The following is a 919,763-nucleotide window of genomic DNA, read 5'->3' as shown; positions in this document are numbered from 1 at the left end:
AACAGTGCCATGTCACAAGGCCTGGTAGGTTGCTAAATGGTTTCAGGAACATCACAATGAATTCTCCAACCGCCCTAATAACAACATATTTGATGCTTCAACCATTCAGCTTATAACATGTGGGAGGATGATTGAAGCATCCATTAATGGATACGTTGTGCAACACATGGATAGCACTACCAAAGGACTCTTTGCAACACTATGTGGAATTCATGCCAAGACTTGTACAGGCTGCATATGAGCAAAAAGTGATCCTACACCCATCATATTAGATGCAGTGCCAACTTTGTAATGCCCATCATAATTTTTAACAAAAAGTTAATGTGCACAGTGTGTTACATTTTGGGAGAGATTTGTTTTTTTCTTAAATGAAAAGTAAATATAGATCTTTATTAATTAAAGATCTATGGAACACAATGGAACACTTAATAAAACTATAGGTCTACATTCTCTAAACTTATTCGTTCACTTTAAAAAGAGTTAAAAGTAGTTTAATTCCAAATGTATATTTATAACACTTCATGAAGCTTACATAATGATAGACGTGAAGCATGCATGGACTGTCTAGGCTAAGAATACTACATTAAAACTACATTTGATTTAGGAATTTTGTTTTTACTAACAAATTGTATGGGGGTGGAAAAAAGATAATTGCTGGATTTCTATTTTCCAATTTTAATTAAATTTGGAATGGCCCAACAAATATTTTTATAAGATCCAAACAAAATTTTGTTAAAATCCATCCACTTGAAGTCAAGTTATTACTTGTGAATGGACATTGTAAAGACAAGAGGTGTGCTCATCTAAAAAGTGCCTATTGAATTCTTTAATTCTGATTAACTATCATCTGTGCATGCAACTTATTCTAATATTCGACAACACATTATGAAAATAAACAAAATCTGGTCTACTCCTTCCACCCTAAGACTGTTATTGTTCTGGTTGGTTGTTACCAATAGATTGGTTATTACCAATTTATTCTTACCTTCACTACAAGTTCTATAGCCTTCTTTAAGCATGGAATCTGGACCTGGATAGAGTATTCCAAGTGTGGTCACACCATTACCTTAGAGACAGACAATGACTCCCCTCTCTACTTTCGAAATTCCAATAAATCACAGTTAGGCTTCATGCTGCCTGCCTATACTGCATGTTAAACTTCATGCATCCCTTTAATTCCTCTTCCTCCAATGTATATTAATTATTCCTAGGTTGCTGTACTATACTTTTCATTTGGTAGCATTAAACTTTAGCTGCTATTTTGTCGGCACATACTTGCAGTATATCCAAATCCTTTTAAAGCAGCATAGCCAGGTTTACTCTGAAGAATATTCATTTTTGACAAACATTCTCCAGCCAGTCATGAAAATTAATAATATTCCAATTCGCCTCTACAAATGTAGTTAAATACTGATGGTCTCTACACTGACATCAAGCTAACTTTCCATGTTCACTTGAAATACCAAGCAATAAAAATACAGAAATATGCAGCTATGATTAGAAGAATCAGTAGGGCAGATTGGGATTTAAAACACAAAGCTCTCTCCATAATAACAAAACAGGTTTTGTTCTGTTTGTCAGTTATGGTGCTTCAGTCTGGTGCACCAAAGTTGCACTGGAGTGAAACAAACACAAGCTAGACTCCATACAGTGATTTATGTTTCTGTAGGTAACCAGGGTATGCCACAGCATCAGCACCCCAAGTCATTGCAGGGTATATGTCCCTATACCTTGAAGTTGCCAAAAGAGGCCTCTTCCATCAGCTGAAAAAAAAAAAATACCTTCACAGCTAATCCTGGAATTCACAAAAGAGAAATAACAAAGAAGTTCTTCCCCTCAGTCAGCTTCACCTTTCCCAAGCCTCCCTGGTACTCACCTGGATTGCAAGCAGCATTTTTATAAACAGGACATGAACCATTCCAGCAAAAACTCAACTCTATGGGTATCGAGTCACATCCCTTCTACCATATTGGAGATGAGAAGTCCTAGGCCCACGTTATGTATGAGTGCCCCTCCTATGAAAACTACCAGTTACAACTATTTACAGTAATCCAGAGAGCTCCCTGCAATCAGGAGCAAGATCTACTAAATGACAGGATATTTATACTGCATTCACTTGATTCACCCAGGCTGTCTTGACCACAAAGCGTGCCAAGCTCACTGTTGTTAGGACAGTCCAGAATACTTCTCATTCCCTGCTAACCCCTTCGGGGGTAGGATAAATGTAAATCTGTGCTACGGAAACTATACTGCAAATCCTTTATGGGCAGGATACATGCTGGCATCCAGTTGAGGGTGCGGGATCACTGCTGGCACTCAACTGGGTGTGAGATCAATGCACAGAGTGCTTGGCAAATGACGTTTGCACAGGGACACCTGCTCCTGGTAATTTTAATCCCATTCCCTACCCCCATTTTACCTAAATCCATGGTGGACTGTCTTCACTATTAGTCCATCTTTCTTTCGCTCCACGGTCTAACCTCTCTTATTCCCTGTGAACTCTCAACAAAGTTTTTTTTTTTTTTTTTTTTTTTAAATTGTGACCTCTGGCAAGAAGCTCAGGTGACCCCGGATATGATGGGCAGCCTGGCTCACCTCCCAGTGGTGGCAGGCCCTATGGCCAAGAAGCCAGAGATACAACAGAATCCAACACAATACTATACACATACAACATGTCACTTGTCTTCTATCCTTCAACCAAACCTTAATCCACTGATCAACCCTTGCCGTTATTATGGCCTGCTGTAATTTATGCAATAATGTCTCATGAGGAAATATATCAGAAGTCTATGATACCGTTCTAGTCAAGATGCTTCTCGATTGCATCTTTAACCATAGATTCCATAACCTTACCAACTGCAGAACTCAAACTTGTCTATAATTGCTCATCACTTTGTCTCCTCCCTTATGGATGGGAGACATTAGTACTTCTCCAGTCCATGGGAATAATCAATCTAACAATGATCTTACTAACATTACTAATTGTTGGATGCATCACTCTGACTTTTGAGTATAACTTAAAGTTATACTGAATATACTTAAAAAGTTATATTAAAGGAGGCAGTAAAGGGAGTAAGCAAACCCTTAGCCATAATTATGAAAGCATCCTTGGACTCAGGGGAGGTCCCCATGGACTGGAGGTGTGCAAATGTATCACCAATTCACAAAGGGGATTCAAAAGGTGACAAGTAACTACAGACCTGTTAGTTTAACTTGTGTTCTGGGGAAAACAATGGAATCACTGGTTAAAGAAGCATTGCAGGATCATCTAGACAAGACTGCATAATAGTTAAGACAGCATGGGTTTGTTAGAGGGATGTCTTTACCAATTTGATTGGATACTATGATGTTGTCACAAAGGAACTGAATGTCAAAAATAATTTTGATATCATATACAGTACTTGGATTTCAGGAAAGCTTTTGATACTGTTGCACATGGAAGACTGCTGTACAAATTGGAGAAGTATGGCATTAAGGGTAAGTTGCTACAATGGATAAAGGGATGGTTGAGTGGGAGACGACAGAGTGGCAATCAATGGACAAATGTTGTTAGTGGAGTTCCTCAGGGTTCGGTGTTGGGCCCATTGTTGTTTTGTATATTTATCAATGATATTGATGAAGGTATATCAGGTTTAATGTCCAAGTTTACAGATGATACGAAGATTGCAGGGTTGTTAACAACAGTAAAGACAGTATGCTACTCCAACTGGATCTAGATAAGTTGCAAAAATGGGCTGAGAAGTGGCAACTGAAGTTTAACATTGACAAATACAAAGTACTGCATATGGGTAGTGATAACCGAAGAGAAATGTACCACTCTGTGGTAATACACTCAGGGAAGTGAAAAAGATCTGGAGGTAATTGTACAGTCAAATGTGAAGTTCACTGAGCAGTTTAGACAGGCTGCCAGGGTATGGAGTCTTCTCAATGATATATAGAAATTTTGCTAGCAGAGACAGGGAAGTGATTATCCCGTTATACAAGGCAATGGTCAGGCCACACCTAGAGTACTGTGTACAGGTGTGGAGGCCTCATTTTGGGAAGGAAGTAGAATTTCTGGAACGAGTACAAAGGGCTTAAGTTCTGCAAATACAGCACCTGGAGAGTAGGTACCTGCGAGGTGATCTGATTGAGGTGTATAAGGCCTTGAATGGGTTGAGCAAGCTGAATACTGATGGGATTTTTCCTCTTGCTCAGACTACGAACCTGAGGAGGCACAGTTTCAAATTGAGGAAAGATAGTTGTAGAATAGATGTGCGGAAATTTGCCTTTAGCCAGCGGGTAGTTGATTGGTGGAACAGGCTTCCATCTTTTGTTGTGGAAGGTAATAGTCTAAACAAATTTAAGGCTCAGCTGGACAGGCATTTGAAACGAACGGAGGGGTGAAATGGGAGAGGTTTTTTTATTTATTTATTTATTTATTTTTGGCTGAGGCTGCTTGCTTTCTTGCATCGTATGCCTCTGCTAATGCTAACTGGATGGACACCATGCACCCCTGGGACTTTAAACTCTGTCTTAGGTTTCCAGATGGGCACTTCCCTGATATCATTATGTTACTTAGTTGACAATAGTTCAACTTGGCTTCCGTATTCTCTCTTGGCACTTTTTTAAAATACATCACATGGGTGTGTTAAGTGGCACAGCAGCTATGAGGTGCCCGCATACTGTCTCAATAACTGCATATATTCTTCTGCCAGTTTGCTGGAGAAAAATTGAATGAACTATGCAGAGAGCAACTAACTCAGAAAACCTATAAAAATTCCTGGTGTCATAACACACCCACAACATGAGATTTGTGAATTAGGGCATTTACACCTAGAGTGATTGGCAATTATAGCCACTGTTCTACCCATGAGGTCCTCCACTGGCGCTAATGTGGTTTTATAGTAAAGATAAAACCTGTCAAATAAGCCATGATTTTGGCCGAATTGAAAAACTTTTATTCGTCCTTAGCTCCCTTTGCAAGCGATTTTTTTCATACTCAGCTTTTCAGTCTTACTCTGTCAGTGGGTTTAATGAATGTAACCAGAACTGTATTTCGCCATGAGCCTTAAAGGGCATGACTCATACTGCATGACAGAAAAAACAGGGTTATTTGGTTATTGGACCAACCCTGATTTACCCGAAACATAATGGAACATGAAATCCTCAGCAGGGTTGCAGTTTCTAAGATAAAGTGCATCAGGTGCTGATTCCATGCCATGTTCAAAGTCACTTAAATCTTTCATTTGCTCACTCTTGCACTGAACTTCACACATACAGCATTCTTATGTATCTGTTAACCTGCTTTATATCTCATGGTATTAACACATGATGCTGTCACTGAAGGGGTGCTCAAGTTCTTGGAAAGGGCAGGTGTACTTAATAAAATGGCCACTTAGTGGATAACACAAGTGTTCCCAGGTGCATTAATAGTGGCAGTTCAACACTGAAACTTGAAAAATTGGCCGATATGAATCAGGAGGAGAGCTTACAAAGCTTCTGTAGATAAATATAACATTTACATTCAAAACAGTGAAAGGAAGCAGATTAAATTATACCACGAAGTAAGAGTTAAACCAGTGAAGCTATATCAAAACCATTTGGTACGTACAAAAATTCCTCATGTCATTGACAGGACTTGGTGTGGGGAAGGCTGTGATTATAACATCTATGCTACCTACAAAAAGAGCGCCGAGAGTTGCGTGAATATATATTTATTTAATGCTTAGCTCAAATGTTTTCTTGTCATTAGAAATAAACTCTGGATAGGAATTTAGTAAAATTAAAATGTCTTTAACTGGCCTTAAATGGGAAACAGTTCTGAATTTTCTATGATCTACAGTCAATGGAAGAATTTTAGGCTTAATTAGAAAGACTATTACTGAGTTCAGGACAGTCAACGTAAGAATTATAAAATTTACAAATATTGCATCAAAAAAGTATTTACAAAAGTGGTGTAGTTAAAAGACATGCAGACAAATTATTTCATATTACTTCCTCAATTTTCTTAAATGTCCCATTTAAAAAACCAATACTGCATGGCTGCCATTTTCTGAAAAGTTGGATCAAGCTGTTCCTGGCCATATGACAGAGCAAAATATGTTGTAGTGGCTTTAAATGGAATTCCGTGCATTTGATGTTTCTACTTGCCACACGGTGTGGAAATTCAAAGTTCATAAATTCTGTTCTAGCCACAAGGACTGTACTGGTACTTCCAAACTGCAACTTTGAACTTTGAATTTCCACATGGTGTGGAAATTCAAAGTTGCAGTTTGGAAGTACCAAACTTTGCTTGCATTTACTGCTTAATAGAAAATCAAGTGGCCCAGAGATTTGTGGTGGTTGAAAAAGACTTATCCTTCACTTAGATTGACTGTCTTTTGGTATTTATTAACTGTAGTTATTAATGATGCAACAGCAACCAAAGCCATATTGCACAGATGTATAAATGAGCTGCTATTTTTATAATACTATGTAATTATAGTTTCAACAATTTTTTCACTTTCTTCCTTTTCCCTCTTTTTATATTACTTTATTTCTCTTTCCATTATTATTATTATTATAAATTTTTTAAATGCTGGCATCACTTTTGGAGTGGGCTCTATCTGGCCGTGTTTCAGAGAGGCATTTTATTTCCTTATTAATTTTTTTATTGCTTTTTTCTTATCTGGTTCAGCAAACACAGGCGATTTGCTTCACCCTTCTTTCCTGTGGATACGGGGATCTTTAGATTAGTTGTTATGGAGGATTACTAGTCTACGTGCACAGTTGCAGCTCACCTCCTAGAGGCATGGGCGGGTACTAGGAAACAGCCTTTCTCGTGATTGCTGCTTCCTGTTAGCAAAGTGGCCAGAAGTGACTAAACAAAACAGAAGAGATTTTGATTTTGATTTGATTTTGATTTTATTGGCGCATTAGCATCTAAGGCTATAATGCACCAAAAACAGAAGAGAATAGAACACACACAGTACACTCATTTTTGGCCATTTTACAAAATTCTGTATTCATCACAGTATTATATTGTAGAGTTCAAGAGCTGTTCTACCTAAGACATGTCCCTGGTACTATAACTAAATCACATCTAGCCAATGGTGATTCTGTGGTTGTAAACAGCTTGTTCATGCGAGAGGCTAATCAAGGCTGACAAAACTTTGTGCAGAGTAACAGAAAGGCTACGGTCATTTCAATAATAATTTAGTAACCTAAATGATAACCTAAGTGCACTTGCACAAGTTGATGTATGTTGTATCCATTTATGCTCTTCATAGATAGCAAGTTTTAGTTACTTCTCCTTGATCGTATAGCATGATTCAAGTACCAATGGATTCCTCTTCTTCCGCCCAACACGGATGAGCCATCATCTCCATCATCAAACAAACAGTTATTTCGTGTTTTTATACACTTCTGCTAATGCTTCCATTATATTAGCTCTAACCCGTATACAGCTAGCAAACACTAGTGCCCTAAAGGCATATGGTGACATCATGGTCAACCCTGAGAAGTCACAAAGCCCAGCATTGCTGAACCCCCCCCCCCAGGGTACATCAAACTTTTCTATTCTTTCAGCTTTAAAAACTTCCCTCTCAGCAGAAAATACAATGGCTGTATCAATACTAATCCTCAGAAGTGCACATAAAGGTACTGTATAACCCGTCTTATTCCAACTCCCACAGGCAAACCATCGTAAAAAGAAACCTAAAATACAAGCAGTTTTAATTCTTCGCAGAAAAGTAATTAGCCAGACAAATTTCAACCTAAAGGCAAAGTATGGCAGAATCAGAAATTGAGAAGTCCTCCCATGTGCTTCCATTTTAAAGTAGATCAGGAAGCAGTAATCCAATGTATGTCGTGTCGGCAGTTTTACTGTGCAGCCTGTACCAAAGGCGATATAAAGTGGTTCAACAAGCAGCGATGTCAAAAGTACATTTGCCCATTCTGCAAAGAAAGTAAAGAACAAATGACAAACGCAACGGAATGTGTGGATATCTAGGATTCCCCGGAGGTCAAAAATAAACAAACAAACGTCCAAACATCAAACTTTAGTCAGACTCACGCTGCAAGTCAAACTGACTCAGTAGCGGATAACCTGGAGTGCAAAATGGGCCCAGAGGTCTGCAGTCAACAACCAATCATACGGCACATGAAAACCCTCTGAAATGCAGGAAAGAAAGCCAAGTTGAAAGTTGCCTTCCTTAATGATGAGCAAAACATGTTCCTGAAAAATATTGATGGCATGCGGAACACATGAAATTCTTCTCCATGCAAACTGCAGAATTTCTGGAAAACAATGTGGAAACTCACATCAATCTCTAACAGTCTGTGGAATTTATCTGAAGAGAACCGGCAGCTTCGTGTACAGAACAATGACATGAAACAGGTTTCCTAACCAATCAAGTGCGTCAACTAGCAACCTTATTTATACCCAATGAAAACAGTATACCCAACAATGCCACACTCAATATGTCTCAGGGAACCTCAGAAAACAAGCCACAAGAAGTAGAATTGATACATGATTCCAACATTCAAAAGGAATTATATTCCCCAATTTATGTATAACGTAATGCCTCGTATGCCTGTCACCCTTAACCCAATGACAGCCGTAAACCAACAAGATAAGAATCAGCTCAATAGCAGAGATGCAGGGCTCAATGATGGTAACTCTCCCAAACCTGCATCTAACAACACTGGGGGTAGCCACTCAAAGACCTCTCAGGTGGCCCTCTCCACAATACAGACCCAAAATAATACCAAACCTAAAAGGTTAAAGGAGACAATTCATACTGGAAAGGGTGCATCAAGAGCCACATTTGCAGAAGTAGTCACCGGCCAAAAAGATGCTGAGAATAACCAAAAGATCCCGCCAGCAGGACTTATAGGCAGCCTCTACTCCCTGCCCAAGGCATCTCTCACCGATCAACATGTTCACTCAAAAGAAACCCGGATGTTACATTCAACATAACAAATGGAACATGGAAGACAACAGGGCAATAGAGATGCCACAGAACTTTCCTTGAGGGGGACTCATTCTAATTCGTACAACATCACAGCAGTTCAGACTCATGGACAAATCTTTATATCTCGACTGGAACCGATTACTAAACCAGACAGCATTAAGGCCATGTTTGCGGAAGTACGTGGGATGAATATATTGATGTCAGACAGAAAAGAACCAGATATCCAACCTACGCCTCTTTCATCCTTACCTGCCACCCAGAGATGAGCTTCATGCTGGATCCAAGACTATAGCCCCCTGGCACCCTCGTCAAACCCTTCCTAGGTCAGAAGCCAAGAGCCACAATAAACCATCAACAACATCAATAGCAATTAAAGGTCCCAAGCCAACAAAACGCATGAGAAATCAGATAACTTCACTGAGACCAAACTTACCATAGTAAACAAACTACCTACATATCATTCAATCCAACTCTCAGCAGATTATAATGACAATCTCCAGGGCTCCAGACCTGTAAAGGATATCCCTGTAAACATCACAACACACAGTAGACCAGTGCGAACCTTAAAAAGAAACTTTCCACCTGTACGAACTCCAGTTACTATGTCTACCACCATTCAAATTGTCTATCAAAATGCAAGGAGTATTTGTAACCAGCTAGACACTGTCGAACAGCTTCTCCTCTCTCACACCTTTGATATTCTCTGCATTGCCAAAACGTATGGGTGGGACTCCCTTGCCTGTGCACCTCAGGCTGGGTACCAGGTGCTCTGTTCCTCTAGAGAGGATCGTAGGGGGGGGAGTAGCAATATTCTATAATACCACTATCTTCTCATTGGCACATTCTGTGGTAACCTAATCCCTTGCATTTGAAGCTGCTATGGTATCCCTCAAGCTCAATGCCAACCTGATAGACATAGCAGCAGTATACATTCCACTAGGCCCAAAAAAGTGACATCATTGAAGATGTGATCCACTGGCTGGTAAATCACCTCCACGCCTCTGCTAAGCACATTATTTGTGGAGATTTCGATCTTCCACCTACTCTCACACATCTTAGTAGGAAACTCATTAGCAGTATAGATTCATTGGATATCAACCTACTTAACTGCCACTCCATGAGAGGATCTAATCTCTTTGATCTGTATTCTCTTCAGCACCATGCGACCTCGAAGACAGTCCTCACAATCTATTTCAATCCGATCACGAACCAATTGTCATACTCCTGCACTTAGTTGCACCTAACTTCGATATCCAAGGCCAAAAAAAAGAAATCACAGCACCCAAATTCATCGACCCACCACGATGTCTCGAAGCCGCATCCTCGATACCTTGGAAAGCTCTCAATAATTGAGACCTCGAGCTAGCTGTGGACTTCAAGACCAGATGGATTCGAACCACTGCAAGTTATGGTGCTATAAAGACTGTGCATCATTCCCTGTTCGAGAGCTTGGTGGACACCAGCATTGAACAACAGCTTTCAAGAAAAACAAAATCTGCATAAGAGATGGAAAGAATCAGGCGCTATACAAGATCGTATTGCCTTCTCCAGAGCCCTGGCAGTGTTCAACCACCAGAAATCATTTGTAATTAAAAAGCATTTAAATGAAACCCTACGAAAAGGCAAATCGTTTTATGATTCTTCAGCACAGAAATTCCTAAAACACTGAACCTTGAACTGTGGATGGACCACATTGCACGATTCTCAAACACTGTGGCCCCGATGTACCTAGGAAACTTACCCATCAACAACGTTCCTACTGATATGCTCGCCACCGTTCGCACCACCAGGAAGCAGCTTATAACTGCTATAAATGGATTGCCGCCCACTGCAACCTCAGGCCTCGATTTTGTGCCACAATTCATGATTAAATGCCTTAGCTCGTTTATCATCGATCCTCTACTATAAATTTTTAACCGTGTCTTAACACAGCACTACTTTCCCCCTTTCTGGAATAGGTATGCTGTGAGGCCATACCCTAAATGCCAATCTGCAACCCTCATTAACAGTTCAGGCCAATCTCTCATTCTTCCAGCCTCTTGAAGCTCATGGAGAAAATATTACTTTCAACCATCACCAATCAAATCTTGCCACACAAACCCCCACAGATTCACTATGCCATTCCAGGAAGATCCACAGTCACCAACTTAACATCCATAACCAACACCATTCTCAGTGCACTAGAAGCTAAAGCAGAGCTTGCCATCACATACATCGACCTGGAAGCTGCTTTCGACTCCATCAGTATCCCCTCGCTAGTTCACCTTCTAGAAAACTACTTCATAAAAGGTGACATGTTGTGGTTTATCACAATCCTGCTCTCTGACAACCATTCTTCTTAAAGCGGACCAACACACAATCTGCAGAAAGATCACTGTGGGAGTTCCCCGAGGCGGAGTTCTCTTCGGAGCATTATTCACTGCAGTTATTATTCCGTTTGTGCAACAGAGAGAAGACAATCTGTTATGCCGATGATATTAAGATATATACTCAGATGAACCCCGGCGAACATCTCTCAAACATCAATAAAAATATCCTCGAACATCAATAAAAAAAGATGAAAAGTTACACGACTTTTTTTTTTTTTTTATGTGTGAACCCCAAACACGAAAGGTATTAGAGCCTATAGTACTTAGTACCGTGCTTGGGTTAAAGGACTTAGGATCCTATCTCCATCAATTTGGCCTCCTGATTAACCTTGCCAAATCAACCCAAATTGTCTTTTCTTTGAAGTGCCAACCCACTGAAATCCAAGCTTCTCTAGACGGCATTCCCTTCCTAATGGTCAAGATGGTCTCCAGGTGGTAGATGAACCGGTGAAATACCACCACTTTGCTTATTGGAGGCTTGAAGTGGTGAAACCCATGTTTAGTCTCTAGAGCAAAGTTTCCGGCACCCCCCTCCCCCCATACTGCTCCTTCAACCCATGCACGGTACTAAGTACTATAGGTTTTGATACCTTTCGTGTTTGGGGTTTTCATAATAAAAAAAAAAATTTTTAAAAATGCATACAGACTTGGCAGTTGTCTTCGACTATAAACTGAGCTTCAATCCCCACATTGACAAGCTCATAACAAAATTCTGTCAAATGCGCTGGACCACAAAACAACAAACTCTCCAAGTTAGGGATCTGGATGTGACGTCGGTACACATACACCTCAATATACTCCGTCGTATTATATTCCTCAGAAATTTGGGGGTCCGCAGCCCCTACCAACATCAAGCGCGTGTACTTCGCCGAATACTGGCTCCTTCGTTGGATCACGCATAAACATTGTCGTCCACTCCAGCAAAGGACAACTGAGATGGCGATCACTAAATTTTGCCCGACTTCTAGATCTTGTATTGGAAAAGCGCCTTGTTCTCACTACCAAAATGACAATCTGAATGGTTCCGCAGCCAAGCATCTGGGAACTGTGAAGCGTGAGAATTCCTCTACCCGGACTGAGGTCAGCTCCCACGCTCACAGTCCACTATAACAGACTAGCCCTTAGTGACCGCTTTCCCCCCAGGGAGATGCTCCACACAATCCAATTTATTGACGGCGACCTCTGTAGGTTTGCGAAGGATCGGAGGTACCGAAGACAGACCCTTAAGAGCCTGACCTTGGCCAGACAAACTGCAAATTGATATGGGCAGCATAATAAATGCTCAATATATTGTAAATAATGTTCAAAGTACAATGTCTTTATGAATGTGTTGTGAATAAAGTCAAGAATATATCTTTATGAATATAAATACATGTATTAATATAATATAAATATGAATGTATTTATGAATATCTTTATTAATACATTGTGAATAGTGTTAAAAGCATAATATTCTGTAAATAATCTGACACTGATTCTATTGTTGGCTCTGGGGGATGAGCCCGAACTTCGATGTGGGCCCCGTCCCCCCACGGCTATTGTCCACCAGTCAATGTAAAACCCCTGGCATTACTGCTGTGAAGGATGTATTGTATATACCACTTTTGTATACATTAAAGATTATATATAGATAACAAAGCCAAAAAGAGGCCTTTCAGAATGCACATAACTTTTCATGGATGTGGTATTGCAGCTGACGACTAGACTCGCTACCTCCTGTGAGTGGGGGGGGGGAACAGTCGGCACAGAAACAGGGACAGTGGATGACTGTTAAAACGTTGCCTAGTCTGACGAATCCTCGTTCCTGCTGATGAGAAGACCGGGACATGACAAATGGATCCATCCTGCCAGGTGTTAAAGAGTGCAGGCTAGCGGTCGCGGTGTAAGAGTGCGCGGAGTGTTTTTGTTGTACACGTTCGGCCTCTTAATATCAGTGGGACAACATTTGTATGTCACTAGCTGGAAACTGTTTCTGACCAGGCGCATTCCTTCTTGGCTGGAATGTATCCATCTGCAAATGGATTCTTTCAACAGAATAAGCCATTTCAAAATGGCCAGAACTGTACAGAACTGGTTCTAAGAATATAAAAGTGAATTTAGCCTACTGCAGTGGCCTCCCTAGTCACAGATCTCAATCTAATTGAGTACCTGAGAGATGAGATGGAATGCTGTTTAGAGTAAAGACCTGCAACCATCGAATTTGCAAAACCTGTGAGAAGCAGCTGTCATATGAATCAGCATCCGTGTGGCACACTTTCGACACCTCATTCAGCCCATGCCACAACGAACGGAAGCTATTCTGACGGCTACACATTTACTCACTGTTAGCCAAGTGTACCTAATAAAGTGGCACTCAGTGTATAAGGATAGTGTTCTACGTTTAAAATCGAATGAATAAAAGTTCCTTCTTATGTTATCGAGAGCTTATAGGACAATTTCTACTGCAGCGTTGCAGTAGAAATTGTATCGGCTTGCTCACAAGAAGGATGCCAATACAATATGAGGTCCAGTATAGGTATTTGACATACCACCTGAAAATGGCACATCCTACTTCTCTTGATAATGTGGAACATAACCTGAGTGTTCCAATTAAAACTGAAAAGAAAATATTGCGCACTGTTTATGTTGATAAGTGGCAGGCTGACTGGTTTATATCGGAGTCGGGAAAGGTGACAAGAGAGTATTTGCCTAAAGTAAGGAAAAGGGAACTATTGTGGTTTGCTCCTGGGCTATATGGAACATACGTTTTGTCTGGTCATGGTAGTCTCAATAGCAAGCTATATAAACTTGGACCGTCTCCTTCCCCTCTCTGATGAAGAGGGAGCGTGAAGAGGACGCAGATCATATTCTTTTGGACTGGTCCACCTTCCCGTGGTGTGGGCGAGTACCCAGAATAATCTGTCCAGATGACTGATGGCCACTTGGCTACCCAGAAGGTGACTTCTGGGTAGCCAAGTGGCCAGAACAGAACACACAAACCTCCATCACATACATATCTGGCCCATTTGTAGTGATACTGTTCTTCACAGAGATACGAGGCGGAGATGAACTGACGTTCAAGGAGCCGCCCTTTACTTGACGTAAACTTGACGTTTAGTTGACGTAAGCAGTGTTTTACATTTCAGGCGCGTTATTTTTATTTCTTAAATTATTGAATTATTTTCTTTTCCTGTGATTAACAGAAGCGAAAAGTAAATAACTAATTATATCTTGTTGGCAATTGATTAATTAAAAAATTATAAAAGTAATCGCTTTCAATTCACTGCACATACCTCATTACGTATAATTCGCTCCACATTTTGTAATATTTTATAATTAATAGCGCTTGGGATGCATCACGTATTACAGCCTTTGAGTTAATAAATTAAACAATCGTGATTTACTGTTAACGCTTTCGTAATGCAATTTTGCTTATTTTTTCCATGATATGAATAAAAATTCATATAAACAGGTATTTAACGTTTGCCATAATTAATATAATAGGCAAATAGTAATAGTTTCACGATTTATGTACTTGGTAAATTAATAACACAAAAACCAGAAAAGGCAACTGCTTTTATAGAACATTTCCTTTCTGTGCTTTCGCCATATTACTCATTCATTTCTCCGATCAGTGCACGATAACAAACATAACATCCGTATCCCCCACATCATCTTTTTCAGCTACAATATGTTTGGGGGCGCCCGCTTTGCAATGCAGGAGCGCCCATTTTAGCTTTGCAGGTGGGCGACGTCAAGCCTAGCGCCCGCCCTGTGTATATATATATTAGTATGCTAAAGCGCCTAAAATACACGTTAGTTAATTGTACGCAGCGTGTGAAAGCAGGTTGAACACTAGCTGGTATTCACCGAAGACTTACAGCTGGGAGTGATGCATTGTCGAAATTTCCATCTCACGTATTTATACAATTCTTACTGTACTTTATGTATTCCGAAATTCATACGCTTTCATTTGGCCACTGCGTAGATATGTGACAGTCCAACTATTTACTTATCGGCTGTTCAGTATTTATTATTAGAAGTTTCTTCTTCATTCATTCTTCTACTTTCGTTCTCTGCAATAAATTCCTCCATTGAATTTTCTGATTATCACAACCAACAGAAATTGCGTTTGATGGTAACCTTTTACAACCTAGCAATCGAAAAAAAAAAAAATAAGATAAAGGTAACGTAATTTGTTTATACCTTTAATAAATAAGAACACAGGAAACCCTGTCCTTTAACTTTACAAGCAACTTACTGAAATGTATGAAGTACTATTTATCTATTCAAGATTATACTGTTAACTAGCGAAAATAACTGCAGTACAGTTTAAATTCAACATCTGCTCAGACAAGACCTCCACGTATGAGTATGATTAAGAATGGCATCACTGACAGATAAGAAGGTGCAAAGCCTAACAACATCAGCTGGAAAAGTAGTATCTCTAACGCATATGTATGGGCTCACTTCCACATTAAGAGACCCTCGGCGCTGCTTTTGTTACCTTTTTCTAGAAGGATCGCATTATAAAATTGCGTCATGCCGTGATGGATGACAAGCACAATTTTTTGATACGATTAATTAATATCTTAATATGAATAATTAAATAATTTAACAAATGCAATGTTCCATAGCTGTATAATTTACATTATACTCTTGGCCTTGAGAATTTCTGACGCTCCCCCACTCAGTTCGCGTGGTCAGGTTCTTTGGTACTCTAAGTTTCTTCGTATATTATGCTTATTTTTTTATTTTTTTTTTTTTGGTAGTTGTTGGCGCATAGGCTTCTGTGGCCATAATGCACCTCCCAAGGTTTTTGCAGTACTTTGATCCAAGCCCGAGGCGGGAATCGAACCCGCGACCTTTGGGTTGCCAGGTAGGCACTTTACCACCGCCCCCCACCCCCCGGCTAGCATATTATGCCTATAGAAGTGTACGAGTATATTATGTGAGTTTATTCGAAACCAAACTTTAACAAAGGAGTGACAAGTATTGAAACAACTACAATGTCACAAAGGAATCCACGTACCATATTGATTTTGCAATGATCTCATAATATTCTTACATATGAGATCATTGCAAAGCAAGAAAATTAGAAGGGAGAATGAAACTAATTTTAGGAAAGCGTAAGGAACAATGAGAAGTATTCTTTGCGTTAAACACAACATGACGCAATATGCGTCATGTTGTGTTGTTTAATTGTTTCTGGTCACGTTGGTTCCTTAAATTAAAAATTATTTAATCTAAGATTAATTGATATTAAGAATGGAGTATCATCCTACGGTGCAGGTTGGTCAGTTTGGATTTTATTGGCGCATTAGCAACTAAGGCTATAATGCGCCAAGACCAACTGTGCAGCTGATGCAGTGCGCCAGCGTTCTGAGCTCATTAGGGTCCAAAAGGAAAGAGGAGACTGTTAGCCAATAAAAAAAAAAACGTTACGCAGCCACTGTCTGTATTTGCAGGCATTATCAATGAATACAATTCTGTTAATCAAAAAACTTGATTACAAAAATAATTATGTCGTTCTTATGTAAAACTGTGAAGGCATTTCAAACGCATATAAGTCGTTAGAAGGCCAGAAATGTGACAAAACTGTCTTGTTCAGAAAGGCATGTTGCAATATTGTTATGCGTTTTATGTTTCGCCAATATTTTGATGAGGTTTGACGTAGCGGACTGGTTAGCGCACAAGTGCAACATCACATACGTTTGAGTTTACCGTGGTCCGAGCCCAAAAGTGAGTACGGTGAATGATTGTATTCATTGTTAAAATGATTAGTTGTAAACTCCTCTGGCTTACTAGAGAAGTGTAAACCGATTTTTTTTTTTTTTTTTTTTTTTAGGTCCGACAGTCAACTAACGATTGAGGAAGCGTTTGGGTATACCGTATTGCTAAATACGGTGAACGTTTGTATTCATTGCCAAAATGATAACTGTAAACTCCTCTGACCAAGGAGTTGTGCTGGAGTATTAAAAAATGATTTTTCAGTTTTTATCAGTACTGTATTTATTGAAGCACTGATTTATACATTAGTTGAAAAGCTTAATGTACTATGCTTGTTTCTTTAGCACCTTAAATCCTTTTTGGATTCTCCTAAAAAGAATTAAACTTTTAGAAATATTTTATTAAATTAAAGTAAACATATCTTGAGTATTACAAATTATAATAATGAGTGAAATTAAATTCTAATTTTTCCGCCACTTAATGATTTCCGAACATGTTTTTTTTTATTTTATTATTATTTTTTTTTTTTTATTGATGAACACACAAACACACATTACTAGCAAGGAAAGAGGCCGAACAACGCTAGATTAAAAAAAAAAAAAAAAAAAAAAAAAAGAGAAAAGCGTGTAAAGATAAATGGCTAGACAGTTATAACAAGGCGAATTTCTGTCTTCAAAGCTTTGAATTAAATACTGTATGAAACAAAGAAATGTCGCCTTCACCGGAAATTATTTCCATGAAATAAACAAACTGCACCATAAACGACTCTTACAATTTAGTCTTTATCATCCCTTTCTTAAAACTAAAATCAAGTGAAAGGAAGGTTATATTCGAGTTTCTTTCTTCTCAGAACTCTAAAAAAGTGATATAAGGGGGACGCGTTTTAAACGGGCGCGCTATAGACGTTAAAAATATACAGAACCTAATAGGATTGACCACAGGGGCAGAAGGAATGTATATTAAAAGCGGGGGAGCGCTATAAGCAGGAGCGTTATATCGGGCATTCGCTGTATGTTGATATGAAAGATGGTGCTAGACTCCAAATTCAAAAAACAATGGAAAGGCTTTTCACTAGCAACGTTCAGTGAAAAACACATTATCAGTCGACATTTTCTGCATCCCTGACCTGCGATATTTTTTCACCTCAATCCAGCAAACTATAGGTTATGAAGTTATCTGAAACATAGGGTGTATGGTGGTTCTCAAACTTCCACAGATTACCAGATCCAGAGCTGGTAATCTATTGTATACGGTCATCAAAATTCTAATTGCTTGATGCTTAGGGCAACTGCTGATAACAATTCTCTGACTAGATCAGATGTTCCCAATCAATAAATACATTCAGTACAAGTACAAATAAAAATAATTAAGTTAGATTTGGTCAGTACTTACTTTACATACGATAAAACTACATTCCTCAATCGCAGACACACTTTTCCATTATAAGATTATGTTAATCATTCGCTCATGGCATGTAGATAGCAGCAGTAGAAAGGATTTTATTAGTCCGTCACCTGACGTCCAATTTCTTCTCGACCCGATTTGATTCACCCTACGCGAAAATAATGACAATAACAATACATTATATCTGACAATAATATCAAAAAATATACAATATAAGCAACTTACACAATGATATACTTTCTTATGGCTACAAATATCAGTTACATTGGCCCTTGTATTCATCCTGCCGTGCATGCAGATACTTAGTGCTTTGACTCACTGGCATGGATTGGAAGTAACCAGCTAGCAGTCGCATAGCTATTTAGTCTGATTAGAACTATGCTTCTTGTACTTCTGTACCCGCTATGAGAGTTGAAAATTTACCAATAAGCTGTTTCGATTTAGTCCTGATAATAAGGTGGTTGGTCAGCACAGATAAAAGGGGATTGGTTTACATCTCACACTGAGAACAAGGGATGCGCAGACCAAAAAAGGTTGGAACCATCAAACTACACAGCCTGCTAGAGAATGAGGGAGGCCACACAGATAAATAATTGCTAATATTCTAATAATTGTTATATTGTTAAAAATCTGTAAATTGCCAGCATTCTATATTTAAACTTTTTTTCTGGACGAAGCCCCGGATTTGTGATTACACTGTCCCCTTCTTAGAACGAAGAGGGCAATGCAATCCATGCCTGAGCAGACCAACTCGGTTACAGTGCTAAAAGCTATAAAAATGTTCGTTAACGTCCACAATGCGTTACATTTCAAGCGCGTTAGCAAATAGCAGAAATTCATGATTTATAACAAGTAACAACTTTTATGCGCGAACCGAGAACATTTCGTTCCTGCGCATTCATTCGACTAATCAGTGCAACAACAATCATAATATCCCGTGTCTCAGCTACAACGGACAAAGAAATAATAATTGCCAGATTACTGGTCCGATTTTAATATTTGAGATGGCTCGACAAATCTTTCTAAAAGAGTCAAATATATAATTTTTGGAAAACCGAACACCCGGAATCAAGTTGTTACATGCAGACGGATGGACGGAAAAACAGATGGATATGGTGAAGAGACAACTGGCGCTTTACGCATATATGCTAACGCGCCTAAAAATTCCTCTCCTCTAAAACGGATTTAAACTCAAGATCTTTTCCACACTGAGTGGAAGAACAGGAACTGTAATCGCCGTGTTAGTTCCGAGTGTAATGCGCGCAAAGTCACATTATCCGCCTAAACCTGTTGTGGTTTCTGAAATCACTACAGCAGAATCAAACTACAAACTACTCAGCCTTGCATCTTCTTGGCCTGCAGGGGCACTAGTGAAACGCTCTACACTACAAAGCGTACCTCTACCTGGATGCGGTATCCCCAACGTATTGAAACCAGAAATAATGAAAGGAAAACCTAACTCAGACCCGCCATTAAGTCTAAGTTTGGGGAGGAACATTCCGGTTATACTGAGCAGGACCTTCTTAAAGGTTCAAACACTCTCACAGAAGCTTGCCAGCGACATGATCACCCACCACAAACGTCTGAGGGAAGACATATGAAGACATTGAGGTGAGAACTACCTCCAGAACGAACCATAGACGATTGATGAAGGCCATCAGAGCTCCAACAAGGGCATACATCCAAACTTCTTTAATGTGCACAATTTTCTATCAAAATACTAGAAGTCTGAGAAATAAACTTCAGACAATGGAAATTCTTCTTTTGTCAAGGTGGTATGACATCATTTGTATCACAGAGACATGGCTGTTCCCCAATGAAGAAGACCTCGCATTTTCTCAAGCCACTTGCTTCTCGGGCATTTTTGACTCCAGGGAACGGACAACTGGCGGTGGTGTAGGCATTCTCTTCAACACAAAAAAAAATTCTCACTGACAACCTCAGCAACACTAAAAACAGAACTGTTTGAAGCTGCAAGAGCCTCACTCAGCATTCAAGGCCACAGACTTCACGTGTGCACAGTCTACATCCTCCCTCCCACAGTAAAGAACACTTTACAAGAGATCTCCAACTGGATCATTAATCAATGCCACCCTAAAGCAACATTACTAGTGTGTGGAGACTTTAATATTAGTGGCGCATTATAGCCTTAGTAGCTAATGCGCCAATAAAATCAAAACCAACCAACCAAACCAACTTTAATATTAGCTCAGGCCAACACAGTCTTCGCAAATTGTTATCTTCTAATCTGGCATCAGTAGGTCTGACCCTCCAGAATTTTTCCCCTACCAGAGGCTCTAACCTGTTAGACCTAATATTTGCAACAGACACCCTCACCGTTGACAGCCAACCGGAAACAGCCTTCATGTCAGACCATCTACCAGTAGGCCTCATTCTTCCAATCACTCCCAGGACATCCTGGCAACATCAGGCACCAGTTAAGAAGACAGTGATTAGCCCTTCTTTCCTCAACCCAGAGAAATGCTGCTTTGCAGCATCTATTTTTCCTTGGAAAACCCTAAGCCAATGTGATCCACAGCTCGGGCTGCACTTTCTTACCTGCTGGCTGCAGTCTATTGCTCGACCCGCAGCGTCAAAAACAGTTTCAATCTCCTATCGAAGCAAAGCATGTGGACCCAAGATCTCAGCCTTAAATTTCGGAATAAACAAAGACTACATGCAAAATGGAAGGCAAAATCAGACCCACTAGACAGAATTGAATGCTCAAGAGCCCGCGCCCAGTTCAATAGAAGCAAATTGGATTGTGTCCGGCTGTCTGTATGATATGCTCCGTAAACTTTTCTTGTTTTGTGTGTTTTTTATTTAAAGTATTAAGTTCCTATTAGTGCCACCACATAAGGATAGTCCCTTGGATTGCCAGGTGCAAGTACTGTATTATTTGAACGGACAACAGATAAGTATTAAATGAATTTCTGCATGTTCATTCTGCTACTCCATACAAGCGCTTTCAGCCATTATCTTGTAGTTCAACTTATACATGTGTCCAACAGACACTTGACCTTGACCAGGCATTAGAGTATTGCCTAGCCGCTCTGTTCTTCCCTCCCTACTTAGACCCCTGCTCCCTGTGGATTTCACTGCAGGGCAACTAAGGCGACCGGCAGGTCACAGTGCCAATTGCTTGCTAAACCACAACTGTGGTGATATTAAATTATCTAGTAACACTACAGCAACTGAATTCAATATGACAAATACTACCTCTTGTCAAAATTCTAGCGTCTGCACCATCTGTGGGACCAGCTCTGACCCCATTGTCCAATGTATTGAGTGCAAAAAATTAATATGCAATGACTGTACCCATTCTGACCTGAAAAAATTAAATAAAAGTCGGCGGAAATCATTCTGTTGTGATAGATGTCGACTCAGAAATTCTCAGAAAAGCCCTATAACTGTTGCAACGCCAAACAGCACGGAACCTGAGTCACTTTCCTCCTCTTCCGCTAACAAAGTTGAAATGCCGTACTCTAGTACATTTGAGACAAATATCATGCCAATAACTAGAAATACCAACTCTGAATCGTACATGGATGAAGCCTCTAATCCTTCTTTGTTGTCTTTGGGGTCGCATCAAATATCAGATGCATCAACTCAAACACATATATCTTTGCTGTCAGAAGATCTCAGCGCTAACTCCTTCCCTACGGAAACTCTGAATCCAACCTTTGGTATTCTGCAATCAACTGAATTCCAGGAACTACTCTTTAACACTATGCAGAAAATCCTCATTCAAACTCATCTAATCAGCGCACCTCATACTGCAAACTCTGAAATTCTCCTGGATTCTAATACACTCAATGAAGGAAACAGCGAGCTATTCACGGAGATCTGTGGTATAAAAACAATATTAACTAATCAACAGGCCGACATTTCTGACATTAACGCCCAAATTAAAAATCTCACATCAATTATGTCTTGCCACTTAAGGGAAGCTAGGAAGAATTCTGAACCTACTCTCGAAACCAATGGGCTCAAAGTGAATACGAATTCTTCATTAACTGACGATGCCCTCAGTATTGAGACCAGATCTTCACCTTCCACCGGCCTCAATACTTCTACTGCTGCAAATATTAATTTGCCCAAGCCTGCTAACATTCATGACTCAAGTCATTCAACTGAGCAATTTATTGCCAAACAGACTCTGTTAGATGATTCTTCTGATGTAAATAGAACCACTCCTCCCACCTACTCTCCTCTGCGGAACAGTTCTGTCTGTACCTCTATTTCACAAGCTCAGAGTCACCAAGCGCAATCCTCTTCAACATCAGTTAAGGCAACATATGCAAAAATAACTGCTGCCACATCTAATGAGGTCTGCAAACCTGTCTATAGATCTGCCGCCACAGCGAGTAAACCTGTTTCTAATTGCCAGTCTCAAATATCACACCAAAGATCAAAACAGAACAAACCGTCAGAAAATATTAAAGCATCTATATCTCAAGATACTTTCTCCAAGCTTCCAGCCATAACTCATCAAACACAGAATGTAACTACTGCAGAAAAATCTCAGTTACTCAAACACAAGTATAATATCACAATTATTCCCACAAAAGACCGAATTTTTCTTTCTAGACTTGGACCCGCCACTAAATCTGAAGATCTTATCAACCTAATTAAAGAAGAATATGGTTTCGGAGTAGATGTCCGTTCTCTGAAGACACGGTGTCCCGCCTACTCATCTTTTATAATAACATGCCTTCCTTCACAAACAGAAAAAGTGCTGAATCTAAGATCCCTCTTATCAGGGGCTCTAGTAAAACGCTTCACGGACAGACCATCAAGGGAGTCCAAAATCTCCTCTCCACCGGCATAGCAATCAGATACCCTGCTATCTACACATACTATGTTCTCCTCTCGTCATAGAATCCCCAGATCCCTACTGTTCAGTGTTTACCTTCAGAATTGCAGGAGTATAATTAGCAACCTAAACCACTTCAGAGCAATCCAAGGCTCACATATATATGACATTTACCTGCTCACTGAAACCTGGCTCTCCATTGATATTGATGATCGGGAGATTATAGATGGACAATATACAATCCATAGAAAGGACAGAGGATCTCGTGGAGGCGGAGTAGCTATTATACACTCTAACCATATACTCTGTGAAACTGCATCAAATTTCACAAATATTGAATCAGTACACTGCCTTCTTCATCTTGGCAAGTTAAAGGTTTTAATAGTATTGCTTTATTTTCCACCTCCCCTAACTAATATAGACCTCCAGTACTTAGAAAGCTCGCTGGAATCAATCTTCCCACTAATTCAATCTGCCGACATAGCAATGGTTTTGGGTGACTTTAACTGTCAAATGGCCAATTTAGGATCTTCTTCTCCATCACTGCAGACTAGGGCTCTCTTTAATATGCTTCACAGCTATGGTCTGGAACAAATTTGCAACTTTCCAACCAGAGAAAATGCCTACCTCGACCTAATATTTTCCTCTACTCATATAGATGTTCACACCGACAACCCCATATTTCACTCGGATCATTCACCAATTACTTTTGACATCACAGTGACTTCTCATAACTTCAAATGCAGCCCCCGTACTCCTCGATTCAATTTCAGAAAGGCTGACTGGCCTCTGCTCAACCTAGCTCTAAGAAATGTAGACAAGCAGCTCGCTGACGCTATGGATGACATCGATGTGCTCACCAACAACCTGATTAACTGTGTCCATTCAGTTATATCTGACATTGTTCCTCAATCCCATCTTACCGCACGCTCTACCTACCCGCACTGGTATAACAGTGAACTAATACGTAAAATTAAATCCAAAGAATTCTACAGAAACAAGTATAAGCAAACAGGTGACAGTCAATACTATGAAATATTCAGCCAACTCCGCAAAGAAGTGAAAACTCTCATATTAAACTCCTACAACATGTATACAGAGTCAGTTCAGGATAGTCTGCTTACTCACAGAGATATCAAACCATTCTGGAATTTCATGAAGCATAAGAACATAACCAGTAGAAAGTTACAACTCCGTAACGCAGATGGAATTCTCTTATCTGACGAAATCAGTATTGCTCAAGAGTTTGCCAAACACTTTTCCAGAATTCAAACAAATGATACATTGAGACCTGTCTCATTTCCTGACTTCACACCTGTTAAAGATGATATCCTCATTAATCTCTTTATCACTGATGAAGATTTAAATTCGGCATTAAAAAGCATGAGAAATGACTATGCTAGAGGCCCAGATAACATCCCAGGCTTATTTTGGAAAAGGACTGTCACTACATTGAAACCCCTCATACTACGGATCTTCAACCTGTCTCTCAGGCTGGGGAAGTATCCTAAGCACTTTAAGCAGGTCAATATAGTTCCTATTTTCAAAAAAGGTGATAAGAATGACGTATCTGATTACAGACCCATAACCTTGCAAAACAGCCTGGCTAAACTCTTCGACACAGCAGTGCACAAACATCTCTTCGAATTCTTCAAGCCTTTTATTGATCAGAATCAACATGGTTTCTGCAGTGGCAAGTCAGTAGTCACAAATTTACTTCCTTTCTGGCAATACACCTCGGAAGCTCTTGATAATCACCTACAAGTTGATGCAGTCTACACAGACATATCCAAGGCATTTGATAAAGTCCCGCACGAACAACTTCTGGAAAAACTTAAGCTATATGGTATCCGTGACCCTTTGCTCTCATGGCTACGCAGCTATATTACGCATCGTTCCTTGAGCGTTATCATAGATCAAGTGAACTCAGACTGTTTTATACCACTAAGCGGAGTACCACAAGGCTCTCCCTTAGGTCCTCTTCTCTTCATTGTTTTCGTGAATGATCTTCCTTCTTTCATGTACACCTCCAATGTTCAAGTTGCTCTCTATGCAGATGATCTTAAGATCTACTCAGCAGTGAAGGAGACTACCGATTCTCAACAGCTTCAATGTGCTCTCAATAAATTCTCTCTGTGGCTATCTCTAAATGGTTTGTCTGCTAACCCCTCGAAGTGCAAAGTAATCTCTTTCTCATCTTGCAGATCTCCACAACTAATGAATACGGAGTATAGTATTAACTCTGTAATCATCAAAAGGTGTGACCAAGTTAACGACTTAGGGATTCTCTTTTCCAGCAGTGCTAAATTCGATGCCCACGTCCTTAAAATCACCAGCAAAGCATTCAAAACACTGGGATTCATCAAACGGAACACATACAAGTTCAAAAGCTACAGATATGTGGTTATCCTCTATAAAACTATTGTTCTGCCAATCCTTGAATTCAGTTCACCCATCTGGAATCCTCACACAAAGACTTTAACTAACAAAATTGAAGCAGTCCAAAAAAACTTTGTCCGTTACCTTACGTACCGCAATCCTCTATTCTATCACTCAGTGTATTATGAATCGCTGTGTGATTACTTTAATCTGAGGCCTCTGTGCACTAGAAGAATTACTGCTGACATCGCCCTTCTAGCCAAAGTAATCACTGGAATTTACGAAGCATCTGATATCCTGAGTAAAATAAACTTCAGTGCTCCTTGTAGACAAGTCAGGAACCTTACATCGTTTCGCCTTGACTCTGCCAACACGGACTTAATGAAGTTCAGTCCACTGAACAGAATCAGCAAATCAGCAAATGACTCTCGCATTGACTTCTTTGACAACTCCCAATCACTGATGAACTCCATCCACAAGTTTGCCTCTTCACTTAAACTGCAAAGTGACTAGCTCACATCTAATTATTGTAGCTTTTTATTTGTTATATTATTTTTCTATTCTCTAACGGATTAATTATTACTTGTTGTACCGGTAACTTAACTTAATACAATCCTCTTTTGTACATATGCTTTTATTGTTTGAATCTATATCAATGTTTATCGTCCTGTTGGATTTCATATTATTGTTATTATGTTTATTGATCTGATCTCAGATACACTGTTAATGGTTACCTGTTGTGTATCTTGTTATTAATAAAATAAAATAAAAAAATAAAATAAAATAAAATCTGAAGCCATTAAAGCCTATATCGACAAAACAATCAAGATCGGGAAGGCACCGTTTAAGGCAAGGCATGATGAATTCCCTCAACAACTTAATCCAATTGAATGGCTAGACTACATCACAAGATTTAAGCCAAAGTCAGCATCAGACTTTAAGAGCATTCACAACAGTTGTCAGCGAGATGTCCTCGCTTCCATCATCATCACAAAAAGAGAGCTTATTCAGGCCATCAATGATATCCCACCAACGTCTTGCACTGGATATGATGGGGTCCCACAATTCATTCTTAAGAGCGTTAGTGTATTCATCATTGATGCACTCCTGGGTATCTTCAATGGAATCCTCACAACGCAAAGTTTCCCAACAGCCTGGAATCAATATATTGTCCGACCAATCCCCAAAACGAGCGACATCAATTTCACAATTCAGGCCAATAATGAAAGCCTCATGTCTCCTCAAAGTCACGGAGAAGTGCCTTCTTCCCATCCTAACCAATCAGGTTCTGCCATGTGAATCACCATACATTCACTATGCCTTGAAACGCAGGTCCACCATTACAAACCTATTGCAAACCACCAACGCCATTCTGGGGGCTCTACAAGATAGGGCTGAGATGGCAATTGTTTATCTGGATATCCCGTCTGCATTCGACAGCATAGACATCCAGCCCCTCCTGCAACTTTGTGAGGATGGATACCAGATAAAAGGCAATATACTGGAATTCTTGAAGTCGCTACTTACGACCAGGGTCCTTCACTTGACTCTGAATAAAAAATCTTTCACAAGGAAAGTTTGTGTGGGTGTACCCCAGGGCGGAGTTCTCTCAGGGCTCCTCTTTACGGCTGCCATCCACCCATTCCTGTGTCAGCAAAAAGAATTTATTAGTTATGCAGACGACTTGAAGCTCCTCTATCGGATCGACGGGACCGCCCGACCTGATTCTGTTTCTGGAAACATTATCAACAGCCTCAAGAATCTGATTACATACTTGGCACAGTTCTCTCTTAAGATAAATCCAAAAAAATCTGCACAAATAGTATTTTCCCTCAAATCAAACCCAACGCAACTAAACCTGGAAATCCACGCCCCCCCCCATCACCCCAGTCATCAAGCACAAAGATCTCGGCGTTATATTCGACCCTAAACTCAGTTTCAAACACCATGTTGCAGACATTCACAAGGTCTGCAGAGCAAGATGGCTTGCCAAACAACACCTCCTTCATGTCACAGAGCCTGAGTACACGCTCCAATACATATACCGGTTTCTGCAGCCAGCCGTCACCTACGGGTCAGAAATCTGGGCGTCGGCACGAAAACCACGCTAAAAACCATTGCATCTGATGAGTACTGGCTTCTTCGGTGGGTTCTCTTTAAGCATAAACTGCCACCACTCATACATACTTCAGATATCACCCAACTTCTAAATTATAGAAAAGTCTCCAAACGGATATTTGCCCTCCGCTTGCTTGTGTCAATTAAAATGATAGCGGATGAAGTCAATACGCCAAAATTTTTGGCAGATGTGCAATTGGAGGATCCCCCCAAAACCCTTAAGAGCCCTCCCCTCTCTGCAGTCTGTGGCGTGGAGGCTCAGAATAGGGGATAGATTCCTGCCCATGGAGATGCTCCACAATGTCCAGGAGATGGATGTGGACTACAAAAGTTCATAGAGGACAAATCGTACAGAAGACGCATCATCAGGGACCAGCTTTCGTCTTCAACCGAGTGACTGTCATCGTCTTTTCATGTGTCTTCATTTCACATATTAATATTAATTTTATATGTAAAATATGTAATTATACGTTTTATGTCCTAATATATGTTTTAAGCAATTCTTCTTGTATAAGTTATTTCATGTTGGACCCCTAGCATTGTCGCTGTTGTGGGTATTATTGCATCAGGCAATCATGTAACCAATCACTGCCTGCAATAAAGATATTTAATAAGTGCAGGTGTGTACACTTTCATGTTCTCAAATTAAGTTTTTTGCTTTCATTAAAGGATGTTGTAAACCTTACCCTTTCATTAAAGGGTAAGGATTGTTGTAAGGACTGGAAAGTTTATCTCCGAACATCATAGGGTAAAGTATAGTATAGTATAGTAACGAGCACATAGGCTCATGAGAGGCCACATACCAGCAAAACGCTGGTATGTGGTAAATGTGTGAATTAATCACCAGATTCAATAGAGGTGCATCTTCAGAAATTAGGTGGAGCATCAATGTAAACAGTCCAATGTGCAAGCGCAACTGCACCTGTGGAACAATCACCTAAGAAATCGCTTTGGAAATGACCACAGGAACACGGACTTCCAGTGTCCACAGTGAACGATTACACGAAAATTTCCTTGGCCTGAAAACATAAAGGACTGCATTTGTGAATTAATATGATTAAGTAGGTAACTGCTTTCTCCTGCATCAAACGCACCTAAACTATCAGTTATCACTGTCATTACAATCAGTGTGTGTGTGTGTGTGTGTGTGTGTGTGTGTGTGTGTGTGTGTGTGTGTGTGTGTGTGTGTGTGTGTGTGTGTGTGAGCACACCTTGTAGATCAAAATGAAATATCTGCTAACAGAGTATAGTATTATTCTAATCTTAATATTAGTAGCAACGTACATAATGTTGATGAGGATAAAAACAACTGTTTTCAATTCTTATATTAGACGACAGTAACAACTTGAACGTAATTTAAACTAAGAGAACCAGTTGCATATGGATTCTCTCAATTAAAACAACACACGATCATTACTACTTGTATTAGAAATATAACTGACAGAAGTAACCACCGAATAACTGCATAAAACTACATTATTTTTTAAATTACTGGTGCACCTGTGGAATGTTCACCTAAAAAATCATGTCAGAAACGACCACTATGTTCACAATGCGAGATCACAGGAAAAAAAAGTTCTTGGCTGATATTGTACCGAAGAAGACCGATCAGGTATAACAGACAAAAATAAAAAAATTAAATTTTTCGTTTTTGATTTTCGAAAAGGCGAAATTAAATAAAACTATTTTAATATAATATAGTTCCCTTTAAACTATATTATTAAAAGTACTGAACCCCCAAGTGACTATCAACACTGTTTTAATATGGTATAAACATACATCAGACAGTCCATGTATCAAAGTGTTCACTAATTTTTGTCATGTTTTAATGGAAATATTTAACTTCTTCATGAAAGATACCTATCAACGCAGCTTGTGAAGTCGATCTCTATGGTCGATTTTGCACACGTTTCATTTTTTTATATTAATTCCAAATACAAGTTATAAGAGCCTACAATACTTCGTTCTGAGTATGATTTGAAGGTTGAGAGGACAGGCGATACTACTGACACTGGTCTTGAATTTCGACAGATTGCAAATTTCGGAAAATACATGTCTAGGAAGGTTGTTCCACACAACAGAAGCAGAAAGAAAATAAGAAAGAGGAAAGTTACATCGGTGAGCTCGGAAGAGAGCTGGATTTAAAGAGATACCAATTTAAAAGCAATATCCACGGAAATACAAGAAGGCAAGCAGCGGAAATTTAATATCTGAGTGACAGAGTGGCGAGGGTTTGTAAGAGATGGATCATTAATTAACCTGACTTCCCTCTTTTGGGTAGAGTCCAGGAGCACGAGAGAGAGAGAGAGAGCGCCTTTGGGGAAACTACTTTAGATGTAGAAGAATATTCTATGGTAGGCAGGTGTAAGATTTGTACAGAGTCATATCTTTTAGCCAGCTGGCGAGGAAAAGATGGGTGTTCTATCACAACACCCATAGCAGAGATAATTCAGCAATCGAATTGCTTTAAAAACTAAATACATACTACTGTAATATTAAGTAGTATACTGGGGGCTAGTTGGAAGTCTCACAAAACTAATGATTTTATAAATGATTTTGCTAGTGCGTAGTAAGAATGATATACAGTTTAGGAAATAAGTAAAACAGAGAGGAACTGGCGTTTCGGATATTGTACAAACATATTCAAAAACAGTGTAAAACCTATACAAATTTCGAAGAAATAAAAATAGTTTCAAATACGTGCATTATACTTTTCAGACTTTTCTCTGAAATATGCTAACTGTATAATTTTATTCTGACAAAGCCCTTCTTAGTCGAGCGTCTAGCAGAATTTTTCAGAGGGCCTTCGTCAGGGCTGTTTCAAGACTAAACGCAAGTATGCAAACAAGAAAATTTTATCCCCACTTGCGCGAAAATGTCCCACTGATATTATTCATTTTGTCATTCTTGAGAAATGGCGCCTGAATACGATCGCTTCCAGTCTTCTATCCTGACACGCAGTTCCAGTAAGCCAACTTTTTTTTTTTTTTTTCCCCCAAACAAACAGTTCTAACCCTCGTACATAAGCAGAAGAACAGCTCAAATAGTTTTTTTGTCATTTCTCATTTGGATTTGAAATACAGCAAAAAATATAACGGAACGGAAAACAGAATGGAGATGTGTATATGTAAAGGGCAGCTCGTAGAACGTTTGTCCAACTCCGCCTCGTATCTCTGTGAAGAACAGTATCACTACAAATGGGCCAGATATGTGTGTGACGTCGGTTTGTGTGTATTATGCGTGTGTTCTGTTGTTCTGTTCTGGCCGCTTGGCTACCCAGAAGCATCAGTCACCGGATGCTTCTGGATACTCGTCCACAACACGGGAAGGTGGGCCAGTCCATGTAAAGCACATACTGTCTCAAGAGAGACTCTGACCCACCTAATGTTGTCAGAAGGTAGGCCAGGATCCTCTGGGGGGCCATTCCAGAGTTTAAAAAAAAAAAAAAAAAACACGATCACCCATGGTGCTGGATTTGGAACCGAAATTATTAAAATAAAACATTTATAAAAAAAAATAAAAAAAAATTAAAAAAAAAAAAATATATATATATATATATAAAAAATAAAATAATAATAATAATAAGTAAAATGGAAGAAGGTAGGGTGTTGCTAAAAAAAAAGCCAAATAAATTAGTAAACAAAAAAAAAAAAAATTATGATAGTATATAAATGCATAAATAAAGAAAGTGATGCTACTAATAAAAAAAAAACAAGAAATTATAATAATAAATAAATACATAAAAGAAGGAAAGTGGTGCTGCTAAAAAAAAAAGCCAAATAAATTAGTAAACAGAAAAAAAAATAATAAAAAATATATATATATGATAATATATAAATGCATAAAAGAAAGAAAGCACTTAATTTTGTCTGCAGGCCGAGGAAAAATTTCACTTCTTGAGGATTTGAGTTTATATATTATTAAAGGAGATCTAACCAGCTATGCATCAGCAGGACCATTGTGCTGCATTCTGTTGAGATCTGTCGACACTGAACGCCTTCGAAGAAATACTCCTTGAGAGAAAGCCTGAAGAATCTGATATGACTCCGAGCTTTGAAGCAGAGACGACTCCTGTCCTGGTTGAAAATTAGTAAGTGCATGAAGAGGAAGTCTGAGATCGTCATACAGGGAGCAATGAAACAAGATGTGATCCCAACTCTGGTGATCCACACGAACAGAGGTCTGTTTGTGATAAATTGAAACTAAAAAGACTCTGGTTCATCGATCCATGTCCTGTCAACAGGTAGGACGTAAATATGTCCATGCAGAACTACAATCGAACACGCTTATCAAGGAGAAATGAAACTTGTGGTATAAATTTTCTCGTTGTTGCACCAACGGGAGCTGTATCCCATCGAGACTGCCAGATGTTAACTAACTCGTTCCACAGTCGTCTTCTTTCTCTTTTAGCATCATCTTGAAGGTTGATGGTTATTCCAAGAAATTCGGTCTCAATCTGCTTTTTCAGTCTGTATAAAAATCCTCTATAAGTAACTTGCAAGTCTAAAGGTAATGTTCCGGGTAGTACTTGCAGAGCTTGCGTCGAGACTGTCCTGCATGCCTTAACTAAACACCGCAAGATGGTTCTCTGTAATGAGGCGAGTTTTGCTTTGAAGTGTTTGAGCCGTGCCCTGTGAAACCATGCACCAGCAGCATACGTGATTAGAGGGAGGAAAACTGCATTGTAATAGATCCTTAAAAGTTTTTCTGAAGAGCCCCCATTCAACACGGGACACCCTAACAATTGCACCAGTAAATCTACGTATTTTAGATGATAAGTTTGTCAAGTGAGGAATAAAATTGAGACTGGAATCAATTACCACTCCTAGAATCTTGTACTCTTTAACTATGGGGAGACGAATGTTGTTGATCTTGACCAATGGAGGACGAGACATATCCAACTTTGATCCAAGAATCATCATCTGTTTTTGACAAGTTGATTTTAAGCTTATTGGCCACAGTCCAATCGTAGAGATCCCGGAGAACAAAATTTGCGGTAGTTTCAAGATCGGCCCTAGAGTTACCATTTACCAAGATTGTGAGATCGTCTGCATACGCTATTATTTTGACGTTATCGAAAGATCGGGAGAGCCACTGCTGCAGCACCATGTTCCATGTAAAAGGACCCAATATAGAGCCCTGTGGGCACCCTCTAGATACGGATCGTGATACTCGGCTATGTTTAGCCTTGACTATTATGGTTCTATTGGCAAATTAATTACGGATTAAAAAGGTAAAAGGTGGTTGGAGCACTTAGCCGATCGCAGACGCTCCAGGACGCTCTCCCACCAAAGAGAGCCGAAGGCGCCCTCGAAGTCGATGAAAACGGCCAGGGTATATTTGTGTACCGAGTTTTGAACTGAAGAGACAAAGTCCACAAGAGCATCCTCGCAGGAACGTCCGGGACAGAACCCATATTGACTCCTTGAAAGCAGATCCTGTTCTACCAGTAGGGTATTCAATCTAATGGTCATTAGTCGCTCTAGCAATTTACACAAATTAGCCAGCAGAGCGATCGGCCTGTACGATCTAGCATGGAGATGGAAACAATCGTCAGCAACGATTGAGGTGTTAGCTTTAACTCGGCGCTCAGTTAATGAGTCTGTAGTGCTCTACGTGGAGTGCCGACGTAGCCGAGTGGTCAAAAAATTTTTAAGTAACCGTGGTTCTAGTTCACGTTACCGTTAAATGCGGTGATATCATTGTATTCTGCTAATCTTGTAAACTCCTCTGATCCTATGTGTCCATCCAGGTGTATAAAGAAAAAAAATATAGTATATTGGTTTGTTCTCCGTTTATAAAACTCAAAACAAATAAATCTTTCAGAGACAAAACTTCAAGAGATGGAACAGAAAGATATCTATTTATACTATGCATGTACACATCAATGAATTAAGGGGCCCGATACAGTACTAAGACAGAAAAGATTAAACGGTGAAAGTGGGATATGACGGATAAGCAACCGTTACCCCACTTACTACACTTTTTTATATAATTTTTTGTTTATAAAAGAGTCGCAATATCTGTTTTCTTTTTTGGATAACCTTGAAGCGTAAAAGGTTTTATGTTTGCACTAAAAAAAAGTATATACAGACTGCGTTAGCCAAAGACGTAACTTGTGGTAGACCAGTGGATAACAGCACGCGGAGTAGCGTAAAATTTGACTTTCTGATCACTGCTGCAGATGTCCTCTGTTAGTCAAATATTATTATTTTTCTTTTTATAATTTGCTTCAGTAATGCGAAAATGATACCTGAACAAAATGGATGCGAATTTATGTAATGTCCACTCAGCCTAAACCGGTTACACACACACAAACACGTTTAACTCTCCACATCTAATTGGCATTTCAGGAAAAGGCCAAATTATAAATAAAAATATTTAATTTTTTAAATTTATAATTTCATTTCCTTCAGTAACGCGAAAATGATACATCAACAAAATAGATGTGAATTTATGTAATGTCCACTCACGTTAAATGGATTACACACACACACACACACACACACACACACACACACACACACTGGAACCCGTTTAACTCTCCACATCTAATTGACATTTCAGGAAAAGGCTCAATTTGGTGTTTTCTACCTTGATATCAAGTCAGCATTTGGGCAACCTATACCTAAAACAATAACGGCCTCCGAAGCCGAGTGGTCAGGAGCGGGAGTGCAGTAGCACACGCTCTTTAAGTAGACCGGGGTTCAAGCCCCTGACTTGAATACGGTCGATCTGCCAACCCGCACTGGACCAGCCTGGCAGATTATGGTCAATTTCCCTCAGCATGAATTGTTGAGGAGGCTTCCATCCTGCAGTGGGTTGATAATGGCTGCACTTTACTTTTATTTTACCTAAAACAAACGATTAAAATACTGAAATGATTACTTAAACATTAACCAAGCGCTACTAGCCACCTCTCTCTCCACATTTCTTGTTTTCTTATCCGGAGAACCCTACAGCAAGAACCTCTTTCAGTAACTACTATATGCTTCTTCCTCAGAAAATCCAAAGTGCTAGATAAGACATCAAACAGGAAACTGCCTCCATCCTAAACAAAAAAATTATTAAAAAACATGTCTAGATATGTATATACCCCGTCTTTATGAATGGAACAAAATTGTTTTGGGCAAAAAATTCGTCGTTGAGTACTGGACCCTCCGGGAGGATTAATGTTAAGATTCGATATCCATTTATCGTCTCCAGGCCATCGATGTATGATAACTTAACAATTGAACTCTTACATTCCAGATAAAGGAAGAAGATATTACGTTTTTTCCGAACTCATTACAGCGCGAACTGAGCCTTCTGATCTCATAGCAGTCATTAGCACAGCATCGGCCAGGAATCAATTAAGATGCTCGTATCTCCATACATCCAAGCTTAACAGGCTGCATAAAATAGACAAACTATTTCCTAAAAGTGTCCTTTAATTGATCAACCACTATGGCACAGAATCTCAGAGATATATAGCCGGTAATGACTACAGAAATGAATTTGACAGAGAGCTACTGCTGCCCATCACGATGACTTCAAAATAAGAGACTAAACAATAAAAGTACTCAAGCAAAGAAATAGTCATGGTACGTTGTCATATCAAATCACTGTAGGTTAGAGAGCAACTAAAATACTCGTATATCACGTATCAGTATATCAATTTTGTTTCTCTCTTTCTGCCTCTAGCCATAAAGTAGCGATGGGCTTGCTTGTATTCTTCTTGGAAATGAAATGAAGATTTATTTATTTATTAGGAATAATAGAGCCTTAAATCTTGTTTTGAAATAGTAAACGAAAATAAAACTACTTCTCTTATCCGGGGATACTGTGAATTCGGGTTTGACCGGTTGGTTGGATGTTGTAGAGTTTTAGGCCATATTGAGCCGTATATAATATCTCTGTAAACTGTGTGTGTGTGTGTTCGTTTTGCGGTCGCTTTGCTAATTGCTGTTTTTATTCCCGTAATCTCGGAGCGAAAAAGCCGAGAATATGTTTTTTTCCACGCTACCCTCGCTTGAGACCGACTAAATCAGCCACTTTATGAAAAAAGACCCATAAAAATTCCTCGCGTCACTGACAGATTCGAACTCTGGTATTTTTCATCCGGTGTGAAGAGGACGGTAATTATACCAACTGTTACCACGAGGGCGGTTTAATCGGACTGTAAACTCAGCTTCTAATTTGAGTGACTGCAAATTTAAGAAGTTGGATCGAAAGAAAAACATCACGGTAAGGATGCCAATGTGATAAGTTCGTTTTCCTACCGGAATGTAGGCGGAAAAAAAAAAAAAAAAAAAAACCGCGTGTGTACCCTGTACGCACGAAAGATGTTTCATGTGTAAACACCTTTGACGACACCTACTAAATTTCGAACAGCTAGAACCGAAATCATGAACCATGTAATTTATGCTCACGCCCGCTACTTACTCTACTGAATCAATGTTAGTGATAAATAGAATACACACGCCCGCTGCTTACTCTACCGAATCAACGTTTGGAAGAGGCTATGTTAGGCCAACAGCCTAATTACCCATTTGATTGTAGCCATTTGTTGAATAGTATGATTGCAACAATACAAGTATTTGAATTGTTACAATCATACTATCATGTTGGATCATGTTACTCTGTCATGCTTTGTCGCAAATTACACATGCAGCGCTGCCAGATCTGCAAGAAACGACAGTATCCACGCATAATAACGCTATCGAAACTATGACTTGGCTCAGGATCTCAACTAGTACAAGCGCGAGATGGTAACGCTGCACATTCCATTTCACAATGAGGAGACAAAGATAGTGTCAGAGATGAAATATGCGACGGTCTACAACAATGAAGAGCTCATACTAGATCGTAAATTGTATGAATGGGACTTGGACATTCGCAAACCGATTGAAATATGTAAGACGATATGTCAAGACAACGACGACGTTGACCATGACGAAGCATGCGGTAATGACCTCGTAATGCGACTGCGGAAAGACCCCTTTCGAAACTTGTACAATCATGCAAACAACGAGATGAATGAGGATCTAAAGCTCGCCACGCTCAACCGACTCAGCGCAATTGCAAAGAAACGCGAAAACTTGATGACCAACGAGGACTTCTGTAACTTAAAGAGAATGGCCAATGACAAGCAAAAGATTCTACTCATACAGCTGCACCAACTGGGGCTTCTCGCTACCGACCTATGCTTTTGTGGAGGCAAGGAAAACTGGTACCACCTTCTTTTTGACTGTGACCTGTACGAGGATCTCAGAGATCAACTTCGGAGAAAATTTCTGAACTTCTCCCCAACCAACGTGGATCAACTAATCCAGACTCCAGACAATCTTTCCTCCCTGCAGGCCTTTGCATCCGGCATCTTTACCCGGCGAAAGACCTTGTATGCCAATGCCAATCAAAACCAGATAAGCAATTCTACAGCCTAGATTTCACTCTTGTGAAGGGAAAGGCTAAATTCTAATTTTTTTTTTCTTTTTTATTTTACTTTATTTTTATTTTTATTTATTTCTTTTTTGCTAAATTTGCCATACTATCAATTTTTATTTTATTTTATTTTTTATTTATTTATTTATTTTTTCTTTTCTCATACATAAATACATTACTGTATTATTATAATATATTACAATGGATTACTTTTATTATTATTATTTTTTTTATTTTATTTTATTTATTTTTTTTTTCTCCTCTCCTCTCTTCCCTCTGGAATGGGCCCCCAGAGGTTCCTGGCCCACCTGCTGACAACACCAGGTGGGTCAGAGTCTCTTTCGAGACGGTACGTGTTTACTGGGACTGGCCCACCTTCCCGTGGTGTGGACGAGTACCCAGAATCATCTGTCCAGGTGACTGATGCTTCTGGGTAGCCAAGCGGTCAGAACAGAACAACAGAACACACACATAATACACACAAACCGACGTCACACACATCTGGCCCATCTGTAGTGATACTGTTCTTCACAGAGATACGAGGCGGAGTTGAACAAACGTTCTAGGTGCCGCCCTTACATGTCCACATACTCATACATGTAATTTGGAGTATGTTATCTCCCAATCGCGAACCGATTCAAATATTCTTGACCGGTCCAGCTGGTTGCAGAAAAACGTTTATGATTCGCCTCTTGATGGAAATATACAACCGCTTCAGTGATACAGACTGGTACTGTAACGCCTATAGTATATGCGCTCCAACTGGTAAGGCTGAAGCGCATGCAATGTAAATGATCTTGAATGTTCTCAGAGCTTGTTTATGCCAGCTCTGAGCACATCCAAGATCACTGACCTCAAGATATCCATCTCTCTGGTTACCAAAAAGGTTTCTGCCACGGGTGGCAATGGTTAATCCAAAGCCACCTTCCATGATCCTTTGCGCGATCTCCTCTCCCGACTCCGTTTTTCTTTGTTATGAAACGGAAATGACGTCAAATGGCACAATTTGCGCGTCACAAAATCGTGACAAATTGATTTTACTACAGTCCGAAATTTAGTAGGTGCCACAAAGATGTTTACACCTAAAAATATTTTTTCCTGTAATGGTATAAGGCTATCATAAGGAACCCTCATTCTGAACCTTTAAAACGACTTGACTGTATTGACTGTATTTATTATTATTATTAATTTTTTTTGAAAAAAATTAATAATAATAATAAATAACTAAATAATAATAAATAAATAAAAAACAAACCATATTAATCAAAATGCAATAATGAAATAGTAATTAAAACGAAAAAGGACTACAAGTTGAGCAGAACATGAAGTGACATCGGCTAACTAAGACCGGCACTTACATAACTGTCCTTTACAAACAGAAAGATAGAACAAGATGCCATCGCGATATGCCTTGTCAACAGACCGCAAGTCGATGTCGATCGTGTCCAGAGTCACATTTGGGAAGTGTCTCTTGAAATTCTGTAACCTCCGGAGTCTTGAGCACAAGGAGGGGATACTGCGGAGATGTCTTACTGGCACACGTCAACAAACCGTGTTCCAGATGTTGATGTGATCATGCTTAGCTGAGCACAGATGAAGGAATGACTATTTTTAGCACATGGGCTCTGTGGACTGTGGGCGTGTATTGCAGGTTGCAGCAGAGTGCAGATTTAGATGTCGTGTAGATCTGGGGCCGCCACAAGTTTTTTTCTTTTTCTTTGGTTGTGAAGCTAAAGAGTACATCGTGAGACATCTATGCCATTGTAGGCCAACCTTTTTTTTCTTTTTCAAACGCAAATAAAATGTCCACCTTATCATCCGCATGTATTTATTCTTTACCTAGACATGAAGTTTTCAAAAGACTCACATATCCCATGCCCGTCAACCATTCATCATAGATGGCTACGCACTAACTTCATCGACCACACGTCGACCTTCTGGAACCTAAGCAGGAACCAGCGATTCCTTGATAGATGACATCACCATCACGTGACGACGCCCTATAAGCCGCCCCAGTCATCTGCACAAACAATCTCATCCCTGGTTTTCCCCAGCGAGAAGTTATCGATGGCCAAACCATTGTGTACTACGGAACGCCACTCTGTCCATCGTTACAGTCAACGTGGCCCTCACCTACCGCTGAAACTGCCTTATAAATAAATGATCGTAACAGATACTGGGCCATGAAGTCTAAGTATGAAATTCTATTTATCGTGCACGATCTCATGAACTGTGTGGAAAATGACGTGTACTCTCGTATCTATCTAAGTAGTCATTATATTTATCCATTTCTTGCTACTATGTATATATATAGTCTATAATTGTACACACTACTTTACGTTGTACCTGTAAGTATATTTCTTTATCTACAATTAATAATCTATCCCCCACTCGTAATTTTCTTCATTATGATTTTCATTATATTAAATTAATTATGAACTATTATTACGTAAACCCCTGGCCTTCTGGCCGTGAAGAGCATTTGCAACACCAATCAGTTTGTCAGTTGAATGTTTACAATAACGATTCTCTCCCCCCTCCCCCCTTTTCCAGCTCTTAATTTTCAAATGAAGGTATGCTACTTGTGTTTCTCGTATTTACTTCGTTAAACAAGGAGCCTTTGGAATTTCGCTATCTTTTGCACAATGATTATTTTGGCAGTAATCTAGTAATACACGTGCATTTAAGTTCTGGATCGTGTAAGTGTATTACAAAGAGCATACATTCTATTTAATGCGGTAATCGCAAGGTCTGTGTAGTACGGTTTGGTTTCGGTTTTTATGGCACAAGGGCGACTAAGGCCATGATGCGCCAAGTCCAGTGTAGTACGGCAACAATACTTATTCTGTATACTAAAATAAAACGAAAACAGCTGACTGCTGTAATGAGCATTTTCTGACTAAAGATTTGATTTAGAAATAATAATAATAATAAAATAAATAGTTTCACTAATATTTAAGCGGAACTGTACATCCTAAGATGATTTTACGACGTTCTTAAAGAAAGTTCTCACTTTCTTTAAGAACGTCGACAAAGAAGAATATTTGGTAAATCCAATGAAGCACCTTTTCATGTTTTTCCTTTTCCTGTTGCAGAATTTAGCTAAAGACAAACTTGAGCTACTTTTAAGAACCGACGACTCTCATGGGTATTTAGTGAATCATATGTATGAAATGGGATCACAAATTCTGTGATGTGTGTTATTAATAAGTACTCCATATTTATTCCATTATGTACTGATGATCATTATTGATCATTTTAAACTGTATTCATAAATGTAGGTAGTCCGTTCAGAGAGGATTATGTAAAAAAAAAGGGAGAGGAAAACAAATAGGAAGTAACCCACACAAATGTCCATTACGCTCATTCCCCACGTGAGCTTCACGTTTCAGGTGCTCACATCTACCAGGTGTTCACAAAACTGCCACCAGACGGCGCCGCGATAAAACATAACGAAAGCATCTATTTGGTGTTAAGCCACAACAGAGAGAGGCGTAAGCAAGCATGTGGAGCGTGCAACAGTGGGGAATCTACCACGAGCCAGCCGTCACTTAGCTCGAGCTCAGGGTTGCGCGTGATGTGATACTATACCCAACCTGTAGGGGAAAAAAAGTGATTTTTTTTATAGGTGTTCAGTTTTAGGCTAAATCGAGTAGTCATTTCTTCTGTGGATATTATTCGTCGTGTGATGACCGTGTGCATTTAATTCGCAAGATGACAAATGGTTTATATGAGTGCATAGCGTGTTGCAAGGACTGCGTAGAGGTAGTCAAGCTGCAGATGTACTTGGATTGACCCTAGAAGGATCAGAAAGCGTCATCCCCTAACAGTAAGTTGTGCATGTGTTCTTGAGATTGTTTGTTGGTGAGCAGCTGTAGCGCCGCGAACATAATATATTTCGTTGATGCGAAAATAGCTCAGACTGTTGGCATGCAGTCAGAAGTAGACGTATTTGGCAAGAAGCATTGCGATTAAGCACAATGTTTTACACATTCGGACCCCAAGTGGCGATTGTCCTGAATCAAAATCCAATTATTTATCTAAATAAACAATGTTCTTTCTTTTGTTTTCCGGCCTTTAGATAATATTTATCTTGAACGGGAGTCTTCCTGTGTTTATGCATGCATTCATGTGCACAAAGAGACAGAAGCAAACGGAATTTACTACCAATGCACAAAGAGCAAAAACAAGAATAGCATGCTTCTAACATAGTCTTAGTTTGTGCTTACACCGACATCTATTAATCAAATATATTTTAACCACTGTTCACTAATACGAAAAACCACAAGTACGGAACAGATTACTCCAATGGCCTCTAAGAAGTCATGCCATGTCGAAACTTAAATTATGATACGATTGTTGGTACTGTGTCTCAGAGTTGGGGTTATTTTATGGGTGGTATGAAATATTTGGGGTTTTTGTTACAAACTATGAATTTATGCACAACAAAGAAATGAATATTTCTTTAGTTTCTTCAGTGCGTAAAGGTGTGCAATTTTTTTTCTTGAGGCATCTGAGGTGGAAAAGAACTCGCACAGATTACTGAATTTTATCACGTGGATCCTGATATTCATCTATTATCATCCATTCAGCTGTTATCCAGTTTCTTCAGAGCCCTCTAGTTCTGAAGAAATTTCTGTTCACTCAGTTGTAGTTCTATGAGACTGACTCCAATTTAGCGAACACCACTTAGTGCATCAGTCTTAATCTTTATAATTAAGGAACTAGTCCCGACTCAGTTATAACTGCAATTAGGTTTTCATGTTACATTAGTTCTAAGAGTAAATAGAAAGGTGCGCAATTTCTTAATATGTCTATAAAACAAACAGAAATATGATTTAACGTTTTCTTTTAAATCAAATTACTCAAGACTCAACATAATCCCCTTTAAGATACAGAAGAAATATATTAAGAAATAGCTCTTATAAATTATGCAGTTTTTCAGTTCCTATCTAGAGGCTTCTACCTCTTCCTGGTTGCATATATCGCATCCCCTCCAGTAAGTTCAATGAATGTTTCCAACTGATTACATTGACTGTGCTTTTATGATCAATATTATTATCCATGAGATTAAACTTCTGGTTTAAATTAGTCACAAAGGAATTTTATGCTTCAAAAATATCGTTCGTATCTTGACTGAATATGGTACGTAACTCTAATTGTAGTAGTGGACCAATAAAAATACCACAAAGCATTATTGATGCATATCCTGTTAGCATCCCAAATTATCAACAAGTGCTGGTTCCCCCAATCTCAGAAGAATCAGAAAAGATTTTTTTCCCATCTAAACCCATTGCTTCATCCTATGTGTTCGTATATTTATTCCATAAAGTGTATAAATTTTTCTGAGGACAAGTATCCATTCCAAACAATGTTTTGGAGATGAATGATATTTGAGATGGAAGTGCAGCGAATCCTTTATGATGAATGGAACACACCTCATCGGTATATCCCACTGATCAAAGTTATGTTCTTTCATTCATTCATTAGGTGAGTGCCCATCGCAATCAGTTCTTAGGACTAATTGCTGAATAAGCAAGTTTCAAATATGAGGTGGGAAGATTTTGTTCAACTGCGGACCAAATTAAAGTTTTATAAACTTTCGCGAGTCCGTGCCTAGTGTGTCTCTGTATTATTTTGTTTTCATTTATATATTATTTTTACAGGGATATTCTTTTAAATAACAAAGATGATATCATATAAGTTATTCTGGAAGTTATGATCTTGCAGTTTCGATTTTTTATTTATTTATTTTTTTTACGTATTCCATTTAGCAAAACAACTGTTCACATTTATAGGTATATCCGATTATGAACATTTTACTTTTCTTGGGGGGGGGGGACGTAATTTGGGAAAGGCTTCATTAGGTATAAAAAAATTTGGGAGGCCGTCGCTGACCACATGAGAAGGCTTCGCAGCCGATTTCGGTCATGGGTTGCCTTATCTTTGCATCTTAAGGCAACTGTATATTAAAAAATTGTTAAAACATATCTTTCTGTGTGCATACCACTATGTCATAACAAAATAATTTCATATTACGTAATGTGTTAAAGATCTTTAGTTTTATTCTACTGGTTGTCAACGGAGAGATTCATAAAAATATTTATTATACGCTGAATTTTTCTCTTCATGGAATGTCTAGATTGAAAAAATAACATTATTCTCAATTCACGATTTTGCTTATTTTGTTTTTCTGGTTTAGGTTGTAGAAGTAATGTTCCACGTAGCAACAGCAGTTAAACAAAATGTTTTGTACTAAAGGATCTGTCGTTCGTAAAGTATGAAATAATGTAAGGAATATATTTTACCATGCACTTAGGGCAGAAATAGAACATAAGTGGTTGATGAATAAATCTGGCGTGTTTGAAAGCTTTCAGCCATGACAAGACTTTAAACATTTTCGACATGGACATTTTCAAGTATGCAAAAGAATGACAAAATGTAGTTAAATTCTTTTAGCAGAACTTTCCTTTTTAAAATAAACTTACCAGAATCTAGAGAACTGTATTAGACTAAAATAATACATTATTTCCAGTTACTTTAGAGGCTGTTAATTATAAAGTAGGAATTGTCACGAGTTCTTCAAAAGATATCGCTCAATTATAAATTAAACTAAATTTTGAATATAAATGAAAATAAGTCAACACAGCTAAGAAAAAAATCCGTTCTTCGTTGGTTGGGTGTTGTAGGGTTTTAGATTCATCAACAATTTAGGCCATATTGCACTGTATACCTCAATGTCCGTAAACTACGTGTGTTCTGTGGTCGGTTTGCTGGACGATAAATCCGAGCATCCGAATGAAAAACCAGGCTGCCCACCTGTGAGATCAACTAACTCAGCCACGTGTGAAAAAGGCCCATTAAAATTCCTCGCGTCATTGACGGATTCTAACTCAGGTCTCTTCCACCCTGTGTGGGGAGGGCATAGTTCCTCGTATTAAGGGAAATGTTATTTGTTACTTCTGGTTAAAAATTAACTTAAATTATTATTTTTATCCACAATAAATATATAACTGAAAATGGAACATTAATAATTCGATAGGAAATCTTTTTGTTATAAATATTTCAGATTAACCACTTATATTCTAATTTTAAAGGGCATATGGAAGATACAATCTCACCCTGCGATTTACATGCTTTTGGCTGTTGCAACTCCTATACTCTCTCCTAACCTAAATTTTCTCTCCTACCCTAAATACTTTTGACTTTAAGCGTTAAGAAACATCCACTCAGATGTACTGAAATGCTTAATATGATAAATTTAGCGTATATTTAGCATTATGACTGCATTACTTTTTATTACTCGATTTAATAATATGATTCAGTGTTTATACCGATTCATTCTTCTTCAAAGAAAGATCGCCAACTTAATATCATTTACAGTTCGATTTTTCGGAGACTATAATAATATAAAAATCTTCCTATCTATTTTAGGCATTACTAAGAAATTTTAATACCCCTTTAATATTGGAGAATGCTCAATGGACTATGTAATAGCAACAAAAAATATCAAAAATTGGAAAGATGCCACTTTACGTAATATCTTCAGTTTGACAATGATCATCATCTTCCAGTGAGTTTAAAAATTAAAGGAATTTTGTGATTTCAGTATACTAGTCAAATTGAATAAATACATTTAAATGAACTTCTCAGATGTATCGATTTAAAATCGTTCCTTCCTACATGGTGTAAAGTGCAATATTTATCCACCGCTTTTATAAAAGAAAAGATCTATACTATCTTACCCTTCATTTTAAAGGAAGGTACTCTATAACATATGTACGATTTAGATATCATAAAAAAGTGTATTTAAACGTTTAGATAAAGTGTAAGGTTGGCTAACTCGATGGAAGATATGTGGAGCGAAGCAGACTTATTTTATTCATTAAACTAGGCGGTCACAGCCAGCTTTCCTGGCAACCCCGCCCACCTATTTACGATACTGTTTAGATATCAAACATACCACGTTTAGATACCACGTGCCAGGGGATGGTAACCATTAGTTGGTTACCATCCCTGGCACGTGGAGACGGTCAAGGATCCACTATCTACGTACTGATAATATCCTGTTCTTTTATTTATTTGATAATATCAAATAAATAAAAGAACAGGAAAGAGACTAGAATAAGAAAGAAACAGGACAGGAAAACAAATTCAGTACAGAGCTTGAGGCATCAGCAATCAGTAAGTCCATGCATCCTAAAATAAAGTCTCTGCCCTGCTCTTGACCAACTGAAGCACGTTCGGGAACGATGGATACAAAGTTCTTCGAACAGAATGCGACGAAGAATGATTCTTAGCCGAGCAATTCGCACAAGCAGGTTTCATGACAAAATAATAAAACAATCGCCATTTGATTATTATAACACTTATTATAACACTTCTACAATAAAACAGAACCCTATTATAAGGAAGCTGCAACAAGTACCGCGAAGCACATTTAAGAAATTTATTTTAAAAAAATGGACTTTTAATAAATAATATCCTTTAACAACAAAGGTTCGTGGTGCAGTGACTAGAATCTGTCTTATGAAAATTACGTGTTTTGATTAAGAAACCTTTGATCACACCGATTTTTGTTCTAATTTTTTAAAATTATATGTAAACTCCCATTAACCTCTAACTTATCTTTGCAGAAAGTGTAGGAAGGACTGGTGCTGTCAACAGCATTTTTATACCATCTCTGCTCTTCATCTAAAGAGTTGTATTATTATCTTTGCGCGACAGCATCCTTTCATTACCTCTCAACCAACGGGCAACCAGCCAACTAGTTCCCAGAAATTCCAAACCGGGGGAATGTCTTCAACTAGTTCAAGCCGGTTGCTAAATCTTTTTCATAGCTTAGCCGTAAAGTATTCCTTCCCCCCACCTACCCCTTCTATACGTATCTATAACGTTGGTTCTGTAGGGGAGAAGTTCGGATCATAGATTTTCTTTTAAGATTATAAAAGCTGCACAAAGTGATAACAACCATCTTTTCCGATATCCTTCTAAAGAAAACGAAATTATAAACCTGAAAGATTGTACAATGCCGTGAACAAGAGCTGTTATGTAGACTGCGCTAAATTGTAGACAGCCTCAGAGAATAAAGATAGAAAGAAATGCAGGAGTGGAGAAAATTTTCATTTCATTCGCTGCACGTAGAACACAATCTACTGAAAAGGGAAAAGATTACAACAGAATTAATTTTTACTTATGTTAAGTCTTTGTTTGAAACCCTACATTTTAATAGAAGAAGCAGAATTATAGAAAGATGTGAGCATTTTGCTCATTCAGGACTGCTTTCGAAATACAGTCACTAATAAAAACGGGAACGACCCAACTACTTGGAGCACTGCGAACAACAGTACACAGCAAAAATAGTCTTGCGAGGTCACGAAAACAAACACAAAAAGAGGATAACATGGAGTGAATGTGGCTCACAGTAGTTAGTTTCAATAATGTCACTCAGTCATACTTGGAGAAACTCATTGGTCTTTATATATATGAACAATCAAATTAAACTATTTAATGAATAAAATGTAGGCAGTCGAAGAGGGCAGAAATGTTTTAAGTTGGCTCTAGCGGCTTAACTGAAGGGAATTAAGATCGTGTCTTTTTTAGACATTTTAATTTGTTTAAATTTAATTTCTGTAATTTTTAAATTTTATTTCACTAATTTTGTGAAATTAATTTTTTTTCTAAAGGATTTCTGATAAGCTGAATTCTTTCCGGTAACTTCGTAGTTTAATTTCACTAGTGGATTAAAAAAAAAAAAAATTGTAACAGTTTATCTTCTGTAATACTGTATATCGAAAATTTCAATTTTGTAATCTTTCTTAAATAAAATTTTAACTAAATAACGGTTATTACAAGATAAACTTTCAATACATCAAAGCCATCATGACTCAGATGGAAATACCTACGGGCATTATTTTAGATGTGATCATTAGATAGTCGCTTGTATATCTTGTGGCAAGTATTCTAAGGTCGGTCTAGTAGACAAACTAAGTTCAACTGACGACCCTTTTATTTGCATTTGATGTAAGGAGTGTATCGATCTCAAACTAAAGCTTGGTGCATTACTAGAAGAAACTGAGGCACTGAAGAAACGGGTACTTGCCTTGAAACAAATGCAACTAGCAGCTAGTCAGGGACTCGAGTATTTAGTGACCCTCCACCCCGATTTGAATCCCACAACAGAATACTCAAGTGGATACTGCTCTGGTTGAAGGAGATTTAGTTTTACTGAGAGACTATTGTCAGGGAAACGCGTAACTTTTTTTGTAATAAAGATAGGTGGACCAGAACCAGGGTGTGTTTGCCCAGAGCAACCACTGGTGATGTTACCAACAGATTGTAAGGTGGGGGAAAGAGAGCATTATTATTCATTCGGGGGACTAATGATTTAATTAAACGAACACGACCTGATGATTTGTTCGATAAATATAGGACCATACAGAAAAAACACAGCGAGTTAGGTCAGAATGTGCCTGCAATTCTAGCTAGCATGGTAGGACGGATAATATGCGGAAAGCCTGATTTAATCCAATATTTGAGGGACTGAAAGGCTTTAGGGGAATTTTTTTTTAATTAGCGTGACCACATTTGTAGGCATAAGGAATCTATTTTGCAGAGACCGAATTCATTTGAACAAGTTTGGTGGTGCAAGGGTTTTGGCCGGTATCACTGAGGATGCCTTAAGACTTAAGGTAAATTGCTAATTAGAGGAGAGAACGCGTTTCTGCTATTTCTAATTATGTGTACAGTAAGAGATCCTGAGTTAGTCAACAGCTAACCCGAGTTTTGATTCAAAACATTCTTAGTTTGAGAGTACAGTATACAACATATAAATGCATTAATTGTAAACCACTGTTTTGGTATGTGAGGCTGATAGCGTCATAAGGACAGCATTACATAGTATTGTAATGCAATACAAGTATACATAGCTGTCTATTTACTTACGTTTAATTTTATTAACTGATTTAAAAAATATTTAAACTGCTAAAATCAATCTCTAAGTGATGTTTACTAATGGTTATCTGCTGACCAACTCAGCATCTATTATACATAATTACTAAAGGCTATATATTAACAAGTAAAATCTGTAATCAAATTAACAGCTCTATGTAAATGATGTCACCATAATTTACCACTTATGCTGTCTTTAGAGCCTGGGTTCCCAACCTGTGGATCACGACCCCCAAGGGGGTAACCGCGGTTATTTTTATAGGAAATTTCACCACGAAGATGTTCAACACTTATTCAATATGGCTACACTGCAATATTCTACTAGTGGTTGTAACAATGATTTTTGATAAATGAAAAGAAATGACTTCAGGTCCACCGCAGCGGATACTTAAAAAAATATTAAAAGCCCACCGTATTCATACATATTAAACATTTTATATTATTTTAATTATTTGCTATGGCGGGCCTTTAATATTTTGTCAAATTTCCGCCGCGGCGGACCTTGATTCACTCCCTAAAAATAAAATATACAAATGCAGTGTTATCATTAGAATAAAATTCTATGTTACAAATAGTAAACTGAAAAAAAATATTCACTATGATGCAAAATTCAATATCAAAATTCATTTTAATCGGTGTCTCGATGTGTGAATAACAGACTGTCGAATACGAACCATCGAATAAAGGTGAGTTGCTCTCTTAACGCAGTTGAAGATCACCTCGTATGTTTTGCTAACGCCGCCATGTTTGCAATAATGTCCGCGATGGGCCTTCTAATGCAAACTGGCGCGAACTTAGTTCGCCAATAGTCAACCACTTTTAGTTGGCGCCATAATAGAACCCAGCCAATCGCTGTCGAGCGCGGGTTAGCTACTGCTTGGACTCTCTAAAATCTAAAGAGCATCAGTAGATCGTCATCAGTCCGTACTAAATCCGTACCGGGGGACAAAAAAAACGTTAAATATTCAGAAGAATACCTAAAATTTGGCTTTACCACCTTGATCAGCAATGGCATAGAGAAGCCACAATGCGTTTTGTGCAATGTAGTTCTCAGCGCTGAATCTATGAAACCTTCAAAACTGAAACGTCACTGAATTCAGAACATACTAAAAAGAATTTAGAGAGAGAGAGAGAGAGATAATCTTTAATGCCCTTCACGGCCAAAAAGCCAGGGGTTTACATTTGTACAACTTCCCGAAACTTCCGGGAAAATAGAACAATTAATTTACAAAAACAGGTAATTTTACAAAAGAAAACATATTTTATACAAAGGAGAGAAATCCTTACGAGAGTTAGGTCTGATTGAGCTGACTTAACATCGAGATAAGAGCACCAGCTCAATCAGACAGGAACAGATGCAAGGTACACATGTCAATGCAGATTAGTCCTACTAGACATAATTTTTTTCCTGTAAGTCCGGTCAATTTGGGGTTCTTTCGACGCCATGAAACTGGTCTCAGACGTCAGAGACTTGATCCTACGGGAAGTTTTCAGCAACAGAGCATAGCAAGCATCATAAGAAGCCGCATTGGAAATTGCCAAACAAATAAACAAAAAAAAAAAAAAAAACCTTAGACGATTGGAGAAACCGCCATCAAACCCTGCATGTTGAAGATGGTGAAGTTAATTCTTGGGGAAGCCAGCGAGATAAAGATGTGACAGATCTCTGTCCACTAACACTATTCAGAGGCGCATTTCAGATATGTCCGTAGACGTGAAAGAGCAGATTTTGAATGAAATCAAAGTTTCTCCATTGATTTCTTTTCAAGTTGATGAATCAACGGACGTAAGTTCATGTTCTCAGTTGCTTGTCTCTGTGAAATCTATTTATTAAGATGACATCAAACAAGAGTTCCTGTTTTCTGGTGCACTTGATACTACTACAAGAGGTGAAGATATTATGGAGAAGATAAATACCTTTTTTGAAATTGGAGGACTACAGTGGAAAAACTGTCTGTGGGGTTTGTACAAATGGAGCACCAGCTATGCTAGAGTCAAAGTCGGGCTTTCAGACAAAAGTGAAAGAACTTGCTCCCCAAGAAAAGGGCATTCACTGCATGATCCACCGATATGCTCTTGCCAGTAAGACTCTTCCAGCTCCTCTGCAAGAGGTACTTGATTCTCTGATCAAAATTATGAATTAGATCAAATCTGGAGCCCTCAACACCCGTCTGTTTAAAGAACTCTAAAGACATGAATTCTGATCACGAGGTTCTTCTTTTCTACACTGCTGTACGCCGGTTGTCGAAAGGAGATGTCAATTGTCTTTTAGCTGAAAGATGAAATCAAGTTGTTCCTGGAAGTGCAAGGGAAATATGACCTTGTGGCTTACTTTAATGATGAAGCTTTGAAGAAAAGAGTTACTTACTTAGCAGACATCTTAGACCAGCTAAATAAGCTGAATCTGAAACTTCAGGGAAAGGAAACACACATTATCCAATTTCACGACGATCTTCAGGTATTTGTATCCAAATGCAAAACTGGCGTCGGAAAGTAAATCTTGGAAACATTGCCATGTTGTGTAAAACTCTGCAGTGTTGTAGAGGAATCTGAAGATGAACTGGATGAGAATCTGAAGGAGGAGATTACTGGGCACCTTGAATCCCTTGAAAAGGAATTTCAACGGTACTTCCCTGAGGTTACAGAAGAAGCTGCACTGGTACGAAACCCATTCTCTGCTTCCCTGTACCCAGCATTCCCGATGAAGTACAGGACGAATTCTTGGATCTGGGGAACGATTCCTCGGCACGTAATTTGTTTTATGAAAAATTGCTAACTCAATTCTGGTGTGGTATGTATCTGTATCAGTCATATCCAAATGTCACCATGCTTGCCTTTCGAGTTTTACTTCCATTTGCCTCTACATATCTCTGCGAGAGCGGATTTTCAACGCTTCTTCCTATCAAAACAAAGGCAAGAAACAGACAATGTTGAGAATGACACGAGGTTGGCTTTAAAAAAAACACTCCGCCGCGAATTTTGAAGCTGGTTGCCCGGATGCAAGTACAACCATCGCATTAAATATTAGGTTAATTAAATACGTATTAGAATAGAATTATATTCTGAAAAATCAGTAGTTAATGTGTTTTCTTTACCCTATTAAAATGCCTTTTTATGCAAATATGGCGGGGGTCGTAGGTTACTTGGCTATTATAAAAGGGGGTCGCGATTCGAAAAAGGTTGGGAAACTGCTTTAGATTCACTGAAGAAGTGGAACAGGACAGGAAGTAGTACGAAACGTCTGAGAATAATCGGTAATTCTTTAAATAAATAAAGGTAGATTACACTCCACACAGTTTGAAGTCCTCACTATTTCACCAATTTTCATTTCTTGACTATACTCGCGCACCATTCTGCTAAAAGAATACTTTAACACCCGGAAATTGGTAATGACAAGTTCCACTACGGTATGTATAATGTATTTAAGAAAGATAGGAGGAGTAGTGGGGTTATGCTTCTTATCAAAAGTAGCCTGAGCGCGAAAAGAGCTTTTGTTGAGTCAGAAGTTAGGCCTACTAATATTGAATCTGTGTGGTACGAGTTAGTTGGAAGCAAAGATATAATTAGAGTGGGAGTAATTTACAGACCACAGGACTGTGAAGAGTATAATGACAGTCTTCACATGCAGATTCACGCAAGCAGACGTGAATGTCTTATTTTGGGTGACTTCAATCTGGCCCTAATCGACTGGAATAAGTGGGAGGGAAACTCACCAGGGGTAAAACTTTTTAAAATAAACTAGATAATTATTATTTGTACCAGAATGTTAGAGAAAGTACTAGGGGTGAGAATATTCTTGACCTCATCATTATTAACGAATCAGATGACATCATATGGCTTACAGTATCGGAACCATCGGCCAGTAGTGATCATGCAGTCTTTAGTCGGAAGTTGAAGAAAGATGTTGCAGTAGTGAAAAGGTAAAAGTTTTAATTTCTTTTATGAAATTAAAGGTTTTAATTTCAGAAAAGAGGACTGCGACAGCCTAATGCCCTACATGGCATCTATTAACTGGGCAGATTGTAGAGGGAGAGCGAATAAATTAGAATTATGAAATACCTTTAAAGTAATAATCACAGAAGTCGTAAACGCATATATATCATTAAAAATTTATAAAACGAGGAGGATGTTGGGATGGATGAATACGGAACTGGCCAGTCTAGAAGGGCAGAAAAAGATAGCAATGGAAATTTAGAGTGATGAAAAGTACTGAAGCCTACAACAGCTGCATGTTGATCTGTAATAGTACCACAGAGACGGTTAGGGAGGTTAAGGTTGAGTATGAGAAAGTACTGGCTAAGAGCAATGAATGAGGAACGGGAGTTTTTCCAGGTACAATGATAACTGAATTGTGATTACTCTTTCCGTGATAGAATAGGCCGCATAGCTAGCAGTATAAAAACCCAACCTTTGAATGCAAGAGCAATGGCAATTTTCTTGTTATGTTTTTGTTATTTGGTTTTTAGGAGCATTAGCAACTAAGGCCATATTGCCCCGAGGATATGCGGTGGTCTTTCTCTGACCTTTCCGCATCCTCCGTATTTGGTGGTCACGGGCTCGAACCCCGGTCTAATCAAGAAACGTGTGACTATGCACTGCTGCTCCCGCCCACCTGGCTACGAAGGCGCCTTGGTAATTTGCATCTGGTCGTGCAAATAAAAGTGATAAAGTAACAGGTATGGAACGTAGTAACAATATCACGGAGTTTCAAAACGGCGTGACTGTCAGAAACGTCACGTCTTGTCGACTGCTCACGGCCCACTGTGTTTAAGGTGTACAAAGAAATGCTTTGAACTGGTCAAACCACCTCCCGCCGACAGAATTACAAAAGATTGCGCAAGGTGAATGTTTGTGGTGAGCGAAGGGTGTACAGCGCGTTGTACGGACTCAACGGCAGGTCACTGTGCGATAGCTGACATCGCAGTACTGTACAAAGTACTGTACTGCGATGGAGAATGCAAAAACAATATATTTGTATGGAGAATGCAAAAACAATATCCCAAATGATGATGCGCCTCACCCTCAGACGTATGGTTGTTTCACAGCAGACGACCTAAGAGATATCCTCTCCTCATCGCTGCACATCGTCGACGGCGAATGTTGTAGTGTCAACAACACGCTGGTTGGACACCGGAGATTGGGAACAAGTGTGCTGGTCGGATGAGTCCAAATACCTGGTGCAACATGCTGACGGGCGACTTCGTGTGTGACACAAACAACACGTACTGGCATCGCACTGGCGCCCACTAGCCAGGCAGGTGGCGGTGGTTGATTAATATGGAACATGTTTTGCTGGCAAGAACCTAAGGCTCGTGCATATGGATCAACATTTCACTAGTGAGGTCTACCCGCAACTCTTAGGAGACCATGCACCTTGCTATGCTGCATTTTTTCCAGGACAGAAACGGGATCTTCCAAGACGATTATGCGCTGTGTCATCGTGCCCGTAATGTGCACGAATAGTTGGAGGAACACAGTGAAGATATCACCCATCTTGATTGGCCTCCAAATTCGCCTGACCTCAAATCCAACTGAATAACTGTGGGATGTTTTGGAACGGGAGGTGAGACGTGCGGACCCCGCAACCGTCATCTATACCGACTCTGTGATAAGTCTTGGAAGTAGCATCGCTGCAGTTCCTTTACGGACGTCTTCAGACATTTGGTGGATTAAATGCCTAAGCGAATAGCGACTGTTATCCGTGCGAACGGTGGCAACACAGTAGATGGTAACAATTCAGTCAACACTGAAGGTATGTGAATACAAAGAAGAAAACGAATCAAATCGGACCCTCATGTACTGATGTGGATGGATCGATTTGATGAGAATCAATCATGTCTTTATATAACAATTGAAGAAAATAATTCATAGTACTCGAGTAGCATAAATGAAAGAAAATATATTAATTTTCTGAATGATTTTTAGCAGAAATATGAAAAAAAGGCAACGTTTAGAACATCTGGAAATATAATTTTGAGACTTAACAATTTATGTAAAAAAATTGTATATAGCCACATAAAGTAAACATGAACGAATCTCTAAGGAGTTGGGCATATTGGCTAGTCTCTAATTCATCAGTTTCATTTTCTGCCTACACCAAAGCTCACAACAATTGTAAAGCAGTTACTAATCAGTCCAAATAAGAGTTTGAACAGGCTAAGAGTAGAAAACTTGCTTCTTGCCCTAATGGTATCCGAGCATTCTGGTTTCATGCTAACGCTATTGGTCGCAACTTTTGCCCATCTCTGCTCCCAACTCTGTCCAAACCAGATGGTTCTATCGTCACTTCAGCCAAGAATAAAGCTGACCTGCTAGCATCCCATTTTTCTTCCAATTCGTGTATTAATAACCTTGGTAAAACACCTTCCACCATTCCCAACACGCTCCATTCAATGCCTTCTGTAGTCTTCCGTCAAAAGGATGTCAGACGGATTTTGACGAATCTTGATGCTAAGAAAGCTCCAGGTCCCGATAGTATTTCTCCACCTGTTCTCAAAACCTGTGCTCCTGAACTTACTCCTGTTCTTTGCTGCCTTTTTTCACTTTCTTATTCCAAAGGTGTTTTTCCTTCTGCTTGAAAATTTGCTCATATCCAGCCCGTTCCTAAAAAGGGTGAAAAATCCCTCCCATCCACTTATCGTCCCATTGCAATTACTTCTACGCTTTCTAAAGTAATGGAGAAATCAATTAACCGCCAACTCTTAAACTACCTAGAAACTTTCCGTCTGATCAACGATCGCCAGTATGGATTCCGTCAGTGTCGATCCACTGGCTTATGTTACCCATTTATGGACTAATTCAATGGAAAAGTTCGGTGAAACACAAGCAATTGCTCTTGACATCTCAAAGGCTTTCGATCGTGTTTTGCATGATGGTCTTCTAAACAAGCTTCCATCTTATGGTTTGCCAACTGTTTTTTGTAATTGGTTATCCAGTTTTCTCTCTGATCGCTCACTGAGAGTGATGGCTCTGTCTTCTAACTTCTCCACTAATGCCGGTGTCCCCCAAGGTTCAGTTCTTTCTCCCACTCTTTTCCTCTTGTATATTAATGACCTTATTCCGTTGACTGGAAATCCTATCCATAGTTTTGCCGATGCTAGCACATTGCATTCCACTTTCCATTTTGAGAAACCTTTCCCCGCTCAATCAGCTTCAACTTCTTGAAAATCTGCTACCAATTCCTTAAATGCCGATCTCCAACTGTTTCTCCAGTGGGGCAAAGAAAACTTAGTTGATTTCAATTCTCCTAAAACTCAGTCTTGTCTTATATCTCGCAAAAAGGATTCTTCTGCTTTGGTGGCACTCCATTTTCTAGGCAAAAATGATATCTCTTTTGGGGATTACTGACTTCTAATCTCTCTTGGCACAAGCATATTACAAATATTGCTTCCTCTGCATCTAAAAAACTTTATTTTCTCTTTGCTCTCGGCATTACTTTTCTTCCAAACAGCTGTTCACTCTGTACAAATCGCAAATCCGCCCTCCCATGGAATATTGTTCCCACATATGGGGTGGTGCCCCCAAAACTTCTCTCAGGCTTCTTGATTCCATTCAGAAGAGGGCAGTTAGGTTAATTAATGATTCATCTCTAACAGAGTCTATCCACTCGCTGTCTAATAGACGTATTGCTGCTGCTGCATGGCTCTTCTACAGATATTTCCATGGGCACTGTTCTTTTGAATTGGTTTCTATAATTCCCGCTCTCTTTCAAAATAGTGCCGCCAGCAGCCAACGTCCATTTACGTCCAACTTCAAACTCAGAGAATCAACTTTTCCTCTTCCTTGTTTATTCATTCAATTGCCGTTTTATGGAAAAACCTTCCTTCATACGTATTTCCTAAAAATTACAGTCTACAGAAGTTCAAATCCAAAATGTCAACAAATATATCCTTTCGTCTTCCCAACCTCCAACCCAAGCACTGTACTAAGTACTATAGGTTCTAATACCTCTCGTGTTTGGGGTTTACATAAAAAATAAAAAATATATATATATATTGATTTTTGCCATATACGAGTTCACTGTCGACCTTAAGTGAGAGTTTCAATATTTTATTAAGAACTGTTGGACAGACAACTTGTGTAATCGAGACCTGCTGAATTCGTAAAATCGGCCAAAAGAATATTAGAGGGTCTCGATTACACAAGCTGTCTGTCCAATATGTCTAGTATCAAGTTTCGAGAAAATAGGATCCCCATAATGTTGGTTCTACAATGTCAAGGCTTTATTAAGAACTGAATTAACTGAACTCGATGCCGGAATCGAGGATAGGACTTGTGGTTTTAAAGAGATGGGGAAGGAGAAGGTGGCTGCGGAAGATCATGATCGTTTGGAGGCACAAGCAACAAAACTGAACATGAGTTGAAAAGACCGTTATATGTAAATATAATTCCTAAATCAATGCTACAGAGACACAGCGAACTGAATATGGCAATCGGAAATATATTTGAAGAGAACCAATGACTTGCGAGGATAAGAAAAACTGCCGAAGCAGCGTTTAGACGGATTAAACATAATAAGCACCTTGCAGTTGCTGGAAAGTGGGTAAATTGAAAGAAAATTATGTGAATTTCCAAATGATTTTTAATTTTGTTTAATATTTTTATTAAACAAAACTTTTAGTAATAAAGGTAAGGTAAGCAGCAGCAGCCATTATCAATCCACTGCAGGATGGAAGCCTCCTCAACAATTCATGTCGAGGGAAATGGACCGTAATCTGCCACGCTGGTCAGCAGATCGACCATAATTAGCAGTCAGGGGCTTGAACCACGGTCTACTCAATGAGCGTGTGCTACTACACTTCTGCTCCTGACTGCGGAGGCATGTGTAAACATGTTTCTTCTTGTTTCCCGATTTTTAACTTGTCCTTGGTACTTTTTTTTTTTTTTTTTAAATATAGGACGCTCTATTAAAAAATAAACCAAGAACCACTGTAGGATCGCTAAATTAACCATCTTACAGTAGGTCATTATAATAGGTGAAAACATGGTTAAAATAATTTTTAAATAACTACCACGCAGACGTCACGTTTTAGTTATAGGTATCATTTAAAACGTCTGCCTAGCCTGGGGCATTGCCAAACAGAAATACCCAAGGCTGTGGGTATTTCTTTTAAAAATTTCGAATACTTTCAGAATTTTTTCGAATTTAAATAGCAGCAACCATGATTTTCTGAAAAAGTTCTTCCTTTATTTTAGAGTTTTGCAGATAATTATGTGTGATTTCAAATGTTCATAAATTAAGGCTTGAGACTGGGAATACAGTCTCAAGCGTTAGTCAGTCGGAGCACTTTGTATCGACCCTCGAGGAGAATGAGAAAAACAGTAAAAAATCAGCAAAAGAACATAGAAAAGTTTGAACTTTTAATGTAATTCTACTGATCTAATTTAGAATACGTATTACAGTATTAAACAAGAAAATGAAGACTGTATATTTTGCATTTATTGTAAGATATAATTAAAATTAATTTGCAAATTACGTATGTCTAGCAATTACTGTATAGGATAGTACGTAGGTATTAAACAAATATTTATATGTGCATATATATCAAGGCCTAATATAGGTTGGGAAAATGGTTTTAGACTTGAATATAATCTGTCAAAATTCTCTGTTTCAGTGGCAGAGTATGTTTTAAAAGAAAATTATGAAAATGGATCATAGCGATTAATTCACTTTCGCAGTTAGGCTGCGCTTTAAAAAAAATGACGTACAAATTCTTCATGAACGCGTTTCAACGAAACTTCGTGCTCAAATCAAAATAGGTTCCTTTTCTTTATCAATACAAATTTCAGGTTCCATTACATCTACAACGAGTTTCTCTTCATTCCTGAATATACTAAAATACGAAATGTCAGCATTCAACGCAACGTAGTCTTCAAACGTTTCCCCACTAAGATTCACATTTTTATAAAAAGATAGCCCATGACGAGGCTTAAATTTCTGGAACCCTCTATCTTAAAATCTTCAAAATTCATCTTATGCGCAAACTTTGATCCGTCAGTCTTAGTTTTTAAACGATTTTCGCCTACGGGAACGTTTTACCATGCAATCTCATCAGCCAATCGAAGAATACCTTTTCAAGATCCGGATACTTCGCCTTTCTTGCTCAGATCTTATCCGGTGCAGTAGATTTCTCTACACTTTCAATCTTTTTTTCGATCTTTCAGAATGGTGCCAGTATAATGTTAGTCTTGAAACTCACGACAAAATCCTAATTTTGCCTGCTATTGGCAAAGCTACCCGCATCGTAGGAGCCATATCGCTAAACATTGAGCCTATACGTACTTTATAATGAAATGAAGTCGAGCGATTTCTTACGGTCAGCCTGCAAGATCGTCATTAGCTTCAAAAAATTGGCGTTCTTTCATTTTGAAATGTGAATACTGTAATAACAAAAAAAAAAGTAAAAACAAGGTAGTGGTGGAAATTTTTGGGCCGTTGTAGAGAATTCATTCGTCTTTCAAGATCGTTACAACGAAAAAAAGCATTAGGTTTATGGGAAATGGGCTGGTGCCTCCCACATTGGTCGTTATAATGTGCTGGGATGTTAAAGAGGGGCACTATAAAGAGCCTGGACTAAGATTTCCGACTCAAAATCACCAAAGAAAGAAACAACTTACTGAATTCGCGCTTCACCTTATATAATTTTTTTTTAAAGAGAGAGTGTGCGGCTCTGTTACTTTAATAAATAAATAATGCTTTCAAAAAGACAAATTAAAAAGTTATCCGATTTCATAACACCAGAGTTCAAGGAACATCTAGAATTCTGGAACATATTGACGTATTTTCTAAATAAAATACTCCAATGTGATTTATGCAATGCGTGATTTATAATGGATTTCAATAATAGATTAGATGTGAACTTCACTTACGGGAGGGAGAAGGGGAGTAAATGCAGAAGCGATGATTACCTGTCGTCGTCGTTAGCGACAAAGGCGGACAATTCAGATAATCTCTAGAGAAGTGCAGAGGTCTGGTTAATTACGCGACATGAAATTAATTACAGTAGAAACGAAAATTGGAGGAAGACTTCTGTATTTCAATAATTTAGGAAACTTTCAAAATACGACAGGGCGGCAGTGGACTGAATGACCTAATTTAGAGTACTGTATGCAACAAAGAATAGTCCCACGAAGTCACGAAAACAAACACAAAGAACGGGGATGAATGCGCTTCTCAGCCTTACATAATGATAATAATGCATACTTTTTTTAGTGCAAAACTCATACCTAATGTATTTCTTACGCGGCATGATGCGTAGGTAAACAGTTGTTTAACGATAATAAAGCAATCAAAACCTATGTTGGATTATGTTTATTTCCGAATTGGAAATATGTACATAATGGGGTCACTTCGGTCACATGTTCTTCTGACCGAGGTGATCTTTTGTGAGGGTAATATTGCAATTAAGAAATAGTAAGAAAATACTATGAAACGTTCGATTCAATTATGGCTATATTTCTAATTCGGAAATAAACGTAATAATACCAATATAGGATAGGAAAGTTTTTCCTATTTAGTGTAACTAACTTATGCAACGAATATTTAGCTACTGAAGAGGGCAGTCACATATGCGTCCTTTAAAATTGAGTGTGATGAAAAAGATATTAATAATATTGCCGCCACTTCCTTCTGGCCAGTGGGAGCTCTCATCAGGCCTTTTTATCACAACGGCCAGCCGAGATTAAAACTACCTCACTATGTACATCCCAGTAAGCCAACCACAAACTCACAAGTATGATGCCAAAGGAAGAAAACCAGGTCATCGCAGATGGTCAGTTACACACCCCGTCAGTTACACAGGATAATGAACCTCTACCGGATCGCCAGTCAGATGTCAATGGAATTTCTACAATAGTCACTACCCGACACATGATACAAAGTAAGACTATACCCCGTAGAAGACCTACTAGGATACAGATAAAACCATTATCCATAGGGAAGATTTTTTATCAAAATGTTAGGAGCATACGAAACAAGTTGGACATATTGGAACAAATGCTGTTGTCACGGTCTGCTGATGTTATCTGTCTCACCGAGACCTGGCTCCAGCCACATCAAGAGTCTCTAGTCGCTGCTGGATACAAAGCCTACTTCAAATCCAGATCTGTAGCGAGGGGTGGAGGAGTAGCTCTGTTTGTAAGTGACATAGCACTTCAAATAATCTCGGTCGCCTACTCGGATTCAGAGCTTTATGAGGCATTACTTGTCACTTTAAAAGTCCACACATCACTCTTAGATATAGCAGTCGTTTACATTCCACCTGTCCCTAGTCTAGAAATGATAAATAATGTAATAGACCGGTTTCTCAACAAATTACATGTGTCAGCCACCCATATAGTATGGGGAGATTTCAACCTTCCACCGCAGCTCAATAACCTGCTGGACACCATGTTATATACACTACAGCCATGCTCCATCTCTCTTATCAATGACCAAACTACAAGAGGTGAAAATAGACTTGACTCAATTCTGTCTTCTGGTAAACGTATAATTGATGTACCCACCGAAAGGTTCTTTCCATCCGATCATAGCCCAATTGCAATGCTCATAATGCTACCGTATGTGGACTACTTATTCTTTGTCTTCGCCTTTTCCCATGTTATATGGGATCGGCCATATGTATGTGGACTTCAATGCCAAGGAAAAAATTAAGAGCCAGCTTGTCACTTCGCCAGCCTTTCTGGATCCAAATAAATGCTTATTTGCTGCCAGCTGTATCCCGTGGGAATGTCTACTCAAATTTGAAGTCTTATTTGCAACAACTCTCTTAACCAGTTGGATCAACTCTATTACAGAATTTGCGGCTTCCAAAGTAGTAAGGATATCATCAAAATCGAAAACCTGGTGGTACTTTAGCCTAACTGCATTGTTTAAACTAAAGCAAACTCTGCACAGAAAATGGAAACTGTCTAATGACACACAAGATAGAATTAGCTACTCGAGGGCCAGAGCAATATTTAACAGGGAAAAATCTAGAGCAATCAACCGCTACATGAAAGACACACTTGACAGGGGAAAGCTACCTCGTTGCACACATAAGTGACACAAATGTGTGTCACTTTTATGTTTTAACTATGGGCTTGACAAAGAAGCGTGGATGGACCACATCAGCAGATTCTCCAGCATATATCATGCGTCTCAAGTCAGGAAGTTTGAGTGGGATCAATTGGTTGACAATGAGATGGAGTCTGTTCTTATCACTAAAGAAGCACTAATACAGAGTATTAACTCCTTCAGGGCAACTAAGACAGCTGGAGTTGATGGAGTCCCCCACTTCATGGTAAAGTGTCTCAGCCCTTACCTAATTGAACCACTCCAAGCAATTTATAGCTCTATCCATGCTTGCCGAACTGGAATAAGTACGCTGTAATTTCAATGCCGAAAATTACAAAGCCTAACCTTGTGGAGCACTATAGGCCAATATCTACTGCATCTACCCTGTTAAAAGTACTGGAGAAAGCTCTATTGCCAAAGTTGTCGAATCAAATACTGGCTGGGCAGCCTCAACAAATTCATTATTCAATAACTGCAAGCTTAACAATTACTAAACTCCTCACAGTTCAAGCCGCGATACTAAATGCTTTCCAAGCCTGAAAGGAAATTGCAATAATGTATGCTGATATAAAAGCAGCCTTGGATAGTCTGGATGTACATGCCTTACATCATCTGCTCCAACACGCCTTCCAAATAAAAGGAAATTTGCTGCTGAAGTTCCTACAAGCCCTACTTACTTGTCGGTCCATTTATTACCGCTCAGATAGTCAGATCCTCCAACGCCAACTCCATGCAGGAGTTCCACAGGGTGGAGTCTTATCTGGACTCCTCTTTACCGCCACGATGATCCCATTCTGCAAAGGTAGGGATGATGTATGCACTTATGCAGACGATATAAGATCCTAACACCCATCCAACCGTCCATGACCAATAGGGCATTGTGTGAGCAGATTAATTATAATCTTCTGAACTTATTCGTGTATTAGACAAATTTGGCTTGGCCCTAAATCCGCATAAGACTAATCATGGTGTACTCGCCAAAAAAAATCGCCTACGCTCGTACACCCGAAACTTAATGGCAAACCTATCCCAGTTGTTGAGACGCATAGAGATCTGGGAGTAACATTTGATACTAAACTTACATTCAAGTCTCATATTGACCTGATTGTAAAGAAAATGAACTACTTACGTTGGGCAACAAAACAGCACCTCTTGTATGTGAAACAGACTACAACAACCGCACGATATTTACGAACCACAGTGTATTCAGCCATTTTGTATGGCGCCGAATTGTGGGCGTCAGCCACCCCTACCCACATTAGGAGAATATATGCGAGTGAATTCTGGCTGCTGAAGTGGGAAAACATTAAGCACCATCTCCCTCAACAGTTAAGGAACACGCAGCTCTCTGAGCAGCTTAAACTGCAGAATTTACCAGACATCATTGCCTGGAAACGATTAATAACTACAATCAAAATGAGGACTGGCACGATATCATCATCATGCTTCTGGCAGCTTTGTGAATGGCACATCCCGCCATCTGCATTAAGAGGCACAAAATCCTTGAGAATGAAGATCAACAGACTGAAGATGGCGGACAGGTTTATACCCGCCAGTGCGTTAGAATCAATTCAGTTCCTCACACATATCGGAATTGACCTACTAAGGCTCATAGAAGATTCGAAATAAAGGAAACAAACCGCAGTGTGTTCGCTGAGGCTACTGTTGCCTAGTAGTTGTGTGAATTTCTGTCAAGAACTGTGTGTACGCAATTGAATAATGTATATCTCGCACAAGTTGATTCAGTGGATGTGATGTTAAGATGAACTTTTGTATTACAATTGTCAGGACTCTAGACAGAAATGCAGTGATGAGTAATGTAGTTTATATTTCATCTTTTCGTGTATATTTAACCTTTCTTGTATATTTTAGACATTCTTTTATTTCTATTTTATTGTAATTCCCTGGCATTTTCTGCCGTGAAGGGAATTTGTCTCTTACCAATGTACACTTATATTTTAAATTTGGTAGGACAAATAAAGATTTATTATATAAATGACTATGTCGTTGCTTTTTTGTGAGAAATTTTAGATCTTTCCTTTGAAAATATCAAGCTAGTCGGCCTCGTACGATGGTAAATTTTCTTCTGAGTGTATTCTGGTTTCTTTTCTTACAAAAAGAGTATTCAGACGCCTAATGATTTTCCCCCTAGGAAAGACTAAACCCCTTAATCCATCCGTAGTCACACTACCTTCAACGACCACATGTACTCAGGAAATTTGTCAGATAAAAGCATGTATATATAAGAATTTTATTTCCACGTATACGTGTGTTAATACAATTTTAAAGAATTCTAAAAACCAATATTATGGTTAAGAATGCAAAGGGCAAATGTGTATGGGGTGTAACACGTAATATTCGGTCTCCTTTCCCTTCCCATCCATTTTAAAAAGCAGTTACAGCTATACAATATTTACATGTAACAGTGGTCGGTAACATAACTTTGCCAAGATGGATCGATGAACAGCTTCTAGGCTCGCTAGAAGGATAGAGTCCCTATTTCATTAACTGCTAGATAACAGCTCGATAACTAGTACACAGCACGGATATTCCTGCAGGGTACAGACCAGCGGGATCAATCATTGACAGTAAACTCACTTGATCTTGCATTGCTATATTTGGGTATGAGGGACTATAACAGTTTAAGTCACGTTCTGTGGTGGTACATCCAAAGATGTACCGCCACAGAACGTCAAATGATAGCAAATACATAATGGTAAATTTAATAGAAATAACGCAGACGTATGCAGAAGTAACCACGATTATTAAATATAAATTGCGTGAGGGTGTTTGCCGGTCCTCATGTAAAATATCTAATCCAGTAGTAAAATAAAAATACTCTTATTTTAATGCTGAATAAATTATGGAAAAAATCAAATTCTTCCTATACTTGTGCCTTTAAAACATTTTCTAAAACAATTCAGACTAATGTCATGTGTACTTAACACTACTTTCTAAAGCATAAGTTTTTTTTTTTTTTTTTTTCAGTCGAATAGCTACTGCGCAGTTATTCATCGTGTAGCGGCATGGGTGATGTAACAAATATGTGGTTGTCTATTCACGAATTTCCATTATTCCCAAGAAAATTATTCTTTATTTTCCTTAAAGTCAAGAAGTTAACATTTCCACTAACGTAATGGAACAAAGAACACTTCCTCTTCTCAATCCTTGTAATGAACGCCCATCCTTTAAAATAATCTCCGACACTCCTGCAAAGGGAATATTCCGGGCAGATGGAAAACATAAAGGGATTGAAATAAGATCAAGGGCAGACGGCGATATGTTCACTCGTCGATTTGCTAATGTGAAGAGTACACGGTTGCTTGACGGGATGATTAATGAAATGCCACAACAGCGAGGATTATCGTCCTCCTTTCTCTGAGAAAGAGAAAGGAGGACGATAATGCACTGGTGTACCTTCTGTAAGGGATTATAGAAGAGGCGAATTAAATGGCTGGAACGTTAGGGAAAGGAAGAAGACGAGGGGAACAAGAAGATAGCCCTCAATTTATATTTAGAATCAGCTGGAGGGAGGCTGTGAAAAGATGTCACACATATTGAGCCTGATGAGCTGTTCCTATAAGGCGGCGGATTTTTTTGTCATTCAAACCGAACAGCTTTATCTTTAATGAATAACCTCAGGACCTTCTGATGACATTTGGCTGCTCACATCTGAATTATGTTCAGTTCGTAGTAGGGGGCAGTCAAAATCTTTGGATTAAAGCGCGTAACACGATCTCTTGAGTTCCGCTGTAATTAATTGCATTTCCCATTTGTGCCCATCTATAATGAATGGGAGAATCGTCTCTTAATATAAGCTTGTTCAAAGACAAATTGCAATCAGGAAAGATTTCACATCGATTATTTCTTTTTATTCCTTTAATAGAGATATTTAATCTTGTTTGATAATGGAACAGTAATGAATTATTATTTAGTATCTTTTGAATTATTGCTAACTGTATTTTTATGTTTTCATAAGTAATATGATTTTCATTTAAAATTATATTACACATGATAACATTCACAGAAATTACTTTACTGGCACATAATATATTAATAACAACAGGGAAAACGTATTTTTACTAAAGCCGACTTAAAACTTTAGTTTATATAGGAGAAAAAAGGTTCTTATAAAGGCAATAATCTTTTATATATCAATTTCACAAGGAATTGTCTTGGTATAACAATTATAAAAAATAGCACTTTCCCACTGAGAAGCAATTTGGCTTTTATTTGACACGGTACTTGGTATAAATGCCAAAAATACTCCTTAGCTGAGAACTTCTGTTTATTTGTAATGTGTAATATCGAGTAACTCGTTAGTAACTCAAATGTCTACCATTTGGAATCTCACGCGAATTAAATTACCACATGTCCAGCATAACATTTCGGGTACTTAAGATCTACAGCAACCCTTTCGCTTTTATTTTTATCGCCAACTGATGATGAACCTATCGAAAGTCCGTCGTTCTTGACTATTGGCCTTAATCCTTTTTTAATTTTAATTTCAGACAACTAGAGGACGGTATGGTGCACCCTTCCTCCTCTAGGCTAAGTTTTTTAATTACTCTTTTTAAACCACGCTTTCCTTACCGCGATTTTTAAACACAGTTTTAAGTTTAACCAATGATTTCTCACACTACCGTTTTATGATTCATATAACCACAACGGATTATCGAGGGGAGTTACGTCTCTTTATTAAGTCTTGACTAAATGCTTATTTCTTGAAACTCGTTAGTATTATGAGAAAGGTTAACTTTTGTGTTCATTTACAAACGTCGGTTTGTAAGACTTTGGAATTAGAACTGGTTTACCTATTTCACAAAATTAAAAGGACTAGATAAACTAAAAGCGATAAAATTTAATAAAGCTCGTTTAAAATAAAATGCGTACGAGGACAACAGAATCGTCAAAATAAACTAGAAATAGTAAGCATCGTGTCAGGTGATACAGCGTCTACACAAACTGTTGTGGCACGTGATGACTTACAGAACATCTCCATGGTAGGCCTTCATCAGACTTAGATATGTGGGAATGTTTCTGAAAAGATTTGGGTTCTCTATTACGTCATTTCAGGCCGTCATGGTTATTGAGTTTACAGTGCCACTAAATGTTAGTGGCACTGACATTTAGTTTCCCTTCTCTTCTTGAGGGTTTGTTGGGACTGTGGAGACCGCACGAGCATCACTCTCCTGTATCGCGAGTTGAGAGATATTGATGTTCCTACCATCAACAAGATGTTTCCAAGGGATGATTGAATGGGTCGCAAGTCAGTAAGCATCGCTGACTTGGAGATGGTTGGTGGGTTCCGAATAACATTATTTAGACATACCATCGGAGAATTCAGTGTTGACAAATTCTGAGAAATGACTAGGTGGGGAAGAAGATCACATTATCTAAGCATAAAATGCAGTTCACTGTTGGGTGTGATCATTTAGGCTATCTTTATACTGGTAAGTTCCTGTTTGATGTTCCACAGTGCAGCTAATATTTGTTTCTTTGAAGTGCTGTAGAAATACGAAGTTCTCATCCAGATGAGCTCAAGAACTTTATGGAATTTGATATTTAAAATTTGAGCATTGTTAATTTGCATCATTTGTTATGTCATTTTGTTTGTTATGTAAATGCCATTTGTTCTAATTTTCTGTTGTTAATTACCAGGCCAACTAAATTTAAGTAGTTGTGAAGTGCAATTAACAGTTGGAACAAATTGTTTTACCTTCACAGGGTTGATATAATTTTTAATAAATTTGTTTAGTATTTATAGGCGAGTTTTCGTTCCTATCAGTGAACATTATGTGGTTAGCAATCTAAGGAGTGCTCAAGGTTATTTGTTTCGTTTTGTCCCCAGATGCTGGTTAACATGCAAAAGTTCCATGCAGACAGATAGACCACCCCCTTCTCACAACGTCAGCGTAACAATGTCGACTCTTATCAGCGTTACCGCTAACTCATTAACCGCTCGTGGCACCAGAAAGGGAAGAGTTAATTACAGAGTTTACGGGGAAGAGAGAGAGATATCACTAGGTGAAAGTCATCTGACAGGGAAGTGAAGGCTGCTTAATAATTACAGCGGTGGATTTATCTTATTTTTATAAATCGTACTTTTTTTTCATGGAAAGCGTCCCAAACTGAAAGGCTGTTGTGAGACATACGATACAAGTAACACCATTACGAAAAAGTCATCAGCGGTATTTTATACAAAATATGCTTGCAGTGAAATATGTACGTATGTGTATTCATGTGGTTGGGTGACTCCCAGTCTGCCGTCTATCTCCACCTCTTTTCTGTGGGCACACAGCATATACAGGTGGAGACAGAAGAAAGTGAAATAAGGTGTAAGGTATGTTGATGTCATGCGGCACCAGGGGTTTCCCCCATCTCCGCGTTGCTTTCATTGTGGGTGTACCAGTTTGCTGGGATGCCAGAGATTTAAAAGTGTGTGGGTATTGTACATGTGTAATGTCGTGTACCGTTGTTCATCTGGTCATTTAGCCGCTGGGCCCCTGCTGGAGCCCAACGTTGCCCCACCTTCGCCCCGTGGAGGCAGACCAGGAACCCAGTAGACTTAGTTACTCTGGCAGGTCCTGCCGCTTAGTTTCCTGAGATTTCGGCGGCTAGGACCTTAAAAAAAAAAAATCATAATATGTACGTATATGCACATGTATATACTCATTTCACTTGTCTGCATACACCATATGTTGTATGCCTATACACACCGCTAGGGGGTTTGATATTACATAGATGGATAGGCCGAGACTGGGCGAAGATTATTTTGAGTGTTGTTAAATTTAGTGTGTGGGGCGTTCGCGTTGTATATAGATAGAGTAGGAGGGGAGACAGAAGACGAGGGGGGGTAAAGATAGAAATATGGGAGCGATAGAGAAGATGCCCCCAGTTGGTCAGTGAGGCATGCCCATGCCTCACCAGAGAGGAAAGGGGGAAGGGGGTTCGGCGAGGGGAGACAAGGAGTCTCTGCCCCGCCGTGGTAGGGTTGGAAAGGAATCGAGTCAGGTGCTCGATTTTGGTCCCCAACGAGTCTTGATGGCAGTGAAGCTGCATGGTTCAGGTCCATGTGGCCCTTTCGCAGATTCAGGGTTCAGTCGGTCGCGGAGTTGTAGGCCATGTCCTTTTATTCTCATTGGAGGTATGGAATTTGTTGTGGGAATAGTAGCTTGTCCCATTTAGTTTCCAGTTGTGTTGTTATTTGCTTGTTGGGCTAGTGTGGCTCGGCGTCTGTTAAACAGTTTCTGTGCAAATTCGGTGAATGCCATATATGGTCCTTTATCATCCAGAATGGATTGCTCCTGATCCTTGGGGTGAATGTTGTAGTCTTGTCACCAGCTGGCAGCGGATGTCATCGTATTGGTGGCAGTCATACATTAGGTGCGACCAAGTTTCTGGAACGCCACAAGTGCAATCTGGGTTTTCAATTATTCCCAGAGTTGTTAGTTTGGCGTTTAAGGCACCATGTCGTGTGAGTAGGTTCGTCACAAACAGACCAGGTGCGTACCAGGTTGGTAATTTAGGTTGGAATCTACGTATATTTGGAAAGAATTTATTTGTTATCCGACCTTTAATGGAGACATCCCATCGTGCCTGCCACGCCTGCAGCAAGTGGGTCTGGAGTCTTCTTTTTTCCGCAATGCGGTTATTTCCTGGATCTCCGTTGAAGTCAAGGTGTGTACAAGCATTGCATTTAGCGAGCTCATGGAGGATGCCTCTCCTCACCACCTCTAGGTCTAAGGGGAGGGTTCCTGCGATGACTTGCAGAGCGTGTGTGCTCACTGTGCTGCAGGCGCGAGTAGCAGTGAGTAGCATGATTCTATGTATGGAATCAAGTATTCTTAGGTTTGCAGCTGTGCTGGCCTTTTTGTACCAGGCACCAGCTGCGTATGTTGCGATTGGTAAGAAGGCTGCTTTATAATAAAACATCATCGTTCTCTGTTTCAATCCCCAGTCTCTTCGGGCAATTCTGTTTATTAAGGCAGTGCAGTTTCTTATTTTTCTTCTTACGTAGTTTAGGTGCGGTTTGAAGGATAAGCGGGTATCCAAGATGACGCCCAAGTATTTGAGCTCTGTGCTGAGCCTTATTGTTCTAGTGCCAATTTTAATTTGGGGTGGTCTGTGGATGTTCAGTGTCCCCTTTAAGAGTATGGAGTTGGTCTTCGTCGGTGAGATTTGTAGTAAGTGGTGTGTGGCCCAGTCTTGGAGAATTTGCACAGCGCGGTTTGCCAGTATTTCCAGTTGTGCCCTGGAATTAGCTTCTATTGTTAAGATGAGGTCGTCCGCGAAGGCTTGTGAGCGGACCCCTTCCAGATCCTTGTTTAGAAACTGGTCCATCAGGAGGTTCCACATTGTTGGTCCAAGTACTGACCCCTGTGGGCACCCTCTATATATTTTTCTTTCTATTTCTTTGTAGGGAGCTTTTACCTTGATTGCTCTGTCGGTGAGATAGCTTTTTAGCACATTGAAGAGGTTGCCAGGAACCCCTGCCTCCCGGAGCCGACCCAGGACGCTCGGCCACAATAGGGTGTCGAACGCCCCGGCAAAATCAATTGAGATAGCTAGCACGTATTTTTTCTCAGATTCTTGTGCTTGGGCAATTAGGCTTTGGAGTGCATCTACTGTGGATCGACCTGGTTTGAATCCGTACTGGTTTGGTGAGGATAGGTTTGCCTGTTGGTAGTGGTGATTTATTCTGGATAACAGTAGCCGTTCAAAAAGTTTACTTAGTACTGTGAGTAGTGTGATCGGTCTGTAGGAAGATGGCTGTTCTGGTGGTTTGCTTGGATTCTTAATTATTAGTTTAACATTGGCCATTTTCCTATCTTGCGGGTATGCTCCCACTGTGAGGCATAGGTTAAAGAGTTGGAGCAAGAGTTCCGGTTCTATTTCTACGACTTTTTTGATTATTTCCGGCTCCAGGAGGTCTGGACCTGGGCATTTTTTCGCTGCTATACGTGAAGCCGCCAGGGTGAGCTCCTCCGTAGTGAATCGCGGTTCTGCATTATCTGTTCTGTACTTATCATTTTCCCTACAGGTCTGGATCTGCTCCTCCGTTTGTGGGTCTTTGTGGGGATGAAAGGTGACACAGAAAGTGAAATAAGATGTGGTGTTTCAAAACAGCTGATCGCAACTCTTGCAGTACAGAAATGTTTAAATTAGCAGTTTTTCTGTATTATCTACCTTCGCCGAGTTATTGGTATTATAAATAGAATATTAGCATTTAAGGCCTATTGCGTATTATGTCTGTACAAGTGTATGTTCACGAGCCGATCTGCAGATTTTGTGGGTTGAAAAACCTGAAATAACTCTACGTTAACTACATCCGGATTGATGAGACCTTTAAAATTCGTGCGATCTCCAAAGGGATTAGAACAAGTTAATTAATGCACGCAGTGCATTACAATTCAGACGAGTTAGCAAATAATAATTCATGATTTCTATAAAATAAGAAAAACGTGCAAAAAGCAACGACTTATGCGTGACCGAAAATGTTTGATTTCTGACCATCGGACATAGTGCCCATTGAGCCATCCGATCAGTGCAGGCAACAAGCATAATACCAGGGCTTCAGCTATAATACGGTACATGGAGAGCCTATATAATCTCATGAAAAAAAAAAAAAGAAAAGCTTTTCTTTGATTTTTAAAGTAAAAATCAAAGAAAAGCATTTGTTTATTTAAAAAAATAAACATTCGATCCTTTTATTTATTTATTTCGAAAAAATAAAAAACCCTTTTTGATCTGTTATTTTCGGAAGTTGCAGAGATAAAGTTTTGCTACCATAATTTCTAATATGCGAAATGCCTGCAATAAAAATTTTTCGCGACAGACGTATCTTCGAGAGTTCAGTATTTGCTGCTCAGTGCTTTAACGCCTGTCGGTTACGATGAACAAAAAACAAAAAAAAAAAACACACCCTTACAACGACATCCAATTTTAAGAAAAAGTTCAGCTCACCGGAAGATAACGACTAACCTTACACTGGAAGAAAATATCGATTTCAATTTTTCAATTTTAGGTCATGAGACATTTTACACCTCAGTTACAAAGGCAAAATCAGGATCAGCAGTCGCTCGAACAACTTACGTTTGGCAGATGAAGGAAGTGCTAAACGATTGAATAATGGAATTAAATAGGGAACAACAAAAGATTAAACATTCGCTGAGAAAGACCAGATACAAAGGGACCAGTGAAACCTGTCCATAGCCTAGCTAGACCTAACTGTTTTATTCACAAGAGAATTACGTCATCCTTAAAGTACGTACTTATCGGGTATGGCTTTCTGCTAGTCTTTTGATGCTCGTACTAAATTCATGTCTATCCAATTTTTATTGAAATCCCCAAGGCTGAATCCAAGCGGACGGTTGTAAAAAGATCAAATAAAGTCTTCTCACACAAGGACACTAAGACAATGAAGATAACACCAATAAATCCAGGCCAGAAGTGAAATTGCTTGCCAACGGCTATTTCTAAATTCCTCTGTGAACATAATGCAATTGAAGAGACATTCAAACTTTGCAGAAATAGAGCGCAATATATAATTTTGATAAAAATACAGAAAAACAAAAACGAAGTACTTGAAGTTATGTATTTGTTATGAAACTCTCCTTAGACCCATCGTAGTCATTATGTAATATTTACTAAGACAACGCAAACAAAAACACAGAATTTATCGTTTTTGTTTTCAAATTTATTAAATTGAGCACACTTTTATTAAAATTTTGCTAAAATCTTATATTTTAGAGTTAAATACGGATCTGCTGAATGCAATTACTTTAAGCTTGATGAATCATGCTGAATATAAACCATTTCGTAATTAAGCAATACTAAATTAACTACAACAGACCTGAATATTGAAAGAAGGCATATTTGCATTTCATTCTTTCATCACAAGCCGAACCACTGTTTAATTTTGATTTAACAAATTTATATGTGAAATTCCTAATATTAGTACTGGATATTTTGGTGATATTTGAATGGTGTAATTCCCAATTAAACTTGGCTTCAAAATATCATGCACACAGTCAGCCAGTATCATTCCAACCGAGGTCCAGAAAGGCTGCAATACTTGTAACACAACTAACTACGCTTAGAATGGGTATCTTAAATATAAAATATTTACAGATTATCGGTCAATGAATTTAAAATATAAGATATGTGCACGATTGCATTTCATAAGTGATTTATTTTAAAATTAAATCGATGCATTTTGTTTATATATTGCTATATTTTGCTTTCTACTGCATCTGCATTCTGTTATATACATATTTAAATGGATTGATATCAAAATAAAATAATTATATGAACTAAAACGTGTCAACCAATAACATGCTTAGTCTCCCCACATCCCTCCCATGTGCAGTAGGGCCTTTTCTACACTGTAAAGGAAATGAATGGATTATTTTTTTATTTTTGTTTAGTGTCCTCATAATTTATAAAAGGAAGATGAAGGAAGTAATAAACGATATATAATTAAAATATTAAATCCTACATGTGTGTTACAGAAATAGTATTTGAAATACCTATTATAATCTAGCTGTGTTAAAGGTGTTAATTTTTTGTTCTCTCAGGCCCTGGATGGAATGATGTTTGATATCATTTCTGTGTCATTTTGTAGCAAGATCTAACAATGAATAATTTATATTAAATTAGCACTTTACAAGTTTTTACCCATTTATAAAGTGCAATAATTAATTTAAATTACTTTAAAAAATGCAAGACATTCTTTTAAACAAGGTGTAAAATCTAAACACTTGCATTTATTAAAAAAAATCTTATGAAGATATTTAAATGGTAAAAATAATAATAAAATGTAATAACAATTACTGTATAAAGGGTCTAATTAAATATTTTTAAACTGATTTAAGTAACATGGATATGTAAAAGAGTCAAACTTATTCACTAAGTGAAGAATCAAGTAAAGTGGGCAGACCGGTTTTTTTTTTTTTTTTTTGTCGTAATTTGTTCTGTATTTTATTTTGAGGTGGTAAGTTTACTAGTAAATCTCGCAGGCATTTTCAATTGAATGTTAGGCAAATGTTAATTTTAATCCCTGTATTTGCTTTTTGATGGAAAGCGATTTCAGATTATCCATGTAAATAAGTGTGATTACTATTGTAACGCTAAATGCCATCCTGTCACTACAATGATATTTATTTATTTATAGCAATTTTGAGGAATGGATATATACATCGGACATGCAAATCCTAACTGTGAGTAAGACACGAGTTGTGAATAATGCTTTTATTAATTTAGAATTGTAGAGGGGGATGCGAATCATTTAACGAATACACTTTCTTTATTATATTATTAATGTAAGTTAAATTAACAATTGGATTCAAAAGTAATATGGAAATCTAACACAGAGCTGTCTATAGCCGTAAGATATTATTTATTCTAGAATCCTTTCTTCACTATCAGCATTTATAGTGAAGAAAGTGTTAAAGGCCCAGCGCAAAAGATATTTAAAGAATTTTACAAATTGATACGGTCAAACTGATTACTGCTTCATGTAAACAATTTTCTCATCTGTATAGCCTAAGAGTTTTACTTTATCAGAAGATGTAATAAACGCTAAGTTGTTGACACAGATATTGAACAGAAGTAGGCCCAATGACAAATCATGCGGTTCTTCCCTAGTAAATGTGATATCTAGATGTGTTTACCAAGGTATGTCATTTTATACAACCGGTTAGTAACAGTCCATTAACCAATCTAATAACGGTGCAATGACACCATAACCTTTTAGTTTAATATTTTAATAAATTGCGATCAATTAAGTCAAATGTCCTAACTAGGTCTGTGACAACATTCACCTAATTCCCTCTATCGATTCGGCAGAGATGAAATGACAGAGGGAGATGAGATTCGTCATAGCAGACCCACCTAAGCAAAACCCAGTGAATACAGGTGATAATTTGTGGTGAAATAACCTTGAAATTTTCTAATGTAAGATGGTATCTAATATCTTAGTTAAGCTATTTAGCATAATTATTGGTCAATAATTGATTACCTTCTAACTTGGTTTCCTTTTTATGCAGTGGAAAAAAGTGCGTTGCTTCAAAATCACTAGAGTAGATGACCCTCTTTCATCGATCTTTTAAAAATATGTACCGAGTGACTAATGTATTGACGTAGCATTCCCAAAATATTAGTGATGAGTCAACTGGTCCTCTAGCATATTCACTGCGTAAATGGTTCATTGCAGATTTTAAATCGCATTCTTGTATTTCGTAATATGAAAATGTATCTATATAGGCACAATTTACATTATAATTAATTGATGGTTTGTTATAATTATCGTTTATTTCCTTAGAATAATTGGATGATGCTGGTGATTTCCGCTTATAGTAATCTATGCTATATTAAGTTTATATTTTAAGTGCAGTACATAGTTAAAGTCTATATATATATATATATATATTTTTTTTTTTTTTTTCTTTAATGTTTTAAATAAAATAGATCATAATCTCATTCAAGTTCTGATATACTGGATCCCGGTTAACATCACATAAGACGTTACGTAATTCATTCTAATCTTCTTTATAAAAGTTTTTCCTATTTTAATTATATATTAATTTTAATCTTTTCAACAAACAGGTTAAACGTGATGGCTTTGTGATCAGATGCAAATATTCCATCTGATACCTCTGTGTCTGATTCAACACTGGAGTAAACTAAATTTAGCATGCTATTTTTGCGCATAGGACGTATGTCTGCTGTGTAAAATAGAAAGAATTCATAATTTTGGTAATTAACGCAGCATGAAGATCTCCATGCATCGTTTCCTTTGCTTAATTGTACGTCTCTTACAATATACAAGATTCATTTAAGAATTTAGAGCGAAATTTTATTTATCTAAATATGGAATTTATTAGTCGTCCACAGGGTTATGCAATAAACTACCATGTGCGAAATGTTGCAACGTTCTCTCTTAAAGAGAGAGCATAAATCCCTTTTAAAACCGTCGTGTCTGAGAATACATTTTGCAATTCATTCTGACAGACTTCTTGCTTTAAACTGCTAAATACAAGGCAATAAAATTTAGGGAAATACAAATAACAACAACAAAAGAAATACCAAGTTAATGTGAACCAACCTTGACTTTCCTACCATCGAAATTGTGATCTAAAACAGTGGTTTCTAACCGATATGTCACCGTAAAATTTTGTAATAAGTTCATGAGTAATATTTTAAATAAGTATACTTTTTATTAAAACTGTAGTATGCCACATACGTAATAATTCCTTCTGGAACCGAAAAAAAAAAAAGGTGGGGGTGGGGTCCGAGACACTGGTACAATTATGTGTACAGCTCTAACGTTTTGCAACGGAAACTTCTTTACAGGGTTAGTCACTCAAAGTCTAGTTTTGAGTACATAGCTATCTGTATTGCGTGCAAATACAGTAAATCATTTAATACATAAAAAAAAAAAAAAACGCCCACTGCACAATTTTTAAAATCCGATATTAAGAAATATGGTGTAATAATCTTCGGCAATTTCTTCAAAACGGAACTGTGGATTAACAGGGTATACCAACGTTATACTACACTGAACGCTATAAAGAATTAGCATTAGTAGTGGCATATAATGCAAGAAACCAAGCTTATACAGCACCAGAAAAAATAATAAAACTTCCCATTTTACCAATCCATTCCTTCAAAAATTTGGCTAGTTCGTCCTTGAATTTATTTAAACTATCAACTTCCACAACGACAGATGGAAGTTTGTTCCAGCAATCAACCTCTCGCTGGCTAAAGGCAAATTTCCACACATCTATTCTGCAACTGTCTTTCCTCAATTTATGGCCCCTCAAGTGCGTAATCTGAGCAAGAAGAAGAATCCCATCAGCACTAAGCTTGCTCAAACCATTCATACCAAGCACCTGAATCAGATCACCTCGTAGATGCTTAGTCTCCAGCCGCTGCAATTTGCAGAATTTAAGCCTCTCTTGGGAAAAGGACCCTTCGTTCCCCTCACCAATCTTGTTATCCTTCTCTATACACGCTCAAGCAAATATACATCCTTCCTAAAATGAGGCCTCCAGACCTGTACGCAGTACTCAAGGCGTGGCCTGATCATTGCCATTATACAAATGGGATAATCACCTTTTCCCTGCTAGCAAAATTCCTGTATATCAGCGGTTCCCAACCTTTTATGACTCGCAAACTCCTTTCAACATAACATTTTTATCGCGAACCTCTGAGCCTATATTCTCTGAAATCGTATAATAGTACTGAATTTTCATTAAAAAATATTTCCAGTACTACGTTTTTATAAGCGATATTGCGTAATAAAAATTATTATTAAGTATTATTTATACTCTGTAAAGCAGTTATTGATTAGTCCAAACTAGCTTTTAAACAGGCTAAGAGTAGAAAACTTGCTTCTTGCTCCTCTAATGGTAGCCGAGCATTCTGGTCTTTCCAAAGCTTGGCCGCAATTTTTTTCCATCTCTGTTCCCGCCTCTGTCAAAACCAGATGGTTCTGTTGCCACATCAGCCAAAGATAAATCTGACCTGTTAGCAACCTATTTTCCCCCCAACTCATGTATTGATAATCTTGGTAAATCACATCAAACCGTTCCCAGTAAACTCCATTCGATGAATCCTGTGGTTTTCCGTCAAAAGAATGTCAGAAGGATTTTGATGAATCTGATGCTACGAAAGCTCCAGGTCCTGAAGGTATTTCTCCACTTGTTCTCAAAACCTGTGCCGGTGAACATACTCCTGTTTTGTGTCGTCTTGTTTCACTTTCTTATTCCAAAGATGTTTTTCCTTCTGCTTGGAAATTTTTTCATATCCAGGCAGTTCCTAAAAAGGGTGACAAACTCCTTCCATCCAATTATCGTCCCATTGCGATTACTTCTACTCTTTCCAAAGTAATGGAGAAATCGATTAAATGCCAACTCAAACTATCTGGAAATCTTTCATCTGGTCAACGAGCGCCAGTATGGATTCCGTCAGTGTCGTTCCACTGGTGATATTCTGGCTTATGTACATTATGCAAGAACTTCTAAAAGAGACAGAAAACGGAAAGAAGACATAAGAGAGAAAATGGAAGTGAAAAAGAATATTATTGACACCATCAAAGAAAAGCGTATAACGTGGTATGGACATGTAAAACGGATGCAAAAAAACAAAACAGATATTCAAAGGCTATCCTGGAATGGATACCTCCTGGAAGAAGGAGAAGAGGAAGACCTAGATGGATGGATGGAATACTGGAATGCATGACAGCCAGAGGCTTAACTGACCAACACACTTTGAACCGCACTTTACGTCGGGAAAAAATTCCTACCAAAAAATAACTTGTGGGCTGAGGAAACCCATTGTTTGTTTGTTATTTGGTTTTTAGGAGCATTAGCAACTAAGGCCATATTGCTCCAGGATATGCGGTGGTCATTCCCTGACCTTTCCGCATCCTCCGTATTTGGTGGTGACGGGCTCGAACCCCGGTCTAATCAAGAAGCGTGTGCTACGCACTGCTGCTGCTCCTTCCCACCTGGCTACAGGAAACCAATTGTAAATAGAAACACTCCTCTTGAAGATGTGCATCTATGGACAAATTCAATGGAAAAGTTTTAGTGAAACTCAAGCAATTGACATTTCAAAGGCTTTTGAAGGTCTAAATAAGCTTCCATCCTATGGGTTTTCGAGCTGTTCTTTGTGATTGGGTATCCAGTTTTCTTTCTGACCGCTCACTGCGGGTGATGGTAGACGGCTCTCTGTCTTCTTACTACACTAATGCTGGTGTTCCCCAAGGTTCAGTTCTTTCTCCCACTCTTTTCCTCTTGTATACTAATGGCCTTTTTCCATTGACCGGAAATCCTATCCATAGTTTTTCTGGTAATAGCACATTACTTTCCACTTTGAGAAACCCTGCCCTGCTCAAACAGCTTCAACTTCTCGAGTATCCAATGCCAAATCCTTAAATGCTGATTTCCAGGCAATTCTCCAGTGGGGCAAAGAAAACTTAATTTCAATCCTTCTAAAGATCAGTCCTGTCTTATATCTTGGAAAAAGGATTCTTCTGCTCCTATGCTTATCTTTAGTGACACTCCTATTTCTAGGCAAGATGGTATATCTATTTAGGGGATTACCCTGACTTCTAATCTCTCCTGGCACAAGCATATTACAAATATAGCTTTTTTCTCTTTCGCCGTTACTTTTCTTCCAAACAGCTGTTCACTCTGTACAAATCGCAAATCCGCCCTACCATGGAATATTGTTCCCACATCTGGGGCGGTGCCCACAAAACCTCTCTCAGGGTTCTAGATTCCATTCAGAAGTGGCCAGTTAGGTTAATTAATGACTCATCTCTAACAGAGTCTCTCCACTCTGTCTCATACACGTTCTGTTTCTGCCGCATGTCTTTTCTATTTATGGCTACTTCCATGGGCACTGTTCTTATGAATTGGCTTCTATAATTCCCACTCTCTTTTAAAGCAGTCCGAACACGTGATGCAACCAGCCAGCATCCTTTTACTGTCCAACTTCAAACTCACAGAACCAACTCTTCTTCTTCTTCATTTAACTTCTGTTTTCTGGAACAACCTTCCTTCATACATATTTCCCGAAAATTTTAATCTACATAAGTTCAAGTCTAATGTCAAGAAGTATCTTCTTTCAGCTTTTCAACCTATGCACAGTACTAAGTACTATAAATTCCTTAAAAAAAAGTACCTATACATAACAATGATCCTTGAGAATGAAAAAAAAAAAAAGTATGGAAAACATTTATTTAAAAAAAAGGTTGTTTAGGAATGGGTAATGCACTTCCATCATTACTACTACCCATGTAATATAAATGCATCGTTTATTCATATCTCATATTGTGAATGAACCTTCAGAATGAGTGGCCGAGATATTGCACTGCTTTGAATAAGTAACTTCAGACTAATGTTACTTTTTCTCAGCTGGATACTACCACCCAGATGGCACCGTTTCGAAGCTTGTTTGGTTACTCATCGGTGGGGTGGGTAGATACCCTATTGTTTCAATAGCGACAACCCGATTATGAAGTATAGCTCTACAATATCTGAGATGCTCGATTATGTGCATGGTTTAATCTTAAACTATTTCTTGTCTAAACGTCCTTAATGTAAATGCACTTCCATCATTTCTACTACCCAGGTAGTATGTATGTATCTGATTATATCTCGCATTACTCATGCATAAACAACCTTTTTCATACTCTCAGACGTTTAGTCAAGAAATAATTTTAGATATTTATTTAACATGATATACTGTAAGATAGTAAAGTAATTATATGGAATTGTGGGAGATGTGGTTTATTTCTTTGGCAATTCTTTACTTTTTATTTAATTTTAGTTTACTTTATTGTTAGTTTACAATAATATGTAAATAATACCTATTAATTAATTACAATAATACCTATGTAAATCTAAGCAGCCGCCATTACGGAATTTTAAGTGCGAACCACCGTTTGGGAACCGCTTCTGTATATCATTGACAATACCCCATGACATTCTCTGGCAGCCTGTCTGCATTGCTTAGAAAACTTCATACCTGACTGCACAATTACTCCCCAGGTCTTTTTCATTTTCTACCACCCTAAGTGTAGTTACCACACAGTTGGTACGTTCCTTGGGATTACTTCTACCCATATGCAGTACTTAGCATTTGTCAATGTTAAACTTCAGCTGCCACTTCTGAACCCATCTGCCTAACTTTTCTAGATCCTGTTGCAGTAGCAAATTGTCATTACTATCATTAATAACCCTTCCAACCTTTATAATATATGCAAACTTGGCATTAAGCCTGATATACTTTCATCAATATCACTGATGAATATAGAAAATAACAATGGGCCCAACACCGAACCCTGGGGGACTCCACTAATAACCTTAGTCCATGAGGAGCAGTTTCCATTAATTACCACACTCTGCCCTTAGCACTCAACCATCCATTTATCCATAGTAGCAGCTTACCCTGAATGCCACACTGCTTCAATTTGTACAACAGTTTATGTGCAACAGTAACTGAGAAGAAAGTGGACGAGAAATTGTTGAAGTTAAACATTAAGAAAGGCACATGGGGTGGATGGGATCTATCCAATTATATTAAGGGAGGCAGTAAAAGGAGGTAAACAAACCCTTAGCCGTAATTATGAAAGCATCCTTGGATTCAGGGGAGGCCCCATGGACTGGAGATGAGTGTCATGTGACTGGATGAGAATGTCCACATTAACTGTTTGAGTGAGCACCCTGAATGTGTTAATAAAAAAAAAACTGAGATGTGTAATCGTAGTCTGAATGGTTTGACATGTGTATAAATCTTGCGATGACCAAACGAGTGCCAGTGATCTGTCAAAAAAAAGTGTGTGTCATATTGTTGTTCATATTCAGGGTGCTGTGATCCAGTATGTGTGCAAGCTGATGAGTGAAAGTGGACGTGAGAGACGTAACCTGTAATTTCTTGCACTCTGAATATATGTGAAATAAAAAAAAAAGTGTTGTGCACGCATAGATGCGACAGGTGTGTGACTGACTAGAGTATATGTGTTGTGTTCTATTGTTTGACAGGCGTCCCCCACCGACTTGACTGCAGTGGTGGTGCCTGTCAAGACCCAGAGGCAACCCACCCTCCACAGGAGGACGCCCTCCGTTTCCCTGTTTCTTCTGATTTCCTGGTGGACGTGTTCCTATCGCCCACAACTAAACTTCATTGGTTTAGTTGTGGGTTTAAAAAATCACTACAGAGTACACGCAATAAATTTCGTGTATTATGTGGTGATTTGGGGAGAAAAATTCGTGTAGCCAGAAGGGGAGGATTAACTGTGTATCATTCATCCGAGATCACACAAAGTGAGCTAAGCTTAAAAAAAAAAAAAAAAAAAACCTCCTATAAAACATCGACAAGGGATTCGAACGCAGGCCTTTTCGCATGCCATGGGGAGAGAAAAAAAACTATCACAGCTAAATGTTATTTATACTTTATATGTTTACAAATTTTATTGCGTTTCAGAGTCATATAATCCGTTTATCTCAAATACTAAGAATAAACACATTTTAATATAATTCAATATAATAACTGCTGAAAACGTGGTAATACAAGGAAAATGTTAGTTTTGTCAGACATTGCACTAAATTAGTCTTTGACATGATAATAAATGTTAGTATGTTAAAATTTTATCTGTTATAGTTGTACATGCAGATTCTATGGGTGTTTTTGTTTGCTTAAGCTACTATTTGTAAACACATTTAGCTCTATACAAGGATTGTGGAAAAGAAAGAAAGATATCTGCTCAATCTAGTGAACTAATTTAAATCTGAAACTACAATAAATTACATGCTTAAAGGCTTAACGTGTACTCGTTTCCTTTCCTTATCCCATTTAAATTTAATCTTATCCCGCTTTGAAGTTGGATACACAAATGACGCAGATAACGCAGTATTACTTTTGATGTGTGTAAAATAGTGTTTTTTTTAACTTGCAAAAGGTAAAAAAATAATAAAAAAAAACTCCACATATACATGTATTTTGCAAATTAAAATGGTTTTTTTGATTGTTATCTAGACGTGGAAAACAGTATCTCCTACACACAGTATGTTCAATTAACCTAAATAAAACTGCAACAGAATGTTAATATTTCGGATCCACTTTAAGATTCGGTTCTCAAGAGGTTGCTATACAGCAGAGTGACTGGACTTTTCTGAGACAGGACTGAAGTCACAGTTTACAATCTGTCTTAGAAGATTTCAATGGCCTCTACAATATGTGGAATGCCAAAGCGGATCCGAAACGTGACACTAACTGCAATTTTACTTAGTTAATTGAACGTGCCTTTGTGTAAGAAATCCTCTTTTCCATCTCTGTGGTAACAAACTGTTTATTTCCAAATATACGTAGTTTTTACCTTTTAAAATTTTATTTAATTTCCACGTAATGTTAATAACACTTACATATTTCACAGATGTATTTGTTGTTTGAAAGTCTTTATTGAAAATGTGGTTATTCTTCTGTGCAAGAAACTGACTAATTCCGAAAATAAATAAATTTATAACCTTCAAAAAGCACTACTATCTAATTGTAATTCAGAGTGACGTCATACCTAACACAAACCAGGTTGTGAAGTATACCCCGGTTTCGAGATTTGAAAATATAAACCACTTTCCACTGTGGTACGATATAAGTTGGAAACCAAGAAATTGAAGACTGGAACGAGGCGATCTGGGCCACATGCAGAATCTCTGGTTAGAAATTCTGTTTACTCAATTTCCCGGGAATGAAGATATTAGATGAAAGACAAAAATGGAAGTTAAAATCATCGGCAGCTCGAAAGGAGACCACAATATCGAAGAAGATAAGAACGTCAGAAGTGGAGATACTAAGAACAACACTAGCGAAAGTTCAAGATCGGAAAGAATTGTTATGAAGACTGGGAGAAGAAAACGTAATCTGCGAACAGAAGTGCTGGGATAGACTTCATCAGCGGCTTGATATATAGAAGCACTTGAAATGAAAAAGGAAACGAGTAAAGAACAGAAACTTCAGATACTCCAATATTGGTTGCTCAGACTGCACACACATTTTGTAGGAGACGTTATAAACTATTATTTGTTACTTTTCATTGCTATGAAAGTTTACAAATCTATTTTCTACACTATTCAGTTTCAAACACTTATCAGGCCATACAGTTGAAAACGAAGTGAACTGAGCAATAGTTAATCATGCTGATAGTTACACTGCATATTAAACGACATGTTCAACGTAGACAATGATCCAAATGTAAACATTAAAATAAAACAGTTATTATCAAAATCACATAGAATATGCATGAATATAAAAATACGAGAATGGTCTGTTATCCGCTGGCAGTTAAAAACTCTTCCAAAGTGATGTGTCAATAAAAGCGTCATAAATGGACATCGACACCAAGTACATATGAAAGCACTTAAACGTATTTTTTTTAACGTGCTATTCTGCACTTCAAAGACTTTAAATAAGAATTCTTTAATCGATGTAGGCCATTAAAAACGTGAAAGTTTGAAAAGATTTTTGTACAATAGTATCTGGATTAAGAAAGGGATTCCTAAGTTAGTGTTTTTATTTCTTGAATTAATTTTCTGTTCAGATATTACTTTAGATACATCACTCGTTTATGTACTTTTGTTATGGTAAGTGAAGTTAATTGATTGTAATTATATTTTAGAATAATAAACGTTTAATGACATGATTAGTAAAACGTCATATTTCTCCAAACTGGTACTAACGTATTCGAAATGACACATGGAATGAAATAGTCTATTTATTAAAATAATTCCGTATAGTTCATGAAGAAGGAGACAGTAAGTCCTGTTCTTTTTCCATAGTTTTGTTTTGGCCTGAGAAACTAAGGATAAGGAACATCAGCGTATTGTATCTATAAATTGTGTATTCTGTGGTCAGCTTGCATACTTCTCTTGTTAAAAAAAAAAAAAAAAAAAACCTGAGTGGGAGGACCACAGAGCCCTCGTCCAGGACTGAATAACTTAGCCACTGTCCATAAAAATTCCTCCCCATATCGATGGGATTTGAACGATTTTCCACACGGCGAGGGAGGCCAGCGATCATAAACAACTGTGCTACCGCGAGGGCATTTTCCCACAACAAACAGAATTAGAGAATAATTATTCAAAACAGACCACCTTTTCTTCTCTTACAGCAAGAACTATTTTAGAATTAAAATCATATCCCGAATTATGTAAAATACTTTATTCAAAGTATAATTGTTACTTTGACTTATTATTTAAAATTGTTAAAATAAATGAGAAGCAGAGTATATTGTAGAACAATGGTGGCCAATATTTCCATGCACAGTGCCACTTATGTCGGTAACGTGTTGCAAGCCATTTAGAAACGGAATATTTTTGCCAACAACCTAGTAAGATTTTATGCTAACTGCTTGAAATAATAAACATGAAAAGAATTCTACGTTGACAAAATAACTTTAATATAAGTTAACAAAATAATTTTCGTCCCTCCAGAATCGATGTCACAAGGAGCTAAAAGTTACTACCCCTACCTATCAGCAAAAAACTGAAGCTAAATAAATGTGGTAAATATGAACCATGTTCCAGTCACGTTGAAACCAGGATCGTAATTTCTGACAATAAAAGTGGAGTTGAAACGTATCTTCATTTCTGAATTTTTCAAATCAGTTGTATAATTCACGTTATTTTTTCCATACTGGGATGCGAGCCACGGACAAGAGCTGCGCGTGCTGCAAGTTGACCACTCCTAGAAAAGTGGCTGCTGTATTATAAGCGTACATTCTGCACTGCAAAATTAAAACATAAGCTTATAACATGTGATGTGACCATAGCAACCCTTTCTCCATTAAACAAGCCCTTTCTACAGAAACTTTATCTGTTAAAAGGTATAGACCGAACACGAGATCAATACATCAAATCACCAAATGAGATCAATTGGTGGGAAATGCTTTCTCTGTGACAGTGCCATACACAGCCAGGCAGAACCAGCATTATTTCAAGCGGCCTGGACGGGAAGGTTTCAGCAAATCTACTGCATAATCTCAGAATGTATCTTACTCCCCCCCCCCCCCCGAATTACTAGCAATTTTGAGCTATTTCTTTCATTTTATTGTATAATAAACAGTACGATTTTTTTCCTTATTTCAAGTCAAGAAAATAAGGAAACCATATTAATACTTTATTTCTTATACATCTTAAACCCTGAACCTTATCGAATACTGAAAAAAAAAATGAAATGTTTACTGCAACTTCGAGAGTTCGGTAAAAGTTTAACCAGGCAACTTCTTTTTCTGAAAGCTAATTTTCTCTAATATTACTTTTAAAATGCATCATCATACAAAATATATAATACAGTATATAAACTCACGATATTAATGTAGTCCAGGCAACAGGATAACTATAAAAGGGAATTCAGCCTATAAACGCTTTGAATAAAGCTGTATTTTTAAGGTTACGAAAGTGATCTGCAATAAACATTGCAACCCGAAATGCAAAGTAGTCTATTAAAATAGCGGCTTCTCACTCGCAGAACACAAGATTCAAACTCAGGGGAGATAGTAAAAGAGTAATTTCATAAATATGAATTAAGAGTATAGTCAACTAGATGTTACTAAAAATAATTGGACCATAGTACTCGCTATTAAATAGTGAATATGAAGGATTGGCAGTGAGAAAAGGTCTGACGAACATTCAAGATTATTGTGAAAAGGCATCTATTTAGGAAGAGATGGAGAATCTAAAACGGAATTTAGAGAGAGAGAATCTTTATTGCAATAAGGAAATATATACATAAATGATGTTGCGCTATACCTGTCGCAGCCACAAGGACAAGGGTTCATATCAGGAGAATATCATCAATTTTGATATTATTATATAAATAAGTTTTAATACATATTTAATATACATTAATTTTACTGTAAATAATTATTATAGAAGGAATAACTGACAACTATTCACATTTGGCACTGAAAACCGACAAGTTAAGCGACACATTCCAATTGGAATGTGATCCGGATAGGTATCTCAAGAGCCTCAGTGGTACCTTGGAAATTGATCAAGTTTTTTTCGGGATGATGTTTTGTAGTTAAAATCTGCTAGCTGTACACTGATTACAACGTGAATATTCCAGAAATTTATTTCTACATGATTTGGGGGGGAAGAGGATGAAGGCATATCAAGAGCATGGGCATCTGCAGTTTCGTACGGTACGAATCTACCAGCAAGTTTTTTGATGAGAGGTTTCGGGGTACTTCCGAGGACGGCAGGAGCAACTCAGCCACAACAGTATCGGGAAGTAGAGATAAAGCGTAGCAGGAGATTTAATGTGATTAGAAGTCGGCGCTTCCGTATTAACATACACTGTGCTGCCAATTTATTAAATATTATTATTATTATTATTATTATTATCTGTTTATTTCCATAAGGAAACCACCCCGGGACGGCAAAGTGCCAGGAGGGTGCTAAGTACATATCAGGGTACGAGATACTACGTGGAGTGGGTTACATATACTGAACACGTAGTCTCGTCCCGAAATATTATATACACATTTTATGTTTAATACATACAGTATTTACACATTTATGATTGTGTACAAACATTATACAGCTCATATATTTACAATTCATTAATAATTCCACATATAACTTACATATTAACATAACTGTTACAGAAGGTATATTTTTACAGTCAACAGATTATTATTGTTCTTAAAGCAGAAAGCTTCACTTTTATTCACAATTCTTTAGTACTTTGCGGCCGATTCATATTTCGGTAAGTCTGTACGAATCCTGGAAGATCTCTTTCCGGTATGTTGCATCCTCACACAGTTTTTCGGCATCTATCTGTAGTGAGTTAAATATTCTCGCTGCATTTGATGGGAAGAATCTTTGCAGGCTACTAAGATTGTTCAGGACTGAACGCAGTGGATTATTTAGTTCTCCGCAACGTCTAGCAGTGGCACGCGGTTTAACTAGAATATTATCCAGGACTGGAGCATCCACTCTGCCTGTGAGCATTTGTGCGAGAGTGTGTATGTTCCTGTTAATTGTCCGCTGCATCCAGGGTGTGATGTTAAGGTTTGAGTAGAGAATGGCCCTTGAGATAGTAAAAGGGTGGCCAGCAACTCTGTTAAGCCATCGCAAGAACCAGTACTCGATCCCAAGGACGGACTTATAATGTGAATCTGGAGCTGAAGACCAGATTTGCGAGGCATACATTGCAATTGGCAGGACACACATTAAAATGTACTTGGTCGCTAGCTGAGGATCCCTAATTCCTACCAGTTCCTGCCTAGTAGCCCATAAAGCGGCGAATATTTTTGTCTTCATATGGGCGAAGTGTTGAGCAAAGGTGAGTCTGTCATCCCACTTAAGACCCAGGTCCAGGTGAGAGTGCACTTTTTCCACACTAGACCCGTTCACAGAGATTGAGATGTCATTTTTATTCTGCTTGTAACTTATGGTCATTTGGGCAGACTTCTGTGCATTAATACGGAGCCCGATGCAATCCAGGTAGCTCTCAAATTCTCGGATTGTGCTATTTGCCATCTGGCAAATACTTTCTGCTGATTCATGGCCTTTGGAAGTGATGAAGAATTTTACATCGTCAGCATATGTTATAAAATTGTAGTACCGTGCAAGAAACGGCTCCAGGACGGCCGCGAAGAGAGTAGCCGAAAGAACTCCCCCTTGAGGCACTCCTTGCGAGATGGTAAAGCAAGATTGTAGCTTTTGGTGCTTAACAATAAGTTTCCTATGTTCTAGCAGGCTGGTTATTATAGTTAACAGATTTCCTCTTACATTAAAATAATTCTTCAAAATCGCAATGAGCGCTGGAATTGAGACGTTGTCGTAGGCTGCGGAGATATCCAAAAAAATAATATCAATTTGCTTTTTCTCATTTAGTGCTTTCTGCACGCGAAAAAGGGTTTCCAGTAAGTTTGTTATTGTTGATCTACCCGAAATAACTGAGTGCAAATGTGGTGGTCTATGGCTGAAGCAGTGTTGATTGATGGTGGGAAGAAGCGCTTTTTCGAATACCTTCTGTAGGGTGCAACTAACAGAAATTGGTCTGTAATCCTTAGCCAATTTTGGGTGTTTAATCTTTGGTATTGGGGTTACAATGTAATTTTTCCAAGCTTGTGGGAAAGCTCCTGACCTGATGATTTTCTGATAGATGTGCAGTAATAGATCTATTATAAATGGGCTACTTATTTTAAGGATGAACATTGGAAATTTGTCTGGTCCAACAGTGGCCTTATTGGGCAGATCGTTGATTGCTTTCATTACGCTCTCTTTGGTGATTTGTATTTCACTCAATGGAGGTCTTGTTGGTTCCTCTCTTGCCGAATAGTTTCGCTTGTTTAAATCTTTCAGGAATTCCAAAATTTTGTTACCATTATCAGTGTTCTCAATTTGATTCAGTCCATGCAGGTTACTAAAAGTGTTATTAGCCCATTCCTTGAAAATGCATTCTGTCATATTCTCTGTGCTATTTCTATTGCTAGTAATTCTTTTTGCTCGTTTTAGTTTGTTATGAATAACACTGCAGTGTGCCTGTCGTTTTGCTTTGATGAAATGTGCTCTTTCTTTCTTATAACGAATGTGATCGGCAGGATGACCCGTTCTTTGCCATTTTCTATACAGTTTTTGCTTCCTGAGGAAACTTTCTTTCAGTTGTGGGTTAAACCATTCTTTTGTTCTCTCAGATATTTTGATTTCTTTTGCTGCTCCTTCCAATGCTGTTTGGTATAGCTTTTTAGTGATCCTTTCTAAAGCTTCGTCTACTGGCTTTTCTTGCAGGTCATTCCAGTTGTAACTAGTCAGGTGACTGAGAATGACCTCTGCATTAATATACTTCACGGAGAAAAGATACTTACTTTGCTTTTCCCAGTTCGTGTGGTTACCCTGCATGTATTTGTGTATCTTCAGTGCTGCTTCTATTTCAATGGGATTGTGGTCCGACTTAAATTTTATGCAGTTTTGCGTTAGCCTTATGTCTAAGGAACTATGGTACAACATGTCAAGTTGCTGCATTCCCCTTGTTACTGGTGTCGGAAGCTGCGTCAAGTGCAATGCACCCAATGTAGCATTCAGCTCTTTCTTGGCCTCCCTGTGTTTCGGAAGAGGCAAATTAAAATCTCCCGCTATTATTGTGTCGACTGATGGCTTTAGATTTGCAGCAAGCCAAGCATAGAGTTCGTTTCTTGTCTCCTTTGTGTGCTCAGGTGGGAGGTATATGATGCATATCTGTATTTTCACGTGCTCTTTTGAAAAGGTAACGCAAATCCCTTCAAAATTATTTGAATTGGTTTTTCGTTCTCTTATAGACTGGTATTTATTTTGATAGCAAATTATAACTCCCCCTCCTCGCCTATCTGTTCTTCCGGTTCCCACACATTTGCAGTTTGCTGCCGCAGTTAGCCGATCTAACTGTTTTCCATTTCCCAACCAGGTTTCGATTAGGCAAATGAAATCCAGGTCCCCGTACATCATCATCGTTTGTAGGGTGTGGAGCTTATTTGAGATGCTCCTCACGTTTTGTGCAAACAGGTGGATGTGATGTTCTGCATCCCCAGCTGGGGGTAGTTTTCTTGATTGCTATTGAGCCCGATTCCTTGCATCATTTTTAACCAGTGGTCTGGCCCATCTGTCTCTGTAGGGCTTGACTAAGGTACCTACTGGCCAGGCGCTTACGTCTTGTAGGCGAGTTGCCTTATCTGGTGGACAAGAGATTATAAAGGAGGAGTAAGCTGGGTGTCGTGTTTTCACTTGCTTTACTTCCACAGTTATCCCATGTTCGCCCTCACACATGGCTTTAATATTTTTGGGCTGTGTTGTGGGTCCCAGCCTTGATACAAAAATTTGCTCTCTGGTTGCAACGGAAGTAATGTTGTACATTTCAGAAAACCGTTTATTTGTTTCTGGTGTGTTACAGGAAGACACATTAATACTTTCTCTGTGAACTGGATTATGTCGTCGGCTGTCCTCGGCAAGACTAGGCATGAAATTTTGGGATGGGCGGGTTTTTCTACCCTCAAAAGTGTTATGCTTTTTAGGTAGCATAGTGATGTGCGCATAAGTGAGTGGGTTTGCAGGAACATGATTTGAGGGGGAAGATGTAACTCTCGCGATCGTACTCTTGGAATACATGGATGCCCCAATCATTTCAGTTGATTCCTGTTGTCCTAATATTTCTGAGACTTCTTTATTTTGGTTTCGACTTTTCCTAGTGGAATGTGTGGAGCCATTTCCTTGTGCTGCCCCTAAAGTTTCACTAGATTTGGTGCTATTGCTTGCGAGGTCCTGCTGCAAACAGACAGTTCCCGGCTGGGCTTGAAATTCACATATTATTTGGCTGTCTTGTAGTTTTGCAATTCGTTCTGATATGTTTTCCCCCGAATTCAATTCTTTTCTTGTCTTCTGTTTCTGATTTTGAATGCTTTCTGTCATCCTGTACAATCCATGCATACCACTTCTACTTTTCTTTGGGTAGCTCTGCCTCGCATAGCAAGTTTCGTCGGTTACGGGGGCCGCTGAGCCACCTTGTGCAACGAGGACTGATTCAAAGCATCCTAGCTTTTCCTCCAGTCGTTTAAGGGTGTGCAATATTTTACTGTTTTGTTCTTTGAGAAGAAAATTCTCTTCCTGCAGTTCCTGTAGCATTTTATGTACAGGAATGAAATTGCTCGCGAGGTTTTCAGCGTATTCCACAGCCTGCATCGAAAAGGGGCTGATGCAGTCTGCAAGGATATCCTTTAATTCCGTACGCGAGACATATTCTTTACGGTTCTCCTCCTGCCTTTCATCCGGGCTATGATTGCTCCTCTGTCTAGCGAAAGCCCCTTCAGAGTGCTCGCAGTCTTCCGGGCAAATATCGCATCCCAAGGTTTCAAAAATTGATCCTTCAGGATGGCCCAAGATGCCATTTCCAAGGTCAGTCTGAGAGAGGATTTCTCTTGTTGCTTGTTCAAGGTCATTAATCTGTTCTGTGCATGAATCTTCACAAATGACTTCATTAGGTAATTCTTCATTATTTTTCCCTGTTTGTTGCCTACAAGCGTCACATTCAAACTTGCGTTTTCTAGTTTTGTTTAATCTCTTAATATCTACAGAAGTACAATCAGGCTTATTGCAATAGTTTTTGTGACAAGTAACGCATTTAATTATGAAGTCATCATTGGTCAGACATATGCAGCAAGTAAGCGGCACGGCTGATGCGCTGAAATCTGTCATTCTGAAATGCAAATGGGAGCCGGAATTTCAGTAATTTCGAGGCAGGTAGTCTTTAGTACAACAAGATAGGGCACTTCTATCGTTCGATGACTAGCCTATGAAATATGCAGGTGGAAATGGGGGAGGTTTTAATCCCTAACTTTGTCACCGTTTGACCTTGTCCAGAGCTTAAGTGCCGTATTGCCTTAAGCAGAATATTGCTATGCTCCGCTGCACTGAATCGCTATAAACCAACCGTTCCTTTCAACTATTACACGAAGTATGAATGCTTAAAATCAAGATTAGACATATTACCTGTTCAGGATTCCATTAGTAGACACTATATCCAGATTCCACTTCTCATAAGCTCTCTGTCAATATGCAGTTCATTTATGATTCTTTCAGTTTAACTTAGGTATTTGAGTATTTTTAGGAGCACATAATTCAGTAACTCACTGACCTTCGCCTCCTAGCGGCCGATATACACCTACCTAGTAGCGTGTTGAGCCTCCTTTATCCTTCAAAACAGCCTGAATTCGTCTAGGCATGGATTGAACAAGATGCTGAAAACGTTGCGCAGGAATGGAGTACCATGCAGACATGAGTGTGTCACGCAGTTCTTTGAGATTCGACGGAGGTGTAGGCCTGCAGCAAACAGCCCTTTCCAGCTCATCCCAAAGATGTTCAATTGGATTGAGATCGATGGAGTGAGCGGGCCACTGCAGCAAAGAAAAGCCATTGTCTTGTTCCTGAAACCATTCCATAGTAATTCGGGCTTTGTGCACCGGCGCATTATCCTGCTGGAAGTAACCATCCGACTGAGGATAAACTGTCAACATGAACGGATGCACTTGGTCAGCAACGATGTTTAGGTACGATGTGGCATTCAGACGTGAATCTATGGGTATCAATGGACCCAACGTATGCCAAGAAAACATTCCCCACACCATAACACTGCCCCCACCACCTTGCACAGTAGTCGCCAGACATGACGAATCCATGGATTCATGTTGTTTTTGCCAAATTCTGAGCCTTCCATCAACATGATGTACCAGGATCTTCGACTCGTCAGACCAAGCAACTGTTTTCCAATCCTCGATAGTCCAGTGCTGGTGTTGCTGTATCCACAGGAGGCGTGCTCTCTTGTTCTTCATTGATCACAAAAGGTACGAGATGTGGCCGTCGGCTGTCGTAGTCCATTCGCGACAAAGTGCAACTAGTGATCCGTTGCGATATTTTGTTTTGCGCACCAAGGTTGCATTCTGACGTGATGTGCGACATTGTGGCCCGTCTGTTTACTTGCACAACTCTAGCCATCCTCCTCTAAGCTCTCTCATCATCAAGCGATTTTCTTCCACAGGAGTGCCCTTGAGGGGTGTTTTCTGTTTGTTGCACCATTCTCGATACACCCTCGAAACTGTGGTGCGTGAAAAATTCAGGAGGACTGCCGTTTCAGAGATGCTTTGGTCCAACACGTCTTGCACATACTACCATGCCACGTTCGAAGTCCGTTAGATCACTCCTTTCCCCATTCTTGCTACGGTTTCTAGGCTTACCTGATACGAGAAAGGTTTTTCTGCTGCATTTATATCCACAACTGTGGTCATGTGACTTGCAAAGTTGTGGGACAAACCATTTGTGTGCGCAGCAGGGGTGTATCTAATAAAGTCGCAGCACAGTGTATGTATACGGCGTTTGGTGAGATTAATTACCAATTCTGTGGTTCGAAGCTGAAAAGGAAGTGTGTGTAGTAATACCAATTTGTGCTAATATTCTGATGCGAAAATTGGTTTAGCAGTAGTAGTGGTGAAGGCTGCAGAGGCCCATATTTCCGATGTTTAAAGAAGTGATAGGTAGACGCTGACTTGATATAGTTACCCGTCACGACTCTGTTGTTCATTACATTGCAAATGCAATTTAAATTCAATTGCATTACAACCGAATGAAGTCATGACGCAAAGGAGGGACCTGTCAAGATGAGTGAGCCTCCGCTTAGCATCAAACAACTGCCATATCGGACGGAAAATGATCCATATAGCTTTCATATAAAATAGAGCGGGAAGATTCTAAACCAGAAACGAAGTGATCCCAAATTTCTTCAGCGAAAGAAAAGACGAGTCATTAAGTACCAGAACATACTGGATTCTCTCCACACAGTTTTTTTTACCCAACACAACTATTAAAGGCAACTGTAATTAACAACATTAGAGTCGTTTCTACAGTATATGGATATTCAGGTCTGAATATCCTATGGGGATCTGCTGACCTAAATATTCGCAACCCCTTGCTATTTCCAAGAAACAACTAGTTTTTTTCAAATTTTTGGATACTGGGGTATCCATAATTAATGTTGCCTTGGAAAAAACAAACTACATATCCAGATTACTCCAACAGATGTCCAGTCTTCAGCTTTAGCAAGATTTAACTTAAAAATATCTAAACCTCTCTTCGAATCTTCTCAAGAATCATGTGTTGTGGCCCAAAGTGCTACTCCTGTATATAAATATTCAACCAACCAGGAAATACCAGTTAGTTCCTGAAAAGAAAATCCCCAAAACTCCAAAATATCATGCTATGAAGGGAAAGCCAGACTCTAATATTGCACGATCACTGCAATGGTCAATGGTAAAAATGATGCTAGCCAAGAAATAAAACAAAACGTTGGTCGAGGAGTCAATCTGAAATTGGCTTTTAGTGTACGGAAATTATCATTCAGAGACATCAGGCTTACTGTTTCTGTATTAAAATTCTTCAAATTCTTTCCCCCACCTCCTACGACGACTTTTATGCACTAGTACACCTTTTAAAGAGCTGAACTGGAAAATATAAAGAACTTGGTCGTATGACGCTGATACCGTATAAAATAACAGAAATATAATTAAGTGAAAGAAAAGTATTATATATTACTGGATTTACCGTCAATTTATACAAAGAGCAATAAAAAAATTTTTTTTTTAAATTTACAGTTACGTAAAAATGTATATCTGAGTATGTTGGAAGTTTTTTTGGCGTTTCAACTTCTATATATTGTAATATATACACTGAAAGGACAGAATTCATAGGATACCTGGTTCCTGGGCAACGCAACGCTGTCACTCCTCTCGCTAGTGGACAAACCCAACGCTTGACAGATATATAGGTACACTGCATTCACGTAGACGGTAATTCGATGTCAGTATGGATAAACGTCGTGAGTTAACAGACTTTGAAAGAGGATGATAGTGGATGCCCGATGCATGGGTCACTCTATCGCGGAGGTGGCACAGAAATTGCACTATCCACGTTCGACACTATCGAAAGTGTATCGAGAATACGCCATTTCCAGAATAACATCTCATCGTGGGCGGCGTGGTGGGCGAACAAAGGTGGTGGATGAACGTGGCCGTCGGTCTCGCATTGTTTCAGCCAACCGGAGAGCGTCAGTGGCACAAATCACCGCCGACTTCAAAGAGGGAGATGCCAGAAACATCTCCACCAAGACCATCAGGCGATCATTAGCTGCAATAGGTTATGGGAGATCCCGACCCACCAAAGTCCCGGTAACAACACGACACAAGACTCTACGCCTCAACTGGGCGAAAGACCATCGGAACTGGACCTTAGATGATTGGAGACGGGTCTCCTGCTCCGATGAATCCTGTTTTCAGTTATTTCGAGCGGACGGGAGGGCGTGTATCTGGCGGAAACCGCACGAAGCTATACATCAGCCATGTCAATAACGAACTATTAAGGTAGGTGACGGTTTGGCAATGGTCTGGGGTATGTTAAGCTGGGACCTCTGGTACGTCTAGACGCATTTATGAACGGTCCAGGTTACGTGTCCATCCTTGCAGCCCATCTGCATCCCTTCATGGTCATCGTGTACCCACAGGGCAATGGACTCTTCCAGCAGGAAAATGCACCTCCCCACATAGCCGTGGTGACTAGAACATGGTTCGAAGAGCATTCCCGCAGATTTTACCACCATGGAATGGCCTTCCCCTTCACCATACATGAGCCCTGTGGAGCATCTTTGGAATGCTGTGGAAAAGTCCGTTCGAACTTTGGATCCTCCACCCAAGAATGCGACTGATTTATGGACAGTGGTGCAGCAAGCATGGATGGAAATACCTGTGGAACGCTTTCGTGAAGTAGTTGGACGCAATGCCTCGCTGTGTGACTGCCCTTATCCGGGCGAAAGGTGGGCCCACCCATTACTAGGTAGGTATCCCGTGATTTCTGCCCACTAAGTGTATTTTATATAGTAATAGTAAAGTAAAATAGCTATATAGTGATATATTATATTTTATATTTTAAGCGCTATATATTTTATATAGTAATAGTTGTGATCTTTATCGTGTATTATTTTTGTATATCATGTGTTCACAGAAATTTTGCATGTTTTGCAGCTAAAAATCCCGGAATAAATTACAGGAAAACCCCATCTTTCTCCTCCCGAAACTACTGCAGCCATAACTGAAGAGGCCTTTAAGAATTCCTTCAGCGACTATTCGTCACTATAACAAGTTACGAACCCACTGTAATGTCACGGAGGGACATATTACAACTGAATTCTTCCAATTGCCACTCAAATTATCATGTCCTTACAAGGCATTACAAAAACCAGAAGTGGCACGAAATTCAAATATATGACAGTGAAGATTGTATTAAAAAAATTCAAGTGAACAAATCAGAAATGTATAGGTATTAACATATTTAGGAATATTGCAGTGAGGAACAAAATCGCTATGAAAGAGCAGTTGAGTATATGGTCTGCAACACGTCTGTCTCGATTCTGTTCAGTTTTAACCTTTGAAAAGGAAAAAAAAAAGGTTATAACCGTTCCGAAGTGTATTCATAGGCAATTTTCGACTGGTTTTGAATATGATTGTTACGCCTGGAGCTATGATAACTGATGTGAACTGCATCGTATTGTAAGTAAAATTATTACTGATTTAGATATTAGCGATTGTTGGAGAAAGCAATGTATTGTCGAAGAGACCATGGTGTTCTTTTGTGGTAATTCGTACTTATAGGTATATTATTTACATGCAGCTAGGCAGAGTATTTTGTGTTTGGAACGCCAGTGAGATAACTTTTGTTCAGTGCAGATTAAGAAATGATTACGCGTGTTCATTATCCAGCGAAGCTATAGTAAATGTCATGTAGTTGGCAGAGTCTTCCTTTAGAGTAAACTGTCACGGACACACAAGCTATTGATGCACGTTTGCACAACAGGGAGTACCATTCTCCCCACCAGGTCATAGATATAGCAACAATAAATGTCAGTTTTCATATTGGGAAAGAACTAACAGACCGCTTTAAATATTGAAACAGAGGCTCAGCGGTTGCTTTCTAACTGTCAGGCAAGTATTGATTTTCAAAAAGAACTTAGTATTTTTCACCGAAGAAAATAGAAAATACGATAAATATATTAGAGTGACAGACAACTGGTTTTTTTTTTTATGTGGTGATCTCAGTTCATCTGAACTAATCCGTTTGCCCAAACTCCATTTCTTATAAATCTTTTTCATAGTGGTCTTTACTATATAGTAGGATGAACGTTGTGCATTATTTTAAAACAGCAACAAATAATAATTAAAAAAAACAAACACCGCGTGTACCCTGTACGTACGAAAGATGTTTTACTTTATGCCAAAACATCCTTGGCTTGGACGAGTTTAAAGGGTTTTAGGAATGAAAAGAATCCGAACACGTTTAACATTTTGAAGCATTTATTTATTTATCGACAGTTTCATCAATTTGAGGTTGCAATACATATTCAATCGGCAATTTACTTCCAATGAATTTGATAGCTAAAATATGATGCGTACACTTGAGATTGGAATTTGATTTATCACCAGACTTTTGCGGTAGAAACGGACACGAACTGATTTATCATAGCTATCGTTGCGTTCATACCGTTTTCCATAGGTTCTTTAGGAGCATTATTAAGCCACAAAAGAATGCGAGCATGGGGACTACCATGATGTTGAAATTCGATTCGTTTAAAATAGTTAATGACGTAATATTGTCGAAATGGACTGAAATGCTTAGACTGAAGTAAAGTTAAAATACAATTCACAAGTTTATTAAAAATGAATTGCACACGTTGTGGCATCTTAATTAACAACTGCTGCCTTTTCCATAAAATGAAGAGCTTCTGCTTGCACGTCAGGGATATCCAAACCGTCGTGTTTTAATTTGTATAAAATTTTAAGCAATTTAAGCCAACCGATTTCGTTTGCACTCAGAGTTAAGAAGAACGTAGGTTTACCTAATTGTCTGATCATCGCAAACAGATCTCTTTTACGTTGTGTCCAGTAACAAGTTGAATTAGGAATCGATTTCAAAAACGCTAAATTCTTTTCAATGCAGTTATTGACGTATTATCGAGATTGGATTTGTTCTTTGGTGAGTTTAGTGTCTTTTGCGACGTATTTAAAAGCAACTGTTAACGAATCTCGAGTTCTTAGTCTCATTATTTTCATGGCCATATAAAGAAGATAAGGCTTATTACTCCACGCTTGGTGGAGTAATAAGCTTCACTTGATGCTATCATAAACGGTGTAACTTTTAAATTATCTGTAAACTCTCGATAGTGACCAAGGTAAATGCTAGGTGAGGTAAATTCTTCGGCATGTTCGTCAAAAAAGTAAAAACTTTGTGGAACATTTCGCTCACCAGGAGCTATTCGTAAATATTTGCCATCGCTCTACAAGAGTTTTTTTCTTAAGCGACTAAATTTTTTCAATAGGTATAGCTCATTTCATCACGTGTAGGAACATCATGGTGTTCCATGTCTTCATCGAAGAATGCTTTTGTCAATCACGATATCATACAGACAATACAAAGGACTCGTAAGTACATACTTTTACCAAACTCTTACATCTCGTTTATGAACCAAGCCCATTAAATAACTCGATTTGTGAATTTTCTTACGTTTGATTTGACCGTTAACGCAATATTCGTCATCTATACTCTGAGGCAAATGATTGACCATCGAATAACATTCAAAGGAACATTTATAATTTGGCCCAAAATTCCGTATTGGCTGAAACCATGTCAGTCTTCTAATATGCATGAATAGTATCGAGGATAAATGATCCGCTTGGGTCACTAAATCCAATCGAATCGAGGCAGATGAGGTGGAATAGCAGGATAAACGAAACCGTCGCTCTTAGAAAATGAAATCATTTTTGAGAGATGCTCGACAAGTAATATGAGCCTTCATAGTCGTTACGTCTGCAGCTAGTAATTCTAAGAGAAGTAACGGATAACTTCCTAGAGTGCATGATTTTACATAATTTTCATACCGTAATCGATCACAGATATCACAAACAGCACCAAATGTATTTTTCAGAAATTGTCGTTCAAATTCTTTATAGGAGTTACGGTCATGTTCGACGTTCTTGTAAATGATTTCATGCTTGACTACTGCTGAATCCTGTGGAGGGTCTAACAGGCGATTGAGCTGAAATATGGTTTTGTTTCTTTTTAGACGATGCAATCTAAGCTGGTTGTTGCAGTATACCCTATCTAGTCGTTCAGGAATCAACTGAAAATCCTCAGGTAATTCATTTGAACTCAAATCTTCTGGATCGAAATCTTCAGGAAGTTATTGAATATAGTTTCGTGATGTCGACCGTCCAGCTTTTTGATAAGAAGTCGACGTAGAAGGTTGATGTTGATCAAAATCTTGAGAAGCAGATTTTATTAAACTCTGCTTTTTTTTTTTTTTTTCGTTCTCTATGTTTTTGAACTAGTTCTTTTGCCGACTTGGAAGGCTTCTTCGGTGGTACTGAAGCTTTTATTCTTGCACTCTCGATTTCGTTCAGCTGGAGTTTTAGCCATCTTCGAAATACTCTTATAAGTTGTTAACTGAAATTAGATTTGGTATTTTTATAATTCAGTAGTTAGTGAAATACATTTGTAGAATAGTACGACGATATAACCTTAGTAAATTAATAAGAGGAGTTTACCTCAATATAGTACGTGGAACACTTCCGTATGATACCCTCCAGAAATTAAAACGGAAAAAACGAAAAAATCGACAACTTACCGGTCCATTAAAGTAAAATATAAATAATTAAAGTAAAATATAAATAATTAAATAATCAATTTAACACAATTCAAAATCAATTCAAAACAATTAAAATTCAAATTAACGCAATTAAAAGAATAACGAAAATATTCAAAACGATCTTCCTTCCTGAAGCTGACAATGCTTTTCGACCGACTGTCGTGATCACAGGAATGAAAATCCTGTCGTGATCACAGGATTTTCATTCCTGTGATCACGACAGTCGGTCGAAAAGCATTGTCAGCTTCAGGAAGGAAGATCGTTTTGAATATTTTCGTTATTCTTTTAATTGCGTTAATTTGAATTTTAATTGTTTTGAATTGATTTTGAATTGTGTTAAATTGATTATTTAATTATTTATATTTTACTTTAATTATTTATATTTTACTTTAATGGACCGGTAAGTTGTCGATTTTTTCGTTTTTTCCGTTTTAATTTCTGGAGGGTATCATACGGAAGTGTTCCACGTACTATATTGAGGTAAACTCCTCTTATTAATTTACTAATATTATTATCAACGTAGAACATATTGAGTATTACAGCTCTGATTCAGACGATATAACCAAAAATCATAGATGTTTTCACATCAAAAATAATGCACAGCAATGCTCTTCACGCTATGATGGTTGGGATTGAACTGTCAGAACTCGCACCATGGCAACTAAGGCCAAGAGGCCTTCGTATTTCATGTCAGTAAATTGTGTGTATCCTAAGTTCGATTTGTGTGTTTATTAGGTGAAAAAAAAATCCAGGTTTCCCCAGGAAGAAAAACCATACAATACTTGCATATGATCGATTAACTCAGCGAGCGAGCAGGGGGAAGGAGGGAACAATATAACTTCCTTCCCTCTGCACGGATTACAACGTAGGCTTTTTTTCACATGGTGTTAAGGATGAAATGGTTTTCTGAATTGTATTAAGCGGGAAAAAAGGGGAGGGGAAGTCGTCCGTATCGTATAAACACGCTGTCTGGATGGTTGTTGTTGTTATTTGGGAGCATTAGCAACTAAGGCCATATTGCTCCGGGAATATGCGGTGGTCATTCCCTGACCTTTCCGCGTCCTCCGTATTTGGTGGTGACGGGCTCGAACCCCGGTCTAATCAAGAAGCGTGTGTTACGCACTGCTGCTCCTTCCCACCTGGCTACGGAGGCGCCTCTGTCTGGATGTATTACCTGCTGCAACATGAATGAAAAATGATAAGAAATATCAAACAAGCTATTAAGATACGTCCAGAATGTCAAGATATTTCTTAAATATAATTGTTACCACTCGCTAAGTTAAGACTTCTTGCTATATAGTTTTTCATTTCAATGCTAATATTGAAATTCACGTTATGCTACAAGATCATGGATTCGACAAATTCTCCAAATGAAACTAAATTCATTAACTCGGAATATGCACGCTGGTTCCTAAACTAGTCTGATAAAAATGCTAAACATCCAAGTTTATTCGTTGACGGCAGCTTTATGAAAGATTACATACATCGCTGCATTGTGGAGTGTGCGTACTGAAGTGATTTTCTACAGCTCGTGCAACAGGTAGGTTCTAAAAATAGCTCGCGGTCTCATGCCTGACTGAGTGAGAGAGGGTGACTGTAATGACATTACATTTTCTGCAAAGCCCAGTACCCTTCCTTAAGTAAAAGTAAATGAATGTTTCCAGAGCAATGTATTAAAGAAGTACCGTGCAAAAGCGTTGAAGAACAGCAACATAGCCAGAACAGATTAAAATTCGACATTTCTTTAAAGTGGTGACCTCATAAGCATTTCGAATTTGAAAAAAAAAAAAAATAAGTAGAGATGCACAAAAAACATTCAGTAATATCTCTGTATTGTATGGAAGTATACGTTAATATAATAACGATTTATCTCTTAATTCTTTGTAATGCTATGCTTTTCTTTATAAAGTTCTCGAACCTGACGGCTAACTGATTATAAATCTGCAGAAAATTCTATTAAAGATACCTTAAACGTGCTTCTCTCTTTAAACATACTATACTATATTATATTCAGAATGAAAAAAAACAAACCAAGGAGTTAGCAAGTTAGTTAATATACGCAGTGTTAATTTTCATATCTTAAATGAAACAGAAAGCCAAAACTCACTAAAGGAATCACGACAGCGTTAAAACTCGTACAATGTGGTGGTACTACTGCAGCAGGAGAGAAGAGAAGTATTCTAAACATGTGCAAACCTAAAGACAAACGTCGATTCTCATTTCAAACAGACAGATAAACACAAGTAAAACCTGAAACAACTCAGAGTAAAGGAAAACGGAAAAACAATTTAAATAAAAACTAACTGGAAGAACAACTGCAAAGTCAAATTAAATTTTGTAAATAAAAAGAAAAATATTGAAACAACCTCAAAATTGAAATAGGAATGAATACATCTCCCCGGCTGTCTAATATGGTGGCTCTTGTCTTTGTTTAGACACCTATTTAAAATTTCAGTTTGTTTCAATATTTTTCCCTCTTTGTATTTAAAAAACTTAATTTTAATATTTTAACTTTACTCTGCTTTCCTTCTGGCTTTTATATTCGAGAAATATTTCGTTTTCCTTTGCTCACCGAGTTGTTTCAGGTTTTACTTGTATTTATCTTTCTGCTTGAAATGAGGGGTCGACATTTGTCTTTACGTTTTCTCGTGTGGAATACTTGCCTTCTCCACGTGAAAGTTTCTACGCTGTCCTGCTTTCTTTTTCATCAAAAATTTCATTTGTTTTATAACTTTTATTTTACTTTATTTCCAAATTTTATATCGATTTCACAGCTTTTTAGTTTACTGATTTCGTTTTGTTTTGTTCAACAATTCTTCGTTTTCATTTCCCCTCAGTTTTTTTAAGATTTAACAATGTATCTTCCATATTTCAGTCGTAGAAGGGCTTCCATAGCTATTTCACTTTCTTCCAAGTAGGCCACGTCTGAACTACAACCGTTTGGGACTCGCAGTGGCCGATATCACACTAATGAAGAGGTTACTGTTTTTGTGGGTCCCCCCCCCCCTCTCTACTGGTAGTGAGGATCAATATTTTGCTTTTAGGTTTGCAGATGTTGGGAGGTTGTTTTACCACTTGCAGTGGCATCATCTTGTGCGAGATTCTTTGTAGTTGTGCTTCCTGTCATCAGTATCGGCTTTCAATTTTATTATTTTTAGTCTTTGTTTCCATATTTCAAATCTCTCTCTTTAGTCTTTTCTTTGTTCAGGCTGTTTAATTACAGCATGCCATTCTAGAAGGAAGCTGTACCATCTCAATAGCATTATCTTGTTGCAGGTTGCAGTAAATTCTCCCTCATGATATAAAAATGTTACATTGAATTGCTTATTTTCAGCTGATAACACCACGTATTACTTCAGATATATTTTTTTAAATATCAAGAGCATTTAGTTTTTGTGCATCTGCCATATTGTCCATTCATTCCTCCAATAAGCACACGGCAATAAACATAATACTCAGTGCTTCAAGCTTTCATTGGTGGGCGGTGGGGGTTTTTGTCCGTTGTTACAAATTTTGTTCTTCCTCCATATATCGAATACATTGCTAACAACTTCACGAGTTTGACTTTTTAAAATATGCTTTTGCAATTTACTTTTGAATTCCATCTCTAAACTTTGAATGTAGATAATAATTCACCGGACACTTCTCGAAGTGGACGAGGGGCTAAATTGAGTTACTGCGGCACCGGTGGGCGGTAGGAATTAAAAGGTTGACGACCCCTGATCTACAATATACGGTATGTGAATAGCCTACGTGATGTGTATAAAAATAATAATTTACGGATTTCTACTGGTCCGATTTTAACGAAATTTGGAATGGCTCTACAAATCTTCCTAAAAGAGCTAAATAGACAATGTTAAATAAAATACATGTAATCAGAAACTCAAAGGCAGAATAAGTAATAATATAAAGCAATAACTTTTCCTGCAGAGATAAACGACAAAAAGGTGAAATCTTTACTGATTTGCAACTGATGCTAAACTGAACTATTAAAAAGCGTGTGATAACCTTTAATATTCCTCTTCATAAGTTGCTCGTGCAGTAAACAAAACCGATATTTATCGTCAGAAATGAAATGTAGGCGAATCTGATGAATTCTGTACATATAATAATTATGCTTAAAGCTTCGAAGTACTGTACTAGCATCCCTCTGATTTTTCAAGTAAATTTTAGTATCGCATTATTCAGCTTACTAAAGACTGAGATATGTTTATTGAATTTTCGAACAAGTAAATACTGAGAAGGGAAAATTTAAAACATCTGTTATCTTCTATTCTCGGAGGTGTTCGATGGCTTTACAGTCAAATCCCTGTGGACATGGCAGTAACTCAAGCACACAGACAACGGTGTTTTTTGTCCGCCTTCCAAGAAAACATTTTAAAGATGCCACTATCTGAGGGCGTAAAAACAGAGCAGAACGCTGATACGGGGCATGCTATGATTTTAAAGCTTGTCGAAGATCTTTGATTTGCTTCCAGGTTTTGGCCCATATTAAGAAAATATTCAAGTTAATTCAAAACGTTCTCCGAAACTGATTTCAAAAAATTTCAGTAAGAAGAATTTTTTCAGAAATGCAGCTATAAAACTTTATGTGGCTCTTATAACTAAAGAACCTTACTGGAAAGATCAGAATAACTTGTTTCAGTGGCAGACGGACAAAGAAATCAAGTGTATTTTTAACTTCTCTAAAGAATTTGAACAATAAATTCTGACCTGCGGGAGAAGTCAAGGGGCAATTATTCTTATTTTAAATTTGTGACCACAATGGAAAAGATGCCATGAAATGAAAAACTTTTTAGCACGAAAACGCTCCCTGTCATACAAGATAGGTTTTTGTACAATGACGTCGAAAAGTTGAACTGGCCAGCTCAGAGCTGGACCTCAACCCAACTGAAAACTCGTGGAGCGACTTATAGTCCAAATTAGTCTGCGAATAAAACGATCTTTTTCAAAATCAACTCTGAGCAATGGATCGGCATTAAATGTTTACTTTTTTTTTCTGGGTCCCTTGGAGAGTTTGACTCAATTCCATATGCCCCGTACACAAATATATCTATCTATCTATATAAGTAAGGTAACTGCATACAACTGCCTACCCTCCACTTCAAACTGTAGTTCGCTTAAAACTTGGAAGATGGCAGCAGTATACAGTCGTTGGCATATAATATTAGTTTTTCCAGACATTGCCAATAGGGTAACATTCGTGGATTGTCATCTACAGCTGTTGGTTCCAATTTCTTATAGCTGTTGTTATTTCTGTCTTCTAAGTATAATCACGCCTCTCTTTTACAACTTCATTTAATTATAAATGTTACACGTATCTGAAAAGCTTATTTTATATGCTTAAAATCGCTTAGAAATTAATTTTGCATATCTCAACCGGCTGATTTGTTAACACACACTGTTTGCAAACCATGCAGAGATTGCAACTTTGCCAGCAGAGCACTAAAGCACACAAGACAATATCTGTCTAAGCTGTTGAAAATAATTTTTCTTTTAAATTTTGTAACTGATAAATTTCAAAACTCTGAATTTTGTAAAATAATTAAAACGTTGCATTACTGACGCTTTTTTTTATCCTTCTCAGCTTTCTTTGTGGGGGGAGGGATATGCTTAAGAGCGTTACTAATCCTCCTTTCCTTTCCTTTCCTTTCCCACCACGCAGTGCCTGTCGCCCATGTCTTTATAAGTAGTTAATTTAATTTCTTATTTTATTTATTTATATTCAAGAGAAATTGGGTTCTATCAACAAGAAGTGGCTTCGCCACCTCTTGCCTGGTGGTATTAATCATAAGGTGCAAGGAAGCCCTTATAATAAAAATAATAAGTTGTTGTTGTAGTAGTAGGGTTTTAGTAGCATCAGCGACTAAGGGCCATATTTCTCCGTATATACTGTCTGTAAATTGCGTGTATTCTGTAGTCGATTTTCTGTTTGCTAGACGAAAAACCAGAGTTCCCGGGAGACAAAAAATAAGTAAATAAATAATAAAATGAAGTAAACTATTTGTCTCCCTCATCACGTACATAACGATCCAGCTGACCTTTGAATTTTCCCAAGCTGTCAACTCAACTACTCATGGAGGTAACTTATTCTAGCAATTAACAACTCGCTGGCTAAGAAGCTTCCAACGTTCCAGTCTAACCACTTCCCCTGTAACTTGAATTTATGGCCCCTAGTTGTGGAATCATTTATAACAGCGAAAATTTCACTCTCATTCATCTTATTTTCTCCTCTCAGAATCTTATACACCTCAATTAGGTTTCCTCTAAGGTGCCTAGTTAATAACTGTAGGATACATACTCCAGTTCTTTCGTCATATGGGTATCCTCTGACCGATTTCACCAGACACACTGCCCGTGTGGAGCACTATAGCCATAGTTGCCGATGCGCCTAACAAATCCCTAAACAAACAAACAACATTGCCAGTCTTTGGATCCTTTCAAGAAAATTATCATTTTTAGGTGGGGTTTACAATTGCTTTATACAGTGAGATTATAACCAACAAGAAAATAAATATTCTATAAATCACTGATTGGTCACCATGGGCCTTCTTGACGCCTATCTATACTGCTCGGAGAGCTTCATATGCGATCTATCGTAAATCCCAAATCTCTTTCTTCCTCTACAATTTATTATTCACTCCCACTAAGTGTAATTTATTTTGGAGTTGCTGTTCCCCACGTGTATGGCCTTGAATTCAGCTACATTAAAAATAGCCGCCACTTTTCTGACCATCCCTGAAATTCATCCAAGCCTTCTTGAAGAAGCGATGCATTATGCAGATTATTAACTATTCCACCACACTTTGAATCATCTGCAAATATGGGCACGCCCTGTATACTTTCGTCGATTTCATTTTGGAAAATAAAAAACAGTAGTGGTTCCAGAACCGATCCTGGGGAACCCTATTTCTTACGTTACCCTAATCTGAAGAGTAACCATTAATCCCTCTGCCTCCTACTTTGCAGCCACACTGCAATCCATCTAAAAATTTTTTTCTGTAATTCTAACTTGTTCCAGTAACCTCTCATGCGGACTGGTCAAATATTTTGTTGAAATCCAACTAATCAACATAGAAATTATTTACTACATCCAGCAAATGAACAACTCAGTAAAAATAGCTAACGGGGTTCTTTAAACACGGTTTTTTCTTTGCAAAGCGATTCGATGCTATGTTTTCTTCAGAATATCATTTCTGTCTAAATGATCCAGTACTGCACCCTTGTTCATTGCCGTTAGAGTTGTTACAGGGTTTTTAGGCGCATCAGCAACTTCAGCCATATTGTGCCATGTACAATATGTTCGTACTTGCGTGTGTTCTGTGGTCGGTCTGCTGAATGTAAAACCCGAGTTTCCTGGATAAAAAAATCGCTTGAGACCAACTAACTCAGCCACGTTGTGAAATAGAACCATAAAAATTCTTCGCATCAGTGACATAATTTGAACTAAGCTGTTTTCCACCCAATGTGGGGAGGACGATGATCATACCAACTGTGCTACTCACGAAGGCATGTTTATGAATTTCATGATTTTCCCCACCACTGAAGTCAGACTGATCAGTCAGTAGCTATCCGTTTCACACTTGTATTAGCGATACACAGGCACTCTCGAATTCAATAGAATCGCTCCTAAGTCCAGTGACATAATTAAACTTAACGGTTCAACGAACTCTCTTGCCGCCTTCCTCAAAATTACGAACTACTCGACCAATGCTGGCATCACACCCTATCCCTTTGTGGATACCATTTTAAAAAAATCAAAAATAACAGTGGTCCCAGAACCCATATCCTTGGAGAACCATACCTTTTACGTTAGCTCAATCCGAAGAGTAACCATTAATTTACCGGATATGCCTCAGGAGCCTTACTCAACTTGGGCTCGAAAGTTTTTCTAATATGAAATTTCAACGTCGCTAATTTCATGCTTCCTAGTTTATCGCAGTTTCTCCATACCTTGAAGGGTCTTTCGTCTACAAATATCGATGAAAAGTATCTGTTCAATTCATCCACATCAACTGGGTTATCTATTGGCAAGGCCGAATGACGCAAGGAAGTGAACTTTTCCTACATTAGCCAATAATATGTAAAAAAATAATAATAATATGTAAAAATTCAAGTAAAACAGAATATTCATACTGTTCCTATTCCCAGATAATTTTATTCTGGAATTCGCACACGGCGACAGGGACTAGTGGAACAGGATACTAATGATTATCTGGCCGATTAGACGATCATCGAGATCTGTTCTACTTTAAACATAATCCGTACCTTCTATTTTTAAATTAATAGCTTAGCCAAAGTATTCAACCTGTCTTATCCACATTAGGAGGCAACTTATTTCAACGTTTGACAACCCGTTGCTCACAGGTGAACTTAATGAGATCAAATATTTTGTTATTCCCTGAGATTTCACAGTTGTCTCCTGGTTCGTGTCTCACCAACAAAGGTAAACATACCTCTTCCTCATTTATTTTATTCAATCCCTACAGTGCTTTATATATCTCATTTTTAGGTGGGGTTTACAATTGCTTTATACAGTGTGGCCATATATGTGGTTGTCAAACTTCTCAGTCCACATCTAAACCGTTCTTCATATGTACATCATTTGCGTCACCAATCTGGTCGATGAAAAACCCGGTTTTCCGGAGGAAAAAACATGCTACCCTCTCCTGAGACTGACTAACTCAGCCACTTTGTGAAAAAGGCGCCCCCCCATCAAAATTCCTCGCATCATTGATGGGGTTCGAATTATTCAGGTGTTCTTCATCCGGTGTGGGAAGGACGGTGATTATACAAACTATGTTACCTACAACGGCTTAGAAGCATTAAACTTTAGTTGCCATTTTCCGACTAAATATGCAACCGATGCAACATGGGCTGGCTCGGATTGTTAACACCTCTTCCAACCTTCAAATCATTATCAAGCTTTAACAGCTTACGTTGGATACTTTCATCAATATTAATTATGAAAATTAGAAATAGGAGGGGACCCAATACTGATCACTTGTTACGCTGGTCCATCCCGAAGACTGACCATTTATGACAACTCCGTCTCCCACCTTTTATCCAGCCTGCAATAAAGTGTAAGATCTCACCAGTAACTCCAAATTCTTTCAGTTTATATAGCAGTCTTCCATGAGGGACCATATCAAAAGATTTACTATAACCTAGATATATAATGTCATAATTTTACGTGCATCCACCCGCTTAATGACTATATCACAATAATTAACCAGATTGGCCATGCTCGGATGTATTCACGATGCCAGCCTTATCGAGATGTTCCTGAAGGGAACCCTTAACTACTGATTCCATGTTTTTCCTTACCACAGAAATCAAATTTACTGGCTTATAGTAACCTACCTCCTCTTTGGCACCACCTTTGGGGATTTGGGAGGGGGAGATATTAACTTCTCCAGTCCAAGGGAATCTTCCCACAGTTCATTGACGCTCTCATTAATATACTTCACGGATTGGTAAATTCTTATGTAGCCTTTTTTAATTACAAATTAATATATACTTCCATCCTTCTATGAACCCTCTCCACAAATTCTTCGTGTGTGTGTGTGTGTGTGTGTGTGTGTGTGTGTGTGTGTGTGTGTGTGTGTGTGTGTGTGTGTCCTTATGTAACCGTACCCGTTACATAAGGGTCTCATCTGATTCGCCCTTTTCTTTTTTGTACTGACATAAGTTAAAAACTCCTTGTTCTTTGCTTTCTTAGCCAGCGATTTCCCGTAATCTGCCTTTGCCTGCCTAACCTTTTCTCTAATACTATTACAAATCAACCTGTGGCTTTTACGTATTCAATACTTTCACCGTTGTGTCACTTTTCCATCTTTTTCTGCTCATTAGCTTATTATTCATTTATCATGGCATTCACCTTGTGCTGTATTTTCTTATTGGTATATATGCATTCATGGCTTCTGTGACCGTAGGTTTAATGATATACCACAATTCCAATGTATTCGCGCTGTGATATCTCTCCAGTTGAGAGAGGTTACGTAGCATCTTAAGCTATCATAATCTCCATTAGAATATTTTTTGAATACGTTTTCTTCCTTGAATCATTTTTTCAGTATTAATACTAACAAGTGCCGTCTGCGATTCGAACCCTTTACATACGATCTGGAAGAACGGAGATCAAGCCGTGAGGGAGGGCTGATTATAGATTCGACAAAGAGATACTATTACCTTGAGCTGGAGTGTATCACCTATCATTAAGGTGGAAAGAAAATTAGGAAGAGAATTTAATTATTTATTTGAGACAAAATTTCGGTAAAATTCATTTCGCTGTACCAGTTGATGATGCGACAAATTTCAAATACAACGCAGCTTAGTCTGGATGACGTTAGAACAAAAGCTACCGAGTTGCTTCTAATGAAAGCTGTAATTATTTGATTTCAGAACAGTGCAAGGAAACGACATCATTATCTATAAGATGAATAAAATACGTTTTATATTAATGTTTAATTGTATTAATGTTTAATACAAGAAGATGTCATTATGAGATAGAACTGAAATATATGCAGGGATACTGTAGAACAGGAAGAAGGAACTATCGGAAATTTTAATTACTGTAGGAAAAGTTATAATTAACAATATACGAGTACATTAACGGTATAAAGACAATAGCAGAGAATTTCTAATGAACGCTTTGCTTGGTCTCTCTCTCTGAGTGATCAATACTGGCAGAAAGAATCTAGCCCGTGAAGGATTTACAATATTGAAATAATAATCAGCACAAACCATTAAAATAATTGACAGAAAGGATGAAGGAAGGTGGTGATGGGAATAAATATGATATGAAAGTCCAAAAGTATAAGGATATTAATGAAGTACTGACACTAGGCTAAGAGGCCACACGAACAGCATAACCCTATGCTACACACTACATAAACCACATCATTCACTCCAGCTTTCCTTTACAGGGTTCTGTATTCAACACAGAACTTGATAGAGTTGTGGGAAACTACCTATGCCGATTAACCCTAAACACTATGTACTATTAACGAAGTACTGGTGATAAGTTTATAGAAATCTCCATATAAAGGAAATTATAGATATGAAACCATTAAAATGATGAAAGTTTCTAGAACTATTCAACTACTTCAACCCATTTTTATAGTTACACATTACTCATCGTTTCTACATTAAAAGACATATTATATGTTGAACCGTGAGTTAAATAATATCAAAACTGTAACAAAAACCTTATTAAAATACTAGCAGATATAAAAGGAATTGTTGAACAGTTAATGACATCCAATTATCTCCTATTCTCCTATTAATATGAAGTTTCGAAGCAAATTGCTATTTTTAAATGGCGGATTGCAAAAGATGCTTTAAAATAGCATCTTTTTCAAATGCGCAGTAGTAGCAAGCACCTACTCGTCCGATGGAGTGATTACATCGTCCAATGATTACATTTGAAATTTTGGAATGTTCACTTCTTTCTATTTGTTTGTGCGTAACCTAACTAAAACTAGGAACAGAAAAATCGAAACATTTCTTAAGATATCAAAATTAAATAAAATTAAACTAACGCGAATGGGCAGAACAGAAAAAAAATTGTATGAGATGCATCTGTATAATCGAACTCTTTACAGCGCACTTACAAAAGGGCTTGAGGAAAGCAAGTACACCAATCTCGTATTATACAACCAACTAAATTAAGGAAGAGAGGTCATAGACAGTTGATTGTGTAGAACAAGAAAGTCGATGAGGTTCAATTCGCTCACATACGGGCAGAATAATTTTGTTTTGTAAACAGCCTCGTAAAGCGATTTAAGATCACGGGAGTATTTAGGACAATCGCAGACTACACAATGTGTGAGATGATAGGAAAGAAAGGAGGGAATACTACATTTATTCAGGGATGTGAAACACAGATACACTGTGATGGGAGAGATATATGGTCGGATATAAAACTGTAGCTTTAATTAGTCTGTCAGTATAAACTCATAGACTCACTAAAATTGCAACTGAGAATATTTTCCGACAACCTAAAAGAGCTATCTAAAAGTTCAAGAGGGACAGATTTCAGGCATGCAATTTAACCTTATGTAACTACAAGCATGCTAGGCAATATTTCTGGGGTTTTTTCCTGACTAAGTCGTATCAATTCGTATTAACAACGACAGTCAGAAAATATAAGCCAGAGAAAACAATGAAATGAAGCTGAATCTGGTCTAACACTGATTGATGATCCATAATAGAGGTTACTGGGCAGAGAGGAGATACCAAATTAGAACTTTGAATAAAAAAATATAACCCAGGTGAGACTCAAACTTGGCATCACTCAGAAGTACCATATTTTAAGTTTTGCGCACTATGGAATGCACTGATGCATTTCGAGACTTCTGATTTGTTGGAGGAGAAAATTCTTAGTCTGAAAGCAGTAAAGTTTCCAATCAAAAACACTCTACCCTTAGAATGCAAATATAAATATGGATGATTTAACAGCTCATCTGTAGTCATTACGAATAACATCGATCGTAAATCTCTCTAATTGTTGTCAGTTGAATCCTACGCCAGGAGCTGTTGAAGATTTTTTTTCCAGTATATATTTAGAAGAGGAAAACACTCTTATTACAATGTAAAATAATTTATAAATTTTAGTTTATTGAGTCACTTAAGAGGTATAAACAACATTTAGTCCTTTCATCATTAAAACAGCATAATTTTTTTTACTTTTCTAGTTTATCATTGAATCCCTCACCTATCTTCAGACCAATTTGAAAAATTTTACAACGTACTGGATCCAAAACGGTCTTTCCGTGGATCTCAGTACGCTTTCAGCGCCTCATATCAATCTGAAAGTAAGATTCATGAAGAATCCAGAAGCCCGATTAAATTTCAAACAGGATGATTCAAAAATAAATAAAGTCCCCAAAACCATAGAAATGAAAACTCGCATTTATTATTGTTAGGACCTACACAGTTGGACAGGGAATCCCTGAAAGTTCCCTAAGAACTCTACAGGCCCCTCGATATTATCGCTAGCAGTCACACGACTAATGTCGATCACTGAGTCCAATTCTTCCACAGATCTTTGCCAATATGTCTATAGCAATTAATGCCACTACTTCAGTGATGCTATGTAAATCATAATAACAATATAACCAATAGACATTCCTGAACTTAAACGTAGGGTTTAATTTAAAAGAAAGATATCGGGAAAAGCTATAATTTTTTCTTCTGTAAATGTGTTTTCTTCGAGAAAATCTAAGAACACAGGATTACGGACACACTATACTGACGCCTCATAGCTTTAGTTGCTTTGGCGCTTAGCATCTAAGGTTAACTTGTGTGTTAAGCGCCAAAGAAACTAAAGCTATGAGGCGTCAGTATAGTGTGTCCGTAATCCTGCATTCTTAGATTTTCTCGAAGAAAACACGTTTCCAGAAGAAAAAAATATAGCTTTTCCCGATATCTTTCTTTTAAATTAAACCCTGACTTCACATTAATTAGTTAAGAAAGGCGTCAGCGATTTGGCTTGATCGTTTTGGAAGATCGAAAATCACGCTTGCATCTTCAATTATTTTTTACAAGTATAAATTCTCGTTATAACAACCATTATGAAAATTCATTAATTTCTAGAAGATATAGGAAAAGTGACTATGGCAAAAACAAATTTATCTATTTTACCAGTTTTTTTAATAACGCAATTCTCAATCCAACTACACTTGAGATTTTTTTTATAATTTCATAAACATCTGTTAAAGATATTTAAACATTTCTTTTTAATTTTATTTTTAGATTTTTAGACCTAAATGGATGACAGATGAGACTAGTGATAGAGAAGAATGATGCATAGGATGATAATAACTTATCAGTGGACACAGACATATACAGTAAGTACAAACTAGTCTGCAATCAAGTTACAAAGAGAGTTAGGTAGGCTAAGGAAGATTACGAGAAGTCTTTGGCTAGGAATGCGAAGAAAAGGAGCAAGGAGTTCTTTACTTATGTTAACAGGAGAAAGAAAGGAATTGGTCCACTAGACATGAATATCATAACTATCGATGATTCTGTTCTGGTTGCTGACAATCTGAATAAATACTGCATATACATTCACACATGAGAAGTGTTTAGGGATGGGTATACCAGAAGTATACTAACTTATAGCCGGGAGTTGAATGATTTTGTGATAACTAAGAGATAAGTGGAAAAAGTGAATAATTATATACCTATAAGCTTGACTTCTATTCCCCGAAAAATAACAGCGTCACTGATCATCTTTACAGCAACGCAGTTATACTGCAGTCACAGCATGGATTTTTTAAGAGGCAATCTTGTCTGACCAGTCTGATTGAAACCTATGACACAGTATCAAAGGAACTGGATGCAAAAATAATAATAATAATTTTGACATCATGTAACTGATTCCAGAAAAATATTTGATGCAATTGTAGAGGAAAGATTGCTATACAGATTGGAGCAGTGTGGCATTAGAAGCAACTACTTTGGAATAAGTGATGTTTGGGTAGCAGAAGGCAGAGAGTCATTACTGGGTACTGCTTTTCTTTGACTAATGCTACTAGGGAGTTCGTCAAGATGTAGTGCTGGATCCTTCACTGTTTCCAATATTTATTAACGCTACTAATGAAAATAAATCAAGTTTAATGTCAGTTTACAAATGATACGAAGTTTTACCTGGAGGTTTATGATAGGAAATCAAGGGTACTACTGCAACAAGGTCTAGAAAAATTAGACAGTGAAAAAATAAATGGTAAATGCATTCTTGCATTGCTAAATGCAAGTATTGCATATGGAAAGCAGTAATCCAAGAATAATATCAATTGGGAGTTAACAATTGGGAGAAAGAAGCAAACCACCATCTGGTGTTGTGGAAGTGGGTAGTTTGCATAAATTTAAGGAAGGATTAGACAGATTATCAGGGGGTATGGACAGATGAGTAGGGTTTTTTTTTCCTTTTTGGCTGATTAGCTTGCTTCCTTGCGTCATTTGCCTAATATTTTTATCATTTTAGCTGATTTCTACAAGTTTAAGGCTTACATTTTTAAAATGTATCACTCGATGTCAGTATAACAACTTAAATGTATTGCATATGCTTCTCCTAACCTTGGATACTATCTGCAGCATTGATGTAAAAAAAAAATCCCATGTGGTCTCTACCTCTAACTAACTCATCCCTGTTGTGGAAAAATTCCCCGTGCCATGGACGGGATTCAAACAGGGAATTTTTCACGCAGTGTGGAAAGATCGTGATATTATAACCACTGTGCTACACGCGAATGCAGCATCTAAAGCCATAGTGTACTCCACGTATTACGTCTGAGTAAATTTGTGCTCACAGGCTAATTTGCATTTGGTGTAGGGTGAAACACCTGTAATAAGTCACGGGGAAAATAATACATCCCCCCCCTCAGATCGGCAAGTATAGCCCCGAGTGAAAAGGCTTTTAAGAATTCCTGCAGCCTCTGACTTAAATCGAATATAGACTTTTCCAAAAGAACGACCATGGCGAAATCAGTGTACTGCCACAGAGGGCCGTCTGTTAGCAGTGGCAGCACAAACAAGGTATCCTTTTCTTACCTCACAAAATAATGCCACATGGTGTTAAGTGCGGAGAATTGAGAGGCCAGGAGAACTATATTTTACTTTCGATACCTCGTCCCTTCCACTGTCGGACTGTGTTATTGAAACATAGTCGCGCCGTCTTGGTCAAAGATGAAATCAGAGGAAATATTCATTTTTAGTTGGGGCATAACCAGGAAAATAGCCGTTGTCTTTTCCATAAAAAGACAAAAAAGGGCCAAAACACGTTTTGATAACCTGATGAGGGGTAGGGGTTTCAGTGCCTCGCACTGGAAAGTTGTAACAGATGATTTTCCTGCTAGAGTCACTGACAACATATCGTACTGCCACTCCATCTTCTATTTTCCCTTCAAAGTCACTGTAAAACTTGCATCACTTACGTTTGTTGTTCGGTTTGAACACCTGTAATAAGAGAAACTTATAAGCTTTCGAAAGTAAACAAATCCGGACAATATGTCAGCCTGTTATTTGAAGCATATTCAATTCGCAGCTACATCTGAAAGTGGATTTTTTCGGGCTTCGATGAAATACCTCTGACCTCTCACCGAATTGTTTTATAAATACCGCGGAGGCGACCCGGAATTTACAGTACAGCATTATTTTTATTATTATTTTTTTATTTTTCAAACTGCTTACACCCATTTTCAAGTGACTGACATTTGTGGCAAGTCATTTTTAAACACGTCACCGAACTTATCTTCGAAAACTGGATGACACAGAATGTTTTTCCCCTGGAGAAGCCACTTTGACAACATGTTTCCCCTAGTGGTCTTGGTAGAAATAACATTTTCAGCAGAGATTACAAAAAAAAAAAATAAATAAATAAATAAAATAAAATAAAAGTTTATCGTTTGCTGTTTGGGAATTTACTATTATATGAATAGTCAGTGTTTCATGAACATCTGAAAGCGTTTTCTTCCTTTTGGAATCACTCCTGTGTTTTAGTGCTGAAAGTTATCGAAGAGGGTTTGTACTCCTAAATGATTCAATAAATTAAATTTTATAATTTATGTATTCATTTATTACATCAAACATAACAGCCAGTTGCTCAACAAAATGTGCAATTTTATTTTAGACTTGCATGATATAGCAATAACAAATATATTACGAAAAATATAAAAATGTGGAACCACGTAATTATAAGATGATAAAAATTCATCAAGATGCACAAAGAAGTAAAATAATTGCGTTTAAGAACAAAAGTGAAAATGTTGTAATTTAACAGTTTAAACAGCAAAATAAGCACGAGTCAGTCAATTAACAAAATAAAGATATGTTCAAAACCAAATACAGTGCTATATTAAAATATATGGTATAAACCAATTAAAATCTGACAAATCAGAAAAAAAAGAAAGAAAAAGAGTAGCAATGGAAATTTCGATACAGTTACGTAAATTTAACCTATTTAAAATTAGCTTAGGATAATTGTCTAAAAGATATAGTATGGACTGTATTTGAGGTAGTTAATTCTGAAATCAATATCAAACGAGGAATTGCTGAGTTCATTTATTCGATACTCTAAAGTGAATCTCCTTTAGGAGAGTGAGGTTGTTGCATTAACTGTTGAGAATTTTATAAATAAATTTTAAACGTTGTACTTGTCTACATTTTGAAAGCAGTTTCATATTGTATTTTTCTAAGTATGAGGAATAATAGTTACTACTGAAATGGAATATACCATCTTGACGTAATGTATATTTTAAGATTCTGATTTTTACTTTTTTCAATTTTTATCGATTAGACTGGGTGAGTTTGAAAAGCACATTGGGAAAGAGAATTCGAGAATAGGGAGCACTGTTGTAGCATATAGTTAGAGTAAGTGTTTGGACCGTGTAAGGGAGAAGTAACGTTTCATAAAGCCATTTTTTGTGTACTTGTTTTGAGGTTATGTGCGTGTTTATTGAAGATTACATTGCTTGAAAAGTGATTCCTAGATTATTCATAATTGTTACTCTATTTTGCTCATTGATAGTATAGTTGAATTCCATATGGTAATAGTGTTTTCCCTTCAAAATCTATGTTTTAAGAACCACTGCATAATATCCTTTCCGAACTAGGTCGTTTATTTTTAATAAGAGAAATGAACAACAACAGAAACACGTACTGTTATTTATTTTTTAATAGTCAGAAATGTGGGCTTCCCAGTAGCCCACTTTTCCGCCTCATTTCTTCGAAAAGCATCACGCAATCGCCGATCGTCGTAGAACTGTTTTGCAATATTCCTGGTTCACTAATTGACCATTCACAACAGATACACAAATTGTAATTCATAATCAAAAAATGCGATAAGCATGATCTGCACAGTGATTGAGGTTGGGTTTTTTTTTTGGGGGGGGGGGGGGTTGTAGAAGACGGAGAATTCCATTGAGAAGACCGGGTATTTATTTCCGCGTCACAGCCATACGCCTACAATTCGTCGCTAGTAATGATGGAAGAAGCAGCAAAGCAGTGGTCAAGTATGGATCAGGCACATTGACGAATATCCTCACATGACAGAAATCGCTACTCTGTGATTATATTATTGAGGAAGCGAGGTACAAAGTTGACTGAAACGCGTCGAATTTCCAAATCTTTTGTTAAAATTGACTGACATGTTCCATAAGATATATCAATTTCACTAGCAACTTCGCGGATAGTTAAATGTTCATCACTACTGATCAGATCGCAAACACGGGCGACTGAATCATTGGCTTTTGAAGTCGAAGGCGGCCAGAGTGAAGATCATCTTCTATAGACAAGCAGTCCTCTTCCAAACCTTGCAAACTACTGAAAAGTTTACGAAAAACATATAACAGCTCCACTGAAAACTATATTAACACTTTGTGGATTTCTATTGCACTTTCCCTAACTTGAAATAAAATTTAAAAAATTTAATGCAAATTTTCTGATCAGTAAAATCACTCATTTTAAAATGTGACGAAACATAAAAATCTTCTATTCAACGCGTGCTAATTCAGACCGACTGTGGATAAGCGGGTGGTTCATGCCTTAATATGTTTCGATGGGATTTAATGAACATATTGCACCAAGTCGAAACTCACTACAACGTCGCAATTTCAAGATACAACTCAGTCCCCGAACTTTTTGATCACACCTCAGATATTCAGAGAAAGCTTATAACAAATAAAGGAATAATAAAAAATGGAAGAATGCAATTTTCTAGTTTTCCTAAATTTTTAATCGCTGAAACGGATATCGTACAATGCCAGTCCAGAGAACAAGATTGTAATCCTAAAAGCTTCGAGTGCAACCCGTTTTATAGATGTCAATATACTTACATTCAAGACAGCGAAGAAGGCAATGTGGATAATATGACTTGTGCTTGTGTTTATTGAATGGAGAAGAGAAAGAAACAGAGCCTTTTTTGCAACACCTTCATTGGAGATCATCGCAGACAGTTGCTTAGCACATATATCGTGCATCACACCACTGTTTGCTTATCTAATGGAATGTCCATGAAAAGAACGAAAACTCCTGTTTAAGCAAAATAAACTGTGCATTACTGCTATTAATAAGGTAAATATTTGCTTTAATCTCTCTCTTACATGACCGTAATAGAATCAGGTAATAACCAACAGCCGGCTATACAAGCATATCATCCTACAGTTCACAGGAAAGACATTTCGGTGAGAATTCATAGGCTAGTTATTGAATAGGTCAGTAGATAAAACAGCGTGCGAGAAATCTGCACATACTCATAATATACTTTATGGGTATAATAGAGACTGTATTGCATTTAAAAGGGGTGATATCATCCAGCAGCGTAGTGGAAATATCTTACCCCCCCCCTCCTCTCTGCAAAACTCAATAGGAAAGAATCTTTAAGAACATAATTACCTTATAATAAAAAAATGTGTTTAATTTCCATTAAGTGATTAGTTGTTTTGAAAGTTCCCTGGCGTATCGGCCATTTTTCATAACGCGCAATTTTAACAGTTGTAAAGTTTATATGTTCAGGGCGCCTCCGTAGCCAGGTGTGCAGGAGCAGCAGTGCGTAGCACACGCTTCTTGATTAGACCGAAGTTCGAGCCCGTGACCAACAAATATGGAGGATGCGGAAAGATCAGGGAATGACCACCACATATCCCTGGAGCAATATGGCCTTAGTTGCTAATGCTCCTAAAAACCAAACAACAAACATATATGTTCAGAGCTACCAGAGACAGAGAGACATTTGCCAACCTCCGTTAGATGACACACAGAGACGAAGCCTTTATATTTATTATACACAGTGCAGCCACTTTATAAGGTATAGCTACGGGACGGCATCAAGTAATGTCTAAAGGGGAAATAGCCACCCCCCCATGATCAAAATGAGCTGGACATTGATGATTTCAGCTTTTAATGATTCCTCAGAAAACTGCTCTAGCCCCGAGACCACCCCTTTAGAAAATCCTGGGACCGTCCCTATACAGTTACATAATAGCGAGTAGGTCCCTCCCTTTAGCTCGCAGTAGAGCCCTGGATTCTTCGTGGTATGGACTCAACGTGATACTGAAAGTGTAACACAGGAATTCTAGAAAATGCTGACTCTATTTCTTCCCACAATTATTGCAAATTGGTTGGTTGCTGCTCTTTACTCCGAAGAGCTCGTTTCCGCCTCATCCTACAGGTGCTCAATTGAACTGAGATCTATACTTGGGGGAGGCCACCAAAGTACCCTGTATTCACTCTAATTTTTCTGGAACCAGTTCTGGCGTTGTGACATACGCATTCTCCTGTTGGAAGAACGCATTCGTAGATGGATACGCCACAGACATGAAAAGATGTGCCTGGTCGGAAACAGTTTCCAGATAACACGTGGCATGGCTGGAACATACACCATAACTGCGTATCTGCCCACCTGCTTTATATTTTGTGGTACGAACACATGATGTTTTTAATAAAGGAGCACTCCATTTAGTGAAAAGGCTATGTGTGCCTATTTAAGTGGTCACTCAATATATATATTTATTTCATACAATATCTACCATCAGAAGGGCATCCCACAGCTTTTCGTATGGTAATTATTTTGTGACCGTTATGATTTATATTATATAATAAAATTGGACATTATATAGTTCATTGTTTTTTTTTTTAACGTATATTTCTCGATTCCAATTCACCCTGAATAATGAACTGGAAGCATAAAGAAAAAAAGTAGCACTTCTGCAAATGGTTTCAGCATAATACTGTATATCAAATAACACTCCTTACTCACCTAATGAGCTTTTGTTCAATCAATGAAATCATCTCGTGCATCTCCAACTAAAACAATCTTATTTCTTCAGATTCTCAGCTGCCATCATCAGCCAAAGGAATTTCAGTTTCACAATTGGGATTTCTCCTCTTTTTCAAAACAACGCATTCCAAAAATGCAGATGTGCTTCTAGGAAATCGGAAACAGTGAAATAATTAACCATTGGATAAAAGAAAATAAGTGAAAAAAAAAACAACACAACATATATTTATTTCTAAATTATATAAGGCGTCACCAACACAACACTTCACAACAAAATGGCTGACTGGTCGTTTCTTTAAGCCTGTTACCGATTTTTACCACTAAGTGAGAACTCCGTAAAAGCTAATACTACCATCTTGCAGCAGAAGTAATAATCCACAATTCTATGGTACGGCCTTATTACGGTATCGTGGATTATATCTGGCGCAAGTATTAGTAGCTAAATCCCAATTCCCCTTTCAAGGCATGGCTAAAAAACAACAACGCATAAAAAAATTTATTGCAGTGGCGACATAGGGTGGTTCTTCAAAGACCTTTGAAGAAGCAGCATATAGGGATGAAACCCTTAAACCCTATGATAGGTGTTTCGGTGAGCATAAACCCTGAATTATTTCCACGGATGATAATGTTCTTTCACGTGGTGAACTAATTTCTCCAAAAACGTTGACATTCTCTTGGAATCTCCTATACGTTTAAAGGTGTCTTATAGAGCAATATGATTTATTACCACAAGGCCGTACAAGCTTGTGAGTTGTTTGACTTCATCATAATTTCCATTAAATGGCTGAATTATGCAGGACCAATTTCTCAGTTTTTGGTAATCATGATCTGATGGTTATAAATCAGAGGTCTGGGTTCAAATCCGGAGACTAGAAGAATTATTGCAAGCATCTTCAATTCAGGCTGTAGTTAATAGTACAGAGAATTTCTAAAGGCAGGTCAGGGTCATTCACTAGCCAGTCCGCGATGCATTCACGCTACAATCCGCAATGTATTCACTCTTCCCAACAACAAACCGTTGGTATAAGAAACACACTGCTTATGTAAGCGATCGGTACCACGAATTATGCAGGATGAGAGGGAAGAGGACAGCTAAGGAATAACCTTCAAGAGCATAAAAAAGTTATGCCCTTGAGATGGAGATGGAGCCCCATAGGATACTATATCCCTTGAGATGGAGCACCATAGGATACTATATTCATCCAGTGACAACGCAGCTGTTTCGTGATCTTTTTCTCAAGATTGCATAATTACTGTCTGTTTCTAAATGCTTGCCATCTTAATGAACCGACTTAGACTTAAAATACAGCATTACAGGGTGTTGGAAGCATTCCAAAGGAAATGTCAAGAACGACAGCGAAATGTGTTTCTTACTTAATCATAGAGAACTCACTGAGCAATTTGATGAATATTAATGTGTGATATGGATACCGTTTGATAACTTAACAAACCCTTGCAGGGCTGTTCAGCTGTACGCAATAAACAGCGTATTTTTTCTAGTGGCACTTTACAGAACTATTTTCCCTTACGGGTTTGCTTCCCACACTGCCTGACTATAAGATTATTCTACGAGGGGTTTCCGAAATGTAAGGTAACACATTTTTTTTCTTAATAATGATGAAAGGGAATAAGATGAAACGCGGTGGACAGATAGACCTGTTAATAACGTTCAAAAAGACCGCCAGTGCAGTGTTGCGGTCTGTCGCCGCACAGCAGATTCCAGTTGCAAAATGGCGGCTACCGTGTGAGTGTAGTCCAAAACAGGTGTTCGTAAAGTTATTCGCTTTTTGCAAGCAAAAGGGTCTTCACCAAGTGACATTCACCGTGGACTGGTTGCTGTGTATGGCGAAAAGGTGATGACAAAAAAGCAGGTGTGTTTTTGGTGCAATGAATTTAAAGCGGGCCGTGTTGACATTGAAGATCGACATCGAGCGGGCAGGCCTTCATCGAGCAAGACAGAAGAAACATTTCGCGCATTAAGGGCATCGTTCTTGAAAACAAGCGAGCGAAACTGCGTGAAATTGCACAAATAGTGAACGTGAGTAAGTCGACTGTTCACGATGTCCTTGGTTTTCGAAAGGTGTGCTGCCGCTGGGTGCCCAGACAATTGTCAGAGAGGAGTGCAAAGCAAAATGCATGGGAATGTGTCTGGAGAACCTGTTGCGATATAGCGACGAATGAGAGTATTTTCTCGCTCGCATAGTCACAGCAGACGAAACGTGGATTCATCACTTTATCCCGAAGAGCAAACAAGACTCCATGACCTGGACACATCCACAATCTCCTGTGCGAAAAATTTAAAAACAGGCAAAAATTTCGGACACTGGGAAATTTTGATATTTCCCAGTGTCCGAATAGTCATGGCCACAGTGTTCTGGGATCGCCAAGGCGTTCTGTTGGTGGATTTCTTGCCGAAGGAAGGAACAATCAATGCACAGCTTTACTTTGCGACGTTGGAAAAACTGAAAGCCAACATTCTACGCAAACGACCAGGACTCCTGACAAGCGGCGCGATTCTGCTGCACGACAACGCAACTTCACACACTGCCCACACCACTCGTTGGAAACTCTGTGACATCCTGCCTACAGCCCAGGCTTATCGCCTTCAGACTTCCATTTGTTCGGCCCTCTGAAAAAACACCTTTCACGAAAGCGATGAGGAAGTTCATCAGGCGGTGCGATATTGGTTATTGCTTGTGGGCACGGACTTCTTCAGTACTGGTATTGATAAACTGATCCATCGTTGGACAAGTGCATCAATAAAATTGGAGACCCTGTGGAGAAGTAGTGCATGTTCACTTATTTCTTGGTGTGTAATTTCAACTTCGTATTATTAAACATCATCGAGAGAAAATTTTTTACCTTACTTTTCGGAAATCCCTCGTAAATCGTGGCATGTACGATTAGTCGTTTTATATCAGCAGGCTATCAAAATGATGCTTTTTAATTATACAACCGTGTACAAACTAAATGCTGTTCAATTCTCAGATTAATTAGATGCTATAGAAAGGAAGTAAATATGAAAATATTTACATCCCTTCTATAACAGGATGAAAATACTGATGATGCTTAAGGAAATAATGCAGTTTTCAGTAAATAACCTGCATTAGGAAGATAACTAAATCAACGATCTTATTTACAGATGACAAAAAAAAAAAATAAATAAATAAAGGCAGCTGCTCTAAGAGCCATCAGATGAAGCCCTCCAAAAAAGTCGATATCAAGAAGATATCGGTTTTTTGAGCACTGGTGGTGGGGTAGGGGATATGCATATCAATGCTTTATACAGCTATTCTCTATAAGAATATCTGTAATCCTCCCTAGATGTATTAATTGAAAATGTTAAATAATTTTAAAGAAATTCTGCAAGAGATTTTGAAACTGGTTCTGATCATTAATCTCCACAACTGCAACATTTTCATTACAACTGACTTTCTTTAGTGATTGTTATGCTAGAATCGGGAGAATGAATGTCAGTATGTTATTGTGTGGTGTGATCAACGATTGCAACATATGGCTCGTTATCAATAATATTTACTGAATTTTCAGTGATCGTCCCCCCAACACACATACTTTTACAATTATTCTTCATCTTACTTATAGCGCAAGAAAAACTCGTAGACATCTGCTCTTTAAGTCCTTAATAAAATGACTGCCACCTGCGCTTTGCCACTCCACCGTTCGGAAAATAACCGTAATGTTAGTTACATTAAAATATATCAGTAGTATAAATCTCATGTGAAATGGTTTGACAGAAAGTAAGGAACGATTCTGTACTTCTGGAAAATGAGAAAGAAATAATATAATCTAATAAGGTATCAGATTCCAATGTTGCACATCTAGTAAAGCAAGGTTATAAAGGAGACTTGATTAGCGTTCCAAGTATTCATGATAATATTTTACGCCACCACTTAAATACCTTCTCGGCTTTTTAAAAGGTACGGAAACATAGGTATAAATCGCTACTATGTCATCTACATAAAAAGAATATGCGTGCGGGTCCGCAGTTAATGCTGCAAGAAAATGCCTGAGAGAGAGAGAGAGAGAGAGAGAGAGAGAGAGAGAGAGAAACGAGTCTCTATTGCAGTTATATTACAAAGGATAAATGACATTTTATGTGAAATTCTTCGTTACATTTCCATTTTGTGTTCCACGTGCTCACAGCGGAAAGCTGAATATATTTTCTAAAACTGAGAAAGTGTTCGTATGAAAAGGCAAATGAATAACTATCTTTCGAATATATTAATGATTTCGCATGTAAAGTTGAAATAGTCATTTATAATAAATAATGAAATAAGGATAGTTCATTTACTTCAACAATTGATCAAAGCAAATTAGAATTCTATAAACTTATCTGCCTTTTACAATATTCATTATTTTCTTTATAATATTCATTGACGTAAGATTACATTAAAAGATGCAACTCTTGGCTTATAAAAGGCAATGAATTTTGCATTACTAAATCTTGCCAACCAAAATAATTGTAACACAAACTGATAACCTGAATTTTGATAGTTCATTACAAACTCAGACAGTCTAGTTGTATTTCGTATTAAATTTTAAAATTAAATGTTACAATTAAATGAAAAAAAAAAAAAAAAATATATATATATATATATATATATATTTTTTTTTTTTTTGTAAGGAGTGGGAACTTGGGAATCGGAACTAGTCCATGAAAGTCACAGACACCAACAAAACGTGATGAAAATTTAGTTCTAACCTTTTCCTTTTCGAGTAATGCTCGAACACCCGAAAATAATGAAAGTTTCTGTAAAGAGGTACTGTAAAATCGAAACTGATCATAAAACCTTCCCAGTGGCAGGGAGAACATATGCTGAGAATTTAGTATTAATGTGACATTTTCTTGTCAAATAACAAAAAAACATCCGAAACATACATTTATGCATAAACATTCGAAATTTTACAGAAAAAATAATGAATTTAATTCTGTTCATCTCATTTTAATGAAATTTGGAAATGGCTCAACAAATCTTTCTAAAAAATTCATATACAAAATTTCATCGAAAACTGTCTTCCTGGAGTACAGTTATTGCATGCGGACGGATAGAATGAAATTGTTTTGTTAGAAATAGAATTGTTAGACTAGTAAAAAAAAAAAGGGGGGGGGGACAAATTTTAATAAAATTTGAATTTGAAAACTGGGGGGGGTCCATTATTTTCGCATTTTGCCACGAATTGTGTGTTTCTTTTTAATACTTTAAACCATCAAACAAGCACGAATATTTTTCTTCTGTTTTTATTGCCAATACTCAAAAGTTGTGCGTAAAGTCATGCATTCAGAAGAATTTTTTGACATCCGACATCTAGTTTGAATTGTTTTGAATTGACAATTCCCAACAATACATCGTTTCACCATGAATACAAACAACGCAATGTTCAAATTTTTTGGATATTTTTATGTTGGTATTAAAATCGCGTGTGCTGATGCGACTCCCGTTAGTGTGTTGGGTGTACTGTTTCAAATAGATATCACGAAACGTCGGTTTGTCAACAAAAGCAGAATACCGAAAGGAAAACTTACGCTTTCAGTCAAAAGTGACCACCCACATGGAAGGATTTCCCCCCCCCTTTCCGAAAAAGAGAGGCGCCTGAAAAGAAAGGAAAAACAGATTAAAAACTGAAAAAGCATTCAAAAAATGCTCTCCCGCTGTGTGTAACTAGCGTTTCTCTAGTAAGTTGCTACTAAAATCTGATTTCAGATATAAGCGTCTGGCTATCTCATTTACTTCAAAACAAGAGAAAAATGATCTGATGGCCAAGGTTCGTTTTTATTATAACAGTAATGCTAGTAACAGGACTTCCGTGTCAGTTTAGTGGCATACTCACTCAGCATCCGTTTGGAAAGGTCGGGGTTCAAGTTGCTAATTAGATTGCAGGAATTTGAAGCCTTTTTCACTCAAGTTTCAGTTAGCTGGTCTCAAGCGGAGGTGTGGAGCTTTTTCCATTAGTTATTCCAGAGTTTATCTCTCTCAAGGCAAAACGGCTCCTGAACAAAGCCGTATATACATGCGCGGGCAATCAACGAAAAACCAAAGCAGAAGTCTCTATAAAATTCCCACGATTATGGACCTACTTTTCGGGCGAGCAGAATACCCACCATCACCACTTGTAATAACAACAGCATAACCTAACTAAAATTCATCACAGTAAACGTTTTAATACCCTATGTTTCGCTTGCTTCATCTAGTAGAAGGCAGAGAGGGGTTCGCAAAAGTACAAATCGGTTGCTTCGCTAAGGACCCAGTAAACGATCTGCACGCCCTGGCTATACCGTACCCTTCCAGTATTACTATAATTATAGTAATACGGTAAGAAGCCTGGAAATATAATAATAGACTTTTGTTAATAATTTGTGCTCGTTTATTGATTGCTGTATGTCACAATAGCAGGCTTTTCTCAAGTATTACAAAAGCTGAATTGCTAGCTGTCTAGAGAAAATTAAGTACCTAGCTTTTAACAATGGCTTCCAACAGTGGGTAATGAATGGAATGAGTTTTGTGTACAGTAGTTGCACTGAATTCTTAATTCTTAATGTCAACTTCGTTTGTATGTCCATCATTTTGACGCTTCAGGTTTTAAGGGATGATTTCAAGAAAGAAATGACAAGGTCTGCTTTAGAAATGTTATGCTCTAGAAATAAAATTTCTAGATACTGTATAGTAAAATCTGAATACTTTGACTGCCTTCTTTTCTAAGTATGCATTTTATTTATGCAAAACGAAGATTTTTATAAACGAGAATTTAATGACACAGTTCCGAACATAATGATGGTTTCACAATCACTTTGCCAAAAAAAAACTAAGATCATTCAAAAGGAAAATTGAAATGCAAATGGAAATATTGAGGCACTGTTATCACTAGACAATACACTTGTATATTCTTCGGTTGAAATTTTATCAAGAGACGGGGCAAATCAAGTGCCTGTCCTTTACCTCCCAATATTCATACAACGTATGGGCCAGGGAGTCATACTGAGCAGAAAATTGTATCGAAAGAAATAACTGAAGAGCGTTAAAATAAAGTGCTATTTTCAACTGAGCTGGCTGCCCAAGTTTCAATGAAGTAAAGCAGATTATTATAGTAAGTGCATAGAAAAGGCTATTAATTTATGAAAATGTTCTTTTTGATTTAAATTTAATCAAAATTGAAGAGTTTTAAAATATGTTGTACAATAGTAGCGAAAAGAATATATTAATTTGGGGGATGTCGCTGGATATCATATGATGGTGGAAGAAGAAACAAGTACAGTAGCTGGGGGAAGGGATCTGGAAGTTAAGAAGAAAAAGTTAAATGACACGAAGGCAAAATTTGCTAATTCTCATACGTAGTTCGAAAAATATTTTCACGGTTTAAGTGAAATGAAGAGCGACGTTATGAAACGGCAACACTTGGTAAAACGGAAATATTCTGTTGAGTATAAGATACTCAACAGAATATTTCCTTTACTTAATACCATCTAAATTAGCATATACTGCTGGATTTTGACTAAATTTATTTGTTTTCATAAGCTTTGACTTGATAAATATTTATATATTATTATTCGATAATTCGGATTATCCTTTCACCCTATTAATCGAAATTACCGAGTTCTACTGTACATACAAATATATGCTACGATATGAGGTACAAAAGATAACGAAAGCAATTCTTTATCAGTGCGAGTGTATTGTAATCCTAGGTAGGGAATACCTACCCGCACGACACTAGCTAAACTTCTGGATGATGTTCCGTTGGTCACATGCGCCCACATATGTGGCTCATATAGGAAAATACATCTGATGGGAAGCAATGTTCCACGTCGCTCAAATAGCACTTTCTACAAAAGTAAGATTGGATAGAGGAAGGGAGGATGTGGCATGGATACGCAGCACATAATGATATATCCAGTGGCCTTGTGTATACACTGAAATGCAAACCGAAACAAACGTGTGCAACCAACACCGGAAGCGCAGCACAGCTTTTACTAGACATTCGGAGGACGGAGCGGGTAAAGCCTCTCTTGCCAATTTGTGATGTGTGTTTGTGTATGCATTGCGATAGCAACCATTTTGAAGACTTATTCATGATTTTTATCATAAACAAGTGCATGACAGACAGCCTCTATCATGTAATCAACCTCTATCAAATTTTTTGCATCCCACCGCATGACTTCACACAACACAAACTTTGTACTATTGCAGCGCAATTTTCAGAGCCTGTCAACCAACATTTTCTAATTTTATGACAAGAAAGTAAAAAAGGAAAACTACAATTTTTCTTAAATTTAATGTCAAATTGAAAAAAAAAAATTTCATCGACCTCATAAATATAGTAATTTTTTACCTTTTTTTCACACATGTTCCTAGGAGTTTGATTAAAAGACGTGTCATTAAAACACTGTTAAATTGCCTTTGTAAATAGGCAAAGAAGAATTACCACCTGGTGTGCTCCCACACACTCTTTCATGCTTTCGATTATATAATTAAATTAGCCTTACTTGGGTCCAGTCCAATTATGGCTCTACGGGACTTCAAATGGTTTTTAAAATGCTCTGCGATAATGAAGGAAAAAAAAGATGAAGAAATGGGAAAAACAACAAATCGACTTAATAATATTCCGCAATTACAAGTGATAAATTGCTTACGTTTAAATAAGTGGACAGTAGCTAATTTCCGTACAGTGTTCCGTTAAAGTTTTTTTGTAATCAATTATAGACTGCAAGGAATAAAAATCTAAAGACACCGTTACCGTTGTCTTAAATATTCACATAAGATGGACTGGCGAAAAGATCAAATTGGATTGTTACACTTTGTAATTCTCCTAATTTTGAAAAGGCTTTTGTGTACTAAAGCATTTCATACCATGAGGTTAACAAGGTTTGCTAAACTATAATTAATTATTACAGTATTTTAATTTATCAATAAGTGGTTTTCAATCAATGCTACAACAAAATTTGGAATATCAATTTAAAAATATCTACTTCAAAGTCCATATTAATTCAGAGGCTCTGATATGCTCTAAAATCTTCTAAACATTTATACAGTTTTTATTATTTTTATTAATTTATCCTAATTATTTAATAAAGGTCTATTACAACTTCAGGCTTGATTGTGTGATGTGGATATATTATACCCTTGGTATGTTTTCAGGATAAAGCCAACGTTCTTGCACGCAACGTATTTAGTGAGATATTTACTTAGACGAATGCAAACACGCAGAAGTACAATCGTCGTATCCTTCAAACCACGCAACATTACTGTATGCTAAAAGTCTAAAGATGACACTATTTATCACGCAAAAAAAAAAAAAAAAAAACTGTATTATAAAAATAAAATATTTCATTTGTTGTACAGAATTTTTATGTGCTTGCGTAAACTATTCAAGAAAGAAAGAAATATTTGACGGTCCAACAATTTCTGTTGCAAAAATAAGAAAATTCCAATTCCAATAAGAAAATTCCATCGCAAATTCCATGTTCTTTATTTAGACTAGCGTGGTATTCCGCATCTGGAAAATTAGAAATTTTAGCAAAGAACAGAAGTCGGATAGTTGGAATGACGACTGCCGCATACTCATTTCCACTGGCATCTTATGTCAAGCGTAATTGGATAAAATAAATCGTCGTTTGTGTTTTCGAGAAAACACTGTATCGTGATCACCCCACAAATTTCCATAGGGCAGTGCTTCTTTGTCCGAATAAGCTTACCAAGGGTTAAACTGTTAGCCTTAATGGCAGCTTCCAAACCAACTTGCTATTTTTATATTATTTTGTTTAGCAAAGAAGATGCACTTTGAAAGTATTACTGCCTTGCAGTTTTGCTGGGCACCGAGATAGTTTAACACCTCGACAGTAATTTTACTGTCTTTGACTTAATGAACTCCTTAAAAAAGCGGCAAGTTCCGACTACTTTTTCAGAAACACGTATTAAATTTAAGAACTAATCCCACTTGTCAGGCTGCATTTAAACTTAAATTCATTACTACTGAACTGGCATCTTATGTCAAGTGTAATTACTTAAATCTGTTTATATTTGTTAAATCTCATTTTTAATCGCATTACAGCTTGGATATTACGAAACTTTATGTAAAATATCCATAAATCAATGAAATTAAAAAATCATGGGAGCCATTATACCATACAAATAGTGATTAGGAGTATCGAAATGTATTCCTAATAATCATAGCTTTGTAATTAGGTTTCATTTTGGATTTTATACGTCTGAGAAGCCATAATTAGGCCAACGCTTTATATTTAATACAAAATTTCAAGGCATATGAACAACGGGAAGGAAATTTATTTCTTGGTGTGCGATGAACAATTTTTCCATTATTGTTCTTAATGAGTATTAATGGTATGAGAAACCAATGGGAAAACTTCTAAATTGCACGATGAACCAAATTGCAAATGATCAATCACAATGTATGGTGAGCAAACATTATTATTTTATTCCGTCATGTACTCCCTAAGCATTATATATCAACTGACAGTATCTTTTCCCACAGTAATCTGACACAATAACCTAGACGAAGGGAAATGCAGGCCATCAGTACTTGGAGACTTTCTGCTTTGAGTGCAGGCTTTGCAATTCAGCAGGATATTATCCTATTGTTATTCATCACATGCAATTAAGCTAAATCAGAATAAATATGGCAACTTTGGAGAATTAAATCGCGATGGCATTTCATGGAAAAATACTCGTAGTTTTGCGTGATAAGAACCACCATCGTCATTAATAGCATACCTTCACCTCATATGCAAGTAAGATGTCACGAACGAGAATAAATTAATAGCAGGCAAGTTTTAGGGTATTCTTAGGATACAAGAAAAAGCTGTTTTTCCCACTTTTTTATTTATTATTCCAAACTTGCACGCAACGTATTTAGTGAGATATTTACTTAGACAAATGCAAACACGCAGATGTACAATTGTCGTATCCTCAAACCACGCAACATTACTATATGCTAAAAGTCTAATGATGACACTATTTATCACGCAAAAATACTTTTCCAGTTAAAATAAAGTATTTTATTTGTTGTACAGAATTTTTATGTGCTTGCGTAAACTATTCAAGAAAGAAAGAAAAATATTTGACAGTTCAACAATTTCTGTTGCAAAAATAAGAATTCCACACTGCAATTTTGGATTTTGTTATTATTACGTATTATATTTCCATATGAAAATCGAAGACCTTTTATGTGAAATTTGCTTTATGGATACTGCTCGTTTATGAATATTTCACAAGCTGTACTGTATGTAATCTAGGATGACTTAAAAATAAGCACATGTATGACACCATTTTTCTTCCTCAATTTTATGACCTATCGAGGAATTAAAATCCCTCGACAGACCTACGTTACAACTGCGCATTCTTGAATAAAAATCCACACTAGTACTTCACACACAATTCGAAATATAAGTGCACCAAATTTCCATAAAAAAATATCCGGTGCAAAAGTATTTAGATCACTGCTGGCTTTTCAATGCCTTAATTATGTTACCAGCAAGTTCTTTCTTTTCACATTTTTTTAAAAATCGAAACCTAAAGAGAGATATACTTAATTGGCAAGCTTATTGTAAAAGCAAGGAGGTATACACTGTCCATCAAAATATTAGAAAATGAAGTAAAAAGTTGTTGTTTTATCGTGGCGACGACAGAGCAGTCCTAATTCCTGTCAGAGTAATTTTTTTTCCAAACGACCTCGTAGAGCTTTGATTAAGTTAAAATTCGGGGACTGCTCTTTTTATCATCCCTGCAAAATTCTTGTCCCATCGTCCTGGAACATTCCATTGCCGTCTGGGCACAACGTCAACAATACAGAAAGACCCTGGTCACAACAATACTTAGATATACCCGGGAGTTTACAGGGATCTCTCAAAGATGATGAACGAACCAATACTATATACTACGAAAACATGGCCCACTGCAGAAGAGACACAATGCTCTCCCAGATTTGTTATGTCGTGTGGCTTCCTTGAGTAACCATATGCATCCAGTAAAAAGTATGAAAGGGGCCGACGGCTCATACTACACGTTTCCACTGTTCTTGAAACCACTGTCTCCGTTCACAGCATTATTAATATAGTGTCTGTTCCGTCAAGCACGACTGGCTTATGGAAATTTTGTTTTTGGTTTTTAGGAGCATCATTGATTTATACTATATTGCTCCTTTGTGCATTATATGTGTATTCACTGGCGAACTGCGTGTTTTGCGGGCTGAAAAACCCGGAATAACTCGAGATGGGGGCGTTACACCCACGGCTAACGACAGCGCCGACTGAAGTGACCTTTAGAAAGTCTTCCACTCATCGACGGGAATGGAACCCAGGCCTCTCCAAACGAGTGACAAGTGGCGAAACCATGGTACTGTCATAGAGGATGGCTTAAGGAGAGAAGTGCAGTTGCATAGACTCACTGACTTATCTCTTGACGTGTAGTGTTAGTTCAAAGCGGTCATTATCTAAAAGTGTTGAAAAGGAGTGTTTTTAAGCTCATTCGCAAACGTGTAAGCATTTGTGAGCGCATTTTAAAAAGCTACTCTTAACAACGTCCGTCCGTCTGTTCGTATGAAAATAACTCGACTCCCTGTGTGACATACTTTTACGTAATTTTATATTTGGCTCTTTTAAGGAAGAGAAGCCGTCCAAAATTTCATTATAATCGGACAAACAATAAATAAAATTATTTATTTATTATTATTTTTGTATATATCACAGAGATTATCCATATACTGTATTTGAAGCGCTGGATACCATCTGTTGCATTGCGGTAACTAGAACAACGAAAATGGGAAATATACGAATTAGAAAAAAATAAATAAAATCTCAGCACACAGGCGTATACGAAAGTAGTTGCTTTCTGCATGTTTTTTTTTTTTTTTTTTTTTTTTTAATGCGAAAACGTCTTTGGCGGCACTAAATTTCGGACTGTAGTAAAACCAATTTGTCACGAGTTTGCGACGAGGATATGACATCAGGCGACGTCATTTCCGCCAAGGTTACCAACGGGCCAGAGGAAATGGCGTTATATGACGTCATTTCCGTTAAGGTTACTAATCTTCGCATTTATTTTAGGTGTTTTGATTTGTATATCTTGGTTACGAAATAAGAGCTTTTGTGTTGTAAAAATTTTATTCATCATCCACAAATTTCCATAATTTCAGCTGGAAGACAAGATACAATGGATTTATGATAACTGAAGTAAGAGACGTACACTTGCGACTGCAACGTATCTAAAAACCTCTTAAAAATAGGGTCGATTGATGTACCCGATCTTGTAGTGGAAATTGAGCGATTAGTGTTTATTGTGAGATCGAACGTTTCTTGCAGGAAAGTAATGAACGGTTTACTTTCTTCCAGTCAACGTTGAAATCGCCGCTCATGATCATGGGTATTTTATATAATCTTTCTTTAACAGCGATGCACCTTGAATTGAGTACAGCAGTAAAACGAAATGAATGAATGAAGTCAATTATATCCTGTATATCACTGTTAGGAGAAATTTAGACAATCGTTGTATCATAACTTGACCGTTGGATAACAAAGACTTCGCCGTACATATATCGCCAACGGGCCGAACATTGACTTCGTGACTCTGTTCATGACTTTCGTTCTAGATTTGTTCGAATTTTAAAACGGTTCTGATTTTCGTGAAAGATGTTTTCACATAAAACCTCTTTCGTGCGTACAGGGTACACACGCAGTTTTTTTTTTAACGTATACGTCATGAATTATTACAATTTTGCTTATTGATTAATCATTTTATAGTTATTGCATTGTTTATATTTTTATTACAATCCGGGAAGAAATATGAACACTACAAAACAGTGAATGAATATTACGTTATAAAGAACGTGAAGTGAAGTGAAAAGAACCATTGTTATATATTATTAATTAATTATTTAGAAATTAACTATTATTAATTACTTATAACTTCTTTTAATCGCAAAAAATTGAAAAATCCAATTAATTTACGAAAAATCGAACGCGCCTGATTATGTACAAGTGTTATGAGCGCGCTGCCCTCAGCGTTTAGTTTACCTATCCTGTATAACGACTTCAACACCTTAATCAGGTCGTCCCGCAGATGCGTGGTTTCCAAACATTGCAACTTACAAAACTCAAACCGCTAGTATAAGAATATCCCTTCGTGCTGTTAGCTAACCTCGTCCTTCTCTGTACTCTTCCCAACAAATCAAAAGCCTAAAATGAATGGGATTTCCAAACCTGCATGCAATATGCAAGCTGTGGCTAACCATTGTTTTATATAATGGAAAAAATAATCTGTGTCTACTTGTAAAATTCCTGTACATCATTTAGACAACCCCTATTACTAGTCCTAGCAGCTTGTCTGCAGCTTTTCTGAAAGCTTCAAAAAAGCTGAAGTTACTCCCAAGTCATTTGCAACTATTGCGATTCAAAACTTTGCGCATTCTAGTGTTATAGCTTCCATTTCTCAGCTAATTCAAGAAACTTACATATACAGGACAAAAATCAGTCACTTGTGGTTAGTAAGAGAAAATAACATATGGAACACGTGTATCACTTTTTTGCTTACAGAACTGAAATTATAGTATAATTTCAGTTCTGTAAGGTTCTTTATTTACAGGTATACCAGCTATGACTGAATGGTTTTCACCAGGAAAGATGGAGCGCTGAAAATATGATAGTGAGTAGAAAAGAGAAGTGATGACACTTGGTGGGTAAACAATGTGAAAAGAGTGGGACATCCTGTTAAAAGAAGTAGCTAAATTTGCTGGCGTTTTAGAAAGAAAAGTAATAAGTTTTTAAGGAATGGTGTGAGTCGAAATCAAGCAGAAATCAGGGGCAAACTGTGTTAAGTAATAGTAATTGGCGATGAATAACGCGTCTAGTACACAAAACACGATTTCAAACAAGACAAGACCTGCTGCAAACATTTACCCAAGGACCTCATCAACGAAATTCTGAAGAACACCGCGGAAATAGTTGCATAACATGGAAAAACACGCGAAAATTAGTTGCATAAAAAAAAAAAAGACCAATGTTAACAGCTGCGCGTAAAAAAAAAAAAAAAAAAAAAAAAGTTAAAGGGATCACAAGGCATAAACACTGGATTGTCGAAGACTGGAAAACGAACCCAAATTTTCTCGATACTCTAATTAATGATGTTGGTCGCCGAGTTCGCAGGAAAAGCAAAAGAGGCATTTCATCCAGACTGTGCGCAAGGTGGTGGTGGGGATGGGGTCCGCGTTGCTCCGGGGTTGTTTTAACTATTATGAACTAGGTCCCCTACTTGAAATAACAACCAGGATGAATCAGCCCGGCTATACAAATATTCTGAATGATCAGGTCGTGCCTTTTGATGAACATCTGATAGAACCTCATGATTTCAATAATCCTGTATTCCAGGATGACAAAGGTCCAGTTCACAGGGCCTCTACTATTTTAAACTTGCGCAAGGAATATGAGAGGGTCGTAGGGCATTTAAACTAGGCAGGCAAGTCACCAGATTTAAATCCTGTAGAGAATGTATGGGATATCTTGAAAGGATAGCGAAAACAACAAAATCCACGAAACCAGAATAAATTACGAGCTGGCTCGACTGCTTCAGAATGACTTTATATTAATATAAACTATTTAAGGGGTACAGTTGAATCCCTACTGAATTCATTCAAAGTGATTCGTGCTAAAGGAGGGGGTTATACATTATTAATTGAAAAATTATACAGAAGGTATACTAGCTGTGATTGAAGAAGCATGGGTTTCTGCCACGAAAGATGGGGCGTAGAAAAGATATTGTCCGGTATTTTTACAGAAATAGTAATTTCTGCTTTATTTTACTTAAATATGATTTTAATATCAACAATAAATAATGAAATTATATTTAGATATTCTATAAAAGCAGAAATATCTTCTTTTATAGAATATTTAAATATTCTATAAAACACTGTCGTTTTGAAAGCATATTTTATTTATAAGAGATACTACCATTCAGGGGGGAAAAAAAAGGTACAGTAGATACAACTCATTTTACTATTCACAAAGCAACGTTTAACTTTAATGTTAAAAATTAATATTAATTTTTAATATTTGTGTTGAACTTTGTTTTCCAGTATTAATAATAAAATTCAAATGTAGTTACAATCGAAAATATGCGAATTAAGTTTACACTAAAGTTCAATTCGATTTAATATTGGAGGAAACCTACTCTAAATACGCTGCCGTATGCTGAACCAGAGAAAAATTATTGCTTAGAGAGAAATTCACCGCCTTGCATAGTTTGGCCAATTAATATTAGTACTAATTATAAATTTGGAAGCACAAATTCCGGAGTAGTACAGTTTCAAAAAAAAAAAAAAAAAAAAAAAAAACCCTCCCTAACTTTCATAACAATGTTAGAAAATAACCATGGCATACTGAATGTAGGAAACAGAATTGATGGATGTAAATGAGGGATGACTCGTAATAATTATGAGTAATTCTGCTGTAAGAACCTGTTATAAGAAGTTCGTGCAGGTTAGTTGTCAGATGTGGTCTGTGCACTTTTTTTACACGAATTGTAACTCTTTCGGTCTACATACTTGTCACCGTTATATGTCTTTTAGTTACGTAGTTCACTTACTGCGGTAGTGAACCTATCTCCAAGTGCCTTCCTAACTTATATGAATTTACGATGCTGCTGGACAAAACTTTGTTTATGGTAATACTAACCAGAGATTAACGAACCTAAGTACTCCAAGTGTCGTGAATTGGATAAGAAGGGAAGAAACTTTTTTAACATTAGATATGAATTTTTGAAATCACGATTTTCTTAGGGAACATAAGCAGACTGGATGAACGTGTGAAAAGGAACCTTTGTTCCACGACTCATTTCAGCAATTAAAATAATTTGGCTTGCTGCCGTGTATTTTAAAACTTTTGAAGCAAGAAGATAAAGAGTAATGGATGGCTAGTTCAAAAGAACAATAGTCTTAGAAACACCGATAGATAAAAAATGGAGCAGAAACAGGACGATTGTACAGTAAAAAAGAACAGAGTAGCGGGTCACTAAAAGCGTCAGGTTGTTTTAGGCGCAACAGCAACTACTTAGGCCATATTGCACCGTATATAATATGTCTATATAACAGTAGTGTAGATACACCACAGTTTACCCATAAATTTAAATGCACACGTAGTGTAAAGGCATTGTTTAATTTTATCTCATATTGTGGCTGCCTTCACAACGAGATACCAGGTATCGTTTAAAATTAAATGATGCCTTTACACTACGTATGCAGTTAAATTTATGGGTAAACTATAGTGTATCTACACGGATATTATATAGTTAATTTAAACCCGTATCATGCCATGCCTTGCGCATTTAATCTTCAAATACTGTATCATCCTGTACACCATTTGGCATCTCTCTTATTGTGAAACGACTTCGAAACTGTGATGACATGTTTACATTATCAGGGTACCTGCCCACCCAACGATGATGAAGCCAACTAGCTTCGAAACGGCCGTCTGGGTGGTGGTGCTCACTGAGAATAAATAAGAGTAGTCTCCTCTACTACAGGAGCGTTATTTATTCAAAGTAGTGCAATACCTGGTATCTCTTGTGCAGTAGCCACAATATGAGATAAAATTAAACGATGCCTTTATACTACGTATGTAGTTAAATTTATTGGTAAATTATGGTGTATCTACACCGATATAATATTATATAGTTAATTTAAACCCATATTATGTCTTGCGCATTTAATCTATAAAATGCGTGTGTTCTGCGGTCGATTTGCTGTTTGGACGTAAAAAACTATGTCCTCCTCGCCTGAGCCGACTAACTCAGCCACGTTAAGGAAAAGGTCATTAAAAATTCCTCCTTCGCAAGATTCGAAACTCAATCTGATTTACTCCTCGCGTTATCGGCAAGATTCAAAACTGAACCTTATGGATTTCAAATAACATCCGCACAGATCATCTATTCATCCATAGGACTTGCTGCCTAAAGAAAATGAACAAAACTATCGTCCACTCTTTAAATTAGCTGGTCAATAAGTCTACCATTCAACAAATAATAAACTCCCTGAAATAAGATACACCGGCCCAGGTGCCATACCGATCTTTGTTATCAAGGCTGCCAGCGCTTACGTCACTGCTGCTCTGGTGCTCATTATCAAGAGATGCATCAGTCAAACGTACTTCCCTAGAATTTCGAGAACCTACAAAATCAGTCTCATTCCCAAGAGTGGACACACTCACAGGGATACATCAGTTACAGACACTTCAGTTGCCTCAACAGTCCCAAAAATAACTGAAAACGTTCTCCTGCCATACTTGCATAATTTTTTCAAATTTTTTTTTACCTGCAAAATAATCGGATACAACCAACATTTCAAGAAAAAGCTGAGTATAACATTCTCTACACTTAGATATTAAATCAGTTTGATAACCTCAATGTCAAGGAAGCAATAAATTCTGAAGAATAACTGCAAGGTAAACACTATAGTGTCGACTATCTCTTATACAGATGCCTCGTGTTGAAATCTAGCTCCAAGGATAGCATAGTCACTAGCTCTTCAGTTATAACTCAAGAAGGAGTTCTATTAACGATCATCTTCATAGCCTCACTACAGTCACTACTTCAAATCACTCTCAACATCATCTGATACGCTGATAATTTAAAAAAATCTTTCTTACCGCAGATCCAGTGATAACACACGAAAAATTAAGAGGTGCCAATAAATTATTGGAAACTCTGGTCCAGTACCTCCAATCCCTCAACTTAACCATCAATAAAGAAATATGCCCAAATTACTACACTTTCTAGAAGAAGCCTAAGCCAGTAGATATTCTCATTCAAATCACTCCAGTACCAAAAGTGAACTCTCACAAAGGGCATAATCTTTAACAAAAAAAATCTTTCCTTTTCCTGCCACTATGCACATGTGGCGAAAAACATTCAAAGAGGTAAATGGCTGATCAACTAAGAAACAATCACAATACGCAACAGAGTAATCATTCCAAATATGTACAACGACACATCTACACAAACCTCACATACGGAGCACAAATATGGTCAGAAGTTCCCCCAAGCCACATATACAGTAAAAAATCCCCTCTATTGAATACGGAATCCTCAGATGGCTAAACCGGAAATTAAGATTTCCATTCACAATATCTAGTCAGCAAATGTATCAGAACCCTTGATCAACGAATGAAACAGGCCAATATATCTCTACTGTGCAAATTACTCTCGGAAGTTTCTCCCAACATCACAACCACAGTCACTGCAGCGTCATCCTCTCAGAACACACGGACCAGGCAACTATATACATCTTTAAATGAACAGACTCCAACAAATGAACAGGCTATTTCCCAACTGTGCATTTCTAATCAACTCAGAACCGGCTGTCACAAGTTTGTCTCTTGCAAATCCTACAGAAAAGAGCCAACCTGATGAAAAACGGTGCTGAAGACTTCACAATTCTAATGAATGCCACAGAAGTGTCGCCTTAATATTGTGTACAAATACAACTGAGGACTGGGTGCCAAGGTTAGGTTTCCCCATTTGTAATTAATTTATTTTTGTCTAGCCATAAGGCCGTGATCGGCTTGCCTCTATTCTCAGCAATAAATGATTATTTATTTATTTCTATTCGGGTGGGGTGAATTGGATTGCTTTGGGAAAATGTCAAGGCAACAGGACAGAAGGCACCATAATAGAGACTCTAAACTGAGTTTTACCTTTCGGTGAGGGTGAAAAATCGGAGTTTCCGGGATGAAAATAAGTTCAAGACCAACAAATTTGGTGCATTTTTAAAAGCCCTTTTAGACGTTGCTGTTGAGGGCGGGTTGGACCACCAGGAAATTTCCTGGAGCAAGCTCCCCGGGAAATTAGCCCATAGTCCCCCCCCCCAAAAAAAAAACACAAAAACAAAAAAAAAACACATAATCGGAAAAATTTTAAACTTTGTATTTTAGTTATTTTTAAATTTACAAAAAATTCTAGTACAAAGGTACAAAAATATCACAGCTAATAGTTTCGGGGAGGGGGGGGGGCATAGTGAACTAGTTCACACGGTTTATCGCGCATTGTTTGCAGGCCGAATTGCATGATGTGGAGGTTGAAAAACCTGGCTAATGTATTAATTATCCCATAAATAACTTTTATAAAGAAATTAAAAAGAAAGATAAGCAGTTTCTAGTCACAGAATTCTTAAATCCGATTTTTATCTCCACTGAATCAAATTGAATTGCGCCTACATTTTATGCTATGTTGTTTTGGTTTTTTTTTAGGAGCATTAGCAACTATGGCCATATTGCTCCAGGATATGCGGTGGTCATTCCTTAACCTTTCCGCATCCTCTGTATTTGGTGGTGACGGGCTCGAACCCCGGTCTAATCAAGAAGCGTGTGCTCCGCACTGCTGCTCCTTCCCACCTGGCTACGGAGGCGCCACATTTTATGCATCTAGCTCTTCCAATAACAAATCACCCGCATCATGCCGCAGCTTGCAAAGCCTTGTTTATGGTCTTTTTTTATTACTAGTAAGTTAAAAACACTTACATATTATTTGTATGAATAATTTACATTATTAATTTTTCTCCATTTGCCCATCAAGATTTTCTGATCTCTTAACTCCCACGATCAGCGAGGGTACCTATAGTATAAAATAATTTTAAAAAGTGGTAGTTTTTCGAGAAATTTTCCGGCCCCCTTGTACCTACCAATTCACCCTTAATTATAGCAGTCATCGAATGGAATAAATCAATCCCGTTTGGCTACGGGAGGCAAGCTACCACACCACTGTGGAGAGCTCCAATGTGAATAGCCCACGTAATCACTATACCAAGGAAACTTCCTAGTAAGGGGGGAGCATCCTTTTATACTAGAAGTGAATTCATCAGATTTATTTAATGATATCCTTACAGTCACATATTAACATTACCTAACGTAAGCCTACAAATGCGTTCTAAAAACTGAGAACATTGTCTTTTCACCTTAACCTTTAAAGTCTATTTTAATTGCATTCTTGAATATTTATATACTTCTCTCGTCTGTGTTTGGCAATACCACTTCTCGTGGTACGAGACGAATGTTCTATTATTTCTGTTGTCCAGCCCGAAAGTGAAACAAAATAACGAGACCTTTCAGCTATGGTCCGCAGCGTTTTCTATTCTCTTCCCCCTCCCCCAACGTCGATGATAAGGCGATTTCGTGACTAAAGTTATCATTTTACCCGGATCCACGTCATTCGTTACCTCACCCCGTGATGCGAAGACATCAGAAGCACATTACTGACGGCCACTGTAAACAGACTCCCCATGTGACCACCTATAAGAGCTTCCTCTAGAAGAGTCGACGTGTCGGCCATGTGCTGTAAAAAAGGCCATCTTACGTAATGTGTATTTCTCAAGAGTGAGGGACGCAAAATTAAATTTCGCAGATTTTTAAAAACAAGAATTTATAAAAGTAGGTCGAAGAAAATATGCAGGCTTTTGTGATAAGTATGGCAAACGAAAGAAAGAAAAAAGGTGATGGATGAATTATTATTTAATAATAATCTACACCCAAATAATTTTAGCCTGACAATGAGGTATTTTACAAGCCTTCCCATCTATTATTTGACTAAATAGACAATATGCAATATTGTACATTTAGTCCTCGTACATATATACCCAGCAGCTCAGGTGATTTGACTTTGCGAATAATGGTCTAGGTTGCCAATGCGCCATAAAAAATCAAAAATCTCAGGCGATTTTATTATTACTGGCATCAATGCGAATCACCATATATAATGTTTATGTCTGCGCACGTAGCACAGTGGTATCGTCACCGTCCTCCCCACGCCGAGTGGAAAAGGCCCCGGTTCGAAACCGGTCGATGATGCGAGGAACTTTAGTGGGCTTTTTTCCGTGGCTGAGTTAGTCGGTCTCAGGCGTAGATAGCAAGGTTTTTTCTCCTAGAAACTGTGGGGTTTTCGTACAGCAAAACAGGCAAATCGACCAGAGAACACACGCAATTTACAGACACAAATACAGGTTTATATAAAAAATTACGGCTGACCTTAATATAATAATATACCAAATGCTTATTCTTTTTATGTGCTTTATGTCACGGATTACATAATGAATAAAAATCAATAAATATTTTAAAAAATTCTTGTAGAAGCCTATGTATGCTTATTCTCCTTTCTATATATGCACTGGTGTGCAAAACTTAAGGCACCAACACTATTTCTAAAGGTTATAACCACAAAATCTTTACTTAAGGTACTCTTTACTGATGAGAGTAGCTTGTCTCAGCAGCGATTCTGGACGTCAGCTAATCTGGCGAGAGGTTGGCACACGGCATCACCCCGCAAACATCACTGAAAGGGATCGATATGGCGGTCGAGGTGTTCTCGTCTGGGGAGGCGTTATCTTGGATGGACATACACAACTCCAGATACTGGAAGGTAGTACTGTAACCGGTGCATGCTACTGTACTGAGGAAATCCTTCCCCATGTGTGTCTGTTCCGAGGTGCCATTGGCCCCGAGTTCGTGTTTATGGATGATAACGCCACACCCCATCGCACTGCAGCTATTGATATGCTTTTGGAAAGTGAGGACATTATTCGTATGGATTGGCCTGCCCGTTCCCACGATCTAAATCCCATCGAACACATATGGGACGCTCTGGGAAGACGCCTAGCAGCACGTCCACACTCACCAGAAAATGTTCACCAGCTGAAGGTGGCGCTGACAGAGGAACGGACGATGTTACCGCAAGAACTTATCAACAACATTTTTCTAAGTATGGACAGGCGGTGCCAAGCCTGCATCGACGTTAGGGGTAGCCATATCTCCTACTGAGGACCACCTGTTCCCTTTGTTCCATCTTTGGCAGTGATGCATCTGTATCATAGCTCGTCCAATGCCTACGTTTTGCTTTCCTGTTACCAAAACAAGTTTCTTGAAACCCATTTCACTGTTCAAATATACTTGTATTCAATAAACACGACAGAGCTTGACATTTCATTACAGCTGGCATCTTTTATAGAAATACTACCGCCCCCTGCTTATCCACGAACTTTACGATAGCCAAAATTTGGAAACTATGCTTTCTTAATACAGTCAATCACTTAACTAGAGGAGCTGCTTACGCCTATATTAGGAGTATCACTGCGCTTAATTACATACTATTAACTTGCATATTGCAAGTTAATGGTATGAAATCATACCTATATTGGTATTCCTTTTGCCAGTCTGTCCTATGAACTGTTATTTCACTTTATTATTCTTTACTTGTTTTACTATTCGTATAGTACAATTTTTATTTTATCTGACTAAGCGCTCAGAAAAAAAGAACAGTTTTTATATTGTTTATTCAGTAAATACAGTATTGAATTTGGGAAAATCATCTGTAAACATTACTTTGATATCTTTTCAATATAACGGATCCCCCTTACATTCTGTACAGTTTTATTCGTACTAAATTTATTTAACAAGTAGATCACAGAATTTCTGGAATTCAGCAGGTCAAATTGAGTCAATATTGACTCAATTGCCTCCCACATTTGTTGCAAATTGGACAGGCAGATTATTTCTGCGCAAAGCTCGTTCCACTTCTTCCAACAGGTGTTCAATTGGAGTGAGATCTAGTGACTGGATAGACCATCACAGTAGGCTGAATTCACTCAAGACTTGGGGACTTTCGCTTATTACAACTATCCGTTCCTAGAACACTCAAGCCCTCTGCGTATTATTATGTATTATCTTATTGGAAGAATTAATTCTAAGATGAAGACACTGCAACAATGAAGGGATGCGCCTGGTCGGAATCAGTTTCCGGATAACCAGTATCATCCAAACGTTTCTCTACTACTATTACGGAGCCCACTGTGCACTACAAAAACACTGCTGCATTGTTTTCGTCCAGCAAACAGAAAACAGACCAATGAATACAGAAATTACATAAATACCAACGCCTTAGTTTCTTTGTCGCTTAACAAGCCAACTTGAACTGCAAATTCTGTGATATTTTTATTTCACAAATCAAAATTGTTGACCTTTTGCTGTTTTGTTTATCAAAATTGGTCCAGTAACCAAACATCCAGCCAAATACGACCCTTTGGTTGGAAACCGTTGAGCGAAACCAACGGAGGGTAGAAAGCCTTGTGCAGAGTAACATAAAATGCCAATACAACAGTTGTAACAAAAGGGAACGCAACACGACGCATCTTGTCATGGATGGGGTATTTCCGCCGACGACCGAACCGGGTTCAACTCTTGTTAGCAAGGAAAAACTATAAGATCTGATTACAGTAGGATAAGGAGCATCAACACCTGAGAGTGAGGGATACTGCTGTTGTTGAGTTTTTTAGGCGCATCAGCGACTTAGGTCATATTGTGTTGTATATCTTCTGTCTGTAAAGTGCTTGTGTTCTTTAGTCGATTTGCATGTTTGCTGGACGAAAAACCGAGAAAAAGAACTATGCTATCATCGCCTGAGACCAACTCAGCCACGCTGTGAAAAAGGCCCAAAAAATTCCTCACGTCATCGATGGAATTCGAACTCAGTTTTTTTTTTTTTTTCTTTTTCTAGCCAGTGTGAGGAGGACGGCGATTCTACCAATTGTACTACCCATGAGGTCACAGTGGGTGACTGGAAAAATTTGCCTGATCTGAAAAATCCCGATTTCTGCTGTTTCGAGCTGATGTAATGAATGGAATATAGTGACAACAGTACGAGTCCGTGAATCTCTCCTGCCACATGTCAAAAATGCACTCTACTGAGTAGTAGTGGTGGTGGTAGCGGAATAATGGTGAGAGGAGCGTTTTCTGATGCACCCTTGATACCAGTAGAGCAACATTTGGATGCCAGAGGTTCATAAAATAATAATACGTTAACGGCTTTTGAGCGCAACTTATAAACATATGTGTATTATGTCTGTAAAAAGTGTGTTCACGGGCTGATTTGCAGTTGTGCGGGATAAAAATAACTAAAAAATGCTACATCCTCTTCCTCCTGAGATTGGCTGACTATAAATTTCCTGTTTATACTCCGGCACGACAACCCAGTCAGTAGAGTTTACAATAAATCGTCAATACAAATATATTTATCGTATTTAGTAGTCATGGGCTTGAACCCCGGTCCACTCAAAGAACGCGTGCCATGCACTCTCGCTCCTGATCACTCGGCTACGTCAGGCCTATAGCCTGGATTGAAGATGACTTCGGCAATAGACGGAAATCTAACCTGTGTCACAGGTTATCTGGAAACTGTTTCCGACCAGGCACATCCTTTCATGTCTGCGGTGTATCCATCTACGAACGCGTTCTTCCAACAGGATAATGCGCCATGTCACAAAGCCAGAAATATCAGGGTGAATTCGGCCTACCAGTGGCCCCTCCAGTTACTAGATTTCAATTCAGTCGAGCACATATGAGATGAGCATGAACGAGCTCTTCGGAGCAAAGAGCAGCAACCATCCAATTTGCAATAAATCTGGGAAGAAAACTGAGTCAACGTTTTTCAGCATCCCTGTGGTACACTTTCAACGCCTCGTTGAATCCTTACTACAAAGAATCCATGATCTATTGAGAACTAAAGGGGGACCTACTCGCTATTACTTATGCGTACTTAACAAAACGACCACTCGGTGTATTCTTATTTTATCTTCAGGAGTTGGATAAGTTACTGTAAAAAAGATCGTTGCAAGAATCTTCGTATAGGTTCTATGTATTCCTTGAATTTAAAAGCCTTTTAAATAATAGCCAGCAATCAAGTGTCCCGTGTTTTTCGAAAAATAAGACAAATAATTTGCAGCATCTTCATATATTTCATGCGAGAGAGCGCAGTTTCAGCAAAATGTTCTATAGTATGTTTTCGTGCATTCGAGAATCATTGGTCCACCATGTGGAAGGTTTGATAGAATTATTTGAGAAAAATACAATATCGGGTATACCGTACATATTACTGAAGAAATAATAAGGAAATGAGAGAGAGAGGCGTGAATCATAATTAGTTCTGATGTGAAGCTAAATATATGGGCAATTATTACAGTTCGAGTGGCGGCCTTGCGGTCTTTTATCTTCATTTATCTATGGTGTAGTATTTTTTTTCGAACGACTCTAATCCGATAGAATGGAAACCACAACTGTTACTGGACAACGTGTTAGAAAACCCCATCAGAAGAAATGATACTACGCCCGCTATATATCGCTCGACCAGTGTCTTCTCCACTGCGTGAAAACATTTGTATCTAATAAAATAATCAGTAGGAATTTGTCCAATGCTTGGCTTCCACGTTTTCTCACTTGATTCCTGAAGATTTTTGGCTATAGGGTGTTTGAAAGACCATGTTAACAGAGATAACCCCCCCCTCTTTCTTTAGGGTCCTTAAAGGAAAATATTCGATATGAACTTTTAAATATCTCAATAGACCTGCTATAGGGGAGTATAAATAACATTATTCCTCTTCAACTAAAAGTTATAGATCAACGAGGTTGACCAATAAAATGTTATTATTATTATCATCGGTTTATTCCACAAAAGGAACCACCCATATCATTGTATGATTGGCAATTTCTGTAACCGTGTTTTATATTACAACAAAACCCTGCCTTCCCCGGTGGCGAACACTAGAACTATATTTTGTTTCTCAAAAAATACTTAAATCCTGACTGTGTAAAAATATTTTAACTATAAGGCTTCGTTCCATAGTTTTTATTTTTTTAGAAATAGATAAGGACTTTGTAACAGCCCTATATACTACTATGCCATTCGAACAAGTGGATTAGTACAGATAGATTCGTATTTATATTTACTGGGGAGCGTAAGCATTAATGACAATTCATTCAGTAATCAATATGATAAGTACAAGTATTAACCATAAACGGAACAACCCGTACGTTCATCAAGCGAACTGATTTCAGAGAAATGATTTAAAAGATGCACTGAATGTCACATTTTAAAGCAATCCTTTCCACTTCGATATGGTATCTTACAAGCTCTCGTAGCTTTCCCATCTCTCTCCCTCTCCCCGTCTTTCAAGAATGTGTTAAAGTGTAACTCCCTAGAACTCACCTATAGCAAGTCTGTTGATAAGCATGAGGTTGAGGTGTTTACGGACTTCTCGGAAGGTCTCCAGCGAAGAAAAGTCAGGAGGGAGGGAAAGAAGGAGTCGTCTGTTGCGAAATATTAATAAGAGGTACCTTAATACGATATCGATTTTTCCATTTTGAATTCACTGTCGAGGTGTAGCCTATATTTTATTCACTTAGCAGCATAGATAGCACGTGTTAAGTTCATAATGAGTTTTGATATAACTTTAATACAAACGGTGCATAATTATAATAATTTAGAATATATTTACATAAAATGAGATAAAACTTTATGCGTTTATCATTAGAAGTTAAAACAAAAGTTTCGCTATATCCTGCTGATGATAAAATACAGGAAAACAGCTCCTGATATTTTCTTAGTACTGACAGTCAGAACTGCTAATGAAATATGCAGTTAACATTAATTTTTTTTTTTATTTTGCCTCAGATTTTAGATTTATGTTTTCTTTATTTCCAATGAAACTTTAATTTTATGAAGCTGTGAGTCTATTATTGTTTTATTTGATATGAAGATTAAAATTTAATTATTAAAGTCGAGAGAATTTTGAGTCAAGGCCATTCAGTACGTGTTCCGCGATGCATTCGTGCTACAATTCAAAAACCCCTTCTCATTAATGAACTGTTGGTCTAAGAAATGCACTGCTTTGTGGGTAGGGAGCAAGAAAGAAGAGCCCAGCTAACGAATGACCTTCAATCACCTACAGAATTTCTCTCCACTATAAAAGTAAGTGGCATATTTATTTCTTTGCCAACTCTAATTCAAATGTAATCATTAGTTTTATTCACGATGGCCTGACAAATTCATTTATTATTTGAGAGGGTTGTGGAATCGCTAAGTTTGATAATCCTTGAATTAACCAATAAATCTTAATAAAATTAGGAACTACGTAGATTTATTACAATCCAAGAAATCATCATGTTTCAGATATTGCCAGTATAGATAATCAGCCATTCTCCGCAGTATTAAGGTGTGTCTTAATTGGAATCTTTATCTCTTTCTCGTCGGTCTGAATTGCGTTTCGTTGTCATTGGGACAGCTAATGTGGACAGAATACCACTTTCAGACATAGTTCATTTCTTGTCCTATCCAATATTACCATACATTATGTCGAATCGGAACGCCTGAGTACTAACTAACCTGCAGGGGAGTGGTGATAGTGGACTCTAAACTTTCGTTCAATTAACATCTCAATCACCTGCTAGCCAGAGTATGTCGCTTACGTTAGCAAGAAAAACAGTATTTTCCGGATGTCAGTGATGCTAAGATAACTAAGATCACTTCTATCATCCATGTTAATGATGGAAATCCATTATTAACATAGATGATGGAAGTGATAAATGATAAACCTACGAGGAAAAGATTAGGAAGTACACAGAGATAGGAGGTCAAACAGATGTGGCATATGCAAAATGTACCGACCATTCAGATCATCATGCCAACCACCAGTATGTTGCCAAAGACTCTACATAGGAGCCTAGCAGCAATAGGTCTCCCAGAGAACACCTGCAAGGAACACTTGTTAAGATAGTCAGACCAACAGTAACACCAAACAGAACAACCACCCTATGCACTTGGTACCAGTACCCCTTATGGAGGGTAGCAGGTGAGAAATAATAATATGACCGGTTTTTTTAATGTAACAGCAGTTTTGGATTTCCCGTTTCCTCTAATGTGAAACGTTTGTATTCAGTTGAATACCGACTGCTAAAATGGACTAATCACATTTATTAATCCTCCCCACCATCAAGGTTTAAATAACTAGCCTGGCAAATGAATATAACAAGGATGCTCATCAATTCCGAAGTAGTGCAAAAATGGTAAAAAATAGCAATTTAATTTGAAAATTCATTCCAACAGGGCGATGCAACAAAAGTTACAGAGGCTTGGAGAGAGGCTATTTACTGTGTGAGAGCGATTTTCAAACCTACTAAGTAGAATTTTTTATTTCTTAAAATTTGTTATTGTCTTACTATTATTGGTCGAGGAACCGGTGACTGTCCTACAAGATCTACAGTGTTAGTGTTCTCTCTGCGAGGCCTGTTGCTACTAGGTTCCTGTGGAGGCACTTTGTAGTGTGTAGTTTTATCCTGTACACTGTCACATCGGTCTCTAGTTTGGTTACTTCGTAGTATGCTCGCATGATGAACGTATTCATTTCGATGCTTCACTTCAAACGTTAGTTGTTTCTTTCTTCCTGGGTGGTCAGTTGCGCAGGAAGCACTTCCAATTAGTTGGGCTTGGTGGTCTTATCCTTCAGTTGGGACGGCTATACGGGGGGCCAGCGCCACTTGCTCCACTGTCGTTCTCGAGAGCCTCGCCTGTATTTCGATTTTATTACCATTATGCCGCTTATTTTAGTATAATTGAATAGAATCCGTAAGTGTCTTGTCTACTTTCGGCTGCAACAATTTCTACTACAGCTCCTTTAAGTAAATTCCGCTCAGCATTAGACAGGCTTCTGGTATTCCTATCTCTAAAAGAAAAAAATTCTGACTGAATAAAAATCTGGCACTTCGCATCTTGAAGGACTGTTAAACGTATGGGGGATATAAATATAGTTTACATCTCGGCGTTCTCTTGTCAAGAAAATATTTCTAGCATTTTACGCATTCGAACAAATTATCCTCATTCCATGGTAAATTGCCTACGTTGGTTAGCTGAACGCAAACACAAGAAAAAAAAAACTTTAAGATTCCCTCAGCACCGGTTAATTATGGTGTTTGCGAGATATTCGAATAACGTTAATATGAAATTAGCCTAATTACAGTCTAATTAGCAATTATTAACTTTCGTATACTTAAATTTTTCATTAAAATTTCTTGGTGTTTAGATATTTCGTCATATTACATATACGTTTAGTATAAAATTCCAATTGTATTATTAAAGGGAGAGGGGAAATTTATATTATTTGTTGAACGAAAAAGTATAAATAAATTCATAATTATGCAGTATTAAACGAGATAGAGAAAAGAGAGAGAATAAGAGCTGTATAATTCATTCCAAGCTTTAAACAAATGCTGTTTTTATGGTCTTAGATGGTGGGTCATTACAGGACTTTTTATGTTCCTGCTGCTAATGTCCGTAGACCTAAATAAGATAGAATGAATTATTATTACCGCCAGTTCGTACGATTCGGGTGGTTCTAATAGATTTTTCATTAAATTACGAATACATAAATGCAAACAAATTGATTACATCCTCTGCGGAAAAATAGTTGTTCTGCACAATTTAATATAAAAGAAACTAACACATCGCACTTACGAAATCATTAGCAGAATATTCTAATGGATTTTATTTTACTAACGCAACATAAATGGTATTCTTTTTAAAATCACCGGTACTCCACTTTTTATATTAGCAACACATTTCACAGACACCTAGTGAGTTTATACAATATTGCCATCGGCATTTATATAAAAATTAAGAACCTTAAGCTGTGATGTCGAATGATTTTGTAGGTACATATTTTGCATACTAGTGGATAACAGCAAAACTGGATTTTTTCATTTCTTGCGGGGAAGACTTCAGAGAGTATATTACAATGTTCAGAAACAGGTCTGAATATTTAGTTCCCTTAACAATTCTGTTAATCAGAGGTTTCTGTATGAGTACATTTTGCAATGTAATCCCACTGTTTTTTAATGTTATGAATTTTCGTTCCTAAAAGTATCAGATCGAAAGAATCTAATCATCTTTCTTCCGAACCGGGCTCGCGTATTTTCCTGCAGTTACGTCAATTTTCCAAACTTATATTTCCAACAAGTCTTGGAAGAATCCCGGGTTTCCATACTCGGAAATTAGGGACTCCACTGGCGCATAGAGTGGATTTTTCAATCGCCACCGTTTGAATAGGTTTAGTTCGTATCTTCTTTATGACATGAGGAGCTTAAGGCGTTAGAATTTAGACGATATACTAACTCCTAATGGTCTGAGTTACCTTAATGCTAATCCGAAACTAAAACAAGGTCCCCTCTTAATTTTTAATTTCATATTAATTATGATGTTTCAGTTATAATTAGTTGATTGTAATGAACCATTCAGTTTGATTTATATTAAACAGTGGAATAAGAATTATAAAAGGTAGAACACTGCATTGCGTGGATTCTACAATAAAAATAATTTATTGAACTTAGAAATACAGACCGAATAATCGAACACTACATATATCAGTAGAATCCTGAATATTAAAGGTAATAGTCTCGGATTTTCGGGGTTATAGTCTAAGTGAAACTTGCAGGAGACGTATTTACAAAGAGCAAGTTTGTTGTTGCAAACAATTACTGTTTATGGTAGTCGGACAGTCTCTGATCACTTTCGCAACACCGAAAAAAAGCTGTGTTATGCTGTTCGGCTCTGGTTTGTCTGTTTTTAATAAGCAGTGATCGAGTTAATGAACGGAGCTTAGTGCGTTGGCTGGCTTCTAGTTGTCTGGAAAAGTCTGTCTTGAACTCTTTGGGACTCCTGGTGCCGGCAAAAGTAGTTCTATATGTGGGGGAGGAGGGTGATACCAAGGTGGAGTGTCTGCGGAATACGAGATCTGATGTACCTCCTCCTGGGACGGCATGTGAGGTAGAGTAATAGGGTAATCCAGTAGGGGAGGGGGAACGGTGAAGGTGGGCTAGTAGTCCAGAAACTTTCTTCGGGAACTATTGCGCACCTGCAGCTTAGGACTTTTAAGGTTTAAGTTATGGCTCTTGCTGAGCTATGAAAAGCAATGTCCCTTCCCCCCTCCAGTTCTTTCGTGTGAGTTGCTCCGGCATATTCAGTTACGAGGCGTGATGTATACGGACTGCTCGTTGCAGCGTTTAGCACACTCTCCATCTACTCGCTAGGCGGTTGAACACCTCCGGGGAAGGGAGAGGGACGACCTCAATATCAGGAAAAGCTTGTGGTTTCCTATAAAATATACTTTTATGGTGTGCTATTTATTAGTTCGATGATGGATTTCCCCACTTGGGTGGTAAGGGGAAAATGAAATGAAATGGGGTGGGCTTACGCCGTCGTCCTTAGGTGGTGGTGGGGTTGCCTAAACTGTTGGACATCTTTTGATAATGCAATTGAATTCTGGGGGATAACTGTTGAGGAGAATGTTTCTGACCCTGTCAAATTCAAGGGTCAAGTCTTGAAGACAACAAAAGTTCAGAGTCCTCAAAGTCAGGCTCCAGAAAAACGACATTTACGCTCGATGGTGGGCGGGGGCGTGTTTGAAAATAAATCCAGAACGATGGGAATGTCGGTAGTAGGTTTTCCTGCAAATTCTTATACTTCAAGAGGTGGCCTCTCTTGAAATGGCAGTTAGTGCGAGATTCACTATGAAGACCTCTGCAAGGATGAAAGGGGCTTCCCCATGCTGAGAGTCTTGGTTTGAAGGGAAACTCTCCTTGAAACTAGAAGTAGGGCTACCCGACTGTGAGGTCGATGATTGACTCGCATCAGAGCCCAAGATGTCATCTTCGGAAAGGTGCGTAGGGAGGTCCATATGTGTGTGTGTGTGTGTAGGAAGAGTGTCAGTACGGGAGATAAGACTGGTTTCTGCGTCGTCGGAGGGGAGGGGGTTAATGTTAGTACATACAGATATCATGTCGACACTGGGCATACAACCTTACGTCCTGATAACATTTTAATGTCGACGCGCATTAAAATGTTATCAGGACGTAAGGGTGTCTGTTGTAGTCTGTCCAGAAGGTCACTAGTAAAGCAAGAGAAAACACTCAAGGTAATAGTAGCAGAGAGGATGGGGACAATCCATTTGGCAATCGCCTACCAAGGGTGGTTCATACACTGTCTTAAAATTATATATTATAATTATCCTTCTAAACACACTCTGAACCTTTCGAAGGTGGTAGCTTCCTGTCATATTTACTTAACAGCAAATATGGCAGGAAAAATTCCAAAATTCCGTCATTTGCAATTAGCACATAAATAAAATAAATAAAACAACAAATAAATTAAAAGCATACATTAACTGTTCAAAAGAACAGAAAAACACATTCTCTGTTCTGTGACTAAGGGTACATATAAATTTTAAGGCCATGGTCAAAATATCAGTATAAGGACTGATATCAGTCCTCTAACTGAGGCTATTTTTCACTTACAAATAGCATAATGGCTGTCAATTGCTGTATTCTAAAGCAACTGCTTGTAATTTTAACAGATAATACAATTAATGAAACAGATGCTGTACCGAGAGTTGTCGTGGACCCTGAGAAATATGAATCCTAAACAACTTGTCTAGGAATAAATTAGGCCTATGGCAAACCATATTGAGGAGATGTAGAACAAAAATCAAATATGCTTTGATACTAGAATAACAATTATTACGTGGAACAGAGAACTTAAACCCAGCAAGCAGGTAATTGCACTCAGTTTCATGGACACTTCACAGAGCCAATAATGCTCATGATTAATGTAAATTCTTTTGTATTTTACCGGATCTCAACCAACTGGAAAATTTAACTATTCGATCTCGTATTTTTGTGAAGTTCAATTCATTCAGACACCTAAAGAAGAATGGCTGTCAGTACATTTCTGACATTCAGGTCATCCTGTGAAACAAACAGATATTGCAATATTGCTGTAGCCTAACCTCTTTGGTATCTGGGACATGCACATGTGTGCACGCTAATCTTTCCCCAGAAGAGCAGCAAATTGTTTAATTCGGTCCACTGCTTGATTTCAGTCTAGGACAATTAGGTGTAATCATTGTAATTATAATTTATAATGTGATGAATGCAACTGTAGAGATTACATTCACATGAAACCGCGAAGGCTGCAGGTGCGGAAAGTAACTGTATTCCCAGTGTCGTCCTCCCCAGGGATTTGCCTCAGTTAGATAAAGGTGAAGTTTAAAAGGATTATTTGTACTGTAGATACACTATGTTACCAAAATTATTGAAGCACTAACGAATAAGAACATTTCATACAAACTGTTAGTGATAGAAATATTGCAGGAATAGTGCTGTAGCAGAGAGAGATATAAATGGATTTTAAGAAGGCAGAGATGCCATTTACAATCGACATGCCATTGGCAATGGGCTCAGTAAACCTAAACATGGATATGTGCCGGAATTCCAGAGGGAAGATTTTGGAGTTGTTCAACATTCCAGAATCTCCATATAGAACATTACATGCATGTACATTCGGCCATACTAAAATAAATGCATCAGCAAGATCATGCATTTTAACAAGAACTCTCCGCAGTTGGCCGAATTATCCAGAAAAATCGCGCCGCAAGTTTCCAAAGAATCATTCAACAGGGAAACAAATATAAAGGGGTGAGTTCAGATTGTATTCAATACGCAAGAAGTAAATATGGCCACGAGGCCCCAATTATACCATGTTAATTGTACATATACTTCGGTCTTTTCGCCTATTTAACGGGAAAGTCCCACTTCCCCAAAGAGTATGCATTCATTTTTGGAGACCGACTTTGAACTGAGGCCTTTTATATACAATGTCAGAGAGAAGCAACGCTATCCACAGAGCTAGTCGCCAGCGCAGGAATGAACAGGAGCGGAGCAGAGCAGTTACCAGTGCGCGTACGGCATGTAGCGCGCTGCAGTGACAGGAGTTCCATAGAAGAGCTCAGTGCACACTCATTTCATCACAAAAATTAGGTCACAACCACAGTTGCAATAGTGTAATATCACACTCGAAGGAATGGGTCACTGGAAGAATGGAAAAGGATTCTTTAGAGAAATAAATTCTGATGTATTGTTCTAATCAAACGGAAGAATTTGAGTATGGTGCCAACCTGAATAACGTTTTAAAAAGGACTGCCCCATCCCATATGTGAAGCACAGAAATATTAGTCTGATGGTTTGGGGCTACTTTTTTTGTGCTGTCAAGTGTAATCGGTAGTTTTTAGGGATGATACCTTGCAGGAGCAATATTGTGACTTTCTACACAAAGTTGTTCTTACAGCACTGATTTTGTCTGGTTTCATGGCAAAGATTTTAATGTTCAACAAAACAGTGACCTTTGCTACACAGTCCTATACCATATTAAAATCTATCAATACTTTTGACAGCAGTGTAGCACCTAGGCAACACTTACGATTAGCCACCATATTTAAAGTGGCAATGAGGTATGATTGCATCCCTGTAATAACCGTACGAAAGTACCTTCACGCTTCAATCACAATAAAGTCTGCACATACTAGAGTTTCAACTCTCAATTCCAGGAAGATCACTGACTTTCATCTCAATTCATCCTCTGTCCCCCAGGTGATTTCTCTTTAAATACGGTTAATGCTTCCATTGAAGAAATAAAAGAATGCCAGTTGCAAGGTAACTAATACCACATGCTGAAAAACAGTAATGTGATACACAACGATACCGTCTTCATGGAGAAAACTAGTCTCGGTATGCACTGAGCCTTCCATCGTGAATGGGTCTCATCCAGTCCCAACACAAAAATGCCCACAGCACAAGCAGTTTCATGAACCCTCCTTCACATTTGGGACACTGAACTACATTCTTTGAATTGGCGCCAACCTTTCACACGCCAATCAAGCTGGTAAAGCGTAAACTTAGTAATTAGTCACTTCAGAGTATACGGTTACCATAGTGACGTGAGTTAAGTTGGCAATGGGACCCCACAGAAAGTGTTTTTTTTTGGGGTATGCGGCTTTTTAGTTTTTTAAAACAGTTTAGTATGTACACATGAAAATGAATTGCAGTTCGTTCCGAAAGTTACTTAAACTTTAGTTCAGTTAAACAGATTAGTCCGTTGTCACGCATACTCCACTGTTATATTCTACACAAATTTCTCTTTCATAGGAGTAAAACTTAAAACTGGATGACAAATTATCGTAAATACGCACATCAAGAAAGAGGTGAAGACTGAAGATTCATCTTGAGCATTTTGACAAGGCATATGTATATAAACACGTCACAGGTAACAAACAAAGAAAAAAAAATTGAAACATTATTAACTTAAATCTCTGGTTCTAAACCGTAGGATTATTCTTTTTTATTTATTTATTTCTTTTCCAACTTATGTTGGTCATTTAAAACAGATAACAATGTAAGTGTTCTGCAGATGAAAAATTCTTTTAAAGTTTCTGTGCACGTATCCTTCTTGAGTTATTAATGAACAACATTAATGCAGCGAGCCAGACTCCCAGATTACTAGTAAGCACGCTAGCAATTGTCATAAAATTCTGAACAAGCTTTGTTTAGTGTCAGCTTACAGCTAATTGAACTATGGCTTGATTTTTTCCCCCTTAGCGTCCAATGTATATATACATTAATAATGTTTGTTTGATAAACAGTTTAAAGGTAAGCCTATTAGGAATGGAAGACATGTTTCATTAAAAGGAAAGGAAGTACTACGGGGGGGGTCACTCAACTTACATAACACATGAAAGGAAGGGGTTAGATAAAACAAAACATTACAATGCGTTAGGAGTTTGGGGGGGGGGGAGTCTTAAGAATGTTATGCAATAAATTTTTATTTAAAAATGCAACTTGAATTGGAGTATTTCATAAAGAAATAATTCGGGTGGTTTTTTTTTTTTTTTTTTTGATTTGGTAGTTGTTGGCGCATCGGCTTCTGTGGCCATATTGCACCTCCCAAAGTTTTTGCAGTACTTTGATCCAAGCCCGAGGCGAGAATCGAACCCGCGACCTTTGGGTTGCCGGGCAGGTACTTTACCCACTCGGCTAGCCCGGTCGGCTAATTCGGGTGGGAGTTGAAGCTGTTGTTAGGAAGTGTTATGGGGAGCAGCGGTATTCATAAAGTAAAAAAAAAAAATCGCCTTACAATAATTTTTTATTAACAGCTTCCATTACAATAAAAGAAAAGAAATGAAACGGATGCACAAGATTAATCCACTGTCTAATGTACCCTTCAGCTTTTTAAGCAGCTCGCGCAGGACACAAATCTTTTATTTTAATATTCAATTATTTTTATTATTAAGGACTGTGTAAGTATATTAAAGATGTAGTGTGTTTAAATATTGGATACTATGGTTAAAAATTATCCGATTGTGTTAATGATATAAAGGCTATATTTATTGAATACGCACTTTGAATATTTATTGAAACCCACCATAGATGCTATCCACGCAATGTTGTGGATATATATATATATATATATATATATATATATAGGATGTTGTACGTGCGAAAACCAGTGTGAGAATGAGCACTGATTTTCACATATCCTATCGGCAAGCAAGAGGAAAAATTAGAGTGACCCTTGAACGAGGTATAGTAGCCTGCGACAGGGCACTATACTTCGAGAAATCGTACATGAAAACCCGTACGATTTTCACGTACGATTGTCTCTAGATTCTTCAAATAACATCCAGCCAACCGTGGTGGTACTGCGGTTCAAATGCTATGAGCAAAGAACAAGAAGGTAAGGATACTGTGCGCTTAGGAAAACCAACACTGGAAGACCGGAAAAAGGCTGCCTGGTCTAACGAATCATCGTTCTTAATGTTTCACGCCGATGGAAGACTAGAATATGGCGCCAACAGCATGAGTCCATGGACCGATCTTGCCAAGTGTCAACAATGCAGGCTGGTGGCGGGGTGTATTGGTGTGGGGAGTGATTTCGTGATGCTCGTTTTGTCCCGTATTACTAGTGGAACATTTGAATGGCATTTGGTTATTTGGATTTTGTTTCTGGCCAGACATATCCCTTTGAGGCTGCAGTTCTATCCATCTACAAATTGATTTTTCCAACAGGATAATGAATCCTGTCACAAAGCCAGAATTTTACAGAACTGGTTCCAGGAACATGAAAATTCCAGGAACATTCAGCCTACTGCGGTGGCCTGCCCAGTCACAGACGCAATCTAAGTGTGCAGCTGTGTTATGAAGAACAAGCTCTTCGGAGTAGAGATTTGCAATGCTCCGATTTGTAACAATTATGGGAAGAAATCGAGTCAACGTGAACTAACATCGCTGAGAAACGCTTCTGACACCTTGAGCCCATGCCACAACGAAGCCAAGCTGTTCTGAGAGCTAAAGGGATACCTATTCGCTATAAATACATGTGCCTAAAAAATGGCCAGTCAGTCTGTGTTCTCTACAGTTAACACAAATCTTCCTAACCCGCGTCAGCCGCACTGAAAGGGTGATGGCATTGAGCGTCTTATAAAATACACAGAAAGGCAAGTCTCGTCTGTAGGGAATTCCTGTACCTCCCCCTCCTCCGCTGATAGTCATTTTAGCTTAAATAGTAGCAGAGTGGTTCCAGCCAAAATACCAGCTTCTGACCATACACTTTTTTGATAAATAAGTACAGTATTCTCAATGGCTGTATAGTGGTTTCCGCACTTATCCTCATTTGGGGATGTCGTGTTTCGAGTCCCGTCATACACCGGAGGGATTTTTCCTATTCAAATCAGAGCTGCAGTTAGACTGGCTCCTCAGGCGGAGGGAGAGGGGTTATCTCCGTAAGTTATTCCGAGTTTTTCAGTACGTACATGAAAATCGCCCCGTGAGCACACACTGGTACAGACATAATACACAATGGTGAAATGCTCCCTAAACCAACAACAAAAATAATTTTCTGTTTACCTCAAGGACGGGCCAAGTAGGATCACAGAAGTTCATAAGACAGAGATTCAACATTACTGTACTTAGCGGTCAAGGAGGCTCAACCACGGTCAACTCAAACACGTGAACAACTTACCCCTACGCTTACCCTTCTGCTACATCAAACTCTTAAGTTTCTCAGAAGCACTACATCGGCATGTCAAATAAACGCGCAATCACAACGTAGCTAAGGCTCGAGAGGCCTTAAATTTCATTTAAGGCCTCTCGAGCCTTGGGAATGGGGGAAAAAACTGACATACGTAGCCCGAAGCAGGTATTCTGGACCTTTCTGCACGTCAACACACAAGAACACATGGCAAAGTCCGCGCTTAGTGCATTCCCTGCACGAGAGATTTCTTCTCTCGTTAAAATCCATTGTGGTTATGATTCTGAATCGTTGCCTATACACGGCTCTCACGGATAGCACAATGATTGTAATCACTGTCCTCCCGGACCGGATGAAAAAGACACGAGTTCGAATCCTGTCAATGACGCGAAGAATTTTTATGGGTCTTTATCACAACGCCGCTGAGTTAGTCGATCACAGGAGTGAGGGTTATATGGTTTTTTCTCCCCAAACTCGGATTTTCATTTAGAAAACAGAAAACTTATCGAAGAATACACACAATTACAGACATTACAAACTTAAGCCTTAGTTGCTTTGTCACTTAACACATACACACATACCTAATTTCTATCTGAATCAGCAAAATGAAAAGTCTGAACAGCTACAACTGACTATATGAGTGTAAACCAAACGACTCATAACCAACCAATTAACGAAATGTCCATGCATACTATATTGCAGTGTACGTAGAGCTGATAAATGCTCTCTAGTTTATCTCGCTGAGATAGTGCAACCGTATTCTCTACCCTACACTCAGCCGGGGAACAGAGTACGGTTTCATTCCAAAACCTGAGTGATAGCTAACATATGAAAATAGGGTGTGATACTCTGTAAAAAGGATGCAGCCCTGATCCAGGCTGGCCATTACTGCCAAATCTTCAAATGTTGATGGCAGTCGAGAGGAAAAAACTATGCCATTGCTAGTTACTCTGAGGGCATCTGAGAGATCCCCCAACTGATCGACACAACCTGTAGGCGCACATGTTAGAATATGAAATGGTTCGCGAGCCTTCTTAAAGCCAACACAAACCGGACCGGTCAAGGTATACCTGAAGAATTGACAGATTCAATCTTTATCAGCATCCTCTCGTGACTAGAGAATGTGACACTGAAAAAAAGTCAAATTCACCAAATAGCAACACAAATGAAAGCCAGTCAAGTGAAGGGAATCTTTTCCCTTGCTCCCCTAATGAGCATATTTACGAGGGTCTAACAGCTCCATAGCTTGCAGAGAGTCTTCAACATATACACATCTTATAGGATTGTGGCCCATTCCAGCACACCCAGAACGTATAACAGCCAGCAGCATTGATGAAAAGGCTCCCCAGACCTCTCAAGGAATGTCGCCATTACCTCACAATCAAGTGCATGGCGAACTGAGGGCATGAAATAAGTTTTAGAACCAAACAGTCCTAAAACCAGCAGCTAACAAACGCTATCAATTCCCTTGCCTTTTCCAACACAGCTAGCACCAACGTTGCAATTTATGATTATGAATAAAATGAAATTTTTTTATAAAAATCGAGATTTGATATCCAGAACAAAATGGAGTATGAACAGTTAATATCGAATAAAACACGAATAATTCGATTTTTAAGCCACAAATTTAATAAGTTAAACGTTAATAACTATAAATTTAACCAGATATATAGACGATCCTTTCTGGATTGTATTGTCTAAAAGTGGGAGCAACGTATTTGTAGAGTATTTCAGGAGAGAGAGAGAGAGAGAGGGGGGGGGGGATCATATAAACTCACCATTCCGCTTCATGTTAAAATAATAAATAAATTCTCTGTTTATACTCAGGGACGACCACACAGTCAGAGGAGTTCACAAGACAGACAGAATACAACAAACAGCACCGTAATCAGGGGTCACGGGCTTGAAATCCGATTACTCAAGGCACGTGCACTTATGTACCCTTTAGTTTGACCACTTGGCTACGGTGGCCTTTCGCCTTCATTTACTTGAATTTCCCATACTCAGTGATAACGGCATTAGTACAAATACCCAGTTTTAATAACATTCGCCGTGTATCTTATGATTCCAAGGTCTAATGCAACTAAAAGATGTAGTTAAGAAAAGAATAATTTCACACAAACTACAAGTTATACCTGACTTAATCGCTCTATGATCTGTGCTTTAAGAGACCTGTGAAGAAAGGACAAAGGCGCGGCCACACACACTGTAAAGGCATTACATGTGGTTGCTTATTTCTAGAGACCGATGAGCCAGTTTATTTTTTGATAATCTCAAAAAACAGTAAATAAAAAGCATGCTAATTTTGTAAGAACATTCGAATATAATACAGCACAAAGTTTCTCCAACTCGATAGCTGTCTTTATTCTTTACTTCTGTGATCCGAACTTAAAACAGCTCATTCAAGGATATACAAAAGAGTTAGACAACAAAATGAGTAAATCATTTTTTCCCACAGGGGATGACATACAATTCCACGTGAGCAATGAGCAGCGAAAAGGACCCTTCTCTCTATAGTGATGCGCGTGTTACTTGCACCTGGACTTGCTCCAGAGAGTGTGGTGAAACCGTGATATTTTTAGACAGCATTCTCTGTGGAACTTTCTTTCTTCTCCAATGATAACTTACAAACGCACGTTCCTTATAGCACACAGCGTCAATTTCTTAATTCACGAGAATGACCAGTAGAGGAATAAAGTTAAAAATATATAATATAAATTCAAGTTACTGTTAATTATTAGATTGTTAATTAATAAATTGTCCCCCCTTCTGTTTTCTTCAATGCTTCTATATTTAAGTACCGGTTTTCGTTGTATTCGCTTCTCGCAGGGCTTATCGATTCTGACGACCTACACTGGTGTTCAAAGAAAGTGCATCACCTAGGAATTTCACATTTCTAACATCTTTTCGCGATGTTATGTTACATCAATGACTAGCATCACAAATAGAAATACAAACAAAAGATATTTATTAATAGTTAAGGAAAAGCTAAGTAATATTTGTCAGTTGCTCTCAAAATATTCCAAAATGAGCATTTGCAACCTTTATACAACAGTTTTGGTAAATACAAAAATTATGACTGAAATGTTATCGGAAGCCCTCAGTTTGCTTCAGTTTATCATTTTAAATGGAAAACAAAATGAAATGTTAACTAGGTGCAAACTAATATTTAGTCGAACCGCTTCTGGTTCTGATGACAGCAGCACACTGTCGAGGCATTGAGAAAATCAATTTCTGAAAATAATCAACTGATAGTTCATGGTTCCAAACAAGAATTATGGCTTCCAAAAGTTCACAAAGGGTCTTTGGTTTCTTTTTGGCAACTGCAGATTCCACACGATGCATGCCAACAGTTCTCTATAAGATTCAGGTCCGAGCTGTTTCTTGGCCAGCTAAGAGTTGTAATGGACCGTTCTTCCAGCCATTTTTTCATCTGTAACAAATGCAAACACATTACTGTCGAACCTCTAATGCAGAAATGAAGCTAAAGTAACTACAGAAGTGCCTACTTACACTTTTCGCCAGATTACAAGGAGCAGAGTCGTTCTGAAATATGAAGTTACTTGGCAGGTTGAATTGGTCTATAATGGTTGGCAGCAATTTGTCTTCCAATATAGCTAGGTATCCATTGGCATTTACGGAACCTTTTATAAACTGCAAGTGACCTACTCCGCGATACGAAAAGCACCACCATATCATTTGGCTAGTAGGGAATTTCACTGTGGACACCATACAGTCTGGATGGCATTCTTCAACACGTCTACGGCGAATCGTTTGTCTTCCATCAGAGCCATGCAGGTTGAATTTCTTCTCATCTGAGAAAATAACTGACTTCCACTGCTCGGGGGTCCATTTGACATGCTCCTTACACCAAATTAATCGGGCCTTTTTCAATTTTTGTGTGAGGAGGGGCTTCCTCTTAGGACGGCGGGCTACAAGTCCATTTTTGAAGAGGCGTCTTCTGACTGTTACTGCACTTGCTACCACTCCTGTATGTTCTTCCCATTCTCTTTTCAGCTCAGATGAAGAAGCTTTACGGTTTTTAAGACATAATCGCTTCAAAACGCGGTCCTGTTTTGGCGTAGAGACTCGTTTACGTCCGGTTCCTTTTTTCCTATCGGCAGAATCAGTATTCTTGAATTTTGAAAGAAATCTACTCACTGTCGACTGATTCCAAGACACTCTATAAGCAATATGGCGGGAAGAACATCCTTCCTCACGTAAAGCAACAATAGCACTCTTTCTTCGTGGCGTCAACTGTACGTAACTCGCCATTCTGACACAAGCAAGGAATGACTGAAACTCTTGCAGAGCGTTCTTATATAGCTGAAAGTAACAGCTGATGCAATCTGTAAGAAATATTGCCATATATTTACGCTATTCGGACGACAATTACAATTTTAACGGGTGATGCACTTTCTTTGAACACCAATGTGTGTGTGTGTGTGTGTGTGTGTGTGATATTCTTGGACAATGAGGAAAATATTTACGATCTATCTTTATTTGTAAGATGCAAAGATATACGCAGGTACCTAGACTTCACAAAATCCTTCACGGCAGTAATCCTTTTTATATAAACTAAAGGCAGCATATCAAAAAATGAAATTTAGGAAATGGGCGAGCAATCCACATAACAGGATTTCATTAACGCAGAAATATGGCTTACTGACAGCTAACTGACAATATTCAGTGTGAAAAGATCTCTTGATCCGTATATTAACCCCCCCACCAAATACTGCTTCCTTCATGAAGGATGTTTGGTGTTTTTGCCATTTGTACATGAGTCTTCGACCCGACAAATGAGTATAAGATGCAAAAAATTGGGAGAAGCGTTTGTTATTATTATTATTTCATTTTATTTATTTCTTTATTTTTCGTGCGAGGGAGGCAAGAATGTTAAGGAAAATGTGTCCTCCTCTTTCAAGTGTAAAGTTAAAACAGTAGCGTCTATCTGAAACGAAAGTAATGTAAGGACCTCTCTCTCTCTCTCTCTCTCTCTCTCTCTCTCTCTCTCTCTCTCTCTCTCTCTCTCTCTCTCTCTCTCTCTCTCGATAAGAATCCCTTAGAAAATTCCAGAATTCCAACTTTTGTCAATGGATTCGCATCCAGGCTTTCCTTCCCTCCCCCACATGGCACGGCACGGAAGGACAGCGATTGTAACTACTGTTCTAGCAGCGAGGATATGACCATTAACAAATTTGAGACACAAGAGTCTCAGCACTGAACCTTGCAGAACTCTAAATGGGACCCGGACCAATACAGACTATAACAATTTATAACCAGCCCATCTTTACTGTCATCTTTTATCCACCGTAGAACCCTATCACAAACTGCACATATTTTCAATTTACACTGAAGTAACGTTGCATTAGGAACACCCCAATAGTGGCTTCTTGAGCAGCGTCTACCTCTAACTGTAGCTAAATAGCGCAATCTCTATAAGGGCAGAGCCTGTCACATGTCCAAATGAATATTAATAAAAGGAGTCAAATCAGTGGTCTAATTACCACCTCTAAAAACAATAGGGTAAATTTTTCTCACTACAACTGTAATTACTGTAAAGGGACTTGATTTGTGCTCAAGTTCACTCATTAATTTTTACAGTTTTTATTATAAGAAAAGAAAATTTATCTAAGCCTTGTTTTGCATTTTAATGTTTGTGTCGTTATCATTTCTTTTCAACACCAAAATCAGGTGGGCGTTTTACTTTTCTATATTCTAATGAGAAGTTACTTATATATTTCTGTTTGTTTCGCTATTTTTCCCTGTCAGAAAGTGTTTAGTATTTACGACTTCTTGCTGAGAATATACGTCCCTGGCGGGAGTTTACTTAAAAACTGCATGTTGAGAACTGGATTCGTGCCAGACTTTCCATCCCGACAAAGATTCTAATTACTTTTTCTTATTTTGTGACATCACAAAATAAGTAAAATCTTAGTTAGTAAAATAAGTAAAATATTAAAATGGTAAGCTCTTAACCCCTGGCCTGTGACCATGACGTGTAGGTTGCAACATATACTGTATTTTGTACATCTTTATAATAATAATAATTATTATTATTGCAATCAAGATTCTCTTCTTGGTCTTCTTCTATCAAACGAAAGGCGGTATTGGCACTTAAATATGTCCACTGAGTAAGTCTATATGATCAACATAAAGATTATAGAGAATCAACTTAAAACCGTTCGACTCCTGAGAGTTCAATAATTTCAAAACTTTATTCTGTATATTAAGATAATTGGAAACAATTGAAACAATTTTATAAAAGGCAATTTTCTGCAAAAAAACGACTGCTTGCTCCACCGATTAATGAAATCTGTGGGTAATCTCCCCCTCTGCACTGAAATGGTTATTTTAGATTTTGCACAGCGATAACTCAAGATATTAGGTATCAGTATAATGTCTGCTTCTTCTGTGTATTTAATGGTCGATTTGCCTCTTTTGGGGAATGAAAATCCGCAGTTTACGGGTACACCGAATAATAATATGTTGTAGATTTAAACGTCTACAATAGAATCGTGTTCTTTACTACAGACTTGTACAAAATGAAAATTACCCAATAAAATACAGAAGCTTAAAATGGATTATCTTCAATAAATCATAAAAGAGAGCAAAATATGGAATCCAAACTATCTCTGGAAGTGAAAGTGACGACAGAAGACTCAGGGAAAGAAAAAAAAATAGAAGCTATGAAAGAGTAGACAGGTTTCGAGCACAGATGGAGTCATTCAGAAAGGCAGAGATACAGCACAATGGAGACTACTGGCTGTGACCTCTGAACTGATGACGGAACGTGATGATAACGTAAGCTTATTCGTTACTTCACATGTCTGAAATGTAAAAATGTCTGAGTATAAAGTCAGTCACAATCATTTAACAGAAATATTCAGCCACTCAAAAAACAATAGCCACATATGCGAACTACAATCTTATATCAGCCGTTCCCAACTTTGAGCTATCACCAGGGACCAGGGTCACAGAGAAATCAAGTCCTATCAGCACTTGAAAGGACTTGATTCAGTATATATATATATAAGTTATCGGAAGTATTGGGAATTAAGAAACAGTATAAGTAATCAAAAATATGCAAAAAATGCTACACGCAATTTTAATTTCGCGTAGGTCCACATTTGGCCTTTAATACCAATATGTATGTATGTATGTATGTATGTATTTAACTGTCGAAGGGTGGCACCCGGACATACATCCATCTCCACCAATTTATCATATATCATATTCTCATAATGGCCTGTTAGTGTAAGTGTGTGTACACGTGTGTGTAATGTGTTATAAGTCAAACAGGCTACTCTGCCACCAGGTGATAGTCTATTGGGCAATTACCACCTGGTGCCCATCCCTGGCACGAGGAGCTATGCCTGGATCTATTAACTCTGGCTGTGCATATTGCACCTAAATCCCGCACCCACCAGTAAGGGTGCAAGACTGGTGGGTGCCAGCAGTCCCGCTCCTGGGGTGCCCACACCCAAGAGCCAGCAAAAAAAAAAAAAAAAAAAAAAAAAAAAATGCACCAACTAGGAGAATACATCTTACTAGTGAGTGCAACAATCCCGCCTCATGGTCATTCCACAAGGCCAGCCAAAAAAAAAAAAAAAAAAAAAAATTTCCCCGCCTCCAAGACAGAATGCCTATCCATCCAGAGGAGGAAAAAAAAAAAAAAAAAAAAAAAAACAGGTCTTTAGTCAGTATTAGTAACAACATGTATACTCCTTTTATTAAATGTCAACCTGCAAAACCGTTGAAATTCTACAAAATTCCTTTCATTAGACAGCCAAATTAATTCAGAACCCCTAATAAAATTAGGTACCAAATTAAATAAGTCTAATCTAAATTCATCATATAAATTGCATTCATATAAGATATGATCCCATGTTTCCAACCTTCCACAAACACAGTAAGGATCTTCCACTAAACTAAACTGATGCAACTTACTTTTTAAGGAACCATGCCCCGTAATCAAATATGAGCATTCCATACTTGGATAAAACCAGCGATGCAATTTGTTATTAAAATTAAATTCAACACTAGGTATAAATAAATATAAGTTACTCTACCAGTACTACTGGAATCCCAACGGTCCTGCCATAATTTAATTAATTTCACCAAAATTTCTTTCTTCTGTTTGCTGACTGCAGAAGAAACTTCATTAGTAATCCCCAGAAATGTAATTTGTATTCCTTTTCTTATAAAATAACAAAAAGCTCTATACACGACTGTTAAATCCAAAGGCAATACCCCCGCAATCACCTGTAGAGCATTAGTCGAAACAGTCTTACAAACACGCAAAATAGTTAACAACATTATTCTTTGTATTGATAATAGTTTTTGTTTAAATTTTACATTGACAGTACGAGCACACCAAATTGATGCAGCATACGACTTTAATACCAATATTTTTTTTTTTTTCTTCTTTATTAACAAAGAACAGCAAGCGGCCCCTAGCCAGAAACTGGCAAATCCGCTATGTACATGCATAGATATATATACAATGATATATATATGATACAATATACAAATGATACATACAATGATATATACATATGATCGTGTTAATTACAATGTTATAGGTGTGATGAACCTGTATCATGTTCACAGAGCAAATCACATCACGCAACTAATTAGAAGTATAAATTGTGGCACAAGGAACCACAAGACAGCAGTCTTTTCCTATCCTAGGAAGAACGAAAACTGCACCCACTGAAGGTAGTGCTATATACCAATGGGTGTTAGCTAATCCTGTATCCACAGCTGCCCAAACTGGGGTACCAGCTAATAATAAAAATAAAAAATAAAAAAAAAAAAAAAAAAGAGAATAGATGGCAGGCGATATCAGTTTCAAGAGGCTATAGACATTGCAGGTGTTGGGTTGGTTCCTTGTTGTTGATATGTTGATAAACTTGAGAAGATCTTTTAGTGAAAACAGCAGAGCAGAACTGTTGTAGAGCTGAGAACGATTGAGAATTTTCAGTCAGCGCCACTTCATTTCCTTCAGAGAAGTTGCTGACAGCAGCTTGTAATGTATTTCTGTCATCGTGGTACAGGTTGCAGCGATACAGAATGTGCGTCCAGGTTTCCTCAGCACCACACAAGCAGAGATTGGTGTCAGACAAGCCAAATTGAAATAGTTTGGAGTTGATGGAGCCGTGCCCAGTAAGTATATACGATGTTGTTAGGCTAGGAGAAACCATTGGCGGACGCTCTTGTTGAGAGGGAAGGTAACTGCAGGAACAAAAGAGTGGGTGACTTGACCAGTAGTACTGGAATCCCATCGTGATTGCCACACACTGATAAGTTCATTCCAGATTCTCCGTTTCTCGGCTTTGATGTTAGCAGTTAAGTTGCATGAGATGCCGAGAATCTCGCCGGGAACTCCGTGCTTTAGACGATAGCATAGTCCTTTGAAAATTACATGCAGGTCTAGTGGTAAGACTCCAGCAAGGACCTGCAGAGCAGCAGAGGACACTGTCCTGCAGGCCCGGAGCATGGCAAGCAGCATAATCCGTTGAATGGAGATGAGCTTGGAACGGAGTTTAACATTAACGGCTCTATGGAACCAGACTCCCGAAGCATATGTTGTTATTGGTACGAATACTGCTGTATAATATAGTAAGAGAGTCTTCCTGTTTAGTCCCCAGTCCGATTTGGAAATTCGGATAACTGCTGCAGTGAACTTCTTAATCTTCGAGGCGAGGTGATTAATATGAGAGGAGAAGGTTAACCTGTCGTCTAAAATTACGCCAAGATGTTTTAATTCAGGAACAAAAGGGATTTGCTTTCCGTCTATCTTTACATTTGGAGGTCTTCTATAATCTAACTTGCCTTTAAAAATCATCAGTTTTGTTTTTGTGGCAGATATTCGTAGTTTATGTATACTTGACCACTTGATTAGCTGAGAAAGAGTTATATTGGCTGATTGTTCTAGTTGCAGACGTGATCGACCTGGAATTAGAAGAACCAAATCATCGGCGTAGGCGAAGGCAGAGATATTGTCAGGCTTTTGCGTGAGCCAGCTGTCCAGAACTATGTTCCAGAAGAGGGGCCCCAGAACTGATCCCTGGGGGCATCCTCTTGAGATGGTCCTTGAGAGAGATTGCTGTTTTGAGATTACTTGGATGAGTCTATTTTGGAAGTAGCTTCTAATAACTTGGAATAGTTGCTGAGAGCACTTGGCTTTGGTAAGACGATTGAGAGCGCTCTCCCACCAGAGGGAATCGAAAGCTCCCTCGAAGTCAATGAATATGGCCATTTCATATTTAGCCCTCGAAGCTGATATGTGGTTAACTAAAGAGACCAAGGCGTCTTCACAGGATTTTCCCTTCTTGAAGCCAAATTGGGATGGAGACATTAAGTTTTGGCCTTCAATTAAATCTGCTACTCTGGGTGCTAACAGTCTTTCAAATAGTTTGCCAAGGTTTGCCAAAAGAGAGATGGGTCTGTATGCTTTGGGATCAGATTTATTTTTGTCCGGCTTGTCCGTACAGGAAAACCACAATGAAGAAAACACTTGGAAAAGCAAAGAATACGCGAGATAATATTACAATTATTGGACACCCTGATTCTTCGGACGGCATACCTGAACCGAGGACGCCCGGAGCAGTAACCCACACAGAAGACCATAAACCACGATCTGTTGCGATCTCTGAACCCGGTAGCAAAAACAGAGATAAAAAAAGAAAAAATTCAGAATTTCATGTCACTTGTATTAGCGAGATAAATAATTTTAAAAAAATATATATCGGCCAATGGGAAAAAACTAGAAAACTGGGTACAACGTCTCGAGAAAATTGAGGATTTAATATTGCACAGAGAAGGGCATGAAACAAAGGGCATTGAGATGATACTTGAAGGCATTAACAGAATAGCCGATACTCTTGAAACATACCCAAGAACCCCGAATAGCTCAAGAAAAGAAAAGGAAGTCATACTCAAAAGGGAAGTGGGTACTCAAACATCAGATCCTGTCTCTTCCGCGCCCAGTGAGACTGTACCGCAGCAACCTCAGGTGCCGATTAATAATAATAATAATAAACCTGCTTTTGAGGTCTCTAGTCCTCTTGAAGAAATGCTGAGGAATTCTGACTATTTAGAATTTATCAAAAAAATCACACAAAGAAAAACTCCAGATTCCTTATTAAGAGGAGACAGATCCTCTCAGCTAAACAGACCGAATCAGACTACACACCAGTTACCAGCTGCACAAGGAGAAATAACGCATCAGAACACCAAAAGACCAACTAAAGCGGCCCTCAGAGGTTCAGAACTGAACTACAAAAATTCCAAACAGCCCAAATCGAGCTATCTGCAGCAAAACATACAACAGCATTACTTCCGACCAACAATGGACAGTAATGCAACAAATACAACTGATGGTCACAACATGCCGTTTGAAAATAGTTCTAAGAAGACAGTTGAACCAAGAGCATGGAGAATGAAATCAACACCTATCAACAGTAACGTTACTTCCAAGCAAGACAAGACCTTCTTCACCCAAGCAGCTCATAATCGTGATGCAGTTATTGGCTCTAATCCGAACACATTGGGTATCAAAACAGTGCAGCGTAGAGGAAGGAGGGCAAGGCCTACCAGCATTTTTATAAGTCGACTATGCCCGGAAACAACAGTAGAACAAATCGAAAACCTTCTGAAGCAGCTCAACATACCCGGTACCCCCATAAAGGTCCATACCAGGCATCCATCCTATTCCTCTTTCCGGATTAAGATCAAAAGTTCCAATATAGAAAGATATCTAAACACAGATATGTGGCCCGCAGGTCTCTTGGTAATGCCATCGTTTGGCAATCATAATGAACAGCCAGCGGTACAAGCGACCCCAAGACCAAGGACGGACAGTGTGCCTCTCTCTGCATAGCTAGGCAGCGAACCAGACTGCCCCTTCCAACTTACAATCATGCAGATCAATGCACAACACTCTAGATGCGTTGCTGATGAGATCAGGCTCATTGCAACAGAAAATTTATTTGATATAATATGCATTCAGGAACCTTATGTCTCCAAGCACATTTATGGGCAATCTTCCAAAGTTATGGGATATCCCATGACTACAAGAATCATCCAGTCCTCTGCAACAAATCCTAAATCTGCCATCGTCATATTCAACAACAAGCTGGATATCACTGTTATCTCTGGCTTATGTAATCAAAATTCCACCTGTATTTTAGTCTCTACATCAACTTTCTCGTTCTACTTACTGTCACTATATTGTCCGCCATCAGCAGATATTAATTTATCACAAAGATATCTAGAACAGGTGTTTGCTATTTTAAATCCCACATATTTAATAATTACAACTGATTCAAACGCAAAATCTTTCTTATGGTTCAGCAGTGTCTTGGACAACAGAGGTAGGATTTTGGAGGAATTTTTATTCACCTACAATTTAAATCTGCACAACTTACCCAACCAACCGCATACCTTCTCAAACGTCCACGGAGAATCAAACATTGATTTAATACCAATAGAAAGCCAACGCCCCAAACTTTTTGCCAATATTTTAAATTTCAATAGAAACATTTTGCCATTTGTGACACAGGAAACATTTCATCGCTGAATGTGAAGTCAGCCTTCACAGCCGATCTTGCACGCTCCTCTCCAATTCATCCCACTGATTCTCAATGGAAAATAGGGTTTTCAGACAACCACTGCAGTCGTAGCACACTATTCTCATCAACCCAAGCTATTAAGCTTCAGATCATCACTTTATGATCCTGTTGCTGAAATGTGTATAACCATTCACGTCAAATTTCCATCAGCCCTAGAAAAATGGAGCATTATCGAGAACAGTAATATTCAACCTTTCATGTTGAAGGACCGCACTGGGGATTTTCTGAGACTCCGCGGGCTGGGTAAGAAAAGAATTTGTTTTAACATTATACAGGTTTGCTCCATAAGAGCTAATTGAAGCTACACAATATCTTCCTCAAAAAATAACTTAACTGCAGCATTTAAGCTTTATAAGAAAATATTTTTAAATTTATATTCAATAATGCATATAAATAAAAGTAAAGTTTACCATCTACACTTCTAGAAGTGATTTCGAAGGATTTTCAGCCGTGTCTATCAAAACGTTGGGGGTGCATGCTTATATTAGCGCAGTCTTGAAACTTACTGATATGATGCAAAGTTATAATTCCATATTTTGCCTGGATAATGTCTAATTTTACCAGAGATAATTTTCAAAATTCTTTTCACGGGCAGGATAAAATCTTGTCGAGGACTGAGTCCTGACCACGACACTGTTTTACCCGGCCAGCGAAACAGTTTTATATTTTGCTATTTTGTTTTAGTGAAATGAATAGAATTTATAAAAAAGCGTAATCGAGGATCATGGACGCAAGATGACCTTCATAATGCCATACTGATTCTAACTGAAGACAAACTAAAATAGGGAAGCATGAATAAATTTAAATATTCTAGAAAAAAACACTTTGCAGGATGCTAATACAGTATTAAAAACTGAAAAGAGATGAATTAGGTCTATGACCAATCAGACTGCTGGCGTTCTGAGCTTCGAAGAAACCTGTGTGTATTTTTACCTATCGCAGTTGAAATTATATTTATTTATCCTTCTCACCAGCTGCGGCATCTTAGGCACCCTGGTGGAAGAGATGGCCGAAAGTTAGGTTCTGTTATTTTTTTTAAACGTATTTTTCATATTTAAAATTATTTTTAATAATATAAAATAAAGTAAACAGCAATAAAAGTTTGTAAATAGTATATAGGATATTAAACTTGATTAACACACTTTAGGTTTTTATCCTATTCTTGGAAAACCTGGGATGTTTTACGAATAAAAATAATGATAATTGTGCGGCAGTTATCCACCCATTACACAACACACATACACTAAAGGAAAGGGAAATCGGAACACCAAGAAAGAACAATCCGACTTTGACTAAAGTTTATGATAATATTAAGAGGAATTGCAGGAATAAATGATTAAATTCAGTAGTGTTAGGTGATGGACGCGGTTTCCGCACTTCGGTATGAGTGGTGAACGAATGAGGGTCAGGAGATGGCCGGGATAAGAGAGGGGGGGGGGGAGGCACACAAACCCCCGTGTAATGTGTTAAAGAAACCATCGGGTATGCCATGAGACCAACTCTCCTATTGGTCTCACTATTAAAGCTGTTTTTGCTTTAATATATATATATATATATATATATATATATATATAGAGGTCAAAAATGTTTTATGTTTTCTGACATGAAAATTAAAGTAACAATAAAAACAATTAAATAGAAACTTTTAACTTATTTATTGTACAATAAAAAGGTATAACAATAAAATTTAAACACTTAACAAGTTAAGTTTAAGTATGCTTTTATATTACACGTTTTCTTGGTTTATTATTATTAGTAGTATTAGAAATTTTTATCACTACTTTATAAAATATTTACACAGAAAATGTGGCCCCTCTCCGGGTGAGGGCCATGGCCAGTTTGACCGTAGCGTTAACGCGGCCTTACGCTGTAGCATTGGTATTGGTATGATTGTTTTTGGGCACAAGGGCAACTGGGACCAAAATGTGCCTATTCTTATATTATAATTTTATGTATTTAATCGGTCCGATGTTCGTATCATAGGAATTCATATATTCGTATTTGCCTGAGAAAACTGAATAGCTCATTTAGATTCGCATTATTTCCAATAATACGGACAAGTGATATAATTATTGTTGTAATCTTGACAGTTAATAGAAAGCACTTTTTCTGATACGAGAATAATGCGCACAATATAGAAGTATATGTTTGACAATAAGTGGCAATGAACAGTGCACGCATTATGCTCGTATCAGAAAAAGTGCTTTCTATTCACTGTCAAGATTACAACAATAATTAAGTGTAAGTATGTGTGTTGTTATGTAGAGTGTTTTATTAAATTAATATATTAGGGTTATCCGTAATTGATTACATAAACCCGTATTTCTGTCTGTAAATTGCGTATGTTCTCTGATCGATTTGCCAGTTTTGCTGGACGAAAAAACCCGTTTCTCGGGGGGAACCTTGCTATCTACACCTGAGACCGACTAACTCAGCCACGGAGTGAAAAAAGCCTATTAAAGATTCTCGCGTCATGGACGGGATTCGAACCTGAGCCTTTCCCACCAGGTGTGGGGTTATGTTGAGTGCCGGCATCTGGCGACTTCGCAGCCAGCGGACAACTGGTATCCTGCCCCCTGACCCTGGCCACGCGGAGGCGTGCAGGGACCACTTCGATTATGACCACGGTCATATATATATATATATATATATATATATATATATAGAGAGAGAGAGAGGCTAGAATTCATATATTTTTTCATACTTAACTTTTGCACAAAAAACGTTTTTGCATATTACATTCAATGTCTTCTACTAAATTTGACATCTTCAAAGTTACAAACCTACTGCTTAGGAGTGAAATTCTTTCATGGTGTTTATAAAAATAAGCCATTCCTCTTTTGCAACAGTTTCACATAAAAAAAATTAATTCTGAGACGAAACAGCTCAATTCCGCGTTCATATAATTGGTATTATTATTATCTATAAAGGAAAATTTATGCAATAAAACTAGGCTTATCACCCGTTAAAACAAATCACTTTATTTCATCCACTTACTTGTCAAATTCCTTTATAGATTTATAAGCTCTAGTTCTACAAGTTTACTTATTAATTTGTTCGGAGAGATGACCTCTTGGCTAGAAGAAATTTTTCTTATATCCAGGCAGTATTCTGCTGCTTTACTACATGCACTCTAGTCTGTACACCTGAGAAACGAAAAAGACCTCAATTATTTAATATACTCAAGCTCCCCCCACCACTGAATACTTCATTATACCAATAATTAATCTTTTTGCTCTTCAGAACACCTCTCACAACAGATTGGCATCCTTTAAATGGAAGCTCCGAACCTGTATATACAGTACAGGTATTTTATAACATGTTCACTTTCAGGATCGAATCAGGACTCGAAAATAGCGAAATAAGTTTATATAAGCAAGTGCCCAATTCTGAACGATTACGAAGATATGGCTGTTTGAGTTTTAAAAAATGACTACAGAGTTTTCAATGGTAAAAAATAAAATAATAAATAAGAGTAAGTAGACACATACTATGTAAACTGTTTAGTTATACTAGGTACATGTTCTTATTTATTTAAAATAAAGACATGTTAATTTATTAATTTAATTTATTGTTAAAATTATATAAACATGTCACCAACATGTTTATATAATTTGTTTTCACTGTTTTCAGGTCCAGAATCGATTGAAAAAAAAGTACGACCCACATGTTATAATAAACCCTGTATATTCACGACGTGGCCGAACCAAGGCTTTAATATAAAGAGCAAAGAGGCAATGAAATATTCTCTTTATTCACATTAGCAAAAATTTTGATTTTAAGTTGAGACCTTAAAAGTCGAACTTTACATCTGAGTATTTTTCATAATCAAGTATCTTAAGTTCGTTGCTTCCAAATAATAAGATAAACTGGGATTACTGTTGCACAAATGCAGAACCTTGTATTTCTACTTTAACTGCACTTTTATGATCAATTCAATTAAATAATTTGTTTAGGTTTCTTGAATCTGTATACATTGGTTACTATCGTATCCTTTCCAATATTTATATCATCCGCATACTCATTAACAAATATCAGAAATAACAAGCGACCCAGTACTGTCTGTGATATCCTACTCCAAACCGTTGTCCACAAAAGGCAACAACCATTTACCCTTGTTTTCTGCCAATTTTAACCAACCTTTCATACACCATAATATCGTCTCATCAACGGCATTGTTCAAATTTATACAAAAGACATTCATGTGGGATGGTTGGTGTTGGAAAGAAGAAATATGCATTGTTAGTTTTGTGTTGTGTGCGTGTTCCACCGGAAAGTTCCAAACAGAAACAGTTTACAGATGTGTTGATCCATTAAGTAGTCGTGTTACTGAAGAGGATTGTATAAGCGATAAAAATTTTCTGCAGCTGAAGACTATCAGAAATGCTTCTTTTCGTAGATTGATCTTAACCTCCAATTCACTGACGATACGCTTCTTTAAATAATGGTCGATAAATCATATACTTTTGTTTGTGTCAAAATAAAATGACAATCAGAGCACATTTGAAGAAAAAAAAGTTAGTGCTCAGAAGGCATGGGTTTTCCAGACTCGAGAGCTGATGTCCTTTACGAAATGGCCTATTTGTCAATTAGGAAAGTTTCGATGGCATTTTATTCGGATTAAATAAGATAGATGATAGCTCTATTAAATAACCAACATCATCTCCGTTTATTTTTTGTTGCGAAAAGATTCTCATTTATCCTAATGTTCTTGCTAAAGCAACTATTGAAAGTGATTTGTCATTTAGTTCTTATATGATGAGATTTTTAATATATTTCTTTGAACATTATTTTCAAAATCTTTGGTACCGAGGAAAGTTATCGAAAGAAAATAAGATAGCTTTACTTTCGAAGACTGAAGTTATCATTAATGATCATACTTTAATGTCTTTTCATTTTTTTTAATATCTATATCGGGGCAGTAATAGTTCGAAAAAGTGTTCTCTTGTTTTTTTTATTATTATTACGTAACAAATTTTTCCTATTTATAAACTATACAATTCTTCCTTTCTATTATAATTAGATGGCTTATTTAAATACAGACATATTTAAATACGTCTGGATTTAAATTCAGTGCACAAAAATATGGAACACTCAGTGCTTTTCAGCTGTGCGGTGTGTAACAGTATAATTAAACATTAATTGATCAAATGATTTATATATTTACTACATCTCTCTTTGTAATTTAATTATGTATACTATCAACCCTCTGATTATTTTTATGAAGAAAATCACAGTAGTTCCGAACAGTGCATTTATTGCGAGAAAGTTATAATTCTGAAAACTCGTAGAAATCTCGAGAAAATCTCTAGAAGTTTCGCTAACTTCCAAGTAGCTCCCTAAAATAATAATAATTTCACTGACACAATCTGAGCAAACAGTGTGATCCGAAGATTTAAAACAGTAATTCAACCGAAGAAAAGAAGAATAGAAATCACGCAGATCACGAATTTCCATTCTTCATCAGACACTGTAATGTCAAAAAATACAAGATTTAGAATGGCCATGAGAAAGAGAGAGAGAGAGAGAGAGAGAGAGAGAGAGAGAGACCATCAAGTAATTATGATCCGGAGTACAGGACCATTAACACTAATATTTGGAAGAGTTGTTGGAGAGAAAAAGATCAAGTGAAAAAGATTTAGAATTGTTTGGTATTTTGGTAGGTAAATGTGTGTCAGTTCATTTGTAATCGCAAACGCCTCAGCATGTCGACCAACTAGGTCCATGTATGCAGAAAACTGTAGCTAAACCTCAGTTGTGAACATTAAAATTTCCAAGAAAAATTACACCACTGTTAAAATTTAGACTGAAGATGCTTCCAGAAACCGGGTGTGCATATATGCACACATAAATGCACACATCGGCAAGAGGAGTCTGTCAGCAGCTTAGACTGAAGAATTTTGAGTTTAAAAGAAAGGAAGTCAAGGAACTGAGAGTTATCAATGCAGTTGGAAGAACGTTGGTTGGTTGTACAGTTTTAGGAGCATCAGGAACTTAGGCTTCATTGCGCCATATAATGTCTGTAAATTCCATGTGTTCTGTGGTCAATTTGCTGTTTGCTGGACGAAAAAACCGAGCTTCCTGGAGAAAAAAACACCATGCTACCCTCGCCTGAGACCAAATAATTCAGTCAGGTTGTGAGAAACGCTCATAAAAATTCCTCACGTCATTGACAGGATTCGAACTCATGTCTTTTCAACCCGGTATGGGAAGGACGATGATTATACCAACTGTGCTATCCACGAGGGTTTGTAAGAACAATAGAGACAATGGATGAATTTCACAGAATGGGGCAGAGAGATTTTAAGCCAGAGTAAATCAAAAAGAGGAGATTCCAAAATAGAAAGTTTCTGACATGGAAAATTAGAGCGGACATATTTACAAATACTACCTTTGAAGGATTCATAGAGCGAATACGCGTAACGGGGCAACTGAAATGAATAGTGTTTGAAGTAACCGAAAATCGAGACAGTTATAAAAAGTTAGTGAGGCTTGGCTAACTGTACGTAGAAATGACTATCACAGATGGGAACGGAAACCACGTATATATGTAAAACGAACGAGACCGTTTTCAGGAGGTTTACATCTATTCGTGGATAAGTTTGTTCTATTAGTTCGACTATTCATGATGCATAAAGTTAACAAAAAAGCCTACATATTTTATTAGGTAATCGGAAGGTTTTCCCGAATTCATATAACCACAATTAAAATCTTGTCTCTGTTCAAGTGGCTGCATTAAATTTATACTGTCGACTCACCTAAGCTTCCAAGTATATAAACAAATAATACTCACTACCCCTAAATACTTAAGTCTATGCACATAACATAAAAAAAAAAAAAAAAAAAAAAAAACAAATCTAGAATATGTTGGGTTTTAGGAGCATCGGCAACTAAGGCCATGTTGCTCCGTGTATATTGTCTGTAAATTGCATGCGTTCTGAGGTTTCTGGACGAAAAACACGAGTTTCTGGGAGAAAAAACCATGCATCACTCGCTTGAGACTGACTAACTCAGCCACGTTTTGAAAAAGACCCATAAAAATTCCTCCCGTCATCGACGAAATTCGAACTCAGGTCTTTTCCACCCGGTGTGGGGAGGACGGCGATCCTTCTAACTGTGCTCCCCACGAAGGCAATTCTAAACTACAAAATTATCTACAACAGAGTAGAAAAACTTAAATTTATTGTAATGAAACGCAATGACGGTAACAACTGCTACAGACATAAAATATACCACAGAAATAAAACCTGCACAGAAAAACAAAACAAAACCGGAATAAGCTTTCGAAGTTCTGGGCTGAGTAGCTTTTTTTATACCCGAGATAACTAATTCATTCCTGTTTTGAAGAATGAAAAACACTCGAGTTTTCAAGAGAAAAATCGTGAGAATCTCGTTCCACATAGATTAACTCTTCAGTGTGTGAATAAAAAAAAAATAATAATAAAAAAAAACAGCTCACCAAACTTCACTTTCGTTGGGAAAAGGGCTATTTTTAAAGAGAAATCCGTTATCTCTGACTTCACTTTAGGAGAATACCTTTTAAAACAATCTGCAGTCGCGTGTTTGGGGAATTGTAGAAATAACTACAAATTCGAAACACAGTATATGGCAGGAAACGAATATAGAACAAAAGAAAAGGAAGAGAATCTGAAGATTTGGTGAAACTCAAGGAGTTGCTCTTGATATTTTTAAGACTTTTGATCGGGTTTGGCATAAAGGTCTCCTAAATAAACTCCCATCATATGGCCTCCGACCGTTTTTTGCAACTGGGTATCTAGTTTTCTCTTTGAACGCTCACTGCAGGTTATGGTAGACGACATTCTGTCATCTAACTTTTTCACTAATACTGGTGTGCCCAGGGTTTAGTTCTTTTTCTCGCCCTTTTCCTTTTGTATATTATCAATTTTTCTAAAACTCAGTCCTGTCTTATTTCTCATAATATCCATCACGAATCCCTTAAATTCTGATCTCCAGGTAATTCTCCAGCAGCGCGAAGAAAACTTAACTTCAATCATTCTAAAACTCAATGTTATTTTATTTCTCGCAAAAAGTCTACAGTCGTATGCTCATCTTGAGTGACACTCAGATTTCTAGACAAGATCATATCTCTATAAGGGATTACCCTGACTTCTAAACTCTCTTGGCATAAGTGCATCACATATTTTCCGAACATGCGATTATGCTGATGTGTCGGGATCTGTATGACAGAAATTAAAATAGGATTTATATTTAAGGTAAAATGTTATTGTTATTTTTAATAATGTGCCTTTTAGTAGCCGATTGTTTTACTTGTGTTGCTTATATCAACCAGCTAGATATTCTATTCAAGGTGTGTACACGTCATTATTGTAAAAAAAAAAAATTCTAGTTGAGAAAGATAAAGATTGAAAACAGAACACCCTCAGTGATTTTAAGCCAATATACTACTCGACGCATGACGTTCCGTGTAAGTAAGTAAGGTCACAATGCGACGCCGCGAGTTAGGTCACGATGTCTATGTGCCTGCAATTCTGCCCAGGCACGATAGGAGGGATTATATGCTGAAAGCCTTGTGGATTAACTCAAGACTTGAAGGATTCTGCAAGGCTTTTGGGAAGAAATTTTTATCAGCTTGGCCTGCACTTTTCGGTAGAAAGAATGTTCTGTAGAGACAGGATACACATAAACAAAGGTGTTGCAAGGGTTTTTGCCAGTATTATTGAGGATACCTTAAAGGTTCAGGGGAAACTGCTAGTTTGGAGGGGAATGGGCAATATATATATACGCGTTTATCTGACAATACTGGTCAAAGTAACGCGTTCACATACCTCAAGAGTTCTTGTTTATTGCCGCAACACAACGTAGCAAGATGTTCTGAGGGCAGAAACGTTTCAAATGAGCGGGTAGCTAATGTCAGGGAAACCAGCTTAAATAACTTTAAGTGTGTCAGGGTAGTTAACTATAAAAGAACACTAAGTCTTAATTGTTTATACAGTAATGTCAGAAGTGTCGTCAATAAAATGAGTGAATTTGAACTGTTGGTTAGGATAAGTAACGCTGACATAATAGGATACCTTGTCTGCTTCTTATCAAAAACAAACTGAGCGAGACGAAAGCTTTCCCGGATTCAGACGTTTCGCATGCTAGTATAGAATCTGTATGGTGTGAGATAGTTGGAAGCAAAAGTATAATGAGAGTAGGAGTAATGTACAGGCCAGGTGATTGTGAAGACTATGATGAGAGACAGCATTCAAATGGAACGGGCAAGTAAGCGTCGATGTCTTATTATGCGTGATTTTAATTTGCCTCTTGGAACAAATGGAAGGAAACTATACCTGGGGGACAAAATTTTTAAATCAACTGGATGATTTTTATTTATACTAACATGTCAGGGAAAGTACTAGAGAAAGGAATATTCTATACATGATCATCACCCATGAACCAGATGACATAGCGCTGAGTGTACAGGAACCAGTAGTAGGAAGTGATCACGGAGTTCTACGGTGGACGATGAAGAGAGAGAGAGAGAGAGAGAGAGAGAGAGAGAGAGAGAGAGAGCAGTAATTAAAGGCAAAGGCATGGGTTATAATTTCAGAAAAGGAAATTACGATGCCTTAAGGTGCTACATAGTCCCTATTAATTGAGTGTTACATGACTTATGGCGCCTCCGTAGCCAGGTGCGCAGGAGCAGCAGTGCGTAGCACACGCTTCTTGATTAGACCGGGGTTCGAGCCCGTGACCAACAAATACGTAGGATGCGGAAAAGTCAGGGAATGACCACCGCAAATCCCCGGAGCAATATGGCCTTAGTTGCTAATGCTCCTAAAAACCAAATAACAACAACAAATGTTACATGACTTATTTCAGGCAGTGTACATTATTTTATGTATTTAAGACGTTTGTGATTTGGAGCGAATAAATACAGTATACAGAAAGTGGGGAAGTCCCCACGGACTGGAGATGTGCAAATGTATCTCCAATTCACAAAGGGGGATCAGTGGGTAACACGAGTAATTACAGACCTATTAGCTTGACTTCAGTTCCAGGGAAAATAATGGAGTCATTGGGTAAAGATGCATTGCAGGATCATCTAGACAAGACAGCAGAAATAATTCAGACACGGCATGGGTTTGTTAAAAGGAAGTCTTGTCTGACCAATTTGATTGGATACAATGACGTGGTCACAAAGGAACTGGATGCAAAAAATAATTTTGATATCATAAACTTGGATTCCGTAGCCGAGTGATCAGGAGCAGGAGTAGTAGCACACGCTCCTTGAGTAGAGCGAGATTCGAGCCCCTGACTGCTAAATACGGTCGATTTGCCAACCCGTACTGGACCAGCGTGGCAGATTATGGTCCATTTCCCTCAACATGAATTGTTGAGGGAAATTAATTGTTGACGTCTCCTCAACATGAATTGTTGAGGAGACGTCCATCCTGCAATGGGTTGATAATGGCTGCAGTTTACCTTTTTCTTTTTTTTTTTCCTTCTTATACTTGATTTCAGGAAAGCTTTTGATACTGTTGCACATGGAAGACTACTGTACAAATTGGAGCAGTATGGCAAGTTCCTGCAATGGATAAAAGGATGGTTGAATGAGAGAAGACAGCCAGTGGTAATCAATAGATACTGCTCTTCGTGGACTAATGTTATTAGTGGTGTCCCTCAGGGTTCGGTGTTGGGCCCATTGTTCTTTTGTATATTTATCAATGATATTGATGAAGGTATATCAAGCTTAATGTCAAAGTTTTCAGATGATAGAAAGGTTGGCAGGATTGTTAATAACAGTAATGACAGTATGCTGATGCAACAGGATCTGGAAAAGTTGGGAAAATGGGATGAGAAATGGAAACTGAAGTTTAACATTAATAAATGCAAAGTACTGCATATGGGTAGCAGTAACCCCAGAGAAATGTACCAACTAGGTAGTGTTACACTCAGGGTAGTGGAGAATGGAAGAGACCTGGGGGTAATAGTGCAGTCAGATATGAAGCTTTCTGAGCAGCGCAGACGGGCTACCAGAGTGAGTCAAGGGGTCTTGTCAATGAAATACAGGAATTTTGCGAGCAGGGATAAGGAGGTGATTATCCCCTTGTATAAGGAAATGGTCAGGCCACACCTTGAGTACTGCGTACAGGTCTGAAAGCCTCATTTTAGGAAAGATGTAGAGTTGCTAGAACGAGTACAGAGAAGGGCAACAAAGCTGGTGAGGAGAACAAATTTTTCTGAAAATTACAGCGTTTGGAGACTCGACACCTGCGAGGCGATCTGAATGAGGTGTATAAAGCCTTGAATGGATTGAGCAGGCTCAATGCTGATGGGATTCTTCCTCTTGCTTAGATTACAAACCTGACGGGGCATAGATTCAAACTGAGGAAAATAACTCAAAAACTCGGAGTATACAGTTTTCTGGCTCCTGGGAAAGAAGAATCTAACTTTAACCGAAACCACAGCCTACTGTGGTTTCGGTATGACCGAAAATCAATTTCGCATACTTTGCTCCTATGAGAAAACGCGTTTCGTAATCCGAATTGTAATGGAGGAACGTTGTGTCGGATAACCGAGGACTGCATGTAATGTAGTATACCACAATGATGTTTAAATAGTGTTAAAGCTATATTAATAATTGTATAAACAGTTTACCAAGAATTTTATTGGAACTGAACGCTGATCAGGACGATATAACAGCTGTACATTGTTTTATCATTACATTACATACAGAGTATGTTATCGGCGAAATAAATCATATGCCCTCTACGTATCCGAACTGAAGAATTCTGTAACGCTGAACAGATTATTCATATTCTTCAGAAACCAACATCACGGAATTTGTAACAAATAAAATCATTTTCTTCCTTCATTTACTTTTGAACAAAGGAGAAATTATTGTGCGCAGCACAATGCTCTGTCACTGCTAAGACGCCAAAGGGACAGAGCGCCATTTTGTTTGAACATTTTTGATGATTTGCCAATTGGCACCACTAAGAAGGAAAAAAAATATATAAACCTACGGTGATGTCCCACACTATGTTCCACAAGTAACAATAAAAGATTAGCGAATGGAAAAAACAAAAAGAGATGAAATTAACTAGTAGAGATTCAAGTTTTTATACTGAATTGTGAATTAATTATCCCCTCGTGCGCAAAACATACCTGTCAAATCCATAAGGTATTGAAGCTAAGCAAATCTTACACACACACACACACACCACCGTTCTCCCCACACTAGGTGGAAAAGAGCTGAATTCGAGTCCCATCGATTTTGGTCAGAATTTTTAGGGCCCTTTTTCACAACATGGCTGAGTTAGTCGGTCTCACGTGAGGGTGGCATAGTTTTTTCTCCCAGAAACTGGTTTTTCGTCAGCAAAAACAGAAAATCAACCACAGAACGTACGCAATTTACATACAGTATATACGAAGCAATGTGGCCTTAGTCGCCGATGCTCCTAAAACTCTTTACCTATGTAAACACTAGAAGGAAAGGGATGAATCAGATTCGTCCACTGGATATTGATGGTTCAACAGTTGAGGATCCTGCTCAGGTGGCTAACAAACTAAACGAGTATTTCTGGCAGTGAGCTAGATGATTTTGTAATAACTGAGAGGAAAGTGGAGGAGAAATGTTGAGAATAAACATAAAAAAGCACCTGGGGTGGATAGGATCTATCCAGTTATATTAAAGGAGGCAGCAAAGGAAGTAAGCAAACCCTTAAGCCATAATTATGAGAGTTTCTTTGGACTCAGGGAAGGTATCCATAGACTGGAGATGTGCAAATGTTACCCCAATTTACAAAGGAGGACAAAGGCTGACACAAGTAATTATAGACCTGTGAGTTTAACTTCTGTTCCAGAAAAATTAATGGAGGCACTGGTTAAAGAAGCACTGCAGGATCATCTAGAGAAGACATCAGTTATAGCTCCGACATAGCATGGTTTTGTTAAGGGAAAGTCTTGCCTGACCAATTCGATTGGATACTATGATGCAGTCACAAAAGAACTGGATGTAGGGAATAATTTTGATATTATATATTTGGATCTTAGAAAGGCTTTTGATACTGTTGCACATGGAAGACTGCTGCACAAATTGGAGCAGTGTGGCATTGGAGGCAAATTGCTGCTATGGATAAAGGGGTGGTTGAGGGGAAGAAGACAGAGAGTGGTAATCAATGGACACTGCTCATCGTGGACTAATGTTATTAGTGGAGTCCCTCAGGGTTCAGTGTTGGGTCCATTATTGTTTTCTGTATTTATAAATCATATTGATGATGGTATATCAAGCTTAATGCCCAAGTTTGCAGACGATACAAAGGTTGGCCGGGTTGTTAAGGACACTATTGACGCTATGATGCTGCAACAGGATCTGGAAAGGTTGAGCAGATGGGCTAAGAGGTGGCAAATGAAGTTTAACACTGACAAATGTAAAGTACTACATATGGGAAACAGCAACCCCAGAGCAACGTATCAACTCTGTGGTACTACACTGACAGTGGTAGAGAATGAAAAGGACCTGAGGGTAATTGTCCAGGCAGATATGCAGTTCTCTGAGCAGTGCAGACGCGCTGCAAGAGTAGCTCATGGTGTCTTGTCAATGATATACAGGAATATTTCTAGCAGGGATAAGGAAGTGATAATTCCCATGTATAAGGCAATGGTCAGGCCACACCTTGAGTACTGTATACAGGTCTGGAGGCTTCATTTCAAGAAGGCTGTAGGGCTGCTGGAACGAGTACAGAGAAGGGCAACAAGATTAGTGAATGGAACAAAGGGTTGCTCTTACGAAGAAAGGCTTAAGTTTTGCAAATTACAGTGTCTGGAGACTAGGCACCGGCGAGGTGATCTGATAGAGGTGTATAAAGCCTTGAATGGTTTGAGCATGCTCATTGCCGATGGGATTCTTCCTCTTGCTCAGAATAATCACCTGAGAAGGGCATAAATTCAGATTGAGGAAAGACAGATGTAGGATAGATGTGCGGAAATTTGCCTTTAGCCAGCGGGTAGTTGGTTGGTGGAACTGACTTCCATCCCTTGTTGTAGAAGTTGATAGGCTAAATAAATTTAAGGCTCAGCTGGACAGGTATTTCCAACGAACGGAGGGGTGAAATGGAAGTGTTTTTTTTTTTTTTTTGGCTGATGCTGCATAAGCTTGCTTTCTTGCATCATATGCCTCTACTAATGCTAACTCTACTACAACGTCAAATTATACTGAAGAAATCTAGTAAATTGTTTTCTCTGTAAAATTACATTAGAACACCTTGAAGTGAATAAAATTTGTTAACTGCATTTTAGCAGGAAAGGAAAAATTCCTTAAACGTTCAGCTATTGAAATATTAATCGAAATGGGTGAACTACAATTACGAAATGCTGCTTGCAAAATTAACATATACACGTCCGGTTTAAATATTAAACTGTCATCTAATTACGAGTTGTTATTATTATTTTTTTATTTCATTATGGACTCTTTAAATAAAAAGCTGCCATTTTCGAACCATCAAAGTATATATTTGAGATGAAAAACACGAGACGAAAACAAATACGAAGAGACAACGAATATTGCATCTCTACTGGCATCTCTGTTGTCCTGTGTCGAAAGAGTTTAAAATATCAGGACTATTCGCGCGTGCCATCAGAGCAGCTAAAAGCTGGATTTTCTCCTCCCTCCCACTTCGGCTGTTCTTGCAAGATGTTCTTGTCGTAATCACCACAACGTGTGTTCACGACGTAACTGCCAACAAAGATCTACAGTACAGTCAGTGGAATGGAGCCAAGTGACTTTTTCATTCCCTTTTTTTTTCTACCAGAAGGCAAGCAATAGTATCAAGTTTCTTTCTAGAAGAAAGCATTAACCTGTCGCAGGATCTTTACACTACAATGATAAATTTTTTCCTGTGTTATCATATGAGATAACTTGCATAATTCACAGAGGTTATTTAAATTAGTGCAGTGGAAACTCAACCACGAATGTGTTTGTACCTTACGTTTGCTTCTGAAAGGACATTTATTAGTTTTGTGGGCTAAAACCCAGTGTAATTCGGGTGGAAAAATCTAATGACTTCTGAGACCGACCAACTCAACAGCAGGTGAAAGCCCTAGAAAAGGTTCCTCCAGTCACCGACAAATTGAACCTTCAAAATATCCACGGAATTCCGTCGGATAGTTTGAGTGCTCAAAATAACATAATGTTCTTGTTTATACGCCAATACGATCTCCAAGTCAGAAGAATTTACAAAGAAGCATGAACACAATCTTTAACCGCTGCCCACTCAAGAACGTGTTGCTACTACACTCTCGCTCCTGACAACTCGGCAACTCAAAACTTTAGAAACAATTCGCTCATATGTGCCACCGTAGCCGAATGATCAGGCCAAAGAATGCATTAGTACACGTGCAGTTAGCTGATGCACTCACTTTAAACTTGATCGAAAATGTTGCTACCAGCCTCAGGATTCAATTGAGTAGGTACATCATTAAAAATTAATAAATACTCTTATCTGGATTAAAGGTGTTATGATATGGACGGAGTCAAGCTAAAATAGGCACGTACTCACTTGCCAACTAATGAGAAGGATCGGCGTGAATTCTTTTATAAAAAATAAATGGATTAAAAATATATTATTTTCTTTTTTTTTTTTTTTCTTTTCTTTTTTATAGCTCAAAGACAGCTTAGAAACACTAACTCTCGTCCAGACGGGAATCTTATAGTGATCGTAGCCCATTGAAATCCTGTTTTATTTTGTTAACATTATCGGAATTTCGTTCCTTGACGGGAAATATCTTCAACATAGCGAACTAATTAGATATTACAGATTCTAGCGTATTCCTCTGGCTGTTAAAAATTTAGTTACTTTAACTTAAACAAGACGCTTCCCTCCTCTAATGCATAAAATGTGCATCTCCGCAGGGAATTTAGTCCTTTTGAAGATATGTTTGTAAATGCTTGTGAACAAGTTAAGTTGATGTACATAGTGTGTTACATTTCAGGGGCGTTCGATTTTTTTTCCCCTGAAATTAATGATTTGTATTTCTTTTTCTGTGATTAATAGAAGTAAAAAGTTAATATAGGTTATCTCCTTATCAATCAATTAATTACTAAGATTATAACTTTATAGAATACTTATTAAAACTAGAGTTTTAGGTTCTCTAAACATAGCCGTTCAGTTCAACTAACTGCATAAAGTTTATTACTCTTCTCCGTATATTCAATTTTAAGTTTCTCTCTCTCTCTCTCTCTCTCTCTCTATATATATATATATATATATATATATATATATATATATATATATATATATTGTATTAAGACAAATGGGCCTGGAGTACTGGGGTCCATGGTTAAAGAATAACAATAAGTATATATCCAGTAAAAAATATTTTAATTAAAGATAACTACATCGGAGCTTACGATTGTCTCGAAAGCTCCGATGTAGTTATATCTATAATTAAAATATTTTTACTGGATATATACTTATTGTTATTCTTTAAAATATTGTATAATTCTGTATACCATTTGGCATCTCTCATATTGTGGAACCACTTCGCAAACGTGATGCCATGTTTGCATAATCTGGGTACCTGCCCACCCACCGATGCCAATAGCTTTGAAACGGTGCCGTCTGGGGGGGGGGGGGGGGGTCTGATGGCCACTGAGTTTCCGAGAATAGGTAACAACAATCTTCTATATTGGGTAAGCGTTGCCTATTCGAGGAATTTATGAGCTTTTGAGTAGTGTGAGTTGAAGGAGTAACTGTCCCTTTCTTCCTTCTACGGAATTTCCTTCCTCTACCTCTCCTACTATCACCTTCCTACATATTTTTTGCTTTCCTAAGTCTAATAGGGATAGTATGAGGATAACAGAGATCTTTATCCCATACCATATTTCACACGCTGACCGTCTGCGTGGTGGTATCCACTGAGAATAAATAACAGTAGTCTGTAGTCTTCTCTACTAGCGAAGCGTTACTTATTCGAAGTAGTGCAATACCTGGTATCTCGTTGTGTTGTTGTTGTTGTTATTTCGATTTTAGGAGCATTAGCAACTAAGGCCATATTGCTCCGGGAATATGCGGTGGTCATTCCCTGACCTTTCCGCATCCACCGTATTTGGTGGTGACGGGCTCGAACCCCGGTCTAATCAAGAAGCGTGTGCTACACACTGCTACTCCTTTCCACCTGGCTACAGAGGCGCCATCTCGTTGTGACGGTAGCCACAATATGAGACACAATTAAAAACGATGCCTTTCACACTACGTACGTAGTTTAATTTATGGGTAAATTATGGTGTATCTTCACCGATATTACATACACTGTGCTGCCACTTTATTAAGTACACCTACCTAGTAGCGTGTTGAGTCTCCTTTAGCCTTCAAAACAGCTTGAATTCCTCTAGGAATGGATCGAACAAGATGCTGAAAATTATGCAGGAATGAGGTACCATGCAGACATGAGTGTGTCACTGCAGCGAACAGTCCTTTCCAGCTCATCCCAAAGATGTTCAATAGGATTGAGATCCGCGGACTGAGCGGGCCACTGCAGCAAAGAAAAGTCGTTGTCATGTTCCTGGAACCATTCCATAGTAATTCGGGCTTTGTGCACTGGCCCATTATCCTGCTGGAAGTAACCATCTGACTGAGGATAAACTGTCAACATGAACGGATGCACTTGGTCAGCAACGATGTTTAAGTAGGATGGGGCTTTAGACGTGAATCTATGGGTATCGATGGACCCAAAAACATTCCCCACACCATAACACTGCCCCCACCACTTTGCACAGTAGTCGTCAGACATGAAGGGTCCATGGATTCATGTTGTTTTCGCCAAACTCTAAGCCTTCCATCAACATGATGCACCAGGAACTTCAAATCGTCGGACCAAGCAACTGTTTCCCAATCCTCGATAGTCCAGTGCTGGTGTTGCTGTGCCCACAGGAGGCGTGCTCTCTTGTTCTTCATTAATAACAAAGGTACGAGATGTGGCCGTCGGCTCTTGTAGCCTATTCGCGACAAAGTGCGACTAGTGGTCCGTTGAGATATTTTGTTCTGCGCACCAAGGTTGTATTCTGATGTGATGTGCGACATTATGGCCCGTTTGTTTGCTTGCACAATTCTAGCCATCCTCCACTGACCTCTCTCATCAACAAACGATTTTCTTCCACAGGAGTGCCGTTGAGAGGATGTTTTCTGTTCGTTGCACCATTCTCGATACACCTTGAAACTGTGGTGGGTGAAAAAATCAGGAGAACTGCCATTTCAGTGATGCCCGTAGTTGCTGCCGTTTCAGAGATGTTTTGTCTTGCACCTACTAACATGCCACAGTCGAAGTCCGTTAGATCACTCCTTTTCCCCATTCTTGCTATGATTTGTACGCTTAACTCATACTGGAAAGGTTGTTCTGCTTCATTTATATCCACAACTGTGGTCATGTGACTGGCAACGTTTTGGGATGAACCATTTGTATATACAGGAGGGGTGTAAGTAATAAAATGACAGCAGAGTGTATATGTTAACAATACTGCATTTAACCTATGATATTATTATTAAAAAAGAAATTATTATTATTTCTCCCTGAGTGGGTGTTCCACCTCGTGACGGGTATTGTTAACAAGTACACTGGTGTTACTGTTGGTCGAGGAATTCTCTGACTATCCTACAGGATTGTGAGCGACTTTCTGGAGTTCCTTGTAGGTGTTCGCTGGGAGACCTATTGCTGTTAGGCTGTTATGTAGGGTGTTCAGCACCGTTCCGATGTTTCACACGATGATCTGGATGGTCGCTACTTGTTGCATATGCCACATCTCTCTGAACTCCTTTGATCTTATTATTACTATTATTATTATTAAATCAATTTATTGAATTAATAAATATGCAAGCACCACTTACACTGTCATCCAGTCAGGAGAGTGATCCGTCTTACACTTAATTATTTACATTATATGAAATGTTCTAAAACATACTAAAATGAATTGTTTTTACATATAGAACGTCAACAAGTTCAAATCACATAACTAACTGACATACTCACAGACTTGGTTAGCCTAGGCTTTAACATCACATGCCGTGTGAGCCACGAAGGAACTGTGACAGTCATCAGTAGCTGGATCTCTTGTGCTGTTTCCATCATGTAGTAGATCTAACAGCAGCACGAACATGAAGATTTCCTGCAGTTTCTCGATCTATATAATTTTGAGTTACAGAACTTGTCTAGGTCAATTGCTAGTCTCTTGACAAGCTCGATTGTGTTTCCCGAAAACATGCTACCGAGGCGAGCTAGATTATCTAGCCCAGCTTAAAGCTTATCTCTTTAGAGGTAGTCGCGGGTCAACCTGGTTACGTCCTGCTCCCCTTGGTGTCCTGACAACATCGTTGTTTATGGGAGGTTTCAATGCATCTGGTTATAAGTTTTAATAGTATTTGAATATTTTGAGTTGCAATCTGTTGCTTCCAAGACGTAGCATCTAGATTCAAGTACAGCACGGATAAATGAAATGGTTGTTGTTGTTGTTGTTGTTGTTTGGTTTTTAGGAGCATTAGCAACTAAGGCCATATTGCTCCGGGATATGCGTTGGTCATTTCCTGACCTTTCCGCATCCTCCGTATTTGGTGGTGACGGGCTCGAACCCCGGTCTAATCAAGAAACATGTGCTATGCACTGCTGCTCCTTCCCACCTGGCTACGGAGGCGCCAAATGAAATGGTGTTCTGTTTCCCAGTTGTTCTGTTTAGCTATTTAAGGAGACAAAACTGTAAACCAGTGGTTTTCAACCAGGTGCCGCAACAACATTCCAGGGGTGCCATGTAATTTGGGTTTAAGTTACTTAAACTTATATTTTTAAAAATTTATATGTTTATTTCATTATAAAAAGGTGTACAGTATCTCTTTAATTTTGTGGTGATCTATAATTGATATACTGAGTACCTCTATATAAAGGATAAAATTATATACTGTATATATATATATATATATAATTTGTATTATGAAATGTAATTTTTATAATTATATTATTGTAATAACTATCATATAACATATATATATTTTTTAATATTTTATATTAAATAGATCCGATATATATATATATATATATATATATATATATATCGGACCTATCGGATCTAACAGGTAGAAAATTGAATAGGGGTGCCGCAAAACAAAATAAATTACTTAGGGGTGCCGTTATTAAAAAAAGGTTGAAAACCACTGCTGTAAACCAAGAAGTTTGTCGATGTAGGTTTTTGGGCGCTAAGGACCAGATAATGGAGACATATAACAGTATGGTATAAAGGAAGCGTTGCACATATCGGATAATAAGCTGAGGTTCCTGCATTCCTAAGAGCTCTTGGAGTACCACCTACATTGCGGCATAGGTTTTCGTCTTGGTGACACCGAAATGCTGATGAAACGCTCACCTGCGATATAAATTTCTATGTTGTTCTTTGACCTTTAGTTTGTAAAAGTCATTTGAGCTGATTTAGAATAAATTATAATCTCATTTAAGCAAGATATCTGTCTAGTCGTTGTGTTTTTCTATTGGAAAGATGGTTGAGGGCAGGTGCTTGATTAGCACTAGATAATGCTATGCATAACTTTATGTCGTCCGCATAAGATGAAGTCTGGTTTTGATGCTAGAAAAGGTTCAAGAGCTCCAGCGAAGAGTAAGGTGGAGAGGGCGCCTCCCTGCCGTGTTCCTCTAGTGACCAAGCATCCATAATGAAAGTTTCAGTGAGTAACCCCAGGTTTAAATATGCTTCCAAAATTGTAGTGCATTACAGTACTTGTAATATTGAAATAACTCTCCATGATATATATTAATGCATCGATACTGACACGGTCATAGGCATCATACGTGCCGCCAGTACAAGTCCAAATGTCGAGGACAATACAGCCTCATTTGATGGACGATATAAAATGTAGCAAATGTGGTCCAAAAAGCAGAAAACGCCCAGTCAACGACAGACGATCGGAGACGGCTTGTTAAAGTGAGGGAACGAAGGAGAATGAAAAGAAATATGCAGTCAACTAACAGATGGACCAAAATCAACTAAACGTCAGCGCAGTACAACAGTGATGTGCAAGGAGCTGTAGCAGCTGATGATCTCAATGGATTCCACTCATTCCAGCAAGAAATAAAAAAATTCTGTTTATACTCCGGCACGACAACCAAGTCAGTAGAGTTTACAATAAATCGTCAATACAAAGAATTATTTATCGTATTTAGTAGTCACGAGCTTGAACCCAGGTCTACTCAAGGAACGCGTGCTATGCACTCTCGCTCCTGACCACTCGGCTACGTCAGGTAAGTAAGTACGGGTTGAGTGAGCAATGAACAACATCAACGTTAAATTTCTGAACGTCTCAACAGTCGAACTAAATCCGTGATCCGACGAATCCTGGCTATAGCTGTCCCATACTAATGGAAATATGGCGAACAGCATGAATCGAGGACTCATTGTAATAGTTGTGAACACTGTAGGCTTTTGGTGGAAATGTAATAGTGTGGAGAATGTTTTCGTGGCACAAATTAGATTCCCTGAACCAGTGGATGAACATATAACATGGAGATGCATCCATCCATGCTCACAGATATACTTCCAGCAGAATAATGCGCCATGTTATACGGCATGAATTTCTGGAAGGGTTACAGAAGTATGAAGGCAACTTTACCAATATTTATTGGCCATATCATACGCCGGATCTCAACCCGACTGAAAACCATGGAATGAGGTAGAGAACAAACTATTCACGACACATATCCACAGGTACCACCGTTCTGTCTGAGGAAGTTTCTGAATGCGTAGAGTATGCAAGCATGGGCCAGCATTCCTGCGGAATACTTTCGGTGCCTCGTGGATACCGAAAGTATTCCAAAAGTGCCCACCAACTGCTGAGGTTGTATCTCGCTATTAAGCCAGTAGTGTTACTCGCTTTTAAGTCAGTGGCTACTCAGTTATATTAGAACAGTCGTTTCAAACCAGTCTTGGCATTTTATATAAATAAATAAAACAGGCAACAAATATATTCGTGAAATATAAATGAGCTCTTCTCCCCTCCACCCCCAAAATGACAGAATTGAACAGCAGTACTCTCATACGCGTAGTATCCTCTTAAATTTTCGAGTTTCTGGATTAGGTAAATGTAAGTCTGTATTTAATTTAATAAAAATGTTTAAAATAAATGAATAAAAAAATAAAAAAATACTATCTCCGAATTTGCAATATATATATTTCAAATGTGAATCTCATCGACGAAATTCTCATTTGTATCAAAATCTAATTCTGTAAAGCAGTGCTGTTTTTGAAGTAAACACCGGATAGTGGAACACGGTAAAGCTAACAGGCAATTACCGTTTGTTGCGAAACGCGCCTAAAACATATTTTACACTTGAATTTCACAGATTTAAAATAAACCTTTTCGCTCTTCACCAATAACTTATTCTCGCTTAAGATGGTTTTCAACTTTAATAAGAAATAAATAGCGCGATTATTGAAGTAACAAAACCATGACTGTTTTTGTTGCTATTAGTCACCAGTGACGAGCTTTCAAAAAATAAATTATCTCCATTGTTTTTCTGAATGCAATTATCTTTGGATTGATACTACTTTCACTCATTTGAAATAAAAAATAAATAACATAAAATAAAGTTATATTTTCAATTGCTGAAGAGAAAAGTCAGTTCAGGGCTACTGATATGAAATGACATGCAGTACTCAGCGAGCAAATGATGGGTCCTAAATCTACCAAACGAAGACCACATCCGGAGACACGACGGAGAGAGAGAGAGAGAGAGAGAGAAATGACGAATGGTATCTCAACCGTCGGATATCCGTCTTTCCTTTCTGGTTATTACTAGTATTACTTACTTGCTTTCAGGGATGAGTTATTAGATTAGGGTTAAGAGAAAGAATAAAGAAATCTTGTTTGGACAAACCAAAAAGGCGATCGCCGCTAGAACTCATTTTCCTGTTGTTTATCTTAGAATACGAACGGCACTGGAAGAAATGCGAAAGTATATAAGCTAAAAGGGTTTTTTTAGTGATTTGCTTTTATCCCTAATTAGGAAATCAGGTTGGTCAATATATCATTATAACGTTTTTTAACATTCCTTTGTTAGACATCTATCATCTTATTCCCCAAGATAAATTAGTATTTATATTGTTGTATATTTTTCAATTGACATTTTAAACACTCAGTAAATGGACTAAAATGAACTGCCCGGCTTCCATGAACAAAGATTCCTCAATTTTAGCAACAGTTCCTTTAAAAAAATAAAAAAAATAAAAAAAAATATATATATATATATTTATATTGTGGGATGAGGAATTTTAGAATACTTCATTTTAAATTTAAAAAAATTTAATACCCTTAGAGGGAAAGCACGAGCCCTGATGACATGTTCGCTGAAAGACGTCATGTGCGAAACACTTCACGGAAAGACATAAAGTAAAAAAAAAATAGTGGAGGTCCTAAAGTCTCGAAAATTTATTAGACAGTTGGACAGACAACTTGAGTAGTCGAGACCCGCTAAAAAATGGAACTGCCTTTTAAAATCACAGAGACCACAATCTGTAGGTAATATGCACGTAATAGATTACGCGAACACCGAATTCGTAACCAACCTATCCAACTATAACTTAACAAAAGACGAACACAACTTCTCAATAAAGGCCTCAATTACAGCGTGACCCCAAAAACGACCCCATACAAGGAATATGTAATAAAAGTCCAAACAGGCTTATACAGCCACAGCAATAGAAAAAAAAACTAATCAAACAAAAAATAACGTGATAAACAAACAACCAAATCTTACTCCTAACCTTTCAAAAGAGAAATTTCAATGCATCAAAAAATTAGCCACCAATAAAAACATCATTATTCAATTCAAAAGGCTGATAAAGGCAACTCAATAGTATTAATAAACAAATTATGACAACAAATTGACAAACCTCCTACAAAATCCTATCCCCACCATCAGATCAAAAATCGAAAAAGAACTAAAAAGATTAAGCTCCGAAGAAAAGATCACCAGCAATTTGCACACAGACCTCTAGCCCATACTACACATTCACCCTACATATTCGGAGTCACCAAGTTGCATAAACCAGACAAACTATTGAGGCCCACAGTAAGCCTCAAAAATACATCAACAGCAAACTTAGTAAAATTTATGATTGACATACTAAAACCCCTAATGAATAATTCAAAATATCGTATAAAAACACGGAACACCTATTTTCGTCGATCGAAAATATAAAATTAGAACCCGATGACAAATTATATTCCTTCGATATAAAATCACTGTACACAAACGTGCACCCTCAAAAAGCTGTGAAGGCCACTCAAGGCATGTTACGTAATGATCCCACACTTAAAAACAGAACAAAATTAGATATTTCGGATATAACAGTCTTATTAAATATACTGTTATCAGCGAATTATTTCGCCCATGAAGGAGATTTTTAAGGCGGTTCCATAAGTGGACATCTCTTCGAAATTTACCTCCTGGAAATAGAAAATCACATCATTTCCAAGTACTCTTTCCCATCCCTTAAATTTTATGAAAGGTACGTAGATGTCTGCTTATAGGCAAACCAGACACCATAAATACCATCTTCCATGAGTTGAATAATGTAGATGATCGGCTACAATTCACAACTGAAAATGAAGAAAACAACAGGATAAACATTTACAAGAAAATAAATATTTATTAGAAAATCTTTTTATTTATGGTTTAAATACGAATGAATCAGACATTAAATGAAGACAACAAAATGCTTACTCAAAACAATAATTATAATAATAAAAAGCTTTTATGTTTATGTAATAATCGTCAGTAAGCACGTGTGGACTTCAAGAAAACAGTGGCGGATGTTCCCATATCCTGTTTGATCAGAGGGAATAACATTACAATTGTGGGGCGATGGGGTCAACCAAAAATGGATTAAGTTTCACTACCAGTTCCGTGTCTGACTGAACAAAACGGATTGTCAGTGATATGTGTACGTTAGTGCCGGTTGAGAAAGGTATTTCAACGTTGTGTGCCATTTAGTAAAACAAAGTACTTTCATTCATATTTCTAGTATCTACAAATCTCAAGTCAGTTTTATGGTCTTTTAATTTAAAGGTAAGGTTTATTTTTTAATCATACACTTTCCGCCTGCTATTTCTTCCGTCGCTCGCTCTTCGGTCATGCTACCGCTCACACTGATGTTTCTTTTAACATGGCTATCTTTATATTTAAAAAAATATTATTCAATTTCCGTATATTATTCACAAGAATATAAGCTGCAATTACAGAAAACATTCAGATAATTGTTTGCAAAGAGGATAATAACATTACAATTTTCAGGAGACCAGGTCAACCAAAAATGGATTAAGTTTCACCACCAGTACCGCGAACTGATTGAACAAAACGGTTTCGTGACTAATGAACTAATTCATTTTGCTGTATCATAAATATCACACTTGAACTCTAACAGTCCTCAGATGTATTGATTATCATAGCTTTGTATTCATGCTTTAGATGTGAACAGAAGTTTAGATTACAATTTACACTTTTTTTAGTATGAATCAATTAAATACTGACGTATGTTAACACTTTTCGATTATTTGAAGATGAAATTTTATTCACAACGATTATATTTAAAATATTAAATGCAAAAGTTGACAGAAAGTTTCAGTGCTTTTGCTATGATTATCTAGAAGATTTTCATTAATTTCAAAATCGTAGGAAATTACACATTAAACTTGAACAAATCAAAAAAAAGAAAAAAAAAGCTGATGCGCAAGTGTCCTCTCTCTTATCTATTATGTTTCCTGCTATACCATAAAGTGCTCATAACGTTAATACAGTGACGTTTCGTACCATTCAGAGACGGCCTTTAAACGTTACAGTAATTCGAACAGAAGCTTATTTTCACGGTTGTCATGGGAACTGAAAGAGTACAATAAATGCCAACAATGCAATATCGTTAAACTGTCTAGCAGGAGACATCGTTCAAAACAGAGTCAGGCAGAGCTCGTATTTATGACTCAGTATTTGTGAACATAATCTAGGAGTTGCAGTTCGAGTCAGGCTTAAGGGATGATCCACTGCACACCTTCAGCACACTTCGGAATATAACGCCCACTTAGTCATGCTTGTGCAAAGGACATACGCTCAAAATCAACTTTAATCAAAGAATATATAGAAATTTAATGGAGAGAGAGAGATGCCTTTCATTATATTAGTCCCACAGTGCAGCTTATTTCAAATGATGGGTTTTAAACCATGACAAATCCGTTTCACAACAGTATTTTACAACTTTGCTCCTTATAAAGGATTTAGCGCAAATCTTCAATTGAACACAGTCTAAATAAAATACACGCATAAATCAGGCAGAAGCAGCAGCACGAAAAGTTTGATTACTAATAACAAATCTGATTTTATTAGCTCATTTTCATTTAACATATTTAATATTCAATTTATATGCATTCGGCTACGGAGCTAGGTCAGGAGCGGAAGTGCAGTAGCACACGCTCCTTGAGTAGACCGGGGTTCAAGCCCCTGACTGCTAAATACGGTCGATCTGCCAACCCGCACTGGACCAGCGTGGCAGATTATGGTCCATTTCCCTCAACGTGAATTGTTGAGGAGGCTTCCATCCGGCAGTGGGTTGATAATGGCTGTAGTTTTCTTTTTATATGCATTACACACTTATAAAAGGTATATACTGTATATTTTAGCAAAGGAGCGATTTGTTCAACCAAATTGAAACCCTCCTGTCTAATAAGATATCCCCTTATAGCAAAAATATTTTTTAAAAAATACGAGCTGACTTAAAAGTCGGAAGCAGGTTGTTTCTTACACTGATTGTAAAATATTCTAAACGCTTTACTGAAACGATATCCAAATAAGCTTGAATTAGAAAGAAGAAACAAAAATAGTTAATGAATGCCCATTGCACAAAACAGAAGAAACTTTCCAGTTTCTTCTGTTTTGTGCAATGGGCATTCATTAACTAACCAAGCACTCGTGAATTTCATCTGTCCATCTTCGTTGTTGTCTTCCAGGTTTTCTTTTAGCTCCTCTTGGGTACCATTCTGTTATTTTCTTAGTTGATCTGTCATCATGTCTTCGAGCTATGTGTCCTGCCGAAGTCCATTTCAGTTCTTTAGTTTTGATAAGAATATCCTTTACTTGTGTTTGATGCCTAATCCATGTGTTTCTCTTCTTATTTAAATAGTCTGATTCCTAATATAATTCGTTCCATTCTTCGCTGTGTAATTCCAGGCACTCACGAAAAGAATAGAAGCTTCTCTTCCATTTTTTGGTGAGTGCCCAAGTTTCACTTCCATAAGTCATGGTGGGGAGTACACATTGGTTCATTATTTTACGTTTCAGACAAATTGGGATATTGCTCCTCAGTATGTGACTATATTTCCTGAATGCTATCCATCCGAAATTTATTCTTCTCTTGACTTCCAGCCATTTATCCATATTACAGCTAATGACTTGTCCCAGATAAGTATATGAATCCACCTTTTCAATTGCTGCTCAATCAATGATTATATCCCTTTCTGTGGCATACTTGTTCATCATTATTTTTCTTTTAGCCATATTCATTTCTAGTCCGAAATCCTTACTAACTCTGCATAACTGATTAAGATTTTCCTCTAATTCTTTGGGATTATGGCTTATGATCACAATGTGATAAATATTAATTTTAATATTTATAAATATTAAAATAAATTTAAATATTCTGGTATCTCTCCAATTTTTGTTTATAAAAAGGAAATTGACAATAAAAAATAAACGTTCACAGGCGGTTTCGGAACCTCATAACGAAACACTTTTGTGAACAGTGTTAGCAGTGAGCGATTCAGTCATACTGTTGCATTTAGAGAGAAAGCAAACATCCTATATACTGATAATGTAGAATTCATAATTAATTACGGTATGATTACATCCAATTGTATATGACCACAATCTAATGTACATCGACAACACCTACAATTTATAAAAGAGGCACTGATATAACGATCAGTTCTATTTTTATACTTCTAGAATAACCCCACTACCTCTTTCTTCAAAGATATTGCAGGTAAGCTCTACCTACAGCCTTGATCAGGCATAATGGCTTGTGGGTTGGGGATGCTGTCCCTTGACAAAGGACCATGTACTCTCTAGTTATGCGTTTTGGTCCCGATATTATCATCATTAACTTTTAAATATAATCGGCTCTTTAAATTGTTTAAATTTGCTATATTGCGGGGATTTTTTTTTTTTCATTCTTATACTGACATTATACAGGGTGTTTCAGTTAAACGTTTCAGAACTTCTAAGAGGGGTAGGGTACATCCTGACAACTCGAAATCATATAGCAATGTGGGGTCGGAAATGCTTTCCTGAAGCGGTGTTGTACACAGAAGCACCATAAAGAAAAGAGACCGTAAGTGAGAAATCGTTTTAATAATACATGAAAAGAAGCAAAAGGTACATGGATTAAAGTAAGTGTTCGAAGTTTCTTCCACGGGCTACAATGCACGCCTCACATCTCCGACGCATGGACATCCGAACATTCTGGAATACTCCAGGCGAATTTCGAATTTCTTCGGCAGCTACTGCGATTCTTGCAACCAGCTCCTCAGCATTGTCAACAGGGGTGTCATAAACTAGCGATTTCATATGACCCCAGAAATAAAAATCAAGACATGATAGGTCGGGTGACCGAGCAGGCCAACGCACGGGACCACCACGTCCGATCCACTGTTGACCAAATGTGACATCCAGGTAGTTACGAACATCTCCGCTATAATGGGCAGGGGCTCCATCGTGTTGAAACCACATTGTCTGTTGCGTCGATGCAGAAATCTGTTCATCTCTCAAAAGTTGTGGCAATACTTGCTGCAGAAAGATCAAGTAGATAGGTCCGGTTAGACGACACGGTAACAGGTAAGGTCCGATGAGGTGATCTCCCACAATACCGGCCCATACATTGACCGAAAATCGAATCTGTGCTGCACGACGTCGTATTGCATGCGGGTTCTCGACCGCCCAGATATGGTCGTTATGCGTGTTGAAAATTCCTTCCCTTGTGAAGGATGCCTCATCGGAAAACAACACTTCAGCAGGAAAAAGGGGATTTGTAGCACATTTTCCAAGGTACCACTGTGCGAAAGCAATACGAGGTTGAAGAAACTTCGAACACTTACTTTAATCCGTGTACCTTTTGCTTCTTTTCATGTATTATTAAAACGATTTCTCACTTACGGTCTCTTTTCTTTATGGTGCTTCTGTGTACAACACCGCTTCAGGAAAGCATTTCCGACCCCACATTGCTATATGATTTCGAGTTGTCAGGATGTACCCTACCCCTCTCAGAAGTTCTGAAACATTTAACTGAAACACCCTGTAATATATACTCCCATACATATGTATATTTCCCTACCAAAAATATATGACCGATATCACTTGGCAAAAACAAGTTTTAGTGAGCAAATTTAATAACGATCCACCTTGCCCCAATGGCACTATCATCGATCTACCGTGGAACACTTTCAACCAGCTCCTTGTACAAAGCAGTAGAAAGTTCCTTTTTCTCCTTCAATGCAGCAACCATTTCAGCTGCCGCATTTGATCTGATCCACGTACGGACTCTGAGTCAAGCCGGCTAAATGAGGTGTTGCACTTCGCTTTTCTCAAATCAGGTTTCTATGCTGCTTGCTATATGGGATGCAGCATTATCGTGCTGGAACATGGATGGTCCATTTCCATAGTACTACCAGAGTGTGGGCACAGCCGTGGTTTTTTTTTTTTTTTTTTTTGATTTGATAGTTGTTGGCGCACCGGCTTCTGTGGCCATATTGCACCTCCCAAGGTTTTTGCAGTACTTTGATCCAAGCCCGAGGCGAGAATCGAACCCGCGACCTTTGGGTTGCCGGGCAGGTACTTTACCCACTCGGCTAGCCCGGTCGGCGCACAGCCGTGGAACTGTCTACTATGTTAGTGTGTGACTCAGTGATGACTTTCGGCATTACAGCCAACATCTGAGTCCGAATCATGAGAAAGAGCAATACACTGTTATCTCACTTTCTCCAAACTTCACCATGGGCACAGTACGCTGCGATGGGTGTTCCCAGTATGTTTCTTTAACATACTGCCAGGCCTTTCGAAAGTATAGACACAAAACACTCCATATCGAGTGTGTCGAACAGCGATGCATAGCCAAGCAATTCGCACAGGTCCAGTCAGTATTTTTGTTCATACATTCAGCGTAAGAGTGCCCACCTTTCGCGCAATGTGGACAAGTTGGTTCCTTTGTATGAATACGTCCTGCAATACGACCATACCTTAGAGTAGACAATGGTAGCACATTGTTGTTAGATAATATCTTATAAACCGATAACTGCGACTACTCATAAATACACATCTAGAACACTCCAATTTGTCCCTCACTCTAGCAAAACAGTCAAAATCCAATTCCTACGCTCATTAACCTTATTTATCTTCGGGAAAGAAACTTTACATTCTTTACCAACGTGGTTCTTCGACATACCAATCTCTGACAAATTACGTTCATAAAGCTCTCGCAACAGCTCCTCTTCTTGAAATCCCTTGTCCACATCAAAGATTATAATGCGAGGAAGTGGCCGAGATAGTCTTTGTAGAGAGAATCTCAAATCCTTCAATCGCACACTAAACTTTAGCAATTGCACATCTTTTAGAGTTCCTACCTCCACAAAAACTTGACTACCCTCACGATCCTGTACTCTCCTAATTTTCAACGTTTTTAACGACCAACTGCAATCATCGGATAAAACTCTACGTACCTCAGAACTTCTCGCAGTTATTTTACTATTCGTCAACTTAACACGTTCACCCAATGTGGTTTTCTTATAATAGTTGTAATCATAAATACGCTCGCCCTTCCAAACATTCCGTAAAGCTACGAGCCGTATAACTGTTATCCCACTGCACAGAACTCCCAGATACATTAATTGTAGGGCGTGTGTTATTCACCTGACCCATTTGTAAAGAATATTCAATCCTTTTTAAAGTTTCATTCACAATTCTGCTGTGAATGTTCCAGCCGTAACAACCTAGACTCTAAGGAGGCTGTAGCCCGGAAATCTGAACGTTCCATCTGCAGCTGTAAATAGGGCAATCCAGATCTTGCAATACGTTCCGTGTCTAAAAAGGCACCTATACCAATCTGATAATTCTTCCTATCCTGTTCCAAGTCAGTCCTATTTCTTTCCAAACAACTAGACTTCAAATTACTTGCTTTAATTTTTCCATCCGTAAACGTCTGGGATCTTATTCCCATTAGTTTGACCTTCCACAACTATTAAATGTATTCCATCCTGTTCGCTCAAAGGATCATCTCAAAATGTAAACTGTCCATACGCAGAACTCATCATCAAATTCCATCTATCTCGCACCGCTTGAACCAAAATATCCTTACCACCGAATTCAACATGACGCAGTAACTTTGTTCTTATTTAAATTAGTATAAAATGGAAACACTTCGGTACTGATACTCTCCGTAGTTGAATAACTATACAAATTGATTACATGCATTCCACTCTCTCGTAGACATGATCAGTGATCCAATGCACCACGGAAACACTTACGGACACTTCTGATCCATTTGGAGTCCCAAAAATCCATAAAAACTCGTGCCATATAGCTCCCTATGAATACTCCTGAAATTAAGCACTATAATTTCAGGAGTATTCAGGACTGTTCAATATGACCATTGCTTTATTTTCGCTTTTGATACTTTCTACAGGAATCATCTTATTTTACCTGTTTTCATACACCTACATCGCCTTTGGTAGAGTTTGCGAAGTTCAAGTGTGTGATTGGATTCAACCAATCCGATTCTCTATATCTTCATATAGAGATACAGAGGGAGAGCGACTATAACTCATAATACGCTGTGGAGAAGTTCTGATAGGTATTATGTGCAATATATGTACGGAATGTCACATCTTCGATAGAGGAACTCTGCTTGCTTTTGAAGTATAGGGTTGAAATCTTTTAACAGTTTTATTAAAAAAAAAGTTCTTGTTTATACTCCGGCACGACCACCAGGTCAGTGGAGTTTATAATAAATCAATCAATACAAATGTTAATCGTATTTAGTAGTCACGGGCTTGAACCCCGGTCCACTCAAAGAGCGTATGCTACTGCACTCGCGCTCTTGACCACTCGCCTGCGTCAGGCCTAATAAGGATAAGAGCTTATTGTAAATGTTTCCTGACTGTCGGGAATAAGCAGGCCTCTTGTGCTGGATACCCATTATCAGGTAGGCATGAACTAATTTGCATATTTCAGAAATAGCAGACTTTTGTCATGAAGTTCCCATATGTTGCTATAATTGACTTATATGAATTATTATTTTGTAAACTCATACTTTTTTCATTTATGGCTTAACTTCTATTTTTTTTTTTTTTTTTTTCAAAGGAAATCTTAACACACATCTCGTATATTGATTTCTGCCCACTTCTAATTCAATCAATCGAATTTCAGAGCACGAACAATTTCAGCTTCCATGCTTACAAAAATTCCATTTAGAATACTGAAACTGATGAACTTCTACCGATCACGCACTCTATTTTCATTCGCATTCACAAATCGTGATGTTTTTGATGGAACTACATTAAGGTGCTTTACCATGCTGGCGATCGATCTATCCATCCTAACAACCTAAAATTAAACAGCAACCAGATGTTTGTAGTGTAGTGTTGTGTTTGGCATACATTTACAATCTTAAGGGAAAAGTTCAAGGAAACATTAATCTCATTGGACATATTCCACCGTAGCAACAGAAGTATGTATACAAAAGTCAAAAGACTGCACTAATTACCAAACAAAAATAACTCTGGATATCTGATATGGAAGCTATTGCATTTTCCATGAACATGTGATTTAGAGCCCTAAAAAATGGGGTACATTTCTGTCCTCTGAGTCCCGTTTTCGTCTACAAACAGATTCTAGACGTTTCATCTGCAGACAAAGAGGAATGCGGTACCATCCCTACAACATTAGAGAAAGGTACACTTACGGTGGAGGCTGTATTCTCGTGTGGGGCGGAATAATGATCAGTGGCCGCGCCTCTTTTCATGTTTTTGATAGGGGTACCTTAACTGCGCAGACGTACCAAGAGCAGATCATCCTGCAACCCTATGTGCGACTTTTTAGGGGTGCGGTTGGCCCGGATTTTCACCACAACGCCACTGCATATAGACAACTGAAGATGTCCAACGACTGCGGGGCCAGCACGATCAACAGACTTAAATCCTATCGAATGTGTGGGATGTCCTTGGGCGTCGCACTGCACGCCGCCAGTAACTCGTTGGTCACTTGGTAAGCTAATACGGTTTGTGCTGGTGGAAGAATAGAATTTGTTGCCACAGAATCTTATAGACACCCTTATATCGAGCATGGTTCACCGCTGTCAGGCCTGTTGAGCCGTTGAAGGGGGGAGGATCATACGCCGTACTCGAGTATATGGTCACATGACATATGTCATGTGACCATATACTCGAGCATCTTAGATCGACTTCTGTAGTGTGACCTCTTTGGTAATTCTTATACAACCCCTATAAATGTCCCTTTTACCTGCTCGAAATTTCTCGCTGTCTCCTCATTTCATCTTTATTCTATGGTACACCACTATACCATGTCCAGCTTCATAACAAGCTGCACGAGTTACACCATGTTTTCTGTTAATTTTGTACAGCAAGGGTGAGAAATGGGGTGGAACTGCTTTTCCGGATTCTAATTGCTAATATCGACAGAAATGACATAATTATATGAAGTTCGTATCATTAATAAAATGATACATTGATAATATCAGATTTTCAAAAAACAGTGCAATGTGAGACAGAACGGATAAAATACAATGGTGCTCAAAAAAATTACATCACCTCATTTTTTAGGTGATTTTTCCATAAACCTGAAGCTAATCTTTTAGAAATAGCTGAAAAAATATTAATAAGTAATAACAACACATATTAAACAATTAATTGCAGAAAAAAATTACTTTCATGTGTTATAGGTAAAAAAAAATCCAATGAAATGATTAATTTCTCCAAAATAACAGCTTATTACTTATGACTCATATAATAACAAAAATTCTATGAAAGCAGTTTTCATTACTTTGCTCATACTAGGACGACAGGTATATATATAACCAAAAAACACAAAATGTACACTAATATTTCGTTGACCCACCCGTTGCTTTGATGACTGCTGCACATCGTCGTGGCATCGACTAGACAAAGTTCTGAATTTTCTCATGCGAACTTTCATAGTAACAAACACGGATTAATGTCTCCTGCAGCTCCCAAGTGTTTTTGGTTTCTTTTGCATTACTAAAACACCTATTTTGTTCAACAAGTTTCAACTGAATTGAGGTCTGGGCTGTTATCAGGCCATTTTATTGTGCGAATTGATTTATTTTTCAAACGTTTTTGCACCTGTGGACAGTAAAGACAGCGAAATAAATTACATTCATTTAAGCAAGAGTGCGACGTTTCATAAATTTAAAACTTTTACTAATTTTATGAAGTAGTACTTATGGTAACGACATGGAGCAGAGTCGTCTGAAAAATACAATTGGCAACATCCCCATAGTGATCTCTAATTATGAGAAGTAATTTTGTCTAAAGAATGTTCTTTTAAACCTTAGCATTCACTGTACCTTCACAGATTCAAGACGACCAACTCCTCTACATGAAATACGGCCCCATATCATTTGAGAACCAGAATTTTTCGATGCGGAGGCGATGCAATTCATATTCTTCTCCTCTTCTTCGTCTAACAGTCGCTGGCCGTCCGAACCATGCAAGTTGAATTTTGATTCATCAGAGAAAATATCACATTTTCACTGATCCTCAAATCGACTAGTATGTTCTTTTACCCACTTTAGAAGCGGGCCTTCATTTTTTTTTTTTCCATCAAAAGTGGCCTTTTTCGTGGGCGACGTGCTACCAATCCCGATGAGAAAAGGCGTATACGCACTGTAGCAGTGCTTGCCTTTACTCCTGTATCCTCCTCCCATTCTGCTTTTGAGATCTGTCGACGAGGATCTTCTGTTTCGGATGCAGAGAAAGATCATAAATCTGTCCTGCGCTGCAGAAAATATTCTTGGACGTCCACTTCCTTTCTTTCTGTTTAGCCTACCAGTTTCTAATACTTTTCGTAATAAACGTGCCGCCGGTGGCTGATTACAATGAATCCTTTTAGCTATTTCATGTGTAAAATGTCCCTCTGCATTCAACGCCGTAGCAACACATTTCCTACATGGTGTTAATTGTGAAAACTTAACCATTGCAATAGCACAGAATACTGGGATCGTGGCATATGCACTGTATTTATATTGCCGCTAGGGTGATGCAATCATGTATGACACATGACATCATCTAAGAGAGCTTGCGAGAAATGGTGATGTAATAGGGAAATGTTATTTACAAAAAAATATTGTGGCAACAAAAGATGCTGCTAAATTTCACAGAAATTTTGTGAATTTGCAAGTTACGATTTTTTTTTTTTTTTTAAGAACCACCGTAGAAAGGCAGTTGTTTCTCGGTTTTATCTCTTTACGAGGTGGGTCAAAGATGAAAGAAACGAGAGAAATTCTGCACCCCCAAATAATTCACCACCCCTAGTGAATTATTTGGTGTAAACTTTATTGTGTCATTAATGAGATTCGAACCCTAACATTTCCAAAAGGAAAACAAGTGATAACCTCCAGTCCAGCCACAGAGGCTATAAGCGAAGACGGTAGCATCTAAGTGACTTTGCAATCTCATGTTATCTCTACAGGGAACCGAAAAGTCTGGCACCATTGGCGAAATAATTTACAAAATTTGTTCTCTATGTGCACTTTCTGTCTTGAACTATGTTTGCAATCAAAACCTGAGGTTTCGTAACCTGTTGTTCTGAACTCTTCGCAGCATGTCTGCTGTAATGGATTTGCAGACGTCTTCAGGTAGTTGTTGATGATTTTTAGTAGAAATTTTCAGCCTGTAAACTTGCAACTTTACATAGTCTCAAAAAAAAAAAAAAAAAAAAAAACCGAAGTCGAGTGGATTTAAATCCTGTAATCTGCGAATCCACTCTACCGGTCCAGTTCCTCTTACTAATCCATCGTCTAGACACTGAGAGCGATGATGACAAACTGCAATGGTTCATCCAAAACAATTATCATCATCTTCTATGAAACAGTTGTTTACTTCCAAAGATATCAAGCAGTGGCATCAGCTTATCCTCTAGCATTTGTAAATAACTTTCCACTCATGGTAAAGCAAAATGGACCAATGACTTCTGTATCCCAAATGTTAATTCTAAATTAAATTATAAACGGCTTTCTATGGCAGTAAACTTTTAGAACATCCTGTATACTCAACATTATATTTTTAAGTCGCATTTTAGGGCAAAAGTCTCAAGTTGCATAGTGAGTTAACATGCTTACAAGTTAGTGCATCAGATCCGCTCGCAGCTGACTATTTAAATAGCTATAAGATTGGCATCAATATGCATATCTCATATTATGAATACCTTCACAACGAGTCGCCATGACATTGCACTACCTCGAATAAGTAACTCTTCACCATAGGAGAAGACTATTGTCACTTATTCTCAGGTTACTCATTGTTACTTCTTCTCCGAAACGGTCACCCAAACGTCACCGTTTCGGAGCTGATTCGCTCGTCTTCGGTGGATGTGCAGGCACCCTGGTGTTGCCATGATGGCAAGGCAGTTGCAAAGTATAACTCCATAATATGAGAGATGCCTGTTGGTATGTAGTAAACACACCATCAGGCATTTTACTACTTTTTTTAAAATTTTACTGCACACCATCGGGCATCTCTCATATTGGGGAGTTATACATCGCAACTACCTTGTCATTATTGCAACACCAGGGTACCTGCCCACCCACCGATGATAGGCCAACAGCTTTGAAACGGTGCTGATGTCTAGTTACCTTCTGTACTCCATTTCTGGGGAGAATAAGTTGCAATTTTAAGTTCTTTATTGGTATTTTTAGTTTTGCTGACTCGGGCATAGTTGCTGGAGTGGGATTAAGTGCCTTAGGACACAATTTTTTCTGCTTTTCTTTTTCATAATGAGTCTGTTCATTCTTGAGAGAACTTTGGAGTTCAGTTTAGATGCTGATTACGAACCTAAACAGGTAATTGAATCTATCAAGATTGCAGGGGTTTACTCTCCTGCCAATGAGGAAATTTCAAATAGTTTGTAAGGATTGCATAACCAGAGATATTCTGCTGAGACGTTCCCCCTTTGAGAACCAGATGGTGCATCCCCATCTTGTAGGAAGCATCAGAAAATATATTACTATTGAGCGTTACCCTACTGAAATGCCGAATATATATCTGAAATATCCATTAGAAGAATACGGCAAAGTAATGAAAGTTGATATGCATACGTGGGAGGGTTTGCCGGAGCTTTATACGGCTAAAGTTACAGTACAAATGGAAATGAGGAAGCCCGTCCCCAACATTATCTATCTCATGAGGAACAGATTACTCTTGAATTATAGAGTAGTAGTGAAAAAGTGCCTAAAATGCGGTAGCCTGGACCATTTAAATTTTTTTTTTTTTTTTTTTTTTTGATTTGGTAGTTGTTGGCGGATCGGCTTCTGTGGCCATATTGCACCTCCCAAGGTTTTTGCAGTACTTTGATCCAAGCCTGAGGCGAGAATCGAACCCGCGACCTTTGGGTTGCCGGGCAGGTACTTTACCCACTCGGCTAGCCCGGTTGGCAGGACCATTTAGGCATACACTGCCCAAACGGGCGGTGTTTTAATTGTAGAAGTTGGGCACACTAGCAATGAATGTCCGAGAACATGCATCAAATGCGGGAAGGCTGGACACAAATTGGGTAGCTGTTCTATACGTTCTTATGCAGATGTCATAAAAGGAGGGAAGGTAAGGGAGAATGAGGGAAGTTTGAGGGAGCCAAACAGTATGGCTGTCTTAAAACCACACAGCATGAATAAAAAGGTAATTCCAGAAGAGCAAGGGAATTCAATAACTGAAATAGGGGAGGCAAAGGGTCTTCCAAACTCGGCAAGGGTTACTTCTGATTAAATGGAAACATAGGAATCAGCGAGAGGTCAGAAAAGGGGGGAAAATATAGACGATGGAAGCTTAGGGAGAGAGGGAAAAAGAAAGAGGCAAATTGTGGAAAAGGGAAAAAGTATCATATAAGATATGAATGAGCTAAGCTCGAATGACTCTGAATTATCAGGGGCATTAGGGGAAGGTGGAGAGAAGTTATTAGGAGTTGAGTATCTAAAGAAGTATATACCAGTAGGACTGGAAGCTTTAAATGAAAAGTTAACAGAGTGGGAGCAGCGGCTGGGGAAACCCAGAACAATTCTAGATTACATAAAGGAAGGTAAAGTACGTAAAATTCAATTTATGTGGAGGGACATATGTTTCGGAAATTTTGTGGGGCTAACATTATTGGAAATAGTCCAGCAGTTATGTAATCAACGAATTTCATGGCTCTCGGGGCATGAACGAGAACTTGGCAAGACTCTATACGCTCTAACACAATAATTGAAACTTCCAAGGCAAGGCGAACTGCACAAATATGGTAACTATTGGCATTTTGAACATACTGGGGTTTTGCCCAAGGGTAGGCTCCTCAACATCATGTTTGAAGGAGCATGTTACTACTAGGAGTGAAAATTCTATTTATTCAAGAAAGTCATTTTTTTTTGGAGTGTCGAAGTACGTAAATTTCAGAATAGATTCAAATGTTTAAGTTACTGGAGCTTTGGAGCGAGGAATGCCAGGGGGATAGGCATTATAGTTTTGCCACCGATTACAGGAAAGTTCTGTAATCTCCAAAGAGATATTGATGGCAGAATAATCTGCATTGACTGGAGGCTGGGTGCACAAACAATAAGACTGGTCAATGTGTATGCGCCAAACACCGCTCCTGAGCGGGTTCGTAATTTTAACAGTTTACAAGTTTTTATGTCAGGGTTAGAACGATTATTTTGGGAGGAGACTGGAATTGTGTTTCAGATCCTGTCTTAGACAAGACAGGCACGGGTGACCATATAGGGGGCTTTCTGGAGCTTAACAGTTTGTGTTCAAAGTATGATCTGGTAGATGTATGGAGATTGAAAAACTATAAGTCATGGAGCTACCTCGTCCAGGAGAACCGTAGGGATCCGTATTGACCGGATGTATATCCCGACGGAGGTGGCAGAAAAGGCGACATGGGTAAGACACATCAACATCTCCGGAATCCGTTCTATAACGGACCATAAATTAGTAATGATGGGTTTACCGCTAGGCATCACAGTAGAACAGGGAAAGGGTACTTGGAGGTTAAAATCGGCACTCTTATAAGGTGACCCGCACGACATCAAGAAACTAACACATGACTTGAAAAATGCTAAGTATTGAACGGGGGAAAGTTGGGCAATTTATAAGCTGGCAATCAGGATAGCTTTTCAAGAATTATGGAGAGATAAAAACATGGTAAGCAGGAGGGAATTAAGAAATCTTTACGAAGTCTTTTAAAATATTGTAAGGATGAATTGGGAGAAAGAGAAGTGCACAAGGAAATACTATCACAGTTGGAGATGCAGGCAAAAGAGGTAGCGGTCCAAATGGCCATATGTTATAAAAAAGCAGACAGGTCATCAGCTTTCTTTTTCAAGTAGTTTAATAGATCAAATAAAGACAGCAGTCTTATTCACCAAATACGGGAAGGCGCATACCAACATCAGACTACTTGCGACCGACATTATTAAGCATTTCACACACATCTGCAAGCAATTGCACTCAGTATTTAGAGGACCAGCCATACCAGCAAGCTGGGAAATGTCTTGATTCTGGCAGCACACAGACAAGAGCAGGACCAACCTATCTCGTTGAATGAGCCATCATCAGCACTAAGAGAAATGAAAGGAGGCAAAGTGCCAGGTCCAGATGGACTAACAATATTAGAGTTCTATAAAAAATACTGGAAGGATATTGGACCAGTTTTAGCTATCATTTTTTCGGAGTTTTTTTCGGGAGAGGTAGTAATGGAAAGGGTTTTAGAAGCCCAAACTGTATACCTTAAAAAAACAAGGTAAAACGGGAAAAGGAGTGGGTGATTGGAGGCCAGTATCGCTACTCAACACCGGCACATTATCCTGCTGGAAGTAACCATCTGACTGAGGATGAACTGTCAACATGAACGGATGCACTTGGTCAGCAACGATGTTTAGGTACGATGTGGTATTCAGACGTGAATCTATGGATATCAGTGGACCCAACGTGTGCCAAGAAAACATTCCCCACACCATAACACTGCCCCCACCACCTTGCACAGTAGTCGTCAGACATGACGGGTCCATGGATTCATGTTGTTTTAATCAAATTCTGAGCATTCCATCAACATGATGGACTAGGAACTTCGACTCGTCAGACCAAGCAACTGTTTTCCAATCCTGGATAGACCAGTGCTGGTATTGCTGTGCCCACAGGAAGCATGCTCTCTTGTCCTTCATTGATAACAAAGGTACGCGATGTGGCCGTCGGCTGTTGTGTGTCCATTCGCGACAAAGTGCGACTAGTGGTCCGTTGCGCTATTTTGTTCTGCGAACCAAGGTTGTATTCTGACGTGATGTGCGACATTGTGGCCCGTTTGTTTGCTTGCACAATTCTAGCCATCCTCCTCTGACCTCTTTCATCAACAAACCCAGCCGCTGAAATCCCAGGAAATTAGGCGGCGGGACCTTCCAGAGTATAATAAATTTCAAGGTACACCTGGCCAGCCTCCTCGTTGGCATAGCACGGACAACGTCGGATCCCATCAGGGGCTCGACGGCCAATAGGCCAGAAGAACAATGGGCACAACATACTACACAGCACATGATCCACACACTTTTAAATCTCTGGCCTTGACAGAGTACTGTCCCTCGATACAGCGAACACTCGCGGAGATGGGAGAAATTCCTGGTGCCGTTTGACCCTCAACATACTTTGTACTTTAATCAACAAACGATTTTCTTCCACAGGAGTGAAGTTGAGAGGATGTTTTCTATTCGTTGCATCATTCTCGATACACCCTTGAAACTATTGTGCGTGAAAAGTTCAGGAGAACTGCCGTTTCAGAGATGCGTTGTCCAACACGTCTTGCACCTACTACCATGCCACGTTCGAAGTCCGTTAGATCACTGCTTTTCCCCATTCTTGCTACGGTTTGTACGCTTAACTGATAATAGAAAGGTTGTTCTGCTGCATTTATATCCACAACTGTGGTCATGTGACTTGCAACGTTGTGGGATGAACCATTTGTGGGCACAGCAGGGGTGTACCTAATAAAGTGGCAGCACATTGTATGTGCAGCTTAGATGGTAAGGATCAGTCTGAGTTGGGGGGGGGAGTAATAACTTGATTAGCTTAGTTTTAAGAAGGAAAGGGACCAGGTCAGCTGCACGCAGGTGGTCTCTCTGTGGCATGTGCCGTGGCTAAGCTTTGTTAGACGTTTTTAGCAAAAGGTGAATGAAAGAGGTGGACGACCCTAGAATCCAGGTAAGGCAAGCCAACTCCAGGCGGCTGCCGCTTTGGTGGTCACATGGACTGGGCCCTCCACGGAGCGTGTCTGTGTGAAAGTAAGTAACCCTAGGGTTGGAAGGTACACAAATGTGAGCGGACCAGGTTTTTTTTTTTTTTTTTTTTACTTTTAGAACTGTATAGAGTTTGGTTCTAACTTGATGGGTTTTAATTTTGCAGAAATATCTGGGAACTGGAAAGCACGTCTGGTTTAACCAGGATGCCCACCTGCCCACTGATGAAGTCGAAATAGCCGAAACGGCACCGGGGAGAAGAATTTAATTATCATTGTGGGACCCCGATTGGGTAATTGTAGTCTTCAGTGGTGTGGACGCATTGCCTAATCGGGGAATGAGCTTTGAATTTGTGTGTGAGGGGGGATAGGACTGACTATACCTTTCTTTCTTCTACGGCATATTTTCCTCTTCCTCTCTTACTGCCACTTTCCTACCACTTTCTTTCTTTGTTCAGGTCTCATAGGGATAGTGTGAGGATAGCTGAGATCTTTATCCCATACCATTTTCAAAACGGTGCCGTCTGGGTGGTGGCATCCACTGAGAATTAGTAACAATAGTCTTCTCCTATGGTGAAGCGTTACTTATTTGACGTAGTGCAATATCATGGCAACTCTTTGTGAAAGTATTCACAATGTGAGATTTAAAATAATTAAATGCACTTGGCATAATACTTTAAGAGTTTAATATCTATATAATATCGGTGTTTAGATACACCATAGACACTCTTAAAAAACTACAAAGTAGTTGTTGTGGGCATCATTTGCTCTTTCTCATATTTCTGCCTTCACGACGAGTTGCCATGATACTGCACTACCTCAAATAAGTAACGCTTCACTAATAGAGAAGCCTATTTTTACTTATTCTCAGTGAGTACCACCACCCAGACATGTTTCAAGGCTATTGTGAATTTAATGTGAAAAAAACCCATTGGACCAGATCTATTAAATCAAACAAATGAATTATAAAATTCAAACCATTTGTCCCTATTAGACTTAGAAAAGCAAAAAGGTAGAGGGAAAGTAATAGTAGTAGTGGAAGAGGAAAAGAAACATGTCGAAGAATGAAAGGGACAGTAACTCTTCAACTCACACCACTCAAAAACTCAAATTCCTCCAATAGGTAACGCTTCCCCAGTAGAGAAGACTGTTGTTACCCATTCTCGGAAACTCCGTGAATATCAGGCCCCCCAGACATGTTTCAAGGCTATTTTGTATATGTGTGTGGGATAATAACTCGACTATCCAGTTGTCCCTATTAGACTTAGAAAAGCAAAAAGGTAGAGGGAAAGTAATAGTAGGAGTGGAAGAGGAAAATAAACGGTGTAGAAGAATGAAAGGGACAGTAACTCCTTCAACTCACACCACTCAAAAACTCAAATTCCTCCAATAGGTAACGCTTCCCCAGTAGAGAAGACTGTTGTTACCCATTCTCGGAAACTCCGTGAATATCAGGCCCCCCAGACATGTTTCAAGGCTATTTTGTATATGTGTGTGGGATAATAACTCGACTATCCAGTTGTCCCTATTAGACTTAGAAAAACAAAAAGGTAGAGGGAAAGTAATAGTAGGAGTGGAAGAGGAAAATAAACGGTGTAGAAGAATGAAAGGGACAGTAACTCCTTCAACTCACACCACTCAAAAACTCATAAACTCCTCGAATAGGCAACACGTCCCCAGTGGAGAAGGCTGATGCTACCTATTCTTGGAAACTCCGGACATCATCAGGCTCCCCCTGGTGCCATTTCAGGGCTATTTGTATATGTGTGGGATAATAGCTCTACTATCCACTTGTCCCTATTAGACTTAGAAAGCAAAAAAGGTAGAGGGAAAGTAATGGTAGGAGTGGAAGAGGAAAAAGAAACATGTAGAAGAATGAAAGGGACTAACTCCTTCAACTCACACCACTCAAAAACTCATAAACTCCTCGAATAGGTAACGCTTCCCCAGTAGAGAAGACTGTTGTTACCCATTCTCGGAAACTCCGTGAATATCAGGCTCCCCCAGACATGTTTCAAGGCTATTGGCCTATCATCAGTGGGTGGGCAGGTACCCTAGTATTGCAGACATGACGACCCAGTTGTGAAGTTAATCGCACAATATGAGAGATGCCAAAAGGTGTATAAGACAATATTTAAAATAATTAAATGCACTTGGCATAATACTTTAAGAGTGCCCACCCACTGATGATAGGCCAATAGCCTTGAAACATGTCTGGGTGGTGGTACTCACTGAGAATAAGTAACAATAGTTTTCTCTATTAGTGAAGCGTTACTTATTTGAGGTAGTGCAGTATCATGGCAACTCGTCGTGAAGGCAGAGCACAATATGAGAAAGAGCAAATGATGCCCACAACAACTACTTTGTAGTTTTTTAAGAGTGTCTATGGTGTATCTAAACACCGATATTATATACAATATGAGATATACATAATGATGCCAATCTTTACTATTTAATAGCCTATCTATTTAGTAGTTAGCTACGAGCAGATCTGATGCATTTGCACTAATTTGTAAGCACATTACATTTTTGTAATTTTGGTTTATGTAACCTCATTATCATCTTAATTCCCAAATTATTACTCTATATTATGAGCAATTTAAATAGAAGATTTGCTGTTTTTGAGCAAAGATAAAAATGAATTTAACGTAAAGTTTTAAGTTATCAAGCGGTAATCTATATTTTCTCAAAGTTCTACTTTCAATAAAACAAGTAGCGCTGTAATATGTTAAATTTAATATATTAATATTTATACTCAGCGTTACATATTTCATTTTAAGTGAAAATTTTCGAAAAATTGAATTTATTTAATTGCGATTTCGGATGTAAGCGAAATTTAACAGAAACATTATAATTTTAGCAATAAATCGCAAACCAAGTAAAATGGTGTAGAAATATCTACTTGGAGAATATAACGCTTCCCACTGAATACGAAACTTCCCACTGAACACTGTACGTGAATTAAAGAATAAAGTATTTAATTAGTCATCCCCTTTCCAATTAAATAAAATTCGAGGTTAACTAAAGACGTTACAGGATGTCGGATTTGAGAAGCAACTGAAAGGCCAAACAGTAGATGCAAATACAAAGGATAAACTGCGGTGAAGTCCTTTGACGCTGAGGTAAATGTTTGTCTTGTACTGAAGGGAAACTCGCAAATCGAATGTTTAGTGACAAAACACTTTGTTCGCCAACGAGTTCCGGCCTTTGTAGATGATAACTGTTCATCTATGATCTATTGATTCATTTCCCGCCTGGCATGCTAGCTGTCTTTCGGCAGGTGCATGTGACGTTGTCCCGGTCGGTTCCCTGATGATATTTCTGGTTTCCGTTTATTCTTTCTTTCTTTAGGCAGTTACATAAATCGGAAAACAATGCGAAGACTCAACATTGTGCCCCAGTATTGAGAAGATACTCAATATTCAAAACCATCGTTTTCCATTGTATCCTATTTAATTTTATAAATTAAATAGGATATAATTATTGTATTTATAGGAACTAAGTCTGTCAAACGTGGTTTGCTCTTACCCTACGTGTGTTACTACTAAACTAATAACTCAATGCCATTAGGAACAGGTGCGACGATTATAATGCGCATACAGTACATTTATAACTACAATTTAATCAACGGTTAAATTATAATTATTAGTAACAGTTCGAGTTGTTTCTAAATTCGCTCTAAGGCAACTGAGCCTATGAGGAAACATTGTATCGTGTCTATAAACTGATGTATTCTAAAGGCTGGTTCGCCTGGATATGGGATAAAATTCCTGAGAATTAGAATCTATTTACTGTTTGTTTTTATATTTTTCTTTTGTTATATTTATTACTGTTTTTGTACAGAGAATTTAACCATCCCCCTCCTAACTGAACAGCTGTACAGGGGTTGTTTACTGATAATAAACTTATTTTAATAATGTTCATAAAATATCTCAACATATTCCCTAGAGTCACTCGGATTCAAATCAGGGATTAACAGTAATGCATATCCTCCATCTTTCCTTTTCTGCCAGAATCCATAACATCCTAGCAGAAATGGGACGAAGTAGGGGGATATTAGATTGACATTTAAACACACTATTACATCATATGATATAATATATTATATTATTAAGTTTACTATAATTAATACCACCCATATATCAAGTAAAATAAATAATATAGTTTATTAAGCTAATCACCTAAACCACTATACAATTTAAAGTGATGTTTCAGGCATTTTACCGATACCCATCATCAAACCATGCTGCGGTCAGATGCCTGCCGATGCTCCCAGAAACCTAAAGTGCATACGAAGTACAGTACACATGGTATATGAGTGGTATTAATTTAATTATAGTAATAATCTTAATGGAAAACAACCTCGTAACGTCCTTTCTTAACTATATTATATTATATGAAATATAATGAAGCGTTGTTTATTTAAATTTATTTATAAGGTTACCGCATTTGTTGAACCATATGACCCACCCAGATTTTAGAAATTATATTAAATTATGGAGAAAAATATTTTATTGCATATATTTGAATTACAAATTTTCAAGTAACAGTATATTTTCTGGATTAGAGGAGGCCCAAAATGTCTTTTAGCTATCCAGTCTGTACGTTCTTTGAAGCCAACAGTACATAAAAATCTCTTCTGCCTTATACCTATTTCGTTTAGACTACAGATTTATTAAGAATTAAAATTAACACAGTACTTGCACGAACGAAACACAGAAACATGATCTAGTAAACAGAAGCTCTCTCTCTCCCTCTGGTGGCTCTTTGATTAATAAAAAGGATTACTGATTCTCGAAGGTCACAAATAAGACCAATCAAATGATTATTAATACAAGTAATTCGAATTGATCGCGCTGCTTATTGTTTCAAATATAGATATCAGCAAGAAGAAGCAAAATAGGGGGAGAGTAATAACAGTGTCTCGTATATTAAAAGTAAAACAGAACTAACAGTAATTCCCAGTAATCCTTTCCAGAACGAAGGGGTTCTATTTTTATTTTTTTTATTTTTTCCTGGAAATAAAGGAAAAGTTTTGATGAGACGCGTAAAGCCTTACTCGACTATACTAAGCAATAAGCAACCTTTCCTGCAGCGTGCCATATATTATATTGAAGGGGTATCATCCATAAGCTACCAGAATCAATAAACTCCCACTACACTAGGATGAGCACGCGTACAGGTTTCCCCGGATTTGTCCCAGATTTTAGAGTTTTGTCCCGGTGACCCGATTTTTTTTTTTTTTTTTGGGTCGCACTAACGTCCCAGTTTTTTGTAGTAACAGTGGTGGTTTATGTAGCAGATTTTTGACCCGTTCATACGTAATTATTTTGGAAACCAAACTACTTAATTTACTTTTCTTAAATAGAATGTCACATTAAAGCAACCACCGCCTCCCATGCTTACTGTCTCAACCTCATTAGTAATACGAGAATTCATTGCTAACATTATTTTTAGAAAACCATTCAGTATCCCTTCCAATTCTTCGAAATATTCAAGATATAATTTCCAACCATATTCTTGAACCCTTGCTAAGTTCAGTCAGTCATAGCTCTGTATACACATTACACTCTGATACCTGGCGAAAAGCAACATCGTGATCTGTTCTAGGTGATATTCCAAGAGCAAAAGAAAGAATAGCAAATAACCTTTTCTGTTGATAACTGGAGTAGACATCCGAATCCACAGCACATCTGCAAATATGTGTTGTGGATTTGGAAAAGTTTTTGAGGAACCCCTAAGCAGAAATTCCGAAGAGAAAAATGTACTTTTAATGATGAGTATTCAAAACAGTGGAGTTTCATCGAGAGAGAAAGAACTGGTAATAAAGTAGAATATAAAAAGTGAAAATGCTAAAATAAGCATCAGTCACGGAGGGAAATCTGAGGAAACCGACCATGTAAATACAAAAAAAAAAAAAAAAAACCCACTAAATGAAATAAACTTGTCTTGGAAATGCTGGTTTTTCGCAAATACTTTCGAGTGAAAAATCCAGTCAAGGACCAAGACGGTCCTTCACTAGCAAGTGAATTGCCAGCGGCCTATCATATCGTTAAACACTACCATTCCTTTAGATCAGTTGATTGAACAATAAACTACTTAAAGAAATATTTTGTGACTCAGAAACAGCTGGTAAATAGCTTATGCTCACGAACTAAAACTGCAACTCTTATTAAAAACGTTAATGGTGTATTTGGTAGACAACATTTATTGGCAAATATAAAGAAATCAGTGTTTCAGAATATCTATGGACACAAGCAGCACAAAATTGAAAATATTTTCCTTTTAGTTTAGCATTACGTATTTTTGCAAAACAAAAGGAATTCAGAAGTTTTAAAATATGACTGAAAGCACTATTTTCTCCTTGATGAAATATATAATTCGTTTGTTTTTTTTTCAATGAATTATTCTTTATATATTCTCCTGTAAATATATTAAGTTGAATTTTAGAATATTAAAAAATAGTGGGCATTTTACCCACTGTCCCGGTTCTTTTTTTTTTTTTTTTTTTTGGAAAATATCTAAGTTTTTCCGGTTCTAAACTCGTTTCGTTCTGGTTATCACTACATTATACTGATCTATCCACTCCACCAAATAAATTCAATATAGGTTAACGAATATTTGTCCTTATAACACTGATGTCATGAGCAGTTCACTAACAACTTACGTGAGTTTAATTAACGCTAAAAATTGGTAAATATCAACCATGGGTCCCAGCCACGCTGAAATCCGGTTTTAATTTTTGTCAATAAAAATAGAATTTGAACTGTATTCATTTCTGATTTTTATGTAACTTTTGTATTTATTGTTGTTGCTTTTATTCATACGTTTATTTTTATTTATTTATTTATTTTTATTATTATTATTTTTTTTTTTTTTTTTCATATCGGTAAGTGTGCCGCTAACATAAGCTCCACGTGGCATGCATGCCACAGGATTCACACGTTAGTACAATAAGACGCAGAGGAATTTTAGGCAATATTTTCCGTGAGGGAGCAAAAGAGTAGAAATTCCAGGGGGGGGGAGAAGTGTCTTATTGTCCGGAAAATATAATAAATATCAAAGAAGGGGAGAAAATTAAACAATTAATACAATTTTCAACTCAAAATTTGTAAAGCAACCAAATATTCGTTGCTAAAACCACTGTTTATTCAGGCACTCGAGAAATATATTTTATACTTGAAAGATGCACTAAATCAACAAACATGTTAATTAGGATACTTAGCATTCTAGCATAAATAAACTTTTAAATAAGTTCATTTGCGACTTATTTATAAGATGATGCTTCATCCATAATCTTCAGATATTAAACGATTGCATTTAGACCAAAACACAAAACCACAAATAAAAGCAAAGGAAATTTAAGAAGGAAAAAGTATCACTTTTACAAAATCCAATGAAAACGTTATGAGAGACCTGATTCAGTAACCCACAAATATAACATAAGCACGTTGTTAGAATAACCTTTTAACCTTGGCCCTTCACGGTTAGAGTTGTCACCTTTTCAAAATAATCTTGAAAGTTTTTCACGAAAATGCACATTTTTAGACCTTTATAACAAAAAAATGCATTTGTTAAATGTTATTTATTAGACAAAAATGCTAAAAAGACTTTTCATAACTATTTACTTGTATAGATTTCTAATTTCCAAATTAGGCATTTATTCAAGTAAATCATCTTTTGTAGATTTCTAATCTGAACTCTATCATTCACTCCATCTGCATCATCCTTTAGAGCAGTGTTTCCCAACCTTTTTCGAGTAGCGAACCCCTTTTATAATAGCCAAGTAACCTACAACCCATGCCACATTTGCATAAAAAGGCATTTTAATAGGGTAAAGAAAACACATTAACTACTGATTTTTCAGAATATAATTCTAACCTAATATTTAATGCGATGGTTGTACTTGCATCTGATCAACCAGCTTCAAAGTTTGCGGCTTAAATCCAACCTCATCTCAAGTCATCAACATTCAGCCTGTTTCTTGCCTTTGTTTTGATATGAAGAAGCGTTGAAAATCCACCCTCGCAGAGATATGTAGAGGCAAATGGAAGTAAAACTCGAAAGGCAAGCATGGTGACATTTGGATATGACTGATATATAGCACACCAGAACAGAGTCAGCAATTTTTCATAAAACAAATTAAGTGCCGACGAATCGTTCCGCAGATCCCAGAATTCATCCTGTACTTCATCGGGAATGCTGGCTACATTCAGCTTCATCATTAAAGTAAGCCACAAGGTCATGTTTCCCTTGCACTTCCAGGAAAAACTTAATTCATCTTTCAACTCAAAGACACAATTGACAACATTTCCTTTCGACAACTAGCGTAAAGCAGTGTAGAAAAGAAGAACCTCTTGATCAGAATTCATGTCTTTACAGAGTTCTTTAAACAGACGGGTGTTGAGGGCTCCAGATTTGATGTAATTCACAATTTTGATCAGAGAATCCAGTACCTCTTGTAAGAGCTGGAAGAATCTTACTGGCAGGAGCATATCAGTGGATCATGCAGTGAATGCCCTTTCCTTGGGGAGCAAGTGCTTTCACTTTTGTTTGAAAGCCCGACTGAAAGCCCTAGCATAGCTGATGCTCCATCTGTACAAACCCCACAGACGTTTTTCCACTGTAGTCCTCCAGTTTCAAAAAGGTACTTATCTTCTCCATAATATCTTTACCTTTTGTAATAGTTTCAAGTGCAGCAGAAAACAGGAACTCTTCTCTGATGTCATCTGAATGAATATATTTCACAAAGACAAGCAAATGAGAATATGAACTTACGTCCGTTGATTCATCAACTTGAAAAGAAAACAATGGAAAAACTTTGATTTCATTCAAAACTTGCTCTTTCACGTCTACAGACATATCTGAAATTGCGCCTCTGAATAGTGTTATTGGAAAGAGATATTTGTCGCATCTTTATCTCGCTGACTTCTCCAAGAATTAACTTCACCGTCTTCAACATTCAGGGTTTGATGACGGTTTCTCCAATCGTGTAAAGTTTTTTTTTTTTTTTGGCAATTTCCAATGCGGCTTCTTATGATGCTTGCACTGCTACTGTGTTCTGTTGCTGAAAACGTCCTGTACGATCAAGTCTCTGACGTCTGAGACCAGTTTCATGAAGTCGAAAGAACTCCAAATTCTTTTTAGTATGTTCTGAATGCTTTGTCTCTAAATGACGTTTCAGTTTTGAAGGTTTCATAGATTCAGCACTGAGAACTACATTGCACAAAACGCATTGTGGCTTCTCTATGCCATTGCTGATCAAGGTGGTAAAGTCAAATTTTATTGTAGGTAGTCTTCTGAATATTTACGTTTTTTCTCCATGGGTACGGATTTAGTACGGACTGATGACGACCTACTGACGCTCTTTAGATTTTAGAAAGTGCAAGCAGTAGCTAACCCGCGCTCGACAGCTTGTGGATGGTTTCTATCATGGCGCCAACTAAAGGTGGTTCACTATTGGCGAGCTAAGTTCGCGCCAGTTTGCATTAGACGGCCCATCGCGGACATTATTGAATTACATCATTGCAAACATGGCGGCGTCAGCAAAACATACGGGGTGATCTTCAACTGCGTTAAGAGAGCAAATCCCTTTATTCGACGGTCCGTATTCGACAATCTCTTATTCACACATCGAGACACCGATTATAAATGAATTTTGCATCATAGTGAATATTTTTTTCAGTTTACTATTTGTAACATAGAATTTTATTCTAATGATAACACTGCATTTGTATATTTTATTTTTAGGGAGTGAATCAAGGTCCGCAGCTGCGGAAATTTGAAAAAATATTAAAGGCCCGCCATAGCAAATAATTAAAACAATATAAAATTTTTAATATGTATGAACACGGCGGGCTTTTAATATTTTTTAAGTATCCGCTGCGGTGGACCTTAAGTTATTTCCTTTCATTTATCAAAAATCAGTGTTACAACCACTAGTAGAATATTGCAGTGTAGCCATATGCCATATTGCAATTAATAAGTGTTGAAAACCTTCGTGTTGAAATTTCCTATAAAAATAATCGCAAAACTAAAAATAACCGCGGCGACCTCCCAGAAGACACTTTGCGACCCCCTTGGGGGTCGCGACCCACCGGTTGGTTACTGTTGTTATTTGGTTTTTAGGAGCATTAGCAACTAAAGCCATCCCGGAGCAATAGCTCCGGGATATGCGGTGGTCATTCCCTGACCTTTCTGCATCCTCCGTATTTGGTGGTGACAGGCTCGAACCCCGGTCTAATCAATAAGTGTGTGCTACGCACTGCTGCTCCTTCCCACCTGGTTATGGAAGCGCTCCACAGGTTGGTAACCCGGGCTTTTGAGAATTTATCAATGCCACTGTTTAAATCAGAGGGTCGGTAAATGGTAGATCGCGACGCATTGAAATAAAAATATAATTCAATATTCCGAAGAACACCAATGCTAAAAATCTCATTAATTATAGGCATGATTTAGATTTTAAACTTTAGATAATTAGGTACATGAAAATTTCAAGTAATGAGATTTTTATAATAAAAAATTATAATAATTTCGCAACGTCTATTCCGGCGTGGTCTAGTGGTTAGGATACCTGGCTCTCACCCAGGAGGCCCGGGTTCGATTCCCGGCGTCGGAACAGTTTTACTAGGTGGTAGATGACTCTCATCAACCGGTGAAATACCACCACTTTGCTTATTGGAGGCTTGAAGTGGTGGAACCCATGTTTAGTCTCTAGAGCTAAGTTCCGGCCAACCCTTCCCTATCTCTTCCATCATGCAGTATGATTGATGATTTTTGAGGTTATGATGAATGTCGTGGCGAGATCCAATATTCCTTACATTTCGAGGGTACAGCTCTAAAACGGTGTTCGCAGGCCGGCCGCTAGTTAGTACACCGGACTGAACCTATTGGTAACTCTCTAGGAAGCTTCCGGATCAGCTAGTGTATAATCTTGCTACCTCTACTCTGCCAGATAGTGACTGGAGGGAGTCCGAGTAGTGTGTATGCGGGGAGCATTGTCGAGGCCACGTTACGTCAAGGATCTGGGTATATTCTTACCACGTGTACGACATATCCAAAAATTTCATTACTTCATACAGCATGTCCCACCCACTTTTTCTTACTATTGAATACACCATGAATTGTCAAAATAATAGAGCAAGCTTATCTGCGAAAAGATCTAAACCTCCCAAGGACTTCCTAATTCATTTCACAAATATACGTGGTCTCAATTCTAATCTCAACGATGTCCATTTCCACTTGCAGTCTTCCAAACCCCATGTACTTTTTCTGACTGAATCTCAGTTATCAGTTGATTCAACTACTGCTCATCTCAGATGTCCAAATTATTTGCTGTATGATTCCTTTCGCCTCAAAGGTGGTACTTGTGCATATGTCCGTTCTGATATTCCCTGTCAGAGACTTGGCAATTTGGAATCTCCTCTCTTTGATCTTCTCTGGCTTAAAATCTCTCTACCTCATTGTGTAAAATTCATCTGTTGTCTCTACCGTTCTCCCAACTCGACAAATCACTTGGAGCTCTTTGACTTCCTCTCTTTGCAACTTGACTTTCTCCAGTCCAACTTTCCTAACAATGAGGTAATTTTCCTTGGTGATTTTAACGTTCACAACTCCAGCTGGCTTCCGTTTTCTAGTCACACCGACCCAGCAGGTCGAGATGCTGAGGCTTTTGCAATTACTAATGACCTAGCACAGATTGTTCACTTACCTACAAGAATACCGGACAATCCTAATCATACAGCCAATACGCTTGATCTTTTTCTCACAAACAACCCTTCTAAGTACAAGGTTGAAGTGAGAGGTCCTTTAGGCACTTCAGATCACAACTTGGTGATTGTCTCTTCTCCAATGGAACCTTTATCTCATGGCTATTCCCAACCTCGTATTGTTTGGCATTACAAGAATGCAAAATGGGATGACCTGCGAGACTTCTTTTCTTCCTTTCCTTGGTCTGATTACTGTTTCAAAACTTCTGATGTCAACGTTTGCTCAGATCGTGTCAGTGAAATTATTCTTGCAGGAATGGAATCCTTTATCCCACACTCCACTTTAAAATCTCGTCCTTTATCTAAACCTTGGTTTTCCAATAAATGTGCTAAGGCTGTCCAAGAGAAGAACGTTGCATATCGTAATTGGCTTGTTTCTAATTCTTCAGTTTCATTTTCTGCCTACACCAAAGCTCGCAACAATTGTAAAGCAGTTATTAATCAGTCCAAACTAGAGTTTGAACAGGCTAAGAGTAGAAAACTTGCTTCTTGCCCTAATGGTAGCCGAGCATTCTGGTCTCTTGCCAAAGCTATTGGCCGCAACTTTTGCCCATCTCTGCTCCCACCTCTGTCCAAACCAGATGGTTCTGTTGTCACTTCAGCCAAGGATAAAGCTGACCTGCTAGCATCCCATTTTTCTTCGAGCTCATGTATTAATGATCTTGGTAAAACACCTCCCACCATTCCTAACACGCTCCATTCAATGCCTCCTGTGGTCTTCCGTCAAAAGGATATCAGAAGGATTTTGATGAATCTTGATGCTAAGAAAGCTCCAGGTCCTGATGGTATTTCTCCACTTGTTCTCAAAACCTGTGCTCCTGAACTTACTCCTATTCTTTGCCGCCTTTTTTCACTTTCTTATTCCAAAGGTGTTTTTCCTTCTGCTTGGAAATTTGCTCATATCCAGCCAGTTCCTAAAAAGGGTGACAAATCCCTCCCATCCAATTATCGTCCCATTGCAATTACTTCTACTCTTTCTAAAGTAATGGAGAAATCAATTAACCGCCAACTCTTAAACTACCTAGAAACCTTCCGTCTGATCAACGATCGCCAGTATGGATTCCGTCAGTGTCGATCCACTGGTGATATTCTGGCTTATGTTACCCATTTATGGACTAATTCAATGGAAAGGTTCGGTGAAACTCAAGTAGTTGCTCTTGACATCTCAAAGGCTTTTGATCGTGTTTGGCATAAAGGTCTTCTAAACAAGCTTCCATCTTATGGTTTGCCAACTGTTTTTAGTAATTGGTTATCCAGTTTTCTCTCTGATCGCTCACTGAGGGTGATGGTAGATGGCTCTCTGTCTTCTAACTTCTCCACTAATGCCGGTGTCCCCCAAGGTTCAGTTCTTTCCCCCACTCTTTTCCTCTTGTATATCAATGACCTTCTTCCATTGACTGGAAATCCTATCCATAGTTTTGCTGATGATAGCACATTGCATTCAACTTTCCATTTTGAGAAACCTTGTCCAGCTCAATCAGCTTCAAGTTCTCGAAAATCTGCTGCCAATTCCTTAAATGCCGATCTTCAGGTAATTCTCCAGTGGGGCAAAGATAACTTAGTTGATTTCAACCCTTGTAAAACTCAATCTTGTCTTATATCTCGCAAAAAGGATTCTTCTGCTCCTATGCTTATCTTTAGTGACACTCCGATTTCTAGGCAAAATGATATATCTCTTTTGGGGATTACCCTGACTTCTAATCTCTCTTGGCACAAGCACATTAAAAATATTGCTTCCTCTGCATCTAAAAAACTTGGTTTTCTCTTTCGCTCTCGGCGTTACTTTTCTCCCATACAGCTGCTCACTCTGTATAAATCGCAAATCCGCCCTGCCATGGAATATTGTTCCCACATCTGGGGTGGTGCCCCCAGAACCTCTCTCAGGCTTCTTGATTCCATTCAGAAGAGGGCAGTTAGGTTAATTAATGATTCATCTCTAACAGAGTCTCTCCACTCGCTTTCTCATAGACGCACTGTTTCTGCTGCATGCCTCTTCTACAGATACTTCCATGGGCACTGTTCTTCTGAATTGGCTTCTATAATTCCCGCTCTCTCTTTCAAAACAGTCCGAACACGTGCCGCCACCAGCCAACATCCATTTACTGTCCAACTACAAACCCACAGAACCAACTTTTCATCTTCCTCATTTATTCATTCAACTGCCGTTTTCTGGAACAACCTTCCTTCATACGTATTTCCTGAAAATTACAATCTACAGAAGTTCAAGTCCAATATCAACAAATATCTTCTTTCGTCTTCTCAACCTCCAACCCAAGCATGGTACTAAGTACTATAGGTTATAATATTAACCTCTCGTGTTTGGGGTTCTCATAAAAAAAAAAAAAAAAAAAAAAAACGAAGGTAATTTGTTTAAAATATAAATACGCTTGTAAAAAAATTGTAATGAATCGTTTTCGTAATCTTATCCTGGCGTAGCCGACTGGTTCAACCCGGGAGAACAGTAGCACATGTCGTTTGAGTGAACATGATTCAAGCCCGCGTAACATTTCAATGGTGAATAGGGGAAACCCTGGAGCCCGCCAAAAAAATATAATAAAATACTTTGAATACTTTGTTGAAATGATTAATTGTAGAATGCTCTGACTACTTTATAACTAAAAATAAACCTAGCTATCGTGCCGGAGTATAAACAGAACATTTATTTTATTTATTATTTTTTAAATTTAAAGTAGATCATATAGTGGTGGTAAAGGCTGCTTGATACCCCCGTTGAAATGCTATTCCTGAGCGCGTATTGTCTTATGTCAAACCTACTTTAATTTGACTTCTACAAGGATCGAAATTTTAGTAAGGTAATATACTAATGGCCGGTTCAAGTGCCCACTAACAGTTGATACAGCTATCTTTTATAGGGCAGATACCGTGTGTCCTTTATCTAGGTGGATCCCAAGGTTTCTCTAATTTCCCATAACCTTTGTGGAGTCTGGGCACATGGCTTCAAGCCGCACTTTCACCCTACCATTGGTGCAAGAAAGGTGTTAATCAAGGCCCCACAGACCACATGACCCTTTACAATTTGACGGCACAAATTCAGCCGAACTTTCAAATTTCTTACAGAAAGAATAACTTTCGCATAAGCACAGAACTATCACATACCAGATTCTTCAACTCCCACGGCATAGATCTTGGAAATGGGTTTTTCTTTCCCTAAATGATGCACGATGCACTATATAAATTCCTGTGGTCTCGTTCTTGGAGTTCCGATTTTCTGCTGCAAAAATTGCAGCCTTTTAGAGCTGCGTTCTCCTATCGTCTTCCACCTCGAAAATCAGAAAGATAACCTGTCTCCTTATGTCCGGATCGACTAAGGAGCCCCAGAAACGCATAAAAAAATTTTTGATAATTATATTATGGTTACCCGTAATTTAATACATTAACCCGTATTTGTGTCTGTAAATTGCGTGCGTTCTCTGGTCGATTTGCCTGTTTTTGTTGGACAAAAAAACCCCAATTTCTGGAGGAGGGGGAAATCTTGCTATCTATGCCAGAGACCGACTAACTCAGCCCCCGGAGTGAAAAAGCCCAAGAAAGTTCCTCGCGTCATCGACGGCCTTTTCCACCTGGTGTGGGGAGGACGGTGACGATACCACTTGTACCACACGCGCAGACCGCAGAAACGCATACAGTATTTATCTGCTACTAAGGAACTTATGACCATACCACGTGACAACTAACATTTGCATACCATACATTTAATTATCTGCTAACGCCAATTGCAAAAGGTTTCTAATTTTTTGTCCTGTGAGTGTAACACGAAGTGTGAGGCAGTGGTATTGCCTGTTCCCGACTTTATTTAATATATATACAATGTGCCAATTAAATAACGAGACTGACGCTACTACAAAAAAAAAAAAAAAACACTAACGGCAAAGTAAGGTTATATATTTTCTAAGTAATCACCTCCGATGCGTACACACTGTTTACATCTTTTATACAAGTTTTGAAAACACTTCTGGAACTCCTCTCTGGTACCGCTTTGAGCTGGTCAGTCACTGCAGCTTGAATGTTCTCTATCGTCCCGTATCGAGTTCCTTTCATGGCTGTTTTGATTTTGGGGAACACAAAATAATCTGCGGGAGCCAAATCCGATGAAATGGGGGGTGTTCGATGACTGGAATTGATTTTTTTGCCAAAAATTTCTTGACGAAAAGAGATCGGTCGGCCAGGTCGGGGATCATCCTCTAACGACTCACGTCCTTTACGAAAACGAGAAAACCATTCAAACACTCTTAGTTGAGACACACATTCACCAGCATAAACTTTTTTTAAATTGTTAAAAGTTTCCGTGGCGATTTTTTCCAATTTATAATAAAATTTGATAACTGCCCTTTGCTCCATTTTCAATTTTCTGACGACATGCACAAAACTACAATTACTCTTTCTGTCATAAATCACGAACTACTGACCGAACAAGTTTCAACTTGCACTTGGAAAGAGCACATTCTAGTGGATCTAATCATGTACTATTTTGGCCTCTTACGTTAATACTAAACGCAGAGCGCACGCAGTCTCGTTATTTTAATTGGCGCACTGTGCATATGCAGAAGAAATGGTTAAAGAGGAATTTGATAAGGGAAATATGGATTAGGAAGAATTGTACGAAGTGAAGATGGAAGGAATGGTCATTGAGAACGTTAGATTTGAAGATGATATGGCACTGGTGACAAATTCTCAGGAAGGATTTCGAAAATTGGTTAACAGGCTAAAGGAAAGCTGCGATAGGTTTGCGAGAGAATAAACACTGAGAAAACAAAGGTTAAGAGAGGAGGAAGAGAAAGGTGCGGAGGAGAGAAAACAGAGCGGGTGACGAGTAATAGGTATTCGGGAAGTCTAATGAAGGAATTAGCAAAATCAGCAGGGAAATAAGAATAGCAATGGGTAAAAACAGCTTTTGACCACTGAAGAAGAATGTTATGTGGGACATTACAAATCGGTTTAAAGAAAAGGTTGGTGCGACGTTTGGTACGGAGTGTAGTACTTTATGGAGCAGAGACACGGACACTAAGAATTGGAGATATTAAAAGATTGAAAAGTTTTCGGATGTTTTGGGTGAGAAAAGAAATTTGACTGAAATAAACAAAAGGCAGAAAAGAAATTGTGATTTGCCGTGCTTTGAGGAATTGAGGGAGGATATGATGGAAGGAAAAGTTGAGGGGAAGAGGCCCAAAGGGAGACTGAGGAAAACTATGACTGATAAATTGAGAGGGGATAGTAGATATGGAGAGAAGATGAAAAGGAAGGCTGAGGATAGAGAGATATGGAGAAAAGATGAAAAGGAAGGCTGAGGATAGAGAGATATGGAGAAGTGGTTCTTGTTGTGCTTTGCATCTACCCTTAGCAGAACATTGATATGATGAGGCTGAAAATAATTTATGATGCACTCATCCATCCACTAATGCGCTCAATGAATCCCACACATCACTCTACTTAACAATCCCAGCCATTTAGATCGGTGTTAGTACATCGATGTTAGGTGTAGCCGACTTAAAATTAATATGCTGAGACAACTGTGAAAACTTTTACAGCATGGGAATAGTTTTTTTCATAGTTGGACAAGAATATTAGATTGGTCAGAGCGTCACGTGCTATTATTAGTTTCAAAAGAAGTAGCCTAAATATTGAAAAATAAATTTATAAAATAGTTCTTTAAGATTCTTTGCCTACTCATCCATCCATCGTGTACGATGAGCGTATATCTGCTGAATGAATATTAAGTATATACATGTAGTATAATCGAGCTCCGTGAGGCGGGATGATCCACCAGCAAACTGTTGTTGGCGTTGAACTACATCCTAGCACAATCGGCCAATGTTCGCAAAAGTAAGATCGCAGAACATACCCACAACTTTCATTCAGTTTCTGGAGGATTGTACGCGCATATATCTGAGAGCGTGGACCGTATAATTTCCCAGTAGATATTTGCTCTCTTAGAAGAAATGGAGATGCTATTAATTCGTTTTTGAGATATCCAATATCAAAAAGCATTCTTAATAGACGAATGGCAGAGGTAGGATTGCATTTACGTTATGCCGACTTCCCCAAATTTCCTCACATAGAGCGACTTCAAAGTCAGATAGGCTGGGATAAATCACGGCGACAGAATTTCGTTAGTAAACAGTCGAGGTTCTGTTTGGTCAACAATTTCAGAAGGATCAGCGCTTGAAGACAGCTGGTAAAAAGGAATTTCTGCCTATTTTCAATAAATAGCATACACAAATCGAACTCGAACACCAGAAATCGTTCTTGACACTTCTTATGCCAATTCGCCACTGGTTTTGTTGAAGGTATTCTTATAAAACAAAGTTACCTTGCACCTGTACTTAAAATTGTCGTTTGACATTTCTCAAACAGTTACATAATCCTTTATTAAAACAGGACAATGCTCGCCCCCTATACCACTAATGTTTAAGATAGGTTCTATGCAGCGCTAACTTGTTTCTTTAACGTATTATACTGCGCTTATATGTCTTGACTATAACAAGAAGATAACAACTTAGGGCTATGCGTCAGCCGTGGCCCCAAAGTTGTCGTCCGCCCTAAGTCAGTTACTGCTAAGCAGTAGAACAGATTGAAAGAACGGTCACAGAGTACGGATAACTAAAATGGGTAGAATTCAAAGTTAGAATTAAAACGCAAAGCATTCTTTTTGATAAGAGTTAATAAATATTAAAAATGAATGAATGAATGAAATATCCGTTCGCTAGTATCAATTAGTGCAAAGGTGTACATTAATCTCAGATTTACAATTTCATACTCACAATTTATAGTTACTATTTAGTTATCACGGAACACCATCAGATATGTAAATGAAATACTGCAATCGGCTATGCTGACGTGTTAGCATATCTGATTGCAGATATGCTGACGTGTTAGCATATCTGATTGCAGATATGCTGACGTGTTACTGTGTTGCGTGTAATGAAAATCACTGATGCGCTTTATTAATTGCGCATGCAGCACTACATGTTAAAGCAGAGGTCAGCAACCTTTTTCCTTGTAAGTGCCATTTTTGTTCATTACAACTGTATAAAAATCTTCACGCAGGTATATACGAAATGCACCTGTCCAACTGAATACGTTTCATCTAATTCGCGATAAGTTTGTAGGGGGCTGCTATTTATTTATTTTTTATTTATATGTACAGACTTCTCACACACAGACCCCAAATAATAGTGAGCACGCTAAGAGCTACAGATAATGCAAAACAGTAATAATCAATACAAAACTAGCATTAAAATATATACAAAATTTAGATTCAGAACACAGAGTAAGGAGCAAATTCTTATGCATAGATGGATTAAGTGTAAAATCAATGCTGTAATTATTCAATACCTGAAGGAAACGAACAGAGAACTATCAAGCGATGAGTACGAGGAATAGGCTGTGAGAAATTAATTTTATAACGAGAATTCAAACAGGGTATAGTGAAAGGTATTTGTTCAAGAAGAGATGGAGAATCGATAACAGAGTTTATGATATTGTAGACAAAAAGAGACCCATGGAGTTGTCGTCTAGAGTGAAGAGGAATGATTCTGAAGCGACCACAAAGAGCTCCATAATTTCGACAGTGAAAGGCAATGCGATTTTGACAGCATAAAAATTTAATGAATTTAATTTGAATTCTCTCAAGTCTGTGAGAAAGATATTCCTGTTGTGGGGACCAAATAATATCACAATAATCAAAAATGGGAAGTATAAGCTGCTTGTAGGGAAGAATTATAACTTTGTCACTCTTGAAAATAGAGGAACAACGCTTGATTAATCCAAGAAGTTTAGAAGTCTGAGATACTACGTGATCAACGTGGGAAGAGGGATGAAGGTCAGATCGAAATAGGACACCTAAATCCTTGAATGTATCAGCACTTGCAATTAGAGAGTTTCCAATATAATAATCAGTAAAGACGGAGGGTCTAACTACACGATTAGTGCGAAAGCGACATAATGTACATTTTAATGAGTTCAGAAACGAATTATTTTTATTGAGCCAGAGTGAGAGGGAATCATGACAATACAACAAGAGCGTTGAACTGCATCGCTGTCAGTTCAAGAACAAATAATTTTGTAAAATTTAATATCATCTGCAAAGAGTTGCCATTCAACATTAATGGACTGAAATAAGGTTGACAGGTCATTAGTATAAACAATAAAGAGCGGACCCAATGGTGAGCCTTATATGCTGGTTCCGGAGACGTTCGCATAACAAAGCTCCACAAAATACTAGACCCAACTAATTCTTTGTGGACAAATACGCCACTCATAAGATAAACAATGTTTATTTTTTGACTCTGAGACGAGTATATATGCATTCGATGAACAACGGACTCTGAAAAATTGTCCAATGATTTAGCATTGGACAAATGAAATAAGTGTTGGGGTAATAATTAATCGAAAGTATCATAGCACTGACGTGCCGCAGAAAATTTTCTCGTGTACAGGTTGCCAATACCTGTGCTGAAGCTTTAATTTTATAATTATTTATTTATTATTAATTTATTTTATTTTTATTTTTTATTTTTTTCAAAATCAAAGCGTTGGCATAAAGAGCAGAAATCGAATAATGTAGATATTTAAAATTATAATTTAGTTATAAACTGTTATTATTTTTTTTTCTGTGTACTAATACGATTACTTTTATGAATGAAGCCTCCTCTTAAAAAATCCGATTTAATAAAATAAAAATCTAAATCTTTAAATGTATTTTATCAAGAACAGAAATAAAAGGTTCTTATTTATTATTAAAACAATTTTTAAACTTAAATAGTGCTCATCTATGCATTCATTTGATATCTGACTATTGTTTCTCAGTTTGCCTTCTGCTGATCTGGAATCTCCAAGGCAGCACTGCAAAACGAATCTACAGTAGTGTTTCATGGATTATGACTGCTCTCAATTTCGAAAGTCTAAAAAAAGTTACAGGCATTCCTTTAAAAAACTTCAACTACTTACACTGAATGGTTACTTTATTAAGTATACCTACTTATGAGCGAGTAATCCCCCTTTAGTCTTCAGAACAGCCTCCACTCGTAGTGCAGTTGCAACTGCCTATCACGGCACAGTGGCCAGTTTAACAATATAATGTAAAGACAGAGTTGCCTGAAAAAAACAAAAAAATAAAGGAGTACAATAATAATAAATAAGTTAAATAAAGTATTAGAAAAATAGAGAAATGAATTGGGTATACTAAATATTGAGTGAGTGTACAGAATATTAGTCACAAAATACATAACATTAAGAATGTACTATACATCGAATAGCATAATTATATACATAGTAAGAGAATACATTGATCAGGACTCAGGTTATAATATTGGTGGCCTTGGTCACCCACTACGGAGTATTCATTTTCTATAATGTCGATCCTGACTAACCTTGTTGAAATCGACATATAGATCTTGGACGCGTGATAAAATCTGCTGAGGAAGGAACTGGTCCGACAAATGAAGGCGTGTTTGAAGAGGGAATAGCTGTGGATTTGCTCGCATATGCGCCACTAGGATCCTCCATGCACAGTTATCCCAGAAGGAGAGAGAGGAGATGAGACCAGTCATGAGTTTGATTGTGATGACGATTCTTCTTTCATCAATGAGCCATGTGAGCCTTGGAATGTCGAGTGTGTTGGCCATAGCGGTGGTTGGGAGCTGAGAAGTAGGAGCCAATATTCGGAGGAGAACTCTGGTTTGGTGGTAGAGGGAGATGCGGGTGCCCAGATCTCTGCAGCAGAGAGAAGTGTGGGATAAACAATTGTTGAATGTATCTGATGATGGTGGATTTGTCTGTCACATGTTGAAGATGCTGCTTGCATAACCATCTTAGCGGCTTTTGCGAGAAGCATATCTACATGTTGGCTGAACAGAAGCTTTGGGTCAAATCTGATCCCTAGGTCAGTGTGATTTTGAACAAGCAGGAAAGAAGTTCCATTGAGGGCTGGGTAGATTTTTGTTGGGTTTTTTTCTAGCGAGAAAACCATGGTTTCTGATTTCTCTGGATTGATGCGTAGACCAAACTGCTTGAGGTAGGCAGCAATTGCTGAGACAGTGGATGTTAGCTCTTCCGAGATTTGGTGATGGTCTTGGTTTGCCTTAATTGGCGTGAGTATTTTTAGGTTGTCGGCATATATTAGGGTATTCATCTCTCGGATTACCAGTGGAGCAATGAGGGCGGCGAAGAAGGGGCCGAATAGTACTGCCCCTTGCGGAACTCCAACCGAGATTACTTTGCAGTATTGGGAGTTATCTGCAGAGAGTTTCACTATGCGGTTATGCAGCAGAGATGTCAGGAAAGCTAAGATGTCACCACCTATTTGATAGTGGTTCTCTAGTAGCTTTCTCAAGTGCGCAACTGGATTGAGATTTAATGACTGGACAAACCACCGCAATATGCTAAATTCGCTGGCATGTTCCTGAAACCAGTTCTGTACAATTCTAGTCTGACATGGCACACTGTCCACTAGGAAGAACCCAGTCGCAGATGGATACAGTGCAGCTATTAATGGATACGTCTGGTCATAATACAGAAAAAGTAGCATCAAAATGTTGGTTCACTGGTATCAAGGGGACCCAACGCACACCACAAAAACATTCCTCACACCACTACATCCCCCATCGGCCTGCATTGTTGCCACCTGGCAGGGTGGGTCCATATATTCATGCTGTTTCTGCCACATTCTGTCAACGTCAAACAGTAGGAACCGTAATTCGCCAGACCAAGTAAGGTTTTACCAATGCTCCACAGTCCATTGTTGATGTTCCTTGATGTTCCTCATCTCATCGTAACCGTATCATCTTAATTTTTGCTGACAAGAATGCGGTTCTTCTTCAGACGAGATACCCCATTCGTGAAAAGGTACGATGACTGGTGCATTCTGAAACGCCTCGCTGGTTTGCACTGATGTAATAAATTGTTATTTGACTGGCTGTAGCCTTTCTATTACCCTGCACAAGTCTTTTCAACCTCTATGACCTCTCGCATCAACGAGCTGTTTCCTACAAGATCGTTGTTTGCTGGATATTATTTGGTTAGTAGATCAATCCCAATGCACCAGAGACAGTCGTATGTGAAAATCCCCGTCGGGTTGCAGTTTCCGAGATACTCATATCGGCACGTCCGGCGCCAAATACAAGTAGGGTTCAAAGTCACTTAAATTTTTGCCTTGCGCACTCTCGCACTCAACTGTAGACGTACAGCATCCATACGTCCCTGCCACATACTTTATATCGCATGGTAAGAACACGCTATGCTATTACAGAAAGAGCACGTCATTTCATAAAAGCGACTATGAGCAGTCAAAGGCGCAAAGTTGCCACTCAGTGTATACTTGATGAGGATCAACCGAAAGAGCAAGCTGGCTTTAGGACAGGATTCTCAACTATGGATCACCTTCACGTAATATCACAGCTAATGGAGAAAGCAAATGAATATAAAAGATCATTATGCCTGGCATTTGTGGATTATGAAAAGGCATTTGACTCCATACAGAATAAGGAAATGTTTCGGGCACTGGAAAGACAAGGCATAGATACCCCGCATATTATGATTTTGAAGAAAATATATGAGAGTTCTACCTCCTTTATTAGACTAGACAAAGACAGTAGGAAATTTAAAATTGAGAAAGGAGTTCGACAAGGAGACACAATATCTCCGAAGCTATTTACTGCTGCCCTTGAGGAAGCTTTCAGAATATTAGACTGGTCACAGAAAGGAGTCAATGTGAACGGAGAGTACCTAAACCATTTACGATTTGCAGATGACATTGTGGTCATAAGCCACGATCCCAAAGAATTAGAGGAAAATCTTAATCAGTTATGCACAGTTAGTAAGGATTTTGGACTAAAGATGAATATGGCTAAAACAAAAGTAATGATGAACAAGTATGCCACAGAAAGAGAAATAATGATTGAGGGAGCAATAATTGAAAAGGTGGAGTCATATACTTATCTAGGACAAGTTATTAGCTGTAATAATGATAAATGGCTGGAAGTCAAGAGAAGAATAAATTTTGGATGGATAGCATTCAGGAAATATAGTCACATACTGAAGAGCAATATCCCAGTTTGTCTGAAACGTAAAATAATGAACCAATGTATACTCCCCACCATGACTTATGGAAGTGAAACTTGGGCACTCACCAAAAGAATGGAAGAGAAGCTGAGAACTACACAGCGAAGAATGGAAGAGAAGCTGAGAACTACACAGCGAAGAATGGAAGAGAAGCTGAGAACTACACAGCGAAGAATGGAACGAATTATATTGGGAATCAGACTGTTAGATAATAAGAGAAACGCATGGATTAGGCAGCAAACTCAAGTAAAGGACATTCTTATCAAAACTAAAGAACTAAAATGGTCTTGGGCAGGACACATAGCTCGAAGACATGATGACAGATGGACTAAGAAAACACCAGAATGGTACCCAAGAGGAGCTAGAAGAAAACCTGAAAGACAAAGGCGGAGATGGATAGATGAAATTCATGCGTTTGTTTGTTTGTTTGTTATTTGGTTTTTAGGAGCATTAGCAACTAAGGCCATATTGCTCTGAGATATGCGGTGGTCATTCCCTGACATTTCCGCATCCTCCGTATTTGGTGGTGACGGGCTCGAACCCCGGTCTAATCAAGAAGCGTGTGCTACGCACTCTGCTCCTTCCCACCTGGCTACGGAGGCGCCTCATGAGTTTGTGGGTAGTAAATGGATGGCCAGTGCTTAAAACAGAAGGAACTGGAAAGTTGCTGGAGAGGCCTTCATCCTGCAGTAGATTGAAAATGGCTGATGATGATGTATCCTTTCTGTTTTTTACTTCTGTGATATGTTTCCTGCAGTAACAATACCCTTCTCAAAACTCTAGAGCGAATTCAAATCAAATTTATGAAAGTTTTATAGTCTCGAATCAAAATTTATGAAAGTCGTATAGTCTTGAATCAAAATTTGATTCAAGACTATAAGAAGTTCATAAATTTGAATATACTCTTGAATCATCTTATCTTTCACGAGAGAAAACTGCGAATCACTTTGCGATAGTATCCTAATATATTCACAAGGATTCATACACTGAGTTTTCGTTTGGGCCATCCCATTCAATAAGCTCTGATAAGGATTGGGGGGGAACTCTCAAGGTAGAAGGTCGCTATACCTCCTCCTGCTCCTTCCTTTATCTTGTCTCTACAAGTGCCAATATAGTTAAAAGGATGAGTTAATAAATAAAACTGTTTTCCGGTAGTGAAGGATTCAGTAAGGCAATAAAAATCAAAGTTGGCAAGGTAAAAAGAAAAAGAAGTAGACGGGTTACCAATTTGTTCACAAGACTGCAGGTATTTTTAGTTGAGGCATTTGCATGGCTGAGACTATTTGGTTCATTGAGCTGATCTTATTTTATTGCTGTTTAGTGGGGGTTTTAATGGTCAGTGGGGGAACTGAATATCATTAAGGATGAAAAGTATGACAACTAGACACCTGAGAGAGGTCTGATTAAGATGTATAAGTTGCTGAAAGGGTTGAGTAAAATAAATGAGTTAAGGTCTGTTCTTCCCAGTTGGTGAATCAAGAACCAGGAGGCAGAAATATAAAACCTCAGGGAACAACAGAAGACTGGATCGCATGACATTTACCTATGAGCAGCTGTTGTCAACCAGTGAAATAACTTACCTTTCTACATGATAGAGGCAGTGACCCTGGCTAAGTTCAAAGAGAAATTAGATAGTTATCTTGTCAGAATTGGATTAATGTGAATATTCTATTTATTTTACTATCTTTATTTTTTGAGTGATGCAGAAAAACCGCTTCCTTGCATCATTTTGCCTTACTAACACTAATTATGAAAACAAGGAATTGTCTTTCCTTTTGAATTGCCGTCGTATATTCACACTTCGTAACAGTCAATAAATCATCCTACATTTGATAAAAATCATTCCTAAATCACAATAGAGGAATAAGAAGTTGCTAATGTTTCAAAACCTACAAATTCTGCGTTAGTATCTGATTTTCTGCCTGCTCACTTTTTTATTTAATTAATATTTTTCAATTTTTCATTTTTTGTTTTCAAATTCAGCTGAATCAAACACATGAAAGTGCTGAGGAGATGAAAAATAAATCCTTAGAAAAACGCTATTTTATCTTTTTTTGTGATCCAAGAGTTTACTGCGGACTTTCAAACTTTGATATATTTTGAAGAAACTTTTCTTCCCCATACAGTAATCCTATTTACTTTTTGTAAATTTTTCAAGCAAACACTTGAAGATAAATCATGAAACAGAAAAAGACTACAAGGATTCTATAAAGAAAGCTACTTAAGGGAAACATAATCCTCCTAGACCTGGACGTGATGCAAGTAATAATCAGAAATTCTTATACACTGAGAGGAACACCAGACATGCTTGTTTATTGTTTTTTGTTTGTTTACTTGGACAGAAGAGTCAAAGAAAAAAATATATATAGAGAAATGTAATGGAGGCTTATCACCGTGTGACTCACTTAAAAATTCTATTTTACTGTAAACTTTGTTTTCAGCTTCCACACTTCCAGTAACTCTCCAAATACTACGTATTCACTCAGTTATATAAAGCTGGTTTTGAACCTAGTCAGTTCATAATGGAGATTTTCTTTCTGTTTGGAAAAAGCTAACAATTAGCCCTGTGAATGATAGCATATTACTTATATATAAAGCTATCGTCCAAACACAGGTCCAAACATGTTCATCTTAATGGACACAGCTCGCCCTTTCTCCAATTCTCTGATAGAATGTAATTGTCTTTAGTGCTTTGTATGGGTGTCGAGACTGCAAGACTTGCTCCATAGGTACTTAGAAATATCAGTCATGATAGAGAAGCAAAATATACAAGAAAATAGGAACGTCCAAAAAACAAGAAATAACATTACATAAAAGATATGAAAACAGACACGGTTATTCTTGTTTCCCAGAGTATAACCAATCTATGCTTACTATTTAAATCAAATTTAAATACCATAAAAGAATGATTACCATAAAAGAAACAAGTTATTTAATATACACAATGCGTTAAGTTTCAGGAGCTTTAGTTATTAATTTGATAAATTAATTGAATTTTTCCTTTTCTGTGATTAATAGAAGTGAAAAGTAAATAACGAATTATCTTGTTACCAATTAATTTCTAATATATAAAAGTAATTGTTTTCACTTCATTGCATATACCTCCCAATGTAATATTCACATCACGTTTTACAATACTTTATAATCAAAAACAGTACGCGATATGCAACATACATTTTAGTCTCTGTAATTTAACAAATTTAAACAATCGTAGTATATCGTCAATGATTTCATAATACGATTTACTTCTTTCTTCCTAGATTTTAACACCAGATGAAAAATAACAGGAATTTACTGTTACTGCCATGAGGAACATAATAAGAAAATAGTACTAATTTATAATTTATGTATTTAGTAAACTGATAACAAAAAATGAGTAAAAAAGGACAAGTTTCATGCACGAACCGAGAACACCGAACATTTCGTTTTTGCGTATCCGCCATATTGCCCATTCATTCATCCAATTGTTGCATGGCAACAAATAATGTCCTGTGCTTCAAGCTACAATATACCAAGAGCATATGTATCAACAATATATCAAGAGTTACAATAATATGTATTAATAATTCAATATGTTAAAGGTTCCTAAGCATAACTTATATCCGTATCAACCCATATTATATAAGTATATTATTAAGTATATTAGTCTCTGTAATTTAACAAATTTAAACAATCGTAGTATATCGTCAATGATTTCATAATACGATTTACTTCTTTCTTCCTAGATTTTAACACCAGATGAAAAATAACAGGAATTTACTGTTACTGCCATGAGGAACATAATAAGAAAATAGTACTAATTTATAATTTATGTATTTAGTAAACTGATAACAAAAAATGAGTAAAAAAGGACAAGTTTCATGCACGAACCGAGAACACCGAACATTTCGTTTTTGCGTATCCGCCATATTGCCCATTCATTCATCCAATTGTTGCATGGCAACAAATAATGTCCTGTGCTTCAAGCTACAATATACCAAGAGCATATGTATCAACAATATATCAAGAGTTACAATAATATGTATTAATAATTCAATATGTTAAAGGTTCCTAAGCATAACTTATATCCGTATCAACCCATATTATATAAGTATATTAAATCTGTAGAAGTGTTTCCCCGGACCGATTTTCATGTTATGCGGGCTCAAAAAGACGAATAATTCACAGGGGCCCTACTCCCTCTGGCTGAAATCAGCTAACTACAGACTTGATTGAAGATCGCCTTCTTTCAGAAGTAAACGACTGGAAGAATTTCTAACTACTATACTGTCACGCAGAATAATGTGATAAGTATGAAAATATAATAATTGCTGGAATTTCGTTAGTCCAGTTTTAATGCAATTTGGAAAAACTCGACAAATCTTCCCAAAAAGTCAAGTATAAAATTTCATAAAAATCCATTCACTTGAAATCGAGTTATTATAAACGGTTGGAGATGGGTCAAGACAGCAGATGCGTTACACATATATTGTTGTTGGGTTTCAGGCACATCAGAAACTTAGACTATATTGCACCGCATATATTATGTCTGTAACCTGCATGTGTTCTGTGGTCGATTTGCCTGTTTGCAGGACGAAAAACCGGGAGAAAAAACATGCTACTTTCGGTGAGACAGATTAACTTAGTCACATTGTTGATAGGATTCGATTCCGGTGCTTACGTAATAGAATGTGATTGTAAAATTAAAGAGAATATTTTTTTGAACAAAACTAATAATTTGTCTTATGTTGGCATGCTCCTGAACGTCATCTCAACTCTGCTTAATATCTCTCTATACATTAAAAAAATTTTCCTCCTAGTGATATTTATTTGAGCCAATGGGAGATGGGGGCGTGGCAATTACGTCACTTATTCGAGCCATAATTTCCTCCATAAAGTTCACCAACCTTGTGGTTCACTGTTTAATAGATGACCACACCCGGCATCATGTGATGTTCCATTATAATGTTAGCTGATGAAGGGACCCGATATAGTTTGTATAGTTGTAAATAGTTAATATTTTTAAAATATTTTAAATGGTTGTATAGTTTGTAAATATCTTAGTCCTACTCTTTCGGTTGCAACAATATTGTTCATGCATTATATAGGTCATTTCCTGATTAGATATCGATCAGTGCGTTTCGAAAGGTGTGTCTGGATTCCATGATTTGCTAATTATACCTATTAACGTAGTAATTAACACAATGCTGCGACTAGATTGGCAATCACCGATTTCGAGAAAAAACAACGCCGCCACGACTCTTCACGAAAATATATTGTAGAGAGAAATAATGCCGAAAGGTTACGAACTAATAATAGAATAAGTTCAATGATGACGGAGCAAGTAGAAATTCAATGATACAGGAAGCGGTTAGCTAACATGGACGAAAAGCATGCTGAAACTCAGCGAATCGTTAAACGGCTCAGACATAACATAAGATCTTCACATGATCCTGATAACAAAGAAACCACTGAAGTATCATTTTTCGATTTAGGTGATATCGCAAATGAATGTCAACAACATTGCAGCGGACTCGGAAGAGTCGCACATTCTTGTGCAGATACCTATCCAGATGCTGCAAAGACTTTGTTATTTGACAACATGGAAAAAGGGATCCACAACAATCTTTACGCCTTCGCATCTTTTAATGCCGAAAACAGGGACTTTCAAGGTAGCGGCGACCCTCACACGTTACGAATACGAGGAGGTGCATGGTGAAAGGAACCACAAGTTTAATGTCCGTTAGAGACGTTCCACAATTCGGCCAAACCTACATTTATAAATAAATAAATAAAATAAATTTTCTGTTTATACTCCGGGACGACCAAACAGTCAGAGGAGTTAACAAGATAGACAGAATACAAGAAACAGCACCGTATTCAGCAGTCACGGGCTTGAACCCCGGTCACTCAAGGCACGTGTACTTATGCAACCGCGCGCCTGACCACTAGGCTACGATGACGGAGAACCATGTTGGAATGGGCTAAAAGAGTGAAAAGGACTGATGCAGACTCGAACGTTTTCTCGTTCGAGTCTACATCAGCGAGGTAGGCGAGTGAAGCGAGCAGGGGGCAGACCCCCCTAGTTGCTATTATTATTATTATATTATGGTCACCCATAATTAATTACAATAACCCGTATTTGTGTCTGTAAATTGTGTGTTCTCTGGTCGATTTGCCTGTTTTGCTGGACGAAAAACCCCACCACTGGGGTGAAAACCTTGCTATCTACGCCTGAGACTGACTAACCACGGCATCAAAAAAGCCCAGTAAAGTCGCGTCATCGACGGTATTCGAACCCGGGCCTTTTCCACCAGGCGGGGTGGGCGGTGACAATACCACTGTGCTACCAAGCAGACATAGTGTGCATAGTGTTAGGGTCGGGCGCCATCTGTGGTACCACTCTGCGTAATAAAGAAAAAAGTGCACTAGGTAGCGTTTACAGTAAATGGTTTTACTTTTGGTCACACACCGAATTCTAGCATTTGCCGAATTGTCATATGCTCCAAATTGCAGCCTACACTGGATTCTATCACAGCGCATCGCAATGATTTTATAAAATTAGTTGAGCTAAGAAAGAAGGAAAAAATCAACAGAATATTAAAATATCCAAAAATCAAAAAAATATTAAAAATTAAAATGACGTTTACTTAACGATTGGTCTTATATATATCAAATTTTATCCAGCGCCTATAAAATTATATAGATATTGCAAACGGGCATATAAAAATTCCTCCAATTTCATATTTTAATAGGTAATGGATATTGTTTTTACCACTTTGCATATCAACTATTTATCATGTTATAAGTAGATTACTATCTCGAGCCAGGGCCCTCGTGGGTAACAAGCCCCGGTACCGCCTAAGGCCTAAGCGGTACCAGGGGCTCCAAAACAAATAGGCTGAATATCACTGTGATGATTGATATTTGATATTTATTACATAAAGCGGTCCCAGCCAACCAATGGCAACTCTGCTGTCAGTTACACATAATTTAGCAGTACTCTTATATACTCCCTCTCCTGTTAGCCCAAGTACAGGGAGGGAAAAAACCTGTCATGACCAAAAGAGATTGATATGAACAAATTGAAAAATAATCAAATTACATAAAAAATATATACATAATTAAATTTTAGACAAAGTCTAAACTTCATTGGAAAGATCTGCATCTGTTCACAGTCAGTTGGAAAGCCAGCAGGCTAGGAGCTGCCGAGAAGAGAAATACCAGCACCAGGAGCTGCCGAGAACAAAAATGCCAGCACAAGAAGCTGGAGTTGCAGTGGATATAGCAGATTCAAGCCTCCGTGATTTCACAGAGCTTTAGATAATTGAGCATAAGGAGCTGGAGTTGCAGTGGATATAGCAGACTCAAGCCTCCATGATTTCACAGAATTCTAGGTAATTCGGCATACACCATACAGCATTACAAATCCAAGGCTTCCAGATGCAGAAGAGTCTTCCGCCTAAGAAATATTGCAGTTGCAAAGGCTTGGAAAGCCAAGAATTTCTCCTGTTTATCAACTAGAATTGTCTCGCAGCCTTCTGCCATAAGATTGAGATTACTAACCCGAGATACCAATTCAATTCGTAGATCGCAGTACTCCTCACAGCTGTATATAATATGTTCCCATGATTCTCTTTCGCCACAATGGCAACTAGATCTTTCATTAATTCCTAAAGCATGCAACTTTGCATGACCATGACCAGTTAATAAGAACATAGCTTGTAAGTTTGGGGCAAACCATTTGAATTTTACCGAGGCTGCATTTCTTAAATCTGGGGAAAAAATTTGTGCAATCAGCCCTTTATCATGAACAGTCCAACGCTCTTGCCAGACTTTTACCAAAGCATCCCAGATTTTTGTCCTTCCCTTCCTGCGATCTGCCAAAATGTCCACCTGCATATTCAGAAAAGAACAGGGAATGCCACGGCAGATGAAGTAAGCCAATGCACAATACAATAAATGCAGATCAATAGGCAATTTTCCAGTCACAATCTGCAAAGCTGGGGTCGACACAGTTCTGCATGCCATGCACATCCTAAGGAACATCACTATTTGAATGGAACTGAGCTTTCTAGTAAATACTTTTCCTAGATTTGATTTGAACGTGTATTTCCACTTACACGTTCAAATCAAATTGGTGCACCATACGTTACCATGGGGATAAATACACATTCATATAGCAAGTTCAGCGCCTTACCTTTTATTCCCCAGCCAACTCTAGTGATTCGAGTAATCATCCCAATAAATTTCCTCACCTTTTCTGATAGATAAGTAACATGTGAGGTGAAAGTCAAAGATCCATTAAACATAATAACCAGGGGTTAACAACCAGGGGTCTTCTACTCGAAAATTGATCCTTAAAGACCATTGTCCTTGTTTTGGTTCCTGATACAGTCAGTTTATGTAACCCACAAGTTATTAAGTTCAAACAAAACCTGCTGTGACCTGGTTTCTAGTTGCATCCGTGTATTTCCTTCAATAGGCAACACAAGATCATCGGCATATGCCACCATCTCTGTATGCTCGAAGTCCCTACGCAACCAGTCCTCCAAAACTAGGTTCCACATTAGTGGTCCAAAAACTGATCCTTGTGGGCATCCCCTGGTCAGCTCTCGTACAATAGAATCAACCGACGACTTAACAGTCACCGTACAGTGCATGAAATAGTCCTTTACCACGCTAAAGATCTTAGTTGGACAGCCTGCAAGTCTCAACATCATAAGAACGCTGCTCCATTGAATGGAGTCAAAAGCTCCCTCAAAGTCAATAAAGATTCCAAGGACATACTTACTGTTCGAGCCTAATATATAGTTTCCTAATGCCCGAAGCGCATCTTCTGTTCCACGACCTGGAGTAAAACCATATTGTCTGCCAGATCAGCCTAAGTTTTTTTCAGTATAGTCAGTAATCCATCTTGCCACCATCCTTTCAAACACCTTTCCTAATCCAGGGAGGAGGGCAATAAGTCCATAAGATCGTGGATCATTCTTTGGCCTAGATGGTCCCTTCAGTTTCCGCTTTAATAGGGCATCCTTCCATGGTGATGGAAAGGCCCCATCACGCAGGCAGCTATTAAAAGCTTCAAGGAGGTATCAGTCGATGAGTCCATTTAATGACCTCTCCTTCAATGAGGTCCATCCCTGGGCATTTATTGTTCCTTATGCGTTGTACTGGATCACAGAGTTCAATCAGGCTAAAGGGATCCACGTCATGTACCCCAGAGTAAGCATGATTAAGCCTTTTCATCAACATCTGTTCCTCATCGTCTTGCTCAGAGATAGTATCTCCAATCAGATGACCCAAAATCGCAGACATACTTTCTCTCCAACTCATACTTTCCTGGTCAACACCTCCAATAGAGTATGCTGTATCTCCATTATATATTTCAGTCTTGCCAGTACATAGCTTATATACAATTCCCCATGGGGTCTTACTGTCCACTGTTCTAACCAACGTTCTCCAGGCAGTTAATTTTGATTTAGATATCATACGCACGTATGCACTCCGTATCCTCTGATACTGTACTTTAAGTACATTAACTTCCCCTTCCCCATTGTTACGCTTACTTCTTTGGTACCTTTTCCGCGCTTTATGAACCTGCTTCCGAAGTTGGCTTAACTCACCAGACCACCATTTAACTGGAATCCTATTACAGTTCTTTTGCTTCATGGATGTGCTGGAAGCTCAAAGAGAGAGTGCTGAAGTAACTCCACTGCATTCTCTCCAGACATCTGATTGAATGCCCCAATACCCAGATTCCCAAGTCGGAAATGAATATATTCGTCAAACCTATTCCACTTTGCATTTTCGATAGCAAATCATCGTAACTGTTCCTGGGACGGAGCTAATTTTGTTATGTCCCTGACAGAAAATACAATGCCCCGATGATCAGAGCAGACCCAGTCTGCTCTTAATCGCCAATCTTCCACGATACCAGCTGCCCTTACGTTACAGATTGTCAAGTCAATATTTGATTCTCCATTAACAGTAAAGAAAGTACTATCTGAACTTGGTAGATTTGGTATAAATAATCCATAACAAGCCAAGAATTCATCTAGTTGACGACCACGATCATTTGTAATTCTATCAAACCACGATGCTGACCATGCGTTAAAATCCATCGCAAATATTACTGAATTACTACCCAAGCGATTTTGAACCAGTTCCATGTACCTGATGTAGAAATTAATGTCTGTTGAGTGATGACAATACATACAACATAGACAGAATGATGCGAGGTCTGACTCTACCCGTATGCACACCATCTGTGAAGAGCACAACGAATTTATAACAGTAATAACTACAAAGGGTACTAGGAAAGTTTTGCAATACAGCTTTGTTTATTTAATTTTTTCAAAGTAATTTCCTCTACATTCAATACACCTCTCCATCCTCCGAAATCAATCTTTAAACCAGTTCTGCCAAGTTTCACTACGGAGTAAAGCACACTCGTTGTCCCAAGCCCGTAGAAGGTCCTCATCACTGGAAAACCGCCTCCCTTTTAGCTTCATTTTCACATGCGGGAACAGTGCAAAGTCGCAGGGAGCAAGGTCTGAACTGTAGGGAGGGTGCTCGAGAAGTTTCAGTCCTGTCGTGGTCAAATATTCGGTGCAGGCTTTGGCGCGGTGAGCTCTAGCATTATCGTGATGGAGGTACCAGGTGTCCATTCTTGACTTTGGCCGCAGGTTCTTCATAGATCCAATGACTTTAGGCAGGCATTGTTCAGTATACCACTTAGCTGTGACTGTCTTCTGCGTGTCCAAAACGACACGTTCCACAATTCCACTCGATTTGAAAAATACAGCTATCATTTTCTTCTTTACAGATCGGGATTTTCTGACAATTACGGGTGTGTCGTCATCATCAAAGACCCAAACTTTGTTTTGAGCCTTGGTGGGCAGATCGTAATAGTACAGCCAAGTCTCGTCACCTGTCACGATGTTGTTCACATACCGAGATTGTCCCTTATCAAACTTTTTTAACATCTCCCGGCACCAAGTCACACGTCGTGTCATCTGCTCTTCAGTCAGTTGATGCGGCACCCAGAGAGAACAAAGTTTCTTCACGTGCAAATGATCTTGCAGAATCGAACGAATTGCTGGTGCATTTAGGCCCAAAGTATCCTCTATCTGTTGGTAGGTCACTCGCCTGTTTTCGTCAAGCATTTTCCTCACAGCAGTAACGTTTTCCTCCGTAACTGACGTTCGTGGCCTTCCCGGCCTCTCAGAATCCTCCAGAGTGAAATTTCCCCTTTGGAATTCTCTATACCACCTGAATATCGTTGTACGATGTGGACAATCATCATCTAGTGCAAGAGTCATTTCTTCTAACCACTGGTCTGTGGTTAAACCACGCACGAAATTATACCGCAAAACTGTCCTTATCTCATTTCGTGACCACGATGCCATCGCAAGCACTTTACACTCTCACTACTAATGCATAACTGAGCCCATCGACTTGGCGCGGGGGCTACTATGCACGTATGAACATGTCCCAACATGCAGCAACAAGCAGCTTCCTGTGATTCATTGTTGCGTCATATTGCAAGACTTTCCTAGTACCCTTTGTATGTCCTTATTAAACACTACAATTACAGCTCTTAAGTCTGGTTCATCTGCACAGAGTACACGTGCTGAAAGTTGATATCCTGTAGGCTGACCTTTCACTAAGGTGAATTATCGACCTGTCAGTCTGACTCCAGTGGTAGGAAAAATCATGGAGGCAATGATCAAGGGTGGAATTCAGGATCATTTGGATCGAATTGAAATTCTCAAGGATACTCAGCATGGTTTTGTAAAGGGAAAATCATGTTTAACAAATCTAGTTCGCTATTTTTAAAGGGTCACTCACGAGTGGGATTAAGAGAAAAATTCGACATTGTTTATTTAGATTTCAGCAAAGCTTTTGACTCAGTCCCACATGAGCGGTTGCTTTATAAGCTGGAACAGGTTGGAATCACTGGGAAAATCCTTAGATGGATAGCAGGATGGCTTCAGGGCAGGAGGCAGAGGGTTGTGATAAAGGGCTATTCCTCAGATTGGGTTGATGTAAGAAGTGGGGTTCCCCAAGGATCAGTATTAGGACCACTGTTGTGTTTAATTTTCATAAACGACATCGATGAAGGGATAGAGGGTGTGATGTCTAAATTTGCAGATGATGTGAAAATTGGTAGAGTAGTTAATGATCACTGTCAAGCTGAGCTTCTTCAGAGAGACCTAGATAGACTTCAGGAATGGTCAGAAAAGTGGCAGCTATTCTTTAATCCAACAAAGTGTAAGGTATTACACCTGGGAAACAGTAATCCCAAAATAACATTCACTTGGTGGAGTTCAACTAAACCCAGTACTGGAGGAAAGGGACTTGGGTGTTACGATACGGTCAGACATGATATTCTCTGAGCACTGTAAACAGGTCGCAAGGAAGGTCCATGGTGTCCTATCGATGATCTATCGAACTTTTGCAAGTAGAGATAGGGACGTTATAATCCCATTATCACGTCCCTAACGCTTTTGTTAGACCACACTTGGAATACTGTGTTCAAGTATGGAAACCGCACCTAAAGAAAGACATCGAGCTTCTTGAAAGGGTGTAAAGACGAGTAACTCGCCTAGTTAGATCGGCAAAAGGGTGTCCATATGAAGAAAGACTTCGAATATGTGGGTTGCAGAGTTTGGAAACTAGACACCTTAGAGGAGATTTGATTGAGGTTTTTAAGGCTCTGAGAGGCATCAGTAAAATGAATGAGGACGGAATTGTCAAGGTTAAAAATGATGCTAGAACTAGGGGACATAAATTCAAGTTACGGGGGAATTGTTTAGATTGGACTGCAGTAAGTTTTATTTTAGCCAACGAGTTATAAATTACTGGAATAAGTTGCCTACATGGGTGGTAGAGGCTGACAGTTTGGGGAAATTCAAAGGTCATCTGGATAGTACTTTCGGGTCAGGGAAGCGCATAGGATGATAGGTTTAATTTCCTTTTCTTTTACTAATTATTATTATTTATTTATTTTATTTTATTTTATTTTTTTATCATTGTTTTATTCGGTTTTTTTTTTTTTTTTTTTTTTTTTTGGCCGGTGCAGCATAAGCCATAGGCTTTCTTGCACCATGCGGACATTACTAATACTAAGTATGGTTCCTGTATGCAGGCTATATCAATATTCTCTCTGCTGCACAATAGTCTAACTTCATCAGCCACCGATTTTGATCTCTGAGCATTAATCTGTAGTATACGTAGGTTACCATTCGATTTTGCATTGTACTGATTAAGAATTAAGTGATTATCAATATCTGCCATTAACGTTATCAAATTGCCGTGCTCTTCTTTGACCAACTTAAGTGCGTTCAAGTATTCTGGACAATGTTTACTCCTTACAGAATGCCTAGGCGAATGGCAACTGTTATCCATGCGAACAGTTGCCCAACAGGGTATTAGGTAGGTTTGTGTGGTGTCATGTTTGTGTTTTATGGATAGCTTTAACGCCCAGCCAGCAGCAGCTACCGGGAAGGCTGCTAGGTAGTTCCCGTTCCTGCCACGAGGAGGTAGGCTATCCATTCTGTCTATGTTTGCTTCAGAGAACTCGAATTCGTCTCTGAGGTCAAAACACAAGTCTACCCACAAACTGATTCACTACGACAAAATTCATCAATGCACGTAGACTGCCAATCAGCTACTTCATGTCAGTAGCTGAAAACCTATATGAAACTACACTCAGTGATCACTGAATTATGACAACTTATCTAATACGCTGTTGGGCCACTATTCGCATGGATAACAGCTGCTATTCGCCTAGGCATTAATCCCACTAGATGTCTGAAGATGTCCGTATAAATCTGCAGCCATGATGGCTGCAAAGCTTTCCACAATATATATGATGGCTGTGTATCCACATGCCTCACTTTCCGTTCCAAAATATCCAACAGCTGTTCTGTACTGAATTTCAGTATAAGAAACTATGCTATGACACGTTATTTACAAATTTATTTAAAGGAGCATAGAATGGGAGATGGGGGACAAACTATTTTCACTGGATGTTGTATGATGATGATATACTAACGTTAACATACAATAGAAAATGCATTGGACACAATATCGAACCTTTTCAATGATAACACAATTAGTATAAATCAGACCAAGTTTCCCAAAAAAGAAATTTTTAACTTGGTTAAACTTTTAGTCCAAGCGAATTACATTTCCTTACCGAGATTTATTTAAATAAAATTGAACAAATATACTTGACACCATTTTTACATAGAATTACGTTTTATGGGAGGTATTGGGATGACATCCTTATTTTACAATTTTACACTTACAAGAGAGGTGGAGGCAGATTACAGTTCAAAATCTACCGTAAACCCACAAATACAGGAATGTTCTTGCATCATACTAGTTACCATCCGTTTACCTACAAACGTTCCATTATATTTAATCAATTTACTAAGGTTTATAAATACACTACAACACAGTCTACGTTAAATATTATTATAATAATTATTATTATTAAAATCCGTTTATTACCACAAGAAACTTTGGGTCACCTCGGTACGGTAATGTGCCAGAAGGGTGTAAATAGTTACAGACTAAGGTGCGAGGAACACATGTACAAATATAGAAATCGAAGAACTAACGAAAGATTTTTAAACATGGGACACACTCTTACCACCATTAACAGTATTAGACTACAGGCTAGACAGGTGGTCAGTATAGTAAGCAATAACACAATTAACCAAAAAACATTTTATTACAATTGTATACATTGAATAATGGTACAGGCAGCTTAATATCCTTCTCAGAGATACAGAATTCAAAGTAATAGCGAAACCAACACAGAAACTTCACTCCATACTAAAAAATCGTTCCGTCCTTCCTTCTTCTCCCATAGAAATGCATGACATAGCATCTCATGCGAAGATTATGATTCCTCTTATGTGGGATCGACAATCTGTCTTTTGGACATACGTCTTAAACAACATGCTGCGTCAGTTAGAGAATTACGAGCCACGGCGTCAGAACTGTCTTTCCATGCCATTAATGAGAATCACACTTTCCTGTTCAATAAGGCTAAGGTTTTAAACATACAACACAATTATACAAAATTACAAATTGCGGTAACCTTAGAAATGAGAATACAAAATAACTTGATTAACATACGATGCCCATTTCTGATCTCAGATTCACAGGCTTTTACACGCATGCGTATTAACGAGTAATCTTCCGTAAATGTCGTGGGGAACGCACAGAGCCGTTTGGCTCTGTACTGTGGGCAAAGAGCGAAACGGAGACAGAATAAATTATGACAAGTTTAATGACAGGGAAAAAAATAGGAAACCCTTGCTAAAGTGAAGGCGGATTTTACACCTCGTAAGATCCCATCACAGGTGTGACCTACAGACACATGGCCACGTAGCGACCAACCGAAACATCCAAGGTTTCTCAACCGCGAGCGTCTTTATCCCATACTACCCAAACCTATCACAACAGGTTTCTAGGGTCCTAAAATCACATGGGATAAAATGCGTAAAACTCCCAGACATAAAGTTACGATCCTTCATCTTTAAAGTGAAAACACCGGTCCCCACCTTAGTACAAAGTGGTCTGGTCTATCGCATCTCTTGCCGTGACTGCACTAGCTGCTACATTGGCGAAACTGGAAGACAGCTCGGAAAACGCCTTTCGGAACACGAAAGAGCAATCCGCTTAGTGGATGTAGAACACTCAGCTATTGCCGAACATTTGGGCAACCCACCATGACATTGACACACACCGCGATGTCTCATATCCAGCCAGTTCCTAAAAAGGGTGACAAATCCCTCCCATCCAATTATCGTCCCATTGCAATTACTTCTACTTTTTCTAAAGTAACGAAGAAATCAATTAACTGCCAACTCTTAAACTACCTAGAAACCTTCCATCTGATCAACGATCGCCAGTATGGATTCCGTCAGTGTCGATCCACTGATGATATTCTGGCTTATATTACCCATTTATGGACTAATTCAATGGAAAGGTTCGGTGAAACACAGGTAGTTGCTCTTGACATCTCAAAGGCTTTTGATCGCGTTTGGCATAAAGGTCTTCTAAACAAGCTTCCATCTTATGGTTCGCCAACTGTATTTAGTAATTGGTTATCCAGTTTTCTCTCTGTTCGCTCACTGAAGGTGATGATAGATGGCTCTCTGTCTTCTAACTTCTCCACTAATGCCGGTGTCCCCCAAGGTTCAGTTTTTTCTCCCACTCTTTTCCTCTTGTGTATTAATGACCTTCTTCTATTGACTGGAAATCCTATCCATAGTTTTGCCGATGATAGCACATTGCATTCTACTTTCCATTTTGAGCAATCTTGTTCTGCTCAATCAGCTTCAACTTCTCGAAAATCTGCTACCAATTCCTTAAATTCCGATCTTCAGGTAATTCTCCAGTGGGGCAAAGACAACTTAGTTGATTTCAACCCTTCTAAAACTCAGTCTTGTCTTATATCTCGCAAAAAGGATTCTTCTGCTCCTATGCTTATCTTTAGTGACACTCCGATTTCTAGGCAAAATGATATATCTCTTTTGGGGATTACCCTGACTTCTAATATCTCTTTGCACAAGCACATTACAAATATTGTTTCCTCTGCATCTAAAAAACTTGGTTTTCTCTTTCGCTCTCGGCATTACTTTTCTTCCAAACAGCTGCTCAATCTGTATAAATCGCAAATCCGCCCTGCCATGGAATATTGTGCCCACATCTGGGGTGGTGGCCCCCAAAACCTCTCTCAGGCTTCTTGATTCCATTCAGAAGAGGGCAGTTAGGTTAATTAATGATTCATCTCGAACAGAGTCTCTCCACTCGCTGTCTCATAGACGTACTGTTTCTGCTGCATGCCTCTTCTACAGATACTTCCATGGGCACTGTTCTTCTGAATTGGCTTCTATAATTCCCGCTCTCTCTTTCAAAACAGTCCAAACGCGTGCCGCCACCAGCCAACATCCATTTATTGTCCAACTTCTCGTTTATTCATTTAACTGCCGTTTTCTGGAACAACCTTCCTTCATACGTATTTCCTGAAAATTACAGTATACAAAGTTAAAGTCTAATGGCAACAAATATCTTCTTTTGTCTTCTCAACCTCCAACCCAAGCACGGTACTAAGTACTATAGGTTCTAATACCTCTCGTATTTGGGGTTTACATAAAAAAAAACAAAAAAAAAAAAAAAGGTCCCGCCACTATCGACGACGCGTGTGGTTGGAGTCGTTGAATATCACATGCTCCAATACCTCGGTCAACAGGAGCAGTGGATGTCAGGTCCACCCTATCATCGAAACAACAATTCTGACTAATAACAAACGCTGGCGACGTCCAGCGTTTGTTATTAGTCAGAATGCATTACAGCCACAGGCTTCAACATCCAACAATCAATGACGCAGTTCATGTACATGATTGGCAGTACACGCCCTCATGTTCCACTCTTAACTGTCAGTTTGACTGAGGGAGGTTAACAAAAACAACCGAAAGCTTTTTGTATGTATCTAATCTAATATATGTATGTGTTTTTCCTATTATTAAACTTGTCATAATTTATTCTGTCTCCGTTTGACTCTGTGTCCACAGTAATTCGATATTAATAATGAATCCAGAGTGCACAAGCCTCTTTAATGAAATGTAAACACATTACTGTCAAACCTCTAATGCAGAAATGAAGCTAAAGTAACTACAGAAGTGCCTACTTACACTTTTCGCCGGATGCCAAGGAGCAGAGTCGTCCTGAAAGATGCAGTTACTTGCCAGGTTGAAATGGTCTCTAATGGTTGGCAGCAATTTGCCTTCCAATATAGTCAGGTATCCACTGACATTTACGGAACCTTTTATAAACTGCAGGTGACCTACTCCGCGATACGAAATGCACCTCCATATCATTTGGCTGGTAGGGAATTTCACTGTAGACACCATACAATCTGGATGGTATTCTTCACCACGTCTACGGCGAATCGTTTATTTCTCATCAGAGCCATGCAGGTTGAATTTCTTTTCATCCGAGAAAATAACTGAATTCCACTCCTTGGGGGTCCATTTGACATGCTCCTAACACCAAATTAATCGGGCCTTTTTCATTTTTTGTGTGAGGAAGGGCTTCTTAGGACGACCTGCATCTTTTGAAGAGGCATCTTCTGACTGTTACTGTACTTGCTATCCCTCCTGCATGTTCTTCCCATTCTCTTTTCAGCTCAGATAAAGAAGCTTTACGGTTTTAAAGGCATAAGAGCTTCAAAACGCGGTCCTGTTTTGGCGTAAAGACTTGTTTGCATCCATCTTGTTTGCACCAGACTTGTTTTTTCCTATCAGCAGAATCAGTATTCTTGAGTTTGGAATGAAATCTACTCACTGTCGACCGATTACAAGATACTCTAAAAGCAATATTATGGGAAGAACATCCTTCCTCACGTAAAGCAACGATAGCACTCTTTCTTCTTGGTATCAACTACACGTAACTCGCCATCCTTACACAAGCAAGGAATGTCTGCAACTCTTGCAGAGCGTTCTTATACAGCTTAAAGTAACAGCTGATGCAATATTATGTCATCACCTACGCGTGTCAATCTTATCTGATGCAATCTGTAAGAAATATTTACATATACTTACGTTATTCGGACGACAATTACAATTTTAGGAGTTGATGCACTTTCTTTGAACACCAATGTATTTTATCAGCGTCTATTTTTAAATATCTGACATAATGTCTTCAGTCACTCGATGTTTCATGGAGGGTTTAATGGATCTGGGATCGGGGCGTTGGGCTATGATCACGGAGCGTCGGATTTTAAATCTTTTTAAAATCGGTGCTGGAGATCTGAGCATAGAAGTCATCCTATGAAGAAATATTGAGGTAACTCTTTTGTAATTTTCAAATATGAATAACACATAGGATATATTGAGCCATTGTTGTTCTTAGAATACTAGTAAAAGACACCATTCTTTGTACACCTTAACCACAGGGGGCCGTGAGCAACTGACAAAACGTGCCGTTTACGATATGGAATTACCCGACGCACGAGCTACCACAATCATGCCTTTTTGAAAATCCGTGATATCTTTACATCCCATAACTGCAGCTTTATCACTTTGACCTGCACGACCAGATGCAAATTACCATGCTCTGACGAACGAAGCTGTTCGGCTTTTTGTACTTCGAGCTATGCGGCATAGTCCATTACGGATGGGTGGTCATAATTTGGTGATCACTGAGTGTATGTACTGTAAATAACTACAAGAGTTGGCGCCACGAGCCGGGCACAAATCCCATTACGAAAGGTGCTCATCTTCGCTTCTCTAGTTGGTGTCAGTGGGAAATGGGTTTAGAAAGAAACGTGGGCGTCGTCTTGACGTAATTACAAGTGTTACTAGAGCAGTATAGCTGCGGAATTGACCATGTGCACGCCCTTATTCTGCCGCGTGAGAGACCGTTTAACGACTTTAACGCAGTCCTATAGATGATCTCTCACTCATTCGCTTGTTATTTAAGAACAAGTTCTCTTGTCGTCGTTTTGACTTTTCTTTCGTTGCTAGACAGTTTCATACTTGGTGTCTTTATATAATCGTAGATTTCTACTACTTGAGGCGAGTCCCTTACTTGTGTGCAGATTCTTGATATTGTTTTAAAATAAGTTATATACTAATTATTTTATTATCGATTTGATATAAATTATGAGAAATTCTGTTTTATTTCTTCGTAAGTTTACCGGGAAAGAGACCGATATACAGGACGAAGCACAAGTTACAATGAATGTAAATATATGCAAACTTGAAGGAACAAAAACAGAACCGGTGGTTGGTATGGTCTTGCAATGCATTATTAAATAAACAGGTCATGAAAAAAATGTTCAACGTGACCACCAAGAACCACACTGGTTGATTGGTCCTGATTTTTTAGTTCATACTATATTTATTTAATAACCGTTCACAAACATAACGGGAATGAAAACTCAATTTCAATGCATGTCTATACACTATAAAACAACATTTTTAACAAACTTGACAATAGGAATTTCAGTTAACAAATACGAATGAATAAAAGTGTGTATATTACTTATTGTATATATACAGGACTTTCCGTAACGTTACAAGGGGCTGTTAAGTATATAATTTTGAAAACAGATAAGACCAAATAATAAGGACTAAACTAAGCACTAAAAACCATAAAAGCGACTAAATAAGGAAAGTATCCAAACACTAGTGAAAGAATTTTCAGCTCCAAGAAACGGATAAGTTTTTGAAGAATTTTGCGGTTTTATTGACCTAATTGTCATATTAAATTGTACTCTATAAGTAGCTTTATAGTCCTAGTCATGCTCGTTATTTTATTTTTTAATTTAGCTAGAGATTTTGTAGGTTACTACTTAATATACGTACAACCTTTGTATAGTTCGAATCTTGCAGCCACTGTTATAGTTATAGCATGAGTAGCAGAGGAATTCAAAATATTTTTAATTGTGGTAAATAGGTAGCTCTAAAGTTTGAATCACTTAGGTTGGAGTTAGTTAGATAATTTTGTTATATATTATAATTAATTTATAACTTTCAAGCGTAACGGTATCGCCTAATACATATAACGCAAACTTGGTAGCATTAGTGCCACATAACTGGTGTATCGATAAGAACATTCGAATTTTAATTATATATAATTAATAACGTAAACCTCATACCATAATGGGTGCATAGTGTTACTACTACATTAGTTATATTTGTTTTAGTGTAGAATTTTTAAATTATATTCAATTTGAACAAAATCAATGCCTCCGATCAAAGCTAAGGGCTTAAGCTAGTAACTAGTAGGAGTACAGTGGCTCTGAAGAAAACTGAGGGGAGGGAGTTGTCCTCAGAATAAAAGCCTTATTCTAGCCACTACGGAAGCCAAACTCACCGGGCTATAGTTACTCATTTCCAACTTGTCCTCTCCCTTATGAATGGGTGATCCATTTACTCTTTTCCAGTCTATATCATCTCAGAGTCTAATCACCACGTGGACTCTTACTGCATTCTTTAATATAACAGAATGCACTTCATCTAGATTAGAGATCATTGTATCAATAATTTTATCGCAATCTCTCTCTCTCTCTCTCTCTCTCTCTCTCTCTCTCTCCTCTTAGTCGAAACTAGTCTACAATTCCGACTGGATTGTCCGCGATTTCCCCCATTTTGGACCTAGAGGGCCACACAGATTTTGCTTTTCATATCCGATTCGTAGCATTGTTACATATCTTCTTACAGTCTCATATGTGGCAGTGTCACGCGATAAAGAGTAATTGGCTCACGCTTCTTTCTTTCGCGTACAAGATGTGTAAACTCTACAAAAAGAGGACCCCATTTTGGGGTCCTTGTTTTGTGGCACTTTGCCACTAGAACGTTTGTAACTTCCAGAATAAGTTGTTTAAAGGTTTCCCACAGAGCAATTGCATTCAATGACCTGAAATTACCACCCCTAGGTAATAAAGCCTAAGCAGAACCACAATCCATATAGTTCCTCTCTTAAAATCGAAATCATCTCCTTTGCCTTTGATTTCGAAACTTCCTTGGAGAATACTTATAACATTGTAATCACTACTTGTGTGCTTTCTACACTGCAAAATCTTCGATAATACTTAGGTCCTTTGTGAGGACCAAGTCAAGAATTTTTTTTATGCAGATTACAAACACAAAAGGTATTGAAACCTATATGTACGAAGCGAAGCAGGTCTCGTTATGAATTGCCATGCCGATGTTTAAGCATACATTCTTCCGTTTTTCCCTGCTGAGTGTTTCACTCATTGAAAGCGTTTCAACTGAATAACACTTGTACATACTCGTTTAAGTTATGGATAGCATCTCGCGTACTTTGTATATATTATATGCTCAAATTTTATACCTCTGGATGACTAACTATGATATCAGTTGATAGTTTTTTGTCAGCATCAAAGCAAACTTCCGCCATAAATTACCACTGTTTCATAGCTGTAAACTAAGTGCTTTTTAAGGCTAGTTTGTTGTCTTACCACAAAGTATAATGAAAACATTGATTAATATTTTAACAAAAATAAATAAATTAATAAAGATATGTTTCTTGTTCTTTTAGCATTTAACATACACAAAAATGGAAGCCGTTAACCAGATCATAGTGATATTAAAAAAAATAAACTAGTTTAAATATTTAATACAAAACTAAAACTAAATTTGTCAGTGAAAGCTGATATTCTGGAATAAATCCCTAAAAACGACAGAGGACCAATAATGGAATCCGAGAAGTGATTGGCATTTAAAATTCTCACATGGATACACGTCGAGAAGAACAGATCATCGCAGAACACAGCTGACAAGTGAGAAGAGATTAAAAGAATGAGCAATTGCACACACTTTAGAAATATATAAATAGTATGAATCAGAGCTGTATTACTCAATATGTTCTACGTTGGTAATAATATTAGTAAATTGATAAGAGGAGTATACCTCAATATAGTACGTGGAACACTTCCGTATGATACCCTCCAGAAATTAAAACGAAAAAATCGACAACTTACCGGTACATTAAAGTAAAATATAAATAATTAAAGTGAAATATAAATAATTAAATAATCAATTTAACACAATTCAAAATCAATTCAAAACAATTAAAATTCAAATTAACGCAATTAAAAGAATCTAACGAAAATCTTCAAAACGATTTTCCTTCCTGAAGCTGACAATGCTTTTCGACCGACTGTCGTGTTCACAGGAATGAAAATTATCGAATCAGGCTAAAGCTGCAACTTAAATAGTGATTATGTGTCTTCGCGCATGCGCGTAAAGGTCCACGCATCGGAGATCAAATATGGCCGCCGAACATTAACAGAATTCTCGTGTAATTTAATTTCAACGGTTTCTGCAATTAATAGTCGCGTATAATTACGTTGAACGTTAAGTATTTTGGCCTCGTTAAATAAAAAAGTATGTTTTTCGTTAATGGCATGAAAGGCTAGAAATATATAAAATAAAATTAAAGTACAGAAAATATATTCTAAACTTGATATTACTGTGATTATATTTCCTCATCTAAGCAACAAAACAGTTTTAAGGACTTAACAATTCGGTATCGCAATTTCATTAAAAACATAGATGAAATTTAATGGAGGAATTTAAGAAGGTAAAAATGTCATATTTTCAATAAACAAGAGAAGAGGATTGAACTAAATTTTATTTAGTTCAATCCTCTTCTTTTTATAAAACCTCCGTGACAGTATAGTGTTTCGCCTCTGGTTCTTGGTTTTTCAGCTCGCACATCATGCAAATCGGCCTGTAAACATACACATATACAGACATAATAAACAATGGCACAATATTGCCTAAGTCCTGATATGCTTAAAACTCAACAATAAAAAAATCCATTAAATTTCAGGTTCTATCTCTAACATTCTAATGTTTAAGGGTTGATAAACTGAAAAAGATGGTATCTAAATGCACTAATTACCTAACACATACCCAATAAATACACTGGATAAAAATATTAGGTGCCACAAGTAAAAGTAAGCTGTTAGTCTTTGTCATTAACAAACAGTTCTGTGGCCTGCTGTTGCAGTCAAACGTACTACGCAACTGTGGTAGAATATAATCAATACATAAGGATGCAAAACATATACAAGCAAGTAAACAATCAATTTGATTTCAGAAAAAGTAGAAAGGTAAATTGGGTAATAGAAAGGAAAATATGTTAAGTTATGCAATTCAAGGGGCTTTCCCAAAATCAGCAGAATGATATCTAGAAGAAAGTATGTAAAATCCAAGCGTTTATGGTAACATTCACGTAGGATCCACCTTGTAACTCACTGGCCATATGTGGTCGTCCGGAGTTATAATAAAATAAAATGAAATGTATTCGTTAGAAAAACCTTTGCTTACAACCATTCTGTCCAGAAACAAATTAAAAATGTGACCATAGGAAACCTGAAATAAAAGTAAACCACATTCTCGATTAGTCAAAAGGGCTGTTTCATGGAGGCAAGCCAAACATGTAATTACTTACGAGTATTTTTGTCATGCTCTGAAACAAGGTAAACATGCTTTAAATTGACATATAAGGCTCCAAAACTATTTATTGCGTATTATTATGGTTTTAAAACAGCTTTTCTGTAAATGCTATTTTCGCAAGACTATTTAGTTTTCCAGCTAAGTTTATGAGCTCAAACCTTATCTTCGGGAAACATGGTAGTGCTACTTCCTTAAGAAATCCGAAGAATTACTCAGACAAGTATAAATTTTTAGTGAAGTTATTTAATTATTTTGAAATGTTTCATTTTCACAGTTTGTACTAGAGACAAAGTTCAATAATTCTGATGTTTTTTTCTGTATGGGAAAATAGCACATTACTAATTTATTAAATTCTGCTTATAGAACAAAATAATTATGAAAGACGGAGGAGAAGTGTTGGCAACCAAAGTCTTCAGGCACATAATTCTGCATTCAGCGAAATCAGGATTCACAAAATGTAGAAGTTGCCACCTGATCAGTCAATAAAACTGCCATTATGATGTTAAGTTTCGTCTTGTAAAAAAAAAAAAAAAAAAACAGAAATTAGAAACAAGTACAGTGGTGATAACTATTTCATCTGAAAACCAACGGATTGCGATGGACGGGTATTTTAAACAGATGAAGTTTTGGGGAAAATATACATCTAAATTAAACAAGCACAACTCTTATTATCGGTCAAATGCATATGAAATTAATATTTTACGATTGGTTAGTTTGCATGAGAAAAGTGAAATCGGAAGAAATTAGAAAATTTCGCGCATCTGCTAGTCATCTCTTCTGGTGAACAGCCGTGTATTGCTGGAGAAGTGTGTTGTTTCCTTTCTTAAAAAAAATACAAAATTTCGCAGCATAAAGAGTGAAAGAACGAGATGAAACCGGTTCAGTGTCCGTCTTATCTTCAAACCAGATATAAGTCTTTAGGAAATCGCTTCCCTTTAAAGCGTAAAAAGGCCAAAAATGTCTTTAGCAGTTAAGCCTCATCTACTAGGATTCCAAAGAAATCAATGTTATCAACTGACATCTCTCGCGTATACATGTTAAAATTCCACTTTATTTGTGTGAAAAACTGTTTATGGTGTCTTAACTACATTGATCATATTTGACCAATTCATCTTTAAAATGGTATTTACATGCATTATTATTATTATTATTATTTGGGCAGACATTAAAATTTTAATGTTTTCCCAAAGGTTCGCTATTCTAGGTATCACCAGGGTTTGTCGTACTGTCTCTACTGACGCTCTGAATGCAATATCTGGGAAGATGCCTCCGGATTCATTGGTAATCCGCGCAGGCTTGACGTACTGTCTTAGAAGAGGCATCTCCGCGGATATTTTAATGCGGAGAGGCACTGCCCACGGTCATGCCCGGGGAGGGCGGTGCTTGAAGGGCGGCTGCTTGCGGTCGAGAGACGGAGGATACATGATGAGTTAATGAATATTTGGCAAACTAGATGGAATGACTCTGATAACGGCAGGAAATCCTACGCTTCTATTCCCTACGTAACAACCGTGAATTGGAAATTAAGATCATGGTTGCAGTTCAACTTGAGTGCTTGTTTCCTGCAGACCGGGCATGGCTTAATGTCTAGGCTGACTCAGTTTAGTTTTGTTTGGTTTGGTTTGGTTTGGTCCCTTCTGTCTTGTGCTTCTGTGAGGCGGGCCTGGCCTTCATATCATGCTCTATTGCCCCTATTATGAAAATCTGCGCAGCACACTTGAACGGGAGACCTTTAATTTGGATTTGGATACCTTGCCAGATTTGTTTGTAAGTCAAGTGTCCTTTAAATGTTTCTCAACTTTTGTTAATAATGTGTTTAAAAGGAGGGCCATGTTGTTAAGTGATAGTAGAGGTATTTCGTCACAAGGTATACGAATAGCAGCCGAAGGCACTGGATGACACAATGTGCTATTTAGTGCCGACGGGCTAATATACCGGCTCTGTTTTTATAGTGCATATTATGTGAAATTTTTTTGATATTGAACCAAGATTTAATTGGAAATTTTAGAAAGATTTATTGTTATTTATTTATTTATATATTTTTATTTTATTTTATTTATTATGTTGATTATGAATAGATACTTTTAAATCAAAGGCTATATACATGGTCTTTGGACCTTGAGAATTAGTGCATATGGGCCTAGGCCCTGGAGTATGTACTTCCTGATCTTTTCCTCATGGATTTTCTGGAGGTTGCCAGTGTTGGGCACCGCTATATTAATCAGATAGGTAGACTTTTCCTTCTTGTCAACAAGGGTTATGTCTGGTCTGTTGTGCGGGATTGTGGTGTCCTGTGAGAACCGGGTTTCTTACTATTTATTTTATTTATTTATCTGGTTAAGTCACGTGCTTTGGAATCCAATTTAGGTAGTTGTGTAGTATCTCGATTAAAACACAACTTGCTCCTCACTCCTCCAAATCTCACAAGCTACCTGACTGCTTTAATTATTCTTTCTGTCACAGATTCTGGGCACCGAGGATATTTTTATTTCCCCTCAATAGATTAGTACAAAATGAAATTTTTTTAGGGCAGTGTACATTTCTCTTAGAACAATGAGGCACTCATTTGAATTTATAAACATTAACAAAGGTTTATTTCAATATCAACAAAATTTACACTTCTTTATCGCCTTTAAGGTTAAGAAACATTATCACCACCTTCCTTCTGAAAATTTTACAACACTACTTTTAATTAAAGTTACCCACAGGATTAGTCAAGTTTCCTTCTACCTCATTTTTTTTAATTAATCTAAAATTTTCTTTCAGATATTTTTGTACACACAACACCTTTCCTCTAACAATATCAGGCTATACCACTCTCTGAAAACAACCCTTTTACCCTTACAAAATACTACTCCAATTATCAATCAAATAGCTACCCCTTTGTGTTTTTTTTTTATTACACAAACATATACAACTTAGGGATACATATATTCTCCCTAGAGCACTTATGCAACATAATCCTGAGCATATAACATATATTCTACACAATGCCATTATATCAGAGATAGACAGTATTTTTTCACTCACTCTCTCTCTCTCTCTCTCTCTCTCTCTCTCTCTCTCTTCTCACCTAACCCAGTTTCTTGCTATTTATTAGTGTTCTAGGCCTACCTCAAGCTATCGGTCGACAAAGTAAACAATTATCAGTCCTGAGCTGATTCTAACAATTAACCTTTATATTTGATTGTTGGGGACTTACTTTTCCTTGCCCTTTTTTATTTCATAGCCACCAGTAGATTGATCCGGTTTTTCACTTCTGGTTTTTCTCTGTGGCTATCTTCCTTGTGCTTGGCTACGAGTTCTACAAGCATTCGTTTCCTAGATTCTCCTTTAGAGGAATCGATGGGCGACGATCGCCATCCATTTACTTTCTTATTATGAAGAGGCTCAGGCTCCTTGAGCATTCATCAGACGCACTTCTCATTTTAGCGACTATTTTCACCCTCCAACCTTTACATCAAACACAGGCACTACTTCATGACTATTCTTTTCGACACGACGTTAGAACATTGTTTTTCAGACATTCACAAAACCAAAAATTTTCTACTACCACACACTTCTCCTCGTGCTCCTGCTTTTTGTGTCCATTCTCCCGCCTTCTTCTTACCCAATCACAATCACCTTCTCTTCCAGCATCTCTACTCTAATTTGTCCTTCATCTCAAATCTTTGTTTCAGCCGTGTGCTGTATGGCTGGGCATCCTTCCCCCGAAGGACAAAGGTTGCGGAGCCACTTCCTTCTGTAACTTTCTCCTAACTGTACTTTCCCTTAATCCGGTTTTTTTCCACTCGTAGTCAGAAACAGACGTCCTTCTGTTTCCCAAATGCATTCTAGGGTCAGTTTCATTGTATGTACCTGAAACTCAAGTTATCTTCCATTAGTAGGTTTACTGCCGCCTATTACTCTACTCAAGCACATACCATGATTAATGGATAATTTGGGAAGGTGACTTTATTGCCCCCCAACATATCTTTCCTGCCATTGCCTGCATTCCGAACCATTATTTTTAGAAATGCAACTTGCCATCCATTATCACTTTTCAATTGTTCTGTACTTGCTCACATTGGCATAACTAATCAGCAATCTGCTTCAGACGAATATCTGCTTCAGATGAATAGCTTGCCCTATCTTAGATTCTTTGTAGCTAACTACAAAGAAGAATTAGAAAATTTTGATGTAAAATTTTTTCTAACTAATTAATAAAAAACATTCATTTTATTTATACTTGTAAGATTTGGCATCTTACAGTCCGTTATAAACGCGTTTCATGCATTTCAGACTTTATTGTCCATCAGATGCAAAACAATAACAATACATGAACAGAAAATCAACATAACAGATATGCTCATGAAATCCGCCATAGGGAAAAATTTAAAACAATTTGGCGAAATTGGAACAGTGCGCTTGACGCTGAAGCGAAAAGCCAACTGTCTTCTAATCTCCACTTATTTAAAAAAAAATCAGATAAAGATAGCCATGCACTTATTTCCAATGATTTGTCGCCACATCGCAGTGGATTTAGAGGTCTCAGACTGCATATTTTACACCGATTACGTCTGGCTTCGCCACTCAGATTCCATCAGCTGTTAAATAAATGTATGGAGCACACAGGATTCACATGCATTTCACGGAACTAAATTCCCTTAAAACCAGTGTATTTTGAATAGCGTCCCAGTAAGGGATGATTATAGCAATTTTCCCTCAAAAAGACACTAAACGCCGAGAACTGTTTACAGACTGCAACAGCTGCAGTGCACAGGAACCCGCCTTCTTAATGAAAACAAAGAATTCAAAGTTTTCCAGCTCGAATGAAATCACACATGAGCACCGCTAGTGACAAATTGTTTAATTAGTTATAACCTCACCTAACGTCGTTTAGGAGCACGAAAGTTAATGACATATGATTAAAGCGCATATTACTTACAAAATAATGAAATTTGGTATGAAAATGCAAACATTCAATTTGGTAGTTTTACCAAGGTTAGATGTACATCGTTTAAATCATTTAAATATAATATTAATAAAGTAATATGTGCTTCAAGACTTAAACAGTGTACAAATTAATTTTTGTCAAACTGACGTTTTACTCACATCCAGCCAGTTCCTAAAAAGGGTGACAAGTCCCTCTCATCCAATTATCGTCCCACTGAAATTACTTCTACTCTTTCTAAAATAATGGAGAAAAAAATTAACCGCCAACTCTTAAACTACCTAGAAACCTTCCGTCTGATCAACAATCGCCAGTATGGATTCCGTCAGTGTCGATCCACTGGTGATATTCTGGCTTAATGTAAATGGAAAGGTTTGGTGAAACACAAGCAGTTGCTCATGACATCTCAAAGGCTTTCGATCGTATTTGGCATAAAGGTCTTCTAAACAAGCTTCCATCTTATGGTTTGCCAACTGTTTTTTGTAATTGGTTACCCCGTTTTCTCTCTGATCGCTCTCTGAAGGTGATGGTCGATGGCTCTCTGTCTTCTAACTTCTCCACTAATGCTGGTGTCCCCCAAGGTTCAGTTCTTTCCCCCCACTCTTTACCTCTTGTATATTAATGACCTTCTTCCATTGACTGGAAATCCTATCCATTGCCGATGATAGCACATTGCATCCCACTTTCCATTTTGAAAAATCTTGCCCTGCTCAATCAGCTTCAACTTCTCGAATACCAGCTACCAATTCCTTAAATGCCGATCTTCAGGTAATTCTCCAATGGGGCAAAGACAACTTAGTTGATTTCAATTCTTCTAAAACTCAATCTTGTCTTATATCTCTCAAAAAGGATTCTTCTGCTCCTATGCTTATCTTTGGTGACACTCCGATTTCTAGGCAAAATGATATATCTCTTTTGGGGATTACCCTGACTTTTACTCTCTCTTGGCACAAGCACATTACAAATATTGCTTCCTCTGCATCAAAAAAATTTGGTTTTCTCTTTTTTCCAAACAGCTGCTCACTCTGTACAAATCGCGAATCCGCCCTACCATGGAATATTGTTATCCTGAAAGAGGCCTCTGAGGTCGGGAAAACTCATATATCTAGGAAATAAATTCATACACCGACCATTGAACAAATTTACTGTAACTAAAATTTTTACAAATAGTATAAAAATATAATATAAAACAAAATATTTACAATAAACTAATGATTGTATATCGCGGAATACTAAAAACTGTAATAAAAGATCGTTTACAATAAAATAAGCTAAAATATAAAATTAAAAGCGCTAAAAACCTGGAGCTTTCGAGAGCGTCAGCTCTCTTCTTCAACAGTAATATGACTTTCTGCAACATCTCCTTAAATAGCAGGTTCACGGTATCTCCACACGTGGTATTTCTCCACGTGGTTCAATCGGCACATGGTCAGAACCGGAAGCGGAAATGTCTCGGGTACGTGGCAAAGAAAATCGTTCATCCGAACTTAATACAATTGTTTCAAAAATAGGATGAATACGCATGAATAGAGATAGAGGCATGCGTATTCATCCTATTTTTGAAACAATTGTATTAAGTTCGGATGAACGATTTTCTTTGCCACGTACCCGAGACATTTCCGCTTCCGGTTCTGACCATGTGCCGATTGAACCACGTGGAGAAATACCACGTGGGGAGGTACCGTAAACCTGCTATATAAGGAGATGTTGCAGAAAGTCATATTACTGTTGAAGAAGAGAGCTGACGCTCTCGAAAGCTCCAGGTTTTTAGCGCTTTTAATTTTATATTTTAGCTTATTTTATTGTAAACGATCTTTTATTACAGTTTTTAGTATTCCGCAATATACAATCATTAGTTTATTGTAAATATTTTGTTTTATATTATATTTTTATACTATTTGTAAAAATTTTAGTTACAGTAAATTTGTTCAATGGTCGGTGTATGAGTTTATTTCCTAGATATGGAATATTGTTCCCACATCGGGGGCGGTGCCCCAAAATCGCTCTCAGGCTTCTTCTAGATTCCATTCAGAAGAGGGCAGTTAGGTTAATTAATGACTCATCTCTAACAGAGTCTCTCCACTCGCTGTCTCATAGACGTACTGTTTCGGCTGCATGCCTTTTTTACAGATACTTTCATGGGCACTGTTCTTCTGAATTGGCTTCTATAATTCCCGTTCTCTCTTTCAAAACAGTTCGAACACGTGCCGCCACCAGCTAACATCAATTTACTGTCCAACTTCAAACTCACAGAGCCAACTTTTCATCTTCCTCGTTTGTTCATTTAACTGCCGTTTTCTGGAACAACCTTCTTTCATAAGTATTTTCTGAAAATTACAGTCTACAGAAGTTCAAGTCCAATGTCAACAAATACCTTCTTTCGTCTTCTCAACCTCCAACCCAAGCAGGTACCAAGTACTATAGGTTCTACTGTCTCTCGTGTTTGGAGTTTTCACAAAAAAAAAAAAAAAAGTACACCCTACATACTACATTGAAAGGACAGAATTCAAGGATACCTGGTTCCTGGGCAACGCGATGCTGTCACCCCTCTCGCTACTGGACGAACCCACCGCTTGGCAGATATACAGGTACACTGCATTCACGTAGACGGTAATCTGATGTCAATATGGATAAACGTCATGAGTTAACCGACTTTGAAAGAGCGATGATAGTGGATGCCCGATGCATGGGTCACTCTATCGCGGAGGTGGTACAGAAATTGCACTACCCCCGTTCGACACTATCAAAAGTGTATTGAGAATACGCAATTTTCGGAATAACAACTCATCGTGGGCGGCGTGGTGGGCGGAAAAAGGTGGTCGATAAACGTGGCCGTCGAGGTCTGTCTCGCATTGTTTCAGCCAACGGAGAGCTACAGTGGCACCAATCACCACCGACTTCAACGAAGGAGATGCCAGAAACGTCTCCACCACGACCATCAGGCGATCATTAGCTGCAATAGGTTATGGGAGACGCCGAGCCACCAAAGTCCCACTGATAACACCACGACACAGGGCTCTACGCCTCAACTGGGCGAAAGAACATCACATCGGCACTGGACCTTGGATGACTAGAGACGGGTCTCCTAGTCCGATGAGTCCCATTTCCAGTTATTTCGAGCGGACGGGAGGGTGCGTATCTGGTGGAAACCGCAAGAAGTTATGCACCCCTCATGTTAACAAGAACTGTTCAGGCTGGTGGACGGTCGGTAATGGTCTGGGCGTGATCAACTGGCACATTCTGGGACCTCTGGTACGTCTAGACACATCTCTGAACGGTCCAGGTTATGTGCCCATCCTTGTAGACCATCTGCATCCCTTCATGATCATCGTGCACTGACAAGGCAATGAACCTTCCAGATATACAATGCGCCTCCCCACAGAGCCATGTTGACTAGAACATGATTCGAAGAGGCATTACGCACATTTTACCACCATGGAATGGCCTCCCGTTCAAAGGACATGAACCCTGTGGAACATCTTTGGGATGCTGTGGAAAGGTCCATTCGAGCTTTGGATCTTTCACCCAGGAATCGGACGGAATTATGGACAGCGGTGCAGCAAGCATGGATGGAAATACCTGTGGAAGGCTTTCGTGAATTAGTGGACTCAATGCCTCGCCTTGTGACTGCTCTTATCCGGGCGAAAGGTGAGACTACCCGTTAGTAGTTAGGTATCCCATGATTTCTGTCCAATCAGTGTATATTGACAATTAAGCATTACCATATGTGAATTTTGGATAATGCATGTCATTTCTCACAGATATGGGCCTAAAACAAGGTTATCAGCTGCGAAGAATCTGCAGGTAAAGACCCACTGAGTGGCAGTTATCAGAGTGTACTGATGTGCGATTTACTTAAAGACATAACTACTGTCAAGGGTAAAAGGGAATGACTTTAGCTTTCGTAAAGATCATTACAATGTTGTTAGACAGTTTTTAAATTCTGTACAGTGGGAACAACTCACGATGTTACCAATAGCAAATTCCAAATGAGAAGCATTCAGCAAAGTAATCGTAAAAGCTACTAGGCTTTTCATACCAACAAAGAAATACTGTTTAAGGCTCAAACTTAATGAATGTCAGATTAACTGATGAGCTTGTGGCAGAAAAATATGAATGGGATGAATATAAATTATCAGGTGATACAGAAGCCTACAGTAGATATACATTAGTCTGTAATCAAGTTACAAAGGAGATTAGGTGAGCTACGGCAGATTAGTGAAGGGAACAAAAGGGTGATCTTAGCAAGAAAGTCTTCAGTTATGCAAACTGCAGCGTCTGGAGACTAGGCACAGGGAGGCGATCTGATTAAGGTGCCCTGAATGGACTGAGCAAGCTCGATGCCGATGGCATTCTTCCTCTTGCTCAGACTACACATATGAGGGGGCATAAATTCAAGTTGAGGAAGGATGGTTGTAGCATAGATGTGTGGAAACTTGCCTTGAGTCAGCGGGTGCTTCACTGTTAGAAGAAACTCACAAACTTCAGTCTGCTGTCGTGTCTAGTTGTTCCTTAAGTAAATTCAGGGAAGAACTAGACAAATTATTGGAGAGGATTTATAGGTGATGCGGGAAGGGATTTTTTTTCTTGATGATGCTTTATAAGATTACTTTCTTGCATCACTTGTCACTACTAATACCAATATTGAAATCTTTCCAGGATCCAACAGAACATATGTGAATTTGATGTCGATTCAACTTCTTTGCAAGTAATGTCCGTCGGGAATACGACAGACATCGTATTCCCGACAGACTACGATGAAAAAACAGTCGGGTTCCCAAATTCGCGGGCTCTGTATTCGTGATTCGTGTTTTCGCGTTGGTGGTCGCGAAATTTATCATACTAAAAATTTGGCTGCTGTTGTCTGCATTCACCCTGAGTGGGGCACGCGCGTCTTCAGTCTCGCAGTAACCGTCATTTGAGTAGGACGGCTTGTGGCCTTTCTCTGTTGTGTGTGTGTGTCTGCCTTAAGCTATTTGTGCTTAAAATATTACTGTGCTTATGTGAATACCCATGAGTTCTAAACGAAGTGCATTTAGTGACGGATAAAAGCTTAAAAGGGCCAAGTAAGTGATGACTTAGAACGAACGAGAAAGTGGGGATTCTAGATATATGTCGAAAAGGGCTCACTACGCGGCCGTAGGCTGCATGCTTGGTATCAATGAAAGTATCATACGATACATAAGGAAACAAGAAACTGAGAACAGAGAGGCAGTGCAAACTGGTGGAATTCTTACTGATAAATACGTGATAAAATGATGTTAAAAATGGAGAATGCTTTCGTTGTCAGCAAAAGCTGGTTACATAAATTCAAGAGGCGTTATTCACTCCGTAATGTAAAGATTACGGGTATCTGCTTCAGCTGATCGCGAGGCTGCTAAGGCCTAACGTGAGCAACTGAAGAAGCTCATTGAGGAGAAGGGATATAAACTTGAACAGGTTTTCAATGCCGATGAGACGGCATTATTCTGTAAGATGCTTCAGTGCACCTATATAGTCGTCGAAGAGAAGAACGCACCGGGATTCAAGGCGGCAAGAGATCGGGTTATGCTGTTTGTTTGCAGCAATTCAGAAGGCCACATGACAAAGCCTGGCCTGATTTTCCGCGCGCAGAACCCAAGAGCTCTTAGAGGATGAGGTTTCGAGAACTTAGAGGAGGAGGAGATCAACGATTTAATTGAAGGACAGGCAACAATACTAACGGATGATGAACTCGAGGAGCTTGTTTGTTCAAACTCTGAGGATGAGGACGAGGTTGAGCAAGAACCACGTCAAGGGAAGAAGTTCGACTTGGAAAACTAGCCAACTAGCGCAGGCAATGCGTGACGCCAAATGCCTTGCGGATTTCTTCTACGAATACGACGACAACATGATTCGTGCAATGAAGTTCAAGGAAAGCTTCAACGCCTCGACGATATTTTAACACCATATTTTAACACAGCCATCTTCAACGAGTTCAAACAAAAGAAGAATCGGCTTTCCATTACAATGGTCCTGAAAAGAACAACTTCTACATCGACGCCTAAAACTCCTGGTACCCCGAATCGGATGTCTCGACGTCAGCCAACCCTGCTTCTTCCCCAGCCTTTGAGACCCCTATTACTGAAGAGCATTGAATCTTGTGGTGAATATCCTGGTACATGCCTTGTTCTGAACTATGTAATAAAATTTTGATACAGTACTGTATTTTCGAAACATGGGTCTAAAATGTTACTAATTATTGTAAAACACAATTGGAACTTTTTAAACATTTTTCTGTTAATCGTAAATTGTTGCGTAAGTGTTTAGGCATAGATAGAAAACATCTGAGGTTATTAGGGTGAGAGTACAGATTTTCGCGGGAAGTGTTGACACAAGTACTGCAAAGGGACCAACAGAATTTGCTCATGCCTATTGGTTGCCCACTTAATGGAATAGCACGACAAATCTTTCTAAAAGAAGCACATTTAAACTTTTGTAAAGATCCGTCCAGTAGAAGGTGAGTTGTTACAAGGGATGAAAATACAATTAGGAAATTAGGAATTCTACATTTAAAGTAAAATAGTTCCTCCTTTGGTGGGATTCTCTTATACCGGGGTCGGCAACCTTTATTGAGTGAAGAGCCATTTTTGACCTAATTAAAAAAAGAGAGAATCCGAAGAGCCACATCTCAGCTCAAGCTGGGATGGGAGGAAGGGAAGGGGAGGGGAGGGGGGTGGGGAGTTTTTTAAGAAATGGAATAGAGTGGGAAGGCGTTTTAAGTCATCTAACTCCATTTCAAATTGTGCTTCATGTGAACTAAAAGTTAAAGAGCCGCAGTTACATGCTCAAAGAGCACAGGTTGCCGACCCCTGTCTTATACACAGAAAAAAATTAATTATTCTAATTATTATTTTAACAGTACCCGAACTTAATATACACTCACATATGTCTGTGTAGTTGTCGTCTTCACGTGTATTCAAGTTTCTTCACGCACCTACTTGCATGTTGGGTGGCTAAAAAACTTGGAATAGCTTGGAAAACTAGAAATTGGCAAGAATCTTACTCCCTCCACCTAACATCAACTAACTACAGCCTCATCTGAATAGGACTTCAAAAATTCCTTCAATTTTCGACAGAAATCGAACCCAAAACTCTCTAGACAAGTAGCAAATTGTGATGACGCTTAAGCAGCGACGGTGTTGATTCCCCTTTCTATATGGGGTTCGCAATACACGTGTATAGGGCCCCCTGAATAGAAAAATTTTAAAAAGGCATAACGAAGCGATTTCGGTTGACTTTCACATGTTGTGTATATTCTGTGTGTGTGTGTGTGTGTGTGTGTGTGTGTGTGTGTGTGTGTGTGTGTGTGTGTGTGTGTGTGTGTGTGTGTGTGTGTGTGTGTGTGTGTGTGTGGCCGATTTGCATGCTGTGCGTGATGGAAAAACCCTACTACTTCGCTTGAGATTGGTTAACTCATTCCCAATTGTTGAATAGCTCTTCAAAAATGCATGCAGCCCTAAAACAGTTATAACTCTCCGAAACCGAATGTATATTGTTTTCATCGGGATAAGGTACTAAGAAGTTTTCCATGTCCATTCTTGAACAAGGAAATCAATACTGGGCTTGGTACTGACATTAATTGCAGACAAGTTCTTTAGCCTATTTTCTTGGGAGTGGCTTGGGTGGAAACAGCAGAACCAACAATTCGGTTGGGTGCGGTTTGTGAAAAGTTGTCAGAGTCACAGATAACCTTTTTAATGAATCTCGATGAGACGGTAAATACCTTATATTTTGCTGAAGTATTTACGAATAACTGGGTTAATGGTTTCGCGGTCTTCGTTTGCTGACTTAATGAAATTTTTATTTTATTTTATTCTTTGCTTATTTGCACAAAGCTCTTATTGTAATAACGTGAAATCAACTTGAAACCTTATATTCATGAATAACAGAAACGTTATTCATAAGCTTTCGGCTATGCATTGGATCTTTATATATCAGAAATCAGAAACGTCTGAAACAGGCAGGCAATACCCAAAATAAAAATTATTTAGATAGGGTTCTAAAAGTGTGCGAACAACTGGTTTTTGAGAGGGGGAGGCGTGCTGTTTTATTTCAATTTTATCTCATGTCTTCATCATTTCATAAATTTTATTATTATTATTATTATTTTTTTTCATTTTTATTTTATTTATTTATTTATTATTATTTTTTCCCAATCAATTTTATTTCATTTTTTCATCACTTAAATCAATTTTATTCCATTCATTTCAATCAATTTAAATCTTAGAGATTAAATGTATTGGAGTACACATGAATTTATAAAAGTAAACTCAGCTAAATTTTATGTCAAATCCGTTTATTTGAGCTTGTTTTGGAAGGAGGGGCGACAAATTTATCACCTATTTTATGGGGTGACAGAGGGTATACAAGTTTGTAAATTAAATATATAATTGCAATCTTTACTAATTTTACCTCCAAAGGTTGCCTCGAGGGGGAGGAAGTTTGAGATTTGTCTTCTCTTTTAAGATATAAACGACAATATGATAGAAATTCTGTACAGTATGTAAGATAAGTTCTGTACTGCGATACACATGGATGATCTCTCGCTCCAGTATTCCTTTAGATATTTATACGTCTTTGTGCCTGTCATGTGATCTTGGTAATCTGGGTTCAGCCCAATGCATAGTATCACGGTTTTTCCTTTATTTCACAAAAACTAAATGCGTGTAGGTCTCTAAAGCTTTTAAATAAAAATTACTGTCAGTACAAAAAGTAATGTTTACTTTTGAATCTTTAGCTTTCACAATCTAGCGTTTAAAAAAACACCAGGTACCACATGAGAAGCATCGGTTATTATGGTAGTTTCGTCACACAGAGACAACAATGAGGATGAATAAATAGAACGAACAACTAAGTAAGAGAATTAAGTTTATGTAGTGATTCCTGGTGTCAGCTACGTAGATCTATTTTGTTTGTGAATGTTTCCTAAACTAAGCAATTGGCTTTCCGATCATGAAACGGAGAAGAGAAAAAAAAATAAAAGGAAACAGCCTGGTAGCACAGGAAAAAAAATCAAATGAGCAGATCACTCAAGGCAAATAAATACGACTTATTCAGAATCAAGAACGCAGTTTGAGATTTTGTATCATAATTAGAGTTGGAATGAGGATTTGGACATTTGAAGGAGGGGGAAGGAATTAGAGTTAATTAATTAGTCAACTGTAAACAATGCTCTTTTTTGTTGTTGTTGTTGTTGTTGTAATAGGGTTTTAGGAGCATCAGCGACTAAGGCCATGTTGCTCCGGCATACTGTCGGTAAATTGCGTGTGTTCTGAGGTCGATTTTCGGAGTTTTTCTGGGGGAAAAAACTCCCAGAGTTTCCGGGAGAAAAATCCATGCTACCCTAGCCTGAGACCGACTAACTCAGCCAAGTTGTGAAAAAGGCCCAGAAAAATTCCTCACGTCTTTTCCACCCGGTGTGGGGAGAACGATTGTACCAACTGTGCCACCGACAGGAGCTTTTTGGCCAGTGTGTGTGTATCTAGATAACATTGGACTAAAAACCCAAACAAATCAGCCCAGCTCGCAATCTCTACGAAGAAAGTTAAATACAACATCCCAATTATGGTAGAAGGAGCTTCAGTTTCGAAGGTGACCTCTCATTTGGATCTAGGGCTAATATTGGATGAGGGTCTTAACTTCTGTACTCCTTCATTCACATAAAAGTTAAAACATATTTCGCTCTATGGGCCACCAGGCAGGAGCTAGTAGGAATTCGAAACCTAGCGCTCACAAATAAATACACCATGAAATATGTCGTCCCTTACATGCTTCGCAAATTTGGTCCTCGGCTCCTAGTTGTCAGCTTAAGGCCGTTTTCGGGCTTGAATATTGATTTCTCAGACGGCTCAATATGGTAGCTGAGAATCCCTTCGCCTTCACCACTGAAAAGCGACCGGTCAATTTGGGCTTATTCTTCATAATTGGGTGAGGAGAAAGAAGTCCCCAAAAACTTGCCTTCGGTATGCGATACCTTCGCAATGCCATTCGGCATCAATCTTTAGTGTACTAAATATCTTGAGTGTGTTTTCTGGGAAGCATCACTGAAGACTATCAAGAGTGTTGAGTGAGAGATAGGTTCGAGCCAGTAGAGAGCCTGGAATTGAGCCGTGAGCGTGAAATTATGTTTCGATCTTTGGCACATCCAGCCTCCTGTGAGAAGTTGGGCAAGCGTCAGCAAAATCCTTGCGATAAATAATAATACATCTTTCTAAAATTTCCAATTAAATCTTGGTTCAATATCAATAAAATTCCTATTCCAAAGCTTGATATTGAGATTCGAGTACAGTGTGGCTCATGAAATCCTGAATCTGAGAATAGCAGAGAGCAGGTTACGCTACAGTGTCCGTATCTACAGAGGCTATCGTATAATGTTGCCTGTCTTGTATTTAAGTCATCAGGCTGATCCGCTTAACACTCCATCCAAGACTTGTTTCCATTTAATCAAATGTCTCTCATTAGTAAATTTAAAGATACTAGGATCATAAATTGTTGTGGATAAGATTTTGTAAAGAAAGGACTCACTGAAATATTTCAGCAAGTGAGCCCACATTGTACTGCAATGTAACCCCATGTGCATGTGGTAACTTGCACCGACACCCTCTTAGCTTACGGTTGTCCAAGAGTGAATTCCATTGGATTAATAATAATTAACAAAACAAAGAGATAAAAATATAGCTTCATGCATATGCGATTTCTGGTTATTGACATATCTCAATGACAGAGTTTATCAAGACGATATTTGGTTTATTAAGGTGATAGATAATCCGAAAGAAAGCTTCAGAAAGCAAGTTGCCAAAATTCCCTGTGCCATACTTCGCGCAACAGCTAACCGTACTGTACTGCGCTTTCATCACATTTGTAATACAAATAGCTATCAAATCGAGCAATTTTATCTTCACGACCTGTAGTTTTCTCATACTGTACTGACACTTGGTTAAAATGGGTTATGTGACTGCATACAGTGCTAAATTCACACTGGTGTCTCTTTGTGAAACTTTTTTTCCTCTACAGGTAACCACAGTGTGCACTTTAATTATAATCACCCTGTATAATAAAATGAACTGGTATCTGTGATATTCAATTCAACAAAAATTTTCAAAGTATGAAATATAACTTCGTTGACAATGCATTTTATATTTTCAGGTCGAAATGCCTGCAATTTAGCGATGAATCAAATTTCGAAGAAGTTCAGGAGGAGATAATTATTTTTGTCAAAACAAATACTTTCATTTTCTGAAAAGGTATGTTAACCATCTCTTATAATTTCTTGGAGACAATGTCGGTGATTTAACACTATGTAATGTATTGCCTATATAAAATCATTTAATTGCCAACTGGCATTTCATGGACGCTAAAGGGGTTAACATTAAAAATAAAATTAAAAATTAAAACTAATTGCTGCAGAATAATATTAAATAAACTGAATGACATTTTAAACACAACGAAAGATTACAAGTGAGATTAAACGATCAATACTACTATGACTGATTCATTAATAGCAGTACTGTACTTAGAGAGAAAAAGTGCTGAGAATGAAAAAGAGAAATTAAAACAAATTTAAAAAAATAATCAGCAGGAGGCTGAATGATTTTAATTATCACTGATAACGGGCAGGCATACGTCCATGCGTGGTTGAAGCTGAGAGCTTCAACCACGCAGTTAAATAAGGCTTTTTTTTTTTTTTTTTTGCTTTTTTTTTTTTCATAGTAAATATTTGGTGTTATTTTCACCATATGTCTGATACTAATAGTAAGTGTGCAGTTTCACAGCCTGAAGAAGGATCCGATGCGCCAATTTTTCAAGTAGAAAGAACTGTTCGAACGGAAGTTTTCTCCCAAGTCACCATAGCGAATGAACTGAAATGTTGACTCATTCGATCTCTCTCTCTACTATCATAAACATTTTGCTGCGCGGGTAGACTAATTTCAATCACCAAGACACGCATTCTAACAAACATTCATAACAAGTAACTGACATAAGAGAAATTATGATTAAGAGAAATAATGTCTTTTAATGAATTAAAAGTTAAAACGAATGCTAAATATTCGATAATGAGAAATTAACAATAATCGAATTCTAACCCGTTCAACAGAATAATTAACTAAAAAAAAAACTAATGCTGTATAAAAAGGCAGTCGGATTTCAAATCAACATTAAAAAATAAATAAAATAAAAATTCCGCGTACATGTATTGTGTTAGCTGTACCAAAAACTGCAGTCTAGTGAATTAATATGGCTGTGTACACAATTTAAATCGATTATCCAGGTAGAAAGCGAACTAACGCGTCTATCCTCAGAAGGATTACATAAGATATGGGAAGGAGAAAAGTGCACAACCAATTTAAGGAAACCGGTAAGCAAAGAGGCAGAGTGATATGACAACTCTGAACTTCTAACGAAAACATATACATTCACTAACAATTTATATAGAGCCCAATAAAATCATTCACGCTGGGTTTATATGTAAGAAATAATTCTCAAGACACTATCTCAGAAGACAAAAATTTCAAGTAGCACAACACGTTATGCAGAAAACTTTCGCGTCTTAACTTACTATGCGACAAAGTGGCAAAAGCGCTTATTAAACAAACAATTTCTTCTTCACAGTGATGTTCTACAGCTTGGAAACTGGTAGCAAGCGTAAATATCTAATATACGGGTTCGAGTACCCCTCACATGAACAGCTTGAATTAGCTGATAATTCAATCGTCTCTAATGTTTTTGGAACATAATAAAGATAGAAGTGCGTTAAGTGGCAAAGACATTACAGCTATTAGGGGTATACAGTATATCTTATCTGTTGTCGTTAGTTGGTTGGGGTTCAGCAACACAAGTGCTACTGAGATAAGTGTCTGAATTGTGTCTGATCATAGTTTATTTACAGGAGATCGTAGTTATTTATTGTACTCTTCGGTTAGGTTGCTGTTTTGCTGGACGAAAAAACCCGTATTTCCGAGTGAAAAGCCATGCAATCCTCGCCTGAGGTTGACTTGTGAGGAGAAAAAAAAAAATAAAAAATACAAACTCTTCGCATCACGGAGGGGATCTGAACTCATACCTTTCAACCGGGTGTTGGAGGATGGTGATTATAACCATTGTGTAGCCGCGAGGGTCTGTAATATTTAGAACGTTCACCAGAAATATAGCCGACGCCAAAATTTTAAAGCTGAAATTAAGTTAAACTACTTCAGCATATCTGCTCTGAGAACGTTAAGAAATACTTATAAAAGCAATATGAGGGTTATTACATTCAGAGTTCAGTTATGCGAAACAGAAAATAACTTCATGGATGATTCATGAAATATGAAATACAGCGTAAGGAAGGAATGTTCTTATTTATACTTTCGCACGACCGCTAGGCCAAAGGAGTCTACAATTAATTATTTTGACAATGAATACAATCATTAAGCACCCTGAATTCTGATGGGATCCTTCCACTTGTTCAGATTACGAACCTAAAGGGGCATAAATTCAAATTAAAAAAAGACAGATGTAGAATAGATGTGCGGAAATTTGCCTTTAACCAGCGGGTGGTTAATTGCTGGAACAAACTTCCATCTGTCGTTGTGGAAGTTGGTAGGTTAAATAAATTTAAGGAGAAACTGGACAGGCATTTGGAGGGAATGGTGTGATTTTTTGTTGGCTGATGCTGCATAAGCTCATACACTTGCTTTCTGGGCGCCTTCGTAGCCAGGTGGGCAGGAGCAGCAGTGCGTAGCACACGCTTCTTGATTAGACCGGAGTTCGAGCCCGTGACCACCAAATGCGGAGGATGCGGAAAGGTCAGGGAATGACCACCGCATATTCCTGAAGCAATATGGCCTTAGTTGCTAATGCTCCTAAAAACCAAATAACAATAATAACAAACTTGCTTTCTTGCATCACATGCCACTACTACTACTACTACTACTATTAACCGCATTTAGCAGTCACGCGGGCTTCAATAATGGTCCAATTATATGGGAATACATTACTGCACTCTCGTGCATGACCACTCCGCTACGTCGGGCCTCAAATATAGAATTTATATAACTGCTCAATGAACATTAAAAGGAAACCCCCACGAGTAGCTTTGTGGGATACGCCAATCAACGAACTATGAGTCCCCGTCTTCTTGGCAGAAATGGTGAAATCACACTTGGAATATCGTCCGGTGTGGAGAACGCACCTAAAATAAGACATTTAGCGTTAGTAGAGGCATATGATGCAAGAAAGCAAGCTTATACAGCATCAGTCAAAAAAAAAAAAAAAAAAACCTTCCCACTTCACCCATCCATTCACTCCAAAGGTTTGTCTAGTTCTGACTTCAATTTTTCTACAACGACAGATGGAAGTTTGTTCCAGCAAACAACCACAAGCTAGCTAAAGGCAATCTTCCGCACATCTATTCTGCAACTGCCTTTCTTCAATTTGAATTTATGTCCCCCTCAGGCGATTGATCTGGGGAAGAGGCAGAATCCAATCAGCACTGAGCTTGCTCAACCATTCAAAGCCTTATACACCTCAATCAGATCACCTCTCAGGTGCCTAGTCAACAGACACTGTAATTTGCATATTTTAAGCCATTTTTTCGTAAGAGCAACCCTTTGTTCCATTCATTAATCTTGTTGCCCTTCTCTGTAATCATTCCAGCATCCTTCCTAAAATGAGGCCTCCAGACTTGTATACAGTACTCAAGGTATGGCCTGACCATTGCCTTCTACGAGGATAATCACTTCCTTATCCCTGCTAAAAAATTCCTGTATATCGTTGACAAGACACCATGAGCGAATCTTGCAGACTGTCTGCACTGCTCAGAAAGCTGACTGCACAATTACCCCCAGTTCCTTTTCATTCTCTACCATCTTAAGTGTAGTACCACACAGTTGATATGTTACTCTGGGGTTACTGCTACCCATCTGCAGTACTTGACATTTGTCAATATTAAACTTCAGTTGCCACCTCTCAGCCCATCTGCTCAACTTTTCTAGAACCTCTTGCAGTAGCGTACTGTCATTACTGTTATTAACAACCCTGCCAACCTTCGTATCGTCTGCAAACTTAGACATTCAGCCTGATATACCTACCTTAATCAATATCTTCAATAAATACAGAAAACAACAATGGACCCAACACTGAACCCTGGGAGACTCCACTAATAACATTAGTCCACCAAGAGCAGTGTCCATTGATTACCACTCTCTGTCTTCTTCTCCCACTCAACAATCCCTTTATCCATAGCAGCATTTTGTCCGTAATGCCATACTGCTCTAATTTGCACAGTAGTCTACCATATGCAACAGTATCAAAATCTTTGCTTTTCTAAGATTCAAGTATATGATATCAAAATTATTTTTTGCATCCAGTTGCTTTGTATCCACATCATAGTATCCAATCACAATGGTCAGACAAGACTTATCCTTAACAAACTCATGCTGTGACAAGTTAAATTATTAAAACACGTAAGCAGTGCTATAATCTATGGTTTATAATCCTCTGCTGACACTGTTTACAGTGCTACAAGTTACGTAGAAACTTCCTGTATCTACTATACCGATATGAAAAACAATGGCGGCAAATTCATATGCTGACTTCTTAATGGAATGACAAATAGACGATCAGATGAGGAAAGACTTCCAATATTTGTTTGTTGTAGGGTTTTAGGCGCAACAACAACTTAGGCCATATTGCGGCGTATATATTATGTCTGTAAATTACGTGTGTTCTGTGGGCGATTTGCATGTTTGCTGGAATAAAAACCCAAGTTTCCAGGGGGAAAAACCACGCTACCTTCATTTGAGGCCAACTAACTCAGCCGCGTTGCGAAAAAGCTCATAAAAATTCCTCATGTCGAGGGAATTCAAAATCTGGCCTTTTCCACACGGTGTGGAGAGGCCGGCAATTTTACCAAGTGTGCTACCTACGAGGTCACTTCAAATATGTGGGCTACAGAGCTTAGTAACTTTCATTATCATTTTAATTCCCCCTCTGAGGGGGGATATGAAATGAATTAAGATGAAAATTTTCAATTATAAATGTTACTAGAACTAGGAGCATAAATACAAATTACAGGGTAATAGTTTCTGACATGATTGTAAAAAGTTTCCTTCTAGTTAGCGAGATGCTAATAATGGCTGGAGTAAGTGCTTAATGTATGGCTGAGGCGGAGATAATGGGAGAAATTCCAACCCATCGGCGTTTGGAAAATGGGTAAAGCACGTGGCAGGTGGTTTTTTTTTTTTTTTCCCAATAGTTTTTAGTCTTCCTTTCCCCATATGTCAGTTACTAACATTAAATGCTCATATCGACAACTTCAAGGAAGAAGACCTGACATGTTAATTTTCACTAGGCATATGCACAGCTAAAGCAAGAAATCTTAGGAAAATATTTTACACCTCCTCTTCAGTCTCCAGCTAACCCAAACACGACTGAAGCGGCCGCCAAAAATTCTTTCTGCCTTGATCGGGTCTCGAACACAATCTTTTCCAAATACAGTAGATGCAAGCTGACTTATTCAGTATACTGACACTGAAATCATTATACTTCACACTTGCAAATAGTACGTACATAAAAATCCAAACCCTTGGCAATTGTTCTCGATTTTGAATCAAATACATACCTATTTGAAATTCTAAGTAACAGTACAGCAATAAATGTTAAACATTCTCAAAAATGAAGTAATCTAAAACTGTTCTGATCTTACCTTGAAGTACATCTTGGCCATGCTTTTTTCTTAAAAAAAATCAAGTCTATTTTTAAAATTAGTAAGATAAGTTCGAAAAAACGCAAAAATATACTTATGTGAATAAAAATTTTCGAAGTAGAAAAATAAAATGGACATAACTGAAAAAAAAAATTATGTACACGAAAAATGAAAGCATATTTTATTCAATTAACATAAAATAGAAACTTACAGTGCATATAATTTTCCAAATACATTTATGAAAACTTATATGCTTCATGCAGTGGTTACTAGCTTTATTTTTCTTTTTGCATAAGCAAATCCATGCTGAATTATTAAATATATAAAGGGCCCTTGCAAAAGAAATGTGAATACTGTTTATTTATTTTATTTTTATTTCATTTTATTATATTATTTTTATTTCATATTTTATATAATTTATATTTCATATTATTATTATACATGTAGTACTATTATTGTCATTTTGTATTATTTATTTAATTAATTACTATTGTCAGGAAAACGGGAAATATATATTGTGTATAAAGCATAGGTGGAATAGGACCAGGGTATGTCTGCCAGGGGCAAAAGTACATGACGTTCCAGAGCAGATATCATCTTTTAAGAGTTCGAAAGGTGATACTGTTGGACACGTCGGTTGACACTAATGATATTGGAAGAGTAGGCGATCCGAGAATTTACTTAAAAAGTACAGGGCAATGTTGGAAAAAAGCTATAAGTTAAGATTAAATTTCAGTCTCTGCAAGGCAACGCACACACGATAGGAGGGAATACATGTTGAGATACTTGTCAATCAATTCGGCCCCCAAGAGAAATTCAATCCAGGTGCAAGGCTCATGGATAGAATTTTTCCTGAGGCGGTCTGTGCTTGACAACAGGCAAAACTGTTTTTTTTTACAGGGATGTGATATACTGTAGGAGTGCACGAATATTCGCTGATACTATCGAGGCAGTGTTAGATGGGTCGAAAAGCTGATAGCTTGGGGGGGTACACAGATAATAGATTAACTAGAGCCGCAGGTAGAGGTGAAAATTATTCTTGCATTGCTTCTATTGAAATATGCAGCAACCGGGAAATCAAGATGTCGGGGATTTCAAGCCCTGCTGTGAGTCATAATGGAACAAGATTAATACCTGAGTAGTGTTTGGGTGACTAAGAGTAAGAACAGATGCATGTATATTTGCATATACACCAATGCTAAGAGCATAGTAAATAAACTTGATGAATATGAAGTACATTTATCAACTAACTCAGTTGTGAAGTACCGATTAAATCATCAAATGTAGATATTGTAAGGACATTGAAGACATGGTGTCACAGACATAAAGGATGCAGAATTTGATTATGGGGAAAACAATGCGTACAGAAATGGCATAGTGTACAGTTTTGATTGTCAAGCGGTATCAGGGATTCCCCCCCCCCCCAACACCGGGAAAAGAAAAGGCAGGAGAGGGGGTAAGGGGTTATAAAGGATAACCCCTTCCCTATAATATTGGACTAAATACCACTGTTGGTAAACTAATCTTTCTAAAAGTCATGATGAATTCTTAGGTTCCACATTATAGGAATGGAACTTCTCTCACGACAGAATCATATCAGGATATCCGAACTGCCCAGCCAATTTAACAGTTCTTCTCGATGACAGGAGATCTCACTTTGCAGTGATACGGATGGCTTAACGGATGCTCTAGATCACAAGCATAGGGTTCAAGATTGGAGGCTTTTTAGAGTTATCAACATGTAGATTTAAAGGCAGTGCGGTTCAATAATGGAAATACCTATCCATCTGAACCAATTAGACTTTTGAAGGAAGCCTAGGAAAATATGGAATTCTTCCTATAAAATATGTTTTGGTCTGAAATATGTTGCACTTTTAGTGGGCCGCATCTTGGTTTCAAAGTTTTGTTGTTTCTTTTATGAATGCGACAGCAGAGCAAAGGGTTCCATTATATTTTCAAGAATCGGTCTTCTCGAACAATACATTCTTGGGCAAACTGTAAGAATTTATTGACCTTCTTCGTATCAAATTAGGCGTAATGAAAAACTACTCAAATGTGCTAGACAAAGGAGGCGCAGTTTCCAATACTTCGTAACAAAAAGATTTAAAAAATATTCATTGGTCCACAAATCAAGACGTTAATGAGGTTTGTGTGTGTGTTCTTATATCGGGGTGGCTCCTGGGCTTTAGCCCATCTGCACCTTTGTACTCTGTTATGGTGCAGAAACTCTGCATAATGGGCCTGAAAAAGTGTTAGCCCTGAAACGGCATCAACTGGGTACCTACCCACCCATCGAAGAAGGGCCAAATAGAGCTGAGAGATGATTCTTATTATGCAAAAGCATTTCCTCTTGTCCCGGAGAGAGAGATCTAGAACGTCAGTTCGGAGCTTCACCCTAAGATCGTCGTAAATTGCACAGTTAAAGAGCAGGTGACTCCAATGTTCTGTATTCCCGCAGCTGCAGAGATCGGTGTGATGCAAGCGAAACTGAAAGAGATTTTGATTGAGAGAGAGCCATGTCCAGTTACCAGAAAGGAAGTTTCCATAGTTAAAGAGCACCAGGTTTTAACCGATTTAGAGAGTAAGAATGTCACATCAGGCAGGAATTTTCTTGTCGTCGCTCCAAGTGCGGTGGTGTCCCATCTGGTCTGCCAGATGCTAATTAGCTCGTTACACCATCTGGACTTCTCTTTTTTAGGATCTTCATTTAAATTTAGCTGGATACCAAGTAATTCTGAAGGTATTTGTTTTTTTTTTTTGTCGAAAGACGATTCCACGATAGATGACAAATAGATCCAATGGGAGGGACCCCGCAATAACTTGCACTGCAGTGTTGGAAACTGTTCTACAGACTATGAGAATAGAGAGGAGCATGCTCCACTGAATGGAATTCAGTTTTAACTTCATTTTGGAATTGGTGGCCCGATGAAACCAAGCTCCTGCTGCATAGGTGACTATGGGCAGGAAAACAGCATTATAGTAGAGAAAGCGTGACTTCCTAGAGAGACTCCACTCCACTCCCCTCTGGAAATTCGAATAATTGACCCTGTGAACTTTCTGATTTTGGTATTTATGTGAATCAGATGAGGATAGAAGGAAAGCTTACGGTCAATAATGACCCCAAGGAGTTTTGCCTCAGTGACTATAGGAAGCCGATTGCCAAAAAGTTTGACTTGGGGAGGCCGCCTGAGATCTAATTTGGATTTAAAAAGCATCATTTTTGTTTTCGCTGGATTAATTTTAAGTTTGTTAGCCAATGACCAGATAGAAAGGTCAGTTAAAATCTGGTTTGCATTCACCTCCAACACTGCACGAGAACTGTCTGAGACCACAATTGTCAGGTCATCGGCGAAAGCAAAAATTTTGCAATTCTGGAGAGAGCGGCCCAGCCAGTCTTGAAGCACAATGTTCCAGATAAGGGGCACCAGGACTGAACCTTAAGGGCCCCTCGAAAAACCTTCCTAGAGACTTGCAGGAATTTTGATTTGACAATTATTGAGCGGTCAGACAAATAGTTTTGAAATAATTTGTACATATGAAAGGAGCATCTGGGAGACCGGAGACGTTCAAGGGCGCTGTCCCACCAGACAGTGTCGAAGGCGCCCTCGAAATCGACCATAATAGCTAGATCAAACTTGGATTTAGAATTTATAATGTGTCAGACAAAGTCAGACAAGGCCTCCTCGCAAGAATGACCTGGGGTGAAGCCATATTGACAGGGAGAAAAGAGATTTTGTTGTTGAAACAGAGCTGTTAGTCGAAGAGCCATAAGCCGCTCCAAGATTTTCCCTAGGTTTTATCATATTAGGCAGAAAACTGATTTTATCATCTAAGGCGACACCTAAGTAGAGAAAATCTTTATTGTACTGTAAAGATACAATAATGTGCCCGCCACAGCCAGGAGGCCAGGGTCTTGACAATGATAAAAAAAAAAAAAAAAAAGTATTTAGTTTGGGATACATAGCGGAAAAACCCGAGTTCGAGTCAGTCGATGACGGGAGGAAATTTTATGGGCCTTTTTCACAACGTGGCTGAGTTAGTCGGTCTCAGAGTCTTGGCGGGCTGAGAATTAGGATGCACGACACTTCCGATCAGGAAGTCTCGTGCATCCTGGTTCTCGCTCCTGGTGTTTGAGACATAAATTGTTGACGGTAGTCATCAATTTATGTCTCTAATTACGGATTTCGTCCTTGGGTTTTATTATGAGGCAGCAAACTGATTTTATCATCTAAGGCGACACCTAAGTAGAGAAAATCTTTATTGTACAGTAAAGATACAATAATGTGCCCGCCACAGCCAGGAGGCCAGGGGCTTGACAATAATAAAAACCCACGAGGGCATTAAGAGAGGTAAGCAAACCCTTAGCCATAATTATGAGATCATCCTTGGATTCAGGGAAGGTCCCTATGGACTGGAGATGTGCGAACATATCCCCAATTCATAAAGGGGGATCAAAAGGCGACAAGAATAAGTACAGATCTGTTAGCTTAACGTCTGTTCCAGGGAAAATAATGAAATCAATGGTTAAAGAAGTAATACAGGACAAGTTGGACAGGCATGCAATTATACTGCAATCACAACACAACATGAAATTGTTAAGGGGCGGTCTTGTCTAACCAATCTGATAGGATATTTTAATACAGTGACCAAGATATTGGATGCAAAAATAATTCTCACATCATATACTTGGATTTCAGGAAGGTTTTTGATACTATTGCACAATAAAGACTTCTGTAAAAACTGGAGCAATTGGCATTAAGGGCAAGTTACTGCTATGGATAAAGGGATGGTTAAGTGGAAGAAGACAGAGAGATGGTTTCCTCCCGGAAACTCGAGTTATTCGTCCAGCAAACAGAAAATCTATCTACGAATACAAATTATAGACAATATACACGGAGCAATATGGCCTTAGTCGCTGATGCTACATCAACAACAGACAGTAGTTATTAATGGGTACTGCTCTTCGTAGACTAACGTTATTAATGTAGTTCCGCAGGGTTCGGTGCTGAGTCAATTGTTGTTTTCGATATTTATCAATGACACTGATGACGGTATATCAGCCTTTATGTCTAAGTTTGCAGAAGATACGAAAGTTGGCAGGGTGGTTAGCGACAGTCATAAGGGTAAACTACTGCAACAATTCGAATATCACAAAGATCTGGAAATTACCTGGGACAACAAGATATCCTTCACGGAGCATTTTCACTAACACAAGGAAGAAGACCCTAGCCAGCATCTGCGCTCAAGACAGGAATTAACTGGGGTCCATAATGCTCAACTGGTGAAACAATACGTTGTTAGGTGCGTTGCGTCGGTTGTCTTATATGCATCGGTCATTTGATCATCAGTTCCGAAACGTACCACAAAACCTTCCTAAGCATTGAATATTGGCTTCTTAGGTAGTTAAACCGGAACTTCCAATTTCCCTTCACTGTGTCAAGAGGTTCTGTATGCAAATATGGAGTGGACACCTTGGAAGTTTATTGTTATCAGGACAAATATTCATATCCTGGCCAAGTTATTGACAGGTAGATATATATTCGCCAGTCCTATCAGGCATCAACTCGCATCCATGAAGTCTGAGGCAATCATAAATCTGCATATCAAACTACTGCGCTCCAACCTCTTATCCTAGAAAAATCTTTAACAGATGTTCCCGCTTAACACAATGGAAATCCTGAACCGGTTTTGAGTTAACTGTGAAAACTTATGCTGCGGTAAAACCTACAGAACGACCATCTTCAAACAAACAACTGAGTCACAACCGTAGTAACTAGAACCCCTAGTCTTTTGCGTACAGTGCAATTAAAAATAGAGCTGGGAAGCCTGTCCCCTGTTGAAGGCTGTCCCAATGTGCAGTTCTCTCAAAGTCTCTGCCGTGGTTTCGGATGTCGTTTTGGAGTATGACTGCTTAGCAACACAATCTTTTTGTTTCCCAGTGATATGCTGCCATCATGCAGTTATTATTATTATTATTATTATTATTATTATTATTATCATCAGTTTATTTCTCTTAGGAGAACACCTGGTTACAGCCACTGGCTAGGGGGTGATCATACATATGCAACTATGTTAATGTAATACAATTATAAAATACATGAAATACATGATATCTGATTTATAAGTAAATCAGATATCATGTTTGAGTTATTAATTACTCGCAAAGGCTTGTACTACTTAACTACTGTAAACTAGTAAGAACATAACACCGTGACAAATGAAGCATACTTCTGCTTAAACACACAGAAGTGGGAGTTTCATCATATTTACATAGACACAAATATTTACAGCCGAACAGCGTGCAGCATATGAAACAACATGACAACAGGGATGACCGCGATACAGTAAAATAAAAATTTGAAAGTTTCAATTTTCCAGCAGTCGTCTTCTTCTGTGGGGATTCGAGTGGGGTAGGTAGGAAAATCCTGACACCTATTTCTTGATGCAGTCGGGTTTCCTAACGCCCAGTGGCTCGTGTCAGGCCGAACAAGGGGCTGATACTGTATCCTTACATCTGTATTTACAGTAAAAGTTTCTGAGAACTTCCTTTCTGTAGGATTTGCAATTGCAGAGCTTTTCAGGATTGATATTGAGGTTGTTGAATAGCTGGATGGTGTTTGCTGGAAAGAATCTTCCGAAGCTATCCAACTGCGTAAATGCCGCTTTGAGTTGCGGTTCCTTATCTGCCACTCGTCTTGGTTTTTCGCCGGGTATTATTATCCACTCTCGGCCTTTCGGTGCATCCAGTCGTCCCTTTCAAAGCTGAGCGAGCGTCATTATGTTTCTTGACGTGATTATTTGTTTCCAGAGTGTGATCTCTAAATTGGAGTATAGTATAGCTCTTGAGATGGTAAAAGGCTTAGATTCTGTTCAGCCATCTCAAGAGCCAGTATTCGAGTCCTAGAAAGGCTTTGATACTGCTTTCGGGAGCTGAAGACCAGTTCGTGTACGAACTGTGGTAACCTTTACATGTTGTGGATACTCCTCTTTGAGACACGCAGAACCCCCCCCCCCCCATTTTTTTTAACTGTAAATTTTTTGAAAATTTATTCTCTGAGTTATAAATTTATTTATTTATTATTACAGGCAACTCTCGCTTTACGAACGAGTTCCGTTCCAAGACGTTGTTCGTTATGTCTATAGAGCATTCCTGAGCTTTTGCGATACGCAAGTTATCAGCCATTTTAAAGCATTAAAACCATGTACTACACATCAAATGGTCTATAAAATACATACATTTATTATAATGTATGTATGCGTAATGGTTTATCGTATACGATACGTAACGTAAAATAAAATAAGAAAAGAAGGGAAAAAAACAAGATATCGTACTTGTTAATTTTAATTAAAAACATAGAGTTACAAAATAGAAATAAAGAAAATGAGTATTAACATATGTACTGTACATACATACTGTATGTATTCAACTTTTGCTAGTCAATATCTTCATCAGAGTTCAATATTTTCCACATAAGTGACACTAGGTGCAGATGAGGTAGATGGTAGGGCGTCTGATAATGAAGAAACAGCTGGGTTTCCACTTTTTTAAATTATATTTGTATAGAAGATTGCACAGTTAATTAAAAAACAATCGAGTTGTTTAATTTAAAAAAAAAATACACACAGTTAATCAAAAATCTCACTGTAGCATGCCAGACAGTCATAAACGCCTCTTTTCGCTTTTGCAATTCTTTCCATATTTCTTCTTCAAAGATTGCCAAACCCTCAGAAATTGATTTAACCGCTGCGCCATTTTCTGCCTTGTAAATGTTCTGGGAGGCTGTGGAATATCAGGTTCTTCTGTTACTTCAGAATTTAGATGTCTCTAAAGGTGTCTATAAAACAATTGACCACGTTTGTTGTTATGCAACGCGAAAGATCGGTCGGGCACATTTTTTGCTGTGTGTTCGCAGTGCTGCTATTATCCGTTTCAGGTATCTTTGTGACTGGAAGAGAAAGGGATGGGGAAGCTTCTTCATCCCTTTCTCTTCCAGTCGCAACCCAGACCCTAAGTGAACCAACGGTTGACAGTCTAAGATAACCTAGGTAAAGCAAGTGATGTCCCTATTATATTATAATAGGGAGAATCACCGATTTCTTTCCCACGAAAAAACATTCTACGCGGCGTGGCATATAAACAAACGTTTTTTTTACTGGATAGATTAGTTTTATTAACCAAGAACAGTTCAGTGTAATTACCATATAATAATTTTCTGATAATTATTGTAATAAATACATTTTTTAAAAGTTTATATATTTAAATCTTACAGTTATGTTCACTATATGTTTGGCATTTCGTTTTATAAGGAGCTTTATCTATTAGCGATTTGAAGAAATTTTGAATGAATTGTGACGTTCGTTATAGCGAATGTTCGTAAATCGAACGTTCATAAACCGAGAGTTGCCTTTATTATTTTTTTGTTATCTGTTCTAGCTTGGATGTTGTACAATGGGTGATTGTAAATAGCAATCAATTGAATAAATAAACAAAAAAATATATAGAAAAATTGGTTCGATGGGCTGAGAAATGGCAGTTGAAGTTAAACATTGATAAATGTAAGTTAATGCGTATGGGTAGAAGTAACCCCAGAGTAACTTATCAACTGTGTGGTAATACACTCAGAATAGTAGAGAATGAAAAAAAAAACCTGGGGGTAATTGTGCAGTCTGACATGAAATTCTCTGAACAGTTGAGACATGCTGCCAGGACAGCTCATGGGATTTTGTCAATGATATGCAGAAACTTTGCTAGCAGGGATAAGGAAGTGATTATTCCTTTGTATAAGGCCATGGTGAAGCCGCATCTTGAGTACTGTATTCAGGTCTCGAGGTCTCACTTTAGGAAGGATGTAGAGTCGCTGGAACGGGTGCAGCGAATGGCAACCAGTTGGGAAAGGGAACAAAAGGGTGTGCTTAACTAGAAAGCCTTGAGTTCTGAAAATTGCATCATCTCGAGACTAGGCACCTGCGGGGAGATCTGATTGAGGTGTTTAAAGCCTTGAATGGATTGAGTAAGCTGAATGTTAATGATATTCTTCCACTTGCTGAGACTATACACGAGGGGCATAAATTCAAGTTGAGGAAGGATGGTTGCAAGATAGATGTGCGGAAGTCTGGATTCAGCCAGCGGGTGGTTGATTGTTGGAAGAGGCTTCCATCTATTGTTTTGGAAGTGGATGGACTGAATAAATTCAAAGAAGAACTAGACAAATTCTTGGAGGGTACGGATGGATGAACTGTGTGTGTGTGTTTTTGTCTAATGCCGTATAAGCTTGCTTTCTTGTATCATTTAGCATTACTACTACTAATTCAACTACTCACTTTTTACACTTTAGTGGTTAGCTCAGTTGTTGAAAACCACCAACACATTACAGAAAACGGCTAGATTTGAATCCAATCCAGGAACGAGGAACTTTTATTTTCATACTGCTGTCAAGCTAGTTGATCTCGGACAAGAGTTGCACATGTTTTCTCCAGAAAACTCTGGGTTTTCATCCCGAAAAACAGGAAATTGAAGGCATTAGCGACTAAGGCCGTATTGTTCCATGTATATTGTCTTTAAATTGTGTGTGTTCTGAGGTAGATTTTCTGTTTTTTTTGACGACAAACCTGTTCGTCAAACAAATTTTCTGTTTGTTTGACGACAAACCCGAGTTTCCGGGAGAAAAAACCATGCTACTCTCGCCTGAGACCAACTCAGCCAGTTGTGAAAAAGGCCCATAAATATTCTTGCCATAATCAATGGGACTCGAATTCAGGTCTTTTCCACCCAGTATGAGGGAGGACGGCGATCCAACTGACTGTGCTACCCATAAGGGCAACAAGGTGTATTGCTGTCTTAGTTGCATCGGCAAAAATTCACAACCTCAACCCTTATTTCAGTCAATTAAAACCAACAGTTGTATTTCCAAGTATGCAGTAGATATGCTAAATATTTTACGACTGAACTTCAACCAAATAACCAATCTATTGTGCTAGATTAAATCGATTCCTATGAAAGCTTCGTTATTTCCTTGTTAAAACTTAGCCAAGCTCTGCAATAATCAGAAGTTTCCAAACGTTCTACAATGCTTTTAGAGGAACTAAAAAGAGCGACTAACAGTTTCTTTCTTTTTTTTAAATTTAAATAATCATCGTTTTCTGAAATACTCCTTGTTCTCTGTTTCTTTTAGATTTCACAAGGTGTAACAATAGCGTAACAGTGTTGAAATATTTCAAATCCATTCATGCAGCGGTAGAATTCTGCATAAATCGATAACGTTTATCTCATGGGACTCACTCGCCTAATCAGAGCCATGTACAGTCAGTTGAGGGAGATATAAAGTTGCTCTGGGATTAAGCAGCCCGAGATGTGCCTCGCTGTAAACATGTCACGTTTGAGTCTCCTCTACTATGTATCGGCACACTCGCAGCTGAGAAGTTATTTTATATGCTTACAGATTTCCTGAAGATTTGAGTTTCACGAGAAAATGCTTGGTTTTTAGAATGTTTTAATATTGATACTACTAATAAGTAGAAAAAGAAACATAATAGTAATAACAGATAGTCTGTCAAAATCCAACACATACAGTGTTTTCCCTATTTTGATATTCTCCTATTTTTATAGGATCCAGATCAATTCTGTGTATGAGAATTACATGTATAACGATACTTTTAAAAGTGTCTTATTCTCTTATTATAAATAGCCTTTTATTGAGTATATCGCGTTGCAGTGTAGTATGTGCAATCTTTTGTAAAATTTGTTTAAAATTTTACTGGTAACTATATAATTAGGAGATTCAGTAAAGCTAGCATGACTAATGAAGGCACGAAGGTGTGACTCTGGGGTGAACTGCAGCAGGCAATTCTCTTCTGGGTTACACTGGCACCTCATGATTTGCCTCGGAGTATATAGATTCTAAAAAAAAAGGAAACGCACACGAGCACGCAAAACACTGCAATATTTTGTAAACTCTAACTGAACGCCAAAGCACATACTCTGAACTGTAAGGCAGTTCTTGTATGTGTTTCTTGGCATTATCGCATTCTTTATTCGTACAAACAGAAAAACAGCTTCAAAGAAATTAGAATGACTATTATTTTTAATATACAGATATTACTATTTAAGGCTAATTGTAGTGTGCGTCCAGAACCCAATTTAAAAGTTTTGAAGGCTGCTGTAAAATCTGGAATAGGTCACGGGTGGTATAGTCTCTCTCTCTCTCTCTCTCTCTCTCTCTCTCTCTCTCTCTCTCTCTCTCTCTGAGATCGGCTAATTGCGGCCTCGACTGTAGAGAACTTAAACAATTCCTGAAAATACAGTGGCATGCCAACACCACTTTGATTAGACAACGGCAGACATGGTCACCGGAGTCCAGGCTTATATTAATTGAGTGTGATGCCGCTCTGGCACTGCCAATATGGCTTTGGTACCAATGTATTGGATACACCAGAGGCTGACACCAGGTCAAAAGCAAAGAGGATTTTAAACTTAAAAAAAAAAAAAAAAAATCTTTCAATGCAATAAAAACACAACGCTTCACCTAGCCAGAACATCAGACTTCAGCAGAGCTATTAAAATAACTATATTTACTTAACGAGTGGAAGGAAGTGTTTGTCTCTTGGAATATGTGGAGGACAAAACTCACTATTTTCGGTGGTGTAGTTGGTTAGTGTGTTAAACGCCACAGTAACTAAGTCCTTATTGTGAGTAACACGCACACACGATACCATGTGTAAGAATAGCGATCGTAACCACTTTTCTAACCGCGAGGCAATATCTGTAGCGTTCAATAAAATATTTGAGTGCAACTATACTATTAAGGAAAAAAGGCGAGAAGAACTGAATTTGGGTAATCCACCACACTCCTGTTCACAAAGCGTACAGAGTTTAAGTTGCTGTCCAAAAAATAAAGCTTTAGAAGAATTGGGCTACTTCAAACATAAACGCTAAAACACCATTAATACACATAAACGTTGAAATATTTATGAATAATAAATTCCTTGAGATAAAACAAATGGTGAAATATTTATGAATAATAAATTTCTTGTGATAAAAACTCCATGCTGTCAGCGGCCGTTATCAGTAAACATTTTTATATATTTGCCATTCTAAAAATAGCCAAAAGATACAATTTGCATCTTCGTAATGGCATACTTTAACAAGGCTACTTAAAGTTGGATGTATCTTAATGGTTTCAGAGCATCTAACATTACGACATTTTTATGGCTCTTTGCCTCAAGAAACCGTTGTCTATTGGTGACAGTAACAATGGCTGATGAAACAACGGAAGATAATATAATGTGACCTATATCGCTAAATATTTATCTGAATATCTTCATTTCTAGCCTCGTTGGTGCATCACTAGGCAATCGATCACTATCTTGCTGTACTGCTTTCTTTCCGCTAAAATGCTTTTTAATGAAAGAAGCCAGATGTTAAAATGAAAAAAAAAATAAAATAAATAAATAACATGCAACCACTGGCGAAACAGCAAATGCACAGCGACATTAACAAGAGCTAACGATTAGAAAACGTAAACAAAACTTGTCATCAGCAGTTGACGTAAAAGTCTTTCAAAAAGAAATGGAAAAATTCTGGAATGTATTCTAGGATCCAAAATAAGAAAAAAAAATCATACTTGTCCAATTCCGACCTGTTACGGAGATATAAGTGCTCGAATTTTAAACAATGGCTATGGAATTCTAAAATGATAGTATATGTAACAACCAGACATATCTAGCATGAATAAACGTCTTTACTAGGTGCGTATCTTCCATGCTTATTTATTTTTATTATCTTTTGCATTCAAAACTCCATCGAATCCGAAAGAATCGCATACATGTTTATATGACTTTTTTTGGAATAGAGTACATTCTATAATTTTTGCGCATATCTTGGAATTTTCCCTATACAGAAGATCCTGAGAACAGAATTCATACGGATCTTCCACTAACAGAATGTCACAAAAATTGCTGTATTCTAATAAAATAAAATAATATATACAAATACAACACAGTGAATACGTTGAAAATAATCAAATTTATCCAAAAATCATCTTTCTCTCTTCTTTACTGGCATATACACTAATTACCCTTAAAAAATTCTTGGTTTAGTAATTCAAATTAAATTTTATTTTCCAAACCAAATAACTCAACAGCAACAGTTACGTTGATTTAATAAAATCATACTTCCAGTTGAAAAAATAAATAAATGAAACAGGAATCAAAATACACATAATTACAGGCTTAACAAATAGCTATGAAAAAATTAAAAAGGGTATTAAAATCTACAATTGCTGATCAACACGGATAACGGACAGCATACGTTCGACGTGAGCTGGAATAATTTATAAGTTGATGAGGAGCCGAGTGGTCAGCGCAGTGGCACACGCTCTTTGAGTAGACCTGGGTTCAAGCCCCCGGCTGCTAATACGGTCGATCTGCCAACCCACACTGGACCATCGTGGCAGATTATGGTCCATTTCCCTCAACATGAATCGTTGACAAGGCTTCCATCCTGCAGTGGATTGATAATGGCTGCAGTTTATGCCTACGTTATATACTATAGGCCAACGCGTATGAAGACAACTCATCCAAGAAGCAATGGTTAATTCCAGCGGCCACACGACAAGTATTGGTAAAATGATGCAAGGAAGTAAGCTTACGGTATGAGTAAAAATTAATTAATTTATTTAATTTAAATAAAATAAATAACCAATATCGCCTTTCCACATTCATTCACTCATTAAAGCGAAAATCACTATTATCCATTTCGGCAGAGTAACTCATGAACTGGATGTAAGAAATAATTTTGACATTGTTAAATTGGAGTTTAGCAAAGTATATAGTCAGTCCTGCATGAGAGATTATTGTTTAAGCTGTAAGATGTTGGAATCACAGAAAAAATTGTTAGACGGATCGATGGGGGGGTGGTGTAGGGTAGGATGCAAAACGTTTAAGAGCAACTGTTATTAACAGTTGCTCTTAAACTGGGCAAACATAAGAAATGGGGTTCCCCAAGGTTACCGCTACTGGGACCATTATTGTTTTTGATTTTCATAAATGACATCCACGAAAGGATGTCAAAATTTGCATATTATCTCAAGATCTGCAGATCAGTGACAAGCGGCGCTTTTTCAGGGCGACCGAGATAGACTTCAGGGATGGTCAGAAAAGTGGAAGTTAAGTTTTAATGCAGCAAAATGCAAGGTTTTACACTTGGAGAATTGTAAGCCAAAGTAACTTATACACTTGGTCGAGTTAAATTCAAAACAACAGAAGAAGAAAGGGATTTAGGATTTACCATACGTCTGGACAAGAAGTTCTCTGAGCAGTGTAGACAAGCGGCAAGGAAGGCCCAAAGTGTCCAAGTATCGATGATCTATCAAATATTTGCTTGTCGAGATAGAGATGTCATAATCCCACTGTATAAGGCAATTATAGGACAATTCATCTCCACGCCAAAATTTGACTTACTTCTGGCATCCCAATCCCTAAAAAATTCCTCATGTGTAAATGTAGATGCAAAATAGTTTATTCGCAACCTGAGTAACATCATCAAAAGTTAATGCATTCATATCTAGTGGATCAATGTGATTGAACCCCTTTCTTCCCTCTATTGGTTCAACAAGTAAAGAAGTCTGCTGCTTTTCTATGCTTTCTTCGCCAGAGACTTCTCGTGATCTTCCTCAGCTTGCCTTACCTCCTTTGTGACTTTATTGCACACCAGTTTATATCTACTGTAGGCATCTATATCACCTGATAATTTATATGCAGCTTATGAATTTTCTTCACTAAAACGAGTCTCATCAGTTCATCTAACATCCATGTAGGTCTACACCTTGTAACTTCTACAATAACATCCCTGAATGCTCCCATTTAGAATGTGCTGTTCATAACTTCATCAGTTGGTCACACTGAATAGAATATAAAAACTGCCTAAGATCAATGAAGTCGCCTTTACGAAAGAAAACGCCCTTTCCCCTTGCCTTTGACAGTAGTTATATCTTGAAGTAAATTCCAACACAATACATTCTGAGCACTGCTACCTCTTGGTTTTTTACCGGTAGATTCCTAATGCATAAAGGGTCCCCCTTGCTGATAATCAGATCATGAGAAATGCTTTCGCTTCTTGCCTCTCTAATATACTGGTGAAGGAAACAATCATCCAATAAATTCACAAAAGTCTTGCTACTGTGTGAATGACCAAACTACAAGGTCCAGTAAATATCTGGAAAGTTCAGGTCCCCCATTATAAAACATGCTAATTTACTTGCCCACTCTATACGTCTGTACAGCTGTTCGTTATACTTATCACAGTCATTAGGGCTATAATGCACACCTACCCTCACTTTTGTTTACCTAGTGCTTATGTCACACCAAACTGAGTACAACAAGGCATAGGCTATTTCTTCAAATAGACCTCTGGGGTTGGGAAAGTTCTGACTCATAAAACCGCAATGCAACACACCAACCGTCTATAACTGAAACTTTATTAAAACAATAATAATATAAGACCGGGATCAAATTTTGTAAAAATAAAAGATAAAAATATACAAATAAAACACATTGGTTGTACAATTAAAAGTAATAAAATGATAGATAAAATATGAAATTACACTACAGCCAACTCTCGGTTTACGAACGTTCGTAAACCGAACGTTCTATTTACGAGCATTCGCTATAACGAACGTCACAATTCATTCCAAATTTCTTAAAAGTCGCCAATAGATAGAGTTCCTTCTAAAACGAAATGCCAAACATATAGTGAACATAACTGTGAGATTTAAATAAATAAACTTTTAAAAATGTATTTATTACAATAATTATCAGAAAATTATTATATGATAATTATACTGAACTGTTCTTGATTAATAAAACTAATCTATCCAGTAAAAAAAAAACGTTGGTTTACATGCCACGCCGCGTAGAATGTTTTCTCGTGGGAAAGAAATCGGTGAATCCCCGACTGGAAGAGAAAGGGATGGGGAAGCTTCCCATCCCTTTCTCTTCCAGGCGCAAAAATACCTGAAACGGATAATAGCAGCACTGCGAACGCACTCTGCGAGCAAAGCAAAAAATGCACCCGACCGATCTTTCCCGTTGCACAACAACAAACGTGGTCAATTGTTTTATAGACACCGTTAGAGACATCTAAATCCTGAAGATGAACAGAAGAACCTGATATTCCATAGCCTCCCAGAACATTTACAAGGCAGAACATGGCTGCAGCTTTTAAATCAATTTCTGAAGGATTGGAAATCTTTGAAGAAGAAATATGGAAAGAATTTCAAAAGTGAAAAGAGGCGTTTATGACTGTGTAGCATGCTACAGTGGGATTTTTGAAGGAAAAAAAAACTAACTGTGCAATCTTCTATAAAAACATATTTTAAAAAAGTGGAAAACCCAGCTGCTGTTTCTTCATTATCAGACGCTCTTCCATCTACCTCAACTGCACCTAGTGTCACTTATGTGAAAAATAGTGAACTCTGATGAAGATATTGACAAGTTAAATACATACAGTTTGTATGTACAGTACATATATTATGTTAGCACTCATTTTCTTTATTTCTATTTTTTAACTCTATGTTTTTAATTAAAATTAACAAGTACGATATATTTTGTTTTTTTATTCTTTTCTTATTTTATTTTACGTTACGTATCGTATACGATAAACCATAACGCATACATATATTATAATAAACCGTATTATATAGACCATTCGATGTTTAGTACATGGTTTTAATGCTTTAAATGGCTGCTAACTTACGTATCGTAAAAGCTCAGGAATGCAAGATACACATAACGAACAACGTCTTGGAACGGAACTCGTTCGTATACCGAGAGTTGCCTTATACGGAATTAAAAGCTATAAAAATAACCGTAGCTTTCAAAAGCGACCACCTCCTTTATCAACAGCAAGACAACTGTCACGGTACATCCTTAAATAACCGCAGGATCACGGCTTACAGCAAGTGTTAGCGCAGGAGCATAGGCATTATCCTCCATTCGTGCACGAAAATCGGAAATGGCTCGGGAACGTGCCAGGCGGAACCGTTCATCCCGTTCAAGAATTAGGGTTTCAAAGTGGGATGAATACAGACTCCCCTGCGTCTGTTGATGGTATTATGTTCTGAAGAACAAATCCGCAAAATCTCGAGCCATTTGCGGTTCCAGTATCTGTGAGCCAATATCAAAGTAACATTACCAAACACCACAGAAAGATACAGGTACACCAGTACACTAACTGGCCTTTATCAGTATGACACCAGCAGATATAACACGGCAGAGTTGCCACTGAGAGGCTGAGGCCGCCCATAAACAACAGATAAAGAAAATTGCAATCGCATCCTCCCACACCAGGTGGAAAAGGCCTCAGTTAGAATCCCACTGATGATGCGAGGAATTTTTATGGCCTTTTTTCATAATGTGACTGAAACAGTCTGTTTCAGGTGAGGTTTTCATGGATTTTGCTCCTGAAAATTAATGTTTTTAACCAGGCAAACAGAAATATGACCGAAAAGTGCATTCAATTACATTCACAATATACGAGGGGGTATCAAAAGGTTCGTACCCTGACCTAGATAAAAAATCAGTAGGAAGATTCCATTTTTAATATAAGTTGTCTACGTTTTCAATACTAACATGTGAAATTTCATTCCGTAGGTGATCATACACCAGAGGTGGAACCCGGAATCTGAGGAAGAACGCTATGGACATGCTATGGACGCTATGGCTATGACCAAGTGGAGTATCAAGCAGTGATCAAAGTTCCTGCATTTTCAGGGAAGAAAGCTCAGGAAATTGACGAAGAAATGAAAGCTGTGTATGGGCAGAATTGTCCATCCTATGACACTGTAAAAAAGTGGAAGCGGGAGTTCCAGTGTGGTCGTACAAGTGTCTTTGACGAGCCAAGAGAAGGAAGGTCATCAACGTCCACAGACAGTGAGACGGTTGCAATGGTTAAGCAGCTGGTGCTGAGTGACAGACGTGTGACAATTCATTTCATGAATATGTGCAGTGGGAATTAGTTATGGGTCTGCCCACAGCATTTTACATGACCAAAAAAACCCAAACTATTATATTTAGGCCACCCGAATAATTAAATTCATCTACCGTGCTGTCTTATGTCCTTTAATTGCGTGTGTTCTATGGTCGATTTGTCTGTTTTCTGGACGAAAAACCCCAGTTTCTTGGGGGGGGGGAGGGAACCTTGCTATCTACGCCTGAGACCGACTAACTCAGCCACGGAGTAAAAAGCATTTTATATGACCATCTTGTACATGTCTAAGGTCTTCGCACGATGGGTTCCAAGATTGCTGACGCCGTTCAGAAGCAATGTCGAATGCAATGTTCTCGCCAACTGTTGCATTTTTGTAATGCGGATGTTGAGAACTTTTTTGATCGGTTGGTGACAAATGACGAATGCTGGGTGTACAATGAAGAAACCATTGCGTGGACGCCGCTGTGATTCGTCATCAATGAAGTGGAATCGTGGTTTCAGGCAAAACGTGCGGACTTCTATGATCAAGACATTAAACAACTGATCCATAGATGGGAGAAATGTGTTACTATACATTGAGAGTGCATAGAAAAGGATTAAAGTTCCTGTGAAGTTTCACCTTTCTAGGGCTATTCAGGGACATTTAGATAGATTCTGAAGGACACACAACATGGTTTTGTTAAGGTAAAATCATGTTTAACTAACTTAGTAAGCTATTTTGACACAGTTACTCATGAGTTGGATGTAGGGAACAATTTCGCCATAGTTTATTCTAAGATGGATTGTTGGGTGGCTGTAGGGCAGAAAGCAGAGAGGGTTGTGATTAATGGATATTCTTCAGATTGGTTTAACGTCGGGAGTGGGGTCCCTCAAGGATCGGTTCTTGGACCACTATTGTTTCTCATTTTCATAAATGAGATCCACGAAAGAAATTGAAGGCGTGTGACGCGTCAAAATTTGCACACGAAGTAAAGATTGGTAGTCGTTAACGATCAGTGCCAAGCAGCGTTCCTTCAGGATGACTTGAACAGGCTTCAGGAATGGTCAGAAAAGTGGCAGCTACGTTTCAATGTAGAAATATGCAAGGTCTTACATTTGGCGAAGAGCAACCCTAAAATAAATTATACACTTGGTTGAATTGAATTAAAAACAGCAGAGAATAAAAGGGATGGGAGTTACGATACGGGCAGATATGTAGTTTTCTGAACAGTGTAAACTTATGTTGTTGTGTGTAGTAGGGTTTTAGGAGCATCAGCAACTAAGGCCATATTGCTCCGTGTATACTGTTTATAAATTGCTTGTGTTCTGTGGTAGATTTTCTGTTTGCAGGACGAAAACCATGCTACCCTCGATCGAGATCGGCTAAGTCAGCCACGTTGTGAAAAAGGCCAATGAAACTTACTCCCCTCATCGACGGGACTCGAACTCGGGTCTTTTCTACCTGGTGTGAGGAGGACAGCGATTCTACCAACTGTGCTATCCACGAGGACAACAATGTAAACAGGCTGCCAGGAAAGCCTTGTGCCATGTCGATGATTTATTAAACGCTATCCTGCCCCTTGGACTTTCACTTTTATTGACTCTGCTGAAACGTTTAGCGATTTAGACTTTTCGTTTGGTGGGAATTTTACCTGAATTTTGTGTTCAGAGTTAAGTGTGTTATTTTTCCGATTGACAGTATTGACAAGGTAACAGTATTTCAGTGTAAAGGACAAGCATTTTTGAAATAACAAATAATTTTTTTTTCTCATGTGGCCTATGTATAGCCATTTTCTGCTCTCGTTAATATTTGAACATGGATAATAAATTGACTAGGAGCTCGTTATGTTCTGGAGGGGGAGGGGAAGAAGAGGCTTCTGTAGCCTTATCCTGTAAAGATAACGTTTGATAAAAAAAAAACATAATTCCACTGTATAGGGCAATTGTAAGACCACATTTGGAATACTGTGTTGAAGTATGGAGACCACATCTGAAAAAAGCCATTGAGCATCTTGAAAGGGTCCAAACACGAGCAATGCGAATGGTGAGATCGGCAGACGACCGACCATACGAGGAGAGACTTCTATTATGTGGGCTACAGAGCTTGGCAACCAGGCACCTCAGAGGTGACCTGATTGAGGTTTATAAGGCACTGATCGGGATTAGTAAAATTAATGAATGACAGTGGAATTTTCAGTTATAAAGAATTTCAGAACTAGAGGTCATAGATTCAAATTACAGGGGTAAGTTTAGATTAGATTGTAGGAAGTTTTCTTTTAAGTTGCCCTAGCAGGTGGTTGAGGATGATAGTTTGAATAAATTCAAAAGTTAACTGGATAGTTATCTGTATGAGGAGAGAAGCAAAAAATTTGTATTTTTTTTATCTACTTGAAGGGTGTTTTTTTTTTTTTTTTTTTTTTTTTTGTCAGTGCAGCCAAAGCCTGTAGCTTTCTTGCACTATATGAAGAATGCTATTGTTAATGTTGTTTAATATGCAGATGCACCTACACACGGACTGTTTACAATATGTATATATTTAATAAAAGCAGAAATCTGAAGTATAACAACAGAGTATTGATAGACTAAAATTAATATTACAGATTAAATTACACAATGAAAAATCACATATCAGGTTAATTTTTAAAGATGACTATGATACATACAAAATACGTTAATTTAGGCAATGCCTTAACATTTCAGGCGCGTTCGATTTTTTTCCCTTAAATTAATTGATTTTGTTTTTCGTTTTCTGTGATTAATAGAAGTGAAAAGTAAATATAGTTATCTCCTTATCAATCAATTACTGAGGTTACAACTTTACAGGCGCCTCCGTAGCCAGGAGCAGCAGTGCATAGCACACGCTTTTTGATTATACCGGGGTTCGAGCCCGTGACCACCAAATACGGAGGATGCGGAAAGGTCAAGGAATGACCACCGCATATCCCCGGAGCAATATGGTCTTAGTTGCTAATGCTCCTAAAAACCAAATAAATAAATAAATTTTCTGTTTATACTCCGGGACGACCAAATGATCAGAGGAGTTCACAAGATAGACAGAATACAAGAAACAGCACCGTATTCAGCAGTCACGGGCTTGAACCCCGGACACTCAAGGCACGTGTACTTATGCACCCGCGCGCCTGACCACTAGGCTACGGCGACCTAAAATAATAAATAAATTTTCTGTTTACACTCCGGGTCGACCAAACGGTCAGAAGAGTTCACAAGATAGACAGAATACAAGAAACAGCACCGTATTCAGTAGTCACAGGCTTGAACCCCCGTCATTCAAGGCACGTGTACTTTGCACCCGCGCGCCTGACCACTAGGCTACGGCGGCCTATTTGATAGAACACTTAATAAAACTCTGTAGTTTTACGTTCTCTAAACTTAGCAGACAAGTTTCATTTCAGCAGTATAATATTTATTAGTCTCTCCCATACAGGAACTCCCCGACTTACGTAAGGGTTTCGTTCCGCGAAACTCTACGTAAATCGGGGAATTTCCCCCATGCTTGTGCAGCACTCGAAACTGTGCCCGCTGAATTGATTGAATCAAAAAAGAAATGTTTGACGAATATGTAAATAGAATTATTCATTGTATTTATTCGATTTTTTATCTCATGCGTAGGAAAAATTACAAAAGCGCGCAATTTAAAAAAATTTCAAAATTATAAAATTACAAAAAAAGAGAGGGAGTGGCTTAATGTCAGTAAGTTTTACCTCTCGAGCATCGTTGCAGAATCGATGTCTTCAGCTGATAAGTACGCCGGTGCGCAGGTTGAGGACTGTGGAGATTTAGAAGGGGTCGGCCGCTCAATCTTACCAAATAATATATTAATGGATGACTGGACGGTGGCTTTTTTTCTTTTCATCGTAGATTTCTTTATAGCAAGCAAGCATATCAATCACCCCTCTGTCAACTTTTAAGAATCGTTCGCTGTCAGGATCCATCTTCTTAAACCTCGCCATTGCCGATGCAATTGCACGAAATGCCATTGCCATCTCTCTGGCGTCTCGGCTGCTCATTTGGTTCATCTTGAGCTTCGTCAGCATTTTATTCTTTCACTATTGCTGCCAGCAAGTCAATATGTTATTCTTTAGATAATTCCTTCGATTCTTCCTCTATTAACTCCTCCACGTCTTTGGCATTAACCTCCAACTGAAGTAGCGCTGCAACCTTTACAAACTTATCTGTAACCTCTTCATATGATTCATCTTTTTTCAAATCCTCCGTAGTGTTTTACGTGCCGTGGGCATATTTTCTTCCATGCACCATTTAAACAACTTTTAGTAATTTCCGCCCAGGCCTTATTAATGTTTAAGATGGCATGGTAAATACTGTAAGATTTCCAAAAGTCTCTCAACGTAAAAATTTTCTCATCGTCTACTGCAGACAATGCCTGAGCAAATGTTGTGCGTAAATAGTATGCTTTTAAATTCGAAATAATACCCTGATCCTGGATGAGTTAAGTCGTGTTTGGCGGTAGAAATATAACTCTCATGTTCGAATTTAAACCATCTAGATGCGTAGGATGTCCAGGAGCATTATCTAATAGAAGCAAAATCGTGGAACGTCGTTGTTTTTACAATATTTTTCAACCTCGGGAATGAAGCAGCATTTAAACCAATTCTCAAAGAGAGATATTGTTATCCATGCTCTTTGGTTTGATTGGAAATGCACGGGTAGGGTGGCTTTATTGATGCCCTTAAATGCACGAGGATTTCCAGAATGGTACGCAAGCAGTGGTTTTAATCTGTAATCTCCCACTGCATTAGCCCCAAGCAAGAGCGTGGCCCTATCTTTTGATGCCTTGAAACCTGGCACTGTATTTTCCTCTTTGGCAATGCATGTTCGATCCGGCATTTTTTTCCAATACAGAGCAGCCTACATCAATAATTTTTTCCAATACATCTTCTGAATTTTCTGAAAATTTGTTTTTTATATGATTGAAGATTTCAGTGAAGGGAACACATTTCACCATAATGGCGTAAAAACCCACACAATTGCAGTTATCGGTATTATCGCAAATGCAATAAGATTGAGTTTACTACCTGTTTATAATAAATTGCGATAACAGAAAAGCCCAATAAACCGGAAAGTGCAAATTATTTTAATTGTTTTTTGGTTGTAACCGCAAGAAATGTGCTTTAGAAAAATATCACAAAGGCGTTCAAAACTGATTCTTATAACGGGAACATATGATAACGATGAAAGGGTAGTGCAATTTCCATTATAAAAATGGCCTTTTAGAGAGATAAACAGAATAGTAATATAGCGAAATTTTCAACTTCCTAAGACTTGGAACAAATTACAAAAAAAAAAAAAAAAAAAAAAAATGTGTTATTGGGTTCACATTACGATATTTTCACGATACCTCCATTTATTCTTTCGAGATGCAGAATACGTTTCCACGAATTTTTTAAGTTTGTACCGGCCGGAAAAAACTTATAAAGTAAAGTCGAATTTGCGTAAGTCGAGTATTTCTAATTAGAAAATATTTATCAGAAGGCACTTTACTGTAGTATTTCTGTATTATTTTTGAGAACTCAGCGTAAAGCATTATAAGTTCAAAACTTTAGGAAATTTGCATCTATGCAAAGTACAGCATCAAGTTGTTTATATAGAATGAATTTATTCGTGAGATGCAGTCTTGAACGAACTGGCAAAGCGATGGTGATGATCTCAGTGTTCGTTCAAAGACTCTCCAAATAAAGTAATCCACACATTAAGAGAGGAGGTGACGTCAATTAGCATTCTGATGGTTGCAATCAACCTAATCTCACCAATTCTAGAAGAACGCGTGCAAAGGTCTATAATGATTGCCAGAGCAATTATGATGAGAACTGCACGATGATTTCTACGCAATCCAGCACAACAGCCAATACGAAGCTGCAAAAGATTTTATATGTTATACGTCACGGACGTGGACCAGATGCTGCTTCATCATGCATCTTAATTTATACATTTTGATTTGCAGTGATTAATGGTGGTGGCGGTGGCGGAACCTTAACTTTGACAATGGTTGTTACAATATATACTTCGAATGCTTCGTCCCAGGATACCAAGACTTAGATGGAATGGCCATAGACCTCTATCATGAATTATGAGTTCATCGCTTGTACAGCCTGTGGCATGTATTACAAGATCAATCTAGTTAATAATCTTAGCTCACACGATCATTTTTTCTTTGTTCAGGGTGCATTAATAGATGAAATTGAGTTACAGACAAAAAAAAAAAAAAAAAGGAGGAATCGTGACGTTTTCAAGTATCTAGTAGCCTGCCAGGTGAGAGGCGAAGTACTCCCGATTCTAGTATCAGAACAGAACAGTCAATTGCAATTTATTCTGGTTCAAAAGGATTTAGTTCCATTGGGTGATACCATTGTCAGGAAAGCGGTTTTTCTTTTTGCAATTGTTGTGGCTGCTAAGAGCAATAATTTTTTTTTTTTTTTTTTTTTTTATGTGAACCCCAAACACGAGAGGTATTAGAACCTATAGTACTTAGTACCGTGCTTGGGTTGGAGACTGAGAAGACGAAAGAAGATATTTGTTGACATTGGACTTGAACTTCTGTAGATTATAATTTTCAGGAAATACGTATGAAGGAAGGTTGTTCCAGAAAACGGCAGTTGAATGAACAAATGAGGAAGATGAAAAGTTGGTTCTGTGGGTTTGAAGTTGGACAGTAAATGGATGTTGGCTGGTGGCGGCACGTGTTCGGACTGTTTTGAAAGAGAGAGCGGGAATTATAGAAGCTAATTCAGAAGAACAGTGCCCATGGAAGTATCTGTAGAAGAGGCATGCAGCAGAAACAGTGCGTCTATGAGACAGCGAGTGGAGAGACTCTGTTAGAGATGAATCATTAATTAACTTAACTGCCCTCTTCTGAATGGAATCAAGAAGCCTGAGAGAGGTTTTGGGGGCACCACCCCAGATGTGGGAACAATATTCCATGGCAGGGCGGATTTGCGATTTATACAGAGTGAGCAGCTGTTTGGAAGAAAAGTAACGCCGAGAGCGAAAGAGAAAACCAAGTTTTTTAGATGCAGAGGAAGCAATATTTGTAATGTGGTTGTGCCAAGAGAGATTAGAAGTCAGGGTAATCCCCAAAAGAGATATATTCTTTTGCCTAGAAATTGGAGTGTCACTAAAGATAAGCATAGGACCAGAAGAATCCTTTTTGCGAGATATACGACAAGACTGAGTTTTAGAAGGGTTGAAATCAACTAAGTTGTCTTTGCCCCACTGGAGAATTACCTGAAGATCGGCATTTAAGGAATTGGTAGCAGATTTTCGAGAAGTTAAAGCTGATTGAGCAGGACAAGGTTTCTCAAAATGGAAAGTTGAATTCAATGTGCTATCATCGGCAAAACTATGGATAGGATTTCCAGTCAATGGAAGAAGGTCATTGATATACAAGAGGAAAAGAGTGGGGGAAAGAACTGAACCTTGGGGGACACCGGCATTAGTGGAGAAGTTAGAAGACAGAGAGCCATCAACCATCACCCTCAGTGAGCGATCAGAGAGAAAACTGGATAACCAATTACTAAAAACAGTTAGCAAACCATAAGATGGAAGCTTGTTTAGAAGACCTTTATGCCAAACACGATCAAAAGCCTTTGAGATGTCAAGAGCAACTACTTGTGTTTCACCGAACCTTTCCATTGAATTAGTCCATAAATGGGTAACATAAGCCAGAATATCACCAGTGGATCGACACTGACGGAATCCATACTGGTGATCGTTGATCAGACGGAAGGTTTCTAGGTAGTTTAAGAGTTGGCGGTTAATTGATTTCTCCATTACTTTAGAAAAAGTAGAAGTAATTGCAATGGGACGATAATTGGATGGGAGGGATTTGTCACCCTTTTTAGGAACTGGCTGGATATGAGCAAATTTCCAAGCAGAAGGAAAAACACCTTTAGAATAAGAAAGTGAAAAAAGGCGGCAAAGAATAGGAGTAAGTTCAGGAGCACAGGTTTTGAGAACAAGTGGAGAAATACCATCAGGACCTGGAGCTTTCTTAGCATCGAGACTCATCAAAATCCTTCTGATATCCTTTTGACGGAAGACCACAGGAGGTATTGAATGGAGTGCGTTGGGAATGGTGGGAGGTGTTTTACCAAGATCATTAATACATGAGCTGGAAGAAAAATGGGATGCTAGCAGGTCAGCTTTATCCTTGGCTGAAGTGACAACAGAACCATCTGGTTTGGACAGAGGTGGGAGCAGAGATGTGCAAAAGTTGCGGCCAATAGCTTTGGCAAGAGACCAGAATGCTCGGCTACCATTAGGGCAAGAAGCAAGTTTTCTACTCTTAGCCTGTTCAAACTCTAGTTTGGACTGATTAATTACTGCTTTACAATTGTTGCGAGCTTTGGTGTAGGCAGAAAATGAAACTGAAGAATTAGAAACAAGCCAATTACGATATGCAACATTCTTCTCTTGGACAGCCTTAGCACATTTATTGGAAAACCAAGGTTTAGATAAAGGACGAGATTTTAAAGTGGAGTGTGGGATAAAGGATTCCATTCCTGCAAGAATAATTTCACTGACACGATCTGAGCAAACGTTGACATCAGAACTTTTGAAACAGTAATCCGACCAAGGAAAAGAAGAAAAGAAGTCTCGCAGGTCATCCCATTTTGCATTCTTGTAATGCCAAACAACACGAGGTTGGGAACAGCCATGAGATAAAGGAGAAGAGACAATCACTAAGTTGTGATCTGAAGTGCCTAAAGGAGCTCTCACTTGGACCGTGTACTTAGAAGGGTTGTTTGTGAGAAAAAGATCAAGCGTATTGGCTGTATGATTAGGATTGTCCGGTATTCTTGTAGGTAAATTAACAATCTGTGCTAGGTCATTAGTAATTGCAAAAGCCTCAGCATCTCGACCTGCTGGGTCGGTGTGACTAGAAAACGGAAGCCAGCTGGGGTTGTGAACATTAAAATCACCAAGGGAAATTACCTCACTGTTAGGAGAGTTGGACTGGAGAAAGTCAAGTTGCAACGAGAGGAAGTCAAAGAGCTCCAAATGATTAGTCGAGTTGGGAGAACGGTAGAGACAACAGATGAATTTGACACAATGAGGTAGAGAGATTTTAAGCCAGAGAAGATCAAAGAGAGGAGATTCCAAATTACCAAGTCTCTGACAGGGAATATCAGAACGGACATATGCACAAGTACCACCTTTGAGGCGAAAGGAATCATACAGCGAATAATTTGGGTATCTGAGATGAGCAGTAGTTGAATCAACCGATAACTGAGATTCTGTCAGAAAAAGTAGACGAGGTTTGGCAGACTGCAAGTGGAAATGGACATCGTTCAGAGTAGAATTGAGACCACGTATATTTGTGAAATGAATTAGGAAGTCCTTGGGAGGTTTAGATCTTTTCGCAGATAAGCTTGCTCTATTAGTTTGACAATTCATGGTGTATTCAATGGTAAGAAAAAGTGGGTGGGACATGCTGTATGAAGTAATGAAATTTTTGGATATGGCGTACATGTGGTGAGAATACACCCAGATCCTTGACATAACGTGGCCTCGACAATGCTCCCCGCATACACACTACTCGAACTCCCTCCAGTCACTATCTGGCAGAGTAGAGGTAGCAAGATTATACACTAGCTGATCCGGAAGCCTCCTAGAGAGTTACCAATAGGTCCGGTCCGGTGTACTAACTAGCGGCCGGCCTGCGAAAACCGTTTTAGAGCTGTACCCTCGAAATGTAAGGAATATTGGATCTCGCCACGACGTTCATCATAACCTCAAAAGTCATTAATCATACTGCATGATGGAAGAGATAGGGAAGGGTTGACCGGAACTTAGCTCTAGAGACTAAACATGGGTTCCACCACTTCAAGCCTCCAATAAGCAGAGTGGTGGTATTTCACCGGTTGATGAGAGTCATCTTCCACCTAGTACTGCCTGGTAACATAGAGGGGCGGCGTTCCTCCATGTGGTGTGGGCGCCACACCTCGACCCCTGCTTACGTTGGTTCACACCTGGGTGGTCACCAACCATGTACTTGTGCATGGGGGTTATACCCATGATTACTAACAGTCCCACCATCGTGAAGGTGCAAGCAGAGGATTTGGCTGTCACAGACCGTCCGGACTTCGCCGAAACTGGGTCCACTTGACTTGAGTGTCACCCGAATATCAGTTCCATCAGCGTTTTAGACTCCCAGGTAGCAAGTACAGCTTGTCTGGCATATCTGAGAGAATGTCTGTGACAACCTCAAGAGAACATAATTATTCACTTGGGGAAGAACTAATGATTAAAGTGCACAGGAGCTTACTTACAACTTTCTGGATAAGTACAACAGCATGCAGGAAAAATGTGAGAATTAAGGATTATTCAGAATTAGTCAAAAATATATTTTGGCAGCAATTCTGTCCAGATTTTTTTTCCAATCGAACGTTATCGATTATTTCAGACTGAAATTATAGATAATGTTCGATTGGAAGACAATATGATGAAAGGTTTGTGGGATAACCCAGTCTTAAGAGACTTTGTAAAAAGGTACTGTGCATAAAAATATATCCCCCCACCCCCAAAGCCTCTCCTTCGCATTCAATGGATAGGTTTTTTGATGGGATATTTTATCAGAGTGGCTCGTCCAGTAGACAGAAGGAATATATTTGAACAAACTTGTCAGTCTTTGCGAATACTGTTCAGGAGGACCTAAGGTTCAGAGAAATTGCTACTTAGGGCAGAAGGCAGGAATAATATACATATGCATTTATCTCGTGATATGAGCCAAAGTAAAGCTTGTACACATCCCAAGAGTTTTTGTGAGCTTTTTTTATGAAGTGTGGAGTTAGTCATCAGTCACAGGTAAGATTCAATGTTTTTCTGGCAGGGCGAAAAAAAAAAAAAAAATTCCGATTATAAATACAAAATAATGCCTCGTACTCTTAGTTGCTTTGGCACTTAACAGACACCACTGCAGTTTTTGAATGTGACCGCAAAAGTCGATATTGGCAAGATGTGCCAGATCAACAATGAATTCAAACTCCTGGTTAGGACAAAAACGCTGACATAACAGGGCTAACAGAAAAGTGGTATCACCGAAAAATAGGGGATGATGAATTTCATTATGGTATTTATACTGGGAAATTGTAGGTTCATACGATTCAGCGATTTACATAAATTATTTTATACAGTTTCATCCTGGTCAAGTCGGCCGGTGACACTTAAGGTATACAGTTTCGTCAAGAAAAGTCAGGGTTTCAATTACAGGAAGGGGGGGGCTACGGTCGACTCAGGTAGTATTTCTTGTAGCTCTATTAGCTGGAATTTTATATTACTGTACATATTTGATATACAGTATGAGGTGATATATAGTATAATAATATAGTACGATATATACATGATATCATATGATATATCATATCATAACATAACATAACATAACAGAATAGTATGATATATATCAAATATCGTACTAGTGTATGATATCTGATAATAATACAGTATGGGGAATGTTTAAGGGTATTTATCCTGGAGGCCACTAACACAATCTTTGCAGTTCAGAGGTACCGCTAAAGAGAGATGCCGAAATGGATGAAAAGAGGGTTGAAACATGTAATTGAGCAAAAGAAAAAAGCACGGGGCAGTTACAGGCTCAAAAACACAGAAGCGATGATAAATTACGGGTTCCTGTCCGATAATTTAGATCACTGCGTATGGCAATATATATGTCACTTGCCGGTTAGACCGTTGCGCAAGCGAACAAAGCTCCATATGATAAACAGTATAATATTTATACGAATGAATAATCTTCAAATATTTATTTATTATTCTGATAAACATTTAAATATTTCGTGTTCTCTAGTATATGTAACGACGCACTAAGTGGCTGATTTTATTACTTAAATCGAAAAGCACATAATCAAAATCTGATCAATTAAAGGATAAAGTGCTATATCGATAATGAATAAAATCTAATTAAGAAATGTTCTCCAGGTAACTTTAATTTTCGTACTATCCTAACGTAAGCCGAGTATAATCGACTGTACTATTGTTCTTCGTCATGTTCTTTCAACATGATGCTGTCGGCAGTTTAGTGTCTAAGTTGTACTATTCCTTGCAAGATACGTACCACAACGATCGTAAAACAAATAAGTGGTAGTTCAATCTCAGAGTACCTTAGACTAACTTGCAAAATACAAATCACTAAGCCGAATTTCTTAGTCGCCAAGGCAACCCTGTTTGTCGAGCCCTGATCATGGCGTTGCATACTGTTGTGTTGTGCTTAGCAGTGTTAAGTACGTGGAGACCATGAGAATACGCCTCGTGTTTTTCCGATACAAAAAGAAGCACGCTAAGAAATAAGAAGAAAAAAAAAAAAAGAAACACACATTATCTTGACAACAGCAACCAGTTTTGCAAACTTATCTGTTAGCTCATGAAGTCGCAAGTAAAAATTATCTCGAAATTGCGAACTCTTTCAATACCTCCGTTTTACTTTGTAAGCCAAAGTAATTATTTGTATTGCGTTTACATCGCCTGTCTAATCTCATGTGCAACAACCCCCTCATGGTGTTAACTGGCCCCTCCAGCGTTTTATTAGTTACTTAAAGCAAATGTTCTACTAGGGCAAAACACTGGATACCGCTGATCTAGCATTCCCTAAGTGCCGTGTTGTGAGTACAATAGAAAAGAAATATCTTCCTGACTGAGACCGTTGCGTGCTAGCGGAAAAAGGGGTGTGACACTAAAAATGTGTCAAGAAAAATTGATTTCATCAGTAGACAGAAAGATTCTTGGTTAAGAGAAAGATGGATAATGGAAACAAAGCTCATGTTGTTGAAAGTGATGTGATTAAATTTCGGCCAACTGGCTGATAGCAACTCCAATTTGTGTTCTCATAGGATAACATGTGACTTCCCTTTCAAATACTAGCACGATTTAAACCTGAAAAGCAACTTGCCATTCAGAGCACAGCGTATCGAAAAGCAGTTTGTAAAAAGTCGTTTCTTTCACAGCTTGAAGTGTATAGTTAATTAATCCACAAGGATATTTTTAGCATCGCTGATTCCAGTACCTGCAGGAATTAATTTCATTTTAATGAAAACTTGTCAATTGGGCGACTTGAATTGCTCTAAGAACTGACAAAAAAAAGTAGCTTATATTCTTTTAAGTACATAAATTTAACAAAATTACGCTTACATTTTTCATTTATATAATCCCAATATGGTTAAAGTTAAACTTAAAATCTGATTTAATTAATTAAAATTCATGTATAATTTCTCTTTTATGATTATTCATTTACTCATCATATCAGTCATGAAGTTTTTCCAGTTAGCTTGGTTCATGGGTCTTCATTCCAGAGGAGTGAATAAACAAACAGTTAATCTTAACTGTGTAATATTTGTCTAAAAAATGGTTTTCCTGTCATCTAAAATTAAGCTTTTGTTCTAATAACCGTAATTCGTTTATGTCACTAACACTGTTATCAAAGGGCGCTTATAGCTTCTGTTAGCATCTTATAATCTATATATATATATATATAAAAAAAAAGGTGGTCGGAAGTATTTATCTATCCTCATTTCTACACCCCAGCAGCTATTTTAAACAGATCAGCGTAATCCGTGTGAAATTTTATCTTCCTAGCTGTGATAGACAGGTGCAAAAGTGAGGGGAAGGGGAGACTAACAGGTGATGTAAAAAGGGAAAAAAAAACTTTGAAAGGAGACTTAAATATCTCTTCATGTTTAAGATTCCCTGGAGGAAGAGCGAAATATTTGGCAAATATCAACTCCCTCTCTCTCTCTCTCTTTAACAAGGTTAATCAAAAAAATGTGTATTCTGACTTAGAAAATGTATCAGTTTGAAATTAACTACCAACAATTTACATTTCATCTGTGTTGATTAGTCCGATAACCATGTACTTGTATACAGAACATGATTATTGGAAACCAAAAATCTACTAATGTCAGTAATATAAGAGATGAAATATATAAAATATTATTTCATTTCGGTTTATAGTCAGCTGTAGGACCAGAGGAGTTAATAGCTTCAGCGAAACCAATATACGCTATCTTGCCAAATGAAATTGCATTTCAAAGAATCTTTTATTGATAATATTTAAAAAAGTTTCGGTTCAGATTTCGTCTTAACTGCAGAAAGTATCCTCGTCCGTAGAGTCTCAACCATTTTTTGATAATAGAATGATCCTATTTTGGTCCATTTATCCGTCAGCATAGCGGTCATTTCAACTACTCACTGCGGGTGCGTTGGCATTGTCCAAACCCGCTATTCCAATTCATTCCAAAGTTGTTCAGTGGGGTCATTGGCTCTGGGCAGGCCAATGAAGTTTCTTCAAGGTAATATCTTCAAACTAAGTCACTATATGCTGTGCAATATGACGGTGTGCCGTCATACTGCAACAGAAAAGGGTCTTCCCACTACTGCTGCCACAGTGAAAGAAGAACAGCACTGTCCAGAATGGCAATGTAATGCATACTATTTACTGTTCCAGGAACGATAACCAATAGTCCACTCCAAAACTGCTAGAAACAACCCCAAAACACTCTCTTCAAAGTTCACTGTTGGGATGTAGACATCTACATTATCTAATGTAATGTTATTTCAACTTCTGTGATGATACAGAACTCTGTAAAACAGCCGGAAATGTAGGGAGAGTTATGTTTGTACTGTGTGTGTGTGTGTGTGTGTGTGTGTGTGTGTGTGTGTCCAAGGCAATAGTCCATCTCCACCTCTGTTCTCTGTGATGGCGTAAAAACTCTAGGCCACTTCGCTACCAGGAATCAGCCAACACCGCCTGGTGCCCGTCCCCAGGCACTGGCCTGAGTCTACTATCCCATATCTGCTTATGTGCACAAAATCCCGCACCCACCAGAGGTAGTGCAATACCGGTAGGTGCCAGCAATCCCGCTCCCAGGTTGCTCGGACTTGGGAGCCAGCAAAGAAAAAAAAACACTAGTGCCATAGTTACCCATAGTAGCACCACTACCTATTTTTAGGTAAACATGGCACCTAATGCTTAAATTATATCAATTTAACATTTAACACTACTTAATTAAGTTTACTAGTAATAGCACCGAGTCCAAACAAGGCCAAGAATAGTACCATAACGAGTAAAGCTTTTCACATTACATTATATACACTATTTACAATACAAACATTTAGTTGTTGCCAAGGCGCAACTCGGGCAAATACAACGGCAACCATAATAGCATCTTTTGTTTTATGTCTTCTCCTGATGGATTCTTTACAAGTCCTAACTTCAGAGCCACGTACGTACAAAATCATAGCTGTAGTTTAACTGTAATTAGTACATAGTTGCTTCAGTCTCCAAAGCGGATCAGATGTATCCAATAAATAATATCCAAGACAGAAACAGAAAAAGCAGAAAGTTCGTTTGTCTCCAGTTTTGTCCAAAACAGCAATGTTGATAGTATACAGAGCCTGAAGCCCACGTCCAAGAAAGGCCGCCTCCGTAGCCAGGTGGGAAGGAGCAGCAGTGCGTAGCACACGCTTCTTGATTAGACCGGGGTTCGAGCCCGTCACCACCAAATACGGAGGATGCGGAAAGGTCAGGGAATGACCACCGCATATTCCCGGAGCAATATGGCCTTAGTTGCTAATGCTCCTAAAAACCAAATAACTAACAAACGTCCAAGAAATCACTGTGAACAGAGTCCTAGTCACACCAGATCTAGAAATCACACCTGTTATTTTATACTGTGTTTCTAGGTTACGTGATGTATCACAATATGGCAACTATGCCCCAAAGCCGATTTCCACCAATTGTTTAGAATTTAAAGATCTATTACGTAAATTGCTTAGCAGTTTGAGCTCACTTCTCTTTTTGAAAGTTAAGGTGGAGAAAATCTATAATGCTTGAAATTACGAGTGGCGAAAAACCACAGGAATCTCGCATCCATTGGAAGCCCAATCCAGGGTGCCAGTATAAGACCCCGTCAATAGCAAAACGATAAGCCAGTAAAATCCTTTCCCAGAAGGGACTAGCATCACTCTTGGGATTTTTCAAATTCAAATTAATTTATATTTATTAGAGTCACCCAGAATTTCTTCTATATACCATTTGTTTAATGTGTCTGTAAATTGATTGTGTTCTCTGGTCGATTTGCCTATTTTGCTGGACGGAAAACCCCCACTTTCTGGGAGGGGAACCTTTCTATCTAAGCCTGAGACCTACTTCAACATCCTATCAACGTAGGATGTTGAAATTTTGCTGCGATGGCACGAAAATACTTACTGCCAATATGGAATCCTATCACGACTCTGTTGGAAGCCTCTAAGCTCAACGCCTCGTCCCATCTATAAAATTTTGTTGATTTGCTTACTGTATCTACTACATTTTGTTGATTTGCTTACTGCATGAAAGAAGTTGCTTTTAAACCTAATCCTGACATGTGGATAACGGATATGGTTCATTTTTCCAAAATCCCAGGGATGATCCGGATACATATGTTGTTGTTGTTTGTTTGGTTTTTTAGGAGCATTAGCAACTAAGGCCATATTGCTGCGGGAATATGCGGTGGTCATTCCCTGACCATTTCCGCATCCTCCGTATTTGGTGGTGACGGGCTCGAACCCCTGTCTAATCAAGAAGCGTGTGCTGCGCACTGCTGCTCCTTCCCACCTGGCTACGGAGGCGCCGGATACATCTGGCAATACAGTGTAAAAGAACAGCGTTTTCAATAGGCTGCGCAATTTTTGTGGCACTTAGAAGTTCGATTTCGCCATATGCTATTCGTATTTGCATACGTTACCCCAACCCCAATGACCACTGTTCAGCAAAAGGGCATCCAAAAGTACATCAACAGGGTTAAATGTTTGAGCCTACATTTAATGAGTTTAATATTTTGTTTATAAAATACAGGTAATATACACTGTGCTGCCACTTTATTCGGTATACCTACCTAGTAGCGTGTTGAGCCTCCTCTAGCCTTCAAAACAGCCTGAATTCGTCTAGGCATGGATTGAACAAGATACTGAAAACGTTGTGCAGGAATGGAGTAACATGCAGATGTGAGTGTGTTACGCATTTCCTTGAGATTCGACGGAGGTGTAGGCCTGCAGTGAACAGTCCTTTCCAGCTCATTCCAAAGATGTTCAATAGGATTGAGATCCGCGGACTGAGCGGGCCACTGCATCAAATAAAAGTCATTATCATTTTCCTGGAACCATTCCATAATGATTCGGGCTTTGTGCACCGGCGCATTGTCCTACTGAAAGTAACCATCTGACTGAGGATAAACATAGGTACGAAAAAGCATTCAGACGTGAATCTATGGGTATCAATGGACCCAACGTGTGCCAAGAAAACATTCCCCATACCATAACACCTTGCACAGTAGTCGTCAGACACGAGGGGTCCATGGATTCATGTTGTTTTTGACAAATTCTGAGCCTTCCATCAACATGATGCACCAGGAACTTCGTCTCGTCAGACCAAGCAACTGTTTTCCAATCCTCGATAGTCCAGTGCTGGTGTTGCTGTGCCCACAGGAGGCGTGCTCTCTTGTTCTTCATTCATAACAAAGGTACGCGATGTGGCCGTAGGCTGCTGTAGTCCATTCGCGACAAACTGTGACTAGTGGTCGTTTGCCATATTTTGTTCTGTTTGTTGTTTGTATTTTAGGAGCATTAGCAACTAAGGCCATATTGCTCCGGGATATGCGGTGGTCATTCCCTGACCTTTCCGCATCCTCCGTATTTGGTGGTGACGGGCTCGAACCCCGGTCTAATCAAGAAGCGTGTGCTACGCACTGCTGCTCCTTCCCACCTGGCTACGGAGGCGCCAATATATATTTTGTTCTGTACACCAAGGTTGTATTCTGACGTGATGTGCGACATTGTGGCCGGTCTCTTTGATTGCACAATTCTAGCCATCCTCCTCTGACCTCTCTCATCAACAAGCGATTTTCTTCCATAGAAGTGCCGTCGAGAGGATATTTTCTGTTCGTTGCACCATTCTCGATACACCCTTGAAACTGTGGTGCGTGAAAATTTCAGGAGAACTGCCGTTTCAGAGATGCTTGGTCCAGCACGCCTTGCACCTACTACCATGCCACGTTCGAAGTCCGTTAGATCACTCTTTTCCCCATTCTTGCTACGGTTTGTACGCTTAACTGATACTATAATACTATAAAGGTTGTTCTGCTGCATTCATATCGACAGCTGTGGTCATGTGACTTGCAACGTTGTGGGACTAACCATTTTTGGGCACAGCCGGGGTGTACCTAATAAAGAGGCAGCCCAGTGTATATATAGTGTATCTTAAAGTATGCATTATTCTAATAATTAATAATTATTATAATATTTAAGCGCAGCGAGTATTTTATGTATTTGTATATAGTTATTTGCTTACCGTCATGAAATATTCCTACTTAAAGAACGTGATTTACTGGAAGTGCATTCTTCTATTTGAGATCGCAAAATATTTATTTAAGATTTGGATAAGTGTGGGGGGGGAGGAATTGCAGTATTATCAAACGCTCCCCTAGGAAAATGACCTCGAGCTGATGGAGAAAAAAGGCCGCTTCTTTTGCAAAGCGGTATATAAAGAAAGCATGCGAACTGCTTTTCAGAAATATGCTGCTAATGTCTTTCTACTGAAAAATAGATCTCTGATTTTACACTCATCTCTGAAAAGCACCAATCAATTCTTATATGTTTATTGTTGCTTGTTTGAAAATAAGTCCGTTGTTTAAAAGAGGTACTCTGAATACACCACTCTTCTAAAAGTATCCGAACACCCGTTTTCATAGTCCACTGAACCTTCCCGGATAACCAAAGGTTATGTTAGGTGTGTATGTGTGTTAATTAGGCTATATTAGGTATGTATGTGTGTTAAGGTCAAAGCAGCTAGGGTATCAATATATTGTGTCTGTAACTGCATACATGTTTTGGTCAATTTACTGCTTCCTGGAGAAAAAGCCAAGAACCCTCGCCTCATATCGACTAACTCAGCCATGTTGTAAAAGAATCCCATAAAATTCCCTCCCGTCATTATCGGAATTCTAACTCAGACCTTTTCAACAAGGTGTTGGAAGAATGTAATTATAACCATTGTGCAATCCGTGACGACAGCATAAAAAAGGAACTCAGATCATTATATAAGGAAGGCGTGTGAGCCAAACAAGTTACTTGCTATCTGCGCGGTAGCACAGTGGCATTGCAATGGTCTTTCCTATATGGAATGGGAAAATTCTGGTTTCGAATCCCGTCAATGACGCGAGAAACTTTTATGAGTTTTTTTTTTTTTTTTTTTTTCACTCCGTGGCTGAGTTAGTCGGTCTGAGGCGTAGATAGCAAAGTTTCCACCACACCCGGAAACTCGAGTTTTTCGTTTAGCAAACAGATAAATTGACCAGAGAACACACGAACAAACATAATACGCTTCGGCAGATGAAAATATATTCCGGGTGGCTTTAGTGCGACTTTTTATTTTTATTTTTAATACTGCCGGCTTGTAGATTCGCGCAACTGCTGACAGCCCATATCATCCACTGCATTCGACTATAAGTGATGTTACAATGAAATTAGAGCGTAACAGTGCCACCACGGCCAGCAACGCACAGGAAGACCACGAAAACTCACTCCACGTAATCAGAGGTTACTCAGAACGGTGGCACGACAGTCTTGTACATCCGTACAAAACATCAACCAGGAATTTAAGCAATCAACGGTGATTACGAACTGCATGAACACCCTACGTGTGAAAACATCACAGTCCAGATTTTCATGGCAGAGTGGCGGAAAGCGGCGCATATGTCAAACGTCACCAACCGCAATCAGCAGTCTCGCTTTGCATGGTGAAAAGAATACCGGAATTTTTCGATATGATAAAATAATAATCTGTTCTACAGAGTGACGAATCTCAATACGCCCTTTCCGATCAGATGGGAAGGTATGGGTGTGGAGGATGTCTGGAGAACTTCTGCTGTCGAAGTAAATTGTACTAACAATGTTGATTAGGTTATTGTGTGTAACTGTTTCTCATGGTATGAGCTAGGACCTTTGGTAGTTGTGAGGGGAGCCATAAACGTCGATGCCTACTTTAACGTTGTGGACAATTCTATGCTCTTTACGATGTGGCAGTTCTTTGGCACTTTCAGAGTTCCAATTTATCCCCTACAGAATACCTAGAGAATAAGCTGGAGAGTTGTGTGAGGGCCAGCCCAATACGTCTCACATCGGTGGCTCCAGTGGTCCCTCTTCTGCAGGAAGAATGGTGGACTTTCCCGCTACAGTCTATCAATAAAAATTCGCTGTATAAGGCAATTAAGACCACACTTGGAAAACTGTATTCAAGCATGGAGACTACATCTAAAAAAAAGATATCAAGCTTCTTGAAATGGTCCAAAAACAGGCAACGCGCCTGGTGAGATCGGCAAATGGGCATCCATATGAGAAAGGACGTCGAATATGTGGACTACAGAACTTGGTAATTAGACAACTTAGAGAAGACGTAATTGAGGTGTATAAGGCTCTGAGAAGAGAAAGTAAAACGAATGCGGGTGAAAATTTCACTGTATGATTCCAAGACAAACAGGACGTTTAGACACCTTCAGAAAGTTATTTTATATTGCGACTTGTTGATTACAAGAATAAGTTGCCTCCAAGGGTGGTTGAGAGGGACGGCTTAGGGAGATTCAAAGGTCATCTGGATAGGGACATCCAGCTGACCTTTGATCTCGATACCTACGTGAGGAGCGAGTCAAACAGGTAGGTTATCTTATTTTATTATTTACTTATTTATTATTATCATTTATTTTTTGGCAGGTGCAGCAAAGGCCTCGGACTTCCTTTCCACAAATGGCTAATACTAATACTAATTTCAGCATAATGGTTCTATTCTTCAATGTCACAGGTCTGATCTAGTTCAAAGGCCCCCCTGCCTTCTCCCTGCTGCTCTCCTAGTTTCGCCTCTCCCCAAAACGTTGAAATGTAGTCATCAAAATGAAAAATTAACGCAGAGAAGTGTCATTTTAGAAGCTGTTTCAAATATTGCAATAATCATCGTTTAAAATGGCCCCCTTTTATTATTTATACTACAACACTAATCTTTTATTTTTTCCGGATTTTAACATGAAATGTTCCTCTTTAACAGCAAGAACGTCTATATTTTGGATGAAACAGATAACTTTATCAATACTTACAAGGAATGTTTGGAAATATTTGAAAATATACAGGCGGACTTTATTTTATTACATTAAAAATTAATATCACTGGTGTTAAATTTTAAGTCGACAATGAAGGGCATCTGGGTTAACTTTTCAAACTTCATTTCCTGTTTTATCGGCTTCGGCAAGGATATCACATGTATCTTACTCGTGATTTCAAAATAGCATTTATAGCTAGTCAGCGCTTTTTTGGAAATAGAAAACGAGTAGAAAAACGTTTGGGGAACCCCTTCTGTGTAGGAACCCTGGTGCACCACATGCAATTCACCTTTTTCACAGCCCTACTCCAGTCCGTCTGACGTCAAAAGACAAATAACTACTGTGGTTAGAGATGAGGAACCCATTCTCTCTGGAAAGTTTAATATTAATCTTCAAACGGTGCCCAATTCGTGAGATTATTATTATTATTTAATAGGGTTTTAGGAGCATCCGCAACTAAGACCATATTGCTCTGTATATACTGTTTGTAAATTGCGTGTGTTCTGAGGTCAATTTTTTGTTTGCTGGACAAAACAAAAAACCCCGAGTTTCCGGGAGAAAAGCCATGCTACACTCGCCTGAAACCGACTAACTCAGCCACGTTGTGAAAAATACCATTAAAATTCCTTACGTCATCGACGGGACTCGAACTCAGGTCTTTTCCACTCGGTGTGGAGAGGTAGCGTGTAGAGTGTGTTTAGTGTCAAACGGCACTAGGGGTTTCCCCCATCTCCTCATAGTATACACTGTGGGTGTAAAACAGAACACTGTCAATGCCAGAGGTTTAGAAGTATATGGATTTTGTATGTGTATAGTGTCATGTACCGTTGTTCCTATGGTCATTTAGCCGTTGGGCACCTAATGGGATCCAACGTTGTCCACACTCTGCCCCGTGGAGGCAGACCAGGTACACCAGTATTATAGTTATTTATTCTGGCAGGTCCTGCCATCTAATTTCCTGAGATTTCATTTGCAAGGACCTAGAAAAAAAAAAGGGGGGGGGAAATAGGGTTAGCCGAAGTAATTAAAAATTGTGTTGATTAAATTTTTGAGTGTGGCGTACAATTACTATGGGTTTGTTTGAACGCTAGTCATGAAAATTTTTAAGAGAGAGCGGGGAGGGGGAGACTGAAGGCTGGGGACGGAATAGACCATGCAAGGGAGCATGGCTCTGACTGAGAGCCAAGATGGCCTTGAACAGCAAAGCTGTGGCTAGCCTTTTTATGAGTTCCCGTTCGGTGAGTCCAGTCCAATCTAAGCAATGTCACTCATGGGAACGGTGTCCCATCTTCCACTTTGTCCTAGTTATGGTCTGAGTCTGGTCGCACTTGGGACGCATGTCAAGTCCAATTGTAACTTAAAATGTAGAGCGTCTGTCCATTATGGGTGACGATGACGTAGTGATTGGTTGGTTTGCACTTTGTTGTTACAGCCTGGATCTTCCAGGGTGTGTGATTTCCTTGCAGCAGGCTGACCAGGGTTTAAGGTTATATATACGGCGGATCCAGTAGGTTAAGATCGGCAGGTGGAGGAAGTATCCCGCGTCTGTCAAACATCATTTGGGCAAAGTCAGAAAAGGCTCTGTAGGTGATTTCATCCTCCAGTAGGTAATACTCCTGATTTGTAGGTATAAAATGAAGTTGGGTGACAAGTATACCACGGAGATCTTCGTACAACTTGCACTCGTACATAAGATGGTGCCAGGACTCCAGGGAGCCGCAGGCACACCTTGGGTTATCAATAATTCCCAGTAGATTTAGTTTGCAGCGGATTACCCCGTGCCCTGTGAGGAGGTAGATCGTATATATAAGCCTGGAGAGAATCAGGACGGATACTGTGTATATGTAGGTTGTACACTTGGCAGGAACTTTCGGGTAATTTCTCCCTTTGTAGAATCTGTCCAGTGTTGTTGCCAGATGGTTATCAGATGGGTATGTAATCACCTGAAGCGCATGAGTTGATACCGTGTTACAGGCACGTGTTATGGTCAAAAGGATTGGTCTTTTGATTATGTCCAGTCTTCTCCGGTTCACTGCTGTTGAGGATTTACGGTACCAGGCACTTGAGGCTTATGTGATGACCGGAATGAAGACTGCCTTGTAGAAGAGCGCAAGGGTGCGCCTCTTCAGTCCCCAGTCCCGGCGAGTGACCCTGGCGACCATTGCTGTGTACTTTTTTTTTTTTTTTTTTTTTGCATGGATGTTGTTGAGATGATGGACAAATGATAGATTTCTATCCAGGATGAGGCCTAGGTATTTTAACTCAGTTTTCAGCCTAATCGTCCTGTCATAAAAATTTTTATTTGTGGTGGTCATTTTGGAGTTAGATAGCCTTTTAGTAATATGGACTGGGTTTTGATCGGAAGAGATGGTTAATTTCTGCTTCTCAGCAGAAGGGGTGTTCAGATATGGGTGTTCCTGATATGAACACCCATATCAGGGGTGTTCCTAGAGCTCTGTTAGCGAGGTTCTCCATCTGAGTCCTGGAGTTGGCGGCGAGGATCAAAATGAGATCATCCGCATAGGCCTGCGAATGGACGTTTCCAAGGTCCAAGCGAAGAAACTCTTCGAAAACGTAATTCCAAAACGATGGACCAAGCACAGAGCCCTGAAGACATCCATGATAAATTGGCGTTCCACCCTGCACTATGATTTTTCGGTTATTCAGATAGTTCAGGAGGCAGGCGAAGAGGTTACCTGCCAACTTCGCTTCTCTCAGTCGTGCGAGGACGCTCGATCACCATAAGGTGTCGAACGCCCCCGCGAAATCAACCGAGATGACCAAGAGGTATTTCTGATCGCAGTTTTCGGCCATTGGTTTGGTGTATGGAGTTGTGCCCGGGTGTAGTGTGCCTCAATTCTTTCTCTAAGCATGTTCCATCACTTTGCTCAGGACAGAGAGGAGTGCAATCGGACGATAGGAATTCGGTAGATGTTGCGGCTTGGATGGATTTTTTAATATGAGCTTAATGCTGGCCACCTTCCAATTCGGTGGAAAGCAGGCAGAGGTGGCAGAGGTTATATAGATTCAGGAGCACGCTTGGGGTGTACTCTGCCACCTTCTTGACAATTTCTGGCTCTATCATGTCTATCCCCGGTGTTCTTCTGTTTCTGATTTTGTTGACTACAGTTTGGAGTTCTAGGAGAGCGAATGGTTCCTCTGTCTGGTCAGATTGATAGGTGTCGTTGGCGTTGTTGTTGCAATGCCAACGACACCAGGGAACACCAGCTGCTAAGCAGCTGTTGTTCCCTGGTGTCTTGGCCATATAAGGTTTGGAAGGTGGCGTTGAGGATATTGTTTATGGATTCCTGCCAGTCTTTGGTCAGATTTCCCAGGGGAGTTTTTGTAGATGTCGTCATCTCCCCTCTGGGTAGTTTGTTGGTTGTAATCCTGTATATGATATCCCATGGGTCAGTGTTTCCCAACCATACTACCCTTCCAGGGCAGCTTTTTCCGCTGCCTGATCATTGCAGAGTAGGCATTCCTGGCTATCCGGTACTGTTGCTGATGATACTCAACCTCTGGGAGGGGCCAAAACCGCCTGGCTCTTTGAAAAGAACACCGCCTCTTCTGGTTAGCCTGTCTTCTGAGGACTTCCAGCTCTCGGGACCACCAAGGGACCGCACCCGGTCGTGGAATCTTTTTTGGGATTGCTTGGATGGCTGCATTGATTATTGCTTCAGAAACAACTTGCTGGTACAGATTTGTGTTCTGGTTTTCTAGATTATTGGTCAATAGACTCTGTGCATTTCTACCAACTATGCTATCCAAGAGTGCTCGTGAGAAGGATTACCGTTAAAAATAATTTGGTATACTGAACTCGAGGGCCGCCAATATTACACTTCGCCTTTTAGAATTAATTAACACAAAGTCACGATCCATTTTGTTGCTTCTTTTATTAAAATATTTGTAACTCTGATACATACGCGCAAAAAAGGTGAGACTTGTCCTGCTTATTCTTACTAAATTCAACTGATTCCATAAAACATCTAGAAAAAAAATAACGCAATGAGAACTCTCTATAGCCGAGCAGTCAATCGCCAGTGTATAAAAGTGCACACATTTTCAGTAACCGTGGTGCAAGTCCGCATGACTACTAAATAAGATATAACATTCTTGCATTCTCTCTCTCTCTCTCCCTTCCTTGTGCGAACTCTTCCTGACCTTATGTGGTCGTATGTGGGGTGTATAAACAGAATATTTATTTATTTATTTATAATTATAGAAGTATTACTGGTTGGTTGGTTGTTGTACGATTTTAGGCACGATTTAGGCCATATTGCGGCGTATATAATATGTCTGTAAATTTCGTTTGTTCTGTGGTCCATTTTCTGTTTTTTTTGGACGAAAATCAGAGTTTCCAGGAGATAAACCGTACTACCCTCGCCTGACACCAACCACCCAGCCACGTTGTGAAAAAGGCCCATAAAAATTCCTCGCGTCATTAACGGGATTCGAACTCAGGTCTTTTCCACCAGGCGTGGGACGGTGATTATACCAACTGTGCTACCCACGAGGGCAGAACTGTTATTGTAGAATATCTTTGCTCAGCTTAATTTTACCACAAGTTGTTGTTGTTGTTTTGGTTTTTAGGAGCATTAGCAACTAAGGCCATATTGCTCCGGGATATGCGGTGGTCATTCCCTGACCTTTCCACATCCTCCGTATTTGATGGTGACAGGCTCGAACCCCGGTCTAATCAAGAAGTGTGTGCTACACACTGTTGCTCCTTTCCCACCTGGCTACGGAGGCGCCCTTTACCACAAGTATAGTTGTCAAGCTACTCTCAACAATCGATTGAACTGAAAAACGAAATGAACGAGTGCATGTAAATTTGCTCGATAGGGGATTAATCTGTCCAGTTAAGGTCGCATCATTAAATTCCACCAGTAACGTAATCCTATAATTAATTCCATGTGATTAACCCCTTCAGTCAATGACTAATAACGGTGAAATTTCTATGTCGTGAAATGGAAGAAACCTTAAATTTGTTACTTATATATTTTAATACCCATATCTTTAAACTCTGAATGACATTTATTATTAAAAATACTTGAAGAAAAATATGTATAACATTTTACGAACAAAGAAAAACGAATAGATGTCCCAATGAAATACTTGTAGCTAAAAAAAAATCGCCAAGACGATTTCGCCAGAGAAAATTTATAACTATATAGGCCTATACATGTGCATAAAGATATACTGCATTAACATTTTGTAAGTTTATTTGTCATTTTAATATTTCATTTTATTTTCCCAAATTTCATTTTGAAATTATTTTATATTCTTGCAGGTTTCCGAAGATGCGAAGTTGGTGGCACCACATTTTCATCATGGTCTTAGTCATTATATCTAAAGTAATCCTCGTAGAAAGTGCTGACGGATTGATTAGGTACGTTTTTATCATTATCTTCCGGTATATACATAGAAAAATAAACAGGTATTCATTAGCTGCTAAGAAATGTCCTTTCCTTATTTCTATTCCCTTTTATAAGACGGATTGTCATATTTTATATGTATTTTTTAGAGTTGAAGGTTTCATTTACATTCAGTATGTTGCGTATGGAACAGAAGCAGACATGGAATTAGGGAATTTGGGGAAAGGCATGAGTAGGCACTGCGTAATGTTTTGCGAAAAATGCATTGTTTGGAACTTAATCTAAATTTTAAGTTATTTTGCAATAAAGCAATAAGCAATAAACTTTTAACCTAACAATTAAAGTACGTATTCTAAACGGCATTTACTATAAAATTGCATTAAATCTGCGCCTAAGTAGCAAAAGTAAACTGCCCCATGTGTAACAGCTGACAGTGTATTCTCATAATCGCTAAGCAAGCCTTTCTTACTAAATAATTCAAAGCAAAGAGAAGAAAAAGTGAGTGAACATAAATAAATAAATAAATATATAAAATAACAGTAAATAGATTAGATTAAGGTTATGCTGGCAAAGACGGATTACGAGAAATCTCCGGCTAAGAGAGGAAAGAGCAAGGAATTTTCCATGTGAATACAAAGAGATGAAAAAATCAGATCGGATCCCTGTGTAATGGGAATGCGGGAAAGTCTTAAATAACCCAGATAATGTTGAATTGATCAGGAACATTGCATCGATATTTACAGAAGACAAAATTCACTCGCACAGTTTATCCTTCCTTCACAGTGAGAAAAGAATAAAAATAAAATAAAAAAACTGTGCCAGTGAAGCTAGAATTGAAAATTTGGAATACTGTGTATTCCAAAAAAACTTTCGATCCTAAAGGCGAATATGGCTCTTTGAGTTAATGGCTTATACCCAGTAATTTTGAGGGAGGCGGAACACAGTGCATTGAACCATTAAATTTAACGATGTGGGCGTCACCACACTGAGGGATTCCCTTGAATTGTAGAAGTGTTAACGTATCGCTAAAACATAAAGGGGGTTCTAAGACTGAAGTGGGCAACTACCGATCCGTGAGTCTGACTTCGATTGTAAGGGAAAATCATCAAGATTTTCCCTTACAACCGAATGATCAAGATCAAGGTTGCAGTGCTGGACCATTTAGACAGGATCGAAATTTTGAATGAAGCACAGTATGCTTTTGTAAAGGAAAATCATCTTTAACTTAACCATGTTTTTTATAAGAAATATTTCCTAAAAATATTTCCTAAAAACATACGCTAATATTCACTCCTAGATAGCCTCCACAACACTTTATGGATGAAGTTAGTCAATTACTAAACTATATACAACAAATTACACTATTTCGGGGACAGCAAAATTAAATTGCCACCCTTAGTTACAATTTCATCTCCTTTAGGATAACTTACAACAAAACTAATCTCCGTCCCCCAATAATCCCGCATCACCTCCGGCCCTTAATACAGACGTCACCTCTGAAGCCAACACCACAACCCCCACAAACCTTCCAAACATCCCAAACCTTCGGTAATCAATTTAAATGAGAATTCTTTCTCTCAAAGAACTAAATATTCTAGAAAAAGAGGTCCCGAATTCAAACCTACCCACCTCTCAATTCCAACCTTAGACTTCTTAGCATTTCTTCACGGTAGCATCAATAAAATCTTAAAATCTCCGTCCCAGCAGCAAGAGACCGCATCGACATTACGGCCATCAGTACCTTCAAGCAATTTAAATACCAAGAAAATGTTCTAAAAATATCCAACATCTCTAAACAAGAGGGCAGTCAAAATCTTCAAAGAAAATTCCTCAATCCACATAGCTAACGCAAACAAAGGCAATGCTACAGATATCGTTAATCAGGAAGACTACCACCAGAAAGTTTTAGAGTAAATAAATAAATAAATCTTTATTGTGAAGTAGAGCTACAGCACAATATCCCATCACGGCGATGAGCGCCAGGGGTTCACATATAGCAGTTAGAGAAAAGATAAGTACAGCGAACAAATACAAAATGCTACAAAATACAGTTTACAAATTCAAAAGGCTACAAAATACCGCGAACAAATTCAAAAGGCTACAAAAATACAGCGAACAAATACAAAAGGCTACAAAGTACCGATCACAAATACAAAAGCAATACAAATACAGCATAAAAACGCAGAGCTAGACGTAAATACAGAAATAAATACAAATTGGCCATATATCAGGGTTCAAGGGCTTTGATAACGTTGTGTCTGTCCTTCTTCTTACTTATTATGCTGTCGATGTCGGCGTCCACACGGTTGAGGGCAGCGAGCATCTGCTTGGGAAGAAATCTGTCAGTGAGTACAAGCCTGTTGTGGTGAGCCACGAGTGCTGGTGCCGACCTTAGGCTTGGCTGTGGAATCCTCCAAGAGCAAGCGTTCCAAATATTTGGAGTACCTATAGGACCAAGAAATCTAAAAAATCCATCAGCAAAGACCCTGCAAGGTCTGTGTAAATCAAGATAAAGAAGAAACTGACCTCCCTACTATATCAAACAAAGACAAACCAAGACCTCTTCGACAAGTTAACCCGAACAATTCGGAAACTCCCTCTCTGTTCGTAAACGCCAAAGTCCATAAAAATGTTTCCTAATGAGACCTATAGTAAACGCGACTGCAGCCTATAAATTAAAAATCTGTCTGGCTCTCTAAAACTTCTTTTTCACATTATATCCAAGAATGCCCTCTTAATCCGCAACTCAGCAGAAGCTATCCGCAGACTATAAGATATACCTATTTAACCAGAAGACTATTTAGTATCCTTCGATATTGAATTGATGTACACCACTGTCCCTCTACACGAAAAAAAAATCAACTTTCACCACAAAATCAGCTTTAAAATGGAAACGGAAGAAGACAAGAAGCTACCATTTCTGGACACATGTTGTTTAATTTTTAGGAGCATTAGCAACTAAAGTCATATTGCTCCGGGAATATGCGGTGGTCATTCCCTGACCTTTTCCGCATCCTCCGTATTTGGTGGTCACGGGCTCGAATCCCGGTCTAATCAAAAGCGTGTGCTACTCACTGCTACTCCTGCCCACCTGGCTACGGAGGCGCCCCTACCATTTCTCTCTAGAACTTCGGATGGACTGAACAAGACAGTATAGATAGCCCACAGACACAGGATGCATCCTGAACTTCAAATCCTGGCACCACTTTTCAACTAATATAGCATCAAAACTTACGTCATTAGAGCATTAATAATTTACAACAAACTTGAATCTCTCTAACAGGAAATCAACTATAAAGGGAATAGCTACAAAGAACCAATACCCTCCAATTTTAACAGACTGAATCATCATTAAAATTGGCAACACTTTCAGCAGTTCTTCGGAGAAGAACAAAAGACCGCCTCTTCGTTCCAATACATCCCAGTAATCAGCAACATCAAAAGCAAAAAGAGCAAAAATATCCCCAGTCCGCGAAAAAGAAACTCTTCAAAAAAAAAGGAAGAAACTCTCCTCGTCAACCACATCATCGGAGGGGACCGACAAATGATGTGTGTGTGTGTGTGTGTGTGTGTGTGTGTGTGTGTGTGTGTGTGTGTGTGTGTGTGTGTGTGTGTGATTTTTTTTATGCTGTATAAGCTTGCTCTTTGATTGTGACTGGAGGAAGTCCAAGTACTGTGTATGCGGGGGAATTCTCGAGCCAGATGTAATATTTAATACTAGAATACCTGTGGCGAATATGTCACCAAAACTCTTTCAGAGAAGAGGTAGAGATTAATATCGAAGAAATTACAAAAACCACTCCCTTGGCTACCTTCGCCTGATAGCTAAGGTGTCAGTGGAGCGGACTCGCGTAAACATGCAATTTGATAATTTTTTTATATGTATGATGATTAGATGGTCCAAAAAAAAAAATTAACATTATTGCACAAAATTATCTCGACCTGAAAACTTGAAGGTGTCACAGACTTCTTCTTAGGTATGATAAACTGGGCTTGCCACCTGGGACTTAGCTGTCACAGTCCGATCGGTCTGTGACAGCTAATCCTCTGCTTGCACCTTCATTATGGTGAGACTGTTAATAACGCTGGGTATAAGCCCGATGTGCAAGTCCTTAAATACGGCACCTAGCACACCCAGGTGCGAACCAACGTAAGCGCAGGGGCCAAGGTGTGATGCCCACACTACACGGAGAAATGACATCCCTCTGTGTTACAAGGCAATACTAAGTGGTAGACGGCTCCCATCAACCACTGCAATACCACCGCTTTGCTTATTGGAGGCTTGAACTGGTAGAACCCATGTTTTGTCTCCAAAGAAAAGCTGCGCAACTCTCCCATCTCTTCTATCATGCAGTAGGATTGATGTCTTTTGAGGTAATAAGGTACATTATGGCAAGATCCACCCTTCCTTACATTTCGAGGGTACAACTGAAAAACGGTGCTCGCAGGCCTGCCGCTAGATAATCCACCATACCGAACCTACTGGTAACCTTCTAGGAGGCTTTCGAATCAGCTAGTGTACAAACTCGCTACACTGTCAGATAGTGACTGGAGGGAGTCCCAGTAGGGTGTATGCGGGGGGGGGGGAATTGTCCAGCCAACGATAAGTCAAGGAGCTGCGTATATCCATGCCATGTGCATAACATATCCAAATATTTCATTACTTCATACAGTATGTTCTCCCAACCTTTTATTATTATTGAATATATCATGAATTTTTAAATAAATAGAACAAACTTATCTGCGAAAAGCTCTAAACCTCCCAAACACTTTCTCGTTCATTTCACAAATATATGTGGTCTCAGTCCTAATTTCAATGCTGTCAATTTCCACTTACAGTCTGCCAAACCCCATGTACTTTTTCTGATAGAATCCCAGTTATCGGTTGATTCAACCACACCTCATCTCAGTTGTCCGAATTATTCGCTGTATGATTCCTTTCGCTTCAAAGGTGGTGCTTGTCCATATATCCGTTCTGATATTCCCTGTCAGACGTAGCCATTTAGAATCTTTTCTTTTCACCCTTCTCTGGCTTAAAATATCTCTACTATATTCTGTTAAATTCATCTGTTGCCTCTATGGTTCTCCCAACACCACTATTCAAGTGGAAGTCTTTCACTTCCTCTCTTTGAAACTTCTCTTTCTCCAGTCCAACTTTTCGAACAGTGAGGTAATTTTACTTTGTGATTTTAATGTTCACAACTCCAGCTAGCTTCTATTTTCTAATCACACGGGGCTAGCTGGGCGAGGTGCTAAGGCTTTTGCAATTACTAATGAACTAGTACAGACTGTTCATTTACCTACCAGAATACCAGAAAATCCTAACAACGCAGCCAACACGCTTGACCGTTTTCTCACAAACAGCCCTTTTAAGTACACAGTCGACGTGATTGGTCCTCTAGGCACCTCAGATCACAATTTGGTGATGGTCTCTTCTACAAAGAAGCTTTTCTCTTGGGACCATTCTCAAATTCGTGTTGTTTGGCATTACAAGAGCAAAAAATGGGATGATCTGCGGGCTTTCCTTTCGCCTTTTTTCTTGTTCGGATTACTGTTTAAAAATTTCTATTATCAACGTTTGCTCAGATCGTGTCACTGAAATTACTCTTGTAGGGATAAAATCCTTTATTCCACACTCCACCTTGAAATATCGTCCTTTATCCAAAACTTGATTTCTAATAAATATGCTAAGGGTGTTCAAGATAAAAATTTTTCATATCACAATTGGCTTGTATGCAAATCACCAGGTTCATTTTCTGCCTACACCAAAGCTCGCAACAATTGTAAAGCAGTTATTAATCAGTCCAAACTAGACTTCGAACAGGCTAACAATAGAAAACTTGTTTCTTGTCCAAATGGTAGTGGAGCATTCTGGTATCTTGCCAAAGCTATTGGCAGCAACTTTTGCCCATCTCTATTCCCACCTCTATCAAAATGTGATGGTTCTATTGCTACTTCTACCAAAGATAAATTGACCTGCTTGCATCCTACTTTTCTATCAATTCGTGCATTGATGATCTTGGTAAACCATCTCCTACAATTCCCAGTAAACTCCATTGAATACCTCCTGTGCCTTCCGTTAAAAATGATGTCAGAAGGATTTTGAAATCCCTATTCCAAAGATGTTTTCTCTTCTGCTTGAAATTTGCTCATATCCAGCCAGTTCCTACAAAAGATGACAAATCCCACCCATCCAATTATCGTCCCATTGCACTTACATCTTAAATCTATTAACCGCGAACTCCTAAACTATTTAGAAACCTTCTATCTTATCAATGATCGCCAGTATGGATTCGGTCAGTGTCGATCCACTGGTGATACACATGCTTATGTTATCCATCTAAGGACACATCAATAGAAAAGTTTGGTAAAACTCAAGCAGTTGATCTTGACAATTTCAAAGGCTTTTGAACGTGTATGGTCTCCTAAATAAGCTTTCCTCTTATGGTTTGCCAACTGTTATGGTTTGCCAACTGTACTTAGGTATACAGTTTTCTCTCCGACTGCTCATTGCAGTTGGTGGTAGACGGATCTCTTTCTTCTAACTTTCCCACTAATGCTGGAGTTCTCCACGGTTCAGTTCTTTCTACCACTCTTTTCCTCTTTTATATTAATGACCTTCTCCCATTAACCGGAGATCCTATCCATAGTCTGGCTGATGATAGCACACTGCATTTCATCTTCCAGTTTGACAAATCTTGCTCTGCACAAACTGCATCAAATTCTCGAATATCTACTACCAATTCCTTAAACCTAATCTCCAGATAATTCTCCAGTGATGCAAAGATAACTCAGTTACTTTCAGTCCTGCTAAAACTCAGTCCTATCTTGTACCTTGCAAAAAGAATTGATCTGCTCCTATACTTATCTTCGATGACACATATATCGATATATCAATATGATCCTTGATCATATTTCTAGGCAAGATCATATATCTATTCGGGATTATCCTGACTTCTAATCTCTCTTGGCATAATCACATTACAAATATTTCTTCCTCTGCATCTAAACTCTGGGTTTTCTCCCTCGCTCACGGCGTTATTTTTCTTCCAAACAGCTGTTTACTCTATACAAATCGCAAATCCACCCTTCTATGGCATATTGTTCCCCAAATCTGGGGCGATGTCCCCAAAACCTGTCGCAGACTTCTAGCTTCCATTTAAATGAGAGCAATTAGGCTAATTAATAATCATCTCTAACAGAGTCTCTCCTCTTTTTGTCTCATAGACGTTGTTTCTGTTGCATGCCTTTTATACACTGAGTGATCACTGAATTATGACCACCTACCTAATACTTCGTCGGTTCTCCTTTTGCCTCGAGTACAGCAGCTATCCGACGTGGGATTGATTCAACAAGGTGTCGAATGCGTTCGGGAGGTATGGCCAACCAAGCTGTGTAATGCGGTCAGCAATGCAGCTATGGAGGTGATTGGTGTATCCAGACGCCTGATATGCTTTTCCATAGTGTCCCACAAGTCCTCTATGGGATTATTATCGGCAGAGTTCGGAGGCGAATCGCTATGCTGGAAGTCAGAACTGTGTTCCTCAATGACCTTCTCCCATCAACCATTCCTACACATCAAGTGCCCGATGGCTCGGCGCATTGTCATTTTGGAAGACACCATCGCCATTCGGGAAAAAGTGTAACATAGCGGGGTATACACAGTCAGCAAGCAGTTGACGATAGCGGAGACCACTGATACGTTGTTCCACATGCACCAGGGGTACAAGTTCCTGCCATTGAAACATGCACCAGGGGTACAAGTTCCTGCCATTGAAACATGCCCCACACCATACAACCGCTTCCACCGGTCTGCACTTTTGATACCAAGCATGATGGATCAAGAGCCTCATGTTGTTGACGCCAAATCCGTACACGACCATCCACGGTTTGGAGTAAATAACGTGACTCATCCGATCAGCACACCTGTTTCTAGTCTTCTAATGTCCAACTTGCATGCCCTTTGCACCAGGCGAGTCTTTTACGCCATGACTTTAGTTAGAAGAGGATGTCATAGGGGTCGTCTGCCGGTATAGCCCATACGTGTGAGTGTGCGATGCATGGTCATGCCAGATATTGTTCCGGATTGACCCATGTTGTATTGGGTAGTCAACTCTTCAACAGTGCTGCGCCTGTTCGCCAGTACGGGTCGTCGGATCTGGCGCTCACCTCTAATATCAACCTTTCGCTGATCTTTGCAGTCGGGGTCGTTGTTTGACCATTTTGACGCCAGTCCTGGTATACTTTAACTACGGCAGCTCTCGAACACTCTACTATTTCAGCCGTTTGGGAAATCGAGGCACCGGCTCGTCGAGCACCCACAATCTGTCCTTTATAAAAGTCCGATAAATCTTTTACCCATCACGCTGGGAATTTTGCTATCTACTGAATCACTGACACCTTATCTATGCTACGCAAGTCGACTAACTGCGCACTCTCGTACCTCACATGGTCAACGGGTCGCATTCAGTTTTCATAGGGGTGGTCATAATTCAGTGATCACTCAGTGTATATAGCTACTTCCATGGGCACTGTTCTTCTGAATTGGCTTCTATGATTCCCGATCTCTCTCTCTCTCTCTCTATTCCAAAGCACTCCGAACACGTACCACAACCAGTCAACATCCTTTTATTGTCCAACTTTAATCTCACAGAATCAACTTTTCTTTTTCCTCATTTATTCATTCAATTTCCGTTTTGTGTAACAACCTCCCTTCATACATATTTCCTGACAATTGCAATCTACAGAAATTCAAGTCTAATGTCAAAAAGTATCTTCTTATATCTTCTCAACCTTCAGCCCATGCACGGCACGTTCTAATACCTCTCGTGCTCGGGGCTTTCATAAATAAAATAAAAAATTGCTATGTAAAGTTCTCCAAGAGCAAAAACGCCAACTTTGTTGAAAGTCTTACCCTGAGGTTTGTTGACTGTGATGACAAAAGCTAAGAAACTGTCTTCTCTTCAAAGTAAATGGCATGTTAGTTTCACCGGGAACTAGATTATTTATTAGGATCTGAAAATCGGGTGGATTCTTTTTTATTTATTTTTTTTTATGATAGTGAAGTTTTAGGTGAGGTTTTATTGCCTCCCTCTTGTTCCTAATAAAAAGCGCCCTAGCTCGGGAAAATGCGGTTGTCCGAGGGTAAGCCGGAGTTTTTCCACCGCTTGTGCATGTTCTGTTTGATGTGGAAGCTTTCAGAGACTTTTGGACTCCGCAGGCCCTTGAATGCTCTGTAATGGTTTGCTTCTTTGTTGCAGCATAGAGAGAGATAGTTGCTATCCATCTTGTCATTAGGTTAATTCAGAGTTCAGGGTCGTATTCCTCAAGGACATCCCATGGAATTGCCTGGGCTACATAAACACACCTTTCAGGATTGAGCGCAGTAATTGTTTTGGCTGTGACTTTCCTCCTGCCAGAAGTGATGGGCATTTATGTTTACAGAGAGAGAGAGAGAGAGAGAGAGAGAGAGAGAGAGAATGATATGGGGTTATGATCAGACTGCATGCTGCTTGTCGGGTTTTGATTAGCTACACAATTTGCTGACGCGAACGCGAGGTCCAATGTGCTTTCACCCCTCGTGGGTGGAAGTTTAAGACCTAATATGTCTAGACGCTGACTCAGTCTTCTCTTGAGGCTCTCCAGGGTATTTGGGAGATTGAAATTCCCACACACAACATGCTTCAGTGATGAATGGAGATGGTTAATCAGTCAAATGAGTTCATCAAATACTTGTGCGTCTGGAACTGGTGGGATATACACTGTGACAATGTCGAAAGAAACGTTCTGGCTGTCGTTGTTTTTAGGTTTTAGTGTGACTAGAACTGCCTCGATACTGAGTGGAGGATAGAAAATACCTGCTCATTGAACAAAATTGCTTCTCCTCCTCCCCTGCGGTTTTCTCTAGACGTGCACACCATCTGATATCTTGCAGGCCAAGTAGAAGAAAGTGTTTCTTCACTGGGATCAAGCCATGTTTCTGCGAAGCAAATCACGTCCATTGAACTGGACAGCAAGAGCTCCTCAACTTAATTCAATTTGTTCCTCATGGATCGCACATTTTGAAACAGGAGTTGGAATGAAGCCGTTCTCCTGACCTTGAAGAGGGATGTACACTGTCTGGTTCGTCTGTGATGCGTTTGCTGGTTTTCAATATGTTGAAACCATGACAGGGATCGTAAAATTCGGAGATAGAGATGACGGAGATTTTGAATAGTTTTCAATCACCGTCGAGAGTCCCTTTTCCGTAGGTATGTGAAGGGCGAAATATGGAATTACCTTTTTGCTATGGCCAATCCCATGAGAGCAGTTTGGTTGTTAGTTGGGAATAGAGATACATCGTCTAGTCAGAGTTTGGACTGTTGTGGACACCTCTCAGGGATATCGCTTCTTTTCTGCTTTGTTTCGTGTTTCATAAAATGGCCTGATGATGGTACCGAGGGGCCATTTGGTACACGTTTCAATCCTTTCAAACTGGCTTCTGTCACAATAGATGCGAAAAGAAGCATAAGATGTGCTACGAGTGTTCAGTTTCTGAATCTCTGAATCCAACTGGAGTTCCTTGAACAGTACATCAGTGACGAGTTTTGCTGACGTGTTCGGGGCCAAACGCGATACAAACTGCTGGGGGAGAGTTGGGGTGATGAACCAAATGGTTTGAAAGGTTGAAGGTTCCAAATTAGAGCGGTGCCCGTCCAAGTGTTGGGTGCCAAACCGGAAAACGTCCAGACTACCAAGAGCAAGACAGCCAATCAAAACAGTTCGAATAACACCCAACACCAAGTTGTTGGCAGATCTGGTAGTGGTCCGGTTTTGTTTAGGGCTAAGTGAAGAGTGAATTCCTGGGTACAGTTCAAGGGCGTGTGATGTGGCATTTTGGTTTCTGTACTTATCAGGACTTACTTGGTCGGGTGGCACATGAACACTTAAGCTGCCCAAGGAAACACCGTTTGTTTCCTTGGGCAGGTTTAGTTGAGCACATCTGAATATGATTTAGCTCTCTCAGAGGGGTGTTCAATGCAATATCTTGTTTCTCTATTAAGCTCATAGACAGTAATGGGCGGCGTGTTCACGACTGCGCCTTTTGGTCGGTTTTCCGCTTCAACGCCAGTTGTTGTTGTTGTTGTTGTTGTTGTTATTTGGTTTTTAGGAGCATTAACAACTAAGGTCATATTGCTCCGGGAATATGCGGTGGTCATTCCCTGACCTTTCCACATCCTCCGTATTTGGTGGTGACGGACTCGAACCCCGGTCTAATCAAGAAGCGTGTTCAACGCCAGAGATAGTCGTCGAGAAGGATAACGTTCAACACAATCTTTTCCCAGTACAATGTCAACATCTCTGCTAGCTAGTTTTGAGGTCTGGGGAACCCGCAGAAATGATCTCTCAGATAGCATAACATTGCTCTTCAGATCTATCATGTCGTTTTTCAACAAGCTTATTTCCTTTCTAATAAACAAATAAACAAATTGCGTAAATGCTTCCGTTATTACGCTGCTAAGGCTATTCAGGTTACTGAGATGTGAGGTATGTGCCCGTTCACTCACTGCATCACGGGGATCTGCGTGTACGGAGCATACCGGCATTTTGGCAGATGTCAGGACAGATATAACAACAACACGATTTGTTTATAATAGCGGTGTCGGGCTGCGTTTGTGAGCCCACAGCTTTTCCCTTACCATCGCTGGGTGGGTCATTTGTCCGATATCACTCATATTCCAAATGAAGTCTAACTTCCTGATCCAAATTACTTTCTTTATTCTGGAGGTCGTTGTTTTGCATATCAGTGAAACGGTGAGGAAGTTACGGTATTGCCCTCTTCAAAAATATTAAATATTTCTACCGATGCATTGTCTTCTCTTCGCGGAGGGGGGTATCATCCTTCCTATTGGCCGTTGCTGTGGTTCCTGTTTGTTTTCCCTTTACACAACATTTTCCCAGAAACCCTTTCCTTTTGCTCAGTGACAAGCGAGAGAGGCTTGAATATCCCGAGCATAAAAGGCATATTCTGTGCTTTGATTTGCTGCAGATTAAGATTTCGTCTGCAGAAGTATGACAGAGGTCACAGGTCCCAGCAGTTACTGCGAGTGCTGTGTTCATAGTCTGAGTCATTAGACATTAGTCAACGTCCATAGTTCAATTACTATTAATATAAAAATATTAATAAATAATTAACTGATTAAGGCACAGGTCAAAGAAGAGTATCACTATGTAACTGGTATCCTTAGGATCATGTAGATACTACACATAGAACTGTTAATAGAGAATTTCATTCACTATTAAACGCAAACACGGAGCACATAGAGTTTGCGTGTATATTTAATCCTGTATATGTCTGGAGTCGAGCACGCATGTACTCTTGTTTATTGCACATGTGTTCCTCGCACCTTAGTCTGTATATATTCACACCCTTCTGGCACAGAGCCGTTAAGAATCCCAAAGTTTCTTGGGAAATAAACAGATTTTAATAAATAAATAAATAAATTTTCTGTTTATACTCCGGGACGACCAAACGGTCAGAGGAGTTCACAAGATAGATAGAATACAAGAAACAGCACCGTATTCAGTAGTCACGGACTTCAACCCCGGTCACTCAAGGCACGTGTACTTATGCACCCGCGCGCCTGACCACTAGGCTACCGCGCGCCTGACCACTAGGCTACCGCGGCCTATAATAATAATAATACTGGTCAGACAAGAAATCCCCTTAACAAATCCATGCAGTATCTGAACTATTACTGCAGATGATCCAGCAATGCTTCTTTAACCAGTGACTCCATTATTTTCCCTGGAACAGAAGTTAATCTAACAGGTCTATAATTATTTGTCACCCTTTGAATAGGGGATACATTTGCACATTTCTAGTTCATGGGGATCTCCCCTGAATCAAGGGATGCTCTCATAATTATGGCTAAGGGTTTGCTTACTTTCTTCGTCACCTCCTTCAATATAACTGGATAGATTCCATCCACCCCATGTGTCTTCCTTATGTTTAAATTCAACAATTTCTCCGCCATTTTGCTCTCCGTTATTACAAAATCATTTAGCTCTCTGTAAGCGTTTAGTAAACTTCTGTCCTCCCCCTTCTTAAAGAATTCCTCACCTCATGTGCGAATGTAGATGCAAAATACTCATTCAGTCTGTCAGCTATCTAAGCAGGATCATCAACAGTCGAACCATCGATATCAAGTTGACCAATCTGATTCATCCTTTCACTTCTAGAGTTTACATAAGCAAAAAAGTCTTTGCTGTTTTTCTTTGCATCCTTTGCCAAATATTTTTCGCTTGCCTAACCCCCTTTGTGACTTGCTTACAGACTAGCTTATATCTACCATAGGCTTCTGTGTCGCCAGAAACTTTATATGCATCCCATGCATTTTTCTTCTCTGCCACGAGCCTCATTAGTTCATCTGTCATCCATTTACGCCTAAATCTTGAACAGTATTTCTTAATTGGTATGAAAAGCCTAATAGCTTCCAAGATTAATTCCTTGAAGGCCACCCACTTAGAATTTGCTGTTGTTAACATTCAGGTTATCCCACTGTACAGAACGTTACATCTCTAAGTAAATCCCACATCAGTAGTACACTGTGATCACTGTCACCTAGTGATTCCTTTATCTGCAAATCCTTAATGCATGAATAATCACATCAAGATTATTACTCCTTGTAGCCCCTCGAACATGTTGCTGTAGAAAACAATTACCCAATTTTTTCCAGCTCGGAGAGAATTTCAAGTCATAGGAATAGGTGAAACAGTTTGTATTAGATGTCAAGAATAGCTACAGAACTGCTACAAAAATTATCGCTGATAGCACACATCCGTGTTAGATTACTCTAGCGATGTCGATCGTTACTGGAAGTTGGGAGACTAACACGTTTTGAAAGTATGATTGACTCCAGAATTTGCAGTACAGTATCTGATAAACTGAAATAGTGTTTGAGTACGATGAAAAGAGCTAACAGGTATATTCTGCCATATGCCGATTTTATGTCCAGGAATATTTTTGTAGTGATACAAAAGTTAGCAAGGCGGTTAATGACAGTAATCAAGGTAAGCTACTGCAACAAGGTCTAGAAAATTTAGACAGCTGGGTTGAGAAATGGCAGTTGAATTTTAACATTGATAAATTCAAGGTACTGCATATGGGTAGCAGTAATCCCAGATTAACGTATCAACTCTGTGGTTACTACATCCAGAACCGAGGAAATTTTTAAAAAAAGAGGACCGGGGAAACAGTTGTTCGGTCAGACATGAAGTTCTATGAGCAGTGCACACACGCGCCAAGCAGCTCATGGCGTTTGTCAATGGTAAAAAAAATAATATACAGGAATTTTGCTAGTAGGGATAAGGGCATTATCCCTACTAGCAAAATGATTATCGCATTGTACAAGTAAATGATTAGGTTAGGCTGCATCTTGAGAACTACACACAGGTCATTGTTCCTCATTTTAGAAAGGATGTAGAACTGCAGGAACGAGTTCAGAGAAGGACAACCACACTGGTAAAGGGAACAAAAGGGTGGTTCTTACCAAGAAAGGCTTCAGTTCTGAAAGTTACAGCGTCTGGTGACTGGGCACCTGCCAGAATGATCTGATTGAAGTATTTAAAACTTTGAATGGATTGAGCAACCTCAATGCTGATGGTATTCTTCTTTCTCAGCCACACACAGAGGGATGTAAATTCAAACTGAAGGAGTATGGTTGCAGCAGAGAAGTGAGGAAGTTTACCTTGAGCCAGCAGATGGCTGATTGTTGGAACAAACTTCTATCTGTTGTTGTAGAACAGAGTAGTTTTAATAAATTGAACGAAGAACTAGACAAACTATCGGAGGGGTTGGACAGGTGATGTGGAAGGGATTTTTTTTTTTTCGGACGATGCTTTATGAACTTGCTTTCTTGCATCATTTTCCATTACTAATACTAATACCAAAATAACGTCCATCCATGTTCTGCTATAAAGAACCTCTTGTTCTCTGAAGATGATATCTAGAAGATTGGTAACTGTGGTGTTGTGCGGACGACGGTATGTAGATACTCAGGACTGTGACCAAAGCAGTGCTGAGCTACTGCTGTCTGAATCACTTTTTCAAAAATATGGAGTAGAGAACAGCTGATGGAGATTATACCTTTTTAATCTTTAAAACAAGCTTGACGTGATAGGATCTGAAAATTGTTGGAACGATTCCAGTTTGCAGTATTTGTGTCATCAGGTATAGTTCTCGCAGTAGAAAAATAGCTATAATCACCGTTCTTGTACACATCAGAGGAAAACGGACTGAGTTCGAATACCGTCAATGACATGAAGATTTTTTTATGGGCCTTTTTCATAACCTGGCTGAGTGAGTCGGTCTCAGGCGAGAGGTTCGTGATTTTTAACTCCAGAAAATTGGGATTTTTAGTTCAACAAAAAAGGAAAACTAACTAGAGAATACATGCAATTACAGACACAATATACTGACACCCCCAAGGCTTAACTGCTTTGGTGCTTACGACACTCCTAATTCTAGAATTACATATAAAAGGTCCGATTCTCGAAAGAAATGCAAACGCCACATACAACGCAAAATTTAAGACGCTTTTTCTCGTATTACGTAAGGTTATGGCATCCACTAAAATAAACTAAAACCTTTCGTTATATAATTTTTCACATTCACTGACAATGAAAAAGTGGCTTGTAAAAGTAATTACTGACAGAATAAGTTCTTTGAGCTCCCTCACTCATTACCAAGTTCAGATAGCAGAAAGTCTAAAGTCCCTAGCGCTGAAATTAGAAGACCAATTTCCCTTTTCCATCTACTATATTTATATTTAAATTATTGGCGCATAACTGAAAATCGCGCGTGTGCGTGTGTGTGAGAGAGAGAAGCGATTCTGTTCCCGTAAGCTCTGAAAAAAGGAAAACAAATAAAAGATTTAGCTATAACTTAGTACCGATTGAGGTGAAATTTTATATGATTCAGCTACGTATTAATCTGGCATACAGTATACGCCGAATGGACAAAAATCATGGGATACCTAACTAGTAACGGGTAGGTCCACCTTTCACCCGGATAAGGGCAGTCACACGGCAAGGCATTGAGTCCACTAGTTCACCAAAGCGTTCCACAGGTAATTTCCATCTATGTCTATTACACCACCTTCCTGGGTGGAGGTTCCAAAGCTCGAAAGGGCCTTTCCACAGCATCCCAAATATGCTCCAGAGGGTTCATGTCCGATGAACGAGGAGGCCATTCCCTGGTGGTAAAATCTGCGGAATGCTCTTCGAACCATATTCTAGTCTCCATGGATATATGGGGAGGCGCACTGTCAGCTGAAAGAGTCTATTGCCCTGTGGATGCCTGATCACCATAAAGGGATGCAAATGGTCTGCAAGGATGGACACGTAACCTGGACCGTTCAGAGATGTGTCTAGACGTACCAAAGCCCCGTGTGCCAGTTGAACACATCCCAGACCATTACCTACCGTCCACCTGCCTGAAAGTTCCTTGTCGTCATGACGGATGCATAGCTTCGTGCGGTTTCCGCCAGTACGTCCCCTCCCGTTCGCTCGAAATAACTGGAAACGTGACTCATCTAACCAGGGGAGCTGTTTCCAATCATCCAAAGTCCAGTGACGATGTTCTTTCGCCCAGTTGAGGCGTAGAGTCCTGTGTCGTGGTTGTAGCAATGGGACTCTGGTGTGTCGGCGGCTCCCATAACCTACTGCGGCTAATGATCACCTGATGGCTTGGTGGAGACGTTTCTGGCACCTCCCTCGTTGAAGTTGGCGGTGATTTGTGCCACTGTGGCTCTCCGGTTGGCTGAAACAATTCAAGACAGACGTCGACGGCCACGTCCATCCACCACCTTTCTTCGCCCACAGCACTGTCCACGATGAAGTGTTATTCCGGAAATGGCGTATTCCCGATGTACCCTTGATACTGTCCAACAGGGATAGTGCAATTTCTTTACCACCTCCGCGATTGAGTGACCCATGCTTCGGGCACTCACTATCATCCCTCTTTCAAAGTCGGTTAACTCGCGACGTTTATCTATACTGAAATCTAATTGCTGTCTACGTGAATGCAATGATGCAGTGTACCTATATACCTGCCAAGTGGTGGGTTCGTCCACTAGCGAGAGAGGTGACAGCGTCGAGTTGTCCAGGAACCAGGTATCCTATGAAATTTGTCCTTTCAGTGTATGATACAAAAGAAGATTCTATGCGGGAAAGACGTAATGAAAATCATTAAATAATTCATAAAAGAACTCATGACTGCAGGAAAATTTCTAATACGGATTTAATATGTTCTTTATTTTTCAACTTATTACTGTTCTCTGAATATTGATATATTCACCACTTTCATTCCACAGAATATAATTTAGGAAAATAAGTCACAGAAAACATGTTACTAATCAGAAGTTTGATACGAGAGGTATCTTTTAATTCGCAGACTAGTGTAAGATTTTATGTTTACCGCGTGAACTTTCCATAATTGCCGCTAGAGCTGCTCCGTCTATCTGTGATCGCTGTTGAGTAGACTCTGTATGCGTATGCCAGTACTTTTTGGGCTAGCGTTGCGTGAAGAGAGTTTTTGTTTAGCGGCGGGTCACTGACGATCGTTCCGAAGCAAATATCATGTCGGACATACAGACTGAACAGCGATATATGATTCGCTATTGTGTTAGAGGGGCTTAAAGGCATCGGAAACAGTTAAAGAGGTGAATGAAGCGTATAGTAATGAGTGCCTTGATAGGACGCCTTATTCCGGCGTGACGGAACTTTCCCGTGTGAAGTGGTTTCTCCATCAAGACAATGTCAGTTCCCATACAGCTAATACTGTGCAGGCAGTGATCACTGCCATAGGTGCAGAGGTTCTGCAGCATCCCCCTTATTCATCGGACTTACGAGTAGCTCTGTGTGATTTCTTCCTCTTTCCATGTCGGTGTTCTGAAGGCAAGCGTTTCGCGTATGACACAACGGTGCTCACAGAGCCACAACAGAAGCACGTCGCAGTCTTTCAAAAAATGGCTTGCAGGAAGCTTTTAATGCGTGGAAACGACGGTGGCGAAAATATGTAAAGTTCAAGGGAGAGTATTTCGAGAAGGAGAAAACCACAGAAGATTCAGATGATGACAGTTAAAATATGACCTTGCACCAGTCCGGGAATTAAATGATCAACCCCCGTATACAGAAAAGTGTATAGCATAGCATAGGGTCTTTCCGAGCTACGATAACTAAGTTCACCTACAATCGCAAAGCACCGATAACTATTACATATGATATTCATTGCTATAGTAAGGCAGCATTTATTACATACTTAGCAAAACCATTCACGGTCACAGGCCAGGGCTGCACATACACTAATAATTATGATAGACAAATGTCTGGTCACCCACATCAAAATTCGGGATTTTTTACGATATATAAAGTATATAACATAAAAATAAATAAATAAGTAAGGTTAAAGGTCAGGTTTACAAAAGATATTTTCATGGTATACGAGCAGCAGCCTGAAAAGCAAGGTGCTGGGAATATCAAGGACTGCTGAGAGTCATCATGAGCAAGTAAATACATGGGTTGATAGGGTAAGAAAAAGGTGCATGTATACTTGCATGTACACTAATGCGAGGTGCATTGTAGTGTAAATAAATTTCATGAATATGAAGTGCTGATAAAATTATCAAATGTGGACATTGTCGGGATATCACAGACATGATGTCACTCAGATATGTGGGATGCAAAATTTTATATATGGGGAGCACAATGTATACAGGAAGGATAGTGGGGGAGGAGGGGGAATGAGTTATGCCCTAAGTTAAGAAGCATATTAAATCTAAGGCAGTGTATCCAGTCGACATGGGTGACCAGTGCACGTGTTATAGGCCTAATAACTGTGATGAGTATAACAAACAGCTATACACAGAAATAAAGTAGGACAGTAAATCAGAAAGACTTACAATGGGGGAATTTAACTTTCCGGATAATAACTGGAACATGTGGATTGATCACTCGCACACTAGCAAGAGTCTTGTGAATTTATTATGAATTTATTGGACGACTGTTTTCTATAGCAGCATGTTCGAGAGGCAACCAGAGGGAGTCATACTCTTGATCTGATTATCAGCAGTGATTATTCATGCATTAAGAATCTGCAGATAAACGAATAATAGGTGGCAGTGATCACAGTGTATTCATGTTAGATTTCCTTAAAAATGTAACAACCATCAAGGGTAGTAAAGGTGACTACAATGGTTTTAGACAGGTTTTAAATTCTATACAGTGAGACCATCTGATGCTGTTACCATCAGCCAGTTATAAACGGGAATCATTCAAGGAATTAATCATGGAAGCTACTAGGTTTTTCATACAAACTAAGAAACACTGTTCAAGGTTTAGGACAAAATGAAAGTCATATGAACTAATGAAACTCATCGCAGAGTATAAAAATGCATGGTATGCATGTAAATTATCAGGTGACATAGAAGTCTGTCGTAGATATAAGCTAGTCTGTAATCAAGTCAAAAAGGAGGTTAGGAAAGCGAAGGAAGATTACAAGAAAGCTTTGGCGAAGAACAACAGCAGACTTCTCTACTTGTGTAAAATGAAGGAAGGGAATGAATGAAAATGGCCCACTTGATATCAATGATTCAACTGTTCATGATCGTACTCAGGTTATTGACAAACTGAATGAGTAATTTGCATTTACATTCACACGTGAGGATTCTTTAGGAAAGTGGATGCCATAAGTTTAAAAAACTCTAACAGGGAGCTAAATGATTTTGTAAAAACTGAGAGCAAAGTTGAGGAGAAATTGTTGAAGTTAAAAACAAAAGGAAAAAAAAAACTTATTATATTAGGCCACACGAAAATTTAAATTCATATGCCGTGCTGTGTGTCTTACGTCCACGGTGGGAAAAAAGCTCATTAAAGTTCTTGTGTCATTGACAGGATTCGAACCCACCAGGTGTGGGTAAGACGGTGACGATACCACTGTGCTACTGAGCAGACTGTTGAAGTTAAACATAAGAAATGCATCTGGAGTGGATGGCGTCTATGATATAAAAGAAGATTCTATTAATTATTTTAAGGGAAGTTTCCTTCCTGCCTACCAATTCTATTAAGGGAGACACCAAAGGAAGTAAGCCGATCCTTAGCCATAATTATGAGAGCATCCTTGGATTCAGGGAAAGTCCCCGGGACTAGAGATGTCCTAATGTATCCGCAATTCACAAAGAGTATTACACACCTGTTCGTTTAACTTCGGCTCCAGGAAAAATAATGGGCCACTAGTTAAAGAAGTAACGCAGGATCATCTAAATAAGACAGCAATTATACTTCAGACACAGCATAGGTCTGTTAAGCGGAAATCTTGTCTGACCAATCTGAATGAATACTACGATGTTGTCACAAAGGAATTGAATGTAAAAAATAATTTTGATATCATATATTTGTCTTCAGCAAAGCTTTTGATACTGTTACACATAAACGATTGCTGTACAAATTAGAGCAGTATGACATTAAGGGCAAGTTGCTGCTGCGAATAAAGGGATGGTTCAGTGGGAGAAGACAGAGAGTGGTAATCAATGGATACTACTCTTTGTGGACTAATTTTATTAGTGGAGTCCTCCCCACGGTTCGGTGTTGGATCCATTGTTGTTTTCTATATTTATCAATGATATTAATGAAGGCATATCAAGCTTAATGTCCAAGTTTGCAGATGATACAAAGGTTGACAGGGTCGTTAATGACAGTATGCTACTGCAACAGAAACTAGATAAGTTAGGCACATGGGGTGAGACAGTATGCTACTGCAACAGAATCCAGAAAAGTTAGGCACATGGGCTGAGAAATGGCGATTGAAGTTACTCAGCCACGGAGTGAAAAAAAGCCCATAAAAGTTCCTCGCGTCATTGAAGGATTCGAACCAGGGCCTTTTCTAACCGGAGGACGATTATTAAAACCACTGTGCGACCAGCGCGGACAGCGGCCCTAATAAGACAGATTTTTTCCTTTATCCTGAATATAAAGTCACGCAATCCACGTCCTAGATCGTTTTGACGGAATTCAAACCCGTGCCTTTTCCACATGAAGAAACTAAAGCAGTGAGAGCCGGCGCAATGCTGGTGAGGCAATTTAGCTCCATCTTTCTGATCCTAAGTATCGAAATTTCACTGAAAGGGGACACATTTATGGCTTTTGGAGTAAGTCCATCAATGTGTGCGTCGAGAGAAATAAAATTTCGATCGGTAAAAGAGTTCCAGTAACGATTCCAATCGTGAGAGAATTGTTTCATACAGAGATGGCCACGGGCCCTCGCGGGTAACACAGTTGATACAATCACCGACCTCTCCACAACGGGTGAAAGACCTGTGTTCAAAATTCTTCAATAACCCGAGGAATTTTTATGGTCTATTTCACAAGATGGCTGAAATAGTCGGTGTCTGGAGAGGGCAGCATTTTTTTTTTTTTTTTACTCCCGTAACTCGGGTTTTCGTTCAGCAAAGAGGAAAGTACAGACAGTCTAAATCGCTGATACGCCTAAAATCCTACAACAGTTACCCAAATGAATTAAACTGAACGGAAAAAAAGCAAATAATTCGTTAAATTCAGTTTTAACTTAGATGTAAAGTCCTTCCTGAAACTTTTTAGCTACATCTGGTATCATCTAGATTTTTATAGGTTTCATGATAATCCCAGATACAAAAGATTTTTGTAACTTACACAGTAGTATTAGAATGACATAATTATACAAGGAAACATCGCATAATGATACAAGGAAACAAACTTATTTTGCATCTGCCAAAAAAAAAAAAAAAACATAGCTCTTATTTTTATTCTCATCATCAAAAAATGCCTATCGAATTTTTCATTGAATTTTTCCAAACTCTCCAACTTGGCCATCTTAGCAAACAGGGATCTGATGGAGGGGCTCGTGCGAGCACCTTGTTAAATTTTTGAAGATTATCCGTGTCCCTTAGTACAAAAAATAGTTTGATAAATAATTTGAAGAATGTTTTTTTTTCTTTTTCAAGAAATAAAACATGGCTTCAAACATCATGCAAATTCGTTCATTTACACAAGCTTACAGCACGCTTTCCCCAACTCCAATCCACTTTGGACTGAAAAATTTTTCTTCCTCATCGTTTGAAAGATGAAAATTATTTTGCCTATCAGCCTGAATGAAACCATATTAAATATCATATGACGTAATTTGTTTAGGGCAATAGCCTCAGGTTACGAAGAAGTTTACTAAAATATAAGTTTGGGCTATAGCACCATGTTTATACGTAGCCAACTACTAAGTAGTCACAAAAATGGCATCATTTAAGTATATCACATATTGTGAATACCTTCACAACGAGTTACCATGATATTGCAGTACCTCGAATAAGTAACGCTTCATAACTCGTTGTGAAGGTATTCACAATATGAGATACACTTAAATGATGCCATTATTATACGTAGTTGGCTACGTATAAACATGATACTATAGCACAAACTTATATGATATGACTAAATTGCAACGGACGACTGGTAAGTTTTATTTCAATTTGGATTCGGTACATGTTCATCAAAACTCAGTTTAAATTGAAAAATTCTATTTAATCTTACATCTGTTTTGGTAGGTTATTACAATACTCCATGTTATTAGTTAAGTAGAAAACCCATTTATTAGCACGCAACAAAAATAACATCCCTCCAGAGAGGTTGTCGTTATTGTTACAGAGTTTCAGATACATCGGCCACTTATAAGCCAGTACTTCTGAGAAGCTGAGGTTGTGAGCATTACCTGGGGAAAAGAGATTTTTGCGCCTCTGTAGCCTAATTGATAAACTATTACATTAGGGTTACCCGGAAAGTTATATCATACACCCATTTGTATTGTGTCCGTAAATTGCGCGTGTTCTCTGGTCGATTTGTCTGTTTTGCGGGAAGAAAAAACCCCAGTTTCTGGGGGAAAAAAACTTGCTATCTACGCCTCAGACGGACTAACTCAGCCACAGAGTGAAAAAAACCCATAAAAGTTCCTCGGTCATAAACGATATTCGAACCCAGGCCTTTTCCACCCGATGTGGGGAGAACGGTGGCGATACCACTGTGCAAGAAGGTGCAGACGGCCTAATGGATAAGACATCCGTATTCTAAACCTGGCACTACTGGATTGGATCCCGCCAGGGGTAGTTTTGTTGTTTTATGGTTCTCTTGACAGAGGGCGCTGGGCTAGCTATTGAGCTGGATGGAGCATTTTGGGAATTATATGCTTTTGTCTCGTGTGTACGACCATGCATTTTAGTGCTCGTTGTTTGGAGTTAAAACAGTACTGTTCAAAACAGACCACCATCATGAATCCTACTATAGAACACTCCTTTTAGTATGAGACAGCCATTGGCGGAAGTAACTTCTAACTCAATCTGACAGTAAATTTTAATTTTAATTTTTCTGTCTGATAACGAAACTAATAATCAGAGAAGCCGCATTTTCATATTACTGAATAATGAAAATGAATATCCCTTGAAATAATCATATTACTACTATGATGAAACATACTATCGGTAAGGCTAAAGCTATCCGTTTGGAAACCTTCAAATGTAAAGGTCACCACACAATACGCCACCTGATTTAATTCCTAAATCACTTAGACAGTTAATTCCCTATTAGCCTTCTTGTAACGAGTTACAAGCAAAAGAAAATCTAATTACTCTCAACTGTAGCGAAATTTTTTTGAAAGTAGCTCGAATTCTGAGCTTAAATTCTGAACATTCCGTATAAAGTAAACTATTCCATTTTCACTAATTTGTAAAATGTGCTGTGACTTAAAAATCTCAAGCCCAACACAGAAGAAAGCCATGAGCGCCTCAAAGACCACGTGCTGTTAGTGACAGAGGCCTGATTCGCTTCCTTTTCGATGTGTGAGTTGCTCGGTTATTTCAGGGGCGTGTTGTATTAATAACTTATCAAAACTGTCGATTCCAAAAAAAAATTCTTACCTATACCAAGCATGCAAAAAAAATCAAAAACAAAGATTAATCAAAAACAAAGAAAACAAAGATTAAAACAAAATTAATGCCATCAACAGAGAGACTGATTTCTTCGAGCGCAACCATGAGATACTAGTGTTGTAAACTAGCTTGGAAGATATACCTGGCGAAAGCAATATTAACGAAAATAACCCAAATGCGTGCGTAATAGTGAATACAGAATTAAGAACGCCACACCATGCCAAGAATATCCTTTAAGGAACTTCAAATGAGAGGCCGAGAGGAGAACTGTAGGGCAAGAAGCTCTCTGGTAACAAAGGATGATGAAACAAATCATAAACGTGCCATTAATCCAATGCAAAACCCTGATGATAGAATGGCGTATGCAGACCTGCCAATGAACAGTCGTAGAGTTTACGAATCGAATCAGTTTCCAGTTTCGTGAAGTAGGAAAAGCGTTAAATGAAAACAATTTCTTCCATCTCAGAGACTCTTGGTTTAATATCGTTTGAAGTTTCTCAAGGGAGAGCGCAAATGGAAGAAATGACTTATGACATACTGTATTTGAGAGGAAAGGAAATCTTATGCTTGTGGATTTAGCATTAGCATTTGTAGAAGCATATGATGTGAGAAAGAAAGCTTATACAGCATCGGCCAAAAAATAAAATAACCGTTTGTCCAGTTCTTCTTTGAATTTATTTAAGCTATCAACTTCACCAAAGACAGTGGCAGTTTGTTCCAAATATCAACTACACGCCGGGTAAAGGCAAATTTCCGCACGTCTATTCTACAACTATCTTTCTTCAATTTGAATTTATGTCCCCTCAGATTCGAAATCTGAGCAACAGGAAGAATCCGATCAGCATTGAGCCTGCTCAATCCAGTCAAGGCCTTATACACCTCAATCAGATCACCTCGCAGGTGCATAGTCTCCAGATGCTGCAATTTGCAGTAATTAAGCCTTTCTTCGCAAGAGGACTCCTTCGTTCCCTACAACAATCTTAATGCCCTTCTCTGTACTCGTTCTAGCATTTCTACATCCTTCCAAAAATGAGCATTCCAGACCTGTACGCAGTACGCAAGGCGTGGCCTGACAATAGCCTTATACAAAGGGATAATCATCTCCTTATCCTTACAAGTAAAATTCCTCTATATCATTCATAAGATACCCTGACCTGATCTGGCAGCCTGTCTGCACTGCTCCGAAATCTTCATATTTGACGGCATAATTACTCCCAGAACGTTTTCATTCTCTACCACCCTGTGTGAACAGAAATCATGGAATAACTACCGAGTAACGGGTAGGCCCACGTTCCGCCTGGATAAGGGCAGTCACACGGCGAGGAATTGAGTCAACTAGTTCACCAAATCATTCCACATGTATTTCCATCCATGCTTGCTGTACCGCTGTCCATAATTCCGTCGCATTCCTGGGTGGATGATTCAAAACTCAACGGACCTTTCCACAGGGTTCATTTCCAGTGAACGGAGAGGCCATTCCATGGTGGTAAAATCTGCGGAAAGCTGTTCAAACCATGTTCTAGTCACTGCTGCTCTGTGGGGAGAAGCATTGTCTTGCTGGAAGAGTCCATTGCCCCCTGGGTGAAGGATGACCATGAAAGGATGCAGGTGGTCTGCAAGGATGGACACGTAACCTGGACCGTTCAGAGATGCGTATAGACGTACCAGAGGTCCCAACGTGTGCCAGTTGAACACGCCCCAAAGCATTACCAACCGTACACCTGCCTGAACAGTTCCTTGTTGACATGACGAGTACATAGCTTCGTGCAGTTTCCGCCAAATACGTACCCTCCCGTCAGCTCGAAATAACTGGAAATGGGACTCATCGGACCAGGAGACCCGTCTCCAATCATACAAAGTCTAGTGCCGACATTCTTTCGCTCAGTTGAGGCGTAGAGTCCTGTGTGGTGGTGTTAGCAATGGGACTCCGGTGGGTCGGTAGCTCCCATAACCTACTGCGGCTAATGATCTTGGTGGAGACGTTTCTAGCACGTTGCTCATTGAAATCGGCGATTATTCGTACTACTTTCGCTCTCAGGTTGGCTCAAACAATGCGAGACAGACGTCGATAGCCACGTTCATCCACCACCTTTCTCCGCTCACCACGCTGTCCACGATGATGTGTTATTCTGGAAATGGCGTATTCTCGATACACTCTTGATATTGTCGAACGGGGATAGTGCAATTTCTGTATCACCTCCGCGATTGTGTGACCCATGCGTCGGGCATCCACCACCATCCCTCTTACAAAGTCTAACTCACGACGTTTATCGATACTGACATCGAATTACCGTCTACGTGAATGCAGTGTACCTATATGCCTGTCAAGCGGTGCGTTCGTAAACTAATGAGAGGGATAACAGCGTCGCGTTGCCCAGGAACCAGGTTTCCTATGAATTCTGTCCTTTCAGTGTACATGTACATTGTTTCCGTAACTGCGTGTATTTTTTCTGTCTGCACTTTGCTATAAAAAAAACTCGAGTTTCTGGGAGACAAAAAAAAAAAAAAAAAAAATCATGCAGCCATCGTCTAAGATCGATTAATCAACAATACTTCGAAAAGAACACAAAAAGATTCATCGCGTAATTGACTGTATTAAAACTCAGAAGTTTTTCAATCGATGTGGGTTTTTGTTGTTGTAATAGGATTTTAGTAGCATAAGCGACTACGGCCATTTTGCTCTGTGTACACTGAATGGACAGAAATCACCGGTTACCTACCTTGTAACGGGTAGGCCCACTTTTCGCCCGAATTGGCGAAATTCGAAATTCGCCCGGATTCGCCATGTTTCCGAGGCATTGAGTCCACTAGTTCACCAAAAAGGCCTTTGTTACCCCTCTTTACAAAAAAAGGAGAACCATCCTCACCCAACAATTACAGACCAGTTTGTCAATTGAATACACTCTCAAAGATAACTGAATCCATTGTAATGAAGCAGCTATTTAACTTTATGAAACTTAATTTGTCAGATTACTCTCACGGATTTATCAAGGGTCGTTCCACCTGCACAGATATGATTTCGTTTGTTTCGAATATATCCCAGGCGCTTGACGAAGGAAAACAAGTCGACTCCATCTTCCTTGATTTGAGTAAAGCCTTCGACAAGGTAGTCCATCAGAGACTAATCAACAAACTGCATCACTATGGTCTCAGAGGACAAGCACTAAACTGAATTGAAAACTACTTGGAAGGTAGAGAAATGTCCCTGACATTTAAAGGTAAAACCTCATATCCTTTCAGTCCTGAAATTGGTGTCCCACAGGGATCATCCTTAGGCCCGCTATTATTTCTTATCTACATCAACGACCTGCCAAGCACCCTTGGAGACTACCAAATAAAAATCAACATATTTGCAGACGACATAAAAATCTATAAAGCAATTCGCAGTACCAATAACTGCATCATCCTAAACGAAGCTCTTTAACGAGTTATTCAGTGGCTGAAGGAGAACAAAATGGAAACAAGTGTGAGCTGATGAGCTTTGCTAATACACACAAGAAAAACAAACTTAATTTTTCTTATTGTATCAACAACAAGGCAATCAAAAAAGTTAGTACAGCCAAAATTTAGGTATCTTTATTAAAGAATCATTTTCCTTTGATGTCCATGTCTCTAACATTGTGAAGGCAGCTAGCAAAAAAACTAGGTTTCCTGAAAATAATTAACCGAGACTTCAATCAGTTGGCACTTTTCATCTTTCTTTACAAAATCTATGTTACACCAGCCCTAGAATTTTCCTCACAGGTCTGGTCCCCACATGTTGCTTACCAAAAATTAGTAATTGAAAATATTCAAAAAAGAGCAATCCAGTACGTCTGCTTTAAAAGTGGTCTTGAATACAATGAGAAATCCTACCAAGAGTGGTGTGTATTCTTTGGACTCGAAACGCTGTAAAAAAGGAGAGATAAAGCCGACTTACTCCTTCTTAACCAGCTGTTAAATGGTACCCTGAATTGCCCTCATCTCGTCTCACAAATAAATTTCAATGTTCCGACAAGAGCGTTAAGAAACCATCCTATGCGAGAACAAATTATGGATACTACAACTTCTACAACAGGACTGCAAGATCAATGGGCAAAGCAAATATGGAGATATTTGATACCCCCGGACACTTCAAGAGGCAACTGAAATTGTTAACCTCATCCGTTACCCGACCCAAAATGGACTCTTCTTGCAAGTTCTAAGACTCTGATTGTGTAATGTGTGTGAAGAAGTACCAGTGCCTTACTCCTACCTGTTCACTTAAATAGAACGGATGAGTCCTACTTTTATTTATTTAGTTTTATTTTATCTGTAAATTTACTTTTCTCTTTACTGTGGGAAATGTATACTCCAAGCTTCTGCTTTGAAGCTGTGTAATAATGCTTTGTAGCTGCACCCTCAGGCATGTTTGTTTTGCTGTTTTGTAGCTGTTAACAATAATAATAATAATAATATTAATAATAATAACTCCTCCAAAGCGTTCCACAGGTGTTTTCATCCATGCTTGCTTCACCACTATCCATTATTCCGTCGCATTCCTAGGTGGAAGATCCAAAGCACGAACGGATCTTTCCACATCATCCCAAAGATGCTCCACAGGGTTTAACGTCCGGTGAACGGAGAGGCCATTCCATGGAGGTAAACACATCAGTTGAATACGCCCAAAACCATTACCGACCGTCCACCTGCCTGAACAGTTCCTTGTTGACATGACGAGTACATAGCTTCGTGCGGTTTCCGCCAGATACGTACCCTCTCGTCCGCTCGAAATAACTGGAAACAGGAGACCCGTCTCCAATCATCCAAGGTCAAGTGTCGATGTTCTTCCGTTCAGTTGAGGCGTAGAGTCCTGTGTCGTGGTGTTAGCAATCAGACTCTGGTGGGTTCCATAACCTATTGCGGCTAATGATCGCCTGTGATATTCTTGGTGGAGACGTTTCTAGCATCTCCCTCGTTGAAGTAGGCGGTGAATTGTGCCAGTGTACTCTCCGGCTGGCTGAAACAATGCGAGAGAGATGTCGACGGCCACGTTCATCCACCACCTTTCTCCGCCCACAGCGCTGTCAGCGATGAGATGTTATTCCGGAAATGGCGTATTCCCGATACACTCTTGATACTGCTGAACGGAGATAGTGCAATTTCTTTACTACCTCCGCGATAGAGTGACCCATGCGTCGGGAAGACAATATCATCCCGCTTTAAAAGTCGGTTAACTTACGACATTTATTCATAATGACATCAAATTACCGTCTACGTGAATGCAGTGATGCAGTGTACCTATATACCTGCCAAGCGGTGTGTTTATCCACTAACGAGAGGGGTGGCAGCGTCGCATTGCCCAGGAACCAGGTTTTCCCATGAATTCTGTCCTTTCAGTGTATACTGCCTGTAAATTTAGAGTGCCCTGTCGTGGATTTCCGTTTGCTGGACGAAAAACCATGCTATCCTCGCCTGAGACCGACTAATTCAGCTATGTTTTGAAAAATGCCCATAAAAATTCCTGATATCATCGACGGGACTCGAACTCAGGTCTCTTCTACCCAGTGTGCGAGGACGGCGATAATAACCACTGTGCTACCTATGAGGGCTCAATAGTAGACAGTAATTTTCCCCGCATCCAACAACAGACACAAAATTAATCACCTGAATTTTCTATTAATAATGTGTAATCCCTCATTTAGCACGAATCACTTCATGTATTCTCATTGGTAGGGATTCAGACACACTCTAAATATTTCTTTTGAAAATTAGACCATTCTGAAAATAATTGAACCTGTAATTCATTTAGATTTCGTGGATATTTTTGTTATGTTTGCTCTTTCTATTCAAAATAGTCCCATATGTTCTCTACAAAACTAAATCTAGCGACTAGGTTGGCCAATTTAAATACCGTGCCATTCCTTTGTCCCCCACCGCGAGTTTAACAGAGCAGAGACCCTGTAAATTGGACAGTTGTAATCTTGGAATACAGGATTATTACATCATGACTATCCCTGAAATGTTCAGCAAAAGGCAACCTGATCATACAAAAAATATTTGTATCGCCAGCGTGGTTCATCCTAGCTGGTATTTCAAGTATGAGACCCGTCAATAAAATGAGCGAATTCGAACTGCTGGTTAAAACAAGTAACGCGGACATAATAGGGCTTACAGAGACGTGGTGCCACCCGGAAATTGGGGATGATGAGTTTCAGTACGGCTTGTATAATGTATTTAGAAAGGATAGGTTAGATAGAAGGGGTGGTGGGGTAATGCTTCTTATCAGAAGCAGCCTGAGTGCGACGATAGCTTTCCCGGATTCAGACGTTTCACATGCTAGTATAGAGTCTGTATGGTGTGAGATAGTTGGAAACAAAGGTATAATGCGAGTAGGAGTAATCTACAGACCAGGTGATTGTGAAGATTATGACAAAAGCCTCTACATGCAAATGGAATGGGCAAGTAAGCGTCAATGCCTTATTATGGGTGATTTCAATTTGCCTCTAATTGATTGGAGTAAATGGGAAGGAAACTCGACATGGGGAACAAAATTTTTAAATCAACTAGATGACTGTTATTTGTATCAACATGTCAGGGAAAGTACTAGAGAAAAGAATATCCTAGACCTCATCATCACACATGAATCAGATGACATAACAGGGCTGACAGTAGAGGAACCAGTAGCAGGAAGTGATCACGGAGTTCTACGGTGGATGATGACGAGAGAGGTAGCAGAAGTAAAAGGCAAAGGAATGGGTTTTAATTTCAGAAAAGGAAATTACGATGCCTTCAGGTACTACATGGCCTCTATTAACTGGGTAGATATCGCGCAGAGAATGAATACAATTGAACTGTGGTACGCTTTTAAAACATTAATCACAGATGCCTTGAATGCGTATATACCATTAAAAAAATACTCCACGAGGAGGGTTCCAAGTTGGATGACTAGTGAAGTTGCCGCATTACTTGAGCAGAAAAAGGTGGCATGGAAAGGTTACAGAACAATAAAAAGTACTGAAGCCTATAACAGCTACAAGGTGATGTGTAATAGAGCCACAGAAAAGGTTCGACAGGCAAAGGCAGTTTATGAGAAATCACTAGCAAACAGAGCAAAGAGGGGGGATAAAGAATTCTTCACATATATAAATGCCAAGAAGAGCAGGACAAACCAGATCGGACCTTTACGTAAGGGAAAGGGGATAGTAATAAATACACCAGCTGCCGTTGCAGATGAACTCAACAGTTATTTTGCATCGATATTTACAAATGAAAAGCCTTTTGTGGCAAAGGGAAATTGTGGGAGCGAAGTTAAAAAATATGTAATTAATGATATTGAAATTTCGCAAGATTATTTAATGAAAAAACTTTCGAGCCTACAGACCAGTAAAGCTCCTGGAGTTGATGGAATATACCCTATAATCTTAAGAGAGGCGGCAAGCGAGTGCATTGAACCATTGAGGCTAATTATGCGAGCATCATTAGACTCTGGGGAGATTCCCTTGGATTGGAAAAGTGCAAATGTATCTCCCATACATAAGGGTGGCTCTAAAAGTGAAGTTGGAAATTATCGACCTGTCAGTCTGACTTCAGTAGTAGGGAAAATCATGGAGGCAATGATCAAGGGTGGAATTCAGGATCATTTGGATCGAATTGAAATTCTCAAGGATACTCAGCATGGTTTCGTAAAGGGAAAATCATGTTTAACAAATCTGGTTCGCTATTTCGAAAGGGTCACTCACGAGCTGGATTTGGGGAATAATTTCGACATTGTTTATTTAGATTTCAGCAAAGCTTTTGACTCAGTCCCACATGAGCGGTTGCTTTATAAGCTGGAACAGGTTGGAATCACTGGGAAAATCCTTAGATGGATAGAAGGATGGCTTCAGGGCAGAAGGCAGAGGGTTGTGATAAATGGCTATTCCTCCGATTGGGTTGAGGTAAGAAGTGGGGTTCCCCAAGGATCAGTATTAGGACCACTGTTGTTTTTAATTTTCATAAACGACATTGATGAAGGGATAGAGGGCGTGATGTCTAAATTTGCAGATGATGTTAAAATTGGAAGAGTAGTTAATGATCACTGTCAAGCTGAGCTTCTTCAGAGAGACCTAGATAGACTTCAGGAATGGTCAGAAAAATGGCAGCTGTGCTTTAATCCAACAAAGTGTAAGGTATTACACCTGGGAAACAGTAATCCCAAAAAAACTTATTTACTTGGTGGAGTTCAACTAAACCCAGTACTGGAGGAAAGGGACTTGGGTGTTACGATACGGTCAGACATGAAATTCTCTGAGCATTGTAAACAGGTTGCAAGGAAGGCCCATGGTGTCCTATCGATGATCTATCGAACTTTTGCAAGTAGAGATAGGGACGTGATAATCCCATTATATAAGGCTTATGTTAGACCACACTTGGAATACTGTGTTCAAGTATGGAGACCGCACCTGAAGAAAGACATCGAGCTTCTTGAAAGGGTGCAAAGAAGGGTAACTCGCCTGGTGAGATCGGCAAAAGGGTGTCCTTATGAAGAAAGACTTCGAATATGTGGGTTGCAGAGTTTGGAAACTAGACACCTTAGAGGAGATTTGATTGAGGTGTTTAAGGCTCTGAGAGGCATCAGTAAAATGAATGAGGACGAAATTTTCAAGATTATAAATGATGCTAGAACTAGGGGACATAAATTCAAGTTACGGGGGGAAATGTTTAGATTGGACTGCAGGAAGTTCTATTTTAGCCAGCGAGTTATAAATTACTGGAATAAGTTGCCTTCATGGGTGGTAGAGGCCGACAGTTTGGGGAAATTCAAAGCTCATCTGGATAGTACTTTCGGGTAAGGGAAACGCATAGGATGATAGGTTTAATTTCCTTTTTATTTACTTTTTATTTTATTATTATTTTTTTATTTATTAATTATTATTATTTAGTTATTTATTTATTTATTTTTTTGTTTTTATCATTGTTTTGTTCGGATTTTTTTTTTTTTTTTTTTTTTTTTTTGGCTGGTGCAGCATAAGCCATAGGCTTTCTTGCACCATGCGGCCGTTACTAATACTAATACTACTTCATAATAGTTAACCGCAACTCGTCAAATGGTACGCCGCCTTGAACAGAATCTGGATAAAATACATGCCTCGTTGCTTCTCCTGTGAACTAGGTGCTTGCCATCATTTAGAGTATAGATAAAATTTGAATTCGTCACACAAAATCACAGCTTTCTAATTGTAAACAAACAGTCCAGTTTTTGTACCGTTTAACCCATACCATCCGAGCATTTTCATGCACAACTGTTAACACTGGTTTTTTTCCGGGGGACCTAACACCAGATATCAATGTTATGCAATTCTCTTCGCAGTGTTCTCTCAAAATTAGGCTGATAATGTCCTTTCTTAACTCTTTGCAGCTTGTTTTATTTTAAACCGTTTTAGGTTTACTAGCCACGATATTCGTCGCCGATCACGATCACTCAGCACAGTGCTTCTCAAAGTATCTGTGGTGAAGGACCAATTCCTTTTATTTCCAATCCGTCGCGGACCGGTAACGTCCGCGACCAATTTCCAATTCTTCGTGGACCGCTAACAAACAGTTCGCGGACCACACTTTGAGTGGCACTGACTTAGCATTTACTTTCGACCACAATTCTGCAGCTGATTTCTTGCTGATTTCGAATCATACTATTCCTTAAAAACTCTTAATTACTGTTCTTTCAGAAAACTAGCAAATTCAGCTACTTATTTAACAGGATGTGCTTCAGACCTGCTAAATTCTATTGCTCCTTTTACAACTCACTAACATGATTTCTGTGCCTCATCTTTCGTGATGGAAACCCTTGCCTCCTCAGTCACAGTTGGTACACTTGTAAACAGAGAAAACTTATTAACTTGAATTTCAGTACCGTAGGCAAACAAACGTAGAAGATACATGCACATGTTCAAGTTATATGTCCCAAATACCACAAGCGACTAATTTTTTTGTCCATTGTCTGTAGCATTCCGCTCTGAAAGTGTACGCTTCTCATGCACTCATTTTTCCGTGTACACGCTTGCCTAGAAAGTTTAAATCTGAACTAACTGCTTATCGTTACAAGCCAAAATATGTGCATATTTCGTAGTCGCACACAGTTTCCTACATTCTGAAGGTGGAGGGGGTGCCGTGACTTTTGGTAAAATGAAGAAGTGCAAGTTGCTATATGTTGAGCTTAATAACTAATCTGCACCAAAAATAAGAAGCTATAGTTATATTATGTGACTAGTTTTAACCTGTCTCCGATTAGATTTGGTAATTTTGAATTAGAAATCACGTGATGTTCAGGAGTATAAGTAGACATATTGTCATCTGGTTGCTTGCTATTAAGTGGCGATGAATGGATTTTAAACAGACTGCCTGTAGGTCTTATTTAATATTAATTTTAAAATATGCACTTTATAATAATAATAATAAAATTCTTTCTTCATAGAAATGTAGGACACGATTCCCGCTACAGGAAAAAAGATGAATCTTACAATTAACTGTACACATTACATTCAGTACACAAAAACTACGTGGGTACACAGCAAATATTGCAATCAATGGATTTTATAGTTATTATAATAGATTGATTATACAGAGCTTATATTGCATTATAGTACATAGATTTTATAGTTAGTATATACAAGCTGCAACACATTGAGGCAGTCCGGAAACTTTCACTGGGAGTTGACTAGTTGTGCTGACAATTGCAGGAATGCTGACTGCACTTCACTATGGATTTGCGCTTTTCTTCTCTGTAGGCAGAATCTCTGGACCACACATCCAAATCAATGTTTGGGGAGTTCAGCGCGCCGATGATGCTGTTCGCGAAGTGTCGCTTGAAGGTCGAGAGCTTCTGCAGGTTAGAACACAGCAATGGACGGTTTCTGAGAGCTCTACCAGGAATTTTCCAGCCTACGATTTCCCAGATATTAACGAAGTCGAGAGCAGCGGAGCACAGATTAAGCGCCATTGTGAGCTTCCTCGCATATGCCAGGTGCTGGGCCGGAGTGTATCTCAGATTTATGCAGAGCTGTGATTTTGATGTTGATGTCGTATAGGGTAGATGAGCCCAATTGTTGGCCCACTTTAGGACTCAGAATTCCAGACTTCCAGAGTATCTTCAGACTGGCCATAGGAGCAGCCGACCAAACTTCTATACCATAACTGATGATAGCGCTAAAGTAGTAGAGAATAAATTTTCTGACTGTTTCCTTGTTGTTGTGCGCTCTACAGAGATCAAGTTTCATACCTCAGAAAGCCCATAATGCTCTTGAACGCAGTTACTGGATTTGTTCCTTATATGTTAGGTTTTCGTCCATTACCACTCCTAGGAATTTTACTGAATGAGTGGTGACGAGAACATGCCCGCAATGGAGGGCTGCAGAGAGGCTGCAGGATTGAGGTCTGTTTGTGCTCTAGGTGAGAAGATGATATATTTGGACTTTTCAAGGTTTATTTTAAGCCCAAAATAAGTAGCGTATTCACTGAAAGAGGACAGATATTTGTTCAGGATGATAGAATTCGATAATTCCTCTGCCTGGTCCGGCGAGGTGTTAGCCAGGCTAGAGAAGTAACATACAATGTCGTCGGCGTAGGCCATAAACGCAGATATTTCATTCATTAATGGAATAAATATTGCTGAAAAAAGCAGTGCCGACAACGATCCACCTTGGGGTATACCGACTTCCACCTGTTTTGTGATGCAGTTATTCCCATGCTAGAAGTTAAGGCACCTCTTGGTCAGCAAACGTTTGAGTAGCTTCGAGACATTACCCGTGAAAGCGTAGTAGTTCTCCAGGAGGCACATAAGTGGCTTAACTTGCATTGAGTCGAAGGCCGCTTTCAGATCCAGAAAAACAACATGCATAATTTCCATCACTTGTTGTTGAAGTTGATAGCCTAAACAAATTTAAGGCTCAACTGGACAGGTATTTCGAGCGAACGGAGGGGTGAAATGGGAGTGTGTTTTTTTTTTTTTTTTTTTTTGGCTGATGCTGAATAAGCTTGCTTTCTTGCATCATATGCCTCTACTAATGCTAATGCTAATAACATAGCCTTGCTCCCAGGCTTGAAGGGTTTTCAAATTCAGAGCCTGTATGCGTTATCGGCGATCTTTGTGAGAGCGTGTAATGTGTACGCTGAGGTCTCTGGGAAAGGATCTGATTGGCAACCACTTTAAACAACCACTTCTCCAGGCATTTGAGAAAAGCGGAGGAGATTGAAATAGGCCTATAGTCAGGAGTAGAGGTCGGATTCTGCACCTTTGGAATTGGGATGACTATAATTTAGCGAAGCGTTTGGGACGACTCCCTGTTGTAAAATTCTATTAAACAACTTTGTCAGCTCGTCGCTGATGAAGTAGGAATAGAATCACTTCCCATTGACCTTTTATTTGACAGGGCGTTGATACCTTTGATTAGCTCCTCTTCGCTAATCGTCACGTTAGTGAGATTAGTGATGTCGTAAAGTGCACTGTTCCAGGGGGAGTCCGCAGCTGCACTGTCTGTTTTGACGAACCGGGTTACATGATCGCACCATTCGGCCAGGTCTAACAATTCTGCTGACCGGATGTGATTGGCCGACCAGGATCGCTGGCCACCCGCTATTCTCTTCTCCATGAACGAGTTTATAGCCTGCTTCTTGGATTTCTGGAACTATATCTGGCTATTGAGTACGCTGAATATGATCTTTCTGTGGGTGATCTCTTGAATTGGGCATGTAGCCGTTGTTTTTCTTTAAACTGGTGCATAAGGGTACTGGACCACCACGGCTTCGAGTGTGGGCAGATGACGCAAACTCTTGACATGGCCACTCTAGCAATGAAAGACAACCATTTCTGAAGCCAAAACGAAGCTTCCTCTATATCTATTTCACTGAGAGTTCGCCAGGGGTAGAGCCTATAGAGATCCTTTGCTGTTTCAATTTTTAGGCATTTTGGATCATATACAGTTTTCCTGATCTTTTCAATCGAGGTTGATTGGTTTGGTTGGTTATAGCATTCTTTCAACAGGATGAGAGAATGCTTCAATTGGCCTGTGGTCGGAGGGAGCATGCTTATTGCATGCTTCAGCATGCAATAAGCATGCTCGACTAATGTACATTATACAATTTCACTAAAAATAATTTTACAACGCAGCAAGGTGATCTTTGGCCTTTCTCTTCGAAGAAATTTAATTCAGAGTGATAATCAAATATGTTCCTTTCCTCCAGTATGCTATTACTGATCGCGTTTTAAATCACTTTTATGAAGTGCTGAATTTTACTTTATTTTTTTTTTTATTTATTTATTTTTTTTTTTTCGCCGACCGGGCTAGCCGAGTGGGTAAAGTACCTGCCCGGCAACCCAAAGGTCGCGGGTTCGATTCCCGCCTCGGGCTTGGATCAAAGTGCTGCAAAAACCTTGGGAGGTGCAATATGGCCACAGAAGCCAATGCGCCAACAACTGCCAAATCAAAAAAAAAAAAAAATTTATTTTTCTAGAATACAAGATTTATTTTTAAAAAACATGTTACTTGTCACGTAGAATATACTGTGCCACTGTTGACAAATTGATCTTAATATAGAATGCAGTTTAACATATAACTTTTTATTATATATTAAGTTACATTGATTACGCAAGCTACAATAGTTTAGGGTGTGGCTAATAACATCCGTCCGTAGTAATTTGTGTAAGCCGAGTTTAAAACTGACATCCATATTGACATCTGTATATGATTTCACATACAGATTTTACGCAAAATGTAATATTCTTATGTTTTTGAAGAAATACCTAAACAACATCTAGACTTTAATAAAGTTTTTTTTTATACCATCTCTCATGGAGGGCCGCTATGTAAATTGGAAGAAACCGGAGTTACGGTAAGATCCTACGCTGGATCGCAGGCTGGCTAAAAGATGGGAGAGAGAGAGAGAGAGAGAGAGAGAGAGAGAGAGAGAGAGAGAGAGAGAGAGAGGGCTGTCACAAATGGACAGTCTGATTAAAATGAATATGGCGCAAAAGGAGCTGAGGAAAATGAATTAAATGGTTCTCGTCTCCATAGGAGGTGAGACAATAACTAGGGGAGATCAAATATAAAATCTCAGGGAATAATGGAAGACTAGATCTGATGTGGTTTACCTATGGGCAGCAGATCGTTGAACACTGAAATAAGTTGCCTTCCAACGTGGCTGGGGCAATTTCAAAGCGGAATTATATGGTTAACGTGGGAACGAAAATAGTATGAATATTCTGTTTTTTTTAATTATTATTATATTTTTTGGCTGATGCATGCAGAAAATGTCCGCTTCCTAGAATCATTTGGAATCACAAATACCAAAAACGTAAAATGATTTTTTTATTATTATTATTTTTTATAATTACACGTTCGATAAATACTATCTACCGATTTTCCTAGTTACAGACGCAAACAGAGAACCTTCTGGAACTGCTGAGAATGCATAGTGTAGGATGGCATACTTAAAAATAAGGGGAGAGAGCAATCCGCTGGGAAGTTCCTGTATTTCTTCAGTTAGTACAGAGCAGTCCAAGCAAAATGATGTTTATTTTTATGTTGATAACTTTGCAGCGCAAGTAATGGTAGCAAGAGACTGCAAAAATAAAACCTGACGCCTTTGTCTACGTTTCTGGTAGTTTTATTGTAAAAAAGTGAAGAAAATGCATTGAATAATTTGTTAAGTATTTTGTGATGAAACTTGGCTAGCAAGAACCCATGGGTTTCAAACAAAATTTGTCACGTTTTTTTGTAAAGTTGAAGAAATGGCAATGTAGTAAAAAAGACGGTTCTGTTTGCTATTCTCACGGTCTGGTGTGAACCGAGAAACCACGAAAATGGCTGCTGTTTTTGCTTATTTAAAGTGCAAGGCTAAAACACTAAAAATAAAAAGAGCATTTTGCATCCAAATCTATAACCAGTATAACCAGTGGTATTCAGCATATCTCTTAATTTTTTCGAAGAATATTACAGCTCCATTATAATTTTTCAACTAACTTTGTGACCCCCAGACACATTTTCAAGATATCAGTTTATAACACCGATGGTGACTAATGAAACAACAAATACATGATTAACGTAATTAAATACGGAGTCATCGAAAAATGGTGTCTGTGATTTCCTTTTTAATTATCTTCGGAAATATTTGATCGATTGCTGTGATCGTAGCAGCAAACAGTGTGGTAACTCACTAAGTTTTATTTCACACCTCAACAATGGATCTTGTCTATCCATGAGTGTGCGTAGAATGACTCCTACGCGCACCGCCTCAGTCAGTGCGTTACTTTTCTTCCAAACAGCTGCTCACTCTGTATAAATCGCAAATCCGCCCTGCCATGGAATATTGTTCCCACATCTGGGGTGGTGCCCCAAAACCTCTCTCAGGCTTCTTGATTCCATTCAGAAGAGGGCAGTTAGGATAATTAATGACTCATCTCTAACAGAGTCTCTCCACTCTCTGTCTCACACGAGTACTGTTTCTGCTGCATGCCTCTTCTACAGATACTTCCATGGGCACTGTTCTTCTGAATTGGCTTCTATAATTCCTGCTCTCTCTTTCAAAACAGTCCGAACACGTGCCGCCACCAGCCAACATCCATTTACTGTCCAACTTCAAACTCACAGAACCAACTTTTCATCTTCCTCGTTTATTCATTCAACTGCCGTTTTCTGGAACAACCTTCTTCATACGTATTTCCTGAAAATTACAGTCTACAGAAGTTCAAGTCCAATGTCAACAAATATCTTCTTTCGTCCTCTCAACCTCCAACCCAAACACGGTACTAAGTACTATAGGTTCTAACACCTCTCGTGTTTGGGGTTTACATAAAAAAAAAAAAAAAAAGATGGCAGTGCAACAGAAAGCGCAGTGTGTTGTGGTATGCTGAATTTCAATACCGACGTATGTCGGTATTGACGTTGCACTGTTATGACAGATTTAAATTCAGCGTACCATAACACACATAGCGCTTCCTGTTGCATGGCCATCTTATTGACACGGTGCGCGTAGGAGTCATTCTGTGCACATTCACGGTGCAGTCAAGGTCATTGTTGAAGTGTGAAATAAAACTTAGTGAGTTACCACACTGTTTGCTGCTACGATCACAGCACTCGATCAAATATTTCCGAAGATAATTAAAAGGGAAATCACGGCCATCCTTTTCGATGACCTTGTATATAGATATACAGTATTATATAATACACGGATATTAAACTTATAATTTTTTCAGTGAAACCACTTTTGTATTGCAGTACCAGCAGTTGAATATGCGCGTGACCCATCGTGCATGAATATGACAATACAGTAGTTTGCTCAACAATCACCTTCTCTCTCTCTCTCTCTCTCTCTCTCTCTCTCTCTCTCTCTCTCTCTCTCTCTCTCTCTCTCTCTCTCTCTCTCTCGTGTGTGTCCAGACACCGTAAGAAGTTCACTCCATGCTTTTACAGGAAGATTCACTTGTCCATTGCAACAATATTTCTGCCATAATCACTATCCCACGAGCTCCAATATACGAACTAAGTGAGGGAGACTGTTCAAGAATTTCACGAAAACTACACTAAAGGCGTTCACATTCAAAAGAAAATTTATGCTTCTGTTACAGTTATACATTTGGTTTACATAAGGAGATAAATATCAACCTTCTTTTCTTAATAAATATGAAGGATATAACTATCTTACTCTGTGAATACCTTAAGATTCTATGTATGTTGTTGGGTTATATTAAAATGCCATATTTCACATGTGAATGAATACAGCAGAGCCCGAAGTCAGCAGCGAATAAGGGAACAATGGCCACACGGTGACAGCCTTATACTAAGATCAAGAAGTACTGAACGCGAAATTCTGGTTTACCCAGGGGGGAGGTCCTATCATTTCCATTCATATAAAATTAAGCTTAGTGGAGCAATTTGTAATGAATTCAGGACAGTAATGTTTCAAATCTCCTCATAACCAGTTTCATCTGCTGCGAAACTCAAAGGAGGAGTTTTCGTTGGGCCACGGATAAGTAAGTTATCTTCAGCGAACAGTATGAAGGAATAAGTACATATACTATATTTGAAAAAGAGAATATCAATTAACTTAAAAAATGTTGTTGTTTCAACTTCTTAGGGAACCGAAAAATGCCAATTATGAAACTTAGTTTAAAGTATATTCAATACATTCAAAAAAAAAAAAAAAAAAAGTAAGATGGGCCTGAAGGTTCATTTCTTCCGCTTCCACAACAGCCTTTTTTTCCCGGAAAATCCTAGATCTAGAATTTATCCGTTATCAAGGAAAAATGTGAATGAATTCACCAAGATATAAAGAAAATGAAAAGGTGATACCAGAGATAATGAAACGTAAACATGATAAGAGATTATTAGTACCAGTCTTAAAAAAAGGAAATGTCTGACATAACTCATAAAATATCTACAACGTTAATTTGAAACAAAAAGGCATAGAATTTATCCACATAAAATTTGTATATTTTATTATAAAATTATGTACACAAATTGTTATTAATTTGGATTAACAGAATTCACAAAACAAGGAAAAAAATCATTTTCCTTTTTTTTTTTTTTCATTATTTTTTTTCAAATTTGTGGAAATTTCTTATATAATACAAATAATAGATGTAAATTTTGAAATCAAACTTAGGGAAGGTAGAATATGTTTCTATTAACAGAAACCTATGGACTTAATAAAACTTTCAGAATGGGATTTCTATTTTCATCGGAACAAAAATCCCATTCTGCAAGTTTAAATACGGGCCAGTGTTAGTTAAGAGTTTTATGATTATACAAACTTAAACATTGTGATGCAATCTGTTAGTAATTAAAAAGTATATTTTTCAAAAATTAGGTGAAACAGGTATTACTGCAATGGAACTGAATAGACTTCTTGACTTGCTCGGTAATGGTCATCAATTACAAAAACGAAATAATGTATCTGTTATTGGTCTTATGAAATTCTAAAGTATACACTGTGATACTACCAAAAGTTCCTCAGGACAGAAAAAAACATATTAGCCAATTACTATGATCAGAATGTAGTGGGTATGTTTTCTGATATTAAATGATTGCAAAAATTTTTTATCTACCCATGATTATTGTGGAATACTGATTACCTATGCAGCTGTTTTATATCAGGCATATACAGAGAAAAATTTCACACCAAAGCGATTATCTTTTTCAAACTTCCATACTGTTCAATATTTAATACAATATATCTAACATAAATTATCTGACTTGCTTAACAATGATATCAATTTCTTAACAGTGTGAAAAGATTGCTTTAAACTTATGTCTGGGTTTGTGCATTAAAATTCCAAGTCACCTGAAATGGTAAAATTATTTCAATCCATTTTAAGGAAAAATATCATCATTAAAATTAATATTAATCAAGGACTATACTTTAGTCATAGCCAAGTGTGTACCCGATGAAAGTATATAAACATACATATCGAAATATCAGAAGGAAAATGAAAGCAAGCGTTTAGAGGGAGAGATGAGGAAGGGCATATATGAAGTACATATATTCCCTTCCTTATCTAGTGGGCATGTATGATCAAAAGGCTCACCAGTGTTCACTCATACCTTGTGATGTCAATTTGCATAATAAGGAGATATGAAATCTAAGATTGGAATGGAAAGTACTGGAATTCAAATTTAGAGTCAGTGATTACATGTTGTTAGCTGGTGATGATAATCAAAAGTTTCAGAAAGGTAACTGTGGAAACATATCACAAAAAAAAAACAACTCCATAGTCATGATCAGAAAGCATCCTATTAATTTTCTCTAGATTACCTAGAAAAAAATAAAATAGATCCATAATAATCTATCTAACCTCCAAGAAGGGTATATAAATGTAAAAATAAAATGAATACCAATAAAAAAAGAGATTTAAATTGAATATACATATTATACTCCATCAGAACACCGATAACTTGAACGCCTCAAGTAATAAAAGCAAACTAACTAAGACATGAAATTGAATATTCGATAAAATAAAAAACTGCATAATTAAAACCATTGATAGTCTAATTCCAGGGAATATATGTGGTATGATGATCAATTTACCACCACCTCTAAGAAGAGAGCCAAACAGAAAAAATTAAATACGCATACTTCCACATATCTTTCAAGATACGAGAATAGCATCGCATAAGTTGTAAAATTGCAATATGAAAACTACTGCTCATCTTTCAGATCTTTCGATTAAACCTGCAAGAAATTATATTCTAATATTAATTAATATCAGTGCGTTGAGAGAATTGCAAAAAGTAATAGCTGTAACTGATATCTGTATGGTTACAAAAACTGATGGTTATTGTAGAAGGAGCACTTCACTGATGTCCCGCAGCAGGCAGCGAGTGAATTGTTCCTTGTACTCGTACATAATCGGACCTTGCGTTTTAGTATGCTTTTAAACCTCCATATCAAAAATTGATATTTAACTTCCTGAAAGCTTTATTTTTCTATAGAAATTACAGCTTTGTTGTGGCAGCATGAGAATTCATAGGTTAAACTTATAAATGTTACAAGATGTTAATTTTTTTTTTCCTGAATTAACGAGATGTTTGATCTGGTTGGTGTTTTAAGTGAATTTTTATTAATATAAAAGTTTTTTCATGTAAAATATGTTTTCCACTGTGGCAATATGGGTATTTACTCTATTTGAATCATCCTTCAAATATATCATGGAATTCTGGTAGTTGCAGGAACATCAACTTAATAATCTGAAAACCGTAGTAATAAGAACGTAGCCCGGCATGCCGTCATGTATGTAGTATTTTCTCAACTATGTTTTCTAATTCTCAGTCACTTATATATATTTAGCATTTGTAGCAATCGATTGAGCAAATCATATTTTACGTCGGTAGAACCCCGATAATCTGAAAATCTTAATAATAACAGCACCACGAATGCATGCGCGCGCGCACATAAAATGTATGGCAATAAAATAACAATTGTAGAAAACAGATTCACTTTTGTAGAAAATACCCATTCCTAATGAACACGCATTAATTCTCTAAAAGATGACATACACATACATTAAATGCTCTTAAATTATATAACTATGCATAAACTGTTTATTCCTAACTGTGTAAGACAATAAAGTCCCTTTTTATAATAATATATATTTTAATAAGTGAACTTTAAAAATTACACAATACTAGCCCATTTCAAACCAACAAGTAGCATTAAACAGTTACTGTATATTATAAAGCATGGGTAACAATTAAAATTAATAAATTGATACTATAACAGGTTATGACCAAATCCTTCAGATCAGGACAACACAAGAAAATGGAACCACATTTTTGCAAGCTTGCAACCTTTTGCTTACTTACCCTACACGGAATTATTGGGTCATTTTCAGACTGATAAACCTCTAGGGAATTACCCTTCATATTGTCCTGTAGACAGCGCTCTCTTCTAAAAATACAACAACCTTTAGAAATAATTTCGCCTATAATATTTCGGGTGAAAAGAATTACGATGGAGATAACATACAGGGACACCTGAATCAATCCTGAGTACACCTGAGTGCAATACACTTTGAATTGTCTTGGTGTTTAATCACAGGTCAATAGCTTCCTTTCCTATCTTGTTGATTTTATAAAGGACTCAAAGATGATACGAAATATCGTAAAAGCAATAAGTGAACGCGCTTTTGTAAGGTGTCGGTTTAAACCCATATTAATGCAGGTGTTAGAGTATTAAAAAAAGCCTCAAATTCTAGGATGACGTTTGAGAAGTGCTTTCAGGGGTACATGAACAGTCCACAAATGTAAAATCTATGCATTTTATACCCACTGAAATTTAAACAAAAAAAATGCTAGAAATGCATTCTGTTATCGTTAATACTTATTTGTGGTATTCTATGGGCTCTTTCAAGCACTATTTATAACGTCAGTGCTGTCTCATACCGTATAGAAAAAGCCGCCTGAGTTCGATTCCAGTCGCAAACAGAAATTATGAAATACTTTCCGACAAAATGGAAAAAATCTTTTATCGGCTTTTTTCACACCCTGGGCGAGTTAATAGGTTCGGGAGGTGTTGCACTGTTTCCGTCCAGCGAGAATAGACAAGCCGACCGGAAAACACGTCCGCAGACACGAAATATTAACGCTGATTTAGTGAAAATCCTAAACAACTCCATTCACAGATATTCTATGAAATGCAAGTGAAGTGCACACAACAGATTTAAAATTACTACAAACAATGGTGGCAAAAATCTTAAGTACACACACGACACTCCGAACTGCTACGGCAACTTACTTTTCCAAAATGGCGTTATTGACCGAGCAATTGCCAATGAATAAAAAAGTATATAAATTTCTAATGGAAGCTGTCGAAAAGTTTTGTATTTTCTTCCAAAATCCTTACTAAACTACTCATTCCGAAACATATTTTAAACAAAGTAAGTCCCAAAAGTTCCAGGCCTGACTTTTTAAATTTATATGTATACTTGAAGTAAGCTCAGTTCCTTACTTCAATACAAATTCCTACACGGCCATTCCTGTCACCGCACAAAACTTTCTCACCGACTTGTTTTGATTAGTATTATCAGTACTGTTTTTATTAGTATACAGAAATTAAATTGAATGAGAGAATACTGAATGAGCGAACATTCAATTTTGTTTAAAACAGAAAAAGTCACCAAATTCGGCTAACTTTGGAAAAAGAAAACTGTATCCCGAAGTTGTTTCTGCATAACTGCACACAGCACTGTCTACTCAATGGTTTTTGGTCATAAGTCAAGTCACTACCTTACCTCATCCACCGTCTTTTTCCGGATTTATCACTACCTGATGTCTCTGTTTCCACAACTCAAAAGAACCATGAACGGCCACAGCTATGAGAACATTCCGCACATTCACCCAGTTGTGATAGCATATGAACGATATTTCTAAAAATTACTTCCAAAGTTGCTTTATACTCCAATTAAGTTGGCAACATTGCATCGAGGCAGGGGAAACCCACTTGAAAGAAACAAAGTACTTTAGTTTTCGCAAGAATTCATATCTTCAATTTCCCTAACACAAAAAAAAAAAAAAAAAAAAAAAAAAACCGTACTGAAATGGCTGATCCAAAATAGAAATAAAGTTTATTTTTCTCACCCAAAATTTTGTAAATATTTAAAGTTTATATTTGTTTTCCACGCAACAACTGGGAAACTTCCCTAAACCTAATAAAACACAAATATGCTGTTGTAACAGGTTTGTTATTACTTTAGTTTCATCCTAGAATAATCATCGACCTGCGAAATCACAATCCATGTTTATATTACATGTGAAATAATTTGAGAAATTTCCCTAACCTAATATCTTACAGCACAGTATAGTGTCAACACTTATTTGGAGAGGTCCGGGTTCAAATCCCATCGGTGAATGGTGCAATTCTTAAAAAGCCTCTTCAACAGGGGTCCTATAATTTACCAATCATACTCATAAGAAAATAGGTTTCCTCTGTGAGTTATTTCGAAATTTTCAGCTTGGAAAACATACAAATCGGCAGTGAACATGTACTAGATAGTAAAAATGCACATATACTACATACTACTACTGCAATTACCATAAGGCAGTGAAAGAACTGATGCACTATGACCACTACAATCGATGCATTGAGAAGCCACTAACTAACCAACCAGACATAACCTATAGCACATTCAGTAATATAAGTTGACTTTTCAAACACTAAAAGACTAAAATTTTGAGGTCAACTTATACGCAGATTATAAAATCGTAAACTTGAATTCAAGACAGGTGTTTATGGTTAGCAAAGCATGGATATTTACAATCTCATTTTACATGTACATTTTTACCAAGATATACATTTTGCTCTTCTAAAACCAAAAAAAGTTGTTCACCTTGATCAATCAGACGAAAACAGTTCCTGGAATTTCTCATGAGTTGCTTTTGGATTTACCTTTCGAGTTCTAGAAAATTAAGTTTCGAGATTTTCAATTACATAATCCAAATCTCCCTCCCATATAGCATCAATAACAGTGGTGAGGCTACGTCGTAACCAATGCCTTTAGGTTTTAATTTCATGACCTAAAGGGTTTTGGTTGGTTTTTTTTTTTTTTTTTTTTTTTTTAGGAGCATTAGCAACTAAGGCCATATTGCTCCATGACCTAAAGGAGAGAGTATTGTATACGCTTAACCTGATTTCTTTACAGTTTGCTATATAATGAAAAAATTCACAATATAAACTTTTAAAACAGAAAAAAATAAATTAAAAGGCAGACGGCAGTTCTTAATGCCGTTATGTGGGATGCGAAAGATGACTGCGAAAAGGTAAACAACTGTATATGGCAAATATATGATAGCAGCAAATTTTCGAGACAAAAAAACGGGGAAAAAATAAATAAATTTTCCGTTTCAATGTCGGGGAGAACACACGGTCAGGGAAGTTCACAAGACAGAGAATACAAGAAAGAGCACCGCATTAATATGATTAACTGGCAGTTACACAACAAATGAAAGGCATTTCGAAAAAGTAAGCTGGCAAAACAGTTGTGTTGTATGCCCAAAAACCATCATGCGAAAACAGTTAGGAAAATTTATTCCAATTTAATTTATCTTCTACTGGATCAAATTTAAGGAAATTTTGCACGGAGCTTCATCTTAGCTCTATACTAGAGGGAAAACTTTCAAACCTCTGAAAATTGTAGTAGTTTTTCCAGGATAGTGGAAAATATGAACATGTGATCAAGGAAACTTTCTCACGTAATAAATAGGATAATGTGGACGTACAGCATATCGTTGGTAAGCTAAGGAATTTAGAAACAGAAATATTAAGGTTTTAATATACAAAAAACTTTCGGAAACTGGGAAATGCGTTAATTCGAAATCGCATCTAGTTTTCAAGTCACCCGGTGTTTTCAGATTGTATGTAATTTTTTTCTTTACAATTAAACTCTGAGGCTGGAAAAGTTTCGCACATTTATGAAAACATTCTTCAACTTGGACACGTCATCAGATCTCTCGATAAATACTACACGTAATGAAACAATTATAGATGGGGTATTTCGTCGTGAACTAAAATCTCTTCAATGTAAAAATTATATATCCTACTTTAGCCATCACAGACCAATACTTTCAGTAACCGATATGTAATTATTATTATTAATAAAAATAAAAACATTGTTATATTATTATCCATGAATTTTATTAATATCTGAAAATTAAAACGTTTTTAACGCCTGCCGATGACTCTTAAATGTAAAACACGTTAAATATGCTAGCGGCAAGACACATAATGTACATGGTACAGAATTTTTTTTTTTTTATCCCCGATTAGTTTTATGCATCTGTCGATGAACCCACTTTCACAATTCATTTTACGGAATGACAGAACGATGTAGGGGAAATTTTTGAGGATTGTGAGAAGAGGCGACTACGGCGTACTTTAGTCGGTATTTTCGCTCAGGCAGTTACCGCAGGAGCACGACTGCAGCAATACATTAAGAAATGCATGTCAACTAAAGAAAAAATATTGCCTATTACATTCATTATAATATTTTTTATAAATTTTAATCATATACATTTGTATTACTATTTTATTATAATTAATGCCTGTTCATGGTCATTATATTTCTCCTCTGCTAACACTAGACGGTCTCCCTTCGTTTATTGTCTACTAATACACCTTTAATTTTCAGTTAGTTACTAAATCATGAATTGTAATCCTTTGTGAAAAACAGATACCGGAAACTTCTCCCTAAATTTCTTCCTACAACTTTTTAAAGAGGAATAACTTCAAGCTAGAGCACGAGTGTTCACATAGGACTGCCGTGTGCTTCATACGAAATCGTTCCAATCCGCGACTTGTTCAAGTACACTAGGTATTTGGTCTCTTTTTTGGATAACCGTTTATATTTTTAAGTTAAACATTGTTCCTCTGAAAGCCACTGACAGGAATTTGAAAATTTGAGATTCTTCAGTGAAAACAAATTATAATTCCTTGTGTACTGTTATGCTAACGAACGTAGATTCTTCAGATTCTGTATATAGGATCCGATTACGATAATAGCTTTATAGTTAATTTTTTGGTCGTCAAATTTTAAATGGCCATCACCCTACGTTAATTCACAGAAATTTTGAATTGTCTAATCATTCTGCCTTATTATAGAAGTAAAAAGGCTTCACTAATGTGACTTCCTTCTAATAGTATCAAAAATTATGGTTTTTTTTTCCTGTTAGAAACGGCAATCCTTCAGAATCCATTACTACCTTTGATAATCAACTCAATATTGGGCATCGACAAGAAAAATTTATTACTGTATATGTTGTGGTTCTCCACTATCAACAAAATATTTTAGTATGTAAAGCATTTCCTTAGAGAAGAAGAATAATGATATTGTATAAAGTTTCTGCTAGCGTATGTCGGTAGAAACTCATTTACCTAAAAACCTTGATAATCCAGAAAAACGGGAAACCAAGTTTATATACACCTTCTAAATTGATCTAATTATTTTACTGCGGTTGCACTGAAAGCTTTTTTGGATATAATTAAAATAAAATAACAGTTAAATAAGCATGTTTCAAGCTTTACTTCGCAACGTGAGGTCACAATGGATTGCGTTTCTAGCTGTTGCAATTTGGAAATTCACCAATGTGTCGTATATTCCAAACAGTTCCATTCCCCAAAATGAAAGGCCTCCTGGGCCAGCGTTTTGGAAACAGAATCTAACAATGCTACAGTCCGTCCTCGGATAGATCAGTAAAAACAGCGCTGCAGATGTAATTTTTCGCTATCACGGGTATGGGAAAAGTTTATAAAGCTGTGCGCAACGATTATATTAAAGTGTTATAGAAATATTATTAATAACGACATGATAATAAATTGTACTTTCATGCCATCTTGAAATTTGCTATACATTATTAGCTAGTTGCCACTATTTTTATCTCAACCCTCTTAAATTGATATGGAGGGATTTTGATGCATATACTTGATTTCGGGAATCAATCATTAGCAAAAGTGAACAACATTTAACAAACACCAGCAACAACCACTTTCATTAAATAAAGTAAATAAACTTGTTAACTATTTAGAGTGTCAATTTTATGCACCGAGTGGTCACAGCATATTGCACCACTTTAAATCCGGATAGTGTGCTCGGTAACATAAAGAATGAATGTCAAGTTTTCCGAACCTGTTTAGACCCCCATTTTGTAAAATACGCTTTGTCAGGCTAACTCCCTTCTCTGTGCTTGTTTCACATTCACTTTTCTTAATGGCCTTTTTGGTATCCACAACTAAAATAATCAAACATCCCTTCATATGAACTGAACTCAGTAGTTCTCTTCCAAATGCCATTCCTAAGGTCTATGGGTCGTCCCAAAACCATTATAATTACAGATGAAGAATCTGTAAAGTGGCTGCTTTCAACTTAGATTGCGTATGATCTGAAGTTTAGATCTCATATTTTGCATCTACAACTCTGGAGAATTCAGCATATTGTTTACACTTATAGCAAGGATGAGAATGTTGGAGAAGCTCTCCTTTGGTCAGCGCTTCTTTGCAATGAGAAAAAAAACAGTCGACGCCCAACGGATTACAAAAAAAGAACTTGTGGAACAAGTTCCTGTTTTGTAATCCATAGAGCATCCGTAGGTACACAATACACAACTTCCAGAGGACTATATCCGGACTTGCTTCACCCGAATCACTCTCTTTGCTTCCGTATTTCAAAAGTTATCTTAGTGTGTAATACGTGATACAAAGATGGCTCAAATCCCTTGGAAAACCTCCGATAATCTAAAATCAATAGATCGTCAGAAGTTTTCCAATGAAATAATCCGAGAATATTTCATATTCCAACCTCGAGTGGAAGCCATAGTATGTGATCATGGAGGAAATGAACATAATAATTCTAGCATACACAACATATAACTAGCACTCACATAATTCCCTCTACAAGGTCTCCTACGACTTAAATTCGACATGCTCAATACACAAAATATTTCTAGAAAAGTATCGAAATCCTGAATAATCACAACTTTGACTGTGAGTTGAAATCTCTGTATCAGTCCTCCAGCACAGTATATACTGTGTTTGTCACATATCACTCGTTTAGATAAGTCTCGGTTCGAATCCCGCCAGAGATTGGAAACGTTCTTAAAGGCTTAATCAATAGGAGATTTCTACAGCCAAAAATGCTGATGATCCGTAAAACCAACCAATAACAAGAATGGTTCTATGCCGACAAAAGTTACAGGAAACATCCTCCTGATTTCTTCTCGTAGATTTTAAACATTCTTTAAAGGGTATATTATTCATTCTTTCTTCCCTGGTATTTCATTCTACTCCATTAAGAACAGAATGAAATATTAGGGAATAATATTTCATTTTTCAACTCATATTATTCCACAGTTTTAATTCAAAATTGGTTTTCTACTTAGTTTAATATCTTCAATGACCCTTAGCTTGCATATTGTCCTGGGAAAATCTATTAATGTTCACAGCATGTAAATAGCCGTTTTCAGGGAATTGTGTGTTATTACAGATTTATCATTATAATAATAAAAAGACTAAGTTGAAAAATAAAGACACTTCAAGATCAAAAATATTACACTGAGCCGCCCCCTTTCCCTTCTCCTTGTACAGACAAAGAAATGGCAATTGGATAGATCAAGCATATAAACTGAAATATTAATAAACTATATAGACATCACTTTTTAGGATATACAATATTTTTGGAATACTGAGATTCTCTGGCATATAGTCCTCATCCCTGAAGAAGTTGTGCAGAAAGTGCTCTATTCACGGTGGAGAACGTAACATATCAAGTAATAAATAATAAATTTTGCATAATGTACAGTTTTTAAGACAAAATATGGCTCCTGAATTCCAGAAAAGGTTGTTGTTTAAAACAGAAAAAATAATTTCTGCTTGTATCAAAGATTTTGCTGTTACTGGCTGGATTTTTCTAATCTGTACAAAAAAAACATCGTTACTGGATAATTTGGATCATCTATGGATCAGAAGGGATCCTTGATATTTAAAATTCACAGACTATACCCTTTTAATATACCGTGTTTGTATATTAAACAGATATTAAACAAGAAAGTACAGTAACGTGCTCGCTAAAATATCGCAAGAAACGTAAATTCTACCAGTGGTTCTCCCAAAATAGATGATCGCATCATCAGTCATTCAGTTGGAGAGATGTAGGTTCGAATCCCATTGACAAAGAGAGGAATTTCTTAAAAAGCTTCTTTTTTTTTTTTTTTTTAATTTCAGATCTGTGGAATTTTGTAGGTGGAATATTGCCGGTTTCATCCAAACTAACATGCGGAACGAAGTAATCATGCTTCTTCAGATACAAGGGACGTTTCCATTATGGGTGTTACAAAAGAATGGCAAAGTGACCACGTTAAATATTATAGCTTGTAAAGTTCTTCCGCATGTCGGGGGAGGGGGGGTGAAGGGGGTTAAGAAAAACAAACTAGTGAGGAGAAAGGCAGGAATACTTCAAGAAGTGCGGACTGAAATCATCTTCAAAATTATTGTCTCTGAACAAGTGTATGCTGTAGTGGTGATTTTCAGTTCAAATTTACACGAAATAAAACATAAGAACCTATGCCAACGTCTGGTAATATTAATGATATTAAGAGGTGATCAGTTTCGTTGTTTTTATTAAGTGATGCTTTTGTAGATATAATTACACAAGAATAGATTGTAATGACCATTACTGAACAAGTCAAGATATCTGTCTGGATGACTGTACAAATATCCGCATGTCTAGATCCTTCAAAACACAAAAACGTGTCTCTCGCTCATTTTATGCAAATGGTAAAAAGCAATTGAATTACATATTCTATTAATAATAATAATAAAAAACATATTTGTAGTTTTAAATTTCTATATTATCTGCATTTCAATGCCATTTCACACAAATACATTTCTCGGACACTTCTCTCAATGTAGTTATCGGTGTGAACGATTTGTACTGTAAAGCAGGAACATGTTTAAACTGTGCTAGAAATAGTGACAATAAAACAAGCAGAATGGACCGTGGAACGAGGATTTTACAGTGTTTCAAAGAGGCTTAATCATCGGATGCCACATCAGTAATTTTTAAATAAAAGAGACAACCACACATTTCAGCCTCGCAAAATCAACCACAGCAGAGATCTAGCTAAAAAAATAAAATGAGGATGATGTAAGTGTGCGCAAACGATCAACCAGACCAAAAAAAGGATGGGGAAACTGAAAATGTCGTGAAAGCGAACAGAGCATGTCCTTGGAAAACGTTACATTGGAACTCCAGATGTCCACAGGAGTATCCATACAGTTCGTAGGAAGCTGTACGTATAGGTTTTCATGGCAGCGCTGCTTCACAAGCCCCAGATCACATCAGTGAACACTAGAAGTCGTTTGCAGGGGTACTTGGTCCATGGTCTATGAACAGTAGAAACGGGTTCCATGGAGTGAAGAGTGGCGTTGCACGGTCATCAGATTATATGGTAGAGAATGCCATGGTGAATGTCTTCTACCACAGTGTATTTCTCCCACAGTGAAGTTCAAAGGCAACGGAATCATGGCATAGGAATGCTTTTCGTGGTTCCACTCGAACGGTTGGTTATAATACCAAAAACCATAAATGCCACGTTGCATAGACATAAGGCAACGTGGCATTTATGCGTCTTCATAATGCGTCATCCATTAGAGGTGCTCGACTTCTTTTCCTCAAACTAGATTTTTACACTGCTCAGTGGACAGTGAAAAATCTGGTTCGAGAAAAGGAAGACCAACATTTTTCCTCGCCACTCCACAGCTGATCGAATGAACTGAAACTACTGATCAGAGCGCGATGAACATGCCCTTCTTCTACAGCTGATCTGGCGACTGCATTGAAGGAGGAATTGACACAAATTGCTGCAATCTGCTAAAAGAAACTGGTCAAAAGGATCGATGTCGCCTTTAGAATCAAACATGAGCCTACGCCTTACCGATTTGTTCATTAAAAGTGACGAGGACCGTATCTCGTGAAAGCTAAAGCTTTCACGTTGTTCACTGAGAATGTTGGCGCCTCCATAGCCAGGTGGGAAGGAGCAGCAGTGAGTAGCACACGCTTCTTGATTAGACCGGGGTTCGAGCCCGTCACCACCAAATACGGAGGATGCGGAAAGGTCAGGAAATGACCACCGCATATCCTGGAGCAATATGGCCTTAGTTGCTAATGCTCCTAAAAACCAAATAACAACAACAACAACTGAGAATGTCAGAAGCACCTTCGACCATACGTCACTTTTATTTTAGCAATTTCAAGTGCTTCTAATGTGAAAACTCGATGGCGGAGAATCACATCACTACTCTTATAAGTCATCGAAAGTACGACGGAAAATGGTACATCTCCAAACCGTGCAGTTCAGGTACCAGTTACAACCCTAATCCTTTGTTAGAAACTAGCTAGGTTCTATAGAAACTAGCATTCGCCTGCTTCAATATGACATTTAGGTTTCGTTTCTTCGCATACTTTCATAAAACGTGACTATTCGTGCAATCCTGTAAGCCTTTAACAACGTGTGCTCCAGAAATTTGCAGTAGTTATATCTTTAACTCACATTGTATATGCTGCTCTACAGCCAGGGCCGCAGATTTCGGCAAAGCTATACAAAAGTCAGTCAGAAATACTGACTTCTCCATACAGTTTTACAGGAAATTTCCTACAAACATATTTCATGTAAGAGTTCTCAAACACAAAACAAAGATTTGGAATGATTTGTTCGCCAATTAAAATCCCTAAGTTTCAAAGCTATGGGAGAAATCATCAAAGAATTTATTAGTGGTTGAAATTACTCTAGAAGAGAAAAAGGTCTTCGTAGGTATCAGAGTTGGTAGGATCACCGTTCTCCCCACATTGGGTGGAAAAGACCTGAGTTCGAGTCCTGTCGCTGACGTGAGGAATTTTTATGGACCTTTTTCATAACGTAGCTAAGTTAGTCGGTCTCAGCGAGGGTAGCATGGTTTTTTCTCCCGGAAACTCTGGTGTTTTGTCCAGCAAACAGAAATTCGACCTCAGAATATGTAATTCACAGATAATATACCCGAAGCAATATGGCTTTAGTTGCTGATGCTCCTAAATCCCTACTACAACAACAACAGAGGAGAAAATTCTCCAGTCATCATTGACAGTCATTTCCATCAGATTTATAATCGAATCTGTCTTTAAATTCATTCAGAATTGTGAACACTAGCTGATAATCAAATTGACTCGAGTTTGGTGGGAATGTATAGAGTTCATCTACACCCTCGTGCGTAGCACAGTTGGTATAATTGCTGTCCTCCCCCACAACAGGTGGAAAAAACCTGAGTTCCAATCCCGTCAATGTCGCGAGGAAATTTTATGGGTCGTTTTCACAACGTGGCTGAGATAGTCAGGCTCAAGCAAGCGAGGGTAGCCTGGTTTTTTTCCAGAAAACACTGGTTTTTCGTCCAGCAAACAGCAGATCGACCACAGAACACATGCAATTTACAGACATATTATATACAGTGGAATATGGCCTAAGTTGCCGATGCGTTTAAAACCCAACAAGAATTGTGAACACTAGCTGATAATCAAATTGACTCGAGTTTGGTGGGAATGTATAGAGTTCATCTACACCCTCGTGCGTAGCACAGTTGGTATAATTGCTGTCCTCCCCCACAACAGGTGGAAAAAACCTGAGTTCCAATCCCGTCAATGTCGCGAGGAAATTTTATGGGTCGTTTTCACAACGTGGCTGAGATAGTCAGGCTCAAGCAAGCGAGGGTAGCCTGGTTTTTTTCCAGAAAACACTGGTTTTTCGTCCAGCAAACAGCAGATCGACCACAGAACACATGCAATTTACAGACATATTATATACAGTGGAATATGGCCTAAGTTGCCGATGCGTTTAAAACCCAACAACAACAAGCGGTTCCCAACCTTTTTTGACTCGCGAACCCCTTTCAACGTAATTTTTTTTTAGCGAACCCCTTTCAACGTAATTTCTTTTAGCAAACCCCTTTCAACATAATATTTTAAAAGTGAACCACTAAGCCTATATATTCTCTGAAATCGTATAATATTTCTGAATGAATTTTTTATTACAAAATATTTCCAATACTACGTTTTCATAAGCGACATAGCATAATAATAATAATTTTTATTATTAAGCATAATTTATACTTTGTAGAGCAGTTATTAATCAATCCAAAGTAGATTTCGAACAGGCTAAGAGTAGAAAACTTGCTTCTTGTCCAATGGTAGCCGACCATTCTGGTCTCTTGCCAAAACTATTGGCTGCAATTTTTGCCCACCTTCGTTCCCACGTCTGTCAAAACCAGATAGTTCTGTTGCCACATAAGCCAAAGATAAAGCTAACCTGCTGGCATTCTATTTTCCTTCCAACTCATGTATTGATGATCTTGGTAAATCACCTCGAACCAGTCTCAGTACACTCCATTCAATGCCTTTTGTGGTCTTCCATCAAAAGTATGTCAGAAGGATTTTGATAAATATGATGCTAAGAAAGCTCCAGGTCCTGGTGGTATTTCTCCCCCTTGTTCTCAAAACCTGAACTCCTGAACTTACTTCTGTTTTTTGCCGTTTTTTTCACTTCCTTATTCCAAAGGTGTTTTTCCTTCTGCTTGGAAATTTGCTTATATCCAGCCAGTTCCTAAAAAGAGTGACAAATCCCTCCAGTACAATTATCGTCCCATTGCAATTACTTCTACTTTTTCTAAAGTAATGGAGAAATCAATTAACCGCCAACTCTTAAGCTATCTAGAAACATTCCGTCTGATCAACGATCGCCAGTATGGATTCCGTCAGTGTCGATCCACTGGTGATATTCTGGCTTATGTTACTCATTTATGGACAAATTCAATGGAAAAGTTGAGTGAAACACAAGCAGTTGCTCTTGACATCCCCAAGGCTTTCGTTCATGTTTGGCATAAAGGTCTTCTAAATAAGCTTCCATCCTATGATTTTCCAGCTGTTTTTTGTAATTAAGTATCCCGTTTTATCTCTGATCGCTCACTGGTTAATGGTAGATGGCGCTCTGTCTTCTAACTTCTCCACTAATGCTGGTGTTCCCCAAGATTCAGTTCTTTCTCCCACTCTTTTCCTCTTGTATATTAATGAGCTTCTTCCATTGACCGGAAACCCTATCCATAGTTTTGCTGACGACAGCACATTGCATTCCAACGTCCAGTTTCAGAAACCTTGCCCTGCTCAAACAGCTTCAACTTCTCGAATATCCACTACCATTTCTAAAAATGCTAATCTCAGGTAATTCTCCAGTTGGGCAAAGATAACTTAATTTCAGTCCTTCTAAAACTCAGTCCTGTCTTATATCTCGCAAAAAGGATTCTTCTCTCCTATGTTTATCTTCCATGACGCTCTGATTTCTAGACAAGATCTTGGGGATTACCCTGACTTCTAATCTCTGCTGGCATAAAGCACATTACATATGTTTTTTCCTCTGCGTATAAAAAACTTGGTTTTCTCCTTTTCTCTTGGCGTTACCTTTCTTTCAAACTGTTGTTGACTCTAGAAATCGCAAATCCGACCTACCACGGAATATTGTTCCCACATCTGTGGCGGTGTCCCCAAAACCTCTCTGAAGCTTCTACATTCCATTCAAAAGAGGGCAGTTAGGTTAATTAATGTTTCATCTCTAACAAAAAAAAAGAAAATTATATTAGAATCACCCGTAAATGATTACATCTACCCATATATATATTGTGCATGAAACCGACTAACTCAGCCACGGAGTGCAAAAAGCCCATTAAAATTCCTCGCGTCATCGACGGGATTCGAACACGGTCCTTTTCCACCCGGTGTGGGGAGGACCGTGACGATACCACTGTGCTACCGCGCAACAGTCTCATCTAAGAGAGTCTCTCCACTCTCTGTTTCATAGAACTTTGTATAGATAGTTCCACGGGCACTGTTCTTCTGAATTGGCCTCTCTCTCCTTCAAAGCAATCCGAACACGTGCCACAACCAGTCAACATCCTTTTACTGTCCAAGTTCAAACTCACAGAACCAACTTTTCTTCTTCCTCATTTATTCATTCAATTTCCGTTTTCTGAAACAACCTTCCTTCTTATATATTTCCTGAAAATTACAATCAACAGAAGTTCAAGTCTAATGTCAACAAGTACCTTCTTTCAACTTTTCTTTCAACCTTCAACCAATGCACAGTACTAAGTAGTATAGTTTATATAAAAAAAAGTACCTGTACATAACAATGGTCCTTGAGAATCAAAAAAAAATTATAGGGAAAACATTTATTTAGCATGATATACTGTAAGATAGTAAACTAATTATAAGGAATTGTGGGACATGTGGTTTCTTTCTTTCTTTGGCAATTCTTTACTTTTTATTTAATTCGATTTTACTTTATTGTTTATTATTAGTTATATTTTGTAGTTTACAATACTATACCTATGTAAATCTAAGCAGATGCCATTAGAGAATTTTTAGTGCGAACCCTCTGGAAGACTTTCGAGAAACCCCAGGGGTACGCGAACTACCGATTAGGAACTGCTTAGTGGTACTTGTTACTCCATACTTTGCTTATAACGTACGATATATAGCAACTTTTGTACCGTTCACTTGTTTAAATGTAATTAGCTAATATCAATTAGTTTATTGCATCTGTTTTATCTGATTTGTAATTTTATTCACTAATGTGGATACTAACTGTGATTTATACTAACTGTCGGTAGCGCAATTAGTATAATCACCGTCCTCCCCACACGGTAGAAAAGACCTGATTTCGAATCCCATCAATGGTGCCAGTAATTTTTATGGTCCTTTTCACAAAATGGCTGAGTTAGTCGGTCTCAGGCCAGAATAGCATGGTTTTTTCCATGTCTGTCCAAAACAACCCTTTTATTGTTTTCCAGCAACAAAATGATTGGAAAACGTTCTTTTAACAAACTCCACCCTCTCTTCCCCTCAGATTTTTCTTTCATTTTCTTTATAGGCTTTACTATACTTCTATTTTTGCCTGCTGTCTCAACAGTCCTCCGCGGTAACTTAGCGGCACAAGACACCGACCCCTATCTGCCATTTTTTTGGAGAGGCCTGGGTTCGATTCCGATTGACGACTGTAGAAATTTCGAAAGTTTTCTTCAACTGAGGCTGTGGTTAACTGATCTCTGGCGAAGGGAGTACAGTTTCCCCGCAACTTATTCAAGGTTTTTCAATTTGCACAGATTGTAAATCGGCCCACACACACACAGATAAATAAACACTAGCACATGAAATGAGCGACAAGCTCAGGCACCATTAAAATAATAATTTGAATTTCCTCAATAATTCTTCATTTATAATCATATCTGTCCATTTCACCTTTTCAAGCCTTCATCACTATGCCTTTCAAGCCTTCACTATACTCACATTTCGAAAGCCACAATTCTAATGTCTTCCTCCCATAGTGTCCAATCTATACAAAACATTTAACTAACTTCTTGAATTCTCCCTATAACTAAATGTCTTCTGTTCTCAAACGCTATCTTACATTGAAATTCTGGTTCAAATTTCTTGAATATCCGCCCCCCCCCCTTGTTATCAGGCAGCCAATGTAATTCTTCATTTATAATGATATCTGTCCATTTCACCCTTTGAGCCTTCACTACACTCACATTTCGAAAGCGTTTTCCTTTTTTTTTTTTTTTTTTTTGTACATATATTAACAGTAGAAAGAAGGGTTTGAATCAAAATGGTCGACATTTTAACTGTTGATGATCCTGCTCAGGATGCTGACAAACTGAAAAGATATTTTGCATCTGGAATCATGCTTGAGTTCTTTAGGGAGGAGAATGCCAGAAGTTTATCAAATTCTAAAAGGAAGTTAAATGATTCTGTGATAACAGAGAGGAAAGTGGAAGAGAAATTTACCCACTTCCACTTTTCATCCATTTTAATAGTTAATTCCTTTAAAAATGAAAAAATCCTCCAGCATGGCCGCTAGGGATCAAAAGAGTTTACAACTGTTCATTTTGACAGTGCATATATGCTCAAACGCGTATGCTAATGTATTCTCGCTTGACCATTCAGCTACGTTTTCTTCTTCTCGGAGTACTTTTTAGATTATTAACATTCTATTGGTTTACTATATAATAAATTCAGATACGTGGTTAAGCATATAGATACTTGTGATACTTAGATATGCTTACTTGCATACTTGTACACAGACATAGTGTTTAGGGGTGAGGCGCCACCGGTGGTTTCCCACAACTGCGCATTACACACAGACACAGTTGCTGAGGGTTTTCAAAATACTTCAGATTCCACTGGCCACTGGTGTATAAAATACTGTATAATTGCATAAAAAAAAACTTGTTGTGTATCAGCATAAACTTACATAAACTGTGAAAACCTCTTCAATTTAGAAAACAAAAAATATTATCGTAAAATCCAATATGAGTGCTGATGCTGCCACAACAAAAATATATATTTAATAATAAATTCTACAAAAAAATAAATAAATAAAAATTTTATTCCAAGCAATCAATTCTTATCAATATTTTAATTGAAATCACTACCATTTGTACAATGTCTCCATACTGTGATAATACTTTTAATTACATTTGTTTTTTCTGAATTCGTCAAGAGACCTCAAAGCAGAGCAAATGGTCTCCAGATCGCAACTTAACAACTCATGTGATAAAACTGTTTGTTTGTTATTTGGAGCATTAGCAACTAAGGCCATATTGCTCCGGGGATATGCGGTGGTCATTCCCTGACCTTTCCGCATCCTCGGTATTTGGGGGTGACGGGCTCGAACCCCAGTCTAATCATGAAGCGTGTGCTACGCACTGCTGCTCCTGCCCACCTGGCTACGGAGGCGCCTGTGATAAAACTGTTCTCACATGCTGTTAGTTCATGCTTAGACTGGAATTTGTATGTTTAGATTCCATTTTTGGAAGTAAAGGTAATTTATCGCAGGCCAACCTTTTCCTGAAGTTAGATTAGCAGTTGGTTTCACTCTGTAAATGTGAGCATTTTACTAAACGTGCAATATGTGTGAAAATGCTAGAATGAACGAAGCCTTTCAATTATCGAATTCTGCAGGTCTACAATACTGTGCATTGATGTTTGTTTAATTTGTTAATTTGTTCAATTTAATTTTTCATTCTGCTCATTTTAAATATTAATGTTCTGGACCCTTCTTGGAGGATGTGGTAACGTCTTCAAAATTATTTATCCTTATTTTATATCAAAAGAAAATCAATTAATTATTTCTTTTAAAAAAATTCATATAACCTTTCTTGACCATTCTAAATTTACATTATAGAACGATACCTAAGCATCTGATTAATGGAGGAATATTTTCAATTATCATTTTCCCAATAACATTGCAAAAACTTTTGATTGCCATCACAGCTTACAGCATGTAATTACAAACTTGAAATTTCACTCCAAATACTCTGGGTTACAATCTGCAGAAACAAAAGATCTTCGTTATTAACCCACATTAACTCGCTCCACGCAGATACTTTATAATAATGATCCGTGCTGTTGCATAAATATAATGAATAAACGAGATCTGATCTACGATTTTATCGGTTCTAATATTTTAATTTTCTAAAAAAATAGGGTACATACAATATAATAAGCGATCTCCTTCAAAGTAGTCCCCTCCCCGATGATATGCAAAAAAAAAAAAAGTCATATAAAGGTTACCCAAGAACAACTTTCTTTTTTTCGGTTTTATTTTTTTGTACATATATTAATAGTAGAAAGAAGGGTTTGAATCACAATGGTCGACGGTTTAACTGTTGATAATCCTGCTCAGGATGCTGACAAACTGAAAAGATATTTTGCATCTGCATTCATGCATGAGGAGTTCTTTATAGGAGGAGAATGCCAGAAGTTTATCAAACTCTAAAAGGAAGTTAAATGATTCTGTGATAACAGAGAGGAAAGTGGAAGAGAAATTGTTGAAGATAAACACAAAAAAGGCACTTGCAGTGGAAGAAATCTATCCGGTTGTATTAAGGTAGGCAGCAAAGGAGATGAGCAAATACTTCATTGGTTTTGTAGTGTTTTAGACGCATGAGCAACTTTGGCCTTATTGCGCTGTATGTAATAGATCTGTAAATTGCTTGTGTTCTGTGGTCGATTTGCTGTTTGCTGAAGGAAAAAGCCACGCCACGCCACCCTCGGCTGAGACCTACTAGCTGAGCACGTTGTGAAAAAGCTTCATAAAAATTCCTCGACTTCGAATCCCCAGGATAATGAACTAAGATCATTAAGCAAACCCTTAGCCATAATTATGAGAGCATTACTGGATTCAGAGGAGGTCCCTATGAAATGGAAATGAGCGAATATATCCCCAATTCACAAATTGATCAAAAGGTGACATGAGTAATTATACACCTATTAACTTCTGTTCCAGAGAAAATAATGAAATCACCGATTAAAGAAGTATTGCAGGACCATCTAGATAAGAATGCAATGATACTGCACACACAGCATGGATTTGTTAAAGGACCATCTTGTCTGACCAACCTGATTGGATACTATGATGTAGTAAAAAAGGAAATGGATGCAAACAATAATTTTGATATCATATACTTGATATTCAGTTCTGCAGATTGGATTTCAGGAAAGCTTTTGATATTGTTGCACATAAAAAACTGCTGTACAAATTGAAGTAGTGTGGTATTAAGGACAGGTTAATGCTCTGGATAAAGGGATTGTTGGGTGGGAGAAGACACAGAGAAGTTATTAATGGAAGCTGCTCTTCGCGGACTAATGATATTAGTGGAGTCCCACCCCTCAGAGTTTAGTGCTGGACCCCACTGTTGTTTTATATGTTTATGTATAATATTGATGAATGTATCCACTATCTATCAAGTCTATCCACTCTCGCATTCTGTTGGATGGTTGTAATTCCATCATATCTTCGTCCCTTCAGCTTCATTTTGAATTTTAAAAAAGTGGAAAGAAACCACGTAAGGACTAAGCCAGGTGAATATGGAGTGTGGGAGGGGGTTACCACAAGAATGGCTTTTGGAGGAAAAAAATTTTTAACAAAGAGTGCGTCGTGCGCACCGTCACAATGGATAAACTACCCACCATTTAAAATAGCTGGGGCAATTCTCATAACTTTTTTTTCTCAATCAAACCAGAACCATTTTATAAGAGCCCTTTTATCGTCTACCTATTCTCAACAAATTTATAATGAACGATACCATGAATGTTAATATAAAAAAAAAAAAAAAAAGCAACCCTGTTTTATTTTTTCGGACTGGGTAAGTCTGGTGTCTTCCAGTGATCTTATAAATAATAAATAAATAAATAAATTTTCTGTTTATACTCCGGCACGAAAACAAGTCAGTAGAGTTTACAATAAATCGTCAATACAAATATTTATCGTATTTAGCGGTCACGGGCTCGAACCCCGGTCATTCAAGGAACGCGTGCTCTGCACTCTCGCTCCTGACCACTCGGTTACGTCAGGCCTATCTTATCCTCCTTCATGGATTAGGCGATCCGCCTGTTCCGATCTCGAAGAGGTCTGCCCATCTTTTCTTTAGTCTTCCTCTGTCTCTTTTTCCTTTTGCTCTATATGTATAAGCTTTCTTCCAGTGAGACGACAAAAATTTCCGAAATGTATCCTGATAAAATTAAAGCACATTTCGATCAATCTTTTGAACTCCTCGCATAGTTCTCCACGGTGAATCTTTTGGTCACCATTCGACAATATTGGAACAAATTTTTCTGATACCTGCGTGACCCATACTAAAGTTTTCGGTAAAAATCGCCTAGCATGATCCAAAGATTTTCAGTCCGCTAGCAATTTTTGGACAGTTAATTGTCGATTAGAACAATTTTTTTTTCACGCATTAGCAGCATTTTAATTACTGCTTGAATTTGAAAGTTAAACTGAACATTGGTAATCTTCGTCAGCTTCTCGGTCATTTCGGAAACATTTCATAAACTGATAAACGATAGCCTTATTTAAAACAATCGTCATAAAATGCAATTCATAACGTCTGGAGGAGTTCTGCTCTATTTTTCCTGTTCTTCACGCCACATTATTTCCCACGTGTTATTCCGCTTACGTATCCATTACGATTGCAACAGAATTCTTAAGATGAGTCTAAACTTTAACACGGAATGTTCATTACTGGTTTGGTGGGGCATAAAGCGGCTCAAACCAGTAATTGGGTAATTCCCTCCCAAAGGTTACTCATCTTTACCCTCCACCGCTTCTTTTGTAATAAACAGTCTTAGAAGGTTTTGATCAGACTCTCGTATTATTGCAACAGACAGAAGCCTAAGAGACACGTCTATTGTAATAATAATTAATGTTGCAGTTAAAAGGTATTAACAATTAAAGTTGCCATGCCCTGAATCCTCTGTCAGCCCAAGAAGCAAGTGGATTGCATTCAAATTTGAAATCAACATGTTTTAAAAGATAAAAAGCGTACAATAAAAACTGTTTAAAAACCTTGCTACTAGAGGGACAGCAAACCAATGTTGCTCAATTTCAGAGTGGTACTTTCAATGTCCACAGTACAACGGAACCAAAGTTTTTATCAGTAGGCTGCGGCATATCAGGTGTGATTTTCGTCACGTGTAGTTTGATGCTGTTTTTCAAGTCTGCACAAAGCGTGAATATCAGCACGGTAGCCTCAATCCTTTAAATAACTCCAAACAAAATTCACAGGATTTTAAATCGTAGGAACAAGATAGCCAAGTTGTCGGAAACCCACGACATAGAAAAACACCCAACTGTTTCAGTCTTGAATGATCTTATTATGTAAAGGTGCACGAGAGCGCCTTCCAGGGGTAGAGGATGTTATGGGTCCTGTTGCATGGACTTCCACGAAAATGTGAGGGCCAATGACGAACATGAACTCAGCTGTCAAACCACACTATACACTCACAACTTAGACGAACGTTGTGAGCGTTTGTGGATAGCATGCGGATTGCTGGAGCCAAAAATCAGGCTTTTATTATTATTATTATTATTTCACAGCGCTCCAGCTCGCCAGAACCTCGTCATACCACAATGCCTTGCATTCTCCGCTTTCATTTGTGCTAAAAAGGTTTTATATAAGGGCCAGTCGAGCCTCGTATCGCAGCTAAGAAACAGATGTTCGAGTATCTTGAATGAAGAAATTTCTTAACGCTTTATGCATAGTTGCCTTCAGCAAAATCAAACATCATGCTACAGCACGAACACTACTGTTGCAGTGGGCGCTGGTCATTTCAATAAGCCTAATGGACACTTTTCGTTTTCGGTTAACGCTATGTTTCCTGTGTTCTCAAATCTAATAAGGCCCCTGATGTCATACTACCTCATCTCAAATCTCTTCTCTGACTGGCTGCACTCTTCCACGCTTGTATGGTCCTGCCATCATCTTGTAAAACAATTTCACAAGCAATATGCATACTTTCATATCAAGAGACATGGTTGTCATCAGTAACATTTTTCAAATGCAGAAATTAGCAGACGTTTATGATGTAAATCTAGTCCACAATACGCAAATTCCAAATTTGAATGCAAACTTCCAGTGCCATGAGTCGACAGAAGCTCCAGAAAGGAGTACTTAAATTATAGTAGGGTGAGCATAAAATAATTTCCCATGACGAATTTTAATTTTTAGTTTAATATCAGTTAATTAAATGTTACAATCTATTAAATAAAAATTTTACGTAGCGGATGCTTATAAATTATGTAAAATATATCCAAGTGAAATACTGCACTAAATTACGTCCGCTATTTAATCAAGCTGACATGACTAACAACTGAAGGGCATGCTATCTATATTATTTGTTTAAAATTTAAAAAAAATGTTCTTCTGCTATGAAATGCCTTAAACCAGCCTATAGGAGGAAGAAAGAGAGTTCTGATCGTTGGTTATTATTCTGATCGTTGGTTTATTATAGTGCTCAACTAAAATGCAAATTTTAAATGTGAAAAAAATTAAAATTTGAATGTGAAAAAATTTTAAAAGAATGTATAGTATTAATGATGTTCACAAAAGTGACATAGACCAACAATCGCTGATGAGACAGCTGAGGAAATGTACCAAACTGTTTAAGAAATTGCTTCAACGTTGAGTTAAGCATATAGAGTGCACCTTAAACTTGATGAGGTGGTTTTAAAAGTCATGCGAAAAATGTTACGATTACACCCATACAAGATCAAATCTGTACAATAAAAACTTTTAATGATCACGTGACTAGAAGATAGAGTCTGCTCCCATCTGTTTATGAAGATTAGAAGAAAACCAACTGGCCAGCGAACTTTCCAAGCCTATAGAGGTATCATGGAGTAAAGTAGAACTTCCATACTTATATTAAAGTTCTTTTCCAAAGAACTTTAATATAAGTATGTTAATAAAAGTAACAATAATAAAAGTTAATCAAGTAACAAAATTTTAAAAATAACTGGGAAAAAATATGCCAATATGCTGCCTGGCATCCTTTTCCAATTAGGTGAACAAGGCGTCCTTAACAGAACCACATTTCAGCAAGATGGCGCGTCACCTCATTTCTATACGAATTTAAAGAGTAAATTAAAAGAAAATTTTCAATACTGATCTAGAGCATTTGAAATAACCCCTTGAATACGTAATTATGTTTCCTGATTAGTCTCAAAACTGAAAACGAAGGTAGCACATATCGAACTCTTGAACTGAAGCTATGAATACTTTGCTCCAAAAAGATTTTACAATATGTAGCATTCAACTCAAGTAATAAAGAAATATCTTTATGAAATTTAAATTCATCATGGGAGATTATTTCATGTTCACAGGAAATATTTGAAATTTAAATAGTTACTAGCTAATAGAAAGAAAGGTATTGCATGATCACTCAATCTGTAGATTAACTACAGAAACGGAACACTTTTATACTACATGTTAGGATTAAAACAAAAGCAACAAAGATTATGCTTGAAGTGCATCACGAGCTAACATTATAAATTAACGGTAAATTTAAACATATTTAATTACATTTTTAAAAAATTAAATAAATTTAAATATATAACAAAAATGAATTTCAAATTTTAAAAATTAAAAACAGACAAATAATAAGACAAAGACAAATAATTTTAAAAATAATAAGTAATTCGGTGAGAAATGTGTTAATAAATATAAACACATTTCTCGCAGTGAGTGTTAATGCTCATTATTAATCTGTTAATAATTATTTAGTTTATTTTCAGTTTACTATTAATTTATAATATTAGCTTGTTATACGGCCTGAAGTAGCACAACAACATCAACTTTTTGCAATTACCTAGCATTCGGTATAAAAGTAGTGTTTAATTTCCAATTAGTCTTAAATAATTACTCTTCCAGTGTACAAATAAATTTCTCTGCATTCTTTATTTCGCTTCGGAAGTACAAAAATTATGCTTCTAGATAAATAATGCATGCACATATGTATTAATAAATTCAGATCGCTGATCAGTATTAATGTTAATAAGAATTTCTTCTTTAAATCTAGATTTAAATGGTTTCACCATTTCAGATGACTGGAATTTAATGTATAAACCAGCGGTTCCCAAACTGTGTACCACGGCGCCCGAGGGCGCCGCAGCAAACACGCAGGGGCGCCACGGGACTTTTCAATTTTCGAGAGAAACACAGCGATACTCGAAATCTGTCGGACGCCGCATCTGGGGTTTTTCGTCGAGCAAAACAGACAAATCGACCATAGAACACACGCAATTAACAAACACATATGACACACAGCACGGCAGATGAATTTAATTATTTGGTTGGCCTAAAAATAATAGTTTAGCTTCTTTTTTTTTTTTTTTTTTTTTTTGGCCACCGCGCGAACTACTAGCTTGAGGTAGTTTACAGTTTAAACATTACTTATTAAGTTGTTTAGACCTAACTACTTAATAAACGGAACTGTTAGGTATTTCTTTTGGCTAAGGGGCGCCGTGAACCGAGAAAGTTTGGGAACCTCTGGTATAAACCCAAGTGTATTGTGAAAAGTAATCGATACACACTAACAATAAAAAATGCGTCATCGACCTTACTGCCATCTCACATAAACTAGTTACATGCAAACGTATGCAGAATTAAAGGATAACCTTGTTTCCAAGATTTTTATTTTGTGGCTTATGTAGTGTAAATTGACTGAATAAATTACCAGTCTTTCACAATACACTTAGGTAAAGTAATAACTTCTGCTAACGATTTAACACCAGAAAAACACCCACTACATCTGAATCGTGGTAATCAGATAACATGCTTTTCTTTTTACAGGTGACCCACACTGAGCCTATGGGAAGGTTGTCATGATGGGACTAACACCAGCTTTGTTATTTTTTATTATGGAATTGATAATGACCATTATCGAAGGAGTCGAGAAATTTATTTAGTCACATTGTAAAAATTGTTTTTCTTGTCCTTGAAAATAAATTGTCATTCAATAAAATATACGTACTATAAAAATGTGTCTTCACTGTCTCTTTCATGTTTAAGTTTACATATTCTTAAAAATCTGTTTACAGAATTAATGTGTGCTGATGGTTAATAAATAACAAAAGATTTGAGCTGTCGATATTGTCACAAGATATTTTACATAAAAAGGTAGCATCTATTTAAAAATAAATGTTTGCTCTGGAATTTGGACCTCACAATTAAAAGTTTAATTGATGATTATATTTTTATCTAAGTACATTCTGAATTTATGAGTTTTAATATAAACTTCGCCATATTCTTTGAAAAAAAACCCAGGGGGAAAACAACAACATCGCTAGATAAAACAGCTATCAAGAGAGTTATGACAATTATAACATGGTTTTACCCCATGGAAGTGTTTATCAATTGTTTTTAAATATGCAGTAAAAATATGTAAAAATAAAATATGTTTGCATTTATTTTCAAAACAAGAACTTTTAACATAATACAAGTCAATGCTATTCAAATATAATATCATCATAAAATGACATACCAATAAAACAACCAATGAATCCACACATGGTTTTCCAATGTGATTACAGCCAAACAGCATACAAAGGGTACAGAGAAAGAACAATTCAGGAGTGTCCTACACAATAAATAAAATATCCAACAATAAGTAAATGATACCAAAACAAAAATTTTTAAACAAAGAACAATTCAATGAAACAAGTTATGAACTATCACTCATTCTGTAGAATGATCACTCATTCTGTAGACTAACTACAGAAACGGAACACTTTTATACTACATGTTAGGATTAAAACAAAAGCAACAAATATTATGCTTGAAGTGCATCACGAGCTAACATTATAAATTAACGGTAAATTTAAAAATATTTAATTACATTTTTAAAAAATTAAATAAATTTAATTATATAACAGTTAATACAGTAACTATATCTCTATTCTTTCACAAATGTGGGGAAAGGGCTGAATTCACTTCTCTCTGGATAGAAATAAGTATTTATGGTCTGTTTTGTTTAATTTTGTTTTTTATCCGGAAAATGAAAACCTCAGAATACACGTAATTTACGTTATGTATAATTATGCCTCATGCCCTTATTCTAAACACTACTCCCTCTCCCATGCTAATAAACTCTAACTGGCCCAACTTTTATTAAACAATTATACGATTTATTCATATTCAGGTAAAACTGAACCCTTTATAATTTTCGCTCGACTTTTCCAAAACGAGCAGACCAATACAGACAATGCAGTGCAAAACTGAATAAGATTAACTACACTGAATTATGACCACGCCTATGAAAATTGAATGCGACCCGTTGACCATATCAGGTACGAGAGTGCGGAGTTAGTCGACCTACGTAGCACAGATAATGTGTCAGTGGTTCAGTAGGTAGCAAAATTCCGAGCGTGATGGGTAAAAGGAAGGATTTATCGGACTTTGATAAAGGACAGATTGTGGGCGCTCGATGAGCTGGTGCCCCGATTTCCCAAACGCTGAACTGTGGGGTGTTCGAGAGTCGCCGTAGTTAAAGTGTACCAGGACTGCCGTCAAAATGGTCAAACAACGACCCAACGGCAAAATTGCAAAGGTTGATGTTAGAGGTGAGCGCCGGGTCCGACGATTCGTACAGGCGAATAAGCGCAGCACTGTTGAAGAGTTAACTACCCAATACAACATTGGACAACCCGGAACAATATCTGGCATGACCATGCATCGCACGCTCGCACGCACGCACAGGCTATACCAGCAAACGACCCCTACGGCATCTTCTCCTAACCAAAGTTCATCGGCGTAAAAGACTCGCCTGGTGCCTGGTGCAAAGGGCATGCAAGTTGGACGTTAGAAGACTAAAAAAAGGTGTGCTGGTCGATGAGTCACTTTATTTACTCCACACCGTGGATGGTCGTGTACGGATTTGGCGTCAACAACATGAGACTCTTCAACCATCATGCATGGTATCAAAAGTGCAGGCCGGTGGAGGCGGTTGTATGGTGTGTGGGGCATGTTTCAATGGCAGGAACTTGGACCCCTGGTGCATGTGGAACAACATATCAGTGGTCTCCGCTATCGTCAACTGCTTGCTGAGCCGACCGGGCTAGCCGGGTGGGTAAAGTGCCTGCCTGGCACCCCAAAGGTCGCGGGTTCGATTCCCGCCTCGGGCTTGGATCAAAGTACTGCAAAAACCTTGGGAGGTGCATTATGGCCACAGAAGCCTATGCGCTACCAAAAAAAAAAAAAAAAACTGCTTGCTGACTGTGTAAACCCAGCTATGTTATACTTTTTCCAGAATGGCGATGGTGTCTTCCAAGATGACAATGAGCCGAGCCATCGCGCACTTGTTGGGCAGGAATGGTGAGGAACATAGTTCTGACTTCCAGCATATCGATTGGCCTCCTAACTCCGCCGATATCAATCCCATAGATCACTTGTGGAACACTATGGAAAGGCATATTAGGCATCTGATTACACCAATCACTTCCATACCTGCATTGCTGATCGTATTACACACGGCTTGATTGGCCATAACTCTCGAACGCTTCCGACATCTTGTTGAATCAATGCCACGTCGTATAGCTGCTATACTGAGGGCAAAAGGAAGACCTACGAAGTATTAGGTAGGTGGTCGTAATTCAGTGATCACTCAGTGTATGATGGGCAGCACACGCGATGTCCGACTAATGGACTGTGCTGATAAGTACAATATACGGAATCATGAAGAAAAAACTTAACAGTTTTAACAGTTTTGAAAGCCTATTTTTTTTTATCTATTCGGCTGAACCTGGTGAGTTTGGTGTCATTAAGCTGTTACGATATGGAAGTTTTCACCGGTCAGTGATGCCCTAGTGGAAAATTCTACAAGCAAGGAGAAGACTGCTGACTACTGAACAACACGATCTTTGTTTGAAAAGGTTCTGTCAAATCGGCAGTTTTGCTACAGTGCAGCATGAGTTGGAAATGAGATTTATTTTCAGAAAAGGTGCAGAAACATCAACAATTCGAGATTAGTAAAGAAAGCTGAATAGTCTAATTCTGTGATAGACAATAAGAAGTGAGTTGGCAGTGGTGGATCCAGAAAAAATGAATGGAGGGGCACCATTTGTGACAAGGGGCACCATTTTGTATCTTGTTTGTGCACAAACAGGGCCCAAATAATGCACAGAACAAAACAAATATGACACTCAAACATAATGTGACCGGCGGACACAGACGCACAGCTGAAGTCCGAATTACTTTGTAGTAAACAGTACGCACAACCAAACTGTGTGACGCCTCGAGCTAGTATGGCGATCAGTGTTGCCAACTGCAGTCAGTTGTAAATAGCTGAGCCACAATGCAAAAATAGATAGAATCCTATGTTAATAATGAAAAGAATTTTTTTTGTAGCAAAAGGGAATTTAACGGTTGGTGTATATATTCTCCGAAAAACGACAGGGGGGCACGTGCCCCGATGCTCCCCTGTCGCCAATGTGAGTTGGTTACAGAATGAAGATCACTGAGGACGCATGAAAATACTGCACTTGTACTTGACGCGATTAGTGATAACAAAAATAAATCAGGGAAATGATTCTAGTAATGAAGGACGATTCACCTTTGTGATTCATTTCGTCAGTATTTGAAAAACACAAAGGTTATTCACCACATACGATTCACAGGCGAAATGCATTTCCAACTTAGTGGCTACATCAGTTAACAGAATATGCGTATATGGAGACATGATGAATCAACGTAGTCGTGGACCCTTTCATCCTGAAAAATGCACACTGTTGCGTAATTTCATCGGCTCGAATCGATGAAGAAGTCTTCCTTGACGATACAGTTAACGCAGAATCCTACTTGACCCTTCTTCAAGATCACTTTGTGCCAAATATTCAAGGCTTGAAAGTGAACCGCAAAGAAGTATTTTTCAACAAGATGGAGCAAGACGACATAGGGCGAATACCGATCTTCATTTCTTGAAGGAACATTTTAATGATACAATCATCTCTAATGGAAATGCCGGACAATATGAGACTGAATGATGGCTCTCGTCTTAGCCACCAAACTAGCCGGTTCTAAATCCCTATAATTATTTCCAGAATTTTTAAATCCCTATAATTATTTTCCATAATTTCAATATGTGGATTATTCCTATCTAAGGAATAATCCACATATTGTTGAATAACAGAAAAGTGAAATCATAACTGTTGTGGAGGCCATCTTTGAAGGGAACACTGGCTGCTATTACGGTAAACTTCAGTCGAAGTCTATGAATGGTCTTGCACGCACAGGGATCACATAGTGGATAGGAGGATAGGATTTCGCTTAACTAATAAACTCTCCCATATCTTATGAGATTAATGACACCAAACTAGCCAATACCAGCACAATAAATATACAGTAATTCAAAGCTGTTGAATCCTGTATATAGCTGCTAGTCACTGAAACTGAGCCCATGTGGAAGCTACACATAAGATCATGTATCCAATAAGGATGATACAAAACCATTTCTCAAATCTAAATGAACTAATTTACTCTCAGAATACGAACAACACGAATATTGTGTATAAACCCTATATAGGCCACTCTATATTGTGGAAGCAAATTAAAAAGGTAGCAGATGTCATCCGACGAGACACACTTCGAACTTGGTGAAGTGCCCAAGCTGGCCAACATTTTGAGCTAACCGAGGTTGTTTTTTATTAGTACAAGGCATTAATGTAATGTCTGTAAATTACACGTAATCTGTGGTTGATTTTTCCTGTTTACCGATTAATAACTGGAGTTTCCATGAGGATAAAAACCCATGCAGACCTCGCACGAAACCGATTAAATCGGCCATGGTGTGAAAAAGGCTCCTCCTGTGAAAGTTCCTCTTGTCTAGACGGGACTAAAACCCATCCCTTTTTCAATGGAAAAATAGCGATCATAGCTACTGTTATGATTGCTTGCGGGCGCCTCCGTAGCCAGGTGGGCAGGAGCAGCAGTGTGTAGCACACGCTTCTTGATTAGACCGGGGTTCGAGCCCGTGACCACCAAATACGGAGGATGCGGAAAGGTCAGGGAATGACCACCGCATATCCCCGGAGAAATATGGCCTTAGCTGCTAATACTCCTAAAAACCAAACAACACATGTTATGATTGCCATTTTGAACAATTAGACTTTACACCAGCCGGTATTCAAATAAACAAATTTCAATCCTGCAACTAAAACACTTTATTTACAATAAAATAAAATATATAGTAGTCTAAAACTGATGTGATTTAATTTACAATAAAATAAATATATATATATATAAAATAAAATATGATGATAAAAACAGTTAATAAAATACCGTAACAACTGTAACTTTCGGAGACAGCGGTCTCCTTTCTCAACAGCATATTTCTACTGTGTGGCACATCCTTAAATAGCAGATCCACGGCACTCGTCACATGGTTCCTCAGGAATATGGCTGGAATTTCCCATTTATGCACCGGAACCGGAAATGGCTCGGGAGCGGGCTAGCTGAAACTGTTCATCTCGCCCAAGAACAACGGTTTCAAAGAGGGGATGTAAGCGTACACCCTTGTCACTATTAATGGAATTGCTAGCTGTCCCAATACGTAAACTCTCAAGCCATGTACGGTCCCAGAACCCCTGTGCATGATCCGTGATGACAGCATCCTCCGGGGAGCTTTGATGTTGCTTCTCCCAGAAGTGTTCTGCCACTTCTAGGAGAAGCAACATCATGTCTGGGGGAGCATATGAATGCAATAAAGTCCGCAAACTATGGGAAGTCTGCCGTGGCAGAACACTTCTGGGAGAAGCAACATCAAATCTCCCCGGAGGATGCTGTCATCACGGATCATGCACAGGGGTTCTGGGACCGTAAATGGCTTGAGAGTTTACGTATTGAGGCAGCTAGCAATTCCATTAATAGAGACAAGGGTGTAAGCTTATATCCCCTCTTTGAAACCGTTGTTCTTGGGCGAGATGAACGGTTTCAGCTAGCGCGCTCCCGAGCCATTTCCGGTTCCGGTGCATAAATGGGAAATTCCAACCATATTCCTGAGGAACCATGTGACGAGTGCCTTGGATCTGCTATTTAAGGATGTGCCACACAGTAGAAATATGCTGTTGAGAAAGGAGACCGCTGTCTCCGAAAGTTACAGTTGTTACGGTATTTTATTAACTGTTTTTAATCGCTTTTATGATCATATTTTATTTTATATATTTTTTTATTTTATTGTAAATTAAATCACATCAGTTTTAGACTACTATATATTTTATCTTATTTCATTTTATACCCTTATATTTTATTTTATTGTAAAAAAGTGTTTTAGTTGCAGGATTGAAATTTGTTTATTTGAATACCGGCTGGCGTAAAGTATAATTGTTCAATATGAATTGTCCCAGCCTTGTAGGCCTATTTGGAGATATGATTGCCATTGTTTATAATTACTTTATTGCCACTATGCCTGCGAAGGCGCACTGTAAACGTATGGCTCATCGTATTCTAGACATCCTTTATTGAAGAGAGAACAAGTTGTTGTTGTAATGGGTTTTAGAGCATCGGAAACTAAGGCCATATTGCTCCACATATACTGTCTGTAAATTGCGTGTGTTCTGTGGTCGATTTTCTGTTTGCTGGACGAAAAACGCGAGTTTCCGGGAGAAAAAACCATGATACCCTCACCTCAGACCGACTAACTCAGCCACGTTGTGAAAAAGGCCCATAAAAATTCCTCACCTCATCGGCGAGACTCGAACTCTGGTCTTTTCCACCCAGTGTGGGGAGGACGGTGATTCTACCAACTGTGCTACCCATGAGGGCTGAGAAAGCAAGTGACAAACACTATGCATCATGGAAGCATATGAATATTACGAAAACACTGCTAGTGTATTTGCGCAGCGTGTAGGCACGCGTTATCTTAATAGGATATAGTGTTTGGGATGGAGCATATCAATGGCAGCAGTATGAATCTCAGGAAGATATCTACCATAATGCTGAATCAGCATAGTTCATTCAATAATGACCGAAGGTGCACATTTTGTGTAATGATAAGTGACATCACTGGCATGGTGTGGCACTCACTAATGTAAAGGGAATGATCCCTTAACTAATGTGCCAAGAGATGCGAATATGCTCATTGGTAACTCCAAAGGAACTGGCTGGAACTGTACAGGAGCCTACACAATATCACTCATCATGACAATCGGCTCTTCCTTGAAACAATTCCGAAGGTGCTCATTTAAACAGGTTTTGCCGTATATTTCAAACGCCAAGGTGTTTGAAATATCGTTAGTTATGGATCTTGCCTTGTACCCAAATGACAAAGTCACTGATAGCGCTCTGAAATCACCAGCGTGACACTGAAATGTCACGCTGGTGATTTCAGAACCTGGCCGAAACTCTCCTGTAGCCAACGTTGCTAACACCTTCCTAGTTCTTGTAGCACGCGATTTGCCACGTTCGCCCTCACTTCAGACAACCAAATAATGCGTCCCTTCTCAAATTAGCTCAGGCATATATAACATCTCCAGCGAGATGCTAAAAGTACTGGACTTTCTTAGCAAGACACTCCCTTCACCCTTCCTTGAAAACACACCACGGTTTAAACCTGTGTGACAAGCACTAACACCTACTATTCAAATAAGATTACGGGTAGTGTGCCAAATGCCTTGAAGACAATTTACATCTGAACGAAATTCTTGCAATTTTATGCGTCATCTATTCATTCCTTTTGAGTTTGGCAGTTTTAATGAAAAGCACTATACATAGGGTGTTTCATTTAAAAGGCACCGGGGTCCATCTTGCTTATTTTGGACACCTTTTTTTAGTCATATATTGACTGAAAATTTGTTAAAATTGAATAACATATTATTCGATAAAATATTACCGTTAACATTTTCGGATTTCCAAATTTAAAATTTACCCAATCAACTGGCGATTTTATTTTACAAAAAAAAAAAATAAATAAATACTGGTAAATAAATAAAATAAAAACAGAATAAACGGTTGCAGGTTCGCTCATTGGTACAAGCGTTTATTTTCACGAAGCAGTAATTTAGAGTCTCCATATGCTTACAAGCCTCCTGTATTTTTTTATTTTATTTTATTATTTTTTTTATTTTATGTTATTCGAATAACAAAGCCGATGACGTTAGTCTAATCCAAGGACGGGGAACAACATTCCCATCAAGTAGAAGACCGGGAAAGTTTTAAATTTAGACTCATAAAATCTAAATGGATTGCCACTCAGTCAAAAATTTAGTGCAGATATGACAAAAATGGTCCGCAATAGCTCTAAACTAAAATTAAGCAAGATAAACCCGTACCTTTTAATTGGAATACCCTGTATGCAGGTGTTTCAAAACTGAATGGAACAAACAAAGCAGCATATTTTACAACAAAAAATAAGGAAAAAAGTTCCTATGAACATGTCTAAAAAATATACAAACTCATACACCGACCATTGAATAAAATTTAAAATTTAATATGACTACAATCTTTACACAAAAATATTTACAATAAACTATTGCGGAATGCTAAAAACTGTAATAAAAGATCATTTACAATAAAATTTGCTAAAATATAAACCATTAAAAACCTGAAGCTTTCGGGAGCGTCAGCTCCCTTCTTCAACAGTGACATGACTTCCTGCAACATCTCCTTAAGTAGCAGGCTCACGGTACCTCCACACGTGGTATTTCTCCACGTGGTTCAATCGGCACATGGTCAGAACTGGAAGCGGAAATGTCTCGGGAACGTGGCAAAGAAAATCGTTCATCCGACCTTAATACAAATTTTGTATAATTGTTTCAAAGATAGGATTAATACGTATACCTCTATCTCTATTCATGGTATTCCTACATGATGAACTAATCCGTAAACAGTCGAGCCATTTACACTCCCAGTATCCCTGTGCACGATCCAAAATAATAGCGTCCTCCGGGGAGATTTGATGCTGCTTCTCCCGCAATAGTTTATTGTAAATATTTTTGTGTAAAGATTGTAGTCATATTAAATTTTAAATTTTATTCAATGGTCGGTGTATGAATTTATATATATTTTTAGACATGAGTTTTCCCGACCTCAGAGGCCTCTTTCAGGATATTCCTATGAACATATATCTCAAAGTTCTTTATTTCCGATATATTAAACATTAACCATACATTACAATACCGTGTGGCTATGGTCAAAGCATTATAGTGATCAAGCGATTTTCTGAGCTGCCGGTGCCTCCGTAGCCAGGTGGGAAGGAGCAGCAGTGCGTAGCACACGCTTCTTGATTAAACTGGGTTCGAGCCCGTCACCACCAAATACGGAGGATGCGGAAAGGTCAGGGAATGACCACCGCATATCCCGGAGTAATATGGCCTTAGTTGCTAATGCTCCAAACAAACAAACAATATCTGAGCTGCTTGTAGAACGTTTTCTCACAGCGACAATTCTTGTTAAGTTTTGAAAGTTTTTCATACGTTCCAGTTAGTTAATTGTAAACTTCATCTTACGAACTGTAAGTTTCATAAGAGAAAACCACCTTTTTTTTTTTCTTCCTTAAAACTAACACACTAACTTTTATATAGCTTGATCACTATGCGACACTGCTACTGCCTCCCTGTGACGCGGTCGGACACCTGGGGAAAAGTTATCAAAGGGGGCAAATATGGATTCGAATAATTTTCCACCTTTAGAGCCTTCAAGCTCAAGATTGACTCTAGTCAACCTAAATGGCTTCAAAAAGAAGCACAGTGTCATAACATAACCAATCTTTCTGATAACGCTCTCTCTGTCCACTCAGCCTATGGGCGAGTTATTGCCATTTTTTATCCAAAAATATTTGGAATTCATTGCTGGATCACCAAAAATGGCAAAACAACTACAATCCGGAGACCTCCTGATTGAAACAGCCTGTTCAAAACATTCTGAGTGGCTGTTAAAAACAAAGACATTTGGTAGGCTGCCAGTATCTATTACTCCCACAATACCTTAAATTCATGGAAAGGCATATCATCACAGAGTAGGACCTACTAAATTATCCATCAAAAGGTAATCAGCGTCATATGAATAATGACCAAAAAAGATGGAAATCTCATTCCTTCTATATCCATCATATTAACATTCAGCACTCCAGATTTGCTACCCACAGTAAAATTTGGCCTTACATTACGAATCCTATTATTTGTTTTAAATGCTAGAAATACGGCCATTCCCAACACGCAGGTAGAGGTGATGCCATTTGTAGGATTTGTTGTTCAAAGGTTCATATACACAAGCAGGTTGTCCAGCCTCAACTCCCATTTGCGCCAAATGCAAAGGAAGGCATATTGCCTTTTCTAAATCATGTGAAATGTGGAAAACTAGAAAGAAAATCGAAGTATACAAAACAGAACATAAAGTCACATGTGCTGCCAAGCAGACAAGTTATATCGAACATGCCTAGTTGATCCTATGTATCTCATACCTAAAGCTTTATTTCAACTGCAGTTCAAACAGATGTTTCAATACCGCCCTAAATGGCTAACTGGCTTAAAGCTACTCTATCAACCTCTAGAAAAGACACTCCTAAAACTAGCGAAGCCACTAACACTCCAATTAGTATCCCAACTGATACTCCAACAGTCTCACATGACTCGGAAAAATCAAAACCTGCTAAAGACCGTAAAAAAACGAATCACCTATCAACAGTATGGATGTGGGTGTACATTCAGCTGAAAAGGCCAAAACTGATATTATATTCCTTGACATTAAGGCAGCTTTTTATAATGTTTCCTTATCTGCCATTGAAAATATTTTGGAAGTTGACTTCCGCATGGAAGGCAAACTATTAAAAATTATCAAGTCCATTTTGAAACCAATGCACCTAATCGTTCAACATCAAGAATTTCGTGACGAATACACCCTCACTTGGAGCATCCCTCTGGGAGGTGTTTTATCAGCTTCGCTTTTCACGGCAGCCCTGGAACCTTTTATATCGCAGGATCATAGTTTGATTTCTTATGCGGATGATATTAAGTATTTTGTTGTCTCTAACGAGCGAGCTGGCCTTCTGTCCGACGTCAATTCCCATGCCAACGATAAGCTTCATGAACTGCATTTATATTTAGGTAAGACAGGTTTAACTATGACAAATCAGCACAACTGGCAATAACTAATAAGAAGATAAACAACAGAATTGAGCTATCTATTAATGGAGCACAGATTAAGAAAGCCAGCACCTACACTGGACCATGGCCTTACCTTTAAAAGACGCTTCCAGAACACCAGAACAAAAACTCTCGCTGCCATTTGGGTTGTAAGACAGGAGATAACTGGGATTCGAAACTAACAACTTGACCCAATACATACAAAGATGTATCGTTCCTGTTTCCCTTTATGCTTCAATAATTTGGTCCTCTGCCCCAAATGCCTATATTAGAAAGTATCACAGCCTGGAATACTGAGTGCTCCGGTGGTTGAATAGGATTCCCGGGAAGCCCTTTACAATTTCAAAAGCCATTCTATATGCAAACTTCAGCGTTGCTTCGTGGCTTCAGATGGTCACCATGCGTAACATCTGTATTCTTGCACAGCTTCTGACTGGGAGTTTAGAACTCCTCAAATAGGCCTCTGAGGTTGGGTATATTCATATTACGTTCTTAGCGTTTTTTCACCAACCTTTCATGGAGTAAAATAAAATTAAAATAAAATAAAACAAAACAAATCTTGATAACTATATTTATAAACTATATTTATAAAACGTCGTCTCAAAGATCGTCTGGGGGAACACAAAAAAGCAATAAGAAATGCGGAATATGACAAGTCCGCCGTGGCCGAACATTTTTGGGAGAAGCAGCACCAGATCTCCCCAGACGATGCCACTATCACCGATCGGGCGCATAGGTTCTGGGACCGTAAGTGGCTCGAGAGTTTGCGGATCAGCTCTACAACCAACATTAATAGGGATAGGGGTGTACGGATTCACCCCCTTTTAGAGACTATTATCCTAAAAAAGGATGAACGATTCCGTACGACTTCCGTTCGAGCCACTTCCGGTTCCACAATGCAAGAGAGCGGAACACGTGAGAATGGAAACATGTGATGCCTACCATTACCCTGCTGATATTTAAAGGTGTACTGAATAATAGAGAGTACTGCTGAAGAAGAAGGCTGGAGCCTTTGAAAGCTACGGGATTTTATTGCTTTTAACTTAGTATATTTTAATGCATTTTAATCTTGTGTTTTAATACTTTTAATATTGTAATACGTATATTAATTTTGTAAATACAGGTTATTGTAAATATAGTTATCAAGATTTGTTTTGTTTTATTTTATTTTAATTTTATTTTACTCCATGAAAGGTTGGTGAAAAAACGCTAAGAACGTAATATGGGAGTTTAGAATTAATAATGTGATCAGACCCGGCCCCTAGGGCTCGGTTCCACTAGCCTCATAGTCTCCATCACACGGAGCGATTAAGGCGGCTGTTTCCTGCGAATACTCTGGAGCTCTTTAGAGACTTCAGAATCGACCCGAACAGGTACTGCCATGACAAAACCTGCAAGGAACTCATAGCAGCGGACTTGTACACTACGCTACAAATTTAATGAAGAGGAAAGTTTTCATTTCGTTGGAATTTGTGACCATGAACTCTTGATCATCTGTAATGAACGATTTTTGTGTCTTCAAAAGACTGTAAGGATTGAGGAAATTCCGTTCTGCTGAAATTCTATGCGATTCATTCATAGTGTTATGATTGTTGCTTTGTGACTTTTCCTCTTTATGTATTTTCTGATTTTTTTCTTTGTTGCTATCTAATTAGTTGTTGGATGTCTATATGAGCCACCCTCCTAGGTATTGTCCGTACATAATAATAATAATAATAAGGAACCCATATTACAACTTCATGAGAATGACACTATGGACATTGGACGCCCCATCTTCCCTAAAAAAGACCGGAAGAGATGCTTCACATACAAAAAACAGTCAGACGAATCTTCCACAGCAAAACCTAAATAAAACAACATCATACAATGGAACTGAAGAAGACTAAGTAGTCATTCTGATGACTTAAGGGATTTACTCGCTCAATTCTATCCCATAGGGGTATTCCTGCAGGAAACGTTCTTGTCGTCGCAAATTTCATCAAAATTTACAAATTATATCATATACAGAAGAGAGAGGAGCTCAGTCTCATGGAGACGTAGCTACCGTTTAGGCCCATACAATTACGAACCCCCCTAGAAGAAGTGACGACTCATACTGCAGTTAGTACTTCAATTACCCTTGTTTCCATTTACATCCCACTAACTTTACCATTTCGCCATTCAGAACTCGACAACCTCATAACATAGCTCTTCCCAGCTCCAATTTTGTCTTTTCGGTGACTTCAATAGCAACCAACCATTGTGGGAATCCACTACAATGGACACAAGAGGCAAACAGATTGAAGAAGTTTTGAATAACAATGATCTTAATATACTAAACTCTGGACCTCCCACCTATATCTGCCTATATATATTGGCTCTACTTCTGCAATTGACTTGTCAATTTATTCACCATCCATCTTTCCAATTATAATATGGTCGGTATCGAACGACCACTCTCAAGAGCGATCACTTTCCACAAAACTTGCTCATTACAAATAGGGGTAATTCCATATCCCTATCAACGATCCACAGAGCAGCTAATAAGGCGAAATGGGATGGCTATTCTGCCCAAATCCTTTTAGACAAAGCTTACGTTCAACAACAACCTATTGATGATGTACATACTTACATAACCAATCAGATTCCGGCTGCAGCTAATGCTTGCATTCCAAACTCTAAAACAAGTCGCATCCACCTTAATCACTGGTGGAATACAAATTTCTCTAATGCCAAACAGGAGAAAAACCGTGCTTGGAATAATTTCCGAAAGTCTCCTACTACTAGTAATCTAATTGCTTATAAAAGACTTAAAACTAAAGCAAGGCAAATTAGATGGAGAGTAAATCGTGATTCGTGGATTGCCTTTGCTTCAACTATCACTAAAGACACCGACACACGACTCATCTGTAAAAGAATGCAGGCGCTAAATGGCAAATTCCTTCGATCACATTCTCCGATATTTCACTGAATGGGAAAGATGTGTCTACGCCTGAAGAAGTTGCAAATTTGCTAGAAGAATCGTTCTTTACAATCTCTGCTTCTACCTCCTATGCATTCTCCTTTCAGTACATCAAAGCAGGTGCAGAACGATACAAAGTCAACTACTTCACGCACCTCTCTCTCTCTCTCTCTCTCTCATACAACTAGCCCTTTACATTAATAGAACTTAAAGAATCATTAAACTGATCTTCCAATAATGCCGTAGGCCCATATGGTGTTCATTACGTTATACTGAAACACTTGCTTGGAGAGGACTTGTATACCCTGTTGATTTTCTATAATCGATCTTCTCCGAAAATGCCTATCCTTCTTCCTGGTGCCATTCTTTTGTTACCGCCTTATCAAAACCAGGCAAACACCATTCCTTGATTCAAAACTATAGGCCAATATCTTTTACGAGCTGTAGGTAAAATTTTCGAAAGGATGGTTCATCAGACGAGACTTATATGGATCCTAGAATCACAGAATCGTCTGAGAAATCAACAGTATGGCTTTTGGAAGAACAGATCGGCCCTAGACTTACTCATCAAAGCTGAATTTCATATACGCAATGCCTTTGTCATGAAAAATCTAGTCATGGTCAACTTGGATATTGAAAAGGCATTTGGCAATACCTGGCGTCATGGTATTATCATGGACTTCAGTGCTAAGGGGACATTTTCCCGAAATAATTCAAAATTTCCTGCGACTGAGTTCTTTTCAGATCCAATATCAAAACGTACTATCTACATCTTACATTCATGAGGAAGAAGTCTTACAGGGATTGATACTTGGTGCATCTTTATTCGCAATTCGAGTTAACAACATAACACGAGATGTCCCAAAAACGGTTGAAGCCTACATGTTATGCGGACGACCTTACCACTTTCTGTCAGTTTCAAAGTATGAATACTATAACCAAACTCACCATAACCAAAATAGAATCTTGGACCTCGCACAATGGGTATCGAGTAGCAGAAAAGAAAGTCACTGCCACTCACTTTTGCAAGCGACGGACGGACTCTCCACCTTGATCTTGAACTACAAATAAACAATACTCTCCAGTTATTAGTACCGTAACATTTCTTGGACTGATATTAGATAGAAAGCTAAATTTCAGGCTCATATCACTCATTTACGAACATCCTGCCCTAAAGCATTTGAACATACTTCGATCAGTGTCGTCTGTCATGGGAAGCTGATCGGTATACTTTACTGCATCTTTACATAACTTTAATCCGTTCACGCCTAGATTATGGCATGTTGGACAGACAACTTGTGTAGTCGAGACCCCCTAATATTCACTGAAGCATTTGTCCGACACATTTTGGCGGCTATGAAACATCAAATAGCTAGATTTTGATACATGGTATAGTTTCGCGACTTTAGGACCATTTTTTTACAAAATATATCTTTTTACAACTAGATTATGGTTGCCTAATATGACTCCACCATAAGCAGTACTTTACAGTGGCTTTAAATGTCATCCAGAACAGTGACATTAAATGTCATCCAGAACTGCTCTGAGGACTGTGCTGGGAGCTTTCAGGACTTCTCCAATCCAAAGTCTTTATATAGAAGCGCATATTATATCTTCGTAGAAAAACATCACTGCTTCTCTATGCTGCTAAGATTTACAGTCTTCCATCGCATCCCAGTTGGCAGTATCTTCATAATACTCTATGGGATTCCCTCTATGACAGTTAGCCACATGAAAATCGACCTGTTTCACCCAGGATTAAAGAGCCTGTTCAGAGTTGGAATGTCGATTTAAGTAATATTTTCAGGACACAACTGCACCTGTTCCACCTTGGGCAGTTTTCACCTTGGGAAAGAGGAAGAACTGCGCTGGTGCGGAATCGGGAGAGTATGGTAGATGTTTGATCTGTACAAAGCCATGTTTCGTCAGAAATGTCTTCAGAATAAGCAAAATGGGGGGTGACATTGTCGTGCAACAAGACCAGTTGACTTTCAAAATTTCGACCCCACCCAGGAAATACTCTTCAATAGTCTTTGAAGCACCAACATTGCCTCTCTACCCTTCAGGTAAAAATTCCTTGTGAATCACACCCTGTTTTCTAAAAAGCTTAATCAGCATCGTCTTGATCCTGGACTTCTGTAAACAAACTTTTTGGGCCTTGGTGATGATATTGAAGTCCTCTGGATGCTCTGACGCTTAGCCTGTGGGTCGTATTGAAATATCCAACACTCATCTCCAGTGACACTACAGCCGAGGAAATTAGGATTGTCTTGACAAGTCTGGACGAAGTCTTCGAACGATGACACTCTTCGTTGCTTCTACTCATTCGTCAGGCTATGCAGCACAAAGTTTGCATAGACCTTCCTTTTCCCTAAGTCTTCAAACAGAATTTGATTTGCGAATCGTCTCCTTATTCATATCCAATCAGCAGCCATCTTTTTGAGGGTCAAACGACGATCTCTTGCCACATTTTCGCAAACTTTTGCAACTCTGTTCTCATTTCAAGAGGGTTATCAGACGTCAACGTCTAGGATCATTGCGAACATTCTCACGTCCGTATCTACACCGCTTATACCATTCAAACACAATGGTACAACTTGACGTTTCATCACCGTAAACATTTTTTAACGTTTCATACGTTTCTGTTGCATATATTCCGAGTTTAAAACAAAATTTGATATTCGTTCGTTGTTCCACTGTAAAATCGTGACACGGAACATTAACGCTACTAACGAAACTGTTTGTTACTTGCAATCACAGCCTACTGGATAATCTCTATACCACCATCTGTTGGAGGAAGTTTGAACTACAACTTATCACTTCAATTCATGTATTTTCAAAGTAATCGAACATGATAGCAACAGTCTGAAAACTTTATTACCACACCTCGCAGTCAGTCATTATCACTAAAATTGAATCATATTTCACTATTCTTTAAATGCTGAAACTCGTTGGTTACAGATTTCTCTTTCTAGAGAAATCTGGTAACCAGAGGTTTACATTTTCATTCCTAGCTTTCTCATGGAAACCCAAAGCAGTCAACACTCACTGATACAGTTTCTATGTTTTTTTTTAAGTGAACGGGACATAGACCAGAATGAACATTGGAGCCAGAGTTAGCTAGATGCCAAAAACAACGAACAGAAAAGTTTGGTTGAGTCAAAAAAAGTCTCTACCCCCACTTCACATAAAAATGGGCCTCGTGAAGCAATTCTTAAAAGCCTTACACAGAGGTGGACACTTTCAAGTAGCTATATTCCCTGCTATATCCCCGGATAAATTCCCTGCTCTTTAGGAAGAAAAGCTTAAAGGGATTTTTTATCGGCTCTAAGATAACGAAACTGATTTCGGATGTAAGCTTAAAAAGTACAACGAAGGCTGTTGAAAAACATGCTAACATTTGTTAATGCTATCTACAAATTTTTAGGAAATAAAGACACAAATTACCAAAATACTGTCAACAGGCTTTATTAAACAACATGTTCAAAAAATTTAGAGTTTTGTCTGTAAAATGAGTTTGAAACTTCATTTTTTTAAAGCTCTTAAGATATCAGAGAAGAAAAGGAGTTAAAAGGAAGTGGAATATCAGTATGGTAACTGATTATTCTTGGATAATATAACAATAATAAATAAATAAACAAATTTTCTGTTTATACTCCGGGTTTAGCACGTAGTGTCAGAGGAGTGCACAAGATAGAGAATAAAATAGTAGTAAAGTATGCTTGACCCAAGGTCACTCAAAGCGCATGCACTTTTGCACATAACACTGGATCACTTGGCAACGGTGCAGCAGAGGGCTCCAGAAGTAATACATAAAATAAAGGCAACGTACCGTAGCTTTCAGAATAAAAGACAGAGTAGAATAAATGAACATGAATATTTATTTCACATCAATTTATTTTTTTGAATTTTCTTTAAAACAATATAATAATAATTACTAAGGGGTTTTTCCCCCTGCTTGCCAACTCCGCGCACGCTTTTCTACGTAAAATGTAGAGGTATGACGGAGTAAGTCAAATCTTTTCTACGTAAAAGACACCTGTCCAAACGCACTGATTAATATCTAATTTATTATGCATTATTATTTAAATTTACATTACACACCACTGCATCCCCCCTAGTGTGTGAGAAAACAGATGAATGGGTGAGGGAGAAAAAAAAAAAAATATATATATATATAACCTAACAGAAAAAAAATTATAAAATAATATAAGAAAAAAAGTATAAAAATAGAATGCAAGTAGATATGTGTATGTGTTCTTTTTTTTCTTTTTCTTTTTCTTTTTTTTTTTTTTTTTTTTGGTGGCCCCTAGACGATAGATGGGTGGCCCCTCTTGAGAATTCTGTGTTGCAACAGTACTCCTGTCTAAACGCCTGATAGTTTCCGGCAAATTCGCTGTCAAGAAACGAATGCCGCCTGGACAGTCGCTTCCCGGTGCCTGCCCCTAGGCATGTGAGCCTGAGCCTTGCTCTACTGTTTAGTGCATAGTTCACTAATAGAACGTCCATCGGAGGAAGTGCTATACCGATGGACGAAAAAGATTCCTCAAGCTGCCCAACCGAGAAAAAAAAAGACTAGTGGTGGTACCTCATTGTATATTTAAGTAATTTCTAACCAAAGGAAGTAACATTTCTAACTTCTAAAGCTCTAGAAAAAACAAGCATAAGCTGTCATGTCCCAAAATTGTTGGGCAGTCACCCGTAGTCCATACCATGGACCAAAAGAGACTTGATTAACTTGGATCAAGCCATAATAATAAATAAGTACAAATAAATATATACATGTGCAATCCATACAAATAATAAAATAATTTTTCCCAATCTTGGAAGTATTATTTACATAAGTTCCTATCGTAAATATTACATAATACTATATATGCATATGACACAAAAATTTCATGATCCCTTCTAGGTACAATATTGCTCGAAATGACGACTCTTCTTTTGAAGACCTTGCTGGAAAGCCTTACAGTTATTGACGTCTTGCACCCAAACGTATACATTGTCCTCATTAATGGGTTGAGTTTGTTGAAATAGCTCCAGTCTTAGATCTTGATACAAACAAAGAGCATGATAGTAGCACATGTTTCCAGTCCTCCCTGTCACCACAAGTGAAAGGAGTCCTAAACTACAAAGCTTATCCTTCAGCAACCCTTGTCGTGTTAATATAAATGAGGTTGTCATTGATCAGTAAAACCACTTCTTTATCTCTTTGTTAGTAGCAAATTAAGCATCCTGTATAAAACACCTAGTACTTCTACCAATATCACTATTCTGCCATCTATTCTTCCAAACTGTAATTAATTTTGACCATAGGTTAGTCTTCTCTTTTTTATATCAAAAAGAGGGTTACTTTCAATGTTAAAAATATTAACTGACCTGACTTTTCTTTAAATACGAAATGCAAGTAGAGTGAGAATGCAAATCATGAATGAAGTAAAAGTGTCTTTCGCACCCCCACACTGGGCGGGGGAGGCGATTACTCCAATTACGCCAGTAACACATCCCATCCCCGGAGCATGATGGGCAATTTGACCTTCCTACCGGATTCGACACTTACATGGACCTTATAACGATCACCGATAGAGACATACTGCAGCTCCGCTGTCGACACGCCATTTGGCGATCTGAACCAGGTACTGAAACTCGATTCCCTTTAAAACCCCATCCCGAGGCTGAGAGGGGGAGACAGGTCTCTGTCTCCTCCGCTCCCTGCCTCACCCGGTCTGCGCTGAAGCACAGTGGTATAGTCAGCGTCCTCCCCACACCGGGTGGGAAAGGCCCGGGTTCGAATCCCGTCAATGACGCGAGAAACTTTAATGGACTTTTTTCACCCTGTGGCTGAGTTAGTTGGTCTCAGGCGTAGAAGTAAGGTTATCCCCCCCCCCGGGAACTCGGGTTTTTCCTCCAGTAAAATAGGCAAATCGACCACAGACCACACGCAATTTACAGACATAATACAAAATGCACGGCAGATGAATTTAATTATTCGGGTAACCTAAAAATAATAGTTTCTTTAGCTTGGCTCCCTGCCACCCCCATACTTCGCCTGGTGGGGCTCGTCCCCCACTGACCTCTTTGGGGATGCTACCAGTTTCTCCCCAGTCTTCAGTCTCCCGCCCAACTCTAACTAAACCGAGTACGCCCCTAACAATGCCGTCAAATTCCAATCAACATCTAAATTCAACCACTTTCTCGTAAACCTCTTTCGGCCTTTCCAAATTCTAGTGTTCACCCCATTTTTGAAATATATATATATAGGCCTTGCCACTGAAATTATCGGAAATTAGGTGGCAAGGCCTGTCATATTACTTAAATAATCAAGTGGGTGCCTGACCTGCCTCCTCTTGGCAAAGTGTGAAAACGTTGGGTCCCAACAGAGGCCCAATGGCTAAATCATCAGAGAAACAAAAGAACATAACACTACACAACATTACACTCCCATAAACCTTTAAATCTCTGACCTTCAGAGAGGTTTTTTTTTTTTTTTTTTTGGTAGTTGTTGGCGCATAGGCTTCTGTGACCATAATGCACCTCCCAAGGCTTTTGTAGTACTTTGATCCAAGCCCGAGGCGGGAATCGAACCCGCGACCTTTGGGTTGCGAGGCAGGCACTTTACCCATCTGGCTAGCCCGGTCGGCTTTCCGAGAGTTCTGTGTAACACGTACAAGGAATACAACGCTGACATGGGAAAACCCCTGTTGCCGTCAGACAGCTTTACACTTTGATCGATATCTAACCAGGAAAATGACCTATGTAATTATTTACCTGTGCATTTGTAGTGACGGAATTGCCACGCCTAATTGTACCACGTGACCCGCATCCCTCTTCTCCCATTGGCTACCCCACCACGCGCATTCTCAAGGTCAAATAAATATCACTATATAATATGTACCTGCGTTTACATAGGTCACTTAGGAAAAAGCCTTTTGCTTCGGGTTCCATAATGCATGAGGAATACTGTTGCATCCAAAAGAGTAGGACTGAAATATTTAACTAAAATATTTACGAACTATACAAATATTTAAAAATTTTACAAAATACTAAACTATTTACAAATATACAAACTCTAACGGGTTCCTTCATCAGGTGACATTACAAAACAACACCAAATGATGCTGGGGAGTGGTCATATATTAGACAGTGAAGCACGTGCACGAGGTTGGTGAAAGTTATGGAGGCAGTTGTCTTTCAATGGAAGGCTACAATGTAATTATATACCTGCGCATTTGTAGTGACGTAATTTCCCCGCCCTCTTCTCCCATTGGCTCGAATAAATATCACTAGGAGGAAAAACTTTTTAATGTATAATAAGATTATATATTATTATTATTTTGTATTACAATACACAAAATGTTCAATGAGTTAAAACATAACAATTTCACTTATAATACTCTTTTCTGTCTTCCAAATCCTTATATGAAAACAGAAAACAAGCGAGCTATTTTCGAAATTAGCATAGCTGAATACGGAAAATAATAATAATAATAATAAGATTCTTTATTTATTAACAAAAATTGTATACAAAGTGATTCCTTACACAGAAAGCCGGAGAAATCTTACAATATGAGAATAAACGGGCCTGTAGTACTGGGATCCATTGCTTAAATATAAATACGTATATCCAGTAAAAATTGTAACACACATTTAATTACAAATGATTTGCAGCTTTCGAAGCTAAACGAGCCTCTTCGTCAGCAAATATTAACAAAATGGAGACGTTAGAGACAAATTTTAAAGGATACAGTTGTGCGAAAAATGAGACATTCGTGGGCACGAGGCTGACCATTCAACCACTAGATTGGTGTTCATTGTTGATGCATGGACGTGTGTGGTTATGCTTCCAGCGCTTATATAGACTCATGATATATTAATATATCATGTAATTCAAGAACTATGAACCGCAGCAAGGGAATGAGACTACACCCTATCTTGGAGGCAACTGTTTTTTTTTTTGTTTTTTTTTGAAACTAGATAAGCGCTGGAAGCATAACCACAGAAGAATGAACAATGAACACCAATCTAGTGGCTGAATGGTCAACCTCGTGCCCACGCACGCCTTATTGCGCGCACAACTGTATCCTTTAAAATTTGTCCTTTCTGTACATAGCCAACTACTTATGTAGTTGGCTATGTAAAGAAAATACATAGTACTTTCTGTAGTTGGCTATGTACAGAAAGTACATAGCCAACTAGTATGTAGTTGGCTATGTACAGAAATGATGCAAATACATTAACTTGTACATTAGTTAAACTATTTACGTAACCTAAGGCTTTAGCCTTAAACTATACAGTAATCTAAATTACTCCACACCATCAGGCATCTCTCGTATTGTGGATTTATACTTCGCAACTGGGTTGTCATCATTTCAACACCAGGGTACCTGCCCACCCACCGATGAGGAGCCAATAAGCTCCGAAGCGGTGCCACATGGGTGATGGTATCCGCTGAGAATAAGTAACAATAGTCATCTCCTATGGTGAAGCGTTACTTATTCGAAATAGTGCAATACCATGGCAACTCTTTTGAAGGTATTCACAATATGAGATATACTTAATGATACCAATTTATAACTACTTATGTAGTTGGCTATATACAGAAATGATGCAAATACACTAGCTTGTACATTAGTTAAACTATTTACGTAACCTGAGGCTTTAACCCTAAACTATACCGTAATAAAAAATAAAATAAAAAAAATAAATAAATAAAAATAGTTTATTCGAACCAAAAAAAATTATAAATTCTCAAGCCTGCGTGAATTATTGGCAGACCTGTGTAATACAACTCTGCTCAATCACATAAGAGAAAGAGAAGAACTCGTTTCGCGCATAACACCCTTTAACACATACTAATAATCCTGGAATTCTCAGAAATATTATTAGACGAGTAATGAAACATATGAACATAAAACTAAATGTTAATTCCCATTGCAAAGATCAGTCAGTTATCGTTACGGCCCTGTTTCCCACATTGAGAGTATATATTGGGTTCACAAGCGTTTGAAAAAAACCAAGTTCAAATAATTTCAGAGACTGTAACAATTCTGAAAAGCTTCTTCAATCAATGATGTAATCGGTAAGGTCTCAAGACAGATGTTATTCGTTCGAAAGAACTTTTTTGTTTGTTTTATGGCTGCTAACATAGTAAAGAAATGCAACGATATTATCTTTTTTTTTTTTTATCTTCTATGCAGTGGAGTTACAACACCAAAATGTAAGAAATTTTTAGTTGTTTGTAAACCTAAGTCAGTTTGCCAAATATATGAATAAATCGCTGTATTCGGAGAAAATCCCACATTCATGATCTAAGATTAAATATTTATTATTATTACAATAATATCTCCTAAAGGAATGTCCTTTATGCAACTAGAGGACATGGGTTACATGAATGAAAAATGGCAAAAGTATATACAGTTTATGTACGGAGTAGTCAGGCACGTTAATACAATACATGCCTTAAACTAGCCTCTGGTATACATATATATTGTACATCAATACGTGCAATATAGCTTCATAACATAATTTCACCTACAGCTGTTAAGCTGTAGGTGAGATTATGTCTATACATAAATGCGAGAGTGAATACCTGTAGGTTTTGTCATTGAACAGCTTCTGGAAGTCTATGGATAACTTGTTAAATATTTCAATAGCGTTAAATGGAAACATATAGTCCAAGGAAGTCATGTTACACAGCTTAGATCTATATGGGAGTGCATTGGTAATGCTCCTATTCCGACCTGACGGTCTGGCAATGATCTCCCAGATATCAAGCGAGTTTAGTTTTCCAGACAGGAGCTTAGTGAGTATAACGGGGTTCCTAGAGATGATTTGATACCTCCATGGTAGCAAATTGGATTGGAGAGCATGACAGATTTTGAAATAATAGGTGGTAGACCTGCAATCTTATTCAGACATTTTAAAATCCAGTATTCGAAGGATAAGAACCTGGTTTGGTATGATGGGGATGCAGAGGACCATACAGTACAGAGGTTCCCAACCTTTTTTTGCTTGTGGACCCCCCTGAGTCCTAACTTTACGTATGTGGACCCCCATATACGCATATGTAATATTCCTAAATGAAATATTTATTTGTAGGTTAGTAAAAGCTAATAATTAAACAATTCCAATATAATAAAAAAAATGTAAATTACAAATTTTGAAAATTTTAATTGATAAAACTGAAATATTTTTACTTGTAATGACAGAATTAGTAAAAAAATTTTAAAAAATACTATTTCAAACAACATATATAAATTTATTCCTAAGGCTATTAAATGGGATCCCATTAAATAGGCCCTACTAATGAGATCCTTGTGGCTGATGTTTTGATATTAGCATTTTAATATCTGGCTCCAATTTTGTGAGAGTCAGACGAAGATCACCTCTTTTTACTATATCAAGTCGATTACGATTTTTTGTTAACAACTGTGTTACACGACTAAAGCCAGATTCCACAAGATAAGATGATGGGAAAATAATGACATACATTTTAGCTTTCTCCCATAAAAGCGGATATTTACATGCAATGTCACTGTTCTTCCATACCTCATGCTTTCCTTTTTTGAATAAACTTCGGACTGTCTCATTAGACCGCAATTCAACAAGTTCCTCTTGTAAATCAGTTTCAACATCAGCAACATTTACCTCAAATGGAATCAGCACTCAATCTGGGATGTTCAGTTCTAGTAGGTCCTTGAACCGAAATTGCATGTCTTCATCATTTTTTTTTTAAATGATCAACACACACACAACACAATCATCATCTTTTAAATCCCTGCTAACTGAAGCAAGGTTTGGAAACTGGTCAAACGCACGGCGTGAGATATTAAGACTGTACAATTTGAGTTTTCCTAGGAATGCATTATTGGCTTCTTTGCTAGATATTAAATCACAATTATGTCCTTGCTGCAGCTTATTAAGAGAATTCAGTTTTTCAAACACATCTGAGAGGTAAAATATGTCTGTTTTCATGGCAACCAACTGTTTTCCAATCTCCTTTTCGTTTAGAAATGATACAATACTGTCACTAGAACAATAACAATAAGTTCACTAGAACAATAACTTTCAATAACACAAACAATAGATTTCACCACGACGATGCCGATTACTCACTGAGTCACTATAGAATGAAATGACTGACTCTTTCTAGATTAGTCGGTGCTTAAATGTTTTCTTCTTCGAGAATTTTCTATGGAAAGAAATTTTTTTTTGCGTCAACTAAAGAAGGTTCCAGAAAATACGAGTATCTTCTAACTGCGAATTTCTGGACTTTCCTATGACATTAGTTTATTTTATTATTATTATTTTTTATTTATTTTTATTTAACAAATTATTTTATTTATAATATTTTATCATGAACCCCTTAGCTCATATTATGGACCCCCGAAATACAATTTTTTTTCTTGTGGACCCCCTCAAAGCTTCTATGAACCCCTGGGGGTCCATGTGGACGCCCCGGTTGGGAAACACTGATATAGTAGAAGCATATAGGGGAATAGGGATTATGCAACGAAGAATACAGTTGCTGATAAGATGCGGATTATGATAGTTGGAGACTCCAGTTTCACAGCCCATATAGCTGAATGTTTTTTCCCCCCGAGTGGCATTAAAATGAGGCAAGATCGTAAGGTCTTTGTCCCAGGTGATGCCCAAATCTTTAAGCTGATTGATTTTTTTTAACTGGAGTGTTCTCAATTATGATATTCACATCGCGCCTCCGTAGACAGGTGGGAAGGAGCAGCAATGCGTAGCACACGCTTTTTGATTAGACCGGGGTTCGAGCCCGTCAGGGCTCGAACCCCGTCACCAAATACGGAGGATGCGGGAAGGTCAGGGAATGACCACCGCATATTCCTGGAGCAATATGGCCTTAGTTTCTAATGCTCCTAAAAACCAAATAACAACAACAACAATAGATATTCACATCACTGATATTTCTCTTCTTGGTTATAGTACGCTGAGCAGTTTTCTCTTTGTTTCTGGAGAGACCAGTTGCATGAAGGTATTTTCAAGTTCTTGTAGCTGTCGATTGGAGGTCACAGTGGTACACTGGAAAGCCTGGGGGAATTTCGTGACAATAGAAAACTTTAAATCATCGGCGTACGAGGTAGTTAGTATGATTTTCGAAGAAGGGTTCTAAACATGCGCCGATGAGGGCGACAAAGATAACATCCCCCCCCCCTCGGGGGAGACCACTGGAGCAGACAATTCGGTGATGATGGTTCTGGTTTCTTATGCATAGGTCCTGGACTGTAGGAGCCTCTTGAGAAGATCGAATAGATGGTTAGAGATTTTGAAGTAATCGGATAAATTGTTTGTTGCTTATCGTATATTCTATTCTGAAAAGTGTATCTGTGAGGTTGGCAATAGTGGATCGTCCGGGTAAGTATACTAAGCGGGTATGGAGGATTATAGATAAACATATGCTGGGTAAGACCAGGAAGTATGGCCTTTTACATGATTTTGAGAAAGGTGCATCACACAGAAATTGGTCTGTAATCGTTTGACGATTTAGGATTAGACGTTTTTGGTATGGGATGGTAAACGGATTGTTGTTAGCCTTTAGGAGCATCAGCGACCAGGGTTCTTAAACAGTGGATAGTGTCCCCATGGTGGGGACAGCGAGCAACTTAGAGGGGGGGGTCGCAGTTTTTTTTATTAAAGTTTTGCCTCCGGCATGGTGTTCTAGCTTACAATAGGTTTTTGACCTGCTTACTTTTCTTAGCAGAGGCACAAGGGTTCTGAGAACTGCAACAATATTGTATTCTTTAAATTATTAATGTTACAGAATGTTACTTTGAAATGAATTTTCAGTTATATCCTCATATCAATTTATTTTCCGAATGTTTAAATTTATTCATAAAATCCGTTGCGTTGTTATATTAAAAACGTCGATAAATTTTGCGATTTGCTTTCATTAAAGCGTAATCATTTTAATCAAAAGTAAGTAGTATATTTATTTCTTGCTCAATTCCAACCCAAATGAAATTATTAGTTTTTATCTATAATTCATTTATCACTTTAGGGGGCCACAGTTTCGCAAATGCTATCCAGTGACTTAGAACATGTCATGCTACCGTGTATTATCTGTACAAGAGTGTATTCACGGGCTGATTTCTATGTTGCGCTGGCTGAAAAACCCGAAGTAACTCACGATGACTTAAACCCCATGAGGGGTTTAAATTGACTACAGACCCATCTCTCTTTTGGCAAACTATTTGAAAGATTCTTAGAAAGATTAGTAAGATTTGAAAGATTATTTGGAAAAACCATCCCAAGTTGGCTTCAAGAAGGGAAAATCCTGTGAAGACGCCTTGGTCTCTTTAGTTAATCACATATCAGCTTCCAGCGCTAAATATGAATTGGCCATATTCATCGACTTCGAGGGAGCTTTCGATTCCTTCTGGTGGGAGAGCACTCTCAATTGTCTTATCAAAGCCAAGTGCTCTCGGCAACTATTCCAAGTTATTAGAAGCTACTTCCAAAAGAGACTCATCCAAGTAATCTCGAAACAGCAGACTCTCTCTAGGACCATCTCAAGAGGATGCCCCCAGGGATCAGTTCTGGGACCCCCTCTTCTGGAACAGTTTTGTACAGCTGGCTCATACAAAAACATGACAATATCCCTGCCTTCGTCTACGCCGATGATTTGGTTCTTCTAATTCCAGGTCGATGGCGTCTGCAACTAGAACAATCAGCCAATATAACTCTTTCTGAGCTAATCAAGTGGTCAAGTATAAATAAATTGTGAATATCTGCCACAAAAACAAACATGGTGGTTTTTAAGGACAAGTTAGTTTACAGAAGACCTCCTAATATAAATATAGACGGTAGGCAAATCCCTTTTGTACCTGAATTAAAACATCTTGGCGTAATTTTAGATGACAGTTTAACCTTCTCCTTTCATATTAATCACCTCGCCTCGAAGATTAAGAAGTTCAGTACAGCAATTATCCGCATTTCCAAATCGGAATGGGGACTAAATAAGAAGACTCTCTTCTATATTTTACAGCAGTATTCGTACCAATAACAACATATGCTTCGGGAGTCTGGTTCCACAGAGCTGTTAAGGTTAAACTCCGTTCCAAGCTCATCTCCATTCAACAGATTATGCTGCTTGCCATGCTCCGGGCCTGCAGGGCAGTGTCCTCTGCTGCTCTGCAGGTCCTTGCTGGAGTCTCACCACTAGACCTGCATGTCATCTTCAAAGGACTATGCTATCGTCTAAAGCACAGAGTTCCTGGCGAGATTCTCGGCATCTCATGCAACCTAACTGCTAACATCAAAGACGAGAAACGGAGAATCTGGAACGAACTTATCAGTGTGTGGCAATCACGATGGGATTCCAGTACTACTGGTCAAGTCATCCGCTCTTTTGTTCCTGCAGTTACCTTCCTTCACAACAAGAATGTGCGCCAATGGTTTTCTCCCAGCTTAACAACATCATATATACTTATAGGGCACGGCTCCATCAACTCCAAACTATTTCAATTTGGTTTGTCTGATACCAATCTCTGCTTGTGTGGTGCTGAGGAAACATGGACGCACATTCTGTATCGCTGCAGTCTGTACCACGACGACAGATCTGCACTACAAACTGCTGTCAGCAAATTTTCTGAAGGAAATGAAGTGACACTGACTGAAAATTCTCAATCGTTTTCAGCTCTACAATTCTCCTCTGCTGTTTTCACCAAAAGAAAGCAACTCTTCTCGAGTCTATCATCATCTGAACAACAAGGAACCAACCCAACACCTGCAATGTCTATCGATATATCTTAAAACTGAAATCACCTGCCATCTCTTTTTTTTTAGCTGGCACCCCAGTTTGGGCATCTGTGGATACTTTAGCTAGCACCCACTGGTATAGCACTACCTTCAGTGGGTGCGGTTTTCGTCCTTCCTAGGACAGAAAAGGGCTGCTGTCTTGTGGTTCCTTGTGCCACAATTTATATTTCTGATTAGTTGCGTGATGTGATTTGCTGTGTGGATATGTTACATGTTTATTTCACTTACAACACTGTAATTAATATGATTCATGTATATAATTGTATATATAAGGCGCCTCCGTAGCCAGGTGGGAAGGAGCAGCAGTGCATAGCACACGCTCCTTGATTAGACCGGGGTTCGAGCCCGTCACCACTAAATACGGAGGATGCGGAAAGGTCAGGGAATGACCACCGCATATTCCCGGAGCAATATGGCCTTAGTTGCTAATGCTCCAAATAACAAACAAACATTGTATATAATATAATATGTATGTATATAGCGGATTTGCCAGTTTCTGGCTAGGGACCGCTTGTTCTTTTGTTAATAAAGAATTAGTCGCAAGTAGACCGTTTGTGTGAAACGCTATCAAAAGATGGGTTGTGTGAAAATAATGGAAACCATAAAACGAAAATACCGACACTTGAAATAGTGGCTTTTAGCTACAATTTGTGCAGCCAGAAATATTGCCCATTTAATTATTTCGAAATTTTCATGTCTTTTGAATTTTAGTGATTTATTTTCGCCATGTACCACATAACGAGTTGTTGTGATCTTTTTGTGTGCGTTTGTTTGGCATAAATTTATTTAATTCGTGTTTTATAATTACAACATTGTGGAAACTGATATGGCCCCTAAAGAGCACAGTAAGAAGAAAATTTCAATTAAAATTAAACAAAAAAATGTGGAGAAAATTTCAACGGTCCGAGATTTTTGAACGAATATTAAAATAAAAATTATTATTTTTTTGCCGGGAGGTAATTTTATTCCACAGGGGGTGAAACTTACTCCATCTGGATTCAACACTGAACGAGACACAGGGCACTTAAGGCGCTGATTTGCATTCGATATAGCATAATATTAAAATCATAAATATCTGTTTACCTTATATCTTATTTCCTGAACCGCTTAAAGATCTGGGTTACGACTTGAACCTGCGTCGGAAGGTATCAACATAAGCCATTTTATAACTGAGGCACTATACTATTATTAGAGGAGCACTTTTACGGACGTCTGCACTCAACGAAACTAACATTTGTAACCATATAATGAAAAAGAAAGCGTTTAAATAAAAAAAAATTCATTACTCAAGATTAAGTTAGTTACATTGACCAGGAACAGTATTTCATTATAGTGAATGGAAAACTTCCTGAAAAATTTTCTTAAGGATCTAATGATCGGTTGCAGACTTCGGTTCTTCCCTTCCACAGACAAGCACGCTCCGCCCAGCTATCTCGACAAATTATAAACACTTCCGTCGCATTATTTATTGATCATACCTCGTTAAGAACGATTCTATTAACAAATATAACTACAGCAGACACAGCGGTAATAACCAGTGAATAGTTTAATTTCTTCTTTAGCAATAGTTGCATATACTGGATCAAATTTCTAATATCGCATTTTTTTCCCTTTGCAGTTTGGTTAATGAAACAGATAAAGAGATTCTCGATATCTTGACAAATTCAAAGGAGTACGATCACCGAATAAGGCCAACAAGTAAGTATACCTATCTGAACTCATACCATGGTGCAAAAATATTTTTCAGGTTTTCCTTTATGAAAACCACAACAAAAAATAAATAAAATAATAATAATAACTAGGGGGCTTATCCCCCTGCTCACTTTGCTCGCCTATCCCCGCACACGCGTTTCTACATAAAATATAGAGGTGTGACGGATTGAATCAAATCTTTTCTACATAAAAGGCACACCTGTCGAAACGCACTGGTCGATATCTAATCAGGAAATGACCTATATAATTATTTACCAGGGAATTTGTAATGACGTAATTTTCCCACACATTTATACACGTAACCTTCATCCATCTTCTCCCATTGGCTACCCCATCACGCGCCATTCTCAAGGTGGAATAAATAGCACTATGTAATTATTTACCTGCATTTACATAGATCACGTACGAAAAGGCCTTTTGCTTCGAGTTACATAATGCTTGAGGAATACTGTGGCATCCAAAAGAGCAGGACTAAAATATTTACAAACTATACAAATATTTAAAATACCAAACTATTTACAAATATACAAACTATACAAATATTTAAAATGCCAAACTATTTACAAATATACAAACTATATCGGGTCCCTTCATCAGCTGACATTACAGTAGAACATCAAATGATGCCGAGCGTGGTCATATATTAGACAGTGAAGCACGTGCACGAGGTTGGTGAACGTCCGTAGCCGATTGCTCAGGAGCGGGAGTGCAGTAGCACACGCTCTTTGAGTAGACCGGGGTTCAAGTCCTTGGCTGCTAAATACGGTCGATCTGCCAACCCGCAGTGGACCAGCGTGGCAGATTATGGTCCATTTCCCTCATCATGAATTGTTGAGGAGGCTTCCATCCTGCAGTGGGTTGATAATGGCTGCAGTTTACCTTTTACCTTTATGGAGGCAGTTATCTTTCAATGGAGGACAATGTAATTATTTACCTGCGCATTTATGTTGAAGCTCCTGATGTAGTGCTTCAACTTTTTTGAAGTGCTTTCTAATGTCATCTAAATACCGTTTGGACAACAAATAAACGATTATTATTCTGAGCTGTTCATTCCAGGCATGCAGAGAAGACAACTGGCACGCTGCGTGTGCTGGTACAGTTTCTGTAAGAAAGATTTTCTTAGGTCCCACCCGAGACAAGACGAACCTCATGATGAAGGCCAGTTTTGTATATCACTGATCTGTGATGAAAAAAAAAAAAAAAAAAAAAGTCGAGCCAATCAGCATTGTTCGTTATTGTGGCCACAGGTCTCGGTCTCTCTCTCTCTACAAATTTTCTTCTTAATGGCTGAAACCTGAAGTCCGGATGATTTAAACCCCATGAGGGGTTTAAATCATCCGGAGTTACTTCGGGTTTTTCAGCCAACGCAACATGGAAATCAGCCCGTGAATACACCCTTGTACAGGTAATACACAGTAGCATGACATGTTGTAAGTCAGTGGATAGCAAACTTTGCGAAACTGTGGCCCCCTAAAATGATAAATGAATTTATGCTTCCCCCCCTCACCATAGATAAAAACTAATAATTTCATTTAAGTTGGAATTGAGCAAGAAATAAATATACTACTTACTTTTGATTAAAATGATTGCGCTTTAATGAAAGCAAATCGCAAACTTTATCGACGTTTTTGATATAACAACGCAACGGATTTTATGAATAAATTGAAACATTCGGAAAATAAATTGATATGAGGATATAACTGAAAATTCATTTCAAAGTAACATTCTGTAACATTAATAATTTAAAGAATGCAATATTGTTGCAGTGCTCAGAACCCTTGTGCCTCTGCTAAGAAAAATAAGCAGGTCAAAAATCTATTGTAAGCTCGAACACCATGCCGGAGGCAAAACTTTAATAAAAAAAACTGCGACCCCCCTCTAAGTTGCTCGCTGTCCCCACCATGGGGGCGCTATCCACTGTTTAAGAACCCTGGTCGCTGATGCTCCTAAAGGCTAACAACAATCCGTTTACCATGCAGCCAGCTTGAATATGTGCACCACGAATAGAAACTGTATTATGTTTCGTAGCATTTTAAAATGAGTAATTTTACTGAGCAGCAAATTTAGTGCATATTAGGGAAAAGTGTAACATAAACACCAAATGTTAAAAACTGCTAATATACGTCGTTCGAAGACTTTTCAGTGATTACCGTACTTTAAAGGGCCGCTTTTCCGTCGATGACGATCCTCGCTATGCTTCAAATTCTAAAACTAATGATTCACTCATGTTGGTGATCTGATCAGAAGTGACAGACGTTTAACTATCCGCAAAGCTGCTAGTGAAACTCGTATTTATTCTGGGATTACAATTAATTTTAACAGATCTGGGAATGCGACTTGTTTCAGCAAAGCCTTTTCAATGATAATGACAGAGTGCTGACTTCTATTGTGTCTGTAAATTTTCTGTATTCTGTGGTCAATTTGTCTGTTTGCTGAAAAAAAACCCGAATTTCCAGAAGCAAAGCCATGCAACCATTGCCTGGGAACGACTAACTCAGCCACGCTGTGAAAAAACGCATATAAAAATTCCTCGCTTTATTTACGGATTTCCAACCCAGGAATTTTTCATTCGGTGTGGGGAGGACGGTGATTATACCTATTGTGCTACTCGCGAAGGCTTGTTTCTTCCATCGTTACTAGTGACGAATCGTGAGTGTACAGCTATCACCCAGAAACAAAGGCCCAGTTCTCTCAACGAAGACTTTGTCTTCTCCAATGACCAAAAAAGGAAAGCAATCTCGATCAAATGTGAAGATCAGGTTAATCGTATTTTCTGACTCACAGGGAATTGTTTATTATGAATTTGTTCAGCATAATCAAACAGTGAACGAGGAACACAAAAAAATAGTTGTATGGCCAATGCTGGTCAGAGCATGCTGGAAAAGTGGGCTTCAAAAAATTGGCGCTTGCATTATAACAACACCCTATATACTCGGCGCTTCCATACAAGAATTTCTTGAGAAGTACTCGATAAATGCTATTGTCCCCACCATCCCCTGTACTCACTGGATTTAGTTTAGTGGTTTTTGTTTTGTTTCCTGAGCTTAACTGAACAACGACTGAGGAAGGTATTCGCAATTAAAATTTGTAATTTAAGTGCTAAATATTTATTAGCAAAGGAACTATTATCAATTCCAGAAGTAGCCTAGTAGAAGTAGCCCAGAAGAAGCATAAATGCTTCCAAAAGTAGCCTATCATAAATGCTTCCAAAAGTTTCTGAGGCGTTGGAATCGGTCTATACAGCGTTAACCAAGGAGAACATTTCGAAGAAGGTCCATTCGAACAGCCGGTAAGCTTCATTATTTCCCAAGTATGAGTTTATTCCCCTAACATTTTGATCGCACCTCCTATGTTTATTAATTGTTTTCCTATTTACCCTAGAACAAGAGCGGTGAACCTATGGCACGCGTGCCGAAAGAGGCACGCATACATTTTTTTTGGGCATGCGGAATTCAGAGCGTCCCAAAAAAATTGAATCAACTATTGATCAGTTTTATTCAAGATTTGTCAAGTTCAGAGAATTGGAAGAAACGGCAAAATTAATTAAGTTTGCAGACAGTGTAAAACTAGCCGAACTGAACCTGAAAATGTTTTAATGGATCGATCTGGATGATTTTGAGATGCAACTGATTGATTTTCAGAGCAGCTCAATTTGGAGGCAAAAATGTATCGATTCAGAGCTGATTTAGAAAATATTGAAAGGGAACGATTAGTGACGGGATTAGCAAAGAAAACTGCAGAAAATGAGGTATTAAAAGTTTGGAATTCCATTCTTTAAACTTTTGTCCTGGCAACGGCATCACTAACAATTTTCTCATCAACATATTCTTGTGAGTCGTTGTTCTCAGTGATGAACTTTGCTAAGTCTAGTCATAGGAGTAGTCTTACGGATGAAACTAGTGCTGCATGCATAGCTCTAAAAGTTACAAAGAATAAGCTTGATGTAATATATCTGTCGTCAATGGTTCAGCAACAGAAGTCCCACTGATGTTTTATATTTATAATATAATAGAGGTTTAACATTTTATATTAAATTTGCTCTGTAAGCTACAAGTTACATTTTTGTTATGATTTTATTGTAATACCTGTATTAAAGCATCTTTGAAATAGTCTTTTATTTCATTATTATTATTATATATTTTTTTTTTGGTTACGCTTTTGTCAAGTAAAACGTGTATGAGAAAAATATCAATACAGTAGAACAATAGAACATGGTAGAACATAATCGACGTTCTGTCGATTATCCGAACTAATTGGGACCAAGGTTGGTTCGGTTAATCAAATAGTTCATATAATCAAACATACATGAGAATACCCAGTTTATACAAAACAAAGTGTAATTAGGCCTAAATTAAATTATTGTACGCAAGGTATTTTGAAATATGAAGTGTTATAAAAAATAATTGATTTAGGAAATGTTTTGTAAATAATAAGCAAAATCACATTTTATACATAAACAGAAATAAATAAACAAGTAACTGCACACAAATAAGAGTATATGAATCTTGGGAAAGTTTATTTTTTAAAATATGCAATCTTGAATTTTTCTTTGAACCATGCGAGATTGTCTTGTTTTTCTACGAGATCTCTCATCCTCTTTAATAGCAGTATCTCCGTAGAACTGCATTCAGACTGTGCTCACACCATGTCAGTGCATGGGGATGGGGTGACGGTGGTTCGGATAATCGACGTTCTACTGTATTTTGAAAAATTCCGAGCGGCACGCGAGGATAGTTTTTTCAAATATTTAGCAAATTTGGAACCCACTCTTAAAAGGGTTAGCCACACCTGCCCTAGAATATGTCCCAGAATTTTTTTGTACATATTTTTGAAACACCCTGTACGCTGAAATGTATACTTCCTATCTCCACGTGCCTTGCAAAACTGGTCCTGTGCTCTGACTTATGAAATGAAAGCAAGATCATATAAAATTATTGTATTTTGCCAACAATGAAATTCGAAGGTGACAGTATGAGCAGATTTATCTGGTTTTGTCTTTGTCTCCTGGTTGTTATCGATAATGCCATGAATGCAGCCTATCTCCTGTGGCTTATCTTATCTTATCTTCCTTCACGATTAAGCGATCCGCCTGTTCCGATCTCGAAGAGGTCTGCCCATCTTTTCTTCGGTCTTCCTCTACTGTGGCATTCTGGACAATTCTGTCTTACTTGTATTTTGAAATTCTTTGTGGAGGAGGCCGTATTTGTATCAGTACGACAACCCGTCATATCACAAAGCGCGCTCAGTACAACCGTGGTTGAAAATAATAATATGATAAACCTGTTTTTGAAACTCAACACAAGGGAAGAGAAGAATGTTTTGGAATAAGTGAGAGTCAGAACCAGCCGTCCCATCTCAAGCAGAGAACTTGCTACAGCCTTTCCGGAAGAAATAAAGACTTTATTCCAAAAAATGTTACTGATGTCATTAAAACCCATAACGGTAGAGATCAATCATACTCGATATTAAAAATTGCTTTTTTATAACAATTTTTTTTTTTAATATTTAATATCCCTATAACTATTGGAGGACAGTCTATATTTCTTAACCCGATTCGCGACGTTGGTTGGCTGTTGTTAGGTTTAAGCGCATCAACAACTTACGCCATATGGTGCTGTATATAATGCCTATAAATTGCGTGTTCTGTGATGGATTTCCTGTTTGCTGAACGAAAAAACCCCTAAAAAATAAAAGGACGATAAAAATCCCTCGCGTCATTTACAGGATTCGAACTCAGGTCTTTTCCACCCGGTGTGGGGAGGACGATGATTATATCAGCAGTGATTACCACACGTGTTAAAAATGGAAGGTTATTTTTAGAACAGGCCAATTATGCTTTATTTGATGTTTTTATGATTGTCTGTCACCGTCTAGGTAACAACGCAAACATCAAAATTCAAACAATGTGAATTTTGTGCATACTACTGATACATTATTTAACGCGTACTGCAAGCGGACTACTGAAAAGATTTTTCAGTGGTTCCCAATAAAGTGACCTAGTTGCAGGGGAATATAATACAGCCTTCCTTTTCTCAATTTGCAACGAAATAAATCTTGAGAAAAGGATTACAGTGGATTTGATCATCTTAATGGGAACACGTTTTGTATTTAAAAAGGTTTAATGATCATGTAACTTAGGACCTTTTCCAAACGATTCAAGTCATTAGAGAAAGGACCTAAATTATGATACTTCAATGTGCACCCATTAAATTGCAACCCAAGCTTATGAATATGTATAACATGTCGATTAACGTACACTGACATTCATGGATACGGCTAAACATAAAAATACTAGAGGGCCTTGAACAGAAATGTGCTGCACTGCTTGCCTATTTTAGCGGAATTAATCGAAATATTTCCTGAACTGTAATTTCGTTTGAAGCCCTCGTTATTCTAGATAGCTCTTTAAGAGACAAATATGTCTAACCAGTTGAGATGTTTATTTCAAGCAGAGTACAGATTTCCCGGAACTGGTCGCATTAAGCAGCTGATTATGAGTGAGAAGCACAACCGGACATAGATGAATTGTACGCGATAGCCTAAAGTCACTCCCTGCATCCCGAAGCAGAAATAGGTCGCAAAAATAAAGATTCCGAACTAATTAAACAATTGGAATGCCTTCATCGACAATCTTTAAAATGCCACGTCTAATTCTAGGAAAGGAGAAAATACTGTTTACAACGGGACACTAAAAATTAATATATCAAAATGGTTACATCAGAGATTACCACTTATAAAATGCGTGAATATTTTCATCGTATTGGACTCCCGTTTCATGATAATAAGAACAGAAGTGATAACTTAAAAAGAGAACTGTTTCATTACGTCATCACAGCACGTTAATTAATATATTTTGTCTGATGCTAAGAATTTTATATAATAAAAACATAACTTAACATACTAATCCTTTCTGGTGAAATCGAACAACATTGTATATAACTGTTGTTGTTGTTTTAGGTGCATCAGCGACTAAGGCCATATTGCTACGTATATATTGTTTGTAAATTACTTGTGTTCGGTGGTCGATTTTCTGTTTGCTGGACGAAAAACCCAAGTTTCCGGAAGAAAAAACATGCCACCCTCGCCTGAGACCGACTAACTCAGCCACGCTGTGCAAAAAGCCCATAAAAATTCCTCACGTCATCGACAGGACTAGAACTCAGGTCTTTTCCATCCGGTGTGGGGAGTACGGCGATTCTACCAACTGTGCTACCCACGAGGGCTGGTGGGAGACTCTGGAAAGTGCTGAAACTGACTTAGCGGTCCAAAATGAAAGCTGTAAATAGAAAATTTCGTGTCCCAGTAGTACGGTTAAAACAAATCAGATGCTAATAAGAGATTTACAGAACATAACCGTGATTGTAAATTCAGATAAGAATGACAAACTGGGAAAGAGGACGCTGTATAGTGATGCTAGGAATTTAGATTCTGAAAGAGTAGCGACTGCTGAAAAAAAGACAGGACTAGTGCAGACTCACGTTGAGGATACTGATGAAAATCACAGTATTATTATCAAAGCTAATGATGATTCGACCTTGAAAACCAGTAGAGATGTTCGAGATACAGTGGAAAAGGCGATGAAAGGAATGTTAAAAACGGTAAGATCAAGAAAGGTAAAACAGATAGAGAAAAGAGGAATTGTATTGGAAATGGACAGCGAACATGATGCGGAACAGATAAAGAGTAATAAGAGAATACGGAATCACCTTTGTATAAGGCAAAGTACTCCTTGAGCCGAGTACAGGTCTGGAGGCCTCATTTCAGGAAGGATATAGAGTTGCTTGAGCGAATACAGAGGAGGGCAACAAGATTGGCGAGGGGAACGAAGGAGTCCTATTACCAAGAAAGGCTTAAGTTCTGCAAATTTCAGCGTCTGGAAACTAGGCACCTGCAAGGTGATCTGATTGAGATGTATAAGGCCTTGAATGGGTTGAGCAGGCTCAATTCTGATGGGATTCTTCCTCTTGCTCAGATTAAGAACCTGAGAGGCATAATCTTAAATTGAAACACAGCTGTAGAATAGATGTGCGGAAATTTGCCTTTAGCCAGCGAGTAGTTCATTGCAGGAACAAACTTCCATCTTTAACAGATATTTATTTAAAGTATACCCAGTAAAATAAAATAAAATAAAATATTTCCAGAAGCTTTCGGAACTCGTGTCCCTTTCTCAACTGACAGAATTTTTTTGAATACATTACAAGCAAAGTGTGGCACGTTACTCATTCGTCATTGTTGTAGCACGGACGTGTGCTGCCTTGCGCCAGTGATCATCCATCAATAAAACGGTTGTCTCCAGGATTGGATGTATACGCATGCCTTTCTGGCGATTTAATGCCTTAGGGTTGTTCATTATGTTTAGTGACTCTAGCCATAGGCGGTGGCGAAAGTGTCGCGCGTGGTCCACTATCTCAAAGTCGCGCTTGGGGTCAAGATCGTGGTTGGTAGCCCAAAAATGTTCTGCAAGCGCGGACTGGTCAGTTTCGGCAAGCCGGATTGCTCTGTCGTGTTCCGTGAGGCGATCCTGGAGACGTCTCGATGTCTCACCTACGTAGCAACTGTTACAGGCCCTACAGGTGATACGGTACACTACATTGCTGCGTAAGACAGGTGTGACAGGGGTCTTCACACTGGAGACAAGTGAACGCAGGTTCCTACCTGGTAATTGTACACATTTTATGTTGTAACTTCTCAGGATCTTCGAGATACGTCCTGACACTCCTGGATAGTACGGAATGTAGGCGGATGATATGCCGACTTGCTTCGGAGGTCTTGGGTTGGAAGTAAGTTCTTGTGCCTGTAACAAGCATCTGTTTAGTACATGGGATGGATAACCGCATCTGGTTAAGTCCGCCTTCACACGGGAGATCTCGTTACGTCTAATTGTGTCGGTGCTGGAATGGCTCCAGGCCCTGGAGAACAGGGTGCGGGCAGTGCTATTGAGATGGCTTGGAGCGTGGCCGGACCCGTAGTTGGTGAATTGACCGCACCACATGGGTTTGCGGTATACTGAGGTCTCTAGATGTGGGCCTACGCGATGCACTAGCACGTCCAGAAACGGGAGCGAACCGTCCACCTCTGATTCTACGGTAAACTTGATGAAATTGGATAGAGAGTTGAGGTATTCTAGTAGTACCGTTTCAGAACCACGTGGTATTATGGTAAAAATATCGTCGACATATCTACACCACGTTGTAATAGGTGTAGGTGGGTTCTGGTGTATCTGCTTCTCCAGATCTTCCATGGCGATGTTAGCTACTACGGAACTGACAGGGGCACCCATAGCAGTGCCATGTACTTGTTTGTAGAGTGAGTCTTCAAAGGTGAAGATGCTGCTAGAGAGGCATAGGTTGAGGGCGGTACAGATGTCATCAGTGGATAGTGACGTCCTGGATTGGAGGCTTAAGTCGCTCTCAAGGAGCCTTCTGGCGCAGTGCACGGCCTGTTGGACGGGAATCGAGGTGAATAAAGAAACCACGTCAAATGATGCCATGACAGAGTTATCAGGGATTGAAATGTCCTTGATGGTGTTAATGAATTCACTGCTGTTTTTAACGGTGTGAGATGTATTACCTATAAGAGGCGAGAGGAGGCTCGCGATGTGTTTGGACAGTTCATACGTTGGGGCACTGCAGCAAGACACTATAGGGCTGAGAGGAATACCCGGTTTATGGATCTTTGGTAATCCGTAGAATTGTGGTAGTTGGCAGCCAGTAGCACGCAGAAGATGGTGAGTCGCGGTCGGGATCTTCTTATCTTTAAGCCATGCGTGGACAAGTTTATTAACATTTGCTTCCAGACGTTTCAAGACTTTAACGGGAGGATCAGGTAGAGGTTCATATACGTTAGGATCGAGTAATAGGGCCAAGGCTTTCTCTCGGTAGGCTGATCGGTCCAGCACAACAGTCCGGCGCCCTTTATCCGCAGGAAGTACAACGATGGAGTTGTCTTTTCTTATAGATGACAGGGCGGCACGTTGGCGGTGGTTGAGGTTTGAGCACGTTTTTCGAGTGTTGCGGAGGACTGCGGCAGTCTTGAATCGGATCTCGTTGGCAGTTTCTTCGGGAAGGTTGGTAATACTGGCTTCTATGCCCATAGCGAGCTGTGTGATGGGAGGTTTCGATGGTATAACGGCGAATTTCATACCGTTTGATAAAACACTCAGCTGCTCGTTGGACAGTTGTTTGTTACTTAGATTCAAGACGAAAGAAGTCGTGTCGTCTGAACGAGTGTTCGTCTTTAAGGAGTTAGTTTCTATGCTCAAGTTTATGAACTTGCGCTGTTGGCGTAAACGGTAGGTATCCGAGGTCTGACTAGCCCGATGGCAGATGGTATGTATAAGGTTTGTAAATACAATAGGCGAGACCTTACCTTGTATATGTTGTAACAGTCTGGACTTGTTGTAGTCAGCGTTCCTGATTTCACGGTGGAGATGGGATATCCATAAATTTAACGTGCGCAGGCTGAAGTTAAAGCAGGCACGATCCATATGAGAGTTGTGGAACGGGGCTTTGTATCGGAACCCTTTAGGTATAATTCGATTGCTTTTGCATCTGTGGGCGAAGCGTAAATGTTGCCTGTAGCGAGCTATTGAGAGGAAGCACTTTTGCAACTGTGCACAATCGTTGTAGGTATTATGGCCATAAAGTGATCGAATAGTGACAAATGGGCCTGGAGTACTGGGGTCCATAGTTTAACAGATATTTATTTAAAGTATACCCAGTAAAATAAAATAAAATAAAATATTTCCAGAAGCTTTCGGAACTCGTGTCCCTTTCTCAACTGACAGAATTTTTTTTTTTTGAATACATTACAAGCAAAGTGTGGCACGTTACTCATTCGTCATTGTTGTAGCACGGACGTGTGCTGCCTTGCGCCAGTGATCATCCATCAATAAAACGGTTGTCTCCAGGATTGGATGTATACGCATGCCTTTCTGGCGATTTAATGCCTTAGGGTTGTTCATTATGTTTAGTGACTCTAGCCATAGGCGGTGGCGAAAGTGTCGCGCGTGGTCCACTATCTCAAAGTCGCGCTTGGGGTCAAGATCGTGGTTGGTAGCCCAAAAATGTTCTGCAAGCGCGGACTGGTCAGTTTCGGCAAGCCGGATTGCTCTGTCGTGTTCCGTGAGGCGATCCTGGAGACGTCTCGATGTCTCACCTACGTAGCAACTGTTACAGGCCCTACAGGTGATACGGTACACTACATTGCTGCGTAAGACAGGTGTGACAGGGGTCTTCACACTGGAGACAAGTGAACGCAGGTTCCTACCTGGTAATTGTACACATTTTATGTTGTAACTTCTCAGGATCTTCGAGATACGTCCTGACACTCCTGGATAGTACGGAATGTAGGCGGATGATATGCCGACTTGCTTCGGAGGTCTTGGGTTGGAAGTAAGTTCTTGTGCCTGTAACAAGCATCTGTTTAGTACATGGGATGGATAACCGCATCTGGTTAAGTCCGCCTTCACACGGGAGATCTCGTTACGTCTAATTGTGTCGGTGCTGGAATGGCTCCAGGCCCTGGAGAACAGGGTGCGGGCAGTGCTATTGAGATGGCTTGGAGCGTGGCCGGACCCGTAGTTGGTGAATTGACCGCACCACATGGGTTTGCGGTATACTGAGGTCTCTAGATGTGGGCCTACGCGATGCACTAGCACGTCCAGAAACGGGAGCGAACCGTCCACCTCTGATTCTACGGTAAACTTGATGAAATTGGATAGAGAGTTGAGGTATTCTAGTAGTACCGTTTCAGAACCACGTGGTATTATGGTAAAAATATCGTCGACATATCTACACCACGTTGTAATAGGTGTAGGTGGGTTCTGGTGTATCTGCTTCTCCAGATCTTCCATGGCGATGTTAGCTACTACGGAACTGACAGGGGCACCCATAGCAGTGCCATGTACTTGTTTGTAGAGTGAGTCTTCAAAGGTGAAGATGCTGCTAGAGAGGCATAGGTTGAGGGCGGTACAGATGTCATCAGTGGATAGTGACGTCCTGGATTGGAGGCTTAAGTCGCTCTCAAGGAGCCTTCTGGCGCAGTGCACGGCCTGTTGGACGGGAATCGAGGTGAATAAAGAAACCACGTCAAATGATGCCATGACAGAGTTATCAGGGATTGAAATGTCCTTAATGGTGTTAATGAATTCACTGCTGTTTTTAACGGTGTGAGATGTATTACCTATAAGAGGCGAGAGGAGGCTCGCGATGTGTTTGGACAGTTCATACGTTGGAGCACTGCAGCAAGACACTATAGGTCTGAGAGGAATACCCGGTTTATGGATCTTTGGTAATCCGTAGAATTGTGGTAGTTGGCAGCCAGTAGCACGCAGAAGATGGTGAGTCGCGGTCGGGATCTTCTTATCTTTAAGCCATGCGTGGACAAGTTTATTAACATTTGCTTCCAGACGTTTCAAGACTTTAACGGGAGGATCAGGTAGAGGTTCATATACGTTAGGATCGAGTAATAGGGCCAAGGCTTTCTCTCGGTAGGCTGATCGGTCCAGCACAACAGTCCGGCGCCCTTTATCCGCAGGAAGTACAACGATGGAGTTGTCTTTTCTTATAGATGACAGGGCGGCACGTTGGCGGTGGTTGAGGTTTGAGCACGTTTTTCGAGTGTTGCGGAGGACTGCGGCAGTCTTGAATCGGATCTCGTTGGCAGTTTCTTCGGGAAGGTTGGTAATACTGGCTTCTATGCCCATAGCGAGCTGTGTGATGGGAGGTTTCGATGGTATAACGGCGAATTTCATACCGTTTGATAAAACACTCAGCTGCTCGTTGGACAGTTGTTTGTTACTTAGATTCAAGACGAAAGAAGTCGTGTCGTCTGAACGAGTGTTCGTCTTTAAGGAGTTAGTTTCTATGCTCAAGTTTATGAACTTGCGCTGTTGGCGTAAACGGTAGGTATCCGAGGTCTGACTAGCCCGATGGCAGATGGTATGTATAAGGTTTGTAAATACAATAGGCGAGACCTTACCTTGTATATGTTGTAACAGTCTGGACTTGTTGTAGTCAGCGTTCCTGATTTCACGGTGGAGATGGGATATCCATAAATTTAACGTGCGCAGGCTGAAGTTAAAGCAGGCACGATCCATATGAGAGTTGTGGAACGGGGCTTTGTATCGGAACCCTTTAGGTATAATTCGATTGCTTTTGCATCTGTGGGCGAAGCGTAAATGTTGCCTGTAGCGAGCTATTGAGAGGAAGCACTTTTGCAACTGTGCACAATCGTTGTAGGTATTATGGCCATAAAGTGATCGAATAGTGACAAATGGGCCTGGAGTACTGGGGTCCATAGTTTAACAGATATTTATTTAAAGTATACCCAGTAAAATAAAATAAAATAAAATATTTCCAGAAGCTTTCGGAACTCGTGTCCCTTTCTCAACTGACAGAATTTTTTTGAATACATTACAAGCAAAGTGTGGCACGTTACTCATTCGTCATTGTTGTAGCACGGACGTGTGCTGCCTTGCGCCAGTGATCATCCATCAATAAAACGGTTGTCTCCAGGATTGGATGTATACGCATGCCTTTCTGGCGATTTAATGCCTTAGGGTTGTTCATTATGTTTAGTGACTCTAGCCATAGGCGGTGGCGAAAGTGTCGCGCGTGGTCCACTATCTCAAAGTCGCGCTTGGGGTCAAGATCGTGGTTGGTAGCCCAAAAATGTTCTGCAAGCGCGGACTGGTCAGTTTCGGCAAGCCGGATTGCTCTGTCGTGTTCCGTGAGGCGATCCTGGAGACGTCTCGATGTCTCACCTACGTAGCAACTGTTACAGGCCCTACAGGTGATACGGTACACTACATTGCTGCGTAAGACAGGTGTGACAGGGGTCTTCACACTGGAGACAAGTGAACGCAGGTTCCTACCTGGTAATTGTACACATTTTATGTTGTAACTTCTCAGGATCTTCGAGATACGTCCTGACACTCCTGGATAGTACGGAATGTAGGCGGATGATATGCCGACTTGCTTCGGAGGTCTTGGGTTGGAAGTAAGTTCTTGTGCCTGTAACAAGCATCTGTTTAGTACATGGGATGGATAACCGCATCTGGTTAAGTCCGCCTTCACACGGGAGATCTCGTTACGTCTAATTGTGTCGGTGCTGGAATGGCTCCAGGCCCTGGAGAACAGGGTGCGGGCAGTGCTATTGAGATGGCTTGGAGCGTGGCCGGACCCGTAGTTGGTGAATTGACCGCACCACATGGGTTTGCGGTATACTGAGGTCTCTAGATGTGGGCCTACGCGATGCACTAGCACGTCCAGAAACGGGAGCGAACCGTCCACCTCTGATTCTACGGTAAACTTGATGAAATTGGATAGAGAGTTGAGGTATTCTAGTAGTACCGTTTCAGAACCACGTGGTATTATGGTAAAAATATGAACGTATATGAACCTCTACCTGATCCTCCCGTTAAAGTCTTGAAACGTCTGGAAGCAAATGTTAATAAACTTGTCCACGCATGGCTTAAAGATAAGAAGATCCCGACCGCGACTCACCATCTTCTGCGTGCTACTGGCTGCCAACTACCACAATTCTACGGATTACCAAAGATCCATAAACCGGGTATTCCTCTCAGACCTATAGTGTCTTGCTGCAGTGCCCCAACGTATGAACTGTCCAAACACATCGCGAGCCTCCTCTCGCCTCTTATAGGTAATACATCTCACACCGTTAAAAACAGCAGTGAATTCATTAACACCATTAAGGACATTTCAATCCCTGATAACTCTGTCATGGCATCATTTGACGTGGTTTCTTTATTCACCTCGATTCCCGTCCAACAGGCCGTGCACTGCGCCAGAAGGCTCCTTGAGAGCGACTTAAGCCTCCAATCCAGGACGTCACTATCCACTGATGACATCTGTACCGCCCTCAACCTATGCCTCTCTAGCAGCATCTTCACCTTTGAAGACTCACTCTACAAACAAGTACATGGCACTGCTATGGGTGCCCCTGTCAGTTCCGTAGTAGCTAACATCGCCATGGAAGATCTGGAGAAGCAGATACACCAGAACCCACCTACACCTATTACAACGTGGTGTAGATATGTCGACGATATTTTTACCATAATACCACGTGGTTCTGAAACGGTACTACTAGAATACCTCAACTCTCTATCCAATTTCATCAAGTTTACCGTAGAATCAGAGGTGGACGGTTCGCTCCCGTTTCTGGACGTGCTAGTGCATCGCGTAGGCCCACATCTAGAGACCTCAGTATACCGCAAACCCATGTGGTGCGGTCAATTCACCAACTACGGGTCCGGCCACGCTCCAAGCCATCTCAATAGCACTGCCCGCACCCTGTTCTCCAGGGCCTGGAGCCATTCCAGCACCGACACAATTAGACGTAACGAGATCTCCCGTGTGAAGGCGGACTTAACCAGATGCGGTTATCCATCCCATGTACTAAACAGATGCTTGTTACAGGCACAAGAACTTACTTCCAACCCAAGACCTCCGAAGCAAGTCGGCATATCATCCGCCTACATTCCGTACTATCCAGGAGTGTCAGGACGTATCTCGAAGATCCTGAGAAGTTACAACATAAAATGTGTACAATTACCAGGTAGGAACCTGCGTTCACTTGTCTCCAGTGTGAAGACCCCTGTCACACCTGTCTTACGCAGCAATGTAGTGTACCGTATCACCTGTAGGGCCTGTAACAGTTGCTACGTAGGTGAGACATCGAGACGTCTCCAGGATCGCCTCACGGAACACGACAGAGCAATCCGGCTTGCCGAAACTGACCAGTCCGCGCTTGCAGAACATTTTTGGGCTACCAACCACGATCTTGACCCCAAGCGCGACTTTGAGATAGTGGACCACGCGCGACACTTTCGCCACCGCCTATGGCTAGAGTCACTAAACATAATGAACAACCCTAAGGCATTAAATCGCCAGAAAGGCATGCGTATACATCCAATCCTGGAGACAACCGTTTTATTGATGGATGATCACTGGCGCAAGGCAGCACACGTCCGTGCTACAACAATGACGAATGAGTAACGTGCCACACTTTGCTTGTAATGTATTCAAAAAATTCTGTCAGTTGAGAAAGGGACACGAGTTCCGAAAGCTTCTGGAAATATTTTATTTTATTTTATTTTACTGGGTATACTTTAAATAAATATCTGTTAAACTATGGACCCCAGTACTCCAGGCCCATTTGTCACTATTCGATCACTTTATGGCCATAATACCTACAACGATTGTGCACAGTTGCAAAAGTGCTTCCTCTCAATAGCTCGCTACAGGCAACATTTACGCTTCGCCCACAGATGCAAAAGCAATCGAATTATACCTAAAGGGTTCCGATACAAAGCCCCGTTCCACAACTCTCATATGGATCGTGCCTGCTTTAACTTCAGCCTGCGCACGTTAAATTTATGGATATCCCATCTCCACCGTGAAATCAGGAACGCTGACTACAACAAGTCCAGACTGTTACAACATATACAAGGTAAGGTCTCGCCTATTGTATTTACAAACCTTATACATACCATCTGCCATCGGGCTAGTCAGACCTCGGATACCTACCGTTTACGCCAACAGCGCAAGTTCATAAACTTGAGCATAGAAACTAACTCCTTAAAGACGAACACTCGTTCAGACGACACGACTTCTTTCGTCTTGAATCTAAGTAACAAACAACTGTCCAACGAGCAGCTGAGTGTTTTATCAAACGGTATGAAATTCGCCGTTATACCATCGAAACCTCCCATCACACAGCTCGCTATGGGCATAGAAGCCAGTATTACCAACCTTCCCGAAGAAACTGCCAACGAGATCCGATTCAAGACTGCCGCAGTCCTCCGCAACACTCGAAAAACGTGCTCAAACCTCAACCACCGCCAACGTGCCGCCCTGTCATCTATAAGAAAAGACAACTCCATCGTTGTACTTCCTGCGGATAAAGGGCGCCGGACTGTTGTGCTGGACCGATCAGCCTACCGAGAGAAAGCCTTGGCCCTATTACTCGATCCTAACGTATATGAACCTCTACCTGATCCTCCCGTTAAAGTCTTGAAACGTCTGGAAGCAAATGTTAATAAACTTGTCCACGCATGGCTTAAAGATAAGAAGATCCCGACCGCGACTCACCATCTTCTGCGTGCTACTGGCTGCCAACTACCACAATTCTACGGATTACCAAAGATCCATAAACCGGGTATTCCTCTCAGACCTATAGTGTCTTGCTGCAGTGCCCCAACGTATGAACTGTCCAAACACATCGCGAGCCTCCTCTCGCCTCTTATAGGTAATACATCTCACACCGTTAAAAACAGCAGTGAATTCATTAACACCATTAAGGACATTTCAATCCCTGATAACTCTGTCATGGCATCATTTGACGTGGTTTCTTTATTCACCTCGATTCCCGTCCAACAGGCCGTGCACTGCGCCAGAAGGCTCCTTGAGAGCGACTTAAGCCTCCAATCCAGGACGTCACTATCCACTGATGACATCTGTACCGCCCTCAACCTATGCCTCTCTAGCAGCATCTTCACCTTTGAAGACTCACTCTACAAACAAGTACATGGCACTGCTATGGGTGCCCCTGTCAGTTCCGTAGTAGCTAACATCGCCATGGAAGATCTGGAGAAGCAGATACACCAGAACCCACCTACACCTATTACAACGTGGTGTAGATATGTCGACGATATTTTTACCATAATACCACGTGGTTCTGAAACGGTACTACTAGAATACCTCAACTCTCTATCCAATTTCATCAAGTTTACCGTAGAATCAGAGGTGGACGGTTCGCTCCCGTTTCTGGACGTGCTAGTGCATCGCGTAGGCCCACATCTAGAGACCTCAGTATACCGCAAACCCATGTGGTGCGGTCAATTCACCAACTACGGGTCCGGCCACGCTCCAAGCCATCTCAATAGCACTGCCCGCACCCTGTTCTCCAGGGCCTGGAGCCATTCCAGCACCGACACAATTAGACGTAACGAGATCTCCCGTGTGAAGGCGGACTTAACCAGATGCGGTTATCCATCCCATGTACTAAACAGATGCTTGTTACAGGCACAAGAACTTACTTCCAACCCAAGACCTCCGAAGCAAGTCGGCATATCATCCGCCTACATTCCGTACTATCCAGGAGTGTCAGGACGTATCTCGAAGATCCTGAGAAGTTACAACATAAAATGTGTACAATTACCAGGTAGGAACCTGCGTTCACTTGTCTCCAGTGTGAAGACCCCTGTCACACCTGTCTTACGCAGCAATGTAGTGTACCGTATCACCTGTAGGGCCTGTAACAGTTGCTACGTAGGTGAGACATCGAGACGTCTCCAGGATCGCCTCACGGAACACGACAGAGCAATCCGGCTTGCCGAAACTGACCAGTCCGCGCTTGCAGAACATTTTTGGGCTACCAACCACGATCTTGACCCCAAGCGCGACTTTGAGATAGTGGACCACGCGCGACACTTTCGCCACCGCCTATGGCTAGAGTCACTAAACATAATGAACAACCCTAAGGCATTAAATCGCCAGAAAGGCATGCGTATACATCCAATCCTGGAGACAACCGTTTTATTGATGGATGATCACTGGCGCAAGGCAGCACACGTCCGTGCTACAACAATGACGAATGAGTAACGTGCCACACTTTGCTTGTAATGTATTCAAAAAAAAAAAAAAAAAATTCTGTCAGTTGAGAAAGGGACACGAGTTCCGAAAGCTTCTGGAAATATTTTATTTTATTTTATTTTACTGGGTATACTTTAAATAAATATCTGTTAAACTATGGACCCCAGTACTCCAGGCCCATTTGTCACTAAACTTCCATCTGTCATTGTGGAAGTTGATAGCGTAAATAAATTCAAAGAGGAGTTGGACAAACATTTAGAGGGAAGGATGTGTGAAATTAAATTGAAACACAGCTGTAGAATAGATGTGCGGAAATTTGCCTTTAGCCAGCGAGTAGTTCATTGCAGGAACAAACTTCCATCTGTCATTGTGGAAGTTGATAGCGTAAATAAATTCAAAGAGGAGTTGGACAAACATTTAGAGGGAAGGATGTGTGAAATGGTTTTTTTTTTTTTTTTTTTGGCTGATGCTACATAAGCTTGCTTTTTTGCATCACATGCCCCTGCTGCTACTACTACTACTAGTAGTTTCTCTGAGTCATTCATATTATACCCCACTAGCACTGTAATTCTCTCCTTACTCAGTTTACCACCATGGTTGGTTAGTTGTCTTTGGTTTTAATGGCGCATCAGCGACTAAGGCTATAATGCGCCTTACCACCATGGCAATTCTGTCCTTTGAATGCATAAGTCTTATTAGAAAGTAGGCTATAAAAGAGTCCTAATTCGTCAACATTAAAAATATCACAATTTCTATATTGTTTGATCAAAACATATAGTTTCCTTTTCCTCCATTCATCAACTAATAACATATTCACTAGAAGATTCTCCGCAAATTAAACTAAACCAGATTTCTTAAAGAATTACCAAAAATACTAATGGTAATTTGCAGAAATAAAGTACAGTATTATAAGTTCAGCTTTCAACATACCTTAATTAAAAGTTCGCAATTACAAGACAGCAACAATCCACTTTTAAGTAATTCCGAACCGTGAGAACTTAACGGCAAACGCTTCACGTGGTCGACGCGTGAAGATTTATATATATAGAAATAAAGAATTTATATATTTAAAAAACGTATTAAGTGGGAAAACGTCATTATAATAATACACTGTGTATTCTTTATCATAACTTTTTATGAGGGAAAATGTTTTACTCGGGAACTTCTTACGCAGGAAAATAATACATTACAATATTTAGAGTTGAAATTGGGACCAAAACTAGTACAGGGGACAACTTCTTATGCGGGAATTTGTTATCCGGGCTCTACTGTATTAGCAGTAGCCATTGTGTGTAGCTGTTCTGGTTGCTTTGTGCCAAAGTGGTTTCCATATGAATTATAACACTCTTTACAGCATATATAACATTTCTATCCCGTTTTGACCTTCATAATTCTTCAATTTATTCTTGCAATCATGCAGACATCCCCAAAAGTAATGTTTTTGATAAATATTCAATTAAAAATTCTTATGGCGTGGCTTTAAGAATGTGATAGATCGAAAGAAATTAAATGAATTGGCAGTATATTATAACATTACCAGAAATCCTTCGGCGCCTACACATTAATTATCTATAAACTACTGTGCCCTAAAGTATTTAAATTAATCCCAAAAGAGAAGGCTCATGCTCACCGCACCCATAACCACACCTAACTTCACAAACCAAATCTTCCAACATCTATGAAATGATAGATTGTGGAAATAATTTATGCTCCTTTAATTAAGATTTATTAATGACGTGTCATAACCCAACTCTTAGCGGTACAATAATTATACACATACATCATGTTAAGTTTTTTGGCTCAACAGACGACAGCCAAAAACATTTATCTCCAATAAATCGACTGCTGGCAGTTTCCGAATCTGAATGCAGGTAATATTTATTAAAGCGCCACACAATCATATACTGTATACATTCTATTTTATTTTAATTTATTTTGATTTTGTTATCGTTTGGTAGTTCCTTTAACCCTCTCTTGGTGATATTTCACGTCTTTCGGAACTGGTACCTCTCTGGGGGGGGTATCGCTAAATTTATATGTAATTGGCATTATCCTAAAATTTGTACAGTTTTTAATTGGATTTAAAACTCGAAATTATATAAGGGTTTCCGGGCTACTATTTATGTCTATTCTTTCTTTTCGTTCGTTTGTTTGTTTATTTGGGTTATTTTTATGTTAATTTTCGCTCTACAGTTTTTGCCATACTACTTATGTTTTATTTTATTTTATTTAAAATATTGGATGTATTTCAGCTTCATATGGAGGAATTGCATGTCGCTGCCTCTAATGAATGCTTAATTATTTATTTATTCACTTTATTACAGTTTAACTTATGTTAATATTTAATATAATTCAATGATAGTATATATATATATATATGATCGGGTGACCACCCAATCATGTATAACATTTAGAGATGCCGGAGCTCATCAACTGTATTTCAGCGTAAAAATAACTTTCTTGGATTGTTTTCTTCTTATAGTGCTCATTAGAATAAAAATTATAGTTACGCAATCAGAATAAAGTTACGTTACAAATTATAAAATATTTTAAAATAAAGATAACAAAATATAAATAAAACATCAATGGCGCAACTTAATTAATTTTCTCTTTATACTTCGGGACGACTACATAAGTGTGAGAAAAGTTCACAAGATACAAGGAAAAACAGTGACATCTCCGTATTTAGTAGTTAGTATTAGTAGTAGTTAGTAGTAGCGTATTTAGCCGCTCAAGTGCATACACTGTACTTCTCTACCCTCGCGCTTGATCACGCAGCCATAGCCGCCTTTTACATTACGTTTTTCATGTACGACATAACTTATATTACTTTATGTATGACGCGTTCTGTACTCACTATCAACTACCAAGCAGCACAGTTACACTGCTAAACTATTTGAAAATCAATATCAGATTTTTTTATTGTCCGTTTCCAATATATTGTGATCTCATGAATCATCTCGAGTCCCACCCATTACCCTGACCATGTAATTCTTCTTTAGATTGACGTCTAATACTGGAATAGGCTTAAGTTAGACTGGGCTTGTCTTTACTTGCATGTATCCCGCAGATTGGACGATTAAATCATTCCAATGCTTCATTGTAGCTATCAGTTAAAGTGGAAAGCTACTCCTGAAGTCAAAGATGGTAACATCTCCGTAATTCCCTGTGGTGTGACGAGGGGGTTAAAAATTAGTAGCTTATCCAGAGAGGCAGCTGATGTTCTGTTGAATAAATCTTCTTTAGGTTGGTTTGGGCTGTGACGTCCAGATTTTAGACTCAAGCAGGATTGTTGAAAAGATCAAAGATTAGACTATCTCCGTCCTATTAAGGAATTCCCTTTGTGTAGTTATTTTTTTGTAACACAACACAAATGACAACATCTAGCTTGTGGTTTGTCAGCGTGCGGATGAAACTTTATATTAAGTATCACCATGAGTGAGCTGATATGTATCATAACATAGAGTATTATTGATCCGTTAAGGGAGGAGAGAGACTAGAGTGGGTTGCCAGGTAGAGGAAAAAACTTAGCTTGGATAACAGACGTTTAAAGAAAACTTGAGATAAACTCGAAGTTCCAAAAGTTATTTTATTATTTTTTTATTTTATTATTATTTTTTTTAACAGGGGTTTCTGGATTAGCACCTTGATCGCATCGGCGTAAGATAATATCCGTTCAGTCTCGTACAAGGGGGAGGAAGTGATCGCTGTGGATAAAATGCCTGATATATCCCCCTCCCATAGTATGCATGTCGTACCACAAAGTTAGCAAAGGGATGCCCCCAGGGTTCGGTGCTGGATCCCTGCTTTTCGAATCTAGTACTGGATGAATTCTTGGAGATAGATATTGACCCAGCTTACATGGTCACATTTGCTGACAACCATTGTCCTAATTGTAAAGGCCAACACCCGGCCTGTTCTCGAACAGCATGCCAATCCTTAGCTGTAAACACTTTCCAGCAATGGACAAGCACTCATAAGCTAACTATACCTAGTACTAAAACAAAATCAATTTTATTAAAAAGGTAATTTAAATAAGTAGACCTCCACAAATCAAAATTGCAGGAAAAACAATAGCCCTAGTAACAGAACTGAAATACCTAGGCATAATCTTTGATAACAAGATAACTTTTTACCCACATCTAGTACACTTAGCGTAAAAAGTCAGGAACTATGCAGGAATGATAGCTAGGATTAGTTGTGCTGACAGGGGCTTGAAGAGGAGAACTCTTGCTCTTATTTATAAAGCAATCATCCTCCCAGTCATTACCTAAGGCACAGACATGTGGTTTTATAGAGAAATCATAAACAAAAACAAGAAGAAACTAAATTCTATTCAAAGGATCCCTTTATTAACCATCACGAGGACACGTTGCACGGTCAGTACACCTACTATGCAGGTTCTGGCAGGAACATTGCCCTTAGACTTAGAAATAATAACAAAAGGCTTCAACTACAGAATAATGAGGCAAATCCGAAATAACATCTTGGGAAGAACACTTGACCTTGCAACAGATGTAAAGCAGGAAAGGAAGAGAATCCTATATTCTTTACCAACAGTGGCAAAACAGATGGGAAGAGACAACTAAAGGGAAAGTTAGTAGGAGGTTCCAGCCTCAAGTAACCCTAGTTTCTTTTGAACCACCTCCCTGGTCACATTTTTGCTAACAGGACATGGCGCTATGAACGCAAAGTCCTTTATGACTATCCCAATTACCATCCCCTTGGTTCTAAGTCTACATCGATTAACATCAATATAGACTTAGAACCAAGACTGGACCTATAAACCATGGAGGTGAGTAACTACTCATCTCTGATGAGACGTATTATATGGCCTTCTCTGATGAGACGTATTATATGGCCTTCTCTGAATTCGCTCAGAAGGTTTATAAGACGAAGAAAAGCAACAATGTTACGACTATCTAAACTGTGACATCTCCCTACCTGAATGTAACAGGCCTGCTAGAATGTGTTCCCGACCCAGTAAGATTTTATGTTAAATTTTATGAATATTCTGTGTCTTCAGTTCATTATGTTTATTTATAATCTTAAATGTATAATTTATATTACATGTATAACTGTTTTCATATATAGTTTTATTCAGAATATTTGTGTCATATATGCTTTAAATTTACATATGCAAAATTAATTATGCGTGTGTATACTGTATGCGCATGAATAAGTACAGGTGTATATACCGATGAGCCAAAACATTATGACCAGCGAGTCGTTATGCAAATCGAAGCAACTGCAGGTGAACTACGGCGCTCAAAGAATTTAGGGAGAACGCCTCCCAGACAGACATGTACCGGACCACCGTTCTCCATAAGTTCGAAGCGTTCTCCATAAATTTGTTGAGCGGCTCGTCCATTGCCCTCTGCTAATCCATACACTAGGTGCATGTGTGCATAGTATTAGGGTCAGGCGCCACCTGTGGTTTCCCACATCTGCGCCATATGTACACTGTGAAGAAATACAGAACTACTGTAAATGCCAGAAAAGTGTTCTGTGTTGAATACGTAGTTTTGTGTTGGGTTCTGTTGGGTGTCCTGGCATTTGGCCGCAGGGTCCCTGATGGAACCCCACGTTGCCCGAACATACCGCTAGGAGGTAGCCAGGCTGTCCATTTATTCTCTGGCTAGTCTCTGCAGGGTCGACCAATGTAAAAAAAAAAAAAGAGAGTTAGAGCGGGTGGGCTTTAGAGTCAAGAAAAGGGGGGGATGAAGAAGAAGGCATCCCCCAGGTACAATGGAATACATCCATCAGGCGAAAGTAAGGGATGGAAGTGGGACAAAAGTTGCCGTGCAAGAGAGCACAAGCGTGATCGCCATTTGGCAGAATCTTCTTGCTCTTCTCATTCAGGTCCGGTGGTGATGTCAATTTCAGTGCTGATGTCATCCGGTGATCTGTGTCTAAGTCAGTAGGGATATAAATAGGAATGCAGCTGTGGTTGTCCTATACTGGATCTTCTTAGATTTCGTGGTGGTGTAGTCTCTTTTTGCTGGTAGGCCTCTGCATTGATTCCCAAAATATAGGTGGTTGTCTTCTCTTGGTTTGACGATGATCGGAATAGTGACTATATCCATAGTAGGGTCTTCTGTCGTGCGAATAAGTCTTGTGCGTAGCGCGTAAAGGTGACATAATCTTCTTCTCTTTCGAGGATGTGCTGTTCTTGGTTTTTAGGAAGGTAATGTATCCTAGTCGTGAGGAGGCATCTCAAATCTTCGTATATTTCGTTTAGTTTTCGGTGATCCCGAGTGCAGTGAGCTTTTCTCTGATAGAGCCATGACCAGTTAACAAAAAAGTGACGTATAGGCCAGGGGAGAACCATGTGAGCTATTGTAGGAATGAATTTTCTTGTGACTTCTCCATTTGTAGGCTGTGTCCACCTAGACTGCCAGACCTGCTGCAAGTATGCAGTGAGGCGCTTCTTCTCGGCCTTGATGTTATTTGAGGGGTCGGTGGTAAAATCCAGACAGGAGATGGCTTTACCTTTGGAAAGCATGTTAAGAAAACCACATTTGATTATTTCTAGATCTAGAGGTAGCACGCCGGCCAACACTTGCAAGGCATGTGTGCTGACTGTGCAGCAGGCCCGGGTGATGGTGAGCTGGATGACACGCTGAATCGAGTCAAGCTTCCTCTTGTTAACTGCTGTGGTGGCCTTTGAAAACCAGATACCAGATGCATAAGTGATTAGGGGGGTGAACATAGTTTATAGAAGAGGGTGAGCGCGCATCGCTTCAATCCTCAGTCCCGACGTGCGATTCTTGCCACTAGCGCAGTATATTTTCGAATCTTGGTATGTAGATATTTCAGGTGTGGCGTGAAAGATGGGTTCCTATCCAAGATCACTCCAAGATATCTCATCTCAGTGTTAACCGGATTTTTTTTTATGGTATGAAGAAAGTGTGAAGAAGATTTTTTGTTTAATCCTATTGAATCTACGGTATAAACGAGAAGTGAATTCGACGAAATGGATAAGAAATGTAGTAGAGATATATGGTAGGATGAAGTGAACAAGTAAGATATGAAAAAGCCTTTTCATATCTTACTTTTTCACAATTTCAGTGTCTTCGTCAGAGGTCATCCACCGAAATTATGAGAAAGACGGCAATGTTCTTGCTTCTGTTCCCGACATGCTCTGTATGCTATGGTGCACGTTTGCCGCAGACACGTGTTAAGCACGAAATTTGAAAATTTGCGGCTAGAATAAGGTCTAATACATTGTGCCAACAAATGTAATTATAATTATTATTAGTGGGGCATGCAGATCATGGATGATCTTACAGAAGCAAGCAAAAGAATTGAAAAACTGAAGTAATGATATCGAAATGTAAGAAAAGAACTTACCATTACTTTGTAAGACTGAAAATGAACAAGATGACGGCGTGCCATTATATTTATATATAGGTTGCAGATCCTGGCTGGGGCCCTGCCGCTTGACCTGGAGGGCGTGCGCTGCAGTATGTTATACCACCTTTCCAAAGCGAAAACAAAAAACCTGATTGGATATACCACAGACCTGGCAAATGCCTACAATACAGAAAAGAAGCGACTGCTGACGCATTTACAGCATGTGTGGCAGAACCGTTGGTCCGCATCTACAAAGGGAGAAGTAACTAAAAAATTTATACCGCACGTAGACAGAATGTATCCCAGCCTTTCCTGATTTTCCCCAGGGCTAAATGCAACCTTCTTGCTGACGGGGCATGGACCGATAAAGGCCAAACTTAAAGTGCTTGGGATTATTGAAGATTGAGCATGCACCTGCTTCGAAGAAGAATCATGGAAACACTTGATGTACGAATGCATTATACGAAGACCTAAGGTGTATACTTATTACACAAATCATGTACCTGCCTAAACACCGGTAACACCAACTCCGTGAATCCAAGGATGAATATATAAAGCCTTCGGCAAATATGCACAAAAACTATTTGCAAGAAGAAAACAGCGAGAGGTCCCGTAAAACAACACGCAAAACGCGCTACCAGCACACGGACGGACACAATCAAGTAAAAGAGACAGAACCATGGAGCTGATAGAAGCTGCTACCTGATGACACAGGGAACTACAAACCCAAGGACTAAGAATTAAATTGCATCCACCTCGTTGACAAAACACCAATGAACTGAAAGGACAAAGGTTCCAACAGCGACCGCAAGACGAGCAACCTCACTGAACTTTGTCTTTCACTGAGCGATATCAGAGTTCTAACCTCCCCTCCACTCTCATGTAACAACAGGATGGGGGGGCACCAGCATAAGGACAAAAACCTCCCAGGCCTCACCTACCACAATACGTCCACACAGATGAAAATGACTCCACCTACAGATGGATGAGACTGCACCTCAAGTGTAACCGAAGCCTATACGGCCCTGACCAGACCGGACGGGAATCTGGTCCGATGAGGAATAACTTCCAAATTCTGGTGACCAGGAGAGGAATAACATGACGGCAAATGAGAGAAGCAGCATTGCTGTATGGCTTTCCTGACCGCGCTCCATTGTGTGGTCCTATCTTTCCCCTCCCCCTGGCAGGGATTGGGAGGAGACAGTTTCTGCAGTATCTTCCCTCTCCCCCGCCTCCCCGTTCTTCGCCTGGTGAGGCATGGGCCTGCCTCACTGACAATCTGGGGACACCTTTTCTATCGTCCCCATACTTCTGCCTTTTACCCTCCAGCCTTCAGTCTCCCCCCACTCTATCTATACGCCAGCACAGATTCCACACTGTAAAACTCAAACAATTTCCATTTAATCAAACTACACCTAAGGGCCCCCTGAGCCGCAGCTCATCTGCCACTTACATCATAATTGTTACATTTGTTACAACCTTAACAGTGGTCATTTTTAATTAACAATTACAATAGTCTAATTTGACTAAACAGATCTAAAACAAGATAGAACAACCTTTAGCCTCGCGGTGGGGACGGCGTCTCCGCCCCCACCACGAGGAGGTAGGTTGCCCTATCTAGGAAACCATATTTGACAATCCGTCAAACAAATAATAATAATAAAATTGATCTAATACTTTATAAACATACAGCTCAAAATAACTCCACCATTCTTATACAACATCACATGAGTCCGATCCCTGTGTACCAAAACTTCAGCGTCAACTATAACCGACGATCCCCGGTCACCACCAGGAGAAGCCACACATCCGTCTTTAGGAAAACATCTCTTGCTGCTTGCATTACATTTCAGTTCGACGTTTTAAAATGTCGACAGCACGCAGATAATCAGGACACGCCCGATCATTTGCGGCATGTGAAGAGGGCAATTTCCTTTACAGACAATTAACACATTGCGGTGTATCCGCATGCTTACTGCAAGACTTAAATGTATGGCCTCTCCCGGCACAGTGACCGCAGAACTCGTCTGCTTTACAGTGCCGGGCCACATGGCCATACGCCATACATTTAAAACATTGCGTCGGATTCCACAGTTCACGGACTCGATGCGAACTCCACTTCAAGAACACTCTAGAACAATTAACCAATTGTCTTCTTATACGTGGGAAGCAGCATTGCTGTATGGCTTTCCTGACCGCGCTCCATTGTGTGGTCCTATCTTTCCCCTCCCCCTGGAAGGGATTGGGAGGAGACAGTTTCTGCAGTATCTTCCCTCTCCCCCGCCTCCCCGTTCTTCGCCTGGTGAGGCATGGGCCTGCCTCACTGACAATCTGGGGACACCTTTTCTATCGTCCCCATACTTCTGCCTTTTACCCTCCAGCCTTCAGTCTCCCCCCACTCTATCTATACGCCAGCACAGGTTCCACACTGTAAAACTCTAACAATGTCTAAATTAAACTAAGTACGCAAACTTTTAGGTCTTACAGAATCTAGTGTTTACCCCTACGATATGCTTTTTTTAAAGGCCCTAGCCATTGAAATCCCAGGAAACTAGGTGGAAGGGTCTGCCAGAGTAAAAATTTCAAACTACTGTGTACTGGGTCTGCCTTCACGAGGCCGAGTGTGGACAATGTTGGACCCCAGGTGGGGGGCTAGGGCTAAATGGCTAGAAGAACAATGATACATAACACTACACTTACCAAATGGATACACTTTTAAATCTCTAGCCATTGCAGTGAACAGTTACACCCACAATGAGAGCAACGCGGAGATGGGGGAAACCCCTGGTGCCATTAGACAGGAATACAATTTATACTAGCTGGATGTATAAATTGAAACGATATATGTGATGATGAACGCTGTTAAATACAGGGAGCACAAACTGCCTATAGTTAGGACCCTGAACGAAATTCAGGGTCCTAACTATAAGAACGGGATTTTCAACGCCGAACTACCGAGCCCATCTACTTACCTCTACTTCATTCATCTTTCTGTTTTACTTGTCCCTACTTTTTTATATCTTATATCGTGTGAGCCATTAGTTTTACGAATGCAATATGCGGGATAATACCATCTTCCTTGCCTAATCTATTTGTCGCTTTAACAAAGATTAGCTGCTTTTCACCGCTACTTTGTAAGCTATTATATCCCTCACCTATCCTGGGCAGTTTGTGCACCATGTATTTAACAGCGTGCATCATCACATATACCGTTTAAATTTATACATCCAGCTAGCTTACAGAGACTATACCATTTTTTGCCGTTTTTTAGGAACCGCTAGTGAACCTATACAGAAATAGAATCGCATTTTCAGTCTTAAAAATTAACGGTAAATATCGTTGTTCTTGCCTATTCCTATATTTCGATATCATTACTTGTTTTTCAATTCTTTTGCTTGGTTCTGAAAGGTCATCCATGATCTGCATGCCTTACTAATAATTATACAGTAATTACATTTATTGGCACAATTTATTCTAGCCTCAAATTTTCAAATTTCATGCTTAACACGTGTCTGCAGCACATGTGCACCATAGCATACAGAGCATGTCGGAAATAGAAGCAAGAACATTGCAGTCTTTCTCATAATTTGAGTGGATGATCTCTGGCAAAGACACTGAAATTGTGAAAAACACTGCAATATAGTCTTATTTCTGGTTGCTTTTTCATCTTATTTTAATTTTTTTTCCGACTATCTTTTTCATACCTTACTTGGTCACTTCATCCTATTATATATCGCTACACTTCCTATCCATTTCGTCGAATTCATTTCTCATGTATACCGTAGATTCAATAGGATTAAACACAAAATCTTCATACTTTCTTCATACCACAAAATAAATATACATTATGGCTGTAGGTTACGTCCGCTTATGCAGTGTCCCTGATCCATAATTAGTATTATCTTCCTTTTGCCTCTACTCTTACTTATTTTCTTAATACAATATATATATATATATATATATATATATATATACACACCGATGAGCCAAAACATTATGACCACGAAGGGGACTTTGGGAAAGTCTTGTCAATAGATGGGGGGGGGCAATCTTCTGGTAATTTCTCCTTTTGGTGTGGTTTCCCATGAATGCTGCCAAAATCCTTGAAGGTGTTTGAAAATACGTTTTCTTTCTTGTTTCAGATCATTGGTAAGCTCCAGTTGAAGAATTAACAACTGCGTCGGAATTCCCTTCTTTAATCGATGGTACAGGCCCCTTTTAATCACCTCAAGATAGAGCGGCAAGCATCCAGTGATAACCTGTAGGGCAGGGATGCTGACAGTGCAGCATGCCATGCAGATAGACAACAGCATAAATCTCTGCATTTAATGAAGTTTACGCTTGTTCTTTTCCAGGGTGGCCTTTGTACACTAAACTGAGGCTCCATAGCAGACAATTGGGAGAAACAGCGCTTTATAGATGAGAGAAAGCTTTATGCTTCTTTATGAGATTTCGTAGATAATATGAGGGTGAAAGGTAAGACCGGTGTCAATGTAGATTCTCAGGTATTTGACTTCTGTCTAGAGACGGATGGGGATGTTAATTAACTTCATTGTTGGAGGCCTGCGTATTTGTAGCTTTCCTTTGAGGAGAATCGATTTTGTTTTCTCGCCAGAAATTGAGAGGTTGTGGAGTGCTACCCAGCTTTGGAGCTTTTCCAGAAATGTATTTGCGCTTGCTTCCAGTGCCACTCTTGTGTCGACTTGAACCACCAGGACAAGATCATCAGCGAAAGCCAAGGATCTGGTCCCACCCAGGTCAAACCCCAGGAACTCGTCCAGAACAACGGACCAGAGAAATGGCCCATAGTTATATGGGCAACCCGGTGAACGTATCTTGCGATAGTCTGGTATTTGTTTACAACTTGTAATTTTCTATTGCTGAGATAGGATTTTAGACTATTCTTGGACGTGTTTGTATACTTATATTCTTGGACGTGTTTGCCTGCCGAAGCCTCCGAAGGACACGGCCGCCACAGTCGATGGAAGGCACCAGCAAAGTCCACCATGATAGCTAGGGTATACTTTGAAGTTGTCTGTGTAGCCTGGGTTGGAGCTTCAGTGCTGAAGCCTGTCTTGAATCCAAACTGACGTGGTGAGGTGAGTTACTGATCGGTATAGTAGGTGGAGAGGCGATACAGCAGAAGTCATTCTAGAAGCTTGGTCAAAACGGAGAGCAGAGTAATTGGTCGGCAGGAAGTTGGGCCGGTTTATCTGGATTTTTCAGGATCAGCTTGAGAGTAGCAGTCTTCCAGGGTACATGGAAAGTTCATTCAGCAAGGCACCTGTTGAGGAGGATCAAGAGTGTGGTAATCAAGAAACGTAATCAAGAAATTCGCCTTCAGCGAATTTCTTCATTACATCGACTTCGAGTAAGTCAGCACCTGGCGTTTTGCCATCTTTCATTTTAACCAGAGCCATATTCATCTCTTCCATGATGAAGGGCGGTTCCGTAGCCTCTGGCTGATAAGCTTGATTACTGTTGATGATCTGCTGTTGCTCCAGTGACATCGCTGAAACTTCAGTAGGGTAAATGGAATGAAGGATATTGTTTATTCAGTCAGACCAGGTAAAGGTTGAAGAGCCATCTGGTTTGACTGAGCACAGAAGGGGTTTCGATCACGGTCCTTCCAAAACATATGGGGGGGGAAAGAAGAGACCTGGGTTGCCAGGTCACTTTTCCTTGTCGCCAGCAAATTTTATGAACTTTTTTAAACACACCGTAGCCCAGTAAGTCGCTCGTAGGTGAAAGTTGCATGGGTTTATTCGCCAAAAATCCAGATTTTTGTTGAAATAACCAACCGAAGAATACGCAAAAAATCGATTCATTCAGCTGTCTTGGCGCTCAACAGACATACAAATGCGGGCAGTTGTACGTGTGTCAAGAGTCAAATCTGCAAAATCACACGTATTAAGACTCCAGTCGGATAATTCTATACAAAAATGTATTTTAAAATTTATTATGTTTGAAACTTGATTTCTGGCATCAGTATTGAGAGGATTGCACCACAACGTTTCGGTTCAACACATACACACATCTTTTATAATATTAAATTCAAATTAAAAGATACTTCACGCTGCATACGTATGAGGGTTTTTTTACACTAAGCGCCAAAGCAGCTAAGTAAATAAATTCGATGAATTCTGTGATCTCTTTGCCTGTTTTCTGCGCTAAACATCAGACTTTCGGGAGAAAAATTCGGGATTTCAAACGATGCAACCCTCGCCTGAGGCCGACTAATCAGGCGGCGTTGGGAAAAAAACCCATAAAAATTCCTCGCGTCACCGATGCAATTAGAACTAGATCTTTCCATCCAGTGTGATGAGGAGAGTGATTATATCCACTGTGCTACCCGCGAGGGCGCATAAGTGCCGTGAAGCATTTTTTAACTTTAATTTAATATTATAATGGTAAGTTGGGTACTTTAATGATCTGCTACTCTAAATAATGAAACTAATAAGACAGGGCTTTGAGGACTATCTAGAGAACTTTGGTTGGCTTACTGCATAAATATAACAATAATGCAATGTGTTAGTGTAATAATGTAATGTAGACCTTTTTAGATAAAACTTTTATTACAAGTCCCAGATGGACTGTTATAACCGAGATGATATTATTGTAATTCACATGAAGCTTCATAATCGTCTAAACATCCTGTATCATATTAAGGTTTAATAATGCGAATATTTTTTTTTTTCAGACCACACAATAGTTGATGTCACAGTCCTGCTATTGTCCCTTTCATCCCCAGATGAATCCAGTCTGGTAAGTACCGCACAAAGGTTTCATGAAATGTTCATATCTTTCTCGAGACTGACCATACGGCACTAACAGGTGTGGTCTCTGGGCTATCTTCAGTTGACTACATTTTTCTTCGCTATCATTTGACAATATACACACCCAGCTGCATTGTACCATCATCTCATTGTAGCACATCTAATACATGCGTCACACTTTTACGATTATTCAGAAGTCTCTCTCTCGCACACACACATAAGAGCAAATATACAGTGAGAGAGAGATCCGCTACAAACTCATCTACATATTTATGATCCATTTTTATTTTCTTTCGGCATATACTGTGTTAAATAAATAAGAACTTATGTATAAAATAGCAAATTCATCGAACCTAGGTGTTACAGTTCATAATTTTCAGGTACATTCATATATGCATGCAGGGCCTATTATCTTCAGAATATCCATCCGTCCACATCTAAGAACACGACTCCTAGCGGATGAACTTTCATGAAGTTTTATATTTAGCTCTTTTAGAAAACATTTTCGAGCCAACCGAAATTTCATTAAAACGGGACAAATGGAAATCAAGCAATTATTATTTCTTTTTTTCAAAAGTACATACATAAGCTATCTATATACTGTATACTGTGGCTGAAGCACCGGATATTATATCTACCATACGCTGATTGCAGGCAATCAGAAATGACAGTAACATGGCGGAGTCTCAGAAAAGAAATGTTCTCAGTTCGCATATGAGGAGCTCGTTTTCTTTTATCATTTACTAAATACATAACTCATGAATTATTACTATTTGCTTATTATATTAACCATAGCATAAACCATAGGTTCCCAAACTGTGCGCAGCGGGGCGCTGCGGAATATTTTAAAATTTCGAGGGAAACACAGCGATACTCGACACTTGTCGGACACCGCGCGAACTACTAGCTTTAGGCAGTTCACAATTTCAACATTACTTATTAAGTTGTTTAGACCTAACTACTACTACTCAATTGCAAAAGAAGGCGGAGCGTTCACAACTACTCAGTATAGGATGCAGCATGCCCAGAATATCAGAGAGCATTAGAAATGGCAAGATTAAGGACCGCTAATGAGTAACAGTTGTTTCACCCTAACTCAGCTCCCCCAGACTGCTTCGGCAGTTAGTACTCAGAAATCGAACCAAACACGAACTCGCCCACTCAAAATAATGCGAATAAATGGGCATCGTTCGAGAGCCGTTGCTGATGAAATTCGGAAGGCAGCAGAAGATAACGCAGTGGACGTCGTGTCCAGGACCCATTCGTGGCCAAAGTACATCCTGGAAACAGCCACAAGATCACAGGACACCTACTACAAACAAGGCAGATCCGGCCTACTAAAGAGGACCCAAAGACTTTTATTGTTATACTCAATAGAGAGCTGGACATCCTGGTAATCCACGGATTTTGTACACAGTTTGCAACATGCGTCCAACTCACCACGAAACAATATTCATTCTACCTTATCTCAATGTACTGTCCACCCTCAAGAGATATTGTAGAGCTGCTGAACTACTTGGAGCATGCTTTGGATTTCTTAGGCAACAAGAGCACTGTAATTACAGCGGATGTCAATGCAAAGTCCATCTACTGGCATTCTCCCACTCTTGATCTGAGAGGGCTTCTAACTGAGGACCTTATCCTCTCTAGAAATCTAACAGTACATAATCAACCCAAACAATTGACCACATACTCCAGCAGCACGGGTCAAACATAGACGTAACACTCACAACCAATGATCTACGCACATATGTAAGCAACCGGGTCACCATACCAGACTGGACCATGAGTGACCACAGGGTCATACTCTTCCCCCTAACACGACGACTAACCGATCGTCTACTGAATCGAGGGAGTTTGTAAGATTCTCTATCAAATCGATTGATTGGAAAGCCTTTGACGAGGCCATCCATCTGGACTTCCCAGAACCGAACCTCGCAAAACTTGAATGTCTAATGCCAACTCAACTCACTGAACTCATACAGAACTCTTTGACAAAAGCAGCTTACCGCTCAACCAGTAAGAAAAAACCGCATAATAAACCGTGTTCTTGGTGAAACAGGGAACTTTCCAATCTTAGAAGACAAACACATCAGGCTAGATGACAGTATCAGACACACCGAGATTGGCCTGCTGAAGATGTGGCCCAATTCTATAATCACTACATCCACAAAAAGAATACCTATATAACAGCTATTGCCACGAGGAAGAGAGAAACCTGGACTACCTTTATCAAAGAATCTGGTAATGCAAACCCCTAGGGAATTCTGTACAAAATCATAACGGGAAAGATCTACACTGCAGACATACACGGATGTTAGGACTAACCACCAGGAAACAGCAAATTTGGACAGACTCCACAAATGTTATTCTTGATAGGCTCTCCCTAATGACAACCCTTCTGAAGACGACCTTGACCATATAGAGCACTCAGGAAGAAAAACAAAGAACAACTCCTGCAACAATTCAGAACCGTTTACTTTACAGATTAATTTTAATTTATTACGAATTTATAGTCTTGATAAAATGAGTACAAAACAGAAAAGGTTTTTGTACATTGTTGGCTTAAAACTGAAGGCGTTAAATTATTTAAAGAAATATGGAAAAAGAGCCGCTGAAATACATTACAGCCTTCCTCCAACCGAATGAAATTATACTTTTACTTGTGAATTTTTATTTCGATTTCATATAGAGTCATAAGCCAAAACATTATGACCAGACCTGTCTCCACGAGTGAACACATTTCACAGCACCTAGCCGTGACTTCGCCAAACGACGAAACATATATAGTAAAGGCACGGGTGGTGCCTGTCAGTTTTTAAATACGGAGCCCGTGTAATGGGGAAGGACCTGGCGGAGTTTGAATGTGGAATGCTTTGAGACGCTAAGAACCAGCACCCGCAGGCACTGTCGAGGAACGACGTAGTGAAGGTATGGCGGAATGGTCAAAAGAGGGACACACAACCCAACCACCCAATGTGTCGGTACAGGGAGACCACCACTGGTTTAGAGTTAAGGTGAAAGGCGATTGGCACATGCTGTACAGCGCAACAAAAAACTCATGATCCCTCAGTAAACAGGAGACTACAGTGCGCACAGATAAACGTTTCCAGCACATCATTCAGTGGACGCTCTTACAGATAGGCCTACGGAGTAGGCGACCTGTTCATATGTCCTATTTACTACCGTCATCGACAGTGAAAAAGAGAGCACTGGACGACTGGAGAAGAGTCACCTAGTCTGATGAATCAAGTTTCCAGCTCCATCATATTCGACGGCGAGCAGGTGAACAGTTGCAACCAGACTGCACGGTTAGACGAAAACAGGCCGGAGACGGTGGTATCACGGGTTGGGGGATGTATTTGTAAACGTCACTAGGTCCTCTCATCCCCATTAGTAATAGTAATGGAGGCATGTGATGAAAGAAAGCAAGCGTATGAGCTGATGTAGCATCAGCTAAAAAAAGCAAAAAATAAGCAGACAAAAAAAAAAAACAATTTCACACACACATCCATTCCCTTTAAAAGTTTGTCCAGTTCCTCCTTGAATTTATTTAAGCTATCAACTTCCACAACGACAGATGGAAGTTTGTTCCAGAAATTAACCACTTGCTGGCTAAAGGCAAATTTCTGCACCATCGATATCAAGTGGACCAATCTGATTCATCTCCTTGATTCTAGAATTTATATAAGTAAAGAAGTCCTTGCTGTTTTTCTTATCATCCTTTGCCAAAGATTTCTCGTAATCTGCCTTAGCTTGCCTAATCTCCTTTGTAACTTGATTACTAACTAGCTTATATCTCTTCAAAAAGGCCTCTAAGGTTGGGAAAGTTCATGTTCACAATATTAAATTAATACACCAACCGTTTAAATTAACATAGTTTAATATTTACAAAAATAATGGATATTATAAAATAATCTATTTACAATGACTGACTTACTATACATTATAATAAAATAAAATAAAAATAAAAAATAGTTAAAATACAATAAAATATAAATACTTAAAAGCGTTTAAAACTATGCCATTGCACAGTTTTCACACACACATCCATTACTATACATTATAGTAAAATAAAATAAAAATAAAAAATAGTTAAAATACAATAAAATATAAATACTTAAAAGCGTTAAAACTGTGCAATGGCATAGTTTTAAACGCTTTTAAGTATTTATATTTTATTGTATTTTAACTATTTTTTATTTTTATTTTATTTTATTATAATGTATAGTAAGTCAGTCATTGTAAATAGATTATTTTATAATAACCATTATTTTTGTAAATATTACACTATGTTAATTTAAACGGTTGGTGTATTAATTTAATATTGTGAACATAGCTTATATCTGCCATAGGCTTCTGTGACGCCTGATAATTTATGATATCCCATTGAACACACCTTCACCCCTTTCTTATCCCGGCATTTTTAACCAAGTTTTGCCATACATGGTGACCGTGTATTCAGATATCACTGGACTCTTTTCAACAAGACAGTGCTCCGTGTCACAAGACCCGCATTGTGCAAGAATGCTTCAAGGATTAGGTCCAAACTTTCGTGGACTCCCCTAGTCTCCAAATCCCCCCCCTCCCAACATCAATCTCATCGAACATTTTTGGGATGTGGTGGAACGCAGCATTCGTCTACGCCAGTACCTCGCTCCGAGACGAATGCTGCGTTACACGGCATCCCAAAAATGTTCGATGTAATTTATCGTTTCTGTCCAGCTGATCAAAGTTACCTAACACCTTCCGCGATCTCCTGGAATCGATGCCACGCCGAGTGCAAGCAGTTACCACCGCGAAACGCCGCCCAGCACACTATTCGGTAGGTGTTCATAATGTTTTAGTTAATGAGTGTATATAAAATACAATATTTTTACCCAAAATTCTCCTTTTAAAATCTGGTTACATCTTATCGTTCAGCAAATAAGCTATATATTTGTAAATACCACCTTTTGTGCCCCTGGCTTTTATGTGCCTGGGACAAGTGCTCATTTGTGCCCAGTTACGATTCTGGTAATATAAGTAAATTTTTAAGGTACCTGGAAGAAGCAGGGGTTCGGGGGTGCAGCCTGCCCTCCTCCCTTAAACAGGCCCTACAATAAACTGTTATCGGGGAGGATGAAGTGTACATTACAATCTTCTGTTCCAGAGTATCCAAGATCAGGGTGAAAAGCAACCAAACTGGCTAAGGAAATTATACAGATTTGGTACAGTAGTTTCCCGTTTCTTCCGCGCCTGCATCTATTTTGTCGGTTCAAGCGTGTTCACACACTGATTGTACGTTTTACAATAAAATAAAATTTTAAAAACAAAAGAAAACTGATTACAGCGAGTAATTGGAGCTGCTATTTCTTCCTGTATTTTTGAGGACCAGGGACAACACGAAAAGAGTACTATACAAGCGAAAAGCCATACAGTCCCACACCAACTGAAATAAAATTATCACAACCAAGAAGAGCTGACATTAATTATAGCCCGATAACTTCTAGTTACTGTGTTTTACTAATCTAATATTAAAATACTAATCTGATATTTAAAAAGAAGCTGCTATTTTTAATATTAGACTCATAATCAAGAAGTACAAAAGGAACCCCACACACAGCTTTCAAAAACTATAAATAATTTACAAGCAGGCCTACTCCACCATATGCCGTCCACCACAATCATGATTACTATATGCACAGACTTATTTAAAAAGGACACACTCGATCTCACAACAAATAAAAAAACACAAATGTTTACTTTATTAAATAAGTTCATTTTACAAATGCAGTTCAATGTAACATTAGTACGTTCTAATTCGATTGAATTTGTAGCCGGAGTAACAGCACCTAATATACCAATTAGTTATTATCGAAAGATTAATGGAATACTAACCTTCACTTGAAAATGAAATGTGAAATTACCAGTGATAAATGTGAAACTCAAGGTATGTGAAACTGAGCGTAGTTAGTAATGTACTTTCTTTTATGTAAGAATTTTAAATAATTATCGTTATCGCTCAGTGCGATGATAGAGAACTCTAAGACTAACGTAACGTCTGGGAGATCCTCTACCTATTCAGAAAGGCCTAACATTTATCGGGCACACATTTCAAATTAATATAATTAACATTTAATTTATATAAGCAGAGTTTTATAAACGCTTACCTGGATATCTATTGGATACACAAAATGGAACATAATACCCGGACACGTACATTTTCAGCATAACTACAAACAAATAACACTTTTTTTGAACAAACGATAACTCATTTCACATTACGAAGCCATAATCACTAAAATACCATAGCCTCGTTGACACCGACTGTCTAAGAGCACAAAAATTAAAAATATACAATACTATAAAAATAAAAACTAGGAAACTGCTGATATAAAATTTTCAAGTAAGAGCACAACGCGATTATTAAACAAATACGTAATCATTCCATTATAATTCCTGTATATAAAGAAATAAATAATCATAATTTATAGTTCCATAAATTACCACAACCTAAATAAATATTTATATTTACCTCTAACTTCGGAAGCATGAATTAAAATATTTATACATAGCAGGAAAGAATATCAATACCCAACTGATATTCGAAAGAAGCGAAACAAAGGGCCCGATTCAAGAGGCCCAAATTCTGGATTAAAACTGTTCATTTACATATTAAAGCAATAAATCTTTACCGTTTAAAGAAATTCGACTTCATGCAATAAACGTTTTCATGTCTGAAAAAGTCAATCAGGCATTGCTTTGTTTAATAAAAAGGTAACCACACTTCGCTGTTAAAAAAATTATTACTACCTTTGTTCAAATTATTACCACCACTATTCTTCCACGGTGCAAAAAAAAAAAAAAAAAAAAAGGCACAGGCTCTGTTAGATATTTATATTTAACACCAACGCAGCTGAATGAAAAGCCTAACATTCCGGGAGGAAAAGCCATAAAACCCTTGCATAAGAACGGATAACTTCGCCAAGGTATAAAAATCCCCTAAAAATTCCTTTCGACTCGACGAGATTCGACCTAGACCTTTTTCACAAAAGTCAGCTTTACCTCCATGTGCGAAGCTGACGATGTAACAAGGACAGCACATCAGCCCCTGAAATACAGGAAGTACTACGAAACGTCTGAGAATAATTGATAGTCCTTTAAGCCCCTCGTGGATTGCACAGTTGGTAGAATCGCCGTCTTCCCCACACAAGATGGAAAAGGCCTGAGTTCGAGTCCCGTCAATAACGTGAAGAATTTTTATGGACCTTTTCACAACGTGGCTGAGTTAGTCGGTTTCGGGTGAGGCTGGCATGGGTTTTTCCTCTGAAAACTCGAATTTTTTTTTCCAGCAAACAGAAAATCGACCACAGATCACACACGCAATTTGCAGACTGTGTACGAGTGCATCGAGCAATATGGCCTTAGCCGCCGATGCTCCTAGAAAAAAAAAAAAGTCCTTTAAGAAATTAAAGATGAATTTCACTCAATGCAAATTGAAGTACAATATTTTACATACAATTTAAGAATTTAATTATCCATGCAACAGGTTTACATTCCACACATTCGAAAATAGCTATTATATCTTATACCATAGTGTAGCTCAGGGGAAAATATTCTGTGGATCTGCACACAGTATGCATAGAATACATACATGTATGATTATATGTATGATCGTATTGCTTGCCATTCTTTGCATAATGCCCCACTAATTGTTATCCTGGTGTCTTCCAGCCTAGTCAATTCACATCAAACATTACATGTTGGCCAATAAAAACTGTTGTTAACCATAAATCAATCAGTCATAATTTCGTCACTAAGATAAGACAGTAAATGTCAGCTGTGGGCGTGATCTATCAAACTTGATAGATCACGACCACATAATATTGTGATATTCATATGCTCTTTTATCGAAAAATGAACCGAAACTGGCAGAACCAATAACAGTGAGATGTAGCACCATGATATTTAACATTATACAATACTGTTTATACATTATACAGTACTGTTTATGATTAGGTACTGCATACTCCGATTAGGTGTCGCATAGCTTCCGCCTTCGGAATTCTCCAATTTTCCTAACCTTTCAGCACGCAAAGTGATGATGAGCCTTTACGGATATATTAAGTGAACTATGCGCAGCTGCTCATATATAGAGGTGTGTAATCATGGGAGCTTTGCATCAGTCTTACACACCCTAATAATTAAGCTAATCAATTCCACTTAAAAATTAGTGTCTGTCAATTAATTATCAAGGTAGTTCCAGCCCATTTGGTTATTCTGTTATTAGACTTGACTCTCGATTGTCCGCGATGGATTATTTCGTTTCGACTTTTACCGCACAGCGATCCACCTCATTGGATCTCAGTTTCTCTGGATTCATGCCTATTTCAAAGCCGATCTTAATTGTTTTTGTTAGGGGTTCCTATTCATTTCAATCATCTTATCTTTCTGTTATTATTTTATCTTTCGTTCTGTTATTATCTTTGAATATTTACGTTATGTTTATTGATTGCTATGATATTAAAACGTAATAAGTACCAAGAGGGTTTCCACAGAAATATCTGTACCTGCGTTCGGTAATCGGCATGTTGACCGATCGCGACGGACTGCCTTGCCAAAATATAAAAAAGCATGTAGTTCTCATCCTCCTGTACGGTATTCCACTTAATTCTAGCTCATTTCTGTAAGTGTATGCTCTTAAAATTTCCATATTTTCCCGCAGATATTGCCGTTCTATGAATCATCTTTCAAAGAAGATGATTTTTTCCTTGACGCGACAATGTACGCGACATTGTCAAAATATGCAAATATTTTGGCCTATAATCTTCGTCGAGCAGAACAACTAAACTGCAGAATACATGCAATTTGCAGAACACCGTACACTGTCGTCTTAGAGCTTTAATTGCTTTAAGTGTCAAAAAAACAGCAATATATATACTTTTACGTTTCTGTTTTTTTTTCTTGCTGTGATGTTTATTCCGACCTATTATTTTTTCCCTGTTTCAGAATTTAGCTAATACAGATACATGAAAATGCATAAATAATCATAATATATATATATTTTTTTATATATGTTTGAAAAAATCAGAGGCAGAACCATTACAATAAAATTTGGGGATCAAAACCACAATCGATTATGACCTCTCGATTATGTACATCGTTGTCATTACCTCTGTATACAAGGCAATGGTTAAATTGCATTCAGATCTCTAGGCCTCACCTAAAAAGAAACGGAGAACTTCTGTTAAGGATTCAAAGAACGGTGACGAGATTAGTGATGAGTGAAAATCGATGCACAAGTGAAGAATTGCTTATACGGTGTTGACTGCAAAGTTTAACACCCAAGCATCTTAGGACAGATCTCACTGTGGTGCATAAAGCACGAAAAGGTTCAGTAAAATGAACGAGGAAGGTCTGTTCTCCCTCATAGGTAAAAAAAGAGCCGGAGAGCAATTATATAAAATCCCAGGGAATAACAGACGACTGGATCTCATAAAATTCACTTATGGGCAACGGGTTAGTAGTAGTAGTAGTAGTGGCATGTGATGCCAGAAAGCATGTGTATGAGCTTATGCAGCATCAGCCAAAAAAAAAAAAAAAAAAAATCACACCATTCCCTCCAAATGCCTGTCCAGTTCCTCCTTAAATTTTTTCAACCTATCAACTTCCACAACGACAGATGGAAGTTTGTTCCAGCAATTAACCACCCGCTGGCTAAAGGCAAATTTCCGCACATCTATTCTACATCTGTCTTTTCTTAATTCGAATTTATGCCCCCTTAGGTTAGTAATCTGAACAAGTGGAAGGATCCCATCAGAATTCAGCGTGCTCAACCCATTCAAAGCCTTATACACCTCAATCGATCACCGCGCAGGTGCCTAGTCTCCAACCACTGCAATTTGCAGAACTTAAGCCTCTCTTGGTAAGAGGATCCCTTCGTTCCCCTCACCAATCTTGTTGCCCTTCTCTGTACACGCTCAAGAAAATCTACATCCTTCCTAAAATGAGGCCTCCAGACCTGTACGCAGTACGCAAGGCGTTGAGTACGTTGAGTACTTGAGTACGCAGTACTCAAGGCGTTGTCAATTATTGGAATAAATAACCTCTCAATGTGGCAGAAACAGTTGGGCCCTCCTGAGTACCACGGCTGGTATAATCACCGTCCTCCCCACACCAGGTGGAAAAGAGCTGAGTTCGAATCCCGTCAATGACGCGAGGAATTTTTAAGGGCCATGTTTCACATGGCTTAGTTAGTCAGACAAGGTAGCACTCTGTTTTTCCATGAAACTCAAGTTTTTCGTCCAGCAAACAGACAAAACACCACCAATTTAAAGACCTAATATATACGGCGTAATATGGTCTAATCGATGATCAAGAGGCAGCAGGTCTGGTTAAATGCAAAGCGTAATTTGAGTTACCTTGTAGGTATGGGAATAGCGTGGATATTGTTTTATTTTTATTTATTATTATTATTATTATTAATATAACTGATGTTATATTGTTGTTTTGAATTTGAGCTGAAACAGCTAGGAATATGAAACGTCAGTATATACATCCTATCCGATAAAAAAAAAAAAAAAAATTGTATCCTGTGGTCAGTTTGTCTATTAAAAAAAAACCAAAAAATTGCCAAGCGTCTGGATTAAAAATGACGTCAGCCGGTCTGGAAACTCTTCCCTGACCGACTAAATCAAATAAATAAATAAATAAATCTTTATTGTGAAGTAGAATTACAGCACAATATCCCATCACGGCGACGAGCGCCAGGGGTTCACATATAGATAACATAAGTACAAATTCAAATGGCTACAAAATATAGCGAACACATACAAAAGGCTACAAAATACAGATTACAAATGCAAAAAGAAATACAAATACATCATAGAAACAAGGAGCTGAACACAAATAAAGAAAAACAAATACAACTTGGCAGTGATTCAGGTTTCAAGAGCTTTGATAAAGTTGTGTCTGTCCTTCTTTTTACTTATTATGGTGTCGATGTCGGCGTCCACACGGTTGAGGGCAGCGAGCATCTGCTTGGGAAGAAATCTGTCAGTGAGTACAAGCCTGTTGTGGTGAGCCACAAGTGCTGGTACCGACCTTAGGCTTGGCTGTGGAATCCTCCAAGAGCAAGCATTCCAAATATTTGGAGATGATATTTGGCCTGAGATGAGTTTGGCTGTGAAGACCAGCCTCTTTTCAACGATCAGGAACTTCAACCTCGGGATGTCGAGTGCTTGTGCCATCATGGTAGTTGTGGTAGTGGGAGGTAGCCGAAGCTTGTTATTCGCCCATTTCAGTAGCCAGTATTCAGCAGTGTACACCCGCTTAAGGTTTGTATGTGCAGCAGAGGCCCATATTTCTGCACCATAGAGAATGGCAGGGTAGACGGTGGAGGTGATGAACCTTTTAACAGTGGCAGGATGTCGGACGTGTAGCAGCTACTGCTTTGAGATCCACTGTAGACGAGAAAATCTGGTACTGAGTTTGTCAATCTTGTTGACAAAGGACATCTTTTGGTCGAACAGAACGCCAAGGTCTGTGTGCGAGGGTACGTTTGGTATTCGTACCCCTGCGAGTGAAACGTTGAGTACTGTCGGCATGGATTTAAGGGAGAATATAACCTGAGCAGACTTCAGAGGGTTAATTTTTAGATTGAAGTTTGCCAGGTACAATTCTAGATCCTTAAGTTGGGAATTGATCCTGTTGCTGAGCTGGGCGGGGTTGTCGCCAGGGTTAATTGGAGTCAGCAGTTTGAAGTCATCGGCATAGCATAGGAGACCATTCGTTGAGGCAATAATGGGCACGATGATGGCTGTGAACAGGACACCAGACAGGACACCCCCCTGCGGTACTCCAGCAGTAATGTCGCAGGATAGGGTATGTTGCTGCCGATGGAGAATAAGTATTCTGTGACTGAGAAGTGATTCCAAAAAGCACAGCATATCACCTCGAATGTGAAAATTCTCCTTAAGTAGGAGGAGCAAGGCCGGAATCGACACGGCATCAAAGGCTGCGCTTATGTCGAGGTATGTGGTTGCTAGCTCAGCTCTTTGTTCGAATGCTGAGAGAATACGTTCTGTGGTGGCTGCCAAGTTAGTGATTGTCGGTCGCAGCGAAGAGCTTAAAGAACAAAAAAAAATAACAAATAAAAAAATAAATAAAGATAATTTCCTCCGGTGGTGAGGTGGAGACGGGATTCGAATCCTGGTATTTCCCACATGATGTTAAAATTTGTCAATTATAATCATAGTTCCCTCAGTGACGGCCATAGATAAATACAGTAGAATATTTGGCTAAGAAATTATTTCTATCTTGATAATTAATTAAATTTAATAAATTACTAGTCGTAAATTAATGTTGTATTTTTTACACCATAAACCCCTTGTGAAATAATGCTAGCTATATGAATTTAATTTGCAGTAAAATATCCGAGCTTTAATTAATAAAACAAAGGTTGTAATAATCATGTTACCTTAACATCCAGCACATCCATCTGCTGATGATACTTGTAATTATCACCACACTTTTCTTGCACTTATCATATATGTCCATCGTCAACATACTATACCCTCGTGGGTTGCAGAGTTGATATAATTGCCGTTCTCCCACACCTGAGTTCGAATACCGTCGATGACGTGAAGAATTTTTAAGGGCCTTTTTCGCAACGTAACTGAGTTAGTTGGTCTCAGGCGAGGGTAACACGGTTTCTTCTTCTGTAAACTCGGATTTTTCGTCCAGCAAACAGGCAAATCAACTACAGAACACACGCAATTTACAGATATAATATATATGGTGCGATATGGCCTAAATCACTGATTTCCCTAGAACCCTACATCACTCAATCAATATATTACGCTAACTGGATACCATAATGTTGTATAAATCATATGTAATAGACACTGTTTATATAACTGCTTTAGTGCTTAAATTTATATTAAAAGGCGTAAAAATATGTTTATCTTGTATAACACACTGTTATGAACTGATGTCACACACTATAATTAATAAGTGCAATCAGTGATCACTGCATTATGACCACCCCATCTGTAATGGACTATGCCACATAGCCCGCACTTTAAAAAGCTTCATACGCTAAAGCAGTTGTAATTTGATTTGCACCACAATCGTGCAAATGAAAGTGATAGCAGTTATGGGACGTAGTAAAGAGATCACGGTGTTTCAAAAGGGCATGATTGTGGGAGCTCGAGCGTCGGGTGATATCGGAAAAAAGGCAAGTCTTGTCGGTTGCTCACGGCCTACAGCGGTTAAAGTGTGCAAAACATGGTATCGAACGGGACAAACCACCTCCACCGACAGAACTATAAAGGTATGCAAGATCACCGTGCAACGGTTGCCATCGCAATACAATATGGGGAATGCAAGAATGTCTCAAATGAGAATGCACCGCCGCACAATCAGACGTATGGAGTTCCACAGCAGACCACCCAAAGACACCTTCTCCTCACCGCTGATCATCATCGACGGCGAATGCTGTGATGTTAACAATACGCTAGTTAGACATTGGAAGACTGGAAACGAGTTTGCTGGTCGGATGAGTCTAAATACCTAGTGAACACGCTGACGGACGCCTTCGAGATGCACGAGTCAAATCGTGCATGGCGCCCATTTTCCAGGTAGGTGGCAGTGGTTGCTTAATATGGGGCACATTTTGCTGACAAGAACTAGAATCCCAGGTGCGTATGGGCCAACTTTTCACTGGTAAAGTCTACCAGAAGTTTTTGGAGACCATGTGTACCGTGCCATATTGCATTTTTTTTATCCGTGCAGAAACGAGATTTTCCAAGGCGATAATGAGCCGTATCATCGGGCCTGCAATGTGCACAAGTGGTTCGAAGAACACAGTGAAGATATCACCCATCGCGATTGGCCTACAAATTTGCCTGACCTCAATCCAATTCAACAGCTGTTGGATGTTCCGTTACGGGAAGTGAGGCGTATGGAGACATGAAACTGTTATCTATTCTGACACTGGAGTAAGCCTTGCAGGCAGCATGGCTGCAGATTCCTGCGGATGTCTTCAGACATCTAGTAGTCAGTGCCTAGGCGAATAGCGGCTATTATCTGTGCGAAAAGGGGCCCAACGCTGTGTTAAGTAGGTGGTCATAACTCAAGTGTAAATTGTCTGTACATTCTATGTGGGAGTGAAAATTGAAAATTACCTGTATTGTGTAATAAAATAAATAAATAAATTTAAATTGACGTTTTATTGTTTCCAGAAATATGAAGTGGAATTTTTACTAGTACAGCAGTGGGAAGATCATCGACTAGCATTTGATGATGGAGGACGACATCGATACCTTAACGCTATAATGCACGCAGATAGGATGTGGATTCCTGATATTTATTTCATCAAACATGGCGAATTTCGACATCCTCTTATTCCCGTCCATATGTCTCTGAAAGTTTTCAGCAATGGCACCGTCCTTTACATTACAAGGTAAGCATTCTTGAATGCAAACATAAAAAAAAAAAAAAAAAAATTGCAAAGTGCATTCAGAAGGCTTATGGCCTTAACTTTAACGGAATAACATTCCTTAAAGCTCGGAGATAAATGATTACAAAGTAAAGTGTTCCAATTTAATCGTAATGGCTGAAATCCTATCTTGCTTCTCGGCCATTACGAGCTCTGTCCTATTTACCAATCTTGTGCAATTTATAATATAAAACATGATTCAAAAAGTAGAAAATTGTTTATTTGCTTGCATTTATTATTGATGTGACGCACAGGTAGGCAAAGAATCTCTAAAAGTATCCTACAGAAACCTCGATATGAGCTCCACGGCAAGCGGCGATTTCACATTTCGTTTTTTCCTGGCCTCGTAAATCTGTAATAACTGCTGCCACTGCCTCGATGTTTCCGCGTTCAGTTCAGGAATGTTTGTGGGCAATGACATCATTCACAGCCTCACAAAAAGAAGTTACATAGTGTTAGGTACGGAGAGTTGGGGCACCAGACATCTTTTTTGGTAACTCGTTCCATCCATCACTGAGGTGTGTGTTATTGAGATATTCTGGCATATTCACCTGAAGGTTAGGAGACGAGCCCTGCTGCTGAAAGATGAAACCAGTATAACCTTCATGAAACTGAAACAAGCTATTTATTTAACATGTCCAGATAAATTGTTCTCACTGATCATCTTTTACCTAAAAAAAAAGAAAGGAACACAAATTTTAAAATGGCAAAAAACACATTAAATTTGGGAAGTCCCGTTCTTGCTAAATGACTTGGTGTGGATTTTCAGTTTCCCTCACGCAAATGTTTTGACATTTGTTTGTCTTGCTCTAGTAACAAGAGGCTTTAACTTAAGTTTTGATACCATTTCATCCTCTTTCACTTGCTGTCCAAAGTCACAGTAAATTTATCTCTTGCGTTTGTTTTTAGATTTTAACGCCGGTGTTAAAATCGAAAAACCAACTGCAGTTTTAAAGTTTTCAAAAACAAATGTGTCCGGAGAATGTTGTTTGGAATACATTCATTCACAGTTACATCTGATTTTTTTTTAAAGCTGTAGAGAAGTTATTTTCACATGTTCTCCTTCACGGACGTGATGGAAATTACATTTCCAAAGAAGATTTGTCTTAAAAATTCTATTGTTGGCACTTGAAAATTTTTAGTTATATGTATGGTTATGAACATCTACTTCTTGCTGAATCATTGTATTATGCTTGTCTATAGGCCTTTCTAGAGAATCATGAAAAATACACTCTGCTTTGAATATCTGATATTTATTTAAGTACTCAATTCAAAACGATTAATTTGGTGTTATGCATGCAGAATATAAGTTTATTATACTTTGACTGATATCGTCTTGAAATTAATTATATGAATGCTCATATCGTTTTTTGAAAATCGCAGACTAAAATGTTATCAAAAAAGTGCGATAAAATTAGTAACAGGACAAAAACCATTATTACCCATTTTAAAATATATAAACACTAATATCATTATATAATCCAAGCAGATGCCAGCTCTTATAAGAGGGTGATGAACATTCTGTTCAGAAAACATGCATCGCATTCGAAAGGCATTAAGCATGTGGCATGGCAACTATAGCGGTTGCAGGTGTTGGTTATTTCTCTTCAGTTCCTTCAAGTGAAAATTCTCCCAAATCTGATATAAAGGTACAATTGTTCTGAAATCAGTGGTAGTGTGCACTAAAAAAAAAAAACTATTATTTTTAGGCAACCCGAATAATTAAATTCATCTGCCGTGTTATGTGTTTTATGTCTGTTAATTGCGTGTGTTCTATGGTCGATTTATCTGTTTTGCTGGACGAAAAACCCCAGTTTCTGGGGGGGGGGGGGGAACTTTGCTATCTACGCCTGAGACCGACGAACTCACCCACGGAGTGAAAAGAGCCCATTAAAGTTCCTCGTGTCATCGACGGGATTCGAACTCGGGCCTTTTCCACAAGGTGTGGGAAGGACGACGATAGGTGGCAGTTTGCACTATTAAGAAAGTTTTGAAGGTGATACTGATGAGATTTGGAAACGAATAATCAACTAGCCCTCATGGGTAGCACAGTTGGTAGAATCGCCATTCTCCCCACACCGAGTGAAAAAGACTGAGTTCGAGTCCCGTTGATGATGTGAGGAGTTTTTATGGGCCTTTTTCACTAAGTGGTTGAGTTAGTCGGTCTCAGGCGAGGGGGCATGATTTTTTCTCCCGGAAACTCGAGTTTTTCGTCTAGCAAACAGAAAATCGACCAATACAGAACACGCAATTTGCAGACAAAATATACAGAGTAATATGGTCTTAGTCGCTGATGCTCCTAAAAACAAACAAATAAATAATAAAAATAATAAATAATCCACTTAAATCTACAATTTCACCAGGCAGCGTATGTGGAAATGTTTACACAAGAGAAGAACGTGATAATATCCTGTTTCTTCAAAAACCGGTACATGTTTTTACTATTTGTGTACTAAAATCAATTTAATAGCTTGATTCGTTTGCAACAAAATTTTTGTGGATAAAATAATAATGATCTCTGTAATTAATGTGATGGAACTAATATTCTTGATTCTCCTAATTTTACTTCTATCGATGTTAAAAAAAAAAAAAAAAACACAACCGCAGCCATTAATGAATGCAAGAAGTGAAAGTATCCTATGATCTTGAGGATGAAAGTAATTAACTTTTAATTCGTAACTTATTTAATGCACAGACCAGTTATTTTGTGTCTGAAGTCTTGAAATCAATGATTGATACTGATAAAACGTTAGCTTCACTTGAAAATAGAAACGACTTTTTTAACCAAGAAAATCATTATTTTCATTTCTTATGAAAGGCCTACCAATAAGGACTTTCTTAGAAACTAACTTTTTCTCTGCTTTGAGAAATCTGATAAATTCCTTGCAAATTATGATTTTGTATTAGAAATATTGAGAAAGTTAATTCTTCCTTTGCTAATTTACCCAGAACTACAATAAAAAATGTTAATGAAGAACTAAGAAATGTAAGCGATCAGTGTAAGGAATTTTTTATAATGAAAGATTCGTTTTGTGAAGTTCTAGGCAAACTACAAGATTTTATTATGAGTAATCATAACCTCATGGTTAACAAAAATGATTCAGTTTCTTCTATTCAAACTATTTATTTGAACAAGTCTCAAAGTCCAGAAATATGATTACTCATAATAAAATCTTGTAGTTTGCCTAGAACTTCACAAAACGAATCTTTCATTATAAAAAATTCCTTACACTGATCGCTTACATTTCTTAGTTCTTCATTAACATTTGAACCTATATTAAATCAGAAAGAATATCATCGACAAAGTAATAATACTGATGATTATAGCCATATAGACAGATACACTTTCAATCAAAATCAGCCAAAACTATCTCCAGTCATTACATCAACAAGGAAACCCAGACCTCACTGGAGCTGACTTTGAAACTATCCCTAAACTTAAAGTTTGACTCAACAATTAATAGTGAAATCATGGATTCAACACACTAATTTGGAGTTAGACTCTCATAATCAATAGAGAATACAAAGTATATTTCTTTAGATAATAATCAAGAGACCTATGCTAAAATTGTTAAAGGTTCTATTCAGTGACTGATCCATATAAGTTTAATTCCAGTTCTAACTATAAATGGTAATTAGAATTATAAAATGAAAAAAATAAAACCTGAGGGGGCTGGGGTTAAATCAGAACTTGTCCTATAGAACTTATATTAATTTTAATTATATCAATTTTTAATCCTTAAGGCCATCTATCTTGGCAGGGACTGCCACTTTAGCCTTGCAGGATAGATGTCCTTAAGGGTTAAAAGTTGATACTGTATAATCATATGGATGTTATTCGTAATATAAAGTTGAATACGGATGTTTAATGACAATGTTGTGTATTCAAGTTATAAAAAAAGTTAGGATTAATTTTAATTGAAAGGATAAAAAAGGAAATTTACTAATGGCACTCAAAAAATATTTATTGGTTTGCTTCTAGGCTGGCACACAGCATGGAGGAGACTGATTTAGAACAGGAATTTTAAGAATAAGTTAGATGTTGACATTAAAGCATAAAATATGAAATCCTTACATCCAGAGGTCTGCTCTTCCTCCAAAACTACCTAGATATCATGAAATCTCAACATAGTTTCCCAATGGAGTACACACATTTAGATTCAAGAGACAAAAAACAGCAATCATATCACTCAAAAAACATTTTATAATAAAACTGGTACTGGAAGAATAAATGATAATTCTGCCAAACAAATTAAACTATAAATATACCAATAACTGTGTAGAGTTAGTGAATCCATAACTCAAACTAAAGAGTTCATTACTATAAATATTCATAATTGTAAGAACATTATTAGCTCCTTAAATACAATTAGACTTCAAGTCAGTCACCATGATTTTAACTGAGACATTGCTATCTTCTGATATTCTGAACTCAGAGATATGCCCAGAGGGATATAACATGATTAGAAAAGATACAAAAGGTAAGATAGGAGATGGAGTGGCTCTTCTAATACATGATGTTTAATATTATAGAAATCAATTTCCTAAATGATATTAGAGGGCACAAACACCAAGATAAAAGTAAGCAATACCATTCTTCACTTGGGTTTAAGTTATTTACTCCCCCAGTTAACAGGGAAATGCTTTAAAGGCCTGAAACAACAGTTGGAATTCTTCTTATCTCCGCCAATTTGCAGACTAAAGTTTTAGTTATTGGAGATTTTAATATATCATTTAAATATGATTATGATAATGCCAAATACTCAATACCCTGCAGTAATTTATTGTTGTCTAAACAACTGAAATATTTGACAGACTCAATTTGAAACAAAAATGTAACTTACTTATACATAATAGACTATCATTAAGTTTTAGCAAGAGCCTATGCTTTTTACAGTACTCACCTCTTAATCCATATGGTTTGAAGACATAGAATTTAAAGTGAAGGTAAAATGAAATTAAAAATGGCCCAAGGAAAAAGGAGTGCACTAATCTGTTCTATTTAATTATGAAACAGTCGGTACTATAAGTCCTTTCTATAAATAATTTGTACATAATAGACTATTGGACTTCAGCAATTTTTGTATTAAAGTATCATACACTACTAATTTATTTTTTTCTAACCATCAAACAGTGCAGGTACAATCTAATCTTCACACAATAATATCAAATAGATCAAGCTATGAATGTGTGTATTATTTTAATAAAGCTCCACAGGATAACATAAGAAAAAAATTATGGCAATAGACTGGCAAGCTTATTTAAATTATAAGATCCTAATATTATTTTGGAAAACTTGTATGATTCACCAGATTATTGAAAAGTACTGGTCCCACTAAATCAATTACTAAATGCTGGAATAAATATCCAGTGTGGTTCCATAAAGGCTTAATATTATTAATTTAAAAAAAAAAACATGATAAATATAAAAACTTAAATAACCTATCCTTCCATGTAGCATACTCCATCCTTAGAAAACAGACGAAATGAAGTTAAGAATGCTTACAATAATTACATAAAAAGTATTCAGGATGTAGTACTACATATAAAAGAGTCCCTTTTGGAAATATTGGCAACAGTGAAAAACCAAATGTAAACCATCTGTATGTTTTGATAATATTAGGGTTGAGGAATTTAAAAACAGTACTCTAAACTCTATGCTTATGAACAAAACCAAAACATAATCTTACACAATATTCCATTAGATTCCACTAATAATTGACTTACCTATTTTGAAATTGATTATAATATTTTACCAGATGCAAGAACAGTTTCACTCAAAATTATTCTCATAGTTTATATGGAATTCCAGTGACCTACTGGAAGCATTTATTTATGGTAATCCATCAGCAGTTGCTTAATCTAATAAGGGTTATATTCAATAATGGAATATTCCTATCCAAATTAAAAATAACAACTATCACCCCTCTTCTAAAAGAAGGGAAATATTTTGTCCCACCTTCTTATAGACCTAAAATAAAGAAAACCCCCTTTCCAAAGTCATTTAAAATATAATATACACTCAGATAAGAAAATTCATAACTAACAAAATTGGATCTGTCCATCATGTCTTCCTCAATGGGAGATCCACTGTGACTAATATTGTTTCTCTTACAGACATTAGTAGAGTACTTGATAGAAATAACCAGATGGATATTACATATTTTGATCTTAAGAAAGCCTTTGACCATCTCTCATGCTCTGATTTGTTCCAAGCTGAATTACATGGAGTGGTGCACAAAGCATACCTTCTAATGGAAAACTTTTTGCCCATAGACAAAGTACAGTAATATGGAGGAAATATACCCTTCCCTTTTAAAAGGGTTGTGCCACAGGGCTTCCCTTTGAGTCCTCTATTATTTGAATTTTTTAAATGATATCCAGGAATGTTTTGAAGAAAGCTAATTTTAAATTCCTCACTTATGTTGATGATTTGAAAATCTACAAAGAGGTTTGTTCTTTTCATGATTGTAGCATATTGGAATAGGGATTAAGAAAATTTTACTCCTAGATCAAACATAATAGTTTTTCTATTAATCTTGAGAAATGCTGTTCCGCTACTATTTCAGACTACCAGACAAAAATATACAGTTGATTTCCATGATACATTGGACAATCATTAAATAGAGAAAGTTAAAGAAACTAAGGATTTGGGAAAGATTTTTTCCTCTAATGGTAACTTTAACAGACATATTGATAAAATTATTGCCAGAGCTTCAAAAACAGTAGAGTTTTTAAAAGATTTTTTTTTATTTCAATAACATTTTATTAATAAAAACAGCCTATACTGTGATTGTTATTCAAATTCTTGAATATGCTCCCAGGTATGAACCTACAGTACTTAATATTTCATTAATCAACTGGAGAATGTTTAGAGGTCCATGATCAGGTTTCTTATATTTAAATCTAAATTAAAAATTTGCAATGAAATCCTCTGATGAGTGTTATATATTTTTTTGGCTTACTTCCTCTGTATCAAAGCAGAACCACTACAAATCGTAAGTTTCTGTATTTATTAATCTCCAGTAAATTGGATTCCTTTGATCTTGATCTCTGGTCAATATAGGCTATAGGGTGTCCATCCAGACCACTAAGACATCATGAAATTTTTTTACTTCATAATTTTTGAACTAACTATTTAAAATTAGATTTTTTCAATAGAACATTCAAATTTTTAAGCTCTTCAAATATTAAAGTTTTCTATGAAACAGCCAGTATAAAAATGAAGTTAATTGGTATAATTTCAGAGAGCATAAGAGTTTATAAGAGATGTCTACCCTTAACTGAAAAAAAAAAAAAAAAAAAAACACCTTTGGATACTGACATTTTACCCCCCACCCCCAAGTGGATTTATTCAGTGGTATATATTTTGTACATCAACTTAGTTTATACAATGATTCCATTCCATATAGTTATATTACTCTTTATATATGTTAATAAGTATGTAGAAAACTTCAATTTTTATAGTTTCATCATTTTACCTATATTTATTTTAAAATAATCTAAGAATATTTCTTGGCTAAATGCCTAAGAGTATGAAAAGTTGGTTTTTTCATGGTTACTGCTTGTTTGTTTGTTTGTTATTTAGTTTTTAGGAGCATTAGCAACTAAGGCCATATTGCTCCGGGGATATGCGGTGGTCATTCCACGACCTTTCCGCATCCTCCGTATTTGGTGGGCACGATGGTTACTGCACATACATCATTTCTACTACCAAGGTAGTACACGAATGCATCATTTAATTATTAATTTTTTTTTATTATTTTAAAATAGTTGAGTCAGTCTCGTCAAAGAACAATATGAATAATGTTGCTATCTTCAGAAAGTTTTTTTTTTTAATCAAATTAGATGAACACCTTCTCTTTCAGGCGGAATATGATCCTTAACTGCCAGGGAAACTTGCAGATTTTCCCTTTCGACAATCCCAAGTGTCCTTTTGCAATTGAAAGTGGTAAGTAATCACAAGAAAATGTAATAAGAATTTTATATAAGAGTTATCCAAATTTTCTAATTTACAGTATTATCACTGGAGAAGCGAAACAATTATTAGAATCTAAATTTTTGTGGCGTATAAATTACTACATGTGAGAGAATGAGAAGCGATATTCTAGAAAAAAGAGAATTAGTTCACAGGTGATATATTTTCATCCAAATTATTTATTTTATAATGCTGTTTGTCTATTGTTTGTGCAGTATTCTTCAGAGAGACTAAGGCGATGAGGCTCAGCCTCAGGATGAGTTCTATTAGCTGCTGAAAAACTAAACTGTTGCAGAAATTGCTAATTCGCTCACTTTTAGCTGCGAATTAGGAAATCCGTCGTGCATTGTTCATGGGTGGTATATGTGTTACAACTGTCTGTCACAGAGATGTTATGTTGAACAGCTCGAGAAAACAGTATGAATTCCCTCCTCCCTACCAGAGGAGTATAACTTGTTTAACCATATTTGATAGCCTGATGAATTAACATCTCTATAATAATAAAAAGAAAGAACGCTAGGCGATGAATAAAAAGTTTCTTACTGCTCTGGCGTTCCTTAAGAGTCCAGAAAAAATGGCGAAGGAAAAGTGCTTGATGGACTTAAAGAGGTTGGAATGTGAGAACAACACATCTGGTTATCACGCGAGTGGAAATTGCTTATGTTTGTGATAATACTTTAGGTGTGTGATCATTCTTCCTGCACGACTGGGACTCCATTGAAGAATCTCCTGATAGAACGCACAAAATCGGGAAAGAATAGTATTATCCATTGCTAATCTTTCTTGTATCCTTTTTGTAAAACCAATCTTAGTATAAACAACACCTCCAACAGGCTGTAAAGCAGAAGAACGTTATTTCCTCCAGGAGTAAAGCTTGTGGTCCGTTTTCACGAATTAATCATTTTGAAAACGCCTAATAGTATTGCGCTTTATTCATCCCTCTGTGCTCTTATAATAGCACCCTTTTTGGATAAACGAATTTTCCTGAAATATGATATTTAATGTTTTGAGTCTTTAAAAACTTATCCATCAAATTTAACGAATTTTGTTCACACTTGATTATTCAAAGGATCGCTTTCCTATATACATGTTTATCTAGTTAAACATGTACAGGAATTTTGTTGACATCACTAAGCACTAATATATGTGTTGTTGGTGTTTAGTGATGTCGACATATTCGAAATTAGCATTTTAAGGTTTTTAATACATAGCTGGCATCATTTCAAACTTTTTTTGAAAAAGTGTGCTAAAAAGACAATGCTACTAATTAACTTACTGGCAACGTACGATATTTATTTTTATTCATCGTTTATTTTTTGGGTGAAGAAAATATGTGTAACAAAGGGTGGATCGCGGCATTCATTGTTTTTAATATGGGTATTCGAAATGCACATATGTATTTTTACTAACTTAACGTGCTTATTGGGTGCTGAAAGCAACCCATTTTGCTTATGCGTATCAAAATGGGTTGCTTTCAGGGTAGTCCTTTCCTCGCTTCGCCTTTAAAAACTCTACTATATTCAAGGAAAAAAAATTGCGCCCTATACGCAAGATGTTCACAATGACAGCTCATTTTCTAACCTCATCCCATGTAGAATCTATGAAGAAAGAGAAAGTTACGCGTCCGTTATGTAAGTTTTCTTTTCTTTCACATTTCTTGTCAAGTTTGATTCTGAGATTAATTCTGAGATAAATATTTAATAGGTAGAACGATAGTGTTTGAATCGTTAGCATTGGGGAACATATTATTACCAGCGATGGACATAAACAAAAATTTCAAGAGATCTCAATAATTGAAATATTCATTCGAAATTCGAATGAAAAGAGGAACGTCTGCTGATTTGGTTTGGTAGGATTTAAAATTTAAGTCGGGATATCTTATACAGGGAAGTTTAATCTTAGGGCAGAGGCCTCTAGGCGCTCTCTTCATAACAAAAAACACTATATAAAAAATTCTTGAAAAGGGAATTCTTGAAAAATTCTCTCCAAGTAGTAAGTAAAAGTAAAAATATTTTTATGATAACTTTAATACAGCTTAAGCTCTGTGCAAATATTTAAAGCAACATCAGTTCCTTCCTCACAAGTTTTCCCCAAATCCGTGAAAATAAGCGATGAAAGGAATCTGTTATCTCTCTCTCTCTCTCTCTCTCTCTCTCTCATATATATATATATATATATATTTTTTTTTTTTTTTTAGTAGTAATATTTAATTTTGTAATTCTGCATTTTTATGAAAAACAGTTAGATTTTCTTAGAAACAGTGGATGACAAAATTTTCTCATACTGAAATCGACATGTAACCAATTAGGTAAATGTAAAAATTGCTTTAAATTTTAATGAGTTAAATCTATCATATAACAGGAATTAAAAACTTCTGTATTGTATTCAAGAAGTATTTACCAAATTTTGACCATGTGATGGGTATCCGTGGGGTAGGTTTTTATAGCATTTTTGGGAGGGGGAGCGGCGGATGTGGGTTAACCTATCAACCTGTAATTTGGTACAAGGATCAGAAGAATATTCAAAATAAGCACTGACGTCTTCTAAAAGATAGGAGACGCTGTTCCAAGTGTATCACAATGTATCACCTTGGGACCGGGGGGGGGGCACGAGGAAACTGGCTGGACTATCAGATCACAATTAGTTCTATAAGCTGTCAAGAGACCAACACTACAACTTTAAACATATGCTTAAAGTTGGAGTGTTGATCCGACTTTTCTTCTCGAGTAACCATTCCACATTCGAAACTAATATAGATTTCTGTAGGGATGGAGAACTGGTGAAATATATCGAATCAGAATCGATCCTAAAACATTCTGAAGGACTAAAAGAGCATATTCTGAAACCTTGGTGTCAATCTGGCATTTCCTTCTAGATAAATGCCTGAACATCTCAAACTTATTTCGATTTATATACAGAGATACCTCGAAATTTATGAAAAAATAAATAAATTGCTGAATTTCTATTTGCCTGATTTTAATGAAATTTTGGATGATCTTCTAAAAACGCCCAAACATAAAATTCATGAAAATTTGTCCACTGGGAACCTAGTTCTTATATGTAGACCAACAGACATGGTTAAGACAATATATATCCTTTATGGAAATGCAAATGCGCTTAAAAAAAATAGAAAAACTATCGGATACACCAAAAAAAGCTGGAAAGTTAAGACTGTTAACCAATGTCATTATATATGCATTTTGTTAAAAATATATTTGATATGCAAAGGATAAATGAAAATATTACGTGATGAAAAGCCAATCTGCATTTTGTTTTGGGCAGAATTATTCAAAAAACTATTTGCAACAGAATAATCGTTACTGATATGTTTATTTCATTATTTAACATCTGTACCTGACAGGGCTATAAGCCTCAGGTTGCGAAATAGTTAACTGACGTGTAAGGAAGTGAAAGTGCATCATTTCTACACGCAGCCAGCTAATAAGTAATTGGCATCATTAAGTACATCTCGTATTGTGAATACCTTCACAACGAGTTGCCATGATATTGCACTACCTCGAATAAGTAACGCTTCACCAATAGAGAAGACTACTGTTACTAATTCTCGGCGGATACCACCACCTGTTCGGAGCGTGATGGCTCCTCATCGGTGAGTGGGCATGCAATGATGATGGTGATGATGCAATGATGACAACCGAGTTGCGAAGTATAACTCCACAATATGAGAGATGCTTAATGTACTTTATGATCTTAATTACTTGCACACCACTAGGCATCTCTCATATTGTGAAGTTATACTTCGCAACTCGGTTGTCATCATTGTATCACCAGGGTGCATGCCCACCCACCGATGAGGAGCCAACAAGATCCGAAATGGTGCCGTCTGGGTGGTGGTATCCGCTTTGAATAAGTAACAGTAGTCTTCTCTATTGGTGTGGCGTTACTTATTCGAGGTAGTGCAATATCATGGCAACTCGTTGTGAAGGTATTCACAATACGAGATGTACTTAATGATGCCAATTCCTAGTTACTTAGTAGCTGGCTGCGTGTAGAAATGATGCAGTTGCACTAACTTACACGTCTTGTAATAAATTAAGCGAATTAATATAGATGAAAACATACTAATATGAGAGGAATGGATAGACAGAGATAAATGAACGATATTACAAGTTTATATGATTTTTTTTTTTTTTTCAAATATGAAATCTCTTTAAACGAGGGGAAAATGATTTGTAATAAATCCTCCATTTTTAACTTCATGGTACATGTTTTGTCATTTCGAGTATTCACTGTATCATTAATGTGAAACTAACTCACTACGACCATTAAAGTAAATCACATCCATCACTTCAGCTGAAACATTAAAAATATTATTCGGTCGTCGAGGAAACAGTTATCGTACGTTACTTGGTTGCTTAGAAATCCAAACATCGACAAACTTTATTGCAAAGCTCATCGATTTTTTAAATCTATATTGCGTGATTTAGCACTTAACAGAGCTTACCTCCCAGAACTAATAGATGAATACACAAATGTTTCCTTACAAATTTATTTACCCAGAGTCTTTAATATTTGATTACACAAAAATACGAACAAAGAACATTAAAAGATTGCATTCTGGAACTCTCGAAACTAAAAGTTATTACTGTGAAGTTTGGTGACGTACTAAATAAAAATCTATAGAAGAGAAATTCAATTTCAGAGTATAGGGGAAAAAAAAAAAAAAAAAGAGATAATCAGAAAAACAACAAAGTCGGTCCTATAAATGGAGAAAATAATCAATCGAAATTGTCTTGAGATGAATACGAAGTTATGACTTGTAAACAGACCTATAAAATAGAATAATATACAGTATATATATACACCTCAGTTCAAGCCCGTGACTGCTAAATACGATGCCATTTCTTGTATTCTCTCTGTCTTGTGAACTCATCTGACCGTGTGGTCATCCACACGGTCAGATGAGTTCACATAAATAAATAAATACAGAAAATGTATTTATTTATTTATGTATATTTAAGGTAGAAGTAATAAAACGAGAGACAAAGTGCAAACGTATATCAAATTGTAAAGAACACAAGTGCCAAAACTATTACGAAAAGGACAGTAGGAAATAGAAGAATTAAGGTAGAAGATAGGAAAAGAATGTGAAGAACTTAAAAGATGCATTGAATTATCCGAAATTAAGGGCAGAATTAATAAGCCAATTAGCAGGAAAGAAGCTGTAAGGGAGAAAAAAAATAATAATAATTAATAAATTACAAAGAAATAGCAAACATCGAATAGAAGATGGGAAAATAATATGATGTTAAAAAAACCTAATAATAAGGGAAAGGAAAATAAAGGTTAAATATTTGATGCAAGCTATAAAAGATTGACACATAATGCAGGAATTTCATCGGGGAACTACATCTGATTAAATTTAATTAAATACCCCCAATGAAATACCTGCATTATGTATCAATCTTTTAAAGCTTGCATCAAATATTTAACCTTTATTTTTCTTTCTCTTATTATTAGGTTTTTTTACATCAAATTATTTTCCCACCTTCTATTTGATGCTTACTATTTCTTTGTAATTTATTAATTATTATTATATTTTTTCTCCTTTATAGCTTCTTTCCTGCTAACTGGCTTATTAATTCAGCCCTTAATTCGGATAATTCAATGTATCTTTTAGGTTCTTCACATTCTTTTCCTATCTTTCGCCTTAATTTTTTATTTCCTACTATCCTTTTCCTCACAGTTTTGGCACTTTGTGTTCTTTACAATTCCATCTGTTTGCACTTTGTCTGTCGCTTTATTACTTCTAACTTAAATACATACTTTTGTATCTTTTGCTGCTGCTTAGTGCGCATAGGTGCAATTTCTTTAAACAGTTAAAGAAAATTTTAACTTTTAAAACATAATTTACTTATACCTCCATATTTTTCACTTCTACTCATTTTATCTATATTATTTATATATACATATTTTTTTTTTAATCCTATTTTAATGCATTTAAGTTTGTAAAATATTTTTGTCAAAAGAGATAAATATCAAAATATAAATTTCTTGTTTATTAATAATATCCATTTCTAACTGTAGTATCCCACGAGACATCAGAAATGGAACTGCAGTGGTCAGATCAGAATGCAGCAATCAGTGGTGCCACCTCTCTCAGATACCATAACGCCTATCTGGTGAAGAACGATACTGGTGAGTGTGACAGGCATCACACGTGGAGAGGTAAGTAGCGATGTTAATCAATAGACCAGGGGTCCCCAATCTGTTGCTTGCGAACACCTCTGTGCTCTTGACCAGTCTGACGGTGCTATTGTGGGAAAGTACCGTCAGGCTGGTTTTCGCTGTCATGCCTACAAATCATGCTTGACCAGTCTCTGTATTTTCGCTTCATTTGGTTATGCGAATCACGTATTGCTTTCTCAAGGTCTAAAGAGAAGCGCCATATTCGAAATGTCACTTGAAATCACAGCATTGGTTCTTCGGTAGCGTGCACAACAACTTTGGGAGTTTGATCCTGCACGTCGTCGCAAATTATACGCAGTCCATTACTGTGTTAACAGTGGCGCTTGTATATCACATGTCAAAAGAAAATTTATTTTTTTAAGGTAGAATGGATTTTTTTTTAAGTAGAACGGCGATTCGTCCTGCTTCCCAGCTACTGAAAGCGAAGCCAAGTGTCACTCCCACTGATCTGCACAAGCAGGTTTGGACACTTCTCAGATACGTCAGTAGAACCTTCTTTTTTTAGAGCATTTTTTGAAATTAACGGCAATAAATAAATAACATAGCAAGCAGAAAATGCAGTGGTTTAAATTTTGTAGTATTGATTAAAAACTATTTTCTTTGTCTCAAGTCTGTTTTGTCTTTTGTCCTCAAGTTTATTTATTGTCAGTTTATGGTTAGTCATTCTACTAGCATCACGTACTGCTGGCAAAAAAAAAAAAAAATAAAAAAAAAATAAATAAACAAATAACAATAAAAAAATAAATAATAGAAAGAATTAAAATTAATTTGAATAAAAATTAAATAAAGTTAATTCAAATTAGTTATTCCTCATATTCCCGTACTAATTACGATACTTACTAATTTTCCAGGTAACTATAGCTGTCTGCGCGTATTACTGGTCTTCACACGTGACAAAGCCTTTTACTTCAGCACCGTTTTCGGTCCAGGAATGGTGCTGGTGACCAGCTCCTTCATTAGCTTTTGGCTGGATATTAATGCTGTGCCTGCCCGTGTCATGATCGGGGTTACTACTATGCTGAACTTTTGTACGACGACCAACAGTTTCCGGTCCACACTACCGGTTGTATCAAATCTTACAGCCATGAACCTGTGGGACGGGGTGTGCATGTTCTTCATTTATGCCTCAATGCTGGAGTTTATCATAGTCAACTATCTCTTCAGGAAGTTGCCTCATGGGAACAGGCCGTCTTCAGCTACACATCAGTCTGACGTTATACGGCCGCCTTCAACGCTAACACAGGTGGGACGCTGGTGTGGGACCTACGAAGGGGTAAGAATCATCTATTCATATTTTTCTTTAAATTGGTTCATATTTATAACGTTAAATAAATATCTCGCATTCGAAACTATCAACTACTGTATGAGTAAATATAAAAATTTACTCTGATGCAGAATTCCTTGGCGGTTCTGTAAAGAAAAAAAAAAAATGGTACCTCGTTCGTTATATTTTATATATACAGTAGAACCCGGATAAGAAATTCCCGCATAAGAAGTTTTCCCCTGTACTAGGTTTGGTTTCTTAAGTCCCAATTTCAACTCTATATGTTGTAATGTATTATTTTTCCGGCATAAAAAGTTCGTGATGAAGAATACAGAGTAATGACGGTTTCCCACGTAATACGTTTTTTTTTAAATACATGTATAGATATTCTTTATTTTTAATATTAAAAAAATATTAAACAATATAAGCATTTGGTAATCGAACGAGTTATTGCCAAGCATCATTTTAGTTCGTAGTAAACCACCAAAGCAAGTGAAATGGCATCGTATTTTACATCTCATATTATGAATGCCTTCACAACGAGTTGCCCTGATATTGCACTACACTCACTTTGATCTTAGCCCAAAAGGCCGAGAAGTGATATTGCACTACCTCCAATAAGCAACGTTTCACCACTGAGAAGACTAATGTTACTTATTCTCGGCGAAGTGTTGCCTGTTCGAGAATCCAGGGTCGAAGCATTGCTTACTTGCTTATTCTAGGTAGTTCAATATTAGGGCAACCCGTTGTGAAGGCATTCACACAATATGAGATATCACAAAACCGATGCCACCTACTTCGGTGATTTACTATGAACTAAAATTATGCTACACACTAACCTGTTCGATTAGTCAATTTTCCGTTCTCTGATACTTTCAGCCTTAAAACCTTTTTAGTATAATGGAAGTGACATGCCAATTGTTTTCATCGATATCCATAATTGGATAGCTTCAACCACGTGAAGCATTTGTCATTAAGTTCTGATTTTTCTGAACAGTTCTGATCTGAATACTTCTCTGGGGATTGTTCTCTGGCTTATTGTCATTGTGACCTTTTTAAGCCTTAAGGTATGTTGAAACTCCAAAAGAGCTCATTCATCCAATTTGGTAATGAGTTTAATGAACAGAATGTTAAGCATTTAGAAATCCTCAGTTTAAAAATGCTTCCCATAGATAGAGTAAAATATTTATAAATTTCAGAATTTATAAATATTTTACTCTATCTATGGGAAGGTACACATACATTAACTTATGTATGCGTACCTTTTCCTTTTTATTTATGAAGTTAATATTACATAACCTTAGGTCATTTTCCCGCGTAAGAGTTCCAAACCTCCAGTCCCTTGGAAAACTTCTTACATGTACATATTTCTAAAAGAATGCAAACGCAAATGGCACGGTGATAAGAGGAATGAAATTCCGAAGCGAGTAACTGCTTCGCAATTTACCTTCTATTTTATACTAAGAATAAAAGGATAGACACTACTCGTCGTGAATTAGAAATCACTTATTGAATGGCAGTTGCTGCTTTTTAACTACAGACCGAGTAATAATAAACCAAGTGAACATCAGTAAAACTCGAAATAGAAAAAAAATATATAAAAAAAGTAAGGGGAGGGAAGAGATTATCCTTAAAACTGCCTGTTTGGAATACGCAGCGATATAATTATGTAGGATGACTGGGGATTGAAGGGCTGCGGCTGGGTTCGGTTGGCTGGTTGTTAGCTGTCTGTGCAAAGTCTGTCTTGAATTCTTTGCAACTTTCTAGTGGCAGCAGAAGTAATACTGGATGTGGGAGGAGGTTGAGAAGTGTGCCAAGTGGGGGAGTCTGGAGTATCTCTTTGGGGTGACATTTGAAACCAGAGGTCAATCAGCATTAAGCAATTCTTTCCGCGGCGGTGATCGTATCACAGTTTGTCCGACTCCAGAAAACAGTTACTATTGAGAGTATGCAGCTCCCACAGGTGTCCGATACGGACCAATCACAATGTTTCGCTACCGTTATAGTTCCCATCAAATCGCTCTGTGGTGATTAGAGGCAATTTTTTTTTTTTTTTTTTTTGTAATCTAAAAAATCTGCTATAAGCCCGTGACTGCTAAATACGGTGGTGTTTTTTGTATTCTTTCAATCTTGTGAATTACTCTGCCCGTGTGGTCGTCCCGGAGTATAAACAGAGAATTTATTTATTTTATAATGCAGTCACACTTCGGCCGAAATATACGATAATCTCTCCTTCGCTTATTTACTTTTTTCTATTTACAGTTTTACTGATGTAGTAGTAATGGATGCATGTGATGCAAGAAAGCAAGTGTATGAGGTTATTTAGCATCAGCTGAAAAAAAAAAAAAAAAAAAATTCGGGTGGGTTATGTACGGGGACACAACCGCAATCGTTTAAGACGTGAATCCGTCTTTCTGTTATTAGAGGAAGGGTAAGATGTAAATTATTATTATTAGCCATATGGTGCAAGGAAGCCTGAGGCTTATGCTGCACTAAGCAATAATTTTATTTATCAAAGGCCGATGATAGGAAAAGTAAGATACATATGGCATAGTATTTACATCGATGTTTCTTAAAAGGTTAAAGCTATTGCCCAGAGTAGTGGGCAATGTAGAAATGTACTTCAAGTTGAACTTTTCTTTCCAATGATATACGTTTCTGTTCATATTTCCTTTGCAATTTTTTTGACATTATGAAAATTTTCTTCAACTCAGCACACTTATCGGCTTATAACTTTGCAAATTTTATTTTATCGGTTATTATTGCTAAATAATGTTGTAAATCCTGTTATTCTCTACAAATCGACACTAATTTCAACGTCTTATCTCTTCGTAATCCAAAGTTACACTGCCCAAACCCCTCTCGGCGTCGCCATTTTCAGTGTTCACGCGCAAGCACCATCTCCCCCCCTCACCGCTGCACACACCCACTACCCACCATTTTATATACGGACATAAACCCTCTATCCAACAAAATTTAGATTATCATTAGATTATCATTTATAGTTTGCGAGATATAAGGGGGACAAATCTTGCCATTTTTTTGGTCGCTAGAGTTTTTCTTAGAGACCCCCCATACCGGACCAAATTTAAAGACATATTCACATCAAAAAAAAAAAAAAATTTGTCCAGTTCCTCCTTGAAATTATTTAAGCTATCAGCTTCCACAAGGACAGTGGAGGTTTATTCCAGCAATTCACCACCCGCTGGCTAAAGGCAAATTTCCGCACATCTATTCTGCACTCTTTCCTCTCTTTGAATTTATACCCGCTCAGGTTCGTAATCTGAGCAAGCAGAAGAATCTCGTCAGAATTCAGCGTGCTCAACCTATTCAAGGCCTTATACACCTCAATCAGATCACCTCGCAAGTGCCTAGTCTCCAGCCGCTGCAATTTGCAGAACTTAAGCCCTTCTTGGTAAGAGTACCCCTTCGTTCCCCTCACCAATCTTGTTGCGCTTCTCTGTATGCGCTCAAGCAACTCTACATCTTTCCTGAAATGAGGCCTCCAGATCTGGATGCAGTACTCAAGACGTGGCCTGACCCCATTGCCTTATACAAAGGGATAATCACTTCCTTTTCCCTACTAGCAAAATACCTGTATGTCATTGACAATACCTCATGACCTGTTCTGGCAGCCTGTCTGCATTGCTCAGAAAACTTCATATCTGACTGCACAATTACTCCCAGATCTTTATCATTTTCTACCACCTTAAAAGTGTAATACCACACAGTTGGTACGTTTCTCTGGTGTTGCTTCTACCCATATGCAGTACTTGCATTTGTCAATGTTAAACTTTAGTTGCCTAGACCGAGGTTCGAGCCCGTCACCACCAAATACGGAGGATGCGGAAAGGTCAGGAAATGACCACCGCATATCCACGGAGCAATATGGCCTTAGTTGCTAATGCTCCTAAAAACCAAATAATAACTTCAGTTGCCACTTCTCAACCCATATGCCCAAATTTTCTAGATCCTGTTGCAGTAGCACACTGCCATTACTAACCCTGCCAACCTTTATATCATCTGCAAACTTCGACATTAATGATGTTCATTAAATTTATTTAATTTATTATTATTCGGCTTGTGCTTCAGAAAGTGGCAACTGCTGTTCAATAAATAAATTCCAATTGCCGCCGAGTAGTATTCTGCCTTTCATTCTTAGTGTATCATGTTACCTGCGTGTGATAGATTGTCCTTCAACTCTTATATTACCTATCATATTTAGAACATTGCATTAACTAATAAGTTTTATTCCTAGTGGCCGAAAAAAACAGAACAGTTTTCCAAACATCATTTGTGTCCATAAAATTTATGAAAAAGAATTCATAAAACAATCAATTAAAACTTTAAGAAGATATATCCCTTTTTCATATTATAAACTTCTTTTGTTCATAAGCTACCACCACCATCTCCCCCTTCTACACTTACTAAATACTGTTCCCTTTAACAAACAGGGGATTTGTGCATTAGGATTCACTTAGCAGAAGGTGTGCTTCACTTCCTTTTATATGAACCAACAGCTTTATCTTGAAATCTATGGATTCCTGGCGTACGTGACTGTTCAATCATAAGGTTTCCCATCCTTCAACAGTGAAGCATTCTGATATCTATCAAATATACTCTGTGATATTTAAATACATTTGTCTGTTTATACACGAGGTCAGAGGTGTTCATCAATTAGAGAATATAAAATCATTCTACCATATTAAAGTCGCGTTCTGCCCATTATAACAAACAGGAACAAGTTAATAAAAAAAAATTAAATTAAGTTATATTTTCGGAAAGTTTTTCACTCCCTTCCGAAGATCCTTCCTGGCTTAGAAGTTTTTCACTAATGCAAAAAATCCCAATGACAGTTGGAAAGCATAACATATTATTTCCACTTCAAGCAAGGTCAAAACTCTCATACTCGTAGCCACAATTAGAACTGACGTCCTAAATATTTGTTGTCAGTAAGGCCTCATTTCACATGTAGTGGAATACGAGTATCTAAAGTACCCTGCGTGTCCTCGCTGGTTACATAATGAAGTCCACGATCAGAGAATTCTCTGTATGTAATACGTAAGATTTTGACATTGGTTATACAGATTTTTAACTTTTATGTTCGGTAAATTTAGTGCACATTAATACACACACCTAAATATTTTTAAGTAAATCACTTAATGTCAAGATGCTGTAAAGGGAAACTTGCCAAATTTTGAGAGGCCACGTTTGATTATCCACAGTGTTGTGCATTTTACGATGATGAGATAAATCTTCCTTACTTGAATCTCCACGGTACATAATCAAAGACAACATCCCTTTTATAAAACTTCCTTGCAAGTATGTGCGAAGCATATTCACGCTGTGATAAATCACAATGCTCTTAGAAACGGCATTTACAAACCATCGTTGACAAATACTACCGACTGAACCATACCATTTTATCTGCTATGTGCTCTTTTCAATTACTGACTTCATCCTGAAATTTTTGCACGTGCTCAGAAAGTTTATTAGTTTCTGATATGCCCAGCAATGTTCCTTATTATCAATTGCCTTCACCCCTCTACAATAATGGTACACGTCTCTTTCATTTCAGCAACTGAAATACAGTAATGTAAAAGAAAGAATTACTGCAATTTATAAGCAAAATAATTATTATTGGTTATGTGAATTGTACACTGATTATTCTTTTCCTGTTTTCCTGGAAGCCTTATTTATTAATTATTTATTTATTTAATTTAAAAATATTATACATTCACTCAGTTTTGTGTTTTAATGGTTTACTATGTCGAAACTTTGATAAAGCAATTACGGGCAAAACAGAATATTGGCGACACCGACAGTGTGATCTGTGACAGCCGATGCTTCATAGGTTGCAGTCATTAGTAGTAGCCATATTCATTGATCAGATTTTTATATGTAAGTCCTTGCCAAATAATTTGTGCGCTCTATTCGGTATTTCATCACTGAACTGAAAACGAAGCAAGAAAATAAAAGTAAGTCAATTGTTATTCCCTTTCTGATTTCTCAATTTATTATTATTTTACTTTTTAGTCTACAGTTGTTTTGCTCATTTAAACGTTTTAATTGATCAGGCGTTTTAAATACTTATTTAACATTTTATAAAGTGTTTAAATCGATCTCATTCGTTATTCTGTGAGCTATACACTTTCTGCATGGAAGGGACGGCGTCCAGGCCTGGGTCACATGGGAAAGAGTCGGTGCTTAATTTTTTATGCTTCGAAGGGATTTTGTGAAATTTTCGTGTGTGTATTTAGGGGGCAAAAGTCATGATATTATCCCAACTGTATACAGTATTTGCTCGTACTTAGTGGAGCTGTCCCCCCATAAATAAATTTACTTATATGTAGTCAGTATTAATACTTTATTTACCTCATAACCATTGTACCACAAGTTGCCGCGTGTTATTAATTACTGGAATAAGTTACCTCCATGGATGGTTGAGATTAGCAGCTTGGTAAAATTCAAAGGTTAGCTAAATTTTATTATTATTTTTTTTTTACGAAAACCCCAAACACGAAAGATATCAAAACCTATAGTACTTAGTAACGTGCATGGGTTGAAAGAGATGGGGAGGGAGGGGGTGCCGGAAACTTTGCTCTGGTGACTATACATAGGTTTCACCACTTCAAGCCTCCAATAAGCAAAGTGGTGGTATTGAACGGTTGATGAGAGTCATCTACCACCTAGTGTTTGTATTATATTATATTATATTATATTATAGTATCGTATTATAAGTGTTATTTTATATTAGTATTAGTAGTACTGTGCATGGGTTGAGGGAGAAGGGGAGGATGCCGGAAACTTTGCTCTAGAAACATGGGTTTCAGCACTTCAAGCCTCCAATAAGCAAAGTGGTGTTATTGCACCAATTGATAGACATCTACGCGAGGAGGTAGTCAAATATGTACTTTATTTTATTTATCTATTATTATTTTTATCTTTAATTATTATTTTTTTATTTTTAATTAATTATTTATTTTCATTTATTTTTTGGCCGTTGCAGCAAAAGCTTCCTTGCACTAATTGGCTAATACTAAGTAAGGGAACGATTACGAGCTCACTCTACGTATTTCTAACCTTGAACGAGTCATTTGTCTAATGAGAATTACCCGTAATGATTGATATTAATTATAGTACTTACACTCTTTTACACCACGATAAAATCATTTATTCTTCGGCAGTACATTATGGCACCTTTAGCGGAGCCTTCATTACTTGTCCAAGTGATCAAGGTTCTGTTAGAGGTGCCGTAACGCAGTGCTGCACAATAAATAATTTTATCGCAGTGCAAAAGAGGATAATTAATTAGTATCAATCATTATTTCCAAAGATATGGGGGAAAGCAATATCTCGAACAACTGAAAAATAAGAAATCACACATAATGTAATCTTTTATCGTTATCGTAATGATTACGAACTAAAAACTTGCCGATGGGCTTTCGACGTCCAATTGTACTAACGAATTGTATTTATTCTTTTTGTTTTTCATTACCAATGTCCAAATTCTTGTTAGCATTAGTATAGCAAAATAATCCAATGCTTATGTGTGTATATGTAGTACCATGCTTTAAAAAAAGAGGATTGCAGGCGCATAATAGCCCCATTATATAATTTTAAACCCTATACCTCTAGCACAGCCGTGTCTTGCCTATCTTGATTTAACGAATTACACCTTGCCTAACTGTGTCACATCCAATCATTGCCGAAAAGATAGAGGAGATAAGGAATTATTGATCGTCATGAAATCTGACCTATCTATTACTAAAAGACAAGCTGTTTCTTGGTTGGCTCTTAACTGGAGGAAACGGCATAACCTACCCATATAAACGTTGTATCAAATTAAAGCTGCTAAATCTGTAGGCATATATTGCTACGGTACTTATGGATCACTGTAGTTCTGTGCACGTACGTACTTCACTCGATCACGTCATGTAGTTAATTGAATACTGTATACACCCATCATTTTAATTGATTAATGTGGAATGCCTTTTTCCTGCGCATCCGTGTTACTATTATTATGTAATTTTGTATTGTATAATTTTTTTAAAATTATCTGAGGATTTAAGAACAATCGTTAATCTTAAAATCATGTAGTAATCGTAGAGGCATGTGATGCAAGAAAGCAAGCTTATGTAGCATCAGCCGAAAAAAAAAAAAAAAAAAACATTTCACACATCCATTTCCTCTAAAAGTTTGTCCAGTTCCTCCTTGAATTTAATTAAGCTATCAACTTCCACAACGACAGAGAGAAGTTTGTTCCAGCAATCAACAACTATTTTTCCTCAATTTGAATTTATGGCCCCTCAGATTCGAGAACTGAGCCTGCTCAACTCATTCAAGGCCTTATTTTCTATGTTTTAGCAGGTTGTATGAAAGTACAAATGTAAATATAATATCTCCAGTTAGATTCCTCTGGATGCTTGTAATGGGAATCGCATCCTTGTAAATATTTTGTGAATAAAGAATTTTATTATTTATTATTATTATTGCTATTCTTATATTATTTCTCCCTGATTGGGGATTCCACCTCGCGACGGGTATTGCTACAAAGTACTCGGGGTGGTTGATGTTATGTCTGGTGTTACTGTTGGTCGAGGAACTCTGACTATCCTACAGATGTTCAGGATTGCGACTTTCTGGAGTTCCTTGTAGGTGTTCGCTAGGAGACCTATTGCTGTTATGTAGGGGTCCTTGGCACCATACCGGTGGTTAACACGATGATCGGGATGGTCGTTACTTGTGCATATGCCACATCTCTTTGTCTTATGACATTTTATGTCTTAGGTTCGTGTACTTCGAAATTATTATTATTATCCACCCCAATCAGATCACCTCGCAGGTGCCTAATCTCCAGACACTGCAATTTGCAGAACTTAAGCCTTTCTTGGTAAGAGGACCCCCCCTTCGTTCCTCTCACCAATCTTGTTGCTCTTCTCTGTACTCGCTCAAGCAACTCTACATCCTTCCTAAATGCTAACGGACGTTAGAATTTAATAAATTACTTTATTATTTATTAACGTACCAGTTTAAAATCAGATAAGCTAATTTTGACGTGTGTTAATATTATTTATCCACAGTGTTAATGCTGTGACACATCCACAGTTCTTAAAGAATCGACATACAAACCTTGGGTTGACAGTAACCGGGTGTTAAAATTTTTTTTATCCTTAAAATGCTATAATTTGGTATTTTACTGAGTATGCGATTGTATGCCGACCGACCTAGCCGGGTGGGTAAAGTGCCTGCCTGGCAACCCAAAGGTCGCGGGTTCGAATCCCGCCTCGGGCTTGGATCAAAGTACTGCAAAAACCTTGGGAGGTGCATTATGGCCACAGAAGCCGATGCGCCAACAACTACCAAAAAAAAAAAAAAAAGCGCTTGTATTTAAATGTCTTTAGTTCGTCAGTTGGCGCATTATAGCCTTAGATGCTAATGCGCCATAAAACTCTAAAAGAAAGAAACAAACAAACAAGTTCGTCAGTAATTACACAACATGATTAAGTTAGCAAAATAAGAAATTAATAACTCTTCATGACATTACATTATAGGGACAAGCGCTGTATTGCCATTAAAATAGTGTTCTAACGTAATTTTCGTTGGGATATCAATAATAAAAACAGAAGAATTCGAGGTGAACTGTAAAAAGCGAGCACAAGAGAACTGCAAACAGATAAATTCTCCTCCCGTTCGTTATTGGAAACGCTTAACTTTTTTCTCCCCTCAAATGTTTCTTTTTAAAAATTTCTTAAACTTTCATCTCCCTTAATCTTAATTGATGTGGCTTTTTAAACAAATTTGCTAACCCCCTCGTTAACCATTAATTCCTACCAGCACTCTTTTACGCTTCTGTAGTTACCGGTATCTCTTGCTCTATATTCTAATCTCCAGTTATGCGCAAGTCCTGCTTTTGTATATTCATTTGGCAGCTGGGTCCTGTAGTACCCATGGATAGTAACGACGTAAATTTTTCTATCACTTTGAAGAAAGTGACGAGGAACTGTTTTTGAGTGGAGCATCGCCAGGACAGTTATAGAGAATTTTAAAGTTTAAACTCCAGTTGCTTTGGATGACGAATGACAGATGTTCAAGCTTCTGTAAGAGATTAAGTATTCCTGCAAAATTATGGAAACAGCAAATACAGACTATCATGACACGAGTATCCAGACAAAATTTACGTTTGTTATGCCTGGAAACAAATGCTCAGCACAAGCTATTTAGCCTGGGATTAATCTTTTGCTGGAAATTTCTCCTTCTTTCAAAGAGCTCTTTCTGTGCACAATAGAAGGAGAGTTCACACTTCTCTCCTACTTTTCGCTAAAAGCAAGGGGGGGGGGGAAATAGTGGCGTACTAGTAATATGATCTTTATTCAGTTCATTAGTATCTAGATAAAAGCAAGTTAGCTGATTCCAGATAATATTGACTCTTTATAACAAAAATAAAGATGGTGCCGGTGGCTTATAACAAACTAAAGAACATACCATTGGCCTTTTATATGTATTTTATAGATTTCTCAATACTGTTGAAATAAATACTATGGTTATTTTTAATAATTCTAAGATGTCAATGTTAATGAATCAGCTCCAAACCGATGGTCGCTCTTCAATCCTTTGGCAATGAATCTGAACAGACCTTATATGAAACGTCATTGTACATAGCCAACTTTGACTCTAACAATCGAAAAAATGAGAGCAAATATTTTAAAATTAAACACACCATGCCTCAAGAAGGACCAAGTCAAGTAGAATCCATTCTCTGACTGACTTTAGCCACCTGTTTGTTGTGTTCATTTGCGCTGGTTTCAAATCTTGTTCTCGTCTCGACTGTGTATACTTTGCCACATTTACACTTATTTTTGTATATTACATGTCTCCTAGCAAACTTTTCATTTTATTAATATGCTTAAAACTAACTAACCCTACTTTTTTCCGATTCTTTTTGTTGTTTCGCCGATGCCTTTCATTTACAGAATCACTATCGCTCATTTGTAATCCATATTCCGGGTTGTATTATTCTTTATTTCAAATATTTTTTATGGTTGAGTTATTAACTTTTGGGTTATTTACTAGCATTATTTAATAATAATCCTAAAGAATTATTATTAAATAACGGGTCCACAGTGCATTTTATCTAACATAGAGTGTGTATTTATGGACCAGTCTGTATGTTGTATTGGCTGAAAAAACTCGGAATAACTCGTGGGGGAAAGCCCACTACTCCCTCTGCTTGACATCGGCTAACCACAGTCCCGACTGAAGAGGTCTTTAAAAATTCCTCCGGTCTCCGACGGGATTCGGACTTCTCCAAAATGGGTAACTGGGGAATTTTTTTTTTTTTTTTTGGCTGGTGCAGCATAAACTTCAGGCTTCCTTGTACCATGTGGCTAATAATAATAGTAAGTAGTAGTGAAACCACTATACCGTATATTCTCGTATAAGACATGAAAGCTTCTGTAAATGAGGGAGAGGGTGATGAATAATTATGGTGTTGTGCTAGTTTCCCTCTGTTATTGAACTAAACTTAATAGCATTTTCTATAAGTTATACTAGAGTCAAATGGAAAAAGGAAACATTGGCACAGTAAGCCATGGACCAAACAAAAGTCTCAACCTTTTTGTTGTTCTAGCTTCTGCACTTTATAACTCTGGGCAGTCAATCTCGTTGCTATAGAGCCAGTTGTGATTGCTTCTTATTTGTTTTCGATTGGCGTGTCTCATGAGATTAAATCTAAATTATCACGCTACGATCAAACATATAAATAATAAATAAGTGTTTTGCTTTTGCAAAACATGTCCGCATAGTTAAGGCGACTAAGACGAACCAGTGAGTGAAACAGGTCAAGCGGGGGATATCTTTAAAAAAATTTAAATTGCACTTGGCTATAGAATGAAAGAACAAATTACAATCCCTCTGCTATAACAAGAATTCATAAATTTGGGCTATTTAAGTGCCCTGATGCAAATACGTTTGCATCAGGACACCTTAAAAGTATCGACAGTTACTTAAACGTCCTGACAAACTGCTTCTTTGCAGAGTCGTGTTAATCGCACCCACGCGAATAACACGACTCTTCTCATATCGACGGGAGCAACTTTATTGGCTTTCTCATATCTTCACAACGGTACTTAGTTGGTCGGTCTCAGACGACGGTTGCATGGTTTTATCTCCCCGAAATCGGGTTTTTCATTCAGCAAACAGACAAACCGACTAAAAAAATAACCGCTACACACGTAATATATTGACATCTCATAGCCTTAATTACTTTGGTGATTAATACACAACTAATCTATCCAACAAACAAGAAAATGCTGCTCCTCCCTGCTACATGAGATGGCCCCAAAAATTCTGTATTCAATTTGCCAATGCCACATCTCATGAAAAGGTTCCATTGATATTGTTCATTTTGTAGTCCCCGAGAGTTGGAACCTAGGCGTATTCGCTTTCGTCTTTCCAGATAATACGTCCTGCTGGTATAGTATAAATAAGGTGTATGATTTCCGTGCAAACTTTCATTTACTTTTTTTCTATCAATGAAAAAGAAATTAACAAATTCTCCAAAATCAAACTACATAACTTTTTAATTTTTGCTACTGTACGCACTTCACATGTAAACTTTGGAATGTGTCTACGGTGGCCTCAGGTGATGTGAGGATCTTGCATTTATTTATTTCCAAACAGGGCCGATGGGAGAACTGATCACCCATGGTAAACTTTTTTTAAGGCCCTTGCATACAAAATGTTTTAATTTTCTGTGGCAATATCGTACTTCGGCATCTGATGAGAATGGTGAAACTACCGAAATAGTTCTCAGAATGATGACATTTTTTAAATAAAAAGCAAAATACTTATTTTGCGAAGTGGTGTTTATTTTTAATTGATAAAATACTGGTCATCTTCCCCGGGGGAAGACAACAATTAGCCCAGCACTAATGACATTAGTCCACGAAGAGCAGTGTCCACAGATTTCCATTCTCTGTCTTCTCCCACTTCATCCCTTTATTCAAAGGAGCAACTTTCCCTTAATGCCACACAGCTCCAATTTGTACAACAGTATCAAAAGCTTTTCTGAAATCTAAGTATATGATATCAAAATAATATTTTGCATTCAGTTCCTTTGTGATCACATTGTGGTATCCAGTCAAACTGGTCAGGCAAGATCTCCTCTTAACAAACCCATGCTGTGACTGTAATAGGATTTTAGGAGCATCAGCAACTAAAGCTATATTGCTTCATGTATGTTGTCTGTAAATGCGTGTGTTCTATGGTTGATTATCTGTTTTGCCGGACGAAAAACCGAGTTTCCAAGAGAAAAAAACTCAGCCACGTTCTGAAAATGCCCCATAAAATTTCCGAACATCATCGCCGGGACTCGAACTCAGATCTTTTCCACCCGGTGTGGGGAGGACGGCAATTCTTACAACTATGCTACCCACGAGAGTGATTGAAGTATAACTTCACTCCTGTCTAGATGGTCCTGCATTACTTCTTTAACTAGTGACTCCATTATTTTCTCTGGAGCGGAAGTTAAACTAACAGGTTAAACTAACAAAAGTTAAACTAACCGGAAGAATTACTTAACGAGTACAGGTCACTGTTGAAAAAAAGCCGTGAATTATGGTTGAATTTGAAAGTGTCTGCAATTCTGCCCAGAAACGATAGGAGGGAGTATAGGATGAGAGCCTTGTCGATCAATTCGGCCCTGGAAAGATTGTGCAAGGCTCAAGGGGTAGAATTTTTTTCAGCCTGGTCTGTAGATTAACAGTAGTCACTCGCAGAGGTTTAAGTGATTCTTGCACTGCTTCTATTGGAATGAGCAGCAGACAGGAAAACAAGATGCAGAGTACTTCAGAGACTGCTGGAAGTCATTGCCGTACAAGTAAACACATGGGTTGTGTTAGGGTAGCTAAGAATAGAAACAGGTGCAGGTATACTTGCGTGTACACCAATGCTAGGAGTTTAGTAAATAAATTTGATGAATTTGAGGTATTGCTGAAAACATCAAAGGCAGATATTGTTGGGATATCAGAGACGTGGTGTCACACAGATATAAGGGATGCAGAACTGCAATTTGGGGAGTACAACGTCTACAGAAAGGATAGACAGGATAGGAAGGGGGGAGGGGTTATGCTATTAGTTAAGAAACACATAAAAACCAAGGAGGTGAAGCCAGTCGACATCGCTGGAGAGTGCAGTGTTGAGTCAGTTTGGTGTGACATAAGCATTGGGAGATCAAAATTGAGAGTAGCAGTGTGCTATAGGCCTAATGACTCTGATGAGTATAATAAGAAACTGTACAGGGAAACAGAGTGGGCCAGTAAATCAGAGAGTCTTATGATGGGGGATTTTAATTTCCCAGATATTGACTGGAATTTGTGGGTTGGTCACTCACACACTAGCAAGGATTTTCTGGATTTATTGGATGATTGTTTTCTATATTAGCATATTCGGGAGGCAACTAGAGGGAGTAATACTCTTGATTTGATTATCAATAGCGATTCTTCATGTATTAAGAATCTGCAGATAAAGGAACCACTAGGAGGCAGTGATCACAGTGTGCTGAAGTGGGATTTACTCAAAGAGGTAACTACCATCAGGGGTAAAAGGACGGGTTTTTGCTTTCGTAAAGGTGACTACGATGGTCTGAGACGGTATTTAAATTCTATATAGTGGGACCAACTGATGAAATTACCAACAGCAAATTCAAAATAGAAAGCATTCAAAGAACTTATCTTGGAAGCTACTAGGCTTTACATACCAACTAAAAAATATTGTTCAAGGTTTAGGCCTAAATGGATGTCAGATGAACTGATGAGGCATATGGCAGAGAAGAAAAATGCATAGGATACATATAAATTAACACGTGACACAGAAGCCTATGATAGATATAAGTTGATCTGTAACCAAGTTACAAAGGAGGTTAGGCAGGCGAAAGCAGATTACGAGAAATCTTTGGCAAGGGATGCAAAGAAAAACAGCAAAGAGTTCTTTACTTATGTAAACTCTAGAAGGAAGGGGATGAATCAGATTGGTCCGCTTGATAGCGATGGTTCAGCTTTTGATGATCCTGCTCAGGTATCTAACAAACTAAATGAATATTTTGCATCGACATTCACACATGAGGAGTTATTCAGCGAGGGGAATGTCAGAGGTGTATTGAACTTTAGCAGTAAACTAGATAATCTTGTAATAACTGAGAGTAATGTGGAGGAGAAATTTTTGAAGATAAAGACAAGAAAGGCACCTGGGGTGGTTGGGATCTATCCAGTTATATTAAAGGAGGCAGCAAAGGAAGTAAGCAAACCCTTAGCCATAATTATGAGCGCTTCCTTGGACTCAGGATAGGTACCCATAGACTGGAGATGTGGAAATGTGACCCCAATTCACAAAGGAGGAACAAAGACTGACACGCGTAATTATAGACCTGTGAGTTTAACTTCTGTTCCAGGAAAATTAATGGAGCCACTGGTTAAAGAAGCACTGCAGGATTATCTAGACAAGACTTCAGTTATAGCTCGGACACAGCATGGTTTTGTTAAGGGGAAGTCTTGCCTGACCAATTTAATTGGATACTATGGTGCAGTCACAAAATAACTGGATGTAGGGAATAACTTTGATATTATATACTTGAATCTTAGAAAGGCTTTTGATACTGTTGCACATGGAAGACTGCTGCACAAATTGGAGCGTGTGGCATTGGAGGCAAGTTGCTGCTATCGATAAAGGGATGGTTGAGGGGGAGAAGACAGAGAGTGGTATTCAATGGACACTGCTCATCGTGGACTAATGTTATTAGTGGAGTCCCTCAGGGTTCAGTGTTGGGTCCATTATTGTTTTCTTTATTTATAAATAATATTGATGATGGTATATCAAGCTTAATGCCCAAGTTTGCAGACGATACAAAGGTTGGCAGGGTTGTTAAGGACACTACTGACGCAATGCTGCTGCAACAGGATCTAGAAAGGTTGAGCAGATGGGCTGAGAGGTGACAAATAAAGTTTAACATTGACAAATGTAAAGTACTATATATGGGAAACAGCAACCCCAGAGCAACGTATCAACTCTGTGGTACTATACTGACAGTGTAGAGAATGAAAAGGACCTGGAGGTAATTGTGCAGGCAGATATGAAGTTCTCTGAGCAGTGCGGACGGGCTGCAAGAGTAGCTCATGGTGTCTTGTCAATGATATACAAGAATTTTTCTAGCAGGGATAAGGAGGTGATTATTCCCTTCTATAAGGCAATGGTCAGGCCACGTCTTGAGTACTGCATCCAGATCTGGAGGCCTCATTTTAGGAAAGATGTAGAGTTGCTTGAGCCCATACAGAGAAGGGCAACAAGATTGGTGAGGGGAACGAAGGGGTACTCTTATCAAGAAGGGCTTAAGTTCTGCAAATTGCAGCGGCTGGAGACTAGGCACTTGCGAGGTGATCTGATAGAGGTGTATAAAGCCTTGAATGGTTTGAGCATGTTCAGTGCTGATGGGATTCTTCCTCTAGCTCAGAATAATCACCTGAGAGGGCATAAATTCAAATTGAGGAAAGACAGATGTAGGATAGATGTGCGAAAATTTGCCTTTAGCCAGCGGGTAGTTGGTTGGTGGAACAGACTTCCATCCCTTGTTGTGGAAGTTGATAGCTTAAATAAATTTAAGGCTCAACTGGACAGGTATTTCGAACGAGTGGAAGTTTTTTTTTTTTTGGCTGATGCTGCATAAGCTTGCTTTCTTGTATCATATGCCTCTACTAATGCTAAGGTCTGTAAGTAAGTGTCACCCTTTGATCTCCCTTTGTTAATTGGAGGATACATTTGCACATCTCCAGTCTGCTGTGACCTCCCCTGAATCCAAGGAAGCTCTTATAATTATGACTAAGCGTTTGCTTACTTACTTCGCTCTCTCCCTTAATACAATTGGATAGATCCCATCCACCCCAGGTGCCTTTCTTATGTTTAACTTCAATAATTTCTCTTCTACTTTACTCTCTCTTATTACAAGATTGTTGCGATTGTAGAGGTCGCTCGTAATATGAGTACTTATTCATACGTATTATTTGAAACGTTAGAGAAATATGTAGTCCGCATGGACTACATACTGACGTAGCACAATGGTATCGTCACCATCCACCCCACACCGGGAGAAAAGGTCCGGGTTCGAATCCCGTCGATGATGCGAGGAACTTTAATGGGCGTTTTTCACTCACTGGCTGAGTTAGTCGGTCTCAGGCGTAGATAGCAAGGTTTTTTTTCCAAAGAAACGGGCTTTTTTTCATCCAGCAAAACAGACAAATCGACCAGAGAAGACACGCAATTTACAGACACAAACACGGGTTTATGTAGTTAATTACGGGAACCGTAATATAATAATTTGATTTTTTTTTTTTTTTGACAGAACGGAAGTACAAAAACATGTTACAATGTGCATATTATGAGCGAGTAGACATCTGTATCACAAATTATATACATAAAACCAGCCTGCACATCACAGTATTATTATTATTTTTTTTTGTACCAGATTTTGATGCATTGTGGCGTACCTTGACTTAAATGACTTCCAAAATGAACAGATTCTTCTTCAGAATTTCCGATCAAAGTGAAGTTACAACAGTTATGCCACACATTATAATTAATAACCAATTTACAACATTATAACACAATAATAAGCATTATATTATCAAATCAATGCCAGTTTCTTGAAAGACATGCAACAGCTCCCAACGGGTACCTCGTTTGATTAAGAGATTTGCATTGATCCTGTAATGATTTTTATTCGTACTATTATTTATTAATACCCATCTTCACAATAATCTCTCGCTCTCGTTTTGCCTCCTTTCATAGATATGATTGATACCCATTCACCGTCACTTTGTTCCCGTGGTGATATCACCAATCTTGGCTGAGGCACGATAACTCACTTAGTCATTTATAGATGGGCGGCACTACCTTTCTCTGATTGCTCCCACTGGGTAACTACGTGGATCGCTTGTCACGAATCCATTGTCATATACTCTTTATTCACATTATTCGGATGAAAGTAGAAATCCAATTTTATTCTCAACATTTCGTCAACAGCTGAACAAACTGCAATTTTGAATTTGCTCGCATAAAACTAATGTCGCAGCAATATTAAAGCTTTTTGTCCCCACGGCTTTGCAATGTCTGTAAATTGCAGTTATTCGTTTGTATAAAAGTGGAGAGCTAGTATGTTGATCGTGTGTCATTTTCAGGCGTTCTTGATCTTCAAGACACTCTTCATGTTAAGATTTATCGCCCACTGTTACATAAATTTCCTCCACTAAGGATTATAACGCTGAACAATAGTAAGAACTGTGTTTCAGAGCTTAAATTCAAAATGGAAGTCAGAGAGAGACGTTAATTCTATCTACGCTTTATTGTAGCGTGTGCAGTCGACATTTCCAAAAACATTGTAAAACTTGCATTGTTAGAAAAACCTAACACTGGTATCAGTAAGGCGAAATGATGCAAGGAAGTGGACTTTTTGGTATCAGCCAAGAATAAAATATAATAATAATAATAAAGCAGAATATTCATATTATTCCCAATTCCAACAAGGTAACCATCCATTTCGGCTTTGAACTTAGCCATACCCATTGCCTCAGAAAATTTTCAGGCACCTTATTCCAGTGTTCGAGAACTCTCATTCCATAGATGAGCTTCATATAACAGGAGAACTTCTTGGCTTTCCAAGCCTTTGAAACTGCAATATTTCTTAGGCGGAAGACTCTTCTGCATCTGGAAGCCTTGGATTTGTAATGCGGTATGGTGTAGTGCCGAATTACCTAAAGTTCTGTGAAATCGTGGAGGCTTGAGCCTGCTATATCCACTGCAACTCCAGCTCCTTGTGCTGGCATTTCTGTTCTCGGCAGCTCCTGGCGCTGCTGGCTTTCCAATAGACTGTGAACAGATGCAGCTCTTTCCAATGAAGTTTGGACTTTGTCTGAAATTTAATTATATGTATATTTATTTTTTATGTTGATTATTTCCAGTTTGGTCATGGCAGGTTTTTTCCCTCCCTGTCCTTGGGCAAACAGGAGAGGAAGTATATAATAGTACTGCTAAATTATGTGTAACTGACAGCGGGATTGTCATTGGTTGGCTGGGACCGCTTTAACTAATAAATATCAAAAATATCAATATCATATGATCCAGTCTTCTGTTATTCCCTGAGATTTTGCATTTGTGTCCGCTGGTGCTTGTCACACCTGCGAGGGAGAATAGACATTCCTCGTTCATTTTAATCAGCGCCTTATACGCCCAGTCAAATCTCTCCTTTAGATCTAATTGTCAAACTTTACAGTCTACACGTTTTAAGCTGTACTGTACTTCAAATTCGTATCGATTTGCACTTAATACTAATTTGGATTTCGTGCTGAGAAATAAATTTTTACATAATTTATTTACAAATATTTTCTGTGTAAATTACGAGTGAAATGTTATTTAGTTCATTTTGTGAATCGTTTTTACGCCAATATAAAATACATTTTACTGTATTTTTTACATTTTACTGTATTTATATACAGTAAAATGTAAAAAAAAAAAAAAAAAAAAAAAAAAAAATGTGTGCGTATATATATTACACACACATTTGTTCTGGAGCTCCACTAAATTAGGGAATACTTTGTGGTGCCCCACAGTCTATTAAAGATTAAGACACACAGTTATAAATCATGAACACGACTCCATGTGCCTTTCCACTGCATACAATATTTCATGTCAAATTGAATAGTAACACATAAGTCTAGGTTTTGAACCACTTTTAGCAACTCTACCCCTGGCTTGTATGCGGTACAGGATTTCTGCTCTCCAAATACAAAGCTTTACATTTCGACGCATCAAACTTAGTTGCTGTTTTTCTGACCATATATGCAACCGATCCAAGTCTTTTTGAAGCATCATTGTCTGGCTCGATTTGCTAACCACCCCCGCCTTTCAACTTATCAAAAAATTGAGTGCTTCTCTTGGATATCCTTATCAATGTAATTTGTGAAAATTAGAAACGGAGGAGGGCAAAACACTAATAACCGATTTGGATCCACTTGTTACACTAACCATTTATATAACTCCCTGCCTGGTATCTTTTAGTTAGCCCGTGATTCAACGTATGCCATAACTTCAACTTCTTTCAGGTTATATAGCGGCCTTCCATGTTGGACGGTATCAAAAGCTTTAGTAAAGTCTAGATGTATTGTCAAAATTACCTGTATTCAACTGTTTAATAACTACATCATACATTATAATACAGGTTAGGGAAAAGCTCTTAGGCACATGAGCAAGTTAAGTTTGTCACGAATGGAGAAGTCTCATATGGAGGTACCTTCACCAAAAGTTGACCCGGTATTGCACTATGCACCTTAAATAAAAGCCTGCTCCAGTGGAAAAATACTGCTGTTTATTTAAATAAATGTATTTATTTAAATAATCGATGTCCACATGAAGAAAGGGTTAAAAATTGTACTTCAAATCTTGGTTACTAGACATCTTGGAATATAAGGTTAAGGAATCTGTAAAGTGAACTAGGCAAGTGTATTTTCACTGGCAGAGGTAGAGAAGAATAAGGGTGCACAAATACATAATTTTGAGAGTAGTGGAAGGCTGGAAGTTTACTTTCGGGCAGCACATTGTAGATTATTTGAATGATTGCGTACAACATTATTCGAGAGGTTGATAATTTGGTAAAGTTCGAAGAAGAATTTGATGAGTGCTTTGCATCACTTATTCTTTATAATATTAAATGTAAAATATTGTCGGAGAGCAATTTTTATGAGGCGAATTTAAATGTGATGAACGAGATTGAATCTTGTATATTGTGGGATTACTGATATACCTGCATTTCCATAGATAAGGCATATTTTTTTAAAACAGAACATAATTAATAAAAAGTAATCGCGATTTCATTACGTTTTAAGAGTTTCACCTACGTCAGTTCATCACAAAGGCGAACTGCATTGCATTTGGTTATTCGGTATTCGAGGAAACTTTTTATGTAAGTGCCTCGAACTGGTTCTACAAAGGACTTTTTTTTCTAAGAGGATTTCTGCTTAGAATATCTGCAAAAAGAAGCAAGAATTAAGAAAAATTGTACAGGAAAACAAATGTAAAGATGAAGTGCTATTATAAGAGATAATGCAGTTCTTGAACTAAGAATTATTTTCTGTGCTTTCGCTAAGATGTCCAATAACCCAGTGCAAAGTGTGTGCCTTTCACTTTTCATGCGCACATTTAATGATAATTCATTTGTTGTTCAATGCCGCGTGGCCAATAATAGTTTTATTCATACTAAAATTCCGGTTACCGAATCCTCGAACTTAAACGGTCAGTTTTATTCATTCATCCCTTTTTCTTTAGAGCTTTCCGTACAGCATTAAAATATTTTGTCATAGCTGTACGAGCCATACTTCATTTTTAACAGAGAAATGATGTTGTCAGTTACCGTCTAATGGGAATATAAGAATTATTGGAATTTTATTTAATACTTGCATTGGATGCATTACAAGCGTGTGATTGTATTCACTGTTGTGCTAAGGTATATCTGTCTCACTTTTGAAGAAAATTGTTGATCACTATAAAAATCAAGATCGAATGCAACAAATGTTTAAAATTACTTAAAACGACAGCTTGTCTTACTGACTAAAAATAAGATCTTAAAAGAAGAACAATGTATAATTGTCATTATTATTATTATCATCTTAATAAATATTACAATTTAAACATACACAAACCTACAGTTATGACTCACAGGAACACCACCAGAAGGAAAATATGGACTGCCTCAACCAAGAAAATACCTTTTTCGTACATATATTTCACGTTTTTGTCCAGCACTTTTGATCAAATATTATCTTGCTTAGTTTGGGATACTACGGTATTCCACAGTTTTCAAGTATGTAATTAAAGAATTCTGTAAATACTGTTCCCTTCAGGTTAAGCACACATGTGGCTCCATGTAACCCCGGACACATGTCCCTGCCTTAACCTTTGAATGTAATAATCACCCCTAGCTTACTGCTGTCCAAGGGGTGGTTCTAGAGCAGAGCAATAAACAGATATTAATTATAATAACTAGGGGGCTTCGCCTCCTGCTCGTTTTGGTCGCCATCCCCGCTTACGCTTTTCTACGTAAAATGTAGAGGTATGATGGAGTAAGTCTTTTTTACGTACCCGTAAAAGACACACTTGTCGAAACGCATTGATCGATATCTAATCAGGGAATGACCTATGTAATTATTTACCTGTGCATTTGTAGTGACACAATTGCCCCGTCCATTTGTACCATGTGACCGCATCCCTTTTCTCCCATTGGCTTCCCCACCACGCCGCATTTTCATAGTCGAATAAATATCACTGTGTAATTATTCACCTGCGTTTACATAGGTCACTTAGGAAAACGCCTTTTGCTTCGGGTTCCATAATGCAGGAGAAATATTGCATCCGAAAGGGCAGGACTAAAATATTTACAAAATACAGTACAAACTATATCGGGTCCCTTCATCAACTAACAATACAGTGGAACATCGAATGCTGCCTGGCGTGGTCATGTATTAGACAGAGAACATACAAGTTTACGAAGCTTAAATAATGTCAAACGTCAAATGTGTGAGAGCTATATTTCCCATTTACTGTAGTTGTATTGGTCGGAGACACACTGTTGTCATTCGCTGTATTCACAAGAAAACACTTGATATTGTAGGCCGACTCATGTTTTCAGGAGCTCACATTTTTCGTGAGGCGTGAGCAGAGGAGCACATTTCTGGAGGTTACTACCATAAAGCAATAAAAGCAATTTGCGGTTCTCGGTTTATTGGGCTTTTCTGTTAGTCCAATCTAATTATATATAAAAGGGTAGTAAACTGGATCTTACTGCATTTGCGATAATACCGATAGCTTGAATTCTGTGGGTTTTTAGGTTATTATGGTGAAATTTGTTTCCCCTTCCATGAAATCTTCAATCATATAAAATACATAAATAAATTTTCATAATCTAATCATTTCTATTTTTTAAGCTTCGTAAACTTGTCTCACTTGCGCAATTTCTGCGTCCTGTGTTTTTCGTTATTGATTGCTTATCATTTTAACTGTTTTAAATTTTACAATTGAAAAAAATGTCAGTGACTAGAAATATCAATCAAGCAAACGTCATATCTTGTCAATCAAGGTAAAGTGCTATATTTATTTATTTTTTATTAGAAATTTAAGATATTTAAACCTGTGCTGGCAATTTTATTGGGTTTCTAACTTTTTTGTGAGTACTCTGCCCCTATCCCTATTTTTCCTATAAGCTCCGTTGTTTTTAATGCGCGAAATACCATAACGCGGAGATTTTTAGGAACACATGTACCGCGTTATAGCAGATCTGATTGTACGACAAAATATACGAGCGATTATTTATACATATACATGTATGGTCAATATGTATATTCGTGAATCCGTGAAAGTCTGAAATAGAACAAAAAATTATAGGTCGGAATAAATATCACAATAAGATAAAAAAAAGAGAAAAGATATAAAGCTGTATATATATATTAACATATATAAGATCTTTATTGTACAGTTCACCGGTACACGCAGGTACCACGACCATACAATACCCTTCACGGCACCATGCCAGGGGTTGTATATATATGTGTATATATGTGTGTATACAATACACACATATATACGAGGATTTTGTTCTGATTTGTTTGACACTAAAGCACTATGACATCAGAATATGGTGTTCTGTAAATTGCATGCATTATACTGTTTATAGAGCGAATAGTGCCTGTTGTCCATGCAAACGGTGGCCCAACACGGTACAGTATTAGGTAGGTGGTCATAATTCAGTGTTGTTGTAAGGTTTTAGGAGCATTAGCGACTAAGGCCATATTGTTCCGTGTATACTGACTGGAAATTGCATGGTTGATTTTCTGTTAGCTGGAGAAAAAAGCGGGGTTTCCAGGAGAAAATACCATGCTACCCTCGCCTGAGACCGACTAACTTAGCCACGTATAATTCAGTGAACACTGAGCATAGTAGCAACAGTATGGAGAGGGACCCTTTTGTTTCAACAGGAAACAAAAGGGTCTCCTCTCCATATGGTTTGAAGACCCATGTCTTCAAAACATACTTAGTTTAAAGACATGGGTGTGCGTCCAAAAGCTACATTGGCCTTCCTCGAATATCGATCTTAACTCCATTGAACACCTTTAGGATAAAAAATATTTTACCAGATTGTGTTTGCTAAGCCTACTGACACTGTTTATAGTATTTTTTTATTTCCAAGTGAAAGAATTGTGTTCAGTTATATGCTGTTCTGATACAAATAAACAAACATTAGAAATTTTACATCAGTTGCATTGTAAACGAGTATATTTCTGACCTCTCTCTCTCTCTCTCTCTCTCTCTCTCTCTCTCTGTAGTATGGTAATTTAATTCCTTCACGTACGATGCTCGTAATTCGCAGTTCAGATTTCTGAAAAGAGGTTGCAAACTCCTAATTTATGAAGTTTAGGCCTATAGCTGTATCATGGAACTTGAAGTAAATTAAAGTAAGGAATCAGCGTCAACTTTAAGCGAATCTCTAAGTGAGATATAAGATAATATTCTATAGTCACTATTAATTGTTATTCTGCTACTTGTTAATATGTTTCCTATTATCAGAACGAGCTGTGTTTCATGCCAGGATGGTCTTTGAAAGAATTTATCATGGCTTCTCCATAGAGTATTGCCAGTATGAAATTTGATGGTAATCAATCGTAATGACCATCAAATTTCAATGAACTTCATAGATCATATTACAGTATCTGATTACGTACACTGGTGTGCAAAACATAAGAACCGTCAGATTATCACCTGTAGCTTCTCATAGGAGCAGGGATGCTAGACGTCCCGCAATGCGCGGGACAGTCCCGCACAAGAGTGATTTGTCCCGCGCCCCGCATAAACATTTAAATGTTCCGCAGGTAAAAAATTAACAGATTTTAACTGTAAAATAATAAAATAATGCCATAAAAAGTGATGGATGCTGTTATGAAATGTATTTCTTTCCTAATATGTATGAATTTCGGACATTGGCGGGTGAGCTGCACGCTAATGGTCACGGGACGCGTTAGATGTCAGGGAATCCCCTCGAGCCGCTCGGGGATTTTTAGACTTAAGCGTCTGCGTAAATAGTGCGATCAACGATGTCAGTGCTTTCTGGTGGTCTAAGCTAGGTGTATCTCGAGTGTGTGTATATCTTTCATTATAAAAAGAATAAAAATTATTTTGACATCTGTCTAATCAGTTCAGCTGCTGTAGGAATTGTTACCTATATAAGGTAAATTTCATTTAATTTTTGTTTTAATTAAAAATTAAAATTTTTAGTCTAATGACGAGTGCTTGGCGTAAAGATAGAAATAGGTTGATTATAAAAAATTTGGAGGCCGAGTTGATAAAACAGAATTTCGGAATGAATTGTTCGGAATTCCAATTTTTTTTTAAAAATCAAGGTTTAGTCATTCAAGTGAAATCAAGTGATAAATATTGAATAATTTTTAGGATTATAGTATAAATAAAAATTTAACTCAATTATTTTTGTTGTTTTTTTTATTAGATACATTTTTAAATGGCCAAAATGAAGTTTACAAATTAAAAATGATATGTCAAAATCGTTAATTGTCAAAAAATTTTCTTGAGAAAAATTGCAGCAATTTTTTTCATTTTTGGCCCGCGAGACCTAATTTGAAATCTGGCAACCCAGCATAGGAGTGGCCTGGATATGGGAAAAGCATACCAAAGGAACCTCGTGCGACACAGAAATGAGGAAGGAAACAACATCGACACAACAACGGAAACAGAATGGTACAGAGGGACTTTATTCAAAAATGGTATCATAGTACTGGCTGCCATGATACAGATGCATCACTGCCAAAGATGGAACAAAGGCAAGAGGTGGTCCTCAGTAGGAGATATAGCCACTCCTAATGTCGATGCAGGCTTTGCACCGCCTGTCCGTACTTAAAACAGTGTTGTTGATAAGTTCTTGCTGTAACATCGTCCATTCCTCTGTCAACGTTATCTTCAGCTGGTGAACATTTTCTGATGGGTGTGGACGTGCCACTAGGCGTCTCCCCACAGCGTCTCATATGCGTTCGATGGGATTTAGATCGTAGGAAACGGGCAGGCCAGTCTATACGAACAATGTTCGCACTTTCCAAAAGCATATCAACAGCTTCAGTGCGATGAGGTGTGGTGTTATCATCCACAGAGGTGTATTGCTAAAAAAATATACCGGAACGTTCGTTCTCCATAAGACTATATGATAACGCCACATCAACTGTACAGTAACTGAATCATACTTCAGACTCACGGTTCGTAGAACAACCAGTTCTAGCGTTCAGCTCATGGTGAATCAAAATGCAGCGTTCGCATGCATCACACAGTATATCTCATTCATTGGATCTCTTTATCTAACACATTGTACTTTAGTAAGAAACGTTCAAGTTTCATTGCGAAATTTATATTTTTGTTTTTAAATAAATTTTTATAGACATCTATTAATTTTAAAGATTACTATTAATACAGTATATATTTTTAGTAGCACTGGGTAAAACATTTCTCCGTCCCCTTTGATTATACCATTGTTTCATAATATTAGATGTATAAATTTTAATGCTTTTCTATTATGACACTTAGAAAAAGTACTGGAACGTCGTTCTGACCCGAATACACCATTGATCATCCATAAACACGAACTTGGAGCCAATGGCATCTCGGAACAGACACACATGGGGAAGGATTACCTCAGTACAGTAGTGTGCACTGGTTACAGTACTGCCTTCCGGTATCTGGAGTTGTGTACGTCCATCCAAGATAACGCCTCCCCAGACGAGAACACCTCGACCGCCATATCGATCCCTTTCAGTGATGTTTGCGGGGTGATACCGTGTGCCAACCTCTCGCCAGATTACCTGACGTTCAGAATCGCTGCTGAGACTAAATCTACTCTCATCAGTAAAGAGTACCTTACTCCATTCCGCTGCTGTCCAGTCCTTCTGTTCGATGCACCACTGTAAACGGTGTCTCCGATGGGCAGGTTTTAAAGGGACACGGCGTACTGGCTGTCTGGAAAACAGTCCATTTTTGCAGAATCGTCTGGCCAGAGAACCGCGATATCCAGCGTCCTATGCTCCTGTTCAGCCGGTTTGCAATGGATCCCGCTGTCTGGTGTCGGTCCCTCTTGGCCTGTAGGAGTATGTAGCGGTCATCATTGGGCGTTGTTTTTCGTGGACGACCGCCACTTGTCCTTCGAACAAGGTGTACCTGTCGTTCTGAAGGCCGACCACGCACGTGAGACAATGCTATTAGCGATACCGAACTCTGCAGCCACATTCCTTGCACTTCGACCTTCCTCGAGCCGCCCAATTATTTGACCCCGGGTAAAGTTATCCAGACTGTATGAAACCAATCGAACGTCTGTAACAATCGTGCTCACCATTCGGTAATTTGTACGTAACTGCTGAACTGCTGCTTTTATCTGTTTATGTGAACCCTCTTATCACGATTCAAATTTTTTCATGTGCACCAGCTTTCTACTGAACGGCCACAGTTATGCAAATCGCCACAGACTGTTTCGTTTGATTTTGTGGTTGTAACCTTTAGAAATAGTGTTGGTCCTTAAGTTTTGCACACCAGTGTAGTTTCTCCTTGATTGGAAACTTACTGCAAAAGTACTACCACAAGAGATAAAAAGAATATCGCGAGGCAGACTTTTTGTACATTAATGCCAAGAAATACAGTGAATAAAATTGATGAATTTTGAAGAGTTAATTAGTTAAATCAACAAATACTGACATAATAGGAATATCACAACACCGTGCTATTCTCATTTGGTTGTTTAAATTTTTCTAGGAAATAGGCCATTAGGGAGTCCGTATATTGTAAATTGCACGTATTCTATGGTTGGTTGGTTTGTTTTACGGGATTAAAAAGCCGATTTTCCGGACGAAAAACCATGCAATCCTCCACCAAGATCAACTTGTCCTTGTTCAAATTCTGCCTTGCAGTATTCCAAAGATGTTAAATCGCGCTCTATACTGGCCATTACAATTTTCCTCTGTTATTTGCTTCATACCTTGTGTTCCCAGTTCTTGCTGTCCTGGAAGGTGTATGGGCCGCTTCAGTAAAATTTCCACAATCTAGGGTCAAACGAATTGTCCAGAACATACATGTAGGCTGCAGCATTCATGTTTCCATGTACTGCGACTAGAAGACCTGTGTCAGTTCTAAGTGGAACGCTACCGGACCATGGATGAGCATAACGCGATCCTTTGCTCCACGGGAGCGATTTCCATTGAATTTGTTTTTGTTATCGGAGGCTTGCTGGCTGCAGATTCTTCCATAAAATTCATGGTAAGCGGTTATATCTTGGAAATAGTTACAGGTGTTGATTTTAGTCGCTCGCAGCTTCGAATTCAGATTCAGTGCCAAGCTGAGGCAACCAACAAGCTCAAGACGCATTGACTCGTGTCAGTCAATATTTTATACCTGCCTGGTTGTTTCCTTGATCTTGTGCCATCGGACTTCCATTTCTCAGTACGTTTTCAATTTTTGGCTTGGGAGTGTTTAATTCCTGAGTAACATCATGTACAGATATTTTTCACACATAACATCCAACTATCACTCTCCTCTGCAACACAATTAGACAGTGTTCAAAGTGGGGGAAAAAAGATAGTGGGATGATAGCAAACCATGTAAAAAAAAAAAAAATTCTGTTTATACTCCGGCACGACAACCAAGTCAGTAAAGTGTACAATAAATTGTCAATACAAATATTTATCGTATTTAGTAGTCACGGGCTTGAACCCCGTTACACTCAAGATCAAGGAACGCGTGCTATGCACTCTCGATCCTGACCACTCGGCTACGTCAGGCATAAGTATTATATCCTACCATGTCAACATCTCCAGTACTGTCTTCACTGCTCGCTTTTTCTGCATCAGAATCACTATGTTTTCTTTTTTGCTATGTTTATAAGCCATTTATCCATATTTACAAAACGTAATTTAGTTTGCTTTTTTTTGAATAAAAATGAATATCTCAGATGAAACGCTGATATTCTGAATAGTCTCTCGCAGCGCTCCACCACTCAGGAAGTAAAAACACAATTGTTGCGCGCCTCACAATTTCACTGGATTTTGCGAGGTGAAGCGGTTGAGAAATTTTTGATAACCAAAACCACAAATATTCTTAAAAGAGCAGCGAACTCAGGGGGAAAATAGCCCAATAAACACGGATGAGCCAAAACATTATGACCACCTACCTAATATTGATGTTGGTTCTCCATGCAGCCAAAACAGCTCGTACCCGGCGAGGCATGGACGCTACAAGATGTATAAATGTGTCTTCTGGTATCTGGTACCAACACGTAACCAGCAGATCCTGTAAGGTCGGTGATTGAGACGCCGCAGATCGGAGTTGCTGATCCAACAGACCATAGATGCTCGATGGGATTGATGTCTGGAGTATTTAGAGGCCAGGGCAATAGTGGAAGTCTTTCTCATGTTCCGCGAACCAGTGTCGAACAATACAGGCGGTGTGGCATGGCGCATTATCCTGCTGAAAGACGGCACAGCCAGAGGAGAAGACCGTTGCCATGAAGGAGTGTACCTTGTCAGCAATGATGTTTAGGTAAAGTGTAAAGTGTATTTAGGGTCAAACGGCTCCAGGGGTTTCCCCCATCTCCGCGTAGTTTGCATTGTAAGGTAATACGGTATGCTGTAAAGGCCAGAGATTTAAAAGTGTATGGATAATGTTTAAGTGTGGTGTTTTGTACCGTTGTTCCTCTGGCCATTTAGACCTCTGCTGAAACCCGACGTTGCCCCACTTTCGCCCCTTGGAGGCAGACCAGGTAGCAAATAGTCTCTAAGTTCACTCCGACAGGTCCTGCCCCCTAATTTCCTGAGATTTCAGTGGCTAGGATCTATTAAAAAAAAAAAAAAAAAAAAAGATATGTTATACGCACGCAGTTTATGTTCGATTGCTGGGGGAATAGCGCTAGGTATAAAAGAGGCCGAGTAGTTTGCGAAATTTTGGTTTTAGGCTAAATTTTGACGTTTGGAGTTGGTACACTAGAGTACCACCCCACACGTAAAAGAGCAGGTAGAGATTTTCGGGTTCTGTATGTTATAAGAAGATAGATAGCATAAAATGATGGCGTTTGATGCCAGCGACAAGTTCGTGGGTGTATTTGAAGGCACACAGCAGGCACTAGAAAATTTTGGGGGTGTACCCCACAACGCTTTGGGAGGGAACACCTGATTAGGGGGTATTCAGTGACGGCGAGAACATCTGTGACATTAAAGGTTATGGTAAGAACACAGGTACAAAGATAGCTCCTCTCTATGGACAGTTTATGGTAGCGGGGAGGAGTCACTAAAGTACATGTTTCTTTACTCAAAAGCTCGCTAAAGGCACAGTTCGACGGAGAACTGTATCTGCTGAGTTTCACAAATTTGGGCACCTCCACAGTCAAAGTGTCAGGTGGAAACGCGGCCGCTGTTGTATATCGGCAGCCTGTCTATAGCCCTGTTGTCAGCCACGTGGTGACCATGCAGTCTGGCAACAAAGGATATAGATAAAAAACGCTTGAACCTGACCAAATTCCCAGTAAGTTGACAAAGGTTTCTCACCAGTGGATTCCTTAGATCGTTATCTTACTGTTAGTACACCTTTTAACTGCTGGAGAATATTTAAAACACATTATTTTAAACAAAAATCACGCAGCTGAAATAAAGCATGTCCGCACGGTGAGGCACCCATATTGGCGATCTGATGTTTAGGTAGGTGGTAGACGTCAGAGTGCCCAGCACATGGATTACTGTACCCAGGGTATCCCAGCAGAAACGCCCAAAGCATGACACTGCCGCCACCAGTTTGTTTTCGTCCCATGGTGCATCCAGGCGCCATCACTTCCCCAGGTAAACGATGCACACGTACCTGGCCGTCCACGTGGTGCAACAGGAAACGTGATTCATCGGACCAGACGACCTTCCTCCAATCACTCAAGATCCAGTGCTTGCATGCCCATTGCTCAAGATCCAGTGCTTGCGTGCTTCCTCCAATCACTCAAGATCCAGGCTTGCGTGCCCATTATAGGCGCTGTCACCGGTGAACCGTGGTTAGCATGGGCACTCGGAGTGGCCTGCGGCTACGCAGCCCCATTTTCAGTAGGGTTCGATGTACTGTGTGTGTGTTGTGACACATTACTGGCGTCACCAGCATTCCAATTACCGGCGAGTTGCGGCACAGTTGCCCTTCTGTTGCCACATACCATCTGGGAGAGCCTTTGCTCACCTCGAGCATCGATGAGCCGTGGTCGTCCAACACCTCGCTGGCAGTTCGTGCGTTCCCCCTCCTCGGACCACTTTCGGTAGGTACTAACCACGGCTGACCGTGAGCATCCCACCAGCCGAGCCGTTTCGGATATGCTCTAGCCCAGTCGTCTGGCCATCCCAATTTGGCCATTGTCAAACTCGCTTAAGTCCGCTGCCTTTCCCATCTGAAGAACAAGAGTAACACTGATTAACGGAGCTCAGTATCAGGTGTTTTTTTTTTTTTACCGTGTCCCGACCCGCTCATGCTCCGTAGTTCACCTGCAGTGCTTCGATTTGCATAACGACTCACTTTCATAATGTTTTGGCTCATTGGTGTATAAATTTGCAGGGACAGCCCGATGATTTTTTCAAAAAATTTTTATAGCTTTCTTTTATATAATTATAAAAATATTACGTAATTCCTTTCATATATCACAACATAGCATGGCTTTGAACTGAATATTTTTTATCACGAAATGGTCTTAGCATTTTTTTTTATTATTATTTATTAATTAAAGCGGTTCTAGCCAATCAATGGTAACCCTGCTGTCAGTTACACATAATTTAGCAGAGCTTTGAACTGAATATTTTTTATCACGAAATGGTCTTAGCATTTTTTTTATTATTATTTATTAATTAAAGCGGTTCTAGCCAATCAATGGTAACCCTGCTGTCAGTTACACATAATTTAGCAGAGCAGTACTCTTATATATTCCCTCTCCTGTTTGTCGAAGTGCAGGGAGAGAAAAACTGCCATGACCAAAAATAGATTGATATGAACAAACTGAGAATAATCAAATTACATAAAAAATAAATATAGATATAATTAAATTTCAGACAAAGTCCAAACTTCATTGGAAAGAGCTGCATCTGTTCACAGTCTGTTGGAAAGCCAGCAGCGCAAGGAGCTGCCAAGAACAGAAATGCCAGCACAGGAGCTGGAGTTGCAGTGGATATAGCAGACTCATGCCTCCACTGAAGCAAAGCCTTTAAGAACAATTTCACAGAACTTTAGGTAATTCGGCACTACACCATACCGCATTACAAATCCATGGCTTGCAGATGCAAAGGCTTGGAAAGCCAAGTTCCCCTGTTTATCAACCAGAATTGTCTCGCAGCCTTCTGCCATAAGATTGAGATTACTAACCCGAGATACCAATTCAATTCGTAGATCGTTGTACATAATATGTTCCCATGATCCTCTTTCGCCACAATGGCAACTAGATCAGCGATTCCTAAGTCATGCAACTTTGCATTAATCGAACCATGACCAGTCAATAAGAACATAGCTTGTAAGTTTGGTTCAAATGGTATCGAGGCTGCACTTCTTAAATCTGGGAAACAATTTTGTGTAATCTGCCCTTTATCACAAACACTCCAACGCTCAGAACAAGAACAAGTCTTGCCAGACGTGTTCTGTTCTTTGTTCTGCCCTACCAACTGTGCTACCCTCGTGGGTAGTTGGTAGAATCGCCGCCCTCCTGAAATCGGGTTGAAAAGACATGTTTGTCCTGACGTGAGGAATTTTTATGGGCCGAATTAGTCGGTCTCAGGCGAGGGTAACATAGTTTTTCTCCCCGAAATTCGGGTTTCTCGTCCAGCAAACAGAAAATCGACCATAGAACATTCAATTTACAGACAGCATATACAGAGCAATATGGCCTTAGTCGCTGATGCTCCTAAAACCCTACTATGACATGTTTGAATTAAATTCTAGGCTAATCACTTTATATGGTTTACAGGCAACTTTTTGGGAGATACTGTTTTTTTATTTGTATATCGTAGCTATACACAAATTCCCTTCATTTAAAGCAGTGTGAACGACTTTTGGTAGGACAATGTATGTGGTATCTGTTCGAGATATTTAAAGCCCAACTTAATGAATTTTTGGGTAAAGGATTCATGCTACCAGGGAACTATACAGTAAACATATAAACCGAGGCAATTTATAGTAATGGGTCCCACAATAGGATATCGATGCACTTATTAATTAGCTAAAGGGCTGAATAAACTAGTCAGTGAGTTGAGGAATTTTTATGAGCCCTTTTCAAACGATACTGATTTTTTTATGGGCCTTTTTCATAACGATAGTGATTAATAAATAAATTGCTCTCCTTGAGAGAGGAATCGAATTTCCACAGGACGTGAAAGCACGCATCTGTGCTAGCTATGGGGATGGGTGCGTGCGAGAAGTAAAATAAAATAAATTTTCTGTTTATACTCCGGGACAACCATACGATCAGAGAAGTTCACAATATACAGGGAATATGAGAAACAGCACCGTATTTAGCAGTCAGGCTTGAACCTCGACCAATCAAAACATGTACTTATGCTTCCGCGCGCCTGACCATTCCATTACGGTGCAATTTAATCCCGCCTTCTAAACATGCATATATTGATGAATATAAGAACAAAAAAAAAAAAAAAAAAAAATGCAGTCCATTAAATACGGAATCCAAGATGCAACAAAAGCGAAATATCCAGCTTATAGCAACAGATGGAGTCACTAATTTTACGTCTGAAATCATAAATGTAACAGATGTAATTTATAGATATGAATAATGAGTGCACGAATGGTGATATGACATTGTATTGAGTAGTTCCGTTTATTAAATTCGCTTGTCTGTAGACTTACATTTAAAAAGAATGTAGAAACCCCTCCACAGTTGACATATTCCGTTTCAAAACGTCGCTGTGGAGCACTCCCCAGCTATAAAGTTGCGAGGTTGCCATGGAAACATTGACGTCATGACTAGAACGTGAACGAAGCTTCAGGATATCAGACACCACAGAGTAGTAAGATATCTTACTACTGTGTTGTCAGACACAGTCAAGAATAATCCGAGATGAATTGTATTATTACCTGACATATCTCGATCGTTTCATCCTTGTACACTGCTTAAAAAATTTGATGCTGACAGTGACTCGTGGATTAAAAAAAATGGCATTAAGTAATATTTATAAGAAATAAATTACGAATTTTTGACGTGTGTATACTTAATTGACGAGTCCGCCAACAGAGACAAAAAAAAAAAAAAAAAAAGGCATTCTCAACCTTTCGCGTTCGTTTCCAATTAATTACGTATACATAAAGTCAGTTATTCATGTTTTGTATCTAATTATAAGCAGTTGAGTAAAAAATTTCGCGCATTCATATCATCCACCGCGGTAGCACCTAAAACAAATGAATGCTTTAGTCGTATTTGACCTTACAGTTTGCGGGGTACGAGGCAGCACTGACAGCAGAGCCCTCTGGTAGATGCAACATTTTAAATCAAATTCAGTTTATTCCCCCACCCAGTGTTGAATCCATCAGGGTGACCTGGGGTGAGTTTCTCCCCCGGTGAAAAAATAGTAATTTTCATATTATAAAAAACGAATTCAATAAATTTATGTCAAATAAACACAACATGAAAAATCACATTAACTAATACAGTACTTGTTAGGTGGTACACGGCGAAAATAAATCACTAAAATTCAAAAGACACGAAATTTTTAAAATAATTAAATGGGCAATATTTCTGGCTGCACAAATTGTAACTAAAAGCCACTATTTCAAGTATCTGCATTTTCATTTTATAGTTTCAGGTTCCCTTTATTTTCACATGAACCATCTCTTGATAGCGTTTCCCACAAACGGTCTGCTTGTGACTAATTCTTTGTTTGTATATCGCAAACAAGACTGCAGGCTGCGAATAGGTTAACCTGAATTCGTTCCTGAGAGATGCTATTGTAATTATAAAATGTCCTGCGGCTTTCAGGGGAGTCTGCAGCCATTAACTCAATTGTCAGCAGTTTCTCTTTATGGTTTTCACATTCCCCTTATTTGTATTTTTCACAGCAAGGGTCTACTTGTGGCTAATTTAGCATTAGCATTAGTAGAGGCATATGATGCAAGAAAGCAAGCTTATGCAGCATCAGCCAGAAAAAAAAAAAAAAACTTCCACTTCACCCCTCCATTCGTTCAAAATACCTGTTCAGCTGAGCCTTAAATTTATTTAGGCTATCAACTTCCACAACAAGGGATGGAAGTCTGTTCCATCAACCAACTACCCGCTGGCTAAAGACAAATTTCTGGACATCTATCCTACATTTGTCTTTCCTCAATTTGAATTTATGCCCTCTCAGGTGATTATTCTGAGCAAGAGGCAGAATCCCATCAGCATTGAGCATGCTCAAACCATTCAAGGCTTTATACACCTCTATCAGATCGCCTTGCCATTGCCCAGTCTCCAGACATTGTAATTTGCAAAACTTAAGCCTTTCTTCGTAAGAGCAACCCTTTGTTCCATTCACTAACCTTGTTGCCCTTCTCTGTACGCGTTCCAGCAGCTCTACCTCCTTCTGGAAATGAGGCCCCCAGACCTGTATACAGTACTCAAGGTGTGGCCTGACCATTGCCTTATACAAGGGAATAATCACCTCCTTATCCCTGCTAGAAAAATTCCTGTATATCATTGATAAGACACCATGAGCTATTCTTGCAGCCCATCTGCACTGCTCAGAGAACTTCATATCTGCCTGCACAATTACCCCCAGGTCCTTTTCATTCTCTACCACTGTCAGTGTAGTACCACAGAGTTGATACATTCCTCTGGGGTTGCTGTTTCCCATATATATTACTTTACATTTGTCAATGTTAAACTTCATTTGCCACCTCTCAGCCCATCTGCTCAAATTCTTCCTTTGTATACTACAAACAAGACAGTTTGGTCGCAGCCTATAAACAATACATTTCATATCCTTTTTTATTATATATGCATCAGGGGCAGCTCATTGGAACTGCAATACCCCCAGCTTTTTAAATATAAATATAGTCAACGGAGTTATATGAAATTTTGTGAAGAATAAATCAATGTAATGAATATTTTTATTAACAGGTCCCACATATAGTACTCATAATTAAATCCCACATCAGTACACTGTGATCACTGCCACCTAGTGGTTCCTTTATCTGCAAATTCTTAACACATGAATGATACTACTGCTAACCAGATCAAGAGTATTACCCTCTCTGATTGCCTCTCGAACATGCTGCTGTAGAAAATAATCATCCAATAAATCCACTAAATCTTGTTAGTGTGCGAGTGACCAACCCACGAGGTACAGTCAATATCTGAAACATAATTCGGGGTGTTCCTGTAATGTGGTTTTTGTGAACTGACTATTAGTGTTAAGATGTTAAATAATAAATATTTCCTTTTGTTTCCTATTTTGTGTTCTCATATTCTCTTATTATAGCACTTATGCCTATCCCTAAAAACTTCAAGTCAGCAACCAGAATAGGATCATCAATAGTTATGCCATTTATATCTAGTAGACTAATTTGATTCATTCCTTTCCTTCTAGTGTTAACGTAAATTAAGATCGCTTTGCTACTTTTCTTTGCATTCCTAATCAAAGACTTCTCATAATCTGTCTTAACCAGCAACCTTGTTTTTAATTTGATCACAGACTAGTTTGTACTTGCTTACCATATGTTTCTGTGTCCTCTGATAATTTATAATCATACCATACATGTTTCATCTCTGTCACTAATCTCATCAGTTCATCTGTCTTCCATTTAGGTCTAAACCTTCAGTATTTCTTAGTGGCATGAAGGGCTTGGTATCCTTTACGATTCGATGAATGCTTCACATTTAGAATTTCCAGTTGTAACATTATCAGGTGGTCCTATTGAAAAGAATTTAAAAACTAAGATCATTATAGCTGCCTTTACAAAAGAAAAACTTGTTCTCTTTACCCATGCCATTAGTTACATCTTTATGTAAATTCCACATCAGTACACTGCAATTACCCTCACCTATGGTTCTTTTATATACAGATTCTTAGTGCATGAAGAGTCAGCAGTGACTCTTCATGCACTAAGAATCTGTATATAAAAGAACCATAGGTGAGGGTAATTGCAGTGTACTGATGTGATGTGTTTTATATACAGATTCTTAGTGCATGAAGAGTCACTGCTGATAATCAGATCAAGTGTATTGCTTTCTCCTTGTGCTTGTCTCATGAGGGCTGCCAGTAGGCTCCTAGCTGCTGTGTTCCAATTGAATCAGTGCAAGAATCAATTTCACTTCTGTCTAAGACAGTGTTGAAGCTAGGGGGGAGGGAAGAATGTAAACTTCAGGGGTACATATGGTATATGTGTATATTTTTTATTATTATTTAATATTTTCAACATATGTATATGTTACAAACAAATCTGTATATTTATGACTGTTATAATAAGAGAATATGAGAAATCAAAATAGGAAAAAAAAAGGAAATATTTATTATTTAACATCTAAATACTAATAGTCAGTTCACAAAAACCATAATACTGACAATAATCACAGTTTAATAATATGAAAATCGCCTATTAAAATTTGCAAAAAAACATACAAATTATAATCAAATATGCAAGTATTATAATAATCTTATTCTTCTTTGCTTTTTCTTTACATAAACTTAATTTATTAATTTTTACGGTAACTCATTTGGGCCTTCTAAGCTTATCTTCTTGCAATATTACAGTACAGATACATATATAACAAAATGATTATAAAATATATTGCTTATAGGCTGTGACCAAACAGTCTTGTCTGCAGTATACTGTACAAAGGAAGAATTAGCCACAAGTAGACTCTTGCTGTGAAAAAAACAAAGGGAATGTAAAAACCATAAAGCGAAACTGCAGACAATTGAAATAGTGGCTGCAGTAGACTCCTCTCTCTCTGCCCAGACATCATAGGAGGTACACTGCAAAAATAAATCACTAACCTTTCAGGGGGGAAAGCCGAACCTATTCACGGCCTGCAATTCAGTCATTTTCTTGTTTATGATATACAAACAAAGAATTAGTTGCAGGTAGACCATTTGTGTGAAACACTATCAAGAGATGGTTTGTCTGAAAATAAAGGAAACCTGAAAACCATAAAACAAAAATGCTGACATTTGAAATAGTGGCTTTTAGTTATAATTTGTATAGCTAGAAATATTGTCCATTTAATTATTTTTAAAATTTAAATTTTATACAGTGGGACCTACATCATCAGTAGGTCCCACTGTATAAAATTTAAAAAATCTCTGAGACCACTGTAGTCACCTTTACAAAAGCAAAAACCCTTCCCTTTACCCCTGATGGTAGTTACATCTTTAAGTAAATCCCACATCAGTACACTGTGATCACTGCCACCCAGCGGTTCCTTTACCTGCAGCTTCTGCCTCTCAAACATGCTGCTGTAGAAAAGAATCATCCAGTAAATCCCCAACTCTTGCTAGCGTGACCAACCCACAAGTTCTAGTCTATATCTGGGAAGGTAAAATCAATCATTACAAGACAATCTGATTTACTGGTCCATTTTATTTCATTGTACTGTTGTTCATTGTGCTCATCAGAGTCATTAGGCCTATAACACACTCCTACTCTCACTTTTGCTTTTGCTTTTCCAGTGCTTATGTCACACCAAACTGACTCAGCAACTGCACTGTCCACCCATGTTAAATGGATGCACTTCCTTAGATTTTATGTGTTTTTTAAGTAACAGCATCACCCTTCCTCCCCTTCCATACTTTCTATCCTTTCTGTCCATATTATACTCCCCAAATTCCAATTCTGCATTCCTTATCTCTGTGACACTATGTCTCTGATATCCCAACAACATCAGCCGGGGGCTCACATCTTGTGAGTATGGGCTTGGCACACCCAGGGGCCTGAACTGGATATCATCATTCTTCTCTTTCTTGGTGATTCCCTTCTACTTTTGACTCTCTCTCTCTCTCTCTCTCTCTCTCTCTCTCAGGGTAACTTGGGAACTTTTTTTTTTCCTGGTGCAGCATAAGCCTCAGGCTTCCTTGCACCATATGGCTATTAATAATAATAATAATGTCTTCACCAGCACCTCAAATTTATTTACTATACTCCTAGCATTGGTATATATGCAAGTATACATACACCTATTCTTACTATTAGTTACCTAAGACAACCCATGTATTTACTTCCTCCATGATGACTCCCAGCAGCCCTTGAAATCCCCAGTAATTCGCTTTGCAGGCTGCTGCTCATTCCAATAGAAGCAGTGCAAGGATCACTTTCACTTCTGCTTGTGACTACCTTTAATCTATTAGTCTTTTTTTTTTTTTTTTTTATGAAGCCTCCAAACACAAGAGGTATTACAACTTATAGTACTTAGTACCATGCTTGGGTTGGAGGTGGAGAAGACAAAAGAAGATATTTGTTGACATTAGACTTGAACTTCTGTAGACTGTAATATTCAGGAAATACATGTGAAGGAAGGTTGTTCCAGAAAACAGCAGTTGAATGAATAAACGAGGAAGGTGAAAAGTTGGTTCTGTGAGTTTGAAGTTGGACAGTAAATGGTTGTTGGCGGAACATGTTTGGACTGTTTTGAAAGAGAGAGCAGGAATTATAGAAGCCAATTCAGAAGAATAGTGCCCATGGAAGTATCTGTAGAAAAAGAATGCAGCAGAAACAGTACGTCTACGAGACAGTGAGTGGAGAGACTCTGTTAGAGATGAGTCATTAATTAACCTAATTGTCCTCTTCTGAATGGAATCTGGAAGCCTGAGAGAGGTTTTGGGGGCACCGCTCCAGATGTGGGAACAATTAGCATTAGTAGAGGCATTTGATGCAAGAAAGCAAGCTTATGCAGCATCAGCCAAAAAAAAAAAAAAAAAACCCACTTCCACTTCACCCCTCTGTTCGTTCAAAATACCTGTCCAGCTGAGCCTTAAACTTATTTAGGCTATCAACCTCCACCACAAGGGATGGAAGTCTGTTCCACCAACCAACCACCTGCTGGCTAAAGGCAAATTTCCTCACGTCTATCCTACATCTGTCTTTCCTCAATTTGAATTTATGCCCTCTCAGGTGATTTTTCTGAGCTAGAGGAAGAATCCCATCAGCATTGAGCATGCTTAAACCATTCAAGGCTTTATACACCTCTATCAGATCACCTCGCTGGTGCCTAGTCTCCAGACACTGTAATTTGCAAAACTTAAGCCTTTCTTCGTAAGAGCACCCCTTTGTTCCATTCACTAAACTTGTTGCCCTTCTCTGTACTCGTTCCAGCAGCTCTACATCCTTCTTGAAATGAGGCCTCCAGACCTGTATACAGTACTCTAGGTGTGGCCTGACCATCGCCTTATACAATGGAATAATCACCTCCTTATCCCTGCTGGAAAAATTCCTGTATATCATTGACAATACTCCATGAGCTACTCTTGCAGCCCGTCTGCACTGCTCAGAGAACTTCATGTCTGCCTGCACAACCACCCCCAAGTCCCTTTCATTCTCTACCACTGTCAGTGTAGTACCACAGAGTTGATACGTTGCTCTGGGGTTGCTGTTTCCCATGTGTAGTACTTTACATTTGTCAATGTTAAACTTCATTTGCCACCTCTCAGCCCATCTGCTCAACCTTTCCAGATCCTGTTGCAGCAGCATAGTGTCAGTAGTGTCCTTGACAACCCTGCCAACCTTTGTATCGTCTGCAAACTTGGACATTAAGCCCGATATACCATCATCAATATCATTTATAAATACAGAAAACAATAATGGACCCAACACTGAGCCCTGAGGGACTCCACTAATAACATCAGTCCACGATGAGCAGTGTCCATTGATTACCACTCTCTGTCTTCTCCCCCTCAACCACCCCTTTATCCATAGCAGCAATTTGCCTCCAATGTCACACTGCTCCAATTTGTGTAGCAGTCTTCCATGTGCAACAGTATCAAAAGCCTTTCTAAGATCCAAGTATATAATATCAAAGTTATTCCCTGCATCCAGTTCTTTTGTGACTGCATCATAGTATCCAATCAAGTTGGTCAGGCAAGACTTCCCCTTAACAAAACCATGCTGTGTCTGAGCTATAACTGAAGTCTTGTCTAAATGATCCTGCAGTGCTTCTTTAACCAGTGCCTCCATTAATTTTCCTGGAACAGAAGTTAAGCTCACAGGTCTATAATTACTTGTGTCAGCCTTTGATCCTCCTTTGTGAATTGGGGTCACATTTGCACATTTCCAGTCTATGGGTACCTCCCCTGAGTCCAAGGAAGCTCTCATAATTATGGCTAAGGGTTTGCTTACTTCCTTTGCTGCCTCCTTTAATATAACTGGATAGATCCCATCTACCCCGGGTGCCTTTCTTGTGTTTATCTTCAACAGTTTCTCCTCCACTTTACTCCCAATTATTTCAAGATTCTGTAGCTTACTGCTAGAGTTGAATACACCTCTGGCATTCCCCTCGCTGAATAACTCCTCATGTGTGAATGTCGATGCAAAATATTCATTTAGTTTGTTAGCTACCTGAGCAGGATCATCAACACTTGACCCATCAATACCAAGTGGACCAATCTGATTCATCCCCTTCCTTCTAGAGTTTACATAAGTAAAGAACTCTTTGCTGTTTTTCTTTGCATCCCTTGCCAAGGATTTCTCGTAATCTGCCTTCGCCTGCCTAACCTCCTTTGTAACTTGGTTGCATATCAACTTGTATCTATCATAGGCTTCTGTGTCATGTGTTAATTTGTAAGTATCCCATGCATTTTTCTTCTCTGCCATATGCCTCATTAGTTCATCTGACATCCATTTTGGCCTAAACCTTGAACAATATTTCTTAGTTGGTATGTAAAGCCTAGTAGCTTCCAAGATAAGTTCTTTGAATGCTTCCCATTTTGAATTTGCTGTTGGTAACATCATCAGTTGGTCCCACTGTATAGAATTTAAATACTGTCTCAGTCCATCGTAGTCGCCTTTACGGAAGCAATAACCCTTCCCTTTACCCCTAATGGTAGTTACCTCTTTGAGTAAATCCCACTTCAGCACACTGTGATCACTGCCACCTAGTGGTTCATTTATCTGCAGATTCTTAATGCATGAAGAATCACTGCTGATAAACAATATTCCATGGTGGGGCAGATTTGCGATTTGTACAGAGTGAAGAACTATTTGGAAGAAAATAATGCCGAGCAAAAGAGAAAACCAAGTTTTTTTATATGCAGAGGAAGCAATATTTGTAATGTGCTTTTGCCAAGAGAAATTAGAAGTCAGGGTATTCCCCAAAAGAGATATATCATTTTGCCTAGAAATCGGAGTGTCACCAAAGATAAGCATAGGAGCAGAAGAATCCTTTTTTGCGAGATATAAGACAAGACTGAGTTTTAGAAGGATTGAAATCAACTAAGTTGTCTTCGCCTCACTGGCAAAGACAACTGAAATAAAAAAGTCTTGTGTAATTCCAAATGTCATAATAACACATCATGCAAAAACAAATAACTATGAATTTTTCTTGAATGTTCTCTTTCAAATAAAAGATCTGCATAAATTATACTTTTAGTTGTTGACATTCCTCTCTGTTACAGTTTAGAGTGTTCGTATGGTTTCTGCTAACTGAAAATTAACAGGAACTGGCTTTTACTGAAGGATGTGTGGTGGGAGCTGGTTTTTGCTGAAAATGCCAGGGCATACTGGGAGTTGCACTTTGGATTTGGGTTTTTGCGGGCAGACACAGTGGTTGGTTTCTGGTTCTTGTGGTGAGAACTGGTTTTGTCAAGTACTGTTGAGAACTAATCTTTACTGGTGGGGACTAGTAGTGGAGAGTTTCGGGATTTGACTGTAACATACATATACAGGAAGAGCAGACAGGAGGGCTGGGGGTTATGCTCTTATTTAAGAAGCATATTAAAAATCTAAGGCAGTGCATCCAGTCGGCATTGGTGACCAATGCAATGTTGAGTCAGTTTGGTGTGACATAAACACTGAGAAAACAAAAAATAAGAATAGGAGTGTGCTATAAGCCTAATGACTGGGATGAGTACACCAAACAGCTATAAGGAGAAAAGAGCAGGTCAGTAAATCAGAATGTCTTATAATGGGGGATTTTATTTTCATGAAGTTGACTGGAATTTATGGATTGGTCACACTCTCTAGGAAGATTTTTGTAGATTTAATGGATGACTGTTTTCTATGCAAGCACATTAGAGAGGCAACAAGAGGAAGCAATATTCTTGATCTGGTTATCAGCAGTGATTCTTCAAGCATTAAGAATCTGCTGGTAAAAGAAGCACAGTGGTAGTGATCACAATATACTAATGTGGAATTAAATTGAAGACTACTTTCAAGGATAAAGGGAAAGGCTTTTGCAAGGGTGACTACAGTGGTCTCAAATAGGTTTTAAATTCTATGCAGTGAGGCCAACTGATGACCAGTTGATGTTACCAACAGCAAATTCTAAATAACCAGCATCCAGGAAAATAATCATAGAAGCTATTAAGCTTTCCATACCAACTATAAAATACTGTTTAAAGCTTACGCCTAAATGGATGTCAGATGAACTGTTGAGACCTGTGTCAGGGAGAAAAATGCATGGGATGCATATAAATTATCAGGTGATACAAAAGCTTATGGTAGATATACACAAGTCTGCAATTATGTTATGAAGATTAGGCAAGCCAAGGAAAATTTGAGAAGTTTGTTTTGTTTGTTAGTTATTTGGTTTTTAGGAGCATTAGCAACTAAGGCCATATTGCTCCGGGATATGCGGTGGTCATACCCTGACCTTTCCGCATCCTCTGTATTTGGTGGTGACGGGCTCGAACCCCGGTCTAATCAAGAAGCGTGTGCTACGCACTGCTGCTCCTTCCCACCTGGCTACAGAGGTGCCCATTCGAGAAGTCTGTGGCAAAGAATGTAAAGAACAGCAGCAAAGACGTCTGTGCATATATTAACAGTTAGACGGAAAGAGTTGAATCACACTGGACCACTTGATATCAATGGCTCAACTGCTGATAATCCTGCTCGGGTTGTTGACAAATTGAATATAGGTATTTTGCATCTATGTTCACACATGAGGAATCCTTTAGGGAAGGAGATGCTAGAAGTTTATCAAACTCCAATGGGGAGTTAAATGACTTTGTGATAACTGAAAGGAAAGTGGAAGAGGAATTGTTGAATCTGAACATAAAAGTCACCTGGGGTGGATGGGATCTATCTAATCATATTAAACGGAGATAAGCAAGCCTTTAGCCATAATTATGAGAGCATCCTTGGGTTCATGGGAGATCCCTATGGACTGGAGATGTGTGAATGCATCTGCAGTTCACAAAGGGAGATCAAAAGGTGACATGAGTAATTACAGACCTGTTAGCTTAGCATCTGTTCTCAGGAAAATAAAGGAGTCACTGGTTAAAGAAGTAATGCAGGACCATCTGGACAGAAATGCAATTATACTGAAGTTGCATTGTGGATATTTAAGGGACAGTCTTGTCTGACCAATCTGATTGGATACTATGGTGCAGTGACCAAGGAACTGGATGCAAAAATTAATTTGGATATCATATACTTGGATTTCAGAAAGGCTTTGATACTATTCCACATAAAACACTGCTGTTCAAATTGTTGCAGTGTGGGTAAAGGCAAATAATTTCTATTAATAAAGGGATGGTTGAGTGGAAAAAGAGAGAGAGAGGTGGTTATCAATGGGCACTGCTCTTCGTGGACTAATTTTATTAGTAGAGTTTCCCCGCAGGTGTTCAGTGCCAAGTCCATCGTTGTTTTCGGTACTGCATATGGGTAGCAGAATCCCAGATTAACCCAACTGTGTGGTACTACACTCAGTGTAGTGGAAAATGAAAAGATCTGGGGGTAATTATGCAGTCAGATATGTAATTCTCTGAGAATTGCAGACAGGCTGATTGGACAGCTTATGTAGTTTATAATAATCTTTGCTAGCAGGGATAAGGAGGTAATTATCCCCCTGTATAAGATGATGGCCAAGGTGCATCTTGAGTACTATATACAGATTTGGATGCCTCATTTTAGGAAGAATGTAGATCTGCTGCAACGGGTGCAGAGAAGGCAGATTGGTAAAGTGAACAAATGCTTGAAGTGCTAGTCATGACATAAAAGGCAGATATTGTTGGGATATCAGAGATGTGGTGTCACACAGACATAAGCAGTACAATGTGTACAGAAAGGATAGACAGGACAGGAAGGGAGGAGGGATTATGCTGTTAGTTAAGAAACCCATAAAATCTAAGGAAGTGCATCCAATTGATGTTGGTGGACAATGAGATGTTGAATCTGTTTGGTGTGACATAAACATTGAGAAAGGGAATGTGAGAGTACGTGCGTGTTATAGGCCTAATGAATCTGATGAGTATAATGAGCAATTGTGCAGAGAAATAGACTGGGCCAGTAAATCAGAGTATTTTTTAATGGGGAAATTTTAATTTCCCAGAGATTGACAGGAATCTGTGGGTTGGTCACCCACACATTAGCAAGGCTTTTGTGGATTTATTGGATGATTGCTTTCTACAGCAGCATGTTCGGGAGGCAACTAGAGGGAATAATAATCTTGATCTGATTATCAGTAGTGACCCTTCATGCATTAAGAATCTCCAGATAAAGGAACCACTAGGTGGCAGTGATTACAGTGTGCTGAAGTGGGATTTACTCAAAGAGGTAACTACCATCAAGGGTAAAGGGAAGGGTTTTTTCTTTCGTAAAGGTGACTAAGGTGTTCTGAGACAGTATTTAAATTCTATATGGTGGGACCATATAGAATTTAAATGGGAATTCGAAATGGGAAGCATTCAAAAAAATTAACCTTGGAAGCTACTAGGCTTTTCATACCAACTAAGAAATATTGTTCAAGATTTAGGCCTAAATGGATGTCAGATGAACTAATTAGACATGTGACAGAGAAGAAAAATGCATGGGATACACATAAAATAACAGGTGACGCAGAAGCCTACGATAGATATAAGCTGGTCTGTAACCAAATCACAAAGGAGGTTAGGCAGACGAATGCAGATTACGAGACATCTTTGGCGAAGGATGCAAAGAAAAACAGCAAAGAGTTCTTTATTTATGTTTAAACTCTAGAAGGAAGGGGATGAATCAGATTGGTCCACTTGATATCGATGGTTCAACTTTTGACAATCCTGCTCAGGTATCTAACAAACTAAATGAATATTTTGCATCTACATTCACATGAGGAGTTATTCAGGGAGGGGAATGCCAGAGGTGAATTAAACTCTGGCAATAAGCTAGATAATCTTGTAATAACTGAGAGTAAAGTGGAGGAGAAATTGTTGAAGATAAACATAAGAAAGGCACCTGGGGTGGATGGAATCTATCCAGTTATATTAAAGGAGGCAGCAAAGGAAGTAAGCAAACCCTTAGCCATAATTATGAGAGCTTGGACTCAGCGAAGGTACCATGGACTGGAGATGTGCAGATGTGACCCCAATCCACAAAGGAGGATCAAAGGGAGACACAGGTAATTACAGACGTGTTAGTTTTACTTCTGAGCTAGGGAAATTAATGGAGGCATTGGTTAAAGAAGCATTGCAGGATCATCTCGACAAGATTTCAGTTATAGCTCGGACACAGCATGGGTTTGTTAAGGGGAAGTCTTGTCTGACCAATTTGATTGGATACTATGATGTAGTCACAAAGGAACTGGATGCAAGAATAATTTTGATATCATATATTTGGATCTTAGAAAGACCTTTGATACTGTTGCACATATAAGACTGCTGCACAAATTGGCGCAGTGTGGCATTGGAGGCAAATTGCTGCTATGGATAAAGGGATGGTTGAGTGGGAGAAGACAGAGGGTGGTAATCAATGGACACTGCTCTTCATGGACTAATGTTATTAGTGGAGTCCCTCAGGGTTCAGTGTTGGGTTCTTTGTTGTTTTCTGTATTCATTAATGATATTGATGATGGTATATCAGGCTTAATGTCCAAGTTTCGTCGACAGGGTTGTTAATGACAGTACGCTGCTGCAACAGAATCTATAAAAGTTGGGCAGATGGGCTGAGAGGCAGCAACTGAAGTTTAACATTGACAAATGTAAAGTACTGTATATGGGAAGCAGTAACCCCAGAGTAATGTATCAACTGTGTGGTACTACACTGACAGTGGTAAAGTATGAAAAGGACCTGGGGGTAATTGTGTAGGCAGATATGAAGTTTTCTGATCAGTGCAGATAGTCTGCAAGAGTAGCTGATGGTATCTTGTCAATGATAGACAGGAATTTTTCTAGCAGGGATAAGGAGGTGATTATCCCCTTGTATAAGGCAATACCTTAAGTACTGTATACAGGTCTGAAGCCTCATTTTAAGAAGGATGTAGAGCTGTTGGAACGAGTAAAGAGAAGGGCAACAAGATTAGTGAATGGAACAAAGGGTTGCTCTTATGAAGAAAGGCTTAAGTTTTGCAAATTACAGTGTCTGGAGACTAGGCACCTGCGAGATCTGATTGAGGTGAATAAAGCCTTGAATGGTTTGAGCATGCTGAATGCTGATGGAATTCTTCCTCTTGCTCAGAATAATCGTCTGAGAGGGCAAAAATTCAAATTGAGGATAGACAGTTGTAGGATAGATTGTGCAGAAGTTTGCCTTTAGCCAGCAGGTGGTTAATTGCTGGAACAAACTTCCATCTGTCGTGAAAGTTGATAGCTTAAATAAATTCAAGAAGGAACAGGACAAACTTTTAGAGGGAATGGATGTGTTCAGACATTTATTCTAAAAATAAATTTCAAGAATAAATGTTTATTCTTGAAATTTGATTATTCATAATGACCACATTTACAAGGATAAGATACCTTAGATTTTAGAAGGCATCTTTTATGGTCAATTTTTACTTAAATCTTGGATGTCCCATGCAAAATTCATATGGTGTAATTTGTTCCATGTTTTTTTATATTTAACAACTTATGCACACAGTTGATGTTGCTTTAAATTAATTTTACAACATTTTCTTAAAATAATGTAACATATATAAGCTTGTTTCTTGTCATTGTTGGTGAAGTTAAACATAAGAAAGGCACCTGGGGTGGATGGGATCTATCCAGTTATATTAAAAGAGGCGGAAATGGAAGTAAGCAAATCCTTAGCCATAATTATGAGAACATCGTTGGACTCAGGGGAGGTCCCCACAGACTGGAGATGTGCAAATGTATCCCCAATTCACAAAGGGGGATCTAAGGGTGACACGAGTAATTACACACCAGTTAGTTTAACTTCTGTTCCGGTTAAATAATGGAGTCACTGGTTAAAGATGCATTGCAGATCATCTAGACAAGGCTGCAGGAATAAATCAGACACAGCATGGGTTTGTTAAGGGAAAGTCTTGTCTGACAAATTTGATTGAATACTATGATGTGGTTACTGGATGCAAAAAATAATTTTGATATCATATACTTGGATTTCAGGAAAGCTTTTGACACTGTTATGCGTGGAAGACTACTGTACAAATTGAAGCAGTATGGTATTAAGGGTAAGTTGCTACAATGGATAAAAGGTTGGTTTAGTGGGAGAAGACAGAGAGTGGTAATCAATGGATGCTGCTCTTTGTGGACTAATGTTATTAGTGGAGTACCCTAGAGTTCAGTGCTAGAAAATTTAGGCAGATGGGCTGAGAAGTGGCAACTGAAGTTTAACATTGACAAATGCAAAGTACTGCATATGGGTAGAAATAACCCCAGAGAAACGTACCAACTGTGTGGTATTACACTTAGGGTGGTAGAAAATGAAAAAGATCTGGTAATTGTGCAGTTAGATATGAAGTTTTCTGAGCAGTGCAGACAGGCTGCCAGAGCAAGGTCCTGAGGTATTGTCAATGATATACAAGAATTTTGCTAGTAGGGAAAAGGAGGTGATTATCCCTTTGTATAAGGCAATGGTCAGGCCATGCCTTGAGTACTGAGTACAGATGTGGGGGCCTCATTTTAGGAAGCATGCAGAGTTGTTTTAGCATGTACAGAGAAGGGCAACAAAATTGGTGAGGGGAACGAAGGGGTCCTCTTACCAAGAAAGGCTTAAGTTCTGCAAATTGCAGCAGCTGGGGACTAGGCACCTGCGAGGTGATCTGATTGAGGTGTATAAGGCTTTGAATGGGCTGGGCACACTGAATTCTGATGGGATTCTTTCGTTTGCTCAGATTACAAACCTGAGGGAGCATAAATTCAAACTGAAGAAACACAGTTGCAGAATAGATATGTGGGAATTTGCTTTAGCCAGCGGGTGGTTAATTGTTGGAACAAACTTCCATCTGTCGTGAAAGTTGATAGCTTAAATAAATTCAAGGAAGAACTGGACAAACCTTTAGCAGGAATGGATGTCTTGTGAATTTTTTTTTTTTTTTTTTCCGGCTGATGCTACATAAGCTCATACACTTCCTTTCTTGCATCACATGCCTCCATTTGTACATTACAATATGATGGACTACTCCATTTTGATTCATCTGGAGGCAGCCACATGGAGATGGTCAATTCTCTTAAACATTTTTATGACATTACATATTTGTGAATAATACTCTGCCATAATAGCATTAGACAAGAATTACTTAAAAAAAAAAAAAACAACAACAATGTATTAGACATATCAGAATAGTCAGTGTTGAAACTTGTTACATGATAAGATCTAGATTTATTTTGTTTAATAATTGCAGTAGTACACCATCTTTTTCCTTATTTCACTTATTTTTCTCATGAAGATATTTACTGACAAAAACTACCAGGTTTATTACATGGAAGCATTTTTACTTAAAAATAAATTACATTTGAAGTTTATAACAAAATTAATATTTTTCTTTCAGGTGAATCCTCATAAAGTAGGTCCTGATACCAACAGCAATGATCCTAACTCTACTGCAGCCAGAGACTTAATATCACATGACACTACATCCAATCCCAATTTCCAGAATAATGCCCAAAGACCAAGTACAGCTGCCTCACTATTTGCCTGGCTTAAGCGCCCACGAGTTATTTCTCAAGATACCATATCAAGACAACGGATCTCTAAGAACATTGATAATGTTTCCAAAATTCTCTTTCCTGTTCTGTTTGGTTCCTTTATTTTTGGCTACTTCCTCACATATGCTTTCATAAAACCATCACAGGAAGAAAATTGGAACCTCAGTAGTGGATCTCTTTTATAAACTGATGTGTATTAATGCCTTCTCATTAACAGTGTAGAACAATGACTTATCAGAAAAAAAGAGATATCGTTAAAATATTCATTTATGCACAAAAGAATGCTTTTCTCCAGCACTATTCTTCTATTGATCCTCAGAGCTTCCTGCCTTGTGGATTGTCACACCAAAGCATGAAATGAATGCGTTGACGATAATCCAGCTTCCTGTGTGATATGCATCAATGTTATATTTCCACAGAGGTATCAGATATTTTCATAAATTGTAATCTAATCTTTGATCCCTAAAGAATGAAGCCTGCTCGCAGCTTCATGCACACCTGAAGAGGCATCCCTATTTCCTTTAAAAAAAAAAAAAAAAAAAATCAATAAAAAAAAAAAAAAAAATCTGGTGCCAGTGATGCAGGTCTCAGTAAACTAGAGAATTGTGTGAATCAAAGAACCACATTCATCCAATCGTCTTTGTTTTTTTTTTTTTGTTTTTTTTTGTAACTGTTTCAGTGTTTACCAACCAGTTTATTTCTTGTTTTTAATAAATTCTCATCTTTAGCATTGATAGTCATACTTGCAGTAAAGGGGTCCGTAGCCAGGTTCTGCAAGTCTACATTATGTTCCTAGTTTTTGTCTTGCTTCACTGAATACAAACTATTGTAGTTGGCAGCATTGCAAGTGGACTTAAAGCAAAAAATTGCTGCATCACTAGGTAAGATTTTCTAAGAAATCTAAGAAGAGTTCTAGCTTTAATACTACTAAGAAACTATATTAAAAGCAAGCCTTAAGAGGAGTTATAAAGAATCACATTATATCTTAACATCGTGTGCACTGTATAGGCTAGTGTTAATAATGAATATGTGATACTGTTTGGAATGCATTTTGTTATGTATGTGTATCTACGTTATGTATATATACATATGTACAGCATTGTTCATTTACATACATGAAACCTTTCCCTATTTATGTTCATTCTTGTCTGACTATTATTGCATTTCAAATACTTCTTCATATCTTATCTTCAAACTACACAAATAAGCAATCACTAATTAAGTTAAGATAGATTTAAGCAGGAGCAAAATAGTTTTACAACTTTATATCATATTTACTGTACTTATGACATTAGTGGTTATTTCAAAATTAGTTTCCAAATATGTATCACAGTCCATGTCAGTTCATATTTATACTAATGGTTATATAATTTGTCAAACTTTAAGGTCCTTTATATTTTTTTAACCCCTTTTTTGGAATGTTATTCATTTAGAGACATAATGATAATGAAAGAAAAGCAATTTAAGAAATTTAACAACTTTTTGTTTGAACGTTTTCAAGATATCTTTGCATATTATCTTAAGCAATTTCATTTTCATTCTGAGATGTAAATAAATATATGCCAATTTTAACCCTAGAATCATAATGTTTAAATTAACTCATTTTCATAATAAAATAGCGAGTAATTTTTATTTAGCAACTTGTATTGAACTTGTGTTTTTATATTTTACCAGGGAAAAACTAAAAAAAAAATACAACAGTATAACATAGTTCTATTCATTTTATTTCAACAAAGAGGATTTACACTGCAATCAAAACATATATGCTTAGTTCCCCACAAATTGGCTACTGGCAAGTACCGTATGCTGTGTACTGACAAGATTTTTGAGGCTCATGCTTGTCTGTTGATTAGTATTGACACCCTCACATATTTTCATTAGTGATCATTTAGTTTAAAAAAAATTTCTGTTTATATTCTGGGTCAACCATTATATAAAGTTAGAGGAGTTCACAAGATGGGGAGAGAGAGATACAAGAACATTATATTTAGTAGTTGCATGGGCTTGAACTCAGTGTGTCTACTTCTGTACCCTAGCACTTTACCACTTGGCTACAACAAAAAATTAATTTTCAGTTTGTTCAGTGAACTTTGGGCCCAATGTGTTTTTGCTGAATGTAATGGTGACTAACAAAAATTAGTCACTGACAGTCCCTCTCAACTTGTCTCATCATATTCACCCTTCCCTTTCATCCTCCTCCATCAGAATTTATCTCATTTATTTATTAGTTAATTGCAGTGCCTTTTTTGTAAAAAAAATAGGTGCCGGTACTCATTCTTTGCTATCAGGAAAAATTGAAAATTAAAAGGATGTATAAAGTACTTGAATTTTTTTTTTCCCCTAAAGTAATGTTTTTGGAATAAGAACAACAAATTAAGTATATTATTATTAGCCATATAGTGCAAGGAAGCTTGAAGCTTATGTTGCACCAGCCAAAAAAAATTTCCGAGTTTCCCTGAGAGAGAGAGAGAGAGAGAGAGAGAGAGAGAGAGAGAGAGAGAGAGAGAGAGAGAGAGGAATCACTAAGAAAGAGAAGAATGATGATATCCAGCTCAGGACCCTGAATGTGCCAAGCCTATACTCACCAGATGTGAGTCCCTATTAACACAGTTTATTAAGCATAAATTTATTATTTAAGTATTTAAAAAAATAAGTAAAGTGTGTAAAAAAATAAGTAAAATATGAGTAAAATAAATAATAAGTAAAAATAATTTCATAATAAAGTTTTTGTAGAATATTCTAAATTTTTATTAAGTTCTCATCTGACACACTATACCGACTTCTTTTCATCTGTTTGTGTCTGTTGCTGAATGTTTCCGAAGCAGCCAAGAATCGACATATTTTGCTGGATCGAAGTATGTCAGCGGTGGGTCTACAATTTGGCCAGACGTAGCTGAGTGGTCAGGAGCATGAATGCAGTAGCACATGCTCTTTGAGTGGACCATGGTTCAAGCCCGTGACTGCTAAATACCATTTAACGTTTGTATTGATTGGTTTGTTGTAAACTCCACTGACCTGCTGGTTGTGTCGAAGTATAAACAAGAATATATATATATTTTTTTAAAGAATATTAAGAAATTGTTTGTCATCAACGAAGTTCTGGTTGGGCTGACAATCAGATTCATTTGTGAATATCCTTGTTCACATTCACTTGATGAAATTGGTATCGTACTCAGAGCATTCATCAAATGCTTCGATTCTTCTGAAACTGTTTTATCAATTAGGATACTCCTGAAATCCATGAATTGTATCTCTTTCATTTAACTGTAACCTAATTGATAATTTTCTAACTTCATTTTCACCAAATGCCAACATTTCATGTTTAGAAGGTTTAATATCTTCATTGTCCTCATTTTCCTTCTCTCGTCATCGATATTGTCACTAGTTCTTTGAACTGGTTGTTAAAATTCCCTAGGGGCTCACTGGTGAGTATGGGCTTGGCACACCCAGTGTCCTGAGCTGGATATCATGATTCTTCTCTTTCTTGGTCATTCCCTTCTACTTCTGAGTCCCTCTCTCTGGGTAACTCAGGATTTTTTTTTTTTTTTTTTTTTTTGACTGGTGCAGCAAGAGCCTCAGGCTTCCTTGCTAATAAAAATAATGATAATAATTTGAATTTTTTTTTTTTTTTTTTTTTGAAACTGTCCAAAATGTTGGTGTCATTCAGATATTCAGGTACTATGACCGTGTAAACAGAGGTAGGGAAAATTTACGGAAAAAAAAACGCACTTCTGTGAAACAATGGATGATTATTTGTCCGGCTAAAAGAAAATCAATCTTTCCTAATTCTTGAACAGGGCTGTTACAGTTGATTCACGGTGGTGTCCAACCTACGGCCCGTGCGGAAAGTGAACTAAAACAGCATTTTAAATTTTGTTAATTATCAAAAAATTTTCTCATTAAATGTTTTGTTCAGTAATTGTGTATTGTACTTAATAAAATTTCCGAATATTTTCAATTTTTCTTTTACATGTAACAAGATATGGAAAATGTAACACTAATTTTTCTCAAATCACTCAGTGCAGCCTGCGAAAGAAATCTAACTTTGAATTTTTTTGAATATGGCCCCCGTATGGGAAAATTTGTATTTTGTATGGGCGGTTCCTAGAACAGAAGTTAATCTCTGCCTCATTGCTCTGTTGTTTTTACACTCTGTCAAGGTAAGATCACTGTGTGTCATGTAATAAAAAAAAAAAAAATTCCAGTTGGTTGAACTGGATAGGGAAAAAGAAAGCCAAGAGAGAAAAAAAAGTTTTAATCCCTCACAGGAGATTTTCATCCTACATGGGAGAAAGTAATAGGATAGAAAATTTTTGTCTGTGAGTTTGTGTGTGTATTGGCCTTTTGGCTACCTGGAAGCAGTGATCACCTGGACTTCTGCCTCCAGGTACTAATCCCTAGCCACGGGAAGGCAAGGCCTCTCTTACTATCTGCCCTCCTCCCTGGGGAACGAGTTTTCCAGGGTGGAAAAGAAAACTAGAGTAAAGTGAAGAGGGGGAAGGATGAAAGAGGAGGGGAACTCCCCCGGCCCAGGAGAGCCCCAGTCCAGGATAAATTGCTAGGGAAAAAAAAAAAAGAAGAGTGGGTGAGAGGTTGCTAGCCTGACATGGGGGAAAAGGTTGCACGCCACTGCACTAGAAGGTTGAACAAAACCCCCTGGCAGCATCGGGAATACCCCTTGATCTGCTCACTGTTGCGCGACTTCTCCATATGTGGGACAGGTGGTTGGATAGGTTTTACCAGCTACCACTAAGTTGTAGAATGGTAATCCCTTTAGCTCTCTTAATTCGTGCAGCAGCACTAATTGCCTAAATTGCCTGAAGGGCAGAAATGCGAACAGTGTACTGAGTTAAGTCTGTCCTAATCCATTCTTTATATGAACATTTTCTTCACTCAACAGAAACTATTTTAAATGTAATATCCAAGGGGAATTCAAAAAAATTTGCTATAAAAGGAGGTAGTTAAACAGAGGTCTGACTGAGTAATTTAGAATTCTAAAAATGGTTATAAAGTTTTATATAGAAATTATCTTAACAATAAACAGTGAAAAATACAAATTTAGTTAAATAACTTTAATCTTATTTGAATAGCATGTAAATATGTTAAAGAAATTTATGTAATATTACAAATTTCAAAGTATACTGCATCCACATGTCACACATCACTGTTAATAAAGGTGCCAGTACACTGTACCGTTGTGTACCATCCCAACAAAACGACTGGTTAATTGGAACTTATTCTTAAAGTCAAAAACAATAGAAAACTTCTTTTGAATAACTAAATGCCCTGAACTACAATGTCAGAATTAAAAAAAAATTTTTACCCAAAGTGGATATAACAAAATATGCTTCTTCACAACATGAAATAAAATATTACTTGAGTTTGACTAATGCAGAATCAAATTTACTATCTTTTACATGAAATCAAAAAACAAAACAGGTTATACCAATGATTACAATATCAAGGACTACATATGTTGCAGCACTAAAAGCCAATAGTAAACTGCTGAAACTTATTATTATATTGTTGGATCAATAAATTTTACTCATGGTTTGGATTCTAGGGTTAAATTTTTTTCTGTGTAAGTTAATAAAAACAAGCATGACTATTTTTTTATTAATTTTATAGCTAATTAAGTTCAGTCCTAAGATTTATACAATAATTCTTTACTTTAAGATATACTGTATAATTACTTTTGTTAATGATGTGACAAAAAAAGCTTGATCTCAATTCCTGATAATGTTTCATTCCATAGGTATATATATTTCTTATTACTGAAATAAGAAAAAAGTTGAAAGTGAGGAAATAAATTAATAAATAATTTAAATTTGTGAATACCTCAAAATTTTGTAAGAAACTGTCTGCAAGATTTCATTTACTAGTTCTTTTATATAAATCTTATATCCAGGGCAGACCCGGTAAAGGTTTTATATTTCCACTGTTGCATACTTAGCATCTAAGCAGTTTCTGTTTTTGTCACTAGATGACTAAGTTATGTAGTGTTGAAAAACAGCTATTTTAATTTTATGAATTAAATGAAATGATCAAGGAAAATGAAATACTCTTCCCCCAAAATGGATATAAGCAACTGTAAAAGAATGTCTGCATTTAACTTGGAAGTGAGTAGATTTATTCACTGTTTCTTTCAAAATGAGAACCCACCCCTTACGTGTGTGTGTGTGTATAAAGTGAAAAAAAAAAAAAAAAAAAGGAGGGCACTAGAGAGTGATAGTGGCATAATAAGAGATAAATAATTACAAAAATAATAAAATAATTACAAAAGTGATAACGTAAAGATGTTGATGTTGCCACACAACTTACAAAAATGGCCTTGTGTTATGCTGTGTGGCAAAATCCTTATAATGTCAATTTTGTAATTATTTCTCTTATTATTCATATTTTTTTTTGTTACCTTCTATCCCCTTCAATTACTCTAGCACCCCCACTATTTTTTTTTTCAGTCCATGCTTTGCATTGGTTTAGCATTTGCTGCCTTTGACTGCATTAGACTACTTCCACATTTTTCCATTTTTCTGCCTTCTTGTTTCCACTTTCTTATTATTCTATTCAATATATATATATTAAAAAGTAAGAGATTACCTCAATCTTTTTCATGGATTGCTTCCAGTCAATTCTCTCTCATGTGCAACAAATAAAATAAGATGAAAAAAGTGAAAAAACAAATTAATGAATTCCCTCACTCATAGAGATACGACCAAATCCGATGCGCAATGGAATCAAGAGCCCCAACATGATCCCGAAACACATCAAACCACTGCAGCGAGAAGACATTGTCTCACAATAAATAGGTAAAACTGGTTCCAATAATAAATAATTAAAATCACTAATTAAAAACACTATTGAAATCACAATTAAAAACTATTTAAAATTAAATGGATTAAAAGTTACGATTTGGATGAATACTCAAATATACAGGGTGTCTCAAAAATATTGGTACAAACGTTTAGGGGAGGTAGGTAACATCTAAAGGAATGTGAATCGCATAGGAACCAATAACCGGAAATGTCACGGGAAAGTAGTAGCAGAGGCACAAGAAGCAGAAATGACACAAGGCAGTAATTAATGGCAAACGTTTATTTGACATAATATTAACAATGGAGTACAAGATGGATGCATTTCATGATGTTGCAACAGATGCTCAAAGGTTCCACCATGAGCTGCAATGCATGCGTGACACCGACGCAGCATGGATTGGCGGACATGATGGAACACACCTGGAATTTCATTGACAGCAGCAGTGCAGACGAGTCACACCACGAGATCCATTTCCATCTCCACAGGCGATTCATACATGATAGATTTGAGGGCCCCCCACAGAAAGAAATCAAGGCTCGATAAATGAGGTGAGCGTGGGGGCCAGGTAACGGGTCCACAACGGCCAAACCATCGATGCCTAAAACGCCTGTTCGAATGGTCACGAACACACCTTCCATAATGGGCAGGTGCCCCGTCACGTTGAAACCAAATCTCACATTTGCTGGAACATCATCAAGTAACCCTGGTAGAACTTGTTCAAGAAAGATCCGATATTTAGTGGAGTTCATGCGGGATGGTAACAGGTATGGGCCGACTAAGCAGTCACCGATCATACATGCCCACACATTTATTGCAAAGTGGTGCCGCATACCGTTTCGGTTGTCGTGAGCCCACACATGAGCATTGTGCCAATTGAATAAGCCTCCCCGAGTGAAATAAGCCTCATCCGTGAACAAAACATAGGCTGGAAAATTCAAGTCTTGAACACTTTCTTGGAGAAACCACTGTGCAAAAGCCACACATGCAGGATGAACTTGGGGGAGCAGTAACTGAACCCTTTGGAGATGAAAGGGGTGTAAGGAATCGTCATGCCAGACACGCTGTACACTGCAACGAAACACTCCTAAGGCAGAGGCAACGGCACGTGTGCTGGTAGGAGGATTATTCTGGACGGCATTCAACACACTTTTCTCCATGGCGGGAGTTCGCATCGAACGTGGTCTGCCTGCACTACTCCTGTTACCTCTAAATGACCCATAATCACACAAATTTTGATGCACACGCACAAACAAACGGTGGTCCAGTACATGTCTCTGGGAAGCGGTCTCCATAAATTCTTTGAGTGGCTCATCCATTGCCCTCTGCTAATCCATACACTAGGTGCATATCTGCCAGCTCACAGTTCATATATTGATGCATGCTCTTCGTGCGGCGACTACTGCTTGAATGAGTAAACCAGAAATTTTCCCTCTTGCAAACTGATGAACAGTGCCGTCTACCGACCTACAGTGACGTTTCCGGTTATGGGTTCCTGTGCGATTCACATTCCTTTAGATGTTACCTACCTTCCCTAAACGTTTGTACCAATATTTTTGAGACACCCTGTATTTGAGTATTCATCCAAATCGTAACTTTTAATCCATTTAATTTTAAATAGTTTTTAATTGTGATTTTAATAATTTATTATCGGAACCAGTTTTAACTATTTATTATGACACAATGTCTTCTCGCACTCATGGTCTTGATGCAGTGGTTTGATGTATTTCGGGATCAGGTTGGGGCTCTCGGCTTTTGATTCTGTTGTGCATCGGATTTGGTCGTATCTCTGTGAGTGCGGGAATTTGTTAATTCGTTTTTTAACTTTTTTCATCTTATTTTATTTGTCACACGCAAGAGAGAATTGACTGGAAGCATTCCACAAAAAAGATTGAGGTAATCTCTTACTTTTTAATATATTAAAAAATCGTGGAGGTTATTGAGCCTTGTAGCTCTGAATTTTTTACTAATATATATATATATATATATATATATATATATATATATATATATATATATATATACACATTGGTGTTCAAAGAAAGTGCATCACATAGGAATTTCACATTTCTAACCCTTTTTCGCGATGGTATGTTACATTAATGACTAGCATCACAAATAGACATTTAAACAAAAGATATTTATTAATAGTTAAGGCAAAGCTAAGTAATATTTGATAGATGCTCTCAAAATATTCCATAACGAGCATTTGCAACCTTTATACAACAGTTTTGGTAAACATGACAACTATGGCTGAAATGTTATTAGAAGCCCTCAATTTGCTTCAGTTTATTATTTTAAATGGAAAACAAAATGAAAAGTTCACCAGGTGCAAGGTAAAAAGGTAAAGGTAAACTGCAGCCATTAATCAACCCACTGCAGGATGGAAGCCTCCTCAACAATTCATGCTGAGGGAAATGGACCATGATCTACCACGCTGGTCCAGTGCGGGTTGGTAGATCGACCATATTTAGCAGTCAGGGGTTTGAACCCTGGTCTACTCAAAGTGCATGTGCTATTGCTTCCCCTGCTCCTGACCACTCGGCTATGGGACACCAGGTGCAAACTAAGATTTAACTGAACTCTGGCCCTGATGATAGCAGCACACCGTCGAGGCATTGACAAGATAAATTTCTGAAGGTAATCAACTGATAGCTCATGGTTCCAAACACGAATTATGGCTTCCTGAAGTTCACAAAGGGTCTTTGGTTTCTTTCTGGCAACTGCAGATTCCACACGATGCCAACAGTTCTCTATAGGATTCAGGTCCAGGATGTTTCCTGGCCAGCTAACAGTTGTAATAGACCGTTCTTCCAACCATTTTTTCACCTGTAACAAATGTAAACACATTACTGTCAAACCTCTAATGCAGAAATGAAGCTAAAAAACTACAGAAGCGCCTACTTACACTTTTTGCCCGATGACAAGGAGCAGAGTTGTCCTGAAAGAGGCAGTTACTTGGCAGGTTGAAATAGTCTCTAATGGTTGGCAGCAATTTGCCTTCCAATATAGCCAGGTATTTATTGGTATTTATGAAACCGTTTATAAACTACAGGTGACCTACTCTGTGATACGAAATGCACCCCCATATCATTTGGCTGGTAGGGAATTTCACTGTACACACATTACAGTCTGGATGGTATTCTTCACCATGTCTACGGCGAATCATTTGTCTCCCATCAGAGCCATGCAGGTTGAATTTCTTCTCATCCGAGAAAATAACTGACTTTCACTGCTCTGGGGTCCATTTGACATGCTCCTTACACCAAATTAATCAGGCCTTTTTCATTTTTTGTGTGAGGAGGGGTTTCTTCTTAGGACGATGGGCTACAAGTCCATTTTTGAAGAGGTGTCTCTTCTGACTGTTGTTACTGCACTTGCTACCACTCTCTCTTGTATGTTCTTCCCATTCTCTTTTCAGCTCAGACGAAGAAGCTTTACAGTTTTTAAGGCATAAGCGCTTCAAAACTCAGTCCTGTTTTGGAGTAGAGATTGTTTGTGTCCGGTTCCTTTTTTCCTATCAGTAGAACCAGAATTCTTGAGTTTGGAAGAAATCTACTCACTGTCGACTGATTACAAGACTCTATAAGCAAAATGACAGGAAGAACATCCTTCCTCATGTAAAGCAACAATAGCATTCTTTCTTTGTGGTGTCAACTGCACATAACGTGCCATCCTGACACAAGCAAGGAATGACTGCAACTCTTGCAGAGTTACAGTCATTCCTTAGCTTATATAGCTGAAAGTAACTATTGATGCAATATTACATGATCAGCTATGCGTGTCAATCTTATTTGATGCAATCTGTAAGAAATATTGCCATATACTTACATTATTCAGATGACAATTACAATTTAAGGGGTGATGCACTTTCTTTGAATATGCGTATGTGTGTGTGTATATATATATATAATTGGTTATGGTTTTTGGCATAACCAGTGCTCTTAAATTGGAAAATATTAACAACTGGAATTCTAATTTTTAATGACTAAACCAAGATTATATATATTTTCTGTCAAAAGTTTATCTAACATGTCATATACCAATTTTAGTTGGTTGTGACATTTGGCAACAAAATTAATTACCTAAGAGCACCACTTTGTAATTGAAAATGATTTTTTTTTAAACCAGAATACTTTGAGTTAAAGGAGCAAACTTTATCAGCCAGAACTGGATTCTGTGCTAATTAAACTAATGAGTGTACTGACTACTTTGGTTATAGTGCTCGTAGTTCATATTGTCCTTATCATATATTATGTGCATTCTGGAATAACTTGTGTGTGTGTGGGGGAGTTGTTGTTTTTTTTTTTTTTTTAGGAGCATTAGCAACTAAAGCCATATTGCTCTGTGGATATGCGGTGGTCATTCCCTTGACCTTTCCGCATCCTCTGTATTTGGTGGTCACGGGCTCGAAGCACGGTCTAATCAAGAAGCATGTGCTACGCACTGCTGCTCCTGCCCACCTGGCTATGGAGGTGCCGGGGGGGGGGAGACAGAGAAGTGCCTGTGATCTGCAGGCTTATTGAAGCCTTTAAGTGTTCTTCCTATCTCTGATGTGATTTAAATCCAAGAGACCTCTTGAAGAGGTCTCTTGGGTTCACACCTCTCCAAGTGTGACAAGTAACAAACTCACTATACTGTTCTGGTCATAGAAGAATGACATATTTCTGCAGTCCAATGATAACAGGCCTGTTTTTTTATGCCATATTCTTCTGGGTAAGTAGCCAAATTAGATGCTGTGAACAGTTCTGAATCCAGGAAACATATACATGGCTTTCACTTCATGCACAAGTTTGATGTTGTTATATATTTTCCACAGAAATTTGAAAATATTAATAAAATATATAAAATACACCACCAGGAAAGCCTCATTTTAATGGACAATATGGGAATAAGGCCTGTCCACTGAATTTGACTGTTTGTTAAAAGATATATATATATATATATATATAGAACTGAAGTTGCTAGAATGATATGAAAAAGTACTATACTATGAAATAAAAACAATAAATCTTAATGCATTTATTCTGTGAAGAAGAGGTAGAAATTTTGCCCTTATTAAATTTGCTAATTCTGGTGAGAAATTCTAAACATATTTTTATGCTTTAAATGAAATGACAAAAGACAATAATACGATGCAGAACCTTTCCTCAATAAACATTTTCATAATTTTCTCTTCCTTTTCATTATATTTGTCTTGATGTCATCTAAATTGACATATTTTTTTGAATGGTGAATAAATTTTTTTGTTTTTAGAGCTATGACTTGAACATATTCACGTATTATTATATTTTTTAATCAGGCTTCAGTATTTTGGATTGCCCCTTCCTACTATTAGTCTGAACCACTGAGATTTTACTATGTTAAGTAAAAAAAAATTAGAAATAAAGTTTAGAACAGTTAATTTTAATAAATATATCTTAACGATTTTAAATTCAAATTGCAATACACTTCTGCTTCAACTAATGTGAATGATGCAATCCTGAAAAAGCTTGCATTATTTTTAATTTTTATCTCATAAGCACAATGCCATAATGGGAGATTGCATCCCTGACTGACCTCAAAAAAAGTATTTTTATCATAAACAATAGCAACAGTAAATTAGTCACAGAAATAAAAATTCTTGTCCAGAGATGATGTACAAGACTGATTTAACTTCCTAGTCCAGCAGTTATTAAAGTTAACAACTCAAAATTTTATTCTTACTAGCTTAAGAATTTTCTTAAAATATAACAATCTTGACAGTTTTAAATTCAAAGTTTTAGATTATGCACACTATAAAATATATTTTCTCAGAAATTTCTGTAGGAATTTTCACTTTCATGGGAGACTGTGGACCACAGGTTAAGGTAAATTGTCCTAGTCTACAACTGTGAAACCTTAAGTATGAGTATGCATTTAATTTGCTTAACTTATGCACAATTAACATATATCAGTAACATTTATTTAAGGCTGCTAAACAATAACAGTATACTTAAGATTCTATTTAACTTGTAATTATGATTTGAAGAGATAAAAAAATCAGTGACTGCTATTTCTGTTTAAGGATGCATACAGTAAATATAAAAGAATTATCCAAAAATTATTGTTCTAGAAAAACAAAACCCACTCTACATAAAAATATTGGTACATTTTTACTGTATACTGTCAATGTTACAAAGTGTTTCCATGGTTTAAAAATTCAAGTCAAATCAAAATATAAAAAGTAAATCTTGTTTTATTTGAAAAACAAGTGTATTAATTAACAACTGTTTTCTCTGTTTACTATACACTGACTTTTTTTTTGGTGTCTCTGCCCTCTGTGGAATTCTAATATCATTAATGTTCATTGTAAAAGAAAATTAACTCCATATATCAATTTAATCAAAGTGTTGTCAATTGCTTATTTTTAGTTGAGATTGCATTAGAAATTACTTCAGATGAAACTTTTTTAAACAAAAAAATTTCTTTAATCAAACACAATGAAATCCCATAATAAAAAGATACTATTACAATAAAAAAAATATTCTGCTGTAATAACCTTTGTACCATTTAATAAGCTAAACTATCTCTTATATATAAAAATTAATTTAAAAACTAAACATTTATAAATAGTGTACAAAAGTGGCAAACGACAAAACGAAATATAACCCACATTTTTATTTTGTTTAAAATACAGACAGTTCATATTTTTAAAAGGGCACTCAATTAAGCTAACAGAGAAAATCCTAACCAGAATAGCAAATAATTTCAAAATTTATCATCAAGTAACATAAGTCCTTTTGACTTGTTATTCCATGCTGCTCCATCCTGGGGAGCTCACAGATATTATCTGGCATTTTCCCTATTGCCACAACTGTGTGCTGTATTCATTGTTTTGTATATGGCATACATACTAGGCCAGTTTTCAGGAAGCAGGAAAAAATCACTGATATGGAAGCAAAGGATGATAATGTATTAATTTTACATCATATTGCATTGATTTTAAAAGAAAATACTCACAAAAGTATATACACACATGCTGAGATTATGCTAAGATATACTTGAAAGAGATTATCATGTCTTGTGCACAGATAGCATTAGACAAGGTAGTTGAATTTTACATAAAACATCACAATATATTTAAGATTTATATAAAATATTAACATAGTTTTATTTTATTTTACAAATTTTCATACCAGCTGATGGATGCAAAATGTAAAATAAAATGAAAAGCCATTCATTGTCACTTACTGGAAAGCTCACTTAGAAAACCTTAATTAATGAAAACTAAACTTAATTGTATCAATAAAATTGAATCCAGACAACTATAAATTCTCTAAAAATAGAAAGAAAGATTTTACCTGCTAGGAGCCTATCTTGTCAGAAACAACAAGGCCTTGCTGAATAACAAAAAAAAAAAAAACGGCATAGCATTTCAGTAACCCCTAAATTCTACTATAAAACAAGGATTGGCAGACAAAAAAAAAAAAATCATGTTTATTTATTTCAAGTTTTTAAAAAATATATTTCTTTTTGATGAATTGCTTCATTTCATTAAATACCTAAGACTGTGTTTCATAAAAAAGGATAAGTTGAGCATTTTTGAATTAGTGTTTACTCTCTATAAGAAAACACACATGAAAACTGCACAATATTTGTATGGCTAAAACATTTAAGTCATACAAATCAGGATCTTCTGTTTAAATATTTAAAATGAAACCATTAATCTGAGGTGGAAGGTTTTAAAAGAAAAAATGAAGTCTATCAAAAAAAAAAAAAAAAAAAAGTCTATAAAACTCAGTTTACAGAAAAGTATTACATCCAAGAGTTTCTATCTGATTTTATAATACTTATTCAGTTTTATGAAAAAAAGACAAGTTTTCTATGCACACAAGTCTTTATGCTCCAAATTTTTTGCAATATTCTTATTTACTTCACAGCATTTTAATAGGAATTCATTTGAAGACATCTTTAACATCTTTTTTTTTTTTCCTGTTTTTAGACCATGAAATAGTTAACAGTTGAGTATGAAATAATATCTACTGATCAATGTTTTGCTAAAAATTTTCCCTATAAAATGAAGTTTCTTCTGTTTAAAACCGAATAAGAAACAAAATTAGGCCAAAAAGGATATATATATATTTATATATATATAGTGCAGATGATTCCAGTCTTAAAGTGAAAACTCCTAAAGAATCTTGTTTTTGTTCTAGAATTTATATACTGAGTTATCACTGCTATTTTCCGATCCAATTTGCTGATAATGAACTGAAATTCAGAAAGACAAAACAATTTTGTTGCAGTCTCATTTCACATGAAAAATAAACCATATTTGCTGTTATCCTTATGTTATGACATGTTCTTAAAGTTATGCAATTTGCAACAATGTTTATATAAAAAAATAAAATTATATTATGAACAGACAATGAGAGAGACAATAAGAAATACTTCAGTTTTTTACAATTATTCATCCAAATAACTGTAAACAACTGGAGTATTTTATACTCAAATATTTTTCTTCTGTTAGACTCTAAATTGAAGGTAAGTCATTGGAATTCAGTCATCAATTACTAATGCTTTTTTAACAGCTAAAAATATATTTGTAATTCTTGATTTGGTTTGAGAAAATAATGCTACTCTGCATTATGTTTTTGGTCTTTACTACCTAGGGACACTATTGTTGTTCTCTTGATATGATAAGCTTGGAATTATGCTCACTTTACAAATAACTACATTATCCATAATGTTGATCTAAAGTTACTTATATCTTTTTAATTGAATAACATCTCCAAGAAGGTAAATATGTTATTAAGTAAAAACTTGAAGGCACTACTGTAACTGGTATCAAAGTTATTTGGCACCTCACCAGGTAATAAGACACAACACTACTAACTGAAGTTACTTGACGAGGAGCCAGATAGTTCTAGTTACAACAGTGCCTTTGAGTTTTTAAAAAATAATGAATTCACCTTCTTAGTGAAGTCATTCAATTAAAAATGATTTTGGTAACTTTAGGTTGACCCCTGCATAATATAGTTGTTTCTAAAATGAACAGAAACCTAAGTTCTGTCATTGTAGGGACAGTAGTGTCCTCAAACAGTGAAACATAATGCAAAATTCAATATTTTTTCAAACATACTGTGAAAAAATAAATAGCCCACTTCTTTGCTAAGTTGATGCTTCATTTCATTAACAGATTTTTTTTGTACTCCCTTAAAAAAAAAGCCCAAGACATTATTAGCCATATGGTGCAAGGAAGATTGAGGCTAATGCTGCACCAGTGTATATAAATAAACTGCAAGAATTTATTAAATCACATGTCTGATAATGGAAGTATTCTAATTACTTTTCAGTTCATGAGGTTAACAGGAAAATAAATTTTATTCAATAAATCAATCTATAGAATCACAATCAATAAATTAATTCAATCCGTACATAAAATATTCTAGTTTATCCAGAGTTATAGGAACTTAAACTGCTATTAATAAAAACCACATCAAACATAAAAACAGCTACCTGAAAACAATACTCAGTAATATATTGTGCATTATATTTTCTGTGGATGAGGTAGCCAAAGGAAAAGTAGTTACCATAAACACAAAAAATAAAATATCATATTCATAGTTTTTATTTTTTATTTTTTTTATCAAGTAACTTTTGGCAATACATGCACTTCCAAAGGTGCATTTTTAACCACAATTTTCAGAATCTTATATAATAAAGTTATGTATGAATAGCTCTTTCTTTTGTTTAAAACCTTAGATAGTATGAACCAGAGCTGTGATGCTCAATACAGCATCACAGCTCTGGTTCATCACATACAAGAAAGATGCATTTTATTACTATTTTTTTCTGCTCTCAGTAATAATTATTTATGCACAAGAAGAATAATATGTTCATACTAGCAGTAGTTAAAAAGTGCAAGTATATAATGCAGCCCTAAGTAGATATTTTTCATATTTTTTCTGTTAACATGAACACAGAATGAAAATAATGCAATGATGTTATTTTCAAAAACATATTCAAAACAATAATATTCTAATGGTAATAAATTTTTCCCCTTGTTTATAAATGTAAAATGAATACATCTGTAAGCATCTAACTGAAGCAAAATCAAACGTCTTTATTTAAGAAATATTCTTTGATTATCATATCAAAGAATTCATACTTTCACAAGATTACACAGTAATAAATACTTTGGGTATAAAGCATTCTGAACATCTGAAAAAGAAAGCTAATGGATATGGAATTGGATGTCAACACAGAGCTGTTTCTCTCCACTTAACCCACTTTTGAGATAAGACTTAAAAATAAGTGAAAATGAATATAAAAACTTCCTATGAAGAATTCTACACTGCTGGCCCTTCATGAAAACAAAATTATGCTTTTCTGATATAATGTGTCAGAAAGAAGCTATAGCTGCTTCATTATAGTCTTTGTAACCATGTAAAAAGGTTTCATTGCCGCTGACCAAACCATAATTTAAAGGTAGACATATTATACATGATTTAACACTTATTTTTGGGCAGAAAGGGTTTAAAAAATCTAAAATAATTTTTGTCCTACCTACCTGCCAAATGGTTAACATTTAATAATCATTTCTTTTTCTCATATAGAATGAAAAATTTTTCAGTACTGAGTATCACAGAATATGAAGTAATCTGGCTCTTAGCTCCCAGACTAATGTATCTTTTCAAGCCATTTAAGATATAGGATAATTATAGATGAATATCTCTTATTGTAATAGTGAATAATCCACTGTATTAAAATGAAAGTAATATTTTATTGGATAAAATATGAAAAAATAGCTTGTAAAATATAGAATCAGGACCATATATACAGTAAAAAAAAGTGTGATACAGTTAGCTTTAGTAAAGAAATCAGCTGAACAAGCAAATATTCAGTAAATATTTTCTCCTTTAGTGAATTTCATGAATGGAATTTTAAAACACATATTTCATAAACAAACTACATTTCTGTGTGATTTTTCTTGCCTCTGTACTATTATGAAGCTTTGTAATATTTTGTGTGCACCTAAGCTGCAAGCAAGATCAGTTGTTGTGCCTCCAGAATACTGTTAAGACTGATCAGTCTTGTTATATTCTTTTGGATCATCGTCAATGTACAGTATTTTTAAGATAAAATAAAGAAAATTAAAATAATTGCTGTTGTTATTGTGGCATAACAAGACGTTTTCTTTCATTTTTTATTAGTTAAAGTTTGGGTATACCCAGTCTAGTGAATTAAGATGTGTTGAAACTTTCCAAAGCTTGAACAGTGATATAAGTTGAAAGCATTTGCATCTAATCCAGGTATATAGGGTACCTCCCCTATCCCCAGGCCATTGAAATCTTTAAGCTATATACAGTAGATCCCCGCTTTACGATAGTAATCCATTCCAGAGACACCATTGTATCGTGGAAATATTGTAATGTGAACCCAATAATACAGTGTTTTTTAGTAATTCGTTCCAAGACCTCAGAAGTTGAAATTTTCACTATATAGCTAAGCTATTTATCTCTCTAAAAGGTCATTTTTATAATTAAAATTGCATTAGTTTTATATAAATTCATGTCAAATGAGCACAACACAAAAAATCACTTCAATTAAAGGATGAAAAAAACAAAACACGCAGTCAACATGTTTACAAATGCTGCTACTGGCTGACAAGAAGGACTATGTGGTCTAGGCTGAGACAATCGTAAGCCCATCGTAAAGTGAAAAGTAGATGACGATTAACATGATCTCTGGTTAGTAGAATCAAATTTGCACTACACTTTCATTGTTATATGTTCGGTTATAAGAATCAATTTTGAATGCTTTTGTGATATTTTTCTAAACACATTTTTGGAGGTCACTACCATAAAATAATTTGCAGTTTCGGTTTATTGGGCTTTTCTGTTAGTTCAATATATTATAAACAGGTAGTAAACTTGATCTTATTGCATTTGCAATAATACCACTAACTGGAATTCTGTAGGTTTTTACTGGAATTCTGTAGGTGAAATGTGTTTCCCCTTCACTGAAATCTTCAATCATATAAAAAACATAAACACATTTTCAGAATCTTCTCTTCATTCCTATTTTTAAGCTTTGTAAACTTGTTACTCCGCATCTCACTTGCTTATCGTGTTAGCTGCAATTTGTGCATGCCGTGTTCTTTGTTACTGATTGCTTGCTTATCTTTTTTACTGTTTTAAATTTTACAATCCAAAAAAAAAAAAAAATTCCGTGAACAGAAATATCAATTAGTTAGAATGTATATACACTAAGCGATCACCGAATTATGACCACTTACCTAATACTTCATACATCCTCCTTTTGCCCTCAGTACAGCAGATATCCGATGTGGCATTGATTCAACAAGATGTCGGAAGCGTTCAGGAGGTATGGCCAACCAATCTGTGTGTAATGCGGTCAGGAATGCAGGTATGGAGGTGATTGGTGTATCTAGATGCCTGATATGTATGCCCACAAGTGCTCTGTGGGATTGATATTGGAGGCCAATCGATATGCTGGAAGTCAGAACTGTGTTCCTCAAACCATTCCTGCACAACAAGTGCCTGATGGCTTGGTGCATTGTCATCTTGGATGACACCACCGCCATTTGGGAAAAAGTGTAACAAAGCAGGGTGTACACAGTCAGCAAGCAGTTGACGATAGCAGAGTCCACTGATACGTTGTTCCACATGCACCAGGGGTCCAAGTTCCTGCCAGTGAAACATGTTCCACACCATACAACTGCCTCCACTAGCCTGCACTTTTGATAACATGCATGATGGATCAAGAGCTTCATGTTGTTGATGCCAAATCTGTACGCAATCATCCACGGTGTGGAGCAAATAACGTGACTCATCCGACCAGCACACCTTCTTTCAGTCTTCTAATGTCCAACTTGCATGCCCTTTGCATGAGGCGAGTCTTTTACGCCGATGAACCCTGGTCAGGAGAGGATGCCGTGGGGGTCGTCTGCTGGTATAGCCCATACGTGCGATGCATGCTCATGCCAGATATTGTTCCAGGTTGGCCCATGTTGTATTGGGTAGTCAACTCTTCAACAGTGCCGTGCCTGTTCACCTGTACAAGTTGTCGGGTCGTTGTTTGACCATTTTGACACCATTTCCGGTACACTAACTGTAGCGACTCTCGAACACTCCACCAGTTCAGCCTTTTGGGAAATCGAGGCACCAGCTTGTCAAGCACCCACAACCTGTCCTTTATCAAAGTCCGATAAATCCTTCCTTTTACCAATCACGCTCGGAATTTTACTACCTACTGAACCACTGATGCCTTATCCATGCTATGTAGGTCAACTAACTCCGCACTCTCGTACCTCGTGGTCAACGGGTCGCATTCAGTTTTCATACGTGTGGTCATAATTCAGCGATCGCTCAGTATATTACAGTATTAATTAAGCTATGTATGCAAGTGTATAAATTTATTTTTATTTTGCTAACCTGTGGAAAATATTTCTCCGAATTTCATGTAGCATTTAATTTTAATTGGTAAGGTAATTAAGTGTAAATTTGTGCTTTATATCTTTACATTTATAGCCTGTGGATAATATTCCTCCTATTATGGCTTATTAGAATCGCCGTTTAATAGGATTAAAATTCAATTTGCAAATGTGATCAGAATGACAGGTACTTACTACATATTATATAGTGAACAGTATTTTATTATGGAGAGTCCACCGTAAAGTGATTTGATTGTACAGTGAACCAATTGTAAAGTAGGGGGTCCACTGTATTGCTGGAGTTAAGAATTTTGCTTTGTAGTTCATTGAAGCTTCCACACCACTACAGTGTGTCCAATTAATAATAAAATACACTGCTCATATGGGGAGTGATTTGCAATAGCAGGATATATTTATTTCATTATTTGAAACACAGGATTTAGTATTATTTTTTTGGGCTATTTTCAGTTGTTCACAATCAATCATTGATAAAGTTGGGGGTTAAAAAATATAATTCAAATACACTAAAGCAAATGGAAACTGCAACACCATGAAATGTGATCTGATTTTGACCAGATTTGGTGATAATGTTAAAAGAATTATAGGATAAATGATGAAATTTTAAAGTGATTACAGTAAGTTTATTTATCAATGAAATAATTTACATTGCTGAAAATTAATGATGGATGTATGACTCCGCCTGCTTCAATACAAACACTCTCCAGTGTGCATTTGGTCAAAGAAGTGTTGGGATGCTATCTTGCAGTTTTTCATTCCAGGCTGGTTCCACTTGAGCTCTGAATTAAAGGTTGCAAGTGTTATCAAATTTTATGTCGGGTGCTTTCCAATCACGTCCCAGAACGTGTTTCACCCGAGGAGAGATCTGGTGATCTCACAGGAGGACATTCATATCTTGAAGAGCCAGTCTAGTGATGCTGGTGGTATGTGGACATTTTCCTGTTGGAAGATTGCATTATTCATATGTGTCAAAAGATGACTACTGGATTTATGATATGTAACAGTGTTCTCCCCAGGACCTATTGAATGGGCAAACCACCCAGCTAAAATTTAAGTGATTCTGTATGGTACTGCTCACTGATCTCGATCAATATTAATTTGAACATACTATGCAATCGAGGTCAATGCGACAAGAGCATATAATGTTAAATTATGCAATTAATTTTTGCTCTGGATCACTTAAGTCACGTTTATAAATAACATATAATTTTATAATATTCCAAAGTATTACTCTTCCCCACCTGGCTACTTCATATTTCCACCTGGCTGGCAAAATTTTCTGGGGAGAACACTGTAATAATGGATGGTTATATTGCCCTCCACAAATGTGTTATTTTCATGTTATGCCCAAACCATTACATTGAAAGTTTGAAATGTGTATCTTTTTCTTATACAGTCTATTCTCAATTCCCCCCCCGCCAAGGCATCTTCTGACCATAATTAGTCTATTACTTGCACTGAGACTGAAACAGTTCTTATCACTAAATACTACCAAATGCCATTTCAGCTAATAATCAACCTGTGCACAATACGACAAAAGATTTTCGCGATGATTAAGAGTGAGAGGCAAACAGTTCAACTACAGGACTTACGATTGTAGCCCGGCAACAATTGTAAACAGTGTGAGGAGCATATGGAACACGGCAACACTCCTACTCCAGGCAGAAGTAGTGGATCTATTTGCCAAAGATCTGTTGGATATGCCGATCCCGCCTTTCATCAGTACTCTTGTCTGGTTTTTGAACGTGTGTTTTCCCCTTTCCATTGTGTCCAACATTAATAAACTGTAGACATAAAAATCCATCTTATTCAGCAACATTACAGAATAACATCCTGCCTTCTCATAAGCGCACACACACACACACACACACACACACACAAAACAGTATTTAACCCTTCAGTGGTTGTGTGACCTTTAACGATACCATTAGTCACATGGATGAACATTCTAATCCATTTTAAAAATTCAAATTCAGTTTTGTGTTTGAGAATTTTTTTTTTCTTTATGTTCTCATGGTAGGTAGTTTTGGTAATGTATTCAGAGATATGATATGTATCTGTTCAGTTTCTGGAACTAAAAGTGCTGCCTTAAATAATTGAGTTGTCTGATGTACAACACTGATATAAAATATTTTAGTATTTCACTCATATTAAACAAAGAATAAAGGTGCTGATTTCCAGCTAATGGCCATTACGCTATACATCTTGAAAAAATGTTTCTCTTTAAAAATAGTAACTAAGTTTTTATTTTAGCAGTATAGTGTGTGGGTAAATTCAAATAGAAATGGCTAAGGTAAAGAAAGCCTGCACGAGAAGCATGCAAAAGTTCAATGAAATTTACCGGTAAAAGTACTTTGCCGTAACGGCATTTGTATTGTTGCCGCTCGGTAAACAGACGGTGGGTGTTATCAGTCTGGAGTAGAAGTTGAATTCCATGGGAGCTTGAAACCCTCCCAAAGTGGAGGGGGGGAGGGGGGTAACTGACTTTTTTCCCTTTAGAATCACTAATTGAATTAACTAATTGAATCACAAACAGAGTCATATTGGAAGTTCTGGCATCGTAAAAAACGTTCGTAATGTAGTTTCCTTGGTAAACTTTTTCGAAGTTTGCCGTGCTTCTCGTGTGGGGTTCCTTTGCCCCCCCCCCTTTTCCCTTAATAAACAATTTATCCACTAGTCCACCAGTGATTCTAAAGAAAACATGTCAGGTTACCCCCTCCACTTCGGGAGGGTTTCAATCTCGGATAGAATTCAATTTCTACTCCTGACTGATAACACGCACTGTATGTTTACCGAGCAAGCAACAATACAAATGCTGTTACGGCAAAGTACTTTTACCGGTAAATTTCATCAAATTTTTGCCTGCTTCTCATGCAGGCTTTCTTTACCTTCGCCATAGAAACTGTGACAATCTAAGTACTTCAGCTTGAGTAAAGTGAAATCTGTCTTTAATATCTTGAAGGAATGCAAATGATGAACTGCTGTCCTTGTACACTTCAACTTCACATAACACATATTCACTAAATAAAGACAGCAATCCAATCACTGAAGAAGTTATACAAGAAGCAAGAAAAAACTGAAAATTATCTGTCCTTAATTTCTATAAGGAATGTAGATTTCACTCTACAAAGGTTGAAGTGCTCAGATTTTTGCTATTCTCCAAAATAATAACTGCACTCTATTTTGTTATAGTAACAGTATTTGTAAGATGCAAATTTTATTTAAAGTCTTTGTTATGAAATACTGTAGTTATTATACCATGTTCTAAACAATAAAAATAATATAACAAATATAACCATTTAATGATACTGATTCAGTTGTGATTGTTCAAACAGTTTAAATGCACATCACCACAATGAGTGGAGAAAATTCACTAAAACAGTTTTTGAATGTCATTTGTTTTTAATGGAATCATGGTCACTAAATTTGATACCATCATCTTCAACAGTGTTTTTTTTCTGACTTATTTAGTTTATAATAATTATTCTGAATTATCCAGGGATGTTAAAAACCAGCAATAGCTCTAAGACAAACAGCCTCACCGAGCCTGTCTTCCTCCTCCTCCAATTTCTCTTTTCTGTAACTCATGGCTGTGGGCCGGGCTCCTACTCAATGTCTAGGTCCAGGGTAGCCAAAGCCCTCAATACCCCTGCCCACCCAATGTTGCTATTTATTTCATAATCCATATGTTAATTATTCGCACTCTAATAGTTAAGCTTCAGTCTAGCACTAAAATTCATATACACTAATTCCTCTAAAATGCTATATGGCAACATCTATTTATATATAAATGAGATAACTGTGCGATTATTCAGCAAATAGGAATATTGGACTCTAGAATTAAAAAATACTGAAATAATAACAAGATCAGTATAATAACTATGTTTACACAGTGAACAAGAATGCTGTACTATGAAATTGAAAGTGGAATATTTAGATTGGTCACGTAGATGACTATTGTCATCCACTCCAATTTGCACCCAAAATGGAGTGGATGACACAGAATACACAGCTGCTCTCAAGTCACACTGAAACTATGAATTAGGGTAAAATGGGAAGGTACTGAGAACTTCACCTACAGAGGTGAAATTTTCAGTACCAAGTACCAAACATGGATAAGAGTTTTAAATATTGTGGATGCCCATTGTAATCCACACAACCAAACAAGGGTTAATTATATAAATTAGCAATATTTTGTCACAAAATGCACTCTAACAATTTAGAGGCCATCCTGTACTAAATTTGTTTTGTGAAAAATTTGAAAGCAACTGTTTTGTGTACTTTCTTTAAAAACGAGAGAAAGATTTTAGCTTATTTTATTAATTCAGAATATCTACATTTCATACAAACACAACACAATAGCACAAATTTTATGCTGCACTAGTCCTTTCCTGTATCTCTTTCTCATTATCTTGCTTTACCTGTTCAGTTTCTTTTGATTTTGTTTCCCTTTCATCAAATGTTTCATTACGAATATCAAATTTTCTGAATGTCTTGAGAATTGGATCTTTTCTTGGCATCCAGTCTGGAATTATCTTGGCATGGATACGCCAAGTTCCATATTCATCTGCAATATGTTTCTCAAACACAACGTATTCTAATACATCTTTAATAACAGATTCACTTCCATGCATTAGTCGACCAAATCTGTCATAAATAGCTAGTGTCTGAGGGGAGAAAAATAAGAGGAAGGAGAATGTAGAAATTGTTAAACTCATAATTTACGGTTATTTTAATATTAACAACAACAACATCACTAATTAAATGTTGTTACTGTTACAGTGAATTCAATAAACACAAGATTTAGCAAAAAAGAGAGAGAAAAAAACAGAGAAAAAAACTAATTATACATATATACATAGACTGCTTCTCTTTTCACATGCCACCCCCACCTCCATGTAAAAGTTTTACTGGCATATCAAGCAAAGTCAATAGACAAAGTATTCTTGGCACATGACATGAAAACAATGTTTCTAGAGAAGGCAATGTTAAGTAATTTAGTCAGACAAAATCTGGTATTCATATTCAAAAAAACCTATATGAAAGAACCACCATCATCCCTCACAAGAAGGATGTTGGCTGAACACATATACACACACAGATGATGTATAACCACAGCTGCCCATCAACTACAAATACCACGTAAACATTTTTTATTTATTTTTAATTTTTTTATTTATTGCACTAGGTGGTCCCAGCCAGCTTTCCTGGCAACACTGCCACCTATTTACAATACTGTACAGATAATTACAGACATACAACCACCAATTAATACCCACTCCATCATGAGACACTGAAGTACTGAAGCTCATGTAATGTGAATATGAAGTCCCTGCCACGAAAAATAGTTACTGAGAAATTGCAGTTAGTTCATGCAATCTCAATGTGATGTCCAGTCTGGGAAAAGTCTTTTTAATAAATGAAATTTAATCTGGAGAGCTGAATGAACTCCATACCGTGGAAGTATTTACATCAGTAAACTGCAGTCAGAAGAGGAATATAAATCTGCTCAAAGTACATAATTTTCACAATCCTTCACATATACTTAGTTAGCCATTGACGTTTCCAATGGCCATTAAACCTCTCCACATGGATTTGTGAAATACCATAGTCAACATTTCTTTTTTTCCCATTTATTGAGTAAAGCAGCTCCTAGCCAAAAAACCTGGGAAATCTGCTATACATATTATAGACATGGTATAATAAACAAATATTAAACAATATCTTATATACATGAGAACAATGTACATCATCAAGTCAATTAGCACTACATGATGAACCAACTACAGTTAGGCCTCGCATAACGCGAGTTCGATTAACACGATATTCAGTTAACACTATTTGAAAAAATGATACCACTTTTCACTTTAAACGATGCAAATTTCCAGTTAACGCGATCTTTTTTTTTTTTTATGCGATAGTTGAAAAAGATTTGAATCGCACGTTAAGCTTACCACGAGTCGTACGGTCAATAAACAAACATTTGCCTGCTGCCCACCTCAGTGTGTTCCATCAACCATTGGAAGAAGACTTGTTTGTTTCTTGCTAATAAAGTCAATGCAGACTTGCATTTAAAATTCACATTTTTAAAAATTCACATTTTTAAATGAGCCAAATGAAAATGTTACCGCGAAGGAGATAACGGTAAAAGAATTAGATGAAATCTTTCGTATCGCATAGAACCTCAAACAAAAGGTTTTATGTTCTCTGCAATATTTATTTCGCCAGGGCCCAGAGAAGATTGTTGTCGGCTACCGTAAATTGATTGATGAAAAGAGAAAGTCAACACTGTTCAAATATTTATGCAACAGTAATTTCTTCATTGTGTATTTTATGTCAGAGGTTCCCAAAGTTTCTCGGTTCACGGCGCCTTTAATGTCTCAGTAATTTTTTTCAAGGCGCACCCAGACCAAAAGATATACCTAACAGTTTCGTTTAGTAGTTAGGTCCAAACAACTTAATAAGAAATGCTGAAACTGTGAACTACCTCAAGCTAGTAGTTCGCACTGTCCGACAGATGTTGAGTATCGCTGTGTTTCCCTCAAAAATTTAAAATATTCCGCGGCGCACAGTTTAAGAACCGTTGTTTTATGCAATAAACATTTAATTCCATAATTATTTTCATTATCTTTTACATTATATACAGTTAAAAAGTTATTTAAAAGGTATTTTTAAAATTCTTTATGGACATTCCAGAAGGTCAAGGACCAATTATAATTTTTCCTATTGGTTATGATATTCGATTAACGCATTTCCGTTTTGCACGATGCGCTCGCGGGACGAATTAATCGCGTTAATCGAGGCCTGCCTGTATACTGTGCAATGGTTCTCCCGAACTCAGCTACAGCACAATGAGCTGGACAAGCAGGATAGATAGAATACTGAAGTCACTCCAACAGTAGAACGGCACAAGGAACTGCACAGCAAGGCAATATGTTCTTCTGATTCTGCTGCGGCACAAGAAGTTGTATGAATAACAATTCAAGGAACAGGAATCCACCAGCAGTAAGAGAGCTCAACAGAAGTTACCCATATTAACCAGCAAAACCAAGTTGAAAGGTGTTATTGAATGATCAAACCCAACAGTGTTGGTAGAAGCAGAAGTGGACACCCACTCATGATAGAAACAGAGTACCAACATCACTGTCCAGATCTGAAAAGAAATTTCTCTGTTTCTATATAAAAAATAACATACTAATCCATGTAAATAAAAGGGTACAGTCCACCAATTCATCCATTATAAAATCCAAACTCTTCCAATTGCAAAAGAATATTCCTTCTTGCAAAAGCGGAATTTGCAAAATTTTGAAAGACAATTAAATTTTCCCTTGTTTTAATAAGTAATAGCTCAAGCCCATCCACCAAATGAGTAACATTAACAACATTACCTAGTAATTCCAGACATAAATTAGTACATTCCAAACAATCAAATATAACATGTTCCCATGTTTCTAGATCACCACATGTACAGTTGCATCTTTCTATGATTCTAAGACTATGCAGCTCAGCAAAAAATTATCCGTGACCTGTCAATAAGAATGTATAATGTATATTAGGTACCAACCAGAGAGGTTTAATATAATTTACACCATTAATATAGGGAAACAATTTGTTTCTGCCTTTTTCTGAACAATTCTATCTGCTTTGCAATTTTGTAAAAGGAGTAATGTAATTTAAAGTGTTAATTTCAATGTCTATCAACCCAGATTTTATTTCCCTTCTAAAATAAAAGGCCAGGTCTTTAAATACTGACTGTAAATCAAGCAGCATTTTGTCAGCCAACACCTGCAAAGGTTCCGTGGAAACCATTCTGCAGGCCATAATCATTTGAGTAATATAACTTAATGCATAGAATAAAGCTTTCTGGTGTAGTAGTATTTTTTTTTTTTTTTTTTTATGAAAACCCCAAACACGAGAGGTATTACTCACGAGAGAGAGAGAGTACTTAGTACCATGCTTGGGATGGAGGTTGACAAGACGAAAGAAGATATTTGTTGACATTAGACTTGAACTTATGTAGAGTGTAAATTTCAGGAAATACGTATGAGGGAAGGTTGTTCCAGAAAAGGCAGTTGAATGAATAAACGAGGAAGATGAAAAGTTGGTTCTGTGCGTTTGAAGTTGGACAGTAAATGGATGTTGGCTGGTGGCAGCATGTGTTTGGGCTGTTTTGAAAGAGAGAGAGAGAGGGAATTATAGAAGCCAATTCAAAAGAACAGTGGCCATAGAAATATCTGTAGAAAAGGCATGCAGCAGAAACAGTATGTCCATGAGACAGTGAGTGGAGAGACTGTTAGAGATGAGTCATTAATTAACCTAACTGCCCTCTTCTGAATGGAATCTAGAAGCCTGAGAGAGGTTTTGGGGGCACCACCCCAGATGTGGGAACAATATTCCATGGTAGGGCAGATTTGCGATTTGTATAGAGTGAACAGTTTAGAAGAAAAGTAATGCCGAGAGCGAAAGAGAAAACCAAGTTTTTTAGATGCAGAGGAAACAATATTTGTAATGTGCTTGTGCCAAGAGAGATTAAAAGTCAGGGTAATCCCCAAAAGAGATAAATCATTTTGCCTAGAAATCGGAGTGTCGCCAAAGCATAGGCGCAGAAGAATCCTTTTTGCAAGAGACAGGACAAGACGGAATTTTAGAAGGATTGAAATCTACTAAGTTGTCTTTGCCCCACTGGACAATTACCTGAAGATTGGTATTTAAGGAATTGGTAGCAGATTTTTGAGAAGTTGAAGCTGATTGAGTAGGGCAAGGTTTCTCAAAATCGAAAGTAGAATGCAATGTGCTATCATCGGCAAAACTATGGATAAGACTTCCAGTCAATGGAAGAAGGTCATTAATATACAAGAGGAAAACAGTGGGGTAAGGAACTGAACCTTGGGGTACACCAGCATTAGTGGAGAAGTTAGAAGACAGAGAGCTGTCTACCATCACCCTCAGTGAGTGATCAGAGAGAAAACTGGATAACCAATTACAGAAAACAGTTGGCAAACCATAAGATGGAAGTTTGTTTAGAAGACCTTTATGCCAAAGACGATCGAAAGCCTTTGAGATGTCAATATCAACTGCTTGTGTTTCACTGAAAGTTTCCACTGAATTTGTCCATAAATGGGTAACATAAGCCAGAATATCACCAGTGGATCGACACTGATGGAATCCATACTGGCAATCTGAAGTGCCTAAAGGACCACTCACTTCGACCGTTTACTTAGAAGGGTTGTTTATGAGAAAAAGATCAAGTGTGTTGGCTGTATGGTTAGGATTGTCTGGTATTCTTGTAGGTAAATGAACAATCTGTGCAAGGTCATTAGTAATTGCAAAAGTCTCAGCATCTCGACCAACTGGATCAGTGTGACTAGAAAACTGATGCCAGCTGGAGTTGTGAACATTAAAATCGCCAAAGAAAATTACCCCACTGTTAGGAAAGTTGGACTGGAGAAAGTCAAGTTGCAAAGAGAGGAAGTCAAAGAGCTCCAAGTGATTAGTGGAGTTGGGAGAACAGTAAAGACAACAAATGAATTTGATACAATGAGGTAGAGAGATTTTAAGCCAGAGAAAATCGAAAAGAGCAGATTCCAAATTACCAAGTCTCTGACAGGGAATATCGGAACGGACATATGCACAAGTACCACCTTTGAGGCGAAAGGAATCATACAGGAAATAATTTGGGCAACCGAGATGAGCAGTAGTTTAGTCAACCTATAACCGAGAGTCTGTCAGAAAAAGTGTACAGGGTTTGGCAGACTAAGTGGAAATTGACATCGCTGAGATTAGAATTGAGACCACATATATTTGTGAAATGAACTAGTAAGTGTTTGGGAGGTTTAGATCTTTTTGTAGTTGTAATGGAGGTGTATGAGCTTATGTAGTATCAGACCCAAAAAAAAAAAAAAATTTTCACACATCCATTCCCTCTAAAAGTTTGTCCAGTTTCTCCTTGAATTTATTTAAGCTATCAACTTCCACAATAACATATGGAAGTTTGTTCCAACAATTACCCACCTGCTGGCTAAAGGCAAATTTCTGCACATCTATTCTACAACTGTCTTTCCTTAATTTCAATTTATACCCCCTCAGGTTCGTAATCTGAGCAAGCGGAAGAATCCCATCAGAATTTGGTGTGCTCAACCCATTAAAGGCCTTATACAACTCAATCAGATCACCTTGCAGGTGTCTAGTCTCCAGCCACTGCAATTTGCATAACTTCAGCCTTTCTTGGTAAGAGGACGCCTTTGTTCCCCTCACCAATCTTGTTGCTCTTCTCTGTACACGCTCAAACAACTCTACATCCTCCCTAAAATGAGGCCTCCAGACGTGTATACAGTACTCAAGGCGTGGGCTGATCATTGCCTTATACAAAGGGATAATCACCTCCTTTTCCATACTAGCAATATTCCTGTATATAATTTACAATACCCCATGATCTGCTCTGGCAGCCTGTCTGCATTGCTCAGAAAACTTCATATCTTACTGCACAATTACTCCCAGATCTTTTTTTCATTTTCTACTACCCTAAGTGTAGTAGAACACAGTTGGTACATTTCTCTGGGGTTATTTCTACCCATATGCAGCACTTTGCATTTGTCAATATTAAACTTCAGTTGCCACTTCTCAGCCCATTTACCCAAATTTTCTAGATCCTGCTGCAGTAGCACACTGCCATTACTGTCATTAATAACCCTCTCAACCTTTGTTTCAACTGCAAACTTCGACATTAAGTCTGATATACCTTCATCAATATCACTGATAAATATACAAAACAACAGTGGGCCCAACACGAAACCCTAGGGACCACCATTTTATCCATCTTTGGATAAAATGGTGGTCCATTTTATAAAATGGTAGCAACTTACCCTTAATTCCATACTGCACCAATTTGTACAGTAGTCTATCATGTACAACAGTGTCAAAAGCCTCCTGAAATCCAAGTACAGGTGACCCCCGCTTAACGCTGATCATTCGTTCCGGAAAAACAGAGTGCTAAGTGAATCCGCGCTAAGCGAGCGCCGCTTTCCCATAAGGTAACATATGTATTTGTGAGCTGCGGTCGGTGCCATAGGATATTTCCTAATCAATAATAAACGGTAATGAAAAGATGCACAAATGTCGGTCAAAATATTTAATATTCAAATATTTGCACATATAAAATATTCTGCATTACATACGTATAATTATGTGGTAACTACTTGCGTCTCAAAAGTAAACAAAATTCCAATTAAAATAATGAATTTAATTGATTTAATTTAATGGATGAATTTAATCATGAAAAATGTGTGGATTTTGAGTTGAACTTTGGCCCTCTTCCAAATAAACTAAAAGGGGTATTAATTTTAAATGGCCCGCAGCGTTACCACCCAACAATAAAGTCAACCGATATTTCGCCGCTTTGAAACTTGGCATGTTTTTTGTTCTTTCAATATGAAACTTCTTTTAGGCATTCGTTTCCACAAAAGTCCTGCTTCATCTATGTTAAAAACTTGTTGAGAAGTATAACACATAATACCCCTCTTCAATAATTTTAACAAGTTCTTTTTTGAAAGTTTCGGCTCCTTAATCTGCACTAGCGGCTTCTCCCGGGATTTTAAATCTATTCTACCAGTTTTAAATGGTTCCACATTTTTTTTTTTAGGCGAGTTTTCTTCAGATCATCGTATTGGCTAATCTCTTTCTCTCTCTCTCTTTTTTTAATATTTAACTTAACTGAATTCTGCATTGGAATATTATCTTCAAAAAAATTAGTCTTTCCATTTCAATCCTAATAGCCGGTCTAGTCCTAGTTGTTTGCAGTGGAACAGCTATCTTTCCCGCTGCTAAAATTAATTCTTTATTTTTTCATAATTGTTCTTACAGTTAAGTTTGCGAGTCCTAAATTATGGCACACATCCGCTTGTCGTTGACCGGAATCGATTCGCTTCAAAACGTCTAATTTAATTTTCAAATTCAGTCTTTTTCTTACATTTATAGTCTTCGTACTGCGCCCAGACGTTGTTGCATTTTCATTCCTGTAGGTCATTATTAGCTCTTCGAAAATATAACTGCATTGGTTGAATTAATTATGATACAATGTTCAAGTAAACTGTCCGTTACGCACGATGTCTAATACTGTACTGAGTGATAACTAGACTTCAGATAAATGCATATAACGCAAATATTACAAGCAATATATTTGATCATTTTTTAAAATGTTGATCTCGGAACTACGTAACAAGTGACTGTACTTAAATTAGCGTGAGAGAAAATTTCACTGAGCGTGGGAAAATTGCTCAAGTCGGCGTGGGAAACGTTTTAATGCTGTTTTGCTATTCATTTTCAAGCTATCGACTCCATCAAATGAAACGATTTCGTTAAATATGTCAAAAATGTAATCTGTAAAAGAGCGTTATAGTGATCTGTGACAGCGTTATAGTCAGATACGGGTTATAATATAAGAACAGCGTTATAGCGAATCAGCGTAAAGCAAACTGCGTTATAACGGGGGCCTGCTGTATATGATATCAAAATTCATATTTGCATCCAGTTCCTTTGTAACCTCATCATATTATCCAATAAAATTTTTCAGATAAGACTTTCCCTTAACAAACCCATGCTGTGTCTGAATTATTGCTGCAGTCTTGTCTAGATGATCCTGCAATGCATCTTTAACCAGTGACTCCATTATTTTCCCTGGAATGGAAGTTAAACTAACTGGTCTGTAATTACTCGTGTCACCCTTAGATCTCCCTTTGTGAATTGGGGATAACATTTGCATATCTACAGTCCGTGGGGACTTCCCCTGAGTCCAAGGATACTATCATAATTATAGCTACGGGTTTGCTTACTTCCTTTGCTGCCTTCTTTAATATAACTGAATAGATCCCAACCACCCCAGGTGCCTTTCTTATGTTAAACTTCAACAATTTCTCCTCCACTTTGCTCTCAGTTATTACATAATCATTAAGCACCCTATTACAGTTTTATAAACGTCTGGCATTTTCCTCCCTTAATAACTCCTCATGTGTGAATGTAGATGCAAAATACTCATTCAGTTTGTCAGTTATCTGAGCAGCATCATTAACAGTTGAACCATCGATATCAAGTGGACCAATCTCATTCATCCCCTTCGTCCTAGAGTTTATATAAGTAAAGAAGTCCTTGTTGCTTTTCTTAGCATCCTTTGTGACAGCGTTATAGTCAGATACGGGTTATAATATAAGAACAGCGTTATAGCGAATCAGCGTAAAGCAAACTGCGTTATAACGGGGGCCTGCTGTATATGATATCAAAATTCATTTTTGCATCCAGTTCCTTTGTAACCTCATCATATTATCCAATAAAATTTTTCAGATAAGACTTTCCCTTAACAAACCCATGCTGTGTCTGAATTATTGCTGCAGTCTTGTCTAGATGATCCTGCAATGCATCTTTAACCAGTGACTCCATTATTTTCCCTGGAATGGAAGTTAAACTAACTGGTCTGTAATTACTCGTGTCACCCTTAGATCTCCCTTTGTGAATTGGGGATAACATTTGCATATCTACAGTCCGTGGGGACTTCCCCTGAGTCCAAGGATACTATCATAATTATAGCTACGGGTTTGCTTACTTCCTTTGCTGCCTTCTTTAATATAACTGAATAGATCCCAACCACCCCAGGTGCCTTTCTTATGTTAAACTTCAACAATTTCTCCTCCACTTTGCTCTCAGTTATTACATAATCATTAAGCACCCTATTACAGTTTTATAAACGTCTGGCATTTTCCTCCCTTAATAACTCCTCATGTGTGAATGTAGATGCAAAATACTCATTCAGTTTGTCAGTTATCTGAGCGGCATCATTAACAGTTGAACCATCGATATCAAGTGGACCAATCTCATTCATCCCCTTCGTCCTAGAGTTTATATAAGTAAAGAAGTCCTTGTTGCTTTTCTTAGCATCCTTTGCGCCAAAGATTTCTCGTAATCTGCCTTCATTTGCTTAATCTCCTTTGTGACTTGATGACAGACTAACTTATATCTGCCATAGGTTTCTGTGTCACCTGATAATTTATATGCATACCATGTATTTTTCTTCCCTACCACAAGTCTCATTTGTTTATCTGACATCCATTTAGGCTTAAACCTTGAACAATATTTCTTAATCGGTATGAAAAGCCTAGTAGCTTCCATGATTAGTTCTTTGAATGCTTTCCACTTAGAGTTTGCTGTTGGTGACATCATCAGTTGGTCCCACTGTACACAATTTAAAAACTCTGAGAGAACCGTAGTCACCTTTACAGAAGCAAAAATCCTTCTCTTTACCCCTGATGGGTAATTATATCTTTTAAGTAAATTCCACATCAGTACACTGTGATCACTGCCACCTAGTGGTTCCTTTATCTGCAAATTCTTAATGCATGAATAACCACCACTGATAACCAGATCAAGAGTATTGCACTCTCTTGTTGCCTCTTGAACATACTGCTGCAGAAAACAATCATCCAATAAATCCACAAAAGTCTTGCTAGTGTGCGAGTGACCAACCCACAAGTTCCAGCCAATATCTGGGAAGTTAAAATCCTCCATAATAATACAATTTGATTTACTGGCCCATTCTATTTCTGTGTACAATTGTCCATTGCACTCATTAGAGTCATTAGGCCTATAACACACTCCTACTGTCATTTTTGCTTTTCCAGTGCCTATGTCACACCAAACTAACTCAACATTGCACTGTCCAACTATGCCAATTGGATGCACTTCCTTAGATTTTATGTTTTTCTTAATTAACGGCATAATCTCTCCTCCCTTCCTATCCTGTGTATCCTTTCTTGGCGCCTCCGTAGCCAGGTGGGAAGGAGCAGCAGTGCGTAGCACACGCTTCTTGATTAGACCGGGGTTCGAGCCCGTCACCACCAAATACGGAGGATGCGGAAAGGTTAAGGAATGACCACCACATATCCTGGAGCAATATGGCCTTAGTTGCTAATGCTCCTAAAAATCAAACAACAACAACAACAGTATCCTTTCTGTATACAATTGTACTCCCCAAATTGCAATTCTACACTGCTTATATCTGTGTGATATCATGTCTCTGATATCCCAACAATATCTGCATTTGATGTCTTGACCAGCACATCAAATTTATTTATAATACTTCTAGCATTGGTGTACTGCAAACAACACCCATGTATTTATTTGTTTCATGATGACTCCCACCAGTCCCTAAACCCCCGTCATCCTGCCCTCTAGGCCGCTGCTCTAATAGAAGTAGTGGACGAATCAGTTTCACCTCTGCCTGTGGCTACTATTAACCTTTTATACTCTGAATTCCCCCAAGCTAGCAGTTTGCCGACCCACCTAACACTTACCTTGACTGCATGGCAGACCCAGATTGATACACCATACATAACAATCGGCAGAATGATATAATTATAAATCAAATGGAGTGCTTTCCCCTTTATCCCCTATTCCACCTATGTTATTGTTGAGATCAATGCAATAAATGTCTTCCTTTTCTCTGATATATAGTTAATATGCAAGATAAAGTTCAAGCCACTAGCAATAAATATTACCAAATACTTAACCATTAACACCTGCTGTAAGGAGGATACCATTTAAACTTATGAGAGAAGGTCTACTAAGAGCCAATTTACCCTTCAACATCATGATCTTAGTTTTGGATGTAGAGATTGTGAACCTATGTAAACCACACCAGCTGCATAATTCTTTCAATATGTGATCAGATCTTATTTCAAGTTCCTTCCTGGAATTTCCATGCACAAGTATTACCATATCATCTGCATAGGCTATTGTATGTGAGTGTTCAAAGACTGCCTTTAGCCAATCTTCCAAAACCAAGTTCCATACCAAAAGGGCAAAGACAGATCCCTGCAGACAGCCTCAAGTCACACGATGCGTAACTGATCCAAAATTCGACTTAAAAGATTACTTTAGAGATGAAAGTGGGATCTCTACTAAAGTAATCTTTAATTACAGAGAAAATATTAAAAGAGCATTTAGCCACATGCGACATCAAAACACTGTCCAAACTAATGGAATCAAAGGCAGCAGCAAAGTCTAAAAAAATTCCCCAGGTATATTTGTAATTTGATTCCCAAACTAGAGAGTTATTGCAAACTAGAAAGTGCAATGCATCCTCAGTGCCTACACTAGGAGTGAAGCCATGTTTGTTTGAAAGGCCAACATTATCATTTTGGTAGACAGCAATCTGCATGGCTAAAAGCTTCTCATAATCTTTACCAAGACCAGGAAGCAATGCAATAGGCCTATAAGAAGCAGGTGAAGTCATTGTTTTGGTTGGAGATTTTAGGATAATCTTGAGCAGCACATCTTTCCAGGGAGATGGAAACATACCATTTCCCTTAGACAATTATTAAAAACTTGTAACAAATCATTTGAATAAAGAGTAGAGAACTTTTTGATTACCTCTCCCTCCAGTAGGTCCATACCTGGACATTTGTTATTTTTAATGGACTTAACAACGGTGAGAAGTTCATCATGGGTAAAGGGTAATTCTTCAACGTCATTACCATAAGACTTAATCAATGCATGCATAGGATGACGTTCTAAATTAACGTATGGGTTATCATTACCTATAAAATAATCTATGATTGCACTCACGGAATCTTCCCAATTACATGTTTCAGCAGGGACCTTGCCAATAGAATATGTAACATCAGCAGCTGCTATGAATCTGCCAGTACAAATTTTATAAACCAATCCCCAAGGGTCAGTATTCCCTGCTGTTTTCACCAACATTTTCCAGCAGTCATATTTCTGTTAAGCGATTGCATGGACATACTTGTTACAAAGACTTTGATTGTCTTTCTTTAATCAAATAACTTCCAAGGCACTTTCCCTATGTTTGCTCTTCTGAAATTGCTGTCCAGCCTTATTAACCTGCCTTTTTCAACAGAGTAAGCTAAGGTAACTTAGCTTACTCTGTTGAAAAACCACCACTTAACCAGTCTATGTTTTATTTGTTTCCATTTCATAGCAGTAATGCATGCATCACAGATAACTTTTTGCAAAAACTCCACAGAGTTCCTACCAGTCATGTTAGATAATTCAGAGACTGCAGTCATGGTTCGATGAAGACTTTTTAAAAGTTATCCCAGTTTGCATACTTAACAGCAAAGTGCCATTTTGAAGCAAGCCAGACTGTGTTCTCTATGTGTATTGATTTCATAAAATGTTGCACAATGATCACTCAATACTCAGTCATATATGACTTTCCATCCACAGACAGATCTAGCAGCAATTGAGTCAGTAAGAGTTACATGGATGTTTGATTCACCATTTACTGTCCAAAAGGTGGAGTCCTTCCCAGGTTGATTGTGAACCATAAGCTTCCACGCTGCTTTCATATCATATAAAGCTTTCCCTCCATCATCAGCAGTGCCACTAAAACAAAGTGAACTCTTGGCATTAGAATCAATTGCAAACAATATAGGCAAATCCCCTAGCCCATCAAGAACACTATCAATATAAACTAAATATGATTGAATGTCAGAGTTGTATTTAAAATACATTGAAACAAACACATATACACCAACAGTAGACTGAATGTTAACACAAACCGCATGACTGCTACACAAGGATTAAATTTTGGTTAATACTAAATCAGAATTAAAAACAATTTTTGCAGCTCTCACTTCTGGACAAGCATTATATATGACTCTACAGGAAAGGGGATAACCAGCTATCTTATTTATCATTCACATAATAAGGTTCTTGGATGCAAGCAATATCGATATTTTCTCTTTGACATACAATTTTTATCTCATCTGCAACAGATCGAGAACGCCATGCATTCAGCTACATTATTTTCAAACCCTTAAACAAACTTATATTGTGAGTGTATTGATTGGAGTTGTATTTTGGAGGATTTTCTATTTTGCAAAGCTTTGGAAGGAAGAACGACAGGTCAGAAGATTTTTGATGTTATAAATATTTTCTTTCAAACAAATAACTAACAGTAATTTGGACTATTAGCCATAGTTATGAAAGGAATCAACTGTACACAGTTTAATTAGTTTAAGCACTCTTTGATATTCTGGATACCTTTTATCATGAACCAAAGGTGTCCAGAATGGTCTCCCACATGATTTCTAGCAATACAGTTTCAACTTAAATTAGTTGAAACTGTATTACTTAAGGTTTAAATTACAATTCTCATGTAATTTAATTTTGATGGTTTCTGCAATTAATAGTATTGTATAATTATGTTGGACACTAAGTATTTTGGCCTAATTAAATAAAAAAGTATGTTTTTCCTTAACAGCATGAAAGGCTAATTCTGACGCTGCTGAACGAGAAGCACGAACTGAAGCCACATGTTGATTAACACGAAAATTCAGAGGAAACTGCTTAGAACCCTGATAAGATGGTTTCTTCTGAATTTTTGTGTTAATCAACACACGGCCTTAGTTCGTGCTTCTCGTTCAGCTGGGTCAGAATTAGCCTTTCATGCTATTAATGAAAAACATACTTTTTTTTATTTAAAGAGGCCAAAATACTTAAGTGTCCAACATAATTATATAAGACTATTAATTGCAGAAACCGTCGAAATTAAATTACATGAGAATTCTGTTAATGTTTGCCGGCCATATCTAATTTCCGACTTGTGGTCCTTTACGTGCATGTGCAAAGACAAATAATTCCTATTTAAGTTCCATGCTCACCCCTATTCGGTAATTTTCATTCCTGTGATCACAACATACAGTTGAAAAGCATTGTCAGCTTCAGGAAAGAAAATCGTTTTGCCATTTTTTTCGTTAAATTAATTTTTTACTTAATTTTTAATTGTGTTAAATTGATTTTTAATTGTGTTCATTTGATTTTTAATTATTAATTATTTTTTACTGTAATATAAGATTTTCGATTTTTTAATTGTTTTTGTTTTAATTTCTGGAGAGTATCATATGGAAGTGTTCTACGTATCATATTGAGGTAAACTTCTCTTATTCTTTTACAAATATTGGTATCAACGTAGAATGTATTGAGCATTATAGCTCTGGTTCTTACTAGCAATTTTTATATGTATGGCCTTACCCAGCACAATGGCTACATATAGGATCTCATCGTCTACATGTTTTGGCAGCATGCCCAGAACCCTGACAACTGTAGCATACAGTCACAAGATCATCATTATCATCAGCCATTTTCAATCCATTGCAGGATGAAGGCCTCTCCAGCAACTTTCCAGTTCTTTCTGTTTTGTGCAATGGCCATCCATTTACTCAAACTACTGAATTTCATCTGTCCATCTCTGCTGTTGTATTCCAGGTTTTCTTTTAGCTCCTTCTGGGTACCATTCTGTTATTTTCTTAGTCCATCTGTCATCATGTCTTCAAGCTAGGTGTTCTGCCCAAGTCCATTTCAGTTCTTTAGTTTTAATAAGAATGTCCTTTACTTGAGTTTGCTGCCTAATCCATGTGTTTCTCTTCTTATCTAACAGTCTGATTCCTAATATAATTGGCGCCTCCGTAGCCAGGTGGGCAGGAGCAGCAGTGCGTAGCACACGCTTCTTGATTAAACCGGGGTTCGAGCCCGTGACCACCAAATAAGGAGGATGCGGAAAGGTCAGGGAATGACCACTGCATATCCCCGGAGCAATATGGCCTTAGTTGCTAATGCTCCTAAAAAAAACTAAACAACAAACAACAACCTAATATAATTTGTTTCATTCTGTGCTGTGTAGTTCTCAGCTCCTCTTCCATTCTTTTGGTGAGTGCCCAAGTTTCACTTCCATAAGTCACAGTGGGGAGTATACACTGGTTCATTTTTTTATATTTCAGACAAATTGGGATATTGCTCCTCAGTATGCAACTATATTTCCTGAATGCTATCCAACTGAAATTTATTCTTCTCTTGACTTCCAGCCATTTATCATTATTACAGCTAATGACTTGTCCAAGATAAGTATATGAATCCACCTTTTCAATTACTGCTCCTTCAATGATTATATCCCTTTCTGTGGCATATTTGTTCATTGTTACTTTTGTTTTAGCCATATTCACCTTTAGTCAGAACTCCTTACTAACTCTACATAACTGATTAAGATTTTCCTGTAATTCTCTGGAATCGTGGCTTATGATTATAATGTCATCTGTAAATAGTAAATGGTTTAGTTACTCTTTATTCACATTGACTCCTTTCTGCGATCAGTCTAATCTTCTGAAAGCTTCCTCAAGGGCAGCAATAAACAACTTCGGAGATATTGTGTCTCCTTGCTGAACTCCTTTCTCAATTTTAAATTTGCTATTGTCATTGTATAGTCTAATAAAGAAGGTAGCATTCTCATATATTTTCTTCAAAATCATAATGTATGGGGTGTCTATGCCTTGTCTTTCCAGTGCCTGAAACATTACTTTATGCGGTATGGAGTCAAATGCCTTTTCATAATCCACAAATGCCAGGCATAATGGTGTTTTATATTCATTTTCTTTCTCCATTAGCTGCAATATTACATGAAGGTGCTCCATAGTTGATATCCTGTCCTAAAGCCAGCTTGCTATTTTGGTTGATTCTCATCAAGTATTCTTTATAATCTGTTAGTAATGACCCTTGTGAACAACTTGTAGATGTCGGACAACAAGCTAATTGGTCTATAATTTCCAATTTTTGATTTATCTCTTTTCTTATGCAGCAAAACTATGATTGCATTATTCCACTCCTTAGGTGTCACACTTTTCCTAATGTATCTTGTGAAGAGTCTTGCCAGTTTCTGTGTTATGTCTCTTCCTCCTAATTTTAACAACTCTACAGTAACTTCATCTTCCCCCGGGGCTTTCTGATTCTTCATTTTCTTCAATGCATGTTCTACCTCATCAGGAAGAATATCGAGTACATTGTATGTGTTGCTAATTTGTTATCCACCTTCCCCACTGCTGGTATCATTATCTCGCTCCTTATATAATTCTTTAAAGTAATCTTCTGCTTTTTGAATCATGCCTTCTTTGCTATTTATAGGTACACCATCGCTATTCTTCAGTTTCAATATCATTTGTCTTTCTGTAACTGCTCATGGCTGCTGATTCCAGTTCTTTTGTTTTCCTTCATTTTCCCTTAATGCTTGTTCTACTTTTCTTGTGTTAAATCTGCTTATGTCCTCTCTCAGTCTCTAATGGCTTTGCATAACTCAGTATACTCAATTGTTTCCTTGTCAGTGTTTATCTTGCTCTTCATTTTTCGCCTTCGGTTCATCATAACAAGTGTTTCTTGACTAATTTTTTCTTCTTTGGATTTCTTTTTACCTGTAGGTTTCTTGGGCTTTATCATTTTCATAAAGTTGTTATATTCCTCGTTGATATTTTGAAAGGTCTGCAGAAGCTCAAACTTGTTCTTAAGTTCTAGTACATACTGCTTTTTCTCCTCTTCAGTTATTTCAAAGACCTTCATATTATTTACTTGAGTCAGTTTTTTCCTTTCTTTTCTTACATCTTTATCAAGTATGTATCTTACCATCCTGTGATCACTTCCAACAATTGTTCAGGATGGCAACATCATTCACAATATATCTTCTGTTAGTGAGGATGAAGTCGATTTCATTAGTTGTTAATCCATTTGGGTTCTCCCATGTCCACTTTCTGTTCAACCTTTTGTTGAAAAACTGTTCATTACTGACATTCCTTGAGATTCTGAAAATTCTACAAATCTGTCATTTCTTTCACCAATTCCAAAATTTCCTATAGTTCCCTATCTACACTGTTTTGTATCTTTCCAACCTTAGCATTGAAATTCCCCATAATAATGGTGTACGGAGTTTTCTGTTCATTTAGAAGACTCTCAATTTCGGTGCACATTTCTTTTCATCTCTTTTTTCTTTACATTTCTTTTTCTCTTCATCATCACGGCTTGATGATGGTGCATAAATCATTATAACCTTTAGTTTGTACCTCTTAGAAATCCTGAGAAGCAGTCTTGACACCCTTGGTGATGTACTTTTGAATTCCAAAATGTTGTTTTTTAAATCTTTATGGATCAGAAACCCAACTCCACCTTCACTCCTTTCACTGTTTCCATTGGTGTACAGCAGATTTCCACTTGATAAACTTATGTTATTTGGTTATTTGTTATTTGGTTTTTTTTTTTTTTAGGAGCATTAGCAACTAAGGCCATATTGCTCCGGGATATGTGGTGGTCATTCCCTGACCTTTCCGCATCCTCCGTATCCTCGGTGACATTTTTTTAAAGTAAAAATAAAATAAAATTTTTAAAAAAGTATCTTATATGAATTTCTATTAGATGTGTTGACTGGACTGAGGATATATATGCAAGTTGAACAGTTGATTTCTTTTTTCACATTTTTCTTTAGCAACTGCACATATTGAATAGCCTTTGATTTAGTTTATTATCCCTTGATTTGTCATTATACTTGATAATTAGATTATTTGCTTCAAACAAAACCAAGCAATTTCTAAATGTTTGTATGAAACAGAATGTAGATTTGTTGTTCCACCCGGAAAAGGTTTGCATGGTGGAATTCTTCAGAATATGAGGCAGCAGGTCATCAACATTTTTTCCCACCCCCTCTAAATTAAGTTCTGCTCATATGCAACAGCCTGCAAAACACTGGAAATTAGATAAAATTAGGGTGCAGTTTTCTCTGCACACTGTCCAAATATTATATCACCTTATTTGAGGAGTACAGGTAGCCCTTGTTTTGTGCCGATTTGCAATAGCGCCAGTCACTAACCGAAAGGCCATGAATATTTATTTTTGAAATTTTTTTATAAATTGAAAGTTTAAATCGTCAAACACAATTTATTGGCATCATACTGTACTATGTATCATGCACTGTTCACATGATCTGTACACGTGATCAAGGACAATCTGAGCCAATCACAGATAATACATCAGTTTTGCAACTGATGGATCAGGGGGTAATAGCCACCTTTAAAGCTGGTAAAAGCAGGTAAAAAACAGAAATGGTAAAAGCTTTAGACAAGTCCAACATTACCATCACAGAATATTGACGGTCGTTTGATGTCTTAAAGGACATCAATCACATTAACCGTCTGGCAAGAAGTGACTGTCAATTGTTTAAATGGAGTGTGGTGTAAACTACTCCCAGGTTTCATGCATGACCAGAGGATTCAAGCCACAACAGAATGTTGTAGAAAACATCAGCAGGTTGGGACAAGAGGCAGAATTAGAAGTTACAGTTGAATATGTAACTGAGCTCTTGAAAACTCATGCACAGACTTTTCAAATGAACACTTTGAAGCAGCAGAACTTAGCCAACAGCAGAAGGAAGAGAAAGAAGAAGAAGAAGATCCTTCTCTAAAAATTATGAAGACCAGTGATCTACAACCGATTCTTGCAAGTGTAGAGTCTCTCATTAATGAGCTCTGTGACATTGATCATGACTGGGAGAAGAGTTTGTTTGTTTGTTATTTGGTTTTTAGGAGCATTAGCAACTAAGACCATATTGCTCCGGAGATATGCGGTGGTCATTCCCTGATCTTTCTGCATCCTCCGTATTTGGTGGTCACGGGCTCGAACCCCGGCCTAATCAAGAAGCGTATGCTATGCACTGCTGCTCCTGCCCACCTGGCTACAGAGGCACCAGGGAGAAGAGTGCCACAGTTAAAAGGGGGTGTCATATCAATCCTGACCTGTTATTTTTAAATTCTTAAAGAAAGGAGAAAGAAATCTGGGCAATCAACAATTGCTTCTTTCTTCAAAAAAAAAGGGTACCTCCTCGACCAGCGGCTTCAACAGAAGATCCAACTAAAAATTCGGCATTACATGGAATTTTTAGTTGGTTTTTCACTATCAAAATGTTTTGTAATTTATTTTTTATTATATGTAATCTGTATTTATGTAGGTTAAAAATAAAACACTTTTGTTTAATTAAAAAATTTTATTTCTGAACTTTAAATACTTCAGTATTGAAAGGGTAGGTAAAATATTTGGTGCCTGAATCTAACCCTGTGATTTCCCATTAACTCCATTATATAAAGGGCTCCATTTGTGCCGATTCCATTTGTGCTTGTCCCACCATGAACCTGTGTAGTAGATGTTGTAGCTCATCTTTTTCACTGTGTAGTAGATGTTGAAGCTCATCCAAAATTCTTTAACGGTTGACACTGACTGGCCTTGACAAAAGTCTTTCTAAGGTAGTGGCATGCTTTGAAGGAGATAGCTATCCCACACACAGCCGTGATGGGGGTTGTGCTGGAAAGGACAGACAGACACACCAATTTAATGCTTGGGTGCAATTAGCTGAGTGTGCCAAGCAGTAATAATGCAATGAAAGCAAGGCTTATCATAGGAATAACACTTGGCAGCTGGCCTTAAAATGACAGTTAAACCAGTCTTCAAAAATTACTCCAGCTACCTAAGCCTGGGTGAATGGGGATTTAACTTTCAGATGACAGGAAAAATTCCCTTTCAATAACTCTTTAGAGCCTTTGTATTTTCCAATGGTAAACAAGCAATGATTTGAATTCCAAATCATATAGAGTATTAGACAGATTTAGTATTCTTAGCACCTCTAAAGGCAACTGCTTAAAAACCAAGCATAGAGAACAGTATAAAAATGTACAAAGACAAATATTCCATTAGTTACCTATGTCTATTGTATAAATAGTCTTTTATATATATGTGTGTGTGTGTGTGTGTGTGCATCACGCACGTGCACACACATACATATATACAAGGTTTTTTTTTTTTTTTTGGTAGTTATTGGTGCATCGGCTTCAATGCACCTCCCAAGATTTTTGTAGTACTTTGATTCAACCCGAAGCGGGATTCGAACCCGCGACGTTTGGGTTGCCAGGCAGGCACTTTACCCACCCGGCTAGCCCGATCGGCATATACAAGGTGATTCAGAAGGAATAGTAAATATTTTGGGAGGTTATAGTATTGATTATTCTGCGTAAAAAATCTCATATAAACATGTGTCCAATTCTCAATGGATACAGAGATACAGCTGTTTGAAACTGGCACTCACAGCTCCCTGAATCAGATGTGACCAAGAAGCAGTTATAACCTGATGCTGTTTGGTGTTAGAAGTGTTGTTAAGAATGTCGCACATTTTCACACATGCTGAATATGCCAATATGCCGTTTGTCTACGGTTTTTGTGGTAGAAGTGCTACTGCTGCTTGTAGAGAATATCATCGACAGTTTCCTAACAGCAGAATACCGGATTCAAGAGCATTTACTAGTCATCATCATCATCATCAGCCATTTTCAATCCACTGCAGGATGAAGGCCTCTCCAGCAACTTTCCAGTTCCTTCTGTTTTGAGCACTGGCCATCCATTTACTACTCAAAAACTCATGAATTTCATCTATCCATCTCCGCCTTTGTCTTCCAGGTTTTCTTCTAGCTCCTCTTGGGTACCATTCTGTTATTTTCTTAGTCCATCTGTCATCTTGTCTTCGAGCTATGTGTCCTGCCCAAGACCATTTTAGTTCTTTAGTTTTGATAAGAATGTCCTTTACTTGAGTTTGCTGCCTAATCCACGTGTTTCTCTTCTTATCTAACAGTCTGATTCCCAATATAATTCGTTCCATTCTTCGCTGTGTAGTTCTTAGCTTCTCTTCCATTCTTTTGGTGAGTGCCCAAGTTTCACTTCCATAAGTCATGGTGGGGAGTATACATTGATTCATTATTTTACGTTTCAGACAAACTGGGATATTGCTCTTCAGTATGTGACTATATCTCCTGAATGCTATCCATCCAAAATTTATTCTTCTCTTGACTTCCAGCCATTTATCATTATTACAGCTAATAACTTGTCCCAGATAAGTATATGACTCCACCTTTTCAATTACTGCTCCTTCAATCATTATTTCCCTTTCCGTGGCATACTTGTTCATCATTACTTTTGTTTTAGCCATATTCATCTTTAGTCCAAAATCCTTACTAACTGTGCATAACTGATTAAGATTTTCCTCTAATTCTTTGGGATCATGGCTTATGACCACAATGTCATCTGCAAATCGTAAATGGTTTAGGTACTCTCCGTTCACATTGACTCCTTTCTGTGACCAGTCTAATCTTCTGAAAGCTTCCTCAAGGGCAGCAGTAAACAGCTTCGGAGATATTGTGTCTCCTTGTCGAACTCCTTTCTCGATTTTAAATTTGCTACTGTCTTTGTCTAGTCTAATAAAGGATGTAGCACTCTCATATATTTTCTTCAAAATCATAATATATGGAGTATCTATGCCTTGTCTTTCCAGTGCCCGAAACATTGCCTTATGCTGTATGGAGTCAAATGCCTTTTCATAATCCACGAATGCCAGGCATAATGGTGTTTTATATTCATTTGCTTTCTCCATTAGCTGTGATATTACGTGAAGGTGATCCATAGTTGAGAATCCTGTCCTAAAGCCAGCTTGCTCTTTCGGTTGATTCTCATCAAGTATTCTTTCTAATCTGTTAGTAATGACCCTTGTGAATAACTTGTAGATATGGGATAACAAGCTAATTGGTCTATAAATTGCAATTTCTGATTTATCTCCTTTCTTATGCAGCAAAACTATGATTGCATTATTCCACTGCATAGGCATCACACCTTTTCTAATGCACTTTGTGAAGAGCCTTGCCAGTTTTTGTGTTATGTCTCTTTCTCCCAATTTTAACAACTCTACAGTAACTTCATCTTCCCCCGGGGCTTTCCGATTCTTCATTTTCTTCAATGCATGTTCTACCTCATCAGGAAGAATATCGGGTATGTCGTATGTGTTGCTACTTTGCAATCCATCTTCCCCACTGCTGGTATCATTCCCTCGCTCCTTGTATAATTCTCTATAGTAGTCTTCTGCTATTTGAATTATGCCTTCTCTGCTGTTTATAAGTACACCGTCGCTATTCTTCAGTTTCAGTATCATTTGTCTTTCTGTGTTCCTGCTCATGGCTGCTGATTTAAATCCTTTGTTTTCCCTTAATGCTTGTTCTACTTTTCTTGTGTTAAATCTTCTTATGTCCTCTCTGAGTCTCTTTCTAATGGCTTTGCATAACTCAGTATACTCAATTTTCTCCCTGTCAGTGTTTTTCTTGCTCTTCATTTGTCGTCTTTGGTTCATCATGACAAGTGTTTCTTGACTAATTTTTTCTTCTTTGGATTTCTGTTTCCCTATAGGTTTCTTGGGCTTTATCACTTTCAGAAAGTTGTAATATTCCTTGTCGATATCTTGGTCCTGAGCAGTCTGCAGAAGCTCAAACTTGTTCTTAAGTTCCAGTACATACTGCTTTTTCTCCTCCTCTGTTATTTCAAAGATTTACTAGTGTTCACACCAAACTGTGTGAGACAGTTCCCAGCACTCGTATTTCTTCTGAACGTGCAAATGAACTAAATGTGGATGAAATAGAACACATTCTTCAGTTGGTAGAATGTAGTCCTACTATTAGCACATGAAGAATTTCTACGCGTATCGGTGTTCCACAGACAAGAGTATGCCGAACGTTACGTGGGCACGGCTTATATCCATTTCACATACAGTGGGTGCAACACCTTCAACCAGGAGACGATGCCCAGTAACTGGAATTTTTTCAGTGGGTAAATGCTAATCGCTGATTAATTCCCTTAATATTGTTCAGTGATGAAGCTACTATCACCCATTACGGTATCAACACCTGTAACTCTCATAGGTGGTCGGATGAAAATCCACATGCCACTGTAGAAACAAATTTTCAACTTCACTTCTCTGTAAACCTGTGGGGCGGTATCATCGACAATCAGCTGATTGGGCCTGTTGTGTTACAAAATCGTCTTACAGGGCCTATTTACCTAGAATTTCTGCCAAACGAACTTCCACTACTATTGGAGGATGTTCCCTTGGCTACAAGGATTGGTATGTACTTTCAGCATGATGGAGCTCCTGCACATTATACCCATTTGGTGATACAATATCTAAATCGGACTTTCCCTGAATGAAATGATGGATCAGCCACAGTGGTTCCGTTCATTGGCCACCAAGGTCTCGAAGACCTCACTCCATTAGATTTTTGTTTGTGGGAATGGATGAAAAGCACAGTATACAAAGAAAAGGTGAATACAAGAGACGAATCACTTGCTTGCATTTTGGATACTGCTGCCCTCATAAAGGAATGCCAAGACGACCTCAGAAGAACAACACGTCATATTACCACAAGAGTTGCAAAGTGCATTGAGGTTGGCGGTGGTATTTTCAAACATTTTTTGTGAACTGTAAAAAATTTGTAAATTATTTGTGTTTTGTGTCATTCAAAGGAGTCAATAAATACAAACACTAAGTCATTTATCGTTCTTTAATACCTGTCATAACAGCTTTGTGCGTGCCAGTTTCAAACAGCTATATCTCCATATCCATTGAGAGGACACATGTTTATGTGAACTTTTTAACTCAGAATAATTGATACTATAACCTCCCAAAATATTTACCATTCCTCCAGAATCACCCTGTATAAAAGACTATTTATGTATATATCAGGTGTGAAATGTGTGTTTGGCACCACTTTGAAATGGTGTTATTAATATGACAACAGACAATATAAAGGTTTTCCATCTCTGAGAATTGGTGCCCTCATTTTCTGGTCTTTGGGAGATAAGTGGTTGTTCACTGATACTGAGGTGGAGGTGTTTTTTTTTTTGTTTTTTTTTTAACTCTTTCCTAACAGATTTCTAATGCAACATATTTGGTTTGGGAATAAATAAATAATAATAATAATAAAATATATATATATAGAATTTCGTATAGGTTTAACATTTATTCTGGTAAACATACCTGTTGTGTATGAAACCGTACAGTAATTTGGGCAAACATATTTTCAGGTTGTATTAGGCCCATACAACGAACCTGAACAGCTCGAGGTGGTTCCAAAGACCGAATAAATTTCCAACGAATAGTTTTACGTGACACATTTTCCATCATTTCCTTTAAAATAATGAAATATAAACTAAAATACACTTATTACAGGTATATATGCAACACATACTGATATGGTTATAATTTCATGATTAAAAAAATAATAATAAATAAATTTAATTTTTAAATTGCTTGCAAAATAAATCATTTTATTTGGGCAATCATTTTCATTTTATTTAAAAGAAATTTTTAAAATTTAATCTTTGTTCTAAATTATAAAATGTTATACACATTGTAACATTTGAGAATTCTTGCAAATGTGTTGTTGTTGTTATTTGTTTTTAGGAGCATTAGCAACTAAGGCCATATTGCTCCAGGATATGCGGTGGTCATTCCCTGACCTTTCCGCATCCTCCATATTTGGTGGTGATGGGCTCGAACCCCCGTCTAATCAAGAAGCATGTACTACGCACTGCTGCTCCTTCCCACTTGGCTACGGAGGCACCGCAAATGTGTAGTGTTTTAGCAGTTCCCACAAGACCTTGATCCACTGGCTGGATCAGGGTCTCATCTGCACTTTTAGAGCATAACTAGATATAAGACCTTTTAATTTCTATAAAAATAGAATTACATATATCCTGATGATATTTTGACTGTTATTTCTGAGGTTAAAGACTATACTGCTGCAGGACCCAATGGGCTATCAGTCGTGCCATTTTACACTACTAAAGAAACCAACTGTTACTTGCAACCTGTCAGCCCACTGTAACACCATCTGCTAGAGAAAGTTTAAACTACAAAACCATTTCCACTTATTTTCAAACTTATCAAACATGACAGTAACAGCGCCAGTTTGGGAATTTTATTGTTACATCTTGTATATTGGTTTCTATTAGTATTAGTCATATTGTGCAAGGAAGCCACCGGCTTATAGTACACTGGCCCCAGAGCGAGCAGAAAGATGCTCAGGATGGCACTGGCTACCAACAAACGGAGAAACCTGAAGAAACCAAGCCGAAAGATCCCCCACTGGACCCTTCACTCCTGGAAGGGCAGCCTTTGGGCCAAGCTCATATTCTTTGAACAGCTCTGGAGGACCTATTCAAAGGACAGAGCAACAGCGTCAGCAGGCCTCAGAGGCCAAATTCTCACTCTACGGAACAAACTGGAGTCCATATTATTTAAAACATATCTGGAATCTGAAAAGGCCACAGTCAAAGTTGGAGGCATACATGGAAGGAGGAGCAAAAAAACATGCAACAGTGTGCTCCCTCTTATGCAGACGTGCTGAGAACATCTACAAATGCACTGGCTACACAACAACAAACGTGGGCAAAGAGAAGACCACTACTAAAGACACTGAACCTGGTCATTCTTAGGCCCAAGGAAGGGGGAAAAATGACCAGTGAAGAAGTCAAATGCAAAGTAATGGAGACCATGAGAGATGATTTCAAAATGACCAGAATAAATCTATAAGAAAGATCCGAAGCATGAATATCGCCATTGAAACAGAATCACAGGAGGAAATTCGAGGGATAATGAATAACCCGAAAGTAGCAACCTTAGGCCTAACAGCCGAACCTCCCAAGAGAAGAGGGCCGATGGCCATCATTTTTGATCTGACCAAGGATATAAAATCTGAAACACTGGCAGAAGAAATCTACCTCAAGGACTTCAGAAAGGCTTTTCCTTATCAAGAACCAGGAAACCTTGTACAACCCAGATATACGACAAAATCCAGGAACACGAACACTTGTAACTGGTTGGTAGAATTTGACCCAGCTGCCTAGCAGATACTGAGGGCACAAACAAGAATGTATATAGAATGGACCTGTCATCGGTAGGGAATATGTGGTCGTGCCTAAGTGCTTTAAGTGCTGTAGGTTTGGCCACACTATCCACACCTGCGCACAATAAGCAGCAACCTGCGGCCACTGCTCAGAAAAGGGGCATGAATTTAAAGATTGCCCAAACAAAAGTAAGGAGCCTGTCTGCCCCAACTGTAATTCAGCCAAGATGGAGTGCGGACACTCAGTCAGGGGTCCAAAATGCCCTGCTTACGTAAGGGCGAAGGGGATATACCAAAGCAGAACAGATTAGGGGAGCAGATTTAAAAATTATAACAGCACAGACGTCAAATTTATGTAACACAATGCGCAATGGACCAGAGCAGTGGCCGACCAGCTTAGAATCAAGGTGGATGAGGAGGGAGCTGACATCCTCCTCCTACAGGAGCCATATACACACATGAAAATAGTCAGGGGCTACCTATTGGCCTACAAGCTGATACAGGTGGAGGAAGATACCCCATGGGCAGCGATCCTTATCCGTAACCCTTTCTTGATGGCTACAAAAATTTCCCAATTCTGCAACCCCTGGGCAGCCTGCGTCCATATCATCTCACCTGCTGGTCTCTTCTATATGGTATCTGTATACTCCAGACAGGGCCAGGAACTGACCTACGCAATCAACTATCCCCAGTGACTCATGAACTTGCTCCCAAATCAAAAAAATTCTGATAGGAGCAGATGCAAACAGTCGCTCGCCATTGTGGCATTGTGCCATGCAAGATCGATGAGGAACCCACAAAGGGGCAAATCCTGGAAGACTTCCTTGTTGGCTCAAGACTTAACGTGTTAAACCAGTCACACCACATGCCGACATTTTGCAACCCACAATGGGAGGCTACTATAAACATCACACTTGCCACGTCTGACCTGGCTGCCCACTGCTCTAGTTGGAGGGTCGAAAACTCGTGGACAACCACTGACCATCAAGTAATCACTTATATGATCTTAAGAACCTTAACACCGGCCTTGATTCCCAGGCAGCTGCAACATAGATTTGCAATCAAAAAAGCAACCAACTACCAACTAGAAACAGAAGCAGAACTAGATCCAGACCACCAGGAAAGAAAAGTAACAGAATTGATTTCCACAGCTTCCGAGGCAGCAATCAAAAAGAACCCAATCCCTGGCACAGTAACCTGGTGGAAACACGAAATACAGACTCTCCGGACAGTGGCAAAGCGAAGAAAGGAGTTTCAACGTGCATGTAGGACCTGGCCAGAAAATGAGGTTGAGGTCTTAAGACAGAAATACAAGGAAGTCAGGAACCAATATACAGAAAAAATACGTAAAAGTAAAAAGAGTGCTTGGGAGCGACTAGTGACAGGCACAGAATATGAAGATCCATGGGGGACAGTCTACCGAGTGGTCAAAACAGACTCCCCAAAGGAGAAATCTAACCACAAATAAAATCCCACAAGGATTGCTCACATGGAAATTTCCTTTTTGACAACCTCATAGTAGCTAAGCAGGTTAGTCAGGCAGTTATGATCTCTTTAACAAACCTATGCTGTGATTGCCCATAAACTGATCTCTATGTATCAATAATATTCTAGATAGCATATTCAGAGGCAGTTGCCCTGAGTACTGAAAAACAGCTTAGAATATGCCAACTAAATGACAGTTACCAGACAGATGCTGTGGAGAGACCCTTCACTTTAGAAGGGCTACAAAATGCAGCAGCACAAACCAGACCTAACAAGTGCCCAGGCAAAGATATGCTTGAGTTAGTGATCATTTAGCAGGTGGTGGATCTAGTTCCTAACCACCTCCTCCTCCTCCTCCTACAGTTATATAACAAATGTTTGTATTTGTAAAATAATAAGAGGAGTTTATCTCAGTATTACAGCTCTGATTCATACTATATAACAAATGCCTGGAAAAAGGTTACTTTCCCAAGAACTGGAGAACAGTCACAGTGAAATTAATCCTGAAGAACCCGACTAAAGACCCACAGCTGCCAAATTCTTACCGAACTGACTGTTATATGCCCAGATCCAACACTACTACTATGCTGCCAAATTGGAATCAGCCAGCGAGTACAGCTTTAAACCTGGCATTATTATTATTAGTGGTGGTTTTTTTTGCGGATTCTAGGGTTCCCCTCATTTTCTGCTTTGTCATCTTGTGGTGAGGTAAGCGCCATTGCTGGCCATTTGTGTGTAGTGTTGGAATATGTGAAGGTTTTTTTTTTTTTTTTTTTGTGTTGAGTGGCCAGCATCAGGCAATTTAGCAACCAGGGGGCAACAAACACGAGTTGGATTGTCCCGTTCCACATCTCTAGCTGTGCAAAGGCAGGCCAGATTCATCTTTTAGCTCCTGCTGGGCATCCCCAGAACTGATGGTCTGGGGAAGCCCGTAGAAATATAGGAAAGGACAGTGAATGTATAGCAAGGAGAAGATGCAGAAGGAGGGATTGGGGGAAATATAGTGATAGAAAGATGGAAATGATAGTTAGAGGCATCCCCATAGAAGTAGGAAGGAGGAGTTGTTAGTTAAAAGTGATAGAGTAGAGCACTAGACAGTATTAAACCTGGTATATCAACTGTGAGGAGCTTACTCACTGCTGTGGAACAGTGCCAGAAAATATATTTCTTGGCTATTGCTGTTGACTTCGCCAGGATGTTCGACTCCCTTTGGTGGTCGAGCATCCAGGGCAGACTTAGTCAAGCCAAAATTCCAGCCAATTTATACAGTGTAATAAAAACATATGTCACAGAGAGCCATTCAGGTTGTAACCCCATACCACAGAGTAACCAGAACAGTTCACAGAGGATGTCCACAGGGGTCAGTCCTCGGCCCACTGTTTTGGAATGTGGTATTTGATGAGTACCTGCACGTTGACCTGGGACAGGTCCATTCTCACGCATTCGCCGATGACCTGATTCTGACTGTGATAGCTGAATCTCGTGCCTGATTGGAAGACCAAGCGAACGCTGCCCTGGACATACTTTGAAGGTGGACAAAGGAAACTCTCTGTATATTTCATTGGAAAAGACAACTTCCATCCTTCTGAAGGAAGCCCTCAGTGAAAGGAGGCCTCCTCAGATAAAAATAAATGGAACCACCATCAAATTCTCTACCGAAATGAAATACCTCGGCGTAGTGTTCGATACCAAACTGTCATTTAAACCTCATCTCACCTGAATGAGGATCAAAATAAGAAAATATTCTGTCCTTTCAGTGTATATCATCATTAATAAATATTAAAAACAATAAGGGGCCCTAGGCCCCTTATTATCTTTAATGACATCCTCTAGAACTACACTCATCACATTAGTTTATGAAGAGCAATGGCCATTTATAACCACACTTTGTCTCCTACCACTTAACCATTCCTTTATCCATAGTTGCAATTTGTCCCTAATGTTACATTGCTCCAATTTATACAATAATCATATGTGCATTACAGTATCAAGGGCTTTACTGAAATGTAAATATACAATGCCAAAATTATTCTTTGCATCCATTTTCCTTTTTGACAACCTCATAGTAGCTAAACAGGTTAGTCAGGCAGTTATGATCTCTTTAACAAACCTATGCTGTGATTGCCCATAAACTGATCTCTATGTATAACTTTAGATAGTATGAAACAGAGCTGTAATACTCAATATGTTCTACGTTGATAATAATATTAGTAAATTAATAAGAGGAGTTTACCTCAATATAGTACGTGGAACACTTCCGTATGATACCCTCCAGAAATTAAAACGGAAAAAACAAAAAAATCGACAACTTACCGGTACATTAAAGTAAAATATAAATAATTAAAGTAAAATATAAATAATTAAATAATCAATTTAACACAATTCAAAATCAATTTAAAACAATTAAAATTCAAATTAACGCAATTAAAAGAATCTAACGAAAATATTCAAAACGATTTTCCTTCCTGAAGCTGACAATGCTTTTCGACCGACTGTCGTGATCACAGGAATGAAAATTACCGAATCAGGCTAAACCTGCAACATAAATATAACTTTAGTATAAAGTATTTTAATAACCCAAATATTGAGTCGTTTATTATTCCCTGTCAAAGTTATCAATCCTACACAATGCCTAACACCTTAAGAGAAATAATTAGTTTAAAAATAAAAAGTAATAGTATTTACTTACAACATAGCACCTTTCAGTCACCAACTCATGTAACTTATCTGTGTCATTCCTAGAAACAAATATACAATGAAAAATTAATAGGTGTAGTAAAATATATTTTATATATATATATAAGTGAATACATGAAATATGTTAGGGCAGGAATTGGGGCAGCCTTTGACACTAATACCTATGGTATTAGTGTCAAAGGCAGCATCCAACAACACTTCCCTGAATGACACCATACATGATTTCATTTAGTCACAATCATCCCAACATGAAAAGTCAATATAAAGTCAAGATAAAGACAGGATCATACTTCAATCTGATTTCCCCGCATACATAAGAGTGGAATTAGCACCTGAACATCTACTTCAGAGGAAATCATGCACACTACTCCTGAAATGTTGTAAGCCCCTGTGTTAGGGTGAGTATTTATAATACATCTGCTGTAATTGCATAATATGCAGAAAATCAGAACATCGCAAACTGCACAGTTGCTAAGTGATGCAGCTTGATTTGGTCTTAAATTCTGTCGCTCAGTGAGAAATAGCAAGCAGTACAGTTGTTTGTGAGAAATTATGATCATTCGTTATTGAACAGCCCTCATATATGCACATGAATATACTGGTATCTGAATATACAAGCACATTATTGAGATGATAGAGAAGAGAAATATGCAAAAGAAAAAAAGAAAGAAAGATAAAAGTTCCAGAAAATGCCACCAGGTGATGAAGTACCACTTAAGTTGACAGTCATAGTCATCTATGGTATTCTCTTGCCACTGGGAGAAGAGAAACTGGTGATCTGAAAGTTGTTAGGTTTGTAATGGATGCAAGGCTAAAGAATGAATCATACATGTATCATGTCCAAGATGTTAAAAATTAACAATTTACTATCTTATGGAGTTCTATGAAAAATAGTATAATTGAGCACTAATAATAGAAAAGTACTGGTACAAATTTGCATGCACCAATAATGTTCGATCATAAAAACTAGTGTTCAACAATTTTGCAGTTATAAACAGCATAAGTGAATTTTTTCCCCCTCACAGAAGATAAGTTGGACTTTTATTTTACTCTGTAAATATCTATTCCTTCTTTTGTAACTATTTTTTATACACCTTGTGCAATTAAATGATTAAAACTCAGTGTAATTAATACAAAAGACTTCCCTAAAGATATCTGATATCCATTCTTCCTTTTTAAATTTTATCGTTACATCTTTTTGTATTTTCTCTTACCTTATATTTAGGTAAAAGAAATTTATGAAGCATTTCATAAAATATATAAATACTTTATTTGAGAAATAAACAAGGAGTTACCTTTTAGTGGATTTTAATTCATTGTTTTTATAGTATTTTTATCGTATTTTAAATTCATGTTCATGACAAAACTGTCTTCCATCAAAAAAGATTGCATGGGGGTTTGATATTTCCGGGGTCGGGTTGGGGTTCACCACTGCGATCCTGGGGTGTTAGACTACCTGTCAGTTGATAGTGAGGAACACATTATGAGTTTTAAATTATTTTAACGTATCATTTTATAATTTATTCACATAAGGAGAGTTGGTTAAGAAGAAATCCTACTGACTGAATAAAAGGTAACTCCTTGTTTATTCCTCAAATATTAATAAAACGTAGGAAGAATTGAGCATTTGTAAGCTCTCATTTATGAGTATAGTCAGTTCAGGGCACCACCAAGGGACTGCCTGCTTCCTTGGTTTTTTCCATTGGATAGACAGGTCTGCTGTTTTTGTTAAAATGTTTGTCATAGTCAGTGCTACAGTTGCCTGATCTAGACCACTCATTTTCCTGTTTTTGCAGCTCAGCTGCTGTATGTTTTGCAAAAATCTGCCAGTTTGCCTTTTTGAGGTTATATCTTTTGATATCCAACAAGGAGTGTTGGGTTGTTTGTAATTGCCTGTTTAGTTTGAAGGTGATGGCTCTATGATATGATATGATGTGGTCCAGACTGGCTGGACACACCAGTCTGTAATTTTATAAGCTATTGAATTGGAAGAGTAACATCAATGTCACTCTTCTACATGGTACTGCTGAAAGTTGGGAGGTTATTTGGTTGGTTTAGCACTTGAAAGGCTGAGGTAGCTATATAAGCAAAGGTATAATGAGAGTGGGAGTAATCTACAGATTGTGAAGAGAGTCTCTACATGCATATGGAATGGGAAAGCAAGCATGAATGTTTTATTATGGGTGACTTTAATTTGCCAGACTGATTAGAAAAAGTGGGAGAGAAACTCACCATGGGGAAAAATCTTTTTTAATAAACTAGATGATTATTATCTGTACCAGTATGTTAGAGAAAATACTAGGGGTGAGAATATTCTTCACCTCACCATTACTAACGAATCAGATGACATTACAGGACTAAAAGAACCACTGTCAGGAAGTGATCAGGAAATCGCCAGTTGGAGGATGAAGAAAGGGGAAAGGTCTTCGAAAGGTCTCAGAAGATTGCTGAGGGTAGGTGAATATATTTGAATTATGGAATATTTTTAAAGCAAAATTCACAGAAGCCATGAATGCATATATACCAATATGTAGGTTAGTGCAAATGCATCATTTTAACATAGCTATCTACCAAAGTAGTTAAAGTAATTAATTAAACTGGCATCGTTTTGGTTATATCTCATATTGTGACTGCCTTCACAATGAGTGGCCATGGTATTGTACTACCCCGAATCCGCTGAGAATAAATAACAATAGGTGAATATATTTGAATTATGGAATATTTTTAAAGCAAAATTCACAGAAGCCATGAATGCATATATACCAATATGTAGGTTAGTGCAAATGCATCATTTTAACATAGCTATCTACCAAAGTAGTTAAAGTAATTAATTAAACTGGCATCGTTTTGGTTATATCTCATATTGTGACTGCCTTCACAATGAGTGGCCATGGTATTGTACTACCCCGAATCCGCTGAGAATAAATAACAATAGTCTTCTCCCACTGGTGAAGTGTTATTTATTCGAGGTAGTACAATACCATGGCAATACCATGGCAACTCGTTGTGAAGGCAGTCACAATATGAGATATAACCAAAACTATGCCAATTTAATTAATTAATTTAACTACTTTGGTAGACAGCTATGTTAAAATGATGCATTTGCACTAACCTACATATTAGTCATTCTACCTTGTAGCATGAGGCCTTTGCCCTTAAATACTTTATAATGCATATATACCATTAAGAAAATATTACAGGAGGAGTATGCCGAAATGGATGACTGCAGAGCTGGCTGGTCAAATTGAGCAGAAAAATATAGCATGGGATAGATACAGAGTGATTAAAAGTACTGAGACCTACAGTAGTTACAAGTTGATCTGTAACAGAAAATGAGAAAACACTGGCTAAGGCAGCCAAGAATAAGGACAAGGATATTTTTCATGCATCTGAATATAAAGAAGTAAAAAGCAAATCAGATCAGACCCTTGTGTACTGGGTTTGGAATAGTCTTACACAACCCAGCTGATGTTTGCAGATGAATTGAATAGATACTCTGAATCTGTCTTTACTGAAGAAAGACCCTCATGCTGAGAAGAGGCTGTGCGAGAGGCTTGGTCATATGAAATTAGTGATTTCGAAATTACAGATGATTGTTAATTAGAAAACCTTTTGAGCATAAAGCAAGTAAGGCATCTGTAGCTGATGGCATATACCTAGTAATTTTGAGGGAGGCCTCCTAGGAGTGTATTGAATCATCGAAGTTAATTATGAGGACATCTTTGGACTTGGGAGAGATTCCTTTGGCTTAGAAAAGTGCCAACTTTATCACCAATACACAAAGGCGGAAGAGTGAAGTTGGTAACTGCATACCAGTTAGTTACTGCATACCAAAGGCAATTATTAAGAGTGTAATCCAGGGACAGTTATACAGATATGGCATTCTGAATAGCACAAAACAGGATTTTGTTAAGGGAAAATCATGTTTAACTAATTTAGTAGGCTATTTTGACACAGTTACTCATGAGCTGGATGTAGGGAACAATTTCGACATAGTTTATTTGGATTTTAGCAAGGCATTTATCTCAGTCCTTCATGAGAGGGTATTGTATAATTGGAACGTGTTGAGATTACTGGAAACATTCTAAGGTGGATATGGTAGGAGGCAGTGGGCTGTGATTAATGGATATTTTTCAAATTGGTGTAAAGTCAGGAGTGAAATCTCCCAAGGATCAGTTCTCAGCCCACCGTTGTTTCTCATTTTCATAAATGACATTGACGAAGGGATAGAAGGCATGATATCAAAATTTTCAGACAACATGAAGATTGGTAGAGTCATTATGATCAGTGCCAAGCAACACTCATTCATGATGACTTGAACAGACTTCAAAAATGGTCAGAGAAGTGACAACTATGGTTTAATTCTGCTAAATGCAAGATCCTACACATGGAGAACAGCAACCCCCTAATCAATTATACACTTGGTGGGGTTGAATTAAAAAGAGTGCTGGAGGAAAGGGATCTGGGAGTTACCAAACAGGCAATATTCTGGCAGTATACAGTATTTGGTAAAGAGAATACTGTATTCAAGTATGGAGATCTCATTTGACAAAATATATCGACTTCTTGAATGGGTCCAAAGACAGGCAACTCAAATGGTGAGATTGGCAAAAGGACAACTGTACAAAGAAAAACTCGGATTAAGTGGACTTGGCAACAAGGCACCTCAGAGGTGCCTTGATTGAGGTTTATAAGGCTGAAAGGGATTAGTAAAATGAATGAAAATGGAATTTTCACTGTTATAAAGAATTCAAGAACTAGGGGCCATAAATTCAAATTACAGGGGGTGAAGTTCAGATGAGATTGTAGGAAGTTTTCTTTTAGTTAGTGAGTTGTTGATTGCTGGAACAGGTTGCCCTCGCAGGTAGCTGAGGTTGATAGTTTGAATAAATTCAAAAGTCAACTGGACAGTACTGTGCAAAGAGGGAAGCATATAATTTGCATTTTCTTATCTACTTGTTTTTTTTTTTTTTGGCCAGTGCAGCAAAAATCTGTGGTTTTCTTGCACTATATGGTGAATGCTATTACTATTACTATTTTGCATAGTTGTAATGCCTTCTCCATTGCAGAAAAGCTGCAATGGAGAAGAAACCACAAAAAAGTTGTGATCTGAGGTGCCAGGGGACAATTCATCTTGACTGTGTAGTCCAGCGGTTCCCAAACTTTTTTGATTTGCGAACCCTTTTCAACATTATATTTTTATCGCGAACCCCTTTCAACACAATATTTTTAATGTGAACCACTATATTCTCTGAAATCATATAATATTTCTGAATTTTTATTATAAAATATTTCCAGTACTACGTTTCTATAAGCGACACTGCATATTAATAAATATTATTATTAAGTATTAAGAAGAAGAAATCTTTATTGTACAATAAAGATATAATATATGCCTGCCACAGATTATGGGGTAATATAAAAATATGTATGACAAATAGATGACATTTAAACAATGACTTTAAATAAAATTTAAAAAATTAATATGGTATTAAATTTAAAATTAAATTAAAATATATTATTTATACTTTGTAAAGCAGTTATTAATCGGTCCAAACTAGATTTCAAACAGGCTAAGAGTAGAAAACTTGCTTCGGCAAAGGTAAAGAAAGATAACATGAGAACGACGAGAAACGTCAGATAACTTAAGCGGAAAATTAGTTTCCTGATATGGCACTCTAGTGCTGCTCGCTTGGTAAACAGACGGTAGATGTTATCGGTCTGGAGCAAAGTTGAGAAGGATATATTGATTGACAGGTAGGCATGGCAAACGATGTACTGATTGGTGTGTGAAGACAACACACAATAACATCCATTTAGTATCACTTTAGTAACACTCAGCACTAATGGTAACTTGCCCTAATGAATGCTTTCCATAATAGTGAAAAAAGGTCAGGTTACCTCCACTTGAATCCCATTGGAGCTTGAACCCCTCCCGAAGTGGAGGGGGTATTCTAACCTTTTTTCTTTAGAATCACAGTCATATTTAGAAACACATTCATAAAAAAAATAATTTTTTTATGACTGCATTTTTATTTTCTTGTTCAATAATATGCCCTGATGGTGAAAAAAAAGTCAGGTTATGAAATATAATGAAAAATAAAGAAACCTTTTCCTTTTTTTGTAACCAAACCTAAATCAATAATATAGTAAAAACACTCATGAACTCCAAAAATCTGCTTTTAATAATGAGAAAAAAACATAATGAAGAACAGAACGAAATGTTTATTAATTTTGTTTTCATCAAAAAATCAACCAATGTTTTATTTTCCTTACAAATTTCTTCCATCTTTAAAAGATTCATCGCTACTATTACCTGTTTACCGTTCATCACTACTATTACCTGTTTACCGTTCATCACAAAACTATTATGCAACGTTCTTTACTCATAAATACACATTAAAATGCCAACCAGTGACTACACAGTAGCTTGTCGTCTGTCGTGCCCACCACCAATCGTTTCATCGTTTGCCACCCCTACCTATCAATCAATATATCCTTCTTAATTTTGGCTCCAAACCGATAACACCTACCATCTGTTTACCAAGCGAGCAGCCAGCGCTAGAGTCCGGTGTCGGGAAACTAATTTTCCGCGTAAGTTATCCGATGTTTCTCATCATTCTCGTGTTGACTTTCTTTACCTTAGCCCTTAGAAATGTTTATTAATTTTGTTTTCATCAAAAAATCAACCAATGTTTTATTTTCCTTACAAATTTCTTCCATCTTTAAAAGATTCATCGCTACTATTACCTGTTTACCGTTCATCACTACTATTACCTGTTTACCGTTCATCACAAAACTATTATGCAACGTTCTTTACTCATAAATACACATTAAAATGCCAACCAGTGACTACACAGTAGCTTGTCGTCTGTCGTGCCCACCACCAATCGTTTCATCGTTTGCCACCCCTACCTATCAATCAATATATCCTTCTTAATTTTGGCTCCAAACCGATAACACCTACCATCTGTTTACCAAGCGAGCAGCCAGCGCTAGAGTCCGGTGTCGGGAAACTAATTTTCCGCGTAAGTTATCCGATGTTTCTCATCATTCTCGTGTTGACTTTCTTTACCTTAGCCCTTGCTTCTTGTTGAAATGGTAGGGCATTTTAGTCTCTTGCCAAAGCTATTGGCCGCAATTTTTGCCTGTGTACCCGGCTCTGTTAAAACTAGATGGTTCCATTGCCACATCAGCCAAAGACAAAGCTAACCTGCTAGCATCCTATTTTTCTTCCAAATCATGTATTACTAGTCTTGGTAAATCACCTCAAACCGTTTACAGTACTGTATACTCCATTCAATGCCTCCGGTGGTCTTCCATCAAAAGGATGTCAGAAGGATTTTGATGAATCTGATGCTAAGAAATCTGCAAGTTCTGATGGCATTTCTCCACTTGTTCACAAAATCTGTGCCCTTGAACTTACTCTGGTTTTGTGTTGTTTTGTTTCACTTACTTATTCCAAAGGTGATTTTCCTTTTGCTTGGAAATTTGATCTTATCCAGCCAGTTTCTAAAAAGGGTGACAAATCCCTTCCATCTAATTATCGTCCAATTGTGATTACTTCTACTCTTTCCAAAGTAATGGAGAAATCAATTAACTGCCAACTATTAAACTATCTGGAAACCTTTCATCTGATCAACGATGGCTGGTATGGATTCCGTCAATGTTGTTCCACTGGTGATATTCTGGCTTATGTTACCCACCATCTATGGACAAATTCAATGGAAAAGTTTGGTGAAACTCAAGTCATTGCTTTTGACATTTCAAAGGCTTTTGATCGTGTTTGGCATAAAGGTCTTCGAAATACTTCCATCCTATGGTTTGCAAACTGTTCTTTGTAATTGGGTTTCCAGTTTTCTCTCTGACCACTAACTGCAGGTGATGGTAGATGACTCTCTGTCTTCTAACTTCTCCACTAATGCTTTTGTTCCCCAAGGTTCAGTTCTTTCTCTCACTCTTTTCCCTTTTCCTCTTGTATATTAATGAACTTCTTCCCACTGACCGGAAATCTTATCTGTAGTTTTGATGATGATAGCACATTGCACTCCAGCTTCCAGTTTGAGAAACATTCCCTGCTCAAACAGCCTCAACTTCTTGATTATCCGCTGCCAAATCCTTAAATGCTGATCTCCAGGTAACTCTCCAGTGGGCAAAGATAACTTAGTTGATTTCAATCCTTCTAAACTCAGTCCTGTCTTATATCTCGCAAAAAGGATATTGCTCCTATGCTTATCTTCGATGACGCTCCGATTTCTAGGCAAGATCTTAGGGATAACCCTGACTTCTAATCTCTCTTGGCATAAAGCACATTACAAATATTGCTTCCTCTGCATCTAATAAACTGGGTTTTCTCTTTGCTCTCAGTGTTACTTTTCTTCCAAACAGTTGCTGACTGTAGAAATCATAAATCTGGTGTACCATGGAATCTGGCGTGCCCCAAAACCTCTCTCTCAGGCTTCTAGATTCCATTCAAAAGAGGGCAGTTAGGTTAATTAATGTCTCATCTGTAACAGAGTCTCTCCACTCTCTGTCTCACAGACTTTCTGTTTCTGTTGCATTCCTTTTCTATAGGTACTTGCCTGGGCACTGTTCTTCTGAATTGGCTTCTATAATTCCTGCTCTCTCTCTCTCTCTCTCTCTCTCTCTCTCTTTCAAAGCAGTCCAAACACATGCCACAACCAGACAACATCCTTTTACTTTCCAACTTCAAACTCACAGAACCAACTTTTCATCTTTCTCATTTATTTAGTCAGCTTCTGTTTTCTGAAACAACCTTCCTTCCTTCATACTTATTTCCTGAAAATTACAATCTACAGAAGTTCAAGTCTAATATCAACAAGTATCTTTTTTCGTCTTTTCAACCTTAAACCCATGCATGGTACTAAGTACTATAGGCTCTAAAAAAAAGTACCTATACATAACAGTGATCCTTGAGAATGAAAAAAAAAAATTGGTATGGAAAACATATTTATTTAACATAATATACTGTAAGATGGTACAGTAATTATAAGGAATTGTGGGAGATGTGGTTTCTTTCTTTAGCAATTTTTTACTTTTTTATTTAATTTTATTTTACTTTATTGTTTATTATTAGTTATATTTTGTAGTTTACATTAATATACCTTTGTAAATCTCAGCAGACGCCATTACAGAATTTTTAGTGAGAACCCTCTGGAACACTATTGCGAACCCCCAGGGGTTCATAAACCACCAGTTGGGAACCGCTGGTGTAGTCTGAAGGGTCATTAGCAAGAAAAAGATCAAGAGTACAACAGGGTGTGTGGTTACGATTGCCTGGTATTCTAGCAAGTAAATGAAAGTCTGTTAGACATTATTAGCAATTGCATAAGCCTCAGAATCTCATCCAGCTGGGCCAATGTGACTAGAAAACTGAAGCCAACTGGAATTGTAAACATTAAAATCTTCAAGGAAAATTGCTTCATCATTGGGAAGTTGGACTGAAAAAAAAATTGAGTTTCAAAGAAAGGAATTCAAAGAGTTCCAAGTGGTTAGTAGAGTTGGAAGAACCACAGAAGCAACAGATGAATTTGATAGAATGGGGTAGAGAGATTTTAAGTCAGAGAAGATCAAAAAGAGGAGATTAAAAATAGTAAGCCTTTACAGGGAATATCAAGGTGAACATATGCACAAGTACCACCTTTGAAGCAAAATGAATTATAAATTGTATAATTAGAACAAATGAGATGAACAGTGGTTGAGGAAACCGATAGGTGATACTCTGTTATTCAGTGAAAGTGTAGTGACACCACATATATTTGTGAAATGAATGAGGAAGTTTTTGGGAGGTTTAGATATTTTTGCAAATAAGTTTGTACTCTTAATTTCACTATTCATGACACACAGATAAAGTAATTAAATTTTTGGATATGGTATACACACAACAAGGCCACACCCAGCTCCTTGACATAATGTTTGTTTAAGCCTCAAGTGATAAGTCCACTATGCACCTAACTATGTTAATTTTACAAGTGAACTTGACTATGTCCCTGCATAAACATTATTTAAACTCCCTCCAATTACTAGCTGTCAGAGTAGAGGCAGAGAGATTATACAGGAGCTGATTTGGATGCCTCTTAGAGAGTTACCAACATGTTCAGTCTCGTAGACTATCTAGTGATCAACCTGCGAAAATTATTGTAATGTCGTACCATCAAAAGGTAAAAATGACTGAATCTTGCTAAGCCATTTATAATTTCAAAAAAACAATGACACTGCACAACGGAAGAGAAGCAGGATTACCTGGAGACTAAACATGGCTTTTGCCATTTGAAGCCTCCAATAAGCAAAGTGGTGGTACTGCACCAGTTGAGTTATCTACACCACCTAGTGCTGCTTGGTAATTCAGGGTCTGTAATTCTCACTGCGGCATGGACAACAAACCTCAACCTCTGCTTACATTGGTTCACACCAGGGTAGTAACCTCTTGTATACTAAGTGCAGTCTTTCGGGACATGTACATGGGGTGTATAGCCAGGGTTATTAAAGTACCACCATTGTGAAGATGCAAGCAGAGGATCTGACTGTTGCAGAAGGACCAGACTTCAGTGCAATTTGAAAGTGAAGCCAACATGATTACACCACAACTGTATAAAAGAGATTGAGTACAAGTAACTGGTGACATATGTGTAGACTTGTTTGACAATGTTGTAAGTATGATACTTTGGGAATATATCCTGACATAGGGTATTGGCTTTAAATACAAATTGCCTTCACTTTTGATCTACTCTTGTACAGAGAGAGCAAGCATACAGGATTAATTTAAAGTTAATTTAAACTTAACTTTTCTCACTTTCAAGGATATAAAAGTCAAAAATAAGCAAGAGTTTCTCAGATATATCCAGATATATGGTTTTCATAACTTTATTTTTTTTAGTAAAAGAAACAAGAGTCAAGGTTAACTAAATACTAGTGGTGTCAGCTTTTGAAAGAATTGAATTCTTCCAGCCAGCAAAATGTGATTCCTATTTATATTTGATTGCCTCTTGTATAAGTTTTTCACTAAAAATTTAATCTAAATGTTAATTATTGATTTATATTCAGATTTCCAGATAAAAGAATAATACTGAAATTCCTAAAAGTAATAGGGCAAACTGTTATAGAAAAATAGCATGCAGTATCTAAAGACAAAATAAAATACAGATTAAAAGTGTAGAATATATAGGAAATATACAGAACACTGCACATAGTAAATACAATACAACGTATTGCAAATATATAAGGAAATAAGGAAAATAATAATAAGTATAAACATTGAAAAATGAAAAGAATAATAAAACTACGAAAAGGGCAATTTTTTGCTTATGATAATTATGACTTACACCATTAAAGCATTATTTGCAGCAAGATAAATTTCCTGAGCTTTAGCAGTAAACTCTGGGACATCAAAATCATATTCATAAGATCGAATTTTCCGTAAAGCCATATAAGACTTTCCTTTTTGCTCAAAAAACTCTATTTTTTGCTTTGTTCCCTAGAATTATAAAATAAAAACAAAAGTACAGTGTATCCAAACACATTCTCATTGGATCAAACCTATTCTCAAAACGGATCATTTAACATTTCAAAAAAAAAAAATAAATAAACTCAATCCTAATTTAAAAAAAAAAAAAAAAAAAAAGCAAATGGCCATTTGCTTGTAAGCATTTAAACATCTTTAACTTACATGCTCTGGGTGGCATTTAAGGCCAAACGAGCTTATATTATATTCATGTTACAACCAGAAGGAAAATTAACAAATTAAAAAATGTTAACAGGATATCAATTAAAGGGACCACAAAAAGATCAATAAAACACATACATACAAATTCTGTTTATGCCAACCTACCTTGAAGATAAAAATACCATGAAACTCACAATAACAATTATTTTTATTTTTTTTTATTAAATAAGCCAATACATAAAAGAAGTAATATTACAGGAGGCACAGTGCGGTTAATGTGTTGGAAAAAACTACTGCACTGACTGAGGTATTGCTGTATTTGTGTTATACATTTCACTATATTTTTATCTTTAGTGTGTGTGTTTGATGCAAAAAGGGTTATGATTTACAATGTGGAAAATTCATTTTTTAACTTTGAGAAATCCTATTACAAGGGATGATTTTATAATTTCCCACATGCATAACAGAAATCCTATATAATTACTAATGCCTTAGTCATTCTGCTTTGTAGCAATCATTACAATGGCATTGTAATGATCACTATTACATAACATTAGTCATAAATTGCTAATATGTAACGATAAGTAAGATAATAATTTAGAAATAACTAATTTAAATAAAAGATCAGTATCTTATATTTAAATTAGTTATTTAAATTAACTGCAGTGTTACTATTTTTGTGTACTTTATGTCCATAGAATACTTATAACATGTTTGGTTACTAGCAGAGAAATGGTTTCTCTTTCCCACCATGCATGTGTAAATGATATGATATGTATTAATTGCTTAGCTTGTGATCTCAGTAACTGGGAGATTGCTGTTGATAAAAAATAATGCTAAGAATGTTACACAGGAGAATGAAATGTGCATAGTTTCTGATGATCTTTCACCTATCCATCCCCTCCTAGTCTGTCTACTTCTTAATTGGATTTATTCTAACTATCCACTTCCACAACAACAGATGGAAGTGTGTTCCAGCAATCAACCACCCTTTTGCTGAAGGCAAACTTCCACACATCTATTCTAAAACCATTCTTCCTCAATCTGAATTTATGTCTCCTCATGTGCATAGTCTGGGCAAGAGGAAGAATGCCACCAGTATTGAATTTCTTCAAGCCATTCAAAGCCTTAAACACCTCAATCAGATCATATTGCAGGTGTCTAGTCTCCAGATGCTGCAATTTGTAGAACGAGGCCTTTCTTGGTAATAGCAACCCCTTTGTTCCCCTCACCAGTTTTGCTGCCCTTCTCTGTACCCATTCCATTGGCCCTACATCCTTCCTAAAATGAGGCATCCAGACCTGTACACAGTATTCAAGATTATATATAATATCAATGTAGATTACCATAGTTTACCCATAAATTTGAATTATGTATGTAGAGTAAAAGGCATCATTTTAATTGTATCTCATATTGTGGGTGCCTTCACAAAGAGATAGCTAGTGTTGCACTACTTCAAATAAATAATGCTTCTCTAGTAGAGAAGGCTGTTATTTATATTTTCAGTGGATACCACCACTCAGACGATTGTTTCGAAGCTAGTTGGCTTCGTCATCAGTGAGTGGGCAGGTACCCTGGTAATGCAACATGCCATCACAGTTGTGAAGTTATTTTCACAATATGAGAGATGCCAAATGGTGTATAAATAATAATGTATTAGAAGACGAAATGCACAAGGCATAATTTCTAATGAGTTTAGGTAATTAACTATATAATATCAGTGTAGATACAGGTAGTTCTCGACTTGATGAGTTAATTCGTTCCTAGCACCGAGGTCGTAAAGCGGGAATTTATTTCCCATAGACATAAGGTTAAAAATAGGGATTACGTTCTCAACTATGAAATTAGTTAGCTAATTAGTTTATGTTTAAACAATGATTGATTTATTGAAAGAAATGAAAACCTAGCCTGTAAAATCAAGCAAATTATAATAATAGAGAAATCATTTACAACTTAAAAATGTTAAAGAATGTTTATTCTTCATCATCGACTAAATGCACACTCGTTGATCACTCATTATTGGCTCAGCACTCGCTGGTTTGTTGCACAAGGAGTCGCCTTCTTCAGAAATGTTTCAAGAGGCGTTTGTTTCCAAGATAATCTTCTCTTTTAATTATAAATTTTACGATTGCATGCATAAGCATTTTTTAACGGCACACACAAATTGAAATTAACGAGATTCATGTGGAATAACAAGTTTACAAAGCTTAAAAAAAAAAGGAATGAAGAGAAGATTCTGAAAATTTGTTTTTTATACAATTGAAGATTTCAGTAAAGGGAAACACGTTTCACCATAATAATGTAAAAAACCACACAATTCCAGCCATCGATATTTTCGCAAATGCAAGAAGATCGAGTTTACTACCCGTTTATAATTGCTTGCAATAACAGAAAAGCCCAATAAATCGGAAAGTGAAAATTGTTTTTATTGTTTTATGGTCATGACCTCCAGAAATGTGCTTTAGAAAAATATCACAAAGGCGTTTAAAACTGATTCTTATAATGGAACATATGATAACGATAAAAGTGTAGTGCATTTTAATGATTTGAAGTGGTAACTAATACAATTTACAAACCACGCTCATCTTTTATATGGCCTTAAGGTCACGAGCATGACCTTAAAAATGACATATTAGAGAGATAAATAGGTTAGTTATACAGCAAAAATTTCAACTTCCGAGATCTTGAAATGAATTACCAAAAAACAATGTGTTATTGGGTTCATATTACGATACGATGGTGTCTCTGGAACTGATTAATATCGTAAAGCAGGGTACACTGTATTGTATAGCTACGCATGTGGTTTGGAATGCGGTATTTATGAATGTTTAACATTCATTTTTTGCAATTAATGTTCATATTTTCGATTTTGTTGATACTTGATACTTGGGAGAAAAAAACTAGTAAACCTGGGAACTCGTAAAGCGAAAACTGCTTGTACACCATAGTTTACCCATAAATTTGAACTAAGTATGTAGTGTAAAAGGCATCATTTTAATTGTATCTCATATTGTGGGTGCCTTCACAATGAGATAGCTGATGGAAATAACTTTGCAACTGTGATGACATGTTGCATTACCAGGGTACCTGCCCACTCACTGATGACGAAGCCAACTAGCTCCGAAATGATTGTCTGAGTGGTGGTATCTACTGAAAATATAAATAACAGTAGTCTTCTCTACTAGAGAAGCGTTATTTATTTGAAGTAGTGCTGTTGTTGTTGTTTGGTTTTTAGGAGCATTAGCAACTAAAGCCATATTGCTCAGGGGATAGGTGGCAGTCATTCCCTGACCTTTCTGCATCCTCCGTATTTGGTGGTCACGGGCTTGAACCCCGATCTAATCAAGAAGCGTGTGCTACGCACTGCTGCTCCTGCCCACCCGGCTACGGAGGCGCCATTGAAGTAGTGCAATACCAGGTATCTCATTGTGAAGGCACCCACAATATGAGATACAATTAAAACGATGCCTTTTACACTACATACATAGTTCAAATTTATGGGTAAACTATAAACACCGATATTATATAGTTAATTACCTAAACCCATAAGAAATTATGCCTTGTGCATTTCGTCTTCTAATACAGTATTCAAGATGTAGGCTGACCATTGCCTTATAGAATAGGATAATTACCTCCTTATTCTCACTAGCAAAATTCCTGTATAGCACTGACAAAACTCATGAGCTGTCCTAGCAGCCTGTCTACACTGCTCAAAGAACTTCATATCTGACTACACAATTACCCGAAGGTCGTTTTCATTTTTCACTATCCTGAATGTAGTACCGCACAGTTGGTACATTACTCTGGGATTACTGCTACCCATATGCAGTATCTTTCATTTGTCAATGTTAAACTAGTGAAGTTTAACAATGAAGAAAATTTAATAAAGGAACAACTAGAAAAAAAAAATACTTATAAAAATATAAAAACAAATACCACTAAAAGATCCATTCTTTTAGTTTAATGAATTATCACACACATGATACGTACACAAATCTCCATGGGTGAAAGTTCTACACAGAAGTCTAGTCCTAAAGGAAAACAGAAAAATAGAACTGTGCCTAAACTGGACAAGGCTTCTGTTTTTTAGGTAAAGAAAAGGATTTGTATGGGAAAAAATGGCATTGGTTTGTTAAAGGAAAAAATCATATCTAATTAATGTGATAATGTGAAAAGAACTGGAGACAGAATAATTTTGACACAGAATACAAAGTGGGATAAAAAGTTTGGAAACTGAATAATATTTACGAAATGAAGAAGCATACCAGCTATTCAGATGAATCTTCTCTGAAGTAGTCTCCTTAATACTACTTTCAAGGGTAAAATGGAAAGGCTTTTGCTTTCATAAGGGTGACCACAGTGGTCTCAGACAATTTTTAACTTCTATGCAGTGCAACTAACTGATGATGTTCCCAACAGCAAATTCTAAATGGGAAGCATTTAGGGAAATAACACTGGTCAGCTAAAAACAAACAAACATTTTTTTCGCTCCCTGTTAAAATTCAGGGTGATTCTTTTAGATCTGACATTGGTGAATTCAAATATAGCAACCATATTGCTGTAACACCCACCAATTTTAAGGGAGAAGAGATTAAAGTCAAAAACTAAGTTTCTAGTAAAAAAAGATTTTAAGAAAATGTTACATACACTACAATAGAGTCCCAATTAACCGAGACTCGTTTAACTGAGGTGAATTGTCGAAAAGTTGTATATACCATATTTCGCCATGTATAAGACACACCCTTTTTTAAAAAATTTGGGGTCTAAAAACTTGATGCGTCTTATACAGTGATTGTAGATTTTTTACTTGCATTTCCCGCTTTTTCGCGCTCATTGTTTCACACTTGTTACCCGTATATTAGGTTACGTTTTGCCACGTTCTGTCCAGAAATGGCTCAGAAAATATTTTTGTACAGTGCTGAATTCAAGTTAAAAGTGATTCAGTTTGCAAAAGTGAATGGAAATCGTGCTGCTGAATGTAAGTTTGGTCCTCCTCCAACTGAGAAAACAATCCGAGACTGGCTACGGGAAGAAGAAACCCTACTGAAAATGCCACAGCAGAAGAAGGCCATGAGAGGCAGGTCAGCAAAATGGCCTGATTTAGAGAGGGAATTGAAGATATGGATTGAAGAGCAAAGGGCAACTGGAATTCCTTCTTGCCTCATGCTGTTGTTTGTTTGTTTGTTATTTGGTTTTTAGGAGCATTAGCAACTAAGGCCATATTGCTCTGGGAATATGCGGTGGTCAGTCCCTGACCTTTCTGCATCCTCCGTATTTGGTGGTGACGGGCTCAAACCCCGGTCTAATCAAGAAGCGTGTGCTATGCACTACTGCTCCTTCCCACCTGGCTACGGAGGCACATTTGCCTCATGCTGAACCACAAAGATGGTTCAGCATGAGGCAAGAAGAATTTCTGATGAAAAAGAAGTTACTGATTTCAAAGGAGGACACAATTTGTGCTTCAGGTTCATGAAACGGAATGGACTAAGCATGCGTGGACTAAGCATGCCAGAACATTCAGGCATCTTGCCCAAAAGATGCCTGAAAGCTATGAGCAGAAGGTCCTTGAATTTCATCGTTTTGTCATTCAATGTCGGAAGACACATCAGTTTGAGTTGGGACAGATTGCAAATATGGACGAAGTCCCCTTTCAATTTGATGTCCCGAGTAACAGAACTGTTGATAAGAAGGGGGTGAAAACTATAACTGTGAAGACAAGTGGACATAAAAAGAGCCATTATACAGTTGTTCTAGCTTGTTGTGCCGACGGAACGAAGCTGCCTCCTATGCTGATTTTCAAACGCAAAACAATGCCAAAAGACATTCCTCGAGAATGTCTTTTGGCGATATGCAACATTCTTCTCTTGAACAGCCTTAGCACATTTATCGGAAAACCAAGGTTTAGTTAAAGGACGAGATTTTAAAGTGGAGTGTGGGATAAAGGATTCCATTCCTGCAAGAATAATTTCACTGACACGATCTGAGCAAACGTTGACATCAGAAGTTTTGAAACAGTAATCTGACCAAGGAAAAGAAGAAAAGAAGTCTCGCAGGTCATCCCATTTTGCATTCTTGTAATGCCAAACAACACGAGGTTGGGAATAGCCATGAGATAAAGGTTCCATTGGAGAAGAGACAATCACCACGTTGTGATCTGAAGTGCCTAAAGGACCTCTCACTTCGACCATGTACTTAGAAGGGTTGTTTGTGAGTAAAAGATCAAGCGTATTGGCTGTATGATTAGGATTATCCGGTATTCTTGTAGGTAAATGAACAATCTGTGCAAGGTCATTAGTAATTGCAAAAGCCTCAGCATCTTGACCAGCTAGGTCGGTGTGACTAGAAAACGGAAGCCAGCTGGAGTTGTGAACATTAAAATCACCAAGGAAAATTACCTCACTGTTAGGAAAGTTGGACTGGAGAAAGTCAAGTTGCAAAGAGAGGAAGTCAAAGAGCTCCAAGTGATTAGTGGAATTGGGAGAACGGTAGAGACAACAGATGAATTTGACGCAATGAGGTTGAGAGATTTTAAGCCGGAGAAGATCAAAGAGAGGAGATTCCAAATTGCCAAGTCTCTGACAGGGAATATCAGAACGGACATATGCATAAGTACCACCTTTGAGGCAAAAGGAATCATACAGCGAATAATTTGGGCATCTGAGATGAGCAGTAGTCGAATCAACCGATAACTGAGATTCTGTCAGAAAAAGTACATGGGGTTTGGCAGACTGCAAGTGGAAATGGACATCGTTGGGATTAGAATTGAGACCACGTACATTTGTGAAATGAATTAGGAAGTGCTTGGGAGGTTTAGATCTTTTTGCAGATAAGCTTGCTTTATTAGTTTGCCAATTCATGGCGTATTCAATAGTAAGAAAAAGTGGGTGGGACATGCTGTATGAAGTAATGAAAATTTTGGATATGGCGTACATAGGGTAAGAATATACCCAGGTCCTTGACATAACGTGGCCTCGACAATGCTCCCCACATACACACTACTCGGACTCCCTCCAGTCACTATCTGGCAGAGTAGAGGTAACAAGATTACACACTAGGTGATCCAGAAGCCTCCTAGAGAGTTACCAATAGGTTCGGTCCAGTGTACTAACTAGCAGCCGGCCTGCGAACACCGTTTTAGAGCTGTACCCTCGAAATGTAAGGAATATTGGATCTCGCCACGATGTTCATCATAACCTCAAAAGTCATCAATCATACTGCATGATGGAAGAGATTATTGGCCTAATGAATCAGAGAAATAGAGTGGGCCAGTTAATTAGAATGTCTTATAATGGGAGATTTTAACTTTCCAGATATTCACTGGAACTTATTGTTGGTCACTCGCACACTAGAAAGACTTTTTTGGATTTATTAGCATTAGCATTAGTAGAGGCATTTGATGCAAGAAAGCAAGCTTATGCAGCATCAGCCAAAAAAAAAATAAAAATAAATAATAATAATAAATAAATAAATAAAAAATAACCACTTCCACTTCAGCCCTCTGTTCGTTCGAAATACCTGTCCAGCTGAGCCCTAAACTTATTTAGGCTATCAACTTCCACAAAAAGGGATGGAAGTCTATTCCACCAACCAACCACCCACTGGCTAAAGGCAAATTTCCTCATGCCTATCCTACATCTGTCTTTTCTCAATTTGAATTTATGCCCTCTCAGGTGATTATTCTGAGCAAGAGGAAGAATCCCATCAGCATTGAGCATGCTCAAACCATTCAAGGCTTTATACACCCCTATCAGATCACCTCGCTGGTGCCTAGTCCCCAGACACTGTATTTTGCAAAACTTAAGCCTTTCTTCGTAAGAGCAACCCTTTGTTCCATTCACTAATCTTGTTGCCCTTCTCTGTAATCGTTCCAGCATCTCTACATCCTTCTTGAAATGAGGCCTCCAGACCTGTATACAGTACTCTAGGTGTGGCCTGACCATTGCCTTATACAAGGGAATAATCACTTCCTTATCCCTGCTAGAAAAATTCCTATATATCATCGACAATACACCATGAGCTATTCTTGCATCCCGTCTGCACTGCTCAGAAAACTTCATATCTGCCTGCACAACCACCCCCAGGTCCCTTTCATTCTCTACCACTGTCAGTGTAGTACCACAGAGTTGATACGTTGCTCTGGGGTTGCTGTTTCCCATATGTAGTACTTTATGTTTGTCAATGTTAAACTTCATTTGCCACCTCTCAGCCCATCTGCTCAACCTTTCCAGATCTTGTTGCAGTAGCATAGTGTCAGTAGTGTCCTTGACAACCCTGCCAACCTTCGTATCGTCTGCAAACTTGGACATTAAGCTTGATATACCATCACCAATATCATTTATAAATACAGAAAACAATAATGGACCCAATACTGAACCCTGAGGAACTCCACTAATAACATTAGTCCACGATGAGCAGTGTCCATTGATTACCACTCTCTGTCTTCTCCCCCTCAACCACCCCTTTATCCATAGCAGCAATTTGCCTCCAATGCCACACTGCTCCAATTTGTGCAGCAGTCTACCATGTGCAACAGTATCAAAAGCCTTTATAAGATCCAAGTATATAATATCAAAGTTATTCACTGCATCCAGTTCTTTCATGAGTGCATCATAGTATCTAATCAAATTGGCCAGGCAAGACTTCCCCTTAACAAAACCATGCATTGTCTGATCTATAACTGAAGTCTTGTCTAGATGATCCTGCAGTGATCATCTGCAGGATTATTGGATGCCTGTTTTCTACAGCAGCAAGCAACCAGAGGCAGTAATACTCTTGATCTGATTATCAGCAGTGATTATTCATGCATTAAGAATTTGCAGATAAAGGAACTACTGGGTGACAGTGATCACAATATGGGAATTACTTAAAGATGTAACTACCATCAAGGGTAAAGGGAAGAACTTTTGCTTTCATAAAGGTGACTATAGGGGTCTCAGATAGTTCTTAAATTCTGAACAGTGGGATCAACTGATGATGTCACCAACATTGAATTACTAGGCTTTTCATTCCAACTAAGAAATACTGTTCAAGGTTTAGGCCTAAATGGATGTCAGATGAATTAATGAGGCTCGTGGCAAAGAAGAAAAATGTATGGGATGCATATAAATTATCAGGAGACACAGAAGAATATGGCAGATATAAGTTTGTCTGCAATCAAGTCACAAAGGAGATTAGTCAGGTGAAGGCAGATTACGAAAAATCTTTGGCAAAGGATGCAAAGAAAAACAGCAAAGAGTTCTTTTCTTATGTAAACTGTAGAAGGAAAGGGATGAATCAGATTGGACCACTTATCATAGATGGGTTGACTATTAATGATCATGCTCAGGTAGATGATAAACTGAATGAGTATTTTGCATCTACATTCACACATGAAAAGTTATTCAATGAAGGGAATGCCTGAAGTTTATCAACCTCTAACAGACATCTAAGTGATTTTGTAATAACTGTTAGCAAAATGGAGGAGAAATTGTTGGAGTTAAACATAAGGAAGGCACCTGGGGTGGATGGGATCTATCCAGTTATATTAAAGGAGGCAGCAAAGGAAGTAAGCAAACCCTTAGCCATAATTATGAGAGCTTCCTGGGACTCAGGGGAGATCCTCATGGATTGAAGGTGTGGAAATGTATCCCCAGTTCAGAAAAGGGGGTTCAAAGGGTGACACAAGTAACTATGGACCTGTTAGTTTGACTTGGGTGACAGGAAAATAATGGAGTCACTGGTTAAAGAAGCATTGTAGGATTCCCTAGACAAGACTGCAGTAATAGTTAAGACACAGTATGTATTTGTTAAAGGGAGATCTTGTCTGACCAATTTGATTGGATACTCTGATGTGGTCACAAAGGAACTTCATCGATATCATTGATAAATACAGAAAACAACAGTGGGCACAACGTGGACCCCTGGGGAACTCCACTAATAACATTAGTCCATGAAGAATAGTGTCCATTTATTACCACTCTCTGTCTTCTCTACTCTACCATCCCTTTATCCACTGTAGCAAATTACCCTTAATGCCATACTGCTCCAACTTGTATAGTAGTCTTCCACGTGTAACAGTATCAAAAGCTTTCCTGAAATCCAAGTATAGTAAACCCTCGATTTAACAGACTAATAGGGGAGAAGGGGTGTCTGTTAATGCCAAAAGTACGCTAAATCGAATGTAACCTGGGGAAGGGGGGGGGGCATTTTTTATTGTTCTTAATTTAAAAAAAAAAAAAAAAGCTTTAATACAATATACAATACTGTACAATATAAAATTATTAAATTATAATAAAGAATATGTAATATTTTCTCACCTTTTTGACAGTGTAGTTGAACAGTATTTTGCTGTGACCATAGTGGTAGTAGTACAGTAGTCATTATTCAGTATCTGAAGGTAGAGGTGAAGGGGGAATCTTCAGCTTCACTGAAATGTTCACAAATGGAGGCACTGGTGTCATCTGTTTGCTTGTAGACGGTTGAGATGTACAAGCAGTTGGGGGTGAAACAGGAGTGGGAGTCAGTGAAATTCGCTTAAAGAAAGCATCCAGCTTCAGTTGTTTGTCACTGATGTTGTTTCTTAATAATGATCGCCCTGAACTGCTGAAAATGTTTGTAGTAAGGGACAATTTCAGGGTCAGAAGATGTCCCTATGTAGTAGCATTAGTAGAGGCATACGATACAAGAAAGCAAGCTTATGCAGCGTCAGCCAAAAAAAAAACAATCATCCCATTTCACCACTCCATTCGTTCCAAATGCCTGTCCAGCTCAGCCTTAAATTTATTTAGGCTATCAACTTCTACAACAAAAGATGGAAATCTGTTCCACAATCAACTACCTGCTGGCTAAAGGCAAATCTCTGCACATCTATTCTACAACTGTCTTTCCTCAATTTGAATCTGTGATCCCCCCCCCCCTCAGGTTTTTAATCTGAGCAAGAGGAAGAATACCATCAGCATTCAGCTTGCTCAAGCCATTCAAGGCCTTATACACCTCATAGGTGCCTATTCTCCAGGCACTGCAATTTGCAGAACTTAAGCCTTTCTTGGTAAGAGCACCCCTTTGTTCCCCTCACCAATCTTGCTGCTCTTCTTTGTACTCATTCTAGTGACTCTACATCCTTCCTAAAATGAGGCCTCCTGGCCTGTACACTGTACTTTAGGTGTGGCCTGACCATTGCCTTGTATAACAGGATAATCAGCTCCCTGTCCCTGCTAACAAAATTCCTATATATCATTGACAAGACTCCATGACCTGCCCTGGCAGTCCATCTGCACTACTCAGCGAACTTCATATTCAACTGCACAATTACCCCTAGTTCTTTTTCACTTTCTACTTCCCTGAATGTAGTACCGCACAGTTGGTTATGTTTCTCTTGGGTTATTGCTACCTATACGCAGTACTTTGCATTTGTTAATGTTAAACTTCAGTTGCCACTTCTCAGCCCATTTGCCCAACTTATCAAGATCCAGTTGGAGTAACATGCTGTCCTTACTGTGTTAACAACCCTGCCAACCTTTGTATCATCTGAAAACTTGGACATTAAACCTGATATACCTTCATCAATATCATTGATAAATATACAAAACAACAATGGGCCCAACATCAAACCCTGGGGAACTCCACTAGTGGATGGCAATGTCCACGAGATTTCTCATTTCAGACAGTGTAGGCCATCCTGGTGTAATTTGCTCTTCCTCAGTGTCTTCTTCTTCTACACCTGCCTTGCCATAATTGAACATAGTCCGCATTTTCTTCTTCAGTGAGGACTTTGTAGCTAGAATCACCTTCATCATTTTCAAGCCATTTCAGAATATCATCTTTAGTTGTTTCCCGATTGCCAGCATTTACAAGGGTGTGCCGAAAGTCATTTGCACCAAATCTTTCAAAATCCAAATCTGGCTCAATACTGTACAACAACAACTTCTTCCACCATTTGCCAAAATCGTAGTCTTCATCTCCTTCCAACCATCTACAAAGTCAAACAGCGTAGATTTAATGTTCTAGGCTCATAGATTCTGAAGTGTCCTGGCTCTTCTTGTGTCTTCTTCTGCATCTTCTTCATCCTCAAACACAACCATTACTTCTTCCAAAAAGTTCTTCTTATACAGCCTCTTGCAGGCTGCAATTATTTCCTGGTCCATTGGCTGAATAACTGAAATTGTGACAGGAGGCAAAAAAAGACATTTAATTCTGCAATCCTTACTACCTAACTTCTCGGGCCTAGGATGAGCAGGGGCATTGTCAAGAAACAACAATACCTTTACATTATTGGGGGAAAATATCAGGACATCTGTCTGGAAGTGCCTCACATCAGGGACAAAGTGGTTGTCCTTACTAACTAACTTCTCAGGACTAGGTTGAGCAGGGGCATTGTCAAGAAACAACAATGCCCTTACATTATTGGGGGAAATTTTCAGGATATCTGTCTGGAAGTGCCTCGCATCAGGGACAAAGTGGTTGAAGAACCAGTCAGAAAAAATCTCTGAGATAAACCACACATTCTTTGAGCTGGTGTAAATAACAGGCAACTGATTCATAATGTCTTTAAGAGTGCGTGGTTTGTTTGATTTCCATGCCACCATGGGCTTCAGGTAATGCACGCCATCAGCATTTGCACAAATAAGGCAGAAATTTGCTCCTTACTTAACTTGTGACCAGGAGTGCTGTGTTCATGTTTGTAGGCCAGCGTATTTTCAGGAACACACGACAGAACAGGCCAGTTTCAATGGCATTGTAAACCTGTGATAAAATAATGCCCTCAGATTTAATAAGTTCATTTATATATTTTCTAAATGGCTCAACTTGTGAAGTGTCTGCACTTAAAGATTCATCACAGGTTTTCTTGTTCACAATGCTATGCCTTTTTCTAAAACGGCAGAGCCACCCATCACTTGCCTTAACATTAAGTTCCATGTGTTTTCCAAGAGTTTCAAAACTCAAAAGTTCGTACATTAACACCACTAGATCTCTGTTGAACATACCACTTATACACAGCTTCTTTTAAGTTTTTATCTTGCGCAACTTTCATGTGTTTTCTACTTCCCTCTGTAGAACCACATTAGGGCTATCAACACTGTATTTTAAAGAAAAATGTTGCAATTTGGCCTTTGATTTACAGATATCAGAAAAAGTTTGTTTTTTTACTGCGTAAATTTCACAAACACATGCTACTGAGATGCCTTGTTCTAATTTTTCAATCAGCTCTAATTTCTGTGCCACATTTAAGTTCACATGCTTTCTTTTAACTCTTCTATCACTTGATGCCATTTTAAATTGTAAGGATTGCAAAATTATTTAATAAATAAAGTCACATTTCGGAAATCACAGAAACACTCTGTATACAACCTGACCACATGACAGCTTGACACAGACTGAGACCGAAACAAAGTGAGTCGGTAGACCTGCAGTTTAGTGTCCCGAGTCACGTTCAGCTTGCAAGTCACTGCCTGCTCTTATCTGTAACTGTAATCTGGGAAAACAGCTATTTGAACACATTTTAAGAAAGAATAAAAAACAATTTCCTGAATTTGATTATAAAAATAAAAGTAAGGTAATTATCCAAACAATAATGGAAACAGGTAATTATTATTAATTTTTAATTAATAACACTGAAGTTTTGTATAACCTAAAAAAAATAATATGGTCGAGATTAATATGTACATTACTGTAATATTATTTGTCCGGTCCATTAAATCCAAAATCCATTATATCGGGGTCAATTAAATCGAGGGTTTACTGTATATGATATCAGAATTATTTTTTGTATCCAGTTCTTTTGCGACCATATCACAGTATTCACACTAGGCGCCCCCGTAGCCAGGTGGGAAGGAGAGGCAGTGCGTAGCACACGCTTCTTAATTAGACCGGGGTTCCAGCCCGTCACCACCAAATACGGAGGATGCGGAAAGGTCAGGGAATGACCACTGCATATTCTGGAGCAATATGGCCTTAGTTGCTAATGCTCCTAAAAAAACCAAAAAACAACAAAATAGTATTTACTATGATGTATTCATAGTAATCACATTCACCAATTCTGTGGAAAAAAAATGCCAATATGGCTGCTGTTGTGTTCGGACGTACGATAGATCGCTCCGTGATTTTTGTGTAAAAAATGTGTTTAAACTACAGTTTATGTTCTACAGTGTGTTCTCTCAAGAAGATATACAGTACAGGAGTCCCTTGGTGAGAAACTTTTTGCATTCTACCGGGTATTAAGTTAGATCCCAGCATAATTTATCTGTTTCCTTTGTTGCCAGACTACACTGGTCACCATGTGGCTGACGGCAGGGAAATAGAGAGCTGACCAATATAACGTGGCTGGCACGCTGGTATCTGGCCGTTGACTGTGGAGGTTGCTCTCATAGTGATTGCCTCCTGTGTTAATTTGTACAGAAACAACGTTCCAATATTTCTGGACTGTGTTTAAAGCAATATTATAGAGAAAATCATGACTTTTGCGCTTCTCCCCCTCCCATAAACTTTCCATGGTGACGCGTGAACATCTTACTTGTGCGACACATTGAAATCGTGATGTCACCTTCGTCTTCGACGTTCCCCAAAAACACCACAGGGAACTAATCCCATCGCTCTGGCTGCACTTTAGCACTTGGCTGTTCCCTCCTCCACCACGTGACCAAGGGGAGAACTTAAATTTGCGATTAACAGTTGTAAGACACGTAATAAACCTACGGACTTGTGATTAGGGTTCATTGACATCTCTTGGAGCCCTACTTTCAACTAGCACGCCCAAAACCCGATAATCTGGAATACCAACAAAATAGAGAGAAAATCGGACAGAACTACCGTTGCTGCGGAACAAGATCAAAATAATGACTCGATATTGATAGAAAACCAAGAAGAGACGGAGAACCCCCACTCAGGAGCCCCCCGACCAAAGGAAAAAATTGGAAAACGACTGCTCCGAAATCAGAAAGTAAAACACGCTCGCAATTCGAGCAAAAGGAGACAAATGAAGTAGCTGCCACACAGAATGACATTACAGAGGACAAATGGGATGCCAATGATGCACCAAAAAATGCGGAATCCCCCCCCCACGGACCCTACGCTGCCCGAAGGTTCTGTTCTGGACCAGATGCTGGTCCTCCGGGTGCAGCTCGAAAACAAGTTGAAGGAATCTTCTAGCAGAATAACCACTGCCCTCAGAGGAGAAATTGTGACCATCTGGACCAAGCTGGAAACAGTTCTACAGAAGGTCCACGTAGAAGCAATAACAAATAAGGCCAAATTGGAGGCCTACATGGAATGTGGGGCAAAATAAATGCCACAGCAAGCACCCACTTACGCAGAAATGCTGAGGAAACCTACAAATGTACAGACCAAAAGTCAATCGGTCAAAAGAAAAACCCTTCTGCACACACCCAACATAGTGGTTGTACGACCAGTAGGGAATGAAAAATCCACCAGTGAGGAAATAAAGAAGAAAGTCACAGAGAAATTGAAAGAGGACTTCGGCGCTACTAGAATCAAAGCTATCCGAAAAACCAGGAACCCCGGAATAGTTACTGAAACAGCAACCAAAGAAGAAGCACAGCAGATAATAACAAACACCAAGATCTTCACCCTAGGCCTTATCGCGGAGGCCCCCAAAAGAAAAGGGCCATCTGTAATCATTTTTGATATTGACCAGGATATGACATCTGAAAGTGTAAGGGAAGAGATATACAGGAAAAACCTCCTAAACCAATTACCTGACAAGGATGAAAAACAGCTGATTATACCCAAGTACAGAACAAAATCTAGAAATAGTGGAAACTGCAACTGGGTGGTAGAGCTGGCCCCCGAAGCATAGCAGATCCTACGAATGCAAAACACCATATACATAGAGTGGAGCAGTAGTAGATTTAGAGAATGTGTGGATGTACCAAGGTGCTTCCGATGCTGCAAGTACGGCCACACAACACACACCTGTGCCCAAAAAGAAGCAACATGTGGCCACTGCTCTGAAATGGGCCACAATTACAGCAGCTGCCCAAAGAAAGAAAAAGATCCCATCTGCACCAACTGCAAATCCCTGAGGTTAGACCATGCTCATTCCACACGCGATACAAACTGCCCAACTTACCAGAAAGCTAAGAGTTCATACCAGTCACGAATCAATTATGGGGATACACCATAAGAAATTTAATAACGGAATCCTTGTGGTGCACCAAATAAACACGCAGCGGGCCAAAGCAGTGGCCGACCAAGTATGGCAAAGCGCTGATGAGGCTAACGCAGATGTTATCCTGATACAGGAGCCCTACACTCACACAGGGCAAGTCATGAGCTATCCGCTCCGATATAAAATTGTACAATGCAACGAAGACACTCCGAGGGCGGCGGTGGTAGTACGGAACCCGGAGATAACCACAACAAAAATACCACAACTCTGCATGCCATGGGCAGCATGTGCCCATATTATTAGCTCTGTTGGCAGCCTGTATATGATCTCGCTGTACTGCAGACCCGGAATAGAAATAAATTTCGCTATCACTTACCTACAAACGGTGCAAGAAACCCTAGCAGGACAAAGAGTCATAATCGGCGCCGATGTAAACTGCCGCTCCCCTGTCTGGCACAGCACTACACCGGACCGACGAGGTACCAGGAATGGACAGAGGCTTGAGGAGTTCCTAGCAAATTCTATCTTCACTGTAAAGAATCAACCCTTCAATCTACCGACATACTGCAACACCCTATGGGAATCAACCATAGACATCACGCTAACCACAAGAAACATAGAAGCTCATGTGACCGATTGGACTGTGCAAAACGGCTGGACCACATCGGATCACCACACAATCACCTTCAATATCAAGAGAACGATGCCAAGACCAGCAAATGGCAAATACATGGCGAGCAGGTTTGCCATCAAAAAGGCAAACTGGGAGCTCTTTCGAGAACAATTGATCCGCAAAGCACAAGAGGAAGTGACCGGATGGGAGAGTGACAGGATGGAAAACATAGACAGGATGCAGGAGAAAGTCACCCACATTATAATCACTGCAGCGGAAATGGCGATGAAAAGGAAGACACCCTCCATAGGAGTCATGCCGTGGTGGCCCCCGGAGTTACAAAGACTGCGAAAGCAAGTTCAAATAAAGAGAAAAGAATACCAGAAGGCGCGGAGAACCTGGCCACCAGCAGAGGTAGCCTATCTAAGACATCAATACCAACATCAATACGCAATGCTGAAAAAAATAAGAAAGCCTCGTGGGAGCGACTAGTCTCTGCGACCGGAAAGAGGACCCCTGGGGGGTTGTACACAAAATAACCACAAATAAGCTTGGGGAGTTTATTTGTGGTTATTTGCCATCATTATTTCCCAGGGGGGAAATAATGATGGCAACAAAAACGGCTCAAGGATCCCTCACTAAAACATGGGATGATTCAATTAATAACATTCTAAATACAATCATTCTAGAACCCCCAGACAACCTCAGTGACAAGCAAGAAGAAATCTCCCAAGCGAACGAGGCATACACATCGCAACAAATGGAGTTGCCCTTCACTATGGAGGAGCTACAAAATGCTGCAGCACAGATGCGAAATAGGAAATGCCTGGGACCGGACCTCCTGGAGCTGGAGCTGATCAAAAAGGCTGTGGAACACATACCTGGCCTCCTGCACAAACTTCTAAACTGCTGCCTGCAAGCGGGGAAATTTCCGACCTCCTGGAAAACCGCAAATCTGAAACTCATCCTGAAGAACCCTAACAAGCCACCGGAACAACTGGATTCCTACCGACCGACAACTTTACTGACTACCCTGAGTAAACTATATGAAAGGCTGTTGCATAAAAGAATTATGAGCCACTACAAAGCTGCAAACCTAGAATCACCAAAACAATATGGATTCAAAACGGGATTATCAACCATAGAAGCAGTCCAAAACCTTATATTCAAAGCAACCCAAAGCAACAGGAAGTACTTCCTAGTCATCGCAGTGGATTTCGCCGGGGCGTTCGGCACCCTGTGGTGGCCGAGCATCCTCGGCCGGCTCCGGGAGGCAGCGCTCCCAACAAACCTCTACAAGTGTATAAAGGATTACCTAACTGACCAAAGAATTGAGGTGGTAACACATTTTCGAAAAGTGGCTCGATGGGTCCGCAGGGGCTGCCCTCAGGGCTCGGTCCTGGGGCCGCTCATGTGGAACATTGTCTTTGATGACTTCCTGGCTCAGGACTTAGGTGAAGTGAGCTGCCAGGCCTTTGCTGACGATTTGGTCCTGATGGTGGAGGCGGACTCCAGATCAGGCCTGAAGACTCATGCAAACCAGGCAATACAGGTTTTACAGGATTGGGCAAAGCTACACATGTTGAAGATCTCACCCATGAAGACGAACTCTGTTCTACTGAAAGGAGTGCTTGACATCCACAGACCACTGCAAATAAAGATAGCAGGAGCAACCATCAAACTTGCAAAACAAATACGATACTTAGGAATTACAATCGACAGTAATTTATCCTTCATCCCTCACATCATCCACCTGAAAGAAAAACTAAGGAATTATGCAGCATTAATAGAATGCAACTACTTTCTTTAAATCCATCTCAAGAGTCTCACGTAGGGACTGGGGATTAAACAGAAAAACCCTGTACTACAAAGCAATTTTCATCGCAGCCATTACCTACGGATCCCCGATATGGTACAAAAAAGCAGGAACAGTAGTAAATAAAAGATACCTGGACACAATCCAGCGTAGCATTATGCTCATCATCTCTCGTGCATGCAGAACAGTGAGCACGCCTGCCCTCCAGGTCTTGACAGGAGTCCTCCCACTGGACCTGGAGGTGACTCGCTGTGGGCTGATGTACCACCTGTCTAAGGGAACACCCACTACAATCTATGGACTCACCCTAGAACCAAACAACAACCACAAAGCAGAAAAGCATAGAATCGTGGCTCACCTGCTACAGCTGTGGCAGGACAGATGGACAGCATCAAACAAAGGCGAAGTGACGAAGAGATTCATACCACTGGTTGCCAAGATGTATCCAAAAGCTCCCCCGTGGTTAAATGCAACCTACTAACTAATTGGCCATGGCCCATTCAAGGCAAAATTGAACATGCTGGGTATAACGGAGGAGCTAACTTGCACCTATGGTGAGCCTAAAACATGGCATCATATAATGCACAACTGTGAGTGCTATGAGGAAGACAGAAGCGTGCTAATAACTAAAATACAGTACATACCAAAAAACAAAGATCATCTCTTGGACACAAGACGACCACGCGGCTTTCAGCCAATTTGCACAAGAAGTCTTCGACCGAAGAGGAACGGAAATTGCCATCCACAATGAATGAAAGTAAATTACATACTCGAAGAAAATCGACCACCCCACAAGACTGCAAAGAGCAAAAGGAAATCAAAATGAGCATGGAAGAAGACAACCCCGACCAAAGTGAGGCCACAAATGGATCAAAGGACCCAACAGGACCCTACAAAGATCAAGAAAATAGCAAAGTGACAAGGAACCTGGTCAGACACAGCCACAGGAACTACCCAACGAAGATGAGTACATACAAACAAACCAAGTGACAAAAAACCCGGACTGGACATAAATGCAGGAACTATTTGCAGTACGCCATATGGCGGTCTGAATAGGACTCCCTAGTCCTATTCACCTTTAATTCCCAATCCCCAGGCAGGGAGAGACGGTTTCCTGTTCCCTCCCCTCCCACTCCCTGCTTCTCTAATCCTGGTGGGGCATGGGCCTGCCCCACAGCTTTTGGGGACACCTACTCTATTGTCCCCATACTTCTGTCGTTTGTTGTTTGTTTTTTAGGAGCATTAGCAACTAAGGCCATATTGCTCCGGGATATGCGGTGGTCATTCCCTGACCTTTCCGCATCCTCCGTATTTGGTGGTGACGCCCCATACTTCTGGCTTTCCCCCCAGTCTTTAGCCTCCCTCCCCTACTCTGTCTATACACCAGCGCATGTCCCACACAATGTTAAAAATTAAAATATGTCCAAATTCAAACCGCGCACACAAAACTCTTTCGGCTTAAACCTTTTTCAGCAATTATTTTATTTTATTATTTTTTTATTTATTATTATTATTATTTTTTAGGCCCTAGCCACTAAAATCTCAGGAAATTAGGTGGCAGGGCCTGCCAGAGTAAAATATCAACTACTGGGTACCTGGTCTGCCTCCACGAGGCTAAGTGTGGATAACGTTGGGCCCCAGCAGAGGTCTAGCGGCTAAATGGCCAGAAGAACAACGACACACAACACTACACTTACAAAATCCATACACTTTTAAATCTCTGGCCTTTATAGTGAACTGTTACACCTACAATGAAAGCAATGCGGAGTTGGGGGAAACCACTGGTGCCGCTAGACACGAATACACTTTACATTTTACACTTTTTTCACCAATTCTGTTCGGCGTCAATGAGAGGTTGAAGAGTAGGGTGGATGCCCTTGAAGTACAGTAGAACCAGAATAAGAAATTCCTGCATAAGACATTTTTCCCTGTCCTAGGTTTCTTAAGTCCCAATTTCACCTTGTAATAAAGAATACACTGTGTATTATTATAATGACGTTTTACCACTTAATATGTTTTTTTATATATATAAATTCTTTATTTTTAATATTAAAAAATATTAAACAATATAAACATTTGGTGATCGAACAAGTTATTGCCAAGCATCATTTTAGTTCATAGTAAACCACCGAAGTAGGTGAAGTGGCATTGTTTTTTACATCTCATATTGTGAATGCCTTCAAGAGTTGCCCAGATATTATAGTACTACCTCCAAATAAGCAACGCTTTACCACTGAGAAGACTAATGTTACTTATTCTCGGCAGAGATACCACCACCCAGGGGTGGTAGTATCTGCTGAGAATCCACTGGCGAAGTGTTGCCTATTCAAGAATCCAGTGTCAAAATGTTGCTTATTCTAGGTATTTCAATATCAAGGCAACTCGTGAAGGCATTCACAACATGAGATATCACAAAAACGATGCCACCTACTTCAGTGATTTACTACGAACTAAAATTATGCTACGCATTAACTTGTTCGATTAGTCAACTTTCCGTAGTCTAATTCTTTCATCCTTAAAAACCTTTTTAGCATAAAAATTTTGATATAATGGAATCGACATATTGCAATTGTTTTCATAAATATCCATAATTGAATAGCTTTGATCATGTGAAGCACAGTAAAGCATTTGCCATTCAGTTCTGATTTTTCTGAACAGTTCTGACTTACTTGGAGGATTGTTTTCTCTCTTATTGTAATTGTGACCTTTTAATGTATGTTGAAAGTACAAAGGGCTCATCCTTCCAACTTGGTAATGAGTATTTGGTAATGAGTTTAAGGAACAGAATGTTAAGAAATTAGAAATCCTCAGTTTAAAAATGTTTCCCATAGATAGAGTAAAATATTTATTAATTCTGAAATGGTACTTAAAAATGATCTTTACTTATGTATGTGTATCTTTTCATTTTCATTTGTGTAGTTAATATTTCATACCCTTAGATCATTTTCCCACATAAGAAGTTTTAAACCTCCAGTCCCTTAGAAAACTTCTTATCCAGGTTCTACTGTATAAAATGGGGGGGGGTAAATCACGCTCTCAACTGCCCAAATCAATGATAGGGCTTACTCCTGTGCATCAGGCAAAACAGTGGCAACCTCCAAGGCAGAATGCCCTGGTTGCACAGGAGCTAGTTATTGTTGGTAACACTATTGCCAGGAAAATGGTAAATATATTATGTAAAAAGGACAAGTGGAATAGGAGCAGGGTGTCTGCCAGTGGCAAACTTTTATGATGTTGTAGGGCAGATATCCTATCTTAAAGGCACAAAAGGTATTGTTGTACATGCTGGCACTGATGACATTCAGAGTAGGAGATTCTGCTAATTTATTTAACAAATACAAGTCAATGTTGAAAAAAAAAAGGCGCAAGTTAGGATTGAATTTGAAAGTGTCTCAATCGATTCAGCCCTGGAGAGATTGTGCAAGGCTCATGGGAGAGGATTTTTCTCAGAGTAGTCGGTGCTTGTTAACAGGAGAGACTGCTTCTATAGGAATGGGATACACTTAAACAGAAAGGGTGCAAGAATATTTGCTGATACTATCAAGGCAGTATTAGGTGGGTCAGAAAATTGCTAGCCTGGGGGGGGGGGAGACAGAATAATAGATTAACAATGGCCTCAGTCAGAGGTGAAAGGGATTCGTGCACTGCTTCTATTGGAATGAGGAGCAGCCCGGATAGCAAGGTGCTGAGGATTTCAAGAACTGCTGAGAGTCATCACGAAACAAGTAAATATATGGCCTGTATAGGGTAACTAAGAGTAAGAACAGGTGCATGTATTAGCATTAGTAGAAGCATTTGATGCAAGAAAGCAAGCTTATGCAGCATCAGCCAAAAAAAAAAATAAAATAAAATAAATAAATAAAAAATAACCACTTCCACTTCACCCCTCTGTTCGTTCAAAATACCTGTCCAGCTGAGCCTTAAACTTATTTAGGCTATCAACTTCCAGGACAAGGGATGGAAGTCTCTTCCACCAACCAACAACCCGCTGGATAAAGGCAAATTTCCGCACGTCTATCCTACATCTGTCTTTCCTCAATTTGAATTTATGCCCTCTCAGGTGATTATTCTGAGCAAGAGGAAGAATCCCATCAGCATTGAGCATGCTCAAACCATTCAAGGCTTTATACACCTCTATCAGATCACCTCGCTGGTGCCTAGTCTCCAGACACTGTAATTTGCAAAACTTAAGCCTTTCTTCGTAAGAGCACCCCTTTGTTCCATTCACTAATCTTGTTGCCCTTTTCTGTACTCATTCCAGCAGCTCTACATCCTTCTTGAAATGAGGCCTCTAGGCCTGTATACAGTACTCTAGGTGTGGCCTGACCATTGCCTTATATAAGGGAATAATCACCTCCTCATCCCTGCTAGAAAAATTCCTATATATCATTGGCAATACAACTTGAGCTACTCTTGCAGCCCGTCTGCACTGCTCAGAGAACTTCATATCTGCCTGCACAACCACCCCCCAGGTCCCTTTCATTATCTACCACTGTCAGTGTAGTACCACAGAGTTGATACGTTGCTCTGGGGTTGCTCAACATCGAGTTTGAGAACGAGAATTGCCTGTGCGGACGTGGCTTTTTGCCGCTCCTGGAACAGAGAAGTTTTTTCTGATTTATTTTCTATTTTTATTAGCTTAAATTGGCATATTAACTTATTTTCTAGAGTAGCTTTATATTCCTATTTTCGATACTTAGTTTAAAGTAACTTAGATAGAGATTTTGTAGGTATTACTTAGTATCGGTAAGGGTATCAAATCCACGTGTTTACCGTTCGTTAATTGCCGCCATTGTTACACGATACAAAATATCTCGAACTAGATAGCATAAGCTTAATATAGTATAGTATAGTACATAATATTGTCAATTAATCAGTAAAATCTATTAATCTTGTTGAACTTCATTGTCAATTAAATTGTACTTTTAACTATACATATAACTACTTAGGTTACGTAACATAAATAATTAGTAAAAATAAATAATTAATACTTAACTTGATACGGAAGTTATATAAAGGGATTTTGTAGATAACACTCGATACTGAAACATAAATATAGCGTTATAACTGTGTTGGGATACAAGTTTAGGGTTTTAATTTTGTACTGAAATTGAAATTTTATTGAAATTAAATTGAAATCATGACTCAGACCAGGGCAGCAAAGCAAAAGGCTCAAGCTAATGGGAGTGCTGTGGCTCAGTGGAGAACTGAGGGGGAGCAGTTGCCCTCTGAATCACAGCCTTTTAAAATGCACTACTTGCTTGATGTTTGTGGAACAGTCTGTTACGGGACATGATACTGCCATGGGGGATGTCTTTGTGTGTGCGCGATGCAAGGAGTGTAAGGAAATCAGGCCACAACTCAGCGTTGTTATGGGCCTATATGAGAGCTTGAAGGACAGGGTGGATGCCCTCGAAGGATTAAAAGTGAGGGGCCCATCAAGCTCTCAGCTTCCCACACCAATGCCAGAGCTTGCACTTGGTCATCACGCAACACAGCGGCAGCCCACAAAGCAGAATGCGTTGGTCCCAAAGGAACTAGTAGTTGTTGGTGACTCTATTATCAGGGAAACGGGGAACATGCTTTGTAAAAAGGATAGGTGGGTATGTCTGCCAGGGGCAAAGGTTGATGACGTTGTAGAGCGGATATCATCTTTTAAGGGCACAAAAGGTGATATAGTTGTACATATTGGCACTAATGATATCAAGAGTAGGAGACTGGCAGAATTACTTAACAAGTACAGGTCACTGTTGAAAAAAAGCCGTGGATTAGGGTTGAATTTGAAAGTGTCTGCAATTCTGCCCAGACACGATAAGAGGGAGTATATGATGAGAGCCTTATCGATCAATTCGGCCCTGGAAAGATTATGCAAAGTTCAAGGGTAGAATTTTTTTCAGCCTGGACTGTACTTGTTAACAGGAGAGACTGCTTCTACAGGGATGGGATACACTTAAATAGAAAGGGTGCAAGAATATTTGCTGATGCTATCGAGGCAGTGTTAGGTGGGTCGGAAAACTGCTAGCTTGGGAAGATACAAAGCCTAATAGATTAACAGTAGCCACTGGCTGAGGTGAAAGTGATTCTTGCACTGCTTCTATTGGAATGAGTAAAAGACTGAAAAACAAGATGCAGGATATTTCAAAGACTGCTGGGAGTCATTGATTTACAAGTAAACACATGGGTTGTGTTAGGGTAGCTAAGAATAGAAACAGGTGCATGTATACTTGCGTGTACACCAATGCTAGGAGTTTGGTAAATAAATTTGATGAATTTGAGGTATTGCTCAAAGCATCAAAGGCGGATATTATTGGGATATCAGAGACGTGGTGTCACACAGATATAAGGAATGCAGAACTGGAATTTGGGGAGTACAACGTCTACAGAAAGGATATCCAGAAGAGGAAGGGAGGAGTGGTTATGCTATTAGTTAAGAAACACATAAAATCCAAGGAAGTGAAGCCTGTCGACATTGCTGGACAGTGCAGTGTCGAGTCAGTTTGGTGTGACAAGCATTGGGAGATCAAAATTGAGAGTAGGAGTGTGCTATAGGCCTAATGACTCTGATGAGTATAATAAGAAACTGTACACGGAAATAGAGTGGGCCAGTAAATCAGAGAGTCTTATAATGGGGGATTTTAATTTCCCAGATATTGACTGGAATTTGGGGGCTGGTCACTCACACATTAGCAAGGCTCTTGTGGATTTATTGGATGATTGTTTTCTACATCAGCATGTTTGGGAGGCAACTAGAGGGAGTAATACACTTGATTTGATTATCAGTAGTGATTCTTCATGCATTAAGAATCTGCAGATAAATGAACCACTAGGTGGCAGTGATCACAGTGTGCTGAAGTGGGTTTTACTCAAAGAGGTAACTACCATCGGGGGTAAAGGGAAGGGTTATTGCTTTCGTAAAGATGACTACAATGGACTGAGACAGTATTTAAATTCTATACAGTGGGACCAACTGATGATGTTGCCAACGTCTACAGAAATTCAAAATGGGAAGCATTCAAAGAACTTATCTTGGAAGCTGCTAGGCTTTACATACCAACTAAGAAATATTGTTCAAGGTTTAGGCCAAAATGGATGTCAGATGAACTAATGAGGCATATGGCAGAGAAGAAAAATGCATGGGATACTTACAAATTAACACATGACACAGAAGCCTATGATAGATACAAGTTGATATGCAACCAAGTTACAAAGGAGGTTAGGCAGGCGAAGGCAGATTACAAGAAATCTTTGGCAAGGGATGCAAAGAAAAACAGCAAAGAGTTCTTTACTTATGTAAACTCTAGAAGGAAGGGGATGAATCAGATTGATCCACTTGATATTGATGGGTCAACTGTTGATGATCATGCTCAGGTGGCTAACAAACTAAATGAATATTTTGCATCGCCATTCACACATGAGGAGTTATTCAGCGAGGGGATTGCCAGAGGTGTATTCAACTCTGGTAGTAAGCTAGAGAATCTTGTAATAACTGAGAGTAAAGTGGAGGAGAAATTGTTGAAGATAAACACAAGAAAGGCACCTGGGGTGGATGGGATCTATCCAGTTATAATAAAGGAGGCAGCAAAGGAAGTAAGCAAACCCTTAGCCATAATTATGAGAGCTTCCTTGGACTCAGAGGAGGTACCCATCGACTGGAGATGTGCAAATGTGACCCCAATTCACAAAGGAGGATCAAAGGCTGACACAAGTAATTATAGACCTGTGAGTTTAACTTCTGTTCCAGGAAAATTAATGGAGGCACTGGTTAAAGAAGCACTGCAGGACCATCTAGACAAGACTTCAGTTATAGCTCGGACACAGCATGGTTTTGTTAAGCAGAAGTCTTGCCTGACCAATTTGATTGGATACTATGATGCAGTCACAAAAGAACTGGATGCAGAGAATAACTTTGATATTATATACTTGGATCTTAGGAAGGCTTTTGATACTGTTGCAGATGGAAGACTGCTGCACAAATTGGAGCAGTGTGGCACTGGAGGCAAATTGCTGCTATGGATAAAGGGGTGGTTGAGGGGGAGAAGCCAGAGAGTGGTAATCAATGGACACTGCTCATCGTGGACTAATGTTATTAGTGGAGTCCCTCAGGGTTCAGTATTGGGTCCATTATTGTTTTCTGTATTTATAAATGATATTGATGATGGTATATCAAGCTTGTACACCATTGCTAAGAGTATAGTAAATAAATTTGATGAATTTCAAGTCTGGTCAAGACAATGAAGGTGGATATTGCTGGGATATCGGAAACGTGATGTCACACAGATATAAGGAATGCAGAATTGGAATTTGGGGAGTACAATGTGTAAAGAAAAGACAGACAGAATAGGAAGGGAGAAGTGCTGTTAGTTAAGAAACAAAATCTAGGGAAGTGCATCCAGTTCGCATTGGTGGAAAGTGCAATATTCAGTCAGTTTGGTGTAACACCAAAAACTGGGAAAGCAAAAATGAGGGTAGGATGTGTTACACACCTAACGACTCTGATGATTACAATGAATAACTGTACAGAGAAATAGAGTGGGCCAGTAAATCAAAATGTCTTATAATGGGGGAGTTTAACTTCCCAGTTATTGACTGGAACTTGTGGATTCGTCACTCGTACACTAGCAAGACTGTTTATTTATTGGATGATTGTTTACTAGAGCAGCATGTTCGAGAGGCAACGAGAGGGAGTTATGCTCTCGATTTGATTATTAGCAGTGATTATTGATGCATTAAGAATCTGCAGATAAAGGAACCACTATATGGCAGTGATCACAGTGTACTATTATGGAATTTACTCAAAGATGTAACTATCATCAAGAGTAAAGGAAAGGGTTTTTGCTTTATTCAGGGTGACTACAGTGGTCTCAGGCAGTTTTTAAATTCTGTATAGTGGGACCAACTGATGTTACCAGCAGAAAATCCTAAATGAGAAGCATTCAAGGAAGTAATCTTGGTAGCTACTAGGCTTTTTTTTCCAACTAAGAAATACTGTTCATGGTTTAGGCCTAAATGGATGTCGGATGAACTAATGAGACTCGTGGCAGAGAAGAAAAATGCATTGGATACATACAGTGGCAGACAAAAAAACTGCATCACTTGTGAATTTTGCAAATAATGTGTTTTGCACTGCATTGTGGGTTGCAGAAATTATCAAAATGCATTTTCTAGATGGGATATATATCTCTGTGAATGAAATCCAATAAAAAGACTCCACCTAATATACCTAACTGCCATAAATATCTTCCCAAAGGGATGTTGTTGTTGTTATTATTTGGTTTTTAGGAGCATTAGCAACTAAGGCCATATTGCTCCGGGGTTATACGATGGTCATTCCCTGACCTTTCCGCATCCTCCATATTTGGTGGTCACGGGCTCAAACCCGGTCTAATCAAGAAGCGCGTGCTACACACTGCTGCTCCTGCCCACGGAGGCGCCAGACGCAAAGGGTAAAATGCGTAATTAATGGAAATATGAGAAATCATGCAAATGGCAATCATGACAACCAAACATACATTTTATTGCATTTACGTGTACAAACTGAAATGACAAGTTAACGTAATGGTATTATGTACTGTAAATCAGAAAAATAAGTCCTCAATATTTTGTTGTTCCTCCTCGAGCTGCGATGACAACCTTGAAACGATCTGACAGAGTTAATCAGCTTCTGGATATACAGTTGCCCAATTTCGTGGTAAAAAAAAAGTAAACTGCAGCCATTATCAACCCACTGCAGGATGGAAGCCTCCTCAACAATTGATGCTGAGGGGAAATGGACCATAATCTGCCACGTTGGTCCAGTGCGGGTTGGCAGATAACCGCATTTAGCAGTCGGGGCGTGAACCCCAGTCTACTCAAAGAGCGTGTGCTACAGCACTCCTGCTCCTGACCACTCAGCTAAGGAGGCCTTTCGTGGTACCACACCCTTACAATGCTCTCCTGCAGCTGAATCTTACTTGTTGGCTTCTTCTGGGCAATTTTAGACAACATTATGTAGAAGCAATTTTCAATAGGGTTCAAATCTGACAGTTGCCGGGCCAGTCCAACAATGTAATACCAGCATTTCTGAGGTATGATTGCACCTTAAGGGAGAAAAACAAGGGAAAACGTTGGTGTAAGTATGTTTCAAGCCTTGTGAGACAAGAAGACAAACTCATCATTAAATCTAAATAGCATAAACTTACCAATTTTGCTGTGTGGCAAGGTGCTGAGTCCTGTTGAAAAATTCAGTTTTGGACGTCTGTGTGGTGATTCCTAATAATCGGTTTCAGGCACTCCTCCAAGAGAGCAGTGTAGGTTTCTGCATTCACCATTCCATTAATAAACTTAATTTGCCCCACCTCTTTGCTTGTTATGCATCCCCAGACCATCTGACCAGCTGGGGACTTTACAGTCGGTGTTATGCAGTCAGGATGGTATGCCTCCGATTTTTACCTTCTGACATATCACTTCCAATCCGAGCCATGCAGGTTGAATTTCCATTCATCAGAAAAGGCGACTGTGTCCCATTGCTCTTTTGTCCATGAAACATGCGTTTTAGCCCAAGCAAGTTGCTTCTTCCTCATTTGTTGGGTCAACAACAGCTTCTTCTTGGGCCAATAGGCATGGAGACCACATTCTGAAAGCCGTGTTTGGATAGTTTGTGTACTTGTTTCAACACCAGAGGCTATCTCAAATTCCAGTTTTGGATCAGAAGCACTAGCATGGCGATTACGAAGGCATAGCTGTTTCCAATATTGATCTTGGGAAAGCGTAGTCACTCTCTTAGGGCCCGATTCAGGCCTTCTCTTCACATCACCAGTTTCACACTTTAATTTCAGCTCCCGGGATACTGTTGACTGGTGGCAGCCTATTTTATCAGCGATAGCACGCATAGAAAGCCCTTCCTGAGACAGAGCAACAGCTACACTTTTTTCTTGGTGTTAACTGAACATATGGAGCCATGCTTATACCGCCACAAAACAGGATATTAATGAGTGTGAATACCCTTCCAACGCCGTATTTATAGAAAAGGCTGGTGCAATACCTTGCAAATACTGTCTGATGCAATACCTTTGCTCTGTGACAAACAAAAATGACTGTAATCAAAAATATCTTATATGTTTCAGTACAAATGTTACTTTTTTTAAGTTGATGCAGTTTTTTTGTCTGCCACTGTATAAATATCAGGCGATGCAGATGACTATGGTAGATATAAGCTAGTCTGTAATCAAGCGACAAAGGAGGCAACCGAAGGCAAATTACAAGAAATTTTTGGCAAAGGATTTGGAGAGGATTGATCTTCATCATACTAGAATTTTCACCAAAACAGATAAATAATAGGCTTAAAGAAAACACAACTGTAAATAGTTACAATGTTACTCAATAAGGTGCCATCACTATCACTAAGATTTGCATTGCATTAGTTTTTAAGCTAGGTTTAAATATTTTTAGGGAAACCATACTCACTGCCACGGTAACAAGCGAAACTTTTCCATCACCTTCAGGAGGAACGTACGGTTCAGTTACATCACCTAGAGAATAAATATTTCACAACTGCAATATATCTATTCCTTTAGAAGGTGCAAATGATGACAGCCATCACTAAACTGAATCAATTATAACAGTGAGGGGATGGGGACAATATGTGGTTTGAAACCTAACAAAAGTTAACTGAAAAAATACTATTTTACCACGTGAGGTTGTGTAAGTTGTTTATTCAGCAGTTTGCATCTCAAAAATACACAGCATAACTTCAGGAATGAGTTCCTCATATGTAGACAATAAAAATATTTTATATCAACATAGTTCCGGAAATGCTTGGTTTCCGAGTTTTGAAGGTCTGTCTATGACACATAACTGTTCACACCACCTTATAGTAATTGTTCAAAATGTCCACCTTCTGCCTGAATACAGGCCTCACATCAATGTCTCATGGACTCATAAAATTCCTGGCATGTTATTCTGCTGGTGACAAGGCTTGTACCTTGCAGATGGTAAGGATACAGTCGGTGTTCTCACAACATTCTCCAAATAGTCAAACGTTGAACAGCCAGTTGCATTGCTATTCTGCATGTGCTGATTCCAGGAGTGGCATGCACAACATCCAAAATCTTCTCCTCCTCTACTTCAGGAGTCGTAGATCTTGGTCATCCTCTGTCGGCAGCACGAGATGTAAAGATCCCATGTTCACAAAGGCGGCGATGGATACCTTCAAATGTTTTCCTGCCTGGACATCTTCACTCTGGGAACATTTCGTGGTACAAACGACGAGCCTCTAGAGCATTGCCGTCCTCCAAACTGTACATAAAGTGCATATCCGCTTGCTCCTGATTTGCGTACATGGTCGGAATGGAAAACCACCAGATTCTGTCCGTACAAAAACTTTCAAGATTATAATGTCACTCAGGAGGAGGTTAATCAAGAAGTTTCATTTCGGTTTAGTTCGGGCTCTGGAACTAATGTCATAAACTGGATCATTGGATTCAGCCCACGTCTCTATAAATGTCTGTTTAAGAACAACAGAATCTTTTTGGGCTTTGGATCACACCGTTTTAGAAAATTTACTGTGGTGGGCAAGTGTTTTCGTTGCCTTGGCTATGGTCATTCTTCGCAGAGTTGTTCACATAATACTGTGACATGTGGCCACTGTGCCAATAGTGGTCATATTTATGCAGAGTGTCCCAGCAAGGATAGTCCCCCTAAATGTATTAACTGTAAGAGGAGAGGTAGAGGTTATGATCATTCGGTGCGAGATAGTTAATGTCCAGAATATATCAGAGCTGTAGAGATGACAGACAGAAGAACATATAATGAGTAGTAATAATTATTTGCAATCTAACACAGAGATACTAAATTATCGTAAAGGATTAAAAGTTTGACAGATAAATGGACAGCGGTCTCGTGCTGTAGCTGACGAAATTAGAGTTGCTGCTTTTGAGGGAAAGTTTGACTTATTGTGCATACAGGAGCCTTATTATACGGCCCAAGTGGGAGGACTTGTATATAAGATTGTGGGATATCCGTTATCATGCAGAGTTCTTGCTGCTTCGGATGCTCCTCCAAAGTCTGCAATTGTGGTCCTAAATCGGGATATTGTGTTGACTGTCATTACTAGTGAATGTTCTGCAGATATTGTGTGTGCAGTGGTGGCGTTGAAGGACTTTTCTTTTTGTTTGATTTCTGCGTACTGTTCTCCTTCGGCGGACTTATCAGTTTGTTTGTATCATTTGGATAGCATTTGCTCGAGGTATGCTGAAGGTGGATTGGTATTGGCGGCGGATTTGAATGCTAAATCTCATTTTTGGCATAGCGGTGTTGTTGATTCACGTGGATCTCTTTTTGAGGATTTGATTCTATCACATAATTTAAGTGTGCAGAATTTGCCTGATAAGCCTTTTACTTATTCTACCTGTCATGGACAGTCTAATATAGATACGACTGTTGTTTCTTCTGGGTATGCTAGGAGAATATTGAATTGGGATGTGCAATCTGATTTGATCAACAGCGATCATAACGCTATTACTTTTTGTATTGCTCCTAACCCTATGAAGAGAGATTTTGGTATTGGAAATTTGAGAAGATTTTCTATGGAAAGAGTTAAATAGGATAAATTTGGGAATTATTTAAAATCGGTATATAATGAAGATTTTGTTTTATCTTTAAATCACTTGAATGCGGAAGAGTTGGTTGCTCACGTTGAATATCACTTATTCCAAGCTATGCTACATTGTGCTAAAAGAAAACAGTCTAAAGTGGTCCCGGTACCTTGGTGGTCTATAGAATTGTCTGCTTTGAGGGCCAGGGTGATGAGGGCTAGAAAATTGTTGCAGCGAGGTAGGCATTTGTCTAGACAGGATGTAGAGTTGCTTACTGAAAATTTTCGTTCCTTAAGACGACAGTATCACAGTGAAATTGCTCGCGCCAAGATGGAATGTTGGCAGAAATTGGTAAAGGAGGTGGGTAATTCAGACCCTTGGGGTCTGATTTACAGATTATCACGGGATAAATTTGTCCATGGTGAAGTCTACAATACTGTGGTGACACACGGGGTAGAGACTGAGGATTGGTATAGTACTGTTCAGCGGATAGTTGGGGAGCTTTTTCCTGACGATGTGCCAAAATTGGATACAGATGATCAGGCTAGAATACGTCGAAATAACTTGGAATATGTCGGCTCGTCGGAGATAGGTTTGTTTTCGAGGTTGGAGCTTGGTATAGCTATTGAGAGGTTGAACACTAAAAAATGTCCAGGATTGGATTTGATTGAAAACAAAATACTATTGAAGTTTTTTGAGATTTGTCCAGATGTTTTGTTAAATATGTTTAATAAATGTTTGCTGGAGCGAGTATTCCCTAGATCGTGGAAGGTGGCTCTTCTCAAGATTTTACATAAGCCGGGTAAGTCTCGTGGGAGTCCTCGAGCTTACAGACCGATTTCGCTTCTGTCTAACTTGGGTAAGCTGTTTGAAAGGTTATTGCTTCCTAGAATAATTGAAGTTTTGACTGCCGGTCATGCTATGTCGGATTTTCAGTTTGGCTTTAAGAAGGGTCATTCAACCGAGGAGGCGATACAGAAATTGATTAATTATGTGAAGTCTTCTCCTGAGAAGTATGTTTTGGTAGTCTTTGTAGATTTTGAGGGTGCTTTTGACACTGTGTGGTGGGAGAGCGTTTTGAATGTTTTGAGAAGGTCTGATTGTGATAGTAACCTATATGGAGTTATACGTTCATACTTTAGTGACAGACTGGTGAAAGTATGTGCAGGGCACTTGATGTTCAGTAAATATGTAGGTTGTGGATGTCCACAGGGATCCGTTTTGGGTCCAATATTTTGGAATGCCGTTCTGGACCAGTGGTTAAATAAGTCTCAAGCTATAAATTGCATACAAGTGGCATATGCTGACGATTTGATTGTGGAGGTCCCAGGTGGGTCTAGAACCGTGCTGGAGCACAGAATACAGGAAGTCCTGGAGGATCTCTCTAATTGGGCTACATTGAACAGATTGAAAATTTCATCTACTAAAACCAAATTCATGGTGTTCAAAAACCATTTTGATTATCACCGCCCACCCAGAGTTGTGTTGGATGGGAAAAAAATTCCCTTTGTGTCTAATATCAAGTATTTAGGAGTTATTATGGACGACAGGATGGGTTTTCACCTGCACGTTTCACATCTTAACGATAAAATAAAGAAGTTTATATGTTCAGTTATAAGAATTTCTAGGCGAGAGTGGGGACTCAGCAAAACAACTATGAGTTTGTATTACAAAACGATCTTTCTACCAGTTATCGCCTATGCTGCTGGCGTGTGGCTGGAGGCTGTGCTTAAGATCAGGACTCAACGTAAGTTAATGTCGCTGCAGCGATCAATGATGCTGACCTATTTGAATGCGCCAAGGACTGTGTCTACGGCTGCGCTACAAGTGATAGCTGGCTTGTTACCTCTGGATTTATACGTGGTATACCGAGGAATGATATACGCGATGAGGAAGGGTATCCCTGCCCAATATCTAGGGTTGTCTTTAAATCTGACGGCTACAGTAAAGGAGGAGAAACTTCGTATTTGGACTGGTTTGGTTGGAATATGGAGAGCCAGATGGAGTTCTTCCGAGGTGGGAGCGATAACTAGAAAGATTATTCCAGTGGCAGATTTTGCTATCTCTAAGCAAGTGTCGTCGTGGTTTTGCCCCACTATGTATACCAGTTTTCTGCTGACAGGACACGGTTCGATCCGGGATAAATTGCACTCTAGAGGATTGGAGCCAGATCCATGGTGTTCTTGTGGAGCGGTAGAGACTTGGCAACACATACTATTTTCTTGTCCTTACTATAAAGTAGAAAGGCATCTTTTGAAAGAACAAATATCTAATTTTGATGAAGATAATGTGCATACATTGGTGCAAGGAGTTGACAACTTTCAGGCCTTACAGGTGTTCGCAAATACTGTGTTTTCCAGAAGATGTATAATAAGAAACTTTTCAGACATTGAACTGGCCGTATACAACCAGAATCTTCAATGATTGCATCTGGGCTTGGGAACTTCAGACCTGGAAGCCTTTGGTCGGGTCTGGGGTTCCTCGGCATGTACCACTCTAGTGGTTGTTTTTTTTTTTTTTTTTGTTCAGTTCTTGGGTTTGGGCGGCCCAAGTCTGGACAGCTGGCACTCAACAGTATTGCACTTTCTCTGTTGAGTGTTGAATTGCGCTTTGGCGCTCCAGCTTTTAATATAGTAGCAGGTCCGGCTCCTCGTGCCGGGGACGGGCATCAGATTGTAGTTGAAAAGTCCAGCTGCTTTCTGATGGCAAAGTGACCTGACATAAACAACATACTACACTCACAAACATATCTCTCGTATATATACTTTCATTCTTTCCTATACGAAAATCTATTTATTATGCACTAGATTTAGTATATGAACTTAATGTAATTTTCTCCCTCCCTTTTCTTTTCAAAATTAGGTTTTACTCTTCTTATTTCTTAGCTATCTTTTTATTTATCAGGTCCAATTTACAGATTTTCTGTTGTAAAACTATTTAGGTGGAGATGGGCTTTTGCCTGGGAACCATCCTGACACAGTACACACACACACACACACACACACACACACACACACACACACACACACACACACACACACACACACACACACACACACACACACGTACCTCGTGATGATGAAATGATAAATCTGTGACAGACCTGCTGGGATATGTCATCTGTTGGATCTGTTACTAGTAATTTTTTCCCTGAGCTGACCTTTTGTGTAAAGCAGAAACCTGTTCGGTTCTCTTTAGACTTATATACATCCTTCCTCTTAATGGGACACGGATCTCTTAAAGAAAAACTATGCCGTTTTGGTCTTTCTAGGATGGAAGTTGTCAATACAGGGAAAATGAAAACGGATATTCATTTGAATGTCCGCTGTATAATGACTTTAGAGATGTTCTTCGTTTGTCAGTTTCTACGCTCTCTCATGGGCATGAAACTGCTGGTGGAAGACAAGAATTCTTATGTTGCTCTTCAGCAGTTTGCATCTGATGTTTTCACAAGAATAACTAGTTATACGGCTACGAATAATTCTACTCCTTTGGCTGGTGGAGCTACTCAATAGGGAGCAACATTCCCTAATTTTTTTTATTTTTTATTATTATTTTATTTTATTTTATTTTATTTATTATTTTTTATTATTTTTTAAATGTATTATTTATTTATTTTTTAACACCACGGGAAATCCCTTTTTTTTTTTCCTCCTCTGGAGTGGGCCCCCAGAGGAATCTGGCCCATCTTTTGCCAACATCAGGTGGGTCAGAGTCTCGATTTGAGACAGTGCGAGCTCCACTGGGACTGGCCCACCTTCCCGTGGTGTGTACGAGTACCCAGAATCATCTGTCCAGGTGACTGATGCTTCTGGGTAGCCAAGCGGTCAGACAAAACAACAGAAAACACACATAATACACAGAAACATACACTACTCATTTCTGGCCCTTCTACAGTGGTACTGTTCTTCACAGAGATACGAGGCAGAGATGAACTGACGTTCCAGGTGCTGCCCATTACAAAAACACATGTCCACAGCACCTTGTGATGAAGGAAATCTCCTGCAGGAGACAAGACATTCCGATTAATAACTTGGGAACCAAGCATTTCCGGAACTATGTTCATATAAAATATTTTTATTGTCTACATATGAGGAACTCATTCCTGAAGTTATGCCGTGTAATTTTGAGACACCCTGTATACTTAGCATAAAATATTTTGGCAATGTCTCAGTAGCACATCACTAGGCACGAATATGGGTTTCATTGCCATTATTGTTATAGTACATACTTAAATTAAGTATGTACTATAACAATAACATTTCAATAAACAATTTATACAACCTCACACATGATAAAAAAGTGTATTTTTTCAATTAACCTTAGTAAAAAATCAATTTCTTTTAGGATAAGATACATACAAAATAACCATTTATTTAAATTCTTATTAATCAAGATTTGTTTTGATCCATACGCGTGTGTGTGAGTGTGTGTGTGCATGTGTGCGTGCTTGCCATGTGTGCATATGATGTGTGTGTGTGTGTGTGTGTGTGTGTGTGTGTGTGTGTGTGTGTGTGTGTGTGTGTGTGTGTGTGTGTGTGTGTGTGTGTATAAACATAAAAGCAAACTGCATATAATGTTGTTGTTTTTTAGGAGCATTAGCAACTAAGGCCATATTGCTCCTGCATATAATGTATAAAAACATCAAATCTTAATAGCTCAGGCAGTTTTCTGCAAATTGAGTCCTAAATTCTTTTTAGAAGTATGAAATGCAACACAATATTCACAGTAGCTGCAAACTTTTGAAAATTCACAAGAAAAAGAATACCATGACAGTCTCAAAAAATACTCACCATTACCTCCTTACTGATGGCACAACCTTCATTAAACTTCTTTGTTGAGGTTAAACAAAGATGCTTCCACTGCCATCGTACATGTTTAGATTCAGGTTGAAAGTCATGGACCTATGATTCAATCAATGATTCCATTTCTGATGATGTGAAGATTTCAAATGATATATGCCACTGATTACACTGGTTAACATGCAAAATTTTACGAAAACAAAGCCGACCAGGCTAGCCAGGTGGGTAAAGTGCCTGCCTGGCAACCCAAAGGTCGTGGGTTCGAATCTCGCCTCGGGCTTGGATCAGAGTAAAAATGCAAAAACTTTGGGGGGTGCATTATGGCCACAGAAAGCGATGCGCCAACAACTAACAAAAAAAAAAAAAAAACCCAAATCATGACTAATTTTATGCTGCTGAAACACAAAAATCACATTAAAATCTGTTGATTGGCCTTTGTTTTCAAATTACAGTTGGGATCTCATATTAGCATACATAAAAGCTTTACATAAAAAAAGAAAAAAAAAATTAGCGAGTTAATCTACATTATCAACTACAACTCTCGGCAAAACACATGGCAACACCACAGCTTCAGTACCTCCACCACGCTCTTATCATGTGATTTGCAACTGCCACTGTGCTCTGCATCACGTGATAAGTTGTAGCAGCCTCAAATGCGTTTTCAACTCTGTTGCAGTAATCCTCGAATACGTCTAGGTACTGGGTAATTTTTTCTCATCAATAATTTGCGTCATGTAAGAGTAATATGCCCCATAATTGTGTGAATAGACCGGATGACCTCTGTTATGCTTGTGGAGTCACGTTAGCTTCAAGAAAACGTCCCTTAACTCGAGCCATAAAAAAGGCCTACTTCTTGTACTTTGGGTGTAAAGTAGGCGACCAGGACAAGAACTGGACACCACACACATGCTGCACTACCTGTTCATCAAAACTCAACACATGGGTGAATCGAAAGGGACATTTTATGCCTTTCACAGTGACCATGATGTGGAGGGAGCCAACAAATCATGTCACAGACTGTTACTTCTGTACAGCGAATCCTTCTAGAAAAGTGATGACAATGAGAAAAACATGGACGGTGATGTACCAAATATACTATATGCAATTCGTCCCGTTCCTCGTGGTGAAGTACTACCTATTCCTGAACCACCTGACCGTTTTTCTGTACACTCTGATGAAGACACTGATGAACATCAACTTGATATACACAAAGTACAGCAGCCATCTAAGTCAAGGGATCCAACATTTTGTACAAACCTTTATTCTTCAGAACCACATAAGATCACAGAAAGCGAGCTTAATGATCTCATCAGGAATCTCAAACTGCCAAAGAATAAGGTAGAGCTTTTGGCTTCGAGACTACAACAGTGGAATCTTCTAGATCATTTGTGAAAGTGACATTTCATACTCAAAATAAAGACTATGATAAATTCTATCAAACAGAAGATGAACTCACTGTTTGTAAGGATGCTGATGGTCTAATGGGAGCAATGAACACGAGGCATGTTCCCGAAGAATGGCGATTATTTGTAGATGTTTCTAAGGTTAGCCTTAAGGCTGTGTTATTACACAATGGAAATACGCTGCCTTCAATACCTCTTGCATATGCTATCCACAAAAAAGAAACATATGCAAACATGGAGAACATCCTCTTAGGTGTACACTATCAGAAGCATGAGTGGCAGATATGAGGTGATTTAAAGGTAACCACCATTTTATTAGGACTACAAAAGGTTTACACTAAGTACTGTTGCATTCTCTGCTAGCGGGATAGTCGTGTCAAGGATATGCACTACGAGAAGAGGACTTGGCCTCAATGAAAATCATTAACACCTGGAATGAAGAACATAGCATTTGAACCTCCGATAGATCCAAATAAAGTTCTGCTTCCACCACTCCCCATCAAACTGGAGCTCATGCAAAATTTTGTGAAGGCTTTCAAAGTGAACGGTTATGCATTCACATAATTGCAAGAGAAATTCCCAAGAGTTAGTACAGAGAAGATTTAAGCAGGCATTTTTCATTGGTCCACAAATAAGGCAACTTTTCAAAGATGAACAGTTCAAATGTGCCCTTAGTGACATTGTTGTTATTTGTCGTTATTTGGTTTTTAGGAGCATTAGCAACTAAGGCCATATTGCCCCGGGAATATGCGGTGGTCATTCCCTGACCTTTCCGCATCCCCCGTATTTGGTGGTGACGGGCTCGAACCCTGGTCTAATCAAGAAGTGTGTGCTACGCACTGCTGCTCCTGCCCACCTGGCTACGGAGGCGCCACCCTTAGTGACAGTGAGATATCAGTGTAAAAAGCCTTTCGAAATGTTTTGACTGATTTTCTAGGAAATGTTAAAGCCAGCAACTATAGGTGGCTTGTGGAAGATCTCATTACTTCTTACAAAAAACATCGGGTGCAACATGTCATTCAAGATGCATTTCTTGCACACAAGCAAAAAGTGAAAAGGTCCTGTGTTTGATACAGGTATGTTTGAAGCTACATCTTACTGCCATATAAATAAAAAATACCTTGTATAAATATAAAAAACCATTTAAAATGGTTTTTTATATTTATACTTGGTATTTTTTATTACAAGGTATTTTTTTATATACAAGGTATATTAATTAAGCACAACTAGCAGTACCCATTGCAAAAATTTCGCAATTAGTAGCAGACTTTTTCTCTAAAGAACTGTAGTCCATGTATGATTGTGAGCAGGTAAGCCAGAGCACATCGAATCCTTTCTTATTTCTGTAAAATAAAACTTTTCTTTAATGTACTTTTAAGGTAGGCTGCGATAGTAGAGAAAATTGGCCCGTTCTGTAAAATAAACCCATTCAGATTTTTTACTATTCAAAATTTTTATATTTTCCCATGTTTCTGCACACCTAGGAAGAAATATCTTAAATTTGAGACCAAATTGGTTAGGATTATCGTACAATGGCTACAGCCAGCTATACCCACTGCAAAAACTATTCTTTCTTTTAAGGTAGGCAGTACTAGTACTGACATCAGAAATTTTGAAACAGTAATCCGACCCAGGAAAAGAAATCTCACAGGTCATCCCATTTTGCATTCTTGTAATGCCAAAACAACATGCGGTTGGGAATAGCCATGATATAAAGGTTCCATTGGAGAAGAGACAATCACCAAGTTGTGATCTGAAGTGCCTAAAGGACTTCTCACTTCGACCGTGTACTTAGAAGGGTTGTTTGTGAGAAAAACATCAAGTGTGTTGGCTGTATGATTAGGATTGTCCGGTATTCTTGTAGGTAATTGAACAGTCGGTGCAAGGTCATTAGTAAATGCAAAAGATTCAGCATCTCGACCAGCTGGGTCGGTGTGACTAGAAAAAGGAAGCCAGCTGGAGTTGTGAACATTAAAATCACCAAGGGAAATTACCTCACTGTTAGGAAAGTTGGACTGGAGAAAGTCAAGTTGCAAAGAGAGGAAGTCAAAGAGCTCCAAGTGATTAGTGGAGTTGGGAGAACGGTAGAGACAACAGATGAATTTGACACAATGAGGTAGAGAGATTTTAAGCCGGAGAAGATCAAAGAGAAGAGATTCCAAATTGCCAAGTCTCTGACAGGGAATATCAGAACGGATATATGCACAAGTACCACCTTTGAGGCGAAAGGAATCATACAGCGAATAATTTGGGCATCTGAGATGAGCAGTAGTTGAATTAACTGATAACTGAGATTCTGTCAGAAAAAGTACATGGGATTTGGCAGATTGCAAGTGGAAATGGATATCACTGAGATTAGAATTGAGACCACGTATATTTATGAAATGAATCAGGAAGTGTTTGGGAAGTTTAGATCTTTTCGCAGATAAGCTTGCTCTATTAGTTTGACAATTCATGGTGTATTCAATAGTAAGAAAAAGTGGGAGAATATACCCAGATCCTTGACATAACGTGGCCTCAACAATGCCCCCCCCGCATACACACTACTCGGACTCCCTCCAGTCACTATCTGGCAGAGTACAGGTAGCAAGATTATACACGGAAGCCTCCTAGAGAGTCACCAATAGGTTCGGTCCGGTGTACTAACTAGTGGCCGGCCTGCGAACACCATTTTAGAGCTGTACCCTCGAAATGTAAGGAATAATGGATCTTGCCACGATGTTCATCATAACCTCAAAAGTCATTGATCATACTGCATGATGGAAGAGATGGGGAAGGGTTGACCAGAGCTTAAGCTGTACCCGTTGTGAAAATTTCGCAATTGGTAGCAGGGTTTTTCTCTAGCTGTCCTAAAGAAATGCAGTACCCATGTAATATCAATATATACGTGTAAATGTATTCAGGATCGGTCATTCCGAACGATCCTGAATACATTTGCAGGAACACGAAAAGGATTCTGACGAAAAGCATTCTGATTGTGACATACTTCTAAATCCTTAAATTACTTACCTTAAACAACCTCAAAACAAAAAATAAATAAACTCGAAGTTGATAACGATAAAATGATGAATTCTGAACATATTAAATGTAACGAATAGCAATGAGTGTATGAGCTCGCGTGCATAATGTGTGGACATAGACAACTGTTTGTTTAACAATTAACATCTTCCTGTGGCTCCATCTATGAAGTGAATGTTGAACTATCCTTGTCTGTAGTACAAAATTGGCTGTTCCTTAAAATAAAACTATTCGGAATTTTTAAATTTTAACAACATTTTTGAGACCACTTCAAGCCCGATTGGTTAAGCCTATCAAACTGATGGAGTAAAGAAAACAGCTTAAGTATTAAATATATAGATTTCTGTGTTTTGTTCTGTTTTTTCGTTAGTTGTTGGCACATCGGCTTCTGTGGCCATAATGCACCTCCCAAAGTTTTTGCATATTACTCTGATCCAAGCCTGAGGCGAGATTCTAACCTGCGATCTTTGGGATGCCAGGCAGGCACTTTACCCACCTAGCTAGCCCGGTTGGCTTTCTGTGTTTAGCACCACAAAATCTATAAAGAATTCTTACTTTCATGCTCATAACAAGATATGACCCAAAATTTGTTGTTCAGTGTTGTGATAGCAGCTGATGTTTTTTTAACCAGCAGGTTTCAGGAATTTGAAAAAATGATGGGACAAGTGCATAAATGATTTTGGTAATTATGTTGAAAAATATATGGTAATTATGTTGAAAAATATATTCACATCAATTTCCTGCTTACTTGTTTATGTTTTTACTTTGTTACTTGCTGACCACCCTCCTTCTTTAATTTAGAGTTCAGATACAGAAGTCCCAAGAGACCATCAAAACTTCTCAGTCAGTACAACAAGAAAAAAAAAAAAAATTTGTGATAGCAAACATACAAATTAAATGTGGATCAAGAATTAATAATTTCTGGCAGATTTAATAAAACAAATAATATTTATGTAGTCATTATTTTTCCAGAAGATTTTAACTTGAGATCAAACCACAATGAAGCTAAACTAGGATTTTTAATTATACTTTTATGATATGATAATACATATTTTGAACACTGAAGTTCCTGTTCTGTCCATTTACTATGGGCCCTAAACTTGTTTATGTTTATGTTATGAAGCTGCTAGCTAGACTCCGGATAAGACTTTCAATGACCAAAAAAAAAAAAAAAAAAAATATGATAGGATGTTCATCACTTTATAAAATTCTTGAAATACAGAAACATTTAGATAGAAGTGGAGTTCTGAATGCTACACAACATGGTTCTGCTAAGATAAAAAATCATCTTTAACTAACCTGTTTAGTATAAGTTTGTGCATTAGCATCACTTTGATACACAGTAAACCAACCAAAGTTGTACAGTATCATCTCAAAAAATCTCATATTGTGAATTCCTTCACAATGAGTTGCCTATCTCAATATACCTCGAATAAGTAATGCTTCCTCAGTAGAGAAAATTACTGTTATTTATTTTCAGTTGGAACCACCACCACCCAGACAGACAGCGGCTTCAGGGCTATTTGGCTCCTCATTGGTGAGCGAGCAAGTACCCTGTGGTATAACAGCTGATAACCCAGTTGTGAATTAAGTTCACAATATGTGATTGTTTGTTATTTGGTTTTTAGGAGCATTAGCAACTAAGGCCATATTGCTCCGGGGATATGCGGTGGTCATTCCCTGACCTTTCCACATCCTCCGTATTTGGTGGTCATGGGCTAGAACCCCGGTCTAATCAAGAAGCGTGTGCTACGCACTGCTGCTCCTACCCACCTGGCTATGGAGGTGCCCACAATATGTGAGATATGAGAGTTATGTAATTAGCATTAACATTAGTTGAGGCATATGATGCAAGAAAGCAAGTTTATAGAGCATCGGCCTTAAAAAAAAACACCTTCCCATTTCACCCATCAAGTCACTCCAAATGTTTGTCTAGTTCAGCCTTAAATTTATTTAATCTATCAACTTCCACAACAACAGATGGAAGTCTGTTCCAGCAATCTATCCATTGGCTAAAGGCAAACTTCCACACATCTATTCTACACCTGTCTTTCCTCAATTTGAATCTATGCCCCTCAGGTTCTTAAATATAATGATGCCACTGAACAACTTCAGTTGGTTTTCTATGTATAGAAGTGATGCTAATGAACTAACTTATATGACTTATTCAAGGTATAATAAGATAGGCAACTCACTGTGAAAGAATTCACACTGCGTAATGTTATGCAATGGTGCTACTGTACAACTTCTGTTGGTTTAACGTTTATTGAAATGATGCTAATGCACTAACTAACTTATATGACAGTAAACTCTTCCTGCAGTCCAAAGCTTTTTAGCCATGAATTCTACACACACTAACCTGGTTAGCTATATTGATGCAGTTAATCATTTCTGATTAATTCTTATTTCATTCTAATTATTTTAGAGAATAATTTTGAAATTGTTTATTTGGATTTCAGCAAAGTATTCCTTAGTAACCTTTCAACAGATTGAGTCAATCAATCTATCATGAAAAGTTACCGTATAAGCAGGAACACTGACATAGACTACTTGAGATCCTGCAAACAATAAGTTTTTCTTATACATTTTATCGTATTATTGATTAATTAACACATTAATTTGTGTTTCACAAATAGATTAAATAGGCTTAGTAGCGTTCGTTAGCTTATTTTTTAAATTAAGCTACTGATTTTATAAGTTATGACTCGCTACTCATACTGCTATTGTAACGAAGTTTAGGGTGCGAATATTGTAGCACGTAACATGTAGTGCAGAACAATAGTAGGCTTTCAATTATAATAAATAAGTAGTTTGAAGGTTTCATCTTTTTGGGCATATATCGTTTTACGGTGTAGCGTAATTTGATAGTGTATATCTTGAACTTGATAGCGTAAGGTATAACATAAAACAAGATAAGTGTAATACATATCACTGCATTACCATAGTATAATATTGTATAGTCAAGTGTAGTATAGTATAGTCTATCAATCAATTAAATTTATTAACCTTATTGACTTTCATTTTTAGTTAATTAAATTGTATTTAAATGGAAATCATGCCCCAGACTAGAGCAGCAAAGCAACACGCACAAAACAGCAGGAGTACTGTGGCTCAAGGAAGAAATGACGGGGATGATTCTCCAATGCATCACAGCTTAAAAAAATGTGCAACCAGTGCAATGTTTGAGGAACTTTCTGCAACAGGACATGATCTAGCCAAGGAGGAGGTCTTTGTATCTGCTAGGTGCAGAGAGTGGCAAGAAATTAGGTGCCAACTCAACGTTCTGATGAGTGTCTATGACAGTTTGACAAGTAGGGTAGCTGCTCGAAGGAATGGGAGAACTCTCAGCTGCCAAACTCGATGCCAGAGCTCACTCTCATGCATCAGGCAACACAGTGGCAATCTTCAGGGCAGAATGCACTGGTACCACAGATGCTAGTTATTGTTGGTGACTCTATTGTCAGGGAGACAGGAAATATATTGTGCAAAAAGGATAGGTGGGAACAGGACCAGGGTATGTCTACCAGGGGCAAAAGTAGATGACGTTGTAGAGCAGATATCATCTTTTAAGGCAACAAAGGGTGATACTGTTGTATGCACTGGCACTAATGACATGAAGAGTAGGAGCTCTGCAGACTTACTTAGTAAGTACAGGTCAATGTTGAAAAAAAGTTGCGCGTTAGGGTAAAATTTGAAAGTGTCTGCAATTCTGCCCAGACATGATGGGAGGGAGTGTATGATGAGAGCCTTGTCAATCAATTCGGCTGTGGAGAGATTGCACAAGGCTCATGGGGTAGAATTTTTCTGAATGTGGTCTGTGCTTTTTAACACGCCAGATTCTTCTACAGGGATGCGATACACTTAAATAGAAAGGGTGTAAGAATATTTCCTGATGCTATCGAGGCAGTGTTAGGTGGGTTGGAAAACTGCTAGTTTCGGGGGATTCAAAGATTAACAGTACTCATAGGCAGAGGTGAAAGTGATTCTTGCATTGCCTCTATTGGAATCAGTAGCAGCCTGGAAAGCTAGGTGCTGGGGATTTCCAGGACTGCTGGAAGTTATCAGGGAACAAGTAAATACATAGGCTGTGTTAGGATAACTAATAGTAAGAACAGGTGCAGGTGGTAAATGACTCATCAACCGGTGCAATACCACCACTTTGCTTATTGGAAGCTTGAAGTGGTGAAACCCACGTTTAGTCTCTAGAGCAAAGTTTCCGGCAACCCCCCCCCCCCAATACTTCTCTTTCAACCCATGCACGGTACTAAGTACTATAGGTTTTGATACCTTTCGTGTTTGGGGTTTTCATTAAAAAAAAAAAAAAAAAAACACCAATGCTAGAATTATAGTAAATGAATTTGAGATGCTAGTGAAGACACTGAAGGCAGATATTGTTGGGATATCAGAGACGTGGTGTCACACAGAGATAAGGAATGCAGAATTGGAGTTTGGGGAGTACAATGTGTACAGAAAGAATAATTTTTTGATTTTGATTTTATTGGCGCAAAAGTACAGAAAGAATAGACAGGATAGAAAGGGAGGAGGTGTCATGCGTTATTTAACAAACACATAAAATCTGAGAAGTGCATCCAGCTGACGTGGATGGACAGTGCAATGCTGAGTCAGTTTGATGTGACAAAGCACCGGGAAAGCAAAATTCAGTGTACGAATGTGATATAGGCCTAATGACTCTCGTGAGTACAAAGAACAACTATAGAGAGAAATAGTGGGGCCAGTAAATCAGATATGTTATTATAGGGGATTAAACTTCCCAGATATTGATTGGAACTTGTGGATGGTCACTCGCACACTATCAAGGCTTTTGTGGATTAATTGGATGAGTGGTTTCTACAGCAGAATATTCGAGAGGCAACTAGAGGGAGTAATACTCTTGATCTTATTATCAACAGTGATCCTTCATGCATTAAGAATCTGCAGATTAAGGAACCACTAGGTGGCAGTGACCACAGTGTGCAGAAGTGGTTGCTCTTACCAAGAAAGACAAGTTCTGCAAATTTCAGCGTCTGGAGACTAGGCACCTGTAAGGTGATCTAACTGAGGTGTATAAGGCCTTGAATGATTTGAGCAAGCTCAATGCTGATGGGATTCTTCCTCTTGCTCAGATTACTCACCTGAGGGAACATAAATTCAAATTGAGGAAAGACAATTGCAGAAAGGTGTGGAAATTTGCTTTTAGCCAGTGGGTGGTTGATAGGTGGAACAAACTTCCATCTGTTGTGGTGGAGGTCGAAAAGTTAAATAAGTTCAAGGCAGAACTGGACAAGCATTTGGAGTGAATGAATGGGCGAAATGGGAAGAGGTTTTTTTTTTTTTTTTTTTTGGCTGGTCTATATAAGCTTGCTTTCTTACATCATATGCTTCTACTAATGCCAATTCAACCCCAGGAGCTCACATCTGGTGAGTATGGGCTTGGCAAACCCAGTGTCCTGAGCTAGATGTCATCATTCTTATCTTTCTTGGTGATTCCTTTCTACTCCTGACTCTCTCAGGGTAACTCGGGAATTTTTTTTTTGGCTGATGCAGCATAAGCCTCAGGCTTCTTTGTGCCATATGGCTAATATTACTAATACTAATAATGCTAACATGTTGGAATCATGGATACCATTCCAAACTGGATTACAGGGTGGTTACAGAGCAGGAGACAAAAGATTTTGATTAATGATTACTCTTTATGTTGGTCTAATATTAGAAGTGGTTCCCAGGAATTGGTTCTGGGAACACTATTGTTCTGATTTTCATAAACAACACTGACGAAGGGATACAGGGTGTGACGGCAAAATTTGAAGATGTTGTAAAGATTGGGAGAGATGTTAAATATCAGTGTCAAGCAGTGCTCCTTCAAGATGATGTTGATAGGCTTCAAAGAATGGTCAGAAAAATGACAGCTATGCTTTTATGCAGAAAAATGCAAGGAAAGACAATTGTAATATAGATGTGTGAAAATTTGTCTTTATCCAGCAGGTGGTTGATTGCTGGAATAAACTTCGATTTGTCGTTGCAGAAGTTGACAGCTTAAATAAATTTCAAGGCAGAAGAACTAGACAAATATTTGGAGCAGATGGATAGGTGAAATGGTAAGATTTTTTTTTTTTTTTTTTTTTGGCTGAGGCTGTATAAGCTTGTTTCTTGTATGCCTCTACTAATGCTAATGCTAATATTTTTGTAATATGTAAGAAATGCCACCATGTGACTGCACAGTTTTATTGCTGTGGACACAGGAGACTTATGCCAGTACAAATAGCTATAAAAATATGGCAGCATATGGTAGATATAAACTTACTTATATGGGTTAAATTTACATAAGGTGTTAAATCACATTGGGCCACTTGATGACTATGGGTTAACTGCTGTGACCCTGCTCAGGTTGCAGGCAAATTGAATAGGTATTTTGGAACATCTATATCACATGTATATCTATATCACATATGAGGAATTCTTTAGAGGAGGGGATGTCAGTAGTTTATCAAACTCTAACAAGGAGCTAAATGACTTTGTGATACTTGAAAGGAAAGTGGAAGAGAAATCGCTGAAGATGGACATAAAAAAAGGCACCTGAGGTGGATGGAATCTATCCAATTATATTAAGAGAGGCAGCAAAAGGAGACAAGCAAACCCTTAGCCATAATTATATGAGCATCCTTGGATTCAGGGGAGGTCCCCGCAGATGGGAGATGTGTAGATGTATCCCCCAATTCATAAAGGAGGATCAAAAGGCAACTTGAGTAATTACAGACCTGTTAGTTTAATATTTGTTCAGAGAAAATAATGTAATCACTCATTAAAAAAGTAATGCAGGAATATCTGGATGGGCATGCAATTAAACTGCAATCACAGAATGGATTTCAAAAGTGACAGTCTTGTCTAACATATCTGACTAGATACTATGATGCAGTGACCAAAAATATAATGATGCAAAATATAATTCTTACATCATATACTTGAATTTCAGGAAGGCTTTAGATACTGTTGCACATAAAAGACTACTAGTAAAATAATAAGATGAGTTTACCTCAATATAGTGCGTAGAACACTTCCGTTTTAATTTCTGGAGGGTATCATACGGAAGTGTTCTACGCACTATATTGAGATAAACTCCTCTTATTATTTCACTAATATTATTATCAACGTAGAACATATTGAGTAGTACAGCTCTGATTCATACTATCTAATAAAAGACTACTGTACAAACTGGAGCAATGTGGCATTATGGGCAAGTTACAACTATGGATAAAGGGATGGTTAAGTGGAAGACAGAGAGCAGTTATCAATGGCCACTGCTCTTTGTGGACTAATGTTGTTGGAGTTCCCCAAGGTTCAGTGTTGGGTCCATTGTTGTTTTCGATATTTATCAATGATACTGATGAACGTATATCAGGCTTAATGTCTAAGTTTGCAGATGATAGAAAGGTTGGCAGAGTGGTTAATGACAGTCACCAAGGCAAGTTACTGCAAAAAGATCTAGGAAAGCTGGGTCGATGGGCTGAGAAATGGCAGTTTAAGTTTAACAATAACAAATGCAAGGTACTGCATATGGGTAGCGGTAACCACAGAGTAACGTAACAACTGTGTAGTACTACACTCAGGGTAGTGGAGAATGAAAAAGACCTGTGTGCAATTGTGCAGTCAGATATGAAATTCTCTGAGCAGTGCAGACAGCTCATGAAGTTTTTTCAATGATATACAGGAATTTTGCTAGCAGGGATAAGGAGGTGATTATCCCTTTGTATAAGGCCATGGTTAGGCTGCATCTTGAGTACTGTTCAAGTCTGGAAGCCTCACTTTTGGAAGGATATAGGTCTCCTGAGATGGCTCTTACCTAGAAATACTTCAATTTTGAAAATTGCAGTGTCTCGAGACTAGATACCTGTGGGGGAGATCTGATTGAGATGTTTAAAGCATTCAATAGATTCAGTAAGCTGAATGTTAATGGTATTCTTCCACTTATTGAGACTACACACTAGGGGGCATAAATTCAAGTTTGAGGAAAATGGTTGCAGGATAGATCTGCAGAAGTTTGCCTTCAGCCAGCGGATGGTTGATTGCTGGAACAGGCTTCCATCTGGTGTTGTGGAAATGGATGGGTTGAATAAATTCAAAGGACTAGGCAAATTTTTGGAGGGTACGAATGGGTGAACAGTGTAAGTTTTTTTTTTTTTTTTTGGCTGATGCTATATAAGCTTGGTTTCGTTTGGCATTACTACTACTACTATTATTTATGAGACACATCCTCAAAAGCTGAATATAGTTGACTTTTCAAAAATATTTAGTACTAAATTAAATCATCACATGTACTGGGTAAACTTGTATCACTTAATTTGATTTTATCAATTTCTGGATTTGAATTCCAGAGAATTTCTTAAATTTCAACTTTTGTACACCAAAAGTAGACAAAAACAGGTGACAGGTCCTCCTCCTTCTCTGATTTTCAAACCTATTTTCAAGCTGTCATCTGTTAAAACTGTGTGTGTGTGTGTGTGTGTTCATGTGCCTCTTGTTTGCATTACTCAGAAATATAGATAAGAGATGGCAGCAACATATTGAACTAATTTCAGGATAATTCATTTTAAAATGTATTTGAAATTAGCTTAAAAACTGTATATCTATATTACTCCCAGGAATTAACACATGAAAAACAGAGTACACAGACATGAAAGTTAATGGCTATAAGTCAACTTGTCATTGGAGAGACAAAAATGTTACCAAGAGAGAAATTGAATGCAGAAATGCGTAGTTTCCATTTTAAAATTAGAACAACTTCTATTTTTCTTCTCCATTCTCACACCTTTTTTAGACTGCTTTTGACATTCTTCAACAATAGCATACACTAGTATATTTCATATTTAGAGCCATCTGTAAAAAGAAGGCCAGAGGACACATCCTAATATTTTAAGCTTCTCAATTACTTTGTACAAAGGATACATAACACTGAGAAAAATATATATTTTTCTCAGTGTTATGTATATAAAATATATATAATAAAAAAAATATTTATTTATTTATTATTATTTTTTTTTTTTACTACTTTATAAATCTTAAATTGCAATTACCTGTACAACTGAGGTAGATGGGCTTTTCTGTCCATCTACGTGGTGGTGCAATCCCTTTCTCTTTTAACTTTGCCCTAATCTCTTCTTCTGACATCGTCTTTTCTTTTCGTGCAGCCTCAAAATCAGGTAGCTCAACCTTTAAAAACTAAACGAGAGGTTAAAATAACTTTTATGCTTACTATTAATATACCAAACAACACAAGAAAATTAGGTTTCCACACTGTGTGTGTGTGCGCGCGCGCACACAAGTTGACCACTAAATAAATAAATTTATTTATTATGGTGGTCAACTCTTGGTTGGCTAAAGATCAAGTCCATTAGTATTTCCACTTCCATTTATGCTCCTCATTTGTCTCTTCTACCAGTAAGGATATACTGGCTCATACAACCCCCCACCACCCATTTCTATCAGGTGTCCAGGTGTCTAGTTCCCATGTCTGGAAACCACAGCTCTAAAGTCTATCCTGCTCTCCTGACAGGAAAATTCTTTTGCAGTCCTGAATCTCAACAAGTGTAAGGATTTTTTTTTTAACTTTTTCAGAAGCAGTATCCAGAAGCAAATACAATATCCAAGTATGGTCTTATAATTGTCTTATATAATGGAACTGCAATCTCCTTTTACCTATATGCAAAGGTCCAAAAAGCCACTGAGAAGATATCTTATATCTCCTTACTCAACCACTTGCATTGCACAGAGAATTCCATCCTGTATAATCATCACTGCCAAATCCTCTTGTCACCAACCACCTTCAACTCCTATTAACTAACGATGATTCTGCACCTAGAGTTATTATTCCCCAAGTGCAGGACCTTATCTTTATGAACATTAAAATGATCCAGACTTGCTATTTTGTAGCTGGACTAGATCATTTTCAATGTAACGGCAAAGATAAAGAAAGCCAACACGAGAACCAGGGAAAACTACAGGAAACTTACCGGACAAATTGTTTTGCCGCTAGCACAGTTTCTCTGTGCATTCTTGGGTGGGGATGGTGGGGGGACAAACCAGGCTTAATTTGTTGCTGTGTTGGTGATGAAGTTTCATGCAGTTAATGCTTCCACAAATTTAGATTTTCCAGGGGTTATTTTGTTTCTGCTTGAAAAATGTTAACATTTTTCTGAAACTTAAAGTATAATTAACAAACTTTAATTGTTTTGTTTTTCATTAATAAGTATTTTTAAAGATTAAAGAAATTTACAAACTAGTCAGTTATTAAAGAAATGAAATAATATTAATAAGCATTGCAATCTAGTGGTGAAAGGTCAAGCATTAATATGCTACAAGCACAATTCAATAAACCTTACACCCCCTACTCCCATTATTAAAATCCATAGCCTCAGTCTGTGTGATATCACTCTTTGTGGTGCAACAAAATGGGGCAATACTACTACTGCACATTCTCGGTAAATAGATGGTGCATGTTATCGGTAGTGGTAGTAGAAGTTGAGAACGATATATATATTGATATGTAGGCATGACAGACGATGTACTGACTGGTGCGTGAACACAACAGACGATAACATCATAGCATTAAGTGATTGATTGGCATTACGATATGTGTATATATAATAGAATATATACTATATTTATATAATAGAATATATATAAAGAATCTTTCTTACTTTTCCTATTATTTCCTAATCTAACCTTTAAGGATGGTAAGGAAACTTTTTCCTATTATTTCCTAACCTAACATTTAAGGTCAAGTTAGTAAATATAATGAAAAATAAAGCAACCTTTTCCTTTTTCCCTAATCTTAAAAACGTACAAATAAATCAGTAATATGGTTTTTATCAGTAATAGGGCTTTTGTAGGAAAAACACTCATGAACTCCAATAATTTGCTTTTAATAATGAGAAAACACTAATCATTACATCGTCTGCCATGCCTACATGTCAATCAATATATCGTTCTTGACTTCTTGCTGCTACCGATAACACGCACTGTCTGTTTACGGAGAATGCATGGAGAACCTGCAGTAGCGGCAAGCCAGTTTGTCCGGTAATTTTCCCCCAGTCTTCAGTGATTCTCGTGTTGAGCTTTCTTTACCTTAGCCAATGTAATTTACCAAAATTAAAAACAACAGGGTCCCCAGAATTGTTCTCTGAGTTATCTCACTGGCAACTCTGATCTACAGAGGCGGATTTAACGGTGGGCGCACTGGACCCTGACTTCTGAAGGGCCCACACAAAACCCCAACAAATTAGTTGAACATATTAGTTCAAAACTTTGTTTTTTTTTTTTTTTGTTTTTGTAGTTGTTGGTGCATCGGCTTCTGTGGCCATAGTGCACCTCCCAAAGTTTTTGCAGTACTTTGATCCAAGCCCGAGGCGGGATTCGAACCCGCGACCTTGGGGTTGCCAGGCAGGCACTTTACCCACCTGGCTAGCCTGGTCAGCACAAAACTTTGTGATTATTATTATGCTATTATTAATTATATTATATTCAAATTTTATTGGAAATAAAACATTAATAGTACATAATATTTTTTATTTATTTAAAAAAAATGGTTAACATGTATTTTTATTTTCCCTGTCTCTCTCTTTCTCTCTTTTTTTTTTTTTTTTTTTAAGGGGCCCAATATTTTCTTCTGCGCCCGGGCCTCAACCGACCTTAATCCGCTCCTGCTGATCTACTCTGAAAAATTTCCATTTATAACTATACTCTTATCTTCTTTCATTCAAACCATATTTTGATCCACCTGAGGCAATTTACTATAACTGCAAATGCTTTAATAAACATTTAAATAAAGGGAGATCATGACAAATGCTTTCTTAAAGCATTTGATGTGTAAAACAAGTATCTGTTTTACCAAATGCATGTGTAAAGCATGCGAAAAGCAAAAACAATCCTCTCGATCCCGATTATTAGCAGCAACTCTTCGTCCATTAAGAATCTGTAAATAAAAGAACCAGCAGGATGCACTGAACAAAGTGTATTGATGTGAGATTTACTTAAAAATCTAACTACTGTCAAAAGCAAGGGGAAGGGCTTTTGTAAAAATGTCTTAATTTTTACTGTTACGTTTGCATTTGAGGGCTGTTACTTCGCCAAGTCACTTTATACTTTTTATCAGTAACTTGTCACTACTGTACTTGTAGTGTGATATTCACTCCGTGTATAAGTCTGTTCTTTTTTTTAGCGTACGTCGTTGGCGCTGCGCTAGGGAAAAACAGCAGTTGAAATACTATTCCATCTTTATGAGTCCAGCTGATTCACAGCAAGAGATCGTTACTCGATCGGATCTGACGAATATCGTGGATGTATTATTTATAAAACTATGAAAAAGTAAATGACTTTCGTCGGAGGAAAGAGAGTAATGACAATTAAGAAACATACTTTAGGGTGAAATCTGAACCTTATAACTACGGGGTGATTGTTGTCTGAAAATTCCTTGTGTTGGGGAACGGACTTTAGACCTAGTGACTACCGCTGGGCAGACTGGAAATTTCACCCCATGCAGATGTGAGGTTCCTTTTTCTCCTCATAAGTTCTTTTTTCACTGTATCAGGTCTCCAAATAACAGTCCCTGGGATTTTCATTTCCCCACGAAATTAATGTTTTAACCAATAGAAGCATTGGAAACTCTAAAAGGGGGGGAGGGGACATATAAATATATATGCAGATGAGAGACAAAAGGACAGACGAAGAGGATGGAAAAGGACGAAGAGAGACACAGAGAGATACAGAGAGAGACACAGAGAGAGACACAGAAGGAGACAAAGAGAGTCTTGTCCTGTGCGAAGCACTTCTCTTTTCTTGAGGCTATCTCATCAAAAGCGTCTTGAGAATCTTATACTGCTGGCTCCTGTTCCTAGACGTCCGTTCCTGAATATAGCAAAGATTATTCTGGTAAGTCCTACCCTATATTTACGACACGATAGTTTAATAGAATGAAAGTGTCGGACGTTCATACCTGACTCCTTATTTAATAGAGTCTACTGAGAAATATTCCTCCTCATAGGAACATTCACTAAGATAGAATCGATCTCACAACACTTAGAAATTAGAGTATAAGATTCGCAAGATCCATTTGTATTAATATAATATCGTAAGTTATGACTGTTAAGTCTGTATAGTACACTTACATATACACCCAGATACTCAAACTGAAGGATGTGTTGGCTCCGAGAGGATGGGCAGTGCCAATTGAAGACCACAGACATATTTGTACACATGTATCATTAGCCTTATAATATATCGTTTTATCCTCTTTGATAAGAAATAGAGCTCTTATATAATCAGTATTTTATACCTGATTTGTATACCAGAATTAATAAACCATGCTTTGCTTAATCTTCCTTGACTCTTAGCCATTCTCTTGCTACACATTATCCATAGCATGAGTTTTATAGTAAAAGAGTAGGAGTAATAATGCGAGTAGGAGTAATCTACAGACCAGGTGATTGTGAAGATTATGACAAAAGCCTCTACATGCAAATGGAATGGGCAAGTAAGCGTCAATGCCTTATTATGGGTGATTTCAATTTGCCTCTAATTGATTGGAACAAATGGGAAGGAAACTCGACATGGGGAACAAAATTTTTAAATCAACTAGATGACTGTTATTTGTATCAACATGTCAGGGAAAGTACTAGAGAAAAGAAAATCCTAGACCTCATCATCACACATGAATCAGATGACATAACAGGGCTGATAGTAGAGGAACCAGTAGCAGGAAGTGATCACGGAGTTCTAGGTGGATGATGACGAGAGAGGTAGCAGAAGTAAAAGGCAAAGGAATGGGTTTTAATTTCAGAAAAGGAAATTACGATGCCTTAAGGTACTACATGGCCTCTATTAACTGGGTAGATATCGCACAGAGAATGAATACAATTGAACTATGGTACGCTTTTAAAACATTAATCACAGATGCCTTGAATGCGTATATACTATTAAAAAAATACTCCACGAGAAGGGTTCCAAGTTGGATGAATCGTGAAGTTGCCACATTACTTGAGCAGAAAAAGGTGGCATGGAAAGGTTACAGAGCAATAAAAAGTACTGAAGCCTATAACAGCTACAAGGTGATGTGTAATAGAGCCACAGAAAAGGTTTGACAGGCAAAGGCAGTTTATGAGAAATCACTAGCAAACAGAGCAAAGAGGGGGGATAAAGAATTATTCACATATATAAATGCCAAGAAGAGCAGGACAAACCAGATCGGACCTTTATGTAAGGGAAAGGGGATAGTAATAAATACACCAGCTGCCATTGCAGATGAACTCAACAGTTATTTTGCATCGATATTTACAAATGAAAAGCCTTTTGTGGCAATGGAAAATTGTGGGAGTGAAGTTAAAAAATATGTAATTAATGATATTGAAATTTCGCAAGATTATTTAATGAAAAAACTTTCGAGCCTACAAACCAGTAAGGCTCCTGGAGTTGATGGAATATACCCTATAATCTTAAGAGAGGCGGCAAGCGAGTGCATTGAGGCTAATTATGCGAGCATCGCTAGACCCTGGGGAGATTCCCTTGGATTGGAAAAGTGCAAATGTATCTCCCATACATAAGGGTGGCTCTAAAAGTGAAGTTGGAAATTATCGACCTGTCAGTCTGACTTCAGTAGTAGGGAAAATCATGGAGGCAATGATTAAGGGTGGAATTCAAGATCATTTGGATCGAATTGAAATTCTCAAGGATACTCAGCATGGTTTTGTAAAGGGAAAATCATGTTTAACAAATCTGGTTCGCTATTTCGAAAGGGTCACTCACGAGCTGGATTTAGGGAATAACTTCGACATTGTTTATTTAGATTTCAGCAAAGCTTTTGACTCAGTCCCACATGAGCAGTTGCTTTATAAGCTGGAACAGGTTGGAATCACTGGGAAAATCCTTAGATGGATATAAGGATGGCTTCAGGGCAGGAGGCATGATAAATGGATATTCCTCAGATTGGGTTGATGTAAGAAGTGAGGTTCCCCAAGGATCAGTATTAGGACCACTGTTGTTTTTAATTTTCATAAACGACATTGATGAAGGGATAGAGGGCGTGATGTCTAAATTTCCAGATGATGTTAAAATTGGTAGAGTAGTTAATGATCACTGTCAAGCTGAGCTTCTTCAGAGAGACCAAGATAGACTTCAGGAATGGTCAGAAAAATGGCAGCTGTGCTTTAATCCAACAAAGTGTAAGGTATTACACCTGGGAAACAGTAATCCCAAAAAAACTTATTCACTTGGTGGAGTTCAACTAAACCCAGTACTGGAGGAAAGGGACTTGGGTGTTATGATACGGTCAGACATGAAATTCTCTGAGCACTGTAAACAGGTTGCAAGGAAGGCCCATGGTGTCCTATCGATGATCTATCGAACTTTTGCAAGTAGAGATAGGGACGTGATAATCCCATTATATAAGGCTTATGTTAGAACACACTTGGAATACTGTGTTCAAGTATGGAGACCGTACCTAAAGAAAGACATCGAGCTTCTTGAAAGGGTGCAAAGAAGGGTAACTCGCCTGGTGAGATCGGCAAAAGGGCGTCCTTATGAAGAAAGACTTTGAATATGTGGGTTGCAGAGTTTGGAAACTAGACACCTTAGAGGAGATTTGATTGAGGTGTTTAAGGCTGTGAGAGGCATCAGTAAAATGAATGAGGACGAAATTTTCAAAATTATAAATGATGCTAGAACTAGGGGACATAAATTCAAGTTAAGGGGGAAAATGTTTAGATTGGACTGCAGGAAGTTTTATTTTAGCCAGCGAGTTATAAATTACTGGAATAGGTTGTCTTCATGGGTGGTAGAGGCCGACAGTTTGGGGAAATTCAAAGGTCATCTGGATAGTACTTTCGGGTAAGGGAAGTGCATAGGATGATAGGTTTAATTTCCCTTTTTTAATTATTATTATTTAGTTATTTATTTTATTTTTTTTTTGTTTTTATCATTGTTTTGTTCGGATTTTTTTTTTTTTTTTTTTTTGGCTGGTGCAGCATAAGGCATAGGCTTTCTTGCACCATGCGGCCTTTACTAATACTAATACACCCAGATACTCAAACTGGAGGATGTGTTGGCTCCGAGAGGATGGGCAGTGCCAATTGAAGACCACAGACATATTTGTACACATGTATCATTAGCCTTATAATATATCGTTTTATCCTCTTTGATAAGAAATAGAGCTCTTATATAATCAGTATTTTACACCTGTTTTGTCTGCTAGAATTAATAAACCATGCTTTGCTTAATCTTCCTTGACTCTTAGCCATTCTCTTGCTACACATTATCCATAGCATGAGTTTTATAGTAAAAGAATCATAGTTTTGTGGCATTCTGAGGTCTAACTTATGGGAGGATTTCAGAATGAAAAACACAACGCCGATTTTGTTTTTGCTAATCTATTCTCCACGTTTCAGAATAGGTCTTGAGAACATGAGATTGTTGTCCCAGTATATAAACCACTAGTCAATCATGTAAGACATAGGCGTTTTCTGGAACATCGATATTAACGAATAAACTTGCCTGGAAATCTTGTTATACACATTTCAACTTGAATAATAATAAGAGTTGAATGTCTCTTAATCTCCATTTGAAGAATGATAGCCAGAAAAGCCCCTGTGGAACACTGGTGCTAATCACGACCAGTATGAATTATTTTGCGGAATGAAAAACCGTTCTACAAAGACAAACTTCTGCACATCTATTCTACAACTGTTTTTTCTCAATATGAATCCATGCCCCTTAGGTTCTTAATCTGAGCAAGCGGAAGTATCTCGTCAGCACCGAGCCTGCTCAAACCATTCAAGGACTTATACACTTCAATCAGATCACCTTGCAGGGACCTAGTCTCCAGATGCTCTAACTTACAGGACTTAAGCCTTTCTTCATAAGCGCACCCCTTTGTTCCTCTCACCAATCTTGTTGCCCTTCTCTATATCCATTCTAGCAACTCCTTCCTAAAATGAGGCCTCCATACCTGTACACAGTACTCAAAGTGTGACCAGACTATTGCCTTATACAAAGGGATAATCACCTCCTTATCACTGCTAGCAAAATTCCTATATATCACTGAAAAACTCCATGATCTGCTCTGGCAGCCCATCTGCACTGTTCAGAGAACTTCATATCTTACTGCACAATTACACCCAGGTATTTTTCATTCTCCACCTCCCTGAGTGTCGTACCACACAGTCAGTAACTTTCTCTTGGGTTACAGCTACCTATAGGCAGTACTTTGCATTTGTCAATGTTAAACATCGGTTGCCACTTCTCAGCCCATCTGCTAAACAACTTTTCTAGATCATGTTTCAGTAGCATACTGTTTTTAATGTCATTAACAACTCTGCCAACCTTTGTATCATCTGCACACTTGGACATTAAGCCTGGTATACCTTCATTGATATCATTGATAAATACACAAAACAACAATGGGCCGAGCACCAAACCCTGGAGGACTCCACTAATAACAATAGTCCATGTAGAGCAGTAAACATTTATTACCACTCTCTGCCATTTCCCACTCATCATCATCATCAGCCATTTTCAATCCACTGAAGGATGAAGGTCTCTCCAGAAATTTTCCAGTTCCTTCTGTTTTCAGCACTGGCCATCCATTTACTGCCCACAAACTCATGAATTTCATCTATCCATCTCTGCCTTTGTCTTCCAGGTTTTCTTCTAGCTCCTCTTGGGTACCATTCTGTTATTTTCTTAGTCCACCTGTCATCATGTCTTCGAGCTATGTGTCCTGCCCAGGACCATTTTAGTTCTTTAGTTTTGATAAGAATGTCCTTTACTTGAGTTTGCTGCCTAATCCATGTGTTTCTCTTCTTATCTAACAGTCTGATTCCCAATATAATTCGTTACATTCTTCGCTGTGTAGTTCTCAGCTTAACTTCCATTCTTTTGGTGAGTGCCCAAGTTTCACTTCCGTAAGTCATGGTGGGGAGTATACATTGGTTCATTATTTTACGTTTCAAACTGGGATATTGCTCTTCAGTATGTGACAATATTTCCTGAATGCTATCCATCCAAAATTTATTCTTCTCTTGACTTCCAGCCATTTATCATTATTACAGCTAATAACTTGTTCCAGATAAGTATATGACTCCCCCTTTTCAATTACTGCTCCTTCAATCATTATTTCCCTTTCTGTGGCATACTTGTTCATCATTACTTTTGTTTTAGCCATATTCATCTTTAGTCCAAAATCCTTACTAACTGTGCATAACTGATTAAGATTTTTCTCTAATTCTTTGGGATCGTGGCTTATGACCACAATGTCATCTGCAAATCGTAAATCGTTTAGGTACTCTCCATTCACATTGACTCCTTTCTGCGACCAGTCTAATCTTCTGAAAGCTTCCACAAGGGCAGCAGTAAACAGCTTCGGAGATATTGTGTCTCTTTGTCGAACTCCTTTCTTGATTTTAAATTTCCTACTGTCTTTGTCTAGTCTAATAAAGGAGGTAGCATTCTCATATATTTTCTTCAAAATCATAATGTATGGGGTGTCTATGCCTTGTCTTTCCAGTGCCTGAAACATTACTTTATGCGGTATGGAGTCCAATGCCTTTTCATAATCCACAAATGCCAGGCATAATGGGGTTTTATATTCATTTGCTTTCTCGATTAGCAGCAATATTACCTGAAGGTGCTCCATAGTTGAGAATCCTGTCCTAAAGCCAGCTTGCTCTTTTGGTTGATTCTCATCAAGTATTCTTTATAATCTGTTAGTAATGACCCTTGTGAACAATTTGTAGATGTGGGACAACAAGCTAATTGGTCTATAATTTTCAATTTCTGATTTATCTCCTTTCTTATGCAGCAAAACTATGATTGCATTATTCCACTCCTTAGGTGTCACACTTTTCCTAATGTATCTTGTGAAGAGTCTTGCCAGTTTCTGTGTTATGTCTCTTCCTCCTAATTTTAACAACTCTACAGTAATTTCATCTTCACCCGAGTCTTCTGATTCTTCATTTTCTTCAATGCATGTTCTAGCTCACAGGAAAGATATCGGGTACATTGTATGTGTTGCTAATTTGTGATCCACCTTCCCCACTGCTGGCATCATTACCTCGCTCCTTATATAATTCTTTATAGTAATCTTCTGCTTTTTGAATTATGCCTTCTTTGCTATTTATAAGTACACCATCGCTATTCTTCAGTTTCAATATCATTTGTCTTTCTGTATTACTGCTCAAGGGACTGATTTAAATCCTTTGTTTTCCCTTCATGCTTGTTCTACTTTTCTTGTGTTAAATCTTCTTGTGTCCTCTCTGAGTCTCTTTCTAATGGCTTTGCATAACTCAGTATACTCAATTTTTTCCTTGTCAGTGTTTATCTTGCTCTTCATATTTCGCCTTCGGTTCATCATAACAAGTGTTTCTTGACTAATTTTTTCTTCTTTGGATTTCTTTTTCCCTATAGGTTTCTTGGGCTTTATCACTTTCAGAAAGTTGTAATATTCCTCGTCGATATCTTGGTCCTGAGCAGTCTGCAGAAGCTCAAACTTGTTTTTAAGTTCCAGTACATACTGCTTTTTCTCCTCTTCTGTTAACTCAAAGACCTTTGTATTATTTACTCGAGTCAGTTTTTTTCCTTTCCTTTCCTACATCTATATCAAGTGTACATCTTACCATTCTGCGATCACTTCCAACATTTACCTTATTCAGGACGGTAACATCATTCACAATATATCTTCTGTTAGTGAGGATGAAGTCGATTTCATTAGTTGCTAATCCATTTGGACTCTTCCATGTCCACTTTCTGTTCACCCTTTTCTTGAAAAAAGTGCTCATTACTGATAATCCTTGAGATTCTGCAAATTCCACAAGTCTTCCGCCTCTTTCATTTCTTTCACCAATTCCAAAATTTCCTATAGTTCCCCTTTCTGTGCTGTTTTGTCTTTTTCCAACCTTAGCATTGAAGTCCCCCATAATAGTGTAGTGGGTTTTCTGCTTATCTAGAAGACTCAATTTCAGTGTACATTTCTTCAACCTCTTCATCATCATGGCTCGATGTTGGTGCATAAATCATTATAACCTTTAGCTTGTACCTCTTAGAAATCTTGAGTATTAGTCTTGACACCCTTGGTGATGTACTTTTGAATTCCAAAATGTTGTTTTTTAAATCTTTATGGATCAGAAACCCAACTCCACCTTCACTCCTTTCACTGTTTCCATTGGTGTACAGCAGATTTCCACTTGATAAACTTATGTTATTTGGTTATTTGTTATTTTTTTTTTTAGGAGCATTAGCAACTAAAGCCATATTGCTCCGGGATATGCGGTGGTCATTCCCTGACCTTTCCGCATCCTCCGTATTTGGTGGTGACAGGCTCGAACCCCAGTCTAATCAAGAAGCATGTGCTACGCACTGCTGCTCCTTCCCACCTGGCTATGGAGGCGCCTAAAAACTTATGTTTCCTTTCTTCTTCTTGTTTCAGCCAAACTGATGATATTCCAATTCACATTTTCTAATTCCTTTCCAGCTCTAATATCCTGTCTTCACCAATGAGTGATCTTACGTTCCCACTCAACCATCCTTTCATCTATTGCAGCAACTTGTCCTTAATGCCATACTGTTCCAATTTGTACAGCATTCTTCCATGTGCAACAGTATCAAAAGCTTTCCTGAAATCCAAGTATATGATATTTTTTGCATCCAGTTCCTTTGTGACCACATTGTAGTATTCAATCAAACTGGTCAGATAAGACTTCCCCTTAACAAACCCATGCTGTCTCTGAACTATTACTGCAGTCATGTCTAGATGAATTCCAATGCTTCTTTAACCAGTGACTCCATTATTTTCCTCAGAACAGTAGTTAAACTAACAGGTCTATAATTATTTGTGTTACCCTTTGCACCCCCTTTGTGAATTGGGGATACATTTGCACATCTCCAGTCCACGGGGACCTATCCTGACTCTAAGGATGCTCCCATAATTATTGCTAATGGTTTGCTTACTTTCCTTGCTACCTCCTTCAAATTATTTGGATAGATTCCATCTGCCTCAGGTGCCTCTTTTATATTTAACTTCAACAATTTCTTCTCCACTTTGCTCTCAGTTATTACAAAATCACTTAACTCCCTGTTAGAGTTTGATAAACTTCTGGAATTGGCCTCCTTGAATAATTCCTCATGTGTGAATGTAGATGAAAAATACTCATTCAGTTTATCAGCTATTTGAGCAAGATCATCAATAGTCGAACCATCTATGTTAAGTGGACACTTCTGATTCATCTCCTTCCTTCTAGAGTTTACATAAGCAAAGAAGTCTTTGCTGTTTTTCTTTGCATCCTTTGCCAAAGATTTCTCGTAATCTGCCTTTGCTTGCCTTACCTCCTTTATCACTCGATTACAGACTAGTCTATATCTGCCGTAGGCTTCTGTGTCGCCTTATAATTTATTTGCATCCCATGATTAGTCATTTTTCATGCATTTTTCTTCTCTGCCAGGAGCCGCATTAATTCATCTGGCATCCATTCCATTTAGACCTAAATCTTGAACAGTATTTCTTTGTTGATATGAAAAGCCTAGTAGACTGCAAGGATACGTCCCTGAAGGCTTCCCACTTAGAATTCACTGTTGGTAACATCATCTGTTGATCCCACTGTATAGAATTTAAAAACTATCTGAGACCACTGTAGTCACCTTTATGAAAACAAAAACCTTCCCTTTATCCTTAATGGTAGTTACATCTTTAAGTAAATCCCACATCAGTACACTCTGATCACTGTCACCTAGTGGTTCCTTTATCTAAAAATTTTGTTATGCATGAATAATCACTGCTGATAATTAGATCAAGAGTATTACTCCCTCTGGTTTCACCTCAAACATGTTGCTGTAGAAAACAATCTTCCAATAAATCTATAAAAGTCTTGCTACCGTGCAAGAAACCACAAGTACTGGAACCCACAAGTTCCAGTTAATATCTGGAAAGTTAAAATACCCCATTACAAGACATTCTGATTTTCTGGCCTACTCTATTTCTCTGTACAACTCTTCGTTGTACTCATTGGAGTCATTAAGCCAATAACACATACCTACTCTCATTTTCCTATCACACCAAACTGACTCAACGTTTATGTCACACCAAACAGACTCAACGTTGCACTGTCCACCCATGTCAACTGGATGCACTTCCTTAGATTTTATGTTTCTTAACTAACAGCATAACCCTTCCTTCCCTGTCTATCCTTTCCGTACACATTTTACTCCCCAATTTCCAATTATGCACTGCTTATATCTGTGTGACACCACATCTCTGATATCCCAGCAATATCTGCCTTTGATGTCTTGACCAACACTTCAAATTCATCAAATTTATTTACTATACTTCTAGCATTGGTGTACATGCAAATATACATGTACCTGTTCTTACTCTTAGTTACCCTAACACAGCCTATGTATTTACTTGTTCCATGATGACTGCTGGCAGCTCTTGAAATTTCCAGCAACTTGCTCTCTAGGCTGCTGCTCATTACAATAGAAGCAGTGCAAGAATCTATTTTGCCTCTGCCTGCGGCTACTGTTAATCTTTTAGTCTGTGAATCTGCCCAACCTAGCAGTTTTCCAACCCACCTAACACTGCCTCGATAGCATTAGCAAATATTCTTGCACCTTTTCTATTTAAGTGTATCCCATCCCTGTAGAAGCAGTCTCTCCTATTAGCAAGCACACACCATGCTGAAAAAAATCCTACCCCGTGAGCCTTGCACAATCTCTCCAGCACCAAATTGATTGACAAGGCTCTCATCATATACTCCCTCCTATCGTGTCTTGGCAGAATTGCAGACACTTTCAAATTTAATCCTAACTTGCGACTTATTTTCAGCATTGACCTGTACCGTTAAGTAAATCTGCAGATCTGTTACTCTTAAGGTCATTAGCGGCAACATGTACAACAATATCACCTTTTGTGCCCTAAAATTTATCCATACCTGGGTGGTTACCTACATTATATTAGGTGCAGTATTTTGGGACCTTCTCACTGGGATTACATCCAGGGTTACTAACAGTTACACCATCATGAAAGGGCAAGCAGAAGATTTGGTTATCGCAGAACGAAACACTTCACAGATATTCAACCCACTTGACTTTAGTGTCAACAGTTCCATCAGCATTTTAAACTTCCAGGTAGCAAGCTGTAGCTTGTCATACCTAAGAGAATGTGACAAACCTGAAGGACAATGCTTATCACAACTTCAAAAGACTTGATCCATACTGCACAATAGAAGATATGAGAAGAGCAAAGAGTTTTTTTTTTTTTTTTTGGTAGTTGTTGGCGCATTGGCTTCTGTGGCCATAATGTACCTCCCAAGGTTTTTGCAGTACTTTGATACAAGCCCAAGGCAGGATTCGAACCAGCGGCCTTTGGGTTGCCAGGCAGGCACTTTACCCACCTGGCTAGCATGGTCAGCTGATGCCAGAGTACTTTGCTCTAGAAATCAAACACAACTTTCGCCATTTCAGACCTCCAATAAGCAAAATGGTGGTAATGCACTGGGTGATGAGACTCATCCAGCAGCCAATGCCTAGTGTTGGAGGGCCAGCAGTCAAGTGGATTGAATTTCTGAACAGTCCAGTCATTCTGCGAAAACCACATTCGCTTGCACCGTCAGATCTAGTTGGTTGAAGAACAACATGACTTCGTCAAAATTCAATCCACTTGACTCAAGTGTTACCTGAATAACAGTTCCATCAGTGTTTCAGACTTACAGAACAGTTTCTAAACAGTCCAGTCATTCTGCAAAAACCACATCTACTTGCACTGTCAGTGTATTAGGTGCAGTGTGCAAGCTAGCAAGCTCTAGCTTGTCATACCTGAGAGAATGTCTGTGATGAACAATCAAGGACAATGCTTATCATAACTTCAGAAGACTTGACCCATACTGCACAACAGCAGAGATGAGAAGATGCCAGAGTACTTTGCTCTAGAAACCAAATGTAGCTTTCATTACTTCAGGCCTCTGATAAGCAAAATTGGGTAATAAGACTGATCTAGCAGCAAATAATGGCCAGTGTTGGAGGATCAGCAATTCTTCTGTGTGATATTGATGGCAAACCTTGACCACTGCTTACAGTATTTCACAATTGGATGGTCACAATCAGTGTGCTAACAGTCCTGCTAGCATGAAGGTAGAAGCTGAGGGTTTGTTTGTTACAGAACAACTGAACTCTGTCAAAATTTCATTTACTTGACTCACAAGTGAGATCTGCTCCATCAGCAATTTAGACTTGCAAATGGCAGCCTTTGTTATCATTACTTGAAGAAAGTCTGCAACGTCTCTGAAACCAGACAAACCTCAAAGACCCGAGGGGTTCCCCAAGTTTGCATTTGTCATCTTACTCTATATTAATGACCAACAATCATTAGCACAATTATTTTATGGAATGAAGCTTATCGGTTGAGGGAATAATAAAGAATAATAATCCAATTAATCATATTCAGTTTCCATTAAGGTTGTGCACAATGAAATTACCCAAAGAGCATTTCATAATGAGTTTCTAATTCAATATTGATATAGAAAAACTAACTATAAGGGATGTACCAGGGTTGCCAAAAGCAATAAAGTATAAAACATAATTTGTCTTTACAGTAACCAGGAGTACTGTAAGCAGATTAAATGAATTATAGCTTTCAGGTCAAGCCAATTAAAACTGATGTAGTTGAGCCTACAAAAACAGGGTGCCACTCACAGATAAAGAGATAAATTTCATATAAGTGAATGTTGTGTGTTTAGGAGAGATAGGGAGGGATAGTGGGTGGGGACATGGTGCTTTTGATCAAATAACTGCCTTAAGGTGCCTGAATCATATAAATAAATGACTTATGGTAAAGGGAAGATGATATTGTGAATATGCTACAAGCAAAATGCCTCTGAGGGATATGGCAAAAATCTCTTTAGACAGATTGACCTGTAAATCTTCTTTACTCAGTCCTGTCTTATTTCTTGCAAAAAAAATCTGCTACTTCCATGCTCATCTTCAACAGCATTGTTTTCTGGATAAGATTACACATCTTTACTGGGATAACCCTGACTTGTAAACTCTCTTGGTATGAATATATAACAAATGTTGCTTAGTCTGCATATTATTTTTTTACCATCAGCATCAATTTTCTTCTGAATAGCTACTGACTCTGTGTAAATCAGAAATCTGGCCTATGGAATATTGTTTCTACATCTGTGGTGACCACACAACCTCTCTTAAGCTCTGAGTCTAGGCACTGGCAAATCTAAGTATGTGCCACTTGGTAGCACATGGGATGATTTTCTGCAGCATGCCAGTACTTATTTGAATTGCTAATTAGTAGTGTGATGCAAGAAAGCAAGTATATGAGTTTATGTAGCATCAGCCAAAAAAAAAACCAATTTCATATATCCATTCCCTCAAAAAGTTTGCCAGTTCTTCCTTGAATTTATTTAAGCTATCAACTTCCACAACAGATGGATCTTTGTTCCAGCAATAAACTACCTGCTGGTTAAAGGCAATATTCCACACATCTATTCTACAACTGTCTTTCCTCAATTTGAATTTATGCCCCCTCAGGTTCCTAATCTGAGCAAGTGGAAGAATCCCATCAGAATTCAGCGTGCTCAACCCATTCAAGGCCTTATACACCTCAATCAGATCACCTCGCAGGCTCCTAGTCTTCAGCTGCTCCAATTTGAAGAACTTAAGCCATTCTTGGTAAGAGAACTCCTTTGTTTCCCCCTCATTAGTGAGGGGGAAACAAAGTCTGTTGATGAGGGTAATGGGAGCCAGACGTGTTCAAAGCTGCTAAGTAAATTTTCCTTATTTATTGATTTGAAATTATTGTTTTTCTAAAACTTTTGATTTAAATTTAGTAGTACAGCATTATTCTGTGATTTTCTGATTAATCTAGTGTATTTATTCTTTACACGGCCTTGTAATTGCATAAAAGTATCGGTAAGGGTATCAAATCCACATGTTACAAGTTGCAGCTCCGCTAAACAAGAAGTTTTTTAGCCATATTTACCCGCTTTATTGACCATTTTTTACATCAAATTATTTTCTATAAATAGCTTATAGACCTAGTCAGGATTGTTAGTTTATTCTGAATTGAGACAGCGAGATTTGGAAGTTAATTAATACTTAAAGTGTCCATAGATTTACCATTCGTAACTTGCCGCCTTTGTTATACGATATGTTATATTCTGAACCAGATAGCATTAGTATAGTATAGTATAGTATAATATTGTCAATTAATCAGTAAAATCTATTAAACTTGTTAAACTTCGTTGTCAATTAAATTGTACTTTTAATTAAATATATATAACTTAGATTACAAACATAACATAATTAATTAATACATAACTTGATACAGAAGATATATAAAGGGATTTCGTAGATAACACTCGATACTGAAACATAAATATAGCGTTATAACTGTGTTGGGATACAAGTTTAGGGTTTTAATTTTGTACTGAAATTGAAATTTTATTGAAATTAAATTGAAATCATGACTCAGACCAGAGCAGCAAAGCAAAAGGCTCAAGCTAATGGGAGTGCTGTGGCTCAGGGGAGAACTGAGGGGGAGCAGTTGCCCTCTGAATCACAGCCTTTTAAAATGCACTACTTGCTTGATGTTTGTGGAGCAGTCGGGTACAGGACATGATACTGCCATGGGGGATGTCTTTGTGTGTGCGCGATGCAAGGAGTGTAAAGAAATCAGGCCACAACTCAGCGTTGTTATGGGCCTATATGAGAGCCTGAAGGACAGGGTGGATGCCCTCGAAGGATTAAAAGTGAGGGCCCATCAAGCTCTCAGCTGACCAAACCAATGCCAGAGCTTGTACTTGGTCATCACGCAACACAGCGGCAACCCCCAAGGCAGAATACGCTGGTCCCACAGGAACTAGTAGTTCCTGGTGACTCTATTGTCAGGGAAACGGGGAACATGCTTTGTAAAAAGGATAGGTGGGTATGTCTGACAGGGGCAAAGGTTGATGACGTTGTAGAGCGGATATCATCATTTAAGGGCACAAAAGGTGATATAGTTGTACACGTTGGCACTAATGATATCAAGAGTAGGAGACCGGCAGAATTACTTAACAAGTACAGGTCACTGTTGAAAAAAAGCCGTGAATTAGGGTTGAATTTGAAAGTGTCTGCAATTCTGCCCAGACATGATAGGAGGGAGTATATGATGAGAGCCTTGTCGATAAATTCGGCCCTGGAAAGACTGTGAAAAGCTCAAGGGGTAGAATTTTTTTCAGCCTGGACTGTACTTGTTAACAGGAGAGACTGCTTCTACAGGGATGGGACACACTTAAATAGAAAGGGTGCAAGAATATTTGCTGATGCTATCAAGGCAGTGTTAGGTGGGTCGGAAAACTGCTAGCTTGGGAGGATACAAAGCCTAATAGATTAACAGTAGCCACTGGCTGAGGTGAAAGTGATTCTTGCAGTGCTTCTATTGGAATGAGCAGAAGCATGAAAAACAAGATGCAGGATATTTCAAAGACTGCTGAGAGTCATTGAGTTACAAGTAAACACATGGGTTGTGTTAGGGTAGCTAAGAATAGAAACAGGTGCATGTATACTTGCGTGTACACCAATTCTAGGAGTTTGGAAAATAAATTTGATGAATTTGAGGTATTGCTCAAAGCACCAAAGGCGGATATTGTTGGGATATCAGAGACGTGGTGTCACACAGATATAAGGAATGCAGAACTGGAATTTGGGCAGTACGTCTACAGAAAGGATACACAGGATAGGAAGGGAGGAGTGGTTATGCTATTAGTTAAGAAACACATAAAATCCAAGGAAGTGAAGCCAGTCGACATCGCTGGACAGTGCAGTGTCGAGTCAGTCTGGTGTGACATAAGCATTGGGAGATCAAAATTGAGAGTAGGAGTGTGCTATAGGCCTAATGACTCTAATAAGTATAATAAGAAACTGTACAGGGAAATAGAATGGGGTAGGAATACATCAGAGAGTCTTATAAGAGGGGATTTTAATTTCCCAGATATTGACTGGAATTTGTGGATTGGTCACTCACACACTAGTAAGGCTTTTGTGGATTTATTGGATGATTGTTTTCTACATCAGCATGTTTGGGAGGCAACTAGAGGGATAATACTCTTGATTTGATTATCAGTAGTGATTCTTCATGCATTAAGAATCTGCAGATAAAGGAACCACTAGGTGGCAGTGATCACAGTGTGCTCAAGTGGGATTTACTCAAAGAGGTAACTACCATCGGGGGTAAAGGGAAGGGTTATTGCTTTCATATAGGCGATTACGATGGTCTGAGACAGTATTTAAATTCTATACAGTGGGACCAACTGAAGATGTTACCAACAGCAAATTCAAAATGGGAATCATTCAAAGAACTTATCTTGGAAGCTACTAGGCTTTACATACCAACTAAGAAATATCGTTCAAGGTTTAGGCCTAAATGGATGTCAGATGAACTAATGAGACATATAACAGAGAAGAAAAATGCATGGGATACATATAAATTAACATGTGACACAGAAGCCTATGATAGATACAAGTTGATCTGTAACCAAGTTACAAAGGAGGGTAGGAAGGCAAAGGCAGATTACGAGAAATCTTTGGCAAGGGATGCAAAGAAAAACAGCAAAGAGTTCTTTAACTTATGTAAACTCTAGAAGGAAGGGGATGAATCAGATTGGTCCACTTCATACCGATGGGTCAACTGTTGATGATCCTGCTCAGGTAGCTAACAAACTAAATGAATATTTTGCATCGACATTCGCACATGAGGAGTTATTCAGCGAGGGGAATGCCAGAGGTGTATTCAACTGTGGCAGTAAGCTAGAGAATCTTGTAATAACTGGGAGTAAAGTGGAGGAGAAATTGTTAAAGATAAACACAAGAAAGGCACCTAGAATGGATGGGATCTATCCAGTTATATTAAAGGTGGCAGCAAAGGAAGTAAGCAAACCCTTAGAAATAATTATGAGAGCTTCCTTGGACTCAGGGGTAGTACCCACAGACTGGAGAAGTGCAAATGTGACCCCAATTCACAAAGGAGGCTCAAAGGCCAACACAAGTAATTATAGACCTGTGAGTTTAACTTCTGTTCCAGGAAAATTAATGGAGGCACTGGTTAAAGAAACACTGCAGGATCATCTAGACAAGACTTCAGTTATAGCTCGGACATAGCATGGTTTTGTTAAGAGGAAGTCTTGCTTGACCAATTTGATTGGATACTATGATGCAGTCACAAAAGAACTGGATGCAGGGAATAACTTTGATATTATATACTTGGATTTTAGAAAAGCTTTTGATACTGTTGCACATGGAAGACTGCTGAACAAATTGGAGCAGTGTGGCATTGGAGGCAAATTGCTGCTATGGATAAAGGGGTGGTTGAGGGGGAGAAGACAGAGAGTGGTAATAAATGGACACTGCTTATTAGCATTAGCATTTAGCATTAGTAGAGGCATATGATGCAAGAAAGCAAGCTTATTCAGCATCAGCCAAAAAAAAAAAAACCCACTCCCATTTCGCCCCTCCGTTCGTTCGAAATACCTGTCCAGTTGAGCTTTAAATTTGTTTAGGCTATCAACTTCAACAACAAGTGATGGAAGTCGGTTCCACCAACCAACCACCCGCTGGCCAAAGGCAAATTTCCGCACATCTATCCGACATCCGTCCTTCCTCAATTTGAATTTATGCCCTCTGAGGTGATTATTCTGAGCAAGATGAAGAATCCCATTGGCATTGAGCATGCTCAAACCATTCAAAGCCTTATACACCTCTATCAGATCACCTCGCCGGTGCCTAGTCTCCAGACTCTGCAATTTGCAAAACTTAAGCCTTTCTTTGTAAGAGCAACCCTTTGTTCCATTTACTAATCTTGTTGCCCTTCTCTGTACCCGTTCCAGCAGCTCTACATCCTTCTTGAAATGAGGCCTCCAGACCTGTATACAGTACTCAAGATGTGGCCTAACCATTGCCTTATACAACGGAATAATCACCTCCTTATCCCTGCTAGAAAAATTCCTGTATATCATTGACAAGACACCATGAGCTACTCTTGCATCTCGTCTGCACTGCTCAGAGAACTTCATATCTGCCTGCACAATTACCTCCAGGTCCTTTTCATTCTCCACCACTGTCAGTGTAGTACCGCAGAGTTGATACGTTGCTCTGGGGTTACTGTTACCCATATGTAGTACTTTACATTTGTCAATGTTAAACTTCATTTGCCACCTCTCGACCCATCTATTCAACCTTTCCAGATCCTGTTGCAGCAGCATAGTGTCAGTAGTGTCCTTAACGACCCTGCCAACCTTTGTATCATCTGCAAACTTGGACATTAAATTTGATATCCCATCATCAATATCATTCATAAACACCGAAAACAACAACGGACCCAACACTGAACCTTTAGGAACTCCACTAATAACATTAGTCCACGTTGAGCAGTGTCCATTGATTACCACTCTCTGTCTTCTGCCACTCAACCATCCCCTTATCCATAGCAGCAATTTGCCTCCAATGCCACACTGCTCCAATTTGTGTAGCAGTCTTCCATGTGCAACAGTATCGAAAGCCTTGAATGGGAGGTAGCGTGAACAGCAATTATTATCGTGGACTAATGTTATTAGTGGAGTCCCTCAGGGTTCAGTGTTGGGTCCATTACTGTTTTCTGTATTTATAAATGATATTGATGATGGTATATCAAGCTTAATGTCCAAGTTTGCATACGATACAAAGATTGGCAGGGTTGTCAAGGATACTACTGACACTATGCTGCTGCAACAGGATCTCTAAAGGTTGAGCAAATGGGCTGAGAGGTGGTAAATGAAGTTTAACATTGACAAATGTAAAGTACTACATATGGGAAGCAGAACCTCAAAGCAATGTATCAACTCTGTGGTACTACACTGACAGTGGTAGAGAATGAAAAGGACCTGGGGGTAATTGTGCAGGCAGATCCTAGTACTCGTACTCGGATTGCCTTCTTAAAGACGTAGGACATTCTTCTCATTGTCTGGCGTCCTCGTTGTTCACTCTCGTTTCATGGTACCTCTCGTGAAACAACCAGTCTCACGTAACCTTCTGTGCACACGTGCGAAAATCGTATGATGAGGAGCACACCTGTGTGGGAAACGTTCCTGGTACAGGCGCAGAGCGGCACGACCGTTACAGTCCGCAGCTCCATACGCGAGGTGCATGTCAGCCAGTTCAATGTTTGAATACTCGTACATCCTACTGCCTCGGGAACCGGTTCGCAAATGCTGACTTTCAGTGGAATTGCTGTTCACGCTACCTCCCATTCAACGTCCTCTACCGCATGACGAAGGCATTTCGGACCCTGCAATGCTATGTGATTCTGATTCGTCTTTGTGCCCCCTACACCTCCTGCAAGTTTGTCGCACTGGTAGTGAATCACCCTGTATATATACTTTGCACTGGGGATGTCTTAAAGGCTCCTAAGGCAATCCTGAGAGCACTATTCTGGACCGGATTAAGTCAAGCTAATGTTGTCTTATGTGCAGAATCATAAACTGGGGCTCCATAATCTAGATGAGATCTTATTAAGGTTCGATATAGGTGTAGAAGAGTGAAGCTATTGGCTCCCCATGCCATGGAAGAGAAAACTTTAAGGATATTCATATTTTTCATGCACTGAGTTCATATTTGTCTTATATGTGCCTCAAAGGTAAGTTTAGTGTTGAAAGAAGGCCCAAGAACCGGATATTTTTGCTAAGTGGTATTTTTTGGGTTCCTAATATTAGCTCCGGATCTGGATTGAGCTGACGCTTTTTGCAAAAGTGGATAGCAGTTGTTTTTGTTGCAGAGAGATGACAGCCATTGTGGGATGCCCACGACTATTTTGTTTATCGAGAGCTGCAACTGTCGCTCAATGGAGCGCATGCTTTGGGAGTGATAGGATATAGTAAAGTCATCTGCTTATAAACAGGTGTCAAAATTAGCCGGAATATTTTCTGTTGCATTATTTAGCCTAACTGCAAAGAGCATTGCACTTAGAACTGATCCTTGTGGGACTCCTTCTTCTTGGACAACTGTACAGGATAGTGAATTGCAGTAATGCACTTGAAAAGTTCTGTTTTCTAGAAAGCTCTGTATGATTAGTGGTAACTGACCCCAGAGTCCTGTGGTATACAGATTTTGAATTATGCCGTACTGCCAGGTGGTATCAAAGGCTTTTTCAATATCCAGGCAGATGATGACAAGATGTTCTTTACAGATAAAAGCATTCCGTATGTTGGATTCTGCCCTGATCATAAGGTCTAGAGTTGACTGATTTTTTCGAAATCCATACAGATTCTTATTCATCACCGAATGAAATTCTGGATACCATACTAAGCGAGCATGAATCATTTTTTCTAGTGTCTTACCAAAGAAACTGCCAAGAGATATTGGCCAATAGTTTTGTGGATCTGATTGAGCCTTTCCAGGTTTAGCAAAGGCTAGGACTATTGAGTGGCGCCAAGAAAGAGGGTAGTAGCCATCTGAGAATATCCAGTTGAAGTATATTAGTAATGAATTCAAAGCTTGCTTGTTTAAATGTTTAAGCATTATATAGTATACCCCATCAGGCCCTGGTGCACTATCACCTGACTTATTTAGGGAGCTCTCTAGTTAAAATAGTGTAAAAGATCGATTATATGGAGGAGATGCCCTTGTATCGAAGTTCAGCTTATGCTTTTCTGCGTTAGCTTTTATCTGTTTAAAGGTGGATATGCTGATGTGGCAGAGATTTGAAAAAAAGCAATCCACCAGGGTTTTTTTGATTTTTTTTTTTTTTTTTTGATTTGGTAGTTGTTGGCGCATCGGCTTCTGTGGCCATATTGCACCTCCCAAGGTTTTTTTTTTTTTTTTGATTTTGATTTGGTAGTTGTTGGCGCATTGGCTTCTGTGGCCATATTGCACCTCCCAAGGTTTTTGCAGTACTTTGATCCAAGCCCGAGGCGGGAATCGAACCCGCGACCTTTGGGTTGCCGGGCAGGTACTTTACCCGCTCGGCTAGCCCGGTCGGCTATCCACCAGGGCATTTGCAATTTCTATTGGAGAGGAAAAGTCTTTACCTTTCCAACTTATATTGGGCACTGATTCGGGGAAAGATTTATCATTCAGCTTTTTGATTTTATTCCAGATTTTTCTACTGTCTGTATTTTTAGTAACGGTGGAAGCGAACCGGATCCAGGAGTCTTTTTTCTGCACATAATGTGTCTTCGCTTTAAGTTTCTTAAAATTAATCAGGTTGTCAGTTGTTGGGTACTTGCGAAATCGATTCCATTCTTTATTCTTTTCTTTTTTGGCATCACGGCATGCATCATTCAACCAGATATTGCCATGTCTGTTAGGACCAGCTGTGATTTTTGATTCACAGGTTGCAGCTGTTATTATCTGTGCAGTAATGCGGTCAGCAACTTCATCTATGGACTGGCTTTTGATGACTTGATCATCAAAGGAAATTGAATCGGCGAACTTGTTCCAATCTGCCTTTGAAAATTTCCATTTTATGTGGCTGGCTATATGTGTGGTTCTGTTTGTTTGCAATTTGCATATAATTGAGTAATGGTCACTGTTTAGTGGGTTACTTGAAACTAACCACTGAATGATTGGGAATAGTTTTGGGGAACATATTGTTACGTCTATGACAGTAGATACTCTGGTGGGAAAGTGAATATTAGTGTCAGCACCAGTGTTTAATAATGTGAGATTCTGGCTGTCAAGAACTGTTTCAATGAGTTTTCCTTGTTTGTCTATCTGGGGAGATCCCCACATAGTGTAGTGCCAATTGAAATCTCCTAGCAGAATGAAAGGAGATAGAAGCTGCTTTATAAGGTCCTCCAGTTCTTTCACAGTGAATTCTTTGTTTGGGGAAAGGTATATAGAGACTATGGTTAAAGAAAAATTCAAAACAATATGTACCGCTACAGCCTCTAATGTGGTCTGCAGTGGGGTCTGTTTTGTAGGAACTTTGTCAACAAGTATGGCTACGCCTCCTCTTGTTGAGTTAGTATTGCTTCTGTCTTGTTGATAGATACAATAATTTTTAATCACTGGAGTCACCTGTGGGATTAGACTGGTTTCTTGCAAGCAGAGGCTTATTGAACTGTGCTGTTTGATTAGGTCATAAATATCGAAAATATTGCTTTGTAGACCTCTAGAGGGGAACAGGTATCCTGTGTGTTATCAGACACTCAGCCTAAAACACTGATGGATCCAATATCTCTCTATTACAGATGATTTAGGAGAAGTCCGGCTGGCCTGCCTCCCTAAAATCCACTCATGCACACCTTGATGGTAAGCCCTGTTACGTCACTTAGATGGCAACGAACGTGTAGAGTGGTTCTCTTCAAGACGCCCGGTCAGCGTGAAGAGGAAAAGACCAAACCCTCCAGCATATGACAGCACGACGACACAAATGGCCCTCCGTCCCCAGCAGCTTTCACTCTACCTCTTACGGCAGCGAGAGGATCAGAGTGGAAGCTGAGGGTGCTAAGAATCTCTGGGTACAACCAGGCTGCCATGCACGGAAACTGAACTTGGCCTGTTATAACGTAAGATCACTCATCGGTGAAGACAGGATATTAGAGCTGGAAAAGGAATTAGAAAATGTGAATTGGAATATCATCGGTTTGGCTGAAACAAGAAGAAGAAATTAATCACTTATAAGTTTATCAAGTGGAAATCTGCTGTACACCAATGGAAACAGTGAAAGGAGTGAAGGTGGAGTTGGGTTTCTGGTCCATAAAGATTTTAAAAACAACATTTTGGAATTCAAAGGTACATCACCAAGGGTGTCAAGACTAATACTCAAGATTTCTAAGAGGTACAAGCTAAAGATTATAATGATTTATGCACCAACATCGAGCCATGATGATGAAGAGGTTGAAGAAATGTACACAGAAATTGCGAGTCTTCTAGATGAGCAGAAAACCCACTACACTATTATTATGGGGGACTTCAATGCTAAGGTTGGAAAAGGGCAAAACAGCACAGAAAGAGGAACTATAGGAAATTTTGGAATTGGTGAAAGAAATAAGAGGTGAAAGACTTGTGGAATTTGCAGAATCTCGAGGACTGTCAGTAATGAACACTTTTTTCAAGAAAAGGGTGAACAGAAAGTGGACATGGAAGAGTCCAAATGGATTAACTACTAATGAAATCGACTTCATCCTCACTAAAAGAAGATATATTGTGAATGATGTTACCGTGCTGAATAAGGTAAATGTTGGAAGTGATCACAGAATGGTAAGATGTACACTTGATATAGATGTAGGAAAGGAAAGGAAAAAACTGACTCGAGTAAATATTACAAAGGTCTTTGAGATAACAGAAGAGGAGAAAAAGCAGTATGTACTGGAAATTAAGAACAAGTTTGAGCTTCTGCAGACTGCTCAGGACCAAGATATCGACGAAGAATATTACAACTTTCTGAAAGTGATAAAGCCCAAGAAACCTATAGGGAAAAAGAAATCCAAAGAAGACAAAATTAGTCAAGAAACACTTGTCATGATGAACCGAAGACGACAAATGAAGAGCAAGAAAAACGCTGACAGGGAGAAAATTGAGTATACTGAGTTATGCAAAGCCATTAGAAAGAGACTCAAAGAGGACATAAGAAGATTTAATACAAGAAAAGTAGAACAAGCATTAAGGGAAAACAAAGGATTTAAATCAGCAGCCATGAGCAGTAATACAGAAAGACAAATGATACTGAAACTGAAGAATAGCGATGGTGTACTTATAAACAGCAGAGAAGGCATAATTCAAATAGCAGAAGACTACTATAGAGAATTATACAAAGAGCGAGGGAATGATGCCAGCAGTGGGGAAGATAGATTGCAAAGTAGCAACACATACGACCTACCCGATATTCTTCCTGATGAGGTAGAACATGCATTGAAGAAAATGAAGAATCAGAAAGCCCCGGGGGAAGATGAAGTTACTGTAGAGTTGTTAAAATTGGGAAGAAGAGACATAACACAAAAACTGGCAAGGCTCTTTACAAAGTGCATTAGAAAAGGTGTGACGCCTAAGCAGTGGAATAATGCAATCATAGTTCTGCTGCATAAGAAAGGAGATAAATCAGAAATTGGAAATTATAGACCAATTAGCTTGTTATCCCACATCTACAAGTTGTTCACAAGGGTCATTACTAACAGATTAGAAAGAATACTTGATGAGAATCAACCGAAAGAGCAAGCTGGCTTTAGGACAGGATTCTCAACTACTATGGACCACCTTCATGTAATATCACAGCTAATGGAGAAAGCAAATGAATATAAAACACCATTATGCCTGGCATTTGTGGACTATGAAAAGGCATTTGACTCCATACAGCACAAGGCAATGTTTCGGGCACTGCAAAGACAAGGCATAGATACCCCATATATTATGATTTTGAAGAAAATATATGAGAGTGCTACCTCCTTTATTAGACTAGACAAAGACAGCAGGAAATTTAAAATTGAGAAAGGAGTTCGACAAGGAGATACAATATCTCCGAAGCTGTTTACTGCTGCCCTTGAGGAAGCTTTCAGAAGATTAGAATGGTCGCAGAAAGGAGTCAATGTGAACGGAGAGTACCTAAACCATTTATGATTTGAAGATGACATTGTGGTCATAAGCCACGATCCCAAAGAATTAGAGGAAAATCTTAATCAGTAATGCACAGTTAGTAAGGATTTTGGACTAAAGATGAATATGGCTAAAACAAAAGTAATGATGAACAAGTATGCCACAGTAAGGGAAATAATGATTGAAGGAGCAGTAATTGAAAAGGTGGAGTCATATACTTATCTGGGACAAGTTATTAGCTGTAATAATGATAAATGGCTGGAAGTCAAGAGAAGAATAAATTTTGGATGGATAGCATTCAGGAAATATAGTCACATACTGAAGAGCAATATCCCAGTTTGTCTGAAACGTAAAATAATGAACCAATGTATACTCCCCACCATGACTTATGGAAGTGAAACTTGGGCACTCACCAAAAGAATGGAAGAGAAGCTGAGAACTACACAGTGAAGAATGGAACGAATTATATTGGGAATCAGACTGTTAGATAAGAAGAGAAACACATGGATTAGGCAGCAAACTCAAGTAAAGGACATTCTTATCAAAACTAAAGAACTAAAATGGTCTTGGTCAGGACACATAGCTTGAAAACATGATGGCAGATGAACTAAGAAAATAACAGAATGGTACCCAAGAGGAGCTAGAAGAAAACCTGGAAGACAAAGGCAGAGGTGGATAGATGAAATTCATGAGTTTGTGGGTAGTAAATGGACGGCCAGTGCTCAAAACAGAAGGAACTGGAAAGTTGCTGGAGAGGCCTTCACCCTGCAGTGGATTGAAAATGGCTGATGATGATGATGATGATGACAGTTCCACTGTATAATATTCTGCATTATTTAGTTTTAGAGATTGAGTATGGTTCTATCTGCTTTTTATATCCAGCCTGCTTGTATCCTTCTAGTTTCATCTTTTCTTATTTTGGGTAGTTAGAGTGCCCAATGTCCATATCACATTTTGTAGTTCTTCCACTATCTCATCTTCAGTGACATTCATTAGGTCCCACTCTGCTATTACTCCTTTGGAACTATTTAATGTAGCATGAGGGGTGACCTGTATGGGTATTCCACCAAAGGTTGACAATTTCGGTAGAGCCTGAGAATGCTGGTGCTTAGTTGTTTCTACTAGCAGACTCCAGATCACAGTCTTTTCACCATTTTCAGTGAACCAGCCACACTTTCCAAACATTTCTGGATTAGAAATGGTGAAAGTGCACTAACAAGTTTGGCAGATAGAGAATGCAATATGAAGAATGTTAGATATTCCTGCTGATTCTCATTTTTGCATAGTCTCTTAGATTGTGATTCATCACGTTCGGGTTCATTTAGGTCATGACATAAGCATCTAGGCTCAAGTGCTGGATAGTTGTCATAATCCATGGTTGTTCCTTTTAGCCCTGGAGGATAACTTTTCCTCCAGGTTACCGGCCCTACCACATGGAAGCAGGAGTGGTGTCACCAGTGACCAAGCAATTAGAGTTTAGTGGTTAGTGTGTTATGTAGGTTAGTTCTATATACAAGAAGAAGAAAGGTACCTTTCCTTTCTTTTTGAAAAGCTTACTTCTTTATTTAGAAGATAAGAAAATAAATAACTTAGTAAATAAACACTTCAAATTTCTCTGAAATCTATTAATTCTAGAGAAGGCGCTTTTAAATTCGCTTTGATTACTCGCTTGGCATTCAGGGCCAATAGAAAGATGTAGAAAGGAATCACCAAGAAAAATAAGAATGATGATGATATCCAGCTCAGGACCCTGGGTTTGCCAAGCCCATACTCATCAGATGTGAGCCCCTGGGGTTATGTAACCTGCCTGACGAGTCTTGGTACAAAAACCATAAAAAACTCATTTCAGACACATGATCTTAAAGTACTACAGGTTCCAATAGTGTTTGGGATCCAATAAACAAAAATGAAATATGATAAATATAAATATCCTAGTTGCTTATTACATCTAACTGCTTGATAATGATGTCACTGTAAATAATCAGGTTTAAAAAGAATTATTTCTCTTTTACAAATTCAAGTTATAATCTCTTTACAATTCCATTACTGTTGAAATAACTATAATGAATTCTTGGCCACACATTCCATAATTTGTCTCACCACAAAAAACAAACTTAAGGTCTGTGGTTGACCATTTCCTCTTTAGTTCCACCCGTATGAATGGGAGATGTGTTACCACTTCTCCAGTACAAGGGTGAAAGATTACCCTTGAATCCAGTAAATGATCTCATAATTAATCCTAATGATTTGATGCATTCATTTGCTGTCTCCTTTAGTATAACTGGATATATTCCATCTGCACCTGAGCCACAATCCCTTTCAGCCTCCGACAATCCCTTCTTTGTGATTAGAATACCAACTTTTATAGTACGTATTCCAGTTTTCCCATTTGTTCTTTCAGTCCTGAAAATACTTTCAGTTGTAAAGATTGACACAAAAGTACCTATCAGCCACTTACAGGATAAAGTATTATCCTGCAAGTGGCTGATGTGATTTACTCTTTTCTCCTTTGTATTTACTTAAGAGTAGAACTTCTTATCCTAATTCTTAGCTCTTGTCTACAAGGACTTCTCATATACAGCTTTTGCCCATCCATCTCCTGTGGTTCTGTTACATAAATAATCAGTATTTCCTAATAATCTGTGGCTATACCATGTTTCCTTCTTATGTTCAGTCAAAATTGACATCTTTATCATCATCTATTTTCACATCTTTTCTTCTGCAGCACTTTTCTAATGATATAAAGGTGTTTGTGACTAACAAGATGAATTCTTTAAAATTTTTCTCATAGTAAATCTGTATTCAGTCACATATACAAGGTATGGAATTAAGTTCCCAGACTGGTGCAGTTGTGGTCGTGTTTAATGAATTTTTTTTTTTATGTGAACCCCAAACACGAGAGGTATTAGAACCTATAGTACTTAGTACCGTGCTTGGGTTGAATTTGAAAATAAACAGACATGGTATGTTGTAGTTCAAACTTTCTCCAACAGATGGTGGTACAGAAATTGACCAGAGTATTTGCAAGTAACAACCAGTTAGCAGCATTAACGTTCCATGTCACAATTTTGCAATGGAGAAATGTAGAATATCAAATTTTGCTTTAAACTGGGAAAATCTGAAACAGAAATATATGAAATGTTAAAAACTGTTCATTTTAATAGGAAACGCATAAGATAAGTAAAAATAAATATCCATCAACAGCTTTCGGGCATAGGTTGCCCTTCATCAGTTCGAAAGTGTTAATACAAAACTGAAAAGAATGCCCAGTAGGGTAGTCATGCAAAGTGAACTGTGCAACACAAGTGCAGACAACAATTAGCAGTTGGAAGTAGAGGCTTATTGTGGTGACTGCAAAGCTTTGGTTTGCTGCGTGTGCCAACGTCTATCATTTAGAACGATGGTTGCTTCAATGATGGCATGGATACGACTTCCTTTGTTCCAGATAAAAGAAGAATCACAACATGAAATGTGAAGTGACTCTAACCAGATGCGGCGATGGTACTGACGAGAGCGATCAATAATCTTGACATCACACCGTGAGTCGATGTCATGCTGGGTTCACCAGAAATTTTGAGGGTAAAGACACCAATTCCCCCACTCTTGCAGAGCTTTCGGTGTATCGCATTTCCTGTTGTGACTGTACTGGCTGCTACATTGGTGAATCTGGAAGAAGGCTCAAAGATCAGGTCTCTGAGCACGAAAGAACTATCCACACCGTTGATTTAGAACACAGCGATAGCTGAACAGTTCTGGTCAACCCAGCACGATGTCGACTTGTGGCGAGATGTCGAGATTATTGACTGCTCTCATCAGTACCGTTGGCACATCTGGTTAGAGTCACTTCACATTTCATTTTGTGATTCTTCTTTTAACTGGAACAAAGGAAGTAGTAGTACTGGAGGCATGCGATGCAAGAAAGCAAGTGTATGAGCTTATGTAGAATCAGCCAAAAAAAAAAAAAAAAAAACAATTTCACACACCCATTCCCTCTAAACGTTTCTCTAGTTCCTCCTTGAATTTTCTTACGCTATCAACTTCCACAACAACAGATGGAAGTTTGTTCCAGCAATTAATCACATGCTTGCTAAAGGCATATTTCGGCACATCTATTCTACAACTGTCTTTCCTCAATTTCAATTTATGCCCCATCAGGTTCGTAATGTGAGCAAGCAGAAGAAAACCATCAGAATTCAGTGTGCTCAACCCACTCAAAGCCATATACACCTCAATCAGATCACCTCGCAGGTGCCTAGTCTCCAGCTGCAGCATTTTGCAGAACTTAAGCCTTTCTTGGTAAGCGGACCCCTTCCTTCCCCATCACCAATCTTGTTGCCCTTCTATGTACAAGCTCAAGCAACTCTACATCCTTCCTAAAATGAGGCCTCCAGACCTGTATGGAGTACTCAAGGCAGGGTATTCATGGAGTACCCTGACGATTGCCTTATACAAAGGGATAATCACCTCCTTTTCCTTACTATCAAAATTCCTGTATATCACTGACAATATTCCATGACCTGCTCTGGCAGCTTGTCTGCATTGCTCAAAAAACTTCATATCAGACTGTACAATTGCACTCAGATCTTTTTAATTTTTTACCAACCTAAGTGTAGTACCACAGGGATGGTACATTTCTCTGGGATTTTTTCTATCCTTATGCAGTACTTTGCATTTGTCAATGTTAAACTTCAATTGCCATTTCTCAGCCCATCAGTCCAAATTTTCTAGATCCTGTTGCAGTAGCACACTGCAATTACTGTTATTAACAACCCTACTGTTAATCTTTTAGTCTGTGAATTCGCCGGTTGGGCGGATTCACAGGCTAAAAGATTAACAGTAGCCGCAGGCAGAGGCAAAAGTGATCCTTGAACTGCTTCTACTGGAATGAGCAGCAGCCTAGAGAGCAAGTTGTTGAGGATTTCAAGAACTGCTAGGAGTCAATCATGAAACAAGTAAATACATGGGCTGTGTTAGGGTAACTAAGAGTAAGAACAGGTGCATGTATACTTGCATGTAGAAGATCAAAGGCAGATATTGTTGGGATATCAGAGATATGATGTCACGCAGAGAGGCGCAGTGCAGATTTGGAATTTGGGGAGTACAATGCAGTGTTCTCCCCAGAAAATTTTGCCAGCCAGGTGGCATTACAAAGTAGCTGGATGGAAAGTGTAATACTTCGCAATATTATAAAATTTTCTGTTATTTATAAATGTACCTTCAGCGATCCAGAGCAAAAATTAATTGCATGATTTAACATTATATGTTCCTGTCGCATTGACTTCGATCGCATAGTACGTTTGAATTAATATTAATTGAGATCAGTGAGCAGTATCGTATGGTACCATGAGAATTGCTTAAATTTTAGCCAGGTGATCAGTTAAATTTACCAGGAGGTATGCTCATTCAATACGTACTGGGGAGAATACTGCAATGTCTACAGAAAGGAGAGATAGGGTAGGAAGGGAGGAGGGATTATATCGTTAGTTATAAAAACACACAAAATCTAAGGAAGTGCATCTACTTGACATTGGTGGACAGTGCAATGTTGAGTCAGTTTGGTGTGACATAATCACTAGGAGAGGGAAAATGAAAGTAGGAGTGTGTTATAGGCATAATGATTCTGATGAGTACACCGAACAATTGTACACAGAAATAGAATGTGCCAGTAAATCATAATGTCTTGAAATGGGAGATTTTAACTTTCCAGATATTGACTGGAACTTGTGGATTGGTCACTTGCATGGGAGCAAGGCTTTTGAGGAGTTATTGGAGAATTGTTTTCTACAGTAACATGTTCGAGGGCAACCAGAGGGAGTAATACTCTTGATCTGATTATCAGCAGTTATTATTCAGGCATTAAGAATTTGCAGATAGAGGAACCACTAGGTGACAGTGATCACAGTGTACTGATGTGGGATTTAATTAAAGATGTAACTATCATCAAGGGTTAAGGGAAGGGTTTTTGCTTTCGTAAAGGTGACTACAGTGGTCTCACAGTTTTTAAATTATATACAGTGAGATCAACTAATGATGTTAAAAACAGCAAATTCTAAATGGGAAGAGTTCAAAGAATTAGTCTTGGAAGCTACTAGGCTTTTCATACCAACTAAGAAATACTGTTCAAGATTTAGACCTAAATGGATGTCAGATGAACTAATGAGGCTTGTGGCAGAGAAGAAAAATCATGGGATGCATAAAGATTATCAGGCAACACAGAGGCCTATAGTAGATATAAGCTAGTCAATAATCAAGCCACAAAGTGAAGGTTGATTACGCAAAATCCTTGGCAAAGGATGAAAAGAAAAACAACAAAGACTTCTTTACTTAACTCTAGAAGGAAGGGGATGAATCAGATTGGTCCACTTGATATCGATGGTTCAGCTGTTGATTATCCTGCTCAGGAAGCTGACAAACTGAATGAGTATTTTACATCTACATTCACACATGACAAATTCTGTTATAAGGGAAGGACAGAAATTTAATAAACTCAAAGTGGGAGCTAAATGATTTTATAATAATGGAGAGCAAAGTGGAGGAGAAATTATGGAAGTTAAACATAAAAAAGGCACCTCGGGTGGAAGGAATCTATCCAGTTTTATTGAAGGAGGCAGCGAGGGAAGTAACAAACCCTTAGTTATAATTATCATAGCATCTTTAGATTCGGGGGAAATTCCCATGTACTGGAGATGTGCAAATGTATCCCCAATTCACAAAGGGGGTTAAAAGGGTAACAGAAATAATTATAGATCTGTTAGTTTAACTTCTGTTCTAGGAAAAATAATGGAATCACTGGTTAAAGAAGCATTGCAGGAAAATCTAGACAAGACTGCAGTAACAGTTCGGACACAGCATGGGTTTGTTAAGGGGAGGTCTTGTCTGCCCAATTTTATTGGATACTACGATGTGGTCACAAAGGAACTGGAGGCAAAAAATAATTTTGATTTCATATACTTGGATTTTAGAAAAATCCAAGTATATGAAAAATACTTGGATTGTGTCACATGGAAGACTGCTGTACAAATTGGAGCGAAACGGCATTAAGGGCAAGTTGCTACAGTGGATAAAGGGATAGTTGAGTTGGAGAAGACAGTGAGTGGTAATAAATGGACACTGCTCTTCATGGACTAATGTTATTACTTTATCATTATTATGTATATATCATAATAATGTATATATATATATATATATTATATCATTATTATACATCTATAACATATAATAATAAATATTATATATTAAATATTACTTATTACATAAATATTATTATATATAAATACAGGTAGCCTCGATTTACGTTGGGGCTAGGTTCCCGGGATGACTGGTGCAAATGGAATTGGCACAAATGGAACCCTTTATATAATGGAGTCAATCGGAAATCACAGAGTTAGGTTCCGAGCACCAAACATTTTACCTACCACTTTGCATCGATTGTTTTATTTCATTAGCATTCTTCATAGTTGTAGTAATAGTCGATGGAGGCATATTTATAGACTTAAAAACATTATGCTGTCTTTCACCAGATTCCATCCTCCGAATTCACTAGGATTCAATGAACTACTTTTACCAGACATGGCGTCTCTTTACTGTATTAAATTAAAAACTTTATAACGCTATGGCAATGACTATCACTATTATTATTTAATTTATTAATAGCACAATTATAAAAAAATGTTAGCATAATAATTTCTAAAACGTGTAAATAGTGTAAACAACAACCAACTGAATGCTTCACCGCATTGACCTTTACCACCCACATCCACGAGTGGCTACTTTGAGGGCGAGAATCTTTCTCGTCTCTGATACGGATGTGCTAATTGCAGATTTGCTTAGATTGTCCTAAATCACATGAACAGTGCATGATACATAGAACAGTATTATGCTGATAAATTTTTTCTGACAATTTTAAACTTTCAATTTATAAAAAAGTTGCAAAAAAAAAAATGCAAAAATAAAGAAATAAAAATGCTGCAGTGGTCAGTGATCAGCGCTATTGCGAATCGGTGCAAATCGGACCATAGCAAAAAAAGGACTACCTGTATTATATTAATAAATAAAAAATAAATATAATATATCTATATGATATAAGTATATATCATATATCATTACCACTAGTGATATTAAAAATAGGAGACCAGGGGAATTATTTAACAAGACAGGTCACTGTTGAAAAAAAAGCCATGAATTAGGGTTGAATTTGAAAGTGTGCAAGTGCAATTCTGCCCAAACACGATAGGAGGGAGTATATGATGAGAGCCTTGTCGATCAATTTAGCCCTGGAAAGACTGTGGAAAGCTCAAGGGGTAGAATCTTTTTCAGTCTGGTTAACAGGAGAGACTGCTTCTATAGGGATGGGATACACTTAAATACAAAGGGTGCAAAAATATTTGCTGATACTATAGAGGCAGTGTTAAGTGGGTCAGAAAACTGCTAGCTTGGGGTGGATACATGGACCAACAGATTAACAGTAGCTGCTGGCAGAGGTGAAAATGATTCTTGCACTGCTTCTATTGGAATAAGCAGATGCCTGGAAAACAAGATGCAGGGTATATCAGAGACTGCTGGGAGTCATTGCGGTACAAGTAAACACATGGATTGTGTTAGGATAGCTAAGAATAGGAACAGGTGCATGGATACTTGCATATATACCAATGCTAGGAGCTTGGTAAATAAATTTGATGAATTTGAGGTGTTGGTCAAAACAACAAAGGCAGATATTGTTGGGATATCAGAGACGTGGTGTCCCACAGATATAAGGAATGCAGAAATTGGATTTGAGGAGTACAATGTGTACAAGAAGGATAGACAGGATAGGAAGGGAGGAGGGGTTATGCTATTAGTTAAGAAACACATAAAATCCAAGGAAGTGCAGTCAATCGACATCGCTGGACAGTGCAGTGTCGAGTCAGTTTGGTGTGACATACGCACTGGGAGATCAAAATTGAGAGTAGGAGTGTGTTATAGGCCTAATGACTCCGATTAGTATAATAAAAAAACTGTACAGGGAAATAGAATGGGCCAGTAAATCAGAGAGTCTTATAATGAGGGATTTTAATTTCCCAGATATTGATTGGAATTTGTGGGTTGGACATTCACACCCTAGCAAGGCTTTTGTGGATTTATTGGATGATTGTTTTCTACATCAGCATGTTCGGGATGCAATTAGAGGGAGTAATACTCTTGATCTGATTATCAGTAGTGATTCTTCATGCATTAAGAATCTGCAGATAAAGGAACCACTAGGTGGCAGTGATTACAGTGTGCTGAAGTGGGATTTACTCAAAGAGGTAACTACCGTCAGGGGTAAAGGGAAGGGTTTCTGCTTTCGTAAAGGCGACTATGGTGGTCTGAGACAGTATTTAAATTCTATATGGTGGGACCAACTGATGATGATGTTGGTCCCACCATATAGAATTTAAATACCAACAGCAAATTCAAAATGGGAGGCATTCAAAGAATTAATCTTGGAAGTTACTAGGCTTTACACATCAACTAAGAAATATTGTTCAAGGTTTAGGCCTAAATGGATGTCAGATGAACTAATGAGACGTGGCAGAGAAGAAAAATGCATGGGATACATGAAAATTAATGAGTGACATGGAAGCCTATGATAGATATAAGCTGGTCTGTAACCAAGTCACAAAGGAGATTAGGCAGGCAAATACAGATTATGAGAAATATTTGGCAAAGGATGCAAAGAAAAACAGCAAAGAGTTCTTTACCTATGTAAACTCTAGAAGGAAAGGGATGAATCAGATTGGTCCACTGGATATTGATGATCCTGCTCAGGTGGCTAACAAACTAAATGAGTATTTTCATCTACATTCACACATGAGGAGTTATTCAGGGAAGGGAATGACAGAGGTGAATTAAACTCTGGCAGTGAGCTAGATGATTTTGTAATAACAGAGGAAAGTGGAGGAGAAATTGTTGAAGATAAACATAAAACGGCACCCAGGGTGGATGGGATCTATCCAGTTATATTAAAGGAGGCAGCAAAGGAAGTAAGAAAACCCTTAGCCATAATTATGAAAGCTTCTTTGGACTCAGGAGATGTGCAAATGTGACCCCAATTCACAAAGGAGTATCAAAGGGTGACACAAGTAAGTATAGACCTGTTATTTAACTTCTGTTCGAGAAAAATTAATGGAGGCACTGGATAAAGAAGCACTGCAGGATCATCTAGACAAGACTTCAGTTATAGCTCGGACACAGCATGGTTCTGTAAAGGGAAAATCTTGCCTGACCAATTTGATTGGATACTATGTTGTGGTCACAAAGGAACTATTTGCAGGGAATAACTTTGATATCATATATTTGGATCTTAGAAAGGCTTCTGATACTGTTGCACACGGAAGACTGCTGAACAAATTGGAGCAGTGTGGCATTGGAGGCAAACTGCTGCTATGGATAAAGGGATGGTTGAGTGGGAGAAGACAGAGAGTGGTAATCAATGGACACTGCTCTTCGTGGACTGTTATTAGTGGAGTCCCTCAGGGTTCAGTATTGGGTCCATTATTGTTTTCTGTATTTATAAATGATATTGATGATGGTATATCAGGCTTAATGTCCATGTTTGCAGACGATACGAAGGTTAGCAGAGTTATTAAGGACACTAATGACAGTACGCTGCAGCAACAGGATCTAGAAAAGTTGAGCGGATGGGCTGAGAGGTGGCAAATGAAGTTTAACATTGACAAATGTAAAGAACTACATATGGGAAGCAGTAACCCCAGAGTAACATATCAGCTCTTTGGTACTACACTGACAGTGGTACAGAATGAAAAATAACTGGGGGTAATTATGCAAGCAGATGTGAAGTTTTCTGAGCAGTGCAGACGGTCTGCAAGAGTAGCTCATGGTGTCTTGTCAATGATATACAGGAATTTTTCTAGCAGAGATAACGAGGTGATTATCTCCTTGTATAAGGCAATGGTCAGGCCACACTTTGAGTACAAGTCTGGAGGCCTCATTTTAAGAAGGATGTAGAGCTGTTGGAACGAGTACAGAGAAGGGCAACAAGAATGGAACGAAGGGTTGCTCTTACGAAGAACGGCTTAAATTTTGCAAATTACAGTGTTTGGAGACTAGGCACCTGTGAGGTGATCTAATTGAGGTGTATAAAGCCTTGAATGGTTTGAGCATGCTCAATGCTGATGGGATTTTTCCTCTTGCTCAGAATAATCACCTGACAGGGCATAAATTCAAATTGAGGAAAGACAGTTGTAGGATAGATCTGCAGAAGTTTACCTTTAGCCAGCAGGTAGTTGATTGGTGGAACGGACTTCCATCTTTTGTTGTGGAAGTTGATAGCCTAAATAAATTTAAGGCAGAGCTGGACAGATATTTGGGACGAACGGAGGGGTGAAATGGGAGCATTTTTTTTGTTTTTTTTTGGCTGATGCTGCATAAGCTTGCTTTCTAGCATCGTATGCCTCTACTAATGCTAATTACTGGAGTCCACCAGGGTTTGGTGCTGGACCCATTGTTGTTTTGTGTATTTATTAATGATATCGATGAAGGTATATCAGGCTTAATGTCCAAGTTTGCAGATGATACAAAGATTGGCAGGGTTGTTAACAGTAAAAACAGTATGCTACTGCAACAGGATCTAGAAAAGTTGTTTGGCAGATGGGCTAGAAGTGGCAACTGATGTTTAACATTGACAAATGCAAAGCACTGCATATGGATAGCAGTAACCCAAGAGAAATGTACCAACTGTGTGGTACTACACTCAGGAATGTGGTAAATGAAAAAGACTTGGGGAGTAATTGTGCAGTCAGATGTGAAGTTCTCTGAGCAGTGCAGACGGGATATCAGAGCTGGTCATAGAGTCTTGTCAATGATATATAGAAATTTTGGTAGCAGAGACAAGGCAGTGATTATCCTCTTGTATAAAGCAATGGTCAGACGACACCTTGAGTAGTGCATAGAGGTCTGGAGGCCTCATTTTAGGAAGGATGTAGAGTTGCTAGAATGAGTACAAAGAAGGGCAACAAGGTTGGGGAGAGAAACAAAGGGGTGCTCTTACCAAGAAAAGCTTAAGTTCTGTCAAGTTGCAGAGTCTGGAGACTAGGCATCTGCGAGGTGATCTCATTAAGGTGTATAAGGCCTTGAATATTTTGAGCATGCTCAATGCTGATGGGATTCTTTCTGCTTGCTCAGATTACGAACCTGAGGGGGCACAGATTCAAATTGAGGAAAGACAGTTGCAGATCACATGTGCGGAAGTTTGCCTTTAGCCAGCAAGTAGTTCATTGCTGGAACAGACTTCCATCTGTTGTGGAAGTCATTGGTGGCTTGTGACTCTGATGTATGGGGGTGCTGCTTCTAAAAGTTACATTCAATTGCCTTATTTATAAGACATGTAGACATAGATAGTAATAATAATAAGTAAGTCAAAAATATTAAAAAACATTAACTGGACACTTATCATTAACAGATTTGGGTAATGTTGAAATTTTGTTTAAAAATAAAATCCATTTTTCGGTTTTTATTTAAATTAGATTAATAACTTTTTCATTCAAGTTTTGTGCAATGTTGAGATTGGCACTGCTCGCTCCGCAGTTCCTTTGACTCGTGTATCACCTCTAAAAAATGTATTGGTACCCTGCCAACTAAGCATTTGACTCCACCACCGACAGCAAATTTTGGAACTGTGTAGCACACAGTTCCATCTATGGTTAAACTTCAAAGTTTAAAACTATTTCATGTTTCTATCTGTTTATTATTGAAATGATTACTGGAAATAGTTGTTTTCCCGTGAACCAAAGGCCTTAGCATATGGTTGGGCAATGAATGGCCCGAGCTCAGTTTAATACTTGTATTAAATAAAGTAATTATTTATTTTTTATTATTATCTTTTTTTGATTATTGAAAATAGAGGATGAGTATACTATATGCAGGACATGTTAATAAAAATATTCATTGTGTTGCATCGTTCTTCACAAAACTTCATATAACCCCGACTGTATACTTCATTTAGATTTAAAAGGCTGGGGGTTGCTGCAGTTCTGCAGTGCCTACCAATGAGCCATCGCTGGTGGAAAATGATAGCTTAAATAAATTTAAGGCTGAACTAGACAATCATTTGGAATGGCCGGATGGATGCTTATATCACAACAAACTGACTGAACGTTGCGCTGGTCACCCTTGTCAACTGGATGCACTGCTTTAGATTTAATATGCATCTTTAATTAAAAACATAACCCCTCCTGTCCTGTCTGCCTTCCTGTATACATTGTACTCCCCATATTCAAATTCAGCATCACTTTTGTCTGAGTGACGTCATGTCTCTGCAATCTCTACAGTGCTTGTATTTAATCAGTACTTCAAATTCATCAAATTTATTTGTCTGATTTCACTGACCTGATTTCATCAGGTCATGCTGGATAAGTCATCAGTTCAGTCATGTTTTAAGTCATTAGTACCTACTTGGATCACTGTACACCTCTTATTACACATAAAAGCTGATAGCTGATTAATCACATCATCTATTTTCACCTGACAGATATATTCTGATTCTGTTCCATTTGTCTTTATTAAAGAATATATATCTGATTTCCCTTACAATAGAATCCCCCAGTATAATTCCTCGTAAATTTTCTTTAAGATATCAACTTGTGTTCTCAGAGGTGAAGGTAAAAAAAGCCAACACGAGAACCACGGGAAATGTTTGCTAACTTACCCGGAAAATTAGTTTCCTGATACTGCACTCTAGCACTGCTCGATCAGTTGTTGTTATTTGGTTTTTAGGAGCATTAGCAACTAAGGCCATATTGCTCCGGGAATATGCGGTAGTCATTCCCTGACCTTTCCACATCCTCCGTATTTGGTGGTCACGGGCTTGAACCCCGGTCTAATCAAGAAGCATGTGCTATGCACTGCTGCTCCTGACCACCTGGCTACGGAGGCACCACCCTCGCTCAGTAAACAGATGTTAGCTGTTATCAGTCTGGAGCAGAAGTCAAGAACGATATATTGATTGACAGGTAAGCATGGCAAACAATGTACTGATTGGTGCGTGAACACAACAAACGATAACATCAGTTTAGTATCACTTGCCCTAATCTCAGAAGCATTAATGGTCACTTGCCTCAATGGTAACGTGAATGTAACCTAATCGCACATGAATGTTTTAAAAGGTCAGGTTACCTCCACTTCAATCCCATGGGAGCTTGAACCCCTCCAGAAGTGGAGGAGATAACCTGACCTTTTTTCTTTAGAATCATGGGTGGACTAGTGCATAAATTGTTTATTAACAAAATATTAATTTTTTATTACTGTATTTTTAATGACACTTTAAAGACACACGGATACTCACGTATCATAATGTCAATCAATACCTCAATAGCTATTCACAATATATATATTAATCAATTTTATTTTATGGTATCTATCTGTAGGGAATTAGGTGTATAAGGACGAAACTAACAAGTTAGTAAAAGTAAACTAGCTTTAGCCTGGAAGGCCTATATAAAATTATAATAATGAAAAATGGGAATAAAAATAAAAAATAGAAATAAACATAAAAAATAAAAAATGAAAATAACAATAAAAAATGTTAATAAACAATGAAAATAAAAATGATGTTGGTTACATATATATATGTAAAGAATCTTTATTTTCCTATTATTTTCTAACCTAACCTTTAAGCTTCGGTCAGGAAATATAACAAAACCTTTTATATTATTTTCTAACCATTTAAGGATAGGAAATATAATGAAATATTCCTAACCAATTAAGGTTATGAAATATAATGTAAAATAAAGAAACCTTTTCCTTTTTTCCTAACCAAACCTAAATCAATAATATAGTAAAAACACTCATGAACTCCAAAAATTTGCTTTTAATAATGAGAAAAAAACATAATGGAGAACATAATAGAACAGAACTTTTTCAGGAAAAAAAAAAAAAAAACAATTTCATGAGTACAAATCACATAGTTTGACCTCAATAGCTAGTCACAATTTGATTAGTAATATTCTGAAAAGTATCTTCATGATTTTTCCCATAAATTTGCCACCACATATATTCATTCATGTGACCCGTCAACATATATTTACAGCTGCCATATAGTCTTCAATCACTTTTTAGTCTCTTCCACTGGGCTTCGATATTATTCGTATGTGTTCCTATGTGTGGATCTACAAAATGTTTCTTGTGTTTCACCGTTAAATATTTGTAATTCTTTTTTTCTAAGGCTGTACCATTCATCTGTTATGATGGTAGTATTTTTCTTCACTACTTTTCTAATAATGCGTTAAAAGAGTTTTTGCTTTCCGATTTTTTATGAATTTCATGAAGACGAATTATGATTCTTTTTCAAATACTCCAAACACCATTTCTTCTTAGCAGTTAAATTTCATCCTCTGCGATGTTTTGGTTTTACCAATACAGTTTTCATCTGCTTCTACAGTTTTCCCCAATCCACCCAACTTATTGGGTTTTTTTAACAACTGCAATTTGCAAATATCTCTTAGTTTCTTATAAAACTTAATTGCTCTTACTTTCGAAATCTTCAGATGGTATGCTATCGTAGTTACTGGCATGCACATTGACCAAAAGTATATAATATACATTATCTTTTTTTCCTGGAAGTTTTGTCTTTTCCATAAAACTACGTTTTCATAAAGAAACTCGCGTAGAACATTTTTTACAATACCAGAACTTTCCACATAACTCTGTTCGTGATTCAATTAGTTTAAAATAATCATTGCACTTAAAACAGTACAATTTCGGTTTTATTAATTTAGTTTTCATCAAAAAATCAAGCAATGTTTTATTTTCCTTACAAATTTATTCCATCTTTAAAAGATTCATCATTACTATTACCTGTTTGCCGTTCATTACAAAACTAATTATACACCATTCTTACTCATAAATACACATCATAATGCCAACCAATGACTACACAGTAGCTTGTCACCTGTCATGTCCACCACCAAACACTTCTTCATTTTCCATGCCTACCTGTCAATCAATATATTGTTCTCGACTTCTGCTCCAGACCAATAACACCTACTGGCTGTTTACCGAGTGAGCAGCACTAGAGTGTGGTATTGAGATACTAATTTCCTGGGTAAGTTAGCTGATGTTTCCCGTGGTTCTTGTGTTGGCTTTCTTTACTTTAGAGAGTCTCAGAGACTCTCTCAGAGAGTCAATCTCAACTAAGAGAACACAGATTTGTAATTTAAGATTAGTGAACTCTCTACATCTAGCACACAGAGATGAATTGCTATCAGCTAGACAAAGTTCTGCATGCCAGGAACAGTGAGTACAAAGAAAAAGTCTGTAACACACAGCTGAATTGTCAGTGACAATTCTCCATTAGTCTTGACATCCTATGACATGCCATACATAGCTTTCCCAGTTGAACCCATAACTTACAAATGCAAAGTACTGCATATGGGTATAAGTAACCCCAGAGAAACGTACCAACTGTGTGGTACTACACCTAAAAATGAAAGTAGAAAATGAAAAAGACCTGGGAGTAATTGTGCAGGCAGATATGAAGTTTTCTGAGCAATGCAGACAGGCTGCCAGGGCAGGTCATGGGGTTTTGTCAATGATATATAGGAATTTTGCTAGCAGGGAAAAGGAGGTTGATTATCCCTCTGTATAAGGCAATGGTCAGGCCACGCCTTGAGTACTGCGTACAGGGCTGGAGGCCTCATTTTAGGAAGGATGTAGATTTACTTGAGCGTGTACAGAGAAGGGCAACAAGATTGGTGAGGGGAATGAAGGGATCCTCTTACCAAGGTGATCTGATTGAGGTGTATAAGGCCTTCAATGGGTTCAGCACGCTGAATTCTGATGAGATTCTTCCACTTGTTCAGATTACGAACCTAAAGGGGTATAAATTCAAATTAAGAAAAGACAGATGTAGAATAGATGTGCGGAAATTTGCCTTTAGCCAGTGGGTGGTTAATTGCTGGAACAAACTTCCATCTGTCGTTGTGGAAGTTGATAGGTTGAATAAATTTAAGGAGGAACTGGACAGGCATTTGGAGGGAATGGTGTGATTTTTTTTTTTTTTTTTTGGCTGATGCTGCATAAGCTCATACTCATGCTTTCTTGCATCACATGCCGCCACCAATACTACTACTACTACTACTTCAGTAAAAGAAAAGTAAAGATTTAAATAAAGTCATTTGTCTGAAAGTAGTGTAATATCAGGGTAACTTGTAAAGGCAAACTTTGTAGTGTTGTGAGTATACCACAGCACTAATTAGGCATTTTAAACACTGCTGGTGACAAAAAACACATGAAAGGACAAGACAGTCCTCACAACTCCTCATAATTTTAATAAGTCCAAATAACATTAGTTCTTTTATAGTTTTGAAGCTTGAAATGTGTATATTCAATTTTCAATTACATAAAATGTCCAAAAATAAAATTTATATTTGTGAGATGTTAACATTCAAACAATAACTTGCATGTTAATGTGACACAGTGTGAGATAGTTATGGCTCAACTGAAGGTTCACAACAACTATGCAGAGAATTTCAATATTGCAGTATCCAATCTCAAAAATCAATAAAAAAAAAAGTAAATAGTGAGCCCAAAAATATGGAGGATAGAGTGTACTAATTTTACCAAACAAATTATTTTTTTCTGATCACTGCACATATCTTTCATGAAAATTACCTTTTTAGCTCTTTCTTTCTTAAATTTTGGATTCCAGTGCTTTCTTCTCCATTGATAACATGCTTGTAGAGGCGCAGGATGAAAAAGCTCAATTAAGTTTCCTATAGGACCATCACTAAAAGCACTTCCCTAAAAAAAAAAAAATAACAATAATAATGTTACAGAAAATAGAAAGTGGCATTTATGTTTTTGAGATCTCATAATTAATATTTCATGAATATGAATGACAGCATCTCTATAAGCAAGACCTTACTCTTTGAGAGCTGATAAGTTGACTTTTTTATTACTTACAAATTACTGCTTTTTTTTTTTATTTTGGTTTAAAACTCATGGTTCATTTGTTACTTGTGCTTATCTGATAAAGTATTTGCTATTTACTTGGTTTTCAAGTTTTTTGTCACCATTGTTAGTGTACCAACATAACAATATAACTGCACTTTAATAGTTTTCTATATAATTCTGTAGGAGTACAGTTATTTATTAGATGTTATATTCAGTTCATAAACTATAAATGTATAGCATTACAAACATGATCACATAATTGTAACTATATAACATAGAATATAACATAACTAAAATAGTACAGTAAGTACTTCCGCAGAATAATTCAGACACAGTTTATACTATATACATGTTATATTATGCCACTATATGTGCTATACTATATTATACTCGTATCTCTTAACTTCATGCAACATTCATAAATTCAGATTAGAATCATGCCTCAGACTAGAGCAGAGAAACAAAAGGATCAAAGCAGAATGAATGCTTTGGCTCAGGGGACTTCGCAATTAACAGTTCCCTTAAAAATCAAGGTAGTAGTAGTAGTGGCATGTGATGCAAGAAAGCAAGTGTATGAGCTTATGCAGCATCAGCCAAAAAAAAAAAAATCACACCATACTCTCCAAATGCCTGTCCAGTTCCTCTTTAAATTTATTTAACCTATCAACTTCCACAATGACAGATGGAAGTTTGTTCCGGCAGATAACCACCCGCTGGCTAAAGGCAAATTTCTGCGCATCTATTCTACATCTGTCCTTTCTTAATTTGAATTTATGCCCCCTTAGGTTCGTAATCTGAACAAGTGGAAGGATCCCATCAGAATTCAGCACGCTCAACCCATTCAAGGCCTTATACACCTCAATCAGATCACCGAGCAGGTGTCTAGTCTCCAGCCACTGCAATTTGCAGAACTTAAGCCTCTCTTGGTAAGAGGATCCCTTCATTCCCCTCACCAATCTTGTTGCCCTTCTCTGTACACACTCAAGCAAATCTACATCCTTCCTAAAATGAGGCCTACAGACCTGTATGCAGTACTCAAGGCGTGGCCTGACCACTGCCTTATACAGAGGGACAATCACCTCATTTTCCCTGCTAGCAAAATTCCTATATATCATTGACAAAACCCCATGACCTACCCTGGCAGCCTGTCTGCATTGCTCAGAAAACTTCATATCTGACTGCACAATTACTCCCAGGTCTTTTTCATTTTCTACCACCTTAATTGTAGTACCACACATTTGGTACGTTTCTCTGGGGTTACTTCTACCCATATGCAGTACTTTGCATTTGTCAAGGTTAAACTTCAGTTGCCACTTCTTAGCCCATCTGCCCAAATTATCTAGATCCTGTTGCAGTAGCACACTGCCATTGCTGTCATTAACAACCCTGCCAACCTTTGTATCATCTGCAAACTTCGACATTAAGCCTGATATACCTTCATCAATATCATTGATAAATATACAAAACAACAGTGGACCCAACACCGAACCCTGTGGGAGTCCATGAAGAGCAGCACCCATTGATTACCACCCTCTGTCTTCTCCCACTTAACCATCCTTTTATCCATTGTAGCAACTTACCCTTAATACCATTCTGCAATTTGCTCTCTATTTTGTTGTCTCTTTACAAAATTATCTTTAGCTGGGCTTAATACAGCCAAAGGGGGTGCTTGTTTGTTTTAGGATTTTATGGCACATTAGCATCTAAGGCTATAATGCACCAAGTCAACAAAGGGGATGCCTTTGTGTGTGTGTGTTCATTGTAAATAGCATGAGTAGGTTAAGCACAAATTTAGTGTTCTGATGGGCTTATATATCAGCTTGAAGAAGACGGCTAATGCCTCGAGTACTCATTTGCTCCTCCACCTCTCAAGCTTGATGCTTGAGTACGTGCTGAAGTGCTCCTCCATAGCCAGGAGGGAAGGAGTAGCAGTGTGTAACACACGCTTCTTGATTAGACCAGGGGTTCGATCCCGTCACCACCAAATATGGAGGATGCGGAAAGGTCAGGGAATTACCACGGCATATTCCCAGAGCAATATGTTCTTAATTGCTAATGCTCCTAAAATCCAAATAACAAACAAACAAACAAATGTGCTCAAGCAACAGATAGCACAACAACATCCATTATCATTATGGCAGAGATCTTTAATACACAGGAGGTAAATTCTCTGACAAGAGAGGCAGTTGTCACTGACTATATTGTCAGGGAAAGAGGAAATATGGTGTTGAGTTGGGCAGCTGAGAGCTACCCAACTCAATGCCAGTGCATCGGGCAACACAGTGGCAATCCCCAAAGCATGCAGTAGTCCCACGGGAGGTAATTGTCATTTTGTCAGTGACTCTACTGTCAGCAAAATGGGAAATATACTGTGCAAAAAGGATAGATGGAACAGGACTGAGGTATGTCTGTTAGGGACAAAAGTAGATGTTGTAGAGCATATATCATCTTTTATGGGAATGAAGGATCGTATTGTACATGTCAGCACTAATGATATTAAGAGTAGGAGATCTAAGGACTTACTTAAAAGGTACAGGGCAATGTTGGAAAAAAGTTGCAAATTAAGATTAAATTTTAAATTTCTGCAGTTCCGTTCAGACATGATAGGAGGGAGTATACGTTCAGATCCTTGTCAATCAACCTGGCCCTGGAGAGACTCTGCAAGGTTTGTGGGATAGAAATTTTCTCAGGTGGTCTGTGCTTATTAACAGGAGAAACTGTTTCTGCAGAGACAGGATATACTTAAACAGAATGGTGCAAGAATATTTGTTGATGTTATCAAGGCAGCGTTAGGTGTGTTGGAAAACTGCTAGCTGGGAGGGCATATACAGACTGATAGATTAGCCAGAGTCACACATGGAGGTAAAAGTGATACTTGCACCACTTCTTGAATAAGCAGTAGCCTGGAAAGCAAGGTATCAGGGATTTCAAGCCCTGCGGTGCATCATCAGGGAACAAGTAAATACACAGGCTGCTGTTATTATTGTTTCGAGAGTTTTTGGCACCTCCTGGGCCTGTTCATGGCTTGAAGGCAAAAAACTGTATGTATAAATCTTCCATATAATGATTATTCAAAAACGATTATATAAATTTATGGATTTTAAATATAAAACAGTTCTTTGAAATTTTCATCATTACTAAGAATCTATGTAAAGTTAATGGTTCCTCCAAATTGGATAGAGAGAGAGAGCTAAAGCTGGATTTACAGATAATTGATTGTTGAGGATATTCAATGAGGATATGCTTGATTGTGAGCTGGAATTGGCAGAATGAAGATTGAGGGGTGGGGGTTTCTTTCCTATAAGCAAAAACAGATGAGTTGAACAAAAATGGCTGCCGAGGAGTGTTTTTTTTTTTTTTTTTTTTTAAAGAAAGGAATGGAGTCTTGCAAAATCACTTCTTGTCTGTTTCACCTGAAACTACAGTAGATAGTAATAGTGGCATGTGATGCAAGAAAGCAAGCGTATGAGCTTATGTAGCATCAGCCAAAAAAAAAAAAAATTCACACAACCATTACCTCTAAATGTTTGTACAGTTTCTCCTTAAATTTATTTAACCTATCAATTTCCACAATGACAGGTGGAAGTTTGTTCCGGCAGATAACCACCCACTGGCTAAAGGCAAATTTCCGCACATCTATTCTACAGATGTCTTTCCTCAATTTGAATTTATGCCCTCTTAGGTTCGTAATCCCATCAGAATTCAGCATGCTCAACCCATTCAAGGCCTTATACACCTCAATCAGATCACCTCGCAGGTGCCTAGTCTCCAGCCGCTGCAATTTGCAGAACTTAAGTCTCTCTTGGTAAGAGAACCAATTCTTTCCCCTCACCAATCTTTTTACTCTACTTTCTACACACTCAAGCAAATCTACATCCTTCCGAAAATGAGGCCTCCTGACCTGTACGCAGTACTCAAGGCATGGACTGACCATTGCCTTATACAGAGGGACAATCACCTCCTTTTCCCTGCTGGCAAAATTCCTGTATATCATTGACAAAGCCCCATGACCTGCTCTTGCAGCCTGTCTGTATTGTTCAGAAAACTTCATATCTGATTGCACAATTACTCTCAGGTCTTTTTCATTTTCTACGCCCTAAGTGTAGTACCACACAGTTGGTACATTCCTCTGGGGTTACTTCTACCCATATGCAGTACAGTACTTTGCATTGTCAATGTTAAACTTCAGTTGCCACTTCTCAGCCCATCTTCCCAAATTTTTTAGATCCTGTTGCAGTAGCACACTGCCATTACTGTCATTAACAACCCTGCCAACCTTTGTATCATCTGCAAACTTCGACACTAAACCTGATATACCTTCATCATTACCATTGATAAATGTGTCGACCGGGCGAGCCAGGTGGGTAAAGTGCCTGCCTGGCAACCCAAAGGTTGCGGGTTCAAATCCTGCCTTGGGCTTGGATATCACGATGGTGCTGCACTATCCGGTTGGATCTCATGACCACGATACACGAAGGAAGCAGGAAAAAACTGGTTCCTTCGTGTATCACTCACATCATGCGATAAAAAAATTTAAAAAATTGATAAATATACAAAACAACAGCGGGACTCCACTAATAACATTAGTCCATGAAGAGCAGTGCCCATTGATTACCACCCTCTGTTTTCTCCCACTCAACCATCCTTTTATCCATTGTAGCAACTTACCCTTAATACCATTCTGCTTCAATTTGTACAGTAACTTTCCATGCACAACAGTTTCAAAAGCTTTCCTGAAACTCAAGTATATGATATCAAAATTATTTTTTGCATCCAGTTCCTTTGTAAGCACATCATAATATCCAATAAAATTTGTCAGACAAGACTTTCGCTTAACAAACCTATGCTGTGTCTGAATTATTGCTGCAGTCTTGTCTAGACGATCCTGCAATGCATCTTTAACCAGTGACTCCATTATTTTACCTGGAACAGAAGTTAAACTAACTGGTCTGTAATTACTCGTGACACCCTTCAATCCCCATTTGTAAATTAGGGATACATTTGCACATCTCCAGTCCGTGGGGATCTCCCCTGAGTCCAAGGATGCTCTCATAATTATGGCTAAGGGTATGATTAGTTCCTTCGCCACCTCCTTTAATATAACTGGATAGATCCCATCCACCCCAGGTGCATTTCTTATGTTTGACTTCAACAATTTCTCCTCCACTTTGCTCTCAGTTATTACAAAATCATTAAGCACCCTGCTACAATTTAATAACAATCTGGCATTTTCAATCCTTAATAACTCCTCATGTGTTAATGTAGATGCAAAATACTCATTCAGTTTTTTTGCTATCTGAGGTGGATCATCAACAGCAAGATCATCAAGTAGACCAATCTGATTCATCCACTTCCTTTTAGAGTTTATATAAGTAAAGAAATCCTTGATGTTTTTCTTAGCATCCTTTGCCAAAGATTTCTCGTAATCTGCCTTATTCTTAGTTACCCTAACACATCCCATATACCCACCTGTTTCATGATGACTGCCATCAGTCCCTGAAACCCTCCTTTGTGACTCGATTACAGACTAGCTTATATTTGCTGTAGGCTTCTGTGTTGCTTGATAATTTATATGCATCCCATGCATTTTTCTTCTCTGCCACGAGTCTCATTAGTTCATTTGACAATCATTTAGGCCTAAACCTTGAACGATATTTCTTAATAGGTATGAAATGTTTAGTAGCTTCCACGATTAATTCTTTGTGGGAATTAATAAGAAGAAATAAGTGGGAAGCTTAGAATTTGCTGTTGGTAACATCATCAGTTGGTCCCACTGTAGTCACCTTTACAGAAGCAAAAACCCTTTCCTTTACCCCTGATGGTAATTATATCTTTAAGTAAATCCCACATCAATACACTGTTATCACTGCCACCTAGTGGTTCCTTTATCTGCAAATTCTTAATACACGAATGATCACTGCTGATAACCAGATCAAGAGTATTATCTCTCTGGTTGCCTCTCGAACATGCTGCTGCTGAAAAGAATCATCCAATAAATCCACAAAAGTCTTACTAGTGTGCGAGTGACCAACCACAAGTCAATATCTGGTAAGTTAAAATCCCCCATTATAACACATTCCGATTTACTAGCCCACTCTATGTCTCTGTACAATTGTTCATTGTACTCATTTGAGTCATTAGGCCTATAACACACTGCTACTCTTATTTTTGCTTTTGCAGTGCTTATGTCACACCAAACTGTCCATCTGTATCAACTGGATGCACTTCTTTTGATTTTATGTTTTTCTCAATTAACAGCATAACCCCTCGTCCCTTCCTATCCTGTCTATCCTTTCTGTACACATTGTACTCCCCAAATTCCAATTCTGTATTCCTAATATCTGTGTGACACCACGTCTCTGATATCCAAACAATATCTGCCTTTAATGTCTTGACCAAAACTTCAAGTTCATCAAATGTATTTACTATACTTCTAGCATTGGTATACATGCACCTATTCTTATTCTTAGTTACCCTAACTAAGAATAGGAAACCCATATACCCACCTGTTTCATGATGACTGCCATCAGTCCCTGAAACCCCCAGCACCCCTCGCTCCAGGCTGCTGTTTATTCTAATAGAAGTAGTGCAAGAATCACCTTCACCTCTGCCTGCAGCTACTTTTAACCTTTGAGTCTGTGAATTCCCCAAAGCTAGCAGTTTTCCGACCCACCTAACACTGCCTTGATAGCCTCAGCAAATATTCTTGCACTCTTTCTATTTAAGTATATCCCATCCCTGTAAAAGCAGTCTCTCCTATTAGCAAGCACAGACTACGCTGAAAAAAATTCTACCTTATGAGCCTTGCACATTTCCTCCAGGGTCGAATTGATTGACAAGGCTCTCATCATGTACTCCCTCCTATCGTGTCTGGGCAGTATTGCACACTTTCAAATTTAACCCTAACTCACGACTTTTGCAACATTGACCTGTACATGTTAAGTAAATCTGCAGATCTCCTACTGGGGGGGAGGTTTCTCTCCTATAAGCAAAAACAGATGAGTTGAACAAAAATGACCAACGAGGAGTGTTTTTTATGAAAGGAAAGGAGTCTTGCAAAATCACTTCTTGTCTGTTTCTCACGAAACTACAGTAGATGTCCATGGTTGCAGTTATTTTTTTATCTGCAGGAGTTTATTACTGGTTTGAGTTCGCCACAGTTGAGACCAGTGAACACATGCATATGTAGGACACAGTTGACAGGAAAATCCAGTATCAAGATGTTTAACAGTATGATCAGCACATCCATTATCTGGGATTCCAACATGAACCTTGTTAGGATAACTAAGAGTAAGAACAAGTGCACGAATACTTCATTTATACTAATGCTAGAAGGACAGTAAATAAACCATGAATTTGAATTAACTGATTAAGTTATCAGATGCACATATTGCAGGAATACCTGATAACCAATAACTATATATAGACATAAGAGATGCAGAATTTGATTATAGAAGAGTGTAATGTGTACAGAAAGGACAGGAGGAGTGGAGGGGTTATGTTATTAGTCGAGAAGCATATTAAATCCAAGACAGTGCATCCAGTTGACATGGGTGGCCAGTGGAATGTTGAGTCACTCAGGTGTAACATAAGCACTAGAAAAATGAAAATGAGAGTAGGAGTATGTATTGCCATAATGACTATATTGAGCATAACAAACAATAGAGTTGGCCAATTAATCATAATGTCTTATAATGTGGGATTTTAACTTTCCAGGTATTAAATGGAACTTGTGGGTTGGTCATACATACACTAGGGAGAATTTTGTGGATTTATTGGATGATTGTTTTCTACAGTAGCATGTTAGAGATGCAACAAGAGAAAACAATACCCTTGATCTGATTATTAGCAGCAATTCTTCATGCATTAAGAATCTGCAGGTAAAATATCCACTGGGTAGTAGTGATCACAGTGTACTGATGTTGGATTAATTAAGGGTAAAGGGCTTTACCAAGGGTAAAGGGAAGGAATTTTGCTTTCATAAGAATGACTGCAGACAATACTTATACCTATTAAGTTAAGATCATGTGAATTTTTTTGGTCTTAACTTAGTAAGTACTGTTTTACCTGGGTTTGGAAACCAAAACCCTATGGATTTTGGTTTCCAATCCCAGTTTGCTATATTATCTCCTTAGTGTTAAATTTTTCATTAACAAAGCACTAAACTGTAATATAATTGGTAAAACTGTTATTGGGACAACAGAGATGGGTATGCAAGAGCCACTCATTTCATTTAGTTATTTCTCTACTCAAAGCCCTTGATGTGTAGCAGAGAAATGTCATTGCGGATGAATTTATAGATTGACAATGATAATATTAGTATTAACATTAGTTTTAGTTTTTAGCATTAGATTAAATATAGGCAGATATGTAGCTTTAGACATACACATTGCTAGTCAGCACCATACTTGCTTAATCTGCCTGTAATGCAACTGAACAATTTGGCTAATCTCACACAATTCCTATAATATACATTAATCTAAAAATCAGATATATATATATATATTGTGCTTTAATCATGTAGGTGCTGGATCCAGCTGACTTTCAAAAATCAGATATATATATATATATATATATATATATATATATATAGTAAAGAATAATGATATAGAGAAGCTATATGATATGGGGGGGAGAATTAAGTTTGAAATTAGATAAGTCTGAATTACAATAACATAAATTATGGATCAGGGACACTGCTATAGCAAAACGTACCCTACAGCCATAATGTGTATATGTATATATAAAATATTTTAAGTATAAAATATATATATATATATATTTTTTTTTTATATATATAATATATATATTGTGTTTTTATTATTATTATTATTGGCCATACAGTGCAAGGAAGCCTGAGGCTTATGCTGCACCAGCCAAAAAAAATAATAATAAAAATCTGAATTACCCTGAGAGGGAGAGAGAGTTTTAATCATGTAGGTGCTGGATCCAGCTGACTTTCCTTAAACTGTCAACCCCAACCATCCATACAGATAGCATATTCCAATAAGTAATGGCTCACTGGTTAGAAAACGTCCTATAATCCAGTCTAAACTCTCCTCCACCCATCTGAATTTATGGCCAAAAGTTCTATTATCATTAATAACTGAAACATTCATTTCACCTTTATTTATTTTACTATTTCCTCTGAGCCCTGCTGAATTCAATCATATCTTCTCTAAGGTACTAAGTTATCAAGCTCTATAGCTGAACTGTAGAGGAAATGGAAGGTACATACAATACTCTCTCATGTAGAAGTTCACGAAACAGGGCCTAACTTGAGGATATGGCAGGCCCTAGGCAAAAGTATTTTGCCTAGAGCTCGCCTCAAGAATGGCGTTAAAGATGTTCATGATTGCCATCTCGAGTCTCCATAGTTGATGATGGCCAAGTCATCAGCGAATGCCAGCTGGGTGATGTTCTGGTGTTCACTCACCAGCCAGGTGTTGAATACTGCATTTCAGCATAGTGGTACAAGAATTGACCCCTGGGGGGGCATCCCCTAGTGACTTGCCTGGTTATTTGACATTGGTTGCATTGCATAGTGACTCTTCTGTTATCAAAGTAACTGGAGATCAGCTTGTATATTGAATTTGACACTTCAGCCTCCCCGAACCTCTCCAGGATGCTTTGCCACCAAAGCATCTCAAACGCCCCTTTGAAGTTCACGAAGAGGCGGAGAGCATATTTCTTGTATGTTTCACGTGGAGTGGTGATGGCTTTGATGGTGTCTTCAGCACACAGCCCCTTTTTCAATCCATACTGGTTGGGTGATTCTAGGCTTTTAGCTTTGTATGCATCAGTAAATCTGGTTTCAATTAGTTTCTCGAGGATTCTTCCATTTACAGAAAGCAGGGCAATGGGCCTGTACAAGTATGAGTTGTCTTGCAGCTTGCTGATACGTTTCAGTAGAATTTTGAGAGTGGCACATTTCCATAAGCAGGGGAAGACCCCCCAGCTCTCAAGCAGGAATTGTAGAGGTTCTGTAGATCTGGGGAGACGACCCAGATCCTTTTGATGACATCAACTTCAAGCAGGTATGGACCGGGGCATGTGCCTGATCTGGTAGAACAATTGGAAGACTTATGTAATGCCTATCAAACTGCCACTCATTTGTTTCCTCAATGCATAATGTGATGCAGTCACATCTCTGTCTGAATGTTGAATTCTGGGGTATGGGAATCTTGGAGGACAATTGAGTTAAGGACTCTGTTAACTGATTGTTCCTAGGAAAAGATTTCCTTGCTATTTAAATCTCTGATAGAGGAGAAGATCTCTCTCCTGGGTGTATCTTATCTGTTATAAGATACACCCAAGAGAGAGAGATTAGTCCCCAAGGATTGGCATCACTACATCTATCCACAAGTTCTTCCCAGGCATTTCACTTCTCATGGTATATCCTTTTGTGACATGTCTATCCATTCTCTTTATACATATCTTGAAGCCTGTCAATTTCCGGTTGCGGTCTATGGTTTCTGTTTGTCTGCTGAAACTGCTTTCTTGACTGTCTTGTTTGGTTTATAAGGATAGTGAGGCTGTTTGTCCACCAAGGTACATGTTTTGGTCTTCTTTTCTGATTGGGAATTGAAACATCACAAGGTGCAGTGACGAGCTGTTGGACTTCTTTGGCTTGCTGTTCAGCCAAGAGTTGTGCAAGTCTGTTCAGGTTATCATTAATTGTATGGGATCTGACATGATGGTCAAAGACATGCCACTTTGCTCTTTTGGTGTTATATCATGTTATATGTAATATGCTTGGTCTTCTGTTCAACTGTTCTGGAGTAATATTTTGCAGCATAAGCCACAGGTTTCCTTGCACCATGTGGCCATTACTAATACTAATATAGAAGGTGATAGGGTTGTGGTTGCTGGAGCACTGAACTTTCTGGTTTGTGATTCTGTTGCTGATGGTACTGTTAGAGACAGTAATGCCAATGTAGGATTTGCCAAGAGCAGTAACACAGGTGGGAAGATGATCCAGTGTGGTTATGATTTTTGAGGCTGTTTGTGTTGATTAGTTCTTCGAGGAGTTTGCCTTTATGGTGTATTCTGAGACCGTTCCATAGGGTGTAACTAGCACTGGCATCAGCAGCCACCAAGATGCTCTTTCTACTGAGCTTGTGGAATGTGGCCTCCAGAAAGTGCAAGAAGGGCTTGATTGGTTGGTTGTGTTGGCTGCACTGCATGTAGGTTGAGTAGATATAGATCTAGTAGATATAGGCCATAGGTGGTAAAACTTTACATTGCAATTACTGGTTAAACAATCCAAGTGAATTTTACAATACTGCAGTATAATTATGAAGAACACTAACTGAAGTCAGTAGTAACAAACTATAAAAATATACAAACTGTTCATCAATTCACACACTTTGCATTATGCCTTTAGTAGTTTTTGCCATTCTAAATATGATTTCATCCTTGAAAAGAATGCCACATACATGGTTTACAAAAATTTAAAACTGAATATATATCACAACTGACAAATATAGTAGTTTGTTCCCTTCTCGGAGGAAAATGTTTTGTTTTGCAAATGTCTGATGTGCAATTAACATTTCATTGATTTTAAGAAATAAACTGATGTAAATGACACTAATCTACCACATAAAAGGTTAAGCAGTTTTATTGAAAATGTTGCAAATAAACTGAATACAGTGACTTCTCAAAACCCCGCCAAACTGTTTAAGTGTTCCTGCCGAGGGGTATTCAATTTAATTGCAACATTTTCAAAAAAAACAAAAAACAGCCTAATATCTCATACAGCAGATTAATGTTGTTTACTTTAGTTCATTTCAATGAAATGAATAATCACATAATGAATAACTAAATAAATGAATAACCTCTTGAAACTAATTAGTGTTATCAATGTATTTCTTATTGCACCTCTAATTGAGGTGAGATATTTCTTAGTTGGTATGAGATAGTGAGAAACTGAACATCTATACTAATTACTCTTGAATAACTGCTATTATTTCTAAAATTTAACTGACTAATTGAGGGAATATATTGCAGAAGAGAAAACAATAGCTCCATAGTCCTCACTTTGGAAACCACAGTAGCTTGTTTCCCCTCTGTGAGGTATAGAGTTTGCTTCCTTCAGCATCTAATATGAAATTTGTGTTTTGCTGTAAACTGCATGATTTTACTTAGAGGACATGACCAAACTCGCATTATATCCAAAACTGCCGAGAGTTTCCTATAATTTACTATACATGCGGCACTGCATAGTAAATTATAGAAAAACACTCTCCACGGTAAATTATAGAAAAACACTCTCCATGGTAAATTATAGAAAAACAGAGTCTTCATTCCACTCAGTTAATCCACTAGTTCAGGAGGTGGTAAAAACTAGAAAGAAATTAGCAAGGTGCTAAAAGTGAAAAAGAAAGCATAAAACTAACTGGAAGTTGGGTTCAATTAGTTACGCTTTTAATCCTGTCTAAAGAGCTGGGCCCTAGATAATGGCATTGTGGTGCATCAGAAATAAAATGTTGTGGAAATAACATCTTTAAATCCAAAGTAACCCATAAATCTAAAACTACTTAAATATAAATATTAGATTAAAAATTATATAAAATAATAAAAACTAAAATAACCAAAACAAAGATCACAAAGGCAATTAGCAGCTATCTTATCAAGAAAGTATAACTGCCCACAGAAGCCTATAGTATTTCAATTGCCAAACTTTCTAAAGAAAACATGTCACATTTACATTAATTCATAAACATAAAGTAGCTTAAAAAGTATAAAGTTACAGCACAAACTGAATGACATTAAAATTATACTCAAGAAGGGTTGGCTATACCTTCAATACAATGCATTTGTGAATGGAAAAATAATTTAAACAGGCTAGAACTAATTTAAAATTATATAAAACTGATGTACATATGCTTCAGATTAGGTATTTGTATTAGATCATGTGTGAAATTAAAATTTATGCTTGTGTTGCCAAAAAACAAGATAAGTCAAGAACATATTTTTTGTTTTGTTTTTAGTTTCGATTATTTTATGATTTTTATTTCTAATATTATATATAATGGTTTATATATAATATTTATATATAAACCATTATATATTTATACATTCTAATATTTATCAGATTTAGCTTAAAACAGATTTCTATGATACTATGCAATGCTATTATCCAGCTATTAGGAAGGACTGACAGCCCAGTGAAGAAACTATAAATTTGCTTTCTTCTTCATATAAGTATAAATTTTGTTTTGTGCTTCTTCTTCACTTTTGATATACTGCCACTACTGTTACTAATTTTTTTTCCACCTTCAGAACTATTAGATTAATTGAACACAGGGATTCTGCTTTCCTATAATTTCCAATATTTCTTAACATATTTACCAGAAATGTGTTAAGAAATTCTAAGTTGATAAACTTCAAGAAAAACTAAGTTGATAAACTTCCGCTCTTCTAGACTAATGTTATTAGTAGAATCCCACTAAACCCAATGTTGTTTTCTGTATTTATCAATGATTTGATGAAGGTATATCAGGCTTAATAGTAGTAGTAGTAGAGGCATGTGATGCAAGAAAGCAAGCTCATGTGGCATCAGCTGAAAAAAAAAACCATTTCACACATCCATTCCTTATAGAAGTTTGTCTAGTTCCTCCTTGAATTAATTTAAGCTACCAACTTCCAAAACGACAGATGGAAGTTTGCTCCAGCAATCAAGCTGGCTAAAGGCTAATTTACGCACATCTATTCTTCAATAGTTTTTCCTCAATTTGAATTTATGTCCCCTCAGGTTTGCAATCTGAACAAGAGGAAGAATCCGATCAGAATTGAGTCTGCTGAACACATTCAAGGCCTTATACACCTCAATCAGATCACCTCGCAGGTGCCTAACTCTCCAGCCACTGCAATTTGCAGAACTTAAGCCTCCTTGGTAAGAGAACTCCTTAGTTACCCTCACCAATATTGTAGCCCTTCTCTGTACTTGCTCAAGCAACTCTACATCCTTCCTAAAATGAGGCCTCCAGACCTTTACGCAGTACTCAAGGAATGGCCTGACCATTGCCTTATACAAAGGGATAACACCTCCTTTTTCCTACTACCAAAATTCTTGTATATCACCGATAACACACCATGGCCTGATCTGGCAACCTGTCTGCACTGCTCAAAAAACTTCATATCTGACTGCACAATTACTAACAGATCTTTTTCATTTTCTACAACCCTAAGTGTAGTACCACACAGTTGATACATTTCTGTGGGGTTACTTCTACCCGTATGCAGTACTTTGCATTTGTCAATGTTAAACTTCAGTTGCTCATCTACCAACTTTTCTAGATCCTGTTCCAGTAACACACTGCCAACCTTAATATCATCTGCAAAGTTGGATATTAAGCCTGATATACTTCCATCAATATCATTGATAAATATACAAAACAACAGTGGGCCCAACAGCGAACCCTGGGGGACTTCACTAATAATGTTAGTCCATGAAGAGCAGTGTCCATTTATTACCACTCTCTGTCTACTGCCACTCAACCATCCCTTTATCCACTGTAGCAACTTGCACTTAATGACATACCGCTCCAACTTGTACAGCAGTCTTCCCAGTGCAACGATATCAAAAGCTTTTATGAAATCCAAGTATATGATATCAAAATTATTTTTTGCATCCTTTGTGACCACATTGTACTATCCAATCAAATTGGGGAGATGATCCTGCAATGCTTCTTTAACCAGTGACTCCATTATTTTCCCAGGAACAAAAGTTAAACTAATAGGTCTATAATTACTCATGTCGACCTTTGTGAACTGGGGATATATTTGCACATCTGCAGTCCATGGGGACTTTCCGTGTCCAAGGATGCTCTCATAATTATGGCTAAGGGTTCGCTTACTTCCAGTGCCACCAAACTGGATAGATCCTATCCAATCCTGGTGCCTTTCTTATGTTTAATTTCAACAATTTCTCCTCCACTTTGCTCTCAGTTATTACAAATTAAGCTCCATGTTAGAGTTCAATAAGCTTCTATCCTCCACTTCCCGACAGAATTCCTCGTGTGAATGCAGATGCAAAATACTCATTCAGTTTGTCAGCTATCCGAGCAGGATCATCAACAGTTGAACCATCAATAACAAGTGGACCAATCTGATTCATCCCCTTCCTTCTGGAGTTTATATAAGTAAAGAATTCCTTGCTGTTTTTCTTAGCATCCTCTGCCAAAGATTTCTCATAATCTGCCTTTGCTTGCCTAACCTCCTTTGTGACTTGATTACAGACTAGCTTATATCTACCATATGCTTCTGCGTCACCTGATAATTTATATGCATCCCATGCATTTTTCTTCTCTGCCACAAGTCTCATTAGTTCATCTGACATCCGTTTAGGCCTAAACCTTGAACAGAATTTCTTAATCAGTGTAAAAAGCCTAGTAGCTTCCACAATTAATTCTTTGAATTCTTCCCATTTAGAATTTGCTGTTGGTAACATCATCAGTTGGTCCCACTGTAAAACATTTAAAAACTGAGATCACTGTAGTTACTTAATGTCCAAGTTTGTAGACGATACGAAGGTTGGCAGGGTTGTTAATGACAGTATGCTAATTCAACAGGATCACGAAAAGTTGAGCAGATGGAATGAGAGGAGGCAACTGAGGTTTAGCATTAACAAGTGCAAAGTACTGAATATTGGTAGCAGTAATCCCAGAGTAATGTACCAACCATGTGATACTACACTCAGGGTAGTGGAGTAAGAAAAACACTAGGGTATTGTTCAGTCAGATATGAAGTTTTCTAAGCAGTGCAGACAGGCAGCAAGAGTAGATCATGGGGTCTTGTCAATGATATACAAGAATTTTGATAGCAGGGAGGTGCTACTGTTGCAACTGATTTGCATCAAAAGTTGACGCAAATCAGTTGAGAATGATCCAAGGTCTGGTCAGCCATCTGAAGCAATTATTTCTAAAACAATTGCCATCATTGAATAAAAAAATTTAAGAACATAGAAGAATTAGTGTCTGAACTTGAAAAAGTACTTAACATTTCCTATGGAAGCATTTTAACAATAATACATGAGAATTTGGGAACGTCTAAAGTTTGTTCAAGATGGGTTCCTGGAAACCTTTCCACTTATGACAAACATCACAGAGTGGAGTCATCGAAAGAGAATTTAAAATTAATTCTTGCTAATCCAGATAGATTTTTATCCTCTTTGGTGACTGGTGACGAAACTTAGCTACATTTTTATGATTCTGACTCCAAATCAGAAAGTATGCAGAGGAAGTACATAGGATCTCCAACTTCGAAAAAGTTTCAAACCCAACCTAACCATCAGCTGGAAAAGTGTTGGCTTAAATTTTAAGGGAACACAAAAGGATTGTTTTAATTGATTATCTTACACCTAAACCACAATAACAGGGGAATATTATACCAAAATTAAAAGGTGCAATTAGAGGAAAAAGAAAAGGGAAGTTGTTTCATCACGTTTTGCTTCTCCGTGACAAATACATTTGTGTTGGGTTGCACAAGATAAAATTCATAAACCACCATCTGTGTAGGCTAGGTAATTATTATTTGTTTGGAAATGTCAAGTCTCATCTTCATGGAACTCATTTTAAAGATGAAAAGCTAAAATCAGTTGGGTTTGATCCTCAACCTGAAGATTTTTTTTTGAAGGATTAAACACAAAAACTATATTGAACTTCAAAGCAAATACATTGAAATATAAATAAATCACAGAATTTTGTACCTATGTCTTTTATACTCTATTCTCAGAATTTTTTAACCATCCTTTTTACCATACTGTTAGACCTGCCACCACAAGTCCCTAAAGAGTTAGTGAGCCCAACAGCTAGCTTGGGATGGTCGGTAAAGATCACATGGACAACATTCAGAAATCTGGCAGTGATCCATAATTTATTGTTTCACCTTTGCACAGGCAGATAGACAACTTTTTCTGCCCCTTCTTGTTCTACCCCCTGATAAGAACATCTTTCTGAATCTCTTTTTTATCTTGCATTTTTACTTTTTCTATTCTCTTATACTCGGGAGTAATCCTGTGTTCCCCTTTAAAGACCAGGGAGGGATCATCAGCTAACAGTTTAAGAAAATTTGTGCATCAACAAATCAATTAAATCTTGAAATGGAAAAACTGTCTGTGAAAAAGTACAAATATGGAAAACCCTATGCAACATTAGATACAGATGTGAGTCTAAATTTGGTGTTACAGGTGCTCTTGTAATGCAGTTGGTGCAACAAATGCCAGAAGGTTGTGGCCATAAATATTAAAATAAATAAAAATATTAGTTTTCTAATTTTCTCACACTTCGTAACTTATTTCTACTTTTGCATAGTATCATTTCAGGCAAATGATGCAAGGAAGCAAACTTATACATCATTACTCAAAAAAAAAAAAAAAATCACTATCCACCGTGTCCATTCACTCTAATAATTTATCTAACTTTTCCTTAAATTTATTGAAACTGCCCACTTCCACAATACTAGATATAATTTGTTCCAACTATCAATTACTCTCTGGCTGCAAGAAAACTTTGCTTTCAGCCAGAATCTGTAAGCATCCCTTTTCAATTTCAGTCCCATTCTGAGAAAGAGTAAAGATGCCATCAGCATTTAGTTCACTCGATCTATTTAAAGCCTTAAACACTTCAATCAGGTGTGTTCATTACTACCTAGTTTCTAAGTGCTGCATTTGCTAAAGGCTTTTGTGATACGAGTACATGTTTGTGACCTTGGCTAATCTTGTCGCTCTTCTCTGCATCCATTCATACAGAACCACATCCTTCTAAAATGAGGCTTCCAGAACATGTATACAGTATGTATGTAGGTAGGCTCCATATGAAGCCTAAACCATTGATTTATACAATGGGATAATAACCTCCTTGTCCTTGCTGGCAAAATTCCTGTGTATCACTGACAAAATCCTATGATCTATCCTAACAGCCTGCCTAGAAAACTTCATGGCAGATTACAATTATCCCCAGGTCTCCACTACCATGAATGAAATACCCAATTTGTATGTTATTCTGGGATTACTGCAATCCACATGCAGTATCTTGCATTTACTTTTCAACCTCAATTTACACTTCTCAGTCCCCAGGGGCTCACAACTGGTGAGTATGGGCTTGGCACACCCAGGGCCCTGAGCTGGATATCATCATTCTTATCTTTCTTGGTGATTCCCTTCTACTTCTGACTCTCGTTCTCCCACTCTCTCTCTCTCTCTCTCTCTCTCTCACACACACACACACACACAAACACACACACACAGACACACAGGGTAACTCAGATTTTTTATTTTTTTATTTTGGCTGGTGCAGCAAAAGCCTCAGGCTCCCTTGCACCATATGACTAATTATAATAATAATCTATCTAAGGTAATGTTATTACAAATGCTGCTTTTGGCATTAGCATTAGTAGAGGCATTTGATGCAAGAAAGCAAGCTTATGCAGCATCAGCCAAAAAATAAAATAAAATAAATAAAAAAAAATAAATAAATAACCACTTCCACTTCACCCCTCTGTTCATTCGAAATACCTGTCCAGCTGAGCCTTAAACTTATCAACTTCCACGACAAGGGATGGAAGTCTGTTCCATCAACCAACCACCCGCTGGCTAAAGGCAAATTTCCTCACGTCTATCCTACATCTGTCTTTCCTCAATTTGAATTTATGCCCTCTCAGGTGATTTTTCTGAGCAAGAGAAAGAATCCCATCAGCATTGAGCATGCTCAAACCATTCAAGGCTTTATACACCTCAATCAGATCACCTCGTTGGTGCCTAGTCTCCAGACACTGTAATTTGCAAAACTTAAGCCTTTCTTCGTAAGAGCACCCCTTTGTTCCATTCACCAATCTTGTTGCCCTTCTCTGTACTCGTTCCAGCATCCCTACATCCTTCTTGAAATGAGGCCTCCAGACCTGTATACAGTACTCTAGGTGTGGCCTGACCATTGCCTTATACAAGGGAATAATCACCTCCTTATCCCTGCTAGAAAAATTCCTATATATCATCAACAATACACCATAAGCTACTCTTGCAGCCCGTCTGCACTGTCAGAAAACTTCATATCTGCCTGCACAACTACCCCCAGGTCCCTTTCATTCTTTACCACTGTCAGTGTAGTACCACAGAGTTGATACGTTGCTCTGGGGTTGCTGTTTCCCCATATGTAGTACTTTACGTTTGTCAATGTTAAACTTCATTTGCCACCTCTCAGCCCATCTGCTCAACCTTTCCAGATCTTGTTGCAGTAGCATAGTGTCAGTAGTGTCCTTGACAACCCTGCCTACCTTCGTATCATCTGCAAACTTGGACATTAAGCTTGATATACCATCATCAATATCATTTATAAATACAGAAAATAATAATAGACCCAATACTGAACCCTGAAGAACTCCACTAATAACATTAGTCCACGATGAGCAGTGTCCATTGATTACCACTCTCTGTCTTCTCCCCCTCAACCACCCCTTTATCTATAGCAGCAATTTGCCTCCAATGCCACACTGCTCCAATTTGTGCAGCAGCCTTCCATGTGCAACAGTATCAAAAGCCTTTCTAAGATCCAAGTATATAATATCAAAGTTATTCCCTGCATCCAGTTCTTTTGTGACTGCATCATAGTATCCAATCAAATTGGTCAGGCAAGACTTCCCCTTAACAAAACCATGCTGTGTCTGAGCTATAACTGAAATCTTGTCTAGATGATCCTGCAGTAATTCTTTAACCAGTGCCTCCATTAATTTTCCGGGAACAGAAGTTAAACTAACAGGTCTATAATTACTTGTGTCGCCTTTTGATCCTCCTTTGTGAATTGGGGTCACATTTGCACATCTCCAGTCCATGGGCACTTCCCCTGAGTCCAAGGAAGCTCTCATAATTATGGCTAGGGGTTTGCTTACTTCCTTTGCTGCCTCCTTTAATATAACTGGATAGATCCCATCCACCCCAGGTGCCTTTCTTGTATTTATCTTCAACAATTTCTCCTCCACTTTACTCTCAGTTATTACAAGATTCTCTAGCTTACTGCCAGAGTTGAATACACCTCTGGCATTCCCCTCACTGAATAACTCTTCATGTGTGAATGTCGAGGTAAAATATTCATTTAGTTTGTTAGCTACCTGAGCAGGATCATCAACAGTTGACCCATCGATATCAAGTGGACCAATCTGATTCATCCTCTTCCTTCTAGAGTTTACATAAGTAAAGAACTCTTTGCTGTTTTTCTTTGCATCCCTTGCCAAAGATTTCTCGTAATCAGCCTTTGCCTGCCTAACCTCCTTTGTATCTTGGTTACAGATCAACTTGTATCTATCATAGGCTTCTGTGTCATGTGTTAATTTGTATGCATCCCATGCATTTTTTTCTCTGCCTGTCTCATTAGTTCATCTGACATCCACTTAGGCCTAAACTTTGAACAATATTTCTTAGTTTCTCTCTACTTTTTCTCTATATTTCTCTTTCACACACACACAGACCCAGGGTAACTTAGATTTTTTTTTTTTTTTTGGCTGGTGCAGCAAAAGCTTCAGGCTCCCTTGCACCATATGGCTAATTATAATAATAATCTAAGGTAATGTTATTACAAATGCTACTTTTGAGATCCGTTGGTGTTATTCGTCATATCAGTATTTTCAAAACATTGTACTATAAGTGCAAAACTTAAATATTGTCCATCTTTTAACATATCTTTTTAGATTATTTATAAATGGGGAAAAAACAGATCGACGTTGTAGTTTGCTGATCTCCAGCAGAGGGAATGAAACTGGCGATTCCCCTGTCAGTTATTCCATGCACGACTGAAATCGCCATCGTAAGCTAATTTTTGTGGTATTTCAAACTGTATGAACTAAAGTACTATAAAAATTGACCCACTATGGCCTGAGCGGATGCGCAATGAATTTTCAAGAGCACCAGAAATAAGTGCTGTTTATATAAAGCGATGCGATACTGTGTAACGTGCGACTGTCAAGACAGCTAACATGAGGTACTCCTGTTTTCCATTAGAAATACAGAAATTCCTTTGAAGATAATAGTTGTGTGCTTACGTATCACTTATAAAGCCGAAGTTCCAAATTTACATTTTAGAACTGATATCATAAATTTGTAAGTACCAAGCCATTTCAGAGTGAAAATTATTTATTCTCTTTTTACACAGTGTAATTACTGTGCAACTTTTATTCAATGACGATTTTTCCATTTGCAGCTTTTATTGAAGAAAAACAGTTATCAAATTCACCGCCTGTCTAATTAACTACCTAGCTGTCTAATTGTCATTCACATGCTTACCGTATTGCACAAAGTAACTGCAAATTTTTGTGTATTCTTTAGACTCAACAGCATTCTGCTCGCCATCATGCTAGTCACAATTCTGTCGGTAAAATAAAATACGTATTAAATGGTCTTAAATATTTTCAAAATTTAATAATTTACCCATATATTTTTTTTAAAAATTATTTCATAAAAAAAGGATAATTAATTCAATAATCATCAAACAGTTTACTAATTCAAATTGATTTTCTTTTACTTTAAATTATTCCTCGACAACACCCGGATGTAGACTGTTAACACGTTGTAGGGTTAGAAGATTTTCCGGAAGAGTTGGGCAAGCGTGTTTGGGTAGGAGCGACAAGGTGTAAGTTCGAAATTCTTCATTTTTGTTATAAGTCTGTTTGTATATCTCCTCTTTTTGCTGTCATAACAAGTGATATCGTGTTTTTATTCTTTTCAATGTTTGCAGTTATTTTCAATATTAAGTACAGAACAATATTTTCTAAGGTAGGCTTAGCGAATGCGTTACTATGGGCTATGGTTTGTCATACTGCTGAATGTCGCTTTGTCGTTACTTAACATGATAAATGGGTTATTGGAAATTGCGTAATTGTAGTCGTATTTATGTATATTATGATTTTAAATAATCATGTACATTTTTATAATAAAATCTTTACAATATGTTATTACAGGTCATTTTCATTTAAAAAAAAAAAAAAAAGTAGCAAAGTCGAAATAGAAAATTAAGCTATTACCCAGAAGACAGAAAATCAGTGATATTCCATTATTTCAATTAATATTTTGCTCAGTGTGGATTTGTTTATGCATTCTGAATCTGTAATTATCCTTTTGTTTTATTTTTTTATTCTGTTTGTTAATCCGAAACAATCCATGTTAACTTCGCAAATAGAGCGATTGGTTCTACTCAATTTAGAAATATGTAAATTATAGTTTAAGTGTATAAAGATCGATATATTCGAACGTTGTATTCATTAAAAGAAAATTTTTTAGAGCTATCGTTTGTATCACACAACATGAGCTGTCAAGAAAAAAAGAAGAAAAAAGAGAAACTTGAATAGTCGTTTAATTATCCAACTTTACTTCAGTTAGTGAAACCAAATATCCGAAGTTTAGCATGATATCTATAAAAAATGCAGATGTCATGTAAATTAATATAAATATTAGACAAACGTGTTGATCTGGAAAAATGTATGCCTAACATAACACTTATTTCAATGTCATATTATCTTGCTAGGTATTATTAGATTAATAATGGTGCTGTATTAAAAGTACAGCTTGAAATTGAAAACTTATTTTGCTAGTGCAGTGGTATTTTATTTGTAGTCATCTGCATATAGGTGGTAGATGACTTTCATCAACCGGTGAAATACCACCACTTTGCTTATTGGAGGCTTGAAGTGGTGAAACCCATGTTTAGTCTCTAGAGCAAAGTTTCCGGCATCCCCTCCCCCCCATACTTCTCCTTCAACCCATGCACGGTACTAAGTACTATAGATTTTGATACCTTTCGTGTTTGGGGTTTTCATAAAAAAAAAAATATAGGTGAATAGGTTATCTGCTCAGTTTGTTGTGGCTGAAATTCACTTGTGGGTGCACCCTCCAGACTGTTGGTGATATGGCAGTAATTACTGGAGAAGACTCTGCCAATTCCTAAGGCTTTTCATACTGATTAAGAAATACTGTTCAAGAATTACGCCTAAATGGGTCAGATGAACTAATGAGACATGTGGCAGGGAAGAAAAATGCATGCAATGCATATAAATTATCCGGCAACACAGAAGCCTGTGCCAGATATAAGCTAGTCTGTAATCAATTCACAAAGTGGATAAGGAGATCAAGCAAACAAAGACAGATTACAAGAAATCTTTGGCAAAGGATGCTAAGAAAAACAGCAAGGACTTCCTTACTTTTATAAACTCTAGAAAGAAGAGGATAAATTAGATTGATCCACTTGATGTTGGTGGTTCGACTGTTGATGATCCTGCTCAGATAGCTGACAAACTGAATGAGTATTTTGCATCTACGTTCACACATGAGGAATTCTTTAGGGCAGTGAAGGACAGAAGCTTATTAAACTCGGTAAATCTTTAGATTACAGTGCACCCTCCAGACTGCCGGCGAGGAGAAGAGGAAGATGGCAGTGATTAACATGTTTAACCCATTATGGTTAGTGTTAGTTAGGGTGTTTATCCTCCCCCTTACCACTGTTTTAAAATCAGGAACTCATTTTCCTATTTTAAAACAGGGGAAATGGGGGATAAACACCCTAAAACTGAGGTAGTCTGGAGGGTGCACCCGAATCTAAAGTTTGGCCTTAAAACTAACAGGGAGTTTAATGATTTTGTAATAACTGAGTGCAAAGGAGGAGAAATTGTTGAAGTTAAACAGAGGAAAGGCATCTGGGGTAGACGGGATCTATCCAGTTATATTAAATAAAAGGAGGCAGCGAAGGAAGTAAGCAAACCCTTAGCCATAATTATGAGAGCATCCTTGGATTCAGGAGAAGTCCCCATGGACTGGAAATGTGCAAATGTGTCCCCAATTCACAAAGGGGGATCAAAAGGTGACGTGAGTAATTACAGAGCTGTTAGTTTAACTTCTGTTCTGGAGAAAAATGATGGAATCAGTGGTTAAAGAATCACTGTACGATCATTTTGACAAGACTGCAGTAATAATTCAGACACAGCATGGGTTTGTTAAGGGAAAGTCTTCTGACAAATTTGATTTGATATTATGATGTGGTTACAAAGGAACTGGATGCAAAAAATAATTTTGATATCATATACTTAGATTTCAGGAAAGTTTTTGATACTTTTGCACATGGAAGACTGCTATACAAATTGGAGCAGTATGCTATTAAGGGTAATTTTGCTACATTTGGATAAAAGGTTGTTTGAATGGGAGACGACAGAGAATGGTAATCAATGGACGCTGCTCTTTGTGGACTAATGTTATCAGTGGAGTCCCCCCAGGGTTCGGTGTTGGCCCACTGTACTTTTGTATATTTATCAATGATATTGACACGTTGCTACTAATGACCTTAAGAGTAAGAGATCTGCAGATTTACTTAAAAGTATAGGTCAGCGTTGAAAAAAAAAGTCATGAGTTAGAATTAAATTTGAAAGTGTCTGAAATTCTGCCCAGGCACGATAGGAGGGAGTATATGATGAGAGCCTTGTCGGTCAATTCAGCCCTGGAAAGAGATTGTGCAAGGCTCATGGGGTAGAATTTTTTTCAGTGTTGACTGTGCTTGCTACAGCAGAGACTGCTTCTATAGAGATGGGATACACTTAAATAGAAAGGGTGCAAGAATATTTGTTGATGCTAATGAGTCAGTGTTAGGTGGGTCACAAAACTTCTAGACTGGGGGGGATTCACAGACTAAAAGATTAACAGTAGCCGCAGGCAGAGGTGAAAGTGATTCTTGCACTGCTTCTATTGTAATGAACAGCAGCGTAGAGAGCAAGTTGCTGGGGATTTCAAGAGCTGCTGGGAGTCGTCATGGAACAAGTGGTTACCCTAGCACATGGGCTGTGTTAGGGTAACTTAGAGTGCACGTATACTTCCATGTAAAAATGCTAGAAGTATAGTAAATAAAATTGATGAATTTGGAGTGCTTATCAAGACATCAAAGGCATATATTTTTGGGATATCAGAGACATGGGGTCAAACATATATAAGCAGTGCATAATTGTAATTTGAGGAGTACAATGGGGTAGGAAGGGAGAAGGGGTTATGCTGTTAGTTAAGAAACACAAAATCTAAGGAAGTGCATCCAGTTGACATGGGTAGACAGTGCAATGTAGAGTCAGTTTGGTGTGATGTAAATACTGGCAAAGGGAAAATAAGGGTAGGAGTGTGTTATAGGCCTAATGAGTACAACGAATAATTGTACAGTGAAATAAAGTAGGCCAGTAAATTAGAAAGTCTAATAATGGAGGATTTCAACTTCCCAGATATTAACTGGAACTTGTGGATTGGTCACTCCCACACTAGTAAGATTTAGTGCATGTTCGAGAGGCAACCAAAGTGAGAGTAATACTCTTGATATCGTTATCAGCAGTGATTATTCATTCATTAAGAATTAGCAGATAAAGGAACCACTGGGTGTACTGATGTGAAATTTACTTAGATGTAACTACCATCAAAGGTAAAGGGATGGGTTTTTGTGTTCGTAAAGGTGACTACAGTGGTCTCAGACACACGTTAAATTCTATACAGTGGGATCAACTGATGACGTTAAAACAGTGAATTCTAAATGGGAACCCTTCAAGGAATTAATCTTGGAAGCTACTAGGCTTTTCATACCAACTAAGAAATACTGTTCAAGATTTAGTCCTAAATGGATGAGATGAACTGATGAAGCTTGTGGCAGAGAAGAAAAATGCATGGGATGCATATAAATTATCGGATGACACAAGCCTATAGCTAGTCTGTAATCAAGTTACAAAGGAGGTTAGGCAGGCGAAGGCTGATTACAAGAAATCCTTGGCAAAGGATTCAAAGAAAAACAACAAATATGTCTTTGCTTATGTAAATTCTAGAAGGAAGGGGATAAATCAGATTGGTCCACTTGATATTGATGGTTTGACTGTTCATGATCCTGCACAGATAGCTGACAGACTAAAAGAGTATTGCATCTACATTCACACATGAGGAATTCTGTAAGGAAGAGGAGGACAGAAGTTTACTAAACTCTAACAGGGAACTAAATGATTTTGTAATAACAGAGCCATTTGGAGGAGAAATTGTGGAAGTTAAACATAAAAAAGGCACCTGGGGTAGATGGAATCTATCTAGTTATATTAAAGGAGGCAGTGAGGGCAGTAAGCCAACCCCTAGCCATAATTATGAGAACATCCTTAGATTAAGGGGAAGTCCTCATGGTACTGGAGATGTGCAAATGTATCCACAATTCACAAAGGGGGTTGAAAAAGGTGACACAAATAATTATATACTGTACCTGTTAGTTTAACTTGTGTTCTGGGGAAAATAATGGCGTCACTGGTTAAAGAAGTGATGCAAGATCACCTAGACAAGACTGTAGTAATAGTTCAGACACAGCACATGTTTGTTAAGGGGGAAGTCTTGTTTAACCAGTTTGATTGGATACTACGATGTGGTCACAAAGGAACTGAATGCAAAAAATAATTTTGATATATACTTGGATTTCAGGAAAGCTTTTAACACTGTGTCGCATGAAAGACTGCTGTACAAATTTGAGCGGTGTTGGCATTAAGGGCAAGTTGCTGCAATGGATGAAGGGATGATTGAGTGGGAGACTGCAGAGTGGAAATAAATGGACGCTGCTCTGTGTGGACTAATGTTATTAGTGGAATCCCTCAGGGTTTGGTGCTGGGCCCATTGTTGTTTTGTGTATTTTTCAGTGATATCGATGAAAGTATATGAGGTTTAATGTCCAAGTTTGTAAATGATACAAAGGTTGGCAGGGTTGTTAATGACACTAAAGACAGTATGCTACTGCAACAGGATCTAGAAAAGTTATGCTGAATGGCTGAGAAGTGTCAGCTGAAGTTTAAGATTGACAAATGCAAAGTACTACATATGGATAGCAGTAACCCAAGATAAATGTACCTACCAACTGTGTAGTACTGCACTCAGGGAGGTGGAGAATTAAAAAGTCCTAGGGGTATTTGTGCAGTCAGATATGAAGGTCTCTGAGCAATGCAGACTGGCTGTCAGAGCAGGTCATGGAGTTTTTTTTTTTTCAGTGATAGATATGGATTTTGCTAGAAGAGACAAGGAGGTGAGTATCCCTTTGTATAAGGCAATGGTTAGGCCACACCTTGAGTACTGCGTACAGGTCTGAAGGCCTCATTTTAGGAAGGATGTAAAGTTGCTGGAATGAGTACAGAGAAAGGCAACAAGATTGGTGAGAGGAACAAAGGGGTGCTCTTACCAAGAGAGGCTTGAGTTTTGCAAGTTGCAGCATCTGGAGACTAGGCACATGCGAGGCAATCTGAGTTGAGGTGTACAAGTCCTTAAATGATTTGAGCAGGCTCAGTGGTGATGGGATACTTCCACTTGCTCAGACTAAGAACCTGACGGCATAGATTCAAACTGAGATAAGACAGTTGTAGAATAGATGTGTGGAAGTTTGCATTTAGCCAGCGGGTAGTTGATTGCTGGAGTAGACTTCCATCTGTAGTTGTGGAAGTTGATAGCTTAAATAAATTTGAAGGGTGATCTAGAAAAGTTAGGCAGATGGGCTGAGAAGTGGCAACTTTAATTTAATATTGATACATGCAAAGTACTGCATATGGGTAGCAGTAACCCAAGAGAAACATGCCAACTGTATAGTACTACACTCGTGAAGGTGGAAAATGAAAAAGACCCTGTGGGCTAATTGTGCAGTCATATATGAAGGTCTCTGGGCATTTGGAGTGACCGGATGGGTGAAATGGCAAGGGGCTTTTTTTTTTTTGCTGATTCTGTATAAGATTGCTTTAACTAATGCTAATGCTGCCAGGACAGCTCGTGGGGTTTTGTCAATGATATACAGAAACTTTGCTAGCAGGGATAAGAAGGTGATTATCCCTCTGGATAAAGTCATGGTTAGCCCGCATCTTGAGTACTCTATACAGGTCTGGAGGCCACAATTTAGGAAGGATGTAGATCTGGAATGTGTGCATAGAACGGCAACCAGACTGGTGAAGGGAACAAAAGGTGCTCTTACCTAGAAAGGCTTCAGTTCTGCAAATTGCAGTATTTCAATACTAGGCTGGGAGATCTTATTGAGGTGTTTAAAGCCTTGAATGGATTGTGTAAGCTGAATGTTATTGGCATTCTTGCACTTGATGAAACTATACACAAGGGAGCATAAATTCAAGTTCAGGTAGGATTGTTGGAAGTTTGCCTTCAGCCTCCAGGTGGTTGATTGTTGGAACAGGCTTCTATCTATTGTTTGTTGTGGAAGTTGATGGTTTGAATAAATTGGAGGAACTAGACAAATTCTTGGATGGCACGGATAGGTGAACTGTGTAGGGTTTTTTTTTTTTTTTTTTTTTTTGGCTGATGCTATATAAGCTTGCTTTCTTGCATCATTTGTCATTACTACTGCTAACAATTTCTCTTCCTTTTTCCTTTCAGTTATCACAATCATTTAGCTCCCCTTTAGTGTTTCATAAACTTCTGGTATACCCTTCTTTAAAGAATTCCTTTTGTGAATGTATATGCAGGGTCATTAACAGTTAAGCCATTGACATCAAGTGGCCAAATGTGTTTCAACCCCTTCCTTCTACTGTTAATTTTAGTAAAGAAGTCTGTGCTGCTGTTCTTTGCCAGGTTGTTTCTTGTAGTTTTTCTTATGTTTCCTAACCTCCTTTGTGACTTGATTACAGACTAATTTATGTATACCGTAGGCTTCTGTATCACCTGATAATTTATTTTCTATGCTTTGAACAGTATTTCTTCGTTGGTGTAAAAAGTCTATAATTACTCCTTGAATACGTTCCATTTAGAATTTGCTGTTGGTAATATAATTTGGTCCCACTGCATTGAATTTAAAAACTGTCTGAGACCATTGTGGTCTCCCTTATGAAACAAAAGCTTTACCCTTGACAGTAGTTATGTCTTTAATTTAATTGCACATTAGTGCAATTAAATTAAAGACATAACTACTGCAGATTCTTAATGCATGAAGAATCACTACTGAAAACCATATAAAGAGTATTGCTTCTTGTTGCCTAACATACTGCTGCTGTGCAAAAGTCATTCAAGAAATATACAAAAGTTGCTAGTGTGTGAGTGACCAACTCACAAATTCCTGTCAACATCTGGAAAGTTAAAAGGACCCAATTATAAGATAGCCCACTATATTTCTCTGTATAGTTGTTTGGTATACTCCTCAAAGTTATTTGTCCTTTAGCAGGTTCCTACTCATTTTCATTTACTCTGTGCTTATTTGACACCATACTGACTCAGTATTGCACTGGTTATCATTGTCGACTAGATATACTGCCTCGGTTTAATGTGACTTAACTAAGAGCTTGGCCAATCCCCCTCCCTTCTTATCCTTCCTTTATACATTGCACTCCCTGTATTCAAATTCAGCATTATTTGTCTGAGGTTTTTTTTTTTTTTTTTTTATGAAAACCCCAAACAAGAGTGGTATTAGAACCTATAGTACTTTGTGCCATGCATGGGTTGGAGGTTGAGAAGATGAAAGAAGATATTTGTTGATATTAGACTTGAACTTTTGTTGACTGTAATTTTCAGGAAAGGTTATTCCAGAAAGCAGCAGTTGAATGAGTAAATGAAGACGATGAAAAGTTGGTTCTGTGAGCTTGAAGGTGGCACGTGTTTGGACTTTTGAAAGAGAGAGTGGGAATTATAGAAGCCAAATCAGAAGAACAGTGCCCATGGAAGTATCTGTAGAAAAGAAATACAGCAGAAACAGTACATCTATGAGACAGTGTGCAGAGACTATGTTAGAGATGAGTCAATTAACCTTAACTGCCCTCTTCTGAATGGAATCTAGAAGCCTGAGAGACCAAGAGGTTTTGGGGCACTACCCGGGATGGAGAAACAATATTCCATAGTAGGATGGATTTTTACAGAGTGAACAGCTGTTTGGAAGAAAAGTAACGCTGAGAGCGAAAGAGAAAACAGTTTTTTTTAGATGCAGAGGAAGCAATACTTGTAATGTGCATGTGCCAAGAGAGATTATAAGTCAGGGTCTGAGTGGCACCATGTCTCCAATATCTCTACAATGTCTCTATTTGATGAATTAATCAGTATTTCAGATTCATCAAATTTATTTACATTACTGTATGTGCAAGTATACATGCACCTGTTCTCTTGCTTTTAGTTACCCTAATGAAGACCATATATTTATTTGTTCTCTGGTGATCCACAGTAGGGCTTGAAATCTCCAATACGTTGCTTTCCAGGCTGCTGCATGTTCCAATGGAAACAGTACAAGAATCACTTCCTCCTCCCAAGCTAGCGGTTTTCTGACCTGCCTATCACTACCTCAGTAGCATCAGCAATTATTCTAGCACCCCTTCTATTTAAATGTTTCGTTTTAGATTGGGATCTAAGACCAATTGGAATTATTTGAAATAACAGTTGGCCAATTGAGGAATTCAAAATGAAGAGGACCTTATTGTAGTGTTTCTCCATTTTAGAAAACTTAATTACTAGAATTTCAGTGTTGCACTTTTAAAGTTTATTATGGGATTTTAAAATGCATTGTAAACTGGTTGTTAAAATAGTTATCATTATTATTACGGTGGCCACTTATCTAAAGTAGGTACATAACTTGAAGGTACATAGCTTTTAGGTGCCAATTACTTTATTGTCATGTGTTTGTTTGCTGTTAAAATATATTAAAATATATTTTTTAATTAATTTTCTGTATCAATATATTTTTTCTTCTGCCAAGAACTCTCTTTGTGTCTATATAGTACAGTATTCCTACAGTCTGTTCAGAGATTACCATGGAACATTGACTTGTGTGAAACAGTGGAAATGCAACTTCAGAAAACAGGGCAGTTTGTTTATTTAGCAAGTTTGTTTTTTTTCCTCAGTTATTTCAGTTCAACTTGGGCAGACAAGGCAGGGTAAACATTACAACCTTTACGTGTCATGTGATGGCTGCTTCTTATTGGGCGTACGTAGGAAAACAGGGAGGGGTTCCACTCTTGAGTATTGAACACTAGTAACAGCCACTGCTGAATGGATGTTAACTCTATGTGCAAGTGTAGTATATGCCTGGCAGAATGGAATCAAACTAATCTTCCTCACAGGACTCATGCCATGTTTGTGTATTCAGCTGTGTTCCATCACCCAATGAGGCATTTCTGCTTTTGGTTTCTACATGTAAGATGTTTGCCGACAGGGCTAGCCGGGTGGGTAAAATGCCTGCCTGGCAACCCAAAGGTCGCGGGTTCGAATCCCGCCTCGGGCTTATTTTTTTTTATTTTTATGAAAACCCCAAAAACGAAAGGTATCAAAACCTATAGTACTTAGTACCGTGCATGGGTTGAAGGAGAAGTATGGGGGGGGATGCCGGAAACTTTGCTCTAGAGACTAAACATGGGTTTCACCGCTTCAAGCCTCCAATAAGCAAAGTGGTGGTATTTCACTGGTTGATGAAAGTCATCTACCACCTGCAAATGTTACGCCAGGGGTGGGGCTTGGATCAAAGTACTGTAAAAACCTTGGGAGGTGCATTATGGCCACAGAAGCCAATGCGCCAACAACCACCCAAAAAAAAAAAATGTAAGATGTTTATTTTTGTGTGTCCCGGGTCAAATTTTCTCTTATCTTACTTTTAATTGTCACTATACAGAAATATTACATGTGAAAATCTTTTGGTCAAGATTTCTAGTTTGCCCATATGTTTGTTTTTGTTTATTTATTTATTATTTTTTTTTAATAGCCATTTGGAATGTAAACTGTGGATCCCAGCAAGATTGGGAGGGGATCAGCTGAGAATGATTAGCAGGAAGGGGGGATTAGGGTGAGGGTTTGGTCACAGACAAACAACTTTCACTTGCATATTCATATCCATTACTTGCACGGTTCTCCCTCATTCATCTGCATTCACTGGTATGAAATTTGTATATTCTCTCGTGATTTTAAGTGTTTTGTGTGTGTGATATAGGTTTCAAGTTACTTTCTTGTAAGATTGGTACGTTAATTGAGGGAATGAATATGTCTGTTTATTCTTTTCATATATACAATTTCCAAGTCGGGGGTGGGGAGAGAATTGTAGATATAGGGTCCTAAGCTGGATATCCTCATTCTTCTCTTTCCTGGTGATTCTCTTTTACTTCTGTCTGTCTCTCTCTGGGTAAATCGAGAATTTTTTTTTTTTGCTTGTGCAGCAAAATCCTCGGCTTCCTTGCGCCCTATAGCTATTAATAATAATAATATGAATGCAGTAGAGGTTAGCTGTAGGTAGTGTTATGTGAAGAGCGAGTATTTGTGGGCTCTAGAGACAGTTGCCAGCAGGGTTAGTAGACAGTATGGAGGTACTGTATCACCAATTAAAGGTACTGCTTGTATTGCCAATCCGTGGTGCTGCATCTGAGAATTCCTTGGGCAACTGAGCTAGCTTGCCCAAGCAATCAGGCGACGGTTGTCTAGTTGATTGCTCGGAGAGGGTTGGGGATACAGTATCACGCAGTCTGCACTGTGTGCAAAAACAAGTCTGATGGGTGGAGAGGAAATGGTGGGAAGTGTGCAGGAGAGCACCGACTCTCTTTAAAAATTACAGCTGTGAATTACAGGCTCCGAAAAAGCGATGTGTTTGCCTTTTTATTTACCTAATTGTTATTTGTTATTGTACTTTATACGTAGTCTTATAGTTATTGTTACGCTGGTTATTTTTAATTTAGATAGTTTTTGTAGATTACTACTTAATATACATAAAACCGTTATTTCGTTCGAACCTTACAGCCATTGTTTTTGTATAGAGTAGTAGGGAATTCAAATTTTTAATTGTGATAACTAGGCAGCTCTAACGTATAATTATATAGCGTAATACCTATCACTGCATTTAGGATTCTATTAGATAGCGTAGTATTGACAATTAATTAATTAAATTTATTGATCTTATTAATTTAAAATATCATTCCCCAGAGCAGCAAAGCAACGGGCACAAAATGGCAGGAGTGCTGTGACTCGGGGGAGAACTGAGGGGGGGGCAATTCTCCAAACTAAAAACACAGCCTAAAAAAATGTGCAACTTGTGAAATGTGTGCCCAACTCTCTGGAACAAAACATGATCTAGCCAAGGAGGATGTCTTTTGTGTGTGCCAGGTGCAGAGAGTGTCTAGAAATTAGGCATCAACTCAGCGTTCTACTGGGCGTCTATGAGAGCTTGAGGTGTAGGGTAGTTGCCCTCGAAGAAACTAATATGAGAGGCCCGTCAAGCTCTCAGCTGCCCAACTCAACGCCAGAGCTCACTCCTGGGCATCAGGCAACACAGCGGCAATCTCCAAGGCAGAATGCACTGGTCCCAAAGGAACTAGTTATTATTGGTGACTCTATTGTCAGGGAGACGGGGAATATATTTTGTAAAAAGGATAGATGGAACAGGACCAGGGTATGTCTGCCAGGGGCAAACGTTGATGACGTTGTAAAGCATATATCATCTTTTAAGGGCACAAACGGTGATATTGTTATACACGTTGACTTCAATGACATTAAGAGTAGATCTGCAGATTTACTTAACAAGTACAGGTCAATGTTGCAAAAAAGTCGTGAAATAGGGTTAAATTTGAAAGTGTCTGCAATTCTGCCCAGACAGGATAGGAAGGAGTACATGATGAGAGCCTTGTCAATCAGTTCGGCCCTAGAGGAAATGTGCAAGGCTCAAGGGGTAAAATTTTTTTTCACCGTGATCTGTGCTTGTTAACAGGAGAGACTGCTTCTACAGGGATGGGATACACTTAAATAGAAAGGGTGCAAGAATATTTGCTGATGTTATCGGGGCAGTGTTAGGTGGGTCGGAAAACTGCTAGCTTGGGGGATTCACAGACTAAAAGGTTAAAAGTAGCCGCAGGCAGAGGTGAAGATGACTCTTGCAGAACTTCTATTAGAACAGGTAGTGACCTGAAGCAAGGGGTGCTGGGGGTTTCAGGGACTGATGGCAGTCATCGTGAAACAGGTGGGTATATGGGATGTTTTAGGGTAACTAGGAATAGGTGCATGTATACCAATGCTAGAAGTATAGTAAATAAATTTGAGGTGTTGGTCAAGACATCAAAGGCGGATATTGTTGGGATATCAGAGACGTGTCACACTGATATCAGGAATGCAGAATTGAAATTTGGTGAGTACAATATGTACAGAAAGGATAGGAAGGGAGGAGGTGTTATGCTGTTAATTAAGAAAAACATAAAATCAAAAGAAGTGCATCCAGTTGATATAGATGAACAGTGCACTGTTGAGTCAGTTTGGTGTGACCTAAGCACTGCGAAAGCAAAAATAAGAATAGGAGTGTGTTATAGGCCTAATGACTCGAATGAGTACAATGAACAATTGTACAGAGAAATAGAGTTGAATAGTAAATCAGAATGTCTTATAATGGGGGATTTTAACTTCCCAGATATTGACTGGAACTTGTGGATTGGCCACTCACACACTAGTAAGGCTTTTGTGGATTTGTTGAATGATTGTTTTCTGCAGCAGCATGTTTGAGAGGCAACCAGAGAGGGTAATACTCTTGATCTGGTTATCAGCAGTGATCATTTGTGTATTAAGAATTTGCAGATAAAGGAACCACTAGGTGGCAGTGATCACAGTGTACTGATGTGGGATTTACTTAAAGATATAATTACCATCAGGGGTAAAGGAAGGGGTTTTTGCTTCCGTAAAGGTGAGTACAGTGGTCTCAGACAGTTTTTAAATTCTGTACAATGGGATCAACTGACGATGTTACCAACAGCAAATTCTAAGTGGGAAGCATTCAAGGAATTAATCGTGGAAGCTACTAAAAGTATCATACCTGTTAAGAAATATTGTTCAAGGTTTAGACCTAAATGGTTATCAAATGAACTAATGAGACTTGTGACAGAGAAGAAAAATGCATGGGATGCACATAAATTATCAAGCGACTCAGAAGCCTATAGCAGATATAAGCTAGCCTATAATCAGGTCACAAAGGATGTTAGGCAGGTGAAGGCAGATTACGAGAAATCTTTGGCAAAAGATGCTAAGAAAAACAGCAAGGATTTGTTTATTTATATAAACTAAAAGGAAGGGAATGAATCTGATTGGTCCACTTGATATCGATGGTTCGACTGCTGATGATTCTGCTCAGATAGCAAACAAACTGAATAAGTATTTTGCATCTTCTACATTCACACATGAGGAGCTAGTCTCTAGAGCAAAGTTTCCGGCATCCCCCTCTCCCCATACTTCTCCTTTAACCCATGCACGGTACTGAAGTACTATAGGTTTTGATACCTTTCGTGTTTGGGGTTTTCATATTAAGGTTTGAAAATGGCAGAAGGTTATCAATTGTAGCAGGGTGCTTAATGATTTTGTATTAACTGAGAGCAAAGTGGAGGAGAAATTGTTGAAGTTAAACATAAGAAAGGCACCTGGGGTGGATGGGATCTATCCAGGTATATTAAATGAGGCAACAAAACAAACCCTTAGCCATAATTATTACAGCATCATTGGACTCAGGGGAGGTCCCCATGGACTGGAGATGTGCAAATGTATCCCCAATTCACAAAGGGTGACACAAGTAATTACAGATCAGTTAGTTTCACTGCTGTTCCGGGTAAAATAATGGAGTCACTGGTTAAAGATGCATTGCAAGATCATCTAGACAAGACTGTAGCAATAATTCAGACACAGCATGGGTTTGTTAAGGGAAAGTCTTGTCTGACAAATTTGATTGGACATTATGATGTGGTTACAAAGGATTTGAATTTTTTTTTTTTTTTTTTTTAATGGCACGTTGGCAGCTAAGGTCATATGCGCTGGTTACAAAGGAACTGGATGCAAAAAATAATTTTGATATCATATACTTGCGTTTCAGGAAAGCTTTTGAAACTGTTGTGCATGGAAAGTTACTGTGCAAATTGGAGCAGAATGGTATTAAGGGTAAGTTGCTACAATGGATAAAAGGATGGTTGAGTGGGAGAAGACATGGGGTGGTAATTAATGGGTGCTGCTCTTCGTGGACTAATGTTATTAGTGGAGTCCCACAGGTTTCGGTTTTGGTTCCACTGTTGTTTTGTATATTTATCAATGATATTGATATATATGAACCTAAGGGGGCATAAATTCAAATTAAGAAAAGACAGATGTAGAATAGATATGCGGAAATTTGCCTTTAGTCAGCGGGTGGTTAATTGCTGGAACAAACTTTCATCTGTCGTTGTGGAAGTTGATAGGTTAAATAAATTTAAGGAGGGACTGGAGAGGCATTTGGAGAGAATGGTGTGATATTTTTTTTTTTTTTTTTTTTTGGTGATGCTGTATATCAGGCTTAGTGTCGAAGTTTGCAAATGATACAAAGTTGGCAGGGTTGTTAATGGCAGTGTGCTACTGCAACAGGATCTAGATAATTTGGGCAGATGGGCTTAGAAGTGGCAACTGAAGTTTAACCTTGACAAATTCAAAGTACTGCATATGGGTAGAAGTAACCCCAGAGAAACGTACCAACTGTGGTACTACACGTTAGGTGGTAGAAAATGAAAAAGACCTGGGAGTAATTGAGCAGTCAGATATGAAGTTTTCTGAGTAATGTAGACAGGCTGCTAGGACAGGTCATAGGGTTTTGTCAATGATATATAGGAATTTTGCTAGCAGGGAGGAGGTGATTATCCCTCTGTATAAGGCAGTGGTCAGGCCACGCCTTGAGTACTGCGTACAGGTCTGGAGGCCTAATTTTAGGAAGGATGTAGATTTGCTTGAGGATGTACATAGCAAGGCAACAAGATTGGTGAGGGGAACGAAGGGATCCTCTTACCAAGAGAGGCTCAAGTCTGCAAATTGCAGTGGCTGGAGACTAGGCACCTGCACGGTGATTTGATTAAGGTGTTAAGGCCTTGTGAATGGGTTGAGCACGCTGAATTCTGATGGGATCCTTCCACTTGTTCAGATTACGAACCTAACGGCATAAATTCAAATTAAGAAGAAACTGATGTCGAATAGAAGTGCGCAAATTTGCCTTTACCAAGCGGGTGGTTAATTGCTGGAACAAACTTCCATGTGGAAGTTGATAGGTTAAATAAATTTAAGGAGGAACTGGACAGGCATTTGTAGGGAATGGTGTTATTTATTTATTTTGGCTGATGCTGCATAAGCTTATATACTTGCTTTCTTGCATCACATGCCACTACTACTGCTACTACTACTCTTGATTATAGTTACATCTTTAAGTAAATCCCACATCAGTACACTGATCACCGTCACCTAGCGGTTCCTTTATCTGCAAATTCTTAATGCATGAATAATCACTGCTGATAATCAGATCACGGGTATTACTCCCTCTGGTTATCCCTCGAACATGTTGCTGTAAAAAACAATCCTCCAATAAAACCACAAAAGTCTTGCTAGCGTGCTAGTGACCAGCCCACAAGTTCTGGTCAGCATCTGGAAAGTTGAAATCTCGCATTACAAGACATTCTGATTCACTGGCTCACTCCGCACAACTGTTTGTTAACAGTCCTATTCTCATTTTCCATTTCCCAGTGTTTATCACACCAAACACTTAACATTGCACTGTCCACCCATGTCAACTGGATGCGCTTTGTTAGATTTTGTGTATCTTAACTAACAGCATAACCCCTCCCCCTTTCCTACCCTGTCTTATCTTTTCTGTACACATTGTACTCCCCAAATTCCAATTTTGCACTGCTTATATCTCACAGAGATATAAGCAGTGCAAAATTGGAATTTGTACTGCTTATATCTCACAGAGATATAAGCAGTGCAAATATAAAGCAGTATAAATTTAAGGAGGAACTGGATCAGCACTTCAAATTCATCAAATTGATTTACTATACTTCTAGAATTGTTTAGTTACCCACCACAGCCAATGGGGGCCTCCATAGCCAGGTGGGCAGGAGCAGCAGTGCGTAGCACACGCTTCTTGATTAGACCTGGGTTCGAGCCCGTGATCACCGCATATCCCCGGAGCAATATGGCCTTAGTTGCTAGTGCTTCTAAAACCCAAATAACAACAACCACAGCCACAACCACAGTCATCATGGAACAAGTAAACTCCCAGCAGCTCTAGAAATCCCCAGCAACTTGCTCTCTAGACTGCTGTTCATTTTAATAGAAGCAGTGCAAGAATCATTTTTGCCTCTGCCTTTGGCTACATTGTTATAATATTATTGTCTAATCAAATTTAAAAAAAAAAACTTTTTAGGCTTTGTTACTCTTCTTACATATATCAAACTTTTTAAAGTGTGAATTTAAGATTCATCATTGTCATCGGCCATTTTCAGTTCACTGCAGGATGAAGACCTCTCCAGCAACTTTCCAGTTCCTTCTGTTTTGTGCAATGGCTGTCCATTTACTACCCAAGGATTTGTGAATTTCATTTGTCTATCCATGTCGTTGTCTTTCAGGTTTTCTTCTAGCTCATCATGGGTACCATTCTGTTATTTTCCTAGTTCATCTGTCATCATGTCTTTGAGCTATGTGTTCTGCCAGAGACCATTTTAGTTCTTTAGTTTTGATAAGAATGTCCTTTACTTGAGTTTGCTGCTAATCTATGTGTTTCTCTTCTTATCTAACAGTCTGATTCCTAATGTAATTTGTTACATTCTTTGCTGTGTAGTTAGTGATGGTTTATCTGTGTGGTAGTGAATAATGATGAGGCCAACATCCTTGGGAGAATCTGGTTATGATAGGAAAAGGAGTTTTCTCTACAACTTTTAAGAATCTGGAAGTTTGAAATGGGCTGAAGTGCTCTTCCAGTCTGGAAGGATTGAGTTTTGGCACAAATTTTATATTGTAGACTTTCCACAGGATACGAAAGTCTACAGTTCAGTATAATGGATAGGACAGTGTCATAGATGGCCAAAAGTTGATAATATATTTGGCTTTGGCACTTTTTTGATGGTCTGAGTACACCAACTTCTCCTGCAGTCAAACGTTTTTCATACTGGTAGCAGCTATCAGCTGTGTTTTGGTGATGGAGATTATCGACAGTAACTTGTGGTGTGAGTTGATGATCCTGAGAATCTTCTGAAGCATCAGTAAATCTGGCAGCAAAGTCAAGCCAGTAATCTGGATTCAATTGGGAATTAAATGATATACGGGAATTTTGCTAACAGGAAAAAGGAGGTGATTGTCCCTCTGTATAAAGCAATGATCAGGCCATGCCTTGAGTACTGCGTGCAGGTCTCAGGCCTCATTTTAGGAAGGATGTAGATTTCTTGAGCGTGTATAGAGAAGGGCAACAAGATTGGTGAGGGGAATGAAGGGATTCTCTTACCAGGAGAGGCTTAAGTTCTGCAAATTGCAGCAGCTGGAGACTAGGCACCTGCGAGATGATCTGATTGAAGTGCATAAGGCCTTGAATGGGTTGAGCACAGTGAATTCTGATGGGATTCTTCCACTTGTTCAGATTATAAACCTAAGGGGACATAAATTGAAATTGAGGAAGGACAGATGTAGAATAGATGTGCAGAAATTTGTCTTTAGCCAATGGGTGGTTAATTGCTGGAACAAACTTCCATCTGTCGTTGTGGACATTGATAAGTTAAATAAATTTAAGGAGGAACTGGACAAATATTTAGAGTGGATTGTTTTGTAATTTTTTTTTTTTTTTTTTGGCTGATGCTGCATAAGCTCATACACTCGCTTTCTTGCATCACATGCCACTACTACAGCTGTGGATTCTTGTATGGGATCTTTTCAGTACCCAAGTTGCTGTCAACATATATTTTTAATGGCTTACAACTTCTAGTCCCTTGGAAGTGACATGACTTGGTGTGAGCAATCCTGTTATATCATGGGAAAACTTATGAAGGCATTGCCTTTCATTGAAAAGCAACTCCTCCACAAAACATGGATGTGATAATAGTCTTGACTGAACATTTCTGAAGAAGTGCAAAGTGTGTAATAGTATTTTTCTTGAAGCAATCAAAATCAGTTGATGTCTAATGGAAATCAACAAACAAAAAAATCCTTAATAAGCTAATGTTTAAAAGCATACTGTACTGGTAAACAATCCTGTGTCTGTATTTTAACCCTCTAAGAGTCACTTGGACAGACAGGTCTGAGTCCTCCATGGACTAATGTTATTAGTGGAGTCCCACTGTTGTTTTGTATATTTATCAGTGAGCTTGATGAAGGTATATCAAGCTTAGTGTCAAAGGTTGGCAGTGTGCTACTGCAACAGGATCTAGAAAATTTGGCCAGATGGGCTGAGAAGTGGCAACTGAAGTTTAACATTGAAATGCAAAGTACTGCGTGTGAGTAACCCCAGAGGAACTTACCAACTGTGTGGTGCTATACTTAGGGTGGTAGAAAATGAAAAAGACCTGGGAGTAATTGTGCAGTCAGATATGAAGTTTTCTGAGCAATGCAGACAGGCTGCAAGAGCAGGTCATGGGGTATTGTCAATGATATACAAGAATTTGCTAGCAGGAAAAGGTGATTATCCCTTTGTATAAGGCAATGGTCAGGCCACGCCTTGAGTACTGCATACAGGTCTGGAGGCCTCATTTTAGGAGGAATGTAGATTTGCTTGAGCGTGTACAGAGAAGGGCAACAAGATTGGTGAGGGTAGTGAAGGGATCCTCTTACCAAGAGAGGCTTAAGTTCTGCAAATTGCAGCAGCTGGAGACTAGGCACCTGCGAGGTGATCTGATTGAGGTGTATAAGGCCTTGAATGGGTTGAGCATGCTGAATTCTGATGGAATTCTTCCACTTGTTCAGATTTCGAACCTACGGGGGCATAAATTCAAATTGAGGAAAGACAGTTATAGAATAGATGTGCAGAAATTTGCCTTTAGCCAGCGGGTGGTTAATTGCCGGAACAAACTTCCATCTGTCGTTGTGGAAGTTGATAGCTTGAATAAATTCAAGAAGGAACTGGACACACATTTAGAGGGAATGGTTGTGTGTATTTTTTTTTTTTTTTTTTTTGGATTATTCTATATAAGCTGATACGCTTGCTTCCTTGCATCACATGCCACTGTTACCATGAAATGTTTGGAATAAGGATAATCAGTAATCAAAAATTGGTTACTTTTTAAAGTATTCGTTACTTGACAGTATAGTGGATATAAGAAGAAATAATATATATTTCTTATTAATTATTTAATTTTTTATAAATTAATAATAAACAGAATTAAAAATCATCATAATAGATATCTTAATGATATAAATGTGCACAGAGATATCCTGTGGAATTTGTTTCAAGCACATATGATAAAAATTGTTTACCATATGTGGAATTTGTTTTAAGCACATATGGTAAAACTATATTTTTAAGTTTTAAAATAAATATTTTAAAGAATTCTAAAGTCCAGTTTGCTCCAACCTCTTTCCCACACTCGATTGAATTTCTGCAATCAGATCACAAATAAAAGTTGGCAGCAAATATGGAAATGAAATTGATAATCTTGGAGACATTAGTAATAAAGGTTTATTTTATTTTTTTGGTATTGTGCAATTTAAGTGCTGATGTTTGGAAATTGTATCATATCAGCAGGTCACTGGTGACTGCTGTGTTTTGCATGCCAGTCTGTGCTAGCGGAACTAGTACAGAAAAATCTGGAGAAAAGAAAAATAAATGAAAAACTTGTTAAAATAAGAATTCCATTTATACAGTCATTTGCATAAAATGTTAAGTCCATAACGACAGTTGGACTTATTGACATTCGTGTCTACTGTGTGCAGCCACCTCCGTAGCCAGGTGGGAAGGAGCAGCAGTGTGCAGTACACGCTTCTTGATTAGACCAGGGTTCAAGCCCATCACCACCAAATACGGAGGATGCGGAAAGGTCAGGGAATGACCACCGCATATCCCCGAGCAATATGGTCTTAGTTGCTAATGGTCCTAAAAACCAAATAACAAGTGCTACTACTGTCTGCATTTTCTACAGAACTTCCATGGTCACTGAATTGGTATCTCTAATTCTCCCTATTATCTTCCAAACCAGCCCAAACATGTTGCAAAGCAGTCACCATCCATCTATTGTCTAACTCCAAACTTACAGTGCCAACTTTTCCTTATATATTCCTTCTATGCTGACCGGGCTAGCCGGGTGGGCAAAGTGCCTACCTGGCAACCCAAAGGTCGCGGGTTCGAATCCCGCCTCGGGCTTCGATCAAAGTACTGCAAAAATCTTGGGAGGTGCATTATGGCCCCAGAAGCCGATGCGCCAATAACTACCAAAAAAAAAAATCCTACTTTTCTTTTCTAGAATGCTATAGAAATTCAAATATAATGTCGACGAGTATCTTCTGTCTTTCATCTTTCAGTCCATGCATGGTACCAGGCACTATAGTTGTGTATTGTTAGGCAAGACTCGTGAACATGGTGTTGCTTGTGAAGAGAAAGATATATCTAATTGATACTTGTTTACTTTTTATACCTTTAATCAGAAGAAAAAAATCCATTTAAACAATAATTAAAAAAACATCAAATGTACTTGAAACGTAATGCACTGTGTACGTTAACTAACTTGTTCTCCATCTTTTTGCAGAAAAACTCAGTTTTCTCAATTTTAAAACATTAAAATTGGAATTTAAAAATAAAACTGGAAATTTCTGCTTATTTTCTTTAATAAATTGGCCATCAGGTATGCTAGTCTATATTGTAAAATAGAAACATGGGATAATAACATTGTTCTCTGTAATGTCTGACCATTTCATTGTACTAGTGTAGTGTGAAGTTATTTAACACTGTCTTCATTAAGATGCCAAAGAAATATCACAAACTTTCAGATGTATGTAAGGTTTTCCACATATTGTAAAATCTGAAAAGGTAACACATTCGTCTGTGTATTGCATGTAGATTTTTCAATTTCAAAAGGCAAACTGAATGTAATCAGACATTTGGAAACAAATAAGCATAAGGCTAGCATGCAGTGAAAGGGGAAAGGAGATGGCTCAAAAAAAAATGTGTAATTTTTGATTTCTACGGATGGCAATAATCAAATATAGCCTGGTTCTAGGCTATATTTCATTGAGGTGACCTTTTGAAATAATAATAAGCATATTGAAGACAGCATGCTTTCAGTGCCTGCACTTGAAAGGCTTTGGACATATTAAAAAAATAAAAATTTTCTGTTTATACACCGGGACAATTGCATGGTCAGGGGAGTTTACAAGATAGCAAGAATACAAGAAATAGCACCATATTTAGCAGTCATGGGCTTGAACACTGATCAAAGCACGTGTACTTGTGTGCTCTCACACCTGACCTCTCAGCTACCGAGGCCTTCTGAATGATCTTAAAATGTGTGGGATTCCTTCAGAAAACTGTCTAGCACTCAGTATTGATAATATGCCTCATTGTATGCCTGAAAGTTGGAGTAGTAGTAATATTAATAGGATATTGCACATTTGGTAATGATAGGCCATCCGTGTAATCTTATTTGTGTATTAAAAAGAGGGCTGTCAAAGTGGATAAATATTTAATGGACATTTACTACTAACTTCACTCATCGGTGAAGACAGGATATTAGAGCTGGAAAAGATAATTAGAAAATGTGAATTGGAATATCATCGGTTTGGCTGAAACAACAAGAAGAAGAAATGAATCACTTATAAGTTTATCAAGTGGAAATCTGCTGTACACCAATGGAAACAGTGAAAGGAGTGAAGGTGGAGTTGGGTTTCTGGTCCCTAAAGATTTTAAAAACAACATTTTGGAATTCAAAAGTACATCACCAAGGGTGTCAAGACTAATACTCAAGATTTCTAAGAGGTACAAGCTAAAGATTATAATGATTTATGCACCAACATCGAGTCATGATGATGAAGAGGTTGAAGAAATGTACACCGAAATTGTGAGTCTTCTAAATGAGCAGAAAATTCACTACACTATTATTATGGGGGACTTCAATGCTAAGGTTGGAAAAAGACAAAACAGCGCAGAAAGGGGAACTATAGGAAATTTTGGAATTGGTGAAAGAAATGAAAGAGGTGAAAGACTTGTGGAATTTGCAGAATCACAAGGACTGTCAGTAATGAACACTTTTTTTCAAGAAAAGGGTGAACAGAAAGTAGACATGGAAGAGTCCAAATGGATTAACTACTAATGAAATCGACTTCATCCTCACTAAAAGAAGATATATTGTGGATGATGTTACTGTCCTGAATAAGGTAAATGTTGGAAGTGATCACAGAATGGTAAGATGTACACTTGATATAGATGTAGGAAAGGAAAAAACTGACTCGAGTAAATAATACAAAGGTCTTTGAGATAACAGAAGAGGAGAAAAAGCAGTATGTACTGGAACTTAAGAACAAGTTTGAGCTTCTGCAGACTGCTCAGGACCAAGATATCGACGAGGAATATTACAACTTTCTGAAAGTGATAAAGCCCAAGAAACCTATAGGAAAAAAGAAATCCAAAGAAGAAAAAATTAGTCAAGAAACACTTGTCATGATGAACCGAAGATGACAAATGAAAAGCAAGAAAAACACTGAGAGGGAGAAAATTGAGTATACTGAGTTATGCAAAGCCATTAGAAAGAGACTCAGAGATGACATAAGAAGATTTAACACAAGAAAAGTAGAACAAGCATTAAGGGAAAACAAAGGATTTAAATCAGCAGCCATGAGTAGTAATACAGAAAGACAAATGATACTGAAACTGAAGAATAGCGATGGTGTACTTATAAACAGCAGAGAAGGCATAATTCAAATAGCAGAAGACTGCTATAGAGGATTATACAAGGAGCAGGGGAATGATGCCAGCAGTTGGGAAGATGGATTGCAAAGTAGCAACACATACAACATACCCGATATTCTTCCTGATGAGGTAGAACATGCATTGAAGAAAATGAAGAATCAGAAAGCCCCGGGGGAAGATGAAGTTACTGTAGAGTTGTTAAAATTGGGAGGAAGAGACATAACACAAAAACTGACAAGGCTCTTCACAAAGTGAATTAGAAAAGGTGTGATGCCTAAGCAGTGGAATAATGCAATCATAATTTTGCTGCATAAGAAAGGAGATAAATCAGAAATTGGAAATTATAGACCAATTAGCTTGTTATCCCACATCTACAAGTTGTTCACAAGGGTCATTACTAACAGATTAGAAAAAATACTTGATGAGAATCAACCGAAAGAGCAAGCTGGCTTTAGGACAGGATTCTCAACTATGGATCACCTTCACGTAATATCACAGCTAATGGAGAAAGCAAATGAATATAAAACACCATTATGTCTGGCATTTGTGGATTATGAAAAGGCATTTGACTCCATACAGCATAAGGCAATGTTTCGGGCACTGCAAAGACAAGACATAGATACCCCATATATTATGATTTTGAAGAAAATATATGAGAGTGCTACCTCCTTTATTAGACTAGACAAAGACAGTAGGAAATTTAAAATTGAGAAAGGAGTTCGACAAGGAGACACAATCTCCGAAGCTGTTTACTACTGCCCTTGAGGAAGCTTTCAGAAGATTAGACTGGTCGCAGAAAGGAGTCAATGTGAACGGAGAGTACCTAAACGATTTACGATTTGCAGATGACATTGTGGTCATAAGCCACGATCCCAAAGAATTAGAGGAAAATCTTAATCATTTATGCAAAGTTAGTAAGGATTTTGGATTAAAGATGAATATGGCTAAAACAAAAGTAATGATGAACAAATATGCCACAGAAAGGGAAATAATGATTGAAGGAGCAGTAATTGAAAAGGTGGAGTCATATACTTATCTGGTATAAGTTATTAGCTGTAATAATGATAAATGGCTGGAAGTCAAGAGAAGAATAAATTTTGGATGGATAGCATTCAGGAAATATAGTCACATACTGAAGAGCAATATCCCAGTTTGTCTGAAACGTAAAATAATGAACCAGCATATACTCCCCACCATGACTTATGGAAGTGAAACTTGGGCACTCACCAAAAGAATGGAAGTGAAGCTGAGAATTACACAGTGTAGAATGTAACAAATTATATTGGGAATCAGACTGTTAGATAAGAAGAGAAACACATGGATTAGGCAGCAAACTCAAGTAAAGGACATTCTTATCAAAACTAAAGAACTAAAATGGTCTTGGGCAGGACACATAGCTCGAAGACATGATGACAGATGGACTAAGAAAATAACAGAATGGCATCCAAGAGGAGCTAGAAGAAAACCTGGAAGACAAAGGTGGAGATGGATAGGTGAAATTCATAAGTTTGTGGGTAGTAAATGGATGGCCAGTGCTCAAAACAGAAGGAACTGGAAAGTTGCTGGAGAGGCCTTCATCCTGCAGTGGATTGAAAATGGCTGATGATGATGATACTACTAACTATAAAGACGTGTTAAAAAGTAATATAGATTTAAACAGATGTATACCACTGAAAAGAATTTCAAACATGTGTTCACGTTGACTAGATTGGTAGAACAGTGGCAACTTTTAGAAAAGCTATTTAGAAATGTTGAGTAAAGCTATATGAGAACTTTTCGGAGTTTCAAAATTGAGAAGTACAAGTGATCACTAGTGAGTAGCTCTGACTTGTACGCAATCCAGTTCATGAAACAAAAGTTTTGAAATAAGACAAATGAATAGGCTTAAAGAATTTCTGAATTTCAAATGTCTGGTGGAAGCCGTCTGATAATTTTAGCATGTGATCATCCTGAATTTTGCTGAAACTCTGTTCATGTTCACTCCTATTGCTTGGATATAGAAATTTGCTTGTTTCTTGTTATGGCAACGTTTAAAAGTGTGAACATAGCTCTTCAGTCTTTAGTACATCCATGTACTGAGGTAATTACACAACTGAGATGTGTTGAAGAATATTTTATAAGCACAAATTTGTTTTACTAACAGTTTTTAAATCTGTTACTTCCATTTTGAAAGTTAATTATTGTTAGACAGAACCAGAAAGTTGATTCTGACTTAGTCATAGGAATTTCTGCTTCATCAAGAGTAAAAGAAAAAAGAGATAGAAAATTCTCTTCTTTTATTCAGTGAGGAAATACTTTATTGCATATGACTGCATGATGAATAAGTTCCCATTGAAAAATTATGTACTTAGAAGTTGGAGGTGGCACAAATTCCATCAAGGTAATTCTTCAGTTTCAAATGTGAAATTTGTTTTGGATGGGTTTCCAGCATTTCTTGGTCATTAAAGATACACAAATAGATGAAGCAATATATATGTTTTTCAGAATCAGTTCAGTTCTGTCAGTTTCAGTTTGAGAACCTACCAGATGCTATAAAGAGGTAGACTTGGACTTACGTTGCTCACAAGTTTGGGTGAATTAGGTTGGGCCCCTGGGTGGAACTCAGTATTAGCCATCTCCTTGTTGGTTCCTTCAAGGGATAATTTGTTGGTGACAAAAGCAAAGAGCTGCATGAAAAATGTACAATGTAAATTGTGTATCGTGAATTTAAGCTTCTGGGGTCACAAGATAATTACAACAAGGTGTCACTTACATAAGTAATGCTGAATTTGAATATGGGGAGTACAATGTATACAGGAAGGACAGACAGCAGAGGTGGAGGGGTTATGCTCTTAGTTAAGAAGAATATTAAATATAAGGCATTGCATCCAGTTTATTTGGGTGACAAGTGCAATTTTGAGTCAGTATGGTGGCACATAAGCAATGGGAAAACAAGAGTGAGTGTGTGTTATAGGCTTAATGACTGTGGTGAGTATACCAAACAGCTATCTATATAATGTCTGTGTGGAAGGCATTATTTGCTCTGTATCTCATATTGTGCTCTTCCTTCACAACGAGTTGCCATGATATAGCACTGCCTTGAATAAGTGACACTTCACTGATAGAGAAAACTATTGTTACTTATTCTCAGTGAGTACCACCACCACCCAGACGGCACCGTTTCAAGGCTATTGGCCTATTATCGGTGGGTGGGCGGGTACCCCAGTATTTCAGTACTAGGTGCTGTCTGGTGGTGGTACTCACTGAGAATAAGTCTGCAAAAGTAGCTCATAGTGTCTTCACTGCACTGCTCAGAAAACTTCATATCTGCCTGCACAATTACCCCCAGGTCCTTTTCGTTCTCTGCCACTGTCAGTGTAATACCACAGAATTGATGTCACTCTAAGGTTACTGCTTCCCATATGTAGTACTTTACATTTGTCAATGTTGAACTTCATTTGCCACCTCCCAGCCCATCTGCTCAACTTTTCTAGATCCTGTTATAGCAGGGTACTGTCATTAGTGTCCTTAACAACCCTGCCAACCTTCGTATTGTCTGCAAACTTGGACATTAAGCTTGATATACCACCATCAGTATCATTTATAAATACAGAAAACAATGGACCCAACACTGAACCCTGAAGGACTCCACTAATAACATTAGTCCATGATGAGGCGCCTCCGTAGCCAGGTGGGTGCATAGCACACGCTTCTTGATTAGACCAGGGTTCGAGCCCGTCATCACCAAATACGGAAGATGCGGAAAGGTTAGAGAATGACCACCGCATATCCCGGAGCAATATGGCCTTAGTTGCTAATGCTCCTAAAAACCAAAAATAATAACAGTCTATGATGAGCAGTGTCCATTGATTACCACTCTCTGTCTTCTCCCACTCAACCATCCCTTTATCCATAGCAGCAATTTGCCTCCAATGCCACACTGCTCCAATTTGTTCAGCAGTCTTCCATGTGCAACAGTATCAGAAGCCTTTCTAAGATCCAAATATATCAAAGTTATTCCCTGCATCCGGTTCCTTTGTGATCACATCATAGTATCCAGTCAAATTGGTCAGGCAAGACTTTACCTTAACAAAACCATGCCATGTCCAAGCTATAACTGAAGTCTTGTCTAGATGATTCTGCAATGCTTCTTTAACCAGTGCCTCCATTAATTTTCCCTGGAACAGAAGTTAAACTAACAGGTCTATAATTACTTGTGCCGCCCTTTGATCCTCCTTTGTGAATTGGGGTCACATTTGCAGATCTCCAGTCCATGGATACCTCACCTGAGTCCAAAGAAGCTGTCATAATTATGGCTAAGGGTTTGCTTACTTCATTTGCTGCCTCCTTGAATATAACTGGATAGATGCCGTCCACCCCGGGTGCCTTTTTTATGTTTATCTTCAACAATTTCTCCTCCACTTTCATCTCAGTTATTACAAAATCATCTAGCTCACTGCCAGAGTTTAACTCACCTCTGGCATTCCCCTGCCTGAATAACTCCTCATGGGTGAATGTAGATGCAAAATACTCATTTAGTTTGTTAGCCACCTGAGCAGGAACAAGTGTCAGAGAAGAAAAAGCATGGGATGCATATAAATTATCAGGTGATACAGATGCCTATGATAGATATAAATTAGACTGTAATCAAATCACAGAGGTGGTTAGGCAAGATAAGGCAGATTAGATTATGAGAAGTCTCTGGCAAAGAAAACAGCAGACTTCTATGCTTATATTTACAGTAGAAGGAAGAGGTTGAATTACATTGGGCCACTTGATGTCTATTGGTTAACTGTTGGTGATCCTGCTCTTGTTCCAGACAAATTGAATAGGTATTTTGTATCTATATTCACACATGAGGAATTCTTTAGGGAAAGTGATACCTGAAGTTTATCAAATTCTAATGTGGAGCTAAATGACTTTGATAACTGAAAGTAAAGTAAAGGAGAAATTGTTGAGGACTGACATAAAAAAGGCACCTCGGCAAATGGATTCTATCCAGTTATATTAAGGAAGGCAACAAAGGAGGTAAGCTAACCCTTAGCCATAATTATGCTTGCATCCTTGGATTCAGGGGAGGTCTCTGTGGACTGGAGAAATGTGAATATATCTCCAGTTCATAAAGGGAGATCAAAAGGTGACATGAGTAATTACAGACCTGTTAGCTTAACGGGAAAATGTTAGTTCACTGGAAAATAATGGATCACTGGTTTAAAGAAGTAGTGCAAGACCATTGGGCCAGGCATGCAATTATATTGTAATCACACCATGAATTTGTCAAGGATCACTCTTGTCTAACCACTGTTAGACAGTGGTTAGGTTACTTTGATTGTCTTTTTAGGTTACTAAGAAGACAGCGAGTGGTTATCAATGAGCACTGCTCTTCTTGGGATGATGTTATTAGTGGAGGTCCCCAAGGTTAAGATCTGGGTCCTTTATTGTTTTCAATATTTATCAGTAATATTGATAATGGTATATCAGACTTAATGTCTAATGATACATAGGTTGGCAGGGTGATGGTTAATGACAGTCATCAGAGTGAGCTACTGCAACAAGATATAGAAAAATTGGGTCGATGGGCTGAAAAATGCAGCTGAAGTTTAACATTGACAAATGCAAGGTACTGCATTTGTCAATGTTAAACTCGGTAGCAGTAATCCCAGAGTAACTTATCAACTGTGTGGTACTACACTCAGGGTAGTAGAGAATGATAAATCCCTGGAGGTAATTGTGCTGCCAGGACAGCTCATGGGGTTTTGTCAGTGTTATACAGAAACTTTGCTAGCTGGGATAAGGAGGTGATTATCCCTTTGTGTAAGGCCATAGTTAGGCCACATCTTGAGTACTATATACAGGTCCTGAGGCCTCACTTTAGGATGGGTGCACAGAAGGGCAACCAGGCTGGTGAAGAGAACAAAAGAGTGCTCTCACTTAGAAAGGCTTTAGTTCTGCAGATTGCAGCCTCTCGAGATTAGGCACCTGCACAGGGAGATTTGGTTGAGGTGTTTAAAGCCTTGAATGGATTGAGTTGTTGTTTGGTTTTTAGGAGCATTAGCAACTAAGGCCATATTGCTCCGGGAATATGCGGTGGTCAGTCCCTGACCTTTCCACATCCTTCGTATTTGGTGGTGACGGGCTCAAACCCTGGTCTAATCAAGAAGTGTGTGCTATGCACTGTTGCTCCTTCCCACCTGGCTACGGAGGCGCCTAATGGATTGAGTAAACTGAGTGTTAATGGCATTCTTCCACTTGCTGAGACTACACATGCAGGGGGAATAAATTCAAGTTGAGGATGGATGTTTGAAGTTTATCTTCAGCCAGCAGGTGATTGATTCTTGGAGGGTACGGATGGGTGAACTCTTTATTTTTTATTTATTGTATCCTCAAAAAATATAGACCAAAATTTATTTTAGATTGTAGTGATGAATAATCATGTTGCAAATGCAACACAATTGTTCATCTCTACTATGTGAAAACTAACAAAATCTTTCAAAAACAACTCTTGTGACTATAGAAGTTTAACTTCTGGGGGTGGAAAAGCAATGTCAGATTCCAAGTTACTTTTCACACAAAGGTTTGCAGGCACCTTATTGGTGCTTGCATTTAATATTGTGGTAATTGTAAGAAAAAATTTCAAGAATATTGGAGTAAAATATTGACTATATGTATTTAGAGATAGAAATATAAGTTCAGATTTTTAATTATTAATAATGGGTAACACAGGAACATATTTTAAAGGCACCTGTCAGGTGGCACACTGCCACTTCTGGGTTAATTATATTGGTGAAGACATAAAAATAATAGAAAATATATAATTTATATGAATTGCTGCTACTTGTCCATAACTAAGATTGATAAAATTAAATTTTGTGGGAAATTGATTAATTCAAGGTGTTCACAAACCACTTTTGAAAAACTAAAACATTGTGTGAATTAATTCAATTTAAGTTAAAATTCAAGAATACATAAAGACCGGAGTTAGCTGATGGAGTGGAAGGTATGTGTTCCCCTAGACATCTAGGCTCCAAAGTCAGGGTGAAAGGAGAGGAAGGATGTAGCATTGTGGTTATTTTTAGCTCGGTGGAGATTCCTTAATATGAGTTTAGCTGCTTGTGACAGGAGATTCTGTCACGAGTTCCTACAATGCAGAGAGGCAACAGCTCCAGACAAGCCAGTGGTTGCAGGTTTGTCAAAGAGGCATTCTGGACAAAGTATCAGACCAGTGTGGCTGTATAGAGATGTACCATCTATACTGCACAGAAAACATGCTGACAATGCTGAGCTTGCCCCTGGACAACTAATGCAACAGCTACAGGGGCTTACAGTAAAGCATAAAGACATGTGTTTAGAATAGATTACAATTAATAAGAAAGACAAAATTCTTGACACATGTAGTTAAAATTAAGTACACACAACTGATGTGACTTGGTTATGACTAAATTTTAAAGATTAGCTAATGCATGAGAACTGCAGTTCAAGAATACATAAAGACCAGAGTTACCTGCTGAGTGGAAGATGTGTGTTCATCTAGACTGTAAAGTCAGGGTAAAAGGAGAGGAAGGATGTAACATTGTGGTTATTCCTTAGTATGAGTTTAGCTGCTTGTGGCAGGAGAGCTTTGTTTTGGGTTATTAAGATCGGGTCTATATTTAAACTGTTGACAAAGAACAGACTGTTGAATGGGAAGTGCCTTTCGATTAAATGGAGTCAGGTTAGTAAAGGAGCTAGTGTTGGTTTGGATCTTGCTGCTTTCCTGGGAATTCTCCAAGCTGTGACTTCCCAAATTTCTGGGCAATCATCTCTATGTTATACAGCTTTGTAAAGAAAGAAAGGTTGTTTTATCAGATTGAAAGTGAAAAGTCAGAGTAGTTTAGGCAGTCAACCATGAAAGTCCTGGAAGAGACAGGTTCATAGCTGAACTTAGAGAAATTCCATTTAAGAAACCAATGTTCAAGGGAAGAGATCTTTTTGAAATTTGCATTGGCCAGGAGAAGTATAGAGAATTTTTAGCTTGATGATTTCGGAGAAGAATTGTATTATAATATGGGCAGAGTGTATATGTTGAAGGTTTTGTTTTGCCAGCCAAATGGCTCTTGTGAGTTTTTTAGACAGGTAGTTTAAGTGAGTAGTGAAGTTGAATTTTGAGTCGTAGAAAATTCCCAGATCCTTATGTTTAGTTACGATAGGAATTGTTTGCACATTCAGCAAGGCAGTTATCGGAAAGATAATGTTTTTAAGCAAGATTTGGAGATGACTGGATTTTGCGGGGTTTAGTGAGAGATTGAAAGATTTGAAGTATAAAGCGGACTCTTGGAGGGTGTTACGGATCAGTTCTTCAGTGCAGTTAGCGGATTAACTTGAATCTGAAGTGGCAATGATTTTAACATCGCCTGCATAAGATATTACATGTTTATAGGTTAGTATGAATGGTTGGAGGATTGCAGAGAACGTTATTGCCAATAGTGTCCTGCCCGGGGGAGGGGGGGGGGTTCCAGAAGAGCAAATGGCATGATAGGATTTGTTTTTGAAGTTTGCTGTAAGGACCCTTTCTTTGAGGAGGTTGGCAAAGAAATTTAATAGGTTACCATTAGCATTAGCATTAGTAGAGGCATTTGATGCAAGAAAGCAAGCTTATGCAGCATCAGCCAAAAAAAAAAAAAAAAAACCCCCACTTCCACTTCACCCCTCTGTTCGTTCAAAATACTTGTCCAGCTGAGCCTTAAACTTATTTAGGCTATCAACCTCCACCACAAGGGATGGAAGTCTGTTCCACCAACCAACCACCCGCTGGCTAAAGGCAAATTTCCGCACGTCTATCCTACATCTGTCTTTCCTCAATTTGAATTTATGCCCTCTCAGGTGATTTTTCTGAGCTAGAGGAAGAATCCCATCAGCATTGAGCATGCTTAAACCATTCGAGGCTTTATACACCTCTATCAGATCACCTCGCTGGTGCCTAGTCTCCAGACACTGTAATTTGCAAAACTTAAGCCTTTCTTCGTAAGAGCACCCCTTTGTTCCATTCACTAATCTTGTTGCCCTTCTCTGTACTCGTTCCAGCAGCTCTACATCCTTCTTGAAATGAGGCCTCCAGACCTGTATACAGTACTCTAGGTGTGGCCTGACCATCGCCTTATACAATGGAATAATCACCTCCTTATCCCTGCTGGAAAAATTCCTGTATATCATTGACAATACTCCATGAGCTACTCTTGCAGCCCATCTGCACTGCTCAGAGAACTTCATATCTGCCTGCACAACCACCCCAAGTCCCTTTCATTCTCTACCACTGTCGGTGTAGTACCACAGAGTTGATACGTTGCTGGCGCCTCCGTAGCCAGGTGGGAAGGAGCAGCAGTGCGTAGCACACGCTTCTTGATTAGACCGGGGTTCGAGCCCGTCACCACCAAATACCGAGGATGCGGAAAGGTCAGGGAATGACCACCGCATCCCGGAGCAATATGGCCTTAGTTGCTAATGCTCCTAAATAACAAACAAACGATACGTTGCTCTGGGGTTGCTGTTTCCCATGTGTAGTACTTTACATTTGTCAATGTTAAACTTCATTTGCCACCTCTCAGCCCATCTGCTCAACCTTTGTATCGTCTGCAAACTTGGACATTAAGCCCGATATACCATCATCAGTATCATTTATAAATACAGAAAACAATAATGGACCCAACACTGAGCCCTGAGGGACTCCACTAATAACATCAGTCCACGATGAGCAGTGTCCATTGATTACACTCTCTGTCTTCTCCCCCTCAACCACCCCTTTATCCATAGCAGCAATTTGCCTCCAATGTCACACTGCTCCAATTTGTGTAGCAGTCTTCCATGTGCAACAGTATCAAAAGCCTTTCTAAGATCCAAGTATATAGTATCCAAGTTATTCCCTGCATCCAGTTCTTTTGTGACTGCATCATAGTATCCAATCAAGTTGGTCAGGCAAGACTTCCCCTTAAGAAAACCATGCTGTGTCTGAGCTATAACTGAAGTCTTGTCTAAATGATCCTGCAGTGCTTCTTTAACCAGTGCCTCCATTAATTTTCCTGGAACAGAAGTTAAGCTCACAGGTCTATAATTACTTGTGTCAGCCTTTGATCCTCCTTTGTGAATTGGGGTCACATTTGCACATTTCCAGTCTATGGGTACCTCCCCTGAGTCCAAGGAAGCTCTCATAATTATGGCTAAGGGTTTGCTTACTTCCTTTGCTGCCTCCTTTAATATAACTGGATAGATCCCATCCACCCCCGGGTGCCTTTCTTGTGTTTATCTTCAACAGTTTCTCCTCCACTTTACTCCCAATTATTTCAAGATTCTGTAGCTTACTGCTAGAGTTGAATACACCTCTGGCATTCCCCTCGCTGAATAACTCCTCATGTGTGAATGTCGATGCAAAATATTCATTTAGTTTGTTGGCTACCTGAGCATGATCATCAACAATTGGCCCATCAATATCAAGTGGACCAATCTGATTCATCCCCTTCCTTCTAGAGTTTACATAAGTAAAGAACTCTTTGCTGTTTTTCTCTGCATCCCTTGCCAAGGATTTCTCGTAATCTACCTTCGCCTGCCTAACCTCCTTTGTAACTTGGTTGCATATCAACTTGTATCTATCATAGGCTTCTGTGTCATGTGTTAATTTGTATGTATCCCATGCATTTTTCTTCTCTGCCATATGCCTCATTAGTTCATCTGACATCCATTTTGGCCTAAACCTTGAACAATATTTCTTAGTTGGTATGTAAAGCGTAGTAGCTTCCAAGATAAGTTCTTTGAATGCTTCCCATTTTGAATTTCTGTAGACGTTGGCAACATCATCAGTTGGTCCCACTATATAGAATTTAAATACTGTCTCAGTCCATCGTAGTCGCCTTTACGGAAGCAATAACCCTTCCCTTTACCCCTAATGGTAGTTACCTCTTTGAGTAAATCCCACTTCAGCACACTGTGATCACTGCCACCTAGTGGTTCATTTATCTGCAGATTCTTAATGCATGAAGAATCACTGCTGATAATCAAATCAAGAGTATTACTCCCTCTAGTTGCCTCCCGAACATGCTGATGTAGAAAACAATCATCCAATAAATCCACAAAAGCCCTGCTAGTGTGTGAGTAACCAGCCCCCAAATTCCAGTCAATATCTGGGAAATTAAAATCTCCCATTATAAGACACTGATTTACTGGCCCACTCTATTTCCCTGTACAGTTCCTTATTATACTCATCAGAGTCATTAGGCCTATAGCACACTCCTACTCTCAATTTTGATCTCCCAATGTTTATGTCACACCAAACTGACTCCACACTGCACTGTCCAGCGATGTCAACTGGCTTCACTTCCTTGGTTTTTATGTGTTTCTTAACTAATAGCATAACCCCTCCCCCCTTCCTATCCTGTCTATCCTTTCTGTAGACGTTGTACTCCCCAAATTGCAGTTCTGCATCCCTTATATCTGTGTGACACCACGTCTCTGATATCCCAACAATATCTGCCTTCGATGTTTTGAGCAATACCTCAAATTCATGAAATTTATTTACTAAACTCCTAGCATTGGTGTACACGCAAGTATACCTGCACCTGTTTCTATTCTTAGCTACCCTAACACAACCCATGTGTTTACTTGTATCGCAATGGCTCCCAGCAGTCTCTGAAATACCATGCATCTTGTTTTTCAGGCTTCTGCTCATTCTAATAGAAGCAGTGCAAGAATCTCTTTCACCTCTGCCAGTGGCTACTGTCAATCTATTGGTCTTTGTCTCCCCCCAAGCTAGCAGTTTTCCGACCCAGCTAACACTGCCTCAATAGCATCAGCAAATATTCTTGCACCCTTTCTATTTAAGTGTATCCCATCCCTGTAGAAGCAATCTCTCCTGTTAACAAGTACAGTCCAGGCTGAAAAAAATTCTACCCCTTGAGCCTTGCACAATCTTTCCAGGGCCGAATTGATCGACAAGGCTCTCATCATATACTCCCTCCTATCGTGTCTGGGCAGAATTGCAGACACTTTCAAATTCAACCCTAATTCTCGGCTTTTGTTCAACAGTGACCTGTACTTGTTAAGTAATTCTGCCGGTCTCCTACGCTGATTGAGATAAAACTATTTGAGGAGATTCAGGAGAGTGTGTGTGGAGACTGCATCGAATGCAGAGCTGATGTCTGTGTAAATTATGTTGATTTGATTTTTAGAATCAGGAGCCTTCAGAATTATTTTGGTTTGTTGCAAGAAGGTTGGTCGATGTGGACCCTCCAATAATTCCATAGTGAATCTGGTTATGATGTATTGGGAAGAGTTGCTTCCTCACTGTTGGTAGCATAGATCTTTCTAGGAGTTTTAGTACAGAGGATGAGATTGATATTGGTCTGATTTTTTTTGCATTTCGGTTGTGGGAAAATTTTGTAGTGAGCCCATTCTAGGGAGGGAAAGTTATTTAGGGCCTGATTGAAAAAGAAGGTCTAAAATGTATACACTGGCGATTTTGATCATGAAGATCGGTATATTGTCATGTCCTGCGATACCTTTACAAGTGTTTTTCATCACCTCTTTTGAGAAAGAAATACTGCTTAATTTGTTGTTGGACGGCATACATTCTTTCAATTCTGTGCTGTGTCACCCTATGAGGCTCAAACGATTACACCTTGATTACAGTGATGTTGCTATCTTTTATCCACCAAATTAAAAATGTGCAGCATGCACATATTTAATTTGGTGGATAAAAAGCTTGAAGATATATCCTCTTTCACCCGGAATTGGTGTTGGTTGTTTTCGTCAGGACTTTTGTTATTGTGTGAATAGGATATCATGTATACCCTGTTAACACAATGTTTTAGTTTTGTAAAGGAGGTTTATGGATACCAGTACAGGAACTCCCTGACTTACGTAAGGGTTGTGTTCTGTGGAACGCTACATAAGTCAGAATTTTCCCCATACTTGTGCAGCACTTGCAGCTGTGTTTGCTGAATCAATTGATTGAATCAAAAAAGAAATGTTCCACAACCGTGTAAATAGAATTATTTATTGTATTTATTAAATTTTTTATCTCGTGCGCAGGAAAAATTAAAGGCATACAATTTAAAAATTTTTCAAAATTATAAAAAAGAGAGTAGACGAGCATAACATCGGTAAGCTTTACCTCTTGAGCATCGTTGCCAGGATCGACTTCTTTGGCTGATAAGTACGCTGCTGCGGAGGTTGAGGGCTGTGGAGATTTAGAAAGGGTCGACCGCTCAACCTTGCGAAAGAACATATTAATGGATGACTGGATGGTGGCTTTATTCTTTTCATTGTAGATTTCTTTGTAGTAAATTCACCCCTCTGTTAACTTTTAAGAATCGTTCGCTGTCAGGATCCATCTTCTCAAACCTCGCCATTGCCACCTCTCTGGTGATGAAGTGTCTCGACTCCTCATTTGATTCATCTTGGGCTTCATCGGCATTTTCTTCTTTCAATATCATTGCCTGCAAGTCAGTAAGTTCTTCGTTAGATAATTCCTTCTCTTCTTCCTCTATTAACTCCTCCACGTCTTTGGCATCAACCTCCAACTGAAGTAGCTCTGCAACCTTTACAATCTTATCTGTAACCTCTTCATATGATTCGTCTTTTTCAAATCCTTCGAAGCCTTTTATGTGCCGCGGGCATATTTTTTTCCATGCACCATTTAAACAACTTTGAGTAATTTCCACCCAGGCCTTATTAACGTTTAAGGTGGTGTTGTAAATATTGTAAGATTTCCAAAAGTCTCTCTACGTAAAATTTTTCTCATCATTTATTACAGACAATGCCTGAGCAAATGTTGTGCGTAAATAGTATGCTCTTAAATTCGAAATAACACCCTGATCCATAGGTTGGATGAGTGAACTCGTGTTTGGTGGTAGAAATATGACTCTCTCACGTTTGAATTGAAATCATCTAGATGCGTAGGATATCCAGGAGCAAAATCTTGAAAGGAACATAGTCTTTGCAATATTTTTCAACCTTGAGAATGAAACAGCATTTAAACCAATCCTCAAAGAGAGATATTGTTATCCATGCTCTCTGGTTCGATTGGAAATGGACGGGTAGAGTGGCTTTGTTGATGCCGTTAAAAGCACGAACATTTCCAGAATGGTACACAAGCAGTGGTTTTAATCTATAATCACCCACTGCATTAGCCCCAAGCAAGAGCATGGCCCTATCTTTTGTCGCCTTGAAACCTGGCAGTGTATGTTCAATCCGACATTTTTTTCCAATACAGAGCAGTCTTGTCAACGTTAAAAATTTGCTGCATTCAATAGCCAGCTGCCTTCATCAATAATTTTTTCCAACACATCACAAAATTCCTCTGCAGCTGCAGAATCGGCACTGACAACTTCACAACATACTTTAACATTGTGGAAACCAGTGCAATGCTTGAACCTATTAAACCACCCGTTGCTTGCCACAAACTTGACTTTTGGTTCGCCGTGCTTATCCTTAATATTTTTATAAATACTTGTTGCTTTTGCTTGAATGGTCATTAGATTCAGTGGCACTTCTGAATCTGATTTTTCATCCATATTATTAACAGCTGCTCCATCTTCGATATAGCACCTGAATGCTGTTTTGTGATCACTGTTGATCTTAAGTGCGTTGATCCTTTGACAGTGTGTATAGCGCAATGTCCTTTAAAACAGTATTCACTGTTGAAGCAGCAAGGCCTAATTCCCTTGCAATAGATGACAAATTTTGTCCTGCCTCGTACTTCTTAAATCATTTTCATCTTCATTTCTAAATCAATTTTGTTTTGTTTCCTGGCACTACCACCACTTGCACTTTCCGTTGGTCCATTTCCCTTCATCATTGTAATACATAAATAGGAATGAAAAGAAGTTTCTGAAAATTTGTTTTTTATACGATTGAAGATTTCAGTGAAGGGGAACACATTTTACCATAACCTAAAAACCCACAGAATTCCAATTATCTTGATTATCACAAATGCAATAAGATTGAGTTTACTACTACCCATTTATAATTAGATGCACTAACAGAAAAGCCGAATAAACTGGAAAGTGCTGATTGTTTTTATTGTTTTATGGTAGTAACCTCCAGCAACATGCTTTAGAAAAATATCACAAAGGCATTCAAAATTGATTCTTGTAATGGGAACATATGATAACGATGAAAGTAGTGCAATTTCCATTATAAATATGACCTTTTAGAGAGATAAATAGCTTAGGAATATAGCGAAATTTTCAACTTCCAAGGACTTGGAATGAATTACAAAAAAAAAAAAATGCATTATTGGGTTCATATTACGATATTTTCACGATACCTCCATTTATTCCTACAGGATGCAAAATACGTTTCCATGGGGTTTTTTTTAAGTTTGCACTGGCCGGCAAAAATGTACATAAAGTCGAATTTCTGTTAGTCGAGTATTGCGTAAGTCGGGGAGTTCCTGTATTATCATTATTTTCTTATTTATTCTTGGTCTACCAGATGTTATTGACTGGATTTGGTCCTGGCTATTGGACCCTTCCCAGGGGGCTAAGATAATAAAAGGTATTGTCGTAAAGTATGTGCTGCTCCAAGTAGTGTGCTTTCTGCAATTGGTGTATTGAAATTTTATCTGTGCATATGATGTTAAGGTGATATTCTAGGCCTTTTGGAATAGCCCTAGGGTGCCAACAACTGTAGGCACTACTGTTATTTTATATTCCTAGTCAATACATTTTTATATACAGATCTTTAAATTTAATGTCCCTTTTTTTTAACCACTGTCATGTCTTTGCACTACCACATTTTCCTTCAATGGCACTAATACAGTGGCAGTGCAGTGGTTTGTTATGCCACTTTTCTCTTCAGGTTACCAGCTGCTGTTTTTTTATAATCCGCCCTTGTTTTATTTGCCTTCAATACCTTCCACCTTCGCAGTGTGGGAGATACAACCTATCCATGTTGCTACGTGGTTAAGAGCATGATTGATAGTCATTATCTTCCAGGACTTTCGGTCGAGGCTTTCTAGTTCTGCCCGAGTCCAATCCACAATTCTGAGAGTGTATTGAATGATGGGGATAGCCCAGGTATTAATGGCTTTGATGGTATTCCTACCATTGAGTTTCAATTTCAGGGTCTTCTCACTCTTCTGATGTATTCCTTGTTAATTCTGCATGCTTGATGTTATCTGTTGAAGAGTTTAGTCTCCAGAGCTAAGTTCCGGTCAACCCTCTTCCATCATGCAGTATGATTGATGTCTTGAGTTTATGATGAACACCATGGTGAGATCCAAACTTCCTTACATTTCGAGGGTACAGCTCTAAAACGGTGTCCGCAGGCCGGCTTCTGGTTAGTACACTAGAACAAACCTGTTGGTAACTCTCTAGGAGGCTTCCAGATCAGCTAGTGTATAATCTTGCTGCCTCTACTCTGCCAGATAGTGATTGGAGGGAGTCCGAGTAGTGAGTGTGCGAGGGGCATTGTTAAGGCTGCGTTATGTCAAGGATCATGGCTTATTCTCACCATGTGTATGCCATATCCAAAAATTTCATTACTTCATACACATGCCCCCCCCCCCACACTTTTTCTTACTATTGAATACACCATTAATTGTCAAACTAATAGAGCAAACTTATTTGTAAAAAGATCAAAACCTTCCAAACACCCTAGTTCATTTCACAAATGTATGTGGTCTCAGTTCTAATCTCAGTGATGTCCATTTCTACTTAGTCTGCCAAACCCCATTATTTTTTTGACTGAATCTCTCACTTATCGGTTGATTCAACCACTGCTCATCTCAGTTGCCCAAATTATTCGCTGTATTATTCTTTTCGCCTCAAAGGTGGTAGTTGTGCATATGTCAGAGACTTGTAATTTGGAATCTCCTCTTTTTGATCTTCTCTGGCTTAAAATCTCTCCGCCTCATTCTGTCAAATTTATCTGTTGTCTCAACCGTTCTCCCAACTCCACTAATCATTTGGAACTCTTTGACTTTCTCCAGTCCAACTTTTCTAACAGTGAGGTAATTTTCCATGGTGATTTTAATGTTCACAACTCCAGCTGGTTGAGATTCTGAGGCTTTTTCAATTACTAATGACCTCACACAGATTGTTCATTTACCTACGAGAATACCAGACCATACAGCAACACGCTTGATCTTTTTCTCACAAACAACCCTTTCCGGTACACGGTCGAAGTGAGTGGTCCTTTAGGCACCTCAGATCACTACTTGGTGATTCTCTTCTGCAGTGGAGCATTTATCTCATGGCTATTCCCACCCGCATGTTATTGGCATTACAAGAATGCAAACTAGGATGATCTGCAAGATTTCTTTTCCTTTGTAGGATTACTGTTTTAAAACTTCTGATGTCAATGTTTGCTCAGATAGTGTCAGTAAAATTATTTTTGTAAGAATGGAATTCTTTATTCTGCACTCCACCTTAAAATCTCGTCCTTTATATAAACCTTGGTTTTCCAATAAATGTGCTAAGGCTGTTCAAGAGAAGAATGTTGCATATCATAATTGGCTTGTTTCCAGTTCTTCAGTTTCATTTTCTGCCTAAACCAGAGCTTGCAACAATTGTATAAAGTAGTTATTAATCAGTCCAGACTTGAGTTTGAACAGGCTAAGACTAGAAAAGTTACTTTTTTTTTTTTTTTTTTTTATGAAAACCCCACACACGAAAGGTATCAAAACCTATAGCACTTAGTACCGTGCATGGGTTGAAGGAGAAGTATGGGGGGGGGGGATGCCGGAAACTTTGCTCTAGAGACTAAACATGGGTTCACCACTTCAAGCCTCCAATAAGCAAAGTGGTGGTATTTCACCGGTTGATGAAAGTCATCTACCACCTACTTCTTGCCCTAATGGTAGCCAAGCATTCAGGTCTTTTGCCCATCTCTGCTCCCACCTCTCTCAAAACCATCTGGTTCTATTGTCACTTCACCCAGGGATAAAGCTGACCTGTTAGCATCCCATTTTTGTTCCAACTTGTGTATTAATGATCTTTGTAAAACACCTCCCACCATTCCCAACAAGGGAATGGTGGGAGGTGTTTTACTACAAGAGGCATTCAATGCCTCCTGTGGTCTTCCATCAGAAGGATTTTGACAAATCTTGATGCCAAGAAAGTAGGCGCCTCCGTAGCCAGGCGGGAAGGAGCAGCAGTGCGTAGCCGCTTCTTGATTAGACCGGGGTTCGAGCCCATCACCACCAAATACGGAGGATGCGGAAAGGTCAGGGAATGACCACCGCATATCCCGGAGCAATATGGCCTTAGTTGCTAATGCTCCTAAAAATCAAATAACAACAACAACAGCCAAGAAAGCTCCTGGTCCATATGGTATTTCTCCATTTGTTCTCAAAACCTGTGCTACTGATTTGTTCTTTGCTACTTTCTTATTCCAAAGGTGTCTTTCCTTCTGCTTGGAAATTTGCTCATATCCACACAGTTCCTAAAAAGGCTGACAAGTCCCTCCTATCCAATTATCGTCCCATTGCAATTACTTCTCTTTAGCATTAGTAGAGGCATATGATGCAAGAAAGCAAGCTTATTCAGCATCAGCCAAAAAAAAAAAAAAAAAAAAAAAAAAAAAAACAACCACTACTCCCATTTCACCCCTCAATTCGTTCGAAATACCTGTCCAGCTGAGCCTTAAATTTGTTTAGGCTATCAACTTCAACAACAAGCGATGGAAGTCTATTCCACAAACCAACTGCCCGCTGGCTAAAGGCGAATTTCCGCACATCTATCCGACATCCGTCCTTCCTCAATTTGAATTTATGCCCTCTCAGGTGATTATTCTGAGCAAGAGGAAGAATCCCATCGGCGTTGAGCATGCTCAAGCCATTCAAAGCCTTGTACACCTCTATCAGATCACCTCGGCGATGCCTAGTCTCCAGGCTCTGTAATTTGCAAAACTTAAGCCTTTCTTCGTAAGAGCAACCCTTTGTTCCATTCACTAATCTTGTTGCCCTTCTCTGTACTCGTTCCAGCAGCTCTACATCCTTCTTGAAATGAGGCCTCCAGACCTGTATACAGTACTCAAGGTGTGGCCTGACCAATGCCTTATACAAGGGAATAATCACATCCCTGTCCCTGCTAGAAAAATTCCTGTATATCATTGACAAGACACCATGAGCTACTCTTGCAGCTCGTCTGCACTGCTCAGAGAACTTCATATCTGCCTGCACAATTACCCCCAGGTCCTTTTCATTCTCTACCACTGTCAGCGTAGTACCACAGAGTTGATACGTTGATCCGGGGTTACTGTTTCCCATATGTAGTACTTTACATTTGTCAATGTTAAACTTCATTTGCCACCTCTCAGCCCATCTGCTCAACCTTTCCAGATCCTGTTGCAGCAGCATAGTATCAGTAGTGTCCTTAACAACCTGCCAACCTTTGTATCGTCTGCAAACTTGGACATTAAGCCTGATACACCATCATCAATATCATTTATAAATACAGAAAACAACAATGGACACAACACAGAACCCTGAGGAACTCCACTAATAACATTAGTCCACGATGAGCAGTGTCCATTGATTACCACTCTCTGTCTTCTGCCACTCAACCAACCCTTTATCCATAGCAGCAATTTGCCTCGAATGCCACACTTCTCCAATTTGTGCAGCAGTCTTCCATGCGCAACAGTATCAAAAGCCTTTCTAAGATCCAAATATATAATATCAAAGTTATTCCCTGCATCCAGTTCTTTTGTGACTACATCATAGTATCCAATCAAATTGGTCAGACAAGACCTGCCCTTAACAAACCCATGCTGTGTCTGAGCTATAACTGAATTCTTGTCCAGATGATCCTGCAGTGCTTCTTTAACCAGTGCCTCCATTAATTTTCCTGGAACCGAAGTTAAACTAACAGGTCTATAATTACTTGTGTCAGCCTTTGATCCTCCTTTGTGAATTGGGGTTACATTTGCACATCTCCAGTCCATGGGTACCTCCCCTGAGTCCAAAGAAGCTCTCATAATTATGGCTAGGGGTTTGCTTACTTCCTTTGCTGCCTCCTTTAATATAACTGGATAGATCCCATCCACCCCGGGTGCCTTTTTTATGTTTATCCTCAACAGTTTCTCCTCCACTTTCCTCTCAGTTATTAGAAAATCATCTAGCTCACTGCCAATGTTTACTTCACCTACGACATTCCCCTTCCTGAATAACTCCTCATGTGTGAATGTAGATGCAAAATACTCGTTTAGATTGTTAGCCACCTGAGCTGGATCCTCAACTGTTGAACCATCAACATCCAGTGGACCAATCTGATTCATCCCTTTCCTTCTTGAGTTTAAATAGGTAAAGAACTCTTTTCTGTTTTTCTTTGCATCCTTTGCCAAGGATTTCTCATAATCTGCCTTTGCCTGCCTAATCTCCTTTGTGACTTGGTTACAGACCAACTTATATCTATCATAGGCTTCCACGTGACCCATTAATTTGTATGTATCCCATGCATTTTTCTTCTCTGCCATATGTCTCATTAGTTCATCTGACAACCATTTAGGCCTGAACCTTGAACAATATTTCTTGGTTGGTATGTAAAGCCTGGTAGCTTCCAAGATTAGTTCCTTGAATGCTTCCCATTTTGAATTTGCTGTTGGTAACATCATCAGTTGGTCCCACTGTATAGAATTTAAATACTGTCTCAGACCATCATAGTCGCCTTTACGAAAGCAAAAACCCTTCCCTTTACCTCTGATGGTAGTTACCTCCTTGAGTAAATCCCACTTCAGCACACTGTGATCACTGCCACCCAATGGTTCCTTTATCTGCAGATTCCTAATGCATGAAGAATCACTACTGATAATCAGATCAAGAGTATTACTCCCTCTAGTTGCCTCCCGAACATGCTGGTGTAGAAAACAATCATCCAATAAATCCACAAAAGCCTTGCTAGTGTGTGAGTGACCAACCCACAAATTCCAGTCAATATCTGGGAAATTAAAATCCCCCATTATAAGACTCTCTGATTTACTGGCCCATTCTATTTCCCTGTACAGTATCTTATTATACTCATCAGAGTCATTAGGCCTATAGCACACTCCTACTCTCAATTTTGATTTACCTATGCTTATGTCACACCAAACTGACTCGACACTGCCCTGGCCATCGATGTCGACTGGCTTCACTTCCTTGGATTTTATGTGTTTTTTAACTAATAGCATAACCCCTCCTCCCTTCCTATCCTGTCTATCCTTTCTGTAGACGTTGTACTCCCCAAATTCCAGTTCTGCATTCCTTATATCTGTGTGACACCACGTCTCTGATATCTTTCTAAAGTAATGGAGAAATCAATTAACTGCCAGCTCTTAAACTATCTAGAAACCTTCCATCGGATCAACGATCGCCGGTATGGTTTCCATCAGTGTCAATCCACTGGTGATATTCTGGATTATGTTACCCATTTATGGACAAATTAAATGGAATAGTTCGGTGAAACACAAGCAGTTGCTCTTGACATCTCAAAGGCTTTTGATCATGTTTGGCATAAAATCTTCTAAACAAGCTTCCATCTTATTGTTTGCTGCACCTCTGTAGCCAGGTGGGAAGGAGCAGCAGTGCGTAGCACACGCTTCTTGATTAGACCGGGGTTCGAGCCTATCACCACCAAATACGGAGGATGTGGAAAGGTCTGGGAATGACTACCGCATATCCCGGCCTTAGTTGCTAATGCTCCTAAAAACCAAATAACAAACAACATATTGTTTGCAAACTGTGTTTTGTAATTGGTTATCCAGTTTTCTCTCTGACCGCTCACTGCGGGTGATGGTAGATGGCTGTCTGTTTTCTAACTTCTCTACTTATGCTTCCCCCGCCAAGGGTCAGTTCTTTCCCCCACTCTTTTCCTCTTGTATATTAATGACCTTCTTCCATTGACAGGAAATCCTATCCATAGTTTTGCTGATGATAGCACATTGCATTCCACTTTCCAGTTTCAGAAACCTTGTTCTGTTCAATCAGCTTCAACTTCTCAAATATCTGCTACCAATTCCTTAAATGCCAATCTCCAGGAAATTCTCTGGTGGGGCAGAGCAGACACAGTCTAGTTGATATCAGTCCTGTCTTATATCTTGCACTCCGATTTCTAGGCAAGATGATATATCTCTATTGGTGATTACCCTGATTTCTAATCTCTCTTGGCATAAGCACATTACAAATATTGCTTCCCCTGCATCTAAAAAACTCCATTTTCGCTGTTGGCATTACTTTTCTTCCAAACAGCTGTTCACTCTGTATAAATCGCAATTCAGCCCTACCATGGAATATTGTTCCCTCATCTGGGTGATGCCCCCAAAACCTCTCTCAGGCTTCTAGATTCCATTCAGGAGAGGGTAGTTAGGTTAATTAATGACTCATCTCTAACACAGCTCTCTACTCGCTATCTCATAGACATACTGTTTCTGCTGCATGCCTCTTCTACAGATATTTATATTTCCATGGGCACTGTTCTGAATTGGCTTCTATAATTCCCGCTCTCTCTTTCAAAACAGTCTTAACGTGTGCAGTCACCAGCCAACATCCATTTACTGTCCAACTTCAAACTCATAGAACAAACTTTTCATCTTCCTCGTTTATTTATTCAACTGCTGTTTTCTGGAACAACCTTCCTTCATACATATTCCATAAAATTACAGTCTGCAAAAGTTCAAGTCTAATGTCAACAAATATCTTCTTCCATTTCTCCAACCTCCAAGCACCATGCACGGTACTGAGTACTATAGGTTCTAATACCACTCATGTTTGGGGTTTTCATAAAAAAAAAAAAAAAAAAGTTCTGCCCCAGTCCAATCCACAGTTCTGGGAGTGTATTGAATGATGAGGATAGCCCAGGTGTTAATGGCTTTGATGGTATTCCTAACATTGAGTTTTAGGATCTTCCTCACTCTTCTGATGTATTTGTTGTTAATTCTGCTCTTAACTTCTGCATGGTTGATGTTATCTGTTGAAGAAGCCCAAGTACTTGTTGACATTGCCTTTATAAATTTTCAGTATTTTCACTAATTCTGATTATTTCCAAGAGCTTTAATTTCCAATTATACAGAAAAGAATTAAAAGCCTTCTTGCCACTCCAGGCAATAGGCAAATGGTACCTGCGTAGCCAGGTGGGCAGGAGCAGCAGCAGTGCGTAGTACACGTTTCTTGATTAGACCGGGGTTCGAACCCGTGACCACCAAATATGGAAAATGCAGAAAGGTTAGGGAATGACCACCGCATATCCCTGGAGCAATATGACCTTAGTTGCTAATTCTCCTAAAAACCAAAAAAAAAAAAAAAACACAATGTCCAAATTGGTTTTTCTTTGTTTGCAATTCTCCAGAATAATTTTTTCAATTAGAAGCTGGTAGAGCTTGCAAAGGCCTCCGTAGCCGAGTGGTAAGGAGAAGTAGTGCATTAGCACATGCTCCTTGAGCGTGGCAGATTATGGTCCATTTCCCTCAACATGAATTGCTGAGGAGGCTTCCATCCTGCAGTGGGTTGATAATGGCTGCAGGTTTTTTTTTTTTTTTTTTTAGGGCTTACAATACCGGTCAAAATCTTAATACTTAATATTAATAAAATCTTAATATTTCGGTATTTTTAATTTATGAAACCAGGATACCAGTATTCCCAAAACAAACGTTTTTCTCAATAAATTTTGATGACAATTAGGTACAATTAAGTAAGGATGAAGTTACTGTAGAGTTGTTGAAATTGGGAGGAAGAGACATAACACAAAAACTGGCAAGGCTCTTCACAAAGTGCATTAGAAAAGGTGTGATGCCTAAGCAGTGGAATAATGCAATCATAGTTTTGCTGCATAAGAAAGGAGATAAATCTGAAATTGGAAATTATAGACCAATTAGCTTGTTATCCCACATCTACAAGTTGTTCACAAGGGTCATTACTAACAGATTAGAAAGAATACTTGATAAGAATCAACCGAAAGAGCAAGCTGGCTTTAGGACAGGATTCTCAACTATGGATCACCTTCATGTAATATCACAGCTAATGGAGAAAGCTAATGAATACAAAACACCATTATGCCTGGCATTTGTGGATTATGAAAAGGCATTTGACTCCATACAGCATAAGGCAATGTTTCGGGCACTGGAAAGACAAGGCATAGATACCCCATATATTATGATTTTGAAGAAAATATATGAGAGTGCTACCTCCTTTATTAGACTAGACAAAGATAGTAGGAAATTTAAAATCGACAAAGGAGTTCGAAGGAGACACAATATCTCCGAAGCTGTTTACTGCTGCCCTTGAGGAAGCTTTCAGAAGATTAGACTGGTCACAGAAAGGAGTCAATGTGAACGGAGAATACCTAAACCATTTACGATTTGCAGATGACTTTGTGGTTATAAGCCACGATCCCAAAGAATTAGAGGAAAATCTTAATCAGTTATGCACAGTTAGTAAGGAGTTCGGACTAAAGGTGAATATGGCTAAAACAAAAGTAATGATGATCAAGTATGCCACAGAAAGGGAAATAATGATTGAAGGAGCAGTAATTGAAAAGGTGGAGTCATATACTTATCTGGGACAAGTTATTAGCTGTAATAATGATAAATGGCTGGAAGTCAAGAGAAGAATAAATTTTGGATGGATAGCATTCAGGAAATATAGTCACATACTGAAGAGCAATATCCCAGTTTGTCTGAAACGTAAAATAATGAATCAATGTATACTCCCCACCATGACTTATGGAAGTGAAACTTGGGCACTCACCAAAAGAATGGAAGAGAAGCTGAGAACTACACAGCGAAGAATGGAACAAATTATATTGGCAATCAGACTGTTAGATAAGAAGAGAAACACATGGATTAGGCAGCAAACTCAAGTAAAGGACATTCTTATCAAAACTAAAGAACTAAAATGGTCTTGGGCAGGACACATAGCTCGAAGACATGATGACAGATGGACTAATAAAATAACAGAATGGTATCCAAGAGGAGCTAGAAGAAAACCTGGAAGACAAAGTCGGAGATGGATAGATGAAATTCATGAGATTTTGGGTAGTAAATGGATGGCCAGTGCTCAAAACAGAAGGAACTGGAAAGTTGCTGGAGAGGCTTTCATCCTGCAGTGGATTGAAAATGGCTGGTGATGATGATGACGAAGTAAGGAAAAAACAAGCGACTTTTTTCCTTACTTTATTGTACTGTAATTATTTAAATTCATGTGTTAAATAAACTTTTATTGCAATAATAAATATTCTGAAAAAAATCATTAAAATACAGTTTATTCTAAAAACAAAAAATACATATTGTTACTGCAATGTTTCATTATTTTCGTTCCACACTACCTGTCCGAATAAAGTGAGCTCTTAAGACACATAAGCAATCGATAGTATGATCGTTTAAAATGGATTTAATTTTGGTACATACAGTATTTGGCAGCAGAAAATGCCCTTTCGGATTCTATTCTAGTACTATTGTACTGAGATAATCGTAGACGATCTCAGTCCATGTTTTCTAGGCTTTGAACTTTTTTAGCAAAAACCGGTAAAAGTATTTTATTAATTTCCGACTCAAGTTCATCTTTTAAAATCTCATTGGAGTCAAACAATTTCTTATTTTGGAAAGAATTTGTGGACCACTGATGTTCTGTTCCATGTTGGTCTTCTACGGTTGAATTTTATTCATCATTTTTTGAAGGAGAAAGACATTTTATTAAGTGAAGTATAATTTTCACTATAGTATATTTACTGAGTCTGGGAGAGAGCAAAGAGTGTGGATAAAGAATAAAGAAGAGATCAAAGAGTGCAGTTAAGGAATTCTTCACATATATAAATGCAAAGAACAGAAGGACAAATCAAATTGGATCTTTATGTAATGGTCGTGGGATGGTATCAGATAACATAGCTAAAGTTGCAGATGAGCTTAACAGTTACTTTGCACTGATATTTACATAAAAAAATTTGTCAGAGATATTATGGAAGTGAAGTTGAAAAAAATGTAGTTAATGATGTTGAAATTTCATATGATTATTTAATGAGAACGTGCCTACAGGCGAGTAAGGCTCCTGTGGTTGATGGCATATACCCTATAATCTTAAAGGGGGCGGCAAGTGAGTGCATTGAACCATTAAGGCTAGTTATGAGAGCATCACTAGACAGGAAAGATTCTGTTGGATTGGTGTAAATGGGAACATAGACAGTTCTAGGAGTGTAACAGGAAATTCCCGACTGGCCAATCAAAGTAGTAGAGAAAATCATGGAGGCAATGATCAAGGGTGGAATTCAGGATCATTTAGATGGCAATGGAATCCTGTAGGATACACAGCATGGTTTTGTAAAGGGAAAATCATATTTAACAAATCTGGTAAGCCATTTTGACAGGTCACTCGTGAGCTGGATTTAGGGAATAATTTCGAAATTGTTTATTTGGATTTCAGCAAAGCATTTGACTCAGTCCCACATGAGCAGTTACTTTATAAGTTGGAGCAGCCGGGAATCATAGGGAAAATCCTTAGATGGATAGCACGATGGCTTAGGGGCACCAGGCAGAGGGTTGTGATAAATGATTATTCCTCAGATTGGGTTAATGTAAGTAGTGGGATTCCCCAAGTATTGGGACCACTGTTGTTTTTGATTATCTTAAATGACATCTATGAAGAGATGGAGGGCGTGAGGTCTAAACTTGCAGATGGTTTAAAGATCAGTAGAGTAGTTAATGATCGCCCCCAAGCAGAGCTTCTTCAGAGTGACCTAGATAAACTTCCGGGGTGGTAGCTATGCTTTAATTCAGCAAAATATAAGGTCTTACACCTGGGGAACAGCAACCCCAAAATAACTTGTACACTTGGTGGAGTTGAACTAAACTTGGTAGTGGAGGAACGGGACTTGGGAGTTACGATACAGTAAGATGTGAAGTTGTCCGAGAATTGTGGACAGGTTGCAATATTGTATGGTGTCCTATCGATGATTAATCAAACATTTGCTGGTATTAAAAAACGACATCATAATCACGTAGAGGTGATTTTATAACCTTTATGTGATTAAATTATAAACAATTATTTTTTTTTATTAGTACCGAAAAACCAGGAAAAAAATGACCAGTATCACAGTATTCGAGATCCAGGAATTGTAAGCCCTAGAAGCTGGTCTTTTGTGGCCCTTTTGTTTGTTTCCTTTCGGTTCAACTGGGAACAGGTTATGAGATGAAAGTTGTTTTCAATTGCACCTTTTTTGTGGTTCTTTATAAGGAGGTAGGTTATGCCATTTGTCATCCATTCTTCATTCTCTTCTGTTTGCAGTAAATAGTTCAATTGCTGGGATATTTTTCTGTTAGCTGGTTAGCTTGAGAAAGAAACATACAAGTCATTTCCTGGTGCTGCACAATTTTTAATCTTCTTGGCCCACCTCTGAACTAAGTTCAGGTGTTATTATAAGAGCTTACATAGTATTTCCTTTTAGTTTGGCTTCCATTTCTTTAATCCATGTTGCATTCCTGTTGTAGTCCCTTAGATTGTCACACGGAACTTTCAAAATTTGGTAGTCTCCTCTTTGTTTCCGCCTACTTTTCGCCGCTTCTCCATTAACTGCCGTTGATGTCTGGAGAAGGGAGTACTATGAAATTTTTTTTAAATTTGGCAGTCTCCTCTTTGTTTCCACTTGCTTTCACCGCTTCTCCATTAATATTGGTAGAAATGCCGTTGATTTGTCTGGAGAAGGAAGTACTAGGAAATTTTATTCAATTTGGCAGTAATTTGCTGCATAGCAAGTTCAACAGCTTCTTTCATTTTTTTTTTTTAAGTCCACGTTATAATTCTTCACTAGGTATTTCTTGGTTTTTTTTTACTTTTTCTCTTTCATTTCTTTCGGTTTGCTGGAATCAGCCCTCAATTTGCTGATCATATTTTCTAATCTTGCCTTCTGTTTTGGTGTCCTACTTTGATCTTTTTTTAGCGTATTTATTTGTAGTGTATCCAACCTCCTGTCTTAATATTGCCTCAGCACTGCACATAACTGATCAGCAGAGAACTCTGCTGAAGAGGCTTAAGAGAACCAAGTTTTTTTTTGGGATCTGCTAAGTGGAACTTTATTTATTGATTTGAAATTATTATTTTTTTCTGACTTTTGATTTAGATTTAGTAGTGTAGTATTTGCTTGTGATTTCCTGATTTGTTTTATTTGTTCTTTACTTGGCCCTTTTAATTGCTGAAAAACCACAGTCAACTTCTGCCAGCATTGTGTTGTTATTTGGTTTTTAGGAGCATTAGCAACTAAGGCCATATTGCTCCTGGAATATGCGGTGGTCATTCCCTGACCTTTCCGCATCCTCTGTATTTGGTGGTCACTGGCTCGAACCCTGGTCTATCAAGAAGCGTGTGCTACGCACTACTGCTCCTCCCCACCTGGCTATGGAGGTGCCGCATTGTGTTGTATCGATAAGGATGTTTGAATTTTGCCACCATTGTTTTAGTATTGATATAGTGATACTTCAGGTTTCTACATAGCTTTGTAGCAGTGTAATCAGTATCATAAGAGGCTTATAAACTATAATTTACAATGTTTTAATAACTTTATCATGTAGTCCATAACATATGACACTAATATTTGGAGAGCTTTTAGTATTGGTGATTTGGCGTAGATATTATCACAAATAGGTCGCTTGAGAGTCAAATAATGTAGGTTGGCAATAGATAGTTAAATTTATTATCTATTATAACTACTTAAAATTTACAAATGTAATGTTGTAGTGTAATACATATAACTTAATCTTGATGGGAGATACGGAATTCATATAATGTAAACTTGATAGGAGATATGAAATACATAGTACTGTAAGCTAGATATTGAAATATGTATATATATTCAATAATGTAAACTTCATAGCATAGCTGGTGCATAGTGTTATTGCTGCATTGGGATATAAGTTTTTAGTGTAGAAATTTTTAATTATATGGAATTTGAATCGAAATCATGCCTCAGAGCAGCAAAGCAAAAGGCCCAAGGTAGTGTCAGTGCATTGGCTTAGGGGAGAACTGAGGGGGGGGTTGTTCTGAATTATGTCCTTATGAAATGTACTGCTTGTTTGTGAAGCTCTCGGGAGTGGTACATGATATTGCCAAGGGGGGGTGTCTTTGTGTGTGTGCTCAGTGTAGTGTGAGGATGTTAGATGCCAACTCAGCGTGGTTATGGGCCTTTATGAGAATTGAAGAACAGTGTGGATGCCCTTGAAGTAATTAAAATGGGGGTCCATCAAGCTCTCAGCTTCCCACATCAGTGCCAGAACTTACACTTGATCATCAGGCAACACAGTGGCAATCTCCAAAGCAGAGCTGCCAATGTGCCATAAAAAACCAAATCAAAATCAAAATCCAAAGCAGAATGCGTTGGTCACTCAGGAAGCAAAATTTGATGATGTAGAGCAGTTATCTCTTAAAGCAGCGTTTCCATTTCCCAAACTATGTTCCGTGGAACACTAGTGTTCTGTGAGATGTGAACAAGTGTTCCGTGAAAAATTGTAATTAATAATTAAATAATAATAAAATAAATAAATTTTGCATATTTATGCAAAACCATTGCTTACTTCTTTACATAAGTAAAGAAGTAAAGTTTTCTTTACTTATGTAAACTCTAGCGGTTAGGGGGTGAATCAGATTGGTCCACTTGATATCGATGGTTCAGCTGTTGATTATCCTTCTTAGGTAGCTGACAAACTGAATGAGTATTTTGCATCTACATTCACATATGAGGAAGTCTGGAGGGAACTGGAAGCCAGAAGTTTATCAAACTCTAACAGGGAGCTAAATGATTTTGGAATAACTGTGACAAAGTGGAGGAGAAATTGTTGAAGTTGAACATAAGAAAGGCACCTGGGGTGGGTGGAACCTATCCAGTTATATTAAAGGAGGCAGCAAAGGAAGTAGGCTAATCTTTAGCCATAATAATGAGAGCTTCCTTGGATTCAGAGGAGGTCCCTGTGGACTGGAGATGTGCAAATGTATCTCCAATTCACAAAGGGTGACCAAGTAGTTACAGACCTGTTAGTTTAACTTCTGTTTCGGGGAAAAATAATGGAGTCAGTGGTTAAAGAAGGCACTGCAGGATCATCTAGACCAGCGTTGTCCAACCTTTTCCTGTACGTGGGCCACTTTAAAGTTAGATTTGTTTCATGGTCCGCACTGAGTGATTCGAGAAAATTCGTGTGTTGCATTTTCCATATCTTGTTACATGTGAAATTTCTGTTTTCATGTTAACGTTTTTTATTTTCGGCCTATATATAAAAAATTCAAATTCCCAACACTTATGTGCAATACATCTATGTCCTGATTTATTTTTTAGATTTTGTTAAAATTATATAAATAAGACTTTTTTTTTCTTTTTTCGAAGTCCATATACACTGAGTGGAGAAATCACAGGATACCTACCTAGTAGTGGGTAGGCTCTCCTTTTGCCCTGGTAAGGGCAGTCCACAGCGAGTCATTGAGTCCACTAGTTCACGAAAGCGTTCCACAGGTATTTCCATCGAATTCCTGGGTGGAGGATCCAAATCTCGGATGGAACTTTCCACAGCATCCCAAAGATGCTCCACAGGGTTCATGACTGGTGAATGTGGAGGCCATTCCATTGTGGTAAAATCTGCGGAATGCTCTTCGAACCATGTTATAGTCACAACGGCTCTGTGAGGAGGCACATTATCCTGCTGGAGAGTCCATTGCCCTGTGGGTGCACGATGACCATGAAGGGATGCAGATGGTCTGCAAGGATGGACACATAACCTGGACTGTTCAGAGATGTGTCTAGACATATCAGAGGTCCAAAAGTGTGCCAGTTGAACACGTCTGAGACTTATCGACCGTCCACCTGCCTGAACAGTTCCTTGTTGACACGATGGAGCATAGCTTCATGCGGTTTCTGCCAGATGCACACCATCCCATCCGCTCGAAATAATTGGAAACTGGACCCATCAGACCAGGAGACATCTCCAATCATCCAAGGTCCAGTCCTGTGTCATGATGTTAGCAATGGGACTCTGGTGGGTCGGTGGCTTTCATAACCTATTGCGGCTAATTATCACCTGATGGTGGAGACTTTTCTGGCACCTCCCTTGTTGAAATTGGCGGTGATTTGTGCCACTGTTGCTCTCAGGTTGGTTGAAACGGTGCGAGACAGAAGTCGACAGTCGTGTTCATCCACCACCTTTCTCCGCCCACAGCGCTGTCCATGATGAGATGTTACTCCTGATGTGGCATATTTCTGATACTCTTGATACCTTCGAATGGGGATAGTACAATTTCTGTACCACCTCCGCGATAGAGTGACCCATGCGTCGTGCACCCACTATCATCCCTCTTTCAAAGTCGGTTAACTCAAGACATTTATCCATACTGACATCGAATCACTGTCCACATGAATGCAGTGAACCTATATACCTGCCAAGCATTGGTGGGTTCACCCGCTAGTGAGAGGGATGACAGCATTTCCCAGGAACCAGGTATCCCATAAATTCTGTCGTGAATTCTGTACTTCTTTTTGAACCATGTTTGTCTTGAAAATCAATAATTTCAAGTTGCAAGCTGGGATTGTAGTTTTCCACCATAGAAGTAAATGGATTTTCAAACAAGACATAACCTTATGTCTTTTTCATGGGATCTTATATCAGCAAATAGACTTTCAAACTCGTCAAAAAAAGTAATTGTAATAACGAGAGGCACCGATTCTTTGGAAATATCCGTTTCTCTTTTTGCTCGGTACAATATTCGAAGTGAACTGAATGGTTGCCAAATTTGGGATTTAAATAACTTATTCTGAAATGATTTGATGTCACCATACAAATCAGAGACTAATTTTCCTTTCCCTTGTCATTTTAAATTAAGGGCATTTAAATGACTAGAAGTGTCTGTAAGAATTGCAAGGTGAAACAGCCACTCCATATTTTATTGGTTTTCCTTTTTCTGTTATAAAAATATCAATTTAATGGCGCAGTTTAAAGAAATGATATAACAGTTTGCCACGACTAAGTCATCTCACCACACAATGTAAAATTACATCTTCGTATTCAACTTTCAATTTCTGAAAGAAACTGCTGAAACATACGATTAAGGCCATGTGATATAAAATTTACAGTTGAAATAACCACATTCATAACGTGTTGGAGGTTCAATACTTTTGCACAGAGATCACAATGCGGTGATTTCCAGTCAGAGGTTCAGCTCTGATGTCTATCCTTTTCTTGGTTATTCTACCCATACACCCAATGTTTTCACCAGTCATATTTTTTCCACCGTCATTTGTGACTCCTACCAGGTTTTTAATATTTAATCCTAACTTTTCATTAGATTGGCAAAAATTTTCAAAAAGATTTTCACCTTTGGTTGTTCTGTGTATACTCTGTAGATCAGCTAAATCTTCAACTGGTACAAAATTATCATTAATTCCATGTGTGAAGATAAGGAGTTGGGCTGTGTCATTTCCATCAGTACTCTCATCCAGTGCCACACTAAAATGTTTCATTTGTTTAGGTTTCCAAAAGTTGTTCAAACAAATTCTTTCCAACATTTTCTGCTCTTCTCATAAATGTTTGTTGAGACAAACTAATGTCTTGTATTATTGTCTTCTTCCACAACTTTTAAAACAAATAATTTTTAACAAATTCATCATCATTGAAGGTTTACTTTTCAAAAGTGCTCAAATGGGCAAAGTGATAACTGGCATTTACAGCAGATAAATTTCTCGACTGATAGGTTTTCAGTGTGTTTTGTTGTTTTAATTCGTTTTGTAACTTTGAACACTTCTTTATATCGATCATAAGAGTTATGCTTGGAATCAAAGTCATTTTAAATTATATTTTTTAAAAACTGACACAGTCTCGTTACATACCAAATACACTGCGTTTTCGTCGTACTCAATGAAGAAATAGTGTCTTCGGTTAACCTTTGATTAAAAACATGACACTCCAAATCAACTTTTCTCTTTCAGAACATTTTTAAGCATGATTTTTTAATTCAATACCAATTAATAATAATTCACAACAATGAACAAGTTATATAAAAATAGAAGAATTTCACAATATGAAAAGATTGATAAGTACAATAACTACTTAGCATATATATATATATATATATATATATATATATATATGACTGCATTGGCACTAAAGGTACACGTTTGATATAGTCGAGCTTGACACTTGCATGCCTGTACATGCAGTGGCGCGACTCTCTAAATTGCTGTTTAGTTCTGCATGGACCGTATAAAAATTATTAGCGGGCCATAGATTGGACGCCACTGATCTAGACGAAACTGCAGTTATAATTCAGACATAGCATAGGTTTCTTAAGGTATTGTGTGACAAATTTGGTTTGATATTATGATGTGGTCACAAAGGAACTGGATGATAAACTAATATTGATATCATATACAGTATACTAGAAATAACAGCACTTTTGGGGATTCAAGGTGCCATTATCTAGAAAGTTTTTTATTTTTAATGTATTTAATGCAGAAATAATGAGTCCAAATAAGAAATAGAGAGATTAAGAATGCAATTGTTTTAACTGCACACAGGTCCTGCTTAAGGCACAATTGAGCGGTTTCCCTGATCAGGGCACCAAAATATAGGGGGTGCAAAATTTCCCGAAAATTCACTTGATTTTCTGTAAATTTCAAGTTGGAGAGAGAGCACACAAAAAAAAAATCTCGTACATGGCACTGATAGACCTGGGGCTGCTTCTGACTGCACGTAAAAAAACATAAATGTTTGACGATCATATTCTGATGTTAATACACTTCTGCTTATGGCCTGTTCTTTTTCTTTATTATATCAAGTTTAGTCTGCGTGGGTAGCACAGTGGTATCGTCACCACTCTCTCCACACCGGGTGGGTTCGAATCCCATCGATGACACAAGGAACTTTTAATGGCTTTTTTCACTCCTTGGCTGAGTTAGTGGGTCTCAGGCATAGATAGCAAGGGTTTTTTGTCCACCAAAACAGGCAAGTCGAGCAGAGAACACATTAATTTATTGACACAATACATATGGGTATATGAATTAACATTCCAGGTGATCCTAATGTAATAGTTTGGATTATATCAAGTTTGTCACTAAGCTTTGATGTCGTTCTTCTTTTCTTCATATGAGGTTTATTAACTTTAGGAGCCATAGTGAGGGATTTTTAATTTAAAATAAATATAAAACAGCTGTATAATCCGTGATATCAGTACAGAATTCACTTTGAAAATGGCAAACGTAAACAAATACAGTAATCACGTGACTTGCTGTTTTCTTTTTCCGGCACTGCAATACATCTGCGCTGTATGTATACATCCAAACTCAATGCGCCATTATTTCGACAATCTACTGTACCTGGATTTTAGGAAAGCTTTTGATACTGTTGCACATGAAAGGTTAATGTACAAATTTAAGTATGTCAAGGGCAAGTTGCTGCTGTGGATAAAGGGATGGTTCAGTGGGAGAAGATAGAGAGCGGTAATCTATGGACACTTCTCTTTGTGAACTACTGTTATTAGTGGAGTCCCCCAGGGTTCTGTGCTGGGCTCCTTGTTGTTTTCTATATGTATCAACAATATTAATGAAGGTAATCAGGGTTAATTGTCCAAAGGGTGATGTTGTTATACATGTTGGCACTAATGATATTAAGAGTAGGAGACCAGCGGAATTACTTAACAAGTACAAGTCAATGCTGAAAAAAGCCGTGAGTTAGGGTTGAATTTTAAAGTGTCTGCAATTCTGCCCAGACACGATAGGAGGGAGTATATGATGAGAGCCTTGTCAATCAATTCGGCCCTGGAGAGATTGTGCAAATCTCAAGGCGTAGAATTTTTCTCAGTCTGGTCTGTGCTTGTTAACAGGAGAGACTGCTTCTACAGGGATGGGATACACTTAAATAGAAAGGGTGCAAGAATATTTGCTGATACTGTTGAGGCAGAGTTAGTTGGGTTGGAAAACTGCTAGCTTGGGGGGGGATACACAGACTACTAGATTAACAGTAGCTGTTGGCAGAGTTAAAAGTGATTCTGGCACTATTTCTATTGAAATGCAATCAAGCAGCAGCAGCCTGAAAAGCAGGGCAATGGGGATTTCCAGGACTGCTTGGAGTCATAGTGGAACAAGTAAGTACATGGGCTGTGTTAGGGTAACTAAGAGTAGAAACAGGTGCATGCATACTTGCATGTACACCAATGCTAGGAGTATAGTTAATAAACTCGATGAGCTTGAAGGGCTAGTCAAGACATCAAAGGCAGATATTGTTGGGATATCAGAGACATGGTGTCACACAGACATAAGCAGTGCAGAACCGGAATTTGGGGAGTACAATGTGTACAGAAAGGATAGACAGGACAGAAAGGGAGGAGGAGTTATGCTGTTAGTTAAGAAACACAAAATCTAAGGAAGTGCATCCAATTGATGTTGGTGGACAATGCAATGTTGAGTCTATTTAGTGACATAAGCATTGGAAAAGGAAAAATGAGAGTAGGTGTGTGTTATAGGCCAAATGAATCTGTCGAGTATAATGGGCAATTTTGCTGAGGAGTAGTGGGCCAGTAAATCAGAGTGTCTTATAATGGGGGATTTTAATTTCCCAGGGATTGACTGGAATTTGTGGTTGGTCATTCACACACTAGCAAGGCTCTTGTGGATTTATTGGATGATTGTTTTCTACAGCAGCATGTTCTGGAGGCAACTAGAGGGAGTAATACTTTTGATCTGTTTATCAGTAGTGATTCTTCATGCATCACGAATCTGCAGATAAAGGAACCACTGGGTGGCAGTTATCACAGTGTGCTGAAGTGGGAGTTACTCAAAGAGATAACTACCATCAAGGGTAAAGGGATGGGTTTTTGCTTTCATAAAGGTGACTAGGGTGGTGTGAGACAGTATTTAAATTCTATACGGTGGAACCAACTGATGTTACCAACAGCAAATTCAAAATGAGAAGCATTCAAAGAATTAAACTTGGAAGTTACTAGGCTTTTCATACCAACAAAGAAATATTGTTCAAGATTTAGGCCTAAATGGATGTCAGATGAACTAATTATACATGTTTGTTTGTTATTTGGTTTTTAGGAGCATTAGCCACTAAGGCCATATTGCTCCGGGATATGCGGTGGTCATTCCCTGACCTTTGCGCATCCTATGCACTGCTACTGCTCCTTCCCACCCGGCTACAGAGGCGCCTATTAGACATGTGACAGAAGAAAAATGCATGTAAAAGTAAAGTAAAGTGCAGCCATTATCAACCCACTGCAGGGTAGAAGCCTCCTCAACAATTCATGCTGAGGGAAATGGACCATAATCTGCCACGCTGGTCCAGTGCGGGTTGGCAGATCGACCGTATTCAGCAGTCAGGGGCTTGAACCCCGGTCTACTCAAAGAGCGTGTGCTACTGCACTCCCGCTCCTGCCCACTCGGCTACGGAGGCCGTCTAATTAATTAACATTTGACACAGAAGCATACGATAGATATAAGCTGTTCTGTAACCAAGTTACAAAGAAGGTTAGGCAGGCGAAGGCAGATTACGAGAAATCTTTGGAAAGGATGCAAAGAAAAACAACAAAGAGTTCTTTACTTATGTAAACTCTAGAAGCAAGGGGATGAATCAGATTAGTCCACTTGATATCGATGGTTCAACTGTTGATGATCCTGCTCAGGTAGCCAACAAACTAAATGAATATTTTGCATCTACATTCACACATGAGGAGTTATTCAGGGAGGGGAATGGCAGAGGTCTATTCAACTCTGGCAGTAAGCTAGATAATCTTGTAATAACTGAGAGTAAAGTAGGGGAGAAATTATTGAAGATAAACATAAGAAAAGCACCTGGGGTGGATGGAATCTATCCAGTTATATTAATGGAGGTGGCAAAGGAAGTAAGCATACCCTTAGCCCTTGACTCGGGAGGTACCCATGGACTGGAGATGTGCAAGACCCCAATCCACGAAGGAGAATCAAATGGGAAACAGGTAATTACAGACTTGTTAGTTTAACTTCTGTTCCAGGGAAATTAATGGAGGCACTGGTAATGCTAAGTTTGCAGACGATACAAAAGTTTGCAGGGTTGTTAATGACAGTGCACTACTGCAACAAGATCTAGAAAAGTTGAGCAGGTGGGCTGAGTGGTGGCAACTGAAGTTTAACATTGACAAATGTAAAGTACAGGTGGGCCTCGATTAATGCGATTAATTTGTCCCGCGAGCACATTGCACAAAATGGAAACGCGTTAATCGAATATCATAACCAATAGGAAAAATTATAATTGGTCCTTGACTTTCTGGGATGTCCATAAAGAATTTTAAAAATACCTTTTAAATAATTTTTTAACTGTATATAATGTAAAAGATGATGAAAATAATTATGGAATTAAATGTTTATTGCATAAAACAGCGGTTCTTAAACTGTGTGCTGCAGAATATTTTAAATTTTCAAGGTAAACACAGTGATACTCGACATCTGTCGGACTACTAGCTCGAGGTAGTTCACAGTTTCAGCATTTCTTATTAAGTTGTTTGGACCTAACTACTAAACGAAACTTAAGTATTTCTTTTGGTCTGGGTGCGCCTCGAAAAAATTACTGAGACATTAAAGGCGCCATGAACCGAGAAACTTTGGTAATCTCTGACATAAAATACACAATTAAGAAATTACTGTTGCGGAAATATTTGAACAGTGTTGACTTTCTCGTTTCATCAATCAATTTCTGATAGCCGACAACAATCTTCTCTGGGCCCTGGCGAAATAAATATCGCAGAGAACATCAAACCTTTTGTTTGAGGTTCTATGCGATACGAAAGATTTCATCTAATTCTTTTACCGTTATCTCCTTCACGGTAACATTTTCATCTGGCTCATTTAAAAATTTGAATTTTTAAATGCAAGTCTGCACTGACTTTATTAGCAAGAGACAAACACTTCTTCTTCCGATGGTTGATGGAACACACAGAGGCGGGCAGCAGGCAAACGTTTGTTTATTGACTGTACGACTCGTGGTAGGCGCCTCCGTAGCCAGGTGGGAAGGAGCGGCAGTTCGTAGCACACGCTTCTTGACTAGACCGGGGTCGAGCCCGTCACCACCAAATACGGAGGATGCGGAAAGGTCAGGGAATGACCACCGCATATCCCAGAGCAATATGGCCTTAGTTGCTAATGCTCCTAAAAAACCAAATAATAATAATAACGACTCGTGTTATGCGAGGCCTAGCTGTATTGCATATAGGTAGCAGCAGTGCTATTTTTGTAAAAAAAAAAAAAAAAAATAGGTGCCAGTACTCATTCTAGCATATGAGGAAAAATTGAAAATTAAAAAGATGTGAAAAGTAAACTAAAAATAATTTCCTGATATTGTTGCTTCAGTTGTAATGTTTTCGGAATAAAAACAACAAATTAAGTATATTATTACAGTTTATGAAGCAAAAATTTATTATACAAGTATATAAAAAAGAATAAGTAAAAAAAGTACTAATTAAAAAAATAATTTCATAATGACGTTTTATAGAATATGCAAATTTTGCATATTCTATAAAAGATGAGAATGTGCAAAGTTCTCATCGGACACACTATGCTGACTTCTTTTCTTACTGTTTGTGTCTGTTGTCGAATGATGTTTCCGTAGAAGCCATATTTTGCTGGATGGAAGTGTGTCAGTGGTGGGCCCACAATTTTAAGAAACAGTAGTGAAGAAACCGTTTTTGTCATCAACGAAGCTCTAGTTGGGTTAACAATCAGATTCATTTGTGAAAATCCTCATTCACATTCACTTGATGAAATTGGGTATCATATTCAGAGAGTTCATCAAATGCTTCGATTCTTCCGAAATCGTCTTTTCAGTTAAGTATTCCCGAAATGCATGAATTGTATCTCTTTCATTTAACTGAAGCCTAATTGACAATTTTCTAACTTCGTTCTCGCCAATGTTTCCTGTTAAGTACTTGGGCTGACTCTGCCAAATCAGCATTTTTAAGTTTCTGCAAATTTTTAATACAGCCAGACCTTGCATAATGCACTTTTCAGTTAACGCAATTTTTTTTTTTTTTTTTTTATCAATTGTTGAAAAAGAGCGCTTTAAGCTTCCCGTCTGTGTGTTCCATCAACCATCGAAAGGAGACATGTTACTTGTTTGTCTCCCGCTAATAAAGTCAATGCAGACTTGCATTTAAAAATTCAAATTTTTAAATAAGCCAAATGAAACGTTACAACGAAGGAGATAACGGTAAAAGAACTAGATGAAATATTTCGTATCGCAGAGAACTTCAAACAAAAGGTTTGGGGTTCTCTGCGATATTTATTTTGCAAGGGCCCAGAGAAGATTGTTGTCAGCTATCGGAAATTGATTGATGAAAAGAGAAAGTCAACACTGTTCAAATATTTTCGCAACAGTCATTTCTTCATTGTGTATTTTATGTCAGAGGTTCCTAAACCTTCTCGGTTCATGGCACCCTTAAAGTGTCTCAGTAATTTTTTCATGGCACACCTAGACCAAAAGAAATACCTAACAATCCCGTTTATTAAGTAGTTAGGTCCAAACAACTTAATAAGAAATGTTGAAACTGTGAACTACCTCAAGCTAATAGTTCGAGGTAGCTCGACATCTGTCAAGTATAGCTGTATTTCCCTCAAATTTAAAATATTCCACGGCGCATAGTTTGGGAACCGGTGTTTTATGCAATAAACATTTAATTCCATAATTATTTTCATTATCTTTTACATTGTATACATTAAAAAAGTTATTTAAAAGGTATTTTTAAAATTCTTTATGGACATTCCAGAAGGTCAAGCATCAATTATAATTTTTCCTATTGATTATTTTATTCGATTAATGTGTTTCCGTTTTGCGCAATGCGCTCGCAGGACGAATTAATCGCATTAATTGAGGCCAGCCTGTAGTTCAATATCCAGCGAGTTCGTGCCCACCTTCAATTCTCTGGTGCTTTTTGGCAATGCATTATACATGACATAAATTTATCAATGAATGCTTTAAATCTATCGATACCTACAACAGATTTCACAGTATCTCCAACTGATAGTACTAATCGGTGATTAGCACAGTGCACACTATTAAAGTAGGGAATTTTTTTTACTCCACTTTTACTACCCAACTTTTCTACAAGGAGAGGCCACATACCTAGCCTTATCATGCTACGCCCAGGCTGTATTCAATTCTAGAAGAGCTAGACTTGTGGAACACAGGACAGAACAGAATAACATGTCATCCCTGCGAACTCTGACTGGGGTAGGATAATGCAAGCACCCTGGGTACAGGATTTCAAAGGCAAGTTGCCCGATAAGGGTAGGATTCATGCTAGCACTCTTCAGAGTGCAGGTTGCTCACACAAGTGCACCTGCTCCTTCGACTTACAACACCCTTCTCCATCGCTTTCGCCTAACTTAAGAGTGGACTGGCCTTCCCTATTGGTCCACTCCAGCTACTGTTCCCCGCATTCTGACCTCTTCTTCTTACTCCCCCATATGCTCTCTTCAAAAAAAAAAAAAAAAATTATGGCATCTGTAAGGAAACTCAGGCAAACCTGGCCAGAGTATAGTGGGCAACCTGACTCACCTCCCAGTGGTTGTGGCAGGCAACGTAGGGTCCCATTAGGGGCTCTGTGGCCAAGCATTCAGAGACACTACAACAGGATAAAGCACAATACTACATAAACCAGACGTTACATTTTTTCTGGGTTTGAAACAGAGTATATATGGTACAGATGTGGGAAACCACCAGTGGAGTCTAACCCTAAATATGCCACTAACCTAAGTGAATTTTTAAATAGTTTTCCGTCATACCGTATGACTGAAGACATTCAAGCAGAAAATCAAATATCCCTTTTGAAGTAATACTTTTGAGTTCGATCAAGTCCAAAAACAAATTTATCGGAGATCTCATTCCATTGTCAAACATAAAAGTTCGAACATTAAAGTGGATTTTTTCTCACCGTAGTCAATTCGTCAATTATCAATGAAATTTTGCTGTTCGACATAACAATTTTATTAACCAAATTTTTTTCTCACTTCATCACTAATGTGTTTTAAGATGTTGATGCAAGCTTTAGTTGAATGAAGAATACGACCCATGCCAATCCCACTTAATTCTTGTAGGTCAATGTCTGATTCAAAATATGAAAGGACTGATTTTCTTTGGCCACCTTATATGTGGTGGGAAAAATTTTAAACACATTTTCACTCTTTAAACACATTTTCAAATGCTCTTTCTCAGCTTCTGCAAGCAGTTTTATAGCAGCTTTATGTCCTGCTGTTTCCTTGTGATTGAAAATTTTCTTTCTTAAAGACAGTAGCTGTTGCTGTCTGCTTTCACCAAAATAGGCATCTTCATTATTTGCCCGTTCCTTAGAAATCTTCATGCCCATCTTCTTTTCCACTGCAAGAGTTCCAATTTGTTTGGTATAATGCACAGTCAAGTCTCTCATTTTGATAATTTAGCCAATTATACTTTGCACAGAAGTCAGTTTTTTGATCAACAGTCCAGCAATTTCGCCAGTCATCTCTTGCTGTTGGATGTAGATACCACCAGCAATAAAAGCAGTCTTCGACAGATTCTGTAGTTGTATTCTCATATTTTCACTTGTTTTTAATTTCTTAACTGTGGAAGGTGAAAAGAAACTAGTAATTCTTTTCATTTTATACTTTGATTCAAGATAGTTTTTTTTTTTTTAATACTAATTCACTCGTGATCTCATTACAGCATGGGCAGTTAAATAAAACTGTTGCGGCTGAATTGAAAATGCACAAATACAGAGTTGTGTTGAACAAACTTTTACATTGTAACAAAAGTCGCAGAAAAACTAGTGGGAAGCCAATACGAGCCCTTAGGAAATGGCATTTCCAGGGAGGGGGGTTAAGAAAAAGGTACATTAGTTTCCCGAAATGGGTGGTACTTCTTAGATGAACAGAATACCTGCAAAAGTGGGATAAACCATAATAAAATACTGTAAATCTACAGCCGGACCTTTATATAACTAGGTCGATTGTTTGCTTGCAAAAATTTGTTAAACAAAAATTTCGTTATAAAGAAATATGACCTTTTCCACAATGAAAAATAATTCTACATTCAGAAATACAGTAAAAGACGGTAAATAAATTAAAATTAAAAAGCGAGAATAAATAAATTTTTTAACCGTTTCAAAACACTGGCACATTATGGCCCTGTTGCACTTGTGCCGTAAAGCCCATAAACAAACATTTCAAAACAATTTATTAATACATACCATATTAAGATACAATTTTTTTTTCATAAGTACATGATGTGCACAATATTAGTACGCTAAGACTTGTTTTGTAAAATATTTGGTTATATTTTGTTGTTCACTGGATTTACTGTGCATCGATCATTAAAAAATGCCTGCATTTGTTTTCACATACCTTGTATTTTCAGGAACATTTTCTTCACACTGCATGCCATGATGAAGTTTTAAAAGCTGCCAACATTTCGTTTTCCTTCTCTCGTCATCGATATCGTCGTGATTTGAATTAGTTCTTAAATTTGAATTTTTTTTTTTTTTTGAAACTGTCCAAAATGTGGGAGTCAGTGCGGTACTGTGCCCATGTAAACAGAGATATGAAAAATTTACGGGAAAATGTGGATAATGCATTTCCACAAAACAACAGTTGATTATTTGTCGGAGTAAAAGAAAACGGCTCCCTCCTAATTCTCGAACAGGACACTTACAATAGAAGGTTGACCAAAGCACATTGTCCGCATCGGGAATATCCCTTGACTAGCGCAAGTTCTCTGTATATTGAACAGGTGATCAGGTAAGTTGTAAAATGGTAATCCCTTTAGCTTTCTTAATTTGTGCAGCAGCACTAATTTCTTGAATTGTCTGAAGGCTAGAAGTGCAAACAGTGTGTACCGAATTAAGCCTCTCATAATCCTTTAGTTATATGAAAAATTTCTTCTCTCAACCAAAACTACAGTGTTGTTAAAATTAAAGTATCCCTATGTAAGAAGGCTCTGGAGCGAGTTCAAAGGCTCGCACAAAAGAGAAATTTGGACAGCATGTACAATAAAGAATGCGCTCGCCATTTATTGGGAAAAAAAATTTGTTACAAAATTTGTCACTGTATGGCGCGTAACTATCTTAGTTACGATTATGCAAATAACTTATGTTATTTGCATAATCGTAAGTTATTGCCACAGTGCCACTACTCAGCTCTACTTTACTGTATAAAAGCAAAGCAGTCTCTTCAAAATCACACAGTAGATGTTTGCCTGCACTACAGCAGCAATGCTAACAACGTTGCAGGAGAAGGTGCTATTAGTGAAGCTGTATTATCAGAACAGCGACAATGCAGCTGTAGCTATCAGAGAATCCCAGTGCCAGAGGTGCATAAGGCATGGACCTATGACTGTTTGTGCTGTCCACAAAATGATTGCAAAATTTGAAGCGACAGGACATCTTGGTGTTCAACCAGCTAGAGGTCGAAAACGAGTGGACATCCTCTCGTGTTAAAGATGTGGCTATGGCTGTTATTGGTTTATCAAGTCAATCTCCATGTGGCAGCGCAAGTGTGCCAGCTGTTTCTTGTGAAGTGTACATGCCGTATTCCACTCTAAGGCTAGTAATGCATCGGTGTTGCGGTGCTATCCTTACAAGATGCACGTGCTACAGCAGCCAAAGAATGGTAATGCAGATATTCGTTTCACATACGCACTTCAGTTTCTGGCGCCAATGACACTGGCTATCACTTGGCCATGGAACATCTTTCGGAGTGATGAAGCCCACTTCTGCTTAAATGGACAAGTGGATAAGCACAACTGTCGCATTTGGGCAACAGAAAACCCTCAAGTTATCCAAGAGGTCCCGTTGCATTCTCCAAAGGTGACAGTGTGGTGTGGATTTACAGCCACATTCATGATTGGGCCATATTTTTTTGGACAGGTAACACTGACTGGACCCCACACCTGTTCTGTCACTGGACAGCGATATTATGAAATGTTGGCAAATTTTGCAATACCAGAGCTGCAACAGTGTGGGTACCTTCAGGATACCATATTCATGCAAGATGGTGTGCCATCCCACATCCACCGTTGTGTCCAGAGATTGCTAAGGCAACACTTTACAGACAAATGGGTCATCAGCTGTTGTTTCCAGACATCTTGGCCACCCTGATCAACGGACCTCACCCCGTGCGACTTCTGGTTGTGGGGTTTTTTGAAGAACCAGGTGTATCGGGAAAGATGTCAAACTCTGGCAGATCTGAAGGGCAGCATTAGACGTCATGTGCTGGCTATTCCAGTTGACATCTTATGTTCTGCTGTAGAAAATGCTGTTCTTCAAATGGAAACTGTTGTTGACCAAAATGGAGGGCACATTGAACAATTGTAGTGCTGTTCAAGTGATTTGTATTGCCACAGTTCCATATAGTGACAAATTTTGTAACTTTTTTTTTTTCTCCTAATAAATGGTGAGCACATTCTTTATTGTACCTGTTTTCCAAATTTCTCTTCAGTACGAGCCTCAGAACTCACTCCAGAGCCCTCTGCATAAGATACTTTAATTTTAACAACCCTGTATTTTAAATTAATTTCCAAGGAGAATTCAAAAATATCGCTATAAAGGAGTTCGTTAAACAGAGGTCCTACTGAATAATAGAAAATATCTTAACAATAGACAGTGGAAAAATTTAGTTAAATAAGTGTATTTGAATAATAGGTAAACATGCAAAAAAAATTTACTGAATATTTCACATTCTGAAATGTACTGTATGCAAATGTTGCACATCACTGTTAATAAAGGTGCCGTTGCACACCATCCCAAAAAAAACACTGGGTAGCAGTAACCCCAGAGTAACATACCAACCTTGTGGTGCTACAATCAGGGTAGCAGAAAATGAAAAATACCTGGGGGTAATTGTGCAATTAGACATGAAATTCTCTGAACAGTGCAGATATGCTGCCAGTAGAGCTCATGGGGTTTTGTCAGTGATATACAGAAACTTTGCTAGCAGGGATAAGGAGGCGATCCCTTTGTATAAGGTTGCATCTTGAATACTGTATACGGGTCTGGAGGCCCCACTTTTGGAAGGATGTAGATCTGCTGGAATGAGTGCAGACAGGGGCAACCAGACTGTTGAAAGGAACAAAAGAGTGCGTGCTCTTACCTAGAAAGGTTTTGGTTCTGCAGCTTGCAGCCTCTCAAGGTTAGGCACCTCGGGGAGATCTGATGGGGTGTTTAAAGCCTTGAATAGATCGAGTAAGGTGAATATTAATGATATTCTCCCACTTGCTGAGACTACATGTGGGGACAAATTCAAATTGAGGAAGGATGATTCCAGTACAGATGTGCTGAAGTTTGCCTTTGGCCAGCAGGTGGTTGATTGTTGGAACAGGCTTCCATCCGTTGTTTGTTCTGGAACTGGATGAGTTGAATAAATTCTCGAGTTTACGGGTGGGTGAACCGTGTAGGTTTTTTTTTTTTTTTTTTTTCGCTTAAGCTACACAAGCTTGTTTTTTTTACATCATTTGCCATTACTACTACTATTTCGTATGTTTCTGTTGAATATTTTCCCATTTTTGATTTTCAAAAATCAAAATCAAAAGTGGGAAAATACTTCCAAATCATGACACGGAACGTTAATACTGATGAATTGCGAAATCATGACACTGAACGTTAATACTGATAAATTTGTTGTTACTTGCAATCAGCCTACTAGACAGTCTCTCTACCACCATCTGTTGGAGGAGGTTTGAACTGTAATATACTATTTTCATCCATTTATTTTCAAAATCATCAAGGGTTTGAAAATCAAGAGTTTAAATTTCATCAAAATGAAGTTTAAAGAGGTTATGTAATTTAAAATGTTAAGTGAATATTATACTTAAAAAAAAAAACAGTGCTCTCATCTATTATTATTTAAAATATTCCTCTGTTCCTCCACAATATGAGATTAATACATTAGTAGCAAGCTTAGTTTGCTAAATGCTTTGTATAGAGTATTCCCTTCCTCTATACAGAAGTTGGATATATAAAGAAATTCAATGACAATAAATTGAAATTTTGGATGAGATACTGAAGTATTAACCAATGAATTTCTTTGGTAATAGGATTTTAACATTACAGTTTGAAGATATAGGTAAGATTAAAAAAGATTTATTATTATTTAGATTTTAATTATTTATTTATTTTGGGGGAGGGGAGATTCTAATTTCAATTACATTCTGTCAACCTTTGAGTGGTTGTATTATGGGGCCTATAGCATCAACTAGCACAGAAATTGTGTGAATCAATTTTTTTCATCGAAGAATTCTTCATAGCTATAAAAATTCCTTAAGGCTTTGTTTTGATATAATGGCATGAGTAAAAATTTAGACTTAAATAAAAAGTGTTGATTTTCCACAGAACCTCAGTCGAAAAGCATTTAGAGCATTTTAAAGTTTCTTATTTTCAATTATTTCTTGCCATTCTTCCCAAAAACCTGATTAGTGCATTCTGTACTACAACAGGCTTACTGCTGTGACTTAAAATGTTTCTACAAAAGGGTTGATATAATTAAATATGGCAGAGCTAGTTTTTGTAATGTGTAACTTTTTAATAAAGGTAATTCTGCGGAGTACTAAGGATCTGAATTTGCAATTAACTTTAAAAAAACGTTTATTTTAATTACTAACTAATTCAGTCTGAGAGGAAAAATATACAAAGGGTACTAGGAAAGTTTTGCAATATGACGCAACAATGAATCACAGGAAGCTGCTTGTTGCTGCATGTTGAGACATGTTCATACGTGCATAGTAGCCGCCGCGCCAAGTCGATGGGCTCAGTTATTCATTAGTAGTGAGAGTGTAAAGTGCTTGCGATGGCATCGTGGTCACGAAATGAGATAAGGACAGTTTTGCGGTATAATTTCGTGCGTGGTTTAACCATAGACTAGTGCTTAGAAGAAATGACTCTTGCACTAGATGATGATTGTCCACATCGTACAACGATATTCAGGTGGTATAGAGAATTCCAAAGGGGAAATTTCACTCTGGAGGATTCTGAGAGGCCGGGAAGGCCACGAACGTCAGTTACGGAGGAAAACGTTACTGCCGTGAGGAAAATGCTTGACGAAAACAGGCGAGTGACCTACCAACAGATAGAGGATACTTTGGGCCTAAATGCACCAGCAATTCGTTCGATTCTGCAAGATCATTTGCACGTGAAGAAACTTTGTTCTCTCTGGGTGCCGCATCAACTGACTGAAGAGCAGATGACACGACGTGTGACTTGGTGCCGGGAGATGTTAAAAAAGTTTGATAAGGGACAATCTCGGTATGTGAACAACATCGTGACAGGTGACGAGACTTGGCTGTACTATTACGATCTGCCGACCAAGGCTCAAAACAAAGTTTGGGTCTTTGATGATGACGACACACCCGTAATTGTCAGAAAATCCCGATCTGTAAAGAAGAAAATGATAGCTGTATTTTTCAAATCGAGTGGAATTGTGGAACATGTTGTTTTGGACACGCAGAAGACAGTCACAGCTAAGTGGTATACTGAACAATGCCTGCCTAAAGTCATTGGATCTATGAAGAACCTGCGGCCAAAGTCAAGAATGGACACCTGGTACCTCCATCACGATAATGCTCCAGCTAACCGCGCCAAAGCCTGCACCGAATATTTGACCACGACAGGACTGAAACTTCTCGAGCACCCTCCCTACAGTCCAGACCTTGCTCCCTGCGACTTTGCACTGTTCCTGCATGTGAAAATGGTTTTCCAGTGATGAGGACCTTCTACGGGCTTGGGACAACGAGTGTGCTTTACTCCCTAGTGAAACTTGGCAGAACTGGTTTAAAGATTGGTTTCGGAGGATGGAGAGGTGTATTGAATGTAGAGGAAATTACTTTGAAAAAATTAAATAAACAAAGCTGTATTGCAAAACTTTCCTAGTAGCTGGATCTGTTTATTTTCTGTTACCTATATGTCAATGATGTCACATCTTTATATCTCACCCAACACCAGCCTATCATAAACTTTGTAATGTGTGAAATTTTATAAAAATGAAAAACTTGTGGGGGGGGGCGGTCTCAGTAAATTTATTCCACATCTAGGCACTAGCATTAATGTAAAAAAAAATAGTGCAACTACCCGGTGTTACCCTGTAAAATAATAAAGCTGATTGGCTAGCTTTTGACAGTTTCAAAAAATTACCTATGACTGCTGGAAACCTGCTATGCCAGGCTGAGGCAAATCATTTTCCGATCTCAGTCAGGTGGCATGCTTTGCATGACGAATAAACTTTTCAAACTCTGGATGCAAAAACAAAATAAGAATTTTTTTGGTTGGGATTTTGATACTTGTAAACAGAGATTTTCAGTGTGGATTTAATACTGCTCCAACAAAATTGCAAGTCTAGAAAATGTTCTGTTTTTGTTGCTTTGCAGGTTTCCTGTGGTCATACAATACATGATTTGTAATTGTCAGATTTTACATGATCAAATATGTGGCTTATAAAATGCAACAATAATCGTGCATACTTTTATCTGCTTTTTCAACAGCCATACTTCTAATCCTTAACACAAACAATAATGTCGATCAAAGTCAAAACTTCACCAAGGGAGTACTAAAATATGTATTAACATCACTCTGATAGGTATTTAAATTTTTTAAAGCACTTGCAACATTGGCAAGTTTGTAAGTCATGGACTTTTATGATTCTTATAGGATTTGTGCTGTAATAGTTGCCAGACCTTTAGAACAATGCTGCAGAAAGTACTATGCATCATTCTTCAAATTTTAAATGAACTGGGATTTCTTGTACCCTATTTAGTATATTTTATATTGAGTATTGCTAAAAAAATTTTTTTACATGTTTTGAAGACTTACCAATTATTCTGTTATATCTTCCATAGACTACAAAATGCCAACATTGTCAACAAAATCTTGATTTTATTTTCTAGCTGCATTTGTATGAGTCAGAAAACTGAAAAGCCGACACTATCAGGCCAGCGCATCAAAACCAGAAAAAGAGGCAAGTTACTGCATTTTATGTTGAAATTACTATAACTTAGCTTAATATAGTTAAGAGTTGTTTTCATGGCTCACATAGAAGTTTGCCTCTTTTTTTTTTTTTTACTCTTAATAATTTCTTGTACGCTTTTGGGCACAACTAGTTCTGCGGATGTAGAATTTCTTAAGTCAGAAGACCACAGATTGTTGTGAATGTTGACAGATAGTGATGAATAAATGCCTTATCCGTGGTGATAATTACAGTTAAACAGTTCTTGGTATTTTATTAAAACAACTGCAACCATGCCACTGTTTGTTCCAGAAAGGGTTCATTGAAAAATACCGTAAGTTGGCACCTGAAATTTTATACCCCATATTAACTGCAGGCAAGATTTTAAGCCAATATTTTAATTCCTCAATGATGAAAATATAAGCATATGAACATTCTCTGTAGAACTAACCCAGAATTTGTTGATCCCCTTGATGAATTTATAAAGATATCACAGATATGGAGTTTAAATTTAAAAAGTCAGGAAACGTCAAAAGGTAATTAACAAGAGCAAATAGTAATAACAGTATTAAATGCTTTGACCTTGATCTAATGAGAGTTTGATGGGTCTAACACTAGGTGGAAAGTTTATTCTGCTCTGGGTCCCGAATCGGTAGTGCATCATTGGTAGGTCACTAGAGCCTTGAATCGCTGACGAGCTCCCATTTACATTTTTCTCAAGGGCAAGCACCTGTTTTTTCAGTGACTCAACTTCTTCTGGCAATACACCAAATTTTAACAATAGATTGGTACACTCTGAACAATGGTAACAAAGAAAAGAATTGCCAGGTGAGCTATAATTATCCACTTTGAATACATGCCACAGGTTCTGCAAATGATAAAATCATGATTCACCCGGAAATTGCCCTCTGACAAAGTGTTCATGGTGGATCTTGTCACAATTGTTGTTAAATTTGCTAAATATCACAGAAAGTAAAGATTGCATTTATAATATAAAAATTAAATTTAGAAACTTAATATATTAAATAAATTATTTAAATGCAATTATGTAACCTCTCAATCCTAATCTAATCCTCTCTAATCAATGCACTCTCCCTGCGCTTTAGAAATGCATCTGCTAAGCTACGAATAGTCAGGTGTGGTTTGTGTAGCCAATTTCATATACCTGAAGCATTTGACTACTGGTATGTTCCTTAAATTGGTGGGTAGTCTAGCTCAGATATATCTGATCTTGAATGGTTAAATGTCACCAGATCCTGGGGGGGAGACATCTACAATCCAATTGCAGGTAGTGTTTGAATGTGACTTGGTGGCATATTTCAATATAAATTCCTTTGCCAGTCCCTCTCTAGTGAGCATTCCTTCTGATATTTGGAGTAAATTTCCTCCAGAAAATTATCCTTGGTGATTGTTCTGCACTTAGTCCCAGGTCTTGCATGGCAACACTCAGCAGGATAGAATCCAAGTCAGCCTTGGTGGCAGTCTCAATAATGCATTTATTTTGGATTTTTCTGAGTGTTTTAATTTTGACATTCTTTAGATATGTTTTATATTTTCTAATGCAGTAAATATGAGGTATGTGATATGACAGCATTGTGGATGCATAACACATCAGCATGTGGGTTGAAATGCCCCCCCCCCCACACACACAGAAAATGAGAGTAGTCTCAACTCATCACATTCACTATCTTTCGAGTCATTGTGAAGCAAGCAACCACATGTTTGACTGTGCCACAAAAAATAGAGGAGAAGAATATTGAGCAGTGTTATGCCATTGAATTTTATGTTAAACTCAATGAATGTGCTCTGGAAGCTGCAAAAATTTCAAAAGAACTTATGGAGATCAAATTTCCCATTGGCACAAGTCCTTTTTAGAAGAATATAAAGCTATTTAAGATGAATCACGTTTCAGGAGACCTGTCTCAGCAACATGAGGAGAATTTGTGGGGGGGGGGATTAAGGGCTCTAATTGTGTCTGACCAACAGTTCACTGGCGCACTATGGTCATAGTTGCCGATGCGCCCAATAAATCCCGAAACAAACAAACAAACAAACCAACAGTTCACCATGAGATCGATGGCAGGTAGACTGAACATGAATCACCAAGCCATCCATGAAATTGGGCATGTGCAGAATTCGTGTGAAAATGATGCCAAAAGAACATTCACCTTGCCCTCCTTGATTGTGCTGAAACTGAGCCAGAATTCCTTTGGCAAATGATAACAGGTGATAAAACATGGGTTTTTGAGTATGACCCAGAAACAAAAAGACAGAGTGAAGAATGGCACATTTCAAATTCCAAAAAAAGGCTTAGGTGGGCAAATCCAGGATCAAATCAATGTTCACCTTTTTTTTTTTTTTTTTTGATCAGTGCGGAGTGATGCACAGAGTTCATGCCTCAAGGTAAAACTGTCAACCAAACTTTACTGAGAATTCCTTGAATGGCTACAGAAAAGGGTTCTGTGTCTTCAACCTGAAAGGGCCAATGATGTCTGTTGTGGAGTTTTTGAACCCCAAAAACACTCCAGTGCTCCTGCAGCCACCATATTATTTGGATCTGTTGCCATGCAACTTTTGTATTTTTCCAAAATAAATTAGAATTGCCTAAAAGGACATCTTTTTGGGATGATTGACAACATCCAGAGTGCCATAACCGATGTATTGGAGGACCTCACAGAAGAAGACTTTTGTTAAAGAAGGCACTGCTTCCAGGAATGGAAGGAGTGCTGGAAGAAACTACTTTGAAAGAGAGACCCTTCAATTAAAATTATAGAAAATTTTACAATAAAATATTTTATAAAATCCTCGTCATTAATTTTTTGACAGACCTCATATGTCAGGCAATATAGTTGGTAATAAGCCATTTCTCATTTCCTAAGGGAAAATTTATGCAAGTTGCTGAATAAATTGTGCCTGATATGATGATTTGAGCAGTCATACAGTATATGACTCCAGTTTTCTAGGTCGTTGTAGGAACAGTTTAGAGGTACTGGAAAGATTAAACTGAAACTGGACATTATTGGATCCATGAGCCATAAGCAAAGTATGGGCTGTACAGACCTGAATAAAACTAGTGTTTGTTTGCTGTGTGGTATTAAAATGTATAAGCAGTACATAGCATTTGGTAGTTAAGTTCAGACCAATACTTAGATTTTTTTCAGCTTTGGAATTTGTAGATGGGTGCTGATATGTCATGAAAATCTGTTGTAAATTATAAGGTCAAGAGACAGAAGATTGGCAAGAATGTGAAGAGAACAGGTGGGGACAGTTCTGCTAAGCATTATTGTGCAATGTCAAGTTTAGCTATAATGGTAAGAAATTTTTCTCTGTGGAACCAGATATTGCAAGCATTAATCCCTGTAATTACAAAGACTGTTTGGAGAAATCAAAGAGTACCATTCCTTAGGTCCCAGTCTTTATGTTAAATTTTGAATAACATCATGAAATGTTTTGAATGTGATGGGGACAGTTTAATATTGGTGATCCCTAGATTCTTATGGGTAGCAGCAAACGGTATAGGTTTGTCTTCATATTTAATTACTGGTATTTTAATTTTAAAAAAAATTAAATTATATTTTAATTTCCCATTGAAAATCATTTTTGAGCTTGTTTGTCCATTCAGAAAGCATGGTAAGAATTAAATTTGCCTCTTCTTCTAAAGCCTTTCTGGAATCATGTAGAAAAATTGCTGCCATAGAAAATTTGCTTGTCCTGTGGTGAACAAATGTACAAAGTCCATAAAAGGCCCCTTCAACCCCATAAACAGTACCAAGCAGTATTTAAAAGTTATTTGTCAACTATCTTCTTGCTTCAAGAAGAGTCTTCGTAGCCTCTTCCACGATGAAATCCAAAGTGGAGGGATGAAAGGTTAGAAAATTAAGGCCATAAGACATTAGATAAATTGTAGAATCTTAAAGTACCGATTTAAATCGACTCAAATTAATAGCATAGCTTAATTTGCGGTACTCACCTTTCTTTTTTATAATCTGCAATTGACATGTTGAGATAGGATAAAATGGTAAAAAAAAGTAAAGTGCAGCCGTTATCAACCCACTGCAGGACGGAAGCCTCCTCAACAATTCATGTTGAGGGAAATGGACCATAATCTGCCACGCTGGTCCAGTGCGGGTTGGCAGATCGACCGTATTCAGCAGTCAGGGGCTTGAACCCCGGTCAACTCAAAGAGCGTGTGCGACTGCACTCCCGCTCCTGTCCACTCGGCTACGGAGGCCTTATCTAATAAAATGGTAGTTGAGTTTAAAATTTGGAATTAATATGGATACGTTTAAATTTTGAAAACGGAGTTTAAAATATGCTCAAGGAAATATAAGTGCACGTCTTCATCCTTGGTTGTCATGAATTAAAAGTTGAAATGATAAAGCTAGGAAAGTTAAACTGAGGAGGCCAAGAGCCGTTACGAATTGGCTTTCGTTGTTAACGTTGTCGGGTGCATGAGATTACCACATGTATCAAAGAGAATCATGGGAACATAGTCTTTTAAATACAGTACACGCGTTCACTCCCTCCCACTATCGCCAACTGAAGATGTTAACAACGAAAGCCAATTCGTTGCGGCTCTTGGCCTCCTCAGTTTAACTTTTCTAGCTTTATCATTTCAACTTTTAATTCATGACAACCAAGGATGAAGACGTGCACTTCTATTTCCTTGAGCATATTTTAAACTCAACTACCATTTTATCCTATCTCAACACATCAATTGCAGATTATATAAAAAGGTGAGTACTGCAAATTTTCAAGATGTTACCAATAGTAAAGAAGAGTTGTGTAATGACCACCTCATTAGTTGCTGTTCAAGAAAGTTAAGTAACATTTTGTGTGTCCCATAGTACTTCTTAAAAAGGTGGTATGTATGGTCTATTCGTTTTGCAAGCCATAAGGATTTTCTGTAGATATGGGCACTGTTCTGAATTGGCATCTTTAATTCCACCTCTCTCTCTCTCTCGCTCTTCCAAACCGGTCCATGCATATTCAGTAACCAGTCAGCATCCATTTTTGGTCCAACTTCAAACTCACAGAAACCAACTTTTGCACTTCTTCATTTATCCTTTTGACCGCTGTTTTCTGGAACAACCTTCCTTCAAATGCTTGAAAATTGCAGTCTGCAGAAATTCAAGTCTAATGTCAACAAGTATCTTCTTTCTTCTAAACCTTCAACCCATGCACGGTACTAAAGTACTATAGATTCTAATAGCTTTCTGTTTAGGATTTTCATATAAAAAAAGAAGAAAGTGGTCTGCTTGAGCATGTGGGTTGTCTAAGAATGAAGTCAGCCTATTCATAGGAAAGACTAGGGGAAATTGTTTGTTTAGGAAAAGATTCTTTTGCCACTCTTAGCCTGTTGTGAGATAATCTTGACTAAGGACCCTTGCTTCAGCTCTTGAAAGGGTTTTCTTTTGTTACAGAAGTCGGAATAGGTCATCAGTGAGGGGGAAATTTTGACGCGTTTGCAAGCCACTTGTTTTCTCCTAAATGCAAGTGTGTGTGAGTCAGTGATTATGCCATGGTTTTGAGCCTTGGCAGAGGGTTCACACTTTTGACATGACATGTTTTGAAATAGTGGCCAAGCACAGCAGATGTTGAATAAGTGAAGAACTGTTGATATTAATGCAGGCACTCCCCAACTTACCTTAGGGTTGCATTCTGTTGAACTCTGCATAAGTTGAATTTTACACAAGTCAGAAGAATTTAACCTAAATGCTTATGCAACACTTGCAGCTATACTTGCTGAATTTGATCGAAGCAAAAAATAAATGTTTGACAAACATGTAAATAGAATTACATATTCAATTTTTTTTATCTCATGGGTAGGAAAAATTACAAAATAATAAAATTACAAAAAAGGGAAGGGGGACAGGCATAACATCAGCAAGTTTTACCTTTCGAGCATTGTTGCCAGAATCAACATCTCCAGCTGATAAGTACACCGCTGCAGGGGTTGAGCTGTGGAAATTTAGGAGTTTTTTCCAGCACATCACAAAATTTCTCTGCTGCTGCAGAATTTACACTGTATACTTCAATGTTGTGGAAACCAGCGTGATGCAAGAACCTATTAAACCAGCTGTTGCTTGCCACGAACTTGACTTGGGGTTCGCTGTACTTATCCTTAATATCTTCTTAATAAATACTTGTTGCTTTTGCTTGAATGGTCATTAAACTCAGAGGCACTCGCTTCCGAATCTGATTTTCCATCTTCTATATAGCACCTGAATGCTGTTTTGTGATCATTGTTGATCTTAAATGTATTGGTCCATGTTCTTTTATACATGCACTGTCCTTTGAAATAACATTCACTGTTGAAGCAGTGAGACTTAATTCCCATGCAATAGCTGATTGGTTGATTTCTCTTCATTATTGTAATAGTTTACACCGGCCGGCAAAAACTTATGTTAAGTCAAATTTACTGAAGTTGAGTATTACATAAGTTGGGGAGTGCCTGTATACTTGAGCATGTTTATGCAGGTAGTGTGTTGACAGAGTTTGTAGTTGATGAGGCATCGATTACTTTGGAGACCTAAATTTTTATTTCCAGTTGGAATGAAAATGTATGACATCAAGTATTGTTACAGTAATTGTCATCTGGTTAGGAAGAGATTCAACTCCGAAAAGAAAGAGAAAGAGCACCAAATTTCTTAGTGAGACCCAAATTTTTTGAAGGAGGAAGAAATTTGTCAAAAACTGACCAAAAGGAGGGGGTTGTTTCATAGTAGTTGCAGAAATAGATTAAACTCCACCTTTCTTGCATTGCCTATTTGCTGTCAGAGAAGAAATATCCTCATAAAAAAAAGAAAAGAAAGAAAGAAATGGTTAAACCCATTTTTTAGCTGTTTCTATTATAAGCAGATATTGGCATGCATCATCAAAAAGTAATTGTAAGGATTTTTAGCTTGTTTTTCCAAATGATGGATCTCAAAAAAATCTGCTAACTCCGTTAGTATTAATTTCTTTTTGCAGAATGCAAAAAGAAATTGATGCAAAAAAAGGTTTGCAGTAAAGGAGAAAGTCTCTTGAATATGAAAGCATAATTTGGAGTACAGGAAAGATGCTCATTGTCATTGACAACCCAGGGAGCCCATGCTGTAGATGCTCAAAACCAAGTTTAGTTACATTACACTGCTAAAAACTAGAAAAATAAACAATATGGAGCAGGTATGCCAGGCTGCTAGACACAACTGCATCAAGCGAGCCATCTTATACCCGCATTGCACTTTATATATATTTTACATGCACAATAAGAACACAGTGCAGTGTGAAAATATTTTGTACAACAATAGAAATTAGATTTTCCACTAGTGGTAGAGCCTACAAAACTTCCAGCATTCTGGAGTTGGTACTGTATTTCTTTATTGTTTATTTTTTAGAAAATATTTTTCATGGTTGAATTTATTATTATAAAAACTTTTTCTCTTTTATGGGGGTTTTTACACCCTGTGAAGGGTACTGCTACCAAGTGCATAGGGTGGTTGTGTCCAGTTACTATTATTATTATTACTGTTAGTTGAGGAAATCTCTTAGTATCCTACAGGTATTCAGGATCACAGCTTTCTGGAGTTCCACATGAGGGTTCTTATGAAGGCTCATTTTCACCATTGGGGTGGTCATTACTTGTTTCATATGCCACATTTCTTTGACTTCTTGTCTTATCTTTTCTTAAGTTTTCTGGGAGTTGTTGTTGGGCGCCGCTATGTCGATCAGATAGGTAGCCTTTTCCTTCTTGTCAATGAGGGTTATGCCTGGTCTGTTGTGCAGATTCCAGTACAGCTCGTAGGATGGCTAGTACAGGCTGGAATTCGTACTTGTAATGCAGTACACTTTCTTAGATCAACTGATATTTTGCGGTAGCTTCTGATATATTATTGTGGCGACTCGGTTGTGTCTATGAGTGTACTCTGTCTGGGTGATCAACCTGCATCCTGCAGTGATTTGTTGGATCATTTCTGAGGCCAGGTGGCACCATCAACATGTGTCATCTCTCACTCTGGGTTCCTGGCATATATTTTCCTTAGTTCCTGGTGTTGATTCCTTGATCTTCGATGGCAAGCATGAGTCTTGGGGAAGAGCATTCTGTTCCTGAACCATGCATCCGGAGCCGTTTTATCTATATGGTCTTGATAGAGGTTGTGGTAGTGTCTGCCTTGGTGTGTCTTCTTTGCCCATCTTTCTATCTTCATTTCTTCCATGTGGGTGGGAGGGGACGCCTCACTTACATTGAGTGGGGGAGTGGCTCTGTTTTTCTGGAAGTAATCCTTCGTGTTCTCAATCGCTTTCTTCTTTTGCTCGATGAGGTCAGTCAAGCCCTTTCCTCCTTCTCCTCTGAGCTATGGTCACGATTGTCCTTGTCTTTCATGATCTCCTCTGGTGTTAGTCCATTCTGTGAGCCTGAAGGAGTATGTTAGCACTGGGATTGCATAGATGATTATGGCTTTAATTGTGTCCTCCATTCATCTTTGTTTTGAACAGGCTTCTGAGTCTCTGATGGTACTTTTTAGATCTGGCAGGCCTTGAGCTCCTTGTGCTCTAACTACTGAAACTGCATCATCCCCCAGTATTTGTAGATCTCTCCCCCCTCTGTCATGGCCTCAAATTTTTTGACCAGTGCAGCTGGTAGTTTCAGTCAATTAATTTTCCCTGATGCAATCTGTGGATCTTGCATTTGTCTAGTCCAAATTCCAACCTGATGCATCATTTCATCCATTTACCTGATATAATTGGATGAAAGCCATATGGTTATGCTTAATTCTTCAGTGATCTGGAGTGGCTGTTGGAGTTGCTTCTTGGTTGCCCCATATGGCTTTCATTCATTTACATCAGGTGGGAGAGGGTGTACAAGTTGTTCCTTCTTTGAGGTATATCCATACTTACTGTTGTTCAGCATGGTGGATAGCATTTTGAGTGCTAGACAGAACCACAGTAGGCTCAGAACATCCCCCTGAAAGATTTCTCTCCTGTCGGGGATCAGTCTGGTTATGATGTTCTCGACCTTGATGGTGGTACTCCATTTCGCCATAATTATTTATGGGAAGTTTGTTGTTGTCGGATTACTTTTGTAGATCTTCACCATCTCTGTTAGCCAGCTTTGGGGCATTGAGTCAAATTTCTCCTTGCATCCTTTCTGCTACTTGGCCACGATATTCTGGCACTCCAGGTGGTCTGATATCTTCTTGGTTATGCAGCTTGTACATGTTACCTTGTATATGTTGGGAGACAGGTGATTAGCCTGTATTCCATCGAGTTTCTTGTATCTCAGTCTTAAGCCCTCCGATATGCAATTCTTTAAGTAAGAAACTTTGAGTGAACTGCTCTGTTAGGTGCTTGTGTACTAAAGTGAAATTCTTGTACCAGTAGTTGTGGGGCTTCCTGATCACCTGTTGTACTTCATGATTTTTCCTTTCTGACATCTCTTGTATATCCTTGGTTTTCTTCTTTTCTAGTTCTGTCTATGTTATGTTTTACTTCACTGTTCCATATGTCACTCAAAACTCCTTGATCATTTTCTGCTCAGGTGCTCCATTACCTTCTTTCTCCTCTTTTCCGATACTTCTATAGATGGCTTTTTGGTTTTCTCAGTTGCTTCTTTTCCTCTGGGAGCTCTCTTTGTATCAGTGTAGTTTCTTGCTGTTTGCGAGGAAGTTCTGCTTCAGTGTGTCTAAGTATTCTGTTCTCTGATTTTTGCTGTGGATGTTACCTTTCTTAAGAATGCTCTTCACTTTTCCAATCCACTTCTTACTCCTATTACTGTGTTACTGGGTCAACTGTCCTATCGTGACTCTGATTTTGTCTATCTTCTGCTGATGCCTTCTGTTTGAGCTTGGTGGTTCCATGTTTTTTTTCTTCTGCTGAAGGTCTCTGGTTTCTCTCCCATTTATCCTGGTGGCTGCTATAGCAGCACAGTACATGGCTCTGTGGGTGGCCTCCAGCATCACTCTGTTGCTGTTGAGGTGTAATGTGGTATTATTTGCCAATTGGGGTGGTCTGTGACTGGCCACAGAATTCTATTGGATCTCTTCTTCGGTATGGCACGGGTCTTTGTGGGGTTCATTCCCCTATTCTGTTAGGGCTTTCTTCCACTTGTCTTCTTTTCTATACCATAACCTTGTCTGTTTCTACTTCAGCTGCTCTGGGTTGTATTTCTTCTTGTTCTTCCTCCTCTGCTTTGATGTCCATATTCTTTGTAGTTGGTTGCTTGCACCCTGCTTGATTTTTTACATCAAGTGGGAGAGGGTGTACAGGTTTTTCCTTCTTTCTTTGAAGTTATATCCATACTTGCTGTTGTTGAGAATAGTTGATAGTGGGTTGAGTGCTAGACAGCACAGTGGGCTCAGGGCATCTCCCTGAAAGGTTGCTCTCTTGATGAAGATTGGTCTGTTTGTGCTGTTCTCGACCTTGATGGTGTTACTTGGTTTCGCCATGGTTGCTTCAAGGAATTTTGTCACTGTCAAATTGACTTTGTAGATCTTCTGTGTGTCTATTATTCAGCTATGAGGCATGGAGTCGAAGGCCTTGTGGTAATCAATGTAGGCCATGTATAGGTTGCGGTGCTCCTTGTAGGCTTGTTCTATAATTGTGGCATCTGTGGTTAATTGCTCCTTGCATCCTTTGCTCATCTACTTGCATCCTTTCTGCTGTTTTGGCCATTATGTTCTGGCTCTCCAAGTGGTCCGATATCTTATTGGTTATGAAGCTGGATCTTATACATCATTGGGAGACAGGTGATTGGCCTATTCACCAGGTTTCTTGTATCTTGGTGAGAAACTTTGGGATTGTTTCTGGGTGCCTTATCAATCAGGTGAACTGCTTGCATGTGCAAGTGAGCCTTTTGTACCAGTAGTTATGGACGTTATCTATTTCTGGGGCTTGACAGTTGTGGGAGTTCCTGATTGCTTGTTTTGATTCTTCCTTCTGAATCTCCCATTCTTCATCTCTTGTACATACTTGGTTTTCTTCCATTCTCGTTCTATCCATGGGGCTCAGCTTTCGTGTCTTACTTCACTGCTCCAGTGTTCTCCCCAGAAAATTTTGCCGGCCAGGTGGCATTATGTGAAATAGCTGGATGGGGAAGTGTAATACTTTGCAATATTATAAAATTTTCTATTATTTATAAATGTGACTTAGCGATCCAAAAATTAATTGCATTATTTAACATTATATGCTTCTGTTGCATTGATCTCGATCGCATAGTATGTTCGAATTAATATTGATCAAGATCAGTGGGCAGTACCATACGGTACCATGAGAATCGCTTAAATTTTAGCTGGGTGGTCAGTTAAATTCACCAGGCAGTGCACCCATGCAATAGGTCCTGGGGAAAACACTGCTTTTCCATATGCTGGCCCAGAACTCCTAGATCGTCTTCTTCTCTGAGACTCCTATAGAAGGCTCTTAGGTTTTCATCAAAGATTTGGTTGTTTATTTTTTTAATTATTTTTTTCCTCTTTGTATTGCCGTATTCTCCTCCTGGGTGTGGCGAGGTTCTGCTTAAGTGTGTCTAACTTTCTCCGATTCTGTGATTTTTTGGTCTGGTGTTTGCTTTGGATGCCATCTGTCTGAGGGTGATCCTCACTTTTCCAATCAATTTCTTTCATCTATTATTTTATTGGTACTGGGTCAATTTTTCTATTTTGACTCTTAATTCTATCTTTTGCTGAAATCTTCTTGCCCTAGCTGGTGGTCGTGTTTTTTTTTTTTTTTTTTTTTTGTTCTTCTACTGCTGGTCTCTCATTGATGGAAGAGAAACTCATTTCTCTTCCATTAATCCTAGTGGCTTGCTATGGCAGCACAGTGGATGGCCTCCAGTATTGCACCATTGTTGTCGAGGTAATGTGATATTATTTGCTGATCTGGGTGGTCTGTTACTCTCCACCAGATTTTGTAGGGTCTGTGCTTCAGTATCACGTGGATCTTTTTGGGATCCATTCCTTTGAATTCTGTTAGGGCTTTCTTCCACTCATCTTCTATTCTAGATGTATCATGACCTTGTCTCTTACAACTTCAGCTGCTCTGGGTTGTATTTCTTCTTGCTCTGGTTCCGTTGTTCATATTCTTTGTAGTTGATCACTCATGTCCTTGTTTTTTTCCAAGATTTCATGGCGCCTCCGTAGCCAGGCGAGAAGGAGCAGCAGTGCGTAGCACACACTTCTTGATTAGACCGGGGTTTGAGCCCATTACCACCAAATACGGAGGATGCGGAAAGGTCATGGAATGACCACCGCATATTCCCAGAGCAATATGGCCTTAGTTGCTAATGCTCCTTAAAAAAAAAACAAACAACCAAGATTTCAGGAGCTGTCAGGTTCTTCGCGACAATGGTACTTCTCATCTTCTATTCACTGTTCGGTGACCTGAACATTGTCATATCGGTCTCTAGCTTGGTTATTTTGTAGTCTGCCTGCGTGATGAAAGTATTCATTTTGATTCTCCACTTTATGCATTGCTGTTTTCTTCCTTCCTGGGTGGTCACTAGCACAATTGTGCAGGAAGCACTTCCAGCTGGTTAGGCTGGACGACCTTGCCCTTCTCTTGTGGTAGCCATATGGGAGGACACCACTACTTGCTCCACTGTCTTCCTCGGGGGGACTGTCTCCGACTTTTCGAACTGACACCTCTAACCAAGGCCTCAATGCAAGTGACTTTATCCTGCACTACACTAGATACAGTATAATTATTATTTTTCTTCGACATCATCCATCTATGGAGGTAGACTTGTTTAGCTTTGGCTTACATCCAGTGGTAACGTTAATTCTTGGTGGTGACACCAGATGGCCCCACTATCTGCCCCAGTAATCACTTTGCCCTTGGAGAAGGTAGGTTTGCTGAAGCAACTTTTGCAGTGTTTTATTATTATTATTATTATTCTAGTAGTATTATTATACTGGTCTACCAGAGTGATTGTGACGCATTCGCTTCCACTAAAGTGGGAGTTGAACCTGGGCCCTTTTATTATTATTAATAGTGGAAAATGATGCATTACACAACATCAGCCAAAGGGGGAGGTGCAGAAGTTGGCACTCCCCATTTCATCTGTCTACCCCGTTTAACAGTTTGTCTAATCCTTGTAATTCAAGCTACCCACCTCGCTTACAACATCAGATGGGAGTTTGTTCCAACAATCACTCATCCTTGATTCGGATTTATTTCCTGTTGTGTGTAGTCTGAGCAAGAGGAAGGATTCAATCAGATCTCCTTGCTGGTATCTAGTCTCCAGACTTCAATTTTCAGAACTGGCCATTCCTAGTAAATGCACCCTTTTGCTCCTCTCTGCACCCATTCCAACTCTACGTGATCTCTAAAATGAGGCTTCCAGATCTGCAAGCAGTACTCAAGATTTGGCATAACCAGTGCCTTAAACAATATGATTATCAATTCATTTTCCCTGCTGGCAAAATTCTTCTCAACCATTGACAAAATTGTGTTACTTGGAAGGAGTCTGTGTGATTGATCATTATTATGTTAATGAATTGATAGACACTATACTATTATAATAAGAAAAAAAAAAGGAAGAAAAGTTAAACTGCAGCCATTATCAACCTACTGCAGGATGGAAGCCTCCTCAACAATTCATGTTGAGGGAAATGGACCATCTGCCATGCTGGTCCGGTGCGGGTTTGCAGATTGACCGTATTTAGCAGTCAGGGGCTTGAACCCTGGTCTGCTCAAAGAGCACATGCTACTGCACTCCTGCTCCTGACCACTCAACTACAGTGGCCTTCACACTATTATATCATATGGTAAATTAAATAATTTATTATTGAAATGATAAACTTTAAAGAAATTGAAGCTCCTCGTTCCAAACACTTAGTTTATGGCTACATTTCATGGACTTGCTGTTTCCCATCTTTAGGGCTGTGGAGGATTTGAACATTGTGTGAGGAGTGATACTACAAGTATTCAATTTGATAATAATATTTGATTATTTGCATATACAATTGCCTTATAATTATTGCACTTTTTGCTTATTCAATTAATTTATTAATTAATAAATATAGTTTATGAAAAATCCCTAGACTTGCTCACCAAAATTAGAATGGCTTACCTGTTAACCATGCTACTGGAGTCTGTTGGTCTGGTTGGGCAATACTGTGGACAAAGGGACTGAATGTTTATATAGGTTGGAGTTGACTTGGTGTGGCCGATGGGAGGTCGTTGGTTGGCTAACCTGGCTGATTTTTGGGTACGGGGATAGATTATGGAGGGAAGATTAGTTTTCTTCTGAGGTTAAGGGGCAAGAGGAGGGTGAGGGCCAGCTTGAGAGTATATCTATGAATCTTTTTAACCTGTTATCTATTATTAAATGTGATTTGATAGATCAACATATGAACTATTTAATAATTGATTGTGTTGTGCTATCAAGCCCATTAAAACTAAATTAAATTACATACAAGTTAGTGTGATTACATGATTTCTGCACACAGCCAACTAAGTAGCTAAAATTGCCATCCTTTAAGTACATCTCATATTGTGAATACCTTCACAACGAGTTACCATGATATTGCACTACCTCAAATAAGTAATGCTTCACCATGGGAGAAGACTATTGTTACTTATTCTCAGTGGATACGACCACTGCCTGTATGGCACCGTTTAGCCGCTTATTGGCTTCTCAACAGTGGTTTTTTTATTTATTTATTTATTTGGGTTTTTTTTTTAGGAGCATTAGCAACTAAGGCCATATTGCTCCGGGAATATGCGGTGGTCATTCCTTTGACCTTTCCGCATCCTACGTATTTGGTGGTGACGGGCTCGAACCCTGGTCTAATCAAGAAGCGTGTCCTACGCACTGCTGCTCCTTCCCACCTGGCTATGGAGACGCCCTCAACAGTGGGTGAGCAACGATGACAACCCAGATGTGAAATATAACTCCACAATGTGAGAGATGCCTGATGTTGTAGAGCAGCATTTCCCAAACTTTTTTAATTAAGGAACACGTTTCATCTCACAATATATTTACAGAACACAAGTTTAGCGCGAGCCAAAGTACTGTTTGCTAATATTTTATTATGTACGATGCACTGTGCATCAGGAGCATCTTTATTTTCAACACATGAAAAGGTGAAATTCAAATAACTGTCATCATACTTTCGTTTTGGTCTTTTATTAATTGGTTCCTGTTTGTTCACTTTGGATTTTTGAGAAACAAAAGGCTGCGATTCATCCTCATAATTCAAAGTTCCAATTATCAGTATTTCGAAATACTGATAATTATCAAAAAAAAAATTTATACAAGGAGGTGAGTTTAGTTATGATATCGGTTCTCTTCCCTATCTCCTGCAACCTGTGTACTCCAGGCTAAATTGCATACGAATGGTATATTAGATCACTACATTGCTATTTTTTTATAGATGTCATTACCTCTACACATACTTCTCTGTGCAAAAAGCTTGCCAAAATAGTGTTCCGCTGTCTATTTGATAATTAGTCTATGCCAGTATATTAATAACCGAAAAAAAAATAGTGTTAAAAATTATAATGATACAAAAGTTGTGAATGCTACATATATTCAGAATTTATTTATTTTATTTATTTTTTTTTTAAATTATTAATTACAGTTTTTCGCGGAACACAGTTTGGGAAATGCTGCTGTAGAGTAATTTAAATTGCAATGTAAATTTAGTCTTTGCAACTGCAGGCTATAGCCTCAGATTGCAAAAGAAGTTAAGTTACGTACAAGTTAATGTAATTACATAATTTCTTCATGCAGTAGTTAGTGTAATTACATTAACTTGTATGTAAGTTAACTTAAATACAACTTGATTCAAGTGTTAGCATTCAAGGTGAGCAGACACGCTTCGTCAGGGTTCCTCGGTTAAGTGGATTGGATTACGTTGATTAGTGCTTTTAAATATTTGATATATTTAGATATTGTTGGATTATTTTATTATAGGTTTTCCTGTAACAGTTTGATTTTTATAATATAGATATAATTTTTTAAAGTTAATTTTCATTGATATTTAGCTAATTTTATAATGGTAGTTACGAGATCTGCATTAAACACGTCACAAGGTATCATGACTCACACGGAAATAGCTGATGCCGATTTACGGGTGAGTCACGATTTAATCTGTTGCAGAACCTGTGGAATGTTTTCCAGGGTCGACCTGGTGACTAATCATAGCTCGCCTGGGGGATTCTTTTCTTTGTGATCGATGTAAGGAGTGCACCGATCTTAAATTACGATTTGGTGCACTGGTGGAACAATTTGAGTCGCTGAAAAAACGAGTACTTGCCCCCGAGAATAATGCATCTGGGAGTTCGTCAGGGACTCAAGACTCCAGCAATCTACCAAGTGATACACACCCGATTCGGGCCTCAAAACAGAAAAATCAAGTGCAAACTACGCTAGTTAAAAAGGACATTGTTTTATTAGGAGACTCCATTGTCAGGGAAACGGGGAATATTTTTTGTAATAAGGATAGGTGGAGTGGAACCAGGGTATGTCTGCCGGGAGCAACTATTAATGATGTCACCAACAGATTTTAAGGGGGGTAAAGAGAATATTATTATTCATGTGGGGACTAATGACATTAAACGTACATGATCTGACGATTTGTTAGAAAAATACAGGACCATGCTGAGGAAATGCCACGAGCTAGGCCACAACATCTGTGTCTGCAATTCTGCCCAGACACGATAGGAGGGATTATATGTTAAAAGCCTTGTGGATTAACTCAATACTTGAAGGACTCTGCAAGGCTTTAGGAGGGAAATTTCTATCAGCATGGCCCACACTTGTAGGTAGAAGGAATTTGTTTTGTAGAGACATGATACACTTAAACAAAGGTGGTGCAAAAGTTTTTTCCAGTATTATTGAAGATACCGTAAAGGTTCAGGGAAACTGCTAATTGGGGTGGTGGGGGGGGGTAATACTGACACACGTTTATCTGATAATATTGGTCAAAGTAACTCTTGCACATACCTCAAGAGTTCTTATCTGTTACCCCAACTAGACATATTATCTAGGTGTTCTGGGGGCAGAAACGTTTCAAGTGAGCGGGTAGCTAATGCCAGGGAAGAGAGCCTAAAAAACTTCAAGGGTTGTGTTAGGGTAGATAAATATACAAGAACAGTAAGTCTTAATTGTTTATATATTAGAAGTGTCGTCAATAAAATGAGTGAATTTGAACTGCTGGTTAAAACAAGTAATGTGGACATAATAGGGCTTACGGAAACGTGGTGCCGCACAGAAATTGGGGATGGTGAGTTTCAGTACGTCTTGTATAGTGTATTTAGGAAGGATAGGGGCAGGTAGAAGGGGTAGTGGGGTAATGCCTCTTATCAGAAGCAGCCTGAGTGCGACAATAGCTTTCCCGGATTCAGACGTTTCACATGCTAGTATAGAATCTGTATGGTGTGAGATAGTTGGAAACAAAGGTATATTGCAAATAGGAGTAATCTACAGACCAGGTGATTGTGAAGATTATGACAAAAGCCTCTACATGCAAATGGAATGGGCAAGTAAGCGTCAATGTCTTATTATGGGTGATTTCAATTTGCCTCTAATTGATTGGAGTAAATGGGAAGGAAACTCGACATGGGGAACAAAATTTTTAAATCAACTAGATGACTGTTATTTGTATCAACATGTCGGGGAAAGTACTAGATAAAAGAATATCCTAGACCTCATCATCACCCATGAATCAGATGACATAACAGGGTTGACAGTAGAGGAACCAGTTGCAGGAAGTGATCATGGAGTTTTATGGTGGATGATGATGAGAGAGGTAGCAGCAGTAAAAGGCAAATGAATGGGTTTTAATTTCAGAAAAGGAAATTGTGATGCCTTAAGGTGCTACATGGCCTCTATTAACTGGGTAGATATCACACTGAGAACGAATACATTTGAACTGTGGTATGCTTTTAAAACATTAATCACAGATGCCTTGAATGCGTATATACTATTAAAAAAAACTCCACGAGAAGGGTTCCAAGTTGGATGAATAGTGAAGTTGCCACATTACTTGAGCAGAGAAAGGTGGCATGGAAAGGTTACAGAGAAATAAAGAGTACTGAAGGCTATAACAGCTACAAGATGATCTGTAATAGAGTCACAGAAAAGGTTCGACAGGCAAAGGCAGTTTATGAGAAATCACTAGCAAACAGAGCAAAGTGGGGGAGGATAAGGAATTCTTCACATATGTAAATGCCAAGAAGAGCAGGACAAACCAGATCGGACCTTTACGTAAGGGAAAGGGGATGGTATTGAATACACCAGCTGCCGTTGCAGAAACTCAACAGTTATTTTGCATCGATATTTATAAATGAAAAACCTTTTGTGGCAATGGGAAATCGTGGGGGCGAAGTTGAAAAATATGTAATTAATGGTAATGAATTTCGCAAGATTATTTAATGAAAAAACTTTCGAGCCTACGGGTCAGTAAGGCTCCTGGAGTTGATGGAATATACCCTATAATCTTAAGCGAGGCGGCAAGTGGGTGCATTGAAGCTAATTATGCGAGCATCACTAGACTCTGGGAGATTCCCTTGGATTGGAAAAGTGCCAGTGTATCTCCCATACATAAGGGTGGCTCTAAGGGTGAAGTGGGAAATTATCAACCTGTCAGTCTGACTTCAGTGTAGGGAAAATCATGGAGGCAATGATCAAAGGCGGAATTCAGGATCATTTGGATTGAATTGAAATTCTCAAGGATACTCAGCATGGTTTTGTAAAGGGAAAATCATGTTTAACAAATCTGGTTCGCTATTTTGAAAGGGTCACTCACAAGCTGGATTTAGGGAATAATTTCGACATTGTTTATTTAGATTTCAGCAAAGCTTTTGACTCAGTCCCACATGAGCGGTTGCTTTATAAGCTGGAACAGGTTGGAATCAATGGGAAAATTCTTAGGTGGATAGCAGGATGGCTTCGGGGCAGGAGGCATGATAAATGGCTATTCCTCAGATTGGGTTGATGTAAGAAGTGGGGTTCCCCAAGGATCAGTATTAGGATCACTGTTGTTTTTAATTTTCATAAACGATGATGAAGGGCTAAGAGCGTGATGTTAAAATTGGTAGAGTAGTTAATGATCACTGTCAAGCTGAGCTTCTTCAGAGAAACCTAGATAGACTTCAGGAATTGCTAGAAAAATGGCAGCTATGCTTTAATCCAAGAAAGTGTAAAGTATTAGACCTGGAAAACAGTAATCCCAAAATAACTTATTCACTTGGTGGAGTTCAACTAAACCTAGTACTGGAGGAAAGGGACTTGGGTGTTACGATGTGGTCAGACATGAAATTCTCTGAGCATTGTAAACAGGTTGCAAGGAAGGCCCATGGTGTCCTATCGATGATCTATCGAACTTTTGCAAGTAGAGACAGGGACGTGATAATCCCATTATATAAGGCTTATGTTAGACCACACTTGGAATACTGTGTTCAAGTATGGAGACCGCACCTAAAGAAAGACATCAAGCTTCTTGAAAGGGTGCAAAGAAGGGTAACTCGCCTGGTGAGATCGGCAAAAGGGCGTCCTTATGAAGAAAGACTTTGAATATGTGGGTTGCAGAGTTTGGAAACTAGACACCTTAGAGGAGATTTGATTGAGGTGTTTAAGGCTCTGAGAGGCATCAGTAAAATGAATGAGGACAAAATTTTCAAGATTATAAATGATGCTAGAACTAGGGGACATAAATTCAAGTTAAGGGGGAAAATGTTTAGATTGGACTGCAGGAAGTTTTATTTTAGCTGGCGAGTTAAAAATTACTGGAATAAGTTGCCTGCATGGGTGGTAGAGGCTGCATGGAGGCTGACAATTTGGAGAAATTCAAAGGTCATCTGGATAGTACCTTCGGGTGAGAGAAGCGCATAGGATGATAAGTTTAATTTCCTTTTCTTTTATTAATTATTTTTATTTATTTATTTATTATTTTTCTTTTTATCATTGTTTTATTTGGGGGTATTTTTTTTTGGCTGGTGCAGCATAAGCCATAGGCTTTCTTGCACCATGCGGCCATTACTAATACTAATTAACTACTTTTGCAACCTGAGGCTGTAGGTCTAAATTTGCATTGTAGTTAAATTAAATCCCAATATTATATTTTATTGGGATATTATAATTTAATAAGTTTGGTAGTACAACACAATCAATTATTAAATAGTTCATATGTCGATCTGTTGGATCACGTTTAATCCATAACAGCTTAAAAACTTTAGAAAGATCCATAGATATACCCTCAAACCAATCCTCACCCTTGCCCTTTCTCCCCGGTCTCCCCCAACCAGATCAACCGACTCCAGAATTTATGTCAACAGATAAGCCCTTCCAACTAATTTAGAGAGTAACCCTAGGAATTTTTCATAAACTATATTATTTATTAATAATGAATTAATTAAATAATTAGCAAAAGTATAATAAATATATGGTAACTGTATATGTAAAGGAGTAAATTATAATGTACTTCTAGCATTGTTCAAGGTGTGATACTACAAGTTTTCAACTTGTAGTATCACATTGTTCAAGGAGTGATACTACAAGTTGAAAACTTGTAGTATCACTCCTTGAACAATGTTCTAACCGCCATCGGCCTGAAGACAGGAAATGGTGAATTATTATTAGATATATGGTGCAAGGAAGCCTGAGGCTTAAGCTGCACCAGCCAAAAAAAAAAAATTTCTGAATTACCCTGAGAGAGAGAGAGAGGGAGAGAGGTAGAAGGAAATCACCAAGAAAGAGAAGAATGATGATCTCAGGACCCTGGATATGCTGCCAAGCCCATACTCTCCAGATGTGAGCCCCTGGGGTTAATTTCCCAAAACTTAGCCATGCATTGTTTAATGGTTTGGCTTTGAGGTGGTGGTTCAATTCCTTTAAATTGTATCATTTCAATAATAAATTACTTAATCTACCATGCAATATAACGGTGTAATGTCTATCAATTCATTAACATAAAATCCCATTAGCTGTTCTGGTAGCCTATCTGCACTTCTTAGAGAACATCATGCCTTGCCTGCACAATTATTCCCCCCTCCCCCACATATTTTTCATTTGGTGCTGCTGTGAGTGGTACCATACAGCCAGATTCATTAATCTGGAATTACTGGCTCCATATGAAGAAGAACCTTGCATTTATGAAAATTAAACTCAATTTCCACTTCTCAACTATCTGTCTAATTTTTTACACCTTGTTGCATACCCTGATTACTGTTATTTACTACCCTGCCAACCTTTGTATCATTTGCAAACTTAGATATTAATTCTGATATGCCTCAATATATATTGTAGGTAAATATAGAAAACAGCAATTGCCCAGCACTGAGTCCTGGAGGCTCTGGTAATGACATTAGTCCAAGAAGTGCAGTTTTCATTGCTAACCACAATCTGTCCTTTCCCAATTAATCATCCCTTTATCTATAGCAGCAACTTGCCCCTCGGTTCCATACTACTCTAGTTTGTTTTGCAGTCTTATATGTAACAATATCAAAAGTTTTTGATATATGAGTATATGATGTCGAAATAATTTTTTGCATCCAGTGACTCCATTATGTTCTTTAGAACAGAAGTCACACTATCAGGACTGTAATTACCCGTCCTTTGACCCCCCCCCGTGAATTGGTGATACATTCACGCATTTCCAGTTCACAAGGACCTTCTCCGAATCCAAAGATGCTTTCATAATTACTAAAGGTTTGCTTACTTCATTTGCTGCCTCTCCTAATATAATTGGATAGATCTCAGGTGTCTTTTTTATGTTTAGCTTCAACAATTTCTCCTTTACTTTCTTCTCACTTATCACAAAATCATATAGCATTAGCATTAGTTGAGACATATGATGCAAGCAAGCACACTTATAGAGCATGAGCCAAAAAAAAAAAAAAACACTTCCCATTTCACCCATACAGTCACTCCAAATGTATGTCTAGTTCAGCCTTAAATTTATTTAAGCTTTCAACTTCCACAACAACAGGTGAAAGTTTGTTCCAGCAATCAAGTACCCGCTTGCTAAAGGCAAATTTCTGCCCGTCAATTCTACAACTGTCTTTCCTCAATTTGAATCTATGCCTCCTCGGGTTCTTAATCTGAGCAAGCGGAAGTATCCCATCAGCATATTTTTTTTTTTTTTTTTTTTTTTTTGTCCTCACCTTTTTCCCATTATATATGAAGTCAGCGTTTTTACTGTTTTGGCATGAAATCTTTTTACTGCTGGATGCTCTTCCTGACGCCAACTCTTACCCTTTATCCGGGCTGGGGATATGCGGTGGTCATTCCCTGACCTTTCCGCATCCTCTGTATTTGATAGTCACGGGTTCGAACCCCGGTCTAATCAAGAAGCATGTGCTACGCACTGCTGCTCCTGCCCACCTGGCTACGGAGGCGCCATTGAGCCTGCTCAAACCATTCAAAGCCTTGTACACCTCAATCACATCACCTCTCAGGTGCCTAGTCTCCAGATGCTGCAACTTACAGAATTTAAGCCTCTCCTGGTAAGAGAACTCCTTAGTTTCTCTCACCAATCTTATTGCCCTTCTCTGTACTTGTTCTAGCCACTCTACATCCTTCCTAAGATGAGGCCTCCAGACCTGTATGCAGTGCTTGGGGTGTGACCTGCCCTTTGCCTTATACAAAGATATAATCACCTCCTTGTCTCTGCTAGCAAAATTCCTATATATCATTGACAAAACTCCATGACCTGCTCTGACAGCCCATCTGCACTGCTGAGAGGATGCCAGCAGGCAAATACTGTGGAAAAAATGTGATTAACCCCCTTCCTTCTATTGTTTACATAAGTAAAGAGAATTTTGTTGCTTTTCTTCACATTTTTTGCAGGAGATTTCTTGTACTTTGCATTATCTTGCCTAACCTCCTTTGTGACTTCAATGCAGACTGGTTTATATTTATTGTAGGATCTCTATCACCCACAAGGTGCAGTCAATAATCAGAAAGCTCAAGTCCTCCATTATAAGATATTCTGAATTACTGGCCCACTCTGCATGTCTGTATAGTTGTTTGTTATAGTCATCAAGCCTATATAACACACCCCTACCCTCATCTTTGTTTTCCTAGTGGTTTTGTCACATCAAACTGACTCAGCATTCCACTGGATACACTATCTTAAATTTTGTGTTGTTATTTGGTTTTTAGGAGCATTAGCAACTAAGGCCATATTGCTCCGGGATATGTGGTGGTCATTCCCTGACCTTTCCGCATCCTCCGTATTTGGTGGTGATGGGCTCGAACTCCAGTCTAATCAAGAAGCGTGTGCTACACACTGCTGCTCCTTCCCACATGACTACGGAGGTGCCTTTAAATTTTGTGCTTCTTAACTAAGAGCATAAACCTCCCTCCTGTCCTGTCTATCTTTTCTGTACACATTGTACTCCCCATATTCAAATTCTCAATCCTTTATACAGGGTGTCTCAAAAATATTGGTACAAACGTTTAGGGGAGGTAGGTAGGTAAGATCTAAAGGAATGTGAATCGCATAGGAACCCATAACTGGAAACATCACCGTAAGTCGGTACACGCCGCTGTTCATCAGTTTGCGAGGGGGAAATTTTCTGGTTTACTCATTCAAGCAGTAGTCGCCACACGAAGAGCATGCATCGATATACGAACTGTGAGCTGGCAGACATGCACCTAGAGTATGGATTAGCAGAGGGCCCACACGGTGTGCACCCCCATGCAGCACAACATCGCTTCGCAATAAATGTATGGGAAGGTATGGTCGGTGACTGCTTAGTCGGCCCATACCTGTTACCATCCTGCATGAACTCTGCTAAATATCGGATCTTTCTTGAACAAGTTCTACCAGGGTTACTTGATAATGTTCCAACAAATGTGAGATTTGGTTTCAACATGACGGAGTGCCTGCCTATTATGGAAGGTGTGTTTGTGACCATTTGAACAGGCGTTTTGGGCGTCGATGGATTTGTTGTGGTGGACTTGTTGCCTAGCCCCCATGCTCACCTGATTTATCGAGCCTTAATTTCTTTCTGTGGGGACCCCTCAAATCTATCATGTATGAATCGCCTGTGGAGACGGAAATGGATCTCGTGGCAAGACTCGTCTGCGCTGTTGCTACTGTCAAAGAAACTCCAGGTGTGTTCAACCGTGTCTACCAATCCATGCTGCGTCTGTATCACACATGCATCGCATGTCATGGTGGAACCTTTGAGCATCTGTTGTAACATCATGAAATGCATCCATCTCGTACTCCATTGTTAATATGTCAAATAAATGTTTGCCGCTAATTATTGTCTTGTGTCATTTCTTCTACTACTTTCCCGTGACGTTTCCGGTTATGGGTTCCTATGCGATTCACATTCCTTTAGATGTTACCTACCTCCCCTAAACGTTTGTACCAATATTTTTGAGACACCCTGTATAAGGGTGACGCCATGTGTCTGATATCCCCCACAGTGTTTGTTTAATGATTTGATAGGTACTTTAAATTCATAATGATGTAGCATACTGTACAATAAATATCTAGTAAAGAATTTTCCATAATAGATTAAGAAGAAAATACCAGAGTAGCAATGCTAATTTAAAAAAAAAAAAAAACAAGAACGAAGGTATGTATTCTGTTATCTTGTATGTCTATGTATAGCATACGATAAAATCTCATTACAACAAATAGATTTGTAACAAAATTTTCACTATAACAAAAATATTTCTAGTTCCTCGATGACTTCCCTTTTTATTAGTGCTTTTATAAGTTTCATTTGAACCAAATAATTTTGCAAAAAAAAATCAGTACAATAAGTTATTTTTGAAGTCCACTTATGCCTAAATTTACTTACAACAAAAGAAATGTTATTTGGAAAATAATGAATGGCACTGTGCAGCCCAGTTTGTAAATATATTTATAAGAGGATTCTCTTGAACTTAACATATGTAAGTTTTAAACACTTTAAGGGCTTAAGCCTCAGGCTGCGAGAGAATTAGACAATGTACAAGTAAGTGCAAACACATCATATTAGTACACAGTAAACTCTGAATTAGCAAAAACAGCATTGTTTTTGTTAAATCTCATATTGTGAATACCTTCACAACGAGTTGCCATGATATTGCACTACTTCGAATAAGTAACACTTCACCAAAGGACAAGACTTGTTACTTATTCTCAGCGGATACCACCACCCAGACGGCACCATTTCGGGGCTATTTGGCCCTTCTTTGGTGGTTGGGTAGGTACCCTGGTGATGCAATGATGACAAAACAGTTTGGAAGTATAACTCCACAATATGAGAGATGCCTGATGGTGTATAAAGTGAATTTAGACTGAAACACTTTAAGGGCTTAAGCCTCAGGCTGCGAGAGAATTAGACAACGTACAAGTTACATCATATTAGTACGCAGCAAACTCTGAATTAGCAAAAATTTTGCTAATTCAGAGTTTGCTGCTTAGTAATATAATAATTTTCAGCGATATTTATTAGAGTGAAATTTTGATACTACAAAAGTGATTTATGCACCCTCAGAAGTTCATTTTAATGGAATTTTACTGAATACAGTGGATTCTGGTTATTTGGGCCACTGGTTAATCTGGGCAGCCATTTATTTGGGTCAAATCTTAAAGAACAGAACCCAATCGAGAAAATAGCCAGGGTTTACTTCGCTTAATTGGGACAACATGCCATTTAATCAGGGCAGGAGATCGCAGCACTCAAGATTACCATACGATTGTCTCCAACCACACTACATTGTCCGGTCGTATTCCTGGGGATCACAATTAACAGTTTGCAATTTATTGGGCTTTTCTGTTAGTGCAATCTATTATAAACTGATAGTAAACTCGATCTTATTGAATTTGTGATAATACCGACACCTGGAATTCTGTGGGTGTTTACACTTCCATGAAATCTTCAATCATATAAAAAATAAATTTTCAGAATCTTCTCTTTATTCCTATTTTTTAAGCTTCACAACTTGTTACTCCGTTCTCACTTGCGTGTATCGTGTTACTTACGATTTTTGTGTGCCATGTTCTTTGTTATTGATTGCTTATCTTTTTTACTGTTTTAAATTTTAACCCCCACCCACAAATGTTAGTGAACAGAAATATCAACTAGTTAGTATGTACATATTACAGTACATATTAATTAAGATATGCACATTAGCATAAATTTATTTTTATTTTGCTAACCTGTGGAAAATACTCTTCCGATTTTCATGTATCATTTAATTTTTTAATTGGTAAGGTAATAAAGTGTAAATTTGTACTTAATATATCTTTACTTTTATAGCCTGTGGATAATATTCCTCCTATTTTCGCTAATTAGAATCGCTGTTTAATAGAATTAAAATTCAATTCATAAACGTGATCGCAATGACCGGCGCTTACTACATATCGTATAGTGAACGGTATTTTACTATCGTTGAGTCCATTGTAACATGATTTGATCGTACAGAAAATCAGTCATAAAGCTGTATTTTTAACTATTTATGTGAAACTTCACATAATTGGAGCAACCACTTAATCAAGCCAAATGTCCCAATGTGTCCTAAATTAACGGAATTGACTCTATTAAATAAGGATTTTATTCTTATTCATATCACTTCCAAAATATCTTGCCCTGTGATGGTGCTGAAGGCGAACAGAAGTTCATTGAAGATCAAGCTTTTAGTTGAAATAGGAGATCTCTATAGTTTCACTGATTAGGACTCGCTTTTTTTTTTTTTTTTTTTTATGCTTATAATATAATATAATATAAGTAAAGAAACTTTCAATAGCTATTGTTTTATTTTATCCATTTATTGAATCATTTGACCTGAATTGCAAAATGTTAAGCAATATATATTAATTATATTACTTCTAGTGTGTGTGTGTGTGTGTGTGTGTGTGTGTGTGTGTGTGTGTGTGTGCGCGCACGCACATATATATATTTGTGTTTTTTTTTTTTTTTTTTTTTTAGATGAAAAGGAGAAATACGACCCTGCAGGGTTTAGAGATTCCATCCTGCAGGGTCTCAATGAGACTGGGACTGACCTAGAACAGGTTTACAAGTTTCTAGACACTGCTGGATCTAAACTTGACTATAGAAGATACGGAGAAACTCTTTTTGACATTCTCCTTGCGGGGGGAATATTAGGTAAGTTTTCAGATTTAAAAATATTACCTAAAAAAACATGACTGGGTGCATTCTTTTCATGATGTCCATTTAAATTAACATTGAATGTGTTATATTTTAAATAGCCAAATGTAAGGGGTTATTTATTATGAACAACTTATCATGGTTTTTTTCATACACATTATAAATTCAGAAATGATTGCAAACTGGGTGATACATTAGTACAACTTCCTTGGCTCTTGACAGGAAGTGGTACTAGTGCATTATCCAGTAATTTTATACTTATAATTTAAAAAGTTACTCTGTGTCTGTTTGCATTTCAAATGATTTCCCCCATGAATGTTTAGTATCCTTAAAATAATAATAATAAATAAATGTACCTCTTTTATACTCCAGAAGAGCCATGTGGGAGGGCAGTGTTATTAACATATGCAGGATGTGGTCATTGTATTTACAGTTTCAAATTGCATGGACCTTGGAAAGTTATGCATATTGAGCATTGAAATCCATGTGATGCAACAATATTTTGTCTTTGGCACCATATTATTACTTCTTACATTCATTATTCTTACCAGATCTCTGTAGTTTTAATCACTGTGATACCTCACCAAGTTTGCTTCTGCCACATTGCACATTCGTTGTAGTCTTTTGCAGTTAATGATTTTTTAATCTTTTAACATATACTGAATGGCCACTTGATTAGGTACACTTCTCTAATAGTGAATCCATTCACCCCCCCCCCCCTCAGAACAGCCTGGATTTTGGGGGGGATCAAAGTGGTATCAAGCATGCCACAGGAATGCTCGACCAAATTGCTTCCCAAAGTTTATTGCAAGTTGGGGGGGGGGTGGCCACTGCATGTAGGCTGAATCCACACTCATTCCTATAACCAGTCCTCTACAATTCTGGTCTTGTGATGTGGTACATTCTCCTGTTGGAAGAACCCGCTTATAGATGGATAAACTACAGCTGTGATGAGTTAAGCTTGGTTGGAAACAATTTCCTGATATTAGGTGAATTGTGTACCATAAAAATGCACTCCCTGCCATTATCACACCACCACCAGCCTATTTTGTTGATATCTGGAAATGGATCCATGGACTTGTGCTGTTTTCAATATATTTCAGATCAGGCAACATTTTTTTTTGAATCCCCCATTGTTCGTGTTCCTGAGCCCACTGTAACTTTACCTTATTGTTTTTGCTGAACAGGAGTGGTTTGGTCATTGGCTGTGATACCCCATCCATGACAAGGTATGTTGAGTTGTTCTGAAATTTGTTTACCATTGTTGTATTCATTTGTGTATATTCTTTCCTAATCTTTAATAAATTTATGGAATAAGAAATTCTCATCCCAGATATGTGTAGGCAAGAGAATGAAAAATCTTGCAATTTCTAACAATGATTTTACTATACAAACTATTTACCTGTTCCTCTTCACGCAGCTCTGACCCATACTAAAAGCTAAAAGAAAAATGTGCTCTCATGCCCAAATATTGGAGGCTAAGAGATGTGTCTGAACAACTTAAATAAAACAAAAGGTTCTTTACCAACAAATGCAGCCCACTATTTAAATGTATATAAAAGTATTTCTAACTTAGACATATTGCTAAATGTTCTCTGACCACAGGGTCCCAGGCATACAAAACACAGTTTGAAGCCCTTGAGGCCATCACCAGACATTCTCTCAGATATGTCAAGCTAGGCTTGCTACCTGGGAGTCTAAAATGCTGATGGAACTGATATTTGGGTGACACCCAAGTCAAGTGGACCTAATTTAAAGTTCTGTTGGTCTGTAATAGGCAAATCCTCGACTAGTGCCATCATGATGGTGGGACTGTTAGTAACCCCATGTTCAAGTCCTGAAATACAGTTTATAGTGTACTGGAGGTGAGCAACCAGGTGCAAACCAACGCAAGCAGGGGTAGAGGTGTGGCATCCACACCACATGGAAGAATGCCAACCCCCTCTCTGTGTTAACCAGACGAAACCTGTTAGTAACTCTCTAGGAGGCTTCCTAGTCAGCTAATGTATAATTTCTCTGCCAGTTAGTGACTGGACTGAGTCCAAGTAGTGTGTATGCGGGTCATTGTCGAGGCCACATTGTGTCGAGTAGCTGTGTACATTCTTGCCATTTATATGTCATAACCAAGAATTTCATTACTTCATACAGCATGTCTTCCTCACCTTTTCTTTGTATTGAATACATCATGAATTGTTAAACTCATAGAACAGGGGTCAGCAACCTGTGGCTATTTGATCATGTAACTGCAGCTCTTTAACTTTTAGCCCACACGAAGCAGTTTGAAATGGAGTTAGAGGACTTAAAAATCAATGACATGTGGGATGCCTTTAAACTGAAATTGAGGATTTGGAGAGGCAAAAGGCTGCCCTTGCAATTCTACATAAATGGATGTCAATAGATGAGTTGAAAAAGCAAGACCAAATTGTGTTCGATGCGTGGTGTAGCTTACTGGACACGTATATAAATTTGAAGATATTTGCATTTGGACTTCTCTCAGTTTTTGGTTCGAAGAATTTCTGCGGGCAAATATTTTCAAACCTGAACTATATTAAAAATATATCAAGAAACCATCTGAACAATGCAAGTCTCAGCATGCTCCCTGATGTTGAGAGACTCACTCAATAAGTTCAGCAGCAAAAATCACATTAATTAGAAATATTATTAATAAATAATATTTCAAAATATATATTTTTTTTTAATAAAACACCTTTCCACTCTATTCCATTTATTAAAAAACTCCCCCACCCCTCCCCCCAGTTTGAGCCGAAGTGCAGCCCTTCAGATTTTTTTTTTTTTTTTTTTTAAGTAGATCAAACATGGCTCTTCACTCAAAAAGGTTGCCAACCCCTGTCATAGAACAAGTTTATCTAGGACAAGATCTATGCCAAACACTTCCGCATTCACAGTGATATCCATTTCTAGTTATAGTCTGCCAAATCCCATGTACTTTTTCTGACAGAATTCCAATTATCAGTTGATTCAACCATTACTCATTTCAGTTGCCCAAATTATTTGCTGTATGATTCCTTTACCTTCAGAGATGGTACCTATTGCATATGTGTGCTCTGATATTCCCTGTCGGAGACTTAGTAATTTGGAATCTCCTCTTTTCGATCTTTTCTGGCTAAAACACCTGTTTACCACATTCTGTCAAATTCATCTGTTGCCTCTGTTATCCTCCCACCTCCACTAAACACTTGGAACTCTGACTTCCTCTCTTTGAAACTTAACTTTCTCCAGTCCAATTTTCCTTAATGATTTTAATGTTCACACTCCAGCTCCGTTTTCTATTCACACGGACCCAACTGGTCAAGGTGCTGAGGCTTTTGCAATTACTAATAACCTCGCACAGATTGTTCATTTTACCAGAATACCAGACAGTCCTAATCACGTAGCCAACATGCTTCATCTTTTTCTCACAAACAACCCTTTGAAATACACAGTTGAGATGAGTAGTCCTCTGCGCCAGTGCTTCTCATCCTTTTATAGGTCAGGGAATGACCACCGCATATCCCTGGAGCGATATGGCCTTAGTTGCTAATGCTCCTAAACAACAACAACAACAACAACAACTCATACTTTTATCATTCACGGACCACTTCAAGCATTCTTCACTTACCGTGAACCACCAGGTAGGGTTTCTTTACATCATTGAATTTTCCTGACAGATTTATAGTTTTTTTATTATTATTATTATTATTATTATTATCAGCTCTGCTAAATAATGAATCTGGGTTAATAATGTACGAATGGTAAGGGAAATTTTAAAAGAAAGAAAAATTTATGTTGTCATATTTTTTGATTGAAAAAATAGAAGTAAAAAAGGCCTTTAAAAATTAATTTTATTTGAGATTATACAAAGGGTACTAGGAAAGTTTTGCAATATGACGCAACAATGAATCACAGGAAGCTGCTTGTTGCTGCATGTTGAGACATGTTCATACGTGCATAGTAGCCACCGCGCCAAGTTGATGGGCTCAGTTAATGTTCTGTGCTCAGTTAATGCTCAGTTAATGTTAAAGTGAGAGTGTAAAGTGCTTGCGATGGCATCGTGGTCACGAAATGAGATAAGGACAGTTTTGCGGTATAATTTCGTGCGTGGTTTAACCATAGACCAGTGCTTAGAAGAAATGACTCTTGCACTAGATGATGATTGTCCACATCGTACAACGATATTCAGGTGGTATAGAGAATTCCAAAGGGGAAATTTCACTCTGGAGGATTCTGAGAGGCCGGGAAGGCCACGAACGTCAGTTACGGAGGAAAACGTTACTGCTGTGAGGAAAATGCTTGACGAAAACAGGCGAGTGACCTACCAACAGATAGAGGGTACTTTGGGCCTAAATGCACCAGCAATTCGTTCGATTCTGCAAGATCATTTGCACGTGAAGAAACTTTGTTCTCTCTGGGTGCCGCATCAACTGACTGAAGAGCAGATGACACGACGTGTGACTTGGTGCCGGCAGATGTTAAAAAAGTTTGATAAGGGACAATCTCGGTATGTGAACAACATCGTGACAGGTGACGAGACTTGGCTGTACTATTACGATCTGCCGACCAAGGCTCAAAACAAAGTTTGGGTCTTTGATGATGACGACACACCCGTAATTGTCAGAAAATCCCGATCTGTAAAGAAGAAAATGATAGCTGTATTTTTCAAATCGAGTGGAATTGTGGAACGTGTCGTTTTGGACACGCAGAAGACAGTCACAGCTAAGTGGTATACTGAACAATGCCTGCCTAAAGTCATTGGATCTATGAAGAACCTGCAGCCAAAGTCAAGAATGGACACCTGGTACCTCCATCACGATAATGCTCCAGCTTACCGCGCCAAAGCCTGCACGAATATTTGACCACGGCAGGACTGAAACTTCTCGAGCACCCTCCCTACAGTGCAGACCTTGCTCCCTGCGACTTTGCACTGTTCCCGCATGTGAAAATGAAGCTAAAAGGGAGGCGGTTTTCCAGTGATGAGGACCTTCTACGGGCTTGGGACAACGAGTGTGCTTTACTCCCTAGTGAAACTTGGCAGAACTGGTTTAAAGATTGGTTTCGGAGGATGGAGAGGTGTATTGAATGTAGAGGAAATTACTTTTAAAAAATTAAATAAACAAAGCTGTATTGCAAAACTTTCCTAGTACCCTTTGTAATTTATACTGACAATAAAATTTACCTTCCAACGAGCCACCTACAACCAACTCACAGATCACTGGTTGAGAAACACTGCTCTGGGCACCTCAGATCACAACTTGGTGATAGTCTCTTGGCCATTCTCATCCTTTTGTTATTTGCATTACAAGAATGTAAAATAGGATGATCTGCTAGATTTCTTTTCCTTGGTCAGATTACTGCTTCAGACCTTCTGATGTCAACATTTGCTCAGATTGTGTCAGTGAAATTATTCCTGTAGGGATGAAATCCTTTATTCCACATTCTACCTTAAAATCTCATCCTTTATCTAAACCTTGGTTTCCAATAAATCTGCTAAGGCTGTTCAAGATAAGAATATTGCATATCGCAGTTGGCTTGTATCCAAATCTCCAGCTTCATTTTTTGTTACACTAAAGCTCACAACAATTGTAAAGCAGTTTTTAATCTGTCCAGACTAGATATTGAAGAGGCTAAGAGTATAAAACTTGCATTTTGTCCAAATGGTAGTCGGGCATGCTGGTCTCTTGCCAAAGTTACATATTGGCCGCAACTTTTGCCCGTCTCTATTCCCACCGCCTGCCAAAACCAGATGGTTCTGTTACCACTTTAGCTAAAGGTAATGCTGACCTGCTAGCATCCTACTTTTCTTCTGTCATATATTGATGATCTTGGTAAATCACCTCCTACCATTCCCATTACACTCCTTTCAATGCCATCTGTTGTCTTCCTTCAAAAGGATGTTAGGATTTTGAACCATCCTGATACCAAGAAAGCTCCAGGTCCTGATAATATTTCTCCACTTGTTCTTAAATCCTGTGCTCCTGAGCTTACTCCTGTTCCATGTCGCCTTTTTTTTTTAATTTTTTTTTTTTTTTTTAACTTTCTTATTCCAAAGGTGTTTTCCCTTCTGCTTGGTAATTTGCTCATATCCAGCCAATTCCTAAAAAGGGTGACAAATCCCTCTCGCCAAATTATCATCTGATTGCACTTACTTCTACTATTTCTAAAGTAATGGAGAAATCAGTTAACCACCAACTCTGAAAATACCTAGAAGCCTTTCATCTGATCAATGATCGCCACTATGGATTCTGTCAGTTTTGATCCACTGGTGATATTCTGGCTTATGTTACCCATATATGAACAAATTCAGTGGAAAAGTCTTCAGTTGGTACCGGTAAATGCTGGTTTTACAGTAAACTTTTCAATGTAGACAGCATATTTTCTCTGTGGTAAGTATACATCGTGTTATACTAAAAAAGGCTGTATGTGAAAGCATGTCTCTTGGATTGCTTGTGAGATCATAATTAGATTCTAGGATGATCCCCTTGCACCAAAAATGTGCTGATGTCTCACCAATCCACAAATGAGGTAATGGGCAACGATAGACAAGTGAGTTTAATTTCACTAGTCGGTAAAATCATGGAGTTTGTGGTTATGGATACATAAAGGAAATGGATCATAGAACTGGTTTGTGTAGGGAAAGCCTTATATAACAACCTAGTTAATTACTATGGTGAAGTCAAAATAGCTGGACAAAAGAAATAACATTTTTGATTAAAGAATCATTGCTTAAATAGAATCAGAATATAGTTCTTTTAATCAGTTCCTTTTATTTTAAAGTGCATGGTGCAGTACCAAGGCAACTCAGGTGATGCTACAATGTGAGATGAGATTGATATGCATTTTGCAGCAAACCTATTTTGCTCATTAGTACATTTTATTTATTTATTTATTTTGAAAATGGAAAGTACCACATCATCATATTGACTCATAATTCGTAGATTTTGTATTCTTAAAACAAATAGTTAGGAACTGGTTTTTGATGGCGAGCAGTAATCAAGAGGCAGTCTGACTATATTCCTGAGTGCAGCATTGATCTGCATGGTCCTAGCATTTTTGGTTTGAAAAGTGAATATTATATATCTGTTGGCAATAATGTTCACAAATAACATCAGAATATTTACTTCTGTTAATATTAGTCACTATTGTGTCATCATCCATCAAGTAATAGAGGATGGAACAAATGGAAACTGTGAGGCTGGTGAAGATGAAATCCTAATATAAATCCTTCTGAGTCCATCAGCAGTGCTAAAAAACTAAATTTTCAGTAAAATAATGCTATAAGACTAATGCTAGCTTCAGACATCAAAAAAATCCACCTTGTCATCTGCTGGTAAAAGAGCTATCCATTAGAAGTTAAATAAAAATAAAGGGCTTGACATTACACACGATAGTATTCACTCTAAAATGTCTGATTATTTTTCACAATTTTAATTGTGCTTTTTTTTTTTTTTTTTTTAAATTTGTAACTGAAATGCTTATACCTACTTATAAATTTTAGAATACAGTACTCTCTCGATTTTCTGGGATAGATGGATAAGGCGAAAACTCACTTATCACCCCTCACACGAGCTCACATTTTATTAAAGCACATTTCTGGAGGTCACTGCCATAAAACAATGAAAACAATTTGCACTTTCCAGGTTACTGAGCTTTTCTGTTAGTGCATCTAATTATAAACAGGTAGTAAACTCGATCTTATTGCGTTTGTGATAATACCAATAGCTAGAATTCTGTGGGTTTTTTATTATTATTTGCTATATGGTGCAAGGAAGCCAGAGGCTTATGCTGCACCAGCAAAAAACATTTCTGAATTACCCTGAGAGAGAGAAGTAGAAGGGAATGACCAAGAAAGAGAAGAATGGTGATATCCAGCTCAGGATCCTGGGTGTGCCAAGCCCATACTCACCAGATGTGAGTCCCTGAGTTTTTAAGCTATTATAGTGAAATGGTGTCCCCTTCACTGAAATCTTCAGTCATATAAAAAACATAACGTAAGTCAGAGACTTACTGTATCAAAAAATGTTCAGCAACCCTATGTAAAAGTACGGTGATAGATTAAAAAAAAAATAAAAAACTTACCACATACTACTCTCGTGTCCAATATGATGCTTCCCTTTTATTTTTTATGATGTCGATTTTGAATCATTAGATTTAATCGACCTTTTATTTAGCTTCCCTTTATCTTTTAAAATGACTCATGGTTTTGGTCACCAACATTATAATGGTTCTTTAGAGATTTAACGGATGCACCGTTTTCAAACTTTTGAATAAGTTTAAGTTTTTGTTTAATTCTCTTGCGTTTGCCCATCATTTTCGCGATTTCTAAACAAAAAAAAAAAAAAAATAGTTACTATAAAAAAAATCCGACATTACTGACATAAATAAAACAAAATTTGTCCTTTTGCTGTGCGACAGAACACAACAATCAACGCAGCACACTAAAACAAACTTTTTTTTTTTTTTTTTTTTTTTTAAGTAATGGGGGTGTGAAGACAGCAGGGGTTGCAAGATAATAGGCACAATAACTCCTAATGATGACTTATAACACTGCTTCTTGTCGCTCATTTACGACTTGCAAAACATCTGTTTATTCTAGTTATTACTTGAATTTTATGATTTCTGGTTGGGTGTTTTTTTTTTTTTTTTTTTAATTTTTTTTAATTTGGAGTCTTGAAGTGTCTCGGTTAATCCAATTCCAGTAAATCGAGAGTCTTCTGTATATATTTTCTTGCTTCTACCCTGCGGGCACCTCATTAACAGAATTATTGAGTATACAGTGTTTTACTTCATCAAATAAACTCTATGAACTCAATTATGTGTATTTAATAATTGAATCTCTTCACATGCATAGCTCCTGGCGGCACTGTTGCTCCTGATGTAGACCCATCAAAAACTTCACGTACTGATGTGTGTATATTCACAGCTCAGGATAACCTGGATACATTAAAAAACTATGCCCAGGTAGGTGGTGTTTAAGTAAAATTTACCAATGTATGTATTTTCCAGTATCATTAATATATTCTTTAAATGCTGCAAAGAATATTGCAATCTCTTTGGAGTTATTATACCTTTTATTTAAAAACACTTCTGCATTGTAACTGGGTTTTTTTTGATTGCATATATTTTAATCTCTCTCTCTCTCTCTCTCTCTCTCTCTCTCTGTGTGTGTGCGTGCGTGCGTGCACACACACACACACACACAAAATTCCTCAGTAGGTATTAAAATTAATTACCGGGAAGGATGTAAGTTGAGTGTGGGGGGGTCAGTAAATATGGCAAAAATAAACCTGGTTACTACAAGTTTATTAATACTAAGTGAAGCCTTGCCTTTTGTTTATTTCTATATCCTGCATTGAAATATATTTTCCCCAACATTTTTGAACTTCTGTATTTTTAAACCAGTTATTCTCTTTAAATAAAGTTGGGCCCAACGTCTGATGGTAATTCATTCCACAAAACCCATGGTATGTTGAAAATATTGCAAGTTGAAACCAATAATACATTGATTTCCTGCAATTCGTTCCACATAACACATAAATTAGGTATTTCTTACATGTTATACTTGGCCCCGGGTGCCAAGCGAATTCGAGGTCAAGCGTTCAAAGTGCGAATATATAGCGATCTTTCCAAGTGATAAAAGTTTATATTAAGTTATATCGTTTTTTACTGGAAGTTCATTTATAATTCAGTTCTATACTTGAAAAATCACAAGTAAGAACAAGGAAGGAAACTCACCTTTCTTTTTAATTACATATATTTACTCTATTTTACTAACCAACTAACTTATCTAACCGCTTGGCCTCCTTGCGGCACTGCTCCTGCCTCCCCGTGGCGGGGCCGGAAACTTGGGAGGGAAAGTCAACCTCCCAGGGCAAAAAGGAGCCTAACATGGACTACGACAATTACCCAGAGCTTGAGCAGCCTAGGCGCTCATCCAGTACCATCAACAATGCTGATCATGAAATTTCTCACGATGTAACAAAGTCTAAACGACTGCGTACAGACACAGACCAACAGGAATGCCCATCATTCCTTATCTTACATAGTCTGTCGGACAAATCTATGAGCACTCTCTCACCATTTCTTATACAAAAATGTTTGGAAAATGTGGCGGGCTCTCCCAAAATGGTGAGAAGACTAAGATCTGGAGACCTCTTGGTAGAAACAGTGAGTCGTGCACATTCTGAGAGACTGTTGAAACTAACAGTATTTGGCGGGCTACCCATTCAAGTTACCCCTCATGCAACACTAAATACTTCCAAGGGAGTAATTGCTGAGTGGGATCTGATAAATGTAACAGAAGATGAACTGGCCCAAGAACTCAAACATCAGAAAGTAATACAAGCCAAGCGCATCATGATCAGGAAAGATGGAGAACTTGTTCCCACCCGCAACATCATCCTGACATTCGGAACACCTATCTTGCCATCCAGTGTCAAAGCCGGCTATCTCAACTGCCGAGTACGACCCTTTATCCCGAATCCTATAAGATGCTACAAGTGTCAAAAATTTGGTCACGCACAAATGGCTTGTCGAGGAGATCCAGCCTGCCCAAACTGTGGGTCGAAAGAACATTCGCACACAGACTGTGACGCCAAAACACCGCACTGTCTGAATTGCAAAGGCGTGCATCCAGCCTACTCCAAGTCATGCGATCTATGGAAAACTGAAAAAAAAATCCAAAAGTACAGGGTAGAACGAAAAGTCACATACCAAGAGGCAAGAAAGCAAATTATGCTTAACGCACCTAAGAACACCTATGCAGCAGCAATGCAAAAACACCAAACAACAGCAACACAAACTGAAGTATCAGTTCCCCCAACAATGTCGATTGCAGATTGGGCCCGATCTATACTGTCACCATCAATGAAACAGACTCCAAAAGAGCAAAAGGTAGTAGATAGAGCCAACAACACCCCTGTCTCAGTCCCACCAGCAACCCCACATAGACCACCAGATATTTCAAAGTCAAAAACCGACTCAGTTACAAATAGGAAGACAAACAATATCACTTCAGAAAATATGGACACTGATAACAATGCTGACCCAAATGAACCTATCCTAGATCTTCATGCAGAAGATGTCTTGGATACCGGACGCCCAAACTTTCCAAGAAAAGAGAAAATGAAACTCGATCGCCACAAACAGCCTGGAAATAAAAAAGACTCAGAATCTTCCTCAAGTAACAAAACCAAATAATGCACCAAATCATACAGTGGAACTGTAGAGGAATTCGCAGTAACATTGATGATATCCACGAGTTAATTGATCGTTATCATCCCGTAGGCATCTGCCTACAGGAGACAAATTTAACACGTCATGTGTCACTCTCAGTTAAAAATTATGCACTCTTTAGAAAAGACAGAACTGCTACAAATAATGCTCACGGAGGGGTAGCCATACTCATAGACTCCAGAGTACCTTGCAGATTAATTCCTTTACAAACCTCCATCGAAGCTGTTGCAACACGTATTGTGATTGGTATTACTTTGACAATTGTTTCTATCTACCTTTCGCCCAATCAGTCCTATACCATCCATGAACTGGAAGATCTTATTCAGCAGTTGCCAACCCCTATCTGTTTATTGGGTGACTTCAATGGACACCATCCATTGTGGGGTTCTCCCAATGCAGATAGACGAGGACAACTTATCGAACAGCTTGCTGACAGACAAAATCTGATTATACTAAATACTGGCTTGCCAACTTACATCCATCTCTCTACGGGTACAACTTCTGCAATAGACCTTTCGATATGCTCTCCGATCCTCTTCCCTAGTATTGAGTGGACGGCCCTCGACAACCCGCTAAATAGTGATCACTTTCCGCTAATATGTAAAATTCAAACAGCACAATCCATAATTTCCCAAAACTATGTAAAATGGAAATTTCACAGAGCAGATTGGGCAAAATTCACTTCCCGAGTGTCCTTTGATGAACAGATCATCGAAACCTGTCCTATTGACACAGCTACCGATCACATCACAAGACAAATACTCGCTGCTGCATGCACTGCGATTCCACAATCACAGTCAACAACCCATAGAACCACAAACTATTGGTGGAACGAAGAGTGCAAAGGTGCAAAAAAAGAAAAAAACCGAGCATGGAATCTGTTTCGAAAATATCCCACCACCGCCAATCTTATAAACTACAAGAGACTCAGAGCCAAGGCCCGTCACATTAGGAAGAAAGCTAAAAGAGAATCTTGGATTCGATTTGCGAGCACGATTAATAAGAATACTGATTCAAGAATAATATGGCGGAAAATAAAACAACTAAGTGGCAAAGCTCCCCAATTATCCTCTCCAATTCTGAACTGGAATGGACAGGATCTTTCTTCTCCTGTAGATATAGCCAATGCCCTAGGGACTGTTTTTTCACAGCTATCTGCCTCAACAGCATATGATCTATCATTCCAGAAGATCAAAGCATTAGCTGAAAAGTCCAAACTGAACTTCAGATCTACGAGTAAATGTACTTTACCTTATAATCAGCTGCTTACAATGCTTGAACTTCAAGAAGCCATATCTAGCTCAAAACACAGTGCTGCAGGCCCCGACGGAATATACTACATAATGCTCCAACACTTAAATAAAGAATCGGTCTGTTCACTGCTCACTTTTTTCAATCGCATCTTTCTTGAACATTGTTTCCCCAGTTCCTGGCACCACTCCTATATAATAGCAATTCCGAAACCAGGAAAAGATCATTCCATTCCTGAAAACTATAGACCTATTTCTCTCACCAGCTGCTTAAGCAAAACCCTGGAAAAAATAATTCACCGTCGACTTACTTGGTTTCTCGACTCTAAGAATATAATTTCTGACAATCAATTTGGATTCAGAAAAAATCGATCAGCCCTGGATCTCATGGTCAAAGCGGAAACAAACATCAGGAATGCATTCATTCGAAATGAGCATCTCGTCATGGTATGCCTTGATGTAGAAAAAGCCTTCGACACCACATGGCGTTTTGGTATCCTAAGAGATCTGCATTCCCTTGACCTGAGAGGCCACTTACCGTACTTCATATTGAATTTTCTTCAGCACAGATCTTTTCAAGTCCGATACCGACAAGTTCTCTCTCAAACATATATACAAGAAGAAGGGGTCCCACAAGGCTCTGTGCTCAGTGCCACCTTATTCGCAATAAGAATAAACCATATGACTAAATATATGCCCAGCACTGTGAATTCATACCTCTATGCCGATGATTTCACTTTTTCTTGCAGTTCTCAAAACATGACTTTCATTGAGCGGCAGCTCCAAATTTCAATTAATAATATTCAGTTATGGATGGCACAGAATGGGTATAGACTCTCTTGTTCAAAATCTAAAGTAGTTCACTTTTGCAACAAAAGGAAGATGCATCCAGATCCAGAAGTACACTTAACAAATCAAACTATCTCAGTTGTGAGCAGCATTCGTCTGCTTGGTCTGACTTTTGATAGTAAGTTGAACTTCATAGAGCACGTTAAACATCTAAAGACGTCTTTCCTGAAAAAAATGAACATACTCAGAGTCATTTCTTCTACATCATGGGGTGCAGATCGGTACACGTTACTGCATTTGTATAGAGCCCTAATCAGATCTCGCCTTGATTATGGTGCCCCGGTGTATGATTCTGCTAGAGAAAGTGTGCTAGCGCGACTTGCACCAATTCAACACTCTGCCCTGAGGATTTCTACAGGCGCTTATAGAACTTCACCAGTCCAAAGTCTTTATATTGATGCTCATGAACTTCCTCTAACCCTCAGAAGAAAGATGTTAATTCTTAACTATACAACTAAAATCCAAAGTCTACCTACCCATCCCATTAGGCCGATACTTAACGACCCACAGTTCACAACATTCTATAGAAATAAACCAAGAGCAATTCAACCTTTTGCTCTCAGAGCTCAAGCACTATCAGAAACCTGGAATATAGATCCCGATAAAGTTCTTCAAGATTTAAGCAGTACGGATCCCCCATGGAGGTGTATTATGCCACTCTGTGACAGTTATTTTCTAAACTGGGGAAAACACTCTCTTGCAAATGTTAATATACAACAACTCCATATAGCCCATACACAAAATTATCTGCATTTTTCAAAAATATATACTGACGGATCAAAATCTGAGAGTGGAGTGGGTGCATCAGCCGTTTTCCCTCATAAAACCTTTTCTGTATCACTTCCCAATGAATGCAGCAGCTATACAGCTGAATTATACGCCATCAAAATTGCAGTGGAAAATATCCTCCATCTGACCATCCATAAAAGCATGATATATACAGACTCCCAGAGTGCGATTATAGCTTTACAGAACAATTCTTCTAAAACACATCCTTTAATAAAGCTCATAAAATCCAAACTGATGCATCTTCAAGAACTCCAACGAGTGGTCATTTTCTGTTGGATCCCAGGCCATGCTGGGATACTAGGAAACGAACGTGCAGACTATGCCGCTAAACATCCATCCGACAGAGAATTATCACAGCATTACGTCCCATATCTTGACTACAAAAGTAACATTCAAAGAATGTGTAAAGAACAATGGAGAATTCAATGGCAAGCCCAAACACACAATAAACTCCGCCAAATAAAACCTGAACCGCAATCGTGGACCTCCAGTTTCCGTATGAACAGGAGGGAGGAAGTAATTTTAACTAGAGCGCGAATTGGCCATAGTCACCTTACCCACCTTTATCTCCTCACAGGTAATGATCCTCCACAATGCACACAGTGCAATTGTCCACTCACAATAAAGCATATTCTTATTGAGTGTACTTTATACACCACTGCCCGCCAAGTCTCTTTTAGCTTTCTACCAAACCTTAAAGAACCTTTGACACTCTGCCATATCATAGGTAACGACGCTAATCTACTGGAGTTCTTTCACTTCACAAAAATTATCGAATTATATGATCGTTTTTAAGTAATGCCATCACAACCACCATGCATATGTACCATTTATAACAGTGATAGGTGCAATATGGCCTAAGCAGCCCTTGCACCAAAAAACAACAACAACAACAACATGTTATACTTAATTTTTATAAAGATTATTTAATTAATAATCATAAAACATCTTAAAATAAAAAAACAAACAAATTAGCATTTACCTTAGACTTGAAGTGCACAACTGATGAGATCAGTGGTGGTGGGACTATATCAAGCATCTTTTGCTGTTACTGGCAAAGAAACTGTCCAAAGTGGACTGTTTTTGATGATTTTTTTTTTTTTTTTTTTGTAGCTTCCTGAAGTAAGAAATGACTTCATCTTCCATTTTGCCCATCGTGAGTTCAGTGTTTTCAATGTCAGGGTGTTTTTTTACCACTTCTCTTAAACGTTCCCAACACAGAAATTAGTCTTCAGCTGACACTTTTTGGATGTCTTCTCTTCCTCTCCAGTGTCACTCTATAATTTGCTCCAACCCTTGTAGGTCCTCTGTTGTTAGCTGATGCCCATGAGCATCAATAAGGTCCTCCATATCCTCTTTGCCAACCTCCAGACCCACTGATTTACCAAAAGTGACAATACCATTTATCAGAGCGCCATCTTCAAATCTGTCAACATTATGGATAATTAAGGGCCAGGTGTTTTTCCAGGCTGAATTTAAGCACCTGTGGAAACATCATCCCAAGAACTTACAATCTGCCTCACACAGTCCAGCACGTTGAACTTTGACCTTCAAAAATCTTTGAAGGTGACAGCATTTTCACCAGAAATTGCCGCAAAGCAACTTGTGAACATTTTCGTGGTGTAGATTTTCTTGAAGTTTGCATCACTTGCTGGTCCATTGGTTGAAGAAGAGGAGTGGTGTTGGGTGGAAAAAATTTGATTTGAACAAAGTCAAATTATGCCTCAAGAGATTGAACAAGGTTGGGACCATGGCCTGGCGCATTATCTAACAGGAGTAGTGCCTTCACAGGAAGCTTATGTTTTTTCAAGACAACTCTTCACTGAAGGACAGAAGACAAGCTCCCATTCATTGAAGACACATCCTGTAGCCCAGGCCTTCTTATTACTGCACCAAAACACTCCTAGAAAGCCTTTGTCGACCTTTTGTTGTTTAAATACTCTGGGGGTGTTAGAGTGATACGCAAGCAAAGGCTTCAGCTTAAAATCTCAATAGGCATTGGCACCCAACAGGAGAGTGGGCCTATCTTTCATAGGCTTATGCCCAGGTAAACTAGCCTCATCCTTAGTGATGTACATTCTGCTGGGCATTCACTTTCAGAAGAGGCTGATTTCATCAGTGTTAAAAAGCTACTGGGGACGATAATCCTCCTGATCAACAAACTCTTTGAATTCAATTTTAAAGGTCTCAGGTGCTTTTTTATCAGCACTGGATGCCTTTCAACACGTGTTATTTGCCCCCCCCCCCCCTTCAAAGTGCACAGCACTGCCACTGGTTGGTGGGACTTTAAATTTCAGATCGTCGTAGATCTGAAACAATCGTATGAGTGGTGTTCTGCGTGCCACGTTTTGAACAATAACAAAGACTAATTGGTTGAGAACAATTGTTCGAGTGATGTTCCGCATGCCACGCTTCTGAAAATTTCCACCCATATATCTTTCCAGCTATATGGGAAAGCCATCGGTACTTGCAAATATCATTGGTCCTTAAAATAAGAGATTGTAAGAAAGGTATATCGGTTCCTAAGAATATCAGATGTCGATGTCATCATAAGTCGAGGCCCCGCTGTATTATGTTTAGTTTTGAGTTACGGTTGAGAAATAGTAAAATGGCCATAACTGATCAAATCATGCATTTAAAATTGACGTTGTAGTACATGACAGCGTTTATTGTTATTTGTTTACATGACAGCGTTTATTGTTATTTGTTTACATTTAACAGATTGAACTGTATTTACATTTTTAACCATATCTCCAAAACTGCTCAGCTACTCGGTATGCCTCTCTAAAATGTAAGAATTTTAAAATTCTCAATCCAATCTCAAATATTAATGCACTGCTAGAACTTCTTGTTTGGCACTGTTAAAGTTGCTGTATCACGGTCATTTAAATTAGTCTAATAACTTCCTTTCCCCAAAAATGTCTGGGGGGGGGGCCTCCCTTTAACCTTATAATCAAGAAATTTTTGAGTGATTGTAGGAATTTTAGTCTGGCCAAGTAGCCCAATTTGATTTTTCTTCATGCATGTACAGATCAAGAAACTATAGTGCTCCTTTTCTTTATACACAAAAATAACCAGTAAAGAGTGAAGAAAATATAGTTTGATACATTTTATTTATGTTTGACGTGTGAACAAGTAAATGTATAGTATACTACAGTAGTGTAAACATGCATATTCTAAAAGAAACTATATCTTTAGCATTAGTAGAGGCATGTGATGCAAGAAAACAAGCTTATGCAGCATCACCCCTCCATTTGTTCCAAATGCCTGTCCAGCTCAGCCTTAAATTTATTTAGGCTATTAGCTTCCACAACAAAAGATGGAAGCCTATTCCACCAATCAACTACCCGTTGGCTAAAGGCAAATTTCCGCACATCTATTCTACAACTATCTTTCCTCAATTTGAAATTGTGCTCCCTCAGGTTCTAGTCTGAGCAAGAGGAAGAATCCCATCAGCATTCAGCCTTGTCTACCCATTCAAGGCCTTATACACCTCAATCAGATCACCATGCAGGTGCCTACTCTCCAGGTGCTGCAATTTGCAGAACTTAAGCCTTTCTTGGTAAGAGTACCCCTTTGTTCCCCTCACCAATCTTGTAGCCCTTCTTTGTACTCATTCTAGCAATTCTACATCCTAAAATGAGGCCTCCAGACCTGTACACAGTACTGTAGGTGTGGCCTGACCATTGCTTTGTATAATGGGATAATCACCTCCCTGTCCCTGCTAGCAAAATTCCTATATATCATTGACAAGACTCCACAACATTCCCCAGCAGCCCGCCTGCACTGCCCAGTGAACTTCATATTTGACCGCACAATTACCCCCAGGTCTTTTTCACTTTCCACTTCCCCAAGAGAAGTGGGAAGGAGCAGCAGTGCGTAGCACAGACTTCTTGATTAGACCGGGGTTCGAGCCCATCACCACCAAATACGGAGGATGCGGAAAGGTCAGGGAATGACCACCGCATATTCCCGGAGCAATATGGCCTTACTTGTTAATGCTCCTAAAAATCAAACAAACAAACTTCCCCAAGTGCACTACCACGAAGTTGGTACGTTTCTCTTCGGTTATTGCTACCCATATGCAGTACTTTGCATTTGTCAATGTTGAACTTCAGTTGCCACTTCTCAGACCATTTTCCCAACTTATCTAGATCCAGTTGGAGTAGCATACTGTCTTTACTGCCATTAACAACCCTGCCAGTCTCTGTTGCAGTAGCGTACCATCATTACTGTCATTAACAGCCTTTCCAACCTTCGTATCATCTGCAAAATTAGACATTAACCTTGATATATCTTCATCAATATCATTGATAAATGCAGAAAACGACAATGGGCACAACACCGAGCCATGGGGGGATACTCCACTAATAACATTAGTCCACGAAGAGCAATGTCCATTGATTACCACTCTCTGTCTTCTCTCACTAAAACATCCTTTTATGCATTGTAGCAACTTGCCCTTAATGCCATACTGCTCCGGTTTGTGCAGTAGTCTTCCATGTGCAACAGTTAGTGAATAATCAACGGATAAATGTAAATAATTTGGAGAGGATTTACCATTTTATTTTTATGAAGGTATTTATTGAAACCTGATATTTTTCAAATTTTGCATCAAGTGTTCAAAGAAAGATTCATCACCATTCAATATCCCTGATATTAACAAAACTCTGGTTAAATATCAAATTGAAATTTTGGAAATGCAAGAACAAATAGAATTGAAAATGAAATTTTATAAAACAAAAATTTTGAACTGAGAAGAATTTCTGCAGATTATAGATAATTCAAGGAAAATGCCATTATTATTTGGATGCACATACAGATGTGAACAATTTTTTATAAAAAAAAAAAATGTCATTTATAAAATCCAAGAACAGGTCCTGAATTTCTGGAATAAATTTAGAAAATACTTTGCACATTGCTCCGACAAATATCGATTCACTGATAAAGAATAAATGAATAGTATCAAATCTCTCAATAAATATCATAAAAATAAAATATTACAATTTTTTTAGGAATTGTATTTATATTTTGTTACTATGATTGTATTTTTTAAATTTTATCTTGAATTTGTATTTTGTTTTTCTTATTAATAAAATTAATTATATGTAAGAGTATGTATAGATATTACAATTTATAACCAAAACATTACCAAACACAATAAATAAAAGACTATTACGTAATAAAATATTGCTAATGCTTTTGCTTCTATCTTAAGCAAACTAGTTTTTTTGTTTGATTTTCTATCGAAACAGATGCCAACCGTTCCATCTCTTTAGATTATTTTGCGTTCTTAATCTAACGGATTTTAATTACACTTTAAGTTGTTCCTGCTATAAAAATTTTTATTTTCTCTGCATTCTTTGTAATTCTCGGCGTTGCCTCATTTAGGCCTGTAGCATGTACAATATCACATGGTCTTTCATTTGAAAATGAAATTTTATAAAGCAAAAATTTTGAACTGAGAAGAATTTCTGCAGGTTATAGATAATTCAAAGAAAAAGCCATTATTATTTGGATGCACATACAGATGTGAACAATTTTTTATTAAAAAAAATATCATTTATAAAATCCTCCATTATTTTACCTGGAACTTCTGTTCTGGGTAAAATAATGGAGTCGCTGGTTAAAGATGCATTGCAGGCTCATCTAGACAAGACTGCAGCAATAATTCAGACACAGCATGGGTTTGTTAAGGGAAAGTCTTGTCTGACAAATTTGACAGGATATTATGATGTGGTTACAAAGGAACTGGATGCAAAAAATAATTTTGATATCATATATTTGGATTTCAGGAAAGCTTTTGACACTGTTGCACATGGAAGACTATTGTACAAATTGGAGCAGAATGGTATTAAAGGTAAGTTGCTACAATGGATGAAAGGATGGTTAAGTGGGAGAAGACAGAGGGTGGTAATCAATGGGTGCCGCTCTTCTTGGACTAATGTTATTAGTGGAGTCCCACAGGGTTCGGTGTTAGGTTCACTGTTATTTTGTATATTTATCAATGATATTAATGAAGGTATATCAGGCTTAATGTCGAAGTTTGCAGATGATACAAAGGCTGGCAGGGTTGTTAATGACAGTAATGGCAGTGTGCTACTGCAACAGGATCTAGATAATTTGGGCAGATGGGCTAAGAAGTGGCAACTGAAGTTTAATCTTGACAAATGCAAAGTACTGCATATGGGTAGAAGTAACCCCAGAGAAACATACCAACTGTGTGGTACTACACTTAAGGCGGTAGAAAATGAAAAAGACCTGGGAGTAATTGTGCAGTCAGATATGAAGTTCTCTGAGTGATGCAGACAGGCTGCCAGGGCAGGTCATGGGGTTTTGTCAATGATATATAGGAATTTTGCTAGCAGGGAAAAGGAGGTGATTATCCCTCTGTATAAGGCAATGGTCAGGCCACGCCTTGAGTACTGCGTACAGGTCTGGAGGCCTCATTTTAGGAAGGATGTAGATTTACTTGAGCGTGTACAGAGAAGGGCAACAAGATTGGTGAGGGGAATGAAGGGATCCTCTTACCAAGGGAGGCTTAAGTTCTGCAAATTGCAGTGGCTGGAGACTAGGCACCTGCGCGGTGATCTGATTGAGGTATATAAGGCCTTGAATGGGTTGAGCATGCTGAATTCTGATGGGATCCTTCCACTTGTTCAGATTACGAACCTAAGGGGGCATAAATTCAAATTAAGAAAAGACAGATATAGAATAGATGTGCGGAAATTTGCCTTTAGCCAGCGGGTGGTTAATTGCTGGAACAAACTTCCATCTGTCATTGTGGAAGTTGATAGGTTGAATAAATTTAAGGAGGAACTGGACAGGCATTTGGAGGGAATGGTGTGATATTTTTTTTTTTTTTTTGGCTGATGCTGCATAAGCTCATACATTTGCTTTCTTGCATCACATGCCACTACTACTATTTCGCTCAAAGCGTTTCACAATTTCATATTTTTTCTCTTTCGTAAGAATTTTTGACCCAGTCTGCCTCTGTTTATCGATGTTGCTTTTCTTTTTCTCTCTGAATCTGCAGTGTCTTCACCAGGACGCTTCCTTTTCACTCATTTTTAGGGAATAAAGCACAATTACAAAATGAGGAGGCATGCTTGATACACATAAACAAAGCTGCACTTGTGTAGCAACTGAATAAACAACACCGTAAAGGCAGTGAAATACTTAACACCTCACTAGCTCACATTTTACAAAAGCACATTTCTGGTGATTACTACAATAAAACAATAAAAACAATTTCCAGTTGCGTTTCTGCTTGTGGATTCTGTTATGAACTGGTAGTAAACTCGATCTAATTGCATTTGCAATAATACCGACAGCTGGAATTGTGTGGGTTTTTACGTTATTATGGTGAAATGTGTTTTCCCTTCACTGATATAAAAAACAAATACATTTTCAGAATCTTCTCTTCATTCCTATCGTGTTGCGTTCAGTTGGGGTGAACTGAACGCATTTGACTGCCACTACTTGTAAACACAAAGGCGAATCGTGCATAAGCAAATTTGGTATGTGTTATATACGATATTGTTCCCCTATTTATAAATCATGTATGATCAAATTCGTGTAGTGTAAATACGTGTTATACAAGGACTGACTGTACACCATTTTAATAATCCTAAAAATTGTGGAAAGCTAAAATAAATTGGCCCGCATGTACTTCAGACATTTTATTTGGCCAGCCATTTAAAAAGGTTTCCCATTCTTGATTTACACTATGAGAATAGCAACAGCACATTCTTCTTCTTCCCTTTCATCCATTTAATGAGATTTACGATGTATATTATACAGTATTCATCTGGTAGCAAACTTCTGTCTTGATTTCTTGAGTGGCATCCAAAGTAATGATAAATTGTTTAACTGTTCCTGTTATTAGACTGATTTCAATTTTGCTTATATTGTTCGATGAATTTGTGCAGGCATGGTGGTGTTGTCATATATGTTGTCAGAAAACAGCTTTATACAAGGATAATAAAACTGGCTTTCAAATGCAACAATGTGGCTATGTTATAAGGAATATGAATTTTGTGAAGTTCTTACTTCTCTACTTCATCAGTCAATATTACTATAATACCTGCATATTTTTGATAAAGTAATGTTTTTGCTCCATCTTTTTCTTTGCCTAAAAAATGGTGAAACTATAAAAATCAATTTCTAAAAAATTCTGTGAATTTTTTCTTAATTTTGTTAATGAATACCATGATAAATGTTTGAGAATAGTTGTAATTATTCAGTTAGTCATTTAAAAAATAGCGAAATTTTATTCTAATGATTTTCATTTACAATATAATTTATGTAATACAGCCCAGGGAAGATAGTCTCCCAATTTAGAAAGGAATAAAAATTAATTAAAGAACTTAGTTTATTAAAAAGTAATAAAAATCAAAAGATTTATTTTCAAAGAAAAATGCATTTTCAGCTCTTATGTTGCCAATAATCTAGAAATACAAGCTCAAAACACCACCTTCCCTGTCAATCACAATTGTGAAAAAGTGCAGAGACAATGTTGGGCTTGAACATCAAAACAGGTTAAAATAGTAAAACTATCAACAGTGAATTGTTGGAACTTTAACTATTAATACATTCATAGCATAAAATGTAGGTCTTTTTTGGATAAATTTGGTAAATTGCAGACTTTGGTGGAAAATTCCTAAGACCAAAGTGTATGTGTCTTTATGGTAATTGAAACAGAATTCATAGATAAAAAGTTGCCAGACTGGATCATTGGAAGCATTCAGTTAAATATTTTTTTTACTTTAACTTAAATAATGGTATTTGGAGAAAAAATTTTTGAACCAACAGAACTGATTTCACAAAATTAAGAAAAATAAGTTTCCAGTAATATTTTATAGTTCAGTTCTGTAAGCATTAATGGGAGAACCTACCAAATTATTGTAAAAGAAGAAAGGATTGATGTAGTGCTGAAAGTGCGCAAGGGAACATGAAATATAATAAATTATCACAAGTCATTCCTGGCATTTTAATAATACCTCATAGTATTGCTGAGCATTAGCGAATATTCAACCAGGTGAAGAAAAAAAAATCTCTTTCTAGCTCTGTTTTGGGAATGCTCTTGATGGCCAAATATGAACAGCAGTTATTACTAAGTCTTCAAGTATCTTCCTTGAAGCAATCATAATCGGTCAATATCTAACAGATAATCCACAGGCAGAAAAATGTTAGATAAGCTAATGTTTAAAAGCACACTGTACTGGTAAATAATCCCATGGCTGTATTTTAATTCTAGTGCAGTATGGACTTTAAAAAATTCTCCCCCCCCCTCCCCAAATCTCTCTCTTTTTAAAGCAAAAAAAAAAAACTTTCCTTTCTGCCTAGAAATACTCCATCTCCAGCATTTCAGAAGTCAAAAATTGGCAGTTATACTACTACGTATGTGTTTTTAAAAAATATACTGCTGCTGTTATGATGAACACTTCTTATTTTTAGAGTGATTATATCATTACCCAAGAAAGCAAATTAATGATAGATATTCATACCTGTCTGCTTGTAAACGTTTGGAGATACTGTTTTTTTTTACACCAGTTTGTTATAAAAACTATGGTCAATTTTGTAAGGTGTTTTGATGCATATTGATGGTCCATTTTTAAGGTTGGTAATTTTAATTGAAGCAGGGCTCAAAGTGCACCAGAATGCCGTTCCAATTTCTCACATGCATCAGTGATGTCACTTACTCAATTATTAAAATTATGATAATTTATTGATGAGCATTCAGTTTTGTAAAAAATTTTGTTTTGACCCCTGAATTGAAGTAGAAATATTTACTTTTAGTGAACATTTCACTTACATAAAAAATTTGTTCTTCTTAGGTGTTTACTAAACTTATAAGGCGGTACAAATATCTTGAGAAGACGTTAGAAGATGAATTCAAGAAGGTAAGTTAAGATGGTTCCAATTGGTGTTTGATATGTTACCACTTATTGTAATGATCTCTCTCTCTGTAAAGATTGTGCTAGTAAACTGGCAACTTCTCTGTCCTTTCTTTCATGAGGACAGAGAAGTAATATATGGTGAGGACGTTGGAATGTAGAGGCTTCATATGAAAGTAATCAAAAAGATACTGTGGTTTATTTCACGGAAGACATGCAGTCCTTATTGTATTTTAGCCCAAGCTGTCCAGCTGACAGCCTGCAGGTGCCTCTGTAGCCAGGTGGGAAGGAGCAGCAGTGCGTAGCACACGCTTCTTGATTAGACCGGGGTTCGAGCCCATCACCACCAAATACGGAGGATGCGGAAAGGTCAGGGAATAACCACTGCATATTCCAGAGCAATATGGCCTTAGTTGCTAATGCTCCTAAAAAAAAAAAAAACCCAACCGAAAACAAACTGACAGCCTGCAAGCTGACCATATGTTGCTTAGATAATGTATTCTTTATGTTAATTGTTTAGCTACAGTTTCATTATTAGTCCAAGATTTGAATACCAAGGGTGCATTTTGACTCCCTTGTGGTCAGAAGTTGTCCAGCCATTATGTGATCATTTTATTGTGGTATCTTCGTTAATTATGTAATTTTTGTTTATCTTTTATATGGCTTTAATATATAACAATCTTATTTTCAGGTAATGGTCTTCCTAAAAGGCTTTACTGCCCAAGACCGTCAGAAATTGGCAAAAGTTGCAGCCATATTAATTGCAGGAGGTCAGGTTCCACCCTCTGTTTTGTCAAACACATTGCAAGATCATTTGGTAAAAGATGGTAAGTAAATATAGGCTTATTTGGAAATAGTTATCATTATACATCCGATTAATAGTCAGAACAATGTTAAATCTTAATATTGTAATATCACAATATTGTATATCTGTAAAATGGGACACTTTTGTTGAAAAAGATTATTTATATGCCTTAACTTATCTGAAATATCTTAGTTTAGTAAATATGTTTATTATTATTAATGGCAAGTAAGCAAACTTATACAGCATTAGCAAAAAAAAAAGGAAAGGAAAACCTTCCCACCTCACCTGTTCATCCCTCCAATAGTTTGTGCAGTTCTGCCTTGAATGTGTAATAATTTGATATGTCTTTATCATCTCGTGTCATCCTACTCTAAGTTTAATAACTATGGAAAACTAATAAATGGAAAATTTGACCTTCTGCCACCAGGCTTACTGTTTATTTTTTTTTGGTTTAGAAAAAAAAAAAAAAAAGAAATCTGTTAAAAAGAACTAGATTTGTGTTTTTTAATTGGACAAGGTGTAGCTGCAAAAAAATAAAAAAATAATAATAATAATTATTCCGTGTATGTTTATGAAATGCACTGCCCACTCCTATGTTGATATTCTGTAAAGATTTAGTTCAAGTTTCAGTTTCTCTCACTTTTCATTGCTGATTCAAAGTGAGGTAGTTGGGAAACATATAGAGGCAACTCCCGTATAACGTGGTACTTCTACAACATGGTTTTAGAATTGCACTAAATCTCGCATAACTCGGTATTTTTGAGCTTTTGTACTGGGAAAACCCTGCTATTATGTTATGTGTAATTTTCAACGTTTCCATTCCTTTTTGTGAATCCCTGCTGTTGACTCGCTAGTCGTTATCACCTCCGTGATATTTTTCTAAAACACATTTCTGTAGGTCACTACTATAAACAATAAAAGCGATTTTCAGTTTCCAGTTTATTGGTCTTTTCTGTTAGTATAATCAGTTATAAATGGGCAATAAACTCGATCTTCTTGCATTTGCTATAGTATCGATAGCTGGAATTCTGTGGGTTTTCACGTTATTAAGATGAAATGTGTTTCCCCTTCCATGAAATATTCAACCATATAAAAAATATAAATTTTCAGAAACTCATTACTCTATTATATCTCACTTGTACATATCGTGTTTGTTGCAACTTATGCATGCCCTGTTCTTTGTTATTAATTGCTCATCATTTTTACTGTTTTAAATTTTACAACCAAAAAAAAAAGAAAAAAAAAGTCGGTGAACAGACATCAATTAGTATGTACATATACAGCATGTATCAATTAAGCTATGTACGTAAGTGTAAATTTATTTTTATTTTGCTAACTGAAAAATATTCTTCTAATTTTCACGTATCATTTAACTTCGTTAATTGGTGAGGTAATAAAGTTAAATTTTTCTTTATATCTTTAAAGTGGGAGTCCACTTTATTTTGTGGGGAGATCCTTGGGTTAGGTTCTGTGCTTGTTTGAGACCATAAAAAGACTTCGAAGCATGCAGTTAGTGACTTTTAAAGAGAGCAGAAGGCACATGAAATCTAGATGCTGCAGAAGAGATTGTGCTTAGCAACAATGAATTTTTTCTGTTTTCAGTGTATAGAATACACCAGCATGCCAGCTAACGAGTTCATAATTTGATGGAAATTTGAAAGAAATATGAATATATATTAAAAAAATTTTTCAGATTCCTCTTCTAAAAGTTGGCAAGTGTGTGTATATATATGTTTGCTTGTTTAGGATTTGGAGGATAAGAGTATTTATTTATTTATTTATTTCTTTATTTATTTATTTTTTGTAAAGGTAATACAAACTTAACACTCAGATTGGAATGACATAAAAGTTTGAGCACCTTGATATTGACTGTTATCTATTCTTTTCAGCTTTATGAGTTCCAGGTATTGCAGATTTAAATTTAAGAAGTGGTAAACAGTGAGCACTTACACTCTCCTGTTTGAATTTCAGGTATTGCACTGGAATTCATTATGGAAGTCTTCAAGACTTGGCTTGCTGAAAGAGATAGTGCCACACTTTGGGCTGCCTTGAGAAAGGCAGGACTGGATACACGGCTTCTTGTGAGTAATGAAACTACTTTTTATTAGTTTTAGCATATATTAAGTTATGTAGTTACAATAATAAGTGAATAAAGTATATAATCTCATACAGAATGGTTCAAAATGCATTACCACCTATTTTTAAAAAGGTATTGTTGGAGTTAAGACAAAAGACTGGACCAGTTTGCTAGGTAATTTTCCATTTCTTTTACCCGTGATTGAACCTTGCCATAATCACCATTGTCAACAAGTTCTTCATTTTCTGTGTCTCAAGGTCATGCACTTGGCTTCCCACTCCACTAATGCTTTCCGAAAAGGTCAAGTTGTATGACCTTGCACCTCTTTCTCACTCTCCTTCTCCCCCACCCTTGCTATAAATGGCTCTACTTTCATTAGTTCTGTAATATCAATGGTTGAGGCTTACAGGGACAGCTGGACCAGTGCCTTCATAATGAGAAGAATACATATGAAGGGTTTTTTATTTGTTTATTATTTTTTTATTCTGTTTTGCTGGTGCAGCAAAAGACTAAAGCTCCCTTGCACCATATATCAAATACTATCACAAATACATGCATTACTTTTTTTGCATGAATGCATATGTTATGAAAATTTCTTAATATCAGGATGTTTGATTTTGTCATTTTATTATTGCCAAATTTAAGAGGGGAAAAAAAATGTGTTTCAGCTTTTTTTCTGAGTGTAGTGTCAATTTTATATTACATTTATTTTAGTAACAAAAATTGGCAAATTAACAGTTATTCACAAATTGAAATTTCTCTTAGCAAATTAGGTTCTGCATTGAGATATTTTCAGTTTATTGTATAATACTGGTTCAGAAGGTGATTTTAATGCAACCAGACAATATTGTCTTGAAATTAAATATTGTAAATTTTCTTTTTGTGATGCATGATCATGCTCAGTGGACTTTTTTTCCTGTTTTGTTTGTTTGTTATTTGGTTTTTAGGAGCATTAGCAACTAAGGCCATATTGCTCCGGGATATGCGGTAGTCATTCCCTGACCTTTCCACATCCGTATTTGGTGGTCACGGGCTCGAACCCAGGTCTAATCAAAAGGCGTGTGCTACGCACTGCTGCTCCTGCCCACCTAGCTACGAAGGTGCCTTTTGCTTTTTTTAACCAACATATACATACTTCAGCACACCATTCACCGACTAAGCTGATAAAGAGGCACTTGGCCCCAAAAGCTACTGTATATTTTATTCTGTTGTATTTTAATACTTTTATTTTATTGTAATGCTTTTATTATATTTTTTATCCGTTTCAGTAATTTTTGTAGATATCATTTATTTTAAATTTGTGTTAATTCAATTTGCCAGTCATCGCTAGAAAGTTTTGTGAGAAGTTTTGGCATTTTGAGTGGCAGGCATGTTGTTTCAAGGTTACAAGTTGAAATATTGAGGGGGTGGAGGATAAGAGTTCTCCCCATCAGAGTGCCCAACTTCGCTTCCCCAATTTGATTTAGATCAGTTGTGAATAAATGGCTTATAAACAGGTGAAGCTTAAATCGTGTATTGCAAAATGATGGATAAAATTAACTTCCCCCTTCTCAGGATCGTGAGTACCCTGATGATATGTGTGATAAATTTTGGTTTTGATCGCATAAACCAAACCACTGCTTGGAAAGTAGACTTAAATAGGTGACAGATTTTGGAAATTTTTTTTTTTTTGGGAAAAAGCCCAACCATTAGTCATCATTGTTTTAGGTGGCACTACTTGTTCAACTCACCTCTGTCTCTGAGCAGCTGTTCTAACCCCCATTATCTGATAAAATGTTTCAGACTTGAGTTTTTATAATTTCTTCTTTCTCTGCCATTTCTTGTACATGTAGATATCTGCCCTTTTGAATTTAGATATCATACCTTTTGATCTTGAAGATCTTTTTGCAAAGACAATATGAGATTACTATCAACAACAAATAAAAATAAAATAAGTAGTTTGTACAGTATTTTTTGGGATATTTTAATTTGAATGAATGGCTATTTTAACTTTTTTTCATTTTGCATTCAATTCAAATGAGAATGTATGAATATATTATATTTTGTGTGTTTATCTTTTTTAGGAATTTTTCCCTGTAAGCAAACGCAGTCAGGATAATATTACTGCCACATTCAGTTCACATGGCCTTAGCCAACTTGTAGACTATCAGGTATGCTGATGAATTTTTCGAAATGTTTGATATGACTTTATTAATTCATACTCAACAATATTAATTTGCTTGTAGTACATATTGATGGAGAAACATGTTTGTTTGTTGTTCCTTGTAGAAAGCCCAAGAAAATGCCAGTGTGAAAAAAGATTTGCAACAGCAAGTGGGTAGTCTGCTTAAAGATGAGGCACCTGTGAAAGAGGTGAGTGTTCCTTAACAAATAAGTAAATATTTTATTATAAGCAAGTCCATTACTACAACAGCCCTGGATGGTACACAGGCCAGAAGGGATTTGCGTCCTGTATGTCAATCATCATTGAACAGTACAAGGGCAACGTTTTTGTTGATTAATTTGAGAGTTGGCACAGGAAACACCAGTTAGTACACTTTAATCTACCATTCAACAGAGTGAGTTGAGCCTTTTAATGTTGCAACTGGCAGATGAGGCCTATATCTGTGAGGAATAGCAGTGTTGTAAAGTGCAGAAGAAAGTATGAATGGCTTGAGCTTTTTTGTGATTGAGAGGTATGCAAATTTTTCAGAATTTAGTGGAAAGGCCAAATTTGGAGAAATAATTGTTGACAAGAGCCGGTGTTGACTTGCTAGTCGTTATCACCTTTCTGATATTTTTCTAAAGTGCATTTCTGGAGGTCACTACCATAAAACAATTTTCAATAATTATACTTTAATTAAATTATTATTAATGGCTTCTCTGGGCATTTTATTAAATGTATGAGATGGCATAAAATTTATTTTTTGGATCAAGAGTAAAAGGAGTGGGATAATTGCAAAAAAAAAGCAAAGGAGACAGGGTACAGCCCTCTAACCATAGCATTTTACAGCTGTGGATACAGGAAACTTGGGTCAGTACAGACAGCTACAGAAAATTAACACAGATGTAAATTACTTGAATGTCAAAAATAACTTATGGACACTTTCAAAATTGATCCTTTTTGTGATTTTTTTTTTTTTTTTTTTTATGTAAACCCCAAACACAAGAGGTATTAGAACCTATAGTACTTAGTACCATGCTTGGGTTGGAGGTTGAGAAGACGAAAGAAGATAATTGTTGACATTGGACTTGAACTTCTGTAGACTGTAATTTTCAGGAAATACGTATGAAGGAAGGTCGTTCCAGAAAATGGCAGTTGAATGAATAAACGAGGAAGATGAAAAGTTGGTTCTGTGAGTTTGAAGTTGGACAGTAAATAGATGTTGGCTGGTGGCAGCACGTGTTCGGACTGTTTTGAAAGAGAGAGCGGGAATTATAGAAGCCAATTCTGAAGAACAGGAGGTATCTTTAGAAAAGGCATGCAGCAGAAATAGTACGTCTATGAGATAGCGAATGGAGACACTCTGTTACAGATGAATCATTAATTAACCTAACTGCCCTCTCCTGAATGGAATCAAGAAGCCTGAGAGAAGTTTTTGGGGCACCACCCCAGATGTGGGAATAATATTCCATGACAGGGCAGATTTGCGATTTATACAGATTGAGTAGCTGTATGGAAGAAAAGTAATACCGAGACAGAGAGAGAAGGAGAAAATTAAGTTTTTTAGATGAAGAGGAAGCAATATTTGTAATGTGCTTTTGTCAAGAGAGATTAGAAGTCAGAGTAATCCCCAAAAGAGACATATCATTTTGTCTAGAAATCGGAGTGTCACAAAAGATAAGCATAGGAGCAGAAGAATCCTTTTTGTGAGATATAAGACAAGACTGAGTTTTAGAAGGATTGAAATCGATTAAGTTGTCGTTGCCCCACTGGAGAATTACCTGAAGATCGGCATGTAAGGAACTGGTAGCAGATTTTCGAGAAGTTGAAGCTGATTGAGCAGGGCGAGGTTTCTCAAAATTGAAAGTGGAATGCAACATGCTATCATCAGCAAAACTATGGATAGAATTTCCAGTCAATGGGAGAAGGTCATTAATATACAAGGGGAAAAGAGTGGGGGAAAGAACTAAACCTTGGGGGACACAGGCATTAGTGAAGAAGTTGGAAGACAGAGTGCCATCTACCATCACCCTCAGTGAGGGATCAGAGAGAAAACTGGATAACCAATTACTAAAAACAGTTGGCAAACCATAAGATGGAAGCTTGTTTAGAAGACCTTTAGGCCAAACACAATCGAAAACCTTTGAGATGTGAAGAGCAACTACTTGTGTTTCACCAAACCTTTCCATTGAATTAGTCCATAAATGGGTAACATAAGCCAGAATATCACCAGTGGATCGACACTGACAGAATCCATACTGGTGATCGTTAGTCAGACGGAAGGTTTCTAGGTAGTTTAAGAGTTGGGGGTTAATTGATTTCTCCATTACTTTAGAAACAGAAGTAATTGCAATGGGACGATAATTGGATGGGAGAGATTTGTCACCCTTTTTAGGAACTGTCTGGATATGAGCAAATTTCCAAGCAGAAGGAAAAACACCTTTGGAATAAGAAAGTGAAAAAGGCCGGCAAAGAATAGGAGCAAGTTCAGGAGCACAGGTTTTGAGAACAAGTGGAGAAATACCATCGGGACCTGGAGCTTTCTTAGCATCAAGATTCGTCAAAATCCTTCTGACATCCTTTTGACGGAAGACCACAGGAGGCATTGAACGGAGCGTGTTGGGAATGGTGGGAGGTGTTTTACCAAGATCATTAATACGTGGGTTGGAAGAAAAATGGGATGCTAGCAGGTCAGCTTTATCCTTAGCTGAAGTGACAACAGAACCATCTGGTTTGGGCAGAGATGGGCAAAAGCTGTAGCTTTCAATTAGCTTTGGCAAGAGACCAGTATGCTCGGCTACCATTAGGGCAAGAAGCAAGTTTTTTACTCTTAGCCTGTTCAAACTCTAGTCTGGACTGATTAATGACTGCTTTACAATTGTCCCGAGCTTTGATGTAGGCAGAAAATGAAACTGGAGAATTAGAAACATTCCAGTTACAATATGCAACATTGTTCTCTTGAACAGCCTTAGCACATTTATAGGGGAAACCAAGGTTTAGATAAAGGACGAGATTTTAAAGTGGAGTGTGGGATAAAGGATTCCATTCCTGCAAGAATAATTTCACTGACACGATCTGAGCAAACGTTGACATCAGAAGTTTTGAAACAGTAATCCGACCAAGGAAAAGAAGAAAAGAAATCTCGCAGATCATCCCATTTTGCATTCTTGTAATGCCAAACAATACTAGGTTGGGAATAGCCATGAGATAAAGGCTCCATTGGAGAAGAGACAATCACCAAGTTGTGATCTGAAGTGCCTAAAGGACCTCTCACTTCAACCACGTACTTGAAGGGTTGTTTGTGAGAATAAGATCAAGTGTGTTGGCTGTATGATTAGGATTGTCCAGTATTCTTGTAGGTAAATGAACAGTCTGTGCAAGGTCATTAGTAATTGCAAAAGTCCCGGCATCTTGACCAGCTGGGTCGGTGTGACTAGAAAATGGAAGCCAGCTGCAGTTGTGAACATTAAAATCACCAAGGAAAATTACCTCACTGTTAGGAAAGTTGGACTGGAGAAAGTCAAGTTGCAAAGAGAGGAAGTCAAAGAGCTCCAAGTGATTAGTGGAGTTGGGAAAACGGTAGACACAACAGATGAATTTGACGCAATGAGGTAGAGAGATTTTAAGCTGGAGAAGATCAAAGAGAGGAGATTCCAAATTGCCAAGTCTCTGACAGGGAATATCAGAACGGACATATGCACAAGTACCACCTTTGAGGCGAAAGGAATAATTTGGGCATCTGAGATGAGCAGTAGTTGAATCAACCGATAACTGAGATTCTGTGAGAAAAAGTACATGGAGTTTGGCAGACTGCAAGTGGAAATGGATATCGTTGAGATTAGAATTGAGACCACGTATATTTGTGAAATGAATTAGGAAGTGCTTGGGAAGTTTAGATCTTTTCGCAGATAGGCTTGCTCTATTAGTTTGACAATTCATGGTGTATTCAATAGTAAGAAAAAGTGGGTGGGACCTGCTGTATGAAGTAATGAAATTTTTGGATATGGTGTACACATGATAAGAATATACCCAGATCCTTGACAAATAACGTGGCCTCTACAATGCTCCCTGCATACACACTACTAGGACTCCCTCCAGTCACTATCTGGCAGAGTAGAGGTAGCAAGATTATACACTAGCTGATACCAAAGCCTCCTAGAGAGTTACCAATGGGTTCGGTCCGGTGTACTAACTAGCAACCGCTACTAACTGCTTTAGAGCTGTACCCTCTAAATGTAAGGAATATTGGATCTTGCCACGATGTTCATCATAACCTCAAAAGTCGTCAATCATACTGCATGATGGAAGAGATAGGGAAGGGTTGACCGGAACTTAGCTCTAGAGACTAAACATGGGTTCCACCACGTCAATTCTCCAATAAGCAAAGTGGTGGTATTGCACCGGTTGATGAGAGTCATCTACCACCTATTACTGCCTGATGACATGGAGGGGTGGCAATGCCTCCATATGGTGTGGGCGCCACACCTCAACCCCTGCTTACATTGGTTCACATCTGGGTGGTCACCCACCATGTACTTGTGTATGGGGGGGGGGTTATACCCAGGATTACTAACAGTCCCCCCATCGTGAAGGTGCAAGCAGAGGATTTGGCTGTCGCAGACCATCTGGACTTCACTGAAATTGGGTCCACTTGACTTTGAGTGTCACCCGAATATCAGTTCCATCAGTGTTTTAGACTCCCAGGTAGCAAGTACAGCTTGTCTGGCATATCTGAGAGAATGTCTGTGACAACCTCAAGGACCAAATTTGAGATGCTGTGCAGCATTTTGAGTGTTGACATTAAATTTTCTGTAATAAAATGAAACAACACACCTTTTTTGAAGGCATGCACTGTGAATTGCAGTTGATTGGAAAACTGTATTGATTAGTATACAAGTTTCTTTTAGCAAAGCCTCTCAAGCACCCAAACACCTGCTAAAGTGTTTGGAGTGGATAATTTTATTCTAGGGGAACAGGGCACAGCACAAAAAGAGATATATCATCTTGCCTAGATATCGGAGTGTCACCAAAGATAAGCATAGGAGCAGAAGAATCCTTTTTGCGAGATATGACAGGACTGAGTTTTAGAAGGATTGAAATCAGCTAAGTTGTCTTTGCCACCCAGTGGAGCATTACCTGGAGGTTGGCATTTAAAAATTGGTAGCAGATTTTTGAAAAGTTGAAGCTGATTGAGCAGGGCAGGGTTTCTCAAAATGGAAAGTGGAATGCAGTGTGCTATCATCAACAAAACTATGGATAGAATTTCCAATCAATGAAAGAAGGTCATTAATATACAAGAGGAAAAGAGTGGGGGAAAGAACTGAACCTTGGGGAGGACACCAGCATTAGTGGAGAAGTTAGGAAACAGAGAGCCTTCTACCATCATCCACAGTGAGCGGTCAGAGAGAAAACTGGATAATCAGTTACAAAAAACAGTTGGCAAACCATAAGATGGAAGCTTGTTTAGAAGACTTTTATGCCAAACACAATCGAAAACCTTTCCAAGCAGAAGGAAAAACAGCTTTGGAATAAGAAAGTGAAAAAAGATGGCAAATAACAGGAGTAAGTTCGAGAGAACAGGTTTTGAGAGTTGCTGCCAATAGCTTTGGCAAGAGTCCAGAAAACTCGGCTACCCATAGGGCAAGAAGCAAGTTTTCTACTCTTAGCCTATTCAAAATCTAGTTTGGACTGATTAATAACTGCTTTAAAATTGTTGCGAGTTTTGGTATAGGCAGAAAATGAAACTGAAAATTGGAAACAAGCCAATTACGATATGCAACATTCTTCTCTTGAACAGCCTTAGCACATTTATTGGAAACCATGGTTTAAGTAAAGGACGAGATTTTAAAATGGAGTGTGGAATAAAGGTTCCATTCCTACAAGAATAGTTTCACTGACACGATTTGAGCAAACATTGACATCAGAGGTTTTGAAACAGTAATCTGACCAAGGAAAAGAAGAAATCTCGCGGGTCATCCCATTTTGCATTCTTGTAATGCCAAACATCGGTGAAGATAGGATATTAGAGGTGGAAAAGGAATTAGAAAATATGAATTGGAATATCATCAGTTTGGCTGAAACAAGAAGAAATGAATCACTTATTTATCAAGTGGAAATCTACTGTACACCAATGGAAACAGTGAAAGGAGTGAAGGTGGAGGTGGCTTTCTGGTTCATAAAGATATAAAAAACAACATTTTTTAATTCAAAAGTATATCACCGAGGGTGTCAAGACTACTACTCAGGATTTCTAAGCAGTACAAGCTAAAAGGTTATAATGATTTATACACCAACATCGAGCCTTGATGATGAAGAGGTTGAAGAAATGTACACAGAAATTGAGTCTTCTAGATGAGCAGAAAACCCACTACATTATTATTATGAGGGGCTTCAATGCTAAGGTTGGAAAGAGACAAAACAGCACAGAAAGGGGAACTATAGAAAATTTTGGAATTGGTGAAAGACTTGTGGAATTTGCAGAATCTCGAGGAATGTCAGTGATGCACACATTTTTCAAAAAAAGGTGAACAGAAAGTGGACATGGAAGTGCCCAAATGGATTTAATAACTAATGAAATCAACTTCATCCTCACTAACAGAAGATATATCGTGAATGGTGTTACCGTCCTGAACAAGGTAAATGTTGGAAGTGATCACAGAATAGTAAGATGCACATTTGATATAGATGTAAGAAAAGAAAGTAAAAAACTGACTCAAGTAAATAATACGAAGGTCTTTGAGAGAACAGAAGAGGAGAAAAAGCAGTGTGTACTGGAACTTAAGAACAAGTTTGAGCTTCTGCAAACTCTTCAGGACCAAGATATTGACGAGGAATACTACAACTTTCCAAAGAACAAAAAATTAGTCAAGAATCACTTGTCATGATGAACCGTAGAGGATAAATGAAGAGCAAGATAAACATTGGCAAGGATAAAATTGTGTATACTGAGTTATGCAAAGCCATTAGAAAGGGACTCAGAGAGGGCATAAGGAGATTTAACACAAGAAAAGTAGAACAAGCATTAAGGGGAAACAAAGGGCTTAAATCAGCAGCCATGAGCAGGAATACAGAAAGACAAATGATACTGAAACTGAAGAAAAGCAATGGTGTACTTATAAATAGCAGAGAAGGCATAATTCAAATAGCAGAAGTCTACTATAGAGAATTATACAAGGAGCAAGGGAATGATGCCAGCAGTGGGGAAGATGGATCACAAATTAATAACACATACGACATACCTGATATCCTACCTGATGGGGTAGAACATGCGTTGAAGAAAATGAAGAATCGGAAAACCCTGGGGGAAGATGAAATTATTGTAGAGTTGTTAGAATTGGCAAAACTCTTCACAAAATGCATTAGAAAAGGTGTGACACCTAAGGAGTGGAATAAAAGCAATCATGGTTTTGCTGGCTAAGAAAGGAAATAAATCAGAAATTGGAAATTATAGACCAATTAGCTTGTTATCCCACATCTACAAGTTGTTCACAAGGGTCATTACTAACAGATTAGAAAGAATACTTGATGAGAATCAACCGAAAGAGCAAGCTGGCTTTAGGACAGGATTCTCAACTATGGATCAAGCTTCACATAATATCACAGCTAATGGAGAAAGCAAATGAATATGAAACACCATTATGCCTGGCATTTGTGGATTATGAAAAGGCATTTCACTACATACAGCATAAGCAATGTTTCAGGCACTGGAAAGACAAGGCATAGATACCCCATATATAGGAACTCCCAACTTACGTAAGGGTTGTGTTCTGCGGAATGCTACATAAGTCGGAATTTCCCCCATTCTTGTGCAGCACTCGCAACTGTGTTCGCTGATTTGATTGAATCACAAAAGAAATGTTAAACGAACATGTAAATAAAATTATTTATTTTAATTATTCATTGTTTTATCTCATGCGCAGGAAAAATTTCAAAATTATAAAATTACTCAAAAAAAGAGGAGACAGGCAATAACGTCAGTAAGTTTTACTTCTCGAGCATCATTGCCAGAATTGACATCTTCAGCTGATAAGTACGTCGCTGCAGAGGTTGAGGGCTGTGGAGATTTAGAAAGGTTTGGCGGCTCAACCTTACGAAAGAACATATTAATGGAAGACTGGATGGTGGTTTTTTCCTTTTCATCATAGATTTCTTTGTAGCAAGCAAGCATATCATTCACCCCTCTGTTAACCTTAGTACTCTGAAGCATAGAAACATTCACACCAAGATAGAACTACTAAATATGGCAGATGAACTTATGAGTTAAGATGAGTTGTTGTTTATAGCATGGGTTTCCAAATTGGGTTCTGTGAGAGCTTTGGGAATGGGGAGGATCTATGAAATTTAATGAGTGATGGATGATTTTACAATGTTTGTGATGTTGATATATAAATAACATTACATGGGATGAATAGTGAAAATTTGTTAAAAATTATGCAGTTAAGCACACAATATTTGTGCAGTTTTAAGTGGTTTACTGAGTCCCAAAATAGAAATTAGACAAAAAAAAAAAAAAAAAAAATTTTTCCTCACAAAAGTCAGCCAATATACTATATAATACTTTTTTTTTTTTTTTTTCAGTTGCATAACATCATACCTTTCCACCATTAAAAGCTTATAACTTGATAATGACATGCTAAAAATACACAGTTTCTAATGATTACAGTGTAAACTAAATACATTGTTAGCATCTTTGTTTTTCTGGCAGTGATGTGGAATCTTCAGAACATAGTTGCTGGTCATTTTATTAAAATGCTTCACCTTTTTACAGGAAGCATGAGATAACATAAAATAATGAGTATTGCAACTTTGCTTTGCATAAATATTTGGCATGGCTATTGATTTTCATTACATAATACCTGTATGTCACCCTGTAAAGTTAAGACAATTTGAAAAACTTTCTCAGAAGTATTTCTGGGAGTGTCTGCTGGAGTGAAGAAATTATACTTTTGTGAAGATGAAAATCAGTTGAAAACAATTTGAAAAACTTTCTCAGAAGTATTTCTGGGAGTGTCTGCTGGAGTGAAGAAATTATACTTTTGTGAAGATGAAAATCAGTTGAAAGAGTCCATAAAGGCATAAATTTTTGACTTTGGTTTTGTGCATTAAGAGCAGAAGTTTGTTTGCTGAATGTTGCTAAGTAAAGATCATTACACTGGATAAATTTATTCATTCTGTTAATATTTATTATAAATATTAAATAAGCTTTAATGTTTTCAGAATATAAAGTTGCATAAACATATGCTATAATCATTTACTTTTGGAAATAAGCTTTTGTTGTAAAAATCGATATTGCAACTTTTGTAGATTTTTGCTTGGCTGCATAATCTGTGGATTCTTTATAACTTTCACATGATGATCATTCTTTCTTTGCAGATTGTCTCTCTTGTGAAGGATTACATGACTAAATACTCCCTTCCAGAACATGATGTTGCAGTTCTGGTAAGTTTCAATTAACCCATCCTTTAATTTAAAAAAAAAAAAAAAAAAGAGTAATTTTAAGTTTTTTTAAATTTTTTGTGTTAAAGGTATGTATTATTTATTAAAAGTACATTTTTGTGGTTGCCATTGTATGAAGGATAGTCTGTGTTAGTGGTGTATTTCCAGTGTATGGAAATTCAAATCCATTGTCAGGAGAAAGGAGACAATTACTTTAATTTCTTAATGTGGGTCATTAAGAGACTTTTTTCCTGCTTAATGCTTAGAATTACTTTAATGAACACAGAAATATAAATGGTGCATTTTTTTTTTTTTTTTTAACTCACACAGCAAAGTTGTAACACCTGGGTAAAGAAAGTTATTCCCCCAGGACTAAAAGAGCAAAATGGCCAACACAAACCTCCTCTTCCTGCAGACTGTTCATTTAAGACCCAACCTAACATACAACCAGAACACATAGCAAGCCAAGTCAAAAGACAGTGGATAAAAACAAGCCCACTTAAGTGTGCCTTTTTATTATTATTATTATTATTATTATACAAAAAAGATCCCAAAAGCTCTTGAGATTACATTCCGGCAATGTGCTGGTTGAAACCATATTCAGAATTATTACTGTATGCAATGAACTGCAGAAGAATATCCATTAAAATAACTCCTCATACAGTCCTAAACAACTCAGGTGGTATAATATCAGAATAGGATCTGCTCCGTCTCTCTGAAGAAGAAATCTTCAGTGAACTAAAAGAACAGAGAGATACAAATGTCAAACACACAACAGTTGAAAGAGGGAAACATCGTTCCAACTAGAAATGTTAGGATAAGGTTTTTTGGTTGGAATGACATTTGAAACACCAAAATGCGATCAAAGCAGATTACCTAAATTGTCAAGTTAGCGTAATCCATTAAGATGTTTCTAGTGTCAAAAATCCAGATACTCCTCTAGAGCAGGCCTGGGCAAACTTTTGGGCTGAAGGGCCACAATAGGAATTCAAAAAGAAGGCGGGCCACAGGTAAAATACTATTTTTAGATATATATTATTTGTTATCATGCAGAAGAAATATAACATAAAAAAAATTATTCTCTAACAACCAAGAACACAGCTCGCTATGGGTATAGAAGCCAGTATTGCCAACGAGATCCGTTTCGGGACTGCCGCAATCCTCCGCAGCCCTCGACAAACTTACTCAAACCTTAACCATCGTCAACGTGCCGCCCTATCATCTATAAGAAAAGACAACTCCATCGTCGTACTTCCTGCTGGTAAAGGGCGCCAGACCGTTGTATTAGACCGATCAACCTACCGAGAGAAAGCCCTGACCCTACTACTAGACCCAAACGTATATGAACCTCTATCTGATCCACCCATTAAGTTCTTGAAACGTCTAGAGACACATGTCAATAAACTCGTCCACACATGGTTTAAAGATAAGAAGATCTTGACTACAACTCAGCATCTTCTACGTGCTACTGGCTGCCAACTACCGCAATTCTATGGATTACCAAAGATCCACAAACCAGGTATTCCCCTCAGACCAATAGTGTCGTGCTGCAATGCCCCAACGTATGAACTGTCCAAGCATATCGCGCGCCTGCTCTCACCTCTTGTAGGAAATACCTCACACACCGTTAAAAATAGCAGTGATTTCTTTATTCACTTCAATTCCCGTCCAACAGGCTGTGCACTGCGCCAGAAGGCTCCTCGAGAACGACTTAAGCCTCCAATCCAGGACGTCACTAACCACTGATGACATCTGTACCGCCCTCAACATATGCTTATCAAGCAGCATTTTCACTTTTTAGGATTTGGTCTATCAGCGGGTACATGGCACTTCTATGGGTGCCCCCTGTTAGTTCCGTAGTAGCCAACATCGCCATGGAAGATCTGGAGGAGCAGATACACCAGAACCCACCTACACCTATTACAACATGTTGTAGATACGTTGACGATATTTTTACTGTAATACCACGTGGCTCTGAAACAGCACTACTGGAATACCTCAACTCCCTATCTAATTTCATCAAGTTTACTATAGAGTTAGAGGTAACGATGCGCTCCTGTTCCTGGATGTCCTAGTGCATTGCGTAGGCCCACATCTAGAGACTTCAGTATACCGCAAACCTATGTGGTGCGGACAATTCACTAACTACAGATCCAGCCACGCACCAAGTCATCTCAATAGCACTGCCCGCACCCTATTCTCCAGGGCTTGGAGCCATTCCAGCACTGATACAATTAGGCGTAACGAGATCTCCCATGTGAAGGCGGACCTAACCAAATGTGGTTATCCATCCCATGTGCTAAGCAGGTGCCTATTACGGGCACAAGAACTCACATCCCACCCAAGACCACCGAACCAAGACGGGTATATCATCCGCCTACATTCTCTATTATCCAGGCGTGTCAGGACGGATCTCGAAGGTCCTTAGAAATTACAACATCAAATGCGTGCAGTTAGCCTGCAGGAACCTACGTTCACTTGTCTCCAGTGTGAAGACCCCTGTCACACCTGTCTTACGCAGCAATGTAGTATATCACATCACCTGTAGAGACTGACAGTTGCTACATAGGAGAAACATCAAGGCATCTCCAAGATTGCCTTATGGAACATGACAGAGCAATCCAACTTGTCGAAACTGACCAGTCCGCAGTCGTGGAACATTTTTGGGCCACCAACCACGATCTTGATCCTAAACGTGACTTTGAAATAGTAGACCATCCACGACACTTTCGCCACCGCCTATGGCTAGAGTCACTTAAAATATTAAACAATCCAAAGGTAATAAGCCGCCACAAAGGCATACGTCTACACCCCATCCTAGAGACAACCGTTTTAATGCTAGATGATCAGTGGAGTAAAGGCAGCGCACATCCGTCCAACAACAATGGCACATGATTAATATGCCTCATTGCGCTTATCCGTTGTATTTGCATTTTGAATTTCAGTTGATAAAGAGACACGCTAATCTCGAAAGCTACTGCCTGTTAGTATATTTTACATTAAACTGGGTTATAATTATACGTGTATATTTGTTATTTAAACCATGGACCCCAGTACACCAGGCCCATTCGTTACCAAGAATTTAATGAGATGAATGAAACTATTTTACATCTTTTAACATTTTTTTAAATTTCGGGTGTTAATTTTGCAGTTGAGATTCTCTGTGTTCATCGAGACTGTTCATCGGTGATGCTCAATCGTAAAGAATTTTTATTTAGATTCATGATGGAAAATGTTTGTTCACATATGTAGGTTGATCCAAAAACAACCAACATTTTTCGGGCAAAATCTTTATAAGTTCGTCGAATTAAGAGTATTGTAAAATTTACAGATTTTCTCACAACGGTGCAATTCCCTTAAATTGGTATCACATTGCAGATCTATAATCTGAAGCTGTAGTTCACTCGGTGCACTATCAATTTCTATTGAAAATGGGTCACGCACTTTTGCCAAACTTGTCTCAATTTTTCAGAAGTCGCCAAATCTTCGTGAAAAGTCGTCATTCAAAGCGTTGATAATTTCACAATATTTTTCAAATTTATTTTCTGGAATCTTCAGAAACTTCATGGTTGGAAAGTGGTCTTCCTTGTTAATGAATAAATGTCGAAGGAACAACTGGAGTTTTAATTGAAATCCATTCAAACTTTTTACCATATCATGGGCGTATAAATTTTTCCCTTGTAACACGGTGTTGAAAGTGTTTAAGTGTGTCACGAGGTCCAGGGTAAACGCAAAATCACAAATCCAGTTATCAGTTAATTCGGAAAAGTCCATAATATTTTTCAGTTTTAAAAATAGAACGATGTCATCTTTAAGATCCCCTACTCGCCGAAGAACTTTTCCTAAGCTAAGCCATCCAATTTGGCTATGATAAGGAATATCTGTGTACTCGGATTCAATATCTTGAAGAAAATTAATGAATTGCCTGTGTTTCAGGCCCTCTCGATCATATTAAATTTACTAGTTTAACAATACAAGGTGTGATATGTTCAACTTTTAACACATTTTTACATAATACTTGTAACGAGTATAGTTTGCTAATTAAATTATCAGGATAATTTTCACAAATTTTATCCTGAATTTTCTTTAACGCTCCAACATTTTTACCTGTCAAACTTGGTGCTCCGTCAGTTGTTACGCTTACCATTTTGTTCCATTGTAAATTATATCTTAAGCATTTTTCAACTTTTTCAAATATATCAGCTCTTGTTGTTTGGTCTTTAAGAGATTCCATTGAAAGAAGCTCTTCAGTAATTTCAAAATTAGAGGTACATCCACATACCTCTAATTAATAACTGCGTGGTATTCTTTTTGCCTTTCGTCGAGAGCTATTGAGTACCATGTTATGGATTCTAATACTGATAATAATTGCTCATTCAAATTTGTATCAATACATTCAATTCTTCTTACTATGGTTCGCCGAGATAAACTTATATTCTCAAATTTGTGTTTGTCAGGACATAATTCCACAAGCTTCAGTCATACATTCTTTAATATAGTCTCCATCAGAAAAAGGCTCGTTGCTTTTGGCAATTATATGAGAAATAACAAAACTTGCTTCTACAGTAGCTTCTTCTTCCTTATTTACCCGCACAAACACATTTTGTTGTCTAGATAAATTTTGAATCAATCCATCAGCAGATTTCTTTCTCGCTTCCGGAGTTAAATTGGCACCATATTCGGAATATTTAATAGTGAAATGTCTTTTAATATTGTACTCTTTCAACACTGAGACACTCTCCTGGCAGATGAGACAAATACAGTAAACCCCCGCTGTTCGCGGTATCTGGTTTCGCGTATTCGCGATCGCCGATTTAATATAAAATGAAACCTAAAAAATGGGAATTTTAAAGCGCCGTGAATATTTTCCGCCATAAAAAAACATTGGCGTGGCTAAAATTATCTTTCCCGGTCGAAACAGCGCTCAGTGGGTGGGGGGGGAGAAGGTTGACAAAATCGCGAGCGTGAATGTTTCTCGCTAATCCTTGTTCAATATGTGTTATGCGCTTGTTATGGAAGGTTTCGTCGTTTGCTTTTAATTTATATGCTTATAAATTGAATAAATTTATCAATTTATAAATTGATATGCTTAAAAAAGTGATAAATCTACCGTTTTGTAGTGTAAAACAGACTTTTTCGAGTGTGTTAACGGAAGAAAGTGACTTTATTGTGGACAAGTTCTTTCTAACCCCTACAAAAATATGACTACGAATAACAAGAGAAATGTGAAAATATCAAAGAAGGTGATGACATTAGCGAATAAAATTGAGTTATTAGATAAAATTTCTAATGATGAAAGTGTCTCCTCAGTGGCAAAACATTATAAAACCAATGAGTCAACGGTACGATCAATCAAGAAATCGGAAGAAAAAATCCGCCGTAGTGTCCGTGAAAACGCGCTAATTGCTTCAAAAATTTGCTCTTTAACTCGTGATGTTAAATTAGAAAAAATGGAAAAGGCTTTGAATCTGTGGATAGAAGACCGAACTCAAAATAAAATTCCGTTAAATTCACTCATCATTCGTGAAAATGCAAAACTCCTTATCAACGCTTTAGCGAAACTGGTGATAGCACTGGCGGGATAGGTTTTTTAGCTTGCAAAGACGCTGGTTTGAAAGATTTGTTTGAAATTTCTAATAAATATTACATTTAATATTAAATTGTTTCTTATTTTCATTTCTATGCCTTATGCTTGCATTTCACTATGTACATAGTCATATTATGAAGGTACATATAATACATACATAGACAAAATTTTAAACTAGTTTTTCTTATATATTTCATACTTTGGAACGGAACCCCTTTATTACTATGGGAGCCATAACTCAGTATTCGCGGCATTTCTCAGGAACGTAACCCCCGCGAATAGCGGGGGGTTTACTGTAGTCTCGTTATTTATGTTAGCAAAAAAATATTTTGTATTCCACTCTTCATTGAAGACACGATGCTCTTGTTGAAATTTCCTTTTTTTATTCATTTTTAAAAGGGCGTAACTATTATTTTTATTGCTACTGGCACCAAGATGATAACCGAAGATAACTAACTGCGGGGTGGCCTTCACAGAAAAGAGATTGGAACTGCGGCTGGTCAGCAGTCCTATCCTATTACTCCGCCACCACAGCAAAGCTGTTGTCGACATCACCGGTTGTCTGTTACTGTAGTTTTGCGTGGTTAGTTTATAATCACAAATTGTACTGTTATAAAAGTGCCCGTTAGTTCGCTCCGGTTCACGCACAGTTTCAAATTCTATATTACATATACAAATTTATTTTTCAAAAAGGCGTCACAAAAGGCATAAAATAAGTAAACTTTTTTCGAAAATACAATTAAAGCTCACCGGCCACACAAAAATGTGCGGTGGGCTGCATGCAGCCCACAGGCCGTAGTTTGGCCCGGGCCTGCTCTAGAGGAACATCAGCTTGTGCTCATTGGAGGTCAAAATCCTCTGATACCAATGACTATAGAGCCACAAAACCAACCTGTCAAAATTGCAATGGTGATCATCCATCTTCTTCCAGAATATGTCAGCAGTGGGAACTAGAAAAAGACATAAACATAAAGAAAAACGGAAAAGGATATTTTATACCAATGAGGGGAACAAAAGGTTCAAACTAACACTACAAAATCAGCCTTCATGTGTTAAAATTGCACAACAAAAGGTATTTGAAAGATGATGGATGAACATACCTATCCTTGTCGAAATTGAATGGCAAAGGAAATAGTCAGCCTCTGTACCAGACCTTTATGGATAAATGGAGAAATGCAAATGAAGAAACAGCTGAAAATGCTTCTTAGAATTGTTTACCAATGAGAAAAATGGATAGAGGTAAGCCACACTTCCCATGAGAGAGAGAGAGAGCCAAAACTGGAAAAGCACAAACTTTCCTCTCTCTCTCTCTCTCTTTTTTTTTTTTTTTTTTTTTTGGAAAAGAGCCTAAAGGATCTGATAAATCATAAATCTAAGTAATGAATACAAAAGTTCATTGGAATTATAGAAGCTTACGTGAAAATCTGGATGGTACCTAAGTAGTATTCACAGAAATATAAGCCAATTTAGCTCCATAGGAAAGCTGTCTGAAACCCCAAATGATCCAAACATCCAATACTATACAATGTTCTGTATAACATAGAATTGGTGATGGCTCATTACATAGTGGTGTTGCAATTATGGTAAATAGATGGTCTGCCCCTTTGGATAATAGAATATTAATTTCAAATAAATAAATAAACATTGGTATTTGCTCACAACTGTTAGCACATGCTAAACTCAAGAGGACTAAAAATTCTTCCAGTTAAAATCAGTCACTTAAACCCATACCTTTCCAAATAACTGGCAGACTGATATACTGTGCCGACCAGGCTACCATGGAGGGGAATATTCACTGGCCAAAACTTTTCTAATTCTTGGCTAAAAGCAATAATTTTAGCTTTCCAAATATTGGGCAAAACCCAACTGTTTCAAGTAATTATCACCCCATAGCCTGAACTAGTTGTCTGTATAAAGTCCTAGAAAGGTTAGTTAATGTGAGGTTAATATGGTACCTAGAAGAAAATATATTTAGCATTACACAGTATGGATTTCTCTTAACAGGTCCACTAGATCATTTAATCTGAATGGAAACTAGCATCAGAGATGCATTCATACAGTCAAAACATTTATTGTCTTTTTCTGACATTGAAAAAGCATATTGTACTACGTGGAAATATGGAATTTTGCAAGATCTGTATGTCTTAGGGAACACCTTCCACTCTTTATCAAAAAAAAAAAAAGGTAAAGTGCAGCCATTATCAACTCACTGCAGGATGGAAGCCTCCTCAACAATTCATGCTGAGGGAAATGGACCATAATCTGCCATGCTGGTCCAGTGCGGATTGACCGATCGACCGTATTCAGCAGTCAGGGGCTTGAACCCCAGTCTACTCAAAGAGCATGTGCTACTGCACTCCTGCTCCTGACCACTCGGCTACCAGAAGTTTTCAGTCTGGATGAAATCCTCACTGTAACAGATTTCTCATCAGGAACGAGGAGTTCTGCAAGGATCAATTCTGAGTACTGCATTGTTTGCAATCAGAATAGATACTGTCATCAAACAATTTATCAACTGTATCAAATGCTCTAAGCAGATGATGTCAGTATTTTCCATCACACCTATTGGAATACACCTACAAAATGCTGTAAATGGTGATAGTCAAATGGGCTTTAAGTAAATGCTTTTAAGCTGTCTTTAAAAAACAGTTTGGATTTATTTCTGCCAGAAACACAATTTACATCCAGACCCTAAATTAAAATTTGTAGAGGAAATTATTCCTATTAAACAAGGTATAGAATTCTTAGGAATTACTTTAAATAAAAAGGTAACCTTTCTGGAACACATTCAAAAATTGATGAGAGTTGCTGCTGCACCAGCATGTATACATGGTGTTTTTTTTTTTTTTTTTTTTTTAAATTTTTTAAAAAATAATAAATCTGAAGTATGCCCTCTTCGTTTGTATTATCCCCGACTTCTTTATAATTAAGTAAAACAGGAGAGGTGAATAGTATAAACAAAGATTTAAACTGACAAATTAAGTTAAATTTTTAAATCTAACTTGTTATAAGTTTAAAGTTTCATTTAAAAAAAACCAAATGAATTAGCATCTTAATAAATATTACATTATCCATTAATGTCTGTATAGTAACATTTCATATTTTATTATTTGACATTATATATACAGTAATACCCCGACTTACGCGAACTCAGAGTTACGTGGTTCTTGATTTTTTTCGTTTGGCAACACTGCCGCCCACTGTCTTCAAGGTCATTTTTCATATGTTATCGATATACGGTGCGACGGCGGAGAATGAGAGCGAAAGATGAACAAAATTCAACTTTGCTGCGCATGAGCTGCACACACATACAAGAATTTGTATTCCAACTGTCGTATTTATATGTGTGCGTTCGAATTAGTGCTCAACTTTTGTCGGAAATTACATCGTTTTCACGAGAGAAATGGATCGCGTTGGTCGAGCCGTATACAGTCAGTTCTTGTATAACACGTGTTTACACTACACGAATTCGATCATACACTATTTATAAATACGGTAACAATATCTTATAATATAACACGAACCGAATTGGCTTATGCATGATTCGCCTTTGTGTTGAAATGGCAGTCGAACGCAGAATCACCCCAACTGAACGCAGCGCGATAGGAATGAAGAGAAGATTCAGAAAATGTATTTATGTTTTTTATATCTGTGAAGGGGAAAAACATTTCGCCATAATAACGTAAAAAACAACACAATTCCAGCTATCGGTATGCAATTAGATCAAGTTTACTACCAGTTTATAACAGATTTCACTAGCAGAAACGCAACTGGATTTTTATTGTTTTATGGTAGTAACCCCTAGAAATGTGAGCTGTTAATAGTGTATCTCTGCCTTTATGGTGTTGTTTATTCAGTTGCTACACGCGTGCAGCTTTGTTTATGCATATCAGGCGTGCCTCCTCTTTTGTAATTGTGCTTTATTCCCTAAAAATGAGTAAAATACTTAAAAGGTGTGAAAAGGAAGCGTACTGGTGAAGACACTGCAGATCCAGAGAGAAAAAGAAAAGCAATTATTAATAAACAGAGGCAGACTGGGTCAAAAATTCTTACCCGGGAAAATTTAAAGTGGCCTCATACTATGGTTTATGGCCAAAATCACACCGGCCCACCGGGGTTTCCCCGGTAAGGCTTATGGCCAGTCCGCCTCTGTTGACAGAAAAAAATATGAAATTGTGAAACGCTTTGAGCGAAATGAAAGGCCATGTGATATTGAACATGCTACAGGCCTAAATGAAGCAACGGCAAAAAGCACGACAATTGCAAACTTGACAGTTTGAAAATTGTAAAGGGCTTAAAAATTTTAGAAGACATAGACTCCAACGAAGAACGCGTTATAGCTACAAAGCAAGGAATAAAAAAATTATTAGCTTGCTACGAAGGTATTCTGTGTGAAAAAAAGAAGGCGCTGTGTCGTCAGACAAATTTGTTAGATTTTATGAAGCCATCGACATCGAAATAACTTTTTTACGTACGTCATTTATTTTTTTAATACATATTATTAATATGTATAAAGAACTGCAATTTTATTAATATTTTTCTTCTAAACTAGTGTTTTTGTTAGTCCTTGGTCCCAATTAAACAAAATTTATATGTATTTATATGCAAAGTTGTACCCCCGACTTACGCGAATTCGACTTAAGCGATTTTCATCGGACTCACCTATCGCGTAACTTCGGGGTATTACTGTATTATCTATTTCATTATACCAGTTTCTTATTCCTTGCTTAAACAAAAGTTATGGAATAGGATTCCGTCCCCCCCCCCCCAAAAAAATTCTGTACAGGTAGGCCCTGTTTTATGATGCTTCAATCGCACCCTTTTAAAATAATAATGAAAAATTAAAAAATATATATACAGTAAACCCTTGCTAATCCGGATCAAAATATGAAAAATTCTGTTCACAGTTGAGTACCTTGAAAGGATTTATGGGATTTAGGCAGGCAGAAGAGTCACTCTGACTGCACAGAGAGAGATGAAACATACATTATGTTGTCTTGCGTGTTGTTCAGTATCATTGTTGACTCTGAGTCGGACGGATGTTATTATTGCTTCATTTGCTGTTTCTTTATGTGTGCGTAAGTTAACATATTTTATATAATTATGGGTTCTAAAGAATTGAAAAGGGAAATAAAAAGAAAACATGTTTACTTTAGCTATCATTAACAAGCTCAAAGCGATAGAACAACTTGAAAATGGTGTTCCTGGGGGAAAAAAATTGCTCAGTAATTTACAGAAAGAATCTGTAAAGGCATTTGCTTTAAAATTCAATGTGGGGAGTGATAAAAGCAGTGTATCAAATAGACAGCCATTAAAAAGGCCAAAATAAGTGTTGCTGGGAGAAGCTGTGTTTAAGTGGTATTCACAGCGATGATCAAATGGCATTGGTATGCGACACCAACACCACCTTATAAATGTATAAAAAGACGATGCATTTATATATCTATCGATGGATAAATGTATGTCTTTTTATAGTTTTTAAATAAAGGCTCTAGTATTTTTTTTTTTTTTTTTTTTTAGGGCTATCTTTTGCTTCACTAATCCAGATTATTGCTTAATCTGGATGACCTCTCTTCCCCCCCCCCCATTAATCTGGACTAGCAAGGGTTTACTGTATATAAAAAGAAAATTTGAATGCACAAGCGTAAAAAGCAGCAGAGGAAGTGGGTACCTAGACGGCGCTAGTGTCAGCGTCAGTTGCTTTCTCCTCGTCTGCCAGCCCCAACACTGCAGGTGCTGAGGAATATTCTCCCATATTTCAAAACCCCAGACTTGGTCTTTAATGTTGATGAAATGGGGCTGTACTGGAAGAAGATACCTGGTAGGACGTATATGTGAAGAGTGGTCTGCTCCTGGTTATAAGGCTGGAAAAGATCAACTTGCATTACTTCCAGGTGGTAATGCATCAGGCACTTTTAAGTTAAAGCTGATGTTGGTATACCATTCAGAGAATCCACGTGTTGTGAAGAGCATTTCAAAGACTCGACTTACTGTTTTCTGGCACTCTAATAAGAAGGTGTGGGTGGTCCAATTTTGTGCAGCAAACAACTTGACACCCACTATCATCTATCTTTCAAAGTTGGTTAACTCACAATGTTATTATTAGGGTTCAGATTTTTATGACCTTAATGTCAAAACATGATGAAAATGTCCTTAATTTAACCAAATATGACCTTAAATATGACCAAATAATTTACCTTTACGTACCGTATAAATGATATTTACATTTTGTATTCTTTTAAAGTTGTACAACGACTTGTTATACAAATTTCTAACAAGTAATACAATGAAAATATCACAATTTGCCGGTTGTTTTTTTTTTTTTTAGATATAAACATTAAAATTTTTTTTAAAACATACGAAAACCAAAATGTATAGGCTATGGCACTAGGTTACTAACACTTAAGTTGCTAAGTACTTTCCATCGCATTGCAATACCTGTATCCACTCCAAATGTTTTGGAGTAAATTTCCTATCATCTGCTAATATTCGCTTGTAAGCAGAGAAGGACCTCTCAACATCAGAAGATGTGATCGGGTGAAATTAAACGCCTTAATTACATCGGGAGCTAGAGGAAGTCCTTAAACTGCCGTGTCCTCTAAAACTTGGGAAATTTTGCATATGCGAAAAGCATACCAAAGGAACCTCGTGAGGTACAGAAACGATGAAGGAAACAACACCGACACAACAACGGAATCAAAATGGTACTGGGGGACTTCATTCGAAAATGGCAACATAGCACTGGCTGCCATGATGCAGATTCATCACTGCGAAAGATGAATCTAGCAACAGTTGCATGATTAGTTTTATTCAGAACCTTTGATGCAAGGAGATACGATTTAGATGGTTCATCTGAATCAAGCTTTCCAACAATAAAATTAGCTATATCCTTCACAATCCGTGGTTTCATCAACTGAACCCCACACACAGCTGCTTCCAATATCTTCGCAAATATTGTTTAGACACTGCAAGTAATAAGTAAGTAAATTAATTAATTAAAATATAGCCTACACATTTAGCCTTTTGGATTTAGCCTTTTAGCCTCTCGTGATTTTATTAAATAATAAATTATGTAATAAAATCACGAGAACATACCGATTTATAGAAGTCCTCAAGGTAATTTTTCCGTGATGTTGATTCGTCAGGAATTTTTCGGGAGCAGTATTTTTCCAAGAAGCTTTTGAAGACTGGATTGTTCACTTTTTTCCAAGGAATGTTTGCGGCAACCATTGCTTGGCATAAATCGGCAAAGAATGGGTCTGATGTTATTTGGTTTTTCTGCAGTAACAGCTGCTGTGTAGTACGCACCCATGAAAAATTCTCCTTCTCTTTACGTTCGCTTCATGCAAAGCAGTAACGTTATGCTGTTGTAATTGGGATACTTTCGCACCCAGAACCTTAAAAATGTATTTATATATTTATTTAAGATTATTTATAAAAATTATTATTATTTTCCGATTTATATGAAAAAACTAAATATGCATGAGCATTAAATTTGGAATGTCCATATATCAAAGCATCCAAAAATAAAATTTATGATAGACTATTACCAGGTAATTAATTAATTTACTTAAATAAACTAAGCAACAAGGCATAATATTTAAAAGTTTAAGATTCTATGTAATACTGGTGTAGATACACCATAGATAACTCTTAAAGAACAACTACGATAGTAGTGTGAAAGGCATCATTTCGTCTGTATCTCATATTGTGCTCTTCCTTCAAAACAAGTTGCCCATGAATTGCACTACCTCCAATAAGTATCACTTCACTAATAGAGAAGACTGTTGTTACTTGTCTTACCACCACCCACCGATAAAAAGCCAACTAGCTTTGAAACAGTGCCGTCTGGGTGATGGCACTCACTGAGAATAAGTAACGATAGTCTTCTCTATTAGTGAAGCGTTATTTATTTGAGGTAGTGCAGTACATGGGCAACTCGTTGTGAAGGAAGAGCACAATATGAGATACAGACGAAATGATGCCTTTCACGCTACTATCGTAGTTGTTCTTTAAGAGTTATCTATGGTGTATCTATACCGATATTATATAGTGCATCCGGTTAATTGGAGCAAATTATGAAGAACAGAAACAAAACAAATATTTAGCCTGAATTTGTTCCGCTTATTTGGGCCAACTTGCCGCTTAATTTGGGCAATGAAGGTCTTGATTGAACAATAAACTATATTTAGATGGCGCACACAAACATCTAAATATAGTTTATTGAACAATAAACTAATTTAGATGGTTCGTAACAAAGATCATGCGGGCAGCAGCCGAATCAGTTATTGCGAACTCGTGCTGTACAGTGGTTGTTTTACGTTTGTTCTGTGTCGTGGTAATCTGATTCTGAAGAAATTTTGCTTGCAGTTGTTTACGATCACACTAGGTACATATGTATACATCTTGTGGGTTAGAATAGATTAAAAACTGTACCAAACAGTGCACTGATTTTGGTTCCCCCTTCCCTTTTTTTCAGTACATTTAAGACCCCTGTCAAGATGCCACATAAAGATTTGTCGCTTTCAGAAAAAAATCTCTATTCTTGACAAGATAAAGTCAACCTCCTAACATCAGTCATCGTCAGCTAGCGGAGATAAATGTGCCAAAATCTACAATTTCACAACTGCTACAGCAACAAGAAAAACTTAGAGAAGAGTGGACATTGCGCGTGGATTTAAAGAAAATATCTCATAAGCAAAAGAGGGAAGGCAAAGATCCAGACGTCGAAGATGCTTTGAATCAATGGTTTTCCACTGTATCTAAACGAGGAGTGTGTGTAAGCGGCCCTATGCTATAAACCAAGTCAGAAGAGTTGGCCAAAAAGCTAGGTCACGTAAATTTCAACGCGATGGATGGTTGGTTGTCTTGGTGGAGGTATAGACATGATATTAGTTACAAAAAAGCACATGGCGAGAAGGACAGTGCTGATGCTACGAGTGCTGAGCAATGGAAATCTGAAAAACTGCCATAATTGCTTAAAAATTTTAGTGGGGATGACATTTACAACGCCGATGAAACAGGTCTGTATTATCGTGCTATGCCGGATGGTTCCCTCAGCTATCAATACCATTGTCTGGTTCAAAGAAAGCAATGGATCGTGTAACAGTGTTGTTGCTGCTCGAACATATCAGGAAATGATAAACTCTATCAAACCATATTGTGAATGCCTTCGCTACAATTTGCCCCAATATTGCACTACCTCGAATGAGCAGCGCTTCCCCAGTGGAGAAGACTAATGTTACTTATTCTCAGCAGATACCACCACTCTTGGTATCGGCCAAGAATAAGTAACATTAGTGCAATATCAGGGAAACTTGTGAAAGCATTCAAAATATGATGTGGTGGTATCTGCTGAGAATAAGTAACATTAGTCTTCCTCCACTGGGGAAGCATTGCTTATTCGAGGTAGTGCAATATCAGGACAACTCATTGTGAAGGCATTCACAATATGAGATATAACAAAAACGATGATATTTCTCCTGCTTTGGTGACTAGTGATACTTATTCTCGGCAGATATGTTGAGAATAATTAACATTAGTCTTCTCCTCTGGGGAAGTATTGCATATTCGAGGTAGTGCAGTAGTAGTTGCTTATTTGAGGTTGTTTGATTAGTGAGTTTGCCGTAGTGAAAAGGCCCTAAAACTTTTGGCCCTAAAACATTTTTAGTGGTTTTCACAGCAACGATTAAGTGGCATTGTCGTGTGTGGTGTTGATCTAAAGGTAGCAGCAGGAAAGTTTGCAAAGCATTTGAAGTTACACAATTTTGCTTGCAGTTCAGGATGGCTGTGGTAAAGTCCTAAGTGGTTTATGTTGAAGGTGTTGAGTCATTTAGAAAAAAATTAAATTAAATGTAATACAATCAAGACAAAACTTGACAGTTTCTTCAAACCTGCATTATTACTTTCAAAAACAAGTACAACTTTTGAGTCTTCTGTCAATGGACAAATGTATTCTTTTTATAGTTTTTAAATAAAGGCTCTACAGCGATATTTTTTTATTTATTTTCATCAGAACAACCTATATCAGTAAATTTTCCATTTATTTATTTATTGTTTTATTTTTATTTTATTTTTTAGGGCTCTTTTGCCTCACTAATTTGGATTAGCAAGGGTTTAGTGTATTTAATTTTGTTGTTAAAGAGTTGTTTAATTGATAAGGAAAGGAAATATATTCACAACCTTTGCTGTTTGCTACTTTACCTCAGTTCATGTGGTATGTCATTCTTACATAGAAAGAGCTCTGTTTTCTCTTCCCACCACTGCTGTTGTTAGCAGCATGTCATAGAGCAGTGATGTGCAATCCATGGCCTGCACACTGCTCGCCTTTGCAGCCCATCTCAGCCTATAAGAATAATTCAATAAGTTTTCATAAAACATACAGTTCAAGTATCAAAAGTAATAAAACAGTTGCCAAAAACATAAATGTTAATAATACAAAACAGATGTCACCAATGTCGTTTCCATGCTACTTTCATCAGTACTGTGCTAAACAGAAAAATAGGGAATTCTCTTGCATTGATGAGTAACATAAAAAGTTGTTGCTAAAACATCACAGTGTTCACAGTTATTGTCTAGTACATAACACACGAGCAATTACTTTATAAGGTGGAACAGGTTGGAATCACTGGGAAAATCCTTTGATGGATAGCAGGATGGCTTCAGGGAAGGAGGCAGATGGTTGTGATAAATGGTTATTCCTCAGATTGGGTTAATGTAAGAAGTGGGTTTTCCCAGGGATCTGTATTGGGAGCACTGTTGATTTTGGTTTTCTTAAATGACATCGATGAAGGGATGGGGTCATGATGTCTAAATTTGCAGATGATGTTAAAATTGGTAGAGTAGTTAATGATCACTGCCAAGCAGAGCTTCTTCAGAGTGACCTAGATAGACTTCAAGGATGGTCAGAAAAGTGGCAGCAATGCTTTAATTGAGTAAAATGCAAGGTCTTACCCCTGGGTGAACAGTAACCCCAAAATAACTTATACACTTGATAGAGTTGAACTAAAGTCAGTAGCGGAAAAAAGGGACTTGGGAGTTACGATACAGTGAGGCATGAAGTTCTCCGAGCATTGGAGACAGGTAGCAAGGACGGCCCATGATGTCCTATCGATGATTTATCAAACATTTGCGAGAAGAGATAAGGATGTCATAATCTCATTATATAAGGTTATTGTTAGACCACACCTAAAAAAAAGACATCGAGCTTCTTGAACGGATCCAGAGACTGGTAACTCGCCTAGTGAGATTGGCAAAGGGGTGTCCTTATGAGGAAAGATTTTGAATATGTGGGTTGCATAACTTGGAAACTAGACACCTTAGAGGAGACTCGATTAAGGCTCTGAGAGGCAAAAGTAAAATGAATGAGGATGAAATTTTCACCCATATTTCAAGTTCCAGAGGGAGATGTTTAGGCTGGATTGCAGGAAGTTTTATTTTAGCCAGCAAGTTATAAATTACTGATTTAAGTTACCTACTTGGGTGGTAAAGGCTGACAGTTTGGGGAAATTCTAAGCTCAGCAGGATAGTTACCTATAGGAGGAAGGAAACACATATGTTGTCTGTTTCCTTTCCTTTTCTTTTATTTAATAAATAATTTTTTTATTATTATTATTTTACTTTTGTTTCTTATTTTTTATTTTTTTTTTTTTGCTGGTGCAGCATAAGCCTTAGGCTTCCTTGCACCATATGGCTATTACTAATACTGTCAGTCCTTGTATAACACAGCAGTCATATTCCTAGAAACCTTCGTGCAATGCAAAATCATGCATTGCAAATAACAGGCCTTATGGGAAAAATAGGGTGCCAACCACCCAAGATTGAACGCACATTTGCAACCAAACACAATAAATAATCATAATGAAATACGTATTTTATTACAATTTTTACATAATAAAATATTGCTATTGCTTTTATCGTAAGCAGACATGATGTTCCTGATCTCTTCTTTGTCTTGATCTAATGTCTTTTGTTACCCATTGAGTTGTTCATGCTTTTAAGGTTGTTTTTATTTTCTCTACATTCTTTTTAATTGTTCTCAGTGGTTATGTTATTTCCTAACCTAACCTTTCAAGGTTAAGTTAAGAAATAAGGTTTCCTAACTTTGTCTGTCACACCGACATGTTAATCAATATATCATTCTAGACGTTTACTGCCACTACCAATAACAGGCGCAGTCTGTTTACCCAGAATGCAGGGAGGAACTGTGGTAGCAGCAAATCAGTTTGTCCGGCAAGTTCCTGTAGTTTTTTTTATTGTTGTTCTTGTGTTGGCTTTCTTTACCTTAGCCACTTTTCTTTTTCTCTCTGAACCTGCAATATCTTCACCAGCATGCTTCCTTTTATACCATTTTCTATTACTTTGCTCATTTTTAGTAAGTGTTGTAAGTGCTCAACAGTAAGTGTTGTATTCAGCTGTTGTGATTCGTTCGCGTTCTACTGCTATTTATTGTAAATGCAAAGCCGAATCGTGCATAAGAAAATTTGGTTCATGTTATTTGTGATATCGTTCTCCTATTTATAAATAGTGTTTGATTGAATTTGTGTAGTGTTATTTGTTATTTGGTTTTTAGGGGCATTAGCAACTAAGGCCTGCTCTGGGATATGCGGTGGTCATTCCTGACCTTTCCGCATCATCCGTATTTGGTGGTGATGGGTGCAAACCCCAGTCTAATCAAGAAGCGTGTACTACGCACTGCTACTCTTTCCCACCTGGCTACAGAGGCGCCTTTGTGTGGTGTAAACTCCCATGTTGTACGAGGACTGACTGTACTAATACTACATAAGAGTAAATCCCCCCTTCCCAGTTTCTGCCATTCTTAGCTAACAATCAAGTATTTGGAAATCTCCAGCTTTAGCTATCTATTCAACTTGAAGGAACCGTTAATTTTATCATACATTCTTAGCATTGATGCAAATTTTGAAGAACTGTTTTACTAGTTGAGATGCATAAATTTATATAATTTACCTATAATAAGTAAATCATGAACAGGCATGGTATGACCCAATGGGCCCTAGTGCTGAAACGTGGGGGGGGGGGCACGTAACCCTGGCTCACTCCGAAGAAAAAAATTTACATCCAACCCCCTGCCTCTTTTAGCCATCCCTCATTCCAACTCTGCATCTTGCCTATGACATCCACTAGACTCTGTCTTGTGGATGTCATAGGCAAGATGCCTCCTATGTGGGACTATGTCAAATTCTTTGCTAAAGTTCAAGTATATAATATCAAACTACATCATAGTAATTTATTGAGTTGGCAAAATATGATTTTCCCTCTACAAATCCATGTTGTGAACCATTTAGGTTATCCTTTCAAGATAATCTTTTAATGCATCTCCGATCACAGACTCCGTGACCTTCAAATAAAATTCATACACTTGACTGAATTTGATTTTTGATTGTGGGGATTATCCTGCTTCCAGTGAAGACCGCTGTCAAGTACTTGGCACCGAAGCTTGTTCAACTTGGTAACACATACTATTATAGACAAATTTGCCTGCGTTGCTGATATCTTTTTAAAACTGAATAGCTGAATTTGCTGTACATTTAAAAATTTGCAAAGCTTTTTCAAAGCTACTTTTCATTAGCTAGTGACCGGTCTCTGATAACAAGCTTATGCCGAACTGTGAATAGTGTATTTTGTCCGAAAGAATAACCAAGCAGTGTACAGAAGTGAAGTTTCCATTTAACATCCATCCACAGCAGATCTAACATCATTTATCTCTAAAGTTGAACATAAGCCCAAGCATTAGCTCTCAGTACTCTCTTTCAGACTTCGGTGGAAGCAGAATGATTCCCACAATCAAAAATTGAATGCAGTAAAGCATATGGATTTTACGTGATTTGATTTCATCTACTGCATTGAATATATCCTACAGTGTTATACTCCATGGCGTGACTTTCCTTGCCACCAAGTTTAAACCAACTGATCGGTATATGGATAATCTTATTGTCCTTCCACCCCTTGGTATTGGTGAGATGTTGACACTTCTCACCTATACCAGGTTTGGCACATTCCTTTTCAGTCTTCTCTCTCTCTCTCTCTCTCTCTCTCTCTCTCTCTCTCTCTCTCTCTCTCTCTCTCTCTCTCTCTCTCTCTCTCTCTCTCTCTCTCTCTCTCACACACACACACACACACACACACACAGTCCCTTTTGTGTAATATCAGTATCACTTATCTTGCCCTGGTATATTAGCACATCATCCCACTCTGAAAATAACTTTCTACTATGAAGACCAATACAAAGGTCTGTCTTACTCACTAGTGACATCTGCTGGATTATCTATGAATTCAGCTGTTTCCATTGAGCAAGAATGATTTAGAGTTGGTTTACACTTTTCCTCTTTGTGTTTACATACAAATAAAATTCCTTGTTACTTTTCTTAGCTAATACTTTTTCATATTTAGCCTTTGTTTTATAATCAACTTATAATTACTACACAGATATAAGCTGCTCTAAGCTCTCACTCTGATTGCCCAATGCTGCCTTTTCTGTTCTCTTAAGCTCACTAAATCCATTTTCATTCTATTTTACCATCCTCCTGGTGTTGTAACTTCTTAATGAAATAAATGCACTGGTGTTATTGATGATGAATGTCTTTGAAAGCACCCAGTAGTACAGCTATATTTTTGCTCTTATATGCTTTATCCCAGTTGAGTTTAAGAACCTCCTCAATTCATAGTAATCCCCTTTTTTAAAATTAAAACTCTTGCACTTACTGAAATCTCATTTGTCATCCACTTTAGGTCACTTGCTACTAATGGTTCCTCTGCCATTGTAGTTCTGATATTATTCAGATCACGAGGGATTAGCAGATGATTCCTGTCCCTTGTATTCACTGTGACATGTTGATGCAAATAATTCATTGAGTTCATTCCAAAAATTAATTCCACAGGTCGAGTTGCCAGTTTTCAATTTGAGATCGGTGAATGGTTAAGTTGAGATTTCCTATGATAAAACACTGAGACTTATTGCTATCATGTAGTCTGTAGCACTCTCAGCCAACTTTCCTTTACTGCTAAGTATCCTTCACCACATACCCTATGCACGCTGTTCCTAAAGTTACTCTGAATTAGGGTCAAGCTTTACTGCATTTGGGCAGCTTTTATCAGAAGAATAACCACTTCCCTTTTGCTGCTCTCTGTCCTTCCTAACACATTTTAAATTCCCCGATGAAGTTCATCATCCCCTATATCACAGTGACAGTTTCTGCAACCATGCCATATCAGCATTTGTAGACCTAATCAGCAGCTCAAAAGCATAATGGCCTCATAGCCAAGTGGTCAAGTGTGAGGTTACAAAAGTGCACGCACTTCGAATGATTGTGGTTCAAGTCACATGATTACTAAATATGGTAAAGTGTTCTTGTATTCTCTCTATCTTGTGAACTCCTGGAACATTGCAAACATCCACAGGAGTGGAGGTGGGCATCTGTCTTCGTTTCTGACTTCACAAAATGATGACAGAGTTGCAAAAAGTCCTGGAAATTGTGGAAAGAGATCATCATTTTTTGACTCTGTCTAAGATTACTGATGAGTTGGATATGAATAAGGAGAGTATTCATTGAATTCTGCATGAAGATTTAGGGAAAGGAAGGTCTGTGGAAATTTCTGCTGCACACTCAACAAAGAGTCTCGTCATGCAAAGACTTCATCCAGACTTGTTGAGACAATCCTAATTTCTTCGATATTTTCACTGGAGATGAGTGTTTGATGTTTCAATAAGACCCAGAGATGAAGCATCAGAGCATGCAGTGAACTTCAAAATCATCACCAAAGCCCAAAAACTTTCATTTTCTGGAGTTCAGGGTCAAGATGATGCTGAACATGTTTTTCAACAAACAGGGTGAGATTCACAGGGAATTGTGAATCACACCCTGTTTGTTGAAAATGTGCCTGAAGGGAGTCACTGCTGCCTTTCTGTGTACAGGTGATTCAAAAGCTGTTGAAACTCATTTCCCGTGTGAGGTTGCAATTTTGAGAGAAAAGCAGTTGGTTTTTTGCACAGCAATGCTCCAGCCCATTCCACATTGATGACTGGTATTTGTTTATACCTTGATTAAAGTAAGAATGAACAGAGTATAGTTATATTTTAATGATATTGGTACTTTTTACTAGTATTCATTGGTGTAATTGGTGGTTTTTATTTTTTCAAAGTTGTGGACCTCCTTGATGGCTGTAGTTGAATGGAATAAGAAGGAGGAATTGGTAGCTGAACAGGCACTGAAACACCTGCGACAGTATACATCCCTTCTATCTCCATTCACTCAGAGTGCCAAGGCAGAGCTTGCACTCCTTGTTAAAGTACAAGAGTTCTGTTATGACAACATGAACTTCATGAAGGTGTTTCAGAGAATTGTTGTCCTTTTTTATAAAGGTAAGAATTTATTTCATCAACTTGATAATAATATTAATTTACTTTGCAACTTTAGGCTTAACAATGCCACAGAAAAGATTTGCTAATGCTTGTAAATAAATGTAACAAATGAAAATAGTTACCTATAATAAGCCTTTGATCTTCTGTCTTTATGGAGTTAACTCTGTAGTTTTTGTTTGAAGCATAGCTATTATTGTGACATATTTCACTCAGCAAGAATGCCTGTCTTTGGCACTTGCTCTCAATGTACAATATTCTGGATACATTGTATATGACAGCACCTTCACAAATGAGCCAGACCTATAAGAATTGTCATAAGAGAGAAGATAAAAGTTGTATGTAGATATAGCATAGTACAATTTAATGCTTAGTTGTTTGCCAATTTAAAGTATTTTAAAACTTTTTTTTTTTTATTGAAGTTAATATCATTACTTTCTCTTTCTTAATGCTAATAGTATGATGCTATTGCAGGAGTTCCTAATATTTATACGGTTTAGCAAGACACATGAAAAATATTGAAGTGTAAGTTAAGATCTGTATATTTTGAAAGGCAGTTTTAACCAGAATTTGAGCATTAATGCTAAAAAGGTTCATGAAGATTGGGGGAAATTTTTAAGATATGTTCTCTTAAAATATTTTAGTCCAGAATTGTTATATTTTATTATTAGTACAGGTAGCATTTTAGTTATACAAGGGCAAAGGTTTGCTGGTTTTTTTTTTTTTTTTTTTGTAAGAAAAATTTATATTGTAATTTGTGTTGAAGGAATTGGCCTCAGAGGATAAGAAATTATTAGTGAAGTACAGCTGAAACCCATTAAAACAATTCCACTTATAAAGTAATGTGAGCCTGGCTCCCATTTTTTTCATCATTTGAAACATGTTTTAAGTTACTGAAGCCGACCGGGCTAGCCGGGTAGGTAAAGTGCCTGCCTGGCAACTCAAAGGTCGCGGGTTTAAATCCCGCCTCGGGCTTGGATCAAAGTACTGCAAAAACCTTGGGAGGTGCACTGTGGCCACAGAAGCCGATGCGCCAACAATTACCAAAAAAAAAAGTTACTGAAGATCAACATTTTGGATTCCTTGTGAACATGTGCCGATATTTACAGTTTAATGTGAATCCACGATACAATACACATTATCCTTTGATTTCTGTAAGAACAATAATAAATGACTTGTAACTTTGCTTGTTGACTTGTATCACAGAGGCACTTGCTGTTTTGCAAACTGGACTTGAATTTCTTGAAACAGCAAGGTAGATTCCCTTTTGATTTTATAGTTAAAATGCCTTATTGAAATTTTTAAAAAGAAAGAAAGAGATGCAACGAAGCAGGCAGTCCTTGATACAATTTTTTTAAAATAAGAAAGACTTGAAATTAATGACTAAAACGAGAAAAATTTGTTCACTGATGTCTACTTAGTAGTTGAAAGAACACAGAGTGCATTGTTTTCCTTTTTCTCCCAAATTTTTAACTGTTAATTTCAAAACACAAACGTAACATCGTGAATATTTAACAACGTGAATATTGTTTTTTTAATATTAGTAAATAAATAAGAGGAGTTTACCTCAATATCGTACGTGGAACACTTCCGTATGATACCCTCCAGAAATTAAAACGAAAAAACGAAAAAAATCGCAACTTACCGGTACATAAAAGTAAAATATAAATAATTAAAGAAAAATATAAATAATCAATTTAACACAATACAAAAACAATTAAAATTCAAATTAACGCAATTAAAAGAATCTAACGAAAATATTCAAAACGATTTTCCTTCCTGAAGCTGACAATGCTTTTCGACCGGCTGTCGTGATCACAGGAACGAAAATTACCGAATCAGGCTAAACCTGCAACTTAAATAGTGATTATATGTCTTCGCGCATGCGCGTAAAGGTCCACGCATCGGAGATCAAAGATGGCCGCCGAACATTAACAGAATTCTCGTGTAATTTAATTTCAACGGTTTCTGCAATTAATAGTCGCGTATAATTACGTTGAACATTAAGTATTTTGGCCTCGTTAAATAAAAAAGTATGTTTTTCGTTAACGGCATGAAAGGCTAATTCTGACGCTGCTGAACGAGAAGCACGAACTGAGGCTTCGTGTTGATTTACACGGATATTAAGAGAAAACCGGGTCGAACCTTGGTAAGACGAGTCGCAATCACCGCAAGAAATGTTGTATACTAGATCATTAATTTGTGTTCCGAACGCGGAAAGAACCGAGCGATTGTTCAGTATAGTGTGTAACTTCCGTATGGGGGCCTAGCTATAATTTTAAATTCGGTATCTTTAAAGAATCTGTTAAGCTGTTTGTGCCACTGTTCAACATATGGGACAGAAATAAAGTATTTTTTGATATTACTATTGTTGATTGGTGTAGTATTTTGTATCCTATCCTTAGCTTGTACCCTAATTCGATTTATTGTGTTAATGGGATAACCCCTGTTTAAGAATCTGCTAGTTAATATTTGTATTTCTGAGTCCAAAGCAGAACCCGTCGTTGAATATTTATAGGCATTTAGAAATTGATTAAAGATAATCGATCTTTTGTAGGTGAACGGGTGGTAGCTATTATAATGTAGAAGCATACCGGTGTTTGTGGGTTTTCGATAGATGCTAAATTGTATTTTGTTCGAGTCCCGGGTAAGCGTGAAATTTAGAAAGTTTAATGACTTTGTATCCGTATCTTCTCTTTCCAATGTAAATTTGAGTCTAGAATGAATATTATTAAACGAATGTAAAATGTCTTGGATAGTACTACTATTGGTAATGGCTAGAACATAGTCTAAATACCTCCCATAGTATGTGATACAGGGACGAAAAGGTGTCAAATGTATCTGTTCAATCGTTGAGAGATAGATCTCTGACATTAAGCCACTCAGGCTCAAACCCATTGGTAATCCAAAAATTTGTTTGTACACCTTGTCTCGAAAGGTGATGTAGTTAGCCTCAACTAACAGTTTAATTAAGTGAAAAATTTCCTTAATAGGCAGCTTCGTATAATTAATCGGTGTCGAGTTTTTATTTAACATATCCCAAATAATATCTAATGTGTATTCAATGTTTACATTCGTATATAATGAGGTAACATCTAATGAGAATAAATTGTCATTGTCGCCAAGTCTACAGTCTTTAAGATTATTAAATAATGTATCGTAATTCTTAATCCCAAATTGTATAACCTGTCTAAAAGGTTTTATAATGTTATATACATGTGTGGCTAAGGCTGAAAATGCCGAGTTCCTGTAGGAAACAATAGGTCGAATAGGAAATCCAGGCTTGTGTAATTTTACCTGACCGAAAAGTGCAGGAATATTGTATGTTCTGGACTTCAATTCCTTCAACTGAACCATAGTAATGTAGTCGTTTTTACGATATGTGGTTAACGTTTTATTGTATTGATTTACCAAATTGGTAAACAGTGCCGGGTCTACTTCACGATAAGTGTAGGTATCAGACACAACTGAATCTAACTTATTAATATAATCATGTTTATCTAGTATTACCACTGTATCTCCTTTATCCGCCCTCTGTATAATAATGTCCTTATTTTCTCGAAGTTCTCGTAAAGCTGAACTGTCATGTGTATTCAATTTAGGAAGTCGCGTTTCTTTTATGTTATTCACTACTTGGTTAACTTGTTGAATAAATACATCTTTTTGTGGAACACTACGAAGTCCAAATTCAATATCAATTACGCATTGTTTTTTTGGCAGCTTTCGAGGTGGTAAATTATAATTTAATCCTTTGGATAAAAGTGAAATCCTGGTCCTGCGATAGTGTACACGAGGAAAGATTAGTAACCTGTTGATATGTCGGTTCGTTGGATACTGGGTGAGGGGGTGTTCGTGAACTAGCCGACATATTCTGTGGTAGTGCGTTGTGTGTCTGTGGGGGTGATGTCACCCAACTCGTGTGAACTTGGTCGCAAGCTCGCGACAATGTGTTAGAATTCGCATGAACGTGTCTTGAACTATTCGATAATGTTTGCAACTTATTAACGTGTCTGTTTTTTATTTCTGAGGCTTGTGCTTCCCGTCGCAAATCTATGGAGGTCTTCAATACCGACCAATCGTTCGGATGTAGATAATTTTTTACTTTATCGCGAAGCTTCCTAACCTGGGAAAGGCATTTTTGTTTATCCGAATATCGAGATTTTAAGGCAAGCTTAACAATATTACATAATGTCGCCAGTGTTAGTTGTTTTATGCCTGCAATTTTTTGATTTAAATTCATTAATATTGTTAAGCTTGCCTTAAAATCTCGATATTCGGATAAACAAAAATACCTTTCCCAGGTTAGGAAGCTTCGCGATAAAGTAAAAAATTATCTACATCCGAACGATTGGTCGGTATTGAAGACCTCCATAGATTTGCGACGGGAAGCACAAGCCTCAGAAATAAAAAACAGACACGTTAATAAGTTGCAAACATTATCGAATAGTTCAAGACACGTTCATGCGAATTCTAACACATTGTCGCGAGCTTGCGACCAAGTTCACACGAGTTGGGTGACATCCCCCCCACAGACACACAACGCACTACCACAGAATATGTCGGCTAGTTCACGAACACCCCCTCACCCAGTATCCAACGAACCGACATATCAACAGGTTACTAATCTTTCCTCGTGTACACTATCGCAGGACCAGATTTCACTTTTATCCAAAGGATTAAATTATAATTTACCACCTCGAAAGCTGCCAAAAAACAATGCGTAATTGATATTGAATTTGGACTTCGTAGTGTTCCACAAAAAGATGTATTTATTCAACAAGTTAACCAAGTAGTGAATAACATAAAAGAAACGCGACTTCCTAAATTGAATACACATGACAGTTCAGCTTTACGAGAACTTCGAGAAAATAAGGACATTATTATACAGAGGGCGGATAAAGGAGATACAGTGGTAATACTAGATAAACATGATTATATTAATAAGTTAGATTCAGTTGTGCCTGATACCTCCACTTATCGTGAAGTAGACCCGGCACTGTTTACCAATTTGGTAAATCAATACAATAAAACGTTAACCACATATCGTAAAAACGACTACATTACTATGGTTCAGTTGAAGGAATTGAAGTCCAGAACATACAATATTCCTGCACTTTTCGGTCAGGTGAAATTACACAAGCCTGGATTTCCTATTCGACCTATTGTTTCCTACAGGAACTCGGCATTTTCAGCCTTAGCCACACATGTATATAACATTATAAAACCTTTTAGACAGGTTATACAATTTGGGATTAAGAATTACGATACATTATTTAATAATCTTAAAGACTGTAGACTCGGCGACAATGACAATTTATTCTCATTAGACGTTACCTCATTATATACGAATGTAAACGTTGAATACACATTAGATATTATTTGGGATATGTTAAATAAAAACTCGACACCGATTAATTATACGAAGCTGCCTATTAAGGAAATTTTTCACTTAATTAAACTGTTAGTTGAGGCTAACTACATCACCTTTCGAGACAAGGTGTACAAACAAATTTTTGGATTACCAATGGGTTTGAGCCTGAGTGGCTTAATGTCAGAGATCTATCTCTCAACGATTGAACAGATACATTTGACACCTTTTCGTCCCCGTATCACATACTATGGGAGGTATTTAGACGATGTTCTAGCCATTACCGATAGTAGTACTATCCAAGACATTTTACATTCGTTTAATAATATTCATTCTAGACTCAAATTTACATTGGAAAGAGAAGATACGGATACAAAGTCATTAAACTTTCTAAATTTCACGCTTACCCGGGACTCGAACAAAATACAATTTAGCATCTATCGAAAACCCACAAACACCGGTATGCTTCTACATTATAATAGCTACCACCCATTCACCTACAAAAGATCGATTATCTTTAATCAATTTCTAAATGCCTATAAATATTCAACGACGGGTTCTGCTTTGGACTCAGAAATACAAATATTAACTAGCAGATTCTTAAACAGGGGTTATCCCATTAACACAATAAATCGAATTAGGGTACAAGCTAAGGATAGGATACAAAATACTACACCAATCAACAATAGTAATATCAAAAAATACTTTATTTCTGTCCCATATGTTGAACAGTGGCACAAACAGCTTAACAGATTCTTTAAAGATACCGAATTTAAAATTATAGCTAGGCCCATACGGAAGTTACACACTATACTGAACAATCGCTCGGTTCTTTCCGCGTTCGGAACACAAATTAATGATCTAGTATACAACATTTCTTGCGGTGATTGCGACTCGTCTTACCAAGGTTCGACCCAGTTTTCTCTTAATATCCATGTAAATCAACACGAAGCCTCAGTTCGTGCTTCTCGTTCAGCAGCGTCAGAATTAGCCTTTCATGCCGTTAACGAAAAACATACTTTTTTATTTAACGAGGCCAAAATACTTAATGTTCAACGTAATTATACGCGACTATTAATTGCAGAAACCGTTGAAATTAAATTACACGAGAATTCTGTTAATGTTCGGCGGCCATATTTGATCTCCGATGCGTGGACCTTTACGCGCATGCGCGAAGACATATAATCACTATTTAAGTTGCAGGTTTAGCCTGATTCGGTAATTTTCGTTCCTGTGATCACGACAGCCGGTCGAAAAGCATTGTCAGCTTCAGGAAGGAAAATCGTTTTGAATATTTTCGTTAGATTCTTTTAATTGCGTTAATTTGAATTTTAATTGTTTTTGTATTGTGTTAAATTGATTATTTATATTTTACTTTTATGTACCGGTAAGTTGCGATTTTTTTCGTTTTAATTTCTGGAGGGTATCATACGGAAGTGTTCCACGTACGATATTGAGGTTAAACTCCTCTTATTTATTTACTAATATTATTATCAACATAGAACATATTGAGTATTACATCTCTGATTCATACTATCTAATTGTTTTTTTAAATACTTAATTGTCCTTTTACATACTTTTGAAATTATTGTGCAAAAAAAGAGACAAGCAAAATTGATAGTGCGTGTGAAACTTGAATGGCAAAAAATGGCCATTCAAGGGAATTTTCTAATGCGATCCCACATATTCCACATTGTGATTCTTTGGACCCCAAGCATCACGTTATAATGGGTTTCACCTTATATGTTATATGATGAAAATGCATGATCAAGATGGTGGGTTATTTCAAAGGTATAAACACTTCAGTGATGTTCACAAGTCATTCTGATTTTTTTTTATTTTTTTTTTTTTTTTGACAGTCAGAAAATAATTGGTATCAGAATCATTGTGCAAAAGTGTAAGTGTTAATACAGTGAGCTACTAAGAAGTTTTAAAATACCCTGGATGATGCAGTCTGCCGTAAATAACCCAAAAAATGGAGAAATGGTTAATTCCATCATAGTGTGGCGTTTCACATGTGTGCAGTTTTTGACTGAAAAAACATTACCACCACACACTTTATTTGCCTGATTTGGCACCGTGTGACTTTTGGCTATTCCAAATATAAAACAGGACATGAAAATAAAGTGATTGGAATTAATTCAAGAAATCCAGTTAGGCGTGGAAATCATCTAAATCATTCATGTAAGAAGACTTCTGATTATAGGAAAGGCATGATTAACTGTGGTTGTAGGAGATTACATTAAAGAATATTAACAGTTTGAACATTTATCATTGAATAAAATGACCTATGAGCAGTGTGCAAATCAGCTGTTAAGACAGCTCAGGGGCTTTTGTCAAAGATATACAAGAATTTTGTCAACAGAGATAAGCAAATGATTATCTTGTATAAGGCAATGATTAGGCCCCATCTTGATCACTGCATACATGTCTGGAAGCCTCATTTTGGGAGGAATTGTTGGTCTCTTGGAATGAGTGCAGAGAGCAATGAGATTAACGAGAGGAACAAAAGGATGTTCTTAATTGAGAAAGGGATGCCTCCATAGCCAGGTGGGAAGGAGCAGCAGTGCGTAGCACACGCTTCTTGATTATACCGGGGTTTGAGCCTGTCACCACCAAATACGGAGGATGTGGAAAGGTCGAAATGACCACCGCATATCCCGGAGCAATATGGCCTTAGTTGCTAATGCTCCTAAAAACCAAATAACAAACAAACAAACAATTGAGAAAGGCTTCAGTTATGGTCAAATTCCAGAGTCTGGAGACTAGTCACCTGTGAGGAGGTTTGATTGCAGTGTTTAAAGCTTTGAATGTGTTGAATAAATTTAGTGCTGGTGGCATCCTTTTGCTTGCACAGACTATGTACAAGGGGGCATGTACAATGCTGTAGTCGTAAAATTAGCAGAAGGTATACTCTATTAATGTTATGAAAAGAGTATACAGCGCATATCAGGCTTATTAATCTAATTCTATAGGGTATACGGCATATACCCTTATATATACCCGGCATATACCCTGTATATATACAGGGTGTTTCAAAGTTATGTATACACACATTAACAAAACAATTATTTATTTAATGAATGATATACAGGGTGATTCACTACCAGTGCGACAAACTTGCAGGAGGTGTAGGGGGCACAAAGACGACTCGGAATCACATAGCATTGCAGGGTCCGAAATGCCTTCGTCATGCGGTAGAGGACGTTGAACGGGAGGTCGCATGAACAGTGATCCCGCTGGAAGTCAGCATTTGCAAACCAGTTCCCAAGGCAGTGGGATGGACGAGTATTCAAAAATTGAACTGGCCAATATGCACCTCGTGTATGGAGCTGCGGACTGTAACTGGTGCGCCGCTCTGCACTTGTACCAGGAACGTTTCCTGCACAGGCTTGCTCCTCATCATACGATTTTCGCACAGAAGGTTACGTGAGACTGGTTGTTTCACGAGAGGTACCGTGAATTAAGAGTGAACAACGAGGACGCCAGACAATGAGGAGAATGTCCTACGTCTTGCAGAAGGCAATCAGAGTAAGAGTACTCGAGCGATAGGCCAACGATTGGGTATTTCCTAATCCACTGTATGGAGGATACTGTCAACAAACCAAACGAGTTCATACCATCTGCAACGCATCCAATCATTGGAGCCTGTGGATTATCCACTCCGGAGGACTTTTGCTACTTGGTTTCTTCAACAGAAACGGTTCGCAAATGCTGACTCCAGCGGGATCACTGTTCACGCGACCTCCCGTTCAACATCCTCTATCGCATGATGAAGGCATTTCGGACCCTGCAATGCTATGTGATTCTGATTCATCTTTGTACCCCCTACACCTCCTGCAAGTTTGTCGCACTGGTAGTGAATCACCCTGTATACAAATGTAAATTTGTTTTGATACTCTGAAGACAAAAAACATTAATTTTTTTTTACAACAATTTTACTTTAATAAAGCTTTAATTTTTCAAAATACCCTCCATCAGCATTAGTGCATGAGCGGCATCTATCTTCAGCAGATCTATGTACTGAAATGCACAAATCAGGTAAATGTTTTCTACTTCTTGTTGAATTTTTTAATTCCTTCATTCTAAAAACACTTGTATGGTTTAAACCTAGCTCTTGTGAACACAGTCTTGTTGATTTTCTTGAGGTGCACAAAATTGCATTTCTTACAGCTTCAGCGTTTTCATTACTTCTTGATGTCCTCTTCCTGCCACATGCTAAGTTATTGATATTTTGAATAGTTCCACGCTCCTCAAATTTATCCCACAAACGAGTAATTGTTAAATGTGTGGGCGCTTTTGTTCCATATCACGATTTGGATTCCAAACATGCTGAACTACACTGACATTTCCAATAGCATTTTATAATTGCCTTTCTTTCTTCAAAACTTAATTGGGTACTCTCCATCGTTTTAGAGATATCTATAAAATAAAACAAAAATTAAACTATTGTAAAAGCATTCTGTTGGTCATTAAATATAAATATTTAAAGTGTGTATACCTAATTTTGAAACACCTTGTATATATGGCATGTACAGGGTGTCTCAAAAATATTGGTACAAACGTTCAGGGGAGGAAGCAGTAACGTCTAAAGGAATGTGAATCGCATAGGAACCCATAACTGGAAACGTCATGTGAAAGTAGTAGCAGAGGCACAAGAAGCAGAAGTGACACAAGACAGTAATTAGTGGCAAACATTTATTTGACATAATATTAACAATGGAGTACAAGATGGATGCATTTCATGATGTTACAACAGCTGCTCGAAGGTTCCACCATGAGATGCGTTGCATTCGTGGCACCGACGCAGCATGGATTGGCGGACATGGTCGAACACACCTGGAGTTTCTTTGATGGTAGCAGCAGCGCAGACGAGTCTCGCCACGAGATTCATTTCCGTCTCCACATGAGATTCATACACGATAGATTTGAGGGGGGCCCCCACAGAAAGAAAACAAGGTTTCATAAATCAGGTGAGCATGGGGGCTAGGCAATGGGTCCACCACGGCCAATCCATCGACGCCCAAAATGCCTGTTCAAATGGTCACGAATACACCTTCCATAATGGGCGGGTGCCCCGTCATGTTGAAACCAAATGTTGCCTCTTACATTTTCTGGAACATCGTCAAGTAACCCTGGTAGAACTTGTTCAAGAAAGATCTGATATTTAGCTGAGTTTGTGCGGGATGGTAACAGGTATGGGGCGACTAAGCAGTCACCGACCATACCTGCCCACACATTTATTGCGAAGTGATGTTGTGCCGCATGGGGCGCACACCGTGTGGGTTGTTGTGAGCCCACACTTGAGCATTGAATAAGCCTTCCCGAGTGAAATAAGCCTCATTCGTATTGAACAAAACATAGGCTGGAAAGGGTGCCTCCGTAGCCAGGTGGGAAGGAGCAGCAGTGCGTAGCACACGCTTCTTGATTAGACCGGGGTTCGAGCCCGTCACCACCAAATGCAGAGGATGCGGAAAGGTCAGGAAATGACCACAGCATATTCCCATAACAATATGGCCTTAGTTGCTAATGCTCCTAAAAAAAAAAAAAAAAAAAAAAAAAAATAGGCTGGAAAATTCAGGTCTTGAACACTTCCTTGGAGAAATCACTGCGCAAAAGCCACGCGTGCACGATGATCTTGGGGGAGCAGTAACCGAACCCTTTGTAGATGAAAGGGGTGTAAGGAATCGTCGTGCCAGACACGCTGTACACTGTAACGAGACACTCCTAAGGCAGAGGCAACAGCACGTGTGCTCGTAGTTGCATTATTCTGGACGGCATTCAACACACTTTCTTCCATGGTGGGGAGGGTTCACGTGGAACGTGGTCTGCCCACTCTGCTCCTGCTAACTCTAAATGACCCATAATCGCACAAATTTTGATGCACACGTGCAAACAAACGGTGGTCTGGTACCTGTCTGTCTGGGAAGCGTTCTCCATAAATTCGTTGAGCAGCTCGTCCATTGCCCTCTACTAATCCATACACTAGGTGCATGTCTGCCAGCTCACAGTTCGTATATCGATGCATGCTCTTCGTGCGGCGACTACCGCGACATCATCTGACTTATGGTGACATTTCCGGTTATGGGTTCTATGCGATTCACGTTCCTTTAGATGTTACCTACCTCCCCTAAACGTTTGTACCAATATTTTTGAGACACCCTGTATATTAAAAGTAATAAAACTATAAGTATTGCCCTAAGTATCAAAAATTCTAATAAATTAATTTTTTAATTTTCACTTATTATCAAAATATTTTAATAATATTTGTTTTTTCAAGTCTTTCACAATGCCAGAAGGTGTACGCCATTCATCTAAAAAAAATCCAGAGGGTATACAGCATGTACCCACTCCACACAGCCGACCATATATTCAAATTGAGGAAATTTGGCTGCAGGTTAAATGAGAGTACAGGTCATTTAACTGAGAGTACAGCTCTAAAACAGTGTTCGCAGGCCGGCCGCTAGTTAGTACACCGGACCAAACCTATTGGTAACTCTCTAGGAGGCTTCCGGATCAGCTAGTATCCATCTGGTTTGGACGTATGTCGAAACCAGATGGTCCTGTGTCACTTCAGCCAAGGATAAAGCTGACCTGCTGGCATCCCATTTTTCTTCCAACTCGTGTATTAATGATCTTGGTAAAACACTTCCCACCATTCCCAACAAGCTCCATTCAATGTCTCCTGTGGTCTTCCGTCAGAAGGATTTTGATGAATCTTGATGCTAAGAAAGCTCCAGGTCCTAATGGTATTTCTCCACTTGTTCTTTGCTGCCTTTTTTCACTTTCTTATTCCAAAGGTGTTTTTCCTTCTGCTTGGAAATTTGCTCATATCCAGCCAGTTCCTAAAAAGGGTGACAAATCCCTCCCATCCATTTATCGTCCCATTGCAATTACTTCTAGTCTTTCTAAAGTAATGGAGAAATCAATTCACCGCCAACTCTTAAACTACCTAGAAACCTTCCATCTGATCACCAATCGTCAGTATGGATTCCGTTAGTGTCGATCCACTTGTGATATTCTTGCTTATGTTTCCCATTTATGGACTGATTCTGAAAAGTTCAGTGAAACATAAGTAGTTGCTCTTGACATCTCAAAGGCTTTCGATCGTGTTTGGCATAAAGGTCTTCTAAACAAGCTTCCATCTTATGGTTTGCCAACTGTTTTTAGTAATTGGTTATCCAGTTTTTCTCTCTGATCGCTCACTGAGGGTGATGGTAGATGGCTTTCTGTCTTCTAACTTCTCCACTAATGCCGGTGTCCCCCAAGGTTCAGTTCTTTCCCCCACTCTTTTCCTCTTGTATATTAAATCCTATCCATAGTTTTGCCGATGATAGCACATTGCATTCCACTTTCCGTTTTGAGAACCCTTGTCTTGCTCAATCAGCTTCAACTTCTCGAAAATCTGCTACCAATTCCTTAAATGCCGATCTTCAGGTAATTCTCCAGTGGGGCAAAGACAACTTAGTTGAGTTCAACCCTTCTAAAACTCAGTCTTGTCCTATATCTCACAAAAAGGATTCTTCTGCTCCTATGCTTATCTTTAGTGACACTCCGATTTCTAGGCAAAATTATATATCTCTTTTGGGGATTACTCTGACTTCTAATCTCTCTTGGCACAAGCACATTACAAATATTGCTTCTTCTGCCTCTAAAAAACTTGGTTTTCTCTTTCGCTCTCGCCTTTACTTTTCTTCCAAACAGCTGCTCACTCTGTATAAATTGCAAATTCACCCTGCCATGGAATATTGTTCCCGCATCTGGGGTGGTGCCCCCAAAACCTCTCTCAGGCTTCTTGATTCCATTCAGAAGAGGGCAGTTAGGTTAATTAATGACTCATCTCTAACAGAGTCTCTGCACTCGCTGTCTCATAGACATACTGTTTATGCTGCATGCCTCTTCTACAGATACTTCCATGGGCACTGTTCTTCTGAATTAGCTTCTATAATTCCTGTTCTCTCTTTCAAAACAGTCCGAACACGTGCTGCCACCAGCCAACATCCATTTACTGTCAAACTTCAAACTCACAGAACCAACTTTTCATCTTTCTCGTTTATTCATTCAACTGCCGTTTTCTGGAACAACCTTCCTTCATACGTATTTCCTGAAAATTACAGTCTACAGAAATTCAAGTCCATTGTCAACAAATATCTTCTTTCGTCTTCTCAACTTCCAACTCAAGCACGGTACTAAGTACTATAGGTTCTAATACCTCTCGTGTTTGGGGTTTACATTAAAAAAAAAAAAAAAAAATGTGTATATATATATATATATATATATATGTGCAGAAGTTTGCCTTCAGCCAGTAGATTGTCTGAATAAATTCAAGGAAGAATTAGAGGGGGTGGGTGGTGTGGGAAGGTTTTTTTTTTTTTTTTTTTCCCCTGATGCTGTATAAGCTTGCTTTCTTGCATCACATGCTATACTAAAATTAATTCTTTGTGACATTTATCAAACCTTGTATGCAGTGGCAGATCGAAAAAAATGACAGGAGGGGCACCATTTTGTGCACAAAATAATGCACAGAATAAAACAAATATGACACTCAAACATAGCGTGACTGGTGGACACGAGCACACAGCTAAAGTCTGAATTACTTTGAAGTGAACATTATGCACGACCAAACTGCGTGACGCCCCAACTAGAATGGCGATCACATCAGCATCACTGTTGCCAAGTGTAGTTAGTTGAAAATAGATGAGCCACGATAAAAAAAAAAAAAAATTTTTTTTTGTAGCTAAAGGGAATTTAAACAATTGATGTATTACTCCAAAACCTGCCCCTACCCTGAATACACCTATGCTTGTATGTATCATTTGATCCAGTTTCATCGGTTTCTGGAATGCCAAATCTTGTGAAGCAAAAACTAGCAGGTTAAGAACAGGAGAAAATGGAAAGGTGTTATGTTTTTGTTTTCATCGTGATGATGCAAATCTGTTGTACGTAATGGATGTATAGGTCACTATGGTAGTGCGGCTCATTTCTTTTGGAATTCCATTCACTGTTTTCTTCCTTATCCTATATATATGGTGCCTCCGTAGCCAGGTGGACAGAGCAGCAGTGCGTAGCACATGCTTCTTGATTAGACCGGGGTTCTAGCCCATGACCGCCGCATATCCCCGGAGCAATATGGCCTTAGTTGCTAATGTTCCTAAAAACCAAATAACAACATCCTTATCCTATTTCCTGTTAAATGTTTAGTCCCAGCCAGAGTAAGCTCTGTTTCTTCTAATGCCTACTTCACACCAAATCTCTTACCTCTTCTTGGCCTATTACCATTCATTTTTGTTTCAAATATCTCTACCTATTTCTCTTTTCCTTTGTCCCATTCTACTTTTTCCATGTCATCTTAGGTTGCTTTACTTTTGATATTTGTTATCTCAAGAGATTTGTTCTTATTTCCTCATTTGTAATACGGATTGCCATTTATGCCATCTGTTCCATTTATTTTTCGGAAGATACCTAATTTTTGATCAATCCCCATATTTCTTACTCATTTCTCAGCTACGGTTATTAAAATTGACTTTAATAACTTTGTTATGAACAGTTAATTTTTTTATTTTGCTCCAGATGAATTTGGCTTCTTGTACTTATCCTAATATTTATTTCCATAATGTAGGCAGATGAGCTCACTGGTGTTGTTGTGGCTTATACTAGTGCAGCAATTAACAGTCTGCTGTATTATATCTTTTTTTGGCAGCATACAGGTTTGATCTCTGTATATGCCACCATACTACACCCCAGAACTTGGGCTAGCCCCAATAATTAGAATGCTAGACAATATTAAAATGTCTTCTGAACCTCAGCAGGTATGTGAAAACTCCACATGTCAAGAAAAATCCAAATGTATCATAACCCTATGAGTGTAATGAACTTAAGAATGGACAAAATAAATTATCAGCCACCTGTTTAATTGTCAGTTGCTTTTGGATAAACAACTTCCACCCATTCAATTAATTTTTCATGTCTTGGTATTTAAAGAATATTAAATTTTATTATTAATATTTTTATTTATATATCCCCAAGATTTTCCTTCCACAGATATAGGGAACCGATACAATTTAATAAACTGTATTAATTCTTTAGCCATTTTGATCTGCTTAAAAGGAAAAAAAGCTGCACATTAGCTGTGAATGGCCATTGGAACTGTGTGACTTTATTTGTAGATAAGATGGTTTGTAACAAAGCTGGGCATTAGATGCCAATTGCTATTGGAACTCTGTGGCTTTGTGAATAAAATGTTTTGTTCCATTACATAGTGGTTTTATCTTTATTAAATATATCTGCAGTTTTGGATAGGTTCAATCTGCACTAATAACTTTTGTGCAATCCAGATAAATCAGTGTTTCATGCTAGTAAGCAACTTAACATATCAAACAAAAACAACCATTTGAAAAGTCATGTGAAGTGCCTTCATCTTCATATCAGTTACATATTATGCAGCAACTGAAACTTGTGAACAGAGTGAAGTTCAGAGTTCCCCAAAAACATGACTAATGATAGCATTATTATGAACAAGCTTGTCTTCATTTGTGTAGTAATTAATATTTACTAACTTTATCAAATTGTATCATTCGAACTCATCCTGAAACATTTCATCTTTCGGAACAATGGGATTGGTACAATTTGTAGATATGGAAGACTGAGAACCCCATGAGTTAATTGAATGTGAAAGGGATGGTTCTGGATTAATGTCTTTGGAGCAATATCAGAAAGGAAAGTTTGTGCTATTCTTCTTTGCAGAATGAACAATAACAGAAACTGCCTATTTTGACATGCTGTGCAGTTGGTTAATGCCACAGCTTCAGAAAGACAACCCAAATCTAGATTTTCAACATAGTGGGGGGGTACACTTCCGTAATCAGGAGGGATGTATGTGGCTGAATGTATTTCTAATCAATACATTGGCTGTGAAGCCCCTTATGGAATGGCCCCCAAGATTACCAGTCTTGTGCCAATGATTTTTTCCCCCTCTAGGATTTGTTAAAGACAGTATATGTATATAGCATTTCTAATGTCATTGCTGATGACATTAGAAATGTTAGACTACTTATGGTGGCCTGTGCAAAAATTGATCACACTGTTCTTCAAAAAGTGTGGCAAGAAGTTGAATATCAGTTTGCTATTTGTCTCATCACATTAAACTTTATTATTTGCAGCATTTTTTAATTTGGTCTTTCAGCTGATTTATATATTTTATCTATACCTTAAATGTACTCTTAGGAATAAAAGATCATTCATGAAAATTGTATATGCAGTGATTACACCACTCTGCATGGTTTTGAATTTTGTAAACTAATAGCTGTTTTTAATTCAGTTTTTTACGCAGATTTCAAAAGTGTTATTCGTTTTTTTTCTCCCACGTACCATTTTTTCACGAATCACTTAAGTTGATGTCAGGAGTTGTATTTTTGGAATTTTGAAGTGTTGAGTTATTAGTAAATACTGGGAATTTGTAAACTAAGTCTTCACATGTTGGCACACTGGCTTCAGGTTTATTTGTTTCTTAACCTTGAGAGCTCCATGCAGCAGAGTTTGAGCTCAGTTTATTTTTGGGATTATCTTGTTAAACTTGTGCTGAAAAGTGAGTAAATGTCATGCAAGCGTTTGAACAATCCAAACTTATTTTGTTATATTTATGGAAGTTATGTAGTCTTTAAGCAAAGACAAGGCAGAATTTTGTAAAAAATGAGCATTCTGGTTATTTTGAGAGAAACTCAGTGACCAAGATAAACAGTGGACTACACAAAAGTTTGCCAGACCTGTGTTGAAACATTGAGACCGTGGAAAAATGGTAAAAAGAAGGCTATGCCATTTGCAATTCCCATGATTTGTTGGGAACCTGCCTACAAACCACTGTGATGACTGTTACTTTTGCTTAGTTAATGTGGAAGGATACAGTGCAAAGAGTAAGAAGGGCATTGTATATCTATCCTATATTCCATCTGCCATTAGACCATGCCCTCCACTTATATTGGAGAATGTAGAGCAGAGGGTGCCAAAAGTGAAGCTTTTCAAAATGAAACTGAAGTCTACACACTTGAAAAAACTGAGTCCAGCCCTCAACTGTTCTTTGAATTGAGTTCAAAGCATGAACTCGATGATCTGGTAAGAGATTTAAATTTGCCAAAGAAATCTGCAGACTCTTCAGGATGTTTTTCTTATGGTAGAGACATGGAGAACAAGAACTAGTCCCCTTTTCCAAAGATGATTCTATGGTTTTTGCAGTAATATAAACGACTTAATGAACTATTTAGAAATTAGGTGCAATCCTATACAGTGGAGACTTTTTTATTGACTCATCAAAGAGGAATCTCAAAGGTGTGTTGCTCCATATTGGAAATAAATATGGGTCAATTCTAGTAGCTCACTCTGTGCATTTAAAAAAAAAACATAAGAGAACATGGTTGGTTGGTTGGTTGGTTGGTCTGTGCTGACTTTAAAGTGACGGGCATGTTACTTGAGCTATGTTACTTGGACAGCAATCTGGTTACACAAAAATGCCTTGCTTTTTGTGTGAGTGGGATAGTCAGGCGAGGAGTAAACACTGGAATGTGGATGTTAAGGTCTGGCCAAAGAGGGGCATTTTTTTGCCTGGATCAAAGAACATAGTTTATAAATCACTGGTAGACCCCAAAACTGTCCTGCTTCCACCCTTGCACATCAAGCTGGGTTGATTAAATAGTTTGCGAGAGCTTTGCCTTGGGAAGGTCCTTGCTTCAACTACCTTTGTATTAACTTCCTGACCCTAGAGAAACTAAAACAGGGTTTTTTTTTTTTTTTTTTTTTTTTTTTCGACCTCAAATTCTCAAACAGGTGAAGAACCTATGAATAAAAGAGGGAAAACAGGCACGGATTAGCTTCAGGCATGTTGTTGAGAACTTCTTAGGGATCCAGACTACAAGAATAAAGTTGAAAATGTGTTGGGAAACTTCAAGAAGTTGGGCTGCAACATGAGTGTCAAGGTATACATTTTTTACACTCCTATATCGACTACTTCCCAGAAAATCTATGAAGTGTTAGTAAAGAACAGGGTGAGATGTGGAATGTCAACATGGTGGCTGACTATTGCTGGATGCTGAAGAGGGACTGTAAAGTAGAAGAAAATCAAAGAAATAAAAATTTGACCATCGTAGATCAGTTTGTAAAATGAGAGGTGAGTGCTTAGTGGACATTTTACCACACTGCCCTTTTTAATAGTGTTTTCAACATAACATATTTAAATATTAGAATAAAATTTTGTGAAAAATCAAATTTTATTTCATGATTTTTGAAGAAACCTGATGAGATAGAAACAAACAGAAGTCATTTTTGAAAGTTACCATATAAAACTAAAATTATAGAAATTGCTATTATATTTGGGAACAGAGAATCTTAAAATCTTGAATGTAAAATAGAAATTATTTACTGTAACAAATTTTATTGGCTGTTTACATATTGACATGGCAAAATGAAATATATTTTAAGCTTACTGAAAATTTATTTAATTTTCATAGTAACTTGGTTTTCATTACTGGCTAGGCTTGGTATTCACCCTTTTTATTGCATTCCTATAAGTATACAAAAGTTATTTTTATTTTTTTAAGCTGATGTTTTAAGTGAAGATGTGATAATGAAATGGCACAAAGAAGCACATTCTCCCAAAGGAAAAAGTGTGTTCTTAGATCAAATGAAAAAGTTTGTTGAGTGGCTACAAAATGCAGAAGAAGGTAAGAGACTTTTTATTGCTGAGAAAAAGGATCATTTATGTAATTCCTATGATTTTTAATAATGAACAAGGTACAACCTAGGTGACCTCTTGTTTATACCTTTGTTTATAATGTGTGTGATATGCCACCTGGAATTTTTTCCTAGGAATCCAAAAGTTTAAATATTGAAATGCTGTATACATAAATGCTTTTAAATGTTAGTTCTTCACAATTTTGACTCTATAAAGGAGAACGTTATAGTGAGATATTATCAAAAATTAAATTATTGAGAGAAAAAAATAACTTTTTTAATGCAGTAAATATTCTTTAAGTGTAAAAGTGACTGTTTATTATTTATAAATGCAAATAATTTTCTAAAAGAGTAAGAGATTACCCCAATCTTTTGCATAGAATGCTTTCAGTCGATTCTCTCCAAATGTAAACAGATAAAATGACTTTACTGAATTCTCTCACTCATAGAGACATGACCTATCTAACGCACAACGGAATTGAAAGCTGAGAGCCCCAACCCGACCCGAAACACATCAAACCAACTTGAGTGAAACCATGAGTGCAAGGAGATATTCTGTCAGAATAATTAAAATCACAATTGTAAAATTTGGATAAACACATTGACATACAAATTAAACGAAATTTGTTGTATTTCCCTCCTCCTTAAGCAGACAACACTTTTCAACTATTCGTCTTGATCACAGGTTGGAAATAACAGTGTGTGTGGTTCTTAAGTGGAGAGATTATTTGTATTGTTACATGCATAAAAAGGACCAGAAATTCAAAATTGGGTAAGTACGGCACATGTTGATTTGAGTGAAGTTTCATTTAAAGGGTCTCAGTGATCAATAATTTTATGTAATTATGTTATGTGTTTAAAATTTCCGCTTCATTCAATAGGAATGTGTGGCCTTTGTTGACAGCATGAAATGCCAATTCTGATGCGGTTGCGTGCGATGTGCAGACCAAAGAAGCATGTTGTTTCGCACATAAGTCAAGAGTACACAGAGTCGGCCCTTGATACGATGAATCGCACTGACCACAAGAAATATTGTATACAAGATCATTTACTTGTATCGAGAGAGAAGGAAGAACTGTGTGATTTCTCTATATTATGGAGCTTCTGAATAGGCCTGACTACAATTTTGAATTCTGTATCTTTAAAGAGCTTGAGTTTCCTATACCATTTTCAACGTACGGAATAGATAGAAAGTATTTTTTATTGGTTTCATTAATAGGTATCATATTTTCTAAGCTATTTTTAGCTTGTAATCTGATTTGATTAATAATGGAAAGTGGATAGCCTCTATTTAAAAACCTATTGGTTAGTATATCAATTTCTAAATCTAAGGTCGGTTCAGAAGTCAGAAGTAGAAGTCAGTTCAGAAGTATTTGTGAGTGTTAAGGGACTGGTTAAATATTATAGACCTTTTATAAATAAACATGATAATTTCTGTAGTGCAGGAACATCCCCGTATTGGTGGGTTTTTGGTAGATTCTAAATTGTATTTTTTGCATATCTCGTGTAAGAGTGAAATTAATGAAATTTAGAGCTTTTTTATATATATATATATATATATATATATATATATATATATATATATATATATATATATATATGTGTGTGTGTGTGTGTGTGTGTGTGTGTGTGTGTGTGTGTGTGTGTGTGTGTTCTTCCTCCAATATAAAATGTAGTCTCGAATGAATGTTTTTAAATGACTGTAGAACGTCCTGAGTGGTGTCATAATCTGTTATAACGAGTACATCGTCAAGATATCTCCCACAGTAAGTAATGCTGGGGAGGAGTGGTGTTAAATGTATGTGCTCAATATTAGCAAGATAGATCTCCCCTATTAAGCCACTCAGACTCTCACTTTGCGTTATTTCCAACCTGTGGTCAAGACAAATAGTCAAAGCGTTGTCTGCTTAAGGAGGAAAATAAATGAATTTCGTTTAATTTGTATGTCGATATGTTTATCCAAATTTTATGATCGTAATTTTAATTATTTATTCTCTTATACGGCTTTCCGACTTGAACTAATTATTCTAACAGAATGTGTACTTGCACTCATGATTTGATGTGTTTCGGGGTCTGGTTGGGGCTCTTGGCTTTCGATTCCATTGTGTGTTAGATTGGTCATGTCTGAGTGAGAGAATTCATTAAAATCATTTTATCCGTTTACATATGGAGAGCATCAACTGGAAGCATTCTGCGCAAAAGATTGAGGTAAGCTCTTACTCTTTTAAATATAGTTACAAAGTGTAACTATATTTAAAATCACAGCAGAAATAGATTGCTCAACTACAAAAACACCAACATTCTTCTTGAATTATTTAACAGAATTTACAACACTAGCAACATCCCTCTAGACTGGCTGACATCAATGTTCATCACTCTTCCCAAAAAACAACACTAAGACTTGTGGAGACTTCAGACTAATCAGCTTGATGAGCCAAGTCTTCAAAATTGGATTTTCAGGAATTGTGAGGAGTGGTTGGACAATGGGCAGTTTGGATTTCGGGAAGGACTGGGTACAAGAGAAGTACTATTTTGTGCTCAGGTCATGATGCAAAGGTTCCAGGAACAACAGATCAATGTCCATCTTTGTTTTATTGACTTTGAGAAGGCCTCTGATCGAGGCCAACACACCAAAATCCTTGAGGAGTCCAGTCTTGATAAAAAGGACATCCAAATAACCATAAACCTCTACTGGAACCAAACAGCATCTGTTGTAGTTGATGGCAGAAAGACAGAGTACACATTCTTTCCTCACTCCACATCACTGAATGTGGAGTGAGGAAAGAATGTGTACTCTCTCTGCCCTCCTGTTTAACATTTACTCATATGTCATCTTCAAGAGAGCTTTAGATAAAAGAAATGACAGAATATCTGTCAATGGTAGAGTGATTAACAACCTTTGCTATGTGAATGACATTACTTTGTACAACTAATATGTAGGACTTGGCTTGTAAGCACATGGGACAATGCCAACACCTCGCCTCATGTTAAATAGTTGGCTGATAGGGAGCGTTGACAAAATCAAATAACTGGTCTGTTTGATCAATGACAAGAACAAACCGGATATGGAAATAAAAGCAAGGATTGAAATGGACAGGCAGTATTTTCACAAAATGAGATTTGCATTGTGCAATGGGAACCTGGATCTCCACCTTAGAATCCAGATGATAAGATGTTATGTTTGGTTAATTTTGTTGTATGGTGCCAAGATGTGGACACTGAAAATTAACACCTCCAGAAAACTAGCCGCATTTGAAACGTGGACGTACAAAAGAATGTTAAAGATACCATGGGCAGCAGCAAGTGACCAGTGAGTGTCCTGCAGAGAATTGGAAAAGTATGTGAATCACTGAAGGATGTAAAGAAAAGAAAAACGGCGTAACTTGGACACTTGATGCAGAACAACAAATATGCAAATCCATGGCTAATTGTTGAAGGGAGAATGGAAGGGAGAAGATTCATATCATGGCTAGATAACATCAAGAATTAGACGGGGCTGAACACCAAGCCACTGTCAGAGCTACCAGAGACAGACATTTTCCGTGGTAGTTGCTGACTCCTGTTAGGAGATGGCACATGGAGAAGAATGAAAGTAATTAAAGACGAGCATCTGTGGCTGGAAACCATAAATTACTCCCTGTGCTCCCTCACCTGTATATATAGTTGGCTACTTGTGACAGTCAACAGAGAGAGCAAGAGAATGTTAGGGTCACAAATGAAAGAAACTAAATAAAAGAAATTTGACTGACCATTTAGCCTTGTGGTGGGGTAGGTCTTTATTGTCTATATAATCTACAACTAGTAGAAGTTAGTCCAAATAGTGACTAGATTGTTACTGTAAGACAAGACGACACCTGTCTACATATCAATGTGGTTTAAAGGTCTTCATGCACAGTAGCAACTTGTACCTGATAACACACACAAACATATCAAGGTGATTCCATAGTCCAGACTGACGATGTTACAAATTCTGGGTGAGACAACTATGGACAGCACCAAGAGGGGCCACAACAGCATCACAAAAGTGTGCAAATCCCCAGAGACGATTGCACAGTTTTGTGCAAACCCTCGCCAGCAATCAGTTTTTCGTCTTTCAATATCGAAGACTCTGTCAAACTCCAGGCGGCAGAATGATCAGAGGAAACTCTACACCACGAGCAATTCACACACTTAGAATCTTTATCTAGGTTGGGACAATCTCTAAACAAGTGGCTCCTCTAGGAACAGCACCCGCAGAAGGGGTCACCTTTACAATGCTTAGCCATGTGGCAATAGGCCATGCAGCAATAACACCGTAGGTGTCACAAGATCATACACTCAGTAAGAGGTCCTGTCAAGGTTAACTCTAGACCTTGACAACAACATCCTAGATTTCACCCAGGATTTGTATCACAAAGTTATAGTCAACCCTGCTTCTCGTTTTATTTCTTGTGAAAATTATCACATCTGATTTCACTTGCACCAATCCGAAGCCATTGCCTTTGAGATTCGTCACCCAAAGTTGTTCTAAAAACTCCTCACAGGAAACATCTTTATTCACATTGAATACAGTTTAGGTTGTTTCTTTAAAGCTCTTGTGGCTTCCATCCCCAGTTCAGCAAACTTGGGGCATGTTAATATCTTGTTAATGTCCTTTTTGGATGGTGCCTCCGGTACCACCCACTTGTTGGATATGGGTCTCACAGCTATGACCTTAAGTGTCCTTTAGCTCTAGCCGAACAGATGTGAGAAGTTTCTTCTGTACTTCACTGTGAATCTTAGGTGTTATCTGCTCCCTTGAAGTCTCAGGATATACCCTGTCAGAGTACAGTCTAGTTTGAGTTGGTCTCCTCAGCTCAATCTGTTCCACATTTACAGACAGAATTTGATTCCTGATGTAGGTCCTCATCACTACATCTTCAGTTTTATCCCAGAAAGACAATATTTTTGTGAACTTCTTTTGACAAATTCATATCATCATGGAGCAACAATGCCTGTAACCTAACTCACGTCTCCTTCACAATCTTATAAAACACGAAACTAGTGTTTCGTGATCTCCTCCTGCTGAGTCCCAGCATTTAGATCTTCATCCTGGGAGACTCAACCAGTACTAGCGGTTTGATCTTTTTCCCGTACAAAATCGTCAAATTCACACTCAGATGAGAAGGATTCATACCCCTTCTGGACCTAGAAATTAATTTCAGAGACAACACCTGATGAGCCAAGCTATTAAAATTCACAGTTACTCTGCCCTGATTTTTTTTCAAGTGCATGGTATATGCTATCCTAGCCATCGCTGAGTTAATGCAACAGTTAGTGTTATATTTGGAAAGTTGCAGTTCCACTTTACTAGTGTGCTGGGATATTCTAGTATATAAAATAATGTAAAAATACAATGCAAATTGGTGATTCCTGTTGGGGTGGGGTGCACCTTCACAGCTGCCAAGCTGTTGAGTGCCACTTTCATAATTAAATGAAGTGGGAGCTTGCAAATGTCTCCTGTTCGAGGGAATATGAGTAATTTTGAACTTCAAAACAGATCACATTTGTCATTGCCCATTATCTGGGCAAATATCAGTGATTGTCCCTAGATCAGGGGTAGTGAACCTTTCCGGTTTATTGGGCTTTTCTGTTAGTACATCTAATTATAAACAGGTAGTAAACTCAATCGATTGCATTTGCAATAATCCCAATAACTGAAATTGTGTGGGTTTTTAAGCTATTATGGTGAAATGTATTCCCCTTCACTGAAATCTTCAATCGTATAAAAAACAGATAAATCTTCATTCCTATTTACTTATTACAATGATGAAAGGAAAGCAACCAACGAAACGTGCAAGTGCTGGCAGTGCTACAAAATGAAACAAAATTGATTTAGAAATGAAGATGACAATACGAAATTTTTAGAAATCTTCAAGTACCGTGTTAATAGACTAGGAAAGAATAGCGAAAGCTTAAAAAGCGGTACTCACCTTGAAATGAATCTGCGATGGTTTACTTAGGTAGCGTGGTTAATGTTTACGTTGAATTGTTAAATTGAAAAATTAAAAGGGAGGGAAGTAAGTAAAAGTTGACTGAGTTAAATGGGCGCAAGGAAACAGAAGTGTACACATCCAATCCTTGGTTGTCATTGAAATAAAAAAAGAAGAATAATTAAAAACTATGTAAGTGAATCCGGTGAAGCCAATAGTCTTTACGAGGACATTCATTAGTTAAAGAACGTCTTCAGTTGGCAATGTGTGGGGAGAGAACGCGTATTGTATTTTAAGAATAAAAAATTATACTCTCGTGATGCCTTTTTTGACATGTGGGAACTTTAATCTCGAGAGGTTCCAAATTGGGGAAAGATTGAAGGGGAGTTTGGAATTTGGAGGTTAGAGTGGTGCTTGTACCATTCAATAACTAGAGCTTCATATTGAAGTATTCTGTAGCTGGATTTTAGTTTAATGATGGAATTGATGAGTGGGTTGTGGTTGTGAGTCTGGGCATGAGTTGTAAGTTCTGTGACAGATTGGTTAGACGTGAGACTATGGAAATGGTAGTATGCACGGGTGTTGGATGTTTTTGATGAGCCAAATTTGTTATTGGTAGTGGTACTTCCGATATAACATGTGTTGCAGTTTGGTTGACAATTAATGAGGTATATAATATTATTAAGGTCGTTTGTAGAATATTTGTATGTGTCTTTATAGGTGCTGAAGAAGGATCCTAATTTGTTGTAGGTGGAAAAAACAAGGGAGATATCAGTGTTGTTAAATAGGCGTCGGAACTGTCCTGCTAGTTCATTGTGGTAAGGGAGGACTATGCGGATGTTAGTTTTATTTTTGTCTTTGGTTGGGATGTTAGATTTAATTTTATTTTTAGCGTTAAGGATTGTATTTAAAATGAGTTGGTGGGGGTAACCTCTGGATATAAATTTGTCGATAATATACTGTATTTCATTGTGAAGGTCGGTGGGTGAGGAACTGTACTTTAGTGCATTGTGAATTTGGTTATATAAAACTGCCTTTTTAGTGTTTAGAGGGTGATGAGAAGCAAAATGTAAGTATTTACCGGTGTTTGTATTTTTCCCGAAAATTTTGGTATTTAATTTTGTGCCTGTTATATAGAGTGAGATTAAGGAAATTTATCTGATTGTTCTGTCCAATTTCAAGGGTGAATTTAAGTCTATCATGTACAGAGTTAAGTTTTACGAAGAGGTTATTAATAATGGATCTGTTGCCTACTACAAGAATGTCGTCGGCATAGCGCATGTATAATTTTAGTTCAGGGGGAAAGGGGTGTAGGATTTGGCTTTCAATGGCGGCTAGGTAGATTTCGGACAATGGGGCCGAAATCCCCAGTCCCATTGGTAAGCCATATATTTGTTGGAAGATTTTTTCGTTGAATCTAAAAAATCTTGCTTCTAATAGAAGGGTGGTGAGTTCAAGGATATGGTCTATAGAAAGGGGGGTACTTTTTTTTAAGGTATCGTCTGTTTCTAAGAACTTGCGTAAGGCTTGTAAAGTAAATGGAATATGGACATTTGTGTAAAGAGAAGTAACGTCATAGGAAGCTAGGATGTTTGTATCGGATATTGTGATGTTATTGATCTTGAATGTGGAAAATTTAGTAAGGGGGGTTATAATTTTGACCAGGAAGGAGGATAAATTAGCGAAAGCTGAATTGCTATATGATACAATTGGTCTTAAAGGGTGGTCTGCTTTGTGTAACTTGATAATCCCAAACATGTGGGGGGGGGTGTTATTGCGGATTCCAATTTGCTGTAGTGTGGAAAGGTTGATTTCCTTATTTTGCCTGAGTTTCCTGAGAATTATGTCGAGTTATATGTGTGTTTGGGTCTGCTAAGATGGAGTCTAATTTTTCGGTGTAGGTGTCTTTATCTATTATAACAATCGTGTCACCTTTATCGGCTTTTTGAATAATAACGTTGGAAGTTTACTGAGTTTGTGTAAATCCATAAGCTGTTGTTTTTTTATATTAGAGCAGGAAGATAGTTTGGTATTAATAATACTATTTGTTTGGTGCATTAGACGCCATTTATCGGGATGATGTTAGAGTTTGGACTGGAGTTCAACAATGCAGTCTTTTATAGGGTAATGTGGATTTTTGATGGCAAAATTAAAGCCATATTCCAGGCCAGAAAGTTCAGCGGGTGTAAAAGATCTGGAAGAGAGGTTAACGGTGGTGATTTTTGCGGGGGAACGAGTCGTGAGGGAATTCCATTTTTTATTATGTCTTTGTATTATTTCTTGGTTGGTAGCATTAATACATATATTGTTTTTGTTGGTGAACTCAATCCAGTCATGAGGGGTCATTTTTTATTATATCTCTTCCTGATTTCTTCACGGATGATCATAATAGATGTGCAGTGTACGATATGTGTAATATTATATACCTCATTAATTGTCAACCAAACTGCAACGCATGTTATATCGGAAATACCACTACCAAATTTGGCTCATCAAAAACATCCAACACCCGTGCATACTACCATTTCCATAGTCTCACGTCTAACCACCACCATTAACCTCTCTTCCAGATCTTTTACACCCGCTGAACTTTCTGGCCTTTTTAAACTTTCTGGCAAAATTAAAGCCATATTCCAAGAAATTTGGAATATGGCTTTAATTTTGCCATCAAAAATCAACATTACCCTATAAAAGACTACTGCATTGTTGAACTCCGGTCCAAACTCGAACATCATCCCGATAAATGGCGTCTAATGCACCAAACAAATAGTATTATTAATACCAAACTATCTTCCTGCTCTAATATAAAAAAACAACAGCTTATGGATTTACAAACTCAGTAAAACTTCCAACGTTATTATTCAAAAAGTCAATAAAGGTGACACGATTGTTATAATAGATAAAGACACCTACACCGAAAAATTAGAATCCATCTTAGCAGACCCAAACACACATATAACTCGACATAATTCTCAGGAAACTCGGGCAAAATAAGGAAATCAACCTTTCCACACTACAGCAAATTGGAATCCGCAATAACATCCTCCCGCACATGTTTGGGATTATCAAGTTACACAAAGCAGACCACCCTTTAAGACCAATTGTATCATATAGCAATTCAGCTTTCGCTAATTTATCCTCCTTCCTGGTCAAAATTATAACCCCCCTTACTAAATTTTCCACATTCAAGATCAATAACACCAATCAAGCTTTTCAAAAAATTAATAACATCACAATATCCGATACAAACATCCTAGCTTCCTATGACGTTACTTCTCTTTACACAAATGTCCATATTCCATTTACTTTACAAGCCTTACGCAAGTTCTTAGAAACAGACGATACCTTAACAAAACGTACCCCAAGTACAGTTCCTCACCCACCGACCTTCACAATGAAATACAGTGTATTACCGACAAATTTATATCCAGAGGTTACCCCCACCAACTCATTTTAAATACAATCCTTAACGCTAAAAATAAAATTAAATCTAACATCCCAACCAAAGACAAAAATAAAACTAACATCCGCATAGTCCTCCCTTACCACAATGAACTAGCAGGACAGTTCCGACGCCTATTTAACAACACTGATATGTCCCTTGTTTTTTCCACCTACAACAAATTAGGATCCTTCTTCAGCACCTGTAAAGACACATACAAATATTCTACAAACGACCTTAATAATATTATATACCTCATTAATTGTCAACCAAACTGCAACACATGTTATATCGGAAGTACCACTACCAAATTTGGCTCATCAAAAACATCCACCACCCGTGCATACTACCATTTCCATAGTCTCACGTCTAACCAATCTGTCACAGAACTTACAACTCATGCCCAGACTCACAACCACAACCCGCTCATCGATTCTGCCATTTCCATCATTAAACTAAAATCCAGCTACAGAATACTTCAATATGAAGCTCTAGTTATTGAATGGTACAAGCACCACTCTAACCTCTAAATTCTAAACTCCCCTTCAATCTTTCCCCAATTTGGAACCTCTCGAGATTAAAGTTCCCACATGTCAAAAAAGGCATCACGAGAGTATAATTTTTTATTCTTAAAATACCATATGTGTTCTCTCCCCACACATTGCCAACTGAAGACGTTCTTTAACTAACGAAAGTCCTCGTAAAGACTATTGGCTTCACCGGATTCACTTACATAGTTTTTAATTATTCTTCTTTTTTTATTTCGATGACAACCAAAGATTGGATGTGTACACTTCTGTTTTCTTGCGCCCATTTAACTCAGTCAACTTTTACTTACTTCCCTCCCTTTTAATTTTTCAATTTAACAATTCAACGTAAACATTAACCACGCTACCTAAGTAAACCATCGCAGATTAATTTCAAGGTGAGTACCGCTTTTTAAGCTTTTGCTATTCTTTCCTAGAAATGAAGATGATTAATTAAGAAGTACGAAGCAGGACAAAGTTTGTCATCTGTTGCATGGAATTAGGTTTTGCTGCTTCAACAGTGAATACTATTTTAAGGGACAGTGCGCGTATAAAAGAACATGTTAAAGGATCAACGTATTTCAGAGATTACAAAAAGCCGACCGGGCTAGCCGGGTGGGTAAAGTGCCTGCCTGGCAACCCAAAGGTTGCGGGTTCGATTCCCGCCTCGGGCTTGGATCAAAGTACTGCAAAGACCTTATGAGGTGCATTATGGCCACAGAAGCCTATGCGCCAACAACTACCAAAAAAAAAAAAAAAAATCACAAAAAAGCGTTCTGGTGCTATATCAAAGATGGAAAAGCTATTAATAATATGGATGGAAAATCAGATTCAGAAGCAAGTTTCCCTGAATCTAACAGCCATTCAAGCAAGAAGTATTTATGAAGATAATGATAAGTACGGCAAACCCCAAGTAAAGTTTGTGGCAAGTAGTGGGTGGTTTAATAGGTTCAAGCATCACGCTGGTTTCCAAAACATTGAAGTATGCAGTGAAGCTGCCAGTGTCGATTCTGCAGCTGCAGAGAAATTTTATGATGTGTTGGGGGAAAAAGCCCTTCTAAATCTCCACCTCAGTGTGCTTATCAGCTGGAGGGTTAATTCTGCCAACGATGCTCAAAAGGTAAAACTTGCTGACGTTATGCTGTTAAACTAACAAAAAATTATAAATTTAAAAATTTATAATTTTTAAATTTTTGTAATTTTTCCTGTGCATGAGATAAAAAAATTTAATAATTCTATTTACACATTCATTGAACATTTCTTTTTTGCTTCTATCAAATTCTGACTTATGTAGCATTCCGTGGAACGCAACCCTTAAGTTAATCGGGGAGTGGCTGTACTAACACTAGGAGGTAGATGATTCATCTACCACTGCGATGCTACCACTTTACTTATATGAAGGTTTGAAGTGGTGAAACCCATGTTTGGTCTCCAGAGCAAAATTTCCATCATCTCCCACTCCCATCTCTTTCATGCACGATACTTACTAGTACCAATACTAACATTAGGTGGGATAACTCATTGACCAGTGTAATACCACTGCATTGCTTATTTGGAGGCTTGAAGTGATGAAACCCATGTTCATTCTCCAGAGAAAAGTTTCCAGCATCTCCTCTTGCCCATCACCTTTAGCCCATGCATGTACTACATACTAAGTACTACTGGTTTTTGATACCTTTCATATTTGTGGTTTTCATTAAGAATTAAAACAGAGTGACCATTGAGTCCCATCTTCTTGAAAGGCCACAAGATAACAATGGTTGTGAAATCAGTGCATCAAACTGCAACTTGCATATAATTTGTCAGTGTGCCAGTGCAATAGATTTACATTATGGTGGCAACATGAGTAATGCTTAGCATCTTGGCTCACTACTACCATATTACATAAATTGAAATTAAAGTTAATTGAAGGATACTGAAGAATAAAATAAAGTAAAATGAAAGTATAGAAAGACAAGCATCAGTAGCTCTGAAGCATAAATCAACCACATGTTGCCTGAATGTAGCGTAAATTAAGTTAATTACAAATGCAAATTAAATTAAGAAATAGATCAGAGTGGGGAAGCACTACGAGATATGAATACAATAACCAGTTATATAAATATAGAAACAATGAAAAGAACGGGTGGGGCTAAATTGAGAATTAGGCTGTTGAAGAAGGAATATACAGGATGGTTCATAATTAAAGACACTGCTTTGAATAAATTAGGATGGAAATATGTATGTTATTTGAAAAATAGTTTATAATCTTTTTTTTTTTTTTTTTATTGTTTCAGAATAATATTAAAATAGGAAAAGTACCATGAGCTATACATTGGAGAGGTCTGAAATTGTAAAATGGGGTGCAAGATATGAAAATGCAATGCCAATTCAAGAAACTATTGGACATAAACCACTCACAATAAAGACCATAATGCAAACTGAGAAGGCTTGATGAAGTGGTAACAATGTCTACCAGAACCTGGTGGATTTTGTATCTCAAAGAAAGTGAGGTTTGAAACTTAAAATAACTAAAAGAAGCTTAAATAGAAAAATGTAAAGGAACTGTAAATACAAGGCTTATCATCCCAGGTTGCTAAAAAGTATGAATGAGAACAACCCAGATAGAAGATTGGAATTTGCCATAACTGCTTTTATTACTCTTAACAACTCCCGTTTATTTTTTAACAAGGATCTAAATGTTCACGGCTTGACATTCTAGACTGCATGTTGGACTCAGACCTTTTTTCTTTGAGAGAACCATGGTTAGCAGAAAACCCCAAGACTGCTTAAAAAAACAATCATTCCATTAATTCTGCCAAATATCAGATTTCAGTATTGGTGTTTTGTGCGGGATGGAGCATTATATAGGATGGAGCAAATATCAGATTTCAGTATTGCTGTTTTGTGCAGGATGGAGCATTGTATAGGGCAGCACCTAGAACATCTGTTCAACTCCACCTCGTGCATTCTGTTCTGGCCTCTTGGCTACCCAGAAGCATCAGTCACCTGGGCAGAAGATTCTGGGTACTCGTCCACACCATTGGAAGGTGGGCACGTACTGTCTCAAAAGACTCTGGCTCACCTGTTGCCAAAAGGTGGCTAGGATTGTCTGGGGCTCATTCCAGAGGAAAGAAAGAAGCAATCTGTGGTTGCTTGGTACTAGTTGGGATAAAGAGGGAAAAAATAATAATAAATAAATGGAGGGAAAAAAAAAAAAAAAGTAGCCTTCAGTAAGTACTCTTGTTTTGACATCCAGGATAATTCAGAAGTCGAACTGGTGACCTTTAGGATCAGTGCAGTGACAATTCTTGCGTACACAAACCATGCAAGAAAATATATCTAATTTTGGTGCAGTTATGCTTAATTTGTGAGCAGCCCAGCACTACACAGAAATCTCTGAAAGTACATGCGGTGTCATCCAGAATAGCTAGCAGAGAAGAGAAGAAAACTGTTACCCCACACAGGTGCATGTGATGGGCAATTTTTGTTCGCTACTTTGGCTTTGATTCTCTTTATGCGAGCAAAGACCTCGGAGGCAAAGGATGGAGCATTAACTCGCTAAACAAAAAAATGGTCTGCATATTCTTAAATGAAAAGTTTCCAGGTAAGTGAAACAATCAACAGGGTTCCATTTAATGGCCATCATACTCCTCAGATTTAACACACTGTGATAACTTTTTGTGGGCAGTTTTAATGGATAAAGTATTTATAGAGAAATTAGGGAACTATCTATGCCTTGCCGTGTGTTGCTCTATGCCCAAAAAAAACTTTTTTTTTTTTAGTTTGCATGCTGTTTCTATTGTGCTAGCAGTAATTTTTATATATAACGCTGTTCTTACATTATAACCCGTATCTGACTATAACGCTGTCAAAACTCACTGTAACACTATTTTACTAGCATACAGATTGAATTTTTGGCAAATCCGTCTTCAGTCCAGTCTGTTTTGAGCCCCTTTTTTTTTTTTTTTTTTTTTTGGCAAAAGGAGAAAATAGCCACCATGAAATTAACTACAGTAATTATTTTTATAATTTCTACTCTATGTACAAAATTGAAACTTTCAATATGCTCTTATTTTCTTGGTGTGGATAGTTTCAAGGGAGAAATTCTTTTTTAGTACACAAGTTGAAAAAATTTACCATCCAGTGTCATATGTTGTTACGAAGTCTGCATTTTCTGTTCTGACCTGTAATAGAAAGATACTAAAAATAGATTTACTCCCTATCTCTTCTTTTGTTTTACTGTGGGAACTATAACTTGCGAAATGTTTTTCACACAATCAATCCCATGAGTGCTAAATGCGGTGCTGTTTCTTGTACAGTATTCTCTTGTCTTCTGAACTCCTCTGACCTTGTGGTCACCCAAAGTACATAAAATTTGTTTGTTTTACTGTTTTGGAAATTCCATAAACATTCTCCATGAGTCACACCATAATTGATTTACAGTACTTTTCCTGCAATAAACAACCATTTGATTTTACTGCATGGTAAAATCGAACTTTTCAGATAAATAAAACATTTGTCACCGTCTTCAGCTCACCTTGCCAGAGGAATTCTAGATATCATTCAGTGCATACAGTGTTAGACATACAGATAGTTTACTGTACTCGAACATCGTATCATAATCAGTGCAACGCAGTTACATTTGCAGAGAGTTATGGCGATAAGAATGAAAAAGCAACAATGTCTGGACATGGTGCAAAGATTGAAAAGGTAAGAAAAACATTGAGTTTGAAAATTAAATTAGACGTTTTGAAGAGAATTGATTCCGGTCAAAGACAAGTGGATGTGTGCAATAATTTAGGACTGGCAGGTTCAACTGTAAGAACAATCATAAAAAATAATCAATTTTAGCAGCTGGAAAAACAGCTGTTCCCCTGCAGGCAACTAAATTGACCAGGGCTAGGCCGGCTATTATGATTGAAATGGAGAAACTTCTACATAATTTTATTGAAAGCAACATTCAACGTAGAATTCCGTTAAGTTCAATTATTATTAAAGAAAAGGCGAAGAGCCTATATGAAGATTTAAAAGAAGCTCACCCCGAAAAAAATGTGGAACCATTTAACGCTAGTAAGGGCTGGTTTGATAGGTTTAGAAAGCGCTATAACCTGCACAACGTAGCAATACAGGGAGAAGTTGCAAGTGCAGATCAACAATGAGCCGAAACTTTCAAAAAAGAATTTGTTAAAATTATTGAAGAGGGATGTTATACTGCTCAACAAGTTATTAACATAGATGAAACAGGTCTTTTTTGGAAACTAATGCCTAAAAGAAGTTTCATGTCAAAAGAAGAAAAAAACATGCCAGGCTTCAAAGCGGCGAAGGATCGGTTAACTTTGTTGTTGGGTGGTAACACTGCAGGGGATTTTAAATTAAAACCCCTTTTAGTTTACCATTCTGAAAATCCAAGGGCTCTTAAAGGTTTAGCTAAATCAAACCTACCTGTAATCTGGAAGGCTAATAAAAAAGCTTGGGTAACCAGGCCGCTTTTCATTGATTGGTATGCTGAGTTCTGTCCTGCAGTGGAAAAATATTGTGCAAAAAATAACATTGGTTATAAAGCTATTCTAATCATGGACAATGCGCCAGGACACCCAAGCAAAGAGAGCTTAGAAGACTTGAACAATCACATAAAAGTTTTTTACATGCCTCCAAACACTACGTCTCTGATCCAACAAATGGACCAAGGAGTAATTGCAACATTTAAAGCGTACTACATAAGGAACACCTTTTCCCAAGCTATTAAAGCCATCAACACTGAAAATGTACCGAGCTTATAGGAGTTTTGGAAGTCCTATAACATTTAAAACCGCCATCTACAACATTTCAAGTGCCTGGGATGAAGTGACTCAGAAAACCATGAATGGAGTTTGGAGGAAAGTTTGGAAAAATTGCATAAAGCATTCCCAGGAACCTGATGATTCCGTTGAAAATGTTAAAACACAAATTGTTGAGCTCGGAAAAGAAGCGGGATTACACGAAATTAATGAAGACATCGTACAAGAGACGTACAACGACAGGGATGGCGCCTCTAATGAAGAACTAATGGAAATTATAAAAGAACAAGAGCTTGCTATTGAGGGAGATGATGATCAAGATACTATAGATGAAGAACCAATGAAGTCGCTGACTGCAAAAGGACTTAGTGAAACTTTTGAACACTTCGAAAAAATGTGTGATTATTTCCGGGAGAACGAACCCTGACATGGAACGAAGTGCCAAGGTAATAAGAAATTTGAAGAAAGAAATGAATCCCTACATGATGTTGTACAATGAGAGGAAGAGGGCCAAAGCACAACCCAAAATTGACACATTTTTCAGTCCAAAGATACGAAAACTCAAGAGCACAGGGCCATCGAATTAATAAATTCATAATTTTCGTTAGTTAATTACCTCATAATTATATGTGTATATAATGTAGAATATTTTATATGTGCAAAATTTTGAATATTAAATATTTTTAATCGACATTAGTGCATATTTTCACTACCATTTATTATTGATTAGAAAATATCCTATGGAATAGACCGCAACTCACAAATACATATGTTACCTTATGGGAATATGGCGCTCGCTTAGCGCGGATTCACTTAGCGCTCTGTTTTCCCAGAACGAACTATCAGCGTTAAGCGGGGATCACCTGTATATATACTTGGTAATTTATACATTAAATAAAAGGCCACTTATGGCAAATATTAATGTATCCTAAATTACAGGTATGTATTTCTTCTGCAACATTCTTATTTCTAATAAGTCCCCCCCCCCCCCCCCATTTCTTTGTTGTTTCTATATTTATACGTATTTTTATTGTATTTGCATGTCATAGGGCTTAGCCACTCTGCTGGTTTATTCTTAATTTTGATTTGTAATTTAATTTAATTTACATTGCAAAGTAGTGTTCAGTTTTGTGATATCTGATTTTTTTTCAGAAAGATTAATTTCTGATTCTTGCATCCTCTTTCCTCCGATCATGCGCTTATATGTGCCAAATATGGAGACAGGCCTGCTCTAGACTGCTGCCTGATTTGCTTATATATATATATATATATAGTACCAATGGTGGCCACCTATACAGATGGGCTGCCTCTGATGCCCACCACTGCATCCAAGCAACTTACCAAATAAACTAAATTGAACAAAATAATGAAATTGCAAAATGAAAATCAGAATAATTTTAAGTGGAACATGAGAAATAAAATATCTTACTTTTAAATCTACATGCCATTGCTGATGTTTGGGACAAACTGGAACAATGTTTCAGTACACTCTGTTACATTCCTGATTCGGGTACATTTTTTTAAATGAACTAAAACTTAATGGTGTTTTTTTTTTTTTTTTTTTTTAAGCTGAATTAAGAGTTGTGGAACTTGGAGAATAATGGAACGTCAAATAGAAAGCAAGATAACATATATAAAGTACATGCAGGGAAGCAAAAAAAAAGGAAATTAATCACTAAATCTCTAAATTTACAATGTTTCTGTCAATGTTTTCATATTAAAAAGTATTAAAAGTATATATAAATCATTAAGTATTTGATAAAATTTTTGTTTAATTTGCATTTGTGTTGCTCAAGTCTAAATTTCACTTTTTTTTTTTTTTCTGTTTCAGAATCTGAAGGGGAGGACTAAGCCCTTCCATACAACTGCCCAAAACTCAACTCTAGCCCCCTTCCCTCTTTCCCTCCGTGTAAGGCTGAGACAGACAACTAGGGGTGGTGATACTTACCTTTGGAGCCTTTGGCTCAGTTTCATCAGACAGTCCATGTGCATTTTGTTGCTCTTTCAAATTGGAAGTGTCACCCTGTTGGCTAGTTTTATCCTTTTAATCTGAAACAATGAGAAGTTTTCCTATACAAATTATTTTTGTAAGGTGGCTCAGATTTCTATACAACCTTATCCTTGTTTAGGCATTTGTCAGAGATGTGTGTTTGTGCATTTTAAAATAATGAAGCTTTTCTGCAATGAATTAACTACTCATTTTAAGAGCAAAGGAATAAAGGTGACACATTCAAATTGTTTTCAAAGGCTTTTTTTTTTTTTTTTTCTTTCCCTTTCAATCAGAATTGCACTCACATTCATATGGGGGAAGAAATCTTGGTATTAGACATAAGTGGTGATCGTTAGCATCTGTTGTATGCAAATACTGATTAAAATGATCAATTTTCTTTGTACCTTTGAGCAGCCTTTTAGAGTTATGCTTTTCACACACAAACAATAAATACCAAATTTTTCAGATTAATAGTAACTATCAAATACATAGCCATCAACCTCCAGATTTATGGCAGTGAACTTTCCTTTTTTTAACCCCTTCTCCATTTCACTGTATTAACATAGTTTTTCCTCTGTCTTTTTTGCTAAAAAAAAGGTAGTAAAGCTATGTTAAATTCTGAATTTTTTTAAAATTCCGCAAATTACTTATTTTTGTCAAGGAATTGGCTGTCAGGTGTGCTAGTCTGCATTGCATGAAGTGTGTGAATTGGAATATGAGAAACAGCATTGTTTTCTAATGTTTAACTGCAGCATTTCATTGTATTTTGCATTGCAAAAATAAAACTGGCTTTTGGTAAGATTCCAAAGAAATATGGTGCAAAATTTCAGAAGACACTCGAGATTTTCCATGTTTTGTAAAATCTGGATAAGGCACTATATGTGGCAAAAGCCGAGTGGTTAGGCCAGAGGGTAGAAGCACACATGCTTTGAGTGGACTGTGGTTCAAGCCAGCTTGACTAAACTCCTATGACCTAGTGGCAGTGCCAGAGTATAAACAAGAACATTATATTATTTCACACTATGATGATATCATAGTGGCCAAATGTTTATTCATATTGTTCATCGTCGAACATAATCTTATTCTGAGTTGTGCTAATTGTTGCACATGCAGTGCTCTGAAACATGTTTCCCTGTAGTGAAAATGGAAGAACAAAAAGCGTGCTAGCAGGTGTCATTAGCTATATTCCATTGTGATGACCTTTCCTAATAACAAAAA

The 919,763-nt window shown here is 38.1% G+C and overlaps 3 protein-coding genes and 1 non-coding gene across 7 annotated transcripts; 3 read left to right on the top strand and 1 right to left on the bottom strand.

Moving 5' to 3' along the window:
• The first annotated feature begins 40,627 nt into the window (after window positions 1-40,627).
• On the top strand, window positions 40,628-538,852 carry LOC150075170 (glutamate-gated chloride channel-like). Of its 3 annotated transcripts, none has more exons than XM_090389048.1 (10): window positions 40,628-40,983; window positions 276,593-276,690; window positions 326,557-326,655; window positions 425,432-425,511; window positions 458,200-458,264; window positions 472,501-472,721; window positions 480,626-480,708; window positions 486,784-486,894; window positions 487,797-488,218; window positions 538,170-538,852. In XM_090389048.1, the coding sequence occupies exons 3-10, from the start codon at window positions 326,567-326,569 to the stop codon at window positions 538,509-538,511; spliced, it is 1,413 nt and encodes a 470-aa protein (XP_090245174.1). In that variant the 5' UTR covers window positions 40,628-40,983; window positions 276,593-276,690; window positions 326,557-326,566; the 3' UTR covers window positions 538,512-538,852. The 3 variants fall into 3 exon arrangements, with proteins under 3 accessions (XP_090245174.1, XP_090245172.1, XP_090245173.1); XM_090389046.1 differs by having other exon boundaries at window positions 486,784-486,924; XM_090389047.1 differs by lacking the exon at window positions 40,628-40,983 and adding an exon at window positions 112,720-112,793 and having other exon boundaries at window positions 486,784-486,924.
• TRNAE-CUC (transfer RNA glutamic acid (anticodon CUC)) lies at window positions 223,195-223,266 on the top strand. The gene has a single exon. It is a non-coding gene; the product is annotated as a tRNA-Glu (tRNA).
• A 24,021-nt stretch (window positions 538,853-562,873) lies between the features above and the next one.
• mRpL45 (mitochondrial ribosomal protein L45) lies at window positions 562,874-722,194 on the bottom strand. The gene is made up of 8 exons (XM_090388873.1): window positions 722,127-722,194; window positions 700,574-700,702; window positions 655,414-655,558; window positions 634,994-635,058; window positions 604,680-604,831; window positions 593,330-593,378; window positions 587,286-587,435; window positions 562,874-563,241 (listed from the first exon to the last, which is right to left on the bottom strand). Exons 1-8 carry the CDS (start codon window positions 722,190-722,192, stop codon window positions 562,945-562,947), a joined length of 1,053 nt encoding a protein of 350 aa, XP_090244999.1. The 5' UTR covers window positions 722,193-722,194; the 3' UTR covers window positions 562,874-562,944.
• kra (basic leucine zipper and W2 domain-containing protein kra) lies at window positions 721,925-918,948 on the top strand. 2 transcript variants are annotated; one of them, XM_090388872.1, is made up of 13 exons: window positions 721,925-721,943; window positions 794,254-794,324; window positions 821,172-821,348; window positions 830,197-830,306; window positions 845,308-845,373; window positions 846,059-846,194; window positions 848,144-848,253; window positions 850,313-850,399; window positions 850,518-850,601; window positions 859,765-859,830; window positions 881,573-881,792; window positions 900,744-900,866; window positions 918,387-918,948. In XM_090388872.1, exons 2-13 carry the CDS (start codon window positions 794,264-794,266, stop codon window positions 918,404-918,406), a joined length of 1,260 nt encoding a protein of 419 aa, XP_090244998.1. In that variant the 5' UTR covers window positions 721,925-721,943; window positions 794,254-794,263; the 3' UTR covers window positions 918,407-918,948. The 2 variants fall into 2 exon arrangements, with proteins under 2 accessions (XP_090244998.1, XP_090244997.1); XM_090388871.1 differs by lacking the exon at window positions 721,925-721,943 and adding an exon at window positions 722,399-722,472.
• The last annotated feature ends 815 nt before the right edge of the window (window positions 918,949-919,763 follow it).

Source organism: Mastigoproctus giganteus, chromosome 14 (assembly GCF_048544385.1).
Source record: "Mastigoproctus giganteus isolate SK-2022 chromosome 14, ASM4854438v1, whole genome shotgun sequence".
NCBI classification, from domain to species: domain Eukaryota; kingdom Metazoa; phylum Arthropoda; class Arachnida; order Uropygi; family Thelyphonidae; genus Mastigoproctus; species Mastigoproctus giganteus.
This window is presented reverse-complemented; position numbering and strand designations above follow the sequence as displayed.

What these genes read in the sequence shown, in the direction of transcription:
- LOC150075170 (XM_090389046.1), top strand. Translation starts at nt 326,567, where the DNA reads ATGCGAAGTTGGTGGCACCACATTTTCATCATGGTCTTAGTCATTATA. An exon ending in TCACCGAATAAGGCCAACAA is followed by an intron (nt 425,512 to 458,199) that starts GTAAGTATACCT and finishes TTTTTTTTTCAG; the next exon opens with ACCACACAATAGTTGATGTC. An exon ending in CCCCAGATGAATCCAGTCTG is followed by an intron (nt 458,265 to 472,500) that starts GTAAGTACCGCA and finishes TATTGTTTCCAG; the next exon opens with AAATATGAAGTGGAATTTTT.
- mRpL45 (XM_090388873.1), bottom strand. Translation starts at nt 722,192, where the DNA reads ATGGCGAGCAGAATGCTGTTGAGTCTAAAGAATACACAAAAATTTGCA. An exon ending in CATCTACCTCAGTTGTACAG is followed by an intron (nt 635,059 to 655,413) that starts GTAATTGCAATT and finishes TTTATTCTCTAG; the next exon opens with GTGATGTAACTGAACCGTAC. An exon ending in TTTCGCTTGTTACCGTGGCA is followed by an intron (nt 604,832 to 634,993) that starts GTGAGTATGGTT and finishes TTATAATTCTAG; the next exon opens with GGAACAAAGCAAAAAATAGA.
- kra (XM_090388872.1), top strand. Translation starts at nt 794,264, where the DNA reads ATGAGTCAGAAAACTGAAAAGCCGACACTATCAGGCCAGCGCATCAAA. An exon ending in GCCAACTTGTAGACTATCAG is followed by an intron (nt 850,400 to 850,517) that starts GTATGCTGATGA and finishes TGTTCCTTGTAG; the next exon opens with AAAGCCCAAGAAAATGCCAG. An exon ending in ATGAGGCACCTGTGAAAGAG is followed by an intron (nt 850,602 to 859,764) that starts GTGAGTGTTCCT and finishes CTTTCTTTGCAG; the next exon opens with ATTGTCTCTCTTGTGAAGGA.